General features: G+C 39.8%; 1 protein-coding gene, 5 long non-coding RNA genes, 1 other non-coding gene and 2 pseudogenes across 34 annotated transcripts; 3 read left to right on the top strand and 6 right to left on the bottom strand.

Annotated features, from left to right (window-relative positions):
* Positions 1–196,443: 196,443 nt before the first annotated feature.
* LOC111091169 lies at positions 196,444–222,154 on the bottom strand. Of its 2 annotated transcripts, XR_005355153.1 has the most exons (6): positions 222,079–222,154; positions 217,275–217,456; positions 212,336–212,388; positions 206,325–206,417; positions 200,107–200,248; positions 196,444–197,606 (listed from the first exon to the last, which is right to left on the bottom strand). It is a non-coding gene; the product is annotated as an uncharacterized LOC111091169 (long non-coding RNA). The 2 variants fall into 2 exon arrangements; XR_005355154.1 differs by lacking the exons at positions 196,444–197,606; positions 200,107–200,248 and adding an exon at positions 204,311–204,453.
* Positions 222,155–388,974: 166,820 nt separating this feature from the next.
* On the bottom strand, positions 388,975–1,039,483 carry PARD3 (par-3 family cell polarity regulator). Of its 26 annotated transcripts, none has more exons than XM_038529679.1 (25): positions 1,039,317–1,039,483; positions 926,089–926,190; positions 772,675–772,855; positions 736,010–736,188; positions 715,765–715,896; positions 675,795–675,883; positions 673,426–673,509; positions 648,497–648,622; positions 647,009–647,394; positions 642,971–643,110; positions 640,341–640,469; positions 638,003–638,041; positions 622,615–622,803; positions 621,134–621,304; positions 612,617–612,776; positions 606,088–606,277; positions 601,518–601,666; positions 600,418–600,462; positions 595,433–595,660; positions 581,734–581,965; positions 551,805–551,915; positions 539,737–539,979; positions 409,888–410,008; positions 397,431–397,558; positions 388,975–391,013 (listed from the first exon to the last, which is right to left on the bottom strand). In XM_038529679.1, the coding sequence occupies exons 1-25, from the start codon at positions 1,039,434–1,039,436 to the stop codon at positions 390,614–390,616; spliced, it is 4,074 nt and encodes a 1,357-aa protein (XP_038385607.1). In that variant the 5' UTR covers positions 1,039,437–1,039,483; the 3' UTR covers positions 388,975–390,613. The 26 variants fall into 26 exon arrangements, with proteins under 26 accessions (XP_038385607.1, XP_038385617.1, XP_038385606.1 ...); XM_038529689.1 differs by having other exon boundaries at positions 601,605–601,666; XM_038529678.1 differs by having other exon boundaries at positions 601,515–601,666; positions 1,039,317–1,039,482.
* On the bottom strand, positions 404,459–404,564 carry LOC119870611. The gene has a single exon (XR_005356262.1). It is a non-coding gene; the product is annotated as a U6 spliceosomal RNA (small nuclear RNA).
* On the bottom strand, positions 542,185–542,691 carry LOC100687541 (annotated as a pseudogene).
* Positions 983,205–984,095, top strand: LOC100688924 (annotated as a pseudogene).
* A 23,984-nt stretch (positions 1,039,484–1,063,467) lies between the features above and the next one.
* Positions 1,063,468–1,083,354, bottom strand: LOC111091164. Its single transcript, XR_005355145.1, has 3 exons — positions 1,083,154–1,083,354; positions 1,066,987–1,067,096; positions 1,063,468–1,063,757 (listed from the first exon to the last, which is right to left on the bottom strand). It is a non-coding gene; the product is annotated as an uncharacterized LOC111091164 (long non-coding RNA).
* Positions 1,079,494–1,082,096, bottom strand: LOC119870082. Its single transcript, XR_005355148.1, has 3 exons — positions 1,081,960–1,082,096; positions 1,080,384–1,080,589; positions 1,079,494–1,079,657 (listed from the first exon to the last, which is right to left on the bottom strand). It is a non-coding gene; the product is annotated as an uncharacterized LOC119870082 (long non-coding RNA).
* Positions 1,082,555–1,093,789, top strand: LOC119871071. 2 transcript variants are annotated; one of them, XR_005355146.1, is made up of 2 exons: positions 1,082,555–1,082,726; positions 1,090,653–1,093,789. It is a non-coding gene; the product is annotated as an uncharacterized LOC119871071 (long non-coding RNA). The 2 variants fall into 2 exon arrangements; XR_005355147.1 differs by lacking the exon at positions 1,082,555–1,082,726 and adding an exon at positions 1,083,093–1,083,698.
* Positions 1,093,790–1,119,758: 25,969 nt separating this feature from the next.
* LOC111094492 lies at positions 1,119,759–1,132,297 on the top strand. The gene is made up of 4 exons (XR_005354923.1): positions 1,119,759–1,119,908; positions 1,124,305–1,124,428; positions 1,124,592–1,124,736; positions 1,131,812–1,132,297. It is a non-coding gene; the product is annotated as an uncharacterized LOC111094492 (long non-coding RNA).
* The last annotated feature ends 21,136 nt before the right edge of the window (positions 1,132,298–1,153,433 follow it).

Genomic DNA, 1,153,433 nt, shown 5'->3' with positions numbered 1-1,153,433 from the left:
TACCTTTTCTCTGTGCTTAAAGGTCCTAAACAGAAGCAGCAGCCAAGAGACACCCCCACCAAGAGAAGTGACCAAGAGCAGGACAGTAGGACCCATCCATCCTGCACTCCTCCCTGGGCTGTTCTGCATGGCTCCATGCTGGCCATGTTCTCACTTCCTCATGGCTGGGAAAGGACTGCTCTTCTTGCCTGCTGGCCCAGTCCCCCAGAGCCCATGCAAGGTCTCCCCATTCCCCTTGTGTCACTCTACCTCTCCACCCCCAGGATTTGGAGCAATAATAATTTCTGGTTCCCTGGATTGGCTCTATTCTGCAATATATTATTCACTCTCTTCTCCTTCAAGTTTTCCCTTAATATAGTCCCTGTTCAAGGCTGCTGTGAAATCTTTATCTCAGTAGAATTTTCAGGTGTTAAGAGAAAAAAGACTTACAGAAAATTCCTTTCCCTGCTCCCAATCAGGTCAAACAGAGTTCTTGATAGGAGCAAATAAGAAATATTAAACTGATGCCAACCATCATCTTAGAATAAAGGCCAAGAGGCAATCATCTCTTTGTGTTGGTGCATGTTTATATTTTAGTCAACAAAAGAAACTGCCATGCTCCAAACACCCTGCCTTTATGTGTATACAACTGGCCCAGCCCAGAGGCAGGATCTGAGATTACATTCCATGAGATTGCACCAATACCTTCAATAACCACATCTTCGTTTACATCCAGATCACATTAGAAACCCATTTACTTTATTCAAAAGAAGTGTGAGATATTCAGTCTTGAGTCTTCCGTTATTATTGGCATTCATACATGGCTGAGCACAGGAACCTAAGCCTCTGCTCTTGTCATCACACATTTATGCACATTTTGAACTGTGATTTTTACTTTTTAACCTGGGGCTCTTCAACTTTCCTAAAGGGAGGAATCCAGATGATAACACCAGACCTTATGCTATCATATTAGCCGTATAAAGGAAACAATAGGGAGTGAGAATAAATGAAATAACCAAAGCCAGGTGAGATAATTAAAACCATCTTAATCCTTTCACACTGAGAGAGGGATGTCAGCCCATTTCTTTTCCTTCTTTTTTCTTTTTTTAACCGTGTAAGCTTCAGCTCTTATTCATTTCAAACAGCTCTCCCCATCAGTGCTTGTTTTACAGATGTGAACCCATGGAATGAATTAAGTTTTGCTCAAGGCATTTAGTATAGTAATAATGTGCTTCTCAGAGGAAGGAAAATAAAGGGGAAAAATTAGCAAAGAGCATCCACCCTACGATGTCAGGTCTTTAATGAAATCTAAAGATGCTGAGAGAAAAGTTCCCCTAACCAAAGCAGATCTATTATAATCACATTTCAACATTATCGTTGAATCCTACTAGAAAGAGGAGGAAGAATCCCTCTCAAAAATCACTTGAAGTATAAAAGTGAAATGAAAGTCATCTTTTAATGACTGTCTTTAAAAGTGGAAGAAGAGTAGAAGGGTAAAAGGCAGTCATTAAGGGACGTTGATGAAGAAAGTCTCCAAAAAAGCATGAGATCCCAGGCATGTGACATCATGGAAGACCTATCATGAGGAAAGAAAGCCATGTAGCTCAGAGTCCCAGGTGGATGATAGTGTCTTTATTTTAACGGCCCGTTGGTGTAGTGGAAGAGCAACCCAAATCAGAAGATATAGGGTTGAGCCCAGGCTCCACCATGTCATGTTTAGAAGAGAAGCATTATGCCAGCCAGCCAATGACACAAAGAATCTGAGTCTTTGCAAGGGGTGGAGATAGAAAGCACTAATGTAGTTGAATTGAAGTTGCGCTCAAGCAACTATGATTTTATATTAAGTTTGAATGGTCTTTCTTGGCACACTCTCGAAGAGTAGAAAGTAGAAGATAGAAAATCATACTTTATTGAAGAATAGCTGAAGGGTGGCAAGAAGAGATTTTTGTTGTTTTAGCTCTCGCAAATTTCAGAATAGTTCAATAGATTTTTTTTTTTTAATGAAAAGTTCAAAGAGAAGTAGCTTGAGTCATTTTTCCAAGAGGACATCTGATCACATTACTCTGTGTAAAATCCCACAGTAGTTTCCCCAATATCTTCAGGGGAAAAATTGAAATTCCTTGACACAAAGTAGATTTCCTACTGTGATTGAATGGATAAGTGAAAAACTAGTACCACTGGCCACTAATACCTGGTGACAACAATAATTAATATGAGATATGAAAGAATATTGATAATACTATAGTCTGCTCTGAGCCTAAGACAGTTTTCTTTTTTTGTTGTTTTAATGGCAGATTAACATGGTTTACAGAAGTGCTAAGGACTCTCCAGAACAAAAATGAGAATTTTTCTTTGATTAATTTAACAGGATTGAAAGAGAATTTATAAGACCAGCCTTGACACTCAGGGGCTCCATCTTATTTCATATATAATCCCTCAAAAATCATCAGTGATCTCTCAGATGAAGCCACTTTTTCTAATTACAGAGTCATATGTATATGTTTAATTACATACTGTCATATAACTGTGTACTCTTTGTAGCTCTTACATCACATTTAATTTTATGTTGTCTTGTGTTATATTTGAGTAGACTATAAGTTTCATGAAGGCACAGAATTTGGTATTTTGGTCACCTATTGTATTCCCAGCACTGAGCACCATACTTAGTAGAGTATGTGTTTGATGTATAATTATTGAGTGGGTAGATGAGCAGTAATTACAATCTTGTAATCAGCTGAATAATGTCTATCTTTTCTCCAAAGGGCAAGAAACACCAGTCTTTTACACCAATACTTCCTTGGGGCAGAGTGGTAAGCAAACAGTCCTCAATATATCTGTGCTGAATAAATGAATAAATGCAAATTATGTGTATCTGGAAACTGTGACAAAGATAAAAAGTTAGTTCAGGTAGTAAGTAGACATAGGTTGGGATGCGGCTCTGGCATTTAGCAGCCAAAGCCCACAGCACTTCCCTGGCAGGGACCCACTTCTATTTTAACAGTGCATTTAGTACGTCAGTCCAAAGTTGAGTAAAGTCATCGTTTAGGCACCATGGCAAAATCAAGAGGAGATGCATCTGGGAAGTGCAGAGATCTCTTCATTCTGCCTTTGAGGCAGTTATTTTCCCCATCCAGCAATAAGGTCAGTACAGATGGGAGGAGGGCTGGCCCAGATTGCACTGAGACCCCTCTCTACACATTTGGAGCATAGTCAGTTGAACATGGAAACTAACCTGGAAGGGAAAAATAAAGGGGAACGAATAGAGAAAGGTTAAAGCACATATTGATGAGAGAGGGAGTTTGGGGGGAATGTTGAGAAGGCAGTCCCACCTGCCATGTCTGGTTAATGTTGGAGAATAGGCTTTCAGATCTAATTGTATATGGATCTCTGTTTTGTTTTTTGTTTTAATGTACTTGCTTTGTTGATATTGTTTTTGTTTTATTATTAGCAGATCACAGAAGGCTTCCTCAAGAAAGTGATTGGGCTGAGAATCTGACAGTCCTGTCTAAGAGGGAAGATCATTTCAGTTAGAAGAGATGGTTTGTACAAAATCCCATTAAGAAGGAACGTGGTAGGCAGGAAGTCAGTGTGGTGAGGATGGAAGCAAAGAGAATTGGATGCATACAAGAGATATTTAAGAGGTAAAATTCCAAAGAACTTGGTTGGATAAACAAATGAAAAGGATGACTCATTATCACAACTGGGAGGGTGCTCGTGCCATTCACAGAGATAACAAACACTGCAAGAAGAGTGGGTTGGATGGGGATGTGGGTGTTAAGCTTCATACCTCACATTCTGGATTTGGCAGATGAGGTCGTGAATACTGGAGGAGGTTTGGCTTTGGAATGTTGGAGATCAACACGGTTTTGAAAACATTGAATTTGAGGGGCTTATAGAGTTCCCTTATACCTATAAGATAGTTTAGTTTGAGGGCCTAATACACAGGTCTGAAACCGGCAGGGGTGAGGCAACCTTGTCCATATAGGCCACACAGGCAAAGGCATACAGGCAAAGCCAGAGCTAATCTGAATCTTAGCAGGAAGCCTTATAATCATCTGAGAACAATAGAGAGGGCGGGAGCTGCTCTGAGTCCATCTCCTGTTCCCTCCCCCCCACCCCTCACCTCCTTCTCTTCTCCTAGAGATCATCTTGAGATAGCTACCCATTACCTCCAAGGTTCTGTCAAGGTAGGAGTCTTCCTGTCTTGCCCTCCTCAGAAGAGAGCTCCGGAATACAAACCTACTTAGCTGTAGTCTAGAGTTGGCTCCTCAGCAATGGAGTATCCCATGACTCATGGTATTGTCATCAGCCCCTTTTGTTTCAGTGTTGGCTTGTTTGGTGTGTTGGACAAAGATTACAGGAAGCTAGCACCTTTGGCTGCTCTTTCTTTTTCTGTAATAAACTGTCTCCCTCTAAAAGTAGCTCATTATATCTTTACTGGTTCAATCAATGAAGGCTTGGCTTTCCCATTGCCTTTTGACAAAACCAGGAAGACATAAGGGTGAATAGATTTGGAAGACATCAGTCTGCTATTAGGATTTTTGTTTCTGATATGTAACTCAAATATGGTAAAGTGCACAAATCTTAGAAGTATAATAGGGTGGTGATTTTTTACATATATGTATACCTGCACCCACTTTGCAGGCCATGACATAGGACACTTCCAGCCCCTGGTTGATACTCCACATCCAGTAGTTACTGCTATTCTTATCTCTTCACTATAGATTAGCTGTGCTTGGTTTTGGAACTTTACACAAATGGAATCCTACAGTGTCTAATCTTTGTGTTTATATTCTTTCAGTCTACATTATATCAGTGAGGTTTATCCATTTTGTTCCTTGTAGAAGTAATTTGGTTTTTCTCATTTTTCATTGTATTCCACTGTGTTTAATATAGCACAGAAAATAGCATTTTTTTTTTTCCATTCAGTTGTGATGGATATTTTGCTTCCAGCTTTTAGCAGTTAAAAACATCATTGTTATAAAGATTCCAGTGTGGGGCAGCCCGGGTGGCTCAGTGGTTTAGCGCTGCCTTCAGCCCAGGATGTGATCCTGGAGTCCTAGGATTGAGTCCCATGTCGGGCTCCCTGTATGGAGCCTGCTTCTCCCTCTGCCTGTGCCTCTGCCTTTCTTTCTCTCTCTCTCTCTCTCTCTCTCTGTCTCTCATGAATAAATAAATAAAATCTTTAAAAGAATAAAAATTAAAAAAAAAAAGTTTCAGTATGTGTATTTGGTGGGCACAAGTATGCATTGCTGTTGAATATATAGCCAGGAGTGAAATTGGGTAACTAGATTACTAGGTAAAAGGATAGATGATAGATGATAGATAGATACATACATACATACACACATACATACATACATATCCTTACTAAAGACTGTCAAACAGTTTCTCCAAAGTAACTGCAATAGGGAGAACTGGGTGGTTCAGGAGTTAAGCGTCTGCCTTTGGCCCAGGGCGTGATCCTGGAGTCCTGGAATCGAGTCCCACATTGGGTTCCCGGCATGGAGCCTGTTTCTCCCTTTGCCTAAGTCTCTACCTCTCTCTCTCTCTGTGTCTCTCATGAATAAATACATAAAATCTTTAAAAACAAAGTAACTGCAATAATTTACAGCTTTGCCCACTAAATATATAAGAATGTCGGTTATTCCACATTCTCTCCAACACTTGGGATTGTCAGTCTTTTCGTTTAAGCCACTCTGATATAAGCATTGTGGTATTTTATCATGGTTTTAATTCATATTTTTCTGAGGCGTAAACACCTTTTCATATGTTTTTTATTTGAGTATTCTTTTTTGTGAAGTTCATGTTCAAAATATTTTGCTCATTTTTTCAATTTAGTTGCCAATCTTTATCTTATTAATTAGTGGAAGTTATATACGTATGGTAAACACATGTCTTTTGCTGGATATCCTTTTTTATTTCTTAATGTCATCATTTTCTGAATGGAGGCTTTTATTTTTAACAAAGGACATTGTCACATTCACATTGGTGAATTTCACCAATTTCCATTTATTAAATTGTAATGAAATTGTTTTCTTTTAAGAAATCCTTGCCTACTTGAAAGTGAAATCTATAATCTGCTTCTAATTTATTTATGTGTATGATATGGGAACAATATCAGAGTTCATTTATCCTCCTATATGGTTACCAAACTGGCCTTCCTATTTAAAAGGACCATTTTTTTTCTTACAGAATTATAGCCATGTAGTGGTCATATATCTGGTGTGACCTTATAGAATTGGGTGTGTTTCTGGGCTATTTTGTTCCACTGGTGTATGGATATATCCTTGTGCTATGCCACATTTTCAAATATTTATTATATTATATTATATTATATTATATTATATTATATTATATTAATTATATTATATTATATTATATTATATTATATTATATTTTCACCAAACTTAATAGAGTAAAGCTTCCAATTGTGTTTTTCTTCAAGATTGTCATGGTTGTTCTAAGTTCTCTGCATTTCCACATACAGTTTAGAATAACCAGCAATTACTAAAACAAAGTACTTCCTAGGAAACCATTGGATCTTTAGATTAATCTGGGGAAGAATGACATCTTAAAAATATTGAGTCTACCAATTCATTAAGATGGTAAAACTTTCAATTTTGGGGTATTCTTTAACTTCTCTTAGCTATGTTTTATAGTAAAACTGAAAAACATAGAAGTATCTTTATCTTTCTTCTTTCCTTCCTTCTTTCTTTTCTGTATATATTTATGTATTTTTTGCAATTTCCTTGTTTGATTTAATGCTGGACTAATAAAAATGGTAGGAAATATTCTATATTTTCCTGTTCTCTGGCAAGGTTTGTTTAAATTTGGTGTTGTTTCTTCTTCATTGTTTGGAAATATTCATCACTAAAACAACTGGGGCCTAGAGTTTTCTTTGTGTGAAGGTTTTTAATTACAGATCCAGTAGATCTGTCCCTCATTTGAATGTAATATCTTTTTTCTTCTTGTGTCATTTTTGAGAAGTTGTTTTTGTAGGAATTGGTGTATTTTATCTAATTTTAAAAATTATAATAGCCACATATTACTTTTTAACATCTGTAATACCTGTATTTTTGCCCCTCTTTTGAGTCCTAATATTATTAATTTGTGTTTTTTGTCTGTGATTTTTATAAGCAATCTTCCTAGGGGTTTACCAATTTTATTAAACTTTACAAAGAACCTTTTTTTTTATTTTTTTTATTTTAAATTCTGCTGTCATTTTTGTGGTTTTTGATTTGGGTTTTGGACTGTGTTTTTTTGAACATAATATGCCCCTGATATACTATATGACCAGTTATTAGTCAGATCAGCACGTGATCCTGGGGTCCTGGGGTTAAGTCCCACCTTAGGCTCCCCACCAGGGTGCCTGCTTCTGTCTCTGCCTCTCTCTGTGTCTCTCATGAATAAATAAATAAAATATTTAAGATAAATAAAGTGCTGTATTGTAAAGAGTTTATAGTTGCTTTTCTTATCCTGTCTGATAATCTTTAATGTAATTATTAACATAATCGGATTTAAGTTTACCATCTTGTTTATTTATTTTTCACTTGTGTTATCATCCCACTCTTGATTGATGCCAGGCGTTTTGTTCCCCTCCCCCCCCCCCCCCCCCCCGCCGCCCCGTTTTTAAGGTGTTGTACATCAGTATTATACACATGACAGCAGACACAATAATTTAAATGTCTATTAGTCAAGTATATATAAAGCAAGGGGATTCCTTGGATAAGGAACAAGGGCAGAGCAAAAGTGATTTTTGAAGACTGCCTGAGGAGGTCTTATTTTCAGATAGCCTATTCCAATCTGGGGAGATTCAAATGGGCATTCCTGGGGGTTGTGCCTGCACCTTAAGAAGATACAGCAGAAGTTAATGACAGTTGCATTTATCAGCACCCACTTGGTAAATTCAGGTGACCATCTAAGTTTTCACATTCACTCTGACAGGTGTTCAATGGCTTAATTAAGTGATTTGATAAATCAAAATTTATTATTAAAAATATTAGACTATTATTAAAATAGTATCTGTGATTTTTCTGGGGGTGACTCAGGTCTATTTCTTTATAATTGGTACTTTCTGTTTTTTTCTACTCCTTTATCACTCCCTTCCTTTTTTCTTTTAGGTTAAGTAAGTATATTTTAATTTTTTTTCCTTTACTAATTGTTCAGTTTTACATCATTGTAACTTTAACTTACTGTAGTTCATCTTAAGTTAGTATTCTTGTTACTTCTTCCAAATTAAAGAACTTTATAATGATGTATCTCCATTTACCTCCTTATCATTTGTTGTAGTATAATTTTCTTCTATATGTCATTAACCCACAGATATTATTTTTAATTTTGCTATACATCATTAATATTTTATATGAACCATATGTACCCCTATATTCACATTTTTAGTGTTCTTAATCTTCTTCCAGTTTTATGGTTCCACCCGGAATCATTTTTCTTTGATGAAAAGAACATTCCTTAACATTTATTATGTTCCAATTGTCAGGAAAAAAAAATTTCTCATCTTTTTCTTGTCTGAAAATGCCTTTGTTTTGTCTTCAGTTTTGATTTCCATTTCACTGCCATTTTCCCATAGAATTTTTTAAATTAATTAATTAATTAATTAATTAATTTTTACTTTAACACTCCAAAGGTGTCATTCCATTCCCTTCTGAGTTCCATGATTCCCACTGGAATGCCAGCCATAAATTTCATGGTCCCTCAATTGAATGTAATATCTTTTTCCTCAGGCTACTCTAAAGATTTTTTTTTCTTTGTTTTTGGTTTTTAGAAGTTTGACCACAATATGCCTAAGGGTGGTTTCTTTATATATATTCTACTTAGGAGTATTTTTTGGAATCTATTGGCTCTTTTCATTTTGAAAACCTCAGCAACTATCACTTCAAATATCTCTTTGAGCCTATTCATTCTCTATCTCCTCCTGGAATTCTACTCACGCATATTGTAGACCTTTTACTAAGCCCCACATTTCTCCTATGCCTTATCTGTTTCCTCCATCCGTTCTCCTCACATCGACCCTGCCCACCTTGTGTTTCATTTTATTTTTTATTGATTCATCTTTGGGTTCATTAATCTTGTATTTTAATATCCTTGGTCTTCATATAAATCCATCCAAGAGGATCTTAAATTTGAATACTGCCTTTTACATTTCTAGGCCATCTATTTGATTATTCTTTATGAATTACAATCTTCTGTTGAAATTCTTCATATTCATGTATTTTTTTACATTACTTTAAATATTTTCTTTAACATATTAATCATAATTTTTAAAGCCCTTGTCTTTAATGTCCATGCGTGGTTTTCTATGAGTCTCTTTCTGCCTTTTATTCTCTATTGAGTATGGGTTTCATATTCTTATAGCTTCAGTAGTCTAGTAAGTTTTGGTAATATGTTGGACAATATATATTTAAAAAGTCACAAGGGACGCCTGGGTGGCTCAGTGGTTGAACATCTGTCTTTGGCTCAGGTCATGATCCCAGGGTCCTGAGATCAAGTCCCATATCAAGCTTCCAGCAGGGAGCCTGCTTCTCCCTCTGCCTATCTCTACCTCTCTTTATGTCTCTCTCATGAATAAATAAATAAAATATATTTTTAAAAGTCACAAAAGCTCCAGATGTCATCTTTAACCAGGAAGTATGTCCTTCTGTTTTCCTACTACACAGATAAGGTAATGGGCTAATCACCCTAATACAGTCATAGATTGAGCTCACATGGGATTAACTTCATCTTTTATCCAATCTCTTTTGGGAGAGGTGAATGGCCCTTCTGAGGATTTTATTAAGAGCCTGATATATTTCTTCTTCCTCAACCCTGGAATATCACAGGGAATTCAGTTCTGCACTTCAAAAGTTGTGGATTTGGGTCTTTTGTCTCTTGCTTCCCTCTAATACCCTACCTTCCCTCCAACTCTCCTTAACAGCACTGAAATCTAGTACATCAGTAAACAGAGGCAGAGATGACCTATTTCCCTCTAGCAGAGCTTTCTCCCTTAAGCCTCCTAAGAATATGGAACATTTAACTGAGTCTTTGAGAAGAATTTGACACTGTTTTCAAGCCTTCCATATGCTATTCCAATTATCTATTGCTGCCTAACAACCAGCCTCAAAAGTTAGTTTCTTAAAACAGCAACAATCATTTATCTTGGTCATGAATCTATAATTTGGGCAGGGCTTGATGGAGTTGCCTCACCTCGTCCCATGGAGCATCGAGTGAGGGTGGCCCAACTGGGTTTGGAAGGACTGTCAGGTTTAATCCGATCGGTAGTGAAATGGAATAGAGAGGCCAGGCAAAAGTTGGTTGAAACAGGCTTTTAATGGGACGCGCTCTCGGGCGAGGTTCCGCAGCCCGCAGGGGAGGGAGAGAGCAGAGAGCGGGGAAGTCGTGGGCCTAGGAAGTCTCGCCCAAGCAAACTGCAGGGGGTCTATAAAGAGTTTTTGGCTGGAAGATGGGGGCAGGGCAGCATTCCAGTTAGGGCAAGGGTTACAGGTCTTTGTGTGCTAAGGTAGGGTAGGGCGGTAAGGCGGCCTTATTGGGAGGTTGTTGACCTGGGGTCGGCCGTTTTGAGGTCCCCAGTCTCGCCAGCCCAACAAGGACCTAGATCAATGATGGCTTACTCAGATGTCTACCAAGTTTGTGCTGACTGTTGGCTGAGAGTTTATCTGGGACTAATGACAGATTCCTCTTCACCATAAGCTTTTCCATGGATCTGTTTGGATATTCTCACAGCATGGAGTCTGGTCCTAAGAGGCAGGAAATGAAACTGCAAATTTCTTAAAGCCTGGTTTAGAATTTTTATAACATCACCTCCATACTATTTTATTTGTCAAAGCAGGCACATAACTTCCCTAGACTCAAGGGTGGGGGACTCAGATCCCAATTCTCAATGTCTAAGAAATTGTGACCATCTGAGTTCATCATGCTCATGCCATCCCATGATTTAATTAATATTATGAAAGGAAATAAAAGATCATATTTTTGGATCTCTTAAATTTCTAATGTGATATCTCAATATTTCACCATCAGAAGCCTTAGTAGTTTCTCTTTCCTTTAGGAGAGTGCCCCTGAGTAAGTCTCTTCAAATGTAACCCTCAATCTGGGCCCCAAGACTGAAGATATTCCCAGATTACTAAGGATCATCACTCACCTCTGAATAACATCTCCTTGGCCGGAATTCAAGTCCATCTTTGCTGTATCCATAACTTCTCAACAACTTGAAACCATGGCAATGACTGAGACTGCCTAGTAAAAATGTATAGAATAAGTAGAGAAGGGGGTCTAAGAGAGAATTCCAAAATTAAAGAAACAGAGATAAAGATTAGAGTGAGAAACAACAACCAGAGAGATAGGAAGAAGACCAGAAGAGCACAGTGTCACAGAAGCTAAGATTGAGTATTGAATAGGTGACAGTGGTCTACAGTGTCACGGAGAGTATGGTAAAATAAGGAATAAAATCTTGCATTGGATTTAGGGACAGGAAGGTATTTAGATGCAAGGAGGCTATAGTAGCCTGAAGGCCATGCATAAGGAGTAAATAAGAGGTGACTGATTAAGCAAAAACAATATGAGTGGACAACTCTTTCAATGGATCTCACTGTGAAGATAAGGAGACAAGATGATAGGAAGAAAAGGATAAGATTAAGTGGAAGTTGAATTTTTATTTAAATGTAGGATAAACTTGAGTGTGTTCAAATGCTAGTGGAAAGATGCCAATAGAAAATGGCTGAAGTATAGGAGACAAAAAGGATAACTGATTAATAACAAAGTCTCTTGAGAAGCAATGAGAGATATGACTCAGAGGAGATGTGAAGAAATTAGCCCCAGGCTATGATTAGCATGACAGAAGTAAAGAGGAAGTGGGTAAATTCTCTCTTCAATCAAGAAGCAGCAAGGAATAGATATCCATGCAGCTAAGTTTTAGGCAGGGTAACAGAAAATAGAGGGAATTTCTGTAAGATGGATCCCATTTTCTTAATGAAATAGGAACATAAACATAGAAGAAATTATGCCAGGGTAGAATATTTGAGGGTAGATGAGGTTTGAAATAACCACTGTAGGGAACAAGAGAGAGAGATAGAAAGATTGCTGGACAGCTTTAAGCTAATTGAGGTTATAAATCATCATCAGCAGTCTGAAAGTTTTGTGAAACAAAGAAACATAGACGTCAAACAGTTAAGTTGATTAGGAGTTGGAGTTTTATGAGGTATTTGTGACAGAAGAACAATAGATCAAAGGAACCCAGAATTTTGCCAAGTGAGTCATTGAAACAATGGTCCCAGAACTCTAGGCCAGAAGGATGTAATACTGAGATAAAGTGATTGAATAGAATAAATTAGAGCAATCATGGATGCTTGGATGAGGCTGAGTAAAATGGTGATTGAAAAGCCATTGATGCTGACCAGCTCAGAACTTCAAAGTTTGCTTGCTAAACTAGCAGTACAAGTGAAATCGCGTAAAATGCTGATAGGATTAGTGTTGATAAAGACCTGGGACCAGATTCCCAAGTATATCATTAGCAATTCACTCCTGCCCAGGGAGTGAATAATTTCAGCAGCTGAAAGAGCAGATGAATAGATGAGGCATTGACTTACTTTCACAGAGCAAGGGAGAGGACCAGCATGGTTTTGGACAAGGTATTGAGCCTCCAGAAGGAGGAGGACTCCATCTTCCAAGCCTATGATCCATGGAGTGAGGGCCCATGAACACCATCATCCTAAGGAGCCACAGGCAACAGGAATCTTCATGGATAAACCAGGTATATTTTCCACAAAGAGTTCTTCCTGAAACTGTTGTCTGCCCTCTGCTGACTTGGGGAATAGCTAGACAGGCCTTTGTTGAGACAATAGGCTATTTTCAGATGTGTGCTTGTGACAGCTCACCTGACCAAGAGGAAGCATGAATGGCAACAATCCCTCTCCAAACCCTTTACCCCTTCTGAAGATTGCAAGGACCTCCCAGATCCCGGAGCTTGGAGCTTGTTCCTTCAGACAGGGCTGCACACAGGGAAGTGGCCCCTTGTCTGGACAACAAATTGCTTCTCCCACCTGCTCTTCTCATTCTTTGCTAAAGTATCATGACATTAATTATCATGGGCTATCGCAGAAGAACAGACATACATGGGTGGATATTCACATCATGAAAGACCAATAACTCATTGACTTTTTCAGTGTCAAAAATTCATTTTGATCCTGACACAGAAAAGTGAGGCAAAGGTCAAGTCATCCCATGCTCCCTGTACTAGCTTTGATAGGGCAAACTGATCAGAGTATGGTAGCAGTGGTCTTGACTAATTCATACATAGGCAATGTGGTTTCTGCCAAACCAGACTGGACATCTCTTTAAATGAATGATGCTCATTTGAATCTCATTGGTTTTAATAGGTTTGTTTCTGTTTTATTTGCAGATTTTTTTCTTTTCTTTTCTTTTCTTTTCTTTTCTTTTTTTTTTAAGCTATAGGTGTATCGGTATTTGTGCATTTTTCAGTAGCACTGTAATTCAACACTGGAATGTGGATTATCTTTCTGGAAAGTGGGTCTATCTTGGCATTATTCTATTTTGATAAAACAATAGTATAAAGAAATCCAAACAGCACAGAGTCTCCATTGAAGTTCAATGACAGAGACCATACTAGGCCAAGCCTTGCAGTTGCTCTACATTTGCCTGTGAGGCTTGAAGATGAGATCATAGGTCTTTAGAGTTTTTGCTCCAAATGCCTGGGAAACAAGAGGCTCAGCTTTGCAAACATTGTCTTGTTCATGCGCTGCTGCTTTAGCTTACTAAAGAAGGGGGTGGGAGAGGGAGGGAAGAGATACTTTCATCTATGTCTGGAGGTACCCTAGGGAACATGTGTATGGAATTACACTGTCTCTTACAAGCACTTTTCGTCTGCTATGCCTGCAATTCAAGGATGGCAGAATGCAAGATAGCCTATACTATCAAGATGGCCTCAACTCAAAGTGCCTGGAAATACCACTTGTAATCTTAAAACAAAACCTACCTTCCCTCTTCAAGAACAGTCAGCAGTTTAATTATGCTAAGTACTTTTCACCCCAGGAGGCTTAAGGTTGCTGTATTAAGCAAGAGAACAGCATTCTTTTGAGGCTTAAGGCTATACTTTTAGAAAGCTGATAAGTGTCTCACATCAGAAAGCCTAAAGTCTTTTAGGTAATTTCCAAGGATTGCATTTTACAAACTCACCTTCCAATTCAAGCAAAGAGATGTGGGTACACCCTGGCTCTTTACAAGTGATCCTTGGCCTTGCTAAGTTTGCCTAGATAAATATGGACGGAGACTTTTAGAGCCAACAAAGACAAACATTTGGTTGAACATGTAAATGCAATTATTCAAGCTGTAAATTAAATTCAATTACGTACAGAGAGTAGTATCTTAAGCCTCTTACTAATTATACTTGTGAGTTTCAACTCATTAAACCCGGATAATGCTCAGAAAGAAGGAATCTGGCAGCAGCCAGCCATGCATCCCACCAGCCTGACCCCTCTGTGGCTTTCATCACTGTAGTTCAGCATGTTGGCAAAACCGACTCACATCCAAAGAGTCGAAGAAAAAGTAGAGAGACATCCAGAATGTGACAGTGGAGAGTGTGGCCAAGAATACAGGGCTAATGTGCCTCCTACAAAGGTATTGAAAACATGTTTCTTTGGGGGTACAAAAAACAGAGGAGGCCTTCGAAGGGAAATGCTGGTACTGGGAGGTGATGAATCTTTCCTCACATCTAACCATCCCCGCCCCCAGGGCAAGAGTCCAGATCCAGGCAGATTTCGTTCCTCCTCTCCTTGAAGGGAGCAATCAGGCTCTTAGCTGGGGCTCTTCTCGGGAGGCAGAGCTGATTCAGCCACAATGGGAAGTGTGTGCAGCCCCCTGTTTGGTAACTGGGACCTTGTCACCCTTCAGCATTTCTTGTCTTTTTTGCTGTTTACTCTCATCCCAACTTTGACCCCTTGGTGACCGAAATATCTGACAAGTGCATTCACAGGAAAAGAATGACAGTGTGCTAACCCAGCCAGGAATGTTTGCATTTTTTAAAAGCCTCACGGGGAGCACAACTTCAGCTTAGAGAACAATTTGCTGATGCTGAAATTTCAACTCTTAATCAAGGAGATGTGTGGAGAGAGGAAGCCTTTCATACAACCTTCAAATCACATTCAGTGGGTCGTTCCTGACACCAGGCTAGCCCTGATCACAGGCACCGGATTTGTTCAAAAAATGTTGATCAAGTGACTCCTGAAAACCAGGCATTGTACCTAGTTCCTGCCCTGGAGAAGATCTTATAAGAGAAAGACAGACATGTAAGTCTTGAAGAGAAGACAGGGCTGAGAGTCCAAATTCATTTTAGCCAATAGATGTTGTCACGTCCTTATTAAATGTCCAAGAAAATCTCAGAGATTCTTCACAGTGTTTTGAAGACTTGGCATTGTATCACTGTATCACTTATCTATTGCCACATAGCAAATCACGCCAAAACATAGTACCTTAAGACAACAACCACTTAGTTGGCTTATTATTCTGCTGAGCAGTTCTTATTTGGGCCCCAGTGGTCTCTGCTGGGCTTACTCACATGTCTGTCCTCACTTGGTAAGCTGGCAGGAAGCTGGCTAGTACCAATGGTCTTACTCACATGGTTGGCAGTTGGCAGGTTGTTGACTGGGGCAACAGGGGTGACTGGGCCACGTGCTTCTCACCATCGATCAGGCTAGCTTGGGCTCTTTAGCATGGCAGAGGCAGGATTCCAAGAACAGCTAGAGGGCAACCCCAATGTGAAAAAAAAAAAAAAAACTCTTCAAATATCTGCTTGTGTCAGATTTCTGGCAGCCCATTGGCTCAAGCAAATCACACAGCCCAGTAACACTCATGGTCAGAAGAATCTACCCAAAGATGTAGGTACTTGTGCATTTCTACTCATTAAACTGACATGATGCTCAGAAGGGAGGAATCTGGCAGCAGCAATAGGGACCATTACAAGAAAATCGACCCAAGGTACATACTACATATACAAGATTTTAAACAAACAACACAAAACTTAAAAGTTCTGCCTTCTAAAACAAGGCTTTCCAGATTTTTTTTTTTCTTTCCAGATTTTTGAGTTCTTTGGACTAACAATATTTAAGAAGAAATAGGAAGATGGGAGAAAAATATAGGTTTATTGAGATTTTTATTTTGTTGGCTAAGAATATTAAAAAACAAACAGGTAATCACCATCTGCTCTCACCATTATTTTGATAAAAGAAAGGACATAACAATACCAAAGTGGGAGCAAGACATAATTTTGAATACACTAGTTCTCTAAATAGAATATATTAGTTTTAATGAAAATCTGTCTACATTGCCTTCATTTTTCTCATTTCACTGAAGATCAATGGGAACCTCAATTAGAATGGCCTTAGTCAGGTGACTGACATCTCAGAGCCACTGGGCTAAAGAAGATAATAGATTAAGGCAGGGTTTGCTGATGTGTAGTCATTAGAGTATCCTGAAAGTGCGTGCTAGCACTGCCTCATGTACTTTCCAGGAGTGAGACAAGTGTAAGACAGCAATTTTCCTCAAGACACTTGTAGTTCAACCTGGAAGTGAAAACTGGAAGTTGGAAAGTAGAAATTCCAAGCGCAGAAAAGAATTGCAAAAAATAATAGAGATGAGGCTGGACTATGAGTGTGGTGCCAGCCATCGGAGAGAAGGCAAGAGAGAAGAATATCTTGTTAATTCAACTAATGTTTAATCCATTAATCCCAGTTTAAAGGAAGGCTTCCTCTGGTCACCTCAAAGACTATTTTCTTAGGTATCTCCAGTATTCTAGCTTGTCAGTTCAGACTGTAGATCTCCAGACCAGAAATATGTCGACTTCTGAGCTGGGGACAGCAGTGCCCTGGATTGCCCTGGTTGCATTGGAGCTGTTGTCCTCCAAACAAGCGTTGTTTTTACATATGAAGATTTGCTGATCACACTGAAATGAAGATTGAGGAAATGGAGTTTCCAAGTCCGTTGCTCTTTAAGATTCTTAGAAAAGATTCTTAGAATCTTTCTGCAGAAGTCGTGCCACTCAAGATGGCACATCTATGAAAGAAAGTTACCATTCTTCTTCTTTTTTAGATCCTCTAGTTAATTTTTGTAGTGTTATAAAGGGTAGGTGAGCCCAGAGTGGTTTTGCCTAAATTGGGGAGGTTTTCCCTAATGTCTTGACTGTGTTTCTGCTCTTCAGCATAGCAGATTGTAAGATGGAGGTAATGCGGGTGGGCACTCCCTTGAACATCAGCCCACCAGAAGCTGAAGGGCAACCACTGCTAAATTTTGATCACTGAATTATCCAGTGTCATCCTACATTCAAATCAGATGCCTTCTCCAACCTTTTGGGAAAAATCTAATTTTAGAATGATTATAATACAAAAATATTCAGTGCAGCAATAGAACCTCAGATCCCATTATTTTGTTCCTTTATGTAAATATCATTCTTTTTCAACTCTTGTCTCTTAACCAAAAGAATGGCACAGCAGCTAAACTCCTTCACTATTTCTAAGTTAATGGATCTTTGCTACTCAGAATGTTTTTGATTGTAGCACCACGGATTTGTGAATTTGGAAAGATCTAGCAAATTCCAAATCATGTGTCCTTAATTCTCATCATTGATAGAAAAAAAAGATATATATATGTCCATTTGAACTGTGATGAGCTAGTCCAAGTTTGCCACTTTTCAGACTAGGAAACTCAGATTCTAATATCTAATGTAAGAATTGGAATCCAGGTCTTCAGCACATCAGTGCATTATCCTTTGAAATCTCTTCTCAATACCAGGCTCTGCCTGAAAAGAAAGCCATGGCAGAAATCACATGATGTATTTCCACTTATTCTGAAAGCCTTAGAAAACACTCTCAGAAACAGAGCTGTCTGCCTCTATAAACTATGCATCTTGTTCACCTCTCCTAGTCCATTCGCCCAGAAGCAACTTGTCCCCACAGTCACAGATGACCAAAATCTGACTGCTGGCAGTACTATTTCAATTCATAAACTCAGGATTCTGTTAGTGAAAGTCATGAATTTAACCAACAGTTTACCTCAGTAATTTGAAAACCTAACCAAAGGGATTTCCCTTTCAAAGTGTTCTGCTCTGAGATGCTTTCCTCTAGCCCGATATGTCTGTTACTCCTGTGAGTGAAATCACCCACCTGTCTAGCTCTTTTAAACCCCTACCAAATACCATTTTCAGAATACTCACTGCCAGAGGCCTGCATTAAACATCAAAAGATCATTTAGTCCCTGTCAGCCTTTAGCAGGAATACCCTAGACACTAACAGATGGCCTTTGTTACTCTTCAGTGACTAACTTTCTGGAGAGGTCACTGTGATCAGAAGGTAGAAAAGCAGTCTCTTCTCATGTGATTATGGACCTTCTTCTTCCATGAGGCTCCTATAGTATTCAAATCACACTTCAGTTTTAAGAATTAGAAAACTTTACACAAACACATTTTTTTAATGAGGATATTGGCTCAGAATCCAAATTTCCTTTAATGGTGACTGAGTAAAATTGTTACTTTCAATCCTGGAATGAGTGTCTGGTTTTTCCACATCTGTCTATAATTATTACATCGAAACTTGAATATATGGAAAGTCATGCATAGATCAGTGGGACCCAAGGGCTTCTATGGCACCATGGTACACTGAAAGAGGGTGCTACTATCAGTTCCCTTTTCACACTTGTAAGAAACATTAGCCATTGCTTCCTTTTAGTCCATTACCACCCTCTATCTTGTGTGAGGTCTGGCAATGGTTCAAGGGAACTTCAGATTTCTACTTGTGGGGATTTACCTATCAGTTTAAAACCCAGAAAAATCTAAAGACTCTCCTTTGAAAACAAATCCAAATTCACTGCATTCTGAAATAAAGCCACTTTTACTACATGATTGCATTTAAAAACATATCTCCTGGTATCTTAGTCGCATGGCTCATCCACAATGGCTTTTGTGGATCTTTGATATAATTGGGGAAGATTGAGGGAAGAGAAGGATTTCTTCCCCATTATTAGGTTCCTGCCAAGTTGACAGCTGTCTCCTTTTTCCTTTAGCTACTCTTGCTCTCAAGATTCCCTGTAGCTGATAGGGAACATAGCAGATACATACATTTTGCCCCTTAGTTAAATGCCCTATAAATAATACCTCAGATTGCACAGAGTCTAGAAGTCCAGAGATGATTTCTTAGCATTTTAGGAGATAAGCCAATGATACAAGTTGCTTCACAACAGTATCGTGCTGGGTCAGACTGTGAATTGGACATATTGTGATGAGGCAACCTTTAAAGAAGGGAAGCATGGAAGTGAGCCTTTGCATGAGGAGATACAGCATGTGGAAAGGCGTGTGCAGTATGGTACATGGAGATGGGGTGACTGATATGGAGCTGAGGAAAAATTTTCCAAAGGAGGAAAATACCATTCGGTTAACAGAACTGGGCTTTGGAAGAGGTTCTGTATGTGATCTTATGGTTCTTATGCTTTGTTAGTGGAAAAAGAATTTATTGAATAAGTGAAATTAGGCAAACACATTGTTGTCAGCAAAAAAAATACATGCCTCAGTCAGCAAGACACTTAGAGTCTCAGGAATAGTAAAGAGGAAGGAACCATAGGGTTTTGACATCTTTGCAAAGAGGAACTAGAGAGGGATTCGGTAGGAAATTTGTATAGCAGGCACAAAATGAAATCACTGGAGAAGAATATGAGCAGTGGACCATAGGGACATCAGGCTTCATACCAGAAAGCACTGTGGCCTTTTACCTCTCAGGGACCTCAAGTGGTCCTTGAAGGCATGCTTACCATCACCATAAATAAGCCAAGTTTTGAAGACTCTCTTTGGCTCAACTGTCTGCTTCACTGGTCCTCTGAATGAGGGACGGCAAAGCTCATGTGTAGCAAGCTTCCAGAGTTGGCCTGAGTTGCTGAAGAGCCAGAGGAGGCAGCCTACTCCCTGTACTGTCATTGTCCCTCCTCCTTCATATGGAGGCTTGGATTGCCTTACATGAGAGCATCAGCGACATGGCTCATTCTTGTTTGTTTGTTTTAATGGACATATAGTCGACATACAATATTATATTAGTTTCAGTTGCACAATGTAGTGATTCAACAATTTTATACATTATGAAATGCTTGCTATCGGTGTGTAGTTATCATCTATAGAAAAAAACAAGTGTTGGTGAGGATGTGGAGGACAAGGAAGTCTCATGCACTAGTGGTGGGAATGTACTTGGTGCAGCCACTATGGCAAAGAGTATGGAGTTTCCTCGAAAAATTAAAAACAGAAATACCATATACTCCAGTAATTCCACTTCTTGGTATTTACCCAAAGAAAATCAAAACACTAATTCAGAACGTTATATGCACCTCTATGTTAATAACAGCATTATTTACAATAGCCAAGATCTGGAAACAATCTAAATGTCCATCAACAGATGATACTACCAGGGGCAAAAATGTCACTCAAGAGGCATAAGTAGCAATCCACTCACAACTATTATCTATTCATACCCATCTTAGGTCCTCACTTTAGTTGGCAAAGCCGAGGGGAGAACCATCATCATAATTGCTAATGTCTGGGGGCTACTTCTCAGTTTACATACATTTTCTTGGACATTATTTTAGTTGGTCATCACAGAAACTCAAGAGATAAGCAAATCCTATTTCTCTTTGCTGATGAGAAGTCAAATACTTAAAAGAGTAAGAAGTAGTATGTGGCAGCCAGATTTGGCACCTGAGTCTCCCGACTCCAGATGCCCTTTCCACATATGTCAGGTGCAGCTAAGTGTGGATGAACGTGGAAGGGTCATAGAAAGGAGCAAGGGGGTCTGTTGGGGAGAAAGACCAGATGGGACACTGAGGAAGTGGTGGGAGTAGGAAGAGTGAATCCTGGGTTCTGGATCTGAAGGTGGTGGGAGGGCAGAGGGGGGGAAGGGGAACTAACCAGAGATGAGGAAGGGGCTGTGGCCAAAGTTAGAAGTCACAGTCACCAAAAGAATTTGGGGAAAGCCTGAGTATTTGGGCTTGAAGATGGGTAGAATAGTACAGAGGGTATCAGACAGGGTAAGAGAGCTCATGCTGGCCTGGCTTTGCCACAGACAAGCCTGGGCATATGACTAACCACCTCAGCCTCAGTGTCTTCAGGTATAAAGCAAAGGACTTCCCTAGGATCACCTCTAAGGTCATGGGAGGTCACATAGTTGTGACCTAGGTCCATATGCACATATGACATGCACATGAGGGAGGTGTGTGCTGAGAGAGGCATAGGGCTAACATGGGTCCCAAATAGATCTTCCCAGTTACTCACTTCATGGTTTGTTTCCAGCCAGGCCAGGTGGGCCTAGCCTCTGGTCTGGGGGATCTAGGGATAGGATCCCAGTGATCATACTTGAATGACACTGGTGAGAAGAAGTGTCACTTTCACCAAATGGGAACTAAACATAGATCATTTTCTCAATGTGAAGTGTCTTTATTTGCCTCTTCCAGATGCTTTGAAGAGCAGGACAAGAATAAAGGGAATTCTGAGAATATGAGTTAGAAGCAGCCTTGGAGCCCTGGGGAATTTGTCTGTCTGGGCTCTGCTGCAGGGTGGAGACATTGCAACATCCATCCAGCCTTCCATCAGCCACCTTTGACCAACACTAAAAGCCCCGTTACCAAGAAGAGAGTGAGAATCATTTCTCTCCTATTAGTCCTTTCTCCTTCCCAAATGTGGTGTTAGCCACTGGGAGTTGTAATTGCAGACATCACCAAGGACTATGGATATAAATTTCACAAAGGGCAAGACCTTCCATTATGAGTAGGAAGATGGCTTTAATTAAAAAAAAAAAAAATCAATATATTGTTTCCAATCATTAGAATCCCATGTCAGTGGCAAAAATCAATCCTTTTCATATTAAAACGCTTACATTCACACTCTGATGTTATATTACACATGAGTCATTGAGGGAGGTGGGAGGGGGTCCACCTGAGGCCCACCATGAGTCCCAGCCATGTCCTTGCTTAAGTCATGGGCAGTTGGTGAAAGTCCATCTTCAGGAAACCTGTGAACTAGGAAATCCTACACAATGCCACAGAGATTTGAAATTCTATACAGTGGAAAGGGTGTTCTCTTGACAGATTCTCTCCTCATTCTTCCAAATCCTCCAATGAAAGCAAAAAGAAAAAAGAAAAGCTGGAATGACATCTCAAAGATTGGAGACATTTTCATCTTGTAGTGATTCCCCTCACTCTGCCATGTTGGTAGATTTTTTACCACAGGGTTCAACCAACAGGCACCAGAGGATTCTAATGTTAACAGAGGGCTCCATTTTTAAAAGATAATTAATCTCTTCATGCAAGAAAATGCCTTGATTTTAATCAGCGGCACGGGTTTGGTTCTCTCCTCTCGTTTCCTGCGACGTAGGAGCAAATGGAGACAGGGCAGATCTCCCAGAGAACGTCACATATTACTGAAATAGACTCTTGTCAGCATTAAACTCCCAGAGGTGCTATCCTGTTTCCCACACAACATAATAGTAATGATCTTATGGAGAAATTTTGCCTTTATGGAAACTGTTTATTTCTAAGAACACTCTAACGTCAGGCTACGTGTGAAGCTTCCCTAATAAAGAAGGAAAGGAAAACAAGGGTCCTAATTAAAAACATTGTTTAAGAAGACACTTGTGAGATAAAAGAAAATCACACTTTACATGGAAAACTTCATCATGTATATTGCTAGTATGCACTGCACAGTGTTCGAGCCATTCTCTCAGCCTCTGTTCCTTGTCACTGATTATTATACTCCTCAAGCCCGATGCTTCTGGGTCGGTTCTCCTTCTCCACATCAGCACTTCCTCCCTTTGAAGTCAGTGAGAACCTGATGCCCAGAGGGGAGCTACATGGTTTGGGAATATCTCACCTACTGGTTTCTTTGTCTCATCTCGCTGGGTTTGGAAAATGATGGACCAGTCTTATTGTCAGTCAAGTGCTGCCCAGTTGGATCTTCCATCTGTGGAACAGAGCAGACATGACTGTGTGCTACCTGGGCACCCCTCTGTTAGGGGAATGAAAATGGTTTTATTAGCATTCTAGGGAATCGTGGGGCTGGTTTCAAAAGCTCAGATATTTGCCACGTTGTTCTTTTCTTTTCTTTTCTTTTCTTTTCTTTTCTTTTCTTTTCTTTTCTTTTCTTTTCTTTTCTTTTCTTTCTTTCTTTCTTTTCTTTTCTTTTCTTTTTTTTCCTGCCCCTGGGAACTGGATTCTACCCTCGTTCTTCCTTGCTGCCATAGGAGCCTGGACTCAACCTGGGTGGATTCGAATAAGAGCATTATTCCATTCCTTGACCTTGGAAAGTGACATTACCTCCCTCTGCCTCATTGCTTCCCCTACAACTTGGGATAATCCTAGTACCTGTCTAACAAAAGCTTTTTTGGTATTGAGTCATCAGATTCATACAAAAGCCATTATCAGCTAATATTATCCCCATGCCACAGAGGAGGAAGCAGGCTCAGAGAGGTAACTCAGTCACCCAACACAGAGGGTTTTGTATGAATTTGATGGCACACAGTAGGGTTGTCACCTACATAGAAAGAGTGGGATACATGTTAACTCTTATCAAAATTCTTGTAGATCATCCCAGTATTTTAAAATAGTGAGCAGAAAAGTGGCTACAGAACTAATGCTGGGGAGCACCAACCTTTAGAGTGTGGGTGGAAGAAGACAGAAGAGAGTTATTGGTAATATGGATACAACAACCAGCATTTATATTTGCTTAGGTCTGCTGGGCTTCCCACTGGCCAAACCCAACTGGCAGCCACAGGACAAGGAAGTCCATTGAGACAGCTGGTATAGTTGAGCTTCCCAGCATACAGAACAGGGTGCAGGAGCAGGAGAAGAGATTTAAAGGAGTACAGGGATGATATCCAGCAGTGACCCAGAAAAGTTAAGCAAATTAGGGATCAAACATTTACTACTGGCTTTAGTGACCCAAACACCCCTGGTAACTTTGTTGAGAACGTTTTTCAGTGGAGACATGGGGTGCTGGAGAAGTCCACAGGCCATGAGCTGAACAGTCCATGGAAAGTGACACAGTACAGGCAGTAAATAGAGACTGTTTTCAAAACCCAGTGACTGTGCAGGAAAAGAGAGAGAAATTGTGCGTGGCGGTCGGGGATAATGGAGGGAAAGAGAAGAGAAGTGACAGTTGAACTACAGATGATGGGCAAGGTTTTTTGGAAGTTGAAGGAGCTGTGATCAGGACACCTGTTCTCAGGGTGCCTGGGTGGCTCAGCGGTTTAGCGCCTGCCTTTGGCTCAGGGCATGATCCTGGAGTCCTGGGTTGGAGTCCCGTATCAGGCTCTCCGCAGGGAGCTTGCTTCTCTCTCTGCCTGTGTCTCTGCCTCTCTCTCTCTCTGTGTCTCTCATGAATAAATAAATAAAATCTTAAAAACTAAAATTAAAATAAATGTAAAAAAAAAAAAAAGGACACCTGTTTTCATGAAGTAGAAGGAAGAAGAGAAAGAGGAGACACATCTTTATATGGAGACAGATAAATGTGTTCTCCCGGAGTACAGGAGATAGATATTGTTGACATTAATTATTTTCCTATATAAGACTAGAAATAAAGTCATCCCCTGGGACTGATGGAGAAGGCATTATGGAAAGTATATGAGTGGAGGGTAGTGCTTGAGGGAAACTTACAAGAAACAGAAGGAATGAATTGCAAGTAAACAGAAGGACCACCTGGTTTAGGTAGGAGAGACAGAATTGCAGAAACATGGATTTACTGCTTTTTTTTTCCTCCAGGGAATCTCTTGGCCTGGATGGAGGAGAGGAGAAGGCAGAGAAGGCTTGGCATTTTCTCAGGCTAGGACAGCAGAATGAGGATGGAAGAATTGAGGGTGTTGGTGAGAAGCAGCATAAATACAGGTAGATCCTGGATTCTCAGCTGAATGGGGAAAGAAAAAAAAGCAAAGTCCAATTGAAAGAAAACAAGTGACCTGGTCAGCTTGGGGGCCAGGGGAGGGGGGAGGTGGCTAGAAGTGTGCACTTGTCCAGAGTCCGGTTGACAGGGAGAGAGGTGGAAGCACAGAAGATCATGATCAGCAAGCGGGATGCTAGAATTTGCAATTTGAAGGGAGGATAAATTCTTGGTATGGCTGTGAATTAATGTCATGTTTATTTTTGTCTATTCTCCATAGCTTATCAATGCTGTAGATGAAGACTGAGAGGAGAATGTCAGCCAACTAAAGAGTGAGGTGGGGAGGAGGAGGAAGGCCCAGCTTGACATTCTCCAGGCCCTCTGGTCTGGGGATGGCACTGCACCCCCAATGTCAGGGGTCCCCAGTTGGGAGCATGGAGAGTTTCCCAGTCGCTAAGAGCTGTGGCCACAGCTGGTGGGGGAGGGAGAGCTAGAGGAGGGACAGACAGGACAGCGGGGGTGCAGGGGAACCAGGGTGTAGGTGGGTGTGGGGCACAGAAGCATGGAGAGTGTTTGGGAGGCACACAGTCTGCTGCAATGCCTTTAAGGCACTGGAATTTCAGCCAGAGGCTGTGCACTTAGGGCAGCCCATGGGAAGCCCAACTGCGGAGAGGGCAGCAGGTACCATGAGCTCCGCGCTTGGAGGAAGGGAGGCTGCAGAGGGCCAGGCAAGGCAAGGATCCCCGGCACAGCATCTGCATGTACCACTCATGGGCTGTGGGCTCTGAGCTGGAGCTTCCACCTGCAAGCAGGGCCCAAGCGCTCCCGGAAGCTGTGTAACAACTTCAATCTGGATTTTCATCCTCTGAAAAGAGCAGGCCCTCTTCATGACACATAGGATAGAATTTGACCATGTCTCTACTGCAGACTTGCAAAGAAGAATTTACTCTGGAATATTGGAGATGTCACTACTTATTTTAAAGTTTCTCTTTCTTGTGAGGGGTTGGTGGGGAAAGTAATCAAAACATTGCTTTAATTAGAAGAAGCCTAAAATAAAGAAGGGGGATCAAGATTTAATTGCTGCATTTTTGTTTTGTTTTGTTTTTTGTTTAGCAAAATGTGTCCCCAATTAAATGCAGTTGGGCAGCTCTGGGAAGAAATGAATAAACAGTGGGTGGGGGCGATGAGGAGGATGCAGAGGAAAGAGACTGTTCTCAAGCTGGGATTTTGTTTGCCAAGTTTCCATGAAGAGCAAAGCTTAGCTCTGAAGGAGAAGCCCTGGAGAGATGGGGTTTAGAATAGTAATGCAAAGAGAAACCCCAAATGAGGTGAGATGAGGAGACATTTCTCTAATGCAGTTCATCCTTAACAGGTGCTGGCAACATCTGTAACGAGACTATCCATGATAAAAAGCTTCTCATACCTTAATCCACACTATATTACATTCACAAACACATTGCCATCCTCTTCAATCCTCCTCCCCCCGAGATGCAGGAATAAATAATGTACTATTAAATTCACATCTCTGCTTTCTGCCTAAGAACATTAAAAGTAAAAAGAAAAAAAAAAATAGCTTCCACCATCGCATTATTCCCAGGGGAATGCAAGTGGTAAACATGAAGATGTATTCAGGGTGATCCAACAGAAGCCCTCATATAACCAGCTGCACTGGCCTATTAAAAAACTGGAAGATTATATATTGAGTGGATCCTATGAAAGATATAAATAAGTGAGGAATCTTAATTTAATTCAAATGCTATTACTCTAATGCAAATGCCCATGTTTGGAAAATGGAATCCATTTCTTCCTAAGAGATGCACAACAACATCAGAGCCTGCCTTCCTTCTATCTTTCCTTCCTTCCTTCCTTCCTTCCTTCCTTCCTTCCTTCCTTCCTTCCTTTCTCTTAAAACAAATATGTACTCATCATTTATTATGTGCAAGACCCAACGGTACAGGATTTCAAAATCTAGAAAAACTCAAGGAAGCCCTGTGTGTCATTAAGTTTTATGGTCTATGAAAAAAAGAAGTGGCTAGTAATTAAATATTCTCCTACCTTCCCACCTTAATTTACCTACCTCTACTATGGGCTTACTGTAAAATTCAGTTATCCAGTTTCCAATGTATCTGAAGGTAGAGATTCATAGCCTGGCACATGGGTACTCCATAAAAATGGCACAAGATGACTAAACTTCATGGTATTGTTCCTTTTGGTCTAAAGAAGATATGTAAGCTTTGGCTCCCTTAGCCATACTATACCTCGCCTTTGAGCCATTCATTCACACATTCATCAAATGTATATTCCTCATCTGCAGACCAGCAGAAAAGTCTTGGTGCTGGCAATATAAACATGAATAAGACAGAGTATCTTCTTTAAAGGAGCTGATTGTAAAAGGGATACAAGAGGATAGACACATCTCTGCCCAAATTCTTACAGATGCTGGGAAATCCTAGGCACAGTGGAACCCAAGAGACAAGAAACCATGGGAAGGTCAGGGAAGTTTCAGAAAGTGCTTCAACAAGTTCATGGTTTATGCACTGAATTTCAATGACAAGTAGACATGCGGGGTGATAAGGAAAAAAAACATTTTAGGTGAAGGGAATTGTGGAAGCTACGGCATGGGTGTGTGAAGAAACAGACTGGCATGTCTGCGGAAATGTAAACATTTGTTCAGCCAAATCGATGGATCCAGAGTGGGTGGAAGAGGACTGGAGAAGTGGGAGACAAGAGGATCCATCGGGTGATGATATTGGGAGGTGAATGTGGGTGGAAGGAGGGAACCCTTGCTTAGCGACAAGCTCTTTCTGCTACAATGGCAGGGGTGCCTTTACTCATGACATAATTTGAGCCCACCTTCTTAAAGATTTCTAAAAAACTAAAATAGATTTATAAAGAAATATGGAGGACCTAAGAGATAAGATTATTCTGAGATTATCATTTAAAGTGATTCCACAGTTTATTGACTGGAACACTTTGAGCAATTGTTGATATAAAAAGCCTATAGTTGCTAAACAATTGACCTAACAACTTCATCTGGCAAAATAGAGTTTATTTACCAAACCAACATGAAGTTTTTAAAAATTAGGTGTTGATTGATCTGTAAGAATATAGAAAATATTTTTTGAATATGGAAGTAAAGGATATCGATAAATGGCCACAGAAGAATAAACAAAACTATATAAATCCCATAGATCTCTGTGAGAGTGTATATACTATGTACATAAACATATTCGTTAGTCTATTTTCATACTCACCGGTCTGCTTTTAAGACTAATACCGCTACCTAACTGACAAAACACACAAGCTTTAAAACTCAATCCCAATTTGTAGAAAAAACAGCAATAATGAAGGTGAATGAAGCCTGAGTCAAGCAAAGCTCTGTTTACATACCATGAACAAAAAAGGCACTGGAAGTTTCTATGCCCAGTACATATACACATATGTTCAGTGTTACAACCACATATTAACATTGCTCTGGGTGTTTTCATATTCAAAGTGCACTTGAAACAATTAGTCTGAGTCTATACCACAATCAAGCATCTCATAAAAGTGCTGTAGATGGTAGCTCAAATTTGAGCCACCATTTTGTTTCCTTATGTCTTCCTATGTGAGTCTCTGCTAAGGAAGAGTCAGAAAAAGTGCTTCAGACCAATGTCTCCAGACTTCCTGAGATAAGGACTTTTTTTGCATTTACATTTTTCAAATGTCCCTTTTGTCATTTTCAAATAAGCATCTTCTATATTATCAGCAACATTCTGAGCCACGAGCATGGTATGTAGGTCAGGTCTTGGAACGCACCAGGCCTCTAACAGTCACCAACTGACCGGCTGAATTTTGATCAGGTCTGAAGCATAAAACTTTATGCTTGGTGAGTTAAAGACAAAGGATAACATGATATCATTTCAGCTCAGCTTAAATTGTTGTTTCTACAGACTTCCAAAAGTACTAAACAACTTCATCTAGCAGATCAATTTGCTGAGGTGACCTGAGAACCTTTTGCACTTAATTCAGTTGAGCAGGCCCACTGGTGGGCAGTGCTGATCAAAATCAGATACACCACAGGATGAAACTCTTTATCCAAAAGGCAGAAAGCTAGAGATGCCTGTCTCAGATCTTCCCAAGCTGCAATCATGTTTGCTTAGTGTTGGCAACATCTCTGGGATCATTGGTATTGGAGTCACCTGGGCGTTGACTAGAAAAAAACAAACAAAAAAGGCAAAACTCAAAAGTCAAACCTAGGTGGCCCCAGACTCTCTGGAAGTGGGGCCCTAGAATCTGAATTTATGGGAAATTTTCGGGAGGATTATTTGTTCACTGAAGTTTAAGGATGATACTTCATGGCGTTCAAACAGTGTTGTTCTAGACAGAAGGGACAGACCCATTCTCTACAGAAAATGGTGTCCCTGTCTGCATAAACCCCTGTAGTCCACCTCTTTGGAAACGTGGGTGCCCTTCCCATGTCATAGCACACACAAACTGTCAACCACACTGCCTTCTCAGGTGTCTTCTGCTACTTTGGCAGTTGTCCTCAGAGAAGCTCCCAGTTCTACCAGAAAATCACTATCCAATCTCTCACATCACAAAGATGAACATTTTCATTTTCCTCTGACCATTCTGAAGATACACCACATTGTTAATCTCCTTTCATCTGAATAATCTTTCCTCAACTTTTCAGTAATTATAGGTTACCAGGCTTGACATTCTAAAATAGGGTGATGCATTTACCAAGGTGACAGGGTGTTTGTGAGGCTTAATTAATTAAGGCCCGGAGAGTGCTGAGAGAAAGCTTTTGTACCAGCATTCAATATTATTATTTATTTGCAATACAATTTAGAACTTTCTCCATAATGGGGAAAAATTACAAACATCCATTTAATTCCTCAGGGTACTTGAGAGTAAAAAGCTGGCCATGGGAGAGCAGGGAATTACTGCTGTCTCTCCTATAATAACCACCAGCATGGAAATGGAATAAGAATCCATTACCCCAGGTGGAAGGTTATCTGAAGCCCTAAATGGGCTTGTTGCTGATATACTCATGGCTGGCACAAGCAGAAGACCAGACACTCAACCCCAGTCCCTGTTTCCCCTTCAGCCCTGAAGCCCAGAAACACTGAGTGTGTGAAGATGTCAGTGACAATAAAATATTTTTTTTCAGTTAATGGGCTTCATGAATACATAGATTTCAAGTTAAGGCAATTATCTAATTTCAACTCACCACTTGCTAATTTACTAATTCATTAACTCGAAGAAATGGTCATCCTATGCGATGCTGGCCTCCCGACCAATAGAGCTAAGTCTTGGAAGGGATTTATTTCCAACAACACCAGGGACAGAAAAGCCTGAGATATTTTTGAAGAATAATAAAAAATGGATTAAAGGGAAAAGAAATAATTTATCACGTGCAGATGTGCAGACAGAAAAGATGGTGGCTTTGCAGCCTGATTTTATAAAAACAAAATTACAGTGAAGGTATCTCACCAAATCAATGATTTGCTAACACAGGGATCTAGATGGCTGATGAGCTATCAGGTGTACCAGCTTTCATAAAAATCACGTCATCAAAGGAATAGTCAGTAAATTTCTCCTCTTCTGACTAACCAACCCCAGACCTTGCAACCTTGATAAGAAGGGAAAGCAACACAACTTTGGCAGATTCTTTGTTGAAATCCAAAGGCTATGTGTGCATGTCAGTGCCTCCCTCAGGAGGTTCACGACTGCCAAATGAATTGAAAGTCCTAGACAAGTTCTACTCTGTAGGAAAGGATGAAAAAGATACATCCAAGAAAGGGAGGAAATATGGATTGATATGACTTGCTGCTTCTAGAATCTTCCAAGGAGGAGAGCACTTTCAAAAAACATTTTACAGGTACTTTTCTGCATCTGAGAAGTAAATAAGTAAATAAATTACCCAATGAGTCTACTTTCATACATATTATTCTTCTAAGATGTGAATATTCTGTATCTATTTATTTAGGTTTTCTCTAAGTCTTTCCAGTTATGTGTCCTGTTTTTCCACAAAAAGGTACAGCACTTTTTTTGCTAGATAATTTTTCTCAGATAATATTTGATACTGTTGTAAAAGAAACACATATATACAGCAAGATATGCTACACATTCAGAATATATTTATTTTAAAACTCAAACCAGAATCAAAGAGACAAAATTCCCATTAGCCAAGACCTAGAGGAGTCCTTATAAGAGAGGCTACCCAAAGGGTGACTAAAATCATAGAAGGCACTCGATCTCATTATCACCAAGAAAATGCAAAATAGAACTACAACGAAGTACCACCCCTGCCCCCAAATTGCTAAAATTAGAAAGATTGACAATAACAAATGTTGGCAAGGACATGAAGCAATGGAGAGCTCTCACACACTGTTGATGAGACTGTCAAACTTCCTTCAAAACTGGTTCGATACTCTTTACTAAAGTTGATGATACTTATACCCTATGACCAACCAATTCTACTCTAAACAATGTCCTAGAGAAATCTGTGTATTTGTCCTCCAGATTTACATATACAGGAATGTTTACAAGAACACTCTTTATAATACCCAGCTACTGGAAAGAACTCAAATGTCTACGGACAGTAGGATGGATGAATAAATTGTGGTAAGTTCATTCAATAGATTATTATGCCAGAATTGAAATGAACAATGTATGAGTACACATAAAAGCCAGGTAAATCTCACAAACATAATGTTGATTGTAGAAGCCAGACAGAAAGTAATAAATATTGTATGATTCCATTTATATCAAATTTAAAAACAGGCAAACAGTGTAAAGAAAGGCAAGGGGCTAATCACTACAAAAGTCAGCTCAAAGCAGGAGGAACCTGTGGCTGAGAAGAACCAGAGGTTTTGGTTTTTGTTTTTAAGATTTTATTTATTTGAGATACAGCGAGTGAGAACAAGCTAGAGAAAACATGAGTGGGCGGGGGATGGGGATAGAGAGAGAGAGAAGCAGACTCCCCACTGATCAGGGCGCCTGATGCAGGGCTCCACCCCAGGACCCTGGGATCAGGACTGAAGCTGAAGGCAGCCGCTTAACCAACTGAGCCACCCAGGCATCCTGAACCAGAGGATATTGAGGGGTTGGCAATAGTCTCTTTTTTTAAACTGGGTGATAAGTACAAGGCTATTGGTTCCATAAAAATCTAATAAAACGTACATTTATGTTTCATGTAATTTTCTCTATAGGACTATATTATAAAATATGACAATAAATATGATTTTTGCAATTTAATTTAAAAAACAGAGAATTACACATTGTATGTCATTTTTTAAGGTTTGTGGATTGTATCTGCAGGACTGTAAATACAATAGGGAGATTGCATGTTGGCACATTACTTTGTATCCTCAATTGTTCATTTACCAATTTAATAATGAATAACTTTTATTACATGAACCTCTTAATTATAATACCCAGCTTTGAAAAAATTGCACCATATTATATATGTCAACACATGTAATTTTAATTAATAGATGTATGCCAATAAAAATAAGGATTCATACTTTTTTGTATGAAGGTTAATAAATAGGTAGAGTTGACAATGAGACTCCTAGAAGAAAGCATGTGTCCAATTAGATTCTGTTTTGCATTTTCAGTTGGATACTCATCTGGTTTTTAAATTTATAAACATTTAGATGATATAAGTATAACCTCCTGTAAAGCTGTTGAATAACTTTTAGGAACCAGTAGAAATAATAATATTTCCTCAGTGGCTAAAATAAGACTTCTTGTAGTCTTCATAAATAACATCAGCAACAAAAATGATTGAACAGAGTGGATGTGTATTAGAAATACACAATGTTGGTGGTGCCTGGGTGTCGTAGTCGGTTAAATGTTGGATTCCGGGCTTCTACTCAGGTCATGATCTTAGGGTCGTGAGAGGAAGCCCAGAGCCAGGTTCTATGCCGGGTGTGAAGCCCGCTTATAATTCTCATTCTCCCTCTCTCTCTCTCTCTGCCCCACCCCTACCACATGTACACATGTGCTCTATTTCTCTCTCTGAAAGAAAGAAAGAAAGAAAGAAAGAAAGAAAGAAAGAAAGAAAGAAAGAGAGAGAGAGAGAGGGAGGGAGGGAGGGAGGGAGGAAGGAAGGGAGGAAGGGAGGAAGGGAGGAAGGAAGAAAGACACAATGCTGCCTGAATTTGGAACATACATTTCCCCCATTTATAGCATCTGGGGAGCACACTATTTTCATCCTCACCCATCTCTTGTAATAATGTCTCTGATTCACAGAAGCAATTACTCACAAAGCAGTGTTATTTCAAATAGTGATAAATTACTGGTTGATTCTGAGCAACCTTTTGAAGGAAGAAAGGAGAGAGAGGAAGAAAGAGATACAGAAGGAAGAAAAGAAAGAAGGCAAGGAAGAGTACAAGAACTGAATAACAAATTATAGCACAAAGAATGAATGCACAAAACATTGAAGAATCAGAGAAAAAAATGAAGGAATGTATAAAAAGTTAGATGAATGAAAGAATTAGTAGCTGCTTTAAAATCAGTGGATAAATGAAGAAAGAAAGCATATAGGAAGTGTAGAAATAAATGAATGAAAAAAAATGGGTCCGTAGGTGAATAAATAAAAATGAGTGAATGACCGGGCACCTGGATGGCTCTGTCGATTAAGCATCTGACTCTTGATTTCTGCTCAGGACATGATCTCAGGGCCCTTGAATGAGCCCCACAAAGGGCTCCATGCCCACCCAGGAGCCTGCTTGGGATACTCTGTCTCCCTTTGCCCACCCCCCTGCTCAAGCATATGTATGCTCTCTCTCTACAAGAAATAAAGAAGTAATTAAAAAAATTAAATGAATGAATGACAGAAAGTGTAGTGGTTAAATGAGTGAAGAATAAAATAAGTAAATTTAAAAAGAGTGAATAAAAAATGAGAGAATGAGTGAATATTTGAAAGAATGAGAACCAAAGAGATTAGTTTAATGTCTTCATTTTACATAAGTGGAAACAAGGGGTCAATGTGAATAAGTGATTTGTTTTTAATGGTGACCAGAGAACAACTAGAACCCAGGTTTGCTGAATATGAATCTTACACAGTTTTCATGGAATAATTTAGCTTGGTGTTCCCTACGATCAGAGCCTGAGACAAGGACTTTGTACAGGCAGTGGAGTGAGTTTCATGGTGAGAGAGAACCCACAAGGAACTATCTATTCAGAGGTGGTAAAAATCAGAGATGAGATTGTGAGGATGTGAGTCACACCAGAAGCACTCTAGCACACTGTTGTGTTCTAGGAAAGTTCTAGAAGGTGTTAGAAAATGTTATGGAAAAAAAAAAAGAAAAATGTTATGGAAACGAAGATGACGAAACAGCCATAATTTAGTTGTGTCATTAATTAATACATACCCAGCCACAGAAATACAATCAGGTTGAAGTCTGTGTTTCTTTCAAGCTCCAGACACACTTTATAATCCTATGATAAATCATAGTAGTAGTAATAGATTGTTATAATAAAAGTTATTTTTCTTTTTCTTTCAACTCATAGCAATTATTAAATTTGAAGGAAAAAAGAGAAGGCTTTTTATAAGGTAAGCCTACATATAGAAACATTAAGGAAACGGTAACTATTCCCCCTGCTGAGAAGCCTGAGCACATTGAACAACAATGTGTAGATCTTATAGGTGTATGGAAAAAAAACTTTTCCTCTATCTTATATTTGTGCCTGGGGCTTGCAAATTAAACTGACAAAAGACAGATCCACAGGAGAAAAGGCATACAGATCTTATTTGACGGTAATATTTCAATTTTACATGCATGGAAGTCTTCCTAAAAAGAAAACACACAAAAAAGTGAAGATCCAAAAAGGTGGCGTTACCTGGGAGCTTCTATACCATTTTCACAAAGGGTGACAAATTCGTGGAGAAGCGACAAGGGAAAGGGTAAGTAAGAGGCTTGGCCTTCTGGGAGCCATAAATCATGAGAAGATAAACCTATAGGGAAACTAACAGAAGATAAAGCTTATTTTTGTAAGGTTTCTTTGTGTAGACCCATCTCAGTGCTGACTTTCCACCTCCAGCCGTAATGGTTGCTCTCCCTCTTCCTGGTATGGGAGAGGAGAGGGAGCAAACCTTCTAGAAGGGAAATTCACGTCCCACTTTTAGGCAGATGGGGGAGGGCAGAGAGCTCTTTCTGAGTTTGCTGTCTCATTATTGCCTTCAGCTCAAAACAATCCCTATGCCAATGTAGCCAATTTTGGGGGCATTTTTGGATCTCTTTCATAGGTAAAGCCAGAGGATACCTTCAGCTCTGCATGTGGACATTGTTCTAATGCCCAAACTGATAATGCCAAGCTCAGGACCCTACCAGTTTGCACATGCTCAGAGTAAAAAAGGAATAGGGCATTAACTTTTTATGAGACATGTTCCATTGAGCTCATCCTCCCTCCCCACCCCACTTCTTTTCAGGGTTCCCCCAATCATGCCTTCATGATATCTGCTTGAACCTTCCAATACATTCTCACCTGTCTTCACTGATAAGGGCTGGTGTGGAACTCTGTCCTCCTTCAGGAAATAGTAATGACTTCCTTTCACTCTTGAGGGATCCCCTTGCCAGAGAGCCAACATGATAATCTCTTTTAAACTAAAGCATTTAACACTGGTCAGGGCAAAGTAGGCCTTTTTCCAAAGCTGGGTTTATATTTTAACATGAACTTTGCTGTTGTGATCTCAAATAACAAAGAACATGGAAATTGCTAGAACTGTCAGGGCCAAAGAGGGAATCCTGGAGGTCATGAAATATTTTTTTTTTAAAGATTTTATTTATTTATTCATGAGAGACACAGAGAGAGGCAAAGACACAGGTAGAGGGAGAAGCAGGCTGCCTGCAGGGAACCCGATGCAGGACTCCATCCCAGGACCCTGGGACCACGCCCTGAGCCAAATGCAGACGCTCAACCACTGAGCGTCTGCCCCCATGAAAGATTTTTTTTGCCCCAAATGCCCATCCATGAAATAAGCCTTGCCTGGGCCAGTAATTTTGTTCCGAAATGCTCATTCTACTGAGATCCTTTTCCTCCTTTTTTCCTGACCTTTGTGAAAATCATCACCCCCAGCTCAGTTCTGAATCCAGAAACATGGACATCAGTGTTCACCTTTCCCTTTTCCTGACTTTTCCCCATCCGAATCCTGCCAGTTTTCCTGCCTGTTCATCTTGCTGGGTGGTATGTTTCTCTCTCTTTTCACTGCTTTAATTTAAGCTTCCAAAAAGGTCCTCGTGAAACTTCTATCTGACCAGGACACTGTCTGCTGAGGCTCATTGCTTCCACTCATGACCGTCAAAGCTCCATTCTCTGCTACATGACACATCTGCCTTCTGGCGTGAACTTCCACCACCCTCTCCCCACTCTGGAGACCATACATGCTCTCTCTTGGCTCTGGGTTTTCACACACACACGTTTACTCCTACATAGATTATTTCTTTTCCTTCTCCTCCTCCTAAATATACTCAAAGCTTATCCTGCATCTCCATGCTCCACCTTCACGTTGCCTTCTCTTCTGTGTCTCTATCTTCTCTCTTACAACCAAGAATACTTTTCACGGCATTTAGGCCCCACTTATACAAGCCAGAATTATCTCCTCATCAAGATCCTTAACTGAATCATGTATGCAAAGATCACCTTTTCCAAATAAGGTAATGCTCTCCAGTTCCAGGGATTTAATGTGGAAGTATTGGGGAGGAGACATTTTCAAACTACCTCTCTGGTACTACTCTAATGCACCAGTCATTGTCCCTTCTAATTATTGCTTATTAAGTTAGTTGCCACTCTACTAGACTTGTCAGCCTTGTTGGTCTCTGATCTCCATCAAAAGAGCTGCTCAAATCTCCATTTGAAAAGAGCTGCTCAAATCTCCTTAGGAGTTCAAGTGCACTAAATATTTAACTTCAGCAGACTCCTCAAAACTGATTCTCTCTACATGGTCAGCCTCCATTCCTACCCTGAAGACACTCCAAGTATTTGCTTTCTCAACAGATTCTTCCAGGGCAGAAGCTGAAGGAAATTTCCTCTCCACAGGAGGGAACTTCACTAGCAGATGATCCCTCTGTTCAGTAGGAGCTGGAAAAGGTCTTTATTTTTCATGGGGTTGACTTGGCCTAGCCCAACCTGTTTCTTCTCCTGAAGAACTCCCCCAAAGAAGTCGGCATCCCTCTAAAGACCATCACGTGAAAAAGTGCAGGTCACTGGTGATGCCAAAGTGGTCCCATTTGCCTCCCCATTAGGACCAACAGTGGCCTCCTCCTTCTTCCTTGGCTTCGAGAGGAGCGACTCCATAGAGGTACAACCATGCTTTCCATTGCTGGCCTCACTCAAGGCATCTGACATATGCACTTTCTCAAAATTTCCCAGGTATCTCCCCTCACTTCCCAATACTCACCAGCAGACAAAATTCAAGCTCTCTTCAGTCTCCATAGACACTCTTCGGAAAAAATATCAATTTCAACCTTAAATTCAAGGGTTTATTCCAAGACTCTCTTCCTCCTTTCCACCTCTCAACTGAGCAACCAACTAGTATTTTGTCTCTTTATTGGTGGAGATCACCAGCTGCAGGGATCCTGAATCTGTGCCATCTTTAAGAAGTCTCCCTCACACTTTCAGGGCCCTGAGGATGTATGTTCCTGAATTGGGGCATAGAGTCAGGACTCCCCAGTGTCCCGATCTAGAGAGTGCAAACACCCTTCGTTGCATCCTGTAGACTCTGTAGCTTTTAGCTATGTGGTGCTAACCACAGCATAGCATTGTGGTTTAGCCAGCAGGCCAGGAGATCACTCAGAACTGGATTTTTGTCTAGCTCCACAATCATCCAGCTGTGTCATCTTCAGTACATTTATTTAAGTCTCAGTCTCCTCTTCCATTCAATGGAACAATACCCACTCACAGGGTTACTAAGAGTTTTGAATGAAAACATGATTGCCTAACAAAGAGGAGTTTCTCCAAGATACTTAGAATGCACAAGATGGTTTGGTCCTTTCTACTGAACAGGTTTTGCCAAAGGGGCATTTTTCTTGGCAACTAACGGCCATTTCTTCCTGGTTCTCACACAGAATACCTTTCAGAGCTGCAAGCAAATAGGAGTCTTCACGTAGCAGCCTTCTGAGTGGGATTTTTTTTTTCTACCACACAGGTATTAGAGAATAAAACCCACCAGTAAGTGTCAGGAAATATTAAGTGCTCCATAGTTTTAAATAAAATCGGATTATATTTGTGACTTGCTAAAGACTGAGATTCCCTGCAAGAAAGAGAAACAGGCATCTTCTTTCCTTCCTAGAAGCTTGCTGAGCTATTAAACTTTGAATCCGGGGATCCCTGGGTGGCTCAGCAGTTTAGCACCTGCCTTTGGCCCAGGGTGTGATCCTGGAGTCCTGGGATCGAATCCCACATTGGGCTCCCTGTGTGGAGCCTGCTTCTCTCTCTCTCTCTCTCTCTCTCTCTCTCTCTCTCTCTCTCTCTCATAAATAAATAAATAAATAAATAAATAAATAATCTTAAAAAACAACAACAACAAAAAACTTTGAATCTACTCTACTGCTGCCAAGAGCCTGGAGAGGAGTTAGTTAGGGGATTTCTTTTGGAAATCAAAGGAGAAAGAGGAAAGGGAAAAGCTTGACACAGGTCCTCAGGCACTTAGATTTGCGGTCAACAGAGAGAGATCTCTAGAACACCTGGAGATTTCCAAAGGCAGTAGGCTTGCTGGGAAACACTGAGAAAAGGGTTTGAGAAGGAGTAAGTGAGTGATGGGCTTTCAGTTCTCCAAGGCCTTTGGAAAGAAGACTTTGGAGTTTCTATAGCTCCAAAGGAGGTATCGTGGCAATAAGAGAAGACTAGGCTGTAAGTGAGAACTGGTTAGTGTACTGGTGAGGAGGCCAGGTGAAGAAGGACACAGCCACCCCTCCTGATGAGGGGTCTTTAACACAGATAATAAAACTGAGTTCCCACAGTGGAGACCTCCATTCAGCAGAAATGGAGGCAAAAAAGCCAAACAAACAAAACAAAACAAAGGGAATGCAGACATTTACCTACCACTACTGTGCTAGCAGTTATAAAAGATGGCACTCTGTTCCTCTATCACCCCTTTGCCCCTCCACCTTCAACTCTTCAAGAAGGCAGGAAGGAAATATGGATAAATATCTCAGGATAACAGTGCTGGAGTGAGAGGAGGAAGGAAAGAGCAGATAAAGCTCCTCCTCACTCCACGTGCCCCTAGCCTCCCACCAAATCTACCCTAGGGGAGGAGGGCCTGGGATTTATATTGAGTCTGAGGTTGGCACATTAAGCGGAATAGGTTTCTTTTATTATATATATTTTAATTGCAATAAACTGTACATAACATAAAATTTATCATTTTAACTGAAGTATGTAGTTCAGTGGCATTAAGTACATTCACATTGTTGTGCAACCATCACCAAAACATTTTTCCTCATCCCAAACTGAAACTCTGTACCCGTTTAACAATTACTTCCTATTCCTCCCCTAGCGCCCCCACCCCCCCGCGCCTGGTCCTGGTAACCTCTACTCTACTTTCTGTCTCTGAATTCGCCTATTCTGGGTCCTTGCTGTAAGTGAAATCACACAATATTTGTGTTTTTGTGTCTGGCTTCTCAGCAAAATGTTTTCAAGGCTCATGCATTTTGGAACATGTATCAGAACTTGATTCCTCTTCAAGGCTGAATAAATTATATGCATATGCCACGTTTTATTTAACCAATCATCTTTTGGTGGGCATTTGGGTTACTTTCATGTTTCGGTAAATAATGCTGCTATGAACATTGGTGTATAGCATTGCTAACTCCTATGATAATTCTATGCTTAACTTTTTGAGGAACTGCCAGGCAGTTTCCCACAGTGGCTGCACCATCTTATATTCCTAAATGCACCGGGTTCCAATTTCTTCACCATCTTCCCCAACACCTGTAATCTTCCATTTTGGAATAATAGTCATCCAAATGGTGACAAAGACTTTCTCTTTGACCTGATTTTAGTCAGACTCCTCTGAGCCCTTTTTTCGACTGGGCTCATCTTTGGATCTTTTTCAGCCTGGATTGCCTAGATCAGTTGTGGCAAGAATCCCCTACCTTTGGTGTCTCCTCCTAGTGACTTCCCATCCATTGAACACCACTCTGTTTGATGGCTATACATCCCCAACTGTCTGTATTTGGAACTGAACAGATCTCTCTCCCCTGTTGCAGTAGTCTGGACTCTCATGGCAATAGTCCTGAATTAATTCTTACTTCTCATTTTAACAAGCTTCAGAACAGTTTTTTCTATAGCAAGGGGTGTGAACTGGCATTGCATTGTGGTTTTGATTCCCTAATGGCTAGTCATGAGCAACTGGATGGGTTTTAATATCTGAAAACATATAGAAATTATGGCATCTGCGCTAAATTTAAGGGACAGGAAAGAGATTTTTGACAGAATAAGGTTGAAGTCAACATACCGAAAAGAGAGAGAAAGAGATAGACACACAGATTTATGTTCACCTTCCACCAAGGTGAGACTTCTCAGTAACTACTCCCCGGCAGACCGCCCTTCTCCTCACCTACAGACAATCTCTGTGGGGCCACCTCTCTCCTACCTCATTCCCAAAGTCTGAGGTCTCCATCTAACTGCTTCTCCCTCCTCCCTAAATTTCAGGAGTACCTGTTTGGACCTAACTTTTAAAAGGCCAAGATTGTTAACTGTTCTTTGAGAGCAAGAAATACATAGGCCTTCAGCACTCAGCTAATCTCTTAGGATGTGGCCACACAACAAGAAAACTGGATAAAAAATGAGCGGCATGGTGACATGGCTTCTCGCTGACTCCTTCCCTGAGCCCAAACCTGAAAGCGTTCTTTCATTTTCATTCAAATGACAGCACCTGCCCCTGGAAAGCAGGACAAGTGGGACAGGGGACTGGTGGGGAAACCCCAAAGAGAAAGCCAGTGCAAGTCTAGTTTTATTGCTGATAAAGATGAGAGTGGTTCACCAAGAAGGCGGGGCAGTGTTGGCTATTGGAATTGCAAACCTAAGAACTCTCTTCAAAGAAAACTATTTCATAATCCCCTATGGGACAAATGTCTGCAAAGTGGCATTGGCCTTTAATGAATTGTATTAATTACACTCTTAAGCCCCATGAAAATTGCAAAATCATTTTTTCCAATCGGGTTAATAAAGCCCGTTTAGTACAGGCACACTGTCTGTCAGCAGAAAATCCACCAAGCACATTGTTTGTAGATAAAGAAAAACTCGGTGGCGGATTTTCCTGGGTTATGATTGTGATACGTTCTGGGATGCCTGCTTTGCAATTTTTCCTTTCTGTGAGTGAGATCTATATCCTTCTGGCATAGCTGGACGTGCAGGGGACTGTCACACTTTCTGATGGTGTTTTATCTATCACTGGGGAGCTGCAAATTCATTCTCAAAGTCTCAATACTGAGAGATGTTATTATCACTTGGAAACTTCCACTGAAAATAAGACAGCCTTTGAAGGTGGTTGGCTGCATCTTGACTGCTCTGACCTTCTGACAGCCTGGGCCTCCTTTCCTCTTGATCTCCTGGCAGCAAAGGAGAAGGTACCCCTCTCTTACCTTCCAGCTCACTGCAAAGAGACCCCAAACCCATAAGAAGCAGAGTTCCTCCACAATCTTCTGACCTCACAGTCTGGAAAGCAGTGGATATGAGCTATTGGGCTTGTGCTTCCCCGATGTTTCCAAGTATTTAGGATACCTTTGTGAAACTTAGAAAAAAGATATCTCTTCCAGGCAGGGCAGTTGCAATTAGCCACGACTCTGGGAAGCACCTCTCTCTGTGCTGCTGCCAGTAGGAAGCCTATCTACTGAAGGCTTGTGTAGTTTACAACCCACACGTCTGTTTCTGGCAGCCTTTCTCACAAGGACAAGCCACAGCATGCAAATGGGTGAAGTTTGTCGTTTGTGTTTTATAAACTCCTTATTCTTTATTTCATTTCCTCAGGGCTGTCATGGTGGAGTGAAGTGAAGTGAAGTAAATTCATATTAAAGCAAGAATGGCTATTAATGGTTTATTGTGCTATCTCCCAGATGACTTATCTTTTATTGAGAAGCTCTGAGAAACATTCGAATGTTTCTGGTTAAAAAAAAATGAAAAAAGATAAAAATTTGGAACTACCTACCTGAAGGTCAGCCAGTGAGGGAACCGTGTTTGAGTGAAGGACTTTCTGCTCCAGCCTCTCAGACAAGACAGCTCTGGCCACCCCCAATCAATGCAGGAACATGTCAGCTGCCTCCGCTCACCACCAGATGGGATTTGGAGTTGACTTTCCTGATATAGGTCCTGACACCAAGGTGACTTGCAAACCATAGTTTTTTCCTCTTTCCCCTATTTGCTATCATGCTGATTCATCCTTCTCTCCCCCAAGTGTGGAGTCTCAGAATTCTTTGCTTCACTTTGGCCTGAAACTTACCCATATTCTCTCTCAAAAGGTAGAGTTCTCTTCTCCACTGCACCTGCTGCCGACTGGAGTCCCCTTGCAAGAAAGTTGATTCTTCTTCCTTCCAGATCCCTAAGTACTAACCCCCTGGAAAGGGTCTGCATTCAGTTCAGCATGAGATCAGCCAGCTTCCCTAGAAGACCCAGCCTGCATCTTGGCTAACTTCTCAGCTTCTTGTACTGTCTATCCCAATATTCCTCCTCCATGTAAGACTCTGGATGTTCCAGAATGTCCAGTATCTTGTGTCTGGTGAAATTAGTATTAAACAAGCCTTCTCAATATGGTTCCTCAAATCACATATGGTTAGTTCCTGAGCTAAGTAAGTCCTAGGCTAGTACAGGTCATTACAAAAAAATTTATTTATTTTATTAATTTTTTAAAAAGATTTTATTTATTCACTTTAGAAAGAGAGAGCAAGAGGAGGGAGGGGACGAGCAGAGGGAGAGGGATAAGCAGACTCCCCACTGAGTGCAGAGCCCAATATGAGGCACCATCCCAGGACCTTGAGATCACAACAACCTGAGCCAAAATCAAATCAGACACTTAACTATTGCCACCCAGGTGCCTCTACACAAAAATTTATGATTACCATCTCACTTTATCCTCACAACTATCTGAGTGTGGTAGGATACTCCAGATGAGAAATAATTACTGATAAGCAAGTGGAGGTTCAAAGTGACCTGTCAATGATCACACAGCCAACTGGTGGTGAAGCCACCTGGTAAGAGAAGCTAAGTCTCCTGGCTTTTGTCCCAATGTCCTAACTCCATGATTTATCACAATGCCAACCTCATCTCACCATCTATCAAGGTCCATTTTAATCCATTTAATCCCATTATTCCCATGGGAGAGCATGGCACAGTGAATTCCTGGCTCTACTGGCTGAATATTTTACATTTAAAGATTTCTTCCAGTTTCACAAAAGATAACCAGTTTTCCAGATGAAGGTACTAGTTTCCAGAAAACATAGGCAGTGCCATGTTGGAAGATACTTTAGATTTTTGAATTTAGAAGCAAGAAGGGTCATACTTCCTTCATGCTTCCACCTTCATTAGAGAACCCACAGGTGCTCCGTGTTCTTGTTATCTAGTGAAATGTCACACACTAAGGTTTAAGTGTGTAGTGCCTCACTTGCCTGCACAGCTCTCTCCATGACATCCTTTTTTTTTTTTTTTTTTTTTTGAAGATTTATTTATTTATTTGAGAGAAAGAGAAAGAGCACAAGCTGGGGGGAGCAACAGAGGGAGAGGAAGAAGCTGACTCCCCACTGAGCTGGGAGCCCAAGGCATGGCTCAACCCCAGGACCCTGAGATTATGACTCTGAGCTGAAGGCAGATGTTTAACTGACTGAGCCACCCAGGTACCCCCTCCATGACATCTTAAAAGAAATGAGACTGCGCACTCTGGACTGACCCAGGGAGGCACATATTTTTAAATCCATGAGTTGTGGGATCGTGACAGGGAGCAAGGTGCCCAAAAGTTGATGAATAAAGATCTGAATGTTGTGGAACATAAAATTTTTTTTACCTATATTTGCATTCTAAGTCCCAAGGTAAATGTCATTTGTTTGGTTAATGTTGGTCTTATTTTACCTAGTATAGTTTATTCTGTTGTCAGCAACTGTTTTCCCTAAGGGACTAGTTAATATTTTAGCCTTTGCAAGCTATAGGGTTATGTAAGGGTGTGGCTCTGCTCCAATAAAGCTTTATTTACAAAAGCAAGTGGTAGGCCAAATTTGTCCTGGGGACATAGTTCACCAATTCCTGTTTTAGAATGATACTGTCTGTGCATTTCTAAATTAAAAAAAATTACAACATTCATTACCAGCAAGGAGCATTCTTATAAACTCCTTCCATGCTTGCTCAAAACCATTATTCCAAGCATAAAGGTCTCACTAGAAATGAAAACCCACTGACATCCAGCAAGAAAATTCTCTTACCAAATTCAGAAATAAAATCTGTTTATCATTCCACTTCCAAAATCAATTTATTGCTTGATTAAGAGGGTATACTTCCATTAAAGATGAAATTAATGGAAACTATTTGCATTAGGCGAGAATTTTATTTATTTTTTAAATTTTAGAATTTACAACAATGTGAATGTACTTTTCCTTGTATAGGGAAAGTTAGAGGGTTTTCATTCACTGACACAGTTTACCTTATCTAAGTAACCCCAGTAAAGCCAACTGACAAATATATGTAGTTAATAAATTTTAATTAACTTTTCCAAATTAGCTGCAATTTCTTTTATAGCCTAAAAGTGTTAAGTAATAAATAAATAATAAAACCCAAATTTTATAGGAATGTAAATATATAAGGATATGTAATACATCCTAAGGATATATAATATAAAATATATAATATTTCTTAGTGATTCAAGGGAACTGTAGCACAATAAGCACTTGAGTAGTATTTGAATGGTCTGAACAGGTCCCCACATTTCCACCTCCTACAGCAGACAGAAATCTGACTTCCCACCTCTCTGTTCTACTGCCTCCCAGAGGTGAGGGATGTTATTAATGGGACTATGCTGTTCAGGTAAGTGGTGTCAAGAATGAAAAAAGGTTTAAGAAGCTCTGCACTAAAGTGATTAGCTCCTGTGCCTCGGTGATAATGGGTGGACTTTCTGCATATGTGGGTTTCCGAGCAGAGGCTCAGACCCGGATCACGTTCAGGTCCAGTCTCTTCTCACTGCAGGTGTTCCCAGTAGGTTGAGAACAAAGGCCACCTTGGACTGCAAAGCCCTGAGCTCAACCCTTCAAAGGCTGCCAGCCTTCCCTGTGTCAGACATCAGTGAAGAGATGGAAACACGTGAATAAAGGCAGGGCTGTAACATACAAGGCTTAGTGGGCAGCACCGAGGGAACCAAACTAAAGGAGATGGGGCGACAAGATGGGGCATCCTGGAAGGGCACCCCGAATCAAGTCGGTGTGCTTTTGTGAGGCTCTGCAGAAAACTGAGTCCAGATTGGGAAAGGTGTTCATTCCCCACTCGTAGAACATTCTTGCTCTCTACAGATTTCCTAAATCTATACCTGTGGCCTGAAGTTAAGCTCCTCCCAAGACCAGTTTCAGGGTAAGCCCTGGTTCCGTGCATTTAATTAACTACCTTGGTACGTATTTGAAATACCCGAAATGAATTGCGTGCACCAGGCATTCTTGCAGGCAGACAGACCCCAGCTTCAAGCAGGGAGGGTGCTCCTTCCCTATCTCACTGGTGGTGGTTTAGACAAGTTCTTCATGTAAATGCACACCCTGGCACACGCAGAAGAAAAGGGCCGGGCTCCCCAACAACTTGCAAGGTTTTCAGCAGTCTTCATTGAAATAAATGTACTGGAAACAGAAGTGGCAAATGGCACAAAGGCGATAACGTTTGCATAAAGAAGCCATTAGGAAGGTGTGCCAATGGAACAATTGTGTGATGTTGCATAACAAATGCACACTTTCGTTTAGTTATTTTAAAGATTCAGTTTATCTAGTAGTTTTTTTTTTTTTGCATTTAAAGAGCATGATGCTGAAAGATTCTCCATTCCTGAGATGCCAGCAGTTCTTGAAAAAGCATTCACAGAATGATTAAAAGCATAATAAAAGAGTAAATCCAATGTAATATTTATCCAGCCTGAATTTTCAGCTTTAATACATCCAAAGTCATCCCGTTCCCCAATTTGTGCAATCACAGCTTAATAAAGGACATATTTTAAACACAGGCTGTTAAAAATCAGTGAGAGAAACCAGAAACAGAACCACAGAACTCTCCCCAAATGCCTCCAAGATGGAGACCACATAGACTCGAAACTGGATGGAACCATCTAGCAACTGCCTTTTAAGTCCCTCTTTAGGGTAGGAGCTGAAAGGTCTTCATCCCACTGAAGGTGGAGCAGGGGTGGTCCTGGGAGAAGGCTAAAATCAGCCCGCTGCCCACAGAAGACTTCATGCAAATGCTCAATAGGCGGCCTCATCAGTAATTAAGAACACAGATGATAAGGAGAAATACGTTTCTTGTCCATCAAATTAGCAGCTAGCACACCACCTGCTAACCGGTTTTGCTTCCATACTTGCCACCCTATAGTGTTAGCTAAGATGCATACGGCGGCCTAAGTAATGCTGATAAAATTTGCACAGCACAGTCTGTCCTCCGCCTAGAAGCTTCGGGACTTGTCCCACTAGGAACAGCCCTCCATCACTTCCTGCCCACTGGCTGCCACTCCAAATACCTCCTCAGCTCCTTCCCCCTCTTGCTGCCCTACTTAGTAGCTTCCTGGCCAGCCCAAGAAACCAGGCCCGCAGTGCCAACCTCAGGGCCCTTGTACCTGCTCTCCCTGCTGTCCGGACTGCTACTTCCTTGGATCCTCACAAGGCTTCCCTTCTCTCTGTTCTGGCCTCAGGTGTTTCCTCAACTGCTTAGTTTCCTGAAACAGCATCACCCCACCAGCCCTTTGCCTTGCTTTCCCTTCTTCACGGAACTTATCCCTGAATAACAGTCTACTATGTATTTATTTATTTTCTCTGTCTTCCCACAGGAGCTGAGTGTCTTGAGGACAGGAAATTCTTTTTGTTGTTGTTTGTGGCTGCATTGCAAGCACCCAGAAAACTGGTACCAAGTTACTAACCCCCAGTAACTAACAAACTGGTACCATTTACTAACCCCCCAGTAAATATATATATGCCAGTGGAATGAATTTAAGTGGCTCAACCCAGGATCATCAAGGCTATTCTACACAGGCAGGGATGTCGGCAGAATCATGATGGCAACTCATCGGGCAGACTTATCTACCACCTGCAAAAAACTTATATATTTTTTAAAGATTTTATTTATTCACGAGAGACACAGAGAGAGGCAGACACACAGGCAGAGGGAGAAGCAGACTCCCCGCAGGGAGCCTGATGTGGGACTCAGTCCCAGGACCGGGAGATCATGACCTGAGCCAAAGGCAGACACTCAACCGCTAGCCACCCAGGTGTCACAAAGTTCCTATTTTTTGATTCAGTGTACCCAATTTTAAAAATGTCCACCAGAGAAATAGAGATTCAGACAGATTTATACACAAAGATATTTATTCAAGTGTTGTTTGTCACTGTGAAAAGAGGAAATGACTGGATAAATGGTAATATTCCTTCTTCAGAAGTTGTTACATGTTGGGTAAAAGGCTCAGTCTTTAAAATATTCTACAAACTACCTATATCCCATTTACAGATGAAGGCACTGAGGTTACTTGCCCGGGACATCATTTGATCAGCTTTGCCAGGAGGAGAGACTCAAGGTCTCTCTGCCCAGACGGAGCTGAGAATCAATACACCACACCGTCTGCCCGTGGCAAACAATGCCAAGCCTTGGGTCTCCTTGCGGGGGCTGCCAGGACGCTCCAGCGGCAGGGATCGCGCTGCCCTTTGAGCTCTGAACAATCGCAATCCCTGGGCCCTGCGCGGGGGACTGGATCCCATTAGTCCTCCGACGTCCCGTGAGTGCAGCCCCAGGACTCTTGCAAACATCGATCGATCGCTGACCTTCAATAGATCAACATTAACCAAACACACTCTTTCCCTTACCCCCCCCCCCTTCCCCCGTTGCCGGGTCCCGCTTCCTCTCCATCCCGCAACTGCTCTCCGCGGAGCCTCGCTCATTTCCTGGCGTCCGATCTGCAGATCTGCAGGCAGAGGCAGGCCCAGGAGCCGGCAGGCCCGGGCTCTGTTTCTCCTTCTTGTCTTCACTGGGGGTGGGGGGTGGGGGGTGGCACCGACTCGGGACTCGGGGACCACCGTGGGCCTGTGGACGGGGCGGCTTCCACCCCGGGCCGCCTCCCCCGCCGGGCCTTCCCCATCCAAGAGGAAACTCGGGGCCCATGTGCTTGCAGCTTTCTCGACCCTTCTAGTCCTTGGCTCCAGATGGTCTGGATTCACTTTTCGAAATGGCTCTGCCCCCAGTTCCCCATTTACTGTCCCTGTGCTCATTGCAAGATTGTGTTCCATTCAAAAAAAAAAAAAAAAAATCACATCCCATTCCACGTTTCTACATTTGAAATTGTTTTAATTTAAAGCTGATGCTGTTCGCTGAGTAATCAGACTTCTGCCAGCCACATGCACACATACATCCTCTGTTGAATTTTAGTGTATGTGCACGTACGTGTGAGTGTGTGTGTGTGTGTGTGTGCGCGTGCAAGAAAAGGAAAATTCCTTTCACATGGCCTTTTGTCCCCAGAAATCTAAAAGTTTCTTTGTCTTGGCATTGTCCCAGCAACACCACTCTCTGCCCTTTTCTTTGGCCTATTCTCAGGGTATTTTGAAAAAAGCCCAAGGGTTTTGCAGGGCTGATTTTCACAACAGCGACAGAAACAGGACAACCAGGTGGGTTGGGGAAAGCCAGTTGACCCAGCTGAGGTTCCGGGCAGGAGCTGCGAACCCTCCCACCGCCTTGTTCCTCCACCCTTCCCCGATCCCTTCCCTGCGCCCCTCACTTCGATGGTCAAGGACCCTGACAGGCGGCAGAGGCTACAGACCCTTCTCCTTCACCTTCCTTCCGTGTTATTCCATGGGGTCTTTGTGGGGAAAAAAATAGGATTAGTTAACTCAAGAAGCACTTGTTCAGAGTTGATGCCCAATAGTAGCCCCAGGGGTAGGCCTGGCATTTAACGCTTTACCCTAGCACCAGCCATATATATATTTAAATTTTTTTATTTAAATTCAATTTGTCAACATATAGTTTAACATTCAGAGTTCATCCCATCAAGTGCCCTCCTTAGCAGTAGCTTAAGCAAAAGGTCATTTGTATGGATCCTTCAATCTGAGAAGAGTGGGCAAATATGTGTGAGCCAACTCACTTCTCTATCTGTTGGCCTCTCCCGTGGCTCCTGACCATCTTGTACTGCCTGCCCAGGCATGAGGCTGCTGCCCCTGGGAGTCTGTGTTCTTGGAGTTGATGCCACAAAGCCCTCTGGGGCTGCTCTGCTCACCACGGACCTTTTCCTGCTCACCTGCATGTTCAAATGGATGGTTGGAGGATCAAATGAGAATATGGATTTCATTTCTAGTAGTGAAAATCAAGCAGGGATCTCCTCCTTATTTTTGACTGTAACCGACATTTCCCTTTCTCTTTGTTTTTCTCAAAGCAGAATGAAACAGCAAAGGCAAGGGAATGATAGTGAGGCCAGAGCACAGGGCCTCCTTTTAATACTGTTTTTGTTGATGAACAGCCATCAAACTCCATTTCCTGGCTCTCTCCCCAGCTGCAGGACACTCAGTTATATTTTCAGGATTGTGTGCCACAGAGATCACCCTGCTCTATTCTTTTAAAAACTGGTCAGGATTTCAAACAAAGGGGAATGTGTTTTTAAGGAGGAAGAAGGGAGTCAAAGCTGCTGTGTCTTTCTGCTTGCAGGAGAAGGACTGGTCAGCTTGCAAAATCTGCCCAGCTGGTATCTTTGTTCACGTTTCCATTTCTCCAGCACGGAAGGTTGCCCTGCCTCTCTGCTAGAACAGGCTCTGCTCTGAGGATGGGCTCCCCGGGTTACTAGAAAGACAGAGGCTACAGACATGTGGACCAGTGTGCAAGGCAGAGTAGCAGGTGACCAGGCCCCCATGGTGTGCACACACCAGGGCAAGCCGTCAACTCCCACAGAAAAAAACAAAACCCGGCCAAACTAATCTGCCAAGGCCAATAAGTTAAGGCTGGTTGATTTGTGTGACTACAGTGTGATAGACTGGATGGAAGGGTCAGTAGACCAGAGACCTAGGTTTAATTTTTAGCTCTGCTGTCTGCTACCTGCAAGACAGGAAACATACCTTTAGCATCCCTCAGAGTCTTTGTTTCCTAGTGAGTAGAATAAGGATGGGAAAATCCTGCCCCAGTGGAACCATTAGGAAGATCACATAAAATGTCACCTGTGAAACATTAATTTTAACTGTATGTGTTAAGGATAGATAACCAATCCATCTGTGTAATAGGAAGTAGTTCAGAGTTAAGGGAACATCCCCCATGCCCATCCCACAAAAGGGAAGGCACCCTGTTGGGCTCCCGGGTTTGCAGAGAGAAGATAGCACACAAAGTTTGGTGCCTTTGACAGTAGCGTAACCCTTTCTAACTTTAAAGGAAACCACACATTTCCTGTATAGTTTAATGGATGTTCCAGGATCAAATGGGTCCATTCTGAGTCAGAGATCCAGGCTCAGCATTGACCATGTTTCTCAATGATGCAATGCCTCTGAGAAGAACAATCTCTCTCATACACACAGGGCTTCCCATGGGGCCTCTGTAGATTGGGTGATTGGGTAACATCAGGCTATTCCTTCTCTGGAGAAGAGAAAGGAACACGCATGATTTATGATAACGCAGAGTGTGATTCACTTGCTGGTGCATCATCTCCTGGCAAAGTAGTTTAGCTCTCATAACTACTAGCTAAGCATTTCTCAACTAAACTTCATAGGCCTATGAACCAGCTACTACCAGAGGGATTAGCTAACACACAAGGCAGAGTGGCCCCATCCAAAATTAGTTCCAAAGATACACCTTGGGGATTCATAGAGGCAGTTTCTTAAATTTTAAAATATAGCACCAGTTTTCTGTACTTGAGTCCTTTTATGTTTTCTTGTTACTGAATGCTCCTTTGAGACCAAAGGTATTGATATATTCTACCCTGCAGGGAAATCAATAAAAACTTTAATCACAAAATTAAATAAAAACCAAAGCTACTGACATTACACTCAGTAACACTCACTGAAGCAACAACTTGAAGTTTTATGGTTCTCCTGCGGCTGGACTTATTATTTGTAGGAAAATCAATACCATCTTTAGAGTAATTTGGGATGCATCTTGTCATTATAGAAAACAAGTTACTGGTAGGCTTTACTAAAAAGGTAACAATGAAGCATCAAAACGTGTTTGCCCACGCAGAAAGTGATTATTCCTTGATAGCAGGAAAAAGTACAAAAAGGATGTCCACAAATGGCAGCTCCAATTGTCTCTCAAAGCACATTATGATGCCGGGCTCTGGATCACCCTCCACAGACACGCTCTGCTTTTGTCAATGGGTCACAGGCCTGTTTTGGAAAGATTAAAAGCTTGGGGTAGTACATAAATTAAAATGTCCCCAGAAATCAGCACACGCTGCATGGAACGTAGAGTAATGTGACTTTCAGGATGTTAGGTAACAAAGGATCCTATTTCACATTTGGAAAAATAAATAAATTAATAAATAAATAAGCAAGCTTTTACAAGTCACGGGATCATAGAATGGGATGAAACCTTAAGAGGCATTAAGTCCAAAAGCCCAACCTGTGATGCAGAGAGCCTTCCAGAGTATCCCTGGAGGATACAATTCCTCTTAACTGTTATGCTTTCTTTCTCATCATTTATGGCAATGCATATCCAGAAATATGTCTATGTATACAACCTTTTATCTTCATGAGCTACACATTTTCCAGTTCTAATGAATTATTAGGCTGCAAGCTTGTTCTTTCCTCCCTTAACTGTCTGTGTGGTCAGCCACAGAGTGTAAAGTGAAACCATTGGCAGCCTGAACCATGCAGGGCTTCCCAGACAGTGATGCGGTAACACTCTTTCAATGAACTTTTAAGAGAACTCCGTGTTGCTGCAAGGGTTTACGGGATTCTAACTCAACATGCTTTAGTCCCTGTGCTCTTGTGTTAGATCTTCAAAATGGCTTTTTTCAGGACTTGGGACTGTTCACTTAGAATGGGAAGCAGAAACTGACAATAAGGCCTGCAACTACATGGCAGGAACTCGTTGAATTAACAGTGGAGGTTTTCAAAGTCAGGAAATGAAAACCAAGAGATTTTGGAAGGCTGAGGCCAAATACTAAATCCAGCCAAGGTCAGCATTTATAGGCTTGGAGTCATCAACCTTGGATGAACGAATCAGGGCTTAGAACCCAGAGACTATGTATAAGGACTATTTTGGAAGGCAAGAGTCAAGATCTACTGCTGATGATGCCATTCTTGGGAAGCAACAGAGCTCTTCGCTTAAGACCATGAATCCTAAGGTGCTCAAGGTCCTTTTACTGCTTATAGCAGGGATTTCTGATCATGAATTAAGGTGGCAGGTAGGTGAATAGAGGGTGAGGAACACTCCATGTCAGTAAGAACAAAGAAGTCAAGAGGTCAATTAGATATTTGTTGGCATCTGTGTCGGTACCCTAGGGCATCAGCATGTCTGTCCTAATGTTCTTCTCTTTTTGAACAACTTCCCTAATTAAATAACTCAGGCCACTTCAGGATAATTTTCTAAAGAAAATCTGGTCCAGGAGCTTCTCTCAAATGCATGATCCACATCTCCTTCATCTGTTGTAACCAGGTGTCCTCCAGCAAACCTACTCAGGTGTGCTCATCCCAGCTCTCAAATCTAGTCTCCAGCTCAAGTTTTCTTTTCTTATGCTAAATACAAACAGGCAAACAACAGCAAAAACTCTATGCATATTTCTGTCACTAAGCTTAACAAACTGCATTAAAAAGATTATATCACATGAAATTGCCTATATTAATCATTTTTGACATAAAAGTGGTAATTTCATATGGGGATTCAAACTAATAATTATCTGTTTCTGTGGCTATATCCTCAGCCAGATCATTTGTTGATTTTCTGTTTATATAATCAAATTTAATATGTCTTTGCACATCACTGGCTCTCAGTCATTGGCAAATGAATGAATGAATGGATGAATGGATGAATGAATGAATTGAGAGCTGGGCTTCAGGACCTGGTCCATCTTCTTAAGGAAGACTACTGGGACTGCATTTTGACAATGAAGTTATGTGATGATCTAGGAACAACCCTTCCATCTAACAGAACTATAAACAGTACACGTCTGGATAATCTATTTCCTCAATAAAAACGTGACCACACTGACCAATAAACATAGTATTTTATGCTCCTGCCAAACAATTTTTCTCTAATATTAGCAGATCTTCCAGCATCTCATGGGATGGGAGCCAGGCCTTGGGTCCTCCTTTTTCATTTGGTATTTACATGTGGTCCACTGACAACCAAGGCCAGGCATTTTGGCCAAAGACACTGGGTTTAAAAGCTTTTGCACAGCATCACATGGGGGCAAATATGGTTCCGGTTCAATGCTGACATGTGTGCAATTCTTATTTCCTTCCCTAAGTGTTCTCTTTATTATCAAATTCACAATCATGCTATTTATCTTCTGCCCCTAATCCAGTGAGCCCTGGCTAATTTGGTATTTATAATCAGGCTACCTTAATCACCAACTAGCAAAATTTCTGAGGAATCTTTCAGAAACATCTTTAGTCAAGAGACTTTCTTTATGATTATGTTCAGACTTTTTCAAAATCAGATGGAGACACTCTTCTAACAAAACACAATAATTTCTAGTGCAAAGCCTTATTGTGACAAAGTAAAATTATCTCAGATTTAAGATCAGCAACCTCTTGGGAAAAGACGCAGATGGACAAGGAAGAGAAGTAAAATTTGAGGTGAAATTAGCATATTTGTTTTTCTTTCCTTTTGCCATCATTTTGTTTCTCTTTTTGGTAGTATTATAGGAATGGGTTGAAAAATCCAGCAACTTTGGAAAAAAATAAATAAAAGTTCTTGATCTTAATGTTGAATTTCTCTCCTAAAGTTGATGGGACAATTGTTCTGATCAGGCATCTTTACATCATCAGCAATAAGCTCTGTTTAGAGTTTAAGAGTCAGACACTACCAAGAATGGGGGGCCAGGGAAAGCAAGTGATATGTGGGGAGGATGTGCCCTGTTTCTGCTTCTGAGGCTCAGGGCCATTACTATTCTAGATTGAATTTCAGTATTCACACTGCTTGGTTCAAAATGCCAAAGAGAAAAATAATTGTAGAGTTAAAGCTCCAAATGCTTCTATAGGCATATTTCACACCAACCAGCTGACTTGCACTTGACATTCTCATCTTCAGCACCTTCCCATTAGGAATCAAATCAAATTAGCAATTTATTAGTACTGAGAGTTCTGAGTGGGGTAACTAATAGAACATTCAGCCCACTTTAAAGTTTCAAGTAGACAGTGAAAAAGAGAGTTCTGTTTAGAGACAACAGAATTTTGTCTTCCCCTGTCCCTCTGCATATGCCTGACTTAGGGGATCAAGAGTAACAGGTGGTGAGATCTAGGATAATGTGTATATTTGTGTTGTATTTATGATTGGATTTAGAAAACATTGTATAACACCTAACTCCTGGTTTCTCAGGCTCTATCAGTCTGGAGATCATCCAGGTCTTGGGTGACAATCACATTGGTGTTTATTGTTGAGACACTACCCCACTTTGTTACTGAATTCCAAGTCCTTCTACTGAGAGGACCCTGCGACCTGGGCTTCTTTGTGCTTCTGTCACCATATCACTGCTAATCCCAGCAGGTACCACAGATGACCTGTACACTTGGCACTCAGCATTTGTTCTGAGGACAGAAAGATTAGCAGTGATTAGCAGTGATTGAATCACACCAACAGTATTCCTTATTGATATCTTGGAAAGGGATGTATGTTCTTCAAAGTCTCTACCACGTGGCAAGTTCTTGTCCTTCTAGAGACAATCTGATTCCTCTTTCTCACACCCATTCAGTTGAACTATTTTGTGCTTCTCTTTGTGTTCAAGCATCTTAAGAGTCTTAACTGAGTATTCCAAGAGCCTTATCAGGCATCTCAAAATTCCTTTCACCATTTCTCTCTGGGGTGGTAGGAGCACAGGTATTTTATACATAGAAAATCTTCCTTGATAGGCTTGAGTTCTTGAATACAGGTGACCTTCTCCTACTTGTATGTCTAACATGATCCCCAAAACCATTTCACATATCAAAACATCCAGTAGAATTCTCCCAGGAATAAAAACCAATAGCTCTGTTTCATAGAAAAGGAAACGGAAAACAAATGCTGTGGTTATATAAATAGTGAGCAATTTATACGGATTGGTCATTCATAGAAATTGTCCAGTTAGCAAAGAAGGCAATATGAGTCGCCTGTCATTTGCCTGACATACACCTGCCTGAGAAGTAGAAGACATTTCTAAGATTGGATAATATTGTCTGCAATGGAAGTAAGGCAGGATTGTCACTTGCCTTCTCTAAGGAAGACTAGGCTTTCCTTTAAAAGACATTCCAACTTTAAAGAATGGCTTCAGAATTACTTAACCATCAACTAAATAGAGACTGGTATCTGCAAAAGATGTTATATACAAACTGAATGGTAACTCTAAATCAAAAACCAATAATAGATATGTAAAGAATAAAGAAAAAGGAATCCATGTATATCACTAAAGAGAGCCAACCAATGATGAAAGAGAGGAAGAGAAGAAAGGTTCAGAGAAAAACTATAAAAACAGCCATGAAGCAAGCGACAAAATGAAAATAAATACATATCTATAAATAATTACTTTGAATGTAAATGGACTAAATGTGCTAACCAAAAGACAGGGTGACAGAGTTAATAAAAAACAAGACCCATCTATATGCTGCCCACAAGAGACTCATTTGAGACCTAAAGACACCTGCAGGTTGAAAGTGAGGGGATGGAGAAACATTATGCAAAAGGGTATAAAAAAAAAGCTGGGTTAGCAATACTTCTAGGAACAAAATACACTTAATTTTTTTATTTAAATTCTGTTATTTAACATTCAGTGCAATATTGGTTTCAGGAGTAGAATTCAGTGATTCATCGCTTACATGCAACACCCAGTGCTCATCACAAGCCCTCTTTAATAACCCATCATCCACCTACTCCATCCCCCCAACCACTTCCCTTCATCAATCCTGTTTATTCTCTATCATTAAGTCACTTATGGCTTGTTTTCCACTCTCTCTTTTTTTCTTTTTTTATACACACACACACAAACACATATATATACACACATACGTACATTATATACATCATATACATATATACATACACACACACATATATAATGGAATATTATTCAGCCATCAAAAAGAATGAAATCTCGCCATTTGAAATGATGTGGATGGAACTAGAATAAATTTTACTAAGAGAATAAAATAGACTTTAAAACAAAGACTGTTAACAAGAGGCAAAGGAGGACACTATATAATCATAAAGGGGACAACCCATCGAGAAGATATAACAATTGTAAATATTTACACATCTAACATGGGAACCCCCAAATACATTAAGCAGTTAATGACAAAACTAAAGGAATAATAAATAGTAATTCAATAATAGTAAGGGACTTCAACACACCATTTACATGAATAGACATGTCAATCATGAAAACACAAAATCGACCAGGAAGTGAAGCAGTAGCTTTGAATGACATGCTGGGCCAGATGGATTCAATAGATATATTCAGAACATGCTATCCTAAAACAGCAGAATACACATTCTTCTACGTACACATAGAATATTCTCCAGAATAATCACATATTAGGCCACAAAGCAAGTCCAACAAATTTTTAATTTAAATTTTAAATTCAAAGTCATACCATGCATCTCTTCTGGCCACAATGGAATGAAACCAGAAGTCAGTGACAAGAAAAAATCTGGAAAGACCACAAAGACATGGAGGTTAAACAACATGCTGCTAAACAATGAATGGGTCATCCAAGAAATCAAAGAAATAAAAAATTACATGGAGAGAAATGAAAATGAAAACACAATGATCCAAAATCCCTGGAATATGGCAAAAACTGTTCTAAGAGGGAAATTAATAGCAATACAGGCCTATTTCAAGAAGCAAGAAAAATGTCAAATAAAAAACCCTAATTTATACCTAAAGGAGCTAGGAAAAGAATAACAACAAACAAACAACAAACAAAACCCCAGACCATCAGAAGGAAAAGCAAAAATAAGTGATATAGAAACAAACAAACAAACAAAACACCAAGAGATCAATGAAACCAGCAGCTGGTTCTTTGGGAAGATCAACAAAATTGATAAACCTTTAGCCAGACTCATCAAAGAGAGAGAGAGAGAGAGAGAGAGGATTCAAATAAATAAAGTCAGAAATGAAAGAGGAGAAATAATAGTTGACAACATGGAAATACAAAGGATTGTAAGAGAGTATTATGAAAAATTATATGCCAACAAATTGGACAATCTTGAAGAAATAAATAAATTCCTAGAAACATATAACCTCCCAAAACTAACACAGGAAGAAAAGAATATTTTAACAGACTGATTACTAGGAATGAAATTGAATCAGTAATCATAAAACTCCCAAAAAAGAAATTTTTGGGACCAGACAGTTTCACAAATTCGACCAGACAGTTTCACAAATTCGACCCAATGTTTAAAGAAAAGTTAATACCTATTCTTCTCAAACTATTCCATAAGATAGAAGAGGAAGGAAAACTTCCAAACTCATTTTATAAGGCCAGAATTACTCTGATACTAAAACCAGATAAAGACACCACAAAACTAGAGAACTATAGGTCAATATCTCTGATGAATATAGATGCAAGAATCCTCAACAAAGGATTAAGTGTTAAGTGTCTGCCTTCAACTCTGGTCATGATCCTGGAGTCCTGGGATCAAGTCCTGCCTCGGGCTCTCTGCTCGTGGGGAGTCTGCTTCTCTCTCTCCCTTTGTCTCCTGATTGCTCTCTCTCCCTCACCCTCTGTGTCAAATAAAAAAAAAAAAATCTTTTTAAAAATCCTCAATAAAATACTAGTAAATCAAATCCAACAATACGTTAAAAAAATTATTCATGACTATCAAGTGGGATTTATTCCCAAGATGCAAAGGTGATTTAATATTTGCAAATCAATAAAGGTGATACATCACATCAATAAGAGAGACAACAAAAACCATATGATCATTTCAACAGATGTAGAAAAACCATTTGACAAAGTACAATATCGATTCATGATAAAAACTCTTGACAAAGTAGGTTTAGAGGGAACATACCTCAACATAATAAAGGCCTTATAAGAAAAACAGGTAACATCATACCCAATAGGGAAAACCTGAGTGTTCTTACCCTGAGGTTAGGAATAAGATAAAGGTGTCTACTCTCCCCACTTTTATTCAACCTAGTAATGGAAGCCCTAACCATAGCAATCAAACAAACAAACAAAAAAGAAATAAAGGGCATCTGAATTGGTAAGGTAGGAATAAAACTTTCACTATTTGAAGGTGACATGATACTTTTTATATAAAACCCTAAAGACCACCAAAAAACTATTAGAATTGATAAATGAATCTAGTAAAGTTTCAGGATACAAAATCAAAGTACAGAAGTCTGTTGCGTTTTTGTACACTAATAATAAAGCAGCAGAAAGAGAAATTAAGAAAACAATCACCCCCCCCCCAAAAAAGAAAACAATCCCATTTACAATTGCACCAAAAACAGTAAAATTCCTAGGAATAAATTAACCAAAGATGTGAAAGACCTATACTTTGAAAACTATGTGGATGAAAGAAATTGACAACAATAACATAAAGAAATGGAAAAACTTTTCATGCTCACAGATTAAAAGAGCAAATGTTAAAATGTCTATACTACCCAAAGCAATCTACACATTCAGTGCAAACCCTATCAAAATATGTTAGCATTTTTCACAGAGCTAGAACAAACAATTCTAAAATTTGTATGGGGGATGCCTGGGTGGCTCAGAGGTTGAGTGTCTGCCTTTGGTCCAGGGCCTGATTCTGGAGTCCCAGGATCGAGTCCCACATTGGGCTCCCTGCATGGAGCCTGCTTCTCTCTCTGCCTATGTCTCTGCCTCTGTCTCTGTGTGTCTCTCATGAATAAATAAAATCTTTAAAAAAATAAATAAATAAAAATAAAATAAAATTTGTATGGAAGCACAAAAGGCCCCAAATAGCCAAAACAACCTTTAAAAAGAAAAGCAAATCTGGGGCATCACAATTCCAGACTTAAGTTATATTACAAAGCTCTAGTAGTCAAAACAGTGTGGTACTGGCACAGAAATAGACACATAGATCAGTGGAACTGAATAGAAAACCCAAAAATGTACTGATAACTATGTGATTATTTTTTGGCAAAGCAGGAAACAATGTCCAATGGAAAAAAGACAGTCTTTCCAATAAATGATGTGCCTTCCTAACATGCTCATGACATATATTTTTTAAATTTTTTTTAAAAGATTTTATTTATTTGTTCAAGATAGACATAAAGAACCAGAGAGGCAGAGACACAGGCAGAGGGAGAAGCAGGCTCCATGCAGGGAGCCTGACATGGGGCTCGATCCCAGGTCTCTAGGATCATGCCTTGGGCCAAAGGCAGGCGCCAAACCACTGAGCCACCCAGGGATCCCCATATATATTTAATATATATAAATAATACATATGTTACATATATATTTTATACACACACACACACACACTGCAATATTACTCAGTTGTAAAAAAAAAAAAAAAAAGAATGAAATCTTTTCATTTGCAGTGACATGGGTAGAGTATCATGCTAAGCAAAATAAGCCAGTCAGAGAAAGACAAACACCATATTACACTCATATGTGGAATTTAAGAAACAAACAAACAGGGATCCCTGGGTGGCGCAGCGGTTTGGCGCCTGCCTTTGGCCCAGGGCGTGATCCTGGAGACCCGGGATCGAAACCCACGTCAGGCTCCTGGTGCGTGGAGCCTGCTTCTCCCTCTGCCTGTGTCTCTGTCTCTCTCTCTCACTGTGTGCCTATCATAAATAAATTAAAAAAATTTAAAAAACAAACAAACAAACAGAAAATGAGCAAAGAATAAAAAGAAACAAACCAAAAAACAGACTCTGAACTATAGAGAAAATAGTGATGGCTACCAGGGCAGGGGGCGGGGGTGGGTGACTTATGTGATGAGGTTTAAGAGTATACTTGATGAGCACTGAGTAATATTTGGAACTTTGGAATCACTATTTTGCACACGTGAAACTAATATAACCGTGTATATTAACTGCACTGAAATTAAAATTTTTTAAATTAAAAAAATATGTTCCTGCTTTTTTTTTTAAGTACAAAAAATAACTGGCCAATAGATAATTATGTCTTAAAACATCTATTTGGTTGTATTATCTATCATATGGTTTTTAATAGGTACATCACCTCAGGCTAAAATAACATTTACATTAAAATCTTTGGACAATGTGTAAATGTTCAAGAGGTCATATAAAATGCCTGGGCTTTTTTTTATGTATTTGACTTCTCAGCATGTGAAAAGTCATACTTGCCAACCATGTTTCATAGTATCCCAGAAATACTTTGCTTGGGCTTGACTTTTAATTTTGAAAATTTTTCTTACAGAAGTCCAGACATTTACGTGGAAGTGAGAGCCATGCTTGACCAGGGGTGATGGAGTATCTTCCTAGAAAGCATATGGGAATTTAAACTCAGGCTCTCAATGTTGTAGGGGGCTTACCAAGAGTTAGAAGAAGCCACATGGGATGGACTGGCCTGAGGCAGAGCTTCAGCCTTGAAAAAGCTAAGGCCAAGAGTTTAGAAACCCCCCACCCCTCCTTGGAGCCAACCTGCTGGGAGTGATGGAGCTCATCTGTGAGCTGGAACCAACACTGGCCTTTGAGCACAATTACGGAGTCAGCACAGCTTGTACTTAGCACTTCCTTTCATCATCTTCTCTGTTCGCCTATAACCACTGAACTGTCCATATCTACACACACTCTCTTCTTAGCACTGAGAATAAAGAATAAAGATCTGGCGAGTCAGACCAGTCCTTCCCAACCACACTGTCCATTCGTGGGTGCCTCTGCTGCCCCGAACCCATCTGTGCTCCTGCATTGTCTCCTCTGAGGATGTCTGTCCATGACACAAGGGTCAATTGAAAATAGCCCTTGAAAAGAGCTATTTGTCGTCATCCAAAAGGAGTCCAATCACAGAAATGTGAAATGCTGGAAACACGAGTGGAGCCGCATTTGGGGCCAGGTGAACCCCTTAAATTACAGCACATAAGTAGCTCTCTCCTCTGTGACCGGCTTTCACACTCGGAGGAGGTCATTTCTAAATCCCCATGACACCAGGGATCACTGTCAGTGCCATCATTAAGAGCTGTTTCTGCTGGGAGAGCAAACAAAACCCTTCCTCACCCAGACTGTCCAAAAGAACAATCTGAGTTAGTGAAGGGTGAACACTGGAATATGTTCCATTTTCAAATGTATACGATTGATATATCTAGATTTTTTTAAAGTCTAATGGAGGTCCTGGGGAGCTTGTTTTAATGAACAGATAAGAATGATTTGTAATTCAGGCATTAATTGCTTATATGTAAATAGCTGCTTCTAAAATGCTTAAGGGTCTGTTTGAAGCCAGTTTGTTCTCTTTAAACCTTGGCCTGCAATTTAATTTGCATTCTCAATTTACTACCAAACCCCTTATTTTGTAGATAATGCAAAGGTAAATTTCAGCTAAGTGATCCATACATGAGGTCCACATTTCTGTGGTTTTTACAGAGTTGCTGGGTTTGAATCCTGGGGTATCTGGTGTTTTATTATGACTAATGCTCAGTTTTAAGGCATATTTAAAATATGCGATTTTGCTGTCCTTGCTTCTCAATGCTAATTTTAGCCAAGGCTGCAGTGATAAAAATCTACATAAATAAATACATAAATAAATAAAATCTACAAGGCTTCCTGGAACTACCATTTTCTTGAGACAATAGTTTCCAGAAATGATTCTAATTAGTGTTCCATTGGCTGCAGTGGACAGTTTTATAGATGGTTTTCATTTGCAGGAACTTGTTCACAATACACGTACCACTTTTGTAAACACGTGTGCATGTGTGTGTGTGTATGTATACTTTTTGTTGGTTTGTTGGCTTCAGGATGTGCCATCCACAGTTCAAATTATCCTGAAGCGAAATATTAAATATGGATTCAGTTGGGTCCTGCTGACCCTCACAGTATATATCATGGTGGAAACAACACAGAGCTCTCTTTAGAAGATCTGGTTCCTGATAAATCTGTAATCCTTTTTATAACATTTCTATACATTGAAAAATAGGGATCCGGGATCTCAGAAATACACACAATGGAAATCCCAACGGTAATGAAGGGGATATTTTGCAGGTGGCCCCCTTTAGCTTGGGAAAGAGTCGACTTCCCATGTAGTTCTTCCAAACAGCTGGAGAAATCCAACCCCAATGTCAATCAGATTCCAGTGAGTGGAGGTCAGCGCTGACATCTGGCTAGCCTGTCTTACTGCAGCGTATCCTCACGCTCTGCTCTTTCCTGCACGTGTTCGCTCTTCAGGAAATATTTTATTTATTCCACCGTCTGCAAAACAATATGGCCTCTGGAGCATAGATGAGAATTGGGCCTCTTCTTCAAATTTATCTAAAGTCTGTGAACAACTGCACCACAGAAACATTCTTTTTGCACTGACAGAGTGATTTAGAATGCTCCCCTCTCTTTTTTCGGAGTTAGAGCTTTTATTACGTCTCCTATGAGCAAAGATTAAGCCATGAACTTGTAGTGATTTTCTTTTACAGGGTGCGAGAATGACAGCATCATATCAATTAATGTTGGCATATTACCCAGCACAGGAAAAATGAAACTCAACAGCTTTCCACGGTAAAGCCTCAGGAAAGTGCTCACTGTCAGAGTTATCCTCAAGGCTCAGGACAAGCAGCAGCTTCACAAAGGTCCCCACAGCTGAGACTTCCCATCACGAGCCCTCTTCTGATACAGAGAGAGGGGCTGCCAGGGAAGCTTGGGCAGTGGATGGGCTCTAGGCAGGGGGATGTAAATTTGTTTGTTTTGGAGAAGCACCCTAGAAATATTGGCAGATCATGTAAGGGTTTTTCTTTTGTTTTGGAACTTGCTTGAACTGAACCAAACTCTGCTGGAATTCTCGTCAGAACAGGCACTCTCTCATGGTTTCTAGAATTTCCTGTCTCTGGCCAGGCTGCAGCAATCTGAACAAAGCTTCTCATGGTATTTTATCCTGTTTGGACTCAATTCCAGTACAAACCTGAGATCAAGTTGGGGCAATGGGGAACCGAAACGACAAAATTGTTGAGGAGAAGACTGGCCCGGCGGTTGGTCCCTGCTAAAAGAGTGAGAAAGTGGACTATTGTTGATTTTAGCCACAGGTCCAAGAAGGGGGAAGAGCATCATGTTAGAAGCTGGAGACCTAAGTCCCAGTCCTTTGTCTTGCTGCCGATGGTTGAATTTGCCAAGCTCTTTGGCCACATCTGTAAAGTACGCTGGGATGTCTCTGAAAGCTCTTCCAGATCTCACAGCGCATATTCTGAGGGCTGAGGCATCGCGTTCTGAAAATGCTTGAAAATTTGAAAGTTTTCCTCCCCTGGTCCCCAACCTTACATGGAGACTACATGACTCGGCATTTTCACTTTACTACCAATCGTAATAATATTTCAAGCAGGTACCCGGGGATTAGTTACAAACACATTATTTCTAGCTGACTGTTTCAGTGATACAGAAAGATACGCAGCTTTGGTCCTTTTTATAATAAGCAAATCTAATATCAGTTACCCCTTAAAATCTTTTCCTATATAACATAAAAAGAGAAAATAGTATGGATGCCTCTTCCCAAACTCACCCAGGGCCTCTCTGTTCAGCTCGGGCTGATGCTAGACAACTCCAGAAGGTTCTTTTCACTTGGAAAACTATGAAGTGTTGCGTTTTGGCATCATGCAGAACGATGGCCTTGCCCTCACACCTTCCTGGTCTAATCCCGGTGTGTTACTTACTTTTTCTGCAACAACTTCCCTGCCTCTATATTTTTGTCTACAAGGCTCCCTCTGTCTGAAATACCTCCACTATCTCATTAAAACTATTGCTTTAGTCCACTTTCTCAAACACAATGAAATCCTCACAGGCAAGAACTCCGCACCATGCCTCACGGCACAGATAAATAAAAGTCTTTGGAAAGCATGACATCTTGCTATGTTTTGCCCAGTTTACATTATACAGAAATATGACTAATGAAGAGAAGGAGAGATTAAAGATTAAATGTCTAGTGACATACAATTAACTATGCCTTGTAGGAATCTATCCAAACACATTTTATCCTGTCTCTTCTTGCTTCTGATGTAACATTCCCAATCCAGTCAGGGTTTGTCTCCTCCATTGTCTTTATTCTAGCTTGTCATCAAGGACCGGAACTTTTAGGAAATTCTAAAGGCTCAATAGCAAGTCCCCATATTTCTTTTGGTTTCATCTACCTTCTATTATTCTACATATTCACATTGTAAGTGCATTATGGTACCAAGAAAACACAAAACAAAAAAACAAAAACCCAAAACCATAAAAGAAGACCCACAGGACACAAAATTTCAGGAAAGTGGGATAAGACATAACATATAAAGCAGTGCCCGAGTGGCTCAGTCAGTGAAGTGCTGGCCTTCGGCTGCGGTCATGATCCCAGGATCCTGTGATTGAGTTCCATGTGGGGCTCCCTGCTCAGAGGGGAGTATGCTTGTCCCTCTCCCTCTGTCCCCCACACTTGTGCTCTCTCTCTCTCTCTTGCTCACTCTCTCAAATAAATAAAATATTTTAAAAGAAAAGACATAACATATAAAGGAGTAAGTGAAGATGAAAGCCACTAGTAGAAACTTAGTATTAGCAGACCCTCTGCAGGGACGCAGCCTAGAGCAGCAGCTAGGGTACCACTTATTTACCATCCCTGAGCTCAGAGTTCCTGCCTCTAAAATGGAATAATAGGGTTGTTCTAGTAGTAAGTGCATTAATATACACAAGTGATTCTCAATGTCTGCAGTTATCAGTAGTATTTATATTCTATAAAGTGCTGAGAGTTCTGAATTAGCAAATAGTGGGGCATGGCTCTTAGGAGACATGGGGTTAATTTCCTGTGAACTCTGGTGACTAGAGTATTTTCATCAATTGGCCAATACACAGCCTTGTTTTATGTGTGCTTCTATTTAAGGATACCTTATTTTGTATATATTGTTGACTCATTAAAATTGAACTTTTGCCAACAGCACTGTAACTCATGTCCGAACAGAGCTTACCTGTCGCACATATTTTCTCAATAAGGCATGTCACAGTGCTCAGGAATGCTGGGCAGCACTCAACACTCTGCTGGGGCGACATGGGGGCTGCATCTGAAACAGCAAAATCCACCAGCAAAAAACAAAATTACAAAGTAGCATGGCATTAAAGAGACAGCAAAAAGGCACTTGTTTACAGTATGAGAGCCAAAGCAAGAAGGCAGAACGTCACTTTGCTCAACCTTAGTTGGAAACGTGCAGATCAGGTGACTCAACATTTTATCTGTGTCCTCAAATGATCACCAAAGCACCACAAGCATTGATCCTGGAATTACGAATAAACTTTAGCAAGTAGGTGAATTTGCATATACCGAATCCACCAATAACGAGCACCAATTGTCTATTTTAAAGTGTCAGAATAGTTTCTGGTACATGATAAGTCCTACATATGTGTTTGCTATTATTAAACAAGGTATATTATATCAGGTAGGTACATGTGTGATTGCTATGAAGGTTAATTTTATATGTCAACTTGGCTAGGTTATGGTACCTAGATATTTAAACAAACACTAACCTAAATGTTGCTGGGGAGGTACTTTGTAGATGTGATTAACATCTACAATTAGTTGACCTCACATAAAAGAAATTACTCTCAAAAATGTGGGTGAGCCTTGTCCAATCAGTTGAAGGCCCTAAAAGCAAAAGCTGATGTTTCCTAGAGAAGAAATTCTGCTTCAAGATTGCAACATCAACTCCTGTCTGAGGTTCCAACCTGTTAGATTGCCCTATGGTTTTGGACTTGCCAGTCCCTCTGGTCACATGATTTCTTAAAGTAAATGTCTTAAAATATCTCCTATGGGTTCTGTTTCTCTGGAGAATCCTGGCTGATATATTTGCTATTGATCATTTTTCTCTCTTGCGGTGATACCATCAAGTGAGAGGGACACCTAATTGGAAATAAGGAGGTCCAGGATCCCTGGGTGGCCCAGCGGTTTGGCACCTGCCTTCGGCCCAGGGCATGGTCCTGGAGTCCTGGGATCGAATCCCACATTGGGCTCCCTGCATGGAGCCTGCTTCTTCCTCTGCATGTGTCTCTGCCTCTCTCTCTCTGTCTCTGTCTCTCTCTCTCTCTCTGTCTCTCATGGACAAATAAATAAAATCTTTTTTTTTTAAAAAAAAAAAGGAAATAAGGAGGTTCAGATCTTTGTCTCATCTTATCAGGGATTTCACCAGCCAACATGGTTGGACTGGCTTTGAACTGCATGCCTTTCTAGTTCCAAGATCCCCAGGCAGAGTAAATAGTGTGAGCAAAGCCTTCCCCTCTCTCTACCCTGTCTTCCAGCTCTCTTCATAGAATCATAGAGTATGAGAGTTGGATAGGACCTTCAATATTATATCATCCAAACTCTTTGTTTGTCTATTCTCAAGTAAAAATGTAAAGATCCCAGTCTCACATTCAGTTTTTTTTTCCTCCTAAAACTGAGCATAAACTCTTAAAAGACTTGCTCAGTCTGTTGCCAAATATTCTGAATCCTTGGCAAGCCCTGCCAAGTGCAGCCTCAACAACAAAAATTAGGAGAAATGAGTGGTGGGGACGGAGGGGGTGGGGAAGATAGGATTCTTTTTAAAGCCCTGAAGTGCTAGCAGAAAATTGATCAAAGCCGAGATGAATTTCACCCATCTCCTCTAACAAGCTGCTAATATTGTAGTGTCAGCCCTGTCAGGATAATTTGTCACACATGTCCCTGTGTGGGCTGAAACCCCTTCAGCATCATCTCCCCAACCCACTGCCACAGGCAACTTGTCTGAAACAAAGCACTAAGACATGATGGAAAGGGAAATGCAGGGGGCAGGGGGAGTTACCAGCCACTGATAAGTCATCCAGGTCTGCTCCCCCAGATCTGGCAACCTCACCCAGACCTACCTTCATTATGCCTGAAGAGCCTGCTGCCACTTCAGTTACATTTGTGCTGCTGTCACAATCGCAGTGCCCACTGTCACAAAGATGCTGTCCAGAAAGAAATACCACCTCCTGAAAAATAACATGATGTCAACACTAGTTGCCAGACCAATAAAAATGGTGATAAGCGAGACTCCTTGCTGAGACAGGCTCGGCAGTGGTCTCTCAGCCAGGGCAAAGTTCTCCAGAGCAGAATGACTGCCTGTGACCCCAGAGGGACCTGTGTCCAAGCATCAGCTGTGGGGGGCATGGCTCCCACAGCGAGTCCATCCATCAGATGGGGACCCTGGCACTTGCTTAGGTGGCTCTTGGGCCTATCATCAATTGGCCAACACTCTTGTCACCATCAAGCTTCACAAAGATCCCATTCTTTCTCTCTGCTTTTTACATAAAAATACCAACAAAACATCTGTTGTTGGTAGACCAGAGAACAAGGAGATAAAACAGAATCCAAGGTGCAGTGGGTGTTGGGGGCAGAAATAATGCCCATGTCATAGGCCGGACAGTTTCTTCTGAACTAAGCCATTCAATGTCAGAAAAGAAAGGCATGATTTCCCCTTATTTTTCCATATATTGAACATCATGAGAAATTATAAAAGAAATTGTAGGGCAGCCCGGGTGGCTCAGTGGTTTAGCGCTGCCTTCAGCCCAGGGCGTGATCCTGGAGACCTGGGATCGAGTCCCATGTCAGGCTTCCTACATATGGAGCCTGCTTCTGCCTGTGTCTCTGCCTCTCTCTCTCTCTCTGTGTGTTTCTTTCATGAATAAATAAATAAAGTCTTTAAAAAAAAAAAGAAATTTAAAAGAAATTGTACTATTTTTTCAAGGAAGACTTCTAAATTATATGTTTATGTATCTATGTACACCTTGCTCAAACCAAAATGCATTTAAAGAAGCATCATTTCATAACAATGTTATTGCATAACCTCTTTATGTGGAAGCCACTTATCTAATGCAAGTTAAAGACAAGTGACACTTGTCCTAGGATGTTGCAATTGGAAGGTGCCTTAAATACTATCTGCCAGCCCAACTCCATCATTCATCAGAGAAGTGATTTGCCCAGATTGGCAAAGTGACTTTTCAAACTCAGATTCCTAGCGTGTGGCAGGACTGTGTTTCAAACCTAGATGTCCTCAAAGCCCCATGTTTTTCCTAGCACTACCGGGTTAATTTTATATGAGTTAAGAGGAAGTGAAAGTCCAAGGAGAGCTCTCTGTGGATATGGAGGAGTATGTTGGGTTCAAGTCCTCATTCAGGGCTCAAAAAGTCAAGCCACTTGGGCTGGAAAGGCAGCTAGGGAGTCAGTATTAATGCCAGGAGTGAAAGAAAATAGGACTCTAATTGGAAAGAGAACTGAAAATAGAAGCAGCGAGGAGGTAAAATCAACTGAAATAGCTTAGCAGAGAAGGAGCTAGGCTAATATGTAGTGATCCTTGAAAACTTGAAAAAAAGAATTATTCAGGTTATAATATCACGAATTCCAACTTAAATCTTACACTAGGAAAAGCTGAGTCCATAACCATGGTGCATACCCCTGAATTGCAAGCCTCTTCTGATAAATCTGTCCAATTGCTCACTGTTAATCAAGCAGTTTCATAGCCTCCAGATGCAAAAATGGGCATATCACTCATGACCAGTGACCTTGAAGAGAGAGAATATGACATAGAGAGGTCCCCACCCAAAGGTGGGTGGTGACAATGTCGGTGAAGAGAGAAGAAAAAACTCTGATAAAGTTGTAAATAATCTTCCTGGAGGCACAGTGAGTCAGTATTAGGCTTGTAAAGCCACGAAGAGGGAAATGTATTCTTGCCCCCTTTTACTCTGCTCCCTGACTACTCTTCTGTAGTCCTGTGTCTTTTTTTTTTTTTTCCATTTGGGTTCTATAAGGAAAGGGAAGAGAAGGAGAATGGAACCTTTGTGAAGCTCGGTGGTGACAACAGTGTTGGCCAATTGATGGCCTGCCTGAGAGCGACTTAAGCAAGGCAAGAACAGAGAATGTATAGCAAATTAATTTGGCAGGCAATTTTTTTTGGGGGGGGGGGGATTTGGAGAGCAATACTCCTCTAACCAAAGGTTGGAAGTCAATTTTACCCATTTTTCTTCCACTGTACATTTTCCCCCCTTTGGTCTTCCTCCTTAGTCAGCCAAAGTAAACAGAATCTGGATGTTAAAAATCTGTGTGCAGTGGAGATTTAAAGAGGCCCATTTATCATACACCTTAAAAGCAACTGGGAGGTGGAGGAATAAAGGGCTCAAAGGCACGACCTCAGCAGCTGTGGGTCTCTATGTGTTGCAGCTTTCCCCAACAAAAGAATAGTTGCAGAGGTTCTCATTTCCTCTTGACCCTGCTGCTTCATTGCTGAATTTACCTGCCACCTTCACTGACCTAAGAACAAACCACCCTCAACTGCAGGGCACACAGAGAGGCTTGAAAGAGATAAATAAGGTAATGAATGGAAAGCATAGGGCCCTCACTTGTAGTAAGCAGTCAGGAAATATTCACTGCTTGTTGTGGCCATTTGTGTCATAATTTCTGTCCTCCCCCTCCTCTCCTTCTTGCCTTTCCTCCTCACTATCTTTAACATCATCTCCAACCAGCAACCTGGCTGTCGGGTCAAATGTTGTGTTCCAGTTTTGTTATCAAGTATGAAGGAATGTTAAATCCTATTATAGTCATCCAAATATCTCTAGGTCTTTTGATGAGTAACTAGAATGAATTTGGGGAGTAGCTCAGAGTTTCACAGATGCACAGTGATCTCTGTCTATAATCTAACTTATTTAGTGGGAAGATACAGGGTACTGAATATTTTGAACCAATATATGACTATATGAGATCACACATCTTAATGCTAAATTTTCCCTTTCATGGTTATAGTATTGTTTTAGTGACCATTTTTGACAAATAAAAGCATGGATTACTTTACATTTAATTATCTTTTTATATTATTTTAACTTTCGAACATTATTCCAATAATACATAACTGCAATCTCCACTGCTTTTTTGCATTCTGTTTCTGCCTGGAGATTATCTCCTTGTAATTTTTTTCAGAGGTCTATGAATGATTAAACTTTTTGCACTTTTCTCCTGAAAATGTTTTCTTCCACCTCTTAAATGGTAGTTTAGCTAGATATGGAATTCTAGCTTTTATAAGTTAGGAATTGCATTTGGCTCAAGGACTAGCAATTTGGTCAATGAGGATGGCATGTGTGGCAAGCCTCCTGAATCTCTCTTTTTTGTTTTTGTTTTTGTTTTGTTTTTATGTAGTAAGAAGCTGGAAATGGGAGGTCTTAGGTTATTGCAGTTGCTCAGCAAAGCCATCAGAAATTCCTTGTGCTTTACTAGTCTGCAGTGCTCACCATGTTGTTTTAGTTTAGGTTGTCACAAATGGTTCAGATATCTATAGTCATTAAATCTATGTTCTAGGCAGGAAGAAGGGGAAAGGCTAAGGGCAAGGACAACATGTACAAGTCAGCTATATCTGTCCCTTTTTTACTAGCAACACAGTAGACTTCCAGGGACTACCACCTAAAAAACTTTCTGCTTATATTTCTGTGTCTCATGGCTGATCCTAGTTAGGGAGTGTGGGGAAGTTAGCATTTTAAATGGGTACATTGATGGTCTAAGTAATATTGGAGTTTTGTTAACAAGAAGTTAGACTAACAGCTATGCAGAAAACTAGCAGTGTTTGCCACACAGATTCACAATGATTTCCTTCCTGTGTAAAATATTACTCCATATTTTTTTTTATCTACTATTTGTAGATGGGACTGATGTTGGTCTTTTTCTTTAAGCCTTCTTCTAATTGTTCTGTTGATATTGTAGTCTTTTATAATTTTTTTCCATTTGTCGATGCTGTTGTTTCTCTTTCATAATGTTGACTATGTCAAATATTGGGGGATTCTCACATGAGTGCCTATTTCTGTATTGAGATTCTTGATTCATCTTTTGGTTGTTTCTGCTGTGCTGCCACTTAATTTGAGCTTCCAGGGTCCAGCAGGGTCTGCTCTAGCAAGGGCATCTCAGCATTTAATCTTCATAAGGTGAAACCCTGCAGTTTCTGGGAGTTGCAAGCCAGGTCAGGCTCTGTAAATTATCTCTTTCCTAAGATCCTACAGTCACTTCTTGTTTTGAGTTGATACATCTGCTACTACTTGTGAAGTAAAAGAGTAAAATACAGGCATAAGCCCACTGGCCCTTTCTCCTGATGTCTTGCAACTAACTACTCTTCTGGTAACTCGGGTATATTTTATGCCCAGCTTCTACCCCCTCCAGTCAGGGAACTCGTACATTGCAGCTTTGTCCTATGATTGTCACAGCCTCCAGCCTCTCTTTCCAGTTGATGTGCTGTCTGCTGTTTTTCATTTACATTCTTTTAGGATTTGTCATCATTTCTGGTTCCCTGATAGTTTTGTCTCTTTTTTTTCCAAGGAAGATAATGCATATGCACTTATTTCCATGAAGCTGGTGTGAGAAGAGGGAATCTACATTTTGTTTTTCCTGCCAACTCAAAGACTTTTAAAATGTATTACGAAACACATTTCTATCTATTCTTTTACAAGATTTTCTCTGTTATCCATAAAGTAGGTTGTGCAATTATCCTGAGATCCAATTCACAAATGGGGCAACTGAGAGAGTAAGATTAATCATACTCCCCCTTCATCACAGAAACACTTTTCTGTTTGCAAAGGACTTTTGTTTTTATAATTTCATTGCTATATCTCTTTCTGATTAGATTTTCACTCCTGAAGTCCACTTGTTGTACCATTAGGGAAACTTGAAAGGCAAAAAATCAATTCCTTCCTTTTTGAGTGATAAATCCTGGGTACCAAATGAGTACTTTAAACCAAATGGTATACCGGACCAAGTCAGACCTCACAGCCTTCTGTTTGGCATGGTGCTTCTTGCTTCTGCATGGATATTTCTACCTTGATCACTTCAGTGCCCTCTAAACTCTCTAAATTTACCTCTCCTGTGTTTCCGGTCCCTCTCTTCCAACTAAAAAGAGTTCAGAAATGTAAGTGGTCTTTGGGTTTGGCACATGGAACCAGAGTTTTAATAGTGTAAAATTCATGTCCTGAATACTCAAGGTAGAAGGAGTCAGAAATTAATATAATCCTGTCCTTGAAAAACTTAAAAGGAAGAAATTCAGAAATTCAAGGAAACTAATAACAGTTGTTAATCCCAAGGCAGAAAAGTGATGTTAGAGAATTAAAGTCAGCGGTGAAGAGTAAAAAGCTAGTAGAACAGGAATTAGCAAAGAGCTTCAAAGAGAAGAAGAAGAAAAAGAGGAAGAATAACAAGAACAACAGGAGGAAGAGGAGGAGAATGCAACCATGACCAACAACACTATGACCACGGAGTAAGGGCCCTAAGCCATTTTCTCACAGTGGGTTGTAGTCCAGGGGGCTCATATGGTCTGGCACCTGGTGATCTGGTCCATGGGTGGGTTCTGTCTGTGTGAAGATGCAGGGTTAGGGGCAGCACCCCTCTCCTTTACTCACATCCTTTCTATCAGACAAAATAAGCTACTCTGATGAATTCAAGAGAAGATTAACACATTGTCCTCTTCAAGGTAGTTACCTAGGAACGTGTCTTTAATTCACTAATGAAATTTGGGGGATTTTGTAAGAATTCTAAAGTAGGTCTTTTGGAAGATGTAATAGATAACAGTGCATATTCTTTAGAAATTTGGAATTATTTTGTTCAAGGTGAAACTGGCCACAACCAACAGTGATTATTTACAACTATGCTAGGTCCCCTACAACTGAATGAAGATAAGGTGTGTTTACATCCACAATAAATTAATGGAAGATATGCCTACTTGGCTATAAATACCTGTTTCAACATAGGGCAACCAATATCAGATGTAATATGATTAGTGGGAAGAAAAATATTAGCACTTTAGAAGCTTTGCTAATACTAGGAGGTAGATACTGACAGGCAGAGTATATTTTCCCAGTTTCACTGTGAGAGCTGTTTCATCTTAATTATTACAGACAAAAGCCTAATGAACCTGAGGGCTAGAAGACTGACATAACATGCTGTGTTCCTAGCATATTCTATACTAACGATGCCTACTTATAAATCTTACCATCTTTCCTGGTACATATGACTCTTACCTTCAACCAGATCTAGCAAAAAAGTTTACCTCCTAAGAGCTTGTTTTTCTGACTCCTAGATCTTAATATTCCTGTGGTTTCCTGAGCTACAGAGCAAGCAAATGGAAATTAAGATGACAAAAACACACCCAAAGTAGAAAACTCTATTCTCTAGATCCCTGCAAAATCTCCCAGCTGTGATCCAGAGAGATGCCCATTTTGCATATTTCTTCAGTAAATTCCCTCAGGTGTACCCTAGCACCACCAGCTTTGTTATGAAATGACCCCATTTTTCCTGTGGGTTCCGGAGAAGAGAGCCTGAAATGACCCAAGGGATAGGCTAATGGTCCCAGAAAGAACGTTTAAAAGGATTGAGGTTGCTCCAAGCTTACTTAAATTTCATCTCCTTCATAAAAATTTATCTGACTACCCAACTGAGGATGCTTTTCCAGTTCTCTGAATTCCTAAAACCTTTAGAATATATTGCATATTCTAATTTTTAACTTATACTCCTAAGCACCTTTTTTTCTGGTTGCTGTCGGCTCAGAACCTCGTCTCTCCCCACTCCCAGTGGATCATCTTTCCATGCTTAGGAACGACGAGTCCCAGCTCTCAGGGCTGCAGAGTACCCAGAACACTGGGCACAGAAACTCAGTAAATACTGGTTCACTTGATCTCAGAAAAATGATCTCAATGGTCCTCAATTCAATAAGCTTTTATTTAAAAGAAATGGAGCCATTTTTAAAGTGTTCAGAATACAAACAAAAGGAGTTTGCCATAAACCCAAGCAGGAGAGATTCCTCAGTCAGATCCAGGCTATATGCAAGCTGTGGACGGCGAAAACAGAAATGCTGTGTTTCACAGCATGCTGAGGAAATAACTGAATATTAACTGAAAATTTCTAGGGCAGGTGGGAGGCTATTCCCTAACTCTGTTGATTTAAACCTACCTAAATCAGAGAGTAGAAGTATAAAGGGGGTGTTAAAATAATGTTTAGCAAATAAATTCAGCAAAAGGAAGCTGTATTTTTATATAAAACAACATTGTTGAGGTTGGCATTATAATAAAATGGACATAGAATAAAATGGACCCATTTAAAGTCAGTTCAGTAAGTTTGGACAAATGTAAACATTGATGTACCCAACACCCCAATTAAGATATAGAACATTCTTGAAGTTCTCAAAGATCTCTGTTCTTTTGCAGTCAATTCTAACTTGCCCTTTACCTCAGATGCAGGCAACAATGGATGTGCTGTCTCTGTAGATTATTCTGATTTTTTTCTGGATTTTCATATGGATTGAATCATATAGCACATGCTTTTTGTGCAAGGCTTCTTTCACTCAACATAATGTTGATGAGACTTACCCGTATCTTTGTATGTATTGATAGTCTGTGCCTTTTTATAGCTGAGTAGTATACCACGGCATGAACAGATCACATTCTCTTTATGTTCACAATTGATAAGCATTTGAGTGGTTTCGTTTTTGTCTATTAGGAATAAAGCTGTGATAAACATATGTGTTCAAGTCTTTGTTTCATTTGTCTTGGTTAAATACCTAGGATACAATTGCTCGGTGCTTGGTAAGTATATTTGCAACCATCAATCTGTTTTTCAAAGTGGTTAGATCACTTAGATCTGTCTTTACTATCAATATATGAACACTTCATTTGCTCCATATTCTCATTCATATTTAATATTGCTATTTTTTTTTAAATTTTAGCCATTCTGGTAGGTATGTAGCGGTTTCTCATGTTTTAATTTCTGTTTACTGATGACTAGCAATGTTGAATATCTTTCATATATTTGTTGACCACTTACCTTATTTTTGAAGTGTCTGTGTCTTTGCCTTTTTAAGTTTGATCATTTGCTTTGTTATAATTGTATTGTACAAGTACTTTATATATTTTGAATGTGACTTCTTTAAGATATATAGGTGTTCCAGATAATTTCTCACAGTCTCCTTGTTTTTATATTTGCTTAGTAGTGTCTTTTGAAGCATAAATACTTTTAATTTTAATGAACTCTAGTTGTTTATTTTTTGTAGTTAATGTCTCTTAGTACCTATCTTAAAAAAAAAAATCTCTTCTTATTCCCAAGTCACAAAAACACTTACATGTTGTTTTGGTTCAGTGGACAGCAAAAGTTTTCTGTAAGTGACGAGAAAAATACTTTGGCTGTAAGGAACAAAAGGTTGCTGTTGCAACTATTCACTTCGTCCTGGACCACAAAAGCATCAACTCACAACGCATAACAAATGGGTATGGGTAGATTTGGCCAGTGGGCTACAGTTTGCCAACCCCTATTTTGGAAGTTTTATAGATTTAACCTTTATACTTAGATCTATGATCCATTTCCAATTAATTTTGGAGTATGATGTGAGTCATGGACTGAGAATATATATTTTTTTACATTTTGCCATACATATATCCAAACATTCCCGTAGCATTTGTTGAAAAGATGATTCTTTCCATTAAAAGATGGACTAAAAGAATCATAAATCATGATCAAGTTGAATGTATCTCTTGGATGCAAGGATGGTTCAGCATACGCAAATCAAAAATTTGATACATTGCCTTAACAGAATCAAGAATAAAAATAATATCATTATCCCAATCTATGCAGAAAAAGCATTTGACAAAGTTCAACATTCTTTCATGATAAAAATTCTCAACAATTAGGAATAGAAGGAATTTTCTGCAACATTTTAAAGGTCATATATGACAAGCTCACTGCTAGCATCATATTCAATGATGAAAAAGCTGAAACTTTCTTTCTGAGATCAGGAACAAGACAAGGATGTTCACTCTTACCACCTCTATTTAGCACAGTAGTAGAAGTTCTAGCCAGAGCAATTAGGAAAGGAAAGGAAATAAAATATATCCAAATAAGAAAGGAAGAGGTAAAATTGTCTGTTTGCAGATGATGATCTTAAACACAGAAAACCCTAAAGACTCCACCAAAAGATAGTTAGAACTAATAAACAGGCAGAAACCAAATATACAAAATCAATACACAAAAATCACTTACATTTACACTGATAATTAACTATTTGAAAGAGAAATAAAGAAAAAACAATCCCATTTACAATAACATGAAACACAATAAAATATTTAGGAATAAATTTAACCATGGAGGTGAAAGACTTGTATACTTAAACCTATAAAACAGTCTGAAAGTAAATGAGAAAGACAGAAATAAATGGAAAGATATCCCGTGACTATGAATTGGAAGAATTAATATTATCAAAATGTCTATACTCTCCAAGTGGTCTATAGAATCAAGGCAATCTCTGTCAAAATTCCATTGGCATTCTTCACAAAAATAGGAAAAAAATTCTAAAAGACCAAATAATAACCAAAACAATTTTGAGAAAGAACAAGGCTGGAGACATCATAGTTTCTGATTTTAAACTAACTCTATAGAATTACACTAATCAAATTATTATAGTACTAATATTTTTTAAAGACACAAAGAGGGATGCCTGGTGGCTCAGTGGGCTAAGTGTTTGCCTTTGGCTCAGGTCCTGATCCCAGGGTCTTGGGATGGAGTCCCACATAGGGCTCCCTTGGCAGGGAGCCTGCTTCTCCTTCTCCTATTCCCCCTGCTTGTGCTCTCTCTCTCTCTCTCTCTCTCTCTCTGTCAAATAAAGAAGTAAAGTCTTTTTTTTTTTTTAAAGAAAGACACAATAACTAATGGAATAGAATAGAATCCAAACAGAAATCCACAAATCCACAGCCACCTAATCTTTGATGAGAGTGCCAAGAATCCACACAATAGGGAAAGGATAGTCTCTTCACTAAATGCTATTGAGAAACCTGGATAGTCACAAGCAGAAGCGTAAAACTGAACCCCTATTTTACATCATTGTATTGGAGGGCTGTATCTGGCATATTAAATTAAGAATATGCAGATTATGACCTCCTAAATGAAGAGACACAAGCTACCCTCATGGGGTCAACAGGTAGTTCCCTTTAGCATCTGAGCTCCTTCTTTGGGGAAATGAGAACCCTGGAATGGTTCTAATTCAAGGTGGAATCTTAATATACTCACACAAAGGAAGTCATAAGATTTATTACTTACAGATTCTAGGAACAGGGTAAAAGGTTTGAGGAGCACCTATTACTTATGAAGTGGTTGGGGCAAAGGTCACTAATTTTTCACGAGCTCAGCTCTAACTGGTTATTTTAAATTGTAACCTCACTTTGGGAAAATCAGAGTGAGAGCTTGGAGCAGGAACTCTAAGCTTGGGTCTTTATTTAAATGTTTGGCCTCTGGTGTGAGTTGCATTTTCATATTGTAAAAGGCCTTTGGCAGCAACTTAAAATAGCTGTTTTCTCATCACAACTGATCACAAAAATTAACTCAAAATGAATTAAAGACTTAAATAGAACACCTAAAATCACAAAACTCCAAGAAGAAAACAGAAAAAAAACTCCTTGACCTTGGTCTTGGTGACTATATTTTTTGGATATGATGCCAAAGTAGAGGCAACCAAAGTGAGAATAAAGTGGGACTATATGAAACTAAAATGCTTCTGCACAGCAAACAATCAACAACATTTAAAAGAAACCTGCAGAATGGGAGAAAATATTTGCAAACCATATATGTGATAAGGGGTTAATAACCAAAATATATAAGGAACTTATATAACTCCATAGCAAAAAACAAGCAACCTGACTAAACTGGGCAGAGGGGAGTCCCTGGGCAGCTCAGTCAGTTAAGCATCTACCTTTGGCTCAGGTCATGATCCCAGAGTCCTAGGGACTCTGTATCAGGCTTCCTGCTCAGGAAGGAGTCTGCTTCTCCCTCTGTCCCTCCCCTGTTCCTGCACTCTCTCTCTCTCAAATGAATAAATAAATAAATAAATAAATAAATAAATAAATAAATAAATAAATAATTTAATTTAATTTAAAAATAAATAGTTAATTTTATTATGTTAAAGTTACTATATAGTTGCAAAATTACCATATATTAATATGATATATGATAAAAATTAAAATTACTATATATTAAAAAATAAATGAGTAAAGGACCTGAATAGACATTTTTCCAAAGGAGACATATGAATGGCCAATAGGTACATGAAAAGATGATCAACATCACTAATCATCATGGAAATGCAAATGAAAGCAGTAATGAGATATCACCTCACACCTGTTAGAATGGCTTTTATCAAAAAGACAAGAGACAACGTGTTGGTGAGAATGTGGAGAAAAGGGAACTTTTGGACCTTGTCGGTAGAAAGTAAACTGGCAAACTGGCACAGCCTTTATGAAAAAGTGTGGAGGACCTCAAAAAATTAAAAATAGAACTACCATATGATCCAGCATTCCTACTTCTGGGTATATGTTTGAAGGAAACAGAATCATCTCAAAAAGATATCTGCACTTCTGTATTTGTCGCAGCATTATTCACAATAGCCAAGATATGGAGACAACCTGTGTCTGTCAATGGATGAATGAATAAAGAAATTGTGGTATGGATCTTGATTCAGTCATGAGAAAGAAGGAAATCTTGACATTTGCAATGAAATAGATGAAACCTAGAGGACTGGATGGTAAGTGAAATTAGCCAAAGACAAATTCTGTATGATGTCACTTTTTAATGGAATTGAAAACAAAAACAAAACCACAACTTCAATCTGTATAAAATCCAAGTGTAATGATGGTTTCTAGGGCCTGGGGTTGGGGGCATAAGGGAAATGGGGAGATGCTGATCCAAGGGTACAAACTTTCGGTTATAAGATGAATAAGCTCTGAGGTTCTAAGATGCGGCATGCTGAGTATAGCTAATAATACGGTATTGTACACTTGAAATGTGTTAGCAGAGTAAACCTTAAGCATCCTTATCGCCTGCTCCCTCACACACCAATGGTAACTATGTGAGGTAACAGATGTGTTTACTTGATCACATGGCATTCATTTCACAAACTATACATATCAAATCATCATGTTGTACATTTTAAATATATAAAGTTTTGTCAGTTATACCTCAATAAAGCTGGAAAATAAATTTTAAAATGAATGAATACACAAATAAATTAGTTTTTATAATAGACCTCTTTCCCTATTGAATGATCTTGATACCTCTTTCGAAATCCGTTAGCCACATAAGGGAGTACATATTTCTGGAATTTCTATTCTCCAAAACACGATGCATATTTTTATGTCAAGACATCACTGTCTTGATGACTGTATATTTACAGTAATTCTTGAAATCTGGTAGTGTACATTCTTCAACTTTTTTTCTTTTTCTTTTTTTTAACTGCTTTGGCCTTTATATAGTTACTTTGCTTTTATAATATTTTATATAATGATAGAACCAGCTTGCCTATTGGGATTTTGATTGCGATTGCATTGAATCTATTGAACAATTAGAGAGAATTGTCATTTAGACAATGTTAAATCTTTTGAGTAATGAACATGGTGAATCTCTCTATTTGTTTAGTATTTGTTTACTTTCTCTCAGGTTTGTTTTATAGTATTTAATATGTAGGTCTTAAGCATATCTGTTAAATTTGTTGTTAAGTATTTCATATTTTGGATACATAATAGTATCCAAAATAGTATCCAGTACATACTATTATGTATCCAAAATACATAATGTATTTTCTTAATCAATTTCCAGTTCAATCTGGGTGCTTATGATATAGGAATAAATTTTCTTTTTTTTTTTTTTTAATTTTTATTTATTTATGATAGTCACAGAGAGAGAGAGAGAGAGGCAGAGACATAGGCAGAGGGAGAAGCAGGCTCCATGCACCGGGAGCCCGATGTGGGATTCGATCCGGGGTCTCCAGGATCGCGCCCTGGGCCAAAGGCAGGCGCCAAACCGCTGCGCCACCCAGGGATCCCTAAATTTTCTTTTTTATGTTGATCTTATTTTCTGTGAACATAATAACTTTACCTTTTTAATTCAACTAGGTTTTTTTTTTTTGGAAATTCATAGGATATTTCATATACACAGTGATGTTTTCTATCAATTAAAAGTTTACTTCTTCCTTTTTATCTTGTCAACTTTTTTTTTCTCTTGCCTTATAGTTCTGGCTAGGATTTTTACCAAATTGTTGAAAAGTAGTTGTGAGAGTGGACATTCTTCTCTTATTCTTGATTTTAGTTGGAAGACATTCAGTTTTTTCCATAAAGTATTATGCTAGATTTTACAAAGGTGCTATTTATCAGGTTTTGGAGTATGTTTCTATTCCTAGTTTGCTGAAAGATTTTATTCCTTTTAATCATTGTTTTGTTAGATGAATCTTCTATATCTATTGAGATGCTATGTTTTAAAATCTTCCATTTTCGTAAATTAAATCAGTTGAATTCCAAATGTTAAATCAGTCTTGCATTCATGGAGCAAATCCCACATAGTCATAGAACATTATTCTTTTTAAATTGTTCTAGAATCTAGTTACTAATATATCCTAAGAATCTTTGCATCTATGTATGAGGGCTATTGAGCTAAGCTTTCTTTTCTTGTAATACCATCTATTTTAGGTATTAGGATAATTCTGAGTTCATAAGATGAGTTTTGACAGATTTTCTCATCTTCTATTTTCTGAATGATTTTTGTGTAGGATGAATATTATTTCTCCCCTAAATGTTACATAGGTTCCATAAGTGAAACATCTTCCTGGTGTTTATCTTGTGGAAAATTTATAAATATGATGTTAATTTATTTAATAGAGATAAGGATATTCAGATGCTTCTATGTTTTTTAGAATCAATTTTGTTAATTTGTATTTTTCAAGGAATTTTTCCATTACATCTTGGTCAGGAACAAGCAAACTTTTTCTCTAAACAGACAGATAGTAAATATTTTAGGCTTTGTGGGCCACACAGTCTGTCACAATAAATCAACTCTGCTACTATAGCATGAAAGTAACCATAGACAATACATAGACTAATGGGTATGGGTGTGTTCCAGTAAAGCTTTATTTAATAGTAGACCAGATTTGGCATTTTGCTGTAGTTTGTCAACACATTTCGAATTTAACAAGAGTTTTATGTAATACTCCGTCATTATTCTCTTAATGTCTGTAGTATCTGGAGTAATGTCCCTTCTTTATTCCTAATATAGTAATTTAAATATATATATATATATATTAATTCCTTTGTTCAACTTTATTCTCACTCTATCTTGAGATAATAATATATACATTTTACTTCTACAGATGTTATAAACCCTACTTTTTTTTTTTTCTTTAACCAATCAATTATCTTTTTGAATGGTAGGACTGCTTTTCATTCCTAACATAAATTCTAGCTGGTCATAATATTCAATGGTATTTATATTTTGTTATATCCAACTTGTTAAAACAGTAAATATATTACTAGAATTTTTATAGTAAAATAGCATAATCAAACAGACTATAACGACAGAGAATAGGTCATCAGGATATCCCTCTTGGAGGAGATAATATAGAAATTAAGTCCTACAAGAAAAAAGGGAAACAATTACGAATACAGCTGACCCTTGAACAATGCAGATTTGAACTGTGCAGGTCCACTTAAACATAGATTTTTTTTTATATATAAATACACTATAGTACTGTAAAATATTTGTTAATCAACTTTATGTTATATAAGGCTTTTACTCAACTGTAGGCTATTAGAAGTTAAGTTTTTGGGGATTCTAAAGTTATACATGGATTTTTGACTGACAGGGTTCAGCACCCCAGACCTCTATATTGTTCAAGGGTCACTTGCAAATTCATCTCAACTCTATCATTCAGTGATTCTGTGATTCCAGTAGAACTAGAAAAGTCTAGTGAACCTTAGACCAAACCTCTTACTTAATAGGTGAGGATATGAAGCCTAGAGAAAGTAAAGGAGTTAAGTGATTTGCCTAAAATTTCCCAGTGACCTATTTGTAGACCTGGAACCAGTCAGTCCCCTAACCTTAAATCAAGTGATAGATCCATTACATATACATTCTTATCAAAAAATTGGCTTTACCTTGCAGTATCATGGCCATTTAAGAAGGATATTGCATTAACATTTGACATGGTACAGATTGGTTCATTTCCACACTTCAGAGATGATTTTAGCATTAGCTGAAGTTTTTAAAATGTTAAAAAATAGTTACTGACAGAAGTCTTATATTTTAGGGGAAGAAGAGTAGCTCCAGGAGTTTATTTCCCTTCATTTTTTAATTGAGTTATAACTTACCTGCAGCAAGTCTTTTTTTGTATCTGGCATCTTTCATTCAGCATGTTTCTTTGTTTACTTTTTGAATTCTACCATTTTTAAATTTAAATTCAATTAATTAACATATAGTAAATTATTAGTTTCAGAGGTAGAATACAGTGATTAATCAGTCTTATATAATACCCAGTGCTCATTACATCATATGCCCTCTTTAACGTCCATCACCCAGTTGCCCCATCTCCCTACCCCTCTCCACTTCAGCAACCCTTAGTTTGTTTCCAATGATTAAGAGTCTGCTATGTTTTGTCTCCCTCTCTGATTTCATCTTTTTTTAATTTTTTCCCTCCCTTCCCCTATGATCCTCCATTTTGTTTCTTAAATTCTGCATATGAGTGAGATCATGTAATTGTCTTTCTCTAATTGATTTATTTCACTTAGCATAATACGCTCTAATTCCTCTAATTCTACATCATTGCAAATGGCAAGACTTCATTTTTTTTTTTTTGGTGGCTGAGTAATATTCCATTGTATATACACCACATCTTCTTTTTTATTTTTTATTTTTTAAAGATTTTATTTATTCATCCATGAGAGACACAGAGAGAGAGGCAGAGACAAGGGCAGAGGGAGAGCAGGCTCCACACAGGTAGCCTGACATGGGACTCGATCCTGGGACTCCAAGATCACGCCCTGAGCCAAAGGCAGGCACTAAACTGCTGAGCCATCCAGGCATCCCATATACTGCATCTTCTGTATCCATTTGTCTGTCAATGGACATCTGGGCTCTTTCCATCATTTGGCTATTGTGGACATCACTGCTATAAACACTGGAGTGCAAGTACCTCTTCAGATCACTACATTTGTATCTTTGAGGTAAATACCTAGTAGTGCAATTGTCAACATGTTTCTGAAATTCATCCATGTTGTTTCTTGGATCAATAGTTCATTCCTCTTTATTGCTGAGAAATATTTCATTATAATACTATACCAAAGCTTCTTCACTCATTCCCATGCTGATAGACACCTGTTCTGTTTCTAGGTTTTCTTATTGATAATGTTGTTTGAATAGATTTCTATGAACATTCTTGCATTAGACTTTTTTTGACATCTGTTTTTGCTTGCTTGGATAAACTTCTAGGAGTAGAATTGCAGGATCATAAGTAGATATATGGTTATTTATTTTTTTTGAGAGACTATCAACAATTTTCCAAGACAGACATACCATTTTACACACCTGCCAACAATGTAGGAGAGTTCTGGTAGCCCCATATCCTCATCAATATTCAGGGTTGTCAATCTTTTTTTTAATTTTTAATTTTAGATATTCTAGTAGGTGGGTTCTGGTAACTCCTGGTGTATTTTATTTGCCTTGCCATGATGATTCCTAATATTGAGCACATTTTCATGTGGTTATTTGACTTTGTATAGCTTCTTTCATGAAGTGTTTGTTCAAGTATTTGCCATCTTTTTTAAAAAAAGGATTTACTTATTTATTTGAGAGAGAGTGCAGGAGGAGGGGCAGAAGGAGAGGGAGAGAAAGAATCCTCAAGCAGATTCCTCACTAAGGGCAGAGCCCAATGCAGAGCTCAATCCCAAAACCTTGAGATCATGACCTGACCCAAAATCAAAGAGCCAACCACTTAACCAACTGAGCCACCCCACGTACCCCTGCCGATTTTTTTTGAAATCAGGATTTTGTCTTCTGGTTGTTGACTGTTCGAGTTCATTTTACATTTGGAATACTAGTCTTTCATCAGGAATATGTCTGGCAAATTCCTAGGAGCTTTAGACTTACACCAGAGTTGAATTTACCTCCAGAATACTTTAGAGGCATGGTGCCTACATGGTTCAGTTGGTTGAGTGTCCCACTCCTGATTTCAGCTCAGGTCATGATCTAAGGGTTGTGAGATCAAGCCCTGCATCATGCTCCACAATCAGTGGGGAGTATGCTTGAGATTCTCTCCTCTTCTTCTCTCTCTGTTTCTCCCCCTGCTCATGCTCTCTCCCTCTTTCCCTATGATATGATAAACAAATAAAAAATTTTTTTAAAAAAATATTTTAGGGTCTAGCTGGAATAACTACTTCCTAGAACTTTTCTATCATTATACCACATTCTCTCTTGGACTGGGCTTCTTGGTGAAAATGAAGCAAAGCAGGGCTCACTTGGGAATGCCTAACAGGGTACCACATCTGTCTGTCTGTTTCTTGAGTATCAGAGTATTCTAGTGTAAAAGCAAAGAGGAGTTTACAAAGGACTTGAGTCTATGAGAAGGTGAAGTTGTTACTGCCTCAACTTCCTTGCTCCAAAAGTTGTCTCACAAACTTGGCCCTCACATCAGCTTACCGTTCTCTTTCCCCATATTATTCCTTCTACAGCAGTTCCCACCTCATACGACCACTTGTTTCTACTTGCTTAACCTTGAACTAATCTTTCCCATCAGAATTTCCTTATCATATTAGAATTTTCGAAGGGAATTTTCAAAAGACATTTGTCAGAAGTTCACAAACTTAAAATCGAATGTCATCCACATGAGAAAGATCTTTCCCTAAATTAACCTCAAGATCCCTTTTTTGGGCTTTTCCAGCCTTTCCTGCCCTTTGGAGAAACTCCTCAAGTTCAGGCCTAGGGACGTTCTTCTCCTGCTCCTGGCTCAACCCCTTCCCTGTTGGCACTGGCCTGTGCATGATGAAGTTTAGATTCCCTCACTCCTGCTTCTCATACCAGCTCTCATACTTCTTAGCATGAGCTCTGGGTATTTATAATCCTGCCATGAGAACAGGATGCTGAATATAAATGTGCCTTCAGAAGCCCAGCTGCCTGACCATCTTCTCCCACTAAACATTGATCCACATGCTTCTTCCTCCTGCCTAAGGTTTTCAATTGCTCAGACAATTAAGAAGATATTTATTAAAGAGGTCTGCAATGTCTAAATTCAAGTTGTTGTTTTCTAAACAGTGGCTACTAAATGAGCAGCTGTGCTCATTTGGATCTGATTGCTCCACACATTTCCTATTCTATTCATTAAGGGGTGAATCATGTGTTTATTAGTTGAAGCACACCCCCTGAAGTGTATTCATATTATTAGTCCCAACTGAGAGGAAAGGAAACTGACAGTTAAGTGAAAGGATGTCATAAAAAAGGTCTCCTCTTTGCACAACACACTCACTCTTGCATTGCCTCATCCAGTTTTCATGTAGACCCTACTTGCTAGGTGAGTCATTTGCTATTACCTCCACTGCAGCAGAAGAAGAGACCGAGAATGCCTGGGCTAAGCAATCCACCCAAGGTTCCCTGGAAGGTCAGCTGTGAGGCAGAAACCAGAATGCTGGCCTCCTGCTTCCTGGCTCAGCTATCCCTCCACCCCCACAGACTCTTAAATTATAGCAAGTCAGTGGGATGGCAGGGCAAGAACAGATTTTGGACAGAAGACAAGGAGGCAGTGACATCAGTGGACCGAAAGGAAGCCAAACCAAGGACACGTCCTAATTGCTCATAAGGGGATGAGGACTCCACTGAAGGTCCTTCCTAACATGAAGGCCTTTCACTGCTGAGGCAAAGCTCCCAGCCCCAGGGCTTCTCCAACCCTGAAAGGTCCAGGGCTAGAGAGCCTCCCTTCCCACTAGCACCCAAGTTTCTCTGGCAGGAAAGCTGCTCCTCTGTGATTTAATATTCTTCCTACTTCTCTTCTCATTTCTGCCTATTGAGTACATCTAGTGGAGCTCATCAGGAGAACTCACTAGAATGCAAAATGGCGTCAGATGGGCTGTTCCCTTAGGGAAAGGAGAGCCTCTCCTGTTGCTCATGTACTGACCTAGGCTTCCAGGGTGGGGTTGGTGCCCTTTGCTGAAGAGAACTAGATTTTTCCCGCCTAATGCTTTTTTCAAGCACTGAGGGAAAGCTATTTCTCCAGAGGGGAAAAGGGTGATTATTAGTAGGAAGAAAGAAGTGATACAGAAGCAAGTCTACACATGTCTTGCAGGAAACTGGCTCGGTATTTCCCCTTATTTGCTCCAGTGAAAAAAAGTGCTGAAGTGGTTCCAAGGTCAGCAACCAACAGCCCCCTCCTCCTGTACTTTGAATGAGATTTTTGCAGTTCCACTTGTTTTGGGATTACAGGCAAGAAGGAAATTGGTATTTAAAACTGACTTGAGAGGAATAACATTTCGCAAGAGGCACAACTAATATTAGGAATAAGACACAAAGAGCAAAGGGATCTCAATGATACTAATAATGTTTATAAAAATTATTATTATCAAAGTGGCCACTATGTACTAGGTATTCTACTGTAACCATTAAGTAGGTATGAATATTCCTCTTTTACAGATCAAAACAAACACACATACAAACCCAAAAACAATTGCTCAAGCTCAATAAGGCAAAATGACTTGCCCAAGGCCTAGTGTTTGTAACTAGAGTAACTGGAGTTTTGAATCAATTCTGTCTGGCTCCCCAGACCATAGTCTTTGCTAAATACTTACATTTTTAGTCCTGTGGTCAAAATGTATATTATTCTAGCATGACAATATCAAGGGACTGTAGTCCCAGACTGAGGCTCATATGGCTTCTTGCACCTCAATGAGGTCACCATATATTTCAAACCTTGAGTGTTCGGAAACTGAGCTACAGCCATACATCCAAGGGTGACAAACCACTGCTGAGTTTATTTACAATAGCCAAGTTTATAAAAGTCTGTTTTTTATATCAGTTTACTGACCACTCCCATTTTTAGCAGGATGACTTCTCTTTTCTGAACAAATTTAGATAAATCCCTTAGAAAGATGAACCTAGCACTTGGCAATAGGTGGTGTCAGAGTGATTAGAAATGGAAGATGGGGAGAACAGTTTGGGATAAAAGTCTGAGAACTAGCAAATTGGAGCTGGAAATGGAAGAGAAGGTATTGATAGTAAACAGACCCTGTGGATGAAAAACTCACCTGACTTGGCAGCTAGCTGATCTTAGGGAGAAAGTGAAAGAGAAGTCAAAGATATTTGAGGTTTCCAGCCTGGCGGTGATAAAACAGGTGATTCACTTCTAGGAAGTAACTAATTAGGGCATGAGGTGCATTAGGATTTGAAATAGAGACTTTAAAATTGAAGGAAATCCAAAAGAAGATGTCAACTTAGCACCTGAAATTGCAGGATTAACTGGGGTAAAAAAATGTTTTTTTTTTTTTTAGGGTTATGAGGGAGCACTGTAAATATGTAGACTAAAATTTTACTGGGGTCAGTAATTATGTCCAGCCTGTTATCCCCTACTATCTAGTCCCTTTGCCAACTCCATTCTCAGCTCCCTAGATGCTTCTTTGACTTCATGTCCTGGAATTTTCACAAGCTTTGGTTGATTGATATAGTAATGTATGTTTACTGTGATCCCTTCCTTCATAGCACTAGAGAAGCATTGTGTGTCTATTTAGGATTGTCATTTTGTTCTTTTTGAGAGGATGTCTCCCTACATAGCTTACATACTGAATGTTGCTCGAGGGCCCATCTAGAAGCTTCTATCTACCCCACTAGGCTTGAGAAAAAAAAAACCCTCATAGAGATGGATGCAGCCAGCTGATGTATTTGGTGGGGATTTCAGGGGCTATAACTCTAGGCACAGCTGGGAGAAGAAAAGAGCTTTGAATACTGTGGGAAGAAGAGAGGACTCTTTTCCCACACTAGAGCTTCCAAACAACCTGGAAATGTCCGTAGGCCAGGCATCTTGCCATAGATATTATGAGTCAGGTTCCCTGAGGCTCCCAGACTACATGTCCAAAAGCCTTGTTTGGCCCATTCTCCTTTCTAATCCACTGAGATGGCTGAGAGCAAAATATCCCCAGGGTGGAAAAAAATAAGGATTCAGTAGGTCCTTCTACCTAGAAGAGAACTAGAAGTTTTTCTCATGACCATAATTTTTAAAGAACATCACTTAGTCAGAAATGCTCCTGAGACCTCCAAACCCGTTATTCTTTCTCCTTGTTTAAAGATTGTTAGAAGTAATAATAATAATAAAATTATTATATCTTATTAATAAGATTTATCTAATAATAGCAATAGTTCACAGTTAATATGTGCCAGGCACTGTGCCATCCACTTACAATCATCATCAAATTTAATCTTCATGGCACTTTTCCATAATTGTTTTCACTGGGTATTTTTTAAATCACTATTCTGTTTACTGTTTTGTAATCCTAGACTCTCAGAAAGGAGAACTATTTAGAAACTAACCAGGCTAGACTGAGTCATGAAATTGGCTGTCCATGTTATTCCAAGAATAGGCCTGTCTGATTTCTACTTTTTCTAACTTCCTTAAACTTATTTCTCAGTCATATCTTGGATTCTTTATCTCTTGGAATGTCTGCCACTATCTTCGTCTCTCAACTGCCAAGTGACACCTAATCCTGCATCCCAAAGGCCACAAGATCCTGAGAGTCCTTTTTGTCCATGCAAAACATTAAACTTATTTCCATTAATCTCACCCAGTGTGCACCAGAAACCACTGCTTTATTCTAATGAGTGAGCTAATGGTTCCTCCAGATTGTTTTGAATTAAAAGCAACTTTGTGTACTCATATAAGCACCCTCTTTTGCTCTACCTGGACATCACTATTGAGTTCTGGAAAGTTCATATTCTACTCTATCAATTTCTACCTTAAAAGTGTCAGTGATAATCTATCCACTCAACAAATAGCAAATGCTGGCACTGGAAAGTATACTGCATGAAAGTACTCAAAATCTAGACTCTGAATCTCTTCCAGATTTTTAAGGACTCTATTAAACAACATAAGAAAAAAGAATTTGATATTTCACATCAAAAATGTTTGCTTAGAACAGATCTGTGTATTTCCTAATACACTTGGAGCTGGCAATTCTAGATTGTGAGTTTAATGTGATCCAAGTGGGCTTTTACCTGCAAACACTTTGCCTGTAGGCAGCTGAGTCTTGGCTTATGTAACATGGTAGGTAATCTGTGTTAAATGACTAATCAGCAAGTGGCATGAGCAGCTCCCTACCTCCACAGTGGGTACCACTGTGGAAATTCTGGAAGAGGAAGGCAAAGAACAAACTTACATGAGCATGAACTGTATGCCTTCTTTTGCAGATCGACACAAAAGAGGCTGTTTTGTCATGCATCACATGTCAGCTCTTCACCTGGACCAAGTGAATCAAGAATGGCCATAACCTACACTACCTGTGAATTTCTATTTCTCAAGCACTGAGTTCAAAAACTGATAAGACATTCCTTGGACTCCCAAATCCCTGGCCAATACTGGTCCACAGAAACTCAGTATTTGCTCCTTTTTATACTAGAATGCTGGAACTTGTAGAGTTAATTTAAGAATGGTATGACTAATTTTATGTTGGTTTTGGTGCATTTTAATTGAAGAAATATGAAGTTCTATTGCAGATATTATATTCTGAACTTGGAAATCACAGTGGAGTACACTAATATGCAAATCACAATGGCCAACTTTGTGTCCTAAAGCTACAGGACCTGCAAGAAGAATGGCCAACTACCCAGGCCTAATTTTCTGAGAGGTATTAATTCAACCTCATCAGAGACCCTAAGGGTTAGGAGTGACCTTAAGAGTGTCCAGCTTTCTGGAAAAACTAGTCCCTGTCTCACAATAAGATCCACTCATGTTTAGCTTATTTACATCTGAATTTTATTTTTTAAAGAATTCACAATTAAACCACTTTTAAGGGCATTATTCAAATATTTTTCAATGTATGGTGGTTTCCATGTTTTTCATCTCTACTTTTCCCATTTTCTCTGCTGCAGAACAAAGACAGACTTGAAGGGAGACAGATGGGGCAAACATGTAGAAGGTGGGGGGCCGCTTTAAATGACAGCTCTGGGGAAGGACAAAAATGGGCTCTCCTCATTATGTTCATGGAACACTAAATATGAAGAAATCAAGCTGCTTTAGGACTCAAACACTTATGGTAGCTCATATTGCATTGGGAGAAAATGTTAACATTAATAGGTTACATAAGAAAAGTGTCCAAGATCAACATATTCGAGGCCAGTATAAATACTAGCATATACATTCAGATATGCAATGATACTATCCGCATGAACACACAGGAAAAGAAATTTCCAATTTGCACAGCTGTGAGGTTTCTTTCAGTTCCCAGCAATTTTGAGAGTGTATTGAAATTTTCAAATTAACTGGGGACATTTTACTCAATTTTATCTCCCAATGCGTTTGTGTCACTTTTTCTTCAAGGTCTGTGCATTTTACTGATTGAAATGCTCAAACGTTTATTCATTTATTCATTTCAAAGGAACAGATCATCATTATGAGTTTTTTTTTTTTTGAAAGAACAGTGTCAGAACTTTCTAATATTCTTTTCTGTTTCTTCTCTCCATGTACTTTGCTTCTTCATAACCCTTCACTCCCTTTATCTTCATACTCTTCACATCCTGGCCCTTGCCTGTTACTTCTACAGGAAACTTGCTCACCATCTGGAGGGTCCCTCCTTAATCCTAAAGCGCTCCGTGGAAAGTCAGAGCAAAATTCCCCGCACATGCCTGGGTCTGGGACAGGGTGCAGGACAAGAGGAAACATTGGTAGATGATCTTAAAATTCAAATACCGTTCAGTAGTGCCATACCATCTGAGCTAGCTGCAAACGGTGAATAAACCCAGCTTGTAACTTAATGGTCCTTGTGCTTGTGTGTCTGTGAATACATTAAGAGCTCTCAAAGAAGAAATTGTGCAATCATAAATAAAAGATAGCAGTGACTCATAGGCAGTCACACAGAAACAGGACTCGATTCTCCCAATCTATCAGTGTGGATAGTAACATGGGTTCTGTCCCCTTTCGGCTTGCTTGGTAGTGTGAAACCCACTCTAGATGCGGTCGCACGGGGAGAGGTTTGAGGGCCTTCAGTACATATTGTCTGCCCTGCAAAAGTCACCTGCTTTACTTGGAATGGATTTCAAAACCAACTCATGTGGTGCCTGCTATACTATAATAAACAAATAAATTAGCTGCTGTGATATGGAAATTTACATGATTCAGTGTACTTAAAAACTGTTAACTGTGAACTTATTAATTGAAAACCACAGGACAATAATCAGCATGTCCTTCAGTGGAAAAACGAATCTCTTGCTAAAGTGAATTTGTAAGGCAATAAAGATGTATTTTTCAAATAAACCTATGCCTCAAGCCGCTTGATGTGATATTTTTAACTTTATCTTTCGGCAGCTCGTGCTTTGTTTTTGGACTACATATTGATTTATTTCACGAAAACATGTAGTCTTAACTCTATCCCCACATGTTTTTTTTTTTTTTTTTTTCACTGCTCCATGCAGGTTATATTCATTCCAGTCAATCTTGTTTTTCTGCCTCCTGTCTAGAGAACTTTAATTAAAATGGTCTGCTAAAGCTTGAATCTCTCAAAGGGAGAGCTTGGAATCCCAAACTGCATTTTCATCACAGAACTCCCAAGGAACATACACCTTCCCCCTCAAACATATGTTCCAAGGGGAATGTTTGTCTAGAAGCTACTAGGTACACTGAAGACTGAAAGATAACCAACTCTTCGATGATTTTTGATCTAGGCAATTGATCAGGCGAATTCCTGAGGTTGGCCTGTCAGAGCTGGCCAACCCACAATCCGTTATTTCATCATCTGATCTCAAAGAAAGGGTCAGGATAAGAATGATGTGTCTGCTCACTATGCAATGGACAGATCCCATGGCCTCTTGGAGCTCACCTTCTAAAACTGTCATATCATCGCTTCTGCTGCTGCTGAACACGGTGATGCTGTTCTGTCTCCTTTGAGAACAAGGGGTCCTGAATGGCAATGCCATGTGATGATTAACAAAACAAAAACATCAAGTCTGGCTTAGGTTATTTAGATAAAAATTTAGATTTCAGATTTTTAAAGATTTTATTTATTTAATCATGACAGACAAACAGAGAGGCAGAGACACAGGCAGAGGAAGAAGCAGGCTCCCCGCAGGGAACCCGATGGGGGACTCGATCCCAGGACCCCGGGATCACGTCCTGAGCCGAAGGCAGACACTCAACTGCTGAGCCACCCAGGTGTCCCTAGATTTCAGATTTTTAAATGTCTTTGTTTTACCAATGTTTCTGTTTCCTCTAAGTATTATGTGGAAATCTCCTTAAAGCTTAGTCTGTTTTCCTCATCTTTACTTTCCTGGTTGACTTTTCATGAACCACTTGTAAAGTGGAAAAGCCACCAGCTTTTTTGATGCCTTCCTCCCCACAGAATTAATCCAGAGAGCTTGTGAGTGTTCCAGAGAGGTCTCAGTGCCGTAAACCTTCCCCTGTCTCCTGGGTGGACTGGTGCATTCCCTCCACCTGTAGTGCTCCTGTTAGCTGGAGCTTCCGGCCTCAATCGCAACTCAGCATGAATGCAATGTTCAGGGTTGAAAACTGAACCACTTTTTAAAGAAGGCACTAACGAAATACAGCCATCACAGGCATGGCTCATTAGAGCCTCGCATATCACAAGCTACTGTAATATGCTCAACTCATCAAAGACAAAGCTTTTAAATATTCTACTGATTTTTAAATACGCTTCCCACACTGACATGCTAAAACAAACAAAAACTCCATATGGATTGAGCATTACAAATACATAACTCTTATGTGTGTTCATTATTGCTTTCCCTCTCAGAAGAAAACTTTAACAAAAATCTATCTTCATATCTATTGTAAGACTGAATAGATTGGGAAAGTTGTCAGCCAGCTGCCAGTCAGATATGAATTTTTAAATGACCCCAACTTCTTAGACATTGCTTCCATTGAGAGGTGGGGTGTAGGGTCCTCTTCCCTTGAATCTGGGCAGGCTTAGAACTATTTCAATCAATAGAGCGAAGTGATACGTTGTGACTTAAGAGGCTAGGTTGGAAAAGGCCATGCAGCTTCCCTCCTGGTTGTCTCAGAACTTTTTCTCCCTGGATGCTTCAGATGCTTCATCTTGGACCATGCTGTGAGAAGGCTGAGCCACACAGAGATGCCACATATCAGTGCTTTGAGGATAGCCCCAGCTGAGCCCATGTGTCTGACGTGTGAGTGAGGAAGCCTCCAGATGATTTCAGTCCCCAGCTTTTTGAGTCACCAGCAGCCGTCTGCATCTTCCCAGCTGAGGCCCCAAACACCACAGAGCAGACACAAGACACCCTGCTGTGCCCTGTCCAAATTCCTGAGCCATCATCAGTGAACATCAATAAAATGGTTGTTGTTTGGGGTCACTACATTTACAGATAACTGGAACAGAAGAAATAACAGAGGACCAAGAAGGTGAGTACATAACAACAAAAAAGGATGGCTTAATAGCCAAATAATTTGAAAGGGGAAAAATGCTCAAGATCCTCTGTTACATCCCGAATGGTAGATTCAGTGACTTAGGTGAAGACATAGAAGGTGGTTTTATTTGCTCTGCAGCTCACACAAGGATTAGCAGGATAGAAAAACATAAGATTACAGAACTAGCTCAATAAGTTCTTGACAGACTGATATGATGAACCAAATCTCACAGGATGAAATATCACAGAGATAAATGTAAAATTTCCCACCTCTGTTAAAAGATAATAACTTGAATAATGTGGTATGAGGAAGATGTCACTTAGTACCAGCAAAAAGATACAAGGTTTGTAGGTTGAGAATAAGCTTCCTATGAACCAAGAGTGCATGCAAGGAGGTTGCCTTGAAAGATAAAGTGGCCTGAGGCCTCCTTAATAGGAAGGAATTACCAGCATAAAGAATTGGGTGGGGCACCATGTGGTTCTTCTCTGCTTTCTGGAATCTGGGAGTTCATTCTGGTCATTTCTCTTCAAGACCAACTACAGCATGCACTACAGTATGGTATTTGCACCCTCTCTCAAGGGGAATGGATGAAGAATCAGGCATATGTGCATGGAAAAGAGAAGGTACATGGGTTTCCTAATGACCATCTTCAATTTTATGGGGGCAAGTAAAGTGGCCAAGGATAAGAATCCTTCTGTACAGCCCCAAGGATAGGACGAGGAGCATTACAGATGGAAAGTCCTGGAAACTTCATTGTATCAACATGAAAAACTTCACAGAGTTAAAGTCCTCCAAAGCTGGGGCAAAGTGCCAAGAATGGCAGCGACTGCCCCAAAATAAAAAAGTACTTGGCAGAGATGATAGAGAGGTGATTAAAGAACCAAATAATTTTAATAGTCGTTTAACAGTTGAGGTTCTCTGATTCTTTTGACAATCTTTTATGGTTCAACTTGTTTAAACAAAATGCCATCTATTTACTCGCATGTCCACTTACTCAATAATGGTTAAATGCCAATGAGCCACATAGTGAGGCCAGGCCATGTAGGGGATGGAAGATGGCTAAAATCTCAACACTACACTCTGAAACCTCCCATTATGGAGAATGTGTTGAGGCAAATATGGGAGTTAAAAGTTGAAAAGAAAGCCTGCAAAGAAAGAGAGTCAAAATGCTTTTGATCTCCTGTAGGGTGCAGGGCAATGATACCAAAAATTTTCACTGCTGCATTTTAGTGGTACGTTGAGATAGACACTGATAGACTACACATAAATATGAATCTCACGTCACCACCTTATTTGCATCAGCTTCAGGCTCAATGTTTGGATTCTGTTTGAGAAATATATGAAATCTATGTTGACATTTTGTTTCGGAAGCACTCACTCAGAGTTCCCCAATTCCCAGATTTTGATTTCGATCCCTAGAACAGGAGATCCTAGCAATACGAGGTAGTAATGAATTGGAAAGGTTATTTATTGCAGGTAAGGAGATGTGAATAGAAAAGTAGGACAGCCTCCAGGGTGTTCACACCAAGTACAAAGATGACAACATTTATTACCACGCTAACAATGTGCCATTAATTGTAGCCATCACTTTACTGATAATGATACTGGTTTGCCCACAAGAACTCTCAGGATCATATAAATTTAGGAAACTCATTTAAGTTTAGTTTAGTCTTGAACATATTGTCTGCTTTCTTATTGCTACAGTGAAATCTCATTTTCTCCACTCCCGAGTGCAGACTATTGGGCGCCTTGACAGTTGACATCAGGGCTCTTCCTTGGCCAGTTGTCAGAGGTGCCTCTCCCCCGGAGGCAGCATGCATTATGGAAGTGACACATATGTGCTGCTCCTCGTAGTGCAGCAGCCAAGGCAGGCAGAACTGCGAGTCAGCAGCCTGGGCTTTCCAGTGCAACCAGCTGCTGCACACTTAGCACCCCAGCTCTCATCTGAAAGGAGAACAAAGAGTGACAGAGAGGATTCTGGGGCCATCTTAGCTCTGGGTTCACAGATTTTAGTGGTTAGTTAGTTCCACTCCTTACCCACAGCTATCAAATCAGCTATTAAACATTGCTGAAAGGCAACCATGCAGACCCCAGGGAGATCCCTCATTTGGGGAGACTTGGAATTCTTTCTATGAACAAGTTCTCTGTATATTGAATAACTTTGGAATTCCTGTAACAGCTCAGGAGTCACTCAGAGCCCTGCCCTCCACAGTCTTTAGGACTCATGGGATATAGCTCGTTTGTCTACTCCCCCCACCTCCAGTCTTCTCCATTGAGGCTAAACACCCCTAGTCTCTTTTATCCTCTTACGTGGCCTGATTTCCATCTTCTCCTTCTCCTTGTTGCCCACTTGAACACTTCTTAATTGCTCACATGCCTCTTCATGTGGTTTCCGGACTTTGGCACAATTCTGCCACTGAATTTAACCTCATCAGGGAACTGCACACCTACGACCTCCTTACATGGGGCTTGTTCTTCCTAGCTGTGACAGATTTATCTTCTATGTGTCCACCCCATGCCTATGTAAGGCCAAGACCAGGTCCCCACGGGGCCTAGGCAGACACACAGGTAAAAACCTTCTTCCCTGTAGGCCTTTATAGACCTATTGTTCAAATGACATCATTCCACCTAATTTTATTGTGCAAGTCATTATTTTTCTATCTTCTTCCTAACATTATTTACACATTAACTGATAATAATTGAGTACTGATTCTGTGCCCAGCATGGTGCTACACATTGTTAAAGTCTTTGGTGAAACCATTTTACCTCAAGGCCACAGAATGTTCCCCCTCCAAGGGAAGTGAGTGAGCAGGGTCTGACAGGAGGGAAACCATGCTGCTCTGGAGGCAGCCCACTTCTCAGAGTACTCACAAGCTTGTGCCCCTGAGACTCCTGTGGACCTCTATGAGCTGACCACATGGGTTGCCATTACTAGCCCTTCTCAGAGTGTTTGCCCATCTCTAGCCTTCTGACTCTCAATCTGTAAGTTCTCATAAACTCTGTGATGTGATCCACCCTAGTCTAGGGGTCAGGGACCCAATGGGAAAGTTACATGATCTCCTTGCCGAACTACCTTTTCATCTTCCTCAGTTCTTGAAGGAAAATATGGAAGCAAATGGGGCCGGGAGGCTCAGTTCCCTCTGACAGCTGGTAACTTCACCCCATCTGCTCCAATCACGGGACCTGCTTCCTTTCTGACTCTCCTCTGAACAGAAGGAAAAGTTGTTTCTGGTGCCTTTAGTTTCAGCTTTTCCTGATACATGATGCTCCTTGATAATTTGATTGGATATATCCTGGCTCCCATATTTTGTGCATGTCTTTTTATCAGAGAACACTGTGAACAGCAGGAAGGATTTCTTTGGACACTGACTTCTTCCTTTTCTTCCTCAATGTAATCATTTTTTACTTTTTTCTTTGAATTTAGTTTCCTCTTAGATCCTTCCCTCATAATGAGCCATAAATACATTTATGGTCTGTAACCAGAAGACCATCACATATTTTATTTTTCTTAATTTTAATTTCAGTGTAGCTAACATACAGTGTCATATTAGTTTCAGGGGTAAAATATATGATTCAATACTTCCATACATCACCCAGGGCTCATCAAGATAAGTATTCTTAATCCCCATCACCTATTTTACCCATCCTCCCACCCACCTACCATATGGTAACCACTGGTTTCTCCTCTATAGTTAAGAATCTCTACCCTGAGGTGTCTCTTTTTCTTCCATTGTTCATTTGTTTTGTTTATTAAACTCTATATATTAGTGAAATCATATGGTATTTGTCTTTCTCTGACTAGCTTATTTTGCTTAGCATTATCCTCTCTAGCTCTACCCATGTCATTGCAAATGGCAAGATTCCATTCTTTTTCATGACTGAATAATATTCCATAGTGTGTTTCTGTGTGTCTGTGTCTGTGTGTACCACACCTTCTTTGTCCATTCATCTATTAATGGACACTTGGGACCCTTGGGACCCTTCCATAGTTTGGCTATTACAAATAATGCTGTGATAAACATTAATGAGGTGCATATATCCCTTTGAACTATTGTTTTCATTTCCTTTGGGTAAATATCCAGTAGTGTGATTACTGGATTGTAGGGTAGTTCTCTTCTTAGTTTTTTGAGGACCCTCCATACTGTCTTCCACAGTGGTTGCACCAGTTTGCAGTCCCACCAACAGAGCATAAGAGTTCCTTTTTCTCCACACTATTGCCAAAACTTGTTGTTTCTTGAGTTTTTTATTTTAGCCATTCTGACAGGTACAAGGTGATATTTTATTGTGGGGTTTTGATTTGTATTTGTCTGAAGATCAGTGATGCTGAGCATCTTTTCATGCTGGCCATCGGAATGGTCTTCTTTGGAGAAATGTCTGTTCATGTCTTCTATCCATTCCTTAATTGGATTATTTGGTTTTTTGGTGTTGAGTTGTATAGTTCTTTATATATTACATATTTTCTTAAAGTCTTTAAAATCTACATTCCTAAAATTTACTCTTTATGCCTAGCTGTTGAATATTTAATTTCTTTGCTCCTCTGGACTCCTTGATGATACTTTCACTTGGTTCCAATGTCTCTGTGATGGTTTCATTCTCAATAAGATTAGAATAATTCTTGAATAGACTGTATTTTCTGAACCAGAGAATTATCAGCTAGGAAAGTCTAGACTTTATCAGACCCTCGACTGCAGTAATAATGGTTAGGTAATTTAATTTTAAAAACCTCTGAAGGTGCAGGTACCATCATTTCCACTTTATAGATAAGGAACTGAAGTTAGCAAGGCTGAATTAATTGCATGGACTCAGGCAGACATTTTGGTAGAGACCTATTCACCAAACATCTTCTTTCTGGGATTGACCACATTTCTCAGCCTTCCTTCAAGTTCAAGCCATGGGATGTGTATGGAAGCAATGCATACTATTGGAGGTCAGACCCATTAAAAAAATCCCCCCTCATCTAATCCCTCATGGTCTTTCTTCTTCCACTGTTGTGATGCAGATGCTCCTGGAAGCCAAATGTAGAATATGGTAGAGCTGTGGAAATAAGGAAGTTAGGTTACAGAACCTGTGCTTGCTTGAGGAAGAACCTCCCATTAATTAGGAACAACCTTTTGAACTTAACATAAGTAAAAATGAACTTTTCATAAGCCATTGAGATTTGAGATTTTATCTGCTACTGTCTCCAATGTTACCCTAATTAAAGCAGTAAGAGTAATTAGAATTATCTGGAACAAATATCCATGTTTAGTTACTTAACCTCCAATGCTCAGGTTCTCCCCTCCATAAAGTAGGAATGATAGCAGTATCCATCTCAGAGTGTTGCTGTGGGTATCATGTGAGATGATGCTGGTAAGAGTAGAGCAGAGGATCTGACATTCGCTATCCACTCAATAAATACACTGCAGAGACTAGTATTATCACTACAGTGTACCTCCGTGAAACTGTATCAGCCAAACCACTCTGTAATCTCTTTATAGTGATACTGTCTATGCCATTTTCCTGGCTGAGCGGTCTACATCATAAGTCCAGCAAATTCTTTCTAATTCTCTTTCCTTTTCCTACACTGAGATATTCTTCTCTGGGATTCCAGCCTTCAGTTCACACAGTCCTATATAGAAACATGAGCCTTCTGTACCGATTACTATGTGTGTCATCAAGATAAACTTAATTTCAAGATAAAGTATACTCCTCCTTCTTTGTCATTGTCAAAACTCACGTTACCAAATATAATGCTACTTTACCCTAGAGAAAAATTTGCTTGGCTAAAATTTTCCAGTAACTTTAGCCTAACTTCTAAAACAATCATTCCATGTAAGGGCTAAGATATTCTTTTAAGACCAATGCATCTCAAACTTTAATTTGTACATTGATCACCTAGAGATTGTGTCAGGATGCAAATTCTAATTCTGTGGAGCTGGGGTAGAGAGAGATTTTATAGAACCAGCCAGCTCCCAGGGATGCTGATGCTGACACTGCTGAACCAGGGCCATACTTGAAGCAGCAAGACTCCAGAGTTTTATAAAAAATATTCATTAGCCACCTATTAGGTTGCATTTCATTTAATTCATGCCAAGTGATAAACTTGTTCTGTGAGAAAGCCAAAGAAAGAGAAAACTAAGCTCTTCAGTAAAGAAGAAGAGAAATTAATAGGCCTTTTAGGGCCATAAGAAGTCAATGCAGAAAATAGAAATCCATCTTCAAAAGGTTTACAGAGAAACAACCTCATAGTCTTTTAATGTATTACCCACAGAATAGGAAAATATGTTAAGAATGAGAGGGGTAAGAGAAAATGTCTTTTGTTAGCACAGTAGTTCTCAAATTCTCAAATTTAGCACACATCAGAATCTCCTAAAGGCTTATTAAAACACATACTGATTATTCTGTGGTCTGGGGCTCCCTGATAATTTGCATTTCTAACAAGTTCCCAGATAATGCTGCTAGCTGAGGGTCAGGACCACATTTTGAGGATCCCTGCATGAAAGGATAGGAAAAGTGGCTTGCACCACAAAGTCAGTACAATCTATTTTAGTCTACATGCCATGAAGCCCTGGGATAGAAGGAAGGAAAATGAGGCAAAAATAAGAAAAACAGTTAAAATCCATTCTAGGCCCTGACAACTTGAACTACAAATACTTAAGAACATGTCTGGAGTGATTTCAGGATCATCAGGTACCATTTTAAAGATTTTTTGAAGGGTAAACGATTTGACCGAAGCAGGAATGGAACAACTTGGTTTCTTTTTCTAAATGGAAAAAGGAATGACCCTGAAAAACCCTGGACTTCTAAGTTTAACTTCGCTACATAGGAAGCTAAGGGGAAAAGACAGAGGAAATAATCACAAAATCTATTGTCAGGCAGCTTGAAAAAAACAGGGCACTGAGTAATAACAAGGGTAGCTTTCCAAAGAAAACTTTTTTTATATAATTTTAGATTTGGAAAGGATCTTAGGATCATGTGGCCTGAGCAGCTGATTTTAAAGATAAAAAAAAAAAACAAAAAACTGATGTACAAAGAGATCTTTTGAGTCCAAGGTCATACAGCTAGTTAGCCGCAGAAAAAGACATGGATCCCAATCTCCTGGGTCATTCTAAAGCTGCTGTGAGTTCTGCTGCCTTTCACCAGTAGGCTCAGGTGTACTTAGTTACTGAGCCAGTCTGATGAGGGAAGGCAGCATTTTGGGAACCCTACCCTGCATCATGGCCAAGTTCAACATAGGTGCAGTATGCTGAGTCCCATTCCCAAGCTTTGTCCTGTATGCTACTTGGCCACTCAGACTTTACTAGTCACATGGGACAGGGGTGACAGATGGGGAGCTGGTAGGCTGGCAAGGAGAAGTACTACAACTGACTGCTCTGATTTTGATAAACCTAATTATTCCGTCTGTAAAATGGACTCATCAACACCTGCAGGAAGAATAATCTAAGGTACCTGGGGCAGCCTGGGTGGCTCAACAGTTTGGCACCTGCCTTCGGCTCAGGGCATGATCCTGGAGACCCGGGATTGAGTCCCACATCAGGCTCCCTGCATGGAGCCTGCTTCTCCCTCTGCCTGTGTCTCTGCCTTTCTCTTTCTCTCTCTCTCTGTGTCTCTCATGAATAAATAAATAAAATCTTAAAAAAAAATGAAGTACCTGGTCATCCAGGTGCAAATATCAAGTTCCTAGTATACACAGAGGCATTGGAATGGACACCCTGAAGATCAAAGAGGAAAGGTCTCCTTATTCCCAAATGCTTGGTGGCTACACAGCTACACCATCAAAGGTCCGTTGTCACATCCCTAGAACAGGGCATTTAGGACAGTCTTAGGTATTCGGTGTACAAGATGAGGGAAGTTAGAGGTCTTCGGGTCCAAAACCTCCAGGATTCTGGTGAGGAAATCCCAGTGCAGGGAGGTGGGGGGGCCTGCATGAGGTAACAGCAACTTGGCCAAGAGCTTGGACTAAACTCTGAAGCCCTGGCTCCTGATTCAGAGCTCTTTCTACTTTACTGTCAAGACAGATCTTCTTAATATAAATTAAAGGCCATCCTATTATTGGCAAACCTAGGGAAGGAAAAGGTTGTGGAATATATGTTTAGATCACTCTGTTCTATGGATAACAGAGCTTCTTTAGATTCAGCATAATTTCTCAACCTTTGCTGCACTTTGGCATTGCCTGCAGAATCTAAAACAACACCAGGCCCAGCACCCACCAGAGAGATTTGTGTTCAGTGGGGTGCAGTCTGAGTATCCCCTGAGCTTTGAAGGATTCCAGAAGATTCTAAAGTACAAAGTTGAAAGGATCATTGCTCCATAGGAATTACCCTGAGCCCATTTTGACCTAAGAGAGGCAGGGAGCTTCTGAGGTGATGGCCATACGGCTCCTCACAAAGAGAACACATTCCGACAAAGAGATGAGATCCAGAATCTCCGCGTTCCGCTCCTAAAGGGGACCGTCAGGTGAGGGGAAGTGCAAGCAGACTGACCGGACTCCTTCCTTCCCATAATGTTTTGCCTCCCTTTGAGGGGCTCTCTTTTGACACCTACTATCATTACTAGATATTCAAATCTGGCTGTGGCACAAAGCCCCTTTCCTTGATTGCTGTTTGTGTGGCTGAGAAAGTCTCTAACTTTCCAGAGGCGTTAGTGATATTACAGAGAACGAGGACAGGGGCACAGAGACCGCATGAGATATAAGCGTTCTGGCTTCCACAGCACAGTATTCAGAGTCTACCAGAGCGAACTCGCTCCCTGAGATTCACAAACACCTCACCAGGCTAGCTGTGCATCCAGGAAAGAGGCCTCTCCCACGGAGGCTCCCCTTCAGCTTTGCTGCTTCTTCTCAGTTGAGACCAAGCGTACCTGTGGCTCTCCAACTGAGCTTTCTGTGACGATGGACGTGTCCTGAATCCACCCAGCCCACCGCAGCATCACTAGTCAACGGCAGCCACAGGAGGCTGTTGAGCACTTCGAATGTGGCTCGTCCAAATGAGGAACTGGATTCTTACCGTATTTCCTCTTAAGTAGTTTAAATGTAAATAGTTATATGTGCCCAGTGGCCAACGTGTTAGATGACACAACACAAACATGTCACTTAGGAAGCATTCTACTATTCACTATCTTATAGGGTCACTCACGCAAAACTACACTCTCAGTACTGAAAGCAAGAAAAAGATAGTGTTCTTTTGTGGCATATGCATCAGAGAGATGGAGCAGCAAAATACAGTCCATGATTGCACCATGGACTACGGGTCTACGGTCCGGCTCAGCCATCGCCCAGGCAAAAGTTAAAATGCTTCCCCAGTTTCATCATTGACAAAAACCTCTTAGAAACCGACACTTTAATCGACTGGGGGGAAAAAGTCAAGTAAAAATGTTGCAACAATCACCTTTTATCAACATCTCCCATGTCTTCCTGATTTCTTTTGTATCAAATTACTCTGAGCATCACATTCCTGTTACATTAGCAATTCCTATTCCATATATGCAACGCTGGAAATAGACATTTGGGATCCCTAAAACCAAACAAAGCAAAACACCATGGCTTTGTTTTTAGTAAGTTAACCTTTTGAACCTCTTATAGCTGTCATTTGAATGCGTGACACTAAATTCTCAGAGCAGCATTTAATGCAGAGTTCACAAGTAAAGGATTAATTAAACTCTGCAATCAACATCTGAGCTTACGAAGCCCCTCACAGTTGACATGGCCTTAACTGACTTGTCCCCACTCTTCTATTCCCCTCCCTGTACCTTCCCTCCCATCAGTCTGGACCTGCGACACCGTGCAAAAGTGGGTGAAGCATGGCCTCTGGCCTCAGATGGCCCGCAGTGGGAAAAAACTCTCTTCACTGGCAACTGTGTGATCTTGGGCAAGCTACTTCATTCCCTGTCGCATTTTGCGACTCATCTCTAGAGCTGTTTGAGAAATAGATGAGTTGATGCTTAGAAAAAGGCACCTGGCTCAGTGGTTGAGCATCTCCCTTTGGCTCAGGTCATGATCTCGGGGTCCTGGGATCAAGTCCTGTGTGGGGCTCCACTCAAAGTAAAGCCAGCTCAGACTGAGCGCTGCTTAAAGGTCATGTACTCGAGACAGTGGGAGCAGGTGACCTCGTGGGTCTCTCTGTAACAGGATGCTTAGCAGGTGATCAGGTATGTTCCTTCCTTGGCCTAAGCACACTCCCTTCTATCCAGTGCTAATTAATAAGCACTGCCAGAATCATGCCTGAGACTCCTTCCCTCCTCTATGTTTCTAGAATCCCACACTGATGAGCGCCTATCAGCTAATGCTTCCGTAGAGACATGGACGCCCATTTATATTTTTCTGCTCCTGATGACCAGGAAGTCATTTGGTCCCTTTTCACTCCTCCTCACCCTCATGCATTAGATGTTGATGTCATTTGCTGATGCTCATAGGCTAATCTCTTTTCCCTCGTGGTTCTCAGGGACTAACTCCTGAGTCCATGATGGGTACGGGCTAACCAAACAAATATGCTTTTGTTCCTCTGTAACTGGTATTTTAACTAACTGATGAAAGAATTTGAAACCATTTTTCTTCTGAGTTGTGTCTGTCTGTCTGTGTCCTGAATGTCTCCTCTTTGACCCCCTAGATCACCCTCTTTCCTGCTGTAATCCATGTATATGGCTCATGAATGGATGCTCCTATTCTTGGCAGGAAGAGTTGGGTTTTGCCAGGGAAGAGCCTTGGCAGGAGATAAAAGGGAGGGAGAAGAGTATGCTTAGGTTATTTATTCTCCTCGGCTCCCTTTCTGAGATATTGCCTTGAGCTATTTCTTTCACTAAGCAAATGCCACTGCTCTTCTCCAGAAGGTTCCTCCCATAAGAGTCTTAAGAATCCCAGACACCACTCCCTCCCCTCTCTCCGCCTTAGTCATGGTTAGCTGCCCCAACTCTTATTAACCCCAGGTTACTGCAATATCCCTCGTCCTTACCCACATTTTCAGAGCCACTTTGTAAATAAACCTTCTTTGAAATTTCCTCATTGGAAGGAGCCATCTGTTCCTGGTTGGCATCCTGAATGCAACACTTTGTTTTGGTTCTTGGTGTTTGTGATTGGCCATGTAGACGTATGGAACGTTCGCATCTCAAGTGGTGAGTGAACAACCTTCCCACCTTCTGTGGCACAAACAAGTCGGTGGCACCGGAGGGGTGGATTCCGGGTTGCGTGGTTACCTTGGTGGCACCGCCCCCCACCCCCTCCTGCCCAACCAGGGCCGCAGCTGCCTGGGGAGTGAGGGGCAGGGCCGGCTGCTGAGTGTACCTGGCTCGTCCGTCCACTGTGCAGGGAGGGGCCGTCGGGTGCACCAGCGTCACAGCAGCCGCGGCAGCATTAACATCCAGGACCTTTGCATAAACTATAGACTCATAATTTCTAGAGCTAGAAAGATTGTTAGAGACCCCAGTCCTTTATTTCCCATGCGAGGAAATAAGCCTGGTTCTGTCAAGAGATTGAGCCGAGGTGTTTCAGACACCCTGGGAGGGACTCGGCTTCATCGCTTCCAGGCCAGGGGCTTTCGGCAGAAGGCAGCAGCTCCTTAAAATTTAAGAAGCAAGAGTTCCATCAGGAGTTTTTAAACATTTAAGACATTTTATTTGCTTAATGCAGAAATTGTATCCACTCACTCCCAACTTAAGTTCCACTAAGACTCATCAGAAAAGCATGGAAAGATTTTTTTACATATGCCTATTAGATATGCACATATATGTACACATGTACATGTGTATCCGTCCGTATATATGTGCATACATATGTATGTGTGTGTGTGATTCCTTTTCAGCCTTATTCTTGGTTCTCATTAGTTTAGCTCGCTCACTCTAGCCCTGGGCATGTGCTTCTCTTCATGGCTGGTTTAGCATTAACGTTTTGGGAATTGTGACAGGCTCTTTTCAAACTACGAGGAGAGAGCTGGATATTCGATAGAAAAATAACCGAACAAATCACATTTTTCCTGATGTGAGCTAACCCACAAAAAAGTAGAAAGAATCATTTCTTAAATTTGCCATCTGAGGGTAGAACATTGGAATTCAGGCAAAATAGGGAGGATTGGCTTTACCAAAGACTTGTCATACGTACTTTGACTTTTTATTCAAATTCTATATGGAGTGATTTTTATAAATTTTAAATGTCATTTTGTCACTTGAGAATGTCAAAAGCACACATTTTCCATTCTGTTTTAATTTTCCTATTTGGACAAAATCAAGCTTAAAAAGCTAGATTGGGTTTATGAAAGCATATTGTACTTAAAACCCAGGTATTGGGATCCCTGGGTGGCACAGCGGTTTAGCACCTGCCTTTGGCCCAGGGCGCGATCCTGGAGACCCGGGATCGAATCCCACGTCGGGCTCCCGGTGCATGGAGCCTGCTTCTCCCTCTGCCTGTGTCTCTGCCTGTGTCTCTGCCTCTCTCTCTCTCTGTGTGACTATCATAAATAAATAAAAAATTTTAAAAAAACCCAGGTATTCAGCTAAATTCAAATCTAGCCACCTAGGATCTAAGCTCCAGGAGTTAAGGAGTGATTGCCTCATCAGTGCCCTGGAAGACACAGCACTGCTGCCCACATGCAGAAGATGGCTGGCTCTTGGTTCGACAACAGAAAAAGTGGCTCTTAAGAAAAAAAAAAAAAAGCCGGGAAGGGAATTAACTGGAAGAATGTGAGGCTCCTGGGGCAGGGGGCAGCCGAAGGAGAGATGGAGGACAGGAACTCAGGTAGCTTGGGAAGTCCACAAGGCAGCAGGTGACCAGAGTACCTCTCAACGGAAACTGCCACAGCCACTTGTTGCCTTGACAGTTCCTATTGACCCTTTGTCATGTGATGGTAACTTTAGTTCAAGAAATTCTAATTGACTAGACCAAGGCCACCACGCATGCTTATGGCTCGGCCTTCAGGGAGAGAGACGTTCTCCCACCTGGTCTCCCCTTCCTCTGGGAGGAGGTGGCACTATATCCCACCCAAAGGGCACACAAGGGAGGACTTTACCTGAATGGGCAGTGCGAATGGGTTCTGAACAGCCCCAAACCCTCGAAACATGAGCTGAAACAAGGTCTACTCTACTTCCCAGGGAGGGAATACTGGGTTCAGTGTATCCCACCCAAGGATACAGTGGATCCCACTCGAAATGGTTAATCTGACAGCCCTGCTATGCATCAGCCACGTCTCCATCTACAAATCATTTCACTGGACTGGTCTCAGGTTCCTCCCTGTAGGTGGGGCTGACAAGCAGTACCCACCTCTGGGTTGGTGCAAGGATGAAACAAGGTCATCGCCAACTGTCCTTGACATTGAGTTTAGTTTCATCACTGTAGCTCTTTTCATTAACATGAGCCTCCAGAGTGGGGAATATATCAAGCTCAGAATTCCTCAAAGTAGCCTTCCCCTGAATCACATGACCACTTCCCAGACTTGTCAGTTGCAAATGTCTGAGTCACCAGCCTGGGTAAAGTGGTCACTGATCTCACCCACTAATACTAGAAGCAGCTGACCTCCTGTTCATTTGCTCTCTCACTGTGCTGCCCAAATCATTCTCCAATAGATGACCTAGGTCTGACCTTACCATAATTACACCAGGATCTGTCCCCATGCTCCACAATATTCTCATATATTCTTTGAAACTGAACTTTGAAATGTATTTAGTTTATGTAACAGAGTTTTTTTTACTGACCCCTCAATTCTAGAAAAGTTCTTATCTTTGAGTTTAATATTAGTGTTGGTTTGAGGTTTGGGGAGGACTGCTGCAGGATGTTGGGCTGTTTTCTCCTATCACTGCTCTGTGCGGGGAGCTCAAGCATCTGGCTGAATGAGACATGTGACTGTGGTACCAGAAGAGGGAGAACATGGAGAAATCACCCAACAGTAGGCAGTGTGCAGTGAACTAGTGAGTGAAGGGCAGAGGCCACAAGAAACCAAGACATAACTTTATAACAATACCCTGAACTTTTATCAATGTTTCCAGGATGATTTCCAGCAGCTTCTTCCTGTTGATAAACACTGGCATCTCGGTTCATGCAAAGAAAATAAAACCTGACCTTGATGTACGTTTTTCCAACTTCCCTCCCAGAACAGCAGTTGCTGGACTGGGATAATCAAGGCCTGACCCAGCATGTAGAGTGACTTTGGGAAGGACATCAATTGATCCGGGGTGCGGGGATGTGGGGTGGAGGTGGGGGTGGGCACCTGGCTGGCTCAGTCGGAAAAACAAGGCGACTCTTAATCTTGGGATCGTGAATTCAAACTCCACACTCGGGGTAGAGATTACTTAAATAAATGACCAAATAAACTTTAAAAAATAAATTTAAAAAGTTAAAAAAAAAAAAAAAAGATTGATCCAGAGACATCATCCAGGCCAAAGCTGTGACAAAAAGCCAACTGAACTGTCCAGAAGAAGCATCAGTCGGAAGTGGCCATTCAAGGCAGGTCTAGGTGCAAAGCTACAGGACATGAGGCAGACCCAAAGCACAAGTAAACGTTGTAATGGAGACAGGAGGTGGCTTCTGGAAGGGCCTCCCAGCCATTGGAACACGGCACCAAGGAGGTTTTATGGAGTGCTCAACATGGGGCTATAAGATACCTGCTGCCTCAGAGAGAGAGGTCCTCGCTTTCTAAAGAGTCTTTCTCTGCCTGGCAGTTTGTCTTTGTCTCAGCTAAACTTGGAAACCTACCTACTTAGAAAGCCATGCTAAAAGCAAAAGCACAAAGGAAAGTCTAATGCCTTCTCATAAAATGCATTTGCATGTGTTCAGGTAGCACCTGGAATGTAAGGGCAACAGGGAGTCAGACTCTGGAACAGCACTCCTGGGGGTGCAAGAGCTTGTCCTCTTCAGATCCTTCTCACTGAAAATTCTGTGAGCTTCTCACCTGGGGCCAGGGCAGGCCCACCTGAACTGCAGTGGTCTTGAGGTATTATAAAGAGTTAAAGTGGTTTGTAATCCTTAAAAGCCCAAGGATTCTTTGGAAACAAGAGGCATCTAAGTCTGTGGAAGTTTCATCAGATAGACTTTCTCTACCACTATGCACAGTGGAGAATCGCAGTGGCCCCGAGGCTCTCTTTGAGGGGAAGGTACCTCATCCTGTAGGCACTTGGAGCATAAAAACGGATACAAACATGGCCTTCATCAATTATATTCCTGACCTCATGGTTCCCTGACCTTATCTACCCTCCAGTAACTTGTCCAAATGGAACATTTAGACATCTGCTGACCCTGAGACCTTGGTGAGCTTTACACAATCACATATACACCCAGACATCTGTTCTTTAAAACTGACCACAACCTGCCATCTTGCGTTTTCCTCTTTTCCAGTTTTACATATTTTTGTTATGCAGCTGCCATACTGATTTTACTTACAGATAAAGATTCAGTTGGAAATTTTTTCTCTCCAAAATTATGCATTTTGGAAGAGGACAAAAAAATAGCAAATTATTTCATGTTGAGCTGCCCAAAGGATAAGACTTAGATATGGTGCCTGCCCTCCGGCTCTCAGGATGCTGGTCCTGGCATTGAAAGTCAACCAGCTGGACTCATGTCCCATCTCCACCAGGGACTGGCTGTGAGAACTTCTTCCACAAGTCACTAAACCTCTCAAGGCCTCAATTTCTGCCTCTGTACAATGGGGACAATGACAATATCTACTGATGAGTGTAGGGAATGTGTAAGGTGTATTTGTATCACTGAGTCTGTAAACACTGAGAAGGGAACATGGCATAGAGTGTACTGACTGTGGGGATGTTAACAGTGATTCCACTCCATTTGGTGCAAAGACTTTGCCGTGTGCCAGGAGCTATGAGTTACAAAACCAAACAGGCATGGCATGAAGGGGATGTTTTCCCTGACATTGAGAAGGCCCTCCTGATGCCTACCGAGCTTTAAAGGCTTGTCCTGCCAAAGGACCAGTACATGCCAGAGAGTTTAAAACAAATACTGATGGTTCTTAGGGCTCTGCACAGTGACCATGAACTACGCTCTGAATTTCCTAGGGACAGTGTTGAGTATCAGCGCCTCCTCCTCACTTACGTGCTGACATCTTTCCCTGAGATGTCGAGCCTCCTCCTCAAACAGACCAGCAAGTAATCACCGAGGATTCTTCCAGGAACCTGCGTTTATTAATGCACCTTCATCTCCAGTTCAGAATGTTTTTAATCTTGTAAATCAGTAACCAACCAAGGTGATTGCTGCTGATTTTAAATACTTCATGTTGTTTTTAATGGGTTTTACAGAGCTGGGATCTGATGAGCATTACATGTAATAAAAACACATCCTCCTATCGTTTTTTTTTCTTAAACACATTTTCCTTGTATGATTTGGCAAAAAGACAGATACTTATAGAGTAAGTCCTTTTGCTGTTTATATTTCTCCTGGCAGGGCTCCAAAGAGCATTTAGCAGTGTATTAATCAGCCAGAATGTGAGCTCAACAGACCACTGCCTTTTCCTACTGCACCTGAGAACCCAGTTGAAGACTCAGCATTCTTGTTGAGCCAGGAATATATGTTCAATGTATACTGAATTCACAGATTGCATATTATTGCTCTCCCTTCCAGGTGAAGGGGCCAGCAGGACCTTCTAGCCCTGAGAGTGTGGCACACAGGGAAGCATTTTGCCCTTCTAGACATCAAGAGAAAAAATAGTGAATTCTCTCTAACTCATTATATCTTAGAGATGTCTACCAGAATTGCCAATATGTGTGCAAGATGAGTATGGCAATGAAAAAGGTACAGTGATCGGTTAACTTGTCACTGGTGATGAATTTTAACAGAGGTGACAGGGGCAAGCCAGGCTTGAATGAAGCTGAGCTGCTAATTTTTTTTATTTATTTTAAGTAAAAATAGAATAAAAGGATGAAATGGATTTTGGATATTTTTGTACAAGAAAATCCAAAAAGTCAATCTATCTTCCATTATTAGACTTGATGCAGATCGAGGAAATATCATAAATTTAAAGTAATCTAGCAGCTTTTCTCACTGTGAGGATGCTATGGTTTTAGGTCTTCTGAGGAAAGGGCTGTTTCTTGTCTTGCCTGTTCTTCTTACAAGCTCTTTATGTAATAAGCGAAGCATGTGAGTTGCCAGCTCTCAATTACACACAAAAAAAGGGAATGCTGATCTCTGAGGCACTGGGAGCAGAAGCAATTGCTGCAAGGAATATGAAGTCAACAGTTTTGCTTTCATGAGAGCACTTATCTAGCACACACTATATGGTGTGCCCAGCTCCGGCAGGCATCATTCTAGAAGGACTATCCACCTTCTGACAGTCTAGAGATATCAGCAAAATTAAACCTCTGAACAGGAACATTGTTTTTTAATTGGCCTCACTGCCTCTTGCCTTCAAAGTATGCGTGTGTGTGTGTGTGTGTGTGTGTGCCTGCACACTCATGTACATGCATTTTAAGGGCATTTGCATGCAAACAAAGCTATGCAGTGAAAACCTGGCTTGATTAACAAACTGCCCCAAAACAAACTTCTGAGCATATATTACCTTAAAGGTATGTCTTGCATACAAGAAAGTCTCATATATTTGTATATTTTCTCTGACTTTGTTTTATTCTCAGAAATCTGAGGAGTTGATTCCCTAGAGCCTATTTATAATGATGCTTCAGGTTCAGCTGTATGTCCCCTTTGGCTTTCCTCCTGAAGCGGAGAAGCATTTGCACAGAGCACACCAGGTGTTACTTTCATATTCTCAGACATACTGGAATACATTAACACAAACACTAAATCAAAACATAGCAAAATTAATGATCATTGCCAGGGTATCTAGACCAAACTCCTTATTACTGCACAGGATCTGCATGCGTTGTGTCTCTTCTCGTCGTACACATGATTGGACAATGTGACGCTGATATTAATCGGTATTTTAAGTGTTAGTTGATGCTCACATAAATTATAGACCAAAATTCATCTCATTTATTCAGCATCATGTCATCCATTTCCTTTGGCTTGTTAGATAATGACATATCCAAAGGCTGGGTTCTTGGGGTTTCATTTTGCTGGCCTGGACCCAAAGAAAACTCACTCCTCTGGCCTGAGCCCCAATTTCATGCTTGGGAGCTAAAGCACATGACAACCATTTGTCATTCCCATCTTTTTCTTTCTCTTTTTTTTCCTATTATCTGGAAACCAATTCACCAAAGGAAACTAGTAAAACTCTTTTGTACAACATTAAAGGAAGTCACGTGTGTGGGGCGGGTGTAGCTTTCCTAAAGACATCAAACTGCTGAGGACACAGGATTCCTGGGCTTTCCATAGACCTCTATACTGGTATCCCCACCGGTCACGCTATGTGTGGGCACAGTCTTCTCGGAAATGAACTGTCATCCCATGCAGCTAATGCAAGTGGCAAACCTGCCACTTCTCTATTCTTCTCAAGTGTTCTTTCATTATCACTGATGCAAATGTTTCTATATAAAATATTATTTTCTAATTGTGCTTTCTGAGTTCACTCATGGCAGTCAATCAAAAGAGAATGTTTACTCTCCTAAAAATCTAGCAACTAGGAAAACCAAGTTCTTCTAAGGCACCTTGACTTGCCAAGCACAAGAATACTACAGAAGCGAGTGTGACTGGTTGCTGTGAGAAAAGGAATACAAAGGAATCTCATTCAAATTTCTCAGTAACTGTGTGTTTTCTCTTCCCTACACAGGAATGGCCACTTTCCCTCTAACGATAGCAATTCAAGAGTGTGGAAGATCTTGTTTATCCATTGGAAGAAGTACTGTGGAAGACTTTGACCGACAAAATCCTTGGGAGATTACCTTGCCAGAATCCAGGTGCATCTGTCCAAGATAAACCCAAATGACATTTCCTGAAAAAGTGCCTGAGAGGACAGGAGCCATGTACTGAATGAGGAGTGACCAAAGGAAAGGGAGATTTACTTATCAACAGGGAGGTAGATATTGCTAAAATTATTGAGGTAAAACTTTGCCCTTTACTTCACAAAGGAAGCTGGGGAGAGATCTCAGGAGCAGGTGGTAATTTCCCAAATGAGGATGGAGGAAACCCTGGGCAAAAGAACAATAAATGTTCTGGTCTTACAGTCAGTCAAGGACTCAGAAATCTTAGGAAATGTGCAATTTCATTGCCTATCTCTAAATTTCAAAGTAAAAAGAAGAAGAAATGAAAATAATTAACCTCTTTAAGCTGTAATGTGCACCTATCGGCTTGCAAAAATATTTGGATGGTCTGGATGGTAGGACAACGGGAATGCCAGGTCATCAGATTATTCTGGGGTCAGCCGGCAGAACTCCTGTATTCCCACTGCCTTCATCTTCCTGTTCTCTTTCTCTGTTCAACATGTCCTCCAAAGCACTAACCTGCAAAGTTAATTAATGGTTCAGTTTTGGGGCTCCCAGGATCCTGATAAAGAGAAGAAGCCCACCACAAACAAACCTGTCTGCATCAGAAATTGCTACAGGTGTTTCCTTCCTACTCTATTTTCAGTTTGATTTATTTCAATTCAAACCAAAAACGGACTGGCATGCACCTGCGTGGGAGACACAGATGATTCAGAGAGGGTCAAATCCTGACCACAGGATCCTCAGAAGGAGTGGGGGCGAGAGACGGAGAAACCATCACCCAACAAGGTGATTTGCAAGATTTAGTGACTGGGGGGAAGAGCATGGGAAAGGTGGCTTGTCAGGCTGCAGGAGGGGGTCAGAGAAGGCCTCCCACAGCACATCAGAGTTTTAGCTCACAAAAAGGTGGCAAAGTTCATAGGGAGGGCACGATGGAGAATGCATTCCGGAGGAGAGAGCTGCAGGAAAGCCACTGATGCTGGATTGGGAATGTATGGTGTTCTAGAACTCACAGATTATGTGATGTGGGTAGGCTTTTGTCTATGGGGACAAGGAGGGAAAAAGAGACTGGAGAGAAAGGCAAAACCCAGATGGCACCAGGCTTCACATGACAGCCTAACAAGCTTAAATGTGTCCAGAGATAATAAGGAGCCATTAGACTATAGGGTTTGGAAGTGACGTCGTCAGCTCTGTGTCCCAATGTAGCGTACAAACTGGAATGGGGCAAGACGAGGCAGGTGAGTAGCTACAAGGCTACCACAATATTCCAGGTGAGAAGCAAAGCTGCAACGGACCAACCCCCAAAAGTCCTTCTGTTGACAAAACCGAAGTGAAGGCTCTGCTTTGTGACAGGCCCTGCTCTGTCTCATGGGACAGGCTGTGGTTCTCCACATTCATGCAGGTTACAGAGGCAGGTAAACAACACCTGATAATGTGGAAAGAAATAAAATGAGCAGCTTGTCTGGACTGCCCATGGTCCCCAAATCAAATGACAGAATATTGTCCCCGTGGTACCTGCCACATGGTTCCACCCGGGCAGCCCTGGAGGTGACCAAAGGCCTTAGCAGCCATCCCCCAGAGACTGACACCTCAGCAGCTCAGGCATGGAGCCCCACAGCCTGCCACAGTGCCGGCCAGGGCAAAAGCTTCCAGGCCCCCCACATTAAGCTCAGCATTTTGAACACTGGCCAATTTAAATCTATAATTCAACTAAAAATTGACAAGAAGCAGTTTTTGGAAATTTTCTCCTAATGTGATTTTCCAAGGTTCAGACTCTCCTCCCCTATTAGCTTCACACCAAAGTTGTTAAGACCTAAAACAACATTAAAAAACATTGGGTTTTCCTGATTGCTTAAATAATGTTGTTTTTATCTACCAGAATTTGCTGCCTCTCTTAGTCAACATGTAGAGCTTTAGTTCACCAGTATAATATGAATTACAGCAGGTTTCACCAGTCAATAAGTTAACAAATATTTTTGGCATGCCTCCTGGATCAGGATGCTTTCAGTTATGGAGAATTAAGACCCAATTAAAAGTGACTTAAACAGCTATGCAAATGAATTATCCCACATAAAATGTCTTGCAGATGGGGAGGTTCCAAGTTTGATTAATCGATAGAACTCAACCACATTGTGAAGGCCCCAGAGTCTCTCTCCTTCCCTTCTGCCATCCCTGGGATATTAGCCTGTGGTAATGATGCCAAGATGGCTACTACAGATCTAGGTCTCACATCACTGTTTCCTAGGAGCAAAGGCAACTGTTGCAAAAGCATAGGATATGCTCATTCTAAAACAGTAACTAGCAACAGGAATAGGAAAACCTAAAATTGACTTAGAAGGATTACAATACAGCCTCTGGGCCAGAGTGAGGGCCTAGCCTTTTCTGAAGCACAGGGTTACAAGATACCAGACAAAATCGGGCTTCTGTTGGTAAAGAAGCAAGGACAGTGGCTGATAGATTGGCAGTTAACAATGTCTACCATTCCCTTATTCTAACTACAAGAGACACATCAGCAAGCAGCCCCCCAAGATTCTCTGGCTCTCAAGGAACTTATCTTCTAGTTGAGGAATGGGAATGGTGGCGGTCAGCTTAGAAGAAAAGAGAGAAGCTGTAGAGGCAATCGGTCTCAAAAAATAAAGTAATACAATGCACATATCTCTCTGTGGGTGAATTTTAGTATCATGGGGAGTATATTAAATATATTAAGTATCAGTGGAGTTGACTCGGTAATTGTGAGGGATAAACATTTTAGACACGAGAATGTAATCGGCAAATAGAATGAGAACAAATCAATCCCCATTTAATTTCTGAACATTTACTGCATGCAAAGCATTATGAAGGTCTGGAAAAAGGCATAAGATATAAACCTCAGCTCTGGGACCCCTGCAGTGGTTGAGCCTCTGCTTTCGGTTCAGGGTGTGATTCTGGGCTCCTGGGATCGAGTCCCGCGTGGGGCTCCCCACAGGGAGCCTGCTTCTCCCTCTTCCTGGGTCTCTGCTTCTCTCTGTGTCTCTCATGAATAAATAAATGAAATATTTAAAAAAACAAAAATAGAATAAAATAAATAAACCTCAGCTCTGAGAACATTAGTGTGGTTGGGCAATGACATATTTGTGATGGATGTGAAACGCCGGTAGAAGTTCCAAAGAGGACTAGAGATAATGAGCTTGTCGCTGAAATAAATCTTGTCAACTCTCTATTTTGAAAATAATATAGGAGAAAAAAAATGTAAAAGGAGTCATTTTTTTGACTACATAAATTAAAGAGTAGCTAAGAAGGAAGATAGCAAAGTTAAACTGGAAAGACAAAGGGTAAGAGCATAAGCTTGAAAAGAATCCCAATGCATATTATTGACTAATATATTTAGGAAAATTAGTTATGTAAGAAAAATGTTCTATGTACCTCAAGAGGGATCCCACTCAGTGTAACTACTGGATAGATAGAACTGATTATGATAATAGCAGTCGCTAGCACCTAGCACTTCCACATACCAACCCTGCGCTGAGCACTTTATGGATTAGCCCATGTGATCATGACATCAAGCCTGAGAAGAGGTGCTACTTTATCCTTATTTTAAGGATAAAGAGAGAGAAATTCCAGAGTAGGAAGGTGAAGTATTTTGCTCAGGGTTGCACCGGTAAGCGCCAGTGGCAGAGCCGTTGATTTCAACCACTGTGTTAAGGACAGAAAGAAGCCTTGAAAGAGGAGCCTGATTAGTAGAGGGAAAATAAAGCATACCTGGGAGGTTTTCTTCTCAAGATGTAGAGGCAGGCAGAGTAAATTTCAAGTGCTATTCTTTTTGACTCTGGCCATCCTTGTATGAGCTGCTTAGTCATCAGAAAGGGAGAAAAACCATGTGGGTCTAAACTCTAGGAAACAAACTGAGGGTTACTGGGAGGAGGGGGTAGCTGGGTGATGGGCATTAAGGAGGGCAGGATAGGTGATGAGCACTAGGTGTTATACGCAACTGATGAGTTATCAAACACTACATCTGAAACTAATGATGTACTATATATTGGCTAATTGAACTTAAATTTAAAAAATTATTTTTTATTTAAAAAAAAGGGGTCCCACTGCTGCAGGGATGACGGGGAGGCAAGCAGACTAGTCCTACAGAGGCTCTGGTGAGGTTGAGAGACTAATAGGTGGTCCCTTGCTTGAGGAGCGAGCAGGAGAGGGAGGAAGACTCACGGGGAGGGTGAAAAAAGCAGGCAATTTCCAATAGGCCATAGGTCTTAGCCGAAGGTGCACCTGGTTTCCTCTTACAGAGGATCACAGAATGAAAAGCCAAAGTGGATCATTGCAGAGAGTGGCGAAGCCGACAGCTTCCAGAGCAGTCTATCTAACACGGTGGGGAGGGCATGCTGGAGGATGTCCCGGAGGCTTGAGCCAGAGACTTGGCCTTCCTCATTCTGCAGTTTCACCCTCTATTTGATTGTTCCAGGCTTACTTTCTTGGCATCACTGTTGCCATCCTGTAGTCATTGTCTTGTCCTCCCCTGAATAAATGACCCTACTGAGCCCTTCCAAAGCTTCTCAAAGCTATTCTGTGAATGTGAATTGGGCACATCGCCAACATACAGATGCTGAGAAACACAGAGAAACTTACATTTTGCCAGCCCAATATAGGTTATTTGGCCAAATCTGCTTTGGGACCCTTGCATAGTGACAAGAACACTGGGTTAGTAGTTCAATAGCCCTAGAGTATAAACATTCAGGGTGATTTCAGACAAACTATATAAATTACATAGCCTTTTAGTACCTCAGTTTCATGAGCTGTAGAATGGCAATAAGATGCCCTGGCTCCTGCAAAGGGTCATAAAGATGTTATAAGAACCAAATGAAATATCATGCATGAAAGCCACTTGAAAGGGACAAACCACTGCACAGGGGCCAGATGTTATTATTCCTTTACTCCTGTTACTGCAACAGTGGTGTGAGAAAATCCACGTGCCTGCAACAAAGACCCCTCCCACTTTCCTGTCACCACACACAAACAACAAGGGACTGGACCTGTACTTGTCAGCTCCAGCTGCTGTAACAAGGTATCTCGGCCAGAGTGGCTTACATGGCACAAGCTTCCTTTCTTCCAGTGTGGAAGACCAGAATCAATGTGCTAGCCAGACTGGTGTCTGGTGAGGCCTCTCCTTCTGGCTTGTGGATGGCTGCCTTCCTGGTGTGTCCTCATATGGCTTTCATCTGTGTCGGAGCAAGGAGAGAGAGAGAGATCAATCTGATATCTCTGCCTTTTAATAAGAACACCCATCCTCTCAGATTAAAGCCCCATTCTAGGACCTGATTCAGCCATAATTATTGCTCTATCTTCAAATACAGTCACTTTAGGGGTTACGGCTTTAACATATGAATTAAGGGGACCCAATCCAATTTATGACAAACACCCAGAGAGAGGTGTTCAAGTTTGAGTCTGTTCAAGTCTTTTTAAGTCAGACGATCTCTGCCCTGTATGGTAAGCAGTTATCTGGAACACGGTATCCTAGTCGTGCCCCTAGTGGGATCCTACTTTGGCTGTTTCTAGAACTGGGGGACTGGTAACCATTTTGGTACCATTAACATAAATTAATATGTAGGAGGATGTCATGTCTTTGAATGGGAAGAGGAGGTTTTTGCTAATGTTTTATTTGATCTGTGCAGGACTATCTGAGAACAAGTAGAATGACATCTGCCCCGAGCTGAACTTTATGGTTGACTTTTGGCCTAGGTAGAGAATGGTTGAAGGCATGAGTTGAGGGGGGACTTAGTGCCCATCACTCCTGGAACTTCATAGATCAGAAGTGTGGGCATCCTTGAACATCAATACTTCTGAGTACACACGACTTCTCAGCACAGAGGCTCCTTCAAGCAGATTCACAACCAGACGGCACAAAGAGTTACCTGAATCCATCAGCTGGAGAATGGTGACTGTTTGTTTGCATATGTGACTATCCCAGACTTCAAAGGACAAGTGGCAGGAGAGGGGGATGGAACAGTGATTGGCTAGACAGGGCAAAGCAAGAATATTTAAATAAATATTTAGTCATCCCTACATCAATGTATCAAACCTCCTTAAGCTAGTGAGGCGTGGGGCATTTGGGTGAAATGCTCACAATGTTAGATCTCAGAGCACAGTCTAAGGAAGATGAGAAAAAAGCAGAGGGGAGGAATTTCTAAAGGCAACTGAGGGTTATGTCCCTGTATAGATAAGATTAATCTTGAGGATACAATGGAAATAGGATTGAGGTGGACACCACTAGCTCCACATCTCTAGACAAGACACCCTGAAGTGCCTAATCAAGGCAATAGATGCTAAGGGACTCAGCCATTTAAGAGTTTAGCCAAATAAAGCATCCAGAGTCTAAGGGCTCTCTCTTGCCCCCTTCAACAAAGTCAGCAGAGTCAGAACACCTGTTCTAATCTTGGCCTTTTTAATCTGATCAGGGTAGTTATTATTTGCTATATCAAGGACTTAGCTGCCATACCTATCCCCCAGATAGAGTCCATGGTACAGAGATGCTCTTAGTATTTACTGAGGCTTTGACTAGGGCAGTGATTACCATGGATCACTCACCTGTTCATGTGAACACCATCTGAACAAAGCCCATAGACTCATGGTAGGGGATAAGTGCCAGGAACAGAGCAGCCTATGTGCCAAAGATGGGGCCTCAGGAATAGAACTGTGTCATAGGCTCAGCAATCTCCCTGGGCATGGCTCTGTCACCAAAGGAGACAGCCTGAATGTGCAATGACTTAATTAGAACCCGGTACTGCAGCCAACAGGGCAGGTGGGAACAGCCAAAGAGAATAAGCATCCACCTCCAGTTTGCTGGACGATCGTAGGCGGGACAGGCAGAGATGCTGGACCCTGAATGACGCTCATAATCCCAAAAGAAAAGAATCTCTATTAAGATCTCACATGCACAATCTCTGAATAGTTCAGATTTATTTCAAGAACACATTTTGAGTGAACCGAAATAAGTGTGAACCGAACTGTGAAAAACAGACCTTGACCATATTGTTGTCACTACCAATTCACAGCAACAATCTTCAGTTTGGAATTATCGCCCTCTATTTCATTTTTGCACTGAAGGATTTGAAGATAAAAAAAAAAAACCCTCTAGCCAAGATGACTCAAAAGATTTCCATTTTTGAAATCTCGATCATTCTTCTCCCAGCCTACAGATCAGCGGTACATCACACACCACCATGGCTGGTGCTCACTGGGATGTGCCTAATGAGAGGAGGGCTCCCCTGGGCTTTTGGAGAGGTCTCTGCAACATAACTGTGCCCTACATAATGAGAGAGAACTACCTGGGGAATTCCAGTCCTTAGCAAATCTCAAGTACAAACCAAGCTTGTTCTTTTCCGTCATGTTCTAAGTCAATCTGAATGCATTACAAACCACAGAGTCGCAAATTGTGTTTGATTATTTATAACCATAAAATAAATGGAATAATGTAAGTCTTGTGAATTTTTTTTCAATGACGGATAAGGTGAGGAACAGAAAATTCCCTGGTGGGGCTAAATGATTAATGTCTGATTAATTCATAACATTCTTGCATTTGACAACCTTTCTTGAAGGAGTAGAAACCAGTTTCCAGGGCACAAAATCTACAGTTTCTAAAACTTTTAAGTTTCCTAGCCCTGAACTCATTCATAAACCACCGGAGTTCAGAGAAATACATAAATTTTGAGAAAGAATACATATTTCTTTTCTCTGGGCGACTCATCTTCTCATGGCAAAGGCCGCAAAATAGCATCCTTTCACCTGCTTCTAATTTGGTATAAAGGCAAAAATAATATGCCCAGGTATTTACTTCTAAAATCACGCTGTAAGAATCCTTTGAGATGAAAGCGAGTCGGCGAGTTACCATCTGTCATTGGCTTCCCATGATTAAAGGTAGGTCCGTATGCAACATGGACAAGCCACATCAAAGACTTCATTAGGCCGGCAGGTACGGCGCTGAGCATCCGACTGGGGCTCTCAGCTTGCTACGCTTTCATTGGCTGAAAGTCCAGACTCCTCACAAAACAACGACGTGGAGACAGTGATGCTCTCTCTCTGTTTCTTCCTTTGGACACATCTTTCCTTTGTGAGGCTTCAGATAACCGAACAACCAAACTCTGTTGTTGTCATTATTGCTGCTAATGGCCAACATTTGTTAAGTGTGTGTTTGGCCCTGTGCCAGACCCCTCAGACATATTATCTCATCGAATCTTCACACTGTGACTGGGAGTTAAGGAAGGTGTCTAATGACCCACAGCAGGGCAGGGGCAGAGCCAGCGCCCCCGGGGCAGCAGCGTGAGATCGGGGAGCCTCACTTGGCTGGTCGCTCCCTACCATCCACTCAGTAAGCAGTGGAGAATCCCAGAGCAGACTGGCCAGGGAGTCCATTCCAGCCAGTGGCCCTCAGAGGCCCCCCCATCAGTAAGGACTCCCAGAAAAGTGATGTTAACCTGAGAAATGATAGTTCCTTTGGTTTGGAGCGGAAGCCAAGGGAGGGAAGAATGACTGATTTACTTCTTCTTTCTACTCCTAAATCTCAAAATCATCACGAAGCAGCCTAAATGAGCCCAAGCCCTGCCCTACCCCCCAAAAACATTAATAAGCCCCTACAATTCCCCTAAGGGTTACAATAACCAAAATCTTATACTCCGTAGAGGGGAAGGGGGAAGCAGTAAATACGAGAAGCTTCCACCCCCACAGTGCAAGAACCCTTTTTGAGAACACCTGTGTTTCCTCTGGCGGACATGGAAGCTGTAAGTAATTGCCTATAAAGCAGACATTAAGGCTGAGAGCCCTGCCAACACTTCCATCTCACATGTGCAAATAGGTTACACGTAGGATGCATAGAACTATTCCATTGAGAGAAATCTGTTCCATGAGCCATAAGAGTACAGCCCAGCACATCTTCTCCCGGGAGCAGGGTTAATGGCAAAAACTACCCCCACCTTGAAAGAGAATGTTAGAAACCTAGGCTCTGCACCCAGACCGAAGGCCAGAATATCTGCCAGGCCTGCGCAAACAGGTATGTGTGGTCGGAGCTCAGACAACAAATTGACACAGCCTTGCTGGTGAAACGGGCACACTTATAAGAGGAACATTGTGCCCACAATACTCTTTCTTTAGTAGCTACAAAACTCCCCGGCCTCACGACCAGACATGCACCATTTGTAGCCGATCTGCACCTTCCTGTTCCATGGCTTCCCCCAACACTGGTCTAGTGTCACATTGCCCATGTTTTAATGTCATTTCATGCTCTTTATTTTCCAGAATCAGGGCAAGACCAAGCAATCTTTGCTCAGCACCAAATTAACTTGACAGGTATCAAAACATCCGGGCATCTTCCTCTGACTGTGGGTTTGATGCTTGGAAGACAGGAAGGTAGGTATACAAAAAGCAGCCAGGACTGCAAGGATGCTGATGTCTCTGAAATTTGGGCTTTTATTTCTTCTTTTATTGCTAACTTTCAGAAGTAATTAGGGCCCTCATTTCTAAGCTAATGCCTTCTAATGGTCACTTAATTCTGGACAAACTGCAGAGTAGAATGCTTTTGAAACTAGAATTAATTGTTTAAAAGACATTATTGGGATTAGTCTGGTAAATGTGGAGAGAAAAAAAGATCTTTTACTGAGACATTAAAAATAATGAAGTTCCCTCCAGTCTCAGACCCTAATACATTATGTGGGTTTCTTTCGTTCCTCCTTTTCCTTTTTTTTTTCCTGAAAGTAATTGGCCAAGAGAATGAAGCCGTACCAGAGACCTTACATTTGTTTATGGGAGTTCAATGATGTTTCCTATCCTCATATCAGATCAGTCAGGCTAAAGAAGGAGATACACATGGCTGGAATGTGCAATGCTGCAATTACTGTTCTCTCTTTTGCTCTCTCATTTCAAAAGCCTCCAGCTAATCACTGCTGTGCTCAGAGTCTCAAGAAAGCCAATCAAAGCACAAAGGGGGATGAGTGTCAGTCCTCTAAAGCAATAGTCTATTGGGAGTCCAAGGCATATAAATAGCAAAGAACACTGAATTAAATGCTGTGATAGGAAGACACACAAGATTCTAGAAGAGTCCACCAAGAGAGGGAATTTTGAGTGGAAAAAGGCTGGGAAGGCCTCACAACTTTGAAGTGTGTGTAGGCTGCCAATGGTTGGATAAGGAAAGGAAGGAGGAACCAGGAAGAGAGAACAGCTGGGACAAAGTAAGAAGCTCAGCACAGAGCAAAGGGGCATGTGAATGGAAGAAAGAGGATGTGGTGGGATAGGAGGTGAGATGGTGGCCATATCTGTGAGAACTCTGAATGAAATGGAAAGAGTCGGGACCTTGGTGTGTGGACAATCATAAATCATTAATGGTTTTTGAGTAGGACACTGCCATAATCCAAGATGTAAGCTCAAGTGGTGTGTTTCTTCTTTTCGCTCCATGAGAAAGATAAGACAGATATAAATGAAACTTGATGAGGAAAAAGGAAGAACCAATGGGGGAACCAATAGAAGAGCAGAAACGAGAACATCAATGACACAGATTTCTACTTTGCCTTTGCCCTTTGTTAGGGCAGCCCTATTCATTCTCTTTAGTTTCTCATTTCTTGTTAAGTGTTGATTTCTCTTCTCTTTAACTCCATTCCAGTATTTAAATATCACTGTCAAACTGCATCACCAGACTGGACTTCCATCCTATGCTTTCATCCCAAATTTTCACATGCCTGCTTAGCATGTAAACATAGATGCCCTACTGATCTTCGAACATACTAATCTTCAGTATAGCCAAATAAAGTTTATTTTTCACTAGATCCATTATTTTCTTCTGCATTCACATCACTTAACATCACCTCCATCCTCCAAGTCACCCAGGCTGGAACTCTAAGAGTTATTATGCATGGCACTTTCTCTCAATACATTATCATATATACGTGGTCACATCCTCTTAAAATCTCTCTTAATATCTATACATCCATTCCCTTCACTGGAGGCCCTCTGGCATGGGCCTCTTTCAAGTCCATTGGCTTCATTTCACCCCTGGACTATCAGATTAATCTCCTAATTGGCTTCCTTGTCTCTAGTCTCTTTCCTCACTAATCTATCTCTCACCATGCAGCCTAAAAACATAGATCTGATGGTGTTAGGCCCTTCCTCACAAATCTTTGCTGTTCTCTTCCCAGTGCCTATGTAATGAAGTCAACCACCTGCGTGTGACATTCAAAGTCATGAATGATCTGGCCGAAACCCCCAATCAGTCTCTCCATGCTTTCCGGTTCCCCCTTTTTCAAGCAAGCACACTATTCAGTGTCTGGCTCCTGCCTCCATCTCATTCTCCAGGTTTATTTGTTCACGGCCTAGCTCATACATTGCCTCTTACACAAAACCTTACACAAAACCTTTCTGATTTCTTCATCTCAGCTGAATAAATGGCTACTTCTTGTTTGCACACATACACACAATTCCTCAAGTGTCTTATTTCTGTCATTTATTATTTTCCATTTGTTTCACTTCTCAATTATAAATTCCTTGAGTACAGAGTCATGTGACATTCACCAATCTATTCCCTATGATCTAGCAGAGTGCTCTGCAAGCAATGGGCTGTAATAGAAAGAATGTGGATTTGATTTATTTTTAAATTTGCTCCCAGGTATTAAAATGATTATATTTCCTTACCAGGAATCAAATCAGCCTGTCAAAACAGGACATTGTGTTCTTACTCATTTGTTAAGTGATTTGGGCCTTATGTTTCCAGTGGTCAATGAAATCTGTATTGGATCCTAACTACCCATTTTAATTGATAATTTATTCATTTACTTCTTAAGTACATATTTATTAAACATTTACTTTGTTCTGAGGAGTGTTTTAGGTTTTATAGATATGGTGCTGAGTTGTTCAGTTCCATCTGGTTTACATCCTAACGGGGAAACTGACTTCTTTTAAATTAAAATTCTTTTAAAATAAATTAAAACAAAAGTTGGATAAAGACACATGGTAGAACAAAGATAAAGCAGAGTAACAGGTTAGTTATGTGGATGGTCAGGAAAAGCATTTCTAAGGAGATGACATTTGAGCTGATGGTTATTTTGTCATTCTATAAAGCCAGGTACTTGCAGGTGATCCAGGTACTCAGTAGAGCTGGTGACTCCAAGGAACCTCAGGCTTTTTTTTTTTTTTTTTTCCCTAGAAGTGACTTCCTGTATCAGAAGCAATACTGTTCATTAGACTATGATGACACTTTGCTCTTCAAGATGGAAAGCCTGCCACCAGATTACAACTGTCTGCCTACACCCACACCCCAGGGATATAATACTATATCAGGGATTCAATATTGATTACTAATACTAACTAAGCTCTTAGGGATGACAGTATCCAGATAAACTTTACCAAAAAAGTCCAAGTTGTTGAAGTTATGCTCTGCCATCATCACTGCCACTGTGGTCACTTTGGTCATCAGCCCATGGAGAGGCTGAAATAGGTGGGCAATAAGGTTAATTAATACCTACAAGGATACGGGGATCCCTGGGTGGCACAGCGGTTTGGCGCCTGCCTTTGGCCCAAGGGCACGATCCTGGAGACCCGGGATCGAATCCCACATCGGGCTCCCGGTGCATGGAGCCTGCTTCTCCCTCTGCCTGTGTCTCTGCCTCTCTCTCTCTCTCTCTCTGTGACTATCATAAATAAATAAAAATTAAAAAAATAAAATCTTTAAAAAATACCTACAAGGACACGCATCTTGGCACCCTAACAATTGAGACATATTTCCATTATGGAATCCTTTTCATGAGCATTTATATGAGGAGTATCTTACTCTGAACCTATTCCAATAGGTCCACCCACACACTGCTGACCAAACCTCATTGTCCCTAGTCCCTCAATATTTTCCCTTCCAAGTATCCAATGATAGAGCCACACCATTAACCAGCCACTGAGCACAGGCAGATACAGATTCTATCTCCGTTCCCTTCTTTCTGACAGTATAGTTGTGAGATCTTCTATTCAGGTATTTGTGCTGGAAAGATATCCTCTTTCTAGTCCCCCACAGGACCACCTGTGATAAATGCAGCTGTAATAACACAGAAGTCCAGTTCCAGTGAGATTTGTACACCCACCCACACTCAGCATAGCCATCTGGAAAGCAGAGTTAAAAATTACTCCCCTGTAGCCATTTATATCGGGGCCTCAGATGAGATCTTAAGGCAGATTAAAAAGGGCGTGACAGTGCGGTAGTGGGTACACCCAGAATGTGGGAATCGGAGCAAGGTAGGAGTAGGTACACAGGGACTGTGGGCATGGCAGTGAGTAGCAGCAGGTACTCTGAGAATATGAGCAACGTTCTCATGTAATTGACTTGTGCTTTCACAGCCTGCTTGGTCCGTACTTCAAAGACTTTTTTCATGTGATGAAGGCATGCTGGACATGCCAAATTTTATGGCAATGGGATCAGAAAATCCTTAGTCCGTCATAGGCCATGTGGATCACATGGTCATTTGGTGATTGTGGTCAGGCATCCAGTCTATAAAATAGCTTTTTCTTTTCTTTTTTTTTTTTTTTTTCCAAAAATAGAGTAATATTTTCTAAGGAAGGCATGGTCTAACTCCAAAACTATAGTGACTTCCCATTAGGTGTTGCCAGTGTTTAGTGTAGTATCCCCATTTTCCAAAGTATTTAAACACCAGGATTCTGCTGGGCCATGGGGACTGAATAGGTAAACCGCTTATCCCCGCATTCCCTAGCTGCAGTTGATCAGAGATCAACCTCTGGCTCTGGCTTCCACTCAAGTCTTTTAGTTCAGCTTGTAAGCAGATTAGAGTGGTATACACAAACATTGTAGGTGTGACCTCCAAAATCCAAGGTGGCCCCCTCTTAGTGATATGAAGCATAGGGTGCACTGCTTTGTTAAGAGCACCTGAAAGTCAGCAGTTCCCGAAATGTCACCAAGGTGGTCATGCAGGTTTGTAAATATCTTATCGATGCATCTAGATCAGCTACTTTCAGTTCTTTAGGTCCCAGCGGCAAAATACTATAAATTAATGGAGCGGCTTGATACTGTGTAAAATAGAAGATCAATATGTCTTTGGACCATATGTGGCCCATAGTCAGAATTAAAGTGTAAGTCTGAGGCAAAATTTGTGAAGATATATTATAATCTGCCAGATGAAAGCAAATGAATTCTGGTGTTCTTTTTTAATGAGACTGAGAAAAAAATATTCTTTAACTTAATACTGTATACCACATGCCACAGGTTAATCATTTGTTTCTGTAAAGAAAACATTTTTATCCTCCTTTTTTTCCTAACTGTAGACGTATGGAGAGTTCCAGCACTGTATGGTGCCTATCTCTCTTTCATTTTCAATGTATACTTTCACTTTAAGTGACCTTACTCAATCCATGACTCTAAATACTCCACATACCTATATATTTGTGTACGTACATGTCTCTACACATATATTTGCACATGAGCATATAGCTTCAGCTTCTTCCCTGAACTCATATATTCTCCTACTACATATCCCTATTTGGACATTAATAAGCATCTTAAATGAATAACAGATTGGTTGGCTTCTGCTCCCCACTAGGCAAAGTCAGTCTTTCCGAAACAATTACTTCCATGGTCTACCTAGTTCTCAGATTAAAAATCTTGATACTATTTTTTATTCCACTCCCACTTCCACATTCAATGTGTCCATCAGTGCATCTACACATGGGCTCCAAATCTGATCACACTACACAATCACTGCTGCTACATTTGTCTCTACCACTATCATCCCTCCCTTGATTAAAGTAACAGACCCAGACGCCTTGTCTGTCTACAGACCACACTCTACCTCCCAGAAATAGGGTAATTTTTCTAAACATAAATAAAATCATGTCACTGCAATGCCTAAAATTCTCAGATGGCTTTGACTTCAAATTCTTCAATGGCTTTCAAATCCAAACACATCATAGCCTACAAGTGTCTTCTCCTACCTCATCCTCTCATGTCTCCTCTTTCCATTCTCCCCCATGTTCAATATATATTAAAATCTACATTAACCTTACTTCACTCCCTGAAGGCTGTGATATACTTGTTCTGTCTCAGGGTTCTTGAGCATCTGATTTCTTCATTTGGAACTCTCTTCCATGACTGCGTTCTTCTTCATAATTCAGGATACAATTCAAATATCACTCCATGGGGCATTGGGGTGGCTCATTCAGTTAGCATTGGGCTCTTGGTCTTAGCTCAGGTCATGATTTCAGGGTCATAAAATAGAGCCCTGGGTGGGGCTCTGTGCTCAGTGGGGAGTCTGCTTGAGATTCCCCCTGTCTCTCTCCCCCTTTCACATGCACTCATGCTCTTCCTCTCAAATAAATAAATAAATCTTTAAAAAAAATTATCACTTCTCAGTAACTACCCCAAATCACTCTTCATTATCTTCTATTATTTATCCTTTTCAGAGCATCTATTGGTTCCAAAAATTAACTTATTTCTTTATTACCTCTTTCCTCTACTATAATGTAAGCGTTTGAGGACTCCATCTTGCACACCATTGTATTTCCTGCATAGAACAGTGTGGGTCACATAGTAGGTGTTCGATAAATACTTTTTGACTGGATTGCTGACCATCTCTAATTCCTTATTTTGCCTAGTAGACCTTAGTGTTATTTTGGGCTCCAGAAATTAATGCTAGTTTAGTCCAAGATCTAATGACCCATGGAATGTTTGGATATTTCCTCTGCCTTGGTACCCAGTTACCCTGGTTAACATCCCATGCTTCTCTGACAAAAGACAGGAGAATGTTTCATTGTCCCTACCTGTGACTTAATTGCATAGTCCTGGAGGATTCCATCTTTTCCCTTCACGTAAAGGGCTCTATTACTAGCACAGCCCTAGAAATCAGATGAAGGATTGTCAGTCAGTGTGACTCAATTCAGGGCTTTCTTCATGAATCCGAGTTTTGTTTTCTACTTAATATAAATAGGGTCTTTAATATAAAGTAGGACCTTAACAAAGTGCCTTTCTCTCTCACTCATAGGATCTACCATCAATTATTATTCCATATCTCTGTTGGTCAAACCACTTTGCTTACCTGCCAGGACCTACAGCCTCTCAGGGCTACTTTCCCCACTTTGCCTCCAGCTGTTATTCACTATTGCTTAATCTGTCACCCTAGATCCTTCTGGGCACATTGAAATGAAGTATTCTCTGTAGGGCTCACAGAAAACAGGCACTAACATGTTTTTCAAAGATGGTGGTAGTTTTTCACCAATTTATTTTTCAAAGGCTTCATGAATTATGCCTTCTAGGCCTTCTCAAGGGGAAAAAAGTAGGACAAGTTACAATAATAAATTTACTCCAGCATTTATAATTCTGAGGAATTTGAATTCCTTATTTTTTATTTTACCCAAGGATAACCCATCCTAATCTCATTTAACATAGTCATCTAACTGGGAAAGCAATGAAGCCACTACTGGGACTCAAGTTAATTCACTGGAAAAGGCATAGTCCCATCTCTCACTAAGTTTCCTACAGTGTTGGCTTGTCACCCAAGTTGAGAGGGGATTCAGATTCTAGGCAGCTAAAAAAAAAAAAATGTCAAGTATAGACCATGCAATTTTTTTATTTTATTCTAATTGCAAAGAAGAGCTATTGGGGTGTTTTTAATAGGAGTAGAGGGAGAGTATATATGCTATGTGGAGGGTGAATCATTGAGGGATATGAATGAAAACAGGAAGCCAGTTAGGGGAATATGGTGAGAGAGAATAGTGACTTGGTCTAGGGACATTAAAGACAATGGGATGGTGGAAAGAGGTAAGAATAGAAATGTATTTTTGTCACAGAGCTGCCTGGATTTACTTGTTGCATATACATCGATAACAAAGAAACAACAATCTAGAATGCCGTCTAGATTATTGACATGGTGCCAGTGTAACTAAGATGGAGAAACCTTGTGCATTCCTGAGAAGTGGGAAGGGTATTCTGACTCAACCTACCAAGGTTTCTGTTCAATCTGTGACTATCAAAAGACACATGTAAATAACTAGAGGAACATAATCTGTGCCAAAGTAGTGACTGAGATAACCATAGAATCAAGAGAGAAGCTATGGCTAACTTTGTTAGGAGGGGTTTCACAAAAGTGCTATAACCAGAGGATGAGCAAGACTTCAACTGAGGAGGATGAAGAGTAGGTACCTGGCACCAGAGAGGAGGGATAACTCATAGAGGTCACTGCATCTAGTTGTGCACAGCACATCCCCAGGGGGTACCAGTCACATGGGTTGTGTGTAAGTTCAGCCTTTAGGTGGGAAAAAGCCAGGCACAAGGTTGGCGTGGTAAATAAACCATTAGCTGAAGCAAGAGATAGAGCTAAGGAAGCTTAGTGGAGTTAAGAAGTTAAATGAATTCACGATTCAGCCACTATAGGATTCATTTTTAGGCATATTTGAATAATCGTAACGCCACTGAACACAACAGGAGTGGGAAGTGTTAGTAGGCATTCTAAGTTTCCCAAATCCTCTGTTAACTAATTATCAAATATTAGCTCACCCAAGCTCCAGTAGCAGAGGAGCCATAAACGTTTTTTATGAGAAGCTTTTCTTTCATCCGTCAAGGTGAGACAGATGAATCCTCTAGTCCCTGTTCCAAGAAAGCACTCCAACTGCTGAGACTAGACTTGGTTTCATCAATAAATGAGCTGTTAAAATTGATTTCTCCTCATTGAAAGGCACTTCATTCACAAATATGCTCTGCCACATGGAGACCATTTTAGCCACAATCTGGGCTGTTCCAAATGGAACACTTTCATTGCAAGAGAACCTTTCAGGACTCTTATTGGTGTTGTCATTGTGTAAAATCTCATTTTTTCACATATTCACAGTAACTCGAACTTGAGTGTCAGTCAGGGTTTAGGGCTTTTTCATCCTTAGAAACAATACTTTTGTATATAGAATCGCTTTCATTCCTGTCATGGCCCCCATTGAACTATTTGGGAAGGGTAAATATCACTTAAGGAAAGATAGCTTGTGATTGCCTTCTTGATATCTTATAATAGCATTATTCCATGTGGCACATGGGCAACAGAACATTTACTATAGTCCTGCTATTTTCAGGGGAAAAAATATGTCTATCAGAGTAACATTGGTCATATTTTTGGAAATCAGGAAAATGTATAGAAATATAATGTTAGAAAAACATCTAGGCTGTCGAATAATGTCTTCCTGGTTTGACAGCCAAGCTATAACAATAAATTAACAAGCAAGCACAGGGTTGGGAGACCTCTGGAGCAGGAAATGCCTTGTGGACAACATGTCCATATCACATTTTTTCTGCCTGTCGATTTTGTTTCACTCTGAGAGAGGGAACATATAACAATGCATACATTCAGCAGCAAGCACATTTAAAAAGATGTCTGGGATCCATCTATTGTGAAATAAATATAATTATGGATTTGTCCTAAAGCTGCCTGACAAGAACTATCTAAATTACTGAGTCATGATGTGAATACTGTTTCTCTGGGGCAAAATTCCGGACTGCACAGACTCCTCACCCAAATCCTGGTTTGTGCTGATTCATGGTTCTCCCAGCCACCATGGTGGACAGTCCCTCTGCTCTCATTCTGGACACAAAAAGTGCTCTCTATTTGTCTGTGGCTAGCTCCATATGTTTCTTGTGACATCTTCTAAGCATATCCATCAGAAAAGAAAATAGGTTGTTTTAATTCCCAACCATATCTCTTCATTATTTTGGGATGTGAGCCATTTTGTAATACCTTATCCTTGAGATTGTGATTTGTTTACGTTCCACGTGCAACATCTTGGTTTTTTAAAGAATGCTTTTTTGCAGAACTATTTAAAAACAGTCAGGGGATGGGGATCCCTGGGTGGCACAGCGGTTTAGAACCTGCCTTCGGCCCAGGGTGTGATCCTGGAGACCTGGGATCAAGTCCCGCATTGGGCTCCCTGCATGGAGCCTGCTTCTCCCTCTGCCTGTGTCTCTGCCTCTCTCTGTGTGTCTCTCATGAATAAATAAATAAAATCATAAATAAATAAATAAATAAATAAATTCATACATACATACATACATACATACATAAAACAGTCAAGGGAGGGGAACAGCTGCTGTTCCAGCACCAGTGTAGATACGAGATAACGCAAGGCATTCATTCTTCACCTTTTGCTTTTCCTCAGACTGTTTGCAAAAAAGGAATGGAGGGCAACTTTTGTTCCTTAGAAATTGAGAAGGAAAGAAAAAGACTGATTGTCCTTTACAGATAATGAGTGGTCAGCAAGCACATGAAAATGGGACAACCATTCAGATGGCCCAAACTATTCTACCAATGGCAACCGTATGCTCTGGCCTGATGGGTTAACTATCACATTGAAGCTGATTAGTTTATCTTCACAGAAAACAACTCCATCTGAACTGACCATTACTAGCAATAATAGGTGAACATCAGAGAGTTAAGAGTTTGCTTTGCATACCTCCAGCTACTTTCGCCACAATATCCAGGTTAAGACAATTGATTAGCCAATCAGACCCAAATTTACATGCTAACATTAAGTGACTGTGTTAATAGCATAGGGTTCTAGGGAGCTAAAAAGAATCAGGAAAATCAGAAGGCAGGAGAGTATCCATGAAAGGTGTCCATTCGGTTAGCACATGGTGTTAGAGAAGTAGAGTCCTTAAATGTTAGACCAGTGGATCTCACTGGATCTGAGAGATTCACAGAGTTACCTGGATAACCTTTTCAAAGTCTGCCCTTCAGTCTTCTTACTTGCCCTCTTCAATTCTGATAGGTCTCTGTATAATCAAGCTAACATGTCTGTGTGTGTGTGTATGCCAGTTCTCCGTCTACTTTTTTTTTTTTTCTCCAGAATTACAGAATACATGTGTGGAACCAAATGAGAAGCTGCTTCTTTTCTCATGGATTGAATAACTGATTTATCCATTCACTCAGTGGTATGTATTTGGGCAATGTTTTAGGTGTTGGGGTGTACTGGTAAACAAGACATATATAGGAAGTAAATAAATGAAGGCTATTTCATCCTGGTGTAGTTGTAAACTTATCTGGAACCTAAGGTAGGCCATAAAGGAGAGAGATAATGCCTAAAATAATCTATATGATGGGGAAGTGGTAAATGATAATACTGCTTATCACTAATAATGACATCTTATTAGTAAATCTAATGTTTACAAGATTTCAATTGTTTTGAACTATTATCATGATGAATGCCATCGGCTTACATTATATGCATCAGTTTATAATGACATGAATGACTAATCATCTTACATTCATATGTGTGTGAGCTTCCTGTGCAGGTCATAAATCCTGCAAAGGCAGGTACTGTGTCTTTAATTTCTTCATTTTTCATAATGGCCATCAGTGTGTTTAGGTCAAAGCACATCCTAAAATTTTGCCTCCCGTTTATACGGGTCTTGATAGCTTTCATATACTTTTTATAATCATCTCATTTGATTTTTATAACATTTTGTTTATGGATTTTAATGGTGGGATATGAGAAATTCAAAGAGAACACAAGAGAACACACACATTGGCTATGTTATTTATGCAAGATCACACAATTAGAAGCAAAGTCCTTTGTCTTTTTGCTTTTTTTCTTCTTTTTGTCTAATGGTTTTTTTTTTTTTTCACTATACCATGTGGCTCCTCATATGCTGTGTGTATGTGTCAGATTTCTCAGGCATATGATATGTCAGATGTATATCAAATATCTATATACTGTGAGGAATGAACTCATTTTGGGGAATTAGGGTTGAAAACAGAGATTAGATTGCTTGATACACATATCAAGCTGCTTATCTCTGGGTAACCAAGATGGTCTGTGAATTGTATAAACAGAGGCAGAGATATAACTGCACCCCAGGTACGGTTCAGCAGGCACAGGGGATGGAGGTTGTCCCTACAATAAGTAATGGGGACCCACAGCTGAGGACGGAGCTCTACCACCAAAGGCTGCATCTGAGGGTATGCCAGCATAGTGCTGTGGAAGATGATAATAGAGCTAAAGTAAAGAAGCTACTGTAGGGGTGCTGGCTGGCTCAGTTGGTAGAGCATGTGACTTTTGATCTTGGGGTTGTAAGTTCAAGCTCCACATTGGATAGAGAGATTACTTAAAAATAAAATCTTCAAAAAAAAAAAAAAGTTACTCCAGCCTGCATCCCAATTATGCTTTTTGTGCCTTCTCCGTGCTCTTCTGAAAATGAAATTACAATAAGCAGTCTAGAGCTTTCTTCTTAGTTCATGCTGGAAGCCCCCAAGGCTTGACAAAATACGTCAAAATATGTCTACAGAACACATAGTCTATTTCTGATTATCAAGCAGGAGATGTATAAACAGTTAAAGCTACCATCAACTCTACAACTCACAATGGGGGACAGAACAAACAGATTCTATTTCTATTGCTTCTGAACACAACACCATTCCAGCTACACTGAGCCTGATTTGTTAGCAAATGCATGCACAGGAAGTCACTCAGAGATTCATATCTTGCTTTTCTACAATTTGACAGTAAGCATCAAACAGCAGCAATGTCAGCCATGGGACATAACTCTTATGCCAATTTCAGCTATGCCTTATAAAATGTTTTTTTTTTTAATCAATAAGGTCAGAAAGACCTTCACCTTCAATAGCATAGCTTAGATGTACAAATTAAAATTCCAGTTCCTGTACTCCCTCCTTTCATAAGGAACGATTAAAGTAAAGTACCTAATATACTCTATGATGCTGGCAAGGGCATTAGTTTTCATTTGCCTCAATGGACTATGCCAAAATATCTCTTTTGTTTATTAAAGTCATTTGCGATTGCCACCAACTTTGAGCTGAATGGCATCCCAAGGCCAAATTTGTTCATTCATCCACTTGTTTAAAGAAATAAAAACCACTAGAGGAGCCACCGATTGATAAACTGGTAGCAGTTTCTTATATTAAGCATCTTTACCAGCATATTGAAACAAAATACAGAGTAAGCCTCTGTAGAATATACAAAGCTGTGCCAGAGGCAGCCGGATGGATCATGGCTCCATAGTTTTAGCTGTTTAGGATACCGAGAGTGTGACTGCCTCTGGCCATATACCCTCAGAAGTCACTGGAAAATATCAAGAAGATGATCTTGGAAGTCATAGCAGCCCACTCACCCACCCCTCTTGGGCTGCATGTTATTGCAGGCTAGGAGACAAAAGAGACCAGCTATAGTAAGAAGCTGGCCCAGGGAAGAGGGCTCATGGTTTTACCTTGTGGGAGGCAAGGAAATGTACACTCATTGGTCTACTTGTCAAGCCCTTTCACATATAAGATCTCATTTATTTCTAACAACAACTATGTCAAGTAGGCATTACTACCCCATTTTGTAGATGAAGAGACCAAGGATCAGAAAACAACTTGCCCAAAGTCATAAATCTAGTAAGACATAAGACCTGGATTTAAACCTAAGTCTGGCTTACTCTAAGTCTCTTTCTACTCTAACAGTTTTCCTGTAAACTCAGTAAGATCGCTGAGTCATAGAAAACCACTTATAGACATAGTACCAGAGCAGCAAAACAACTCTAGAAAACACCTTTGAGCACGATGCAAAAATGTGGTTAACAAAGTGGAGGAATATATGATTTTCCAATGTTATCTTGAATGGTTGGAAGGAAAAAAATAATTTTTTTTGTATATTTCTTTTAGTTCCAAATGGCAGGTTTGGTGGGTGTTAGCCAAACACACTATTTTAAGAAAGGAAGGTAGGAAAAATGGTCTATCAGAAACCTGAACTTTATGGTGATTTTCTGAATACTTGCCTAAAGTGAAATCCTCATGATAAACCAGGTAGGAACTTCCCAGCTTCTGAGAACCCTCAAAATGGGTCTGAGAATGATTTGTTTGAAGTATTTATTTATTAAAGTCATATGGAGGGGCACCTGAGTGGCTCAGTGGTTGAGCGTCTGCCTTTGGTTGAGGTTGTTGATCCCAAGGTCCCTCATCGGAGTCCTAAAATTGAGTCCCACATTGGGCTCCCTCCAGGGAGCCTGCTTCTCCCTCTGCCTGTGTCTCTGCCTCTGTGTGTGTGTCTCTCATGAATAAATAAGTAAAAAAATCTTTAAAAAAAAGTCATAGAGAAAATCTACTAGATTATATGTTTTAAGAACAGTAGTCATGTCTAATTTATCTTTACTCAATGCCTCTCATGCACCTGGATTTTGCATTGGGTGTTTATTAAGTATTAGATTTAAGGAAGGAATATTAGCCAAGTAAAACTTACCATCTGAGAGTTGGCATGCTCTTAGTTGGCTTGCCTCATCGGGCCTCTACTGGAAGCTCACCAGTTAAGTAGGATGTGAAGCAAGGACACACAGACCTATTTCGCCATGGAAGAACTTCACATTCTAGCCCAGGAGGGACATGCTTTTGTTGTTGTTGTTTTACTATATACTACAAAAAAAAAAAAAGAAAGAAAGAAAAGAAAACAAACCAGAAAACAAAATAGTGTGACTGAGTTGTAGCTGTATAAAGAATTTACACTGGGAGTATCTTCTCAGTTCACAATGACTCCTCTTTATCAGAGAAATAAATCTGATGCCCAGAGCTTTGAGAGAAAGCAGAGAAGTCTCTACAATATGCCCTGCCCTCCTGGCTATAAAGTACTTCTGCAGAATTCAGCGTTTGGGTGACCAAAGTCAAACTGGGCCAGTCAGATTCTTCTCTGTGGGAAATGAGAATTTTCAATCAAGTCTCTGATGGGGCGAGAGTCCTTGCAGCTCAATAATATTAATGGCACTCTAGTGAAGACACGTATGTTGCCTTGTCACTGAAATCTCCAGAGCTGCCTTTCTTTCTTTCCTTCTGAAGTTTTACTTGTTCAGTTCTTCCTGGAATTCTATGATAAATCCCACTATCTTTTCAATACTTTTCTTCTTTAGCTTGAGCTACTCAGAGGTGGTTTCTATTACTTGCAAAAGAAGCATAATGTTTCAGACGTACAGATAGACAGCTGGAAGGATTGGTGTGGCCAGAACTGAGTTAATTGAAACTGAAAAGAAAACAATATGCCAAGTTGGGCATATGAAGGGACGTTTCTAAAATACAAGCGATTAAGGAAAACAAACCAAAGTGGACCTAGTGGCATGGATGATGGAGCACAGAGTCAACTGGGAATAATAAGAAGAGCTCCCTTGCCAGGAGAAACCATAGGATCCACGCCAATATTCAAGAGAAGGTAACAGTGATGGATGGGGCTGGCCAGCTACTTAGGTTAAATTTATATTGCATTAGGTTTTGTTGTTGTTTGTTTTTGTTTTTGGTCTGGGGCTTTCTGAAGTAATACTCTATTTCTACAGGTATAAACCACAGCAATTTTATCCTATAGCTTGATATCTCAGAATATTGCTAGTTTTGCTGTATGGAAGGATATTTAATGAGGAAAGTCTTGAATACAACTTTCAGATTCTCTAGACCTTGAGGGACGGGTGGCCCTGGTGGCTGTCACTGGGCAGATAAACCCCACCTGCAACCTGGGGCTGCTTGGTGCTCTGACAAGGTCTTCCATGCCATGGCCCTGGACCTCCAGACCTTCCAGGGGTCTGGAACCAGTCAAGGACTGGATGAGGCAGTCATGCTCAGGCCTGACACCTCCCCAGGCAAGAGAGGTCACCTTCAGCCACACACCAACAACGTGGGACAATGGTTTGATGTTTAGTTTTCTTTTGAAAAGTACAGACTGAGCATTTGTGTGCCTTGAGTGATGGGTCATTCCAGCCCATTTCAGTGTCAAGGTGAGGGAGTGGCACCCATGGAGGCAGCGGTTGTGACTGCAGCCTACCAGGAGTATAGCTTCTTGAGAACTTCATCCATTGCTGCAGCTTTTGGTTTCAGCTCTCTAGTGTCATCAGCTGAGAGGAGTATGATGATTTTATTACTTTTACCTATTAAACCTCATGGAAGCAAAGTTAGATCTATTTCACGTAAGACAAATTTAGTTCCAAGGCCCATTTTTCATGGACCAAGTTAGTATATATCACAAGCCCAAGAAATCAGAATCAAGTATGGCTCTTCTATCATATCTACTCCTAGTATATCTTCTATTTGATAAAGTCTTCCAATATGCCTTTTGAACTCTGCTAGTAAACTTTCTTAATCTAAAGAGGACAGAAGGGAATTTTGAGACTGACAGCTGAGTACATTTGACCAGTTGTATCTTATGCAATTAAAAGTTGAACTTGATATAGAATATTGCTCACCATGTTAAAAGCACTAAGAGAAATGGTGGGTAACTATTCTTCAAATGATGAGCAATTGTTTTCCTCTCATTGTTTTTCTGTGAGCATAATTTTTGCCAAGGACTAGAGTTTTTTTCTATAAATTTAAGTGCTGAATAAACCAAATACCCTAAACTCCAGTTCAGGCTCTATTCTAGCCCAAAGGAATTTGATTAACAAGTTTTAATTTATGCAAATCTTTACATTGTGGGGATTGGGGACTCTTTTGCTTTTGTTTTTTGTCAGAATCAAAGGTGATAGACAGAAATATCCTCTAGTCTTGGCATCTACAAGCTGCCAGGAAGCTCTGAAAGTCTCCTGAGAGAAAGCCCAATACATTCTTTGAGATTTCCAGTGTACTATACTTACTTATCCCAACCTAAGTCTTATTTTTTTAGAAAAAGATTCATTTATTCCTAGTCTCAAATTTCATGGTGGGCTTTGACCACAGAAACGTAGCAATAGTCTTTGCCTAAGCCTCTGAAGAAAATATTTCCTAAACATCTGAAGCAGGGCCATGAATAATAATTGCTCCTAAGCAACAAGTTCATCTTCACAACACATCTTCCTCCCCATCAGCTTTCCTAAACCATTCCAAAGCATTTGGAGCCTATCTTTTATAATTGTTGCTCTGAGAAACAAAATTCGTCTGAGTTCCTCCTGTTAAGATTAATTAAAATGGACATGCTGTGGAAGCACAGACAAGCCTAGAATTTCTTTAATATAAATGCTTGTTGTGATAACATTTTCTATCATGTCATTATGACATCTTGCTTTTCTTTTTTAAATATTAAAAAATAAATAAAGGAAGTAGGCTTTTAGTGAAAAAAGGAAATCGTACCAGCTACATTTCTTAGCATTGAGATAAAGGAGTGATAGGCTGAAAATCTCTCACCTCTCTCTGATGGAATAAAAATAGCACTTAATAAAAAAGACAAATCTGGCATTAATAAAAGAGGATGGTTATTAGTAATCAATACAAAAGAAATTATTTCTGAGCACCAATGTTTGGCAAATCATCATGTGAATAATACAAAATAAGTCATTCTGCTAACTTACCTGGGGAATAAGAGCTAAGAACGTGGGAGCGTTAATTATGAAATAAAAAAGCATACAGTACTGTCTGAAAATGGACTTTATTCTTTGGGTTAAGATAATTGGGAAAGGATTAGGGAAGGAAAGAAATAGGTCTTCACATTTGAATACTATGTGCAAAGCCAGGGAGAAATGGAGGGGACAGTCAAGAAAATTGCAAGGCCCATTTAGTAGAGAGTGAATAAACCATATGGATTCAATTGTCCATTCAATGAATATTTACATAAATGCCAGTCTCCTGCCAGTATTGAGCTAAGCATACAATAACGAGACAGTCCTAAGCCTCAAGCAGCTCCCAGTTTAATGGTGGGACACACACATGCACAGAAATTTACAAAATAATGTAGAAGATGCTGAAAGAACAGAGGCACAGCTAGGGCTTTAGGGGAGCACAGAGTAGGCAAGGGGAAGGCTATTTCAGGCAGAGGGAACCACACTGCAAAGGTAGTTCCGTCTTCCCAGAGCAAAGGGCAGACTGGGAGAAATGAGACAGTCACAAAGGGTCTTGTAGGTCAAGCTAGGACATGAGATTTATCTAGTAGGCTATGATGAAGCAGGACAATTGTGGATAGAAGGGGGCTTGCGGAGACTTATTGAGTAGACCATTCTCAGACCCATTGCAAATACTTAAAAAATGGTCAGTGTCAATGGGCAGCAGGAGGGAAGGACACCGCCCTCAAGGCAGAGAGCCTGGCTGGGAAATGTGACCGTGGCTTGTACCAGGGTGTTTGTGCTGGGGCTAGTGAAGAGACCACAGGGTGGTGGGCAGGACTGAGCTCATTCAGGAAACTGAGGGAGGGGGATGCTGGGGACACTTCCATCAACTCTGAAGGGTGGGCTAGAGGAAGTGTTACATGAGAAAGAGACAAAAAGGAAGCATTAGAGTAACTCCTATGCAGGAGTCATATCATGAAAGGCAAGAGAAGAAAGCATCCAAGGTGAGAGTGTAGTTGACAGCATGGAACACTGTGGAGAAGCTGGAGTCTCAGTGTACGGCGTCTCAGAAATCACGTGGCCTCACTCCTCCAGTGCACTTAGGAGGAAACCAAGACCCACAGTAGATAAGGCACTTGCCCAAAATTACACAGCTAATTAGGAGAGAGCTGAGCCCAGAACTCAGGAGTCCTGACCTTGACTGTGCTGTTTCTGCTTATTAGGCTGTATCTCTGATTTGATTGAGCCCTGTCCTCACCGAGTAGAGATAAGGCTTGGAAAGAGAACTCCAGGCTATGCGGGAAAGATGTTGAAGAGGGAGGTTAAATATTATTCTGAGGAATAGGACTCACTAAAGAATTCTGAGCAGGAGAGGCTTCATAATGAAAGAGGTATTGGGGGAAATTTTATGTGGTAAGGTTCGGGTCTACTGTCAACATTTTGCCCTTAGCAGCCATAGATTAGGTGATTATGATGTAATTGTTTTCCTAAAAACTGTGTTTCGTTGAGTTAAACTTAAGTATATCAGAAATTAATAACCAATAAATAAGTAGAATCAGGACTATGAATGAAGTCAGCTCTCGTTTAGGTCCATCATACCATCTTCAAAATATCTGGAAATAAAACGATAGACCCAAGGATATTTGGCACCACTCAGGCCTTAGGTCCAGCCCTGGTGCGGCCTGAGTACACTACAGCCCATCCACCCATACTTCCAGAATTCCATTGAGGCCAATAATTAGTTCCAATATGGAGATGAATTATTTTCTGGGATTCCTTCCTTTTCCTCTTTTTCTTCTTTACATATGTATGTGTCAAAGAGATGAAAAAGGAACGATTCCTGTGTCTTAGGAAGAATGCTGTAGGAGAAATGCCCACCTCTCAGTCCAGGTTTTTTGCAAGGGGGTTGCCACTGTGTGGGTGGGCTGCACTCTGTCCAGCCGAGGCCACAGGGTAAGTGACATCAGAGCCTGGGGGATGGCACAGGGACCCCGGCAGCTCCGTCTCCTCTCTTGGCTCAGAGTCACAGTTTTGAGATTCTCAAGAGCTTAGATAATGGCCTGCCTCATAGGTGACAGTACACTGGTAGGCAGAAATTGACCTGACATACTGAAACCCCCAGGTCCCTTGGTCCCCAAAGTCTGATTAGGTGGTTCATTGCAAGACTAACATCAAGTGATGGGACGCAGAAAAAATGTCACACTTAGTGCTTGAAATCGGTTTTAGGGTGGCAGCAACCTGCACTTCTGACCCTGACTCTTAACCTCCTTAAATCGTGCTCTCCATCTCTGCTGTTATTATGATCGTGCAGACGTGGAGCTGAAAAGACGGTTCCCCTTTCCGTGTGCCCAGGCACAACACTACAGTGGAGCTGTTGCCGGGCAACAGCAGCCAGAACAATTTGTTTGGGGAGCATTTTGAGAATGATTACACTTGCAGGGTTGGGGTGGGTTGGTCGTGTGTCATCTTTTTTTCTTCCTGTGCTACCTATTCCTGGATGTCGTAAATATTCATCTGAATTTTGCATATATGAGAGGGAAATGTTATTTAAATGAGTTTGGGAGGGTAATTTGCTTGGGTGCATCACTACACTCCTTTATGTTTCACAGGCAGTCTAAGCAGGAGGAGAGAGAGCAATTTTGTGACCGTTATTGACATAGATGACAATGCTGTGCTGGTTTGTTTCAGTTACACAGAACAATGGGAGCAGAAGAAGATGCAGTTTAGCAAAGGCATTTAGTAAATTGTTGGTAGATGGTGAGGGCAAAAGCCCCAGCTGAGTCATTAGGAGCATTTCCTCTCTAATGTGGCTGCAGTTACTCTCCTGGCCTCCTTGATCCCCCCACTCAGAGAGGAGAACTTCCTCTTCCCCTCCTTCAGTGATACCAACATGCTGAAATACAGCACTTGGCTAACCCCGGGGAGAGCTGACTTTGAAAGGTAATGGGAAGAAACATTTCCTTTAGAAAGGAATCTGGCAGCCTTGAAGGATTTGCAGCACGCCAACTGCAGATGAGTCAGAGGCAGGGAGGCATTGCAAATACTTAAAAAATTGTCAGTGTCAATATTGCCCACACCCCTGGAATATTAATATATACACACACCCACGCATCCCCCTGAAGATGGGTTTATTTCCCAATTCACAAATGGTAAGGGGACCTTTTTCGAATTGTTTCTTAGGGACTTGGGAGCCAGCATTAAAATTGCGATTCTTCCAAATGCTTTCCCATATGCCTTAAATACTCTCATTAAAGTCCATTTCCTCAGCGCACACACTTTCTCTGGGTCTTAGTGACCACCTCCCTGCCTCACTAAAAAGAAGCTCTCCTTGAGGCCACCGCGTCCTCTCTTAGCTATGACTTGGTCAGAAGCCTCTGGCACCATATGGCAGAAACCGAGGCTGTATTGCCAGCCAAACACGACAGTTGTTTATAGGGCACAGTCAGCAATGGTTTCTATCTCTTCACCCTCAGGGAGATGTCTATGGATATAAAATAGGTCTCTGGGCCATCTAACAATATGTCCCCAAAGCTGTGGGACTTCTCATCCAAAATTGCTTTCAAGTAGCATGCCATCTAAAGGATTCCCATCTCTGGTCCATAATCCCAGAACCTGAAGCTAATTTTGCAAGCTCAGAACCTAGTCAAGCTCTTTCTGTTTCCTACTTTGACTCCTGGATGCTAGTTAATTACCCAGTTTCATTTTGGGGGGAGGCCACTTAAATATCCAGGATGAAAATTTGCCTAGAAGGGTAGACAGTAAAGGAGGCAAGAGACATACAGAAAAAGGAATTCGAAAGTGAACCTGTTCTTCACTTTTCATCACTGGAGCTGGTCCTGGGTTAGGACAAACAGTAAGCCCCTCTGAGTTTCAGTCTGGGCACGGCCTCCCGGATGGCCTTGACACCCGCACTTGACTCCCGCACTTGCCGAGTCTCCATCAGACAACTCTGTGTTTCTTGAGAACCTGGTAGGCCCCAGGGACTCCCATGGGTCTGGCCTATGCTGTGGAGAGCCTCAAACACACTCTGGTTTCTGGAGACCGCGGGCGCCCACGCCTGCTCCAGGCACAGGGGAGACAAAGCCACTGGGGGCGTGGATCTGCACTCACCCCAACACCGCCACAGCACCCCAGCCTCCACAGGGAGAGAAGGCGCCTCAGATCAGAGAGAATATCTGACTCTGTGCAAAACAGGCAGCCCTGCTTGCTTTTACTCTCCTGTGAAAAATGCCCTGTGTCTTCTGATTCCAAGTTTACATCCAAGAACAACCCTTTTCTTTTGCTACACCTCTAGGCAAAGAACATATGTCACAAATGCCACAGCCATATTTAGACGTTGTCTGTTGTTCAGCTTCGCTGAGCCCGCCGCCAAGTTACCTTTTACATGGCAATTACTCATGAAATCTGAACGCTTCTGCAAATTAGTGTTAGGTTGCTTTCATTTCCCAATTAACTGCCCACCTGCTATTAGAAGATTCAAGTTAGTCATAGTCAGCCTTTCCCCTTCAGCCTTTAGGAAAAAGAAAGAAAAGTACCCAACTTCTTTATGCAGAGAATAATTAATGTGTGAAATGGCCCACCGAAGGCAACAATGAAACATGCAACTGTGAGTATATTCAAAGAAGAGCCAGACGAGGAAGAAAAAAATTCCATGATACGAACATTAGACAGACAGGTGGATGGGTTTGGAGAGACCATATGGCCTCCTTCTGTCTTGAAATGTACTGTGAGATTATATTTTGCAAAATCCCTTCAAGAACCAAGTTGCTTTCTAAACAGTAAATTATGGCCATGAAAATGCTATGACACCTTAGCCCTGTCCGTTGTCTCAACGTCAATTTTGTCTTTCTGGGGATATGTTTTCAAGACCGGACTAACACACTTGTTATATGGTAAATGAGGTGACAGAGGGTAAGGTGGAAAGACAGGGAAGAAGAATTTAGTCGTGGTTTCTTTTCTCAAGAGAAATGGATACGTACTCTCCAAACTCACAGCAAAGGAAAACACCAGCACCCCACTGCAGCCTGCAGAGACAACCACCGTGATGCGAATCCAACGCATTGAGCTGAACAACAAGACATGAAATGTACCAGATAATGAAAAACAGTGTCATTTCTGGAAAACATTAGAGAATAGTTTTCTCCCCCTCAGGAAGGGAGAGCATATGATTCCCATTCTCACATTATGACAGAAATGCTGTGTGCACTCTATGGAGAGGATTGCTGTCTGAAATTCCAGAAACCATACATGACGGGGAGCTACAAACACGCTTCTTCAAGCCCAGTGTAATTGACACCCCGGTTGACGAGATAACACAGTTTCGACAGCATCTCTGCACTGAAAGACTTTCTCTTCCAATTTTCATAAAGCAATTCTTGCCAACAGGTTGGGATTCAAGAAGTTCACAGCCTTTCAGAGCAACTTAGTCTAAGCCTTTAAAGCACAGTCCATGTTCAGCGACACCACACCAGCCCATGAACCAATAGGGTCACTCTGTAGCAAAATGGTACTGTTCTGTCTCTATTCTCCTCTGACTGCCCACAACTACTGGCCTGGCCTGCCCCCGCTAATACTCAGAGCTCCCTCCTAGGGGACTCTGGTGGTCATTTCCCAGATGCCAAGCCCTCTCAGGTACTATGTAATGCCTGCCATTTTCTTTTATTCCGGCTATTTGCTGACATGCCACCACTTACTCCAGATGAAAAAGTTGCCAGTGCAGGGGGACTGATCTCCCCACCAGCATCTAAAGCCATCACTGACACCATGACTGCAGTGGTCCACGGAAATGCATCTAACCAAAGGTACCCGCAAGGCACTACAGGGCCATAGCAAAGACACAGCAAAGGCCTTTTTGCCAAGCTTGGGCCCCATCTCACAGCTTAGTAGTTGAACAGAGTAACAATTCTACAGGCTTTTGAATTCCAGTGTTATCTAAGCCACTACTAAGGATCCAATGAGATCATTTAGTAGGTGTTTAGATGATCATCCTGCAAGCACAAGCAGAATTCATGAATCTATAAAGTGTCACTATTTCACTTTTTCTCTATTCTCAGCTGGTTGTATGTGAGATTACGGAAGAGTATTGGGAGGTAACATTCCTCCTGAGCCTGGGAGGATCACAATTGTCCTCGACAGAGAGAAAAGCAAGTAACATGATACTAAACATAGAAAAACCAAGGAGCTAGTCACTTAGTCTTTCCATCCTTTGTCTACTCTCCACCCATAACTAATTTAGATGATAGCTACATCATGACAATGTATTGACCAGCAAAAAGTTAGGTTATTTAACTAATCATTTTAGCTCTAAAAGGCTAAGCAATGGGTTTGACCCACTTTTCCCCCTCACTAAATGACTGATTCAGAGATTTGCTTGGTTGGTTGGCATGTGATAAACACACACCAGCAGTAGATTCCAGAAGGAAGTCATCAGCAGTCTCAATTTAAAAATATCCTCTTTCTTTTTTTAATGCATCAAATACAATATAAATAATTTTGTAGGCACTGTTATATATTTTCTTAGTTCATTTCATCATACATTCCATATGGCTCAAGAAAGAGGAAGCATGTTTATAATCTTATAATAAATATGATGTTCTTCTAAACTTATAAAAAATTTTTCTCTAAACCTATAAAAACAAGTTCAAATCTAGATGAAAGATGAAGCTTTTAAACTCTATCCCATTATGAAAATGCCAACAGTATAAACCTTCTTGTTTTACTTTATAACTTAGAGTTACTGAAGCTACCCGAAATGAGTGCAATCAATATTTGCTAGAATGCCAACCTAAGAAAGCCAGCCCTCCTTCAGACCTTGAAAACTGCACAAAGGAGCTATGTACCACTCCCACCCCCCGGCCCCACCCAGACAGCCTGCAGTCTTACACTTCCGGGTTCATTATAACCTTAGAAACCTGGAGATAAGCAACGTTTCGGAAGTATTCTATCACCTTTTCAACACTTCCTTGCCTCACTTTGCAAAACAAATACAATGACCAATACAGCCCCAGAAAGAGTATCTATGTATTGCTTTTTCAGTTTCTTGTGAGTTCCAGGCCATTAAGGATATAATTAAAACACTTCCACCAAAAGAAAGCCCAAACCGAGGCGGCTTCCATCCACAGCGGCCTGTCTCCTCAGAACCTATAATTACTCTGTTTAGCTCAGTGCATTAAATAACAGCCGCCTGTTATTTGGGGACCGTGCTGTTTGGTGTATGTAGTATGTACAAAGAAGCACCTGTGTTACACAATACCCAGTTTCAGGGAATGGCAGCTCTTCCTGCACTGCAACCAGATGACACATGGGCACATGGCCACCCTGGTGTTGCCCCAGGATGCGAGGATTCCAGTGACCGGAACACAGAAAACTCCCACAATTTTATAAACTACCTCGAGAAATAGCAACGCTTTTAACTCACCTAGCATTCTGGCTCGTGGGTTTAAATATGAGCTTTTAGAAAACGGACAGTTGACGCTAGCAGAATCCGGATAATAAAGTGTGATGAGGGATCCCTGGGTGGCGCAGCGGTTTGGCGCCTGCCTTTGGCCCAGGGCGTGATCCTGGAGACCCGGGATCGAGTCCCACATCGGGCTCCCGGTGCATGGAGCCTGCTTCTCTGCCTCTCTCTCTCTCTGTGACTATCATAAATAAAAATAAATAAATAAATAAATAAATAAATAAATAAATAAATAAATAAATAAATAAAGTGTGATGATTCCCAGAAGATTGGGAATCCCTGGGATGAGACATGTACCAAAAAGTAGCAACTCTATTTGGAAGGCCTGCGTGAAAACAGTGGCCTCTCAAAGTCTCCATCATTTCGGATTTATCCAGAGATCTGGGCTAGCCGGGATTAGAGAACGTGGTTCAGTCGTCTCTGCCGGGTGTCTGCAAAGCCCAGAGGTGGTGGGGATGGATTCCATACAGAGATCCCCCTGTGTGCATCCTGATAGAGTGGATGGGGGGGAGGGGGAGATAACTGTACCGAAACATAAGCATTTGCCTTTACCCACTCCGCTTAAAACAAAGCTCCCTTCGTGATAAACGCTGCAAGAGACACTTGAGATGAGAAGCCTTCAAATGTGCATTACAACCAGGGGCTGGCACATATCCATCATTGGTTGAATCTTTCATTTCTCAGCTACTCTCTGATGCCTAAGTGTGAAAAAGTCAGTATGCCTGAATTGAATTTTTAGATTGCTTTACGTCAATACACATTTGTTTGTTTTCAAAATCAACAACAAATGCAGCACTAAATACTTCTGGCTGCTCAATTGTGCGGCTTTGCCTGCTGCCTTGTGCGGAAACGGGGTTCACTCCCCGCCATCAGGCGGCTCCCGGGTGGGGCCAACGGTGCATGTAGAATTCGAGTCCAGTGAAGGGAAAAAGATGACGAAATACACCTGCCTTCCAGTTACTTATCATTTTCCCTGCAGAATATAAGCATCCACGCCTGCACATGCCTCAGTGTGTGCGCGTGTATGTTTGTACACACAGGCCAGTGCTTCCATACAGCTCAGGACCGGATACGGTCACGGGGCCGGTGCACCTGGGTGAACGGGGCTGGGTTTGTCCAGGGCTGCCAGGTTTAATTGAAACCCAGTGTTTCGTTCTGTCTGATTTTGAAGTGAGGTTGTAGTTTGTACTGCCCACAAGCTGGAGAAAGTTCTAATCCCTCTGAAAAAGCAAGCATGTGGGAAAAGGCTTGACTGGATTGAATATCAGAATTTTGTTTCCAATTAGTTCCACAAATCCCATGGATATAGCCTAGAGGTTAAAAAAAAAAAAAAAAACAACTCTAGAAATATGCAAATGTAAAAAAGATCTATAACTTAATGAAGACAAAATCCTTCATGATTTCTGAAAAGAATTTCTTCCTAACCAAACAGTGAAAGAAGAACCAGCTGTTCTTACTGAGTGAAGAAAAGTTACTGTCCTCAGATCCCAGGGAGGCTGCCTACCCCCTCAGGAGCACCATCACGGTGCCCCAGGAAATATATCAGGTTGACAAAGTTCAGCATATTAATTTAGGTTTTAAAGACTTCATTCTCTGGCTCACTCAGCCCCCTGTTCTTTCCTTCTCTGTGTATGTATGTATCTACAGATGCCTCCTAAGTCACCAGCACTACAAAAAAGGAGAGGGTGAGATTTAAGAAACTTAATCATTTTCTTACACTGAAGTCAGGAAAGTGGCTGCCTATGGATGGTTGAAGAGAGAAAAAAGAAAGAAACTAATTGCCTGTAGTTTCATTACAGCTAGCAAAATATGACCTTGCAGGTTGAAGCCCTAACATTTAACCGTGGACGGTCAGAGTGCACTGTAGGGCAGCAAGCAGTCACCTAACGTGAGTGTTTCCTATGGCCTGGATGTCGGTGATTTCACTCTCAGATAACCTGACCAGAGACAGTCTTCCTCTGGGGACATCTTTCCTCTTGGGCACCCAGCTTTATTTACACTCACACCCTCTGATCTTCCCTGCATTCGGTATTGACAACGAATATTTAAATCCTACGGGGAAAGACAATATAAATGTCATGTTAGATAATCTGCACTTACCTATTTTCTATTATAAATCTTTTACCTGAGCAGCTACATTTCTCCGCCCAGGAAGTAAATGCCCCATTAGTCAGAGGTCATTATGATCTAAGAGAATCTGACTGCCTTTTTGTCTGAGCTTTGCAGTGTTAGATCACGAACACACAAAAACTCCCCCACTGAGACACAGGTCACCGAAGAGAGGCTGATGTGTGCTGAGGACAGTGGAGCACCCTGATGGGTTCAGGATGGGGAAGGAGGTGGAGCAGGGGCTTGGGTGCAACATTAGTTTCCAATAACAAATTACCACAAACTAGGGAATTTAAAACAACAGAAATATATTTTCTCACAGTTCTGGAAGTCAGAAGTCTAAAATCAAAGTGGCAGCAGGGTTAATTCCTTCTGGCTCTGAGGAAGAATCTGCTCCATGTTGTCTCTTGGCTTCTGGTGGCTCGTGGTAGCTCCTGGCAATCTCTAGTGTCCCTTGATTTGTAGCTGCATCATACCAGTCTCTGTCTCTGTAGTCACGTGACCTTCCTCCCTCTGAGTGTCTCTGTGACTCTTGTCACAAGAAGAGTTGTGGTCATGTTGGATTAGGGTTAGGGGCTGGCCCTACTGTCCAGTATGACCTGATCTCAACTAATCACATCTGCAAAGGACCCTGTGTCCAAATAAGATCATACTCACAGGTATCAGAAATAGGACTTGAATCTTTTGGGAGGACATAATACATTCTACGGCAGGTGGCAAGGCAGATTGTAGTAAAGGGTCTGTTTACTAGTATCAGGTATAATTTTAGTACTAATCAGTAGGCAACACAGGAGAACTGGGGAAAGACATGGGACACATAACAAGAGAAGAGAAGCCCAGAAACCTGGGAGGAGGCCACTGAGGCAGCTCAACGGAGGAGGTATGGTAGAAGCAGGGGCCCACCATGGTGGGTTGGAAAGGCCACAGTGCCACTCCTGTTTGCCCATTCTGTAGGCAGACATTCTGCACAGAGCCACTGCTGATGGTTTGGACCTAATGGTCTGCTCATCTCACTTCCAAAATATAGGGGCATCCTTGACTCTCCTTCCAGATGTATAGTTTCACAAGATCACTGGACGCATTGAATCTACTGGCTACATGTTTATAATGCAGCATCTTAAAAGACAGACAAAATAACAGTGATATTTCCAACTAATAGAAGGAGGAATCTGATTTGTTAGTAACTCTGGGGCTTAAAAAATTCAAGGAAGAAGGGGTCCTTCAGAGATCAGATGACCCTGACTTGGGAAAAGGTGTGCTTGTGTCTTCTCAAGGCTACCCTGGGATGGAGGAAGGCACAGGGAGTGAGGAAGGGGATCCCATCTGGTGGGTCCCAGGCTGGAGGTGGTCTCTGCACTCAGCAGGAACAGGGAGACAGTATCCAGCTGGGGCCCTCTGGGGGCGGAGCTTCCACAGGAGACTCTGGAAGCTGCAGCTGGTAGAGGGGACCATGGGCTGCAGGTGTGAGCACAAGGGCCAGAAGATGGAATGCTTTAATCACAAGAACTCCTGTCTCCTCCGGTATTCTCTGGTACTGCATCCTGTTCAGCATATGCTTTTCATCAGTTTGTGTGGGGGGAAACCACCTACAAAAGATATTTTTTAAAAGTTAGGAAATTACCCAAGAAGGGAAAGCTAGAACTTGTCGGTGCTGGCTATCATTTGAACAGCATGCTGCAGTTCAACTGGCAGGGCCCGGGGTGAGCCTAAGATTATTTGATGTGAGGAACCCAACAGGTCCAAAAAGTGGAATTAAAAACCAGGGCACCTTACCTGCACTACAAGTACTTTCCCATAGATTCATCTTGCTCCTCTGCCCTCTTGCCACCAGTAGAGATGGAACCTTCTATTTGCCTTTCAACATTAAAGCACATTGTTTTTCTTTTAATTGTGCTAAATTTGACTCAGGTAATAGAATTCTGCAGGCTGCTGACTTACGAGAAAAGTAAGACAGCTGTTTTTATGTGTTAAAAAGAACTTGGATCAACAGTTAACATAATGTACTGTGAACATTTCTCCCCACTTTGAGTAGATAAATATGTTTGGCTTGAGTTGTTAAATCTCTAAATTTGCACATATGTATTGATAGCAATGAGCTGCAGAGAACTAATTGTCCTCAGAATAGTTTGGCAGCTGACGTTCAGTAGGACGGTCTTCCCCTGGGTCAATCACCTTCAGAAAGAAAAATAAGTCTTTTTTTTTTTTTTTTTCCCTTTCAGCCAACAGGGACCACTCGTGTGGTCTATTGATAACATGTGGACAGACCCTGTCCATGAGGGCTCATGTTAGGACTGAGCAGGAGTCAATGCTCATGTTCACCAGAGAGCACGACCATGATCCAATAGCAGTGAGATCCAGAAACAGAACTAACTCCCCACCACGGGAGAAGTGGAAGCTGGCAGAATGGAAAGCAGACCTGTCAGTGGGCTGGCAGTAGGCAGGAAAGTCACCATATTCTTTGAATTTTCAAAATGCTCAATGGGAGGGAAAATAATAATAATAATAATAATAATAATAAGGATATATGCTAAACTAAAATGGAAAAAACCTCAGCTTAACGAAAGGATGGAGTTCTTCAATATAAGAATAGAACAAATTAAATGATGCACTACAGAAGAGCCACTCACCTATTTAACAATATCTCCTTTTCCTGTAAATATTTTATTTATTTATTTTAGAGGAGAGAGAGCATAGGAGCAGGGGGAGGGGCAAAGGGAGAGAGAGTTTCCAGCACACTCCCCTCTGAGCAGAGCCGACCCAGACCCGAGATCATGGCCTGAGCTGAAAATAAGAGCCGGAAGCTCAATCGACTGAGCCACCCAGGCACTCTGATTTAACAATATCTTTAACAACATATATTGATCACTTGCAGACTACCTTGCTCTGGAGAGCTTCTCTTTAACTTTAAAAATACAAAAATAATAAATAAATAATATAATGTAGTAATGAAGTAATATCAAAAAGTAATAAAATTAAAACAATACATACATAAATAAAAAATATATATAATAAATACTAGTAAACATAAAATGAAAGTTCCACTAGACTCCACCCTCCCCTACTACACCTAATTTGTTTCCAAAATTAGTGTGTAACACACTAGTCAATTTCTCTGTATTTTTCCAGAATTTTTCCTTACATACACATGCACACCCTGCCAATACATATATCTGTTTATATATGATAGATGCTATCCTACTATATATATTATTCTATACTTAAATATTTCGTTCCAAAAATCCCCAACTCGTCTATCTTTCCATGTCAGGATATATCGATTTACCTTTTGCAAAGTATTCTTAATGTTGATTTCAATAGTTTATTTAACTATTCCCTTATTGTAGATTTTAGGCTTCTTTTAACTTTTGCTATCACAGGCAATACTGAAAGTGCCAACTTACGGCTGCTGTGTATTAAAAGCCCATTTCCTCCACATTTGCCAATCCTTGCTACTGTCAAAGGGCCCTTAAAGAACAAACTAGACAAGCTCATCCGTGCTGGGTGATTTGCTCATTCACTTACTGAAAGACAGAAGAACAGAAAAGATCCCTCCAGGTTCACACAACTCTTTGACTCAATGACAAAGAGTAGGGACATTCTATGCGATGTTTTACAGAAAGATCACATGGGACAGGTATATTTTTAGAAAATATATTCTCACTTTAATTTTAATGCACACACTCACCAGAGGAAACAAAATTGGCTTGAGGGATTAGTGTCCCGCTTCCAAATTCGTTGGAGGACGTCACCTCTCCCCAGATTTTTTTTCTAGCACCAATCTGAGTGCCATGGGAAATGCTTGTTATTTTAAGGCTCTTTCCCATGGATCCCTGGTGCCACTGTGGCTTGGCCAAGTGCTGAGTTCCAGGGATAGAGAGAAATAAAGGAGACATTGGCTGTCCCATCGCAGTCAGAATCCACTACCTCCCAACATAAGCCACAGAGAGAGAGAAACGGTGGAGTCCATCCTGCTGAGGAGAAATAGTGCTGTTCACATGGACGTGTCCATGCAGGTTCTGAGTACAACTGTATTATTAAATGCCTGATAGTTTCTTATCACTGACATTGCCAACTGCTTCACTCCCGAATATATCTTTTCCCCAGTCTGTGTTGTCAGGTGTACCTGGATTCCACATCAGTCACCTTTTCAGATCTGCTGTTTGAGGACAGTCTGAGGAACCAGCAGCTGTTAGAGAAGGGGCTCCCTCCAGCCCTGACAATGGTGTAGTAATTGAAAAGAGAGATGCTGCATTTGTGACCCACAGGAAAATAGATGTATGCACAAAGTGACCAATGACCCTAGGTCACTGCCCTCCTTTAAGCTTTAAACTAGCCTAGACTAAGAAATCCATTGTTTAAATTTTGAAAATCAAAAGAAAATCACTATTTTATTTGTGGTAAGGATAAATCATGGGCACTAAATTTATAAATGAGCGTATTACTTAAATTGGTACTTAGGTACCGAGTCAATTAAATTCACAGGGGATAAAATCTGGATGCACTGTAGACACAGCAATTTATCTGTAGATGTTCACATTTTGCCAAAAATAGAATACAGCATCTTCTATAGATGCTCTTCCATGTTAGTTCTTATTTTTCTAAAGTAATTGCTTCATCTAGTAGGCATTCATTATCCTTCTCCCTCCATCCAGAGGAGAAGGACATTTGAGGGGAAAGCAAGTGTTTCAGATCTCCAGGGCCAGGTGGGTAACTGAATGAGAGACACAGCCGTCTGCATGAAGTTGACATTTCCAGCCAGCATCTCAACTGCCGTCATTGTTTCTGTTGCTCATTGTAGATGAATGGGCCTTTCTCCAATGTCCATAATGAACTCTGGGCAGGTGGAGGTAAAATAAGCCCTGGATGGAACCCATTGCTGCCAAACTCACAGAGGCTTGTATGTGCCAGTTGGGACAATACCCATCATAAATTGGAATTGCCCATTATGATAGTCCACCTTCGCCAAAGGAAACTGGCAGGGATAATCAGCAGCTCTGGCAGGGATAACTTTGAAAAACTAACCCAGGATCCGGACTTGGATTTGCAAAGCTGCTCGTGATCTTTGACCTAGTGATTCTGCTACTACACAATATTCCAAGAAAATGGTCTATTTGCCTATACACAAAAACCTGTACAAGCATAAAGATAAATAAATATAAAAAGATTGTCCATTAAGGGTTATTTTATATAACCTGAAAATTGCAAAACCCTGTCATATAATGGAGTATTAATAATATTTGGGGATAACCATAAGAATGATAACTTCCTCAGTCCTCAAAAATCATTTTTCTTATATATAGTTAATATATGATAAATGCTCAAGATAGAAACCAAGTGGAAGGATGTGGGCATATTTATAATGAATATATATTATAGGTAGAAAATAAATCTGTCTTTTAAAAGAGTTCAGTTTTACAGATGAAGATTTGCTTTTACAGATGAAGACATTCACTCAACTCCTAACTGTATTATTTTAAAAAGTGCAAACCTCAATGGTTTCAAACTAGCCTAAGCCTTTCATGAGTCTATCATATAGATACTTCAAATTTAAGGAATTTTAAATTTTACTTTATTAATCCCTTAATATGACCTTTGAGACATTTGGCAGTTTCAAATACCCCTCTACCCAGAAGTCAGGAAATGGAAACAATCTGATTCTCTCAAGTTCACATAGTAAAAGTAGCAGTCTCAACAGGTTACAGTCCTCAAATGTTTTACTTATGTCCACTTTTTTGTATTCTTCATAAAAATACCTGTAATGCAAACAAGAGGAACATCTTAAAACAGGAGGAGTCGCTTTAATGTCACACAAAATTGGGTAAATTCATCTTCGGACTTTCTCAAACATACCCATGGGCCATTGACTATATTTGCAATAATTAGTTGCTGTTCAATTTAATAAACTAATGCATATTTTAAAACTTCATCTGTGGTGGAAAATGTAATTAAGTAGTTAACAAATAATATGTAAATTGCAGGCCAACACAGAAAATGGTTAAAACACACACACACACACACACACACACACACAAAAAAAAACTTGTCATTTCTGAAGGAAAAGACAAAGTTACCAAATTTATTACCCAAAGTTCTCTGTTTTGTTTTGTTTTCCCCTTCTTCCTGTTTTTACTGCTCAAATATCAGTGCTAAGTTCAATGGCAGATCCAGGAGAAAGTCTCCCCTTGGCTAGGAGCAAAGCTGCCCTGGAAGGAACAGGGAAAGGCTGAACACTCCCCTTCAGAGTTCCAGCCCTACCATTGGTGCTTCTGGCCCTGCTAAATTCAAGCTTCTAGTTTTTACCATTTCTTTCCTCAAAATCATATCAAAACCCTTTCAGAAAAACAAAGGCAAACAAGCAAAACTCGAACCAAATTCACTGTAAGTGCAAGGGAGAGACAGTTAAATTCAAGAATCAACCAATGAGTAGGGGGCAGGTTTAAGGGGGGAGAGGAACAAAGGGGAGGCGATGGCTGTCCCAACGGGGCACTGTCTCACGGGGGCAGCCCCGAGGTGGCGCCAGCAGTGGCACAGTGAGGCGAGGGTGCTGGGGCTCAGGCCCAGATCCCTGCTGTGACTCTTTGGGGACCTTGAATAAATTAAACGATTTGAGTCGCTGTTTCCTCATCTGTAAAATGGGGATTAAGCAGAATTCTGTACCAAAGACCCTCGACCAGGGCCTGGCACATAAATAAGTGCTCAAAATGGCTAGTGTCATGATGATGCTAATTATGGTTCTTTTATACTTGCAATTATAAGGGGAAAAAAAGAATTTTCTCTATTCCTACAGAGAAAGTGGATTCTAAACCCCAGGCCAGTGCTTTGAAAGTTATGAGAAAAATAAATATTTTTATGTTTGCAAATAAACCTCTCTTGCTACAAGAAAATGTTATCTATTAATAAAATAAAAAGCATGAATATCTATTACCTTCTAAGGGAGAGGCCCGCACAAAAGAATGAAAATAAAATTGGGATCATTCCCAAGAAAAGTATTGTAATTCCTTCTTTCTCTTTTGCCCAATATCTGCCACCGCTAACTAATCTTAGGTTGTCATGTACTTTGGAGTCACTACCTAATTTTCTGTCACTGTATTTTTTTTAGATTCCACAGAATGTGGCCTTGTTCTCTTCCAAACACCCACAGCTTTGTCCTTGTGCATAATTTATGACAATTAATACCTTCCGCCTTGACCTGGGGTTGAAGTCTTGTGGCTCTGCTACCAGCCCCTGGCCTGGCCACCTTTCTGCCCCTCCTCATGGTCCAGAACCAGACTTTGGTCCCCTGAAAATCTTCCATACCTAGAAGGGGCTTTGGTCCTCAAGGTAAGTAGATGAGACGAGATGGGGGAGGGGGAAAAGAAGAAGTGATGAAAAGAAAGAAAGAGTAGATATTTGACATCTAACTTGTCATTTGTGGATATAAAAATAAGCTTTCTGGCTGGTTAGAGCCTAAAGAGAGGACACAGTTGGGGCACCTGGGTGGCTTAGTGGTTGAGCATCTGCCTTTGGCTCAGGTGGGGATCCCGAGGTCCTGGGATCGAGTCCTGCATCAGGTTTCCCACGGGGAGCCTGCTTCTCCCTCTGCCTGTGTATCTGACTCTTTCTCTGTGTTTCTCATAAATAAATAATATCTTAAAATTTTTTTAATAAAGAGGAATAAACGTAGTTACGGACTACCCTGCGGGTGACAACAGGACTCCACTCATTTCATTCCATTCCCTTCTTTCTCAGACCGTTTGGAAGCAAAGGAGTGAGGCATGAAGCAAACACCCCCAGAGGACACTCTCTCATTGTCTTTTATGCAAGCTGGGAACTCCTCAGCTCAGACACTTCCCGAGCCCGAGTCCCACGACTGATGAGCTCAGCTCATGTCCAACAAGCAGTTTACTCTGGGGTTAACAGCATTTGTAGCGACTCCGAACATTTACAATAGGCTGGAGGCTTCCTATAAAGCACCTTGTCATTTTTATTGCCTCTCTTTAAAAAAATATTTGCACAACAATTTTTATTTTATAAATAGATTTTGCTTGTAGCAAGAAAGGATTATTTGCAGACACTAAAGTATTTATTTTTCCCATAACCTTCAAAATGTTGGCCTCGGGTTTGGAATTCACTTTCCCTATCAGGAAAGTAGGATAGAGAAAATTCCTCAGACTCCACCCTGAAGATAAACAGGCCAGTTTGGGAGCTGGCTTTTAGCACCACTGGTCATGCTCACATCTCTGTCTTACCAGAGTGGAAAGGGCACATTCTTCCCTCTGTGCGTTACCATCTCTCATCACCATGCTTCCCTTTTGAAGGAGCCCTGGGTACCCACATGTACTGAGAGTCAGTAAAGAATCAGAAAAGGCTAGCTGAAAAATCTCCTAAGTTGATGAACAAAGATAAGGCAAATCAAAAGGAATAAAAAAGCCAAGCATGTTACTGTTAAATTAGACTTTTTAATATGCTATTGATATCAGAGGGGTTTTAACGCAATTGTCTCAAACTTGGCAAAGAAATCATTAATCATTTGATGTTAAATTTATACAGATTGTTGAGTAAATGAGAGACACCAGGCCCACACGGTGGTGAATCAAAAGGGAAAAAGAGAGAGAGAAGGCGTAGGAAAGACAGAGAAGGCAAAACATTCTCTTCGCAGGCCACTCAAAAAGCAACTCCAGTAGTCCTGGCTATTTCAAGCCTCGGTCCTTGGACTCCTGTCTACCTAAATGGCAAGTAGTTTTAAGAACTTAAAAAAGCTTGCCGGGCCCAAAGATAGAACTTACTCTGGTATCAAGCAGCTTTTAATAGATGTCAACTCAGGAGAGATTATGAGCATTGCATAACGTCAGAGTTTAGGGTATCCACTTGGTTGTCATTTGATGAGTTGCCAGGCTTCCCTGTCATCACTGGGCAGCACCGAGCACAGTCCAGATGCGGAACGGTATACAGGGAAAATGGTGGTTCTGCTTTCATGGGGTTTCATGAGTGTGACTTTACAATTTTCAATCCATGTGGTTCCCAGGTGAAATGGTTTCTCTCCTGCCTCCTCACACGGCCATACTAATCCAGGTTTGGAGACACCGGGTTCTGCTCTCTCCTGATGTTAGCCTAAATCGTGGAGCGAGGGAAAGCCAGCAACAGGTAAGTAGATTGAGTAAGCCAGAGAAAGACGAGTCTATCTGAGAAAAGCGTTCCTTGGAACATGCTTTTTGCATATCTCCTATTACCTGGGCATCTTACATTGTTAGAACTGTCAGTTGTGTATATCTTTAATAGCAAAGTCCTGAACCAGCCATCCTGGACCTGATTTGCCTCATGATTATATTGTTCAAAGGTTCCCCTGCCACTCAGTCAATTACCCACCAAATTTTGTATTGACCACCCAAGCACTCAGGTCAAATCATTGTATAAAATGCTACAGGGCGGGAATCCCTGGGTGGCTCAGCGGTTTAACACCTGCCTTCGGCTCAGGGCATGATCCTGAAGTCCTAGGATCGAGTCCTGCATCGGGCTCCCTGCTGATGGAGCCTGTTTCTCCCTCTGCTTGTGTCTCTGCCTCTCTCTCTCTCTGTTTCTCTCATGAATAAATAAATAAATAAATCTTAAAAAAAAATACTACAGAGTGCACAAGGATGGATGACAAAGCGTCCCTGCCATCACAGACCATGTCCTTACCAGGCTTACTATTTATCTTCCAGTAGGAATCCTGAAATCCCCTCTCTCTCCAGTCAAACACCTCCTGCATTATTTTCTTAGGCAATCTGAGACTCTTTTAGTCATCTTGGCATATTAAGCCATTACCAACCTTCTTTATCCACCCAGCAGCCTCTAGATGTGTTTTGCTTCCAGATATCCAGGCCATCATTCCCAGCTCACACTCTCACTGCTTTAACCACAATGTCTCCAGACCTCAGGACACACCATCCATCCTACCTAGCCCTAACAGATTCATTTTGCAAAAATCTCAATTCTATCCTATCACCTTCCTGAAGACCTCACCAAAGTTCTCCATTGCCTACAAGATCAAATCCAGATTCACCCGTGAACACTCAGAATAGAATCCTGTTGTAGCACTGATGTAAACTTAACCGATGTGGCCTAAAATAACTTAGCCAGCAGAATTCAGGCCTGAATGTGTTAAGTGAGAATCACATTTGAACTGGCCTCACCTGTGGTATTTGGGGCTGCATTAATTTTTGTGAGTGGCAGCCCACCTTTGTGCATATAAATTGGGTAATTACACTAGTAAATTGGAATTTTTGCATTTAGAATCAGCACCTGTAAATAACAGAAGGATGGAAAAAGAAGGCCAATTGAATCTTTGGCCCTTAATATTTGAAAGTAGTACTTTGTAGACAGCTTGAAGACTGAGAGGTTTGAAGGGACCTCACAGGAAGAGTGGGGGAAAGAAAAAGAGTACCTAACCACTTTGTTTGTACGTTATTTTCTATTTAAAGATAATAATGTGGTGCAGAAAAGTTGAAACAGGAAAATTATATATTTGGTTGTTTCGTCTCAACTTCCAGCAGGGTAACAATTGTCACAAAATTACCATACTTGTGTTGGACATAATTTGTTAGAAGTTGATGGCCTGAAAGCGCACATCTATCCTGAGACCCGAGAAGAAGGCGCCATAGAGCAAATCAAGCTTTCTATCTCTCTGGAAGGAGCATGGATAGCAAATGGACTTTGTTGAGAACCAACTTTGTCAATGAGCCATAATTTGTACAATGCTGTCAACTGATATATAGAAATACCTTTGTGTTGATCTGGAGTCAATCACTTAACCTCCGGAAACTCCACTCTACCGTGAAGAAATTGCCTATGTGGGCGATGAAACTGACATCTCCAGCGTGTCTTCAATACACTGGCGATTTCCCCAGGTGTGTCATCTGGTCCTAATGACATGCAGGCTAGATATCATTATCCCTGTTTCACAGACTCAGGAGCCTAGGAGAGTTTAAATAACCTGTCCAAACTCCCACAGCTGATGAGTGGCTTAACTGGGACTCAAAAGCCACTTGGTCTAGGTAAATGACCCTTACCAGAGACGGAGAGCTAGATGGAGGCCTATGATGTCCTCAGACTGCTCCCCTGGACTGGATGCTTGGAGATGGGGAGGTGGAGGGCAGGACAGCACAGCCACAATTGCTGCGAAGAACATTCCTCAGTGATGCCACTATACAAAGAAGATGAGAAGCCCTTCAAACCTCTGACACTATGTGTCTTCTGCCATCTTTGAGGTCTCTTGAAACAATAAAACATTTAGAGTGTTTTAATCAATAGTCCTGAAGCTTACGTCATTTAGGACCTTTGGACTTGGGATATGCACCATTGGCTCTTTCATGTTTTTTTTCCAAAACCAACACTCACAGCAGTGTCACTGGACTAAGAGAGTAGAAACAACTTCTTGAATAAGATTCCCTTACTTGTCTGGACATTGCACTACTCCACATGATTTTCTTTTTTCTTTTTTTTTTTTTTTTTTTTTTTTTTTGGATTAAGGCATCCCTGACATTTGCTAAAAAGTAAATTCAATCTGGGAGTTTAACAAGTTCAACCATTAACATCCTCTGCAACCTCTACACTTGTGCTTCTACACACACACACACACACACACACACACACACAAACATATGCACACACATGCAGTCCACAGCAACTAGATTTAGTTGATCGGATTATTTTTAATGAGTGCAGAGTCCTAAGGGGGAAGGCAAGAAAGTAGGTTGGTTTCAATGAAATCATGAAACCAATGAAATTTCAATGGAATTGGAAGAGAAGCAGCACCCTGAGCACTTTCTGAAGTACCATCAGGGTGAGGGCCAATGAGCATCCAAGAATGAGAATGGGGGGAGCTGGAGCCAGGAGTCTTGACAGAGAGAGCAAATCCTCCCAATTCCCAGCCCTCCTCAGAGCTGACCAGGGAAAGCTCTGGTCACCTACCTACGCTATGAATTTGACAGATTGACCTTTTAGGAGTTGGGCTCTTATAATCCACCCTCTACACAGCTGATTCTTAGCCAAGAAAGAAAGAAATGTGGTCATTGTAACACCTATCTGAGGACTGTGGCAGGAGCATGCAGATGCACTCTGGGTGGCTTGTGATCTGATTGCTTGAGAGAGCTTACTTAGATCCTCTTCCAGCTCTTAAAAGCCATCTCCCACATGTGAGTGGGACTGAGTGTGTTTACACAAATATCCAACTTGTGACTTAGCCATGTTTTATCAGTGAAATCCTTATTACCGATATTGAAGAGCAAAATTTGGCCCTGGCAGGGGACTTTTGACCAACTATTTATTGGAATAGTTAATGCTACAAATGAGTGGCTGTATGTGGGCCTTGAGGTATATTTAATTTCAATAGCCACACTTATATTCTACACAACACACACTCTCAAGGAAAATAAAGCAATCCGTAGGCCAAAAAGCTACTCCAGAGCTCCAGAAAATTACTGGAAGAGATGCCATGCTGTAAATATAAATCGGTAGTTAAGTGAGACGCTAATGGTATTTAAAATTATGACAGAGATTGCAGTGAACTTGGCCACACTAGGGCCATGCACTTGCTAACTCTTTCAATTCTCCCAACAACCAAAGAGGGGATAGGTACCAATATTATCCCTGTTCTATGGATGAATATACTCTGGTACAACAAGAGTAAGTAAGACGTCCACACTCACACAAAGAGTCAGAGGTGGAAGTGAAATTCAAACCCAGGCAGCCAGTCTTTCTTGAGGTTAGACCTCAAGGGACAGATGATCAATCTGGGCTAAGTCATCTTTTTGGAGTCTTGCAGCTCTAATGTTCCATAGGAAACCATCTCTTTTAGAGGGAGTGGGGACAGAGGTATAAACTTAGAAGATAATGCAAATGGCCCAAATCTGTGTTATAACATGTCAAGTAATGATGCTGAAAACTTCTGGAAGATCTAATTTTCCAGTTTTCTTATACTCGTTTGGCATTTTGTAGCAAAGGGCTCTTAAATAGTGGGCTTACAGATTATGGGAGCTCTTTTGTCATAAATAGCCTACAATGCAACAAAAGGGGCCAAAATAGAAAGATAAAAACTAATGAATTTAAGATTTATTTTCAGGAATGGAATTTTAATATATGCAAGATTTCTGTTATCTCTGGCATATTTTTACAACAGCAAGAGATCTTCTCCCCAGAGAGCAGATGAGTACCAGTTATCTTGGGAGAGGTTCGTTTTTCTAAGGATCTATGTTCCTATAAAAGTGAACTACTGTCACCTTTAAGAAGTAGTATTGACCCTGACTGTCCATGACAAGCTTTCTGGGATGAATCAAGCAGGTAGTCACTTCATATAGATCTCAATATATATTATTCATATGGAATTGTAGATAGGGTATGAGTTGGGAAAGATGAGAAGCCTAAACTATAACTGGAAACTAATTTAAAACACTAAAAATGCTGTCTTCCAGCAGCCCGGGGGGATCAGCGGTTTAGCGGTTTAGTGGCTCAGCGGTTTAGCGCCGCCTTTGGCCCAGGGCGTGATCCTGGAGACCCGGATCGAGTCCCACATCGGGCTCCCTGCATGGAGCCTGCTTCTCCCTCTGCCTGTGTCTCTGCCTCTCTCTCTCTCCCTCTCTCTCTCTCTCTCTCTCATAAATAAATAAATAAATAAATAAATAAATAAATAAATAAATAAATAAAATCTTTAATAAATAAATAATACTGTCTTCTTTTATAATCAGTCAGTACTATTTTCTAAAGAGGTTTTGGAATAATGATCTTGTCTTTGACTCTATGTAAAGTTTGTGCTCAAAAATGACCATAACATTTAGTTACTGAGTTACTGCTAAAATGAATCCAATTTTGACAATAACCCTTACTGGCATAGTGGGCTTTCCATAACCATTTACACTACCCCAGGCTTCCATGGATTAAAAAGGCATCTTTTGTTCTTTTAAGCACTGGCGCTTTGCCATATTTTCTCTCTCGAATTCCACATTCACATGTCTGCCTGGTGATGGGCTTTCCCATTTTCTTCTCCTTGCTCCACACTCATGCACCTGTCCTATGGCAAGCTTTTTTTAATTGACTCTCAAATGATCTTTAAGGTAGCTTATTTTCATAAGATCCATGAGATCCTCGGGCTCTATCTGTGACCTCCATCTCTCACAGCTGTGTATGAATTTTTAAACAGCTTTGGAAAAGATGTGTGTATGTACACGCACATGTGTGTGTGTGTAAATTAATTCAAGCATCACGCAGAGACCTTGTATTCCCCAGGCCTCCAGCAACCTTGGGGTATGTTTCCTATTAAGGATTTATTTTCTTTTAAGAAGTGATCTTTCTGGACCCCAAAAGTGGTTTTATTCCCATTAATGCTTGTTAGAAGCTTCCTAAGATTGGATTGAGCAGGTGGTCTCAGAATACAGGTTTTGATGCACGTTATTCATACCAAAAATAAGATCAGGGCTGAGAAAATCCAGTTTTTCAGAGAGGTAAGAAGGAGTCAAGTTGTCACTCTGGTTTGATCTTGGGCAATTCACTTACCCTATGTCTTTTCCCCTTGAGATAATACAGGGAAATAGTCCCCGCCCCATTCCTACCTCATCAGAGCATTGTGTAGGCTTTTGGAGTTTTTCTGTACACATGCCTTGGAAATGTAAGCATTTCTGGTATTCATGATCCAACACGCGCCAGTGGCCCTGTGTGAGATGGGCATTCTCTGGCCGACTTGTAAATAGTAATGGATCCAATGTGCTCCATGCACATTGAGTCACAGCCTGTTGATAGATTAAAAATCCAGGAGTCACCTACAGGCTAGCCTCAGTAAGCCATGGTTTGAACTCTATTTTCAGCAAATAGAAGAACTTTGCTGAAATGTGTCATCAAGCACAAACCTCTTATAGGCCTTCTCACTCATGGCTCAGCCTTGATCGCATGCAGTAGCGGTACAGACTAAAAAGGTCACACTAAGCCATGTTAAGTTACAAAAGAAAACCTGAGCCCATGTACAAATCCGAATGTCATTGTGTCTTTCTGGGCAGTAATCTATCCAACTGCCTCCTGGGTTTTGTCACCAGGAGGCCTCACCAGCTGCCCAAAGCTAACTCAGGGAGGCCTGAGCTCATGCTTCTTTCTGCTAAACACCTCACTCTCCCAACACAGGCGCACGCTCAGTCTGAGGCAATTATTGGCAATTTCACTTTCCTCAGCAAATTGTCTCAATTTGGTTGCTTCATGTTTCCTGCCACAGCCAGGCTCCTGCCTATTGATTCTGATATGTCTTTCACAGAGCCTCATTTTCATCCCTGCCACTAGAGTCCACATCCAACAGCAGAGTCTTCTCACGGTGACGAAGACAGTGTCTCTTCAACGGTCCCTCCAGGTCTCAGTCCCCTGAGCAAACTGCCCCCCTCTGCAGATTGCAGGCTAAGATCACCAACACCCCCTTGCCATCCCCCCACAAGCTCATCTTCACCTGTTTCACCTGTCCCCTGCCTGTGTATCTCTGGGCAGCCCCTCCCTCTGTCAGGAGGACAAATCCTTCTGCCCCAAAGGCTGTCACCAAGCTTAATTTTCATGTTTCACAAATTACAGTTAAGTCCTGCTAATCAGATCAAAACATTCATCCCTGCATGCTGACCAGACTTGGGATGATTCTTCTTGACATGGCAAACAACCTCGAACATTTCTTATGAGTCAGCTATGGGGCACTCAGGCATGCTAAATCACAGGACAAGTTCACACATCCAAGCATAATGACTCGGGAGGATCATTTAACATGAAAGTCATGCTCATACTTTGGCTGCCACCTTGGCCAGGGTTGAAGGACGAACTTCTGCCTTTTCAGAGAGTATCATGTTTAGCACATCCCTAAACACTTTTGATGGGGCAAATGTGGCCTTTATCTTGTTAATAAATTTCATGTCCTTTTGATAAAGATGTCCAGCATCTCCGAAGCCCAGAATGCCTGGCCAGTGCCTGTCACCTGTTACTACAGGATATCCTTTTTAAGCTTTTGGATTGAAAAACAATCAATTGCATTTTTCTGTAAATATTATAATCTTATTTCTTTCTGTTTTATTTATGCCCACCAAACTCTTTAGCAAGGAAATGATTTCTTTCTATCACGTTGGTATTGGCCTGTTTTGCTATTTAAAAAAAAGGTTGAGAAGGCTTCTTGCCTCTGTGCAATAGCATTTGAGAGAGTAACGTGTACACACAGTCCATTCCTGGCTCTTCTCTTAGAGTATCTCTGGTATCCCAAGAATTTAAATGTTAGGGATGTTGACAAGAGGGCTGACATTTCCCATCTGAAGTCTGGAAGGAGATCAGTCCTGTGAAATAGACAAGCTGATCTTGAAATAAAGTTCACTGGAGTATAATTAAGGGAAAGTCTTAGAGGCCAAGTATTATCAGGTAACAGAGGTGACCTCAAGGCCCAATATGAGCAGTGAAAAAAATCAGAGAAGTTGCTTTCTGTTCTTTTTTCCACATTCCCTTCCTTCATGTGGAAATGTGATGAAGGCAAATCATTTGCTTTTCTTCCTTCCCCTCTATCTCCTACATATTTTATTTATTATCTTCTTATATATTAACTTTATTGCAGAAATACTTTAAAGCTCCAAATTAATTAAAATTGGATTAAAGTCATATGAATGATGAAATAAACAAGACTATCAGATCTGAGAAGGCAAGGACCACCAGGTTTCAGCACTTTGCACAGTACTCAGTATGGAGTCATTAAATATTTGCATAATAAATGAATAAACAAAGGAATGGAAGAAATCTACTTCATAAGCTTGGGGTAAGAATTAAATGGGATGACTGTTCTCAGCACAGAGTAAGTATTCAATATTTTCTCCTTTTTTCTTCACAAAACAGCTAGAGACAATTCTCTCTCTTCCATACCACCAAGAAATTTTGATATACAGCAGGTCAAAATGTTCAATTCATTACTCTACTGTCCACCAAAAATATCCAGGTCAGCAAGCAAGACCCAAAACGTGCCTGTGGAGAGTCTGAACTCAGATTACAGAATCAGATGGTGCTACATCCTTAGCTCTGGAACCGCCCTAAATGGTCTTAGCAAATACTTCCCTGTAAGAAGGATGTGTTCAAGAGAAGTCTGCCTCCTTGAAGAGTTAGCGGTGATAGCTCAGCTCCACTGAGGGTCCCTGCTACTGGCTGCGACTGCCCTCACTGCCTCATTCATGTTCCAGAGAAAACTCTAAAGAAAGAATGCAGTTCTGATTTACTTGGCCAGCAACAAAATCTGGGCAGGACAAGGATATTGGAGAATTCCAGATTTTGCTGTGCTTTTTATGTGAACTATAAACCGACATCTTCCCGAGATGATTTGAGTATAATCCTCAAAGATGTGGCAACAGACTTTGAACCTTTTGAGTTCTTTCCATCCCTAGAAACCTTTGAACAACTTTTAAATGCTCACATAATGACCTAAAAGGGGGAACAATATGTGTTGAAAGGCCTACTTCATTCCTCCACTGGAAAACTGTCTCATTTGGTAGGACCCAGATTATTATCTAGCATGCATTAATACAGTTTGGCCAAAGGAAACCATGGCTAAACAAACTTTTCCATTGAACTCCTAAAACAATTCCTACCAATCACTCACCTTTTTCCTCAAATAAAATGCCAAGACCAATTGTAAGTTTTACTTAAGTAAATAGCAATTCATTAAAAAGTAAACATGGAAGATTCAATATTTTTACTCTAATGTTGATTCAGTATTTGTACTCAGGAACAAAAAAGGATGAAACTATTATGCAACAACTTTATTTTTTTCCATTTAAAGTTTTATTAATAGATTCTATTTGTGAGACACACACATATATAGTTCATGCCTGTCTATATAATACATACAATTCATCTTATATGTACAAAAGTGAACATTCATAAACAAAATTTTGTTATGAGTTTCAAGTATTATTATAAACCATATGTCACATCTTTCTGTGAGTCTATTCTGACACCAATTGCCATATTTCAATTCAATTCTGGCACTAACCACCTGGAATTAAAGGGCACAGTACACAAGATTTCCCTCACTTCAGATGCCAGCCACAAGCGGTATCCTTGGGCCACTTGTACTTTCATCTGACTGACTATAAATCCAGGAGGTTCCCATAACCCCCCTAAGGTATGATATGTTACTAGAACAATTCATAGAACTCAGAAAAGCATGGCATTTATAATGAACAGTTTTGTTATAAAGGACACAAATCAGGACCAGACAGATGAAGAATCACATAGGGAAAGGTCAGACAGGGTCTTGAATGCAGAGCCTCCATGTTACTGTCCCTATGGAATTTGGGAGTGATACCATTCCAGCACATTGATGTATTGACAAACTGGGAAGCTCTACTAAGCATCAAAGTGTCCAAAGTTTGTAACTGAGGTTTTATTACACAGGCATAATTGATAACTCTATCTCCTGCCTCTCCTCCCTCTCTGGAGGTCAGGCTGCCTCAAAGCCCCAACCACATGGTTGGTCTTTCTGGTGACCAGCCCTCATCCTGAGCCATCCTATTAACATAAATTTAGATGTGATCCAAGGGAGTCATGGATAACAAAGATACTCCTATACACTGGGAAAATTCCCAGGGTTTTAGATGCTCTGTGTCAAGATCCATGGACAAAGACCAAACAAATTCCTTATTATACAACAGAGCCCAATGGCACAAAACCAAACACAGTCAAGTAAAGTAATTCTTTTTATTGTTTAAAGATTTATTATTTATCTATTTGAGAAAGAGTGAGCATAGAGGGATACAGGGACAGAGGGACAGGGAGACAGAGTCCCAAGCAGACTCTGCCCTGAGTGTGGACCACAATGTGAGGCTCGATCCCATGACCCTGAAACCATGACCTGAGCTCAAACCAAGAGTCAGACACAAAACTGACTGTATCATCCAGGTTCCCCTTAAGTAAAGCAGTTCTATACATATCCAGCCTATGCTTGGTCCAGGTACATGGTTTTCTCATTGTCTGGCTTAAGAAGTATCAATTTTAGAGCATCTACAAGGGCAAAATGACTTACTTATCTTCCAAGCTGTCCTTCTAATTATTGACTCCCCCAACTATACCTTTAAAATTTACATTATCTAATTAAGATCCCTAAAAAGCTACATATGAGGAGAAACCTGATAGCTATCAGCAGAACCAAGTCATCCAAGTTACTATCACTACTACTGAGACAACAGACATCATGTGCCCACTTAATATGATGCACTAAGAAGGATATGACATCACTTCTGTAGCATTACTACCCAAAATTCATAACATGAATCTATTGATGAGAAGACATCAGATAAATATACTGGGGGATGTTTTACAAAATAATTGGCCTCTACTCTTCAATAATGTCAAGGTCATGAAAAACAAAGACAGACTGAGGAATGCTTTCAGAAAAAAGAGACTAGTGAGACAAGACAGCTAAAGAAAAAGTAGTGTTCTGATACTATCAGGTTGATTGATTGAATTTGTATATGGACTCTGAATCAAAAAATATTATTATGGCAATTTTATATTTCCTGGTTTTGATAACTGTATTGTACAATGTGATATACACATGTAAGAGAATTTTCCTGTCCTTATGAAACATACACTGACATATTTAAGAGTCATCATGATGTGTCCATACCTCACTGTCAAATGATTCTCCTTGACAAATAGAAGTGGCGGTTTGGTAAATGAGAGGGCATAAGGGGTAAGAGGTAAGCAAAAGTGATATTCTTGGTGTAGTGTACATAGTAGTTTTTTGGGCCATACTTATAGCATTTTATTAAGCTTCAACTTGTAACAAAGTAAACAAGCTTTAAAAAAAGGCATGTATGAAAAGGAAAGAAATAAGTAAGGTTGCAGAGAAAATACATAACTGGCCTAAAAGAAATACAGACAGAAATGCTATGATTTTGGTAACTGCTCTTTATTCTAACTTTGGAGATCTTAAGAAAAAGACATTCTCACATATTATCTATCTTCAATCTTAAGAGTTTTTTGAAACTCTTCTCAACTTGAACTTCTATTTTCCCCATTCTCATTGAATGGGGAAATTTTTTCCCCTTCTTTATTTTTTTCTTTTTTATGGGTTTGCATTTAGAATACTGTACTTTGCACTGCAAGAAACATAGAATTGAACAAAATATGTTTCTTACTCAATGAGTTTATAATTTTATAGAGCAGGTAGGCCCTCTCGTATGCAGCTGTTTACATGTGGTAAGAATTGGAACACTAAAAGTAATACAGAAATGCTGTAAGAGCACATGATTGTGAGGTCCTGCTGAGTTTTGAGATGAAAGGAATTGATAAGGGAAGAAGAGGTGGAAAGCCATCCCAAGGCATCTGGTCTCCCCCAGCTCTGGGGAGTCCTACTAACTTCTATCACTACCTTTTACTACAAAGGAATATTCACGTCATTCCCTCAATATTTCTTTCAGAATGAGTCATTGATTACTTCAAGCTAAAAGAAAGTTTCAAGTCATTTCCTCCTCTGCTCTTCTTTCCTCTCTGCCTCCAGTGCCTTGGCAGAGTAAATTCGTGCCTAATTATTCATTCAGCGATCAGTGGGCAAGAATTGGAATTTAGCTTCGACTTCCTGGGTGGTACAATCCAGGTTTCAGTTTGGCTAGAATCATAAGCAAAGATAAGCAAATCCTTGCTCAAGTAAGGATGAAATTTGGTCAATGACCTTTTGATGGAATTGACAGAAGGAGATTCTTGACTAGTTTGGTTGCAGAAATTTTCACACACTAATAGTGAGGACCATCTACTGTCTTTCTTTATATCAAGACAGAGATACCAGAAATGAACTGAGAAGTCAGAGATGCTCAGAATAGTTCTTAACATATAAGTTTTAATGCCAGAAAAATCTGACCCATAGAAAAATGTTCTGTTATATCAAGTTTAAATAGGAGATACCAAATGGATTCCCATAATATATAGTTTACAAATCTGCCTTAGTCCTCACCGTTTCTGTCTTTGAGAAACTACAGAGAAGCAATAAATGACCAAGGCATATCACAAGAGCCCTTGTTCATCCTGTCCTAAGAACTTGAGGGTACATATACTTTTCAATAGCTGGTGTGATCTTTAGAAATCATGGCACCTCTATATGATTTTTTCCACACCCATTGAGATAGCTCTGACCAACTGAAATAGATTACTTCAAAAAATATAAAAGGAGTAGAAGTAGTACTTTTATTTTGTCAAGATGGATGAAATCAGACTCCTTACATTTGGTACTATCATGACACAAAAGGAACAATTTCAGCTTCACTATACTGCAGAAAGATTTATGTCTGGAAAGTGTTCTTCCCTCCCTTGGGGAAGAACAGTTGGCATTATTAACAATCATGCTGTGACTATTTCTTGGGCAGAATTTTTTGTAATACTATTGGTCTGGTTCAACTGACTAGGTGAAAAGAAAGCACTATGATTTAGCGATAGATAGATGATGATAGATAGATAGATAGATAGATAGACCCAGAAACTGAGAGAGAGAGGAAGAAAGAGAGAGAGAGAGTAAGAGAAGAAGGGAGATTTTTAATAATTTAACCCCAAAAGCACTTTATAAGTGCATTACTGTGCATTTTGTTATTGTATGCTTTGAGTAATTAAAAAAGATAGTTTCTTATCAGAAATATTGCAAAGTTCCAATTTAATTCAGAGTACTTGGAAATTGTGTACTTACAGCTATCTAAGAAAGACCTCTAAAGTTAGTATCAGCAGTGTAACTGCATTTATTTGTAGTTAAGATGACCAGGAAAATTGAGGTGAGATATTAATCATACTCTTTCGACACACAATAAATTCAGTTATAGTGTCGTCAAGCATTCAAGAGGTTAAGTCGGCTAGCTGTAGGCCTAAATATACTCTTTTTCATGGTAGTCTTCAAAGGATATTAATTATTTGCATTCAGCTGGCTTGGAATCCCCTTTTTACAGTCCCTTTTTTCCCTTTCTCCATCTAAAGCCAAATTGAAAAGGGAGATGAAGGAAGTTAAGCACACGAATCTAGGTTAGAGGCGCAGAAATCAATGAAGGAAATCATCAAGCAAAAAAATAGTCTTTGGGGGCATACTGGAGGTGCTACTTAAATACATAAATTGAACTAAGAACTTATGCTTCTGGGCTTTCATCTTCACCTAGGAAATACCCATGTAGATCATCAATATCCGGTTACCTCTAGCCATGAAGTGCATGGGTCCCTGGTCTCATTTCAGATGCCTTGCCATCGCACCCAGCACAGCCCTCCCTCCTCAGGTCAATAGTCTGATGAGTCTTTCTCCTTATTCTAGACATTAACTGTTGATTTATTTTGACCATCTTTCCTATCTAAGTGTTTATCCCTTCTTTTTGTTTTTCTTACCTCTTAATGTTTGACCTTTCTAAAACTTTGTATGAAAAGATGTATCACCTCTAATACAGTTGATTCTTGAGCAATGCAGGGGTTCGGGGTGCCGACAACCCATCTCCCCACAGTCAATAACCTGCCTTATAACTTTCAACTTCTCGAGATGCCTGGGTGGCTCAGCGGTTGAGCCCTTTGGCTCAGGGCATGATCCCAGGATCTGGGATCAAGTCCCACATCAGGCTCCCTGCATGGAGCCTGCTTCTCCCTCTGCCTGTGTCTCTGCCTCTCTCTCTCTCTCTCATGAATAAATAAATAAAATCTTTAAAAAAAAATAACTTTCAACTCTCCAAAAATTTAACTACTAATAGCCTACTGTTGACCAGAAGCCTTACTGATAACATAAGCAATTGATGAACGCACGTGTTGCATGTTATATGTATTATATACTGTATTTTTACAATAAAGTAAGTTAGAAAAAAGGAAATGTTATTAAGAAAATCTTAAGAAGGGGATCCCTGGGTGGCTCAGCATTTTAGTGCCTGCCTTCGGCCCAGGGCATAATCCTGGAGTCCCGGGATCAAGTCCCGCATCAGGCTCCCTGCATGGAGCCTGCTTCTCTCTTTGCCTATGTCTCTGCCTCTCTCTCTCTGTGTGTGTCTCTCATGAATAAATAAATAAATAAATCTTTAAAAAAAAAGAAAGAAAATCTTAAGGAAGAGAAAACATATTTATAGCACTGTACTGTATTTATCAAAAAACAAAAACAAAAATCAAAAAACGCTCTGGGTCTAAGTGGGCCTGCACAGTTCAAACCCACATTGTTTTTAGGGTCATCCGTACTTGAACCTTCTTAGTTTGCTCCCTTGAAAGCCTCACAGTGCTTTTCTTGCCTTTTTGGCTTTGCTTCAACTAACATTACCTAACTGTCCATGTTGCCCTCTTCTGATACTATCTCCTACTTCTCTTTTTCTCATCTATTGTGACTCTTAATTCTATAACCATATTGAAAATCATGATACGTTTGGATGCAGGTTGTATGGAGAGAGATGCATAAAAACAATTGCTTTGGTAAGATGTTTGGCCTCCATGTTTGCTCTTCCCAACGGGCTGGCTTGCAAGAGGCATCTCCTTCCCACCATTTCCTTCACTTGATTAGTTTATTCTGAGTCCAAAACCACAAAGTTGATTAGACACACTCCAGAGAGAAATTTTATAAATTAATGCAATTTTAAAAACCCAAAGTTTTATGTTGTTTTTTTTTACAGGATGGTGAAAAATAATAAACCTTAAATTAAAGATTGTTAAAGATTGTTAAAAAATGATTTCTCTAATTAGGCAAACTAATAGCACCTATTCCTGTTAAATACTGTTTGGGTCCCGACTTTAATGGTATTACATGAGCCAGCAAAATGGAGAACGGCTTTTCCATTCACTCAAGCTGAGTGCAGGAAGAATGCATTTTGTTTGTAGGACTTGTAACTCACTGCCAAAGGGAGAAACTTTGTGGAAGTTTGTCATGGTAAATCAATGTATTTGTCATGGGTTAAATAATGGCAGAAGATACATGAAAACCTGATGCTGATCGCTGAGTTACAAATGACTTGCAGATGTTAAAATGTGTTTCCCAGTAAAAAAATAAGACAAAATGCCAGGCTGCCTGGCAAGAAGGGGCCAGACACCTGCCCGAAAACAATGAGAAGCAAAATAAGCCGCAACAAGAAAGATATTCCTGAAACTTCCTTCCTAAAAGCTAACAATAGCCACTTCCATATTGTTTTTTCACATGAACTACAAATTCCTAGATCGAATGCATAAAGTGTGTACTTGTAATTCTTTTTCAGCACAGAGGAGATGTACTTGTTTGTGCAACTTTTATGACATTGTGATTTATAAGGGGCATGGTTCTAATTCTGTCATTTCTATACCAATGGCAAAGCCTTCCTTCAGAGCAGCCTCAAAATGCCAGGCATCAGACTCCAAATGACTAGAGGCTGCCTGTTGGCTCTTCAAGTTCATCGTAGAGATACAGGAGTATTTTCATGAGGTGACAAATAATATTGTGATTGACCCTTTGGTTCTCTTGAGTTTGAGATACAGATCAACTTTTAAGTGGGATCACTTCTCAAAAACAGGCCAAGCAAATTCTTAGGCGGCATCTAACCTGAGATTAAGGAGGTATGGGTCACTCACTGCAAAAATTAAGTTTATTTCTCAGGTCAAGAGTCACATACCAATTACCTGCCAGAATAATCAGGCCTCTCTGAGACCCAAGTTTCATATTTATAAGCAAGTCTAATGAATGGATTAGTCAAAGGATTTGTGGACTCTGGGAGCACACACAGGAGAGAAAATGGATTATGAAAATCCACAAGGATTAATCAAATATTCTGAACTTCTTATTTTTCTGTGAGTGTTGTGAAGACATCACTGTGACATGGTTCAAGATACACTGTAGTTAGGCTATGTGAATATATAATTTTGATACAGAGACCAAAACAGAGAATCTTTTCTAAAATCCCTTTAAAATGAATTTAGGAAAATATCAATGTTGGTGAACTATCCAGAGAGGAAATTATGGTTAAACATCACTGTTAAAAGAAATAGCCCAAAAAATAAATAAATAAATAAATAAATAAATAAATAAATAAATAAATAAAAGAAATAGCCCCCCACCCCCACCCCAACACATACACATACAAATAATGGGAAGTGGTGTTTATTCACATGCACATACCTTATTTGTGCTTTGAGAGCATTTCAATTTCCGGGAGCAATTGGCAGGGGACATTTGTAGTTTGGGTTAATGCTTATTCTCCAAATATTTGTTTTGGTTAAATGTGAGTTAACTGTATTTAAACCTACTTAAAGGGACTGGGACTGGGTGGCTCAGTGGTTGAGCATTTGGGTTCAGCTCAGGGTGTGATCCTGAAGTCCTGAAATTGAGTCCCATATCGGGTTCCCCGCATGGAGCCTGCTTCTCTCTCTGCCTATGTCTCTGCCTCTGTGTGTGTGTGTCTCTCATGAATACATAAATAAAAAATCTTAAAAAAAAACCTACTTAAAGGGCATAATTAAAATAGTTATGATGTTAAGGCCAAACATCTTTAGAGTTTATTGCTTTGGCAGTTTAATTTTATGCAAAAAAAAAAAAAAAAGACAAAAAACAAAAATGAGGCCCACTTAAATAAGCACCTGCTCAAAGATTAGCCTTATAGAAAAGAACATATCTGAAATCAAATATAAGTTTTAAAAAAAAACACATGATAAAATGATACATCATTACTCTTGATATGCCTATAATGAAATAATGAATATTTATACAGTACAATGATGAAACAGAGCACAGATAATCACGTGGTCATTTTTACTTCCAGTCTCAATTAATCACAATCATTCCTAGTAAAGCAATTTTCAGGTGAAAATATAAACAGATATAAAAACCATTAAAATGAAGATATTCATAAATTTATTCATATTCTTATATGGTGCACAATGCATAATAAAAGTGCACATGCAAAAATCAAACCAGCACCTGAAAGTTTTCTAGAGAATTGCCTGATTAGAATACTCTTCATTTACCACATTTTCAAAGTTCAGTTAAAGGGTAGGCTGTTTATTTTTTATATATCTTTTCTAAGGAATTTTGTAAATGTCATTTGCTTCTATCAATTCAAAAATTCAGAAAAACTATGGCTTGTCTGGGATGTTATTTAGATACATTTCCTCTAATCCCATTTTCTAATAGCTATTCAAAACATTTTCATTTTAAGATTATTTTATATTATTTTTGCATAGCATACATAAGGCAACAAATTATATTTAAGACACTAAGATAAGATTTTACCTTCTCATTAAGTCTGATGATTGGACCATACTTCAAACACTTCTCAAGATAAAACCAAAATGTTTTGGACAGAGTCCATGCATGAAAATTGGTATTTATTTCATTACAGAAATTTTTTATCTGATATAGAACATTTAAGCAAAATCACTGTTGTGTGGCACTTGACTCTATTTTGTTTTTAACTCTTAGAAGATTCCTGAGTTGGCATCCAACTTGGCATATACATCACATGAAAACTGTAGAAGCATTCTGGCCAACTATGATTTCTGTAGGACGATGTTATTAGGAAATGTGCTCTTGGAACATGCTTATAGTTTTAAAGAGCTGGCATGATGCCTAAGGTGGCTTCAAGAGTTTAAGGCCCAATCTTACAGAAGAGGAAGTCTTGATAAGATTTTGATATTAGAGGAATAAGGAGCAAAACAGGCTTTTCCTGTGATTAGCCCAATGGAAACATATGACTATTTTTATTTATTCCATTTTATTAACAAAAAATGTAAAATGCTTTGTGTACTCTAATTCCCCTAGAAATACTGTAAGATTGATAAGAATTTCCATTAGGTTGTATAAATACTAAAGTGGAAGTGGAATGTCTGGCCTAGGGAAGGCTACTCACATTTAAAGCAAACTTTCCTCATAAACTAGAACAGCCCTGGAGACGTGTGTTAACCTACTGGCCACGTTTTCACAGGAACACTCTAAAGCAGGAGGAAGGGCAGCTTGAGAACCATAGGCAGTGGCTTCTCCTGTAATCCGTGCAATTCCTTGCTATCTGGAAAGAGGCAAATTTGCGCAGAGAAGGGACTGGTTCCTGAAAGTTGAAGAGAATGAAAGGGGAAATCCATAATCAGAAAACAGAAGTGTTTTGGGGGGTGGTGTCTCTTCCTCGTTTCCACGGCCGATTAGTTACTAATAACTAATCCCAGCTAAGGTGCCAATCAAGGCTCGAACACTGACCTCTCTCAAACCTTTTAATATGACCTTTGAGAACTAAATAAATGGTCATCACAGCTCAAGGCAATAAATTAATAATAACAATAACAATAGGTGTTGAGTAGCCACCATAGGTCAGAAATTTCACATACTGTCTCCCTTAAACTTCACAATAACCCTACTGTCAGGGAGGAAGATCTTCCTCTGTCCAATTGTCCTTCTAGCTGGACTTAGAATCAAATTGACGTGAGACAGAGTAATAGGAGAGTAATAGGAGAAAATCAAATTTAATAGGCAGATGTTCATCCGGGAGTCTACATAGAGGGATTCCAAAGACAATGAGCACAGGAGCTAGGAAAGGGATCAGATCTGAGGATACACAGGGGAAGAAGGCCATTAGCAGGAAGGTGAAAGGAGATGTTTGAAGAACAGAGCTTGCCCTATCAAGCAGATAAATTTCTTAGGGAAAGGGGAGTCTCTGTTAATAGCCCTCTTCTGGTATAGGCTCTCCTTTACATAGTAAATTTAGGCAGTTAGTAGGGAAGCAGAGAGCTTTTCCTGCATCCACTGGATTGGGGGTACTTTTAGTTCAAAATAATCTTTATGCCAAAGTGTCCCATCTTGGGGCAGCCTGCCCAGGGCCACTACCTACTAAATAGGAATTATTCCCAAATATCTCTGGTTAAAGTTTAGAGAGGTAAGGAATTTGTCCAAGCTCACACAGCTCATAAGTAGCAAATCTGAGATTTTAGTAAATCTTTTTAAAAATCTCTCCCCCATATTCTTTTTTAAAGATTTTATTTATTTATTTATTCATGAGAGACAGAGAGACAGAGACAGAGGCAGAGAGAGAAGCAGGCTCCTTGAGGGGAGCCTGATGTGGGACTCAACCCCAGGACCCTGGGATCATGCCCTGAACCAAAGACAGCTGCTCAACTGCTAAGCAATGCAGGCATCCCTATGGGGAAGAGATTTTTTATAAAGGCATCTGCTTAGTACACCTGTGTTCCCATCACATAAATGAGAGCCTACCTACACAACTGACTGCGGGGCCAGATTTCTTACGCGTGTTACTCAGCGTGTTTTCGTATTTCTTTACCAAAGCCATGTATAGGCTACTAAATTATACGTGACTCAGATCACATCCTTGGATAAAAACTTTATAAATCACTACTAGAATAGGGTGAGAGTTTATGTTACTCAAGTTGCCCCCAAACAGAGAATTTATTTCATTTTGGGGTCAGTTTGGTAATGCAGGGACTTGCTGCACTACAATCGCTGTTTAACTCCTCTCACCTGGATAGGCTCTGGTCAGGAAGCCATTTATGGCTTTTCCCCTCACAGTATAACATATGAGAGACTTCCCATGGGAGATGAGCTTTGTCCCATTTACATTGTATGAGCTTCTGTTTCCTTGTCTAGTCTGCCCCACTGTCTCCCACAATCTTCCTGTGTACTTGCTGGGCCTGTAATACTCTTGTGTGTCTGTTAATTCATCTGATGGATATTTATTTTCTGCCAAGTAAATGCACCAGGGACACAGGTAATGATGAAAACTCGGTTCTGCTCTGAGTTCTTATTGTTTTTTTCTGACCATCTTGAATGGTGGAAATCTGACATAGAGTCCATTACACATAACTAGCATTATAGGTCCCCACTAGTCAGAGGCTTGGATGTGGCTTTAGATGTGTAAATGGATGAAGGGTTAGTGGTCATTTCCAAAGCTGTAACGTGCAATATAGGAAGGAACAGTCTTCCTATTATAAGAAAGGGCAGTCTCTCTTGAAGAGGGTGATTTCTTCTACACATCTGGGCTTGGATGATTAAAGAACTTCCCTAATCTTGATAAATTGCTCCTTGGTCCTGAATATTCTGTACATGGGTTTGATAGCATCTTTTTATCTGACAGTAGAAGGGCTTCTGATCCAGAATGGCTTCGATTCACATGGTGGATGATTTTCTCTGGAAAATGAAGAAAGGTGATCTGTTTGGTTTCCTTTGATGCTTTTGCACAAGATCGATGATTATCCCGGGTCCAGCGATTCACATGTGTGGAAGACTTTCCTTTGTAGTGAGGAGTTTCTTCCAAAGTCTTCCCTGAATGAAGTTTTATCTTGTAGTTCCGTCTCTAATTTGAAATTCCTTGTGAATGAAGTGAATAAACCCATAGCTCTTGAAATGTATGATCTTCAATATTGAAATTAATTCTTTAGTAAGATCTCTAGGATGACAATTTGCATTAATTATGATCACATCTGAAATTCTTGTCTTGACCATTCACTAAGTCTAATTATTCCCATTTTTGTATTCAATCTAAAACAGAAGGAAATGATATAGTAGATACAAAGATTGCTATAGAAGGTATTTAGACCAGATAAATGATTTTTTAAATGATGCTTCTTTTTTCTTATAGCAGTACAATGCTTTCCTCCAATAATATTAAAAATAAATATATAAAACACATAATAGGATTGTTATTATTCCAATGGAGAACAGAGGGGCACCTGGGTGGCTCAGTAGGTTAAGTATCTGCTTTCAGCTCAGGTCATGATCCCGGGGTCCTGGCTTGGAATCCCAAGTCGAGGCCTTGGCTCAGAGGGAAGCCTGCTTCTACCTCTCCCTCTGCCCCTCCTCACTGCTCATGCTCTCTCTCTTACTCTCTCTCAAATAAATAAATAAAATCTTTAAAAAATAAAAAAAAAGAAATGGAGAACAGATCTTTCTTTCATTGATCCCAGCTTTCTTTCTCTCATCTATATTCTACCCTCATCATGTGAGACACTGAAAAGGGCATGTATGGACATCCACAAGTAGAGTTTGAAAATCATAGGACTGGACTATCTACCTCTACAATTGCTTCTAGCTTTAAAATTAATGCATGGTTCTTTGGTCAGTGATAGCCTTTTTACAATCATGTCTTTCCAATTCTGCTATTTCAAGTTATTTGGAATGTGCAGATTATATATACCATTCCCTATACAATGTTAGCTGTTGTTTCGTGGCATCTTGTTAGGTGTCCTGTCCCCTGACCTGCTCCAATAAGATTTTATCTTTCATAGGACCAAGCACAGAATTAGATACATCATATATTTTGTCAGCTTATAGACTCTTGGACCCCTCAGTTGAAACACTTGTAAAGTCTATGAGAGCAAAAACCATGCCTGTTTCCCTCAGCTTTGTAGTCCCAATGGCATAGTAGGTGCTCAATAAATGTTCACTAAAAGAATAAAATTAGTTTGCGTTAATGTGACAAAAATGTTAATCTTACCTAGCTGTTTTTCTAAGGTGTGTCACTTTACGCTTTGATATTTTTCATCTGCAAAACGGTGTCTAGTCCATGAGGTTTTTTTTTTTTTCTTTAAGATTTTATTTATTTATTCATGAGAGACCTACAGAGAGAGGCAGACACATAGGCAGAGGGAGAAGCAGGCTCCATGCAGGGAGCCCAATGAGGGACTCCATCCCAGGACTCCGGGATCTCCACCTGAGCCAAAGGTAGATGCTCAACCGCTAAGCCACGAGCTGCCTCTAGTCCATGAGTTTAATGGAGAGATTAAATGTGAGGGATGAATAGCATTTGACACAAAGTAGGCATCTAGTCAATATTTGTCAATAAGTGAAGAAAGTTACCTTTCACATAGGCTAAGTGTTTGAGTTTACTAAATTAGTCAATTTGCTTTGTCATCTTAATGTGCTAGAGTTGTTCTGTTTTGTTTTATCTGGAAACCAAAATAATCAGGAATAAGTAAGAAATTTGCCTTTTACATGATTTTAAATGTTATGAGGGTTTCTCGGGATAACTTTTACTTGTTGAGCTTTGCAGAGATGATAAATTCCATTTTACAATGGAAATAGCCTTTTTGGTTTAATTCACCAATAACTCAGAAGCAGCTGCAGGCAATCTTCTTCTTAAGTTCCAAAAAGAAAAAAAAAATTGGCCTCCAAGAGAAGCAAGGAAAATTTTAACCCCAAAGGATAATGTTTTGGAAAGTTTCAATGGAGTGAGACTTGGGGTTACGATAGAAATTTCATACAAAACTAACTACAGCTTACACTAAAGTGAATAACATAATGCATACTGTGGTACCTAACTTAATTCACTCTGTAATTGTACCAGACAGCAAACAAGATACAAACAAAAAGAACAGTGAGGCCTTTTAAAATGAATATCTGGTAAAAGAATATTGACAAAGGGTATTTGTCAGCAGAAGTAGAAGTGGGACCTATATGTATCTAGTCCTTCCCTCTATCCCTTTAGAAGGTATTCATTTAAAAGGAATTTGCTATTCTCTCGTGTACTTTACTTGTCAGATGGCACAATTACAGTTATTTCGCAGAGTCAATTTTCTGTTACATAATCACACAGACTTGCGTCTAATGCAACAGAAAATTGCCTGCATGGAATAACTTTCAGGTGTCGGTCGAATCGAGGGGTTTCAAGTTGGCTTTTCAGTCACAGTTTTACTTTGGTTTAAATCTCAACCAGAAGTCTTGGTCCCAGCCCCGCTCAGGAGCAGAAGTCCACGTAGCTGTTAGGAGAGCAGGCATTGCCATCAGACAAAGCTGGTGCAGCATTCCAGGTCTCCCACTTATCAGCCACTTATTTGTGGGTGTACCTCCTGCTGCTAACACGCTTCCTGATGAGACAAGCCGGAGTTCCCTGCTTACTGTGGTGAGGAAGAACACCACTTTCGAAGAGCTCTCATAGGGCTTTGGGAGGAAAAGGGCAGGTTGGACGAGACTGAGAATTTAAAGTTTGGCTTCTAGGTGAGTTTTTCAAAGCAGATCCTTGATAAGAAGCAGGAGGGATCACCACCTAACAGTCTAGAATTAGTGAGAACTATGAAATGCACGTTTCAAGATCAAGGAATCAAAGAATTTTATGGCACACACGGTTGATACTCTCCATTGAGGAGGTGATAGATCTTATCTATTATGCATCTATTATTCATTTCATTCCTGAAATGAACCATCCAACCCCTTGCCTGAGAAGGAGATGCCTCAGAAGAGGAAAGTCATGTTCTTTCTATCCTGTTAGTAAACCTCTTGAAAATAGGCATCATGCTTCTATAATGGTCTGCACCACAGAACCAAGCACATGGCATGAACTCAAGGAGGAGCTGTTGAACAGAAGGGGCTCCCCTCACCCTCCCCAAGCCCTGTTATTCCCAGACAGAGGGGAAAGCCACAGCTTAGAAAATACCGTGTTTCCAAGGACACGGTGGAGCTGTATCTGCTTGACATTTAAACAATTTAGTCAAATTCAATCTAAAATCGAATCAGTCCAGATGTCTTTAATTGGGGAGACAATGCCTAACTAAGCCTTCTAACAATATGGCTTTGGGAAACATGCCTTCAAGACTTGTTTTCCTTCTTCCAGTGGACTGAAATAGCTGAGAGTTGGAGGAGGGACATAAAAGTTAACACCAAGGACATAAGACTCAGGTTGCCCTGCCCAGAAACAGGCCTTATTCTGGATCTTGGGAATTTCAGCAAGAGTCAAAGTGACTGCCCATTAGACTTATCTGCAAAAGACTTCCTGTCATTGCACATTCTCCTTGAAAGTCACATCCTTGACTGGGCTGCCCTGTGAGCAGGAAGGAGTTATTCCCCTCATTAGAATCTCAAATGTTCTGAGGGAAGAAAGGAGCCATTGTACACCTTGGTGCTATCTGGTCTCTGTTCATTTCTGCCTATTTATTTCTCATGCTTTCTCTTCCTTTTTTTTTTTTTTTTTTTTTTTTTTGAAGCTCCTTGGTATTATTCCAGCTCTTAATAGGCTATCTTTTGATGTTTTCCCAAACAAAGCATCCTTGTGTCAACTGTCAAATACTTACATTTGACCTTGCTTTTTGGACAAATATAAAGAGGCTGTTTGAAATTTTTTTCATTCTTTTAATTATTTTAAAACAGCAATTAAGACACCAACCAGTACTCTCTTGTGCTCGATTGGAAACAAACTCATCATATTCAGCCTTCCCTATAATTGAATTATTGAAGCTTGATGTCATTTTGGTTTCTATGCAAGTACAACCCCTTAAGAGCAATTTCATCGTTTCTGAGGCCTGATAAACAGTCCTAGTGCCAATTCTCTAAGGTACCTGAGATCAAATCTTACAAGGCCATAATTTCATTTTCCTTATCTGTATTATATCATTTCTTGCCACATAACTGCTCTTAACATTGTTTGTATTGTCTCTATTATATCTGTGAGGGAAGTTAATAAAACTTACTCCATTTAAAATTCTTAGAAGATTTCAAAACCATTTTTGTAAAATAATTTTATCACTCTTAGTGGAGTTGACTTGGTTCTTCCAAATGGTACTGTGATCATGCTGTTCCAAAGCATAATATTAATTCTTTACATGTTTCTTATTAATGAGTTTGTCTTGTGATCGAATGTGTTAGTTGCTCCATATATTTCTGTAAATCCAAGACTACCAACATCCATGTTCTTAACATATTTTCTCTACTAACCCTTTGAGTCTTCAGAGTTGAAAAATTGGTCTCTGTTTTTCTCGAGATAACCAATTTTCATTATAATGGAAAAATACTAATTATCTTAACTCTACTGTTCCTCTGATGGAATCACCCATCAGTGGCTCTGGAAGTAGTCTAACCTACTGGGCTGCCTGTTGAAATAATAGTCTTATTATTACAGAGAAGAACAGAATCTGGGCTATCATTTTAACTCAATCTAAAATGCAGAAAAATATTCTACAAATTATTGTCACAGAATGGAAGAAGATTGTACTGCCTTGTGACTAGTTTCCAGGAAACCAAGATGTACATCTGTTCCTGAAGACTTGCTCTTTAACTTCTGTTGAGTGCTCAAGAGCCCCATGGAAGGAACAGAGGCCCGTCCCTCACATTATGCACAAGCTGCCTCTTTAATCTGCCACTGGATTAGCATTCAGGGGAGCCAATTAAGTGACCGGTTGAGCTATGGAAAATTATTGAATGAACTCTGCTATAGTCACAAGTGTTTTATGAATTCAATTCAGGCAATATGCTGTGATCTGAGCCTGTGAGGGATGAGCTACACTCAGTCTTCAAACTAATTGTTTAAGTGCAGAATTAATAACTTGTGGGACATTCAGTGCCTTGCAAATCAAATCATGGCACTCCATCTCTATTTGGGATTTAATGAAAAAGTCTATCCGTTTCTGCCAATGCACTCAACTTCCAACAGTTTTCATATATCACAAATTAACCTTTTTTTATTTCTGGAACAAATCTGTTTCCAATATTTTTAAGACTTGTCTTCTGACAAAAAGAAATTTTTCTGTGATTTTCAGTGGAAAAGTAATATTCCAACTAAGTAGAAGTCTTTCTATTATATAAGAAGAGGTTTCTCACCACTTGCTAAAATGCAGAGTCAAGCGCTAATTCTCCACATATCACCAACATCGCGATAGAAAGACAAAGCTGAGTTTATTGCTGGGGAGCGAGAACCCCACCTCCGCAGAGCTTTGATAGCATCCTGGAGTGGAGAGATAAAGTTGAATTTTACTGAGATTTTTGAGTTTGGTTTTGTCAGGGAGGAAAAAGTTCTCATCTGTGCTCTTCAGTTTGGAAGTGGAGGTATGCAAATTTAAACTGATAAAAGACAGATGAGCAAGTAAAACGACAGATTTTTATTCACATAAGTATGTAGGAGCTCAAAAAAATTTTGGCTTCAAAAGGTGGTTAGAATTTGGGGCTTATACACCATCTTAACAGAGAACAAGGAAGGGGAGAAGAGGCACTTATAGGAAAACAAATATCTATTAGAAAAGACAAATGAGCCCTTAGGAGAATAGATGTGAGATATGATAGCTTTGTGACTGTCTATCTAGGTGATTTCTTATACTAGTACCGATTTCTGATTTCTTGCGTCCAGTGATAAGAGTCAATCTCTTAGTTGCAAAACTCCCAGAGAAGGGATTTATGGCAGTTTAATTATTTGGGGATGCTCTGCTTTTAGACAGATAAGGAGAGTTCAGGAAAACAAAACAAAACTCTCTACAATGGTATATCCTGGATCCCATCAGGTTTAGTGATCAGTGGGAGGGAACAGCAAAAGGGGATGTGTGATGACGATTGCCTAAAGCTCATGATAGGAAAGACAAGGAGAGGAGTTTTAGGTAAAGGGTTCAAATCTGGTATGAAAACTACGCTTTCTGTAGAAGAGCTGATAAGCCCTATAAATTGTTCCTATAGCAAATATATTCTGTGCCTGGGAAAAAGTCTCCCAAAATAGTGAAGTTATGCTAATGAATACAATGAAATATTAAACTCAGGCTAATGGGGACAATAGGCTGTTTGGGAGTAGGGGTTTCTGTTCTCACCAGTTGGCATAATGGACTCCTACTATTTCTTTGGCTTACATACCAGCTATACCAGCTATACCAGCTATACCAGCTATAGCCTTTGTGTCTGCCTGCCTTTGGCAAGAACCTTTCAATCAGTATTAATTGCTTTTGATAATAATTCCATTTATACTTTGAAAATGTTGACCTCTTGTCTCTTTATTCTGATTTGGACATCTTCTGACATCCAGACTACTGAAGCTGCTTTTTACACCAAACCTTAATGATCTTATCAAGGTCCAGCACATAAAATATAAAAACCCCTCAACGTGTATAGCCTCATTGATCATTTTTTTCAGAGTGTTTTCCCTATGAGGTAATGAAGAATAATTCACCCCAGTTTAAAATGATAAAACTGAGTCTCAGAGAGGTTAAATTATTTGTCCAAGATCACACGGCTGAAGGATGGTAGGGTCAAAGGTCTTTCTGATTGCAAGTCTGCTTTCTTTCTGATTTTTTATTACTATGTTCTCATAGAATTTTGACATGTTTGCAAATGTGAGCTCTAGTCTGACTGGAGGTTAACGTACACATGGTAGTTTACAGTGTTTCTTCTGTAACCCAGGCTCCGTTTTGCTTTTTTTTTTTTTTTTTTTTTTTTTTAGGTGCTGTCTTCTTTTCCTGTGAGGGTTTCTAATATGTTCCTTGAAGGAGTACATCCCACCTGCCTGAGAATCACCTCTATCCACCACCCTTGGGGAAGACTTTGTCAACCTTAGCTCTCTTCAGATTATGTTACCAAAAATAACTTTTCCCAGATATAAAAAGCTATGTATTGTATAGCTTTCTGAAATCACACATAATTCCCCATTCTACATAGAATTTTGATAAACCTCTCCTGCCTATTCACAATTCGTATTAATTGAGACATGTAAAGCATATTATTGATAATGGAAGATAACAGATAACATAAGATGAAAGTTCCTTCTCCCTCATAAGAGCACTGTGTACAGAAGATTTTTGGTTTGGAGCCCTAAAAGCCAGCCAGTTGTCTTTCAAAGCAACAAAGGGAGTGGAAATCAGTAGGTTTGCATCCAGCACCCCTAGTAGAAGAGCACAGCATGTGTTCTTAGGTTATGTCTTCTGGGCCTGTCACATGGTAGATACCTCAGACATATTTTAATAATTTCCATTTTTGTATTTCTAAAGCCCAAGAGCTTTTCCCTTTCCAGTTTATAAAACTTCTAACCATATCAACATTCCATCAGAAGAACGCTAATGAGGTACAGTCCTCTGGAAAGACAAAAGAGTTCCTTTGGACATGGCTGGCTCACAAGACCCAGGCCAAATTCTAAAAGAAGGCAGTCTGATTCTAGCAACCTAAAGTATGTTCTTCTCTCTCCTCTGACTCCTCCCAGCTGCTAGCTTGATCCATGTTATTCCGCATCTCCTCAAGATCTTTCAACCTGGGGCCAGATTTAGATCTGCACTTCTCAGCTTGATTTTACTTCCTTTGAAGCAAAATTAACTTGTTTCCAAAATTCATGACTCAGAATTTTGCTCTAGGATAACAGTTACTAATAAGTTAATGGGCTGTCCCTCCAAAAGAATATAATCATACTTTTTTGGGGAAAAAATAAGCCGATTTTCCCTCCTGTGTTTCTACTTCACTCTCATATGACTACCATATACTTCCAGCGTCTTGACACTATGTCTGGAGATTTCCCACATCAAGCTACTCTGTGAACACCAGCTGGGTGTCCTACAGTGTAACTCAGTCAGTTCTGACACTAAATGCCTGGAGATAGCATCTGATCCCACATGTTCCCGGCTCAGGCCTACTGCAGGTGCCAACCCCCTCCTTGTGTTCCAGTAATTTACTAGAACACCTTACAGGACTCAGGGATTTCCCTTTCTCACTTAAGTTTCCCAGGTTATTAAAAGGTATGCTAAAGGTTAGAGATGCACAGCCAGATGAAGAGGATAGAGAGGGCAGGGTCTGTGGGCAAGGTGAAATGTAGGAGCTTCTGTCCCTGAAAGGTTGGGGTGTACCACCCTCTTGTTATGTGGATGTATTCACCCACCTGGAAACTCCTAAAACCCCACACCATTAGGATTTTATGGAGGCTTCATCAAGTAGGTATGATCAATGATTACTCCTTTCTTCCCTCTCTGGAAAATGGGGTAGGGCTGAAAATTCCAAGCTTCTAATTATGGCTTAGCCTCTCTGGTAACCAGCCGCCATCCAGAAGCCATCCTGGAGTCCACCCAGAGTGGCTTCATGAGAACAAAAGACAATCCTATCACCCAGGAAATGCCAAGGGATTTAAAGGCTTTTTGCCAGGGACCAGGGGCAGCAGCCAGTATATATATTTTCTATTATTTCACACATGGACACAGACACCCTTCATATCCTCATCATAAGGAACAGAAATTCAGATACTCTTAGAGCCCTGAGCTGGAGCTAAGGTAAGTGCAAGCAGGACTGCTGTAGACAGGTGTAGACATTATGCACTGCACAACATAAATTGAGTGTTATCCCCACAGAGTTGCACTCTCTGTCCAAAGCAACCTTTTGATGGTCCCTCAAACGATACGATCTAGATGCCAACATGTAGCCTTGAATTCACCATAAAAAGAACACGTGCTGTGCTCTTCTGCTAGGGGTGCTGGATGCAAACCTACTGATTTCCACTCCCTTTGTTGCTTTGAAAGACAACTGGCTGGCTTTTAGGGCTCCAAACCAAAAATCTTCTGTACACAGTGCTCTTATGAGGGAGAAGGAACTTTCATCTTATGTTATCTGTTATCTTCCATTATCAATAATATGCTTTACATGTCTCAATTAATACGAATTGTGAATAGGCAGGAGAGGTTTATCAAAATTCTATGTAGAATGGGGAATTATGTGTGATTTCAGAAAGCTATACAATACATAGCTTTTTATATCTGGGAAAAGTTATTTTTGGTAACATAATCTGAAGAGAGCTAAGGTTGACAAAGTCTTCCCCAAGGGTGGTGGATAGAGGTGATTCTCAGGCAGGTGGGATGTAGGGATGTACTCCTTCAAGGAACATATTAGAAACCCTCACAGGAAAAGAAGACAGCACCTAAAAAAAAAAAAAAAAAAAAGCAAAACGGAGCCTGGGTTACAGAAGAAACACTGTAAACTACCATTGTGTACGTTAACCTCCAGTCAGACTAGAGCTCACATTTGCAAACATGTCAAAATTCTATGAGAACATAGTAATAAAAAATCAGAAAGAAAGCAGACTTGCAATCAGAAAGACCTTTGACCCTACCATCCTTCAGCCGTGTGATCTTGGACAAATAATTTAACCTCTCTGAGACTCAGTTTTATCATTTTAAACTGAGGTGAATTATTCTTCATTACCTCATAGGGAAAACACTCTGAAAAAAATGATGCATGTAAAAAGCAAATCCCAGAAAGCAGTCACTAGATCATAGTTATTATTGTGGCAACCACCCTGAACCTTTGAAACCATCTTTTGATTTCATAACTGTTACCCAAACTATTCCCATTCTTTTTATTTTTATTTATTTATTTTACTATTCCCATTCCTAAAGAAAGCAGAGATCTTGAATCTGTCTTGTGTATTTAAATATTTCAATTTGAGATCCAGTGACATTTGCCTATATCCACTGTGAGAGAAAAATAACCAGGGGCGGAGCCTCCCCCCAAACCAGCCAAAAGAGACAAATAAGAATCTGTGCCTCCAGAATGCCCACAGGGTCTTTGTAGACCAGAGAGCATATTTCTGGAAAGAGAAAGTACCAGAAGCCCTAGAGTACAGAAAAATCACTGGGCAGAAGAACCAACAGGGAGCAGTTATGCCCAGATTCAAGGGTGCTGCTTGCAGGACACAGCTCTGGATCCTTTTCCAAATCCAGATAAAAGGGAAAGAGAGCCTAAGCCAGCTCAAGCTCTCTCTATTTGACTCCCAACGCCCACCCATATTCAAAGACAGCCAAAAATCTGGGTGTTTTGGCACCATAGAGATAAAATACTCATTATTTTTAAATTGAATATTTCACATTTTATTTGGATGTGTGACAGCATGTACTTATTTATTTATGTATGCCCTATCTACTTCCCCAAAGGGTTCAAGATGGCAACATCATAAAGACAGTCTTAGGTTATAATTTGCTCTAAAAAACCTCCAGCGCAAGCCTTACAAAAAAACAGGGTTTGGAGAGGAGTAGTTATGGGCTTATGTAAACATGACGGCATTAATTTAAGTAGTAAACTAAAATAATAAACAATATATTAGGCATAAAATTGAATCTGCAATTGTATCTTAAAGTACCAGCATAAAAACAATAATTTTAACCAGATGAGAACACTCTTCATTATAATAAAATTAATCTGCAAGCCTGTTTGCATGATTCTTTATGTTTGACACCAACACAATTTCCAAAGCAGGCTTCCTAAAGCTGAGGGTATACTACACTACTCTGGTCAAATTTGGCCAGAACAGAAACTCAGTGGGTCTTTAGTGAGAAAAGAGAGAACACGTTTTATGCCACATGAGGACTAATGCTTCCTTTTTTCACGCCATTCATACGGACGGCCATCGAAGGAAATCACCAAATAAGAAACAGCAGCCACGGCAGTGACAGCAACCCGTTCCTATGTGTCCCTGCACGTCAGGCGCTTTAAATACACGAACTAGGGATGTCTGGGTGGCTCAGTGGTTTAGGTTTTGGCCCAGGACGTGATCCCGGGGTCCTGGGATCGAGTCCCGCATCGGGCTTCCTGCATGGAGCCTGCTTCTCCCTCTGCCTGTCTCTGCCTCTCTCTCCGTGTCTCTCATGAATAAATAAATAAATAATCTTAAAATAAATAAATACACACACTACAGTGGCACAGAACGAAGGCCTGCCTTCCAGTTTGGGCCAGAGACTTGGTATCAACAGATCTTCATTGTCATTATTATCTTATATTAATAATCAATTAAAAACAATGGGATGGGTGAGGTTGCAAATTATAGGAGCATTAAATCCCGCCTGCAGTGTAAGCAGCGCCTTGTCAAGGATGCATTGTGTCAGGTTGATGTGCATGGCCCTCTGAGAATGTGTGTGCACAGGGCCATTGGCCACCTGACCATTCCAGCACTCTCCCACCTCACCTATCTCCAGGTGCCTTCCTGGAGACACTTCTGACGACACAGCAGGCACAGAGGAGCTCCTTGGTCCTCACCACAAGCCTGTGAGGGAGACATTAGTTGGTGTGCTTTCCTTGAAGGAGAAGAAGCTGAGGCTCCAAGAGCCCAGACCGTACCAGGAGAGCCAAGTCCTATCTGCTGGGCCCCAGAGGTCATGCTAATAATCATCCACCATCCCACCGTGCGGTAACACCATTATCCTGTAATTCTTATTATTCCTTCCCGGGGCTTCTTATTCCCAATACCAAGAGTATGTAATGTGGTCAAACTCATTGTCAGATTTTACAATTTTCATCATTTGTCTTGTACATAAAATAAAGACACTAAAATCTTGGGCCTGGTGTTCAACTCCGGGGTATGCATGCCTGGGTTTCTGACCACACTCAAGTTGGCCGATCCAGTCACTACCTGCATGACTCAGGGACATCCCCTGACAACCACTGTGCGGGTTTTGGTGACTGGAATGTGAAGCCCCCCTTTCATTCCTCAGTATGCCCCATTACGCTTCTGAGTGACTGTCAGCTGATGAAGAGTAAAGACAGTAGCTTACACTAATTCTTCCACCGGATGCTAACTCTTGCACAGATCACTGTGCTTTGATGTAGTAGGTGCTTATGCGGTGTGTTTAATAAATATGAGCTGAACTGACTCCAGGCCGATCACATCAAGACTGTGCAGATCTCCTTCACAGCCTCCCTCTTCAGTGCAAGCCAGCTCGGTGCTCGTGAAATAGTGAGCAAAGGACAACAGACATAAGCTCCAGACTCACTTGAATTTAACCTCCATTCTACCTCAGAAGCCCAGGCTCATCACCGCACCAAGTCTCTTTAATCCTCACACGGAAGCGCTGCCTGGTTCAATCCCCTCCAGACCTCCCATTCCCTCCAAATTCCTCTGGATTAACACAGTCGGTCCTCCGCAGACCTTGAACCATCTGCTGATGCCGGCCACGCGGGAAGGACAGAGGATGCAGACATGACACAGGCTGTGCTCACCTTCATAGGCCACCCCATCCAGCAGGGAAGAAGATGAGAAAAATACCAGGCATGATCTGAGGAGGGGTGACCTGGGAGCTGTGGGGCCACAGTCATGGGTGCTTTGTCGAGGAAGTCGGTGTGGCTCCTCCCTGGCCCGCTGGCAGCCGGAGGCAGCCCTGCCATCTGTCTCCTCCCCTCCCTATCCTATGCCAGCAGCAAAACCCAGGGGACAGGTGCCTCCACACTTAGAGCACCCGCATCTGCATCTGCCCCCTTGGCACTTGGCTCAGCCCCCTCAACACTGGAAGAGAGAGGCCACAAGAGCCACAAGACACAAATCCTTAAATTTCTTACACCCTGTGAATACATTCGCCACAGTGGGCGCTCTTCCTCCCTTGGGTACCTCCATGGAGCTCCGGGCTGGCCTGCTCCCCGGCATCCTCGGGGCACTCGCGGCAACCACGACACCCCATCCCAGTTCCCCAAGCCAGAAGCCAGTCCTTCAAGGTCCTCGCTTTCACAACCTCCCATTGAATCAACCATGATGTTTGGTTAAATTCATCTCTTTCCAGAGATTTTTCTAGACTACCTCTCGAAACTGCCCCTTCATCTCCAAAGGAATAACAATATGAAGTCAGATCATGTGACTCTTCACCTATTTCAGTGATCCTCCTTGCTTCTGCACCAGCATTCTTGGTTTTATGTCCCTTGAGTCCTGCCTATATCCAAGGCTTCAAGGCTGCCTACTTTCATTCAAGGTCTTTCACTAGACCTGGACTTTTTTCTCACCCCTTCCACCATGTTCCAGGAACCCCAAAACTACAGTGATCCCCTCTTATCCATGGCTTCACATTCCACGATCTCAGTTACTGAGGCCAACCCAGACAGGAAGCAGATGATCTTCCTTCTGATGTATTGTCAGAAGGTCAATAGCCTAATGCTATGTCACTCATTTCCCCTCCTTGCAGGCACATATGATCACCTCACATTATTGCAGGAAGAAGGATAAGGACAGTAAGATATTTTGAGAGAGAAAGAGACCATATTCACATAACTTTTCTTATACTATATTGATAAAATTGTTCCATTTTATTATCGGTTGCTGTTAATCTCTTACTGTGCCTAATTTATAAATTAAGCTTTAACATAGGTTTTCAGGTATAGAAAAAGCCTAGTATATCCAGGGATTGATATTGTCTGAAGTTTCAAGGACCTATTGGGGGTCTTGGAACATATACCCTGTGGATAAAGGGGGACCACTGTACTTAAAATTCCTTAGACACATCATGCTTTTCCACATCCTTGAAGCATCTTTTGATGCTCTCCTTCACTTTTTAAGACCCCTTGGTCACCACGTCCTGCTAATTTCATCTCTTAAAAGGTTCCTTAGTATGGCACTTCTATATCCAACCAAGTCCTGTTTGCCTGCAAAATTTCCTTTGAAGTACCTACTGGTCTTGGAGCTCTCCCCTGGAAGCCTTTTTACAAAGACAGCCTTAGGAGGCTTTTCTTGGTCCTTCTTTCACAAAGGATGACCTCACCAGGTTAAGTCAGGCGGTGGCCCTTTGAGGAAGTTGGTGACCTTTCTGGTCTGCAATCTTAGTGTTTACTGTGGTGTCTGGGACAGGGTAAACCTTCAGATTGTTGCAGAGTGGATGTGCAAGGTAGGATTAGGGGAAAGAATGGAATAAAAAGAGGGAGATTTGGTTCTGCTGACTTTCTGACCACTGCCAGCTAACTTTTGGGTTGTTAGCCTCTGTTCTCGGGGAAGAAACATAAAAGACCCACATTCACCCAGCGTCTCATCCAATCTCTCCTTGGCTTCTATAGCAGTTTTGTGTGTGTCCCACACTAACCACTGAAACACTACTTAACTCAAGAATACTAAGTAGGGGAGGTAGACAAACCATATATAGTTGGGAGAAACTAACACAGTCTCATGTATTCAGGGTGATCATCTCAGGTTTGAGGTAACTAAACCACTCACCTCCTGATGCTGGTTGCCTCTACTTCCCCTAGGTTCTGGAAGTGTTTGGGCTACTGACAAAATCCCTCCACAGTCTCGTCCATCCTGCAAGCATGATTCCTCAGTTTCTCTTCTCTCACCCTGCTCTCCTTCTGGAACTTCACCTCATATCACGTCTGTACCTTGCTTGCATTTTGTAATTCTTTTAATCCCAATGCCTTCCTATCATTTTCCCTCACACGACTTGTAGACCAAACTGTATTCATGTACATCATCTCTTTTAGGTCTTCAAAATACAGGCTTTCTTTTAAAACATGACTCACAGTGATATTGGCTATTTCTTTTAAAATACTCCCTCTCTATTATTTATTTTTTATTTAAGATAATTATATCTAAGGGTGGAGGAGATCACATCTAAATTCAACCTATTTTTTTTAAGATTTTATTTATTTATTCATGAGAGACATGGAGAGACAGAGACACAGGCAGAGGGAGAAGCAGGCTCCCTGTGGGGAGCCTGATGTGGGACTCAATCCCAGGACCCCAGGATCATGCCCTCAGCCGAAGGCAGACCCTCACCACTGAGCCACCCAGGCATCCCAATTCAACCTACTTTTAAGGAGATCGTTTTAATCATCTCTTCACTCCATGGGTGAAGGTGGAGTTCCCACCCCAGGGTTATGGAGATGGCCAAACCTGACACTGGATAGATGAGATCAATAGCGACTTCTCAGTCATAGATCCTCACAGCCCAGAGGAAGAGAACATTGTTGGGTACACAAGAACACATAGGGGTTTCACTTGGGAACCCGGTGAACAACCAGGGGGCTACGGGAGATAGGCCTTGAAGTATCAAGAGGGTGAGGTGATCCCTGGTTCCTATGTGAGGATGTGATTGGCTTGCTGGAATATTTCCTCAGGCCGCCAGGGAACTGAAACTCAACATTCAGGGATAAGCAGACCTTGCATGACCCCATGACGAGGAGGTTTGTTTGGCTAGGGGACCTTATCCCCAGGAGCAGAGTGAGGAAAGGAATTTGCTGTTAGGCAATTTGATGCCCTCTGGGTTTCCCCAGATGACAAGGTATACATAATATTGGGCCCTCGTTTTAGGGTTTACACACAGGAATGGACAGGCTACCTAAAGAAAAGAGGAGATTCCCTTTTCCCCTATACCCAGTAGGATATCATTACATATTAAGTATGAGAAGCTAATTGAGAGCATTGTTTATAATGAGTGGGGGGTAGAGGGCACCTGCGTGGCCTGGACGACTGAATCCAAGTGTGTGAAGACAGGAGCTAATCGCCTAAAGTCTCTTAAAGCCTGGTACTACCAGGATCCAGCATCTGCAGAGCTGGCAGTGGGTGTGTCAACTGTACCCCCGAGAGTGGACAGGGCAGCATGCAGCCACAGCCCCTCACCCTCACATCTTCCTTATCTCCAAAAGTGCTGCGACCTCATGATACGGGGGCGATCTTCCGCTGGTGAAGCTGACATGTCTAAGTGTAAATAGGCATCAATTATTATACTCTGTTTGCACAAGAGCTATTCCACATGCTTTCAGGGAGGCATTTTTTACCAAAAGCACCAGCCAGGAACAGCAAGTCTGTAATATCTCACTCTACAGGGCCCATGTGTTCTCTCCAACTATTCTAGAATTTATTTTTCAGGTATTTTCACTGCCTGGAAATTATGGGTCTTTCATATTGAGCCTAAGCATCCTCACAGCTTTTATTCCTCTCCTCCTTGGTGTGCTGGCCATGTCTTAGCAAGAAGGGAATGAAGGTGAGCTGAGAGCCAGGGGCTACCATGCCAGTGGGCTGATCTGTGCTCTCATGTATGGCCATTGGCTTTTCTTTCCCATTCAAAGAATACAGAGTTTTTTAAAGCAGGAGTGTTTTTCCGTGGAGTTTTTTGTTTTTTGCTTTTTGTTTTTTTGGGTTTTTGTTTTTTTTTTTTTTTTTTTGAGAATCTTGAAAAGACAATGAAAAGTCGCTGCTAAAGTGTGGGAACATATAGGTTATCCCTTGTGAACATGTGCTGTTTCCTTCCTGCCATTTTACCTCCTTTTAAAGAATAGTGGGTTTTCCCATTGTTGTTGTTGAACGTGGTTGAAAGGGTTATCCTGAGGTACCAAGTGTAGTGGCCTCGGAGCCAAAGGCTTATAGTAACCACGATTCTTACAGGCCATATCCTGTCATTGATTTTTACATACAACTCCCCATTGACTTCAATAGGGAGCTTTTCCCTGAGATCGATGGCAGGATATAGCGAGTGACATTAAGCATAGATAAAAGACCCTTGAGTTAACTGTCAACAGAGTTAAAATTTAGATGTAAACTCATTTAACAAAAAGTGTCTTTCAAAGACTTATCAGGAAAGAAAGCATTTCAAAATGCCCTTTCCCTCCTTAAGACATTGTGAATAAGATTTCTTACTCCCAAATCATCATTTCCTTAGATTTGTGGTTTTGTTCTTCATTATAAAAAGCATGCTCTCATTAGTACGTGTACCTGATTTAAAATTTTTTTTTAAAGAAATGTGGTTTCTGCCTCAAACAATATAATATATTCAGGAGGAAATACTACTATATAGTAAGGAGGGAATTATATAGTCAGGAGAAAAGGTGGGTATACATATGGTATAGAGAAAGGACAGAGTGTTTTAAACTCCGGGGTATTAAGAAAAATTGTATTATGGATACCCATTCTCAAATAACGGAAGCTAAAAATTAAAAATATGACCACCCAAATTTTCTGTAAGTGTGTGATACTATCCATTTATTAGCCCTATCAATTCCTATTTCAAGCCAGAAGTAGGAAATCACCTGCTGGCAGAACGGGCTATTAGGAAGGTAGCCCCACCCCCTAGGATCCCTGAGCCGGTCTAGCGGCACCCGAGGTCCCCCGTGACTACCAAGGGTACCCCCTGACGCTCTCGGACTCCGTGACCACACTCTAAGCAATGCTGACGTCAGAATCCATCTTGGTTACAATGGGCAAGTCAATGAATGAGAATGGAAAAGGGGATGTGGAGGGAGCCCATGTGCCCACCTCGGGTTCCAGCCATGGCCTGGGCTCTGGGCAGGCGGCGCTTGGCAGCGTGACACCCAACACCCAGGGTGGGGGGAGGTGCGCAGATGGGCGCTCTGCTGGGCTCCAGCACCCCGAGTTCTTGCCATTCTTCTCTCTCCTTTTCTTTCTTTCCCTTTCTCTCTCTCGCTCTCTCTTTCTCCTTTTGTTTTGTCTGTTACAATCTCTGATTTCCCCATGGTTTTCTCCTCCTATCCTAGAGTCATCGGCGGGATGGCTATTCCTTGAGACACCTGCTCTGCTGCCCTGAGACTCAGGAGCATTCAGGATCTCCTCCTGGATTTTGGAAAGCATCTTTCCAGATCTGCTAGCTAGGCAGTCCGCGTATTTTTACCAAATAACTGTTTTGCGCCGGACAGACTGTCAAGTACTAGGGATATAATGGTAAAAAGGTCAGCTGTGACCATTTATAGCCCGGGGTTGTTACTTGGGTCACCATGCAGGACAGATACCACATAAATGCAATTTCAAATGGACTGACAGACTTTCAGTTTTTCCTGGCAGGTAAGAAGTTTGAAAGTCACCACTAAATCCCAGCAACAAGTAAGAAGCCGAACAAGGTGAAAAGTCAACAACTCTTCTTAGATCCATTAGAGGAGTGAGGTCACAGGAAAAAGCCCTGCCGGCCCCAGACTGGAGGTCCTGATAGGCAAACAGAGAATCACAGGGCACAGGGCCGAAACCCTGGATCAGCAACCCCTTGGGGAACCAGTGTCTGGTTAGCAGAACCTGAGCTATAACTGAATTGAATTTCTGGAGGCTCGTGGCCCCTGGGTGGCTCAGTGGTTGAGTGTGTCTGCCTTTGGCTCAGGTGGTGAGATCGAGTCCCGCATGGGGCTCCCTGCATGGAGCCTGCTTCTCCCTCTGCCTGTGTCTCTGCCTCTTTCTTTGTCTCTCATGAATAAATAAATGAAATCTTTAAAAAAAAAAAAAATGAATTGCTGCAGGCTCCATGTGGACAAGTCTGAGTTACAAAGTCCGAGGAGGCCCAGTCAGAGAGGGGCCTCCACACTTTCACCAGTGTTACCTCCTGGAGCTCTACCAGGTTCTCATAGTGAACGGCAGAGTCAAGTTCCCTTGTGCTTCCACTGCAGGGAGAGAAAGAAAGAACTGCTATGAAATAGGCCAGAGCACTCTGTTCTAGCAACGAGCTTACCAGAGCCTATCTGCTGGGGCTTTACCAGAGCCTAAGCAACTCCCATCCCCAGCCCATCCATCTAAGGAGCGGGAAGAGGAGAGTGAGAAGCACCTGTGAAGTGCACGGTCCAGAGGCACGGGTGCCTACAATACTGAGAGCTACTCTCAGCCTCTGGGACTGCTTCCCTCCCCAGCCTCACTACCACCACTGGACTCGAGGCCCACGTAGAGCACTTCCTTTTATTTACTACATCAGTCCATCAAGCACCACATCACAAATCTGCTGACAACTTTCTGAATGTAACCATATAAAATTGTCTTGAAGTTCTCATCAGTCTGAACGGCAGAGGTTGTAGCCAGCAACTCTGAAACATTTTTCTAATTAGTAGGGGATCATATCAGGTTGATTCATGCATATTTGAAATTGGCATTAATCTCATTCAAACATGTTTAATGAACAATCATTAAAATTTGATATAGGTAGACTTCACAAATCTGTTTCATTTTCTACAAAGGGATTGTGTGGATAAGATGTAACACAATACACTAGCTTTACTCTTTGGACCTGACAACATGTGATTGACATATTTAAAAGATTCTATCAGCCTAATGTTTAGAATTTTATTTATTTCTTTATTTTTAGTTCAGGTTGTTTTTTTATTTCCCCCCATGTTCATACACCCAAGTAATGAATCTCAGATTTTATATCCGATAAGCTGCTTATGTTGACATTGTGTAAGTGAAATCTTAAACCTGGGGAAATGGCTATGAACATAGGCAAATGTCTACTTAATATATTTCAGACATTTGGTTTCCAGAAAATACAGTTAGTCAAGGGAAGTGTATGTGTAGCTCTTGAAGTTATTTGACAAGAAACTGAATCGTGTAGCTCTTCCATCTTATTATACTCACTGTGTCTGCCCGTTCTTTGGTGCATCCAGCAATTAGAATGGGCCTGGATCTGGACATTCAGATGCAAGTGTGGCATTTGGGTTTAGCCTTATTTGTAAACAGCATGATCCACAAAAACCCATGTGAATAACAAAGGGAAGCAGACAGAGCTGTGTGAAGCTTTAATTAACGTGAAGCTAACCCGAGGATGTGCAAACTGTCAATTTCTTCCCGGCTGCACGGGAGGCAGTGGCTGATGTGTCAGCCCTGATTCAAGAACAGTTTGCAATCTCAATAAAGCAATAATCATGCAAAGATTGGTAGATATGAGAAGAGGTATCACAAATGATCACTCTTTTCTTAAGGATTACCCTCTGGGTGAAGAGTGAAGAAAACACGCTCATTTCCCCCAATTCCTTCCGTGCCAGATAAAATCATTAGACAAGATTAAAAACCCAGAGGGTGGAAATTGCTTCCCTGCAAGAAAAGTCTTTCCATTTCTCTCCAAGCCACCATGCTTCCCGCTGGTGTCCTGGGCAGCCAGCAGCCTTCCTGCCTCCCGAATAGCACAGTGCGATTCCTTTCTCCTTCTTTCTGGGTCAGAGAAGCTCCTCGGTCAGATCCAGCAGCCACCTCAGCTTGTTTTCAGTCCAGCAGACAGGGTTTCTGAGAACGTGAGTTAAACGGTTTTCTTTAAGTAAGCCCCTAGATGAGTAAGTGGTTTATTGGGGTGCCGGGGTAGGGAGGGTATAGGTTTTTATCTTTCCTTAGCATTGTCTATCTTCAGCCTTAGCGCCTTACTTTCATATGCACACATATACACACACAACACACAACAAATTAGAAAAGGATGATCTGGAGTTTTGCCGTCACCTCAATTGGTTGCCTATTTGCGTTGTTTACATCTGTGAAGGTTATCGGTGTTACCTAACTCAGTTTTCTCGATTTCCTCAGAGCATAAGGTAGGAGTGCAATTCCTTCCCCTCCTCGCCAGGTGTGGCCCTGTGATCTGCTGTGGCCAGCTAAGAGAATACGAGTGCCCCCCATCCCTTCCAGCGAGGAGCTTTGAAAGCCAGCATGTGAGCCAGCCAGCATTCTCTCTTCTTTCCTGCCAACAATGACCAGCATTTTTTTAGCTGGTGCTTGTTCTATCAGACAGGGTTCTGGGAGACAGGACAATGCAGAAGGGAAAATGGACTAGAGCACAGACAGGAAATACACCTTGTTTTTCTAAACTACTGAGATTTAGGGGTCACTTGTCACCATGGCTTAACCTTGCCTCTAGGGCTGATAGCAAAACCTCAAAAATCTCACTGACTTCTAAGAAATTCTCCTGTTTACACAGGCCTATCTTGGAACAGACTCCCAGAGACCAACACTTTATCTGTGTTCTGTCTTTGAACGGCATTGATGCAAGCATCCTGTCATGCTAGAGCCAGCACAAACTCCCGCTGGTTCCCATAACCTGCAAATTGCTTTGCAAAAGCTGCCCAAAGCTTTTGACATGAGGTCTGGGCTGTGCACCTCTGCAAAGGAAAAAAAGTCACTTTAAAAGTCCATGCCTTTTGTTTTTTGAAACCAGCTCTTGGTCTTTACCCCTTTCCTACCTGAACGTACTCCCTCATCAATTCAAACAAGATAACTAGCCCATCGGACATTAATAAAGACATTAGGTAGCCTATCCATTTTAGGAAAATACACACTTAGTCATCCATTTCTCTACCTAACCATTCATCTGCCCCCACTTCCAGGAATTATTTCTGTTGAGAACAGCAGTTATTCATTTTCCATCCCCCAATCTTCCTTAGCTGAGCCATCTCTCAGCTCATAAGAGGGCGACTTGACGCACAACCCCACTCAGGAAGTGAATGGGCTCAGAACACGGGCATTGCTGCTTGGTTTGTCCCACATGCCCCTCTGCTGGGATTGCTCTGTCAGCAGCATCAGCTGCTGGCTTAAGATTCTCACCTTCCATCAGCTCACAAATAATAAGGATAGCATCTCCAAATGCAGCTTCCTACAAACTTTAGATTAACCTAAAGTTAAAAAAAAAAAAATCCAACTGATGATACCAGAACCTTCCCTCTCCCACAGCCTAAAAGAAAAGAAACGTAAGGCCAAAAACTATATAGTGATGTGGAAATATTTAAATATGGGATTTGCATGATAATGGGGGAATATATTGCATTTTTCACCATTCTACCTGCAAATGATTACAGAGCTGGATAATCATTTGCACAGCAAAAGCGAATCATATTTAGATTATATCTGGAAGTTTGAAAGATTGATGGAAATCTTTCACTCATTTCCAAAACAAAGGCAATGAGAGATACCAGAACATGTCCTTAATAACTGGGGTGCATTTCTGACCGAAATACCTGAGCTTTTCATCTTCTGTCCGGGCCCTCGCTGCTGAGACAATCTGTAAAATGGATTAGATTATGCCGCCTTGTTCTGAAGACATTTCTATTCAGGAAAAGTCACACCTCCCTTCTGGTTAGGCAGCCCTTCTTTATGCTTCTCTGTGCTTTATAGTAAGTAAACTCACTACATGCATCTGCCTCTTATATGCTGCTCAGGAGGCATGGGGCCCATCTGACACCCTTATCAGTCTCCCTTATGGGCTTCCCAGCCTTTTTTCTACTCTTGGCTCACACTAAGCACATTCCCAGCCCAAGGCCTTGAAAACATGAGTTTCCTCTGCCGAGCACACACTGCCACTAGAACTTTCCATGCTTACTCCTTCCCCACATTCTTGTTGTTTCCTCAGAGAGGACTTTCCAACTCACTCCTTGCTCTCTCTCATTCTTTCACACTTGATCCCCGCCTGGTCTGCTGTTAGGCACAATACTCATGACTCCAAGCGTGTGTGCAAGTGTTCCATCATACCAGTCAATTCTCTGTCCACCAACGGGGTGTCCTACGACCAACACAATTCAGTTCTGACACTAACAACCCAGAGTTAGCAGTGGACCCCATAGGGTGACAGACTCCGTCCCACAGGACTGCCCTCACTCTGGGTGCCAAGTGCAAGTCCTGTGTTCTCAGGTTACCCACAGGTCTGCCCAACTTGTCTACAAATCTGCAGGTTCCCACAATGCCCCTCCTTTCAAGTTTGATAATTTGCTGGAATGGCTCACGGGACTCAAAAAGGCAGTTTACTTACTATCAACAGTTGATTATCAAGGACACAACTTAGGAACAGGCAGATGGAAGAGACTCATAGGGCAAGTCATTGGGCATGAGGTACAGTTTTTATGCCCTTTCCAGGTGCATTATCCTCCTACAACTTCAGTGTGTCCACCAGCCTGTAGAGGGTTCCATGGAGGTGAGAGAGAGAGTTATTATGTAGGCATGCTTGATCAAATCATTAGCCATTGGTCATTAACTCAATCACCAACCCTCTCCCCTCCCCAGTTAGGGATTGGAGCTGAAAGTTCCAACCCTCTAATCACTCCTTGGTCTTTGGGGATCAGCCTACATCCTAAAGCTCTCTAGGGCTTCTTAGCCACTAGTCATCTCATGAGCATACAAGAGAAACTCTTACTCTGAAGAGCCCAAGGATTTTAGAAGCTACCTCAGGAAACAGGGACACTATTTTCTCTCTGACACTGAATGCAATGATATCACTTTTTTTTTTTTTTTTTTATGATAGTCACAGAGAGAGAAGGAGAGAGGCAGAGACACAGGCAGAGGGAGAAGCAGGCTCCATGCACCGGGAGCCCGACGTGGGATTTGATCCCGGGTCTCCAGGATCGCGCCCTGGGCCAAAGGCAGGCACCAAACCGCTGCACCACCCAGGGATCCCAATGATATCACTTTTTAAAAATCCATTTCCCTGTTATTTGTCTTCCCCTACTAGAATGAAAGCTCATTCAGGACTCTGGCATACTCAGCTTTTGGTGCCAGCATCCTTGATGTTCTTAAGCTTGTATCTGTATCACCCCAATCTCTGCCTCCAGCTTCATGTGGACTTCTCCGCTGTGCATGTCTATGTGTCTCTTCTCTTCTTGTAAGGACACCAGTCATTATATTAAGGCCATGTCATAAAATAATATGGCCAGTTTGACCTCATCCTAACCTGTAAAGATGAGGGTCTTTTACATTTACATTTGTAAATGTTCTATTTCTAATAAGTGACATTCACAGATACTGAGGTTAAAGTCTTCAGATCTCTATTTGAGGAAGACAAGTCAAACCCAAATGAGTTGATTAGATTATTCACATAGAGCATGTAGTGCCACTTTAGGAATTAACTAGTCCTGGGATGCCTGGGTGGCTCTGTCAGTTAAGTGACCGACTGTTGGTTTCCACTCAGATTAGGATCTCAAGGTCATTGAGCTCTGCTTTGGGCTCTGAACTCAGTACTCCGCACAGTCTGCTGGCAATTCTCTCCTTCTCCCTCTGCCTCTCTCCCCTTTCTCTCTCTCTCTCTCTCTCAAATAAAATAAATAAATAAAAATCTTTAAAAAAAATAATAATTAACTAGTCCTTCTGGCTTTGGTATTGAATTCAGGCCACAAAGTGTCCCCTGGGGCCACAGGCAAAGGGGCCCTTGAATCAGATCTTTTTATCAAGAACCTCATCAATCTCAAACACATGGAGTTTTGGAAGGAACTGCAGTGGAGAGTCTGTGAAATCTGTATTAAGAGTCAGGGATGGGGATAAACAGAATACAAAGAAATATTCGGTGATAGAAAACTGTAAACATTAGTAAGGAAACTGGTATTTTTAAGAAGGCTAATGTGATGAGTCCAAATTTTTAACAGAACAAGCAAGTTTAATCTTTTTTTTTTAAGATTGTATTTATTTATTCATGAGAGACACAGAGAGAGAGGCAGAGACACAGGCAGAGAGAGAAGCAGGCTCCATGCAGGGAGCCCGACGTGGGACTCGATCCCGGGTCTCCAGGATCACACCCTGGGCTGAAGGCAGGTGCTAAACCACTGAGCCACCCAGGGATCCCCGCAAGTTTAATCTTAACAGTAAAAATATATTTATCAAGTGCACACATTTCTGGAGCAGAAATGTGAGAAATGACCTCAGAAGCTCAAGCAGCAAGTGGCTATTCTCTATACCAACAAACAAACTAACTAAAACTGCATCCCAGTAATGCCAAAACCACCAGATAATAGTGTAAAAATTCAGTGAACAATATTTGCTCTATCTGATACCAAATATCCAATTGTCATGTGTTTGTTGTTGATGTTTTTCTGTGGAACTGACTCCTAGTTTGACCTGGTGTCATGCAGAGTGTATGATAAATTAGGGTTGTAGCCATGCCTCCTGGCTGTCCCATAGGACAACCAGGATCATCTTCAGTGCAACCAGTCTTTGAGGTTCTACCTTGACCTCACTGCAGACTGCAGAAGGCTCACTCTTTCCCTTCCCCGCCCTGACTGCCATGGAAGGGTTGTGTGAAAAGCACCATGAAGACTACTCAGTTATCAGGGGAGTTGAGAATCTGCTGGAAAAATCAAATTCAGCAGAGGGTGTAAAGTCCGTGATTATTAAATGTGAACGTGTTCCACTCCTAAGCAAACTGGCAGCTTAATTTGAGACTCATGAGAAGTTACTGAGAGGACATGCCATCAATCTCTAAGATTCCTGTAACTAGAAGACCTTAGGAAAAGAAATGCATTTCATTTGGCTCAAACGTGCATTCTCCAGAAATAAAGTGTATTTCCACATAAGGTAATGGGTGTCTAATTTTTTTAAATATACAAGCAGCAACTGTCTAGGATACTATAAAATGAAATCCTGTAAAATTGTGGGAGACAATCTCTCATGCTCCTTCCAACTCTAAAAACTGTGCAACGTTGAAGATTTATTTCAGTCCCAGAAGATTTCAAATACACAGATACTTCACATTCATTGAAAGAGAGATCAGAAAAGAATAACATTATAAATGGTACAGAGGGAATTTCATTTTTAAAAAATTTTTTTTATTTATTTATGATAGTCACAGAGAGAGAGGGGGGGGCGGCGGGCAGAGACACAGGCAGAGGGAGAAGCAGGCTCCATGCACCGGGAGCCCGACGTGGGACTCGATCCCGGGTCTCCAGGATCGCGCCCTGGGCCAAAGGCAGGCGCTAAACCATTGCACCACCCAGGGTTCCCTTTTTTTTTCATTTTTTTTTTCATTTCTTTATTTATTTATGATAGTCACACACAGAGAGAGAGAGAGAGGCAGAGACATAGGCAGAGGGAGAAGCAGGCTCCATGCACCGGGAGCCCGACGTGAGACTCTATCCCGGGTCTCCAGGATCGCGGTACAGAGGGAATTTAATCATGGATCCAGCACAGAAAATGTGCAGCCGATTCTCTGAAACGAGGGTCTGAGGGAAGAAGGAGTGGTTGTCTTCACCTTCAGAAGCTGATCTGTCCAAACACATCCATTTCAGAGGGTTGCCATAGGACGGTGTGTCAGAGGAATCAAGGCATGCTGACCCTCTAAAAGAGCAATAGGAAGCTGTCCTTTCTTCAAGAGTTTATATATTACAGCCCTGGTTCTAAAATTGAGGAAGAGGGTGTCTGAATGGGATGGAGAAGGCAAACTGGATTTAACTCAGGAGTCTCTTTGAATGACATGTGCTCATTCTGTGGAAGAGGAGGATGGGAGGCAGATGCAGGGAGGGGTGATGGGGCAGGAGCATGTTTGAAAAGGTTCCTCAGATGATTCTAATTATCCTACCCATTTCAGAATCCTGCATACGAACTAGAGTAAAAATAATTCTCATTCTTTTCCATTTACTATTGTTAATGATTCTGCCTCCAAATTTGGCTTCACTTTTCCTATGGCCTGGGTTTTCTTCTGCGTGGTAGGCTGTTATGGAAATCACAGTAACAATTTACTCAGTAAAGCTGTGTGAGCCAAGCAGAAAGGATTTTTTTTCTCCCCCTCAATTTCAAAAACTCTACTAATTTGTGGTGATAACAATCTTTCACATCTTGAGAGTTTGGAGAAGAAATTCAAAAATATATGATTGCCAAAAAACATGGTAAATTCCCTTTTGTGTTGCTGCAGAAGTATGAATTTACCCCCAATCAGACCTCCCATGTTTAGGGACTTTCCTCAAACCTCTTGACTTTTTAAGATTATGAAATGTGCTCTGGGTACAACTCCCGTAAGTATCCACACCCTCCCACTCCATGAGAGAGACAGAACATCTGCTCCTCAGCTCTCTGGGAAAGTATATTTAATTATTAGATGCTTTTCTTTTCAAAATGGTGCTGGCTTTCTTTCTTCCTTCCTCCCTTCCTTCCTTCCTCTCTTCCTTCCTTTCTTTCTTCTTTCATTTTTTTTTTTTTTGTCTCCAGGGCAAAAGCAAAATAAAATCAGACCTTTGATGTTTAAATCAGATAATAGCATCTGTATTAACACAAATAGCAGCTAATAGCATAAAAGTGTCTTCTATACTTGCCGAGAAGCAGGAGTGAGCATCAGGCATTGTTTTTTTTCTCAATATCCCAGCAGTGACTTTACCTTAGCAGGATTTAGAAGCCAGGGATGCTGAAAATGGGACAGTGGAGGAAGAAAGGAAGATTATGCAATCTTGCTGACATGATTATGAAAACTTGTAGAATCTTTTCCACAATGATCAGCTTTTGTTTCTCAATCCTAGCAGAATCTATCAGAAAAGTGTTGGGGGTGGGAGTGGAGACAGAGAGAGGAGACACAATACTGAGGGAGACAGGGAAAGAAACTAAGAATGTGAATCTTGCTCAAAAAACTTAATGCCTTCCACATCATGGTATAAAATGAGAAGCAGAGATTTCACTGGAATAAATCTTTACCAAAAAAAAAAAAAAAAAAGTCAAGCGAGTGTGGGTTTGGCATCACTCACACTTAATAACCAAGGAACGGTATTACCAGCTTTTGTAGAAAATTTTTTTTTGAAGTTTTATAATTTTCCTAGTGTCTTACTTGTTTTCAGGCTTCCTTCTTTAAAAACAAACCGAAATGAGCCAAAAAGAGTTTGCTTTTGTTTTAGCAAGAGCAGGAGAGCACAAAAGCTCCCAAGGAGTTGGATCACCAACTCGTTGTTGGTATGTTGATGGTATCGGGTGAACCACCTCGAAGGGGAGACAGAGCTCGGCCTCCCCAGGTGGACACTCCGTGGGGCCACGGACACGTCAGGCCCCGGGAGGACTCGGGTTGGCGGGGCAGCGGGGTGTGCCCGGGAAGGGGTGCCTGCGCGGGGCTCCCCAACTCCGCCGCTCTGCCGACTTCCCAGGGGCTGGGAACTGCCACTGAGGCCGAATCCCTAAGAGGGGACCGTGTGTTTGCCAAGTTTCCTGGGTGAGAGCGCAGCCAGTGGGGGGCCCACCGGCTCGGACAGGGGCCAGGGGCCCAGGGAGTCAGCCCGGGGCACAGGCAGGGGGATGCGGGGCAGGCGGGGGGTGCGGGGAGGTGAGGGGGGCGCAGTGCCGGAGGACCCCAGATGGCACCCAGTAAGGGAGGCAAGCAAGCATCGGAGCAGGAGCAGCGCTGGGCCCCCGCCCCTCCCCCACTCACCACCGGGGACATGAGGTGTTGACATGCATATGGTTGAGAATCAGCTGAAACACCCCCCTGCCCATCCCACCCCACTCCCGCCTTCCCCTCTCCCCCACCCCCCATCCCCTGCTGTTTCCCCTTCACAGACAGAAAGGGCCACAGCCTCACCAGAGGAGCTCAAGCAGCCCTCAGCCCTCCCACCGACCCTCGACCCTCTCCGGCTGCTGTCGGACTCGGGTTCTACCCAAGGCTGCCATCACGCCCTCGCTTGCAAGCCAATATTATGGTTTGCTTGAGCCCTCCCCTTCGGTCAGTGGTGGCCTCCGTGTCCCTAAAACAGCCGCATGAAGACACCGGTACTGTCTGTCCTCCCTTGTCCAGTCACCACCTCCTCAGTCCACACATCTCCTCGGTTCATTAGCCGGTGGAAATGTGAGGATCTTGCACACCCCAGTAAAGGGGGGTCATATGAGAGAGGAAAGGTGGGCTCCGGCCTTCCCTTCTAGCCGCCTCACCTCCCTGCTCAGGGCTCCCGATGTTGACCCAGCTAGCTGCCCTGGCGGCCAGGAGCCCATGGTAAAATCTGTAGTGGTAATAGGTCAAGAGATAGATCTTTGAAAACCACAAGTTTCTCCCCAAGCCTACATTTAAGTGAATACGCTTGCACTAATCAGAAGTGAGGTTTTCCTAAGCAGAGGAAGTAAATAAGTGAGAGAAAACCGACTGTCTGGATGACAAAGGTTATTGTCTTCACCGGTCACCTTGTGTAAACTAAACTGCTCTGGGGGGACGATGTAAGGACATTCCCCTCCATTCAGCAGGTTTTTAAACAGGACCGTTATGGAACGAATTATTCAGTGTAGAGAATCTCAAGTTAAACATACCTATGGACATTGGCCAGCAGGTCACTTCGCAATCCACAAAGATTCTTGTAGCTCTTTCTGGTGTTCCCAGATTTAGTAAGCCTCCATACATTTCTCCAAAGAGAGTTGGGGACCCAAGATAAAGAAAACAGTCATCAAAGAGTGACCCAAAACTTTGTTTTCTACTCTAAGCCGAACCCAAACGAAGGATTTGAACCCCAAATCAAGATAGTCCCGGAGTATCAGCCTTCTCCACCCAGAAGTATTTTCTCCTAAAGCCACATAAGTATATTGGAAAGAGGGTTCATAGGTTGAAAACATCTCATAAAGGTCATTATTAAGATCTGGAAATGGATTTTGTTGAAAGAAAGCTTTTGAAAAACAAACGATCCCAAGGGGTATGTAGAAGTGTTTTTGCACTAGAATCTTATTTTGAGGGGGGGAAAAACCCTTCAATGTGAATTGAGTTACCGTTCTAAGGCCAGAGTTTAATTTGTTGAAGGAAGCCAGATCCAGATTAAAACTAAAGCAATTCAAAATACAAATCTAAGAGATGAGCTCCTGACCGAACTCTCTATAAAAGAGAAAACCTAACACGTAACAGAAGCATCACAGTTACAAGCTATTCTTCCCAGAAGATGGAAAGAAAAATGGAGCAATAAACAGAAACAGAGAAATATAGGAGAGAGTAGGAAGCCAGAATATTCTGTTATCCATGGGCAGCTAGCTTGTCAATGTCTCACACTTCAACTGAATCCGAATTCTGAATGTATAAGTGAGATAGAATAATAACTCTTTGCTTGGGTGTTTGATATAGTCTAAAGCTTGTGAATATGGATTCAGAAACATCTGTCTTCCACATCATCTGTCTATGGCTCGCCTTAGACTAAAATCTTGGGTGGAACTAATAGTTCCAGTCATGCAAGCTGATGCCTCCAGGGGTAGGAGGTGAGAACACAGAAATATTAATACAGCCATCAGAGAACCGACTCTAAGCCAGCAGCTGACACTGTTTAGTCTCATTGACTTACGAGGACTGGGTAGTTTTAAAAGTGAATTATGAAAGTGGTTAAGGGCTAGCTTGAGGAAAATGTTGGCAGGTATCAAAACCAGACTGCTTGTGGCCACTTCTAAGATTTCAGTTGACATGAGTTTGTGGTTGAGAAGTCAAGAGGGCTCCTGAGGAGCGAGAGTTCAGCCCTTTCTAGTCTGGTGCCAAATCCAAGCAAGGCATGAAAACCAATTTTTATACAGTCAAAGGCACTGCCAGTATATAAAGTTTTATAATCTGATGTGTACTACACGATCCTTGCTGTTTAAATTTCCATCATGCTGAGAATGCAGAATGGAAGTCACTGAAGGAGGCGGGCAAGTCTAGACCTGCTCAGAGCCCAGGGGTTAAAAAGTTTATACGAATAATTACTTAGGCTTCAAGCCTGAATCATTCACTATCGGAATCAGGGCTGGTCCTAAAGAGAGAAGCCAGGGCAGGAGGAAGTCTGGAGAGAGAAGATAGCAGGTGGCCGCTCTCCGGGCTCCCACACCTGGGTGGTGGGGAGGCGGGGGCGGCCGAGCTCTTACAAATCAGAGAAGGGACAGGTATATGTGGCTTGGCCCTCCCAGCTCTCCTTCAAGCAGACATTCTACACCATCAATGCAATAATCTTCCCTCTTTTAGCTTCAGAGGCAGATTAGGTAAATGTGGCTACAACCAAAAACATATATATTGTGTTTACCAGAATTGTGCTTTCGTGAAACATTGATGTGCTAAAGGACATCATTTCAGGTGCCCTGATCATCCCATAGACAGAGCCTGAGAAGTGGAATGCTATAGAGTGGAAAAGCCCAGCCTTGGAGTCAGTCACTGAGATCATAGCCCATCTACAACACCTCCAGTGATGTGACCTTGAGCAAGTGTCTAAACCTCTCGATGACCAGAGTTTTCTAAGATCTGTCTTAGAAATGAAGAAAATAAGACAATCTACCTAATACAATAATCATGTGAGCATTAAAAGCAATGATTCATGTAAAGCTTTTCCTAGTGCTAGCATAGCGCTAGATGGTCCGTCTTTATGAAACCCTGTTTGTGCAATCCATAAGTGAGGTGGCACCACAACATTGGTTGTGAGCAATAAGGACTCCTCCCCACTTCTCTCCACCCTCTGAGCCCCGCTCTGAGCAGTGACAACTTTCAGCTTCTTAGCTGATCCTATCGATCCTTGCTTCCATCTTTCCAAATACTGTGACTAAATTCAGACCCGTTATGTCAATTCCTTATTAAAATAAGTGAGGATTTAACTCAGTTGTTCCAATATCCACACACACGATCTCTACCTCTCTGTTCCTCGACAGGCTTCAGTGCTATGTAATGACTTGTTGTCACGTATATGTTCCCAGCTGAACCACAATGTGAACTATGACATTTTGCCCTGTATCAATATGTATATTATATATATGAAATAATTGCCTCAGCTGGATTGGTTGGTTGGTTGGATTTGTTTCTATGTCTTGTCACTAAATTGACAGGAATGGAGGGCAGCTTCCTAATACAGCCATGTACATCAAGAATAGTGATATATTTTGAGTTATCTCTCTAGAGGCCCTCTCTCTTCCACACTGATTGGTACCCATTTTACTCTATACACAACTTCTGTTTTGTGCCTTTTCTTCATCAACCTGGGAACTTATTTTTTCTCTTTTTCTGTACCAGATACACACTTTTCCTGACCTCCTTTTCCTTTATTTATCCCTTTGTCTTACTAGACCAATCCTTTGGTAACTTCTGTAGAAAACATGCATGTTTTGAGACTCTGATATGTCCTTAAATATCCTCACTTTTGGGGTGCTTGGGTGTTTCAGTCGATTAAGCATCCAACTCTTGATTTTGGCTTGCATCATGGTCTCGGGGTCATGAGATCAAACTCCAAGTAAGTCTCCACACTGCTTGAGATTCTCTTCCCCTCTCCTTTTGCTCCCTCACTCCCAGCACATGCATGCAATCTTGCTCTCTCTCTCTAAAAAATTTCCTCACTTTTATTTGCTAATTTGACTTGATAAAGAATTCCAGGTTGAAAACATTCCTTCAGAATTTTAAAGATATTGTTATTTTTTTTTTCTAGCTTCCACTGTTCTAACGGAGAAGTCTGGTTCACACAAACTCAGTTGTGTGTGTGTGTGTGGGGGGGGGGGGGTGTTTGATCTGTTTTTTAATCTGTAGAAACTTCTTGGGGTTTTCTGTTTATTCCTTTTGCTCTGAAATTTCATAATAATGAGTCTTGGGTGTTTTATTGTTTGTATTTGTAATTTATTACTTTGAAACCTCAGTGTAAAAACTCACGTCCTTCAGCTTTAAAACTTTTTCTTGAATTATATCTTTGATAATTTTCTCCGTCTCTCTGGAATTCTTATTCATTCAATATTTTATTAACTGGATTAAGCCTCATTTCTTATCTTCTCCTTTTATGATAATAAAAGTTAACTTTGTTTCTTTCTTGCACATTTTGAACAATTTTCAACTTCTCTTTGCTTTTCTATTAAATATCTTATTTTAATTTTTCTGTATTTAATTTCCAAAGCTCTTTCCTGTTGCTGACTGCTCTAATTTTATAAATGCAGTATCTTCCTTCTCTCGCTGAGGATAATACTTATTGAGGCATTTGTTTTGCTTTAGTCTGAGTTTTCCTTTCCCTTTCTCTTTTGTTTTTGAAACTGTTTTCTCTCTTTTGGTTTGTTTTAACTTTCCACCTTTCCTGTTGGAGTCTCTCCTAAGGAATTGGTGATGCTTAGCTGTCACTCATATTCAAGGGAGAGGAACTGGGGCACTAATTTTAACCTCCATATGTCTCAGTGGAGTTTATGAACTTTGCATTCCAGTGCCAAATGGGGACCAGTCTTTTCACTGTATGGTCCTGAATATTGATACTGATCTTTTCTTGGACTAGTTTCTCCAGAAAGAAATCGTCCAATGTCCAGTTACTGCCAGGATGCTGGGACCTTTTCAGGGAAGTAAGACATACTCACCAGATGCCCTCCTGGCATTACTGTAACATGCCACATATTTAGCTGCCCTTGGTGAACAAGAATCTAGGTCCTCTGGTCTGGTTTCTACAGAGATTATGCTTGCTTCCTGCTCTGGTTGCCTGGAATAGTCACCCAGCTGGGTATGAGAAAGGGGAGACAGGGTTCTAACTGCTCCATAAACAGAATTTCCAGCCTGCTGAAATACCTTTCCTGCCAACTCTTGAGCCTGTCCCAGATTCTGTAAAATAATAAAGGGACTCCTCATTGTCATTCCTCTCTAACAAGTCTCTTCTGAGTCTCCCTCTCTGCTTCCCATCTTCTGGAACTTCATTTATTCTTCTAGTCTACTCTTTGTTCTCTCTTATGCTGTTTGTCCTTTGGTCTTAAGCCTTTTAAAGTTATTTACGGTCAGCTTTGAAACACTTGGCAGGGAAAACAGGCAGCCATGTGTATTCAGTCTACCATGGCATTTAAAAATGTTACATATTTTACTGTCATTGTTCTTAATACATAACAATATTATTAGCTAATGTTACTATTATAATAACCATTGCTCATGTCCTCTGGTTACCGTGAATATGAAGAAGTTAAAATAAGGAAGTACGGTTGGTGAAAAGTAAAAACATGGACATGTTTTGCGTATCTCAGCCTGGCTCTGAATAGCTCAGCAACGGAAAATTCTTCCTCCTCCCTTTTGACTAAATTGTACCTTTTTCATGGCTTTCCCCAAGCTTTCTGGCTTCTTCTCCTACAGTAATTTTCAGTAGGCCCCCTGACTACATTTTGACCTCCCAGTAGCCTTCTGGTTCCTTGAAAGTCCATCTTTTACAGACTCCCCTTAGCATTTCCACATCTCCTTCACCTGCTTACTGCAGATCTCCATCATTTGGCTCACAGATCACTGACCCAGCAAGGCAGAATTGAACTTCAAATTAAGTCCTTTAATTGTGGCATGTGTTCCTGAGCTCCCTAGAGAAAAGCCTCCACATGGGAGTGAAATTATAAAAGAAGAACAAACTATTGCTTTTCAAAACATTTCCAATAATTCTGCAAGCAAGCAGTGAAGGAAAAGTTGGCATATTATCCCTGGAGAGGTGAGAACCCAGAATGTTCTGTGACCTGAGGTTGTAGATAAAGTCCCGCACTGAGGTCTCATAGAGCTCAGCAGGAGACCTCCCATCTGCCCTGGATTGTTCGAATGGGGAGGGGTAAGGATGACTTCTCCCCTTCCTAACTTGGAGTTGTTTGGTGGGACAAGCCAAAATCCTTCTTTGCCTGGAATATGAATTACTGGCAATGCCCCCACAGACCTTTAGATACAGGGACTCAAATTTCTGAAGAAATCTTCACTATTCAATTCTGTTTCCATCTCTCTCTCTAAGTACTGCATAATCATGTTACAGAGAGAACTGGAATTCTGCTGCAAGTGAGATCTCTGCTCTGTAGAATGTTTCCCTTGACTTAGAATTCTACAGCTTATTTATTTATGTATATGCTACAGAGATGGAAGTGCTCTAAAAAAGAATTCTATGCTCTAAAACCACTGGTTTTAAGCAGAAGCTCTCAGCCCTGGAGTGAAAGGGCAGAGAAAAAAAAATGTAAGGAAATGACAAAGATACAACCACAAAGCACAAGTGCAGAGCCTTGAGGTGACATATGCAAAAGAGTAATTATTTGGCAACTTCCTTTCTACCAAGAAACAATATACTGTAAGATCAAGCTAGGGAAAATATACAGTTAATCATGCAGCATGTGACTCAGGTTAAATAATGGAATAACTTAGGTAAAGATGCTATAGTTGGCTGAAAAGCTCTGAATGGCAATTGTTTAATACAAAAGAAACACTGGCAAAGTCTCAAGTTAGAAATCCCTGGTTGATTGAACTCTCCATTCCCACCATCCCTTAGCAAACCTCCCAGTAAGCTGAGGAGGCTTGCCAGGGCCACAGAATATTTTGGTTTCATGGAAGATTGTTTATCTTGGCTGCTAAAATTCCACATGTCATCTCTTACCTTCTCTTAGGTTGAAAAATACTCAGCTCACAGACGAGATAAGAGAAGTTGCCCTTTGGAATGAAATAAAGAAAATACGCTTTGATTTACCAGATACTTCATAGAATGAGTAGAGACTTGCATATTCCTTAAATGTCTGCTTACGTCTGTTGCTTCCCCCAACTTTAGCCACCTCCAAAACAGGTGTTAGTAAGACTCATTGATGGGAATTTATACCAGTCTCGGACCATTCAGAATATGACACTTTTCTTTTTTCATAGAACAGTCTCTTTTGCCCAATCATAATACTGAGTTAATTATAATTTCCACCATCAATACCCAATTGTGAATAAAGTAATAAAAACAACAGAGTAGTTTATCACAGAACTGACTTTCAAATAATTCTTTCATCTACATTTTTTTCCTGGTAAATATAGGACCTTGGTAATCTCTGTAGGAAAATTGAAGTGATTTATGTAGAAGAAAATGTGAGCTGTTTAATCAGTTGGGGGAAATCATAACCACTGAAACAAAAAAGTGACAATCTGTGGGGAAGATATTTAACTAACTACCTCTTGTTAAAAATGCCAACATGGCTGAAGATCCTATATCTTTTCATAAGTGGTGACTGTAGGGTATTTTAAAGCTTGCACCACCCTCGCAAAGATGCAGCTGCTGTGCTGTTTTTCTTGGCAAATGTTGCAATCCTTTGTGGGTACTGAATAAACCTGAGCTTCGAAGCTGAGCAACTCTAGAACCAGACTGCTGGATGGTTCTCCTGAGAGTTCAAATATTTGAGTAAAAAAATATGTGTAAAACTCACTTCTTGTTTGGATGCAAGGAAATATGGACACTTAACCAGGTGTGAAAACATGGCTGAGCTTCTGTAATGTAGTGTTGGGTATCCCTCGTCTCCCGGGACGATGGGAATGAGCCTTCCCAGGCCACTCTTGGCAGACAAGCTCAGCTCCCCAGCATGCACTAAGAAGTGACCATCTCTACTTTGTTGACCCGTTTCCTTGGGGCCTTCAATTAGAAGCACATTCCTTTTCTCCCTTTACTGTTTTCAGGTTTAGTCCAGGTCAATAAGCACCTGAAGCTTTTTGGACAGCAAATAATAAGCTTAATCAGCCTCCTGATGAGTGAAAATGCTCTCGGAGTCTTCCAGCACTTGAGCCTTTGGCATTTTCTCATTCAAGATAAGCCTAGATAATATCTGGGATCAAATGTAGTTGATGAGGTTTGAAGTGCCCAAATGCTTACTTCTTTTTTTTCTTTTAAAGAGAACTTAGCCCTATTTCACTCAAGAAAGTAGACTATTAAGTACATGGTTTCCTCACCAAAAATTTCTGTTTTTTAAAAAAGTTTTCTTTTGAACAAAAATACAAAAGTGGCAGAAATTTCTGCAATAAAATTAGTCACTCATGGGATGCAAAGAGGCTAGGAAGAGAATATTTTAACCTGGCTAACAGCCACCGTACACTATATCTGTAGAAATTACTAAAGTCTTTAATTTGAGGAAGGCTGATAGAAAGAAAAGAATAGTTTCATAGAAATAAAAACAATCCATTAACAACGCAAGGTGGCCCTTTCAGAAACACCGCACCCATGACTTTCTTTGGTAAATTAACTTAGTTTGAGTTACCTTCGTAAATAAAAGAATGCCTTAAACATTTTATTTTTACCCATAGTTAATAAAATTAAATCCATATTTCTAAGGTGGTTTTTTTTGTTCTCTCTATCCTTCTGTATACTAGGTGGTCCCAGGATCTCTGCATGATTCCTCACACAGATGGCTTGTAGGAGACCATCACTTTTCCTGATTACTACGGTATCATTCAGTGCACTGGACTCATCGTCCTTTCGAGATGTATTTTATGCCATCGCTCATTGTTAATGGATAGATGATAACAGGCTTAAATTAAATACATTCCTCGTGGGCAGCCCCGGTGGCTCAGCGGTTTAGCACTGCCTTGGGACCGCAGTGTGATCCTGGAGACCCTGGGATCGAGTCCCATGTCGGGTTTCCTGCATGGAGCCTGCTTCTCCCTCTGCCTGTGTCCTTGCCCACCCCCCCTTCCCTTTTTGTGTGTGTCTGTCATGAATAAATAAATAAAATCTTAAAAAGAAAATACATTCCTCGTGAAAGTCTCCTTTTTCTAGATATGGTCTCTAAGGCTCCAGATGGATCAAAAAAGGATGATCTGAGTCAGCCTATTAAAAGAGGAACTTGTTTCAGTAAACCTGACAACAGAGCCATCTGCCCAGAGGAAACACTTTCTGTGGCACCGGACTTGCATTGTCCTTGGCCAGCTACTCCTTTCAATTTTTGCTGCGGGCTTGCAAGCATGACTTCTACCCGAGCCGCTTTCCTCTGCCGGCCTCTGATCCCCCACAGTCCAAGACTCCCCGTCTGCTCTGCACATGGCCGAGGCTTGCCCAGCAGCATGCCAAAGAACGGTCTCCTCCTAACTGCTTCATAATGACGGTGCAAGTGTGTTGTCATAATGTAGTGGTTAATCAGGTCAAAGTGGAAGTCATCTCTGTGGCACCAGGGGGAAAACTGAGGAATGACACATATTCTTCCCACAATCTGCCTGCCAACAGACCTTGGAGATAAATATAAAGTGAGTTTGGGTTTCAGACAAAGCCAGGGAGTGCTGGTTGGAGAAACAATGCAGCTCACGAAGTCTGAAGTCCCCTCAAATAATAATGCTTCAATTCAGATAAATTTAACGTATTCAAAACTAGATATTATAGAAACCCAGAGAGAAAAAAATAAGATGACTTCTGGCTAGAAAGTTGAAAGACTGTCTGAAGAAGGTAGCACGTAAGCAAGATTTTGAAGATGAGGCTGAATGTGGGCTCCTCACCAAAGGGTGTGGGAAGGAGCAGTAGCAGCCAAGGCTGGGGCAGAGGAGGGAACTGGTGTGGTGAGCAAGGAGCAGAGAAGCCAGAAAAGCAGCTTGAAGGCCCCGCCTTTGTTGGTCTGACTTCCACACCCAGGCAGGTAGACTATTCTGTAGACAAAAGAGAGTCCTTAACGGCTTCTGAGCACGGGATTGCCATAATCAGAGCATCGTTCTCGGGAAAATGAATGTGGCCATGGGAGTGGATTGGGTTGGAGAGAGGAAGGACATAAAGCAGATGGCAGCTAGGTGATCGGAGCAGTAATCCTCAAGTGAAGCGAAGGGCTCAGTCATGGGTGACAGTGGGGTGCTGGGAATGGGGGGCAGCTGGGAGAAACAGAACACAGGATGGGCTACAAAGACCTGGATATGAGCTGGCCCTGAGGGAGAAGGAGGCAACCATGAGGCCATGCTGAGGCTATGAGGCCATGTGACCAGGATGGCTCTGTCACTGAGGACTGTCACCGGAACTTGTTGGAGATATATTTCACTTAAAGGAACATCCAGGCATCCAAGTCCAGCCTTGAAGATGGGGGACTGCGGGAGGAAAAAGAGTTGAGAGCCAGAAATGGCAATGAGGCAGGGGTCTGTGATCACGTGGGACCCCAAGACAACTGACATAGTGTTGCTCGCTTAATCAGTATCAATAAGTATCAGTTAATTAAGTGAATGAGAGTAGAAAAGGGGAGAAATATGTCAATATGTATTTATAAGCCCTGCTTGTAGCAAAGATTGAACTCAATGGTATTCAGATACAGATAAAACCTGAAAAGTATGAAAGACCTGAGGAAGCAGGTGCTCTAAAACGCTGAAATTGAGAGTATTTCTGCCATCTAGAATTTGCTTAATAAAATAAACATACCATGATGTTATTGTATCACAGAGCAGAACTTGCACTAATGAACTATAGCAACCACTCACAAAATGCAAGAATATTTTTTAAAGTGCCAAGAATACTCCTTTGCTCAATAAATTATGTAATCCAAATGAACCTATGGCATTCTTCTAAAGTAGTGAAATTTCTGAATTTGAGAATCCCAGCACCCTGCTGCCAGAAGTGGCTCATTACATAGGAAGTCCAATAGTTTGAATCTCTCAGTGAGAATGATGCTTCTGTTCATCAACCATTATAAATTGTTTTGTTTTGTTTTGTTTCTCCCTCCTAAACTAGCAGCATGTTAAAGCAGCTAAGTTGGAGACAATGGTTATTTCTCCAAGCACTTGATTTGTTTTCTCCTCTCTCATTTCTTGAGAGTTTGGGTGCTCATGGAAGATAAGTGTGTGTACTTGTCCAAAAAATTGTCAGCAACAGAAAAGAAATGGGAATGGTGTGAAGATTATCCATTTGTGTTTATATAGCATCCTTACTTGAAAGAGCTGAGTATGATCTTTGAACTATTTCATTACACCAGAATATGTGGAAAATATTATGGTAATCATGGTTTTTTAAAGATTTTATTAATTTATTCATGAGAGACACACAGAGGGAGGCAGAGACACAGGCAGAGGGAGAAGCAGGCTCCCTGCAGGGAGCCCAGTGCAGGACTCAGTCCCAGGACCCCGGGATCATAACCTGAGCCGAAGGCAGATGCTCCACCACTGAGCCACCAAGGCATCCCTATGGTATTCATGTTATACATTTTTTAGCTTGGTCAATAAAACTTTGTGTATGCTACCAATAAAGAGTATTACTAGGATGTCAACTTTTAAACCTGAGTCCTCTTTGGTCAGTTCCTTTCTAAACCTCCATAATGAATACATCATCTGAAATAATTTGCACTAAAGTTCTCTTGGCTGCAGAACTAAACAGGATTAATAATTTGAAGAATCGTGGTCTTTCATTTTTGAAATAAATAATTTCACTATAGAAGTAATAGTGGGGGATGGAGGTACAAAGGAGGGAGTAAGCTGGGTAAGCAGAGATGGGAGCTGCTTTGCCATATGCAAAACAGCTCTTACTTATAAACAAACAAACAAACAAACAAATAAAAGAGAAAAAGGGCATTCCAATTCTGTCAGTGGAGTCCAGAAATTTCTGAGTTACTCCTCACCTTTTCTCAAGCCAGCCGCCAAGGATAAGGTAAAATGAGTTCCAACTAATGAAATTCATCAATTATTTGTTAAAGCAGGAGTATCTTTCAATTTCGACATTCTTTTGTGTGGTTCTCAAACAAGTTGGCAGCGAAGGCATTTAAAAGACCTCTCAGCCACTGTTTCCTCCTTGCCACAAACCCTGAAAGGAAGGAGGAGACGGGGGATGAACCTTTCTGCCTTCCTGGTCCACTGAGGGATTTCCCCACAGGCAGATGGTAGCAGAGACGGGATCAGTTGCTGTTTTGAAAAAGGAGTTGACAAAATACAGCTCAGACACCCTTCCATTTAGTCCTCAGATATTCATGGAAAGCTAGTTTTGTGAGGGATTCAAAAATGAATAAAATGCAACTCTTCCCTTCAGAAGACTAGGTCAAGGGAGGAATTAGGGAAACTGCCCATTGGTTGCCACCATTGGAAATAGCAGGCCAGGGGGACTCTGCTCAGGGCCCTCTGGGCTATTGCAGTCCTCCTACTACAGCCTCTTCTCAGCCTAGGTGAAGTGACAGGGCAAAAGTGTGAATTACCTCGTTCATGTTGGCCCCACTCCTTTCTCTCCTTCCAGTGCTGCTTGCTGTCCCTGCCCTAGCCACGTCAGAAACACTAGCATCTAGCTCACACCTCCCTCCCTCTCTCTCTCTCTAGGTAAAGGGTCTGAAGTCAACCATTCAATGAGAGCTGCCATACATTTCTCTTGTGATTAGAGCACAGCAGTCAGTGCATCTTTCACAAGGGGTAGTCACTCTAACTTAAGGACGCTGATTTTCTGGCATGACTTACCGAGAGCCAGGTGCTCCATTACTTTAGAGCCACCACCGCCTCCAACCCTGGCAAGAACTTAAGTCCCAGTGATGCCTGCATTCAAGACTTCTGTCTTAGTCAACTTGGGCTGCTGTAACAAACCACCGTGCTGAGTTGTTTAAACAACAAACATTTATTTCTCACACTTCTGAAGGTTGAGAAGTCTGAGATCAAGATGCCAGCATGGTCAGGATCTGGTGTGGGCCATCTTCATGGTTTGCACATCAGCCATCTTCTTGCTGTGTCCTCCCATGGTGGACAGCAGAGAGAAGGAAGCTCTTTCATGTCCCTTCTTTTGAGGTCTTTAATCCATCACATGAGGGCTCCACCCTCAAGACCGGCTGACCTCCCAGAGGCTTCACCTTCCAGTATTATCAAATGGGGTTTAGGTTTTCTCCATATGAATTTGGAGAGGATACAATCAGTCTACAAGCAGCTCTGTTGCTACTGAAGCTATTTCACAAATTGTGAGCTGGTTGGTGGGGCAGCAATTTTGGAGAGAAGGCCCTTCCTGATCCCTGGAAAATCAGTTTATTCACATGAGCACATCTATCGTTCAACCTCTGAGCCTGTGCTATCCTGCACTATTATTATGGTACCCAGTAGCCACCATGGCCGTTTGTATTTAAATTAATTAAAATTAAATGAAATTTAAAATTTAGAGTTTCAATCACTATAGCCATATTTCAAGAGCTCATCACCTTGAACAACAAAGAACATTTCCATCTTTGCAGAAATTTCTGTGGGACAGCACAGCTCTGAACCAATGTTCAAACCATGGCTGAGGTTCACTTTCAGATGTGAAGTTCACAGAGCGGCAATTTAACTATTTATATTAAAAAATCGGCCACAATAAAAAATTTAAAGCATAATTATGCAAGACAATTTATTCTCCCACACACAAAAGGACCAAAGACAACATTTTTCATCATCAACCAAAGAAAGAACATAAAATCTTCCTAGAGACAGTAAGGATTGAAATGAAATGAGTAAGAGAAGAAAACAGCTTATCTTTTCAACAGGCTTAGTCTTTGGAGATCTATGTAACAAGGTGCTTCATAATTATAATAATCCTCACACAGTACTCTAAAATGCACATAAATATTTTAATCTGTATATTGTTGCTTCAGTGTCTAATAAAAACACATATAGAAAGCCTGCAGGGTTAAAATTTGATACATCATACACAAAGCAAGAGACAATCCCAGCCAATCAGTTAATGGGGCTGTGAGGTACAAACCCCAGGAGCAGAATGGGTAGCCTTCAATACAAAGAAATGTCATATGACAACCATTCATAAAAACCCTGCTGGTATTCTAGCAGCAGGGGAACCTTGTTTCTCCTCTTAAATCCCTGGTTGGTGCTCTCTTGTTGGCAGCAGAGTAGTAGCTTTCCCAGACCCAGGACTCTCTTGGCCCTTTGATTTCTGTGGGCCTTCTCTGCAGCTTGCCAACAGCCTGACCAGTGTGGGCTAAATAGGCTGTGAAGGTTGTAGAAGGTAGATACGTGAATTGCAAGCTGATAAGATTTTGAGAATAACCAGCTTGCGGGCTAAACTTCAGAAAGAAACATATTTCCATTTCTGAAACCCCAATCCCAGTCTGGGTCCCCTCTCTATTTCCAATCCATTGCTTAATAGAATGACAAAATGCAGAAGTCCACAAGGGAGGAAGCCAAGCATGAATTCTATAGGACTTTCCTGTCCCTTCCTCCTTGCTTCACCTGATTCCCAAAGCCAACTCCCCTTCCCCAGGATGACTCACACTGAGGGCATTTTACTACTCATTGACACACAGAAGCAGTTTCTCCACTTTGAGTATGAGCTAAAATACAACCCAAAGATCCTCGGTTGCCCTACATGTACCCCCATATCACACTAACTCTCCTGGTGGCCCCTCATGAGACCTGGAGAGTGAGCATTCACAACTGCAGCAGTCAATACATATTTATGTGCTCCTCATGGATCCAAGCTCCTTGCTTTCAGAAAGCCTCAAGAAAGAAGAACTCTCTTGTCAAAATGCAAAAATACGAGAAAGGAGAATTGGCATATAGTCACCGAGGACTTAGCCATTGTTGGCTGAGGATCTAAAGTGGACAGCATGAAGTAGGGGTTTGAGGGGCCCAAGGAGGCCATACTTGAGTGGAATGGCCATGGTAAGACATGGAAAGGAGAAAGAGAAAGACCATGAAGGTCATACTTGGTGTAACTGTGGTTATATGTGTGGCTTGGGTTCCCCTCCATTTCACCATCAAGAAGCTTCTGGGGGTTAGTTACAAGCAAGGGTCTTTTCCTTCCTTTGTTTCCCCCTTTGGTTTTATTCATGATTTCCTCAAATACTTAAACACGTTTCTACCAAAAGGGTTACACTCAGAGCATCCAATAATTCTCTGTAATTCACACGTTAATATACAACTGCTATAGACACAATATTTGTACCTCTCCAAAATTCATGTTAAAATCCAGCCCCCAGTGTGATGGTATTAGGAAGTGGGGGTCTCTGAGAGATGGAGTAGGTCCTGAGGGTAGAGTCATATGGCATGGGATTAGTTGCCTTATAAAAAGGGCCTCAGGGAGCTCCCTTGCCCCTCCTTCCATGTGAGGCACCAAGAAAGTAGCCATCTATGAACAGGAAGCAGGCTTTCACCAGACACCAAATCTGTCAACACCCTGATCTTGGACTTTCCAGCCTCCAGAACTGCGAGAAATAGATTTCTGTTGTTTATAAGCCACCCAGTCTATGGTATTTCACTATAACAGCCTGAATGGACTAAGAAAACAGCCCTAAACCAATAAACCTCCCTCTTTACCATACTCTACTCATGACAATAAGTAGCACATCATCTGTGGTATCAGCTTTGAGATGGCTTTCATGCTCATGAGGAGAGGAGTCAGGACAGAACCAATTGGTTGGGAGATACCCTAAGCACTTTCTTGTCTTCTGGGCTGGATAGGAACATTGTATTGAGAAAGATAAACAGGACTGAGCATGTTTCAAAGCTTGCAGGCAGAGGTAGGTAGGATCAGCTACAGAGCTGCTCTATGACTCCAGTAAGATGACAGTTTTAATTGCACTTGGTGGATGAGCTAATTATGGTCAGAGAAAGTTAGCACTGGGGTTGCAATGAACGACACATTTTTTCTGGGAAACACAGCACACAGGTGACATCCTTATGCAATTTGAGTGTTTCTTCAAGAGTTTGGAAAGATATTTAAACCACAAGAGTTCAAGATAAAGGGGAAAGAAAAAAAGAGTATCTGTGTGTGACTGTGAAGGTTGAGTGGTGAGCAGGATGTGGAGTTCAAAAGAGGTAGAATAATGGTTCACAAAAGGCAGCAATAAGTGGGAAGAAGCAATTAATTGGATCAGTCTGTTTAGGTTCAAAACAGCCTGATAGAAAGAAGACGTAATATCCTAATTCCGGAGTTAGGATCCCAAATCCTCCATATGACTAATAATTAAAGCCAGCTCTTAGGAAATAAATTCTTGAATTTGTATATTCAAAAAAGGGGATACAGTTAGCCCTTTGACCTTACTCCATATTTTCTTTTAGTGGGTAAATTCTTTAAGATCTTCCAGAAACTGTTTGGAAGCACTCTATTTAACCATGACCAATTTGAGGTCCTAACGAAAGGCCCAGGAAACAGCCTTTGCTTCAAAATGTCCAGCCACAGCCTACACAATCCCCAGAATTCGCTTTTGAAGATTCAACTTGTTAGCCTCAGCATGTACATCAGGAAGGCTTACTGACAATACTGTTGGCTTTTCTATTTCTTTCTCCACTTGGTGACCCTGCACTCATCCTTGAAGGCACACATATACATACGAATGCGACCAGGAGCTTTGGCAGGAGCAAGAGAACTAGTTCCACTACAGTGAGCAGTGGTGAAAAACAGGCCAGTGGTTTGGCTCTCAGAATGGAAACCAGATGCACCTCCCTCCAGTTCCTCTTCCCCACTCTTACCTGGGCAGAATCCTGGGCTGCCAGAGGAGGAATGACCATTGTCTCTGTCAAGAGTTACTAGCATGACTGTGCTCAGTGTAGAAGATGATTTTCATGCTGTTTTTAATCTGGGTAATGACCCCGCCTTCACCTTCACTCGACCTTGGCGAGTTATCCAAATGTGTGGCTAAGAACAAAATAAGTGACAAAAGACCATTGAAGTACATGGCACTGACAGGCGAGAAATAAAAAGAAAGAATTCAAGGGTTCTTCTCTGCCTTCAGTAGGAAAAAGGGAAGCATAAAGTGGCCCTCATGTTAAGAAGAGACAGTGGAGGACACAATACATTTTTGGTAGCATGGGAGAAATCGGCCAGGGGGAGGAAAGAGCTCCTTGCGGCATCACCAGGGGCAGTCTGTGAAGGAGGGTTCCGAGTCAAGAACAGCTAGAAGCAAGGCATTGCCAGAGACCAAACCCAAGGTTTAAAGACCCCAGGGAGCAAAAGGTGGCTTCTCATCAGTGTTGAGTGTCCTTCAGAATCACCTGTCATCACGCCGGGGGTGGTGGAGGTGGAGGAGGGCCTCAAGCCTCAGAGACTGATTTAGGTAGGTCTGGGCTGGGGCCAATAAGTGTGCAAGTCATCACCTGGGACAGGTGCCAGTGCTGCCAGTACTGTAGATAGACACATTTTTGCAGGAAAGTGTGGTCGACATTCAAAACTAAAATATTATAGGAAACTCCATGTTCCTTTATAAGGCCATGCACTGCTATATTGTGTTAAGCTTCTTTGTAGAAAATAATGTTGACTTGCTCACAGGTGAGAAGCATCAGCCTGTCCACTGGAGCCCATGTTCCCAGGAACCAGTGGAGAGGGCTAACCACCAGGTGTTGGCCCTCTGTGATAGAACCATCTCTGTCATAAGGGTCATTTTGGGGAAGGTTTGGTTCAAATATATACACAGCTTTTTGAACACTTCGTTACATTAATGGAAACCTGTGTTACTCTGTTATTCCACTTCTTCATGTCCTCAGTCTTTAAGGCAAATCAAGATATCCCTATATATAATACCAGAAAATTTTTTTCTTCCCGTGTTTGTAAGCCACGATTTATATCTAGGCCTATTAAAAGTCCTTGGAGATCTTTGCACACCTGTCAAGAGAACCACGAATCACATTAACTCCGGAAAGAGAGCTGAGATTGTTCAACACATTGGCTTTGTTCGTGTTGAACTTGATTTGGTGGTGATGGGATCACGTGCTCTCAAAGGGAAATTGCAGGGATATACCAAATACTTTCAACTAAAAAAGTCAATGACACTCAGACAGGTACATTCTGTTTGGCCATCTAAAGATTGTGTCCCCAGGTGATCTGAGCAGAACAGTCACTTTAGCTATTGGTTGAAAAGCCTCACTTCCACTGTAAAACCATTTCAGCACTTGTTCATTAAATTTAAAACATCAAAGAGGATTTGCAAATCTGGAAAACATTTATGAAAAATTTAAATGGGGTGTCACTTTGGCAGTGTAAGTGGCATGAACTGTTTGATTTTCAACTATTTACAGATGTATCTGACTCTGGGATTAATGCCTATATTTTGTAGGAGAAATTGTGTATGCAAAGTTTTGACCAAATTTGCCTGCAGGAGGAAAATTGGTTTAAATATAGATAACGTGAACCTCTTCTCCTACATGTAGCATGTCTCTCTGTCGGTATGTGAGAAAAGAGACACATCTTTTTTTTTTTTTTTTTTAGATTTGTATTATTTTATAGCTCTTGATATAAGAAATTCTGCATCAGAAAACTTAAGGACGCAATGTTCTATCCTCAATTTTGTTTGGAATTCCTAAGTTCCAAAGTTGCCAAATCCTTTCTTCCCTGGTTGATATTTATGTTTGAGAACTTTCTTTAAATAACTATCTGGAAACCGGTCACATAAGACAATGCCAAGAGACAATATGAACTAGGAACATATACGGCTTCTCCACAAGTCTAGAAGTTTTCTTAAATATTGTTTTTCTGCTGGAGATTCCAGTAAATCAATGATACTATGACTCAGAGCTTCAACCCTTGAGGGAAAAAAAGGGGAGACAATTCTACTCTTAGCCTGGAATATTTTGAAAGACTAAGTGTTTTCTGTAATTCATATTTTAGGTATTATTTATGTCACTTCTTATCCCTCAAATGATTTGATGTGACTTACATAAGTATATACAATGCTTTTAAAATGAAGCCAAGAGAATGAAAAAAAAGAAAAAAGAATTGCCATTAAGTACACTTCACTGGAAGTCTGATCCATTTTGGGATCTGCATTTTCTAGCAGCCAACCCAGAGAAAGAAACATTCTTTTTGAAAGGTTTTTTTTTTTTTTTTTTTAAGCAATTGCTCAGGAAAAGTATCCTTGGCTCTGGTATCGGTACTAGTAAGACCTGAGTGAAACATTTTTACGTGGGTCGGTATAGGAAAAATATTCTTATTTTCTTAATAGCTTTCCTACATGCTATATTGTTGACTTTTTTAAAGACTTGCATTTTATACAATCCTCAGTGTGGATCAATGGCTAAACCCTAGAGAAGAGCTCAGGGAATGGCATGAAATAGTAGAATGGTGGCTTCCAGAAAATTCCAGAACCCTCATCTGGCTTTAACTAAGAAGAAAATTTTGTGTATCTAACAAAGTGAATGGACTGCCTGTTCTTCAGGCAGTCCTCCCTAGATGCTATTATCTCCAAAACAAGCCTTTGAAAAATGTTGAACAATGTCGCATAATCCTCCTCCTGCATACCACTTGGGGAGCTTTTCAAAAATGCTTAATGATATTTCTGAAATCTTAATCCCGTATCTCAGCCTCCACAAAACTTCTCCCTGCCACTGCCTTCATTCCGGTCATCATTGCTTCTCTCTCTCCCTCAGTCTGGAAACACCTTGGGCAGACATCTCAGGACACATTGGAATAGTTTAGTTAGAATTAAGATTTAGATTCTTAAAGCACACCCCTGACTTTAAAAGTCTTGCTTTCTTTTATCTACAGGAATAAACTATGACATCTTTGAAGGTCAGTCTGCTCTTTCAAATATCCTTGTGCCTTGCAAATTCTGCACTTTCCCATAGCTTTGTCATTGCTCCCACTGTTTCCTCTGGTGAAACCTTTCTCGGATCCCACCCTCGATGCAGCCCTAATTCCACCTCATGTTCAAAGCCAGTCAACTGTGTACTCCTCATGTCAATTAGAACAATGTCCTTCCCAAAGTTGGAGATCAATTAATAGTGAATGAATGAGTGAACAAATGAATGGATAAATGTTCATCTCAGAATCCTCTCTTGGCTTCAGTATGCAGTAAAGTTGAGGTTTTTTTTTTTTTTTTTTTTTCATTATTTTCCACTTATGTAAGTCAATCCTTTCAGGGGAAAACAGACGTTTTGGCCTTTGTCACTCCTTAAAAACCAAAGAGGAAAGAAAGCTTTCATGTGTGACCCTTCACAGGAAGCAGAAAACCCTTCACATTGTATTCTCTTAAGGAGACCTTGTTTCACACCACGAATCAGAGTATCTGTGAGGGCAAGCCTACTCATGACACAGGGAAATCCACAGGAGAGGAATTTGCTCAAGATCTTGAGACCAGACAGCTTCAGCACAAGAGCAACAGCTCAGTGAGGAAAGAGGCATGGGGTTCGGGAACATCATTCACTCTTCACCTGCCTGCTATTACAGGTGCAATGACACCACAGGACACTGTGATTTATCAGAGGAAAATAGCTTGGTAATAGGAGTTGAACTAGACCTCATTAAGATGAAGCAGTGTCTGATATCCTTGAGTCAGACAAAAGAGAATATGAAATTGATGTGGTCAGCATTACTGCCAAGCTGCATTTGAAGAGAATCAAACAAAGTGGCAATTGACAGCACTTCAGGAGGAAAATACCCACAAATGAGACAGAAGCTTGTTGGATGTAAACCTCTAGTCTTAAATGCATTAAAATATGACTTTGCATTTGATTTCCTTCCACAGTGAGATCATTCAGAACCAATCTATAAAAGGAACAAGGTGTGCACATTTAATATGCTCTTGTCAAAGCCCTGCAGCAAAGGGTAGTGGTAGGATTAATTTAATTAGCAAACTCTCATCCTCTTAAAATAAGTATGGGCATGTTTCTGGTGCTGGAAAGACAAAAGTGCTTCATGAAAGGGGGACAGGGGAAAAGAGCTGGTGACTCCTGACTTGGAGAACACTGCTGCCACTGCCCACAACCCTCAAAGATCCTCAGTTATCAGATGAAAGATTACTAACGTTACTTCACTTTCTGCCACCTCTCAAACTGTAGGTAAGTTGGAGGCATTTGTTTGCAGCTCCCCTTAGCAAGCAAGCTCTACAATCCATAAATACAAAAGCCTTGATTCAGATGAAAGTTTACATTCTCCCATGGCTTCAGAAGATGATGGTCAACAGGCTTTTGTCTGAGAAGCAAATAGCAACTAGTGGCCTCTCCTCCATGTGAGGTTTGGTATTGCTTGTTGTTGTTTAGTGTTATTTACTGAATAACAGAAGACTTGGTGAAAATTTTTTTCCCAACAGAAAGATCTCTATTCATATTTTCCATGCAAATATTCCAAAGATCTATACCTCATCTCCCACCCAGGGAACATCCCCAGCCTTTTAAATTTCAGTCTTTTTGTTTTTGTTTTTGTTTTTTTTTGTTTTTGTTTTTGTTTTTTTAAGTAGGCTCCACACCTAGCCTGGAGCTGAATACAGGACTTGAACACATACATGACCCTGAGTTCAAGACCTAAGCTGAGACCAGGAGGGAGGATTAGCTGAGTGAGCCAGCCAGGTACCCCTGAATTCCAGTCTTCGATGCCTGCTGCCACCATTACCATATTTCTAAAGTAGCCAGACAGCAGCAGTGGCTAAGGAAAGGAGGCTTTGGGCTCCTTGGGTTGCAGCAGAGGTCCAAATTATTCCAGAGAACCAAACTTGAGTGGCAAGGAAGAGGAGAGCCCACTGCTCCCTCCTGGCTACTATGTTCTTCTTCCTTCTTCTGGTTGTTAATTTTTTTTAAAGTAAGAAATATATGGACTTGAAATAAAGTGAGGCCACCTTTTAAAAAGCATGAACACATAGCCTACTCCTTAATTTTAAAAACCTCAAGTTAGATACATCTATGTGATAGGTATTATAGTTTTAAAAAGATAAATGTTTTTTAAATAAAAATAAAAATGAATTTCTTATTGCTAGACTATTTCTCTAAAACAGAAAGTTTTTGTGTAGAATAAATCTTTGGAGAGCATCATCTTATTGGACATACAGCTCTTCTTCAGCCAACTGTGACAATAATAATAAAGGGTGAAGTTCAGTGCTGTGGGAAAAAACAGAGTAAACCAAAAAGTGCAGTATGTTCTTGGCAGAGATCTGCTTTGAAACATGACCTATAATAATTGCAAAAGAGGGAAATACTTTCCCATAATTCTTTAGAAACCTACTTTATCTGAACACTCGAATTAAAATTAAGAAATAATGGATTCTTTTCTAATTTTAATCCTACTTCTTAAAATAAATAAATTCTTCCAACAGGGGCCAGGGACAAATGTGGTTAAAGACAAAACCATGAACTGGCCATATCTATGCAGAGTTTCAGTTCTGTCTCTGGGTGACCAGGACTCCAGGATGTTGGCTGAGACTTTCTCATCACTTGACAAGGTGAGATTCAAAAACTGCCTTCTCTCATGGGTTGAGAAAATTTCACACTAAGAAGAAGAAGAAGATGAAAGCTTCTGAATTTTGTGAATACTTGATTCAAATAACAGCATTTGTACTGTTTTAAGGAACTTTCTTAAGGGATTTACCTTCCTAGCTTTGAACTTCCTGATAATTTTTTTCTAAGGAGAATTCCAATAAGCAAGAGGGTTAATTTTTTTTTCAGATCCTAGAGACAAAATAAATATGGTATGCATGATGTACAACAGGATGAGAGGAAGAAAACAAGGTATCCTCGCATTGATCTGCTCCAGACCCCTCTTCAAATGCACCCCCATAAGATTATTTTACCAGACCAGGTAAAACGGTAGAGTTTACTCCAAAAGCAATGCTGGGCTTAAAAAACAAACAAGCACTGCAAAAAATCGTAACCCTTTAATTTTCACTGTGAAATATGAACATTCCGTTTTCTCCACGTTTAGCATGTAGCAAAGACTTATTTGCTAATGAGTTCTGTTTGTGAAGGAGTTTTTGTATGTGATTTAGGGAAAAAAATGTGAAAAGCCCACAAATAGAAGAACCATCATTTCAACATTAATATAATTCCATTTCCCACCCATTTCTCACAATCATGTACTCTTGATATATTTAATCTTTTGCAATGGTTCCCATAGCAACTCCTCCTGGTAGTGGCTGAGCTGAAGGCTACTAGAGTCTTAAAACCCAGCTCTGTCCTGGGCAGGATTTTTTTTCTTCTTTTCTATCTCTCTTTACATTTATTTGTTTATATTAAACCTGGTCTCTTAGAACTCTCCTTGTGTTGGCCATCAGAATCCTGCCAGAAATAAGAACATGAGATCTTTTTAAGGACAAAAGATGTGTTATTTTTGTTTTGTTTCATTTTTTGGTTTTCAAAACAGGGGCCCTGATTCTTTTAAATCTGATCTCCATCACCACTTTCAAATTTCTTAACAGCACTTCCAAACATGAGCAGGGGCTCCTTAAAGAAGTATTAATTAAAATGTTTCCCTAAAGAGTGAAAACATCACCTCTGCTCTGCCCTGTTCTAGGGTGACCAGGAAAACAAGATGCTGAAAATCCTGTGTAAAAATTCATGGGGTGACACAAGCAGGGTTTGCAGAGACAGCTCTGGGACTATATAATGCTTAAGAATTCAAATGGTAGGACATACTTTTCATTTCCTTCCTGCAATTTGTTTCTCTGCCCCCAGATAATACCAGCTCTGAGGAGTGGGCTCAGGGACTTGAAAATCAAATATTATTATTAATCACTGTAATTACTTTTCTTGGCCCAACTGTGGGGCTGGAAAGCAAATGAAATTCTCTTGAGTCCCATCTTAACTAAAACATGTTGCTGAGCCACAAGATTACCTCATCCTTAGTCATCCTAAACTAGAAAGAGTATTACTGCAAAAAAAAAAAAATTCTAATATATAATTGAGACTTTTTATTTATCTTTTTCCTAAAGATGAACTTAAGTCCTGTCTCTAACTCTCAAAAGTCCAAAAGAATGCAATGTGAACAAAATGAGTTTAAAAGTTACTTACACACATCAGCATGGAGAATACACTGCTATTTACCAGTTGAGCAAGATTAAAATCTCAAAGTTAATAATACTTAAACATCGTGTTTGAAATTATAGTATTTATATGTCTAATGACTTAGTTGTAAGTTCTCTTTTCTGATAAATGTACATCTGGGCCTCGATAGTCGCAAACCTCTGTAGGGTGCCATTCATGTTGAAAAAGTCATAGTATTTTTTTACGACCATTCTCCAGCAGATGGAATAAAAGTCTTTTGATCTTAAACAAACCAAAACCAGCATATTATGACAATTTTCTGTGAGTGGAAAGTAAAGAATCCTGAGGAATTTATGCCTTTTTCTAATTTACACAGAAGCAAATACTAAATATATTAAACACATTCCATTTAAAACCATCAGTATGGGCTACAAAATGTACCACAATATTTTAATTGAGATTTATGGTCAGTTGAAACTTTTGGTTATTTTGTGCTATACTCAACAATGATTAGAAATTGTTTAAATTTTTCAACCAGTGGATTTACTATTAGCCAGTCAAGTTTGAGACCACATGAATGCAACATTTTGACCCTTTATTAAAATGTTACTCTGACTTAGCTTCATGGGTGGCAGGAAACCCAAACTTTCATTTTGTAAGCTAGTTAGACACCCTGCTTACATAAGTTGGAGCACATCAATTTACCCATGTAGTCTTGTTTCTTCAACTAAAAAAAAATTACTACAGAATTCCTAAAGTCTCTTTGATTGTATAGTTTAAAAGATTATAAACTTGATCCACTGATATTTTCAGGAGTATATAATTGTGTTGTAGTCAAAAACACACAGCCTTAAAACAATAAAAAGTTTTTTATTTCATAGGTCAAATGGCAACACATGAAACATTCAAATAAGTCAAATCCTATTTTCTTTTTTATTGAAAATACATATTGAGGTATAATTGACATATAACATATAATAAATTGCATATAATTAAAGTGCACAATTTGATAAGTCTTGACTTATATAATACCCATCATCACCACAATCAAGGTAATGAATATATCCATGACCCTGGATAAATTCCTCATGTTCCTTTGTAATCCCTTCTTCCTGTCCCTGCCCCAAATCTCATTCCAATTCCCAAACACTGATCTGCTTTATTTCACTGTAGATTAGTTTGTATTTTCTAGAATTTTATATAAATACAATTATATAGTATGAATTATTTTTGTCAAGTTTTTTTCACTCAACATAATTTTTCTATTTTTGAGAGAAACTCCTTTAACTAGAAATGTTGTGTTTGAATCCATAAAGACCAACATGGAGGTGTCTTAAGACATCTGAAACATACTTTTATTGATAATTAACAATTTATTTTCTTGTTGATTTTGAGAAACACAAAATCAAAATTGTCTGAATTTTAACAAAGAACTACATTATGAAGTGAGAAGAGCTCAACTAGTGGAGGGTAGGGAATCTTGGATTTCTAGTTCTGTCTCTAATGCCTTAGTGTTCATTTTACTAAGCAAGTAGCAGTAGCTGTTTGTTTTTTTAATAACACTTTTTAGTTTAATCCCAGTATAGTTAGCATACTGTGTTATATTAGTTTCAGATGTACAATACTGTGATTCAGCACTTCCATACATCACCCAGTGGTCATCACAGCATGTCCTCCTTAATCCCCACCACCTATTTCACCCATCCCCCACCTACCTCCCCTCTGAGAACCATCAGATTGTACTCTATAAGTTAAGAGTATGTTTCTTGGTTTATCTCTCTTGCTCTTTTTTTTTTCTTTCTGTTGCTTAAATTCTACAAATGAGTAAAATTTTATGGTATTTGTCTCTCACATTTTATGAGCATTATACTCTCCAAATGGCAAGATTTCATTCTTTTTTTCTGGCTGAATATTTAATATTCATATATATATGAATGGTGTATATATATTATATTCATATATATGAATATTAATGAATATTGTATATATGTATATATATACATATATATATGTATATATATACATATATACACACACACACCACACTTCTTTATCCATTCATTTATCGAGGGACAATTGGGCTGTTTATGTAATCTGGCTTTTGTAAATATTGCTGTAATAAACATAGAAGTGCATATATCTCTTTGAATTAGTGTTTTTATATTTTTTTGGCAAATACCTGGTAGTGCAATTACTGGATCATAGGATATTCGGTTTTTAACTTTTTTTAGTATTTTATTTATTTATTCATGAAAGACACAGCGACAGAGGCAGAGACACAGGCAGAAGGAGAAGCTGGCTCCATGCAGGGAGCCCGATGTGGAACTCAATCCCAGGACTCCAGGATCATGCCCTGGGCCAAAGGCAGATGCTCAGCTGCTGAGCCACCTAGGGATCCCTATTTTTAACTTTTTAAGGAAGATCCTTACCCTTTTCAACAGTGGCTGCACCAGTTTGCATTCCCAACAGTGCACGAGGGTTCTTTTTTCTCCACATCTTTGCCAACACTTGTCATTTCTTGTGGTTTTTTTTTTTTTATTTTACCCATCTGACAAGTGTGAGATAGTATTTCTTTGTGGTTTTGATTTCCATTGCTGTGATTATGAGTGATGTTGAACATCTTTTCATGTGTCTGTTGGTCATTTGGATGTCTTCTTTGGAGAAATGCTGATGCATGTTTTCTGCCTATTTTTAATTGGAGTATATGTCTTCAGGAGTGTTGAGTTTTATCAGTTCTTTGCATATTTTGGATACTAATCCTTTATTTGATATGTCATTTGCAAGTATCTTCTTTCATTCAATAGATTGTCTTTAAGTTTTGTTGATTGTTTCCTTCACTGTGTAGAAGCTTTTTATTTTGATATAATCCAAATAATTTATTTTTGCTTTAATTTCCCTTGCCTCGGGAGACATCTAGAAAAATATTGCACTGCTGATGTCAAAGAAGTTACCTCTTGTGCTCTCTTCTAGGATTTTTATGGTTTCAGATCACATTTAGGTCTTTAATCCACTTGAATTTATTTTTGTATATGGCATAACTTTCTTTTGCATGTAGCTGATAGATTTTTTCCAAAGGCATTGTATGCACCTACATTCTCACCTGCAGAATGTGAGAGTTCCAGTTGCTCCACATCAGTGCCAACATTGGTATCATCAGTCTTTTTTAAAATGTTGGACATTCTAACCAGTGTGTATGACATGTTACTGTGGCTTTAATTTGCATTTCCCTGTTTCAGTGTATTTCCATGAGCTTATTACCACCCTTGTAATTCCTTGGGTGAAATGTCTATTCATTTCTTCCTTTTGTTTTTGGTTCTTTATCTTCTTATCATTGAGTTTTACAACTTCTTTATATTTTCCAAATATAAGCCTCTTAGCTGATATGTGATTTACAAATATTTTTTTCTCCATCAATGGCAACCTTTTTATTCTCTTTGCAGTTCTTTTAAAGAGCTGAGTTCTTAAATTGATGAAATCTAATTTGTATATGTTGTATCTTTGATGTTATATGTATGAAATTATTTTTTTCTTTGAGAGGGAGAGGCAAGGAGGCAGAGCAGAGAAAGAATCTTAAGCAGGCTCCACACCCAGCACAGAGCCCACCATGGAGCTTGATCTCACAATTCTGAGATCATGAGCTGAGCTGAAGCCAAGAGTTGGATTCTTAACTGACTGAGCTACCCAGATGCTCCAAGAAATCTTTGCCTAATCAAACATCACCAAGATTCTCTTCCATGAAGAAAATAATCTTCTTCTAGAAGTTTTATAGTTTGATGATTTATATTTAGGTTATATGATGCACTTAAAGTTGGTTTTTGTACATAACGCAGAATGTGAACTGATGTTCATTTTTGCATATATGGTTATCCAATAGTTCCAGTAAAATTAGTTGGAAAGATTATCCTTTTTCTCATTGAATTGCCTTTGCAACCTTGTCAAAACTTCATTGACCATATATGTGTGGGTCTGTTTATGGACACTCTTCAAGATTTATCTGTTTATCCTTGCAGTTCTACTAGTTTCTGCTTCTGATGTTTTGAAGTTCTGTTATTAAATGAATTAACAATTACTATGGCTGTGTTCTATAGTAAGTTGACCCTGTTATCATTATGAAACAGACTTCTCTATCACTGCTAATATCCTTTGCTCTAAAACTGCTTAGCTTTATATTAATATAACCATTGAAACTTTGTTATGATTAGTGTTAGCATGATATATTTTTCCATACTTTACTTTTACCCTAATTATATCTTTATAGTTAAACTGCACTTTTTGCATGCAGTATGTAGTGATTGTTTGTTTGTTTGTTTGTTTTTCCATTCAAAAATTTCTACCCTTTAATTGCAGTGTTAGCCCATTGTGATCTAATGTAATTATAGATTTGATTAAATTATAGCTATCATTACATTATTTTTATTTGCCCCATTTATTTCTTGTCCCATTGTCCTTTTTTCTTTCTTTTTGAGTCAGTATTTTTTAAACTTTTCTCACTTATTAAGAATAATTAATTGATACCTACTCTGTGTCAGGCATTATGCTAGGCTCTGAAAATATCACAGTGAGTAAAACAGAAGAAATCCTTGCCCTCTAAGGCCCCTTCTCCAGGTGGAGAGATAACAAGGTGACCAGCATGGCTGGACAAGATGTCCAAGGAGGACAGTTGGACAAAACTGAAGTGAGAGGTTCAGCCAAGGGTCAGCTCACATCAGGCCTTGGAGATCCTAGGGTGTTTGGATTTTATTTTCAGTGTGATGAGAAGCTACTGACAGATTTTGAGCATGAAAGTACCATGGTCTGGTTTACATTTTAAAATAATCTCTCTGGCTGCCATGTGGCAAAGCAAGAGTAGAAGCAGAAAGTGTACCTACGAGGCTGCTGCAGTTTCCTAAGGGACAGAGAAGGGTGGTTTCAGGGAGGATAAAGTGGTTCAGATGTGAGTGGTTGGATCCTGGCTGCACTTTTAAGGTAGAACCGACTGAACTTGCTGAGCCACTGGAGTAAGGAAAGGAAGAAAGAGAAACAAGGGATGATTTCTAGAGTGTGATCTGAGCAACTACATGAAAGGTGGTGCCATTTGCTGCTGAAGATTAGGTTTTGTTTTGGACATATTAGGTTAGAGATATTTATTAGATATTCAGATGGAGAGATCAAGTAAGAAGTTGGATAGCAGCCTAGAAGAGGAGAAGAGAGGTCATGCTGGAGAGAAATTTTTTCGAGTCACCAGCGAGCTTGTGTAAACTTTTAAAAGAATATCTCAATTGCTATATTTTAGGAGGGGCAATTCATATTCTTGTGTTGCAAATACGGTGTGTTTCATTGCACTCAGGCCCAACACACACCCTCCCTTAGTGAAGGTTCTTTTGATCGCATGCAACAGAAACTGACTCTGGATAGCTACAGCAAAAAGAAATTAATTGAAAGGGATTTTTCAATACAACCTCAGAACTAAAAGAATAATAAAAGCTACAACATGGGAAAGGCAGCAACCAAAGCGCGGCTAGAGAGCTTTGTGATAAGTGCTTGAGGAATTGCTATCAACAGAACTCATATTCCATGGCTTTTGGCCCTCTAGAGTCATTGCACTGTTCTAGAAAGCCAGAGGGCCATCTATTTCTCATCTGTTAGAAAAAGGGATTGGAACAAATTCTTGCTATTTAAAGCATGGTCCTTGGATCAGCAGCTTTTTGGAACACAGAATCTTAGGTCCCAGCTAAAACCTAATCAATCAGAATTTGCATTGCAACAAGATTACTGAGTAATTAAAACACATGTTAATGATTGGGAAACACGGAACTAAATGGTCTTCCAACCATAAAATTCTCTGACTGTCTGAATTGGGCATATAGCTGTTTTCATATAACAGCTATATCATTGAAGTTTCTGGATTCTTACCCAAATAAACTTTAGAATACCTTGTTGATTTGTTTTTACTGTGTGGGTTTTTTTTTTTTTTTAAGATTTTATCTATTTATTAGAGAGAGTAGGAGGGTGGGGGAAGCAGCAGAGGGAGAAGCAGACTCTCCCAATTGAGCTTGAAACAAAGCTCAATCCCAGGACCCTGGGATCATGACCTGGGCAGAAGGCAGATGCTTAACTGACTGAGCCACCCAGGCACCCCTGGTTTATGGTGTTTTTGAGTGCTTTCTGTATAGTTTTCCTGTTGGTTGCTGTAAGTATATATATCTACCTTATGCTCATCTATTCTTGTCAACATTTTTATCCACTTCCAGTGAAGTTTAGAAACTTTAGCCCTTGACCTTCCTTCTTTTCAATGTCATTATCTTAAGCATCAGGTGATATTACAATTTTTATTTAAATCATCAAATTTGATTTATAAAACTCATGAACAGAAAGATAGTCTATTGCATGTACATCTATTTCTACTCTTCCCATTGCTCTGCTGATAATTCAAAATTTCTTCTTTCATCGTTTCCTTTCTGTCTGTAAAACTTCCTTTAGTCAGTCCTTAAGGATAGGTCTGCTAGTGACAAATCCTTTTAGTTTTTCTTCATCTGAGGATGTCTTTATTGTCCTTTCATTCCTGAAGGATAGTTTCACCCAGACTATTCATGGTTGACAGTTCTCTTCTTTCAGCACTTGAAAAATGTTGGGCTGCTTCTTTCTGGCCTCCATTGGTGTCAGACTACAAATCCACGTCATTCAAATTGACATTTCCCTGTAGGTAACCTGTTGTTTCTCTCTGTTTCCAAGATTTTTCTTTGTCTTTAGTTTTCAGAAATTTAATTATTGTATGTCTTAATGTGGATTTTTTTTTATTATTTTTTTTTAGTTTATCCTATTTGCAGTTTAGCTTCTTGAACCCATAGGGTTACTTCTTTTGCCAAAACTTTTAGCCATTATTTCCTGGAGCACTCTTTCGGTCACACTTGCTTTCTTCTTGTTCTGGGACTCATTATGGGACTCCACTGATACAAATGTTAGATCTCCTGTTACTGTCCCATAAATCCCATTTTTCTTCAGTCTATTTTCCCTCTGTTGTTCAAATTCGATAAATTCTATTGACCTGTCCCAACTTCACTGATTCTTGGTCATATCCTCCCTACAATTGAGCTTACCCAGCTCATTTTGATTTCTTCTTTTGCACTATGAAGCTCTACATTTTTCAGTATAGTTCTTTTTTTTTTTAATTAACTTTTTTGCTTAGACTTTCTATTTTTTCAATTATTTCAAGAGAATTTATAATACCTTGGTGAAACATTTTCATGGTGACTGTTTTAAAATTCCTGGCTTAAAAAAAAAAAAATTCCTGGCTTTTGGTATGCAGGTAACTTTTTATTACATCTTGGATATTTAAGCTTCTATGTAAGCAGACTCTGGGCCTTATTTAGATCTTTTATGATAGCAGGCAGTCACCATATTTAGGTTTAGGCACAGGTTCTGACCTGATTTTGTAAACTATGTGACAATGTAATTTTCAGAGCTATTGGGCACTATTTTGACTGCTGTTTTCTTTCTGCTAGTACTACTTCAAGTGATGGGCTATAGTTTACCCAAGCCAGGGTATCCAGTGTCTCTGGGTGGGGAAAGAGATTATCTGGCAGGAGGACAAGGAGACTTCCTGAACTAGGTCCTTATTGTGGTGTGTCCTCTTTCTTAGTGCCACCCAGCCATTCAGTGTCTTGGGTGAAGGGGGGGAGGGAGTCTCAGGCCTAGGGAATGAGAGTGCCTCCAGGTCCAGCCACTTTTTGCAGTGGAATCTCCCTTGTTAGTGTCTCCCGGCCTCTTTGATTAGAGAGAGGAGTCTCAGGTCCCCACTGAGAGAGTGCTTCCCCTAAATATTTGTTAGCAGGGCTCTCAATCAATCCCCTATGCTGGTGTTGCTGAGCTTGCCTGTTGTTGCTGGTAGGACTCTCATTCAATTCAGGAGACAAATGAGCCATCTAAAGCCACCTACCTGATGCTTGGGGTCAGAAAATGACAAGCCTGAGTCATCTTCTGCTAGGCAGGGAGATTATGTTGCTTTTCCTGTAGTTCTAAGGCCCCTAATCCGTTGTTTTCCTTTTTCTACCATTCAGAATTCTCCTTTGGTTGCCTCTTGCATTATCCCCAAGGTTTATAGTTGTACCCAACAGAGACAAGTGAGTCTATACCAATTTGCCTAAGCCAGAGTCCCTGGATAGAATATTTTGTTTAATGATTCTATTTACCCTTGTGCTTTCTTATTAGCTATAACTCTCTGTGGCATTATTTTTGTAATTGTTTTAGGATCCATAGTATAGTATACACCATACATCATTACCTTATCAGAATCTAATCTACCCTTCCCATATAGTATAAGAACCTTACAACAGTACACCACCGTTTCTCTCTCCCAGCTTTCACGCTCTTGCCATCACACATTCTATTCCTATATATTATGTACACTCCACAATACACTGTTAATACTTTAAGCCGTTGACTATCTTTTCAAGAGATTTAAATTAGAAGAAAAAACTCTATTTTATAGTATCAACAACATTGCCATTTCCGGGGCTCCTCATTTCTTTCTGTGAATACGATCTCCATGTGGAGTCACTTTGCTTAAAGAACTTCCTTTATCATTTCTTACAGTGTAAGTGTGTTGCTAATAAATGTTTTTTAGCTTTAACTGTCTGAATAAGTTTTTATGTGCTTTTATCTTTCAAAGATGGTGTTTTCACTGGTAAAGACTCCGTGTTGTTTTTTTCTTTGAGAACTTTAAGGGTGCTGCCCCTCTGTCTTCTCACTTGCTTTGTTTCTGGGGAGAAAACTACTTTTCTTTTTTCTTTGCATTTAATGTGGCCTTTTACTCTTATTAAAAAGAATGTGGTTCTTTTTAATATATTGTCTTTATCACTAGTTTTAAACAATTTGATTATGATGGGACTTGATGTAGTTCTCTTCATGTTTCTTGTTTTTAAAGTTGCTTGGATCCATTTGTTTCTATTTTTCATCAAATTTGGAAATATTTTGGCCATTATTTTTACAAATAACTTTTCTGTGCTACACCAATTACACAATATTAGACCTACTAAAATTGTTCCAGAGCTCACTGATGCTCTCATTTTTTTTCCTTTCACTGTTTTCTCTTTGTTTCATTTCAAATAGTTTCTACTGCTATGTTTCCAAGTTCACTAATCTTTTATTATGCAATGTCTAATCTGCTGCTAGCCATATCCTGTGTATTTTTTTAATCTCAGACATTGTAGATTTCATTCTAAAAGCTTGATTTGGTTCTTTTTAAAAATATTTTCTGTATCTTTACTTAACACACTCATTTCCTAGCTTTTTTATCACATTAAATGGTCATGATAACTATTTTAATACCCTTGTCTACTAATTCTGTCATCTGTGCCAATTCTGAGTTAGTTTTAATTTTTATTCCCATTGTGTTTTATACTTCCCTGTTTTGTGTTGTGTGGTTTTATTTTGTTTTGTTTCGTTTTCTTCCCCTAATGCCTGCTAATTTGTGATTGGATACCAGATATTGTGATTCTTACCTTAATTGGATGCTGAATTTTTCTATAATCTTATACATGTTCTCGTTGTTGTTGTTGTTTCTTGGGATGTGGTCAACTAACTCAAAATAGTTGGATTCTCTTGGATCATGCTTTTAAACATTGTTAGGCAGAACCAGTTTTTATAAAATCAGAACCAGAGGAACATTATGCTCAAGGAGAATTTTCCTCGCTACTTAGACAATACCTTCCTGAGTAATCTACTCAATGAATCATAAATTATGAGGTTTTCCACTCTGATTGCAGGGATTGGGCATTACTATAGGTCCTAATGAACTCTGAGTATTTTTCATTCTCATCCTTTTGATTAGATCCTCCCCCAGCACGGGTAGTTTCCTTGCAGATTTGCACCAATCACTATTCACCTGAGTACTTGAAGAGAATACCCAGGAACTCTCCAGAGCTTTCTATATCTACCGGTCTCTCTTCTCTGACACTGTCATGTGAAATTCAATGCCCTCCATTTTCTTATGCTCCCAGCTCACCTTTATTTAACTCAGAAAGATTACTAGGCTCCATGTGGCTTCCCTTCCCTGCATCATGCTAATAAGCAAGGTCATTCTGAGACTTATCTTATTGTTTCCTGTGTCTCAATTGTCTCTCTTTTATTGTCTGGGGCTTGATGTCCAATTCCTCACAGACTTTTGTTTCATATATTCTTTATGTAGAAAAGTAACTAGAGATTAACAAGAGTGAATGTGGGGATAACATTTAGGAAGCCATGTCCAGTAAGACTAGGTGCAGTTAAGATGGAAAGAAGTGGAGAGATCTGAGAGATATTTAGGAAGTAGAACATCAACCTTTGGTGACCGATGGACTGTGCAGGAAGGGCAGAGGAGGGAGAAGAAAGTGTTCCCAGGTGTCACGGGATGCATGGTGACACTACCCACTGATAGAGGGAACTCTGGAGGGGAAGCTGGCTGGAGGTGAGATAAGATCAATTTGGGAGATGTCCAACCTCACTGTGATAGCCAGAGTATTTAGAAAGTGAGGAGGGATTAATTAAAATATAAAGCTAGGAGAAGAAATGGTAAAAAAGAAACCAGGTTATAAGGAATAGAAACAGAAGAAAAGAATCATTATCATGCCTTTCTATGGGATTTTATGTATCATCATTTCTACTCTCATTTGTAAGGGCCACTTATTTGACACTTAGAAACATAAAACTTTCACAGACAATACTGACTACTTCTAATATATCAAAAAATACATTTTTTGGCTTCAACTTCTGGTTTTAGAATTAGGAATGTTAAAGATTTTTACTGATGGAGATATTTCATAATGAATTCTTTTCATGTTGTTACTTTTGCATAGTTGAGAATTCTTGATTCACATCATCAGGTTTTTGTATTATAAGCTGCTACAGTCTATCAAGAAAACACTGACTTCAAATGTAGATGCAGAGAGGGGAAAACACTGAGCCAGACTGACAAAGCAAGGTACAGGAATTCACCTCAGCTCTCAGAGCAAATGGTGGGCTTGGTTGTAACACATCAGGGAGAAAAAAAGAAACCTTATGGCAGGATGTGTGAATTCCCAAATAGGTAAAAATAATTACATATACAGAATTCATTATAAAATATTTACTCCATTAATAATAGAAACAAAACTAACACTCCTAATTCTAAAATCAGAAGTTGAAACCATTTTTATTTTTTATTGACATGTTAAAAGCAGACAGAATTGTTTCAGGCTGCGTCTAAATGATCTGATTATCAAAACCATAGGAACATTATGCTCAAGGAGAATTTTCCTTGAGCAAAATTGATCAAAAGTGTAGACAGTTCTAGGCAGGAATAGCAAACACCTGCTGAACTCACCATCATGTTTAATATTGTACTGAATTTTGAGATATAAGATCACAGTTTAAATACTCGTCTAACAGAACAACATCGGGCTTAAGACGTTGACCTTTATTTGTCTAAAACACATGGAACACTCTCGCTCCTATTGATGAGCATAGCTGTCAAATGCTCTGTGTGCAGCCACTAAATACTTTCAAGATTGCAAGCTGAGGCATGGATATTAAGTATACATTTAATTAGCTGGAGAAGGTGGAAAGAAGCATTATACTGACTAATTTCAATAGAAACTGTAATGGGCTCGTAATTATATTTAGTGTCTAGTAGATTCATTTAGTTGCTGATTGCAAGACAAGATGGCAAATATTGAGCAGGTTACCTCTCTTTCTAGATGGTACACATTTGAAAAAGAAACCCACATTCTCAAATCACGTTTCTATGGATGTAACTTGGGGAAACATCTTTGGAGGACAATTTGGCAACACCTATCAAAACTGAAGTGTGCTTCTATTCCTTTTGACCAAGCAATTTGAATCTGAGACTTTATCCTAGAGATAATTTCACATATGGGCACAATGACATATAAACAGATGTAGTCATTGCAGAATGGAGGACAATAGCAAAATATTAGGAACAACCTCAATGTTCATCAGTCAGGAATTGTTTGGATAAATTATGGTATTTCTATGGAATAAAGCTCAGCTATAAAAAAGAGGCCATACTTCTTTAATGATTTGGAACACCTTTGAGATATATAGATATCTGAGGAAAATCAAATAGAGAGTGTGCAATAACAACTCTTTGTGTAAAGGAGGAGGAGCAAGCATCAATACCAAGCATATATACATCTGTGTTTGTCTGCAAGGATACACAAGAATGAGTAATTCTGTTTGTCCATGGAAAGGAAATCTGGAAACTGAGGGCCAAGGAAGGGAAAGGCATATTTTTCATGTATATCTGCATATCCTTTGTATGCTTTGAATATTTTACTACATAATATATAAACTATTGAAAAATTAATAATCCATCAATATTTAAAACTATATCAAACTCCATTATAAATTTTGACATAGCTTCAGGAAAAAATACTTGGTAGAAGATGGAGTAGAAATACTTAAGAATGTGCCAAATCCTGTTAAAATTGCATATTTAAAGGAAATTAGAAATTTCTGATAAAACTAATGATAATTAAAAAGAAGTTGGAAATATAGAACCAAAGGAATTAGAATATTTTCCTTGCCGGGCACATTAGCTTCCAAATTCTGAGAGGAAAATCTTGACGGCTCCCTGACAAGGAAAGAAAACCTGAAAGTCACTTTTCTTCTCTTGGGTAGCTCAGACCTTGGGCAACCCAGCATTCAGTAGACTTTTAATCAATAAACACATTGTCCTTACCAAGAAGGGAAGGAGAATTAGAAAAATGAGAAGAGAAACAATTTGAAATGAAATTATACATGAACAAAGGAGTACGTTTACTGGCATAAAATGTTTTACTGGAATAAAAATACTAGAATAAAAATATTTTGTCAAATTTCTATGGAGTGGAGTGAACTAGAAATATCTATGTATCAAAAATGACCTTCCTTTCCATTACTTGTAAGTTTATAGATGAATATAGGCTATACACAAATGCTTGCTTATTGCTACCCATAATAAAATAAGGATTATTTTATTTCTATCTTATAAAGTGTTTTCTAATGGTCCTGGCTCAAGGTCCTAACACATGAAGCGATTTTTTTTTTAATTAGACCCACAAAATAGTGTTTTGTTTTCACTTTTTGGTCATTTTTAACAATTGTTGGCTGATGGGCTAACAGGCCTGAGGAGAGTAGCCATCAGCTAAAGAAGTAAATTACCAGGTCGAGGATATGCTTCAAACATCAAATCAGCCTGGCCAGGAATTATCAGGGAGAAAAGTCACTTCCCAATTCAACAGTTGTCTTCAAAGTTTGATCATATTCCACAAGTTGTTGGATGTTTTCTTGGGCAGATTCCACTCTGGTAGAACTTAACTCACTCTAAATGCAACTTGTGAGAAGTTTAAAAGCATATGCTACCTAACACTCACAAGTGGCTACATCTTAAAGAATGAAACTAATGCCAAAGACAAACAGGAATTTCCATGGAAGAAACACAAGGAGGAAAGAAAAAGAAAAGCAAAAAAAATAATGAAAAGAGAGCATACTCAGAGGATTAAAAAAATGTTAATGTCCTCTGGGGGAACAAAGTCCTTTCCTTCCTGCCTGGCTCTGTGCCCCAACCAGGACAGCCCTGCCACAGACCACTGACTCAAGTCTCACCTCCAGTTGCCTAATAAAAACCACTCTTTACCACTTCACTCCCCATCTGAATATGTCCCAGGCACTTTACCCGGATCTTAAGAAATTCTTTTCACCCCACCTGGTAGCCATTTATGGAACATCTCCGTACATGTGGTTTGTAAGATGGAAGATGAGTAATACATGATTCATCATCAAGCTCACAATTGAGTAAATGTGAGCTTTTAACTCTGAAGCTTGAGCTCAATGAGGTAGAACCAGCTTCAACACAATCATCTTTACCCAAAAGTCCTACCTGTTCTACTAACCAGCATGTAGACAAACTGCTTGAACTGAAGTATCTCTCCTTACTTTAGTTATTACTTCTGTTCACAGATTTTCTGCAGCTCCAAAAGGTGGGTATCTGGTATTTCTGTTCCTTTCTGCGGTTCAACTAGGAAATGACTTATCAATGACATGGGGAGTTAGAAGTGGTCTTGCAAAACTCTCTTGGCCCTCCAGCTGCATATGTCTATGACTCTGTCTATTGGGGAACCAAAATTAATTAGTCATTGATTCTGCAACATATTTATTGAATGTTTACTGTATGTCAGATGCTGTAGAGGCCCTACAGATAAAAATATGAATAAAAAATGGATCCTGCATTAAAATTGCAAAGGACTTTGAACATGAGTGGATTGTGGAATGGCCTTAACGGGTCTGGAAAGTCAGCAATTCAGTAAAAGTCAGGGGGACAGTTGCTGTGGCAGAGATATGCCTTCAGTGCTGGAGTAGCACAACAGAAGGAGACCTAAGACCCGGGGTCAGGGAAGATTTCTGGGAGCAGGTGGACCTCAAGAGAAATTATGTAGGACATACGCAAGTCTTCATCGAAGAAGGCAGAGCAGATGACAAAGAAATCAGAAGGAGTGTGCCTGTTCTGGAGGGAACTGAACAATGTGCCTAGTTTGCCCACCTCTTTGCCCCAGTCTTAACACAAGGTCGGCCATATCCAGTGCCATCAGTGGACACTTACTGAATACAAGTGTGATAAATCACGTAATTGTTCTATACATCTGTACCATAGAGTCAGGGAGCAAGAAGGGTTAATGGATGAGGTTTTGTAATGGGAGGGTCAGAAAGAGACGTAAGTATCTCTTGGAAGGAATTTGTGTTTATTCTATAGGCAGCACTAAGCTATAAAGAATTATCTGCAGAAACAGTCATAGCAACACTCATTTGACAGCCCCCGGATATATAGCCCTTGAGCACTACTGTGCTGGCACATCCTTCCTTGATGGAACCTTTCCAGAAGGAAGCTCAAAAAAATGAGGATTAGATTTTATGGGTTGGTACTGCGTGCTGACATACTCTTGCTATAATCCTAACACCTCGTGCTGACATACTCTTGCTATAATCCTAACACCTCGCCAAAGAAAAGGCTTGGGTCTGGGATTTTATCTTATTTGCAAGACAATCAATTAGCTTATTCCTATGTCATGGATATTCACAGAAAGCCCTTCCCTAAGCCCAAGATGACATATCTCACTACTCACACACAGCATTAGTACCACCCATTTTCATTGGTTCCTTTGCCCCACTCAGTCTCGTGGCTACTGATGGCTACTGTGCACACAGCAGGTTTATCACAGGTGAGGGACACTGAGTTTGGAGAATCCACTGCTTTTACACCGTAAGCCAGCCTCCTCACTGTGTGGTGGCAGATGGGCCCTTATGACTAAAGGTTGTCACACTCCCACGCAGCCATGAGAACTGGCCCAGGTAAGGAGCCTCTAGAGTCTTATGCCCAGCAGGATGTGTGAGGTCACAAGAAAGCTTGCGATGGTCTTTCTTGACAGGAGGCATACATTTCATACCTTGGGCAGAAAATGAAAACAATTTAATTAATATTACTATTGGGGGTTTTCTTATGCCTTTCTGCATCTGCCATTCCAGCATGCTCCTCTCTTCAACAACAGGCTCAGTGAGGGAGCAGCACAGCCTGCTGCTGTATTTTGTGCATTGGGATTTAGTAACGAAAAAGGTATAATAACATTCTATTTACAGAGCACTGTGCTAGTACTCACAGGAATTGCCTCATTTACTCTTCACAGCCCTGTGTGGTAAATTCTCATCTTACAGATGAGGTAAGTGAGGTGCAGAAACACTGAGTGTGTCTAAGGCCACTCCCATGGCAAAGCTAGGTGCTTAATGCTGATCTGACTGACTTCAGAGCCCATTCATTGTTGGGAAAATGTTCTAAAGCACCAAATCATTATTTTGGGCTATAAGCACATGCTTATGGTTCTGTTAATTTTAACACACCTAATGCTCTAAAAACAAAACAAAACAAAAAACCCCAAAACCCTTCTTTTAGGTAGTCAAGGTGGTCTTGAGGATATCTGTTGGTTTGTTACAGAGGAATTGCAAGCTCTCATGTTGGAGAACTCTGGCCAGTAAACTGGATAGAGAAGAGATTCTCATAATGGAGAGGTGAGAGCCATGAGAAGATGAGAAAGTCTAAGAATGAACATTGTTAGAGGCTACTTTCAAAGAATCAACTGAACATATCTCACAATAAGGATGTGCCTAAACCTGGGACGTGGTTCAGCTCTCTAGGCCTACCTGTGAGCGGGGCCTGGCCCAAGTGTCTGGGCTTCTCATGAGAGCAGTTCACAGATGAGGATGGGTTGATCACTATGACACAAGAGGCATTCCTCAAGCTGCTGTGCATCGAATACCTAAGATGGGAATTGGATGAGTCATCAAAAAATGGGATAAGCAGGAAAGACAGGAAAGTAGCCGCTTGGTGCTTCGCTCTGCAGGGGTGAAGTAGGGGTGTTATAAAAGGATCTCCCGTCAGCCACAGAGTAAGATGGTATAAAATGTCCACTGGAGATTTTAGCCTCTGTATGTCTGGGTATGTATACAAGGCCAGTCTTACAAGGGCCGAGCTGCTATCCTCCCAATATGGGTACTAACCCAGAAATACCACACTTGGCAAAATAGAATGCCCCAAAGCAGGAAAACACTCAATGATCAAAGAAGGAGCCTGAGGGAGACAGACTTTTAAAAGACTGAGACTGCTCACCAAAATTCTCAGTTTCCACACTCAGTCCACAGATTTATCATTATTCATATCTTTGTTTAATAAAACTATCCCACTGCATCTAGGAGGATGCACAGAGTGTGTGCCCTGGAGGGGGTGAACAGGCACTGTCCAATACAAATACTTAAAGAGGTCATGCTCAGTGACAAGGATCTGACTTTCTAACTACAGATGGCTTCTCCAGGAAGGTTGTAACCAAAACCATGAGTACACACACAGACAGTTGTTTAGGCACCGAGACACATGCAGATCAGAAACGACATGCACACGTATCTATTGATAATCAATTATGTGAAATCTCTGGAAAGAACATCCTCATCTCCGGTGAAGCCATCATGCTATCCTAACACCTCTTCACCACCCCGCCATAATAGCAAAGCCATTCTTGTCTGGATGTTTGACTCAGTCTGCTTTACAGCTCTCTGGTTCCTCAAGCAGAGGGCCATGTCAGTGTCCAGCTACTTTAGAAGTAGTAGTACAATAAACAGGGAACACAGCTAGAGTATGAAGCCATGTAGATCTCCAGGAGAATTTCTAGTTGCTTTTTCCTCTTCCTTTTTATATTTTATAACATGAGAATTAGATTAGGTTCTTGGTTTCCAGTATTCAGGACCGAAATAGAAGACAGACACCTTTTCTTACCTTTATTTTGACTCACTGCCATTATTGGATAGTGCTTTAGAGTTAAGAATCACTAAATTGTATAATCAGCGCCCTAGTTATGGTTGAGAGGAGTCTCAGTGTACGGAACCCCACATATCTGTGGTCTCTTCTCACATGCACATGTCAATGAAGCAGAACAGTGACTGGGGAACGGCTCAAGGGCAAATCATCAACAGTAACAGAAGCACCAGAATTTATAACTAGGGGCTATAACCTCGTCATTAGTCATACATACTGCTGCCTACCATGGTATCCACTTGAAAGACTTAATTCCAAACCCCACAGTATAATTAGCCAATATTTATCACCTAGCTAGGAGATTATCAGCAAAGAAACTTTGGATGATGAACTAATACCTAGACTGCTTGTCTTAAAATTTTACTTTTCACAATTTAAGGGAAAAAAATTTCTTCAGTTATGAAGGGGAGAGACCCCAGAAGATGTTAATGACTAGCTTCCAAGTCAAATCACTTAATTTGGTGTTACGTACTAAGCTAATTTCAGTTTTCTTGCGGAAGAATAAGGCTAATTGAAGGTTTATCTGACGTGTCTTCTCTCAGTGCTGTGCGTTCTTTCCCTTGCCATTTCTCTCTGGCAAACTGATGCACACCATCACTTTCTGAGCACACTTGGAGGCAGCTGTTACAGCCCCAGCTACCTTTTGCTGAATTCCACAGATTTAAGCAGCTATCCATTATAGAAGACAGCTTTGGCCCTGCGATTCAGGGGGATAGGCTTCAAGTCTCGGCTCCCCTAGCAGCTTGCTGTGTGACCTTGAAGAAGTCATCCCTTCTCTGGGGCCTGATTCTTCACATCTCATTGAAGAGGGTTGCATAGGATGATCTAAACCCCCACCCGCATCCTAATAGTCTGTTCTGGGGTTAGAGGAGAGAAACAGCCACGGGGAGAATACAGAACAAAGATAAGAGACAGTGGCCAGAAAGGAAACTAGTTCAAGCTAAAAACGCAGGCCAGCAATTTGATCCAAACAAATGGCAGGTGGTAGGATTGCAGGATCCTGTTTTTTCAGCTTCGCAGTTCCCATCCCAGATCTTGGAAAGCCAGCAGCTCTAGTCTTTTCTCCATGTTGGCATCTCTGATTCCAAATCAGCCCTGAGACCAACCATTCACTCCTGTGCCCATAGTGGGAGGCTCTCCTTGCCCACACTACATCTTTCTTCCCCTGTTGCTTTTCACTCATGTCGACATATCAATAGCATGATGAGGGAAGGAGCCCAGAAAAAAATAAAGATACTTTACAGATCTGCAGCAATGAAATAATGAGGGGGAAGGAGAGCTCATGTCACAAAGGAATTCAAAGCAGATTGCATTCAGCAAAAGCCTGGCTATGAAGCAGAAATATAAGATGCCCCACAACTACCTGCTCTGAAAATCTCAGAAAATACCAAAAGGAGAATGAGTGAAGGTGCCCTAAGCACGGTGCCAGCTCAAGCATTCCCGAGAATGATTGAACAAATCAAGAAAGGGAGGAGGAGTGAATGCCGAAATCAAAACAGGAATAGATCAGCAGCTCCCAAGGGAAGACGCTGAAGTCCTGGAGCTGGCATTATTCAAAGGCAGATGAGTCAGGACCTCAGAAAGACATACTAGCGGGAATATCCATGGGTGGGGGTGGGGGGGGCAGATGACCAGGCGGCAGGATTCAACAACCCTACAACCCTTTCCTTGTTTGTCTCTTTTGGTGCATGGTTAAGGGCCGCTATGAGGGCCCTAGGGCTCGGAGAATAAGAACAACTTTGACGAAATTATTTCGGTTGATAGAGATTGGGCTTTGGTTTATGGAGCTGGGGTAACAAAATAGCTAATTTGGGCAAACAGTATGGTCAGATGTGAGTGTGTTTTGCCTGCTGGCATTAGAGTCCTTTGCTGGAAAAGCAAACTGCTTCTCCACAATTGACACAAAGTTCATAAAAAAGTTGGGTCCTCGTGGGATATTCAGGTGAGTGAGGATATTCAGGTTGGAGAAGGAAAGCATGTCACATCCTATCTATCTATCTAAACAGAAACAGAATTTTCTTGAGCTGGGTAATATAAGGAGAATGTTCTGATGAAGACCACAGCTCAGTGCAACTGGAGGTGGTGACAGTCTGTGGACAGAGCGGCCCTAGTCCCCTCCATTGTAAACAGCTCCTGAGTGCCCTGCTGTGAAAGGACACTGGTAGCTTTATTCATGGTATCAAAGAACAGCAATGCATGCTGGAGCTCCTCCAAATGTATTCCTGTTCCCCCGGAGGACAGTATTCTATGACAGGACAGTCAGTCTCTGCTTCTAGAGACAGGGAACTCCCATAGCACTGTAAAACAGGCCTACAAGTGAAATCTGCTTTGAAACTGAAGCACTAAAGAAAATAGGTACCAAAGCCAAAACCACACAGGCAGCAGTACTGAGCCTTAGGTCACCTGCTCCCCACTTCCCCAGAATGGATTTTTCTGCTGTTTGCTATGAAACAAGTCAGTTTCTAGTTAACAAGAATTCCAATTCGCTTTCCTTGTAAGTTCTAAGCAAGTGCCACCGGATGGAGTTCTTAAATTCTAGTAACTTTTCTACAGGAATAGAGTGTCCTCCAGGATAAAACCTGACCTCCTTCTTAAACAGCGTGGACCCTAATGAAAGCTTATAAGAGACTATAAAAATAAAGTTACCTCCCTAGAAATCTAAATTTTTTGCCCAGTAATAAAATCAAAAGGAATCAGGCTGGCTATTTAATGTTTTCTGTGGGTTCATTAGAGCTTCAATATCATACCTACCGCTGAGCTGATGACAGGTGGGGATTTTACAGAAATCAGTGGATCCAATTAGCACCGGGGGTCCACAAGTCAAGCACTTCCAGGCTACAAATTATTGGTGACATTTCTAAACACAGATTGGCAGCTGAAGCCAGGCCAGTCTTCTCTACATCTTTGGAACAATGATTAAGGAGCAAATACCCTATCCAGCTTCTCTAATCTACTATATAAAAAAAGAGCTTCTTATAAATTTCGTTGTCATGCTGACTCATATGCTCAGAAGACAGGTATATGCTACTTTAATGAACCCAAAACAGGCTTGTTAGTGATGTTTATTTACATTTTGCAGGAACATACATATCCAGGCACCTGGACTGTACTAAATGCCTCCTTCATAATAAAATCATGGAGCTGTTTGTTGATGACAGTCCCTTATTGACGCTTCCCGCCCTGTAAAATTTCAGACACCAGTCTTGCAAGAAAGGAGTTAGCATCCACTTCCGTTTTATACTAGTCATTCTCAAGCTGTTTCCATAAAATTATAGCGCTCCATAAGCTGGGATAAATATCCCCAAGTGATATCCACTAATGTCCAACCCAAATGACCCCTAGGAAAAAGCTGTAGGGAAGATTGTCAAGTTAAGGACAGTCAAGGTTTTCTCACATATATTTTTGGAAACCTTTGGTGCTTGCGACACACATGTCCATGAGAAAACATTGGCAGCTGACAAAATGGATGAACAAAGAGCAGATAGTCAGAGGGGAAACTCAGTAATGGCTGATCCTGCTGGTTCCAGAGTTTCATTCTCCTTGTACTCGCATGTTCCTGGTTGTGATTTCATATCACAAATGTATAACATGCTCCCATGAAGCCCTCCAAATTTCACAAGAGGGATGATATCACAAGATGTCTCTGCCCACGGCTCAACTGTTTAAAAAATATGTGTCTACCTTAATAGGAAGAAAAATAGCATATGCAAACTCTGCATTTTCATCAGGGACTTGAACTTTTAACTCATTGCCTCTCTGAGGTGAGCAAAACTCACTCAAGAAAAACAAGACTGAAGGATATGTAGTCCATCCCTTTCTCCATAATGTAAAGCAGGGGCAGACTATCTGTAAAGGACTGGCTAGTAAATATTTTAAGTTTTGTGAGCCATATTGTCTCTGTCACAACAATGTAACTCTGCTGTTGGAGCACACAAGCAGGCAGATAAAATATTGTTTGCGAAGAAATGAGTAGGATATATTCCAATAAAATCATGCTTATGGACATTGGAATTCAAATTTTAGATGACCTTCACATGTCATGAAATATTCTTCTTCTTTTTCAACCACTTATAAATGCCCCCAAAATTCACATTTGACCCATTGCTTATAGTTTGCCAACCCCATCCTAAAGTCTAGCTGGTTTGAAATGCATTCTTCACCTATAGAGAAGGGGCACCTGACGTCCTCACTTTGGCCCTTCCATGAATTGTATTTACTAAATTGGTTTTGCTGTAGCTCCATGAAACTGCACAAAGGAAAGTGTAAGAAACAGTAGATGAACTTTGTGATTGGATTTACTGAGAAGATGTCATCCAAAGCATCATACAGTGTCCTATTACAGTGGGTACAATTATCCTGGGGTTCTGATCATGGAAACAACTAGTCTTTCACGAAGCAAGTGGTTCATCAAAAAGAATCCTAATGCTAATAAATTTTCTTCTTAAGCTGTTAGAAATTTCACAGACCAATTTGCTCAGGTTGAGCAAGCATACTGCTCGATATTATGTGCTCAGGTCTCACAGCATATATTTTGTATAAATACATTCCGCCTTTATTTTATTTTTCTGATCAGTTTTTCCCTTTATATTGTATTCCTCACATTTAAAATATTATTATATTAAATGGATTTTGATCATTAGCCTAGGATGGCAGGATACAAATAAAATATACACATTATACTCATACTGCTGTACTTAAAATTGTTGGTGATTTATTCATCAAGAACAATTTGTCATAATGTTCCCCAAAAGAACACTGTGGCAGGTGTGTAACCAGTGAGACCAGTGGTATTCTGACTTATCATGAAGAATCCTCTCCTTAAAAAAAACCTTACAAACTCAATAATGAAAAAGACAAAACATGGAGCTGTTTTGAGTAAAGTAGGACCAAGCACCCAGGGTAAGGAGGTACAGAAGGAATGTTTATCCGAATGATAGATTTCTGGGTTCCTCTAGGCACCTTGAGATCTTCGTCTTCAGACAAAGAACAGGAGATTTCACATTTTAAATGAGATCCTTGGGGAATTCTTTGAAACTTGAAAAGATGAGTGATATCACCCAAAGCTCTGCTAAGAGCAATCTGAAAAACACTGTTTCAGTAATAATAACTCCTGGAGAATTCAGAGTAGGGGCTGTTAGGGAAAGAGAGCTATCTGGAACTTGGGCAGGTGCTTGCTATAAAGACAGAGCATCCATGATGAACATGGCCTCCAGGACCAGGGTGGGTTTAAACCCTAGCACTGTAGGTTACTAGCTGTGTGACCTTGGGCGTGTGACTTTGCCTCCTTATCAGAACCCTCTTCCTATGTATGTCCCCGCCTTGTAAAATGTCAGTTTCGATGATAAGTAAGGCTTATGGGGAAGGTTTTGTGTCTATAAGGTTTTTGGAATAATACCAAACTTTTCCATTTACCTCTTACCAGACACTTTACTATTGTTTTCCTAACATCACCTATTTCTCCTGCTCCTCTCTCTCTTGTATTCCTAATCTCCAGCTTTGCCCTCTTCAACATCAGAACTCAACATTGGAGCAGGGGAGAGGGAAATTGCATCTTTATGGTTGAAGGTGTCAGGATTGATTTGGAAACACTAGGAAGAGGATTGTGGAGGAGGAAATCATTGTTACCTTGAGGTCATGATGGAAACCCCACAAAATGGAGTGCAATGTGCAGAGTAGGATTAGCTGAAGGTACTTTCACTTTAGCTCAACGGTGAGTTGAGCTAAATTCTGATGATACACCTTAGGGCAAAAACAATTTTCTGGTGTTCCGCCTAAGTCCAGTTATATCCTCACTGCCCCTAATGGCCCAGCAGCTACGGTACCAACATTACCAGGAGGAGACACACGCTCAACGTGCATCATCTTTTAATGCAAATACACATTAAGTGTAAAAGCACATTTCAATTAGTAGCTAATCATTTCATAAGGCTTTACTCACATATAGTGCCTTAAGGAAATATAATGTAATATTTACTTGGTAGTGTATGTCGTGATGGTGGGGGGAGGTGATATTGCTCCAAGGTGATAAAAATTGGTTCTTGGGAGGCAAAACAATCTTAGCTATTATAATGTTTTTCAGTCAGACAGAGGGCCACAGTAGAAAAACAGATATATGATATATCTGAGGTTTTACAATTTCATGAGGAGAAGGCACAATTAAGAAAAAAAGATCTTAAAAAGCTCACAGAAGGGAAAAGAGGCTTTTTTAATGAAAAAAAAAAAGGTTGAGAAACACTATTTCAGTGGACTAAGCTGATGCTAACTCGGTGGCAGAAAAAGCAAAGAATGCCCAGATAAATGAGATTTTAAGGCAGAGCCATTAGAATAATACTGATGCCCACTAAAGATTCTGGAGGGCCTCAGAGCTTCTGGAAGACATCATAATCGGCAAGAGTTTCAGGATTAGCTGCAGGATGGGGTTAAATTAAATCAAGGCATAGGTAAGTGTACTCCGCTGTGTTTTCCGTTAGATCAAGGCCTTAAAAAGCCTTATCGCTGGAAATGGAGAGATCATTTTTTAAAAAGAGAGAAATCCATTCTGTATTCCGGAATTAAAAATGATGCACCATGAATTCTAAACCACAACAATAGCTACGATAAAATGATTGAGGTGCCAAATTCACCTAATCATACATTCTGTCGGGTCTATTCAAGCGCATACACCACACAAAAGAGAGAGCGGAAGCCTTACTTCTCTCTGCTGTCCGTAAATAGGACAGAACACAGGAAAGGTGATCGAGTTCTGTCGTGAATTTTTGCTTGTTTCATATTTTCACAAAATGACCATTGTGTTCTGAAGAGATCAGCTTAAAATTTAGTTTATTAAAAGAAGGTTAAAAAAAAAGGAGTTAAAGGAACAGTTTTAATAATCTGTTCAAATCATTTATTGATTTCTATTTTGAAGGATCCCATAAGACAGCTTGATTTTTATTATGGTGAAGAAAAATAAAACGACGCCTTTTCGTTAATCAAAAAGAAACTTAAACATGGGTTTCCCTAAAAGCTACGGGAAAGTTTGATTTTGTGAAAAGATAAAGAATTTCTTCAGAAATACTGCAATCAATTCTGAAAAACTTCATTTTTTTTTCATGCATAACTTTTCAGCTACTGTGATCTTCAAACCCAACTGCTTCTTTGAGTGATTTTATTCCATTTCACAGAAGAAAATGAACTCTTTAGCTCCACACTTAATGGCAAACTCCATTTCAGCGCACGCATTAAGTCCAGACTCCAGCAGGCCCTAATCAATGCATTTGGTTATGAACCAGAGGCCCTTGCATAACCAGAGATCCTCGCTGGAGATAAAGGATGGAGATAAAACCTGTCACTGATTTATGCTGTCTCAGCAGGGCACTGACAAGCGATGCCCTAGGAAACAGAGTAGAAAACCATATGAAGGCAATGACAGGTCCTTGGGGAAATGCTGACCAGCACAGAGCACACCTCAAAGCCAACAGGATGACGCCCTGGTGCAGGGCCTGGTGCTCCATGTGAAGGAGGCCTGCCACGACTAGTCAATGCACATCTGTGAACCAGAGCTTCTCCTGGACTCAGGCTGAGGCTGCTACCAAGGCGGGATCCCAGAGGTGCTCATCAAATAGGCTGCTGTCCTTGTGCTTTTACTCACACTCTCCAGCTTGCTTGGACTGGCAGCTGTGATCAGAGGAGCCACTGCAGCCCCATCCTTTCAAGTATTTGGGCACAGCCTGAGACACCCTGCAGATCAAGCACCTAGCAGGGTAAGTGATAACAGAGAATTATCAGTGGCAGGGTCCTTATCACAGGTAGCCCTCAAATGTGACAATTCTGCTGGTTAAGACTCAGCTTTGTTTCACCAGACAGGTATGGAATAATGCAGACATACTTCCTTCTTCTGAGCAGCAAGGAGAACAGGCTTTACAAATATTGTGCAGCATTGCTGGAGAGTTGAAAGCCCTTTAAGAGTTTTGAGAGGCACAACAGCCAATCAACCAAATGTCTAGCAAACAATAGGAAAGAAAGAAAAGAGTGAGAGAGTAGCAGTCGGTAACATTTTAGCAGCTAGACATGGATGACCCGCTCAGGCCCAGAGGGTGAAGGAATCTCAGTTCCTGGACTTCTACTTTGATACCTTCTGAAGAGAAATCACAAGTGGCTTTTAAAAATCTTCAAGTATGCACAAAACTTCACAGAGAGGATTGGAACAGATAAGTTGAACATCCAAAAGCTGTAAATTAATGCTGGGCTGTTAAACAGAAAGAAAATAATTAAGGGGCAAACCATATCTTCAGGAAAAGCAGACGTGAAAAACTGACATTTGAATTCAAAAGAATGCATTCGGACAGACTTAGACGTCAAGCACATGAAATGATGGCAACTCTCTAGAGCAGCTGCCCATCAGTTGTTGATGAAAGCACACAGAAGCCCTATTTCTCTTAGCAATTCCATAAAAGATAAACTCTCAGGGGGAAAAAAATACTGTTTAAGTTACATAATCCACGTGAGAGTGGCCTGCACACAGTAGGCAATCAATCAAAGTTCGTTTCCTTCCTAACACTGGATAGGTCAGCTGGCTTGTTGTAGGGCACATCCACTCAGCACACCCAGGCCCTATTTTCCAGGGAAAACAAGATGACCAGTAACAAAATCTCCCTTAGCTCTCCCAGAAGACCTGAACGTATTTATTCCAACACAGGGGCCCGAGGATTGCCCTCCAGTTTTGAGGGGAATTCTGAGGAGAAACATTGTTCATTTGCCCTGCTGCAGATAAGCCACTTGAGACGATATTTCGAAGAGTTTTTCCTTGCCTTGTTGTTCTGGTTTTGTTTTTAATAACAACAGCTGCGCTCTGAATCAGCTTCTTTTCGTTCCTTTTAAAGTGACTGGAATCTGGAGGGTCTGAAAGACTCTTCTTCATACCATTGATCAAAGATTCTTTTCCCTGAGAACGGGTCTACTCCCTCGCTGTACATTAATCAAATCCTCCCCTTTCCTCGAGCGCCACAAGTGTTTTTCTTCCCTCCCTCCAGCTTTAAGTCTGGTTCCACATTAGGGAAGTTGATGAAGTGGCTCTGCTGTGAGGGAGACCCCGAGGGGCTTTCATCTCAAACACCACAGATTCCGTGTCCTCAGTCAGACCCGCTCACTGCACTGAAGGCCGGGCTCGGCCTCACCTGCCGCCCTCCAGCCCCTCCGCTGTGGGGCGGGCACCAGCCCCCGGAACTGGCAGCCACCGGCCTGTGAAGTGACACCCTCCAAGGGGACAGCCCCCTGTGACCGTGACATCCCAGGTCTTTCACCAAATGGCAACTTTTCACTCTCTTGGCTGTCAGCCTCCCTGCCATTTGTCTTCAGTGAGTCATTTTATCTTTTGTGGTAAGTCTTTATTGGTCACGTGTAATTCTCTGAGGCTCGAAGCTCTAATTAGGATAGGATCCCTCTTGGTCACCCAAAGCCTTCTGTGTCTGCACAGCACGAGGCCTGCGCCTGCGCCTACGGGCCATCGCCCTGTGGCCCTGCCCTGGGGCGGCCCAGCCTTGGCCACGCGGGCCTCCGGGCTCCTCCGGGCTTAGCCAGTCCCGCCCTGGGAACAGGCCTTCTGATGCACAAGGAACAAGCGAATAAATAGCTCGGATTCGTCGACCCAAAACAGTGCACCGGGCCTTTGAGGAGAGGCGAACTCAGCTCAGAAGCCTGTTGCCCAGCAACACGGAACTGACTTTGCTCCCCGTTTTCCAAACCGGTGGGTAGCCTCCTGTCGGGCTGTGGGCCTTCCAGCGGAAAGCTTGCCCCCCCCTTCCCCCCCCCCCCCCCGTTTTGAAATTGAGGAAGGAACGCCCGGCTGTCTCGTCTCCAGGGCATTGACTTTCTCCGCCGCCACTCGTTTCTGAATTTCACAGTGATTCTGATTTCCTGGGCCTCGGTAGGTCCCCGCCGGAAACTACTTAATCTCCAATTAAGTACTATATCTAAGAACAATTTGCATATTTCCCTTGGAAGGACACAAGGCTCAAACAGAAGTTTAATCGACTTTAATTAATAATACTAACACCAGGCAATTAAGTGGCACTTTATGCTCTGCAAGGCCCTCTCATGTCCCACCAATTCATTTAATTAAAATGTGAGACGCTTATCCAAACTTTCCTGGCTTATGACAGCAGCTCCAAGTCTTCGGAACTACGGCAAAGAGGTGTGTGCTTCTGTCTTTGGTTGTTTTGCCTCAAAAGACGAGACAGTATCTGGTGACTAAGCTTTCGCACCGCAATTCTGGCTTCTCAATCCGCAATCTGGTCAAAAATCTAGAGGACAATTAAAATCACCTCTTTCACCTGTTCCTTTCTTCTCCTCCGACACGGAGCTCCACTTCACAGGGGATAAGCCCTGCTCAGAAGACCTCTGGTTCTCTCTTCTTCCAGCCCCATCCCCTGTGGATCTTGGCAGGGAAGCAGTGCTGGGAGCTGCAGGGAGAGCTGCCCAGCCCAGGAGGCTCCTGCACTCACACTTATTTTGATGCCTTTTTCTGGCTATTCAAAGGCTTTGAAATTTTCTCCAGAGAAAGTAAAAAGACCTTGACAAAGCATCTCTTTATATCTTATAGCACAATTGCTTCAGTGCTGCTACGAATCACGTCAGCTGTGTTTATGGGTTCAGGATTCTTCCTTTTGACTCTGGTCTTCCTCCACAACAACACTCACTTCACATCGGCTTGCACGTCTGCTCCCAAATCAGGAGCTGGTGTGAGAACTTCAAAAGCACGGTGATTTCCAGCCTTGGATAAGTCAAGAAACACTTTTCTGCGAGGCCGGCCCAGGTAAGGCGAAAGAAATGGCCAATTGTGGTAAATTCACCCATGTCCCGTCTCTTCGGTAAAAATGCTCCACGGAGCCTTAGTCTTTGCTTTTAGAAATTGGAAACAACTTCAGCATCACCCATCATAAAAACCACTCAAATAGTCAATGCAAAAATGTGAATAAATTAAATTAGATGAGGGAATTTTCACTTCGAAGGACTGTGTTTAGACATCAACAAAATGTAAGAGAAACAAATGTGTCCTAAAATATCTACATCCTTTGGCAGCTGTATTATTTGGTTTGTGTTTAAGGATATGTGACTACGTAATTTTGAGGCTACAAATATGGAATATAAAAAAGTAGAGAAGGAATATACCTAAATATGCATCGGACTTCCCACTATGCTTCCACTGACCAAGTAAATCTCAATAGAAAGTATATTTCTTTCATTTGCTTTTAAAAAGATTCTTTCACACCAGAAAAAGGATTTTCCAAGAGCCTTTCTCATCCTCTTCCCTCACTTTCATCCCAACAGACAGCTAGTCTAGTCTCACCTCTGCCTGGCTCAAGTCTTTACAAATCAAAGGTCAGCCCGGTGGCTCAGCGGTCTAGCGCCATCTTCCGCCGGGGGCATGATCCTGGAGACCTGGGATCGAGTCCCACGTCGGGCTCCCTGCATGGAGCCTGCTTCTCCCTCTGCCTGTGTCTCTGCCTCTCTCTCTGTGTCTCTCATGAATAAATAAATAAAATCTTAAAAAAAAAAAATCAAAGGCAGAAAACACTCCCACTTGTATAGAGGACAGGACTGTGCCAACGAGGGAACGAGGAAATGTCCTCTGCCAGAACATGATGTGGTGGGGGGTGGGACAAACTAAAGTAAAACACTAGGCCTCTACTTCAAAAATTATTAAGAGTTTCCAGGTGACAACAGTGGAGCATGAAACCCGGCCCAGGGTTTGCATCAGCACAAGGCCCTACATGACTGCTCAGATCACACACCCGGGAAGTCCCCCTTGCCTCTGGCAGAGGAAGCCCCTGTCATATGGGGCTGGAACCTCAAGGTTCCACTGACAAGCCAGCCAAGGAGAGGCTCTTTGGTGGGAACAGAAGTGAGAAAAGTGAGCAGCTACTCTCCCTCAGCCTCCTCACGTGTTCCTCTTTGTTAGTAGGGAAGGCTTTTTGGACACAAAAAGAAAGGAACAGAATATTGATCAGCATCAGGCATTATACGGGTGCTTATATTTAATACCTACTATTGTATTTAACTCTGCAACAACATTGTGAGGAAGATCTATCAGTTTAACAGATAGAGGAGACCAAGGAATGTCGCTAATGTAACATTCCTTAATTTGGCAACTTGAAGGTGATAGTGATTGTATTTGAAGCCTGGTCTGGCTTCTCCCACAGCCTGCCCCCCCTGTTGTCTTCTGTAGGCTCAGGAAAGCCCATTCTTAGTGGCCCTTCTTGGCACTACAGATAAACTTATTCAATAGAGGGAAGGAGGAACACTAATGTTGATTGAAATAGTATGCCTGTGCTGCCCTAATCCCTTGCCTGCACTCTCCTGTCTTTGGGCATTCACCCACTCCCCAGGAGCCCAGCATGTCCTTCTAGAAGACATCCCAAACCCTGGGCCTTTCCCAAACTTTCTTTCCATCAAAATATCAGTATCTCACATCCCACTCCTGGGAGGAAATATCATCTGCCAAGTTAACTAATCATATCAACACGCTCATGAGTCGATTCCTTAACTCAACCCCCCAAAAATGAGAATAATGTGTGAATTTCAAGGCTTTACAGCTAGGTCGATGAGGTGAACTTTTTTCTTTCCCTAAAGGATCATTTTCTGAATCCCTCAAATTATATCCTCTCGTCATAGTGGTTCTATAGCCAACAGCATTTTTTTTTCCATATAAGATAAATGATCTAGCCATGATTATCAGGTCTACAGGTTAGGTAACAGGTTGTAGAATGTAACTCAGATACCACAGAGCTGTCCCAGGCAGCGGCGATAAAACACTTTACATCTGATCTGTAACATCCTGTATCCTGTTAATGCTAGCCCTGCAGTGAACAAAATTGCCACTTCTGCCAAATTTCATGGTCAGTGATTCTGTGATATAGAGAAATGTTCAGTATAGATTAAAATGAAATCATCAAAGGCCTTACACTGATGACCTATGACAGACTTGAACCGCCTCTCCCAAAAAGTACATTCATAACTGAAACCACTTGACTATGGAGTCCACTAAAACAGTATAAAAGTACTTGAGAAAACAGTCATATAAAAACATACATAGTATCCTCAAACCCTCACTATTGTCCAAATTGGATATGATGTACTTTTATCCTAGGGTTTCCTGATTTTAACATTCAAATGTTCATCTTGGACAAGGCAGAAGGTATACAGTGTATTAAGTCTTGTACATGCCCAAATTTCCAACCATTTAAAAAAAATAAGTCATTTATTTATCATTTGGATTGGGAATTCATGTTTATACTTGGATTGGGAATATAATCTAATCATTCCATTTAAACATGGTTGTGTGATGTATTCTAGGAAATGACTTCTAACAAGATGACCGAGTCATATACCAAATATCTGATCCAGAGGAATCCAGGAGGAGTTTTTGGTCATGTTCTTTTTGCCCATCTTCTGCAGGATTTGCCATTATTTGACCTCTTTTGAAACTCTTTTTTCCTGACTTCCATGACACTGTACTTTATATACAGTAATTAATTTTTTCTTCCCTTTGTCTCTTTCTCCTTTACAGTTCCTCTTCCATCCTTCTCTCTTCCAAAGGTCAACCATAGGTCTCTCCCCACCTCTTCTCTCCCTCCACCATGGACTAGCTACTTGATGCAATGTCACCTCATCTCCTTGGATTCAAATCTTTGTTTCCAACTCTAATTTCTACTGACTTAAAATTCTACATTTCCAGTAATCTGAACAGCCTCTCCTCACCATGAACTCAGGAAATCTGAGACAAAACTCCAAAGGTAGAATGCACTGTTTAAGAGATAGAATGTTCCCTATTATTGGAGATGTCTATCCTAATGTGAATGTTCTTTTGGCAAGGATGTAGAGGGGATCTGAACACTAGAAGTAAGACTGGACTAAATAAGCTTTAGTTAAGGTCCCATTAACAATGAGATTCTGTAATTCATTACTTTTTTATGAAAACCAGCATCTCCTCTTGAATTTTTTTCTGGTCTCCTATATTCAAAATTATGGGATCACCATTATGCCTTATTTTCCTTTTCTTTCCACATTGAATTAGTTGCCAAGTTCTATGATTTTCCTATACCACCTTGTTGAATCTCCCCTATTCTCCATTTCCCTCACCCCCAGGCTCATTTTAGCAGCAAAATTAGGCTGATGCAGTTGATGCCTTTGAGCTGAATCTGGGATGACACTGGAACCAGAACCTCTGGAATAAATATATATATATTGAATATTTATATTATTTATTTATTTATTTATTTATTTATTTATTTTTACCAGCAGGTAAGGACTCTTAGTGTGAGTTTGGATAAAATGAACATTAAAAAGAAGGAGAAAAGATGGAGAAGGGAAGCAAGGGGGCCAGTGGGCTCACAGCCTCCCCTCAGTCCCCAGCCAGCTGCTCTGTCTTCAGAATACGGGACTAGACTCTCTGCTGCTTCTGAGTTTACAGAACCCCTATGCAGAGAGTCTGCTTTGGAAAGTTTACTCCCACTCATCACCGCCTAAGAAAACTAAACTCTCCAACTTTCTCTCGCTGTCCCAAAATTTCTCACATATTTAACCAGATCTGTTTCCCTTCTCACCCAGAAGGAAAGGGAACATCTTTTCACTGTACTTGGGAGCCTCACGTGAGACTATATCAGACTCCATTTTCACTCATTATCCCACCAGACTGATTATCTCATTCTTAGGATACTGCAACTGCCTTCCAGTCTCTTGTAATTCTTAGCCATTGTGTGCACTGATACCAGATTAATCTTAATAAAATATTTATTTGTGTTTATTTTCAACTCAGAAATTCTCAGTGAATGACTTCCCATTTCTCATAGAATAGAGTCTAAAATCTTAAGCCTCCTCACTAAAGCCCTCCAAAATATCTTCCACTGTTTTTTTCCAGCAAATTCTCTGCCTAGTGAAGTTTCTTTTATGGTCCCTGACTATCATAATTGTTGAATCATTCTAACTTGGCGCCACCATCCATGGACCTGAATTTCAGGCCTGCTACCACCTCCAGGTATCAAGATGCTGTGCATTCTTAAAGACCCAACCAAATATATCCTTGTTTTCTAAGCTTCTTCCCCAGTTTCAATCAGAAATGGTCCCTTCCTCTTTGTTTATCTCCTAAGATGGTTATGTTAAAGATATGATGGTGTTTCATGCCTACAGTACCTTCCCACAGTATGATAATTACCAGATTTGTGTGATTTTTGCACATATCTTTGCTTTTCCTATAGTTTACTTCCTGGAGCTCTGACTAATACTTCTTTGTGTACATCACAGTATTAAATAGTATCTCACACGCAGTAGGCATTTGAAAGTTTCATTGAGGAACTAAATTAATGAATGAATAAATCTTCCCTGCCAACGACTCTTGCTAATAATAGACTTCTTTCCTAAATAGCTACAAATTTTGTTCTCTCAGTATTCCTGGAGGGAGGTAAGTATTTTGGTTTCAAAAGATTTCTATACATAGACAAATAGAGTTGAGATGTGGTAATTAATTATAATTAATATTAATTACTATCAATTAATTATATTAATATTAATTACTATCAATGGTGAATGCACAGTTCTTTGGTTTTTTTAAGTGCGGTACTTACAAAGAGTGGGTGAAAGCAAGGTTTTCCTTCAATAAATTAATTCACAATTATCTAGAGTTACCAAGGCAGCTACATGTGTATACTTCTATCTTATCATTTCTAGATGCAATTAGTAAGCTTCTCTGCAAAAAATTATTATACTACACTAAGTTTAAAATGTCAGCTTAAGTCTAGGCAAAACAAGATACATGAAGACACACAACACATAAATGAAACAAGATCTCCACAATCACTTGACATGCTAACAAATGCTCATGTACGTTTTTACATCACTCTCAAAAGATTTACCATTTTGGGGGTTTTTTTGCTCTGGCATCCTGATAAAAGAGATAGTTGCTGGCTGAGCAACTCCTTGTCTTCTGTCTCAAAGACATGGAAGTTTATCCACTATGATAATATCAACTTGAAAAGAGATTTTTATTAGATGTTACTTGTGCTTGATAAGTAAAGAACCATCTATCAAAACTGGCATGTTCAAAATGCCAAAAAGTTTCTGTACATTTAAGACCTCAATGACATACAGACCAATGATATTGCTTGAGTTTTTAGAACAACACTGTGGTAATGCCATCCCAGTAGCTATTTAACCAAGCCCGTAAATTCTAGTGTCTGTGGTATGATACCAGTTATTTGTCCAAGCAGTTGACAACTGCCAGATATTGCAGTAAGTTTAAATAATAAAAACATGGACAAGACATGGCCCTGAGGCAATTCTCATCCGAGGCTGAGAAATAGACATCTAAACTAGTTCTTAGCATGAGGGGAGCTGCTTAATGGAGGCATGCTTCAGGTGTGATGGCAAGACACAAGGAGTTAGCCCCAAACTCTGCCAGGGAAGTAGGGAGGGAAGGAAAGAGATGAAGAGGGGGGAAGTTGCACATATTTTCACCCAAGGGGGAGCACAGAGTTGGGTTATGAAAAATGAGTAGGATTTTGTCAAATGAAAGGAAGGCTATTACAGGTCAAGTGACTAAGGCATGGAGAATAAGAGAATGCTTTAATATGTACTTTCTAAATCATCCAAAATTAAATCATGTTTAGTATGCTGGTAATGCTGAATGACTTGTATTTTAATTATTTAGAATTTTTAAATAGTAGTATTCGCAGATAAAGAGATTTTTAAAAATTTGTTGTTCTGTTGTCTGTTTAATTTATTTTGTTGTTGTTGTTTTGACCAGAAAGCTCTAGCAGTTTTCTATGAAGACATAGATTGACTATGACCTGGCAAGTCACTAGTGTAACCTTTACTTATTCATATCTAGAGCAATCATAATGTTGCTGGGGGAAGACATGAACCAAGGTCCATATATCTCAGAGAATAGCCATTGTGTGTGAGTAAACTAAAAGTTTACCTTGTCACTAGAAATGCCAGGAGGCTGTGCTTACTTTACATGGAGAATTCTGGCTGTGCCTGACCCTGGGGAGAGCACTTGCTGCAGCATTAGTCATTCTGAATACTGCTGCAAAGAATACACCTTGGTACAACCTCTCAGGAAAGAAATCTGGCAAGGTGTATCAGAAACCCAAAAACCCAAAAAGAGTGGTGTATATCCTTTGACCCAACAATGCAATTTCTATGTTCAAAATTATTCTTGTGAACTAAGATATCAACAAAAAGATTATTAATGAGGAATATTTAGGGGATCCCTGGGTGGCTCAGGCAGTTTCGCGCCTGCCTTTGACCCAGGATGTGATCCTGGAGTCCCCAGATCGAGTCCCGCGTCGGGCTCCCGGCATGGAGCCTGCTTCTCCCTCCTCCTGTGTCTCCGCCTCTCTCTCTCTCTCTCTCTCTATGTCTATCATAAATAAATAAAAATAAATCTTTAAAAAAAATGAGGAATTGTTATAACCAAACAATATAGAAACAATTAAGAGAAACTCTATGGTTCAGCAGTTAGGTTATGACTGTATAAATTCTGCAACATCTATAAAATCAGCCTTATTTTAAAGTGGTGCCTGTGAAGAGTTTAAGACAAGAGAAAATGTTAATGATGTCATGCTGAATTAAGAAAAAATAAGTCCATGGTCCTGTGTGCAGAGGATGATCTCAATTGGCCAGTGATGGCTCCTGCTGGCGTTGCTCTGTCTCCCTTCTCTCACTCCACACCCAGCTCTTGACAGTAGCTTTATGCCATACGGTCTTGTCTATGTGTCAGTGACAAGTGATTCATGTGAAGTAAGCACTGCATGAGTATTTTTGATGAGCAAATTAAATCTGTAAGCAGCACGTATGTATTTCCTTACTACGCATTTAACATGTGGATGGATTAAAGGTACAACCCATTAAGAGGTGGCTCTGATTTTTAGTTTCTCAAGCACACAGTAGATTTTAGACAATGATGTGCACAGGATTTCTTTCTTTCCCTCACCACCTACAACTCCCTACAAAGAACTCCTAGGGGCAGGGAGTGTGAACATAAGCCAGGCTTCCCTCTCTTCCCCCACCACAAACCCCTGTCTCCCTTGGGGAGTCACTTAAACATGGCACTGACCCCAGGCTCTTCCTCCAAATTGGGTTTTCCCATTTTAATCAAGCCTTAGAGTAAAATATTTATAAGCTAAAAAACAAACAACATAAAATCTTATGAAGTGGACCATCTTTTAGCATAACTCCAATGTGCTAAGAGTCACTGTCTTATTTTTCTCAGTCTTATGAAAGATCTCTTTTTGTCTGTAACTTGTAACCTATATGGGCCAGTGTTCATGTATATGTGAAGAAGGAAGAAAACCCTTCACCATCTGGAATGCAAGTATCTTGTGAAATGACTAGATTTCTATACCAAAATATCAAGAGTGCTTCTCTCTGGGCAGTAACATTACAAATAATTTTCTACTGTATTTACACACACACTTCCCCCCCCCCCCATGTCCTACAGTTGGCATATAAAATTTTAAAAAACAAATATTTTAAAGCTACTTGACTACACTCATTAACAGTTTTCAACATCTTTATCAGTCCACAGGCCATAATTTAAACAAGAAAATTAAGTGGCAATTAAGCTCTACAGAATAGTGTTTTGTTTAAAACCACACCAAACCTGGATGGACTATCACATCACACTGCTCTGTGTGCTTCAATCAGATCATACCTCCTGGATTATTTTGAGGCAACACACAATTTGTATACAGTTTATCAAATGTCGCTTTCTAAAGATTCCTCCCAATGTCTTTTCATTTCCTGCAAATCGACTCCTCTGGAACAGTGAATCTGAAAGCATGCTAGAGCCCTTCTCCTTGAAATTCCAGTTAAGTATTTATTAAGAGACCTGGATCTCGACACTAGGCAGAGAAATCTGAATCTCAGCCTCAATGATGAAAATGATAATTACTATGGTAAGCAAGGCTAGATCTTTATGCATTTTGCTCATTTTACTACTCATTGAATACACACCAGTTTTAGAAAGCTGAAACATTTGGGGGGTGTTTACATATTTGTTTACTTACTTTATTTAGTTATTTATGTTACTATATACAAGTCAGTTAAGCTTCAATCATGTTGCTCATCATTATGAGATAATCAACAAATACATTCAAAAAGAAGACACCACATATGCCTCTAGGGTACAGGACTTTGTATCTCATGAGCGGCCGTTGTACACTATCAATAACAACCATCTTCCCTAGCAACTTCCACCCCTTCAGATGCTCCCTTCACCACAATACCCACACTCTCTAGTTCCTGAAAACAGACTCATTGAGAGAGTGTGCTATGTTACAAAGTACGATTTGCCTAAAAAGGAGATTGCCATCTCACTCATTAATTTTACATTACCATACTGTGCTTCTAAGTGATGTTATCACAATGCTTTCTAGAGCTACTTACTGTGATTGCAAAAATACACAGATTGTTCTGTCATTAAGAAGAGTAAATGACTTTTGAATGATGCAAGGAAAGGAAAACTTTTATGATGATTTTCTCTGGCTATAGCAAACTGTTCCATGCTTACAGTATGTGTTTGCATGTAAACAGTCATGTGCAATATACATTGATGTGCTAGAGCTTCTTCATTGCTCTTTTACTATTGAACTGTTTAAGATGTCTTCCTGTCCTGCAGAATGTTGGCTTAATGGCACATAAACAAAAGAGGCTATTGACATTGTTATAAAGATGTGACTCCATCTCAATTTGTTCTCTTATTCTTAAATCATTAAAAAAATGGATGATAAAGGGTGGCCATGATATACCTACTAGCATAGTTGTTTTCATGTAGGACTTATTAAATCTGTAAATGTCAGTATACAAAAAAAATAACATCACCATGGAACAAATTTTGGAAACAAAAATACTAATTTTCTGTGGGAAAACACTGGACTGAAAACCAGAAAAAGGATTTCAGATCCCAATCTGTCACTTACCTACAAAACTCCATGGGCAAGGATAGTATGTTCAGTTTTCAAGAGCCTGGGCTTAATAAATAGTTATTAATTTATTTAATAAATAAATAGTTTTCAAGGCCTTAGTTTGACCAGAGATTCCACAACTACACCTGTGTGACCCTGAGTAAATTTCCCTCTGTGTACTTTCATCTATAAAAGAGAGACAATAATAGTCTCTCATAGGCACTCATGAGGCTGCTGTAAATATTACATGCAATAATGCATGCAACATGCTTAGCATAATATCTAGTGGATAATGATATCCACTAAAACTCAGTATCATTATTATTATCATTACTTTAAAGATTTATTTATTTTAGAGAAAGTGTGAGTAGAGGGAGGCACAGAGAGGGAAAGAGAATCCTCAAGCACACTCCCCACTGAGCACAGAGCCTGACACGGAGCTCAATCCCAGGACCCTGAGATGGTGACCTGAGTCAGAACCAAGAGTCAGTCGCTTAATAGGCTGAGCCACCCAGGTGCCCCAACTGTATTATTATGACATTTTTTTCTGGGCAGCAAATTCCTCAGATTTATAAGATAATTGTATGAGACTCTATCTGAGGGTTCATCCAGTATAAGACTCTATGATTAAACCAGAGAATGACATTACTTTACAAGAGAAATTCTCACAAAAAAAGTTCAAATGATAAAAATAACATCAATTTATTCACAATAATATTAACCTCTATTTTAGAGATCTTATATGAGGGAAAGATCTGATAGTAGGGATAGCATGTGGGAATTGAGATCATGCTACTCTGTATTTATTTGGTACTCTTTTCCAATAGACTGTAAAGTTTTCAGAGGCAGCGATTGTGTCTTATTTACCTTTGGAACCCCATAGTTAGTGCAGTCCAGGTGGCTCAGCGGTTTAGCGCCACCTTCAGCCCAGGGCATAATCCTGGAGACCTGGGATGGAGTCCCACATCAGGCTCCATGCAGGGAGACTTCTGCCTGTGTCTCTGCCTCTCTCTTTCTCTCTCTCTCTCTCTCTCTGTCTCTCATGAATAAATAAATAAAATATTTTTTTTAAAAAAAGAACCCCATGTTTAGCTCATTGGGTGGTTTTAAACCAATATGTAAATGAATTAATGATTTCATGAAAAGAACAAACAGCTTAACATCTCTACCTTTGTGGAGAATATAGTCAATTATAGATGCTTTAAAAAAGATATGGAAGAGGTAAAAGGAACCTTGGGCTGAAATGTGTAATTTTAGTTAGAATGACCTAAGAAAGCCTCACTAAGAATGTGATATATGAATAAAGAAAAGAATGTGAGGGAGTGACCCACTTTGATGTCTGAGGGAAGAACTCTACAGATGGAGGGAAAGCAGGTACAAGGGCTCTGATCCAGGAGTCTGATCAGTGTGTTAAAGGAGTGAGAAGGAATTGGTGTGGTTGAAATGAAGAAAGCAGCAGGGAGAGAAGCGGGAGATAAAGCCAAAGAGATAACAAGGAGGAAGGACAGGGCATATGATCTTCCAGGGCCTTTCATACACTTTGACTCTTAGTCTCCATGAAGGGAAAAGATTGAGTAGCTTGAGCAAAGAGATGGCATGAGTGGATTTGTTGATTACTTTGGCTGCTATGTTGAGTGTAGTTGGGATGCAGAAGTAGAAGAGGAATATAAAGCATATCTAAGAAGCTTCTTAGATAGAAGAGATAATGGCTTGGATCAGCATAGTAGAATGGATCAGCATAGTAGAATGAATGAGAACTAGTCACATCCAGGATCAATGGTGAAAGTAGAGCTGTAAGATTCTCTTGTGGAACTGGTACAGTCACTCTGGAGAACAGTATGGAGGTTCCTCAAAAATCTAAAAATAGAACTACCCCACAATCCAGCAGTTGTACCACAAAGTATTTTCCCAAAGATACACAAATATAGATTCAAAGGGGTACATGCATCCCAATATTTGTAACAGCATTATCAACAATAGTCAAACTCCAGAGAGAAGGAAATGTCCATTGACTGATGAACAGATAAAGATGATGTGGTATCTATCTATCATCTATCATGTTCCATTATACATATATAATGGAATATTACTCAGCCATCAAAAGGAATGAAATCTTGCCATTTGCAATGACATGTATGAAGATTGAATGTATTTTGCTAAGGAAAATAAGTCAATCAGAGAAAGACAAATACCATATGATCACACTCACATGTGGAATTTAAAAAACAAAACAGAAGAATATATGGAGAAGAGTGGGGGGAGGAGAGAGGGAAACAAACCACAAGAGACTCTCAAAATAGAGAAAAAACTGAGAGTCGATTGAGGGAGGTGGTTGGGGGATGGGCTAGATGGGTGATGACTATTAAGGAGGGCATTTATTGCCATGAGCATTGGGTGTTGTATGTAAGTGATGAATCATTGAATTCTACTCCTGAAAACCAATATTGCACTATATGTTAACTAACTAAAATTTAAATAAATTTTTTTAAAAGGTTTTCTTACAGATAAGATCTGCAATAGGAGAGGAAGAGAAGAATTAAAGAGGAGCAACTGGGAGGAAGCACCCAGTTGTCTTTTGGATGGGATGTTAAGACTGTAAGGAGAATAGGTTTGAAGGGAAATAGGGAGAACTATGTTTTTCACTTGTTTGGTTTTATGTACACAGCAAACATCTAAGTACATAGATGCCAGGGTCCCAGTCCAATTAACATGGGGGCAGTTGGCCCCAAGGGATCCAGACAGGTTCCAGTCATGCAGGGAGCAGGCATGCAAGGAGCAAGCGTTCAGGGTGGAGGTCAGCCTGGGGGCTTTAGTCCTGGCCAGAACCAAGTTACCCCACAGGACCATGAGAAGGCTGCTTTGATCATGCAGGTTCTTCAGCTGACTGCAGACCAGATCGCCATGCAGCCTCCTGAGCAGAGGCAGAGTATCCTAATCTTAAAGGAACAAATACAGAAATCCACTGGAACACCTTCAAAGGTTTTCAAAAATACCTGGCAACAAATCGGGACACTAATTCCATAACTTTGTTGGAACGTTGCAAAAAGATGACTTCTGCATCCTAACCCTTGAATGACTCAAATTGGTGCCAGGTGGAGGATTCACGCCACCTTCTCTCAGAACAAAATCAGTTCATTCTATTGTCTTAGTTTGTATATTTTCTGTGACTTGAAATAAACTTTGAACACAATTTTAGTATACTGCAAAAAAAAAAAAAAATGCTACATAGAGAGCCAGATAGAGAATCTAGAGTTCAGGATAGAGGTTACAGCCGAAGATATAAATTGGGAATGATTAGTGAATAGATGATCCTTAAAGCTATGGAACTGAATGAGATTATAAAGGCAATGTTCACAGGTAGAAAGAATGATCTGGGAACTGAGCCTGGAAATACTTGAATGTTTAAACCCAGAAATGTTTGTACCCAAAAAGAAAGCAGCAAAAGAGTTAGAGAAGAACTGGCTACTAAAGAAGGAGGAAAATCAGTAGTGGAACATGAAAATTCAGTTACAAAAAAACATCAAGGAACAATATAGTCAGCTGTGTCAAATGCTGCTTGTTCATCAGGTAAAATGGTGACCAAGATGTAACCATTGGGATTAGCAACATGGAGGTCAGGTCATTGGTGACCTTGATAATGGAAGCTTTGGTGAAATGGTATGAACAAAAAAGCCTGATGAAGAGAAAATGAATGGAAGGAAATTGCAGTGTGTATGCAAAACTCTTGATTACTTGTTTAGAGAAAAACAGAGCAACAGAGTGGTCCAAATAGAGGAAGTGTTTTCTAGAGAAATGTTTTTTGTTTGTTTGCTTTGGATGTTTTTTCTATGGTGAAATAAATAATCACATATTTGTGTTCAGATAAGAATAATCCACTTGACAGGAGAGAAAGAAAAAAAAATCTTAATTGCCTAGTTTGAGAGAGAATAAGATCTAGTGGACAAGTGGAGAAGTTGGCTTTAGCTGAAGATCAGGGACAGTCCCTCCATAATCTTTAGCCTTAAAGATGAAAGAGAAATGGGCAAGTTTAATCATGTGGTTCTATATTTTCATTATTCTTTAATTATGACAATAGATTGGCTTCTTAAGTTCATATATGACTACCAGAATAGCCTGGAGTTATTATTCTAAAATGCTGTTGTTATGGAAATAATTTTAGTTCAGCAAATAACACTTTTACCTGACTTTTTAGGAATGCATCTATCACCTGAAGTGAATTACTCCTAGACAATATAGCTCACTTCTAGAACCAGCCATGGAACAGTGATTTTTAAGAATTTATTATATAGCTTATGCTCTGCTTATAACAGAAACCTGAATTATCTTTCTATATTATGAAACAGTAGTCTTTAAAGTCCCTTTTGATTACTCTCCATCTTCTCAGAATGCTAATAGTCCCTACCATATATGTCATTTATTTCACACTTTATCAACTGGGACATTGTATTGTTTATTTCATTTTTGTGTAATGTATATGAGTGTGTACACATATCAATGACCATATTATCATAACTAAATGTAGAATATGGTCCACATTTGTCTATATATCTGCTTTACTGACAATGACTGAAGCAAAACCAGGAAATTTCTGGAGAAACATTCATTCTCATATTGTTATAAAATCAGAGGTAGAAAATGAATATAAACCTGAGTCCATGCAGAAATAGGTGTCCTGGACTCCTAGAAACAAATGTCAAGTCTATAGGCATTCTTCAAAGGAGAAGGAAATTTCCCAAAACTAGTATCAGGTTATTTTTTAAAGAGTATCTTTCTTTTAAAAATTGGGCAAAAAAAATGTTTCCTGAGGAAGGGAAAACCTGAAAATAAAACTGCTAGAACTATAGATCTTTCATTATAAACCTCACATAGAAAAGTTGGCTGCCATGTATGCCAACAATGAAAAGTTAAATATGATCCCACACTGTGAGCTGGCACTCTACAGGTTTTCATTGGTATACCACTTCGGATAAAACTTGTATCAACTCTTCCTTTCCATGAGTTTGATCTTCCTCTGCATAGTAGATCTATCTCTCTGCTGTAGGTTTTTCCAGGGAGTCATATACCATCTTATATTATGTATCAGGCCCATAAAAGCACTTTAAATATCCTTGTTAAATTCAATTTTCACATAGAAATCTAGCAATAACAAATATTTTTATGGATTGCAATTTCTAATTATTGGAGAGTGCATGTTAAGGCAAAATTGTGGCCAGTGTTATTTGTATTAATAAACTATACAGTAAAAATTACTATGTTAATCAATAGCTTCTTAAAATGTAGTAAAAATGATATATTTTATTAACATTTATTAGGCTTTGCTTTGTGGGCAAAAGTTACAATTCATTATAGAACACTTGAGAAATATGGAAAAACACAAAGAAGAAATTTTATACCATCATCCAAAGTCCATATCCCAAAATAAATTTGTTATCATTTTTTATGTCATCAAAATAGTAATTTTCTATCTAACTGTGATTTTATAATACCTATTTTATAACATAGTTTTTGACATAATTAATAATACAACTTAAATAGTCTTCCATCTCATTAAATAGTTTCCTAAAACACCATTTCTAATGGCTGCATCAGTATACAGATAAACCATAATTTATTCTACAAATTATCATTGGTCATTAATGTTATTCCTAATTTTTCATTATTATAAATGATGCTGAAATAAACATTTCTATGAATAAATTGCCTAAATCTAAGGCTATTTCCTCAAGTTAAATGATCAGAGTGGAATAGAGTCTAAGCATAATTACATATCTATATACACTGAATATATACACTGCCAAATGGTTTTATAGAGAGATTGAGTAATTTACACTTATCACAGAGTATGAGAAAAACAGTATTTTCTCTGTAATCTGATTATAGCCAGAAAAGGTTTCTTCCTTTAAAAACCAGAACAGTATTAATTTTGAAAAATTTGATAGGTAAAAAAATACCTCTTAGTTTGAATTCAGATTTCTTTGAATGCTGGTCAATTAAACTTTTTTTTCATTTTCTGATTGTTTATCATTCATACTTTGGATTCTTCTTTGAGAGAGAGAGAGAGAGAGCAAGCGAGCACACATGAGTGAGCAAGGATAAGGGGGGAGAAATGGAGGGTGGGTCAGAGAAAGAATCCTAAGCAGACTCCACACCCAAAGTGTAGCCCAGTGAGGCTCAGGCAGGGCTCCATCTTACAACCCTGAGATCATGACCTGAGCCAAAATCAAGAGTGAGATACTCAACAGACTAAGTACCCATGTGCACCCATATTTTGGAAATTCTTGTTTCTATCTTTTGCTTTGGCATGGTTCTCTTTCTACTGATAGCCTCCTTTTACTTTTCATTGTATATTTATATTTTTAGGATATCACATACATCCTAAATGATTTTTATTTTCTCTTTAATTGCATGAAAGGTGTTCTCTGATATATTCATTTTTAATGGCCAAAGTGAGCAAATATTTATATCCTGACCTCCCAGCATCATTTCCTTCCTTGGCAGCACTCCAATTGCCTTTCTTCTCTCCCAAAGGACATAATCTGTGGGACTGTCATTAGAAGCTTCACCTCTCTTAGCCAGACAGTGAATATGTGATTTAAATTTAAAATTAAGCATGTAACTTAAAACTTAAATATTTAGCTGAGGAACAAAGAAACTGAAAAAGGTTAGAGTTCACCCAACTTCAGTGCTCTGACCATACTGCTTCCTTCTACAAAATCATTCCTGTAACATCGATTTCCTAGTCTCCAAAGTTCTTACAGTAACTACTATCTACCAATCCCACCTATTTCTGAGCATTCACTATTATAAACTCCTGATATTAATTCAATGACTATCTTTTTCCTTAATGAACCAGTCAGCCTATGCCAAAGTAACAAAAAAGAACCTGACCCAGTTCATTTCTTACTCAAGTTCTGTCCTGGTAACAAAGTGCAGCTCCTCAGAGGACCCCAACTGACAGAACTTAAATATTTATCCATACTTCTTCTACCTTTGATATAATGTTCAGAAAGATCTTCCTACCACAAAATTATAAAAATGTTTCTTGAAGTTGTATTCTAAATTTTTGAGAATTTTTTAATCCAAATTTCCCAAATCAGTGCTTTATTTGAAAATAAAAATAGTTCTACATAATTATGCCAAATGTTGCATTATAAGATAGCTTATGAATTCACAATGCACATTAACAGCATTTTTAGAATTTTTGCAGTAAAGAAACCAATTTAATTTCATTTAATTTGACACTACTCAAACTTCCGTAGCCAGAGAACTATTTTTTCATGTTAACCTTATTAACAGTCCACAGCTTAGTATTTCTTTGAACACATTTAGAAAATGCTAACTTCTCTTATTTGGAATTTATTTTGTTATACTGATCATAGAATCTTACATTTTTAATCCAGAGTTAAGCAACTGTTCTAGCAGCATGTACTAAATAAATTTCACTTTACCTACTACCTAGTAGTATCAGACATCAAATTTGCCCAATAATAGAGTTTGTTTCTGTGGTTCATATTCTGTTTCAATGATCTTTCTTTCAGTTCTGATACAAGCATTGTAGTTGTAATCTTTACAGTTTTTCCATGTTTACATGTTACTGTAGGTCCTCTGCTACTCTAATAATTTTTTCCATTATTGTCATTCAATATTCCAAAAAACTAGAGTATCTGCTAATGTACAGAATTAGGATAAGCAAAATAACATACAGCTGAAGACGACAAGATTGTCTGCACACTTGAGGCTTATATTCTAGCAGGACATACAGTCCCTAAATGGTTAATTACACCAAATTAGAATTTTGATACGTTCCAAGAAGAAGTATGCAGCCGTAAAATGAAACAAAAATGGGCTGAAATCCTTCTTGAAATACGTGATATTGAACTGGTTCTTAGAGGAGAAGGAAGACATAACCAGAGGAAGAGAAAGAGATTCAAGCAGAAGGAATAGCAAAGACCTTGAAGTGCAAACACATTAGCATTCAGTAAACTAAAATCACTATCCCCAGAGCACGGAATACTCCAAAGAAAGGAGTCGAGATGCAACTGCTGAGGTCAGAGAGAGGGAGCCTTGTTTCAGCACCCTGGGACCCACCCAGCTTCTGTTTTAATAGTAATAGGAAACTATGAAAGAATTGTAAGCAGTAGAGTTACAAGACCAGATATTTCTCTTATTATTGTTTAAGAAAAGATAAAAGATGGAGTCTATGGTAGGCAGTAGTCAAAAGGTGGACCATTTAGGAGGAAATCTAAGAGGTAGTAGTTGCTGAGGGCTCTGAAGAGATGATATGATGTGGAAAGACCCAGAAGATATTTAGGAGAGAAAATCAATTGGATTTGATAACTTATGGGATTTTCCCAGATCAATTCAGTATCCAAAATTCACTGGGATTTGATTAGGATTGAGTGCAATCTCTAAGCAGATTTGTGCACAGGTGATATTTTATATAATATTTAACTCTCTCTAGCCAGAACATGGAGTGATTCACACCTGCCTTTCTGTTCCCTCAGCAGTATTTGCTTGTCTTCTTCATGTAAATCACACATACTTCTTGCAGTAAAGAAACTTCTTTACAGAAGTTGGGGTTCTTTTCTTGCTATTATGAATCAGAATCTTTCTCCAAATTTTTTTTTTCTGATTGTCGCTTTGGTCTATAAGGAAGATTTTGACTTTGGTGATTACTTTGTCACTCAGTACTTTACGATAGTTTTCATTATTACATTAATTTTTTTCCAGTTGATTATCTGGGGGTTTCTGCAGATAATGATTACTTGTTTTCTCCTTTCTGTAGCTATATCTCCCTCTGCCAAACTCCAACTTACTGCACAAGGAAGAAGTTTTAGAGATGATAGCAAATATTTTTGTCTTGTTCCTAGCTTTAAGTGAAATACGAAGTACAGACCTTTCCAAAAAACATTCCATAGGATTCTAATATATCGTTACACAAATAAAAGATTCCAGGGTCAAATAAGCTTAGAAAATAACAGCTTAAGCAAAATAAAACTGATTCATTCATTACATTTGATTTCTCAGAAGCTTTCTTATGTTAGTGTTCTTTTTGAATACCAAAAAAAAAAAAAAAAAAAGAACCTAATATACAGCAGTTCCCAAATCTATTTGGATACTGATACCCTACTCCTTTTCTCTCCTTTTTAGTATCCTTCATGCCTCATGGTTTGTGGGACACAGATTTGAAAAATGTTGCCCAAATATTTCACTACTGCTTTTTTCTAGGCTGCTCAAAGTAGTTCGTTTCCCCAGTCTTGGTCCCGAATTCCTGGGTTGGGGCCATCTATTGGCCCAACTAAAGCCAGGGATTCACTTCACCCCCAGGCCTGGGACAGGTCCTATATTCATGTCTCCTAGGGCACATCCTGAGATTGAGAAGAGTCAGTTCTCAGTCCTCCAAATTCTGTGAAGTCAGGCCAGCACGCAAATCATCAATGTCTGTCTTCCCATCCAGGACATATGAGGGTTACTCAAGAGATGTCTAGAAAAATCTGCAGTGGATTGCCTGGATATGCCCCTGGATACCTCCAAACCATTCAATGCACTTAAAAACTAAGGATTAAGTAACTTACCCTCCATTTTATCCAGTGATCTATGCCTCTAGCATTATCTAACCACTTGATATATGCCTAGGGCTGAGTGACACTTGCATAAGTAAGAATAATAAACACTAGTCTTTTTAGTGATGGCACAATTCTAGTGTAGTCCTTTCTACATATGACAGTTTTCCAAAAATTTAACCTACTCTTTCAGAATTAAACAAAAACATATTATCATCCTTCAGTTAACACGGCATTTAAAAAAATCTCATATCAAAGCAATTTATTCACAGTACCAATGGTAACACAAGTTGAATAGATGTGTTAAGAGGAAAATACTCACCTCCACCACTGCCTGATGAGGAAACTTACAGGTAAGTGGTCAGGACTGGCACTGCAGTGCTTCAAAAGTGCAACCTTCATATACAAAGGGCAGTGCTTTTTAAGACATTAACCATCTGTAGCAGTGTTATAACAGCAGCCCTGGTCTTTTTTCCTAGCTCCTAGTGACTTCCTATGGTGCATGTTCCTGCAATTACACTCAGAACTCAAATTGTTTCACATCCAGAAAGCCGCAAAATACGAATACATATATATATGTGTATATATATATATATATACTGTATGAATTACCAAAGACTTTGCTTGAATAAAGATATTTTTATTGCCACTCATTAAATTGCTATGTTTGAAATGTCTCAAACAAATGCTTTGGAACAGTGTCATGCCAAACGTTACCCACACAAACAGAAAGGCAACTCGGCTTAAAAAAACAAAGTGCTAACAGCCACCATGCTCTGATTGGAGCCACATGGTACTCTGGGATGCCATGTGCTGCCTTTTCCACCCAAATTAACTTGGAACATTTCCTCCTGAGGGCCCCCTCTCCCATTTCCTTCCCCCTCTGATTTAGAACACATTCCAAGAAACTTGAATGCTCTTTATCCTTTACGCAAGCATAAAGGACAATGCAAAATGATTACAATCAAATATAAAAAACTGGTTTATTTTGAATCCCTGAGCTATCAAGATGACATTTTACCTGTTCAAATAAAGACCCACCCGGCTACCAGCCACAATCAGTATAAAGTTAATTTTCTGGAGGATTATGTGCCCATCTGAGGGCAAATAGCCCTGGTGGCTGCTGGAGTCCTGGATGTGGGTTTGTAGTCCTCAGTATGAATGCTCCGGCTGCTTGGGGCTGCCTGGGGCTGCCGAAGCAGGAAGCCTCGGGACACTTCTTACTGGAAACACAGTTTGGGATAGCACAGCCCCAGCCCACAGAGGAAAAAGATGGAATGATGAAAACACATTTTACAGAGAAAGAAACTGAGATGTGAAGTTGGTTTAGATTGTCTGAGATCTCACAGCTCCTAAGAGGTGGAAGAAAGTGTAAGATGAGACCTAACCAACCTGGAAGCCCCAATTATGTCTGTTCCACCACTGGGAATCCTGAGGGCTGCTCACAATGAGGTTTCACTTTAGCATAAGAAAATAGCATATTTCAATCACACAACAAAACATTTATTTCATTAGATGTCAAATTTGCAATATTTAGTAGTTTAAAAGCAGAGTTTTACTTTATAAAAAAAAAAAATCTTTGCCTTCGACCTGACTTGGACAAAGCCTCTGTTTGTTTCACCACACAAGTACCTCCTAAGGTCACTACGTGGATCATTGTGACAACCTCGTAAGGTATTTTCGCCGTGGAATAGATGAAAAAACCGTCTGAGGATAACCAAGACACCCACTTGAATGCCCTGTAGCTTGGCAACATTCGCTGCAAGTGAGCATCCTGTAAAGATGGTGCCCTGCTCCTGAAGCTCGTGAGTGTAGATCACAAAGCCCTGAGATACAGTAAGCTAGGGCCATATACTGAGCGCTTGCAGGAGCATGCATGACATTTGCACGTCAATTCTCACCATATTGCCTCCCTGCCCCTTGGCCTCCTGCAAATGCCTGGACCTTTCCTGCACTTCAAGTGAAGTTAGAAGCTGCTCATCTGTTGCGAAAGAGAACTCAAGGATAGCTAGTCCAAGCCAAGAAAACATATGGTCTAATTTCCTGGAAGAAAGAATGGAAGGAAAGGGTTCAAAGGGTTCTCGATTTATTTTTAGAGGAAAAATGTATTGAACAGGGTAGTGAGTTGGCCAAATTGTTTTAAAGAATAATTTTAAAAGACAGGTGTGCTGGACCAGGTGCGATGTTTCCGGAAAGCAGATCGCATTAAAGAAAATCTTAAAAAGGAAATGCATGTCAATGTGCCATTCCCTTGACATTGGAAGTGATAAGGTGGTGCCTCACCACCTCCTTTTCCTTACCCACCTCCATCCCCCACTGCTACAACCAGGCAGAAGGTAGGACAGAGGTCTACAAGACGAACAACACTTCTCTCCATTCACCCAAAGGGATGAGCTTTCAAACTCTTCCCATTACCAAAGCTTAACATAAAAACACAAATGCTGTGGACAAAAACTTAGAGAATACTCAGAGAGAAAGAGCAAGCAGCCAGATGGAGCACATAGAGAAAGAAGTTTCCAGGCCATAATCACTGATGGCAGGGATACTGAGAGTGGGTGGGGAAAGCAAAGCCTCCTTGAGAGGGTATTTGTTAAAGATCTGGTCCTTAAGGGGAACCTGGAATAAGAGCAGAAGCAAAGGATAAGATTTCCTCCAGCTGGTTCTAAGGACCCTGTTTCCTGAAGCATGCATCCTAGGACCAAAAGCAGAACTATGAAAGACTCAGAGAAAAACAAATCTGGGGTGGGGGTGGGGGCTCAAACAGGAGATATATAGGTTAAATTCTAACAGAGCTTGTTCTCATACCCAAACTAGGCTCAGTATTCCCACCAATCCAAGCTGAAAAGAAATCGGATGGGAAGGATGTGGGGGCAAAATCCCGGGGAATGGCAGTATCAGGATTGGAACACAGATCAACCCATTTGTTGCATAATGACATGACTAGCTATATAGAATTGCGTAGCATCCTCATTCCATTAGTGGGTTCAGTCATCAACTGGTGCTGCTGCTATTGTCTGGAGTCGATCGAGATGGCCATCTCACTGAGAAGGCTGGCTCTCACGACAGAGATTTTATGGCCCCAGTGGGGAAACCAGGTGGGTAGTTCTGCTGACAGGGAGCCCAGGCTGACTTTAGTGTGCAGGCACTACACCTGATGTGTAGACAAATGGGAAATGTGCATTTTTAATAACTACATTGCATGTTTATTGCATTTTTAAACACAGTCTTAGATCATGGCCTTTCTGCCTCAGCTGTCACCCCAAAATGGCCTGACGCCCTTAACTATGACCACTACATGATAAGCACAGTTCTCAGAGAGAGACCTCTCTGGGGGTAGACACCATGGCTTGTTCATCTTTGTAGCTCAGACCCTCCCCCGAGCCGCTCCCCAGTTCCCACAACAGTGGCTTATACAAGACTGGTGCTCAATAAATATTTATTGAAGTCAATCTGCCATAACCTTCTTCATGCTAGCACTTCGACAGCGCTAAACATCTAAGCCAGTCATCTTGAGAATAACAAAACTGCTTTCCTAAGGAGGATGCATATTTCCAAATGACACTTGTGAGGGTTTTTTTTTTCCTGATGATAAAAGTGATACATATTCATTATAGAAATTTGGAAAATTCAGAAAAGCATAAATAAAAAATACAATAATTAATAATTCCATCATCTACAAAAGAACCGCTGTTAAAATTTTGATGCTTATTCTCCCAGGTTTCTTAATAATATGCCTCTTTACACATATGTTACAAAATTGAGATCACAGAGATTACTATTTTTAATCTTTTTAACATAACTTATGAGCTTTATCATGCATGTCCTTAAATATTCTTGAAGAACGTGATTTCTAATGTTTGCAATGTGTTCTACCATATGGATATTCCAGTATTCTGTAATTTAACCAATTTCCTTTGTTAGGTATTTTGGTTGTTTTTAATTTTCCACTATTATAAATAAAGCTTCAGTGAACATCCTAGTACATAAATCTTTGCATCCATTTTAATTATTTCCATACGTAAAATTTCTGCAGGTGGAATTGTTCAGTCAAAGACAAAAAGCAAGACAATTTTGAAGATGAAAAATGATATGCAGGCCCATGAGGACCAGGTAACAAACAACCTCTTGGCCCCATGGCATGACCCCTTTGAACCCTGACTTTTTTTGGTTTGTGGATCTACCTACCATCTTCCACTTTATGAGAAAACTGTCTTCTACTGAAAGTCATTATCACATCATGAAAAGAGGCTTGGCCCTGAAGCCAGACAGGCCATTGTCCTAATCCCCATATCTCCATTTGTTCTCCACACAACTTTAGCCAATGCACTGAGAATGGAGTCTTGAAGAATGCTAGTTAACTACTCAATATTTGTTTTTGCCTTCATTCTTCTGGCAGAGCCCTGGTTCTTATTTGGAGAGGCATTGTACTCTAGTGAATTTCTGACAAATTCTCCTTGCAGCTGGGTGTGACTTTATATAATGGTACTTAATCATAAGATGTAAGGGAAAATTGGGGACACCTGGGAAGACTTCTTTTTTCCAGCTTTACTGATATATAATTGTCACATAACATTGTGCAAGTTTAAGGTGTATAGCCTGATGTTTTGGTACAGGTACCAGTCATAAAATAATTACCACAATAAGATTAGTTAACACATTCATCACTTACCTTTCTTTGAATTTGTCATAAGAACAACTGAGATCTACTCTGTTAGCAACTTTCAACTCTACAGTATTGTTAACTATAGTCACCATGTTATCCGTCCAATCCCCAGAACTTAGAACTTATTCATCTAATAACCAGGAGTTTGTGACTTTTAACTAACATCCTCCCAGCCCCCCTCCCCCCTTTCCTCTACTCCCCACCTCTGGTAACCACCAATCTGTTCTCTATTTCAATGATTTTGGAATTTTTAGAATCCACATGTAAGTGATATCATACATATTTGTCATTCTATATCTAACTTGTTTTACTTAGTATATGCCTTCAAGTTTCATCCATGATGTTGTATGTGGTAGAATTTCCTTTTTTATTCATTCATCCTTGGTTGTACATGGATTGTTTCTGTGTCTTGCTTGGCTACTATGAATAATGCTGCAATACTTTTTTAAATGGCTGAATAATATTTTTCTGTCTGTGTGTGTACACAAAAATGTGGCATTGAATAAATCATATATAGACATATATATGTCTATATATAATTTTCTTTCTCCATTCATCCATGGATGTGCACTTAGACGGTTTCTGTGTCCTGGCTCTCATGAATAATGCTGCAATTAATACAAGAATGCACATCCCTCTCTCTCTCTTCATTTTTTTGGTTGAGGTATAATCAACATACAACATATTAGTTTCAGGTGTACAATCAAATGATTCAGTATTTGTGTATATTATAAAATGATCACTACAACAAGTCTAGCAAACATCTGTCACCATGTAGAATTTTTTTCTTATGATGAGAACTTTTAAGTTCTACTCTCTTAGCAACTTTCAAATTTGCAATTCAATCTTATTAACTGTAGTTACCATGCTGTACATCATATCCCCATGACTGATTTATTTATGGCCATAAGTTTGTATCTTTGACTCCCTTCACCCATTTCACCACCACCACCACCACCACCACCACCACCACCCGCTCCACCTTACAGATAGCTCTTTCAGATAGTGACCTCAGTTTCTTCAGCTAAACATCCAGAACTGGAATTGCTGGATTGCATGGTAGTTCCACTTTTAAAGGAAACTCCATACTGTTTTCCATAGCGGCTATACCAAATTACCTTCTGGGAAGGCTTTTTAAAAACAGGAATAGTTGAAGAAAACCCCTTTTGCATCCCTTATTTCTGATGCTTAGAATTCAGATGTGATGGCTGGAGCTCCAATAGTCATCTTAGAATCTTAAAAATGAAGCAACACTCTAACATATTAGGGGAAAAAAAATTGGTACCTTACTCACTTGTGATACCAAGGAGTTGCTGCACCTGCCCTGGACTGCCTCATTCACACTGTTTTAACTAAGAGAATAAGCCTTGTTTGGTTAAGTCAGCATCCTTCTGAGCTTTCTCTTATAGGCAGCCAAGCCTAATGTTAATTGATGAGAGTACCTCCGTTATATAGTCATTGTAAGGTTAAAACAAAGTAATTTATTAATATGCCTGACAATATAGCAGCCTCTCAGTAAAGGTTAGGCCCTTTTTATATAGTAATATCCAGTTTCTGTTCCTGGAACATGCTAACCTTCTGCTGACCCTCTCTCCTTTTCCCTCTTCCCTCCCCATATGAAACCACCAAAGGACCTCTTTCTCTGACTTCCAGTTGAGAATTCCTCCCTGGCAATCTCAGCAGTCTAGTTTCTGACATAAATTTCTATGCCTCTCACCACTTTTTGCTTCCTTCTTTAAAGCCTAGCTTTCCATTGACTTACTGGGATTTCTGGACTCACTTGCCTCTTTTAGAAATACAGAACCCAATTCTGATTTTCCAGCAAGTAACCCCAAAATTTTACTTAATATTTCTCATCAAGACATAATCATTAATCATACACTGCTCCAAAAAGCTATCACATACTGAGATATATTTGTGCCTGAAGTTCTAATTTATAGTTGAATTACTTCACAGATCATATCTGACAGATTGCCTGGTCAGAAGAAAGTCAGAAAATTTTCTCCTTAGTTTGGAAATCAGAAATTGTGCATTTTGAGGTCCTACGGATCCATCTACCTATCTATACAACTTTCTCTTAGTAGACTGGGGATCTGTAACTATAACCTGGGTAGGGCTTAGTTCTTGAATGGTTCAAATTAAGATAATTGAACCAGTCAATAAAGTGATTTGACCAAATTTGATCAGTTGTTAAACAAAAAGCAAAATGACTGTTTGGATTCAAAGATAGACTTCAAATTTGTTTGCAAATTTGTGTACAATTAGAAAAAGTACTAAATTGTATTTGCCATAGCATTAATTTTAATAGTGAAAAATTGGAAACAATTTAAATGCAGCAAGGGATAAATAAATTATGTTCCAGCTATAGAGATCACAACCTGATCACCTTTATGTTAACATAACATAAAAGTTATGTTTATACACTTGATAATAACAAGAATAATGTTTGTAATATTAGGAGAAAAATTAAAAACACAGATGGCATAAGCAACGTGATCATTCTGTCCATCCTTATCACTTTATCTGCTGCTTTTTCAGTTAGTCTCACACATTTATGGAGCATGTTGGCACCTCTCAGTCTTCCTGGATGGCATGACTGTCTTAGATTAACATTCATCCACTAATCTGGTATATGGTACTTTGATTTCTGGAATTCCATGACCCTCCATCCTACTTAGCAACCTACTTACAGCATCATCTGGATCTTACTTACAAGAATTTTTTTTTTTGTCTTCCAAATATGATACTCCATTTATTGACTAAAATCTCCTATTATTATGATTTTCTTATATATTCTTACTACTCACACATCTATTCTTTAAACCAATTTCTCCTCTGGTCCCCTAACCACTCCATTTTACCCCCCATCAATTCTTTACTATCCTTTTTTCCCTCTCCAGTTCCTATATCCATTATTCTCCAGCAATCCTTCAGGTTTCTGATCCTTGTCCACCATCCCTCCTCTCCTGTGAAACTCCAGCCTTGAACTAATCCAAACATCAGAGTCCTTTGATTCTACCCCTGGGCTGTGAAGTGCTACTAGAACAATCTGCCTAGTCATACAGACTTTTACTGACCCATGGTTTCCAGCCTCCCCTGAATCCAGTGCTCTTCATTGATTCCAAATGCTTCTCCTCCTAATTCTCTCAGAAAAAAAAAAAAAAAAAAGTTCCTACATTATTGGCGCTCTCTTTTTCTCCTCCTTTGCTGGCTTCATTGGAAGCAGAGTCCTTCCTCTTTCTCAAGCTCATCCCTCCCTCTCTCAAGCCATCTCGCCGTACTCCTTGGGATGCTTCTCTATCAATTACTACCCATCTTTGGAGCTTTAGTCTTTTTTTGTATTCAATCTCTTTCATCTCAATAAAGATGCTTTATATTGCATGTTCATTCTGGCTGCCATCCTTTGCTTCCTTTCAGAGCCAAGCTTTTTAAAAGAATAATCAACACTTGGCCCCAGTTTTACCCTTTTATTCTTATCAACATCTCAAATCTGTACTTTCTAAGATGACTAAGTGACCACCTTCTTGCTAAACTCAATGGAAAAATTCTCATTTTATTGACTACCATGTAGACATTTATTATTTTTTGGTTGGTTGTTTTCTTATTTTGTTCTTGTTTCTTTTGATAACAGCTTTATTGAGATATTATTCACATGCCATGTAATTTGCCCACTTAAAGAGTACACTTTGATGATTTTGGTTTACTCTGAGTTGTGTAATTCATCACCACAATCAATTTTGAGACATTTTTGTCTCAAAAGAAGGCCCGGACCCTGTAGCTGTCACCCCTTTCCCCTTCATCCTTCCTACTCAGCCCAAGGCAACCATTAATCCATTTTCCATCTCTATAGGATTCACCTTTTCTGGATACTGCACATCACATGAAACAATAAATCATACAATGTGCATCTTTTTGTAACTAGCTACTTTCATTAATTAACTCAAGGCTTCCAATAGTCATCCAAGTTGTAGTATGAATCAGTATTTCTTTCCTTGTTAATGGCCAAGTAATATTTCATTGTATGAATATACCACATTCTTGGAAGGAATGTGGATTCTATTTATTCATTCATCAGTTAATGTACATTTGGGTTGTTTTCACTTTTCAGCTATTATGAATAATGCTGCTATGAACGTTTGTGTACAAGTTTTTGTGTGGACTTACGTTTTCTTTTATTTCAGTTGTATACCTAGGAGTGTAATTGATGGGTCATATGGTAACTCTGTGTTCAACCTTTGGAGGAACTGACAGACTCTTTTCAAAAGTGGCTGCACCACTTTACATTCTAACTAGGAGCATATAGGATTCCAGTTTCTCCACATTCTCACCAGCATTCAGTATCATCTTTTTTATTACAGCCATCCTACTAGGTTGAAGTGGCATCTCATCATGGTTTCAGTTCGCATTCCCCTAATAACTAATGATGCTGAGTACCTTTTTTTTTGGTAGATCTTTTTATTATTGAGTTGTAAGATTCTTTACACATTCTAGAACCAAATCTCCCAACAAATATATCATTTGCAATTTTTCTGTCCTGTTCTCTGGATTCTGTTGTCACTGTTTTCATGGTATCATTTTAAGAACAAAAGTGTCTAATTTTGACAAAGTCCAATGTATCTTTTCTTGTTTTGTTGTTTGTGCTCTTGTATCCTAAGAAACTACTACCTCATCTAGTGTCATAAAGATTTTCCTCCATATTTTCTTCTTAGAGTTTATACTTTGAGCTCTCACATTTGAGGCTTTGATTTATTTTGAGTTAATTTTTATATATAGTGTGAGGTAGGGGTTGATCTTGACACTCTCAGTCTTGAACTTTCTTTTCTCTTGGCTTTCAACATTAGCTTTCCTCTAGTTTCTGCCCTATCCCACATCACATTCATTCTGTTTCTATAAAAAAGTTTAATTTCTTCTCCAAAAGTCTGCATTATAATTATCGATTCAATTTGGACTCCCTTAATGGCTCTAAGTTTGGAAACTGAAACTTCCTTATTGACTATATACACCAAAATCTCTGGCAACACCTGAAACTCTCTGGGTTTCTGTAAAAAACAAAGATGGCATCAGGACAAAGGCCTGAAAGTAAAATATAGAATAGAATAGAATGTGTGTTTGTATATATGTATGTGTGTGTACATATATATATGTGTATGTATATGTGTGTGAGTGTGTGTATTTTGCCTTAGTTTCTATTCCTGGTTTTCTATAATAAAGATACATGGGAAATCATAGGAAAATATTTCCATGTAAGGAATAGAAAGAAAGGAGCTAAAACTTTGGACAAACAAACAAAAAATTAAGATACTATACTGACAACCTCACTAGATTATGAGATCAAGTGAAACCATGTTATTGAAAACAACTTTTATGAAAAGCACTATACAAATACATGGTAAAGCTCTGCACAATGCCCATCTATTGATGCCCTGGTAGCTATCTGGCAAAGTCTGAATTCCTTTAGGGCAGGATTCATTTCAAGTATATCTCCAGCCTAGTGCAATGTCTGGCATATAACACCTCTAAGTCCCTTTGTTTATTTAACTAATATACCTGAGTAGCTACCATGTGCCACAAACTGTGCATTGTGCTGGAGAATATAAAAGCAAGAGAAGCATGGTCTCTGCTGGCATACCCTATCATGCAGTTGAAATAGGGAATAGATTCATACTAAGCAAAATTAAATCTGCTTGTGTTCTTCACATGTTGTCTTAAAAGTTTTAATTATAATGACAACATAGTTTAAACAATTTTTAAGAAAGTTGAAGAAAAAACAAGGAAATATCAGAGAACTAAAACCTATTAGACTTTTATATAGTATCTACTCTAAGAAGACCTCCTAGAGTCTGTGAGTGAAAAATGTGAGTGAAACCTGGCTCCTGCTCTGTGAAAGTGCAGCTGAGAGAGAGGTAGACAGGCAGATAGCTTTAATTCAGGGCAGTCTATGAGAAATGCTGTCACAGTGGGTCAAACAAAATACTGGGGTAATTTAGTGAAGGGCAGGATTATAAGGAGAACATCATGTTATGTTAGGGAGGTTTCTGCCCTTGCTTGCCTGTCTGGCAACTTAGGCTAGGACAGTTTTGCTAACCCATTTGAATATTTGTGTGCCCACAAAGTGTTTTCACCTCCCTGTCCACACTGCTGGGAAGATGGCAGCTTTAGGAATGATTTGAATGCTGGGCTCCTATGAATGCATAAGGCCTGGGTATGGATGGCCTTCCCATTTCTGGTGATGGGTGGGTTTTACACTTCTAGAATATATGAGATCAACACTATAGGGCAGGAAAAGAAGCTGGGGACCATCTATTCCAAACTTCCACTCAGTGCATCATTATTTGTTTGGTTTTTCAATCTCTGAGCCTATGCCAGTGCTCAAGGACAAGTGTCCTTTCTACTGCATCTTCCGGTAGATCCTTGGATTTTTTAAGTTACCCATACTTAAAGGAGAAGTAGAAGAAATGAGCATTCAACTAAATAACTCAAACAATCTGTTTTATCAAAGCAAGTTGATCATAAATCAGAAGAATAGGTGCAGTCCAAATTACATAAACGAGACAGGAACTTGGCAATGGCTCCATCTTGGCAAGCTGTCATCCCAGGTCTACATAAGGTCAATATGGTAATTCATTTCCTGAAATTACTTAATTTTGCTGTCTGTAACAAAACTGTTATTTATCTTCAAGCACAGAAGCATGTCATTTCAGGTAAAATTGATATTTGGAAATCTAAGTTTACACTCAGGTGAATTATTACTATACCATAGGGCTGACTCCTTTGCAGAGGAACATTTCTTAACCATTCTGAAATAGGATTCTATTTACAAAGGAAAAATAATTATTTTACATCACCTTTCATGGAACATAGTAATTACATGGAGAGGGATGTATCTCTGCAGAAAAACTTCCCACTATGGTCGGCAGATATTTGTGCTAAGGTAAGTTCTAAAAATTTGAGTGATAAAAGTCTTGATACTGCCAAGTCAGATTGCTGGAGATCAGTTTTAACTTCCTTTCAGATTATAGTAATTAATAACAGTTTTTTTTTTTTCTTACTATTGACCCAGGTATAAAGGCAGGCTTGAAAAACAGCCAAAACAGATCTACATGATGCCCTAAAAGAAAGCTTCCCTCTATGGCACTGATATAAGCCTTATCCAGATTTCTGGCAAAGCTTGTCAGTTGCCTTCCTCCAGCAAAGTGGGCCTACGCATACTATAAAATAAACTCAGAGAATGTTCAGCAATCTGCTGGTGGAGGTGCTTGTGAAGTGAGCATCTCTCCCCTCCGTAAGCTGAAGTGTGATCATTTCTCTGTTCACCTCATTTGCATTATCTAATGAAAGATGCACAACACTGGGATATATTGGAACCTATGAATTTATTAGACCTCTGCAACAAAAAGCCAGACCCGGTCTGGATATCTTCAACCATATATACATTAAATGAAATAGTAAGCATATACATTATGTGAAGGTGTTGATGAAATGCTTTATCTACTTTAAATAGTCCATGCATTTATTCAATAAACACTTAATAAACACAAGACAAGGTAAGGACTTACATTTTGGTAGAAAGATGTAAACTTGGAGTAGAATGGAGGGCCAGACATGCTCTAAGCTCTCAGGAGAGAGGTTGATTCTATCTTGGGTCAGAAGCTAGATGAACTCTCAGTATGTTTAATGTAAAAAATTGGAAAGGTCACCTAACCAGGTGACTCTACAGATGTCATGCCTTCCTTATTCAAACATGAAAGCTTTCAAATGATGGTATCATAGCAGAGATACAAATATAAGGGTTTTTTTTCCCCCCTAAAATTGAAAGTAGGTTGGAATAACTCAAGTGATGAGTTACACTCAATGAAAAATGAAAAGTCATTTTTCCAAAAAAGAAAAGGAGATCTTATTTTATGCAGATGCATTGCGTGAGACAGACTTCCTTCTTATCTGCATTGTGCTCACCTTTGTCACGTAAGTCTTATGCTGCAGGTGAGCTGACGATACCTTCCCCATTTCTCTTTTGAGAATAAAAACGACAGCTGTACCTAGCACAAGGCATTGCCATCTGTATGCATTAAACTAAGCCAATTTAATTTTTAAGATAATAGGATTTTCCAAGCCTTCAAAGCTAAAGACAAGAAAAGGAAAAAAGACCATCTTAGGCTTGCTCAGATTCTGGAAGTGATTTTTCTCTCTTATGTGAACTATTAAGGTAATGGAAACTATCAATATAGCTGTATTTATTCCATAAGATCCTGTCTTGTAATTGTATTTGAATATATATTATAACAGAGGAATAATAAAAGGTACGGTGAGATGATCTGTCAGTATCAGAGCTAAAGAAAACACACACCTGACTGCAGACTGGGCTTCTGTGTGGAGGGTTGTGAATGTCAGAACATACCAGAGGGATCCGGAGCAGTCAGCAAATCCAACATGTTGCAAATGTGGGAAGTTGTTCTGTGTTTCCTATGGAAAGGCACAAGCAGAATCAATCAAATTGGGCTTTAATTAGGACACGAGTCAATCAGGAGACTAAATTCTAAGGCTAATTCTAGCACTGTCCAAAACAAAAACAACAAAAAAAGCTCAATTAGACATTGTCTTCTGGTCCTCAGCTAAAACTAAAGCATCTGCCTAATTGGAAAAAGGCATCATTCATCCAACACAAATTAGGAGACTCGTCCATGAAGGTTGCATGCAAAATTACAAGAAGATGGGTAAGAATTTCTATAACTCCCAAGAACATGTTTACAGAATTACACAGCCTTTGATGAAATTCTCATTGCATCCTGCTTGCAGGGCTGTGTGAAGGGAGTTATCCTTATCTTTAAATGAACAAATGCCAAGAATATCCCACCCCAATAGCCTCTCTCAGCAGAGCAAGAAAATGTGTAATTTTTTTGACTGAATGCACATTTAGCTTCCTTTTTCTGAGTTGATTATATTTTCAAAATTCATTTTTATTGAATTGGTCCAGCTTAAAATTTAATTGGCTTCATATAAGACAAAAATAGGTCTTATAACAGTTGTGCTGAATTTTTAAAATGCAAAATTAGGAAAATAAAATAATATAAGCACATTTATTCAAGGGTGCCAGTTCTTTCCCACATTCTATCCTATGCAGTCTGATCTAGACTGCATACCTATCATTTTAAGGTGCCCAGTAAATTATTACACATGTGACCATATTAAGCAACTTATCATTTGCTTTATAGGAAGTAAGGTTATCTACATTACAACTCTGCATTTTAATATGAAGAAAGCCAGGCAGTGTATACAGTTACACATTTAGCAATAGAGTTCCTCACCTAAGAACATCTATTAAGAATCCACCTGCACATATGGCTGTCTGGAGTGCTGAGCAGAGTTCACTTGTGTCAGAGGAAACTGAAATGTCAGTGCCTGAAAACAATATACCAGGCAAAGATCGTATTTTGTTCACATGGAATTCAGTTTTCATGTGCAGACTGAATTTTTAACGAAATATTTTTTCATTAAAATCTTTTGGTAGGAATTTTCTCTACCAAAATATTATTCCCAGAATATCCTGAAGAGGCAAAAAGACATATACTATTCAGACTTATCCATTGTTTAAGCTTAAATTGCACTCTTTTATCAAGATCTTAGGGCTTTATACTAATAGAATGACTATGTGAGAACTTATGTCTTAGTTACCTATGATGGGTTGGTTAAAGTTCTTGTACTCCTTAATTATGAAAGATCTGTCCTCATTTGAGAGGAAGTCAGGATAGTTCATTGAATCACAGCCCCAACCTAGAGAAGGGCCCAACATGTGAAAGGTTGTGGGAATGACTCAATCCACCACACCAAAGAAAATGGTAAAAATGGTCCACCCAAAGAATCTCTCCTGCTCATTTCCAATTTCCTTTCTAGAATATAGCTGCAAACCCTTGAGATATTTAGAAGTGAAAATATTCACTCTCCACTATTTCTGTGGAAGATTGTTATAGGGCAATAAATCACCTGCCCTTGTAGGCACTCATGGCAGGGAATGCAGTAGAGACTAAATTCTCCATATGTACTCCAGAGAGGACGTAGCATCCTTCTTTGCTCCTAGATCTCTAAGCCTCTCTCTTGGTCTACATGCCTCTCTTTTCTTGGCCTCTAAAATATACCTCAAATCCCCTTCTCCAGCATGGTCGAAACTCCCCTTTCCCTAATCTAGAATGTAATTCAACCGTTCCATGCAACCATCTTTACCTCTTCCAGAATATGCCTCAATCTAATTCTTCATCTCTTTCATTGCCAAAACTTCCAACATTGACTCCTTTGACACAAATATCTCAATGCCTGCTTTCTCTCCATTCTTTGCTTTGTGTGATACATTGAACATCCACCCCGAATTAAACAATGTTGAGGTGTTGAGAAAGCCAGTAGAAGCAGTGTTCCACCTGAAACTAACTGCCCCACCCTCAGCAGCACAGCACTTGGACTGCTTTTTATCCAGAGATATCCAGTCATAGGACTGGATGAAGGCACACACATATAGTCCATCCAGAGTTCAGCTTTGTGTCATGAACACCCCTGACCAACAGGGTCTGTGGTAAATAGGTAACCAGACTGGTTTGAGGGATTTGGGCTGGACATAAAGGAAATGTTCAATGAGTACAGAGAGTAGAATGGAGCAAAAGGAAGGAGATACATCATGACAAAAATACTGTGCATATCTCAAGAGAGCACCTGATCTATCTCTAATTCCATAGCATTGATACGAGCCAACATCCATCTAGAGTAAGTCTGTTTTTAAATTAGAAAATTCCTAATTAAATATGCACTAACCTATCCATTTTGTTTCACACCTTGCCACTTCTTTCTTTCCCCTACATCTGAAAATCACAACAGTGTTGCTGATAATTCTAGAAACTTCTCCCCCTCACTCTACCCCTGCTCCTTCAGCAATGCATCCCCCGCCTCACCAACCATGGAGGTTGTTGGACAGCTAAAGGCAACAGTTGTATTCCATCTGCTGAGCACAAGAAATGTTCTAAAGACACTTTAGTTAAAAAGCATTGGCTAGCTGAATATATGTGAGAACAGTTGGGAAAGATGTGTATGAAATATATCAAGGAAGCAGTTTGGAGAGGCTGTACCTAGGAATGCAGTGAAGATCAGAACAAGTAGACATGTATTAGTGCAACCAGTTTCAGAAGGCAAGTCTAAGCAAAGGAAGAAGACTGGAGGTAAGAACCAATGATTAAAATCTGGTTCAAAGTACTATTTGTAGTCCTGTGGTACACAGGAATGATAATTTAAGTACCATTTGGGAAATGAGATACACACGTGAATGAGGATGGCTTTAAATGATAATTTTCACCTTACTGAGTTTAATTGGCAAATATTTCTTTCCTGGAAATCTTATTTTTATGTTTATTCCTGGTTCCTGACATCTGATTAAAAGCAATGGAATCAACCAATCTTAAGTTGTGATAAGTACTGTTTAGCACTCTGCTGGTGTGCCATTTATTATCTGAGCCCTCTTTACCACACCCCTGACAAAAATGCAGCTTGCTCTGCTATTAACATTGTAGTCTAGTCCATTTTGATAAAGGATAGAGCCTGTAATGAACTCAAAAAAGGAATGAAATTTGTGTTTTTATGGTAAAATAAATGCCTTTTTTTTTTCAGCCAAAAAGGCTCTTTCCCAAAAACCTTTTAATTTGATTCAACTCTGAAAAATTATCCCATTTCCTTGTTCTCACTGAAAGATGGTATTTTTATTTAGAAGCTAATGTAGGGGGGATCCCTGGGTAGCTCAGTGGTTTGGCGCCTGCCTCTGACCCAGGGCGTGATCCTGGAGTCCCGGGATCAGGTCCCACGTCGGGCTCCCTGCATGGAGCCTGCTTCTCCCTCTGCCTGTGTCTCTGCCTCTCTCTCTCTCTCTGTGTCTATCATGAATAAATAAATAAAATCTTAAAAAAAAAAAGAAGCTAATGTAGGCACTTTGATATCTCAACTCAAGTTCTTATATCCTATGTCCCAGCAAGCAATGCAGTACAGTTCCAATGGTTACAGGGCTGTTCTTCTCTTTCCCATCTACTACATGACCAGTTGTCAGCTCCTCCAAACATCTCATTGTCAGCAAAATTCATGGATACCAGGAAGATCTCACAGATTAAAATTCACTGTAGAATGCGGATGTGTGAGTTGAAGAGAACCAATCAAAGTGGATTTGGCATTAAAATTCCCATAAAGGAGAAAACCCTACCTATCGACATTAACTTTGTGGTTAGGAAATATTCCTTAAAATCAATCAAACAACAGCAGTAACTACTTGATGATGCTTGAACTAAATGAAAACACCATTGGCTCTACTCAAATTTTGTAATTATCTCAAATCTCTCAGGACAAATTAATTTTAATGTGTGTGTGTGTGTGTGTGTGCATGTACAACTATTGGTCTCACAAAGCACCTGCCAAAAAAAAAAAAAGAGTGGCATGAAAAGCATCATGAAGCCAAAGAATGCCAGAAATTTTTTTTAGAATTTGGAAATTACTGGACTAGACAATGTGCAAAAATTTTATCTTTTACTTTTTAAACAAAATGCCACTCTACCCACATACTACCCAGTTCTCTTCTTTCTTCAGTTCTCACAGGATCACCTCATACTTAGAAGAGTACAACTTCAATATGAAATAGAGCAAATCAACATGCAGATCATCCTGGCTCTCTTTAAAGATTGCCTCAAGCACAGGGTCAGTGCCTGGCCAGGAGGGAGGAGTCTTGTCAGGCTCAGACATCAGGCCGCAGCGGGTGGCCCTGCTGCCTCCCTGGCCACTGTACAATCCCTCTGAAATAGAGTTATCCTAGAAAGTGACGGATTACCAGCCCTAGAGGCTACAGCCCAATGCTGCCTCCAACAGACAGCCAAGAACACGCAGAGGTAAAGGAAGCCACAGCACCTAATCTATGACCCAGAGAAGCTACTCCAGGGAAAAGGAGCAGCCACATTTCAATTGGATCAATATTTGGTCTTTGTTTTCAAAGATGCCCTCAGGCTACAATAGTTATACTCATCTTTACTTCTGTGTGGGCTTTTGTGGAATAAAAAGTGTGGCCATTTCCTACAAACTGGCTTAAAATGATAGGTACTTTCAAACCATCTCAGCTGACATCAGTTGAATAAATATTTCTCTGATAAGAAACTTTGCTTTCCATTCCAAACGATGAATTGTGTTCACTTTAGACTCAGATCCCTTTTAAAGAATACATTCTCTGTTCTTGGCTCCATTTACCCCAACACAGAAAATAACAAAAAAATATCAGGATAAGTATGTTATCCTTCTCTAATCATATTTTTGGATTTCTTAAATATGAAGTGTTCTGATATCTGATACATACAATGATTATTTATAAGAAGAACTAGATCTAGCCCCTGGATACAAGTAGCATTTACAAAATTAGTTGACTTTATCAACTATTTGCATCTGGAATCAACAACTCTCCCGTTGGCCCTCCCTCCCAGTCCAATTACCTAGACTGTAAATTTACAGACACTGTCGACATTATTACCTCTAATATTCTGCCTTCAACATATAAGATGAAACAAGGTGGTCTTTTTAAATTCTTTTTGTTCTAAGACAATCCATGCACTTGTGTCTTAGCCAAAACTGTCTTCCAAACACCCATCTTAAGAATCTTCTTCCCATTTAGGCCCTTAATATGTTAAAAAACAAAAAATCAAATCTTTGCATCAAATATTTATCTGAGTTTCACTATGTGAATCACTGAGGCATGACACCATACATTATTCATCAATCGTGTGTGACCCAGGAAGGGTCTCAATGACACAAAGAAAAATTGTGAACGTTATTTAGGAGAGAAGTGATATGCACTTAAATGTCTAGGACACAAAAATATCTCGTGTCCTTTGTATCTTGATTTCTATCTTATTTTACCCAGTAAGATTGATTTACTGAGTAAAAGAACAAAGCAGCTTGCCACCTTCCTCTACCATGATGGACACACAAGCCAAGACCATTACTTTGTGGTTCTCAAGTTTCATAAATTTTGGCAAATGAATCACAGAAAACCATCTCCATTATCTAGTTGCTAGTGCTGGGTCCTTTCAGGAAATGCTGAGAAATGTTGAGAAAGAAGTCATAGAAAATGAGCACTGCTGGGGAGGATATTTGGCTATCAGCTTATTAAACTGCATTGCACATGAACTTTAAAAAAAAAAAAGGATGGAAGGAAGGAAGGAAGGAAAGAAGAAAGAAGGAAGGAAGGAAGGAAGGAAGGAAAAAAAGAGAAGGAAAATATGCCCAATATTTTTGCCATAAGTATCTTTGCCACAGACATCTTTGCTGCAGACATTTTTTTTTTTTACTTCATAACCAATTGGCCATTTTGCCAATCGATGAAAGGTAAAAAAGTAGCTGGTTATCTGTTTGGTTAACAGTTTGGTTCCATTTGTCCATTGATGCAGTACAGCCATTTTATATTATATAAATCCCAGTCTTCATAATGGTCTATACAGTGGCTCAGAGGTTTGAGCCCACACTTCCCAGAGAACTTTAGAACACCAATCAACAAACATGCCACGATATGCCAAGAACAGACAGTATAGGAGGGTTTCACATAGGAGGGTTTCTCAGCACAATACAAAGCACACCGACAATTATGCATCTTAGTATTTGGGAACTGATACCTTCCACTATGAAGAAAATTTTAGCGGAAAAAGAAAAAGTGTGATGCTGAATGAAGGGACAAATCAACAAGCAAAACAAAACAAAACAAAACAAAACAAAACAAAACAAAAAAAACTATGATGAAAGCCTGAAAACAAGAGCTTAGGTACAATCTACAAAATGAAATCTATTTGCCCAATATTGCCATGAATCTACACTGTACATTTTTAATGTCTTCAAAACTTCACAACAAAGTATTGTTATTCATTTTTCATATTTCATTAACGTCCTTTTTCATGAATGTGCCTCTTTTATTTTCTTTGATTTTACCTTTTACAGCAAAATTGCCATACGGCCAATTAGTTATGCAGCAAAAATGCTTGTGGCCCAGATGTTTATGGTAAAACTCCCTGCAACTGAAATAAACACCTTTGAATGAAATAAGCCACGTCCAATATGTCAGACAAACATAATGCATTTTGTTCATATCTTTTCTTATAACAGGTTTCTTTCAAAGGTAAAGTATATTTTTTCACAGAAATTCTTTTTAAGATCAGTAAATGCAGAGTTAAAAAAATCTGCAAAGTACCTAATTCACATATGGACATTTTAGGAGGGGATGGAGTTGGTTAGACTCAGAAGACATTCAGCATTTTCTAAATGCATACCATACCAGTTCATCACTTTCCTCAGGAGGAAAGGTGAAAGCTGGCTTGCATTTTCCCTTGCTGTAAACATCGGTGTATTCATTTTCTGAACATAAAATAATAATGATTTATAATAGCATCCCCTCCTGGTGTAGAATCTATTGGCTAGCATCATGTTACTAATGGAATTTAAGCTATTTTCACTTATTATTCATAGTAATACTCAAGTTCAGCTCCAGGCAAAATTGTTAAGCAGGCAAAACTTATCTTTGGTGCCTTCCTCTTCAGTAGACATTTCCCCTGGTGAAGAAAGCTGGACCCATACTTACTAAGGCATTTATAGCTAATGCAGCAAAATATTCAGGATTGCTTCTTCCAGGAATATTTGCACACTAATAAGGGATTTTTAACAATCCAAGGGGAGAAAAAAAAAAGTGCCTGTAAGTTTGAGATGTAAGGTCCTAATGGCGGGCCAGAGGAGAAGTATTTGGTCCAAACGAACCCCTTATAGCACGTTTCATTGTCCACTATGCTTTCCTGTCAATATGGAGACTGACTCTTATGAAAACAGCAAAGCACTCCATTTTAAGCATAAATCTAGCTATTACTTATAGGTATATATTTATTATTTTAATTTAACATTGTAGAACAGAACTTTGCAATGTGTTATGCAATCTAGGGGCATCTGGGTGGCTTCATTGGTTAAACGTCTGACTCTTGATTTTGGCTTAGGTCATGATCTCAGGGGCATGGGATGAAGCTCCATGTCAGGCTCCATGCTCAGTGGGGAGTCTGCTTGAGGATTCTCTCTCTCTTCTCCCTTCCCAGTTCACACACTCTCTCTCTCAAATAAATAAATAAATCCTTTTAAAAATGTGGTGCTATTTGGTTATGAATGTACATTCTTGTTCTCTATGCTTTTCCAAAATACAAAAAACAAAATGCTTAACACATTTTGTTCTTTATCTTAAAGGAAATTTCCATGAACTAAGGAAGAGAAAAAAAATTGTAGACTACAAACAATATCACTGATCTCTTACCTGATCTACAGATATCTCACTGATGAAAAAGAGCAATACAATTTCCACAGGCCTGACAAGGTTGCCAAGTCAACCTTCCACTTTCAGAATCATCCCTGGAGAAAGAAGCCGGTAGAATGGAATAAATGTGGACTGAGAATGAGAGTTCTAAGTTCAAATCATGGAACTGCCAGCACTGAAAAGCATCTGGAATTTAAGAACCCAGTAATAGACAAACATGAATAAGAATCGACCTGAAACCCCAGCTTGGAGGTACAAAGTATGACTTTAAATATTTGAATTACTTGAAGTAATGAATGACATTCTTATTTCCTCTTCCACATGTTCACACTTGCACCTAATACAGCCCTCCAATTATGATTCATTAAGAAGGAAAAAAATATTTCTTCCTGATTTTGTGAAAGGCTCATTTTAAATGTAATTCAGGTCAAAGTTTCCTTTTCTGTGTCGGGTAAAATTACGTAACTAACTCAGAAATAGGATTAAAGAATGGCTTAGATAATAGCATTTCCAATAATTAATGATCTGGTTGTCTTGTACTATGCAGTGAACATTTCATACAGATCTGTATTTATTCTGTAGTCCAATACAGGCCAAAAAGAGACAGATAGCTGAATACCAATTTTGGTTTGTACATCAGAGTAGGGGGAAAGCCCTGCCAATAGCACTGCTTAGCCTTGTTTCCATGAATTGCTTAATAACACTTAAGTGGCTTTTGAGAAATTGAATTTTCCCCACTCTCCTTGGGCAGGAACCAGAAACAGGAAAGGCTCTGAATACAGTTAACAGGACCTTTCCTCCAGATTATTTCCTGAAGCTGAATACAGATCATAGGCCAGATTGGTTCCTTTATTTTTCATTTAACATCATCTTCAGATGAACACTTTTTAATAATAGACTACACTTTGAGTCTCTGATTTAAGTAGTGACTATTGATTGACTATTTAGAACTTCCATGCTTTATGAATTGTTCTCTAGAGGTGATGAAATGAGGAAATCAATGCTCTTATTTGCGTTTATAGTCAGTCTACAGAGTGAATTGGATTTTCAAACCAAAGGATATTTTAGAATGCCATTAGTTAAGGAATAAAAGTTTTAAAAAGGCTAATTGTTGTTCAAAATATTCCTAAATATCCTGAAATGGGTGATTAATGTAAAGAGAGCCAACCCTCAACCACTTAGATATAACTTTCTTAAAAACGGAAATTGTCATATTCATCCTTTCCCCCTTGCTACTTAACATTTGCAAAGCAAAAATATCCAACAAGTAAAAGCATGGGCTTGGAGCCACCTAGAATCAGTTTGGTCCCGGCTGTGTGGTCTGGGGCAGGTGGCTTAGTTTATCTAATCTTAGTTCCTCGTTCTATCAGATGGAATAATAGTAGTTCTTCTTCCTAGGAAGTAAAGAGGATTAAATGAGGTAGTGTACAACATGATGTCTGGCTTACAAAAAGCGACATCATAAATGCTGAATTACTGCTGCTACTATCTCTAGTACTACTACTAGTAGTACACGGTAAGTAGATACTCAATAAATGTTGATGAAGTGCACTTTGGAAACAAGTTTTCAGAGGTCTACTGCTCCCTGGCCTGTTCCTGGTATCTCTCCAGCATCCCATCCTCTCCCCTACTACTTCATCTTCAAGTATTTAGAGCTTGGTAGTCTAAGCCAAAACCCTTGTCTCTTCCATTTGGACCTTTGATGTTAGTTAACTGTGTATGTTCCTCCAACTGTGTATGTTCCTTCTCCTGAGCCCTTCTTCATACTCATCCCCTATAAACTAACACTTCTCAGCTGACCTCATCTCTCTGGTATATGACCATCCATGAGCTAGATTTAAACTCTGCTTTGATGTGAACTTCTGTGCTTAAATCCTAATCATGCTCATTTTAATCCCCTGAAGGCTAACTCCATCCATATTGGCTAAGCCCTGGCAACCACTTCTATGCTTGACCTTCTGGCTCAAAATCCTCCTTTCTGTTCCTCCAACATAGCCACTTGACAATTCCTCAGTTCTTCAACATTCTTAATGTTAACAATATTTGTTCACATCTACTATGCAGACTAGGACCACATCAATACTCTGAACCCTCCCTACAAGTCTCCATTTATGAAATTCCTGTCTTCCTGTTTCCCATATACCTCTTTCCTTTAGTTATAGTAACTTGACTTTTACTCATGAACACTAGTATCTAGATTTTTCCTTTTTCTTCCTGGTCAGCTGCTCCTTCTGTTCTCCTTCATCTCCTTCTCCTCTTCCCTCTCCCATTATTTCAATGAATTCATTTTTGCAGAATCTTCAGCTCACTTGTTTACTTGTCCTTCTGTCTTCTCATGTTGTAAATTCCTAAGTTTAGATAGATCCCCTGCTTTTTTTGTTTGTTTGGTTTTGTTTGGTTTTTCAGATCAGAGGAATCTACTGAGAAAAGTATTGAAAATGCATATGATTTCCCTTTATTTGGTATCTGCTTTGTTTGGTAATGTTTATTTATCTTTATTTCATATCACCTTTCCCAAAGTTCCCATTGACATCCCTTCTGTTGTCCTCAAACCCTACTCTGGTAGTGACATTTGTAAAAATACTTAGGCCTCTTCTTAACACACTATGCACACACACATTTTTTTTAATGCTTCTTATTTTAAAAGAAGTATTTCTTTGCAAAACCAATCCCATTTCTCATGATCCTAACCAATCCTTTCTGCTTGTTGGTTCTATCTAAATTCATTATTTTCTTTCCCTTATCTATATTTTTTCTCCTGCCAGGATCAATTTCCTTACTTTTTGCAAAATATGCCCAAATCTATTATATAACTTTTCAAAAGTTAAAAAAAATTATCTCTTCATCTGCCTACTTTATTTATCTACCATCATCAATATCTACCAATCATTCATTCTTCTATTCTTCCTAAAACTGCCTACATCTACCATTCCCAAATCACCTTCTGTCTGAGAGATAATCAATGAGCCATGAGTTCTCCAATTCCAATTCCCAACCCCTTGATTTCTCTGCAGCATTGAAAATGCATATCCTTCCTCCATAAAACATTCTCTGCCACTTGCTCCCACAGTACTTCTTTTTTCTCCACATTCTTCTCTGTCCACACTTAGGTGATTTCTATTTTTTGGCAGTCTCCCAAAATTTTATTCTTGGCCTTCTTATCTCTCTTATTTCTCTCCTTTGGCCATTTAATATACTTCTGCAACATCTTTGAGAGTAAGCTCAAACAAAAGCTTCTGACCATAAGGCATATCCACAGAGGTGTCCCCAAATCTCCTTATTCACACAAAAAAATTCCAACAGCTGTATTCATTTATCTATTTATTTGAAAAAGCTGATAAGAAAGTCCAGATATTTCTCCTTGGTGCCAGTGAGAAGTTCAAACCCACACAGAAAAATCCTTTCCATTATCCTACCCCTTAATCACCTTAAAAACTTCAAGTCAGGTACACATGTCCTTTAAAGCTGCCCTGCTCCCCCTCATAAAGCCTCATTATGTGAGTAATGAAATTTCTTATACCCCATGGTGTGTGTGTGTGTGTGTGTGTGTATGTGTGTGTGTGTGTGTGCCAGCATCAGTCTTGACATCAAAACCAAATTTTGGATGAAGGTCCATCCTGGTTCTGCAGAGCAGTCCCATTTACTTTATTAACTTTCTACATCTTATTACAAATGTGTGATTACTCTGCTCACCCCCAAGTATTGCCTCATGAAATCCACCAACATTCTCCATGAAACTCAGATACATTTTTCCTCGCTTATAATATTTCACTCTTGTATATTGCCTCCCCAAAATTTTTGATCAAGAATTCAAAACCTTCTACAACCAAATCCTAACCAAAACATCTATATTTCTATTCTCTTTCAGGTATCCTAAAACTCCACTCTATTATGCCATCTCTCTTTCCTCAACAATCCTTGCATTTTCTGCAGTTGGCATTTTGTTTTCATTTTGTTGCCTTAGATTAGATTGTCCTCATCCTTTTGCTTCCTCCAAATCCTAGCTGAATAGATTAGCTAAGATATTTTTTGGTTTCAAGAGACATAGAATCCATCCCAGACTGGCATCATTTATTGGCTCAAATAATTTTTAAATCCAGGAGTATTTCAGACTTTGGGTGAGGCTTGATGTAGAGGTTCATATAACATCCTTCAGACCCAGTTTTGCCCCTCCAACTCTAAGTTCTGTGACAATTCCAGCCTTATGATTTCATAATACTCAGATCAGTGAAAAAATAGAAGGTCTTTTCCCAAAGTTCCTGAAAAACTCTTGAATTCATTCTCATTGGATCATCATAGGTGACATGTTACCCTGGAGCCAATAATACCTAAGAGGATGCAAAGTACTAAATGGCTCTAGCTGGAGTTACATATTCCACCTGTGGAGCAGGAGGCAGAAGGCAACCCAGACCACAAGGACCAACAGTGGAAAAAGGCTGGATTACTCCAAGAATCCAGAGGTGTTACAAGAAGAAAGGGAAATGGATGCTTGGAAGGAAAACAATAAATGTCCACTAGATTATCTGTCCAGACCCAGCTAACACAAGGAAAAGAAAAATTCCAATTATGTGTGGGGGTGGAATTTAACTAGACTTATTGTGGTGATAATGTTGCACGTATCAAATGATTACATTGTACACCTTAAACTAATAGAATGGTATATGTCAATTATACATCAATAAAAAAAGACACAGCTCAGATTTCACTTCCTCAATGTATAAGTCAATTTATCCACATTGAAAATAATTTCTGTCCCTTCTAAACTCTCATCATACTTACACCTACATTTCTGATAATATTTGATAACACTGTGCTTTTTAGAGTGTCATTTCTGCAAACTCCAAGGGCAGAGACCACATTACACTATTCTTAGTATTTGCCACTTAGTGCCCCATTATAGTGTCTTATGTTTATCAAAAAATAAAGCTCCCAAATAAATAAATAAATAAAGCTCCCTAATGAAAGTATTAAAATCAATAATTTTCATTATAATAATGATTATTCCATTTTCATCTTATAATTTTTACTAGTTATTCAACTTTTCCGTTAGTCATCTCCTCTGAGAAAAGAATAAATAATCACTTGCACAAGCTTGAATGACTAGACTAAAGTGCAGATGATATATACCTAAGGGTATATATCAAATGAAGTTTTCTTTTTCTTTTTCTCATTGTATTCACTGAAGGACGATGGACTCATCTTAATGGACATGTTCACAAGTGAAGGAATACTGCTATAGATTTACAAATAACACTAACTAAAAATATACTCTTGAAAACTTCCTTGGTCACTCTCTGAGCTTAGTGGAAGTGGAAAGCAGGAAAATGTTAATAAGCAATTAGCTATAAGATACTTCTAGTAGGCATACTTTCTACCTGGGAACAAAATCTCTCCTACGCTCCGAAGTCTACTGAGTATAGGGCAGACTAGGGAGGGAAGTAGAGAAAGATGGCTTCAGGAGAAGCCCGGGAGAGCACCAAGGAACTGAGACTGGAAGTGATGTCCTCCAATTTGCTGCCATTCCTCTTTCCACTGGGAGCGGACATGTCCCACATGGTTGGGCCAGCAAGAACTAAAGTGGGAGGGAATGCAAGGTATAAGGAAGAGAGATGACCAAAGGAAACAAGTGCATGTAACTAAAGTTATCTTCTTTAATTATCGTTACAATTAAATGTATAAAACAAACCAAATTAAACTATAAACTATCCAGGAAATCATTGGTGTATCTCCCCATCCAATGCTAAAATAGCCAATAAACCTTTATTTTTTTCTGTAAGATAAACATGATTACTATACTCATTAATAGGATCTTTTAAGTGGCTGGTTTTAGTTCTCTAGGTAAATATTTAATCACAAAGGTGTATTTCCCATTCCATCTTGCCTTATAATAAGTTGATCAGAGGAACATCACTTAAGAGTGTGTTCGAATTACTCATTCAACCATTAACACACTCTAACACATTTTCTTTTTTTTTTAATTGTTTTTTATTTATTTATGATAGTCACACACAGAGAGAGAGAGGCAGAGATACAGGCAGAGGGAGAAGCAGGCTCCATGCACCGGGAGCCCGACGTGGGATTCGATCCCGGGTCTCCAGGATCATGCCCTGGGCCAAAGGCAAGCGCTAAACCACTGTGCCACCCAGGGATCCCCTCTAACACGTTTTCTAATTTTCATTACACACATTTTGAATGAGCTTTCTCCACAACTGAAAACTCCATGTATTGTATTTTACAAGATCCTTCCCTTATATCTACTCCTATAGGAGCTACTTCCAAATAATGTGAGCAAGAACAGACTAATCAAAATCTTTAAACAGTGACTGTTTCAGTTAACAACCTCTGTCCACCTAGGTTATCACAACAGATCCTCCAGATTTTTGAGGATATCGTTATTCTTTGAATTACTGGGAGTATAAGATAGCATTCTGTTAATCTTCTCTATTACTATTTTGGTGTTATAAATGTTATCAGTTTAAATGACTAAATCAGTTCCAGCGAGGAGAGAAGAGAATAAGACTTTTATGGACAGTTTTGTGGTGTTGTTTTTTTTAAATTAGTTATAAGGCTAGTAAAATATATGCTCAATGTTTTTATTTTAATCAGAAATACAAGTTTCCTCTCATCACTGCATGTCAGTATTTCTTAGTACAGTCAGCTTTACAGAATTTTATTTCGTTTAAAATAATCTTATCTTACAAGTAAAAATGACAGTTCTGAGTGAAATAAAGACATTTCCTTGAGTAGAAGCAGTAATTATTTCCATTTTTCATTAAACTAACCCATTCAGTAATAAGGATCAGAGGAAATAATTTGAATTATAAAATAAAATTGCCTTTAAGGCAGAAATGAACTAATAAGGATATATATAAACAATATGAATACATTCTGAAAAATAAAAAAGTAAGCAATGATAAACATTAACAATAAACACTGCATTTCTAAAATACTTCATATTTAGAAACCCTAAGAATCAAAGGCAAATGAACAAATATTATAATAAAGAAGAAGGAAAGCAAAATAAAATAGCATTCCCTCCAACCTTTAGCAAAGGGAAATAGAATCAAAAAGGAAAACAAAAATTCAAGGAGATTTTTGTTTGTTTGTTTTTCTGCTGCACTCTTCTGAGACTTTAATGTTCTTCTGAGACATAAATTTTCTTCAAAGATATTTTTCTCTCAGTGGGTTTTCTATACTCCACGAACTCCCTTGGATCGCAGAGTAAGATAGGTTTGATGTGATGAAGCCAAGATGGTAATGCGTGTGTATTTTGGAAGGAACACATTCCTTTCTTGCTCTGTTCCATTTTCCTCCTGCTATGGTGTTTCTGAATGGAGGGCAAAGACAATATGGGAAGGCAGGAACTAAAATCTCTCAGTCTAGCTATGAGTCCTTTGGAAACCTGCCATGAGTGACTTAAACCCATGCCAAGCTCATCTGAAAATGGACAGCAGATCTGGAAACTATAGCATTGATTGGTTGTGCCAGGTAGTAGCTCTATAATAACTCAGTCTTCATGTGGCATTTTCTCTACATATGCCAAGACACACCTTTATTCCCAGAATAAACTGTGGCTATACTTTTTCCCACATGCTAGAAATTCTGGAAAAATCTTAATCCCAGATTAATTTTTAAAAACAAAATTAAACAGGAATCTTTTCTTTTAATCTCAAAATCCTCATTCGAGATTATAGAAATTTTACCTGTTCTTCTGGGTAAATACACTTTTAAGGGGGAAAGAAAGTTAAAGGAAACAGTTCTCAAAACAAAAATGAATGCTGCCTTTGAGCATTTCCACCATATATGGCACATGCTCAGTCACCATCACAAAGCACTCCCTCATCCTGGCAGGCTGGAGTTGTGGCTGAAAGGCTCTGTCAGGCACTAATTCAGACTCGAGGGTCAGATTTCTCACATGCAAGCTTGGGAAAGTCACTCCCTTCTCTAGGCTTCAAGTTCCTCATGGAAATTAAATTAGATAATGTGACCTGGCACATTGTCAGTGTTCAGAAACTCTTCTATACCAATTATCAATCCTAGCCAGCAATCATTAAGAAAAATGGAGGAACATTATCTGTTAACTATACTGAAATTAAAATTTAAAATTTAATCTAAAAACAAAAGAAAAAAGGAAAAATGGAGGACTAGAGGGACATATTAGTAATAAAGACAGACGCAAGTCTGTCTTAGAAACAGTTTTAAGCTCACAACAAATTTAAATTTTATAATGAACAGTTGATATCCCTCAGCTCAAGAGGTAGCCAGATGTAATCATTCTACTGCAGTATCAGGTAAAAGGGGGCATGATAACAGGCATAGGTTTGAAGGCTTTCTTGACTTCATTTTGAATTCTCCCAGATTCTGAAAAACCCATGAGTCTTCTGCATAGCAAAAGAAACAATAAACAAAAGAAAAAGGCTATGTACAGAATAGGAGAAAATATTTGCAAATCTTATATGTGATAAGAGTTAATATCCAAGATGTATAAAGAACTTATAGGACTCAGTTTTCAAAATAGAAAAAAAAGAAAAAAGAAAAAGAAAATCCAATTTAAAAACGGCAGAGGAACTGAATAAACATTTTTCAAAAGAAGACACACACATGATCAGCAGGTACATGAAAAGGTGCTTAACAGCCCTAACCATCAGGAAAAGGCAAATCAAAACCACAATGAGAGATCACCTCACACATGCTAGAATGGCTGCCAAAAAAAGACAAGAGGTAACAAGTGTCAGTGAGGATGTGGAGAAAAGGGAACCTCATGCTCTGTTGGTGAGAATGTAAATTGGTGCAGCCATATGGAAAGTGGTATGGATGTTCTTCAAAAAATTAAAAATAGAACTAACATATATACTCCAGCAGTCCCACTTCTGGGTATATATCCAAAGAAAATGAAAACAGGATCTCAAAGAGATATCTGTACCCCCATGTCCATTGCACTACTTTTTTATATTATTTATAATAGCCAAGATATGGGAAGAGCCTAAGTGTCTACCATCAGATGAATAAATAAAGAAGATATGGTATGTCTGTATGTATCTATCTATATACACACACTATATAATGGAATATTATTCAGTGATTAAAAAAAGGAAATCCTGCCATTTGCAACAACATGGATGGACCTTGAGGGCATTATGCCCAGTGAATTAAGTCAGACAAAGAAAGATAAATACTGTATGATATAACTTATAAGTAGAATCTAAAAAAGCCAATCTCGCAGAAACAGAAAGCCAACTGGTTGGGGGAGTCCAGGAGGGGTGGGAAGATACCAGCTCAAGAGTACAAACTTCTAGTTATAAGATGAAAAAGTCCTGGGATCTGACGTACAGCATGGTGACTATAGTTAATAATAATACTATAAGTTAGACAGAGAAAGATAAATACCATATGATTTCACTTTTATGTGGAACCAGAAAACAAAAATCAACAAACAAGTAAAGCAGAAACAGACCCATAAATACAGAGAATAAACTGATGGAAGGGGGTGGGAGGTTGGGCAAAATGAGTGAAGGGAAGTGGGGAGTACAGACTTCCAGTTATGGACTGAAGAAGTCATGGGGATGAAAGGCATGGCATAAGGAATATGACATTGTGATAGCCTTGTATGATGACACATGGTGGCAACCCTCGTGAGCACAGCCTGAATCATCCAATCACTATGTCATACATTTGAAACTAATGTAACATTGTGTGTTGATGGTACACCACCAACAACAAAAATATGGTATGGTACACTTGAAAATGGAGTAGATCTTCAGTGTTCTCACCCCACAAAAGCAATGATAATTATGAGATGTGAGGGTGTTAGCTAATGCTATGGTGGTGATCATTTTATGACATAAGTGTATCAAATCAACATGTACACCTTGAACTTACACAATGTTATATGTCAATTATATCTCAGTAAAGCTGGGAGGGAGAGAAACCCTTTGAGTGCATCCCCCAGATGCTTCTAATGCCTGTGGAAGGCTCTAGTGAGGAGTGACATTATCTTTTCTGGACAGGGAAGTACCCGACGAGAAACCCACTGAGAAAAGCATGAGGATTGCAGGCATTCTGCTCATTTCTTTCATACATCTCTGCAGCCTTGGGCACGTCACATAATTTTTTTAAGCAAGTCTCTGCTTCATGATCTATAAAATGGTGATTTTAGCAGGATCTACTTTATCAGTTATTTCAAAGAGCAATGTAAATTCCAATGTTTGGCAAATAGTGGGTTTTCAATAAATAAATTCTTTATTAATATTATTCCTTCTCTCCTAAAATAAAAAAAAGTTAGGTAGACTTAAAAATTATTTTCCTGGGGCTCCTGGGTGGCTCAGTCGGTTAAACATCTACCCTTGGCTCAGGTCATAGTCCCAGGGTCCTGGGATGGAGTCCCACATCAGGTCACTCTCTGCTCAGTGGGGAATCTGCTTTTCTCTCTCCCTCTGCCTGCCGCTCTGCTTGCTTGTGCTCTCTCTCTCTTATTCTCTGTCAAATAAATAAATAAATAAATAAATAAATAAATAAATAAATAAATAAAATCTCCATATATATGAATATTTATATATAAAATATATATCTATATATACATATTTTTTCCCCTAATGAGGTCACTTCAAGGTGCTGCTCTTGGCCCCAAGCCTCCCCTCCCCTGGACCTAGCACAGCACAAGCCCTGTGGTAGAGTGGTCAGGTTCTCAGTACTTTCAAGTAGGAGATCAGTTGCCTTCTATGAAATCTGAAAAATGAATGAGCTCCTGGGTTTTGTTTGTAAAAACAGGGGTGCCTGTGTGGCTCAGTTGGTTAAGCCACTGACTTCTGGTTTTGGCTAGGGTCCTGATCTCACAGTTGTGAGATCGAGCCTCACATGGGCTCTGGCTCAGTGCAGAGTCTGATTGGAATTCTCTCTCCCTCTCTCTTTGCCCATCCCACTCATTCTCTCTGTCTCTCTCTCTCTAATAAATAAATAAATCATTAAAAAAAAAAAAGACAAACGCTACTCACCCTGTTCATTCTCATACCCCCTCCACAGACCCCTCCACAGACCCTTCCCTTCCTTGCTGGTACTGCAACAAGGATGACCCACCGGCTGGTAATACCTGGAGCCCTCATGACTTCACTTCAAAGTGAGGAGGAAAGCACTGCAGCTGGAAGCTGCATTATCTTTTAGCAGATGACTAGAGTCCAGAGGTGATAATCATTTCAAACTAGCCAGGAGAGGGAAAGAAAGAGAACCATAATAATGCAGTCAGGTAGCAGGTTTCTACCTTATCAGTCCCAGCAGATGCAAACCTGCACTGACAAATACTACACCAGAGGGTAGGATAAAAGCGGAATTAGAAAACAACTACCTTCAGGAGATACCAGGCTTCCAAATTCGATATGCAATTGTAATATAGATAACATGGAAAAACAGATAATAAGTAAAGCTTTTAATTCAAACATGACCTTCAAAGAGCTTTTCCCTTAGAAACACAAATGAAAGGCCTCAAACCTTTGAAAGGGAAGATCCAAATAATAAGCATCCTCGCTTGTCCCCCACCCCCCCCCCCCCAACTCAGAGCACATGGAAGACTGCTCTTCTCAGTAATGGCCTTGCAGCGCGCTTTTATCACATTTCATCACATATTCTAGAGTTCTTTATCACATTGGAAAGATACACTTCCTTTACCACATTTTATCTCATTCCAAAGGTATCTTATCAATATTCACTGGGTGAGCCTGTGAGTATTTCTAAATGACAGCACAGAACAGTATATGATAAAACAGGAACATTGCTGCCACTCTGATCAGCAGGCAAGATAAAGAGGATGTGGCCAGCCAGAAAGATAAGCTGGGCTTGGCTGAAGTGTCAGGATCGTCTGTAAAGCAGCAGAGGATGATGCATCCCTGAGCCCAGAGACCCTCCTAAAACTGAAGAGGACCAAGCAGTACAAGGTCAGAGTGGTCAAAGTTCCCCGTAGAAGTGGCTTCTAACCGCAGCCAAGTGAATGCTACCATTGTCCTTGAGAGGTGAGTGAGCCTCCGCATTAAACTATTTCTCTCCTAATGCCATATTTCATGGGTACAGAGCATTTTAATTGAGCTGAACTACAGAGTGTGAGCCTCTCAAGGATCATGCGGGTTCTTCTCACCATGACATTGAAACAGAAACTCTTTCTGCTCCTGAACAGTATGTAAATCACATAGAAAAATCCTGTAAGGATGGAGGCCCCTTCGGTATCCTTGATGTCTCAATCCCTCTCTCTTCCCTGTCCCATTTGTGCCATGTTTAGAAAACTATCCCTGGGATAAGACGGGTAGTAGATATGCAGCTTGCTTTTTCAAACCAGCATTCAGACGTTCAACTACTTTAGTAATTTCCAACAGTTTTATCAAATATAATTTTTCAATGAAATCGTGTGAATTGTCTGGTTAAGAAACAGTTACACAAAGGACTTAAATGCCATCAAATATAACAAGATGCACATTCTCATTTCTATTCTTAGGACCTAAAAGGCTTTCTCTGATTAATAACAAGGCAGAAACTCAATCTGTAAAAAGAATTCGATAGTAATAATGAAAATACCAATTGATCCAAATACAGATGAAGTAATACGGCTCCAAAAACTTCCAGATCTTATCAGTCAAGTGCTCGTAGACCAGGTGCAAAACAAGCCAAAAAGTTGTAATGTCACAGATAACCTAGAAGGCAGGTCAGTGACCCCAAAAGACACCAGGATCCCTTTTGCTAGACAGAGGAATAGCAATTCACAAGCAATTGAGCGGAAATTATTTCCTCTCCGGGGCAGTTGAACTAGCATAACAAAATCATGAAGGCTGCGACTGGGTTAACTTAGATGTTTCACAAACAATGCTAATGATGTGAGGGTTGCAGGGTCAAACCCCAGATGGGCTCATTGTCTTTGGAGAAGGAGAAATGATGTTCTATGGCCAGGGTGGCTTCAGGAGCAGATGTCTCTGGTCATTGGGGACCCAACACCAAGGCTTCACCGAAACTCATCAGTACTACTAGAAAAGCAAGTAGTTCAAAGTACAGTGTCTCTCTTCCTAATTATGCCAAGTAAGTGTGATCTCTGAAAAAAAAGAAGACACAGGTCATGATAGAATCTTGTCAAAAAGAATGCAAAAAGACAGGGCAATGATATGATTTTATCTTACATTATCAAAGAAATCAGAGAAAAGAAAATTGAAGAATCAGGGCCAGAAGACTGACTACTTTAGGAAAACGGTCTCTCAAAAAACAAAAATCTGATAGAATGATCACAAATGGTCCCAAAGGGGAGAACAAGATGGACAATTTTAAATGGCCAGTGTGGCTGCACAATTTGCTCCAAAGAAAGGAGGAGAGTCTCACAGAAGCTCTGAAGACTCAGTGAAACAGTCACTGTAAGGGTCCAGCCCCCAACCTCAAAACCTCAACACAATCTCCCCACGCCACCACTGAATTGCCTCACCACTTTGCAGGATAAAACAATTTTAAGAGACACAGTTCTTCCTTTTGGATGTGATGCATTCTGAGTATAAAGCACAACTGCCATTCAACATATGACTGAACATTTATGAATAAACACTAAATTCTAAAGTATCTTACTTATCTTCTTTTTCAGTTTTGTTTTTGCATCGTTGCTAATTAAAGATTAACTACCACTTCTAAACAGACATTTGGAGAGTCAGCTCCTGGAAAACAAATTATTTCAATAGTGGCAACATCAAAGAGCTGACAGATAAGAATCACCACCAGTTCAGAATTCAACCCTTTTCTATAAATATGTTTAGACCTTGTTCTCCTGCCAGGCTGCTGTCTGTGCCAAAAAAAATTCTCAATTCCATTAAAAAAATGAGATGATGGAAAGGGACAGGTTAGTTGGCGAGTCATTAAAAAAAGCTAGGTTAGATTCTGAGCCCTAGCATTCATTCCAATACAACCTTTGCCAGCAGAAGAAGGCCATTCTTAAAAATGTAAGATACAACTGGTGAGGATGTCAGAAATTAAGCAGTGGATGTAAACAGGACTGAGATTTGATAGCTAAGCATAAAAAATCTGTTAGGTATGTCTGTGAAAAGTCAATAATTTAAATCTCAATTTCTCTGAAGGATTACCATTGTCTTCAGTCCTCCAAATAAACTCTGATATTTTCAGAGCCTTTATGATCAAGATGTATAACTGTAGGAAACAGCTCAAGTCCTTCTCTCAACCCTGGGCCATTTCATGGCATCCCCTTCAGAAACAAGTAGGGGAACACTACTTTCAAAGTAAGCAGACCTTTAGGACATACTCCCAGAAAGCAAAACCAACAGAGAAATCCAGACACATACCCTTATAAATTGAAACTATGATTTGATGAATATTCTTCCAATTGCCTTCCTGGAGAACATATTTCTAAGTCTAACTGATGAGGAGAGAAAAGTCAACAGCCAAAAAGACAGTGCTGACGTCAGAGGTTCTAAATAATCCACTTAAAAAAAAAAAAAAAAAAAGCCTGGGTTTAATGAGGAAAATGAGAAATGTAATTAAGCCTTTTCTGGTTTATTGTAAACAGAACAATTTACTCTCTGAATCTTACTGACTGTCTGTTACATACCTGGATGGAGTGAGGCTTTCTACGTATGATTTGACCTGGGAAACCTTATCCCATGCACATTGAAGCACCTTGTCCATCAAGCATTTCTTCTGACTCATTGTGTCCCCACCATCTGATTTCTGCCTCAGCCTTAACTCTAGTCCCTCCTAGAAATGTGTGGTTGTTGACTTCGTGCTCAGGGAAGACTGATAAGGAGCAGAGGAGTTGATTCTTAGTCTGGCATCCTATACAATGAAATCTATTAATAATCTTCAAGCCTTTTCCTGACCAGCTAAAGTCTCTTCTCTCTTTCCTTCCCACCAGCTCTTATCTCTAACATTCACTTGTATCTAACTGATAAACTTAGTTGTCTGCTTATGTAAATGTATGATTTTTTCAATGTGGACAATAAACTAGTTGACACAGGAACCATTAAAATGAGATAATGTAAGTGATTGATGTCATTCCCCAACTCCACCTAGCACAATACTTCATATAGTAAGGAATCCGTAAATATCTACTGATAAAATAGATGTAAAGCCTTTTGTTAGGTAGGCAGAACTTCATTACTCAACTACAAAGTTGGATATTTAAATTAGGTGATCTTTAAATTCCTTTCATTAATTTGCAATCAAACATGCTAAGGTTTATCTTTGCACAGCTATAAAGAAAATAGTGTTTGTTGACAAAGTAATAGACAATAAACAACACTCAGAGAAAATAAGTGAAAGTTTTGGGTTTTTTTTTAAGATTTTATTTATTTATTCATGAGAGACAAAGAGAGAGAGAGAGAGAGAGAGAGAGAGAGAGAGGCAGAGACACAGGCAGAGGGAGAAACAGGCTCCATGCAGGGAGCCCTATGTGGGACTCAACCCCGGGTCTCCAGGATCACACCCTGGGTCGAAGGTGGCACTAAACCTCTGAGCCACTCAGGCTTCCCTGGTTTTTGTTTTTATACTTCTATTCGGTTCAAATTGAAAAGTTAATTACAAATGCTTCTTATTCGCTTTGAGAATTATTTCCTATGATGCTTTAAAACAATATTTATTAAAAATATAATCTGTGGTTCTGTGTCTTGATTCATAAAATGGATTTCACCCCACCTAATTAGTGGCAAAGTCAAGCTTCAGTCACTGATTCGTTTCCCCAAGACCCACAATCCTTTAAAAATATTTCAGGGGGAAATATCCAAGCCACCCCATTAAACTGGCTATTCAAGTCACCATTGTGTATCTGTAAAATCTAATAGTTCATTCATAGCCAACTTCATAAGTAATAACTAAGAGGCTATTATCTTTAGGCAATGTATGACACAATAGATTCAAGAAAAATAAATATCTAGATAACAATTCAGGAGAGTTAGGCAGAATTATACAAGCAACTATGGCTCAGTGGCCACATGATAGAGAAGAGTCTGCAGAATGCTCTCCTGGCTTCAGGAAAATTTCCCAAAAGAGAAGCTATCTAGCTGAAATCAGAAGTAGTAGCAGCATCTAGCAAGAAGTAATAGTTCTGTGAAGGTATACTTTCGAGGCAGAACTGGTCATAAAGAAGTGAGAAGGTAATAAAAAGTAAATTGTTAGAGGAACAGTTTCAAATTTTAAACCTACTTGGAGTATGAGGGTCTAGAGAGGGAAGTGAAGAGGAAAAAAGAAGGAAACGAACCAGAAAGATGAACAATTGCAAGATCATGCCAAGATCTTGTAAGCTATATTAAGAAGCTTAGACTTTATCTTCTGGGTAATGGGAAATCCCACTAAAGTAAAATGATCAAATGGTATAAAGTTGTAGTATGGAGAATAAATAGGAGATGGTCAACATTTGGCATCAGGAAAGAGGTTAGACCAGAAGATGGTGATCTGAGCCAGAACAGTTGGGGAAATAGAGAGAAGTGGTCAGACTTCCCAGACATTGAAGAAACATCTGCAGGCATTAGTAGTTGGTTGAATAGGGAGTGAGCAGGTGAAGACATTGGAGATGATGCCCAGGGCTCTGCCTTGGGTAACTGGGTAAATAGCAGCAGTCACTAATGAGAGGAAAGGAAGTTTTGTGAGGGCATGAAGAGGATGAGTAGGGAAGGCAAAGTGATAATAAACTGAGTTTTCATGTCGTTGAGTTTGATATACTGGTGGATCAACCATTTGGAGATGTCCAGATCAGACAAGAGCTCCCACTTGGACAAAGAATCTGGGATTCATTAACTTATAAATGGCAGCAGAAGTCATGGGAGGACAGAAACAGGAAACTAAGAAGAGAAGAGAACAGAAACAAAAACATAATTAACGGTAATATTTAGTAATGGTGGGAAGAGGAGGACGTCAGAAAGAGGACTGAGTGGGAAGAGCTTGAGAAGTAGAAGGAAAACCGAGTGAGTATAGTCTCATAAAAGCAAATGAAAAGAATGTTTCAAGAAGGAGAAAACTGTTGATAATGCTGAGTGTTACTGATAGATGAAGATTAAAATACAACCATTGGGTTTAAGGACAAAGAGATCACAGGCAGCCCGAGTGAGAACAATTTAGTAGAATGATAATTAAAGACCAAGTTGTAGTGTCCACCTTCCAGACCTCTCTGCGAGTGCTTGGAGCAGCCAACCACCGTCACCCCCACAGATTTCCATTGGTATCTGGGTTCTGGCATTCTGCTGGCTTCCTTCTTCCATCCCACATGGATCATTTCTTCTACCTTTTTGCTTCTCCTCACATCCACTGATAACCAGTACCCTCCAAAGTCTATCTAGCCTTTCTTCTCTCCCCTACCCTTCCTCTCCTTTCTTCAACCCCAGACAGGAAAGGCATCTTCACACCCCTGTGGTTTCCACAGCCAAACCTTATGTCTCATAGTTGCCTCCCAAGCCCCTGGCTCTCCCTTCCTCCCTCCCATCCCTTCCTCTCTCTCCCTCTCTGTCTCTGACGGTGACCTGTGCCTCACACCACAACCACAGCCACCTGCGCACTTTGCTTCCATACCTTCATCAACTGAAAGCATCTTAAACTCAAGATAACTCAACCAAACTCTTCACTGGCTGCCTTCTTCCCACCTCCCAGTTCCTCTCTTCTCCAATGTCCCCATTTCAAAACAGGGGGATACTTTCTTAATTTACCTTTGGTCCCTGCATCCAATCTGTTGAGAAATCACATCTATCTTATCTTCCCAATTATACTCACATCTTTCCCTCCTTCTGCCACACATCTACCATCTGGTTCAGGCCATTCTTACCCTTTCCAATACTAAAACAGATTTTGATTCAGTCTTTTTACATTCTGCCTCCTGAGTATGCCGTACATTTTGGCCTGAGGTCCAGCTCCAGTCATGTTTATCCTGCTTAGAAATGTAATGACTCTCCATTGCCTGCTGAATAAACATCTCTGCTGTGCCTTCAGAGCCCTCCATAACTCGACATTTTATAGCCTACCTTTCCATTTACTGTGCTGCTACCTGCTCCATAAGTCCCAAGCCATGAGGCTACATATGCTTCAACACATCAAACCCACATTTCTCACCTGGCCTCTGTCCATTGTGTTCCTCCCCAGAAATCCTTCCATTCCATGAGGCTCATCTTCAATACTATCCCCACCCACCATAAACCCCCTTCCAACAACACCCAAAAAAACTCCCCCATCAAAAGAAATTTCTCATAGCATTTTTATTGTACATTTCCTGTGGTACTCACTATTTTTATTTGAATTATAATCATTTGTGTCTTGAAATCATCACCCTCTACTCAATCCCAAATGCCTGTAGGTCAAATCCATGTCTGCTAACCTGTGGCTTTGGGTGGGCAGTGACTGTCTGTTGGCAGTAATTAATGAGATTCCATACCATATGTAAGCATTTATTAATAAGAGTTAATTTTTCCTTTCCTAGTGGCATCCAGAACAGAGGTCCCAAATTGGCAGCTGGAGGCTGAGTCTGGCCCACAGATGTGTTTTGTTGAATCTACAGTCATTTTTTTAATTGAGTCAACATTTTTAAATGGAGTATTTTACATAAAATGCCAGATTTTCAGTTTCTCTGAAAGTAGACTATTCTGGCAACAGTGAGCCCATATTCACTTCTGACAGTAAGCAACTGAAACTGGGGCCTATCTTCTCCCTTTAGACAGAGTGTATACCGCTCACTTCATTTCACTCCCCAGCCTTCCCTGGTCCAGCCTCCTCATCGATGTTATCAATGTGTCCCATGTAGGCATTAGAGATTGCAGCTCCTGGTCTAAAGTCCTTGCAAGGCAATTTGTAAAACCTACGTTGACTCATGATAGTCTCTAGTTTAGGACTGTTTCTGGAATCAGATTTGAGGGGTAAATGAATAGAATCATGGCATTCATTCTGCATTCTGTGACAGCTCTCACCCTCATCTATACCCTACAATGCCGTCGGGTGTCCAGCTGGAAAACCCTTTGTCTAATGTGTTATGCTCCTTTCTCATCAAATGTACCTGCTTTCTAATGCAAGCTGGATGATTAATATGTGTTCCAATGTTAATGAATTAATAATGATATTTCCTGCATGAGTATAAGTATGACAAATCTGTGTCAAGAAAGATGTAGTGTGCGCGCGCGCGCACACACACACACACACACACACACACCGTGGCAGACATCACAAATCACAGTTCTTTTCCAGCTATTCCAGACAGGTCCTCAGAAATTATTTCAGTACAGCACTTCAGGAAGCTGCCACCAATGGCTTGGAGCTTGCTCTAAAGTAGGCACAATGCATCCTTCACATATATCACATCTTTACTTGCACAGCAAGAATGAGTGGTGGAAAGAAGAGGTATCATCATTTTCATTTTGGAGAGTGAAAAAAAAAAAACTGATTCCAAGAAATCTGTTGCTTGTTCAACAAGATAAAGGTATTTGAAATAAATTTAAAATTCTGCCCTAGGAAGATTTTTCGCAATCAGCTCCCCTGTAGGAACAGAGAAGACTGACGTCTTCTTAACCAGGAAAAGACATAGAGCCTTTAGCTGATTTTAACTCAAAAAGGAATAAAATTATAATGTGGCTTCCCAAAATTTCATGCAGACTTGGGCACCCCTATATCAAGAGTAGTGATGTTCCCACCCTCTCCCTGCTTCTTAGAGCACCTGTGATGAGCACCATAAACATCCTGGTTGCTTCCATTTAATAGAAATAAATATATGGGGGACAGACAGCAGGGCACAAAAAGAAATGTTGAAGGGATTGAGGGTGTCTCAGAAAAGAGAAGGCACAGTAATCATGTGAAAGATACAGGAAAGCTGACCTGGAATCAATAAAAGAAGAACACTTCAATGAATAATGTTGCTCACTTTGTGATCCTAGTTACTGGAAATATTCAAGATTTTAGGAAAATTTCATACAGTGGTTCCATGCCTGTAAGATGCCTATAAAAGCTAGTATTCTGGGTTTCCATGGAAAGGTCACTTAGCTAGGAAGGGCTGAAGCCAAATTTGCTGATTCTTGGTCTGGCATGCTTTCATCCATACTATAAGCCTTGTCAGACCATATATTTGCATTTTAATGGAGAACATCAGTGCCTCAGAGCAAAGGAATGTATAATGTGGTAAATTTGAACAACATGACATGCCAAAGCAGTACCATTTCTGCCCCCTTATTGTACAGGGTAAGTTATCCTCAGTCACCGTATCATACCTCATAGCATTCTGTCTTGATGGATACATAAGCTCCATCCTGCCAACAAGACTATAAAATGCTCAGGGGTATTTGCCTTGCAAAGGACTCACAAAGTATCAGGCCACTAATTGCAACTTTGGGGGCCTGGTCCTGAGTTTTGTGTCAATAAATAACCCACTTGGGAAGCCCTGCTCTACCTTTGTGGTACCTGGGTTCAGAGGAGCGAACCCACAAACTGACTAGATGAGCTGTGCAAGGTGGGGGTGAATCTGCTAACAGATGGTTATTGTAGAGAATGGGGTCTGCAGACAGAGGAGCAAAACCAGGCCTCTCTAACTTATAACTTACATGCTGTAAGATTGGGGTCCAGATTCATCTTTCTTGCTGGTTTTCCCAGTACCATTTATTGAAGAGACTATCATTTCCCCATTGCATATTCTTGGCTCCTTTGTAATAAGTTATTCAACCATATATATACATGGGTTTACTTTCAGTATCTCTATTCTGTTCCATTGATCTATATGTCTGTTGTTGTGCCAATACAATACTGTTTTGATTACTATAGCTTTGTAATATAGTTTGAAATCAAGAATGTATGATGCCTCCAGCTTTCTTCTTCAAGAATGCTTTAACTGATGTACCAGAAAACATTTGGAATTGTTCTTTTCTATATCTGTGAAAAATGCCATTGGCATGCTGATAAGGGAGATGCCTGGGTGGTTCAGCGGTTTGGTGCCTGCCCTCTCTGCCTGTGTCTCTGGCTCACTCTCTCTCTCTCTCTCTCTCTCTCTGTGTCTCTCATGAATAAATAAATAAAATCTTAAAAAAAAAAAGGAATGCTTATAGGGTTGCTTTGAAACTGCATATCACTTTGGACAATATGAACATTTTTTTTAGTATGAACATTTTAACAATATTAATTCTTCCAACCCATGAGTACAAAAATACCTTTCCATTTATTTGTGTTTCTTCTGCCAATAGCTTATGGTTCCCAGTATACAGATCTTTCACCACCTTGATTAAATTTATTTCCAGTTATTGTATTTTCTTAAGAGTGAGAGAGTACAAGCAAGGGGAAAGGGGGAGAGGGAAAAGGAGAGAGAGAATCCCAAGCAGGCCCTGTGCCCAGCCTGGAGCCCAAAACAGGGCTCAATCTCATGACCCTGAGATCATGACCTGAGCTAAAACCAGAGTTCGATGCTTAACTGACTGAGCCATCCAGACGCCCCATAGTTATTTTATTTTTGATGGATTGTAAATTGGAATTGTTTTCTTAATTTCTCTCTGATAGTTCATTTTTAGTGTATAAAAATCAACTGATTTTTGTATGTTGATTTTGTCTTCTGCAGCTTAATTAATTTGTGAGTTCTAAGTTTTTTTTTGGTAGAAATGTTAGGGTTTTCTATATGTAATACTTTGTCACCTGCAAATAGAGACTGTTTATTTTTTCTAATTCAACTTGGATGCCTTTTATTTCTTTTTCTTGTGTAATTGTTCTGGCTAGGACTTCCAGTTCTATGTTGAATATAAGTGTTGAGAGTGTTTTTGATTTGAGAAAAAAAGCTTTCAGTTTTTCAGTAATGAATATATTAGTTGTGGGCTTCTCATATATGGCCTTTATTATGTTGAGATATCTTCCCTATATAGCCAGTTTGTTGAGAGTTTTTATCATAAAAAGGATGTTGAATTTGTCAGATGCTTTTCCTGAACATGTTGAAATGATCATAGGATTTTATTCTTCATTTTGTTAATGTTGTGTATCAAACTGATTTGTGGATGTTGCACCATCCTTTTATCCTTCAAATAAATCCCACTTGATTGCACACAATTCTTTTAATGTATCACTGAATTCAGTTTCTAATATTTTATTGAGAATTTTTTCATCTGTGTTCATGAAGATATTGGCCTGCAATTTTCTTTCCTTGTAGTTTTCTTGTCTGGTTCTGGTAGCAGAGTAATGCTGGCCTTGTCAAATGAGTTTGGAAGTGTTCCTTCCTTTTCTATTTTTTGGAAGAGTTTAAGAAAAATTGGTATTAATTCTTTAAATGTTTAGTAGCTGGTCCTGAACTTTTCTTTGTTGGGAGATTTTTAAGGCATTTTTTTGTTTTTTTGGAGTTTTTTTTTTTTTTTTTGAAGATTTTATTTATTTATTTATTTATTTATTTGAGAGAGAGAAGGAGAGAATGAGAGAGAGTACAAGTAGGGGAGAGGCAGAGGGGGAGGGAGAAGCAGGCTCCCTGCCAAGCAGGGAGCCCAGCACAGGGCTTGGTCCCAGGACCCTGGGATCATGATGTGAACCAAAGGCAGATGATTAACCTGCTGAGCCACCCAGGTGTGCTGGGGGGAGATTTTTGATAACTGATTCAATTTCCTTATCAGCGATTGGTCTGTTCAGTTTTCTTTTTCTTTATGATTTGATCTTGGTAGGTTGTATGTTTCTGGATATTATCCATTTCTTCTAGGTTCCAATTTTGGCATAATCACTCCAAAATTTTGGATGATCTTTTACATATGTGTGGTATTAGTTGTAATGTCTTCTCTTTCATTTCAAATTTAATTATTTGAATCCTCCCTCTTTTTGCTTGGCAAGTCTACCTAAAGGTTTGTATATTTTGTTTAGCTTCCTCAAAAAATTAGCTCTTAGTTTCACTGATCTTTTTTTTTTTTAGTCTTTATTTGGGTTATTTCTACTGTGATCATTGTCATTTCCTTCCTTCTACTAACTTTGGGCTTACTTTGTTTCTCTTTTTTTCTAGTTCTTTGAGGTGTAAAGTTGTTTATTTGAGCTCTTTTTCTTAATGTAAGTACTTATTGCTATGAACTTCCCTCTTAGAACTCCTCTTGCTGCATCCCATAAGTTTAAGTATGTTGGATTTTCATCTTCATTTGTTGTGTTGTTTTTTTCATTTCTTTTTTGATTCTCATTTGGCCCAACGGTTGTCCAGAAGCATGATGTTTATTCTCTACATAATTGTTAATTTTTCCAATTTTTCTTGTAATTTATTTCGAATTTTATACCTTCATAGTCAGAAAGATGCCTGACAGGATTTCAATCTTCTAAAATTTATTAGAAGTTGTTTTGTGGCCTAACAGAGGATCTATTCTGGAGAATGTTCATGTGTACTTCAAAGAATGTATATTCTGCTGCCATTGGATAGAATGTTTTGTAAATGTCTGTTAAATCCATTTTAAGCACAAGATTTCCTTATTTATTTTCTGTCTGGATGATCTATTGTTGAAAGTAGAGTGTAGAAGTTCCCTACCATTATTAAATTGCTGACTATTTCTCCCTTCGGGTCTGCTTATAAGTTTAGGTGGTCCTATGTTGGGGGCTTAAATATTTACAAATGTTGTGACCCCTTTATCATAATAACAACCTGGTCTTCTCTTTTATGGCAGTCTTTGTCTTAAAGTCTATTTTATCTGAAATAAGCTTAGCTACCCCTGTTTTCTTCTGGTTTCTGTTTGCGTGGACTATCCTTCTCCATACCTACACTTTCTGTGTATACCCAAGTATCTGAAAAGAGTCTGTTATATACAGTTCCTTTGTGCATAACAAGTTGTTTTTCTTTTGCTGCTTTTAAGATTCTCCCCTTGTCTTATGCTTTTGACAATTTAATTATATTGTGTCTCAATTGGGGTCTCTGGATTCAACTTTTTTTAATTATATATTTTTTGAAGTAAAATTAACAGTGTTATGTGAGTTTTAGGTATACCATATAATGATTCAACAATTCTATATATTGCTCACTATTCATCCACATAAGTGTACTCTTAATCCCCTTTATCTATTTCATCCCACCACCTCCCCACTCACATCCTGACAACCACCAGTTTGTTCTCTGTGTTTAAGCACCTGTTTGTTTGTTTGCTTTGTTTCTTAAATTCCACATGTAAGCAAATTCATATGGTACTTTTCTTTATCTGATTGACTTTTTTCACTTAGTGTTATACTTTCTAGGTCCATCCATGTTGTTGCAAATGACAAGATCTCATTTTTATGGCTGAGGAATATTCCATTATATGTATATAATGGGATATTATGAGTATATAATATTATATCCATATACATATTATGACTATATAATACTCCATTATATAAAATAGAATACATATATATCACCCCTTCTTTATCCATTCATCTATCGATGAACACTTGGGTTGCTTCCATATCTGGCTATGGTAAATGGTGTAATAAATGAATATAGGGAGGCAACTATCTTTTCGAATTAATGCTTTCATTTCCTTTGGGTAAATTCCCAATAGTTGAATTACTGGATCATATTGTAATTCTATTTTTTAATTTTTTGAGGAATCTCCATACTTTTTTCCACAGTGGCTGCACCAATTTTCCCTCCCAACAGCACGATTTACATTCCCTTCTTCCACCACATCCTTGCCATCACTTGTTACTTTTCATTTTGATTTTAGCTATTCTGACAGGTGTGATTTGCATTTCCCTGATGCTTAATTATTTCCCTGATGATTTTCATATGGCTGTTTGCCATCTATGTCTTCTTTAAAAAAAAAAATGTATATTGAGGCCCTCTGACCATTTTTTGAGTTATTTGCTTTTTGTTGGGTTTTTTGTTTTGTTTGTTTGTTTGTTTGTTTGTTTGTTTTTGTGTGTTTTTTTGGCATTGAGTTGTAGAAGTTCTTTATATATTTTGGATATTATCTCCTTATTGGATATATCATTTGCAAATATCTCTTCCCAGTCAACACACTGTCCTTTTGTTATGTTGATAGCTCCTTTTGCTGTGCAAAAATTTTTATTTTGGTGTAGTAGTTTAATTTTGCTTTATTTTCCTTGCCTGAGGAGATATCTAGAAAAATGTTTCCACAGCCAATGTCAAAGAAATTGCTGTCTATGTTTTCTTTTAGGAGTTTTATGGTTCCATGTCTCACACTTGGGTCTTTAATCCATTTTTAGTTTATTTTCATGTATGGTGTAAGAAAGTAGTCCAGTTTCATTCTTTTGCATGTAGCTGTCCAGTTTGCCAACACCATTTCTTATAGAAATTATCTTTTCTCCATTGTATGTTCTTGCCTCCTTTGTCATAGATGAACTGACAATGCACACATGGGTTTAATACTGGAGCCTCTATCCTATTAATCTATAGATCTATTTTTGTGTCATTCCCATACTGTGTTGATTACTACAACTTGGTAATATATTTGAAATATAGAATTAGTGATTATCTCCACCCTTGTTTTTCTTCCAAAGATTGCTTTGGCTTTTTAGGATGTTTTATGGTTCCATACAAATTTTAGGATTATTTGTTTTAATTCTGTGAAAAATGGTGGCATTTTGATAGAGATTGCATTAAATCTATAGATTGCATTAGGTTGTATGAACATTTTAACAATATTGGGTCTTCCAGTCTATAAGCATGGAATAATTTTCCATTTATTTGTGTTATCTTCAACTTCTTTTATCAATATTTAATAGTTTTGGAATACAAGTCTTTCACCTCCTTGGGTTAATTTATTCCTAGGTATTATATTATTTTTGGTGTAATTGTAAATAGGACTGTTTTCTTAATTTCTCTTTCTGACCCTTCATTATTAGTGTATAGAAATGTCACAGATTTCTGTATATTAATTTTATACCCTACAACTTTACTGGATTCATTTTTCAGCTCTGGTAGGTTTTTAGTGGGCTCATTAGAGTTTTCTATATATAGTATCATGTCATCTGCAAATAGTGAAAGTTTTACTTCTTCTTTATCAATTTAGATATATTTTATTGAATTTTTAATCTAATTGCTGTGGCTAGGACTTCCAGTACTATATTGAATTAAAGTGGTTGGGATCCCTGGGTGGCGCAGCGGTTTGGCGCCTGCCTTTGGCCCAGGGCGCGATCCTGGAGACCCGGGATCGAGTCCCACGTCGGGCTCCCGGTGCATGGAGCCTGCTTCTCCCTCTGCCTGTGTCTCTGCCTCTCTCTCTCTCTCTCTCTGTGGGACTATCATAAATAAATAAAAATTAAAAAAAAAAAAAATAAAAAAAAAAAATAAAGTGGTGACACTGGACAACTTTGTCTTCTTCCTGATTTGAGATGAAAAATTGTCAGTTTTTTACCATGGAGTATGATGTTAGCTGTGGGTTTTTCATATATTACCTTTATTATGTTGGGTTATATTTCCTCTAAACCTATTTTTTTGAGAGTTTTTATCATGAATGGATGTTATATCTGTCAAATGTTTTTTTCTGCATCTAATGGGATGGTCCTATGGCTTTTATCCTTTCTCTTATTAATAGGATGTATCACAATTGATTGCAAATGCTGAACCTGCATTCCTGAAACTTTGCTCCCTCTTCTATTTTCTGTAATAGTTTGAGAAGAATAAGTATAATTCTTTTTAAAATTTTTTTCAATCTAAATTCAATTAATTAACATATAGTATATTATTAGTTTCAGAGGTAGAGATCAGTGATTCATCAGTCTTATTTAACACCCAGTACTCATTACATCATGTGCCCTCCTTAATGCCCAGTTATGCCATTCTCCACCTGCCTCCCCTTCAGGAACCTTCAGTTTGCTTTCTATGATTAAGAGTCTCTTATGATTCATCTCCCTCCCTGATTTCATCTTGTTTTATTTTTCCCTCCCTTCACTATGATCCTGGAATAAGTTCTTCTTTAAATATTTGTACTTATTCCTCTGTTCCTTTCTTCTTCACTTGGTCTCTTCCCTTGTGTGGATTCATCTTATTTGGAACTCTCTGGGCTTCCTGGTTCTGGTTGTCTGTTTCTTTCCCCCCAAGTTAGCCATTATCTCTTTGAATAAGCTTTCTGTACTTTTCTCTCTTTTCTCCTTCTGGACTCCTATAATGCAAATATTGGTTGACTTCCTAGTGCCCTGTAAGTTCCTCAGGCTGTCTTCACTCTTTTCATTCCTTTTTCTGTTTTTTTTCCTCTGATTGAAGAAACTCCATGGTAAGAAACTCCTATCTTCAAGTTCACCGGTTCTTTCTTCCATTTGATCTAGTCTGTTGTAGATCTGCTCCATTGAATTTTTCATTTCAATTATATTCCTCAGCTCTGTGATTTCTGTTTGATATTTTCTTATATCTTATCTTTACTGAAATTCTCACTTTGTTCATGCATTCTTTTCCTGACCTCAGTGAGCATCTTTATGACCATTATTTTGAACTCTTTGTCAGGTAAATCACCTATCTCCATTTCATTAAGATCTGTTTCTGGAGTTTTATCTTGTTCTTTTGTTTGGAACATAATCCTTTTTTTCTTCCTTTCCTTTTACTCTCTATGTTGGTTTTTGAGCATTAAATAAAATATTCACCTCTCCTAGTCTTGACTCATGAACCTTATTGTTCAGCCCAGCCCTAGCTCTAGGGTGTCTTTTACATTTATGATGGTCCAAGCTGTATTCTTTGTGGTTCCCAGTAGTTGAGGGTATGCCAGAACATGACAGTGTCCCAAAGGGGAGACCCTTAGTTGGCACTTGGATGTATGCTTATTAGGAAACAGACCTCAGGCAGCTGCATTTAAAATATGCAATTATACCTCTTTCAGGGAAGACTAGGAGGTGGTGTTCCACCTGCTTCCTCTGCATTAAGCCCTGATTAGGGGTAGCATTAGCCAGTTAAGAACTCTTTCTTTGCTTGCTACAGTCCTGTGGGATTTATAAATACAAGCCCTGCTGGTCACCAGAGCCAGGTAATCAAGGGCTGTGCCCCTTGGATGACAGCCACAAAAGCTGGGGCACCAAGTGTGTGCATAAGCTTCTTGCAGAACAATGCCAGCTACCTAGAGCAGGGAAATGAGAGAACATGGAGATGGCTATCACTGGCTTCCTTCATCTTCACAGTTGTCCCCTAGATGTATAGTGAAAGTAGGAGCCTGACCTTCAGGTCACAACTTTTCTAATATACAAATAGGGCTCGTTCAAAGAAAGTCTGAAAGATGGGCATTTCTTTCTGATCCCTCTGCACTGCATCCTGAAAAGACAGCCATGGCAAGAATTTGCAAGCCTATTAAGAACTATTTCTTTGTTTTCTATAGTCTGGCAGATTTCTCAGATGCAAGGCTTTCACATCTAGGTACACTGGAGGCCTATCCTTCAGGTGGAAGTCTTATAACTAATGCCCAAGCAAGTCCTAAATGTTGGATCCAAACTCTTCATTCTTTAGGGAGAAACTGTGAGTTTGAGTGAGTTGTGAGTTTGCTTCAGACTATATGTCACTATGTTAGGGGTGGAGTATACAATGAGAGTTGTGTTTCAGCTTTTTCTATTTATTTCAACGTGGGATTTCTTTTCTCACTCAGTTGATGATGCATAGGAGTCACTTAGCTAGTTTCTGGATTTCTTTCAGAGAAAATCCTATGTATGGCTGTAGGAGAGGAGTGGTCATGAGAAGAGGGGAGCTCAGAAGCCACCTGTTTCCATCTTGGACCAGAGCCCACAGGAATGTTTTAGAAACCATGGTCCTGAGTCATTTTAATATCTTAGAGGAATACAATTATTCCATTTAAAATATGTTGTTTCAGTAGCCTGTGGCAGTCCTGCGCTATCCTTGTATTGCTTGTTCTTATGTCACAACCAAGGTACATGATGGTATATAAATGATGAAGCTGGAGCCAAGGAAGACTCAGAAGGGCTTTAGAGAGAGACTATCACTCAGCTTGCACCTGCAGACTAAGAGGAGGCTCCAAGAAATCAGACATTAAATAATGGGACATGCCACTCAGAAAGACCTCACAGAAAAGACACTTCACAAAAACAAGATAACCAACTGCAGTCCAAAAGGAGCATAATCAAGGAATTATAGAAAAGAATCATCAGTGGAGCAAGGCAGTTAGAGAAGAAGGAAACATTAACATATATTATTGCCTTCCTGTTAACATTAGGGATGGCACGATGGGGATGCTCGAGAGTATAGAGTTTTCTGAAATAAGATATGGTAGGTAGACCTGACAGTCATCCTGGGGAACCAACACTGATCTGCATATGGAGGCAAAGTTCTGAGTCAGCCAAGAGCTTTGGGTGTGCTTCCTTTGAGGTCAGGAGTCAAACTCATAACAATTGTAGCTCAGAGTTTAAAAAGAGCAGTAAGAGAATATATCCACCAAAAAAGAGAAAGAAAGTGACAGCTCTAGAACAATTCTGACCCATCATAATGGAAATCACCCCTCAGATTCAGGGACCTTCTTTTCAGACTCCTAGTCATACAATGTGTTGTCTAAGGTCTCTAGAATTTATTTATTTATTTATTTATTTATTTATTTATTTATTTATATAAGTCTTTTAAAAAATTTATTTACTTATTCATGAGAGACACACAGAAGGAGGCAGAGACACAGACAGAGTGAGAAGCAGCTCCCTGCAGGAGAGAGAGGACCCTCGATCCTAGGACTCTGGGATCATCACCTGAACCAAAGGCAGATGCTCAACGACTGAGCTACCCAGGTGCCCCAAAGGTCTGTAGAATTTAGTTTGGAAAATAGAGATATAGTAAATGCATCATGGGCAGTGTACATGCACATGATCATGTGGGGATCCACACATATTAATGCAGAGACAGAAAGACACATACACACACGCACACACATCAATACATTTTGCTTCCTGGTACTCTAAACCAAAATATGGCTCAACTGCATAGTTTGACAAAGACACGAATTGGGAACATTAGAAACAGAATATTCCCACATATCATGATCTGGCAATACTAATCTTACTCTGGTCTACCTTTTCAGTGGAATGTAAGCCCAACCTTCTGGCTAGATTTTCAATAGTGGCCAAAAACAAAAAAACAAAACAAACAAACAAACAAAAAAAAATTCCCAAAAAGCAAATACATGTCCTACGAAGAACCATATGCAGGTGATTGTCTGTTAATGCCTATTAATGATTCTGGTGACATAGCAAGGATCACACAACAGTGCAGAAAGGAGGTTTTCTGGTTTGTGTTCCAAGATGCAGAGTCCCTTTAGCACTTTAGGCTTAATCCATGAGAGAGAATGGATTAATGGCATCTACTTTCACTTGAATAGTTAACCAAATGGCTTTGTTCAAAGGCAAACTATAAAACATAAAAGAAAAAATTTTGCTTGTAGAAAATTTTAAAAATAGTGATTAATGGATATACTTAACAGAGTATTGCCTACATTCATCTCTGTCATAAGTTGCCTTGATAGCTTTTGGAGACCTTTATCTGTGTTAATTTTGAAAGAGATTATAATAAGAAATATGTTTTGAGACGTCACCTTTCATTTCTTAGGACTAGGTGGTAAGCTCTCTAAGAGTGTAGCCTGAAGCTTAATGAGGACGCCGTCTCTGTGCCACTGCAGCACAGAGGGTTGAAAAACATTATCTGCTCTTTGAGCAGAAAATGCCACTGTTTCTTCCAGTTGCTACACTCAGAGGCAGGATCAATGTCCATTTCTAAAAGTCAGGCTTGGGTAATAACTCGATATTAAATGCTTGACTGAATGGAGTTCTTTCTAATCAGCTGTAGTATATAATCTAAATCTTCTTTCAAGGAATACAGAAGAAAAGAACAGGGTCCCAAGCAATCCATACACTGTATAAGAAAGGAACATAAGGTCAGCTGTTAATAATTTGGTTGGATTACCTCGGCATGACCCTAGAGCCCTATAACTCTCTGAAGCTCTGTTATAATTTGGGGAACTGCTATGAAGTGACAGAGAACTCAGGTTCAGCAGCTGGAAATCTTGATTTTCTTTCTGAGTGTCTTCTAAAGTAATGCAAATTTTGGTATACTGCAATTCAACTTCTCTTGTAGAAGTAATCTTATGGACCAAAATGTTCAACTGAGTTTCGTTGGCCCACTACCATCTATAAGGAAGTTAGAGTAAATAAGATACAATTTTAAAGAAAGAACTAAAAAGGAAAGGAAAGGCCAAACATGTCCAAACTCTTCCTGATGCTTGACATCAGTATCTGCTTCCATCGCACTCTTTGTTTGATGGATGAACATCCAGTAGGCCTACCCACACACATCCATCACCACACCTACAGTCACCATGCTGCTCAGACCAAATTCCTGGGTCATCATCAGAGGCTGGCTTTGTAGAAACAGAGATTCATCATTTCCCTAGAGGGGACATTTAGGAAATGGCAACATTTTCCATCCAAACAATAAGTGGCTATTATACAAATCTTGATTTAATGTGAACAAATCACAGTTATCTTTACCTATATTTTCACTGTTGGTTCATAGATTCAGGCCTGTAATGACATTTTACCAATTATTGACCCAATCCCCCAATGAAAAGGCATGGTTATGTTTTGCTCACTATACGCAAAATGCATCTATGAGCACTATGACTGAGCTAAGATTTTTGTGACTTTTCTTATGAAAGAACTGGGGCTCCGATGGGGATAAGTAACTTATCCAGGGCAAGGAAGCGGCTGAACAAGGATTCAAATCCATATCTGCATGATTGCAGAGTTCATGCAATGCTCATTGCCTTCAACTGGTTTACTCTAACTTGATCTCTCTGAATGGGGAAAAGGCTAGGAAAAGAGAATGAAAAAAGATAATGAAAAATAAATAAGATCAGGCAGCAAGGTGTCTAAGACTGAACAATCAGACAATGTTCAAGATGGCAGTTGGGAAATTCAAGTCAAGACAAGAAATCCAGAAGCCAAACAAAGATTGTTAGGGATTGCTGGCAGGGTCGGTCATGAAGAAACATGGCAGACAAAGTGTTGGCAGCCCATGTCCTTTCAAGGGTGAGCAAGAACAAGGTTAGCCAGAAACTGGACACAGAGCACAAGGGAGAGACATAACCCTGATGCCCAGACAACAGACTGCCCCTGAGACCAGATGCTTTGTTCTCCTCTCACCTCAGTCACACCAGCCTCAGTAAGTCTGGCCTAAAGCCCTAGAGGTGAGAAAAATGGGAAACAGCTGACGGGCTAGTGCGTGAGGGAGCAGGGAGCAGACCTGCTCTGGCAAAGCCATTCCCCAGACAGGTGGCAAGAGAAGAGCCTGTTCCCAATCAGAGTTGGATGGAAATAGCTAAGATGAAAAACAAATTCGATGCCATCCCTTCAAAATCTCCACATGCAGTGGAGAGTGGCTGCTGAGCTGGACCTTGGTGGGAGAGAAGGAGACCTTCCCAGCTGAGAACTGACACATAAACACCGTGGCCAGCTCCCTGCAGGCTGGAGAGTCCTAGATCCAGATGAAATCCTTGACTCATAGAATAGTCACGATAATAATAGCAGCAGCACATATTGAAATCTCCTTATGGCCAAACACAGCACATGTGTCTTTGTTTTGTCACCCCAACAATGCTGGGTTTTCCCTATTTTCCAGGTGAGGCTCTAGTAGCATTCAATGGTTAAGTGACTCACCTACTGTAAGCAGGAGCATATACTGCTATAGAAGAATGTCCCAAAGTGTGACTAGAGTGTCAGATTCTAAAGCCTATGCCCTTTCTACTACTGCCACCTATGAAAGTATTCTTCCTCAACCAAACAGTAGAACCTGGGAGCCAGGGTGAGAGGGGAACAGACCCCCCATTAGTGCTGTCTGCTCACTGGGAAGGGTCACACACACACACACACACACACACACACACACTTTTTATATCAAACTTTACAAGTTTCAAAGGCATTCCCAAATCCTCTTCTTATTTTTAAAATGACCATACACAACCCTTTTCCTCCCAAAAGATATATCTTAAAACATATTTAATTGGAAACACAGTTTTTGAACAGGAATATAAAGTAGTTCCTTCCCGTCCCCCTTAAGGACAGCTTGCTTAATAATCCTTTCTCAAAATTTAACATTTTTCAAAATGGAAATTTTTTTTAACTTCAAAAGAATAATACACACATTTTGTAAGATTTTAGACAATATTATTTATGGTTACTAGATCCAAATTTTTGAACCAATGTTTCTTAATTATTCTAGCTGAATTCTATAATAGTTAAGGGACTTGGGAGTATTTTGCAGAGATTCCCAGCTAAGCAGATTTGATCCCCTCATTTGGAGCTAGGAATTGTGGGATCTACCAGTCAAAAAAGAAGTTACTTCTGCACAAGAAAAAAAATTTAAAGACATTTTCCCCACACCACTAACTAAAATGTATACTATTCAGCACTTTGGGCATGTCAACAGGACAAGAACTAGAAAGCTTCACATAAAAATAAATATATTTCGCTAGTTGATCTGAAAGCTCCATTTTTAATTTTAAGCGCACTACATCTTTAGAAAATCTGTTTTATGGAAGCTGCTTCGAGGGCACATACACATTAATTGGTTGCCCTTATCTCTCATTTTACTACCAGCACCAGCAAGACCCTTCAAAGAAATTCCCAGGGACTGTTGTACCTAAAAGAGCTTCATTTACTCAATTGCACTGTCTTTGTTCCCAAATGCTCCCCCTAACAAGCACAGAAGCTGAAAACAACATAAGAAAAATATCTTGGAAAATGGTTCACAACATTCTAATGGCTTACAGATGGGTTGGGAACCTTCCTGCCATTTTTATTGTTTGCTTGCTTCCTTTCTTCTGTCTGGAGTTTTATTGCTTGCTTTCCTTGTTTGCCCCCTGGATGCTTGATTGAACCCACTGAATCTTTCCACACCAGTGGACAAGGCCAACAACCCTTTGCCCTCCAGCCAACTGAGAGGGTCCTCAGGCTTCGGATTGTATTTCCACAATCTGGAACAGAGGATACTCATACTGGTCAGGCCCAGCAAGGTGGTTAGAAAATATATTTCTGCAAAGATATTAAACTTACTTTAACAACAAAAAATTTTTTTTAAATCCCCACAGTTAGAATAATGTCCTTGGAGACCAGGGAAGCTTATCCAGATCAGCTTTATAAGGTCGAATATCAATCAGTAAAGCTCAGGCTGCCAGAGGATTATTATGTTAGTAAAGTAAGTCAGCATGTTAATGGTTCTGCCTGTTAGCCATGCTAACTGGTTCACAAGACTGAGAAAGATTACTACCCGACACTTGGGTATCCTTACAGAATTTGGAATGCGACAGCTCAAATCCAACTAAAAATGAATTACGTCGGATGTCGCGGACGTGGAAATAAAAACTGACTAAGCCAAACCATAGGAGACAAGATGGAACTTGGGAAATGTGCTAGATCAGGAATCAAAAACCATGAATTCAGTCTCAGTGGCCTCCCCCAGGTTTGCAGGAGGCTCCTACATGGTGTTTGCCAAGCTCCACCCAGTTTCTTTCAGGAAATGCTTTTCTCTCCACTCTACCAAGTGCTTCCATGTGGGGCTGGGAATCAGATGCTCAAGAAACATGACACAAACCACCAGAGCTCTGCCCTCAGATTTCTCACTGAGAAGTTGGCTGTCTGTTCTCTGCAGCAGGATCTGGGAGCCACCCATGGTCCAGTTTCCTCCACATGGAAGCAGCAGTTCTGCAGAAGGGAAATAGGGTAGTGATGCACCAAGAGCCCCAAAACAAGAATCAGAGTATCCAGCAACTGCCCAGCTCCAATCCCATCACCCAGAGGCCTCAATTCACTGTTGCGCTTCCCATAGGTTGAGTCCATGAGCCACTACATTCCCCTCAAATCTGAGCCCACTTGATGTGGGCTTCTCTCACTTGATATAAAAAATGCCTGATGGACAAGAATGCTATGAATTAATCTCTTTGGGCCTCAGTGTCTTTGAAAAAACTTTAAAAGCACTATATTACTGGGGATGTAGGTCTCTCTTCTGTCAAAAAGACCTGAAATAACAGTTTCTTACTCACAGGTAAAACTTCAAAGCTGGCTTGCCAGTCTGCTCTGTGAATTCATCAGGGGTCCAGGCTCTTTCTCTCCAGAGGTGCTGACCAAGGAAATTACTGCCCAGCTAGTGCAGGGATCTGTTGCTATTTCTACCTGACAGGATTTGATCATAGTCAAGGGACTGATGACCATGCATGTTTCCTGTTTTTCCCTCTTACGAATAGGAGGTTTTACTGCCATTAATCTAATCCTGCATCATCACTGTATGCTGACTGTAAGGAAGAAACAGATGATTTGTTTTTACTATGAAGAGGAACCTCATCTAGATGTGACAGAGATGATCACACATCCCCCAGATATCCTAGTATTTGATCTGGGTTCAGTGACACAATGGGATGTTAGGATGGTCTCTCCTGGGTAAGAGCTCCTAGTCTATGAGAGACAAAGAATGCATATGGATATTTGAGTGACCAAAATGAGTATATTGACACAGACTGCAAATTATTCCCAAATATCTCCTTCTTAATAGAATACCCAGATTTTAGCTGGGTGGACCATTGCAGAACAAAGAGTGTGTATCCCTGGCTCCATGCAGCTGGGATGGCCAGGTGACTAAATTCTGGTTAATGGAATACAGCAGAAGTGACATGCTCACCTATGGATCAGGCCCCAAAAGGGAGAAACATGGCCCCCTCTCCCTCTTACCCTCCCTCCTGATAGCTGATATGCCGACTTAGTGGTAACCATCTTGGACAGTGCATATGTGACCAGTCCCCTCAGGATGATAAGCAAGTAGACAGGAGGTTCCTGGGCCCCCAACACATATCAGCCCTGGACTATTCTATAAGAGAAATACTTCTGTCTGGTTTAAGCCACTATATGTTGGTCTCTGCGAGGGCAGCTAGATGCTATTTCCTAATATCACAAGTACTATGTAAATGCATATCCAAGTAGGTACTCATCTCAAATCGAAGTTCCTAGAAGTCAAGGACTAGGGCCACTCAGTTTCCAATGTGAATGTGAAGTAAATGTGAAACTGTGATACATGCTGGAGACAAGAATTTGAGGCAATTAAAATGGGTAGCAATGCTTTTGTCTGGCCTTCCTTCCCTAGGTCCTTGGGGAAGCCATGTGCTTGCTTTCTTCTTGGAAGCAGCCCCTTCCCAGAATCCCCCTCACTCTTACAAGGGCATGAAAAGCACTGGCTGCCTTGGTCTCACTGAGGCCAGGCAAAATTTGAAGTGAGCTTTCTCTCATGAAATCAGATCACTAAGGGCACAGGTAAGGCTGGGACATAGTAAGATGATATGACCTCTGTGCCACTGTGGCAGGAGTGAACCGGGGGCAGTCCTAGGACCAGGACTGACCCTTGTGTCCCTATACCCTCATCTTACCCCACAAACCTATTATATAGCAACTAAAGGATTAGTATCTGAGTCATCTGATTAGCAAAGTTTACCAGGACCTGCTCTATTTGTCTATCCACGTGCATGATCCAGCCATTCAAATGAGTTTCCACAACGGAGTGTCTGCTTAGTTCACCTGCCTGGTATTCCTTATTTCCATTGTAACTAGAGCTTTGTTTTCAAACCCATGGTGTAATACTCTGCCACATTATTATAAATTCCTTTCCTTTTTAGTCTAGTTCGGGTCCTGCTATGAATGGAAGAGACTCTAATGCCACTTCCCTGCCTGCCACCTTGACTCCTTTTTTTTTTTTTTTTAAATTTTTATTTATTTATGATAGTCACAGAGAGAGAGAGAGGCAGAGACACAGGCAGAGGGAGAAGCAGGCTCCATGCACCGGGAGCCCGATGTGGGATTCGATCCCGGGTCTCCAGGATCGTGCCCTGGGCCAAAGGCAGGTGCCAAACCGCTGCGCCACCCAGGGATCCCGCCACCTTGACTCCTATGGCCATGTGTAGCTCACCAAATGAGAGCCCCTTCACAGACACCTACCTAACCACACTTGCGGATCTTATATAGATCTTATATAGTTGAAAGCCTTGAAATCAGGACATGTGAGTTCAAATCCTAGTTCCAACACTTAAAATAATGAATGTGGCCTTGGGAAAATTAATTGTTCTAAGCTTCAGTAGTTCTATCTTCAAAGTGAAAAGTATAGGAGTGCTTTGGTGGCTCAGTCAATTGTCTGGTTCTTGATTTTGACTCAGGTCATGATTTCAGGGTCCTGAGATCAAGCCCTTCAGTGAGCTCTGCACTCAGTGGGGAGTCTGCTTGAGATATTCTCTCCCTCCCCTTGCCCTTCCTCCTACTCACATGCTCTCTCTCTCAAATAAATAAATACATACATACATACATACAAGAATTGAATGATACATTGTAAGTAGTCAAGAAACGGTAACTGAACCATCATAGCTGAGCCATCATAGCTGAGCCATAACTGAGCCATCATAGCTGAGCTCACCATCCACTTGGCTGTTACTCTTCAGCCATCAAGCTGCCTCTCAGCAGTCAGAATCCACAGGTGAGATATTCTCCTTGATCCATCAAGTCCTGGATTCCATCCCTATCGTACTTGACAGCATTGCCAACCCCAGGTTAATGTGCTCAATCCCACTGAAAGCTTGTGACCTTGTTCATGGTAGGCCCTCAGCACATGTTTATGGAATCAATGAATGAGTGAGCACATGAATTAAATATGATGCCAATATCCACTGTTTCCTAAATACAAATGAAATGTCTACTGTAAGAAAAGACCTGTTCCAATTGTTGTGGGGAGCACATGAATTTGATAATCATGCTGGCTTTACCCAAGGTGTTCATCCTTTGTCCCTCAGTGTCATTGTCAGGAAGGACAGAATGAGTCAGTTGACATAGTATCTCTCCATTCTCCACACTCCCATCAATATCCTAGAATTCATAGGAAGAGAACAACCACAAAATGCATTCATATCTGCTTCTGAGTTCCTGGGATTAACCTAACTCTTATGCTCTGGTGGCCTCTGTGGTAGACATGAGTCAGTCAGTGCAATCTGTGCTCCCTCTCCTAGAGAGGGACTGCCTCACTGCACACACTCATGGAGCCCCATGAGGGGCTAATCAGCAGGGAAGAAGGATGTGAGTGCCACTGTGAGTTCCCTGCAAGGAAGGAATTTCCAGGCTCTGGCACAAAAGCCAAGAGCAGCTGCTCCTGCCCTGGGAACAGTGCTGGCCTCTGGTAGTGATAAAACTGAGAAAACATCAGAAGGGGAAAACTTCCCTGCTTTGGGACTTACAAGTATGCCACCTGCTCCATGAATTGGGACAGGTACCCACTTCATCACCTCAGAGCCTCACCCCTCAGCACAGCCCTAGCACTTAGAACAAAGAAAAATGTTTATTTGGCTTTGCTCCAATGATGATCTCAACCCTGCCTTGAGGATCTGTGTGCAAAGATGAAAACCATCTCTTTCTCTTTGTTCTCCATTCTCAAGTATATGTATCAAGTTCTGGAAAATATTTACATCATTTTAGAAAGGGTGGGAACAAAAATAATGTTAGGAAGGGCTGGAGTAATGAAGGAAAAGAAAGCAATTTGATGAGAGAAGAGTAAAGATTGGGATAAATGGAAGAAATGGAAGAATTACTCCAGAAATTGGTGCTTTTACATAATCAGGAAAACAGACCAAGGACATCCTGTTGGACTTATGGTTGTAAGAACCCATCTACCTGTAGACCTACAGACAACTGAACTTAGAGTCTGAGTACATCATGGAAGTCAGAAATGCCATCACAATGATTTTCCTCCTCCATGGCTACAAGCAGAGCAGTGTCCAGGGAGAGATTCCAACCAATTAGGCCTGTGGCTGCTAGTTCAGACTTTCCCTGTGGATGCTCTCTCCCCTCTTTCTGCTCACACAGCCTGTAGCCCCTGGGTTTACTCTGGGCAGAGCCATGTTCCACAGACCATGGCCGGCAACGTGGCCCTCCAATTTGGCCTAGAGGGCAAGAATGTGTGGTGAGCAGAAAGGAGATTAAGGCTAAGGAATCCAGTGAGGCTTCCCTTAGGCTTTGTCCACCTTAGGCCCAGACCTACATTTCAGTATATTCTTCAAGCCAGCTGAGTGATAAAACAGAAGGGACAGCCATTTATCCTGGCACTTCACTTTATTCATTGCAATAATTGATTAATGGCTGTTGCATAGTAACCTTTTCTCTGCATCAGTTAGATAAAAAATTTTTTAAAGATTTTATATATTCATGAAAGATACAGAGAGAGAGGCAGAGACACAGGCAGAGGGAGAAGCAGGCTCCCTGCAGAGAGCCTGATGGAGGACTCGACCCCAGGACCCCGAGACCACGACCTGAAAGAAAGACGGATGCTCAACCACTGAGCCACCCAGGTGCCCCAGTTAGATAGACCCTTTAAGGATAAGGACCACGTCCTAGTCACGCTGACTCTCTGTACAGTGTTGAGCAGAGTGGCAGCTATGTGTTGATTATGAGTTTGAAAATGGACACCTGGACTTTGATTCTCTTTTCAGGCCTAGTTCACCATTCTAACTGTCCTCTATGTATGGAAATATGACTTCCATCTGTGGCAAAGGAGCATGAAAGCTTGCCAAAATTTTCCCAGCTGCAGAGCTTCTCTCTGGCCAAAAATGACTCAATCAGGTCTTAAGCAAAAGACCTGGAACGTCTGTCACTTCTAAGGAGCCTCATGCCAAGCACAGGATGTAAAAGCTCACTTCTTACTCTTGCTGCCCACTTCTTATTCTATACAACATAAATCTCCTTTCCATTCTCAGATGACCTTCCTTTCAGAAGCACAAAGGCACTAGCTCACTCTGGGCTCAGCTTTGCCAATAGTCACAGATTTCTGCACCATGGTGTCTCTTCTCTTTCCCTGGAGAACATCCCAAACTTCCTCTCACCTTGGAATATTTTGAACATTCGGAACTGGATAGGGATAACAAAAAGAAGGACTCAGGGTAGCTGAACTTCCTACATTCCCTTCTTCCTTGCTGCCACTTGACTTTTCTTTGGCACACTGAAGTAGAACCAAGGGTAATCGTGGACAGTATCTAGCACATATAAGATATTCTATAAGTGGCTACTGATATATTTGGTACAAAAACACAAACTCTGATGGATTTTCAAGCATCACTGAAAGACTGTTAGGGAAGTACCTTCCCTACAAAATATCTCCTGGAATCCTGTTAATTAGATTACTCTTGAACCATGTGAAAGACTATAAGAAGTATCTTCTAGGGATGAGGGATGCCTGGGTGGCTCAACAGTTGAGTGTCTGCCTTAGGCTCAGGGCATGATCCCAGGATCCAGGATCAAGTCCCACATCGGGCTCCTTGCAAGGAACCTGCTTCTCCCTCTGTCAGTGTCTCTGCCTCTCTCTCTTTTATGAATAAATAAATAAAATCTTAAAAAAAGAGAAGTATCTTATAGGAGTCATATATCCATACAAGTCAGTAATCCTCAAAGAGTTATTGTCCTATTACTTCAGTTAGATTCAGCAAACATCTAGAGGTGGACCACCAGGTACAAACCTCTGTACCAGTTGTAACACTAGAATGAAAAGGACACAATATTTGACCTCATAGAGCACAATTCTTTTAGAAAGATGTGTTGAGACCCAAGTACTGTAATGCCCACTGCCATGATTCTCCTTTGAGGTGAGATTGGTGGATGGAGGCAGGGCAAAGCTGACTTAAAAAGTGTGGTTTCCCAGGGCTTGGAGGGAGGGCTAAGATCTCCCCTAACTCTCAGATGTGTACATGGCATGGCTAAGGGTGTTGGGATAGAGGTTGGTTGGGGCTGAGTAGGGTAAGTGAGAATAAGAAAGAACCAGCTCTCCTGGTGGAGGAACACCATGAGAAAAGACATGGAAAGCAGAGACACATGGACTCCTGGGGAGCAGAAGCTACTCTAACATGCCTTCAGTGAAGAATGTGGATGTGAGGAGAGGCCAAAAGAGCAGAAATGATGCAGTGGGTTGGACAGTAAAAGGCACCACACTCTGCACTTGGGAGACATCCTAGAGGCCCCTAAATGATTTTGCATTGGAAAAGACCTAATTACAACTGTGTTACAGAAAAGCTAACTCTAGCAGAGGGGTTTATTTATTCTATTAATGAACTACAAGAGATTATCTACTCTCACCTCCCATACCAACATATTGGCACACAAATGGTGCTATGACAAGGAAAATTAAGGTGCCATCAACGCACCTAAGTAATAGGGTTAATAGGGTGTGTGGGCCACTGTCTTGGCCCAGGGCTGTCCGAACCCAGCAAGTATGGATGTAAGGTGTTCCTTTCCCTTTCATTGCCCAGCTAGGTGCCAGAGCCCCACAGCTTCTCTCCAACATATTTAGGGACATTTTAGGGAAGCACTTCACCTGGGGTTAATCAATCTGGAAGGCACTGGTGAGGGTGCAAGTTAGCCCACCATCCTCCAAACAGCTGGGGGCGCAGCTGGCTGGGGCTTGTCCCCAGTGAGTGTGCTGCTTCCACTGCCATCTGCCTGCTCCCTCCTGCCCTCCTGGGCCCTCCAGCCCTTCATCCACCATCTCCTCTCTGGGTGTAGACATCTGTCCTGGTGCGGGAGGCTGAGGGAGAGGGAGGATGAAGCTGGGACCTTGATCTTACTCATGAGGTCTCACACAAAATCTTGCCTTGGTCACTTCCCTGGAGAGCATCCCAAACTTGATTTGCCCATTAAAAGAAAAAACAATCCAGAGAGGTTGCTTTTTCGCTTTCTACTTTTATTTCCCCTTCAAGAGCCAATGGTCACAGAATAGTCCAACAGCCTGGATGGGGACAGGACAAAATAGGAAAGGGAAAGACTAGGAGAAAATTTGTTCCATTGTTTCATATCTTAAAAGTATCCTACAGCAAAGGGATTCTTTTAATGTCATTGGGTTTTATTAATATATTTATTATATGCATGCAATGCAAAACTCTTGAAATGGATCAAATACTTTCCTATAGACTTACAAACTTACCCAAGTTACTGGAGCATAGGTATTTATAGACCAGTAGATACTAGTAAATCCATATGAATCTTAATTAATACAGTTATATTTTCACACAGACAAAACTTCAGAGTGCTTATTATAATCATTCAATTAGCTGGCTGGTTCCTCCTCAACATCATCACTACTCTGAGTAATTGTGCATAGAAAATATTTTAGCAAATCATTAAAAAAAACTCAAGATAGAGAGATAATTCTTTTCATCCCTCATCTGTAAATCCTAATCCAGTGTAAGTATATTCACATCTCTTTTAAATAGTCTCTAAAGGCCCCTTAAGCTTTCTAATCTCTTCTTTCAAAAAATTGCTCAGTTCTGAAAAATGTTTCTCCTGGCATAATACCTGGTCCCGTGATTCCTCCCCTGGACTCCTACCAATTCTGGAGGCCCCACCACTCGAAACCACATCCCTGAGGAGCCAAATCTGTTGGTAAAGTCTCTGGGATGCCATAATACTGTTCTCACACCATATTTCACCTCCTGAAAAAGTGCCAGAAGGTTTTATTTCTGTTCTGCTAAGTGACATGGTCCAAAATGTTTGAACAGGATCACCCTAAGTGTGGTCCACCCAGGAACTCACCCCCTACAGTAACACAAATGCATTCACAGCATGATGAGGGTTTTTTTTTTATCATCTTTGGAAAGATCATTTTTAGATAGACTTTGGATCCTCTCCAGGCTCAGAAGAAACTTTTTCAGGAGTAAATGGGAGTCAGTGAAGTAATCTATTGAAGAGTCTTACCCTGGCTTTATTTTGCTAGAACTAATAAATATATTTTTGAAAACTTATCCTTCTGAATGGTCATCTGATCCAGGCTTTTGTTTTGGTGATCAGAAGAGAATACTCTGAGAAAGACTCCCTTGACTTGGTCTCTTTTCATTAATTGAAATTAAAGAATGCTGTATCTCTTGCTATTTTTTTAGTATGTTTGATTTTCATTTTATAGTGGTCTTTCCAAAATGATATGTAAGTGGAGTAGTTATTCACATGGTATGGTGACAGGTAAGAAAGCCCATAATCACTTCAAAACATTATTTATGTACAAGTGAGTAAGTGCCTATGTGTGTGTATGTGTGAGTGTGTGTGTGTGTGTGTGTGTATATATATATATATGAGCAATTTTTTGCCTAAAAGCCCATCATTAATGAATCACTCACTTGGAATTAAAAATGTACATTCTTGACTGTGAAGAAAATTTTTTTTCTAATAGGCCTAACTGATTAAGTCATTCTTTCTTCAAGTATCAGAATATCCTGGAATGTTCTTTAAAGCTACAGCTTTGGGGAAGAAAAAAAAAAAAAAAAAACACTACAGTGCTGGGGCCTTATCCAGGCCCGTAAAAGCAGAATCTCTGGTGAGAGAAACCAAAGATCTATGCTTTTAACAAGCACTCTAAGTAATTTTAACAACCCTAAAGTCTGAGAAATAGTAGATTAAATAAATAGTATGGCTAAAATTAACAACTCAGGAAACAACAGATCCTGGCAAAGATTTGGAGAAAGGAGAACACTCTTATACTGTTGGTAGGGAATGCAAATTTGTGCAACTGCTCTGTAAAACAGTATGGAGGTTCCTCAAAAAGTTGAAAATAGAGCGTCCCTATGACCCAACAATTGCACTACTAGATATTTATCCAAAGGATACAAACAAAGTGATTCAAAGGGGCATATGTACTCCAATGTTTACAGCAGCAATGTCCACAATAGCCAAAAAAATGGAAAGAGCACAGATGTCCGTTGGCAGATAAATGGATAAAGAATTGGGGGATATATATATACACAATGGAATATTACCCAGTCATCAAAAAGAATGAAATCTCGCCATTTGCAACAACACAGATGGAACCAGAGGGTATTGTGCTAAGCAAAATAAATCAGCCAGAGAAAAACAAATACCATATGAATTCATTCCTATGTGGAATTTAAGAAACAAAATTGATGATTATAGGGGAAGGGAAGGAAAAATAAAATAAGATAAAAACAGAGGGACACAAACCGTAAGAGACTCTTAACTGTAGGAAACAAATTGAGGGTTGTTAGAAGGCAGGTGGGTGGGGGGATGGGGTAACTGGGTGTTGGGCATTAATGAGGGCACATGATGTAATGAGCACTGGGGTGTTATATACAACTGATGAATCACTAAACTCTACCTCTGAAACTAATAATACACTATAGGTTAATTAATTTATTTTAAATTTTAAAAAAAGAATAACTATTCTATCCTAGCTTATGTAATCTCTCCACAAATTAAACAAATTAAAAAAAAAAAATCCTAGGGTCTCCCACGGGTCTCCTAAACCTCCCAAGACTTAGCTTTCATGAAGACTTGCATTCAAAGAAACAGTCTGCTATCAGAACCCACAAAAATGTTTTACAACAGATATCATGATAATGGCAGGGTGTGAGTCTCACAGAATAATTTACACCAGAAATATTCCCAACTACCCCCTTCAGGCATCTCTCCCTTTCCTCCAATTTTTCTACTCTCAAAAATACATATATCCATTAAAAATCTTTCCCTCTTATGCACTGAAAAGCAAAAGCTACAATAGAAATCTTTGGATAGTTGAAGAAATATGAATATAAGCTATATGTAGCTCATATTATGTTATTATAGAATTGTTAGTTTAGTTAGGTGTGAAAATAGTGCTATTGTGTAAGTAATGTCCATAGTCTAAGGAGTTAAGTATCATTACATCTTCAACTTACTTTCCAATGGTTCAGAAAAGTTTATGCACACATATACACACATATATGCCTACATATACATGTGTATGTGTCAGTGAAAGCAAATATGGCTACTGATAATGACTGAGTTAATCCAGAGTAGTCATTATATTATCTTCTATTTTGCTGATTTAAAATTTTTCAAAATAGAAAGTCAGAGAAAAACAATTTTTCTTCTGTTTTTTTTTTCTTGCTGTTCTGTCCCTTCTCCCATGCCGCACCACACTCAGCCCGCCTTCCACCTGGATGTGACTACCATGTCCTTGGCCACACCAAATCACAAACCTCATACCTTCCAGGCTTCCCTTCCAATCTATGGAAGCAACTTGAAGGATATTTGTCTGCTTTCACTCTAATTTTCTTTCAAGAAATCCCAGCATATAAAATTCTCCACCTACTAAAGCACGGTATGCTTATCACTTAGTTTCCAACTAACAGCTAACTGAAAATCTCTTAAGTGTATAAAGGTCCTAAGAGCCTGGAGAAAGAAAATCCTGTGCCTAGTCCAGGATACTATTGGGTCTGATGTGTAGAAGGCACATTGGTATCTCTGGTCTAGACTGGCCAGGAGAACTCTCAAGAACAAATATTTTCCATTTACCACTAAACCTACTCATCACTGAAATCCTTTCTCCTCCAACCACCATTCTCTAGTACATTCTTAGTCCTGAATTAGTTCACAAAATCCTTAGCATGGTATAACTAAGTATGACCACCCTCGAATGGCCAGAGAGGTGGCTTCACACTCTTTAGGCAGTGACTTGTCATTCACATCTGCCAATTGCAGCACTTGAGAAATCTCAAGGACGACAAGCGCAGAACCCTCCAAATCAAGGGAGAAATGAGACGCTGCATCCAGAAACCATTCTAGGGTGTGACATTAAGCAGGCAGATAGAATTCTGTGGAATGCATTGGAGTGGAGCCGAGCCTCATTAGCAATACCATGATAAATATCACTGTGGTTAAATGCACTCTGATTATGTGTGTGATTCCAGAAAGCAACACCTCAAAGGAGAACCTCACTGGAGGAGCTGGGTTAAGGAAAGGGGGGCTGGGAGCCCTCAGTAGAGGCCACAGAGCAAGAATCAAGATGAGACACAGAACCTTAAAGAGATACTGCCCTTGGAAGAACAGATACTGCCCTGAGCCATCCCACCAGTGGCATTTCCTGTTTCCATAGTGAGGAGGAGTTTAGAAATAAGTACCAGAAGCCAGCTGTGGTGGTGTGAAAAATTGGCCCCCAACGATATCCCAGAATCTGTGAATATTACTTTTCATGGCTAAGAAGACTTTGAAGGTGTGACAAATCAAGGATCTTGAGATGGGAGGATTATCCTGGATTATCTTGGTGGGTCCTAAATGTGATCACAAGAGCCCTTCTAAAGAAAGGCAAGAAGATCAAAAGAGAGAGAAGGCCCCTGTGATGAAGGTGGCAGACATTGGAGTGTTGCAGCCCCAAGCCACGGCAAAAGAATGCCAGCAGCCTTTAGAAGCTGGAAGTGACAAGAAACAGATTCTCCCCTGGAGCCTCGAGAAGAAACCAGCCCTACTCACACCTTGATTTTTCGATTTCTGACCTCCAAAACTATAAGAGAATAAATTTGCATTGTCACTAAATTTGTGGTTAATCTGTTACAGTGGCATGAGGAAGCTACTGCATTAATTGTAGAGTTACTGTATATGGTTACGTTTAAGGCAGCTAAACAGCAAACCGCAGCTCTCATTTCACAGTGTAGGTTGAGTATATCTCATTTACTTATGCTTTCTGTATTTTCATAAAATTTTGCATTAAGAAATTCTATCAAGAATATGTCAGAGCTCTCTCCCGTAGGGGTCCCCAATCTGACAACTGAGCCCACTTCTTTTTCCAGCTCCCATCTGACCACAGCACTCAGGATGCCATGGGATTCTGGAACTGAGGAACCCTAGGGCTGTTTAACAACAGGACCCCAAACAGACCAGTAAGAGACAGTCCATGTCCTAGGAAAGGAACAGTCACACCTACATTTGAATCCTAGCTCCACAGTGACCAGCTCTAAACTCTGAGCTTCTCTTTTATCTGAAAATCAGAGACAGTAGCACTTGTTACTGACAAGCTTTCTTGTGCAGATGAAATCAGATTATGGAAGTAAAGGCCCTAGCACAGTAGTTGTTCAGGCTTGTGATTAATCACAGGAAATGACTTCCCCACACTCACCCCGAGCAGTAAGCCAGGAGGACCGCCTCTCGTGTCTCTCAACAATGCCACTCCGGCTCACCAAACACGACAACATTTCAGGAGTCTCAGGTTGCCTTGGACTACTTTGGAGCAACTATGCACGCCGCCTTCCATCAGTTTTGCTGGCCACCTGCAGCTGCTGCCCAGACAGCCCTCAGTTCACTGAGGTAACATTTGCACAGCACCCTCTGTGTGACACAGGACGGTGGTTCAGGCTCGGCCAGGGGTACTTGGATGAGCCAAATGATGCTCTTTCCTCAAGAAAATTATATTTTAGAGTGTCTGGACTAGAACAGAGTGAGCAGAAAGCCAGAAGAGGGGCAGCACAAGGTACCATGACCAGTTCACGGACAGATGAAAGGCTTCAGGAGGGCTGTGATTTATGTAGGCCCTGGAGTCGGGTAGGACAATGACAGATGGTAGAGGGACAAGGAAGGAGCAGGAACATCTGGGGCTTTCTTAGACAATGGCAAACAATCTGCCATGGGTGGTATTTAGGGACAAGAGACATGCTTATACACATTGCACTCCAAATGCAAACACCATTCGGCAGTCAGGAGAGTTCTGCTTTATTCGTTATGGTCTGCGCAGGGCACTGAGAAGGGCAGAGTGCTTAACTCAATACTCAGCTGCTTCTCCTTCTCTAGGTATAGCCAACAGGTAGGTTTGGGGCCGTTTTTCACTCTCTGGGGAAGAACAACTTTGCTTCTCTTAAACAACTGTACAGCCAGCAAGTACCCACTACCATGAGGAAAATCTGCAAGAGACATGAGTGGCTGGAAGAAGGCCTCCTGGGAACTCCTTGATGGAGAGTTCTGCAGACGGGCTGTGCCAGTTTCTGGGAGATCCTAGGCCTTTGTTTCCTATTCTGGGAATCAGAGCAGCCAGCTGACACAGAGTAGGGGCCTCTGGCTGTTGTCTGAGGCCAGAACAGAAGCCAAGGATGCCAACAGACAGCTTACAAGAGGGGAGGGTGTCTATGCCGGTGACCAAAGCTCAGTCAAGGGCCTAAGGTCATGGAACATGACTAGTCCCATCAAGGCAGGAGTCTAATGCTCAAGGGCCTTCCAACCCAGGAGGCTATTACAGTGCAGCATTTTGGAACAGATGTTAGGAAAGTATGAACAAGAAGGGCAGTAACCCTGGACCCCAATCAATATGCCACTGAGGCCCAATCAGGGATCCAGGCTGGGAGGTCACCCCCTAACCCTCTTCTGCTAACAGAAGAGAAGCATCCACTAGACAGTGCAGAACCAATCTTCTGGTGGCAATTACTTCCTCCTGAGCAGGAAAGAAGCTGTCTTGGGTTAGTTACAAAAAGACAAGAGTGCTTATTATACTCATCCTGGCTGGTCAGAAGGGTCCTGCCATTGCCACAGGTGTTCGGTGTTCAATTCTGTGTGCAGACTTCAGTGTGTCACTGTTTACATGCAGACCCATATCAATGTCGTGGCTCTCCTGCACTAAATTCCTAGCAGGGACTCTGGCTGTTAAGCAGGCATGTTCAGCAATGGACGGTAGCAGTCACCCAGGTCCTGGGATGCTTTGTGATGAGGACATTGATGAGACAGTGCTTGTTAAACATCTTAAGTCTTTCCTAGAACAGATTCTATGTAGATTATATTAAATTCATAAGTAAAATCCTTGTCAATTTGTCTCATTTATATTCAATCCAGATAAAAGTCCTTTCTCCACAGCTTCCTGTCACATATTATTTTTTAATCAGATAATTTAACATCAAACTACACTGGTGTGGGAAGAAAGCAGATGAATGTAAGGGAGCTGGGGCTAATTTCAGCTGGACTTCTGAGGTTCAAAGCAGGGTGTTGGATGGAGCATCTGGTCACATTCCTCAGAGTCTCAAATTCACTGAGATCAATAACTATAGTTTCTTACTAGCCCTCTTTATCTTCAATCTGTCTCCCCAACTGCACCACTTAGTGTGATCACAGAGTGAAGGATGGCTTCCCGGCCCCTTCAAGTAAGGTCCTTGTGGGACTTCTACCTTGAATGTTGCTGTCACAAAGAATCGCAGGGGAAACAGTGACCATGGCCCGAGGCTGCTGACCTAGGGGGCCCTGTCTCCCCATTTTGCTAGGGAGACACAAGGACAACCAGCTGCTCTGGGCATGTCTGTGTATATGTAAATATTCCGCACACTCACTCTGAACTCTGAGAGCAGTCTGGCCATCTGCCACAAATTCGGTGTCTCAACTCTACAATCAGGGTACCAGATGGAGGTGGGGTAAGCACTGGGCCTCTCTACCCCAGTCTCAAGCACGCAGACAATCCCAGAGCTGAATTTCTGATCCTTTGAGGTTTTCCCATTGCACCATTACAATAAGCAGAGAGCACAATTCTAATGAAATGTTGTCTTACTGTTCCATTGTTCCAAACAGGGCAGGAAAGTGCCCAAGTGTTATTAACAAGACAAGGTTGAAAATGCCCAGACAATAGGACACCCAGACACCCTTTCCTATCTTGACCAAAGCTGTTCTCTAAAAACCACCACTAACCATCCTTCTTATATCCAAATCAACAGCCCATTGAAAAAAATTCCTAATTCAGATCTCAGAGACAAAAGGGAAGAGCCAAGTACAGTCCCAAAGAAATCCTATTATGCCTCCCCCTGCTCTCCCTCCCTCCCCCACCTCAAAGCTTCACCGTCTTAGCTGTTCTCTCTTTCACTGGATTCTCAGCACTGCTGCCTTGTTTCCATAGAATTACAGAAGTCAAAGCAAATGAAGACTTTACGTGATTTTTCCCTTTACACAAACCCCCAAGGGCAAAATGCTACCAAATTCCCACTCTTAGACCACAATAGACTTTCCTGTGGGAGTTGGACCTGAGTACAGAGTCATACGTGATTCGTGAGTCCTGGCATATATATTGGAGAAAGGCATCAAGCTTGGCAGATATAAGATGGCCATGGTAATCCTTCCCCTTCGGAAGGAGCTTTCATACCTCTATTTGGCTCTCATTTTCTGCTCAGGATTAAAAACCTCAGGTTCATGTACAGTTCTGAGCACTCTTATGATATACCCTATGCTCTATGGGAAGTTCTCAGATGCATGCAAGCAAGCAGGAAGGCAACTGTTTAGAAGACAATGATACTTCAGAACACCTGCTTTGGAGGGTCGTCCTCCCATCCCATGCCCCAATTATAGGCCTTACCTTCTTTTCCCCCACACCGAAGAACCTCTTGTACCATTCTTCTGGGGTCTGCCTTGGCTGGCTTTACAGCGTGAGAAAAGATTCGGGTTGCATTTTAACACCTTTAATATCTTAATAACAACAAAAAATTGCCTAATAATAGAAATGTAGGCCATTGAGAGCTGGCCAGTGAGAGAAATATTTAAAAACCCAAATAATGATGGTAGATGACCATCAACTGCCTGGTAAGTTCTTGTGCTTATTCTTAAGCAATAGAGGGAATATTAAATTGATTTTTCGTATGTCCTCCCATTCCATTATTTTTCCATCACCATTGGGAATGATAAGGCTTTAAGAAGTGCATCAACTAGGTAGGCAATAGCAATAAGAAAATATCCCTAGATCTTTCCGTCTATCCATCTAAAATGGGGGTATGTCACATGGCCAAGGACAAGTCTTTCCCTTTGGACCAACTCACTAGGGCAGCTTGGCCCACTGACCCTGTCCACCAACAGGGAGCAGGTTTATACACAAAGAAGGAGCACTTTGTCATGAGCCGTCCAATTTTAAAACTAGGAATTTGCTCTCCACACCCATCCAAAAATCAGCCCTGTTAAGAATCATGATCAGACCACTATTGATCACTTCTCTAAGCATCTCTTTTTTTTTTTTTTTTTTTATTGGTGTTCAATTTACTAACATACAGAATAACCCCCAGTGCCCGTCACCGAAGCATCTCTTCAAGTGATTCTCTAAACACACTTGACTGAGCTGGATTTAATTTAAGCATTTAAAAAAAAATTAAGCATTTTGCTATCTATAGATTCTATCAGCTTAGCTTTGTGAAAATTATGACAGTTTCCCTAAGGAGCTCTGAGTGCTGATGTTCCTGATGCCTTGAATTTCCTCAGCTCAAGGAAGGATTTGGGTAAGTCTGCTCCTGCTTTAGAGGTGAGCCCTGCATTACTGTCACCTTCATCATACTATCAGCCATGCTGTCTTGCCACCCAGATTTCTCTTCTTGACAAATAGTGGCCTAAGACCACATACCCAACACTAACACATTCTGTTCAAATCTGAGAAGCCACTTCCCTGTCTACAGAAAGAAGGGAATGAAGTAATTTGAAGAAGCTATATCCCCTTCCTACTGTTTTTTAAAAAATCATCTTTGACACCTCTGGAGAAGGTCATTGTAGCTAACATCTACTGGCCTGATGCTTTGATTCATTGACAGTGAGGCATACTGGGAATTACGGGTATGTAAAGGAGATAGATTTTCAACCCCTTTATTTTCTTGAAACTCTTTCCTCTCACTGTGTGAATGGAATTTTAAAAATGATATCTGAAGCACAGCAAGAAAATAATGTAAATCTAGTGCTGGGAAATTCTTCCCTCCAGGCACCATTCAAAAGGCAGGCTCATCTAAAAGAAGTTCCAGGGGTTCAGGACAGTCAAGGAGGCACTTGCTTTGCCTTGTCCGACTGCAACAAGGAAAGAGAAGAGAGTGTGTGGGGAATGAACACTGAGATCCCAAGCTCAGAGTGTGGAGCAGTGAGTCAGCCCTGGAGCCACCCACTGAAAACAAGCATTCAGCCTTGTTGAGATGATATCTGGAGGCGTGTGTAGGTGGATCTCGTGTTTCAGATGCTTTCAGAGTATTTTGTCATATCATTTGTTCCATTAAGATTTGCTTCAAAGAAAAAAAAAATCCAGGAAGCTGATGTCCATAACTAAGAGGATTTTGTAAATACCCTTCCTCCCACTGCAAGTGGCAGTGCCTACATCAACACTTACCATCCATCAGTAATGCTTTTGAAAGGAATTATGCAAAAACAACAGTCAAAAGTTCCTATTATTTCAGGAAGCTTTTATCAAGCATCTACTTTGATTTTATACTTCCAAACACAAGTAGTCATGACCATACTTTTAAGTGGAAGCCCTGTTCTGACATGGATGAGTAATATTGCCATGAAACAAGAAGCTGGTAAGCAGGGAAGCACAAATGGGACCTGGGAAAGTGACTTCTATAAGAGGCCATCCTCCCTCTAACATAACATAATGTTGTACAACCTGGGTGATTATATAACCCTCCTGAAAAGGATGTAAAGCTTTAAGTAACAGGGGCTGACAGTTCCCTTAAGAATGGGATGGTTGTAGTAAGATACAGACAACACCAGAGGTGAAAATGAGGCTGAGTGAAATGGTAGTCTTTTGGGTAACACTTAGACTTTTGTTCTTGCCTTTTCTTTTTCTCATGAAAAACTATAGTATTATAATTCTTCTCCACTGCATCAGCAGATGGCATTGAAGGTTGTGGAAGTTTTATTTGTTTGTTGGATCTAGGAAGTGTAAGCAAAGACCAGAGAACAGTAACAAAGAGTAACAATGCAACTGATGAAGGATGTGAAGCTAGGGAAGGAAATCTTTGCTCCTGATGGTCAACTCAGAGAAAAATGCAGAGGGTATTCATCCACCTGTACCAAAGCAAGAACATCCTAGTGTAACTCAGGGGTTTCTTTCTCATCCTAAGGATAAGGCTGAAGCCAGCGAACTGTTGGGGCTTATTCAAACTAATTGAGACAATCTTTCAAACTAAAGAAATATTTGTATTCCAAATCATAAAAGGCTGGTATCATCCCTCCTATTCCTTCTTTCTCCTGAGCTATTCAGTCTTACAGCTAATAGATGAGACAGAGCAAAAGAAAAGAAGGAACCACAGTGGCCCAGCATGGGGTGAGGAAGCCAAAAAGGACAAAGGGCATACCTGCATCTAAGATTCACCTGCAAGAGATGTCAGAGTTCAAGCAGGGCAAGGAGGTCATTCTTATAGGGGTGAGGGAGAAAGAAGCAATAATGGTTTAGTTTAGGTGATTAGGGCCCTAGTGGGGCAAGGGGTATCAATGTGGGGATGGTATTAGTGGGGACTGGATACATACAAGGAGATTGATCAAATAAGCAAGTGTGCTAAGGACAATCAGATTCAGGTTTTCACTGCTTGAGAAGAGAGTTACAAATAAGGAAAGAGAGGAAACTAGAATGAACCCCACAGGATTACTTTGAAGTTGGTGGTTTTGATATTATTCCTTGGGGTTTTCAAAACATGTATAGATAAATACATGTAAAGGCAAAGATGTAGTTATATACATAAGTGTGTGTATACATATTTATGTATTTTATATATGTATGTGTCTGTACATACATGCATTTTCCTACACACATACATACTCTATCTCTGCCTACTAAGAAAACAATATTCCAAGAGCAATGAGTATACCTAGAATCCAGATGTTGGCTTCAAAATACCCTTCTTGACTAAAAGGAGTCAGAGGTTTCTATGATGCCATGGCCAGGGAAGGAAAAGTAATAGTGAGTCAGGAACACCTAATTATGCCGGAAAAGAAGAAAGCGTTCAAATACCGATTGGACACATATCAAAGTGTAACAGAAATTAGTTTGAAGGAACATCTCCCGGCCAAATCCAGAATAGAGAATCAAAGTAAATAATGTTAGTAATGAGTAATGAATCATAGTCCAATAAATAACAAAGAAAAACACGAGTCCATATTGACATAAATAGGCATAAACTGGAAGTTTATAATATAAGAAGATATTTACTAGTTATAGTTTCAAATTGTTCCCTTCAAAATACTTATTAATTACAAAAAGTAAAAGAACAAGTTTGGTGTGGAGAATACTGGCAGACACCATAATTTAGTATCTAAGTGAATCGTATCATTAATGGGACAAATGGAAGTTGTGTACCTCCCAATAGGATGCATTGATAAGAACACAGCATCACCTCTGATATTTCCACCGAAAATGCATGACCAAAATCTAATTATGAGGACACATCAGACAAACCCAAATTGAGGCCATCATCTTAAAAAATGTCAAGATTCTGAATGTCAAACAAAGACTGAGAAACTATTTGAGGTGGAGAGGTTAATGTGGCATAACAACTAAATGCAGTACATGATTTGGAGTTGGATTCCTTTGCTACACAAGCCATTATTAGGATAATTGATGAAACTGGGATGAAGTTAGAGGATTATATTGCAGAAATGTATTATTGTTAATATGCTAATTTTGATTATTGTATTGTGGTTATACAGGAGAATGTCCTTGTTTATAGGAAACACACATTAAAATATTTAGAAAAGATGGAGTATTAAGTTGGCAACTTCATCTCAAATAGTTCCAGGAAAAGAAAATACTGCATTTGCAACTTTCCACTGTTTGAGATTCTTTCAAAAAATGTTCTAAAGAATCTTGTAGGGAAAATAAATTCTACAAAAATTTTGCATAAATTAATACAGCAGTGGGGCTTTCTGAATAGTACGTCTAAGCCAAGAAGCATAACAGAATTATCTAAGGAATTTTTAAAACATATACACACAAATACACACACGCATACACACACACACACACAATCATTCAAGTGTAGCCACTGGTCCTAGCTGCGTGAGCACTAGTAAGGAGACATTGATGCTGAACCAAAGAACTGGCCTGTGGTTATGTGTGCCTATTATTATAACATAAATAAAAGGTTCAAAAGACCTTCTGGATTAGTAAAGAAAAGTAAAGCTATATCTTCCTAGATATGGTACCCAGATCAGCACATAAGAATGATAACTTCTTTTGTAGTCTCCATGGTTAATTCTCAAAGTTTAGGTCATCAAATAGCAGGTGCTTAATAAGCAGCAGCAATAACCATCAGTGTATGCCAGAGGCTGTTGTCCCAACTCTGCATAACACAGCAAGGCATATATTAAGGGGAAATATAATTACCTCCTACATGAAAAGACCTGTACATCTGAGGCCAGGGAAGCTGAGGTTCTTGTTCAATGTCACACAGCTAGGAATGTCTTTAGTACCTTCTCTTCCTGACCCTGGATGGAGGCCCAGTCACCCTCACTCTCAGATACCCTTCACCCAGTTGGACAAGTCCCACTCCTTTTGTAGGAAAGACCTACAGAAAAAACATAGAGGGATTCTCAGTGTTCCCAGGGTCAAAAAGAAATCCTTTCTCTAATCAGAGCACCTTTGAATTGAATTAAGTCACTTCAGTGTCAAGACACATTGTTGCTACCCAACCTGCAAAAGGAACTGAGAGTATAGCTCTTCCCTTCCCTGTGAATGGAATCACACCACAGCACTGGGTGGGAACCTGAGGTCTGTCTGCTTCCCAGTCTATGTGTAATATGAAGAGGCACACTTGTCCCTACTCCCCTTTCTGGATTTACTCTACCTTCCTCTAACTCCTGCCATCAGCGGCAGTTACTGCTTGGCTTCAAAGTAAAAAGACTGGACAGATTTTGAGGACCTTGCTCTCATATGGCTTCTTTATCCAAGCAATTCTAAAGCCTCAACACATCGGGTCTTTCTATAGCACCTGAGCTGTGCTGACTAGCTAGGTTAAACTGTTCGCAATTTTATAAGATATACTTAAATTAGCTCTCAGCAAACTTCCAAAGGAAAATCCCAATAACTGTAATTCAAAACAAGTCTGTAAACTGGATACAGCTGAATTTCAGCCCCTATCCTCATCCTGATTTTGTAGACAAGCAATTTCCCTTAACAAAGCAGTTCTTGGATCTGCGCAGGTTTTAGATGATCCCATCAAGTAAACAGGGGAAAGAAGTATGGGGACTTTGTTGGCAAAATGGAATGGGAAGAAGTGCAAAAGGTTAAGTGATGCAAAATGGATTCAATTTCAGCAGTTACCTCCAGGGGGTGAATGGTCCAATTCATACATTTGACAAATATGAATCAAGAATCTGCTATACATCAGGCACTGGTCTTGCCTCTGCATATCCAGAGATGAACATGGCAAACCAAATCTCTGTCTTGTGGAGAATCAATTGTTCAGTCATTCACTCAACAAATGGTTATTTGCTCACACAATATTCTAAGCCCTGGACTAATGTAGTTTGCTTACCTCTAGCTCCCCAGCTGCAGTTCCATCCAACTACTTAGCTTTCTAGGCTGTGTTGGCCACCCATGATCACCTCCTCCTGTGTGATATGGTGACAATACAGAAACAATAATACAGAAGTCAAGAGCTGACAATCTTGATTTCTAGCTTAAAGAAAAGCACGGTGATACCAGATGCCAGTTATTCAAAGCTTTCGAGGATTTCTTTCATGAAGAGCAACTACAGAGGAGTTGTATAGGGTCACTAACAAAAATCAGGCAGTCTCGCTTACTCTATATGGATACGAGCATCACCCAAATGTAAAGCTCTTTACACTCTGGTAAGCAAAGCTAAGATTGGACTCCTTCTGCAGTTTGAATAGAGTGAAACCCACCACCAGCTGGTTCCCATGGCCAATTAACTGGCCAGCCTGCATCCTGTCTGGGTGCAGTGAGGCAGCTCTCAATGAATTCCACTATTTTTATGGCAAAGACAAACTTCTAGAGTTGTCTGAGATTTATTTCAGACCTTCTTTATGATGGGAAAGTAAAGCCTCCCTATTTGTACAAGCTACTGAGTGTTTACAGAGGGATTCTAAACATACTGCCAACTGGATAGCACAGGGCTGGCCTAGTTTTGAAGAGAATCTTAATTAGTAACACCAGCAAAAATCCCATTTGGACCAAAATTTCATGTTCCAAAAGTTTTCATCTCAACTCCCCTTAGGCTTATGGATGACTATTTCTGGAACAGTGTAGTGAAGAGAGAGTAAGAGAATCCAACATCATATATTTATCTCATTATATCAAAGTAAAAAATTCAGGCAACTCCAAATTTACAAGTTGGAGCATGAGAATGAATTCATGTAATCTCTGTTGGTCCAGAGCTTGCATTTTCTTGAGAGGTCCTTCTGACTTAGGAAAGAATTTACCAAAAACCCCTGTCTGCTTCCTGGCCAGACCACAGGATCCTTTCTTCAAATTTGCCTGAGGAACGGCATCTTCAGTTAAAACAACTTATCTGATTTCTAGGCCAGCATTTCTCAAACATTAATGGGTATCTGAACTATTAGAGGATCCTGTTAAAGTTCACATTTGGATTTAGGAGGCCTGGGATGAGGCCTGAAAACCTACATTCATAAGAAGCCCCAAATTATGCTGATGCTGCTGGTCCATGGACCACAATTTGAGTAGGAAGGTTCTAGGTAATGACTATGAGTGTAAAAACCTGGTACCACTTCACCTAGAAGAGGTCCCTAGACAAGTGAGAGGGAGGATGCAATGCTGGAGAGTAGTGATTAGACTGAGCAGATGGAAGGAAGAATGTACTCTGGTTCCTGGAATATGTAGCCTATGTATGGCTTCTCCCAACCTCTCATGATAGATGTCCACTAACAACATGCTACCTACTCCAAGCAGTACTGCTTCCAACACCTTTTCCCCCACTCATGCAGGGCTGCTCAAATCTATGCTGCTAGATGAGAGGGGATCCCATGTGTGGCTTAGCTTTACTATCTACAGTCTTACTTGGAGGTTTTTCTCCATGAATACAAACTGGCTGACTTGCCTTACTCTTTATTGAACTGATCTGCTTTGAGGAAGAGACTCCCCCTGTTCTATTTAGAAGGGCCCGTATGAAGAGTCCTCACCTAAGACTTGAGGCTATTGGTATCTGTGGTTTGAAGATTTCCAGTATCTTTCCTATCCCTCACACATCACTAACTTGCAGGTTGTTGCTTGAGTAAGCCTGCAAATGGCAGAGCTGACTTTATACAGGAAAGAATTGCTCTTCACTAGCGCCCCTGATTCCTCTCCCCATCTATCAATTGACCTACATGGAAGACAAAGTGTGCAAGGATTAAAATGAAGAAGCTTGATTAAAACAAAAATAAAATGATTTATCTTAAAAAAAGAAAAGAAAATTAAATAAAAACAACCATTCATTAGTTATGTTCAATGAAAGTGAAACGTGAAACTGCTGCCTGATTCTGCTTCCATAGGAGATCATGATGCATTTTGCTTTACTGATATTTCCAGGTTCCAAGGAGATAATTCCAGTTGTGAGGACATGGGCCTGCTGTGCAGTTATAAACACTTAATTACATTGTCAATTGAGATGGTTCCTCTCTGGATATTTCAGTTATCATGTTCACGAAAATTTTATGTGTGAGAAAGCCTGAGGTAGAAAAAAAATGCTGATTCCTGTTCACTGTGAAATGTTCTGGGCTATAGACCTTGCTACTCAAAGTGTACTTTGGGGACTAGCAGAACTGAGATAATCAGAGAGCTTGATAAACAATCAAAATCTCTGGCCTCGCCCCACATCTACTGAATCAGAGCCTTCATCTTAACAAGTTCTCCATGTGATCAGTAAATGCATTAATCTTTGAGAAATAGTGCTGTACAGTTCCCAAGCATATGTAATATAACATTTCCTAGGGCACCTGTGTGGCTCAGTTAAGTGTCCTACTTTTGATTTTGACTCAGGTCATGATCTCAGGGTCATGGGATTGAACCCCGCATCAGGCTCCTTGCTCAGCAGGGAGTCTGCTAGAGATTCTCTCTCTCCCTCTCCCTCTGCCCCCACTCCCTCTAAAATAAATAAACACATAAATATTTTTTTAAAAAAACCAACAGTCGGGCAACTCTCTTTTGAAGCAAATTTGTTTGCTTAAGGCAGCAATTCTGAAATTGCAAATGAACTAGCCATGTAGCTTGCAATTCCAGCCCACAATCTCCAGTATGGGAAATAAGACACAGTTGCCCCCTTTCAGGTAGATTCTTCTAAAGAAAATGAAGGTTTTGTTCATTTTGGCATAGAAATTCTAAATTATCTTTTAGAATACTTTCTAGGACAGACTGAAAAATGTCCACAAATTCTATGGGATAGACCAAAGCTAATGGACTGAATTTTACCCAACTTCTTATTACATTTGTGGCATTATGCCCAAGTGACTAAAAGATTCAAAACATGGGCTTTGATAAAGAAGATGTGGTATATGTATACAATGGAATATTACTCAGCCATTGGAAATGACAAATACCCATCATTTGCTTTGACGTGGATGGAACTGGAGGGTATTATGTTGAGTGAAGTAAGTCAATCGGAGAAAGACAAACATTATATGGTCTCATTCATTTGGGGAATATAAAAATTAGTTAAAAGGAATAAAGGAAAAGGAGAGAAAATGAGTGAAAATATCAGTGAGGGTGACAAAACATGAGAGACACCTAACTCTGGGAAACGAACAGGGGGTAGTAGAAAGGGAGGTGGGCGGGGGGTTGGGGTGACTGGGTGATGGGCACTGAGGGGGGCACTTGGGATGAGCACTAGGTGTTATGCTAAATGTTGGCAAATTGAAATCCAATAAAAAAAATTAAACAAAAAAACAACAACCATGGGCTTTGTGTCATGGAGCAACAAAAAGTGTAAGAATAATTCCTCTTTCACATGATTTCCCTTAGTCATACTGCAATGTTCTGTATCACCTGCTAATCATTCCTGAAGCACTTCTTATACTTGTCATTTCCCTGCTCCAAACTATGAAAATAGATGAGCATTCCTATTTCAAGGAATGGTAAGGCAGGTTATTTGGGCCAATCATTCTGCTGAAAACAACCAAAATTTGATAATATTTACTAAAATGAAGAAACTGTCTTCTTAACAATTAAGATAGAAAGAAATATGCCCAAAGATGTAAATAAACACAGATGCACTTTTTCCTGGAGTGCATTTATCAATCTGGGCAGATAATTTTTATTTTGTGATAAAGGAGAAGTTTGTGATAGAGGAGAACACAAATCATAGTTCCAAGTTTAAAAAAGATATGGTGGCCCCCAAATGGTGGTGGCCAAAAGAGTTATGATCTTAGCATGAAAGTGTACCAGAAGTAAACAAAACCTAAACAAAACCTAAAGTAAACAAAACCTAAAGTTGCATTTGAGTTCATACTACCTTAAGTTTTATCCTTGGTTTAAACGTGAAACTGGTATCACCCCAGGACACTTTGCAGAAGCAAACATAAACTCTTTGTGGAGGTTCATGCTGAGCCTCAGATAATTCAAAAATAATTTTCATAGGCAATGACTAGGCACTTAGTCAAAGATAGCCAGGGAATCAGGGAAGCAAGACACCATGAGCAAAAACCAAGAGAAGCAAGAGACTTCAGAAATAGGAATCAACCGATCATAATTATGAAAATAGCATTAATTATATTAAAAATCAGAAAACATTATCTATATTGCAGCACAATGAAACAAAAAGATGGGGGAAAAACAGAAGTAAGGTTAAGAGGTATAGAAAACTGACAATCTTTAAAATATATTTTATTTGATATTTCAGAAGGGTAAAAGCAAGAGAAGGGGGAAGAACCAATATTAGAAGAAATAATAACTGAAAAGTTTCCAGAATAACAAAAGATGCCAAATTACAGATTTAAGAAGAACAATAAATCCCAAGTAGAGCAAATAAAAATACTCACACTTGCATACATTACAGCAAAACTTCAGAAAATTAAAGGCAAGAAGATATCAGAAAACAATTTAAAAAGGAAAAGGAGACAGATTGACAGCTGACTTCTCAAAAGCAACACTAAAACCTGAAAGCCAATGGAAACATGTTCATATACAAAGGAAATTACTGTCAATGTAGAATTCTATAGCCAGTGTAACAATCTTCCAAATATGCAGGTAAAATAAAAATAAAGATCTTATCACCAGCATACTTCATTAAAGGACATCCTAAGGCAGCACTTATCAAGTTTTCTGTCGTGAAGGACCAGGTTTTTGATTTTGTAACTTTCCACATTTCTGATCTCTCAGGGACTTGGACCTTTGGTTTATACCTGTTCAATAAGTCTGGTACACTATCATGCACTTGGATATTGCAGCAATGTCAAATTGCTATACAAATTTTAGATTCTCATTTTCTGTACTTATCTTGTGGTGTACTGATAACTAACAGTTTGCAGACTAGCAACCATTCTGTGGACCACACTCTTAGTAGTACGGTTTTAAAGAATGAGCTGTAGGCAGAAAGAAAATGTTCCCATATGGGTTGTCTGAGATACAAGAAAGAATAAAGAGCCAAGAAAGTGACTGATCTTGTTGAGGACACATTAGTAAGAAATCTGAATGTCAAGTTTTACATGGGAACAATTTTACATCTCCTTTTAAGTTAAATGAAGCTGAGCTATCTGAGGTGGCTCATTAAAGCAGTTTTCAGTGCTGCTTTTCCTCTATGGCAGGAAAGAATGAATCTCATTGCAAAGAGAAGAGGGTGGGGAGATTCTCTTCCTCTTTTAAAAATCAAACCCATTACATAATGATGCACAGTCTTTTAAGGATTATTGTATTACCCTAATGATTTAGGTAATTGTAAAAAATCACTTGAGAAAATTACTTAAGAAAACCTACTAAAACACATTTTAAAATCAACTATATTTTCTCTCATATTGTCATGAATAGCAAGCTCAAATAAACAGTGACTATCATGTTGTAAACTATGGAGTCTTCAGGTAGAGATCCAGTTGGGACATGGCTTAGATTGGGAGAAAAACTTCTATTTTTATTGCTTTAATAAGTAATAATGTCAACATGTAAAAGAAACATTTACAACCTAAGTCTAGTATACTTTGAGTTTAAAAATAAGTTTCCTACTGTTGACTACTGAGGAGTTTATTCTACCAACTAAATCAGAGTCTGGCATTACACTATTTCATGACTTTTATATAAGAGCAGTGAAAGAATATATATTCGGATCTCATCTTTTTCTTTCTCCTGTCTCAATTAATTAATGAATTCCCTTATATCCTTATACACCACTCCTACTTCCTTCCTACTCCCCATTGAAAGTCATTCAATTGTTTAATGTGTATATAATCTTCTAAAAGATATAGTCTTACGAAATGCATATTTTTGTGCACTGGTATTTTTATTACATGCAAATAGTGTTGTGCTATATATTTTAAAAATCTGGATGGCTTCTTATTTCATTGGCTCAGAGATCCAAAAAGTTAAGTTGACCTTTTAAATCAAATCCATCCTTCCTCCCAGGATGTCCTTGCCCTTACATCATCCATATGATAGACGAGGTAAGATGTCCAGCCTGGATCAAACACTGAGTAGTGGGAATTTCCAACTTGTAAGGAGGCCAATTTCATGGTGACTGTCAAATTCATGAGAGGTCTCCTCCTTCTCCTGGGCTAACATGTCAACCTTAAAGCCACCCATCTCAGTGACTGCACCAGGACCCACTACAGTGCAGTGATGGTGGCTATCTAACCAGGTCATCATTCTGCCATCTAGTTTCCCAGGTTGAGACTTAGGAATTGGGTTTTTAAAGACCTACTGCCTGACCTATCTTTATTAACTTTACTTCCCTCACACATTTCACCATTCAGAAATATTCCTTGGTTCCTCTGTTTCTGCTGTGCCATAGTGTCATTTCTATCCTGGCCCCTTACACACCATCCCTCCTGTGTGCATACCTTCTGCTGACTCGGGTGCTCTCTTCCCTATGTCACATGTGCACTCTGCTTGTTCCTGCCATCACAGCCTGCTGCTGACTCGGGTGCTCTCTTCCCAATGTCACATGTATACTCTGCTTGTTCCTGCCATCGCAGCTTTGTTCACACTGCTTGTTTCTCCTGACACTTTTTTTTTCTCTCTCTCTCGCCTCCAAGACTCAGGGCAACTTACATTTCCCCTGTGAAGTGTTACAGACACACACTGAGGGAGGAAAAAAAATCCATGGAGAAAAGCAGCTGAAAAAAATAGCCCAACTATAAGAAGCCTAATGTAGTATGTGCTCATGATTGCTCTTTGTTACAAGTAACAGACTCCAACTTAAGTTAACTTAAGCTAGAAAAGAAATTAATGTAAGGCTATCAAGTAGGTCTTGGAATCTATGTTCAAAACTAGAGAACATGGTTTGGCAAATGAACTGGAAGCTAGAGTGGGAAACAGAGCTAAGGTTGAGCACCAAGTCATCTCATTGGATGCCACCATCACTACCACCTCACTGTCACTTGTGGATACTCAGCACCACTGCTGGCTCTCAAATGAGACTCATGCCATTGAACTCTTGCTGCCATATATATTTTCTAAACTGTCAGCCCTGTTTCTGAATCACTTCCTTAGAGCACAGGATCCAAGCAAGGGTATGATTCCCAGGCCCAGGTTTTCTACCTACATCCCATTTGCTAGGAAATAGGGAGAAGGAATAAATGTGCCCTGTAACTCTCCTGGTTAGAAGTAAGGTTCTACTTCCCACCAAATTTTACACATTTGGAACTCTAGATAGCCAGTTACTAAATGTTCACAACAGGAGGTAGAAGATTAACTGAATCTTTTTGAGGTAGGTCCACTTTTCCCAGCCTGATGTGTAATACACATTTTTGGAAATTTGTAAAACCAATCACAGGATTCTTGATCATAAAGGGTAAGTCAAAGATCTGCACCTTCTTGAAAATATCTTACTTCTCTCAAAATGAACCTAAAATATTATTAGCATCTGATAATTATAAAAAAGGAGCATTAGCATCTATATGAGAATAGGGACTGTAGCTAGTGCCTCTTTTGTGTTTATTGATGCCAGATCAGAGTGGAACACATGGAGGGTGTCAATTATATGGAAGCTTCCATTGCAAAGATGGTTTCTTATTTTTCCAGGTTAACCTACATGAATGCTTATTGTCATTTAAGACCTTTTGCACAATCCTCTCAGGGAACCTAAGTAATTAAGACCCACTTGCCGCTTCTAATGAGGTCAAGTCTCAAGGCCCTCTTTGAATAGAGCCAAATGTCACTCTTGGGAGTACACCTAGAAATGCCTACTGCCACTGTTCACACAGTCAGGTGCTATTAAGGCCTGGGATGCTCAGGGCTCTGTCTTGGTCAAATGGCTGGGGGTAGCCCAATGAGCTATTATTAGAGAGTTGTTTAGGAGGAACTGGACCCTGGAACTAGTTCTTCCCACTGCACTGTGGCAGGCTCCAAGGGCCACATTTTCAGCTGGAAGTGTGGAAGAAGAGAGGAAAGCAGACTGGCACAGGGCACACAAGGTCATAGCAAGGAGCACAGAGAGTTCTCCGGACAGTGGTCAGCCTCAAGCTCAACAGGTGAGAAGATACGATGCTGCAGAGAGTGCTGGGTGTTTGGCACCAAGCTTCCTATTTCCCTGGTACCAGCAGGCCTGCCCTTATCAGAGCAGCCATGTGCCCAGGCAGGTGTCTATATGGCCTCATCACTCTTGCAGTTAGGACTGGGCAAAGGAGATGTAAACGGAGACCACTGGATTTCTGGGGGAGCCCCTCGATAGCTGCCTGTCCTTTTCTTTCTTGCTTAAAATATGGACATAATGGCTGGAGTTCCTGCAGCCATCTTTTAAAGCTAAAGATCTTAACGTCATCCTAAAGTAATCCACACAGAAAGATTCAGGGAGCTTCGATAACGTGGAACTCACCTGGACTGCTTAACTCCAAACTGGTTTGTTGGTGTTTGTTTGTTTGTTTGTTTGTTTGTTTTATGATAGTGAATGAACCCTTAATTTTCTTATGTCATATATTTAGGTCTTTGTTAGTCCAGAAATTATGAAAAGTGAATCATACTGTGGACAAAAAGAAGAAGAGGGCCAAGAAAAATTCAGAAGCCCAAGCAGGGAAGAAGATGCAAATGGCAGAGAAGAAGGTCAGAAAGAAAGAGGGATTTAGCCACCACCCTGTGTGCAATGAGGGGCTCTTCCCTCAGGCTCTCAGGGAACTGGGCTGCTGGTCATGTAACCCAGATGCAGCTTAATCTGAGGGACTTAACAACATCCAGTTTTCATAATTTGTATACACAACCAAAACTGAATTCCCAGAATAAATACAAGCACAGTTATCAGGACCAGATGTGGCCTATGGCCAAAGCTGCATGAGTAGCAAGAGGGATTTGATGCCAAGTTCTTAAACTCCTCCTGTCTGGAGTCAGGACTGGTCCAGCGATCAGAGTGAGGGTCAGTGGGAGGACAGATGGCAGGTGGCTTCCCTCATAGTAAGGCCTAGAGATTGTTCCTTTCAGGTTTGGCTAATTCAGCAGGGAAGTAAGTCAGTCACCAAGGACTGAAGTACTTCAGACCCAGCTCAGTGACTCTCCACCTCAGCCTTGTCCCCATGGTCCCAAAATGGCTGCCACAGTTTGTAGCTTCATATTTGTATTAGAGCCTTTCCCTGACTACCCCTTGTATCTAATTGGCCAGAATTATGTCATATGACCTGGCTGCAGGAGAGAATGTCAAAATAAATATCTGACATTTTTAGAGCCTTTTGTGAGAAGTGGCTTCTGCCAGCAAAGGCGAGGTTGGAAATGAATGTTGAGTATATAAACAATGGTAGTCCCATGAGGAGAGTAGGCACTGCTGTAGAAAAAATGAACAGCTGTAATTTGGGGACTGAGAAACTGTTCAGAGACCTAAGTCATGAGAATTTACCAATATGTTTTAAAAAGGTCAGGATAGAAAGAATCTGATGTTTCCCTTTTCCTAGTCTTGAAGGAATCGTCAAAGTGCATTCCACTATCATTAGCCAAGGGATGGGAATGTAGTTTTGACACTCAGAAGTGACTTCAGGTGTTACAAGTCACTTAAAAAAATCTTCCATCAGTTCCCTTCACATCCCCCCTCCACAAAATCACCCTTACAATGTGCTTACCATGGTACAGTCTAACCATGTCACCCCCATAAATCTTTCCTACAACAAAATTCTGGAGCTTATAACAATTGAAGAAACTACTTTTTCCTAATGTTTGAATCTCAAACAAATATTAAAAATACATCAAATGGTTAAAGCTACTATATTCAGATTAAGGTATATTTTAGGTACCCTAGCACATGTTCATCTGGATCATTGGTTGTTCAGACTTTTTTTTTTTTAAAGATATATGAGTCACTCAATATCATTTTAGTAAACTCCTTTTCAGATTAAGGTCAACAGAGTTGCTGTTGCTTGCAATAAAGAACCTTGACTCTGCCTCTCTCTGTCTCTCATGAATAAATAAATAAAATCTTAAAAGAAAAAAAAAAAGAACCTTGACTGTTAGAGACGGAATACCACCTGCTAGCAGGGCAATAGAGAGGGGCTATAACTCTCCACTTTTTAAAAAATGTATTTTTTCATGAGAGACACAGAGAGAGAGAGAGAGGCAGAGACATAGGCAGAGGGAGAAGCAGGCTCCCTACGGGGAGCCCGACTTGGGACTCCATCCCTAGACCCCAGACCACACCCCAAGCCGAAAGTGGTCGCTCAACTGCTGAGTAATCCAGGCACCCCTCATTTTAAAAAAAATAAGTCTGGTTCTATCTGCTAAAAGATTTTTAAAAGCCAACTTTTGAACTACTTTCATGTTATTCAGGTCACACTTTTAGCACTAATATCAGTCCATCAAAGTGAGAAAAAAAACATCTACTTAAGGTCTTGTACAAGCAACATCCTCAAGTTGACTATGCTTATATCTGATTTCTTAGCAAATAGATATGTGCCCAATCTTGCAGCCCACTATACCCATGTGCTGGAAAATTGCCTGGCAAACAATGCATGAACTTCCTTCTGTCTCTAAAGTAAAAGAACACATTAATTTTATCAGGACATTCAGAGCCAGGATTATTTGCCAACTTCTCTTCGTCCCCTTAGAGATTTGGCCAAACAATATCTCTCAGTTGTGAAAAACAAAACAATGAACAATTACTGTTAAGAATATTAAACTTTAGTCTTCGCTTTTTAAATGACACTAAAATCCTTTCTCCAAAGAGTTCTTCAATCAGGTACTCGTTCTACTACAAAAAGAACCAAGTATGCCTCTGTTAAGCAGGGATTATAAGATCCACAATAGACCACCAGTCCTATTGAGGTAATAATTTTTCATTACCCTGCATCAAACTAATGCACCATTATAATGATTTGATCATTAGGATAGTGGCTCATTCATACTAATAGCCCAGAAAATATCAGTCTATAAAACAAAGCCGAGGTTGGTTATAGGCACAGATAGCACAGTGCAGGGCCATATCCCAACTACGAGGAGGGAATTTGGCATTTGCAATCACAAATCAATGCCTCAGCACCTTGTGAGGAAAATCTGGAAAGCCGCTTCTGTATTATGACATGCTCGTTGTGAGAAATGGTCTGATTGTCAACTTGGGCACTGTGCTCTCCTCCCAACATCTGCATGGTCTATTATCATAGTAGAGACACTCAACCCAATGTTCAATTAAAGGAGTTTCTTAGCAACCTAAATAATATTATTTTGCAACCAGAGGAAAAGCATTAGATTAGCAGAAAATCCAGATTTCAAGTTCTGAATCAGGACTTCCCTTCCTACCAAACAAACAATCTGCCCTTGATGCAAAGAGTTCTCCAACATTCCACATGGGGTTTTCCTCCCTGGCCACAGCATGGCTAGCATCCTACAGTGGGTAGGTGCCAGCAGAGTGCCAGTTATCAATGCTGGAAAAGAGCCCAAGGCCCATAAGTGATCAGATGGCAGAGGTGGTGGTGTAGGTGGCCCAGAAGTCACTGTTTCAGAAGGACCTGGAGAACACTCACTGTCACTGAGCAATCTGCAAGGTCCAGGTTGTCCCAGCACAACCTAGGCCTCCTTGTATGTTCTATTTCTGAAGCCACCTCCCTCTTGTGTTTCTTGACACCATTTTAGTGAGTGTAACATGATGTCCCCAGAGCTCTGCTCTTTCCATAGCTTGAATTCTTCCCCCAGGGAGCTGGCAGCTGCCCTTATCCTGAGGGAAATTTGCTAGGATTGAATTGGGAATGACTCTGTCTGGGAGAAGGGACTTGGCCCACTGGAATTCTTCTGCATGAGACTGTGTGGAGGCTCTGAGTGGGCTCTGGGTGTAGGGAAAGGATGGAAAGATGTTCTTCCCTCCATCTGCCATTCTAGACTCATGGGAGGGAGGCAAAACAGCACAGTGGTACTTCCAGATCCTTCCCTGAATCCCAGATTTAGTGAGATGGTCTCCAACACGTGTTTTCAGAAAACCTGTACTTATTTTTGTCATTTATTGCTCTGGTAGCACCAGCCACATCTCTGGGTATTGAAAATACCCAGATTCTCTGCTTTATGAAAATGAGAACTTGTCTTAGTCACTGCCTATCCCCTCTGCGTGATACAATCAATACCTGGCAGGAAGAAAAAAAGAAAAGAAATAGAATTCACTTCACACACAACACGATAAAGCTGTGTGGAGGCAGGCACAATGGTGTTCTTGCCTTCTAAGAGCTTACAATCTAGGAGAAAGCAGCATGTACCTGAGTACAAAGGTGAGAACTCAGGTACACCCCATGGGGGGTCAGAGATGCCAAGGCCAAGGGGGAAAGGGGTTGGCAGAGACACTGAGCAGTTGTTTGTAGGTACTCACAACTTGGAGAAAAGAGACAAAGCCCCCAAAAGAGGGAAAAACAGTGTGTTCTTTTCTTCCCTCCAGAGGCACCCTATAAACACTGAATGGTTAAATTTTCACTTCTGACATTTTCTGTCTTTCTCCCCAGGATGCCTTTGAAAACCCCAACTCAAACTGAATTAACAAATGAGAAAATTTGCCATTCCACTTGACAGTGGGTAGAACAGTGCAAGCACCTCAAGGCCTCTAGCTCTATGGCTTTGCTCTTTTCCTGCTCAAACTTGGGCTGAGGCAAGATGGCTGGTGCAGTTTCCAGCTTCATGTCAGTGTTGTGGGCTGAATAGTGTCCCCCAGATTTACTTGTTGAGGCCCTAACTCTCAGTACCTCAGAATGTGATCATATTTGGAGATAGGTCTTTAAAGCAATACTTAAGGTAAAACAAGGTCATTAGGGGTGGCCTTAACCAGACTAGTGTCCATGTAAGATGAGCCTGGGACACAGACACAGGAAGGAGACCATGTAAAGATACAGAGAGAACATGGCCAGTGACCAGTCAAGGAGTAAGAGGTTTCAGGAAAAAAAAAAAAAAAAAAAAAAACAGAACAAAACAAAACAGAACAAAAACCCCCAAACCAGCTGACACCTTGATCTTGGCCTTCTGGCCTCCAGAATTGTAAGAAAAGAAATTTCCATTGTTTAGGCCACTTAGTCCGGTACTTTGTTATGGCAGCCCTAGCAAACCAATACACATGGCCAACCCAGAAACACAAAGGACACACTCTCTCTTCCTTGGGATTCTACCCCCCAACAGACTTTACTTCACGTCTCTTTGGCCGGGATCAAGTCTCGGATTCCTTCCCGGACAATCTAACATGGTGAATGGGATTGCCATCGTCTGATGAAACTGCTCACTGAGATGAAATGGATACAGGGACAATCAACCCCCAGGGTCACTGCCCAGCACCAGGAAGAACAATTCTCTCTCTGCTTCTTTGTCCTTTACCACTTACACCTATGACAGAGCAGAATAGAAAGACCCCGAATGTGGGAAACAGACCATAGTATTACTTATTATGGCTGACTGTGTTTTCCTTTTAAGTTCTTAAAGTATGCAGATCTCTTTGATTCATATAGCAACCAATAATTATTTACCTTTTGCAATCAAGTCTTATTGTAAAGAAATTTGCAGCCTCTACCAAAAAAAGAAAAAAAGAAAAAGAATCACTCAACATTTGTCCTTTGAGATCACATAACAAAATGTTCTTTGTCATCTGTTAAGGGTCATCTGGGTAGTTCACAGTGTCTTGAACATAGTTGGTACTCAGTAGTTGAATGTTCCATTTTATTCCCCAGCAATGACTATATCCAGAACTTGGTTGGTCCCTCTGCCCAGAAAGGGCTATGCATTTTTTTTTTAATTTGGAAGAAGACATCATATGTGTTGCCCTGCTATCACCACATACATCAGAGCTGGAGTCATCTACCCCAGAGGCTGCCTCACCTTTAGCACCTACTGCAAGGAAGTCCATAAGCAACCACCTTTTAAGTAACACATCCCTTCTCCACAGCCCCTTATGTGGGATTATCAGTAGACAACCAACCCACAGGCAAACTGATGTCTCTGCTGGTCAATGATGTCCACCTCCAAAAATATGAGCTGTGCTAACGAGATTTTTTGAGTCAGAAATCTAAACTGTGAAGTAGAATCAAGTTAGCTGCAAAAACAGTATCTGAGAAGACACAAAGAGAATGCTCCCCAAACAGGAGAAGCTCTACATATTCACTGAAGGGGTGAAACGATCCAGGAGCAGAGTTGGACTCATAGCAAGCCTAGTCCTGAAGAAACAGGAACTAAAAGGTTCAGAGCAGGTGGACAACATGGTGGCCTCATTCCAATGGTAACTCAAAATGCCATATTGTGTGACAAAAATGTTGCTGCAGCTTAGACTATTGCTGGAAACCTTCAGGGTCTTTCTTTAGGGCAGTATGTTCTTTTGGGTAGCCCCCAAAGTGTCCTGTTTTTCTCTTGATGATAGGTTTGCCTTTACCCCAGAGTTATATATGGCCAAGTCTTATGCACATCATTTGTGAATCAACCAGCTAGAGAAAATGATTGAGCCTGTCCCTGGGTTTCAGTTTTCAGATCTGTAGATCAAGAGTTTGGACATGGATCACCGAGGTCTATTCAAGTGCTAACATTCTGTCATCAGGATTTTCACCAATGCTTTTTCTTCCTCCCTGTGTCTAAATATGAAGGAAGTACAGGAGAATCTTCCAAGAGGATGTGACCCTTTAAAAGGCAGATATTGGGAAACATGATAAAAACCACAAAATTGATAATCATAGCTACTCCTACCAATATCAGCCAGACTGTTTTCTTCCTCAGCTTCCTTGAACTTCTGATCTTGATCCAGCATCACAGGCCACCTCCCTTGTGTCCCTGGCTTTCTTCCGGGCAGTGGATGGTCAAGGTACTTTCCTTAACATTGCCAACATGGGCTGCCAACATACCAAATTTCAAAAAGGATATCTCACCGCGGTAATGTGTGATTGCAAACAGCAGCTTTCAATTCTGATTTCCTCTGTGAGCATATTTCCCATAAACCTAATCCCATGAGTACAAACACTAAAACACAAATTGAACCAAGATTCTCCAGAAGAGGAAAGCCAGGGAACTGTGGAGAGAAAAACAAAGAAACTAATTTGGGTTGCTCTGGGCGGTTGTGAAAAAAGAAAGCAGAGAACTGCTCCTGGTTCAGTGCTTGGAAAACTCATGCCCAAGTCCTTGGCAAATCAGACCTGAGCATTTTCTGCACAGACACATTCGGCATTCTAGTGTTTTTTCATAATCTTCGTTGGTATTGGCTGCTCCTGTCATTTGGATCCAAGGCTGAGGGTGGGATTAGATGTGACAATCTCCCCTGTTATGGGGACAAACTGTGGGGCACACATTTGCTCTCTCAATCACCACATTTTCAAATGCCTCTAGAAAATGTCAGGGAAATGAGGTGAAAAAGGTCTCAGAAGGAAAGGCTGGTCAAGGGGAAAGAGCAGGAGTTCTTTATTTGCCTGTCTGCTCCGAAGGGCCACTAGAGAGTGATTCTGCAGTCAGATTCAGGGCAAAGCAAGGTGAGTGGCTGGCCAGCCTGAAGGGGAAAATGTATGCAAGGCAGGCTTTGGGGCACCATGTGAGCTGCTTTCTATATTCCTCCTCACTGACAGATACATACATTTGGGAAGGATTTGGTCTTGCAAGGTAGATAGAATTGAAACCTCTCATGAGTAAAAATGATAAAGGAGCAGTGTCTAAAGCTCAGCAGCTTTCCCGGGAAGAGCTGTTTAACAAAAGCACTAGCCTGGCCGCCACATGATGTGACCAGTGGGCCAGCGAAGCTTCCCAGCCCGAGCGACCAATGCTGCTATCACTATAAACATGCCCATGCTGAGCTGGTGGACTGGTGGCTGGGCAGAGGCAGCAGTCAGGGGCTTCTGTGACTGACTGCTCCAGTCACTCAGCTCTCAAGACCTTGGGCCCCTCACACTCAATAGCAGACAAAAAATACACACCTTTTATGAGGTTGTGGATGACCCGGAGCTCCCTTACACTGCTGGTACGGATGTAAAATGGTGCGATCACTTGGAAAATAATGGGCAGTTTCTTAAAAAGCTAAACACACACTTACCATAACATCTACCCATTCCACTCCCAGATATTTACCCAAGAGAAAAGAAAGCCACTTTCATGCCAAGACTTGTATGTGAATGTTCAGAGCAGCTCTATTTATAATAGCCAAAATCTAGAAACATCCCAAATTTCCATCAACAGGGGAATAAACAAATGGTAAATCCATACAATGGAATAGTACTTAACCAAAAAAAAAAAGAGGAATGAATCACTCATACATACAACAATAGGGATGAATCTCAAAATAAGGATGCTGAGTGAAAGAAGCCAGACCAAAAAAAAGAAGGCATGCTACATAATTTCACTTATATAAATTTTAGAAAATGCAAACTGGTATATATTGACAGAAGGTACATGTCAGTTGTTGCCTGGGGATGGAGGGGGTGATAGGAAGGGGTTACCAAAGGCTGTGAGGAAACTTTTGAGGTGATGGGGGTATTCATCTTTCTTGTGATGGTGATTTCACAGATGTGTACACATGACAAAACATATCAATTGTATCCTTTTAATAGGTGCAATTTATTATAAGTTAGTTTAGCCTTAGTGAAGCTGTTCTAAAAACATGTATGTCTTTTACACTTATCTGAAACCACTTCATGTTTATCTTTTAAGATTCACCTTAAGCAGCCATCGGCTTCTCCAAGATTTCTTGGCCACCCCCTTCTCTTGCCCACAACATTCTGTAGAGGCCTACTGTGTGCTCCCTGTCCCTCTAAAGTAACACTCATTACAGTACTTTTAATAAGGATTGATTGGCTTGTGTGATACTAAATGTCAGTGTTCCATCTTTCATATTTGGGTCCTTGTCACCTACCATGATATTAGGCATATAGATATTCAGTGAATGTTGAATTATGAATAAATAAAATAATTTGAAATATTTACTATGCATCTTCTAGTAACCTAAATATCAAAGTGGGGACATAATACGTTTACTATTCAACAAAGAACAGATGGATGGATGGATGGATGGATGGATGGATGGATGGCAGGCAATGCACTGGCCTAATGACCCTTATGCCTTCAGCATGTGAGGCTGTACTTCCCCATGACCTGGAGTTAGCTTCTGAAATTTCCCCTTGAAACTTTTTCAGAAGACACCGTGCCCCCAGGCCATCAGCCCAGATTCCTTGCTTCCTCCATCAGTAGAGGCATCAGTAGATTCAGTATACCCCGGTGCCTTAGTTAATCTCTCTTGTGACATCAAGATTTTTCCAGGCTTTTCCAAATCAATGCTTCACCTGGAGAATGTTCTACTTTGTGATGGTGCTGAGTAGGGGGAAATGGAATAAATTATTCCAGTCTGATGCCTTCTTTTCTTTCTAATAAACCCCAATTTCACAAATTATAATTAAAAGGAAAATATTAGAGCACAAACAGAATTATAACACTGAATTGCTGTATTTGGTAGAGTTTCCTCTTTAAATCCACATCAATAGGCAATTTAACAATAGGAGAAATCTCAATGGGAGTTCAACACATGAAATTAACACAGCACACAGCTCGGGACTAAAATATTTCTTTGCCCCTGTAATTGCTTGCAGCCACCCTTGTGTAAAAGCCCCCATCAGATTACAGGATTTGTTGTATGTAAATTGAAGACTAAATGGTTGGTAGCACCTTTCAGCTCTGCAATGCTGGAAATGAGTTTTTTAATAGGAAATTAGATTAGTAATATTTTAGTCAACAAAAATGTGGAAAAATTCTGCATAAAGATGAGAAAATCATTCATGCAAAAAGACTTTTAGAATCAAGAGTGAACAATTGTTGAAATTTGTGAATGGCTATTCACAAAATAATTTCTCTACACTTCTTCTGCCCAAAGTCCAGGGCAGGAAAAAAAATTTATTTTCGTACCTTCATCACAAGATTCCAGGACAATTAGTGTTCTAGATAATGACAGTATGGTGCCTTCCTCCACAGCTCCCTATAGTTTACCTACAACCTGGGAACTTAAACCTGCAGGGTAAATAGGGTATGCCTTTGTATCCTACAGTATGGGATGTTGAAAGGTATGCATCCTAGAAACATTAGCTTGTGGCTCCTGGAAAGCTAAGGGTGGGGGACACAGAGTGAGGTGGGTGATGGGGCAGGAGGGTGGAATCTGGCTGTCTAGCTTCCTTGCTCCAGTAAATGGCAGCTCTTACCTCTTGTTCTAGGCCAGAAGTAAAGGAAATTTTATACCTGGGTCTTCTCTCACCACAGGGAAAATGGACTTGAGAATTTAGTGCAAAGCCTGCAGTCCCAACGAGGAGAACAGAACCAAGACAGAGAGAATAGAATTTAAGGGCCAGTCACAGCAGCCATAAGTGCCATGCTAAGGAGGTAGATTAGAGGTTTCATTTTTGAAGACAATGTCTGGAAGGATCACTTGAGCAAGTGCAAATCTACGTTTCATGGAGTATGAAACTCATACAGTCAAGGGAGCTCCCATTATAAAAAAGAATAGAAAATTATAAATATCCCACTGGGCATAAGATGTTGGAAGGGGCTTTGCTAGGAAGTGGCCCTGGAAATGAAGCTTCTTGAGCTCTCCTATGAACCTGCCTCTGCTCACAAAACAGACCTGCAAAAGAGGGAGAAACTGTTCATGAGTCTGCGACCCATGGCTGGGGAGAAAACCACAGCAAGAAAGGGATTGTTTTTCTTCACTACAGTTGGGTGATGTGGAGTAAGCAGGCAGAGAGCACTGGTGCCTGGGTCTGGTCCCAGACAAGGAACATTAAACTGGCTGGAGGTGGCCTGTCCCACTCTCCTCCACTAGAAGCAGGGAACAGATGGTGTGTGTGCTGCCAACAGGCACAGGCCTGAAAGAAGCTGTGACCCTCCCTTCAAAATGGCCATTCAGGGAGCTGACCTGAGGCAGCAGGACAGTAGAGGACTGGGTAGAATCAGAGGGCCAGAGGAGCTTGAGAAAGAGTCTGTTGGTCCCCTCCTGCTTTAACTGGGCAACTTTTTTAAAAAAGACTTTATTTATTTATTAGAGACACAAGAGGGGGAGTGGAGAGAGAGAAAGAGGCAGAGACACAGGCAGAGGGAGAAGCAGGCTCCATGCAGGAAGCCTGACGTGGGACTCGATCCCGGGTCTCCAGGAACAGGCCCTGGGCTGAAGACGGCGCTAAACCGCTGAGCCACCCGGGCTGCCTTACTGTGCAACTTTTTTAAGGATGGTTCTGTCCTGTGTCCAAAGCTGAAATGACTGAAAGGGAGGGAGAAGGGCCCGGTGGAACAGCTAACATGAGAGGGAATTTTAGCACCCAGAGCCAGTGATCAGACCACACCAACCACCTCACTTAACTATCTTTTAGACTATCCTTGCTCGCTATCTAATTTTCCATAGCTGAGAGCATTGGCTTTCTACATAGCTACACTGCCTAGCTCTGAATCTTGGCTCTACCACTCACTAGCTGCGTGACCCTGGACAGATAATAAACCTTTCACATTTTAAAATGTGTACTATAATAGCATCTACATCTTGGCGTTGTCATGTATTAGTGTACTTGAAGCACTTAGGATGGTGTAATAATAAATATAAGGTATTATTATTACCTATTTTATAAATGCAGATTTTCAAGCTATTTTCCAGAATTTCTAAGAGTGGAGAATAGCATTAGAATTCCCAGCCTCCCTAACATGATTAGCACCTACTGGGGACCAGGCATGATGAGGAGACACTACAAACATATGGATTTGTAGGCACTACAAACATATAGGTCTATCAGTCGGGTGATGCTTTTTAAATTTTCTAATTCACCTGAAGTGAATAATGCTTGAGGCATCTAATGACAGGTCACATTTCAGCCATAAGAGAGACCACATTTGAAAGGAATCACACATTATTTAAATGGTGCTCCATAACAAATTACTCCCCAAACAGGATCTATTGTCTCAGAGCTTCTGTGAGTCAGGAATCTAGTAAGACTTAGCTGGCTTCTGTCTTGGGCCCTCTCAAGGCTACAGTCGTGCTGTCAGATGAGCTGAGCTATCATCTGAAAGCTCACCTGGGGAAGAACTCTTCCTCACATATTTGCTGGCAGCGTTCAGCTCCTCATGTGCTAGACAGTGGAGGCCCTTGCTTCCTTGCCAGATGGGCCTCTCCTTGTGGTAGTTTGTCTTCTCAGAGGGAGCATGCAAGGGCAGCCAGAAAGGAAGAGTACCAACATGATGGAAGTCACAGTCTTGATAATTCAGTCATGAGTAGACAACCCCTCACTTTTGCTGTAATTTATTCACTAGAAATATGCAGGTGAGGATCATGGGAGGCCATTAGAGAAGCCACCTAGAATAGCATCTTTTCTGAGATGAATGCTTCTTTCCTTCCTTCTTTTTTTGTTTTTTAAGATTTTACTTTATTTATTTGAAAGAGTGAGAGAGACAGAATGAGTGGGAGGGAGAGGGAGAGAGAATCTGAAGAAGGCTCCATGCTGAGATAAAAACCAGGTGTGGGGCTTGATCCCACAACCACAAGATCATGACCTGAGCTGAAGCTAAGAGTTGGACACTTGGCTGACTGAAGCACCCAGGTACCCTCAATTCTTCCCTTCTAAACTGCATCTTAGGAGAGTGGAAAGTGGCCCCAGCTGCCTGGGGGCTGCTCTAGTGAAGGCCTCTGCCTCGGTGTGCCAGCCAGTCTGGTGACAGAAAAGCTTTAGGGAAGAGAATAGGATGGATAATGTTTTCTGTCAGAGGGACAAGAAATACCTCAAAACAGCTCTGAAGGAAATTAGATGATTGAATACTAGTTACTGTCCATCCTACCCTCTTCCCTAAAGCTTTTCTGGGTCCCTATAGCCCCTGAGGCTGTTCCCTGTGTTTCCCAACCTGACCTCCCCTCATCTTGGAACTCACCGTACTTTCCACCTATTCCACATATCTCAGCTTTAGAGTTCAATCAATTAGCACTTTCATGGAATATAGTATTTTATTTTGGGTTAATAATATTTCAATTCTTTAATGTTGGAAATGATGTCTCCTCCTAAACAGTTGGCTGTTTGAAGGAAGGGGCTGTGCCCAAGATTTTTTTTGGTTAATATTTGGCACAGTGTTCAGCCCATGGTACGTGCCCAATTGCTGAACTGACTTGAGCTAGTTCTTATCCCTCAATCAGAATGAAATTGATCCTATCATGTTGACTTTCTGCACTGGTATTAGGCAAAGAATTATGGGAGACAAGCTTACAGGTGCGCAAAGAGTCTTGACTTGCTTTAAATTAATCAATGAATCAAGAACACTTCAGGGAAGCCACCACAAGGAAAACACCATGGGGAATACAAAAACACACAAATATAGTCTTTGCCTCCAGGAAGCCAACAGACCAATGAGACCACTAAGATGTGGGCATCACTTCTATATGCTAGTCTGTTTTCATGCAGGGAGCCGTTCGTGTTGCAACAGAAACAAAACAAAAATAAAAGCAACAAGGAGTCATTTGAGAATTCTTGCAACATCTGTGCAAGCTGGGTAATGGACAAATATTCTCTTACCTGGGACCATATCCTCACTGAGCTGCAGAATCAGGAATATTAAAGAATGAGTAGAGTTAATAGGTTTTTTAAGTATGTCCCCCCAGATAATACCCAATTGTTCCCCACAGTATAGAATTAAATTACTATGAAACACAACTACTTCCCAAGAAACCAGATAATCTTAATAATTTAAGAAACTTAAGGAGAATAATAAGCTTCAAAAAACAAATTACAATTTTATAGTTATTTATGCAACTATCATGGAAACATGTGGGGAAACTCCCTCAGAAGCATAACAAACCCAAAAAGGAGTCAGAGTAAATATCCCAAACTCATTCACCTAATCCTCAGGAAGAAACAGTGCTCTCAGTCATCAGCAGGCCTGGCAAGATGAGCAGGCTCTTCTGGCAATGAGAGTGGTGGTTTCTGCTCATTGAGTAAAAGTCCAATCCTTAATCCCAGAAAGACTATTGGGAACTGGGTCCAGCCTGGTTGCAGGCACTGTGAGCACGTGACGAATTGGAAGACCAAAGCTTCCAACAGTCAGTTTGTGTAAAAGTCTGCTGGAGAAGAGGAGGGAACAGGAAAGACAGGCCAGTCGGAGAGGAACAGTGAGCCCCAGTGGGGCAATGAGGGCTCCAGGAAAGCAGGAATAGGCATTGGTGAGTTCAAAAAGGCCCCAGCAGCAGAGGCAGTGTCCCCATGGACTGCAGGCAGGAGCCAGGCAGGCCAAGTGCAGAGCCCGAGGGAGCTGAGGGCCTCAGAGACACGGGGGCTGGGAGCTCTCAACCCAAGATGGCACAGGAAGACTATGCAGGGAGGGGACAGAGTGAGGGAGAGAAAAGAGGGCCCAGGGCAGATCCCAGAGCAGGACAGTGCATCAGCAACGAAAAACAGGGATCTCAAAATCAAAATTGAGGAGGAGGAGGTCAAAATTCCATCAACTCAATTTTATGAAAACAGGTTGAATTTCATTAGGGATGACTCCCAAGCACAGTCACTCCAGTGTAGGAGCATTTGTCTCTGTAAGTTTCTCTTTAGAATCACACCATATCTCTTTTGTTGTAACTTCTTCTCCCTCTCTATTATTGTTTACAGGAACACTGCACAATTGTTTTAATTGCAAAATGGGAAATTAGAAAGACACTACAGGAAAAACATTTCTCTTAATTCCTTTAAGTTTCTTGCAAAGCATTCATTCGACAAACATTTTTTGAGTGCCTACTATGAGAAAAAAGCCAGGAGCGCCAGGTTAATTTCACAGTCAATTAATTTCCCAAAGTCAACCTATCTGAAGTGATGGATGTACTGCCCTTGGGTGCCATCTGGGGACAGCAGAGTGTCATCCAAGCCTGGGCTACATTTGGAGAGAGGCAGTCTGAACCGTTTGGTCAAAGCAAAGGATAGCGGAGCATGGGTCACCAAAGAAGGACCTGCTCAGAATAGAAGTGAAGCCAAAACCAAAACTCCACCTACAACACAAACCAGGATTACACAAATCCACTTAATTGGGTGAAAAGACAATATGGAGATCAAGGCCTAGGATCCATGCCTTAGAGCCAGCCTGAGATCAAGAACACAGCATGCACTAACACGGTATCAAAGGTCTCCAATTATTTTTTAAATAATGGCCCAAAATATTGGCAGCTGGACCTGGTCCTGTGGCATGTGGATGAATCACTTTGTAAGGTGTTGCTACATGTCCTTGGGAATTTCACCAAATGGGATTTAACAGATGGTCCCTAAAAATCCTAGTTTTCATAGTTTTTTTTTTTTTTTCCTAGCTGATGGTCCCATATTCATAGGAAAAATCACAGATTAGTAAAGTTTACTTTTTAAAAAAATGGGCAAAGAGAAGATACATGACAATTAAGTCAGACTAAAGAAGGATAGAGCATCTGAGGGCACTTGGGTGGCTCAGTCAGTTAAGCATCTGACATCTCAGTTCAGGTCATGATCTCAGGGTCATGAGATCCAGCTCTATGCCGGGCTCCGCACTGGGCATAGGGCCTGCTTAAGATTCTCTCTCTCCTCCCTCTGTCCCTACCCCTTGCTCCCTCTCTCTCTTTTTCTATCTCTCCCTCAAAAAGAAAAAAAAAAAGAATACAGCATCTGAAATGCTGGATTTAAGGGATCAATTAAAATTACACTGTGGCATCCGTCAGAATGTGGATCCTGGCAACAGATACTCTTTAATGTAGAGATTTCTTTAAAAAGAAATTTTTAGGCTATTAAGCATGCCAACCACCTTAGGCCTTTATTCCTTTGTAAGAAACTTTTAATCAGAGAGGGAGTAGCATTTCCTACCATTCAAGTGTGATCAATACTCCCATGTGCCAAAAGGCCTTCTGCCAAAGCCAGCATTTTTGCCAGTCTCTCCGAGACTCAAGAGGAAAGTTGACACTCCCCCCTAGAACATGAATCTTTGACCGTCTCCTAATGGCCAACATTATTAAATAGTAATCATATGGCTCGAGACTCCTCAGCTTCTTGTTATCTCAGGATTCAAATGGCTGCATAAGTGCCACGTGCCCGTTCCTTGCCCCATCTCTCTTAATCTCCCAAGAATGAGCTGGAAAACATCTATCCCAAATGCCTATTGTGTTACATGAGTTCTCTGTATCTCTGGCTCACTTTCCACTTGAGATCTAGTGAAAAATAGTTATCCTGTGGACACATTCTGGAAAGGTTGTGATTTGGGCCATCGATTGGAAGAGAGAGATCCCGGGGTGATCTTTGCCCCGTAGAGAACACCTGTATTCCACAGTTCCTCCTCCACTAGAGTGTTACTGCCTGTCCTGGAAATCAGTCGGCAGCTAAGCAAGAGCTCTTATTTCTGGTATTTGCAAAAATGGAGCCTTTAAACAATTCTTTTTTCTGATTAAACTTTAAAATCTTTCAATAAACACCACTCAGAAAAGATCAAGCCAGAGTTCGTTGCAAGAGAACGTTCACTTGCTCTAGCTATTGAATCAAACAGGATGTACAACTTTTGTTTCTGAAGCAACCCAAGGGTGTAAAAACCTCTTGGGCTCCTCATTTGCCGCACTTAGCTTTTTTCAAAAAAGGGGAAAGGGAACTTCTCCCAAATCTCTCCCCCACATGCTGAATGACAGGTAGTTTCTTTATTACCTTCCACAGTCTAGATCACTGGTCAATACCAACAAATCCCCACTGAGCAAGTGGGTTCGGAGAGCAGTCAAACTCATTTCGATCATCTATGCTTACCCATAGGACACTGAATGGTTACCAGTTAGGAAGAAAGAGTTCTTTCCAGACTGGAGCCAATCCAAACATGAGAGCTTTAAGTTGGCAATACCCTGGGGGTGGGGAGGAGCAGCCATTTCAGATACAGAGTAGACTGTTTGCTACTCCCTGTCTATGGGTTAGGGAATTCCAAGTCTTGTCAGCTGGAAACGGTAGAGCACGTCTTCTTTCTCTGGGGCTTCTGGTAACATAGCAAGACATGATAGACTCTTATGAAGAAAGAATAGGTGATGTGGCACTCTTTATCTTTCTACATCAACGTTTCCTACTTCAGTTATTACTCTTAATAGTAAGCAATATATTTCCGTATATCAGAGAAGAGATCCTTACTTCTTAGAACTTTCATGATCTGCATCATATATTTTATTGAGCAAAGATCAACCTCCTATTTACTGTATTGTTGAGGTATTGCTACACCATAACTGTAATTTTTATAATAAAAATAAATATGTTAAGGAAAAGAAGGTAAAACTGAAGTGCCCCCTGGTAAGATAGAACGCCCTGCCCTGCCAGTCCATCTCGAACTATTTCTAAGAATATTTCTAAGACATGTGGTGAGCGGGAAGCCTCACAGGCAAGAGGGGCTTAGATCAACACAGAGGCTGTTCGGTGACAGATGGAATGCAAATGATTCAGGAAATTATCATGAATGGAGAGCTAACCCATGAACCTGGCAACTATCGAGATGAGCTTCCTGGATTCCCTAGTAAGCCCCCAGTGGAGATGACTGAGGCTCCTTGCCCCACTGGGCTTGGAATCCACCCATGTCTGTAGAAAGGCCATGCTTTCGGTGAGCTTCTCCCGGCCAACAGTGTAGCACAGATATCAAGGCAGACTTGATCTGGGTGTCCTCTGACAGGTGACTTAGGCACAAAGACTCCGCTGGGTAGGCCTTATCAAACTTTCCTAGAACTTCACCATAGTATATGGCCTTTCTCCCTCCCTGTCTCTTCCGCACAGCACTTGGAATTTTGTCGAGGTCAGATGGCTTTCCCAGGTTTCTCCAGCTCCCCACCGTCACGCCCTCCCCGATTCATCTATCATATATCCAAGCTCATCTTGGTGTCTGCTCCTCAGAGACCCAGACTAAGGCACACACTACTCCACTGAAAGAGGATTGTATCAATATGCCCAAGACAAAGCACATAAATGTCATCACCACCATCAAATATCATTCAGTGGGTCACTCATTAAATCTTGAGATAAACCAAGTTGCCCTCCAAGGAATTCAGCTGCATTTTTTTGAGTTTCTGCAATTACTGATAATGTTTGGCCTTCCATCTTTTAGCTTATCTTTCTATCCATCTACCTGCATGTGTTATGCAATTAATTTTCCTGAAATGCGTTCTTGTCCTATCTGCCCCCTGCTTGCTCCTCAGGATGGCTTCCCTAGACATCCTCAAATCAACCCATTGGGCCATGAGGAAGCCCGGAGCATGCCTATGAGTCAAAAGTGAGCCTGGTGTCATGGTATGAAGACTAGACCTTCTTTCCTTGAATGGGAGTCAAGAGGCCTAGGCTCAGAGCATATCATAGCTTCCCCAGATCTCTTCACTGATTCCCCTAGTTGTTCACTGATCCCCTTGCCACCAGGATGCCCATTTTTTTTCTGTTTATTGCAGCAATTGCAAGAAGCCCCAGATAACCAGGGTACCCCTCATCCCTCACATTCTACTCCCTAGAAAGCTCTGTACCTCTGCTATTTTGTTCTCAATTCCTGCATTTTTGTTTCAGAGAGCATCCCCAGTGCTTCAGGAATTCACTGAATGCAAAGTCTGCATTCTCAACCTGAATCCCATCCCTGAATCCCAGCTGTCTGAGTCCTGGCATCCCTATAGCAGCTTAGGGTAGCAGTTTGGCTCTTGGACCTCGCAGTCCTGGACCTGGAGCATAAGTAGGCTTCTTCCTTTGCCCCATCATAGTTCCAAACCTGTCTTCTTTCTTCAAAACTCTCTTCATCTTTGAATCTCATACCACTGGACTCCACCCCACCCCAATCATCCTACATGGGTTCCATCACATACTACCTCACTGCCACTTTCACTGGTGTGGCTCCTGCCATCCTTTGTGGTGATGTCGGTATTCATGGGGACATCTGTCCCTTACACAGTGGTCTCCAGTTACCATTCACGTGCTTTAACCCCTCACTCTAGGACTCATCACTACCAACAACTTCAGCCCAGCCTCCATCTGTCTGTCTCTATATGGCCCAGAACCCCTGTTTCCTAGCCTACGCATGAGTGAGACCTCCTGAGACTTGCTGTGATCCCCGTTCAGTACTGCAACCAGCCCCCACCCTCCACAAATGTACCTGCTCATCCTACGCTGCTCTCTCCTTCCCGACTACGCATCTCTTTTCATACATTGTAACATTTACTTATTCAGTTGGTTGCTTATGATCTTTCTCCTCCCAGAGCCCACCCTACTGCCCCAACACACACTAAACACAAGCCAGATGAGGGCAGGGATTTGTATCTGATTTGTTGCCTAATATATCCCAAGGTCTTCAAACAGTGCCTGACACACTTGACAAGAATGTGGTGAATGAACAAGTAAGTGAATGTTTGAGAGCAGCCCACCATGGGCCTGTGGTGTCTAAAGGCCTCTGCAGCTGGCTCCACCCTGCCTGGTCCAGCCCAAGTGCCTACACCTGTCTCCCCACACCTGTTCACACGGTGTGAGTTGCACACGCTGGTTTCCTCACAGGAGGGCTCCTCCCTCCTCTCCCTGCCCAGTGCCACCCTTTCATGAAAGCACAAGCCCATGACCCACCTCCTCCCTGAGTCACCCTGGATCACCTCAAGCCAGATGAGCTTCCCTGATCTGACCATAGCGGTTGTCCCACAGCAGCCAGCAGGCCAGGGACACCTGTGTGCTCAGTCAGCCCTCACTGACTGAACACTGCCCTCATGTGTGAACCTACCAGTACCACTGCCAAGGACAGAGTGAAAAGACAAAAGGTAACTAAAAATTTAAATTTTTTATTTAAGAAAAATTGTTAAATAAAATGACTGTCTTTGTTTCAATGGAGACACAAAGAAGTAAATACAAATCCTAGTCCCAACACTCAGTGAAAACTCTTGTTAACATTAGAGGTATTTGTTCCCTTCCTTCACACGTAGACATATGTGCACATGTGTGCAGTCAGGATGCTGGGGCACAACATGATGTCCTATTTTTCTAAAAATTGTTTATTTAAATTCAACTTAGTTAACATATAGTGTATGATTAGTTTCAGAGTAGAATTTAGTAGTTCAACAGTTGCATGTAACACCTGGTGTTCATTCCATCAAGTGCCCTCCTTACTGTCCACACCCAATTAATTATCCCATTCCCTTCCACCTCCTCTCCAGCAACCCTCAATTTGTTTCCTAAAGAGTTTGTTTTTTAGTGTCTGCCTCCCCCTGTTTTTATCTTATTTTGTCTTTCCTTCCCTTCCCCTGTGTTCATTTGTTTTGTTTCTTAAATTCCACATATGAGTGACATCATATGGTATTTGTCTTTCTCTGACAGATTTATGTCACTTAACATAATACCCTCTGGTTCCATCTACGTCATTGCAAATGGTAGGATTTCATTATTTTTGATGGCTGAGTAATATTTCATTATATATATATAAAATATATATAATGCTGTGTACATATACATATATATGGTATATATATTCATTCACTTGTCGATGGACATCTGGGCCTGTTCCTATTTTGGCAATTGTGGACACTGCTGCTAGATTTTTTTTTTTTTTTTTTGCTGCTAGAATTTTTAAATTGAACATTATATTGTCATTTTATTTCTGTGTCAGCGAAATACTTAGCTATTTCCTATTTTTGCATGTTTAGGTTTCAATTTTTCTTTTATAAGCAACATTTTGCTTTAGGTTTTTTTTTTTTTTTTTTTTTTTTTTTTAGCAGTTTTGGGTGTACATCCCTGTTTACCTTTTAGGTTGTTTTATTAGCTAAATTCCAGAAAATGAACCCTCAGTGCCACAGGGGATGAGGCTTCCAGGTTATTGATATTTTGTCAAATTCTTAGTTTTCAGAATCTCTCTGGTCTTCTTACACGTCTCTTCTCTCAACCTTTCTCACCATCATCAGCTTATGTCCCCTCCTCCTGCTCCTCACTCATGGCAACTTTGTTCTGAGAGTCCTTGTCACAGTTGAACACACTACATTTATTAGTGTGTTTATTTAATTAATGTTGGCTTCTGCCTTTGAATCGCAGTTTTTATGAGAACATCAACATCTCTTTAGTTCACCAGTGACTACGCAGTGACATGCATTGTCTGGTATCCATTAGCCCCTGAATGAGTGAATGAATGCATGAATGTGTCTCTCGGCAAGACACAGGCACACATAGCATGAAGCGGGTTTGGGGATTTGGTTGCCCTCAATGCGGGGAGTTACAGCAACTGCCCCTGTGCAAGGGGTCCCTCTATGGTCCATGCAAGACTCCTTCCTTTCAGCACCTGAGAAGTAGACAATCATGAGAACTGGATTTCTACCACCTGTCAGAGACCACAGAACTTTATCTTGTTCTGCATCCCTTTCACCTCAGACCTCAAAAGCAGCCCAACACCTCTAGGGGACCCTTGTTATGTGGTCTGATATCCCTAAAGGGCTTTGCCCATTCCTCCCCACCCCCCTGCTTCTTGCCCTAATCAACACCCCTGGCCTTTCCAGGGGTTTTCCTCACACAGCATGTATTTGGGGCTCACACAGCAATATTGCTGATCACTACTTTAGTCTGGATCAAGTGACTGAAGTTCATGTGCCTCTGTCACTCCTTATTTACACTTCCAGGTCATGATTCCTTCCTTCTCCCTAACTGTCCACCCCCCACCCCCATTCCTTTGAAGATGTTAAATAGGCGCAACACGTTTTACTTCATTCTTGGTGGCAGTCTTCTCTCAATCTTCATTCTTGAAGATTTCAGTACCTGAATCGCTGTCTCACAACCATATTTGTTGTTGTTGATTTTAACACTCACGAAGAAGATCCTACTCACATGCTGGTCTCTGTTCCCTGATGACCACACCTCCGTCTTATGCTCATGGTCATGCCTATCAATATTTCCTCCCTAATCTCTCCTTGAAGTCCCCACTCATTGATGACTCTAACTCCCCAACTCTAAGCATTCCTTGATCGGAATCCATTGACCAACATTGTTTTGTATCCTTACCTGACTTTTGTCCTCACTTTCACCTTGTCCAGCTCTGATCACTATTGTGAAAACTCTCCTGCTCCTCTTTTTCTCGGCCACCTTCCCCTGGGAGAACACTAAGCCTGGCCCCTGTACTGTGCGGTGAGTGCACCAGGCACCCTGCTGCCTCAGGCATTTGCACTCACAGTTCCTCCTGCACACGCTCTTCCTTCAAATAGCCACATGGCTGCCTCACCTTCTCAGATTCCCGCTCAGCTGAGGTCTCTGTCTACTTGCTCCTTTCCATTTTCTATCCTGTAAACCCTTATTTTCTTCCTGTCAAGTATAGAGCTTGTCCCAACTAGAATCTGACTGTAACGCACCTAGCACAGTGCTTGGCCATAGAGTGGGAGCTATAAATGAATGAATGCACGCATGAATGAATGTAAGATAATTATCTTTCTTAAACTGACTCCACAGTCTGCACTGTACATTTCAGGCCATATCAAGTGGCATCTTCCTTAAAAATCAATCTTGGCCTCATCATGGCCTTACAATTACCTTGAACAAATCACACAAACAGGATATCCATGATTTTCAATGAATCCAGTGGGAACAGCTAAAAGGACTGAAGATAGGCAGCAGGAGATACTAGCATACTATCTGAAGTGACCAATCAGAGATTAGAAGTCCCTGATGAGCCATCCCCTACTGAATGGAGAGAACATTTCCTGGCTTACGGGAAGGAGAGCCAGAGCCAAGGGAAGTGCTTCGTTCAGCTGGATTAGTTATTGGAAACTCGTTTCCTTAGGCCAGCCAGTTCTTCCAGACACTGAGTCTGTGGCTGTCTATGTCTCTTCTCTAGGGACACAGGATCAGAGGAGAGGGGCCTGGAGCATAAGCTACTGGCTCTGATCTCAGAACCCCGCAGTTCATTTAAATGGGTAAGGAACGGAGGGTGTACAGAACCCAGGGAGTGGCCCAGGTGGGGCTGGTCCTGGGGAGCCGCCCAAACTCTGCCCACTGCTCTGCAACATCTCAGTAACTGCCAGTGTTTCTCTCTGAGACACTGAACTGTGTTTGATTAGGATCTTGAGTGAAATAAGCCGTTCCTTTCACTGGGAATGTTTCACAGCTAAAAGTTTCTTTCTATGCATAATTAATATTCTACCTCTTTGAAGATAAATTTTATCTATCCAACTCTATAAATGGATCATTTCCCCTTAGCTATTACTATGTCATCTCCTTACCAAAAATAAAATAAAATGCAAAGAATAATGATATGTAAAGAAAAAAATCATCACTAGAAATGATTTACATTTTTATCCCCAATGTGAAAAGCTTAAGAATGTTTTTAATGCATGTCCAGCTTGAAACTCCCTGCAAATGTCTTACAACGTTTTGTAACAGGCTTTTCCCATCTGTGCTGAAAACAGCTGATGATTTAATGCAAATTGTTATTGTTTCACAATCTTCCAGCCATCTTTTCTATTTTGTTGCAGGATTTGGGGTCTCTTCTGCATCTGCTTTAGAAATTTGGCTGCTAGGATTGGCTTTTTGTTGTGGCCACTCCTCGTTCTACTGCACATCTTGCTTTCATGTTTCAGATCTTACTCATTTTATTATTTTTTTAAATTTCACTGTCTTCAATCTCATGTGACCCTTTCCTGAACATTAAAAACCTGGCTTAGAAATGAATACCTTCTGGTCTAAGAGATTTAAATGGTGAAGCAAAGGATCCAGTGGTTACCAACGAGGGATCCGGTGGGGTCTGCAAATCCCATGGAAGCCTGGCATTGTCTATTTCAATACGTATTTGAAATTTATAATGCACTGGGCCTAAAGTGTGAATAAACCATTCTTTTTAAGTCATATAATGTATATATTTACAATATATAATGTAAGCATATGTAATTTTCAAGTGTATGTAAATAGTATTGTAATTAAAAAAATTATTTTTAAGGCTTCATAACTCTTCACATATTATATTGTGTTTCTTTTCCCAGTGAGTTATCATCAAGTAAGGAACCTAACATTATTAAAAACAAAAAGCTTTTCTTTTTCTAATAAAAACTTTACACTGCAAAGGTGGGCTGCAGTCAGGACAATGGGTTTTCTGTTCTGACGGAGGTGCTCACCAACTGGCAGGCCACAAACTCTGGGAGTGTCAATTTCCTTGTGTGTAAAATTGAACTATCATTTCTCTAACCTGCTTCATGGGGTTTGGAGACTCAAAGAGAAAAGATGAGAATGTCATGCAAATTGTAAAGTGCTACATGAATAAATCAAGCAAACAAAGTGGGAGCCAGGGGCAGCTTGTGTACTCTGCACGTTCAGATTTTGTAGAAATGCTTTGGATGCCTGGACCAGAGCAGAAGCTCCTTGGGCTCAGATGGGAGTTAAGCCAAGCAGATAAAAGGAAGGAGAGTTTGGAAATGGAATTGAAGGTTGGGGCATGTGTAGGACAAATTCAGTTTGACGTTTCACAAGGCAAGTTCAAAGGTTCGCATTATTCCAAAATACCCCACATTCATTGGCGAGCCCTAATCTGACCTGTCTCTGGCAGGTTCTTTAGGTTCATGTTTTCACCCATCTTGTCCCAACATAAACTGTGATAAGTTTGTTGCCGGTGACAACTAGAGCTGAACAAAAGCAAGTCAGATATGAACTGAACCCTGAAACCAGATCATGAGCCAAGGTCATGATTGGTTTAGAAATTTGTGTTGTTTTCCTTCCTGTCACTTGCCAGCAATATATGGCACTTTTCCCCTTGTAGTTTGCAGTCGGCTGGGCCCTGAGCCATGGAGACTGTTTTTAATGGCAAAATCTTCAAAGTTGTACTTAAAATATTTGCATCATAAAATCCCTCATGGAAGCCAAACTTCGGCTTCAGGAGGAGCCTTCTAGCAAGTGGCAAACTTGTCTTCAGAGACAGGAGAAGGGCTCCTGCCACCAGCACCACCTTCCTGCCGCTGATCCACCAAGGCTGATGACACCCCGGGAAGAGATTGTTGTGAGACATCCGTTCTCTCTGGGAACAAACTCCAAATGGCTTTTCTAAGCCAACAACAGTGTGAGGTGACTCAGCAGTTAGTTGAGCAATTCAGAAAAACGTGTTTTTCACACATTTAATTGATCCTGTGAGCAAATAAGCACTGAAGATGAAAGATGAGTAATTGTTCAGACTCACTGTGGGAGCTTCGCCACCATTTCTTGTACTTACCTCCTGCATCCAGCACAAAACAGACCTGTCTGGTCAGTGACAGGCCAATGCACATAGCATTTGCTTTAGAACATTAAAAATCAGAAAATAAAAACTGATCATTTCAATCTGAATTCAGAAAGGAAAAAATAAAAAACTTGTCTTTACCAAAGGATGCTTGATCTCATAGGACTCAATAGCATCCTTTCAGAATGAAATTCTGTACTTGGAGTTTAACCTAAAGAAACAAAATGTATGTACAAAGGACAGCCATATATTTTGAATTTTGCTGCAAGAGATGTGAAAGCTGGAGGATGAGGAAGGGCAGGGAAGATGTGTGCTGGCTCCTGGTGAAGTTAGAAGAAAAGAACTCATCTAATGGGAACTAAGTCCCTTCAATGTGGAGTGCAATGGCACGCTCCCCTCCTCCCCAGGAGATCTAATGTAAAATACCAGTTTCTTGTTGAAAGAAAAGCAAGCAAGCAAGCTTATGCTCAAAGTTACACCCTCAGCCTCCACACATTAAAAAAAAAAGTCCATTTAATTCAACCAGCTCTGTGATCTCGTCATTACTCAGAGCTGAAGGGGGTTTCCCCATTAAAGCACCCCTGTCACTCTCACTTGTGACCTGTGAACATTCTTATTAGCTGCCTTATTAAGATGATATACTGTCTCTGAAGTAAGAAAAGGAGATTATCTCCTTACCTGACATGTCATCAATGGAATCATCTTTGTTAAAAGAAGGACGAAGAGGAGAAAGAACTGAGTTACAGAGACGTTGAAATTCCTGGCACGCTGTGCTATCCAAGGAAGAGCTCCATGATGGCATATACTGACAGGTACTTAGTTGAACCTTAGTGACTTATTCTTCCATGACTAGCAAACAAAACCAGAAACAAAGTACTCTCTGCTTCACCCTGGATTGATTTCAACTGTGGTAAGAACTGGGTGTCAAGGACTCATTAGATGAAATAAGAAACACATTAAACTAACCAGACTAGTATAGACAAATATAGAATTACACGTGCATTTTGCACATGCTCGGTATGCTTGTTCCACGTATACGCAAACACGTGTATTTTCTAGTAAAAACTATTGGAGGAAGGGGAGCAGTCTGGAAGATGGAGGCCATATTTGGGCAAATCTCGAGCAATGATGTGGACAGAGGAGCTTGTTCTCTTACCTCTGGCCTTGTTTTGAGACTCACGTGGGCACATGATCACAAAAGCACGCTGCTGGCAAAGTGGCCGGCTCTGTTTGCTTATTTGCTGCCCTTCCTCAATATGGGTTTGCAGCTAAATCAACTGCCTCTACTCAAAGAAACAGAAAATTCACCAGTGCCTGATTTGATATAGTTGACTTCTTTGGCCGGGGTCCCACTTTTCCTTCCTATTAGGGGGACAGCCCCATCAACCATGGATGCTTTGACTTCTGAGCTGTGTTTGGTCTACCAGGAAGAAGACCTGGGTGGTGATGTTTAACATATGATACCTTATACAACATTACTTTATAATCTATATTTATAAATATTTGTAAGTCTTTTCTATAGTCTTAGCGGACTAAGGGTGGTGATAATGTCACTGTGGGGCCATCTTTTCTGAGGGACAGTAGACTCACTCCACTTCCATTCTCATGTGAATGTGGGCCTTAGTTGGTGCCACCTACCCCCTTGCACCAACTGCGACTCCTCCCAGTGGGTACACATGCTGACCACATTCAGCCTGGCCCCTGCTATGGACATGATCTTCCTGTGATCCCAGTGAGTCCTTGGTAAGTACTCTGGAGCCAGAGGGCAGACATTTAGACAAGACTGCCAGTCTGGCACATTCCCACTTCTGTGCTGACTCATATCTAGTGCTCCTACTCCTTTCAGTGTGGCTCAAACTGTCAGTTTTAATCTTCAAACCCCTTTGTGATTTGGGTCCCCAAACATTCTATATTACCTCTCCTGCTCTACTTCTCACCATCAGCTGAGACAAACAACCTGCGAGCATTTGCCATGGGCCTCCTGGTCAGTGAGAAAATTAACAAATCCGTCCATCTTCTCTTTTCTACTTTCTCATGCCATGCATGCATATAAGAACCCAGGACATGTTATTTTCTTGGTTTACTATATATACATCTCTCGCTACTAAAACCAAGGTGACAGAATTGGATTTAGTGACGGGCTAAAGGCTGCTATGACAACCAGCGTATGCAGCACTCCACATCGAAGGCATTTTCAATAGGCCTGTGCAAAGCTTACCCTTTGGGTGGGGATATTCGTGCATGAGACATACCTGGGGATTTGATGCCCTTTATGCCTTCAAAGCACCAAATACATATTAATGAATCTAAAAGAACAGCAGGGTTTTATTTTGTAATTTGGGAAATAAGGACTGATTGGTATTAGAAGTGGAAAAGAATCTGGACCTTACTTTGGGCTTGCAGTATGCAAGGCTGGAACTCCCTCAAAACATTGGCTCACTGAAGTGACCCAGAGGGAGCAAAGGACAATAATAGGAATATGATGTGGCTTTCTGTATCATTTTTCTTTTATTTAGCTCTCGAGTATTGGCTCCTTCAATTCTGAATTCTCTGGGCTTCTTTCAGCAGCCTGGGTCTTCAGGGTCTTTCTTTCCTATCCTGTCTCTCCTCAGGTGTTCAGGTAAGCACTCAATCACCCACTTCCATGTCTGCACACAGACAGATAGAAGGAAACTTTCTTTCGACTTCTTCTAAATATGAAAAAAAAAAATCACATCTGCTAACATACTTAAAAAAAGACACCCAGCTAGGAGTTTCCACAGGAACACAGTACAGACACAAGAAAGAACAGGAAGAAATATGCCTTTTATTAGAAGTCTCATATGTACAGGGAAGGCTCTTTCTCACAGCTCACGGAAGGCCGTGAGAAAGAGCCACTGTCGTCCAAATTGGTAACACCATTTAATATCGCCACACATTATGAACACGGAGAACCTTTACACAGAGATGCAAAAGAGACATAGGTACGTGTGGACACTTCATGTATTTTCTAAAAACAAGTGGGACACAAAAATACAATGTGCCAGTAAAAAAAAAAAAAAAATAGGCATATCAGTACATGTCTTTTTTTGTTTGTTTGTTTTCTTTTTTCTTTTTTTTTTCTTTTTTTTTTTTTGTTAATACATGGTATGCTGAGCTTTCATCTCAAGCTTTTTTTCACATCAGGATTTGCAGGCACTTTAGCAACCCAGCCATGGTTTACAATACACGGCGTTCAGACTGACAGCTGAAAACATGGGAGGAATCGAGGTCCTTGTGACCCACACATACCTCACATTATTGACATGAGAGCAATCTTTTGGGACCACTGTCGGGGGCACCAGAATGTTCCCTGTGCGATCTAACAGCTTTTCCCTTGTCTTCTTTGTCTCACGGCAGAATTATTTAGTAGCATGATGGCATCACCAGGCACAGAGACAGCATGTGGATGCACTAGACTAATGTCATTTCCAACTGACTTTAAAAACCGCAGAGAGCAGAGGAGTTTTGAGAATCCCAAAACGACTGTCTGATTTATCTTTGTCCCACTCTATGCCCTTCCTGCCAACCTGTCAAATGAAAGCTAATTAAAATAATTACTGGGATGTTGTGGGCCAGAAGCTCATCCTGGGAGAATTCTTCCTTAGCTACCACCTCCCACATCACGATAGACACGGGGCCGGTGGGCAGGCTCCCTCCTTCCCCAACCAGGAGGCGCTCCCTCGCCCACATGCCCCACACACAGCTGCGCTGACTCAACACACATGTCAGGAACACGACTGAACAAGTGTATTTATAAACGCAGACCAGACTGATCACTTTATTGGTAATGTCAAGTTATAAGGCAGTTGCAAACGGACCTCCATGATAACCAGACAGTGTCGGATATGGCTCGGCTTCTTCAACAGAATAAAGGAACCTTCCTGTGGCAAGGAGCTGAGAGAGAAGGGAGAGAACCTTACTGATGACAAAGTACTATAAATGACTGTGCTGTGAAGCACCAGAGAGCCCCAATTTCTGGTGTGTGTCACCCCCTGGGATCCACCAGACACTGGGATGTAACCTCACCTCAAACTGAAAGGGGAAGAAGAGGGGAAGATACCATCCTCCACTTGGCCACAGGTTGGCGGGGCCGTAACGCGAAGCCGGGGCGCCGCAGGGCGGGGGGGCCACCTTCCCGGCACTCCAGAGGACGCAGAGCGCACAAGGCCTTGAACAGGTGATTGTCGGATGGCGGGAAATCCTTCCATGAAATAGACACTCGAGACGGAGCGGCAAAGACATTAAGGCCTTCCATTTCTTTGCCCGTACTGCTTAAAGGCACTGATACCGACAACAGAAATACTCCATAGTACCATCAAGGTTTTAAAAAAACTCCCAAAATACAAGTCTTCATACGAAAATGTCCTTTATTGCATGACATGAAGCCTCCGCTCTTCTCCTGCTCAGGAATAGAAGGGTTTCCCTTTCTCAGGAGTCTGGATCCTGTTCAGCCTAGCGACCTGAGAAGGGGAGGGGGGCACGTCCTGCCGGAATGGCCCCTTGGGCGGGGTGTAAGTGGGGTCCTGGCCTTTCTTGTATGAGTCATAGTTGTGCAGTCCCTCTGGAAGGAGAGGAGGCTGCTTCTTCATCTGCTGTTCCTTCCGCCTCTGCTCCTGGCGCAGGAGCTCCTGCGTCTCCAGCATCACCCTGGCATTGAAGCCGTGCCCGCCCAGGTAGCCGTTCCGGGATCCTTGGTAGCTGGAGTACCTGGGGTTCTCCTTGGCACTCTGGAAGCCTTCGCCGGGGGGGTAGTTCTGCTCCCAGGAATCCTGGGACACAGAGCTGGCATTTTTCCTGCTTTGCCTAGAAGGCAAACCCCAAAGGTTAGTATATGAGGATTGGGAGAAGGAGAGAGAGACAAAGGAAGAAATGAGGGAGCAGGGTGGGGGTGGCCAAGGGGAAGTGCATTTGGATTTCTCTAGTCCCGGTGTTATGCGTCCTGCGTTGGCCACAGAAACGGGGCTGGAAGAAGGAGACAGGACTGTGAGCAGCAAACAATGGCAGAAGGAGGAGAGAGAACTGAGGGATTCCAGGCTGCCCAAAAAGGGAGTCCTCAGGCTGTGTGTGGGTAGACACAGCCTACCAGAACCTTCGGGTGACAGTACCTCCTGCGATTTCGATGCATTGGCAAGATGCTGTCCAGGGTATTAGCAAGCTGCAGCTCCAACCCCAGCCCTAACTGCTCGTTTTGGAACCTTACAATGCAATCCTAAACAAGCACAGCAAATATTTTACACAGCTGCCACCATAATGCCTAAGACAGTAGCTAATCTGAAGTGTACATAATGGATTACAGGGTGAGCTCAGCTATGAAGGATCTAAGTCTGGACTCCCATATGATTAAAAATGCAACAGGCAATCCCTTCAAGCCCTGGCTGCCGAGACATATATGTCAGGAACCGACACTCTTCAGAATACATGCCCATCAGGACCGTAGAGCCTGAAAGGCAGCAGAGCCGGCACTATCTTCCTACACACCACAGTCTTGCGGAGGGCTGGGGCGACCTACTTAACCTACTTTCTGTCACCCCAGGATAGGGAAATAAATCAGAGCCATATAGAAATTTCAAAGTCTTATCATTTCTGCAATAAAGTTGCACATCATTTTCAGGAAACATTATTGTTCTGAAACATCTTTAATTTACTATCCAGTCCCTAGATGCTTTTATGAATTTACAATAAGATTGGCTATGATAAAGTAAAACAATTTTGTGCCAGAAAGGAAGACATGTCCTAATATTTTGCCTTAAAAATGAAAGAGAGGAAGGGAGAATTGAGTAATAAAACAAAATATATTGCTCCATTTATCAATAAGAAAATCATTTGGCGGCACTATGTACTGCTCAGCCTCTTACATCCACACACACACGACATGACGGAATGTTCAGGAAGACTCCTGTGAAGGGAAAAGAAGGTCTATGCAGCCACAGAGCTTCCACGGGGGTGGAGCAATTTGCATATTTGAACATTCAGAAGTGCCGTCAATATGGTTTGGATGAAATCTGCCTATTTTCCACACGGCCTAAAATGCAGCCAGGGATATTTTCAATAAGGAAAATGAACTAACGTCCAGCATCATCTCCGGATATGACTGTGATTAATTGAGTGGTCCCCAGTATCTCTATCCAGTTCTCTTTTCATGGGAATCAGACCATTTGTACACTGAGCCCAGGCAAGAATCCTTGGATTTGATGGAATAGTTTATTTGCCTAAAGCACTGATTATCTTCACTTAAAAAGTCATAAATTAATCTGCCCAGGGACACGAATGATGGAGCATGCCAGCATGAAACCAGGGATTTGACATTAATCATGAAACTTTAATTAAAACAACGAACTTGTTAGTGATGTTCCAGCAACAAAAGTGGAATTCCTTCATGGGTTAGTTATCAATTTAAAGATAACCAGAAATAGGCCACAGAAGTGTCACCTCTTTTTCATCTTTAGCCTACTGAGATCCACTAACCCCTACTCTCCCAAGCCCCGACTCTATAAAGCCCGAGGCTCCACTCCATGGTACTCATGCACCATAAGCTGAATTCTGAATCATCTCAGGAAGACAGGGTCTTTTTTATTTAAACACATTGAGAAGTGACTAAAGTTCTGTTAGGGATAGAGATTAGGACGATGTGAGAGAAGGAATTTCTTATCGTTAAAATTTCCTTCAAATTAAGCAGGCCAGAGGGAAGAAAGTGGACTTGCCTGACACATGAAGACATGTGGGGAAAGTATACCCACATCGGTATGTGCACACATACACACATATACATGTGCACACATACACATGTACACGCATGCACACACGCTTCTTTGGTAAGGAAACCAGTGATATCAATAAGCTCCTGATGAAAGAGAGGCTGAGAAATGAGCAGATCATAGATAAACTTGAGAAAACAGCAGACAACGAGTGTTGTACACTAGGCTTAGGATCAGGTGGACAGAGATTCCAGTCCTGTCTGCCACTCACCAGCTGAGGAGCCCTGGGATGGTTATGCTGTTTGGGCCCAAACTGTCTCATCTGTGAAAGAGGCAAGACACCTAACCTCACAGGGGATGGGAAGAAATGAACGAAACAGGACATGTTAACTGCGTAGAAAAGCATGGCACACAGTGCATGGTTGACTAAGGGGTGTTGGGAGAGCAGTCTGGAGACAGAGCCACTTTGCCCTCAAAGCTGAGCCTCTGGGTTTTGGGGGCATCTTTGTGACCAAGGGGGAAAAATAAGCAAAAATATTTGCTTTCTGTCCTTTGTCAAAAGGATTGGGCCGAGATCAAGATGCAGGGAAGGGCATGAAAGAATAACTGAGGAAGCATCACTAAGTGAAGGCAGGCCCACTTCCTCAGAGATCAGAAATAATCTTTTGACTGTCCCGGGACTGCTGAGTCGAAACCCACAAATAATAATAGTGGCAACAAAATGTCAGTTTCCTTTCACTGAATTCCTTTATAACCAACACACAGGTTTGTTTGGTCCTGGAATGAGCCCACCAAAGTTTGCTGAATCCACTCAAAGAAATACCCAGGTTTGGTCACAACTCTCACTTAATCATTATAACCACTTCCAACAGGGCCTGAAGGCCATCATGACGTAGAGGGCTTACGTCAAAGACCCAATGCCTTGGGAAAGCCATTTAGTCACTGAGGTGAGGAAGACACAGAAGGATGAAGAAAGACATGAAGACCAAAGCTGACACACTGACAAGCAGCTTAGAGACATAATAAATGGGCCTGGTTGGGAGAGCATGTCCAGGTGTGGAAGACAGAGGGGAAGTGAAGTGAGTGGAGCAGGGCAGTCAGCCACCAAGAGACATGAAGCCATGGGAGAAGAAAAGATGGGGACGCCTGGGTGGCTCAACGGTTTAGCGCCTGTCTTTGGCCCAGGGTGCAGTCCTGGAGTCCCAAGATCGAGTCCCACATCGGGCTCCCTGCATGGAGCCTGCTTCTCCCTCTGCCTGTGTCTCTGCCTCTCTCTCTCTCTCTCTCTATGTCTATCATGAATAAATAAATAAAAATCTTAAAAAAAAAAAAAAGGAAAGATGAAGAGGAAATGGAAAGACAGCAGAAAAAGAAAAATATATATTTAATAAAAAATCTTAAATAAGTCTCCCTGTCCATGACTATGACTGAACATACTTCTAACTCGGTTTTAGAGAAGCCTTTTGAACACTAAGACCTAATCTAGAAATGTTAAAAGGATTAAAAAAAGAAAGTTAAAAAGAAAAAAAAAAGGATGACTAATTTAGGAATAAAAAATTTAAAAAAGAAATCTAGCATGATTGAGAGTTAAGAGGGGTCCACTCGAGTCTCTCCTTCCAAAGGAGTGTTACTACCTGACTAGCGTTTCTTATGGACGCGTCAGAATGGAACTTGAATTCTGTCTATAGGTTTGCTGGTTACAGTGAGGACTTACAAACCACTCTGGCGTGTATACATCCCTCTGATTCAAACCACCTTATCTAGTGCTACTGATAACAAGGAATGGCCATTTGATTTTATGCTTTACTTTGCAAGAGAACTTCTGTTGTGCAGGAAATCTTTTTGGTATCAAATGTCACACCAGCTTGTTTAGACGTAACTCTGCTAATTGTCAACATCTGAAAGGCAGAGGTCAAGTATCTCTGAAGAATATGTCATGTCAGAAATGTGGGTTTGACTCAAGCCCATGGAAGCTGTTTCAGTCTCCCTCCGAGCTCCTGCTTGGTGCCTTTACTTCCCCCCAGATCTCTGCGCCCAGCCTGGGTCGATGGTGCTGCTCTACAGGGAACCGAGCTGGGTGCAAAGTTCCACTTCCCTCACAATCTCTACCCCTATCGAGAAACTGTTCTCTGACACAAGAGGACAGGCTGTGAGAGGCTTACCAGCCCTCTTGCCTGAAACTACCACTCTTTGGAATTTCTGTTTTTCTCACATTGACGCTGGATACAATGCCTAGTGATCAGGGGGCTCTGGTGAACCCACAGGGAGATTCTGTTCCTGACGGCAGCCACCCTCTCAGTGAATCAGACCCTTCTGCTGGGTGCTCCAGAAGGGAGAGGGTGAGACAGGCAGCTTAGAGGAGGAGGTGGGGAACCCAGGGGGTCCATCTGGAATAGTGGGCCTCCTGGGAACACGGCCAGAAGAAAGTCTGCAGAAGCACCACTCCATCCTTGTCCTCTTCTCAGGACTGGGACCCTAGCGGCTCCTCTTGCACCGGGTGTGTGGCCTTCCGGGCCCTCGGCCCCCATCTCTCACACCCCCTCACCTCCCTCAGCCCTGAGCATTTCCCAACTCTGCCATCTACATACACTTTCTGATATTTCCCCGTCACTTCTTACACTCTCAAACACAAGAATTTATGATGCCTAACAATTTGCCAATAAAACCTTATGACAGTGCCTACACAGGCAATGCCATCCACATGGGCCAGGGTATGCTACTGCCCACCAGCTACGTCAATTCACCCACGTGATTACACTCATCTTTCTGCTGGAAAGCAAGGCACACGGGGGTGGGGGAGGTGGGGGGCTTTTCTACATTCTTTATGCAGAATCCTTGAAGTGTTTTGCATTTGATGCATTGAGCTGATTCATACAGTGGCCTTCTTCCAAATGCTAAGGGCAGGAGAGCACAAAGAGAACTTTATACCTATATCAGTTAAAATTCCAGGCTTGGGAACCCAAATCCATGGTAGCAACGAGCCTTATAAAATTAGGGTTCAGGGAACCCTGGGTGGCGCAGCGGTTTAGCGCCTGCCTTTGGCCCGGGGCGCGATCCTGGAGACCCGGGATCGAATCTCACGTCGGGCTCCCAGTGCATGGAGCCTGCTTCTCCTTCTGCCTGTGTCTCTGCCTCTCTCTCTCTCTCTCTCTCTCTCTCTCTGTGTGACTATCATAAATAAATAAAAATTAAAAAAAAATAAAATAAAATTAGGGTTCAGGACATGGGCAGCTTTGGGCTTGAATTCTGGCAGAATTACATACAAGCTGTGTGACCTTGGGAGAAGTTACTTAATCTCACTGAGCTGCTTCCTTGTAGGACAACATGATGTCCAAGGCTCTGTCCAGACCCAAACTTCATTGACTCTTACCTAGAGTGGGCTGCAAAAATATTCTATTTAAAAGAAAAAGCAATTCTCCTATTTAAAAGAAAAAAAATACAGTTTTCTAAGGAGATACAGCTTTATGGATTAAAAAAGAACAACTGAATGAACAATACACTACTAGTAATACTGCGATCACAATTACTATAGTAATGGTACTCAGCCTGGTGTACTGATTTTCATTCCTCTCCTCATTCTCTTGTCTGAGCTACATCAGCAGAGCGAAGTCCCTTATGGTTATTATAGTGATTATTTAATATTTAAAGGGACTCATCATTCTGAAAAATTAGAAGCAAATCAAGACCATGTTTACATCGGCCAAATTTACACAGAGAGGCATTTGCCGCCACACATTGCTCTGCTCACATTCCAAGCGATCCACCCAAATACAAACACGGTAGGCATATTTTTCCCCCCACCCAAAAGGTTTTTGTCACCTGGTTTTGAAATAGAACAAACGTCTATAAGAATCGTGATTAGAGGAGGGCCTTGTGGGAAGTTTGGGAAGATGAATGTTTTTAAATACTTTTATTCTTTCTTGTGCACAGAGGAAATACTTAAGGTGGAACAATGGCTATCATTTCAGTGTCACCTGAGCACTGTCCAGGACCTGGGCAGAAAATCCCCAGGGCAGAGCTACCTCCCTGTGGGGAGCCTGGTGGAGAGACCCTCTGACTTACTTGTCAGCTAATGAGGTGGCATCCCTGGGACTCTAAGGATCAGCACCCAGCAAAAGCAAGGATGGCAGGAAAGCAGGACAGCAGGAGTGACCCCAGCATGAGTACAGGCCCCGGAGCAGTCACCCGCCCTTTCATAGAGCCCTAGATTTACACACTACCAGATACCTCATTACCCTACAGCCAGGCAAAATAGGAGCTAGCTTCCCATGTCTTCCGGATCCCAGACATGAGCCCTCAGCCTAGTACTCAGAGCATCTTGCTCACAGCTGGGGAGCTCTAGGTTTGCTCCTCCAACACCTTTTCTTTGCGGTCCTCTTGCCACACAGTGCGCGGCCGCGCAGGCAGAGCCAGGCTGCCAGCCTGCAAGCCCCGGTTCCTTGTAGGACTACCGTGCGTGGGCGGGAGAAGCCTGTGCAATTCTGCAAAGGGCCGGAGGCCGGGGCCTGGGGCAGGGGCGTCGTACCGGGGCAGCGAGCTGTACTGGCGCTGGGCCTGCTGGAAGCCGTCGCGCTCCTCCTGTCGCTGGCGCTGCATCTGCACCTCCACCGACACCGAGTGCCTGCCGCTCTGCGCTGCTGCCCGGGAGCTCGGCTGCAGGAGGGAATGCAAACTGGTTAGCAAGAGAGGAGTTATGGCTATCGCGGGGCCGCTCAACACATTTCCATCTATTTTTTTTTTTAAGATTTATTTATTCATTCATACATTCATTCATTCATCTGTGACACACACAGAGAGGCAGAGACATGGGCAGAGGGAGAAGCAGGCTCCATCTCAGGAGCCCAATGAGGAACTCGATCCTAGGACCCCGGGATCACGACCTGAACCGAAGGCAGATGCTCAACCACTGAGCCACCCAGGCGACCCCCTAATTTTTATTCTTAAGGATGGACTTAGAAACATGTTATGTAATTTTTCAAAAGTCAATGGCAATTTTCTCAAGTGTGAGAAAAGAGGCATCTATTTGCTCTTATCAGCCCCAAATAGTCAAGCACCTTAAATTGTGATTATGGCTTTAGAATGGTCCAAAACTGAGAGACAACTCTTGCCAGTCTTCCTGATGAGGTCTGGCAAATACCAACATGAGAGACCAGTCTGCATCCCTTGTGTATCCGGCAAACATCGGGAAGCCAGGCTGCTCAGGAGACCAGGAGTAATGTAGACAAGCCAATAAAAATTTATTACAATAATTCACAGAAGTGGGCAGGTTCTTGAGAATTGGCTGTGCTGGTGAATTTTTCAGCAGTTACATATTTTAGTCTAGCAACAGACTTACAATATAGCTGATTCCCCTTTTGTTAAAGGATGACAGTTAAATTTTGAACCGGGACTGGTTGACACTAGGCCCAGCTAGCCACAGACAGCTCTCCTCTGCCCACAGATGGTGGGAACGGCAAACCTCATCGAAAGAATAAACCCCAAAGCTAAGAACTACTTGAATGGGCTATGAGATAACCCATTTTACCTCAGTTATTAGAAAAAGGCATTTTTACCCGGGTTAATTATATTCTATAGAGCAACTTCACTCCTTCTGGCTAAACACATTGGCTGGCGGGTCATCTACTGATTGTTGCCTCTCAGCAAAATCAGATACTGGTTGTATATATTGTGCTGTGCAGACCAAGCCCATGTGGATGTTTCAGCTTCTCACTGACAGTTTTTGGCTTACCTTCTAGATCTGCCCTTTAAAAATCAAAGTAGCTCTGCTCAAAATAGACAACGAGATGCCTCTAACTTTACAAAGCACCCGAAAATGGTTTATCCTAGCATTGGTGGCATTCACTAAGTAACCTACTTTGGCACTTGCAGACCTCTGCTCCCCTTTGTGTTATACAATACTGTGTAATAGGCATATTCTGAGTGAAGAATGTCTCTTAAAAACAAGCTATCAATTTTCTCTGAGAGCTGAAAACCAATGGCAGACTTTGACTCCACACTAATTTCCTAAAATAACAGAGTCTTCGCATTCATTTGGAGGGCTGGAAGATAACATGCAGGCTTGTTACTTAAGGAGTGGCTCCTCTGGTTGGCTTTTGTGTGAACAGAAAGAAAGCATCATCTATTGTCCTCTTTCTGCCTGGCCAGCATTATCTTATTTGTTGGTAAGCAATCAGAAGGCAATGTACAGGACAGAGATTTCCAAGCATATGGGCATAGTCAGCGAGCATATTAAAAATATCCCGATACAAAAATAATGTGTGAAGAGATTAGGCTTTACAATACCCTAGTCTCTACTAGTGGATGTTTATAACCACACTCACTGGAACAAATGTGTGTTCTGAGACCCGCTCCACAACACCGTTCAAATAACACATCAGCGATGCCTTCAGCAAGGAAAACACTTTGCAGAGTGAGTTCTGCTTATGCAAACAAAGCATCAACCAATTGTTCATCAACTATATTAAAGAAGATGGACATTTTCTTTCATTACGCTTGGTGAGGCTGGCCAGAAAGAGAACTGAGTGGTTGGTTCTATTGTTCATGGTGAGGCATGGGAAGCTTGAGAGAAGCTACTGGACAAAGGGAAAGCAAAGCAAGAAAATACTACACAATTGCCTTTATGCCCTCAAAAGGACCATGTTTCCCTTGCGTTTTCACTCCGTGTAAGCTATATACATGTGTCAAGCAGTTTTGAAAGATCTGGCATTCTGCAGTAGGATTTAGTAACCAGCTTTTTAAGCTCATGCTGTTCTGTGACACACTGCTTGTGGAGATGTGAAAAGAAAACGCAAGGTCTTGTAGAAATTTCAGGTGTATTTTTAAGTTGTTTCTCCCAGAGGCCTGAAATTTTGATTCTGACAGAAAAGAAAAGAAAAGAAAAAAAAAGATGTTGAAAGGCTTTTGTTTCCTCAAGTGTGTGGTTTCCGACACTGTTCACCTCAAACCTTATCAAGTGGCAAGCATCAAGTTGGATCTTGATGAACTCCAATAATAAAATTATCATTACACAGGATCTGAAAACTTAATATGAATGAATGAGTTTAGTATCAGCAAACTGACATGTCATACTGGTTTGCCCACTATGAGGAAATATAAACCTTAGCCTTACCATGAATATTTCATGCCATTTCTCTTTTCAAAGCATGCAAATGGGTAGGTTAGAATCACTCTTATCTTTAAGATGAAACGTTTCTGAGCCACAGAATTCCAGGAAGATTGTATATGTGAGCAGTCCGGAGCAACAATTAGCTACAGCAAGCAACTAACTAACAACAACTAACAGCTTGTTAAGCAACAACTAGCTAAATTCATCATGGCAGGTTTCATACTTAGCCCAAATCATAAATAACCTAATTCATGATTTCAACAACAGTCACATAAACATGTAAATTGGGGGAACAGTAGTATAATAGACAATCCTGACTGGGGTTCCCATCTCTGTGGCCAAAGTAGAATAACGTGTCTGGAGATCAAAATCACAAAAATAAAGAAATGAAGAAAGGCAATTTGTAACTCCAGAGAGAAGTGCAGGTTTCAAATAAAACAGCATGAACAACCACAACAAAGTAACATGTGTACAGGGAGACACACAGGTAAATTACAGTTGTAATAATTCTGGAGATTCCCCAGCCAATAAGGCAGTAGCTCTGTTCTTTGAGAGTGCAAATTACAAATAACCTGGCCTTGTTTGTGATGAAACTTGTGACAAGCAATGACCTTTCAAGTAAAAAAGTTGCCAAGGTTGCCAAGGCCATATTAATGTAGAGGTTGTAAATAGAAACAAATACATAGTTATCTGTTACATAGTACACTGGAGGGCCCTGATACATGAATCTCTTCATGGCTTATGTTTAATACCACAAGTGAAAACCATGCATGTGACTTTTATAAGTGAGCTATAAAGTGCTGGTCTTTATCATGACCACAGAGAGATACTATGTATACTACACAAACAACTATATAAAGTTTGGAAGAGCTACACAATTCACTGTCACTTACTAGTGTAAAACAAAATACTAAAAATATCTTCTACATAGTGTTTTCATTAAATTAAGTCATTAAGCATTCTTCTCCAGTTAAACAAACTCATTCTTCTTTTTCCAAATTAAAAATAAACAATAAAAAATAAAAACACATAACCAAAACTGTTAACAATTAATAAAGAACAAAATAAATATGTACCATACAAAGTTACAGTACCAGTTAGAATAGGCAAAACTGTAAGACTTTTAGAGCTTAATATACAACTGCATGTGTCACATGTGAAATAAAATTCATTACTGTTTTATAACATTTATAGAGAATAATTTTTAAATACCCTGATTTTTTTCACATAAAGAAAGTAGCATATAAGCATATGTGTGTATGCACCTGTATATGTTCACATATACACACGTATGTGCTATTCTTATAAATAATATGTTTTTTAAGGAGAGAGAGGGAGAGGGAAAGAGGGGGGTTGGGAGGACATAGGTAGAGGGGGAGAGAGAATCTTAAGCAGGCTGCATACCTAGCACAGAGCCTCAATCTCACAACCCTGAGATTCCTGACAGGAGCTGAAATAAGAGTTGGGTGCTTAACTGACTGAGCCATCCGGGTGCCCTTATAGATGATAGTTTTGAGTGAGTTTTCTATTTAAATCATGAATGATAAAAATTTTCAAATTTTCCCATACGTTCAAAGGGCACATGTTGAAAACAAAAATAAGATACAAGAAGTCTGTCTGCTTCAGGGGAAGAGCTATGGTGAACATGATGACCACGATGACTAAAAGAACATACCGCCCACCTGAGATCTGGAGTCTCCATTTCAGCAATACAAATGTGCTGTAGCCCTAAAATAAATCCCACATGCTGATAAAAATGGTAATTTACAGATTTGGTAAAGGGTAGGAAGAACTGTTATACCACTGAATCATATAAAAAGTGTAAAACATTTACTCTGTTTAAAAGTGGCAAATGCTAATATTGGTACTTATTTCCTGGTAGCAGACTCATTTAAAACTTTTAATCAACACAAAGTTAACTTTTATCTATTGATCCTGCCTTCGCAGCCCTCCACCCCTTCCCCATCACACAAGATATTTTTACAACTATTGATCGACCTCTGGTGGGTTCTGAATGTTAAAAAGCTTAATTGCTACTAATGATGTGAGTAATGCTCGAAAAATCTGCAGAGCATGCCAGTTTTCCTTATAAAGTTTTTATAAATTCATGTTTGATTTTTACACATGGTTTATCTCCATCTCCTCTTTCCTAACCAGTGTTTGGAGCTATTTCCCCCTGCTAAAACAGCAAGCATGTTGAAAATAAAGGGTAGCCCTACAGAACAAGCCAGCTCTCTAGTGTCACGTGCTAACAATGACCAAAAGCAGCTTCACTTGTTTCTACCACCTGAGGCCTCCGTGGGTAGCATGGGCCAGGCGTCATGGAGCCTTTGGCTGGGGTCATGGGTCATGGGCAAGGGGCCACAAAAAAGGGATCTACTTTGTAGCAGCACCGAGGCTTTGGCCATGAGTAAAGGGGCTCCCTGTGCTGCAGGAATGGCTTTCTCCAGGTTGATTTCCCAGGGAGCTGATTTCCATCCTTTCTGAACTGCAAGGCTATTAACCAAGACAGTATTTCTTGAGTCAAGGCATGGAGCCCCATATAAGGAAATCACAGCAGACCCTTGAAGTCTTAAAAAGGATGAAAACAAAAACAAAAACATCACTTTCTCAATTCCCCAGGTACAGGGAAGGCAATCTAGGCATGCAGGGTGGATGTGTACTACAGACTGGCTCTCCAATTAAAGCAGACAAAGCCCTAAAATGGGAAGACGGGCCATTAAAAGTCCAGGATAGAAAAATGGAGAAAAGGACAGATTTTTGTTGTTGTTGTTGTTGTTTAAAGACAGACAGGAAGAAAGCTTGGGGGAAAAGAGGGTATTCACATCGTAGAGGATCAATTTTCCATCTGAAGGACTAAACTACTTTCCAGTCACTACCAACCCAGGATGGAAAGGATTTAGCAATGTAGCTATTATAGGCTCCATTATCCCATCTATCAACCGCCTCAGCCAGCAAGCCTCCTTGTGGGCAACACTCAGGTATCTGCAAAGTTTTAACAGTGTACTATACTTATGTCTGAAGCCTGCAATTTAATTCTTTTAAAAGCAACACTAGGTCCTGTCCATATCTGAGCTCTGTGATAATAACCCTAACCTCAGCTACTGTTCCATTATCTTAAGAAAGAATTAGAACAACTTGCTGCTTTATTTATGTTGCACCTGGCACTACACAGGTAAGAAGTTGCTTTTTCTCCTTCTTCTTCCTCTTCTTCTCTTACCCAACTTGGGAGAGAATGCACTTCAATTATAGAGCTAAGGAAATTTTCTGGGACTCTGCTCATCTAAAGACCTTTTGTGCCACAAATCAGCTCCCCCCAGGCCCAAAGATTATTTTGAACAAAAGCCCAGGAACAGGTGCATTCCACACTGCTAGAGTTTAGGGAGAACATTTTGAAAATGGATGAATTTAAAAGGGCTACTTGGATGAATTTCTGCAGCATCGCTCTCTGTATGTAATTGGCTTGGATCTTTTTCTATATGATACATCTGGTTGTACTTTGTGTGTGGCATTTCCAACCAGCATGACAATTTCAACTGCTATGGACTAAGATGGACACACAGTTTGAAGATGAATTTGTAGTTCCTTAAAACTGATTACAAACCATTCCAATGGGTGAGATCATGGTCTCATCCTTTCCAAACACAGTGACTTTTCAAGGTCAGAGTACATACAGAAAAAGAAAAAAGAATCTAAGACACTCAAAGCTCATTTTGTAAAACACATAATAAAAACCATAGACCCAGCAACATTTTGAACAAGTGAGCAGCTCTTAAGGCAACATTGAGAATTGGTATGAAAATTAATACACTAAGTAGAATTACAGTCACTTTAAGCTCATTCATATGAGTAGAGTCACAGCAAGATCTCAGCTGTTTGAAAAGAAAAAGAAAAGGTCAACATCTGACCCACAATTTAGAAAATTATTCCATTCCTAAAGTAATCAGCTTGTCATCTAAATAATTCCCTCCTCATTCATTCCTGTAGATTACAGGAAACGGTAATACATGCCAAGTGGTTGGTATAAAGTTGCTTCAGCATTTTGATATACAATAACTTGGTCTATGACCTTCAGCAGGTGAGTTTCTGGATATATAAGATTTTCTCAAACTTTTTTTCCTAACATGATTGTATTAAGTAGATAATATCGAAATGTATGCCAACATATTCCCCACTTCCATTAATAAAAAAAACAAAAACCTTATAAAGGAACCAAAATAAATATCAAATCATTTCCACATCTCCCCATGAAAAACATCTACAGCTAAGTAGGAAATGCTCATTTAGCTTCATACAAACTTGGACATTTTGCAAGTAGATACAATGTCACCAACCAGAAAAAGTCCAATCAATCTTAGTTCCTAAATATGTTTCTCTCTTTCCTAAAGTTATATATTTAAAATATATTCCAACTTCAGTGAGGTGTTCTTTCTTTTCTTTTTCTTTTTTTGAGTATGGAATGCTTCATGCATTTGCACATCATCCTTGCACAGGGGCCATGCTGATCTTCTCTGTATAGTTCCAATTTCAGTACATGTGCAGCCCAGTAAGCACTAAATCTTCTTTCAAGCCTTTCCTAACTACCCACACGGATTTGGCCATGGCTCTTCTGTGCTTAATACTCCATGCACACCTGTATCATAAACTGTACAACATATTCTTTTCCTTTGGATGGGTTCAACTGTAGAGTTCTAAGGGTAGTCTTTCTTTCCTGTCATTGTTCTCCAGAACCAAACACAATGACTAAACATAGTAATAAACACTCAATAAATTTGATCAATTAAATAATTAATTAAACAGTAATGTTACCAATACGCTGGTTTGAAATTTATATTCCCAAGTAAAGGAAAGTAGGATTCTGCTACTCCTCATGGTATGGTATGGGGACTGAGAAACCCATGCAGGGTCTTGTAGATTAGAACTCTGTGTTTGAGAACCATTTTCATATATGGTTAGTTTTCTCTTTCAGGTGGCCACTGTACTCTTTCCTCTTTTCAGCCTTTCTGCGCAAATATAGATAGCTAAGGATGTTTACCACACATCAAAAAGAATCCTGCTTCAAATCAATCAACATGATACATTACATCAATAAGAGAAAGAATAAAAACCATGTGATCATTTCAATAGTTGCCGAAAAAAACATCTGACAAAGTACAACATCCACTCATGATAAAAACCCTCAACAAAGTGGGCCTAAAGGGAATATACCTCAACATAATAGAGGCCATCTATGGAAAAACCCCCAGTGAATGTCATACTCAATGGGATAACCGAGAGATTTTCGCCGAAGGTCAGGAACAAGATGGGAATGTCCACTCCCACCACTTTTATTTTGCATAGTGCAGAAGTCCTAGCCTCAGCAATCAGACAACAAAAAGAAAAAAAGGCACCCCAAATGGTAAGAAAGAAATAAAACTTTCACTATTTCCAGGTGACATGATACTATATATAGAAAACCTAAAAGACTCCACCAAAAAACTATGAGAACTGATAAATGTGTTCATTAAAGTCACAAGATACAAAATCAATGTATAGAGAAATCTGTTGCATTTCTATACACTAATAATAAAGCAGTAGAAAGAGAAAATAAGAGAACAATCTCATTTACAATTGCACTGAAACAATAAAATATTCAGGAATAGGTTTAATTAACCAAAGAGGTGAAAGAGCTGTATTCTAATACTATAAAAAGTTGATGAAAGAAATTAAAGAAGACACAAAGAAATGTAAAGACATTCGATGCAGAACAAACATTGTTAAAAGGTATATACTACCCAAAGCAATCTACACGTTTAGTGTAATCCCTATAAAATACCAACAGCATTTTTCATAGAACTAGAGCAAACAATCCTAAAATCTGTATGGAATCACAAAAGACCCCAAGTAGCCAAAGAAACCTTGAAAAAGAAAAGCAGAACTAAAGGTATCACAATGCCAGACATCAACATATATTACAAAGCTGTAAAGATCAAGACAGTATGGTACTGGCACAAAAGTAGACAGAAGATGGATCGAATAGAAAACCCAGAAATGAATTCACTATTATGTGGTCAATTAATCCTCACTGAAACAGGAAAGAGTACCCAGTGGGAAAAACACAGTCTCTTCAACAAATGGTATTGTTAAACTGAACAGCCACATGCAGAAGAATGAAACTGGACCCCTTTCGTACACCATACACAAAAATAAACTCAAAATGGATTAATAGACCCTAAAGTAAGACCTGAAACCATAAAAATCCTACAGGCATAATACAGGCAGTAATTCTCTGACATTGGCCATAGCAACATATTTCTAGATATGTCTCCTGAGGCAAGTGAAATAAAAGCAAAAATAAACAATTAGAACTATAAAAACTATTTATCAAAATAAAAAGCTCCTGCACCGCAAAGGAAATAATGAACAAAACTAAAAGGCAGCCTACTGAATGGGTGAAGATATTTGCAAATGATACATCCCCCCAAAAAGGGTTAGTATCAAAAGATATATAAAGAACTGACATAACTCAATACTGAAAAAACAAATGATCCAATTAATGGGTGTAAGACATGAACAGACATTTGTCCAAAGAAGATATCCAGACACATGAAAAGATGCTCAACATTACTCATCATCAGGGAAATGCAAATCAAAACTACAATGAGGTATCACCTCACACCTGTCAGAATGGCTAAAATTAACAACACAGGAAGTAACAGGTGATGTCAAGGATGCAGAGAAAAGGGAACACTCATGCACTGTAGAAGGAAATGTAAACTAGTGCAGCCACTCTGAAAAATAGCATGGAGGTTCCTCAAAAAGTTAAAAACAGAACTACTTTACGATCCACTAATTGCATTACTGAGTATTTACCCAAAGAATACGAGGACACTAATTCAAAGGGATACATGCACCCCTATGTTTACTGTGGCATTATTTACAATACCTAATTATGGAAGCAGCCCAAGTGTTTGCTGATAGATGAATGGATAAAGAAGATGTAGGATACACACAATGGAATATTATTCAGCCATCAGAAGGAATGAAATCTTGCCATTTGCAATGACATAGGTGTATAATGCTAAGGGAAATCAGAGAAAGATAAATACCATATTTTCACTCATATGTGGAATTTAAGAAACTAAACAAACGAGCAAAGGAAAAGAGAGAGAGAAAAACCAAGAAACACTCTTAACTATAGAGAACAAACTGATGGTTACAAAGAGGAGGTGGGTGGCGGATGGGTGAAATAGGTGATGGGGACTAAGGAGGGCACCTGTTGTGATGAGCAACTGGTGCTTTATGGAAGTGTTGAATTACTATATTGTACACCTGAAACTAATGTAACACTATGTGAACTAGACTGGAATTAAAAGAAAAGAATCCTGCTTTAGGAAACCTGGTAGAAAGAGACTGAGTCAATTCTGTCAAACAATATAAATAGATTAACATAATTCTGTCACATTGCTACCTCGGAATGACTCAATTTACTTGATCATCTAAAAAATAAATGTCTTAGAAAAACAATACCATTAATAGTGTTGGAGAAACACAATTAGAGATTTTCTTAGATGCTATATCTGCCGAACTTGTTTTATAACCTCCCAAAGTTAGGCTAGGATTGGTTTCATGACGAGTTTTGACTCTTGGATGTTGGTCTCATGTTGCCGAGTGCCTGCTCTAAGGCTCCACCTTTCTCGCTTGAGCAGAGGTAAAGCCCTTCAAATTAGCACCTCTTCTCCCATTTTTCCTTCTTCTCCTTTCTCAAAATTATCTCCCCCAGACTCCAGTTTGATCAACAAACCCCACGGTCAAAATGTTTATAGGTTTCCAGCCTTGTCTAGAGTATTGAGGGTGCTGGATTTTAGGACCATAAAGGACCTCAGGGACAACTTAAGCTCTAGTTTGGTGCTCCTCCAAGTTGAACAGGCTTCAGAATGACTTCTCCAGGGCTTGTCAAAATACAGATCCCTGGGCCTACAGAGGGTCAGATCCAGTCAGACCAAGGCAAGGACCAAGAATGTGCAATTAGTACAAGCTCCCAAGTGACACTCAAGGCGCTAGTCCGTGCACCATACTTGGAGAAGTTTTGCTTGTATCTGCTTTACTTTATGCACTCAGCTTCTTCTTAAATTTTCGTTTTAAATTATTTATTTATTTATTTATTTATTTATTTATTCATTCATTCATTCATTCATTCATTCATATGAGAGAGAGAAAGAGGAAGAGACACGGGTGGTGGGAAGCAGGCTCCCCACAGGAGAGCCGATGTGGGACTCGATCCTGGACCCAGGGATCACGCCCTGGGTCAAAGGCCAACGTTCAACCGCTGAGCCACCCAGGCATCCCCTCTTGAATTTTCATCTTAACAGAGGATTTAATAACTGACACTCAACCATCTACTCTAATTCTCTTGGTTTACAACATGAGAAAACAGGCCTGAAGAGCCAGGTCACCTGGCCAGAGGGCCTGTGCTCTGTCCTAATACCACCTCTCTTCAAACTTCCAATTTACCTTTGAAGCCTCCACCTACATTTCTACCTTTATCTCTCCCTCCCTACAAAATAACCAACTTCTCAATTCTGGGTCAGTTGGGTACATAACCTTTCCCAGATAAATCAGGATTTTTTTTTCACCCTAAGCTTTCTCTAACACTACTCTTCCTTTTAGCCCCACTTTGCTAAATACCTAGTGTAATTATAATCCCAACACTTTGAACTGAACTCCTTAACCATTTGAGCCCTAATCTCTCATCTACTTCAGGAACTCACATGGATGGCATACTTTGACCTCAAATCATCCAGAACTGTCCTACACCCAAGATCCTAGACTCTAAAACATATATTGTTTTGACCACAGCCTTCTAGGCTTTCTAACCCCAAATCACCAAGCCTTCTTGCATCCTCCCAGGCAACGGGGTAATGCTTCCTTGAGCTGTACTCAGCACACTATCCAGCCTGGGTGATGCTCCACTAGCATCTTCCCCAGGCCTCCAGAGTGCCTTCCCTGACTTTCTGTTGTGTCTGTCTTGCCAATCCCCATCATCAATTTTTTGAATTAATCAAAATACTTTTCTTCTATTTCCAGTCCTCTAAGCATTGTTGGCTATGGTCACAGTCCCATGTTGACCAGACTTACCAATACTCTCAGCTAGAACTTCCTACCTCAAACAGCTTGTATATTCATCTCTAATTGACTCTCAAGTTTCCAAAGAGATTCTTCAAAATTCCCGTCATCTTGGATGCCCTCAAATCTACACCAATGCCTCCAATTCCCAGAAGTGCCATCATTTCCAAGGCAAAACACAAAAAGGAGAGCACAAGTCTGAGGCAGAAGAGGATTAGAGTGCCACACTGCAGAATCTGGACTCCCTTGTGGGCATTGAGAAGACATTCAAAGTTCTGCTTTAGAAAAATCACCGTGATGGCTGCAGAACAGGGGTATGGGCTGAGGAACCAGCAGGACTCAACAAACACACAAAGGGAATGAGGGAGAATATTCAAGAATTGCTAAATACTGTACTTTTTGTGTGATAGATATACAATAGACATGTGTTGAACTAATTTATTCTGGCTCCAGTTCTAAGAAAAATGTATATAGAAAAATATTTACTAAACTTAAAAATAAAAAGTGCACAGTTGAGAGCAGAATCCTTTGCTATGTCTTGTCATAAGGCAAATGAGACTGATTATGCAATGGACAGATGGTGCAACAAGATATAAAATGAAATTAGCAATGATGAAACCCAGATGGAAATGAAGGAAAGGTCAATATGTTAAAGGTCAAAGGAATTTGGCTCCATCTTGTCTTGTTTCATAAAGGACGAAGGTCAGAGCTTAGTGGCTCTTTCTGCAGGCGAGTTGTCAGACTCTGCTGTGCTGCAGAACCAAATACTCACCCAGGGCTGTTCAAAGCTATAGGTACGGCGCCGATCTTCTACATCTTCATCCTGTTTTGCTTGCTGAAATTCTTGCCGTAGACGCTGTATCCGATCATGGTTGCTAGGAGTTGATCTGTTGCTAAAAGAGAGAAGGGGCAACAATGAACACCCTTCAGAGATACAATCTGTGAATCGCAGTTGCTAGGGAAAGAAATGGCAGCTTGCTGTGGAATGACACTGTTTAAGAGGCAGTGAACTTATAAAACAATATCTGGGCATTTAAAATGTTTTCATTTTGTTCTTATGATTAAGACTTATTAAAGTTATTATAGACAGACATTCAAGAGGGCAAGCAGTATTTTTAGACATTCCTGTATTATGCAGTATTTTAAAAGCCTCATTTCCTTTCTGTAATCTGGCAAGGTGCTGGCAGCAAAAATTTTTTGGAAAGGACATTGTATTAAAAGTCAGAAATACCAGGGTCCTGTCCTAGCTCTTCCACCTTCTTAGACCAAGGTACTTAATACCTCTGAGTTATGGGGTTCTTTATATATATGAAGTAGACATGAAAATCATTTCTGCTCTAAGTATCATAGTTGCAGCAATCAAGATAATAACATTCAATACAGCTTTACAAACGTGCAGTATTCTTTTCATAATGCCACCATATGAAGTTCTTCTTTAGGAGTTATCAGAGATCTATACACAAAATGCAGTTCTCACAGCATAAATGAAGAGCATTTTAAAAATAACTTTGTGGGACACCTGGGTGGCTCAGTGGTTGAGCATCTGCCTTTGGCTCAGGGCGTGATACCAGTCCCAGGGATCGAGTCCCACATTGGGCTCCTGCAGGGAGCCTGCTTCTTCTCCCTCTGTCTGTGTCTTTCCCTCTCTCTCTGTGTCTCTCAAGAATAAATAAATAAAATCCTAAATACATACATACATACATAAAACAAACTTTGGGTGGTAGTCTGGTTTCACCAGTTAGTTGATAACGTTGCCTTCTTTTTTATAGCATTAAATTTTATTTAATTATCACAAAAAGCTTATAAGGTAGGTACAGATGGTAGTATTTCTCTTTCTCTCTCTCATTCTCTCTCTCTCTCTCTCTCTCACACACACACACACACACATACAAATGTAGAAACTGACATTCAAAGAAGATAAACGTGACTTGTTTGAAGTCTGCCAGCTGGTCAATGGGGAGGTGAGACTGGAATCCAGATTTTTCTGGTGTCTAGTCCAGCCCTGGTTTCACCGTGCCATGTTGTATCACTTAGTAAAACACATATTAGACTCCAAAGCCCCTGCTTTATAAAATCATACAGATTTTAAAAACAGTATTTTGCAAGAGGCTCCTGGGTGGCTTAGTGGTTGAGCATCGGCCTTTGGCTCAGGGCGTGGGCCTGGAATTGAGTCCCACATTGAGCTCCCCTTGAGGAGCCTGCTTCTCTCTCTGCCTATGTCTCTGCCTCTCTCTCTCTCATGTCTTTCATGAATATAAAATCTACTTTAAAAAAAAAAAAAAAAGAATAGCATCTTGCAAGAGTTGTAGTGACGGCCAAGGTTAAAACAGTCTTAAATCTCACGGCATTTCTGGTCTATGCCATCCCCTGAAGATGAAGGCATGTCCTATCAGGAGAGCTATTCAAGCACATTAGGTACTTGCTGTCTCCCCAACAAAACATCAAACTCCTTGAGGACAAGGATTGAGCTTTATACTTATCACATATACCCTCCAAGCTGCTAGTAGAAAGGAGAGCAGTAAGCTATTAGCAGACTGGGTCTCTTCATTGAAAACATGTTGCCCTGGTTATCAGTTTGAATCTGAGCTCTTCTGGCTGCACACGCCACTGGGCACTGTAACTTGTGAGGGATAGCTTGGAAAGAGAAATTCTGTCATAGTAGAGCATATAAAATTCTCAAATTAATATATCTTCATACAATTCCATGTGTTTTGAGGAATTCCAAAGGTTAAAAATCTCAAATTAAAAATATTTGTATATAGGACAATATTAACATCTTCTAAGAATATAAGATAGTCTTTCATCATTTAATCTACTGAGTAAATCCCTATCACTTTTATGTTTCTATTAATTTCATTAGAGCTTCTGGAACATTCTATGAATATTCTCAATTTGATTATTTTCCTAGTCAATAAAAGCCTGTTTTTCCTTTTTGCTTCTGACAGATATTTTGAACTGATTGCCCTGAGAACATTAAAGGTTAATGGGACTGTAAAATGTTCTACTTGACAAGACTTCAGTCCACATTTGGATACATCTTAAAACTTCCCTTCCATACTCTTGAGCTGAGCAGGTTGCTATTCCCATTGGCTTTTTTTTTTTTTAAGATTTTATTTATTTATTCTTGAGACACACAGAGAGAGAGATAGAGAGATAGAGAGAGAGAGAGAGAGAGAGGCAGAGACCCAGGCAGAGGGAGAAGCAGGCTCTATAAAGGGAGCCCAATGTGGGACTCGATCCCAGGACTCCAGGATCATGCCCTGGGCTGAAGGCAGGTTTTATTTTTATTTTATTTTATTTTATTTTATTTTATTTTATTTTATTTTATTTTATTTTATTTTATTTTATTTTATTTTATTTATTTATATTTGTTTGTTTGTTTGTTTGTTTATTTATTTATTTATTTATTTATTTATTTTTGAAGGCAGGTTTTAAATCGCTGAGCCACCCAGGGATCCCCTCCCACTGGCTTTTAAGGAACATACACAGCATCTTATATTCTTGAACACATAAATTATTTTCAATAATGGTGGCCCAATGTAACACCTAACCTCTGGAACCCCTTGCTCTCCATGTGAAACTGTGATAATGTAGGTATGAAGATAGTTCCTGAGATATGGAAGTGAACATTCATTAATCTCACTGCTGTTTCTCCAACTGTAACTTTTTTGTTCCTGGAATATTTCTTCATAGCTTTTAATAGGAGGATTGTAGGAGGTTTGACTGACAAAGTATTTTACAGGTCTAACTAGAAATATTTCCCTATTATTTTCACATAGCATAGACAGTTTTAACTCTATAATTATTAGGTTCATGAAGTCTAAACCACTGGTGAAAACTGATCTCTTACTATTTGTGGTGAATTGAGAGTACAAATCTCCCAACACGGGAAGTTGACCCAGTGTCCTTAATTTTAAATTCTGGTGACCTCAATGTTTTTCACAGTATAAGCCAAGTTCTGGAGGTCACTTCTGCCCTTATTTCAAATCTCAGCAGCTGGTTGAGACATTGTTTCACTCTCTTTTCCTTTGCTTCCTTTCTTCCTCTGCTCTAGAGAATGGCAACCCACTTGCCCAAGACTAGCAAAGCCACACAGAATTGAAATTGAAAAACAGGCTGCAATGTTTTTCATGATTGATGATGACTTCCAAAGACTGGAAGACCATCAAGCATCCTTGGGGGACAACAGTTGGCAGTCTGAAGGTGAAATCCTGGCTTCAAGAATGAAACCCTTGCAACTGCTTGTTCTGTTTCTCAGGCCAGTCTATAACAGGCCAATAATTCACATTTGGACTTCTAAAGTTCTTGGTTAGCTCTTCTGCCAAGAAAGCCAAAGGAAATTTTAAATATTCATTAGCATTAGTGGCTAATCCCTAAACATCCCAATCAACTTATATTTCGGTTTGTTGCCAACTTAAAGTTGCTCATTATTTTGTCTGTGTGTGCAAGGAATGTGATAGATACCATGAGTCAATCAGATGGGTGAGAGAGACAGTACAACTCTTAATGACAAGCCAGGAAATCATAATTTCTACAGAAAGCAAGGACGCAGAGGGCAATTATAGAGATTTTATTAAAATAAAGAATCTACACAGACAGACATAAGACAATTTCACTCTAACACTAATGCAGACTTCCCTTACGCTTTTTTTTTTTTTTTTTTTTAGTTTTAGTCTTTGGAACTGTCTTTTATACTTTTATATGTCTGTGTGTTGTATATGTATTTATACATTATATATATATGCATTATATATATATAAATTTTAAACTAAATGAAGAGGGTCAATTTTGGTTCAGTGATGATCTGGAAGTCTTTCTGACAGCATTAAAAATAAGATACATTGGATCACACACTATGAAGATTCCTAGTCTGGCATATAGAGTATAATCCTGAATTATATGGAACTCCCATCCATAATTACCATGGGGTTTGTACCCTTTCCTGTCAGAGGTAGATCACACAGAGTGATAGACTTTATAACCTTTAGGATGGACTGCTGCAATATGCTCTACATTGGTAGCTGAGCATACCAATTCATGCTAACTGTAGCATTGGCCCTATATGCAAGCAAGCACTGGAACCTGTCCTACACCTATACCGCACGGGCATGCTATCCAATCATCTCCTAAGATATAGTAAGTAAGAAAAGAAACATCCAAAGTCGTTCTCATGTGTGCAGGAGAATCATCCAGAGTGCTTTTTTAAACGCATGGATTGACTGAGCCTCACCTAGAGAGATTCTAATTCAGTCAGTTGTGTGCAGGTTCCAGAAATCTGTACGTACCTGAAAGCAATGCAGGTGCTATATGGACAATACTTAGAAAATAATTCAGCCTGCAAACTTCATAGTTGGGACAAATTCCAAAGCCTGTGGGCCAATTACCTAAAGACTGAAGGAAACTCAATGGCCCTGGAAGCATCATGTATATCCTGTGACAAACAGGAGTAATATGCTTGGTCTGGAAAGGGAGGGCCTTGCTTGGTTCCAGCAGATTATTGTTCTGAAGGGATGTGAGCCTGGTGTTGCCTTCTAATTTTTTTAGATAAGAGAAGTCAGAACTATAGTTTTCTCCTCTATTCCCTGAATTTTAAACGTTGGCTGACTATTTTTTTCAATCCTAGGTGGGACAAATAAAAAAATAAACAAAACCAAAACCAAAACCAAATATGTCTGTGGGCAGCCAACTTGCAACCTCTATTTTGTATTCTGCAGATGCTGCCTGTTTTATATGTTGCTTTTCTAGGCTATTTACTTCCACTGCACCAAGATAAGGCCAGTGATCCCCTAGTAACAGGCCCAAGAAACAAAAATATTTTTTAAAAAACACAACGAGGCAGTGTTCATATAGTCTTGCCTCTCCTACACTGTCTGCTCCTTCTGATCTAATGCTGGGTATACTGCCCTACAGGCGTGAGCTCTGAACTCTCTCTTCAGACCAGCATATGCTGAGAGAGAGGAGTTTGTGAGGTAACTGATTCTTTATGGACTAAAAATATCTAAACATTTGCATTCTTAATTATGCAAAACAAATCTGGAACACTGGAATAGAGGGAATAAGTTTAAGATCCAGAATCCAATGGAAGGGATGACAAACACTCATTTCTTTGAACAAGAAGGCACCATTTTGGTCTACATTTTCTTTCCCATAGAAGGAAGAAAACCATGAAAGGAGTAGGTAGGCAGAAAGGAAAAAATGAACTGTGGCAGGCTTTCCATGGTGCCTAGAATGGAGAATAATCTCATACAAGAGAAGATAAGAGGAGGCGGGGCAAGATGGAGGAAGAGTGGGGTCCCCAAGTCACCTGTCCCCACCAACTTACCTAGATAACTTTCAAATCATCCTGAAAACCTGCGAATTCAGTCTGAGATTTAAAGAGAGAACAGCTGGAATGCTACAGTCAGAAGAGATTGCGCTTCTATCAAGAACAACTTGTTTTTGGCCACTCTGCACTGAGCAAAATGACTAGAAGGAAAAATTCACCACAAAAGAAAGAATCAGAAACAGTCCTCTCTCCCACAGAGTTACAAAATTTGGATTACAAGTCAGTGTCAGAAAGCCAATTCAGAAGCACAATTCTAGAGAAGACAAGAAGGTAAATTCACTCGTATCTTTCTCTCTATAATATCCTCTCCTTTCCTTTCCATGTTCAGATTACACAGCACTGTTTTATAGAGATTATAATTTACATGTGCATGTGTTTCTTTTTCTTACACTCACGACTTCATCACAATCACTTCACACATATATGTTCTGCAAGTCACATCCCTGCGGTGGGGAAAACCGTTACCCAAATACTTGTAATGGACAGACCTGCCAGTGGCACCATGGTCCTGGCTTCCAGGTAGTCACACCTTTGTGCAACTCCCTGGCACTGAGTGTGGGCAGGCATGTGACTGGCTTCTACCAAGGAAATGGGGAAAAGGTCAGGGAATGGGTATGATCACATTTGTGATCATATAAGAATGCAGTGTCCATCTTGCAAGTACATATCTCTCTCCTCTGGCTTTGAAGAAGAAAGCTACCCTGAATCCTACAGCTGCAAAGAATAGAATGCTGTCAACAACTCCAGGAGCAGGGAATCAAACGTTTCTCTAGGGGAGCCTCCCAGTGAGAACGCTGTCTGGCTGACCCTTTGATTGTACTTGGATGAGACCCTGAATACAGGATTCAGCTGAGCCATTGCTGGTCCCCAGATCCATAGAAACTGACAAAAGGAGCTGTTAAGACTGTGTTAATTTGTGATGCAGCAATAGAACTAATACCCACTGATGCTGGCCTTTGGCGACATGTCTTAATTTGGCCCTTAGGATATTAGTGGATGTGATATAAACAGGGGTTTGAGATGTGATTGCACAGTGGGTTTGCTTTCTTGTGCTCCACTGCAACCAAAGATAACAAATAGACACTCTAAACCTCCTTCCCTTAAACACACACACCCGCACAAAGACACACACACACACACACACACTCACCACCACCACATCACCTTAGACAGTGTTGGTGAGGGTGGAGAGTGGAGGGATTGTATACTTATTAAATGAAATAAAGTGGCCTAGAAGTACAAAGACCTAAGCCCTGCCCGCAGCTGCAACCAAACAAATATTGCCTGTTGCAAAAACATATTGGTCAGAAGAGCAGAATACAAGAGAGGAATCATATTTTACGAATGATTTTTACCACTATCACTTATATGGTTAGTCACTTCAAAGTTCTAGTCTCTGAGAAAAATTGCACAAAGTAAATACTATTGCGAAGATGTCCCTGAAAGATGGTTATTGCCAGATCTTAACACAAGAAACCAATCAAATGTGCTTTCAACTGAGCACCAGTATATCCCCAAGAACACTCCATGGAAATCAACCCAATTGTGTAGGGTGACCTTTGGTCATTCTCCTGATCATCTCACCCAATACTTGCTCTGGCTTTGTGATCTCTGGAAATCAGTCCCCACAAGGCCAAACCAACCACATGTGAGTGTTTCCTCAGTGTATGGTGAAAACAGACCTGCCAACCAGGTCATTTGGTAAAGTTGAACTCAAGAGAACTCTAGTTTCTCTTCCTGATGACTTGACAGGATCTGACATAACTCACAAAGAGAGATTCCTGGTTAAAACTGATTTTACTTAGTTTGTCCAGAGTTTGGGACTTAACATATGTCCTTCAAATCCCCAATTTACAGAAGAACAGGTACACAGAGTAAAAATTTTGTTAACCACATCCACCTATATCCTCTCCCTTTCTGTTGTTGCTATATACCCATCAGCCTTAGCAATTTACTTGTTGGCCTAAGCACAAAATTCTATTCCAAATTCCACTGAATTTCACACCTGTACTTGGCATCCAATTACTGGAAATGCAAAAGGACATTATTCTTTTCCCAATTAAAAAAAAGACCCACAAAAGTCAATTTCCCAATTCTATCTGAGATCTTGGATATCATGCAAGTCCGCACTCGAAGCTTATTCCAGTTGATGTATTTCTAGCATTCCCTCAGGGACCCCACCCCGTGCGTGCACCAGAGGGGAAGCCCTAGATCTCTGCTGACTGTCAGCTTCTCTGCTTAAGGAACTTTCTTCACCCGTCAACACTTCAAAGTCCTACTGTCTCCTTGATTGTAGTCAAGACTTCCGAAACATCATTATGGTCTGCATCCCAGGGCACTGACAAAGCAAGGACACTGAGTTAAAGCTTCCAGGACAGCATTCATGATGCTCAAAGACCCAGTTTTCCTGAACTCCAGCTTTTCCCAGCCTTGATGCTGTCTGTAGGTAACTCGACCCTCACAGGAGGTCCTTGCATTTTGGCCCACTTATTTCAGGGAAATGTATCTCTTTTTTGACTTCCTTGGTCGTTTCACCCAAATGAAAAGACTAAAGATATGGGACGGGAGATAAACAACCTATCCTTCAAGGGTACTATTACTTTTCAAAATATTTTCACTGGAGAAAAATCAAAGCACCTCTCCCTTCCTTGTCTAATTACTACTTCTTGCATCCTGGAAAAGGAAAAACCTTTAGTCCCTTTATCTGTACCAATGGCAAGTCTAAAATTCAGCTATTTCATGGATGTCACTTAAAACAGACACCAGGCCTGGCGAAGGCAAAAAGTGACACTGGAGAAAACATATGTAGGGCAGACCTGTCACATAGCTTTAGAAACAGGCAGCCAGCAATGACCACAAGCGTCTCAGATCATTAAGCAATGTCTTACTGTGATGTCATGCACGGATGTACAGAGTTGTAATCATTTCAAAACAGACAGATTGTCAGCATGATAAAGTGGATACAAACAAGTTTTTGAACAGCGATGACTGCAGTGTAGGGGGAAGAAATGTCACTGAACTAATAGGGTTGCTAGCACGACTCCTAGGGGATGGCACCATTTAGAGACTCCAGGTACATGACATGCTTCTCACTGAGCTATTTCTCTGGGCTGATTAGCAATTCCATAAACTAGTCCTGATCTTGTAATCGCCAGACAAATAGTTATAATCTACAGATGTCAGAACTGAGTTCTTAATTGCTGTAAATTAGTGCACAAACACAGGTTTCTCATTAAACCTATTACACCCCGTATGTTAAAATGGAGCACTTGTCATGTGTTTTCTTTCTTGGCACTCAAATCAGGAGCATTCTGGGTAAGGCCCTAGGTACAAAGAAGCAGGGCGACACGGCTAGGGTGCCTGTGTGGCAGGTTCCTGTCCCTGAAGCTAGGATTTATTCCTGGCCTAAAAACCTTTCAATGGCCATGTATCTAAATTTTAATGATGAGCTACACTGTGCACCCATCTTTGCTTTCTGAAGACAGAAAATGTTGGGTCACCCCTCTGCGAAGGCTTTCGCTGCTCTCAGAGGAACCTAGTGTGCTTCCTCCCACGGCACTTGCCTTTGCCTCCTGTTACCTGGGCAGGTGAAAAAAACATCAGTTGCTAAATTAAAAAGGAAATGAGGAAGGAACAGGTTGACATGCTGTGGAAAAGTGTACCTGAATTTTCACATCAGATAAGCACTAGTCTTCTGGCTAAGAAGATCAGGGCTTTCTACCCTGGCTTTTGCTCTCCGGCTGGAAGATTTATGAGAAATGGGGGAAAGGCTGGGAGGGTTAAACCAAGAAATGTATCAATTACCAAACTACAAATAAAAATAGCTCCTCTGCACAAGCTTCATTAAGTTTTATCAGCAAGTATCTTGGGGTTTTACACTCAACCCACAGGTCATAAATTCACAGTAAATCCCCCATATGTTCACCAAACACCTGAATTCAATTTCTCTTCTGGTTGTGAAACAGGAATATGGCGCTCCAATTAATTATGCATGCAAAGTTAGTTTCTAACACGGGAGCTTTTTTTTTTTTTTCAATGCTGAAGGCTGTTTATAGCATCTGAAATTTGGGGATAGATGTTTCTTCAATGTTCACAATTTTATATTGCTGTGTAGGTATAAATTCTCTTTTCCTAGTTTGAACAGTGAAAAAAGTAAAGTTGGTAAATACTTTGTATAATTTTTACTTTGTATAATTTTTCTATAGATAATCTCAGACATTTGTGTGATGTGACGACAGTCTTTATATCTAAGGTTTTTAGACAAATATTGCTGTGGGTGTGTACAAATCACTTTGAATTATAGAGAAAGTCTAAAGCGAGGCTAAATGGCTATATTTATATGTGTCTATATGTATATGTGAAATTAGCTACTTAGGAAATATGTCATTTTCAGTTTATTTTCACAGTTTGGCTCATCACTTGTAATATGAAAAGAATTATGAGAAACTTATGCAAATCCCAAAGGCACTCACTTTCCTCAGCTGATAAAATTCATTTTCAGATTTTTGACACTCATGATTTGTTGTCCATTTCACACCAATTTCAGTATAATAAATCATAACAAATTAAAAACATACAGCTATGTTCTCTGGGTTAAAAAGGTAGTCACCAAAGCTGTTAATACCGCATTTGCTTCTGAAGTGATGAGTCCTAGGGAGGGTCACCTCTCTCCATCAGAAAGACTCAGGACTGGATCACATTCTGGGTCCCCGCATGGTCATTTGGTAATAGGGCTATTATTTTATAAGCAGCAAAATTCAGGAATGTACCCCTTGCCCCATTTTATTACTATCATCACTCTTCCTTATTAGCCTGTCACTGGTCTCAGGCAGGAGTGAGAAAAATTTAGCTTTGCTTTTTTGAGGGGAATTCCTCCAGCTACAAAGAACACACACGTGCACAGACACGCATAATTTCAGGACCCAACAATAAATACACGAGAAAAAAAATTCTCTTGTGAGCCTGAGGTCACTTCTCTTGACTAGTAAATCTCACAGAAATAACCCAAGTTGTCTTCTACCTAGATTGCTACATCTCTTGCAGTCACACCTCGGACAGAGGGGGCATTTGCTTAAAACTTAGCACAAAGTAATATTATTTAGCAAGCTTTAAAAGACTATCAATGAAAAACGTATTATCAAAGTTTTCACTTCAGAAATCATGTTCTCATAAAACTTTCCAACAAGTGAGCTTTGAATATTGTGAGACTGAGTGTTGGAGCCTAAGACCTCGAAGAAGGTGGGAGAAGCCAGAGTGAACCTCCTCATCCCCCAGATGAAATCGGGCAAGGGACAGGGAGAGAAGCAGTTGTCTCGAGGTTTCCTTACTTCCTAGTACGCTGCTCTGCGTGGCTTTAAATGAGTAAGTGATGGCGGAGAAAATGTTTTCCTGGTATACCTATGAATTTAAACGCATTCTTGAAGATACACTGTTACTGCCTATAAGAAATCACATGTCATTTCTCTTTGCACAATGCAAGATGCAGTTATAATTTGGGGATAACGCCCCAAATGCACTTCCTTTTCATAGATTATATGACTTTCATGACCTAATAAGTGGCAAGGACATATAGGGTATTCTATTAGATTAGAGAGTTGAAAAAAAGTATATGGATTATGCTATTCATTCAATAAAACCACTGAGGATATGAGGGTTAGCCCGTTGTGACCCACACCGTTAATGCCTGTGCTTCAAACTAACATACACATTTGAGTGTCTGGATAAAGAAGCAAAGGAATTCAGTTGTATACGTGAAAATCCTAGAGAATGAAAAGAAAAGCAAAAATCAGAAGTACATTATGAAAATCTGAAATAAGAAAGCAATGGAAATTAAATTACAAAACCTGATGGGTTTTGATGACAAAATAAAATGATTATCATGTTCTTTTCATATTAGAAAGGTTTTATCATACAAGCATAGGAACTAATTATAGAACCATTATTTTAATTCTTTAATTATGAAATGATTACATACAATTCAAGGCTAACATTCTTTTTGTTTTTACACTCTGTCTTTAATGACAGAATAATTGCAAAATACTATACAAAACTAAGCTATGCTTTTTTTTCCTCAAAAATTCCAATGCAATATGGTACTTAATGTTCATGTCAATTCTAAATTATGGATAAATTCATGTGGCTTTCTTAAAATGATTTAAAATGGAAAATAATGTAATAGGAGATACAGTGCCTGAGATTTCATGACTGGCTAACTCTGAAAGGTTTGTGAGAACTCAAATAAAAGCAGAAACATACATTTATTAGTCTTCTAAAAAAAACAGAACCTTGGATGTACCCAAATGAAGAGTTCGTATGTATTATTGATTTTAAAACATTTTAAAGATCACTGGAATACTTCTATTGACAGTTTTTAATGTCTATTTATGTTCTTAATTAACTTCATAATTATTAGCTAATAATTTTCTAGGCCTTTCTTCAATTCACAATTTGGCCACGCCCCAACTTACAAATAATTTATCTGGATAGAGGATTAAATGAGATAGAAACATTAATCACTTTAACTTCTCATTTCATGTTCAGTTAAATTATTATGAGAAACACAAAAAATGTGACCATATTGGTTTGGAATTATTGATAGCTTTTGAAAATGGCTTGCATCATTCTTTTGTAAATTACATTTTTCAAAATAGAACTTTCATATGTATAGTTGATATTTTTAAATGCTAGCTTAAAGTCTTAAAAATCTTCTGCTCTATTGCCTCATGTCCCTCTTACTACCCAATCCCAACATATAAACTTTTAAGGCTTTTCTCCGTTTTCTACAGTATCTCTTTTTAATTCAGCCTGAGATACACAGACCAGATCAATCATAATTCCAGGTTTGTGATATGCTCTTGTCGATGATTCTTCCATGGCTCACTTCTTCCATGGCTCACTTCTTCCATATAGTTAACGATTTTTAATACTATACTCAATATTACTAGAAGTAAATTTTTAATATGATTTATTACACAAAACAAAAGCTAGGGATTTAACAATAATCCATATCTAAGCAAATACCTCTGGTATTTCACTACAGTTTTCTGAACAATTTTAAACATTATCTGTTGATTTCCTGTGTAGGTAGAGGAAGCACTGGCTTTTTTACACACTGTAATCCCAAATTCCACTCCCTATTTTCACATCCCACGTCCTCCCAATCCAGTTATTGAAAACTTTTAACTGATTCTTTTTTCTTACTATTTACATTATTTATATATTGTTCATTACTAATTCAAATGGAGCACTGCGATTACATTTCCTTTCTCCTACAACATTCTTGGTTTTTCTTTTGCTTAGTTTTCTTAGAGTCTCTCTAAATTTTTCCATCCTCTAGAGTCTTTTTTTTAAGACTTTATGTTTTAGAGCATTCTTAAATTCACAGCAAAATTGAGAGGAAGCTACAGAAATTTCCCATAGACCTCCTGCCCCACACACATGCAGCCTCCCCAGTTATGAAGATCCCCCAGCAGAGCAGTGTACTGGTTACACTCCAGGAACCTACATTGTCACAATGTTACTGGTCAAAGTCCAGAGTTCACATCAGGGTCTCTTCTTGGGGTTGTATATTCTATGGGTTTGGGCAAATGTATGATGACATTTATTTGTCATTTTAATATCATATAGAGAATTTTCTCTGTCCTAAAATCCTCTGTGCTCTACCTATTCATACCTTCCCCTCCCACCTTGCCTGGCAACTACTGAATTTTTTATGTCTCCAAGTTTTGCCTTTTCCAGAATGTCACATGATATGATCTAAGTTTCCTCTGCGTCTTTTCATGGCTTGATAACTCATTTCTTTTTAGCTCTAAGTAACATTCCATTGTCTGGATATATCACAGTTTATATCCATTCACCTCCTGAAGATTTTGGTTGCTTCCAAATTTTGGCAGTTACGAATAAAACTGCTCTAAACTTTCATGTGCAGGTTTTTGTGTGGACATAAATTTTCAGCTCTTTTGGGTAAATACCAAGGAGCTCAATTGTGGGGTTTATAAGGTATGTTTAGTTTTGTAAGAAATTTCCAAATTTTGGTCTTCCCAAGTACCGGTACCATTTTTGCATTCCCACCATTGCTCCACTTCTCACCAGCATTTGGTGTTGTCAGATTTTGGCCATTTTAATAATTATGTACTGGTACCTATTTGGTGTTTTAATTTGCATTTCCCTGATGATGTAATGTGAAGCATCTTTTCACATGCTTATCTGCCACCTGTGTACCTCTTCTGGGAAATGACTATTAAAGTCTTTAATCCTTTTTTAAAAATGGGTTGTTGAGGGGCGGCTGGGTGGCTCAGTTAGTTAGGTGTCCACCTCTTGGTTTCGGCTCAGGATATGATCTCAGGGTTCTAAAACTGAGCCCTCTTCTGCTGCTCCCTCTACTCATGCTCTCTCTCTAAAATGAAGACATAAATGGAATCTTTAAAAAGATAAAATTGGGCTGTTGGTTTTCTTATTGTTGAGTTTTAAGAGTTCTCTGTATATTTGGGATAACAGTCTTTTATTAGATAAATCTTTTGCAAATATCTTCTCCCTCTTTATAACCTTCAACTACATATTTCCACATGATCCAACCTGTCAGAGCCTATCAATTCTGGTTTTTCTCTTGTCACCCTCCAACTCATGCGTTCTTTCCACATGTTCCAATCTGCACTGGCTCTCCAGGGCTCCTCACAGTGGAAGTCCTGGCACCTCCTTTCATCATTATCCTGGGATTTGTTAGAGTATACATTGTGCAGCTTCCTAAAAGGGGATGGCTTAAAAGTAAAACAAAACAAAATAAAACAAAAAAGTTGTATCTTTACATGCTTAAACCACCACCATTTTCTGACACTTTGGTTAGGGATACAACTACAGGTTAGGAAACACCACTCTTCAATAGTTGAAGGTGTGGCTCCACGGTCTTCTAGCTTCTGGTGTTATTATTGAGAAATATGACATTCTGTTTCCCAACTCTTGGGAATCAACTCTTTGTGTATTTTTTCAAAGGATCATCTCTTTATTTGTTACTTTGAAATTTCACAATCCTGTTTCCTTTTAAAATTGATTTTTCAGGGCACTAGTTAATTCTTCAATTTAGAATCTTAAGTTCTCCATTTCTGGAAAATTTTCTTATATTATTTCTCCAATAATCTATCATTTTTCTCTGTTCTCTCTTTCTAGAAAACAGATTAGTTATACACTGGACTTCCCAGAATGAACTTCTGACTTTTTTCCTCTCTCTCTTTCCCATTAAGTTGATCTTTGTTTTATAGCTCATGTTCCCAACAAGCTTTAGAATTATTTCTATATTATTCTTTTATATTATATGTATGTGTTTTATGCATATAAATTATTTTTAGAATATTTCTATATTTACACATGCTATGTATTTATGCATTTATATAGATACTTATATACTTACATATACTTATATATGCATATGTATGTGTGTATACAGATACTTAAAAGTTTTTCCATATTTATCGATTTGGAAACTAAATTTAAAAATTTAGCATTCAATTTATAATCTACAAAGCTCCAAATACAAGCAAATCTTATTTTTGTGATTTAGCCAAGTCTTCCAAACTTTTCTTCCACAAACACACGTTCTGGCATTATACTCCAAATAGCTTTTTCTTTGACATACAATGAAATTCACAGTTTGGCTTTAGATGTTTATTACTTAAGTTTACTCCCACTGCTTGAAGTGGTGATTATGATCTAGAATTTTTAATCCTCTGTTTCAATATTTGCTGGCCTCCACTTTTAATTCTCCTGCCAAATAGTGACCAGCTCCTACTTGGATCTCTTAAAATTATCCCATTGGTGCTCATGGTGGAATGCTTCATGACTTTTTCCACAGTGCAGTCCTAACCAGAGCTACCGAAGCCAAGTCCGAGGCTCCAGCACATTCCCACCACATAAAGCTGATGCCATTTTCTAAGAAATATAGTCTGTAGCTAGTGCATGTGAATTAATATAAGCAAATTGAACCCGGTATATGATCCTGAATGCTCATAGTCTTTGAAGAACCAGTTGATAACTCTGATTAACCAAAGCCTTTTTTGTATGTTTGTTACAACCCTTGAGTTTGAAAATCTTTCTAGAAAGCCCTAAAACATCTTTTCCATCTTAGAAAGAAGGAATAATGGATATAAGTTTTTAAAAAAGTTTTAAGATTCTCATGACCTGCAGTTCTCATTACTGAATTTTTGAGTAGAAAAGAAAAGCAATTGAGCTGAATCTTATTCCATCAACTATAGGATATTACCCAAAAGCTCTTTTGCTTTCTCACTATTTTTTTTTTTTACAAACTCCCAATAACAGCACTTTTGTAGTCATCTATCTCTTTCCCCTAAAAGTAAACTTTTTCAAACACATTGGCTAATTGTGGATTTGCTTGGTTGATTTCTAGTTGAGACTTTATTGTATCCTTTTACTTACACGTAATTTTAAAATTATAACTGAAATAAATGAGAAAATCTTTATTTTGTGGTATAGGATTCACAGAAGAAAGAGATTCACTTCTCCAGTTTGACTTTTTCTCTATTTCAGGCATTTTCAAATTTCTTAAGAACAAAAATCAATAATACTGACTTCCAGACACAAACTGTTTAAAATGTGGATAAAAAAACTCTTTGACCTTTATAAGTTCATTCATGTAGTCAAACTGTTACTTCTGTCTAAAATATTGTTCAAAGACTTTGACACTTTACTAACTTTAAAAAAAATTGGTTTTGCTTTTTTTCAAATATAATTAACATATCATTATATTAGTTTCAGGTGTACAATATAATAAGCATCAAATTTAATGCTTTCTCTTTTTTAATTGTTTAAGGTTGTATATTAATTCTAGTGTACAGGGTAATATTGATTTCAGGTGTACAATATAGTGACTCAACATCTCCATATATCACCTGGTGATACCTGGTGATATCAACAAGTGCATTCCTTAATCCCTATCACCTGTTTCACTCAGCCCCCCACTCACCTCCCCTCTAGTAATCATCAGTTTGTTCTCTATAGTGAAGAGTGCTTCTTGGTTTGCCTTCTCTTTTTTTTTCCCCCTTTGTTCATGTGTTTTGTTTCATAAATTCCACATACGAATAAATTCATATGGCATATCTTTCTCTGACTGATTTTGCTTAGCATTATAGTCTCTAGCTCTGTCCATATTGTTGCAAAGGGCAAGATTTCTATTCCTCTTTATGGCCAAATAATATTTTGTATGTATAGACCACATCTCCTTTTTCCATTCATCTATCGATGGACACTTGGGCTGTTTCCATAATTTGGCTATTATGAATAATACTGCTATTAATGGCAGGGTGCATGTAGCCCTTTGAATTGGCGTTTTGTATTCCTTGGGTAAATACCTAGTACCATGATTGCTGGATCATAAGGTAGCTCTATTTTTAACTTTTTGAGGAACTTCCATACTACTTTCTACAGTGGCTACACTAGTTTCCATTCCCACCAACAGTGCAAGAAAGGGTTCTCCTTCCACCACATCCTCAACAGCACCTGTTGTTTCTTGTGTTGTTGATTTTAGCTATTCTGACAGGTGTGAGGTGATATCTCATTGTAGTTTTGATCTGTATTTTCCTGATGATAAGTGATGATGAACATCTTTTCATGTGTCTGTTGGCCATATGGATGTCTTCTTTGGAGAAATATCTGTTCATTTCTTCTGCTCATTTTTTAACTGGATTATTTTTTTGGGTGCTGAATTTTATAAGTTCTTTATATATTTTGGATACTAATCCTTTATCAGAAGAAGTCATTTGCAAATATCCTCTCCCATTCTGTAGGTTGCCTTGTAGTTTTGTTGATTGTCTCCTTCACTGTGAAACTTCCCATTTTGATGTAATCCCAATAGTTTATTTTTGCTTTTGTTTCCCTTGCCTCAGAAAACCTATCTAGAATAAAGATGCTATGGCTGATGTCAGAGAAACTACTGCCTGTGCTTTCTTCAAGGACTTTTATGGCTTCAGGTCTGGCATTTACATCTTTAATCCATTTCTATTTTATTTTTTTGTGTATGCTTGTGGCTGTCGGGTTTACCCAACAGCATGTGTTGAAGAGGCTATCTTTTTCCCATTGGATACTCTTTCCTGGTTTGTCGAAGATTAATTGACCATATAGTTGTGGGTTTACTTCTAGATTTTCTATTCATTTCCATTAATCTGTGTGTCTATTTCTGTACCAATAACATACTGTCTTTATCACCACAGCTTTGTAATATAACTTGAAGTCTGGAATTGTGATGCCTCCAGCATTGCTTTTCTTTTTTAGGATTGCTTTTGCTATTTGGGCCCTTTTGTGGGTCTGTACAAGTTTTAGGATTATTTGTTCTAGTTCTGTGAAAAATGCTGTTGGTATTTTGATAGTGATTGCACTAAATGTATAGATTGTTTTGGGTAGTATAGGCATTTTAACAATATTTGCTAGAACAACAAGCAAAACCTAAAGCCAACAGAGGAAGGAAGTAATGAAGATTAGAGCAGAAATGAATTATATAGAAACTAAAACCAAAAACAACAAATAGAACAAATCAATGAAACCAGAAACTGTTTCTTCGAAAAAATTAATAAAACTGATAAACATCTAGTGAGACTTGATCAAAAAGAAAAAAGAAAGGACCCAATTAGATGAAAGCACAAATGAAACAGGAGAAATAATAACAAACACCACAGAAATACAAACAATTGTAAGAGATCACTGTGAAAATCTATTTGCCAACAAAGTGGACAACCTTGAAGAAAGAGATAAAATCCTAGAAATATATAAACTACCAAAACTGAAACAGGAAGAAATAGAAAACTTGAGTAGGCTGATAACCAGCAAATAAATTTAATCAGTAAACAAAAATCTCCCAACAAAAAAAGTCCAGGGCCAGACGGCTTCACGGGCAAATTCTACCAAACATTTAAAGAAGAGTTAATACCTATTCTCCTCAAAACATTCTAAGAAATAAAAGAGAAGGAAAACTTTCAAATTCATTCTGAGGCCAGCATTACCTTGATACCAGAACCAGATAAAGACACCACAAAACTAGAGAACTACAGGCCAATTATCTCTGAAGAATATATATGCAAAACTCTTCAATGAAATACCAGCAAACCAAATCCAAAAATACATTAAAAAAATCATAAACCACAATCAACTGGAATTTGTTCCTGGGTTGCAAGGGTGGTTCAATATTCGCAAATCAATGAACATAATGCATCACATTAACAAGAGAAAGAATAAGAACCATGTGATCATTTCAATACATGCAGAAAAAGCCTTTGATAAATTATACCATCCATTCATGATAAAAATCCTCAACAAAGTGGGTTTAGGGGGAACATACCTCAACATTATAAAGGCCATACAGGAAAAATCCACATCTAATATCATTCTCAATAGGGAAAAACTGAGAGCTTTTCTTCTATGGTCAAATACAAAACAGGGATGTCCACTCTCACCACCGTTACTGAGCATAGTACTGGGAATCCTAGCCCCAGCGTCAGGCAACAGAAAGAAATAAAAGGCATCTGAACTGCAAGGAAGAAGTAAAACTCACATTTTGCAGATGAGATGATACTATATATAGACAACCCAAAAGACTCCACCAAAAAACTGCTAGAACTGATAAATGAATTCAGTAAAGTTCCTGGATACAAAATCAATATACAGAAATCTGTTGCATTTCTTATATACCAGTAATGAAGCAGCAGAAAGAGAAATTAAGGAATCAATCCCATTTACAATTGCTCCAAAAATAATAAGATACCTACATAGGAAAAAACCTAACCAAAGAGGTGAAAAACCTGTACTCTGAAAACTATCAAACACTGATGAAAGAAACTGAGGATAACACCAAGAAATGGAAAGACATTCCACATTTTACTAACTTATATAACTTTGTTTTGGGAAAAATAACCCAACATAATTACAGATTATAATAAAGATTTGTTTTTTCTGCAATAAATGTAGGCTTTTTGATCTTTCAATTATTATCAAAGTGCTGGGAAACAGGTAGAGTAACTACCTACCTAGCCAGGGAGCTATTGAATCATGAGCAGAAGGGGCAAAGTTCACAGGAATTTGGGTGTACATTTCCAAACCAGCCCTGATGCCTGAAGGTTTACAAGGCAGGTGTAAGTGCCAGCTTACACCTGAGGACAGAGGAGAAAAGAATGGAGCAAATCATCTGTTAAAACTCAGTATGACCCTTTACAAGCAGATTGCAACACTGTCTTTTCTGTATTTTTATGTTCAACTGATGTCCAAATACTAGTGTGCAGAGAAGCTAAGCCAAGACCAAATAGAACTAATTATGTGTGCAGTAGCAACAGAAGCCCAAAAGGAATACATTCAGAGATAGACATAGACATTGATTTAGATCTAGACACAGGCAGAGATGTAGATATAAATATCTGCACTAACACAGACATTTATACTAAAGAATCAGTTTGGGATATTTTCCTGAGTTGCAAAAAAAAAAAAAAAAAAAAAAAAAAAGATTTAGGAAAATATATAGACAGTCCCCAACTTATGATGGTTTGACTAATGATTTTTTTTTTTTTTTAACTTCTTGACGGTGTGAAAGTGATTAGCATTAGGTAGAAACTGTACTTTGAGCTTTGAATGTAGACCTTTTCCCAGGCTACCAGCATGCAGTGCAATACTCCCTTGTGGTGCCAGGCAGTGGCAGGGAACACGGCTCCCGGTCAGCCTGGGGATCGCAAGGACAAACAGCTGACACAACCACCATGCACCCACACAACCATTCTGTCTTTCACCTTCAGTACAGTATTCAACAAATTGCATGAGATGTTCAACACTTTATTATCAAATAGCCTTGGTGTTGGATGATTTTGCCCAATTGTAGGCCAATGTAAATGTCTGAGCACCTTGAAGGCAGGCTAGGCGAAGCTATGAGGTTCCCTGGGTTAAGCATACTAAATACACTTTTGACTTACAGTATTTTGAACCTTATAGTGGGTTTATTGGGACATAACCCCATTGTAAGTAAATGAAGATCTGTACTGAAATATTACCTGTGTTTGTCACAAGCCCATCATCTGACATGAAGCTTCACTGAGACTCAGAAGTCACAGGCCTCTGTAGATACCATTTTGTCTTTCCTCATATTATAATGTCTCTACAGACTGCCTCTGATATTGTTTCATTTTGATATCATAATAATGTCTCCATGGATTTTGGCTGACATTTTGTTTTGACATTATGCTACAATAGACCACCACTGACATTTCATTTTGTCACTGCAACATTGTTTCTATAGGTTCCCACAACATTATTTTGTTTTGACATCAAAATGTCATCTCCGCCGTCTTGGCATGACATTATCTAGAGAACTTTATGAAGAGGTATGGAGTCCATGAAATAGATGGATAAAATGCACAATATCTAATAACCTTGAAAATTTTTTTGATAAATAAATTTACATAAACAATATAAACTTGCTAAATTGTTTCCATAGAGTCACTAAGGTTTCTTATAACACGGATTCAGTTAAGGTGTGGATTTTCTATCTTTTCAATAATACGAAGCCGTAAATTCCTTTTTTATATCAAAACCTTCAGAGAAGTTATCCTCTACCCTTTTGCTGCCAGAATCAAGTTTTTGCTTTTATTTTTTAAATTAATATGGTCTAGGGTTTTGTGTGTGTGTATGTGTTGCACACTGAACTAAAATGTAAGAAATATGTATGACATGAACAATTATAACTGCATTTTGCTGAATTTAAGAAATCATGGATCATAACACATTTGACAAATCTCTCAGAAAGGAAGAAAATGCTGACAATCAAACTGTCATTGATCGGAAAACATATCTTGATATTAGAGATTTTCAATAGGGAAAAACTGACACATAATTGATGAAAAATGGTCATAGTATGGCATTTGATAAAACCAATTTACCAAAATGGCAATAAAAATAATTGAAGACAATTTGAATATTCTTAAAAACTATGGAATAAAAACATGAACACCGAACTGGTTTTGCAGTTTTAGATAGAAATTGTTAGTGATTATCCTGAGAGAAATCTGAAACAGAATTTTTCCTTTCCTGCTGGTCTTCCTTTATATTTGGGCATTGATAAAAATCTTTATGAACATTTTACTATTCATAGTAAGGCCAAGAATATTGATCAGAAAGCTAAATACTTCTAGGAGACATTAACTTAAATTTCTAGAGAAATATTTTTACAACATAATAAATCTTCAACTTTGGTCAGAAGTCTATATGACAAATAATATGAACATGTCTGTGCTTTTTGGCAACCCTATATTTGCAAACACTATTTGATTTGTTAATTTCTATTTTGGAAAGTATATATGTAAAAAATTACTCCTAACAGATAATGCCAGAGAAGGTATTTAGAAATGCTCTCATATAGTTCCATTTATCACACAACTGATCATAATAAGAACATTCACGGATCTTATACAGTCCTTTATTTGAAAATCATCATTTTGTTACACAGTTTCCCTTTTACAAGTATGTGTGTTAAAAGTGACCTGGAAGTTAATGCTAGTGGAAGCATTTCTCTGGCTGAACATGTATCTCCTTTAGTTATAGAGTAAGGATTTTATGTTGTCTTTTTTGCCTTGGCTACCAGGAATCTCTGAGATAATGTTCAAGCATAATTGAACATAATTACACCAATTTCTTAGCATATCTTTTATCTTTTTGTGTCCTTTTAAACTTCATTTTGACAGCTACTTCTACAAACTGCTTCAAATAATTTTTGGAAATTAGATGGGCATAACTCCTACTTGAATAAGCTTTATGTCTTAGAGGGTCACAATAATCACTCTACTGAGTATGGAATATAAAGCCTAGAATTTCTCTTTCTATTTTGAGCACTTATTTCCTCTGATTCTTCTAACAGAAATAATAGTATCTGTCCCATGTATATGTAAGTAGTAGGAGATGAGGCATAAGACCGCCTCTAACCCAGTGCTGAGCACAGAACAGGCACTTCATCAACTCTGAATACAATGAATTAAAATGACATCTCAATAGAGACACAGAATAAGTTGTTATAAATCCAGGTCTGCAGCTCAGGAGAGAAATAAAATCGAAGATAACAGCTTCAGTGGTCAGCAACAGATATACAGGTTTAATTTACGTTGTAGGGGTGGATCAGACCACGTGAAATAAGCATGTAGAAGAGGAATGAGCATATGTGATAAATCCAAACAATACCCTTACAAAAGAACTCTTCTTACTTTTCACAGTGGTTATATAACAGCAATAGAGAAGCAAAAAGGAAGACCGGTTTGCTTATGAAGTGGGGATCCCATGTGATATAACAAGGGGCTGTTTGAGGGGGAGCTGCTCCTCCAGTGACTTGCTGGGCTCTGCCCTAGAGGTTCACCTCAGGGAATCCCTACCAGGTCCCAACAGGAACTTCTCCGCTCTCTCCAGGTTGGGCCCTCAGGCTTGTGAAACCTGGGCCGCTGCCAAGTGGTATCTACTTTGCCGATGATAGAGTCTCCTCAGGGGCTGTTGGTCTAACTCCTTTCATAAGCACTAAGGTTTCAGTAATTGAATAAACTTAACAGAAAATTAGAATTTTAAATTACCTAAATACAACAGCTGTGATGTACTGATGTCACGATTGCCCTTTCTGAGTCCAACCCTCGAAGATTACTCTTCCCATTTTCCTGATGTCTGATTAATAGTGTCAACAAACATGTTCCTCGTCCCACCTATATAGTTTGGATAACTTTTCTCATGAGAAGGAAAGAAGTGACAGTACAGAGTGTGTCCCTCTCTTGACCAAGAAGAGTGTTCACGGTAGTCTCAGCATTTTCTGGTAGATGAGCTATTTGGCTTATGTCGTTTCTAGGTCCCGATGGATAGTATTATGAAAGAGATATTATCTTTTAAAAAAGCTGACTGGACATCCTCCATTATTTAACAACCACCAAAAAAATTCAAGAAGCTTTATTTTTTGTCCTTGTAACTTAGAACCATGATTCTCTGCAGGATCTTAGCAGTAATTAAGATATTCAGTTAAAGATGTTGCCAATAAAATAAGCCTGATTAAGGACAAGAAGGAGCACAAATGGACAATAAGCTTTTGAAATTTTAAGAGAAGACCGGATTTATCAGTAACCATAACTGTAGTCTGCATTTGGAATATCAAGATGTTTGGCATTGCACAGAAGAAAGATCTTTTATTTTATAACATTCTAAATAAAATTCTCATTCCAAAAACATGAGTGTATAAATGTGTAGCAAATTTTCCAATTAAGGCTTAAGTTTGACATATACATTACTATCCTTTCCGTAGGCACTTGGGAGAGGGGCTGAAATCCCACTCAAATCCAATCCATGAGCAAACCTCAAACTGAGACACACTGTTCACATCTTGCCAAGTCATAACTGATGACACAATGAGTTGAAAAGCTTAAACTTTAAAAAATGCAGGCATTCTCTACTTTTTACCACAATGTGAAACCACAGGATAAAGTGGATCACATTTTCCCATAGGAGCAATGTTATAATTGGAGGTTATGTTTCTGACCAAGGAATTAGCTCCAGATAACTCCATGATACAGCAACAATGGATCCCATAAACAAGGACATAACAACACTAAATCTTTATACTAATGGTGATAGTAAAAGTAGACTGTGAGTACCATAAAGAGTTTTAAATATAGTCTACGTGTAACTTATACAAGATTCTTTAGACTATATATAAAGTACTAAGAAGCTTTTAGAAATTGCCATGAAATGAACATGTCAACTAAGTATTATAATACTTTAGCTTTTTTTTTTCCCCCTTTTTAACTTAAAATCACTTTGTGGAGGACTAAGACCAGATTTTTTGAAGAGGAAGGGGGCCATCTTCTAGTTAAACTCTTTAATTTTACCCTGGAGACTCAACATGCTTTTTACTAGATTTTTCACAGGATTTTCCTTTTATTTTGATAAAATTTCCCTGTAGCTAGCAGAGACTTTCCCCAAAAAATCACCCCATCAACTTCAGAACTATTCCAAAATGCTAGAGCCAGGGCATCACAGATTGTTTAATTTTGTGTTTGTGGGTGTGTTGATCTCTATCATGGCATTTAATATCCTATTCAAATGCCATTTTAAAAAATCCAGCTTTTGGAAAAAAAGGAATATTTAATCATTTCCCAGATAACTGAAAGAACTGGCATAGAACAATATGCAATCTGTACTTGGACTATTTGCCTTCCTGTCTTCTAGCTCAGACATGGCTGTGAAAAACATTGAATGGAAGGTTAAAGGCAAAGAAAAGGAAAATTTAAGGGTTAATTACACTGTATGGAAGGAATGACTGACCACTCAAAATCTTACACTATAAACCATACTCTGTGATCATAAAGTCATTGCTTTTAGAACTAAAGAACATTCAAATTATAAAGTAGCTTTGAAATCATTGAGACCAACCCTTCTACTTTATGATGAGAGAACAGACCCAGAGAGAGAAAATGACAGGCCAAGAGTAAGGAGCCAAGAGATGACAGGCCTAGGACAACACAGATATATGGATTCTTAGCCCAGGGCGACCCCAGGTTGGCTCCTCTGTTGCCATTCTATTGCTCAAGTCTGCCTGATGCAAAGAAATTGGGGGAAAAGCCTTTTGATCTATGCCACACTTGAATTAAGAACTCTCACTCCCTTTCCTTCCCTCATTCTCTCTCCCCCACACACGTATATACAATAAACTTTCAGTTCATAATATGGATATAAAGTAACAGGATACTTTTTCATATTTATTCCACATGGAATCAGTCACTTGAAGTGTTTAATGTATAGCATTTTTAAAAGTGTACCACATTTGCAGTATAATAAACACAGAAATAAGAAAACAGCCGCTGGCCAATTTAATTCAGACCTTCTAAAAGTAAGTCAAATTCATAAAAATCCTTTGTCCAACTTGTGTCTTTTATTAGCAATCAGTTCAGCTCAAAGTCTTACAGAAAAGATCAATTAAATATTAATCACAGTCCAGAGAATTTTAAGTGTCGATTCCATTATCTTAAATGCAACACCAGACAAACTACCAAAGCAAATCTCTTTCCTCCCTTATCCTTCAACATAAATAAGCTTTTTAGCCGTTTCCCCGATGGTATAACTCATACCAAATGATGACACTATTTACAGTATCTGCTTCAAAAGGGCAAAGCTTCTATTCCTATTTCAATTAAAGCCATTGTGCAATTATGCTTTCAAGAAACAATTAACAGAGGGAAAAACCATTTCCCTTGCTCCAGCCTTTTTAGAGTTGGGTGGTGAGTACCCCTTCTTACCGCTAGTGCCACTGAAGCAATTATTTAATGTTAAGGTTCACTTCCTCGGATGTAAATTTTGGTTTTAGTTGACACTAAAAAGAAACATCAATTTATTAGGAGATAAAACTTGTTCTCTAGTAATGGAGCAGCTGCGTACATAAATTTATTGCAGTTTAATGTTCTCACACATAAAGCAATTAGAGTCTTCTGACAAACATACTTGCCACAGAAATGACAGCGTGCACTGTGGTGGAGATGGTCTGCGCGATGGAAACGGTGACGGGGGACGGTGAGGACAAACTCTCTGTGGAAACGTGAAATCATAATATGTGTTGGGCAAAGTCAAGTGAAACTCTGTTCTCGGTGAGTTGGAATGAAAAGAGATGCTACAAACTTCATAGTCACTGGTGAATCCCCGCAGCCCCCACGCATGGTAGCTTTCCTCACAGTGGACTCACATAAAGTTGCCTGGACTCTGAGCAACGGACAGACTCTGAGAGCAGATGACCCCCGATGGCATCGTCTCATTGGGAAGCGCCCCAGTGGACAGGTGAGCAGTTACGGTTCTTTCCAAGGGCTGAATGTCTGGGCCTCACTTGGAAGAAACTAAAGCACATCTGCTGAAGAGTCTGCTGCGCTCCAGGCGGCGCCGCCGTCTTTCACATACCACTTTTCATTTTTAATGTGTGAGAGATAGAGTGGCTGAGATGGCGAGGACACCCTCCCTGTGCCCCCACCACATATGACACCAGGCCTGCTGGGGTAGTAGCCACCCCCCCATCCACCGGGGTCAGTCCTCATTGGTTTGGGTTGAGAATGTGTAATCCCAGTTCATATGGAAGATTAGTTGACTTAAAACTGCTATAACGTAGTCTGTAAATTATAGTAACAATTACCATGGTTATTTATTAAGCACCTATTAAATGCTGGGTAAGATGCAAATTGTTGAGAATACATAGATGTGCAAAATGGTTCCTAAACTCAACAGTCATATAATGTAATAATAGATAGGGTCGTGGGGCCCCTGGGTGGCTCAGTCAGTTAAGCATCTGCCCTGGGGTTCTGGGATGGAGCCCTGCATCTGGCTGCCTGCTCAGTGAGGGGGTCTGCTTCTCCCTCTGCCCCTCCCTGCCTTTGTGTTCTCTCTCTCTCTCTCTCTCTCCTCTCTCTCTCAAATAAATAAATAAATAATCTAAAAAATAGGTAAGATCATAAGTGAAAGTAAATGTATACTTTTTTTTTTTTATGAAAATAAGAGGGAAGAGGGGCCAGTTCTTAAGGGAAAAGTGAGGCCTGGGCTAGATGCCCGGTCAGACTCCCCACACTTAGGATGCTCTGAGTGAGGAATGCTATGGGCCAGGCTGAGGGTTCAGACCACGCGCAGGGGAGGCAGGCTAAAGAGGCAGCAAGTGGTGTGGGATCCCTGTCTGGATGGAATTTTTTCTAAAAGGAGGCTTCTGAGACACCCAGACACAAAGACTGAACTCACACATGAGGCCAGATTTCTTCCAAAACCCCACTGAAATGACAACAAAGAAACAAAAAGTCTTACAACCACAGGGATAAAGAGAGTGAGGACAGAGGAGACCACAACAAATGAGATGAGGGGACTCCTGGGTGTCTCAGTGGGGTAAGCTTCCGACTCTTGCCTTCAGCTGGGGTCGTGAGATCGAGCCCCAAGCCTCGCTCCCCCTCTGCCCCTCCCCCACTCGTACATGCTCAAATAAATCTTTAAAAAAAATAAATGAGATGAGATTGTAGAAGCTCGAAGGCTAGTGAGCCAGCCTGCTGGATGGGACGGAAAGCTAAGTCCGGGTCAGGGCAAGATGCTCGGAGTCGAAGGGCTGGATCTGCGGTTTCCCGGAGAGACCCGGGAACAGAGGGGCGGACGGACGGGAGCCTGCGAGGCTGGGCGGCGGCCGGGACGCGCTGTCCTTGGGCATTTCTGCTTCACAGTCTTCCCTTTCACATTCTCAGAAACCACAAAGCCTTTAAAAAATATGTGTGGGTGTGGGTATGCATATGTATGTGTATATTTATAGCCACGGCTTTGGCTTCCGCGGCCGCCGCAAAGAGCCAGTGGAGAGCCCGGTGGCGCGCTGGTGGCCGCGGCACACGGAAGGGCGCGGGCGCTGCGGGGGCTGCGGGGGCTGCGGGGCTGCGGGGGCTGCGGGGGCTGCGGGGGCTGCGGGCCCTGAGAGGGCTGCGGGGCTGCGGGGGCTGCGGGGCTGCGGGGGCTGCGGGGGCTGCGGGGGCTGCGGGGGCTGCGGGGCTGCGGGGGCTGCGGGGGCTGCGGGCCCTGAGAGGGCTGCGGGGCTGCGGGGGCTGCGGGGGCTGCGGGGCTGCGGGGGCTGCGGGGGCTGCGGGGGCTGCGGGGCTGCGGGGGCTTGCGGGGGCTGCGGGCCCTGAGAGGGCTGCGGGGCTGCGGGGGCTGCGGGGGCTGCGGGGCTGCGGGGGCTGCGGGGGCTGCGGGCCCTGAGAGGGCTGCGGGGCTGCGGGGGCTGCGGGGGCTGCGGGGCTGCGGGGACTGCGGGGGCTGCGGGCCCTGAGAGGGCTGCGGGGGCTGCGGGGGCTGCGGGGCCTGAGGGGGCTGCGGGGCTGCGGGGCTGCGGGGGCTGCGGGGGGCTGCGGGGCTGCGGGGGCTGCGGGGGCTGCGGGGGCTGCGGGCCCTGAGAGGGCTGCGGGGGCTGCGGGGCTGCGGGGGGTGCGGGGGCTGCGGGGGCTGCGGGGGCTGCGGGCCCTGAGAGGGCTGCGGGGGCTGCGGGGCTGCGGGGGGTGCGGGGGCTGCGGGGCTGCGGGGGCTGCGGGGCTGCGGGGCTGCGGGGCTGCGGGGCTGCGGGGGCTGCGGGGCTGCGGGGGCTGCGGGGGCTGAGGGGGCTGCGGGGGCTGAGGGGGCTGCGGCTCGTGTGCCGGCCCGAGCCGCGCTGGCATCCTTGCTCGCGGGGCCGCCGCTCCGCCTGTCCAAGTGGGCTGCGGCTCCCACCTCTGCCCGGCTTCCAACGCCGGCGACTGCGCAAGGTACACGCGCGACACGCAAGAGACAGCGATAACCGAAGGGCTACTCTTGCCATTTTGGCGGAGCAGCCACAGGTCTTGGGTTTTCCGAGCACTCACAATCTCAGCCCCTATGTCCGTGGTCAGACTGCTCCGGGCGAGCTCAGGAGGTAAGGGGTTAATAGGAGACGGCTTCCTCGGAAGTGCTCCCTTAGAAGGCTGCGGGTGATGGGAGAGTCGGAGAGTCCGGCCGGGCTCCCAGCCCTCCCAGGAGTCCAGCCAGGCTTCCGTGGGGAGAGGCACGGCCTCCGGGAAGCTCCGCCGGGCTCCACCTCCCCGGCTGCCCTTTGGATGCTCTTCTCATTCGACCAAGACACCGCCCAGGCACTTACTAAATTCCTTGTATCTTTGGTATACATGAATGGGAAGAACAGCTTCTGCACATTTAATCTTCTTACTATAAATACTTAGGCAAAGAAAAAAGGTGACAATGAAGTCTCATCCCACTCAATTTATTCCCGTTAGCATTCTTTCCGTAGAAAAAAAGGAAAAAAAAAAAAAAAAGCAACCCTCGAGTATGAATGTAACATGAAAAAAACCTGTGCTGAATCATGAACATGATTATTCTATGAAAGAGAATTCAAACTGAATTTTAAAATCTCATTTTATAGCTACTTATAAATCCTGTGAATGGCTGTGCATTGATCTCAGTGAACTTTACACAAGAGCATACATTATTAAGGCCAGAGATTTTCAACTTGGGGAAGATGAGGATGATCTGGGGAAGAAAATAATGGTTTGGACAAGGCAAGTTCTCAAGGATGAAAACACCCCTTTTCTGGCTAAGACACATCTATGCCCACCAGCAATCTGTGCTTATATTCATCTATGTTGCAGGTGTTTGTTTACTGGACTTGTCTCTCTGGAATTAGATAACAAGTTTTTTGAATAGAGGGACCCTGTCATATTCATCTTTGTCTCCTTAGCCCCGATCCCTTTGTGCCCTGATCCCAATGCCAGTTAAATAAATTGCTCCATGAATTTGCTGAATGAATAAGAGCCTCTGATCTATGCCTTCGAGGGATGTGCTCCTATTTATCACCATTTTACTTATCTTTCACAAATAGTTATATCCTGTATGTGCACCTCCTAACACAGAACATTATGAGCACATATACAATATTCCCCACCGTGAAACCAACCAGAAAGGATTCCTTCCACTCAAGTCTGTGGATTTCACAATAAAGGTATTTCCATCATAGATTTCTAAGATTTCCAAACTTGTGGCTCATATTTAAGGAGTTGAGACCATTATCTGCTTTCCGTATAGAATTTTTTCATGGTTCTGATACCCATAAAAGGATGACATAAGACAAACGACAAAGCAAGTATAGCACTATTATGGAAATAGGCATTAGAAAATTAGGAAAAGTATTCTGTTCATTGTGTTAACTATAATTTTAGCCCAGTATTATTCATATTTTGACCACAGCCCATAATATTTTACATAGCAACCAGTACAAATGTATGTGTGTGTATTTATATATATATGTATATATATGAAGTAGAGATTATGAAAAAATTTCTATATCCAGTATACTCTGATATTATCTTTTCTATTCTACCTCATTCTCTTTAAAAATTGCTGATGCCAACTTACTAAAACAATTTGATAACCCAGCAAAGGGAAGGGACTCATGGTTTAAACCTAAAAAGCTGTCCATCTCTCATTTCCTTTCAAGAAAGAAGTTTTGGTATGATTCGAAGGCAAAATAAAATCATTAAGACCCCAAAGGTAAATAATAACTTTCATGGAAGAAGCTAAAGACATTAGAATCTTCTGGAGAAATCTCTCTGGGGTTTCTTTTCTCTTCAGCATCTCCATTTCTGTGATTCTTTTGGACAGCTTCCTTTCTCTTCCATTTCATACTGCCCATATGGTTAAGAACAGGTAAGAAGCACATGGAGCCCAGGAGAAACAGAAAAGTAGCCTCTACTTGGGCCTGACTGATCAGGCCACATTTGTTTCCAAAAGGTAAGAGAAAGCCTTGAAGCTCCCCAGGGATCCTGTCCTGTGAACCACAATGGACTAACAAGGAAACCAGGTCCCAAACCTCAGCTTATCATACCATGTATGCACCACATGTCCCTGGGAATATCCCCCTACAACATTGTCCAACCGAACTTTCTGCCACGATAGAAGTGTTCTACATTGGTGCAATATGTTCACCACTGTGGCTTTTATATTGGATGATGTAGCCCTTGAACCTTCTAAAGATGGGTAGAGTGTTGAGATTGGAAGGCTTAAGGGCAGGCAAGATTTTGGAGATACTGATGCTGATTGTATCATTCCATCTGATATTTCCAAAAGAAAGAATGGGACTGTGGCATTTGGCATTCTCAAAACTTGAAAAAGAAACAGAGAATATGGAACCAAACAACCATAGAGTTTCGAGTGTCGGATTTTGTCATAAGTGATAAGCTATCCCTTCCAACTAGACCCATGATGGTTAAGTGTTGTACAAACAGTTGTATGTTTTTTTGAGGAGCCGGCAAGGCAAGAATCTAGTTCATTGTATGGTTTTAGAAAGACCCAAGTTACATCCTGCTGTGATGTACCGGATATAGGGCCTAGGACAAGGTATAAATGCTCTTTTTAGTCTCCATAGCTAGTGATGGGGCATTCTGAGTTGTTATGATTTGGTGTAAGGGAAGCACGCAGTGCTGTGGTTCAGGATGGGTGGTTATTCATAGTACTCAACAGTATATGGACATAGGCAGATATGCAAATAACTTTTACTCTAGGATAACTACCAATTAAATTACATAGGTAGATACAAGCCTGACTCTACTTATTCTACATCTGTGTAACTTCTAGAAAAGGGTAGGGTAATCTAAAAACTGGGGGAGATAGGATAATCCATCTATACTATGAGTATCCTCAGACCTAGAATAGGACTGGCCAAAATCTGAAGGTCTCTGAGATACTGTATCCATTAGTTATCTGCAATAAAAACAGATAATACAGCTGTTTAGCTCTTTCCATACACCAGACACTGTCCTACCACCTAATCCTCACAGTTCTAGAAAGTGAGTACTATTATGCCCATTCATTAGATGCAGTAAGTGAGGAGAGAAATGCAAAGATTAAGTAACTTGCCAAAGATCAACAGCTAGTAGGTAGCAGAACTGGGATTAAAACAGAGTGCATACTTGTAATCACTATACAATATGGTCTTCATTTTTTTTTAAAGATTTTATTTATTTATTCATGATAGACACACACACACACACAGAGAGAGAGAGAGAGAGAGAGAGAGAGGGGCAGACACACAGGCAGAGGGGGAAGCAGGCTCCCTGCAGGGAGCCTGACATGGGGATTCTATCCTATAGGTCTCCAGGATCACACCCCTGGGCCAAAGGCGGTGCTAAACCACTGGGCCATCAGGGCTGCCCACAATATGGTCTTCAAATGAGGAGTGGGTTCTATATGGATGGTAGTCAGTCATCTTCACATACTCACCCTGGAACGTGGATGTAACATAAGACAGCGTATTAATAGCACCAAGGACACAAGAGAACAAGTGAAAAACCATAAATGACTACAGATGAAGTCTTATAAAAACAGACTACAATATTTTAGCAATCTGTTAAATCTGTTATCTAAGATAAGAGCAATCAGTTCTTTCTATCTTAATAGCCCAATGAAATAATGCAAATAGATGACCTAGAACCATCAAGTAAAGTTTAATTATCATTTGAATATACTGTCGAAGAATCATTAAATACACTTTAAAAGAATTCCTGTTAAGTACTAAGGATACTATGGGAAAAAAATTTGGTTACTAAACATAGCAAGCTTTGGTTATCTGCGAGACTCACCATATTCAACACGTGAGACAGGTGAAATTAACAAGACTTCAATAATCAAAAAAATTGAGCTCAGTGTCCTCCAAGCGCTTAAAATGAAAAAAGTGTACAGCTTGATGCAATCAGTAGGTACCAACACAACAGTCTTCAAGAGATCTGCAGCTTCAACATTGCTGTTGGGTACATTTTTAAAAAATGTGCTAAGATAATGGGCAATTGAGGCATTCTGAAATTAGATCTAACAAGGTAAGTAATTGCTGTGCAAGTCACACTACATTTTGCAGACTGTGTTCTCACACTGAACAAGATACAGAGATTGCCTTTAAAAGGTGTAATCTTCTGTAATCGTTTTTTGGTGTTCAAAGCAATTGCTTTCCAATGGTAAAAGAACATGAGAGAACAATGGTGCATACCCCCAGACATCTTGCCGACACGTAAACTCTGACCGCTCACAGTGTGCTGTTATTGACCAGCTGGATGAAAGGACAATGTAGCCATTAACTTACTGCAAAACTCATCAGAAAGGGAGTAAAGTGCCTTTGGGACCTGTACACAGGCCCAACGGAGGGAGCATGTGGAAGAAGACTTCATCATCCCAGGTGAAGTTCATTTTGGGGCCAGTGCAAACCAGGGAGAAGTATCATGGAAGAAAGAAGAGCATTAGCATGAATTGAGGGGATGTCTTCAACTGAAGTTCAATGCTAAGAGGGTAAGGAATGGGTTCATTCCAATGTTTCTGCAGTGTTCAGTGAGTGAAAAGCAGTATATCCCCTGTCAGGGATGAAAAGATGAATAAGACATAGTCACTGGAATAGGAAAGATAGGAGATTTTATATATGTATATATGGAAATATGTGCTGATAATAAACTTTAACTTCAATTGTGTTATGTGCTAAGAAGGAGAAGAATGAGATGTATCTGGGTTGAGTTAAGCTTGCAACACTCACCTGAATTTTGATTTCATGAGATAAGTTGAAGTGATTAGTAAGGAAGCTCCACTAAATGTTGACCTGATGGGCTGGAAGGGTCCCTGCAAGCAATGAAGGTGCTCTTGGTGGGCGTTGAAAGCCATGGGCCGGACACAGACTACTGGCAGGACTGTGAGAATTCAGATTCATCCCTTCAACTCTGGGGTGAGCTGCTCAGACAGAGGCCATGACCACAGGGGAATCTGAAACTCCATCATTTTAGAGCTGGAAACACTTGCCCAAATCAGCAGGTAGAGTTCTAAAGAAATGTGGGGCAGAGAAAGCTAGAACCATCTAGAACTCCATTAATGTACATGAATTTAAATGTTTTTGTGATTATCAGGTGATTTCATATGGTATTTTTGACTTCAAGAACAAGGGATCTGTCACCCACTAGGCTCAAGATGATGGGGGTTGAAGCCCAATGGCCTGTGCTGGGACTCAGAGCAGCCGTACCTGGAGTTATCCTGGAAAGTAAGCCTGGGGAGAGGCCTGGACTATGGACATGCTATGGTCTGGGGCTGGAAGTACCCACAAAATGCAGGATAGACACTTAGATTATGAGTAATTCATGCTGGTGGATTCAGGTAAGACTTCTTGGGCGAGAAAGCATGTGTGTTGGATCTTAAAAGGGAAGAAGAATTTGCAAAGGTCGGGAAAGGTCATGAGATGAAAATATAACACAGACAAGATGCTGTGGATGCATTTCTAAATAAAGGAATGCTGGGACACAGGGCCCAAATAATTTACAGTGGGATGGAGAACCAGTAACAAACCTTTTCTATGAATGGCCAAATAGCAAATATTTTCAGCCATATCGGCCAACTAATCTGTTCCAAGTGTTCAGCCCTACTTCTGTAATGCAAGAGCAGCCATGGACAGAACCTAAGCAGATTGGGGTGGGGGGAAGTCATCCGGTATGCGGGCCACAGCTTGCAGACCTCTGTGTCAGGGGACTTCAGAAAGCTGTGATTTTTTATTTTTTTAATACGTAAAAAATGAACATGGGCTGTGAATTAAAGCACCACAGACCTTGGTCAACTTGTGGAAGGCAATGAAGAGCAGAGACATAAACAGTTTTGCACTCAAAGAGCAACCAAATAATGAAGAAAAGTAAGGATGGCCATAAAAAACATGCCTTCTAAAAAAACAAACAAAAAAAAACAAACAAAAAAAACATGCCTTCTATTTCTGACTAACTTGTGAGAGATTAGTGGAAAATTTTATTTATCTCCAATGCACTCTTTTCACTGAATTGTTAATGTTATTAAGAACGTCGAAGTATGATCACAGTTTACTTTTGCCATGGGCATACAGCTTTTGCCTGCGACTGCCATAATTCTTGTACCATAATTTTCTTACCAGAAAGTAACACAAAATGGATAACTTCAGGTCATTCAATATCATTAGAATACACTTATAACAAACATAGTCTGTAAAATACCTAAATATTCTAAAGGTTTTAATGAAGAACAGCACTTGTTGAATTATTCCCACCAGATAGTAAGACAATGCAAAACAAATGAATCAAGATCTGAATGAACGAGAGACCATTTTCTCTCTCTCTCTCTCTCTTTTTTTACTTTGAGAAATATTTAAGCAAATCCCAATGATGACTTTTGCAGACATGTTTTACAGCCACTGCTAAAGATGACTTGTACTTTCATTGTATGCAAACAACCTAAAACTAACATACAAAAGTAGTTGTTCTTTTTACAAAATTCATAAAGTACTACTTTAATGTCCTTCCTAGTTGACAGAGACATCACTCACACACACACACACACACACACACACACACACACACACACACAGAGTACTTTATTTTCATAGTTTTTGAATGGCATAAAAAAAGCAAGTGGTAGCATTTCTCAAACAACCTGACTGAATTTGACCACAGAAGTGATCAAATCACTAACTGGAAAGTTTTCAAGAAATCACCCTGCTCTGACCCTTGACTTTAGCCACTTGAATATATGTTATTTAAAACAGATTAACAGTCTCTTTTTTTCCCTTAAAGATTCTCCATAGCATGTTAGAATCCCATCCTAACATTTCTTCAAGTTCTTTCTAAGACACAGATAAAAGAATCATCTTTGATTTAAATTCCTTTCCCCTTATTTTGGCCTCCATGAGAGCAGGGGAAAATTGGTCAGACTCATCCTCATAAAACTCGGGTTTCTGAGAATAAGAATGAGGTCTCCACCCAGATTTCTTTCTCTTTGAAAAGCTGAGTGAATCTCAGTTCTGTCACTTATGGGGAGCCTCTCTCCCATCCCTTTGGTGATGCCTGGTCAAGTTCTTCAGCTCTTCCAATTCCCTTTTGCTATACAGACTTCAAATTTTACACTGGCCTTTCTTCATACCTCCAGCATGCTAGAACTTTCTTATATTAAAATCAGCAAAGTAGAAAATTTAAAAGCCAGACTCATGTGTTCACTGAAATCACACTTAACATCTCCTATTTTATTTTTATTTTATTTTATTTTATTTTATTATTTTATTTTATTTTAAACATTAACGTCTCCTATATGGGGACAAACTTCATCATGGCCCAAGAGGCAAGACTGTTCTGGTTGGCAATTCTGTCTGTGTGTCTGTAACTTCACAGTCCCCTCTCCCCACCTGCCAGCGCACCTCCCTCTCTACCTCTGCTCATTCTGGATGAGTAATTAGGACTTCACTGCTTGAGCTACTTTCCTCTTGTATCATCAATGCCTCCTTCGTTGCTGGTTGATTTAGCTCAGTTTCATGACCTTTCCTTGACCTTCTTATTCAATTGAGTCATAAATACCAAGTTCCACTTCTCCCCTCTATCCCCAACATTGCACGAGGGTCATTGACATTCCACTCCCACTTTACATCGTATTTGCAACATCCAGCAATTTGGCTTCAGTGGCTCCCACTGCAGTCTCAAATGATTTCCTAGAAGCTTAATGCTGCAAGTGGCTTCTTTTTGGTCTTCATGTTTCTTGCAAAAATCGAACCTGCCAATTCTTTTCCTCTTGGCTAAAATGTGAATTCTCTATATTTTGGCAGGGAAAGCCCCGAGTTATGACTCATTTTTTTATCGCTGTTTGTAGCCCTCATAGGCTGGTCCATCCTATGACATCAATAATCATTTTCATGCAGGGGAATCTATCTCTCTAGCTCTGACCTCTCTTTTAAAAATCACGTCCATTAACCTAATTGCCTGCTTGGGTATCTCACTTGGCTATGCTGACAACAATTTGAACCTGTTATACATAAAAATGAAATCTTTCTCCACAAGCCTTCCCTACCTCTATTATCCTTATATTGGTTAGTGCTCTTACTTTGTCTTTAAAAATCAGCCAGTTTTCTCTTTATTTCCATAATCCCTCCCTTAAATTCAATGAGCTGGACTCAAAGATATGAAGAAGGAATAAAGGATTTAACTTTATTGCTGATAAAATATTAGCTTTGAAAACAGTTGTTCTATTGGATAAAATTAATTGGAAAACAAAATTAAATTTAGTAATAAAGCTTGGTGTGTGCCAAAGCATGGACTGTGCTCTTTCTTAAGAAGTACTGATGAATGTTAATTCTTTCCCTGAGTCTCAAGATTAAATTCCATTTTGAACCTGGCAGATGGAAACACCAGAAATTTCACTTGCATTAAAAACAGCTCAATACCCCAAAGATACAAATGCAATGAAACGCCGGGACACCTGCACCCCGATGTTTCTAGCAGCAATGGCCACTATAGCCAAACTGTGGAAGGAGCCTCGGTGTCCAACGAAAGATGAATGGATAAAGAAGATGTGGTTTATGTATACAATGGAATATTACTCAGCTATTAGAAATGACAAATACCCACCATTTGCTTCAACGTGGATGGAACTGGAGGGTATTATGCTGAGTGAAGTAAGTCAGTCGGAGAAGGACAAACATTATATGTTCTCATTCATTTGGGGAATATAAATAATAGTGAAAGGGAAAATAAGGGAAGGGAGAAGAAATGTGTGGGAAATATCAGAAAGGGAGACAGAACGTAAAGACTGCTAACTCTGGGAAACGAACTAGGGGTGGTAGAAGGGGAGGAGGGCGGGGGGTGGGAGTGAATGGGTGACGGGCACTGGGTATTATTCTGTATGTTAGTAAATTGAACACCAATAAAAAAAAAAAAAAAGAAAAAAAAAAAAAACAGCTCAGAAAGCCTCAAGGACTCTAAGCCCATGTCTGGGACAGAAGAGAAGCCACTCATAAAACATTCTGCAAACACCTCCCCACCCCAATACACAATCTCTAATTTTTCTTAAATACTTCTCTTTTAAAAACACAAAGTAAAAGTAAACCTAGAGATCTAGGTAACCTGTGTTTCTCTGCATCTCTGGTTAAGGAAGGGTGGTTGGTATCATTCAATATCAACATCCTGCATGTTCCACCTAAAATGATACACTCTGTCCTGGTCACTATTTGCAAAAACAGAACTATCAAAATAAGAGAGTGATTTGTGAGAATAAAAAAGCATGAGCAATTTGTTTGGGCAGTAGTGATGTAAACCTGATGTACTACTAAAGATTTATACCCACTATGGTGTTGGTTCAGTTTTTCCAATGTCTTTAAATCTGTTGCCTTTAAATCTGTTGTCTGTGTGTCTGTCTGAGATGATAACCTGTTGGGGGTAGCTGAGCTTGGCTGCAGACATCTCCCACTTATCCAATATGGCCAATTAAATATTGTTCACTAATAATTATTCATATATCTTACTTCCAAAATGTCTGACTATAATAAAGTATCCTTTGCCCAAAATTATACCAAACACCTGACGCCGAATACCTCGGGGCCATTGTGAACATCAACCATTATTGCTTGGCTCTGCCAACATGTGCATTCCAATGTGTGTGATGGGTTACAATGCACGCTGTGCCATACGCAATCAGGCTCCCCAGAATGCCTTTTCATTATAACTGTCTACACTAGCAACACTACTGTATGGGTTTCACGAAAAGGTGCTCCATAAGAGTGATAAGACATTTTCATTCTCTAAAGAAATGTTCTTTTTTTTCCTCTAAGGAAATATTAAAACACACACACACACACACACACACACACACACACACAAACTCGAAATGACTCCCATGGTTTGCAGAAAATGGAAAACAGTCACATTCAGGTAAATGGAAAGCAGCCATCTTCTGAAATGAAAAAAATTAGAAAGCACAAAGCAAGCAGAACTGAGTAAACTAGAAAAATGTCTTCCGGGTAATCTTTCTTTGATATATTCTGAACTTATTCTACCAACTTCAAATAGAATAACTTGTCTCTTAAACATGCCTCTAGTCAGGGGAGGCAGTTTCATAAGACACATTAATTTCTAACTTGTTTTCTAATTTGATTATTTTTATAGCTACTTATTTGTGTTCTTTGGCACAATAATAGACTCTTGGTACTAATTGAAATATCCACTGACCCTGTGTCCTAGAATCATGTACCACCATTAACAGAAAGGACTGCCCTTTGGCCTTTAGTGTTCCCAGGGGTGCAAGAGTATTATGTTGAAACACGGATCTTTTGAGCAAAGGTCATGCCACTAGTAATGGCTTGAAGTGGGGTTTCTCCTTTCTTCTTTTTTCCTTAATGAAAAGGCTGAGTATTTGACAGAACTGTAACATGTAAGCTATCTCCATTTTATAGCTTTGATATCAGTTGCCAAAGTAGAGTTCTGAGATGTACAGCTTAAATGTTTAATAAAAGATGTTTCCCTCAACAGAAATGTTAATAATAACACAATACACCAAGTTTCAGAAATAGTTATTTAGTAATATCTTTGTGTTTGCCATGGGAGTTTAGGTCTTGTTGTGTACTATGACTTAAAATGGAGAGTTTTTTTTTTCCTGCGAATTCTCTTAGTATGAAAAATGTCATAGTAAACCCTAATTTTAAAATTAGTTTCTGATTTCTTTTTTCTTTAATCCAGAGAAGTGAGAGTATGTTTTTGGGCTATGCCAGCATATCTTGCCAAAGCTTGGTTTTGATGTTAAATATTCAAGCCCACACATAGCTATGCGGTTCCACTTAGCCAAACACTTCCTAGGACATCAGGGGAAATCTCCAGGACAGGCATACAATTGGGTAAATCATCGCAAGGGTGATGCGCTTCACTCTGATTATCCTGACAGCCTCTTCCCTGAACAGGGGTCCTTGGCTCTGAAAAGAGCATCTAAAATCAACAGCTGTGTCCTGATGTTTTGCCACTCTGTGCTCATAAAACATGATGTTTGGTAACATATTTCAAACACAGTTTGCTTGTGTCTTTTCAACACCAAAACTCTTGCTTCTGTATCTTCTTTCATCCATGAATTCCTAAATCGTTTGTGGGCACTCATTATGCTACACAAAATCCCTTCACAGTAATTACTGGTGTTACTGTTATCCTAATTATCTGTAATACAGACAAATCCACTTTCTATATTGGATTGCACCGTGGAAATGCACGTAATGGAACATGTTTCAAGCTACCTAGAAATGCCCATTGCCTTGCTGACGCATAAAGAACTCTGAAACGTATGTACACTGCAGAATCTTCTGTGTTCTGCATTGTGCTTTTCACATTCAATGTTGCTGTTAAGCTTCTCTTTCTAAAATGCCCCTGTAATATATAGACTTTTCCCTAGGAGTGAGAATGAAGTTTACCAGCTACGTTTTTTTTATCAATTTCAGACAAACTGGGGTAAGGTACGTTAAAGAGTGGCTCCTGGAAATTCAATTTCGAGGTACGAGGCATTGCAGACAATGCAAAGAAGAGTCATACAATCTCTGCTTTCAAGAAGCTTATGCTTGCAGAGGAAGACCAAATGCAGGATAGAGTACAGGGTATGCTCAGTTTCCCACTACAGTAACAAAAGGACACAGAAAACAACGTGGGGAAAAGACCCATAGGAGGGCAGGAGGTGACAAAGGAAGCTGGATATTCTGGTGATAAATGCAGGAGTTGAAAGTTCGAGTTTTATTTTTACTCGCAAATATAATGAGAAACTTTTGGAAACCCTAAGGAGATGACACATGATCCAAGGGATGGATAGAGAACACTTTGAGGTGGCCAGCTGTTCCCCTGCTTGACTGCAGACCAAATGGAGGAAAATGGGCATTTTGGGATTTAGATTAGAGCAAAAGAATACATTTCTGACAGCGAGACTTATTAAACAAATAATGGAACAAGTTAGAGAAGGAAACTGTGAAAATGTCATCTGTGAAAGTCTTTAAAACTGGGATATGTTTTCAACAACATAAAAAATGGAGCAGGTGAGATATGGGGTATACTGGCCTAATGGAAACCAAACAGCATTACCTTCCAATGACTGAACAGAGACCCTCTGAATTCATCTGCTTGGGATTCTTTGTCTAGTCATGATGGCTGTAGTGAGCCACCATATTCCTTGACACAGCCTCCTCAACCCCTGTGGGTGTCTGCAAGGTGGTCAGCCCTGAGGAGCCCAGACTATACTCAAAGAAGCAAGGTTTGGCTTCCATTTGACATGAACTGACAACACTAGAGTCGTTTGGAGAATGCTCAACAAATTCCAGCCACTAGCTCAGATTTTAAGTTGGGCATCAGTAGAAGGTGTTCAGCTTTGAAGAGCTAGTTTGGGACACTGTTTCAGTCACAGATTCATTTATTCAACAGCTTTAGTGAGTACTTACTTTGCATTAGGTGGTGGGAGCTACAGAAGGCAGAGCCCCTGCCGCAGAAACAGTTAATTGTACACCAGAATCGCAAATGTTAGAGCAGAGGTAAGCCCAGGATATGTGGGAAGCACAGATGGTGGATGCTGCCCCGTGACAGAGGGCAAGGGAAGGCTCATAGACTGACATCGGGGAATCCTGGAAGGAAAGAGCCAGGCAGCTGATGGCAAAGGAGAAAAGCTTTCTTTCTAGCAAAAGGGATGGCATGTTTGAAGGCATTACATGCCACAACAGAAGATGATCATGTGAATGCCTACAGCCAGGGGAAAACTGGCAAAATCACAATCTTGGCTCACATGTGCTTTGCCTTCTAGCACCAAGGTTGCTTTTTAAAATATTTAAGTAAGACCTTCAGCCTTGATTAGAGCATCTGTCATATGAATATGTATTTACAGGTTCCCTGGAATAAAGTGTTAGACATGGAATTCAAATGCTCTTTCGTTTATCAATGGCTACTAAGAACTGTAATCAAGCCAGGCCCTCTTTTCTAAACAAACTCACTAAACGTAGGGACAGAGGTCTCAATAGAAAACAGGATTCATTTGATCACTGTTTTCTTCCACCATAAACACTCACTCTTTATTCACAACATATATTCTCATGTGTACACATGCATTTATACAGACTATCCATCAATCAAAAGAAAGCTGTCACAAGGAATATATGACTCAACAAACGAGAACACAAGCTTCACCAAGAGGCAACAAACAACCTTAATGAATTTTTAAGATTCTCTGGTTATACATCAGCTCAAACTATAATTAATACTCAAAGTAGAGAGGATTGCAGTTGCTTTTTTCATCCTATCCCCCACAAAGGCTTTCCCAGCAACAGTGGTGGCACTCTGTCCTCTCCTCCTCTGTCAGTGTCACTAAGAGGTGGGTTAACACCAAGTATGGACAAAGCCTGCTGGGCTTGCTACGCAGAAATCTTGCAAAGTGATGTGAATACATTTTGTGGAAGAAAGGGAAAGAGGTTCATGTATGGTTAGTTAAAAACAAAAAACAAACAAACAAACAAAAAAACAAAAAAACAACCAACTATGGATTTTGTCCAGGCTGCATGAGGTACACATGTGTCTGGTTGTTTCCAGCACATGAGGCTGTACAGTCATCCCTCCCTGCCTCTGCCAAAGATGTGTCCCACAGAAGCTATGCACGCACAGGATCTTGTACAGGTCTGCCGCCACAGTCAGAGTGCTGAACCCAAACCCCAACTTCTCTGGAGTCTTCCCCATGACTTCTCCCCACTTCTCTTTTCCCCATCTCGGTACGCTTCTGAAGGATTTACTAAAAGACTGAGATGTTTTTGGACAGGCAATTGCTGTTGTAACACAACCTTCTCAAGGGTTAAGTGTAAATGAATCAGAAACATATGGCTTAAATTTCCCACAAAATTGAATTCACATGGACTTAGATATAAAAGGGAAAATAGTATTTTCCAAAACATGGTTTGAGTTTTGAAGGACTCCAAGTGCTGGGAAAATAGTTTCGGTGTTCACTTAACTTTTAGCTATGGCCAGGATCATTCATCCGTAATACTACAAAACTTTGTTCTCTTAAATAACATGTCACATCAGGGAAGATTACACAGATAGTGACTAAACACCCCCTCCACAATTATTTTTTTTTCTTTTTCTTTTTCTTTTTCTTTTCTTTTTTTCTTTTCACCCCCTCCACAATTCTGTAACGAGTTTCAAAAGGATCAGATCAGAATGGAACACGAAGCGCTTAGTGACAACTGAAAACGTGATTCCAACCGTTGGATGTGCGTGTGTATTATTTGGGGATCTTGTGAAAATGCAGATTCTCGTTCAGCAGGTCTTATGTGGGGCCTGAAGCCCTGCACTTCTAACATGCTCTCGGGTAATGCCAATGCTGCAGGTGCATAGCCCACATCTAAGTAGCAAGGACTTGGGTCACCCATGCGGCATGTCACCACTCACCACACAAGCCACTTGATACTACATTACATATCTCTGAGCTTCTGGAGATTCCTATTTGTTTGGTGATAAATAAATAAATATTCAAGCAAAATTACATAATTGGGAGTTAAAATATCCTGCTAAAAAGGTATAGATAATTGCTGCGAAATTTACATAACAATATCCACTGATTAGAAGTAATGAGTAATGTATTCATTATTACACATGAACAATGAGAAAACAAATAAGAAACAGTAAATATTCATCATTACCAGTTCTGCTACTGCTTTATATCCTATTCCAACTGGGAATCCTTTCATAAAACCTTCCAAATCTCTTCAGATATCAGAGATATGGCCTGTTGTGAATTCGAGCACTTTTTTGTTTGCCACTTGACTAATTAGGAAGGAATCATCTAGCCCTTTTGTATGCATTAATCTTGCATATATGGATGCTTTATTTTCACAAAGAGATTTTAATCTCTCTGAGGGTGTGGCCTCTCATTTTCCCTTCTGAATACCCCAGAGTCCCTCAGCATGTTTCCTTAGTTGACTATGAAATAACCCCCACATCCTTTATGACCATCTAGAGTCCTGGCAAACCTCAGCTTACAATTTTTCAAGGCCAATAGCCATACCCATCTCCACAATGTTAGAATTCACACTGTTCAGGTTGTAATAAATCCAGTTCTATTTGTCAACTGGAGGTAGGGGTTGAAGGCAGGGGATAAATGTTGGAGGTAAGGAAATATTTGATGTTTGAGAAAACATTCAATACTTATCCATTAAGCTCGATGAAAAATTTGTAACTTCTTTCCTCCCCCAGGGGTTGAATGGGCCCGTTTTTCATATATGCAGCGTTACAGGAAACTTGTTAAGATGAAGAATGTTATCATTTTCCTCTTGGGCAAACTTAGCAGAGAAGCAGCTTACTTTTATGTATACCCCACACACATCACCACAATGGTAAAGCTCAGGAAAGTGTTTATCAAACCCTCTAACTTCCAAACCACTAATCTCACTCTCCTGGCAGGAAGACATATATTTAACTGCCCCTCTAAGGGCAAGGTCATTCCCAGGTTCTGGAAAACCCATTCACACGCCCAGCCTCTGAAGGAGACACTCGGTCACTGCCCTTCATTTTCCACATTAGAGCGCCTGGGCTCTGAATATAGGAAGGTCTTTTCTCACAGCAGAGAAAGAAGGACAACAAGCTGGTGTAGCCCAGAGGATCCTAGCTCTCAGTTCCCATCCCTGCACCGAGTTCTTCCACAGCCGAAGGCCAAAGGCTGTAAGCCCCCATTGAGAAGGGTGCAGCACAGGTTCTGCTGACCCTCTCGGGCCAGGATAGGAAGCACTTCCTCCCCTCAGTGCATTACATATGGCTGGTTCTGGAAGCAATGTCATAAATGGCAATGGTTGGGTGGGTGGACCATTAGATCTCTGTATCAGGTATGCTGCCAAACATAATTAAGGTCTCTAGGAAAATGAATGCCAGCTTACATATGCTTAAATTGAAATAAACTTAAGTGCTCTCTATTCAAGTAGAACAGCTCAAAATGGATTTTTTGAAAGATCTGACTGTCATAAATTCCTCCTTCAAGTAATAGTTGAACAGCAACTACAGACACAGCAGTATGCCAGGTTAAGTTTCAGGAGAGTGTTGGATTCTTTTCTTATTTTTCACCCAAAGAAAATTTGCAATCGTGATGAAAAGACAAGACATACGCATATAAGCAGTTAAGCAGCTTTACAGAGCCAAGAATATTAATGCAAAGCATGGCATGAAATGGTATTAATTATAAGAAAGAAGTGCTTGAGCTGTGTCCTGAAGGTCAAGAACAATGTGTAAAGAAAGAGGAGAGGAATAGGAGTCCAGATTGAGGATGTGCAGTTATGTAACCCTACTGCTCAGGACACAGTGAGAAAACCCATCTGACTGGTACAAAATGGTCAACATCAGGTAGAAATTTGGTTATGGTTAAAGTAAAAAAATTATCAAATCAGAGTTTGGATACCATTTAGTAGATGGATGTTTTTCAAACAATGTTCCTCAGAATCCTAAGATGCTATAGATGTGACTCAATATTCTTAATGATTGATTTTAAGAATAAATAAATGTAACACTTTTTAGCTTAAAACTAAATTTATGCTAATAAAATAAAATTGTTTTGATTAGTTTTATACATTACAATTCTGTGTGCAGTTTTATTGAAAAAAAAAGAACGACCTTTATCATTAAGAGCTACCTTTTCAGTTATCACAGAAAAGAATGGCACTAGTTAAAGTGTTTTGTCTTATTTATAATGCAAATTCACTTCAAAATTAAGTTAAGATTCATTGTATTTAAAAAATATACAAATGCTTGATTTGACACTTGGAGTTCCAAGTATCCATAATAGCAAAGTTATTACCGACATCATGATTAAAAATACCAATCTGCCTGCATCACATTAGCGAATGAGGACTAATAGATCAGACCATGTACCCTTACGGGATTTAGCTGCACATGGTCAAAAAGAATTGCTTGCTTCCCCCAGTCATGCATCTCTGTATATACAAAATCCACATTAACTTCATGGTGAGCTAAGCATCAAAGAGGGCTGGCAGATGATGGGGTTTGGTCCTTGATGACTCTAAAGAAAGATATTAATTTCACTTTTGCTGCTCATTCAGAAAATTGCCCTAATAACTTAGAAAAGCCCTGCTGATGCTTTCTGCTAGTGGGCGGGGGATGGGGGTGTGCACACGCACGCATGCATATGTCTGAACCGAAAGAAACCATGCCAGCTGTAAAGGAAATTAAAAACAAACTTAAATATGCTTCCATATGCCAGTGCAGGGGCCCCAGAGACTTGATCATAAACTTGCACATTTAAATTGTCTACATGAATTTTTGATTCAAAAAGTATACTAAGCAATTTTATCAGCACAATCACATAAAATAAAATATATTTTCACTTAGGGAAAAATATTCCTCAGGCAAGAAATGGGATATTTTATTTAGACATTCAAGTATCAATTTATAGTAAATGAACATTCTGGATTTTAAAAAGCCTAATAAAGCTACTATTTTCCCTTGTATTAGGAGGTAATAGAGAGTGAATAATACAGGAGATATAAGAAAAGGAATTTAAAACAATCGATTTTATGGGATGATTGAGAATTTTAAAGTAAAATTATACTAACAATTTAAGTGTTAAATCCCCACGTGTCAATTCATTTAAAACCCTTTATATTGTTAAACACAAAATAGGTGTTTAAGTTCTTATCCTCTATTCTTCATACTTATACTTTTCTCTTCCTCTCACTCCATTAAGATAATTTTCAAATACTGACTTCAGTTACTGAGCAGCCTTCATACACTGATTGAAAACAACCTACAAATAAATAGTATGTAATTCAAATATCTAACAAATATGTTTCTCTAAAAGCTTATTTTGTATTTTTGGACAACAGTCATCTATTTGACATGATTTAAAAATAAGATGTTAGGGCAGCCTGGGTGGCTCAGTGGTTTAGCGCTGCCTTCAGCCCAGGGCCTGATCTTGGAGGCCCAGGATCGAGTCCCACGTCGGGCTCCCTGCATGGAGCCTGCTTCTCCCTCTGCCTGTGTCTCTGACTCTCTCTCTCTGTGTCTATCATTAATAAATAAATAAAATCTTAATAAATAAATAAATAAATAATAAAAATAAGATGTTATTATAAAAAAGGAGGCTATTTCCAGGCCCGAAAAATGACGAGGTCTTGTATGCATATGGACTTCTGTGGCTGCCACTTCCCTTCCTTGATTTATTAGAGCCAGGAAAATAAAAAGAGTTGAATCAATTTAATTTTAATTCTAATTAAAAAAAAAAATGTGCCAGGCAATCAAATGACAGCCACAGATTTTTATGCCAAGAGGATGCAAAAATAGGGACATTAAGTATTACTAATATGTAACATTATTAAGAAAAATTTAGTGAGCATAAATAACATGGGGGAAGGCAGAAGAGCACTGGAGATTAAATTCGTAAAAGTGCTTGTTAGCAGGAAATCCACTTGTTTATTGAGAGACAGCCTCAATTAGCTGATTGTGGAAGTGGATAATTTGTTTATTGTTTCCACTTTGAGGAAAGGTTTTCTTACGTATTTCCAACCAAAATAATGGGCCCAGTGGTGTTGTGTTTTGTCTCTGGGGCAGCTCCTGCCACCTGTACCAGTTACTGCAACCCCCACCCCCACCTCCATCTCAGGTTTGCCAATCATTCTCTCTAACAGCATCAGAAGCCTTGCAAGGGGCATAGACTTCTAGGGTAAGGGACTTAGGCTGCTACAATCAGATTCGAAAATGACTGCAATTAAAAAAAAAAAAAAAAAAAGCCTGCAAAGGGGGAAGCCCTGATAGGAGAAAAGTCAGCCAATCATAAAACCCTAAATGACAAAGGAACTGAATTCTCAGGGCTTTCCCTGGTTACAAGATTATCAGTGAGAAGGGATTTGCAATTGTGCACAATCAAGGTTGTTTTTCTCTTTCAAAATCCATCCTAAGAGGAGTGGCACTGAAGAAACCTGTGCCACTATTTGCTTTTATTATAAAGGTCTTGATCTTAAAATTAAGGTTAGCATACATAGGCATGCTGAAGGCAAGAAAGTAGAAGAAAGACTTGTAGTGTTTATTTTTATTTTTTTTTAAGATTTATTTATTTATTTATTCATGAGAAACACACACACACACACAGAGATAGGCAGAGACACAGGCAGAGGGAGAAGCAGGCTCCATGCAAGGAGCCCGACGTGGGACGTGGGACTCGATCCCGGGCCTCCAGGATCACACCCTGGGCTGCAGGCGGCGCTAAACCGCTGCGCCACCAGGGCTGCCCCAGACTTGTAGTATTTAAAAAACAGAGCAAATATTTAAAATTGCACTCCAGCAGACAGAGGTTGAAGGTGACACTGCCTGCAACACACTGCTCTGACACTGTGCCTCGTCTGCTCCTCACACCTGCCCACGCAGCACTGTGCTCTTATTCTTTATGTGGGAGCAGACTTGGTCACAACCTCTCTTAGAGCTGGGGTTTTTACTCCTGATCTGATGGAATAAGAAAAAAAGGTAAGACAAATATCACAAATGAATTTGGTGAGAATTCATCAACCAGATTTCAAAATGTTTAAGAAAGAAAACCTCATCTTAGACAACATAATTTAAAAAGAAAAAAGCAGCAGCCATCCTTCATTCTCTTGGGTTCGGTCTGCTCACTGGGTTGCCAGCTTTCAAGCCTGCCCCTTCCGTGATATCCACTTAATGTCCCCAGACCTCAGCCCACTGGGCAATTAGAACACAAGAACCACTTTCCAGCCCCCTCGATTGAGCAGAATGCATGATCAAGGAGCTCCCCTGAAAGGGCGGGAAGCCCGCACCAGACCCAGCAACATCACAGCCACTTTAAAGATCCTGTCACAGCTGCCCTTGCAGTTAACAGAGCGACACCAGAAAGAGGGAGTCCTCCTTCCTCAGCCCTCACCCCTCAATCTGCTGCCTGCAGCACTTCTTTTCCCTGGTGGGAATGTTTAGCCTTCAGCCATCCTACTTTCTTCAAGTGCTTCTTACCTTATCAACGTATTTACACATTTATAACCAAAAGTGTACATATCCGTGACTGCAAGAGTATTTTCTACTGACTTCGCCATAAAAAATAACATAAATAAAATGTTTAGGTTTGACAAAAGCAATCTAATGAGAACAATACATTTTTGGCTGCAAATCTTTGTAAACTGTGCACTTACAGAGACAAGGAGATAAAAGTGGCAGCATGAAGAGTAAGTGGAACCTTCTCTTATAAAATGCCAGTGACACTGATACACTTTCCTCTAACATAATCACCTACAGGAAAGTTGGTTTCTTTTATTTATAAATCAAGTTCAGCAAATGGAAATCCTAAGAATTCAGTAGCAAAAGGGGAGATTAATCTAAGTGAAGTCAGCTCAGTCAACGGACCACAGCCCACTTTCCACCAGACCACAAAGACAACAGTGCAAACACCTTTTTTTCCTTTTAACAGGATAAAGCATTTTAATCTCTCTGGAAAAAAAAAATCCACGAGAAATAGCATGCTTCACAGATAGACCTTAATTGTGAGAATTTCTCCTAAGGAAAAACAGGAATTTAAAACAACAACAACAAAAAACCCACCTCATAGATCCTCCTTACCAAGTGGCTTCTCCTGAATTATTAGCAGTGTAGAATGGACTGGCCCTGCCTCAAGTATGGTCCCTCCAACCATACTTGAAATGCTGAAGCTTGAGGCATAGGGGTTGGGGTTTACAAAGAGGGGAACATTTGCCAACTCCAAAAAAAGAACACTCTGGTGGGATGAAGGGGAAAAACAGTTTGGTAATAATGCATATAATTTTAACTTCTTGTGATTTGCACAGTTGTCAGTGAATACAGTGCTTTTGAAATTTTAACAAGAACTGACTATATTATTACAACTATTTTACGAATGATGGGAATGAGGTTCAAAGAGGACAACTAATTTGGTTAGGATGTGACAGGAAAGACTCACTTTGTCAGGACATGCTGCCAGGTTCGTGGAGCTGGGCAATGGCCCGTGGCCCCTGCTAAGTTTACCCAGACAGCCAGGCAAACACACTGACCCTGCCCGCAGGGCCTCACCTCCCCCAGGAACTGAAGGAGAGAAAAAGGCAAGGAAAAACACCAAGAGGAGGAGAAAAGATGTTGATACAGCTCCCTGCCTTCTAACAGAAATAACACATAGGAAATTCATTTATAGCAAGCATGCGCGCGCACACACACACACACACACACACACACACACAGTTTAGGGACTGTATTTTTAAATTTACTGCAGGTCAGAAAGGCCCTAAGTAGTGGTATCTATAAATAGCACTGAGATCTGGAAGGATAGCCCGCTGGTGGAACATTTTGGCCGTGTGACTACTGCCGTTTCACAAAATATGTGTGGACACACTGCCATTTTTCAACTTGAGAAAGCCTCTGAATGTGGAAAGCAAGGAGCAGAGAGAATGGTTTCTATCACTGTGGTAAAATGAGAAACCGGAGTGTTTTAGTGGAAGAAATACAAAGCTTCTTATAAATCAACTCAAAATGTAAACATACCACTTAAATATTAATCAAGGTAATTATAAAAAACAATCCAGAAAATCTCTGTAACGATCCAAGGTAAATAAATGTCCCCAGACTGAAACAAAACTCAGAACTCATTTGTTCATAACATCACTTGACTTTCTTCGTTAGCTCCTACCAAATACCACATGCTTGGCTACATCAGTCCTAAATGCATATTATCTTGTAGTTGCTATTTAATTGTAACCCAGCAAACTTACAAAAAAAAGTTTATGAAAGAGCAGGACTAAGTCCAAGGCAAAAAAACATAAAAGTAATCATAATAGCCTTCAAACAGAACCACTTTATATTTTTAATAAGGGCTGTTTCTCAATTGCTTCCTTTAGGAATGTGTAAAGGAGGGGATCCGGCATGTGCATAGGGGAGCAAGCATCTTTAAGCCAGACGGTGCTTAAAACTCCTTCCGAATACAGAATGCCAGTAACTTAGGCGGCAGAGAAATGAGAAAGTCTAGTTCTCAGCATCTATGGGGAGTAGTCTCTCTTGAGTGCTTTGACATGCAATTTTGTCAAGGCAGTGTGGTCAGCATGGGCTCTCACACAACAGGAGGAAGTTCAGTTCAAAATGACAGAAATTACATCTATATTACATGGTGATTTGAGGAAACATAATTGCAGACAGAAGAAACAGCAAATGCAAAGGCCCTGTGGCAACGGCTAATGTGCATGTGGAACAGAAGAAAAGCCTCTTGGCAGAAGCATCATTAGCAAAGGGAAGACTGTCCAGCTCAGTGCTGGTATTCCACTATATAAACTCAAGATTATTAGCTTCCTTTCATCTTCTGAGCTCTTTAAAATCGGAGGAGGGCCTAGGCTAAGTTATCCAAGATTTTTACCGAGGCTCTAAGATATTTCTGGTCACCAGGGAGGCAAGTAACACAGGAACTTACTAGCTGTGTGACCTGGGCCAGCTACTTTACCTCTCTGAGCCTCCATGTCAAATGGGATAATTACTACCATCTTGATAGCATTATTGTGCTGATACACACACACATACACACACACACCCCAGCACACAACTGGTAAACAAAATTACTCCTGACACAATATAAATATTTCTGGCTTTTACCAGTGTATTTTAAGAACTTTCTCTAGTGGATTTTGTCTTAACAGGTCATTAGCTTCTTGAGACACTTCAAGTTAAAGCAGTAAGACCAATGACCTCAACAGACCAATTATAAACACTGATCAGTCAGCTCTGAAGTCTTAACTCAGCGGGAAACCATGATCCAATTAACAAACGTTGGGTTTGTGTACAATTGTTCATAAATATGAATCTGTACAATGTCCATTTAATAAGTTCAAAAACATTCATCTGCTAAAATTCGGAGACAGATTCAGATTGAGCATCAGTCTCACAACATCACCCCCCTCCCCTTCTGTAATGTGCTGCAGAAGAAATGAGTTACAAAACCATCAAAGGTGCTCTCAGAGTCCCATCACCTTCATCTGTACTTGTTTGTCACTACAGAGGTAGCAGATAAATACAAACTCTTCCACTAGTAACAGATTTTCTTTCCTTTATTGTCTCAGCAATCAGTTAACAGCAGAAGTCTACAGCTCTTAACAGCAACAGGTAACAAGTCATCTTTTTGGAACCTGCTGACATTTGGTTAAATGGGATTGTTCTGAGACTCCATAATTCAGGAAGTTCCTACAGGAAACATCGTGTTTGATCTCTATGCAAATGACTCTGGGTGCTTTCAGAGTCACTACTGACATTGCGTTTGAAAGCCCCAAATAAAAGTGTCGGCTCCACATTTCAAAACCAGGTTCTCCCAAAGGCAGGGTAAGGAGAGAAGAGTTGCCCGTCGGAAACAAGATTCATCCTCAGAAATCGCCCCAATTTATCACATTAGGGTCAATTAAATGTGTCAGATAAGAATTTGGTGAATTTGCTTCGGCCTAACACTGCTCTCCTTCTTGAGTACACACGGCTGATGAAAAGCCAGATGTTTTCAATCTGGAAAGCTTAACACTACCACACAGCAAAACCAGCTGGCAACAGCCTGAAACAAAGTGTGTGTCTTGCTGGGAGAAATACCAGTGCTGGAGTGTTTGATCTTTCACACACACCAAACAGAGCTCTCCCTTTCCTGAGTCCACTCTTTTTGCCGCTGTCCTGACAGCTGCCTCTACCAAGGACTTTGGGAGCAGCAGCATGATCTCATTCTTTTTCTTAGCGTTCAAAACTACTTGGAAAAAATAATACACATTTTTACCCCAAATAATATCCTCCTTAAAATGATCTAACCTCCCCCCAAAATGCTTTCACCATTTCATCTGACTTACACCTTAGCAGAGACACATGTGTGTGAACATAGGATACTTTCCAACAATCCATATACCATTAATTCCTATAAGTTGGAAAGAGCTAGACTGAAGGCAGCATTTGCACCCATATATAAAGGGCTGTTGTACAAATTACTTGAATTTTCTGAAAATCTCACACAATGGGAATCTATTATAGGAAACAAGTGCTATCACCAATTCTCTAGCACTTCAAAAGTACCCATCTGTTCCAGATGATACAGGCCAGAAGATCACAAACAAATTTTATCTACAAAGGACAAGCGAACTCCTGAAGTATCACCAATAGGCAGCACTTTGTTGGTTAGCTTGAAACTATAGTTCCTAAAAAAAAAAAAAAAAAAGGAAAAGAAAACCACTATATTTCTTTATTCCTTTTTTTAAAAAAGTTAAAATGTGAACTTTTCACAATTTCCAACAGGCCTTCTCAGAGGTCACAATGACTGAGTTTTAACTATACACATAAATGGTTCTTTTATGCCACATCATTAGTATCTTCTATGCATAGTGTGTCTTTCTCATAAGAAATTCAAGTACATAATGTTTATTGGTAAATTACATCCAAATTGCAGAAACATTCCAATGATCCTAACATCTATGTCAGATAAGCAAACTGGGGAAATGAAAATATTTACATGACATGGAGAGAATAAAGAAAATACTGCTGAGCCACTAGACCACGAGCAGGGAGTTGTTCTCCTATACGAGTCCTTGGGGATAATCCCAATGTCTAACAGGGAACAAAAATTCAAAAACCATATTTTCAAATAAAGTAGTGATTGAGTAAATCGATCAATTAATGAATTTTACTTATTTATTCATGAGAGACACACAGAGAGGCAGAGATACAAGCAGAGGGAGAAGCAGGTTCCCTGTGGGGAGCCTGATGTGGGACTCAATCCTAGGACCCCGGGATCATGACCTGAGCCGAAGGTAGATGCTCAACCACTGAGCCACCTAGGCGTCCCTCAATGAATGAATCTTTCAATCAACTATTAGGACAGCTACAGAGCTACTGATTTCCAGTATGGTCCAGCTGTTGCATGTCCTCATCTACTGGGAACAGGGGAACTGAGCCGTGATCTTTCCTCTGGGCTTTCAAACCAAGTTCAAGCTGAGATCTGAAAACAAAGAGGGCACAGCAAGAGGCAAGGTGGTCATAGAGCCTGCCTGGAATCACAGGAGAGAAACCAAATTATTGTTGATAGACCTTCATCCATGATAATAATATACAGGTTTATTTCCCACACAGGCTGATCAATATTCTACCTTTGTTGTTCCTTCTCATAAAAATTCCACTCAACCTCCTTGGCTCCCAAGCCTGCACTGTTCTCTAACTTCATATCCACTCTGGCAAGAATCACTGTCCCTCCTTCGTGATTAGTTACTGATGCCACCCCCTGGCTCACAGGGGGCTTAGAGAATTAATTAATGTTTGCAAAGTGCTTGTACATCCACAAGCCAAGGGGTATTATATAAATGCAAATTATTAGCATTATTCTGTTCTCCAATGGGGCAGACTGCCCAGAGCACTTATTCATGCCTTATAAGAAAACCAAAGTCTCCTTAACTAGGTCTTCCTGCATTAAAGGGACTGTCGATTTACAACACCAGATCACCATGCCTGCTCATCAGCCTGTGTTCCAGGCCTTGAGGGTTTTTTTTCCCCTCGTCATAAGGAGCTATCTTGGGACCATTGGTTCTTCTGCTCCAAGCCTGCAAAAGACATCAGAACCTATCATTAAAACAAATCTCACCTCCAGAAAGAGGTTTCACATCTCACTTTCTCATCTTTGGAAGGAGATAAGACCGAGGTCTTGACTTTTTAGAAAGTTCACTGTGTCCCTCGGTGAGAATACCAGGTTGAGTGATTACGTTCCGCTCACCTCAAGGTCTCCTGCTGCTCCAACTGTGGGTAGTATTTATTGCCACTTCCTGCCCTTGAATGTTTTCTAGTCTCCCCCTGTTCTGTTTAAACAAATTCTGTGTTTCACCTGTCATTGCCCCAACCTCAGGAATAAAGGGCATCAGGACACTCGACACCATGGCTATCACTTTTAGGACCTAGAAACTGGTTTATTTTGTTAGGTAGATGGGATGAGCTATTAATATATCATGGTTACACATGTACTTTCTGCCTTTATCTCTGTTATTTTCACTTTAAACCTGGGAAAACAGTTGGAGGTTATGTAAGCATTACCCTGGGTCCTGATCCACAAATATCTTTGGCAACTTTGATTGGTCCTTGAGAATTCCATTCCTTTGTACTAAAGAACATGGCCTTTCATATCACGTCATTAGTATTACACAATATTAGGAGCAAAGCTGTCAAAAAGACCTCTAAACACACTTAGAGTAAGGAGAAATGGCTTTAAATGAGTCTTCCTGTATATTAAAAACAGAAATGAAAACAAAACACAAAAGGAAGAAAGGAGCAAGAACGATTCACTTCGAGTAATGCCTTCATTTTCTGGGTACTTACTGAGCTAGTCTGTGCAAAATAGACATGGTATTGATTTTTAGGATATTTTTTACCTCTCACATTTCTGCTCTAGGACACGTAAATAATTTTGGTAGGAAGAGGACAGGTGAGCAATGACTCCAACCTCTGTTTAGGGCTTCATCTTGGAACTAGAACTGTTAGTCTCAGAGAATGCTGACAAGCCTCGAGCAGGCAGTGGATGAAGAGAAATATGAAAACCGAAAAGTAAACGGACACTTCACATGTTACATTATTTACGTGCCTACATAGTACGTCTACTGCTATGGAGTTTTGCAGTTCAGACAATGCTTTAACAGCTGTCTCATTTCATGCCCGCAACAACCCCATGAGTGAAGTCTGCTACCCCTTTTACAGACAGGAAAGCTATGCCCCAAGGAGCTGAGCAACTGCCTCAGATGGATCGCACAGCCAGTCAAGGCACAGGGCCTGGCCTGGAGCGCAGGGAGCTGTGGAGAACTGGAGAAGAGTTAGCCCGCACACACTAAGCAGAGGATGGGCAAGGTGGAGGAAAAGGTGTGAGACAAGTGGGTGAAATATGCAGGAGAAAGGCTTAAAGCATGGGTGATGCAGCTTTCTTAGAAACTGGCCAGCTGCCAAAGTGCCCCCACTCACAAGGTCTCCCAACACCGTGCCTTACATGTACCAGTTGACCATGGGTTGTCCCATAGCTGTCCTGATGCTCAATCACACCTCAGGGTGTCATAAGGGCCCCTGGACTCCGTCAGCTATTCTGAGAGTCATTCTGAATGAAGGCATCGCAGAGACCATGGCTGACCCCAGTGCCTCAGTTTCCCTCTCATCAGCCCAGAATGAGCCAGTACTCTCAGAAAGCACTGAGTGAAGCGGGTGGAGGAGGGAGGGTATAAACAGAGAATGCCTCGGGAGTCCTGGTAGATTGGCCAGCCCTCTGTGCTGATCTGGAGTGACCCCTCAGTTTCTCCTTCCTCTTTGCTGGACATGAAAGACCCTGCCCCTGTCCTCCCCCTCTCAGCCCTCCTGGGCCAGCCCCTTCCTTCCCGCATTCCTACGGTCTCATGTCTCACAGCTCCACTCCAGCCTTTCCCGTTGGGGCTGGAACTGCCTGTGGACAGAGGCAGGGCTTCATTTTTCTAGGTCCTCCCTGTAGTGCTAATTCCAAGCCAGACATTCCAAGAATGTCTGCCGAACTCTCCTCTGAAAATACCCTAAGTCCTTTTCAAAGTCACCCTTTCTCTCTCCCACTGTTTAACTGATCGTATGAATTCTATTCAGTGCTTGAGAACATTACGTTTTGGAGACAGGACAGCGGGCTGGCCATGAGCAATGAGTTGGGTATCAGTTTACTGGTATGTGAAGTCTCAGGCCCAGGCTTTGGGTGTCCTGTGAGTGGAGGCAGTTAAGAAGCTGGCCTTGAAAGCTTCTGAACACCTTCACATTTAGCCATTTGGATATGCTACAACTACAGCAAGAGGCACAGTGTTGGGCAAGAAGCGTAGCACAACATCTCAATGTTAGTTGAAGGGCTTCTACAATGACAATTCAGGGAACTGTCGTTTAAAATTCCCATCTGTTATAATCATGTCTTAAAGTCCCAGGCCAAGGCCCACACATTCCTGTACCCTCCACAAGTACAACGAAAACAGATGCTTGGAAGCTCCACTGGGGAACAAAGGCAAGCTCATTCCTGGTGCTGATTATTTTCTTCTGCATCTCTTCTCACAGAAAAAAAATATCAAACCGCTATATTCATCGGGACATTGCCCAAAAAGGCAAAACAACAAATCCCAGGTTGGAAAGCCTGAGCATAAGGAAGTCACAAAAGCCTCTGCAACAACTGCCACAATTTGGGGAGTAATCTAAACCGAGCCTCTGAAATGCTTCACACCTTGAGGTCCTTTCAGTGATTCTGGTCTCCTCATGTTTGCAGGGGCAACTGACTTATAGGACGTTCATGGTCTGTAATAGTGAAGTGCTTTCCAACCGAATAGACATTAACAGCGTGCTCCTTCCTTTTCTAGGGCAATGTTAACTACACTCTCCAAAGTAAAACCACATGCTTTGTTTTTAAGGCATTTAACTAAATCACTTTAAATCAACTTAGCTAATCAGAAAAGAACCATGTGTGATCTTCGTACCATGGCAGTGAAAACTTCCCATCAGTTTTGCCAGAATGGGCCAGCCAGTTACCTGGCTGAGTATGGCTAGGCAAGGAATACGAAGCTGGCAGATAATGAAAGTGCTTTAGACCACTTGCCAATTGATTTTCCTCTTGTAAAGGTAGCTCAATTGAAATGTTCAGAATAAACCATGTGTTAGAATTATCTTCTGAAGTAAGAGCTGAGAGCATATTGATTAATAATTATTTGCACTAACAGACTCAACTAAGGCAATATCATCAATTACCTTAAAAATTGGCTCAGATCAATCACAATGGAATCAGTTTGAAGTTTGAGTTTGAAGATTCATTGTCTTCTGCTTGGTATTTTTAAAGAGATCAACAGAGAGGCAGGGCTCCTGAATGGAGTCCTAGGCAAACACTGGTTAGAATGATTCGTGATTGTTCTGAATATCATATTGACCTAAACCTCTTAACTGAGTAATGAGTCTCCCACGCTTCCACTGAGTGGGAGGTCTCCATGGTAAACAAATGTTTTCCACATTTCATGATACAGGATGGATATGTAGAGTCCAAGAAATGTGTTGCTGATGATAAAACACAAACTGGCCCAGAAAGTAATGATCTGGGAGGCTAACGAGCCAGCAATTGGCACACATCCACACTTCACCTACCTGATCCATGTGCATACATATACTGAATAACGGGTTCATATACTGCATAACGTCTACAGAGTAGAAATAAGAGCATCCGGAAGTACCTTCAACCTAGTACATTCATGCAACTGAATGTGATGTGAATAATGACACCTCTGCAAAAATTTAAAATTTAAATTTAAATTTAAAAATTGGGGGCTTGCTCAATCTTACATATTAACCGGCAAGTCAAAAATACATAACCAGTTTTTGGTATTAATGTCCAGTTCCAACTTCCTGACTCCCCATTCTGCTGCCACCACAGGGACTCCAAAGTCCCAATGTTACCATGCCACTGGTCCCTGCACACTTTTCCCAGGGTGCCCCTCACTGACTAACTCTGCAGCCTCCATCAAGGGGCCTCTGCCCAACCTTCTAGTCCCACAGTGCTCGAAGTGTAGCCTGTGGACTTCTGGGGGTCCAGGCCTTTCAAATAGTCTATAAGGTCAGAATTATTTTATAATGATGATAAGACATTATTTGCCTTCTTCACTGGATTAACATTTGCACAGAGAGTACACAGACAGGGGGTGAGGGGGTAAGTTGAAATAGCTGGTGCCTGGCACCCATCAAGGTAGCAGCACCCATGATCCTGCTGGTCATTGTATTCTTACCCTCCAAGTACTAGAAGGAAGATAAATGCCATGTCCACTTAGGCATACTCTTGATGAAGTGGTAAATATTAATTTTAGTAAATCATGACCCTAAGTATATGACTTTTTAATATTCTATCAGTGAGAAACCAAATGCACATAAAGCTCTCGTGTTGCACACTGAAGGGTATTGTCTCAACATCCTTGTTATTCAGACTTCAGGCCTTAAAAGGCATTTTTATAACAGAACAAAAAGTTTATTCCTGTAAGTTTTAGTTTTCACACTACAGCGGCTTGTCAAGTTTCGGTGTAGACAACTACCCACAAGCAAGGTGGTCTGCCTGCATAGACTGCAAACAAAACAACCCCCTGAATGGGATCAAATGTAGAAGCAGTTATGAGAATCCAGCTGTCTTCTCTTGACGAGCCAGAACCTAAAGAATTTTCTAGAAATGTAAAACAGTGGTGGTCTTCTCACTACAGTGCTTTAATTTTGAAGAATAGTTAGTTCTTTTATATTAAATTGTATCATTTATGGTAGCTTGTAATGGGCTTATTTTTGTTGATTTTAAAGGAATGAATAATTTTTTAAATCTCTCAGTTTAAATTTCAATTACAGTAAACATCAGTAGATATTTACCCACTAAATAAAGGAAAAAACCTCTTGGAGGCCCTCAATAATTTTTCAGAGTGTAAAGGGCCCCTGAGACCAAAGAACTTGAGAACCGCTGCTCTGGTCTTAAGCTGGGCACCTTCTCCCCAGGCCATTCCTGCCCTCAGGAGCCTGCAGCCTAACAGGGAGACCTGCCAGCAAACGATTCAGAATGCTGAGTGATGAATACTGTGGCCAGAGGCCCGGAGTGCAGGAGCAGGAGGCCGGGGAGCAGCAGAAGCGGAGCCACGGACGTTAGAACGGCTTGTGCGTTGTGGGTCCTGCTCACGGGGTCAGTGGACGGAGCAGAGAACCTGGGAAAGGGGGGAGGCGGCGGGGTGGGGAGAGCCGCGGCCAATCCAGACCAGAAAAGGTGATGATGGGCCATCAGGAAGCCTTTCAGGGGACAGGGGACAGACGGAAGACTTGGGTTTTAGCAGAAAGGCTGTGTCAACAGCGTGGACAAGAGTGAGGGGCGCGTGCTGGAGAGAGGCAGGGCAGCCAGAGGAGGCCACCGTGGAAAATGCAGGTGAAAAATAAAGCCTGAACTTAAGCGCCAGTGTTTGGGGAGCAGATGGGGGCAGGGCAGGGCATCGTTACCCAGGGGAGACCTGGAATCGGAAGCAAGCGTGTCTGGAGGAAAGCTTCTGAGCTGAACCGGGGAAGGTGCTGGGCTGAATGCGAGACCCCGGAGAGCCCGAGGGGCGGCTTTGCTCAACGTGGCGATCACCAAGCCGTCGCGCCGGGCTCCCTCCCTCAGAGAACCAAGGGGTCCGAGAGCGGGACGAGGAGAGGGTCCCAGCGGGGAGGAGGGTACAGCTGAGGTCCGCACGGAACACACTGCCTGGCCCAAGGGAGGCACAACCGTGACCCTTCAGATCACTGAACTCCAAGCAAAGCGTCCGAGATTCAAAAACAGACGTGCCCAGCCGGGGACACTCTCCGGTCGGGCCGCGGCCTCGGTGTGGGGCACAAGGCGGGGAGGGCACGGGCGCCCGTCAACACCGGTGTTGACTCGGAAGGGTTGCCGCCGTGTCGCCGCCCGCGCCCAAGAGCCAGCGACCTTCCGAGGGAGCGACGGCAGCACCAGCATCTCCTCCTGCTTCCACGCCGAGCAGGCAGCGCAGTCTTAGACCAGGGCACGGAAGACTGCGAGACAGGTATGTCTGTCCCTTACCTGCCACCAAAACTGTTTCATAGCAATGAACTAATTCTATCTCTGAAGCCAGGAAACAGATACTCCGGGCTTAAAACACGGACCCATTTGAAATCCAAGGACTTGGCCTAAACACGCAATCTGGTGCAAAGAGCGAGCTCTCACCGTGTGAAGCGGACTTGGCAGGGTGCTTCAATTTCACACCCTGGCCTCAGCCACTTTCCCGTCTGCCCTTTAGGCTGCTGCGTTGGGGGCAGGAACAGGGCTATTCTCGTAAGACCGTTTCTGTCTTCTCTCTCTCTTTTTAAAAAGATTTCATTTATTTATTCATGAGAGACACAAAGAGAGAGGCAGAGGCATAGATAGACGGAGAAGCAGGCTCCATGCAGGGAGCCTGATGTGGGGCTGGATCCCGGGACTCCAGGATCATGACCTGGGCCGAAGGCGGGCGCTAAACCGCTGAGCCACCCAGGGATCCCCGTTTCTATCTTCTCAACATGGATCTTCAACTATTCAATAATTTCCTTGTTGCTTTCTGCTTTGCAAAAAGTTCTTCCATTTTTTTTAAACTAAAGGCTCCTTGCTGCAGATGCAATTCCTTGCCTCTTCTGTCCCAGTGGGGCCAGGAGACACCTGACGGCTGCCCCAGGAGAACAAAGACTGTGTCCACCAGGGGGAACAGCCCAGTGGGGGTTGTTGATGGCATGCACCTGCATCCTTTGCATCTTGCATGGAAAACCCTAGGATCCAGGAATAAGTAGCGAGCTCTTCTCTCTGTGTCTCAAGGCTTTCTATGAAGCCATTACATGAAAGTACCTTGGGGTCCCCATGTGAATGAGACAGAAAGAGTGATTCTCACACCCACCATCCTCACTGTAAAAGGATCACTCCCACCCTTCCATCTGTGTTAGAGGTAAAGGCACTAAAACTAGAACACATTTTTTATAGCATTCTCTTAGGTGAAACTCAGTTTCAAGATATACCTGAGCCAGTGTGAGCCCCTAAAACTGATTTTTGAAGGCAATGGGAATACCAGTAAAGACAAGTCTTCCCTGAATTATACAAAACACCTTTTGAATTAAACAAGTAATTCTTTCCACTGAAGTATCTAATTTGAATTTAAACATTTCTTTACATGCTACCTTAATTAGATGCACGTTTCTCTCAGCATCTTAATTTTATGCATTTTACACTTCTAAGCAGCTTGCTAGTGAGGATTGTTATTTGCATTCATTTACATACAATTTGCAAGAAATGTTGAAAAACCTAGAAAGGCAGAGATTGTAAATTCATGGATTTTTTCCCTAAATAAAAATGTCAATTCTATGAAGAAACAAACAGTGCATTTCCCCCTTGCTTACCTATAGTACTTTCAAGACTACTTTTAATATTTATACACACAAAGAGATCCATTTAATGAATGCCAGAATAGGAAGATTTTCCCCTGCAAGTTATTAACAATGATGAAAAAGTCACCAAACTTCTAATCGCCTTCTTAATAAGAACATGAAACAGTCTCAAGCAGATGATGCCTCCTGAAAAATATTACTTGCAAAGTGCATCTTCTCATACAATAAGGACATATTTTATCAATTCTACTCTAAAGATTCATCCAATTTAAAACTATTTCTTTTAGCAATGGGTAGTTTATTCTGTATGATTTTCACTCTAGTTAATTGGATTTTCTTCACATCCCTCTCCTCTCTTGAGCTTGAATTTATACTTACAATAATTCCACCTTCCTACAGAAGTGCTAATGGAAGCTAGAGGACCAATTTGGGCCACTCTTTATGTCAGAAAATTCAGCTGGTTATTTTTCAGAGATGGAAGTTGTTGATACTTTCCTGGTTTGCAATGCCTTGTATTTCTACTAACATCACAAAATATGGGGTGCTCCTCTCCTAGTGACCTTGAGCACTGGCTCAGACAGGGCTCTTGGAATAGACCTCCTAGAGCAGCCGTTTCTACAAGAACTACAGGCTACAGGGGGAGCAAAATGGTAGAAAACACTTAAAATAGAAGTGCTTCGACATTAAATTTTATCTCCCTAATTTCTTTGGAACCTGTGAGGGAGCTCCCCCACCCAAGTTTCATAAAGTACTACAACTTACAGAAGGCTCTCCCCTTACATATTGAAAGTAATTTTAGGTTACAGATCTGAGCTTCATAAAAGAAAGCTGCCTGTCCAAAATAAGACATGCCTAGGCAAAATTAGAGTTTTGACATTCTTATAGTTGTAAAATGTTATCTGGCAGATGGAGTTTATCCTTGAAAAATAGTGGAAAGGCTGGCCATGGAAGTTGCTTCCTCAGAGCAGGAAGGGAGGCAAGGGTGACAGTGTTTCGTGGAAGTTCCTGACACAGCAGGCTCTGGGAGCTTCCTGTGTGGGCTCAAGCTGGTCACGTGACTTCCCCATGCCTCAGTCCTCCTGATGCAAAACCAACATCTTGCAGAAAAAGCAAAAACAGATGCTGCACTTGAGATGATCTCTCTAAAGTAAACAAATTAGGGAATTTATACATCAACTGTGGTCTCTGGAAATCAGTGAGAGCTGAGTTTCCTAAAATAATTCAAGAAATCACTATGAATATCCTATAACATGCCAAAGCTGTTTTTTTTTTTTTTTTTAAAACAAATGCCTTTCTCCTTCCATTCTCAAGACACTGTTAGATGGATGAAGGAAGATGCACCATGGAACAAGAATGAAATGTAACTAAATTATTGCCCATAGTCCCTGAAGAGTGCCAGTGGGACTGCAGTGGAAGAAAAAAGCAACACCATTTTGATCTAAGTGCTTAGAGAATTTTGTTTTGGTAAATTTAGATTTTACATATACCAGAGGTGTGATTACATATACTAGAAAAAGTAAAATTTGGTGAACTTATCTATGAAGCCAAAATTCAGCATATGCTGGTTTATAAAACAGATTTGCTATTTTTGCTCTAGCAGAATAATGGGATAATGAAGTAATCCTCAACCCTGATTGTGTAATACCCTATATCGTCTTCAAATATCCCAAGATATGCTCAATTTCTCTATGCTGAGTTAACAGGAGACTCCAAATTGCTTTATTTTACAAATAATATTCCCAACAGCATCTCTTAAGGAAAAGCATATCAATAATTAATCCAACAGGGGCACCTGGGTGGTTTAGTGGTTGAGTGTCTGCCTTTGGCTCAGGTCATGATCCCACGGTCTTGGGATCGAGTCCCGTGTTGGGTTCCCCACAGGGAGCCTGCTTCTCCCTCTGCCTGTGTCTCTGCCTCTCTCTGTGTGTCCCTCGTGAATAAATAAATAAAATCTTTAGAAAAAATAATTAATCCAGCAAAAGAGTTGCAAAAAAGCTGAACACAATTGATCCAAAGTTTGTGGATTCTACCTGAAATTTTCTTCGTGTTTAATCCCAATCTGAAAAATAAACTTGTTTTTTTTTTTATGTGCCCATTTGTAGTCTTAGACAAACAAGACCCTCAGCACTGACAATGGACTTTTTTTTTTTTTTTTTTTTTGACAATGGACTTTCTTCAGCAGGCTGTGCAAGCAGTGTCGGCACTTGGAACAGGCCCTCTGTGAATATAATGTATAATCAGCATGTTTGGAGAATGCCTGCTATGAATACACACACATACGCATTCAGACACAAAGTGAAGATTAACTGACACACGAGGTGCCTGTCAGAGAAAAATTCTTTAAAACAGACAAATGATAAGTAGAGACATCAAGAGCAAACATTTATAGTGTGTTTATGTGTTGGGACAGGAAACAAATTTACCATCCTCAAGAAATTAGCTCCAGTTAGGAGACAGGATATATTTATATAACTAAGAATATAAGGCATCATATGTTACATAAAAAATGAGAAGCAGAAGGTACTGTGAGAAGCAGCATTTAAAGATGTATTTAGAGTCATGCGGATGGGCACAAACACCCGGAGCGGAATTGTAGGTGTGTGATGTCAGCAAACGTAACGGGCGGGTTATGTGTGTACACAAATACATACCCGCATCACTCACGAGCAGAAAGCCTGCCGCTCCTCAGATACAAAATCTTGGGCAAGCTCATTAATCATCTCTTGAAACCTTAGTTTCCTGATCTATTAAACGTGGATGACAGTAGGGACTCACTTTGAAAGAGAAATGTAGTGAAACCCAACTGAATGCACACACAGTGCTTACGCAGTGCCTAGTGCGCCGACAACGCTTTCAAGAAATATGAGCTATAATTGAACTGATTTACATTAAACTTACCTCACCCCCTCTTAGCCCAATTATTCATTCTATGTCATTTAATTTGTTCCCATAATGACTTTTCCCATCCCTTTAATCAGTCTTGTGGCTGGCCTGGGAGCCCCCTTGTCTACACTTTCTAGAAATAAGTGACCCAGACGGAGTTCGGTGTTGCAGTGCTCTAAGGGTTACACTGCATGATGACTGCATCTCGGCTCTGTGACATAATGCTTTTACAGAGCACACTGAACTGCCCTCATCTCTACCCTATTAGACCTAATTAGGGAGCATTATAATTTGAGAGTCACTCTCTAAAATCACCTTTATTCTTAATATCCCTGAAGCTCCTGAGGTTGTGTCCTAGTTCTGGCATTTAAGACAAGGTATCAATTTTTGATACCATACAGGGATGGTCCTATCTCCCATCCTACGTTGACCAATGTGTGAAATAAACAGGCTCTCCAGGGAAGCTTTGAACTCATCCTGTCACATAGAATTTCAGGAGAGTGGCATTTCTCCTTACTTTGTTTTGACCTGTACTACCTTTTAAGTTAATACTTTGTAATACTTCAGTTAAATACTATATACTCTTCTATTCTGATTACAATCAAGTTAAGAGGAAGACCAGAGCCCAGAATCTCTGTAACATCCTATGAGGTGCCTCCCTCAGCTAATTCTTTTGTTTTGGTGTTACCGTGCAATGAGAGCTTTGTATGTCCATCTTAAGAAATGGCTGGTTGCGTCTGGAAGCAGGTAGATATTACACTTTATGACCTTGTGCTTTCCCATCTGTACTCACTAGATGAGAAAATATTCAGCTCCAAGCTAAGTTAAATTAATTTGAATAGCACAAGATCTTGAAACAATGTCTTCTATTCCAAATTTAGTGGAATAGATATCTAGCTCATAATCTTGAACAATTTATTGCGGTGACCAAATACTATGTATGTATTCTTAGGAAAAACACTTGCTTGTTTTTAAGATTCAGTTGGCTTCTGAGTACTCACAGATGGTCTAAATGTTTTAATTACTCTGTCTGAGGAACTGATTGGCCCAGGACTGGAATGACACTTCAATCTCCTGGGTTTTGTCCCACTGGCACTCAGTCCAGGCTGAACTCTTAGGACAATACATTGTTTTCCTCTAACAAAAGACACAGACCACCTGTCCACCTCAACCAAACAAATAAAAACAGCACAACAATAACACAACCAACCCCCAAGTTCTTGTGTATACATACCCCTTTGTTAAACCTTCAACAATGCAAATATCGTTTGTGTGTGTTTAATTACTTTAGGACATCCAAGTTACCCTAGCCCTTCTCTCTTACTCAGACCAGGTACTTACTGAGGGAAGAGTAAACTCAGGACTCCAGGTTAACAGATCAAAGTGCTTTTTTTTTTTTAACCTAAATTATCTAGTTATTTGCTTGAATTCTCCCCCATAGTCTATTGTGTAACCTTGGCTCCTACTACAGAAGAATGTGAACCTGGGGGCACCCAGGCAGCTCAGCTAGTTCAAAGTCTAACTCTTGATTTCAGTTTTGGTCATGATCTCATGCTTGTGAGATCAAGTTCCGAGTCTGGCTCTGCACTGGGTGTGGAGCCTGTTTAAGATTCCCTCTCTTCCTGTCGCTCTGTCCGTCCTCCCCCACCTTCCCTGCACACTGATGTGCTCACTCTCTCTCTCTTAAAAAAAAAAAAAAAAAAAAAAAAAAGAATATAAATCTGTTATTATGTAATGAGATGGATGGGATATGCTCCTGGATCTTATGTCAACATTCAGTTCTTAACATTAATAATGATAGTAACAAGTTTTTAGGAGATGATGCAGTAATTAAAACTGTGAAAAATTTCTATAAGCATAATTTCTGGCCAAATTAAACTTTAAGATCACTTTATTTTTTGATTATCAAAGAACCCTAATAAATTCAGATAATAAACAAAAGAAGATAAAAATCACTAATAATCCTGACAATTATGATTTTAATGTTTTGTTCTTTTTTCTCATAGTCAACATTCAATTAGTTGAAGATTTATCATATTTCAGTAAGTTCCACCTAGATACTGATTTTTAACTAAAATTAATTTAAAATCTAGAAGAATGCCCATTTGAAGTCACTGGTTAGCATATGCATATACACATAAAGAAATAGCTGGAAGGATTGCCCTAGAAGGATCATGATAGACTATGGCATCGTATTTATTTCTTTCTTTATGTTTTTCTGCATTTCAATTTTTTTAAAAGATTATTTATTCATGGGCAGCCCCGGTGGCGCAGCGGTTTAGCGCCGCCTGCAGCCCAGGGCATGATCTTGGAGACCCAGGATCAAGTCCCATGTCAGGCTTCCTGCATGGAGCCTGCTTCTCCCTCTGCTTGTGTCTCTGACTCTCTCTCGCTCTCTCTGAATAAATAAATAAATAAATAAATCTTTAAAAAAAATTTAAAAAAAGAGATCATTTATTCATGAGAGACAGAGAGAGAGGCAGAGACATAAGCAGAGGGAGAAGCAGGCTCTTTGCAGGAGCCTGATGTGGGACTCGATCCTGGACCCTGGGATCACGACCTGAACTGAAGGCAGCTGCCCAACCGCTGAGCCACCCACGCATCCCTGCATTTCAAATTTTTATAGTGCACATGATTCCTTTTACTATTTAAACAAAATTATTCTATTTTGGTAGAACACTTTCTCTAGCTGTTATTTTGCTTTATGATAGTCAACTGAATGACAAATGCACCCTGACATTCCTTTATAGATTACAAATTTGTCAAAAGCCGTTAATTCCCTTAGAATGTGTCATGAAATAGGCAAATACAAAGGGGAAGTCAAATTGCCAGATTAAATCTCAGGCCTTGAATTTAACTGGGCAGTGACTTGATAGCTGCAGACTCATCCTAATATGCCCGTCACCCTGCTCTGTGTGCTGGGGGGTTGTTTTAATAAAAAGTGGCCTCAGCCTGCAGAAGCCACCAAGAAGCCACACATAAAACTGGAGAGAATAGTGCTGCTGTGAGGACCAAGAGGTAATAACAAGTGCTCTTAGCTGATGATCCCCTGGGGCTGGTTAGCGCAGGCGAAGCTGAGTTAACGAGGCCAAAGTCATACTTTCAAGTGGGTGACCAGGGAGCTTTGCTCTGCTTCACAGTCATTGAGGGCATCCCTAACTACAGTTACCTATCAGCAAATGCTGGCCTGTTTTTGTGTTGGGGAAACCCAAATAACAAACAACATGAGTAGAACAAATCAATCAGAGGATGAAACATTCACCTTCCTACCAGGTGTACCTCACTCCTACTATGGAGAATAGAAGATGAAATCTTTCTCTTCTGAGCAACTAAACAGAACAGTTTGGTTCTTTGGTTGGGCCAAAGAACTTTGGTTGGGCCAAAGAAAGGTGTGAGCTCTTAGATACAACCTACTTCTGCCTGACATCCCCCTAGGTTCCTTACTGAAGATTGTTCTTTGAATGTTAGTAGCAACTGCACAGCCCAGCAAAAAGTAAAATATTACATAATTGGTCCATGATAAATGGTCCAGTGGTTCCTGGGGACTACATGTATATCCTGAATTTTGCTGGGGGTAATGAAATAATTGAGACAGCCATGGAATGGGATGGGTAAGTAAAGACTTGCTCAAAAAAAAAAAGCAGAATTTGGGACACCTGTGGGGGCTCAGTGGTTGAGCATCTGCCTTTGGCTCAGGGTGTGATCCTGGAGTCTTAGGATGAGTCCTACATCGGGCTCCCTGAAGGGAGCCTGCTTCTCCCTCTGCCTGTGTCTCTGCATCTCTCTTTCTGTCTTTCATGAATAAATTAAAATCTTAAAAAAAAAAAAAAGCAGAAATTTATACATGAGCAACCCTTGAGGCTCTGGTTGTATGGATCTTTGTTATAAATAGTATGACAATGGGAGCTTACTGACCTCCAGCTTGGTTAATCAGCTTATGTTCCTTAGCCCCCCAAGCCCACAAGACAGGGAGCACTGTGACTCTTCCTTCACAGAAGCACAGCTCAGAGAGGTTAAGGAATTGGCCCAGTGTCGCCTAGGCACTTAGGAAGAGCAAGACCCCTTGAGCACTGACTTCCAAATCCTCCTAACAATAACAAAAAGGAAATGACACATTTCCTGCAGACAGTTTCTTTAGGGATGTGTGTTGTTTGGCAACTGGGAGAGAAGACCTTGGAGGAGCGTGGCTGCAGCCCTGTAGGACTTTTGCCAGACACCGACAGAGTCAAAGCCTCACCAGAGAGATGGAAGGTGTCAGGAAACGGAAATGCACCTACAAATGCATCACAGCACATGGGATCCATCTGTGTATTTGTTCATCTCTGGTGGAGGTGTCTTGGCCGGTAACAGAAAAAGGAAACTGTTCACGGCCTTCTGGCCCAGCCATCCCATGGCTTCCTGTTTACTGGATTCTGAGAAGGTATCAGTAGCTCATCGGTGCTCGGATGAGATGCTCGGAAAGACCCAGGGCTAGCTGGGGACTGCCCATCAAGAGGCATCAAGTAGTGACAACAGGAAGGAGGGGACAAAGCCCTGGTCACCAGGCTGCTCTTTCCACACTGGGGCCCTTGCTGTGTTACAAAACAAAGACTCACATGCAGACACCAGGCCTCCCACAGCAGATGGTTTTTCAGCTGGCTGCCAGGGTCAACACAGGCATCTAGATGAGGGTGGCTGTCCCTGCACCAGCCTCTGCTGTTTCATAAACAGGGTAGGTGTAGGTGTGGCACAAACTCTTTAGCAGCTTTTTGGCAAATCTCCCCTCCGCCACCCTCGGGTACACATGTAAGTGCCCATGTGTGCTTGTGGACATGCACACACACCTGCCATGTCATCTTCATAGACTGTGTCTGCTCCTGGGGTGCAGGAGGTGAGGGCAGCCTGGAACGGACCCAGCATAGGACCTGGAGAGAGAGCCCAGCTCTGTCCTCAATGTACGAGGCAACTGCCCCAAGCCTCTCAGTGCTCAATGGTCAAAGAAGGACAGACACTTGTCCACACCAAAGGAGCTGCAAGATGAAGTAGAGGACCTCGTGTCATGCAGCCAGCAGTGTGTGGCACACATGACGCCGCATGAACACAACTCCCTGACATTCTTGTTAGCAGCTGCTTCTCAGGAAACACTGATAAGTCCTATTTCCACTGGGAGAACCTTCTTGGAAGAAAATAGGTATTCTCTCCTTATTTAAAAACAGTATTTTATAACAGAGGAAGATGCTTATCTCAGCACATATAAAAGTTCATTTAAAGAAATTATTGGAAGACCAAAGGGAAATATAATTAAAGATGAAAAGAAATGGAAAGTCACTTCTATTACTAGGGCAAAGATATTTTGGAGAAAAAAATTCCACCTGCTGGTTCATCTCTTCAGAGTGTTGACCATGACTCTTTCAAAAGGAGAGTTTGGGTTTTTTTTTTTTTTTTTTTTTTAATTTTAACTTTAAATCAATGTAGAGTAAAACTGAGTTTTTGTAGGCTCTATATTAATATCCATTGAGCTGTACACCAAAAAAAATGTCAATTCTATCATGCAAAAATGAAATGAATTTTAATGCACCAAGAGATTAAACAAAAATAAAATCCAGCGATAAAGAGGCACCTGGGTGGCTCAGTGGTTGAATATCTGTCTTTGCTTCAGGTTGTGATCCCGGGATTCTAGGATCCAGTGCCGCATTGGGCTCCCCACAGGGAGTCTGCTTCTCTCTCTGCCTATGTCTTTGCCTCTCTCTCTGTCTCTCGTGAATAAATAAATAAAATCTTAAAAAAAAAAAAATCCAGAGGTAAAATGAATTAAAAATAAAAATAAATCTAAAAAATAATTTAAAAACCAAATGAATTCACTTAAAAACCAATTTTAAAAGCAAAATGCATTTTAATACATCAAAAATGGATTTAAAGATAAAATGAATAAGAATAATGAATTAGTGGTGCCTGAGGAGCTCAGTTGGTTGAGCGTCTGACTCATGATCTCAACTCAGGTCTTGATCTCAGAGTCGTGAGTTCAAGCCCTGTGCTGGGCTCCATGCTGGGTGTAGAGCCTACTTGAAAAAAAACATAAATAAAAATAATCAATTTTTAAAGAATGAAATTTACTCTATTAAGAGACTCATGTAAGTATCCCACAATCAGGAAACAGAGCTTTCATCACTCTAAAAACCAAAGCGGAAGAAGTGGGGTTTCCCTTAGCAACTGAGTGCTGAGTGCTTACTTATGCTGATACGTGTGCTGAGTACTAGGGAGACAAAGCTGAAGGGCAGGATCCCCAGCCCAGAACATCATAGTGTTTGGAGAGAAGGATCAGAGATCTTCTAACACAGTATAAAGACCTTTCAAGCATATTCATTACACATCCTTTCTCCATCTTATGGGTGAGAGGTATGAAGAGCTTACTAAGATTGAGATCCATTATTTGGAAGAAGAAAGCATCACTTCTTGTCCAAACATTGCATTATATAAAAACGAAGAATAAGACAGAGGCACAGAGAAGCTAAGTGCCTTCACACAGCAGATCCAGAACCAGGGTCAGGGCCAGTGGCCAAACTACTTCCCAATATATCTGAAAACTCAGTAAAACAAACCTCTTGTTGTTCCTTTCATTTCAAGTGACGTTTTGGCGTACTGTGGCATTCCTTATATGCATTGATACAATCAAATCACATTGTAGAACCCATTCTTTTTATGAGTTTATCCTTAGTTGAATAGCAGAAGAAAAAGGAAAGTAGGTCTAAGTATGTGTTTAATATGTTACTTTCCTGGTAATATTTAAGGCACAACACATGGATCTATTTCTCTTATTGTTATTCACACATGAAAGACAAGTAGCTTAGACCTAGAAAAAAATAAAATTAGCAAATCTGCTCAGTGACAATGGCCATCTGAGCTGGCAGTAGTTGAGCCTGTCTGGCATTCCGAGGATCCAGAGCTTGAATCCACTGAGGTCTGTATTTGAACGCAACCCAGTGGGCATGGCTACCTTTTGCTGGTGTCACCTTCCCCAGCACCCGAGCCCTGCTGCCAGCTTCAGCACCAGCGCACACGTCCAGTTTCTCTCTCTGCTTGTGCCAAGACACCATGACAGTTTAATTCTCAAGGTCATTTTCGGGGTGGGTACAGTGTAAAAGACAGCTCGGTTTCATTCTGCCCCTACCAAGAGATATAACAGCAAAACACGTCAACGTGAAGTGAGTGTTCGCAGAGCCAGAGAAATCACTGCCCACGTTCTATGAGTTCTGCTATATTCAATGACAAGGTTTGCTACAGTAGAAAATGTCATCAAGTTATTAAAAAGGGATGATGTGAATATGTTGTGTTCATATGCAAGAGAAGTTTGGGAGATGTCTGGTCTACTCTGAAGAAGAGTTAAAGAGGTTTCTCATGTTCTGATTAAAGTTGGTGGCAGCTCAATTAGAGTTACAACACTCATGAATTGGAGTTCTAATTCCATCCCTTGGTTAGAGGATTCTGGACAGCAAATGTATTGACTAAGCCTAGATCTCACTTAGAAAATGGAAGGTAAGTGGAAAGCAAAATACATCAACATTTATCGAAAGTATTGATTTCAATGATAGTAACATGTTATTTCTTCAATGAATGTTAGAAGAGAATCTGAATTTTCCAATTACTTTTTTTGATGTGGACATTAGCCAGCCTAAGGTTTTTCTTCATAAACAGAACAATTGTTTAGCAAACTTTGGATTCGCTTCTCTTGCATCTAATTACAAGCATATTAATTTTTATAATCATATTAAAGAACTCCAATAACAATTTCAATGACTCAAGGGAAAGGTAGCTTTAGACAGTCAACCATAATTAAGCAAAACAATTGTACCAGCATCATTACGACAAATGCAAAGCATAATGAATCTGGGGACAATAATCTCAAAGAAAAAAAAAAAAGAAAAATAACACACCTCAACATTTGCATCATAAACACATTTTGTCAACAGCAACCTCAGGGCTCCAGTGAAATCAATTAGATGTGTTATATATTTAATGATGGAAAAAATATTTGATTTTTGTATTTCTCAACAAGGAGATGTCTGATGCTGGAGTCATTGGAACTTTCAGGTAAGAATCAGCAGGAGCTGAGATCTTTGACACCGGCTTGCTGAACTTGCCTAATCTGTTTATACTGATATCTGAACTCAATTTTAAAATACTCCTCTGCTGACCTAAACTCTCTTAAAATGCTAAACTAGCCAGGTATAATGAGGAAAAACTTTTCAATGTATTAGAAAAGAAATGAACAAAGTATTCAAATCTTTTGTAGCATTTAAAAAAATTTGTAAATATACTCTTCCAACTCTATTCTCATGATCAATTTTCAAAAGTAAATCCATGAACTGTAATTACATACGATTCTGGTGAGACGGCAGACACAAAGGCAGGCAGATGGGCTTGGACTTTGGAGAAGGATGCCAAGCCCTAAAGAAGTGAGGTGAGAGGGCAGAGAAAGAGGGTGAGAGAGAGAGAGAGAGAGAGAGAGAGAGAGAAGGTTAATGTGGGGGCAAGGAAGGAAAGAGACCAAGTCTTGAAGAAATGCAAGGACTCCTGTCCTGACGCAGTTTCCCTGGCTCCCACTTTTTCAACCTCACCTAGGGCCCAGGAAATGTAACAGGTCCCAAGCATTCTCTGGCTTGTTCTTGCTGGAGCTCTCTCAAGTGGGAGGAGGGAGCACATGGTGGTGCATGCTTTGGAGAGAGCCCCGCACCCCTGGGCTGGCATGTGAGGGATGCGTCATGGCTGAGGACCAGTGTGCGGGCAGGGAGGTGGAAACCCCTGCTCAGGGACACACTGACAGTCAATCACATACATATTTCACTGGACTCTTACTTCATTCTTGTGCAAAAAAGAGAGAGAGAGGGGTGAAGGGTCCAAAAGCAAATGTGAGAGCAGGCTGCTGGGTGACAGGGAGCAAGCCCTATGCCAGGTATCATGGCACAGAGACAGCAAGTAAAAGGAACAGTGAGCTGGCTGGACAGGAGCCCCATCCCCCCTGGCTCCGCATCACAGATCTGTGCTATGCTGGGGTATGAAACGAGAATTAAAGATGTCACTATCAGGGCACCATGACAATGTTCCAGCAAACTCAGCACTGTCAGTAGATAGGAAGTAGGTGACTTTTGCCTTGAGTGACCTCCTATGGCCCCCGTTATGCCCTTCCTGTGCTATTGAGATTTGTCAAGCTCCTATTCCATCCTGGTCTTGTCCTATTTGTATGTTTCTGGAGTGAGTTCTCTTGAAAACAATCAGAAAAAAATAGTGGCACCACCCTATAATTCAAAAGGCTCAATATTGGACTGTAGGAGGTTCATCAACCAACGGGCATGTAGATGTCACTCCCTTTGTGCCCAGCATTAAGCCACTATCTGTCATGGTGTGTGCCTGACAGCAGGTATCCTACTCGGTGTATTTGGTGAGTGTGGGGTGGATGATATCACCCTGTTTATAATTTAATTGGATAAACAAGACTTATTAATCCTATACCTGCAGTTTACTAATAAAATATATTCCCTCTTTATCTTATAGCAAGACTCATGATTCATTAAGATTCAGTCTTCTGATTATCTCCCATTCAAATGGTTGTTTTGCAACTCTTGGGTTAAAAAAAAGCACATTAAATAAAAATAAGCACAAAACAAGTGTTTTTCAATAAGCAATCTTACACTAACTGCTGGAGGATGTAGCAGATGCCCTGCAAACTGATTTAATGTACACAAATCAGTGGGTAGCAAAAGGGAAACCCCAGCCATGGGGTCCCTGGTAAAGGCATTTCCAAAGTGGGTGGAGAACAACTGGCCCCTGGTCCTCAGAGGCAGTGTCAGAGTCAGAGGTCATGGCTGCTGGGACACCACGGATTGAGTTTCATTTACTGGGGGCAAAGCTAGTTACCAGATAAGGCCTGTGTGGTCACTGAAGGGTTTAAATGTACAGACCACCTTTCTTTTACCAAAAAAGATGATCCCCCTTTTTTGTATAAATCCCCCCAAATACACACTAATAAAGACACACAGTAAACCTTATGGGAATCCTCAATTGATATTTATCAAAAAGGTTTCATTTTAAATTTCTCAATTCCAACCTGAAATAAAAAGAACCAGTATAATTCTAGTTCTAAAGGTGATTTAAATTCCCTTTAGAGTGAACACTGAAGCTGTATTAGAAAAGTCTGAATGACTGATTAAAAAAAAAAAAGTGTGCCCCTTGTCCTTTTTAAGAAAGTAGAAATTTTATGTCAAAAGAGGCAATGACCTAACTTTTTTAATAAGAGACAAAAAGGTAATGAGCTCTCTCTGGACAAAATATGCCTGGGATTCTCATGCATAGCACTTACTTCTCCAATTTTTCAATACATAAATATTCTCTATGGTGTAAAACAATTGTAAGTACTTCTGCTAATTAATGAGCTGCTTTTAGCTATAAGTCAGCAGAATTGCATTTTTTAGAGACATAGCCATGAACAGAAGATTTACTTTTCTTCTTACTATGTAACATTTTTTTAAAAAATTCACTCTCTGTCATGGACACAAGTCAAATCAGGAATAATGAGCCATTCTCTAAAGTGCAAATAAAAGCATTCATTAAAAAAGTATTTTAGTAAAGAAAAGTAACTGACAATAAGGATGACCCGTAAGTGGAGATTGCCTGTAGATGGCCCCAATGCGGGACGCTGAACTGAACCACAGAGGTTTTGCGTGACTATTCATTCAGTTGTTCAAGATGAGAACAGCAATACTAGTGAGCTCTCATCTAATATTACTAATGACATCCCCCTGTCTTCTATCTTCAAAAACCTTGCCAACACCACCACTGGGGGATGCTAGGGCCCCTAAATACATTTTTAACAAGGCTGTTTACTAAGCTAGCACACCTCATGGCACAGGTGCATCTATAGCTGATTTCTTGTGAATCTCACCATACACAGGATCAAAGATGATGGGTAAGGCAGGGAGGAGTTGCACTAAAGGTGGTGACAGGAATGTGTGATGCATGGCATGCTGCTTCCCTTGTATTCTTCTTCTGAGGGGGAACAGAGCAGCAAGCAGGAGCTGTGGCCCTAGCAATCAGGCCTTTACCCACATGATACTTCCTCATCAGCCACGCTAGAGCCTCACACACAGACCTCCAGGACCCCCTGGTTGCTCTGTAGCTACCACAGGGCTCAGGACACACTCCCTGAGGACCTTCCAGATATTGACAGTCATCGCTTTTTCAGCGAATACGGAATGTTTGAAACCTCTATATAAAACAGACCTGTTAGAACTTCTTTAAGAACTTAAAAAACTCAAGTTTCTTAAATTTTCAGAAATGTACTTGCCTAATAGGTATGAATATCTTGGCCAAAGAAGAAAAGTAATATATTTGAGGATAACCACTCAAATTAGTGTGTTTAGTTTAACGCACACTAAATTTTCACATATTTTGAAATTTCACATATTTTGAAAAAAAAAAAAGTAAGACAAAACAAACTTTAATCCTGTCACTTAAAATTAACAGGGAGGGGGAGACTATTCTTTTCCCTTCAGTCACCTAAGAATCCCTGATTCCTTTAAACTCCATTTCTTGGGTCATAAGAGATGAACAACATATGAATGCAATGGCTGTTTTAATGAGAAACAAACTTCATTTCACAGGAAACATCTTCTCATCAAATGTCTTGCATAATATTTAGATGGACGACTATTTGGTTGTCAGGATCCCAGAGGACTCAATATTACTTCTCTTAATATCATGCTATTAAATATTCTAGAAATGAAAGAAAGAAGGGTAGAAATCACAGAAACATTATCAGTGCCAGTGTCAAAGCCTGGGCAAGGAAGCGTTCTGAGAAGAAAAGCATTGCTGATTCTGTTTTTAGTGAAATAATATTAAAGTGAATGTTAAATATTAATGGGGAGGAACTACCCAGGGACTCAAAATTTAACATCTTTTATAAATAGGGAAAGTATTTCTCAATTCAGTTTTCCAAACAAGAGCAAAGACACTGGAGTCAGAGAGACACGGGTTCAAATGCTACCACACCACTTAGGAGTTCTGTGAGCTTGGCAGAGTCACTTCTCTGTCTCTGTAAACTCTGTATGTAAAGTGGTTTTCCAAAAAAGTGCCCACTTCACAGAGATGCTGTGAAAATGAAAGGAGGAAACGTATGCAACTTCTTGCAAGAGAAAGCACTTCATAAAACATTAGCTATTATTATCACTAACATAATAATTTTTATCACAAAGTTGTGTTTAAGATATTCATGGCCAGAAATCCAAAACAGGCACTTCATCTATCATTAGTGCATAGACTTCACCCTGAGTTACCAAAAATCCTACTTGGTGGAGATTAGATTCATTGAATTTTTTAACATGTATCTTGCTAAAATTATCCACCTATTGCAAGGATAGGAAGATTTTTTCGAATTTGTCAAATTGTGAGCATCTGCACGGTATCACCTTTGTGTGATATGTGTTCAATGCAAGGCCAGGACTAAGGATTTCCCAGCATTAAGACAATATCTCGCATATTTCATCTGTTACCACAATAAGTATAAATATAGGTTGTGTTTGCGTGTCCCCATATGTGGTATGCATGTGTGTGCATGTTGTGCATATGTGTGTGTGTATGTGTGTGTCTCTGTTGCGGGTGAGAGAGAGAAGAGAAATTGGACAAATACCAGTAGAGCTGACCCTTAAACAATGTGGAATTAGGGGCGCTGACCTCTGTGTGGCTAAAAAGATTTGAGTACTCCAAATCTTAACTACTAATAGCCCACTGCTGACCAGAAGCCTTACTAATAACGTAAACAGTCAATTAACACACATTTTGTATGTTGTATGGATGATATACTGTATTCTTACTATAAAGCTAAGAATACAGTAATATCATCATAAGGAAAATACATTTATAGTAGTGTATCAAAAACATCCATGTATGAATGGACCTACAAGTTCAAACTGTGTTGTTCAAGGGTCATCTATATTTGGGTTTTATTTCTCTCCTCTGTTCATCAAGGTTTGTGGCTTAATTCCTCAGTAACATGTTAACATAAATCAGAACTGTTCTTTCATTGGTGGAATGCCCCAGATATTTTGCATGTAAATAAGACCAGTGGAGATGGAGAGATTTCTTATAGGATGCCACCTCTGCATTGAAGTCTCTTCTTCCATAGCATCTGGAACAGCTCTAGTTCCAGATATACAAGCTCTAGTTCCTATAGACAAGGAGGAAAGGCACTCAGTGTCATGAAATGGAAATAATTTACTGCTCTCTCTTGACTGACATAATAGATATGAATTCCCAGAAACTTATTACCTGAAAAGATGCCTTTACTGTGAAACAGAAGTGACCTCACCTCTGTGCCCTACCTCATCACCATTACGGCCACAGCCTGTACTCATTTCCCAGGACACGCGCTGATCTGGGATGATCTCAACCATCTGATCCCTAAGAAAACTACAATTCATCCCATAATGCCACTCGAAAACAACTTCTTTTTGACTTAACTTTCCAGCATAGTGTGGTGGTAAGGAGTGTGGTGCCTTGCCCTGCTGTGATTCAGCTCCCCCTAATTCTAGGAGGAGATGACAATGCCCTGTTTGCTATTCCCTATGAACATCTTTACGTGTGTTATCTCATTTAATCAGGCCTACCTCACTGGGTTGTCATGGGAACAGAGAATGCATACACAGCCCTCGGCCTCTGGCTCTGACTGGCATATTGTAAGTACCGATAAATGTTCATTCTCTTCCCTTGACACTTAATTCTTATATTCCTTTGAGGTCACTGTAACTGCCCCCAACCAACAGATATGAAAACATGTCTAAGGCTCTAAAGACAGGAAATGGCTAAGTAAAGATTTAGGCTCAGTCTGGCTCATCGGACCCCAAAGCATGGGCAGGCCCTTTCCTCTCTTCTCAGACATCTCCTACAAAGTGCACTTTTCCTCTTGAAGTTCAGAGTCATGATACTGGGAAATGACTGTACACTCAGAAATGCTCAGAATCTGGAGAGGGAATGTAAGCCAGACAGGAGCGAAGACAATGGCAAAGCAAAAAAAAAAAAAAAAAAAAGAGAGAGAGAGAGAGAGAGGCAGATATAAGAAAAAAAGAGCAGAGAATACCACATTTCCTCCTTTCCATCCACAGGAAAGGCCACTTTGTGGTATATCATGTAGCATGTTATTTATTTAGAATCTGACAATGCCTTATACTATCTTTCTTTTTTGCTCCCATGTATTTTTGCTCTGTACTTTGCTCTCTCATATAGGTTTCTGTCCATTCCTCCTGTTCTTAGGACTACACTTAAGTGTGCTCAAATCACTATCATCCTAGCTGAATTTGAGATACTATCTGTTGAGCCATACTGGGAAATCTGACACTCATAATTATCATTCTTCCCCCATACTTTTATTTCCCTACATTCCCACAACTCCAATATACATTTAAAAAATATCTCAATAAACTCACACCAGAATTTTAAGTCCTGGTATCTCAGCCCATTCTTCTGGATCTAGTGGCTGTCAACACCTCCCCAAGTGGCCTTCCAACTTTTACATTGTTCTAGCCTGATCCCTAGTGGCAATCTCTCTTAGCCCAAATTAGCATCATAGTTTTGTTTTCTGCTTTCTTTCTCCCAGCTTTGCTTCCGTCAGTAGAAGTGAGAAGACCCTGCTGGGTTCTGAGGACTTTAAGGATATTCAGAAACAACCCTCACTTAGGGAAATAATTTCCAATGTAAAACCATAAAATGTTAAAAACAGAAGGCAGACAAGACCAAGAACATGCCTTGTATGTCCTTTAGCCCCTTGTGGAATAGAGACTCGGTGGGAAAGTTCACAGGGACTCTGGGGGCGAGGCTGCAACGGTGGGGTGAGAGCCCCACTTTCACTGTTAGAGTTTGTGATGTCTGGATACAATTCCTTAGGCTAACAGGCTAAGAAAGGCTGTGCATGACTCAAGAGTGTGACCATACTGAGGATGGCAGAGAAGAGAAACTCATGACTAAAACCATTAGGAAGCTCTTAGAAGAGTCCAGAAAAGATGTCTTATTGTCAACAATGCTTCTACCAACTCTCAAGTTCACAAAAATCCTAAAAGTCCTTTGGTTTCCAATGTCTTTCCTCTTCTATTCCACCTTTAATCAAATCAACCTTAAACTTCAGTGGCTTCTCTTGTGCTCATCATACTACCTTAGGCTTTTACAATCCTCTTCCCCTAGATCTTCTGTGAGATGAACCCAATTCCCCACATTTAATCCAGGCCGAGAAAACCTCCTGGCCTAACTTGTCTCAAGTCAATGATCACATAAATGTTTACTGAGAATTCTAAGTGTATGGCCTCCTGTTTGGTTTGGTTCTGTGAGGGATGTAAAGAGGTCCTCCAAGGATTCATCATCCTGGAGTAGAGATAAGATGGTTATGTAGACAACAGGGATGAGGGCAAGGTGAATGAGCTCCCAGTAGCTCAGAGGGGGAGAAAGTGAAGCAGTCAACACAACCTCACATTTTAGAACTGTTTCATTTGATGATAACAATCACTGACTTTTTTTGGTCCATTATTAATGTGGTGATACATGCAATTCTTACAAAAAAAATTTGGTAATTCTTCCTTCCATGTCATCAGTGACAGGAGAAATTGACCACAAAGACCTCTTCAGTTTCACACAGTGTGGGTTGATGGCACCTATCCTGTTCACACGGAGAGAACAGCTTATGAGCTTCCCGTTTACCCTTCCAACTGCTACCACCACTATATAAATGGGGAAGAGAGTGTAGCTGTTTATACTGTCTGTCATATAATGAATGCCTAAAAGTATCCTCTATGGAGAGGCCTTTCACAACTCCTTCTCAGGAGAAGCCTAATATCAGAAAGTGGTATTTCAAAGTTAATTAAAACCTTTACAAAACCAGGACTTTTCAATAAAGGAAGACGATGCCATGAGTTTCCAGCATTTCAGAGTCTAGGCAACTTGAAAAACCTAAAATGATGAGGCCTGGTTTCCTTTAAATATCAGACCCAGTCAGGAAGTTAGCCCACTAGCTTTGCTAACAGATGTCATATTAGCATTAATTGTAATGGCCCATTTTACTTATTAGGTCACTCTTGCCTATTGGCATTCCAGGCACCTTGCATAAATCCTGCAATAAAGCCAATTAAAATCTCATTAAAAGATAAAACCTAAAACTATGTCAATAAATGCTAAATACATTTTAAATACATTCATTTTGTATCACTCTTAGAAGATATAAAACGGAAAAGAACGGTGTAAATGTTGCAAAGCCTTATTGAGGACAGTGCCAATCTCAGGAGGTCAACCTGGAAAATACAATTAAATTAGTCAAATGTGCCCTGACTTGTCAAATTTCCAAGTCTGGTTTTCATCAGCACTGTATTTAAGGGATTTCCTACATTTTATATGAAACTCTGTTTCTACCTGTAATAAAGTAAGGGAGATATTTCCGAGACAAATGTGTATTGAAAAATACATACAGTGTCATGATAGGCAAGCTGAAATGTCACTTTCAAAAATTTATCCTTTTATCCGATTCATAGCACATATGTCTCACCAGAAAGCATGGAATTTGCTCTCTGAACATCTCTTATAGGAATAGGGAGTTACATTGTAAGTACGAAACTTAAAAACCTGTATGAACAGACCTAAAGGGCTGACCCATCCAGAATCTTTCAAGATTCTCACCTCTATGGGTGAAAAATTGCTTTTCTGTTACTCTCTACAGAAGTATGTAAATAAAGGCTCAGTTTCTGTTCTTTCTATAATGTCTATAATGTTTGAAGCAAGGTAAGAGGTAAGAATCTTCTAAGGAAAGTGATACCTCCTTTAACAAAGAAGAATAAACAAAGAAAATAAAAATAGATTATATTCACAACTAGATGAGTGCTCAGTAAAGAAATGTGTGCATGTGTGTGTATGGCGGGGGGAAGGGGAGACACCTTTTATTTTTAAAAGATTTATTTATTTATTTAAGAAAGCGAGAGAGCTCATGAGCAGGAGGGGCAGAAGGAAAGGGAGAGAGAATCTCAAGCAGACTCTGCACTCCACCCAGGTGCCCTGAGACACATATTTTAAAATAATACCTTTGATACATGTATCCAAAAACAAAATAATTATCATTGGGTAATGACACCTGTGATTTTCATTATACTTTTCTGTAGTCTTGATGCTTTTTGCAATAAAGACGTAGTATTTAGTATAGGGAAGGTAAGTGCTCTCTAAAAACGTATTAGTGGGTATTAGAAATATAGGGATGTAGTTGACTAAATCTATTCAATTGGTCCCAGAAAAAGAGAAAACAAAATATCCAAGTCAAATGGCTGACATTTATTTCTTAAATCAACAACATTCTCTCCTGTGGTCTAAGATGGCTCCACCATTCTTGATGTCCTGCCACCCGATCCAATATCTTTATGCAGATATTTAAGAAATATGCATGAAACTGAGAAGTGGGTTACACTGCTTTAACAATAAGCATTCATAATGCTATTTGTACTACTACCTGCAGAGAATAACACTGGATGATCTCTTTGGAAATTTTATAAATGGAACACTGTCAAATTTATAAGCAACATTTTAGACAGCAAATACGTTGCTTGGATTTTAGCAGTCTTAAACACTGCAAGCAGCTTAACCTTATCTCCCAGTGCCACTGCCTTCCTGGAGTAATTGATGCTTGGAGTCCCCAATTTCACATAAACCAGGCCACTGTGTTATTGTATACAGCAATCTGACTGCTGGCAGAGACAGGAAACTGCACTGAACCCAGATCAATAGACATGTCAACAGTAAGCTGCTTAATCTAATTCTGCCTATCTCATCTCAGGGCACAGAGTTTGCAATTTTACTGTTGGGTCCCTCTGGCAGGAAATGGTTTGGAAAGTTTAGTCTTAAGAAGTTCAAGTGATATGCTTATCCTTCAGACTCTTGAATGTTTATTCAGCAGAATAGCCATTTTAAATGTTTTATAAATGGCAGTAATGTAAACAAGGCACGCCTGACTTCCCTCACATGTGAAAATGATAATGGTGATTTCCTTGACTATGGACAAAGAGATTAACACTACAGCCAATTACACTTTAGAGGAAATTGCTTTGGTTCATATGTTCTGGGCTAATGTCTTCTTTAAACTATCCCCACCTCCAGCACTGGCATTCTTCTGAGAAAAATAAACTATTTGTTTTAAATAAATATTTGTTTCTTCTTTAGCTACATTTTGGACAAATGGCTTCCTTAATTATGAAACCTCAAATGAATATCCGCCAAAGCATCATTCTTACTTCTCAGAATAGGTGATTAGGAACTATTTCCTGCAAGAAAATCAGAGTCTGAAACCCATAGATTCTGGCTCTCCTCGAGACATCACTCCCTCAGGCAGGGTTAGATACTACCATCATCACATGGAAGATAGTGAGTGCTAAGTACTTGTACTGCCTGCAGCTCTGGCTCATATTGTCCTTGAATTATCAAAATAGGAAGGGGACCAATCATTTTCCACATTCCACTTGTACTGGTCTCAATACTTCTCTGTAAACCTTTGGAAATAACAATTTATTATCACTGTCATTCTGTTAAACAGGTGATGTGATCCCACCTTATGGAGAGGTGGATGTGATCCCACCTTATGGAGGATGGGACTAGAGAAGAAGGGAATGGAGGCTAGAGAGGAGGGAAGAGAGCATGGAGGATGTGGATGGGGGGGAGGGCATGGAGGATGAGGGAAGAGGGCATGGAGGATGGAGACAAGAGGGGCAGAGGGCATAGAGGATGAAGATGGGGAGAGGGTATGGGGGATGGAGATGAGGGGGGCAGAGGGCATGGGGGAAGTGGAGGAGGGGAGGAGGGCATGGAGGAAGTGGAGGAGGGGGAGGAGGGCATGGGGGATGGAGATGACGGGCGCAGAGGGCATAGGAGAAGTGGAGGAGGAGGAGGAAGGCAGGGAGGATGGAGATGAGGGGGGAGGGCATGGAGAATGGAGATGAGGGTGAGGAGGAGAGCATGGAGGATGGAGATGAGGGGGGCAGAGGGCATGGGGAAGTGGAGGAGGGGAAGGAGGGCATGGGGATGGAGATGAGGGGCACAGAGGGCATGGGGGAAGTGGAGGAGGGGGAGGAGGGCAGGGAGGATGGAGATGAGGGGGAAGGGCATGGGGGATGGAGATGAGGGAAGAGGGCATGGGGGAGGTGGAGGAGGGGGAGGAGGGCATGGAGGATCAGGGATGCAGAAGGAGAAAAAGGGCAGGATGGGAAAAAACAAATTTGTTCTCAGTGGCATCTGGGAATGACAGATCATAAAGATATTTTAAGATCAGGTCTTTGTTTTTGGAAATTAATTGAGGGCTCCTGTACTTAACTTAAACTAGCCCAACATTTTCTAAGGCCAGATAGTGAGGAAGCCATGCCAAATATGGGCTGAATGGGAACTCAAAGAAGTGATAAAACATTTAAGAAATTTGCAAGTGGGGGAGGGGGTAACTGGGTGACAGGCAATAAGGAGGGCATGCAATGTGATGAGCACCGGGTGTTTTATTATATGTTGGCAAATTGAAGTAAAGTAAAATAAAGAAATTTCCAATTGAAAGGGAGGAAAGTCTGATTGGAAGAAGTCAAGTCAATGCTGGTGTCAAGTAGTAAGAGCCTTAAAAAGTAATGAGTAGCAAGGTGGTGAGAGTCAGTAATGATGTACTGAGGGCCCACGGTGTGGAAGGCCTTCCGCAGGGGAGGACGGGGTAGACAAGCTACTTGCCAGCTTCTAGTCTCCAGGGGCCTTATGCCAGACCCGAAGCTAACACACAGAGCCCCTGCTCGGGGTAATGTGTGCTAGTCCACGGGTGACAAAATAAGAGTTTGCTTCACTGTTGGGGGCCTGAATTTCAGTATTTTAAGACAGACATTTATCATGTGTTACCTAACTTTTATTAATCTACAAAAGAATGGTGGCCAGCTGGGATGTTCCTGCTTTGGAAAGCCCTCAGAGTAACACCCCAAAAACAGACATTGGAAATATCAACAGCAAAAGTATTAAAAAGAAACTGTCATTGTCAGTGGAGGTGAGACCCTGAGGTGATTCTCCACTCAAGAGTACTCTAGAAGGAAAATTCATAATTCAAGTATCAAAATTTTCTTTTCATGCAGTGATTCCTGAAAACTCTGACAACAGAGAAGACAGAAACTAATGTCACCCTGTGTGTGGGGTGGGGCAGGGGAGGGGCATGCGGGGGGCACCTGGAAGGGAAGTGCTGTGCTCAGCAGAGCCAGGATTTTTATTCTGAAGCCTTTCTCAGAGTTCCTCTAGCCTTTCCTCATCCAGCTCCCATGCTGCACAGTGCATCAATGTGCCATATTAAGTAGGTGCCATTTGCGTCACAGACAATGTCAACGTGTGACTGCGCTGACAACTGTATGACAGGTAATGAAAAGAATCCTGTTTTGATAAAACGCCACAGAGAGAGGAGACTGAATCCTGAAGAAAGGGTGCCTTTTCTAGCAGGTACAAAAGTGGCTCCTGGTGGGCCTGCTGCACGGTGTACCCAGTTCGGGAGGGGAGAGCACAGAACTGGACCAGCTGACAGCCCGGGATGCTCTGGCTGTCTGCCCAAGCTCTCACCCCGCTTTGGCTCTCCCGAGCAGGTGCTCCCACCTCCACCAACCAGCACTGCAAAGGCAGTTCGAGTCCCTGCCATAGGAAATGCCAGGGGGATGGGCAAAAGGAGTAGCTGGAGACCTGGAGAAGGAGGAGGAACCCATTTTCAATGTTCACCTAAAATCAGAATCCACTGAAGGTTTAGGAATTATTAGTTCCCCTTCTCAGCTGGGTTTGCTCATTTAAAACAGGTCAAAATGAAAGGATCTAGTAACCTTTCTTCTGGATTTCTAGATAACCTCTGCCTCTCTTGTTCTCCAAGGTTAATCACACAAGGCAATCCTAGGAGGCTTATCTGCCAACTGTGGGGAGGGCAAGGCAGCAGCAAGCGACGTACAACACTTCCTGGGAAACTGAGAATCAAAATAATGACAAATCCTATTCCCGGAAATAAAATAAGAATTCTAGAAAAAAACTGGTTCCATTTATTTATGGTACATGATCTTAATTAAAGAGGAGGAAGAACCCTGAAGAAATATGCCATTAGCTCCTCACGTTAGCCGGGATCTGCGTCCCCCCTAATTATGAAACAAAGCACACCTTTATGCACCAGGTGATTTTCTGTGCCACGGTGTGGTGTAATGTACAACGGGGATTGTTTTAATAGGGCTGGTAATGAGATCTGGGTGGAAAATCTCTCTGTTAATTTAGCAGTCCTCCTGAGATGTTAGAATTCTAGTTTGCAGGTGTTTTAAAGTTCCTCGCCAAGCATGACCCCAGCCTGCCACCTAGTTTTGACATTAGGTTTTAAGTATCACCTGTAAATCTCTTCGATTTGTCCTCCTCAAAAATCACTTCTATTCTCTTCTTGCCGCCTCAGCAATGTGAGCTTCTTTTGCTTTGCCCAGTACTATCTAAAATGTTATTGAATGAATGATTCGATGCTATAATAATCCATACTTTTTGAAAGCAAGCTTCTACAGAGTTTAAGCCCTATGATCTGTCCCATCAGGGGCACCGCAACCTCAAACAGCCAGAAACAAGTCGAGCAGCTGCTGTCGCTTCTTGACCTTTTTGCTTGAGGAACACATGAGCCCCTGTAAGCACACTTAAATAAATGACTTGCAAATTAAAAGAAACATTTTTATGATTCACTGCAGTAGGTTGCTTTTTGGGATACAAGGTTAAAAGTGAACAATAAACCTTTTAAGGTTATTGAAACTAAATTATTAACGCCGTGGTGTTTCACCTTCCTTTTGTCCTCTTTATGGCATTCTCCCGGATTACTCACTGCAACTCCACTCCTACAAGTTGTAAATCAAATGAAAAATCTTTAAAGCACAAAAACAGCTGATTAAAATGTTCAACCACAGGCGAACTATGGAGATGATGGGGAGGGACACACTGCATTAAAAAAAAAAATATGAAGCTTCTGATAGCTTTTGAAGAAATATGTTGTGAAAACTGTGCACTTTCATCTCCAGAAGAGAGCAAAAGGGACAGTCCCACTTTTGAAATCCATTTGCAACCTTCAAAATAATGAGTGCTTTCTTCCACTCACATTGCACCTGGTCCCTCACACCAGAGTGCTTTTCACCTGTACGGTTTGATGCTCAAACATGAACTGCTTCAAAGGGGGGTGGTGACTGGTGGCAGAGGGTGGGGTTTCTTCACCCCCTGATTACGGATGACTGACAAAGCTCTAAGCCAGATACTGGGCTGTAACGTAACTGAGGAATGCCATGCTCCATCCTACCTACATGAGGCCTCCATCTCTCAGCTATACAATGGGTTGATGGTGGTTCTCTTCTTAGGTCACAGTTGTGAATATTATTTGCACCTCTGAGCAACACACTCAAATATTCATCAGGTAACTCATGCTTTTCACATCTTATAAAAGGACGGTTCTAAGGTTCACAAAAGTGCTTGAACTTGTTGAGTGTATTCTGATTAATGAAGCAAGTCCAGTTCTACCCGGGGCACCAGCACATTACATCTGGGAGTCCCCAAGGAAGCTCTGCAAACGGAGGGATGGAGAAGAGTGGAAGCTGGGCCAGACCTCAGGGAGGGGGGTGCAGATGGCATGGCCCCACGGTCCGACTGGAGGGGGTTTCAGGAGCAGTACAGTTCCTAATATCTCCCCTCCCAGAAATGCTCTGTGAAATATCCACCATGAGCAGGGCCAGGCCCCAGACTGTGCATCCTGGGCAGAGAGGTATGCTGTTGCGGTCCTGTAGTCCTTCCTAATTTATCGGCATTTGTACCGTGTAAGTGGGGTCTGATGGGACCAAAGAGTATGTGAGGGGTGGAGGTCCTGCCCTGTGCATGTGCTGCGTAGTTGCCACTCCCCGCCCCCCCCCCGCCCCCGTGAGCGCGCGCTGTCCTTGGTGGCTCCAGGGCACAGGGTCCCAGGAGACTCTCCGTGTGGGGAGTTGAACAGGGGTGCCACCCCCCGAGAGGCTGCTCTTCCCATTCAAACCAGAACTTGCTTTGGATGCAGAAGGCGGGCGGTGGTGTTTCGAGAAACACGTAAGACCAAGAGCCCTATATTCTCCTTTCCTACTTGCGTTAATTAACGTAATTAGCCAAACACACTATAAAGAATGGCACAGAAGGGAAGGGAGAGATGGAGCGCCCCACAGATCCTTGCACGCCTTCCTTCCTCATCAGAAAGTCAACAGTAGAGAGTGTGAGTTGACTGTAGGCTTATCAAGAGGAGAGGGAGCAACAGTTGAGTTGCTTTTGTGCAGCATTTCCCCACTTGGTTGACAGTGCAATATGTATGTGTGTATGGGCTGTGAAACATGAATTATGTCATTTCAGAGACTCCACATGCAAGGGAAATGCTCTTGTATTTGTATTTAAAACTGGCATTGATCCCAACAGTGAGAATGTGCTTAGCACTACTGAGCTTAAAAATGGTTAAGATGGAGCAGCCTGGGTGGCTCAGCGATTTAGCGCCGCCTCCAGCCCAGGGCATGATCCTGGAGACCCGGGATCGAGTCCCACGTCAGGCTCCCTGCATGGAGCCTGCTTCTCCCTCTGCCTGTGTCTCTGCCCCTCTGTCTCTCTCTCAGTCTCTCTCTCTCTCTCTCTTCGTGAAAAAATAAATAAAATCTTTAAAAAAATGGTTAAGATGGCAAATTTTAGGTTACACGGTTTTTCATCATGACAAAAAGAATGGCATGACAATGCTATCAAGATGAATGGTAAAGTCCACGCTAATAATTTAAAACGTCAATGTTTCTTTACTTAGAACAACATTCAATAGCAAATTAAAAACATCATGACAAGCCGGAAAAGAAACTATAAAAGACAGGAACCAAGCTTTCTATTTTTGTATCTGTAGTGGCACAGTTTTCTGGCATTTTAAACAAAGGACCCGAGTTTTCATTTTGCACTGGGCATCCCGGAGTGTGTAGCTCACACTGACCATGAGCCAGTGATCTGAGTGAAGGTCTTTGTCCTTGGCATGACCTAGGAAGACTGAGGCTTGCCCAGGAAGGGCTGGGAGCTGCACTTCTTCACGAAAGCTGCAGAAATCAAAGCACCGGCCCCTCCTCCTCGGGACTGACAGCATTAGGCTCCAACAGGGGAGTCACCATAAAGATTTGGAACCCTCTATCTGCTCTACTGCTCTGGCAACAAATGTGAGAACAGAAGCAATAGTCACAGCAGCAGCTTTCTGGCATCACCAGGATATAACACATTGAGAGAGGGAGAGATCCATCTGGTGGTTGTGAAGGGAGAGAGTTGCTTCTTACCTTCCTGAAGGCACTCCCTGGTCTACAAGTATCTGCTGGGTCCAGAGGGCCTTGCCAGAGGCCCAGGATGGACCAGCATTTGAGCTCTGGGAACAGAAGCCACCAGCAGTACCCTTCCCTAACTTATCTATCCCCTTAGAGAGAGCTGCTCTGCTTGGGTAGCTGTTCAGAGTCCGCTGCCTCAGTCTACTGCTTTGGTGTCTCAGCTGCACCGCTCCTTCTGGACTCCCAGTCATACAGGAGGAATCCAAGAAAGGGAAACAAGGCAGCCAAGCCAAGTGTGTGCTACCCTGGACAGCGCTCACTCAGCCTGCGCCCCACTCCCTTTCCCCGCAGGCCCCTCAGGCTCTCCTCTCCCCCATCTGACTGACAGCCCTCTGCTGTTTGGCTGCTGAGAGCCTTTCTGGAGGTCTACCATGTGCCTGGAATTACTGACCTTTATCTAAATCATCTCACTGGGAACTCCCAACCATCCCCTGTGGTGTATATTATAGGTCCCCTATTTTATTTTATTTATTTTATTTTATTTTATTTTATTTTATTTTATTTTATTTTACTTTATTTTATTATTTTATTTATTTATTTATTTTAAAAGATATTTTATTTATTTATTTATTTATTTATTTGTTTGTTTGTTTATTCATGAGAGACACACAGAGAGAGGCAGTCATAGGCAGAGGGAGAAGCAAGCTTCCTGTGGAGAGCCCGATGCAGGACTCGATCCCATGACTGCGATATCACACCCTAAGCCAAAGGCAGACACTCAACCACTGAGCCACCCAGGTGTCCCTAGGTCCCCTATTTTAGATGAGAAGCAAGTTCCCAGAGATTGAGTAGAGCATGTGATGTCAAAGAGAAGCAAGGAGCAGAGAAGCAAATGCCCTATCTGCAGACCATGTTCCCATCACATCATGGTGCTCCTGGGTCATGAGGAAACCAGGCTCATTCGCAGTACAGAACATTATGAGACAACTGGCCTGGACTCTGCACAAGCGGCACTGTCAAAAGACATAACAAGGACATGGGGAGAGAAAGAACTTTCTAGATGAGAAGAAACTGAAAAAGAGATTGCAATGATATGCAGAAAACTTAATTGGATCTTGGATCAAAACAAACTATACCAATTGGGGGAACTTGAATATGGATTATGTATTCGATACTATTGAATCGATATTAATTTATTGAGGGTTAGTTTTGAAAAACGTACTAGAGGACAAAGAGCAATTTTAGATGTCTTAAGGGAGAAACGTGAATGGAATGGGAGACACATCTGACCATATCTGTGATGTGATTTCTCTAACAAGAAATATAAAGCACAGAATGCTATGGAGGGATCAAACAGGCTTAGCATGATTAGGTACAAGTCAGCACAGAAGTAGTTAAAAACATTAATGATGACAGCCATTCATTACCCTATTACACACTATTAGATCTACACACCTTATGTTCTTTAGTTAGCCTCCATAACTTCCCTGGGACAGATGTGAACCCCATTTTCACAAAAGAGAAAACAGACTCAGAGATATCATGTAACATGCTCAATGACACACAGCCCAAGATTCCAGCCCAGGTCTCCGTGGCTTCAAATCCCAGCCTAATCATTAGTCTAAACTGCGTATTTTAAAGTAGATGAAAGGTGAGGAAACAGCGGTGGATATTAAAAAACCTGTTCTGAAACCTTAAGAATATACTTGATCCCTACAGTTTCATACGATCAAATCTGTGAGTGGGTCAGCCTCATGAGGGAGAAGTCTCATTCTGAGAGCCTTTGCCAAATCCTGGGATCATTACTGCCCTTATATTCCTGTCTCGAAAAAACAAACCTTAAGAGATTGACTTAAAAGCTTTCCATAAGACATAGTTAAGAAGATCAATATCCAAATACATTGCTCACTGAATCCTGCTTAAGTTGAAATATGGTAAGATTATTTCTTGGCTGGATTTGGGAAAATCTCACAAGATTTTGCAGAGGCACAGGGGAATTGGAGCAATATTATCAGTATTTCTTCTTTCATCAATGTTTTAAACATATTGAAACCCCCCTTGGGGGAAGGGCCATTCGTGTGTGCTTGTGTGTGTGTGTGTGTGTGTGTGTGTGTGTGTATCTTTGTGTATCTTCCACAGGACACAGGGCACAGAGCTTAATACATACTAAATCCTCAATAAATATCTGTGGAGAAAGTAAACTAGAATCTCTCTCATCTGATTATAAAGAAATACAAACAACCTTTTATTGCAGAAAATTTAGACTAAATCCTGAGGCACCAGTTATATTATTTCACCTTATGCGTAGGAAACCCATGCTGCAGGTGCCCCAGCAGGAAGTACACAGGACACGGGGATGGAAAAGGGTGCATCTCTGCAATCCATAGGACAACAAAGCCCTCAGCAGAGCAGAGCCCAGAGCGACTGCAAGTAAATAATAGAGATGGGACCAGTTGCTTGTCTGCTGTCAGCTGAGGGTTTCCAGGTTTTCTTAGATATGCTATTTCATTAGGGCTGTAGCAGTTATCCATCACCCTGTTCAAGTCCCATCAAATCACTGTCCCTTTTCATATGTCTATCTCCAAAAGCTACAAGGCAACTCTGCCGAAATCTGGGTACTGTCAGCTAAAATGATTTATTCCTTTTCCTGAACAAGCTGGTTCCCTGGACTATTTTCATGGTTGTTGTTGTTTCAAATGCTAGCGGGCTTTAAGTTTTGAAAGACACATACACATACACATACACACACACACACACACACACACACACACACACACACAAGGAGGGAGGGAAGGAGAGGGAGATTTTCAAGGTTCACAGAGGTAGATATTTAATTAAATTCAATTAAAAATATTTCAAGTTCTATGTTTCAAGCACAGAGGAAAGAGAGATAAAGAGCCTCATATTCTGGTGAAGGAGACAGAAACAAATCCTGACAATACAGGGTTCTACATTCAACACTAGACAAATGTACAAAGAGATAGGGAAGGAACAAGTTCTATCAGAGTAGAGAAGAGAGGACATGGAAAACATCACAAAAAGACTTAAATATCCGAGACGGGCTCCATAGGATTAATGGAATTTTGTCATGCAGACTCTTGTCTATTTTGACTTAATTATTAGCTAGGATATCCACAGGTACACGAGATGACTTCAGCTCCTTACTCCTCAGACCATACGCAAAAGTCATCTCAAAATGGACCAGACTTGAATGTAAGAGCTAAAACTGAAACTTCTGGAAGGAAACATAAGAAGAAATTTTTATGGCTTTGGGTGGGGGTAGGAAGTCTTAGATATGACACCATATACATAATCCCATAAAGAAAAACTGATAAATTGGATTCATCAAAATTAAGGACTTTTGCATTCAGAAAACATCATTAAGGAAACTGACAAGTGTCCATCAATGGATGAATGGTAAAGAAAATTTACATATACATATACACATACACACACACACACAATTAAATTTTAAAAATTCAGTCATTTGGGCAGCCCAGGTGGCTCAGCGTGATCCTTGGAGACCCTGGATTGAGTCCCACATCAGGCTCTCTGCATGGTACCCACTTCTCCCTCTGCCTGTGTCTCTGCCTCTCTGTGTGTGTGTGTCTCTATGAGTAAATAAATAAATAAATCTCAAATAAATAAATAAATAAATAAATAAATAAATATTCAATCATTTTAAAAAAAGGAAATCCTGACATTTGTGACTGCATGGATGGCTCCTGAAGGCATTATGCTAAGTAAAATAAGTCAGACAAAGAAAGATAAGTGTCATATGATCTGCCATTTATGTGGAATCTAAAAACAAGCAAACAAAAACCTGAACTCATAGATATAGTGAACAAATTGGTGGTTGCCAGGCGTTGGGGGTGGCAGGTAGGCAACATGAGTGAAGGTGGTCAAAGAGTACAAACTTCCAAATATGAATAAGTCATGGAGATATAATGTACAGCCCACTGAAATTTGCTAAAAGAGTTGATCTTTGAAATTCTTATCACAAGAAAAAAAATTATAACTGTGTGAGGTGATGGATATTAGTAGACATGTGGGGATCATTTTGCAATATATACACACATAAAATTGTTACATTGTACATCTGAAACTAATATAATGTTATGTCAGTTATATCCCAAATTTTTAAAAGATGTTAATTGTAGACCATATGGTAGATATTTGGGTATTTAAAAAAAATTTGAGCCTTTTCACGAAGATGGCTTCGAAGGCGAAGAAGGAAGCTCCTGTCCCTTTCAAAGCCAAAGCCAAAGCAAAGGCTTTGAAAGCTAAGAAAGCGGTGCTGAAAGGCGTGCACAGTCACACACAAAAAAAGATCCCCATGTCACCTACATTCTGATGACCCAAGACCCTGCATCTCTGAAGGCAGCCCAAATATCCTCGAAAGAGCACCCTCAGGAGAAACAAGCTTGATCACTATGCCATCATCAAGTTCCGCCTAACTACTGAGTCAGCTATGAAGAAAATAGAAGACAACAACACACTTGTGTTCATTGTGGATGTCAAGGCCAATAAGCACCAGATCAAACAGGCTGTGAAGAAGCTCTATGACATCGATGTGGCCAAGGTCAACACCTTGATCAGGCCTGATGGAGAGAAGAAAGCATATGTTCGACTGGCTCCTGACTATGATGCTTTGGATGTTGCCAACAAAACTGGATCATCTAAAATGAGTCCAACTGGCTATAAATCTAAATATAAATTTTTTCACCATAAAAGAAAAAAAATTGACAAGCCACAGAATGGGAAAACCATTGATAAGTCACATCCCTATTAAATGATTTATATCAAGAATACATAAAGGACTCTTAATTACTTGATAATAAGAAGCCAAATCAACCAAACTTATTAAATCAAAGTAAAAAAAATATGAATAGTTTACAAAAGAAAAAGCATACAAATGGTTAATAAGCAAAGATGTTCAACATCATTAGTCATTAGGAAAATGCAAATAATTAAAATCATAAGATACTACTTCATACCCATTAGGATGGCTAGAATAAAAAAAACAGATAGTAATAAGTGTTGACAAGGATATGAATAAATTGCGACTCTCCTCTACTGGTACTGGGAACGTGAAATGGTACCATCACTTTGAAAACCAGTATGGTAGTTTCTTTTTTTCTTAAGATTTTAGTTATTTATTTGAGAGAAAGAGAGATGGCGAGAGCAAGCATGAGCAGGGGAGAGAGGGAGAAGTAGGCTCCCCATTTAGCATGGAGCCTGAAGTAGGGCTCAATCCCAGGACCCCAGGTTCATGACCTGTCGCAAAGACAGACACACTTAACCAACTGAGCTGCCCAGGAGCCCCTGAAAACTGGTGTGGTAGTTTCTTAACAAGTTAAACATAAACTCACTACCCAACCCAACAGTCCCACTCCTGAGTATGAAAAACATTTATAGAAAAGTTCATAACAGCATTATTCATAACAGCCTCACACTGGAAAGATCCAAATACCTATCTGCTGGTGCGTGAAGAAACAAAATATGATGATCTATCCATACAGTGAACTATTACAGAGAAATAAAAGAGGAACTAGTGATATATGGTACACTATAGATGAACCTAAAAACATTGTGCTAATTTAAAGAAACCAAATGCAAAATATATGTTTATTTTATGGTTCTACTTACATGAAATTTGAAATGTCTAGGAAAAACAAATTTAAAAAGATAGAAAGCAGTTAAGTGTTTTCTGGGGTTGGGGTGAGGATAGGGATTAACTTCTGACAGACACAGGGGATTTCTGGGGATGATAGGAATGTTCTAAAACTGGATTAGAGTTATGGCTGCACAACTCTATAAATTTACTAAATATAACTAAATTATACACTTAAAACAAGTGAATTTTATGGGGTGTAAGTTATCCCTCAGTAAAACTGTTAAAAATACTGGTTAGGATGAAAATCGGAGGAAAAGACAAATATTTTTTAGGGAGCATAACAGCTGAATAGTCAGGTATGTGACAAACATTTTTAAGCAGACAAAAAAGAAAGACTGAATGACTATCATACCCGATTCATGCTGATAAATACTCTCCATCATGTGAAACTCTTTTCACTTTTTTCTTTGTTATCCACATGGACTTTTGTGGCTAGAAGGTAAATCTGGGATGTTTTTTAATTCTCTCTTCTTTCTGCTTTTCATTTCTATATTCACCTAACCCTACCTGTGACTGCTTATTCTTCCTTTTATATCTGAATACCCAAGTCCCCTGGTCTCTGTTTCTCTTGAACCAGATAAGATGAAGGGGTCTACCAGCCGTGTTTCCTAACCATCTTCTTCAGCCTCAAAACCTCCAGACCCCTGTGCCTCCTGGTCTAATGCCTCACCCCCTAAAAACAGCTACTTCATTCCTGATGAGTGGACACCCCATACACAGCCTTAGGCCTCTTTCTATGTGGGATGCCTCCCCTTCCGGCTGGAGCACTTATGTCTGTTCCTCCAAATGCAGCTTCACACTCTTCTTAAACACATCCCACAACTAAACCTCTTTAATGGTACTGTTTTGCTCTTATTCGTGTCCCTTTGTTGACCTTTAGTTGGGGGGTATGTGTGTACCTGTGCATGTGCATGTGTGTCTGCAGCCAGATTAAAACCTCTAGATCATGCACCATGTCCTGTCCCACATTTCTTAGACTTTTAACACACCCAACCCATCTTTGTATTGTTTTTGTCGTTGGGCAATAAACAAGCAACCACAAGTAGGAAGGAATGAGATGCTGATAGAACAAAGAAACATTTCTTTCATTTTAAATGTTGTATCCAATTTGCCCGTTTGAACACCTTTGGTTACCTACAAAAAGTTGACACGGGAACTCCTCATCCACTGTCTTTATGTATCATGTGGCTCTCATATTAATTCCTACTCGCATCTGGGCAGTTTGAAAAGACCATACCTTCAGTTCATATTTATGCATTTGGCCAGATCTCGGGTGAGACAGAAAACTCAAATGTATTAATGTGAAATATGAATAACCTTTCTTTGCCTGGCTCTGGGTAGGCCTGAGCTGAGGAAACAACTTGGCCTTTGGGCTCTATTTAATATATTGAGCAACCACAAATCAAAGACTGCTACCAATAAGGAAACACACACAATCGAACATAAACCAACACAGCCACAGAAACCAGGAAACCTGTCTGTCTCCGGAACAGAGAGAAGGGTAGGAGGCACAATCCAGGCCAGACCATAACACTGGCTGGTGCCAGAAATGCTACATACCAGTTCCATCTTGCCCTCTGTCTCCACCCCAGATTTGCTCTATGTATTGAGACTGATTTCTTTATTATACATGGTGGTAAAGCTGAGCCTACTGTTTCTGTTTGTCAAAGAAACAGAACACAGCCAGTATCAAGGTGTTTACTTAGGAAAGAAAAGATTGGAAGCTTTTCCCTGTCTAGAAGCTCCCTCTGGACACTTGAATATAGACCTGGAACATCTGATTCTCCTTTAAATTATGCTTCTTTTGGTCAATTTTATATCAGAGATGTCTTGACCTATTTTGGCCTTTTACTTTTCAATGCAAACCAGCCATCTGGAAAGAAGAACCCTTTTCTTCTATTCTCCTTAAACTGACAAGTTTAGAAAGCAGAGGGGAAAATGCACAAGCAATAATTTAAAAACAAACCAACAAACATGTCCACCAATTTTTCTAAGATTGCTCTTCATTCTTAGGTTACTCTAGCCATATCCAAAAGGAGACACTCATCCTAGCCGTGAAAATCTGCCAAAGTTTGCCAGACTAGATGTAGAAATTCACATATATACACAAACACACACACGTAACAACATTTTTGAAGTGAAATTATATTTCCTCTTCTAGGAAAAATATATATACTGCATGAGATTTTTTTTCCTTTTATTTGATGACATATGCTTTAGTGTTATGATGCTAAAAGATGGGGAAAAAAACTTATTCAGAAACCGTTTGTTATGAAGAATCAACTTTTGGTTGCTGAACTTTATTAATTCCAGAAGTCATTCTACCTGGAAATGTATTAGTTACCTCTGAAGGTCATAAAATTTCAATCAATTTTAGAATGTCAGTGCTGTCTGTGGCATATTACAGAACTCAACATTCAAAGTGGCAGTTGTGGCTTAAAGATGATCATCTTTCAGGTCCATCACTGACTTACACAATTTTCACAGGGCAGAGATGCACAGAAAACTTGTCTGTATCAAACGCCTCTTCTGGAAAGTCTCCACCACTCTCCCTAAACAGACTCCCATTGTTCTCTGACATGGACAGACTTTGCCTTAAATCTTCATCTTTTTGTTGAGGCTCTCTTGCTTGTTAATGCCCTGACCTTGGCATCTGTGCTCAAATGACAGCTAATGTGATCTGCTCCAACAATGCTGACTATTGGCAAGGAAGAGAAGCATGCTCAGTGATGTCATTGAACTCATTAGGGATATATTTGACATTTTGGCCCAAGAGAACATACTTATTAAACACAACCTTAGCGAACAGCAGTGTGGTCTGTTGATAAGTCAAGCAAAACAATGCCTGTTTTGTCTTGCTATAAAAATAGCACTTTGACCAAGAAATAGGATTTCTGCTCTTGTCTCTCTAATTATGGTAGCAAAGCAAACTGAAAGATAACTTACGTATGGAGAGACAATAATTTGAAATTCTCAGTGTGATGTTAGACATTTTACAGAATCTAATGAAGGTCCCAATATTAATCAATCATTTAGCAAAGGATCCCTTTTCCAATCCTGGCCCAAGAGCAGAGGCAGATGTTACTGTTGCTGAGACAATATTACTTGAGAAAACATACATATACAAAGCAAAATCTAAATTATGATTTTAATCTAGATGGCATATTTGCAGACTGATAAATGTTGGCTTCCAGCTACTTCAATCAACTATAGTTTTATCACCCTATCTATTCAGTGAAAATGGCTTGACCTGGACATGACAGCCAGGGAGGGCAGCTGGAAAAGGTTACAGTAATACTGCTGAGCTTTGGCATCGAAGAGGAGTCCCATGAGGCTTAGGAAACCACCTGAAATGCAGCACTATGGGCCTCGCTTTCTGGCACTTAGGAAAGGCAAGCCTTTCATTAGATCCTAAATGAGCAAACATTTCCTGAGACTTTTTTTTTTTTTTTCAAACAAGATTACTTTTAGACATGTGAGTGGAGTATCCTCATTTACTGAGCAGTATGCCTGGAGGAAACTGGTCAGAAAATTATTGAGTAATGGATGCTGGGCCATATAAACAGCTACTTTGTCCTCAAATTATAATGTAGGGAAAGCAACGTGGAAGAGTTGTTGGATCTCTGTCTTATGGCAAGTATAAAGGAGCTCTCTTTGAACTCAAATATATTAGCGTCAGGTACGAATAAGCATTTTTTGCCCAGGTCTGCTTTGGGCCCTGAGCTGAGGAAATGATTTGGCCTTCCATCCCCTCAGGAGACAAGAACACATCTGCCTTTTGTAGACTCTTCCATCTTCCACCCCATCAGGCATGTAGCCAAATGTCTTTCTGTGGCTAAATCCACAGTCATTACTCTGTCCACATCTTACTCTACTTTCCAAGCACCATTGCAAACAACTGACGTTGCCTCCTTCCTGTCTTGGTTTCTCCACCACCATACTCTCTCAACTTCTCGTCTGGTATTCTTTCTATCCCTTGTCAGTTCCCGTTGCTCTCTCCCACTCCTGCACTGATCTTTCAACCCTGGAGATTCCCCAGGGCTCAGAGCTACCCCTTCTTTCTCTTTATCCTCTCCCTAGTACCACCCATTTCCATGGTTTTAAATATCATCTGAAAGTTGATGGTTCCCACATTGTGTCTCCTCTGACCACCATGCTCACATATCCGATGGTTTACTTGACATCCCACACTTAACATGTTCTAAATTCAACACTTGTATTTCTCCCCACCCTGCCCCTCTTCATCTCCCTATCTTAAAGAAGAGGTGCCATCATACACTCAGTTGTTCAGTCAGAAGCTTGGGAGTAATCTTGACTTTCTACTCAGTGAAACCAATCTACAACAGTAGATCCTATTGGTTCCAGCTCCAAAATCTCTCTCAAATCCATTCATTTGCCATCCTACCATCTATTCCAAGCTATTTGTTTCATCTCCAGACCAGCGTAATAAGCTTTCCTGTGCCTGCTGCTGCCCATGGTGTCCAGGTATTAATCCACTGTCTCTGCTCCAAAGCCACCTTTTTTATCCTCTACTCTGTGTTTTAAGAGCTGCTTTCTGCATCTATTATATCTCCAGATACTTCCATCATCCTTTTTCCTCTTCCAACTTCTGTGTAACCAAACCCCTTAACAAAATCCCACTTTCCTGAAATACCTAATATAGTTTCTGTTTTCCTGGATGACATACCCACCTTATTATCCATTTTCCACAGCGCATAATTTTAAAATTATAAGTCACACTATACTTACAAGCTCAAAAATACTATAATGGCTCCCTGATAGCACCTTGACTAAAACTCATTTTGTAAGCTTTGCCTTGGTAGGTTTGACTTCCACATACTGCTGATTTCGTCCCATACCACACTAGCTTCCTTCCAGTTTCTGGAATAGGCTGAACTTTTCCCTGCCTTTCACTTGGTTCATGTAGCTCCTGCTTGAGCTGTTCTTTCTTCATGTCTGATTTCCTTGTGCCTTTCAGTATTCAGCCCAAATGGCATATTATCAAAGAACTACCTTTCCTCCTGAAGTATTTTAGCACACCAATTAAGTCCCTATCATGATCTATAATTAAATATGTATTCTTTTTTTTTTTTTTTCAGTTAACTCCAATCACCATGGCATAAAAGGCAGGCACTACGTTGAATTCACCAGTGTGTACCCAGAACCATAACCTCAATATATAATTGTTCAATGAATGATGCATGAATGAAAAAGTAAATGAAAGACTACCATTCCTACTATATTTCTGTAAATGAATGACTTCCAAATACCACAAATAATCAACAATCAGAAATATCTCTATTTCTTACAAGGGATGATTTGTAAGGCAAATTAATAACATATATACACTTCAGGGAGAAAACCACTTAAAACATACTGGTCCATGGTGGATTCTTTAGAAACATTGCTTTATTTACTCACTGATGGACTATTTGTAAATTTTTCTTATCTATTTACCAAAGCAATTTCTCAAAGGAAACTCTATGAATCTGAAAGCAATCAAATTACTATTAATTTTTTTAAGATTCTATAATTTAAACCAGTGATTTAGCTTAGTGTTCTTCCCACTTAATGTGAATTTAGTGAGTTTTCCTGCATTTTCTGCATTTTTTAAAAAAAGATTATTATGTTACAGAAATATAAAAATTCTTTTAATTCCCTTGATTGGAATATCACAAGTTTTCCTAATAATATCAAGTCTATTGTTTAGTGCGACAGGGACGAAGCAGAGAAGAGAGCCGCAAAATCAGCCCAATGCTGTGCTAAGCATGAAGATGACTTGGGTCAGCTTACTTTGTTCACATATGTTCTCGGGCTGGGAATCATCTCAAGGGCTAGGAAGATTCCAGGCATTCTTCCAGAGTCTCCCACTTTGACTTCTGGTATAACCTCATTCAAACTATTTGCCTTTGTCATGTTCTCTGCTACACATGGATATTTTTGTGATGGATATTTACATATTGTATGTTTACATAATATTATTTACAACTGGTCACTATTCGTAGATAATTTGCTTTTTTCCAGTTCATCTATATGTTTATAATGCCACATTAAGTACCACTGCTGTTTAGTTACTGAGTTCTAATGATTGACATAAACAAACAAATACGTGTGTGTGAATGTGACTGGCATGAAATCAGATCTTGCTGAATTCTGACTAATGATATTCACTTGTGATCTTATTGGTCTATATCTGAATCAGTGATGCATATTTACAAGAGTGAAGGTTACAATCACTGCTTTTGCATTTGCATGTCTTGGATATTTTACATAGTATTAAATGATTTTGATTTGTTCTAAGAAAATGTCTGACAATATCCACTTGAATGCCTTTTCCAGCTGAAATGCTTCCAAACACAATATTTCCCCTCAAAGTATTCAACCATGTAAGAACATTCATACACTTTTACAGGTGTTTATATTAATGGAGACAGAAGATACCAAGAAAATCCTGCACAATTGAAGGTTGCTAGTAGGGCAACGTCTGTTCCATAGTTGGTGAAATAGTTAACGCTAGAATCAGCATTAGGAGATAATCTCGGAGATTATGCCCACTCCAACCATCTACTGAAGTACAAGGCCAGTTTTAGGGTGTGTGATGGCCATCGTAGGAATAATCTATGGTTTATGATCTGGGAAACAGGGTGAGACAACAGAGGACTGGAAAGTTAATGATCAAGTTCCACAATCTAACAGCCTATGGTCGAGTGACATGATATTAATCAAAGAAAACTATATCAAGTAATAGATACTATATTTGTTTTAGCACTCACTTTGACTCCCAACCCCCTAACCTGTCTTTAGTTTCCAGGACTGCCTGCTCAGTATAGTTTTAATATCACTTTTACTAGAGTTTTCTCTCAATTATAATAAAGAACTGGTAATTTATTTAACTGTGTCAAATAAAGACAAAATAATGACGTTTCCTATAACAAGTATATGATAATTAAAAGCTTAACTATAAAAAAAAATATTCTCTCATCTCTAGTAAAGTAGAAGACTTTCTGTTGTGGTAGTGTTTTTGTTGTTGTTGTTGTTTAGTATTATGCAAAAATTGTCTTGAGCCCTGACTGTCTTGTAACACTAACTCACAGGAAAAAATGGCTCTAGACTCATGGTGATGCTCAAAGCCTAAAGCTATCAACAAATGCCAAAATTTCTGAACCAAGATAAAATATTCAAAAGTTTTTGTGGGATTCAAGAAGGAATAATGTGGGATAGATCTTCACAATTTTCTTAGCACCAATCAAGTCTACTCTCCAACAAGTCTGAATGATTTCCATTATGCAAACATGTTATTGGCACATGTCTGCAGCTCCTTTCAGCAACGGGGTTATAGGGGTGGGCTGAGGATTATGATTCTTTTTTTTTTTTTTTTTTTTTAAGAATTATCCTTTATTTAATTTTTTTTAATTTTTATTTATTTACGATAGTCAGAGAGAGAGAGAGAGAGAGAGAGAGGCAGAGACACAGGCAGAGGGAGAAGCAGGCTCCATGCACCGGGAGCCCAATGTGGGATTCGATCCTGGGTCTCCAGGATCGCGCCCTGAGCCAAGGGCAGGCGCCAAACCGCTGCGCCACCCAGGGATCCCGAGGATTATGATTCTTAAAGCATTTGGAAACTTTAACAATAATTTAGCTCCTGAAAACCAGTATTCCTAATATTTATCATAATTGATGTTAAAATAACATAGAATTAGATGCTCTATGGAAAGAATCTTTAAATTCCTACTAAGAACAGAGAAACTGTAGCTGACAGATGCTGAGGTCAAGCCACGCAGCCTTTTACAGCTAATACAAAACCTATTACAGCACTCAGTACACAGTGTTGGTTGTCAGAACGAGCATGTGTCTTTAAACTCTTAACCACAGATTAGAGGCTTGCTTCCTGAGGGTTTTTAGTTTCTTTTAAACAGATGGTCCAAAGTGAGGATGAAGGAAGCTGTTTTGATCCATTGTGTAGGTACAGAATGTTATCTTTGTTTTGTTTAAGCATTACACTACCTAGAGTTAAATAATTGGGTGACAATTCTTGGCTTTACTTTGAAGCTAGAGCACGTGGGAACAAAAGTGATAATTTTCCTTAGCATATTTGCATAAATGTTTACTCTCCTGAAAATATGAATGTAAATACAACATCCTTAGTCCTTACATAGTTATTTAAGGGATGGGCGTACTTCTATACACAGTTTATTTATATATATATTTTAAGCAACTGTAATCATCTTTTGTAGAAAGAAGGAAAGCTGCTTTTGCAAAATTTAAAGATAGGAGGCCATCGCCTTATTGAAGTTTCCATACAAGATTTCAAACAAACAGCTTTCGAAAGGTAAAAAGTAAATCTTCCTGATACATCTTTTGATTTTACAAACTATGAACACATGCATGTGAATTTAATTCTGAAATTTTGGTACTTATGAGCATTTGTATATGAACTATTCAGATATACATTATAATCTGAAATTACATTGCTAAAAATAATAAGGCTCAAAGTAGTACTTCTCCATGAACGTAGGATTAGGAATAAAGAACGCTGTCTTTCTAAGCTTAGCATTTGAATGCATTATTTTATATGCCTCTCCTGGCTTGGCTTCACACTGGTAAATGGTGTTTCATCAGCCCAAATGATTGGGAAGATGGTTCATGAATTTAGTTTATGAATACTGACACATTTCAACCCACAAATAGGGATGTAACACTGCATCAAGATGGCCTAAAAGGGGAAAAAGAATGCAGCAGCCAGTGGGAAAATCTAGATGAACTGAACAAAGGCACTTAATTTAATAATGAAAACCACTTCAACGTACAACGTACTTACTATACCTCTAGCCATTCAGTTATTAAAATAAATGCATATTCAGATGTTTCCCAACGATTCTTTCTTTCTCTTTCAGATTCAAAAGAACGCCTCTCTAATCCAATACAATTCTTTTCACTCTGCATTTCAGCAGCTGTCTTTCCTGATTTCTAATCAAAGCTGATGATAACTGGCTTTGGCAACAGACTGTAGTATCCCAAATGAGTAATTAAGGCTATAAATGTGCTCACTTCTTCCTCAAAACACAGGGTGGATTTCATAGCCTAAGAGAGTCAGGCTCTAGAAGACTCTCCTGGTTTTTAAATCTGGTCAGGATCTTTAGTGCATTAATAAAGGAAGGGCTGAGGTTTTCTGTTAGCATTTTTCAATAGCCAGTTCCACTTAGACAATACAAGTGTCAGCTGGGTGAACAAGCTCGCTCAGTCTCCAATATCTCCCACATATGGGCCCGGGACGAAGAAGCTGGCAGCCAAAAATAGCGTTCTACTAAGAAAGAGAAATATGGGGGGTGGGGGGAAGAGGATATTGCATTTTAAAGAAAAACAGAAGAGAATATTTGCAAAATCAGAGAAAATGCTTAAACTATGAGGGGCAGAAAACTTTAAATCTCTGAGAAACTGTGGTCAAGGGAGGAGACTTCCACTCTGAAATGGACTCTACCTTGAATGTATATATTCCCTTCTAACCTACCTCCTCCCCGATAAGAAAGATGAATTCAGAAAATGGAGAAAAAAGTAACAGACACACTGTGTCAACATAAAGCCTAAACAGCATTTTCTTTCCACCTCTTAAGAACTGCATGATACCGTCGCGAATAAGTGCAGGTTTTTCATATATTTGATTCAGAACAGAAACTTCGACATATTTTAAAAGGGAAGTAGACTTTCATTAGAAATAGAGATGGGTATTTTTTTTAATCCAAAAAACAAAAACACTTCCACATTTCTAAATGTGTTTACTTACATGCTTAACTGAATGAAAAAAAAAAGACTCAAAATAAGAGAAGTTTATTTTAAATTAAATTGAACAACTTTTATTTTCGGTTACATGCCCTCTTAAAGTATATTGGTGAACTAACAACTCAACTCCAAGAACAATTTCTTTAGTCTCATACCACCCTGAGGCTAGCAGCCCAATGAGCCCTGAAAGGGGATAAAAAATGAGAATCTAGAAGAGCAAGGCTAGCCACAACGGAGGGGCACTCCGCTCCCGGGTTTCTTTCTGAAACAGCCAAGTGGAACGTCCGTCAACTTTTACCAGAAGGTCAGATCGAAGAGGTGGCAGAGGCCAAGGATGAGACACACGAAGGCAAACAGAACCAACTTTTACTTTCAGGTGGAAACTCCTGAAGCAACCTCTTCTCAAAAACCAAAGTGTTACTCATTTGCGAGTTGCTTTAACTAGAAACGCCCTAATATCTCCTGATAATATTATTTGAAAATAGAGAAAATGTGGAATTTTAGACTTCAAACATGTTTTGTTGATAGAATACAATGACACATTCAAATTTGTAAGAAATAGTAGCAGGATAGATCTCAGTGCATTTTAAGTTTGTTAAAAGATAGTAGGAAATGGATTAAGTATAAACAGCAGGTAATAATCATTGAGTCATTACTCTGTGACAGACACTCATCTGGGTGCTTTACGTGCATTATTTCCTTTAATTCCCTTATGCTGTTTAAGACAATACTATTGTTCTCTTTTAAAAATGAGAAAACAGGCTTAGGCTGTTAAGCCCAAATTGGTTTGTCCAAGATAACCCATAAAATGAAATACTGTAACCATTTAAAAAATACTTTTGTAAGAGAATGTTGACTGGCATGGAAAGATGTTTGTGACATACTAAATAAAAAGGCAGGTTACTGAAGAGTAATGTATAACTATTTTGAGTTTTGAATAAGTACACATTTGTAAATATCCATCTCTGTGTGTGTGTATCTAAGACTCTAAAATATTAATAATTATTGTTTTGGGGTGAGATCATCTTCTCCTTTTCTGTATTGTCTAAGTTTTATACAAAAAAGTATTACTTTAATATTAAAATAATTTTAAGATTTAGTGAAAGGAATCATACTATTAATATGTTCATTCAATGATAAGTTACCAGAATCTCTTCATTCTATATTATCAAAGAATAACTTTTTTTAGAAGGCATGCAAGAAGGGTTAAAAGCAAAATCTCTGATAAATAGGTCTTTAAATACAGCTGAGGCAAGGTAGGATTTTTGAATTTGAGGGAAAGGAGATGCATTAAAAACCTGAGACAGAAAGTACCATTAGAGAGGATTCATTTTTGCTCCTGGTGGGGACCATCTTCTTGGTAAAACATCCAGTAGTCAGCTACTTGCCACCCAGCAGGATTTTCTGAGAGTAGGTAAGAGTGCTTACCAAGCAAGGGGAAGGAAGCCTATACCTCCCTATAAACATACATACCTACCAACATACAAACATACATATCCATACATTCATATACATACATAAAACATACATGCAAACACACACACCCATATATGTGCACGAAGCAAGTATCAGGGAGCACCTCCTGCTTGCCAGCCACCAAACAGGAGCTTGCAGATACATAGGGATACAGGACACATGGGCTCTCTGCTCTTACAGAGCTATATTTAAGAGGGTAGAATGAGAAATAATAAAACACATGAATGAATAGAGCAGTCCGAGCTCACGACGTGTGTACGCAAACATCGAGGAAGCTAACAGGCTGGAGAGAGGCTGCAGGCGGGCGGCCTGTGGAACTCTGCCTGGGCAGTGAAAGGACCACTCTGGAGAGGGAGCCCAGATGACCAGCAGCAGCCAGTCATGTCAAGGTCTGGGGTAGGGCCTCGGGCAGATGAGATGCCAGCTGCAGGGGCATGAGCATGGGGATGCTCTCCTCAGCCAGTGGGGGGACTCTCCTCAGCCAGGTGAGCAGCATACTGGGGCAGTGGGGAGCCCAGCCACAGTGTGCTCCACCAGGCAGGCCTCCAGAGAAGCAGAGCAGAGCATTCGGAGTGCACAAAGTGAAAAGGCCAGGCTGGATCAACAGCAGGAGAAATAAAGAAAAGAAAAAAAAAAAAACAAAACAAAAAGAAAGGTGGAAAAGAGCACTGAGGTAGAGGAAGGATGAAGAAAGCAGGAAAACACTGTGGGTGCTTAATGCAGAGCAGGGTCCATGTGTCTAACTGCAATGAGGGCACATCACAATGTTTAGCAGGATTCTGCAATGATCTGAAAAATGACCAGAGACTCAGAGCTCAGGAAGCCAGAACCACAGGGACCCGGGGGCGGGTGTGTGTGTGTGTGTGTGTGTGTGTGTGTGTGTGTGTGGAAAGGACAGCTCGGAATTCAGAGGAAATGGACCCATATGTCCAGGTGAGAGAATCCTTACCAAGTTCTAAATAAGACAGGATGGTCCACATTGGAGTCACGCTGGCATCGTACACTCACAGCTCTATCTGCTAATTTAACTGTGAAGTCAATGGGTTATAAGTACAATGAACACATTGAGCTCTTAAAAATTTTTTTTCTCACCTGAAGTCCAATTAGACCCTTACCTGTATTGCTTATAACAGAAATAACTAAGTCTAGGAATATTCCAACCTGCCACTGGTATGGTAAGGTGTACTCCACTTTCCAAGGCTGTTGTTGCATCTACATCTTTGAGTTAATGCATTACTCAACATCATTCTAGAGGTCATGGAAGAGGTTACCCACCAGGCAGGGGTAATTATAATAGTGTGACACACACAGAACTTTATATTCTTCTTATTAAGATTTTATTTATTTATTCATGAGAGACACAGAGAGAGAGAGAGGCAGAGACACAGGCAGAGGGAGAAGCAGGCTCCATGCAGGGAGCCTGATGTGGGACTTGATCCCGGGACTCTGGGATCACACCCTGAGCTGAAGGCAGACGCTCAACTGCTGAGCCACCCAGGCATCCCTCGACCTTTATATTCTTAAGTATGCTTTTACATATATGTTTTATTTTATCAGCATAGCTTCCTTTTTGTAACTGGCAGACCATGTATGATTCTGCTTTATAACTTCGTAAAAGACTACTCATGACCAGGTGATGCACACAAGACAGCATGCCTATTTGAGGGCAGTGGCCCCACTAGCCCACAGATTCCTGACTCCACATCCTGTTTTTGCCACAGTACCCCCAACTTGAAAGGAAAGATAATAATACACAGCAACCACCATTGTCTATACTCCCACCCCTCAGTTCCCACTTCCATAAAGTAAGGGGCTGTTAAATCAGGTCCTCCCAGGGTGGGAGGCTCAGTTGGTTGAGCATCCGACTCTTGATTTTTGGCTCAGGTCATGATCTCAGGGTTGTGGAATTGAGCTCCATGTCCAACCCTGTGTTCAGTCCTGTGTCCAGCTCCGCACAGGGCTCTGTGCTCAGTGCAGAGTCTGCGTGTCCCTCTCCCTCTGCTCCTCCCTGCCCTTGCTCATTCTCTTTTTCTCTCTCAAATAAATAAATGAATATAATATTTTTAAAAATCAGGTCTTCCCAGTTCTATAATGGTAGAGACCGATGATTCTAAATAAGTATTTTTTAACATAAAATTTAATGAAAACCAGTATTTCATCACCAACAAAAGCAACATTACAGCTGTCAAACCATTACTACCCCTAGACATTGGAAACGGAGAAATGATTACCATTTTAAGGACCTTGTTAAAAAGTGTGCACATTAAAAATAATTTACAGAACCAATTCTCTGTTTGCAGCCACAGTTTAAGAAACAGGAAAATGTATTTGCATTTCTATCTTGTTAATTCCTGTGTTATGCTGGTGTTACTAATAACATAAAATATTTAAAATTTGTGTTATACACAGAGCCAATTATAATTATCTAGTGAGAAAACAAATTTATATGGGAATCTAAAAATAATCTATTTTACCACTGCAACAGATCATGAAATAAATCCTATCGCCAATTAATGTTACAGTAGGTTCATCTACTGACAGCCCAAGTTTGAAATGGTCTCATCCCAGCTGATGCCCACATTTACAACACACTACTCAGAAAACACTAGATACAAAATTGCTATTATGCATTTGCAACATATATTAAGTACTCTTGTCCAATATGTTCAGCCATTATCTCATTTTATTCACTCAATAAATAGTTTGGCCAGTAGCTTATATAGATTAAATTCCATTTAAAATTACATCTAAAATTTTATAATATACTAAAACTAAATACTTCAAGAAATTGTACTTCTCACTGAATTTTCAAGGTCTTATTAAAAAGGGTTGCTTTATCATAATCTATTTTTGACCTGCACCACAAGTAAATATATCTGTAATACAGCAACCAGGCTTTATGCCAAATGTTTTATCTATCTTATTTAGCCCACACAACCCTACCAGATAGTTATCATTATTTATTTTTGTATATAGTTATTTCACTGTACAGATGAGGGAATAGAGGTAGTTTCCCAAATTCACAGTGTTTGAGTTTGAAGCTTATGTCAGTATATGGTTCTTTGTGGTTGACCAATTAAACTGATAGACATGCTAATAAGCTTAACACTGTTTCTCTTGCACCTGGACTTCAATATTGCAGTACTGTAGCAGGACACTCCTTCAGACAATGTTTAATTACCAGCCTTTTGCTTGGAATTTGAAACTAATTGGAATAGGACTTTGTTTAGTGTAAACAGACATCTCAAAAGAAGCTGATTAAGAGATAATATGTTTCTTATTCAGGAAACATTTAAAGGAAATCAGCAAAATGTTGTGCCTAGTGAAATGCAGAGCCCCACAGTCCCGGAATCTGCATGGAAGAAATATAGACAAGAGGAGAGATACTGAAGGGTCCCAGAATAACCTGTATTCTCTGTTTCCTGGGGAGATGTCTAGTCTTGAATCCAGCACTATCAGCCGAAGGATATATCATGGTCACTGGCTCCAGAAATGTATCAAGGAAAAAAAATTTGTACGTACACACACACACACACACACACACACAGCCCTTTATCAATACTGAATTTGAGTTACTTTGTCCTAGCCAAAAGGAGAGAGAGAAATTACACTGTAATAATGGACTTGTAAAATGATTTATTCTGTTCCATGTCACTGATACGTTACTGCAAAGGGATAGGAAATAGCCTAGTGTGATGAGAGTTTTGATGAGGGCATACAGAGAATGAGGACTGTGGTGGCTCGCCAGGAGAACACAACACTACAAAGTCTGGACTTGATTCCGCAGTTGAGTTTTTCTGAGCAGGAGCAATGCCATCCAAAGTAGACTTTAGAAAGGTGATGCTGACAAAGGACTGTGTAAGATGAATCACAGATCATTGGGAGGGGCGTAGAAATAGAAGTGCTGCTACTTCACTAAACCCGCCAAGGGATAACATATCCTTGAGTCAGTATAATGAAATGAGTGGAGAAGAAATGGTGAGACAAACAACATAGAAACAATCAGTAACACCTCGTCACGAGATACAAGGATGAAGGAAGGGGGTGGGGGAAGAGCACACACATAGGGAGGATGGTGGTAAAAACAGGAGACAGAGGGGACACTGTGGTACCTACAGTCTTGATAACACAGAAAGACTAGATTTGTTACTGTTGAGTTTGTGCTGCTGTCAGACTACTCAGGGAGATATGTGGGAAACAGGGATGGTACTCGGAAATCAGCTCTGCTTACAATGACCTCTGGAATCTGCTACATACAAGTAACAGTTGAAGGCACCATAGGAAGAAAAGTAGATCAGAGAGTAGGTACTTGAGAATACCAACATGTAGGGGACACCACCCCACCCCACAAAAAGTGGTGGTCAACAACAAAGACATAAATTAGAGCATAAGAGACAAAGTAAAAAGTGTCCTATAAATCCTCCAAGATGGTGTGGAGGAGTGGTCATCAGCACTAAATATTTCAAAAAGAACAAGTAGGAGAAAGACAATGCTATGGTCTCAAAATTTGGCAATTTGGTCACTTGCAAAGAGCCTTCTTTCCTTTCTTTCCTCTTTTTTCCCTCTTTTCCTCCTTTCTTTTTAAGTCGAGAGAGGGGAGCCCAATGTGGGGCCTGAACTCATGACTGTGAGATCAAGACCTGAGCCGAGATCAAGAGTCAGATGCTTAACTAGCAGAGCCGCCCAGGTGCCTCCACAGTAGTCTTTCTGAAGCCAGTTGTGAGTGGTTTAAGAGTAAGATAAATGTGAGTAGGACCAAGATACCCTAGGAAGAATAATTCTTTAAGTATATTTTAAGAATTTCCATTTCTGAGAACAAGAATATATAAGTGGTATAGATAAAGTTCCCTTCTTATGTTAAACTAGAAGACTGGAAAAATATAGGAAAAAAAACTACTCTCAGAAATTGGTGATGAAGAAGACTAGGACTATAATCCCCAAGAAAAGGAAACAAATGAGGTGAGGCTACCACTCCCCAGGCTTCCTGTCCAGTGGCAATTCCCACACACAGATGGCAGCAGAGTCACACAGACAGAATTCTGGGCTTGGGGAGGCTGAAGTGGTCAGAATTTATGGGACAGATTTTCCAAGAGGAGAGATCTACACTGAAGAAAGAGCTCCAGAAATCTGCATGTGAACACCAAACTGTGCATGGGTCAAACCCAGTTAAGTCTAGACATGAACAACTTCTGTGACACACACAAAAAAACAAAACAAAACAGAACAAAAACCCATTCCCAGACAGTAGTAGTAGGATGAACAATTTGGGGTACTCTTAAAGTACCAGGAACTGAGCAAGTTGTCTCCAGCCGGAGGAAGAGACCTCATGGAGAACGTTGGCTGAACACACAGAGCAGTCATTGGAGAAAGGCCACATCTTGGAAATGGGGCTAAGTGGGGCCTCAGCATGAAGGCTACTCTAGTCCTGGCCTCACAGAGATTTGAGAGCAGCCTAAATATAAGAAACAGTCAGCAAGTTATTTAACAGTCTGCCAGGAAAGCTCCAACACTCTAAAAGATAGAATAAAACCCAGCCCTCAATTATGATAAAACTCAAAATATCTGACATCTGATAAAAATTAGGGGAAAAAAGGAGGACAATGTGACTCACAACCAGGAGAAAAATCGGTCAATAGAAACAGATCTAGAAAATACAGTGATGGTGGAATTAGAGGAACAGGGCTTTTTTGGAAGCTCATTTAAATATCATGTGTATGCTAAAGTATGACATAAAGGGAAAGACAGACACAATGAGGAGAGAAATGAAAGATAAGAATATATTGATGGTACAGAGGAAGCTAGGGATGCAATGAATACTTAAGAATTGATGAGGGGAGAAGACAATCTAATAACGTCATTTCACTGCTGTTCACAGCAATTAGTGGTATCATGATTCAGAATGATTTGTACATTGAGCCCTTTATTTGAATGAAAAAAACACAAAGTCATCCTATGTTAAACCTTGACTATTTAAAATAATGTTATTGCTAAGTATTCCCCAACTCCCATGTTTTACATTCTTTGTGTTACAATACCATTCGAAACCTGTAACCGGGGATCCCTGGGTGGCGCAGTGGTTTGGCGCCTGCCTTTGGCCCAGGGCGCGATCCTGGAGACCTGGGATCGAGTCCCACGTCAGGCTCCCGGTGCATGGAGCCTGCTTCTCCCTCTGCCTGTGTCTCTGTCTCTCTCTCTCTCTCTCTCTCTCTCTCTCTGTGACTATCATAAATAAATTTAAAAAAAAATTAAAAAAAAAAAAAGAAACCTGTAACCGTGTACCCACAATCAACTGATTTAGGGTAGTTTTATAACATTTTTAGGCACCCCAACCACACAGTATAATTCTTCTCTAGACTATTTCACAAACTCATTGCCTACAGTTCTTTGATGCAACAAATTTCCTGTGACTTATGAATGATAATCTGTACTCTATCTTTTAAGAAGGGTGTTTATATCACCAAGAGCTTGGTAAATGGGTCAATTCAAAATAAAACATTTTGCTAACAACTTTCATGGTTCACTGGCAGAGAAAAGAAGGCTTATTAGCTTGGCACTCTAGATATGGCCTTGTCCATATGGTAAAAAACATACCAGATTTTTAAAAAGTCAATCAAACCATTCTGGTCTAGCTATTTAAAAAAACAGCACAATCAATAAAACTGGTTGTGTTATTTAAATCCGTCTGTTATTCTCCCCCAAAGACTAGAAGAGCATTACCATTAGAGATTGGATCTGTATTTCTCTTTTAGCCCCCAATAGCTTCTAACACGGATCATGATGCATGGTTATGAAGAACATATTTTCTAAATATAAAAACCGGGACACAGCTGACATATGGTCTAACAATGAGACAAAAAAATTAAAATACAGATGAATTTAACGAGACTCACAGAGGTTAAATAACTTGCCAAACATCCAAGTAAGTGGCAGAGCCAAGATCTAAATCTAAAGCCACACTGGTCTACGATATCACCCTGTTGCACTTGGTCATGCCTGCATCTGCACGTCAAATGAAGGCTGAGAAGCAGGACAGGCAGGGTGAGAGGATCATAAAGATAAAGTCCAGTAAATCTACCTTAAGCTTCCTCCCAGAATCTTGAAGAGTATCATATGCAAAGACCAGAAATCCTGAAATATGCATAGTCATACCAAGCAAGTCATGTTAATGCTAATATATAAGAATAAAGTATTTAATGGAAAGAGTTATCAACAAACATTCCAAAGGTAGGCAAAATGTGAAGAATAGCTCTGGATAAACAGAGATTAATAACTTTTGATGGTGGCTAATATCTCCTAACATATAAGCATTCTTTTAATTCTTCACAAGTAGATATTTACCTATTGGTGGCTCATTAATTTTTTTGACATATTTCTGGGAAAAATAAATCTGGGACATGAGGAAAGTTAGCATTGAGTTTTCTGGGAAATATTAAAAAGGGGAAAATGGTTTCAGTCCAATAAAAATATTTATAATTCTGTACACATACACATATACCAAATTTTTAAGTGCACAGGTTTTCATTTAACATTTAGCAATTTTTGCTCAGCATGAAAACTGTTAGAGCTAGAGAAAGTAATATGTACTTTACACAAAAGTTGCTTAACATGGATGTGGAAAACAGATATGTACTACTATTTCATATCCATTTTGAAAAAAAAAATGAAAATACCTATCCATCTAATTATTTTTTTAATTAATAGCATCAGCTTGTCAGAATCTGTGCTAGGCATATGTCAATGTTTTAGGCTAGTTACTTCAAAAAAAAAAAAAAAACTAGGATCTATCTATGCATTTAAGGAGAGAGAGGTAATTGGAATTGGAGATTTTAAAGGGTTCCAACCCGATTCCCATGTCCTCTGTGAGCTGTGTCTAGCTGTGATCAGTCACATGCAGTCAGGAACAATTTAAGAAGAAAGGATGGCTGTTTCCTGCACATGCATCATATTAACATTAGAGCCCAACTCTTGGCTTCACTGTGTCAGAGCACCGCTCCCTAGGTGGCAGCACAGAAGCCTGGGACACATAGGCACACTGAGTGGCTGAGGACAAGTGCAAGTATGCATCCAAAGCAACCAGAGAAATGTTTTGAAAATAAGGTATATGCACACATAGTGACCTCCCCTGCCAAGTATGCCACACACAAGATGCTTTGTTCTTTCAAATTGATGGTCTAATAATGTGTCCAAATTATAACTTCCTGACTTTTGCATCTGATAAATCAGTCCTTAGTCTTGGACCATAAGAAACAGAAAATTTACACATTATTATCAGCTGTTTAAATGATGAAAGAAAACTGCTTAAAACATGAGTGCTCACGCTTGTGGACACATGCACATGCACATACTGCTTTCCACAGCCTACAACTCTTAGCATTAAGTACAGTTTAAAAAAAAAAGTTGGATCAATTAGCAGCCCTGTGAAGAATGTTGGAAACATCTTAACAGTGTCTCAGGGATGAAAGAGTATAATACAGAATGAGAAAAAGAGGGAAAGTTAAATTATGTCTGCAGTCATAATGAATCAAAGCCCAGAAGGAGGTCTGCAAATCAGCAGGTTCTAATGAAATATTAAGGTAAGTGATTATTGATGAAAAATGAATAAGCCTTTTTGATTTCAGCAACCTTTAAATCACACCTAGTTAATTAAAACAACTCAAACGCATTCATTTATTCCTTGATGGGCATTTATCTATCCTCGGGTATAATGAGACCTCACTTTGTGAGGTATATATGTAGCTAATCCCAGGTAAGTGGACAAAATGTGCCAGAAAAAGGTGTATCATAAAAGAAAACAATCTAGCCCCTTCTCATATCTGATTTATCATTTCCAAGCTGGGAATTAAAAAAAAAAAATCACAAGAGGCACTTCCTGTTTACCATAAATAAAACATCAATAATATTCTCTACTACATATTTATTAACACTGAACCTTATTCTAATTAATTATCATATAATGAATATAAGGCATTTACAATACTAATATTATGCAATTACATGGTGGTTCTTATTTAAATGTATCACAGAGCTATTTAGAATGGCCTTATTATGCCACTCCACATTCCAGGAGGAAACCGGTAAGTAGCCTCCCCAAAGCGGGGAATCACCTGTGGAGTACATCGCAAGCTGTTGGACAATCGAACTCCAGCCCCAGGCCTGCGCCGTCTTCATTCATGTCCTCAAACATCGTAACCTTCATTTACTTTAGTCTCCTCTTTTGGAAGTGAATCTGTGGCTATTCAAGTTCAAGTGGGCTTAGTCTTGGGACCCTGAGACCATGACCATGAGCTGAAATTGAGTCAGATGCTTAACATATTGAGCCACCCAGGCATTCCTGTGGTCACATTCTAAGGACACTTAGAAGCTAAAAAGTTTGCTTCAGAAATTGTTTTGTATGAGCATGCACATATAATGATTCTGTATTTTTTTAGCACCTTTTATGCACAAAAATTTATTGTAGGTTTCTCAACTTTCTATTTTGATGCCACAATTGTTGTCTGCAGCTTTTTACATTATATGCTGCTTCTAAAATGTGCATTTCTGTGGACATTTGATTAATTTCTGTAATTAGGAAGGCACTTAATCTGCAGTACTTCAGATCAGAGGTGTATGCTCCAGAGAGTGGCATTCTGCAGAGAAGCACCAGTGACTCACTCCTTCCGCAGAGCTGCAGGGCTATGGTACCCATGATGCCCTGGAATTTGCGTGGAACAATAAACCAACTTGTCAACTGGCCTGTCTTCCTTGCCCTGATTAAGCGTCTTCCCAGGTACCCTCCTTCCCACTGTTGGCAGTGAAGGTTCAAGCAAGGCCATGTGGGAAAACTTGCCCTGGTGGCCATGTGTAAGCAGGGGGAGAGCCCAGAGAGCACTCAAGGACATCAGCCCAAGGAAATGGAGGATGTCCGGCTCTACATGCCTGCCCTACACTGATGGGGAGACAGCAGAGGCCCTTGCTTGTACCTGCCTTAGGCCCAGGTTCCCCCAAGACAGTGGAGTTTGTCACCAGATTTTTTTTATCTCTCTAGGAAAACATCCCATCCAACCTTGCATACATGTATGTGTGGTGCATTGGCATAGTCACTTGACTTGTAAATATTTTAAATAATGTGCTAGATGTGAAAGTGGGAAAGTAATGCTCTCACACAATAGCTGTCAAGGATGTCCCAGTAAAAAGCAGAGCACCTGTCCTTCAAAAAACCAACCAACCCGCTCTTTCAGTAATAAGTGAGATAGGATTGTTGAACATCATAAACCCCTATGTCAGCAGAGATAACATTATACCTATATCCAGTTTGCCCTAATCTTGTATAAAAGCTAGATATCATATAGAAAAACCACAATAATTCAAAGATGTGCTGATTGTGGAGCAGCCGGGTGGCTCAGCTGGTTAAGCGTCTGATTCTTCATTTTGGCTCAGGTCATGATCTCAGGATCATGAGATGGAACCCTGCAATGGTCTCTGTGCTCAGGGCAGAGTGTGTTTGTCCCTTTCCCTCTGCTACTCTCTATGCCCTCACTCTCTTACTTTCTCACATAAATAAATAAATTTAAAAATACATATATATATATGATGTGCTGATCTTTAAAAGAAACGAGGGTAGCACATTTTGGATTCATCTATCACAAAGATGGATTACTGGGCCCCTCCCAGACGCAAATAAAATTCCTTGAAAATAATATCAGAGGGAAAGATCTGCCAATGTTTCTGAACTGGCCTAGCAAGGTAATTTGTGCCTCACAGGTGTTCAACAGATACTGCAATGAACTAACAGGGTCCCATCTCCCTTGGTGATCCAGCAAAGCCTACAGGCCTGGAGATATTGCAAACCACATGCCATTCACAGTAAAGAATAACCAAAACAAGAATTTTAGGTTTTTCAAATGCTTTAAGTAATACTTCATGAAAAACACAATATTCTCACAGACATATTTTGAATCCATAAGGTCAATGTCACCAACCACAGCTCCCACTCAGGACACCTGATCCTGGATATGTGCTCGTAGAAACCACGTGGTCACTATGAAATAGGGACAGAGCCTCTCCGCCCGTCCAGGCTCTACTTCTCTATCCTGTAGGCCTCGAGCTCCACCTCATTGAGAGCTGAAGATGCCCAGGTCCCTAAAGGCTATAGGCAAACCTTACTTGCCAAAATCCATAAACCCTTCCAAAGAACAAGACCACTCAGAGAGAAAAGCCCCAGCAGCACTGCCAGTGGCATTTAGGAGCAGGAGTTTGTAAAGAATTTACACAGTAATGTATTGACCATATGTAATATTTACCAGGTGCATGTATGTAAATCCAGCACCTTAACTAGATTGTACTAGAAGTCAAAACTAGATAAATATATATGCAAAGATTTTTCTTTATCAAAAGCTTATAAATTTTTATTTTTCTATTTATGTAGATTATGTAAAATACATATTATATGTTTGCATATATTATACATATAATATGCATATAATATATTCTATATATTTATTATTTATACACACACATACACACACACACATATATGTAAAAACTCTGACCCTCTTAGGATGGAGCTCAAGCACATCTCGCCTTAGAAGCCCCTCCTCCCCAGGCTGAATCAATCTCCTTAGCATCCTATTAAATTCATATCACTATGTATGCAATATATTGTATATGGTCTGTCAGGTGACACCAAGTGGGAGGAATCATGGAGGTAAATGAGGTCTTGCTCATTTCTGTATCCCCGGAGTTTCCACAGTTTTCAGCACCCAAGAGCCCTTGGGATAAGTGCTGGGGAGGGAGACAGACAGCTACAGAGGCTGTAAGATGACGATGTACAAAACTTTGGGCTTGTTCAGAGACTTTGAGCCCTTGAATATTTCATAAAGCTTAAACATACAGACTCAAGAAAAAAAGGAAACAGAAGAAAAAGAGAATAATTAGAAATAACTATCTTCAGCTTTAGTTTCCATTACAAAGGGGTGATTTTTTAAAGTTATGCTAATGCAGCTTGCAAAACCCAAAACAAAATTCTTCTGTATCAGATTATACAGAATTTCAGTCATTTTTCTAGGTCTTCCTCCTTTCACCCACAAGCCACAAGGTGACTTTGTGAAATTTAGAGGAAACCCCCATGCCTCACATCACTGACTGCCAAATGCCAGAAAATCACAATTGTCCACCCACAGTGACTAGTTTTAGGGTATGCCTAGGGATTGCACAGACCCTAATTCCTTCAGATGATATCCTATGTTCCCAGCACTCTCCAATTCCATGCATTCCTCCCATTTCCCCCAATCCTTTTTAAGAATTCTTGAAAACAAAACAAAACATGGAGCTTGACCTAAGACCTAAGCTGAGATCCAGAGTTGGTCGCTTAACCAACTGAGCCCCCCAGGCACCCCAAGAATTCTAATTGACATTAGAATTTAAAATAGATTTGGAGTTAAAATTTTACTTTACTATTTCTCTGCTTAAGTGCCTAACACAGGTCCCATTTATTATATAACCTTCAAAAGACTAAGCAACTACTGCTTTTCAAACTTTGTACTTGGCATTAGATGACCTATTAAGTAACAAAGCATAGACCAGAAAAGAGAGGCAAAAGATATCTGCTATTTGGTTGGTATGCATATTTATTTGGAGGTAATTGTGTTCCAATCATGATAATCAATAAGTTCTGATATAGCAAACGTTTTCTTTCAAATCACGTTTTTCTTCATGAAGACAATAATATACTTTTATTTTTTAAATATATTTTCACAATTCCAGAATTATCTGAGGTCAACATGAATCTATAGCAGTATTTTTTGTGGGTGGGTGATTTACAATTATTTTAGATACCGCTACTTAAAACCTTTGAAAAATCTATAAAGGAATTTATCTTTTCACTGTAAATTTTTTTTCCTTACAAATTTATAGTAGAAATGAGATTTTAGGCAGATTTATTTGAAGGGAATCTTGAAGAATTATTTTCTATTCTGACTGTGTTCAAATCAGCAAATGAGTCCCATTGAAACAAAATTTAGGCAAATCTGATTTATATCTAACTTAGAATAAACAAAATCTATGGTAAAGTTTACATGAGAAAGATTCTCTAACTGAAACTGTTAGCTGTTCATCTGAGTTGCTAGATGTGCTTTAAAGTTCAAACTATGGGATCTCTAAACATATACTTTAATTCGACTCTATACTATTTCCTCTACTCACATTGACATTACTCATCAATTTTAAGTCACAAAAGTTTCATGCACACCCAGGAAATCCTCCAGACTCCTGACGGTAGTGTTCTTCATCTCACTTGGATAGTCTGAGTTCTGTCCTGACCTGGGTTCTGGCCTGTTGGTCTTTTGTTTGCTCCAGGTGGAGTTGGGCACTGCCCCTGGGAAGATTAACCTCACCTGGAGCTGGGCCAGGTAGGCCTCTCTTGGAGGTAACCAAGAATTTCAGTTAAAACAAAGGTACTAAAAAACCCACAAATTCAGGCTAGAGTTACTTTCTTGCCCAGTGATATCTATTCAACTCGTAAAATTATAGTACGTTTGTAAAGCAGCTAAGCTAAAAGAGCCACACACCCATCCTGACACATCACCAAAAGGAATCACCGACGAGACACTTACCTGGCTCCAAGATATTTTATTTTGCAGAAAAACATATTCAAAACTCTGTATTCCCATGGACTCAATCATATGACCCTTGAATCATCTGAGGTAGAACCAATAATAAGGACAAAAACTGATACAAAAAATTCAGTTTTAAAAACATTTGTGTTTATATACCATAATATACATTCATGCATTCATTCATTCTATGAAGATTTACTGACTCTCTTTTATGCAATTTCAAATATATATTCAAGTAATTACTACATATTCATAGCCTAGATGAATTATCTAGTCATACTCTGTTCTGTAACAATACAGAAAGCTTAGAATTTCCACACTTCTATTTACTCATCTATTTTAGTGGGAGACACTAAAGGATTTCCCAAACACTTCCCTGATTGGAAAATACAACAAATATTTTTCAATCAACTATCATTTTTCCTTGGAGTTACACAAAATCAACCAACGAGGAACTGATGAAAGGAGAAGGAATGAAGCAGCACACAAAGCCTAATCAAACAGTTATCCACACTGAAGGTTGGGCTGCCGGAGGAAAACCTCTAGAACATCTGGGAAGTTAATTTAAAAATGGATTTTGGATTCAGGTCTTGATAAAGTTTCCCCCAAAGTTGAAAATGCTTCTCACAACAGGGCTCCACATAAATCCTCATGAATTTATATTAATAGTTGACTGATATTCCATCTTTGTTCAGGAGCAAGAAAGAAAATAATACCAATCTAAGACCACTATATACCAATAAGATTGGTATTTGAATCCATGAGTTTGGATGGTCTACAGGACAGGAGGGCCAGGTGGTTGGGATAGAATAAAAAGATGAGTTATCGTGCCAAGTTGCATTTAAAGCAGGATCTTGGAGCTTCTGTTAGAAGGCTAAAATCAAATGAAATACTAAACAGCTCAAGCAGATTTTGACCTCAGTGTGGCTAGCTCATTATCAAAGACCCAAAAGTTCAGTGCCCTCAAAAGGAAAGGCATTAAAACAAAAGCAAACACACTGTGCTGGAAGATTATTTGCCTGGTAACTACCAGGGTCTACAATAGTTTTCCTTTATCCTCATATTTCTGCAGAATGCTTAAACCTTCTCTAAAGCTAAAATAAATATATAAATAAACAACACCCATTACACATTACTTCCACAAACAAATTGTGGTTTCAGGCAATGTTAATCAACAAAAAGAATTAAACAAGAAGTCTTTAAAATTAGCCATGACCTTATTTATGGCTTCATTACTTTCAAGATTTCATTTGTTGGGTTGTTTATGTCACCTCGGCCTCTAATTTAATTGCTACATCTCTAACTATATTAGAATAGCTTAATGAACGGTGATTGCTTGTTTTTACCCAACAAAATTTAGCATTTGCACAACATATAACAACCAGAGAACCACATAATTCACCCATGTATTTCATGAAGTTGGGTTTATACTTTTAGAAGATCCCCTTTTAGGAAAGGAGGATATGAAACAATAGGACACCGCCTGATGTAATTAAGAATGAGGCTAAATTGGGAGGTCTTCAAGGCCCAGAGACACCATACTGACAGCTTGGAGTGCATTGTGGAGACAATGAACAGCCACAGAATAATTTTAACCAGGGGAATGAGATGTCAGATCTATATTTATTTTGCATAGAAAACTCCAGGTATTGGGAAAAGCAGGGATTTGAGGAGAACAAGACTGGAGTGCAGGCAGGGAGATGAGTTAGCAGATTCCTGCCAGTATCATGAAATTAGAAGAGATTTGGAATGAAGCAATGAATTCAATTTGAGATAGGTTGGGTTTAGGTACCTGACAGCATAGGAAGCAAGCACACCTAGCCAGCAGTCTGCTCCAAGGGCCTGGGGCTTCCAGGAGAGGAATGGACTAGTGCAGATTGCCCACCGCCAGAGCCATGCAGGAATTACATTAACCGGAAAGACCACATAGGAAAGAGCAGTGGTGCAGAGCTACTTCCCTAAAGAATTCAACCTCAGCAGGCAAGAAGAGAATCTTTAAAGGGACAGTAAAGAAAGATTCATAAAGGAAGTAGGAAGCAAGAGGCAGTAGTATCATACCCAGAAACTCAGAGAAGAGAGTTCCAGGAATGCCACAGATGATTCAAAATGGAAAGAACTGAAGTGTTTAGTGGATCAGGAATTTAGGAGGCCATTAGGAAACTATAACTATATTGTAGTTTTGGAGGCCAGAAGTCCAAAATGGGTTTCACTGGGCTAAAATCAAGGTGTCAGTAGTGTCATGTTCCTTCCAGAGGCTCTAGGGGAGACTGTATCCTTGCCTTTTCCAACTCCTAGAAGCCACCGGTATTCCTTGTGTCACCGTCCCTTCCTGTCTTTAAAGCCAACACTCCAGCATCTTCAAATTTCTCTCTGGCTCTGACTCTCCTGTCCCCCTCTTTCACTTATGACGACTCCTGTGATTCCATTGAGCCCATTGGAATAGGTAATCTAGGAAAATCTCCCCATTTTAAGACCCTTAACTCAATCAGATCTGCAATGTACTTTTTGCTGTATAACTAGAGCAACGTGTTCAGAGGTTTCAGGGATTAGGAGATGGGCATCTTGGGTGGAGGTGGAAGGCATTTTTGTGCCTACTGCATGGAATGAATGAGATGTGGGAAAGAAGATACATCAGTTTATATCAAATCTAGATTACTCTTTCAAGAAGTTTGAATTAGAAGTACAGAGGAAAAATAGGGCACAAAATAGCTGGAGGGTAAAAAAGTGTTGTTTTTTTTTTTAAACAGCATCATAAAGACATCGGCATGTTTACCACTCTGTGGAAGAGTGAGCAGAGAGGCACAGTCTGAAGAAGGAGCCCCAAAGAAGGACTGATGTAGCAGGCTTCTTGCAGGGAGTGAGAGGGTGGGAGTGGGGAGGGTTGGCAGAGTGTGCACAGAGCATGCACAGAATTGGCCTGGAAGGAGACCTGACCTGCAGTGAGTGGGGAAAGGAAAGGAGACTGGGCACAGATGGAGGGGGATGGTAGGTTTGGACAAGAGAGGCATGTTGAAGGGAACCACCAAGTTTGGGACATTTGCTGAGGTGAATGGAACTGGCCAAGGTCAGAAAAAAGATAGCCAAGGTCACTGAGAAGGGACCTGGACAGAGTGCATTAATTAGCAAAATGGCACCAACTTGAAAAACTCATTATGACAATGAGATGTATACGTTTGAGAATTATTTTCTCACATTTCAAGAAAAGCAGAGATGAATAATACCAAGTAAATGTAAGTAAATAAAGTGGTATTTGACTTTGTGAATAGCAAATACAACTTTGTTATGTGACTCAACATTTTAAAAAGAGCACTTGTTTAAAAACTACCTATATCTAAGAAAATTTGTTTTGTTCTATGTTTGTCACACTTCCTTTTGACACAATTGGATTTCAGTTTTAATGGGGGGAAAAAACAAGTTCACAGGGTCTTTTCTTTTTTTTTTTTTTGGTCTTTTCTTTTAAAATCCACATTTCTTTTCAGTAGTGAAATGCAGGCGAAAAGCATATGATTATGGTATTTATATTTCCATTAAGGTGTCCTGAACAAGCTGGCAGAGTCTAGCCTACTATTTTCCTGCTATTTAGATTTATAGCAGCACAGTACCTATTTTATTTCAATTATATTTGAGGACAATGCACTCTTGGTGGCAAATGATTGCATGGTGACAGTCAGTAAATGTCCATTAGAGCGGTTTTTCTGTAGAGTTTTTAACTATAGATTCTGTATCTAGATGTAAAAATATGAATTGCTTGATGGCCTCAAGTAAATAAAAATATTACTGACCAGCACTTCATCAATTCTTTGTTAGAATTCAAAGGATACTAAGCTTTTAAATTGGAGTTGTATAACTTATGTGAAAAGAAACTTTTGGTAAGTGTCAAGAAACACTGAATCAAGTATGAATATTATGCCTGTAGTTGACCTTTTATTTTTTTTTTAAAGATTTTCTTTATTTATTTGACAGAGAGAGAGTGCGTACACAAGCTGGGGGAATGGGAAGGGGAGAAGGAGACTCTTAGCTGAGCAGGGAGCCCGATGCAGGGCTCGATCCCAGGACCCTGGGATTATGACCTGAGCCGAAAGCAGACACTTAACCAACTGAGCCACTCAGGTGCCCTTGTAGTTGATCTTTTAAACAAAATGATTATTTAATAAGTGAAAAATTGACATATATGAATGCCAAGATAGAGCTGTGCCTAATATACAAACTATAAATTATTTTGTAGCTTCATTGTTAATAGACCTTAATAAACTAACTTACATTAGAGTTCCAATTTTATTTTGTTTGTTTTCATTGGCCCAAGAGTAGTGCTTTCCAAAGTATGAATGGACCAGTTGCATTACAATCAACTGAGGTGCTTGTTGAAAATGTGGGTTCTTAGTCCCCAACCAGACCTACTGAATCAGAATATGAGAAGAGGTCAACAAAGCTGCATTTGTGAGAAGTATTCCAGGTTCCTTGTATACAAGCTAAAATTTGAAAAATCACTATTCTAGAATGCAGTCTGTGACAGTTCTTAAGATCATGATTCCTGCCTGTCTGCCCTGCCTGGAGATAATCTGATGTAAATAGAAATGTCAAAATTTTAGACAAGGTTTAAGAAGTTCAAGTCTCAAAAAAAAAAAAAAAGAAGTTCAAGTCTCCATATTTCCCTGGAGCTTTGCAAGCTTGGAGCTTGGAATCAGCAAGAATCTCATGAAAACAGAGCATGAAGAACTTCAAAGAATTCCATGAAAGTACAAAATGAAGACTTTCAAATTGTCAAAGGCCTGAAATCAACTGAGAGATAACATTCTTCCACAACTATCACCCTACTTACTCTCTCAAATAAGCCACTTTACAGTACTCAGCACTTACAAGTACTTGCACTCGGCCTCATACTGAACCCAGTAAGTCCTAATTTAAAAAGAAATGTTCATGATGTGACGTGACTTACGGAGAATACTTAGAGACCAAGCGATTGAACGACTAAAGTGGTATCAGCAGAGTTGCATGCCCACTTTTACATGTATATTATGTGTAAGGAATAAAACCTACTTTAATTCATTTCAATTTTATTCTTTGCTTGTTTCTGCATCCAGGTGGGGATGCTGTGCTTTCCTGAGGGAAAACACTCATTTCCTAACAAACAATAGCAACATCAAACACTTAAATAGGGTTTATTGTGGACTATATAAGTGCTTTATATGTATTTTTTATTATTTATAGTGTGTGTGTGTGTGTGTGTGTGTGTATAAAGAGAAAGAGAGAGAATGTGTGTGGAAGCAGGGGGAGGGTAAGAAGGAGAGAAGCAGACTCTCCACTGAGCATGGACCCCACCCCCACCCCAACTTGGGGCTTGATCCCATGACCCTGAGATCATGACCTGAGCAGAAATTAAAAGCCAGACGCTTAATCGATTGAGCTACCCAGGTACCCAGGTGCTTTACATGTATGGACAAATTTAGTTCTTCCAGAGCCTGATAAAGTAAGTGTCATTATTATCCTTATTTTACAGATGACGAAAATGAAGCAGAGAGTTTGCACAGCTTATAGTGGAAGAACCCAGAACCAGACTCAGGGAGTGTACTCCATAGTTCAGGCTCCTGGACATTACATACCACTGCTTCCTGCTCCATAGCAGGATTGTTGATAGAGGTAGGAGTTGCCAGGAGATCGTGCTATATCAGAGTGAAGAAGGATGGATGCTAGCAGACATTTGATTGGTAACATTTATTTAAGTACAGGCTAAATAAAGTGAAAAGTAGAACTAATCAAGCAACACTGGAACATTTTGCCCACTATTTAACTTCACAAAACATCATGGAGATGATTTGACCAGGGGATAGTTCTTTAGACAGTCTTGATCTGGGCATGATCATTCCCTCTGGGCTCTTATGTGCATAATTTGCTAGACTCAAAATGCTATTTGGCTCCATAAAACAAACATGATGAAGAATGAATTAGACAAGTAAGGGGCTCAGTTGCACAGGTAACAAAGAGGGCAGGCATGCCGGGACTAGAACCCTTGCTTAAGGGAACAGGCTGCTTCATCTTCCTCTACAATGGCCTTCAACCTCAAGATTGTTAGATAAACCCAACCTTGGAGCACCCACCCAAGTTCTAGGCAGGAAGAAGGGGAAATGGCAAAGGGAAAAAGCTGAATTGGCTCCATTTTTTCCAATCATAAATAAACAAGCTTTGCAGAAAGTTCCACCCAGATCCACTTCTAACTCATTAGTCATAATGATGTCACATAATCACCTTTCACTGCAAAGGTGAACAGCCTGAACAAAATTGGGATTCTATTAAGCAAGGAGGAAGGAGAGAGTAGGTGTTGGGTGGCAGGTAGCTGGGATGTCTTCCATGGTGGGGAAGAAATCTATCAGAGAGCACCATATCAGACTTTCAAGTAAGTATTCCAGCCAGCTGAAGATATAATAATCAAGTAGGAAATACAGTCTTGCCAAAGAAATATAGAGTTATGAATTATTTACATAGCTAAATCCTTGAGGTCTCTGGTTATAATCAGGATAAAATATAAGCACACCAATGTTTTTATCAGTTCAAACCTTGTTATTCACATAAAACAGAAGGGAGGGGTGGCTTCTCTTTAGCATCAACCCAATATGAGAAGTCAAAATGTTACCCAGATCGTTAATAAAAAGTAGTAAACAATGACGCTGGGACCAACATATACAGTCAGGCAATAGTTCATATGTCCATCAAATTAAACCAGCATGTAAATATTTCTAGACATAGTATGAAGGGACCCTATTAAAAAAAGCATTTTATAAATAATATGTGGAAATTGAGAAAGTATCCTATTTTGACATCAAATTCACAGCACTTAATGAATTAGCCCTGGCTATTTCCATGTGGGCCTAACGGATGCATGTTTCTGACTATAAGATCAATCAAAATGATTAAGCAATGAAATTCAGAATACTGCTTTCTTACCAAACAATGAAAATCCCAGAAACAGATGGTCAACTGAATACCTATGCTCCCATGAAGTCCAAAATTTGAATAAAGTTGCACCAGTTCACCAGTTGCAAATTTTGGTGAAATTTAATTAACTGATGTTAGTTTCTTTATTGGTTATATTCTTCATACAGGAGATACACTCTGAGGAGTGTTAAGTGTTTTGTTTTCATTTGAATGATTACTTTTTAATATAAACATTTCTAGATTATCTTATTAGTGTGTTATTTCACTGTCTGAATTTAAGTTCACAAACATGAAGTCACCAAGAAATGACATTTTTTTTGTCTCAAGTTACTGATACTAGAGCAAGTTGGACTTCACATGTAAATGATGCATCGATGTGACATATAGGCCAAAGGTAGCTGGGTGCAAACATGCAAAAGAACTGCAGAAATCTTACTGAGAAAAGGATGTGGGAATGGAGTCAGCCCTTGGCCTGTGTGGGTAGGTGCGCAAACTCAAATGAACTTGCCAAAGAGCAGCCACCACCATATTAATGATTTGTCTAAGAGTTTAGATTTTAAAACACATTATTGGCCACATTAAATTAATGCTATTCATTTGAATGTAATGGTTTTGTCGTTTTGTTTGTATTTAATTTGTAAAGATGTTTGGTTTTATAGTTGTATAATGGCTGTAAACAGAAGGAGTTTAGCCCTATTTTATTTTTATACATATTTAAGTAACATTATAATCAAAACTATTTAATTCTGTAGGCAGTATCAAGACATTGTCCTTTAAAGGGTCTCTATTACTACTAAGTCTGAGAGCCACTTTTCCACCACTTTCTCCCTGACAGAAAAGGACAGCAGAGGTGATACTGTTATTTCCAAGCCAAATTCATATTTGGTGACAGGTTGGTAAGTGAGCACTTTACAGGTGTGATAACTCTCAACTTTTTGTATTACTAATATCATTGTTTGATGGACATCTTGTTCTCTGTAAAAGTAAGAATTACAGAAATCTATAAAGTTCCTGTGATCCCTTTTAAAGAAAAAATAAAGTGTCTCTTTCTCTTGAGTGGGCAGTGCCTTAGAAATCCTCTAGTCCAATCACCCTTTGGGGAGCTCAGATGCATAGAACTGAAGGTCCCCAGTGGTACATAGCTGTCTAGGACATGCTTGAGTGAGGCTGAGGGGAATTTTGAATATAGCAATGTCTATGATGTGATTTTTGAGCTGTTCACTGCCTGGTACAACTCATCCCCAAGACAAAAGTCTCCTCAGAAATGTTCTGGCAAGTGGGGTTTCGAAAGAAATTAGTTTAGGAGGCTGAGTTTCAGTGTGGGCTCAGCACAGTGCAGAGCCAAGAGCATAGGCAGGATGCCTGAGTCCAGTAGCAGATGGTGCTCTGAGCACATAAGTCCTTTTGAAAATCTGCAGAAATTGTCAGGGGAGATTTAGACTCTTGCAGGGCTCTGGGGTTTTAAATTGGGATTTAAACAACTGATTCTGGCCCTCAGGGGCTGGAGAGATCCCTGTGGACTCCTGTCCCTCATGACAGGTAGGATTTCGAAGCCAGGTGAACAACCACTACAAGCACATCCATTACTTACCAGATTTTCAAACCAGATGTGGGAGGAACTGGGAATGTTTAAAATTTTTTATCAGTGATCAATACAATATTAATTTTCTTTTAGTTCTTCCAAAAGTTACTAACGGGCAATGCCAATGTTTGTGCTGTCCTTTCTCCTAAGAAAACCACTCTCAATGGGACAAGTCAAGGCCTTCAAGTGCTATTTGACCTTCTACAAGAAGCTTTCACAAATAGAACAAAAACCAAGTAAGAAGTTTCTTATGAAAACACTGTTACTGATAATGACCTTATTCTTTGAGTCCTGACACATCAATGTTAGTTAACAAGCACTTTGTACTTTCTAGGTGATCACGCCAAAGGAATTTAAATATTAACTTATATTACTTACTCATTACAGTCAACATCAAACAGATTTTCCTAATAAAGATAATCTAAAACCCAGCAAAAGAAGAGAAATAAAGAAAGAAAGAAAGAAAGAAAGAAAGAAAGAAAGAAAGAAAGAAAGAAAGAAAAGAGAAAAGAGGAAAGGAAAGGAAAGAAGAGAAAGGAAAACTGACTAGAGTTTTACCTTAAGGCCTACCTCCTTTTGCTACCTTTTAAAATGCTTCCTCTGGGTTTGCCTGAAGGTTATCTGTTAACATTTGCAAACCTCTATTAAAAAATAGCTGGAAATAAATAACTAAAACATAGACTGTTTGGAAAACATAGCAGCCAAGTTAACACATTGGTGCTAGAGACAAACTAATTCCAACGCCTCTCTAGTTCTGTAGGGGTTCATAAAGTGCAGCACCAGAGACCAGCAGCATTAGCCTCAAAAAACAAAACTTGTTAGAACTGCAAACTCTAGGCTCCACTCCTTTGTAGGCCTGCTGAATCAAAATTCTAGGGAAAGGTTCAGCAATCTGTGGTCAAAGAAGCCCTCCAGGTGATTCTGATGCAAGCCAAAGTTTGAGAACCACACCTCTTAGGTGAAACCTAGTTCGAACATTCAAAGCCTAGCTCCTCTAGAGAGCAATGATTATAAGACCATTATAATATATGATGAGATTAGTATATTGTTTATGACAACATGCTTATGTTTCAGATAAAAATAAATGAGAATTATTTTCTTCATGAACTAAACTTTATAAGGTGTTTGAACATACAAATGGCAAGTTAGAAAACTATGTTTTTAAAATGTTTCAGAATTTGAAATAAATATATAGCCACTAATAAATACATTGCCATATACTCAGTTAAATTTTGAAATAAATATGTAGTCATTAGTAGAGAGTCAACATTTCACTCCTTTGTGCTCTATTAATATCCATAATCACACCTATGATCTGTGGCTATTAACAACCAATTTGGAGACTGGTTATATTATACATCTCATTCACTAATTTTTTTATAATAGAAAATCATGTCACCAAAAAAAACAGCCCTTTAAGTAAATCATAATTCAAACAAATCATGCCACTCTCCATCTATTTAATTACCATAACTAGAGGCTCTGTTAGCAACAAAAGGAAATGCAGCTTAAGTAAAAAAGCTATAGTTTCAAGTTTGCTTTTTATTTGAGCTACAAACTATAGTTTAGTTCTCCAGTCTAAAGTGATTTTAAGAACAAGACGAAATATGTTGGAATCATTAGAAAAGCTATCAAAACCTCTGCTCTTCTTTCCATTAAGCTTCGATTTGTGTAAACTCAATACTTTTAGACACAACGGCTTTCTAAAGGCCATTAATAAAAGGCAGTCCTGGTTTGAGAATTGATGAACAATCCACTCCCTTGTCAAAAACTATATAAAAGTTGATTTGGAAGCAATACCTCGATTGCTCCTGGAGCCTACCTGTCTACAGATGAAGGTTTGGAATTCCGTGGTTTCTTCACTTGGGCATACAAAGCATCCATCGTATGCCCTTCTCTTGGGCTCTGGGGTCTGGTGTTGAGCGCCATAGAACCTTCATAGGAAGACATTCCCCCATACATCAACTCATCGTTACAACCCAATGTCCGATGAAAATCTTGGATTTCAGCATAGTCACGCTCTCGAGCTTGTCGCTCTCTAAATTCACGAGTTTTGGCTTGTATCCTGTAAAATTAGAATAAAGTTGAAACAAGAGAAACTATGCTTTTTCTAAGAGCTGCATATAGAAACATTCATCAAAATATGTTGTAAAATACATTTTATTTCATGCAGCTATAAGAAGATTGATGGTATAAACAATGTTAAAGTCATTTTAGATTGTCAAGGTAATATCATGGATGCTCCAAAGTAATAACTTCAAATAGCTTTTGTTCTTGAAAATAAGATAATAGTCATGATTTACATCTTAATTGCCACTCATTAATTAGTTTTAGAAATTCACCAGGAACAGATAGCTTTAGATATCCATGTGGGTCTTACTCATGTTTTTTTTTTAAAAAGTGATTTTTTTTTAAAGTTACACACACATACCTACTATATATGTATATATTTATATGCGGGTACATACTGTATATATCTTACTCCTTATAAATATAACATACACATTCAACATATTAGGAAGCCTAAACATGAATCCACACCATAATTCTCTATTAATGGCAAAAGAAGATCTTTGTTTAATGACACCAGTTTTGATTTTAGTTGATGTATACAGAACTGGCAAATCCTGAGATGGACTAGAAGGCATGCATCCAATCAAATCATGAAATAAAACTTATCTGTGTTATAACTAAGAAACAGATCTTAAATAACCACTTTTACTGAAGATTGTTTAAATATTTCCTAAGATTTTGTTGAGAGCTACTTGGTAGAAAGGTCTTTTCAACCTATAATATATTGATATAATTCATATCTTAACTTGATCTTAGCTATCTAAAAATAATTAAACAACCCTCAATAGAATTTTAATGATTTTTTGTTGGCAAAGTATTTCCATTACATACTTATAAATTTAACTGTGTACTTAAAAGTGAAGTCTTATGTATATAAAGCAAAATGTTAGACTGAGTTTAACATTTTATTGCAAAGTTATTTGCTCTTTTCATATTTGCTAGCATAAATGACGTATAAGTATATATTCAAAAGAATATGGAAAAGATACAAAAGTCTGATGAAGACAGGATAAAAAATTAAAAAGCAAAACAAAACTAAGAGCCAATATCTTTCATGAATGTAGAAACAAAAATCCTTAACAAAAATATCACCAAATAGAACTGAGCACTATATAAAATCATGAACAAGTGATGCTTATTGCAGGAATTCAAGGCTGATTCAATATTCAAAAAGGCAATGTAATCCAACAAATTAACAGGCTAAAGAAGAAAATCACATGATCATATTAACTGATGCAGAAAAAATATCTGACAAAATTCAACACCCATCATGACAGAAGCTCTCCAAAAAACTAATAATTATAACTAACTTGCTAAACTTGATAAAAAGCATCTACAAAAAAATCTGTTAGTAACATCATACATCATGGAGAAAAGCTGAAGCTTAAGATTAGGAAAGGGCAGAAATGTCTCCTCTCCCAGAGGGCTGGAAATTCTAAAAAATGCCATCAGCCTAGAAAAAGACATGGGTGGTATACAGACTGGAAAAATTAAAAGAGATAAAACCATTCTTATTTGTGGATGACATAATGATGTCATTGCAGGTCTACATCCATAGAAAACCCCAAGGAATCTATAAAAGTCTTCTAGAACTAAAGATCAAGTTCAGCAAAGTAACAACATACAGAATCAAGAAACAAAATCCATTGTATTTCTATATGTTGTCAATGAACATGGATGCTGAAATTAAGAATACCATTTATAAGCATAAAAAATGGAATAAACAGATATAAACTGAAGGGTTTTTTATAGATAGATATAAACATATAGATATCAATCAAACAAAATATGGACAAGACTCATATGCTAAAAACTATACAATGCTGATGAATGAAATCACAGATCTAAAAAATGGAGAGATTTATGGGGATTATGAATCAAAGACTCAACAGAGTAAAGAAGTCAATTCTCCCCAAGTTGATATCCAGGTTTAACAGAATCGTATAAAAACCCCAGAAAGATTCCTGTAGATAGAGATTTTTTTTTTTTAACTAAAACAGTTGACAATTTTATTTTCACATTTCACAATACAAATGAAAATTGCCTTTTTTTTTTTTTTTTTGTCCCACTACTCCCCTGCAAAAACTATTCTCTCTTTGATAGGAAAGGGAAGCAAGTCTTCCTTGTCATGCTGTTAGAAAACACCCAGAGTCACAGCACCATGATCTCCTGGTGAAGTAGAACAAGTAATATAAAATTAATATAAAGAGGTTCCTGTCTCTCCTTGTCTGTCTGGTCGAGTCACTCTGGGCCAAGTAGGCACCATCATGGGACGGGCAAGAGGTCTCATCATTGGGGACCCAGGCATCACTGGCATGTGGCCTCCCATAGGTGGCCTCATTCCAGGAGCAGGTCCCACTGGCAGCATTCCAGGAGGAGGAGGGCCCATCATTGGCATCATGGGAGGGCCCCCCATATGGGGGGCTGGCATCATACCAGGGCGAGGAGGACACAGGAGACTGGGGGGAGGTGGGATAATTGCCCCTGCAGGAGGAGGAACAGAGAATGGAGTAGGAGGTATCTTTCCTTGTTGAAATGCAGTGGTTGTTTTGTTGATCAGGCTCTGAGCCTGCTCTTCTATCCATTTCTGATAGTAGTCTTTCACATTCTCTTTGTGTTTCCTACCACTGCAGTGTGTCTTTCTCACAGATGGAGAGTCATGGGTGAGGTATGTGTCGCAGTAGTCTCAATAAAACTTAGGCATGTTGCTCTGCAGGCCATTGGCCACTCCGTCCCCGAAAGGAGATTATTTTTAAATTTATATGGAAAGGCAAAGGATAGAGTAGCTAAACAATTATAAAAAAGAAAAATAAACTGGAAAACCACACTTCCTGATTCTGAGACTTGGAACATAGCCATGGTCATCAACACTGTGTGGAATCTACAGATGGACACACAGATCAATAGAACAGAAGAAAGAACCCAAAAATAGCCAAGTAAGGTCAACTGATTTTTCTTAATTATGCAAAAGCAATTCAATGAAATAAAGCATTCTTTTCAACAAACAGTGCTGGAACAAATAAATGTCCCAGGCCAAAAACAGAAACAAAACAAAACAAAACAAAACAAAACAAACCCCCTGAATTTACACATCATACCTTATACAAAAATCAATCCAAAATGAATTACAGATTTAAATGTGAAAATGTAATATTATAATACTTTAGAAGAAAATCTTTAGGACCTAACACGAGCGGAATAATATCTAAAAATGGTATCAAAGCATCATTCATAAAGAAAAGACAGAAAACTGAATGTCATCAAAACTAAAAGCATTTCCTTATTTCCTTTCCAAAAGACTCTATTAAGAGGATGAGAAAAGCCTGGGTGGCTCAGTGGTTGAGCATCTGCCTTTGGCTCAGGCTGTGATCCTAGGGTCCTGATTCTCCCTTTGCCTATGTCTCTGCCTCTCTCTGCCTCTCATGAATAAATAAATAAGTAATCCTAAAAAAAAAAAAAAAAAAAAGGGTAAGTACAGAGAGAAAATATTTGCAAACCACATATTTGACAAAGAATTCAAGTCCAGAATAGGTAAAGAACACTTAAAATGCAGCAATGAGAAAATCCAATTAGAAGAGCAAAAGACATGAAGCAATATTTCTTTGAAAAGTTGTACTGATAGCAAGTACATGAACGATTTTCTACATCACCAGCCATTAGGGAAATGCAAATTAAGACCACAATGAGCTATTACTGCACAGCTAAAATAAAAAAGTGATAATATCAAATGCTCACAAGGATGCAAAGAAACTGCACCTGCCATACATTACTGTTGGAAATGTAAAATGGTACAACCACTGTGGAAAACAGTCTAGCAGTTTCTCATAAAACCAGACATACACTTATGGTTCCACTTAGCAATTACTCTTCTGGACATTTATCCCAAAGAAATAGAAACTTAAGTCTAGACAAAGACCCATACACAAATGTCCATAGACACTTTGTTTCTAATATTCAAAAACTGGAAATAACCAAAATATGTGACAACAGGTGGTCAAATAAACCAAAGTACATCCTTATCACAGAGTACTACTCAGCAATACAAATAGACTATTGATACACACAGCAACTGGAATTGATTTCAGGGGCATTATGCTAGGTGGAAAAAAAGTCAATCTCAAAAGGTCAGGTATTGTAAGATTTCATTGATATAGCATTCTCAAAATGACACACATGATTAGATGACACAACTAAACACACACATGGTAGCAATGCCAATTTCCTGGTTTTGATATTGTACTATCACCATGTACGTTTTAACAGTTGGTGGAAACTGGATGAATGGTACCATCTTTGTAACTTCCTATAAATCTAAAATCATTTCAAAATAAAAAGATTTTTAAAAAGCTGGAAAATTGTCAGATACCACTGCAAGCAAAGTGTGCATTTTTCTCCCTTGCTTTCTTCTTACATCAAGAACTCTTACATCAAGCCTCTTATCATCATGAAGCTAGTCTTGTTTATCCACATTTTGGGCCTGCCAGGTAAATTGTTTCTAATTTCTTTTATTTCCCAGCTATAAAATGGAAGTAGTTAATTCACCTAGCTCAATGTTCCTCTACAGGGGTCCAATGACATTTGAGAAAGGCTAATTTGTTATTGTGCAAGACTTCTTGCACAACTGGTTCCAGCCACGTCATCAAGCAGTGTCCTCAGCCATGTCGGCAAGAAAAAATGTTTCACATCTTCCCAAAACCTCCTGAGAAGGACATTATTTCCTGCGTTGAGGACCCATAATTTTCTTAATTCATAAGGGCCTACTGAAAAGTTAGAAAATTTTTATCAGGAAGAGTTCTAGATTCTAAAAAAAAAAAAAAAAAAAAGTACTAGACTCTAATAAATGTAAGTCCCGCAGAAAGAATACCCATCAGAAAAATAACGAGGCAAATTCTAATGTCAAAGTTAGCTAAATTTATACTAGATTTCTTATTATAATCTACTTATTCACCTAGGAGTGATTATGACAGTCAAGGATGTTATTATAAAAGTATTTATATAACACTAAATACAGGATATTCATGATGGAAAGTTCAGATAAGTTCAGAGATCATTGTATTCTTTCCATCATACTGTCTTTTTGACTGTATTCAACCAGAAAAACTATTGAAGAGAAAAATGACTTCTTTCTTCGATTCAATGGGATATTAATTTGAAGCTCAATTATGATCACTCATCTGATACTGCACTTTACCACTATATTTGCTCACCTTCAGAGAATCACCTCACTACGGAGTGACTGGGCATTCACATAAGTTTTGAAGTTTGGGAACCTGTAGAAATTTGAAAGACTACAACAGAAATAAAGCCAAAATCTCTGAATTTGGAGGACCCCCCCAAATCAAGAGGAATAACAGATTGGTTTATAAGTGAGTGAACTCTATGGTAATTGAACCTCAGGTCACTAAAAGTGAAGAAAATTTAACTTACTTATGTTGGAAAATGCAGCTCTGTTAAGAAAAGAAGCCATCAGGACAAAAGAATATGAACATTCTCTTCTCAAGGGAAGCATGAAACCTAAATAATCTTCCCAAATTTCTTGCACAATAATTTCAATTTATTATTGATGGATCCTGGAACTGAATGTTCTTTTTTGTTCTAAATACACAGAAACTAATCTTCATTTTGGGAGTCAATTTCTAACAAGTCAATTGCTCAGAAGAAGTGCTCGGCAGCATGAGGTACTGTTCATAAAGCCCAGCTCTCATCTGCTTCCTTTTACCCAAATTTGTACACTATTACTAATTGCCATTAATCATTGAATCCAATACACATTACAGTGTTATCTACTAAAAGCATTAATTTTTTTCTAAGCTCCAATAACATAAAAATGTATATTTTTATTGTTTATCTTATCACCACCAATGAGTTTATGCTCAAAGCCATGAAAGCTGTTTGAGTCCCCCTTCTCTCTCTGGGGGCTCACTGGCTCACCGTTGTGCTAAAAACTTCAGAATGCCACTACAGCCTGCCTGTGGCCCAGGAAGTGGGGCTTGAGCTGCAACAGGAGAATGAATTTGGTAACCAGGTTGGACCAATGTGCATTTAAAACTTTTTAAAAAGTTCAGTCTAGGAATTATTGCTAATAAAGCTTGCTGCTATATGAATGGCACTGAAAGGTAGATTTTTAAAGCCAAGAATGCACTATGTTTTTTTGTGAATTTTAGTGACAATTCATAGATTAACAAAAGATATCAATGATTGTCTTTAATATGTACTTTTATATTTGAATGTCTTGTTTACTCTAAAGTGAGAAAAGGGACTCTGGAACACATATTAATATGTTTTCATTCTTTCTAGAGAGATTTAATTAGAAAAGAAATATTTGACTCAGATGAGAAAATATTTTGGGTGTCTCAAGAAAAATAATATAGTTTCTTAAGGAAACTTTAAAAAAAGACAGTTGAGTACACTGCAGTTCAGCCTTTAATAGTTCCAGATGGTCAATGCTATTAAAAGGACACCCCCTCTATTCTTTTATCATGACCCTGAGGTCACAAATTATCTCTAAGATGTAAGAGCCATTCGTTTTTTGAACAGTCAGGTTGTTGTTTAGCATTAACCAACCAATTTATCTTGGGCCAAACTTCAGCAATGACAGAAGTAACTGATTAGCCCAAAATTTAGCCAAAGAAATAAATGTCTATTGCTTTAAGCATTTCAGACAGTCCTTCGTACTTATAAACAAGAGAACTATTCTGAGGTCTAAATGATGGCAGACAGCTGTAGTGACTGATGTAGATGAGCAACATCATCACGCACTGCTTCCCTATTCTTGATACGTAAAAAAAAAAAAAAATTAAAACTTTAAAAACTTTGTGAGACTTTTAACAAGTGAAGAATTTATGTCAATTTGTTATGTTCAAACATAATATCTGTACCTCTTCCTTTTGTTAAAAAAAAGTACTTTCCATTATGATAATGAAATTGCCTTGAACCTGCATAGACAACAATACACAAAATAATGTAATATACTAAATAAAGTAATAAGGTTAATTTCTTTCCTGCTGTCACTAAATTCATGCTAACAGTCTCTCTTCAGCTTGACATCAATTAATGATTTTAATTCTAGACTCTTGTCACAGTATTCACCACCCTTTTCTGTAATTAAAATGGATGATGCATGATGAAGATAAAACACATAAGACTTCTTGTAACATTTCTGTTCATTAGGATTTTCGCTTTTACAATAAATGGCTTTTAGCACTAATTGCAGTAGAGTAAGATGAAAATAACTGTTTTATGGATATGAAGTATGGTCTTTGTATATCCAGAAAAGGTACAGGCATGAGGATCGCTATTGAGTGATCCATTCCTCAGGATGGAAATCTATGGTGTACTTAAATTAGTTATATCCCAAATATTTTACTTCCAAAGTTACAAAACGTCAATACATGGAATAACCATGATGCATTTTTTAGAATACTCCAAGAAACCAAAATTGACCTTTAGTGATGTTAATAAAAAAAAAAAAAATGCTGTAAATGTCTACAGAAGATAAAATATACTAATATTAGTTTACCAGAAAAAATTAAAATGAATTTTGGATTGCTACACATTAGATAGTTGTTAAATATCTTCAAAACAATGTTTAGGGCCTTGCAATTAACTCTTTTGGGAAACATTCAACCCCCAACCTATTGCACTGTCATCCAGAAGCTTCATTCTGGGAATAAAGTTCCTGGATCTCTAAAAATCAGTATTACAGACATTTATCAAATAAAACCTAAAGGTAGGGCAGAATGAAATTTAAACTGCAAGATAACTGGAAGCAATGGTTCAATGTAATAGCAGTCTGTGGTCAACTGAATGAATGCTGCATCTGCCCCGCAAAATGCCGCAAGTGGTGGCCTTTGGAAGCTGCGTGGCTCAACTCATCAGTCCTTCAGCTTACCCTGCCATGTAAATCTAACAACTGCCACCTCTCAGTATTCAAGCTTATAATTTGGCATCTATGCTGAATTTCCAAGAGGGACAATATTTAACCCCATTTCTTACCTTGAAAACAGTCATAATTTTAAGTGGGATTTTAACCTTTTTGTGATATTGAGAATTTTGATTGAGAATTTTTAAATTTATGGTTTTTCTTTCAAATTTTCTATGGATTTAGAACTAGAATACATTATAATCAAACCTTTAAAAAGTATATGCTTTCAACAGGCGAGAAACATGTAGGAAAGAGAAAGCAGAAAATGAAAGTTCAGGAATAAGATTTATAAGCACACAAAACAGAAGCCATAATGTGGAGGCACGTTGCAAACACTGCTCAACATTTGCTCCTGATTCTATGAAACAATCAACCTGATGTTCCACAGCCAGTCAGATGAGTGAGCTTGAAATGGCTAACTCAGGAGCCAATGGCCTTCACTTGCCACCAAGATTTCCCAGGGACCGAATCCTGAGAGATGCTGGCATATCATGGAAAACAACAAGTGAAGGGGGATGTTCTGTGAACAAAAAACTTAGGACATGATGAATCTCTATTCATATCTTCGTGACTCACAAAGTCTATTAACAAAAGTAGGGTTTGAGAAATAATGGAGTAAAGAAATATGCATAAATTGGCTTAACCAAGTGTTTCTCAAACACATTTGTACATGGAACCCTTTTTCTCCTGTTAGCCACTGTTTGGGAAACTCCCACACCACACTGCCTATATATCAACCTTTAGCACCCAAGTAGAGATACCAGGGGAGCAAAAATTCAATAGAAAGCCAAACATTACTTTGGATTCTTGGTCAAGATAATGGTAGCTAAGTGGGCCTGAAGTGACACAGGTCATTGAATTAAATATGTTCTATTTTGGAGTCCAATCCTTTTTTGTGGTGGAAAAGAAACAACAGAGGCTTTGTCTCTGGGCACGCCTCAGAGACAAACTAGTAAGGGCAGTAAAGCGCTGAATTCATACCTCAGCTGCAAATATCCATCACTCGCCTTCATTTCCCCACCTAGCCCAAAAGTGGCCAATAGCATCTCTGAAAGGCTAAGATACCTACGTTTGGAGTCTGGAGCTAGAAGTCAAAATAGCACATCACAGGACCAGCTAATTTTACCCATACTCCTTGTCTCTCAGGAAGAGAGCCCAGGCAAGCAGGCTCAGGGTGTTGGCAGGGCAGGACTCGCAGAGTCAGAGGACACATCCATGCTGGGGTCTTCCTCATTCACTTCTCCTATGTGGACAGTATTTATACAAGACCCTACCTCCAAGGGATGGCAGTAAGTGGAAGGAAAGAGGAGGATGTTAGCAAGGATGAAGTCTCAGACCCATGCTCAGAAGAATCTAATTTACTTTCACTATCCAAATAGATCTTAACCTGGTAGGAAAACACATTTTAAATTATATTCATTGTCCTTTCACTTGTTCCATATTTATATTTTCAGTCATAGTCAGGCTTCATGGATACATATAGACAAAAATATTTTTATATATGGACATGTCATAATTAATAACCAGGGGATGTCAAGTTTTCTATTTTTATATGAAGTGAGCCAAAATAATTTTGGGAACTCAAATAGCAACAGTGGTAAAGAATGTTAAAGGAGGTGCTTCTCTACTAATCCACAGTGAAGCAAAAGCTATGTTGAGAATATAAGCAGTGTTTTTTCATTTTTATCTAGTCCTCCACCCAAATTCTTCCCAAAGAATCTGCAATTCCATTCTCAAACAAAGCACCACCAATGCCAACAGACAGAACAGAAAGGAGGACGCACAAAGAAGGGAAGGATTTGCTCTAGCCAAATAACAAATACTAAACAAACTTCACTTATGTAATTCAGTATGTCTCATGCATTCACTCGCTTTATTACAAGATCCACAAATTTAAATAAAACATACTTGTAAAAACTGTTACTGAAATAGAAAGTCAGAGAATAATAGTTTTCTTAAATTATGAAGCTAATTGATTTTTTTAATGGACCATTCACTGTTCCTTGACCCTAAAAGATTTTTATTCTAGGCCTCCTGTACATTGTAAATTCATTATGACCAACCTAGTTCCCAGAAGTATTGCATCATTAGAGGTACAGAGATGGAGATTAAAAGCAAAACTGAAAGTGAACTGTGCCTTAGGCAAATTAATAATACAAGTGAAACCATTATGTAAAAATCATTGTTTGGCTGCAAAACTTGACTATGCATTATAACAAGTATCTTGGAAAGTGTTGAGAGAATTCTGCATTGAAACACAGTAATCATCTTAAACTGCAAGAAAAGAATATTGCAAATATGGACAACCGTACAGGACTAATGAAGCTATCCCCTGTGGTTCGCATCAAGATAGGGAAGAAGTAAAATGTCTGTATCGCTTAGATTGTTCTCCAACTAAACCACGTATTTGCCTGTGGATAAATCTGAGGACATTCATTTAGCTGGTATACACTTCTCTTCTACAGTCTCTTAGGATGGAAGTTTACAGCACTGAGCAATTAAATGCCATATTGCACACACTAAGGAATACTGTGTGTCCTGTCCTGACAACAGTGAGCTTATTCATGAGTTTAGGGATCCCAAAATTGGTGAGGATTAGAAAGAGTCCTAGAAAGCAAGAAAATGGAAGGATTCAAAAAAACAAAAATTTGGGGAAGAACCAGAAGAATAAACCCAGACTTGCATCACAAATTAAGTCCCTGTTTCTCCCATTTACATATTTAATACTCTGAAAAGCCAAGAGAATCAGAGTAACTATCCTAGCCTAAAGCCTCAAACGAGGGAGAGGATGAATGGAAAAATATCCAAACATTAATCTCTTCGAAAGAAAACCACGATAGAATATTCTTTCTAGTTCTTTCATTCGTTAAGCGCAAGACTCAAAAGGGCCTCGACTCTAGAATTGTTAGTGAGAATCTGGAAGTGAAGCTGCTGGATTCTCATGTTAGTTATGGACAATATTGAGTCTTTTAGCCTTCATCAAGGCACCAGAAACTTCCTCATTCCCCAGGTTATTAAAAATACAACAGGTAGAGGGTCTCTTGCTGTGGCAGCTCTGAAACTGCCAAATGAAGATACGGAGGAACGCCCTGCGAGCCTGTAAACTCTAATAACAGAAGTGCGAGGCAGCTTTCTCATCCCCTGGGAATTACAAGAGAAATTCTAATCACTTATAAAAATGGTTTTCGATTATCTGCTTAAAGTAATTTTTCATTCATTTCGTGGTCTTGGGGTTCTTACAATGGAATGGCTCAACAACAGATAACAAATTTTCTGGAAAAGATGCAATCAAGTTTAAGTGGAAAATGTCATAAAATATGATAGGGAAGTAGAAAAAAAAAGAAACAAACATGAGGTTTGAGAGGAAGACAACATAGCACAAAAGCCTTCTCAATTCTTATTATAGATAAAAATATTTTAAGTGAACTATAAAAATTCAAAGTTTTATTTCCAGAGAAATAGTCTTAAAAATTATAATTATAATTATAATTATAATTATAATTATTTTTATCAGTATATAAAAATACTATATACTGATACATAAATGAAATGGAACTTTGTAAATATTTCTTTGTGATTTTAAATGTGATCATAAATTTAGTCTTAACGTTTATTTAATTCATTTAATATGCCCTACTATCTGTTAGGCAAAGATCTTAACCATTAAATTCACTTTAATGCCTCAAATAAATATACAGTGTTTTTTTTTAATCTTTCTTTACATTAATCCCACAACCATCAATATTTGGACTGACACCAAAAAACTAAAAACTCCTTTTGAGAATAAATTCTTCATATTAGGGAAAAAAAAAAAAAAGAAAAAGAAAAAGAAAGAAGAGTAGAAAGGACAAAAAGCTCTATCTGGTGAGTTTAGTCAAATGGTTGAAGTCTACCTCTCCTGTTCCTGCTTCATTCGTATCCTCTCCTCTTCTGACGTAAGGGAGTCCTGTATTTTTATTTTACCCGTTTTCTCAATCTTGTCATCTTTTCGATGTTTGCCAAACCTGTTGATAACAAAAAATTCTAACTTGTCAATATATACAAAATGAGTTTTCATTCTTTTGTGACAAAGACATATGTACTCAATGAAATGCGAGCTTGCTCAAAATGAGGGCCAAAAGGCCTCCTGCAATTCTCTAGTTTTTGCCCATTATGAATATTTTCAATCACCATTATTAGATTCATTTTTAATTGCAACTCTCCAGAGACAACCCTTTTGAAAATGGCCTCAATCCTCACTTTTCTTTTGGCAAAACAAAAATAAGCAACTTTTCAGTTAATCCTTACTGCACAATTACTAAATGTATAGAACTGAATGCTGAAAACCTCAAATGCTAGAGGCCAAAAATCTGCATTAGAATAGGTTGCTCTTGTGACTAAAGAATGAGAATTCACAATCATCTACTTAATAATCTCTCCATAAACAACTAGTCTTCTTTATTTTCAGTCAGGTTTATTGGAAACATTTATCATAGTTTAAAAACTGACAAACAAGGCCATGTTTGCAAGGTTTAAGGTACAAAGGATAATTTACATTGCTATAACACTTTGAGCTTATGAAGTTGAAAGCTTTAAGGCATCCTCATCAAATTCGATTCTGGAAACCAATGAAAAGTAATTGCTGAATGTGGCATCTTTGCCTTCAAACTCTATATCTGATCAAAAACAAACATGAGGAACAGATACATGATTCAAAAACCAGTCCACACAAACTTTCACAGATGGCCACGGAGCTGGAGGCTCTCTACAAAAACACTAATACTCCATTCTGGCATCCAAAATATCTCAGGAGCCTAGATTTGCTATAAATTCTTTGTCTTGCTCTGTTGCTTTTCTCTAAAAAAGAGCATGTTGCCTGGAATGTACGTACTACATACCCTCAAATAATACTCATCTTAGTCATGTAGTCACTAGATGTTTTAAAAAAATCTTTTATAGGCAGTTACTCAACTAAGCATTCATAAATATATAAAATATATTGCATATTTCTTTCAGAGGACAAAGTAGGAATCTGGCTTATGCTGTACAATTAATCATACTGAAAGGAGGAGTAAAAAAAAAAAAAAAAAAAAAAGGCTATTCCAAAACTGATGTAAAAGAAAAAAGAAGTATTTTAATTAATAATCTGGTTGGTAGCATAGGTCTTTCTTCTATTAACATGAATCTGATTTCAAATACTGGTTTATACATGAAGTGTACATGGGAATATTTACTAAAGTAACACTGTTTGCAGAGGGGTCTATAAATAAAAGATAATGTTTTTAAAATCTTAAAATAGAAAAAAAGTCAAAATATCACCATCACTCTTCCTTTAAAAATTACATTATTAGAAAGCATTCAAAACTGCCTACAAAGTTAATTTCTATAAAGCAAATCTATCCTTAAATTGTAATGGTATCTAGAAACTGGAAGATCATTGCAATTGCAAAAAAGAAAAAGAGGAAAGAAATCCCTAAGAACTGACCACTTCTCACAAAGGATAAAATACGTACAATGCTTTTAAAATTAATAAATACAAAGCATTAAAAATAAACACTTTGCCTTTATTTTTGTTAATATATCAATAATGCCTAAGAGGCATAATGACTAACTTTATAGAATGAATTAATAAATAAATGAAAGAGCAAACATAAAAAACTGATACATCTCAGCAGGAGCCAACATTTAAAACATAATGTTCCTTCATTTGACAAAAATTTATTAAGCATCTACAGGGGGTTCAGGGGAGAGCATGAAGCTGGACAAATTAATCTGAGCATCATCAGCATGTAGATGGTATTAAAGCTTCCATGTATTTCCATCTTGAAAATTTTGCAACACTAAGACATCTGGAAATATAAAGTGTATTTCTGACATTAAGAAAAGTGTAAGTTCAAGTCTTAACACATGATATTTACTGGCAAGATGGATTCCTAAAGGTAAATCATTTTAACCATTAAGTTTTTCAGTTCATCAATATCCCTCCAATGATACAATGTTGCCACATTGACCTATTTTGTGTTGCTTTTAAAGACTGTGCTGGTTCATATTCTAGATTACTTACATTCAAACCTATATCCTAGTTAAGAAACACGATGCCATGACACAAGATACACAGTTGACCCCTGAACAACATAGATCCACTTATACCCGGATTTTTTTTTTATAAATACGCTACAGCACTGTATATGTATTTTCTCTTCCTTATGATGATTTTAAGAACATTCTCTTTTTTCTAAGAGCTTACTTTAGTGTAGGAATATAATATGTAACACATAAAAATATGTGTTAGTTGACTATTTACATTATCAGTAAGGCTTCAGGTCAATAGTTGGCTATTCCTAGTTAAGTTTACGGGGAGTCAAAAGTCACACATGGATTTTCAACTATGCAGGAGTTTAGCACCCCAGCCCCTGTGCTGTTCAGGGATCAACTGTATGTCTCTCTGCACCAAAAGTTATAGTTTAATCTTATAGGAAGATCATGTACATCATCCCTTTGAGCTAATAATATGAGAAAAAACTGAGAGTGGTTGGCTTTTCCATGTTTTAATACCGTTTAAATATTTTTGGTCCCAAACTTAACACTGAGCTTAATTAGCTATATTAGATCTTTTATTTTTTTTAAAATGATCTTGAGCCTACTTTGTGGAAAAACTTTCAGTTTTAGATCTCAGTCTATGAGCTTTCAACTTTTAAGTATGCAGGATTAAAAAGAATAAAAAAGTGAATCTTGACTCAGATTTAAGAACTGAATTTTTTTCTCATTTATTTGATATGAAAATATTAGTGTCCTAGGCTGTCCCCTGAATCACCAAAACATACTATTTTATTATTTGAAAATTTATTATCAAACTGTTATAGTATACCTTTCGTTTGAAATTATAAATTCAAGACTGATATTAAAATGCAAAGAAAGGACAGATAAAATGTTTATAGGTTACCATTTGGACATTTCCTTTAATGCCTACTTGAGTTAATAAATCATGTGATTTCTTTAAGCCGTCCTAAAAAGCACAGCAGATTACTTTATAATTGGGATAAAAATGAGTCCCTTAGCTGTAATTTTTTGACAGAATAAAGAGGCGAAAAAAAATATACCGATCATTCTAGAGCATAAAAAGATAAAGAACAGAGCTATGCCCTCATTCACTCTCATTGCCAACATATTCCAGTGTTTCCTTAATTTATAGTTGTTTAGGGCAGCCCTGGTGGCACAGCGGTTTGGTGCCGCCTGCAGCCTGGGGTGTGATCCTGGAGACCCAGGATCGAGTCCCACATTGGGCTCTCTGCATGGAGCCTGCTTCTCCCTCTGTCTGTGCCTCTGCCTCTCTCCTTCTGTGTCAATAAATAAATAAAATCTTTAAAAAAAATTTATAGTTGTTTAATTCTTCCTGCAAAGAGGGGGGACATTACTGAAAAATTTTAGCTACACATGTACTAGCAAAGTCAGTGTCACAGCTGAAGTCAGGGGTCAACTTATGAAAGAAAACATGAAAACAATCATTTAATAGCAAGCAGCTTAAAACTTGGAAGATACCAATTACATTTAATTTATTATCTTTTAAAAGCCACAGGTGAATTTCAAATGGGTCACTTTCCAAAGAACAGCGAAGCTGAAAAAAATCAGGTAATAATGGTATGTCCAGGAAGAAAACCCATTTTCAGCAAAGGATAGTTTTAGGAACTGCCTTCTGACTAACCGCCCACCTGCAACAGGTTTAAACAGAAAGCCCCACTATCCAATGAATGTGATGCTAGAATAGAAAGTGGTCAGACTGCACCTCCTCAGGAAGAACTTTCTAGTCATATCTTAGGATATATTAACATAAGGGAATGACTTTTTAAAAACATGGAGACACGGGTGCCAAGGTAACTTGGTCAGTTAAGCAGCAAACTCCCAATTTCCGCTCAGGTCAGGATCTCAGGGTCATGAAATCAAGCCCTGTGACAGGCTCCACACTCAGCAGGGCGTCTGCTTGAGATTCTCTCTCTCCTTTTCCCCCTGCTCATGTGTTCTCTCTCTCTCAAAAGTAAAATAAAACAAACTAACATGGAGACAAAAAGAAAAATAGCTTAAGAAGATGTTGATAGAGAACAATTTCAGAAGTGTGGCTGCATGAAGAAAACGCAATGAAAATGCCACCAAGCCCCTGAAGACTCCTTCACAGAAAGATACAGCCGGATGAGACCTGTCTTATCAGAATACAATTCTTAACACTTCTTAAACATATGGCTTTCTTCATAAAGAATACAGCAATGTTTTCATTCAGCTAAAATAAGCTCCAAGTAATCTGCTAAATGGGTTTCACTATGACGCATTACAAATGAGATCATTGCCAACTGCCAGATCGGCCGTATTTATTACTATAGTAAAGAATAATGGGCAAAACATGCACTTGTTGATGAATGAGGAAAAAGGAAAAAAAAAAACAAAAAAAACAAAGGATCATAACAAAATTCTCTTGTTTTCATATAGAAATAACTGTCATTAAAAATTTATTGATAAGAATTTCGTGCTATTGAACCATCATTTCAGTTTTTAGCAAATTAACCTAATTCTCCCTGCAATATAAATAACATTGAAATATCTTACTATTATATTGCTACTAAAATTAGAGACCTTCAGAAAAAATTATGCTGAGTGATATAACACACAATATCCTACTATAAATAAAATAAAATAAAAATATAATTGGATGTGTAATGAAGTGGATTTTTCTAGTATCATATTTGAAAACTTGATATAGTAGAAGTCCTAAAAATCTTCTGCCATACTTAAAAATAGATGAACGGAATACCCAACACCAATTATCTTATAAGCTTTGAGGAATAATTTTTAAAATAAGAATTTCTTCAAAAACAAAAATCACTGAAATGTCACCTAGAAAGTTGGTATTTCTCACTGCTCATTACCAAGATCTTCATTCCTAAGGAGGCTTTGTTACAATTCTTGCCTTACTATTTACCCTAGTGGGTAGGTTAAATGATACTGCTTGCCTGGGGGAGAGAACTGAAATTGCTCAAATACAAATTCAGTTATCAGTGACCAGAAACCATCCGTTCTCTCCCAACACCGAACTTCGACACTGGAGTGGTCAACATGGTCATCTAACTCAATACCCTGCCCTGTATTTTGCCCTTTATTTCTATATTTTTGCACCATCACATGATTCAATCTTTTCCTTTCTCTGGAAACTCATATCTCTTTTTGAAACCTCCAGGTATTCTTTGTAGACACAGTTAGTATAGCCAGGGTGCTAATCTGTCTTTGACCATTGACTGTTGTGTCAATGCTGCCATTTACCCTAAAGACCTTTGAGAGATATTAGCTGTTAAATGAGCTGGATTCAAGATTCTGCAGTACAGCAAAATAGAATACCTTGTCCTGTCTTATTTCTATGTTCCAATCAAACTCTCTGCAATGCCTCAGAAACACAATGTTCACTCAAATCAAAGCAAAATCATGAGCTTTTAACACCATTCCTCTATCATCATATTTTGTGTCATGTTTTTCCTAAATGGTTTTGATCCAAGTTTCTCTAGAAAATCTTTTCAATTAATTCTGGTTCAATCTTAGTTGTCAGCCTTGAGTTCTCTCAACTCATCACTCTCTAATACAATTATGAATTTATTTTTGTCTTAAAGTCTTAAACTGTTCTAAATTCTGCTTGAAAAAAAAATCTAACCATGTATCTTTGTAGATTGCTCTACCACACTCTTACCCATATACACTGAAGGTATATGTGCACGTTTCTGAAAACTAAAGACTAATGATCAGTCAATGTTTGTATTTGACAAACAAAAACTGAGGACCAAGAGGTATGCAGAGCTGCCCCAAGTCACACTGCAAACTAGGGACAGAGTTCAGGTCACCTCATAGCTAGCTCAAGAGATCTCAGTGGGTCTGAACTCAGATACTCCTAGAAAAATTGAAATTCCCAGACCTATGAAGTTCACTTTATGTAAATCCTAAGTGATACATATAATTGAACACCTGTTGAATGCTCTTTTGATTACTTCATTACATTGAACTAGAATTTATTGAATTTTTATTATGTACTTTATCTCACTGATTTCCACAACCAGCATGTGAGGCAGGTGTTATCATCCTTCTCTTTAGGGGGAGCTTCAGGAGAATTTAATGATTTCACAGGCCAGATAGCAAGTAAGTAGCAGAGCCAGACTTTAGACCCAAGACTTCTTTTTTAACCACACCAGCCACATCAAAAACTTGAGGAACCAGGCAGTCATTTTATGCTATTATAATTAGAGCAGCCAAGCAAACCATCTTTGTTGAAATAAATGAGATAAATCTTGCATTTCCTGCAGCAATGAGATCCAAAGGACATTGTTCCCAAATGGAACTTGTCTATGAAGGCCAGGAATCTGGAGGCAACATCAAGAACTGATCCCCAACCATTGGAAAGGATCGGAAAAACTACCCCCATGCCCATTGCTAGGTCCCTGCCAATATTTCTAAATGCAATGTTGCCCCATAAGTCCAAATTGTCTGTACTGACATATGCAAATACTGCCAGGCAACAGAGAAGCATGTGAAACTGCCCAAACCCAATCAAAGGGTAAACAGCAAGAATTCACCATGTGCATTTATCATTTGTAATAACACATTCATAGTTTCTGGCCCTTTTTTTTTTGTGTGCCTCAGCCTCCATTTTATAAATAAGAAAAAAAAAAACAAAACAAAACAAAAGTCACTTCTTCTCATATGTCCTTCCCATTCAGGATCTTACATATTTTAGTGGCATTTTAAGAAATCGCTACCATGATAGCACATTGATTTGCTCAGCAGTAGATTGTGGCAATGCTGGATGAATCAGGGAAGAGAAGCTGATTATGAAAAACAGAAAGCTCCTATTTAGGCAAAAAAAAAAAAAAAAAAAAATCTTAGTAATCAACAATGATGAGAACGGAGGCTTAGAAAGGGTACATGACAACTTGATAGTGCTTTTATAAAATGGGATGCAGTTTTAACTTGGCAGAGTTTAGCAGGGGTTCTCTTTAAAAGGAGATTCACAAACTCGAGAATTTTGTACAGTTCTGATTGTGTACAGTTTTCATCAGCGCTAGTCTGATTAGATTTAATAAACTAAATTTGGGTTGCTTGATAGCCAGAAAAAAAAAAAGAACCCTTTTAAAAAAACACAAACAGGGCAGCCCTGGTGGCCCAGCGATTTAGCACCACCTTCAGCCCGGGTATGATCCTGGAGACCCAGGATGGAGTCCCACATTGGGCTCTCTGCGGGGAGCCTGCTTCTCCCTCTGTCTGTGTCTCTGCCTCTCTCTCTGGGTCTCTCATGATTAAATAAATAAAATCTTTAAAAATTAAAAAAATTAAAAAAATATTTTAAAATATAAAAAAAAACACAAACAAAAAAACCACAGCTTTTACTTAACCAAGCTAGAATAGCCTAGCTCTACTTAACCAAGCCAGAACAGACGTTAGACAAGCAGTGTGCCCTTAATGGACAACACATCCTTTTCAGGACTCTATTAAGTGTCCTTATAAGTGCACTCTTCCCCTGCCATAGCCTGTTATCTAATCAAGGATGTAACATGACACTTCAGGAGTCCTGGAAGGATATGAACAAGGAAATATTAAAACAACAATGAAGAAATTGAACCCAGCACATTATCAATTTTAATTTTACAAGAATCATTGTAAGTCCCAAATATCTTAAAAACAACTCCAAACCCAAACACACACACACACACATGAGCATGGAATCTAGATAGATAAGAAAAAAGAAACAGGCAATCACAGTAATCCTTCAAAACATAAGATAAAAACATAAATAACTGAAATAATATTTATAATCTGTTAGAGCCATTCAAGTAAAAGGACAGATGATGAGTGGCAATATATCTTAATTATGATATTAAAGCTTTTCAGGCATCAGCTAGTTCATAGGCTACATGACATATTTTCTGTAGCAAATAAATTCCCTTTGTAAAATGGGGTCAGTTGGTAATTACTGTTCCACACAAGATTTTTATAAGGCTTGATACACCTTATTTTTTTTTCAACATATAGCCACACAGGTAATCAAACCACATGAATCCCGAAACCTCAAACATGCAGATGCAAATAATATGCAAAATATATTTTTTGTTTCCCCTTTAACTACTTTGACTTTATAATAAATTATATATATAAAATAAACATACATACCTAAACATAGCAAAAACAACACATAATTCTGATTTTTCTAAATGCTTAATTTGGCATTGAAATCAGTCATGTCCACTTACAATGATTTTGAAAGTGCCTTTCACACAACTACTTCGCCAGATCCTTTCTTTACTACTATACTCCTAATTCTTGCACTGTTCGTTTTAATGCATTATTGTTTCATAATACAATACTCCAAATTGCAAATTACATTGGACTCAAGAAGTGATTATGAAAAATACTATCACTGCTGCCTTTGCTCGAATAACTCTGATAATAATGAGAGATTGATTGGGCTCTAAGCAGCCCAAGTGATGAGAAGGGTCAATCTGAACATTTCTATTAAGCTTCTTTTGTTAAATCCAATACTTTGCCAGGTTAGAAGCAAATAATCATACTCTACATCTGGTTACCATGGTTTTCCTTTTCCGAAAGCATCAGAACAATTTAATAAGTGGTATTACCCCAAAGGCCGTCCCCATAAGAAATGCTAATGAGACCTAAGTCAAAAAACACATCTATTCAAAAGGCACTTGAAAAAAGAAAAAGTAAAAGGTAGAAAAATGTTTTACTCTACACCTTTATTTTCTATTAGGACAAAGAATCAGGAGCACTTAGTACCAAAGATAATCCTAATAATTTTTATTGCCATGGCCTGATACTCAAATTGACAATCAAGTTGTAAATGCTTATGCGGCAATGCAAACTTGGACAATTTAAGAATATCTGTTTTGAGTTGGAAATATTCACCCTCGATTAAATACACACTGCAATTCAAATTCCAAGTTTTAACTACTCAGAGGAGATATTTAGTTCCAGGTATGGTTGAAACACTCTCAAATATGTTCTATGCTTCTATGTTTACAGAGCAAAGGGAAGTGACAGAGGCGGAAAATATGGTCACTGAAGACAGGGGGATGGGAGGGGAACAGAGCTTTTGTATAGCTCCTGGAAACTTTGAAAGATTAAAACTTCCCCAAAGATCTCATTATCTGTAAAGTTAAGGTGTCAGTCAGCACTTTTTTCTGTTGATGAGAAGAAACAATTTCTGTTGATTCACATTTCTTAGAGAACGCTCTCTACAGAGTAAATCAGAGGCACAGACTTTCCATTTTCAGCTTTTGCATATGCAGATTTAATATTAGGGAGCTGACACATTTGATGAGGGCCACGGGCACGGCCTGCGGGCATGAGCTGCAGGCTGCACTGAGTTCTGGGCGCAGGAAGGGGCGAGCAGAGTCTTGTGGGGGCCGCTGGCTGCCCCAGCCTCCCTGGCCTCCCCAGCCATCCCCTCGGGTTCCCCGAGTCACAGCTTCCTTTCAAGGAATACAGGCCTCCAGGCCACACATCTGGGGCAAGTCAGTGTTCCTGCAGCACACCTGGGGCCTGAGGAGTCTCGCACACGCCGAAGAGGACCGTGTGACACCAGAACGTGGCAAATGGCCGTGCTCCAGAAAGGACGCCTTCCCTGCCCGCGCCGTGGCCGGCTGCTCCGGGTCGCCCGGCGCGGTCTAGTTCCGGTGACTCCAGCAGCCTGGAGCACAGCTGGTCAGCGGGACCCGAAATCGGGGCGGCCTCGGGGCTAGACTCAAGGCCTCAGAACAAGGAGACGCGTTTCCCATCCGGTCTCCGGTAAGGGAACATGGATGGTGACAAGGGCCGACCACCACATTTCTCCTTATTTGACTAAAGAGCTCAACCCACCATGTTTAAATATAGAACCTGTGGATCTGGGCACTGGCCTGGGACTTCTCCGAGCCCAGCTTCCCCGTCTCCTCAGCGCGTCTCGCCGGCACTACCTGCCCCGCGGCCTGAGGCTCCTCCTCACTGAAGCACGAGGCAAGATGTGCAGCTCTGCAGAGTGCGCCCTGTTTGTCCCACAAACTGTCCCAGCACCAGAGCCAGGACCACGGGTATCAGTTTAAATTCTCAAGTCTCCCCAGTCACAGTGGCTTTTATGGGACATCATCCTGCTGCATTTCCTTGGCTGACGTTTGAAACCGTCTGGCCTAAATCAGTGTGTATAACCACAGGGTATTAGCAAACTTCCCTTCATTGAGGGAGTATATAATAGAAACAGACATACTTCTACCCCAAAGGGCAGAAATAACCCATACATCCTTTTTAGCAAAGGCACTCAGAATACCTATCTAGAAACTGATAAACTAACGCAGGAATAATTCATCTAAGGGGAAAAGAGACGGTGAGAAAAGAACTTAACAACACGAGCTGACAGATGTAAGTATCCTACAATTCCAAAAAGCTTTCCGTACATATTCTATCATTTAGTTCTTAGAAGAACATGAGAAGGAAATGTGTGAATGGAAACTGGAGGCTGACGGGTGAGGTCTGGGGGTGGCAGGGCTGGGCTGGGCAGACAGAGCTTCAAATCCACATCCCCCATTCATTCATTCATTCATTCATTTGATTTATTCATTCATGAGAGGCATAGAGAGAGAGAGAGAGACAGAGACAGAGAGAGGCAGAGACACAGGCAGAGGGAGGAGCAGGCTCCATGCAGGGAGCCCAATGTGGGACTCCATCCTAGGCCTCCAGGATCATGCCCTGGGCCGAAGGCAGGCACCAAACTGCTGAGGGATTCCCCCCTCCCCCCCCCCAATTCTTTCTATCACAGAACACTCTTCTCCTCCTTAGACTGACCTCAACCTTTTTAAATGTCTCTTAGGTTCTTCATGTTATTCTGTATGCTGCCAGTCCATGAAGTAAAACATTTATGTACTACACTGAAATCTAAGAAAGATCACTATCTAAGCATTTTTTATGGTGAAACACCAAAAAGAGTGTAAAATACTTGAATGTTTTCAGTGTAATTTTAACTCATAAGCATCCACCAAAATGCCCAGGGCAGTGTTCTTCCACATGGAATGACAACTGAAATGAGCTGCTCATGGGGAATCCAAGGACAACCAGACATAAGACATGGAAGCCTTTGGGTAGCTCGTCTGAAGACCAACAACTCAAGTACATGTCACATACCAGTTGTACTTGGTCAGAGGCAATGTTTTTCCAACCTGGACATTACTGAAATTTTGGTCCAGACCATCCGGGACAGTGGGGTGGGGGTGAGGGTCTCTCATGAATCATAAGGTGTTCAGCAGCATCTGTGGCCTCTAACCACTACATGCCACCAGCACTCCTCCCCTCTGGTGACAACCAAGTAAGTCATCAGACACTGCCACAAGTCTATGGGGCAAAACCCTGGGGGGCTGAGAACCACTTGGCTAGGGTTTAAGATAAACAACTAAGTTCAATGCAATATCCTCATTATTTACAAAGACTAAAAAGAGGACTCAAAGGATAATAAAAGGTATATCGTCATTCCTGAATGCCCCGTTTATTTCAGGACTACTTCCTAAACACTAAAGAAGGAAATCATCTTCTACTGAGATGGTTAAGGTTGAATGCAGGTCACTAAGTCCCAGAAAACAAGATCTAGCATGCTATAATCCAAGTACATTTGGGGAATGTATCCATAAAAACTAGGTAGGTCGGTGCACCTGGGTGGCTCAGTTGGTTATACGTCTGCCTTTGGCTCAGGTCATGATCTCAGGGTCCTGGGACCAAGGCCCACATCGGTCTCCCTGTTCAGCAGGGCATCTGCTTCTCCCTCTTCCTCTCCCTCTGCTCCTCCTCCCTGCTTATGCGCGCTCGCTCGCTCTCTCTCTCTCTCTCCCCCCCCAACCCCCATCAAATAAATAAATAAAATCTTCAAAACAAACAAACCAGTTAGGTTAAAAAGGCACCAAAGTCAATGTATCAACTGATTAAGTGCTTGTATTCCAGAATCAGAAAGACATAGGTTATTTGATGCATGACAACTGGCACTATTAAATGATAAAAATGCTAATAAAAAATAGTAGCAAAGATAAAATGCAATCATGTTTTAAAGCATGTAACACACGGTTGGGAGAAATCACCACTCAATAAATAATAGATGTGATTTTGTACAGAAATATCTATATATTCATTCCTTCCTCCATGTCTAGGAAGCTCCTCTAAGATAAGTTGGGAAGACCATGACCATTTCAAGTGGTAGATATAAGAAGATTTTCCAGTATTTGTGGTCCACTCCCTGTCCTTCTGGTTAAGCCAGTCATGGCTAGTCTTAGCCAGCACAGTGGAATGACGGTGAACAGTAGAAAAGCAGCTGCAATTTCAGAAGCCTGAGGCCACCTACCTCCAGAAACAGTGAGTTAGAAAGGTAATTCACAGTGGCCGACTCTGCATAGCAGGTGCTGCTAGCTGCAGCCTACACACATTCTCCTTCTCCTGCTTTGGAGTGAAACCCTGATTTGGTAAGGAGAGGAAACATGCCTACTTGAGATGAAACTACTTGCCCCAGCCTCCTTTGAGAATAGGAACAGAAGACAGTAGAAGACAGTAGTTAAGAGCATAAACAGTGGAGCCAGATTTCTGGGTCAAAATCCCAGCTTTGCCTCTTATTAGCTATGAGATGCATAGCCATATGACTCACTCTGCTTGGACAACTCACTTAAATTCTCTGAGTCTCAACTTCCTCTTTAGTAAAATGTGACCACCCTCATAGGTTTATATTGAGAATGAAATAAATTATATGAATTATACATGCAGTCTTCTTTTATACAAATAGGCTCTCAATAAACATTAACTATTTTATTTATTATCGTTACTGTTAAATTCTGGCTCAGAGAACTTGATATGGGACTTCTGGGAATGATCTGTACAAAGGAGGCCAATCCCCCCTGAAAATTCCCTTTTCCCCTTCCTGTTTCTTCTTGCTTACAATTCTGACGAGCTGGCTAGAGCTGTAACTATGAAGTGACAGCCGGGGTAGAAATACATGTTTAAGATGCTCATGTTCATAATGACATTATTCACAAAAGTTAAAAGATGGATGCGAACTGAATGTCTGTCAACAGATGACTGGATAAGCAGAATGTGAGGTATATGCACAGTGGAATATTATTCAGCCTTAAAAAGAAAGGAAATTCTGTCACATGCTACAACATGGATGGATCTAGAGGATACTATGCTAAGTGAAATAAGCCAGTGACAAAAAGATAAATACCATAAATGTCATATGATTCCACTTATATGAAGTATCTAGAATAGTCCAATTCAAAGAGACAGAAAGCAGAATGGTGGTTATGATGGGTAGGGGGAGGGGACATGGGTTTGGTGTTTAAAGGACACAGAGTTTCAGTTGTGTGAGATGAAGAGAGTTCTGGATGTTTATGGTAGTGATAGCTGTGTGGCAATGGGAATGTTAATGCCCCTGAACGGTACACTTAAAGATGGTAAATATTATGGCTATCTTACCACGATTAAAAAAATAAAGAAAAATATAGCAAGATTGGCTGAATAAATGGAAGGTAGTGGCATTGCTGACCTTCTGGGCCTATCACACAAGCCTCGGACTGCCAATCTCCAGGCTTCTTTTAAATCAGAGACAAGCCTTGTCTTGTTTAAATGACAGTTACTTGGGTCTGTGCTGCAACCAGAACAATTTGTCACAGATAAAGTCATGGAGATAAAAAGGCAAGGAGGAGAGTTTTCTTTCATATATTTGGTGTTCCAAACAGAAAAGGAAAAAACATTCTTTGTAACATCTTTGTAAATGACCCCATCCTCACATCAATACCTCACTATTCAACCCCACAGTTCCCAGAAACTAATCTGCTTCTCAACATGTCACCCTCAAAGTCAATGCAGGGTAGATGATGGGTGGCAGGAGGGAGCCAATGCCTTCCAAGAGTACAAGAGCAGAATTAATGGAGACAAGTGAAAATAACCACCCACACGAAGCCTCATTTCTTCAGGCCAGCTACCCAGCTGAAAGATTCTTGAGTATGAAATTGAGAAGAAAACAACATTCCATGAGTCAGAAATGATTTTCATTTTCTCCTTATTGTTTCTGATGCTATTTGGGTATTCTACGGTTGGTGACTGGAGGCACCTTCGCACACTTTCTATTACCTTGCTGCTAATAAGAGTTCGTCTCTAACTTAGATGGCTGCCTGTCAGCTGCATGTCTATACAGAAGAGTAGAGGACACTTCGAAACGAAAAGGTGTTTTCCCACTGCTGACCTGGAAATATTATGAAAATTCTGCTTTAGTAAATGACATAACTTCCATCTCACAAGAAAAAGAACATTCAAAGGGATGTTGCCAGACTCAACAGATAGGGGTCTACTCTAAGAAGAAAAGCATAAAGATTTGACAGTAAAGATAATAAGACCCGTATGGATAAAACTATATTTGAACATGAGACCTTTCCAAAAAAGAGTTCCACAGGGAAAATGTAATGTACGTTTTTTTCTATTTTGTTCATGAAAGCTGAGAAGGCAGATCTAAAATCTTAGTAGTAAACTATTTAAAGACTGCAATGGTATCTATGACCAAAAACCAGCTAACTAGTTATGTACATTTTCTACTTTTTAAAAAATAGTACTTAGTTTATAATATTTTATTATTGAAAATATAAAAGAAATCAAAATAATGTCACAACAGGAAATACACATAATTCTATATTTTCATGGGAAATATATTCCCAGAAAGCAATCTAGTTGAAACGTTTTTGAATGTAACTATGACTATAATGTGCATAACATATAGAATGAATAATATTAAAAATGCCTGTAAAAAATAAAAAGTTTTTTTAAATGATGCAGATAGGCAAAGCCCATCCAGGAACCCTTCAGAAAAGGCAGCAAACCAGAAATAATGGGCACACACTCAATATATCAATTTCAATAGTTTACATAAAGCATTAATAGCTTGAATATATCCAAAACTTTACATCCCGTTGGATAGAACATAAGATATGAACAGTGTTGCCTTGAAACACAAAGATATCTGTAAATCAGCTTTTTGTTTTTGTTTTTGTTTTTAAGCCACAGGAATGGAAGCCCTCGTGAATTTTGAGAAAACAGGTCCTGGGAGACAGAGTCTGAAAATGTCTGTAAGCATGGAGTGAGGATTCCTGCTTATGTATTATAATGGTTAAATGCCATAATTAAAAAAAAAAAAAAAAAGACTTTCAAAAACGGTCATTTTAAAGCTGGCACTTTGAGGAAGCAAGCTGTTTATCTGACCTCAGTATTTTTATTGTTTTGTAAGCATGAGAGAAAATTGGAATTAAGGTCTTATTATAATTTAGAGCAGCTGATGTCATCATGATCCACACTCACTCTGGTCACATGCTCAGCAGTGACATACCTGCCAACACAAAGGAGGAAAGATAAGACAGAGACAGATGAGAAATTCTCTCACCACTGAAGAAGTGATCCCATAGTCAACAAAAACAGTCATTAAATTTGTTTCTCTTCCAAGTTATATTTCAGTAACAAGTTACTTAAAAAAATTAATCCTGCATATCCTAATTTCTGTAATTCTTTGTGAAAATCTTCAATTGGGATTAACACGTCACTTAGCATGTTATTTCTCTTCTTCAAAAATATAGAAATCTGGCACAGTTTTCTGTGTTTTGTAGAGTGTTGGAAAAAAAAAGAGTTTGCTTCTTACAACAGGAATTAATATATTATAGCCTTAACTGGGAACAAGCATGAAGGTCAAGAGATTCTGTCTCTACTGGCATCCCACAGAAACTCTAAAGTACATGACATAAAACGGGTAACCACTCACAACCGGTCAGAGACCCCCCACTGACGCTAGTAACTCCCATGCAGCCAGGGCCGTCAGTACTTCTGACTTCTCAGCAGAAACACTGTTCACAATATCCTTCTAATTAATACAAGACATACTCTTGTCTCGACTTTAATGATCATAATCTTCTGGTTTTTATCTGCAGCAGCCTCTCCTTGGTCATCACACTCCCCTCCCCACCTGAAGCTGGTGGGGTCCAGCTAATATGCGAAGGGTCCCCAGGTCCCTAGCCTTCACCTGCTCCTCCTTCCCTGCATGCACAGGTCCAGACAGCCCTTCCATGAATACTCTGTCATGGTTTCAAATGTCACCTTTTCTGTCTTTGACTTCCACACATCCACAGCCCCTCCTGCTCACCTGCTCACTAGGGATCTCCACTGGGGTGTATCGCCGCAGACAAGTACAAGTCAGATTCAACAGGTCACATTTCATCCAAATGTGATGCTCCTCCAGGGTTTTCTAGTCAGTGTAACCACCATCAATCTAGTTTCTCAGGCCAAAAGCATAGGAATTATTTCTTACTGTTTTTTTTTTTTTTCTCTCTCTCATTTTTTACATCTATCAATCACCAAACTCCCGGATTCCTCCTGAGAAATACATATCCTATCCATGACCCCATGGCCACAGCCATGGCTGGCCATGATTTTTACAACAGTTGTCTACCTGAGTTCCCTGCATACACTTTGGGCCAGCTCCTAAGTTCACTCCACAAATTGTTGCTACAGTCCTCTATTAATTTTCTAAAAAATGTAAATTTAACCAACCCATTCTCCTGAATGGCCTCTCATTGTTCTAGCATCAGATACAAACTATACCATGAGTCCTTTATGCCACCCGCCTCCCCAGCAGCTCATCCCTCACCCCCATCCTCTGCAAACCTACAGGATTTCCACCACCTAAGTAGTATCTTTCAATTGTGTGTTGTAACCCATTAGCTATGTAAAATTGACATGGTAGGACCCACTTAGCATTTTCAAAGAAGTAAATTACAGAATAATAATAGTAATGTCAAAAGCAGCTAACCTTCACATAGTACTTTCTTTTTTTTGTACCAGGAGGGGTTCTGAGGTGCCTGGTATATATTAGCTTCAGACAACGGGGGGAGACAGGTACCATTATTGTCCACACTTTACAAGTGAGAAAAGTAAAGCACAAAGAGGTTAATTAACTTGCTCTGAACCTGAGGCTGCTGAGTGTACACCTGGGAATGGGACCCAAGTGATCTAACTGCAGAGTCCAGGCTCTTAACCACTTACTCAGCTGCCTCTCAGCAGGGGAATCAGAGCACAGGACACAGAGGCAAGGACGACTCTGTGAAACGTTCAGTTACTTGTGTGTGTACGTCCACTGGCTTGCAAGACAAAATATATTTCTTGCTGAGGATCATATCAAGACTCTGAATCCCACTGATGCAAAATTCTCCTTTTCCCCAAAAAAACCCTTGAAAAAGAGAGAACATCTTTTGGATCTGAGTTTTAATGCCATCTTCTGGAGGCAGGTGACTGACTCCTTGTCTGGGCCATGCATATTTGCTCTGAGCTCCCACAGAGCCTCCACAAGGGCCACTGGGGCAGAGCCTGTCTTCTCTCAGTTGCCCCCAAATCCCTGCCCCTGAAATGGTGCCTGGCAGACAGAAAGCCTCCAGTAAACATTTGTTGAATGTACAAATTAATGGTTTTACCTCAAAGGTACTAAGAAATCACATATACTCCATAAGAAGCCTTGGAAAAGTCCCACTTGCTCACCAGCAGAAACCAGGTGAGAAGTATAAGGCTCAGAAGTCATCGCACTGACCCAGTTCTTTGCACAAGGCATGTGGATGCATGTTTTCTGGCCTTGCCTCAGAGTACATGCGACTCTAGCTGGCTGGGGGAGACAGGAGGGAACACAGTAGGAGAGTGAAGCCATTCCCCACAGCAGTGATCAGGGCCAGGAGCCTATCCCTGGCCCCACGTCAGGAAGCTGGCTCTTCCTGCCAGGAGCACCCATCGAGGCACCAGGGTGCACATTTCCTTGGCTTCAGATCTGTGGCTCTCACCAGCAGCTTGCAAAGGAGCAGTGAAAATTAATCTTTAGTAGGACACTTGTCATTAAGTGCTGGAATATGATTGCCCATCAGGAGATTTACTGCCCATTTGCAAATACACTTACCTGGATGCTGAGATGCAGCAAACCAAATCTGAGGGCGATCTCCTTTCCCTCAGTGTGGCTGGGACAACTCAGGTGGGTAGCAGACAACATCCTGCAGAAATGATTATCAATGCTTTGCCAATGTGCTCTAATCATCTGGCTGCTGCTATGTACTAGAAAGTTCATCAAAGGAACATGTCCTCCTGTCAGAATACCTATCTTACCATGGGTTCAAAATTTACTTTTTTAAAACTTGCACAATCAACCTCATTAAGGTTAAATTGGTGCTATCATTTCCTCAATTTTAAAAATGTTTTTAACACTATACCCTAGAAGAGATAAAATAAAAAAGAAACCTGAAATCCTAGGAATTCAAAAGTAAACTTGGGATGCTTTCCCAAGACTAAAGCATGATACAAGCAGGAATTAGATAAAAGATTATTTCCCTTTCTTCAAGCAGCAGTGGAAATTTGCCAAGGCCAGGTACAAGGATCCAGACAGACATAAGGAGCAGAGGCGCTGGAGAGGCAGGAAGCGCCGAGCCCCACTGGTCTTCCAAGGGCCAGAGCACTAAATACCGAGCTGTGGTCTCTGTGGCACACCCAAGGATCGGCAAGGTTGCTGATCCAGGTGGCACTGACAGGGTGTGGGTGAAAAGGACAGGAACATAGGGAAAAATCAGAAGATTTGAGAGGAGATAAAGACTTCAAACACACATGCCCTCACGATTGTTTTAACGGGGGAAATGAAAGAAACAACAGGAGTACAGTAAGATAAGAAGGCATAAGAAGGGTTAATATACAGCAAGGGGAAAATGAGGTATAAAAACAGGTAGGACTATATGGCCATCTCGAAAGAAGAGAGCAAGCATAAAGCCTTTTTTTTTTTTTTTTTTTTTTTTTAATCATCACTAGCATTCAAGATATAGAATGGACAGGTTTGAGGGTCAGGTGCGGGAGAAGGGATATGGCAATTAGTAAATTTTAAATTCACAACAAAATTCCTGAGTAACTTACGAACTATTCTGGGAGAGAAAGGACCACAGATAGAGGACGGTAAGAAATCAAATAGAAACAAAACTTAAAAGCTGGGCTCAGAAGATACTAACTTCCACATTCCCAGCTAGCAGCAGGGATCTCTATTTTTTCATAGCCTACACTAGCAATGCCACTTCACATGATGAACCTCTAGCAATCTTGGCTCTCAAACAGGGTCCAGGGCAGTACAACCTGATGGAAGAAGCCCAGCGGAGTGGTTTGGAACATGGCTTTAGGGGTGGGCCGGTATTCACACTCAGTCTGGCTCTGCCACTGGACCCGACCCCTGGGTAACCTTGGTCATCAGTACCCCCCTGAACCTTTGTGTTTACCTTCTTTATCCATAATACGGGACTAAAAAGAGCACCTACCCTAAAGGGTTATTGTGAAGATTAAATAGGTCATTGAAATAATGTTCTCAGCGGACTGTCCACCAGTATCAACACTCAATGAATACTAACTGCTTGCCATGGTACTGGTGGAAATACAATGCATGAGGAACACCTCTTCTCTTTAGGGAAGTCCTCACGACCATCATGTTCCTCAACAAAATCAGAAACAGGTGCCACAAGGTGATAGTGGATAACACTCTAAATTAACTGGAAGAGTAGAAATAGAGAAGCCTTAATACAGAAAGCAGGGACATTATGCAGTTGGTTTACATCAGTTCATTTCATTTCAAAGCCCCCGTTCCTGTGTTTGGACAGTGAGTGTAAACTTGATCTTTTACTATTTTTTTTTTTAGGACTGAAATTCATACATGAACCAGAAAGAGGCAGTATTTTTAACATAGAAGAGATGAAAGTTATATTATATAGTATAATATTACATATGATATATATCCCAATATATAATATTTAATATTTCTTTAATATGGAAAATTAAAGATGGTATTGCAGGAGCAACTAAGGAGATAAACCTCATTTAAGAATCAGACTATCCAAAAAAAATAAATAAATAAAAGAATCAGACTATCCTAGGCCTCAGGAAGCTGGCCCCCATGTGCTTAGCTCCGTGCCCCCCGCCCAACCCGGCTAGTAGGGAAAGGGGAGAGCTCCAGAGCACCATCTGTCTGTGGTGGTGCCCACAGGTGACCCAGCCTGTAAAGGGCTATATGGGCATGGCCTTCAGAAGGGAGGGACCTTTCACCAGCTCACTCTGCTGCTCAGGAAGTTCTTGAGGAGTAAAATGAGGGTTTGACTTCTTTTAGAGACAGAATCTTACACCATCTCCAGAGCCTGGCATTTTAAGGCTAAGGAAGGCACGAATAGGGCGATTTTAACATTTACCCCTTGCTTGAATCTGTGACCCCCTCAAAGATACTGCTTGGCATGAAAGCTTCAATTTGGAACTGTACCTTTTTAAAAAAAAGTCTGATGTAATGGAGAATACTTAAATCATTTATGGCTACTAAGAGCAGGGAAAACGGTAACTTGAACAATAAACCAAAGGACACGATGCAGACCTATGGAGCGTGAAAAGGCCTGCTCTCCGGGGACTGTCTTGATCAGTCACAGGCAAGCTTTGGAAATGACATCATCTTCCAACGATGGGAGCAAACAGCAGCACTGCCCTGGTGTGGTAGCTTGTCATAAGCTGTAAAATTACTCCAGGTAGAAATTCATCACATACACTGTCACCACTTACTCAGGGAACTTTATTTATTCATTCATTCAACAGTCTGGATTTCACCTGAAGCAGATCCTGAGATAAGGATTCAGGGCTTAGTTTAACGGAGCGGTAGAGGAGTGAAGACGGGATGTGCAGGGAAAGGCAGCCCAAAAGCAGTGTCTCAAGCCTGTTACCACTGTGGCCAAGGGGAGCTCAATGCCACAGGCAAACTCTGGGGGCTGGGAGGGGGTGCTGCTTGGCCTCTCTGCCTGGGGTACACACAAAATAGCGAGGGCAGTGGCTCTCTTGACTCACACTGGCTGACGAGTGCACTGCGGAGGTCATGACCAAGGCCCTCCAGCAGTCCTGCACAGAGCAGCAGAGCTTCCTGCCACGGCCTAGAGGCAGAGACTGGCCACCGGAAGCCGGAGGACGGGCACCCTGACATCCGTTGGGCTTCCTGGGCCCTGACTATGCACCACGCAGCCTGCAAGTGGTACAGCAGAGGCAAGGTTAACCCAGCCTGCTGTTGGCAACCAATCATTACACCACGCGTGATAACATGGCATGTGAGGCAGTAGTGAGTGCACAGAGAAGTGATGCCAAACAGCGGGACAGGAAGTGACAGGGTGGGAGGGAGTGCTGCTGAGCGAGGCTGGAGAGTTACCCCCAAAAGCGGACACCCATGAACCTATGAGAAGCCGAGAACAGATTACTCCAGGTAGAACGATGAGCAAGGACGAAGGCGCTGAGACCCACAGTTGGGCAGGGGGGCTGGGGGGGGCAGTGCAACTGCAGTGAGGTTCACAAAGGCAAGAGAAGGAGCGAGGCCTGAGGGGTGGGAGGTGGGAGACAAGTCATGGGGGAGCCCAACAGTTGACTCCACAGATTTCGACCTCTCCTCTGAATGTACTTGGACACCTGCCAGGGGCTGAGCAGAGAGAGGAGAACGAGATGATGTGACTTCTAGCTGCTGCGTTGAGAGCATACTGCAGGGGAGCAGGGGGAGGCAGGGAGGGTGGCTGGAGGATCGCTGCTGACATGCAGGAGACAGGATGCGGGGACTGAAGGACCAGAGCTCCTGAGCTCTGTAGAAATGATGAAGTAAATGGGCCTTTGTTGTTGTTCATGAATAAACTGGATGTGGAATGTGCAGAAAACCCAAGAGCCAAGGATTACCTGAAGGCTTCGGAGCTAACCAAGTGACCTAAACTGGAGCTGCAATTATCTGAGGAGGGAAGAAATACTGGGAAGTGAGTTGGCAGCACGCTAGGTGTCGACGTTCAAGCGAGCAAGTGAAGAAGCCGGAGGACCCACACACGTACAGATCACGGAAGATGCGCGGGCAGGAGACGTGCATTTGTGGGTCACCTGCCCATAGATTGTACTTAGAGCTTGGAGGCTCCGTTTCCTACGAATCTAAACATCCTGTGTTACTGCAAAGGGAAAGAGAGAAAAGCACCAAGGACTGAGTCTGGGAGGCACCCCGGTACCGGAGGGGCAGAGTGGAGCTCAGACCCCACAGTGAGGACGACCCAGAGTGGCCAGAAGACAGGCCGAGTGCCCGGCCTGGGGGACCTCAGAGGAGCCTAGGAGCCCCCACACCAAGGTCCGGGGGACCAAGGCAGGGCCTAGGGGAGACTCAGCCATGAAGAGGCCACGGGGGATGGGGGGGGAGGGCGAGGGGGCTGGGGCTTCAAAGAAGGGAGTTTAAGAGAGAACAGGAAGATGGAGATGACAAATGCACATTTCTCAAAGGGTTTGTGATAATGCATAGGCGGGAACACGAGGTAGGAGTTGACTCTACTCTAAGCTGGGGGAGGGACAGCGCCACGTGGGGGCGCCGGGAGTGACCCAGGAGAGCAGGGCAGTGCTGCCCTACTCTGCAGGGACCCCCAAAAGGCTCGCTGGAGCCATGCCCATGGGGCAAGAGAGTGCAGAGCTGCTCTGGGCTCTGCTCTGGGTGCCTGGGGAGCCCTCAGCGGTGCATCCAGCCCACAAAACATGCAAGCAGAAAGGTTACCAGGAGACACGGCCAATTCACTATGATAGGGAATTTAATCCGATTTTAGTCTTTTGTTTCTAAATTGGCTATTATTAAATAGGTCAGAAGAAAACCATCCAACATTCAATTATGTAAGAGGTCACTTCCCCAGCGAATTCTTTAAAATACTATTTGAAAGAATCAAACAATCACCTTTATACAATAATTTGTGGCTTGACAAAAATATATTTAGGAATACCAGGTACTTGAGTCCATTATGTTTAATGTGAAAGATGCAGAACCTCTAATGGTAACAAATAAAAACATTCAGAAAGAATATTTCCAATACATGTTTTGATAAATGTCATTAGCTTGGCCTGTCTTCCAGTGCATTTTTCAGTGGTGTGATAGTATTTATTTACCCTGTGTTATTAGAGAGTGAATAGTCACTAGCCTTCAATTTTCACATCAATTGCAGAAAAAAAGATTCCATTTTCCACACCGTCTGGAATTGAAATTGACTTAGCATCTCAGAACTGTCAAAAATTTCTTTTACGAAAAGGTTTGCTTTACAGAGACTAAAAGTAGGTGTCATCCTTGACACTCGCATTCTATATTCACGCTGCAGGTCTGTGGAAAAGCAGCATTAAGGAGCATCAGGAAAGGTCTTAGAAAGGCCTAGCCGTCATGCTTTGTGACTCCTCTGGCTCCCTCGCAGTCAGTTTCCGTGCTGTAGATGTCAGAGGTTCTCTATTTAAAACTGCTAACAACAACAAAAAAGAATAATTCTAGAAGAAGATGATATCAGCTACCCTAGAACTTGGCTTTGCTATCAGGTCAGTCTGACACTTATTTTCCTGTGTTAAAAATGGGAACCTCTGTTTCCACTCGAATTAGAAGAAGCATATATTAAATCCTTGGGATTTACAAATTTGAAACTTATCCAGAGGGATCCTCCCAGTACGTGTCTTCACACAAGAAGGCCGGTCTCGGTCCAGCTCACCCAGGAGAAAACAAGTAAAATTATGCAAAAACCCCTCGTTAAGTTCTTCTTTTCTATTGGAAAGTATTGTGCCTGTCTCTCATATAGCTGGGTAGACATTTCCACAGATGTATTTTAACTGCATTCCCTAAACCAGCCCCAGTGTAGACTGAGTGCCAATGTGAAACTGGTCACATTCACCCGAAGGGCAATTAGGCCCGAGCCATAAAAATCTATGAGCCCCGCTATTTCCGACATCAACAAATAAACATGGTTATAGGTGCCTCCTTCCTGTGATACAGGTGAGGGCTTTTGCCTGGCGGGGCTAGGGGGTGAGGCTGGGCTGCAGCTGCTGCCAAGTCTGAGCAAAGTCCTGTCCTCACTGGCACACAACCCAGCTCCACAACACCCTTTAGCAAATGGTTCTCTGCTTCATCACCACATTGTTTTCAAGTACAATACAATCCCAGCGTTCTCAGAGAATAAAGCTAACTAGATAGAGCCCTGTCTATAATTCTGAAGACATGAAGAATGGAGAAGTGTTGAGTTAAGGCTTCTTGTAAGCAGAAGGCTTCCTCCTAAAGGAAGGACAGGCTGAGACCCACCTGCTTGTTCAGATAGGTGTGATTACAATCCTCAGTCAGGTAGACCCTTTCCAGAAACACTGTTATAAAAGAGTGTGTGCTCTTAGCTCCCTGGGGTGTTAGCAAACCTCAGAATTACTATTTGCTAAAGTATCTCTACTTTTTCCCAGGAAGGACTTGCTGGGTCAGCCACCCCCTGGCACAGATACCTCTTTTCCTAACCTCCTATCTTTTGTCTAAACCCTCTAACCTACAAACGGACTAAACTTTGCTCAAAAGTACCTGGCAACCTTGCCAATTTGGTTATCAACTATGGGTGATAGTCCCAACCCATAGGCCTCCCTGCCCTTGAACTGTTCACCTGCACCTGCTTGTGTCCTCAGCCACCATGTTATACAAGAAACCAAACTGGTACATTACTTCGTCTTGAAAGCAGATTCTAACATGGGATTGGTGTGTGCTGATGACTTCTGAATACGCCAGCAGCTAGACTATGGTTTTCCACTATGAAAAGGGGCTAGTAAAAATGATAGGAAAAAACACTTCTCTGCCTTTTCAAGCAGTAATTTAAACCCCCAAGCTTGAAATCAAGATGAAAAAGTTCCAAATTGATTAATATGGAAATTACCAGACCATCAAAACTGCTGATGTCGTAAACAAAATTCGTCAACAGCCACTAAGAATTCATTAAAAGTAAATTTATTGTTTGTTTTAAAAATCAACTGTGCAATATGTGCTTCTCAAGACCTTTTTGAATCTGGTTTGTTGTTCATCTCTTCTCAGGCTTCAGTTTGGCAAGGCTAAATGAGAAACACGGTATAGACACACAGTTAGTAAGTACAGGTAAGGGAAGCAACAGTCATTCCTGTTTGTTATTCTCTCAAAGTTTAGAGTGTAATCCAGGCTACAACATTAAGTCTTAAAATCTGATCATGTTCATTGTATTCTGAAAACTATCATTATCTAAAAGGGAAAAGATAGCAGTGTATCTGATTTCAACCAAACAAGGTTTCAAACTAAATTACCCATTTCCTCTTACAGAAGTGAATAAAACAGTGCTGCAAGGAACCAGGTAATCATTTTAACTGTAATTGGAGGATTTGATTTTAATGGTAACATTGCAACATTACTTTTGCTTTAGCTTCCTACAGCAATAGGTTCTCAGCCATCACATAGGGACAAAAGCACAAAGTGAACCTGCGGCATGCATGGGAAGGTCCTTTCTAAGAAACCTCCAGTTTGAAGAGTGGGGACAATTCTACCATATTCAAAAGAGAACCATCCTAATCTTTTAGGCAAAGCAATATCAAATCATATATATTCCAGGGCTGGAAAAAGGGCAACACATCATCTTTAACGCTACTGTCTGAGAACACTGTCCTAATAGTATTTTAAGGTTTTATCATTCTGTGGATTATCGTCATTTGAAGATGGAAACTAAGGCAAAAACACGTTGCTGACAAATGCTGTCCCTTTCCTTCAAAAATGAACGCCTTGGAAACAAATTATAGATCTCTCTCCTTCTAGAGGACAGATTTAGTTCCTTCCCTCATTAGTACAATTTCATACAATTGCAGAATTCTAAAAAATATTTTATAGTATTAAATTTGAATAGCCAAGCATCTGAGAATCAACATAAACAAAGACTCAAAATTCCAGACCCTCCCTCTGCTCCACACTTTGCACAAAGAATGATGACATTTACACGTCATGTTTACCTATTCAGTAAGCACAACTCAGGTTTCTTAGATACAAAGCCATTTCAATTAAGGCAACAGGAGTTCCTTATGTGCAAAAGATGTAGTACATATACAATGAGAAATTCATACAACCATAAAACACCTTACATTTGTTATTTGATTTCTTATAGATTTGAATTTGTGATTTAAAATTTGTATTAAGACAGCTTTTGCACTTCATGTACTCCATAATTTATAAACAGAAGAGTGATTCATAGGACTCAAAATATTCTTTCCTAGAGCTGTTTATCAATAATTAAATCATCTTTGTGACTACTATTCAATGTGTGAAATAGAAAACCATGTCATCTGTATATACCAGTAAATAAAAACATCTACGCAACATGCCACAGTTTCCTCTGATATCCTTTTAAAAACAGACTCCATATATTTGGCTCTCTTCAAATTTAACCAAAAATCATAGACAATCTATAGGGGTAGGAGCAAAGTGCGTGTGTTTGGGGGAGGCTTGAGGAGGAGAGCCCATGAGCCTGTTTTTAAAGGAAAATGTATTATTACCTCCTCGAAGGACTAAAGACAAAAAGCTCAATATGCCCGGAAAGCTAGATTCTCAATATTTAACGTCCCTGACCCTTAGCCTTTTCTTTCTGTTATCTGAACCAAAAAGAGGAAACAAAATCGTAACAACACACACACAAAAGCACACGCTCACACACTGACACACATATCCCTTCAGGCCGGTGTTGGGCAGCTGCACTTGAACCTCCTTACAAACTGTCCTAAGAAATGCGCATATGCATTTTGATTAAGCTATTTAAAAGCAACATTGCTAAGGGAATCACATCTTCTTCTCCTTAAGAGAGCAAAATGAAAGGAAGAGACTAATTTTAAAATCGGACTATATCCCCCTATGTTGTTAAAAAAAGAAAAAAGGAACAATCTGAGAGTGTATTAGTCTCAAACAGTGAGATTCAAAGTATAAGAGGTAGTTACAAAATATTTTGAAAAATCTAACAATGCTTTAGAAGTCTTCTCCAATACTAAGAACATAAAATAATGGTGTGAAGAAAGGATTAAGAGCCAAGAATCAGGGACACCTGGGTGGCTCAGTGGTTGAGAATCTGCCTCCGGCTCAGGGAGTGATCCCATACTCCCGAGATCCCACATCAGGCTTCATCATCATGTGATGAGTCCCACATCAGGCTTCCTGCGAGGAGCCTGCTTCTCCCTCTGTCTCTGCCTCTCTCTGTGTCTCTAATGAATAAATAAAATCTTAAAAAAAAAAAAAAAAAAAAGAGCCAAGAATCAGACAAAAAACTTATTTTATGTTTAATAAATTATTCTCAGATCATTTTCAAGGAGAAGTGTTTGGCAAACTTCAACCCTTTCCCAAAGGACCGAAGCAGTGGTTTGCACCAGTTGGAAAACAGCCACATTCAAGAAAACTAGACAAGATACTGAGACTCTACTTAAGAGATACACGTATAATGTATATACACACATCCTTCACTTGGTGGCATGTTGTTCTCTTTAGAGAAGCAGCTCTGTTTTGTGGAACTCATACAGTTCCCTGGTATAAGTTCTCCCTACATGGCTCATTTTCAACCAGCAACATTATGTCTTAAAGGTTGAGCAGGTGAGAGCTGTGTTTGCACACGCACATAAAGTGTTAGCATCATGCCAATGCAGGAGGGGTAAATGACCTCAAAAGCAGAGATAGTTGTAAAAGGTGATAAAATAATTAGGAACTCATAAATTCTGAATACTGCTTTTGATTTTTATAAAACTTAACTAATTTTTATAATGGCTGTGTTCAACAACGTTTGGCAAAATTTCTAAACATTGAGCAATTGGCTCTCACAAGCCAGTGTGGGCTGATTCTAGCAAACCACTAATGCTATGTTCCCAAAAAGTACGAACATCAGTGATTTTCTTTAAAGCTATTCTTAAACACTGGGAGAATACAAGCTAATTTTTTAGGAAAACAAACAAATCCTCTTTAACCCCTATACCTAAACACAGAAGTTAGTTTTCGAAAACATGCAGACCTTTGAATTACAAATTTATCACCAAGCTAGCTTTCATTACAGACTGCGGTATAATCTATAGAATCTGGTCTAGAGAAAACATCATATAGTGCTTTACAGCAAAAAGGTGGTTGTTGGATTCAGGATACCTTTGAAACATGCATGTCCCCATGGCCCCCCACAATATCTACTTCTCTGATCTCGGAAAGGAAAAACTCTACCCTAAGGCCTCTCTTATTCTGGAGTTGTAAATTATAGACAAAGCAATTTATAATAAAAATGAAAATAACATATTTTATAAAAACACACTCAAAATTTGCTGCTTTTTTATTCCATGAGAAGAACAAAGCACTGTATCAGATTAATGTTGGCTTATGAAGGAAAACTAAGAGGCATTCAGTGAGATTTTTAGGAGGGAACCAGGACCCATGGCTGCACTATCTTATTGAATCTTAAAAAACAAACAAACAAACAAAAAAAAGGAATGTGTAAGTCTCAGGTACTCATATCCTCTAATTTAAAGAAGACAGTAGTACATATTCCTTAAATTTCCACTGACGGGCAATGGTCTTATGTCCGTGCATTATGTAGGTGCCAGCCTACGAGCTGTCAGTCTGCATATACAGAAAGAAAAGCCCCCTGGCTCACATAGAAACTGAAATAAAGTGGCAGTTAGAGCAATTTCATCCGATAGGCTTTCTTAGATGTGGAATATAATGAAGAACGATGATCTGACTAAAAAAGCATTCAAAAATATTATATCAACACGAAAAACTCTAATGTAAAACTGAAAATCCCAATGCTGTGAAGCATCAGAGATGGAAATCCCATCATATTTACACTAAAGCTAATGGCACTATTAGACCAGGCTTTGTTTTATCTAGGTCGATAGTTTACTTCTTCTATGCACTCGACTTAATCAGACATGTACAGAGCACATCTGTTTTGTTGTATGGCCTGTAGGCTGTGCCTCGAGTCCTCAACTTTGCAGGCCTGACGTATCTTTAACTCCCTGAGTTATTGAGGTCAACCTCATGCTCATAAATCAAGAAAATTCCATGGGAAAAAGAAAAAAAAAACCCTCTTGTTCACATTTTACAATTAAAAAGAAGTTAAAAGGAAGGTATCCCTAATACAGAGGAACTATTTTCTGAAGAGTCAAGTGGCTATACTGCATGTTTTCAATTTGAAACCCTCATCTTGATATGTTTAGAGGTGTAATTTATGGAACAATCGAGCAATCTTTATATTTAACATTAAATGCCTGAATATTATAAATCACCTTAGATGAACGTTTATGGGAGAGTTTCAGTGCAACTTCTGAACGACTTGTCACTTTTACTGTGTAGTACAGATTTGTAAAAAACGATATGCTAAGTAATCCCAGAGTATAATTTAGATACACAAAAACAACTGTCAGGAAACAGCCAGAGACTACGTTTAATGAAATCTTTACAGACTAAAGTAATAAGTATTAAATTAATCAACACAGCTTAATTGAAGCTCTATTTGTAACATTTTTTATTAGACTTGTTATTAATGAACCTTTAAATGCTACCACTAAGTTGAGCTCTGTGTTACATTTAAATAATGAATCATTGTTCACACACACAAAAGAACAAACCCTGCTTTAATAGCTCTTTGTCTCCTTGGGGCTTTTACTCTTATGCATAGCTAAAAGGGAGACTTGTCCTTCCTTCCTCTCCATGGTTATTTACGTAGTTGGCAAGATATCATCTTTAAGGATGCTACCATGGTTTGAAATAACTAAAGTGAAATCCTTGAGAAATTACATGTGCCAGAGCAAAGACTGAACATGAGAAAACATTTTTGGTGGACCTCAAAGACAAGATTTTCAAGTCTGTGTTTTTATTGACCTCATGCTCACATCTGTCTAGGGATGATCTGCTCTGAGTTGGTAAAGACTTACCTGAACATGTCTCCCAAGCCCTTCAGCATCCCCTTTTTGGCTTTCATTTTGTCTTTCTCCTTGTCTCTGTCCTTCTTCTTCTCTTTGCCAGCTTTATCCTTTCTCCTATCCATCTTATCGCCTTTCTCTTGGTTCCCATTCATGTGTCTCTCCAGAGAATGTGAAGGCTGATCACTGGCTGTCGATACAGACTCTCTCCCTGATCTTGAACTTTCTTCTGTGTCTTCTTCCACTTGGAAAGGAAACAAACAAACAAACAAAAATGGATAAGGAACATAGTGAACCAAAAGAACAAAGAGAAGGAGGCTAAAATATATGTGTGAATTTTGCTTTCCCACATTTTCTACTGTGGTTTGACCCTGCTATCAACATGGACTACAATGCTACTTTTTTTTTAAGTTTTTATTTATTTAAGTAATCTCTACATCCAAACTCCCGACCCTGGGATCAAGAGTCACATGCTTTTCCGACTGAGCCAGGCAGGTGCCCCAATGCTATTTACTTTCAGGAGGATTAAAATTGAACATATGATGTGGATGGTTACTATGCACATGGGTATTCCTATGTGAAGATCACATGCCAACATAAGAGAGAAGCAGTTTCCTGGTGAGATGTTGATTCACTAGGGGTAACATCCTCCTTGATACAGAGCATGCACTGCTAGAGGGATTAGTAGGTGCTTATCACACAGCACTGACTCCTAAGGCTCCTGTGTATTGTATTTGCAAAATGCAAAGAAAACAAGCAGCCCCTCCTCAAGTGCTCCCTTTCCTCATGGATAAGAATAATGTAGATCTTACTCTAGCCCCTCATTAATTTGTGAAACTACACCATTCACTAGTAAGCACACCAATACCAGCACAAGGACTTCTCTCTTCAGGCTCCCAAATATGTGCATTTGTGATTTCTGCACACAAAAGACTGGATCGTTACAGTCTCTGTAACTTCTTCTTATATTGTCATTATATAAGGCCAACATCATAAGCAAAAGCTACTCTATCTTCTAATCCTAAATAACTCTGCATGAAAATGTGTAGATCAATAACTTCACACTCTCTTGAAGTCTGCAGATAAAACATCTGCTTAGTAATAAGAATATTCTATTCTTTGAACCAATGCTCTGTAAGCATATGGTCCAAAGGCACTTCAATACCCCAAAGTTTTTGATTTGAAAGAATGACAAGTAACTAGGGTAGGTTTCCACTTACCAAAAGAATTTTAAGAATTTATTAGGTAAAAAAAACAATAAATGTATATATTAACAGCCACTCTGATAAATATTTTCTAAGATCGGTTGCCTAGGATTTTCTTCCAAATATATTAAGAATTATTAGGGCTTCGGATTACCCCTTAACTTCTGAGGTCATCTTATTCTCCTGCATCAACAAATAAAGTGTGAATTAATGTTTTTGAGCTTCTTTTAACACAGAACCAAATAGAACAGTTAAGCCTTTTCCCAATATTTCACAAAGAACTGACCTCTAAGTCAAGTTAATATATCTTCAAGTGAAATTCAGTCTTGCCTCTCCACCACCAAGGGACACTTGAGTTAGTAATACACAATACCAAAGCATAATAAGACCAGTTAAAACAAACTTGGTATCTTAGTGTTCTGCTGTTAAGCCCTCCAGAATCTGAGAAAAAATATTATCAATATGGTATGACCACTTCAAATTAATAGTTTTTAAAACAATGCCAGCTAATTAGCAAAATACAAAAAAAAAAGTGTACAATTTCCTTTGTTGACACATTTGGTTAAAAACATGAGTCAATATATTTCTCATGCCAGCAGGTCATGCCTTAGAATAGCTAAAGAATAAAACCATCACCACATCTAAATCCAGAACATACTTCAGAGGTCATTTAGTCCAACATTTTCCATTTCTTGCTGAGAAAGGTGTGGGGCTAGCATACTGCCAGTCCAGGGATCTTTCTAGTATTATGTTCCATACAGTTATACTTCAGCAAGACCTTCATGCATTTCTTTCATCAACTCTGCTGTTTGTGATCGTTCAATTCCATGCTCCATACAACACACATCGAGGTAATCTATCACCCAGTCACTACACAGTCTGCCTGGAAGATAATTCCCGGTGTCGGCATCGTATTTCAGAAACCTATTGTCAATCCTACATATTCATTCAATGCCATGACTTGTGGCTCATGTTGATAAAATCACTCAAGAAGCTAGATCAAATGTATACAAAACTGTAGGACTGGCCAGGAACCACAGAAATGACTTTTGAAAGGTCTCCCTCTGCACTGGTTATCTAATTGTGAACCACTTTCCTGCTCCAAAGGATGCGGTAGACTTTTAAAAATTTGTTTTTTTTTTTTTTTCCTCTTGGTTAATACAAATAGGAATGGTGCAGACTTGACAGAGAAAGCCTGTTAAAACTTTCAGATGGGCATTGCTAGTGAAAATCCCTAGCCTTACAAATAAATGCTTAGTTTTAAGGCTATAATTTTTTGTAGTCTACACAGAGCAGTGAAAGAATATTCTGGTCAACTACCCAAAGATGTGCTATTATAGGTAGCCTTCTCATATATGAATCTCCTAAGAAAATATAAATATAGCTTTAGCAGGGTTGAAGCACCTAGTCTGACACCCTTAAATATGGTTGTGCCCTACCTGATTGCCAACTGCTATTTCAACGCTTTGGGAAACCGGTATGGTCTCAACTGTGAGATAATCATCCAAATCATTATAGAACAATTCTCAGAAATTCTTGGGAACTATAAAACCTAGGTCTGTTGATACACTCAAGATAGATAAATGGATGCTAATGAATTTTCTAAAATTCCCAACAAGCGAAACCTCTTTTACCTACACTTCCAAAACTCTCTGTAACAAACTTTTATCATTGCACTTCTCAAATGATATGATTACATGTCTGCCTTCTAGTCTCTAAACTTCTAAAATGAGGACTGCTAGGCAGACGCACGCAGATAGCAGATGAAAGACTACCAGCAAACCTGACTCATAACTTTATCCCAACCAAACTTTTCTCCAATTTCTAGGTATTGCCGTTCCTCTAGTTTCAGAACAATACCTACTTCCCTCTAATCAAGCCTGCCAAAACTAGCCACACCTCAACAACAACAACATCAGGAAGGCTCATTGTACTTGGTTTAGCTCTAAGCAGGTTCTGGTATCTTTTTATGCGATTACTGTTAGTGCTATACGTGTTGTCTAATGGATTTTATAACCCTCTACAATATTGAAACTATAAACAAAAAAATGAGCTCAATAAATGTAAATGACTTAGTCTTCCACAGCAACCATTATCATAAATCATGAATGGAAGTATCAGTAGCAGTTCTGCTAGTTTTCTGCCTAATAGTTTTGGCAGAAGTACAAGGGGCATATGTCTGCTCTTGGCTTGGTAACAGAATAAAGGCAGTATCTTCACAACTGACTATATGCTGAATTCATATTTGTTGCCAATTCTTTTCATATTCCCAATAATTTTCTGGTGTATGTAATACAACTTATTTTCTAAATTGAGTGAAACAGAGAAAATTGGTATTAAATTATTTATTAACTGAGTTTTGTAACCTCATTTTATAAAATCAAAAATCCTAGCTCAGTTTCCTGCTCCAAGCAAGTGGACTGTTTTAAAATGATACTTGCACATTTGAGAATTCTTTATGCTTAATCTGAACATTCTAATTTAGATAATACATTATCACAGAAACTCTTCTGGGAGTGTACTGATTTAACTAATCCCTCTGAATGCCAACTAATTAAAAATATTTAGCAATATGTGGCTTCCAATGTACAAACATAAGATGTTCTTTTAGAGTATCATAGTATATATACTTCGAACTCTAACATTATTTGAAATAAAAAAATAAGAACCTTTCATTTTACCTTGTCCCCATGCAGAATTATGGTGGTTACCAAAAGCTTAAATAAATTGGCTACACATGTATAATTGTTTTAAACATGTATATTCGAGGTCACTGATAATACTGGTCAGATTATTTTTTTAAAGTTCTACAATCTTTGTGCATGTAATACCACCCTTATAATAAGATACATAAAATACTGTTATTCCTTTAAAGAAAATAGAAAAAAAATCATATAAACAATTTTTCAAGTAAGAAAAGTACTGGCAGTAAATAGCTTGATCAATTGTGTTCCTGCTGTAAATTATAATACAAGAACTAATTACAAACTTACATTTAGATGATCTATTTTAAATGCTATGTTATATATTTCTTCTCTTTAATTTTGGTCCTTACAGATGATTTGATTTCCTTTTGCAGATAGCCTACACAAAGAAACATGATTATCTCCTTCCAAACAAATAGAAATTTCTATTTTTGACTAACACTCCTGCCTACTTTAACCTGCTCTATGCACTAAACTTTCCCACATGATTACCTGTGAAGGCAGATATTTTTAAAAGTTTCTTTCTGAAGAAGGTTTAATGTGAAGCTGCTCATTTCTCTTTAATGCAGTACCATCATTCGGCAATTAAAACATACCTAATTACCATGTTTTTAACAGATGCAAATGCAGCTCAATTAAAATTCTAGTCCATGTTACAAATTAAGCTACTTAATTATGCAAGGTATCATGGTAGGACTGGGTCACCAAGAAGTTTGGAAAAGATTGGGCACTTATATGTTAATGATTATGGAGGAAATGACGTTAGGTTTCAAAAGAAATTCAAAAGTTCTGCAGCTTCCGCTATAAATAAATACTTCTATCTAGTCCTCACAAACATTTTCCTAACAAAAATTCATTTGAGGGGTGTCTGGATGGCTCAGTTGGTTATGCATCTGCATAGGTCAGGTCATGATCCCTAAGTCCCAGGATCAAACCCCATGTCAGGCTCCCAGCTCAATGGGAAGTCTGCTTCTCCCTCTCCCTCTGCCCCTTCCTTGCTCCTTCTTTCTCAATCCGTCTCCCTCTTTCTCTCTCTCTCAAATAAATAAATAAAATCTTATAAAAAAAATGACTCTAAACCACATGTTCCTGAGAGTCTTTCTGTCTTTTCTCCCCGCATTGCTACTGTTGATACTGTAATGGTCTCCGTTGGTTGCTTATCCACAATCCTTTTCTCCCTTTCTTTCTAATGGATCGCTGATCATGTTCAGGAAGCAATCTAGCTCTAATAGGTTAATTCAGTATTAGACCAACTTATGGATGCCTGCCACTTGATTTAATAGTCCAGTGTTAGTAGTCTGAGCATGGCCCCCTCTGCCTGGATAGGCATATTTCCATCCTTGGGGAGATAGCTCACTCCCTTCTGGAAGAAAGTAAAAGGCATCTAAGCTCTGCAATTACCTTCTGGATAAGCTGAACTGTAGCTAGTGCAGCCAAAAGGGCAAGAAGACAATGGATCTTGGTAACACCACTGGGCTATGAAATCAATGGTCCCCTGAAGACGCCCAACTCCAGACCTCAGCTATGTAAGACAGTGCATTTCCTCATGGTTTCAGCTGGTCTCAGTTGGATTTTCTATTAAATGCAGCTGAAAGCATCCTAATAGGTACATTGCATAAATCAAACTTTAGAGCAGCTGTGGAATATCTAAAGTCTATCACAAGTATGAGAGTTAAAAGTTAATATAATTCTGATAGCTGTGACAACTTTGCTAGAATTAAATGATTTGTTCAGACTTGCTACTAGAGTTAAATGAATTGTTCAATAGGTATAAACAGAGAAACTAAACAAAACAGAAATGATAATATTACTTCTTAATCACCAGTAAATAAGTCCTTTCCTCTGAGGGCATAGCTCAAAGAAGCATCGTTAAATATTTGTTGACTGAATAAGAATGATTGAACAGAATCAATCATATGGAAAACTATCTTTTATTGTTCCTTGTTTATAAAGGAACACCTTAGGTATTAGAAATACCTAATGATTGAACCACATATTGAGTAACTTAGAATTTATTTTAGAAGACAAAGAATTAAATGGAATAATTATACACAGGATGACTAAGTCTCAGGAATTTATCTTCTTAAAACTAAAAATGAGTATGTTCAAGCAAGACATTAGTAATTGGAAAATTTCACTAGACTTAAAAATCCACTGATCCCTACCAATTTCTACTGATTAATCTTAGGTTAAAAAAAAAAAAAAAAGGTAATAAAAATACATGAAGCCTGGACTCCCAAGCACTGCAAAATCCTACGCAGGATTCAAGAACTTTGGGGATATAAAAATTATTTTTGTTTCTTATTTTAGTTGAATATTTTGACTTTGGAAAAGAAGAGAGATGTGGAAAATGAACAGCTAGCGATACAGATGGTGTCGAATAACAGGATCTGCTTTTCTGGACTCTGACTTTTAACATTGAAATGATGAGCTCTTGGCAATGGAAAACTTTTACAAAATGCTGAAAAAAAAAAAAAAACAGCTGCCATGAAACCTGAAACATGAAGAATTAAAAAGCTTTTACTCTAAAATGTGGGGTGGGAATAATAACTGATGTGATAAAGAACCAAGAATCTGACTATGAAAGGAGAGAAAGATACGAAGGAACATGTGACATTTACCAGTGCTATCACAGGAGTGGTTTCAGCAACTGGAGGACAGGTCAAATAGATGATTCCAAAAACACTCTAATGTAAAAATATTTAATTCATTATAAAAAACAACAATAACTGTTTATGTTCGAATGAAGAGTAGCTAGAAGGGTGAAAACAATTAAGATCACTCTTCCAAAGAACTGAAGACTTAACTACCAAAAACCATTTTGGGCTTCTACTTTTATCTTCCAAACTCCCTCCAACAAAACAGGTAAAATGCTCAAGATACTGGTAAAATATCAATTCCATTATTCTTCCCTTCCCAAGAGAATGCTACAGAACAATGAGGGTCATACCCTCAATTTTCTGAAACCCTGCACATTTACTTTCAGCATCTAATTGATTTTTACATTCAAATGATGGTGCACAATAGATACTGCTTCCTGTCCATAGGGACAATGTATAGTGAAGCTGAAGGCATTCCTTTCAACAGACCGAATGGATTGGTTACACAACCAAACGGTAGCACCGATAACTCTACTGTTGGAACTTCCACTAAAAATTTATTTTTGAGCTTGGTGTCGAAACTAGGTTTCAACAATACACAGAATATTATTTATAGTGTCAAAGAAATTCCAGGTTACTGCTCTTACTCTTTTAAGTAAAAAAAATACAAAAACAAAAATAAATAACAACTCAACAATGTGCAAATGTGATAAAGAAGTGGATGGCTAGCCAGGCTCTATTTTGTTACTTATTGAGAAATCAAAGTGTCTACCTCCCAAAAGCCAGTGTTGTAACTATCAAGCCAGTCCATACAAGGAATCCACAAAAACTTCATGTTAAAAAATGTTTTATACTAGAAGTCTCAGACACATTCTATAGCACTTCAGAAAGTCAAGGGATGACCAGATTGCTTGGGAATAAGTTTCTTGAAGAAGGAAGACAATCTAATGTACACATAAGAGGGTAGAGGCAAAGTTAGGGGGTAGTAAGAAGATACACCTTATGGAGATTACACCGTCTGGACAAGAACAAGCCAGGGGGTTTGAAGGACAATGAGAATTAAGAATGTGATTACAGAGCTTACTCAGCAAATCTAGAGATGCAGGACCAGTTAGGAGATCCTAACAATAACTTCAGGTATTAAATAATGAGGATTTGGACTAGGACTGTTCTGATTTGAACAGAAGGTATGACATTAGCAGATTTCATGAGGAAAAATTAAGAAAGCTTGGTAATGGAGTGATTGCACAGTACGATGATGATTCTAAGTTTCAGAGCCTGGAAGCGCTAATGAGAAAAATCACATCATCATCATCTATCTTTATGAGATGCTAAGCGTGTAAATGCAGTTCTTCCTTTTCTCTGGCATTGCCAAGCATCATTACTCACCTGGATTATTGCATTACTAGTATATAACTGATTTTCTTGGGCACCAGTACCGCTCACTTACCACCCCATCCCCAATAGCAATCCCCGATCCTACAACCCCAGCAATCATACTTGAAATTCTTCAAAGATACTTTAAGGTCCTTCATATAAAATAAAAATAATTTCAACAAAGTTGTCTGTGATTTGTCTCCTGATTTCACTTAAATCTTATTCCTCATTATGCTGTCACCTGCACTATACACATCAACCTTAATCAAACTATGGCAATCCAGAGAAGGTCCCCACTCTGTATGTTCTGTCCCTACACACGGAGGTAAAGACCACTCAAGCAATGGCACTCAACTCCACTAACACCTCTTCTGGGAAGCCTTCTCCCCCTACCTCCCTTTCTACTCTAATCCACATAAGCTAAGTGGGTACCCCAAACTTTGGTGCCATGGTAACCTGTGCACTATGATAGCCCTTAACCATGTTACTTCTTAAGTATCAGTTTATCCACTGGGTTGAACTACCCCATGGCCCTCAGGAACTTACAGCCTAAAAATCAGATTTTAGGTGCCACAACTCATGAATATACGCTTAAATACTTCAAAGTAGCTTTAGTGTAGGGGCTTTCCCATTCGGAAGTTTAGTATTCTAGAAAAAGTCACAGGACTATGAATCGGAAAGTATGCATTCAGTATGATTCAGTTTCACAAGTATGCCCTTGGTCAACTATGTAAATACTTTTTCCTTATCAAAAAGTGGTTAAAATGAGGATTCTATAATTCAAATACTTCAGATAGGACTTTTTGTTGTACTTTTAGCTTAAGTTAATATTCACCTACAAAAAGAAATAGGAGGAATAGCTTTGGCGACTTCACATGCTTACTCCCATATTGCATTGAGAAACTTCCTAAAATTAATCAAAGTTTTTTTTTTTTTTTTTTCTTAAACTGAAGGTGATATTTAAGTATACAAAATGGCTTAAAAGGAGAGGACAGGCAGGGCACCTGGATGGATCAATGGATTGATTAAGCAGCTGCCTTCAGCTCAGGTTGTGATCCCTGGAATCCAGCCCCACATCGAGCTCCCTGCTCAGTAGAGAGTCTGCTTCTCCCTCTGCCCCAGCATCGCCCCCACAGTCATGCTCTGTCTCTCCCTCTCTAATAAATAAATAAATAAATAAATAAAATCTTAAAAAAAAAAAAAAAAAGAGGGCAGGCTATTCCTAGCATTTTAAGAACAAAATTTTTTATAGATTGACATCTGATTATCTATATTAATCAAATAGGTACTCTTGTATAAAGTACTTTGACTTTGAAACCCGCATCCTGAATTCTGTCACAGCAGATTTTCTATAATCTAATGGACTTTGCTTAAGATAAAATTAGACCTAGTTTGCATATTTTGCTCAGATAGGTAGTACTGAAGAGTGGCTATGAGGGTGTAGAATGCTGACTACAGAAAATCTGAGATATCAACTGCAATAAGCTGTTTTATAATTAATAAACAAAAAAATTACCCCAAACTCTCTCATAGTAGCTGATTTACTAACATAAATTTACTTTCTTCAAATCTCACATGGTTACCCTAAGTTATGTTATGTTCTGGAGCAATGTCTTTTCTTATCTCCTGATGAGAGAGACTATAAGAAAGTGGGCAAGCTACTCAAAAGCAATCTGCCTCCCTGTTTTCACATTTAAAATTATAAATTAGATCTATCTTAAAAATCAGTAGGTACAATTAATAAGACAGTATTTGGTTTCATATGGTGTTTCACCTCCCGACCCAAACAAAAAGCTGTTTCTGCACTGACAGTAACACTTAAAATTGGCAAATTTTAACAGAAAAAAAAAAAAAATGGGACCATATATTTTTCAAGAAGAAAACAAAGCAATGTTATTGCATGTATTTTCTCAGTAGTAACAGAAACTGATTTATTATGGGAGATGTAGAAGCCACTTGCTGAGAGCCAGGCAGGGTAGGTAATTTGCATAGAAGAGGGAGCAGATTGTAGATGCCCTGACCTGTCAAGCACAGGTAGGGCCCCGGAGATAATGGGTCCCAGAATACAAAGCTCCATCTTGATCCAGACAGACACACAACATGGAGAGGCCAGATGGATTAAATGAGAGACAAAAACGCTGGCTCCTGCCATCTCTGCAGGAAGAAAGTGTTACAGAAGATGACAGATACCAGAGTCCACACGGAGCCCGCCCCAGTCCCTGGCCCCCTCTGCGGCGCCCGGCCCTGATGCCCACACCGCTGAGGAGAGGAAAGCCTGTCCGAGCCTGAAATCCAGCCGCCAGGGAGACGCAACCACACTGACAAGAGCAATCAAGCCCCGGCGGCCGGGGCTCCGGCCCTCGGACCACTGCCCGACCCGCCCAGGGCGCCGCGCAGCACCCACGGAGCAGTCCGCAGGCCAGGGCTCCTCTCTCGGGGCCTGTGGAGCAGCGAGCGGCCCTGCCGCAGGCCCCAGCCCCGTCTGCCCCGCACTGGGGGGCCGTCTCGACCGCGGAGCTCAGCCACACAGGACAAGGCGGATGCCGGGAGGCCCCAAGCGCAGAAAGTGCGTGGACCAGGCCACGAGAATCCTGGAGCCGGGCTCGGAAAAGCATAGGGTCCAGGAAACCAAGGGAGGAGCTGAGGGAGCCGGCCTTTCTCACAGCTGGGGCCACAGATGCCCTCTCTGCCCCCAGCCACGTGCCACGGTGATGGCCTAAGGAACACCAGCAGTAGCACAAGCCTGAGGGACTCTGATTTGTATTTTTATTTACTTATTTTAAAAATATTTTATTTGTTTATTCATGAGACAGAGAGAGAGGCAGGTTCTGTAGGACTAGATCAGACATGGTGCTGTCTTCCCTTGTGGGCCCTACAGAAGCTGAGAGATTAGCAGACAGGATTTAGGCCGGTAAGTGAACGGGTATCCAGAATCTTGCAATGTTAAAACCAGAAAGGAACTCAGAAACCATGCAAATCATCTAAACCAGAGCTTTTTAAGAATTTTCTAAAAAACTGCAGCAAACTATGCCTTATTACAATTAAACTCTACAGAGAACCGCAATGTATTAGAAGTTACTTTAAAAACCCACAAGTGCTAAGACAACAGAGGGGTGACAGCAGGGTGAAGGGTGAGGCTGATGGCTTTGCAGAGTCCCAGCTACTCAGCCTCCCCCAACTCCTGGGCTCCCCGCGCAAAGCTGAGCTCCCCTCCCAGCCAGAGGTCATGACATGCATTTTTGAAAATCAATGACCTGGTTGTCCAAATCTTGTTTCACAATGAGGAACTTAAAGCTCATGGGTTTTAGGTAGTTTGACCATAAGCCCAAAATTATCAGAATTATGTGGACTAGGATGCAAGTTGCCTGAATGTCAGTTCAGTGGCCACTCCACTCCACTGATGCAATCTCAACAACGCAGGCTGCAAAAGTTGAAATGTGTAATAGCTGCTTTGCTTTCTTTCCTTTCTTTCTCTTTTTTTCTCTTTCCTCCCTCTCTTCCTTCCCTCCTTCCTTCTCTCTCTTTCTTTTTTTGTATCCTGAGTTCAACAGACTGGTCTAGGGAGAAAAATTATAAAATCAGGACTCTGGGAAAACACAGCACTTGGTGGTTGTAGATGCACACATCACAAAGGTCTTTCCCATTTCTCGTCTAGAACTTAACCTATGGTTTAAAACTGCTTATTTTATCTACCTGCTTATTTATCTACCTGCTTATTTTATCTACCTGCTTATTTTTATCTCAATGGCAGCTGAATGAAAAAGGTTTAATAGGGACCCCTAGGTGGCTCAGTTGAGCATCTGCCTTCGGCTCAGGTCATGATCCTGGGGTCCTGGGATGAGTCCCACATAGGGCTCCCTGCAGGAAGCCTGCTTCTCCCTCCTCTGCCTATGTGTCTGCCTCTCTCTCTGTGTCTCTCATGAATAAATAAATAAAATCTTTAAAAAAAAAAAAGGTTTAATATCAAGTACTTAAGCCAGTTATTTCAAATTATAAAGGGAAACTATGTTCATATAGGGACAAACTTAGTTGTCTAACCACCCTGGTGAGAAACTCTGAAGGCTGTCCCTATAGGAATTAAAAACATGCCTTGTATTGATATGTATTCCATCCCCTGATGCCTTTGAAATGAATGTTATATGTGAGAAAATTACATTTTATGAGTGAATTTAAATAACATTTTAACCAGAACAAAAAAAAAAAAAATTCAAAAGCATCATAAATTGTAGAAGCTTTAAAAAAGAACTACTACTGGGGGGCCAAAGTACTATATTCTTATTAAATATATACCCAGGACAGACAGAAGCAAGATGCTTCCACAGTAGGGCTACACAAGCCACAGTGGTCAGCTGGAAAGGAACCACTGATACAGTGAGGTAAACTCAAGAGGGTGGAAATTACGTATGACTCAGGATCTTGGAGCCCAGACTTGGCAGCAAAAATATAAAATATGTTCTTCATCTGGCAGGAATAGGTTGTATACATTTGAAATCACTGGCTGGATAGAGGTAAAAAGCTCCATTCAGCTTGAGCCAGAGAATTAGGTAAAGGGCCGGGAAGGTGGGGTGGGGTACAGCAGTTCTCCAAGTTTTGCTTTGCATGCTGTTATGGTAGTGGGATTCATCTTCCTGGAACACATTATTACATGTAACAGGCAAAATGACATAATTTCACTTTAAGTCTCCTCAGAATGTGATTTTTATCTAAACTTTTCTTCCTCACCACAACCTTCTTTAGGTATTTGTGATAGAAGCAGTTTACCTGAAAGTTAAATTGCAAGTAAATTAGAATCCACTTAAATTATCTCTGGTCTTTGCTTGAACTTTGAGCAGCAGTGTCTTTAACTTTTCTAAAAAAGGTTAGATGCATAGAGTCACATTTGAAGTTAAAAACTAAAATATAAAGTGGCATTATGAACAATATAAGCTAACCAACAGGTTTTACTGTTAGGACTCTTGAGGCTTTTCTCTTATAAGTAAATATACTACTGAAGTTGTTTCCTGATTTTTAAAGTAAATGGAATGGTTATTTTTATGAATGTTTAACTATAAAGATAGCTTCCCCATAACATTGCACATATTTTTAAATGTTACTTTTTTTCTCAATATTCTATGGAAAACCTATTGCTCAATATTAACCTTTGACTTTCAATAATCTTGGCTTAAAATATTTTGTGATTTTGAAATATATACATACACAAATATGCTAGTTCAGATCAAGGAAAGCAAGGGTAATTGATAAAAATAAAACAAAAATACATTTTCAAAATCACAGATCATTGTATATATTTACTGGAGTTATCACATTATACCAGTGGTTTTAATTTTAGTCTCAGGATAATCTTAAATTCCTAAAAATTATTAAGGATTCAAAGTAATTTTTATGTGGATTATCTCTATCAATATTTACTGAATTAAAATTGAGAGGATCTAAAACTATTATTTTATAAAAATCAAAATTTATCTTAACAGAAATTACATTTTTATAAAACGATAACTCCAAAAACAGTGAGTACAAACAATGGCACTGTTTTACATTTCAGCAAATCCCTTACTATGTGGCTGAAAAGACAGATTCTTCTATCTGTTCTGCAATCTATTGCAATATCAAATGACTGCTTGTTTCTAGAAAACCCAACCATGTACTTGTAAGAGAACAAGGGTAAAAAGATAAATGACATCTTATTATTATGAAAATAGTTTAGACTCCATTGATTCCTCTGAAGGATAATGGGAACCCCTAGGGTTCCCTGGAGCATACTTTAAGAACTGCTGCTCCATAGAGTCATTTATAATTGCTATTCTTGCAGATATTATAAACTTACATGTCTCCATGCCTTCATCATCATCATCTACTGTGGGTTTATCATAAGACTTGTCGATGGCAGCTCTGAAGCTCTCATTGCATCCCCTTCCTCTGATTATCCGTGGCCGTGGGCGGTGGAAAGGAATATCCCCGTTCAAAGTCACCTCAGCAACTGCCGTCTGCAGACTCTCTAATGAGCTTGACTTCTTCAGACCCAGGGAAGGTCCTACATCTCTGCTGGGGGAACCTTGGAGATATACAAAAATTAAATGTTAGATAGTGGTGAATATTATATATGCATATATAATAATATAATGAATATTATATATTCATCTGATATCTACAGATTGTGGAAATCACTCACTCACTGAGTTCTAAAGTGTAGATGGAAATGTCATAAAAAGAAAGTAATAGTAACTAATTTTAACACTTCCCAAATATATATTAGATTTAGTTGATTTTTTTCTTTCCATTTTTAGCTCAAGAAATAAATTAGGTTACATCACTTGCTCCAGGTACGTAAAGAACCTAAAGAACCAGAATAACCCAGAAGTTCACTTGAAAAGTAGGAATAATGAGAAAGCTAAAATAAGCAACCAAGAGTAAGCTTTGTAACTTAATTAAAATCATTTATGGGCAGTCTAAAGTTATTTACAGAAAAAATTCAACTTTCATCTCAAGGAGTTCCATGAATTCTTTTCCTCATTACATGGCGGGTTCACATAGCTTGGTAGATACATAGAGTACAAAAGACTACTTGTCACCAATACACTTAAGGGCACCTAGGCAGAAACCTGGTTCTGGGACATATCGATGTTCTATGATGGATGGCAAGAGCAATGCAAGAGTTGCACAGAAAGAAATTATGCAAGGGTTCTCATTAGGTAGCAAGAGAGGAGAGACTACAGAGCTGAACGTGAGTATGTGGATCTCCAGGCTCAGAAATAATACCTGCTTGAGGAATAAGGAATGAGCAGAAGGAAGAAAACTTAAGAATTCACGAAGAAATTTTCAGCAGGATGGCAGGGGAGAATTCAGGGAGTGAACAATTTGGCTCTGTTTCTGGAAGATGTAGGGCAGGGGTCCTGAGTTTTAGAAGGCAATCAAAATAGATTTCTTTAAGACAGCCTCAACCATCACTGCCTGACTCAGCACTCAGCAGTGCGTGAAGTCGGCCTCTCGATGACCAAAACACCAGCTCTGCACCAGCACCTGGGAAACCCAGGTTTCTGAACTAGCTTGTCACTTACACTGTTAAAAAGTCAGGTATGAAAAAACGGGAAGATCGAAAAGAACAGGTTATTTATCTATGCATGGGGTCATCAGCCCCTATGTTAATCAATAATTAAGCAGTAGCCTTGATATGCTATCACCTAGAAGGCAAATAATTATGACGTGGGCTTGGCATGGCTCACGGTAGAAAACAGAATAAAAGGTAAACTGAGAGTCAAAACAAGAATTACTTCTTTAAGATTCATTTACATTACATCTTTCACCCAATTTTCACAGTGGGGTAGCAGTTTTTAAGTTAGAATAAATATGTCAAAAATGTAACATAGGCAGAAAGGCAGACAGATGATTCTAATGAAATAATATCCCATCAATTATCATGCTTGGGAGAAAAAGATGATTTACTGAACTTTCTCAGTGCAGAATTATATATATTTGATTATTTTATGACAAAAATTCACATGAAAAAGTTTCCTTCCAGGATGATCAATCTTTTCCTCTAGATAGCACTATAATTTTTGATAAGCTCATGTTCTAAATACCCATAAAAGTCATGTCACAGGAAGGAAAATGAATTTTGTTCCAGAACTAAACAAAAAGTTAGAAATCAAGGAGTCAAAGAAAACAGGAACAGATCACTTGCAGGCAGGAACAGTGACTTTATATTTCCTAAAATTAGCACTGGGAAAATCTTTTTTGGAGTAACTCATGTGTATCAATTTCCATAACCTACCAGCTGCATTTTGAGTTCTATAAACACTTTAAGGCAAATATTGGCACTTTTGGGGGAGCACAAAAGACATGTGTATGTATATATATGTGTGTGTGTGTGTATAGTCATATCTATCTATATTTCTCCAATAAAGATTTCATGCTTCCGGTAAAGATTTTCATAAAAACATCACTTAGGTATATTAAGTTTTTCTTTATGAAAAGTTAGCTAGATTTGACTTAATGTACTCAGAGCACTAAACATTTTAATAATGAAATCCAGAAATAGGAGGAGTATTCATTAAAGTAAACATCTATGTCTACATAAACAAAGGCAAATCTGGTGAAAAAAAATGAGGAAAATATAAAAAAGCAATAGATATTTTGTAAGCATACTTTAAGGCTTACCTATCTACTTTTCTCTCTGGAATTGTAACACTGCAGTATGACATTTTGGCCATGGTGTGTATTGTGTATATAGGAAATCAATGAATTATTGCTTCTGTATTTATGTATGGTTGAATAATCTTCATAGTAAAAAGTTATACAAAAAGGTCAAAATTTGTAATCTGTGAATCTATAAGAGGGATCAGCCAACCATTAGCCAAATCTGGAATGTCCTTTGTTTATATATATTCTATGGCTGCTTTCATGCTACATCAGAATTAAGTCATTGTTACAGGGACTGTTTGGTCTGCAAGGCCTACATTATTTACTAGCTGGTCCTTTACAGAAAGAGATTTTGAATTTGTAACATGGATATGATACATTCTAGTACATTATTTGTCAAGCTTTAAACAAAGGTTTTCTTAAGTAAAATGTTAAGATTCCTGAATGAGGGTTACTGAGAACTCTGACATGATACACAGCATTTACTAGGGATGAAAATTAAAAACGCCTTTCTCTTTATAAAGTATGGGCAAAAAAATTAGTCTTATTTACACACGCAAAAAATCAACATCTTTTGATTTTAAAATAATATTCTAAAGCTCTTTGTAAATCTTTCAAGTCATTAGGATATTTAGCTCATTTTTCATATTCAAGGATTAAACTGTTAGAAACCCAATTCTCTTCTTACACACTCTTTTCTTTCACAAAGAAAATTTACCTCCCAAATATCATCACAGATCCTTAGATCCATAAATAAAGGGAAAAATCATAATCATACTATTTTCCCTATCCCTATTTTCCTACTCCTGCCTACTGATACCTCTCTTGCCAAAAAAAAAAAAAAAAAAAAAAAAAAAGGATGTCTTTTGCAAGGGCAAAAGGAAATGGAATTCAATTTTCATTATGAAAGGCTTATGGCTAGACAGATGATCTTTGCTGAAATGCCACTGTGGCTCTACCAAAAACATTTGGACTGCACTGTAAAATCATGATCAACTTAGCAATTCAAGTGAAGTGAAGAGAGAAAAATAACTGAAAATCTGTTCATTGTCCAATATTGCAGCATGGAAAGGATCTAGAATACACTTTATTCCTTTAGATTTAAGACCAACAGACCAGAAGGTACTTTGATGTCTAGCTAATAATTTAGTGTCCCAAGGTTTTCTAGTTTACTTTGGTAGGATCAATGTCACATAGTGGGGGAAATAAAAGAAAAAAAGGAAAAAGCTCTTTTTATCTATGATCTAACATTTTAAAACAATAAAAGCACAAGATTCAATTAGATTATCAAATCTGCCTTCTATGAAAGTTATTCTATGTGTTCAATTAAACTCTAGATATCGACAGTATTATTTTTTTAATTGCAATAGTGCTCTTTTCCTTTTAGTAAAAGTGAGTTTGTCAAATTAAATATTTTCCCGACTTTACCTGACTGGCAATAGCATATAAAGTCATGTTCTTTTTTATAAACATTAACTTGGACAGGGCTTACTTCTTTAAAAGTACTGAAGACTATTAACTCCAAAGCTAATTACTAATTTACATATATGAACTATCAAATAATTTTCTTTAGCCCTGTTTCAGAATTTCAGTGAATTTCATGTTTGATCGGAGCAATAACTACATAAAAAGGGCTGAAACTATAGTTAATTGCCTTGCACTACAGTTAATCCTATGATTTATTGGATGTAATTTTTACAATCTATCTTTTACTCTACAGAATGTGAAGACTCCAACCATATCCACAATAATCTTTACATATGTATATAGATACACATTTTTCAAGCAGGCTAAAACTATTTACTACTGCAGGTTAAAAAGGTGAATTGAAGCTAATTAGTGCTAAGTGATATGACTACATCATACTGGATCTAGAATAATTAAAACAGTATTCCAAACTTACAATAATAAATCATTCATTATAAATGCGCCATTTACAAAGCACATTACTTTAATTACACATGAACACTTTCCTGTGATAATTTTCATAAAATAACATAAAAAGTAAATTTTAATATAATGAAAAACCCAGTTCAACATAATCTATTGATGCTATAGAATGATCTAGGCAGCATTTTAGAAGGAAGCCCTAATGAGTTAAAAAACAAAAAACTTTAAAATAGGTTCACAAGGTCGAGAAGCTGTATTATATAGTCTAACTCAATATCAGACAACTATGAGCTAATTCTTATATATGAAGAACTCAGGTTTTCTGAGCAGCTAAAGACAGCAATATTGGATGCTATCCTTCAGTGAAAAATATTAAATTTATGCTATTATCCTTCAGATCAAAATCACCACTTTGAGGATCATTGGACATCAAGCAAGGAATCTAGTAAATGACTCAAACACTTAAGAATCTCCTAGAAGAGATCTTGTTCTCAGGATTTTGATTTTTATTTAATTGCAACAAGACATCCCTATGCAAATACAATTAAAATCTAGGTTGTTTTAGCATTTTTGAAACACTAAATTGTATTTGCGCTTAGTATGTACTACACCAATAAATTCCTAACAAAATTTTTCTTTTCTTATACAATTTGATTTCCTACAATGAATCTACACAAGATTGGAATATTTATGTTTACATGCAATATGATTGGCAGCTCTAGAATTTTGATCATCTCCTTGCACCACAGTTTCTACGGCAACGGTCTAACTGTCCATTCTTACCTGCTTTCTGGTCATCCACTGTATTGAGTTTAGTCTCGTCAGCTACTGTTAAAAGGTAAATGTATACTGGTTAGTGCAGTTAGTCCCCATAGCCCAACATGCTTCAACCATTCCCGGATCTTTTCAGTTAGGTGATCATTCTTAGATAACATTTCATGCAAAAATATGAAACATCAAGCAAACATTCATAATCAAAAAAGGGGGAAAAAGCAGTGTCTCCATGCAAAATGCCAGTCATTTCATTTCACAGACACGTGTGTTATTTATAAGTTAGCGTATCATAATTAGCCAAGGCAATGCATCGCCAAATTTTTCTTTTATGCATGTGATAAATTAATGCTTTTAGTCTTAAAGTACAAACAGCCACCAGAGAACAGCATAAATAAGTTACAGTTGATTAACAAGGGTTTTTAAAATCATTTGATCAATTTATAGATATAATTAATTATTTTACTTTTTTGTTTGCTTTTTGGTGGATTTTGATTTAAAAAGAGACACTACCTGATTGGTGTTTGATTGAACAACTATGTTATTTTCCTCCTTCCATTTGCTCCCAAATACTTTCTACAATAAATATTCTATCAAATTATTACTTCAATTACATGCCTTAATTATTAACACATAAGAGTTTCTATTAAGTAAACTTTAAAGAATAGCAATGAAACGAAGATATCATGAAGTAACCAAATTCTACACATGGATTGAGATAATGGTTTCTCTCCAAACTTTTCCTTCTAGTTCAAGAATCCTACAGCCAACCAAATACTATTTCAAAAAATTGGTTTTAAACAGCCAAAATGTGAAAACATTTCATCTTTCAAATAAAGATGCAGGAATATAGCATGATATGCATGTGTTTGTTTCTTTTATCATCAGGAAACATATATATTAACATATTGCACATTAGGTAAACATGCCACTTATGAGAAATATGGTTATCTCAAACTCGGAGAAAAACTAATTTTTGCCAAATTGCCACATTTCACATTTATTTTCTCTACTGCTTAAGGTAAACAGATATGTGTTTGGGACTATCAATTTTAATCTGAAAGCATCTAAACCTTATTTAGATAAAGATTCATGGAGATTGTACTCACTACCTAAATCCATGCTTTTTGATTTTCGCGTTTTAACGAAATCCAATTGACTGGCATCTGAAAATTGCTTTGTGCGTTTTTCTGACATACTCTGGCGTCCAAATCCTTCTCGTTGAAAAGCAAGAACTGGATCGACATCTGGACTCAAAGAGCTGGTGTGAAGAGAAAGATAAACATAAAAATATTTACTAAAAATTGAGGACGTCCAACCTTAGGAAAGATCATACATGCCTGTGTGTGTGTGAAGGTATGTATGTGTGTATTCCTCAGAAGCGCTGAAACTAACACAAATACAGACCATTAAAAAAAATGGCTGAATACGAGGTGATGAGAAAATACAAACTGAATTTACATTTAGAAAATTCTAAACTCACATTCCTCCATGTGAGTTCTCTCCTCCTCATTCTGTTCTCCAATACATCACTATTTCTAAGCGATTATCAAAAATAAAGCTGATGAGGGTGCTGGGTGGCTCATTCGGTTAGGCATCTGACTCTTGGTTTTGGCTCACGTCATGATCTCAGGGTCATGAAGTCAAACCCCACCTTGGGCTCTGCACTCAGTGGGGAGTCTGCTTGTCCCTCTCCCTCTGTCTCCTTCTCCCCCACCCCCCTGCTCACAGAGGTCCAATCTCTCTCTAAAATAAACACTTTAAAAAAATAATAATAAGGCTGATGTCTTTTAGACATTGGGAGGATTGAATATTAGAGAAAAACGTTCATATATGTGAATACAAATATTGGTAGCAAACAAGTGACTATATAGATTACAATCAAATAGAAGTTCTAAAAAAGAATTTGTCTGGTCTTCTTCTATATCCTTTGTCCCATGTTTTAGAAAAGAAGAAAAAACACCTTTGTGGCATGTACTTTCATGAGGATGCAGTTTCTCAGCAATATTTATTCAACTGACAAGAAACCAACTCAACAAATCTTTATTAGAACCTATTCTGATTAAGGTGTTGTCCTAGATACCAAAGTTAAAAACATAAAAATGAAAAGATTCTCTGTTCTCTACAAGTTCCTAAAAAAAATACTACCCCAGAATCACCAAGCCAATGCAGTGGATGCAGAGACGGGAGAGTGATGGGTACTGGGGGAGACTAAGACTAGATGACATTTGATTTCAGTGACACCAACACAGTAGTGCAATCAGAGATGATGAAGCACATGGCAAATCACTGGTAAGAGGATACCATTGGAAGAGTTTTCACAGGGGCAGTGGCAAACGATGACACAGAATCATTCCTATTTGTAAAAATCTGTGAATACTTTAAAAAGTACTAAGTGTTCTGAGTATAGTCCATACAATAAAAATGGTTTTTCTCAGTGCTGGGCTCACTGAGTAAATACATTGCTCTCCTGTATCAGCACCCAGCCACCTCCCCTATCCAGCCAGGGAGGAGAAAATCCCTCCACAGCTAACTAAACATCCCAGACGGTGAGGAACCACTTCCACCAGGTCAACTGAGTTTACGATCGCCCTCCTTATGCTTCTGATGGAAGCAAACTTCTCTAACCTTTATGGCTGTAGAGAATTACCATCTGATAAAGGAGAGTGATCTGGTTCAGCTATACATCAAAACTGTAGCTGCAGTTTACCGTGCATGAAATGATATTTGGCTCGTAGAGAAGAGCTAAACCAAAAAAAAAATCTACGGAACTGCTTTGCCCTCAGGATAAGTGACTGAAATGTGACGGAACACGTGGATTAGCATGCTCATTAAACAGAACAGCTGCCTCACCCATCTGACAATGAGAGAATTCAAGGACATAATATGAAAGCCCTTTGTAAACTACAAACCATGAGACATAGTAAGTTATTATGACCCCACAAAGACTGTCTATCTCAAATAATCAACGTAATACAAAGTTATGGTAACAGAAATCAGGTCCTTAACAACCACACAGGGGAACTAAAGAGCCCTTCCCAATCTTTCCCAGCGGGTACAGAGCAGGGCCCCAACAATGAGACAAGGTGGGTGCCAATAACTCCGAATTTGAGGAAGCACTCACTCTCACGGTCATGCAAGTTCATAGGCCATGCCTGAGAGGGACTTGTTCTTTATATTTTGTATGCTCGGTACCCAGTTTGCCTCGCCCTACCACCTGCTTGCGTATTATGCTTATATAGTAGTATTCAGATACTACAGTGCTTACTACATTATGCTTATAATTTCCACATACACTCCAACTGAAAAATGCATCCTAGAAATGAAAGCTAAAAACCCATATGATAAGAACTATGACCCAACTTTGCAACAGCAAACTGTAAATTATATATTTTCAATAAGGATAATTCTTTCACATATTGGATACTGATCTCTTCAATTATTCTTCTCATGAAATACATTTTTTAAGAGAAATTAGTGGTAAGAGCCTTTTCAAAGAAATACAGATTGTTGGTGCCAATGTTACCTGAAAACCACATATTGACATGTTTTTTAAACTAATGTCATATCCTTGGAATTATGTTGTCACTAAGATCAGAGAATCTGCTGTTTTACCTTGTTTCTCCTTAAAAATATTACTAATGTTCCCTAAGTCAATTAATGGGTTGAAAAAAGTATATTCTATTCGTTAACAAAAGTTTAGCCATTTGATGTATTTACCTTCCACAACTGTGCTGTGAACTGTAAACAATTTAAAAAGTCAAATGAGTTTGTGAGTTAATAAGAGTCTTAAAATAACTAAATATTCTTAAACTATGACATAATTAATTCTTCCCTATCAATAAGCCCATTAAACTAATTTCAGACACAATAAACAGTACATTAGAATACTTAACAAGTTCGATTGCAAAACTGACAGCGGATTCTTTAAAGAATGTAACCATATCCTGACCCCCCAATGTTATTAAAATTCCAGTTATTAATCCTGTCTTATTGCCCTTTTGTTTTCATAACATTTTCATCAAGGATTAGGGAGATATTGTCAGGCTGGAAAAGCTTACATTTTCTGCTGTGATTCGGAACAGCTGCCATTCTTGTTTGGATAACCCTTCATTCATATTCTTTTCCTTGCTCCACATTCCCCACAGCAAAATCATGGAACTCTTCCCCAGTTTATGAATGCCCTTAGGTAAATTAATGCCACAATCTATTCCTGATAGCTACTTATTTATTTTTACTGATACAGTGCTTTAGAACACCCCAAACAGGTCGACTACTATGGCATCTTCACAGTCCTCATCATGGTAGAGATTCAAAGACTTCAGCCCCTAAGTTGAATACTGCCAATATCTAATCCTTACTCTCCCTGTTGTTGCTGTCACTCTTGGAGAGAGATACAAACTGTAGCTGTAAATGCAACCGCATCTGTAGTTTTCAAATGAGATTTTGCTCTTTATTGCAGTCTCCCCCTCTATGTTGAACCAAAAACCTTATTCATGGATATGCTATTCTCACACAGGCTGGAGTGTAGCTCTGTTTCTAAAACCTGTGTTTTCAATAAAAGAGTTTTTTTAAAAAAAGGAAAAAGAAGACAGAGATGGACTTTTCAAGGATCCCAATAACAGGTGAGACTATCCCAAGAGAACATCTAAGGAATCCACAGGTACACATGCTAGATGTTTGTATGGTTTTAGAAGGAGCAGGGGAAGATGGCTGGAGAGAGGGTGACTTTGCTAAGATCACTAACTTAAACGTTAACACAAATCAACAATAGGCCCCCAGACTTCTCCTAGATAATACAGAATGCTGACACAACTCTGGGTAAGAGTAGAAAAGAGAACAGGTAAGTGATGAAAGAAACAATGCTGTAACATTTAAATATCATTTTGCTGATGTATTCACAGAACAACCCAGAGGAAGGGCAATAAGAAAATTCTGGTATAGTGCTTCACGTGGCTTATGTTAATTATCACTACAGCCTCACAAGGTCATCCCTAGGAGGGATTTGCCTTTTGGATTATGGATGTGTGTAATTATGAGGCATGCAAATTAATTCACAGATCCACACTCACAGGCCATGAATTGGCTCAATGATATCAAATACTTTCTTCTATTTTGGAAGATTCAGGTGAAAGAAACAGTATTAGGCTGCCCCAAAAGTCACAATGTTAGAAAAAAGCAGGAAGCATCTTAAATGGCAGGGTTACAGCACTCTAACAAAAAAAAACAAAAAACGAAAACCTTTCCAAAGCCTTCTCCCATCCCAGAGCATAGCAGGTATTAATTTGGCCAAAGTTATCTAATTATTATAAACTTTTAGTCATCTCGGAAATTTGCTTAGACCTGATTTAATAAAAAAAAAATTCTTCAAAATAAAACATCTAAAGTAACAGCGGAACTTCACAAGTGAGCAGGTCTTTTTAGTTAGTGATAGTTTTGTTGTAGATTTGGCTGAGTTAATAAGTACAGCCCTGGAAATGCTAAAACAATGGGGCAAGTTTATGGGGGTGGGGGAAAACTTTTGTTAAGAGTATTAAATAGTGATAGTTAAGAGTATTAAAACCATGAAAACAGAACATTGCTATAAAAAAAATTAACTGTGCTTAAGGATAGACCATTTAAACATAAAATGAAGGTGACTGCAATTAACTAATGTTTTCCAAGCCTGGTGTGCGATCTTACCAGTCTGCAGAATCATTGATTGCAGCCTTAGACCATGTGCCAGTGTCAGTTGTCACGAACCCCACGTCATCATGGGAGCTGGAAGACGACTGGTCAGAGAGATGTGGAGGAAGCACTGGCAACCTGTCATCTTCTATAATGACAGTGTCATCTTGGGGCATGTTCACTGTGGGAGACAGCTGGTATTTACCTGCCCAGTGGGAAAAAAAGTAAGAGAAATTCTAGATATCGATCTAAGTGCTACGTGTATTAATGGTAGTACTTTACAACATTAGGAAAAAGTCTAAATTTCCAAACATCTGCTCAACCTGGTGGAATAAAACAGAATGACAGTAACTTATTTTTCACAAGTAAATGGCAAGTGGCGTTCTCGAGTCTGTCCCCGTCTCTAATATGGCAGCTATGTAGCTCTTGCTCAGCACAGTGTTTAAATTCACTGGGTTCAAGTTGCCTAAAGCTACAGATGATCTCCCAAACATCTTCTAATGTGAAAATGCTACACAGATTCTAAGTTGTGAAAGAAAGTCCTTTGAAAAATTTACCAGGAAATTTATAGGGAAGCCCTGCAGACTTACATCAATCATTCACCCACTCAATCGCTGGGCACATAGCACGTAGTAAGGATGTAAGAAAGATTTAAACCTCTGCTCACACCCTAGAGAAAGAGACAGACATACACAGTGATAATTAACTGGTGCCATGAAGGATGTGCTAGAAGTACTGTGGCCCTCACTAGGACTGGTAATGGCCTGCGTAGCTGGAAGCTGCAGATGCTGGGGACCCTAACAAAAGTAAACATCACAGTGGGCTTTGAATGATGAATATGATCTTCTCTGCTAGGAGAAATGATGACACTGATTTTACACATTGGCAGCAACATCATTAAATTCATGATGGAGAAAAGCTCTCTGTGCACTCAGGGGACACCCAAGAGCACATGCAGAATCGAGCCCTTGTACGTGGGAAATGGTGAGAGTGATCTTGAAAGATAGTATCTCACTGTCCAAAGGCTTTCAGGCTAAAACAGTGGAGTCTATACACTTTTATTTATTCAATCTGGATTTAGTGTTCTTGGTAAGGAAGGACTCACAACTGTCTATACTGATGAGTTTCTTTCAGGATAATTGGCTCAGGTACATGGATGAGTATGATACATTTGTGGTTCTTGGGACAAAATTATGGTTCAATCCCTGAATCCTTAAAGATAAAGCTGGAGTCCAAATAATGTCATTTTCCTCCTGAAAGAAAACACCCATACTTCTTCTGGCTCCCTCGTCAAATCTCACACCATACTTCTGAGTAAGAACTCGCTGGACAAGGCTTTGGTCCAAGTGGATACATCAAGAGAGTCTACACTCACAGAAATATACACCAGAGTATGACGAAGGCCCACTGGCCTGGCTCTCTTGACAAAGCAAGAAGTGACAATTTTCCGTCACCTTATAGCAGGATGGGAACAGTCTCATTTTAGGTCCAATATTCAAATCTGGTAAGCCAGCTCTCCTGGCCCCTACCCAAATAAAATGGATTGCTATCCTTTCCCCATACTAGCACCATTTTACACTTTACAGAGGGTGCTCTTTCACTTTGTTATACACCACTTTTTAAAATAGCACCACAGAAACATGTGGGGAGTTTTTTAACATTTTAACATCAGTCTTAAGATCTAATTTTTAAAATAAACATTCATAAAAATGTGTAAATGATGACTTTTTGTTTTAAGACTATTTTAGCAATTACGGGATGGCATATATAGACTTGAAGGGTTTGTAAAATCCATATTATGCTAGACATTCGACAAAGAACAAAAATTAAGTTGATATGTATCTTTTCAAGACAAGCCATAAAAGAAGACATGCTAGACATTTCAAAGGCATTTGTTATTTAGTGCCAACATTATTACAGAAATATTATATGTCCACTGAAACATCAACATAGCGTTTTAGCAAGAAAAACACTATTTTGATTTGAAATGCATTCATTTTGACAAACTGACTACTAGCAACTTTTTATGAATGCTCATGAGTATAAAGCAAATCAAATCTAAACTTAATAGTTTCTCTCTCCTGAATCCAAATCATTCATTTACTGCTACTTGAGTTTTAGGGCATTTGTGCAAGACAGAAACCTGTCCAAAAAAATATCATTCATAAAGAAGGCTGGATGTTCTCGGCCTATTACCAAAAGAAATATTTCCTCCTTAAGACATACTTTTTGACCAAAAAGTGTACAGAATGACAAAACCAGAGTTACCCCTGACAGGTCACCACTGACAAGGCACATGTCACAGCATTAAATGCCAAGTCCTCACAAAGGCAAAATTTACTGGAAGGAAAAATTACAATATAATTATAGTGTATTTGCTTTTAAACACAAGAACTAAAACTCTTTACATAATATATTCTGAGACACTCTAATAAGCAATATGGAACATTGAATGGTTCTTCATATGACAATCCCTTCTTTATAATATGCTGTGTTGAGTAAAAATATTGTACCTGAAGTGATCCAAAATTTTATATATAAATGGGAAGAAATTCTAATAGTAAGAAAACAATTTAGCTTTTTCCTCTCACCCATGATTCTTAGGGCTAAATTCACATTTTTCATCAGCCTCCCACTTCTTAACATGCTTGCCAAGAATTACAGTTTTTGAATCTAGATGCAGGAATATACTGGGAGTTAATGGACAACTAAATTACCTCACTCCATGATCTACCAAACTCCATCTAGACAATACCTCTTAATGATGTGTGCCAGTACCTGGCACATCGTAAATGTGAAACCTTCCAAGGGTGACCTGAAAAGCCTTTGATCTGTGTTTTGATGAATAAAAATCCTTCCTTCCTCAACTAGTTAACCCACAAACTACAAACTAAAAATTAAACCAATCTTATAGAGGAGTAAAACAAGGAGATACAAAATGATTGTTTACTAAATATTTATTCATTGGTACATTTACATAGAAGGCAATACCATTCATGACACCAGAAACAGATGAAAAGTTTTCCAGTGATTCGACTCACAATAAAAACAACATTAATGTTCCATTTTTCAATGCTGAATTTCTAACAAGATAAAAATACGCTGAACATAATTATTTTTTAAACTCACCACAAATGTCTGAATACAAAAAACTACTGTGGTTAAACTCTAAAATGAATACATCAGATTTGGGTTTTGCTTTAAACAGAAAATCTCTTCAGATTAAAATTTGGAAAAAAAAAAATTAAGGTTCCATGTTCCCAAATGTCGATTTGGGATGTATTTTAGGGAACGTGTTGGTTAAGTTAGCCATGCCTGTTACTGTTTTATGATTATTAGTTAAGACTGTCCAGCAATTTATAAATGTATTTTTTAAGTCTTTTAACATGAAGAAATCCTAGGTAGGCTCTCTAGAGATTTCTTTTTGATGAATATCCAGGATTAAAATCAATGATTAATGGCACTTCGGCCCAGAAGACATCTGGAGAAATATTGCCTTGGTCACAACTCTGGTTGACCTGATCAAAAGCTAGGGAGACTGACCCAGGCTGAAATAATGTGGGACTCATGACTCGGGAAAACACACATCCTAACTGGTTCAGAAATACAGAAACCTTGTGGCTTCAGACTTGTCACTTAATTTCTCTGGTCCCTAATTCCTCTGAACAGAAGATAATTCCTTTGGAGTGGATGATTTCTACAGTTGTTTTCAAAGATGAGCTTCCTTGATTTTTAGAACACAGTGGTTGCCAGAATGGAAGATTCTGGAGACTATCTAATGCTTTTCGCTTAAAGATGTGGATAAATTGAGGTTAATGAAGAATGAGTGTCAATAATACTTATTGTGTGGTCTCAGTATTCCTTAGAGAGAGTTACTTTTAGAAACAGGAAATAACCAAAAATAACATAAAACAAAAAATCACCATGGGATCTTGTGACAATGTTCCTTTATCTGTTAACTGGAGGAGTGCAGCCAATGACCCCTGACATCCTGCCAATTCTAACATCTCTTCCTTTTTTAATTTATTTTTTAGAAGCTTCTCTCCTGAGATTGTTCCCATAGAAATGAGTCAGAAAGCCTCAAAGCTCCTTTTGGTCTAGAGTCTCACATGAGGATTTTTCTAGGTGGAGATTCACCCTGTTTGCATAAAATTAGTGATTTCTTGAAGACTTAGCTGGAATTTCAATACAAAGCTCTATTTGAATCAGAGCCTATAATAAAGTAAATATGACCACCTCTACTAGTACCTATACAGGAATTATTCTAAACCTACAGAAGACATTCAGTAACCAAATGAGATCTGTGGGACTTTGATATACCTAGATACCGTGCAAATCAGTAAATACTAGTGCTATTGATTTATGATAACAGAAATTCAGGGCTCTAATATCCTATATTTGGTACTCTGTCTTGGTATTTTGTTGTAAGCTAACATCTTTTGCAGGATTTCTAACTAAGTGGGAATTGATGAGGCAAAGTATTTGTTTCTTAGGGCCACTGATAACAGAAGAGGAACTGATAAAGACTTGAGGAATTCTCAAATTTGTAAAACGCAATACAGATTAGGTTAAGCATATGCATTTCCCAAGGTAAAACTATACAGGATCCCTAGTTTCCAGTAAAATATGTAAAAACTATGTTAAGAAGATATCCAAGTCATCCGACCTTAACTTGGCCTACCGACAAAGGGTAGAGTCTTTCACCCCCGCCCCAAAAGGGCATATGCACAGTACATCACAAAGCACATAGCTGGGAGAGAAGTTGCTGCCCAGGGGAAAGCATGTGATGTCTTTAAAGTCCATTACATCTCCAGCAGAGGGAAAGGAATGCAACAGTAATGTAAACTGAGGTGGACTGACGAAGCCACAGCTAACAAAACCAGGGCAACAGACTACGAAGAGAATGAAGGAATCCTCAACCCATATATACAGCACTTGAAAAGGTCACTAGGTGAATTTTGGGGTTTTTTGGTTTTCTAGTTTTAGTTTTTCGCCTTCCTCTGAAGCATCAGGGATTGGAGGCAGGACGCAGGTTACAGGAACTGGTGGACCAATGGTCTGATTCAGTATGGCAAGTCCTATGTTCCTATAATAAAGGGGAAATTACAGCGTATCACTTTGTATGCACACAGATCCAGGGACACATGTACTCTCTTTCTCTCTCAAGGGGTCTGCATTTTCATTTATGAAAAAAGTATTTAACAAAGATAAAGTCTCACACCAATACCACGAAAGTATGGAAAATGCAACAGCAGTGAAGAGAGATCATTCAGAAACAAAGATTATTGTGGTGAACTATGTGCAATGTGCATCACCTAACAGGTGTACAGTGGTTTTAGCATCCTTCCCCTCCTTCATTTATGCCAAGCAGGCAAAGAGCAAACTACTGACCAAGTAAAACCAGAGGGCTGGAAGGTCTAAGTTCTATGTGCAACAAAATAAGAAATGGAGAATTTAGCATTTTTTCCAAACCTGAAAGCTAGAAGGACTGAAAGAAAACCAGAAAATTCTCCTAGTCACATTTATGTGTTTTTCCTGTCATGCCCAGCAGAGAGTTTTGAGCAACTGGGTCTCACTCATTTTTCTATTTACGGCAAAAGGATCTGCACAAATGTCTCCTTAATAGCAGGCTTTCCATAAACGTCCACTGATGAATGAGATACACTTTTGTTCCAATGAAACTTCATAATGGAAACTTGAATTGTATTAAATCTTCATTAAATGTTTCAAAATGGAGTTAAATTTAGGGTTTTACTTTCGAGCCTTGAGAAACACAGTGGCAATAAAAGTGTTTTATGTCAGGTGCTATTTTAATCAAAACAGCTTCTGATGTTTTAAATTTGAAAACTCTCACGAGTTAATCCCAAGATGAGCAACTCAGTCAATCCAGGCACTCCTGTGGCAAAGCAGGTCTTTATTAACCGGGTCTGTGAGGAGAAGGCTGAACTGCTGCACAGCTCGTGCTAATAACCTTGCTACCCACTGGGGGTCATGCACACAGTATGGTGTGGGAGCCAAACAAAGGATGCAAAACACTGGCTTCCAAATTTTAAAATGAGGACTTTGAAAAAGTAGAGATGCAACTAAAAGACGGTAACATCCTATTAAGTATAAACCAAATAAATGTGAATATTTCACCTGCACGCAAACATGTGTATATGCATTTGTTCCTCTCCCTCTCAACAGCGCTACTGTGAAAGACACAACTTGGAAATCCTTCTTGTCATAAACCAATAGATTTTGACTTTCCTAAAACCTAGCTTCACTTCTCTCAAACAAGCTAAAAATATCTTGATCACTGAAAATATTTCCATGTGACCCCTTTTCTTTTCACCCCTCAACCCCCATGTTACAGGATCTAAAATTCACTTAACAAAATCAATGTATTAATTTACTCTCTTCACATTAACACTTCCTGGATGATTATAATGAACCTTTTCTTTTTCCTCTTCAAAACACAGGCCTCCTTTACATTAATATTACATTGATAACCTCCCAGTGAACCAGGAAAACATAAAAATAAGATGTGATAAACAGAGTTTACCTGACTCACCCATTATCCTACTGAGGGCAGCATTTCTTGTGGGTGATTCATCAAGCCCCTCAATGCCACTGTAGAGGGAATGGGAGATTCTCCGTTCACGATCATCCAATACCGTCTCAATGGGCAGCTCAGGGCCCGAGGGGCTCCCAGGTGATTTCAGCTAGAGAGAAAAGGGGGCAAGGGGAAGTCAGTGCTGGAGGCCCATTAGCAGCATGGGGGAATTATAACAACTTGCCCAAGGCCTGCATCCAACTGGGTACCAAATGAACTAGAACTTTTCACCCTGTACCAAAATAATTTGTGATGACAGCTCTGTCTAATGACCAAATTTCTGTGCCATTTTACACTGTGCCTCCCATGAAGTTCTGTCAGATTGCAACCACTGGAGGAAAAATATGTATATTAAAAGCTTTTTTAAAAACTTATTTTGCTGCTTATTTTTTCAATTTGACTGCCAGTATCTGTTGAAGTCAATTTAAGTTATGGTTTAATTCAGAATTCTTTATGAGATGCTGCTCTGCACAAAGCATGCTTTACCAGAATGGAAGCTGGAGCTAAGCTGTACTTTTTATGTCTATAGTACGTAAATACACCTAACAATTGACACCCATCTCCACCTGTGCTGGTGGAATTATGACCTTCTCCGTAAGACCTAAAGACCACTTTGTGAGCTCAAGGTGTCCTGAACAGTTCACTGAGCCTAAATTTCTTCTGCTAAGAATTGGGAAAAAATCATTCTACTCTCTTGTTATAAGCTTAAATATAAGATGGTGAGTACCTGAAAAAGCCACTTTAAATAATATACAAACAATATAGAAGGACCAAATATTCCAATGAAGCAAAGATGTATATGTCACAAACATAAACAATCTACTGCATATGCAAAGAATATAGGTCAATTTCCATCACTAAGATTTAAAGCAGGATGTGGCATTCTTTAGAATGGATCAAATCTCGTAAGTCAGATTCTTCACAAAAACATATGAACAAGGAACCTGTGTTCCTAAGGGCTTGGAACAAATCTGCCTCAAGGAGGAACAAAGCACACTTAACAGCAATCCTCCAAACGTGGGCTCTGAGGTTAACATCACCAACTAATATCTTATAGGCTGTGGTGCTGGCTAGAAGCCAGAGACAAAGGGGGCTTGGCTGGGAGGGGCTGGTGGTGGCAGTGGGGGGGGGGGGGGGGGGGGGTGTGCACCGCAGCACAACATGGCCAAGTGGGAGAGAGGACCACACATCCCAAACAAGGAAACCACAACGGTGGAGGTTCCTTCATCAGAACAAATTATTATTTCTGTTAGAAGCTATCATCTGTTTAATATAAATGAGATATTTAATGAAGTTCCGAATTGTAGACTTATCTCTCCTAGTTTGATAAGCACTGGGGAGATTTAATGCATTGAAGGGTCAACACAATTACAATTGGAGGCACGTCAGCTTGTAGGAGAATAATAAATTCACAGCACTAGTGAATTAGACTCAGTAAGGTTTAAATTGTGAAATGAGGACTTGCTTTATTAGTTTTGTTTTTTTTTTTTAATTGTAGATTACAACTGACAGCTTCACAGAAAAGTAAATTAAATATTCAAGGTCTCTGATGTAGAAAAATAAAAGAACATTTTCTGAAAGAATACTATGCCTCAATTCCAAGGGACGTTGGGGAGGTAAAAACAAAAACAAACAAAAGCAATACCCTGTGCCTATAAGAACAAGTTATGTCCGAACATTTTAAATGAGCACATATACAGTAAAGTGACTTGCGATCCAAGCCTCTATACAAGACCTGCTTGCTGTACAATTTACTTTATCATAAGACAAACAATATATCTTCACATTTGTTTACCAGATACATTTAATAGAACTAGATAACTGCAATTTTCTAGATGATAAAATCCTTAAAAAGCTATTCATGAGAAATTCCCAACTAATCTAAGATGCTATTTTAGAATTTCAGAAAATCAAATAAAAATTCCATTTAAAAAAGCACATGCAGGCTTTCTAGAGAAAAAAACAGTAAGGTGCCTGTTCAGAAAGAACACACTTGAACGTTTTCATGGGAAAGATTCTACACCTCCCCTACCTCCCTAACCATGTCTAATTTACATCTCAAAAGACAGATTTAAATGAAGACATCAGCAGCCTACTACATAAATATTTAACAGAAGATTCAATGCCTTTTAATTTCTTTAAAAAAAAACCACATTGGGATGCACAGTTTTGTTTTAAGTCTTTTGATGATTTTTTTGTTGTTGTTGCAAGAAAAAGAGTTTAAGAGCAAGAAACATGCCACAGGGACACGATGGCAGCACAGAAGAGAAGCAGAGCAAGGGGGTTGTGGAGGAGTGGCCCAGGGTGGTCTGCAAGCTGGGCTGTGCCCAGGCCCAGTAAGCCTCCTTACATAAAAACCTTCTCCAAATTAAAGTTAATTAGAAGAAACTAAAATAAGAGAACTACAGTTTTCACTTTGTGGCTTGTTGCTTAAGGTACAAAAATGTTCTCTGATCTCACTTAATTCAGTCCTAGGTTGGGGTAGTTGTGCTGGTAGCTCTACCTTTAGAAAAACAGGAAAGCCTTTCTGCCTATTAGAGAAAAATTATTTCTCAGCTGCAGCATAAGCACTCATACTGGGTAGCAGTGAAGAGGGATACAGTCTTTTTCTAAGTAATACTGAAACAAATGTACATCACAGGTCATAAAACATCTTATACTCCTTGACCCGGCCTTTTATTCACTTTGTGGTCACTGCTCTCACAAAATAATAAGCTAGGTATATAACAAAGATTGATACGAGTCAGTATTTATCATAACATTATTTACAAAGGTATAAAATTGGGAATGACTCCAAAACTGAAAAGCAATGTAAATGTAGTCCACACTTAGGAAAGATATTCATATGATCATATATTGCTTGTATAATCAGAAAATAACAAATAGTATACCATAACAAAGAAACTGGATTTTGTCCAATAAATACGCTTCCCATTAGATACTTGGATTACTTTTCTTAAGAAAATTTAAAATCTTGGCTTCTTTTAAAAACTAATATATTTTCTGCAGGGTTTAGCAAATTCTCATGGTGTTGTAGGTAAGCATGAGTGGGTCAAATGATGTGTTTCACATAAAGAAAATGTATCCCACCATCTTAATTATGAGCACTGAAAATCTGGCACAGATCTGATCTTACAGCAAACCAAAGACTGGGTTCTAGGTAGTAACTGGCACAATCTTATTTACTTAATATTTCAGTATTTATGGGCTTCCTCTATAATATCCCCAGTGTCTGGCACAGAGCCAGTACCAGATGAATAATTTAATTTCCAAAAGAATGACTCAGATTTTCCTCAAAATGGTTTGGAGACCTTATACATATTAGGCCATGTAGAAGGAGGCCTAAAGGTGAGGGCACAGCATAATAATGAAATTAAAAGAAAGTTAGACTAGATTACAATGATATATTGTGGAAGGTACTAATATCCAAAGGACAGGTAAACACAAAACAATGAATAAAAAGATAGGCTTGAGTTTTGGAAGAGTGGCCATGGCTTTAGGGTCCTGTTTCAGGTTCTGTTGTCATGCAGAACATTTCATCTCCTTGGCCTCTGCAGTGGGCAGCAAGGATCAGGGACGTAGCAGAAGCTCCCCAAGTCATCCTGCCTATAAATGACAGACCCAGAATGTAACTATTTGATGCTAAAGCCCATGCTTTTATTGTATGCTATTTCCTAACACAGAATATAAATTGCCTGAACCACACAATCACAGTCAATCAGGTCCACTCACATGTGTAAGAGGAATGGGCACCTTGCTTCTAAATTACTTTGCCACGACCTTGGCCTTTCAGCCATTAAGCAAATCACTTGACCTCTCTGCATTTATTTCTTAATACATAAAATGAAGAGAATCATAAATGATACCTTAGGCCCCTTCCTATTTTAATATAGCTTTCTAATTCTAAGAGGATTAAACCCACGGAGAGAACTCATTTTAAAGTAGTCCTTGATGATGAAATCCTTCAGTCTAAGACAAGGCTCACCTGGTCACATTGTCTACTGGCACTAAGACGTCTTTATATGAAATCACATCTAATAGAGATGCAATGAAATGACCGCAAGCAATGTTAAACTGCAGTCATTTCTACAAATATTCATTTCCTTGGAACGTCTATAATCAGCGTAATTGTCATACCCAGGTTATTTTCAATCCTCAAGGAATGATGTCAAGTATTTATTTCCCGGTTCCTCTACTCTCCTTCAAAGTCCTCAACAAACGCATCCTTTGTGATGACAACCACCATTTCTGCCTCTTGCATTATGTATTCTGTCCAATAGAAAAGACTTCAGAAGGACTTAAGAAGTTTTTCTCCAAGAAAGCTAATCTATCAATTAGGAACACAAAACAAAGGGAAGCCATTTCTCTCCTTTCCTTTTTTTCTTAAAGAAATAACTATCGCTTATGAGATGATTTTAAATGTGCTTAAGTAAGAACATTAGATCTAAGGGAAGCAAAGGAAATCTAGAATCACTGCCAAAATGTTAATCTGGTTCCCATGCCTGATGGTTTATTTTTTTAAGAACTTCAGTTTCTAGTGTAACTAAGTGATCTTTTCTTCTAACACCACCAACCCCCTGCCCCCCAGGATTATTTCCCTTGTCATTCAGTCTGTGCTAAGGTGTCAGCTCTGGGTTGGACACTGAGTGACAGAGAGAGGGATGTGGCAGGTAGACAGCCAGCTCAGAACTTACAGTTCCTCTAAAAGAAAACCAAAAAGGAAACCATGACAGGGTAATTGCTGTTAGATGAAGGTAAGTAGTTGGACGAGGGAATACACTGGTGAGAGAAACGAAAATCCAAAAGCTGTCTTTGAGAGGACAAGGAGCAGAATGTCCCGAAGGCGGGACAGTATCATGTGTCTGAGAAAGTGCAAGTGGTGTGGAGGAGCTCATGCAGACCCTGCAGGGACAGGCCGGAGGGGCCTGGACATCAGCCCTGCATGGCCCTGGGGGCCAAGTGATGGAGGCTGGCACCTGTCCTGGAGAGGTGGCACACCTCCAGGAGGGACTCTGGCTGGGAGTGACACAGGAAGCATGTTTTGTGGGAAAATCTGCCTTCTTGCAATGGGACAAAGGGGCGGGACTTGGGGCGACAGTAGAGGGGCTGGAGGAGAGACTCGAGGACAGAGAGAGATTCTGGAGGCAGGGGATACCAAGATAGGGAAGGCATCTGAGAGGTCAAGAGTGACCCTCCATCTCTAGCTTCTTCCACAACCATAGAGGGGCGGGGAGGGTTACGGGGGTCCAGGGGGTGGAGGGCAAGCCCACTGTGGGAGGTTCTCAGGGAGGAACTGGTTTTGAAGAAAAGGCATAAATAAAGTTTGGGGCACCTGGTGAATTAGGAGCCTGAGCGACACACTGGCAAGTATCAGGAACTAGAACAGAATTCTGAGCCAGAAACAGGGCTGTGCGAATCGTGGTAACATGAGTGGCACCTGAAGATCTCCCGGGACCACCTCCTGTGGCCTAATAGGAACGAGCCCGGGAAGACCTATGACACACACCAACCACACAGAGCAGTGGAAATCAAGGAACTCCAAGGAGAGAAAAGAGCCGGAGTGAAATAGGAGAAAAATGAGGAATACAGGTAAGATGATTCAAGATCAGCAGCGTTCCAAGATTCCCAAGAGGCCAAGCAAAGGAGACTGAGAACCTTCCAGAGGATGTCTCACACATGCTGCATAGTTAAATGAGGGAAAGATGACGATACCTACTGTGAAGAGTGAGCAATTTTTGAAAAGAAAACACTAAGAGGATATATGGCACTTCCCACATATAAGAAAAGGGCAAGGAAAGACGTGACAAAATACAAACCATTCTCTTCAAATTCTCATCTCCTCTGACTTGAAATTAGGTATGCAAACCCTTGATTTAAAGACGAGTTAGTAAAATATACTTTTGTGATACTGTCAAAGACCGGACTCCGTGGCTGACTAATTGACCCAGAAGGAGGGAACTCAAGCACATTATTTTGGCTTGAGGTTCATTCATGACAAGATACTGTATGCTTATATAAATATTTACCATAACGTAATTTACACATACTCTCTTGTAATTCAGGGAGATGTTTTTCCAAAGGTAATATATAAGTACAACAGCAGCAAAATTATGTCTTAGGCCTTATGGGAAGCTGAACTGAGCTCTTCTGTCTTCATAAAATTCTTTAGTTAAACCCTGTCAGTACAAAAGGCTTCTCAGTAGTATTACAAAGAAAGCACAGCACTCGTGATAAGATTTTTTTTATATAATTGTTTTATAAGCTTATACTCTCCTAAGAAATAGTAATAACTGGCAGTGTATGAAAATGATACCATAAGCAATATTGAATATTAAAGTCTATTACTGCCTATTGCAGCTGTTAACTTTACTTAAATCATTTCATTCACATAAATTCATATGCAGAAGTAAATGAGACACAGAGATATTTCAGTGGGATTCCAATTTCATGTGTTTTACAGGACAATGGGGAATAAAATCAGTGCTTTTATCAAAACATTTTCAGGCTGGCACAGGTTTACTTTGCTACTGTTTGGGGAATAACAGGGAATCATCTGAATCAGAGGATGTGGGCCTTTGGTACATTTCTTAATGTTGTAAGTGTTCCCAGAACATCCAATGCTTTTCTGTGAAGGAAAACTTTGAGAAGATGTTTACAAATTTTAATTTATTTTTAAAAAGACTGAGAATATGATATATTCTCCAGGAGATTATAAGTTCTATGAGAGAAGGAACCTCATCTGTTTTTATTCACTGCCATATCTCAAAGATCTAACACATTTCCTGAATACAGTAGATGCTCAATAAACATCTGCCAAATGAATGCTGTCCTGTGAACATGAAATTTTTCAGTTTTAGAAAAAGACCTAATAAAGAACACTGTGCTTGTGAACTTACTGTGAAGGATTTTTCAACTAGCACTTTACAGGACTTATATTAGAAAGATCAGTTCATAATTTCTGGCAATGGATAAAAACTACATTATTCAAGAAAGCCATTCCAGTAACTTACTCTGAGGGATTAGCATTTATATTTACTTTATGAAAGTGAATTTTTTATGTCCCACTGTTCCCCATTCTGAGATTTTTAGTGAAGCTTACACATTGTTCTTTAGTTGCTATGGAAATTTATTTGTTAATTATTATTAACAAATTCTCCACTTGAAAAATAAATACAATAAAGAAATAAGTCAATAGTCAATAAACTTTCCAAAATTGGTCACCTCTACACTACCTTTCATTGCATATTTATGAATGTATTACAGGATGGCATGAGTGAACAACACAACCTGAATAGCTCATTTATATACATAACATAGATTTTTAAATTAAGAAAAACACTTAAATAATTTAGATATAATTTTCAGTTTGTATGATTTCCTAGTCATTTTCCTTTAGTTGATTTAAAAATGTGGGGAGTTGAGCATTGATTAAAAACAAAAACAAACTCTACATTTTTAACAAGATTTGCTCTGTAAATTCTCAGCTTCCCACCTATTTCCTATACTTAGCATATGATTTATAATAGATCTATGAACCTGTTTTTTCCCCCAAGGTCTAATATTTTCAAATCAACATATTATTCCTTTCGAATGCCCCACTGTGCCAGAAAGTTATGTCTCTATTTACTCTTTTTTTTCTATTTGTGAAAACAGAGGATCACAACCTTCAGGAGAGGATATGGTTCCTGCTCTTTTTTGTTTGTTTGTTTGTTTGTTTTAAAGATTTTATTTATTTATTCATGAGGGAGGCAGAGACACAGGCAGAGGGAGAAGCAGGCTCCACACAGGTAGCCTGACACGGGACTCGATCCCGGGTCTCTAGGATCACCCCATGGGCCGAGGGTGGCACTACAGCCACCCGAGCTGCCCGATTCCTACTCCTAATTATGCACTACTGCAGATATTTAGAACCAACCGTGACATTATACAATAGATATCACTCAAAAAGCATGCACTCAAGGGGAAAATACTCAACTCCATATTGAAAGACATAGGGGACACAGGGAACAGAAGGGGAGACTTACACTTTCAACAATGTCACAAGAGAAACAGACTCTCCTGTCAGGGACAGCCCATTTTAGATAAACAAATGAACAAGCCATTGTTCTTTCACTGCTTCTCTCTCCTAGATACAACACCCCTGAACAGAAGAGGAACTGTTGGCTCCCAGCAGGAACGTATGGCCCTGTTTTCAAGAAGGGAATCCAGCTAAAGATGCTCTTAAGATACCAGTTTTATTTGGTGAGCTGGCGACAGAAATACTAATGCACACTTAGGAATATTTTGATCATAGAATTAAGAGAGCAAATCACAGTCCAGTCAATACAATAAAAAGAGCAATGATAATTTTACAGTATTTTGAAGTAAAGTTCCAGGTCCTGCCATCCTTTGTCCAATATTAGGACAAAACTTAGTCTTATTACAATTTCAAATACTAGTGTCTTCTTTTTATTTGCTATGCTTTACCTCATTGCACTTGCTTATTCGCCTCGCAACAATGAGCTGGATCATTCCTCGCTTGTTCCCTTCAGTGGACATAGATCTTCTGAGGGTTTCCATGGCGTCTTGGTTTGTCTTGCCCAACAGGGATTCTCCATTCACTGCTATCAGTTGATCATTCACCCGAAGCCTTCCATCCTGGGAAGAAAACAGGTAGAAATAAGTGCTATTAAATAGTCTATTATAAAAGAAGTTGCTTTCCCTTTAGTAAAAAAAAAAAAAAAAAAAGGTAATAAAAACATGAGGAAAGAAAGGGGGCTTTAATCCTAATGGATTATGCCCAATTGAACACGAGCACAATAACGTCTAAGCAGCCACTGCAGCCTGTGTCTATTTCAATCATTTATACATTTGTAAATCAAGTCATTATCATAATCTGTTTACCAAAATAGCATACTAATTCAAGGGACACAAAGTGATTATTTTCTTGCTTCCAGAGACACCCATAGAGGTTATTTACAACCCAAGACAAGAAAAAGCTCAAGGCTGTTAGATAATTGCAGAGAAGGGTCCCCTTAGCAAACAGGCAGGAAACTTGCTCTCCACTGGCAAACATACTAAGTGACCCACAGGGAAGGGGAGAGGGGAAAGATGAGCCTTCCTGTGGGGAAGCTCTGTGCCCAGAATGATGCTAAATCTTTGCATGGATTATCTTCTTTCAACTGCAATGATTACGGCCTGTAAATTCTGTGAGACAAAAAAAATGGGTACTTGAAGCTATGGATTCCATCCTAAAATGAGAGATCATGATTTCTATTAGTCTGATCACGAATGGAGGATTATGAAGAACGCACAAGGCATCTGGTAAGCTTTACAGCATATCAGAACCTGCCACTCCAAAACATGCCATTTTATTAGCACAAGGACTCTTGGGAGCTTCAGGCACCTGAGAAGGGGCAGATCAGGAGGAGCTCTCTACTCTCCCCATCTCTGGCTAAATGCAGGGCACAGCATTCCTCTTAGGAAGATGTCCCCTCTCCTATCTCAAACCAGGAAGAGAACGATCCTCATCACTAGAGACAGCGCTGGCACCCTGAGACGAGTCAGGCTACAAAACAGACTGTACAAAAGAAACCTTATCTACCACTAGTTTCTGCCATACACTGACTATCCCACAACTGACCTCCCCTAGAAGCCCAAACATCCTTCTTTGGTCTAATCACTGTTCCACAATTCATTGCCCTTTAGATTCTGTCATTTCTGTAGAGCCCCTGTACATGAAAAATTTTAAATATTAAAATTGATAAAATTTGTAAACATGTTCTGTCCATCTGTCTTTTGCCAGTTTATTAATTCACAGGCCATAGAAACAGAACATAAGAGGGTAGAGGAAAGTACTCTCCCCTCCCCACACACACAGTGTAGATGTTTCCAAGATAGGAACAGGGTTGTAATAAAAAATTGTTTTGTTAATGGACATGAGGTGAGTAAAGTCAACATTTGCTTACTTTAGATGCTGCTCCTCCATTAATGATGGACTTGACGAAGATCCCCAAATCTGCATGATTCTCTTTTGATCGGTTACCTTTGACACTGACCCCAAGACCAGCTGATCCCGAATCATTCAGTGGAACTTCAAATGTCAGAAATTCCCTGGTGCCATCAGGTGTGAGAACAATATCCTCATCTTCTGCTTTCTAATAGGAAACAAAATTGCATGGCATGTTATATTCCAATGTTCCTTTCTCACAGCTCTCACAGGCACAGTATTTCCACCAAAGTTCCGTGACAAGATCCATATAACAGTGCATCTGCACCCCCTCCAGATGATTCCTGGAACCAGCTGTTAATATTTTTATGTGGCACTTGTTTCAATATTGAAACAAACTCAAACCAGATTCTGAGAAATGTATGGAAAAATACAGCTGAAGACTGAAGACATGTGGTCTCCAAGAGTTTGTGATTTTGTGTTTTGTTTCCGTTTTTGTTTTTGGTCTGTTTATATATCCTAAACCACAGGAGGAAAACAGTAACAGCAGGAATCAAAATAAATATAATTAATTTGTACTTCTATTGACTAGGAAATTTTGATGTTAAGAGTTTAATGTTCACTAATAGTCTATAACTTTATTCACAATTAATAGTAAGTTCTGATGATACAAAGCCAGCAGAAACGTGTATTCATTTTCAGAGAGCCACTAGAGAGCTTTACTCTCCAACATGTGTGAGAAACAAAATCAGAGGACACCTTTCTTCGACACCGGCATGCCTCTGACAGCTGGGGGCTATTCTCCAAGCAATATGGTGTTATTAATTAGTTTTGTCTGCAAACTTTGATTTCATAATTGTATAGACATCACTGAACAAGAAGACTGTTTCAGGATACAACATGTTTAAGACACACAAACTCTTGCCCATCTCCCTTAAAACAGTGAGGGAGAACTGGAAGCTGAAAGTAGAGCCTGAGAAACGGCAGGGAGAGGACCTGTTCTGTCACTCCCCCACGGCCCACCAGTGGGCACCTGACCCACCCACCCCTACCCTAGTCATCTCGAATTGGTAAGGGCAGATTTCTCTTTCAAAGTTAGTACTTCAATCAATCAATCAATCAATCAATAAAACAAAGTTAGTACTTCCAACCACATAAGAACTATGAGACACAAACTCTTCAAATCACAGTTAAACGCCTCATCTAATCCTACCACATGCTTCCACTCTTTTTCCAATTTTGTAATATTTCTCCAGCATCCACCTATTCACTCAGGCTAGAATTATCAAATTATCATTGAGAAATAGCTAAACAACTAATGGTACATAATTAAACTAGACTCTAATGCAATCCTGTAAAATGTGCTTTTAAAAGAATGTTCAATTGCACACATGAAAGTAGGTTCTATTGCATACAGCCATGTGGGTAGACTTCAATTTTCTTCTCTTTGGCCCAATAAATTTTTAAATTTTTCTAATAACCATTGAGATTAACATAATAATGATAATTTTTTTATTTGAGGATTTAACATCGTAACTAGATGAAATAATTTTTGGAAGTATAGCATTTATCAATAAAAGATTATTTTTAAGATTATCATAATACACAAGGTAATTTTTTAAATCTCAAAATCCATAATAATGTGATTTATAAAGTGATATTTCTAATTTACTAATGTCTTATGTTAACATTTTATGATAGGACATTCTTTGTGCCATCTTTGCTAAAGACAACCTCACAGTTATCAGGTCAGGGTATATAACCAAAAACAAATAAATAAAATAATTAATATGTTAAAATCAGGAAAACTATACAATAAAGAATGCAAAATAAGAACGACTTGAAAAGATACAGACAATAGCTATGTTAACTATACCAAGCAAATACATTTTGGCGTCAAAGTAAAAATCAAGCCTAACCCTGCTCATTATAATAATGTTTATATTTAAAATATTCCCAAAGAATAATTATAACTCAAAACCTATGCATTAGAGATAAATATCAGTTATAACAAATATTAATATAATGCATATTTACTATACAGCTATCTCAATATAAAATCTCTTATAAAAACACTGTATAAGTGAATTTTGATGCCTGAAATACAAAATATCAAAACATGCCATAGTGTCCTTCAGAATTATTTCAAATTCAGAAGTAATTAAAGGTAAAATATATTTTGTGAATCAGAATCAGGATTTATACTCCTGGAAAAGTTGCCTTTAAAAAGGTATAAAACCACAGATAGTCCTTAGCTGGGCACATTTAGGTGTGATCATTGAATACATTTGTTTGCCTCAAGTCTGGAAGGTTCTTAATTGTCACTGATTTAGATCTTCAGTTTGGCTTTTTAATGTTTACTGATTTTCACATTTCCATGATGTTTTATTAAGGCTTAAAATTCTCATTTATTTTTCTACTTGAAAAATCAAGATAAGGAGCTGACTGAATATATGAAGAAAAATTTTAATCAAGTTGGAATCATTTCCTGACATGCCCTACTCTGAACCTGTCTTAAAGGAGACTATTTTCTCCACAGGAAAGTTTCATTTATTATGAAAACTGCAGGATGGGAATAATATTCTTTTTCAGCTTTCTTATCAAGTCTTAAAAGTCATTATTATCATTAAAAACATTTAAGTGAGAGATTGTACTTTCCTTTGATATTTCATTATTAATCCATTTGGCTCTTGACATAAGACTGAAATTAATGCCAGCTTTTAGAACTTAATTTTCAGGCAGCCGAATGTTTTAAAAAATTTGCTCTTCAAAAACCATTTTAAATGCCATATTATAGAGAACTTTTTATGGAGTCTTCTAGTATAGAGATCTCTTCATTCTATACAAAGCAGCAGCTACTTTTCTATCACCTTGTCTGTTTCCATCCAGATTCTATATTTTACAACTGAGTCAAATTCTTTCTACGGAAACACAGTAAGTGTATTTTCTTTCATTTGCCTCTCGAGCCATTTGTAGGACCATGTTGCTCAAGCTCATATCATGTCCCTGATGCACACACATGTATGAACACTCCAAGTGACTTTTTGCATTGATGCAACCTGTCTTTTTTTTTCCTTTGACCTTTGGCATTTTTGTTAAGCATACTAGAAGCAGGAAACCTGCAGAATGGGCAGTATGAAAGCTATTTGCTTTCCTACTATCCTCAGAGCAGCAGCAAAGATGCACACTTCTATCTACAGTGAGATAGAACAATAGCCACAGATGTGCAGCACCAAGGTCCAACCAGTGGTCCCAATAGCTGTGGGAAACAGCTGGTCCACAGGTCCCTCTGAGCCTGGTTAATCTGAAAAATGGGTAGATCTATAGGAGAGTGAGGGGGAAAAAGTTGATTATCTTAAGTAGCTGAGAAATAATCATGAGTAGAGTGATCTCTGAGCCTCAATATATTAAGATTTTTATAAGAGCACACAAATTATGAAAAGAGGCAAACGAAACATGGTGTGTATACATGTCATTGGAGTCCCTAAAATAATAGATTTCAGGCTCAGCAAAGAAATACATGACTTAACATCTTGCCATTTGTGAAACAGAAGGAAATAAATATATAAAATCTGCCTTCAGTGCCTGCTAATATATTGGTTTGGGCCCCAGTTTCTGTCACAGAGCCCCTAAAACCCTTGTAATTTCCTATTTAAGAGTGTCTGACACAGAGCTCCTAAATCCCTTGGGATTTTTCTGGAAGCTAGGGGCATCTATTTTCTAATGAGGTGATATTTGGTAGATTCCTCAGTGGCTCCTGAAGGGGTCTGGTCATCAGAAAGAGCAATCCATGATTAGAAGTTTAGAACTTACTCATTCTCCAAAAAAAGGAGAGGGGCTGAAAATAGAGTTAATAACTGATCATGCCTACTGATGAGGCCTACAGAAAAATCCCAAAAGTTTGAGGTTCAGAGAGCTTCCAGGTTGACAAACATATCTACATACCAGAATAGAGGCACATCCCAAATCCAAAGGGACAGTAGCTTCTGAGCTTGGAACTTGCAGATTTTGCCCTAAATATTTCTTCATCTGGTTTGCTACTTGTGCCCTTCGAAATATACTTTGTAAGAAATTCGCAAAAGTAAACTGTGTTCCTGGGTTCTGTGAGTTGCTTCAACAGATTATCAAACCCAGGGGGATGGTCATAGGAGCCTCTGATTTGTAGCCAAGTCAGACAGAGGTTGTGGGTACCCTGGTGACCAACTACTTCCTTATGGCATCTGAGTGGTAGGTAATCTGTGGGACTGAGCCACTATCTTGTGAGGTCTACACTAACTCCAGACAGTATGAGAAGTATATGGTGGAAGAACTCACACATCTGATGTCGGAAGTGTTGTGAGTGGCAGCACAGAAATAACAGCAGAGTTATATGTTGCTCATTGCCCCCCTGTAATTTATTGACTTCTCTCCCACTCCCTTTTCCATTGAGTTAACTTCATTATTCCACAAACGTGATAAATTAAGAACAAAAAGATGAACACTCCCACAAAAATAAGGAGATATAAATAAGCAATTCATTAAAGAAGATGAGTGAATCAAAAAAAAAGGTAAAATAATTTACTGGTAACAAAAGACATGCAATCAACAAAAGTCATCAATCTACTGAAGAAAATTGCTTTAAGTAGTGATATATACAAGAAAGCAGAAGACATGGTGAAATGAGCACTTTCCTGCACTACTGGTAAAATGGAAAAAGGCACTACATTTATAGAAGTCAATTTGATAATGCTTATCCACAGCCTCTGCAGTTTGCTTATTGTTTAATCACAAAAACAGTACTTTAGTAATATGTTCTAAAAAACTGTGATCAAGAAGAAAGATTTAACTGTTAAGATGTTCATCACTTTAATATGATAGCTAAAAAATAAGAAAAATGTACATGTATAATATTAAGTAAATTAAAATATACTTACATCATGTAATACTATTTAGCTGTTAAAGTATCTTCAAAAAGTGTCCCATTTGGTGGGACAGAGAAACATTTATGACTAAGAAACTGGGTTTTATCCGGTGAGCTTTCTTAATTTCTAACGCTTCACCCATCAGCCTGATACTCTATTTTAATAAATTGTTTAATGTCTGCCTTTTCATATCAGGAAAAGCTTTAGGAGGAAGGGACATATCAGTCCTCCTGCTGGGACCATGACATTTATTAGGTACATGATATGTGCCTGGGACAAGATATCTATTAGCTACACAAGTAAAGAAGGAAATCATTTAAACACACACACACACACACACACACACACACACACATCAAAATGGTGGCACTGAAGTCGCATACTTGCAGGTGATTTTTTCTTCTTATACTTGACTGATGATTTTTGTACCATCCATTATACACTACTGTTTGTAATATAAAAACCCCATTGTGGGATCCCTGGGTGGCGCAGCGGTTTAGTGCCTGCCTTTGGCCCGGGGCGCGATCCTGAGACCCAGGATCGAATCCCACGTCGGGCTCCCTGCATGGAGCCTGCTTCTCCCTCTGCCTGTGTCTCTGCCTCTCTCTCTCTCTCTCTCTCTCTGTGACTATCATGAATAAATAAATAAAATCTTAAAAAAAAAAAAAAAAACCCATTGCATGCCATTTCTTTAATTCTTCTTCCTCTTCCAAAACCCAGCATGGGAAAGAAGAGATAGGAGCATGGTTATAAATGTTGGGCAGGGGCTGGTGCTCAGAAGGGATACCACAGTCCTTACAAAACCAATATGCCCTGGTAGCAGCACATCACATTCTCAGGCTAACAAAAGGCTGGCAGAAGTTAAAGGGAGATTACATTCACTCAGCACAAAGAGATTAAATAGTACGCAGTTATCACAAATAGGAACAACGATTCATGTTTTTAATTAAGAGGAGGATTTTTTTTAAATGGAGAAGTTATTTTGGTTTTATTTTATTTTTTGCCTAAAAGATTGGCCCAAAGTTTAAGTTATATATTTTAATTTATCCTATATGTGAGATGAATATTTACACACATTATCTGTTGCTGGTAATAAGGTTACTTATTATTATTAGCAAAGTCAAAATGTCACATCTGGCCTTACTAGACTCCATTCTAAATCAAATGGTAGATGTAAAATAAGTAAAATTTAAAGAATTTATTTGCTTAATAATACAAGTACTGATAACAGTTATTAATCTGTAATGTAAAGTTAGGAGGAAAATCCTTATCATATTAAAAAATATCATACCAGGGATACCTGGGTGGCTCAGTGGTTGAGCGTCTGTCTGCCTTTGGCTCAGGGCATGATCCCCAGGACCTGGGATCGAGTCCCACATTGGGCTCCTCTTGGGGAGCCTGCTTCTCCTTCTGCCATGTCTCTGCCTCTCTCTGTGTTCTCTCATGAATAAATAAATAAAAAATAAAAATAAAATCTTAAAAAAAGTCACACCAACCCAAATCGAGGTACATTCTCAAAGAAATTTGCTCTTCAAAAATGAAAAATAGATAAGCTGAAGAAATGTTCCAGATTACATTAGACTGAAGACACTAGACACTTAAATCCCATACATGGTCCTGAGTTAGAAACCAGACCAGGATTTGATCATTCACATTCATTCATTCATTCATCTATCTCTGCATACTATAAAGCACATTAATTGGGGTAAGCAATAGTATAACACTGTCAAATCAATGTCAATTTCATGACTTTGGTTACAGGAGGATATGCCCTTGTTTTTAGGACAGACACACTGAAATATTTACAGATAAGGGAAATTACATCAAATTTATTCTCAATTCAGAAAAAATATATATAGTGGGAAGGAAAGGAGGAAAAAGTGGAGGAGGGAGTGGAAGGTGAAAGATAATTATGTATCAAATGTAGTAAAATATTAACAACTGGGAATGTGGGGAAGGTATACTAGAGTTTTCTGTGCTATTTTTGAAACTTTGAAAAGTCTGACATTTCAGAATAAAAATTATTCATAGTAAATAATCCAGATTAGTTCTCCAAAACCTAAAACAATTTTCATTTTATAAAAGGTATTTCTGGGATGCCTGTGGTTGAGTATCTGCCTTTGGCTCAATCGTGGTCCTGGGATCAAGTTCCCACATCAGGATCCCCGTAGGGAGCCTGCTTCTTTCTCTGCCTATATCTCTGCCTCTCTCTCTGTCTCTCATGAATAAATAAATAAAATCATTTTCTTTTAAAAAAGGTATTTCTACCAACATAAAAATAACCTAAGAGTTTAATAGCAAAAAAAAAACATACAATAAATTTTTAAAATATTGATTTTATTACTATCTACAAAAGGACAATAAAAAATAACTAAGATATATTTCTCTAGGGAAAACATACCAAACACTAAGAAAGCCTATCTTACTGTAGTAATAGTAAGCAATTTCAAGTGAATTCCTTAAAGTCAACACAGAAATGGACTATACAAGGTCATTACTATTTTCGTAATACCATGAAAATATTATTCTATCCTAACTTTGGAGAAAGATCGTTTTATTTATTTTTTTTTATTTTTTTAAAGGAATGTGCTCTCACTTCCTCTTTTTTAAAAGATTTATTTATTTATTTATTTATTTATTTATTTATTTATGATAGACACAGAGAGAGAGAAAGGCAGAGACACAGGCAGAGGGAGAAGCAGGCTCCATGTAGGGATCCTGATGTGGAACTCGATCCCAGGTCTCCAGGATCGCGCCCTGGGCCAAAGGCAGGCACAAAACCGCTGAGCCACCCAGGGATCCCCTGAAAAATTGTTTTAACATAAGTTTGAATCTGGGCATCTTGGCTGGCCCAGTCAGCAGAGCATGTGACTCTCAGTTCAAGCCCCATGTTGAGTATAGAGATTGCTAAAAAAAAAAAAAAAAAAAAAAACTTAAAAAAAAATAAGTTTGAACCATCTGAATTCAAACTTATTTCATTGAATTATAAGTTTAAAATAATTTTGAGCATTTAAAAACACTAAAAATAGCACGAGATTATATAAAATGCTGACAATAGCAATATTTGCTGCTCAAAACCAAACTATTAAAGCCAACATATGATCAGTGTCTGACAGTATAACTCTTCATCAAAAACTCAAAAAACACTTTAATATGTGTTCTCTACAATATCCACATTATTCCACAAAATAGGGCCTACAAAGTGTTTCATTACGAGTTTAACCCAATTTACACAACGATATAAAGATGTAAGGACTCAAAATTCACTCTCATTAAGCTCCCTATTTGCTTTGTTTGACTTGACTTTTTTCTTCCCAGCTTTTTTGAGATATAATTAATATACAACATTATAGACGTTTAAGGAGTGTAATGGGTTCATTTGATACACTGACAAATTGAAAAATGATTACCACTATAGTATTAGCTAACACCACCATCACATAATTCTATATTCTTTCTGTCGTAAGAACAGTTAAGGTCTACTCTCTAAGCAACTTTCAAGTATATAATACAGTATTAATTACAAACACTATTCTGTATATTAAATCCCCAGACCTTATTCATCTTATAACTGGAAGCTTATACTCCTTAACCAACACCTCGTCTTTCCTCCCGTCCCCGAGGTCCTGGTAAACATCACTCTAGACTGTTTCTAGGAGTTTGGCTTCTTTAGATTCCCCATATAAGTGATATCACACAATATTTGTCTTTCTGTGACTTCTTTCAAGGAGCATAATGCCCTCAAGGTTCACCCATGTTGTTGCAAATGGCAGGGTGTTCTTCTTTCTTGTGGCTGAGTAACATTCCATTGTATATATACACATATATACACACCACATCTTCTTTAACTATGAATCTACTGATGAATACTTAGGTTGCTTCCATCTCTTGGCTACTGTGAATAATGTTGTAATGAAAAAGGGAGTGTAGATATCTCCGTAAGATCCTGATTTCAATTGCTTTGGATATATATACTCAAAAGTGGGATTGCTAGATCACATGTAGCTCTATTTTTAATTTTATGAAGAACCTTCATACTATCTTCTATCATCGCTGCACCAACTTACATCCTCTCCAACAGTATGCAAGGGTTCCCTTTCCTCACTTTTTCCTAACATTTGTTATCTCCAGTCATTTTGATGATAGTCACTATAAGAGTTGTGAGGGGATTTTTGTGGTTTTGATTTGCATTGTTGATTAACTGATGTTCAGCACTTTCTCATGTATTCTCTGGCCATTTGTATGCCTTCTCCAGAAAAACTTCTATTTAGTTCCTCTGCCTATTTTTTAATCACATTGTTTATTTTTTTGCTATTGAGTCAGGTGAGTTCTTCATGTATTCTTGTACTGATGCCCTATCAGAAGTATGATTTGCCAACACATTCACCCGTTCTATAGGTTGTCTTTTCATTTTATGGATTTCCTTTCCTGTGCAGAAGCTTTTTAATTTGAGTAGCTATCATTGTTCATTTTTGCTTTCATTTCCTTTGCTTTTGGTATCAAATTCAAAACTCATCAAGTCCAAGGTCAAAGAGCATGTTTTTTTTTTTTCTTGGAGTTTTATGGTTTCATAAATCCATTTAAATCCTTAATCCATTTTATGTTGATTTTTGTTTATGGTGTAAAATGTGAGTTTAGTTTCATTCTTTTGCAGGTGGATATCAAGTTTTCTCAACACAACTATCCTTTTCCCATTGTATAGTCTTGGGTCCTTTGTCATAAATTAATTGGCCATATATAGTTCATTTCTGGGTTCTTTATGCTGTTCCATTCACCTATGTGTCTGTTTTTATGCCAATACCATACTGTTTTGATAACTAAAGCTTCATAATGTAGTTTGAAATCAGGAAGTGTAATGACTCTAGCTTAGTTGCTCTTTGTTAAGATTGCTTTGGCTGCTCGGGGTCTTTGGTGTAGTTCAATGTGAATTTTAGTCTCACTTTTCTGTCTGTAAAAAATGTCACTGGAATTTTGATAGGGATTGCATTAAATCTGTAGATCACTTTGGGTAGTGTATGGACATGTTAACATTTTTAATTCTTTAAATCCATGGGCGCAGGGTATCTTTCCATTTATTTGTGTCACCTTCAACTTCTTTCACAAATGTCTTATGGTTTCCAGTGTTCAGATCTTTTACTGTCCTAGTCAAATTTATACTTAGGTATTTTATATTTTTGATCTTACTGCAAATGGGATAGTTCTCTTAATTTCTTCTACAGTTTTCTCATTTTATGGTGGGGTCCCTATGGTAGCATTTACTTGATCTCCTATAATGATTAGTTAAACGAATCTGTTAATGACAATTCTTATTACCTAGCTCATTAAATCTCTAAATCAAGACTAAATCTTCTGAAGTTAGCCTATCAAGATGCCTCTTGATCTTCAGGGAGGTTCTTGAAGACTCCCCAGTGTATTCCTACATTTTCCATAGGGAGAACCCACTAACTCTTTTTGGAATGCATTTCTGAATTCATGACATTCAAGCATGTCTTATCTCCGTGGTCTAGTATCATCTCTAAACGATATTATTTTCTAAAGACCTACTTTTATCTAATGACCCTGAATCTGTTTAACATAAAATTTTATTTTGACATGGATCTTACTTAAGAGTTCTTGGGGAGGGCAGCCCAGGTGGGCTCAGCGGTTTAGCACCGCCTTCAGCCCAGGGTGTGATCCTGGAGACCCCGGATCGAGTCCCATGCCAGGCCCTGATGGAGCCTGCTTCTCCCTCTGCCTGTGTCTCTGCCTCTCTCTCTCTCTCTCTCTCTCTGTGTGTGTGTGTCTCTCATGAATAAAGAGATAAAAATCTTTAAAAAAAAAAAAAAAAAAGTTCTTGGGGAGGTATACCAAGCAGGCCTACATTAGTCCTGTTTGGAGCCAAAGAAGAAACTGGCACTTTGGTTTAGTAAAAAGCCTTACAGCCAACAGGTAAATTCACTACACCTCACTGTGATGTTAATTTTATTATGTCAACTTAGAGTGTTTTTGAATGAGGCTCATATTTAAATTGATGAACTCTGAATAAAACAGATTGCCCTCTACAATGTGGGTAGGCCTCATTCAATCAGTTAAAAGACAGCTTCCCTGAAGAAAAGATTCTCCAGCCACTGACTGCAGACTGCATCTGTACCACTGGCTCTCATGGGTCTGCAGCCTGCTGACCCCACACTACAGATCTGGACTTGGTGGCTTCAACAATCATGACAGCCATTTACTATACTAAATCTCTTCCTATATATACACATATCCTATTAGTTCTGTTTCTCTGGAGAACCCTGACTAGTACCCCATGTATTGTCTTATCCTACAGGACATCCAAAGGAGAGTGCCTTATTTTAAGTAAATAAACTCAAAGGCAAAGGGAGTCTGTTCAGGTCATAGAGCAAGTGGTGCTGAGCCTCTGCTAAATGACTCTCCATTTTGTCCAATTTAGAATAAGTAATTTGAGGGGATCCCAGGGTGGCTAAGCGGTTTAGCGCCTGCCTTTGGCCCAGGACCTGATCCTGGAGTCCCGGGATCGAGTCCCTCATCGGGCTCCCGACATGGAGCCTGCTTCCCCCTCTGCCTGTGTCTCTGCCTCTCTCTCTCTCTCTCTATCATGAATGAATTAAAAAAAAAAAATCTTTAGAATAAGTAATTTGAAACCAGATTTTCTAATCTTAAACGAGGATTTCAACTATTTCCATTGTGACCTTGTACTCTCTAATAGATTAAGTTCTTTTCAGTTTATCTCTCAACTCAGGCAAAAGACCCTGCAGGCAAGGCATGACCTGGTGAGAACCAAAACTACCCCCTCAGGAAATAAGGACTACTCCGAGCCAGGAGACCCCAGTGTGACAGACCCAAAGACAAGGATCAACCTGACATTCACTGACCACCTGTATGTGTTAGAGGCATTTGGTGAAGTTCTAACAGGAGGCCTGGAGGCCAAGAAAAATGAAGTCATGGCCAGCTACTGAGAAAGTCAGAGGTCTGTCCTGGTAAGACTTGAACAAACTCACAAGAACCTAGATCAAACCAGACAGGGCCAAGATGGCTGACAAAGTAGGCTGGAAACCCCTGCCCAAATAAGGAAGAAAAGGCTCAAATCCAGCTTCTAAGAAATCTCCACCCAAAGTAGTGAATATAACACAACTGTCAGTTGTGTGCTGTGTTGTATCTGTCCTGTAATTCTTTCTCATAAGGCCACCAAGACCAAAAGATTTGGGTGACATCATTGGGACAGGATGGGTTGAGGACTCAGGGCTCAGTCTCCCCAGTTCATGTGGCAACACTTGTAGCTACCAACCTTTGCTCTCCTTGTATAAACCTGGAAGTATTTTTAGAACATGGGAGACAGTCTTTGAGATATTAGTCCACTATCTTCCCAGTGTTGGCCTCACTAAAATAAATCATTTTCTTGTTTTCATTACCACTCATCTCTCTGCCTCTGGATCTTGTCAGCAAAACTGGTTTGTTTGGGACCCCAAGAGCTAGGTTCTCTGGCCCCCCTTGCGCCCCAGCTATAATCTCCCACTCTCATTAATTAAGATGATATTTAGAAGAGGTATAGGAAACTTATATCTATAAATTCAAGAGGTCTACTAGTCACTGAACTTACACCTTACCAACGTGTTTTCAATTTCTCAGACTAAATCAGTTATGGGTCATTGTAATAATCAACCAACTAACAAATTAATTGACTTTTATGACATACCTATTCTCAAGGTGCTTACAATTACCTAAAAGCTTAAATAATATCAGAGATTTTCAAGACCTGAATGAATTTAATGACTTGCCCTCAAAAGGCAGAGGCACAGTAAGTCATTTAAAAATGTAACTTGAAACCATTAACAAAGCAAAACGGTATTAAATTAAATACATAGCAAGAGGAGATACAGAGACACCAATATGAGAGGACATATTAAAAACAAGTAAACAGCAACAACAAAAAAGAAAAAAGAAAATATTTAGAAAAAAACAAACTGATTTCTGACTCAGCTTGGAAAACTCTCATCAGAAAAAATTTCCATTTATAATCAGAAATCAGACACACATACATATGTATATTTCTTCTTTTGTTAAGGTGACTGAATTGTCATTTACTGGGCCAATTTTCTCATGAACACACAGGCGACTGAGTAGTGGACTGAAAAGGACCTTGGAATTCTCAGTGGAATACCACATTTAAAGCCAATGCCACTTCTTCCCCTCAGTGATTGAAAAGGTCAGGGCTATTCATCAATTTCCTCACCAGGACTGCCTAAATGTTTTGAAAGAACATGCCTATCTTTACAGCTTATAGCATGATTTTCCATCTCACACTGTCCTAGACTTTAACAGGTGGTAATTATGGACACTGACCCCTCACACAGTAGAAATCCTCATATAACTTTTGACTTCCCCATAAACTTTACTAAATAGCCTTATCAATATCATAATCAATTAATATATATTTTCTATGTTATATGTATTATGTGCTATATTCTTACAATAAAGTTTGCTAGAGAAAAGGTTATTAAGAAAATCATAAGAGAAAATACGTTTATAATAGCGTAATTATATATAAAAAAATCCACATATAAGGGGGTCCACACAGTTCAAACCCTCGTTTGGGGTCAACTATATTTTATTGCGTGACAACTTTGTTTTCACAAAAGCTCTAGGATAAGATTCCAACAATAAAGGGGTAGTTATTCACCAAAGGTCATACTGCAAAACACTTCTGCCATTTAGCATTTATCTTCTCACTATTTCACGTTATGTTTATTGCTATACAAAAGTTTTATAGAGACAAATCTAAATCTATCTTTTGACATTTTGGTTTTGCCATGCTTAGACAGGCATTCACTACCCAAAGTTAACAGATATTTTCCCATATATTTTTTATTTATTATTTATATGTTTATTTTATTTTTCACATATTTTTAATACTTTTTAACATTTAATTTCATAACCAATTGGGATTTATTTTGGTGTATGATGAGAAAAATAAATCTAACTCTCTAAAGTGAAAGGCTATTATTAACATGAAGTAAACTATCCTTTATAACTATTTTGAAATGCCTTTAACATACATCAGGTCTATCACTGTTAATGTGTTCAAGTGCTCTCTTCATCTATTCCTAGAGCAATATCATGTCATTTTAAGTATTTTAGCTTTACAGTACATTTTGCCATCATTATTGTATATAAAATAGTATAAATCACACTTGTGCCTAGTTTAAATTCTTTAAAATCAATCTGATTTCCCCTTCCCTTTCAACTTCCCCTCCATACACATAAGCAAATACCATGGTGATTTTGATTAATTATCATTGACCAGTTGATTTTATGAATAAAAATTAAGGCCATAAATTTTCTACAACCCATACTTATGAAATGTATAATAATATTCTCAATGTTGTTTACTGATTTTTCTGAGGTTTGATTTGTTATCCATGTTTATAATTATGGAATAATTTTAAATGACATTTTGTTTATTAGGTTCTAAGTTGTCTGCTCATGAATGTGTAAAAAAAAACAAACGTGTTAACTATGTTATTAAAATTCTTCATTTTCTAATTTTTTGTCTGCATAATATAACAATTTTCAGAAAAATACAGACTAGCGTCACCCATGGTAGGTATGGTTTTGTTAAATTTTCTCATGACTTATGAGAGTTTGGGATGATATGTTTTTATGCTGTGTTGTTGGATGTATAAAGGATCATGAATGTTAGAATTTCTACTGGATATTACATGTCAATATAAAACACCCTCTCTTTTCACCCCATGCTGTGCAGTCACACTAAAACCATACTTTCAGAGACTGAAACGCTTATTTGGCAATTCTTATTTTCTTTCCATTAGCATTGCCTGCGAGACTCAACTTACTGCTTTATTTCTAGTCTGTATTAGGATTTGTCTCTTTAACAGGACACAACTATGTTTGCATTTTAATCTAAGCTGTGAGCAGTTACTTTTATTAAGAGAAATTACCCCATTATAATATGCTATATGATAAAATACTTATAAGTTATTATGACAACTAATACATTGTGCCTAATTACTGACATATCACTTTATTTTCCTCCTTACAATACACTTTTATTGTGCTTTTACCCTCCCTATTTTTCTGTGCCTGAACTGAGTCTTCTTTTTTATTGTTTCTTTACTTAGTAGCCACTTAAAATACATTTCACAACTCAAAGTCTTTTATATTTATACCAAACTACTACACTTACCAACTTTTGGTACCTCTTGCTGTGAAGGTGAACAGGAAACTACTTTAACATTTCTCTCTGTTCTATCCTTGTCTATCTAAAGGTAATCCTGAAATACTCTCCATCTGTGGTAGTAGCAATATGTCAGTTTACAATGAGATCACTTTGATCTACACAGTAGATGAACCTACATAGTGAACCTAAATAGTATCTATTATGAGCCAGAAAAAGGGAGGACAAGTAACTTCATATTTAATTAGTCAGAAGTTAGTTCCATTTATCTTTCCAACATCTCTGCACCCTGCAAAAGACAAAGCTCTTACCGTTTCTTTTGGAATCTGCATCTGGCTTGGCTCTGCATTCTAGAAGAATTGAAGAAAAATATAAATACAGACTGACCAAAGCCATCTTCAACACACAGGGACACAAAGCTTGACTTTAAAGGAAATTTTGTTGGTCCTTAAAATCCACAAAATATATAGATGGTAGTTATGTTATGGCTGATGTATTACTCAATCTTCCAAACTTTCACTGATGTGGTTATATTATCTTCTGTGTGTGTGGGTGTGTGTTTTAAGAAATTTTTCTAGATGTAAATTTTTACTTGCTCACTCACTGTATATCATGAATTTATTATTTGGAGGAAAGTAAATCTCACTAGACTGGCTCTCTATATGTGGCACTATTTCTAAATCTTTTTTTTTTTAATTTCCCCAACTACATCTAAGTTATAAGGTATATTATAATTCAATAGCTATGCCAGATAATAACAATTTGAGCCACAATCTAAACCACAAGTACTATACTTTAAAATGCTACACAAGTTACCTATGTGATTTTTTTCACATATTATAGAGTTGCTTTAATTATATATTTAGAGGGCTGACATAAAAAAAGGCACATATTGATAACAGTATTTTGTTTTAGACACAGAATTTAAACACAGACACCCCAAAGAGAGGAGAAGAGTTCTGTTAATTAGATTCAAAGATCATTTTAAATGCACCCCCCCTTTAAGTTTTCAGAATTTTGTTCTTTGAAAACCTAAAAAGCAGCTGCAACATGAATAATAGACTGACGGCCTACTGGCTCACTCCTTAATGAAAAGCTCACAAGCAATAAATTAAATAACCAAGAAAAAAAAAAAAAGGCAGCAGAAGGGAAAAACAGAAGCCTGGAAGATCAAAATTGGACAAGAAGAACCTGAATAACCTTAAGCTGGCTCTATGTTGGCACTAAGTCTAAGAAGGCTGAAGAGCAGTGTTTCAGTTTTGGCAATCTGATAATGCTAACTATTACCCAGGCTAAGATATACTGACGAAGAATTAAAGCTTCATCAAATCACATCTAAAGCTTAGTATTACCTTTTTTAAGGGCTCATTTACAATTTAATAGAGACATCTCCAGATTTAGGATCAGGTGGCCTTTTAAGCATAAAATTGGATAACAGTAGGGGGAAAATGGAAAACTGAATTTAAATTGGGAAATAACGCATTCAACATTTTAAAACAGAAATAAAGACAATTTTATAATTTTCAAAATCTACTTAAAACACAAGTGTTCAGCTTTCAGCCCTATCACAATCAGAAATTCCATGAAATCACAGTAAATTTGTGTCACCAAGGCATGGGGTATTCCCACACTGAAATATATCTGGCTTATAACAAAAGTCAAATTTTATTAACCAGTACACATTCACACTTGAAATATCAGCCTGAGAGATTCAGGGCTATTTGACAAATTCTGGAACTGTGCCCCTAAAACCTTGCCACTTCAATATATACAAATTAATTGCTGTTTAAAGCTAAAAACGGATGGAAAGAGATGTCAAATGCTCAAAAATGGCCAAGCCAAAATCTGTTTTGAAATATTTAAAATACCACTTGTACTGGAAATAAAACAATTTTCTTACCACATAAAAAGATAAAAGTGATTCCTCCAATTATGTTGTTACATAACAAATGAAACCTGGCACTTTTTGCAGAAAAACATTCAAACTATGTCAACTTACTATACATATTTCATTCACACCAATACTATGTAAATACTTCTTATATTTAGACATATTGATACACATATAAAACATGAAATAAATTGCAAACAAATGCCTTTTCATTTCATTTATGTCATTCCAAATAATGCCAATATTAGTAATTAATGGCCATGGGGCTTATTACCACTCAGGTCTCCTTACTTTCAATACTAATACTTTAATTAAGGTACTCTCTTTCATACAACAGGAAGCAAGAAGCTTTACTTGGCTTAGCTAGATGCACTATGAAAATCTGAAATATGAACATTTGTCATATGTAGTGGAGACGATGGCAAGCTTTCAATAACAGCCTTTGAAGTGACAGTTATGAAATAATCAACGTCTCTGTATTCAATCACTCCATCTGAAAGTGTTCACTAATAAACATTTGCTGTCCTAGAAAATACTCTTGCAATTTGATTTTTAAATACCCCTACATTCCACATTGTGGATATCTATTTTCAAAATGGATGGAATATAAGAAAAGAATGCTTATATTAAGTTAAGGCTGAAAGATACAAAAACTACTACTTGGAAAATGTCATGATACACACTGGCCATCAGGTGGCTAGCCCAGATCCCTAGCTCATGTGCATCACAAATCTTTCATCTGCTCTAAATTTACACACCAGTTCCCTTGGGTGGAAGGCATCTTCTTGGCGAAAGACCAGAAGGCTCACGGTCCCTTCCATCTTGGTGCTTCTCAACAGGGAAACAACTTCCTCTTGGGATTTGCCTGCTAAATCTACTCCATTTACCTAAAACAAATGAAACGTTTTCAGTTGCAATGCTGTGCAAACATATGACAGAAGAAAAGACATACACCCTAGAATCTATCAAGTCTACTATGGAGCACAATTCATTTCATGGTAAATTCTGTCATAATCTGGTAATCACCAGGCTGCTGTAGCTAATAAGGAAACATAGACCAAGTATCTAGAAGTGAAACAGGAAGTAGTAAATCTTTTAGCTCTCATTAATAAGCCAAAGCCAGAGCCACCAGAGCACTAAAAAGTAACAAGTAATAAACATATCCAAATTATCATTGTAACACAAAACTTACTGGCTTTGGACTAAGATATCTTGATGGCTTTGTGTATCATAGAATATTTTATATCAAAATAAAAAGGTGTTGCTGTTAAAGGGGGTAATATAGGCACACTAAAAATATTTTGGTAAAACTTTCAATGAAATTTTATTGAAAATCATAAAGATAACTTTTTATCCTTAAAAGGTAAATATTAAAGAAGAACACAAGATAATAATAATATTTATGGAAGGGCAGCAATATTCTGAGGTAGCAATATCTCAGTACTTTTCAACATTTTAAGAGAATCTTACAAAAAAAAAAAGAGATGATGATGATGATGAAAAAGAGAGAGATTTGAAATAACCAATTCCTGGAGAATCTCATCATTTTTACCTTTGAGGTATAATAATATTATCAGAAAGCATCATATATTTAAAAGAAATAAGAGTGAAAAGTTAAAAACTATTCTATAGCATTCACTTTAGAGAAAAATAACATTTTGTCCATGGCAATAAAGTATATTATTTAAGTTGTAATATCAATATTACCCTATAGTTAAAATACATCTGGGAACCTTTCACTCCCTACTAAAAAGTATCTTGTACAATTCAATGCACCACTATTAAGTGATTGCATGAAATAGATAATGCAATTATCTATTGCAATTATCTATGCAACAGGTCCAAAAAAAGAAAAACTTTCTAGATAATAAAAAAATTAGTAACTTGATACATATTTGTTTTTTTAAATATCCAGATGCTAAGAAAAACTGCCCACAAAACTGTCCATATTGGGGTCCCTGCTCAGTGGAGAATTTGCTCCCTCCCCCTCTGCCCCTCCCCCCTCCTCACTCTCTTTCTCTCTCTCTCAAATAAATAAAATCTTTCCAAAAAATGTGAAAATGTAGTTTCAAAGAAAGCTGATAGCTACAGAACATAAAGCCTAACTCTGAAGAAACACAGGTTGCAGGTTTTTCCCACTGCTAAGAGAAACAAAAGCCTTTGTGATGTGTGGAAAGTAAAGCAATTACGGGAGCAGAGAGATTCTTGAAAAAAGATGAGGCTGGTGCCTGAGAGAGAGAAGGACACACATTTTTTGGACTCTGAGGCAAAGATGACTAAAATCAAGACTCAGCTGAGCCTCCTACTACATAAAACAAGCTACAACCACAAACTTGAACAAATACTACTTAACTTAGACCCCAAGGACAAGTGGCCCTTTCTGGAAACAAAACTCTAAATATAATTTATACTCAAACCTTTCCTTTTATTTAGCCTCTATCAATTCCCCTTTTAAAAATGGTGTCACAAGAACAAAACACAAAGAAAAGGTGTAAGATTTAAGAAATCTAGGCCCAATACACAGCCATGGAAAAATCTGGAAGGCAATCAATCCTCTGCTCCATTACTTTTCAAGAAATCTTTAAGAGACCTTGATCTGGAGGCTTCATAACTACATATGAAGCTAAAAGTAATGAAGAAAGGGTAATGCCATAAAAAAGCACTTTAACATTAGTGTTTGAATTCTAGTTAATAATTAGGAAAGGGGCATCTGCTGCTAAGAATACAGACTACGTTTTCTGAAAAAAACACTAGGGAAAATTAATATTTTTCTCAATCTTTCTTCCTTTCATATATATATATATATATATATATATATATATATATATATGCAATCACACACACAGAAATTTCTCTGTATGTTTATGTATGCCTAAGATGGCCTGAAAGACCAATGAACCAAAACTCATGAGGTGCAGAAAGGAAATTTTGAAGGACTATTTTTTTTCTGACATTTGATTTTTATGTCTCAGTTCATTCTCCATGCTGCCATTTCAAAACTTCCTCTCATCAAGATACACTATTTTCATTTACTTCATTTGTCTCTTCTGATTACAAAGTAGATATCATTTCTATATTGCCAGACATAAATTTAGAGCCATCTAGAAATATAACCTAACAGATATTGTACTTACATAATGACAAATGTTATGTTATCTCATAAACCGAATGTCTGAGTAACTAAAAATTTATGAGTACACTCAATGAAAAGATATTTCTCATCAAAGAACATGGAAACAAGTAGAAGTAAAGCATAAATATACTTTTATGATGCATATTTCTGCTAAAATAAATAATTTAATATTAATAAAGATGTGAAAAAGAATTGAGCCCTGAAAACAGAACTTTTTAAGAATTATGGAACTTCTGACTTAGAGAAGTCACTCACCTCTATAAGTCTATCTCCTGCCTTAAGTCGGCCATCCTGAATGGCAGCCCCTCTTGGGAGGATGTTTTTCACATAAATTGGAGCTGAGCCACCTATTGTTACATCTCGGGAAGTGATGCTGAATCCCAAGCCTTCTGTACCTAAAAATTTGATGACAACAAAAAAAAGTAAATAAAATGAGATACCTTGAATTTCACAGGTGTATGGCATATAAAGGATTTGTTTTTCTCTACCTCAGCTTGACATTTTGTAACTTTCACAGGGGCCTATATTGCTTTTAATATTTAAAAGTTTGAATAGCTTTTTCAAAATAGACTAAATTATGGAAGGTTTAAGTGGCTTACATATAAAAATTCTTTCATCTAAAAAGAAACGGGACTCTAGTACAAGACAGATGAAAGGTAATATACAAGTATGACTGCTAAAAGTTTTTAAATTGGTTGAAATTTTGATATGAAATAAATGTAATTTCGCCATGTGAGAAAAAAAATTCTGTTAATACCCACAGTATCTCAAATATCAATTAATATTGTATAATAATGGTATCCAGATTTAAAGTGTAGGAGGAGGAGAAGGAAAGAGAAAATGATCAGGAAGACCAAAAAGAAATAGTGAAAAGAGAAATTATTCTAGATAACAGAACTTCCCAAAACTATAATTAAAACTATTTACTGACAGGATGAACCATATTATATTTGTCTAGTTCTCTTCTATTCACCTAAATCTTACCATGTATCTTTCTCAATCAATAAATAAAATTCAAAAAAACAAAGGCAAATTACCCAGGGAACACCCCATCTCAGATCACTGTTATCAAGTCTAAGCACCATCATCACACTATGCTTAAAGGTATTGAAATTAATAAGGCATTTACAGATAACTGTGCTGGTCTGTATAATTTCAATTCTAGGTTCTTCAGCAGCTTTCTTGACAAGTACTCGTAAGTGCAATACAGTACAGAAAAGAGGCTATATGTTACCAGAACCAACATGCAACAAGTCAAAATGAGCCAAGAAAAAATGTAAAGGCTACAACAAATTTCTAGTGAATCACACAATTTTTATAACACTTCTAATAATGATTAATTTCTACTGGAGCTTTTTTAAAAATTATTTTTTAGGATATTAGGTTCCATTTCAGTTGAAATGATACTAGGACAAATACTTGCTCATGTGGGAAAATGAGCTATGTAAAGGTGAAAATTCTATGAAAGAATACATTAATTTGATGCAGCACTCAGTACAAAACTAGAAGCAAGAGTACAAATCTGTGGGTAAATAAATATGGGCAAGTAACTATGAATGAAAACGTGGATGAAAGAAGAAACAAAGCTGATATGAAGAAAACACTCCGTAGTTATACCTGTAACGAAACTTATCATATATATATTCTCAAATTCAAACAAAACCTTCATTTACTTCAAGTCTGAAGTCACTTTAATGTGCCTGGATTGTTAATTTCTTGAGTCTTCTGTGCTGAAGACTTGAATGGCATTTTGTCTATATGAAATTTTCCTAATTATTCTGCTGGGACCTGTCCTTATGTCTCTGTGCTTTCATGAAGCTCTAATGACTTGCAATAACATTTATTAAGAAAGAATTCTAAATTATTCTTTTTGCAATATTAATTTGTATGAACTACAAAGACTGTTATATGAACTTCAATACTATTAAAATATCAGCAATAACCCCTAAATCTGTAAGCTAAAAGTTTAGGCAGTGACCTTTAAAAGAAAGATAAATAGATATCAATTTTCATTTAGCAAAGCCAACAAAACATTTTGCACTGACTGAAACAGATTACAGACCTTCTCCTTTGACTTTATTAAAAAGCTAATTTCTACAAAACAGCAGGGTATTTGAGAATGGCAAAATGGCAATAAATATTAAGAAATCATAATTATGGAAGCAAGTACATAAGGGCCATTCTATTTTGTCATGTTTATATGACATGGTTCTTAAATTATACCTAAGAATCATTATAATGAAGGCTCCTCCTTTTAGCACATAGAACTGATCTCAGTTTATGAAGGAACTGTCATTCAAAGCATATCAGTTCACTGTGAACTGAGTTTAAAGTCTAACATTGACACACCCTATGTTTTTGATGCGCTTCTTCATTAAAAATGCTAAATGCAACAATCATAATTGATAAAAAATCTTATCTGTGAGCTACAATGAAGGCTTGTTCAATTCTCACTCATTATTATCAAAATATCTGTATTTCATACTAATAAAAAAGGATCAGCATTCTTCACTCTTATTTATCATAAACTTAGTTTAATTTTCATATAAAATATTTGCAAAGTATTGACAGAACACACAGTTGGTTTCTGCCTTATTGCCACACATTCTCACAGTAAATTAACATCAAGATACAGCTATGAGACTCTTTATCATTTAGAATACTCAAAGTCAGAAAAACATGAAAAGAAAGCCACTGTTCCCATTTTTTCTGATCTCGATGACTGAGAACAGTCTTTCTCAACTAGCTGTGTCAACATAATCATATCTTTTAAAATGCTATTAAAATAAAACTGTTAATTTCTGTATTCAAAAGAATGCTTCTATTAATGGCAAATAAAATTTCACTTAATTTAAAAGTTCATATTGTATCAGTTGTTAAAATATAATTGTGTGAAAAACGTAATTATCTAAATAAAAATATGCCTGTTAGTGTAAAAGGGCAAAGATATTTATGAACTAATATCTTTATGACAATGACCAAGGAAACTATTTTTCCTCTGTTGAGAGATCCCAAGCAGAATTTTAGTTTTTATATAATCCATTTGTGCTTATTATGTTTTTGCTTAAAAACAAGGTCCTGTCATTTGAGTAGAGAAAGAAGACGACAGGTTCTGATACTTTTCTCATCTAGGAATGAATAAAACTAAAAGGGGTTTATGCTGATATTACTCTGCATTTGAAGGGGTTTCAAAAATGGAGTAAAGCTGTCAATTCCTGATCATGTCAACCAAGTATTTGGAGCTTAAAAGTCAGTAACCAGAAATAAGGAGTTTGTGGTTCACATAAAGTTCAATGAAAGAATATAATTAGAAAGGAAATAGGAATCTCAGACTTCACAACCTTGTAAACCTTACTCCAAGTGGAAAGAATGGTTTAAATGTCAGGATATGGAAAATGGTCTAGGAAGACTCTGCTAACAGCCATGTGACTTGAGGAAATCACTCTACCTCTCTTGGATTCATTTCCACCTAACTGTAGGAGTTGGCTGAACTCATAAAAAGAGAAATACTCTTTATGACACCATTTTGAAAGATATGACATTAAAATAGATCAGAATGCTCAGCTAAAATGGATAATTAACAGCAAAAGTGTAACTCAGTGCCTGGAGGGGACAGTGTTTGGAAATCAGAAGATCAAACCTAGCAGCCTACGCTAAGTCAGTCAAGAACAAAATGGAAAAGTACGCTTCCTGTACACAAGGATGCATAGTCTATGGAAGGGATACTTACATAAAAAAACTGACATAAGGCATCACGTAATAAAGAGTTAGCAAGGTCCATTAAATTGCCCTTGTCATCTTAAAAAAGGAAAGCAGCGTAACATTCTGGTTAAGTAGCAGACAAGGAGCCACCTGCTCGGTGAATCTACTTTCTATCACGAACCACTGACAGCTTCAAATTAATCAGTCACTTGCCCTTACCAAAATGATTGGGTTCATATGGAGGAGCTCTCACATCCTCTCTGAGAGCTATGTCTGCACTTCAAGTGGGGTGATCCAAACAGTCTAGTCCTCACTATTGTTTTGGGTTTAATTATATCCTGAAACCAATTCCTTCTGTTACCAAAAATCTTAATCACAGTAGTGGCTGCTACTTTCTTCACAGAAACTTATTTTTAAAGCCTTATTTTTTCTAAACTCCTCACTTTCTGACACAGCAAAATGAATCTGAAAAGCATAAAAACTACAATTTTCAATACTTTAAGTCATTATAACCGTTCTTTCTTATAATAATGGATTAGTTGATTTGATTTTTAAAATAAACTCCATAAAACAAAACAAGGTGGGTCATACCTTTCTTCAGCTGGATATTAAGCCTCTTGCCTATTTTTTTCGTATTATAACCACTGCTTACATTTGGACTAAATATATTTTGTGGGGCCTGGGCCAGAGCTGACGGCGGTTTTCCGGAGGGGTGTGTGCTCTGAGGTAGTAGGCGGGGGTGCGAGTCTATGTGCTCGGGTGGGTGGTTCAATCTGGGTGCTCTGGGCAGCGCCTGAAGTCCAGCACTAGTCACACCCCTGTTATCCATATACTGGCTGTCCGGACTGAAGTGGCTTGAATAGTAATTGTTCTTCTCACTTTGGGAGAGTTGTTCGTACTGCTCTTTATTTGCTGCAGGAACCACATGGAACCAAATGATGGGTGTACGCATGGCTTGGCGAAACATATGTTGTGCTCTGGGTTTGAGAAAGAATGGAAAATTAGCAAATTAAGACTGGCAGACTAGAAGATATTATGAGCTTAATTAAGTATACTAATTAAGCAACAAGAACTGCCAGACTTTGTTGAAACGGAAAAACAAAATCCTGATATCCCATTTATCAATCAAGTTTGCAAGCTCTGATAGAAGCATAGCTGTTTTCTCCAAATATAAATTTTTTATTCTCTTAATAAAAATGAGAAAATTATCTATAACTACAGATAAAATACCGGGTACTCAATCACAAATTATTAAATAGTTTTAAGCACAATAGAGGTATTATAATTGCAATAGGAACAGAAATTAAATACAATCTTGTCTCTACAACATTATCCAATACATTTAAAACTTACATTTTGTTACATGGAACCACTTGAGTTTTTGAAGAAATAAATATATGTAGAAAACTATAGAAATCAACTATCCATTATCAGCAAAATTAACACAAGTGTATGCAAAATTCTTAAGAAAACCAGTGTGGCCTCAGTGACTTAAAATGTGAAGAGTTTTGGTCCTGGTGCTAGTCCACGACCAGCCTGAGCAACTGCTCCAGCTCACGCTCATTCATGACTCAGATCTCACACACGAAATCCTTATGATTTCTGCTCACTTTTGTCCTATTTTAGAGGAACTGGACAACTTTTATCTTTTTAATTGAGTAATGACTTAAATCAGGATAAAGAAAATTGGGTGGACCACACTGTAGTTCAAAGGAGCTTTCTCTGCTTATTTATAAGATGAATCATTACATGCAACAAAGTCGGGAACGTGAGTTAAAATATAATAAAGCCCAGCACGCTGGCAAATTTTCTGAAAGGTGAGGAAGTAGCAAAATTGTGAAGTATAAATTGGGCCCATAATATTTTAAGAAGCGCTCTGTCAGTCAGAGGGCATTTTGAAATATAGTCTAATGGTAGTAATTACCTGTAGTTTGATTAAATTTTTAAAAGCTAGATAATGACAGAAAATACTCCTCTCTAGTATAAAGACAGAGACATGTTGTTTGAAGCATTTCAATGGACTACACTCTCTCATGCCTCGAGCATGAAAGAACAGCAGTGCAGCCAGCACACACTTACTGTTCAAATCTTCTATTTCGAAGGTCGCCATCATTAATCCTGACAATGCAATCATTTTCATGAAAAAGGTTTTCTTGTTCAGCTTTACCACCTTTCTCCAATCGTTTTACTAATAACCCCAGGGTTCTGGAACATTAAGAATGCAAATCATTACACATGTAATATTTCTACTACCATGCACAATGCCCTACTGCTTTAATGCTGGTATTATATTTACAAAGACTTCCTGATAAAGGAGTACATTAAATCGTTATTAATACACTTGAAAATAACACCAACACAAAAAGCACAACCATATAAATGAAGTGCAGAAATGGATCCTTTCAATAAATGTAATAAATTGTTTCTGGTTGTCAGGATTATGTTTCTGAAACAAACTATGCTTAGAAATGCTTCAAACAGAGCTTGCCTGATGGTTCACTAGATATCGCAGTGTGGAGCATAGAAGACCATGCACTTGTGGATAGCTCTGGCAGTTTTCTGTTTTAAGCCGGCTGGTTCACCGTGCACGCGCAGGTGATCAAAGAAAGGTTAACCTCAGTGCATTGTACATTTGCAAAGAAAAAGAGGAAAGTTTTGATTCTTGGCATCTGAATTTGATGGTGCCTAAGCGTCTCAAATTTCAAAACTTGTTAGGTCTCCCAAAAGTGAAAAATTTGTTGCCATTATTCCCATTTAGAGACAAATAAGAGAAAGCCAGTGACAGGTTCGAATGTCAATGGTTCAAACCTCATCAATGTGTGCTAAAACTGCAGGTTGAAAGAAAAGCCTGAATGAACTGTTAGAGACCAATAAGGAGATAAAAAAGCAAAAATTAGTAGGGTACTTGGTCTAGAGTACTAATATCTTGACTGACAGAAAGAATATTCTAGATACCCTGACAAGTGGCAAACATTATCTGACCACAGTACAAAGAACAGGAATCTTTACCTAGTTCTGGTGCTGTGACTGACTTGATGGCTAGCATAAATTCTGTATGATGATCACATTAAAAATTTTTATGAACCTATCTTGGGCCTGTCCAAAGCTTAGATTTTCTTTCATAATCTCCATATTTAGAGATAATATCCATATAGATACTCAAATTTAGAATCCTGCCAAAATTAAAGTTGGTATTTCCAATAGTTCAGATATAGATAATATATCTTCCAACAGAATACAATTTGCCATGCCCTATATAGGCTTTCCAGGAAAAAGATACCCATATAGACAGCTTCCTCTTTTAAACGTTTACAGTAATTCTTATCTGTCCTGTGGCCATTTATCTCTGTAATTCTCTGTAATTGTTACTTATATACACATCTTATCTCTACTAGTGCATTGTAAGCTCCTGCAAGATGGAGAAGATGGGAATCAGCAACGCAGGCTCAAGCACCTAAATAGTAGCAAGGTCTTGACAAATGAAAACCACAAGAGTTTAGCTCAGGCAAACAAGTCTCACGTTTCTAAGAAACTTTCTGCAAAGAAGAAAATGAGCCAAAAGAAATTTAGATTCAGATCCTTTTCTTCATGAAGATGTCATTTACACCAAATTATGATTGAACTGAAATAAACTTGAAAGCAAAAGGTCCTTTTTCACTGGTTATTTTGCAACTTCAACTTGTTTCCTTCATGAATATTTACAGAGTCATTCTTTAACTTCATTTTAATGTTTATTGTTAAGTACAGTACAGCATGTTTTATCCTAAGGTCAAGTCCACCAACTGGCAAAGGTCATCAGAGGAGGTAACATTTAAATCGCCTTTTGTAATTTCACCATTTGAGGATTAGTACCTACTAGTCTAAGAATCTAAAAGTCTTAGTGACTGATAAAAACATTATTACATATGTAATGTTTGGTTACTCACTACCATATATTGGAATTAAACAAATATAAAAATCCCCTCAGCTCAAAGGGAAGAACAAAGTATGAGCAACCTAATGGTCTGAGTCTTATTTGGAAGAAAGAGATCCCACAATACACACCAATAATTATTAAGTTACTGTTAAAATGTCATCTGTGCCCATGATCTGTCTCCTAACACTTCCCTGTTGTGTGTGTTTCTATGTGCAATTGACTAAGTGTTCTAAGAGAGGAATCGATTAAGATATATCCATGATTCTGTTGAATGAGACAAAATAATTTGAGACATCAAATTAAATCACAGTTCTTGACAGTATGAGAACTAGAAGACATTTGGCCACTTCACCCTCAAAGCAACCATATAAAAGAACAGCTTAAAGGAAAAGATGATTCAGCCACCCACAGACAATCACAACACAATCATACATGAGGCACCACACTTGTTGCTAAGGCTATCTCTACAGACCAAGAGCGCTTTGCAGGGTGCATGCATTTGGTGTGCAGTAAAAGTATGCCTTTCCAAGAGTCACTCCAGTTAAGTAATTAGTTCTAAATTGGTGAAATCATGAGCTATTTCTCAGTATGGTTACAAAATTTCTGCAATCTAAAGTGATGAATAATGATTACGCTTTTATGTATTCTGAAATATTTTATGTATTCTAAAATAGCCTATAGAATACTTTGATACATATATATTCTTATATACACACACACACATAAATATACACACATACATATACACACCTATACACAGAGAGGGAGAGACAAGAGACAGACTGTGTTTAATGAAAATTACTCAGCAGTTAACTAGTACTGATCATTTGTTTAAATTTACAAATTTACCCCAGATAGCTCCTTTCAGTATTTAACACAGTTTAAAATAACACAACTTGGAAATACATAATTTAATTCTACAAGTAGCACCAATATTTCTCAGATGAGTAGGTCTATGGATTTATATTCATCTAGATAATCATTTTTCTTTTACAATCTACTCCCTCCCTCCCCCAGGAATCATTCTAGAATAATAATTCACAGTAAAAAAAAAAAAAAAAAAAAAAAAGCATGGCATGCTTCATTTATTCAATGGCCTGTCTTTCCAAATAAGTCCTCATATATGGCCTAATTCATCAGTAATCCTAATATGCAGTGAAAAATACAAATCAAAAATAAATACACCATCACATTCATATGGAACATAAACAGTTTATTAAATGAGGCTTTTAGAATCCAAAGTTGTTAAAATAGCAGCAAAATCTTAGACTCTTCTTTCTCAGTGCTGGAGACTAGAAAACCCACTGGGGAAGGGAGGGTAGGGAGGAAGAATTTTATCCTAAGTAACACAGCAAGTGATCAGGGAATCAACGGAACAGACTGAATTAAGGAGAAGTTAGTAGCCTGCTGATTTCTAAATACTTGACCACACTATTAGAATCATTCTCTCAAAAAAGAATGGATTAATTTAAAAGTAAAGTGGTACAATCTGCAAAATTATCTCATTTGCTTCACTAGGTGAAAATGATTACAAAAAGAATGGGAAGGAACTATCAAAAAAACTTCACAAGAGAATTGAACTGATAACAGAACAGCGAGCCTGAGAATGAAAAGTACCCTCTGAAGGGAAATCAACAGGAAGTTGTAACACTTTCATCTTCCTGAAAAACGTGAATGCAAGCACATAGATCTCCATGCCTCCCACATTCAATTTAAAGCCATCTCCACCAGTATAATTAAAAATAATTTTTAGGTATGTTTTTTGCAAATTCAACCAGCACCTAGTATTTGTTCTAGAGTAATAAAGAACTATGGCATTGTGGTCCCCGTAACACTTATTAGAGACATAAATGAAGTTAATGAAGTCCCAGACATTTTGGCATGTCCATATGCTGGGATAGAGAATAGTTTTTCCTCTAGGCAGTTAGTACTGAAATTCCTTATCAGGGACAACCATTTTCCATAAGAAGAAGTCACTCTGCAAAAAATAGGAAGAGGAGGAGAGAAAAGAGGCAGTGGGGTGAGCTCTGGGTGGGTTACAGTCCAGAAGAACTCCCCAGATGAAATGCACAAACAGACACAGGAGGAAAGAGGCGGTGCGTTTATTAATATGGAGAGGCAGATTTACGAAGGTGTGTTTGTAGGGTTTGGGGATATAAAAACAGAACCTCCCTTACCTGTGTGAATCTAATGTAAATCCAACTTGGCACATAAACTTTTAGAGCACACAGATTTTTTTTCTGCTAAATCTGAAACATCCCCATGCCTGCCCAATTTCTACTATTTCCTTTTTTTTTTTTTTTTCAAAATTTTGGGGAAAAGTACTATATCCACTATGTACAAATCTCACTTCTGAATGATTTTTCTATAATAAATATCTGCAAACATATACATATTTCTTTAAGCCCTTTCTCCTGGCTTCTGAGCAATGTTTCTTACAAAAGGGGGTGGAGCAAAGACTACAGTCACAGAAAGCAAGCCATTGAAATGCTGCATCTTTGTACATGACTTTGGATGTATAATTAGAAATTTAACTGCTTAGATTATATTAAGGATTGCACCACTACATTTTTACAAGGTTCATTAGCCTAATTATACATTTAATTAAAACAAACTCAGTCATACATGTTAACATTTTCAATTCTAAGTATAAATTACAACCAATGATAAAACCAAAAATAAGTAACAAATGTTTTATTGACATCTAAATTGGCTAAGCAAGTCTGAGTTTTGCTTTGATAAAGTAAGCTCCCACAACAGCCACCCAGCTGTATGGAAATGATCATAATTCATCCTAATAAAAGCTGACACAGTATAAACACCACAACTGTGGTGAAGTCAGAGTCAGAGTGGGCAGGGTGGGATCCCATCAGCAAGACCATCTCACCTCATTGAACACTACACATGGGGGGCCAGCCATTACCTACATTTGATCCCTGAGAACTATAGCCACCATCACAACAGGCACAAACAAAAAAAAGTTCAACTAAGTCCCAAATTAAAAAGAAAAAACAACTTAGTTTTTTAAATCTTTAATAGAGGAGATAAAATAGAACAACAGCAACAAAAAGTAAACAAGTAGAGATATCCTGAGGTGCGTGAGTGGCTCAGTCGGTTAAGCATCTGCCTTCAGCTAAGGTCATGATCCTGGGGTCCTAGGATCGAGCCCCATGTCAGGCTCTCTGCTGAGAGAGCTTCTTCCTCTACTTGCCAGTCCCCCTGCTCCTGTTCTATCAAATAAATAAAAATAAAATCTTAAATTAAAAAGAAAGTAGAGAAATCCTTCAGCTTAGGGCAGAGATGACAGGCATCATACTTCTACACTTAAAGATTTATCTAAATGTAAGCCACAGGGACGCCTGGGTGGTCAGCAGTGGGGCAGCTGCTTTTGGCAAAGGTCATGATCCCAGGAGCCAGGATGTAGCCCCACATCAGGCTCCTGCGAAGAGCCTGCTTCTCCCTCTGCCTATGTCTGTGTGTGTGTGTGTGTGTGTGTGTGTGTGTGTGTGTGTGTCTCATGAATAAATAAATAAATCTTTAAAAAATAAATAAATAAAAATAAATGTAAGCTACATTATTCTAAAACAAATGTATTTAGTATAGTCCTTTATTAAACAAGTCTACAGCTAAGAATGAACTGAAAACTTTCAGACAAAAGACTACAGATTCAGTTAATAAAGTTAAGTCATGTTTTCTCAGAAGTAAATTAAAATTGAATACTCAAAGAGCATATTTATTTTTTGAAAAGTGATAATCAATTTCAAAATTCTACAATGATCAGAAATACACAAGCCCTGAATAAAGCTTTCCTTATATGAACTAGTCCATGAAATTCAAATTGGCTATAATTCTTCAGTAACATATACATTGAACTAACTAAACTAGTGTATACGGTTGGCCCCTGCACAATGTGGAGTTAGGGGTGCTGACCCCAATGCAGTAAAAAATCTGCATATAACTTTTTGACTTTCTAAAAACTAATAGCCCAACTGCTCTCGATAATGTAAGTCAATTAACACACATATTTTGCATGTTATATGTATGCTGTATTCTTAAAGTAAGATGAAGGAAAGAGAATGTTAAGAAAATCATAAGGAAGACAAAAAAACATTTGCAGTACTGTATTATATTTATAGGGGGAAAATCCATTTATAAGTGGATTCACATATTCAAACCCATGTTGTCCAGGGTCAGATGGACTCTTGCGCCTCTCCCCAAATATTATGATTAGAAAAGAGAGAAGAAGGAATTTTAGATATGAAAAATACTAGAACAGAAACTCCATGATGACAGGCATTTTTATTTGTTTGGTTCTCTAGAACAGGGCTGGCAAATTACAGCCCACAAGCCAACATTCAGCTGGCCACCTGCTTTTTATAAATGCAGCTTTATTGGAACACAGCCACACTCATTTGCTTATATATTGCTTATGGTTACTTTCGTGCTACATATTTGCAACAGAAACTCGGTGACCCATAATGCAAAAATATTGACTATCTGACCCTGTGAAGGGTTTGCCAATCCCTGATCTACCAAACGTCTAGAAACCAGAATACCGCCTGGTAGATACCAGATCTTTTAAAAAACAAACAAAAAACTTGCTAGATAAAATAAACACAAGCATAGGAGTACTATTTGCATTTGAAAAAGTACTGTGAATGAACACTGCAAGGACCACAGGTCTAAGAAAAAGAAGAATGTATACAAATGGGAACTGTCCATTACAGAAAACACCCAGAGAAACAGACTGCCCTTTACCAAGGATAATATGCTTTAGCGATACTGGTTTCCACAGGAGAAAAGATGTAGAATATCCACTGTAAGTTATATTTTGGAGTTCAGGTAAAAGAATAACTATTATTTAAAAAAATGCAATCATATTTCTTGAAAACCTTTAACAATTTCTCCATTATTTACCGAATAAAGTCCCACAGGTCACTCATAAAGTGCTTTGTAACAATCTCTCCAGTGCTATCTTATAATAAATTGTTTCAAATCCCTGATTCATTATTTCTATTTCATGTACATGTGACTATGGCCTCTTCCTTTCATATATTCTCTTCCTGGGAAAGTGTATTATTCCAGAATGTCACTAGCAAAACTGCTGTATTTCCTTCAAAGAACAGAAGAACAGATAAATTTCCATTGCTCCACTGGGGGTACACCACAGCACTCAATATTTCATACTTCTGCTAACTCCCTATGGCATTTGTGCACAGAGTTCTTTTGACACATAGCATGGATTTTTTTATATACACATTTTTAAATCGGACTTTTAAGTCCCTTAAAACCAAATTTAAAATTTAAATCTTATAATTTCATAAACCCAACCTGTACAGTACACATTTTTTTATCTTGCTTATTAAATACCTAACATTACATTACATTACTAAAAAGCCTCAGAAAAACTCATTAACATCTATCAAGCCAGGATATGTCTTTATTTGTCTAAATCTAATATAATAGCTAATATGGATAGCCACGGGTTCATTCACAATTTTACTAGTAAACTTTACTGAGCAAAACCTATGGGTCAAATTCTAGAAATTTAGGGATCCCTGGGTGGCGCAGTGGTTTAGCGCCTGCCTTTGGCCCAGGGCGCGATCCTGGAGACCCAGGATCGAATCCCACGTCAGGCTCCCGGTGCATGGAGCCTGCTTCTCCCTCTGCCTGTGTCTCTGCCTCTCTCTCTCTCTCTCTCTCTCTGTGACTATCATAAATAAAAAAAATAAAAAAAAAATTTAAGAATATAAAATAAAACACAGTTTCTCTACCAAAGGAAATGACAATTATTTGGCATAACTCTCCTGAAAGTAGAAGCATTTGTGATTTTACATATGAAGGGTATGTTTGACATTTACATTAGGAGGAAATCAAATTACATGAGTGAAGTGAAAATTGATTTCAAGGTAATGAAACTGTGAATAAAGAGTTCTGGATGGAGATCAGTTAACTTTATTTTTTAAATACATACAAGATGATGACTAAAGCAAACCAGCATCACAGTGAAAGAAATAATCAACACAACTAAAAGGCAACCTATGGAGTGGGAAAAGACATTTGCAAATGACATATCTGATAAAGGGTGAGCATCCAAAATATATAAAGAATCTATAAAATTCACTCAAAAAATAAATAATTCAATTAAAAATAGGCAGAAGACATTAATAGACATTTTACTGAAGAAGACATCCAGATGACCAACAGATACATGAAAAGATGTTCAACGTCACTCATCCTCAGGGAAATAAAAATCAACACTACAACGAGATATCACCTCACACCTCTCAGAATGGCTAAAATCAACAACACAAGAAACAACGGGTTTTGGCATGGATGTCGAGAAAGGGAACCTTCCTGCACTCATTGGTGAGAACGCAAACTGGTATAGCCACTCTGGAAAACAGTTTAAAGCTTCCTTAAAAGGTTAACAAGAGACCTACCTTAAAACCCAACAATTGCACTACTAGGTATTTACCCAAAAAATAAAAAATACTAATTCAATGGGATACACACACCCCAATATTTGTAGCAGTATTATCTACAACAGCCAAATTGTGGAAATAGTTCAAGTGTCCAACAGTTGATGAATGGATAAAGACATGTAGTATATATACAATGGAATATTACTCAGGCATAAAAAAGAATGAAATCTTGCCATTCACAAATGACACGGATAGAGTTAGAGAGTATTATACTAAGTAAAATAAGTTAGAGGAAGAAATACCATATATGATCTCCCTTATATGTGGAATTTAAGAAAGAAAATAAATGAACAAAGAGAAAAGGAAAAACAGCAGAAGGGAGAGGGGCAAACCAAGAAACAGACTCTTAACTACAGAGAACAAATTGACGGTTATCAGAGAGGGGATAGAATGGGAATGGGTTAAATAGGTAATGGGGATTTGCACTTGTGATGAGCACCAAGTGATATATGGAAGTATTGAATCACTATATTTTACACCTAACACTAACATTATACTGTATGTTAACTAACTCGAATTTTTAAAAATCTTTTAAAAAATATCATCAAGGGGAAGATAATACTATCTCTTCTATACATCTGTTTCTCTCTGTGTCTAGGTACTGAGGCAGTGGTTGGGGGATGGGTAGCCATATGCCAACTGTCACTAACGCCTCCAATCAAAAAAGACCATCTGACTCTACTCTTAAATATAGTCATTGTAAATAGGCCCAGCAAGATCCTTTTCAAAAAAATTCATTATCCCTCAGACCACAATAATATTTAAGTGGCTTTAAAAATTTCTCTAACTTGACTTTATATTTCTTACTATTTTCTTGAATTTGGATTCAAGATATCTTGCATTGTACATCTTCTCTTTATGATATATAATTCACATCCCATATTGTTCCTTAGACTTTTTGACTTTGAAATCCAAATCCGAAAGCAATACTGACATATATGGGTCACTTTTATGAAAATAAGTATTCAGTAAGTGTTATTCAATTAGTCGTATCTCGAAAATTGAGAAGGCCCAAATATAATTGGAATTTTGTACAAGGTAAGTTATTCTTGGAAATTTCAACTTACATCCCATGAATATGTATTCTTTTATTCCCATAAGAATAAAATTTCTTCATGAATTCCACTTAATTTCTTCCTTTCTGCTATACTCCATTGCTTAATTTGCCCTTGCGGCCACCATGGAGCTGATGTAGCTCCCTTTATAAGCAGTCCTGTCATCACATTTAAAAGCATCAACAAGCCAGCTTCAGTTACATAATTCAGACAATTCTTCCTCTACCAACTCAGAGAGTACCTATTATATGTCAACATTTATCCCATAATTATAATTGTGTGATTTCCTGGCCATCACTCCATCTGGACTTTAAATCTCTAGAGAAAGATTATTCCTGTTCATCTTTGTTTCCTAGTACCTAACACAGGAATCCTCACACAGTAAATGCTTGGGAAGCTTCTGACTGAATGAAAAGAATCCACCTCTAAGCATTTCTGAGAACAAGGATACTGGGTGTGTATGCCTCCTTAAGACTGATTTCTAGGATTCTGGGCAGCCTGTCTGTTTTTGCCCTCCCAATGATAACAATAACTATCAAGTCCATGTGGAAGCTTAAAAATACAAGTATTGGTGAAAAAAATATATTTCTATCGTTTCCCAAGATAAAAAGTAGTAATGCCTAAAAAGAATTTATAAAGGATCTTAATCTCTTTGTCCCTTATATAAGAATGCTGCACAAGATTTTCTTCTTTAAATGTCAAACCACCAGAGATTAAAAATGACTCAGTTATAAAACAACCTGTAGTTCTGCAAAGGGATACTTGTCTACTTGAATGTGTTCTGTATCTCTAAACACCATGGTAACCAGTGCCTCATGGATACTGTGAAATTGCTTCCATTGACTTAATCTATACCAAATTTACTTTTCTATCTCACTCTCCTTTTGCTCTAGGCTTTTCAACTATTTATTTTATCCTAATATCCTTTCACATTGAGGGAAGAAATGTGTAATAAATGACAGAAAATGACACGTTTGTAATTGAAATACTGGTTAATTCTCATTTAAGTGGGAGGGCAGGAAGTGTTTCAAGAGGGCAGTGTAGAAAGTCCTGAACTCATATCTTCCCACAGACACAACACACATACAGCTACATATGGAGCCATTCCATCAGAAAAGAACCTGAGAACCAGCTAAATAGCTATTCCACAAGAAAGGATAAAAATACCACACAGAGATGAGCTCTTACCAAAAACATCCAGGATAGTGACCCACAATTGGGGAAAAAAACTTAAAACACAACACAAATATAAATATATACATACATACATAAAAACATATATACAGCTTCTCCCTGAGAAGCAAGGGAGTTTGTACTCCATGCTAGATACCACAACCCTCTCAGCCTGAGAAGAGTGAGGAGCCCCCCAAAATGTCTGGCTTTGAAAGCCAATGGGAAATGCAGTAAGGACAACCCCAAGGCTATGAAGAACAAAGACTTCCCTCTTGAGAGGCTCACATGAAGGACCCAGTGCAAAAAGCAGAAGTTTGAAAAAAAGCCTAGACCACAGGTGAAAGAATTTTACTTGCTAAACTTAAAGCATCTACCAAAGGCGTAGGAGTCTGTTGGTAGTCTCTCCAGGGACAGAATGTTGGCAGATGCCATTTTTACAGGCTATTTCTACACTGCTAGTGATAATACTGGTGGGTCCTATTTTTTGTACCGCACTCTAACCAACTAACAGCTATGGGAAAGCAACCCCTTCTCCCCACTGCCAGCACTTTCAGGTGCAATAGGTGAGCAGACCCATGCCTTTTCCCTTTAGCTGCTCATGGGACCCTACCGTAGTTGAACAGGCCATGTGTAGTGCCCACAGGGGTGTTCCTTGAGCACCAGGCTCAGGTGGGGTAGGGAGGATTAGGTTTCCAGGCTCCATAGAACTGAAACAGAGAGACAGCTCAAGAGACAACCAAGAACATGGGTAAGTTTAAATGTTAAGATTCATCTCCTACACAGAGCCGCTCATCGAGACAGGGAGATACAGCTGTTCTACATAACACACACACAAAAAAACAAAGAATCAAGTAAAATGAGGAAAGAGGAACATGTTCCAAATGAAAGAACAAAATAAAATCCCAGAAAAAACCTTAATGAACAGAGATTTATCTGAGAAGTAATGGTCATAAAGATGCTAACTTAAGTCAGAAGAAAAATGGATGAATACGATGAGAACTTCAACAAGAAGACAGAAAAATATAAGAAAGTACCACAAAAAAATATGACAGAGCAAAAGAATACAATAACTGCTGTGAAAAAATACACTAAATGTAAATACATGAATACACTAGATGATACAGAAAAATGGATCCATAATCTGAAAGTCAGGGTAGTGGAGATCACCCAGACAGAAGAGCAAAAAGATAAACAAATAATTTCATTGGGAATAGATTTAAGTTTCTGTGGGAAAATATCAAACACACTACATTCACATTATACAAGTCCTTGAAGGAGAAGAAAGAAAAAAGGGGGAAGAAAGCTTATATGAAGAAATAATGGCTGGAAACTTCCCTAACCTGGAGATGGAAAAAAAGGTATCCAGGTCCAGAAAGTACAGAAAGTCCCAAATGATATGACCCAGAAAGATTAACACCAAGACATGCTGTAAATAAATGTCAAAATTTAAAGATAGGGATGCCTCGGTGGTACAGTTGGTTAATCATCCAAGTCTTGGTTTCAGCTCAGGTCACCCCCAAGTCAGACTCCATGCTCAACATGAAGTCTGCTTGAGATCCTCTCTCTTTCTCCCTCTACCTCTCTCCAGTCTGTCTCTCTCAAATAAATAAATCTTTTTTTTTAAATGTTAAAGAGAGAATTTTAAAAGCAGCAAGAGAAAAGTAACCTAGTAATATATAAGGGAAATTACATAAGACTACCAGATGATTTTTCAGCAGAAACTCTGTAAGCTAGAAGAAAGTTGGCATTATATAATCAAAGTTCTGGGGAAAAAAACAAAATTAAAACAACTTCAAACCAAGAATACTCTACCCGACAAGGTTATCACTCAGAATTGAAGCAGACATAGTTTTCCAGAAAAGCAAAAGCTAAGGTAATTCAACACCACTAAACTGGCCTTTCAAAACAACTGCTAAAGGGATTTCCTTAAACTCTAAACAAAAGGCCATAATGAGAAGTAAGAAAATAAATGAGAAAAAAAAAATCACACTGAAAAGGGAAATACACAGTAAGGGTGTAGATCAACTAGTTATAAAGACAGTATGAAGACAAAGTAGTAAAGTCAGCTAAAACTACAATAATTGGGTAAGAGATAACCAAAATAAAAGAGGTAAGATATGACTTCCAAAACTTATATTTGGGGTAGTAAAAATGTAGTGTATTTAGAATGCCATCTAACGGGCAGACCCAGTGGCCCAGCAGTTTAGTGCTGCCTTCAGCCTGGGGTGTAATCCTGGAGACCAGGTATTGAGTCCTACATCAGTCTCCCTGCATTGGGCCTGCTTCTCCCTCTGCCTGTGTCTCTGCCTCTCTCTGTCTCTCTCTCTGTCTCTCATGAATGAATAGATAAAAAATCCTTAAAAAAAAAAAAAAAAAAAAAGAATGCCATCTAACTTAAGTGAAATGTTACTCAAACACATTCCCATATATGAACATAATGGTAACCACAAACCAAAATCTTGATACTCAAAATGAGAAAGGTACCTAAACATAACACTAAAGAAAGTCATCAAATCACAAGGAAAGTCAAAAAGAAGAGAACTATAAAAGCAAACAGAAAAATTTAACAAAATGGCAATAAGTACAAACCTATCAACAATTACTTGACACATAAATACTAAATTCTTTAATGAAAAGATACAGGGTGGCTGAATGAGTAATAAAACAAGACCCATCCATACGAGCCTATAAGTGATTTATTTCAGACCAAAAGACACACAAAGACTGAAAATGAAGGGATATGCCATGCAAATGAAAACAAAAAGAAAGCTGGGGTAGCAATTCTTATATCAAACAAAATAGACCTTAAAACTGTAACAAAACACAAAGAAGGACATTGCATAAAGAGGTCACTCCAAAAAGAAGATACAACAAATTTAAAATTGTACACAACAGAGAAGCACTTAAATATATGAAACAAATATTAACAGACATAGGAGAAATTAACAGCAATAATAAGAAGACATTACCATCACACTTCCATCAAAGGACTATCCACACAGAACACAAATAAGTAAATACCAGCCTTAAAGAACATACTAGACCAGACTTAATATGTACAGAACACTCCATACAAAAGCAACATAATATACATTCTTTCCAAATGTACACTGAGCATTCTCTAAGAAAATTGCATGTGATACCATAAAACAAATGTCAACAAATTTAAGAAATCCTGTCAATGAACAGAAATCTCACAGAGGAAGACATAGACATGGCCAACATGCACATGAGAAAATGTTCTGCATCACTTGCCATCAGAGAAATACAAATCAAAACCACAATGAGATACCACCTCACACCAGTGAGAATGGGGAACATTAACAAGGTAGGAAACCACAAATGTTGGAGAGGATGCGGAGAAAAGGGAACCCTCTTCCACTGTTGGTGGGAATGGGAACTGGTGCAGCCACTCTGGAAAACTGTGTGGAGGTTCCTCAAAGAGTTAAAAAATAGACCTGCCCTATGACCCAGCAATTGCACTGTTGGGGATTTACCCCAAAGATACAGATGCAATGAAACGCCGGGACACCTGCACCCCGATGTTTCTAGCAGCAATGTCCGCAATAGCCAAACTGTGGAAGGAGCCTCGGTGTCCATCGAAAGATGAATGGATAAAGAAGATGTGGTTTATGTATACAATGGAATATTACTCAGCCATTAGAAACGACAAATACCCACCATTTGCTTCAACGTGGATGGAACTGGAGGGTATTATATGCTGAGTGAAGTAAGTCAATCAGAGAAGGACAAACAGTGTATGTTCTCATTCATTTGGGGAATATAAATAATAGTGAAAGGGACTATAAGGGAAGGGAGAAGAAATGTGTCGGAAATATCAGAAAGGGAGACAGAACATGAAGACTCCTAACTCTGGGAAACGAACTAGGGGTGGTGGAAGGGAAGGAGGGCGGGGGGTGGGGGTGAATGGGTGACGGGCACTGAGGGGGGCACTTGACGGGATGAGCACTGGGTGTTATGCTGTATGCTGGCAAAGTGAACACCAATAAAAAATAAATTTATTATAAAAAAAAAAAAGAAAAAAGAAATCCTGTCAAGCATCTAGTCCAACCACAACAGAATGAAACTAGAAAGCACCCTTGATAAAAGAATGGAAAAAACACAAACATATAGAGGCTAAACAACAGACTTCTAACAATCAATGGATCAAGAAAACAGTAAAGGAAGAAACGAAAATCCAGCCTGGAGACAGAAACAAAAAACCATCTAGTCCATACTACCCAAAGCAATCTACAGATTCAATGCAATCCCTATCAAAATTTCAATGACAATTTTCACAGAATTAGAATGAATAATCCTGAAATTTGTTCAGAAGCAAAAAAGACCCAGAATAGCCCAAGTAATTTTAAGAAAAAAGAATAAAGCCGGATGTATTAAACTACCCGATTTCAAACTACACTATAATGCTATTATAATCAAAACATCATGGGACTAGCACAAAACATAGATGAAGGAAACAGAACAGACAGCCCAGAAATAAACACATGTTCAGAGGTTCGATTAATTTACAAAAAAAGGAGTCAACAATATACAATGCAGAAAAGACAGTCCTGTCAACAAATGAGGTTGGGAAAAATAGACAGTTAATGCAAAAGAATGAAACTAGACCACGATCTTAAAGCATATGCAAAATTTTACTACTAATGGATTAAAGATTTGAATGTAAGACCTGAAGACATAAAATTCCAAGAAGATAACATAGGTGGTAAGCTCCTCGATATCAGCCTAGTGATTTTTTTGGGGGGGGGGCAAGGGGGGGGTAGGGGAACCTCCTCTACAGACAAGAACAACAAAAGCAAAAATAAATAAATGGGAGAGGTGCCCAGATGGTTCAGTTGGTTGAGTGCTGAACTCTTAATTTCAGCTCAGGTCATGATCTCAGGGCTCCCAGCTCAGCAGGGAGTCTGCCACTGGGCTCCCAGCTCAGGAGGGAGTCTGCTTGAAGATTCTCTCCCTCTCTATATATATAACAAACAAAAAAATTTTTTAAATAAATTAACAGGGGCAGCTGGGTGGTTCAGTGTTTGAGAGTCAGCCTTTGGCTCAGGTCATGATGCTAGAGTCCTGGGATCAAGTCCCATGCATCAGGTTCCCCACAGGGAGCCTGCTTCTCCCTCTGCCTATGTCTCTGCCTCTCTCTCTGTGTCTCTCATGAATAAATAAACAAAATCTTTAAATAAATAAATAAATAAATAAATAAACAAACAAACAAATGGGAGAGTATCCAATGAACAAGTTTTTGTAAGTGAAGGAAACCATCAACAAAATGAAAAGGCAAATGTACTACATAGGAGATAACAATTGAGAATCATATATTATAAAAGTGACTAATATCTAAAATATATAAAGAGCTCACATCACTCAAAAGCAAAAAAACCCAATTTCAAAATGGACAGAAGAGCTGAGTAGACATTTTTCCAAAGAAGACATATAGATGGGCCAACAGGCATGTGAAAAGATGCTTGATATCATCATCAGGGAAATGCACATCAAAACCACAATAAGATCACCTCACACCTGCCTGAATGACTATTATCAACCTTCCCCCCTCTCCCCAACACACACACACACACACACACACACACACTAAAACAAGTAGGTTGTTGGAGAAAAGGAAACTGTTAGTAGGAATGTAAATTAGTGCCACCACTATGGAAATGGTACAGAGGTTTCTCAAGAAATTAAAAATAGAACTATCATATAATCCAACAATTCCACTTCTAAGGTATTTATCCAAAGAAAATAAAACACTAAAATAGATGGCATAAGCACCCTTAGGTTCATTACAGCATTATTTACAATAGCCAAGGTATGGAAGCAACCTAAGTGTCTATCCACAGATGGATGGATAAATATGTGGTGTAGACACACACTAGAATACTACTCAGCCAAAAAAAAAAAAAAAAAGGAATGAAATATTGCCATTTGTGACATGGATGGACCTTGAAGTTATTAAGTGAAATGAGTCAGAGAAAGACAAATACTGCCCTATTTTACTTGTATATGGGATCTAAAACACAAACAGATGAACAAACAAAACAAAGCAAAACCAGACTCATAAAAACAGACTGGTAGTTGCCACAGGAGAGGGAGTTTGAGTATGGGTAAAACGAGTGAAGGGGATCAAGAGAAATAAACTGCTACTTATAAAATAAATAAGTTGTGGGGACATAATGTGCAGCATAGGGAATATAGAAAATAATATTATTAACTTTGGTGAGATACGGTAACTAGACATGCTATGATAACCATTTCATAATATATACAAATGACAAACCACTACGTTGAACACCTGATAATAATATTATGTTGTACACACCAATTATATACTTCAATAATAAAGAATGAAATACTGGCTCAGAGCTCATATACACACAATTGAATTTCATTTGTGAAAAGTTCTATCTCAAAGGAGATAAAGGTACACTAATATTTGGAAGCTATAATTCATACACTTTACCTTACCTTTTGCTCTACTCATGAAATAAATTTAAAAAGATTTAATTTTTGAGATCCTTTTAAATTGTATTCTTTACAGGAAATAAAGGCAAAGGCCATTTTGAAAAAGAACTAAGCGTGTTTAAATTAAAATGCCTTGAAGAAATTTCAATGCTTCTCCAGAGTTAAAAATAAATAAAGATGAGAAGGAAGGAAAAAAGTGAAAGCAGTCACAGCCCCATGAATATAACACCACCTCAAAATCCAAGGTGAATTTCACAGCTTGTTATAAAACACTGTCAAGCCTCTTACTCCCGCAGAGTTCTCGGCAAATCCAAGTCTCAGCTTCCAGACATTCCATAAAGTATGTGCTTTACCAAAGAGATGAAACCTGGAGTCACCACAATTAAGAGCAATTACCAGGAAGGTAGGACAATTGCTCAAATATTCAATTAACAAAATTAAATCATTTAATCACACACTTATTGCTGACGGTCCATCTGATTTTTTACAATACTAGCTGCTTGTAATTCACTAGCAACGGTGTAAACCATACTTCAAGTTCTCAGTCACTGATGTAAGGCCACTTTCCAGCTTTCCCCTTTCTTCCAGTGAAAAAGGAAGTTAAAAAAAATAAATAATGACAACAATAGAGAAAGAAGAAGTCTAAAATAAGAAGCCAAACAGTTCATAAATATACTTCACGGGGTAGTTCTGGATGCGGATTTAAGAGAAGATACAAGGAATCTTCAACCACTTGACAGTTCAGTCCTCCAGGGCAAGGATGTGGGCACTTCACTTGTTGACAGAGGCCCATCAACCATTTAGTCGCAAAATCAATTTACAGTATTTTTTTAAATTATTTTTTGTTTAAATTCAGTCAGCCAATATAAAGTACTAGGTTTCAGACATATTGTGCAATAATTCTTCAGTTGTGTATAATACCCAGTGCACATCACATGATGTGCCCTCCTTAATGCACAGTATTTAAAGATACTAAAACAAAATGTTTAATAAACCCAATAGATTTTTCCACAAAAAAAGCAGAATAAAAGAAACTCATATAACAGTTGAAGTCTTTAAAGATGTACGTTCTATAAAATAATGAAGTCATTAACAGTACAAAATATGACATTTGAATGTGTAGAGAGAGGAGGGGCAAGATGGGGGAAGAGTGGGGTCCCCAGATCACCTGTCCCCACCAAATTACCTAGATAACCTTCAAATCACCCTGAAACTCTACAAATTCGGCCTGACATTTAAAAAGAGACCAGCTGGAATGCTACAGTGAGAAGAGTTTGCGCTTCTATCAAGGTAGGAAGACGGGAAAAAGAAATAAAGAAACAAAAGGCCTCCGAGGGGGAGGGGCCCGCGAGGAGCCGGGCTGAGGCCGGGGCGAGTGTCCCCAGGACAGGAGAGCCCCGTCCCGGATAAGCAGGAGCTGCACCGACCTTCCCGGGGGAAAGGGGCTCGCAAGGAGGGGGAGCAGGGCCCAGGAGGGCGGGGATGCCCTCAGGCTCCCGGGGACACTAACAGAGCAACTGCGCGCCCAGGAGAGTGCGCCGAGCTCCCTAAGGGCTGCAGCGCGCACGGCGGGACCCGGAGCAGCTGGGGGGGCTCGGGGGCGGCTCCGCGGAGGGGGCTGCGGGGCGGGAGCAGCTCGGGGGGCTCGGGGGCGGCTCCGCGGAGGGGGCTGCGGGGCGGGAGCAGCTCGGGGGGCTCGGGGGCGGCTCCGCGGAGGGGGCTGCGGGGCGGGAGCGCGAATCCAACAGTGCAGGCCCGGGAGCACAGGGCGCCGGGACACAGCCCAGGATCCGGCCTCCCCCGGGACAGGCAGAGGTCAGGAGGGCCCAGGACAGCGAGGACGCTCCTGCCCTGAGCTGAGCAGATCAGCGGCCCGGCCCGGAGCCTCCAGGCCCTGCAGACCGAGAGCTCTGGAGCTACTGCAGGAGCTGACTCCAGGGCTCCAGAGCTGGCCCCGCCACTGTGGTTGTTCCTCCTGGGGCCTCACGGGGTAAACAACCCCCACTGAGCCCTGCACCAGGCAGGGGGCAGAGCAGCTCCCCCAACTGCTAACACCTGAAAATCAGCACAACAGGCCCCTCCCCCTGAAGACCCGCTAGACGGACAAGTTCCAGGGGAAGTCAAGGGGCTTAAAGTATACAAGTATACAGAAACAGAAGATACTCCCCAGTGTTTTGTTTTGTTTTTTTTTTAGATTTCTGATTGCTACCCCCACCCTTTTTTCCCCTTTCTTTCTCTCTCTTCTTTTTTCCTTTCTTGTTTCTTTCCTCTTTTTCTCTTTTCTTTCCTTCTTTCGCGCTCTCTTTTTCTCCTTTTCCCAATACAACTTGTTTTTGGCCACTCTGCACTGAGCAAAATGACTAGAAGGAAAACCTCACCTCCAAAGAAAGAATCAGAAGCAGTCCTCTCTCCCACAGAGATACAAAATTTGGATTACAATTCAAGTGTCAGAAAGCCAATTAAGAAGCACTATTATACAGCTACTGGTGGCTCTAGAAAAAAGCATAAAGGACTCAAGAGATTTCATGACTGCAGAATTTAGAGCTAATCAGGCAGAAATTAAAAATCAATTGAATGAGATGCAATCCAAACTAGAAGTCCTAATGACGAGGGTTAACGAGGTGGAAGAACGAGTGAGTGACATAGAAGACAAGTTGATGGCAAAGAGGGAAACTGAGGAAAAAAGAGACAAACAACTAAAAGACCAAGAAAGATAGATTAAGGGAAATAAACGACAGCCTGAGGAAGAAAAACCTACGTTTAATTGGGGTTCCTGAGGGTGCCGAAAGGGACAGAGGGCCGGAATATGTATTTGAACAAATCATAGCTGAAAACTTTCCTAATCTGGGAAGGGAAACAGACATTCAGATCCAGGAAATAGAGAGATCCCCCCTAAAATCAATAAAAACCGTTCAACACCTAGACATTTAATAGTGAAGCTTGCAAATTCCAAAGATAAAGAGAAGGTCCTTAAAGCAGCAAGAGACAAGAAATCCCTGACCTTTATGGGGAGGAGTATTAGGGTAACAGCAGACCTCTCCACAGAGACCTGGCAGGTCAGAAAGGGCTGGCAGGATATATTCAGGGTCCTCAATGAGAAGAACATGCAACCAAGATACTTTATCCAGCAAGGCTCTCATTCAAAATGGAAGGAGAGATAAAGAGCTTCCAAGACAGGCAGCCAACTGAAAGAATATGTGACCTCCAAACCAGCTCTGCAAGAAATTTTAAGGGGGACTCTTAAAATTCCCCATTAAGAAGAAGTTCAGTGGAACAATCCACAAAAACAAGGACTGAATAGATATCATGATGACACTAAACTTATATCTGTCAATATTAACTCTGAACGTGAATGGGCTTAATGACCCCATCAAAAGGCGCAGGGTTTCAGACTGGATAAAAAAGCAGGACCCATCTATTTGCTGTTACAAGAGACTCATTTTAGACAGAAGGACACCTACAGCCTGAAAATAAAAGGTTGGAGAACCACTTACCATTCAAATGGTCCTCAAAAGAAAGCAGGGGTAGCCATCCTTATATCAGATAAACTAATATTTACCCCAAAGACTGTAGTGAGAGATGAAGAGAGATACTATCTCATACTTAAAGGATCTATCCAACAAGAGGACTTAACAATCCTCAATATATATGCCCCGAATGTGGGAGCTGCTAAATATTTAAACCAATTAATAACTAAAGTGAAGAAATACTTAGATAATAATACACTTATACTTAGTGACTTCAATCTAGCTCTTTCTACCCTTGAGAGGTCTTCTAAGCACATCTCCAAAGAAACGAGAGCTTTAAATGATACACTGGACCAGATGGATTTCACAGATATCTACAGAACTTTACATCCAAACTCAACTGAATACACATTCTTCTCAAGTGCACATGGAACTTTCTCCAGAATAGACCACATACTGGGTCACAAATCGGGTCTGAACCGATACCAAAAGATTGGGATCGTCCCCTGCATATTCTCAGACCATGAAGCCTTGAAATTAGAACTAAATCACAACAAGAAATTTGGAAGGACCTCAAACATGTGGAGCTTAAGGACCATCCTGCTAAAAGATGAAAGGGTCAACCAGGAAATTAAGGAAGAATTAAAAAGATTCATGGAAACTAATGAGAATGAAGATACAACCATCCAAAATCTTTGGGATGCAGCAAAAGCAGTCCTGAGGGGGAAATACATCGCAATACAAGCATCCATTCAAAAACTGGAAAGAACTCAAATACAAAAGCTAACCTTACACATAAAGGAGCTAGAGAAAAAACAGCAGATAGATCCTACACCCAGCAGTAGAAGAAAGTTAATAAAGTTTCAAGCAGAACTCAACGAAATCGAGAGCAGAAGAACTGTGGAACAGATCAACAGAACCAGGAGTTGGTTCTTTGAAAGAATTAATAAGATAGATAAACCATTAGCCAACCTTATTAAAAAGAAGAGAGAGAAGACTCAAATTAATAAAATCATGAATGAGAAAGGAGAGATCACTACCAACACCAAGGAAATACAAACTATTTTAAAAACATATTATGAACAGCTATACGCCAATAAATTAGGCAATCTAGAAGAAATGGACGCATTCCTGGAAAGCCACAAACTACCAAAACTGGAACAGGAAGAAGTAGAAAACCTGAACAGGCCAATAACCAGGGAGGAAATTAAAGCAGTCATCAAAAACCTCCCAAGACACAAAAGTCCAGGGCCAGATGGCTTCCCAGGGAATTCTATCAAACGTTTAAAGAAGAAACCATACCTATTCTACTAAAGTTGTTTGGAAAGATAGAAAGAGATGGAGTACTTCCAAAGTCGTTCTATGAGGCCAGCATCACCTTAATTCCAAAACCAGACAAAGACCCCACCAAAAAGGAGAATTACAGACCAATATCCCTGATGAACATGGATGCAAAAATTCTCAACAAGATACTAGCCAATAGGATCCCAACAATACATTAAGTAAATTATCCACCATGACCAAATAGGATTTATCCCCGGGGACACAAGGCTGGTTCAACACTCGTAAAATAATCAATGTGATTCATCATATCAGCAAGAGGAAAACCAAGAACCATATGATCCTCTCATTAGATGCAGAGAAGGCATTGGACAAAATACAGCATCCATTCCTGATCAAAACTCTTCAGAGTATAGGGATAGAGGGAATATTCCTCGATATTTTAAAAGCCATCTACGAAAAGCCCACAGCTAATATCATTCTCAATGGGGAAGCACTGGGAGCCTTTCCCCTAAGATCAGGAACAAGACAGGGATGTCCACTCTCACCACTGCTATTCAACATAGTCCTGGAAGTCCTAGCCTCAGCAATCAGACAACAAAAAGACATTAAAGGCATTCAAATTGGCAAAGAAGAAGTCAAACTCTCCCTCTTCGCCGATGACATGATAATATAGATAGAAAACCCAAAAGCCTCCACCCCAAGATTGCTAGAACTCATACAGTAATTTAGTAGCGTGGCAGGATACAAAAATCAATGCACAGAAATCAATGGCATTTCTATACACTAACAATGAGACTGAAGAAAGAGAAATTAAGGAGTCCATCCCATTTACAATTGCACCCAAAAGCATAAGATATCTAGGAATAAACCTAACCAAAGAGGTATAGGATCCATACCCTAAAAACTATAGAACACTTCTGAAAGAAATTGAGGAAGACACAAAGAGATGGAAAAATATTCCATGCTCATGGATTGGCAGAATTAATATTGCGAAAATGTGAATGGCACCTAGGGCAATTTAAACGTTTAATGCAATCCCTATCAAAATACCATGGACTTTCTTCAGAGAGTTAGAACAAATTATTTTAAGATTTGTGTGGAATCAGAAAAGACCCCGAATAGCCAGGGGAATTTTAAAAAAGAAAACCATAGCTGTGGGCATCACAATGCCAGATTTCAGGTTGTACTACAAAGCTGTAGTCATCAAGACAGTGTGGTACTGGCACAAAAACAGACCCATAGATCAATGGAACAGAATAGAGAACCCAGAAGTGGACCCTGAACTTTATGGTCAACTAATATTTGATAAAGGAGGAAAGACTATCCACTGGAAGAAAGACAGTCTCTTCAATAAATGGTGCTGGGAAAATTGGACATCCACATGCAGAAGAATGAAACTAGACCACTCCCTTTCACCATACACAAAGATAAACTCAAAATGGATGAAAGATCTAAATGTGAGACAAGAGTCCATCAAAATCCTAGAGAACACAGGCAACACCCTTTTTGAACTCGGCCACAGTAACTTCTTGCAAGATACATCCACGAAGGCAAAAGAAACAAAAGCAAAAATGAACTATTGGGACTTCATCAAGATAAGCTTTTGCACAGCAAAGGATACAGTCAACAGAACTAAAAGACAACCTACAGAATGGGAGAAGATATTTGCAAATGAAGTATCAGATAAAGGGCTAGTTTCCAAGATCTATAAAGAACTTATTAAACTCAACACCAAAGAAACAAACAATCCAATCATGAAATGGGCAAAAGACATGAACAGAAATCACGCAGAGGAAGACATAGACATGGCCAACACGCACATGAGAAAATGCTCTGCATCACTTGCCATCAGGGAAATACAAATCAAAACCACAATGAGATACCACCTCACACCAGTGAGAATGGGGAACATTAACAAGGCAGGAAACCACAAATGTTGGAGAGGATGCGGAGAAAAGGGAACCCTCTTCCACTGTTGGTGGGAATGGGAACTGGTGCAGCCACTCTGGAAAACTGTGTGGAAGTTCCTCAAAGAGTTAAAAAATAGACCTGCCCTACGACCCAGCAATTGCACTGTTGGGGATTTACCCCAAAGATACAGATGCAATGAAACGCCGGGACACCTGCACCCCGATGTTTCTAGCAGCAATGTCCGCAATAGCCAAACTGTGGAAGGAGCCTCGGTGTCCAACGAAAGATGAATGGATAAAGAAGATGTGGTTTATGTATACAATGGAATATTACTCAGCCATTAGAAACGACAAATACCCACCATTTGCTTCAACGTGGATGGAACTGGAGGGTATTATGCTGAGTGAAGTAAGTCAATCGGAGAAGGACAAACAGTGTATGTTCTCATTCATTTGGGGAATATAAATAATAGTGAAAGGGAATAGAAGGGAAGGGAGAAGAAATGTGTGGGAAATATCAGAAAGGGAGACAAAACATAAAGACTCCTAACTCTGGGAAACGAACTAGGGGTGGTGGAAGGGGAGGAGGTCGGGGGATGGAGATGAATGGGTGACGGGCACTGAGGGGGGCACTTGACGGGATGAGCACTGGGTGTTATTCTGTATGTTGGTAAATTGAACACCAATAAAAAATAATTTGTTAAAAAAAATGAATGTGTAGAGATTGAAGAGAAGGAGCCACAGACCACAGTAGGAAATAAATCTATAGCTTATTTAACTTTTAAAAATTCCAAACGTAATCATAAAAATCTTACAAAATTTAAGAATTAAATAAACCTAAAAATGAATTTAAAATGAATCATTACCTAAGTTATCCAGATAATTTTTATTGGATTAATTTCTCCAGAAAACTGCCTTAAGCTCTCCCTTATTTTTGTAAATTCAGCTGGATCTCTGACTCTAAAGTGTTTCATCAATACACATCAATGTTAAATGTTTGCAGGAATATGTGATGACCAATAACAGTATCAGAATAATTTAAATGCTTGATTTCCTCATCAGCCTAAGTGCTTTCTGTGATTAGGATGTATCCGTATGAATGAAGCAGCAGTTGGCCCCAAATGAAACTGTTTCTATTAAGCATATGCTAAATCAACGCCACTCTCTATCTGAGCATAAATGAAGATAAAACACTCAACATTATGATTCAATTAAAAACCTCCAAGATACGTTACCTGCCGCCTCGAGCACTGAAAGGCACTACATGGATTCCCAGAGGCCCTCCATCGTTGGGGACTTGTACGAGCTTTACCATATCACTGTGAGACAATGATGAATGAGGGAGCATGAACAGGTACTGTAAACACACCAAAACCGAAACCAAACCAAACCAAAAAACTGCTACAACACAGATGTACAATAAACAAAAGAGAACAAAACAAAAACTTCATCAAGCACACACACATACACATACACATTCTGGAATATAGGCATGGTGATGAGAGCGACATTAAACACTACATACCTGAACGCTAGTCTGATGGCATGGAGAGAGAGCAATCATCAGAATTGACTACATTAAAATGATACAGAACCATTTCTCTCGGACCACACTCTTTTATGTATAGTACAAGTACACACTTTGTAAGTCAAATCTCTAGATTTCCACTGAAAATTTTCCATCCCGGTATTTATTTCAAGGATAATGAAGATTAAACGAATGAAGGTGTTTTGGCTGCACAGCACTTTAAAGTTTACAAAGTGCTCCCGCATAAGTCACATTATTGATCCTTCCACTATTCCAATGAGGTCAAAGCTTCTGCCTCTGAAGGAGACTGTGCAAACGTGTGATCAAGCTATCTTTACTTCCCACATTGTTCCACAACAATTCAAGGTCCTAAACTTCTGTATATGTACCACAATGCAGGGAATGAAACTCGTTTCTCAAAACCAATAGATATCTGTTAAAAATCAAACACTTTCTATAAACGTTTGGAACTGAACTTTAAAGTCATGAAGAGAGATATAAGTAACAGGAAGTTACTTCTATTACATAACTAAAGTACTATTAATATAATAAACCTGAGTTTAATGAAAACGTATAATTTGGAGAATGTAAATTTTCTTAATTTTTTAAATGAGATTTCATTTTCTTTATAAATTTCCTAAACAGGTCTTATCGGACAATCAATTTTTTAAAAAGAATACTTCAATTAAATTTTTAGTTGAAGCAACCTGGACAACTGTAAAGATTACCAATGGATTTGACAAAAATTGCAGTATAGTTTTTATATAATGGAAATGTCAGTTTTTCAAATGTATTTCTTTTTTTTTCTTCAAATGTATTTCTTCAATAAAAACCTAAAGTTATTCTATATACTATTAATGTCCTGGTTATATAATTCAAAGACTAAAAGAAAATTAAATATAGTGATATCAAACAAATCAAAACAAAATTAAGAATATGTGCATAGATTTAATCACAGAAACTAGGAAAAAATTTAAAATTCTGCAATACTGCCAAAATATTAACTGAAGTAGTAATAATTAAATGAATTGACTTTTTATAATTTCATAGGATTTCACATCTTATTTTAGACACTATTACATATCATTTGAATATCTAATGATTAGTTTGTCAACTGAAAATAATATGGTAACTTTAATAAATTATTTTATTTATTCTACACTCTTTCTAAAAAGAACTAGGACATAGCAAGTACTTCTTAAATGTAATAGAGAGTGCTGGTTGCTGTCTTTCTAAACATAACTGATTCTAGACCCTGTTTAATCTCACTGAGAAAGTTCTAAGAGCCTTCCTTTGGAAGACCAAGAAAAGACAGAATTAAGAGTTTAAATGCTAATTATCTAGGCCTCCTCAACTTTCACCCAAAGTCATACAAAATTTCAGAATAACTGCTTCCCTGGTCTAAACTACCATGGGAAGAAGTCCTGAGAACACCATCCACTTAAATGTGGCAATACTTAAGATAACTGTAATGTTGTGATAAGATAGTAATGTTTTCTCTGTCCTTTTATATCTAAAGTTATGGTTAAGTTATATCTAAAGTTAAGGTTATACCTAACCTATGACTCTAATTTTTCAACAAATATCTTGAGAGATTCAATTTCTTCAAATCGAAAAAATATATATTCAAATGACTAATGCTTAGATAATTCTAACTGGTTTTTCAAGTAACACCTATCTACACATTTTTTAAATTTAGCGAAGTTGAAGAACAAACAATGACCAAAACACTGACATACAAAGCAATTTGAAAACAGTTACACTGCTCTTAACACAACAAACATTTTCAATCAAATACTATTTTGTATTATAATTCAATAGTATTTGCCAAGGCATGAAACTCAGGACATGTGATTTCCATGCTATATTTCTTACATTAGGTAATTAACTCAATAGATGAAAGATGCTCTTTGGAAAACAAATCAATGCAAGGCATGTTTTTAAGCACAAACATTCCGCATGCCATATGCTTTTGGAATACTTGCTGATATCAGTGATGCTATATTGCAAATTTAGTTAAAACCACCAGTAACAACAACAACAACAACAACAACAACAAAACCATCAGTAACTTACTCTAGAGAAAAGCTGGATATGTTCTCCAAACCAGTGTCAGCATGTCCAACAGGTTCAACACGACTGTTGTCTTCTGTCCCATCCTCATCCTAAGAGACACACATCACAAAGAAAAGTATACTCTGTTAGGTTTACTTCCATAATGTGAAAGGAAATTAGATAAAATGGGAATTTAATAGGTATTTTGATGGTTTACATCATAGGTGTTACCTAGGTCCTTTCTCTAGGGACAATCACCTTTAATGATCAGACAGGTATATCTCTTTTTTTTTTCTTTTAATTTATTTTATTCATGAGAGACATAGAGAGAAAGAGAGAGAGGCAGAGACACAGGCAGAGGGAGAAGCAGGCTCCATGCAGGGAGCTTGATGTGGGACTCGATCCAGGGTCTCCAGGATCCCAACCTGGGCCGAAGGCGGCACTAAACCGCTGAGCCACCAGGGCTGCCCCAGACAGGTATATCTCTATGACAAGCTGTATTTTAAAGCAACAGCCCCCTGAGTTAGCATATCCAAGGAGGTGGACAAGACACCACTGCAAAAAGGAAAGTGCTTCTACTTAGGTGAACTTTCTTATCATTTTTATTTCACTTTTTGGTGTATGTTTTCAGGAATAATCACACATTACTACAATGTTACGCTAAGTAAATGTACAGGTAATGGGTAATATGTTTAAAATTTTTACTAATCCAAATAGTTGAGAGCATTAAAAACCTTAACAACTACCAAAATCTTCAAAGTTCCTCAGTTCCTACTACATCAGCTGCTCAAAATGAGCATGCAGTAAGTATCGTCCTAGACTCAAATCCTTCATCCTCTGCAATTTCACATCAAGTCACCCTAAGTCAGTTAACTGGTTATTTAGAGGTATCTATGAAGACATTAAGATCTTCACCATAAAGAACCACTTCTGTTTACTTCCATTATGAAGTACCAAGCATAGGGAGAGGCACAAACAGCAAAATAATCAACCCCCACTTTTGTACTCCTCCTTTTAAGAAGGTATTATTTTGTAAAAATTATATTCCAACATGTTGTAGAAACTGGTAAGTATGCTGCCACTACAAAAGTTACATGCGGAATAAATGTGATAGCGCAAAAATAAGTGAAATGAAAAAATAAAAAAATAAAATAAATAAATGAATGAATGAATGAAATGCCACTTAAGAATATGCCTTATTTTATGACCTTGGCCACTGTCTTTTCATTAAAGAGTTCACAGTTAAGTTGGCTTTTCAGGATAATTGGGAAAATGATAAACATAACTGACTGATATCAAAAGTCTTAGGAACCAAATTAGAATATTTAGAAAAGCCTTGAAACCTCCAATCATAGTTGCTAAGAGGCTTAGCGTGCTTCATCTTGGATCCAGTGTCTGGTATCCAATAGATACTCTATATATTTTGCTAATAATAACATAATCATCCCTAGAAATCTGTGGGGTAATAAGTTTCCAAATACACATAAATAAAATTTATTTAATCTATTTCTTAGAAGTTTATATGTATAACTTATAATTTGTTAGGTCCATCCTTTCCACTATATAAATTTGGTAACAGGGATTTTCTATGTGAATTTATTAAACCACCTATATAGGAATCTACTATTAAAGAAAAATTTTATATTTTTAATTACGTATTTGAAAGAGTCATAGTAGGAATTTATATGCCATCAGCAAAGACATCAATCAACAAAATGATAAACGTCGTAGGTTCAACACGGTGTTAAATAATATTTTAAATTCTTCGAGAAATATTAAGGCAACACAGAGCAGTCAATAATACCCACTTGACATTTCCTCTGAGTATCTGAGTAAATAAGAAAGTGAATGCACCAAGTTTTTCTATGAGTTGTAGATAGGTTCCATGTGTCCTCAATGGTGGTGCACTGCATTAAGCCAAGGTACTTGAAGATTGATGATCCTATGTTTTAAGAGGCTCTACTATGCACTTCTCAGTCATCTATCTCTTTTAAGCACAAGCACACAATACATTTCAAAGGTTAACCAGCATCTTAAAACCTAAAAACCAAGCTTTAGATGTAAACAAGAACTCCTAAAATTATGGTTTTTCCATTGGCAGTAGGGGTAGGGAGAAGAGCAAAGTGATCATTTATAAATCAGATGGAAAACATCAAAATAATCTTTCCAATTAAAAACATTTCATTTCAGGATTCATTAATAATTTAAGCATCAGTGAAATGCCACCATGATGTAGAAACACCTAAGTTCTACTATGACACAGCCACATAAATGAAAGGCCCCAAACTACAGTGATAAAACAGTAACTGATAATTTACACATTCATTGTCCCCACAGTGGCCATTATCTGGCCCCCAAGAGCATGCAGAATATTATTTCATGCAGCTCTATATGGTGTTGAGTTTAGATCACAACACTGACCGCCTGGGCTGACCTGCAATTGCTCTGGGAACCACAACTTGAAATTTCCCAAATTCTGGATGTGTAAAAATCAGCTCCTACGTTGCTTTATTTTGTTGTTTTGTACTTTTAAAAAGCTGTGACTGAACAGTTACTGAATTCCATTACAGACATAGAAAATGAAACTTGGCTTTTATTTATGTCAAATCAATATTAAAGGCCTAAAATATTAAACTACACAAGGTTAAAAACTTCCAGGTGAGACAATATACTTTTTTATCTTTGCCCTTCTCTCCATTTTATAGCATTTTATAGGGCAACCTGGGTTCAAGAATTAAACAGACCTGAGTATGAGTGCTAAGTCTACTATTTGCCAATTTTATATCCTTAGCAAGTTATATACCCCTTCTATATTTCTATCCCTTCTGTAAAATACAAGCAATAAAAACATATTTCTAGAACTACTAAAAGGGATAATGTAATCCATATAACAAGCATAATGTGGTGCCTAATACACAGTAACTGCCCACCAAATGTCAGCTGGTACTGAAAAGACAAATAAATGATAGATGACATATAAAACACACCTCAAATAAACAATTTAAGGGAATGTTACACAATTATATTTTAAGAGTATATATTCATCCATTCATACTTTGGGCCTTACAAGACAACTTAATAGTAAACATATTACATCCTCAATTAAATTACAAAATCAACATTTTAAAAACATTCACAAACCTTGATTCATGTTGCATTTTGCTATATACAAAGTATCTTCATCATAAAATGTCGTTGAAATGAGAAAACACATTAAAAAATGTAAACAACAATATTGGGTATAACCAAATAAATGGCACGAGGACAAAACACAACACTATGGGTTACTGGTTGAGGAAATTTTCAGAAGAAAAACAGATGTCAAGAATTGTGAAAAATCTATGATTTGATCCCACTTGAAAGTTCCTAACTTAGCCTGCATAGTGGCATGAATGCTAGTGGAAAAAATAAGAACCCTGGGTCAGAGACAAAGGACAGCTTATTACAGTAATCGCCAGAGTATCATCTTTTTAGACACTTCTCTCCAGTGAAAATTCTCACAAAGTGATGTGGAGAAAACCAGGGAACAGTGGTGCACACAGAATAATAAACCTGAGCGTGGGAACCCAAATATCTTACACAGACAGCAGCTTGTCTGTCCGGTGCTATGAGGGAGACCCTGGATCTGCCTTCCAAGGCTCTTTGCTGCACATACATCCTTGCAGGACTGTCCAGGATAAAGGCCTCTGCTCTCAAGACATACACAAATGGGAGAGAGGAAAGGAGAACTGTCTCCCCAAAGCAGAGTTTAATGTAAGCATTGCCAAATGGTAGCATTTGTATGACTCCCAGCAAACTAAAACTATTAGCCACAAAATGCTCTATCATGACAATGCCTTCTTCAAGTAATATTAAATTCTACTAGGTAAAAGAGTCATACCTTCTATATTAAAACAAATTTTTCAGTGGAGAATTCTTTTTTTTTTTTAAGTTTTATTTATTCATTCATAAGAAAGACACAGGCAGAGGAAGAAGCAGGCCCCCTGTGGGGAGCCCGATGTGGGTGGGACTCAATCCCAGAACCACAGGATCATGCCCTGAGCCAAAGGCAGATACTCAACCACTGAGCCACCCATGTGCCCCTCAGTGGAGAATTCTATGTTCAACAAACCAACCAAACAAAAATCAAGTACGGAAGTTGAAAACATTTTTCAGATGGGCAAACTCTTTACTTCCCATGGACCCTTTCGTATAAAGAATTTTTGGATGGAATCCAGCAAAACCCAAGAAATTCAATTATGCAATGGATGGAACCGAAGTAAAGTCCCAAAACAAGGTGAAAAGATAGCCCAGAGAAGCAGAAGCCAAGTCAGATTAGAGCAAGAAGAGAAGTCTGGAAAGTCAATCTCCCTGAGAAAAAAGAGATTAATAATTGGTCTGATATTTTTGAATACTTGGGAAATATTTTGACAGACCTGTTAGAGAATGTGGGGCGGGGTCGGGGGTAGGTTTCCGAAGTACACAGATAAAACAAAATAGATTTTTAAAAGGTCAAAGCAGTTGACTCCAGGAACAACAAAGGAAAATGTGTAGGAAAGAATATTTAATCAGAGTACCTACTTGGTTATGCAGTGAGCCATAAACTGCTATATAATGTGACACAGGCTACTGATTTCATGTAGACTCATGATGTAATAGCGAGGAAATGAGAACATGAAAAGTAAAAGTGGCATAAAAGGGAAAAACCTTCATCTTCCATTGTGGCAAGTCAACAGATGTCAATAACTGGTAACCAGGAAAGAACAACATAAAATTTTATTTAGGAACATGGAAGTAAATACCACAATGTCTATATAAATAGTCCTCTGGAGAGAGGGACTGGGAGAAGCATGAGGAGCAGAACACAGAGTGCTTGTTTTTTCATTAAAAACCTTCTAGTGTTATTTATATATTTTTATTCTGATGACATATTTGAGATGCCCGAAGGACCCTATGGCAGGAAGTCCAACTTGCCAGCAAGGTAGCATCCTGCTTTCATCTTTGAGAAAAGCAGTCCACATTGTGTGCATCCCCCAGCTGGCAGCTCAGGTGCAGAAAAGGACTCACATCAGCAGGTTGCAAGGGCATCCCTGGCTACAAAGCCTCACAGAAGTAGGTACCCCAAAACAACATTGTAGGCAGAGCTGCTTGTCATATATTTACAGTTTTTTTAGTCCATCCATATGCAATTTACTAGAGATCACTTTCACCAAAGATAACGGATGGAAGCCTTTATCAGGTTTTCAGAAAAAGCCAAAAAAATAGCCAAAGTTCTCGTGCAAAAGAAGGGAATGATTTTGTGAACCCTGTGCCTACCATACTACATTGATTTAAGCAAGTTTTTAAAAAGATAGAAGAGTTCTAGTCAAAGGAGAGAAAAGAATAGGAAAAAATTAATATTTGATAAGCTTGGGTGTGGAGGATGAGTTTTAGATCGGATTAGAAATGTATATTAGACAAGTGAGGATAAAGATACATGAATTTATTTGTTCTCTGCTTCTGGGAAAAAATAATTATCTTATTCTCCTCCATAATATGAGTAATATCAAGGCTACCCTCAACTTAAAAAAGCCCTTACAGAACTAAGGGATGATACATTCTGAAATCATGGGCATTCACATGTATTTAAGAAAACTAAATTTGGCTAGACCACCTAATTCTCCTTTTAACTTCAAAAATTATCCAGTTGTATGTTTTCCTTTTTGAGTACTAAGTATCTTCTCCATAGTCACAGATTTTAAAAAATGTAAACACCCCAAAACATATGTAGATGTTACTGCAAAGAAGGAAAGGATCTGTAATTAAAACACTTAAAAACTGAATGCTGCCTTCATCAATCAGCATACAAAATATGAGGACAAATTTGTAACTGGTTTGCTTATAAAGCAAGGAAATGAAAAGCACACTTTCTGCTTTACAGGAACACAATAAAACTTTATCTAGAAACCAACCATCTGTATGTCTATATTTAAACTCTAAGTTCCAAGGAATTAAATGCTGTGAATAGATATTACTTGAAAAGAAATGCCTACAATTTTAAGATATAATTTATCATTTTGAAACATTTTATAAAAAACTAAAGTTACTTTGCCTCCTTACATTTCCTGCATACCTATCTTTGATCTTTATGTTTAGGAAACATAAAAGGAAATGAAAGTTCTGGTGGTATCTTGTTAAACAAATTTACAATATTTTTCAAGTGTTTTTATTAATCTTAACAATAAAATAATTTAATGGGTTCAATTATATTGCTACAAAAAATGCTTAAGTAAACAGTCTTTTTCATACTTTTTAGATTGTCACCAAGACTTTCCAAACTTAATGAGAGGCATGTTAACTACTAATGAGCTACAGCATGCCCCCCAAAAATATTTATTTGGATGTTCACAGCATGAATTAAATCACTTTTGGGGGGATCACATTTGGAGAACAATAATTCCAAGGGGAAGCTCTTTCCACATTCCCTAAGCATCACAAATACGATTCCAGAAGGCTCTTGTGTTAAGGTTGCCACAACTTGATTAATTGGTCAAATCACCAGGGAAAAGTAATTTCCCATCACATGCGGAAAACAATTGAAAACATCTATGGGAGGGGGACTTCTCAACTAAGATGATAAATCTACAACAACCTTCTAAACAAATAATATCAGGAAATGTATAATATAATTTTATTTCATGATCATTATATTCCACTTGAGCAAAAACATTTATGAAAAAAAACTAATTCAAATCCTGTAAGGATAGACAATACTAGATAATAAGACCTATGAAAATAAAAATATTTTCTTGTCATGTAGAGGGAAATTAATAACTGTTATACCTTTAAATGCAGTGCAGTTCTTTGTAATATAAACTGTACACCATACAACCCAGAGCTCAAAACCAAGTAATTGTGGCTTATATTAGGAATTATTCAGTACTTGTGATATTGAATATCAATTGTGAGCTTTATCTCTTTAACAGGATTCCATTCTCATCTCAACCTAATACTGATCAAATGGAATGGCAAGCCTAGTATTTAACACAGTCCATGAAATTTTCATTTACCACAGATATGAAACATTTCCTGTTTTGGAACGTACACAACATGACTCCACACAGCCCAAGGCAAGAGAAGAGTCTTTAAAAGAAGAACAGATGGTGCTGATTTATGAAAGTGATCTCACTACAGAGAACAACAAAAAGTATGTATCTTTGCACCTGTTACATGCAGAGTAGAATCTCAAAATTAAGTTCCAAAATGTTAAGTCTGTTTCTCATAGATTATTACAATTTCAGGGCATAGAGGAATCGTATGAGAGGACATCTGGTCCAATATCCAATCATATACTGGGCTCTCTCCCTTCATGTCATTTTTCCACTTTTTACTGTGCTCCCATGACACATGGAAGAAGCCTTACATATTAATCCTTACTAAGAATCACTGAATTCAATAACTAATCCCAGCATCTGACCTGGCATCATGTGCCTCACTCCTAGCATTATTTATGCCAACCAGAAGACCACTCAAAGTGTGTATCACTTCAGTAATACTGAAGCCACTTGCTTTGCAGGAAGTGCCTCTGTACTACTTATAGTCCCCCCATCACACACTAATGGCCAGGCAGCCACCAATTAGGTGTTAGGATTTTAATCAGCCTAATCAATCTGGTTTCATATGGGGCTTACTTACCAGAATAACACCCATTTGTTTTCTCCCAAACAGTTCTGAAAAACTACTCTAATTTATGGATTGTTGAAATTTATGGATTTTGTAATCTGACCATCTCACCTTTCTAATAATATTCTAATCCTTATTGAGGTGACACTTTAAAATGTTTTATTTTGGGGGTGAAGGAAGTAATAACTGGGTAAGTAAAGAAAGACATATTTTACTCAGTGGTATATTAAAATATAGTTTTAAAAATAATACAGAACTATTTTTGTTAAAAAAAAAACCAACTTCTCCTTGGCTTAAAAATGGTTTCAAAATTAATATTTGATAGGAACTAAAATAATTTTAAAATAAACTTTTAAATAGTTTTTAAGTTTTAAAATAAAACTTTTATTTAAATTAATAAACAAAAAATCGAAAAATATTTCTTGCTAGTGATTACTACAAATCACTTAGTTTTTTAAGATTTATTTCAGAAAAAGCACAGCTGGAGGAGCAGCAGCAGAGGCAGAGGGAGAAGCAGGCTCTCAGCTGAGCAAGGAGCCAGATGTGTGGCTCGATTCCAGGACCCAGGATCATGACCTGAGCCAAAGGCAGACGCTTAACTGACTGAGCCACCCAGACACCATGCAAATCATTTCTTAAAGAGGCAAGAAACTTAAAATTTTATAATGTATAACAAATAATTAAAATAATAATTGGTAATATATTTTGAGGGACTAAATGTGCCATTTAGTAAAGAATCTACTTCTTTAGTCTCTGTTTAGTCTCTGATAGAACCTCAATTTAATCCTCAACATAATAGTTAAGCATATTTTAATAAGCAAAACATATGGGATTTTTTTTTAAAGATTTATTTATTCATGAGAGACACCGAAAGAGAGGCAGAGACACAGGCAGAGGGAGGAGAAGCAGGGTCCATGAAAGGAGCCCAATGCAGAAACTCGATCCCAGGAATCGGGGATCAGTCCCTGAGCCAAAGGCAGACGCTCAATCACTGAGCCACCCAGGCATCCCAGGATTTTATTTTAAAGATTTATTTACTTTATTTTAGAGAACGAGACAGTGCATAACCATGTGAGCAGAGAAAGGGGAAGCAGGAGGAGGGAGAGGATCTCAAGCAGACTTGGTGTGAGCACAGAGCCCCCAAGGGGGCCTGAGATCATGACCTCAGTCAAAATCAAGAGTCAGCCACTTAACCAACTAAGCCACCCAAGTGCCTCAAAATACATGAGGTGTTTAATGAATTATGTTTAAACTTTTTTCCAAACATAAATGAGCAACATAGCCACATGACAAGTTCCCAGTAATCTGTGCACAGCACAGTTTGGATAACAGAGCTGTGTTGTTGACATGCAAAATATTTGTTAATAAGGTTTACTAAACACTGTACATGAGATTATTTCTAGAAATGTACTGGGCACACCCAACATGTGCAGAGGTACAATGAGTAACTGAGCTGGGCATGAGACCTGCCTCAGCCATGTCCTTATTCATATCATCATTGCCCTATATTCCTAACCAGAATAAAGAAAATAACTTCATCTGTCTTGAAAGCTGTGATGGACTCGCAGATATCACTACATGCAAAGCACCTTACATATAAAAACAAAATTTTTAGAGAAAAGAGAAAGGACCAATTTTACCAAACATCTAAAACACAACACAAACTGCATATACTCTTTCATTTAATCCTCACAATAAAGTAGGAAGTCTTATTACAAGGAAATTATCTAGAAAAGATTTCACCTTTCCCTGCAGTGGCTGAGCTGGGATTTTGAAAACAGCATCAAAGGCCTATGGTTCTTGAGTTTTGCCATGTTTTTTCACTCCTCTTTACTCAAGGAAGAGTGACCAAAGCTACTAAGTAATGCATGTGATCCTAGCCAACTAGTTACTGTCAGGGTCAGAATCTGTGAGAAGATAAAATATAGTAAAATATTTGTTGTAAAAAAAATTAAATTCTAAACATATAATAAATTAACTTTCATACAGAGTGAGAATTACTATCAAAATGGAGTAAGGGGTGTCATTTTAGGAGAAACACAGAAAGAATGAACATTAGAAGATTTTACCAGTGGTTATATTTGGGTGGCAAGATTACAAGTGATTTTTATTGTGTCTTTATAACATTAAGCCATTTTTACCATGAGCATAAGATTTTCCTACAATAAAGGCTATTCTTATTGATTTTTTAAACCTTACAATATTTTCATAAATTCCTTTTTATTACATAATATCACTACATTATAATGTCTCTGAAAAGTGACTTTGCAAAGAATCAAAGACTTAAAAATAAAACAACACTATAGAGTACAAAGATGATTATATTCATTGGTTTTGGGAATGTCACCATACTTAAGCAGTCTTAGAAATCAAGCAGAGATCTTTTAAAAATCAAGTTTTTGATGTAGTATTCCGAATGGGAGAAAAGATTAGGATGAGAAAAAGACTTCTTAAGAGATCACATATAATAAGTCAGATAACCAGAAGTAATTTCAATTAAAAGGAAGCAAAGGAAAAATGGGAGATGAGTGAAGAAGTCACACCACGGCAAATTCATCATTGGGCTCTATGGTCCACACACCTAAGAGGGCTTTCAAAAGCAACCAAGATACATCTTTTTTACCCTATTTTCCTAGATGATAAATACATACTTCACCGTTATTGATTTTGAAGGGATTAAAAAAACATATTGTAGTCACCAAAGCTCTATACCTCATTATTTGAAATTGCTAATAAGCAAGTGAAGAGTGACACGAGTCCTATAACAAAATCGACTCATGTAAACATATATTAGAATGTGTACTGGTTTATTACTTCCCAGTGCAATATTATAATTTCACAAGTGAAATGTAGTCATTAACTTACTTAAAACCAGTAAATGGCTTGGATAAAGTAAGTAGCTTAAAAAAAATGCCTTCGCTCAATTTTCTAGTTGAATTCAATGAAGCAGAAACTAGTTGGTAGATTTCCTGGGGATTGAGAGAATGTATTTTCAAACAAAATGAAACTGAGTGCATGTTTGACAAAAGGTACATAACAATGATGATTAGTTTGAATGCTCAATTTTAGATGGTTCAACAGTTTATAATAACATCAGAGACTGACGTTAATAAAACTAATTAAGCTATGCATTGCCACATTGTCTCTAATATCCAGAATGTGATACAAATGCCAAACAAAAATTAAGATATTAAAGAAGACACTGAAGTACTGAACATGTGTTATATTTGGTATAGCACTTTAGCCTGGTGGCTAAAAACATGGATTTGGCAGGACTCTAACAAATTATGTAACTTCTGTGCCTCAGTTTATGCATTTATAGACTAGAAGACTACTGTCTACTCAGCTTCTCTAAGAGCCATAGGAGATAACTAATGTCAAATACTTGGAACACTGCCTTACAATGATTAAGTACTAAGTGGATGTTTGAGACCTCCTCGTACTGAAGTAAAACTAAATTTTGATTTATAAAATATCATTTGGTTTTAAAAATAGGTCTGTCTTCTATCTTACACAAAAGTTTGGCTATAATGATTAAAGTATGTCATTCTCTCCAAGAAAACAATGCACTAATACAAAATGAGTCTTATCTTTTCCACCTTATATTTGGTATTTCCTTCTAGAGTTTTCAAGTCATACAGATTTTCTTTCCTTACACAGGAATAGTAATAAAATATACATGTTTTAATTGAAGTATTTTATTTTAAGTTGTACAGAAAACATTTTTAAATGATTTAATATTCCATCAATTCATTCATCATAGGATACTTTTCAACTCCAATAATTACGATTTCTAAATAAAAACACTTCAACACTTAAGATTATGTTCTTTGAAAGGAGTGTAAAATAGAATGTTTCAAATGACATCATCATTTTATTTTATTTTTATTTTTTTTGACATCATTTTAAAAAGCTTAGTGTTCACTTATTTTCTGAGAGGACCGAATCAATTGATATTTCTAACCGACTGATATTAAACTGTCCATCTCACAACTTTTATTGTCTGTACTGGAAAACAATTCTCCATTTGACTCCTGAATATTTGCAAGTCTTGAGAACATAGGTAATATCTCCCTCCCACGGGAGGTACCACAACTTCTTCTACAATATAACCCAATGAAAGTGCAGGCCTTATACCTGGGCCACTGGTGACACTTCCATTGGGTCTAGGGATAAGAGGACCTGAACCAAATATGCTGATGCACATGCTGCTAGTTGTCCTGACAGTAATAAAATCTTTCATTTCTGACACAGGGGTCTCATGTCCTCCATCACCACTGATGCATTTACAGTAGGCTAATTAGTTAGCTTGTAAACAGGATAAAATTTTAGACCCTTCTCAGTTGACTGGCTGCCATGAGACACACACACACACACACACACACACACACACACACAGACTCGCCCCTTAATCATCAAAAAGAAGCCTTGTCATTCCAGTTTGAATTCAATGTTACTAGTGAGACTGAATATATCACGTTTGTGAAATGGTCACATATATTCTCAGTACATTTTCTATTCATTCCAATCATTTATTTATCAGGAGCTTATCTTTTCCAAGAATTTTAACAAAATCTTTATAGACTAGTAATAGTACTCCTTTAGATGTCATATAGATTACCAATTTGTGGTTCATGTTCATTTTATGTGAAATGAGGGTGGTGATATTGATGAAGTATTAGAATATAGGTGAGATTTGGTGGGATGAAGTTCGGAGCCAACAACCAAAAAAAAAAAAAAAAAAAAAAATTCTTGAGATGTCTTTAGTGCAAAATGGTGGTTTTATTAAAACATGGGAACAGGACTCATGGGCAGGAAGAGCTGCTGCCCCAGGCCTGTGAGGTATAGCTGATTATATAACTAGGAGTTGGGAGGGTTTTGAGGATAACTACTCTCTAAAGACTTTTGGAAGCAAGGTTTCCAGGACCTTGAGCAGCTAGCTATTGTTGGGAAAAGTTTACTTATTACCATCCAATAAAACCTGAATCATGAGACCCTTCAGATGTGTATCGGTGGGCCATGTGCTTGTAGGATGATTGCCAACATGTATCTTGGGGGTTTAGAGATAAAGGAAACGTCTAAAGAAATTTTATATGTTAAAGTAGACGTATAGGATCCTGGGAGTCAGGGCTTAGATTGCCTTTCTCCCTTAGCAAAGTATGAACATTGAGGCTGTTGAGTCATACAGGAAGGTCCCTCTGCCTGTTTCAAGGATTTGTCAATGTGCTGCCCTGGGCTAGTACCTTGTCCTCAGCTAGCCCTGTGTTCCCCCATCAATATGAAAGAACAGTATTTTATAAAAACAATTTTCTCCTTTCACTGCTCTCCTTCTGCCTCTAATAAGGGCCCATACTTCATTTCCTGTCACCTTTCCTTTCACCCATGTCCCAAAAGATATCAATTTCTCTGCTTTAAGGTGTAACTTTTAGAAATACTTTCAACCAAAAACAGTCTAGAGGAAAGATCTATTTAGGAGTGTGTGCCTAGAATGTCCATTTCAACACATTTACTTATTATTAAAATTTCTTGAATCAGAGAAAAGAATTAAATGCTGGGAGATTATTTCATTAGATTTAATAACCATATCATTTGCTTTTGATTACACAATTTGATCCAATTATGTCAGTACTTTTGGTTTCCTCAGGTCGTTCCCTTGGGATATAATTAAATCCAGAATTCATGATTTGCAAATGGCCTAAAAAACTTCAGCTCATTTTATATGAAAGACTGTCTTATCAATATTTACCAGAAAGAGATGCCTTCTCAGAAAAAAAAAAAAAAACTCATTACAATTTTTAGCATAAAATGATTGAATAAATGATAGATATATATAGGACAATTAAAAATATAAAACACAACAGATACTAGTTACTTTCAGTTACAAAAATAAAAGGTTTGAAATATTTATTTAGGGCATAATCAAGGACAGAAACTGTCCGGAAATATTCCAGTAAAAGAGGATCAAGTTGTCTGCTTATCTGTTCTGCAAATAATAGACTAGGGTGACTTGGACAGCTAGCAATAGAAATTGTCCCTCTTGAAAAAAGTTGATCAGTTTTCATTAGTAGAAAATAGATTTTGTAACTAATAACAGACTAAAATTTTAAAACATTCAACGGTAAGTATATTTTTCAAAAGCCACAACATCTCTCCACTTAATGACTCTGGAGGGGAGACATGTTTATGTGCTTGAACAATGCAGCAGGATCTTCAAATAAAGACAAAGAGGGAAGTACATTCAAAAGCCTTTCAGACTTTTCCTGTAAAGTCAGCTCAGCCTTTGTTATTCAGATTAGCTTTTCAAGGGCCAGAGCTACCTTTTTTCCCTTATTTGAGAAATCTTTTGAATACCAAATACTATTTCCTATTCAAAACCCTGAATCTGTCATTAGGCAATTTCTAAAATAAGTCTCATAGCTCTTTCATCCTGATTCTTCCTTCTCTCTTCATCCCTGATTCAGGGATCTGTACCAGCAGGTTGTATTTCTCAGGCTCTGGCCATCTCTTGGACATAAAATGGAAACACACTCATTGGCCACACTCCTTTGTCTCTGTTCTCTATCAATGTGAAAAACACCTTTACATATGAAACTTCTTTTAAAAATCTAATTGCAAGAGACTTATGGGGGGCCTATAAATATTCTTTAGGATAGGAAGTCAGATATTAATACAATTCTAACTTCTTAAAAGAATCATTAAACTACGAGAAAAATTTTAACACAAGGAATAATGCTGCCAAGGTCAAAGTAGTTGAATCAACCATCTTTGACTCAGAGACGTGCACTTACAAATCTCATTTCTTCTGACACTTGAAAGAAATACCATCAAGATATAAATCATATTTTTAAAATAAGAGCATATATAGTGTACTCCAGAGACCTAAGGAGAGTCTTGTTATGGTGCATGGGTGTTCTGAATGTACTTAAAATTCTATGGCACCATTAATAAAACACCCCAAAGAGCACCCAGCCCTGCCTTGCTTCTCCAATAGGAAAGTTTAAAAGGGTCAGTTTTAAATCACAATCTCAGACAAATTTAAGGGTTTTTTTTTTTTCTTTTTAACGATTTTATTTATTTGAGGAAGAGAGTGAGTGAGAGCCAGAGCACAAGCAGGAGGAGGGGCAGAAGAAGAGGGAGAAGCAGGCTCTCCACTTCACAGGAAGCCTGCTGGGCTAGATCCCAGGACCCTAGGATCAGGACCTGAGCCCTGAAAGCAGATGCTTAACCTACTGAGCCACCCAGGTGCCCAATCCTGAGGTTTCTATCAAAGCAATGCCACCATGGAAAGCACTGGGAAATTGTAACCTGACAAAACCTAATAATCCTTCTAGTTATTCTCCCTGGAGCTCAAGGAGGAAGGAGCAGGTAGGCTGGCAAAATCAGTCATACAAATACATGCGGAAATCCATTTGGGATAATAGAAATTTGACCACTCAGGTTAAAGACAAAAATCAAAGCAATAAGAGACTGCCTAAGCACTGACTTGGAGGGATGACCAAAAGTTTCCTGCAAGTGAAGATGTGATAGAACCAGGAATACAGTGATAAATGTCTAACAACTGGCTCTCAAAGAAAAAAAAAAAAAAAAAGATCTAATTTGAAGCATTTGCCAACACCTGTGATACAAATACGCTACCCCACCCACACACTGGAAGCTACTGACAGTGTCACTGAACACAGCTGGGAAGACAACAGGTAGGAAGGAGGTGATGGAAGTGATTACCAAAGTAGTCTCTCTAGACTAATAAAGAAAATCAATAATAAGGGCACCTAGATGGCTCAGTCAGTTAAACATTTGCCTTCAGGTCATGGTCCCTGCATCCTGGGATGGTGCCCACATTGGGCTCCCTGCTCAGTGAGGAGCCTAGCCTGCTTCTCCCTCTGCTCATGTTCCCTCTCTCAAATCTTGCTCGCTCTCTCTCCCTCTCTCTCAAATAAATAAATAAAATCTCTTTTTAAAAATCAATAATATAAAGTATCAACACTCCTTTTGACACTTAATCATACTCGGCCAGATTATTGCTTCATTTTGTTTTACATCCTAACAGGGATATTCATATATCAGATGTTTAAATCTTACCTGAACCAACAAATGAATTACTATCAACCAATGAATTTACAACAGCAGCAAACCACTCTAACAGTAAAGGACCATTCTTTTCTAAACTCAAACATGACTTGCATAAAAGTCCAGTGAGAAAGGGGTTAGACACTGTAGTGCCTCTGGTCACCACTGGCACCTTGATGAGACTAGAGAAAGGAGTCCCCTTGGAAGGTTCATGAAGCTGAGGTGCAGAGCACAGGCTGCATTTTACCCCAACAATCCCCTTCAGCAAGGCACCTACCTAAATGTGAGGGCCTCGAGCATAACATTTCTTTTTAGTGTTTAATAACTGCACCTGTTAAGTGCATATATTCTGAACAAAGCATTTTATTTTATCTTGCAGATATTTTAATTAAACACTGAAAATACTTAATACAGAACAATTACCTCACAGGATAAAGACAGGTCGAAAGAGATAAAATATTTACTGAGAATGGCAGTAACATCAAACACCATCATGAACATGCCAGGAACTACACATTGATGCTGCTCCTGTTCTCCAACTAGAAAACTGCAGCTCAGACTGGTTATGTAACCCATGGGCTGTCAACAGCTACCAATCCACTAAATCAAGTGTGCATATATAAATCTATCGTAATTGAAGGAGAGCATCTTGAGAGCAGAGCAGGTAGGTACCTGTAAAGAATATACATGCACACGTATTACCAGCACCACAAACACACACATTGCCAGCACAACAAGGTGGAAATGCAAAATGGAGTTTGCTTGGTGAAGCTCTCACCTGCCTGCGAGGCTCTCACCACCAGGGAAGGAGCAGAGCATTCACAATCACCCAGCTCTTGTCATTTCACCATGAGCTCTGCTCTGAGCAAACATGGGTGGAGGAGATGCACCACCGAAGGAGGCCAGGAGATCAGTGCCATTCCCCTGCCTCTTTACACATTCATAAAGAGGCCTGGGAAAGAAGCTGCAGAGAACAGCACAAATAATGAACGGTAAGAGCTTCTGGAACAAAATGAGGCCAGGTGAGAAGAAAGCAGCCTGTACCAAAGAGAAGTTCTTCCAGTGAGCATACGCAGTAACTCATTAAGGCAGGAAACCACAGTCAGGTTTTCCTTGGGCATCTTTATGCTCTCAACATCTAAATCTGTTCCACACTCCAGTGTTCTACACTTGAAGCTTGGCACTCCTGGAAGGCACTGGATCACTAATAATAACAACCCAGAGCAGCATGATTTTAAAAAGACAAAACAGAACTCTGTAGGTATTACAGAGTGTTGGAGACAGAATGTGGAAGGTGAGACATAAACACAGAGAAGCAGCTGCAGATGAAACTGCCCTGAGTTCTGTGACCTTCTATTTCTTAAATAGAGATCATAATTGGGGACTGTGAAGTTTTTTTTACTTCATGAGCTGAAATGACCATATGCAGGTAAGAATAAATTCACTTTGCTGTTTTAAAGAAAATGTTAAGAACCTGGATTATATACAATTTTCTTTTTACTAAGAAATGTTATTTTGGAAAATTTCAAACCTACAGAAAACTGAGTAAGTATGTTCAACACAATACACCTTACATCTAAATTCAGTAATTACTAACATTTGTCTTCCCTCTCATATAGGTTTCATTTTAAAACTATTGAGAGTATGCTGCCAAGATATCCTTAAAGGTGACTTGAAGGTAATAAATTATTTTCAAAAATAGAAAACAAAATCCAATTGTCAATTTATTTTGCAACTGGAGAAATTTTTATAAGGAACGGAGAAGAGCATATGTGTTAATGGCTTTCAATTACCAACTCTATTTTCTTTAGCTTTTCCGATATCTTACAAAAGAAAAACAGAGAGAAATTAAGTTTAAATTGTAAAAGACGAGAAATTTAGGACTAGAGATTCCACAGGTACTTTTCAGGATGGTACAAATAAAATACCCTTGGTTCAACAGATTACAATGTGATTTTATAAAACTTTCCACATGGAGAAATGACCAGTGACCAACCTAGAAAGGATAAGATGTGGATTTCAGAATATGTGAAAAGTAGCAAGACAATATATAACTTTTGTTTACTAAAAGCATAAAGTTTTCCTTATGTCCATAAAAATAATCTATTTATTAATTGTAGATTTTCAAATATTTGGATGTACTGAATCTGAAAAAAAAAACTATTCTACATGCTAGACATCTAGATAATGAACTTTGAGATTTAATAAGTTTTTAAAACTCTTCAAGACAGTTAAGTACCATGGATGGTGCTTATTATATGTGCTTTATTTTAGATGCTACCCAGATTCTAAATGGGAATTTGAAATAACTGTTATTCTACCAGACTTAATCTTCTGTTCATAAATGGGATCAAATAACTTAAAGGTTCGTTTAAAATCTATCACTACTGTTCCTCAGAAAACTAATCTGTTTTAAAAATCTTTAATTTACTAGTCTTTATTGAGTTACTACTTCAAATCACAGCACTTGACACAAGGATGTTTATGCTCGATTTTCTGAAAAATGCACCTATCCAAGAGTGCATTAAACTTTTTAATAAAAGACAACACATTTATAAAAATAAATATAAAAAATTCTTAAATATTAAATGATTAATTTTAAGTTAATCAAGTCAATTTTAAAGAATATATTGGATGCTGAGGGAAGAATGGGAGAGAAGTAATGCAAAGAAACATTATTAAAAGCAAAGGTTATCAACCCACCTCGGCTCTGGAGTATATGTATCACTTTAGCAAAATTTTTTAAGGTTATAAAGAGTGTTTCCATCATTAAGTCATCTAATAAAAGATTAAACTAGTGCTAAAGTACACAGAGAATAAAATACGGAAATCCCATTTCACCCCTATAATTCTATTCCAAGTTGCTTCTTTAGAATTAATCATGGTTGCAATTTGGAAAAAAGAATCCCTTTTACTTCCTTTTTATTTACATAGTAGGTCCATGAAAAATAAAATATATACTATGTAAAACTTTTTTTTTTAAGATTTTATTTATTTATTCATGAGAGACAGAGAGAGAGAGAGAGAGAGAGAGAGGCATAGACACAGGCAGAGGGAGAAGCAGGCTCCCTGCAGGGAGCCTGAGTGGGACTCGATCCCGGGTCTCCAGGATCTGGCCCTGGGCTGAAGGCAGCGCTAAACCACTGAGCTACCGGGGCTGCCCCTCTGTGAAACTTTTCACTTCGTGTGAAAAGCATGTCTTAGAAATCTTCCAATATCTACACAGATATTTTTACTCACTTATTTCAATGGCTCTAGAGTATTCTATAGTACAAATATAATTAATACAGCCACTATTCCTTTAATGGACAATAGCTTGTTTCTAGTATTTTACGACTATAACAATAGCATACTTATCCATGTGCAAACATTTCTGTAGGTTATATTCCCAGTAGTAAAACTTTGAGATCAAAGGCAGATATTGCCAAATTCACTTTGAAAAAGGCTTCATCAATTACATTTCAGTCTTTAGTACATGAGTGCATCTATGGGGCCACATCATTGTGAATACTTGATAAGACAATTATTTTTTTTTAATTTATTTATTTGAGAGAGAGAGAATGCACAGTGGATGGGGACAGAGGGGGAGGGAGAGAGAAACTTAAGCAGACACCCCACTGAACATGAAGCCCAAGGTACGGGTGGATCTCACGACTCTAAGATCACCATCTGACACTTGACCAACCATGCCATTAAGGTGCCCCAATAAGACAAGTATTTTTAATATTTGCTAAACTATAGCCAAAAAAAAAATCAAAATCCTAATATGCATTCCCATGATTCCTAATGAAGGTGAACATCTATTTATAGTTATATGGTTTTCTTTGAAAACAAATAATTTTTTAATTTATTAAATTTTAATAAAAAGGCTTAATTAAGCCAACACACTAAAGTGAAGAGGAATTATTATTCCTACTTATTTTATTAAGTGAAGTATTCTGATCAACAGCACTCAAAGTTTCAACAACCAGGTCACATGTGCAAGACAGATGGGCAAAACAAGAGTGTGTGATCATCAAGAGAATAAAACGAATGATCCAAAGGCTTGTGATTATGAGCCCACAACTCAGTGGGCCTCATCTATGTGTCTGCATCTGCATACATGCTCTTGTTACTTTTTCTTACATAGCATCACGGCAATTTACATGACTGAGAACATGAAACTTCTCTTTGAACAGGAGATAGTCAGTGTCTAGCACAGTCAGTCACCTATGATACATGTACAATAATTCTTATGGAATTAAATCAAGACACATCACATGTGCTCATTCACAGAAAGAAGATATTAGATTATAACTGGTCATTTAAAATGGGTATTTATAACATTTAATGTAGTATTAACTTCCCACCATCCAGCCTTGTTGATTCAAATGGTGACACTCAAAAACAAGTTAGAACAATGTTGACATTGAACACACATTTTGTTACTCTTCAATCTATAATCTTAAAATACAAAACACAATTTATCTTTTCTAAGTGATCCCAGAGTAAAGTTTAAACTGAACTGGTACTTACTAGTTCTCTATATTATTGATTTCTATGAATCATATACAGCTGAAAATCTGGTATCCATCTTTTTTCAGATGAGATATGGCAGACATATAGCATTATATTAGTTTCAGGAGCACAACATAATGATTCAGTATTTGTATATATTGTGCAATGACCACCACAATAAGTCTAGTTAACATCCATCATAACACATAGTTACAGATATTTTTTCCATGAGAACTTCTAAGATCTACTCTTAGCAACTTTCAAGTATACTATACAGTATCATTAATTACAGTCACCACACAGTACATTGCATTTCCAGGTTTATTTACTTTATAAACTGGATATATGTACATTTTGACACCTTCACTCGTTTTGCCCAACCTCCAACCCCCTGCTTCTGGCAACCATCACTCGTCCTCGTAACTAGCAGTTTGGTTTTTTATTTTGTTTTAGATTCCACACGTAAGTGTGATCATATGATACTTGTCTTTCTTGGCTGGATTTGTTTCACTTAGCATAATGCCCTCAAGGTCCAAACATGATGCCACATATGGAAAGATGTCCTTATTTTCTATGGCTTAATAATATTCCAGTGTATGTGCACGCACACACATACACACACATCTTGTTTATCCATTCATCCAGTGATGGATATTTAGGTTTTTTTTCCACATCTTGGCTATTGATCAGAGTCAATACCACTATATTCCATACCTCAAAATTGCTAAGAAATTAGATCTTAATTGTTCCCACTACAAAAAAGAAATGATTAATTATGTGACATGGAAGAGGTATTAAATTAACACTATGGTGGTAATTATACTGCAAAATACAAATGTTTCATATTAATATTTTGTACTTCTTAAACTTACACAGTGTTATATGTCAATTACATCTCAACAAAAATAAACAACCTCTTATTTAAAAAAAAAATTTAACAGAGTAAAATTCACAATTTTGTAGATCTTATAATTATTATTAACCAAAAATTATCCTAGTATACACTCTCTTCTCTCTTTCAGGGTTTTTTTTTTTTTAAGATTTTATTTATTCATAGAGACAGAGGAGCAGAGACACAGGCAGAAGGAGAAGCAGGCTCCATACAGGAAGCCTGATGTGGGACTCAATCCCAGGTCTCTAGGATCACACCCCAGGCTGCAGGCAGAGCTAAACTGCTGCGCCACCAGGGCTGCCCTCTTTCAGGTTTTAAAAAAAAGAAAGCCAGCCTATGTTTTTATTATTGAAATTGTTTCTATGAGAACTGGAAACTGGAGTATCAAGATGTTAACTTATGTAACAATTACTGAGATTTTTCCATACTACCTTAAAATCACGAGGATTTTTTTAAATTCACAGAATTATTACTATAGTTCAAATATTAACAACCTGGTAAATTTATAATCACGTGGGAAATTGAAAAGTAACCATGAAACTGGTACAATTTTTATCTTTTTTTAGGAGGTCCTGAAGCAATGTTAGTCTAGCAAAAAGAACTCACCACAGCTCACCATAAATTCTATTTTGAAGCTTGTATATTTCTATATTTTCAAGTGTCATATACATAAAATATAATGCTTTATACATTAGTGTTACTTAATAGTAGAAAAACAATAGATGAAAAAGTGAAAATTTGATGATAAATAGTTCTATCATCTCATTACATATAGAGCAATGCATGCACAAGGTAAAAAAAAATCGTTAAGTCATATCATATTTTCTAACAAACACACACTAAAAAGTTCTTAGCATGAACAGGGAGATCCCTGTTAAAATAATAGACAAGATACCTTAAGAATCAAGCCCAATGTTATTTAATATCCTTCTAGCATATCTGTTGGAAGAAATAGACAACAAGATATATTCCAGTAACACAAAACCATTTAAGTCAGTAGAAACCAGAAGGGTCTTTGAAAGAATCCAGAAGGAACTAATCAAATATGAAACATGATGAAATCTGGCTTATTAACGTAAGGTAATCAAGATTCTCTTTAACTCTACATTTTGAGCAAACAGCCTTATCAAAAGAGCAATGGCTTCTTCTTATCACCAGGCAACTAGGCAACAATCCCCCTCCTCTCATTTCGAAACAAAACAAAACACATCCCTCCTGTTTCTCTTAGCAATCCATGTTTTGCACTTCCCATTTATTCATCAAACTCCTAGAAATCTAGTGCATGTCCCTTTGTTCTCCAAAAATTGTGACAAGCCACTTTTAATGTCTCAGTCATAGGAAATCACATCTTGATTATTACCAAGACCAAATTATTCTTTCTCCTAGTATCTATCAGATTTATTCTACCTCTACTGCAACAGCCTGGGTTTAGGATATTATTTCTTATCCTCCTCTCTTCCCAAATCAATAACTTCAATGGTTAAAGAAACTTGTATTCTAAATCAATGTAACAGACTCAATCCCTTTTCTTCATGACAAATATTGTCTTCTCTGATTATATATTTGCATACTTTCACAATCTAGACAAATTCTAATATCCAACTAGTGTCTAGAAAGGAACACTAAATCCTCAACACAGTTACTGACCAACAAAACTTACCTCGATTTTCTGTTTCCATAACCTTGTTCTACCAGGTTTCTGCTATACTCTTTCAAGACTCAAAGTGAGTACCATTTATCCAAAGCAGTCCCAGTGTTTTGGGGAAGAGTACCTGAACACCTGGCCAGATGACACATCCAGTGAAATGTTCATGTAACGCCTTTCACCTACCTGTTACTTCATCACAGGTATGATGATACTTAATCCTCTTTTGACCTCAGACATTACAAAGTATCTGAGAGCTGGAGTGGATTGTTTTAGTTCATACTAAGCACCAATGCTTATAATCAAAACTACAGAAATATTTAACTAAACAAAAACAAGGGAAAATTTAGTATCATACTTCCAAATGTAGAATAGACTGGCAGGAAACCAAAATTTAGTGGTAAATACTCATGTTTTTCAAATGAATGCTCTTTTTTGTAAATGTACAGTTTAATTTCTAGCTAAAAGACTAGTCACACCATGAAGGGGAAGAGAATGAGAGTGATCCAAGCCATACAGTAGCTAGGAAGGGGCTGTGGTTGGGGAGTGGGAGGGTAGATTTGGCAGCTGTATGGTACAGGAAGGAACACTTTTTTTTTTTTTTAAGATTTAATTTATTTATTCATGAGAGACACAGACAGACAGACAGACAGAGAGGCAGACATACAGGCAGAGGGAGAAGCAGGCTCCATGCAGGAAGCCTGACGTGGGACTCGATCCTGGGACTCCAGGATCACGTCCTGGGCCGAAGGCAGGCGCCAAACCACTGAGCCACCCAGGGATCCCCCGCAAACACTTCATACTGGCATGTGGAAGTGAGGGAGAACTGGATAAAGAGTCAGACTATACTGTGGCAATCAGAACTAGCTATAAGAGAGGACAGGTAGACCAGGGTCCTGCAAGGTGGGCAACTGTTAAAAACATGCCTTTAGGCAATAAACCCATTTCCCAATGCACCTCCATGGCTGTTCCAACCTTCAAGACAGGAAGCCTAATTGAAGAAGAACTTTTCCCAGTTTCCCCTGACCCCAGTTATTATGAAATTTTTAAGTCAGTGTGACTTACAGGGTTCTTGTTATGAATGGGCCTAGTAAGATTAGAGACAATGCAAAGAGCCCAAAGTCACCAACTCTACTCACAAATACCTGTGATTATTTTATTGTTAAAAATACATACAATTCTACAAGTTGCTTTTATTTCTAACACTATACTTTGGAAGTGAAAGACATAAATGCACAAATGGATTATTCAAAATAAAGATGAAGGGCACCTGGGTGGCTCAGTGGTTGAGCATCTGCCTTCGGCTCAGGGTGTGATTCTCAGTCCTGGGATTGAATCCCACATCAGGCTCTCTGCAGGGGGCCTGCTTCTCCCTCTGCCTGTGTCTCTGCCTCTGTGTGTCTCTCATGAATAAATAAAATCTTTAAAAAAATAAATAAATAAATAAAAATAAAAAATAAAGATGAAACTGCTGTGGCCCTGCACTGTCTGGGATAGAAAAAGGATCCTGTGAGTAGAAAGGTCAGAACCCAGTCAATAGGACAAAGGGACCAAGCAAGGATACAGAGCCAGAGGCTCTGCTTTCAAACCACAAAGGTGGATGGGGAGGGTGGGGGTAGAAAGAATAATAACTAGTTTATTCTACACTATAAACACATGACCACATATACAATATGGTAACTATGGAAAAATCAATGAAAATTTGTTAGCAATGCAAAATGTTGTATCAAAGAAAGAAAAGATGGTAGCCCAGGGTAAAAGTGGATAAGAAAAAGAACACACAGTAAATTATTTCTTTAGAAATCAAAGGATATATATGGAAATTTTATTTTAGAAGATAAATTCTTAGTTTCTAGAATCATAGTAAAATCGTAAAAATGTCAGCTTAACTTGTAAAAGTTCTAAACAAACTTGAATAAGAAAGTATCATAAAAAATAACGCCTTTATTATTTTAGAACCAAAAGTACTTACAGTGTAGAACCTAAAAAATACTATTAGTTTCAATGAAGAGGGGAAAAAAATTACACAGCAAAATCCCAGAAGGTAGGAGACTAAACTTTTATATAGCATGAGTACTAGATAAAATATCCATAGATTGAGGTAACTGGAATATATTCATGAATTGAAGTTCTAGTTATGTTTACTTCAACCTCTTTCAGTTTAAATTAAAGATCAACCTACATGAGAAGCATTATAGTCAAAAGTAAATAGCAATATTTACAAGCAAATAAAAATTTGTTTTACCTACAGAAGAAAAGCTTAGCCATAATGCTAGTTACTTCTTGGAAAATACTGAGAAACACCTTACTTAAAGTGTTTACAGTTCTACTACAATCAGAAAAACATGCTGATATATATCTCAGCTACATTTTTTTTATTGTCAAAGGATTTTAACCATATATATAATTACATGAAAACCATAACCACCTAACACATGTGGAAAATACAAAGAATACTAATTATATACTTCAAAAATGTTTCAAATATAAAAAGCATAATCTCAATTTTTTACAGTAGAATACACTGTTGTATGTAATTTACTTATTATTCTATCTAACAAGGCCTTATATTTAAAGATAAGAAACAAGTTGAGTTCCTAATCATAGAACGTGACTATTGAAAATTTATAGCAATCACTAGGACAGGGTGAGTGGCATAGAATAACAATAAATTTTATATTAGGTTTTGATTAGTATGTCATATAATTAAAATAACATTTACTGAATATTGAGCTACATAATCTTAGTAAAGTCTACAAGACTATGTTCTATTGTCTACTTTTTTACAAGTAAGAAAATTAAAACAGGAAAGAATCAAATTGGCATGACCAAAGTCACACAGCTAAGGGCAACAGAAATCTAACTTTTTCTGGGTCAAGAGCATAAGCTGTTAACCACTATGTCATGGTCAATAAGGCTTCTCATCAACTGTACTAGCATCAAAGAGGTCATTTCCCCAGATGCCTACATAAGGTAATGGCAGCTCAGAGAGGTCAGGCTAATAAATCCCTCAAAGAGGGAATCAATTCTCACTTGCTCATAGGGTTCTCCAAACAGAAGGTGCACCAGAACATCTTGTACTTAAAAGTAATGAAAATAAACTCTAAGTCATGGGATTAAAACCTGATAGGTATTTTGTGGAAAAATCATCAACTGGAATAAATGATTTGGATTTCCTCAAAATTTTATCACACTCCCTTTTTCCCAGAGATACTTTTAGAATATTATTTTTCAATAAAGGACCATTTTAATCCATGTTCTGCTGCTCCAAGAAACAGAAGATTAAGAAGTTTATTCAATTTTCCATTTAAGAAGTATGGGATCCATTTTTGGTCTACTTGACTAATAATATTCCTGGCCCAACCATTCCATTTTCAAGCACAGTGATGTCTTAGAGCAATCATCCAATGCACACATGACCAGAGATTAAATTAGATAATTAATGACATGATATTGATTCAAAAGTTGGGGGAAGGGGGGGACATCTGAGCAAAAGAGAAAGAAACAGCAGTCCAATAGAGTATAGGATATGCATGAGGTCATGGTAGGAGATGAGGCCTAAAAAAGTTAAATTGGATTTTGGATTACAGAGTACATAGAATACCAAGCTGATGAGTTTAATTTTAAATCAGAGGGCAGTAGAAAGTTTCTTCATGCTTTTAAACTTGGGGGTGATGCAATATATGTGGTGGTTTGAAAGATAATGCAAATAGGAATATGCAGAATTGACTAAAGAAGAAACAGTACAGGGAAATAAATATTACATCAGTCTGGTCAAAGGAATATGGCTGGGATGACAATATGTGCTAATAAAATAGAAAGATATGTACATACAGAAGAGTAAAGGTATGATATGTCACACCTGGCAACAGATAAAACATGAAGGAGAAGAGAAACAAAATAAGTTTGGGGCAGCCCGGGTGGCTCAGCGGTTTAGCACCGCTTTCGGCCCAGGGCGTGATCCTGGAGACCCGGGATCAGGTCCCATGTCAGGCTCCCTACATGGAGCCTGCTTCTCCCTCTGCCTGTGTCTCTGCCTCTCCTCTCTGTGTATTCTCATTCTCATTTTTTTAAAATCTTTAAAAAAAAATAATGTTTGAAACATGGGAGACTCATGGCAAAACTGCAAGACATGAAAAAGTCATAGACAATTATAGAATGTTCTAGGTTCAGGAAATATTTGGAAATTAGTGACTTGCAATTTCACAGGGGTCGAAGGTCATTCTGGCACACGGAGACAGGAAGTACTACACAACTAGATGGAGAGTTAGTTCCAGAACAAAGAGTTTCAACTCACATCGTCCTTTAGACTAGGGACTACTTCCCCTCTGCTTAGGAAAAAGTGTAGTTCAAAGGCATGCAGGATAGAAGGAATCAGCTAGCATTTGTAGGTAAGCACAGGCTAGGGGGACAGGAAAAGAAACTAAATGATCACATTAAGGAAGAGCATATAAAATCCCATCTAGAGAAATGACCTGCATGCACATAGAGCAAAAGACAGACATTTTTCTGTAAGTAATACCAGGGAGCTTAGAAACAGAATGTCAGAGAAGCCAGAGTAAGTCTTCTAGGCATAGAAGAGATTCAAAGTGCTAGTTCAGCCACTGACTAACAGCAGGAGAAAAACTGCACATGTATCTTAAGAAAACATTTTCCCCATCAGTAAAAATTCCTTGCATATTTTACCACTTCCAATATATTTAAGAAAATGAGACACAGGATTCATCTTTTTATTATCCACAACAAAATTAAGTTAATTAAGTAACAATGTAGACACTAATACAACTTACTCTCTCATCAAAAGTGAAAGTTTTTAAATTCAAATGGTCATTACACTGAGGAACAGAAAATACCTCAAATCCCTGCCTAAGCTTTGTCCAACATTAGACAACTAAATTAGCAAGAAGTTTAAAACAGCTCAATGGAAAAATCTCTTTAAAATAACAAACACGTTATTTTTATTTGAATTGAGACCTATTTTTCTTGGCCAACCTACAAAAATATGTTTCTCTTTCTAAGAGTTCAAGACATTAATGGCAAAGTCTCAGCCAAAGGTTTATAAAAGTATTAGTGAATCGGGTCTGTTTATGATTAAAATACAAAGTTCTCAGGAAAATTGGTCCCTCTAGGGACTTAAAATATGAGTAAGTCCAAAAGCCTAGATTTCTGCTGATATAATCTAACATTCTTTGCCCTCCCCTCAAACTTTCTCCAATTTAATCTGGAAGAGCCTCTTGAAAAGTAAAACATTCAGTATGTGAGGAAAGATATACTATCTATGGAATATGATATTCTTTATCCAAAATGCTTGCTATAAAAATGTTTTAGGATAAGTACTTTTTAGGATACACAAATTATTGGCAGACAGCCCTTTACCATTACAAATGTATTGAATAAAAGTATGGTACGGTTGGATGCAAATGTCATGAGAGAGGTCTAATGCCACCCCAAATTTAGTCACGCCTCCCTGAGAAAGACATGAAGGAAACCCTGAGACACAGATATGGGCCATGCTCTCATTAAGAGAGAAAGAAGACCATGTGATTAAAATGAACCATGGAAGTGCTACGATGGAAAAGGAGTAAAAAACTACTACCCATACCTTACTTTGGTTTTGGCAGAGGCCAGGCATGCGGATAAGGTAATGGCTGCAGGCAGCAGGTGTCAGGAAAAGTCTCCCAAGTCAGGAGACATCCAAGATGAGGGCAGAAGAACAGGACTTGGAAGAAAATAAGGGAGGATTTGGCCAGGCTATTCACAGGGCCTGTGATGTGCAACACAATAGGAGTCTGGAAGGCAGAGTGAATTCAGGGGACCAGCAAACCTGGGAGCACATGAGAGCAACAGCTCGACAGGTCAGTCAGTGGAGGAGCATTAGGGACACCCAAACACCAGGAAAACGCCAGCATCAAAACTAGTGTTTATGGAGTGTTTATGGTGTGTTAAGTACTGTTTTAGAAGTTTTACATGAATTGTCTCATCTAATCCTCATGATCTTCTGAAATATGTCTTTGAAAGTTACAAAACCTGATGTGAGATTGAGAAACTCCAAGACTTTGCTCAGCCTAGCACACGCTATGAAATTCCAACCAGGTCACTCTAACTTCAAGCAGCTAGCTGTTAACCACTTCATCTCTCAACTGATGCTGGTGGCCAAATCCCAGAAGGCTGTGACACATGGTTCTTCATGTCACATCACCCTGACCTCACTGGAGATGGGAGTGACAGGGGGGATGGCTGAGATGCAGTTGTAGGGACCCAAGAGAGTGGATGGCAATCTGAACTTGGGAAGGAACATGCAGGGGGAAAGGAAGGAGGGGGTTTCTGAGAGATATTTAGAAAGACAATCTCCAGGACAGAAGGTATGTTGAAAAGAGATAGCAAAAGTTAAGAATAATAATCAAAATATCCCAGGTTGGTCAATGATGCAAGCAACAGGATAGTACCCCAGGCTATGTTTTTTCTTGAGTGAAAATACCCTCAACATAACATAATAACCACCACATTCATATAGCAACATGTATTCATATTCACACAAGGCTTTTCTTGGAGAAAGTTAGATTCTGTATTAATTTTTGTCAACCATGGCATTTAATAAATCAGAATTTTATCTATGTGTAAAAGATAGAAAAACTGACATAAAGTGTCCAAAACCAAGCATCATGAATGGCAAAAGGCCTTTTGAATAGGGACACACATTCCCCCTTTCTAAACACTTAAATATAATTTAAGTGTTTAGATGTTTACCAAATATAAGTGTTTAGTGTTTACCAAAGAGTTTGGTATCTATGATTAAAATATTTATTTATACTGTGTGTGTAACCATTTCTAGTCTATAAATTGATGCTACAGATAAAAAAATTTAAGAAAGAAATCATTGCATTTATAGCCAACTGAAACTTCCACCTATAACTGCATATGTCAACACCTTACCGTCTTAACTTTCTGAACACCAGAGAGAGAGAAGTTTGGAAACAAGAATAATCTAAACCGGATGCTAAAGGTACAGGAGAATTCATCATATCCATATTTTATATACCAAAGCTCCATTTCTCCTAGAATAAGAAAATTCATCTTTAAAAGAAAACAAAAATTTTGTGGGCTTGAGGTCCCAGAGTAATGGTATAATTCATATTCAATCTAATGAAAATGAAAACCCTTAGAATTCTCTGAAAGAAAAATTTTAAAACAGAAAAAAAAATGGATTCTCAAACAAATGAAATAAACACATTCAGAAAAGAATATTAACTCTATTACTTTCACTTCAATTGCTCATAAACTATTAAATATAATCAAATGGTTTGTTCAAATATTGCTTTTCCAATTAAGTGGAAAATTTATCTGTCACTTGAGTTATGAACAAATTTAATATTTTCTGATAATTAAATATATTTGGAAATCTAACAGAATTTATGGCTATGCTGGGCCCATCACAACATTCTCTTCTTTCCCATGTCTCACTAAGGCTCACTTAAGTCACAGCAGCTCGTACCCTCTGCTACCATTACCTCCTCCACAGAGCTTTCAGACACTCAGGTAGTAGCTTCCCTGGGCTGCTGTGGTCAACTGTAATTCAGCAGACATTATCGGGACACAGACAGCCTGTTGGTAACAGACTGATAGCATTCACCTTTCAACACTTAAATCCATGTTCTATTGCAAGACATTCTCAGAGAAAGATCAACTTGGGCATGAGGAAGGGTGTGCTCTCCATCATATCATCGAGTTCTCTGAAGTAGGAACATTGCTTTACCTTGATTTTTCCTCCATTCTTTGGTCCTTCAGTATGAAATAATTTTTCAGTCTTTTTGCCATGTGCAGAATGCCAAGTGACGAGCAATGATGAATCAATCATCAGAGACTCAAAAGTATGACTGTTTCTAAGGTTTCCGTATGTATGTGTCTTAATATTTAACAGGTTTCTCTGATTTACTTATAATCTGCAACTTTTAGCTCATGATTAATGAAAATCACATCATCATATCAAATGGCATTATAAAAATCTAGTCCACCTAACAAAGAGTCTATTCATAATTTGGGGGATCAGAAAAAGGGGGGATATTACAAACATTTTCCTTTCGATTTACTGAAACACTTATTCACCCAAAAGTTCATTGACACTAAGAGCTCCAAACAAAAGTAAATGAAACAACGCCTGCGCTATTTCAGGGCCTGGTGAGAGAGGAAGCAATAATGAAGACAGCAAGGACATCAAGCTTTTTCAAAAGTGGAGACTAGGGAAGGTCCTCGGAGGAGGAGGATGTGACCTGATAAAAGAAAGGTAAGAAGGAACCAAATCTGTGCATTGGGAGGGACAGCAAGCCAGGCAGGGGCAACAGCAAGCCAGAGGCCTACGGGGAGGAGAAAGTATGAACTGACATGAAAGATCTAGCATAGAAAGACACTGATAAGGTCATGATTGTGGAGAGGAGCAGAGGAAAAAAGCAAAATCCTAAGACTGAGATGGGATGGCAGGCAGGGGAAAGGGCATGATGTTTGGCTTTTGAGAGGCCCGGGCACTTTCTCCCAGGTACAAGCAAGAGGTTTGGGCAGGTTAGCGTTGACATGAGGATCTTACTGTAATACTGCTTCCCTTTTCTCAGGAGTATGATGTTAAACCCACAGGAGGGCCAGCTAAGGGATTACTTCGGAGAATTAAAGGGACTACCAGAGGTAAGGAGAGAGATTATGTTTCTCAAAGGGTTTAACTTGATTCCAATTGATATCGACATCGCAATTTTTATCTTATAATTTGGGAACTATAGTATTTGCAGAAAAAGAAAAAAATTGCCCAGTTTTCCAATCTTATGAAGTTCGATTTACCAAAAATAAAAGATATTTCAAAAGTGTGTTTTCACTATGAAAGAGGATAAATAACAGAAAACATAAATTGAAAGCCAAAAGCCCACTCTATTGCCCCTCCCATACCATCAGGGGTACTAATGGAAACTACATGTTCTTTTCAGGACTTTAATGTCTTTAGAATTTGTTGGCTATGAAAGAAAGTTCACAACAGCCTTCTTTCAGCCACATGAGCAGAGACAAAAATGGATCATAGATATACAACAGACCCAGTGAAAATACTGAGGGGCACAGACCTCAGTGGTGGGAAAAGGAACATAAAACCATTGGGCAAAATGGTTTGGCACTTAAAACAGCAAATTTTCAGGACCATTTCAGAACCATGCTGAAGGTGACTGGAAAAAGCCTGTGTAGGACTGATTTTTAAAAAAGAGAGAGACAGAGAGATGGGACACCTGGGTGGTTTAGGGTTGAGCATCTGCCTTCGGCTCAGGTCATGATCCCAGGGTCCTGGGATCAAATCCTGCATGGGGCTCCCCGCAGGGAGCCTGCTTCTCCCTCAGCCTATGTCTCTGCTTTTCTGTGACTCTCATGAATAAATATTTTTTAAAAGAGAGAGAGAAAGAGAGAGAGAAACATACCTACCTAGATCATAAGATTCCAAAATTTAAAACGGCTTCTGAGTGATACCATTTGTAGAGGCAGACTTCAAGAAATGGGTAGTGAAACAACATACTGTAAGCTGAAAATGTTAATGTAATTTCTTAACCAGTATTTTTAAAAGAATAGCAGTTCCACTGTTCACTGAACACAGAAATAAAGAACAAATTTTCAAAAGCAAATGACATACAAATTAGTGGGAATAAACAGAGCTAAAATATAAAGCATGCATTCTTTTCATATTTAATCGCACAGCTCACAACAAAAATCTTTAAGACTGACTATGATGAAAATATGAAAAGGCACCGGAGGGTCATAGCTAGAAATGAAAATGTATCTTTATCCACAGTGCATGCTCTAAATGCCTGGTTCTAGCAGCTGTATTCACAGGCAAGAAAATCATCAGCTACTAACAGATTCCCCATGAAGGTTAATCCACATTCCAGCAAAGATTTTTCACTGGGTAGAATTTCTGTCTCACTTCCCTGCTGCTTGCATGCTTTTAGCTCCATAGGCCAAACAAGCAATAAATAGGGTCAGTAGTAAAGGGACAGAATTGATGAGGAACCCCCTGAACTGCATAACCTTCTCAAAGCCGGTGAATCAAATGGTGTCTCCCCGATTCCCGTCACATCACAGAGGGACCCAGATGCTCAGCAAGTGGCCAAGCAGAAGCCCTTGTAAGACACTTGGCATTCTTAAATAGTATTTTTAGATTTAATTGTGTTTAAACCACATGAGCTTGCCAAAAACAAAAGGGAATATAAAAAATGGATACAGACACAGAGATTAATGCTAATGCTATTTTTGTGTCAGATTATGTTCTTCAGAAAAGAAACAGAGATGATTTAAAAAGATTAAAGTTTATTCTAATTCTGATAAGATGCCTCAGAAGCAAGAATCCAATTCTGAAAGGATAATGAGGGCATTAGAAGTCCACCAGGGATAGAAACAAACCAGCCCATCATACCAAATGGCACTTCCGATATGCAGGGAGAAAATAGTAGTAAGAGAATAAAAATAGTTCTAGAGAGAGAGTTGTTGACGTATAACCAGTAAGTTTGTTCTTCCCTAAAATAAAGATAGGGGAGAAAGTTGCATCCAACAGAACTCTACAACACACTGGAAACTAGATCTGCATTTTACATGTTCTGTGCCATTTAATCCTCACGTGCAAAGTCAATATCTGAACAAATGGGTATTATTTTCCCCATTCTGGACACAGTGAAAATGAACTGTGTAGAGTTTATTAACCCAGAGAAGGTCACACAGAAGGACCTACTCATGGGAGGGGCAGGTTTCCAGGGTCTGTACACACTCTACAGGCTGTCTTTTTGTCACTAACGAGAAAAAAAGCATCCAAAGTGGCTCTCCTTGAGGCTGGGAAGGCTCCTCTGGAAATGAATGTGTCCTTCTCAATAGAATGTCTACCAGGGAACTATGCTCTAGTCCCCTTCTTCCACCCGATGTTTCCTGTCCACAGCCCTCTGATAATAAAAAGAGAAAATATGTAGGGCCGATGGAAAAGGATATGCCAAATCCATACGGGGTACTTGAATCATGTTTTAAAACATAAATAATTTTAGGATATGTATTACAATACTCATCTTGTTACTAAAGCACAAAATCTATTGTCATTAATATATCCAGATGAGAAAAAAAACTCTTTTCAAAGGTTGTTTTGGTTTTATTTTTAATGTTATTGTGAATATAAAAGGTTTCTGCTTAAAGAACATCTCTGGCATTTTATAATGAAAACTAAATTTAATTTTAAAACAATTTTGATGTTTTTAGTTTCTACATTAGCTGTTGCTGAGGAAAACACAATTATGTTTGCTTCTGCCCAAGTTCTGTAGAAGTTTGCCAATTAGGAAATAATACGAATAAATCCTCTTCTTTTAATAGATGAACTGTAGAATTTTAGAATTTGGAGACAGAGGGCTTTACTTTTTATCCAGATAACCCTATCAGTCATTTGGTTTCTCAGGGTTTATGAGCTAAAAAAATTAAAGCGTAAACGAACACATTCCAGGTACCATTTGGCAGCACCAGAACCTAACCTTACGTCCCTTAATGAGGCAGATGCCATGAGGCCCTGCATCTGCCCACATCAGAATTTCTATAGTCTTTCCATGTTTTAACAAGATAACCTTGTGGTCAGTTCACTGACTGATCTACAGCTGTTGTAATCAGATTGCTAAGGAAGTCATCGTCTAACTTTGTAATTTAAAAAGTATGATCGGAAAAAAAAATAAAAATAAAAATAAAAATAAAAATAAAAATAAAAATAAAAAGTATGATCGGGATCCCTGGGTGGCGCAGTGGTTTGGCACCCGCCTTTGGCCCAGGGCGTGATCCTGGAGACCCGGGATCGAGTCCCACGTCGGGCTCCCGGTGCGTGGAGCCTGCTTCTCCCTCTGCCTGTGTTTCTGCCTCTCACTCTCTCTCTCTCTCTCTCGCTCTCTCTCTCTGTGTGACTGTCATAAATAAATAAAAATTTTTTTAAAAAATTAAAAAAAAAAAGTATGATCATTTCCTATGGGGAAACTGACGACTTATGCTATCTGGGTGTTCTAAGTGTCAGTGAAATGAGGTGGCATTTTTTTGTGGGTTTTTGTTTTGTTTTGTTTGCATTTAGAAAAGGCTATTAAACACTTGGGAAAGGAAAAGATCTCCCCGTATGCAGGCAGGTCAAAGGAAAAACCAATTTCAATTAGAGGCATGGAAGCAGGACCTACAACTGATCATCCCAGACACCCATCATTTTATCACTCCAGGGATAAAATAAAATAAAATAGGGAACACTCAGTACTACAATTACTTATTGACTGGCTTATTCATTTTTTTATTAAAATAAAATAAAATAAAATAGGGAACACTCAGTACTACAATTACTTATTGACTGGCTTATTCATTTTTTTTAAACCATTCCATATAAAATCTGGAAAAGCTTAAAAATGTTTCTTCACTACAGTATGTTTAACACATGCAAAGTAGGCTCTAAATTTTAAAATTTATTGATGTCCTAGATCTTCAAAGATTTGGCCTTAATCAAATTCTAATGAAAAGTAAATATGGAACCCTGTCATAGAATCCTATCTTGATAAGTGAATGTATGCATTGGGTATCATGTGAAGTTATAAAGCATAAATATTTTCAAAAGTCTAAAGAGTATCAGATAAACAGGCAATGTGCAGTATTCCTTTTTCAGAATAAAACAAATGAATTTATTCTTAAGCATTATTTTATTTAAATATGATTTCTATTTAGAGGCAACTGACAGGCTCAGTAGAGCATGAGACTCTTGATCTTGGGGTTATGAGTTCAAGCCTGACACTGGGTATAGAGCTTATTTACTTACTTAACATTTAAAATAGGAAAAATATGTTTTCTATTTAACATTCAGCTATTTTCTACTTCTAATATCTAGGACATGACTCAGGCAAATGTAAAAACAGACACTATCCCTCTATTAGTCATCCTCATTTCAGAAGGATTAAGTATCAAAAGTCAAGAATGTTCCATTCCACATGAAAAAATTTGAAGCAGAAGCATCATGACTGCAGATAGTGACAAAAGTTCATAAAATAAGAAAAAAAGGCACTGTCACTGTTCCTTAAACTCATTGCTTTGAGACAACACTGAATGTTGGGGACCAGAAGGCCAGGGGACAAAGGTGAGGATGGTGCACAATCATTGTCACACTTGAATTCTGTCATCACCAAACATTTAAGTTAGTTTTCCTCATGGTTTGCCTCCTCCTGGTATAATCTGCCAATTAGATAAAGTTTCTGCTTGATGGAAAAAATCCTAGAACAAGGATTTTTCTCTAAAGGTCAGAGCAATCATTCCCCTATGACAGAGCTTAAGTGGCAGATAGAATGTGCCTTGCACCTCTTTGCTATTTCTGTTAATTGGCTTCAGGCCTGTTCACCAAGTCAAGGTAGTGAAAATGGCAGGCTCCCAATTAGCTTAAATTTCCCTTTAGGTCCCTCTACTTTCAGGCCTTAAATTCTACCAATAACATATTATAAAGTTTCTGCCTCCTCTTTTGTGGAATTTATTAGTTGCAATAAACTGTAGGTATATAAGAATAAAGTCAGCTTATGATCTATTATCAACCAATATTAAATTATAGTCTCCAAAGAGTCAGGGAAATGGTAATGGTCAAAAGGAATTCAGATTTTTTTAAAGCAATGCTGCACATCAAATCTAAACCTTTTGGTTTTTTTTGTTGTTGTTGTTGTTTCTTGGGTCTCAGAATCAAAATTTCAGAAGCATGAAAACTTTTTCAAGGCAACACAACAACAACCCATTTATTCCTGAAGTCCTTTGTGCTTCCTCTGAAATCTCAGAAAAAGGAAGTCACAAGAAAAAGATGCTCTTTAAAAGATACACAGTCCTCTTACCTTCTGAGAGGAACCTAATATAGGATTCGGCTACAGGCAAGAATTAGTCACTGAAAAGCAGGACTTCTATTTCTGGGAATCATGTTGAGCTTGACTCCAAGTGCTTCCTGGTATAAAGTTCTAATAAGACACATCCCCTACCTTTGATTATATGAGTGCACCTTACAAAATATTTTAAGAGAGGGAAAGAATCAATATGCCCTTATAAAGGATCAACCCCACAAAAAGAGAAAGCCACCTTCAGTTTCCAGAGGTGCCTCCTAGCTCAGCACTTTTACACGCTCTCTTGTGCTTTTCATTCCTACTGTTATTTCCACTGGCAAAACTGATGTACTCACTCAAAATTGCCTTCAAAAAAACAAAGATAATGAGATGAGCAATCTAGTAGGAAACAGAGCAAAAACGAAACCACTGAAGGCATATAAAATCTAGAACTCTGTTGACTTCTTTAGTCCAGATGGCATAACTCAATGAAGACAGTTCTACCCTGGTGATCCCAAATTGTAAAGGTGGGTGGATGATTTTTGGTTTTTAACCATATAAAACATGTTTTTGATCTATGTATCACTCGTCTGTTACTATATTTTTAATAGCAAAAACCAAGGAGAAAAAAAGCCACAGAAGAGACATCAGTCCATTAAAGCCAGATGACTTATGGGGAACAGTCAAAAGAATAAATGCACAATTAAATGATACTATCTGGACTAGATTTACAGTGTGTCCAGCATAACTTCCGAGTCCTCTTCTGCCCAAACAACTGTGCCTACTTTTTAATATGGATTTTATGTTATTTTTGCTATTCTTGTCTAGTTAAATAGATTTCAGTTTGGTTAATTATACTGCTGATGTGAAATCATCAAATTTAGTGAATGGATCATCATTTTTTAAACTTAAGCCAAGGAAGAAGATGTTTTCAGGCTCAGGAATCAATTAGCTAATGTCATTTACATTAGACTACACAGACTCAGAAAGTACTTATTTTTTAAAAACCTGCTTAGCGTGGAGCAAATGCTTCAAACAACTTCAACAGAAGTAAATCAAAACTGTCTTTGTGGGGGCGGGGGGGTGGCTCCTCAATGCAATTCCTTTTGTGGAAAAAGAACCTATTTTATACCAAAATTACAAAGAAAAGTTATACTACTTCTTTAAAAACAGATCTAAAACCACAATAGTAAGAAAAAGGTCGTATTTTTAGAATACAATTAAATATACTATACCTTAGAAACCCCGGGCTAATCTTATAATAAAAATATTTAAAATAATCATATTTAGCATATTTAGCTAACCATCCTTCCCTTCTTGCTTTAACGGAACCCTGATTGTGTTCAGTGATGAGTGGCTGTGTTTCAGGGAAGACAAACCACCACTCCCACACCCTCAACTCCAGGAGATCTTGCTCAACTAGTCTAAACCAACAATTTCCTTTGATTTAGAAATTGACAGACAAGTCATTCAATGCTAGACAACACAACCTGAAGGACAGCTGTTAGGCGGTGGGGGGAGTGGCTCCTGGGAAAGGTCTGTCTGCTTTCAAAAAGAGCCACGCAGAAGAGAAAGGCAAACATGTGATGCCAAGGCTCTGATAGAAATGGACAAGCTGGAACATACAGCCATGGAGGCCCTATATCAGATTCCCAGAAAATGGAGAATCTGGATCCTCAGTGAGGTCCACTAGGCTGTGGAGTACACCCGCTCCATCCCTTCCTCTAGATTTCTCATTAAATGAATGAGTACCTTCTTACACAATCTGAATTTTCTGTTCTTGGCAGCCAATTTTTTTCCTAACATATTAAGACACAGTTTTTCTGGGTACCACATATGATTCTAAGCCCTTGGCAGGCATTCCATCAGTGGATGCAAGAACTGCAGGAGCAGGTTCTATGATTATACCTATTTGATAAATGAGTAAATTGAAGTATGGACAAGTTAGCCACATGCCCACATCTCATTTATGGTGGATAGCTGGTAACTGGCAGGTCTTACTTCACACCCATGCTAAACTAATTCTTCATAATATTTACTTCAAAATGATAATAATAACACCAATGAGTTTAAACTTTATATTACCTTGAGAAAATAATGTTTTTCCTAAGTAGAATTTCCATGGTTTTTAATTATTTCAAATTATTCCTATCACACAATGCTTCTAATGTATTCGAACATGTACTGTATGATAAAAATCAGTATCTTTGTAATACCATCTGTGGTATCAAAGACAAACTGTCCTTCTCTATTGTTTCATATTCCAACACTCCAAATACACAAAATTATTTTAGGAGGTTTATGCTATAAAACATAGACTAAGATGAATTAAGTAAAACATTTAGGATTTCTTTCTACTGACATTATTAATCTACATTGAAAAATAACTTCCAAAATCTAGGCAATAAAATTATTAATAATTTTTGAAATCACTAAAAAGAAAACATTTTCTGAGTACTCACATAGCCTTCCATTTATATAAACTTTTTAAAGAAAATAAGTGACAAACTGAGGAGATAAGTGTGTTTTTAATATTTTTAATACAAAAACTATTTAAAACTACAAAGAAAACACTAAAATTTCCACTGCAAGGAAAACACCATGACTAACAGTAAACAAGACTTTAAACAACAACAACACTGGAAGAATTTGGTTTTTATACATCAAAACTTATTAGATAAATTCTTTTTTTTTTTTTTGTTTATCAGGTAAATTCTTAATCTTCATGCAATGAAGGCTTCTCCGCCAGTGACATAACTTTTCAGTTGTTTTTCCCGGGATGTGAATCAGTTACTTAAAATGAGTAGTAAACAATTCTGATTTCATGAATTGTAGATGGCCATCCTACAGAGTAAACTGAGCAACTCTAAAAACTTATAAACCTAAAATGGTTCCTTGACATTTATGGAAAGGAAAGTCATCAAACCTGACAAAATCATCTGATTCTAAAATAACACTATAGCATGTATTTTTCCTATAGAGTCAAGTCAGGTTAAGACAGAACATTTTAATTTGCCTCTTCAGGTCCTTTGACTTATTGCCTATCAAAAAAGAGAAGAACCTATCTATAAGTGGTCTTGAAAGTCTACTCATAAACTGTACTGTTCACGGCCAAATGTCTGTGCCTCAGCAACGTAACAAGCTCTGATGTCATGAAACTTCAGAATCTACAACAAATATTCATAACCACGTATGAGAAGTCTTTGATGCAGGACAGCCACAGAAACAGTCTATACTTACATTAGATGAACATAGAGCCTGGTACTTACCTGAAATTTGTTAGAATAATTTACCTTTAATCATCATCTGTGATGGAGGGAAATACCCATACATCTTCCAGGGTATGGACTAGAAAGTTACACCAATGACACACGTAGAAGTATTAATTTATTTTACCTGTTCTTGCTTCTCCAGCCACCTGTCCACCATTGGGTGACTGGCACTCAGAGATGAACGAGCATTGTCTCTCTGAAATTGGTGAGACCAGTTACTAGCATCCCGTGGAAGGCTTCTATAGTTTTCATCTTTCTATTCAAAAAGAAACAAAAAGGTGTCTTGTAAAAAACTAGACCTTGCAAATTAACAATGCACTTGGTCTTCCAAAAGTAGCAGAAAAGTGATTCTGCATATTTAAAATATTTTTCCCAACCCTATACAAAATAGTTGATTGAGGATATTTCACCCAGATTAGACCTCATGAATGCAGTCATCCGCCTAGGATAAGAGAGTTTAATGACTTGAGCAGGGAAGGTAGCCACGCACATGTGCATAAGAGATGAGACAATATTCCCTGCACTCCCTCCCAAATCAATCTCCCCAGGCTAGTTACATGCACAGAAAATGAAAAGTACTTCTCTATAAGACTAGTATTATCTCTCAATCATGGAATTTCCTCTTTTCAGCTTTCTAGTCTTACAATAGCATTGTGAGATATTTTGGGTAATTCACCAAAAACATTTAAAATAAGAAAGACCAGGGATCCCTGGGTGGCGCAGCGGTTTGGCGCCTGCCTTTGGCCCGGGGCACGATCCTGGAGACCCGGGATCGAATCCCACGTCGGGCTCCCGGTGCATGGAGCCTGCTTCTCCCTCTCTCTGCCTGTGTCTCTGCCTCTCTCTCTCTCTCTCTGTGACTATCATAAATAAATAAAAATTAAAAAAAAATTAAAAAAAAGATCAAGATCAAGAAATTAAAATAAATAAATAAATAAAATAAAATAAAATAAAATAAAATAAGAAAGACCAATGAATTTGCTATTTAGATCTTTGTAGTTGTGTGATTTTGGGCAAAAGATTTTGGGCAAGAGTTTGGACTGTTCTGTTAACTACTTCATGAGCTAGCTGTAAGCATTAATTCAAATATCAGGTAAAGAAAAAAATTAACTTGGTACATAACATATATACATAATTGTTCACTTCAACATGTTTATGGCAAGTGAAGTCTTTACATTAAAACCTAGTTGATAAATATTTATTTATTTATTTATTTATTTATTTATTTATTTATTTATTTATTTAATATGTCTCAAAGCAACCAATGCTACTGAATTGTTTCTTTGAAATAGTAACTTATAACAAGCTTTTGGGCTGCAAAACTGAATTTCAGTGTCCTGAAAAGAAATGAGAGAGCTAAGATAAGGAGCAGAGTCAAACATTTTACTTCAACACATAAATCTAAATATCTCCTACTAGAACAAATTTAAAATGTTAACCTCACTTGGACCCACTTACATCAGTGCCCTGCTTCAAGTGAACTACTGAAATATTCTCCTTAATAACTTTGTTAAGGATAATGTGGCTCTATACATTGTACACATGATTGCTTCCTATTCTTCATTACTTCAACCATATGAACAACAAATACATAGAAAACAAATGTGAGACAAGATTCCATCAAAATCCTAGAGAAGAACACAGGCAACACCCTTTTTGAACTCGGCCATAGTAACTTCTTGCAAGATACATCCACGAAGGCAAAAGAAACAAAAGCAAAAATGAACTATTGGGACTTCATCAAGATAAGAAGCTTTTGCACAGCAAAGGATACAGTCAACAAAACTCAAAGACAACCTACAGAATGGGAGAATATATTTGCAAATGACATATCAGATAAAGGGCTAGTTTCCAAGATCTATAAAGAACTTATTAAACTCAACACCAAAGAAACAAACAATCCAATCGTGAAATGGGCAAAAGACATGAACAGAAATCTCACAGAGGAAGACATAGACATGGCCAACATGCATATGAGAAAATGCTCTGCATCACTTGCCATCAGGGAAATACAAATGAAAACTACAATGAGATACCACCTCACACCAGTGAGAATGGGGAAAATTAACAAGGCAGGAAACAACAAATGTTGGAGAGGATGCGGAGAAAAGGGAACCCTCTTCCACTGTTGGTGGGAATGGGAACTGGTGCAGCCACTCTGGAAAACTGTGTGGAGGTTCCTCAAACAGTTAAAAATATACCTGCCCTACGACCCAGCAATTGCACTGTTGGGGATTTACCCCAAAGATACAAATGCAATGAAACGCCGGGACACCTGCACCCCGATGTTTCTAGCAGCAATGGCCACGATAGCCAAACTGTGGAAGGAGCCTCGGTGTCCAACGAAAGATGAATGGATAAAGAAGATGTGGTTTATGTATACAATGGAATATTACTCAGCTATTAGAAATGACAAATACCTACCATTTGCTTCAACGTGGATGGAACTGGAGGGTATTATGCTGAGTGAAGTAAGTCAGTCGGAGAAGGACAAACATTATATGTTCTCATTCATTTGGGGAATATAAATAATAGTGAAAGGGAAAATAAGGGAAGGGAGAAGAAATGTGTGGGAAATATCAGAAAGGGAGACAGAACATAAAGACTGCTAACTCTGGGAAACGAACTAGGGGTGGTAGAAGGGGAGGAGGGCGGGGGGTGGGAGTGAATGGGTGACGGGCACTGGGTGTTATTCTGTATGTTAGTAAATTGAACACCAATAAAAAAATAAATTAAAAAAAAAAAAAGAAAACAAAAAAGTGTAATATGATAGGTTTGCATTGTATAGACCTTAGCAACAGACCAAGATACTGTTTTCTGCTCCTTCATGAATTCCATCAGAGAAAAAAGATAAAATGTATTGATGGCCCTGACACTATGCCAATAATGTGATGAATGAAAAATCTTTTGAAATCTATAAATATTTACCAGTATATACTTCAGTATGAAACTTTATAAGTTCTCTTTTAATATATAATAATTATATATATAATTATATAATATATAATAATAATATATAAGATAATAAATTAAAACCTCTACAAAACTAAACATTAGCAGCAAGTAGTTTTTACATTTTACTAAACTGTGTAAATGTCTGGTTATTGCAATTCAAGAAAGCCGTAACACAGCATCTAACACTAAGCAAAAGAAAAACACTGTAAGGTCAGGATGCTGCTCCACAGCCAGAATTAGGGCCTGACTTTACTGCAAGAACATGGAAGTGGAAAAATAAGCAAAGGACACAAAGTCTAAGGAAAAGAATAAAGCAATAAGAAACCAAAGCTGGGGATCCCTGGGTGGTGCAGCAGTTTGGCGCCTGCCTTTGGCCCAGGGCGCAATCCTGTAGACCCGGGATCGAATCCCACATCGGGCTCCCGGTGCATGGAGCCTGCTTCTTCCTCTGCCTGTGTCTCTGCCTCTCTCTCTCTCTCTGTGACTATCATAAATAAATAAATTAAAAAAAAAAAAAAAAAGAAACCAAAGCTCACTGGATCTCAAAATACTGAGAGCTCTGCCTTAAAACTTGGGTATAACTTGAGAACAAAGCAAAATTATCTGACTTACTGTCAAGAAATTCAAATAAGTCATAAAGGGTAAATAATGTATTAATGACAGAATCTTAATTGTCTACAAAGTGAAGAAGGACTGGGAGTGTGGAGAAACACAAGCACAATATTTATATCAAGGATCTTGGGGCTGCTACGATGGTTCAGGACCTGGCTTCTTTATTCACTTTCGACTATTAGAGCTGATTATTATACCAACTCTTTACTTTGAAAGTGAATAATTAAATAGAAGGTATTAAAAATCTTTTCTGCCTTTTCAGTAGGAACTATATTTCAGGGAAACCAGCAGTGCCAGTCGATGAGGGGAACCTTGTCTTTTCAGAAGAATGCGAAGTAATGGAAACAAAATAATGAAAAGATTTAGAAAAATCACCACATTCAGCTCCTAATGAAATAACTCATTCAGGCAAAGATAATCAATGGATGCTAAAACTGTTAGGTGAAGAGTTGATAGTGAGCTGGATGTTCACATAGTGACAAAATACCACTTGAAAGGGAAAAATATATCTTTAAAATGAAGAGACCAGCTGACACAAAATTGTCACTTTCCTTGGCATCTAGAATCCAGAATGTGACTGGAACTTTCTTTTGATTCCTTCTGAATCTCCACCATTATTCTTCTTTCCTGAAATGGCCCTTATTAGGTCTATATACGGCCTCTCAGTCCTGTCTCCTGAGGCAAGCTCAAAAAGTGTATAATGTCAAAAGCTCCCTCCTGATGACTTGTAGGCATGGGTCACCAACACTAAACTTTTTCCTGAATTCACAATCTAAACCTCTAATAGGCCATCCCAAAGATACCTCCAAGTCAACAGATAAACCCAAAATGAAACTCTCTTTCGCTATCAATCCTGGCACCCTTCTGAAAAATACTCATAATGCTCTTTATCTCTTTCAACTTGAGTTTCATATGAAACTAGCACAGCAGCCTTCTCACCGGAGGCTGGCTCCAGCCTTAACCTCTCCAACAATGTTCTCCACCACTTCTTACAGAGGACTTTTCTAAAATGTATGTTGGGAGCACATCACAGGTGAGACAAACAGTGCAGGTAGACCAGAGAAACCTGCACACATGCACACTACCTGTGCCGTGTGCCTATTCACCTTCACTTAAGATCTTTCTGAGCCTAGACTCCAAGAACATTTCTTCCGTAAAATTACTCTTCATTTTTCAATGCTTCTCTAAGAAATATTCCTTTCAATAGAAATCAGAATGTTATGCTTTTTGTTACCTCTATATTCTAATTTTACTTATAATTATAGTTCTAACTTATAATTTAGTTAATTTTTAAAATTGCTGTTTCCACTATTACAGGGAGACTGAGGCAGAAGATCACCATTCACCTTTAAACTCAAGCACTTAACTCAGTGGCCTATACCAACATGGAGGGCTTTTTCTTCTAATGTGTGTTTTATTTCCTATTTTCCCATGGTTCAGAATCCCAGAATTTTCAATGAACATTCCTATAAGTTGTTTTAAAAATTAATAAGGGAATGCATCATTATAAACATCAGCGAAATGCATTTTCACTATAATACAATGATTGTACTTTTAGATTTATACTATAAGATGTATACCTCTGTTATATGCCTATTTCAATTTAATGTCACACCTACAATCTACAGTGTCTGTGGATAATGTGATTACTTCCAATTGCATCTAAAAAGCAGTGTGACATTTCTCCATTTACATCAATTATGACAGGTAATTCCTGTAGCTGGCCATACAAAGTAATCATATTAAAGGATATATGGGCTAAAGATTTTTAAAAATCTGTTCTTTTGAACTCCATCTGAAAAATTCTTCAATTTTATATTTGTAGAATCAAATTCGAGTAAAGGATAAGAAAAATAAAATTGCTACAAACCCCTCCTAACAAAAAAGTTCTCCTAATTGGCTATTGTTCCAGTAACATCAATAATGAATTCATAATTAATTTATAATGTAGGAAAAGTCCAGCTTAAGTAACCTTAGTCATTAACAAGAGTGAATAATTTCTAAAATATATTATTAATCACTATGCAATATATACTTCACTTTGTTGACAGAAGAATCATATAGGCACTTCCAGCATTTTGTCCATGTTCTTCTTCATAACCCTGAGCTTGATCTAAAGTTAATTCAAAGACTGTAGTCTTAAAAAAAAAAAAAAAAAAAACACAAAGACTGTAGTCTTATAAAGTTGTGATTCTGTGTTTATAACGTATGTCAATAAACATCATAACATGCAATATCATTTCTCCTTCACAATATACACTTGGATAGTCACTATTTCCAATTGAAATGTATACAGTACAAACTATTTCCAGCTTAAAAATATTTATTTCATTGTAAATGATTTTAAAAACATGGTAGTCTTAATGTGCAAGATTACATTTTTCATGGACTATTGTCAGCTACAAAACAAGTCAACATTTTTAAGCTGAATGTATTTGCAAAACCTGTATTTTCTAACCTAGAGAAAAAAAACCAAACCAATAAAAATCTTTGCCATTAATAATTTTGCAACAGGTTAGAGCTATATTTATATAAAAAATTGGAGAATGTGACTTTAAATCTATTTCATTTTATGATCAAATTAATGCCTCCATTCCGTGTACCAGTAAACTTCAAAGCAAAAACAGAAATCTTTTTCTTTAGACTTAAAAAATCTGCCAGTAGTACCAATATGCAACATCTTAATGATTATTAAATTTGCTAATGACAAGCAATAATCTATTATAGTAAAGCCACTACTACTTTATCTAAAAATTTTTATAAGAAAAAATACCATAAGGAATTGCTCTCCTTTTTAATTACAATTTTAATCCTTCACTCATGAAGCTGTCCCAAACAGCCACACAGCTTCGCTTTCCCTTTTGCCAGAAAAAAACAGATGTTCCTGCTGTGATCAGGGATTTTCCTTATCATCTAAATGTACTGCCATATCATCAGGTGTCAAAAAGCCACTCAGGCTGAGAAATGCATATTAATTTGCTGCTCCCTGGTAGCAGTACCCTGGTTAGGCAGTAAATCTCTTCCATGGTAGGGAAAGTAACTGCCCTCTCTCCCTAAGCCAATTACAATTCAATAAAAAGAAACCACACAGAACCCACCCAATGCCTTGGGATAAAAGCTTATTCCTGGCATAGTAAACTGCAACTCCAAGGCTTTATCTCTCAGAAACAGCTAATTAGCTGATGGTCAGATTCCTTCGCAAGCCTACATCCCTATGTTGCAGAAATACAGGAATATTTCATGAACATTACAAAAGTACCAGATATTTCTATGTTAGCATAAGAAACCCAACTACAGTTCTATTTTTTCAATGCAAAAACCCCAAACATCTTTTTAAAGACGACTTAGAAATTGTGTCATATTTTGAACACTCAATGCACATAAATTTAACTTTTGTACCCTTTTTGCATCCTATGGTTTCAAGTATTCCTATGCAGTTTTCAGATTTTAAATTTACAATTATTTTTCAACTCTGTAATTCTAGGCAAAGAGAACTCAATTTTCCGCTTTATCGTTTCCCCACGAAATCATACACAGACACAAAAGAAACTATTTTCAGATGTCTAACCTGAAATTTAAGACTGAAGTGAAATTAGTAATTATGGCTTAGATTTCTTTTTTAATTACATGAAGCTTGCTAAAATTATCAGTAATCATATTGTTGATTCAATGTAACAGACCCGTTCTGGTCTCTGTGGCCAGAGTTTACCTTTTGTGCCTCCTAATGGCTGCACCAGAGCATGACCTTGGAAGCAATGCCAAGGCTAAAGCATAGTACAAGATAACAACCATAAAATAGCCTGTAAATAGGATTTTTGTCAAAGTACTTTTCCAATTGTCCTCTAGGTAATAAATGAGAAAGAGGGAAAGAGAAAGAGAGAGAGATGTGGAGTTGGGAATAAACTGACTCAGACAAAAAAATTAGAGATTCAATAACCAATCTGTAAATGAAGGCAGAAGGTTTGGTAGTCTCTATCAATTTAAACCAACTATATGCCTAGTAATATATTTTTTTAAATAAAGAAACACAGGATTTTATTCTAAACACAGCATTATCATCACTTATCCTAGACACATGGCTATTTTGAAGTGTAATGAACTGAAAAGGCTTTATTTGAAATCCATGGTGACGAATATCCTACATGGAATGCCCCAATGTTGTTGATATGAGGTCAGGAAATTCATCCCCATGTTAGCTATGCCTATTATATCTGTAATTCCTGCATACACACATACACACACACACACACACACACACACACACACACACACACCCTATATTCCTTCTGGATAACTGCTTTCTTCCACATTCTTAATCATTACTGAAATGAGTAGAAGAGACAAAAGAAAAAATACGTATTTATATATTTGCTCCTACTTCTGAATAGAACTATGATAAAACAAAGAAGAAAGTCAAATATCCATATAAGTCTGTCAAAACAAAATTCTATTAGTAGACTACGTATCATTAGTGATAGCTATATAGTCTACTAAAGTGTGGTATGAGTAGACTCATCTGTTTGTGACAGACATTGATTACACTGACACTGTAACTTTTAAAAAATTTAAAAATAAAAAAATAAAAATACAGAGATTTTGAATGCCAAAATATTTATCAGAGCACCTCTGAAGCTCAAATTTCATTAATACATATTTTCTTCTTAAATTTCTGTTTTAATTTTTATTCTAAACTGAATTTAAATTTTGAACAGGAATTCCTAACAAAAATTGAAAATAATTTATGATTTTATTTTTATTAATGAATGAAATCAAATCTCCTATAATGTACATCAAATTTTATTAGTGTTTTCCTTCAAAATGTTAAAGGTATTGTTCTTAAAATTCATTCTGACCTGAAAAATCTGAATAACTCATGTCTTTTCCAGTCTTTACAACACATGTTCAATAGCTTCTAGATCACAGAATTACATTTAAATCAGCGGCACACTCAAGAAGGCTGAAAATGCCAGGGGAAATAATTCTTGTTTGAAATTCTCTACAGAGAATACATATTTGAAAATTACAATTAATTTGGAAGTAAGTTTCCTGTCACATAGCAAATCCTTCAGGTTGATATGTTGGCAAAACCAGAAGTATAACATTTTAGCTTTTCCTCACAATCTGCAACTAACCAGTACCTTGGTTGTAATATCAGGTAAGAAAAATAACCCCCAGGGCATGGATCTGCATTGGGCTATGAACATAAAGGGATCAGATATGAAAATGGGTTGGCCAAATATCTCACAGAAACGCTGGTCAACTTATAAAGGCCATGTTTCCAGAGGTGACCATCTTTCCAGAAGTGACCATGAGAGCACAGATTTCTCTGAAGCCACCAGATCTGTTCATGAAGCAGAAAAGGAAATCTAAGAGGAAAAAGATCAGTAAAACTCAACCTTATTCAGGTTATTTATTTGAACAAATTTCTTCCATTGTTTTTAATGCATCTCAACAATTCAGAATGACATGAAAAACTTTAGATACAGAATTTTAATATCTGGAAGGAGAAAACGAGAGAACATCCAGCCTAACCTCTTACTATCTAAAAAAAAAGAAACAGATTGAGAGAAGTTACAAACGCTCTATGGAAAAGATGACTAACCAGTTCCCATGGTCAGAACCTACCCACTGCAATGCCCAATGTCTGAGTCATCAGAATCCATGATCTATCTAACCAGGACCCATAATTTACCTAGATAATCATGATAATTTCTGATATCCAGCCATTCTTACACAATGGCCCCCTCCCAACAGAAAAGTATCTCCTGAGTTCTTACATATAAACTAGGGCAAATCCATTATATAACCTTAAATCACAAATTATACTTACATGAGAGATGGTTGGCTTGTTGGTAAATACTGCATAGTCTTAGGAATAATCAGTAATGAAATGTTTGCTCTAAAATGGTTTTAAATTGCAGCACCTGGGTGGCTCAGTCCCTTAAGCGACTAACTCTTGGTTTCAGCTCAGGTTGTGATCTCACAAGTTGTGACACAGAGCCCCAGGTCAGGTCCACTCTCAGCAGGGAGTCTGCTTGAGGACTCACTCCCTTTGCCCCAAATCATACATGCTCCAGTGTGCTTTCTCTCTCTCCCTCACTCTCTCTCAAATAAATATATTTTTTCAAGATTTTATTTATTTGACAGAGAGAGAGAGCACAAGCAGAGGGAGCAGCAGAGGGAGAGGGAGAAGGAGCCTGCTGGGGAGAGAGCCCGATGTGGGACTCAATCCCAGGAACCTGGGATCATGACCTGAGCAGAAGGCAGATACTTAACCAACTGAGCCACACAGGTGCCCCAATAAAAAAACTTTTTTGAACTTTTTAATGATTATAATTAAAACAATCTCTCTCCAGATATAGCTGGATTATCTCCTTTATCCTATGAAAACATTCATCAGAGCATAGGGAGAAAGTAGCCTGGAAGGATAATTTAATATTTTTTTCAAATTACAAAAATGTTATCTCCATCTGGATTCTGAGGAACTAAGGAACAGAACTAAAAGGAAAGCATAGTAACAGGAACTCCTGTTTTATTTCTTGCACACTACTTCATAAACACCAACATGACCAGGGCACCTGGGTGGCTCAGCCGGTGAAGCATCAGACTCTTGATTTTCACTCATGATCTCAGGGTTGTGGAATCGATCCCCATCCAGCTCCATGCGGAGTTTGAAGCCCGCTTAGGATTTGTATTTTCTCTTTTTTTCTCTTTCTTTAAAAAATGGGGGGGGGCCCCCCCGCGGGGCACCCAATTGCCACATGACCATAAACATTCCACAATCAGCAAGTATAAGGAATACAGAAAACAAACCACCATTTCTTACCCTACTCTTTCAACAAATCCAGGTATATGAGAAAAAAAATAAAATATTAATATTTCAGATCAGGATACATTTTGAAGAGCCTGCCTCATTTTCCAAAACTACAATAAAAATGAAGAGCAACATTTGACTAATGCTGCTTGACTCTGAAAAACAAATTTAAAACTGAAACAATTTTAAAACATTTCAGAAAGTGCTACATATTTCTTATTTTGACAGCAAGAAATACCTATCCACATTTCATTCTCTTTCAAAAACATATAACTCTAAACACTTATATCTCCAAACTAAAATTATAAATAACAATAGCATTTTGCACAACACCAAGAGAAGAAGGGAACAGATGCCAGGGAATGAACGAGAGAAAGTAAAATACTTACAGTAGTTGCCTGATTTCAATATATCTACAGTCTTACACATTATCCAAATGTGTAACATAAATCTTTTATATTTATCTAAATGTTTTCACCTTAACTTAAAAGTAATACACACACACACACACAAATCACTAAAACTTGAAAGTCAAGATACTTGCACCATATATAACTGGATTGTCAATGAAAATATTAGCACTTCCTTATATTTTTCAGTGCACAATCATAACTTCAATGAACTGGGTAGATTAGCAAAACAACCAAGTAATTTCTGTGCAAGTCCTTAGGTACAGTCAACGACTTGACTTTCTTAAAGTTTTCCCCTTAATTGTGAAATTGCCTCCTCAGGTAAATCATCCCCACAGATTTTTGAAAATGTAGAAAAATTATTTTCACTTACCATAATCCCATCCTATTTATGCTTCTCATACAATAATAATGACTTTACTGGAGAGTTCCATCTCGACATGAAAAACATTTACCATAAAGAAATTGATAGCTCAAACTTCTAAAGAATTATCTCCTTTTCCCCAGCCCCATCAGCAGAAAAAGCATGTTCTCTAAGCTGGGTATTAATTTTTCAGGAATCTAATTTTTGTCCACAAATTATAACTGAAAATCCTAACTTTAGAAAGCATGATTCCAGAAAATTTGGAGTAATTCCTGTTAAAACTCCAAAAACTGTTAATGATCCGAATAAAGTGACAACCAAACAGCTATTGCACCAGGATGTCTCAATAAAAATTAAAGACACAAGTAGGAGTACCCAGCCATGAGAATGCAGACTGTTTAAAACTGGTAAGCATTTCTCAAATTTGGACCTATCATGGGGAAGGGTGCTGACCATCAATTGGTATTTAATAAAATCAGCTGAAAAGCTTTCATTATAATTCATTACCAAAGAGAAAAATATATCTCATAGAATGACCCGGACTGCCCAAGGGCTCACAGAGATCTATGGCTGAATATTATTATTATTATTATTGTTCTAGTCACCTGTGTGTTAACTGCTATCTTTGATTCTCTGCACAAAATGTCAGTGACACAATGAACCTTGTAAAGCTGGGTTTTAATAAATTTCTTGTTATGGAAAAAGTTTAGACTTCCTGAACAGTTGCAAGATTAGTAGAAAGAGTTCCCACGTACTCTTCACCAACTTCCTCCAATGTTAACATCCTACATAACCTTGGTATAGTTGCCCAAACTAAGAAGTCAACACATATGCAATATGAATTAACTACACTAACAGACGTACTGCAATCCATCCATTTTGTTTTGTTTTGTTTTGTCATGGTTTTGGGCCAAAATCTCAATATTAAATTCTCATATCTCCTTAAATCTCCTCTGACCTGAGACAGTTTTTAGTCTTCCCTAGTTTTTTATGACCATAATATTCTTGAAGAATATTCATAAGGTACCAAAAAAAAGATTCCTTATGATTACACCAGGGTTATGAGTTTTGGGGAAAACTGCACTGAGGTGAAATGCCCAACCCCTCATACCGTCTCAAGGGTTCATGACATCGCCATGACCTATCACTGGTGAAATCAACCTTGATTACTTGGTGAGGGTAAGTCCATCACTTCTCCAATATAAAACTCAGTATTTTTCACATTCCTTCTCTTTTCTTTGGAAACAAATATTAAGCACAGCCAAAACTCAAGAGGAAGGAGGTAAACTTCCCACCTTCTGGAGGGGGACATACTACATATACTATTTAGAATTCTTCTGTAAGAAAATTTGTCCCTTTTCTCCCATTTCCTTTTTATTTAATCATTTATTAATAACACTCCAGTCTTCTGGATATTTATTTTGGTCCTTGGATTATAATCCAACTATATCATTATTTACTTTGCTGTCATTAATGCACATAAACTATCAAGGAGAAGGTCAAATATATAAACCCTCAATAAGAATATCAATGACAAGGATTAGAGAAAATAGACAAACACACACACACACAAAAACTCTCAAAAAAGAGACAGAAATGGAGATTAGTTAACATAATCAGATTATTAGTACAGGTATTAATGAAGCCAACATATTTTTACTTAAGATGAAGATGTTAAGATATAATATAGTCTTGGTGAGGTTTTAAAAAAAGACGCCAGTTCTAATAATAAACACGTGCTCATTATTCTTATATCCATGTCTTAATTATATAATAGGAATAATTAGAGGAGATAAAAATGAAAAAGTTATTGTGAAATATTTTACAGTTTAAAATATTCAAATAAATGAACATCGGGCAGGGGCACCTGCATGGCTCAGTCAGTTAAGCGTCTGACTCTTGATATAAGCTAAGGTCATGACCTCAGGGTTGGGGAATCAGCCGTGCAATAGGCTCCGCGCTCAGCAGAGTCAGCTCAGGATCCTCTTTCTTCCTCTCCCTCTGCCCCTACCCCTGGCTGGCACAGGCATGTGTGCATTAAATAAATAAATAAATAAATAAATAAATAAATAAATAAATAAATAAATAAATAAATAAATAAATAAATAAATCTTTCATAAAATTAAAAAATGTTTTAAATAAATGAATATTGGGCGATGTACAAAGTCTATAAATATGTTGGGGTGTGGGTGGCATACTTCTCCAAAGCACAGAATTTGAAGCTGGAAAATCTAGATTCACATCACAACTTTATCACTTCATAGTTGCTTTAACTATTAGGTGACCTATTTAACCTCTTGGAGTTTTTACCTGTCCATCAATAAAATGGGAGTACCAATAATACTTATACGTTAGAGGAGGTGTTAGAAGAGATATAACATGTAACACACCAAGCACAGAATCTGGCAAGAAGTACTCAAAACAACCTGGCTATGATCACATGAAAATACCCAAAACCTCAAAAACAGATATAGTTTAGAGATGGGACAGATGGAAACCACCTCTACCCATACAGTGTAAAAACACCTGGACTGACGTGCACTTCTGGCAGAGGCAGACCAGACCCCACAATGGCACCCAGAATATATGCCAATCAAAACCAAGGTTGCTAGCGCAGCTAGAACACAAGCAGCAGGTTGCTCTAGTCCTGAGCACTCCCATCTTCTACTTTCCTTGTTAACAACAGGCCATGAAGTGATTACATCTAACTTTGTAACTTAAAAAAAAAAAAAAAAAAAAAAAAAAAAAAACTTTGTATCTTGACCGGAATAGGTTTATAAGCTAAAACATCAAAAATTAAAAAGAAAAACCAAGCTAAAAAAGGTAAGGCCAAAATATTTTAAGTGTAAAAAAGTTATGCCAACATTTGTTCAATATAATCAATGTCATTTCCCAGTTCTCTCCCCCAAGTCAAGAAAAACAGGTGTAACATACTCATTTCCCTCACAACTCTCTGGAACTTTGAGGATGCTCAATAAAGTTTCTGACATTATTTTGGTTTATATTTCTAGAGTGGTTTGTGAACTCTAAAAATACCACATCCAGGCAGAAAAAGTGTTCTCAATAGCACCTTAGGATTTTATGTCTTTGAACACAAATTATAATACTCAAAGCAAAGTGAAGACAGATTATATCCCTACATGTGGCACAGAAATAGATGAGACTAGGTTATTAACAACTCCGACTAGGTGAGCTTGGCAGTTGAAGCCGGCCTATTGTAGAAACGATTATAACCATCACTTACTAAAAGCATACAACTATACTGCATTCAAATGAAGATCTTTTAATATGCAAAATAGAAGGGTGAAATTTATAGTTTCAAAGGCCTTTAGCAGGAAATACAAATGCTGCAGCAGAATAGTCTAACATCTAAGTCTCAGCTGGATCTCCCTTGAAGCTAATGCCCCAGAAAATTAAACACAGCTATAGATCTCTCACAGAGGAAACATGTGGTTTTAGGGAATGATCTTAGCTCATCTTCTGAGGTTTTTAGATTATTACTGTAACTAGCTAGCATCTACAATTGGGTCGTAAATAACAAAAGATAGACAATGTTTTTCAATAGCCAACTGGTCAAACATACTAGCTTAAAAATAAAATAGCATATTCGAATCTACCAGTATCCAACTCCATTGGCCTTATCCAACTCCATTGTGAAGCAGAAGCAGAGACTCAGAAGCCAAATGGTTGAGAAAGGGATTGCAGAAGCAAACAAACAAGTAAACACAGATTACAACTCTATAAAAAGAATGAATGAATGAATGAATGAATGAATGAGCAAGCCAGCAGCTATTTGAGAGTACCATGAAGTAGGAGCCAATGTTAACTGCTAATATACTGTCAGCACAGCAACTGCCAAAGTTCTCTGACTGAATAAAACAAGGAGGAGGCATTTTCTGGAGGCTCCTTGTGTCTCAATTAGCATAGGTAACCTCACACATGATCATGGGACTATGGTGTCTTGACCTGATGTATTCCAATGCACTTTAAACTAATATTGGGGGAGGGCAATATACCAAGGAACAACAGAGAGGTACATTCTTTGTATCATGGCTTCTGTTTTGAAAAGGTATGTCCTATTCTAGTTTGGCATTGACATGATACATAGGATCCAATATCTCAACCAGTTGTAAAACTTTTATTTCAAAAAAAAAAAACCCTCATTTTAATTGACTTACAATTGAAAATGATAAATTTGAGTAATCTAAGTGTGAGAAGTGAAATATCACAAAACCAAATATGGTAAATGTTTCAGATTCTATTCTGCTATGATAGAAAAATCAGCCTAAAAAAGAAGACATCTCAATATAACCATAATACTTTTAATTACCCTCTCTTAACACCCAAATAAACACATTTTTCCTTTTCAGCTGGACTTCAGGTCTCAAAAAAAGACTGTGCTCTGAAATCAGCAAAGTACTTTAAGTAAACACACAAATCTCCTGAAATGGGTAAATGAATGCATTGTTACAAGTGTATTTTGTCTTTTAAAAGTTCACAGGTGGGATGCCTGGGTGGCTCACCAGTTGAGCATCTGCCTTTGGCTTAGGGCATGATCCTGGGGTCTGGGATTGAGTCCCCCATTGGGCTCTCCACAGGGAGCCTGCTTCTCTTTCTGCCTATGTCTTTGCCTCTGTGTGTGTGTGTGTCTCTCATGAATGAATGAATGAATGAATGAATGAATGAATGAATGAATGAATAAATAAATAAATCTTTAAAAAAATAAATAAAAGTTCACAGGTGATTCCAAAATCCAGCAAAATGGGAGCCATTAAACTATACAGTAAGACAGGAAGTTCCACAGCTCAGGAAACAGTACCACTTGTTTCTTTGTTTTCTTTATCCTCCCCCTCATCCCATAGCTCACTCCATCTGGGACTTCTCACAGTGTTTTATACAACATAAAGTACTTTACATTTTATTAGTTGCAAATTTAAGAGAAATCATTATCAGTAGCTTCAAAAATACTCACTTCCTTGGTCAAATAAGTCTACTTCAAGAATCTGTTCTAAGAAAATAATCAGAGATGTCATCATAAATTAATATATAAGAATCTTTTCTGAAGGGTACTTCTAAAGGTTACTTATTAGAGCAGAAAAAAACTGGCAAAGTATAAATGTCAAGCAACAGGAAAATCACCAAATAAAATGAACAAACACCAACTACAAAAAAAAATCAGTTCATAAAAGAACATTATGCAAGCTATCTATGAGAGGGGAAAATGCTCTCAATATAAGACAAAATTAGGGGAAAGGCAGGAAAGTAAACTATAGCCATTGGATGAATCCCCATTAGTAATAAGGACAGCCACCAGCTATACAGAGCTTTGCTCTAGAGTCCCAAGTTAATACACCAAACTGTCAATATTACTCATCTAGACAATTCCAAATTACTTGCTTCTTTATACTTTTCATTACTTTATAAATGCAAAGAGCAGGTAGTAGTATTATAAGGAAAAGACTGTTTGGGGAATCTTAAAAGACACTATAAAAATGTTTATGTAAATTTTTTTAAGTTAGAAGAAAGATCTTGTAACTCTTCTAATGGAACAGAGAGAGATAACAAAGACATAATTAAGATAGCAACTCTTCCAAGAGCTTGTATATAATAAGGAGTATTGGAAAGATACTAAACATGTCAAGCAACTAAATCAAAGAGAAATAATAAATCCAGGGTTTTGGAAACATTCTAAGGTCTCTTTTTAAGAACTTTTAAAAATAATAAAAATTTACAAGATACTCATGCTAATATAATATGCTCTCTTGTCATTTTCTTCCCTTTTCCCTAACAGGTCAAAATAGGTTCTTAATGCTACTTTTGTTTTTATCTACCCATCTAAGTTTTATTTGGTTGGGCGGGGCCAGGGGTAGAGAAAGGGGCAGATAACTTAGAAAAGCAACAGTTCTCAGTCTTTGGTGGGAAGGAATAATGGATACAACCAATGCACAATGAAATAATGCATAGACTTTATCCTTGAAACTTCATGGTTGGCTGATTCTGATAAGTGCCTCATTACATTATTCTTGATGGAATGAGTCAAATGCTCTCCACATACTAGTTAGACTTTATTTGCCGGGACAATGACTTAATAAGGATGACCAAAGAGGTGGTAAAATGATTTAAGTATTCACACTGATTGAAATACTCGTTCCCAAGATGAAATATTAAGCACGTGTAAAATCTCAAATGAAAATGCTTTTCTAGCAATATACTTTTCATACTAAGTGTGAACAAAATGTTCTCTAAAAGAGTTGAAAAAGGCAGTCAGCCACAAAATGCTGGGAAACAGGAGTGAGTCAATGTTCCAAAGATCTTTTTAAAAAGCCAAGACTCTCTTCTATTCTACATCTCACTTCCAAATTAAAGTATGAAGAATTGTAAAAAAAACCCAGAAACCCACAGAACCCTTGGTCTCTGTAAGCTCTCACCTGGTTTAGCTGCACCAAAATCTGTCTACATTGCCCTCTAAATTTAATAGTGGGATGACTATATTAACTGGGAAGACTCCACCTCTCATCTTGGTTTTGAGCCACAGGAACAAGTAAAACATGGTAGTGTTCTAACATACCAGAATTAAACTGCTAGTTCAAAACTAAGAGAATTCAACTGATTGGTGACATTATTCTAAAACCGTTTTTGCTTTATCAACTTAGAAGGACAGAGGTCCTTAACTATGTTGATGAGTTAGTTATACAAGAATGTAAACTTATTTTAACTATCAGAGATCAATGCATCACAAGACTATGAATCCTTAACTCTTTTATTTCCATGCATTTATACAGAAAACCTAAACCACTACATACTCATAAAAATTTATAACATCTTGGAATTGCCCAGTATAGGCAAGTTCTCATGGCCTCAAGAGAAGTAAATCAAGTTAATACTGATTAGCAAGTATACTTTCCTCCGTGCACCCTTTCTGAATATTTAAAATACAGGATGCTGTTTTATAAATGAAAATTAAGATAGCATTTAGTCTGATATACACACACAAAAAAAGAGAATCTCTCAGATTTTCAAACAAACAGCTTAAAATTTTGATAGCAAGCTTAGGAAATGGGAACCTGAAAAGTAAAGCCAAAGATAATTCAAAGGACAAATTCATTCATTACACATTACTCTTTATGTGCATTGTATGTGAATATGATTTCATCTGAAGATATGTATGTAAATCAAGGTCTTTCCTATGAGAAAAGTGTGGGCATTTGGCTACATTAAATACTGTTCGACATAGGAAAAAGCTTATTGAATGAATAACCATTTTTAAAGCAAAACTACATTCAAATTTGTCTCACAGCACTTATAATGTTAAAAAATGAAAACTTATAAATGTCCAACAATAGATAAGAGAATGATCAAATATACTCCACCATGAGTTATTCTACATTCATTAAAAATATTTTTCAGGGGCACCTGGGTGGCTCAGTCAGTTAAGCATCTGACTCTTGATTTTTTTTTTTTTTTTTTTTTTTGACTCTTGATTTTGATTCAGATCATGATCTCAGGGCTGTGAGATTGAGCCCTGAGTCAGGCTCCACACTAGGCATAGAGCAGCCTGTTCAAGATTCTCCCTCTCCCTCTACAACATCCCCTACCCACACTAAAAAAATGTATATATACTTTTTTCCAAGTAAAATTCATACCAGGGGAAATCCCTATGATATGAAAAAAAGTAGAAACCCTGATTACCTCAAGGACTTCTGACCCACTATCCTGAAACTACTGAAAACCTTTTTAAATAATGCATTTTTTTTAACTACCAACTTGACTTGTCTATCCACTTCTAAATACCCATGTAAATTAAATCTATTCTGAACACCAATTAACTATCATGAGGCTTATTCATAAATTGGATTCTGCTTCTCTGGATAATCTACTTAATGATCAAATATTCTAAAATTACAAGCCAATCTCAATGAGAAGATACTCCAGTATGATTCCTCATCAAATACATAATGAAATCTTTCAGAAAAGTGAGCCTTTAGTTAAATTCCTAATCAAAAAAATCAGAGATGAAAATACACTGTTTTCTCCAGTAGATTCTTTTCTAGGTGCTCTATGTTTTTTTTCCCCTTAAATGAACTACTACAAAGGAGAGTTTATAGAAATGCAACAAATTAAAAAAATTTAAAATAGGTACTTCTACATAGAGGCAAAGGATAAAGCAAGCAGATATCAACCTATATTCACTTTAATATTAATATGTAATTAGTATACTTCAACATTCTTTAATACACATGGTGCTCAATTACGGTCTGCATTGAAAAAAAATATTTATTAATTCATTCAATAGATGTTTACTGAGACTCTATAGATTCAGCAGTGAAAATGACAAACAGAGCTTAAAGCTCATTGAGTAAAAGGTTAGAGGTACGACAAGATGGGATGATAAGGGTTCTACAGGAATATACGACAAAGTGCACTGAGAAACAAATTGAAAGAGTAGACTAAAGTTTATTTTTTCAGACTAAATAAATTAGGTCATGGACTGAAACAAATTAGCTCAAAGAAAATTTTATTAAGACTAGGAAGGATACTTCCTTCTATAGGAAGGAAAAATTATCAAGAGTAATTATCTTTTTTAAGATTTTATTTATTTATTCATGAGAGAGACAGAAAGGGAGGCAGAGACATAGACAGAAGGAGAAGCAGGCTCCCCACAAGGAGCCCCTTGAGGGACTCGATCCCAGGGCCCCGGGATCAGCACCTGAGCTGAAGGCAGATGCTCAACCACTGAGCCACTCAGGCATCCCTCAGAAGAGTAATTAGACGATGGATTCTACTTTCATCCTGAAAGAGCTGTAATGCTATAATTTCTTTAATGTACCTCATAAGCCAATATGAATATTTGCTTACACATGTGTCAAATACCTTTGTGAGAACATACAAAAGGTAATAAGGGCATTGCCCCTGAAGAGAAACAGGGTGACTTGGAGATAAAGTGGGAGAGGACTTTACATGTATATATTTCATGTTGAAAGCTTTTATTTTTAATCCTAAGTATATTACCTTTTCAAAAAATGGATACGTAAATAAATATATGGCATGAATTTTGTCATAAAATGCAAAGCAATATAAAATAGGAATAAGCTCTGATGTAGACGTTGCCAAGCACACAGACAAAGGGCTGTCGTAAAGATATGGTAGAAGCAAGGGGTCCAGTCAGCAGTTGACATTCATCATTGATACGAAGACACAGAACAGAAATGGTTACCTTTCTGTCACAGGTTTTAGGGCTGCCAGCAGTGTTTTGCTTCAGAAAGCCAGCTGTTGTTGACCAACGTGTGGGGTTCTTCCGTGAAGGCTCTTCAGAAGAAAAATTAGTGTCACTGATGGAAGTTGAAAGGCCAATTAAAGCCGGGTCACTGCTTCGTCGGACATGAAGAGGCATATCTATAAATACAAAAAAGCATTATATTTTTTCAAAAGTAATGTCTGAAAACGACATGTTAGGATAAAGGTAGTGAAATCCAAAATCCAAAAGATGTGTGTTAATACTACAATGCTCTTACTATAAAAAAGACTTCCCTCTCCAATAATAAAACTGCTTCCAGATTCATCAAATCAAAAATGTTAGCAGAGGGCAGCCCCGGTGGCGCAGCGGTTTAGCGCCGCCTGCAGCCCAGGGCGTGATCCTGGAGACCCAGGATCGAGTCCCACACGTCAGGCTCTCTGCGTGGAGCCTGCTTCTCCCTCTGCCTGTGTCTCTGCCCCTCTCTCTCTGTGTGTCTCTTATGAATAAATAAATAAAATCTTTAAAAAAAAAAAGTTAGCAGAAAAGCAAAAAAAGGAGAGGAAAGAATAAAATAGTTCTGGCCAATAATAATACCACCTCTTGGATATGAGTTCTGTTGCTTTCCAATTACTGGGCAGTTAATTATTTAGTTGTTAAGGAACTCTGCACATTTCAGTTTGTGTGTGTGTGTGCGCACACGCTCGCGTGCGCATGCATACACATGTGAGTGTGTATGTGTGCATCTGTGTGGAAGTCTGAAAGAAGCACTACTCAGAGATGCTCATCATGACCACAATAAAACAATCACATAAAAGTACATTTAACCCCAAAATAAATTCAGGAACGATTTAATTTCACTGGATTTGCATAGACAAATTATCTTCCTATGCCTGCTTTTGAAAATTTTTCCCAGAAGAAATAATTGCATACAAGATGCATCTTCTGATGGGAGATGATCACTGTGTTAATCTGTTAGTCTGAAACAGACAAAAATAACTAGCCTTTTACCTTTTGTATCTGTAACTCTTGAAATTGCAGATTGTGGGGGGAAAGGGGAGATTAAAAGGGAGATAAATCACAGCGAGGACTGCAGACCCTGTGGGCTGTCCCTTCTGGGTAGATGTGGGGCACTGCAGCGTGAAGGGCGTCCCAGGAGATGTGATACTAGGCAGCCCTTTCTGTCAGTTCTTCACACATTAAACTTTGTTTTCATCTCATTCCATTTTCATTTTAGTGATATCCTGGATCTTTCACTCATACTACCTAGTAACCAAGTACCCTTATGCAATTTGAAAGTGCCTCATGACATTTCTCTCCACTGTCACATTCAGGAAGGTGATCTGAGTACCAGGCCGTTGAGGAAAGAACAGAACTCAATTTAAAAAAGTAAACAATGTGCTCTTTTTAAAAGAATGCCAAATGATACCATAATGATCTTGAAATCAAGGTTTTCTTGCAATTCAATGCACTGAATCGAAAAGAACTGAATCATCCCAGTGCACACCAGCAGCATCACTAGGTCCAAATACAAAGACCCCGTGCCACACAGCACTGGTCTACATTCACGGTGCCTGTGATTCAGACTCAGCAATACCTCGCACTTGAGGGTGAAATTTGCATTTGTATTGTTTATAATTTCTTCTTGGTTTTATGGTTGCCTCAAAATTATAAGGCATCTTTATCCAGTTTCCACACACACACCTAAGTAAGCTTGTATTAGAACCACTGATTTAACTTGGAATGATCAGAGTCTCTTTTTTTCCTCTACATTAGTCACAACAGAGACACATGTGAGTCACTTCGTAGATGAGTAAGCTGGGGCTCAGCAAGATGACATGAGGAGCTCAGGAATAATATGCTGGCGCCTGGGTCAGTGCTGACTCACTACCCTAATCATGAAATTAGTGCTATTAATTAGCAATTCACCAGAAAGCAAATTCCATTTCTAGCTACTTGGAGATATAAATGGTATTCTCATCTTTGTAAAAGGAAAAATTTTTGTTGTTTTCTAAGTAGAATTATATACACTGAGAAATCATACACTGATTTTATCTAATTTAGCAAGATCTGATATTGGAGAGATAAAGAAAGATTACATTATACATATAGATTTAAAAAGCCATCCCAATTTCAGAAATGTTAAAGAAAGAAAAACCTACTGGTTAAGCAGAAGTACAACGTGTAACAACGTATAAGATAATAAAGTATGCCCCAAAGGAGTCCAGCCTAGACCAGTGCTTCTCAAATTTTGATCTCAGGATTACTTAACTCTAAAATTTACTGAGGACCCCGAAGAGCTTTTGTTTGTGTGGGTTAGAGCTAAGGATATTTACCGAATTAGAAGTGGAAATGAAAACAATTTAAATATTTACTCCTTAATTCATTTTTAACTTAACAATAATAAACCCATTACATGTTAAGGTAAACAACAGAATTTTAGAAAATTCTATTTTACAAAACAAAGCTGGGATTTAGTGGGAGAGTAGCATTGTTTTACATTTTGCTTGATAGATGACATTTGGATCTCATCCCTGCTTCTAATTTCAATGTGCTGCAACATGACAAGTATACAAAGAAAAAAAGAACTCCATAAATATTTAGCTAGAATAGTATTTTAATAATCTTTCCAGAACTGTAGATACTCTTCATTGATACCACACCAAATTTGACAAATGAGAGCTTCTCAAAGGTTTGCTGCAATATGGAATGTAAGCTTCTCATTCTTTGTACATTAAAATCTACTTGTCTGTCTTGCACTTTGAATCTTTTACTCATGAAAAAATTCTGTACCATTAGCTATTTGGAATATATCATTGGCTTATACCGCTCTTAAAAAAGTTGATATATTTCTTCATATAAGAAAATCAAATATGTGAATATAACTACCCATTTCCTGAGAAAGAGTCATTAGGTGGTAGGAGGATTTATGTTTTCCAAAATAGAATATTCACTAGAAGGCTTGCGTGTTTTCTTTGGCAATAAAAACTGTTATTTGCCATGTAGAACAATTCACTTCACTCATTTTCTAGAAACTCTGCCAGACACCAAAGTCTGAAGAACCACAGTTTTCTGTCCCTTTTCCAAAAAAAATTAAAAGAAAAAAAGAAAGAGTCAAAAATATATTGTTCCACTAAAAAAGGGCTGGCTCCACTTACAACGCAAACTAGTGCGTAGACATTTTCCTCAAGACAACCGCTGATCCTCAATATGCACAAGTACTTTATGCCTACCTACCATTTTAATCACACAAAATATTAAACTGCATACTCAAAAGGTCAGTACTTAATAAAAACAATCATTTTTGCTGCTTTATCAAGGATAGCAGATGGAAATGGCTTGTGTTTTTAAGTGTGAATGTGTTGGGTAAAGAATACATTGGTGTCAATGTCCTGATTTGTGTCAAGAGGCCTGCATTTTACCCCTAGTACCTGAGCACTCTTGGTGCAGATTATCAACCCAGTGAAAAACACAACATATATTCTGGTAATACTATGAAAAATACTCTTGCCCTAACAACCTCCTTGAAATGATGGTTCCCAAGGACCCAAAGACCACACATTAAAAACCTCTGGTCTAGGGTAGCCCAGGTGGCTCAGCGGTTTAGCACCACCTTCAACCCAGGGTGTGATCCTGGAGACCCGGGATCGAGTCCCACCTCGGGCTTCCTGCATTGTGCCTGCTTCTCCCTCTGCCTGTGTCTCTGCCTGCCTCTCTCTCTCTCTCTCTCTGAATAAATAAATAAATTCTTTAAAAAAAACAACAACAACAAACCTCTGGTCTAGACTGGTTGGCAGTCTGGCATGTCCCTCCAAATACTCCCCTCTTCAGGCCTAAATCTCCTAACCTATAAAAACAAAGACTGCACTATTGGGGTCAGAAATTTTTCATGCTAAAAAAAAAATTTGTGACTCTACATGTGTTTATACACCGTATTAGTGACCACCTACCAAACCTCATCCTAACAGAACATATAACAATTTATAAAAAATGAAACAGAAAAAATATAAAAGTATTTCAAAGTAGTATCAAAAGCCACTATCAGGTGCCTCTAAACGGGTGAAAGTATTACAAGCAACATAGGAGAACAAAAATACACGAGTTGTAGGTAATGGTGTAGAAGTAGCCACAAATGGCATGTGGTCTTTAGACAAGTTGAACCTGATTCTAAAGGAGATCACTATAAACATCTGACCTTCTCAACAGAATGAATCATGAAACACAACTGCCTGGTCCATCTGACAGGTTTCCCATCTTTCACGGTCCTGATAAAACATACATTGAACAAAGAATGCTATTTTGTCTTGGCCTCAGAAGAATATAATACAAATACAGCTTTTTTTTTTTAAGATTTTATTTATTTATTCATAGAGACACAGAGTGAGAATGAGAGGCAGAGACACAGGCAGAGGGAGAAGCAGGCTCCATGCAGACAGCCTGACGTGGGACTTGATCTAGGGTCTCCAGGATCACGCCCCGGGCTACAGGCGGCACTAAACCGCTGTGCCACCGGGGCTGCCCCAAATATAGCTTTTTCCTCTATGGTTTGCCCATGGCCTATTTCACCATTCTAATAATCTGATGTAATCTGTGTTCTTTACAGTAATTAGAAATAATAGAAGCTTCTTGTTTAAGGTAATTTGGTCATTATTATTATAATTCCTCATGCTCAATTTTAGGAAAATCAATGCATTTACAAACATGATAATAAAACTTTCCTTGTAATCTTCTGATTTATTTAGTATATAGATTTCTAAGTATATCCTCTGAAATATTAAAAAGAAAATTCAAAGACGAGGATCTTCAATAATTAAGCTGCTGGCTGGAGCACAGAGGGACTGATGCGATGTCACTGGGTCCAGGACGATAGTGAAGACTGTTTGATGTGTGCATTCCTTTGAAGAGTGCAATAAACCCTCATCACAAGATTTCAAATTCTCTGTGTCACTTAATGCACTGTAAATATTGATTTCCCTCTCTAGGTAAGGTCCCTTTTAAATAAGTGGAAAATGGCAAATCTAATAATGAATTAGAGCAAATACTAAAATGGCAGATACATACATTTTTAACTGTTAAATATCACATCCCTACTCCTAATCAGCTTTCCCATTCGCTTCTCTTCTTTCATTCTTCTAGTAATTTCTAAATTATTTAACCACTCAAGGCAATGAATAAACCTTTTCCAAGAAGATAGGCATAAGCCGGTGAGGTATTTAATCAAATCTAAAAATAATATGCAGTTACACGTGTCCTATTAGAACTTACGATGCAAACAGCATAATTACTCTTCATGCAAAATGAAGACCATCTCCCCGATCTTCAGGGCAATTACACATTTTCTAAAGACATACCTCACAGTGAGAAGAACCTAGTTATTAACACATGCCATGAGGATAAAAACCTGTCATCAATATTGCAAAGTTGACCTTCCAATATATGTTTCCCTTTTTATAAAGGTACTTCTTGGTGTTCCACGGACTGAGGTGAAATCCTTGGAAGAAACATGTGGAAGGCAAAGCACAAGATAAGTTCTAAAACACAGTGAATAACTCACAAGGATATAAAATGAGTTTTATCATCCTGCTATTAACTTTCTTTTTATAAGTATAAGCAATAAGTAAAGAACACCATAGCTGGAAGGTGCCCTAGAAATAAAATGAAATATCACATTCATAGCTGAGTACACGGAGGCCCAGAGAGGTAGGAGAAGGCTGGGTCACAGGTCATCCTGCTCCTGGGTGACTCAGCTGTACCCAGAGTACCTGTTAATTGACTCCCTGTTCTGTGCAATTTGGAAATTAGCACACTGCTCTCCCAGAGAACTGAGGCATATCAAATCCACTACATGCTTACACTTACTTCACTGGAGAGAACAGGTGATTTGGGGGGAAAGGCTGAGTTTAAAACACATTTCTATAGACAACAGGACATTTTCAATGGTCCCACTGCCTCTTAGACACTTAGAAGGAGGGGAAAGAACATCCAATGCCATATGAACATCGTGAAAGAAAAACCAATGAATTTTTCTGAGGCATATTACATTTGTAACATCAGAATTCTTATTCAGACTGATAATATAACCACTCTGATCTAAAACCCTCCAAATACTCCCATGAGTAAAAGTGGGAAAATCTGAATAAGATAGGTGGATTGTATCAATGTTCATATTGGTGTGATATAATACTACAGTTCTTCAAAACCTTACCATTGAGGGAAATATAAAAGAATCTCTCTGGGATGCCTAGGTGGCTCAGTGGGTGAGTGCCTACCTTTGGCTCAGGGTGTGATCCCGGGGTCTCGGGACTGAATGCCACATGGGGCTCCCTGCGAGGAGCCTGCCTCTCCCTCTGCCTCTCTCTGTGTGTCTCTCATGAATAAATAAATAAAATCTTAAAAAAAAAAAAAAATCTCTCTGTATTACTTCTTACAACTGCATGTGATTCCACCATTATCCCAATTTAACAAAACAAAAACAAAACAGAACAAAAAACCCCTTCCAAGAGTTAAACAGAAAATCCCAGGAGAGACATCTCAGTGTCAAGGGCTGCAGCAATCAGGACATCAGGAATTCCTCTAGCACCATTTCCTAGACTCCTCTCCTTGCAGTGCCCACTGTGCACACAGTGGCCGGTCCAACGCCCGCATCTGCCTCCATCCTATCTGCATGCCCTGTGTTCCGATGGCCTAACTCCTCACCTCCATCAGATCCTGTGTTGATGTCCCAGATGCAAATAGTTGGCTGATTCAGCAAGGGCTAACTGAGGAAAATCTAAGGGAAGGACTGTTGAGAAATATATGCAAAATGAAGGAAAAGCACCAGGGGCTCGAGTATCAGTGAGGCTTCTACCAGGGCGGGGTAAGGGGAGAGTGACTCTCGGTGCAGGGACACAACTCCCAGCAAACCACGCTGGGCAGGAAAGGAGCCTGAGAGCAAGACCTGTCCACTGTCCCCCTGTGTGGCCTCAGCACCCCCTGCCAGACCCAGGCTCAAACTAGGGGCAGGGACCCCGAGTCCTGCCATCTGTTAGGTGGCCCTTACCGCGTGGCCAGGCTGTGCAGCCGGAGACACATGGGGGACTCCTCTGCCCCTTCTCCCTGCACCTTGCATTTCTAATGCTCCAGCCAGCTACATCACCAGAGGGCAAGGATGCACCCCATCACTGGAGCTGCCCACGTGCCCTTCCCCAACACACACACACACACACACACACACACACACACACACGTGCAGGATGTACAATTGTTTTAAGTTAGCTAAAATGCATCAGTCAGGAACAAAAAACTTGCGAATGCTTAAAGATGTCATCCAGGGGTTCCCTAGATCATGTGCAGGGGGAGGGAAGAACGGTAATGGCGTGGAAGAAACAGGGGGTGGAGATAAAAAGCCTTTCACTTTTGCCTCTCTGCTTCCTGGAGGAGAGGGTAGGGCCAAGCCAGTCGTAAATAAACAGCTGCTTATAAAAATAGGCACTGGCTACTGAATCCTGTATATAAACGCTGAGTGTCTCCACATTCTTTGCTAAAGCATTACAGCTCAGAGAAGATGGCTAGTTATGCCAGAACCCTGAGCACCTGCCAGAAGCCCATCAGGGAGTGTAGGGCCAGCCCAAAGGGTAGAGAAAGCAAAGCTTCATAAGGGTGATCTTTTTCCTTTTATCTAACTTTGGTGTACCTTTTTTGTTTTGCGATGGCATGTATAATGTCTGGCAACTTCAACAAACCCATGTGAGCATCGATGAGACACTACTATTCTAGAGATTCTAAAAATTAATGACTACAGAGCCAAAGGTTTTAAAGAGTCATTTATTGTGTGTGTGGGGGGGGGGGGGGGGGGGGACACTCCAAGTGAATCCCGCTTTGAACATTCAAAAGGCAACAAATACTCTAAGAAACCAGCACCTGCCCAGTGATAAAAAGATGTTAGTAGAGGAATAAAGTAAAGGTAAGAAGAGTGATACACAGGGCAGCCCAGGTGGCTCAGAGGTTTAGTGCCACCTTCGGCCCGGGGTGTGATCCTGGTGACCCGGGATCAAGTCCCATGTCCGGCTCCCTGCATGGAGCCTGCTTCTCCCTCTGCCTACGTCTCTGTCTGCCTCTCTCTCTCTCTCTCTCTCATGAATAAATAAATAAAATCTTAAAAAAAAAAAAGAAGAAGAAGAAGAAGAAGAAGAAGAAGAAGAAGAAGAAGAAGAAGAAGAAGAAGAAGAAGAAGAAGAGTGATACACAAGGTGCCCAGATGACAATAACCATAGGGAGAGCAGCTGGCACCAAAGACTTTGTTTGGGAGAATATCATGGAACATTTTTCTGGATTCTTTTTGTATGTTCAGAAAAATACCTCAATGAGCAATGAGGGGACTGGAGTTGAGAGCAAGAGAATGAGCTAGAAAATGAAACAATGAGAGAAAGATAAAGACCGCAAGAAGTGCAGCTTAGAGCACACAAGCAGGCAAGAGCGAGCTACTTTCCTTCAAACATGAACAAAATATTGAGAGATGATAAAAGAAGAAAAAGGTGGGGGGAGGGGGACTTCCATGTTATCATCACACATAATGTTCTCCCTCTCAGGACTGTGTGGAGTAGGATATGTGCCCTCTATTTCCATATGTCCAACAACCCCAACTAGAGGTTAAGGTCCATGAGGGATCTTGATAAGCAATCTTCTAGAAAAAAAGAGGTGGCTGCTCCATCTCTCCCTTCATCTTCAACCCACTATTATTTAGCTCCCCCCACCAACTGGCCCACTAATACAGCTTTTGGCAAAGAGCACCATAAATCTCCTTCTCTTTACCGATGCCTATTTTTGAGCAACACCCCCAGAGTGGGTCTCCAGGTGTGCGGCACAGACCTGGCCTCTGCCCTTTGGAGTCCGCAGTGCCGTGGAGAAGGCAGATTATCCAGCGTTTCATAGTGTGATCGTGGCACTTCAGGAGAGGAACAGAGCACTATCAACACACCGAAGAGGGGCACTTAATTTTAAGAACATCAGCAAAGACTTCAGGAGAGAAGGAACAGCTACATTCTCCCTATTGTCCTTTTAGATTCTCTTTGGACCTCCTCTCTTAGAAAGTCCTCTGACCAATTCCTCATGAGTGAGGTGTTCCTCTTATGGTCTCTCTTATGGTCTGCCTGTTCCTATTATTGTACTTGCCACACAATCATCAGAACTTTTAGGATCTGCCTCTCCGTTAGCACAGTGTCACATCCTTTCACAAACATTTGCTGAATCAACAAAGAAGTGGGGACGGGGACGCCTGAGTGGCTCAGTAGCTGAGTGTCTGCCTTCGGCTCAGGGCGTGATCCCTGGGTCCTTGGGATTGAGTCCTGCATCAGACTCCCTGAAGGGGGCCTGCTTCTCCCTCTGCCTGTGTCTCTGCCTCTTTCTCTCTGTCTCTCATTGATAAATAAAATCTTAAAAACAACAACAACAAAGAAGTGAACACACAGGACATCAAGGCTAAAGTTTTTGGTTTGTCTGTTTTGTTGGAATGGTGGTGCTGATGTTTGGCCAGTGGGATAAAGAGAAAAAAAGAAGACATGGAGCCAGAGAAAACTGCAGAGGCAAAGGCCAGACACCTAAATTCTAGAGAATTAAAAGGACTACAAAACATTCAGTATGGCTATAGAATTAAAGATGCATCACGGGAAAGATAAAGCAAGGGAGATAGACCTAGATGAACCAACAAAGAGACCTCATTATGTTTAGAAATTATACCCTTACTTCCCAGCCCAGTAGAAAGCACTTAGGAAAAATTTGTTAAACTGTTATTGTATCTCTATCCTTTTCACTTTGACTGTCTTAAAATTTGTAAGGGCAATCTTTTTAGCAAAGAAGAAACAAATTTTGGATGGCCAGAGATTAAAAAAAAAAAAAAAAAAAGGTTTTTTGCTCAAACAGTTCAAAGAATTGCTGCTTCACATATTGGTAAAAAAAAAAAAACTCTGCAGCTAGAAATTCCAACAACATATTAGGGTGTTTTTTTTTTGTTGTTGGTTTTGTTTTTTTTATTATTATTAACTTTGATTATCCTTCGTGCAACGTTTATTCCCCTAAGAGAATATGTGAGTACAAGCAAATCTAAATTAATTCTTCACATATAATTTCATACGTGTATCTGTATCAAGTCCCTCCTATCATTTTACCAATCTAGGTCAACAATCATGTAATTAAATTTTGAAATTATCAACTTCATCTGACAAGTAATCTTTCAAAAATGGATGTTGATTATTGATTGCATTTAAGATGGTCTCTAAATGTCCTTCTCCTTGGATATTCGTCTTCTGTTATTTTATTAAGGATTCAAGTACCTCAAGAACTGTCAAGTTAACTTTGGATAAGCATTATTCTCTCATTCCTTTATTATTATAACCTTTATCCAAATACTATAAAAAGTGTCATATTTTCCCCCTCACTGGAGATTGGAGATTCACTCATTTCATTAGCCTGTTTTCTGTTACATAAGGATGCACACTTGAAGCCCCCCTATTTTATCACATTTTTATACTTATTTCACTAACACATTAACCATCATCAACTTCCTCACAAGGGCAATCTTTCTCTTAATTCTCAGGCATTAAACCTCCATTAGAGTCTCTACATTAAATTTCATCTCGAACTTGAATCTTCATGGTACTTAACTAAAGATTACATAAGCATGTACCAAAGGTCACTCATTGAAGACAAGTATCTCTTGAGTTTCTCCTACTATTTCCCAGGCATTCTTTTAGTTGCTGGCAGCAGATAACCCCTCAATGATTTTACTGTTAGTGATAAGAGAAGAGCAATGGATAAACAGGTATAGATGATGTCACAAGACAGCACCACGAAGACAAAAGAAACAGAGCAAAGAATCAGGGGCCACTGGAAGTTGAAGAAATGCTATTTGATACTGGGGAGTATGACAGGAGCACTTTAAAAGTATTCAATTAGCTCATTATCCACTTTTCTGTCTTGAGGGTTCAAGTTTCAAATTAATTCCTTACCACAGAGCCTTGTATATACTGGTTATTAATAAAGCCATTTGGCACCAACTGGTTGCTCCAAGGCAGTGATAAGACTTCATGGTTCTGGAACATATGGCTACATGTCTGTATATATTACCCTCAAAGTGCAGAGATCTTTCATAGCTAATCTAATCCATTCAAGGAAAGAGTAAATGTAAAAATAAACACATCCTGAACATTTATAATAAACCAATTAAGTTTATAACAACTAATATATATTGAGCATTTACTAGGGGTCATGTATGTGCTAAGAACTTTAATATACGGGCAGCCTGGATGGCTCAGCGGTTTAGCGCGGCCTTCCGCCCAGGGCGTGATCCTGGAGACCCGGGATCGAGTCACACATCGGGCTCCCTGCGTGGAGCCTGCTTCTCCCTCTGCCTGTGTCTCTGCCTCTCTGTGTCTCTCATGAATAAATAAATAAATAACTTTAAAAAAAAAAGAACTTTAATATACTAACTGTACGTCAGAACAAGGCTACAAAATAGGTTTTATTATTATTTGCATTTTTTTGGTGGGGAAGTTGGTATTGCAGGGGTAAGATATCCTAGTTAAAGTTACCCAATAGTGAGTAGTAGAGACAAAATCCAAGCCTCAATACTCAGGCCACAGAGAACACGCTCCTCTCCAGAAAGGATGAAATCCTCAAAGACCAAGAACTTGAGGATTCAAGTTCTCAGGACTGTGTGGGAGAATGTGCCTATGAGCTCTGATGTATTTGCAATTTTCTCTCCGACATCTACCTCATGGTCATCTCACCATGAGCCAGCAGTTAATGCGTATTACCTGAATTCACCCACACTGAACCTCAGAGCTGAGAGGAGAGTCACTGCTAAGAAGTCAATGACTCATCAGATGCTGGGGCCTTTGCAATCACCCACCACTGGTAAAAAGAAAGGTCATGAAAAAATTTAAGAATGACACAAGTTTCCATTCACTAAGACTGGCAAACAACTGAAGCTTTTAACTTCATCACAATTTATTTTTAGGGAATTTGAGTGAATAGTGGCACATTGAAAAAGGGTACATCATAGTGGGGGGAGGAGAGAGTAAAATTTAATGTTTCATATTCCATTAGTTAAGAGTCTTTTCTAATACTTAGTCAATTTAGGATAGGCTCTATATCCATCAAATAGGCTAACATATGAGCACTCATTAAGAATTAACTCTCTCTCCTACCTATTCCTCTCCTATATTTGACCTTAACAGAAGGTCCGAAATCCAGGTAGTACCAAAAGATCTCCCCCATCCTCACCGCACACTTATGCATACACCCTTTGAGTTATACCAGTGGTTTTAGATCTACACTGTTCATTAAAATAATCTGCAAATAATGCTGGTTCTCAGGCCCCCACGAAGAAATACTGAAAATGAGGTCTAGAATATGGCCCAGGGACTTTTACAAGCTCTCTAGGCAATTCGAATATGCAGCCAAAACTGGGAATCATTGCTCTGGCTAGACTGGAAAGTACTGCATATCAAGGCTAAGTGATCTTGTTAAAAATATAGATTCTGATTCAGTAGATGCAGGGTGGGCCTAAGATTGTGGGCCAAGCTTCCAGATGATGCCCTGGTGTGTAGCAAAGCCTCTATCTGTGATATCAAATACAGCAGCCACAAGCTATCTTGTTTGGTTAAATTCAGTTCCTTGGTCACTGCTGCCTCATTTCGAGGATTCAACAGCCACGCAGAGTTTGTGGCTATCACTGCGTACAAACACAAATATCTCTGTATTTTTTAAAGTATTTTTAAAAGATTTATGTATTTATTTTTAGAGACAGAGAGACAACATAAGCATGAGCAGAGAGGGAGGGGCAGAGAATCTCAAGCAGACTCTGCACTGAGTGGGGAGCCCAACATGGGGCTTGCTCTCACAACCCAGAGATCATGAACTGAGCCTAAACCAAGAGTCAGATACTTATCTGACTACACCACCCAGATGCCCCTAAAGATTTTTAAGTATTCAACAATTTTGTAGGACACTGAATTCAGCTGAATAAAAATATAATTTATCATTATTTTCACATTCTCAATTTTATTAATTTTTAATCACTAAAAAGAATAAGATGAGGCAATTCTACTGCTTCCTTTTAATGTTAATTTCTTTTTAACTTCAAGGTTAATACAGAGAATAACTTTTCAATTTATCAGACTTAAGGCAAATAATCTGCATTTTATAAGATCTCATTGGGTTTTTAAGGCAATATTTTAATGTTTATATTTGCACATTTTAGGAATCATAATATATGTCCATGACTCCCAAAAGAAGTAAAAAAATATTTACATAAGAATTTTTTATTAAAGTGCTATATTTGGAACTAACCCACTGTGACCATTCAGATCCTACTAATAATAATCAAGAGGAAAAATCCTCTATTATTTTAAGAAAATGAAACTGTACTTTTTTAAATTGAGGCGATAAAGCACTTTAATATGGATAAAATGTTTCTAATACTTATTCCACTTTTACAAATATAAAGCCAAAAACTTTATCCATAACTCTGACAGCCTGACAACCAAGCAAACAAAATTCAACCCAATAGTAGTTTCCTAGGCAACAAGCACAGATACATGCCAGTGGGAAAAAAATGAAAACAAGAAAAAGCACTGCAGCATTTCCAGTAGGCTTGAGAAATACATTTTAATTGTCAAAATGTCACAAAGACAACAATATTGAAAATCATTTCATTGAGAGTGATTCAAAGCAGAATGCCATTTTCATTACAGCAAACGAGGTGTGGAAAAATAGAAAAATTAGATTCCCTTTCCTTTGCTCTGAATTAAGAAGGGATGGTAATCAATCTTGTTTGATTTTATAAAATTTATCTGCATTAGTACAGATTTCTAATATGTCTCCTTAGTTTTCTCTACAAATGTTACCATATATGAATTCTACATATAAAAGAAGAGTCATCCCAGAAAGGGGGGGGGGGGGGGGCAGGAGAAAGTGTGTCCATGGGCCACCAATATGATAAAGTTCATATATGCTTAGGTTTTAATTCAAACAGTAAACAACATTATTTCAAAACACACATTAAAACAGCACTGGGCTCTCCATATTTTCACTTGGCTTTGGTTTCCTCACCTATAACAAGAAGACTATGCATTAAAAACCTCTTCAGCCCTTAACAGTTTTTGATTTTCAGAAATGAAATATAGAAAGGCTATATTGTCTAGAAACATTGCTTATAAAAATAAATACTGTATCCTAGGCCATTTTAAAACTTTTTCTTTAGAGGACCTAAACTCTGACAGTTAGCCTTTAGAAAATAATATTGGAAATGTCCTACTCCGTGGGTATTAAAATGTCTAAGTTTTACATCAGCTTTTGTAACCATCATGACATTTGCTCTTGTGTCTATGTCAGGAACATTTACTTGGATTCACAGAAATGTGCTGGATGCCCTTAATCTATACTTTCATACAACCTGTCACTACAATCCTGTGAAATAAATAGTCTGTATTTTCTCCAAAACTGTCTTGTCAAATGCTTAGTCAATTTAGGAACTTAGGTTGAATTGATCAAGTAATTCAGGCAAAACTACCAATTTAGTAGCTTCAGTAACAAACATCACTGAAGTGTTTTTCTAATAATTTACCTCTCAATGATTGGTGAATGAAAAGAATAGAAAAATGGGGCTTCCAAGAAAGAATATGTTCATTTTTTTCTCTATCTTGTCTATCCAAGCAAGATTAATATATTATAATTCATTCCTCAGAGACAATCATCTGCCGTTGAACTCCAGCAGATCCATGCTAATGCTTTCATGAATCAGGTGCCCCACTGGAGTGGTCTTAGATATCTACTTGCATTTGCATATTTCCTCTTTTTTATATGTACTTGTTCTCATATAAAAGCTGTTATAATGCAAGCATGTAAGTTATAACAGAATAAACTGATATTTTAAAAACAAATTTCAAGAAATAGCACATATGACGGTGAGTTCATTCTTCTGAAATTAACTTCAATTCACTTATATTTGTTTTCTTTTTTGCTTTTTATCTTACTCTCTAGATTCTCTTACTCTCTATTCACAACAGTGGACATCATCATGCTTCCACAGAAATAAGCTATCCTGCATGACATGTAATCAGCTCAAAGAAAATTTAGATAGTATGGACATTCCAAGAAAAATAAGAAGAGTAAATCCTAAAAGAATCTCATAGGTAGATCCAGGACTAAAATTGTGTATATCTGCCAGGAATCTGACAGAGCTTGTGTTGGTCGGGAGAGGTGGTAAGGAAGGAAATATTACAAAGATTTTTCTTATTTCTCTTTACACCTTAGCTGCCGGGAAGCAAACACAAAGTTTTGTGGCCAGGAATACAATGTGATAGATGGAATAGATACACAGTACAAATACATAAAATTTCCTTTACCTCTGTCTTCATTTTCAACTTCAACTTACATTTTCCTTTTGCATAATTCTCTATTTTTATTAATTACTGCTTGTTACTGCTATCTTAGAGATCTACATAGACCTGTATCTACTAGATAATGGAGTTTATATGTTATTGGGTCTATAGAGTATCAACTACATATTTATACAAAAGTGAGTAAGCTTTAAAGTACCAAAATTAACAGGATATACAAAAATGATTCATTGTAACATGTCTAGAACTTAAGACTGCTCAGTGTATGTTGAAGAAATTAATTAATGGGAATTTATTTATTCTAAGCAAGTCTTCTAATTATGTATCATACATTCCAAAACAGGCTTGGGACTGAACATGGTCTTCCTTTTATCAAGGGGTAAAAAGAGAAAGAGAGAGAGAGAGAGAGAGAGAGAGATCAAATCTTTCAAGTCTTTGAAATCTCGAATGTCAAAAAAAAATCTCACATACTCTCTAAAGCAAATTATGGATAAAAATAAAATAAAATTATGGATAAAAATTATCACAACCTAAGTGGAGGATCTTTACAAGGATTAAATGATGATTTGACAAGCCACAGTCTTTTTGTACTTGCAAAAACAGGAGAAAACAGAAAATCCTTTTGAAAAGAAATAGTATTCAGTATCTTAATGAGTTAATCATGGACTTATTAAGAACATACTGCGTATCAGAGGGCTGGCTCTATCTCAAAATACATTTACCCAGTTAAAATACCAAAAATACACATTAAATATTTTTAGATGACAGCTAAGTCACTAGAAAAGACCAAAGAGAAAAAGAATGCTTCCTTTACTTCTCATTGGGTTAAAATTTGAGAGGCTGAGGCATACCCCTGGGAACATATGACACTGAGTGCATCACCAGCTCTGCTTCTGTATGTCCTGTAAAGGATGACCATCAGAAAGGATTTAGGAAGATAGAAAGTCACAGCACAGGTTTTCTTTACGTTTTCACACATATACAGGCATAGATATGATACAAAAATAAATGCCAAGAATAATGTGAAAATAAGCTAAGGGGGAGAGGGTGGTTATACACATTTTTAATACAATCTTGGTCAGAATCTAAACATTCTCTTACCCCCTTTACCCAATCTAGTTGGTGTCTTACCCAATACAGGTAATCAAGAGATTTATCCACCTTTAAAGTTCTCCCTCCTCCCTGCCCTATCTCAAAATTGCTCCAAGCACCTCATCAAGATTAAAATTATATACAATAACTACTTAGCATACCTACCCATGCCACTGTTTCTAATCAATTCAAAAAATGTGACTTGTCTGTGCATCACCAAAGGATTTCTAGAGATGGTTCATACCATTTCATGAGAAAAGATTGTTTTAAATTTTTGAGAGTTACTTGTTAGAGTCATTATGCAAAATTAAATTATAGAAACTTACAATTAAATAAATTATATTAAAAACAAAGATAACAGGAACATCTGACTGGCTCAGTGGTTGAGCATCTGCCTTTGGCTCAGGTCATGATCCTGGGGTCCTGGGATCGAGTCCTGCATTGGGCTCCCCTAAAAGGAGACTGCTTCTCCCTCTGCCTGTGTCTCTGCCTCTCTCTCTCTCTCTCTCTCTCTCTCTGTGTGTGTGTCTCATGAATAAATAAAATCTTAAAGAAAAAAAAAGCTTAACAAATACTCAAAACACTCCACTTCGCAATTATTTTACATTCTATCATTATGCTCATGATGCATCTATTCAAACTGTCTGGCAGAAATGTCCTATAACAGGGGTACTACCATGCATTTCTTATAGACTCTATATTCAGTAATAGGATTAACTTGAAATTGGCCACTATGAGAGTATTTACACAGTGGAAATGGACAAATGCTATAAAGCCACATCTTTTTTTGGTTTCAGCGATTCCGCTGTAAAACATTTACCAGCACACCAGTCATGTAATCAGACACATTCCCTATGCTCCTGAACTTATGAGAAGTACCAGGCACTACAGGACCACACAGCAAATCTATGGAATCCGGGCAGAACTATCTGAGAAACCGTTACTCAGCAGAGTCCTGAAGGCTAACATGAGGTTAGCCAGGTGTGCAATGAGGAGAGAGAAGCAGCTTTACCACACATGGAGAAAACAAGGTGCTGAGAGCTAAGCAGGCCTGGACCCAAACAAGAAACTTGTCCAAGGAAGCTAGTTACAGGGTCAAAAGGGATGTGGTTGAAAAGACAGACGCAAAACAGTTCTCACAAACCTTAAGAAAACACACTACTATTCTTACTTATGCTAAAAAGTATTGAGAAGCTTTTGAGAGTTTTTAAAGCATTGGGACAAAAGGAAGACATGTATCAGCAAGCAGAATAGGAGAAGGACTGCTGCTGAGAAGTCGGCCAGGAGACAGGTCTGGTATCTCGACTCTTTCTTGATAATACAGTACAATCGGAAAAGACTTCTTGAGCATGCAGCACTAGAGTGGTTTTATTTATCACTTAAACTGCATGCTCAATTCCACTAATATAGACATTATTCAACACATACAAAAAATGATAAATTTTAAAATGTGAGAAAATAAACTAAAAGTGTATGCAAAGTTCTAATATTCCGTTTCCACACTTCCATGATGACGCATCCCACTTCAGATAGCACCTGTGATGCTGACTGTGGCAGGTAGAAATGTAAAATGTGAGACCACCAGGATGTGGTGGACTATGAGCGTTGGAGCCATATGTCACTCACAAGGATGATCAAGCTTGTGCTAAGACGTACCAGACTAGGAAAAACCTCCCCAAAACTCAGCAATCCAGGCTGTGACCAAATTCCCTCACACTTTGCCTACTAAAAATATCACAATAGTTTGGCACCATTTTCTGGCCACTCAATTTCACTAGGGACAAATATCTCATTCATGGAGATGCCATTTCTTCTTCACTACTTGAACAAAAAAAGAAAGCAAGCAAACAAACACTGGCTACCTGTCATCGTAAAAATGCCCTGGATTCCTCTGAAGTGCTCTTCCCAACAGCAGCACAGTGGTAGACATATATTCTGGCTCCTACTCAAGGCCAGGCAGATCCACCCATCAGTGCTCCTGACACTTGCCAAGTAAGATTTCAGCAAATGCATGGTCATAAGTGCCCTTAGGAACATCAGTCTTACAGTTACAAGAAAGTTAATCAGAATCCAAATAAAGGAACACTGGAATTGGCATAGAGAGCAGATGCTGATTGATCTGTGCCCTTAAAAAGATGCATCTCTCTTCAGGTATGGAATGAATAAGCCAGGGCATAAAAGGCACAGCACAGGGAATGTAGGCAATGGTATTGTAACAGTGCTGTATGCTGACAAACAGCAGCTATTCTAATGGCGAGCACATCATAATGTACAGACTTCTCTGGAATCACTGTGCTGGACACCTGAAACAAAATGTAACACTGTATGTCAACTAGACTTCAATTTGAAAAAGAGAAGCAAGGTATACAAAAATTAAAAACCTCAGGGAGGGGGAATTGGAGGAAGATGGTCAAAAGGCACAAACTTTCAGTTAGAAGATACAAATGTACAGCACGATGACTGTTGCTAACTGCTGTATAATATACAGGCAAGTTTGTAAGAGAGTAAATTTTAATACTTCTCATAGCAAGATTTTCCTTTTTCCCTTTCCTTATTTACTTTTATTATACCTATATGAGAAAATGGATGTTAGCTGAACCTGATGTAATCATTTTGTAACATATGCAAATTAGATTATCACACTGTAGGGATCCCTGGGTGGCGCAGCGGTTTAGTGCCTGTCTTTGGCCCAGGGCGCCATCCTGGAGACCCGAGATCGAATCCCACGTCGGGCTCCCTGCATGGAGCCTGCTTCTCCTTCTGCCTGTGTCTCTGCCTCTCTCTCTGTGTGACTATCATGAATAAATAAATAAAATCTTTAAAAAAAAAAAAAAAAAAGATTATCACACTGTATGCCTTAAACAGTGAAGTATGTCACTTATTTCTCAATAAATCTAGGGGACAAAAATTTGTTTAAAACCCCGAATTCTCAAATAATCAAGAACAGATTCACTACACTCTGAGGCATGACTTTGAAAACTGAAATTAGACCAGGATGCTCCTGATTTTAACTTACTATTAAGCTTAGCAAAATAAAAACAATGTATCTAAATAGTGATTTCTGAATACACTTTCCTAATAACAGGATAAGAGTGCTTAAAGAAATGCCTGATTCCAGGTTTGAGGCAGAAAATACATAAGATGAGCATGGAATACATTATCACTGCAAAAAGCAAGGATGCTCTCTCTTACCAGAAGCATTCAGGAGCGAATGTAGACTGGTGTCACTACTACAAATATAGCAATCTGAGCACCAATAAGAATAATAATGCAATAAATTGAAATAATAATTATGTCAATGTTTTTAAGTTCTTAATGGCACATTTTTTTTGGGGGGGGGGGGGGAAGGAAAGAGAAACTAGGAGGACATTAGCCTAGAAAACCAACTCATTATTCTGAAAACTGGCAAAGAAGGAAATGGAATTAAGCATTTGATCTGTCTTTCCTATGCAAACAGTACCACAGGGTCACAAACAAGATGACAAGGAAAAATTTCTATTTATAGAAATATTCTAGGTAATAAGTGAAAGACAGAATACCAGCATGTTGCCAACATAAAAAAAATAATGCATCCAGGCAACAATCACCAATGTTGCTAATATTGCAAAAGGAGAAACAACCAGACTTTATGCATCTCCTGATTGAACCATACACCACCACCTAGAGATACTACTATTGAAAAAAGAAAACCAGAATCAAATCAAGACCCTGTACCTAATACAGTGGATAGAGAAACATAGCTGATGCCACAGGGATGGATTCAGCAAAGTCCAGACAGAAAAACCACAGGAAAAACAATCCAATTTCAATAAATAAATCATAATGTATAGGTGCATGTGTGTGTGTCAAATGCACTGTGTAAATTTTCCTTGGATCCTCACTTAAACAAGCCTAACATGAAACCTCATTTACAAAACAAAGTGATTTTGATAATATTACATAGCATTAAGAAAATACTGTCTTTTCTAAAACAGTATGGGATTATACTAAAAAGTTTTTATCTTTTAGAAATATATACTAAAGCATTTTCAGAAGAAATTATATAAGGTATAGAATTTACTTCACAACAGTCCCACTTGGTATGTAGTAAACATAAAGTGAGATTGGTCATAAACGGAGAACTATTAGACCTGAGGGTGGGTACGGCATTTCACTATACTGCTCTCTTTAGTCTTGAATACGTTTCAAATTTTCTATAATAAAAAACTTAAAATATAAATGGTCTTGCAATATAGAAAATTATAAAGACAAGTGAGAAATATGCAATACAACAATACTAAATAGTCTTTTTTCTACCAATTAAGGTTAAATTAAAAAAAACAAAACAGGAAAGCTGTCTAAAGTTGCATGTTCATCATGATTTCTAAAATGTTTACTGTGTTACAGTTGAATGAATCTCTTTAGTACAGACTGTGCTGACTTTACAGAACGTTCATTCAGAAGAAGTTCAGTTTCACTGAAAAGATTTCCTAATTCAAACCTCTTAAATGCCTTTTTTCAAAAATTAAATGACTTTAAAGCATTTTGAGCAACAAGAAATTACTTCAAATACTTTAATAACATGATCAGTGGGTCTACATGTGGTCTAAACCTCATTGAAACTAGATGTATCTTAACTCTGAAAAGGTAAGTAACAAATACTACTATAATCTGATTTCTTATATTTTTCTGAAAGATGAAACATATTTGATCATAATCAAGTTACAGAGACAAAGCAACTATATTTTACCCACATATACTTTGTAGATCTTTTCAAGTAACAGGGATACATAGTAAGTAATGGTGAAGAAATGTGAAAAATACTCTTACATTATTTTGATTCTTTTAACTGTATTACTAGAAGATACTCAAAAAGACAGTTTTACCAATAAGATTAGTAGATGAATAGACAAAATTCTCAAAAGTGAGCAGCATAAAAATTAGAAGCTTGAAACCCATAGGAATTAAAAGGAAATTATAAAAAGCAGTCAGATGTTCATAAAGACTTCATCATTTAGTTGCTTCACTTGATTAATAACTCCCTTAAAAGTCTTTCTATGTGTGTCTCACGTTTGTGGGGTATATTTATTTCAAGGACAGTATTTATGAAAGTAAATTAAGCAGGAAAAACGAGGTTAAAAAAAAAGAAAATATCTAGGAAATATAACAGTTCATTCATTTAAAAACATAATATATGAATCATATAGAAATAAACTGTCCCATTAGCTTTACTATGAGATGAAGATATTGCTTATATTTCTTAATATTGCCATTATATTCTTTAATAATATAAATACTTATTTGAAGAAAAAAAAATCCTATATCAAAATTCATGACTCAGTCAATAAAGGGGGCCAATACCTGTGAATATACAAAAATAAATAAAGGCAAAAAATCACTGACAGACACACACACACACACACACACACACACACACACACCTCTTCCAGAAACTTTGGTGCACATGGCAGTTCTGACTCTTGCATAAGAACATAGATTACACATCACCAATGATGGTGAAGCATCATTTACTATAGATGTGGAAACCAGAATCAAGTCCACAATAGCTAAGTTTCAGAGAATAAAGTTGTGCCTTAGTAGTTACATAATATGTTAAGTTCAAAAATGTTGTTTGATTTTTATTTTCTCTAAGAATGTATATACCCCGCCTTTAATGTTGGTAAGGGAAAATAACCACAACTATAAAATCATCAATAGCTAAACCAAACTTCTCTCCCAAAGCAATCATGCCTTGTATTAAGATCTTAACAAAAATGCAGCAATTTAGTATGTTTTCATGATAAAGGAAGAGAATAAAGATGGATGACATAACTATAAAGCAGACAGCAATCATTTTAGCTGTGCTTTCAGTAGATATTTGTTCTAATTAAGGATCTCAATTTTCTATGCTAATAGAGTATTGCACTGGCCACTAATTACAGATCTCCAATTAAGGATATAGATGTAGAAGGTTATTTGTGATGCTTCCATAAATATTTACAATCTTGGAGAATATGCAAAAATTAAAATATATATAAAATTACATTCAATGGATAATATTATAAAACACTTCTTCAGTGTAAAAAACATTTCTATTAAAGGAATGCTAACACAACTGTAAATAAAAGATCAAGTATACATTAGAACTTGGATCTGTAGAAATTTTCTATTTGAAGATACGAAGGGTCTTGCATTACACTGTGGATTATTTAGAAATTGAATTGAGGGATGCCTGGGTGGCTCAGCAGTTGAGCATCTGCCTTTGGCTCAGGGCGTAATCCTGGGGTCCAGGGATCGAGTCCCACATCGGGCTCCCTGAATGGAGCCTGCTTCTCCCTCTGCCTGTGTCTCTGCCTCTCTCTCTGTCTCTCGTGAATAAACAAATAAAATCTTAAAGAAAAAAAAAAAAAAGAAAGAAATTAAATTGAATAGACTATCTATCCCTCTAAGCCAACCATGACCAGGTCCATGCTTTCTGCCCTTCCTCTTGATACCAATGCCCCTCTCCTGGAGTGGAGAGGAAAGGGGAGTAACTTCTTGAATGGAGAGCATTGAGCCAGCTTCTGTATAGTGATGATGAAGATACGGCCCTTTGCTTTCTAACAACTTACAAGCTAGAGAGGTACATAGTGGCCACAAAATAAGTAGGATATAAGGAAACACAAAAATAGAAAAGCGTTCTAGGTTTTAAGAAAACTTTTAATTCTTTAAAAGGCTGGTAAATGCCCAAGAATCCACTTGTTTACAACAAAAGAAGAGAAAACAAGGTGAAGTAATACCAAATAAAAGGCCTTTAGGCAAATGTACTCATGAAAAATCATTAGAACTAGTCTTCAGTCACTTTAGAGCCTCTGTTCAAAACAGAATTATTAGCCATTTCTAAAATAGCTCAAGAATGGAACCTGATACGGAGATTAAACAATGAAAATTAATCTAATATTTACAAGTACCATCAAAGTCTGCAATAATCCTCGAAGTCATTCTTCAGATCCTTTAGATAAAGGTCTAGAACATAACTAAAACATCTACATGGGGTGCCTAGGGGGTTCAGTTGGTTAAGCACTGACTCTTGGTTTCAGCTCAGGTCTTGATCTCAGGGTTGTGGGGTCAAGCCCGAGATTGGGCTCCACGGTCAGTGTGGAATCTGCTTTAGATTCTTCTCCATCCCGCTCTGCCCCTCCCCACTTCACTCTGTCTCTTTCTCTAATAAATAAAATCTTTAAAAATAAATAAAAGATAAACATCTACATAACTTTTAAGTCTTAAACAAAATATAAGGAAGGGAAGAGGGAAGCTTGAGGAAGGGAGAGTACATGTAAGACAGTGATGTTGCCTACTGTTTTCAGTATTCATAAATTGGATATAATTTTTCTAATCCAAATTTCACACTTACAGCATATCAATAATTATGAAAAGTTCTTTCAATTATGCAAAAGAGGTAAATATTAGGCTAATTTGTTCTTACAGATTATTTTTATTAAGCAAACTGAATTACATAACAATGACTAGAGTTCTATTTTTATAAACATTGCACCATTCGGCTTAACTAAGGTCTCAAAGACATACTTCTAATGAGGTGGTTTGCCCCACTGTTCATTACTTTTCTTCCCTGTGTACTGAAATCAAAATGACCATCCTATGAATGCTTTTAGTACAGATGACCATTATCATACCCATAGTAACCTGATCAGGAAAGACAGTACCTTCATACGGAAACTGATGGTAGTGTATTTTTTTCACTCTACAATATTAAAACATATGCATACTGCAACAGGCAGTAAAATGGCCCTGAAAGATGTCCACATCCTAATCTCTGGAACCTGCCACAGTAGCTTACATGGCAAAAGAGCCTTTGTCAGTGTGATGAAGGTAAAGGCTTTGACTTGAGGAGATTATCCTGTATCACCAAGTGGGCCTAACATAATTGCATGAGTCCTTAACAATGGAAGAGAAGAGCAGAAGAAAACAGGAAGATCTGACTGAAAAAAAAGCAAGAATCAAAGAGATACAAGGTTGCTGATGCTGAAGATGGCATTAGGGACCACCAGCCAAGGGGAGCAGGTAGCCTCCAGTCACTGGCCAAAGCAAGAAAATGGATTCTCTCCTAGAGCCTCCAGGGGACGCCCAACCCTAACAACCTTTGGGTTTTATTTTAGTATGATCCCCATGGCACTCTAACTTACAGCACTCTAATAAATTTGTTTTAAGCCACTAAGTTTGTGGGGATTTGTTATAGCAGGATTAGAAAACTAGCCCATATGTATAAACAGTCACATATACACACACAGAACTACATACAGCCTGCTCTTAAAACATGGGGGCAGAAAATTATATAGTAACTCCATGTAAGATTCATGCCCCACTTTTGAAGACAAGAGGTGGCAAATTTCAGATGAGGAAGAGAAATGAAAATGGTGGACTGTAACTTTTCTGACTGAAGCAGAGACACAGATACAGGCTCATCCATATCACTGCCCACCCTGGCTCCCCCTTACTGCCTTGGAGTGGATGCATGACCTCTGAAGCTTTAACCATGCATCACAGACCCGTACTCAGCATTCGGGGCTTTTTCTTCCTAGGAATTTTGATTCATCAGTGACCTTGTTTACGCGTCTCATTCCCAAACCCCTTACTCTGGTTACAAAAGAATGGCTATTATCAAATATTAGTGTGTACTCATACATTTTTATGCAAGCTGATTGCCAGCTGGTTTTTGTTGTATTAAGTCATAAATCTTTATGCTGTAACATCTCTGCCAAGCAATGGAATACTGTTTTCCAACTCATTAACACAAATTCTATATTTAAAATAAATACTTCTCACGATGCTTTAAATAACAAATTAACTAATAGATCAGCCATGGAACAAAGTACATTCTTAAATCGATAGATTACTCAATAGATTGAGTAAACTTGCCCTTTGATTACTGCTTTTTCCATATTGTGGTTGGTCTGAGGCCTCCTAGACTGATCCCATTGTAATTTTCCATCTGTAAACATGGTGATCGTCTTCATAAAATGATTTATTTTCCTGAAGTTACTCTTACACTCCTTCCATCACTAAATATCAGCCGTGTACATGTATATATGTACTCACACTAACATATGTATACATGTCAGTTTCTAATTATTACCAGGGTACCATTCTCTGAACAAAAAATGCTATTCTTTGATTAGGTGGAAATGACGACAGCACAGGCAACAAGATGTCACAAATGCTGCATTTCTCCTTCACTCCAAAAATGGTGGCTGCAGAAAATATAGGGTGAAGAAAGCATTCTACAACTATTAGAAAGAATACAAATTAAAAGGTGACCCATGCTGGGAACACACGGTATGAAAGTATTTAAGGAGAAGCACCATCAGTTTTTTGGATTTCTGAGACCAAAAAGGAGAAAAAGTAAATGAGGTAATGAAAGCATAATCGCCTTTTTGGAGTCATGAACATTCTAAACTAAAGTACCATTGATTGCCAGTATGAGGAAAATATTTAAAGGAAGATTCAAACATAAGATCTGGAAAGATCTGGAGGAAAAAAAATCTCTTTGTAAGAAGGCACGATCAACCCTTTCTCAACTCATGTGCACTTACACGCAGTGAGCCACACTAGCTGCACACACTGTAGCAACCAGATTTGTTACAAAGGAGAAAAACTATTTGCTAAAATGTAGGGAATGAATTGATCACTGAAAACTAATATATTACTAATCTCTAAATCAATATGGATGAATTTAGTAAATACAAAATAACATAACGAATTCACACACTGATTTACATGTAGGTTTTTTTCTTTGAAGTGTGGCCCTCACAGAGACTACTACCGGTGCATTCCAAGAAAAATCAGAAGGGGTTAAAAAATCCCAGGTGCATTTATCAAGCACCTTGTGCCTTTTGTGAAGCTTCTTCTCAGTCCTTCACTATTTGGGACTGACACAATGATTCTGAGAAATGAAGCCCATCTCCATCTGGGTATAGGAGCAAACACAACTGGGAATAAAAAGCCATTTCTGACATTAAAAGCAATGAGAGTGCAGCCCAGGTGGCTCAGCGGTTTAGCGCCGCCTTCAGCCCAAGGTCCTGATCCTAGAGACCCAGGATCGAGTCCCACGTCGGGCTCCCTGCATGGAGTCTGCTTCTCCCTCTGCCTGTGTCTCTGCCCCCCCCCCGCCCGTGTGTGTGTGTGTGTGTGTGTGTGTGTGTGTGTGTGTGTGTCTCACGAATAAATAAAATCTTTTAAAAAATAAAAATAAATAAATGCAATGAGAAAATAAATAAGTAAACATGGTCTCAAGAAGTAAATAAGAGATCTATATCAAGTGCGGCAAGAAGAGAAGAAAAGATTTTATCTGCAGGCTTTCCTGCTGACAAAATAATACACAATATGGGTCCCTCTGTGACACGCGCTAACAGAAAAAGAACCTACATACCTGGTTAGAATGAGAAAATGAAAAAGAAGTCATGTTTACAATCTAATCTTGTCTACTAAAACATTTTCATACAATTATTTTCTCTATGTAGTATACTTCTTATTGCCATTTGGAAATGAGCTCCTTTGCTTTGATTTAAACTATACTTTCCAGGGCAGCCTGGGTGGCTCAGTGGTTTAGCGCTGCCTTTGCCCCAGGGCATGATCCTGGAGTCCTGGGATTCAGTCCCACATCAGGCTTCCTGCATGGAGTCTGCTTCTCCCTCTGCCTGTGTCCCTGCCTCTCTCTCTCTGTCTCTCATGAATAAATAAATAAAATCTTTTAAAAATTTAAAAAAATAAACTATACTTCCCTAACATATTCATAGCTATTTTTACCTTTACAAATTTTAAGTGTCAGTAACTATTTGCTGAATAGTTTGAACTATTTGATAAATAGATAATTAGGAAAATAAGGTATATTTCCACACAAAAGCAAGAGTACAAGGCAAGATCTCAGGGCCAAGTAAAATATAATAGCCAAGGGCAAAAGAAGGAAGGAAGGAAGAAGTGTTCAGGCAGTGGGGAAACCTTTGAGGGAAAAACAAATCTGTAAGAAGTGTTCTCTTACAATTTAAGTAGGTTTTAATGGATACAGAGAGCTTCATGCAAGAGGGGTCCAATTCCACATGGTTTGGGTCCAATTTCAAAGGCAACTTCTGGTGAAGTGCCACACGTCCACATGTCGAAGGTGTGGAGATCCTGCCCAGCCAAGGCAGCACTGAAACCCCCTGCGGGCAAGCTTCTTCAGATGAAAACAGTCTGAGGATTGCTGGCTAACCACAGGCTAAAAGTCCACCTGATCACATGGGGCAGAGAATTTCTTAAAAAAAAATAATACTCCTCAGACTAATGGTCTGACAGTCACTATCATTAGGTGTAAAATATTTTCTTCCACATGTGTAGGGATTTGTTAAAAATTCAGTGTTTCACATAGATGTACCATTAAACAATGTAAGGAGAAAAAGTTTATTCTGCTTAAAGATATCTCAGAAATACTGATGCCAGGTAGAAAGTGCCAAGATGCTTTGACTCCAAGTCAGTGTTGGAAATGCCACAAAGAAACCAACAAAGGGAGCCTGAGATCCGGCAGAAGTTTGTACATTTTCAGGAGTAGCTCAGCTTGTCTTGAACCTGAAGCCCTGAGCCACTGCTAGGCCATAAGCACTGACTATATTAGTTTACTCGAGACCAAGGTTCCCAGTGGTCAAAATAGGGGAAGTGAACCTGGACGTTCTCCAAGGGATGACTACAATTGTACGGAGACATAAAAATCTTTTTCAAATGTTCTTTACACAATGTCATATACTGACAGCCTGTAAGGGGAGAAGCCCCACACCTGCCTCAGTGTTCCTATACTCGATGGTAAAGTAAGCAGACAGCAAGGACAAAGAACACTGAGAAGACAACAAAGTTACTTTGGAGTGCTCCAACATAAAGACACAGATGAAATGTTTTAGCCCAGTGAAGCAAAGGATCACTTCTATTTTATTAGCGTTTTAAAACCTAATGTGTTCTGATGTGTGGAAAATATATTTTGTTCATTTTTTTACAGATGCAACATTTCACAAGTTTAAGATAATGTTACAACCAAAACTACCATACGTTGATTACCAGTTATTTAATTGGAAAATCGAAGGATAAAATAGGCCTCTCTGTGATCCCAAATATCAATGGAAAAAAGATTTTATTTATGGTATTTAAATGTAGTCCTCTGGAACAAACAAGGTGGTTCACAGACTGTGTGCCTGCTGCTGAACCACTGTCGCCTGACAGCCCATCTTATCTGCCAAATTGCTCATTAGGTTTGGCAATTTTCACCTGCGCCTCCAGTTTATATTTCAGCAGGGAATAAACATCAGTCTGCTTTTACCATCCTCTGCAAGTGAGCTCCAAACACCTCCTCAGTAGCACAGTCCCCACCTACCTGCAATCCTCCAAATACACTCACCTTGTCTACATACCATTATTTTTAAAATGTCAATTTGGCTTCCAGCTTTGGAAGCTAGCTTAGCTTAAATAAAGCAAAAATATGGGAGAGAATATGCAAAATAAGCCCCATATTACAAAACTAAGTGGGCTAACAATTCACTTATTTTTTAATACAAGAAAAAGGACACACAAACAATCTGAATTTAATTTTAAAAATGCTTATTTTAGGGAATAGTTCTGAGTGTGGCACAGGTGACAAGACAGCAGTGAAGATGATTCTTCTTCCAATTGGTTCTGACCCATCCAACCTTTATTATAGGCCTGAAAGGAGAATACTCCAATTTATAAATAAACAATAGAGGTAACGTGGCAACCAGAACAAAGAGGTAGCTGAGAGTAGTACTCAGCTCTCAGCCTGTGCCTGCTTCCACTCATCCCTTCCTATGAGCACTCTGACATTCAGAGGCAGATCAATACACAAAAAAATACAAAAGAGATACTTTGTGGGCAAAAAGCAACAAAGATATAAAACAAAATGTCTGAAACCCCATAAAACAACTTCTGATGGAATACTGTTTTTCATTTTGCAGAAGTAAAATATTCACCACCAACCCTGCAATTAGCTAGAAAATTACAATAATTACAGCAATTTTGTATCCCATCTCCAATCCAATTAATAGATATATGACCTTGTCAACATGCAATAATCAGATTGCATCTACAACAAAACTGGATGAGTTTTTATATGCTGAATAGAACTTGCACAGTAAGAAGGTAATTATTTGAAATACTGAGAATACCATTTGTATGCCATGCTCCACTTCACAAGTTAAAAGGAAATATAATAGGAATATTATTTCTATTTTTCAATATATATTTAAATCAAATCTAGAAAATAGTATTCTAGTACCAGTTAATGTTAAGAGAATAGAGCTCTAAATCAAAGATCTTGGATCTCTTAGCAAGGCAAAAATCAGGCTGTATATGCTTAGGTATGAAAACAAATTAAGAGATTAATTAACAAATTAACAAGAAAGGGGAGTGGGTGCTAATTTTAGGAAACAATCCTCCTGTAACAATTATTACTATCTCTTTTAGTTCTAAAAGTTAGGAAGGCAGTAAAACCTTACCAATCAAACAGCACTATTTCAACAGAATTTTGCCAGGATTAGATAAAAACTAACCGTAAAATTAACACAGCTTAGAAATGTTAAAAATGTTAAAAGACTTAAAACATAGTAAACATACATAGAATCTAATAAATCAAATACTTTCTCAACATTCCTATAGCAATACTATTTCCAGAAATTTTACAATTACTAGGGCATGATGCCAGTTCCAAAGGAATCTTCAGTCTGGATATTTTAAAAATTATAGATTTCTGAGGTGAAAAGGAATCCAGCCACCAGTCTAAAATCAGGCTACCTTGGAACGTCTGACCTCTACAAAAAAGGTCCTTGAAAATTAAAAAACAAAGAAAAAAAATCACCAAGTGAAAAAAATCACTAGACTTGAACTCAATGATTAATTTGCATAGGAAATCTGTGCCCCTGAGCACATTTGGTCTCTAAGCCTGGATTTGTGGACACTGAAAAAAGAGAGAGTAAAAAATGTATCCCAGAATTGTGAGGTTAAGAGAAAACAGTTCAATCTGACTCTGTATTGAAGAGACACAGTGTGTCCTAATCAAGAATGTATGTCCCATCAGGACACCTGGCTGGCTTAGTCAATGGAGCACAGGATTCCTGATCTCAGGGTTGTGAGTTCAAGCCCCATGTTGGGTATAGAGATTACCTAAAAATAAAATCTCTTAAAAATTAAGAAAAAAAAAAAGAATATATGTTCTATTTGCTTGGGTTCCATAACCACTCAATCCTTTAAGACATCCTTTATCACCATTACCATCCTACAGTCTTCTGTTATCTGTGCTTATCATGTGCCCATCACTGTATTCAGACTTTATTTCTTTTATAAGATTTTACTTATTTATTTGAGAGAGAGCAAGCACAAGCACTGTGAGCAGCAGAGGGAGAAGCAGACTCTCCACTGAGCAAGGTGCCTGATGTGGGGCTCCATCTTGGGACCCCAGGATCATAACATGACCTGAAGGCAGATGCCTAACTGACTGAGCCACCCATGCACCCTGTATTAGGACTTTAAAGACCTCATTACTACTCACAACAATCCTGAGGTAGGTACTTAGACATTAAGGAATTGAGGCTGAGAGAGACTACTGGTCTTACCCAAATGCCCAAAATGACGTGACACTGCCTGTAGTCTTTCTAAATCATGAATATACTACTCTGTACTGCTAGGAAAGGAGTCTTTGCATAGCAAGCTCATGTTAAAAGCATAAAGTTGAATATACTACCACTCAAACTTATCAAAAGTCTGGATTTAAAAAAAAAAAAAAAAACAGGAAAGACGATTTGTCCAGGTTACGTGATATGTGGTTATCTCTAAATCGAAGCTTGCTTTTGCTTGAGAGGATGGAAAGACCATCCAAGGGATGTCAGTACACCAAAAATTGGGGGGATTTGATGTCAAGATCTTCACATTCAATTTACATCTCTCCCTAAAATGGCTCTACTATCTTTAAAACAAAGGAGTCAAGGTGAAATGCTGGCTCTTCTTATCCATTTCTCCCTAATAAACAGTAGCTAAGGGCTGATATTTATCCAGGAGGCAGAGGAGGCCCAATACCTGAGGCTCACAGTGCTTTTAGAGGCCAAATGTTTGATTTTTTTTTATTTTAACATTTTATTTATTTATTTACAAAGACAGAGAGCATGTAAGCAGGGGAAGGGGCAGAGGGAGAGAGAGAGAGAATTTTGAGCAGACTCCCTGCTAAGCTCAGAGCCCCATGCAGGGTTGGATCTCATGACCCTGAGATCATGACTTGAGCCAAAAACCAAGAGTTGGATGCTTTACCAGCTACACCACCCAGGTGCCCCTTAATTTCTTTTAAAATCAAAAGAAAAACAAAATGAACTTTGAGAGTTAAAGAAAATGTTTTAATTTTTTCCTCATATAAAAATGATACTTTTAGGGCATATTAAAACTATGAAATTTTAAAGTTATATGAACTTTGAGCAGCTTTTCTACCTCACAAGATGGGGGGAGGAACAAAACAAAACAACCCCCCACATACACACATTTTTAAAATTACAAAATAAAAAAATAAGCATCACTTATCCCAAATCTCAACAATTAATGAGATACACCACTGCACATAAAAACTTCCAGCATGGAGTGCCTGGGTGGCTCAGCTGGTTAAGTACCCAACTCTTGGTTTGGCTTAGGTCATGATCTCAGTCAGTGTCACAAGACAGAGCCCCATGTGGGGCTCTATGCTCAGCATTGAGTCTGCCTGAAACTCATATTCTCTCTCAAAATAAATAAATAAATAATCTTTTTTTAATAAGCAAACAAACAAACAAACCCCCAGGGTACCAAACGAAGGGACATTTCAAAAATAATGACCTTGATGTTAAGAAAGTAAATGACTCAGGCTAACCAATCCTTTTGCCACTCAACTAGTTTCTAGTTCATTCCTTTCAACAAAATGAAAGGAAGACATAAGTCAGTTGTCTTTCCACTGATACATCAATAAAAATAATTTGATGAAGGATCACTAACTGATTTTTGGTGCTTAATTTGGAGAAAGATTGAAGAATTGATGGTATAGCACTGTAACAAACTCTGGCTACACCCTCCTACTCGCTTCCATGAACGAAATTTGTCAGATAACAATTTCCTATTCTATAAAAATTTATTTTTTTCTACACTTGGTATACTAATTGAGGAGAAAACGCCATTTAAAGGATACATTTATAATTAAAATAATTTCTGGGGTGCCTGGGTAGCTCAGTCGATTTTAGTTCTGATCCCAATTTCAGGGTCGTGAAATGGAGTGCCCAGCATGGAGCCTGATTAAGAGATTCTCTCTCTCTACCCTCACCCTCCATCGGCCCCTACCCCATCCCAGTCACACACACTCTCTCTCAAAAAATAAATAAATAAAAATGAACAACAGCCATTTTATACGTAAAAATGAAAATCTAACCTACAGTCTGCAGAAACCAACCTAATGAGCCAATCCGCTACCTAGAGGAATCAGTCCAGGAAATCAGACTATCTGTAGCAACCAGTTCAGGAACCCAAGCAATAACCTCTGCTATGGCACAAACTAGCTAGGACCTGATTAATAATTGACAGCTTCTCTAATCTTTGAGTCTGCTTTCAACTTAGGAACAGCAGAAAAAGCCAAACATGCACCCTTAACCAATCACAAAGGATATTCTGCTTCTTGGTAGCCGACCTACAGTTACTCTATGCCAACAGCTACCAGTCAGGGCACATCTAAGGCCTCCCCTTTGTTTTACTATAAAGCCTTCCTACTTCTCTTCCTGCCAAATACAAGTGATGTTAGCTGAGTCCCCTGCTATGGCAAGCTCTGAATACACACCCTTGCTACGGCAAGCTCTAAATAAATAGTTTGTTCTCATTTGGATGTTCTCATTTATTTCCACGTTAACAGGCAAATTTTTTTACATTGCATATTTATGCTACTTTGATCAATTAGGTACTAATAATGACCCACCAGTATATTTGCATTTTATGTGGATGTATTTTCTTTGTTTCAGAGAAACTTGAAAAGATGGCCAATAAAAGATATTCAGGCCTAAAAATACATTAGGTTAAAACTCGGAGTTCGGGATCCCTGGGTGGCGCAGCGGTTTGGCACCTGCCTTTGGCCCAGGGCGCGATCCTGGAGACCCGGGATCGGATCCCACGTCGGGCTCCCGGTGCATGGAGCCTGCTTCTCCCTCTGCCTGTGTCTCTGCCTCTCTCTCTCTCTCTCTCTCTCTGTGACTATCATAAATAAATAAAAATTAAAAAAAAAAAAAAACTCGGAGTTCTATTAAATGAAACAAAGCTCAAGAGAAACAGGAATTAAGTAAACTTTGAAAAGTGTTAAATAAGTGCCTCATGTATGTACTTCCTTTAAACACACACACACATACACACAAACCTTTCTTAAGAGTAATTTTAAACACATATAAAAATAGAATAGTATACTGAATCCCCACATAGCCACTCAGCTACCCATTCCCCAATCCCAGCCTGTCGACTTTGAAGCAAATTCCAGATATATCATATCCAACCATAACTATTTCATTATGTATTACAAAAAGATAAAGACTTTTTAGAAAATAATTTCAGGGATCCCTGTGTGGCGCAGTGGTTTGGCGCCTGCCTTTGGCCCAGGGCGCGATCCTGGAGACCCGGGATCGAATCCCACGTCGGGCTCCCGGTGCATGGAGCCTGCTTCTCCCTCTGCCTGTGTCTCTGCCTCTCTCTTTCTCTCTCTCTCTCTCTCTCTCTCTCTCTCTCTGTGACTATCATAAATAAATAAAGAAAAAATATTAAAAAAAAGAAAATAATTTCAATAACAAGCAAACCTAAAAAGAAATAATTTCTTAATATCAAATAATCAGTGGTCAACTCACCAATCAGATATGACTACTATTCTTTTGTTGCTGTTTCATTTAAATCAGGATTCAAACAAGATTCACAAATTACAAGTGGATGTTATATCTCTTAAGTCTCTATTAATCTGTGTTTCCTCTCCTCTTGTTTCCCCTACCTTGTGCTTGACCTCTGGGTCGAACCTGAGTCATTTGTCTTGTATCGTTTCCCACCATCTTGATGCCTTAATCAGGTGCTCATAGTATCCCCTATCTTTACCAATTTACTCATCGTGTATCACAATGCTTGGCCCAGCATACTCCAACCCTGTATTATGTCTGAATCAGTGGTATTAAAATAGTATGAAAAACCATCTTAATAGATAGGGGACTCGTATATAATGGGTAACTTTTACATAGTCACCAAACCCTGTATTTGGTAAATGCTTACCATAAACTTACCCAATGGCTGCCAAAGCCATAAAATCTAAATAAACTTAGCATATAAAAATCAGAACTAGAAAGTAGTATTTACATATTCTCCCACTGATGGCTACAACACAGTGCTTCAAATATAAATTCCTTTGCTCAATAAAAACAAGGTAAAAGAGATATTTTGTGTTGACAACAGCATTTAAATTTTAACACACAGGACCAGCCAAATGTGGGTGGTGGTTCAGTCAGTTAAATGTTGATGCATCTAGAGCAAAAGACACAAAGTGATGAAATTCAAATTCTTAACATAAAGATAGCATTACCTTTCCTGTAACACTTTGTTAAGGTGCAGCTAAATTAAAGGTGCATCCTTTATAAAACACAAATTAAAAACTAGTATAATAACACGCCAAAAAAAGCTCTGTATTTATTTATATACAATAAGAGTATAACTTTTCACATAAGAACACTACTTGCCAAATACCAGGTACCTGAACACCTGTACTATTATTTAATTAAAACTTACTTTAAATCACATTTAGGCAATCCACATTTTATAAAGGAGTTTATTCAAAGAAGATAATTATTAAAGCATGGGCTAACTGAGCTGTATACAATAAAGTAATTAGTGTACCACTTACATACTACCTTGCATACCAGATGGTACGCACCTCACGTTTTGAAAAACATTACCCAAAGTAACTCCAAGATAAGATTTTTAAAAGAGCATATGCATATATAATCAAATACTATTTCTACAAAATTGGTCTAAAATATGTTTGTATATGTGTATAATCAAACCTAATTTTATAAGAATAAACTATATTCAGGGCACTAGGTGGTTCAGTCACTTAAGTGCCTGCCTTCAGCTGGTACTGGGATCTAACCCTGAGTTGGGCTCCCAGCTCAGTGGAAAGTCTGCTTCTCCCTCTCCCTCTGCCCTCCTCCCTGTTCATGTTCTCTCTTTCTCTCTCTCTCTTTCTCTCTCTCTCTCTCTCTAACAAAATATTAAAAGCAAATAAATAAACCATATTCTAAATACTATCTAACTATTCTATATGGGACTTTGTATATTATTATAGACTATTGTTTATATTATTACCTATTGTATATGAAGATCTACTGCTATCAGTAAAATCACATTCAACTTGAAAGACTGCAATGTTTCTAAATAGGTTTGACTAAAAGATAAATGATTTTTGACTCACAGTTTTCTTGAAATGGATCTTCTTATTCTTAAACACTGCTCAATTATAAGATTAGACAATTACAAACACAATTGTAAACACTATATTTTTAGCAAAAGCTCTTCACTCTTCCGTAAACCTGCCAGTAACGGCTGACAGAATTCTTCAGGCAAGTGTCCTAGAACTTGAGTACTTGATGAACCCAGATTTCTAGGCTTCTGTATTTTCTCTCCTTTTGATGGTATCCTAATCGCAGCTTTCCAGATCTCTGATGGTAATTCTGGCTGAGGTCTCTTCATCACCTTCTCTTCAGATAAAGTTCAAGTAATGGTTGTATCCAAGTTGATTATCAATCAGATACGCTATGTTTTGGTTCAGTGTGAAGGCCTTTGACTTACTATTTGATCTAGCATTCAGATGAAAAACACGGCAAGAAAAACCAGGGAATGTAACTTTACCTATTATCCTTAGTTACCTTTAGTGAGCAATTAAAAGTCTACTAGTCTAAAGTAAAGTAAGCCCAGTATATTAAAATGTGAAGAATCTTGCCTACCTCTCCAGCAAAAGACATTTGCACAGGTTCTAAACTTAATCAATTTTTGATAAAAACAGATAATGAATTCCATTCACGGGAGCATGGCTGGATAACAAGAGTTGGCATTCCTGTAAATTAAGATGAAACATGCAGAGAAGAAAGAGCTTTCACTTACTTGCACGAAGAACTGAAGGTGTGACCTCAATTTCACTTGTAGCTTGATAAGGCTGAAAGGCTGAAACATTGTTGGTGCCAAGCTCACTGCCAAATATCTCTGGACTCTGGGTACCTGTGGAGCTGGCACTGGTGCCATCACCTCCATGATGTGGATCTTGCTCATCAAACACTGCTACCAGCTAGAAAGGAAAGGTAAATTTGCATTTATAAACAAAGCCATTTAAAATTGCTATAAAAAAATAAAAAATAAAATAAAATAAAATTGCTATCAAACAGATGAATTACTGAACTTTACCTCTGAAGCTAAGAATACACTAGACATTAACGAATTGAATTTAAATAAAATTAAATTAAAAATAAAGTGAAAAAATAAAATTGCTACCAAAAAGTTACACTGTATTTGACATAAATCTACAGAGGAAAAATACTGACATTTAAGCAATCAGGAATATTATGTCTAAGGAAGCAAAAATTCAAAGAAATAGTCTTCCCCTGAGTTTTGATGCTTTACTTTTATATTTCCAAGTTGTACATTTCATATCCAAAATTCTAATGGTGAAAAATAATAAAATGGTTTTCTATAACAGAACACTAAGGGAGTCAGGGTAGATTTAAATCTTTTTGTAGGGACGCCTGGGTGGCTCAGTGGTTGAATATCTGCCTTTGGCTCAGGGCATGATTCTGGGATACGGGATCGAGTCCCACATTGGGATCCTTATGGGGAGCCTGCTTCTTCTGCCTACGTCTCTGCTTCTTTCTTTGTGTCTTTCATGAATAAATAAATAAAATGTCTTAAAAATAAATAAATAAATCTTTTTGTAAGTGACATATTAAGTGGAAAAGAAAATGCATTTCTGTATATATTGCATATATATGATCTATAGTATCACATATACAACAAAAGACTTAAGGTACCTTTCACATAGGAGGAAGGAGTATTAAAAATTATACACATCTACCCATTTATGCATAAGAAATATAAGAAGGATAAAAGATACGGTTGTCTCCCAGGATTGTAAGAACAGGATTGGAAAAAAAAAAAAAAGGGAGGTTGGCGGGGAAGAAAAGAATTAAATAATTTTGGAAAACTATGTTCACTGTTTAATGTAAGGCTATAGACAAAAAGAACTTTCACATAAATTTGTTTCTCACAAGTGTATAGTTTAGAAATCCTCACACTACTATACATATACACATACACAGAGACACACCCCAGGAATCAATGAAAAAGAAAAATATTTTGGATACTGAGAGTCTAAATTCTTATTACCAGAAACATAAGTTACAAATAAGGAAAAAAACTGTGATACTAGATTAAAATTAGAGGCATCAATATGAACATGTGTTTTTTTTATAAGTGGGTAGGTAGGTAGACAGATAAAAAGGGATGTATGAATGTTAATGAATATATGATTCTTAGCTCTCCCCACTGAGAGGTCCTAGAAGCAACCGCACACAGTATGAAGGAATGCAAGTGCTCAGATCTTGGGTTTCTGATACCATTTTCCAATAAATGAAGTAGCACTCCTTAGAAGAATGATTAATTCCAGAGGTGGGGCAGAGAAAATATATGATGGGCTTGGAACACCTGTAATGCCAAACAAAAACCAAAGAGTACTCAAAACTGAAAGAGGCACATCAAAGGGAATCAGGTGCCAACCAGAAGGAACTCCCAATGGCCAAAGTTGTGACAACTCATTAACAAGTAAATAACTATACAACTGGATTTTAGTCTAAAAACAAACAAATATTTTGAGTCCATAATGATACAAATCAATAATTGAAGAAATAATTAAAAGTGGAAATGGATAGCTCTTTCATACTGTAGCATTCCCATTAATAAAAAGAGAAGGGGGGATCCTTGGGTGGCTCAGCGGTTTGGCGCCTGCCTTTGGCCCAGGGCAGGATCCTGGAGTCCTGGGATTGAGTCCGACATCAGGCTCCCGGCATGGAGCCTACTTCTCCCTCCTCCTGTGTCACTGCCTCTCCTCTCTCTCTCTCTCTCTCTCTCTACCATAAATAAATAAATAAATCTTTTTAAAAAAAGAGAGAGAGAAGGAATGATGGAAACAGAAGTCATTACCAAGCAATCTCCACAGTACTAACTGCTGTAGGCAAGACCACCAATGGAAGCTAAAAATTACTGGTGAAAATATGACGAGAAACAGGGTATTTGCATATCTCAAAGTATCTCCCCACAAAATATTTTTTAATTAAAAAGAGAAAAATGGTGTCTTTACAGGGGAAAAACTTGGCAGAAACTACTTTACCAAGGTTAACATTACCAGTAATGAGTCATATCACCCTCTGAAAAAAATGCATGGAGAACAAAAAATTACTTCTGTGGTATTCCTGCTAAAAATGTGTATCTTTAATCTAACCACGAGAAAACATGAGACAAATCCAAATCAAGGGACATCCTATAAAATAACTCACATTCTTTAAAAATATTAAAGTCATGAAAGCAAAAGAAAGGCTGATGAAATGTGTAAATTAGAAGAGACAGAGGAGAAACAACTGCATGCAATGTGAAATTCTTGCCTGGATCCTGGACTAAAAAACGGACATTGGTGGAAAAGAGGCAGAATTCAAATGATGTAGATTAGTTAACGGTATTGACTCAATGTTACTAGTTTCCTATCTTTGATAATTGTCCCAGAGTTATGTCAGATTCTACATTAGAAGTGGATGAAGGGAATGTGGAAATAGTCTCTGCTAGTTTTGCAACCTTTCTCAAGTATAAAATTATCTCAAAATTAGAACTTCATATTAGCATTACAAAATACCATGAGAATTAAAATCCAATCTATTTTTTCTTATACCTAAACCATGGCAGCACTTTAAAATCTCCGAGTAATAAAGTTTAAGGGACAGCCCACCTTATTCATTCACACTACAACCCTCTGCCTAGTAAACTAAGCTTGGCATTCCAAGGAAGCAGAAACATGTCTAACCCAAAAACACCCACTCCTACCTTCCTCCCATCTAAGCATTTCCAATACTAATAGTCCTATCAGTTAAAGGACGGTATGATAAATTTACAGAACATGAGAAGTATTTATAATTACAATCCTCATTTTGTAGACAGTTTTGTCATTTTGAACAAATGTTATTTCCATATATTGCCAATCAACTCATAAGACAAGAGAGAAAACCATCATAAATTCATAGAGACATGAAGACAAACAAGAAGCTCAGAACCGTGTTGTGGCATCATATATAATTAGCTGATTAAACAACATGGAGGGAAGTTAAGTAGTAAGAAGAAATTAAAGTAGGATCACTCAACCTTATAATAAGCAACATAAGTAGGAAAAGAAATCCTTAGCAGTTATAAAAAACAGAAAGGTGTTTGCATGTACACACAGAAGCTTCCATATACAGAAATAAAAATCAGTCTGTTTATCTGACATTGACTGGCAAAAATCTCCCAGAATTATTAACACAGACATTCTGCTAGATCAGGGGTCAGCAAACTTCTGATGGGTCCAAATAGTAAATGTCTTTGGAGCTGTGCAATCCTTGCAGCTTCTGTCACGACTATTCTACTCTGCCACTGTAGCACAAAAATAGCCAGTGGCAATATACAAATAAATGAGCATAACTAAGTTTAAATAAAACTTTATTTACAAGTAGGCAATGGACCAAATTTGGCCCATAGGCCAACATCTAATAATCCTGCCCCCTGAATGCTCATCCATCCAGGAACATCCAATTGGCAATTTTCAATTTGGGAAATGAAACTAAAGGTCAAGGTGCCCTGGTAACCCTGATAAACTATCAATATCCATCTCAAGCTCTTCACTGAGATTTTGAATTTCCACACTTGATTTTAATATCATCAGACTTCTCACAAGGTGCATGGCTTAATATGCATTTTGAAGATACTAAGTTCTGACATTCGGTGTTTAATTGGAAGCAAATGAAATTCAAGTTTTGTTATTAGCTTTTTACAATGGGGTGGTTCTCTTCAAGAATCTAGTCCTTTCTGCAAAATGAGAATGGAGATTGCAAATTACAAAGAACAAGTATTTAAATGCCACACATGGAAGAACTTACACATGTATATTAGTTTCAATAATTATCTCCAGCATTTTTTAGAAAATACAAGTATTATGAAATCTGGACTGTGTCACGAACAAATGCTGTTTGAATTTCAGTGGCAGAATCACAGTTGGTGATTTGCAATATGCCAATAACATACAATTTCCACAGCTTTCTTTTAAACCAAAATTTAAGTGTCAGGTGCAGATATGAAGTAATTTTGTGTTAAATTGGGAAGGGTATATAATTTTAGAAAATCTACTCTACAAGAATGCACATAGTAACACAGCAAAAGAAAACCAGACCTTCACAAAAAAAAAAAAAATCACATATTAAAAATCTCTATCATGCCCTTCAAAAATAAAGGAAATGTCTGCTTTTAAATTTGTGAAACATGACTCATATTCATATTTTAACAGATGGAATCTTCTCCGCTGTCCATGAAGTAGATCATCTTTGAAAGTTCATTTTTACTTTCAATAGTTATGACTTAATCTCTCTTCTGATCCATTCATACAACAAATCTCCATGAGAACAGGCATGCTGAACTTAGGATAACACCCACAATTTAGGATAAACCCACATTCAAATAAACTCCAAACTTGGCCATACATTCCTCACCCACATCAGGACAAATCATCTTAACTCTTTGAAACATATTCTTTTCTTTAAGCTGTTTTTAAAACAGCACATGCAAACACTTATAAACCACTGGGATAATAGGTAGCCCCTTTCATGGGTAAAATTATGTGCTGAGAGCCCAGAGCTGTATGTAGCAAAGCATCTAAGAGCATAGGATTCAGAATCAAACAGCTCTCCATCCAAAAATAGCTCTGATCTTACTCTGTCAATGGGTGTTGGTAAATCCACTGGCCTCTCTACCATGTCTCAGCCTTACAGTCCTCATCGTAAAACAGTGAATGGTGGCTGTGGTAGGCAGAATCAAAGACCCACAAGGGGTCTATGCCCAAACCCCAAGACCCGTGGATGTTAACCTTCCATGGCAAAAGGAATTTAAAACTATGACTCAGATTAAAGACCTTACACTAGAGAGATTATCCTGAATTATCCTGGGGGAGGGGGCATCTAATTACACAAATCTGGAAAAGTGGAGAACCTTTCCCAACTGTGGTCAGGGAGAATTTGACAATGGTTAGAGATGCTACATTGCTGGCTTTGAAAATGAAGAAAGGAAGTCATGAGCCAAGGAATGTAAGGGGCCTCTGGAAAGCAAAGAAATGGATTCTGTCCTAGAACCTCCAGAAAGGAACAGAGCTCTGCTTCCACCTTGATTTGAGCCCAGTGAGGCTCCTGTCAGACTTGTATCTACAGAACTGTAAATTAACAAATCTGTGAGACTTTAAGCCATGAATTTGTAGTAACTTGTTATGGCACTAGTAGGCACTAATAGAGCAGCACTGCCTACCCTCCTAGAGCTGCTGTGACAAAGAGATAAGATATATGCTTTCAGAACCCAAGTGCACATTTACCATTAGCTATTATTAAGTTACATTGTGCTGGGTGACACACACTTTTGTAAATTTGAGGACCAGTTTCAAGAGTAACTGAAGACTGAGGCCAAAACTCTTCCACACACCAAGGATAAGGGGAGGCGGGGGGGGGGGGGGGGGGGGAGAGGTGCAGGGTGGGGAACAAGAAGAGGAAAGGAGAAGTCTTGACAGGGGCATCTGAGTGGCTCAGTCGGTTAAGCAGCCAACTCTTAATTTCAGCTCAAGTCATAATCTAAAGGTCCTGGGATCAAATCCAGATCAGGTTCATCCCAGGACTCCCAAGATCATGACCTGAGCCGAAGTCAGACACTTAACTGACTGAGCCACCCAGGCAACCCAATAAATAAATCTTTACCAAAAAAAAGGAAAGGAAAGGAAAAGAAAGGAAACAAAAAAACGAAACGAAAAGGAAAAAGAAAAGCCCTGCTAGAAAACTGAACATCACAATAACCACAAAATGAACTTCTCTTGCAGGGGTTTTACATCCTCTCCTTAACTCCTCACACAAAAATGGAGCAGACTTTATATTTCATTTCAGAAAAAAGAAAACTAAGACTCCAAGATTAATATGACCAGAATTTAACTATAAGTAAGTACAGAATGAATCTGAGTACTAGAAATCAAATCTATCCAACTTCAAAGATCCTTTTTCTCCCAAACCTCCTACCTCTGGAACATCTAACATATTGACAGCGCAAGCCCTGGGAAGCTGCACACTATAATCATCTATGAGTCTTTGAATAGGATTCTGTTCATTCTTGATTAACTAAAGGTAATAATCCACCTTACCAAATTAACATAACTTTAACACCAAGACCTAAAATTTTCTGAACATATCTGAGGGAAACCAAGATAATTTTAAATAATTCTATTCTGGTGATAGCATCACTCAGTCTTAATCAGAAGAGTTTTTTAAAATAATCAAAAGATCTTGGAGATTCTGTCTTCATAAAGGAAAATGGAGGTGACTTAAGTAGTTGTCTGAGTGAGACCTGAAGACCCTCTAGCTCAGACCCCACACAGCTTCAGAAGCCATGGCATGGCCACAGCCCTTGAATCATCTTCTCTGTTGATTTCTTTCCTACACAGGCTGGACACATCCAGAGGAAGCTTATTATAATGGGTCTCAAGAATGTCCTCTGCATGCTCAACATTAATATACCAAACTGTTTGAAATAAAGACTTGTAATTCTTTAGAAAGGCAGCCCTCTTGGTAGCCCTGGAGAAGGTCCAAAGCATGTGGAAAAATACTAAAAGCCACAAGGAACTTAAAGATGCTTGGGAGACTCTCTTCACCTATGGAACATAAGTGGCCTCAGTGAGTAAGCTAGACTCCACTGAATCAATTGGTTTATAAAATCAAAACAAAATCAGCAAGAAACACAAAAGAGATAATGCACTTGATTGTGCCTTCAGTGGGGAGTTATTTGTGTTTGCCACATTTCTTAACGTGCTTCCTGACACAATAGGATGATGATGATGATGATGATGATGATAATGATGCCCTGAAATAATGAGGGCATCATGCAACACATACCTCTGAGCAATGGCAGGAAGATTTCATGGGCAAATGTGCCTCAAAGAATAAATGAGACAAAAAGAAAATGCAGTGTAAATGTGAGGGCTACAGCACAGTACAATAAGTTTCTAAAAACTAGTAAGAAAAATCAAGTGGTTAAAGGCACATGTATTTTATGACTGAAGGGATACTGTTCCAAAACATATGACTCTAAACTCTCATGTTCCATAACTGCCTATTTTCCCTCACAGGTCAATCTGTGAATTTCTACAGTTAGGATCACACATACCAGTAACTTCACTTTTTCCTCCCTTTCACTCAGGGATGTACTTTTTAAAACATGTTAAAGTACATCAAGCACATGGGTTCCTGAATTCATCCATTTCTTAAAAAAAAAAACAAGGAACAAAAACCTTTCATTTACAGTTGTCTCCCATAAAGCATACTTAACAATCTACAGCATATCTATAAAAGGAAAATTAACAGGTAGTACCATGATTACATGGGTTAGCATAGTGTGTAATCTACACGTAAGAAGGGAATCTAATGAGATTATTTAAAGATTTTATTTATTTATTCATGAAAGACACAGAGGGGGGGGGGGGGGGCAGAAGCAGGCTCCACGCAGGAAGCCCGATGTGGAACTCGATCCCAGAACTCTGGGATCATGCGCTGAGCCAAAGGCAGATGCCCAACCGCTGAGCCACCCAGGCATCCCGAGATAAATATTTAATAGTGCCATTTCAAACAACATATCATGTAGAGGAGGGCAAGACATGCCCAGTGCTACCTGAACAACCAAGGAGACCAACACCATCACACACCCCTACCTATCAATAGTCAAAGGTCACCTGTCTCACAAGAGCTAATAGCATCCTTTAAGAAAATGACAGATACCTAAAAAGGTATTATGCTTCATCTGGAAATCACAGTGAAACATATTCAGCTAGGACACTCCCCAGCTTACATTTCCAAGCTGGGATTTAATTCTGCTGTCCCTCGGGATGATACACTCGATCACCCACTGAGCCTTCAAACTAATTAGATTCCCAATTTAAGAATAATGTTCAACTAACAGCCTTCAGTATATCAACTACAAACCACAATGAAAATATGCAAATACCATAGCCATAAGCTAGCTGACCCACTTGTCAGATATAATGTAAACCCTCTTCCTCCCATCCCCATCACCAAGTGTCACTGTTCCATTTGTACCCCTCCATAAAGTTACAATTACATTACACTACTGTTTAAGCGTTAACAAAAAGTATGATTGCACGGTAAGATAGAGCAAAATAACTCTGATATTGGCTAATCACACATAGATAGGCTGACTCCAAATTGGAGGAAGTGGCATTTCTTATGATGTTTATCATGAACACACACAGCTTTCTCTCAAAGAGATGACAGTAGTTAAAATTGGGAAAGAAGCAATGTGATCCTCGGAATCAAATGTAATGATATAATAACTATTATATAGACATGGGGAAAACTACTGAATTCATCTGTAGCTTTCTGATGACTGAACTTATTTTAATGACATAGAGACACTACTAGATCCTTAGTCATTCTCTGAGCCTTACTTGCCATCATGGTTCATTAAAAAAACTCATTTAAAAAGAGCTACTGTTTTACTGGATGAATAAGCAGAACAATAGTAAAAGAATATATTTGAGCCAAGGATGTTTTATAATAGTAGTAATACAAGTTATATCAATGCAAACTAACTCACTACAGGAGAATCTCAAGCTTGCCATTAAAGAACTTTAAATGCTACATTCACTAGATTAATTCTGTACTTCATCACCATTTCAAGAATTAAGTATATTTTGTCTGACAGGAGGGGAAAAAAAGACCCAAAGCTTAGAAATTAACTCTAAAATGACAGGAGCACACTAAAAGCTAGCCACTTTTCCTACTGGCTATGCCAGGAATGGCAAGAAGCTAGGAGTCCTTGCCCTGCACTGTACCATGAGGAGCAACTATAAATCCACCCCAACTTCGATCTCTACAGCTTAAGATTTTAGAAGCAGCTGCCCCTCGTCTATGATCCCTTCCCTACCTTGCCGCTCTGCCAACCTTCCAACACATATCTCCTAAAAGTGAGTAAGATGTGGAAATAAGAATCAACAACAAGGTGCTTTAATCTGTAGACAATTTAATGCTTCACTATTAGTATGTACAACATATTGATTCACAAATAGCTATTCAGGAAAAATATTCAGGAATAGCTGCATTAATGAATGGGAAATGACAGACTCCCTCAAGAGTAAACTTCTATGAATGCCATATTCCAGAAATTGGGGATCTAAATTTAAAAAAAAAAAAAGTTTTATTGATCAAAGTCTAACATCATGGAGGAAATAGGGCATAATGAGACAAGCCAAAGCCATACACACATAGCGTTTCAATGTCTTGCTCTGAAATGTAACACTCACAGCATCAATCATGATATTACTTGAGCTTTATTTACTGAGCACAATGACCTTTGTCCCACAAAGGCATGCTATTGCCCCCTTGGTTCCCAAGTCTGTCACCATGCTCAGATCCCCCCAACTCCTGACCCAGGGAGCTAAAGGATGAGAAGCTGCCGATGTGATCCCTCAGCCCAGAAACACAGCATCATAATTACACTGTGCAGGATCATGAAGTCTTAAAAAGCTCATGCCCTGCTCTTCTGTGCACCCGGATTTTGCCTCCATTTGGTGAGTCCACCAAAGCAAGGTTGAGCCCTTTGATTAGGAAGGTGTTTTTTAGTTTAGCTCTTCAACACACCAGGTAAATTAAGCAAGGGCCTATTCCACTGACATGAAAACCTTGCCTCAAAAAGCCCACACCACCCCCAGCTCCTCCTCCCACCATACAACTAGCAAGATACAGATGTTTATTACATCGGAGAAAAGGTATAGTCCAATGTAAGCCTCTGGCTGCTACTGTACCCTGCCCCTACCAACTTGTACCATAGAGCACTGGAGTGTTGGAGTCTATACCAGGTGTTTGCAGGCACAGAGGGGCAATCAACCAAAGTCAGTCTTTCATCAAGTAACACCATCTCACAGAACGTAGACAATCACATACTTTGCCTAATCAAGCCATCACTGATTCCATGGTTGAACATATGACAAATGACTCATCACAAAAATTTCTTGCCAGTCAAATCTGGTGAACTATATATAATACTTTATTTTTTGGCAATCAGTAATGGAAAATTTCCCATCCTAAAATAGAAATTTGAAGGATCACTTCCTTAGTTCTAAATTTTTCAAATCATGTTTAAAATTAAAAGTAGGAGAAAAGAAAACTTGTTTGTGGCTCCAGTCAATCAATCAGTACTAGGAAGTACTTAGGCAGAAAATATCTCAACACAATGTTAGACCTAGAGAGAAGGCAACAGAGGTAAGCAAATGATCCCCTCTGGCATTTAAAGACAAGATAATATTTCCAACTCAAATAACTAGCCTTGTTTCCAAGGCAACTTGGCATTTGTATAGGGAACTCACTAGGGAGTTAGAAATCCCTTAACTGCTGACTTCAGGATTTGAACCAGACCCCGACTGATACCTTAGCTGCCATCTAAGAGCATCATCAGAAAAAGGAGAGTTTAACTGCTGTAAAAGAAGAAAGGAATTCAGATGACTCTATTAAGACTGGGGAGTGAAAGGGATGTAGGGGAAAAAAAAAAAAAAAGGGGCATGAAGAAAAGCAAGCAAGAAAAAATGGGAGTTGCTGTTTAACACTGATTTCTTTTCCAATGAAGGTGCATAAAAATCCCACTATTCTGTTCAAAGTTCTGAATGAAAGTTCAGTTTACACTGATACATAATAAAAAGTCACTACTCATTCTGACAACCACAAGCCAATATTAGCAAAAGATCAAAGTTCAATGAATTTGTTTTGTAAAATATAATGATAATGTTACATTACAAAATGCCTTTCAGATTAATTTGCATGCAAAAAGGATAAGTGTGATTTTTAAATACCCACCCAGAGGCAGAGATGAAAAACTTCAAACATTTTCTGACTCCTTTTTGCTACACTCATTATTTCAATACCTTCTACAAAGGAGAGATAAAGGTGTCCTTGACATTAGCCTAAATTATCTTCAGTATGCAACACAATGCTGATTAAATTAGGCTCATTTTAATCAACTGGCAGGTTTATTCAAAAAGTAACTAAATAATAAAATTCTTTATAACAACTCTTCATTAGTACAACCTGTTTTAGCAATGTTTTTTTTAAGTGAACACAGAAAAAATACTAATTGTATGTCAATCCTTTCTACCTCATATTTGACAGATAAAAGAAATAGCAAGTTAAACATTTTCTCCAATCCACAAATAGCTTTAATACTGAAATGTAATGCAAATCTTTTAAAATCTAGTACCATCTAATGGATGTAGGTAGCCGAGTTCAAAGAGTTTGGAAACCTCAATTTTTATGAAAGTATATTCTGAGGATAGCCAAAGCCTCTTGCTTTCCTTTCACTTACTTTGCACGCACAAGAATGGACCCCGTATGTGACCCAGAACAGTGGAATCAGAGTCCCGTTTATGCTGGTGTTTGCTGAGCACTCCACTCATTCCATTACCATGAGGCTGCCAGTCTTGAACTGGTTCCCCAAAATGAGTGAGGCTCAGAGAGGTGATTCAGCAGGTGTATGATCCAGGGCAGGTCCAAAACTCTGGGTCGGGTCTCAGTCCCGATAGGGTTGTTGCCTTTCTTACTTAATCCTGACAAATTGCACACACAACAGCTCCCACAAATAGCAAGTAGTCAATAAATGTCAGCTATTATTATTATTTGAGACAGCTTCAAGAGACTGAGATTACCAACAGAGGAAGATGAAGGGCACTGGGATTAAGTTAAATTGCATGAACTTTCATCCTGAAAACTGTAGGACATCCTTGAATGCATACCAGTTTAATTTGCACTTACTCTGAAGGTTTCAAGGACTATGAAGGACTAGTAGGGTAAACACAGCTCTTTACACCAACAAGGAAGAAGACATGAGGGCCTAGACTAATGGAAAGTCGGTGGAATGAAAAGAGAAGTAAAATGTATAATTTTCAAAAATTCAGAACCAAAACTGATTTAAAAGGATTTGGTACATGGTTAGGGCTGGTACTATGAAGGAGGGGATCAACCCAAAATGCCTAGGTTTGTGGCTTGGGTGGCTGGGCAGAGAGCAAGCACAAGGAAAAGAATTTTGGAGAAAGAATGATGCCTTCATTTTCAGGTGAAACTATCGTATATTCAGTACCCAATTCCCAGTGGACAACTGGAAATGGGAGGTTGTCTTGCAAAGGGGAGTTCACGGCTAAAGAAATATAAGTGAACAATGACAGCATGTAGGTGGTAGTTGTAGCCATGAGTCTAGTTAAGAACCTCAGTCCAAATGTGGAGCATGTACAAAAATCAGGACCTTAACCTGAATAAAGCTGAGATTGCAGGTTTCTCTTCCTGGCCTTCAATTCCACTTTTAAAGATATTTGAGAAGAACTGACAAAAGAATGTTAAGTAAACTCAAGGCAACACGGTTTCACAGAAACTGGGAAAGTATCATGAAGTAGTATTTAAATGCTATAAAGGAGGCATATTAAAACATTCTCAGAAAGGTTACATCAATACATATTTGAACAAGTAGGATCTAGTTATTTCACACCAATACTAAAATAATTTTAATAACAAGGGATAAATATTTTAAAATGTGAATAAAGTTAATTTTTAGTCCACTGATGACTTGCATAGACATGCATATATTTGTTCAAGTGGCACTAACCAGATAAATTCATCTTTACAATAATACGCTTAACAGATAAGGATTCCATAAATAGTTCTTGATTTTCTTGTGAAAGGGTCTATTTAATTAATCTTCTGCTCCTGCCTAAAAGGTACCCCAATAAATATATGCTGAATTAATATCCCTTACTATATCTATTTTGCAATCCCTTTGAAAAGTGTAGAGAAGTTAATACAAGTAGCTAAAGTACTACAAGTTCTCTGGGCATCATTCCCTAACCTAATCCCTGTGCTTAAACCCAGAAAATCAAGCTTTTTCCACAGCCTACAAAAAGAGAGAAAGAGATTATGGCTTATACGTTAGTTCAAAGAATGATACCAATTACCCATGTCATAGTCTTTCCACTTTTCAACACTCTATGATCCAGATCTCATTATTCTCTCAAGCCAAAAGTATGTTTGAAAGAGGCTGAGCCTAGGAAACAGTAGATTAATGCCAAATAAGAGCCAGTTCATGTTCTTGCAATCCCTGACCCCTCTGGCCTCTGGTTTCCTTATAGTACCACAACCTTCACTTCTGATTAAACAATTTTGGCCCTGCTCAGAAGGCTATGGTTCATCACTTGTTCCATTTACATTCTTTCATATCCCGGGCTGAGTATGTGCCAAGAATTGTGTGACATACTGGTTTTAGACCACTGTTACGATAATAAAGCCATGAACATTCTCCACAGAAAAAAACTCATACAGGCACTGAATCCTGGATATTTCAGCAGATTCACACAGCCTTGCTCCAATAGAATAAAAAGAGAATCGAAAATACATCTTCTGATATTTAATTAAATGTCAATATACATTTCTTAAATTCTATTACATCACTGATACCACAAAGCTATCCATGAGCTGAATATAAATCTCTTCTAAATATCTTCAAATTCTCTTTATTTTTACCTTAAAGTATTTGTTACTTTTTCTGCTCTGTCTTCCCATTTTACTATATAAATAAATATTCAATGTTAAAACCTAGAAACGGAATTCCTTTACATCAATTAGAAGAGTCGTAACACAAAACTTGTATTTAAAAAATGTGATAGGAGGGGCAAGACGGCGGAAGAGTAGGGTCCCCAAGTCACCTGTGCCCACCAAATTACCTAGATAACCTTCAAATCACCTGAAAATCTATCAATTCGGCCTGAGATTTAAAGAGAGACCAGCTGGAATGCTACGGTGATAAGAGTTCGCGCATCTATCAAGGTAGGAATACGGGGGAAAAAGAAATAAAGAAACAAAGGCCTCCGAGGGGGAGGGGCCCGCGAGGAGCCGGGCTGAGGCCGGGGCGAGTGTCCCCAGGACAGGAGAGCCCCGTCCCGGAGACGCAGGAGCTGCACCGACCTTCCCGGGCGGAAAGGGGCTCCAGGGAGGTGGAGCAGGACCTAGGAGGGCGGGGATGCCCTCGGGCTCCCGGGGACACTGACAGACACCTGCGCCCCAGGAGAGTGCGCCGAGCTCCCCAAGGGCTGCAGCGCGGGCGGGACCCGGAGCAGCTCGGAGGGGGCGGGGGGGGGCTCCGCGGAGGGGGCTGCGGGGCGGGAGCAGCTGGGGGGGGTCGGGGGCGGCTCCGCGGAGGGGGCTGCGGGGCGGGAGCAGCTGGGGGGGGGGTCGGGGGCGGCTCCGCGGAGGGGGCTGCGGGGCGGGAGTGTGAATCCAACAGTGCAGGCTCCGGAGCACAGGGCGCCGGGACACAGCCCAGGATCCGGCCTCCCCCCGGGACAGGCAGAGGCCGGGAGGGCCCAGGACAGCGAGGACACTCCTGCCCCGAGCTGCGCAGATCAGCGGCCCCGCCCCGGAGCCTCCAGGCCCTGCAGATGGAGTTCCTGCCGGAGCTGAATCCAGGTTTCCAGAGCTGCCCCGCCACTGGGGCTGTTCCTCCTGCGGCCTCACGGGGTAAACAACCCCCACCGAGCCCTGCACCAGGCAGGGGCACAGCAGCTCCCCCAAGTGCTAACACCTGAAAATCAGCACAACAGGCCCCTCCCCCAGAAGACCACCTAGACGGACAAGTTCCAGGGGAAGTCAAGGGGCTTAAAGTATACAGAATTAGAAGATACTCACCCGTGTGTTTTGTTTTGTTTTGTTTTTCTTTTTGATTTCTGTTTGCTTCCCCCACCCGTTTTTTCCCTTTCTTTCTCTTTTTCTTCTTTTCTTCCTTTTTTTTTCTTTTCCTCTTTTCTTTCCTTCTTTCGCTCCTCTCTTTTTCTCCTTTTCCCAAAACAACTTGTTTGGCCACTCTGCACTGAGCAAAATGACTAGAAGGAAAACCTCACCTCAAAAGAAAGAATCAGAAACAGTCCTCTCTCCCACAGAGTTACAAAATTTGGATTACAATTCAATGTCAGAAAGCCAACTCAGAAGCACTATTATACAGCTACTGGTGGCTCTAGAAAAAAGTATAAAGGACTCAAGAGACTTCATGACTGCAGAATTTAGATCTAATCAGGTAGAAATTAAAAATCAATTGAATGAGATGCAATCCAAACTAGAAGTCCTAACGACGAGGGTTAACGAGGTGGAAGAACAAGTGAGTGACATAGAAGACATGTTGATGTCAAAGAGGGAAATTGAAGAAGAAAGAGACAAACAAAAGACCATGAGGATAGATTAAGGGAAATAAACGACAGCCTGAGGAAGAAAAACCTACGTTTAATTGGGGTTCTCGAGGGCACCGAAGGGCCAGAGGGCCAGAATATGTATTTGAACAAATCATAGCTGAAAACTTTCCTAATCTGGGAAGGGAAACAGGCATTCAGATCCAGGAGATAGAGAGATCCCCCCCCCCCAAAATCAGTAAAAACCGTTCAACACCTCGACATTTAATAGTTAAGCTTGCAAATTCCAAAGATAAGAGAAGATCCTTAAAGCAGCAAGAGACAAGAAATCCCTGACTTTTATGGGGAGGAGTATTAGGGTAACAGCAGACCTCTCCACAGAGACCTGGCAGGTCAGAAAGGGCTGGCAGGATATATTCAGGGTCCTCAATGAGAAAAACATGCAACCGAGAATACTTCATCCAGCAAGGCTCTCATTCAGAATAGAAGGAGAAATAAAGAGCTTCCATGACAGGCATGAACTGAAAGAATATGTGACCTCCAAACAGCTCTCCAAGAAATTTTAAGGAGGACTCTTAAAATTCCCCTTTAAGAAGAAGTCGAGTGGAACAATGCACAAAAACAAGGACTGAATAGATATCATGATGACACTAAACTCGTATCTTTCAATAGTAACTCTGAACGTGAACGGGCTTAATGACCCCATCAAAAGGCGCAGGGTTTCAGACTGGATAAAAAAACAGGACCCATCTATTTGCTGTCTACAAGAGACTCATTTTACACAGAAGGACACCTACAGCCTGAAAATAAAAGGTTGGAGAACCATTTACCATTCAAATGGACCTCAAAAGAAAGCAGGGGTAGCCATCCTTATATCAGATAAACTAAAATTTACCCCGAAGACTGTAGTGAGAGATGAAGAGGGACACTATATCATACTTAAAGGATCTATCCAACAAGAGGACTTAACAATCCTCAAAATATATGCCCCGAATGTGGGAGCTGCCAAATATATCAATCAATTAATAACCAAAGTTAAGACATACTCAGATAATAATACACTTACACTTGGTGACTTCAATCTAGCGCTTTCTACACTTGATAGGTCTTCTAAACACAACATCTCCAAAGAAACAAGAGTGTTAAATGATACACTTGACCAGATGGATTTCACAGATATCTATAGAACTTTACATCCAAACTCAACTGAATACACATTCTTCTCAAGCGCACATGGAACTTTCTCCAGAATAGACCACGTACTGGGTCACAAATCGGGTCTGAACCGATACCAAAAGATTGGGATAGTCCCCTGCATATTCTCAGACCATAATGCCTTGAAATTAGAACTAAATCACAACAAGAAGTTTGGAAGGACCTCAAACACATGGAGGATAAGGACCATCCTGCTGAAAGAGGAAAGGGTAAACCAGGAAATTAAGGAAGAATTTAAAAGAGTCATGGAAACTAGTAAGAATGAAGATACAACCCTTCAAAATCTTAGGGATGCAGCAAAAGCAGTCCTGAGGGGGAAATACATCGCAATACAAGCACCCATTCAAAAACTGGAAAGAACTCAAATACAAAAGCTAACCTTACACCTATAGGAGCTAGAGAAAAAACAGCAAATAGATCCTACACCCAGCAGAAGAAGAGAGTTAATAAAGATTCGAGCAGAACTCAACGAAATCGAGACCAGAAAAACTGTAGAACAGATCAACAAAACCAAGGAGTTGGTTCTTTGAAAGAATTAATAAGACAGATAAACCATTAGCCAGCCTTATTAAAAAGAAGAGAGAGAAGACTCAAATTAATAAAATCATGAATGAGAAAGGAGAGATCACTACCAACACCAAGGAAATACAAACGATTTTAAAAACATATTATGAACAGCTCTACGCCAATAAATTAGGCAATCTAGAAAAATGGACGCATTTCTGGAAAGCCACAAACCACCAAAACTGGAACAGGAAGAAATAGAAAACCTGAACAGGGCAATAACCAGGGAGGAAATTGAAGCAGTCATCAAAAACCTCCCAAGACACAAAAGTCCAGGGCCAGATGGCTTCCCGGGGAATTCTACCAAACGTTTAAAGAAGAAACCATACCTATTCTACTAAAGTTGTTTGGAAAGATAGAAAGAGATGGAGTACTTCCAAATCCGTTCTATGAGGGCAGCATCACCTTAATTCCAAAACCAGACAAAGACCCCACCAAAAAGGAGAATTACAGACCAATATCCCTGATGAACATGGATGCAAAAATTCTCAACAAGATACTAACCAATAGGATCCAACAGTACATTAAGAAAATTATTCACCATGACCAAGTAGGATTTATTCCCGGGACACAAGTCTGGTTCAATAGTCGTAAAACAATCAATGTGATTCATCATATCAGCAAGAGAAAAACCAAGAACCATATGATCCTCTCAATAGATGCAGAGAAAGTATTTGACAAAATACAGCATCCACTTCCTGATCAAAACTCTCCAGAGTGTAGGGATAGAGGGAACATTCCTCAACATCTTAAAATCCATCTACGAAAAGCCCACAGCAAATATCATTCTCAATGGAGAAGCACTGGGAGCCTTTCCCCTAAGATCGGGAACAAGACAGGGATGTCCACTCTCACCACTGCTATTCAACATAGTACTGGAAGTCCTAGCCTCAGCAATCAGACAACAAAAAGACATTAAAAGCATTCGAACTGGCAAGGAAAATTCAAACTCTCCCTCTTTGCTGATGACATGATACTCTACATAGAAAACCCCAAAGCCTCCACCCCAAGATTGCTAGAACTCATACAGCAATTTTGCAGTGTGGCAGGTTACAAAATCAATGCCCAGAAGTCAGTGGCATTTCTATACACTAACAATGAGACTGAAGAAAGAGAAATTAAGGAGTCAATCCCATTTACAACTGCACCCAAAAGCATAAGATACCTAGGAATAAACCTAACCAAAGAGGTAAAGGATCTCTACCCTCAAAACTATAGAACACTTCTGAAAGAAATTGAGGAAGACACAAAGAGATGGAAAAATATTCCATGCTCATGGATTGGCAGAATTAATATTGTGAAAATGTCAATGTTACCCAGGGCAATTTACACCTTTAATACAATCCCTATCAAAATACCATGGACTTTCTTCAGAGAGTTAGAACAAATTATTTTAAGATTTGTGTGGAATCAGAAAAGACCCCGAATAGCCAGGGGAATTTTAAAAAAGAAAACCATAGCTGGGGGTATCACAATGCCAGATTTCAGGTTGTACTACAAAGCTGTGGTCATCAAGACAGTGTGGTACTGGCACAAAAACAGACCCATAGATCAATGGAACAGAATAGAGAATCCAGAAGTGGACCCTAAACTTTATGGTCAACTAATATTCGATAAAGGAGGAAAGACTATCCACTGGAAGAAAGACAGTCTCTTCAATAAATGGTGCTGGGAAAATTGGACATCCACATGCAGAAGAATGAAACTAGACCACTCTCTTGCACCACACACAAAGATAAACTCAGAATGGATGAAAGATCTAAATGTGAGACAAGAGTCCATCAAAATCCTAGAGGAGAACACAGGCAACACCCTTTTTGAACTTGGCCACAGTAACTTCTTGCAAGATACATCCACGAAGGCAAAAGAAACAAAAGCAAAAATGAACTATTGGGACTTCATCAAGATAAGAAGTTGCACAGCAAAGGATACAGTCAACAAAACTAAAAGACAACCTACAGAATGGGAGAAGATATTTGCAAATGATGTATCAGCTAAAGGGCTACTTTCCAAGATCTATAAAGAACTTATTAAACTCTACACCAAAGAAACAAACAATCCAATCATGAAATGGGCAAAAGACATGAACAGAAATCTCACAGAGGAAGACACAGACATGGCCAAGAAGCACATGAGAAAATGCTCCGCATCACTGGCCATCAGGGAAATATAAATCCAAACCACAATGAGATACCACCTCACACCAGTCAGAATGGGGAACAATAACAAGACAGGAAACAAAAAATGTTGGAGAGGATGTGGAGAAAGGGGTACCCTCTTATACTATTGGTGGGAATGTGAACTGGTGCAGCCACTCTGGAAAACTGTGTGGAGGTTCCTCAAAGAGTTAAAAATAGACCTGCTCTACGACCCAGCAATTGCACTGCTGGGGATTTACCCCAAAGGTACAGATGCAGTGATACGCTGGGACACCTGCACCCCAATGTTTATAGCAACAATGTCCACAATAGCCAAACTGTGGAAGGAGCCTCGGTGTCCATCGAAAGATGAATGGATAAAGAAGATGTGGTCTATGTATACAATGGAATATTACTCAGCCATTAGAAATGACAAATACCCACCATTTGCTTCGACGTGGATGGAATTGGAGGGTATTATGCTGAGTGAAATGAGTCAGTCGGAGAAGGACAAACGTTATATGTTCTCATTCATTTTTGGGAATATAAATAATAGTGAAAGGGAATAGAAGGGAAGGGAAAAGAAATGGGTAGGAAATGTCAGAAAGGGAGACAGAACATAAAGACTCCTAACTCTGGGAAACGAACTAGGGGTGGTGGAAGGGGAGGAGGGCAGGGGTGGGGGTGAATGGGTGATGGGCACTGAGGGGGGCACTTGACGGGATGAGCATTGAGTTTTATTTTGTATGTTGGCAAATTGAACGACAATAAAAAATAAATTTATTATTAAAGAAATAAAATAAAATAAAAATAAAAAATGTGATTATGAAAATAGCAGCAGCAATAGCAGCTGATAGTAATGGGAGTAGCTAACATTTCTTACCACTCCTGTGTTTAGACTTTTAACATATTATCTCATTTAATCCTCAAAATACAAAGAGTATTTTTATTTTCATATCCATTTAATACACAGGGAAACTAGAAACACAGAGGGCCAAGTTAATTGGGCATGGTCTACCACTACTTCTAAGTGGCAGAACTGCCCAGGTGTACATGAAGCCATTGGCTTTGCCCAGAATCACTGCATGACACCACGCGCATACAACCTCCATCGTGGCCAAGAAGCAGAAAGCTTAACAGATAAGGATTAACATTATAGGATGGCCTGGTCAAGGAAAAGGAGAGCCACAAGTCTTCCCGTAATGGGTATCCTAAAAGGGAAGTGCAAAGAGACATCATCTACCCAAAGTGTGTCACCTCTCAGATAAATTCAGCCTTCCCTAAACATTTACATCCAACAGTTACAAAATAGTCATTTGTGATGTTACCTCTCAGTACAAATGCTCAGCTTCAGCAGGCACTCAGCAGGCTGTTAAGAGATGATAAACACCCCAAATTCCATGAAAAGTTACATTTCAATTTCAACCAAGCCCAGAAGTTAGCTTTAATAGGACGATTTCTTTAGATAGCACCAACCACCAGTGTATGGAAGTATCAAAATATCAAAGTGCGAGAATCCAGAAAGGAGTCAATGTGGATAAACCAGAATGAAGAGCAGCCCTCAAGGATGGGTGGACTTTTTCTGCTGAAAATTGGCAGAAGAGAGCTAAGAGGACAGCCTTTGAGGTCTGGGAGCCACTGGTTCCAATTCAAACTCTAACACTAACTAGCTGGGTGGCCCTCAGCAAATTACCTCTCTAAGCCTCAGTTTCTCTTCATCTAGTAAAAGGAGATGATAGTAATGCCAACCTTGTGAAGTTGTTATAAACCTCATGAAGTTGTTATGAGTAAACTTGAGCCTATATGTGTAAATGCTAAGCAAAACAACAGGCCCAAACCCAGTGAGCACAAGAACCGGTGGCAGCAGAGTAGTAGCAGTGGTAGTAGTTGATGTGGCTGTCTTCATTAGGATCCCCATATTCTGTTTATTTTGAAGACTACATGTATTACTGCTAGGCAAGATACTCAGGGCTTAAAATAATACTAAGTTCAGCAGAAAAGTCTTGAGGAAGTTTAATGGTATGAGTAGCAAAAGGTAAAGATGGGGAGAATGAAAAAAGAAGAAAAAGAACAGCTTCTAACTGGGAAACAAAAATGCTAAGGGTTGGGAAAGGGGCCTAGGGGATTTATCAGAGAATGCTGCCTCAGTACATGCCAAATCCAGAGACTGCAGGACAAAGAGGACTGGCTATTTCCTGTAACAGGGCTACAAAAAGAGCCCGGAGACAGTTCATGTAATGAAAGGAGGTTCTTCCAGTTCCTTACATGACCAAGGACAGCAACAGATATAAAAGAGGAGCAGTTTTGTTTTGTTTTTTTAATGTTATTTATTTATTCGAGAGAGAGAGAGAGAGAGAGAGAGAGAGAGAGAGAGAGAGAGAGAGGCAGAGACACAGGCAGAGAGAGAAGCAGGCTCCATGTTCAGGGAGCCTGATGTGGGACTCGATCCCAGGACTCCAGGATCACACCCTGGGCCAAAGACAGGCGCTAAACTGCTGAGCCACCCAGGGATCCAAAGAGGAGCAGTGTTAAAGAAAAACAATTTCGAGCAGCCCGGGTTGCTCAGCGGTTTAGTGCTGCCTGCATCCCAGGGTGTGATCCTGCAGACCCAGGATCGAGTCCCACATCGGGCTCCCTGCATGGAGCCTGCTTCTCCCTCTGCCTGTGTCTCTGCCTCTCTCTGTCTCTGTGTCCCTCACGAATAAATAAATAAAATCTAGAAAAAAAATAAAAACAATTTTAAGCATCTGACTGTTGATCTCAGGTCTTGATCTCAAGGTCATAAGTTCAAGCCCACATTGGGCTCCACACTGGGCATGGAGCCTACTTAAAAGAAAAAAATTTTTCAAAGCTAACAATTTGCAATGCAATATCTTAAAAATATATTCAGGTTTTAAAAAAAGCAAAATCTGAGCACAATTAATTCAAAATGCTCAATATTTCCTTGGTATTGGTACAAAAATATTTTTCATTCACAGAAAATAAACCTGCTGGACAATTACCTTAATCAGTTTTTGGTACATGAATCAAGTTAATGTGTTGGTAAGTGTTTGAAAACAATGTGACATTGAAAGTGTAGGGCATTCTGTACACAAAAGGACAGTGAAATGTTCCAAAAATAACCCATTCCAGGTTCTTCGACACTAATTCACTTTGGTGTCTATTACACCATTCAGTTCAATCTCTACTTAAAAGAGCCAGTGACTGGATCTTCAGTTTAGCATAAAAATATTTAAAATATTCAGAGAGTTTTCACTCCCCTCCTCAAGTATATAGGTACACATTAAAAAGTATTTAAATTATTATCATGTCTTCAACTCTATAAAGACTTGTAAATTTACTAAACATAAGAAAATCTGGAGGGAAATAAGGCTACATTAATAATCACCTACACCGTGTATGAAGGGGTAATGGAGTGAGTGGTACCATACTTTTTCTCAATGCCAATATGTCTCAAACACCATAAACCTATCAAGGAGCCATGAAGAATAAGGATTTATAGCTCATTAGGTGGTCAAGCATTTTCTAAAGATGTTATTAGAAAAACTACCTAGAGACATGGTAAGGAAATATAGGACAGAACCATTATTTCCCATTGATTATCACATTTCCTTGGATAAGGTCCTGAAAACTTCCCCACAATCTTTTAGAAGATAGTGTCTGCACCAGAAAACCAACCAATGTGGAATCCTGAATTCTGGATCCCACAGTTTGTGTTTCAACCTTTGCAGTGACACTTCTGGTCCCTCTGGGAGGACAGAGTGGTCTCAGAACATCACCCTGCTCTCCTCTAAGGAAGTCAACGTAGTCAGTATCATGGACAGGACACAAGAAATTTAGAACAGAACAATATGGATGACCAAAAGACTGAAAGAAAAGATAAGAGATCAGATTTAAAAAGTAAGAATAGTACCAGGAGAGTTGCCACAGAAAACTACAAGCCAAGCCAAGGAGACCCTGAGTATCCATATCCTCGATGGCAGACCAACCCAAAATGTGATTGTTGTGGGGTCCACACTCCTCATCTACAGTTCTATCTCTGAAACCATAAAAAATGCTGGCAATGTCTTAATGATCCAGAAGCTGGAAACTGCTAAGACAATAAAAATCATTCTCACACAAAGAGACCCCACAGATCATACTAGAGGCATAGTAGCAACTGTAGGAAAGGCTATTGCTGGGACACTTAAAAACAGTTCTTAGGGATCCCTGGGTGGCTCAGCGGTTTAGCGCCTGCCTTTGGCCCAGAGTGTGATCCTGGAGTCCCGGGGTCGAGTCCCGCATCGGGCTCCCGGCATGGAGCCTGCTTCTCCCTCCTCCTCTCCTCCTGTGTCTCTGCCTCCCTCCCTCTCTCTCTCTCTCTCTCTCTCTCTCTCTCTCTCAAATAAATAAATAAATAAATCTTAAAAAAAAAAACAGTTCTTACATCTTTTTATGCTAGCCTATAAGAGAGGGAAGCAGAAATTTCAATAATGGTCAAATTAGTGTTTTTTAAAGCACAAACCTGATTAGACAATTAGTATCAAAATTGTCAGAAATAAAAACAAACTTCATGTAAACAAATCATTAATAGGCTTTTGCTTTTTCTTAGGAAAAAAAAACATTATGTATAAATTGCTGCCACCTAAAAACTAACCTGATTTGGTACTGTCAGACAGTGAAATACACTTATGCAAGTGGTAATTTATGAGGGGAAAAAAGTCACTTCACAAACTATAACATGTTTCCAAGTGTAATAAATGAAAATAGAATGTTGTACAAGATTGTGAAATCTTTAATACTATTCACTCAGAAAGGCTGAATTAAACTTTTATGTAATCATGTCAAAATATGAAATAAATTCACTCACTAGTTTCCCCTCATAAAATGGTAATATTAATGGAAAACTCCTGAAATTAGTGATTCAGAGTTCCTGATGTCAAATATTCCCAGTGGAACCTTAAAAACTATAAGAGAGTCAGGAAATCTGTGTGTCCAGCTTCTATGGACACTCTAGGAAGGCTATCTCATTGCCTCCTGTTCCCTAATGTGGTTTTACTTCTGGCTGCTAGCACTAGGTGAAGACCCTCAGATATATGCTCGCTGATAAACAAGACATAAGATGTGTGCAAAGCAATGGGCAATGACTGATTACAATCTACCTGAAGTACTGGAAAGAAAAGAAGCTTTGCAAAGATACAGCATCAACATCCCAAGCACATGGTGGAAATGTATTTCTAATGCTGGAAATCACTATTCAGCGGCAGCTCTAAATTTCATTCCACTTCCTGGAGTATGAGCTCATGGGGCTGGACCTGAAAAATTGTGGCCTCTGTTATCATCAGTGCATGGCAGGACACAGCAAACACAGGGTAAAAACAGCACCAACAAAACGTTGTGTAGCAAAAGGAAGAATCAGGATCTACTGGAGTAAACACCGAGAGAGGTGGGGCCAAGAACCTGGGCAAAAAGAATGAAGCACAGTAGAATTCTGGAATGGTGGAGGGAGTCACAAGGCAAGAGGCTACACAAATGCAGCATCTCCAGCAGGGCAGCCATGACCACAGTAGGACAGCACACTGAGTTTATTCTCTTTCATATTAAGAAAACAAACACAAAGGTTCTTCCAGATCTGAAAAAGGAAATCTTGGCTTGCAAACAAGTAATACAGCCTCATGATGACTTACCCACAATTCCAAAATCAAATGGCTCCAGACACATAGCCTTTCCTCATAAGTTTGTAAGAAAGCATATTTGCTGGCAAAACCTAATCTGAACTGATGCAAAATTATTTATAATATGTATTGACTCACCTATTGTTGAATACTCACATGTTTTGCTACAGAAATATCAATGATTTGATTACAGAGTTCTGCCTCGGACATCAGAGGAGGTATTACATATTACAGTACATGTTCCATATTACCTTTCTAAAATCAGAAAAAAATCTAGATGCTAATACCTGGCCATAGAAATTTGAGGCATAGTATTATGGGGCTCCCATGGAGCTGACGAGTACTCTGGCTCTCAAGAACTGATCGTTAAATTCTCAGAAATTTTGCAAGTCCACTGTTAACAGAGTATTAAAAAATTTTAATTAAAAACTTAAAGAAGTAAAAATTGAAGTGTATCAATTTATACTTAAATGAACTAGATTAAAATCAAATGTAGTAAATACTTAAAACTCATTTCTTAGTTACATTATTGCAACCTAATATGTTTGGTCTTGAAGCTTATGCCCATTGCATCTGTACAGTAGAAATACTCTAGAATGGTATAATGACTATGTTTCCCAACTCCATACTCCGTGATGCCACATTGGCTTCTTGAAATAGGCAACGGTAGCATATTTACACCACAGAAATTGGCAAACACTATATTATCAGTAGGTTGTTAAACTTTTACAAATCCATCAATGCTTCAAAAGGCTCTCTTGAAACTATGAAGACAAAGATGAACTCACAACTACTTCCAGTATTTTATGTTTAGAAGGGCTGTTCCAGTGCAAAACAGATAGAGGTCAAAATTTGGGAGCCAGAGTCCACAGAATAGAAACTTCAAGAACCACAGTGTCCCTTTACTGAGGTTTGGTTTGCCATTAGGCAACAAGCTACATAGGCAGGCTTCTGCGTGCTGGTCTTCTACTCTTGTCCTAGTGCATTAAATTAGAGGTTAACCTCCCAATCACTATTGGCATGCACTAGAACAGTGACAATTATCTTATTTATTTATCTATATTTTTATTGATTTGCTTGCTTATTTATTTATTTATTTATTTATTTAGATTTTATTTACTTGAGACAGAGAGAGGGAGAAGCAGACCTCCTGCCAAGCAGGGAGCCTGACATGGGGCTCGAACCTAGGATCCCGAGATCATGACCTGAGCCCTAAGACAGATACTTAACCAACTGAGCCACCCCTGTTGTTCATTTTATTCAGTGCTACATCCCAAGGGCCTAGGCCTTGTAGTGGATAGAGAGTAAATATTTACTGAAGGAATGAATTAATTCTCCAAAGCACCATGTGGTTCAATACACACTATATTTCAAGTCCCATGAGGTAAGAAAAATTGGCAATTAAAGAGACCATCTGCTAAATCTTTTCTAGTATGAGAACTCATTGAGGGTGGGAGTAGAGAGTAGGGAGTGGGAGTAGGTAAAGAGGATGAGTATTCCATTATATTCATAAAGAAAGAAGTATATAATATTTACTTTATGGTTTAAATAAAGTTTTTATTGATTCTGAAATCTATTACTTGCAATATTGTTTCTATGAAAAAAAAAAAACTTTCCAAATAATTTATTTTAAAATGAAGTGTTAGAGCACAAACCCATTCCTAAGTTGGAGACATCAACCCTATATTTACAGTCACCATAGCAACTTTTTCCTCAAGCTCTCATAGCCTTAATCTTAAATAGAGGTAAAATTTTAAAGCAAAAAAACAAAACCCAAAAATCCCACACAAAAAAAACAAAAACACAACCATTCAAAACAAATAATCAAAAAATTAAACACACATTGAAAATAATATGGAAAATTCAGAAGCTGACTTTTTAGAAGATAATGTTTCTTTTGTAACCTTAACACATTATTTATAAGACACTTGTAAGATTTCTTATTTATTGCTTAGGAGAAACCTTCATCCTGCACGTGACTGCAGCTCAATTGATATTTCACCCATGGTATTTGCATAAGAAATACAAATGCAAAAAAAAAAAAAAAAAGAAATACAAATGCAAAGAGAAAAGAAGGACTTCCAATGCTTATGCATCTAATATTATAAATGCTTCTTTTAGAGAAATGAACATTTAAATCTCTCTAATCTGGGATCCTTGGGTGGCTTAGCAGTTTAGCGTCTGCCGCTGGCCCAGGGCGTGATCCTGGAGACCTGGGATCCAGTCCCACATCAGGCTCCCTGCATGGAGCCTGCTTCTCCCACTGCCTGTGTGTCTCTCTCTCTCTCTCTCTCTCAATGAAAAAAATCTTAAAAAAAGGGAACCCTGGGTGGCGCAGCGGTTTAGCGCCTGCCTTTGGCCCAGGGCACGATCCTGGAGACCTGGAATCGAATCCCATATTGGGCTCCTGGTGCATGGAGCCTGCTTCTCCCTCTGCCTATGTCTCCGCCTCTCTCTCTCTCTCTCTCTCTCTCTCTCTCTCTCTCTGTGACTATCATAAATAAATAAAAATTAAAAAAAATTTTTTTTTAATCTTAAAAAGAATAAAATAAAATAAATCTCTCTAATCTGTAATAGGAGACTCAAAAAGGCTTCCATCCCAAGATCCAATCGATATTCCTAAAGGAATAACAAAATTCTCTCATTCTCTGAATCTCTACAGATGAATTCTAAATTTATAGGCAACTTTACAACTGAATCTTACACGAACCACTAGAGTCCAAGATGGCACACAATCCTCTCATGTAGACACTGTAACCTCTGTCTCCTAAACAAATGCAACTGAAAGTTTAGACCACACCACTGACAATGTGTTGTGTGTTAGGTGTCAGATAACGGGGAGAAGGTCCACCAGGCAGTTTCCGGTACCTTGATTGCAGCTTTTCTCCAGAATCATCGCTATGTAGGACATCTACAGGAAGCCTGGGATAAATAATGTTCCTCAATCTTAGCGTGACTCACTGTAAGAAAACCCACATAAATGAAAACAGTCAACCTTTATCCCACACAGAGTTTTGGATGACTACCAAGGGCCACAGGGACCTACTCTATCCAGAAAGACAAAAGAAAGACAAATCAAGGAATCCATCCCATTTACAATTGCACCAAAAACCATAAGATACCTAGCCAAAGAGGTAAAGGATCTGTACTTGGAAAACTATAGCACACTTATGAAAGAAATTGAGGGAGACACAAAGAAATGGATAAACATTCCATGCTCGTGGATTGGAAGGACAAATAGTTAAAATGTCTATATTACCCAGAGCAATCTTTACATTCAATGCAATCCCTATCAAAATACCATCAATATTTTTCATAGAGCTGGAACAAACAATTCTCAAATTTGTATGGAACCAGAAAGGACCCCGAATAGCCAGAGGAACGCTGAAAAGAAAACCAAAGCTGAAGGTATCACAATTCTGGATTTCAAGCTATATTACAAAGCCATAATCATCAAGACAGTATGGTAGTGGCACAAAAACAGACACATACATCAATGGAACAGAACAGAAAACCCTGAAATGGATTCTCAACTCTGTGGTCAACTCATCTTCAGAAAGGCAGGAAAGAATATCCAATGGAAAAAAGGCAGTCTCTTTAATAAATGGTGTTGGGAAAATTGGACAGCCACATGCAGAAAAATGAAACTTGACCATTCTCTTACATCATACACAAAGATAAACTCAAAATGGATGAAAGATCTAAATGTGAGTCAGGAATCCATCAAAATCCGAGAGGAGAACACTGGCAGCAACCTCTTTGACCTCGGCCACAGCAACTTGTTGCTAGACACGTTTATGAAGGCAAGGGAAACAAAAGCAAAAATGAACTATTGGAGGATCCCTCGGTGGCTCAGCAGTTTGGCATCTGCCTTTGGCCCGGGGTGGGATACTAGGGTCACAGGATCGAGTCCCGCGTCGGGCCCCCTGTGTGGTGCCTGCTTCTCCCTTTGCCTTTGTCTCTGCCTCTCTCTCTCTCTATCTCTGTCTCATGAATAAATGAAATCTTTAAAAAAAAAATGAACTATTGGGACTTCATCAAGATAAAATGTTTGCACAGTAAAGGAAAAAGTCGACAAAATCAAAAGACAATCAACAGAATGGGAGAAGATATTTGCAAATGTCTAATCAGATAAAGGGCTAACATCCAAGATCTATAAAGAACTTATCAAATTCTTTTGATACAAGAAATAACCCAGTCAAGAAATGGGCAGAAGACGTGAACAGACATTTCTCCAAAGAAGACATACACATGGCCAAAGACACATGAAAAAGTCTTCCATATCACTTGGCATCAGGGAAATGCAGATCAAAACCATCATGAGATACTACCTCACAGCAGTCAGAATGGCTAAAATTGACAAGTCAACAACAATGTTGGCAAGGATGGGGAAATAGGGGAAACCTCTTACACTGTTGGTGGGAATGCAAGCTGGTGCAGCCACTCTGGAAAACAGTGTGGAGGTTCCTCAAGAGATTAAAAATAGAACTACTCTATGACCCAGCAATTGCACTACTAGGTATTTATCCAAAGGATACAAATGTTGTGATCTGAAGGGGCACTTGCACTCCAATGTTCATAGCAGTAATGTCCACAATAGCCAAACTATGGAAAGCCCAGATGTCCTTCGACAAATGAACAAATAAAGAAGATATGGCATATATACACAATGGAATATTATTCAGCCATCAGGAAGATTAATTCCATCTTACCATTTGCAATTATGTGGATGGAACTGGAGGGTATTATGCTAAGTGAAATAATCCATCAGAGAAAGACAATTATATGGCTTCACTCATATTTCAAAACAAAACAGAGGATCATAGGAGAAGGGAGGGAAAAATAAAATAAGATGAAATCATAGAGGAAGACAAACCATAAGAGGCTCTTAACTACAGGAAACAAACTGAGGGTTGCTAGAGAGGGGAGATGGGTGGGAAGATGGGGCAAATGGGTGATGGGCATTAAATAGGGCATGTGATGTAATGAGCACTGGGTTTTATATGCAACTGATGAATCACTGAACTCTACATCTGAAACTAATGATACACTGTATGTTAATTAACTGAATTTAAATAAGACAAAAAAGAAGAAGTGTCATTATGCCAACATTAAGAAACCCTGTTTTAGAAGACAAAGTTTAAAGGTCACTAACTGATCCATGCTTTACCCTATTGAATAGTCTCTCCGATATAACATGCATGAATTTATACATGCATTGCCTTAAGTGGAGTCTGATAATATTTAAAAAGTAACTTAACAATCCCCTCCATAAATACCGTTAGAACTTGGTGACAAATATTATTTTTCTAAATATAAAAATGATGGATGCTCACTGCAGAAAATAGTGAAACTAGAAGAGAATAAAGTTTCACTAGAAGAAAATAAAGTATTTTGTGACAAATTTATGAAAAGAGCAAGATAAGACAGCTCACAATTTGTAAATCTTTTTACTAGAAAGTAAAAACTCCTAAGATAAAGGGATTGTGAATAAAATGTTGATTTTCAGGTTTTCTGTTTAAATTTCACAAGTTTTCACAGAGGAAGTTTAACGATAAAACAACTCTTGCTCACATCATCAGAAAACGCCAGAGATAGGTGTGAGAGTTGGTTTTAAGAAAAAAAAATCTTAAAATGTAAGATGATAAGTGAGAAGGGGAGTGCCTGGAAGAGAAAAATAAAGATGGAAAAAGACCAAATCAGGAAAACATAAGCATAAATCCACTTCTATTCATCATGCATTCTTTTCAAGCCACAAAGCAACTTGGGACTTTTTGTTCGAAATCGCTAAGCATCCCATCTGCAACCTATTTGCAGACAGAGGCATCACAACAGAGAACCTCAGCTGGGAAACGGCTGGACACAGACAAACTGCTATTCACTTTTCAAACTGCTGAGGAAGAGAGACCACACAATGGAAAAACAAACTATAAAGTTCTAAGTTAAGGACTTTTGTCAAAAATATTTTTTTAAATCACAGTCTGATAAATTTTAGTCATTGTATTTAAGAGAATCCTAATTACATTTAAAAGAAAAGAAGATATGCTTGCTGTCACTAATGAGATCTCAGAGCATGTGAATTCAGAAGCAGCAGCTAGTGTCCTAGGATGCCATTTTTTTCATCATTTGCATTAAGCAGAAATTTTATCAGAGGCCAATTAATAGTCAATTTAATAGCTCTGTGGAAGAAGTACTAAATTAAGTGTGTCAACACCATATATTCGGTGCCTGTCTCTGTCTTGCACTCATCAAGAAAATTACATGAGTGACATTCCATTCCCAGAGATGAGGGCAGATCACTGGCAACTCACAATACTTGGTTGACAATTCCAGTTGTTTCAAACATCTGGTAGAAAGGAACTTAGTTCCTTTTTGTAAGTACGCTAAAAAAGAAATTTGACTGAGACTCTTAATGTTATTTAAAATCTTATATATTGGGCAGCCCGGGTGGCTCAGCGGTTTAGCGCCGCCTGCAGCCCAGGGCGTGATCCTGGAGACCCACGTTGGGCTCCCTGCATGGAGCCTACTTCTCCCTCTGCCTGTGTCTCTGCCTCTCTCTCTATGTGTCTCTCATGAATAAATAAATAAAATCTTTAATAAAAATAAAAAATAAAATCGTATATATTAAAATCCTGAAGACAATTCCATGCTCAAATGAACTAGATCCATTAGAAACATGTGCATTTCCATACCGAAGGAAAACAACTTTTATTAAGCAATTTTCATTAAAATTAAGCCAATATTATACATATATACTGCAATGCTATCAAACTCCTCAAAAATCTAGATCCCTCTAGCACTAGAATAACAAGTTAATTGAAGCTTTAAGTTTCTGTAATAATCCAAAACAATTAAGATTTGACTACTTTGAGAAAACGTGACTAGATTATAAATTTTTCCAAGCAATGATTTAAATGTTATCCATGCAGGTAGTTAAAAAGAAAGGGTTATAGTACCAGCTCCAAATAACACCCCTTACAGCGCCCTAATGCAGAGTTTCTCAAAGTATAGTCCCTACCAGTAGTATCATCTCCTGAGAACTTGTTAGAAATAACAAATTCTCAGGCCCTGCCCAAACCTATTAAGTCAGAAACTCTGGGGCTGGAGCCTAGAAATCTGTGTTTTCACAAACTTGTCAGGCATTCCTAACACAAACTCAGGTTAACCTTCCAGGGATGGTGAGATAAGACTAAAGGACAAGGAAGATGAACTGAAGTGTTTAATAAGATGTACTGGACTAAACAACATCCATGATTGATCTCATTTAACCCTAATAACAATTGTATGATAGAGGAACTATTATTCCCATTTACACTGGAGCAATACCAGCTTGGTGAGATTAAAATAACTAAGCCCAAGTTCACTGCTAACCACTAAGACATGGCCCCACACAAGTAGCATGTCCCTTCCTTCCTGCCCTCAGAGTACTGAATTCGCCTGCTCAATAAATTACATACGATTTTAGGAAATGAACAGATTCCATCAGTATTTTAGTCTTGACCACATGGGTGTCCAAACCCCACCTGAGTTGATACCATTCCCCTCCTCAAAAAATAGGTAAGATGTTCGCTTTAGATGGCCATTCGGTTTCTCTTTCCTCAGTTCAATTTTTTTGTAATTGCTTCTCTAAGGAACACAGCCCATCTTACCAGCTTTGCAATTTGACCACCTCTTCCTGAACCCAGGCAAAGTGTCCACAGTTGGTCCATTCCTAAACAAAATCCCATTTTACCCTATCAAAAGGGACTAGGTGGGAGGCACCTCAGGAATACAGCTTTTACAGGGGCGTCCTCTCCGACTCATGGGAAAGAGAGATGTTAAGGCCCAAACACCACCATCTGTACTTGTCAACAGGAAAAAAACACATGCACACGGGGTCAGCAAGAATCTACCCACATGGATGTTGAAAGGAAAAATATTTATAATGGTTCTATTAGAAATTTGGGGAAATACTCTTAGCTACATACAATAGGAGATATATTAAATCACTGCACAACCATAGTGTTGGGTTGGCTGAAAGACAGGGGCACCCAAGATGGCGGACATCTCAAATTGGGTCAAAATGGCCGATCTTCCCGCCAAAGCAGCCACGACCACCACATCATCTCCAGTAAATCTAAGCCTAGACGGAAACCAAAACTTTCCATCCAGGACTTTCCAGCCAGGGACCACCCCCCATCGTCTGTACTATCCCCACCCCCACGTAGGGACACGGTGTTCCCTAGCCTAATTTGGCAAGGGACCCACCCGGATCCAGACCAGAACCAATAAGGCTTAAAAACCCCCACTCCCCAACCCCCCCACGACTTCCCTGACTCGGGCCACCTCTCCGAGTCACAGAACCTCGCCCAGGAGTGCTCCCCGTTAAAGTACTCTCGAACCTACTGCCTGGATCTGCCGGGTTTTTTTATTTCTCCACCGTTCATTTGGAAAAAACCTAACACTTAGTATTTAAAACCTGTATAACTATTAGAATATATATCCACAAGCATGGAAAGAAAACTAAGCAATACACACGAAAATATTAACATATTGTATTAAATATTTAATACTCTAGAATTACACGGGATATATTTTCTACTTTGCACTCTTGTTTTTCACCTCCTCACAATATAAGCATGTTTGTAATGCAAAAGTGTATTTATAATACATTTAAAGTTTTAAGTGAATACAATACATATGTCTTATACTTTAGAAGCTAGCAAATTATCAGCACATACATTAATATTAAAGTAATGAAAAGCTGTCTTAAAGTTTAAAGGTAATAATTTATATTAGCAGTCAAATGTGGCACACTTTAATGAAACTCACTATTGCAAAACACTGAATATATTAGATAAATATATTTTTGTACAGAGAAGAAAAATAGGTACTTTGCAGATCATAGCAATTACCAATACCCATCTCATCAACAAGTTTCAGGGTTCTGCTAGAAATAAATACACAGCTCTTATTTTCCCCGGAATTAACTGAGCTGCTTTCTTCTTCTTTCATATTGTTTTAGAGATTTAATTTATTCTTGTGGCCCAACACAATGAATGAATACATTAGAATTTAAGACCATCCTAGAAGGACCCCTGACACCCAGATAAAACATAGTTATTACTGTCAGAACACAAATGAAATAATCTGAAAATTATTAGCCTGCTGTCTAGTTTTCAAACACACAAAAGCAAGAAACAGGTTTTTTTTATTTTATACTTAGTCTAAAAAGTTATTTTTATGAAATTATATTATTCAATATTTGATAATAACATGTAAATTTCCTACTAGAATGGCTACTCATGCAAATTTATGAATGGGTGGGATATTATTGAACAGCTAATCAAAAAGTTAGAGGGACATTCCAATTGCCCACCAGTGTCCATTAGCAGGTCAGTTTCAAGCAACCTTAGCAATTTATAGTAATTTACAAGACGAAATATATAGAAATAAGACTATTTACTCTGCTTAGTTTCTTAGGTTCATGCAACCATTTAAAAAATAGAACAGTGGGGATTTCAAAAGTCAAAGATAGGGCAGCCCCCATGGCTCAGCAGTTTAGCACTGCCTTCAGCCCAGGGCGTGATCCTGGAGACCCGGGATAGAGTCCCACGTCGGGCTCCCAGCATGGAGCCTGCTTCTCCCTCTGCCTGTGTCTCTCTCTCTGTTTCTCATGAATAAATAAATAAAATCTTAAAAAAAAAAAAGTCAAAGATACACAGCATTTTTTACCATACATTTTAAGCATAAGCAACATAAATAATCTGCCAGAATTAGGCCACATCATTTCCCCCCCTTGGGAAGATTATAAATGTTACACATACTTATATGTATTAAATAATTATGACTGGAGATAATCACAGCACACATAAAATGTAAGCATCACTGCCAAGAATTTGTCTAGAGATTTATTACATTGAAAGATACAGCTTTTAAGCTCTGTATGGAAATCACATGTTTAGCTCTTAATATTACATAGAAATGGGGCAGCCTGGGTGGCTCAGTGGTTTAGGCCACCTTCAGCCCAGGGCGTGATCCTGGGGACCCGGGATCGAGTCCCACATCGGGCTCCCTGTATGGAGCCTGCTTCTCCCTCTGCCTGTGTCTCCGCCTCTCTCTCTCCTGTGTGTCTCTCATTAATAAATAAATAAAATCTTTTTTAAAAAATTACATAGAAATGATAACAAAGATTGGGGGAGGGGACAATAAGCACTTGAGTGAGACTGCAAGCACATGGGTTATGACTCAGAACTTTTTCTCATAGTATAACCTGACATCTATTGCTCAAATGGAGCCTGAAATTAATGAAGTGGGGAAGGGGGGACTGCAGACAGGAAAAACGTATTGCAGGCAATGACCATGCTTTAAAATAGCTAATTAGGGCAGCCCGGGTGGCTCAGCGGTTTAGCGCCACCTTCAGCCCAGGGCGTGGTCCTGGAGACCCAGGATCCAGTCCCATGTCAGGCTCCCTGCATGGAGCCTGCTTCTCTCTCTACTTGTGTCTCTGCCTCTCTCTCTCTGCATCTTTCTGTGTCTCTCATGGATAAGTAAATAAAATCCTTTTTTAAAAAATAAATAAATAAAATAAAATAAAATAAAATAAATAAAATAAAATAAAATAAAATAAAATAAAATAAAATAGCTAATTAACCAATAAATTTTGACCATCAGTTCTAGCAACTACTGAAAAATTTGCCTACATTAAATAAAAAATTTCTCACGATTTCATAAATGTTGTACTTCTATAGGTTCTAAAGCTAATGAGGCAGTGACAGACAATTTACACAAAAGGGGTGGCGTCCTCATGCAACTCAATTTCTGTCCATCAAGAACAGTCTTTCCATTCGATGTTTTAGGTTATGCCAGTTAGCCAGCCTATACTTCAAAAACTTGTATGAAAGCAAGAATATTTATTAACCTTGGAAAACTCAGTGTTCTATAAATCAAAAGTCTTTAACTCTTCATTTTTATAATTTGTTTCCTGCAGAAATATTTAAAATATCGTAAAAGTCATTATTCAAATAGAATTAAAATTTTGCCCTACACATAGTAGTCACTCAATGAATGTGACTTATGAACAATCTTCCTCAGCATTCCAGTCTTCTAAATTAGGAAGTGCCACTCTTCTCTCAGATTCCTAAACCAATGGCAAGAACTAAAAAAGGGGTAGCCTTTGATTGGCTTTACTTTGTAAATATTTTGAACAAAATGTCTGTCACTTCCCATAGTTCCTTCTTTGGCTTCTATGGCATCCCAAATCCAACGTCCTGTTCATCACTCACAAAAGTTAAGTCACCTGATGCAGTCAACATTCAGCTACTTCAAGAGGACTAATCTAGGTATATCCATTCTTGGACCTTGTTTCTGTTAGGTCCAATTAACCTAAATTATCAAAGTATCTCTACAAAGGATGGGCAGGAGCAGGAAAACTGAACTGCAAGCATCAGATAACTCAGATTTCAACAGTTACACTTTTTAATATGTTTTAGTTGATTTATCTTCCAACAATAGAAACCTCAATCCAATATGTTTTTCCACACAATAATTATGATATATTTTAAAAACCAGTATCTTCGAAATTGCTTGCAATAATATGGATTCCCACATGAGAAACCCTCTGCACTAAGAGCCCTGTTGGGATATGCTATGGATTTCTGTCTCAACAGAACCCTCATTGTCGTCTCTGACTTAGAGCACTTGACAACAAAGCTTATTTAAATATAAAGTCCACATTAAGTAATTTTCTCCTCTGAAGGTCTTAGATTTTATGATGCACCCCACTGTCTAATGTTCAAAATAAATAAAAAATTCTCTTATCCATATAGCCCCTTCCTTCATTTTACACAAGTGAGATCTCTTCTGTTTTAAATCCTTAAAACAGTCCAGAATCCACAGTACAAAGAACAATTCTCAATGGGATGAGCTTTGTTGTTGTTGAAGTTGGTTTTCTGCGTTATGTCAAAAGCTAGCCAATCCTTGAAATCCACTGATACAATTTTGTCATTCTGTTACATTGGTTGCTATTTTAGCAAAAAATATTTATAATATCTCCTAAAATACACTGAACTTAAGCACTGGTTAGAGTTGTACTTAGAAGGTTTTTTTTTTTTTTTTTTAATTATCCTCCTACTATCCTCAAACAGGAATACATTTCACTGAAATACTATAGACAGAAATTTTATTTCAAAAAGTAAAATCACCATGTATTTCTTTCATTGGGTAATGTTCTTCCACTCACTCCTTTGATAAGTCAAGTAGCCTATGTACTCTGACCTCTCTACAAGAAGGTTCTAATGACAGAGACTAGACAACGAAATATTTGAGCCAGTCAACAATTCCGTTGCTTCTGGGTGACCATGCCCCAGGCAGTTCAACAAGTAGATACCATCTGACATAAAAAAGTGCATTCTATCAACACTTTCTTCAATCAGTGTTGCCAATAATCCAAAAAAAAAGAACTTTGCTGGACTTTCTCACATTTAAGCCAACTTAGTAAAAAGAAAATCTCACAAGCTCTGTGAAATAAGCCATGGTTCATCTGTTGATCCCTTAAACAGTTGGCATACCTATCTGTGCCAAGGCTGGGAGACAAAGGCCTTGCCTATCACCACATAACATGCAGATCGTTGCTAAACATTCTCCATCTTTAATGTATCAGAACTTATACCACATACAGAAACTGAATCTTTCCTTTAAAAAATAATACATTACGGAAAAACATAAAAAATTACAAGGAAATCATGTCCACAGAGACTTAAGAAAAACAAATGTCTCTCCTCAGGGCTTATATATTTTACAATCACTCTATATTTGGAGATAATTAGGATTTTTTTTCAACTCAGAAAAAAGGAACTTTTTATTGTGTTTCTTTAGCTGGAAGTCTAAAAATAAAACAGCAGGAGTACAATATTAAAAGTTTTCACTTCAAAAACAATGTTTTTCATTAAATAATCTACTGATCTTTTACCTATTCGTTACTCTTAAAGACAACATGTCTGCACAACTGCAATCTAAAACATCAGAAGGACAATGTATTATATTACACATGCCCTTCACTTCAGAACAAGAGCTCTACTCAGGTCTGTCAATTTAATGCCATGAGTACTAAAGAAATTTTTTCATGATTATCTAGCTCTCCAGAGCCCTAGCTATAAAAATATGTTAGAATTGAATGCCTTCTTCAAAATGCATGCAAAAAAGAGTGATCCTAAATCAACTTAAGATATTTTTAAAAGTCTCATATAAATTATGTAACACACATTGAAATTTCATAGCCAAGTATTTATAGCCAAGCTAAGTCACAGAAGTTTGCATAACACACCTCAAAGGGGGGTAAGAAATGTTCATGTTCTGATGCACATAGCTGACTAGTTGGGTTCTCCCGGAACCAAGGCAGGATGACGGAGGCATGGCCACCAACATCGACAGGCCCACCCTGGGAGCTCAACTGTTTTTAACTAACTTAACAACCAAACAATCAAAATATCTTAAATGGGACACATATCATACATAAATAATCATTTTCTAACCCACTGGGTTTATTCACTTACTCAAATATTTGTAGGTAACAGAATCCAACAGGTTACTTTAGTATGAAAGAAGAGCCTGGGACTTTTTCTGTCCCTACCTCTAAGCCCTAGACTTGAGGTGCATCAAGAGAGCTGAGAAATTTCCTTCAGTTAAATCTACACACATATTTTAAGGCAAAACACCAAGGAGGAGTGATGGAAGTAAGACCTGATAAAGTGTGAGGCCCCAAGCACCCCAGGTCTGGACCAAGACACCCTCACTCTGAGCAAGAATTAGTCGAGGCAGGAGGATCACAACAGGTAAGGCAGGGGCAGAAGCTTCCCCACAAATCAGCAAATGTTATAGCTACGGCTTTGGTCAGATAGGGATGGTGGACATCAGCAACGTAAGCCATTAATGAGGAGAGAGGTCAAACCAGTCTGCTCCCAAAGGCCTTCCCAAGGCAACGCACCACCACCACAGGCAGAAGGACCTGTGACCTCACCAGGATTATTTGATGCATTTGGGAGAGACAAAAATCTCTTTGAACAGCAGAACAGCAATAAAATTTTATTGTCACCCCAGAAGTTTGGGGTTTTTTCTCCTTTTCTTTGGCCTTGCTACAAGAAAGAACCACTCAAGACCCGAAGTAAGAGAAAGACACTGTACAACCACGTATGTTCAAAATTACATCTTGGGCAACAATGTCTCTAAAAACATCTATAATCACATTTCGAACTCAGTAGTTTCGCAAAATACATTTCAAAGGGAAAAAAAAAACAGAAATAACACTCAAGCAAGGACTCAGGACTCAAATATTTTAAGTATTGCATATGAGTGATTTTAAGCTTTAAAGGAGCTTAAGTAAATGGTCTGAGGAAACATTTAAAATGTGAAAATAACTATCATTAGAATAGAACAGTAAAACCTACTGCAAGTTTATGTCAGTGGTATCTTGAAGGGACTCCTTGCCCTTAGACAAAGCAGCACTTCAAATACTCGAAACCACTATAAAACAATGGCACATCCTACAACTGAACAAGTATCTCACATACTTTAGACTGAAGCCCACGCTGGCTGATATCCTGGTGAGAGCTGAGGATGGCAGCAAATCATCATTAATTAACCTTTCAGTCCTTCTCTGCAGCCAGGTCCAGAGCTGGGGATGACAAACCAGGTATAGCAATGCAAGGGTTGCCAAGCCAGGGCTCCTGGGTCAGAGCCACCAAAGAGGAAGGGACATGTGGACAGGGCACTCCCAGGCATCCTCTCCAGACTCCTGAATCTGAGTCCCCAGAGTGGGATTCCAATGGAGCCAGATAAAAACATGGCCTGGGGACGGCAATTCCCAGCCACATTTTAGATTCAGGGAAAATAAGGCCTTTGAATGTCTTTGAACGACAACAGAATCATTGCAAAAATGGTGTACCAGATAAACGGGAAATCTCAGATTAACTACAAAGAGGTAAAAAGGATAAACTGATGGATGTGAAGGATGCCTGGCTCAGTGGAATATGTTCAATGTGCCAGAATGCACATTTTTTATGGAACATGCTAATGATAGCAAATTACTACAAAAGGAATTTGGAAAGGAAAAAAAAAAGCGTGGAACAAAAAGCAAGAGACACAAAAGCTTATATTGATCAAAATTTGGGTTTCAGAAGAAAAGTCTTGTTGTTGGGTTTTTTTTTTTTTTAACCCCACTGGACCAAATGAGCTGTAGCACACAAATAGGCAATGTTTTGTTCAAAAGAAGAGTAAGCCCCTCACCATAACATTTACAATACTACAAAAACTCTATCAAATTATGTGAAGGCAGACCCAGCGGCTGGCATCCTTAGGCTCTGGTAAGGTAAATACTAAAACTGTCTACTGCTGTTTTATGTATTTTATTGCAAGACTATTGATGCATTTAACACACAAATGCCAGCCATTCCAGGCCAGGATACAAAAATTTATTGTGGATGTGCTTTACGTTAATGTTGATTCCAACAGTTTACCATCCATCAGCTATTCTAGTGCCAATTAGCACCTTAAAAATCATGTGTAAATATTTGAAAAACATGTTAGCAATTAAAGGGAGGAAATATTCCACATTAAAATCAGGAAGAGACTTTAGGTTAAATACTAAAAGGTAACTGCATTCTCAGAAAACCAAGTTTCACAGCACAATACAAAATGCAATATGCACTCTAAACCAAAAATACAACATGTAGATCCTATTTAAAACTCAGTAAATGCCAATTATTATTTACTGCTTTCAAAACTAATAGGTCCTCTAATTGAATATAAGAGGCTTTAAACTTTGTGCATCATTAACTTATACTCCATGTTAGTAATAAAGTGTTGACAAATGCTTTCAGTGAACTAAGAATGTGAAAAATTCTGAATAAACGCAGCTTAGGATCATTCTTTGTTCTAACTTTTTAATGTTTACCTTTCTTATTAAACAATAGTTAAAGTTAGATTGTCTAGCTGGATTTAAAGTCAAGCTTTATTCCTCAGGAATTTAAAAATAAGAACATAAATTTCTCATAACTTAAAGATTTCCATTTCCAGCAAAAAAATCCTAACAGTTAAAAAAGAATTTTAATATAAACCAAAAGAAACTTAATATACCAAATTACCAAGTTATAATTATGCCAATGACAACACAGCTTTTCATTAGGAATCAGAACCTCACACTATTAAGGCCATTTTTTAAATTATTGAGCTTTAAAACTGGAACAAAGGCTGTTAATTGCAGGAATTGATATATTCTTATTAAAACCACACCAACTGTTCAGAATAAGAAAAGTAACCAAAAGCACTCATTCATGGGGAACGTCCAGGAAACTAACATTTAGATATTAGTTAGATATTTAGATAGCATTGAGTAAAGTATTTGAGAATCTATTAATTGGTTGAAAATGGACCTTTTTTAAGTCTTTTAAGAACAGTAACTCAAACCTTAGCTTTCAAGACATGGATGATGTGGTCCCAATCCATTCAAATAGAATGACAGTGCCACTATTCTACTTAAAGAAAATATTGGGAAGTTTTAGTTCTTTTAAATCTGATGAGAAGACAAAACCTTGTCCTTTGCATGTATGGAAAAATGATCTCCCAGGAAAAACTTAAATCAAAAACAACCGAGAAACAAAATGTTAAGGAGCATAGAATAATAAATACTTCCATTTTTGCTTTAACTATTAAAAAGCCTTAAACCAAGGAAGCAAATCATGTAACTTCCATGCTTAAATGTGTATCTTACATTCTTACACTATCCTTATTTTTCTTTATGCTCTTAACATGTGCTAGCTAGTCTTTTGTCATCAGGTGCAACATATAAAGTCTATTCATCCCCATTCTGGTGCCATCCCCATTCTCTGAGAAATACCACTGCTCATCTGCACAACTCCCTATATACCACCCGTCTAAAGGGGCAGACCCTTGGTAAACACAGGTGTTCGGAGTAACTATTTCATGATGCCCTAATCATCACCATCATCATTGCCACCACCCCTCCACCATCCCCTTCCAGCCACAACTGATGAGATCAGGGCTGGAATTTTTATCTAAAAAGGGCCAGCCGCATTCTCTCTCCAGAGAACTTGCAAGTGGGACTGAGAGACCACAGGAGGCTTAGAACTAGCATAAGGAAAAATTAATTATGTAAGCTAGATGAATTATAAATAATACGGAAATAGAGGCAAAGAAAGCTGCTCTGTGGGAGGAAGAATAAAGCAGAATTCCAGAAAAAAAGGCAAGAAAAATCAGGGACTGAGCAGAAGAACTTCTGTAGTTCCTCCAACATAACACCTTCTTAGTTCTGATTCCTATTGATTTCCTATGCTAGTTGAATTTACAAAGAGCCCCTGCAGTACCAACTACAATTTCATTCTTTTCTACTTAGGCTAACTTGATTTGGCTGTGGTTATATGGAACTCAAGAAACTCAAATGAATAACTCTAACATCTTATGTGCAACAAAGATTTAACATACACAACTGTGCTACGACTCTTCAATCCTTTGGCTTGCGATAATTTAGATGAATAAGGTATAGAGGGTTTGTTTGTTTCTGTCCATGTCTATTTTAATCATGAACTACAAGGGTTGTAACTAACCCTCCTCGTTCACTCCCTCCCTTCCAAGACTCCACTGTCCTTCACTGTGTCAAGTTCGACTCCTTAAGTATCTATAGGAGGCTGTTTCTGGCACACAATTGTCTCTATTCCACACAAAATCTCTCTGAGCACATAGCTATGCCTGATCACAACCCACCACTAAGCAGAGATGGCAAAGCAAGGTATAGTATTGGTTTAATTTTCTCTCCCCAGCCACTAATACAGCAACAACCAATGGATCCAGTGGTTCAACACAGATAGAGGAATATCCATCACCAAACAACATGAAGTGTACAGTCTCCTTTTCTCTACTCTTTCCAACAAGGGCTGTTCCACAATCAAAGATGAAGACAACTGTGGAGTCACTGGCTTTATATCATAGGTAGGGATAAAGTAGGACCTTTCAAACATGCAGCCCCGTACAAGATGCAAACATTCCTACTTAATCTTGCATGTGGACTACACATCTCTTTGCTCAAAAGTATTAAGTAAGCCATTATTTCTCTCAGTGCCAAACGCCAAATAATCTAGCACTCCACTTCAGAGGCACATTAATACTTGCTCCTTCCAAAATCAATTCGAGTGGATGTTGTCACAAAGTTTTTGGTAGCTATATGTCTTACTAGAAATTTAGCCATATGAATTTAAGCAAGAATCACATAGTAAACTGTCAAAATTGCACTGATCTTTAGAACAACTGATAAAAAGACTTAGTACTCCTACTAACTTATTTCCTCAGTATTAAGTCATACATAATTTGGGAAGAGGTTCTATCTCCTTTCTGCAAGAAGGTTAGCTTTTACTGCAAAGAAAGGGTCTCTGTCTCAGCTTCTATCACATAATGTCCCCTCCCTGCAAAATGTGCAAACGTTCCTATTAATGATTACTTAATAAAGGCATGCTGCTTAACCCACACAGCTGCTATTCCCTCTCCCTGGGATAAACTCCTCCCTTTAAAAGCATCTTTTTTGTTCTTCTTTTTCAAAGTCTTAAGTTTTCTGAAACTCCTATGCCAAAGCACTCCCTCTTTCTAATTCCTCTGTTCTGTTCCATGTCTTTTTCGTATTGGTACCGTACTCTGCTTTCTATTTCAATTACTCATAAACATCTTAACAACAGCTCGGCTTCAATGAATTGATCTAATCGGCAAATCAGTATCTTTCACTGATCCAAGATAAAAAAGACTTGTAGGCTAACTAATACAAAATTGTTACTCTTTTGATAACCTTATGTGTAATGCCTCGGCAGATGACTGCTAAGTACCTGAAATTACCCACCCATGCATTTTTACACAAGGGCTATAAACTCTAGAAAATTAGCCAGAGATGTTAAACGAGTCCAATTTTATCTTAAATGGTAAGCCTCTAGAGCTTTCACAATACTTTCTAAAAGAAAAGTGAAAACAGTGGAATGTGAATTCTACTAGAGTTGCATTAGTTACCAGTCAGAAGAATAGACACGTATCAACAAAAAAGACAAGATTGCTACCTTTTAACATCCCAGCGAATGAAGATTTCTTAAGTGAATGCCAGTCATCAGCACCACAATTTCCTCTGTAAATCATTATTCCACAGTTTAACAAATAGAGTTACTCACCCAACAGAAAGACACACAATAACTGATGAAAAGGATGACTCCCAGGACAGCAATAAAATTTGACCTTACTTACTCGACGAGAATATAAGTGACTATAACAACAAAAATGTACTTCAGAGGCTTCTTCAGCTCCCACTTGTCGAAGTGAAGAAGAGCACAATGGCTGTCATTTAGAATGATCCTGGGAACTGAACTCAGATTGTTTATGTTATATGGAACCAGGCATTTAAAACAAGTCTGTGAAGAGAGTTTTCTTTCCTAACAAAATATCTTTCATAAAGTAAAGGATTTTGAAAGTTTGAATTAGAAGCGGACTTTGATCCTGTGCCTTAATTATCAGCTTCATAAAAACCAGGACATTCTCCCAAGCATACAACATCAGAGTAATTTAAAATGCTGGTAAATGTTTGGCTTCTCAAGAAAAATAAATGAATTGAATTTTAAGACTTACATATGAGAAACCATAGCTAATCATGATTCCTGAAGAAGGATCAGAGCCCTAAATCAACATCTGGGGAGACTTTTCTTAACTGTATAATGCAGATTTTGCTACGCTCTGAATATTTTTTTCAGCAGGCTCTATACTGGGCTATGAATACATATTGCTATTTCTCAAACTCAGAACAGCTACTGTTCAAAACTAGGCCACTCAGAAAAAGTTAGATGCCACAGATACTTTTCAAAAGTAGGTATGTTTATACATGTTCCCATTCTAAGGCTTAAAGAGTTTAAGGGGTTGTTATATGCTTAGGACTTGGTAATGAAAAAAGGACATAAGCCTAATACAGACAATGTCACAGAACCCAAAACCATCTACTACATGAAAATATGTCCAGTTTTTGGTTTCCTCCATTTTATGCATCTTCACAATTTTACTTTGATAATGCCTCTAGCATTAATAGTAATTCCTATGTTTGAAAGTTAGTGTCCACAGATGTAGATCTTTATTTCAAAAATTCCAGGGAGACAGGCACCTACATACTATAATCTGGTGTGGGAGAGGGAGTATCTGAGAACAAAGGAAAACACAATGACGTGTCCACTACATTATTTTAAAGTCTTTTTCTTTTGAGACAGTGGTGTGAAATGGTGACCACATTTTCGTGAGTTGCAAAGGATTCCTGAGAAAACAAAGTGTCAGCACCTCATTTGGACTGTTGAGGTATTTGGAACTAATACGGCATTTTCATACCAATATAACAGAATTCTAGATCAAATTAGTCTCTGTTCTTTCCCTCTGGGCATGTACTCAGGTGAGGGCTCCCTCAAGCCACTATCTGGGTAAGATTTTAAAACAAAAAAAGGTCCCCGTGGTAAAAACAGGTGTTGCTGCTATTCAGCATCAAGCATATAACAGCTGATATGCAGTCCTAAGAAGGGCAGAGGGGCCAGGAAATACTATTCCGATTACTCCAAATGTCTGGTGCAAGTTATACCCTGCCTGCAACCTTGGGGTGGTGAGGGAGAAGGAGAAATGATAACAAAAAATCCCCTTTACCACCACCCCAAAAACTGTGCTATAGGAATAAACTACTTCACCATGGCAACCACAAAGGTGAAATGAGGGGAATCTTAACCTTGCTAAAGGTTAACCAGACTTGATTTATCAGTTTTAATTCCCATTTATCCTTATCCAAAACTGTATTCATTAAAAACAGGTACAGTGCCGAATTCACGTTAACATGTCATTTCCCCCACCAGACGTTCTAGTAATCAGTGAAGGGCCTTTAAGACCATCGATCAGTGGTCTTAGTCCAGGCATCAAGGGCCTCGGACACCTGCCCCGTGGCCTCAGCGGCACCACGATCACACAAGTGTTTACTCTGCATGTCTATTCTGTTTTCTGTCTTCCAGGTCTTGCAGGTCTCTTGTCAGAAATCCTATGGATTACCATTTTAATTTTTTACAAGTCAATGATTTCTATAAGTGTGAATACCACTTTGGTTAAGCCAAGCAGGACACAAATAATTTCAACCAAATGAATCACCATCTTATGGAGGGAGGAGGGGCACAAAAAGGAAAAGGAATGTGGTCTTTTTAAGCTACGAAAAGTAATGATTTTTATTTAATTTAAAAAAAGGAAAGTCCACCTTTTCATGAACACCAGTTAATTCTCTTCTATACTAACCATGACACTACAATCATCCTTCTAAATACAACCATACTGTGTACCATCATTCTTACAGTTACCCACTTCACATACCTAATAAAATATTAAATTTAAACAAAAAATGAACTTTTAGGATTATCTTAACATCTTGAAAATTAGAGCTCAAAAAAGGTGTTTTAGAAGGAGCTAATAGAGAGTCACAGGGCTAAACAGAAATATTTACATATTACTAAGATATTATGAAGCATTTCACAAATTTTCTATCAAATGTACATGTAACAAAACAGTTAATTCATTAGGAAAAAATTTGCTAATATAAGAATATAGAACACTGTGTCTTGGGTATAGAATCTGTTCATACATAAAATTCCTACCTGTCTTCAAGAATAACTAAGGTAAATCAGTGTTACAATAAAGTAAGATTAAGAACAGTCCAATGGAAATAAGAAGTTGCATGTTATAATGGAAAGATCTTAAACTTTGGAGGATCACAAATCTGTCAGCAATTACTGGTTCTATCACCTTGGACTATTGACCCTCTCCATCCATGAAATGAAATTAATAATTTCTACCTCAAAGAGTTTTTATGAGGAGAATTATGAGGAGTTTTTATTATATATATATATATATATATTTATTATATATAATATATATATTAGTTCTCTAGGAGGTTAGTTATATATACCCAAATATAGGCTTTTTATTGATATATAAATGAATGTTATTTATCTATTTAAAAATATAGATATGACAACAGAAAATGTTACTTAACTCAATATCCATTCCACCCTCCTTCCTCACTAATAGACTCCATTTCTTTCAGTGAACTATTTTTCTCTGCATGGCTATGTGACACTGCAATTTCATTTCATGTTCAGGATTTGCTTAGGAAAGGGCAAGAGACCCAATTATAGCCCACAAGTCATCAGATGAAGTCTTCTGAGAGCTTTGGGGGTAGGTTTCCAACTCACATAGCTGGAATGTGTAAGATGCAACTGCTATAATTCCCTTGTGATTCTGAGAATGAGCCTACATGCTGAGGATGACAACAACAACAACAAAAAGGAATTGGGTCCTTGACAACATTACCAAATTGCATAACTAATAAAACCTCTCATCCATTTGGGGATATATAATTATGCAAAATACAGATTCTCTATTGTTTGAATCTCTTAAGTGAATTTTCTATTACATGCATATTTTGATGGAGTAGATACTTGAGATGCTTTTATTTTATGAGAATATATAAACACATCGTATTATCTCAGTCTCCAATTGCAAGCTATCAATATAATTTTCACAGTTATGAAATAAAAAAAACACTTCTCAAATACTATAATTCATTTCTTACAACAAACTTACAAAGTAGATATATCTCTTATCCCCATTTTAGAGACATGTCAACTGAGGCCCAGAAAAGCCAAGTAACTTTTCCCCACACACAGAGCTATTAACATAGGGAGCCAAGATGGAGTTCTGGCAGAGCAGGTCTCAAGCCCACTCTCATAATGTTAAGCAATACTGTCTATCAAATAAGTAGCATTAAAATAAATTTAGACCATCAGTAATATTAGTTGCTGGCCAGAAACCTAAGATAATTTATTGTCCAATTAGACCCAATTATGAGATCTAGTTTAATTATATCAAGACAGTTTTTCATCTGGTCACTACTGAAGACCATATGGCCAGATAAAAGACATAATATTAAAAGATTTAACCATATTTTTCTTAACTTAATAAACAACTTGATCTTTAACAACTTCCTGTTTTAGATCATTTATTCCCAATTCTTAAAATCAGAGTTTTTAAAAAGTGATTTTGATGCACAGTATGCCTGAAAACCTTGCTTTAGATAATTATGTATTGGGAATTCACTTTTCAAACACAGGATAGTGACTCTTTCCTTTAAGACCATGTGGAAGCTTACAACAAACACTAATCACATCACCAGGTTTAGAGCTGAGGGAAAAAGGAGGATTTGGAATCCTCAAAAAAATGTAGGATTCAAATTATCCTGGTAATTAGATTTTCATAAATTGTCCATTTTTCAAATCACAAAAACAAAAAGCCATGATTCAATGGTTTTTCCACCTTACCAAAAGAAAAGTTCAGCCTTGATTTTCAAAGATTAAACATAGTCCAATTAATTGACCACTGACAATCCAACTCAACACATTCCAACAATTCAGGGGTCACCCCAAGGAGAAAGCAGAGAGGGGGTTCTTACTACATGGGGTCCAAGGCTCAGTCAACAACCCCCTGCAGGGGTTAGGGTTGGGGAATAATGCCCAGCCCTATCACCACAATAGCACATGAAAAAAACTTGATATTTTGCCAGAAGCTTTGAACCTCTTCTTCCAAGGGATTGACAGATAGAGCATGTGCATTCCTGAAAGTGATATGAAAACAACACAAGGCACCTCTGTACACCATTTCTATACAGGTCATAAAAAAACCTCTGCAAAAAGGTAAACACACATCCCTTCAGAGACTTAATCTTACAGCAAAACACAGATTTTGACTAACTCCAAAAACGGATTAAAATCCTTAAAAAACTAAGTCATGCTCATAACTTGGCCCTTTCTGACAGGCAAGTGCAGATATTCTGTGGGTAGGGGATGGTGAGTGAAGACTCAGAGGTATAATGAATAAAATGTATAATAAACATATTACTCAGGAAATGTAGTGAGAACATCTGTCAATACATACAAGCACTCATTTTAAAATAATGACACAGAAAATGAGAGATGGGGATTAAGGAGGGTCCTTGCTGTGATGAGCAAGCACTGAGTGTTGTATGTAAATGCTAAGTCACTAAATTCTACTCCTGAAACTAATATTACACTATATATTAGCTAACTGGAACTTAAATAAAAACCTGAAATATGGGTAGCTCCGGTGGCTCAGCGGTTTAGCACCGCCTTCAGTCCAGGGCGTGATCCTGGAGACATTTCATAATGTTGAGAAAATTGTCCTTTGTTAGCGTTTTTTTACAATGATTTGACTTAACATTAAACAACTGGTCTAGTCAGAATTTCAAACATTCTGAGGTTAAATTCATCCACAGAGCACTTCTCACAAATCATTAATCAACACAAGTACAGAGAGATGCAAACATTAGTTATGTGCTTTAACAACTTAATCTAATTTAAAATTTTTCAGTGGCCTTTAAAGTAGTACTACCATTATTCATTTAAACAGTAAGATTAAAATAGGAAGACCAAGAACCAGCAGTTACAGCTGGACACTAAGCTATCAATATTTTACCAAGAAGCCTTGTACAATAGACTTGACATTATTACCACTTCCAGATTTATGCTCCAGTCCTCAGAATTGTGTGAGGGTGTGATTGTTGAAGGATCTAGCTAGTGAGCATGATTAGTTTACTGAAGGCACATGTTACAGAGTTCTATATCCAACAAAATATAATGGAGTTCTGTCCACTGGAGAATTACTGATAGCTAGTTAAGGAGGAAGCCAACTGTTTTCCATCCACTCCACATTTTTCTTTCTGTGGGGTAATCAAACACGCCTGCTCTCTCACCTTTCCCTTCCACACCCCATCTGAAACCACCCTGAGCAAAACTCAGGTGAGTTTTCTACGGTTCCTGGAGAACATAAGAGTTTTCATAGGCAGTTAGTAAATGTCTTTAAGAAATTCACTGGACATGACAGTTGAATCAAAATTCACTCAATGGAAGTTAACATTACAAATGTGAATACTGTTCTCCATTCCGATGATCACAGGTTTTATATTCAACCAGTCTTAGAGTAATAATGTTTCCATTATTGGCAAATGAGACAGCCTTTGAAGAAGCTTTAATTCATTATGATTTTAAATACTTTTGTTAGGAATCAAAACCTTGTTCATTTCAAGAGGCTCTATACAATAAAGAAGAAAACTGGTCTGATAATTATGCCGAAAAACCACAAACCATATTTAAAAGATTTTAAAGGAAGAAAATATGTTAAAGAAAGGGGTGATAAAAACAAAAGGGATTTTATTTTTTTAAACCTTAGAGATTATTTTCCTAATAACAAAACTCTGAGGTCTAAGAATAAGACCATGATAATACTAATAATTTAATATCAGTCACACAGCTAAGAGGTGGCAGAACCAAGGGATGACCCACTCTGTTCTCATAGGCAGCAATTTGCAATTTAAAGAACAGAGACACTGGAGCTACACCGGGTGGAGTGAGCTCCAGCTCCATAACTTGCTCCCTGACTGACTTCAGGCAAATTAACCTCTCTTAACTCCAATTCCCTCAACTGTTAAAAGGATGCACTCAAATGTCAATTGGCCAATTCCCTTTCTAAACTTTTTTGTCTAATAGTATTGAAAATGAAATGCTTCAACTCAGACTTAATTACATTTACAGTGTGTATTATTATCTGTAAGTAAAAATGTTAATAAAGTCATCCAAAAAAACAAAGAATCACTCCTTAGTATGATTGTTATTAATATTCAAACCTAAACTTATCATACTATTCCAAAGTTCTCTTCTTACTAAGATGTATATAAAAAACTTTATATAAATATTATCTAAGGAATAACTACATTTTCCTTCCAAAAAAAAAATCATTTGTAGAGTTTGCCTGAGTAAGCAAAGACAGTAACACAATATGAGCCAAAAGCAAAACAAGAAAAACTTTATTGCATTAAGGTTTAAACACCAGAATATAGAAAACTATATAAAAATGCAAAATTATTCTATATAAAGATGGGGGTTTGGGGAGGAGCTGATCTCATTACCACAATAAAATTTACAGAAGACATTTGGTTTTGATTTTTAAATACTTTTAAATTATGAGGGCAAAAAATGACTCAAAATAAATTCGCAATGCTTAAATACAATACTGTGTTATAAGAGGGTGAAAACAAGTCAACATCATTAAATGTTACCACAACCTTTAAAAAAAATGGTATCATCAGAAAAAATGGTGAAACTTTGGTCATCCATAGCTGTTTAAATGAGGATAAACAGGCCATTAGTTAAGCAAGCCTTCCCTTCGTACTCAAAAACTGGTAACAAAGATGAGATCCATAAGTATTTTCCACATCTTTACTTAAAGATCTCATTAAAATTAAAATAGGAATAGATTATATCAAGCCACAAATAGGCTTTTTCACTTCTCTCAAAAAGGGACAAAAATAGGTGCAGATAAAATCTTCTCAAAATAGGAAAATACATGAATCAAAATACATGAATCTAATCCTGTTATAATTAAAGAATGTTTAGTTTTGAATGCCCCAAGTTGCTCACTCTCCTAGTTATAGCCAAAATACTCAAAACTCTTCAAATGTCTACCTGAGTCATTTCATAAACACAGTACCATGAACTATGTTGGGTCACAACACTGCCTAGCAACGTTTTTCTTCATCTCACTGGTGAAGATGGGGTACAAAGAAAAATTCAGGAAAATTTAAGATATCAACTTTTTCTGTGTGCATTCAAAACTCCAATAGCTTACTAAGCACCAAGCTGTGAAGGAGCATGGAAATTTATTTTCACAACTAAATAAACGTGAATTAAAATTGGCACTCCTCTTCAGATATGAAATCTGGGAACCGAATGATGGGTGACAATATAAAAACAGGTTTTAATTTTTTTATCCTCATGCCTCAGTGAGCAAACTGAGTTTTAAAGCTCCGACTGCCACATGGGGCGTGGGAGTTGTGGTTTGCTTCTCATGAGGTTAGACTCAAGTTTAAATGCTCTAGTAACATTTATGACCTTAAAAATTACTGATAACTCCATGGAGCTTTTGTTTATATTGGTCAACTCTATCAATACTGCCCACTTTAGAAATTAAAACCTAGAAAATTTTAAAATACGACAAGCACATATTATAACAAGCACACTCAGGGCAATGATGTCACCATATGCATGTAGCTTCTAGAAAAAATGCACTGTACATCCTAGAGAGAATGAAAGTGAAAACACAAATAACATTTTAGCATTATTATGAAAACAGCTGTGACCCAAAGAACCCCTAAAAGAATTCTGAGGATCCCAGATGTGCCCAGACCACACTAAGAACCATGGTGCCTTTTTGTTCATAAGTCACATAAGAGTACCCTCCTGCCTGAACAAGTAGCACAGCAGTAGACAGATGACGCACCTATAGTCCTATTAATAGCAAAGTTTTTTTTAAAGTATTTTAATTGATTAAAAATTTGGCAGAGATTTATTGAGAATATTAAATTTCTTCTTCTTGAGTGGATAGAAAGATAATAATGATTAGTACAGATGATGATATTAACAGATTGATGATGGTGATGCATGACCAGCTAACATTTATATTGCACTTACTACAGGTCAAACATTGTTCCAAGTCTTTTATGCATATAATTCATTTGGTCTTTACAGCCCTGTGAGATAGCATTAAGCACTGTGAATCAGCTACCATAAAACAAACAGTCACAAGCCTTCCTCTTCAGCATGAGGCAGCAACACTAAGCAATAATTTTAAATGACAAAATCAAAAATCTTATATATTTGGGAAATAAAGCAAATAATGCTCCAAAGAATGATAAACCAAAAGAACACATGGAATTGAAACTTTTGTTGAAGAAAGCAATGATTGATTCAATTAAGAACGCTAATGTCCCTGGTATAATTGAACCATCAGGTCAACTTTTTGGAACAGTGGCTTATGAAATTACTCTCCTGTTTGACATAGGAATTCAAATTTGGACCAACTTGATATGCACCATTTATACAAGTTTAGCTATTTAGGTAAACAACATTTTGTTTTGGGTTTTTTAAAGTTACCTAAAAGGAAAAATATAATACAAGACTCCAGATTAAGTGAGACAATGCAGACAAATCTCATTATGCTCTATTCCTAAGAAATTGTCTGTCCCTGAATTAACCCTTATTAACCCTAATAAGAATTTCTATAAAGAAAAACCTGTTTTCAAATTGTGATAAATCTGAATATGTGGAACTATGAATTACTATAGCAAACAACTATTAATTCTAAATGCCTTTTCTTTTGGAGAGACAGAGAGAGAAAGAAAGAGCATGAGTGTGCCTGCAAGCAAGGGGGGAGGGGCAGAGGGAGAGAAAATCTCAAGCAAACTCCCCACTGAGTTCTGAGCCTGACATGAGGCTAGATCCCAGGACCCTGAGATCATGACCTGAGCTGATATCAAGAGTCCAATGCTTACTAAACTGAGCCACCCAGGTGCCCCAATTAAATCTGCATACCTTCTATACATTTTTTGGTATCTTGAAAATATTACTGATGCTCTAAGTAAAAGAAATGTTTTACTAAGAAAACTGATACAGGGATTTTTCAAGGAAAGATTGTGATTTGAAAAGAATACAATTAGATGAATTATTGAGTAGAAACTAAGTTCACCAAACTAGCATCACATCTCACTGTGATTTTGTTACCCTCCGAATTGTCACCTATTATACCAGACCTTAAGAATTTTTTCTTTCGGGATTCCTGGGTGGCGCAGCGGTTTGGCGCCTACCTTTGGCCCAGGGCGCGATCCTGGAGACCCGGGATCGAATCCCACATCGGGCTCCCGGTGCATGGAGCCTGCTTCTCCCTCTGCCTGTGTCTCTGCGCCTCTCTCTCTCTCTCTCTCTCTCTCTGTGACTATCATAAAAAAAAAAAAAAAAAGAATTTTTTCTTTCTTTAAAAAATAGACAAAATCTACTAGTTGTTGTATTAATAGTGGTAACAAAGTTGTTTAAGTTAATGATGCAATGTAATATAACATTTATTTGGGTGGCAGAATTTTTTATTTGAACTTTTTTTAAAGATTTTTATTTATTTATTCATGAGACACGCAGAGATACAGGCAGAGAGAGAAGCAGACTCTCTGCAGGGAGCCGGATGTGGACCCAAACCCAGGATCACAACCTGAGCCAAAGGCAGACGCTCAACCACTAAGCCACCCAGGCATCCTTGGCAGAATTTTTTTAATAAATTTATTTGATATTCTATCCCAAAGGAGTCACTTACAGTCTTTTACCTTATTGAACATATTTTGTGAGGGCACATCATATTGTATACAGGTATTAACATTTCAGAAGTTTAAAATAGCCCCCAAAAGTTAAAATCAGGAATTTCAAGGCTCCGTTATAGTTGTAGCTTAGAAGGAATTCACAGAGTCAGCCTCTACGTAGTTTCTGAATTGTATTTGTTTCATGCATAAACTTTTCATAAACTGCCATCAGGAAGTATAACTTTAAACAAACAGTGCTTCAGGAGGAGCTGTGCCACCTCCTGGGGAGTGTTCTGACATGTGAAGGGCTCTGTTTTCCAGTTAGGTCATACCTGAAATTTACATTTTAGAATGATCGTTCTATTATAAATCATTTCCTTTGTACTTAACTTTTCTTTTGATAGGTCACCAATTAGCCTATAAAACATCCTATAAATGTTAACATTGTAGATTAAAAATAACAATTTAGGTACTTCATTTTCCTATCCATTTATAGTTAGATTCTATTTTCTATGAATTTTTTTAATTTTTTTAAGATTTTATTTATTTATTCATGAGAGCCACAGAGAGAAGGCAGAGACACAGGCAGAGGGAGAAGAAGGCTCCCTGTGGGGACCCCGAGGTGGGGCTCGATCCCAGGACCCCAGGATCACACCCTGAGCCAAAGGCAGATGCTCAACTGCTGAGCCACCCTGGCATCCCTCTATGAATTTCATCTCAGGATACCAAAAAGAAAAGTTACAAAGTATGTATTATAAAAAGGGGATACTGGGTTTAAGGGTTAGAAACTACTACTCTAAATAATAAAAAATCATATGTTCCTAAATATCTCAATTATGTCAAACCTTCCTAGATTCATCCCTCAAATTCACTGTTACATTAATAGATACATCTGTTCTTTCAAGATTCTGACCAGCCCAACATCAGATTAAGATGTTTGTCCATAATTCCTAATGTGTCCTCCAGGTCCTTGAGAATACAATACAGTATTGTCTACTAATCACAGTCCCCCCCTACATGGAGGGGACTGGAAGTCCTCAGCATTTTCTAAGAATCAAACACTCATGCAAAATTCAACATTATGTAACTCTAAAATAGGGACCTACCCTATTTGGGGTTGGGTGAAAAGATAGTGTAATGGGGCTATAAGCTCATTAAAATAGGCACTAAGACTTTGTTTCCTCAAATGGAAAGTGAGGGAGTTAAGCCCAATTAGCTACAAATGTTTTTTGAGCTTTATTAAATTCCAACTCTAGGGCAGCTCCGGTGGCGCAGCGGTTTAGCGCAGCCTGCAGCCTGGGGTGTGATCCTGGGGACTCTGGATCGAATCCCACATCAGGCTCCCTGCATGGAGCCTGCTTCTCCCTCTGCATGGAGCCTGCTTCTCCCTCTGCCTGTGTCTCTGCCTCTCTCTCGTTCTCTCTGAATAAATAAATAAATAAACCTTTTTAAAATAAATAAATAAATAATAGTAAATAAATGAATGAATGAATGAATGAATGAATGAATGAATGAATAAATAAATAATAAACTGCACCTCTATGAATGAAGTATTTATGCCAGTGCTATTTCTAGACGAGGAGCAACAGAAACGGTCTGTTCCTGAACCTGGATGTTTCTTCTCCCTTCCTGTCAGGACCAATATCCTCTTAAACCAGAAAAGTGATAAGCCTAGAGGATTACTGTGAACTTCAGAATAAAACATTTTCAAAGACTATCAACAACCAAGAGCCAAGTTTCTAGATAACCCATTCAGAGCCATCAGCCATTCTGGTACCACTGATGCTAATAATTTTATCTAGAACCATTTTTACAAGACTCTTTATACATGAACATGTTCATAAAATAAAAGAGATTAAATGTAGTTTTAAAGAAATAAAATTCTGAGAATGCACAAATTTTTAACAAATCAAATTCAACATCCCAGAATACTTATTTTATGAGATCTCATATATACTTTCCAATAGATTTTAAACCCTTAAGACATAGTCAGTGTTAGGCCTTTTCTTTTGCCTTTTCTTCTTAAAATAGGCTTTAATGAAAAACTGATAGACACAGACACGATTTTGGATTCCATCTCCCACTCTTATACACAAAACACAAAAGACACACTCCGTGTAATTGTGCGCAATCTGAAATTCAAGGCCTGACTCAAGAACTCATAACTTAAGACCTCCTAACTTAAAGGAGCAATGCTTTTTTCAACCATGCCTGAGTATCATGGCAAGAAAAGGGAAAGGAAAGGGAAAGGAAAGGGAAAGGGAAAGGGAAAGGGAAAGGGAAAGGAAAAGGAAAAGGAAAAGGGAAAAAAAAAGAGAAAAGAGAAAAGAAAAGACCAAAATCAGGTATTTGGATCATTCCCTGTAGATTCTGAATGAGTACAGGCCTAGGATAAGCTTAGGCAACTTCCTTTCCACTAAATCAGAATCTGCAAAGAACAAGAGAAGGAATGAATATTGTTTTTTTTCAAGCTCTCCAGGTGATTTTCAGGGTTGTCTTGAATAAATAAAAACCAGTATTAAAGATGTTTGCAAGGGTAAATAAAAGGTAAGGCCTCCCTGCCAAATCTCAATCCATTAATTTCAATGAAGTCCTTGATAAACTATATTATGGCAAAACACGCTATAAATACACAAGCTGGCTGAGGTGCTACAGAGAGCAGAGCCACAGATCCAGAACAATCCTGCTTACTTGCCTCTGGCCTCTCTTCCTTTTTTTTTTTTTTTTGGCCTCTCTTCTTTAACCCCAATTCTACCCATCCTTACCCTCAGAGAGGTATTTTGTTTGTTTGGTTGTCGAGCTTTTCCTCATCAGCAGTGTTCTTGTTTGTTTAAGCTTTTAAGAGTCTGTAAGAGCCACATCAGAGCATCTCTAAAAAAAAATTCAAGTCAAATGAAATCATCCATAGACATACATTGCATTCATTACTTTATATTTTAGGGCAAGACATTTTTGAAGACGATCTGACAAGAAGCTGGTAGGGAGAGAGGAAACAGACAAAAGCATCGTTTGGGCATATAAAATTGGAGGTAAACCAGATGGTGCTGGTTTCCATTTCAGCCCTCTACCCACCCCCCATTTCGTGTCACCCCCTGACTGCACTAATCAGAGCTCTATTGAAAGAGATGGCTGTGTACCTTTATTGGAAACCAAAGAAATCACTACAGTAAGTCTCCAAAACCCAAAGATAATCCTCTAAGCTGACCAGTGTCAAGATCTGAATACTAAAACATACAAATCCAAATTTAGTCACCTCTATAATTTTAGTTAGTGGAATGTGTTACTGTATAGTTTCTCTGCATAAAAATGAAAGGAAATCTAGTTTCCAACATCGCACTCCCAACTAAAACAACTTGCAATCAATTAATGTTGTCAGCAGCAAAACTCAATTTTCTCCCCTGCATGTGGAGGTGAACGTACAGAACAGATTGATAATTCCCGGTGCGAGTGTGGCTAAGTGTTCCTAGGCAACCTTGCTCCATCATCCTCTCTGACAAAAACAAGGCAAAGAGTTTGAACTGCAGGCTGATGGAGCTCTGAATACTAATGATGAGGCAAGGAGGAAGGCTTCATTACTGACTTTGGAGAAAAAAACAAGAACAGCTTCTAGGTGTAAATAAATTCTAATTAAACTCAGTGTACAGTTCATATAGCTGAACCCAAGCCTGCAGAGGAAGTTCCTTCAGTGACTGGCCATTCATGTGAGCTGGGATCATTAATACACCTGTATTTTCAGTTTAGCAAATGATTCGTGTGTGTTTTCTGGAAATTACTTGGAGGAAAAACCTTCCAAACATGTCCATTTATTTGCCATGGAATTTGTTTAATCCTCTTAGGAGCATTTAGACTGACAACATTCTTAAATTAACATCTTTGCCCAAGAGACCTTCCTAGTCCCATGCACTGAACTATATGACAACCCAGAATCAAAATTAAAAACATTTCCATGGCTGGTCATGCTGCTGAACATCACAGAGCACAGCAGAATGAATCCAATTTGAGTAAGAATCAAGGATGTTTTTCTTCTCACATCCTTTTCCTTCTCTGCCCAAATCTATTACTCTTTTATAAGAGGAGTATCATGACTCCTCTTCCCTGTCTGTAAAACAGGAATGAGACATATTTTTCCCCAATAAAAACTCCACTGTACTACCAGAAATACATGTATTTATATTTATATATTTTTAAGTTTTTAAAATCAGAATATTATGCTGTTCTGAGATATAAATCATTTATTTAATGTGTCAATTGACACCAGAATAAACTTTTTAAAAAATGTAACACCTCCTCAGAATACTTCAACTATTGTGCAATAAAAATATCACAGAAATTCCTGAAAAGAAAATTTTTAAAGAAAAATCTTTTAACTGATCATATCCTGGGCACACCAAAAAAAAAATTTTTTTTTTATTGAGAGGAATTCAACAGATATTTTTATAAACAAACTATAAGAATTCTCCCAGTATTGAGTAAATCTTTATTTCTTATTTAAAATTTTTTGAAATGTCATTTTTCTTAAATCAAATGAGAAGGTATTCCCATGGCAAAGAATTTTAAAAAAATAAGAGCAACTAACACTTTGCCAAGCACTATGCTTGTCATTCAGATACATGACCCCATTTTAACCTGACAAGGAAGGTGAGTTCTATCAGCCCACGTAACATGTGAAGTAACCAAGACTTTAGGGCTCACATATCAAGTACTTGCTGGAGCCAGGATTCTAATCCAGATTCTCTGTCTACAAAGTCTGTGCCCTTTACCCACTCACAGGTAATGTTTCCAACTCTTCAAATGCACTCAATCCCTGAGGTAACACACATGCCTCATATTTCTAAGAGCATCGGTACATACTGAATTACATACACTAATAGGCTTTCATGCATGCACAGTTTTTTTTTTTTTCTGATTTTCCTAACCAGTATAGGATGAATTTATACTGTTTGTGGGGAGAGGTACTGAGGTAGACAGAAAGGGGGAAATGTGCTAAGCACATACAATTTCAAGAGATCTGATTAATCAAGAGAGCAAATTATGAGACCACTTTAGCAACATCCCTTTCAATGATCCCTTGTAACAGAGTATTCTCTTGAAAGGGTATGAGTCAAATCAGTTCTGGGGTCCTTAGAACTCACCAGCAACTTTGCCTTCTCACAACTCACCCTGGATGACCTCCCCTTATCTGTGACACAGGTATTCTACTTTGAAGTTTTTGTAAAGATTAATGAAAAAAAAATGTGAAAAGGCTAGTTCATTGCCAGACGAGACGGTAGGTACTAAATAGTAATTACCATTTTCACTTAAAAAAAATAATTTTAAATCTCCCAATTAACCATTCTTAATAAAATTTCAAAAAATGCCTTAAAATCCATTTCCTAAAAATTGTAAAAGGAAATTTCTATTCCCCTTCCTTTTCCTAATCCTGGCTATTATCTTTAAAACCTATTCTAGGGGATCCCTGGGTGGCTCAGTGGTTTGGTGCCTGCTTTCAGCCCAGGGTGTGATCCTAGCTAGAGTCCTGGGATCAAGTTCCACGTCGGGCTCCTTGCATGGAGCCTGCTTCTCCCTCTGCCTGTGTCTCTGCCTCTCTCTCTCTCTGTGCCTCTCATGAATAAATGGATATAATCTTTAAAAAATAATAAAATAAAATTTTTAAAAACCTATTCTAAAAACCTGGAATCTGCTATGGTTACATTCTTGAAGTTTAAAATCCTGATCAAGTGTGGGCACATTTTTACACCATAATTCAAAAAGTAAACAAAGATTACTGTAATGGAGCCACTTACAGGTACAATGTGTTCAGGACACTTTACATAACTTCAGAACAATGACTGCTGCCAATAAAATGATACACATACTATTCAAATGTGAGTAAAATTTAACGTTTGCAAGGAGGTTGACATGATTATGTGCTGACTCATAAGGTGACTCCTTCAAACCCTGTCTGATTAAGTAATCTAACATACTTATCATTTAATTCTTAAAAGAAAACATAGAACATGATTAGAATATAAAAGTAGTATTTTTGTTTCAGCTTTCCCCCCTAAAAAACCCTACATATCATGTTAAAAATTAGGCTATACATATTGAACTTGTAATATATACTCAATATCAAACATTTCTTGATTTAGATTCCTTTTTAAAAACGAATAATCATTACATTTCATAAATTAAATATAGCATCCTTAAATATAAATTAACATTTATGTGGGATTCTTGGGAAAACACATTCTTGGACTGTTTTTAGCTTATTTTTAATTTTTTTAAAAGATTTATTTATTTATGATAGACATAGAGAGAGTGAGAGAGGCAGAGACACAGGGGGAGGGAGAAGCAGGCCCATGCCGGGAGCCTGACGTGGGACTTGATCCCGGGACTCCAGGATCGCGCCCTGGACCAAAGGCAGACGCTAAACCGCTGAGCCACCCAGGGATCCCCTTTAGCTTATTTTTTTAAAAAGCCATTGCACATAGGTTTAGAATTTTAGAAGTAGAAGAAAACAGTGTTTCAATTCAACCTCTTATTTTAAATATAAAGATACTGAGGACTCAAAAGACACATCAATTTGTCTGAGTTTAATAGGGAAATCTAGAACAAAGATCCAGGTCTTTCAGAAAACAGGACTTGCTTTCCCTGATGTATAGCTGACCTGGATAAAAAGAGACTGTGGGAAAGAATCAGATATGCTGGGGGTCTGTAAGAAGCAGAGGTAGAAAGGAGAGATTTCGCTGGTCATGGATAAGAAATAAAATCTCACAATAACATTATGGGCAATCCCTCAAGTGCCTAAAAACTACTATTTAGCATGCATGACAAGCAAAACAAGCACAAGTTGATTCATTGGCTAACTGGAAAGCATTCTTCATAACACAGCAAGCTGTTTTCACATCAGCTCTACAACTAAAGGGATATAAAGAATAAAAAGCTAATATTAACTATTTAAAAATTTACATCAAGAACCAAGGAATTCCCCAGCAGAAATATAAAGATTTGCTGGAAGTTTCATTACATGAATTTATTGCCAATTCAATTGACTTAAAAGTTATGCTATAAAATATATTATCCTTTGCTGTTCCAGATCACATTTGAAAGAAATAATAACTTTCTTAAGAGTGTTTCTGGAATTTTCTTCTATGCTCTAAAGCCAAATCTTAAACCGTTAAAGAAATGGTAAGTTGGCATTCTGCCCATTGTTCTCCAGGCAATTTTTAGTTCCATTAAGGAATAAGAAGTGGGGGGTTGCGGGGGGATTACATGGAAAACTATGCTAGCGTAAGTTGCTTACATTTCCTCCTGAAGACTTTAAAAATAATATGGAAGTCAGAAGCAGTCCAGAAATCTAGTGTTAGGGTAACTGGTTATAAAATGACTTACGGAAACAAACACAGTCTCCACTGTCCTCTTACATCCACTTGTTTAATAAAGTAATTGTTCTAATATATCTGCATCTGTACATGAAAAGCAGTCAGTCACAAAATCATAGCCATTATAAACCAACTGGTACAGCCCAAAGGAAATGAAATGACAGCATTGATGCATCTTCACTACTGACTAACCTGTTGTGTTAGACTGTACATGTGACAGAGACTGGATATGCTTCCATTGCTGCCCAATCTCCTCCACACTACAGAAACCCCGCATAGTTTGGGCTGAGTAGTCAGTAATTCATTTGTCTCACAACAAGCTGTTTTCACATTAGCCCTACAACTAGAACATGATAAAAGCAAGAATGCTATGTGGCACTTCACAAAACCATCCTAAAAGGGAAACCAGGTGCCCTTTTTCTTCCCTTCTTTCTGCTGCTTGGAATGTGGTTGATGCTCAGGCAGCCACCTTGGACCATCAAGCAGTGTGCTAAGGAAGACACTGAAATGAGGCAGGTATTTCATTCTCTGACACTGGGATAGTGGATACACACTAGCACTGGATTGCTGACTGCTTCATTTTTTTGCATAAGAAAGAAATGAACTTTTTTAGCCTGTTTCAGCCACTGTTGTTACTATTTGGGGGATTTGGGGTTACATACGGCCATATTTCATCCTAATAAGGTAAATTATTTTACCAAAAAATATTTACAACAAGAAAGAGATCTGAATTTTTTTAATGCTATTAAATTTAAATCAAGTTTAGAGATATGCCAGTAAAACAACAAAACTAAGAAGAAAATATAAAGTTGTCCTTGCGAAAGAGAAATCCAAAGTATTCTGTTCTCAAAGACAGTCAAGAAAGCTGCTACTCTAAGTGATAGAGACACACACTTAGAATAGAAGTGTGATAGAACTTTCTATCACATGCTCCCTGCTTTCATTGTTACCTGTGGGTTTTGTTCTGTTTTCAGCCTTTTGAAAAATGAGTGAGGTTGCTACTCAAATCATTTCAGGAGTAGTTTTTATTATTTAGAATCCTTGTCGCTTCTTTCTCTCTGCATTCTTGAGTGTTCCACCAAACAGTTAATGAGCCAAACTTTCTAAATTAAGGAAATAGAGTTCAATCAATCCACTCTTAGAGTTAAGAAATAGACTTTAAAAAGCATAACTAGGAAACCTTATCTTCCAGAGGTCATTCAGGATTGAAATATGAGAATATATGTGAATCCACTTTGTAAACAATAAAGTACAATACGAAGGATATTAGCATTAATACTCTGTTAAAATAATCAAGAAGGGAAAACAGAACATTTTCCCTACCAGGAGGACATAGTTTGCAATTTTCTATCACTTTCATTCTCCAGAAGTTCCTATAAGATTGATTGATGGGTTTAAAAAACACACACACACACACACACACACAATCCATGTAATTGGGGGCTAATTTTAATTCTTTCATCTCCACCTTTAATTCATATCAATAACACTACCATTTCTAGGTATTTTACTTACTAGAGCCTTTAATATATATAAATCATACAATATGACAAATTTTTAGTGTCAGGTTATAAAACCTATGCTTGATAAACAAATCTAGAAATACAAAGATGTCATGCCTACTCACTTTTCTATTATTTTTCAAATGATTGCTTCTTCTTGGTCCAAAGTGGACATGCTTTTGTTAATGTGAGACTCTTTAAGACAAATAAGGAAACCCATTTTTGCTTTAGAGACTGAAATCTTATCCTCCTCGTTGTCCATGTAAACATACTACTCCTTACTGCTTCTGGAAATGAAGAATGAACTGATGTCTCAGAATACTCCAATGCAAAGTTTTTTCCAGTGTAGTAAAGAAGAAAGTGCTTTGTGCTTAGAACAAAGACCCATGGGTTTCAATCTCATTTCAGTCACTTACTATCTATAACACTTTTGGTAAGACATTGCAACTTCTCTAAGCTTAAGCCTAACCGTGTGTAAAACAAGGACACTATATGGTTAGGTGCATTCAGATGCTAGTTCTTTGGCCTCACTTCATCTTTTCTCAGCAGTTGTGTTCAGTACTTAAGGAAGAGAGCTACATGGTGACCACGTAATCTAAAAGTTGAATATCCTAATAATTCATCTGAAAACAAATGTCACCTAGCTCAATAAATTTTCATGTGTGTCTCTACAATATATATGTACTTTTTCTGTTCTCCTTTTCATTGCATAAGTTCTTAGTTTGCTCAATCATGATGCCATCTAATGACAGATGGATAACTAAGCTGAAAAAATATACAACAGAATTCTCAGACTACTACTTGATTGTTATTAGAGAGTCTAAAAAATTTAGGTTAATTGTACATTAAGGTCATATCTAATTCACATAATAATCAAAGGTCATTTTATTGTCAATCTCCTAAAACAGTCATCTAGTCAGGTTTCCTCCTCCCTTCATCCCAAGGATTTGATGAGTTCTCTCCAGATACAATAGTTGGCTTTTCGCAACAAAGTCTATTACGCTTTTTGCTGTTATACTAAACTTGCAAGTCTGACCCTAGAGCTTCATTTGCATGAGCACTCATTTAAAAGGGGGGAGGGGTGCCCTATTCACCATTATCTGTAGATGTCATTAATATGCTGCTTAGCTAATTCTTCCAGATCATTAAAAAATATATGCACATTATCTTGTGGTTCTCTTCAATTTAATATGTTTTCAATAATCATTACCTCTTTGGGCAATTTATTAAACATTTACAATTCTTTATCCAATTCCGTTAATTTGGTATGTGAGAATTCAAAAAACTTGTTTCTCAAAATCATGATATTTAACATCTATGGCCTTTTTTTTAATCAAGTAATTCTATAAAGCTATCAAGGAAAGCAATCAGGTTTTTGTATGATGATTACTACTTTAAATCTTTGGTCCTACTTCCATTATCTTATAGATGTTTACACATTCTTGATAATGTTATTTCATCAGTCTATTAGGAATTGAAATTAAATTAACTGGATGCTAATTTTTCTCTTTAAAAAGACAATCTATTAAATTTCCCCTTCTAATTCTTCATTATTTCTAGTACTAAAACCCACCACTTTTTCCTAGTTTTTTTTTTTTTTTGGAGGGGGGAAGACTCTGAAAGACTACAGATATCACCAACTCTATTGGAAGAAGGAGAAAATGACTATGGTCTATGGGTGGATTTCAGATCACTGAGCACATGTACTTCCTACTATTCAAACTGTTCTGCCTTTATTGCTCACAGTCTTGAAGGTTTTTGCCTTTTGAAAAATCCTATAGCATATAATTTTTTACAAGGTATTTAAAAGTGAAAATAGTTTGTTGTTTGTATGAAATGAGAGAGAGGTGCTTGCCTTTGTTCATTTAAGCCTAAGCTAACTCTAGGGACACACACACACACACACACACACACACACACACAGTCCCTCTAAAGTAAGGAAGTGAATGGCTTGGAAATGGTAGTATTACTTATAACTTTTAAATTTTGAGCTGTGTTAATACGTCACTTATAAAAAAATTCCAGACCTGGGATCCCTGGGTGGCGCAGTGGTTTGGCGCCTGCCTTTGACCCAGGGCGCGATCCTGGAGACCTGAGATCGAATCCCACATTGGGCTCCCAGTGCATGGAGCCTGCTTCTCCCTCTGCCTGTGTCTCTGCCTCTCTCTCTCTCTCTCTCTCTCTCTCTCTCTCTCTGTGACTATCATAAATAAATAAAAATTAAAAAAAAAAATTCCAGACCTAGAGAATCAGAATCCTCCACAAGATGTTTATCAGAATTTAAAAAAAAAAAATCCCTAAAATCCCATGATATTCAAATATTCATGAGAGGAAAATAGATTGTGGATCATTAAGTAACAATTACTACTTTAACACAGATTCATTTTCAGCCCCAACTGAAGGATACAGAAATAGGATACCTGGAAATGAAGATATGAGAAATAAGGTAGATGGAACCAAGAATAGAAAAGAAATAATGGTCCTACGGAAACTTGATCATTTACTTTGAAATAATTACTTGATTAAAGGAACTAGATATCAAGGATTTGGAAAAGCACCAAGAGGCAATCTCGTCAGATGTGTAGGAACAGACCTCAGACCATTTTCATCATACCTCCAATTTCTCCTTGAGCTAATCCTAAATGAAAAACATTTCCTTGGCTTCCAGAATTATATACCAGGACAGTTGCCCTAAGGTAGGGAAAGGAGGGAGGAAGGAAGCAAGGGAAACTGGGGAAACAAGTCTAGTGATGTACAACTCAGTACTCCAGCGCACTGGTTTTCTATAGAGAAAAACTGACAAATCTATGTGCGTGTATAACCCAAGCATTCCAAAATCCATATTTATATTATTATTATAATGATCTTCACTTCAGAAAAACAGAATGAACTGTGTTCTCAGAGTTAAATACTACCATTAAAAAGCAAGTACAGTGTTAACTCAAGGACAAAGAAGAATCATCATCATTTGGCAGAGGAACTCATGTGTCATGGCCTAGATCCTTTGAAACTTTCCAAAAGACGGACAAGTTATATATAATAACCACTGTGGGGATCCCTGGGTGGCGCAGTGGTTTGGCGCCTGCCTTTGGCCCAGGGCGCGATCCTGGAGACCCGGGATCGAATCCCACATCAGGTTCCCGGTGCATGGAGCCTGCTTCTCCCTCTGCCTGTGTCTCTGCCTCTCTCTCTCTCTCTCTGTGACTATCATAAATAAATAAAAAATTTAAAAAAAAATAACCACTGTGGCGGTGCTGGTAATATTGTTTTATACACAAAGATAATTAGAGTGACAGGAGCAACTCGCTTTATTTATAGCTCCTGCATACTAATACTTCCCCATGTTCTGAGAGGAAGCTTTGTGAAACACTATGTAAAACCATGATTAGTTAGAAGTATAAGGATGTTATCACTGGGACATAAAAGTAATCACTTTACAAGCCAGTGTGAATAAGTGCCCTGAGATTATTTCCTTTAGCACTACGACACCAGCTCAGGGCTGGCATTCCATGAGCTTGCCACTGGTATATTCCAACAGGGCTCCACACACTTGGTTCAGTGCTCTGCTGTGTAGTCTCAAAATTCTTAACCATTTTTGAGCAAAGGACCCATATTTTCATTCTGTGCTGTGACCTCTGAATCAGGTAGCCACCCTGGTCCTGCCTCCCAAGGTATGATGTGAGGGTCAAAAGTATCAGTATCACCTGGAGAACTTGTTAGACACTGGTTCTCAGACTCCATCCACAGCCTACTGAACTGAATATCTTAACATCTCTACGATATTAACACGCATGTTAGAGTCAGAGGAGTACTGCTCTATTAGAAGTAATTCTACGTTAAGATACAAAGAACTTTCAAAAATACCATGCTATCAGGGTACCTGACAAATGGTTCAAAAATCAAGCAACCTGTGAGATTAAACAGTAACTAATAAAGTGAAGTATTTTGCTTTATAGAAAACAGGGCTGGCTCAGTCAGGGGGTGCAACTCTTGATCTCAAAGTCATGAGTTTGAGCCCCATGCTGGGTATAGAGATTAATCAAAAATAAAATCTTAAAAAAAAAAATCAGTATCAAACGTTTGCAGTATCTTTCCCTTAAATTCATTTAACAAGTTTCAAATACTTAAGAAAAAAAGGTGTAATACTGTTAGAGGCTATTTGTTTTCCCCCAAAGTTCATATATTGAAGTCTTCTTCCAGACTATGAATATGAAGTATTTGGAAAGAGGGTTTTTAAAGAGGAAATTGAGTTAACATAGGTTGTTAGGATGAGCCTTAATCCAACATGGCCACTGTCCTTATAAGAGGAGGAGACTGGGACACAGACACCCACAGAGGGAAGATTACATGAAGACACAGAAAGAAGATGGCCTAGGAGAGGCCTCAGAAGCAACAACCCTACTAACACCCTGATCTCAGACTTCTACCCTCCAGAACTATGAGGAAGTAGGTTTTTGCTGTTTAAGTCACCCAGCTTGTGGAGGTACTCTGTTGTGGATGCCCTAGCAAATGAATACATTTAAAAGAACCAAAGCATATCAACATATAGTTTCTTTCTTTTTCTGACAACGTCCATAAACTATCAACTTTCAATTCACAATTCCATTAAGGAAGAAATCATATCAAGTGTTGTTTTTCAAAATTTCAAAACTGGCCTGACATCAGAATCCCCAAGTGATTTCATGCACAGGAGTCATATGGCAATACAGCAATATAGATTATTTCTTCATAATTCCTAATCGCTAAACACCCAAAACTTGTAAGTGGAAGGAAGCAGGAAAATGACAAGATGTTATCCTAAGAAGGCCCAACACTAACCTCTATTTCTGCCATTTAGACAGAGATTGTAAACATCACCCAACCAGAATCATTTCACTTACAAAATGCATGCACAAACTTATGAAATTTCATATACTTACTTTTCCATGAAAAGCCAACTGCCATTCCCACTTTGGGTTTTACTAACATAGAGATAATTATGGCTTATATGAAAAACGATCTCAGCAGAACACCCTTTTCAATCTTCTGTTAATCTTTTCTCCAAAACTGCAGATAGACAGTGGGTAACATTAGCCAGGGGGGGTTCACATGCTTATGGCAACTGGGACTGTTGACCAATCATTCTCCAAATCTAATTATCTAATTTAAAATCAGTGCCAAAGGGGGAATGAGGCTCAAAACATTGACTCAAAGAGTCAAATGAGAAATTGTGAGAAATTACATGTGACTTTGTATCTATTTCTTTCTAGAATACATGAGGTGCTGCCTAGGTGGCTTCTCTATTTTGCCCAAGTTTCTAATTTTCCTCTTGCAGAGCATTAGAAAGAAAAGACAAAATTCTTTACTTTTAAATTGTGATCGATGGGCAGCCCAGGGTGGCTCAGCAGTTTAGCGCCACCTTCAGCCCAGGGTGTGATTCTGGAGACCCAGGATTGAGTCCCACGTCAGGCTCCCTGCATGGAGCCTGCTTCTCCCTCTGCCTGTGTCTCTGCCTCTCTATGTCTCTCATGAATAAATAAATAAAATCCTTTTTAAAAAAATTGTGGGGATCCCTGGGTGGCGCAGTGGTTTGGCGCCTGCCTTTGGCCCGGGGCGCGATCCTGGAGACCCGGGATCGAATCCCACGTCGGGCTCCCAGTGCATGGAGCCTGCTTCTCCCTCTGCCTATGTCTCTGCCTCTCTCTATCTGTGACTATCATAAATAAATAAAAAATTTAAAAAAAAATTAAAACCCAAATTCTATAAAAAAAATTGTGATCATAAATAACCCATAGTTGACTATATTTTCATTGGCCCAGAGTATAATTCTATTACTTATAATTTTAAAACTGGAGAGGAGAGGGTGTTGTAGTCAGAAACTCAACAAAGGAAGAGCAAGGAAAAGGAAAACACTAACTTTGATTTTTCCTACTAGCCAAAGAAGAGGTTGTCATCAAGAGCCCCCCAAAAAACGTCCCTGTCCAATAAAGATCAAGTTCAGACATTCGCCCTAGTTTGCAAAGAGAATCATTCCCAAAATGGTTCCTAAAAGCAGAAACTATAGGTGGGAATGCCCACAGAGCCTGGATGTGTTCCTTGTGGGGTCTCCTACAGAAATCCAGCCTTTAAAGGTACATGAGCTAATCTTTAAATCTTGTGTCTAGAAATAGCTGGATTAGAATAAGATACTTCAGGCTAAGTACCCAGATACCTAAAAAAATAATCTCTTTCTGTCATGACTGTGGTCATTTATTCAATCTCCCCCATCCTTCCTCCCTCGGTTCCTGGCCCAGAGACTCTGTGCACTGATAGGACTGCTGCAAAAGAGGGAAGGGGGACAAAGTAAGCCCGAGACACCATTCCCTAGGCCCCCAGCTCCAGTAAGGAGGACAAGCTTGTCTCCAAGCCCCCACCACACTCTTCTGTCATCAACCCCCCAGTAATGAAATAACTATTTCTGTGCCTGGACCTTTCTTTCAGAAATAAATCTTACTCTGTCTCTGTGTGTGCCCAATGGTTCTCCATCACCAAATGTTTGTAATTCATAAATGTGATCATTCTGGGTTTTTTAATTAAATATAAGTGGGATGAATAGGGAAAGACACATAGAAAGTGAAGTGTAAATGTCTTCTTCATTCAATCTCTCACCCAAGATCTGAGCATCTGCCATAGGTCAAACACCATTCTACACAGAGAATACAACAGCGAGCCAAATAAGCTACTCTCATGAGTTCACATGACACTAAGAAGTCAGTATCAGTAAAGTAAGAATTTAAAAAGGAGGATGTGATGGAGAATGACTTTTTGATCAGGAGAGATGTCTGTGAGTGTCAAGCTGAAAACAAACTCCAAGACAAGGAGGAGCCCATGGTTCTCAAGGTGAGGGAACAGAATTCCCAGCAGGCAAACTAGTGCAAACTGCTACTCTAGAAATGAACATGGGAGGCTCAAAGAGCAAAAAAGATATCCCCTGTGGCTAATCTGTGGATGAATAAGGTGAGCTGAAGGAGTTTTTGGCCAGGGTTGGGACACTCTGAACTCTGTGTGGCCAAGCTTAAAATCTGAATATGCCTGCTTCAGGGACAACACAATACAGTCACAATTATAAGAAACTATGCTCTATGCTACAGAGAGCATAAAATGAAATGGATGATAACACAAGCAGAGAAGCCATTAGGGTCACTGAGCCAAGGGCAAGATTAACAATGACCTGGGACACACAGGGACTAGAATTTCCAATATCCAGTTAGCAATGTCATGATTAAGTTCTTCACTCCCAGATTCCAAACTTTTCTCTTCGTAACCTTTAGTCCTACCACTGAGCCAAACTTTAGGAACCTCAGACTATCCACCAAGTTAAGAAGAAAAATCTTTATCCTCAATTCAAGGCTCTCTACAACATAGATTTAACTCCTTTTTCCAGATTCATACTGCACTGTTCCCAGTGAAGCATTACACACTCTCTCTTTGTTCATACTAGCTGGAACTTGCCTGTATTCTACTACCTGGAATAGAATCGACACAACAAATTCCATGACAACAGGAGGTGAAACCTCCCTGTTTTGAATCACCTGGAGCATCAATTTTCTCTCTCTGGGTGGCAAATGAGGCAAGGATAAAGTTACACACAGACTGAGTGGCATATCCCTTCAGCTAGAAGGTAAACACTAGGATGCATTCTATCCATTAGCATTCCATTAGAATATTCCACATAATACCCAAATAGGGCTTCCTATGCAGAGCCTACTAGGAAAGCCTACCATGTTCTAAGCAACACATAAGGAATGTCATTTATGTAATCACATTTAACTCTCTCAATTCAATGACCTAAGTATAAAAAATGCATATTCTGCAAATAATGAACTATATCAAGAGATAAAATTGGTATGAAGTAAAAGAAAAAAGTGTCAGACTTCTCTAGGAACTTGGGACCCTGCTTCTTCCCATTCTCATTATTCTCATTCAATAAATGATCACTGAATACCTACTCCAGGTCAGAAACTGCTCGGATGCTAGAGATGCAAAAGGGAATAAAATGAAAAACAAATGGAAGCTGTATCCTACTGGAACTTTTTTAAATAAATGGGCAGGGAGAAAGGTAATTGTGTTATTAATGTGAGCTTGATGCAAAAAAAAAAAAAAATGCTATAGGGTAGAGAATAGGGGTTGGAATATAATAAAAGAGCAAGACAGTAAAAGAGGGAAATGGTGGATGGAGAAACTAATGTTTGCATGGTAGAAGTTCATAGCCTAAGTAATCAAATTAGAATAAATTCTGAACCTGATTCAAAATAAAACATTATGTACATATATACATACACATACATGTACATATACACACACATATATATACGTGCATATATATTTAAAGGTTTTTAAAAATTCAACAAATAGTTCTTAATCACTACTTTTTGTTGTGTGTAAAATAAATATTACAAAGACAGACACAAACACACAATCCTGATAGTCACCATGGAGTTAATATATTTTGTTATGATATAGAATGTGTATCATTTGTAATCAATTCTTTAGATTAACTAGAGTGTACATAAATACACACATACACACCTCTTCCAGCACTGGAACCTATAAATCACTGAATACCTCAGAGCTATTAGAAAACATTAATTCAATTCCTCAAGCTAAATTACATTTCACAATTTCCATCAATGGACTTGAATAGAACCTTGAAATGATTAATGTTTTATCAGCAATTACCCAGACAGGGAAACAGAGAGCCTGCCATTTCGAATTTAGAATGTTAGTTCAGTACCACTGATGAAGTAAAGACCTGAGCTATCAATTGTATGTGCAGGATTATTTAAATTTAGCAAAAACTTGGAAAAGTTTAACTTATTTAGGAATTCATTTGTCATTTAAGACTTGATATTGTTTTTTTTCCTAAAACCAACAAGATGGAGATTTTTGAGAAGCCTTAAAACATCTCAAGGCTAAAAAAGATGGATAATTCTATAATCTGAACTCCAGAAAGGCATATTGGGGCATGGTTTTATAAGCTTCTGCTACTCAGCTGTTTGAAGCTAAACCATTCTTCATGGATCTACATTTCTTATAGCCTACAATTATGACTTATGCCTCTTCCCAAGCATTCAGACTATATAGCTTCCTTTTCCACCTCATGGAGAGCAAAGAGTTTATTGCTTTAACAATCGTATGCCCTAAGGACAATACAGAGCACAGGGACATGTTCTGTTAGTAAAGACTTTCTGCAATAAAAGCATGTTATTTGAAGGATCTAATATGTGTGTAATCAATTGTTTAAAAAAAAAAGTGTCTCTGAAATAACCCACAATTTGCACTTAATTCAATGCATTTAAAGTCATATTGTCAACTTCTAGATTGCCTTAATAATACTGTATGCAGCCATTTCTGTTACACAAAAGTGAATTTAGATGGGCTTCTCCAAGATTTTTCTTAATTCTGTGACCCATTTACACAAATATACGTATCACTGTAGCTTGTATAAAAAGCTCTTCCAAAAACAAAAACAAACAAAAAAAGCTCTTCACTCTCTGGCTTTCCTAGAACCCAGAAAAACTCAAAAATGTGGACTAAGTAACCTCAGGCATGATAAAGATAGGATTAGCCTATCCAAGCATCCTTCTGAAGGCAGATGAAGACAGTAAAAGGACAATGGGTTTCAAAACAATTCAGATCTACGCTTTTATCCTAATACTGTCCCTTAAGATGTGGGGCATCTTGGCAAGGTGACTCTTTGGGCTTTAGTTTCTTTACAATAGCACCAATGGATTCTTTGTTGAAAATGACAGTAGTGTCTAAAATACTTAAGACAGAGCCATGCAAATAGCAGACACATAGTAAAGGATATTATTATTATTAATTTGCTAATTTGCTTATCAAAAACACTAAACTTGACATTGGAGTTCAACAGTTCAGGAATACCGAGAATTTCTTAAGGCTTAAAATCAAAATATTCCTTAAAAATATCAGGATGTCAGACTCAGACCACAGTTTGTGAAATTCTGTTCTCCTGTTCTAGTTTTAAAACCTTCAAAACAGCCTTTGATTAAATTTTAAAAAATCATTCCTCTGGGATGGGGGAGAGGGTAAAATATTTATTTTCCTCTCAGCAAGGCAAAGATAATAAATTGAAAATACTAAATAGTATACAAGAGAAATCTCCATTGCAAAATACTGGCATAAGTATTTACTGAATGCTGGTTCAGAGTTTTAAAGAAATCCTTTGGAAACCAAAAAATAAGATATTTTTTTGTTTACAACTAGAACTCTTAAAATCTACAAAGTACCACAAACTAATGATTACACTCCATAAAGCACCCGACAAAACATGAGGTCTCCAGTTTGGTTAATGTCAAGGTGATTCCACTACATTTTCCTACTTATGTTCATGTGTATGCAGGGCATTCCAAATGCCAATTATAGTAATGATTTTTCAGTCTTATCCATCTAAACTATTTCAAGAAAGAAGGGTGGTTGATACTATAACTTAGTCACCTTTTAGGATAAAACTAAAAATCAGTTTATGTATGCTATGGTGTAATAAATTGATCTTTTCCAATGATGCAGACACAAAAAAAAATTTTTTTCACTTATTTCATTTTTTAAAGATTTAATTTATTTATGAGAGAGAGAGAGAGAAAGAGAGTATGAGCAGGAGGAGAAGCAAAGGGAAAGGGAGAAACAGGCTTTCTCCTCAGCAGGGAGCCTGATGTGGGGCCTGATCCCAGGACCCTGCAATCATGGATCATGACCTCAGCCAAAGGCGGATGCTTAACTGACTGAGCCACCCAGGTACCCCTCACTTAAGTTATTTCAAATAAAAAGAGCTCATTATTTAGAGTAAATTTTCTGTCTCCGTTTTATGCATTAGAATTACCTTGGTTTTCTTTTTCCTATTCTTGTTCAAATGTCAAATAAAAGATGAGGATAAAATCTTTATTTTACCCTTATGATGCATATCAATTCTCTCCATAAAAACCAATTTATAAGTAGAGGTAGATATCACATCAATTTTTAAGAACAAAATTTTGTTACAATTACTGCTTCTGTTCCTGATGTCTAATACAAGCTCAATACCATGGAGCCACTATGGATCAAGTGAGATTTGGCACAACAGTGCAGACAATCTCAGGGCACTCAAGTTTACAGGCAAATTCATCTAACCCTAGTTTATAACCCATCTCCTTTGGAAAATGTGCTCATGTGAACATAACTACATACAGACTTTCCTTCTCTTGCATATACACAAATTTACAAAGCCCTGCAGAAAATGCAAACTCACACCACAGGTACCTAGCCCAATTACAGATTTGGGAAGATGACAGAGGAGAGGGGAAGGTAAGGGCACTTGTATCCGTTCATGTAGCATTGTCAAAGAGCTGCAGAGGCCTGCAGTGTCAATTTTTAAGATACTATCTCAATCTTCAATCTAAAGAGAGTAGGGATTTAACTAGCTTTAGGCACATAAATAAGAAATTGCTCCCAGCTGTAGAGTCTAAATATAAAGAAGGTAAATTTAACACCCCCAGAGCAGAAGAAAGTCCAAGAATGTTAAATGTTAACATTTAAAAGCAGACTGTACCTTCATAAGCAATTAATCTTAATTGCTCTTGAAAAAAACACATGATTCCAATTTTTGCCATCTGAGGATCAATTACTATTTTGTTTGGTTATGATTCTAAAGCAGTGACTTCCTTGCAGCCCCTGCACCCATCTCCTAAACCTAGCAAACCATAACCCATGAACTCCAACTTATGAACTTATGAGGAACTTATGAACTTATCAGGAAACACTGGAAACCCCAAAAGTCTCTAAGTTCTTAATGGAATAGTCAAGGAAAAGGTCCTGGAATATTAAGCTAGAAGAAGGAACAAGTTAACAGGTGACAGTTATTCAAGATTTTACTAGCAGGACACCTGGGTGGCTCAGTTAAGCATCTGCCTTCAGCTCAGGTCATAATCTCAGAGTCCTGGGATGGGGCACATCAGGCTCCCTGCTCAGTGGGGATTCTGCTTCTCCTTCTCCCTCTCCTTGCCACCGCCCCCTGCTTGTGCTCTCTCCCCACTCTATCAAATAAATAAATAAAATCTTTCAAAAAAACCAAAAGATTATAATAGCATAAGAACATCAAGGAAGGACTTGGTCTCCTCAGTAGCACTGGATGTGTGTGATAGAACAGAGCAGCAAAAGCTGCCATGAGAACCCAAGATCCTCAGAGGCAAAACTGTACCTCCTCTACTATGTTTATAATTTCCTAATAATTTTTTATTTTGCTTATATATGTATAATATTGCTACATATTATATAATGCAACATATATATTTAGACATTTATTTTTTGCTTAAAAAAAGTTTTACCAGGACAAACAACTTGTTTAAAAAAACACTTTTCTAGTTGTTTTCTAACGGATTTAAAACATTGCTTCTGAGGGAAAGAAATCTAAGAAATAATCTAATTTTGGAGCAAGTTGGAGTACACATGTGTACAGCAGGAAAGGAGCAAACAGAGTCTCTGGGCATGGGGACAGGAAAGGCACTTTTACCAGTTACCCTGTCCCCTAGGTTGATTGTCTGGTGAGCCAAGCTGGGAATCACTGTCTCCAGAAGCATGAAAGCAGACTGTACCTTCATAAGCAATTAATCTTAATTGCTCTTGAAAAAAACACATGATTCCAATTTTTGCCATCTGAGGATCAATTACTATTTTGTTTGGTTATGATTCTAAAGCAGTGACTTCCTTGCAGCCCCTGCACCCATCTCCTAAACCTAGCAAACCATAACCCATGAACTCCAAAATCTTTAACTTCGAAGACCTTTATCTACTTCAAAAATGAACTTACAAATAACTATTACCCACAGATGTCTGTCTATAAAGGCTGAAAATAAATCTTTACCTAAGAACTGAAGTATATATTTAATTATTCACATATTCCTATCATCTCAAGACAGTAAAAAAGAGGATAATTCTATGTTCTGAAGAGTCAGAACAAATCCTGCAAAATGAAGGTGAGGCTTAATAAGCAATGCCTATGGGAAAGGAAGAACACAAAGATTACAATTACGAAAAACACACACAACAAATATAGAGAAATTGGAATTTTAAATACAAATAAAATGCCGGAACATGAAATTGGCACCGGACTTCAGATTGAAATTAAACTTCCAGTTTGATAATACGAGTTTAAAAAAAAAAAAAAAAAAAAAAGTGAAGTGAGGGAAGAAGAGGCTCTTTTACCGAAATATGTATTATACTGAACCATTATCAAGAATGCTTCAGTCCAGGGATCCCTGCGTGGCTCAGCAGTTTGGTGCCTGCCTTTGGCCCGGGGTGTGATCCTGGAGTCCCGGGATTGAGTCCCACATCGGGCTCCCGGCATGGAGCCTGCTTCTCCCTCTGCCTGTGTCTCTGCCTCTCTACGTCTACCATGAATAAATAAAATATTTAAAAAAGAATGCTTCAGAGTACAACAGAACTTCAGGAGTAAATCGGGTTGTACTTCAGCACCAAATCCATTTGAAAACTGCAAAAAACAAAACAAAACCTGCAAACAAAACAAAACAAACAAAAAAACCTAGGGCAGCGATCGTGAGCCATCAGTAAGCCCCAGGGTTACCAAGAGTAAAGAATTATGAACAGCTCCTAATATAGGGCACAATATTGTTGCCATGATTATGTAAAACTGCAAATGTGAACACTACCCAGTGCACACAACATGAAAGCCTCAGCTCCTCAGTATAGGTTAGAAGGCAAGCTTTCAGGATCCAGCCCAGGCTACTGCCCCAGCCAGCCCCTCCCTCGCCCCTCTACATTCAGAACCACACACTGACCCAAGGGGTTCAAACCATGTCACAGCTCCTGCTGGTATAAATACCACTCCCTTCACCAGGAAGATTTTTGCACCTCCTTCCTACAGCAAAATGGACTCACTGAACATTGAGCAGTCAAGTTAAAAGTCTTCCTCACTCATTATCATCACCTCTCCCTTGCTTCCACATGCCCCCAAACAAAACAAATCCCACATACAACTGGATTAAATACTCCTTTACCGTCACCATCACTATACTCTGAGTATGACTTATCATAAGTATGGCTTGGAATGATCACAGCTTTAACAAACTCCCCACTAACTGCTAAAATTCTGTCTTAGTCTATACTATACATCCAGGTCTGAGTACAGTATCTGACACAGTAGGGGTAAATGAATGATAGCTAATTTTCATTTAGACCAGACCTGATTCCAGGGTTCATATTATGATCCAAACTGCCAGTTATCACTTGGCTTCTCCTAATCATGAATATAGGTCACTGTGACATATATTGATAGTTCACTTCCACTCCTTGGCAGATTATACCAGAAGAGGCATTTATAACTAAAGCCTAAACTGCAGAGGCACCTGGGTGGCTCAGTCAGTTAAGCATCTGCCTTCAACTCCGGTCATGGTCTCAGGGTCCAGCCCCACACTGGGTTCCCCGCTCAGCATGGAGTCTGCTTCTCCCTCTGCCTCTGCCCCTCCTCCCCACTCCTGTTCTCTCTCCCTTTCTCTCAAATAAATAAAATCTTTAATAAAAATCTAAAAAACAGTCAAAACTGCCAGCATGGAACTGAAAACCCTAATTCCCACTAAATCTCCAGAGATGCCTCATGCTACGAATATTGTTGTCCTCGAATATTTGTATAAATGAAGTCTGCTTAAAATAAAACGTTGGATATAACTTTATGACCTTATTCAAATTCATGTCAGGAACAAAAGCCAACAATTGAAGGGTATAGGATATTTATTAAATGCACAATTGAAGCACAATACTAGGTACTTTGCATAGATCATCTAGTTTTATCAGTAATTTTAACAGTCTTAAGCAATATTACTTTTCTAATTTTCTGGTCCTAAAATTAAATATCATAAACAGTAAGGCCAGAATTCAAGCTGAGGTCTACAAGATTTCAAAATCCATTCCCTTTCCACGATAGCATGTTCATGTAAACACATTAAAACCATGTTTTAACTTTATTATAGTGCATTTGATTTTTTTAAAGATTTATATACTTATCTATTTATTTACTTGAGAGAGAGGGAGAAGGAAAGAGAAAATCTCAAGCCGACTCTGCACTGAGCATGAAATCTGACACAGGGCTCAACCTCATGACCCTGAGATCAGGACCTGAGCCAAAACCAAGAGTCGGACACTTAACTGACTGTGCCACCCAGGTATCCCATACAGTGTAATTAATTTTTTTTACAGGTCTTCATGGGACATCTTTAATCTAATAAATGGTATCTACAAAAAAAAACCTTAATTTTTAATGATGAGAATCTGGACACTTTCCCCAGGATTCATGGACAAGACAAAGTCAATACCATCACTGTGCTGAGGTCCTAATAAATAGAACAAAGCATGAAGAAGAAATAAAGGTGTGAGAACTGGAAAGAGTAAAACCCTTTACAGAAAACATGTGTAATTTCTAAAACGAAAGAAAAAGAAGTATTAAGTGTTGAAGAGATATCAAAAAAGGAACACCATATATATTCACCAGTAGGCACACATAAGAATGTTCACAGGAGGGGATCCCTGGGTGGCTCAGCGATTTAGTTCCTGCCTTTGGCCCAGGACATGGTCCTGGAGTCCCGGGATCGAGTTCCACCTCGGGCTCCTTGCAGGAAGCCTACTTCTCCCTCTGCCTGTGTCTCTGCCCCTCTCTCTCTCTATGTCCCTCATGAATAAATTTTATATATGATATAATAAATTTTATTCATGAGACACATATATATAATAAATAATATTTTATTCATGAGACACATATATGATATAATAAATAATAAATTTTATTCATGAGAGACACGGGGGGGCGGGGCAGAGGGGGAAGGAGAGGGAGAGGGCAGAGGGCAGAGGGGGAAGGAGAGGGAGAGGGAGAGGGCAGAGGGGGAAGGAGAGGGAGAGGGAGAGGAAGAGGGAGGAGGCAGAGGGGGAAGGAGAGGGAGAGGAAGAGGGAGGAGGCAGAGGGGGAAGGAGAGGGAGAGGGAGAGGGAGAGGGAGAGGGAGAGGGAGAGGGAGAGGGAGAGGGAGAGGGAGAGGGAGAGGGAGAAGTAGGCTTCCTGCAAGGAGCCTGAGGTGGAACTCGATCCTGGGTCTCCAGGACCATGTCCTGGGCCGAAGGCAGGCACTAAACCGCTGAGCCACCCAGGGATTCCCCACAGGAGATGTATTTAGAAGAGTGGTGAGAACCAGGTTCCAATGAGGACCAGGAGGATGGTATACCCCCAGGTACAGGAAATAAGGAGTAGATGCAAGAGAATTTTGACTTTTTTAAAAAGTAGGCTCCACACCCAAAATGGGGCTTGAGCTCACAACCCTGATATTGAGTCATATCCTCTACTGACTCAGCCAGCCAAGTGTCTCAAAACGATTTAAAAAGAAAAAAGAAAAGAAAAAACTGTTAGGCTCTTTTTGTTTTTTTTTAAGATTTTATTTATTTATTCATGAGAGAGAGAGGCAGAGACACAGGCAGTGAGAGAAGAAGACTCCATGCAGGGAGCCCTGGACTCCAGGATCACACCCAGGACTCCAGGATCACACCCAGGGCCAGAGGCAGACGCTCAAACACTGAGCCATCCAGGTGTCCCAGGCTCTTTTTAATATCACCAATTACCAGCAATTTCAAACAGTATCAAAGATAAAACTTCTCCCACCCTCAAATAATCCTTCTATTGACCAAAGTTCTTAATAATTGTTACAGGTAGGTTTTTTCTATATTCAAATTAGTATATTTTTGTTGCTTATACCTTAGTAAAAACTGTTTTTCAACTGGAAGTTAACTCAAGGAACTCTAGTTATGGAGCTGCCCCACCTCCTCCCATGGCTCACCACCACACAACCAACACCACCACTCTCCACCACACAACACTCCGCTGCATGGATGCATTTTGACTAGGTTCCTAACAGTGTGAAATCATTTAGCCTTGCACCAGGCACACTGTGTTGCTCCAATCCCTGTATTACACGGATTTGAATTTTTTATGAATGGCAGATAATAAAGAAATATGACTAGAGTTATTTCAGTTCTGTCATTCTACGTGGGCCCTTGGACTTTTTCTTGGTGCTTAACATTTTTCAACTGCAGGAACACCATTTGAAACTCACTAAAACGATTCCCCAAGAAACAAAGACATTGCAATTCTAGGAATTTATCATGAAATGGGATTTTTATGACTCAATGCCAAACATATATCTATGTTTAAGATTTTTCCTACTAAATATTTACTTATATAGAGGTTGGAGCTTTATGTGAAAGAAAATTTTCAAAATTAAAAATTATTAAAAAAATAAGTGTTCTTTATTAAACCACCTACAAAGATAAATCAACAAATCTGCTTTGCTATCTAATGAACATGAATATAGGACATAAAATTCTGACAAAGCAATTGATCAAAGGGGAGAAGACAAAAACAGCCAAGGGCAACATTGTGCTGTGCCAGACCAAAATATAGGTAAATATAATATGATGTGCACTTTACAGGAAAAAAATAAATAAATGTAACTAAAACTTACTCATCTATTTCTTTTTTTTATTGTAGACATTTTTTAACTGAAATGATTAAATATTGGGAATTCACTAAAAGAAAACTTTCACTTCATATTATCATGTGCTTCATGTCATAAATACTAGTGAAAATAATTCAGTTGTACAGTAGGGTGGTGTAGAACTGGCCTATGCTAGAGTCAGATACATCAGGTATACCACTGATGTGAAGTAACTTCAAAGTGGAAATAATTCAAATATCCACCAGCACTAGAATGGATTTTAAAAGGTGGCATAATCATATAGAATGTTACACAAAAGTAACTACTGCTATATCAAACAACCTAGATAAATCTTAGAGGCATAATAATGAGCAAATGTAGTCAGAAACAGGAGCATGTATAATATATTATTCCATTTCTGTGAAGTTCAAGAAGAAAAAACTAATCCATAGTGATGAATTAGACTGTAGGCAGGGGTATTAACTGCCCATTGGCAAAATGGGCATTAGGAGACTTCTGGGCACTGGAAAGGTTCCATAACTTAATCTGCATGACAAGTACATAGGTTTATATAACAAACAAAAATTGTTCAATTCTTCACTATATGTATGTTCAATTTTTTAAAGATCTTCTCTACTGCCCCATATATGCCTACAATTAACAGAGACACTGAGGTTCAAAAAATTTAAATATGTATCAAGATCATTAGTATTTTAAAAATTGTGAGATATAGTTAAAAGTAGTTGACAAATAGTACTGCTGTGGTTTTTTAATTTCAAAACATTGTATCCTTTTATGTGAAGGACAACTAGGTAGAAAGAGGTTAATGAAAAAAAGAAAGTAGTCAAATACCAGAGCAGCAAATGGCTATGAAAATTAAGCAGAGTATACAGGACTTGGAAGACTGTATCAGAAAAATAAACATTGTGCTTTGAAAATTATTCTTTGCTGGCAGCTTGTCAAAGTGTCCCGGAGTGAAGCAGTGGTGCCTTGGTGGGCTGCAAGTTCAAATTAGAAAGGACCACCTACCTAGTACTTTGCAGCTCTGGTGTTAATAAAGTTGCATCCTTGTCTCCCTTGAGAGCTCATCTTTGTCCATGATGGCACAATGCCCTTGGCAGAGAAGACCAGGCACATTCTGAGCCCCAGGGATTAATATTCTTTGTCCAATGACAAATCCTGCAGATAGTCCCTTCTGCCTCATTCCCTCCAAAATAATGCATAAAGGAATACAAACAGTAAAGGAACACACAGTAAAGTAGATCCTCAGTTCAAGATGCGGCACTTCCCCCTGTGCTTAGGGAAAGGGACTCTCAGTCTATGAGTTCAGAACTCAGAGCAGGAGGTAGAACTCCAAACACTTGCTGCTTTGCCGAAGACTTCATGACCAGAAGCAATGCAAGGCCATAATATATATTGCAGGACAAAAGACAGAAAGGAAAAGGAGAAGAAGGGGGAAGTGAGGACAATATGCAAAGAAGAAAACATAAAATATCCATGCAGCAGTTGTAGGGAAAGAGAAAGGTGGACAGATGCTAAGCTGGTTTAGACCATTGTTCTGAGGTCAGTGAAAGACAACCAACCAAAAGTATGAACACAGAGGACACTGTCCAAGTGTCCCCACCCCCTTCAAGACCCAGATCCCACAGGAGGGTGGTAACAGCCACAGGGATATTTCATCCAAGACACTCTCAAGAACAAGAAATTCAAAAACTATCTTATTTTCCCCACAAAACTATTAGCTTGAAATCTTACCAAAAGGGTGATTCCCTCATTTCACCAAAAGGGCTCCCAAAGCAAAAGACAAATGCCCAAATGAAATCTACCTCTGGGGGTTATGAAGCTGTTACCAGTCAATAAACACAAGTAATTTCTCATTAGTCTTGCCAGTTTTTGAAGGAGATTATACCTGGATATGCATGTAGATGGGTGTCTAAAGGTACATGCTCAGGGTGGGAATGGGAAATGATGGGGAGCATGGGTACCCCAAACCTATGCAGAGTAATGAAGGAGGAGCAGGGAAAAGATGAGGCTGGAGTACAAAAAGCACTCCTGATGCAATTTCCTTCATCGAGGTAGCATGAAGAGCAGGGTTTCCCAGGATTTCTTACTGATTTTTATGGGCCTAAGGGGGTAAAGAAGCTACATGTCTATAAATGTTAACATTATCAGTAGGTCAGCCCTAGCACAGCTGGGACATGTAAGAAGTTGTCCAGATTTGCAGATAGATGCCTTATTTTTTTGCGGTAAATAGCAATCTTGAAACATGTACTTCGGCACAAATCTTAATCTTTTAGGGGCCAATCTAAGTTCCACAAGAGGCAGTACCAAATTTTCTGCATTTCACAGATTTCAAAACTGACAGCTTCACTCCGTCCCACCCACAAAGTCATTACTCCAGATACATTAAAACCATAAAAATATTCCATCATTTTTCAGATAAATTCACAACACATGGAATCCCAATTTGCAAACAACCCTCTAGGGTACACACAAATGTGCTAAAAACCACAACGCTTCATAGTCATATCAGAAATTATAGATGAGAGCATTCCCAAGATGAGGCTTAAGTGATGGGTTTTGTGCAAACAATAGGAATTCTTAATGTGTAACAGCTAGAAGAACAGTTGAATAATTAAGTAACTTCCTGGGATATTGGGAGAGAAAAATGTATAAATGGAAAATAAACAGATTAAAAGAAAGGGATGCTCTGTGTGGTATACAAATTGTAATAATTATACAAATTCTGAATGGTATTTACCCTAGGTGATACCTGTTTTCATAATCCTTTTTCTGTTCCTAACATGTTGGGAACAATGATGAGAGGTAAGTTCATCTTTCCACACCTATCAGACATTTCTGTCTGTGTCATCCGTCACCCCTCTGAGCTCATTCTGCAGTCCCTGGGAGGCCCGGGGGGGGGGGGGGGGGGGGAGGAGGTTAAGCAGAAAGGAAGCATCCAATTCAAAGACTCAGGATGGAGGAAGCTAGGTCAATCCTACCCTGTTCTGCTCTCCAGTATTAGAATCAAGAAAGCGTTAAGAGAATAGGACGATGGCAGTCTTCATGGGAGAAATACACTTGTGCATTAGCACAGAGCCTCATACTTGATTAAATCTGTTGTCAACGTCTTGAAATTCTGATAATTTTTTTTTTTTTTTAACAAAATGCCCTGCACATTCTTTTTGTACTGTGCCTGGCAAATTATGCAACCAAGTCCTGAGTAAGAGTCTGGTTTGTCCTTAGGTGCTCACTTATCTACCTGGCTGCTATTCAGACTCTTTCAACCACTAACATGCTGTGTAGGTCAGATTGTGTCTCTGTCAAAAAACAACAGAAAAGGGCAGTTCTCATCAAAAACTGGCTGAGCATTGCTGAAACAGGACACTCTTTAAACAACTAAATTCTTATGCAGATAGTATTAACACAAATCTACCCCGAGAGGACAGCTGGAATATTCCCAAATAAGCCAGTGTCATATACAGACTTGTATTAATCATCAGGGAAAAAAGCATGTCTGTGTGAAGAATAAACATGAGGAAGATAACAAGAATTATAATGATCGTGGTTGAACTACATTCATTCACTGAAGATTTACGGGAGTTCCTAGAATACACCAGACATATTGGAATTTGCTTTGTTTGCATGGGTTTGTTTGTTTTTTTTTTTTTTTTTTGACAATATTGGTGGTGATGGCATTTTGTTTTGTTTCAGTCCATAATCTTTATTGATTCTGAATAAATGCAATTGCCAAACACTTACATGATTAACTCTAGGTTTCATGAAGTGTGGTACCCAACAGAACAATTAGAAATTACTCATAGCTTTTTGAGTGCCTGAGTGACTCAGTAGGTTAAGTGTCTGACTCTTGATTTCAGCTCAGGTCAAGGTCTCAGGTAATGAGATCCAGCCCTGCTTTGGGCTCCCTACTCAATGGGAAGTCTGCTGGGGATTCTCTCCCTCCCTCTGCCCCTCCCAACTCCTCTCTCTCTCTCTCTCTCTCTCTAAAGTAAATAAATAAACCTTTTTTAAAAAATCACTCATAGCTTTTGAGTACTGAAGATACATACAAAGCTTATTTATATTTGCAAGTTCAGCTGGCTAAACTGTGTATGTGTGGATAGCAAACTTCAAATGTTCAACTTTTCCATGATTTTTAGAAAGTAAGCAGCACCCACGGAAATATATTCATGCAATGATAGAAAAAAAAGTGAGTGGTTTACTTTTCTTTTCAAGGCCTCAATGCTAAAAACATTTGAGCCCCTGAACAACTTAAGAGAGTTGAAAACAGTCTATTTTTATGATGCTTGCCAAGCTGTCCTAAAAATGGAAGAAGATCATGAATCTGGAATTAGGCAAAATGAGGACTAGTTTATTCTTACTTTCATTAATGCTTAAATGCCTGCATAAAGTAAAATTCTGAGGTAGTTAGGAATATTAGTTATAGCTTTCAGAAATATTCAATGTTCACTAGTTACTCATAAAACATAAGGTAATATAAATATGAATACATCCCAACTCTGTACCTTACAGCAGTCATGTTAGTAACATTACTTTGCCTAACAACTGAGTTACTTCACAATTAAATGCCATTATCCTCAAAATGTGAAAATTTTCTGGAAATACAAAATATTTTACAAGAAAGAATAACCTTTTAGAGACATTATCTAACCAAGCATTATCTGAACAAAACTGAAAGGCAGAGCAGATTAAATACCATGCCACCAAAAGGAGCAAAGAGAACTTGCACACAGAGGAAAGCTAGGCAAGGAAGCAGAAGGGTATAATTATAGGTTTTCCTAACGTCCTTTCAATTTAATTGCAAATATGGCCAGAAAAATTAAGTTAGCAAACTACAAAATTAATACCATTTTCAGAATTCCTTCCTCAGAAACTTCTAATAGGGCAAGTCAGAATAAAATTATTGGAAATTCAGAGGAAAAAACTGGATCTTGGGCCAACCACAAGAATTCCACCACTCCTGAGGTCCAACATGCAATTTTTCATAAGGAAATTGTGGAGGAAGGGAATGTTAATAACTGATAAATTTATTTTAATTCATGACCATAAAGATAGAAAATAAATTTAATGCCTGACATTTAGAATAAAGAGGTTCAAATACAGTATGCATCTATAAACAGCATGTAAGCAATACCTAAACACAGGTATAAGCTAGAAATGTGAGTGTATATAAGCAAATGTTTATGCCCAAGTATTCCAAAGCTACATTTAAAATACATTAAAAAATAAAAAATTTCAAAATAATTTAACATATAAAATCCTTTTTCTAATATACTGCTAAATACTTAAGTATATACACATTCTCCTTATCAGTCAGAGAGAAATTTCCTTAGGAAAAGGACAACCATGATTTTAAAACAAAACCAGCCTGAGACAATGTAATGTTTAAAAAAAAAAAAATGGGTTTCAGCTCTTTATGCACTTCTACCAAATGATCATTATGGATCTAGAACAATGACAACATTGTGTGAGAAGTATGTTGGGTGCTCTGTTCGCATTGTCCTAACTCAATTTTTTATTTTAGGAGCTGTGTACAACCTGGGGCAAGGCAGAGGAAACTCTGATGATTAACTTCCTTATCTGGAAAGCTGGGGCAGGCATCCTACCCCAAAGGGCATGAATAAGATAATGGATACAGAAAGCTTTTTAATTCTGGTGTCCTATACTGGACAAGAGGAATGGAAACAATTATTGCTAATCCGTAGCAATGCAGCAAGGTGGGTATCATTCTAATCCAGGGAATAATAAGAATGTAAAAAAAAAAAAAAATGAGAATGTGAGACACTGAGATATCTGCCTGTTAAATGACTGAACAATAGAGCTGCAGAATAGCTGAAGGGGAAATGACAAAGTACTGGACCAGCCAATCAAATAAACTATCCCAATTCATGTTAAATAAAAATCAAATTAAGCTTTAAAGGTAATGTACGTAATTCTCCAAGCACCTATAGAGAACCTAGCCCACACAGGTGACAATAAATTAACCAAAGCTACTCACAGTCCAAATATTAATAAACGTATATACGTCATGTCCAACACACAAAGTAACTTTTGTTTCCTAAATTTAAAGGCTTATTCAGAACCAACCCATAATTGTTCAATCACTTCAAGCATTTTAAATTATTAATATATAATTATTTCTACAGTTTTGTAAAAAAGTAAAAAAGATAGTAAAGTGAACAATATACAGGAAAGCAAAAGTGGATCCTGATTAATGTGTGTGTGTACATGTGTACTACTGACCACTTGCTTTCTTTTTGATTCAGCTCTTAGTTTTCACCTTTCTTAGGTCTAATTTGTGAGGTACAAAGATATATAAAACCTTATTTTCATTAAAAAGCAGTCCCAAAACTTTTATGGCTTGAAATTTGAGCTCAACAACATCTGTGCAATTACAAAGTATATCTTGTAGGAATAGAGGTATGTATCACAAATACATGCCAGTAGCAAAATGTTAAAATCATTAAGTTTTATTTCATTACAATCCACTCTCTGAAATGCACATGGTTCAGCTTACAATTAATCATAATTATTCAACCCCACAGCATAGCACCTCGTAGCATCAAGAGGATTAATAAATGTATGGCCTTCTTATTCCTTCTGCCTGTTGTAAGACAGAAGGAAAATTCAGACAATATGGCACCACAGTAAAGGGCAAATAGATTGATTTCCTGTAGAATAAACAAAAATATAGTTTTCTGTCCAATATTCTATAGGCTCAGCTTCCAAGCTTCTGAGTTTATGAAGGAAATCATTTCGGGTAAGTGTGCGAAAACCATTTTGCATCTTCTTTTAAAGCTTTGTTAATTTTTATTTTAAATTTGCTTTTTAAAATTACGTGGCATCCTAAGCTGCAGGTTTATAATGTCAAGCAGACCCTTTTATTAACTAACTTATACAAGTTACTGAAACTATGGCAATCGCTAAAAGTATACTGCTAGGCCATCCTTACAGGAAAAGTTTATAAACACAGAAATATGAGAACATGCACACTCACACACACATACTTGTACGTGTTTATCTCCAAGTCAGATCTAGGTTTCGAAAGCAAATAGCTAAATTGGGAGAAAGGAAAAAAAAAAAAAAAAACACAAAAAGCATTCTTCCCCCTTTAAAAACTGTTTCCTCTTGGAAATAGTGCTTCTGATATTTTAAGTCAACCAACATAAGTCATTTGTATCTATGACCTCTCTCCTTTTGCTCCACTGCCTGGGACAGGACAAATTCTGAGGAAGGGGCAGGAACCTCTGGGAAATTATTTCAGAACCAGCTCTGAAGAATAGTTAATAAGAGCTGAAGCTCTGGAGATTGCAAATTTGAGAATATCAAGAAGTTCTCTGAGAGAAAAAAGAAATAAAAATTATAAAGTTCAAAGAAAATCAGGGTGAGCCCCCACCCCTCAAAGAAGTTTGGTGTTTAAGGCTAATAAACTAAGAATGACAGTTTATTAAAAGATTATCTAAATATCTAACAGATATTTAAAACATTTTTAATACTAGTTGATATTTTAATGGGACTTTTTAAAATAGAAACTATTGGGCAGCCCGCGTGGCTCAGTGGTTTAGTGCTGCCGTCAGTCCAGGGTATGATCCTGGAGACCCTGGCTTGAGTCCCGTATCAGGCTCCCTGCATGGAGCCTGCTTCTCCCTCTGCCTGTGTCTCTGCCCCTCTCTCTCTCTCTCTCTCTCTCTCTCTCTCTCTCTCTGTCTCTCATGAATAAATAAATAAAATCTTTTTAAAAATAAATAAATAAATAGATAGATAGATAAATAAATAAATAAATAAATAAATAAATAAATAAATAAAATAGAATCCACTTCAATATATCTATAAATAAATTAGTAATTTGGTCCATAAAACCAAATTAATTGTTTCAAAAACTAAAAGACCACAAAAGTGGGTTTGCAGGAGGAGTTTTCAGGGGATGAATTTTGTAAATTTAAATTCACAAAAGGGAAAGCCACCTCAAAGACCACAGGGCTATACTCCAGGTACTCAGAGAGCCTGGAGAGATCAAATTATATCTTTAAAATTATTATTTTTAGGGCAGCCCTGGTGGCCCAGCGGTTTAGCGCCGCCTTCAGCCCGGGATGTGATCCTGGGGACCCGGGATGAATCCCACATCAGGCTCCCTGCATGGAGCCTGCTTCTCCCTCTGCCTGTGTCTCTGCCTTTGTGTGTGTCTGTCTGTCATGAATAAATAAATAAAATCTTTTTTAAAAATTATTATTTTTAAACACCTTAATTTCTTAGTTTAGATGAAATTATGGGTAAAATGTACAAGATGTAAAATGCTAAAGAAACATGATTTGGGGGATCCCTGGGTGGCGCAGCGGTTTGGCGCCTGCCTTTGGCCCAGGGCATGATCCTGGAGACCCGGGATCGAATCCCATGTCGGGCTCCCGGTGCATGGAGCCTGCTTCTCCCTCTGCCTGTGTCTCTGCCTCTCTCTCTCTCTCTGTGTGACTATCATAAATAAATAAAAAAATTAAAAAAAAAAAAAAAAGAAACATGATTTGGGGAAAAAAAGAAAGAAACATGATTTGGTTTAAAATTTTTAAAAGGGAAAACATTTTAGGGGCGCCTGGCTGGCTCCATCGAGAAAGCACGAGATTTTTTATCACAGGGTCCTGAGTTCAAGTCCCACACATTGTATAGTGTTAATGTAATTTTTTGATTTTTAATAATTAAAGGGAAAACATTTTAAGCATTAGCTATGCCCTCTCTATAAATACTGGTACTCAATTACATATTCTTGCACAAAAATTATATTACAACAGAGGATCCTCCGAACTGTGACCTTTCTAAACCACAACCCTGGAGTAATCATTCATCAATCGATAACAAGCACAGCTCCTGTATTACTTCCTTTAATATTTAGGCTTCATAATCTTTATCTTAAAATGTGAAGAATTTAACATATAATTTTGCTTACTAAGTGTTCGGTGATGTTCTACTAATAGTTACCTATAAACAAAGAACAGAATAAAATCCAAAGCCATTTAACCTATGACCTCCCAACATTACAGAAATACACAAATGTACAAGTTCTTTAGAAATCTTCAGCTTTTCCGAAAATACAGTGACTCCTTTAAAAACTGAAAATTTCCAAAAAAAAAACTGAAAATTTCCACTCCACCTAAAATAGCTTTTCACAACTCTTGGTGACATCAACTGACATCTTGCACCACTGAAGCTAGCATATGAGAACACTTTTTTAACAGTGACAAAGCAGTCACAATTCATGTAGAAATGAGAAAGTGACATCTGAGAAAAGGAAGAATGGCACTCTGGTAAATGCCTATGAATCCATTTTAAAATGAACCTAGAAAAGAACAGATCCAAAATGAACCAAATGTATGTTTAAACCCACAAACAGATGAGCCATTTCCAAACAGATAACATTTCAAAATTTTCATAGGTCTTTTTCGATACAATAGCTCCATGAATGGTTATTTCCAATTGGATCTCCAAAATATCAAACTCCACATATCTAAGATTACATCATTTTTCACCTACTCAACATTTCTAACAGAGGCATTCACTTTCAAACCCACCAGAGCCACACACACCTCTCCCTCTATACTCAATTACATGGTTCACACCTCAGTGCTAGGCTAATACTGCAGGTCAACCACAATATGATGCCAGTCTCTTTCCTGTTTTCACCAACTACCGCTTCCCCCAAGGTCTGCTATTGTCCAGCACACCCCACCAGTCCTGTAACCTAGCTCCTCCCACTCCACGCCCCTCCCTGTGTTTCTATAACACTTTAGGGTCTGACCCAACTCCAAACAAACCCTCCTAGGTTTTGCTGTTCTTTCCAGCCACAAAGAAGATGCTGACACCTACAATGTTTATTGGCACTCAAATATTTACTGAATAAACAAATGGTTTAAATACTCTGAATTTTGGGGCGCCTCAGTGGCTTAATAGGTTAAACGTCTGCCTTCAGCTAAGGTCATGATCCCAAGGTCCTAGGATCAAGCCCAGCCACTGTCTCCAGCTCTGAGCAGGAAGCCTGCTTCTCCGTCTCCATCTACCTCTCTCCCCCTACTCCTGTTTTCACTTGCTCTGCTCTCCCTCTGTCGTATAATCTTTTTTTCAAAATTCTGAACTTCATTATATATTTATAGTCTTATTTTCTAAAAATTTTTATTATTTTATATAAGTATCTCAAGCATATATAAGTATCTCAATTATTTAGAGAGAGAGAGAGAGAAATCTCCAAATGGAGTCACTTGTGCTAAGCCCATATCACCAAACCAAGACTTAGTTTATCTTAGTTTATCATAGTTTCCAACAGATAGATGGGAAGCTGCCCAATTCATGAATCACTGAATAAAGCCAATAAGATCTTTAAAATTTATTCAGTTGAATTTTGTTTTTTTTAGTCATGTTTCACATTGCTGAATCTCCACCCACCATCCATCCTCCCATGATTCACACCTGTTACACAGTCGATGCTCAAATATTTAATGGTATCTCAGAATATAAATAGCGTTTTAGAATCATCTGGTTTAACTACCCATTAAAAATCTTAGAGTGTCCTCTACAGTATTTCCACCACACCCTCTGCTTGAACTCCCTCCCTCCCTTGCTTTCTGCAGCAATCTTTGGGCACTCTCACTTTAGGAAGCTTTTTCTGACACAGGATGCTGGCTTCCTCCTTGCCACCATACTGAAGAAGCCTATCTCTGCTTCTGCATTATAGAATCAACTTCTGGGTTTATCACTTCATTTATTCATTCAAAAAAAAAACTTACTGAGTACCTACTATGAACTACTATCCCTATGCCAGGCACCAGGAATATAACATACACACAAACCACCACCACCTCTGCAACCACTACCATGGTAGTTGCTCACCTGGAGTTAAAAACAAGTAGAAAATATGGACATTGTTCAGAAATCCATCCATGAAATACATCCCCAGTTCATCAACCACTGGCACACAATATGATCTTGCCTCCCTTTGATCATCTTGGCTTCCTGCTCTCAAATGCTACCAATTTATTACCAAAAATATATATTTTTCAAGAAAACATTGCCTGTATCCCTAACACCAACATATGATTCGTACTCCATCAACAACCCAAACAGCTAAAGTTATGTCCATTTGTAATCTCAGATTCCGTTCATATCTTCATGCTTCTTTTTCAGATTTACTTCATTCCAAATTCACTGTCACTAGAAAGAGGTTTTGGTGAAGCAGTTCTCGCTCTTCCTCCACTCAGTCTGAACTAGGACGAGAACCCCTTTTATGAGCAACACCTTTCAGACACTCCATATATAAACTAAAATCAATATTAGCATAAATTTATCTTTTCATTCTGCAATATAGGTCATTTCTTATTAAGAAGACAATTGGAGAAAACACCGAGGCTGTTTGAGGACTAAAACAGGTAAGTCAAAATCGGGATGGTGCATGGTATCAACCTTGGAATCCAATTTGTTTCTGCATTTCTATTCTGTTTACACATTATCAGCTTAAAACTTTCATAGATACACAGATGAAAGTTTGCTTTACAATTTCAGGACACTCTTTAATTAAAGCAATTCAAAATCCTGAAAGAGAAGTGAGAAATTTCTGATTCAAAGTTGATTCAATTAACAAAACAACAGCTCTCATTACTTATTAAAAAAAAAAACCCACAACCCACATCACTATAGTGGCACGTGTACTCCCTTGTTATCACACAATAGAATCCCCTGAAACAATCCTGGCACTTACACCTGAGCCGGGGTACAAGCATGACCACAGCATAGGGATTGGTACGCATTTACCCAAGGAGGCCAGGGCATGATCTCAGCCTTCCCTCAGCAATGATACAAGAAAAACCTTTGAACAGAGATTGCAAGAAAGCCCCTCTCTTCTAAGGTTTGCACAGACAGCTCAAACCTAGTGGGACATATTGAAGAACTAGTCATTTCCAACACAGAACGTTGGAACATGACATATTCGTATATGCCTAACAGCAGTTCAAGAACACCCTTGGAAACTCCTACTATGGAACCCAAGCACCTGAGTTCACAACATGACTGGCAATATACAGCAGCTCTACCTTCACGCCCTTTCACAACTCTCATTACACTGATTTTTTTTTTTTTTTTTACTTAAATACTGTGCTTTCTAAAGAGGCACGTGCAGTATGTTTCTCTAGAAATCTTTGTGTTAAGACTATTCTGATAAGGACAAATGCAATCATTATTATGCATGAAAATAAAAAAATTAATGTCAGATTTTTCTCTTATTAAACCTCCTTCCCAGTACCAAAGCTGAATAAAGATTGTGTACCTACATATACTCATTTAAAATGCATATTAATAACTGAGTGATGGACACTAAGGAGGGCATGTTATACAATAGCCAGTACTCATTACACATGACTGAAGAATCACTGAACTCTACCTCTGAAACTGATGTTACATTATATGTTAGTTAATTGAATTTAAATAAAATTTTAAAAAATTTTAAATAAAATGCATGGTGATAAAATAAGTAGCCAGCCCATAATGCTCAGGTCTACATCACATTCTGTGCATGCTAAACAGTTCTCAATCAACGTGTGAATCTCCATCATTTATTTAATCATTATTTAATTTTCACACATCTTTTTTTTTTTTTTACACATTTCTTAAAATCACTAGAAGAATCAAGTACTTCTAAAGGTAGCCATTTCTCTTATTTTCAGTTAGATAATTTTAACCTAAATCAAGCTCATATTACACCTGACCACATTCCTTGCTAAAAACAAAGAATAGAGGGGATCCCTGGGTGGCTTAGCAGTTTGGCGCCTGCCCTTCAGCCCAGGGCGTGATCCTGGAGACGGGGGATTGAGTCCCACGTCCGGCTCCCTGCATGGAGCCTGCTTCTCCCTCAGCCTGTGTCTCTGCCTCTCTCTGTGTGTCTCTCATGAATGAATAAAAAAATCTTAAAAAAAAAAAAAAAAATAGAAATCCTCTAGGGGGATCCCTGGGTGGCACAGTGGTTTGGCCACCTGCCTTTGGCCCAGGGCGCGATCCTGGAGACCCGGGATCGAATCCCACGTTGGGCTCCCGGTGCATGGAGCCTGCTTCTCCCTCTGCCTGTGTCTCTGCCTCTCTCTCTCTCTCTATCATAAATAAATAAATAAATAAATAAATAAATAAATAAATAAATAAATAAATAAATAAATAAATAAATATTTTTTAAAAGAAAGAAATCCTCTAAACAAGGCAGCATTACACATCTATTAGAAACAGATAAAATAAAGATATCCTATGGAACTTCATGTGAAAAACACTCCAAGAACAGAAATCCACGATCATCATTTATTCTGAAGAACTTCATTTTTTCAATTTATACATTTTGTATAAATTGTATATAAATATCTATTTTGGATTTGCAGACCAATGCTGTTTTAAATTAAAACCCAGGGCAGCCCCAGTGGCCCTGCAGCTTAGCGCCACCTTCAGCCCAGGGTGTGATCCTGGAGACCCGGGAGTCCCACACTGGGCTCCCTGCATGGAGCCTGCTTCTCCCTCTGCCTGTGTCTCTGACTCACTCACTCTCTGTCTGTCTCTCTCTGTTTCTCTCATGAATAAATAAAATTTTTTTAAAAATTAAATTTAATTAATTAAATTCCAGAGCCTCCAGATACCATGAATTAAACATAAAAAAGGATATAAAATAAGAAAATTATATGTTTGAAAGGAAATGACGTGTTTCTTTGTCTGAAATTTCTGAAAATAATTCTACATTATAACTTTCACCTAAAAGGCTATTTCAATTGGGGTTTTGTTGTTGTTGTTGTTGTTGTTGTTGTTGTTAAAAAAGGATGAATTAGATACTATCAACTACAAGAAAAGAGTTTTTTCCCCTTTTTATGGTGGAGAAGAAAAATTCACATCAGAGATAAAAATGAGTTTGTATCTGTAAGCAAGCTATTTACTATAATTAGCCTCGTCAGGCTCATAATATAAACACTGAATAAACGATGGTTAAATGAACTTATTGGATAAAATTTAGTCAGTTGTTTTTAGCTTGTTTTACAAAAACAAGAAGCTTTTGGAAAACAAGATTATTTTGCTAGGATGAAATGCAGGACAGGACTTGTATGGTATGGGTTGTGTTTTTTTGTGTGTTTTTAGTGCACAGAACCCTTTCATACTAATATCATGTCTTATAATCCTCCCGAAATAATTCCTGGTGAGGAGTGTGAATCCTGCTCTTTAAGAGCTTTTTCATTTATTTTATTGATTTTCTCCCCCTGACAAATGGACAGGGGGGAATGTTCTCTGTCTTCCAGCCCTCCAGCCATGTATAAGAGGCTTCAGCGTTTGCAGGTCATGCGTGAACCTTCAGCATGTCTGGCCCCGAAGGCAGTGTAAGAAAGGGTACAAAGTAGGAAAACTCTACCCTAGGAATGCTCTATGAAGATACACATAAGCATATGGGAATATAAGATGGGCTTCAACAGCCCGAGAGGGAAAACTGATACTTCCAAGCAGCTGTGTTGTTAACACGGCAGCAGAAGCCATTGAACACCACCCGAGGCTGTTCCCACAGGTGAAGGAACTGCATTTCACCCCCGTCTGACAACATCTATTTATAGCAGACCCTTTTTTCTCCAGACACATGATTATTTATGCACATTATATATGCATTATTTAACAGTTCTGCAAAACCAAAATAGGAGTCTTCCACGCATCTTTTAATAGGCTATCAAACTTCTTCCCCTATATCATTATGTCCTGTTTAAAATAACTTAAATCTTCAACTTTAACTGAAAACCAGGCATTTGAATGTAATGACTCTGGGACAAAAGTGTTTTACCAAAGGGGAACTAAGAGACTGTGCTTCCCCGGATCAACCAAACGGAGCAAGAAAACATTTTAACTGGGAACATCCCTCAATACATTCCTCAACCCTGACGCCCAAGCTCTGCCTCCTCCATTAGGACCGTGGGGGCAACCTCGGCCCGCACACACCCATGCTCCTTGCTTGGACCTTGCACCCGCCCTCACAGTCTGGCCCACAGGACCCGCACACGACCGTGCACCCACTGCCACCTTTCACACACTGTTTACTGCCAGTGTCTTACACCATCATCCTAAGACCCACTATGCTTCAGCAGGAAACGGCGTCTCCTGGCTACCTGTATCATCCACTGTAATGTTTGAGCCCTTCTTGGTTAAAGCAGGAAAATGTGTTAAAAAACAATAAGCAAAAAAGGCCTTTCTGTTGGAAAAGTAGCAGTTGGAATTTAAGCCACAGTTTTGTTTTGTTTTTTTTTTTAAGTTAGCTCCATGACCTGAATGGAGCCCAGTGTGGGGCTTGAATTCATGACCCTGAGATCAAGACTGGAGCTAAGATCAAGAGTTGGATGCTTAATCCACTGAGCCACCCAGATGCCCCTAAGACACAGCTTTTATGTAATAAGCGTATTTTGACCCCTGCCCCACAGCTGTGAGGAAAGAGAAACTTTTTGAAAAGAAACTGGGTAGAAACCACAAAGAAGAGGGTCTGTGGTGACTAGGGGCAGAGTCTTCTCAGATGGATTTATTTCTGCTCAAAGCCACAAAATGAGATAAACAGTCCCCGTTTGTATATCCAAAGCAGAAACAGAGTAAGCCATGTCACTCCAGGGTCAGGTGAGATTTCTACGATGCCACAGGTGCACCCAGAGGCCAACACAGTCAGTACGACCACATTATGTTGACGGGTGTTGTGCCCAGAAGGGAGCCTCCCCCTTCACCCCAAGAGGGTGGCCCAGAGTAGCCAAGAGAGGAGGAAAGGTTTTCATTACACCTGTTCCTCTCGGCCTCTCTACAGATAAGAGGATGATAGTCACAAGGCTGAAAAGCTGGCCCCTTACCCCGGTTCAGATCCTTCTACAAAACAGGCACCCAGAGAGACCCCAGGAGCAGCAGCATCTTACCCCTTGCACAAGGGAGGGCCACCAAGGGACGCACAAGGGAGGGCCACCAAGGGACATCTTCCAGGACACTACAACCCACTGTAGGGAGGCAACACTCCAGCCCAGCTGGGATAAAGCCTCCCACATGGTATTACCTCAAATGCAACCCAGGCAGAGGCCCAGGGCACCCTGACAGGGATGTCAGCTTCTCAGGGCTCAGGCCAAAGGTGTGAGTCACCAGCCCTCAACAAGCATGTATCAACAGCTCTAAGCTCTGGGCAAAGTCATACAAGAGCCATGAAAGGTGACCTCTCGTGCAGTCCACAGTCCTGGGCCATGCTTAGCCATTAGGATTCTACTGAGACCCTACTACGTATTTCTGAATTTGGGGAGTGATTCATTATATCTGATATTTTACTGTTCTCAGGAAAGCTCCTAGTATCTCTTATGAGTAGAGCAGGCAGGAATTACTTTTCTTACATAACAAGATTAAGAAACTGAAGATCAGAAAAGAGCTTATATAACATATTTACTGAATACCAACTACATACCTGACGCTTCTAGGCATAAGCCTTGCTTACTAGTGAATCTCAAGTCAAGGAGAGACCTTTTCCAGGCAAGACCTGTAACAGGTGTCTGGGTACACTGTCTTACCAACTTCCATGCCCGTGGCTTTTTTGGTCTAATACCTAAGCCTACATGATGTACCTAGAGAAATCCTTATTTAGTTATATCACATTGATGAGACCTGAATGGGAGGGTTAGTTAACTTCAAATTTTGAAAACAATGAAATTGAAGAGATTCAAAGTAAAAAGTCAACTTTGCCAGAATCCTATCTCAATTTGGGTTAAGTTCTGAAGCCTAAGAGAATAAATGGCTAAGATTTTGTCTATTCGATTCTATTTCTCAAAATCTCTTCAAACTGCCCAGCAGTGGGACAGATTGTTTTTGGTTTGGTTGCCTGAAACACAAAGTAGCTGGCATGTGTTGAAGGATCATAATGGGTCACTCCTTCTCCCCTCCAAAAAAAGAAGGGAAAAGGGAAAGGAATATGTAAATGTCAAAATTACATTCAGTGTAGCCAGATGCACACTGGGCAGCCAAAAGGAGGTAGGACCAAGGCAAGAGCAGACTCCCACGTCCCTCATTTTCAGATGTGTTCATTGAGTGGAATGGCAGGTGTACTTGGCAAACCTTTTGAAATCACTCATTCTGCACTGCTTCCTTTCTCTCTCTTTCTCCTCTCTCAGTGTGGGGAAGTGTTCTCTCTGCCTGCCTGTTTGTTCATCTGTCTCTGAATCTCATGGGCATAAGAGCTTTCCTTTTTAATCTTTCCTTCTTTACAGGGAGGACAAAGGAAGGAAAGAGAAAGAAAACACAATATTAATGGACATTATTCTGTAATTACCTCATAACTCTACAATTTTGGCAGTGCACAGTCTCACCAACCACTCACAGAGCATGCATTATGTATGTTATGACTAAAACGCAAAATACAGAAAAAAATCCTGACTGGTCTGAGGGCCTTAACTCATATTTGGATACAAACATCTAAAAATCAGCCAAAGAAATGACAAACACATGAGAAGAACATGGCTATGACCCTCACATCTAACATACTTGTATATACTGTAATTTCAGAGCATGCTTTTTCCAACAGTCCCTTCTTTCTAACCACATCCAAAAACACAAATGACTAAAAGTATACATCCAAAAAACGATGTCACAACTAATATAATCAACACTTATACCCATTTATGAAGCCAAGCAATTGTGTGTAGGTTCAGATATGGAAGCTATCTGCTGGACCTAGGCCATATTTTACAAGATTCCACTTCTTAAGCCAAGTATCCTATTGAATTATATTGATCTGAGATGCCCGTTTATAATGTATTGAGTTGTATCCTCCCAAAAAGACATGTTGAAGTCTTAGGGAAATAAGAGAATTGATTTCAGGAGGAAATGGAGGTGGGGGGGGGGCACAAGTAGGCACACACAAGCTGCTAGATCAATCCTTTGGCATCTGAAGCTGTTTGTACACACATTAGCTGGTTCTCTGCAGGGGTGGGCTGCCTTTCAATCTGCAGCCCAGGCAGAAAGGGGTGCAGTTCTCATGCTCTGCCCTCATCCGCTTGACTCTCCTGGGACCCACACAGCCAAGATGCAGGGGCTAATTCTCAAAAAACATGGGATGGTCATCCATGCTATTAGAGAATATTCAGAATATTTCAAAGTTCAGCCACCGTTTCCCCAATCCTTCCCTTTTCCTCTGGAGAGGTGCTGCAGAGAAGTTCACACAATATTTGCATGTACTAATGATGTGACAGAAAGCTATATCCTATGGATGAAATGCAAGTTCATCTTCTGATGCATCTTCACTCCAGGATGTACAAGAAGGCCAAGCAGCAGGGACCAGTGGTTTTGTTTCCATATTAAGTAAAACTCAGGTGGGACACATTTAATATGTTAATGAGTTCAACATTTATTGAATACCTGCTATGATTTGGGGCAGGGGCCGACAAGCTTTTCTTGTAAAGGGCCAGAAAGTAGATATTTTTAGGCTTTGTGAACCATGCAGTCTCCATCACAACTACTCAATAATACCCACTGCTGTGGCAGCGAAAAGCAGGCGCAGATGGTACACAGGCATGGGAATGGCTGTGTTTCAATAACGGCCAGATTTCGCACAAGGGCCAGTTTGCCAAGTCAATTTAGGGGGTGTAATGGGAGCACAAGGCAGCCCTGCCCTCAGGAGGCTTCACCTAGCCTGACAGACAGGGACTGGCTAGCAAAGGGCTTTAATAGTCCTGCTCCCCAACACTGACAGCCATCTCATCAATGCGAGAGGCCACACCTGTGTCCTAAACATATAATTTTGGTAAGGGGGACAGTGGAAAAGTTGGATGCCAACAAAAAGGAAAAATAAAACAGAAAGGAGAGGAAAAATGAAGAGCCAGGAAAAAAAGCATCACTGATGAAAGGGGTTCAGGAGATACCATTCAATGTCATAGGTAACACTAATATTACTTGTCTACATATTTTAAATACGCTTTTTTTAAAAATCCCCATGAAGAGCCAAATGACCTACAAATAAGTAAAAGAATAGGTCTTTAAACCCTCCCCCAGAAGGGTCAGAGTGAAGTGTTAAATCCCTCCTTCACCACAACCCCGAGCAGCCATCTAACATGGCGGAGTTATGAGGTGAGAGTAATGTGCGTGATTGGTGCTGTAATGAAAAGTCCCCAGGCAGAAACACACTTCCCCTCCGTACCCATGCGCCACGGACATGTATTTTAACAAGGCTGCGTTGATTTACTGCCCCTGATTCTCATATTAAACGTTTTCAATATCTTCTAGCAGTTTGATAAAACCTGTTAAAATTAAATTCCAACCACAATGCACTCATCCACACCTTAGGAAGCAAAGGTTATACTAATGTGATCTCTCTTTATAGCCTTTGCCAAAAAAAAAAAAGAGGAACTCCCTTAGTCTACATATACCAAAGTAGTAATACAAAAGCACAAAGGGGTATTTCCCCCTTTCATTTACACACACACACACACACACACACACACACACACACATTAAGGTCCACGAATCCCGTATTTGGGAATATGCTCCTTTGCTCAGAAAGTACATCAACTCTAATCTGCTACAGGAAAATGTCACAGAGACCCCCAGCTGCACACGTTTCATACACAGATTGATCAAACTTAATACTGCATTGCATTATTTAAGACCCATTAAAAAGAGACCACCCAGTAGCCCAAATGTTTGAGATAAAATGCCTCATATGGTTGTCATAACCCTCTGTTTAGTGACTTGTTTAAAACTACAAGTGCCAAAATATTCAAGACCTTCAGCTTTCATTAGGAGTTTTAAGTCTATTTTTTGAATAATTTGATTTCCTGAGGTCCACAGTTCAGAGCACGTATTCACCAAATACTACAGATAGAGGATATTTAGGTGTTGAATATATTTAGTATGTAATATTTAGGTAAATACCTACTGCAGGAGATAATTAAAAACCAATCCACGCAAGCACACAAAGCTGTCCCCACTGTAGTCAGCTGCACGTGGCTGGTATTCCCCAGGTAAACATGCAGCTCCTACCAAAGTTCCCTAACCATACAGCCTATCAAACTGGAAGCTTGGGTGGGGAGAGAGGGAACGAGACAGGAGATCTACAATGGCAGACATAACAACGATAATCCAGGATTTTAGAAATTAAAATCATTTCAACTGCTCGTAGTTCCTAAGTTTAATTGGAATGGAAATGGTTCCCTGACTTCCCAAAACTAGAAAAACAGATCTCCTTCTGCATATGCTACTGGCCTTGTTTTGCTCCATGGAGGTTTAAGCCACAGTCCCCAGCACCCTGTCCAACACCTGGGCCTCGCTGCAGGAAGGTACCTCTCTCAGGTCCAGTCCCAACCTCCAAACACATGGCCAACCCCAGCCACGAGCCCAGGCCGGGGCATCTCAGTCTGCGCTCAGCCTTTCTGTGTAAGGCCACATTACAATGAGCAAATGAAAATCCTGACGTTCCAATATTCTAATATTCCAATAACTAGCAGAAATGATCTCTGAGTGAAAATGCCCTTGTGATCAACTTTCCAAATGTACCCACTGGGCCTCTCCCCTGCTGCCCTTCAACCACCAATCCAGCACTTTTTCTTCTAACTTTGGCACAAAAACGCAATCCTATATGGCCTAAAAAGACAAATAAATGATGGCAAGGCAAATACATGGATCAGGCTACGGTGAGAGGCAAGATGAAGTGAAGAGAAAACATTCTGGGACCAAACAATCAGCCTGCCCCCCCTTAGGAGAGGACAGTGGGAAGAGGGGGTCTGAGAGCTCCGTTCCCTACCTTGCAGAGCCAGTGAAGGACCTGACCCCACTCGCCCACCCACTGCCTGCCCAGGTAACTGACACCTGCAGCATCATAGGAATGGCCAAAAGGCAGAGAACATATCCTGCTGCTCTGGCTTCACATAACGCAGGGCTGGTATGTATCTGGGAACGTTGGGCACTTATATTTAAACATCAGTATGAGACAATTAAACACAGTGCTCTATTAAAACAAAACAAAAAACTAACTTTACTAAAGCCTCAGCAACTGGCCCTTCGCTAACTTTACCTATTCCATTATCCCAGGTCTCCTCCTGTCCCTGCTCACCCATGCCCAGACTCCAACCCCACAATCCATGCCACAGAGACTGGTACAGCCCTCATCAGCTAGCAGACTCAGGAGGCACTTTCCCCCACATGCTTGCACCTGACTTAGAATGAACAAACGAACTTTAGTTTCAAGGGGCTAATAGGAGATACACCAGGAAGCAAAATTTATTTTTTTTATTTTTTTTGAATTTTTTTATTTATTTATTTATGATAGTCACAGAGAGAGAGAGAGAGAGAGAGAGGCAGAGACACAGGCAGAGGGAGAAGCAGGCTCCATGCACCGGGAGCCCGACGTGGGATTCGATCCTGGGTCTTCAGGATCGTGCCCTGGGCCAAAGGCAGGCGCCAAACCGCTGTGCCACCCAGGGATCCCCAGGAAGCAAAATTTAAAGGGGGGAGGCTATGAACAGTTTCACACAGACAACTGTAGATAAATGCTGCCAGCACTAACTTCTCCAGCATTTCCACTAGGTAGATAAAACTCAGAAATACTGCCTTTAGAGAAATTAGAAATGGGTTAGCTAAAAGAGTATATTTTGAAAATGAGAATATCATGCTGTCAAAAGCTAATTACACTGATTACACACAAATACAAATTGTTGATAGCATACAGTTCTAGAAAATAAACCTAGCAAGCTATAACGTCATAAAAACACTTAGGATATTTACACTGATTCAAATATAAGGAGCCAATTATAATTTTATGATTTTCTAATGCATTATTGGAGTACCATTTTACTTCCTTTTAAATCCAGAGGTAGCTCCAGGGAAGACAGCTCAAGGCAGCAAGGTAAGGTCTAAAGGTAGCCTGGGTTATTGGCCAAGTAACTGGGCAATACTCTAATCCTCACAAGTCCCAGGTTGGAGGTTCTGGCTTCAAGATTGTGAATAAAAGATTATTACTATATACCTGAGCTGCCTGTCTGGCTCAGTCAGTGTAACATGCGACTCTGGATCTTGGGGTTGTGAGATCGAGCCCTACATCAGGCATTGAGGTTACTTTAAAAAAAATTTACATTAAAAACTTTTAAAAATAAAGTTATTACTGTATATCTTCCCTTCAATTCCAGATTCAACTGCATTGGCCTGTCTCGTTCCAGCTTGAGTACCGAAGCCCATCCTTTTCTTAGTAAAAAGGTAACTATAGTAAACACACAGAGGCAACTGACAGCTATGAAATGTTAAGATTGGATGATGTTAGCAAATGAAACTCTTTCCCTAACGACACAGAACTGAAAGAGACCGAAAAGAGGAAGTAGCATGGGGAGAGCTACATGAATATATCCAAAGCATCTTTTTTTGTGTAACCAAGAAAATAGGAGGACTGTAAGACATTATCCCCTAATTACTAAGGAGCTGTTAACAGATGAAGTCAATCTATATCAATCTATATTTGCTGATACAGAAACATATCCAAGATATATTGGCAGAAAAATATGTATAGCAGGAAACAATTTGTGTGTGTGTGTGTGTGTGTGTGTGTGTGTGTGTGTGTGGGCGGGGGGGGGATGTTTAAAATACTCATATATGTGCAGAAAATTTCTGGAAGGATGCAGCCAAAAAAAAAAAGATAATTGTGTTTTCCCTCCAAGGGAGAGATTGGGTGTGGTATTCAGGGCATTTTTATTTATTTTTCCACTTTACACATTTCTCTACTTTCTTTTTCCACGAGTATGTACTACTTTACTAATTTAAAAAAAAAAAAAGGCCCTTAGGCTTTAAAGGAACAGAGAGATTTGAGAGTAAGGCAGGTGCAAGATTTTCAAGAATGATTCTGTTTAGCAAGAAGGAAACAAAAACGTGGCTAAAAGTCTCTTCACATGCACAATAAATAACTGAAAACAAAAACATCCCCAAATGAAACATGGAGACATGGAGCTTTGTTGTTTGCAGAGACCCTAAAGTTGGTGCTTTCAAATACATGATGGATTGAATGCAAGTCACCAAACACCATTCCAGAATTGGAAGCCTTTTCAATTTGTTGGGTGATTTCTAGTTAAGATTGAAGCTGTAGAGCTAGGAACAAAAGCCATCAAAAAGCAAGGGGTGACATCCTGAATATGAATGAGGTGAGGGCAAAGTTAAGATAGCATCACTCAAGGCAAGAGTATGTGCCCTGGAACACAAAGGTACTTTAATGTCCTAACACCCAGCTTGAAGAATGGGTTCCTCCACTGGGTGCCCAAATCCTAAATCCTAACTGCAGCTCCCGAGCATGCTCACAATGTCCCTATTTAAAACACTGCTCCAAACAGAAGAGAGCGGACTGAGCCCACAGAAGGAAAGGGAATCCCAGACTAGATAAAGGTGGCTCCCCCGGGGGCCTGCTCTCCACCATACTGCCTATACTTGGATTGAATTTGTTGAAAAATGGGACAAGCATAGACTTTCAAGGTGTGACAGCCAGAAAATACTGGTAGTGGTGAGTCTATCTTTGCTGAGGTCAGCTCCAGGCTACCTTTCTGAGCTAGAGGTGCTGGCAGGACTGTGGAGGACATGGGACCACACAGGGGACGTGTGAGTCCTGCCTCTTCCTGTTCCCAACATAGGAATGTTGCTTAACCCCTCTGTCTGTCCTCAGTGACCTCAGGGTGAACTGAGGATAACAGCTGCAAGGAGTCCCAGCCTGAGAGGGCTGTTCAAGGTCTAAGTGAGATAATAAAAGCACTTAGAACACAACCTGATACAGAGCCAAGACTCAAAACTATGCTACCTATCTTCTGAACACATCCCTCAGGTCACCTTGGGGTTAACAAGCATGGAGAAAACACTCTAAGTCTTACCCTTTGCTATTAATCCAATCTGAAGAGATAATGCAGAAAGGGAAACAAACAAGTGAGCACCAAGTGGTATGTACCAGATATTATGTAGAACTTTTATAAACACAATACAACTACCTTTCCATGAGCCCTATGAGTAGCAATCATACAGACAAGGACACAAAATCTGGGAAGGTTCTAAAACTACCCAAGGTAACAGTGGTGATGGCATGTAACAGACTAGACTCTCAAACCCAGCACAGGGTTTGGGTGTGTGTACAGGCCTGATGGGCCCAGAGCCTGTACACACCCCCATGTCATATTCCAACCAAGGATGTTTGGTTCTAAAGATAAGTATTGCTATACTCAATCTACTGTTCTTAAAACGCATGCATGCACGCACGCGCGCGCGCGCACACACACACACACAGCCTCTCTCACTCACTCTAATTCCCTCTCCAATGGTTGTTCGTATTCTGCCTGAAGGATAAACTTATGCCTTCCATGTGTTGAAGGGCTTGTCTTCATCAGGTCAAGCCAAAGAAAAGGGCCTAACTCCCAGGACATCAACATACAACCTCTCCCATCCTCTCTAGCAAGATTCGGCATCTCCACATCTTCTGGCCTACTCTGCTCTCATCTCCACATCACCTTAGTTGTCCAAGTCCACATGGGCCTGCATACCACTCTCACGAGCTCCACCTTCTCCACCAGGGCCTGTGGCCAACACTTCCATGGTGGTCACTCCGACACACACCATGGGCACCTCACCCATCCAGCTGGTGAGAAGCTTCAAAAGCATAAGACAAATAACTGAGATGCTTCCTGCATAAGGGGTTCTGCCAGGCAGAAGGAAAAAATTTAAAAAATCAAATGTTCCCTCAAACAATCTCGCTAAGAGTCAAAGTAATAGTGATGCTGAAGATAACGTGCTAGTTCCCATCAAGCCTGGTATTGTCAACCAGTTAGTAGAATAAGTTAATTTCTGTCACAATGGGCTATGTCTCTGCATTAATTTGCCTGCATGCTGGAGTGGAGGATTATCACCTAAGAAAAGGAGGGGCAGGTGACATGGCTAATACAAAAGGTCCTGCCTGCTGTGACAGACACGAAGGGGCAGGCAGGTTGGTGCAGGAGCATCAGTGTGTGGCTTGGGAAAAGTATGTGAAATGTGAGAACTAAGGAGAGGGGACAGATTTTGCAGTTGCTTACAGTATAAAAACCTATTAGACAAATGTTTGCCAAGCCTTATCACATTCAAAACTCTAAGTTAGGCAATAAGAAAGTTGAAAAAAAGGCACGAAACCCAAAAGAAAACCGAAAATCAAGATGGCAGTCTAAGACACAAGTTACACAAATGATATAAAAACAAATCTAATACTATTTAGATTTACACTAATGCACTTCTTTCCAAGGATGTAATAGTTATACGGTCTGATTTTGTGTCTGCTTTATTTCTAGAAATCAATAAGTAAAATAAACCTGTTAGCAAGGACCCAATCAAAATGGATAAAGTAATCTATATGCTTTTATCTGCAAGTATTTTTCATTGTATTCAAAAACAAAGATGAAGCCAGAGAGCAAGCTTTCTCCCAACTATCTCATTTTTATGCCTCAAAACTATTCATGGGATCTTTAAAACAAAGCTTGCTATCAAAGGCCTGACACAGAATTTGAAAGTTCTACAATGAGACATCCATTCACAGTGTAGCTCACCCCCATCCACAAGTGTTAGTCTATACAAGTGATGGAGCGTAGCAGGCCTTGCTGTGGAGACCAGTCGCCAGAACTCTGAGAACTTCTCGGATCAGATATTTGAATTCATTACAATGCTTTGTCACTGAGGGTTTCTGTGTTCAGTAATAATGTGCTTTGTTCTCACAAGTGCCCCCTCGCACCTGCCAACTGAAAAGAAAGCCACGGAGACTTTCTCTGGACAGTGTGCAGTCATGCTGCCCTCTGGCGGAGGCTTCTGGCACAGTAGTTCTAAAGAAGGACAGAGCCGAGCAAGCAGAAGAAAACAGCCTGACACAAATGAGTATAAGGAGAAAAACAATGCATCCGAAAGTTAACCTATGAAAACATATAGCGATCTCTCCTAAAAATTCAATGGTATTTAATGGGCATCAAATAATCAAGTTTGCAGGTATGAACTGTGCTCAAACTCAGAAACATATAGTCACATCTACACATTACTTTAAACTTTTACATACTGAAAAACTTATGCAAAGGTGTATCCATATCTAAACATGTACATATATATAACACACATTCACACATTCACTGCACCCCACCAACCTTATACTGAACAAAACAGGGACAATTCAATGTCCACAGGATATAATGTTTGTGTTAGTCTGGTACACAAAGAATACATAAAAACAATTCAGACACTTTGGGAAGAAGGGGAGATAGAGATGGACTTAACTAGGCTACGTGATTCTCCATTTAAAGTACACTTGCCAGATTCAGAGCAAGCAGAGAAACACTTAAAATTTAAGAACAATTACTAATCAACAGGAAGTCATGAAGCCACCAGTAAAAAACCTCCCTGCCTTTTTTGCTACATGTTAAAATCATTCCAAAAATTAAAGTTGTCTCTTAAATTCATAACTCATAAGATTTTCCTTATAAAACAAAAGCAAATGCGAGGAGGGGCGAGGAGAGAATCAAGCCACATCTTAGGAATAGTGCTCATAGTATGTTAAACTACACTAAGTAGCTAACTGTAAAATATTCAGTACACCTAGGTAGCAAGAAACTGTTGTATCTTCTGAGATACCTTAAAAATGCTATTATGACACCTATAATAATTTTCATGACAACATTCTAAAATAAAATCTAACTATTTTCACATCACACTCAGACCTATTTCCTCTGGAAAGCACTGCAGGCTTGGCTGCCAGCAATGCTATTTAATCACAAACTGGCAGTGACCTCTGCTGGAAAGTCTGGGAATCACACCCTAAAAACAAAAGTCTCAACCTTCATTTCTTGGGTATTCTGAAATAAAAATATTACGAAAGAGCTCAACTATTTAGTCTCAAGATAGTTAGTCCCCTAACCTGGTTTTACAAAGCACATTAAAAACTTACACTTTCAGCAGTGTCCTTTGATTTGAAAATCAGTTATAAACTGAGTTCAATCATCTACAAACATCTTTGTCTTTGTTTAGTATTTATGATTTATAGTCTTCCCTCTAGGGAAAATCAAATTAAATTCTTTCACAATTCTTAGAAGAGAAATATAAAATATGAGATAAGGATATATGACATTATTTCAAAGAATATCTCTTCCTAGGCCTGGAGTCCTCATGCCACGCATAATACTTAAAATTTTCTCATTTCAAATTCATTTTCATCTGTGAAGCAAGATATGATTAGGCATGAAAGTGAACAAAGATGATACAAAACCTCTTCTTGAAAAATGTGTGTGGGAAAACACAGTATATGTTACAAATACAGTATATATTACAACCACCGATCCTTCAAATACACATAGGAAAATACAAGAGAAAAAGAGAACATGTGCTTTTACAAAAACAGGACTGAAGAAGCCCCTGCAGCATCTCTCTCATCAGTGTGAGGGAGAGGAGGTAGGGTAAGAAGCAGATCTCAGCTCTACCATGGAGTGCGTGAGGGGCCTGGGGTCTCAGCTTCCAAGCAGCCATCCTCATAAGGTTCTTATGAGAATCCACCTAGCACATATGCTTAACGAACAGTAGATGTTATATGAACACACACACAGAAGACAGACATTCCCTCCACCTCCCTCCAAAAAACTGTCCAAGGTTCTATATTAAAGGGCAGAAGTAAACCCCAACTCCTTGGGTTAGCATCCTCCTGCCTCTTGCGCAATTTAGGAAAGAACAGGAGGGGCACACAATTAGCAGTAATGGTCCCACAGAAGCCAAGCAGCACCTTGCACCATCCCTGGCCTGGCCCTTTGGAAGATTTTAATGTTCTGTGAAGCTAGAACTTAACATCACCTTTAAAAAGGCATTTTTACCTATCTAAATTTTAAATGCACACTCCCCCTTTGACCTTAGCAATTGCACTGCCAGCCATATATTCTGTGGTATGTGTTCAAACAGGTCCACTGCAGTGTTGTTTTTAATGGAAAAGAAAGAGGGAAGGGGGGAAGATAAGATAGAAACTGTGATATATTAATAAATATATGGAATACTTTTCAATTATTAAAAAGAATAGAATGTGTCCAACATGCACTCATCAAGAAAAAGATTCAAATGACACATTTTTTTTTAAAATGGAAATTGCATTAGACAATACTTTGTAGGCTTATCTGTACATTTAAAATTTCTGGAGGAAAAGAAAAAATAAAAAAAAATAAAAAAAAATAAAATAAAATTTCTGGAGGTATCTGCCCAGATACCAAAAAAAAGAAAAAAAAATGATATTCATGATTAATTCTGGGGAGTGAAATGTGGATAGAGATAGCAGGGTACATCTAATTTCTTCCTTTCATTATTCTGTGAGGTATGACTTCCTTACCATGAGCATCCTGTATTTTATAATTAAATGAACACTGATATTGAATTTTTACTTATGTTAAACACACATCTGAGGCCAATGAGGAAACCACAGAGGTCAGAGCTGCAAAGCAATTCAATCAACTAGGTCTTCCCGCAGGTACCTGTCGGCACTTGGAGAATGAGAATAAATCCTGGAAAGCCTGTCTCAGGTTGGTTTGGGATTATCTTTCTTCTTCAGCAAGATGACATGGTCCTTCCCATGCTAACTTCTGCAAAGATGGTATCTAAGAAAATCTGAGTTCTGAGTTCTGTGTTCTAGTCCAATCATTCACTTAACAATGGCCTTTACTAGTAGATCACATACCACATAAAGTCTCACACCTGCCCTTAGAGTGATACATCCTGAAGACACAGAACATACACTGGAAAGAAAGAAGAAAGCACCAAGGGCCATTCAGGACAGGTCCCTGCCCTTCCCTCCCTCCCCACTACTCTCCGCGGCACACACCGCCACCCCCCATGCTCTGGGTCTGGCAAGCCCATGGGTGCATGGCCATGAGTAGTCATGGGCAAACCTGGACACGGTTCTTCACCTGAGTCTGCCCATCATCTGTGAAATGCAGCAACTAACTCACTAGCTGGTACTAGGTGCCTAGTGAGAACAGCTCACTGACTACAATATTCAGCAATGTAACATTAACTGTGTGTACATGGTGTGTCAAGAAGGGAGAGAAGCTGGGAGATGTAGTCTGGAGAGCTTCAAGGGAAAGAGAAGACGCACTGAGGTCCCACCTACCAGCAGCAAGCAAGTGGACACTTCCAAGAGCAACCGTTTCAAGCTGTCAAGCGTATACCTTTTCCTCAGGACTACAGAAAAGATTAAGTGATAACCCACACAAATACAAACTGTCAGCCAGGGCGGGCAGCACCAGGCCCCTGTGCCAAGGCCCCATGGCTCCCAGGCCCTCCCTCCTCCTCTGCACCTTACATGCTGTGTTAACTTTTGCTGTTTACGGATCCACTACCCCTCTCCACTGATCGTTCCAACTACCGCATTCACATACGCATTTATCACCATTCTTCCTAAAAATGTTCTTTTGCTTTCCGATCCTTTCCAAAAGAAACTCACCCAGGATCCTCCTTCCTCTTCAGCCGCAGCCCTTTCCAAATGCTTAACCTTCACAACCAACCCCACTCTGGTGATAACGGGTTCCTCCCTTCCCACTCACCCTGAACCCTCCCCTGCCCTAGCCGGTCCCCCAGCCTGTCATCCAGCAGTCCCCAGGCCTCCATCACCACCCCACAGAGACAGCCCTCCTCTGACCCAACCAGGCTCCCTGTCTCCGCTCCACAGCAAGGGCCCATCTCCAATCCCCATCTCCTCTCCCCCTCCCTTCCTCCACACTAGCCTTAACACTGGAGGCCCCAAGGCTAAGCCTGAGACCCTCTTACCTTCACTCTTTCCACTCTCCACAGAAAATGCACCTGCTCCTCACTCACACCTGCATCCATTTCTCCAGCCCAGATGGCTTCCCTATCCTGCTATGAGCCCCAAATCTGATGACCCCCGCAATAACATAAATTCAATGCCACACTCCAGACCCACTGGAGGTATCTGAAACTTCCCTCATGATCACCCCCTTCTTGCCCAAACTTGATCCCCTTCTCTGTTGCACTTGCCAGAACCCTTAAGGCCAACAATCCTGACACCCTCCTCTCCCAGACCCATACAGCCCGCTATTCAATACAGCCCATTGCCCTATCTCCTAAACACCATCTCGCTCAAATCTGCATGCCCTCCCCTCTCCATTCCAGTTAGAGCCACCTTTTCTCTCCTACATTCTGCAGGAACTGTGAACTGGCTTCATGATCCACCATTGAGCCAAACTGCCTTTTTAGAACACTCATCTGCTCACTCCCTCGTAAACCCCCTCAAGGACTTCCCTACTCTCATAATTGATCCAGAAACCTTCATATACCTACAAGGGCCTTTGCTGAAATGTTGCTCCATCAGAGGGAAAAAAAAATTGTACTTAGTCTATGAAAAACAGCACTCTCCACCCTGGGTCACTAGGTCCCTACCCATTCCCTCACTCTGTCAGCACTAACGCCCTCCTGATACACTTTATTCCTGTAACCATCCATAGCCCACCTCCATAAATAAAGACCACAAGCACAGAACCTTGCCTTTTTTGCCAAACCCAAATGCCTACTGAGTGGATGGATGGACCCACCACCCTCACCTTCCAATGAGCCCCCCTCCACTGTCCCCAACTCTGCTGGCCTTTCCACCCTCAGTAGGACAGACCCCCTTCCTTTCCCATGGTTACCTCTTCTTCCCAGGTCTCCCATCCTTAATTCCTTCACATTGTGACTCCTCTCCATTTTAAAAGTAGTCTTTTCATGGATAGCTTCCCTGATCATCTCCCCCAGGAAGAAGCCAAGCATGCCTTTACTTGCCCTAATAGCGTGACTTCAGCTCCACAAGAATCAGCTGTGCAATGGCCACAGTTGTGAACTCTACTACGGCATATGTCCTTTGCACTGGTGTTTATCTAGTTATACCCCCACCCACCCAAATTCATGTAAAGAAGCAGCTCAAAACAATTAGTCAAAAATAAATAAATAAATAAATAAATAAATAAATAAATAAATAGGATTCAAATTGGGGGAAAAATAAAATTGTCTCTTTCTGAAGATAACATAATTTTATCTACAGAAAATCCTGAAGACTCCACCAAAAAAAGCAGACTAAACAAATCCAGTAAAGTTGCAGATCGTAAAATCAACATACAAAAATTAGCTGTATTTCTATACACTAGCAGCCAACTAAAGAAAAAAAAGATAACAATCTCATTTACATAGCATCAGAAACAATAAAATACTTAGGAATAAATTTAACCAAGGAGGTGAAAGACCAGCACACTTAAAACTATTAAGATACTGATGAAAGAAACTGAAGACAGCAAAGTTGGAGGATATCCCATGTTCATGGATCAGAAGAATTAATACTGCTAAATATCCATACTACCAAAATCCATCCATAGATTTAGCACAATCCCTACTACAATTCCCATGGCACTGTTTACAGAAACAGAAAAAAACAATCCTAAAATTCATGTTGACCACAAAAAATCCAGAATAGCCAAAGCAATCTTGAGAAAGAACAAAGCTGGAGACATCACACATCCTGATTTCAAACTATACTACAAGACCAAAGTAATCCAATCAGTATGGTACAAGCATAAAAACAGACACATAGAACAATGAAACAGAATTGAAAGTGCAGAATAAATCCTCACCTACATAATCAACTAATATTTGAAGGTGATCCAAGACTACTCAATGGGAAAAGATAGTTTCTTCAATAAATGGTGCTCGGAAACCTGGATATTCACATGCAAAAGAATGAAACTGGATCTCTAACTTAGAGCACTCACAAAAATTAACTTGCAGTGGATTTAAGACTTAAATGCAAGGCCTGAAATTATAAAACTCCTGGAAGAAAACATAGAGGAAGAGCTCTTTGACACTGATTTTGGCAATGATCTTTTTGGATATAATACTAAAGGCACAAGCAACAAAATAAAATATAAACAAGTGGGACTACGTCAAACTAAGAGTCTTCTGCACAGCAAAAGAAACAATTGATACCAGCATCACCTTAATTCCAAAACCAGACAAAGACCCCACCAAAAAGGAGAATTACAGACCAATATCCCTGATGAACATGGATGCAAAAATTCTCAACAAGATACTGGCCAATAGGATCCAACAGTACATTAAGAAAATTATTCACCATGACCAAGTAGGATTTATCCCCGGGACACAAGGCTGGTTCAACACTCATAAAACAATCAGTGTGATTCATCATATCAAGCAAGAGAAAAACCAAAAACCATATTATCCTCTCATTAGATGCAGAGAAAGCATTTGACAAAATACAGCATCCATTCCTGATCAAAACTCTTCAGAGTGTAGGGAAAGAGGAAACATTCCTCAACATCTTAAAAGCCATCTACGAAAAGCCCACAGCAAATATCATTCTCAATGGGGAAGCACTGGGAGCCTTTCCCCTAAGATCAGGAACAAGACAGGGATGTCCACTCTCACCACTGCTATTCAACATAGTACTGGAAGTCCTAGCCTCAGCAATCAGAAAACAAAAAGACATTAAAGGCATTTAAATTGGCAAAGAAGAAGTCAAACTCTCCCTCTTCGCCGATGACATGATACTCTACATAGAAAACCCAAAAGCCTCCACCCCAAGATTGCTAGAACTCATACAGCAATTCGGTAGCGTGGCAGGATACAAAATCAATGCCCAGAAGTCAGTGGCATTTCTATACACTAACAATGAGACTGAAGAAAGAGAAATTAAGGAGTCCATCCCATTTACAATTGCACCCAAAAGCATAAGATACCTAGGAATAAACCTAACCAAAGAGGTAAAGGATCTATACCCTAAAAACTATAGAACACTTCTGAAAGAAATTGAGGAAGACACAAAGAGATAGAAAACTATTCCATGCTCATGGATTGGCAGAATTAATATTGTGAAAATGTCAATGTTACCCAGGGCAATTTACACGTTTAATGCAATCCCTATCAAAATACCATGGACTTTCTTCAGAGAGTTAGAACAAATTATTTTAAGATTTGTGTGGAATCAGAAAAGACCCCGAATAGCCAGGGGAATTTTAAAAAAGAAAACCATATCTGGGGGCATCACAATGCCAGATTTCAGGTTGTACTACAAAGCTGTGGTCATCAAGACAGTGTGGTATTGGCACAAAAACAGACACATAGATCAGGGGAACAGAATAGAGAACCCAGAAGTGGACACTCAACTTTATGGTCAACTATTATTCGATAAAGGACGAAAGACTATCCATTGGAAGAAAGACAGTATCTTCAATAAATGGTGCTGGGAAAATTGGACATCCACATGCAGAAGAATGAAACTAGACCACTCTCTTGCACCAGACACAAAGATAAACTCAGAATGGATGAAAGATCTAAATGTGAGACAAGAGTCCATCAAAATCCTAGAGGAGAACACAGGCAACACCCTTTTTGAACTTGGCCACAGTAACTTCTTGCAAGATACATCCACGAAGGCAAAAGAAACAAAAGCAAAAATGAACTATTGGGACTTCATCAAGATAAGAAGCTTTTGCACAGCAAAGGATACAGTCAACAAAACTCAAAGACAACCTACAGAATGGGAGAAGATATTTGCAAATGACGCATCAGATAAAGGGCTAGTTTTCAAGATCTATAAAGAACTTATTAAACTCAACACCAAAGAAACAAACAATCCAATCATGAAATGGGCAAAAGACATGAACAGATTTCACAGAGGAAGACATAGACATGGCCAACACGCACATGAGAAAATGCTCCACATCACTTGCCATCAGGGAAATACAAATCAAAACCACAAGGAGATCGCACCTCACACCAGTCAGAATGGGGAACATTAACAAGGCAGGAAACCACAAATGTTGGAGAGGATGCGGAGAAAAGGGAACCCTCTTGCACTGTTGGTGGGAATGTGAACTGGCGCAGCCACTCTGGAAAACTGTGTGGAGGTTCCTCAAACAGTTAAAAATAGACCTGCCCTACGACCCAGCAATTGCACTGTTGGGGATTTACCCCAAAGATACAGATGTAATGAAATGCCAGGACACCTGCACCCCGATGTTTCTAGCAGCAATGTCCACAATAGCCAAACTGTGGAAGGAGCCTCGGTGTCCAACGAAAGATGGATGGATAAAGAAGATGTGGTTTATGTATACAATGGAATATTACTCAGCCATTAGAAATGACAAATACCCACCATTTGCTTCAACGTGGATGGAACTGGAGGGTATTATGCTGAGTGAAGTAAGTCAATCGGAGAAGGACAAACATTATATGTTCTCATTCATTTGGGGAATATAAATAATAGTGAAAGGGAATAGAAGGGAAGAGAGAAGAAATGTGTGGGAAATATCAGAAAGGGAGACAGAACATGAAGACTCCTAACTCTGGGAAATGAACTAGGGGTGGTGGAAGGGGAGGAGGGCGGGGGCTGGGGGTGAATGGGTGATGAGCACTGGGGGGGGCACTTGACAGGATGAGCACTGGGTGTTATTCTGTATGTTGGTAAATTGAACACACCAATAAAAAATAAATTTATTTAAAAAAAGAAACAATTGATAGAATGAAAACATAATGTACAGAACGGAAGATTTGCAAACCATTCATTTGATAAGAGGTTAATATCAAACATATACAAGAAATTCATACAACACAAAACAATGCCTCAACATTTTTCCAAAGATGAGATGCAGTCAACAGGCATATGAAAAGGTGTTCAACATCAGTAATCATCAAGAAAATGCAAATTAGACCACAATAAGATATCACTCACACCTGTGAAAACAGCTCTATCATCAAAGGGAAGAAAGATAATGAATGCTGGCAAGAATGTGAAGAAAAGGGAACACTTGTGCTCTACTGATGGGAATGTAAATTGGTACAGTCATAATGAAAAACAGTATGGAGGTTCCTCAAGGAATTAAAAATGGAACTACCATATAATCCAATAATCCCATTATTGGATATATATCCAAAGGAAATGAAATTACTATCTCAAAGAGATACCTGCTCTCCCATGTTTATTGCAACATTATTCATAATTGCCAAGATGTGGAAACAATCTGAGAGTTCATTAATGAATGAATAAAGAAAACAGGGTATACATGTGCAATGGGATATTTCAACCATGTGAAAGGAAATCTGGCCATTTTAAAAAACATGGATAAACCCTGAGTCATTATACTAAATGAAGCAAGTCAGTGAAAGACATATACTGTATGATCTCACCTATATATGGGAATCTTAGAAAGCAATATTCATTGAAAAAGCTGATTGGTGGTTGTCAGAGGCTACGGGGTGAAGGAAATGGGTGAAGATGGCCAAAGAGTACAAAGTTCCAGCTGTAAGATAAATAAGCTCTGGGGATCTAATACACAGCATGATGACTATAGTTAACAACACCATACTATATACACTTGAAAGTTGCTGAGTGGATAGATCTTAAATGTTCTCATTACACACACACACACACACACACACAGTCCCTCTGTAAGGTGATGGATATGTTGACTAACCTTAGTATGGTCATTATACAATATCAAAGTGTATCAAATCATCAGGTTGTACAACTAAAACTTACACGGTATTATATGCCAATATTATCTCAATAAAACTGAAAAAAAGAGTTCAAGGGACACCTGTACAGTGAGTGAATAAGATAGTCTATGCGCCTAACGGTCATACAAAGTCTAAATCTATGAAGGTGCCCAGCACTAACTAAAATACAAAGTAAATAAAATGGGCCAAAAGGCCTTCTCTAATTCTGTTTGTGCTTTGACATTTATAAATATAGTCCCTCAATTCAAGGCTCCATATTTTAAAAGAACATCATTTCTCATGTAAATCTAAAACAGAATTATAAAACATAGAAAAGTATAAGACTCCATGAGGACAAGATATATATGTGATGTGTATGTGTATGCGTATTTATCAGATTTTTATTCTATTTGCTGCTTGCCTAAATTTTTAGGCTGCAAAATACCACAAAGCTGTCCATGGTGACTGGATACCGAACTCAGACAAAATTCAAAACCATTTCTCCATGCCTTTGGGGGCTTTCCGAGTCAGAGCTGCCAGCTACATGGCCTCGTGCCAGAGATGTCAGCCACACAGAGACACCAGCCCCGTAGCCAGAAACTGAAATATCATGCAGAGGGACCCAAGGGACACAAAGTTTTTACCCCGCTCAGTGGGAGCTTTCCACGCTTAATTTTAAGAGTACTTCCTCTAAGTGGCCGCTGAGTCCCGAGGGCCTGGTTCCACACTCCAACAGTTTTCTGATGCTATGACACAGTGTAGGTTTCCTCTCCAGTGCCACAGCGCAGCCGCCACTTGCCGACACGGCCTTGGGCTGACATGGCCTCCGGCTGACACGGCCACCACTGACCCGACCACCTGTTGACCTAACCTCGGGCTGACCCGGCCACGGGCTGACACAGCCACAGGCTGACCAGGCTTCGGGCTGACCGGGCTTTGGGCTGACACAGCCACCGGCGGACACAGCCACCAGCTGACAAGGCCACGGGCTGACACGGCCACCAGCTGACATGGCCATGGGCGGCCAGAGGAGGCAGTCATCTGCAAGGGTCTGGCCATGCTGAGTGCTTCACATCACTGGTACCCACACAATCCTAGAATTATTTCCAGGATAAAAGATGTACCCCCAGACAGTCTGACCCCAGTTTCTGAGAATGTAGTTCAGGAGTACGGGCCTCCGCGTGTGGCCACGTCCCCTTCTGGTGGGGCCCAGCCAGCCTAACGGCACTCTCAGGGACAAAGACCTAGGAAGTCAGTTTTGCACAGTTTATGAATTTTAAGAAATGTGTTTGCTGAGTAAGTGAGGGCAAAAATACTCATTTAAAATGTGTTTCCTCGTGGTACTGGGATATGCCCGTAATTTTCTAAGAGGGGCATCTGTTAGGATCAGACCAGTGCGGGAATATGGTTTAAAGGAAATGTCATCAAGTGAAGAACGAAAAACAACAGGATTCTAGACTCAAGGCTGTCACTAAAAGCACCTAAGAATTCTTGGCAGACAGTATTTTCACTAAGACATGAAGAAAGCAAGTTTAAAAAGTAGAACTAGTGTCCCTGGCAATGGGCCTGCCATGGGCTCTTGGGCCCCATCCTGGAGCTCAGAGGAGCCTCTGGCCAGCCTCCAGGTGACCAGAACACCTTCCGGTCACAGGGAGCACAGGCGCCTGCTCACCGGAACCCGGCACCCCTCGGCTCTCCCTGCCAAGCAGCTTCCTCAGCCACAGCAACACACCCAGGGTAGGGGTGGCAGGACCAGGACAACCAGTGGGAGTCCTCGTGTTCCGAGAGGGCCTCACACCAAGGGCCAATGGGCCGACATTACCTCTGGAGCTCAGGCTACGAACAAGGCCCTGGGGCCTCTGCCAAAGGCTGTGAAGGTGATCCACACCACCTCCTCCTCCATTTATAGCCACAGGTGGGGACAGCTGGCAGATGTGAACTTCCCACCCTGTAAATACAGGACCAGTGAATGAAGAAAACTTTCTTAAGAAACGTAGAAGTGCAAATGAGGGAGGTTACCAGCTAACAGATTTTTACAGCAAACTATAAACATGTATTATTTACATTTGACATTTTCTGATTCTTCCCTGCTATATTGTTATAAAATATTTGTCACCGAGAATAAAACTGTAGGCTAAAATCTGAAATGGAAAAGAAAATCTCTTTAATTGATTAGCTTCTTGGAGAATCACTAGGATTATCAAACCATGATAAAAGTACACAATATAGTCACTTAGTCATAATACCCAAAAGCACAGTAAAAGTGCAAAAATACAATTTTTCATGAAAGAAGCAAAGAACATGATTATTATATCTAAATGTTTACAGTCAAAAATAAATTACGCTTCTCCTAAATAACTATCATCAAAAGCTTTTCAATTTTGTTTTTAGATTAGTATAGTAAGTGCCTATAATTAGCCAAACTTTTCCTTTTTTTGGTAATCATAATTAAGTCCAGATCCATGAACAACAGATTCTCCCCCTTCATGAACAGTTTAAAAAATAATGTACTTTATTATTGAAATTTTGCCCCATAGTTTTCTCCACTGTCCAAATAATTTCCCAGCTGCATTTCAAATTAAAGTTTTCATCTCTCCTAGGATACTCTGCATTACAACATATTTTAATATGTTTAAATGATAGCAATGTTATAAAGTGTTATTTCCCATTGAAAATGGTCATTAATACCACTTCATGCCTCAGAGAGCACAATAGAAATGTGGCAATAAAACAAATTATGATCATCATCCACTAATAACCTGAGAAGGAAGTCCTGCTAGGGCTTTATGTCTTCTGTGGAATATTCACATAAGCATATTCTGGTCACTACTTAGATGGGAACGTTTCCCACATCCCACCTCTAATTCAATAATTGCATGTTCTTTTACAGAATGACAGGCCCCGTCTCTAAGTTTCTACACATCTGTCATGGTCCTCTCCAATATCACCTCCCACTTAGGTATTTGCTTTTTGGAAATGTGAAAGTATTTGCTTTTATTTAAGTAAAGACCTGCATTTAATTACTCTTTTACCTCATTTGCTCTTACACACTTTAAGAGAAAGGAGAGGAGGCTAAGTTGCTTTAAATAAAGATCGCTTTTTACATGCGAAACTTTGGGTTGTCTGCATCAACCTGAATCCCATTTTGAGCAATCCGCTGCTCATCCCTTCCTGTAAATACCCTCCTACAGTCCACCCAGAACTGTGAGCAACAAGCCTAGGCCTAACCTGATCGGGGCACAGGCGTGATCTTTGCTCACTGCAGCACCTCAGCATCTAGACAAGCACTTTGTGAGTACCAGTTACTAATGGAGGAGTGGATGGATTAGGTAAAGAAGGCCGCTTCAAAGTATCTGTTAGGCAAAGCTTTTACAAAGACGGCACTCCTCCTCATCCTCATCCACAAATTCTATGTACTCTGAAACCTAAAGAGCACCAGGGCAGTAAACATGAAAACTTTACAGACTTCTCTTCAAGCTAAAAGAACAGATCTAGGCTGACAAAAAACCCAAAAGATCTGCAGTCCTCTTTTCTGGTCAACATGCCAGACTGACTGGGTAGCCTTAATTTCCTTGTTATTTTTCAGCTAAAATGCAGGCAAGCCTAACACAGTTTAACTTTTCACCTTCTAATCCAGATTAGTGGCTTTGCTAGCACCTCTGAGAGAAATCCTATGATGTGTCCACTTTTGAAAATATTAAATCAAGAAATGACACTGGACACCTGGCTTTATATATTTTGAAACTGGCAGCTGGGGGTGAGGCATGTATGCACTGTTTCAGGAGCTCAAAATGAAGCATCAAGGAACAAGGTTAGAGCACAGTGCAATGAGACTTTGAATGTTTCCATTATTCCTCTCTGCATGTACAGATGTGCCAGCTCTAGACAGAACCTCCACATGCAAATCACATCTAAAATACTCACAAATACATTTTTTCATGAACAGAAACACTTTCTTCATACTAATATTGCCATGTGGCATGCACATGGATCTGAGGGCTGCATTGGATTTTTATAAAGAGACTAAGACTGCATGTAACACTATATCCTCTTAAAACACACATGTGAATGCAAGATTAAAAACCTATAAAGCCAAGTTGAACTGCAGAATGACTGCAATAAATGCAACAACGTTAAGACAGCTTCAAAGAAATTCATAAGAGGAACTCCAAAAACTTTCATGAATGTTTTATAGTTTATTTTTAATATTGATGTATTTCATCTTAAAACAAATGCCAAGAGCTGTTATGAATGCTCCTCTTTTCATGTTGGTGTTACTGTGAGGAGCCTTTGATAAGACCAAGAACACCATGTGATTCTGCAAGATCTAAAGAATACTAGGCAAACCGAGAAATATATGTCCGTACAAGTGATCCTCTTCAAGAGGCCCAGCTATCTCAGATGGCTGTTTACCACGTCTAGATGGGCTGAGATTCCAGCCGCTCTTGGGGAAGTGGGCAAAATAAACTTACTATACTCACTGACAAATGAATCCCAGAATAGGAAACCAGGATCACCAGTTTTAAATATGGCTATGGAGCTATGCTAAGCATTAAATGGACTAAGTTCATCAGCTTCCTGAACTTCAGGATTTACAGCCCCCAAGCAGTCCCATCTGACAGAAACTGTACAAGTAGCATTCAAAGGGATTACATGAGCATTTGTGTTTGCACATTTGTTGTAAAGCCCAGAAGACCAATGTGTCTTGTGGGTGATGAACACAAGTTCAGTGGGAGCAGAGTGCCTGGGGAAAGAAGGAACCCTAGAGATGAAGTGGAATTTTTTTTTTAAGTTACTTAAATATCAGAGAAAGCCTAGCAAACAGTGAGAGTGTTTAGGGTGTGCTGTCAGAAATTCTCTTCAACGTAAATTCACTCATTAATGTAGGTGTCACAAGCACTCAGGTCAGAAAGCACAAAGGAACACTCAACAGTAAAATGAAAAGTAAAAGTTTGTAAAAATTAGCACATGTGATCACACCTTGGATCAATTCAGTCTTATGTGGCTAAGTAACCTCAGTCACACCCACTGAGTGTGTGAGGGATTGGGTCTATCCGTGTGCAAGGAACCAGAGAACACAAATAACATGCTCCTGGCAGAAGCTGCACAAAAAAAAAAAAAAAAAAAAAAAAGATTATTTTTGCTCCAAATGTCAAAAATCAATATAGTCAAAGACTTCTCATGTATTATTTGGTTGGTCCAAGTAGAGAATGACACGTACTTTCTCTCAAGATCAGAATCTTTCCCTTATATACTGAGCATAACAATCCCTTGATACTCTTTCTAAAAGGAAATGGTACCAGCTACTTTTGCTTCTCAGAGAAATTCCTCTCGTAAAATGGTTCTACTGTCTACACCTAAGGGGCTACACAGAAGGCAGCAGCCTGTACATAAAGACAAGAAAGCCTACACCAGGAGTCAGGAAAGCTCCTTCACCAGTCTGACACTGGCTGTAGGATGCAGAGGTGCCCCACCAAGGATGGGGCACATCCCAACCAAGACTCCTTGCCTGAGCCTCATCCTCTCCTCAGGGAGGGCTTTCAAGGTACCCTGGAGAACCCGCCTGGGGCAGCTGCCACAACAAGCCCTCCTTGAGTGTGTGTCCTTTCCTCAAAGCCTAGATACTAGCTGGAACACCTCCAACTCCCCAGTTCTGAGGCAGGCACAGCACTGAGATCACCCTCCTGTCAGGACATGGAAAAGGACGAAGCCAACAGCTATATCCTCTAGAGCCAAGTGATACTGCATGACCAAGACCATAAACACTGTAGCAAAGTCACTAATAGTGAAGGTGTGGAGGTTGACTTTTGCGGACAATTTTAATATTGCATGTTTTTAAGGGATGTGGATCTTAGAAAAATCTGTATTAATTACTTTCGACCCTTTCCATTCCGGAAAATGAAGATGGGGGGGGGGGGGGGGGGGCGGGGGGAGGGGAGCGCAAAACACAGTGCACTGACTAGTCACTTATCTCCTGAGCACAATTTGGTTTTCAGCACACACAACCCCTGGCAAACATTATGTTTCCAAGTTAAGAAGGGTACATCACAAGATGAGCACTGGGTATTCTACTACATGCTGGCAAATTGAATTTAAATTAAAGAAAAAAAAAAAAGTATGATCACTTGATTAATGGCTGGCCCCTCAGTAGAAGTAAGTTCCATGAAGCAGACATGGTATCTATTCTTGCTTGAGAAGCAATCCCCACAGTCTATGCGCCAGGTCCCCCAACAGCTTTTTGAGCTTCTGATTCTGAGTTCCGAAGCAAGCTGGCTGGAATTGGTGTGTAGACGGGTGCATGAGTCCAGGAAATGCAAGCTAGTCCACTGCCGGCCATCAAGGAGCATGCAGGCATCCTGGCTGACAGCTGACAAGAACAAGATGATGGCCCAAAAAGCTTCCATGCTTTTGTTTCTTTTTAAACTCTGTTTCTTTAGGGGATATGAGGAACCCTCTTCACATTCTTCCAAAGCAAAGCACTGGATCCCAGAAAACAGAGAATGCACCCAGTTTAAAACATTCTGTTGAATAACCACAAGGCTGATAAGGCCAGAGGTAAAGATCTGATAGAAAAACTAACACTTCGAAATGGCCCAAATCCTTCAGGTTATAGACAAAAAAGTACAGATATGGAAGGAGCTAGGGGACAGCCTGGCATCATAATAGTACATGGCTGGGGTATGTGTTGTACATGGGACCGATTATGTCTCACTCACCTGACATAGAAACCCAGCACTCTCAGTGAGTCTCTGGCTTCACCAGAAGATTCCACATGGAAAAGACAGAAACTCTAGAGAATGAAACATGTTCATGTCCAAGGCTTCTTGCAACTCTGCCCCTCAACTATGGAAATTCTTTAGCTGTAACAAGGAGCTTGTGCATCAAGTAACCAACTAAGTGAGTTGACTTTAGCTTGTTATACAGAGATTTGTGTTTCAAATAAAATGTTGGTAACTAAAGCAAATGTGATGAAGAGCTGGGGGTGCATTAAAACAGAAGTAATCATTTAAGTGACAAACTGTACAGATCTGCAGCTGGGCATAGTGTGGCCAACACACACACACATTCAAGAGGAAAAAAAAATCTGTTAGCCTAGATCACTTTTAAGGAAGAGAAAGGTGTGGAAGGTCTTATATAAGGACTAAGAACCAGAAAAACCTTTATTTGAGGCTAAGTGACAAGGACTGCTTTCTTAGGAGGGAACAAATTATGTTCAAACATTAGAAAGGAGACAATATTTGGATATAGTACCACTAAGCCAAAAAAAAAAAAAAAAACCCTAGTTTCTGCTGCACTCTGTGGTCTCCTGATCAGCACAGAGGAACCCCACTGGCCCTTTCCTTCACACATTTCCCTAACAGCTTCTCCTCGGCACCCCCCAGAGATACGGTCATCAAGTTTAAGACCTTAAAAATCATATCTTTTCATTTTCTCCCATTTTGACAAACTTTCCTTCCTCTGGGGGAAAAAAAAACACTGCCACAAAGAAACATAAAAACAGCATGTGTAGCATGAGACTGTGAACCAAAGTTTGGAAGGACATGGGAAAATACTCCAGTAAACAGCAATCCTCTATGTAAAAATACATAAGGAGCCTGGCAACCCCAGACAGAGGACCCAGAGACAGCAGCACTCCATGCATCCAAAGGGGCACTTGGTCCATGAAGGAAGAGTCAGCTCTCTGTGACATACTCACTGGTGACACGATCCCAGGACAGAAGGATGAGGAGAGAGACATTTGTGCCAGTGTACACTCAATTATAGTAGAACTCTCATAAATTGCTTCATATTAACACAGAGGCATGAGTTAACAGAACAATTCACACCCCGTCTTTGGTCCTTGCTCTAATATTAAACTGAAAACCTTTATAAAAATATGAATGTGATTACATGGCCCTAATAGGGACTTGTGAGGATAATCACATTTGATGCCCACAAAGTTGTGAGAAACAGTTCAAAGAAATATCATAAAGATAATTCCACCACTGGTTTCTGGGAAAGGATATGCAAATCCAACAAAATGACAATAATAATAGCTAACACGCATAAGGTGATATCATCTAGCACATGCTACTGTCACCCTCACAACAACCCCCCCCCTTTTTTAAGATTTTTTTATTATTCATTTAAGTACACAGAGAGGAGAGAGAGAGAGAGAGAGGCAGTAACACAGGCAGAGGGAGAAGCAGACTCCATGCAGGGAGCCTGATGTGGGACTCGATCCCGGGTCTCCAGGATCACACCCTGGGCTAAAGGCGGCACTAAACCACTGAGCCACCTGGGCTGCCCAACAACCCCCTTCTGATGCAGGTACTGTTATCACCATTCTGCAGAGGCCCTGAAAAGTTAACAAACTTGTCCAAGATCACATAGCCGATAAGGAGCTGAGTCGAATTTGAAATCAAGCCATTTGAATCCAGACTGTGCTCTAGAATCCAAGATGCACTGCCTACCTTTCTATGGGAAAGTATCCATGATTCTCAATGGAAAAGCAAATGTTCCGCTGATGAAAAACAAAAATGGAGCTCCATGGGTCCACGAAAAGCCTATACTGCTAAATCATATCGAACTGCAAACCAAGATCAATCACAAAACCTGTTTACTTCTTTTTTTTTCCATTTTCCTGATTCCTTTCACCTTACCAACACATGGTACTCCAAAATTCAACTCTGATGTCTGGCTTTCAAGATCTTCCATTTTATGGCTTTTCCCACACTGTTCTCTAAGGCAGGCAGACACTGTTGTTGTAGGAACACTGATGGCACATTTCCACATCTCTGCTTTCCTTCCTGCTGATGTGCATAACATTTGCTAACGCTCCCTCACCTCTTCTTTGTAAAATCACAATCTGTCCCTGATTGCTGGTGACTGTATCCATTTCCCCCATTCCATACCCCAACTGCCTTTTAGTGAGAATCATAAAATTAAGTGCTTAAAAATTACTTTGTATTCTTTCCTAGTAGGAAAATAGAAAAGCACATGACAAATTTTTTCCGAGCCCAACACTCCACCCAGCATTTGTTGAACACATTTGCAATTCAAACCTGTTGTTAAGAAAACAGCCAATTCTCTTATACAAACAAGGGGTTTTTGGGTGCTTTAGTATAACTCACTCTGAACTCTTACCTGTGTTATACTGTTCAAAAGAAAAGAAACCATTACAAATTCCTAAAAAATGGAGTTTGAATTGTATATAACATAAAGACTTTATATAAATTTCTCTTCTAAAGTCACCTGCTTAACTTCTTCACACTGCACAGTGTCTGTCTATAAATCTTTCCAATATATTAGTTCACATCAATTTCTTTGTGTATTTTATCTGTAAAAGACAATAGGCGCCGCCATAGCCTGTGTTTCTCCTAAGCAAGTGGGACTCAGTGGAGTGGGGGATCATGTGCAGGATATCACCAAAAAACCTGCAAAAGAGAGCAGAATGCAGAGCAAACAAGGGCCTGAGAACTCTGAAGAATATGGCCATTCTCACTTTTTCAAGACAAGAATGAACTTGGATTATGTTCAGAGCCCCAGGAAGGATGATACGGAGAGTGGACACAAGGGGGAGCCAGAGGGTCCATCTTTAAAGCTGACTGGACTCTAGGAAATTTGCTATAAAAACCAAAATGTTCACTAACAGAAACTTTTAAATTCTATTAAGACAAGCCATAAGAACGAGAATGAGTAAAGATTAACAAGAGAAGCAGTGAGAGAAAGGAGTAAAGAGTAAGAGATCCAGAGATTCCCTATGTTCTCAGAACTGAATTCAAATACCAAAAGGATTTTTTCATGTAATCTTCAATGTGAGCTCAAAAACAAACATTTGAAACGATGGCTTTAAAATAGCTCTCCCGGGCAGGCCGGGTGGCTCAGCGCCGCCTTCAATCCAGGGTGTGGTCCTGGAGGCCCCAGGATCGATTTCCATGTCGAGCTCCCTGCATGGAGCCTACTTCTCCCTCTGCCAGTGTCTCTGCCTCTCTCTGTGTGTCTCTCGTGAATAAATAAATAAATAAAATCTTTAAAAAATAAAAAATAAATAAAATAGCTCTCCCACACAGTAGTAAAATGTCAAAAATTTTCATGACATACACATTTGAGCTTGAAGGAAAAAAACGAGTATTTGCTTTAAAATTCCCTTCCTAAACAAATAAAAATTTTAAAAATGAAATTCCCTTCCTTTGTCAGACTTATTTACCACCACTTCCTCATATGCCATAAGAAATATTTTGGGGTAGATGTTTTTTTTTGGTTTTGGTTTTGGTTTTTTTGCATTTTATTTTTAACCTCCAAAATGTTTTTTTTTAAAACCATCTGGAAGATATTTCTTTCCAATATTTTCTTGAGGTTCCAGATAACTGACCTTAATTCCGGGAACTATTCTATGATAAATATATTGCCAGTAAAGATTTAAATATTGCTACTAAAGATGTAATTATAGATGCTCAAGTTTTCATACTATTGAAGCACATTAATTAAAACTTGGCATAGTTGAAGAAAAACAGGAAACAAATGAAAAGGGAGATGACGTGCATTTCATATTGAGTGTAGCATAATTATTACCTCTTTTTGATAAAGATGTTCCAGAGAAGGCACTAGCGCTGTGCCTGTAATCACTTTAATCATCATTCAATACAAAAGAACCAATCCTTCAAAATCCAAAGTGATTTGCTTATTGTTACGCTTTTAGAAAGCTCACCAGGTATTTCCAAATGCTTCCTAGTGACAATAATTAAACATCTGGTAATGGTGACCTACTTGTGGCTGCTGAACTTCCTTGGATACTCTTTGCCATTACTTATGTACATGCTGGGAACTGAGAGAGAATTTACATTATGAATAATAACTCAAGACCCCAGGAGACGGCAGACTCCAACGGGAGTAGCTCTCTGTTGTCCTGACTGCTATCTGTATTAAGGCCTTGTTAGAGCTCTTAGATTTGGGAACAGATGCTACATAAAAATTGCAAAAGTGCCAAGCTAAGGCATGCATACAAGCTGGATGTAAACATGTTGTGAGGAAACCGCCTTGTATTAAACATTTAAAACGGTGCCCAAGGGGGAGAACAGCCAAGCTGCCACATCTCTACATTTCACTCTGTAAGGAATTATGTTTTGAGGCAAACTTTAACGCTCTACTTTTGCAAATAGTGACCAGGACTTTTAGATCCTTGGCGATAGCACCAAGAAATCCCAGAGCAAGACAGTGTGCACTTTTAGGCACTATTTCCTGGTTTCTTACATTTAGGGGTGAGAAGACAGGGAGATAAATGTAGTCACTAAGACAAAAAGGTTTGTGGCAGTTTGAAATTCATTTAGTAACAGAACTTTTGTCCAGAGAGAAGTAACAAATAAGTCACTTACACCTCATTAAAATCAATTGATATCATTATTCTAATGAGATCAACACCTTTCTCAAACACCACACAATTTCACTAACATATCATGGCTAGCTCCTACTTTCAGCTTCATTTAGCAATTCTGGAGCTCAATAAACAAAGTGGCATCATTTCATTTTCTTAAAAAGATTGTTTAGGTTTTATACCCTTTAGTAAATATCCAAAGCTATGTACTAATACTAATTAATAACTAAATACTAGTTAAAAGTAGAGTATTACTTAGAATAAACTTACAAAAATTATTTTATTATCTAATTTTCTTAAGCCCAAATATCATTTAGTATACACCAAAAGTGCAGTCAGTATTCAGTGAGGCAAACAGAAATCCTAACAGAGACCGTAACATAAAGCATGGAGTGAACCGCTGGAAGCGCCTCCGCCCTTGAAGCTAGAGATCCAAAGGAGGAGCCTGGGGTCAGGACCTGCAAGCCTGGACGAGGGGTCCCAAGCAGCTACCTCGGGAGTGAGCCTGCCGCATCCAGGGGCTGGGATACGGTGACTGGGAAGAGCAGAAGGATGCCACGGAGCGGGGGCACCGTGCTCTGAAGAGGGGTTTGGGCAGGCTGTGCTGGTCCCCTGGACACTCGGACGAGGGGCTGAACAGAGCTCATGCTGGGAGTGCTCTGAGCCAGGAATGCCCAGGCTCCTGTCAGTACCTCCCAGGGGCCTGATGAAGCTCCTGTGTGGGCTGCCAGGGAAAAAAGCTGAAAACCTGAATCAACTGCCACATACTGGCCAGCACTGGGCAATGCTGACAGGAACAACATACAAACAAGATAAAAACAAGTGCCACTTCCCCATCCTTCCCTTCCAGTGCCCACGGACAGGGCGCAAGTGACCAGAAAGAAGCTATAGCGCAGAGCAGAGCTTCGGGAGATGTAACACCTTAATACCCGCATATTATCCTGGTGCCTCGATGTCCTGGTTCACAGGATGGAGAAAATTCCAGAACCTGTTTGTAGAGTGGTTATCATCCAGTTTGTTAAAATACATAAAGTACTTATAATTGTACCTGGCACAGAATAAACCCTAAAGTCATATATGACATTAATTTCAAAGTATTTAATTTCTACAACATTATCGGTTAGAATTTATCCACCAAATCCATTTAATAGTATATATTACTGCAATACAAGAGCACATATAAGCACTGGCTTGGTCTACACCCTATGGAATCTGATCCTAAAAAGCAGATAGATCTTAAAGAGTGAGGAGCCAGGAGACCTGTGCCCCATAGAAGGCTCTGCCTCCAACAAGCAACACAAGCCACCTGGGCCTATGTTCTTTCCATTAAAAGAGGGGGCCAGATAAAACTTATCTCTAAGGTTCCTTCCAGTATTTAAATTTTTTTATAATTATAAAAACACTTTTCAGTTTAATTTCAAATTTAAAACTAATTTCTAAAAGTACCTGATTTTAATTAAGGTTTAAGCAGAGGACAAAAGTTTGGTCCAACCATACATAACATTTATATAAATGCCTACATGATTTTTCTCTAAATGTGGACAATTTTAAAACTTAAAGTACATTTTAAACATGAAATATTTTCAAGGGGCTTACACAGATGTAAATAAGTGAGCCACGTTGCATAGTGATTTATGGGCAGGTTCCACATAGCTGCACAGGCCGGCCCATACACAGCAGCCCTAACTGCACAGCTGCTGAAACACATAGCTAAACTGGGCATGATGGAGATGCATGTGATAACAAAGTGTATTTATCACTCCCTCACTGACCCAAATACACAGCAATGAACACATGGACAGAGATCTTAGGATTATAAAGTACAGGTTCAGCAACCATAAAGCATACCTTGGCTGAAACTGCCAACACCAGATCCAATCAGTACCAAGCATGACAGCAATTCTTGTTCAGCAAGAATGCAGAGAGCTAAGTCACTCAACAGAAACTATACTCGGATATTCCCAGACTAGAAAAAAACTATTTTAAAACATGACAGAGACACCTTATGTCCTATTATACTATTTTTAACCATTTTCTCTTGTTACTGCATCCTCTTATTTGATGCTGGCATAAAAGAACCCAATCTGCTAATCTAATGAACCAGCAATTTAAATAAATGTAACTTCTAAAATGGAATTGACAATAGATACTCTTTCACACATTAAATTACCTGCCAAAAGTCACCTTTCAACATGTAGCAGGAAGGGCTGTGATTATAACTAACTGAACTGGTAGAAATAATAGGATTGTGTATAACAAAGATGTTTTCATCTTTTTATGTACCACCGCCCTTCAAGATACAGAGAGTCTCAAGTAAAAAAACCTACTTCTTAATTTCAGCTATAATTACTCTAAGAAACAAGAGACAAAAAGATGCATTTCATGTACCCAATATGCTGGCAAAGCTAAATCATCTATAACTAATAAAGGAACAGTTTATGATGAAATCTACTTTCAAATATCCTAAAACAAATACAAATAAAGCAACTTGGGACATACATACAGCGCAAATGTCAACTTTTTTATTGAAAGGCTTGATTGAGATTCTGTATTTTTTCCCCAAACTGCATGAGATGGGAGGAAAATGAGTTGGCTTATCCACCACTCCAGTGGTCTGAAGCAGTAGAAAACATGGTAGAGAAATGGGGGGTAACCTATTTCCCCTGGAGGTTAGAAACAGGAAATAAGTTATTAAAGCACAATCTTTGCACAGAATAAAGGGGAAAGAAAAAGCAATGGACATGATCTATTTCTTCATCTAGTCAAAACTGGGCCTAGATCGTGATGCCCAGGCATTCTTTGGGATGCGGTGACTGAGAATGAAAGCATCACAGATGAGTTATCACAGCGTGGACCAATAGCTCAATCCCTCCATCAAGGGAAGGGAGGGGCTTTCTGGACCCTGAAAGGAGCTACCGCACACAAGGGGCTCAAACTTTCAGGGGGTAGGGTGGAGCATTTTGGGCGAGTAGTGCTGTTTGAGGTGCTGTTTGAGGTGCCGGAATGTGGAGCAGTACAAAGAAAGAGGCACACCTGCATCCTCCAAGTTGGGCTTACAAGGTCCGGAGACCCCTGGGGGCCAGTCAGATGCTGCTCTTTCCGAGGCAGGCACATGGCAGCACCTAAAATGTGTAGGCTCCTGGCTGTCAGAGCACCACTCCCCCCCACACTCCCCTAGAGATACATGTGACAGGGGTGAGGCTGTTACTCTGTGCTCAGACAGCTCTGCTGATGTCTCAGAGCAGCGGGAAGGAGCTGCTGGCCCTCCTTTTCTCTGTACTCAGTTTTCCACTTTTTCAAAATGCTCCTCCTATTTCCAAACATCTGAGTACGGGCAAAGAGCAATCCAACAAACAGGCACACTGGACACAGGGTGTCAGCTTACTACTGCTGAGCCACCCGTGCCTGAGAAGTTCCACATGTGTGAAACATTTTAAAGAACTTGTGTCATTTCTCTAGTTATCCACAACACTTTTCACTTTCCATTTTTCCAAAAAGAATTCTCTCAATATAGTTATGTCAATGTCTGTATCCATAGCAAATGCAATCAAAACTTTTTTCTTAGCCAAATTGTGGTTGTTACAGTCTGTCAGTCCCAACAAGACCATGAAGAGGTACGTCCAAAGCAAGTCTTTCTGTGCAAAACATTGAACATCTTTTTCTAATCCACTTCTGAGTTCTTAAGCATACTCTGGTCTACTCTGGTCTACACAGAATTTGCAGATAGTATGGAAGTGCTTCTTGATTATACAAGTGTTTATGTGTATGATGTGTAATCATATATAGACAGAGAATGTCCAAAAGAGAAAATGAGCACCATTCAAGAAGGCATCCTGAGTAAGTAGCAAGCACAGTTACCAGAAAAAAAAAGATTTCTTCTTAGTAAAAAGAAAACTTTCCATAGAAAGAAAGCCTAGGGGATCCCTGGGTGGCGCAGCGGTTTGACACCTGCCTTTGGCCCAGGGCGCGATCCTGGAGACCCGGGATCGAATCCCACATCGGGCTCCCGGTGCGTGGAGCCTGCTTCTCCCTCTGCCTGTGTCTCTGCCTCTCTCTCTCTGTGACTATCATAAATAAATAAAAATTTAAAAAATTTAAAAAAAAAAAGAAAGCCTAGAAAAGTTCCCTGTACTTAATATAACCTGTGAAAGTGATTAATAATGATTTCTAGAATGTATTTATCAAAATAAGCAGAGTAATTCAAATAAACTAGAGCATAATCACACTAAAAAAGAAATTCTCATGAACCACACAATTTCTTTATCTCTAAATAAAAGCCAACCTTCAAGAAAAAAAAAAAAACTAAAGTATAAAAGGTACATTACTGAGGCATTAATGATTTTTAAACCCTCATGTATAAAATATTCATGCAATATATACTAATTATGTGGCTAATCAAGTAGCAAGAAACTGCTACTTACTTCAATCACTATGGATTCCCAATACAATACAAAGTACCTAAGCATCTCCTGTTTTCTGTGCTCTTTGTCAAAGCGCAAACATTAATTGAGTATTGCTATGAGATTCTAGGGGGCATTATAGGAACAAGTCAACAAGACTGAACCCACTAACAGGTTTATCCTGTTCCCCTACCGTCCACTGGAGGGTGCCTCCCTTATACTTCTGCTTCTGAACCTCCTCCCAGTTCCCTCAACCTTCAGGCACGCACCTGTAGGATGAGACTGATGGTTCTAGAAGCAAAAAAATTGAAAGTTCTCAACCAGGCCTTGTCTGGACAAAATTTGAACCCAGACTTTGATTTTGGATACGAGACTCTCCAGCCTCAACAGCAACCAATCTATTTCAGCTCTTTGACAAACATTCTACACTTAATTATAAATAGCTAGTCCTTAACATCATTATTGACACAGATTGAGAAACTAGCTTGGGAATCCAAGAATAAAATTTAAATATTAAGATGAAGGGCAAACCAAGATGGCAGAAGCCATCTTCCTGTTAAAGTAATGCTAATAGGTCAGAAACAAGAATTCCATTTCTAAGAGTGACTGAGCTCCAAGTGTCATTCCAGAGAGTTTGAGAAAAGACATTTATCAACAGCCAAAGCACCCCAGAGCCTGGGGGTGAAAAGACCACTTCAAAAGCAGTGCAAGAATTTAAAGCTACCTTGTCATCTTACTCATCACAAGCCACAAGAACATCATGCCAAAAAAAGAGAGAGAGAGAGAATTTTATTTGACCCTCTTTGGCACTGAAAAACACATGATTTAAGATGATTTTTATACCTAGTCCTATTTGAGATACATTTGCAGTAAATGATTCTGAAGCCTGAAAGGACTCATACTTGGGTGGCATGGGACCAATCTAGGGTGCCCATCTTTCCAGTCCATGCCAACTGGACAAACCCAAAGACTGACAGCCCAATCCTCAGCCCCAGTGGGCTTGGTCTTGACAAGTGAAGCAGAATGGCAATGTCAGCTACTGCAGGTGATATTCACCCAAACTCCAAAGGAAATACTAATTATACTGTGATGATTTTGTTAAAAGTCATACATCATAATAAACTCTGTTCTCATTTGTGGGGCCTAAAGGGAAAAAAGTATTTGCTGTTTTAATGTTCTAAGGTCACATAAAAGGGAGTGTAGCACAGATTCTCTGAAAACCAAGGAAGGAAGGAGATGCAGCACGCTGACACTGCCACATCTTCTCCTTCATCCTTTAATATCCTGGGCACTCTGGTGATAGATACAGATTTTCCCCAGGCAGCCTGAGGTGATTAAGGTGGAAAGATGTGTTAAAGAATAATTGCTACTTGTTCATAGATCAAAAGCAATAAAACAGCTGAGCAACAAGTATTTACATCCTTGACTACAACTGCAAATGCAAACAGGGCTTTCAGACAGTGCCTTGATTATTGCATCTCAGGCTAACTTCTTGGCCATATCAAGAAAGTTCAGTTTCTACCAACATAAAAATACCCTCCTACACAGAAGTCCTCCTATGCCACTACAGTACGTCTGTAGTGGGATTTTGTTGGCACTCTGTACCTAATACAACCTGCTCAGCATAGGGCACTGCTTCACTGCCACCATGCTCCTACTACATTCCCATGAAAGATGTGAACTGCAAAGTATCTTTCACAGCTCACATCCATTTGAGTAACTTCAAAATCCTAGAAGAGCTGAGGGGAGAGGGAAGAAAATTCTCTTCCTCTAAACCTAGCTTTACAGGATTTCATTATTGTAACACAATATAAATGTCTTCAAATACAGGTAGAAGGGAACAGTCTTTGTAAAGCCTTCTGTGTGAAGTCATACTTAAATGTAATAACAAATATTTAATCTTCATGGAAGTCAAGAGAAGGAGAAAAATCTTCTTTGCCCAAAAGAGACCTGTTTTCCCATATTTTGATGATTTGAATATTGGATGCATCAGCATAAAAATGTGGGGTTTTTATCTAAGGTGACTGAACTCCTCAGAAGGTCTTCAAAATATAGGACAAAACATTTTCCAAAGTTGTTTATTAAAAATTTGGCTTTCAATCCTATGATGAATATAAAATTCTACCATTAAGAATTAAAATATATACTACATGACAAAGCTACTTATGTATCCTACCAAAAGATTATACTGAAAAGCTATCTGAAGTCAGATAACCAGAGAATGACTGTTATTAATAAAGTCATGCTTTGTGTTAGAGGGGCAAAGTGATTCTTTTTTTCACCTTTTTTAAATTTAAGTATAACTAACGTACAATATTGTATTTCAAACTCCAAATGAACATTAACATCATACATTTAAACACTAGGGTTACTAGAAATTGAAAAGGGTAAAATGCTTGCCAAAATATTATTATATGTATTTATAAATCAAAGAGAATGGATTCTTTAAGCGCTAAGGTCAATTAAGGTCAATTCTTCCAACCATTACAAAGATCAGTATTAGCTATACAAGCTATAACTGCAAATAAGAATCCAGAAGTAGCATTACTAAGGGGAAAGAGAAGTAGGTCATAAATTTCAAATACACATTTTATGGTTTTAAAGATACAACTCTAAAATTGACATATCGCTGGAAAAAAATCCTAAGTTTAGATTTCTATGGCTTTTATTCCAAATGTTAATTCTCCCTTTCACCACTTACAGTATTATTTACGCAAATGTTTTTATCTTTCTCACCCACCCTTGTGATCAAGAACAAAACTGAAGATTTTTAAAGCAGAAATCAACATAGAATACAGTGCACTTAGTTCACAACCCAAATGGTAAACAAAAAATTTACCACCAGCTGAGCATCCACTCTCACCAAACAGCTACACATTCCCACGTGGCATGCACAATCACTGTACTATGTCATCATATACATTATATGCCTCACTGATCAATTGCACCATATCCACTCTGCTTTACTATGACCCCTGTGGGAGAACTGTTGCCTTTCAAAAAAAAATATGCACTGATCCTCCAACTATCTAAGTTTTTTATTCAAAATGAGAAATGCTTCACAATGGTCCTTCTGAAATGTGGTAGCCAATGCCTGTCTTCGTTATACTACGATGTGAGTAGGTTGCAATGTGAAGTAAGGGATGTAGAGAAAGCATAAAGCTACAAACCTTGGCCTCACTTTGTTCTCTCTAGAAAACTATTTTCAACAGTCTTTTTTAAAAATGCCTTTAGGATAATAAATTCCATCTCAGGGAATTTATCACCTATATGCACTTAGCCTACATGCACTTTACTTCCCTATTAGATTTAGGTCTTAGATGCTCTGAATTGATCTCTTTTTAAAACCACGATTATTGCAGCCTACTTTAAACTTGGCCAGTTCAGAACAAACCTTCTTAATAAAGAAATGTTAATGGAGAATTATGGACTACAATTAACACCTAAATGGCCAACACAACATATCCCTAAAAATAACTAAGGAGAGCCTGCTGCTTCCATGCAAGTCAGAAATCTCAAACTGGGATAGTATGTTTTGGAAAGAAATTTATCTGCCCTAGGATAATCTGAGGGTAGCAAATACTTAAGGTTATATTTTCTTAAGCTTTTATTTGGAGTCCTATGATACGCATCTAATTACATAGGTAAAGCTAAAGTTAATATTTTAAAAATTATAAGCTACTCTTGGAAATATGAATTGTATTTAAGCTTGGGAACTTCACATTAACTAAGGTGAAAAAAAGCAAGAATATACAGCTTTTGTAACATAAGAGTAATAACAGATCAAATTCGATAATATTTTAATATCTACACAGCAATATCCCAAAACTTATCGAGAACACATGTCCCTTCAGAGGGGTGAGAGGATAGGCAAAATGGGTGAAGGGGAGTGGCAGATACAGGCTTCCATTTACAGAGTAAGTCACAGGGATGAAAGGTGCTGCACAGGGGATGTGGTCAATGACTTGGCAATGGTGTTGTTCAGTGACAGATGGTAGCTACACTGGGGTGTACACAGCATAAGGAACAGAGTTGTTGAATCACTATGTTGTACACCTGAAACTAATGTAGCACTGTGCGTCAACTATACCTCAATTAAATACATTTCTCCTTTACATCTAGGTGACATTAGTAGCCAAAACTGTCTTTTCTGCTATGATTACGAAATTATTCTGGTAAGAAGGAAAACAAACAAACAAGAAACACTCTTCCAAGTTGTCCACACACACACATCCTACTCTCCATTTAGCAATCTAAGTCAATCTAAGTCACTCTCAGAAGAAAAAAAAAACCTATATTATAATCACTTAAAAATCACCTAACTTTGAGTTAATTTCTCAACTATTAAGCAACTTTATCAGAATGCATCATTCCATTGACTCCCTATGTCTAGATTGTAATTTCCTAATAATCAAGATCACAGAAGCATCTCATATCATATACAGATCCACAGGTAAATAACCATGGCACTGGTACTGAAATAAATGACTAATCCATATACATACACTGGGTCATATACACATTCTGATGCATGGATTTCAACCATTTACTTAAAAAACCAGGATGGTTTTTGGTGAGGCAGATTTTTCCATCATACATGCTTGAAATTCAATCCCTTGCCTTGTGAACTCAGCCAACTGTCCACTATATGACACTTCAGCTCCCCTTAGCTTTCTTTTTCCATTTAATACATGATCTCAATTCTCTGAACAACTCAGAGGTATCATTATACTCTTGTTCTTAACTATAACCTCCCAACCCCACAAATATATAAAACAATGATTTTGAAGCTTATATTTTCCATAGAAATATTTGCTCAAGCAAAGTGATGCATGAAACTGAAATTATATGGCTGCTTAAATGTCACACGCTAACAGCTAGCAAAGAAATGATACTCTAAAGAGGGGATGTATCTTGCTAGAGAAGGGAGAAACATGTTTTTCTTTTCATTAGTGTTACATACTGTCATCCACAAATTGACCCAGAAACTCTGTGCAGGAGGTCTAATTGAGCTCTTCAACTACACTGCCGATGTCCCCATGCACCTTCCAAAAGACTACATCTCATCTATAAGATGAAAAAGTAATACATTTTACCAGACAGCTTAGAACTTAATAATTTAAAAGCACATGTACAAGAGCGGAATACCATGACCAATGTTACTACCACTGGAACTACAAGCAGTTAGAAGTAGATTAGGGCAGGAAGTTAGAAAAGCTCAGCAGAATTTAATTAAACAAGTTGAATTTTGGCAGAGAACTACACCCTACTTCTATAAACAATGCCATGGAATCCTTAATGACAATACAAGGCACTCATATTTAAATTCTCAAGTATCAAATGCCAACACACAGACCCCACCCCTGAGTTAAAGCAGAGTTTTAAATTCGATGCTTCTTCAAAAGGGAAGAGAAAGGATTCTGCCAACTGAATCAGTACCCTTCATTTCCTCATTCCTTTCTGGAATTAACTTCTGTATACTCTACACCAAGGTTTCGTTTCTTAAAAACAGGGAGACAAACCATGAGAGACTCAGAACTCTGGGGAACGAACAAAGGGTAGCGGAAGGGGTAGTGGAAGGGCAGAGGGATGGGGTGACTGGGTGACGGGCACTGACGAGGGCACTTGATGGGATGAGCACTGGGTATGATACTGTGCAAACTGAACTTCAATAAAAATAAATGGAAAAAAATTTAAAAAGCTATTTTGAAAAATAAATCTGTACACACTAGAGAAAAACAAAAGCAAACTGCTTAATACTGATTATCAGCATATTAAAAATATAAATCAATAGTTATTCTATACATATTCATGAATTTAAAACAGTTTATTGACTACATCTGTCCCTCATACCATTTTTTACTTCTGAAGAATATATTTTTCCAGCTTCATTCAGATATAATTGCTACATAGCATTCTGTTAAGTTTTAAGATATACAACATGATGGTTTGATACACATATATACAGATTCTTCTCAACTTATGATGGAGTTATGTCCAAATAAATCCACCCAAAGTTGAAAATATTATAAGTCAAAAATGTATTTAATATGCCTAACTTACTCAATATTGTTGCTTAGCCTAGGCTGTATAAAATGTGCTCAGAACACTTCCTATGAGCCTACAGTTTGGCGCAATTATCTAACATAAAGCATATTTTATAATAGAGTGTTGAATATCTCATGTAATTTATTGAACACTGTACTAAAAGTGAAAAGCAGAACGGCTATATTTGTATAGAATGATTGTTAAGTGTACTGTCTGTTTACCCTCATGATCACACGGCTGATGGCACCTGCGGCATGCTGTCACTGCCCAGTATGATTATAGAGAATTATACACATATCACTAACCTGGGGAAAAAATTGAATTCAAAATTTGAAATATGGTTTCCACTGAATGTGTATTGCTTTCATACCTTCATAAAGTCAATGGTAAAAATCATAAGAGACTGTATTGCAAAATGATTACCACAATAAAGATAATACCCTCAAAAAAAAAAAAAAAAGTTTTGCTCTGTGACCTTAACTCAAACTATATTGATCTGAACATAAACAAAGTCACACTGAAATGATTCAGGATTGTTCAGAATTCTTAACCAAAATACATCTATTATGGTTGTGATTTCTATTGGAGGAAAGATAAAAGATTTAGAATGTCTCAGGATTTGATTTGCTTCTGATATATCAATATTCTCCATAATAAAAAGGAAAAGCAAGAGAAAAGATAAACTAAAACTACTCAAGATTTAGCAGACATTTGAGGACCACATAATGGATGATACAACATAATTTCCAGTGTCCACTTCTAAGGACCACTGAGAGATATTCTAAAACACAATCAATCATAAACTTTCCAGATAAATATTGGGCTGAATTTAAGCAATAAGATGGAATTAGTTCTGAAGGATGTAACCGCAATTTGAAAACACAATTATTCAACCCAGTAGGGACATGGATATTATCTAATGGAGCTCAAAAAGAACCATTCTACCAAAAGACCACTGGGGGGCACACAACCCATGGCACTAGTCCAACAATAAATTATAAAGGGGAAAAAAATTACATTTTCTGTGTGGTGTATGATTATGTTTAATTTTTACCAATTATTGTTTTTGATAATTAAAATATACCTCCTTATAAAATAAGGACTTTTTTTTAAAAAGGAATTTTTTCATTTCTAATACAGTACTTTTAAAAGACATATTATGCATTATTTGGACAGCCTAAACTTTCATATTCAGTGCATAAACAGCAAACATCAAGAAAGCACACAGCCAGAATCTGTTCCTATCATTTATATTTCCATTCAGTGGCCTCAGAGTATTTTTTAGGAAAAATAAGCTTCATTCCAGTCTTCTGGAACAATATCCCTATGAATTTGTATAAACATTAATTTGCTTTTATTCTAATATTTTGTTTATGCATAAAAGTCAAGAAATCCTTACAGTGAGTAGTTGGGTAACAGGATCCTCTGAAAACAATGTTTTAGTAGATTTCATATTAGTCAGATTTTTCTGATAACACTACAATGTTATATTTGAACACACAATAAGTTATTTGAACCATGAATCAATAAACATGCACACAAACAATAACCCCAAACGGAGTGAGGACACATAAAACGTCAATATCATTTTGTAGCTATAAAACAAAGTTCAAAGAAACCAAGGAACTTATTCAAAAGAATATTAAGAAATAAACACAAGGAATGTGACCTTCAACTCCAAAGAAAATGTAAAGGGATCAGACATTTCTCTACCAACCTGCCTCTTGCTGATTTCTGAAGTCTCTCTTCTGAGGTTCGAAGACCTTGAAAACCTCAGCACTCTAATGGAATCCTTCAGAGAGGTACCAGACAAAGTGTAGTACCTCCTTGTGAGTTTCCTCTTCAATTTGTCTGCCATCTCAATCCATTAGAAAGGCAAAATCCACATGACTTAGATTCCAACTAACTACACAATAAAATGATCCCCCAAACAAACAGCCACAAAAACCCAGATATCTAACCTGTGTTTTGCTCAGTCCTCTAGAAAGGGTAATAAGTTGAATTTAGGTGGGCAGTATAGGACAGAATCCACTCAACATACGTGGCCATCCATGGAAGCACGAACTTTGCATATGGCAGCACTGATTCCTGGCTCACCAGGGAGGTCAGGGGCAGGCTCCACCACACCAAAGGAAAATAACCTTCACCAGCTAAACAGGCCAGGGTTAGTTTGTCAGGAGTAAAACAGGGTGTAGCAACATATCTTGGAGTCAGCAGAGTGTGAGTGAACACACCAGGTTCAAAGGAGTCTTAACTCATTCCAAAACTGACAGGAGGACAGGATCAAATCACAGCTCCTACTTCAAACAGGAGCCCTTTTAGCATGCCTATGTGTCAATCTGCTTGAACATTCTCTTCTTTCAGTGAATAAGAAATGGAGTGATCAAGTCTCAAATATCCACCTTTTTTTTTTCAAACATACACCTTTTACTCTGAAAAATATAGGACAAAATATTCACAGGAAAAATGAATTAGTTGTCTGCAATACCTCTCCTGTGTCCCAGAAAGGAGAGGAAATGTGTTTCTATGTCCCTTCGAAAGGCAACAAGAGCATCTTTCCTTCCCCTTATCTCAAGTCTAACTGAACGAAGGCTGAGTATGAGGAGAAATGATGAAAATAAAATACACAAGAAAACAGAGAACTAGGTTTCCAGTGAGTACTGAACACTATGAATATCTGCAATTAAATACTCATTACTATTAATACTAGAGCCCCACAAAACTCAATGCTTTTAGGATACCCACAAGCCTAACCCAAGGGCTGAGAACCAGTACTTTCAAGGTCATACTTTTAATTTGGCTATAATCCTAAGAGTTTTCTATTTTTTAATAAGAAACATGTATTTTTAAAATCACATACATACTAATTATTAAAGAAACTACAAAACCAAACACTTGCCTATACCAGAATATCTCACTGATAAATCATGCAAATACAAAAATTTTAAGGCAACTATATTTAACGAAGAGTTACATGTTGCAGTGCTGTTGATATTCCAGTGCAAGAACGTTCAAATTCTGAAACACAGGATACAGAGTCTATATTCCCCTCATTCCAGGTGACTTTCTACTTTTATACTGTGTGCTTTTATTATATTAAACAAGTTCTTCTGAGGTGGCAGTCAAGGGAATGCCTTCCAACATTAAACAGTTGGTTATAAAATTCACAAATTTGTAGTGGCTTTCAGAGTGTGATTTTCTGTACTTATTTTGGAAATTATATTACCACTATCCTGGCCTAAGGAGCAATCTCCCTGCACTGTCTCTTTACAGCCTTTTAAACTACGCTGTTTTCTCAAAATGTAAATTTTATCTTGTTTTCATTCAACTGTGTTGAATAAGGAGAACTTGAGTTCCTTCTCCACATTTTATATTCATCTCCTAATTAAAATTTACTAGTATTTTCCATCACAATCAAGGCAAGTATTAAGTCAAGGGTGTGGAGCAAAGAAGAAGTCAATAAAGATTATGAGGTTAGGGGATCCCTGGGTGGCGCAGCAGGTTTAGCACCTGCTTTTGGCCCAGGGCGCGATCCTGGAGACCCAGGATCGAATCCCACATCGGGCTCCCGGTGCATGGAGCCTGCCTCTCCCTCTGCCTGTGTCTCTGCCTCTCTTTCTCTCTCTCTCTATCATAAATAAATAAAAATGTAAAAAATAAAAAAAAATGTTTAAAAAAAAAGATTATGAGGTTAGAATTACTGCAAATTTTTGCCACATGTAAATGCTACCTTAGTACCATTTATTCTATACAGTGGTGATTTCCAAATTCTTATCTCCAACTCTGATCTTTCCCTTGAGCTCCAGACTTCTATGTCCCATCACCTACTTGACATCTCTGCTTGGAAGTCTCAAAGGTGTTGCAAAATCAGTTAAATGTCCCAACAGGAAGGAGACTTGACTGCCCTTGACCCTGTATCCTTATTCCATTCATATATCTTCTACTTAAATGAACGTCCCACAGTAAATGGAACCTCCATATCCCCTACGCCATTTCCTCCAGTTAAAACTCTAGAAGTCACCCTTAATACTTTCATTGCCCTCATTCCTCCCAGCCTGAGATCCTAAAAATCTAACCCCCAACACATCTCAACTCCATTCATATTTCCCCAATTCTACTTGAGGCTCAGCCACCATCATCTCTTCCCCGGATGGCAGCCTCCTCAATGGTCCTTCTCCCCTTTAAAGCCCACCTACAACACATTCATCCCAAAGCAATCTTCTAAAAATAAATGTCTTCCTCTCCCTCTGCCCCTTCACCTGCATTCTCTAAAATAATATTATAATTTAAAAAATAAAAAAAATATCTAAATAGATCACTCAACACTTTGACAGTTCAAAGGCTCTTTGTTGCATTTAGTATCAAGTCTCAAATTGCTTCACATAGTCTCTAACATCCTGCCTTTCTCCCTAACCCCACCTGTTTCCCCCTCCCAGTTGCTTACTGCACCCAAGCAGCACTACTTCCCTCTGGATCTATAAAATACCTCCACCTTTTTCCAACTCAGATTGTTGTCCATGCTGCTTCCTTTGCCTAGAGTCCTCTACCCTCAGCTGCTCTCCTCAACTGAAATCCAGCCTACCTGTCTCCTCCTGAGAGATGTCTTTCCCAAAACAAGTTAAAGTATCAACCCCACCTCACCTATTCTGTATCATACTCCAGACTCAATTCCAGGGTCTACTTTTCCTCATGGCAAGAAGAGCTCTGTGAGATCAGAGACCCCCTCCCCCATATATCTTCAGCACCTCCTGCTGTTTCTCAAATATCTTAAGGACTAAAAAGTATTTGTTGAATACATGTTGGAAAGATAAAATGAATGAATAAGTAACTCTAAGATTTTAACTTTCGCTCAAACAAATGCTATGATGTTAGTTTGATACATGAACAAGGAGCATCAATAAACATGAATTGTGGTACAATTATACATGACACTAAGCTCTTGACATTTTAATAGTCATAGAAGAAGACATAACAATCTAACATAATTAAATATAGTTACAATCCACATATTTTACTAGCCAAACTAACTTCTTTCTCCAACCTCAGCCAACAACTAAAATGTTTGTTATTTGGGGCCAGGGAAAAAGAAGTGAAAGAAATACATAAGCTGAGGAAACATATTTGGCTCACCTACTTTTTTAAAATCAGGACACTACCCTATCTATCTTACAGCATTGATACTAAGGTGTAATGATATCCTGCTACAGTGTGTATTATACTGAGGTTGAATTCTATTTTTAAATTTTATTTATTCAATTTAACTAAAAACAAAAATTGACCCATTTCTCACTGCCTTCCTGGTAACCACCAATCTGTTCTCTGTATCTAGTTGGGGGTAAAGAGTGGTTGTTTTCTTTTTCAGATTCCACATATAAAGAGAGATCATATGCTATTTGTCTTTTTCTAACTTAGCATAATGCATTTGAGGTCCATCTGTGTTGGCACAAATGGCAAGATTTCATGACCCTTAGGGCTGGATAACATTCCACTGTATAAACATACCACAATTTCTTTAACATTCATCCATCAGTGGACACTGAGGTTGTCTTGGCTACTGCAAATAATGCTGCAATAAACATGCCACATACATGTTTTTGAATTGGTGTTTTTGTTTTCTTCAGATAAATACTCAGAAGTAAAATGGTTGGATCATACAGTAGTTCTATTTTTAATTCTATTAGGAACTTCCATATGTTTTCCATAGTCCACAACTTACATTCCTATGGAGAGTACATAGGGGTTCCCTTTTCTCCACACCCTCACCAACCCTGTTACTTATCTTTTTTTATAAATGCCAATCTAACAAGTGTGAAGTGACATCTTATTGTGGTTTTGATTTGTATTTCCCTGATGATTAATAAGACTGAGTATCTTTTCACATACTTATTGTCTTTCTTGGAAAATGTATATTTAGATATTCTGCCCATTTTTTAATCTGTTTTTGTTCTGTCTTGTTGTTCTTGTTGTTGGGGGAGGTTGTTCTCTTGCTATTGAGTTGTAATTCTTCATTTATTTTGGATGTTAGACTCTTATCACATATATGCAGCTTTTTAGCTTGATGTTCCAACAAGTTTTTTGTTGATTTATTCTGGAACTATGTATGAAGATCAAAGGGTACAAGCCCTGCCAAGTTTCCTCATCTTCCAACATACAATCCAGGAGAAAAAAAATATCTGGTACTTTCTACATGATTTCTATCGTTATGAATACTTGTATAAATGAATAAATGATCTCCTTTATCACATATAATTCTTTCTCTGAACTCATTTTAAAAATTGTAATGAAGAAGAAACCAACAGCTCTCAATCTTCCTTTTTGTTTCCCATTGTGTGATAATGGTTTATTACATACAAGAAAAGTTGGATTTTACATATTTCACTCAAAATTTGAAAGGAAAACTTAAGCTAAATATTTTTAAAGATGTAGATTATTATTTTGCAGCTTTTGATGGCATTTTTTCTGGAGTGCTTGTTTTGCAATGTGCTATTTTTCTAGAGAATTATCATTGTTGGCTGGCTAGTATTTTAAAACTGAAAACAAGACAAGATCTGCCTCTCCACCCCCTGCCCCACAGCTGTATTGAGACGTAACTGACATATAACATTTATAAGTTTAATGTACAATATGTTTTGCTATACCTAAATATTGCAAAATTATTAAAATCTTAGCATTAGCTAATATCTGTATCATATCACATAATTATCATTTCTTCTTTGTGGTGAGAATTTAATACAGCATTATTAACTAAAATCACTATGCTGTATAGTAGATCCCCAGAATTTATTCATCATAAATGTGTATCCTTTGACCAACATCACTCTTTTGCTCCTAGCTCCCAGGCCTGGTAACCACAATTCTAGGCTCTGTTTCTATGAGTTCAGCTTTTTTAGATTCTTATATGTAAGTGAGATCACACAGTATTTGTTTTTCTCTAACTTATTTAACATAATACCCTCAAAGAGACCCATCCACGTTATCATAAATGACAAGATGCCCTTTTTATGGATGAATAATATCCCATAACACACACACACAGTGTGAGATCTTTATCCATTCATCTGTTGATGGACACTTAGGTTGCTTCCATACCTTGGCTATTGTGAACAATACTGCAATGAACATGGGAGTGCAAATATCTCCTTGAAATAAAGATTTGATATTCTTCAGATATATACCCAGAAGTAGGGTGCTGGATAATATGGTAGTTCTAGTTTTATTTTTTGAGGGACCCCCGTACAGTTTTCCATAGTGGCAATGCCAGTTCACAGGCCCACCAGAGTGCACAAGTGTTCCCTTTTCTCCATATCTTCACCAACGCTTGTTATCTCTCTCTCTCTAGCCATTCTACCAGGTATGAGGTGATATCTTACTGTGCTTTTAACTGACATTTCCTTGATGATTAGTGAGGTTGAGGACCTCTTCTTCATGTAACTATGGCCATTTATGACTTCTTTGGGAAAATGTTTATTCAGTTCTTCTGCCCATGTTTTTAACTGGATTTTTTGATTTTCTACTATTGAATGGTTGGAGTTCTTCATATTTTTTAGATATTAACCCCTTATCAGATATATGTTTTGCAAACATTTTCTCCAATCCATAGGTTGCCTTTTCATTTTTTGGATGATTTCCCGTGATGAGCAAAAGCTTTTCTATTTGATGTATTCCCACTTGTTTTGTTGCCTTTTGCTTTTGATGTCAAGTCTATTTGTGCTTTTTTTTTTTAATAACACAGTCCTTGTTAGCTCCCAAACAGTAAAAATTGAAACTAGAATCTTCATTTTTTTTCTGTGCAGAAGAATATGCATAATGATAGTACACTGGAAACCCTCAAATTCAAAGGATTCAGAAAATAACGTATTTTTTTCCAACAACTATAACTGAGTACCTATTACGAAGCTCTTTTCAAGTTGATAGAAATGTAAAAGAAGAAAACCCACAAATGAAAGTACTTATAGAAATTTTTCTACTAAAAATTACCCAAGATAACCTTGTTTGTTTTTAAATCATTAAAAACAAGTATTAAAAGAATTTTAGTGTTCATGTTAATTCAATGGTGGTGGTGGTAACGATGTGACCAACAATGATACTGGCAATTACCATCTACTGGGGTGTTATTTTTCTAAAGAGTACTGAAATCTTAACACAAATCCCCAGGTTTTTTGTTTTTTTTTTTTTTTAAGGTGGTTTTCTTTTTTTTTTTTTTTTAAATTTTATTTATTTATGATAGTCACACAGAGAGAGAGAGAGGGGCAGAGACACAGGCAGAGGGAGAAGCAGGCTCCACGCACCGGAAGCCCGATGTGGGATTCGATCCCGGGTCTCCAGGATCGCGCCCTGGGCCAAAGGCAGGCGCTAAACCGCTGCGCCACCCAGGGATCCCTCCCCAGGTTTAAACTTAAATTTAACACTACCTTACAAAGTAGGTGTATTATCCTCCATTTAGAGATGGGAAAACTGTGCTTAGAGAGATTAATTTGCTGAAGCTCATAAAATAATCATGGAGCTGGGATTCAAACACAGGCCATGTGGTGTCTTATCCCACTAAACAAGATGCCCATCTGTGATGAAGCAACATAAAAAAACAAGGTGCAGCAAACCAAGGAACCAAGCCATGGTCTACAACTAATATGATAAGTGAAAGAGTGAGAGACCTGTCCCCTCCTCTGTTTCCCTGACTCCGGGTGGTCCTAGATAGGCCAAGTCTAGGAAAGCTGGTGACCTGCCACTACACTATTATGCAGGCTGTTCCCAATTTCAAAACTCCAAATGCTTATGAGGAGCCTTTACAAACAGCGGGCCATGTGTAGGAGGCCAAGACACTTCCCTCACTATTACCTTCCACAAGCACTCTTCACCGTCCCCACATCTGCTACACCTGCACTCCCCAACCCATCCACCCACAAATCGATGAGCTGTGGGAAAACCAGTACCCATGAAATATCTAAATGTTGGGAAATAATCTCTCTGAATTAATTAATTAGATATTTGGTGCTCTATTCAGCATTTAATTTAAATATTTTCTTCTTTCGAGCCTAACTAAAATAAATCCATTTAGGAGGAAATTAATCAAATCATCTAGTTAATAAAGTCTATTTATACAAATCATTACAATTCCAAGTCATCAGACTCTTTAAATCAGTCCTTCCCTATGCCAATTCACATTAAAGTTTTAAAAAAAATTCACATTAAAGTTTAAAAAGATGATTCTATTCTCAGTTATATTTAGAACTGTCTGATGCTTTCTTTATTCTGGAATTAGGATGACATAGAACTATGGAGAAATTTAAAAAATAGAAAATAAAAAAATCCGCAGTTAATCACATATTCCACTCTCAATGCTAACTATGGACAATTTTTGGTGTGTTCCTTCAAACCTTTTCTGATACACACAATTATTTCTATTAAAATTAGACTGGAGGATCCCTGGGTGGTGCAGCGGTTTGGCACCTGCCTTTGGCCCAGGGCACGATCTTGGAGACCCGGGATCGAATCCCACATCGGGCTCCCGGTGCATGGAGCCTGCTTCTCCCTCTGCCTGTGTCTCTGCGCCTCTCTCTCTCTCTGTGACTATCATAAATAAATAAAAATTTAAAAAAAAATAAAAATAAAAATAAATAAAAAAATAAAATTAGACTGGATTTCATATGTTGATTTAACCTGATTTTTTTTTTAAGATTTTATTTATTTATTCATGAGAGAGAGAAAGAGAGACAGAGACATAGGCAGAGGGAGAAGCAAGCTCCATGCAGGGAGCCCAATGTGGAACTCGAATCCCCATCTCCAGGATCACACCCTGGGTCGAAGGTGGCACTAAACCCCTGAGCCACCTGGGCTGCCTGATTTAACCTGATTATTAACAAATTTATATCTGATTCATGAATTCATCTGCACTTCAATTCCAAACATCTAGCACCTCCAAGGTACCCAAAGTCACTAAAATCAAGTGTGAATCCCTAAGCTCCACCCTGTCCCAAATCTGGCCACCCTGCAGCACTCCCAGCCTTAGTAAATAGCCCCATCAGCAGACCTGCCCAGTAAATCACTCACAGATCTACTTACTCCCTACCATCTGCACCTGGTCCAGCCTCCTTCAGTCTCACAGCTCCAGTGGCAAACTCTGCTAGCTTGGATCCCTGCACCCACTCTGCCTCCTATCCCTTCATCCTCACACCACAGCCAGGGAGACACTTCTCAAATGTAAATCTAATCACCTAATAGTCTGAATTTTCACTTAGCTGTCCTTCGGATTCAGCTAGATCGTATTATTTAGGCAAGTGTTGCTTCACCCTGACTTAGGACACTTTGTACCACCTTTCATGGCATGATTCCTTTTCTTCAGACCATTATTTGTTGGTAATTCTACATTTAATTTCTGTGACTGTTTAATTCTGACTCTCACAATACACCATGAGACCCTAGAAAGGAGGAACTGTGTCTACATTTGTTTGACACTGTATAAAAGCACTGAGCATAACACCTGACATGTAATAGGTGCTTGGTAAATTGGTTCAATTAACTAAAAATAAGACTAAAAGTTTTATTATCCCTCAAAGGAAATTATTTTATTGCTGCCTTTTAAAATTGTATCATTATTATTATGAAGAAATCCTAGTTTGCAAAAATTCTCTCACATTTAGTGATAACTAAAGGAATGTATTCATGGGCCAAGTCTTCAACAAGAAATTAGCTAGAGGTAAAAAAAAAAAAAGTATGAAAAGGAAATTCTCCTAGGAACTTCTCAGCCCACTCCTACCTCTAAGACAGGGAGGTTCTAAAAATAACTAACCTCTTGCTGGAAGTTAGTGTTTTAGTCTTGACAACAAAGGAATTTAAATCTCAAAACTTCCTCTTATCAGGTACATGCTTGGCAATGTGTTAAGAAGAATAGAGTCTCTAAAGAAATTAAAATTAAACTTGTTTCAATTATGAGCTGTGAGCTCTCATTGTAGTTTAAACAACAAGCCATTTCCTCACGGAGCAGGGCTTTTTAATGTTTTTAAAACTCACTTCAATATCACCAAATAAATTCATTTTAACAATACTTATTATTTTAGTAATGCTTATTTGGGTCTTATCCAGACTCAAAAATATGTTCTTCACTCTCATCTAAAAACTGCAGACTGTGGCTGTCTTCAGCATAAATAAAAGCAGAGTGCTTCTCTGCACGTGATCAATAGCTAGGGCACAGAACACAGAACGCCCCTGTTAAAGCAGATGTGTACTCTGTGTTTTCCACCAAGAAGCAGGATGCTCCTACCATCACCTCACTGAACAGATTTTTTTTTTATGACTTGATGCCAAAAACAAGTAAAATAACAATTCACACATAGGTAACAAAAGTAGAAAATGATGAACTTTTAAAATTAAACCATGTCCCTTACCTGAAAGTTGTGCCATGTATGCATTTCAAAAGCATGATTTATTACAACACATTTTTGCATCTGCTGGGCAGTAATATTATAAACATACAAGGCTTGTACAAAACTACATCAGTTTGTAAGTCAGTAGCTATCAATGCAGAGAATGATGAAAATGTGTTATATGCCCCAGTACTAGCTTTATTCAACACACAGAAATTACTGCTTGCCCATGATTCCAATACATTTTTAAAGCTTCCCCTTTCTCAACATGCTTTATACTGAGTACACTGGCCAGACTGTCCCCCAGAAAATCCTGGGTTCTTCCCAACAAGCAGTTTCCACCACAATCCTCTGTGGTGCCTGGCATCCAACATCCACTCTTCAAGCTCATACAAACTCTCAGAAAGAGTTTAAATTACTAGTCCATTCAACGCTTCCTCCACAAAGAGCAAGGAACAGAAGATACCTCCCAAGGTCATCACCAACACAGCATATACATGATATCATTCTTGATCAAAACAAAATTACACCCAAGTATGACAAAGGAAATGCTTGCTACCACATCGTAAGTCACCTTCGGCACCAAAGGTATGAAAAGGAAGACAGTGGCAGTGGACAGTGGAAAAGACTCTCTTTTTGCTGATCACACGCACAAAAGTGAGCTTCTCCCCAACTTTTATGTTTCTGGTCAGTCTGCCTGAACTCTGTATTAACAGAATTACAATCAGTCAGTCTCAGGTGTCTGGCATGCAGAGGGAAGTGAGTACAAAACATTTTTATTCTGTGATCTATTTGGAAATTCCAAATTTTACTGTAGGACATGGAGGAATGACAGGAATGACCTAGACCCATTTGAAAAGAACTGAGGGAAGGTTCACTAAAATAAAAAATCATAACTAAGACCAACCTAGAAAGAAATTCAGACAAGAAACAGCCTGGCACTTGGGAAAGCTCATACAGACAAACATAGTGCAGCTGTTCTAATAGGTGCTACAGATAACATGGAAACCATTTCAGTTTTTTATCATTTGGAAAACGTCAACTGAGAAAACTGAGAATCAGACACTAAGACTAAATAAAACCCCATGACAGCATGCACACTCTGATTCTCTGTTTCCTTTGACTGGAAAGCAGCAATGTAGAGAACAGACAAACAAAACAAGGCAAATTTATATGCTCAAAATAGATCTAGAATATTCTGTGTCTTAGAAAATCAAACCTACTCCAAGTACCCAAGACAACCCATGCTAATACCATTTTGAATAAACATGAATAAGTCCTGGTCACTGGAATTGTAGAAGTACTAAAAGAAAACTTCCTCCGTACTGTGCATTAAACTCTAATAATTAAAGGATAATGAGCAAACTTAGGTAGTAATTAGGAACCTTAATTTTCTTTTGCTATCCTTTAAATGATTGCCTCTTAATCCTAATATCGCTCTATAAAAAATAACTTCATAATTCCACAAATTCAGTGACTAGGTAGATAGTTAACACCTTTGGGGTCGCCTGAGTGGGTCAGCGGTTGAGCGTCTGCCTTCGTTTGCCTTCAGCGGCTCAGGGCATGATCCTGGAATTCATGATCAAGCCCCACATGGGGGCTCCCTGCAGGGAGCCTGATTCTCCTTCTGCCTGTGTTTCTGCCTTTCTTTCTCTCTGTGTCTCTCATGAATAAATAAAGAAAATATTTTTTTAAATAATAATTTTCACCTTTGAAAGAAATTTCCCCATTACAGAGACTGATGGCAGGACTATGAAACCATAGTTTCAAAGCTTTGACAGCCCCAAATACCACATGGAAGGTTTATAAAATACAGATGCCCAGGCCTAGCTAACAGAGACTCTATTTCCCTAGGCTAGGTTTCTGCATTTTAAACATGATCGGGGGATTTTCATTAAACAGGATACTCTTGAGAGAAATTTTATTATTTAAGAAAACTGTAATGCCTTTTTTAGCCTAAAAGCAAAACAGGTGTCAAAATCCTTACTCGGAGTAGCTGCCAAAAATAGCTGAAAACACTCCAGGGTGATTAAATCAGAGTCAAATTTCAAAGCTGTGGAAAGGAGCCATACAACTGACTACATGCAAACCTTCAGTCTGAATAAAGGCATCTGACAATATCATGAATGTCAGTACTAAGATTCTGGATTATTAATTATATTTTTTTATAGTTACAACTTAAAATGGGTCCTTTAAGAAGCTCATTCAAAAATTTAATCACATATATATTTAAATATTTAAATATTTATAAACATAAATACAAAAAGTAAATAATATCTCTGAGCAAATAAAACAATGATCTTTCAGTATATGGTACTTGTATTCTCTAGCATTTTTTTTTCTATTTGGAAATTGAATTTAATCTGCATGATGTAAAACTCTCTAAATACTTCATTTATTAATATTCAAAACATTATTATTCAGGGGCGTGTCAGTGGCACAGTTAGTTAAGTGTCTGACTCTCGATTTCAGCTCAGATTGTGATCTCAGGGTCCTAGGATCGAGCCCCAAGTGGGGCTCCACACTCAGCAGGGAGTCTGCTTGAGATTTTCTCTCTCCTCCTCTCTCTGCCCTGCCCCACCTCATTCTCTCTTCTCTTCTCTCAAATCTATAAAATGTAAAATAAAAGTTTAAGTATCCTCTGATTTTAACAGCAACTATTTTAGAAGATCATAATCTGTCGCTTCTTCCATTGTTGTGTGTAACCCAATAGTTATGCTGAAAGAAGAGTATTATTTCAGTTGCTGAGTAACAAATTACCCCAAAGACCTAAACAATAACATCAACCATGGGACATACCCTACAATGGCAGGTGCTATTGAATCAAATATCCCTGAATTGACACACTATCTGGTACCTGAAATTTTTCATTCTCCTTAAGAGTTCAAGAACACATAGAGGACAGCTGCCAATTCTGAACCAGGTGCTATGCTGTCAGGAAAGCAGAAGGAGAGAAGATGAGACAACTGTGTTCAGCCAGCAACCAGCTAAGTACAGGAACGGAGGGAAAATGAAGCAAAGGGGCAGTACAGGAGGGGGCGGGGGTGTGGGAGAGACAGAGAGAAGGGGAGGAGGAGGAAGGGGAGAAGGAAGGTGGGCACAGGGAGGAAGGGAGAGATAGGGAGGGAGAGAGAGCACTCCTCATGAAGAACCACAGTAAGTATGAGACAACGTTACCATCTTCCAACTCCATGATACCACCTCACTGGTTTAACCTATCCTGTGCCGTTACACACATGATGATACACCGTGTGTGCAGCTGGCAGCCCTTCGGTAACTTCATCACAACCAGAACACAAACAAGGGTATGGCCAAAGCCTGCTCAAGCCCCATCACCTCGTAATAATTTGGTGACTTCTACATGCAGAGCCAAATATCATGTCACAAAGTCTTAAAATCTTGAGCATCACACGTCCTCTCCTTCCCCTCCCTCATTCCCTCTAAGAGCACAGACGAAAGGGTGGACACAGATGAATGTGCCTGTGGGTGGCCACGTTCGTGATGCCAAAACCATAGACGACACTGAAGGTGGCACTGCAGTAAAAAAAGCCACTAAGAGCAACACCACGGAAAGTACAGCCCTCTGAAAGCAGAGCTCACACCAGAGGACACCTGGAGAGCACCTGCTCCAGAGTGGGCAGGCGGCAAACCGAACAGGCCAGCTGCAGGGATGGGCCAGGGCTTAGATCAGAACTCAGAGATTTTGCATCCCCACACATGGAAACAGACCTCAGTTGTCAAGAAAGATGGCAGGTTTGGTTAAAACAAAAATGTCAGGCAAACCTTTAAAAGAGATTTCCATTCAAAAAATTGCAACTTTAAAATTCTAAAACATAGTAAACTTAATAAAGCGCAGGTGTCAAGAAAAGCATTATACCCCAAAGTTCAGGGTAGTGAAGACTCACAATACTAGTTATAAAACAAACATACCAAAGTGGGTGGCCCAAATGTTCTTTAAAGCAAATTGTCTAATCAGAAAAGGAAGGACTCCCATGTACATGCGCCACCCCCTTCTCCCCCCCCCTCCCCGCCAGCCCCCAGTCTTCACTAATGCATCCTGAACAGCTTCCCTGGACTTAAACTCACTCTGTCTTTATCATCTGCTACATCACAGAGGGTGTCATCAAGGTCTAGTATTCCTCCATCTCCATGTTCAAGTCGGTGCACCTGTATCCAGTAGTTTGGATCCTGTAGAGAAGAACAGAATACAGCAAGCTAGCATCATCAAAAGGAAATGCAACAACTTAACCTGTAATAATTTCCTGCCCATAAAAAGGAATTGACAACATTGACAATATTGCTAAAAATCCAGGTAGTTCTGTATCCCTACTGTTGAGTCAATTTTCCTTTTCTTTTATGAGGGACTCATGCACACTCTCTCCCCTTTGGCGTAGCTGCTGATATGCTGCTAGGACAGAAACTATAGAAACCAGCACAAGTCATTGCATAAGAAACAATGGTTTATTAAAGTACTCTGGGTTTCTCATTGTCCAATATGAAATATTAATCCTCTCAGTCCAATCCATACAGATATTCTAATAAGCAAGCAACATATGTTGCATGTCTGAAAAACTCATATCACAGCCTATCTGGGGGAAAAAAAACACCAGTGGCGCAAAGTAAGCTCTACAAACAGGTCTAAGTATACGACACAAAGGAAGGTTGACAAAACCATGAGTGAACAAAAGCAAGCTCAGAATAATGTGTGTGCTTTGAGTATTTTTGTAAAGACAAATTTACATACAACTGTACATGTACATATAAAAATGTCCCCAAAAATACACACTGAAATATGCAGTGGTTATATCTGGAGAGTGGGACTGAGGAGAGAAAGAAGACAAAGGACTCCATTTTAAATTTTGTAAATTTCTTCAGAGGGGGGGTGTGTGCACACACACATATGTATACACACACATATACAAACACATATATGTATTCATACATACATATCCACACACACTATAATATAAAACCATGCTTTAAAATTATTTGAAGAGAACATACTCATTTTAAATTTTTATAATCATTCTCATTTGCACACTCAAGTAAAAATATACTAAGCTATATCTTTTACCATTAGCTACTGAATTATCCACAACACAGAATTACTATTAAAAAGTTCAATTCAAGTTAACACTCCACTTTTCTCATCTGAACAGCAACATCTGGTATGGCTCTTTCTTAAGGCAAAGATTGGCAGAGAAGAGGAAAGACAAGTGATTTTATTTATTTTTTTTTTTTAAGACAAGTGATTTTAGACTACAGATGCTTGAGCCCTACCCTACATCTCCCAACTCACACCTTGAGGCCAAAGAATCCAGAGCCATAAGAAGCCCTCTAAGAGAATCTCTAACACCTGAGAATCACCGAAACAGAACACTTAGTAAAAATGCTGAATCACCAATCTTGTCACTTTTTCACCAGCATAGAAAGCAGCTCAAATCCTAATTCTCAAAATTATTAAACATTACCATAAAAACTACTAATGCAAATAGCCTATAGTTACTCCACACCCTCATTTATCTAGACTTCTTTTAAAGGAGAGTCAGCGGGCACCTGAGTGGCTCAGTGGTTGAGCGTCTGCCTTTGGCTCAGGTCATGATCCTGGGATTGATTCCCACATCAGGCTTCCCACTGGGAGCCTGCTTCTCCCTCTGCCTAGGTCTCTGCCTCTCTCTGTGTGTCATCAATCAATCAATCAATCCTTAAAAAAATGAGTCAGTATTCAAATTGCCTGTTCATCCAGAACACAGACTATGGAAAACACACAACATACCACACACACACACTTCTTTCTTCAGTCTGAGTCCACATGATTCTTGGATTACAATGTTGTCTAGGGAGTCCTTAGGAAACCTGCTGCTATGAGTCCAACAGTGCTCCAGAATTTGTCATTTCTACATTTTTGAGCCATCAAAGAACAGAGTCCCCAAATAAACCATTCTCCTACTCTTCATTACCAAATGGCATTAACCCACCAAGAGAAATCAGAAATAATTAATATCCTGGAGGCAAATCCTAATCATCATTCCCTAGCCCCTTAGAACAGAGCCATCCTGCCCTCCACTTCCCCTCAAGAAATCTGTCGGATGGCCTAATCACCTAAAACATCAACTTTCATTTCTAAAACACTTTTAATACACAATAAAGCAGGCTGACCTCTCACTTCCCAATACTCCCCACTCTCTCCATATGAGATCATAACCTACAGCCTTTCTATCATATCTGGAGCTACTCCTTTGAAATAAATTCCCTCCTAACAATTTTCTCAACCCCTTGACTTCTCTTTCAGAACCTGCTGTGTTGGGATCCCTGGGTGGCGCAGCGGTTTGGCGCCTGCCTTTGGCCCAGGGCACGATCCTGGAGACCCGGAATCGAATCCCACGTCGGGCTCCCGGTACACGGAGCCCGCTTCTCCCTCTGCCTTCGTCTCTGCCTCTGTGTGTGTGTGTGTGTGTGTGTGTGTGTGTGTGTGTCTTATGAATAAATAAATAAAATCTTTAAAAAAAAAAAAAAAAAGAACCTGCTGTGTTCCAACCTTTCTCCACCAGTTAGTTCCCCTTTCACAGCCTGCATTAAGTCCTGCATAACTAGCCATCCTCTCCTCCACTACCGGCAAAAACACCTTACCATTCAGGCTAACCCCTCATCGATCACGACGCACCTCAGTCATCGTCTTCTCCAAGAGCTTTTCCTGACCAGAAAGCTCAGCTTAGAAGACAGGTTAGAAATCCATCTCCAGCCTGTTAATGTTTCTAAAAACCACAGTAGTCCGGAAAATAGTACTCAGATGTAAATGTTGAACCTTTAAAAGCTGTTGATATTGTATTTTTCACATACTAAAATAGTACAAAACCTTCTATTGACCCTACTTTACCCTCTAGTCACTTGACCAACTCTCTGATTCTCTTTATGGCAAAATGCTTTAAAGATTTGTTGTTTCAGATTCTTCTTCTCTCATAATCCTGTTCCAATGAAGTTTCCTCCCCACAACAATCCCAAAACCATCCATCAAGGTTACTGACAGTCTCCATGTTGCTTAATATAATGGTCCATTCCCAAGACCCATTGTCCATGGTCTATCAGCGGAATGTTATACCTCTTGTCACTCTCCTCCACTTCAAAAACTCTTTAAGTCTGGCTTATAATCTTTCAACTAGCTGATCAAAGTCTTGTCTAATTCTGAGATTCAGTTCTTGTCTCCTGCCTCCAGAAAGGTCCTGATTCAATGGTCAGCTATGTAAGTAGCCATGACAACACCATGTCAAAACATTTATCAGGCCAGCACTTATTAAATGCCACTCCATAATATGTGCTGAATAGTAACTATCTGGAGAGAAAAAACTGAGAAGGAAACCAGCACTAATCCAACAGAGCATACTACACTATAAAAAAAAAAAAAAAAAATCAGATCTAAGCAGGGCACATAAAATTGACCTCTTCCCACAAGGGTATAAAATCCAGGAAGGATATTTTTGCCAGTGAGAAATACAACTCCTTAGAACAGTAATCTCTTAGGAGATTTTAACTGACAGCTTCCATAAACACAATTCTCTATCAATAAACAGAGGATTTGCTGTGTTTTCAATGGAATAATGAAGAATCCATAAGGGAAAATTTTCTTAAAAAGAGTGTATTTGTTGATCCTATTTTGGTAGTTTACACTAAAATGTTTGAAATATTAATCGCAGAAGTCATTGTTGTCCCAGCTATAGAAACTTAAAAATGTAATTGAACAAAAAGTTGTGATAAGACACTTCTAAAAATACCAAGAAACACGAATCCTACTATAAGCATACATGTCATTAGGTTAAAAAACAAATATAACACTCAATTTAAAAAAGCAAGAATCTGTCTCACTTAGGATTAATGCATTTAAAATAACCAAAGATTTAAACACTAAGCAATAATTCTACATTATGACAACCAAAAATCAATTACACATGAGCAAGAAACAAGGAATGAAGTTTGTATCAAGTGAGTGAAGAGAGGGCTACCAAGAAGCAAACATCCCAAGGGTCCCCAAGAGCCAGCCACAAAGAAGAAATCTGGGGACAAAATCACAGGAAGAAACACTGCTCTCACTAAGAACAGGGGCTGGAACCTGGCTTAAGGCGGGAGGGGAAGGAGGTGGAGGGAACATTTATTTCTAAGACCAACTGAGAATAAAAGCACGGGTGTGTAATTTGATAAAATGCAAGCTGCAATGCTATGGCCCAGTCTATTCCAGTATACAGTAAGAGCAAACAGTAGAGGGAAAAACCTAATGAAAGATGGCTCCATAAGGAAAGCTCTCCAACTCTACAGACAGCATCATCACATTATGCAACAAAGCAATGAAATTCTGTGAGTTGGGGCCTGTGAAATACACACCCCCTGTCTATTTCACACCCATGCAAGTTTCAAGGAAAGTATCTGCAATTAGAAACAGTGGTACCCTACTCTTGCAATGACCATGCATGTAGCAATGGTCTACGTCCTGCCAAATTTTCAAATGAAAATATATATGTAAATATAAGCCTATAAAAGGATGACTGAATTCACATTAATTTGAAAATTAATTACTATTTGAAAACACTGAGTGAGAGCAAACAACACTCAATGCCCTCTGTGAGAAATTAAAATTTATCAGATAAGACTTAAACAAAAAGTCAAAAGAGGCTGACCATGCATCATAAGAAAAGCAGACATAAAAATGCTTTGAGTACAGAGGAAGGTAAGATTATTTTTGCTTGGAAAGATTCAGGAAGGGTTTATAATAAGCAGGCTGGAGGAAGGAAGAACACGGAGATCACTCTGAGCTGAAGGACAGGTATGAGCAGGCAGGAAGGAGTGGCAGGGTTTATTCATTAAACTATGAACACAAAACTCACCATATGACAAACACCCTGTCAGGGAGACCCACATGTACTCTGCCTCCTTCCTGAGAGCTCATTGAAACTGCAGTAGAGGCATATTTATCACGGTATATCCCCACAAAAACCAAGACAACAGAAAGAAACTGCTAGAGGCTGGGAAGCCAGACTAATGATATCACATGGAGCAAACCCAAGAAAGTGAACCCCAAGCTGACTGTGTGGGGAACCAGGCAACAATGTGACCTCTTCAGCTGCTCTGGAATGGGGGAAACCAAGTACCTCAGAAGACAGGAAATGAACATGGTAGGAAAAACAGCAGGATGGGCTGAAAGTTTCTTTAAGCAGCAAAGCCCAGGTTTCTGTCCTGACTCCACACAGTACCATGACCACCCCAGTAGCATCCTGGGGGGTATGACTGAGGATCAGAAGTGGGGAATTGAGGCAGAGCAACCACAAAGGTATTTAAAGATGGGGGAGAGATGAGTGAACATTTACACACTGAATGCTGAGAAATCCAGCTCTCTGCTTCCACAAGTTCCCAGAATACTGGCCACTGGGTATAGGCCACCTGGACAAGAGGCTGGAAGATCTCTTCCTGGGCATCTGACCACCTGAAGAGCAAAGGCCAGAGGAATTTAGACAGCCAGGTGGCCCTCCTGTGCAGCTCATGTTTTTGGGCCTTTGCCTGGACTCAATGGTCTGTTATATTTAGCCAATGAGCAAGGACTGGATCCTGAGGAAAGCCCCAAGGATGGATAAAATGCCGAAACAAATAGAAAACACACTTGAGCAGCCCGGGTGGCTCAGCAGTTTAGTGCTGCCTTCAGCCCAGGGCCTGATCCTGGAGACCCGGCATCAAGTCCCACATCAGGCTCCCTGCATGGAGCCTGCTTCTCCCTCTGCCTGTGTCTGTCTCTCTCTCTCTCTCTCTCTCTCTCTCTCTCTCTCTCGTCTCTCATAAAGAAATAAAATCTTAAAAAAAAAAAAAAAGAAAGAAAAGAAAAACATGGCTGTATAAAAGAGAAGACAGTTGTAAAAAAATAATAATAATACAAATCCATCACTGATACACAGGAGAATTTCAGGTGATGGTACATCCTGATGGCAAAGGATGTTGAAAGGAGAGGGAAAGAGGAAAGGAAAAAAACAGAGAGGAAAGCCAAACAAAATGCTCTTAGAAGTTTAAAAAAAAAAAAAGTTAAAAACACTTCAAGTGAAAAATTAGAAGAGTAGAAAGGAATTGAAGAAATCTCCCCAGAAAGTAAAGGAAAAAAAGATGAAGTATGTAATAAAATAGAAGACTAGTAAGTCAAGCTGCTGAATAACAGAAGTTCTAGAAAAAGAGAACAGGAAAAATAAAAACAAAAAAACATTTCAAGTTAGTTCCCCATAATGACAATAATTTCCATATTAAAAAGGCCAATAGAGAACCCAACATAAGGGCATATGCCAAGGCACATCAGAACCACAGAACGGAGAAGACAAGCAGAAGATAAACCAAACCAAAACTCCAGAAAGTAAAATACAGGTACTATAATGAATGGGTAAGGAATCAGAATGAGTTTGGCCTTCTCAAGAGCAACACTGTAATCCAGATGACAATGGAACACTGTCTTCAAAATTCCTAAGAGAAATGATCCCCAACCAAGAATACTATACCTCACCCAATCACCATCAATAAAGTGCAAAGGTAGAGGAAAAATATTTCTAGAAATGCTATTTCTCCAAAAATTACTGTCTCCACACCTTTCTTAGGGAAAACACTGGAAGATGTGTTCCCAGGAAATAAATCATGAATGAGGATGGCATAGCATACAAAAATAGGGAATGTCACACAGAGGAGAAGCCCCAGGATGATGTGGGGTTGATCCAGGATGTCAGCTGGGCACCAGGTTGGAAGCTGTCCAGTCCACATGGGCACAGGCCAGAAGCTCCAAATGAGATGTTTTTAAGATAAAGCTGAAAGAGTATCCCCTGTAATAAAACACCCCCACCAAGATGTTACTTTAACTACATGGTCAGCCTGGAGTAGAATTGGTTGTAAATTCACAGAAGACCAAACAAAGGAAAAAGGATTATTCATTCCAGGGAAAACACCACTTGTAAAGAAAATGTCACCAATGTATCTATCATACACAGTTCAGATCTGAGCAGCTTTTAATAATGAAAATAATGTGAACATCAAATATTTAGTCAAATTCATAATTTCTTTTGAGGGAAGGAATTCTAAAAAGTATGTGTGTGCATTCATGTGTGTGTGTGTGTGTGAGAGAGAGAGAGAAAGACAGAGAGACAGAGAGAAAGAGAAACCTGTCTCTCCAGACAGAAACAGAAACCCAAGGAGCAGCTGCAAGAAAATGGGGGAAAGCACATATGGAGCAGTGAAACTGGGTTAAATCTTCCATGCTAAGTCAAAACATGATGACAACAACAAAGCAATATAAGAAGTTTATACAGAAATGTGGAGGTAATATCGAAAGAATCAAGTGCAAGAGTTGGAAAAGGCCACCTCTCAGGGAGTAGACACCAGTCTTTTCCTAAAAATCCTAGCACTACTCTCTTACTATGTACATCCATAATATTAGGAAACAAAAAGACTAGAGAGAAACAGTTTGAAAAATTTCTGAAAATAACAGGCACAGCACACAGCCTGAAGTGTAGCATCCATCAATCCTATTAGCCAGAGGATAATGAGGTGGCCAAGACAAATGAAGTCAGCTAATGATTCAACAAAAAAACATTTCATTTTTGAAGTCAACAGAAGAGCACAATGAACTGAAATTGGATCACAGTCTAGATTCCCTTGGTATCTAATTTACTTAAACCCAAAATAAAATATTTTTTAAAACACACCCTATAGTCCTTTTTTAAAAATGAATCTTTGGTATTTCAAGATAGAAGTGATATATCTAGTTTTGAATTTACCTACTTTATTCAGCCCCATTTCAAAAATGCTTATCTTTTAGTATAAATTCAAATCATAGGACCCATTTTCAATTTTGTTGTAATAGTGTTGACATTAAACAGATTTTTCTGTTGCCTTCTTAATAACAACACAGATGGTCTGAGAACATAGCTGATGTTCAACAATAAAAGAGGAACCTCTATCACAATAAGGGGGTATCTAATATTTAATAGCAAGTGCACTCCTCTGCTTCTCACTTTTCCATCCCAAACCACACCCAACACACATCCCACCACCTCACCTCCACACATAACACAGGGCAAACCACAAACCCAATGCCTTCCTTGAAGAGTGACTGGCTTCATTTAATATGTCAATCAAAAAAGAAAGTAACAGCATGAAACCAAAGGCCTAAGTTGCTGAAAAGAGGTCACAATGAATAAACGCCACTGGGCAGGACTCCAGCCAGGTCTCCTGATTCATGTCCTAGCCTTTCTCAAACCCACATGGATTCTTTTCAAACAAGGGCATCAGAGTAGCTGTCTTCTGATTGTAGTCCCTCTTCCCAATCTCTTTATATTTTGTATAATGGAGAGGTACGTAACATATTTCTTTTAATAAAAAAGTTTTGACGGTTAAAGTTTGAAAAACCACTCACCTTAATATTATAGCACATGTTCTAATCTCATCCATAATTTAAAGCTCTGGTTCTCAGAGTAGAACATTTCAGCATTATCACTGGGACCTAGTCAGAAATGCTAATGCTCAGACTCCTCCTGGGCCAACTGAATCAAAGTCTCTCAAGGTGGGGCCCAGCAACCTGTATTTTAACTAGCCTTCCAGGTGATCCAAATGCACACCAAAGTCTGAGAACTCAAAATTTGTGATTTGGAACTGGGGCAGCGTGGGGGCTGAAATACTTTGAATTTCTACTACATATTATTACATATCATGTTTAGCTCATAAATTTATGGGTTTAATGATTTCACCCACACTTCTTAAATCAGCCAGATGTTACTCCACCTTAAAAATGATTACGAAGGGGCAGCCCCGGTGGCTCAGGGGTTTAGCGCCGCCTACAGCCCGGGGCGTGATCCTGGAGACCCTGGATAGAGTCCTGCATCAGGCTCCCTGCATGGAGCCTGCTTCTCCCTCTGCCTGTGTCTCTGCCTCTCTCTCTGTCTCTATGAATAAATAAATAAATAAAAATCTTTAAAAAATAATAAAAAAATGATTACCATGCACACATACATATATACTGTTCCTGTGAAAACCATATAGATGGATTTCTTCCTTTCATCTCTTATTCTGAATAATATAATTACCTTCCAAACTCATCTCACTGCTTCTAGATTCTGACCTTTTCAATCCTGTCCTGTATCTTGCTACATAATTATCTTCACAAAATACCATTTCATCATGTCCCTGTCTTGTGACAGAAGTCATTTGCAGTGACTTACGACATTTCAAAAGGTTAAAATCCAACATCCCTGTCCTAGCACCCACTCTTCCCAAGCTTGAGTTTCCAGGCTTCCCTTGGCTCCCATCATGGTCCTTCAGTCCTCCCAGATAGTCCTCAACACTGATAAACCCCAAGCACTAGGTATAGTGCCTGAGACAGAGTAGATGCTCAATAAATATCAGTTTTGTGAAATTAGTTAACCCAAAGTTTTTGTTCATTCTATTCCATACACCTGGAACACTTTCATCTCCACTGCTCCAACTCTGCAAATTGTATATTACCTTCTCAAATCTAAATCAAAAACCACCTCCCCTGTGAAATGTACTCCAACCTCCAAGTATTTATCTAGACCACATATATGTGCTGTTTGTTTACCTCTAGATTAAGTCCCCTGAAGGCAGGAACCATCATCCTTTTTTTTAGCATAGAACAAAGAACAATGCACCATGTTGCATAAATAATGTGTAAAAATAAAGGTAATAATCCTATTAGATAAGTGAAAAAATTTAAACAAGAGTTTCTCAGAGAATACAGTCAACCAACAGACTCGTACTCTCCTAATTGCCAAATGAAATGCCATGGGCATGCTGTGCCATGTCGGGATCAACAGCCCCCATTCAACACTGTATCTCCTGATTCTCAGAGCTAGATCTAGAAAGGCTGTGTGCTTATTCTAGCTGACATCTCAGACAACATCTTAGATGTGGAGAAAGAAGACATCCATGTACTTTTAAGCTTTACAGCCAAAAGGAACCCAAATTCCAATATAAACACCTTCATCCTCACCCACACAGGTCAGCCCACAGCATCCCTGGCCTGAAATGCCAGGCGGAAGTGAGATGAAGCCTAGATAACCTGCCTAGAACCCAGGGAAAGGAGGGTAAGACAAAAGCTCATCTTTGCTCAACCTGGCCACCCGAGTTCTCCCCACTTTAGTCCTAGTGAATGTAAGAACTTGTAAGGGCAAGGGGATGGCCAGTATTGTTACCTGATGAGCTGGTAGTCAATCAACAGAAGGCTTGTCTAAAGGAAGGGAAAATGTGAAGTAATATATATGCAATAGATCCAAGCCTACGTCCCTCCTTAAAAGATGATATAAGATCTATAGGATATTCACTCCAGAACTGAAACACCTTTATACACAAGTTTTGCAAGCATCACACTATGAACGTGGTACACTCACTCCTCCACCCTTACTCTACAAAGGGCCAGTGGGGGGGCCACCCTCCTGAGTACATCATGTCTTCAGCTCCATTTATAGATGAGAGGACTGGAGAATGGGAAAGTTATTGGAGAGATCACGCGTGTAACTGAAGTTGAAGGGGAAAGGGAACTCCGATATTACTCCGACTTTTAAAATTCCTGCTTTGCCCTTTTTGGTACAATTGTCTCTTGCAGGATGATCGAACAGGCTTGTCAGAGGAACAAATCTGGAAGGGAAAAACTGACCAGGATAAAGTACTCTTCTTTCTTTTTAAAGAGAGAAAGAGAGAGAGAATGCCTGCATGGGGAGGGGTAGAGAGGAGAGGAAGGGACAAGCAGACTCTGCGCTGAGCCCCACACAGGGCTTAATCTCAGGACTCATGAGATCAGGACCTGAGCCAAAACCAAGAGTGGGGCATTTGACTGAGCCACGCAGGTGCCCCCAAAGTCCTCTTTTCCTTTTTTTTTTCTTAGAATGAGAAAAAATGAAGAATGAAAAATATATCACCCACCAGTTAATATACTTGACTTCCACATGAGGAAGTTGTGCTTCACACCATGTTACCTATCAAAATATACAGATTTAAGTACTTCATTCCAGTCATGCACCAGGCAGTGTTGGATTAAAAACTGGAGGAAAACAAACAAACAAAAAACCCTATAAACATTAAAATAGTGCCTGGGATACCTCAAGGTAGAGACCCACAGTATAGCCACAGTGGCCCTCAATACTCGTGCAGTTATGACAGTAACTACTATATAGTCTAATGAAAATGTTAAAATTTTTTGTGTGCTTACAAAAGAAATAACCAACCTAAAAAATCCTTAAGGTCACTCACCCAGCCTAACAAAAGAAAAACCTACCCTCATGTATTTACTCTCCAACCAGCAAACAAGATAGGCTGACTCAGACCAGAAAGAATTTCTCTGACCTGGGAAAAAAAACCTCACTGCAACATGATAACTCTAACTAGCTCAGAATTCTAAAACAAACCAACAAAAACTTGACCCCAAAGCAGCTCTCCACTACCCCCTCGTATTACTTAATCCAAAAACCACCTCCCAATTTTTCTTAAAGAAACTCGCAAATCACTTAAAGTACATAACTAATTCCTTACACCTGGCAGCACTAAACATGACTGAATCAGAATATCCCTAATACAGAAGAGGAGACTGTAAGAAAACTGAATTCCAACAGAGGACTCACAGCTACCTCCAACCTCCTCCTTATAAGGCTGGGCAAACAGCTACCCAGCTGTATCCTGTGGGCCCCTACACTCAAGGCCAGCACACCCCACACTTTGTGGGGTCCAGGGCAGAGTGGCACAGGACCACAATATCATAACACGAGAATGGCCCCCAGGCAATGGACACTGGACTACAGTACTCAAAATGTGGTCTGTGGCTCAGCCACTTGGAAGGCTGGAGGGCTCTGTTTCCAATGTGTCCCCAGCACTGCTGTCAGAGGTGGGGCTTCCTTCTTCTCCCAGAATACTCCTATCATCAGTCAAGGGAGGGATCTATAATGGAATCTTCAAAAGACTTGCACCCCCCCCCCCCGCAAAAAAAAAAAAAAAAAAGATTTGCCCAAGACCAGATAGTGCTTCTGAGTCTTATTACCATGGACATCTCTGGAAGGAAGGAAGAAAGGAAGGTGTGTGTCAGCTCTCAGCAGGGAAAGGAGCAAGACAGACAAAGGGTATTCACACACATTCACACACACACACACACACACACACACACACACACTCACTCACTCTCAAATCCCAAGATATAAGCTAGTCAGCCCATGGGGATCTCCTAGTGGTTCAAATTTGTTATATAGCTTGTTTGTCCTATCTTGGAAAGCCATACCTATATCTCCTCGCTTGTGAAAACCTTACTCAAATTTCAAATCCTGGCTAATATCTCTTTGCAATGTCAGTCTTCAATCCCACTTTATCCTTTGCCCTATCTCTCAACAGCACGCATAATAACATCTTGATGATGTGCATGTTTTATAATTTATCACTGTGCTGAACCTGTGGACTCATTCAAATATTTATGGAGCATCTATTATATGCAGGCACTGAACTAGGTACAGGGTTACAGCAGTAAATCCCCTACCTACCCTCCTAGAATCTCTAGGGACTAGAGATACAAAACAATAGGGACTCTCTTGAACACGACCCTCACACTCAGAACATTCACTGATACACATTACTAGTTATCTCAAGTCAAAGACCCAGCTGCAGTCCTTTATTAACGTATTTATTTGAAAATATGTTGGCACTTAGTCTTCCCTGGAAATCCCTAAAGACTCAAGATGGCCCATCTGATCAATTTCAAACACATCTGAAATGGAGTTTTCTAAATAAGGACTCCAAGATACCTCATGGAATATACATAAAGGAGATTATATTAATAATGCCATATAACTTCCTAATTTCCTTTAATACATGGTTAGTTCTCTGTCCTTATATAGTTTATAATATTTTCCCTTACGAGGTATTTGAAATTTAGGTACCTGTGCCTTCAGTTTATTCCTTTTAAAAAATTATAGTACACCTGATACATACCATCTAAGAAAAAAAAATTAAGTAGCACAATTCAAGCACTAAAAGAGAAAACAGCAAGCACGAATACAGTAGTCCCCTATGGTTTCCTTTTCCATAGTTTCAGATACCTGCCATCAACCACAATCCAAAAGCAGATGATCCTCCTCCTGACATACTGTCAGGTTAGAATTAGCCTAACGCTACATCACAATGCCTATATCACTCACCTCACTTCATCTCATCACATAGGCATTTTATCATCTCACGTCATCACAGGAAAGGTGAGGACAGTACAGTAAGATATTCTGAGAAAGAGAGAGAGACCACATTCACATAATTTTTTATTACAGTATATGGTTATAATTGTTCTATTTTATTATTAGTTATTGCTTTTAACTCTTATTGTGCCTAACTTATAAATGAAACTTTATCATGGGTATGCATGTAGACGAAAAACCTAGTTAGTATACAAAGAGTTCAGTACTGCCCTGAGGTTTCAGGCACCTTTTGGAGGTCTTGGATCTTGTCCCCTACAGATAAGGCGGAATGTCATACTGCTAATCTGTTTGATCACTATTCTGTAGCATACTTAACAGTAGAGTTTCTGATTAAAAAAACCTGCATGGAAGCAAAGAAACAAATTAGCTCCATGGAAACACCAGGCAAAACATAATTACACAAGTAGTACTTAAAGTGTGAAATGGACTACCTCAAACAATAAGAGCTGTAAGTAAAAACTTATCAGACCAAGGTGGGGAGGACAACAAAACAGAAACAAAGCTAGTTTGTGAAGCTTTGAAGGTACACAGATAGAGTAGCCGCAACAAGAAACCAGGGTTTGATGACAAAGACATCTAGTGGGCACATATTCTGCCTGTCAGTGGCCACAAAAAAGGGCAATAAAATGGCTCTACAGGCTAAGTGGCCTGCATTGCACAAGTCATTTCCTCCTTGTGGGCACCTGAGGCCTTGTGTATAAAAATGAGGGACAAATTATCCCTGAGGTCACCAGTTAAGTACATATGGCTTAACCGGTCTACGATGCTACATTAAGAAAACTGAACACACTCAGGGCAGTTTTCCTTCCCTTAGTGGAAATAAGATAAACACTCCCATGACCACCATAACCTGATCTTGAAAACAACTCATAAAATTAAGACTTACCTAACTTTCCCTACCTAGCATTCTCCATCAAACATATGCTTATAAGCATGTGCCCCTGCAGTAGCAGAGCAATAAGCTCTACAGACCCCATCCACCTGGAATGGCTTCCCAAAGCAGAGAGTCTGCTGATGGCATTGGAACCACAACTGCACCACCCAGACGCAGAAAGTGGGCTGCAGGAAGCAAAGCCAGGAGCCCATCCAGACTGCTGAAGAGTGCTGCCACCAGGACTAGGCGAGGATATGGAAGAGTATCCATGTGCAGGCTCCTAATGGCTGAAAACATTTCCACACTTAGCACATACTTGAACAACTGGCGATAACAGGATGGCATGATATATACTATGGGTCAATTAAGAACTTAACACTCAGTCTGAAAGTGGTTGTGTTTTGGAATAAAGAGGGTACAGCCAAGTCTGTGATAATGGGCCCTGTTCGCCAAGACTTTAATATTAATTTGGGGAGGCAAGCCATAGGTATGTGGAAAGCTCACTAACAATATCTAATTATCAAAATTAAATGCCAACCAAGTGGTACAGGAATTACAAAAATTCAGAAAACACTGAAGACAAAGAACCCTTCATGAAGGAATTATTTTGTTTCAATCAGGGTAAATCTTAGGACAAAGGTGGGAAGGCCAAAACATACATGGCATGTTTGAATAATGGGGGACGAGGCCTGGACATGATCAATGTTCAACACATGTCTTTTACTTTTTTCTTTACCCCGGGACCGTGAAATGTTGAGCCAAGCTGGCCACACAAGATCCCTACCAGGGCTAAGCTTTTCAGACCTGCATAGAAATTGCTCACTTGAGCCCCAAACTTGATGTCATCTCAAGTGTCATGTACTAAACAACTATTAAAACAAGGTAATATATCACCAACAGAAGCAGGAAATGTGAACCTACAATTTGAGATCTGAATAGAAAAAAACCATTTTGAAAGACCCCAAATAGAATTTTTTAATTCTAAAATTTTAAAGATTTTGTGATCTTACATTCTTCCCCTCTGATCCTTTTTTTTTGAAGTTAAATCCTTTCTGGATGAAACTCTCATTCCTCACATTTGTTTAACAGTTCTTAAAACATTCCCTCTGAGTATTAGAACAGCTCTTCCTGTTTATCATAAGACTAAAATAAATAGCAGGTCAACAAGACCAGACAAGAAAAACATAAAACTTGTTTGACAGCTGAAGCGATCAATGTGTTCATATGAGCACAAGAGAAACCACCCACCTTTTTAGTTAGCCCTGCCCAATGTCACATAGTAATCAGGCCCTTTTTATCTTCTCACCACTAAGACATTTCAGGCCAATCTAAGATTTGGACCAAGAACTTAATGTCAAATTCAAGACTTTCAATTTTCACATCACAGCTGAGTAATGAATATTACATACATAATTCAATTAGCATACATTTAGCACACCCACAGATGTGAAATATAATACCAGCGCCCATATTTACTGAAAGTTTATGACGCCAAGAGAAAAACAAAACTCAGATGGTCTGAGTATTTAATTCAAAGCCTCCAGTTTCATTCTTGTATGGGTCTGTCCTGCAGTCATTTGACATTGCTGCAAAAGCTTATCTCAGTCTTGCATGGACATGCAAACAAGTGCTAGCACCAAAATTTCAGTTCATAGTGCAAGGTGTGTTAGAAAACAATTTCTCGGGCAGCCCAGATGGCTCAGCGGTTTAGCGCCACCTTCAGCCCAGGGTGTGATACTGGAGACCCGGGATGGAGTTCCATGTCAGGCTCCCTACATAGAGCCTGCTTCTCCCTCTGCCTGTGTCTCTGCCTCTCTCTCTCTCTCTCTCTCTCTCTCTGTCTCTCATGAATAAATAAATAAAATCTTTTTTAAAAAAAAGAAAAAAGAAAACAATTTCTCCTTCAAACAAATAAGTATAGTGTGAATTTTTGACACTGTGGAGTTTTTTTCTAACTTGGAAAAAAAATTGCCTTGGAGATAATACCATTTCATACTGTGTCAAGAATTCTTCTCAACTCACCTGAAATAAAACTTACAGATATACAAGTATACACTATTGAAGTTACAGAAATATTTCAAATTATTTAGTAAAGCAAACTCCATTGTAATTTAAATAACTTGCCTTTGAAGTACAAGAAAACACTTTTCAGACTGATTAGAGGACATTTGATAAAACTTTGCACACAGCATAATACCAGAAACGCAATATAAATATCTTGAGATAGGTGATTAGTTTATTCTAAATCTATACTGAATAGTCTAAGTATCCTCGAAAAAGTTTACCTAACTATGATACTGAAGCAGAATCAGCTTGGTTGTATACAGTGTATGGTGTACATATAGTTGTATATGAATCTTAAGCAACATATCACTCTTTACAAAGGCCAAGGGCAACCACAAGAAGTCAACTGTAGAGTTAAGGTGATTGTATTGTAAAAGCAACAGAATTCTCATCTTCAAGTTAAATTATTTCTTTCCTGTATCTCCATTTTGTCTCTGAAAAGGCTCAAACAAATGTGGGAAGAACAGAGTACAAAGTAAACTACATGAAAAGAAGAAAAATAGTAGAGGTTAGTAGTGCAGAAATGCTTCAGCGGCACAGCACACCTGTGGGTGGGGGAAGTGTGAGGACAGTGAAGGAGGCTGAGCCTCTTCCCCCAACCCCACCGCAGAGGTCAGACACCTCCAGCTGGACCGAGGAGATGGAAGAGGGGGCCCATCCCGGTGAGTGCCAATGCCCACAGTGATGGCACAGTGACGGGGGGTGGGGATGGTATCAACCCTCACAGAGACGCTAGGGGAGCAAGGCATCACTGTTCCACATTTCAAATCACAGTCACTGCAGACTGGAATCTTCCAAAGTTGTCAGATTCCAAGCTTTCACCAGTTAGGACCAAACTAAAGAAGAAAGTGAGAGAACTCCTAAGTAGGATGATTCGGTATCAGATAGAAGATATTAATAAAGAAGTATCACTGCTAATCTGAGTTATATGAAAAAAATGTCTATTTGGGTTATACTTTCAATTAAGCACATGTTAAATTGCAAATATGTATATTCTAACACTAGAAAAACATCAGCTTTATTATTTTCTAAATAGTAATAGTAAGATCTCAGCCACCACCATCCTGTCATCCACCCTTGCACTTCCCACTGGACATTACCTACTCAGAAAACAAATTAGTTTACCTACTCCCTGTCTTAATAGTAAACTGGCTTGGTGCTTTCACACAGAGTCACCATAAGCTACAATCACAGGAAACATCCACGGAAGTGCTATGACAAGTAAGGGCTGAAGAAAAGGCCTGGCTCTTCATCTCAAGTAGGACCAGGATAACCTAGACTTGATTTTTTTTTGTAAGATTTCATTAATTTATTCATGAGAGACACAGGCAGAGGGAGAAGCAGACTCCCCACAGGGAGCCCAATGCACACTGGATCTCAGGACCCCAGGATCATGCCCTGAGCAGAAGGCAGACGCTCAACCACTGAGCCACCCAGGTGTCCCTAGACTTGATATTTAACATGGTGGGGCAGCCCGAGTGGCTCAGGAGTTTAGTGCCGCCTTCAGCCCAGGGCCTGATCCTGGAGACCTGGGATCGAGTCCTATGTCGGGCTCCCTGCATGGAGCCTGCTTCTCCCTCTGCCCATGTTTCTGTGTGCACGCGCGCGTGCACACACACACACACACACACACACACCTGTGTCTCTCATGAATAAATAAATAAAATCTTTTTTTAAAAAAATAATAATAACATGGTGCCCCCTGTGGTCATTCTACCTCCCTTCTTACATAGGGACACGGTGAGCCTCACACTTCCTGTGCACACTTACTACATGAGTCTCTTGCCTAAGCTCTCAACTGAGGCCTCAGTCTCAAAAACTTTTGACTTCATATAGCTTCACATTGTTTGCCTCTGTATTTGGGATAGAGCAAAGCATTTTTAAAACCCCCTTCCAAAACACAGAATTGTATTTACAAAGCTCAAGATCAGTGTGGTAATATTCCCATTTGCCAAATTGACTCCAGGAAGGGAAGGAATGCCCTTGATTCACATGTATCCATTAAAACCTTAAGATGAAAAGTAATCAATTATATCTGAAACATATGCAGGTGTGCATGCACACATTCCAGCAAAGTCATTGTGCCTATTCTGGGGGTAGGGATAGGCTTCTCCTTAAAGGAACATTGTACCTTAACGACTCCCCACATTTTAAAGCAAGTGTTTTGTCAAAGATAAGATGATAAACTCCTTTCAGCTTAGATTACTGTATATTTCAAACAAGCTTTTAAAAAACAAAATGTATCAGGTATTTATCAGATCATAGTAATAAATCTCAGCTTTATTATGTCAGAAAACTTTTAAACTCCCTCTTATCCACAGCCAGTTCCCTGCTTATGGGGGAAAAAAACCCAACCACCTCATAAATTTTGCATTATCCTAGTACCCTGTGTTTTAAAATATGCTCAAGTATTGATCACAGTGATGCAGCAGAGGCACTGAAGGCCCCTGGGCTTGGCACGTCAGCAAGAATGCAGGACCAAGCACGGGAGCCAGCCTTTTCCACAGGGGCTGTCTTACATTCTCTGCCCCACGGCAGAGGGGCACCCAGCTGGGAGCCAGGCTTTAAATCTTTAAATCTCTTTTGACTCTCAAGTTCGTGTGTCCCACTTCTGTACTTACATGGTGATGGGTGTGTAACTACTATTAAAACCAAAGCCACCAGCAGAGAGCACTCTATGAGCACAAAGTTTCCCTATTCTCCATGGACAGAAACAGTTCATCCCATCAAGGCAAAAACGGATCTTAATTGAAACTTCACAGCGTGGGGACAGTTTAATGAGAAATTAGAATAAACTCGTGTTCATGAGAAAATAAACAGTGAGAATGTTGCAGAACTAATCCTATACTGCTTAAAATATTTCTCTATATAACACATTTTGGAATGGGAAAAACACAATGCGGTGCAATTGAAAGCTGCATCGTGATCTATAGCTTTCTCCATGCAATTAAAATGGCCTTCCAAATCATGCCCATTTTTATTTATTTTGTTTGGGGGTGGGGGGGCAGAAGGAGAGGGAGAGAGAATCTTAAGCCGGCTCCAAACCCAATGTGGAACCCAAAGTCGGGCTTGATACCATGACCTTGAGATTATGACCTGAGTCGGAAGTTTAACCACATGAGCCATCCAGCCATCCATGAGCCATGCCCCCAAATCATGCCCATTTTTAAAAGTTTGTACTGGATGTATGTTGTATGTATGTTGCTCATGTTGTATGAGCATCCTCTCTCTTATAAGGGTGGGCACAGTACTATTGTTTATTTCTCTTCGTTTCTCCTTTATTTTTTTTAAAGATTTTATTTATTTATTCATGAGAGACACGGGGAGAGAGGCAGAGACATAGGCAGAGGGAGAAGCCCAATGTGGGACTTGATGCTGGCACTCTGGGATCACGCCCTGAGCTTGAAGGTCGACACTTAACTGCTGAGCCACCCAGGCATCCCTCATTTCTCCTTTACAACTAGTTTTTTCCAAAACCTCAAACATACCTAAATTTGCTAGTAAAATAATTCTATTTGTTAGCAAATTTCTAAGTTTACTAGTAAAAAATTATAAATAGTAAACTGTCCTGTTCCTGACCTCAATAAATTATTTAAAATAATTTGATTATCACCACAGTAAGTATAGTACATAGGACCACAGGACATACTAGTAAAAATATTAAATTGGCAATAAATCAGAAAACTGACCAGGACTGAGATATTTTTTTTCTCTTTACTGCCATGCTGTGCTATTGATCCTGAAAACAGAATACCAAAAGGTGGGTGATTAAGAGTGGGGGAGAGCCCTGGGGATAAATCAGCCTCACTGTGTGACCAATGGCAGCACACCTGGACTACACATCACACAGTCTACTCATAGTCCAAGGGACAAAGACCAGCTGCAAAGCAAATGTGCAAGCTGTAGAAATGCCAACACCTTTAAAATCCACTTCTTGAGCGGCAGCCGGGGTGGCTCAGCAGTTTAGCACTGCCTTCAGCCTAGGGCCTGATCCTGGAGACCCGGGATCAAGTCCCACGTTGGGCTCCCTGCAGGGAGCCTACTTCTCCCTCTGCCTGTGTCTCTGCCCCCCCCCCCCATCATGAATAAAAAAATAAATAAAATCTTTAAAAAAAATTTCACTTCTTGGGACGCCTGGTTGGTTCAGCAGTTGAGCATCTGCCTTTGGCTCAGGGCATGATCCAGGATCAAGTCCCACATCAGAGTCCCTGCGTGGAGCCTGCTTCTCCCTCTGCCTATGTCTCTGCCACTCTCTCTCTCTCTCTCTCTGTCTCTCATGAATAAATAAAATCTTTAAAAAAATAAAGTAAAAATAAAATCCACTTCTTGAGCTCATGGCTGAAGTGAACTGGCTGGTGTTGGAGCGAAGAGCCCACGCCAAGCGCTCAGGCTCAGTTTATGAACCTCTTAAAAGCATTAATCTTCCAAGACCTGATAATGAAACTCTGTGGGATAAACTGGATCATTATTACAGAATTGTCAAGTCAACATCACAGGTCTCTTTCCCACTAAAACATGCGGAGACGATCAGAAGGCAAAAATCCGTGACAGTCTGGGGCCTGGGTTTGGCTCTTGCATACAGGCCCACTGATGATGACATGGGAAGAACCCAAGAACTGGAGCACTCTGCTATAAACTGTATGAGAGGAATTCTCTACTGCTCTATGCGTCAGGCCGATAAGGTCCAGCAGTTTAAGCAAGATCCACGCCCAGTAACCAGTCTTCACTGTTTTCAATGTGCACACGGGAGATGAGGTCCTCTCCTATGAGGAATACTGTCATCTTCAGATAAATGCAGTGTTGCTCTATCTCCTTTACCTTGTGGAAATGACTTCTTCAGGACTCCAGGTTATGTATAACACTGATGAGATACTGGATTTTGGATGTTGGATCAAGAATCTCCATATTTTGGGGACACCTGGGTGGCTCAGTGCGGTTAAGCATCTGCCTTCGGCCTAGGTCATGATCCTGGAGGTCCCAGGATCAGGTTCCGCATTGGGCTCCTTGCATGGAGCCTGCTTCTTCTTCTGCCTGTGTGTGTCTCTGCCTCTCTGTCTCTCTCATGAATAAATAAAATCTTTAAATAAATAAATAAATAAATAATCAATTTCTTGAGCTCTATGGCTTGTTAATCATAAATATGAAGGAAACATGAGTCCATTCAACACAATAGAGCTCAGAAGCTAAGAAGGACCTGGACCTCACTGGAACAAATTACTTAACACCTCTCTCTGCCTCAGTTTCCTCATCCAAGATCTGAGTAACAAGAGCACCCAACTCATAGAGGAGATAAAAGGATTAAATGAGTCAAAGCCCTTAACGAAGTTAAAACAGCTCAAGACATTTATTTAGTTACTGCTCAGTATTAGTTTACTATTATTATTAGCCAGAATTTTCAAAAAAAAAAAAAAAAAGTCTCTTCCTCAACCATGTAGGCTAGTATTACACACTATAAAATCTACTCTTTAGGAACACAAATATCTAGTGTCAATCTGTCTCAAAAGGGAATGGCACTAAATACCAGTGATTCTCAATCCTGATTCATCAGAAACACCTGAGCAGCTTTATTAACTAGGTACCACCCATCCACTCTAACCCAGAACAACCAATTTAGAAACCAAAGCGATACTACTGTGCAACCAGCATTAGGAACACCACCACTTCACACCAGGATTATAACTCAATATCAAGTTACATTGTAAATAGGTAAATTCTCCAGTATACTTAAAGTATAATTTGCTTAACATGCTGATTCTACCTACTATCTTGAGTATGCTTGAGGTTTTAAAAAAAAAAAAAAAAAAAAAAAAACCTTTGTTCTCAGCCATGCAGCAGCTAAATGCAGTATGTGAGTATGAATTTCTCGAGACAAAAATTTAGTCAAAGTTCTTCCCAGGTTTAAGGGTCAATATAGGTAATCAATTTGCATCTGATGGATTTCTGCCTAACTATATCCATCAACAGCCAAATGCCTCTGAGCTAGATGCAGTGTAACTTCCTAAAACTTCCTATAGCTCCCAGGAGCTATAGGAGTTTCATACTCAAGAGTTAGTGGTTTCCTAAAACAAAAGCTCTTCTCTCTTATATGTATAGGAAAGGCCAGCATTATGTCTTTACACCCTCCTCCCTGAGCACAGACCTAAGAGAGGCTTCTACAACCTCACAGTGTCTCCGAGGCTTCCATGGCTGGCAGCTGCCCATTAGTTTCTGTAGACGGGGAATCAACTCTATTCCCTGCTTTGCCAGTAACTAGCTGTGTGAGCTCAGGCAATTAAAAGCTCTGGCCACTTCCCCATCTAATAATAAAGGGGCAGTACAAGACCTTGCCCCCCCCCCCCCGCCCTCCACATTATACTGTCCCTTGAGCCCACACAAACCAGACCATCCCATCCATTCCCACTTCACACAATGTGGTGGGCTATTCCATCATTCCAAGAAGTTTTAAATGCTTGGGTGCACAAGTCCCAAGCTCACATGCCTACGGGAAATGAGAGAGTAAATGAAAGGGGCAGGGTGGGTGGGTTCCTGCAGAGTCAAGAGCAAAAACCACATCTAAGGAGCAGCTGCTCTGGGCATGCAAGGGTGTGAGCTCACTCCTACCCAGAAACTCCAGGTCTTGGGAAAAGTTGCCCGCTCTGATGTTTTATGTGGCATCTTCCCATTTGCTCAGACTGTTTATGATGAACGGCATCTGTCTACTGTCCAAAGCAGACTCTCCACAGGCAGAGTAAGCCATACAGGACCCCAAGCAGGTCTACCCTCCCAGATGGCTCAACCCTGAAAGCACAAAGAACTACCACCCCGTACTTTATAAAGAGGATGAAATTCATTTTAACTGAAGCAAATCTGACCGCTGCAATGAGACTGCTGGGTTTGTTTTTTCAATCAGTAACTATCCAACTTTCTAAACACGATGATTTATAGGCACTCTGAAACCTTTTAGGTTTTCTGTCTGTCCCTGTTCTCTCCTTTCTCCATTCCAGATCCTACACACAGTTGCCAGAATAAAATTCTTCCGGCCCTGTATTAAACACTCTCTTGTTAGAGAATTAAAAGTGAGTTTCCCTGTGGTGCATAACGAAAGTATTCAACCCACCACCCCCACGCAAATGCCACTGCATCCATTCCCTTCACACCCTCTAACCACCATTTATTGGGCAGAGCCCGTGGGCACCTAACATCTAACACTGAGACAACACAAGACCCTTGCAATGGATTACAGACCAAAGACCAAGTTTATTCAGGCTATTTTATTAAAATCTAAATGTTTTGAAGCTTAGTAGTGTGTGTGTGATGGATCTGTAAGTGAGCAAAGCAGAACAAAAGCCCTTCATTCTCCATTATCCTTGGTCTAGTTAAGAATTTATCATAATTTTTTAAAGATTTATTTATTCATGAGAATACACAGAGAGGGGGGAGGGGGAGAGAGAGAGAGAGAGAGAGAGAGAGAGAGAGAGAGGCAGAGACACAGGCAGAGGGAGAAGCAGGCTTCACGCAGGGAGCCTGACGTGGGACTAGATCCAGGGTCTCCAGGATCACACCCTGGGCTGCAGGCGGCGCTAAACCGCTGAGCCACCAGGGCTGCCCAGAATTTATCATAATTAATAAACCAATTTTTTAGAAAAACTTCAGCTCTCAAATAATAAAATAATGTAATACTTTAAGTAAATACAAATACACTTTAGGAAACCTGTGCATTAAAACACAACAAATAAAATTTCTAAAAGACTCTGACAATGAACAAGTGTCATTTCTGAATGTTTTCACATTAGTAGCCAACTAAACCTCAATCTTAAGTATTTCTGCAGATGGTAGTGGCATAGAGCACTTCACAAATCAAAGCGGCAAAATGATCTTCAATCCTGAAACATAACCTAACAAGGTAAGTATTAAAAGAATGGAAAATAAAATAAAAAATAATAAAATAATAAAATAATGGAAAATATGCACCTAAAGGTGCCTCTCCACTTTTTAACATACATTGTTATATTAGTTTCAGGTGTACAATATAGTAACTGAACAATTCCATACAGTTATTCCACCACAATACCTGGTGCTCGTCATGGCAAGTGTACTCCCCTATCCCCCTACACTCTCCCTTCTAGTAACCATCTGTCTGTTCTCTATGGTTAAGAATCTGTTTCTTGATTTGTCTTTTTTTTTCCTTTGCTCATTTATTTCTTAAATTCTACGTATGAATGGTCTTTGTCTTTCTCTAACTTATTTTGGTGAACAGTATACTTTCTAGTTCCATCTTTGTCCTTGCAAATGCTAAGATTTCATTCCTTTTTTACAGCTGAGGAATATTCCATTGTGTATATAGACCACATCTTTATCCAACAATTGATGGACACGGGCTATTTCCATAATTTCATTACTGTAAGTAATGCTGCTATAAACATAGGGGTGCATTTATCTCTTTAAATTAGTGTTTCTGCCTTCTTTGAGTAAATATCCAGAAGCTCAATGACTGAATTGGAGGGTAGTTCTATTTTGCGGTTTTTGAGGGACCTCCGTACTGTTTTCCAAAGTGGCCACACCAGTTTTCATTCCCATCAACAGTGCATAAGGGTACCTTTTTCTCCAGATCCTCCCCAAAACTGTTATTTCTTGTGTTGCTGATTTTAGCTATTCTGACAGGTGACATGATACCTCACTGTACAATCAGGTGACTGATTTGTACTTCCCTGAAGGTCAGTGATGATGGACATCTCTTCATATGTCTGTTGGCCATCTGGCTTCTTATTGATGTCTTTTGACCATTTTCTACTCGGATTGTTTTTTGGGTGTTGACTTGTAGTTCTCCATATATTTTGGATACTAACCCATTACTGGATATGTCATTTGCAAATATCTTCTGCGATTCCACAGGTTGCCTTTTGGTTTTGTTGACTGTTTCATTCACTGTGCAGAACCTTTTTATTCTGATCTAGTCTCAATAGTTAATTTTTGCTTTTATTTCCCCTAACTCAGGACACATATCTAGAAAAAAAAGTTGCTATGGCCCATATCAAAGAAATTACTGCCTGTATTCTCTTCTAGAATTTTTATAGCTTCAGGTCTCACCTCTAGGCCTTTACTCTATTTTGTGAATTCATTTTTGTGTATGGTGTTAAAAAATGGTTCAATTTCATTCTCTCCGTGTTGCTGTCCAGTTTTCACAACACCATTTAAGGAGACTGTCTATTCCCATTAGATATTCTTCTCTACTTTGTCAAAGATTATTTGACCATATAGCTATGGGTTTAGTTCTGGTTTTCTATTCTCTTCCACTCATCTATCTGTCTATTTGTATGCCAGTACCACACTGTTTTGATTACCACAGCTCTGCACTATAACTTGAAGTTGGAATTGTGATGCTTCCAGCTTTGTTTTTCTTTTTTTTTTTCTTTTTTTCTTTTTCAAGACTGCTTTGGCTATTTGGGGTCTTTTGTGATTCCATACAAATTTTAGGACTAGCTCTGTGAAAAATGCTGTCACTATTTTGATAGAGATTGTTAAATCTGTAGATTGCTTTAAATAATAGAGACATTTTCAAAATATTTGTTCTTCCAATCCATAAGCATGGAATGTCATTTCACTTATTTGTGTCTTCTTCAATTTCTTTTATCAGTGTTTTATAGTTTTCAGAGTACAGGTCTTTTACTACTTTAAGTTATTCCTAAGTATCTTATGGGTTTCTGTGTAACTGTAAATGGGACCATTTTCTTAATTTCTCTTTCTGCTGCTTCATTATTAGTGTATAGAAATGCAACCAATTTCTGTGCAATGATTTCATATCCTATGACTTTACTGAATTCATTTACCAATTCTAGCAGTTTTTTGGTGAAGTCTTTTACGTTTTCTATATATAGCACCATGATATCTGCAAATTGTGGAAGTTTTACTTCTTCTTTACCAATTTGGATTCCTTTTATCTCTTTTTATTGTCTGATTGCTGTGACTAGGACTTCCAGTACAATGCAAATTAAAGTGATGAGTGGACATCCTTTACTGTCCCTGACCTTACGGCAAAGCTTTGTTTGTCCTCCATTAAGGATGATGTTAGCTGAGAGTTTTTCATATATGGCCTTTATTATGTTGAGGCATGTTCCCTCTAAACCTATTTTTTTTTTTTTGAGGATTTTATCGTGAATGGATGTTGTACACTGTCAAATGCTTTTTCTGCATCTACTGTAATAGTCATATGGTTCTTATCCTTTCTCTTATTGATGTATCTCCTTATTGATTTGTGAATACTGACCATCCTTGCAACCTAGGAATAAAGCACACTTGATCATGGCGAATGATTTTTTTAATGTTTTGTTGGATTCAGTTTGCTAGCATTTATTTGAGGAATTTTGTGTCTATATTCATTAGGGATATTGGCCTATACTTCTCTTTTCTAGTGGTGTCTTTACCTGGTTTTGGTATTAGGGTAATGCTGGTCTCATAGGATGAATTTGGGAGTTTTCCTTCTTCTTCTATTTCTTGGAATAGTTTGAGAAAAATAGGTATGAACTCTCCTTTAAAAGTTTGTTAGATGTTGCCTATGAAGCAATCTGATCCTAGACTTTTATTTGTTCAGAGTTTATGTCTTTGCTGGGTATCAATCTGTTCATACTTTCTACTTCTTCCTGTTTCGGTTTTGATGGTTTATATGTTTCTGGGAATTTACACATTTCTTCCAGGTTATCCAATTTATTGGTATATAGGTTTTCATAATATTCTTTATAACTTCATATTTCTATGGTGTTGGTTGCTATTTCTTTCTGATTTGTGATTTTGAGTCATTTCTTTTTTTTTTTTCTTGCTAAGTCTGGCTAGAGGTTTAGCATCAATTTTACTGATTTTTTTCAAAGATTGGCTCTTGGTTTCATTGATCCATTCTATTGCTTTTATTAGTTTCTATATCATTTATTTCTGCTCTAATCTTTATTACTTCCTTCCATCTGCTGGTTTTAGGTTTTATTTAGGTGTAAAGTTAGGTTATTTTCAGATTTTTCTTGCTTCTTGAGGTATGCTTATATTGCTATAAACTTTCCTCTTAGAACCACTTTTCCTGTGTCCCAAAGGTTTGGGACCATTGTGTTTTCATTTTCTCTAGTGATGTATTTGTGTTTCTTTCTCTTTATTCTTTCATATCTATTACTGGTGTTGAATATAAGGTTACCATTAGGTTTATATATAACCTCCTCTGCATACAGCAGTCCATATTAAGTTGGTAATTGTTTAAGTTTGAACCCAATCTTTACTCCTCTCCTCCCCACATCTTAGGTATATGTTGTCTCATTTTACATCATTTTATTTTTTAAGTTCCTTGACTAATTTTTTACAGAAATATTCATTTTCATTGCTTTTCTGTTCTCTACCTTCATACTGTCACTTTTGATTTCTCCCTTCCCACTCAGAGTCCCCGTTAATATTTCTTGCAGGGCTAGTTTATGGTAATGAACTCCTTTAGTTTTTGTTTACCCGGCAAACATTTTCTCTCCTTCTATTCCAAATGACAGCCTTCCTTGCTGGATAGAGAATTCTTGGCTGTAGATTTTTCCCCTTCAATTCTTTGAACTTATCATGCCACTCCTTTTTGGCTTAGAAAATTTCTGCTGAAAAATTCCCTCCTGGCCATATGGGGTTTCCTTTGTATGTTACTTTTTGTCTTGCTGCTTTTAATTTTATCACTCTATTTGCCAATTTAATTATAATATTGTAGCGTGGATCTGCTTTTGTTGATTTTTTGGGGGGTTCTTTGTGCCTCCTGGAATTAGATATCTGTTTCCTTTCCCATATTTAAAGAAGTTTTCAGCTATTATTTCCTCAAATTCTCTACCTCTTTTTCTCTCTTCTTCTTGGACTCCTATAATATAAATGTTCTAATGTTTGATGGAGTCACTGAATTTCCTAAGTCTATTCTTGTTTTGCATATTTTCTTCTCTCTTGCTCAGCTTGATTACTTTCCAATACTCTGTCTTTTAGGTCATTAATTTGTTCCTCTCCTTTTTCCATCATGCTGTTCATTCCATCAAGTGTGTTTCTCATTTCATTTATTGAGCCCTTTAGCTCTGCTTTGCTATTCCTTATCCCTGTGTTAAGGATCTCACTCATGTCTTCTACTTTGATCTCAAGTGCAGTGAGTATTCTCATGTTCAGTGCTTTAAATACTACATCAGACATATTCTTTTTATCTGTTATGCTTAGATCTCTGGCCAGGGCCTTTTCCTGTTCTTTCATTTAGTATAAATTTCTGTCTTCTCATTTTGTCTACGTCTCTGTGCCTGTTTCTCTGGAAAAACCTTTTCTAGGAAAGTCAGCTACATTTTGAGGGTAATGGCCTTATGAAGACGAGGTCTAATAATGTTCTGCTATGTAGTGTCCACTGTTCCTCAGTGCCTGGAACTTCTGAGAGTATCTCCAAAGTATGCTGCATGTGCCCTGCTGTTTTGTTCTGGCTGCCTTATCCTTCAAGCCAGTCCTCTGCAGCAGATCTCTTTACCTATTGTGGACAGTATTTAGTCCCTGGCCTGAATGTGGCACGTTTTAACTAGTTGTGCTCTGGTCTGCTTGTGAAATGAGACCTGTTGCCACTGTTGCCAAACTGAGACTGTAAAACCGTTGCATGGGGAGATGCAGTATGAGCTGGGTTTGGGCCAGTCTTCTGGGAGAGGGGTCCCACTGCAGTAGGACTGAGGCAAGTGAGTCTGAGAAGGACTGTTCCACCAGTGCACAAGGGGCAGGAGAGGGAGAGTTTGATGTAAACAAGTTAAGTAGTGAGTGTTGGCATTGTGCTGGTTCCCACAGGTGGCCCAGCACTTGCACTGAGGGACAGGGGAAGGAAAGGCCACCAGCCAATTCCTCTGTTCCCAGGCGGGTCTCTCTATGAATGCTGCCTCTCTAGAACATGCTCCAAAATGAGCAAATAATATCCCCACCAAGTGCCCCTAGTATTTTTCAGATCATTGTTTTCACATTGTATATCCACAGGCTGTTTGCCTACCTTCTCTCCAAGAGCAGTGCAATACCCTTGGGGCTCTAACCTAGCCTAGCCCAGTGACCTTTAAAAATCCAGACTTAAGCCCCGCTGACTGCCAGAAGTCACAAAATTTGGCCCATCTCACTTTCTAAGCCAATCGGTATGGGGATTCATTTTCCCTATGTACTCTCCTGTGTGCTGATCTGTCTCTCACCCTTCTCTACAACCTCCCCTCTATAGATCAGTTTCTCTCAAATCTCAGTTTCTCTCAAAATTGTATCTCCACACTTCCTACCTTCTTTGACGTAGCCTCTTCTCCACCTTTAGTTATGGAGTTTGTTCTGCCAAGCTTCACTGTCAATTTCTGGGGTATTTACGATGATTTGCTAGTTACCTAGTTGTATTCATCAGACAAGGCAAACCTAAGGTCCTCCTGCTCCACCATCATCTTACCACTGAGAACTGGTGCCTCTCCAACTTAAAATCATGTGCTTTCATTTGTGCTAGTGCTTAGCTAACCAGTTTTCAGTTCGTATGTCACACAGTTGCCTACTTTTAAGTACTCCCAAATCAGAGATGTCACTGTAACATTTTTTACGCCCAGAATACAACCACTTGTATACTTGCCTTTTCTTTCTCATTATCTAGAAATAGCAAAGATTCCAATTTCTTTTAAAGATTTTATTTATTTATTCATAGAGATGCATAGAGAGAGAGAGAGAGAGGCAGAGACACAGGCAGAGGAAGAAGCAGGCTTCATGCAGGAAGCCTGATGCAGGACTCGATCAAGGGTCTCCAGGATCACGCCCTGGGCTGCAGGCGGCGCTAAACCACTGAGCCACCCGGGCTGCCCAGATTCCAAATTCTTAAACAGTACATTAACATTTAAAATAGTTTGTCATATTTAGTATAATATTCAGGGTTTTCACATTAGGTAAAATAATCAAATTATCCTCATACATAAATCCTTAAAATGCCAAGGTAACCTCCTTTTTTAAAGATATACTGCTATGAATAAAAAATTATTGTGAGAATTTGAAGTATTCCACATGTAAAATGGAAGCTAAACATCTTTATTTACTATAGAAGGGTCTGCTACAAAAAGCCAATCTGACAAGTACATGCACAAAATAACTCCCACTTAATTCCCAATACACTAAAGAAGTTACACACAAAAAATTAACTTCATTATGCAATGAACAATCTCCTACAGGAGCCTGAAAGTAATCTGACAGCAGCCCAAGTATATCATTGTGCTTTTCTCCTGGCTGTGTACTCATCCGTGATCCATCCCCAGGGAGAGATTAAATTTAGAAGGATGGGGAAAAGAAGGAAAGATACACTTCCTGATAAAACCCACATCCAACATTCCCCTTGCCTCCCTTTAGCCAAAACCAGGGGCTTTTCCATGTGTGTTTTAAAGAATTTTAATAGGTTTTCTAATCTGAATCAGAAATAAAGAGCAATTCATAAAAATTTTTCAGCATGTTTCTTAAAATGCTCAATAAAATAATTTGTCAGAGCTATCTCCTAAGTGTTATCACTCATGAAACATCTTAAAAAGAAAAAACATGGTTTATCTTATGAGACGTGCAGTACTTACTTATGACACCTGTCAGCTTTAATCTCCTAGCTCATCTTTTAGAAATTTTGCCCTTCTAGACAAATAAATGTACAGATGCAGGAATGCAGACTGTTGAAAATGAGAATTTCTGAGCCTGCAAATTACATAAAACTATGTCAAAAGGACAATGAAAATTTAAATTAGTAAAGTTAACAATTACATAAAACTATGTCAAAAGGACAATGAAAATTTAAATTAGTAAAGTTAACAATTACATAAAACTATGTCAAAAGGACAATGAAAATTTAAATTAGTAAAGTTAACAAAAATATGTTTAATATTACAAAACTTTCAGGCAGCCCTGGTGGCTCAGCATTTTAGTGCCACCTTCAGCCCAGGGCCAGATCCCGGGGACCTGGGATCGAGTCCCATGTCGGGCTCCCTGCATGGAGCTTGCTTCTCCCTCTGCCTGTGTCTCTGCCTCTCTGTGTGCGTGTGTCTCATGAATAAACGGGTAAAATCTTTAAAAAAAAAAAAAAATTATAAAACTTTCAACTAGTTTGGATGAAATCAAATTTTCATGGGAATACCTCTTTTGTGTTCATATATGAACAATATATCAGTATTACTAGTTATTGAAGTAAGTGTTTGATTTTTGGTTGCAGTTATGATCTGTTATGATTTTGTATCTATCACAATCCAGTAAAAGGAAAGTGCTTTTTTAAAAACCCAATGTCTAGGGATTAGTGAAGTTCAATTGGGTCAATATTCCTAGGAATGAAAATTTATGTTGCCAAATGGTTGTATTTATTTGACAGAGCCCCTTGCTGGTATAAGCTCTTTAAAAGAATGTGGTAATTTTTTTCCTGACTATCCCAAGGTGTTTTATTTTATCTGCCTCACTCTAGCTATAAAATTCTAAGAAAAGGCTCAAGGCATCAAATTTTAGTATTTTAATAGGGAAATGCAGAGCAGATACATTGTCATTTCAAAAAACAGTCTGAGTTCACCCACTTATGAAATTACCATCCTTAGAATATGTATACATATTACATAACAGACCTACTAATAAAAAAAGAATTTCAGTAAGACAAATTGTATTTCTATTAATTTTTGAGTTGCCAAGAAAAACGAAAGTGAATTTGCAATTTGAGGAAGGAACCACTTAAGCAATCTTCCTTCAACAAACTAAAATTACCTCCTATATCATTACAGCTTTGTAGTCAATCCCACATGGAAGGGATCTCCTTGACCTCTCCCCATACAAAATACAACAGCAAAGTCACTGTGAACACATCAGCCTGCATTACTCCCACATCTCAGCCAGAAGAAAGGTGCCGTTTTGTTCTCAATCCAACTTGTCTTTCCTTTTCTGACTAAGATAAGAAACAAAAAGGGTTTCAAGTGCCCGTGGAATATTCACTCAGAAAACCATACACTGAGTCATTAGGAAGTTTCAGTACATTTCAAAGAACTGAAATAATACAGCCATATGTTCACTAGCCACAAAATTAAATTATAAATCAATAATAAAGATAAGTGGAAAATCTCCAAATGCTTGGATTATTTGAAAATTACAAGAAAAAAAAAAGAAAAGAAAATTACAAGGAGTATGTTTCTAAATAACCCACGGGTAAAAAGAACTCACAAGGGAAATTAGAAGCTATCTTAAGTGAGTCATAAAAATTCAACGTATCACAAATTGTGAATTGTAGTTAAAGTTTGATGGGGAATTTATAGCTCTAAATGCTTATATAAGGCTTAAAAACAATTATCTAAGTTTCCACCTTAAGAAGCCTTAAAAAAATAAGCAAATTAAACCAAAGAATAAAGCAGGAAATAGTAAAGCTAAATGAGAAATCAAGGAACTTGCAAATGGATGAATACAGAATATGAGCAAAACCAAAAATTAGATCCTTGAAAATCAATAAAGCTGATAGACTCCTAGTGATACTAAGATGGATGAAGAGAAATCACAAATTGTAATATTGTAATTGTAATGCAACAGGGATATCACCACAAATCATATAGATATTAAAAGGATAATAATGGAGTATGATGAGCAACTTTATGCTAATTAATTTGACAAACTCAGATGAAATGGCCAATTCCTCAAAAGACACAAATTACCAATCTGATACAAGATTTAAAACTCAATAACCCTGTATCTGTTTTTAAATATAGATTCATAATTTAAAACTCTCCCACAAAGAAAACTCCAAGCTCAGATGGCTTCATTACTGAATTCTCTTTTGTAAACATTTAAAGAAGAATTAATGCCAATTTAATGTAAACACTTTCAAGAACTAAAAGGGAGGGCAGCCTGGGTGGCTTAGTGGTTTAGCGCCTGCCTTCAGCCCAGGGCCTGATCCTGGAGACCCAGGATCGAGTCCCACGTCGGGCTCCCTGCATGAAGCCTGCTTTTCCTTCTGCCTGTGTCTCTGCCTCTCTCTCTCTCTCTCTGTCTCTCATGAATAAATAAATAAAACCTTTAAAAAAAAAAAAAAAGGAACTAAAAGGGAAAACTTCTCAACTCATTTTGAAAGTTCAGACTACTCTTGTTTAAAAATCAGATTTAAAAATCAGAGGAACATATTAAAATATAGATATTATCTCCCTAATGAACACAAACACAAAAAAAAATTAACAACACATTAACTAATTAAATCCAGCTATATATAAAAAGGAGCAGTCAGGGACACACAAAGTTGTTCTGTCCACAGCTATAATACCTGAGAGCCTCTCCCAGTCTCTCTCAAAACCCAAATCTTGTTTACTAAAGGATAAATTAACTGGTTCTAGAAATTAATGAGTTTGCAGACTGAAAACCCCTAACATTATATTGTACTATTATTACAGCTACAAATCTGCATAATGAAGGATTATTTTTTAATAATAATCCAAAATCAAGAGCAGAGAAATTTAGAACAAGGTGAAATCAAAGGCAATATTCAAAGTGCACTTCACGAGGTCTCCAGATGGGCTGTGAAGATTCTAGCAGCATGTGGATGCTTGAAACAGCAAATAGTACCGAATTTTATATATGCTATGTTTTTTTCCTATATGTGCATACCTATGATGTTTAATTTATAAATTAGGTACAGTAAGAAACTAAAAATAATAAAATTGAACAATTATAACAATATTCTGTAATAAAAAGTATGTGCATGTGGTCTCCCTCAAAATATCTTATTGTAATTGTATACACCCTTTTCTTCCTGTGATGATGTGAGATGATACAGCACCTACATGATAAGATGAAGTCAGATGAAAGGTGCAGACACTGTGATAACTGTTAAGCTACTAGTGACCTGACAATACATTAGGAGAATCACCTGTTTCCAGACTGCTTTGACCATGGGTAACTGAAACCAGGGAAAGCGAAACCAAGGATGAAGGGGACCACTGTGCATATACACTTAAGGAGAGAACCATAACTGGATCAATTACCAGGAAGAAATTTCATTTGTGGATTCTCAAAGACCTTAGGTGCATGAGGCATAGTAAACCATGTCCTCAAAATCACTCATTAATAAACCCAGCACTGAGTCTGTCTCTCATAGGTATGCTTATTCTAACATCTCCCAATTAAAGGGAAATGGCCTGACACCAAAAACAATGGGGGAGGGAAAACAGCTAAACTTTGATCTGGTTACACAGACTTACACAGACCTGTAAATTACAAAACTCTGTTCCCCAAACTTAATAATTTTATAGCTAGAAATGTCCAAAAGCAGGGTGTCTGTATTATAAAGATATTTGTAGCTCTAAGAATGTACACATGATTGAGTCATCATTATAAACATCTACAGAATATGCTTTGAGCTACTTCTTTAAAATTTTTCCTCTCCACTTTTATCCTGGTCTTCTGACTTTAAAAATAAATAAATAAATAAAAGTGAAGGGCACCTGGGTAGCTCAGTGGTTGAGCATCGGCCTTTGGCTCAGGTTGTGATCCCAGGGTCCTTGGATCAAGTCCTGCATCAAGGCTCCTCACAGGGAGCCTGCTTCTCCCTCTGCCTGTGTCCCTGCTTTTCTTTCTCTCTCTCTCTCTCTCTCTCTGTGTCTCTCATGAAAAAATAAATAAAATCATTTTTTTAGAAGTGAAAACATAAAATTATGACCATCTTCTTTCAGGAATTCTTTCAAGCTGGTGTGAATTTTAAGTTGTATGCAAAGATAACATACTCTTTTTAGAAAAGTTCTATTTATTTATTTGACAGCACACAGCGGTGTGGGGCTGGGGACAGAGGAGGAGGGAGAAAGAATCTGAAGCAGACTCGCACTGAGTGTGGAGCTGGATGTGGGGCTCAGTCCCAGGACTATGAGATGGAGACCTGAGCAGAAACCAACCCAGGCCCCCAGGAAATGTATTCCTGTAGGAGATCCCGTTACCTGATAAATTTCACTACTCTTATTTGGAGAGCTGTTCTTTTACACTAGTCTTTTACACATTGGCCTTTTATATTAATCCTTGACACTAACTGCTGACATTGACAGTTGTAAAAGTTACACTTATGCTCTAGCGCTGGCTAGATATCATACTACCTGAACCACTGCATCAAGTTTACACAGAAGCAACAAAAATGCCTGTAGTTACATATTCTATGAAATTAAGGTTCCTCATAAAACACTTAAGTCATAAAGGATTATAAAACAATTATTTGCCATTAAAAATCACTGAACTCGGGACACCTAGGTGGTGGCTCAGTGGTTAAGTGTCTGCTTTCAGCTCAGGTCGTGATCCCAGAGACTTGGGATTGAGTCCCACATCGGGTTTCCTGCGTGGAGCCTGCTTCTCCCTCCACCTGTGTCTCTGCCTCTCTCTATGTGTCTCTCATGAATAAATAAATAAAATCTTAAAAAAAAAAAATCACTTAACTTTAGGGATGCCTGGGTGGCTCAGTGGTTGAGTGTCTGCCTTTGGCTCAAGTCGTGATCCCGGAGTCCTGGGATCGAGTTCCGCATCGAGCTCCCTGCATGAAGCCTGCTCCTCCCTCTGCCTCTGCCTCTATCTCTGTCTCTCTCTGTGTGTCTCTCATGAATAAATAAATAAAATCCTTAAAAATCAATTAATCAATGAATCACTAAATTTTAAGTGAATACAAAGATTTTGGAGGTAGTAAGAAACAACTGAGAAGAGTTTAGGGTCAAAATCAAATAGCAATTGATGGCAAAATCTAAACCTTCCATCTTCTAACTACTCATTTAATATTTTTCAGCATGCCACATGTTTTGCCAAAATCTTTACTTTTAAGCTAAACCACAGGGAAAGTAAATACTATAATAAATTTGCAAATATTTACAAGAGGGGAGGCAAAGTAAGCCTACTAAATTCAAGGAGACAAGTAAAATGGGAAATAATCCCATGTCTGACTCTTCTCAGCTCTCAGAACTGATTAAAAATGAAGGGAAAAAATGTGCAAGACTAAATCTCAAAAACAGCTTTTTGCAAAATTAATCATAGCTATTAATCCTTCCTTGAAAACTAGACAGCAGGGTATTTCCCCTGTCTCTATAGAGGAGGGAGCTAATAGAGGAAAACAGCATTCCATGCCACCACAGAGATCTGCAAGCTTAGGAAAATGTTAAACCACAGAATAGTCACCAATAGTGTTAAGTATATAGTCAAGCCTACAAGGTTCTTCTCATTTTTCTTCTCAATAAAATGTAAAAGCTGTAAAATAGAGGACATTCTATGACTGAAGGTCTGATGTGAGCTGCACAAGCATGTTCTTCCCTTTTGCCAGTACAAAATGGCTTTGAAGTCTCTTTTGTTGGGGTACCTTGATTTTATCTTTAAAAATGCATATAAAATTTATAACTTGGGGACCCCTGGGTGGCTCAGCGGTTTAACCCCTGCCTTTGGCCCAGGGCTTGATCCTCGAGTCCAGGGATCGAGTCTCGGGTCGGGCTCCCTGCATGGAGCCTGCTTCTCCCTCTGCCTGTGTCTCTGCCTCTCTGTCTCTCATGAATAAATAAATAAAATCTTCTAAAAAAAATTTATAACTTACTCCATAATACCTGTATTTGTCTTAATAAAACAAACCTGAGCCTTCCAATAAGTGGGCTAGCATCCCTGACAAACCCACACCTCCCCATGCAGTGCTCATAGCCAATGTGACACATGCCACTAGGGCAAATACAAACAGCAAAGGTCCCTGAGGGAGCACCATCCACCTTTCAGCATCAGGCAGACAAGAGACTCCAAGGAGGAGCCCTCCACAAAGCCCCAGTCTAGGATCTCTTCCCCAATCCCCACTCATTCTTGGGCTCTTCCTCTCCTCTGCCCTCTGGAAGAAATGACGTGACACTTCAAGAAAGGAGTTGGCTGGGAACAAGCAATGAAACACAACGTTTCTCAAGAAAAACATAGGTGCTGGGCAATACATCTCTATCAACTACAAACATAAAAGGCTCACCATTACAATGAAACATTTGCTTCCCTCTTAGACTTTATACCAAAGTTCAAAGATAACACCATTAATCATGCACAAAAGCATGACTAACAAAGTCATTAAACCAGTCATTTCCTGATTGCATACGGAAGTATCACTGCCAGCAACTACTAGTATTGAAAATCCCATTATAATTACTCTTCAATGGTCCTTTCTATTTAAGACAAAATTTTAGAAGAAAAATTTTCATTACTACTAATTGTCTAAGATTTTAATATAAACATACTTCCATGTTGTCACTTATTCTAAAAAGTATCCAGCTTTAAAAATACCAAAAAACTATTGACAAGCATGATCACAATTTTTATCAGGTATCTGTTCCAGTAAGCAGATTCAAACTTAATAGAAATGATCCTTCACAAAATTTCTAATATCAAGCTAACTGCAATCCACAGAAAGAGCAAATTATACTTCTACAAAGGTAAAGTCAAAGTTATTTTCCACTTATTTCCTATCAACTAAATGAATCCCATAAATAGCAAAACCAACACTTATTCAGAAAAAAAAAAATAGTATAGAGTATGTATGCCAACCACATGCTTTAAAAAACATTTAAAAAGACCTGCAAAGTATATCCTAATCTCATTTTATGATTTAAGAAATGTATTTATCAAGTTCAAAAAATAATTCCCTTTAAAAACTTTTATTATAATGCAAAAAATAAAAACTTTGATTATAATGCATCAGTATTATCCAACCTAAAAAAGTAAACACATGAATTGTCAACAAAGTACTTCACAAAAGCACTTAGATAATATGCTTCTGCACTTAAAGGGCAAATTCTCATTGAGGAAGATTTGCCCTGACTATACATAGAAATGTACCTGCACTTTAAAAACAAAACAGACAAAAAACAGAAACTTGAGATACTGTGTCAAAACAATTGGCTCTCCCCTTGGGGAACAGGGGTGAGGCAGGGAAGAATTTAGATTACTCCCACCCAACTACAAAATCAACTCCAGATTAATCCAAGATTAGATTCTACATGTTTTTGCTTTATTATTTTTTATGTATTATTAAATTTTAAAATATAGAATCCTTTTGCAGTTAGAGTAAGGTCTTCTTAAGCAAAACTCAATGTAAAACCCCAAAGCCAGAAACTTAAAAATTCCTGTAGAGTGTGGTATACACCATTAAAAAAAGTTAAACAATGGACAAGAGATTAGAAAGTGTATTTTCAATCTGTATTACCAAAAAGTTACTATTTAAAGGGCTCAACAGGAAAACAACCTCAAATTAAAATGAATAAATAGAAAATTGTGAGGAATATACATAAACTAAGAAAATAAAAATAATGACGATATACCAATTTTGAATATCAAATTTACAAAAAAAATTAATAAATAGGTAACTTAGTCTTCACAAGATACAGGGTATAAATTGTCTTTTTTAGTGACATTTGTCAATATCTAATAAAACATAAGATGTGTAGCTCCTTTGCTCCGTGCAACTCATTTATATTCTATAGGAAAAATTCCCAGGGAATGGATCTATAAAAATGCTGTTGCAGTCATTATTTATAACAGAATATTGAGAAAATATTAAGAAATGGTTACGTAAGTTATGATATCTCCATATAAGATGTTATGAGATATGCAGTGATGACTGAAATCTAAATTCTCCACCCTATCTCCTTCACTCTTCTTCCTCCTCAAATGATCTGTTCCAACTCAACAGATCCTCTTGCCAGCCCTCAAATTTGGCTTCTACTTCAAACATTCCATTCTCCCTTATTTCATCAGCAATGTCTATCAAAATGCTACCTAACCTTATCAAACAGGCTTCAAAGATTTTGCCTAAGAAAATAAAGTACATGTATGCAATTATTTATTCAAAAAGATTCCCATCAGATCCTTTGTAATAGAAAAAAAATCTGATTATTTTTTTATTCAAAGTAAGTGGCAAATGGCAATACACTTTGCCTATAATCACTTCAGCAAGGCAATACATATAGTATAATTCCAATTTTTAAGTAAAATATTTTACATGGTATTTATATAAGTATATATGGTATTTATATGTTTTATGTGCCATTTGTGTAATAAAATGTTCTTGGAGTGATAAAATCGCAGATTTTTTTCCTCGTGTGCATTTTTTCCCAAATATTTTATATTTTTAAAGATAGATTTATTTATTTATTTATTTATTTATTTATTTATTTGAGAGAGAGAGAGAGAGAGAGAGAGACAGGCAGAGACACAGGCAGAGGGAGAAGCAGGCTCCATGCCGGGAGCCTGACGTAGGACTCGGATCCCGGGACTCCAGGATCGCCCCCTGGGCTAAAGGCAGGCGCCAAACTGCTGAGCCACTCAGGGATCCCGTTCCCAAATATTTTATATAAGCAATTGAGACTTCTAAAAATCATACCCAAACATGAATAATTCTGAGGAGGGAAGTCCTAAAAAATAAATAATCCAAGGGTTGCTTTCATTTCTTTTCCCTCTTTCCCCTTAAAAAAAAAATATAGTGTGCAAAGAAAATACCTTATTTGCAGCTGCATATATACACATTGATCTTTTGACCCATCAATGAAAGCTTTCCCTTTCTTTTGCCTAAAATTACAAACAGAACAAGAGAAAAAATAGCCTGTGCTGATGGGATGATCTAATTATTATGCTAAATTCCTCAACAGCTTAAATCCTTAACAAAAATTCATTGTTAAGTTAGATACTTTGAGTGTCCTTTATTTATTCTAGCCTTCCCTTGACTACCTGCAAGTGGAGCACTGCGGAATGCAGTGATCTCTCCAGGGCCTCATACTCCACTGCACTCTTTATTACAAAGAAAATGCCTGAGGCCACTGTTTTCAAACTGTAAAATACATATTTTTTTAACAACAAAACCCTGCATTTCACATAAACACAAATCTTAAAAAGAAAACCCTATTAAAAAGTCTTACTATTTGTGCACACAATTATTTCCAACTCTTTTTTTTTTTTTTTTTTTAATTTATTTATGATAGTCACAGAGAGAGAGAGAGAGAGAGAGAGAGGCAGAGACACAGGCAGAGGGAGAAGCAGGCTCCATGCATCGGGAGCCCGACGTGGGATTCGATCCCGGGTCTCCAGGATCGCGCCCTGGGCCAAAGGCAGGCGCCAAACCGCTGCGCCACCCAGGGATCCCCCAACTCTTTTTTAATGTTAGTTTTATCCACTAATGAAACACAGCTCACTTCGGAACATTTTCCTCCCACTATTGATTATAAAACTATCCAAACACAAAAAAGTTGAAAAAATTATACTACCAACAGCTGAGCACCCTGCTTAGATTCTCCAATTAACAGCTTGCCACGTCTGCTTTATCACAAACCTATCCATCTATTTGTCCCTCTACCCACATATTATTCCATCTTATTTTGAGATGCATTTCAAAGTAAATTGAAGACATCAGTACACCTTTCCCCTAACCTTTTCAGCACGCATACCAATAACTAAAGATCAACATGTGAAACACTCTGCTACTCAGGCATGTTTTCTTCCTTTAGCAAGGCAGTAACAGGAGTAAAAATTTTATGCAGAAATAAAGAAAAGTCCCTAACAGTCACCTCCACTGGGAGGACGTACCCTCTGTGGGGAAAACCAGAATAGACCAAAGGCTTCCAGATCCAGAGCTGTCCATGAACACTGAAGGGTTGGCCCCCCAGAGAGCACCCCGGGGGGGGGGGGGTCCCCCCATCCCCCGGGCTCCCAGCCAGCCACACTGAGCTGCTGGCACACAATCAGTCCCCAGGCCCCCAGCCGAGGCATGGCATACAAAGACGTTAGATGGACCCCATACAGCTCACAGCTAGCTTAAATCCTTCCCATCATAGGTATATAATTTCTCATTTTATCTGTGCATTTCTTCTCAAGTATTTTATTGCCTTCTAAAAGGAAGGAACTAAAAAAAAAATAAAAGGAAGGAACTCTCTCTATGGCACTGAATAAGCATAAGGCATCACTTTAATTCAAATATGTGGTAGAAAACCTGAAACTAAGGCCTGATATTATGTGCTGCCTTGATATTTGGAAAACCAGGAAGGTCTCAAATGGCCTAAATGCAAGTCCCCCTCCTCACTCAGATCTCACAGACAAGGTCCCCTACCCAAACAACCCTCCTCACCTGAAACTAAGCACAGTTCCTGCTTATCTTGAGGGTCCTGCCACCCCACAGAACTATTCACACAAGCTAGTCACTTCTTCAGGGAACCAGGGGCCACCCTACCCTCACGATACTGCAAAGCCTGCCTCCCACAGCCCCCGCTTGTTCACTCTGTTCCCAAGCACACTCCCCTGACTGGCATGTAGTGTCCCCCCCGCTCCCCGGGCTGGGAGCATATGTGACATACAGTCATACAAAATAAACTGTCATCAAGCCCATTTGTCCAGTGCCAGGTGTCATCTGTTTAGTCATCCCCACAACCCCAGCAGGAATCCCTCCCTCACCAATGGAAGGGAAGAGGAAATAATATTCATTTTTACTTAATGCATACATGATGGCTGGGGGGGGGGGGGGGGGTGGCGGGACGGGACAGATGACCATTCTAATTTTGACAAAATATCAAAATTTTTTAAGTTATAAAGCAGAAAATTAGGAGGATGTAATGGTAAATGGAGACCAAATTTTTGCCTTTACAAAAGCAAAAATATACTGCCAATTGTGTGAAACTCAAAATAGCCAAATGCAGCTCTCTGAAATCCCTCCAAACCTGCTCCTCCCTACACTTCCTTATCTCAGTGACCTACCCCACCCTCCACATAACTAAGCCTGTAAGCCAACTGCAGGAGACCAGGGGCCTGTGTTTCCTATTCATTGCCATGGCCCCAACACCTAGAATGGGGCTTAGCACATAGTATGTGTTTTATAAATGTCTTGGGCATGATGAATGAATGAAGAGAAAAATGGCTTCCTCTAAAAGGTAAGTTCTGAGATTTGATCTTTCTCACTAATAGTGTGATAAAAGAGGTGAGATTGAAAGAAATTGCTTAAAATAAGTAATTCTGCACTATATTCTATATTCATTAAAAAGTGACAACAGACAAGGAAGTTTAAGGATTATTTTGAAATGTTGTAAATAGGTTACTTTAGACATTCCAGAAGCTTCAAAACAAGTCTTGTATCTCCCTCCTCTTTTAAACCACTGAGACTCTCCTCCATACCCCAACTAATAACTGTGATCTAGTCACAGAAATGTGAATGGAAAAAGAGAAGCAGGAGTGTATGATGCTGACCTGTCCCGAGAATTCATTCTACAGTGTGTTTATTTAGGTGACTGAGCTAATAGTTGTGAGGTCAAAGGTATCTCACTCATACAAACTACCTCCCACTTTTTAACTGAGAAGCCAAAGTTTGTTCTGTGATGATGTGGACAGGCAAAGAGGATTTCCTATTTCTGTGCTCACAACAGTGAAAAGCAGAAAGCTTTCTTTCCTCAAAGCACTTGGTTGCCATCAAGAACAGGTGAAGTAATACAGTTAACTTTGACCCCACCAGGGACTAAAATGATCTCTGTCACAAACATCACTAAGCAGCACTCACACCAAGGCCAGAGAAGTGAAAAGTCCTATCACCCTTCCTCAAAAAGCTTGTATCTGGAGAGGCAAAGCCATAGCAAGGCAGCCTGGATACATGTTTAAGGAAATAGGAGGTCTGGGACAGAGCGGGGTGGCTCACAGACAGTGATGCAGGCAGGGCACTTGCAGCACAGGATGATGCATCTCAGCAAAGGGCCAGGAGGAAGGCAAGACCAGATGTGGATGTCTTGCTGCAGAAGCTGAGACTATGAACATTATGCTAAAGGCTATGAGATTACTACTACCTCTGACCACTCAACTATTTTCCATTTTATTCTTTTGAATGCCAGTTTTAATACACTAAAAAACAAACCCCCCCTTTCAAGGCATGCTCACACACACACAGGACTAATCATCTTGCATGACACACACATCTATAATTTTAAGGAAAATACTTTTATTAGATAGCTAGAAGGAATGATCAGGCTTTTACAAGTAACATTGGTCCTGGGAAAGCTGGCACTAGACCCATCTGGTCATATAGGTAGAATCCCATTTTTAATCAGCTCCATGGCACATCGAAACTATGTATTCAAAACCTCATTAAAATGGAAGGAGCCTAAAAAAAAAAAAAATGGAAGGAGCCTATCGCCACTTCACTCAAAGTACTAATTTTATTTGTAAACATAGAGCATTTACAGAGCACAGTACTTAAAAAACATAAAATCACAACAAGTACTAATGGGGATATTCAGTAAATGATTATAACTATATGTCTGAATGAAATATTGACAAATGGAAGAAATCACTACAGCTGGAAGAAGGTAACTCACTCTCCCCCTTCCATCCCCTTATACAAAATTACCAACCACTATATATATATCTATATATATACATATTAAAATACATACATATTAAATGCATGTACTACACACACATATTAAATGTATGTATTACACATACATATTAAATGTATGTAAACCACTATATATATCTATCTATATATATACATATTAAAATACAGCTAGCTGACAACTAAATGAATCAAATGTAGCATAGTTCCCTGGACTGCATTCTGAAATAGAGAATATTAGTGGGAAAGCTGGTGAAAACCAAATAAAGTCTGGAGTTTAGGTAAGTTAACGTACCTTGTTGGTTTCTTACGTTAAACAAATAAACCATGGTAAAGTAAGAGGTTAGCAAGAGGGACTGAGTAAGTGGTATAACTCTGTGTTATCTTTGCAACCTTCCTGTAAATCTAAAATTAATCCAAAATAAAATGTTTATTTTTAAAATGCAGTTAATGAATACTAGGCGAAAAGCTGTTCAAGAAAAGAGGAAGTAATAAACCATGATTCAAGTACAGCTGAGGGATCTAGTAAGGTAAGTGTCCAATGGCCTTACATTAATTAAATGTTGAAATCCCACAGGTACTGTGAAAGAGGGGGAAAGGGGAAAAAAATAACAGGAACTGTGCTGGGGAGCCCTGAAAGGCCTCAGAAGCTCTCACAGAACTCCAGTCACCATGATGACCCCTCCTCCTGCGCCAGGACCCCCAGAAAGTACCCTCCAAGGATCACATTTCACTATTACCAATCAACAAGTCTGACTGCAGCAGTATTCCAGAAGACTCAAGAGTGAATCAGAAGATCCTGACAGCTTTTCCTGAACATAGGAATGCAGCCTAAATTATTTATTTTACTAGTACTAGGATGTTTACTAAAGTGAGAGCAGGGAACAGGAAGTCTACTATGTATTGTTCTCTTAACTTAAACCCTATAACCAAACACAAATTCTACACATACAAGATCTCTATACATATAATATTTTCAAGACCTTAGGTGGGAAATATTCTCTATATTCTTTCAGAGAAAGTGGGAAATGGTAAGTCACAAGGAGAGTGGACCAAGACCTCAGAATGAGCAAACGGTAAGCACTGGAAGAAGTGGGGGCACTGGCCACACTAGGGTTCACAGGCTTACACACGGGCACTGCAAACACGCTCATGAAGAAGCACATGGGAGGGAGGGAAGAGGTCAGATGACTTGAGCTAAAGAGAGAACACAAAGAAGGCAGCTAGAGAGAGCCAGTTCCCCACCCCCACCCCCAGAGAAGAGGAGAAGGAAATATGAAACCATTGCAAGAGCAAGGAGAGGCGGGTTCCCACTGTCGCTGCCTCTTCCAAGATTACCACCAATGCAAGTCAGGGCTGGGAGGCAGATGCATCATATGGGAAAAAGCTCTGAGTGGCAGGATAGGACGCTAAAAGCTCTCCTAGATTCTGGGATAGCAGTTAATTCAAGGTGACACAGATGCTCTGAATGCAAAATAACAATTTTTAAAAATTAAAAAAAAAAGGTACCAGTGAATCTGGTCTCCCTGTAAACAAATTTACCACTAGAATTCAGCTTCTGTAATGATGCAAGTCTCTCAAAGTCACCAACCTTCTGAATCAGGGGCACTTCCTTTATCAATTATGACAAAATGGAGATTTCCCATTGCTCCTGACAGGGCTGTGAAAAGGGTATTCAGAGCTGAATTGTTCTTTCGGGCCCCGCCACCCCCCCCGCCCCCCCCACACACACACACACACACACACACACACCCCCCTCCAGATCCTTCCACCTGTCATCTCTCCAGGTCTCCTCCACTTTCATATCACTCTATTTTCAAGCTTCAAAATGTCTCCTTCACCTGTCTCTCTTATATTTTAAGAACAACAAATTAGGTTTCTTCCTCTCTCCTCCTAATGACTCAAAGCCTGAATCTTCATTCTGAACTAAAAAAAAAAATAGACATTTTTCTTTTTTTTAAGATTCAGACCTTACAGAATATCAATTAAGTCAACCAATTATATCAAGTATAATAGGTAAACAGTTCTTTAAAACATTTGAAATACAGGGTGATGGGCACTGAGGAAGGCACTTGATATGATGACCAATGGGTGTTATACTAAATGTCGGCAAACTGAATTTAAATTTTAAAAAATGTAAAAATAATAATAAAACAAACATACTTAAAAAATAAAATAAAAAGCATTTAAAATACAGAACCTGGGCAGCCCTGGTGGCTCAGCGGTTTAACACCATCTTCAGCTCCGGGTGTGATCCTGAAGACCCAGGACTAGTCCCACATCAGGCTCCCTGCGTGGAGCCTGCTTCTCCCTCTGCCTGTGTCTCTGCTTCTCTGTGTGTGTGTGTCTCTCATAAATAAATAAATAAAATCTTAAAATAAGATAAAATACAGAACCTGACTTTTTAAAGTCACATTTCTATAGAAACATCATCACTACATCAATAATCTGATGGGTACATGATACCACAAATGTCTCAAATCACAGGCTCTTTGAGTTCAACTTGAACAACACATGTGGCAATACAAATGAAAAGAATTTATTTACACTGAACTTTTTTTCCCAAAAATGAGTATTATTTAATGGAACTGGTATATTTGCAGATGGGCAAACCAATAGGCTAATGGCTCCTCAGCCACACTAGGTCTCCTGCTCCCCAGTTCTTAGCTTGACTGTCCCTAAACAACATCACCCCCATGGGCAGACTTCACCTCACAGATCCTACAGCCGAAATTCTTTACTCCTTTTCAGTCTCCTTGTCCTTAAAATGTCCTGGCAGGTTATGAGTGAACTATCATAGGGACACCTGAGTGGCTCAGCAGTTGAGGTGATCCCACGGTCCTGGGATTGAGTCCTGCATGGGGTTCCCCACAGGGAGCCTGCTTCTCCCTCTGCCTGTATCTGCCTCTTTCTTTGTGTCTCTCATGAATAAATAAATAAAATCTTTAAAAAGATATAAGATTCAGGGTCCTCACTCGGCCCAAAAATTACAGAGAAACTCCCAGGTGATGTGCCAAAGCACCTCCTGCCAGGCCTGCGCAGAGCAGCACCTCCACAGCCACCCCTCACTGTGTGGTAGAGTGAAGCGCAGGGAGCTTCTAGCCCTCCCCACCAACGAATGATGCTGGAGGTCGAAGCGCATTCCCTACTTACTTTTGTATTGCTTTGTTTTTAAAAATAAACATGTATTATTTAAAAAGCGATTTTTTGTAAGAAGAAAGGAAACAATGCAGGCAGGCCTCCTGTGCCCACAGTGAAGAGTCCATAACCGACAACAGGGAATGGCAATTTGCGACCATAGATGCTCCTGCCACAGGCTCTCCACTGAGAGCCCCTCTCAGCTGTTTACTAATGTCCCCTCTAGTGTGAAATGAAGAGAACACCTAAATCAGTGGCTCGTAAGTGCACACGTGGAAGGCCTAAGAGAATGCAATGGACTCAGTAGATCTTCAATTCAATTTTATTATCATCTTGTCATGGTTATTATTCCACTCTATCCTTCTCCAACCAGAACTCAACCTGGGAACTTCCGGGTGCCGTGCCCACACGCACACAGACACCCACGGTGGGCCGTGCTGCACATCTGCTGCGGCCCTCACCCCTCACCAAGCAAGCAGTTTTCCAAGGAACCAGAACTACAAGCTGTTGATAGCTTTAGTCCTCTTGTCTACACTGTTCAGACCAATGACCCAATACAGCTTTGTCATCCTGGAAGAGACAGTGGTGGCACAACTCAAAACCAGCCTGATAGACCTGATGAACATACAACTGAATATACAAAGACCCTATCCTAAAGGGACCCCAACTTAATCAGCACCTCCCACACACAGGGACACAACTAATGCCTGCCTGTCCAAATAGATAGAAATCTACACTAAACTTCAGATCCTGAACTCTCCTGCCAATTAATGTAGAGCACAGAACCACAGAGGCAAATAGCCAATTCCTCCCCTATCTAAAATCTACTCTCTCTCTCTCTCTCTCAGCCACACAGACATCCCAACTAGTCTTGACAGATTTTACATACACCAGGCTGACAAATGAGTATCTGAAGTTGAAGTGACTTGTTCCATTTAACATGAAGATTCAACCTACATATCAGGTGTCAAAACTCAATACCAAGGTCGGAGGAGAGAAGAGGAAGAAAACAGAGTTGATCTGAGAGTGCTGGTAAGACACGTGAATACCTGCGATTACTCTGCAGCCTGCTGGGGGCATGGTGGGCCCTCCCACTGAGGCCCTTTCCCTGCCATATATAGCAGCGCTGGGCATCTGGCACAGACACCCTCGGCGCTCATGGCCGCCTGTAAAATTGCTCAGGAAAAAAAGCATGTCTCTGCTAGTCGAAGAGATCCCCAGACACTGTGCCTGTGGAAGAAGCAACAAACAGCCAGGCCTGAACCAATCCAGAAATCTCAGCTGCTCAGACTAACTAGTCAATGCCAGCCCCACTCTTACATCTCACTGTGACCTAATGGCTCGCCACGGTGTCACTTATAAATAATAATAAATATAACCCAGTAATATTACAGTTAAAAGGCAATCAGACAGCTCTAGTTAACACACCCCATGTAAAGGGAAGATCTGCATATTCCATGTAAATCTGGTAGTATTTACCATGAGAAGTCCCAGTTTTAAAACATTAAGAGGAGTTCAATAACAAGGATACTACAAAGTCTTATAAGTCTTAAAACTTTTTTAAAGTTCACCTAATATTTGGCTGTTTATAGTTACCTACCAGGACTGAAAGGCTAACAGGCTTCTTTTACCTCAAGAGAAGAGACAGGTAGCTCTTTCGCCGCCTGCCTTACAGCTCTGTTTTTATGTCACATTGTTACAACTGCCATTGTAACAAAGCCACAAAGTTGGCATGAATAGGCAGTTGTTTACCGACATATCATTGGAATCTCTTGTTCAAACCTTTAAATTACTTGGCTTTGATAACCACTTTTAAGAATTACAGTCTTTCAAGGCAATGATAAGAATAAGGCTAGGACTTGGGAGGTAGCAAGAGGTAGCTGCCTCTGAGACAAAATTTAAAGGGATGCCAAAATCTCACTAGTCATGAAAAATATTTTAATGTAATTTTTTAGAAAAATCAAAGTTAATGCTAAAAATCCACGATAAACACAATGTCAAAATTTTAAATAAAAAGAGGATCATTTGAGGGTCCTGACTGATAAGAAGGAAATTTAGAAAATCGCTCACCAAATGTTCATTATCATCACAGGCTGCCCTGTTCCCCCCAGGGATCAGAAGGCCAGAGGGCTTCAAGAGGTTAAGTGTATCCCCCAGGAGACCCAGCCACTTCCCAGAGCTTACTCTTTACTGCAACCTTCTGCTAAGGACTACTGCCCCCCTCATTCTCCACTTACAGATGATGAGTCAGCTCCACTTACAGATGACAGTCAGCTGGAGGAAGCAGTGGTGAGAAGGACCCTTCGTGTCCTCCCCAGCACCCAGTCTCTCTCCGGATCACAGAAAATTAACAATCACCAAGAGACCAAGCTTGTCATACACAAATGAGGAAAAAATGGGACTCAAGAGGTAAACCTCAGAAATGAATGAATACATGCACTCGTGCCCAGCAGTTAATAGTGTGAAGGCCTCTGAGTCCCACCCAAGGCAGCAAGCACACCCAGCAATTCTGGGATGAACTGTGCCAGCCAATCATGGACCCGCCTTCTATTTCTAGGTCTAAAAAAATTTAATATGTAATTGTGTGATAGTTATTAACCTTTAAATTTATCTACATAAAAAGCTCTCCTCATTTATCTCTCATGATTCTTCTTCTTCAACAAAAACCAGAGGAGTAACAAAATAGTCCTTTCTACTATAATAGAATCTCTAACAGAATAATTTGCCCTGAGTTAGTAGAATAGCCTTGGAAATTCACATATGCAACTTCATAAAAATTTAACTTTTTTCAAGTATATCTAATATTTTAACATCCCAGAAGTCATGTTTAACAATCATTCTGTATTATACTTTCAGTATAAATATATATTATACTTTCAGTTCAAAAACCAGAGAACTAAAACTTCACATCTTTTTAAAAAGTAGATTACAGTCTTACAATATGTCGGCAAATAAGCTTAACAGTTTGCAAATATCTGTATTTAGCACAAAAACCCACAAATGTTCTCTATCCCAATATGACCATAAAGTGACCAAAACATTTTTCATCAAGTACCAATGTTTCTCCCTTTCTGTTTCCCATTAGAAGAAGTAACTATAAAATGCCTTATTAGGGGTTTTCTTAAATCACTTTAGAGTTAGCAAGTGATATTCACATTTTACAAAGATTTGCAAGTTCCAACACAGAAGCCTTTGCTAAAGTTGTCTTTTACGGCATGGGCTGTGATCATGTGTGGTCTATAATTCCTCTAATAAGCTCCCATAAATAGTACCTTTAGCATACAGCATCTCATTTGAGGAGACAAGTAATAGAACCTTGAATTCTCAGATGAAGGAGGAATCCCAGGCTCCTCCTCCTGCTCAGTGCCAGAGATTCCCATACAAAATGTGCTAGCCAATAACTGGTTCCATCACCACACAGCCCAAAGACCTGAATTCCTCCAACGTAGCCAAAAACTCCAGAGTCATACACTGCTGGCTGAATCCTGCCTCTCTCACCTACAGGCTCTGTGAAATTGTGCAAATTACCTAATCTCACCAGGCCTTAATTTATTCTTCTATCAAAATGGGGATGATAATACTCCCTACATCATAGAATCAGTGGGCAAATATAATCAAATAAGGTACATAAAACTCCTAAACTATAATAATATTGGACAATAAATAACAGCGTCCATCCCATAACAACCTGTCAAAAGTCTGTCCATTAGAGGTGCTTCTCTAAGCAGCTCTGAGCTAACAATTCACACAGCAATACAATATGGGCACACACAGGAGCATTTTCCAAGCATTTACAGATTAAGGATTCTAAAACTACGCTGTACCAAATTCAAAAAACTTCATGGTAAAGTATACAATTCCTTTCATAGTTTCTTCCTGCTTAAAAGGTATACTGTATTGGGGCTTCTTTTTCCCTGCACTGATAAAACAATCTTCCACGTAATTGCCTTTGGAAGTTAACTTATGAGACAATAATAAGTTTCTGACATTTTTACTAAATGGAAACCATATCCTACTTTCAATAAAAGGAGACTAATCCTTAGCTTTCATTAATATGATAAGCCAGAAATATTGGAAATCAATGTTTCTATTGTTTACGTTCTCCGACTAGTTTGCTGGGGGGTTTTTTTCCCCCCTTTAAAAACAGGAAAGGAGACCAGGAACATCACCTGAGCCAAGATTCTAAAGCAGCTCCAGTAACTGGATGTGACTGTGGCTACAGAAAGCAGAGAGGACTCCAGAAAAAGGCACTATCTTTGGGGAAGATTAGGGTGCCAATTGCTTTCCAATTTGGACATTTTCCTTCAGGATCTATGACTAGTCTAAAGCTTGCAGCGTTTTGTATTTTAATAAGGGAGGTATTTCCTCCTTTAAAAACACAAAAGCTAAACCACTGGGAACTGTGAACGCAAAGTCAAATCTTCAAGTAGTAACTTCCACTGCCACCTACATCACTCAAGTACAAGCGAAAATGTATAAGCGAAATTCCTACTTTCTAAGATTCTCACAGAGCTTCGAAGGGCTTCCATGATACTGGCCAACTCCCTCAAACTGAGTCCCAGAGACATAACATTACTGGTAAGGTGCTTAGGGCTCAAACGGTGGCCTTGGCTCTACTCAGAACGCCTTCTGCCCCATACCCAAAGCAGTTATTTTCATTGTATGTTCATCATACCAAACATCCCCACAAGAACTCACTTAATCAAAGGTTCCATGACTAACAGTGACTGAAAGGCCACTTGGGAAAGATGCTGAAACACGTTCACAATGCAGGGGGTGAAAGAACATGAGTTACAAAAACAGCTTTTATAGGATGATTCTGCAGCAGACACTGCAAGTGACTGCCTCAACATCTATTCCTAAATCCCTCTGTCCTTGCTGTCTTTACCTCAGATGGCTGGAAAAGCTAACATCTATCTCATTCTCACTGTTCTGCGATCCTTTGGAGATGGGTGTGGCCATGTGATGCAGTTCTCTAACCTTAACTGAATTTGGTAGAAGAGCAGGGGTGGAGGGCAGGAGAGGATACAGAGGTACCAACTTACTAATCCGCTTTCCTGTCTTGCATATCATGGAAAACACAGAGTATGTGGGATAAGACGCCTAAGTCAACCAGCCACACAAGGGCTGTGACCCGTATCTCAGCCACCAGAGCCCCTGCACCATCGGCTGCACAAGTCAGAAAGCTCTACTGTCACAGCCAAGCTCTCTCCTCCAAACTACTCCCTCTCCCTTCTCTGCAAAGACTTTGCACCTCAAACAGAACACACTTGCCCTGCACACTGCTTGTAGCAGTTCATGAGTATCAAACTCTTCCACCTTCAAGGAGCGAAGAGGCCTCTCCTCTCCCTCTACCAACAAAACCTAGCTCAGCTCCTCCACAACACTGGCCAAAAACACAATGAGTGGTGACTTCTTTCCTCCATTAACACATACATGAGCATCTGCTCTGGGCCAGGCACTGTTCCAGGTAGAGGGAACGCAGCAGCGAAGCTGGACCAAGTAGTCTTCTTCTAAATCCTAAGACAATTTGTGCCTCTATGACACTCTGATAACATGCAAGCTTCTAGTATATTGATCACTAAGAGTTTTCCCTTCCACCAGCATTTACAGAGAACATCTGATGTCACAGGCAAATCAAGAAAGAATATTATCCTCTTTGTCTTCAAGCATCTGTCAGATATAATACTGGCCCTGATGTACAATAATTATTAAATCAACTAAAATTAAAATTAAATTAATTAAATAACTAAATCAACAGAGTGCCATAAAAACATGCACAGCCCATCAACCCAGACGCACTTTAATTTTCTTCCATTAGATTTTCCCATTACTTACTCCACAGAAACTCTAGTCCTGTTCTCTTCTTCCTCCCATGTAGTTTTGTTTTTATTCTCTTACCTATTTCCAAAATGATACCAGTTACATCTTTTTTGTAGTAGACCTTGAAATCCTTACACCAAAAATTAGTATTATGTAGTCTAACATATAGCTAGCTGGTCCTAATTAACACCACTATTACTTAACATTTTTCGGGAAGTGCCAGCCAGTGCAACTAAACAGATAAGTAAATATTTGCCATAAACACAGAAAGGAGACAAATGTATCATTATTTGCATAAGATAAAACTGCATACCAGGCAAACTCAACAGAATAACTTGAATTACTATAAATCTTAAAGGGCACCTGGGTGGCTCAGTCAGTTAAGCATCTGACTCTTGTTTCAGCTCAGGTCATGATCCCAGGGTCATGGGATAGAGCCCTACAACAGGATCCACGCTGAACAGGGAGTCTACTTAGTACTTGCTCCCGCTGTTCCTCTCCTCCTCCCTCTCTCCCTCCCTCCCTCCAATCAATCAATCAATCTTTAAAAAAAAAATCTTCATCAATCAATCTTTAAAAAAAAAATCGTAACACCACAAACATGTAGGATTTATTCCTGGGCTGCAGGGGTGGTTCAACATCCATGTATCAATCAACGTGATATGCCACATTAATAAAAGAAAGGACAAGAACCATATGATCCTCTCAATAGGTGCAGAGGGAATATACCTCAATATCATAAAAGCTACATATGAAAAATTCAGAAGAATATCAACCTCAACAGGAAAAACTGAGAGCATTTCTCCTAAGGTTAGGAACCAGACAGGATACTTACTCTTCACCACTGTTGTTCAACATAGTGTTGGAAGTTCTAACCTCAGCAGACAACAAAAAGAAATGACAGACACCAAAATAGACAAGAATAAGTCAAACTTTCATTCTTTAGATGACATGATACTCTATATAGAAAACCCAAAAGAGGGCAGCCCGGGTGGCTCAGCGGTTTAGCGCCGCCTTCAGCCCAGGGCGTGATCCTGGAGACCCAGGATCGAGTCCACATCAGGCTCCCTGCATGGATCCTGCTTCTTCCTCTGCCTGTGTCTCTGCCTCTCTCTCTCTCTCTCTCTCTCTCTGTGTCTCTCATGAATAAATAAATAAAAATATATATATATATATATATTTTTTTTTTTTTTTTTTTTAATGATAGGCACGCAGTGAGAGAGAGAGAGGCAGAGACACAGGCAGAGGGAGAAGCAGGCTCCATGCACCGGGAGCCCGACGTGGGATTCGATCCCGGGTCTCCAGGATCGCGCTCTGGGCCAAAGGCAGGCGCCAAACTGCTGCGCCACCCAGGGATCCCAATAAAATATTTTTTAAAAAGAAAAAAAGAAAGAAAACCCAAAAGACAAAAAATAAAAAAAGAAAGAAAACCCAAAAGACTCCACCAAAAAATTGCTAGAACTGATACCAGAATTCAGCAAAGTCTCAGGCTATAAAATCAATACACAGAAGTCAGTTGCATTTCCATACACTAACAATGAGACAGAAGAAAGAGAGAGATCAAGGAGCTGAACCTAGTTACAATTGCACCAAAAACCATACGATATCTAGGAATAAAAACCTAACCAAAGAGGTGATGGGGCTATACTCTGAAAACTATAGAACAATTATGAAAGAAACTGGGAAGACACACAAAAAAAAGGAAAAATATTCCATGCTCATGGACTTGGAAGAATACTGTTAAAATGTCTAATACCCAACGCAATCTACACATTCAATGCAATCTCTATCAAAATACCATCAACATTTTTCAGAGCTAGACAAAACAATCCTAAAATCTGTAAGACCCAAAAGACCCAAATAGCAAAGGAATGTTGAGAGAAGGAAAAAAAAAAAAAAAAAAAAAAAAAAACGGGCACCTGAGTGGCTCAGTCAGTTAACTGGCTGACTTTGGCTCAGGTCATGATCTCAAGGGTCCTAAGATCAAGCCCCTCCTTGGGCTCCCTGCTCATTGGGGAGTCTGCTTCTCCCTCTCGCTCTGCCCTCCCCTCTGCTCTCTCTCTAATGAATAAATAAAGTCTTTTTAAGAGAAGAAAAAAGAAAACCAAAGCTGGAAGCATCACAATCCCAGACTTCCAGTTGTATTACAAAGCAGCTGTGATCATCAAGGCAATGTGGTACTGGCACAGAAACAAATCAATGGAAGAGAACAGAGAACCCAGAAATGGACCCTCAATTCTATGGTCAACTCATCTTCGAAAATGCAGGAAAGAATTTACAATGGAAAAGACAATCTCTTCAACAAATGGTGTGCCACTTGCAGAAGAACAAAACTGGACCACTTTACTACACAACACACAAACCAAAATGGATTAAAGGCAAGGTGAAACAGGAATCCATCAAACTCCTAAAGGAGGACACAAGCAGCAAAGTCTTTGATCTCAGCTATAGCAACTTCTTGCTAGACATGTCTCCAAAGGCAAGGGTAACAAAAGCAAAAATGAACTATCAGGACTTCGTCAGGATAAAAAGCTTTTACACAACAAAGGAAACAGTCAATAAAACTAAAAAAAAAAAGTCAACCTACAGAATGGGAGAAGATATTTGCAAATGACATTTCAGATAAAGGGTTAATATCCAAAATCTACAAAGAACTTATCAAACTCAAAACCTAAAAAAAAAAAAAAAAAAAAAAAAAAAAAAAAAAAAAAAAAAAAAAAAAAAATCCAATCAAGAAATGGGCAGAAGACATGAACAGGTATTTCTCCAAAGAAGACATCCAGATGGCTAACAGATACATGAAAAAATGCTCCGTATCACTTGCCATCAGGGAAATACAAATCAAAACCACAATGAGATACCACCTCACAGCAGTGAGAATGGCAAAAATGAACAAGACAGGAAATGACAGATGTTGGTGAGAATGCAAGAAAGGGGAACCCTCTTATGCTGTTGGTGGGAATGTGAACTGGTGCAGCCACTCTGGAAAACAGTATGGAGGTTTCTCAAAAAGTTAAAAATTGAGCTACCCCATGACCCAGCAATTGTACTACCGGGTATTTATCCAAAGGATACAAACATCCTGGTTTGAAGGGGCACCTGCACCCCAATGTTCATAACAGCAATGTCCACAATAGCCAAACTGTGGAAGGAGTCATGTCCATGTCCATAGACAGGTGAATGGATAAAGAAGATGTGAGATAGATAGATAGATAGATAGATGAATATTACACAGCCATCAAAAAAAAAATCTTGCCATTTACAACATGGATGGAATGGAGGGTATTAGTGGCTAAGTGAAATAAGTCCATCAAAGAAAGACAAATATCACATGATTTCACGCATGTGGAATTTAAGAAACTAAACAGATGAATATAGGGGAAGGGAAGGAAAAATAAAATAAAAATGAAGGCAAATCATAAGAGACGCTGAACTCTAGGAAACAAACTGGAGGTTGCTGGAGGGGAGGCAGGTGTGGGTATGGACTAAATGAATGATGGGCATTAAGGAGGGCACTTAATGTAATGAGCACTGGTAGAATCACTAAATTCTGAAACTAATAATACAGTATATGTTAACTACATTAAATTTACATAAAGAATTTTTTTAAACAAGATAATTCAACGAAGATTATAAAAATTAATTTAGCAAAATAATTGCTTTCCTATATATAAACTATAGCCAGTTTAAAAACATAATGAAAAAAAAAAAAACATAATGAGAGGGATGCCTAAGAGGCTCAGAGGCTGAAGCGTCTGCCTTTGGCTCAGGGCGTGATCCCACGGTCCCAGGATTGAGTGAACAAATAAAACCTTTTTAAAAGATTGAATAAATAGGGGATCCCTGGGTGGCGCAGCCGTTTGGCGCCTGCCTTTGGCCCAGGGCGCGATCCTGGAGACCCGGGATCGAATCCCATATCAGGCTCCCGGTGCATGGAGCCTGCTTCTCCCTCTGCCTGTGTCTCTGCCTCTCTCTCTCTCTGTGTGACTATCATAAGTAAGTAAGTAAGTAAGTAAATAAATAAATAAATAAATAAATAAATAAATAAATAAATAGATTGAATAAATAAGAATAAAGATATGAATCTTTAAATAAAATCTTTAAAAAAAAAACATAATGAGAAAAGGCTGACAATAGCAATCAAAAAGGTTAAGTACCCAGGAAACGCTTAATGTATTGAACTTACATGATGTCTAAACTCTAAAAATAAAAAAAGAATAAATAGATAAAATTTTAAAAAGAAGACTTAAGAAAAGGGGAAGTTGTATACATTCTTGAATTCACTTTTTTCTTGGTTAGAATTCGCTATTCTATAGATGTTAATCCCCTCCCCCAAATAATGTATAATGACAATGCATTCCCAATTAAGGTAGCAACAGGATTTCTATTTGCTTAGTTTTAGTGGAATGGGTCAGCTTAGGCAAAGTGAGTCTGAAACTATAATTTTTATTTTTTTAAGATTTTATTTATTTATTCATGAAAGACACAGAGAGAGAGGCAGAGACACAGGCAGAGGGAGAAGCAGGCTCCATGCAGGGAGCCCAATGCAGGACTGGATCCCAGGACCCCAGGATCATGCCATGGGCCAAAGGCAGACACTCAATCGCTGAGCCACCCAGGGGTCCCTGAAGTTATAATTTTTAAAAATAAACATGGAAAATGTAGAAAAATTCTGAGAGAAAAAAAAAAAAAGCCATGTGGAGGTGCCTTATATTTAAAAACAGTTTGGGGACGAAGACGGAATCGAAGCCAGGCACAGGCAGCGGACGCGGTCCCGCCGAGAGCCGAAGATGGCAGTGAACGTATACTCAACGTCCGTCACCAGTGATAACCTAAGTCGACATGATATGCTGGCCTGGATCAATGAGTCTCTGCAGCTGAATCTGACAAAGATTGAACAGTTGTGCTCAGGAGCTGCCTATTGTCAGTTTATGGACATGCTATTCCCTGGCTCCATTGCCTTGAAGAAAGTGAAATTCCAGGCTAAACTAGAGCATGAATACATCCAGAACTTCAAAATACTACAAGCAGGTTTTAAGAGAATGGGTGTTGACAAAATAATTCCTGTGGACAAATTAGTAAAAGGAAAGTTTCAGGACAATTTTGAATTTGTTTAGTGGTGCAAGAAGTTTTTTGATGCAAACTATGATGGAAAAGACTATGACCCTGTAGCTGCCAGACAAGGTCAAGAAACTGCAGTGGCTCCCTCCCTTGTTGCTCCAGCTCTGAACAAACCGAAGAAACCTCTCAGCTCTAGCAGTGCAGCTCCACAGAGGCCCATTGCAACACACAGAACTACTGCAACCCCTAAGGCAGGCCCAGGTGTGGTGCAAAAGAATCCTGGTGTGGGCAACGGGGATGATGAAGCTGCTGAATTGATGCAGCAGGTCAATGCATTGAAACTTACCGTCGAAGACTTGGAGAAAGAGAGAGATTTCTACTTTGGAAAGCTAAGAAACATTGAATTGATTTGCCAGGAAAACGAAGGGGAAAACAACCCTGTATTGCAGAGGATCATGGACATTCTCTCTGCCACAGATGAAGGCTTTGTGATACCTGATGAAGGGGGCCAACAGGAGGAACAAGAAGAGTATTAACAGCCTGGACCAGCAAAGCAACATCCGAATTCTTCAATCATGTGCTTAACTGTAAAATATCCCCTTTTATTATTCTTAGAGGACTCACTGGTTTCTTTTCATGAGCAAACAGTACCTCTTCTTAAAGTGCACTTTGCAGAAGTTTCACCCCTTTTCCAATGAGTTTGAGTTAGGAGCTTTTACCCTGTAGCAGAGCAGTATTAACATCTAGTTGGGTCACCTGGGGAACAGAGAGGTTGACCATGGGGCTCACTGTATGGATGCTGGTAACACTCACTGCTGGAGAAGGTGCTTTTATGTCATATACTGAGGTGGAGCCCTCAGTAGAGAAATGTAAAGACTGATTTGAATTTTAAGCTAATGTGAAATCTTGGCAGAGAACGTTTTAATAAATAAATGCCTTAAGAGTAAAAAATAAATAAATAAATAAATAAACAAACAAATAAATAAATAAATAAAACCGTTTGGGACTAAAAAACAATAAATGGAATAGTATACAGAATACAGAAAGAGTCCAGCAGACCTTAATCTGTGGAATATATGACATTTCAAGCAAAAGTAGAAAAGAAGTGATTATTAAAAGAAAAATGGCCCAGCAATTCTATTCTACAGAGCTACAGTCATACTTGTAGTATTACCAAAACTGGAATTATCTTTCACTCTCTCACCCTCTCTCCGTTTCTCACCACAAACACACACACACACACACCTCTATCTAAAAGCCTAGAAGGAAGACTATGCAGAAGACAGTTACCATGTTTACACTTGGAGGAGAGGAGTTAGGGGCCAAGAGTCTTTCTGTGTTGTCTGTACTGATTTAGTTGCCTAAACGTTTATACACTTTCTATGTCATTTTGGATTATTCTTGAGAGTGACATAAGAATCATATTTCTTATTTATACTCTACTGTAAATTAGGGGTGGGAGGCACATAGAGAAGTACAGGCTTTGCCATCAGACAAAAAACAGGCTCAAAAACAGGCTCACTTCTGTGCACTGTTAACATGATCTTGGAGAAGTTGTTTATCTTCCATTAAGTCAATCCCTTCATTTGCAAAAAGAGGATGATACCTTCACTCAGTTATTAGAAGTATTAACTGCAAGAAAAATACTCAGCCTCATACTTGGCACATAATTTCCTAGTAAATGGAAATGGTTGCTATGTTGGTGGCACCTACAGTCCAAATAGCAATGCCACCTCACATGCATGTGTAAGACAGGAAGGTAAAGTTGGTTATGCATCTGAGACATGCAGTTCTCCTAGTTTGTCAATCTAATACTTTTCCCAGTACACTACATTTTAGTCATATTTTCTTAGAGAATAACTATTTTTGTGGAATATTTTTTCTGTGGGATGAGAAAAATTCAGCTTCTAAGGTGCCAGTAAACTGTAAGATACCAGTGAGGATGAACTAACCAGTAGAGAACAACTCAATCTTCTAATCACAGTTAACAGAAGTGTATGATAAAGACCATCTCCCTTCCATCCCAAGTTCAAATAAGACAACTTGAAAATAACTCATTCAAGTCAGCATGTTGTTAGCATTCCCAGTTTGGCAGTAAGCACAGGTTAACATAAATATTATTTATGTGGTAGTCTTTAAGGAAAAGTCATTTAAATGCCCCAGAAACCACAGCAAAAGCTAATGAACTCTTGCTAAATAATAATAATAATAATGTGTGTGTGTGTGTTGTGTGTGTTCTACACACACAACACACACATCTGCAGCTAAGTTGGAGCTGACTGATAGGCCACTCGTGGCAATTTAGAGTGTTTCATGTGATCCAGTGTAATCACCTACATCAAATACTTACTGTACCTCAATTGAGTGTAATCTCTTTACCAAATAATAAACAAAATGCAAGCGCCAAATCGTGCATATAATGACTTACAACAGACAGCTATCCTCATTCAGAAGCGGGATGCTATTACCTGTAACACAACTAAAACTACAAAGACTCAGTAATCGCCAAAGAACAGTGCTTACTCTCTCCATTTGCAGAGCCAGGGGCTGTCTGAGAACGCTTCAGCCAAAAGCTTTAGTTTCAAGGAAGCTTATCCTTCCTATACCAAAATATTAACAGGGACTGGTCTCAAAGTCAGAAGATAAATTCTTTCTTTTTCTACCACTACCTATTTTTGCAAATATTCCATTGTGGGATGTTTCTGAAAATGGCCAGAGCAGCACGTAAGCCCCTCCTCAATGCACTGGGTCAGCCCATTGAGGTCTCCAAACCCAGGGCTACAGCCTCATGACCAGACCTCACAAAATCCAGTCAAGTTTACCACAACCGTGTGTGCAAATGAAGCCTCTCCTCTTCATACACACCCAATTGCGAAGTTGAACCAGATGACACACTAACCATGACCCAAGGGCACTTGGGACTAACAAATGGAAAAACTAACCAAGAGCTCAGGACACCCTTGGAGAAGCTGGCAGCCAAGCTCCAGGCAAACCTCGAAGAATAGGTGAATTGGTGCCAACCATTAACCTACTGGGTGCCACATGTGATCAAATACACCAGTTAATTTTACCTTTAAAATCCTCCAACGTAAGACCAGATCACCACAAGTAGAGCTTTGGAATGTAGTCATTTAAAATGTCAAAGGCACAGACGATTATTTCTACGACCTTACCATAATGGAGGGTAACACAGAGACTCATACTATGGTTAAATAATACAATTTCATATCTGCTGCATGTCAAAATACCAATTGTGATCAAAGTCAACATTCTGCTGTTTACAACAGTCGTGACATCCAGTTAAAGCAGGATGAATTTTTAGCAGAGGACTGGAAGCAAAGTTTTAGACCAAGACTAAAAGGAAAATTTTTAATTCTCATTAGCTGGTAGTAAATTTTCTTCTCCTCCCCTCTCCCTTCAACTTAACCCACTTGAATGAAATATACACACCAGCTATTTCACACCATAAAATGCATGCTTTCTTGGATATGGTGAAAGCATTCCTTTAAAGCATATGGAGTCCCTACCTGGGCACTTTTAGTTTCCAACCTATAAAATCCTCTGCTAATCAACGTGAGTTGGGCTGAATTCCTTGGTGGAACCCTTCCATCCAAATAAAGATGATTTAATCCATCCCACCTCAGCACCCTTACCTGTTTCCATGTCTAGTGTCTTAGTCTTGGTTCCCAGGACCCAAGAAGAGAGAATGCCTTCCCAGCCCATCCTTCCAGGATATGAGAGCTAGCTGTGTGCACTCTGAGCATTCAAATGTTTGATTAATAAAATCCAAAAGGACATTCGCTCCAAATCCTTGTCTATCTCTAGGCCAGCAAATCCAGCACCAAGAGAAGCAGAGAATCACAGGAGAGCATGCTGTGGAAAAAGCAGGGCCACAAGAGGGATCTCAAAGTGTTGGGGGAAGAGGCAGGCAGGGGGCAGGGGCAAGTACAAGGGAGGAAAAACAAAATTAAAAGAGCAGGTATTTCTAATCTAGAGTATATTAGAAAATATTGTAAAATAGGAGTGCTTGTTAGGTTCATAGCATGTTAACAAAATAAAATTGGTCACATTTATAATGAAAATCTTCAAAAGTGACTTCTCTTAAATACACAGGTTTTTATGATACTGCAGTAAAAAAAAAAACAAAAAAAAATAGTTGTAGGAAAGACAGCACATAGGGTGGTTTGTTTTTTGGTTTTTGTTTCTTTTTTTCATGTTGCCAGATCATCAATCTATTGAGAAATACATCATTCGGGGTACCAATAAAAACTCTTCCAACTTATACTGGTTATTTCTATAACCCCTGCCTTAGATGACATCTTGTATCTTGTTTCTTACCTCCCAAAATAAGCCAAGTTCCTTGGCAAAGACCATATATTTACCTATTTTCTATGCATCTACATAGCTACACATGACATACTCAAATACCTTATTTGTAATAAAGTATACTTTATTGCAATGAATCTATCCTTTTGATATCATATATACCCTTGTTAAAAGTCACTGACTTCAAAATCAGGCAAACTTTCTTTTTTCGTCTTCTAACACCTATAAATTCCGGATCTCTCTGAACAGATTAAATGGGCTAAACTTAAACCATACCAACTTTCAAAAGTTATTTCAGACTGTTAGATTATAGACAGTCCCCTAACCTAAACTAGACACACAAAGAACTCGCAACAAATATTCATAGAAATAACCCTCCTCCTTTTAATAAATGACACGTATGAGTAGATAATAGCAGGAAGACACACTTCAAATAAACTAAAGATGTCAATAGTGAGGAGAACATAGGTTGTGCTTATGAACAAATACCGCTACCACCGACAGCAGAGATGCAGGACCACACGCAACAAATCCCTCAAGTTCATGGGCAAATTGAGGATTTCAATAAAGGTGGTACTGTCATTTCCCCCAGGTCCTTAAAACAAGCACAGTGGGCCAAAAGCAAAAGCTTTCAGAGGCAAGGAAGGGATAGACAGCTTCAATAATAACTGCTGGGCCTAGCAAGAGGGCAGGTACACGGGGCACACCTGACACAGGAAATCCTCTCTTCATGAGGTTCTGCTGGCAACTCATGAGGCCATAATTGGCTTAGTTTCTGGAAGTTTCTGAAATCTGTACTTGGTGCTACTGTGATCTAGACCTGCATCTTTGGTGATAACAGATAACCTAAAACGACCTCTAAGGTCAGCATCTGTGGGTATTTCTTAGCGATTTTCTATAAAAAAAAATGATTCCCAAGAATAGTCTTTCCTCAAGGATGTGGGTAAGAATTGGCATTAAAACAAGAACTGAAATGAAGCATGAGAAAAAACAAACTTCCCAGGCTAAATACATACAACATTCTTTTTTCCATCTTTCCCTTTCTGTCCTGATCAACTAATCACAGAACTGGGGGAAAAAAAAAAAAAAAAGATGACAATGCAAAAGAATCAAATAGTCATTAATCTCAAGACTCAAGACTGGCTGTGTTCACCTCAGAGAACAGAGTTTGATGCCCTGGCCCCTCTTGCTCTAGTCCTGGAGACTAAGAGCTTCCCCACCTTCAAGGAGATGATGAAGGTCAGTCCTGTGGGCTCAGAGTGGAGCACTAACACAGTAAGGTGTGAAGTAAGACCAGCAGAAGGACAAGGATCCCAACCTAGACTGGCAGCCCCACACAGGGAGACGATATTCCTCACTCTACTACCTGTCCTCACCCACCACCACCAAATCCACTTTTAAAAAGGCAATTTCTATCCTTTTGAACCAATGTGTACATTGCAAAGCTCTTAGTTTCTGGAAGCTGTCAGGCTAAAAAAGTAGATGGAGAACAGTTCTAATAGTCTCATCTATTTCTTTCTCCTCTTGAAATTTTATTCCACTTGTCCTTCTGCATCAACCTTCAAGTTTTAGATTCAAGTCACAAAAAAGTACTGCAATTCTCCCAAAAGGAGGCTTTTAAACAAAACAAATGACATAATTTCTTGAATATATGTAAAGAAAATATCTCATTCCTTAGCATGAATAATTTCTTGTGTGCATGTGTGTGTGTCAAAGCCATTTTTGAAGTCTGTGATGTCATCTGAAATCTGAACCCTTTACTTTTAAGCTTTCATTTACATTAAAACTTCCTCAGTTCTAAAATACATATTTCTAGGATATTTGCATGACTGATTCAAATACAGTGATCACGACTGAACTTTACAGCTAATCATCAGTCACAACTAAAAAAAATAAAGTTTGCAAACCTCATCCAATATGGTATCTGGTTAATGAAATTCACAAAAGCAATGTGCTCAGACATGGTACAACCTGCCCTTCACCTACCTGTCTCCTCATCCACTCACTGAGACTCTAAAATAATCTCTAAGAAAATAGTACCTCCTGAAAAACACTGCAAATCCCACTCTCCAGACAAACTAGTACCATGCCCAAGATCCACATCCCCAGTTAACCTTGTCAGAGACATATTTTTCTGACAACTATTGTAAAATATCAAATAAACAATGACTCATTCTGCCTTTCCACTGGAAGAACTTCACTGTTGGTGCTTCATGATGTTGTTCTAAATACTCCCTTTAAAGAAAAAAGCTGGCTACTTAGACATGAAGTTTTTAGCCATGAAATTTAATTTCCTGAACAAACCTCCTTATTGACAACTTAGTTATGAGCCCGTCTTTGATCTTTATTTTTAAACTGCATCTGTCCTGACCCCTTCATAAGAAGTCGTTTCTTTATTGTCCAATATCTACCTAAACTATGAAATGCTAGAATATGCTACAATTACCTACATGGGCCACTTTAACAAAACCTCATACAATCAGGTCTTAGCATGGACATAGGAAAAGCTCAGCTTGGAAATGTCTGAATAAAATTTTTAAATTGCAGCAATTATTTTTGAGTACCTACCAATTACCCAACCCTAGATGTTATTCCTATATTCTTATTAACCTTCAGCAAATCTCTTCAAGAAAAGTGGTGTTCTCCGCATTTTACAGAGCAGAAAACCCAAGTTCAGAGAAATGAAGTTTTTCCAAGTAATACAGCTAGAAAGTGGTAGAGCGTCATTCTGAACCTTCTCCACCACACTGCACTACATCTCATAATGAATTACAGGAGAGTAACCTTGGAAAAAGAAAAGACGTTACGGGAGCCAAGTGAATTGTAAGAGAGTCACTGTTTCACCTGCAACTTCCTTTTTCCTCTATCATGTCATGCTCTCTACAGAACTACACCTCATGGTGAATCATGTTCTAGTTGGGCAGTAAAGCACTATGGACCTTCAATAATCCTGGGAGCATCAGAGTTTGAATTAATTTCACTGTTACTCATTCACAGAAATAAAAGAATCCCTAGGAACAGCTTCTACCTAAAAACACCTTCTCTTCTAGCAAGAACTGGAGAGTCCAGCCCCACCCCCTGGAAAGGCACACCTTGAACCTTAATAAATTGAAGTTGGGTGACAAAGGTGGGGGATTTAACAATGCTGGAAATCCCCCATTGTATAAATTGTAATGGGTGCGACTGAAACAGCTAAATCAAGTCATGACAGAAGGTTGTATCAGAGAAAATAGGTTATGCAAAGAAAGGACAAACTAAAGATAATTTTTGAAAAAAATTAAAAAATAAAAATTAAAAAAAGATGATTTTTGATAGTCAATGCTGCCCAAGAGGAGCAGAAGGGGCAGGGGAAGAAAAGCTACAGAATCACAGGTACTGAAGATAAACGAAAATTGAAATAAATGAAGAGAAAACACTACTACTTCCAGTATTCAAAACACAATACAGAAAATAGAAATAATTCAATAATCACTGGATATTAAAGATGTAACTCTTCTTTTTTTCATAGGAAACCAAAAAAGAAAAAATGTACTGCAGCATACGTTTGGCAAAGGATGTTGGTTGCACTTTTAAATCTCTAAACTTAGGACCTAAATGACCCTATCACCTTCAAAGACAAACTGTGTCTAAATTTAATAAATAGGAAGAATCTCCTAGATACAGTGTACTCCAGAACTGTTTCACTACCAGCCCTGCTTAAGAATATCACATCCCTGGTTAGAATTGTCCAGATTATCTCCATGAGCAATTCTCATCTGTCAGCATCTCAGCAAAAAGGGAAAACTTCTAGAACTTTTGGCCTCAACCATTCCATTTAAGAATGATACACTTAGCAATCAAATATTCCGATTTAATGCTAGTGAAAGGGATGCCTGGGTGGCTCAGTGATTGAGCATCTGCCTTTGGCTCAGATCATGATCCTAGGGTCCCGAGATCGAGTCCCACATTGGGCTCCCTGTGAGGAGCCTGCTTCTCCCTCTGCCTATGTCTCTGCCTCTCTGTCTCTCACGAATAAATAAAATCTTTAAAAAATAAAAAATAAAGCTAGTGAAAATTTTGTAAAGAAAAATTACCAGTATAAAAAAAGAATTGAGAGTTGATTTATAAGCAGCCAAGTAACACTCCTCACCCAAGACCAAGGCAAAACTCTTCTGAGCAAGCAACATGTTAAGCATAACAATGTCAGCCAGCATAACAAAGCTGAGATAAAAACTAATATTAAAGAGGATTATGATGGGGGTGCCTGAGTGGCTCAGCAGTTTGAACAACTGACTCTTGATTGCAGCTCAGGTCATAATCTAAGGGTCATGGAATCCCCCATATCACGCTCCACACTGAGTGAGAAATCTGCTTGAGATTCTCTCTTTCCCTCTGCCCCTCCCCACCACCTGCTCACACTGTCTCTAAAATAAATAAACTTAAAAAAAAAAAAAGGAGGATTATGTCATGAAGCCTCATGTATAGTGGCATTTTGTAAGTCATCTATACACATAAGAACTAAAAGGGAGAACAGATTTCTGTTCTGTAATGTTTTAATATAGTGAGAACCTCTGCCTTATACTGCTAAACTTTCTGCTTTCTCTCTAAAGATCAGCTCAGAACACTTACGAATTAAAAAAAAAAAAAAAAACTACTTCATTTCCCTTACTTTTTCATTAAAGAATGTATGTGGCTTCTATTTTGGGGACTCAATGGCTCTCTCACATCACAATGAGGAACAGAGGCCTCCTGTCAACTGCCACCTAAGTGAGCTTGAAAGCAGAGTCCTCAACCTCATTTGAGCCTTCAGATGACTGTGCACTCATAAGACAGTGAGCCAGAGACACCCAACCAAACCACATCTGAGGCCCTGACCCACTAAAACTATGGGTTAAATAAGGCTCAGGTTCGTAAGCTGCTAAGTTTTGCAATAACTTCTATATTGCAACAGATAGATTAGGTAAATTAGATAAATATACTCATTTTTACATATAGGCTGTCACAGAAGATATAACAGTATTTGGGCATAAGGTTCAACCAACCCTTAAAAGAAACGACACAAATGCATTCATGTATCTAGCCTTACTGAAAACAAAAAGAACCCTAACTTGAGTTTATAGTTTTTGGGTTTTGTTTTTTTAGATTTAATTTTTTTTTTTTTTTTTTTAAGATTTAATTTATTAGGACACCTGGGTAGCTCAGTGGTTGAGCATCTGCCTTTGGCTCAGGGTTGATCCTGGAGTCCCAGAATCGAGTCCTGCATTGGGCTCCCCACAGGGAAATTGCTTCTCCCTCTGCCTATGTCTCTGCCTCTCTCTGTGTGTCTCTCATGAGTCCCAGTGCAGTATTGATTATTAGTGCAACTTCTTGTGAATCTATCATTATCTCAAAAAGTAAGAAGAAAAAAAGAGAGGTGTTGAGTCATATAGGGTTGAGATCCACCACTATGAACCCATCCATCCACCTTAAGGGACTCCATCCTCTCCACTCCAACCCACTCCACTCTACCAAGGCCAAAGCAATCTTCACCTCATTTACAGCCCATTCCTAATCCATCTCCTACAAATGAGGAAATAAAAACCTAAAGCTATGTATAGCCAAAGCCCACTGCCATATTTAGGAGGTGAGACATGGGTACTTCAACCCACATCTCCTGACACCCAATTCAATGCCTGTGCTAGAATAGACCACGTGCTTCTTGGCCACCATATTTACTGTGCAGAATTACTCCCAAACTCCAGGTTTCAGATACAGCTTTTTTTTTCAAAGTTTAAATAAAGTCCACTGACTTCATCACCTTCCAGCACATATTTACAAAATAAAAAATGTAAGCAGAGGAATCTTGAATTTTCATTTTCAGTTCATGTGGTCATCATCAATTGGCTTATAAAGAAAATGGAATCTGTGCAACACCCTGAGGCTACTCCTATCTGCCTTCCTGAGAACTATACTCTGGGAAGCCCTGGGCTACCCCAAGCATTGGCTATATATCATCACAGGTTTAGAATTCTCAAGAGACCCAACAGAAATTCCTTTATCAATAGAGGGTCTGTCCACAAGATCTTCAGGAAAATGAGCAACCTAGGATCCCTCTGAAACTTCTGAATACCACCTAAATATGGGGTTGCTCAGTAAAGACAAGATCTCTTAATTATATAATCACTTGCCAGGTTACAGCCAGCCTGTCTACTTCAGCCAGTGGATGCAATCTCCATGAATGAAAAAAAAGAGATGGTTGGAAAACATAGTTTAAAATAAAAACTTTGTGGGGTGCCAGGGTGGTTCAATCGGTTAAGCATCTGCCTTCAGCTCAGGTAATGATCCTTGGGTCCTGGGATGGAGCCCTGAGTCAGGCTCCCTGTTCAGCAAGGAGTCTGCTTCTCCCTCTTCTTCTACCCCTCCCCCTCCTCCACTCATGCTGTGTCTCAAGTGCTTGTTTGTTCTCAGATAAAAAAAAAAAATCTTTAAAAAATAATTATTTGTAATAGTCCTTATCTTTAAGTGACATATACGGAAAAATTTATGGGAAAAATGATCTATTTTCTGGGATTTACTTTGAAATAATCCAGCCAGGGTCGGGAAAGGCAGGGAAGGGACTTGCAAATAAAGTAAGATGGGCATGTGTTGATAGATATTGAAGCTTGGTGATGGATACCTGAAGACTTATTATTCTATTCTCCTTTTACTAATGTCAAAAATGCCTGTAATAAACAGTTAATACACACACACACACACACACACACACACACACACACAGCTTGGGGCCTGCTATTAGATAAGGACGAAAGAGGTAAATGGTGGGAGCTGCTAGAAAGGAAGCAAGGGTAACACTGAGCGGGGCAAGGCTTCATTCTCAAAGCTGGCTCCCTGCCACATTTTTCTGAGACAAGACACTTCTAGATGAGTACCTTGCTGTCTTGAGATTTTTATGAGCCCAACACACAGCATTCAATCAAAGCACTATCAGATAAAAACGAATTTATCGTCATAAATACACTGCATTGGCAGTAATTCTCTTCCCCTTCCAATCAAGCTAAAAAGTCTGAGAGGGCAAGATTAAGGTTCACAGTTCTTAGTACCAGCCACAGCATGAAAAACACCTATTTGCTGATTATTAGACATGCACATCCTCCCCGTGTTTGGTATCATACAGGCCAAAAGCAGTACTTAGTAATGAGAAAAGGCACATTATCTGCCCAAAGAAAGTATAGTTCAACTTCAACACACCAGTTTTCTTTTATTCAACATGTCTATTCTCAAAAAATATATATGAAATTTGAGGGTGAAGCTCAGACCTAAATAAGATGCTGAAACACCTACCGTTTCAAGCTGAAGGCATCCCAAGAAACAGCCAGCTCAACCAACACCACTGAAGGAGAAACAAAGCCAGGCCAAGTGGACCACGCATAGGTTTCAGCAGAGCACCTCCTATTAAAGACCTAGCACTTCTTCCAGCCTTTGTTCTTTGTCCACTGGCAGTGAGAGCCTTTATTTCACAGATGATGATGATACATTAATGAGACTCACAGGAGAGCTAACATCCCTGTAGTGGTTATGAGCAGGAAGCATTCTCAGCACTTATCATGTATAAACCCATGTAACCCTCACTCATTCCTAAAAGTGAGTGCTATTATTACACACCTTCCCCCTCTCCCATTTTACACATGGAAGAAGCTGACGCACAGCAGCAGCGTTAAGTCATTTGCCTAAAGTTACACTGATCTTAAGTGACAGAACCGAGTTTCAAACCCAGGCAAGCTCACCTGCAGCTTTACTCACTGATACCACCACTCAACAATCTGAAGAATCTAACTATATTTAATTCTAGTTACATTTTTAGTGTTATAATCAATAGGTCATGTTAACTGTGTATTTATTAATGAATCACTACTTACCGAGTCAATCAAGACATTGTACCTGCATTGGAATAAGCATGTGGATTAACCAATATTGAGTTATTCGTGTTTTATTAGTTATATTTTACCAGACTTCTTTGTAAAAATCTATGTAGCCATTTAGTAGGGGAAAATGCCCAAAGCTGAAACAAGAAGGTCAGAAGTGAATATTTGCCAAGGGAAACACTTCGAGGTACAAGAGCAGATTAAAATGCTCTGATTCAACAGAGACATCTGTTCTGCCATAAGCGACCATCTGCTTCATATCCCAGAGAGCAAAATATTTCAATAGGAAGTGTCAAATCTGACTCCTAATCAGGAAACAATTATCTGCATTTGTTACTAGCCCCAAAGCTGATTTGAACCTCCTGGGGCAAAAGTTAATGGGAAAACCACAGCACAGGTACACCTTCTAATGAGCCTAGATACTGGCCAAGAATCCTACCAGCTCCAACATTTCAAGTATTTATTTGACCAACAAAATATACAACTTAGGATGCAAGATGAGAGCTGTAGAAAAAATTTTCAGAGTAAAAAAAGGTGTATGGGAAACAAAGATGTTTGAATGAGATTCAGTGGCCTTGGCATAAGGAGTTGAGCCGAGAGTCCCTGATCAAAAGGGGCAGAGACTACACTCACCAGTACAAAGCATTTTTAAGACAATTAAAATGACTTTCAGGGCAGCCTGGGTGGCTCAGCGGTTTGGCGCCGCCTTCAGCCCAGGATGTGATTGATCCTGGAGACCCGGGATCGAGTCCCACGTCAGACTCCATGCAGGGAGCCTGCTTCTCCCTCTGCCTGTGTCTACCTCTCTCTCTCTCTCTCACTCTCTCTCATGAATAAATAAATTCTTAAAAAAAAAAGTTTCAAAAAAGTGAGCACTAGAGCCAGTTACGGTGTTAGGAAAGGTTTCATGGAGGACACAAGCAAAAAACTGAGTTGGGTCCAAAAGGCAACATTTCCTCAGACCCAGACTGAATGCAAAAGGAAGCCTTCCAGGAAACTGCAGCAGCACACCCGCGAGCAGAGGATGGCACCTGGATCTGGAGCTGTGTAATTCATGCAGGTGGTCTGAGAAAGTAGCATGGGACAAACTCGACATCAGGGGCGAAAATCTGCACTGCTTCCAAGGCAATAATAAAGCCTCTGGAGGTCATTCAATGAACACAGATTCAAAACTTATGGTGGGCCAGATCCTGGGGATTTAGCATGAACTGGAAAACCTGAATGCTTGCTATAACAGAGCTTGGATTCTAGGGAAACAAGACCGAATCAAAGATGTAAGATAATTTCTGTTGGTAAGAAGTACACTGAAGAGAGTAAAACAGGATAAGAAGATTGAGAGGGACAGGCCGAGCTAGCTCAGCAGCTGCTTAATGGCCACAGCTAACTTCCCAGAAAGGTGCTTCCAGGGCATAAGGAAGAAAGGAAGAAACACTGCTCTAGAGGTGTAAGTAATACGGACAGGCCCTTGCAGAGTGCTCTAGAGCACCTGTGCTGCCTGAGAAGGCTCAGCTGACTCCACGTCTTTCTGATTCAACCTCATTAATTGACCTAATGAGAGGCTATTTCAATAATGGCTTCTTGTTAATACAAGAAGCATTTTGAAAAATGGCATCAAGCTCTCTTTGGGATTTTGGTTGACAAACAGTTCCAATCCATTGCTGTTGCTATCCAAAACACTGCTCCATTCAAGGTCAGCAGGGGACACCGTCCCTTAGAAAAAGAATGAGAAAGCAGAGGGCAGAAGGAGACTTTTTTAAATTAGAATTTTGAACATGTGTGGCAAAACTTTTTACATTATGTTATTAAATAGATAAAGGTGAAATGTATATTTTCATACAATGACAATATGCTTGTGGGATCATAAAACTACAGCCTTTTGAAAAAGCAACATGGTAATATATATGAAGTTTATTTCCAGGGCACCTGGGAGGCTCAAAGGTTGACTGTCTCCCTTTGGCTCAGGGTGTGAACTTCAATTAAAAAAAAAAAAAAAATGTCAGTGAGGAGATTCCAATCCATAAGAAGTATGAATTGTTTTTGAAAACACACGTGCAAATTTTTTCTTCTTTATAATTTTTCATCAACTGTGCAAATGTTTTCTTCTTTGTAATTTTGCATCAACTGTAGCCTCTTTACAGTGTCAGCTCCATCACTTCTCTGCACTTACGTGCTCTAAGGATCTTCTACCGTCTAAGTTTTCCATATACAGCTGTAGCACTGTTACTCTGTGTCACCGACGGAATGAAAAAGCACATGAGACCTGACTTGGCCCTGGCCCACCTTTCTTCTCTGAACACGGAATGCTGGAGCCAGGCAAATGACTTGGTCCCTGGCTGAAGCCCCACACACATGCCACCACCTGCTAAGCATCCCCAGGGTGTGGCTCCACCCAAGGCACAGTGACAGAGCTCTGATGGGTGCGACTACCCTAGGTACAAGCAGGTAAATATCTAGTTCCCAGCCCTGAATTCTAGTCCTCTGCCAGGCTCACTGCACAGGCTTTCCTGCTCCTCCTCATCCTCAATCCTGCCCCTTTCAAGGTCCCCATCAATCTATTCCATTGACTGCCTGCTGCCAAAGCTGAATGAATTCCATGATCCCACCATATCTCAACCTCACACAGGAGGTCACTGTCCACAAACCTTCTTCTCCACATAAGCACACCTGGGGCCCACATTCTGTGCAGGGCCATGCTTTGCCAGCTGTCTACATGGAGCGGAGAGCACGTGGCACCCCAGGACTTGAGTATGCAGGATGCTAGAGGACTCCCAAAGACACGGCACAGCACAGCTCCCAGATGACCACTTTGACCAAATCTGTCATGACCTATTTATCCACCCCTATAACCAAGCTCTCCCTTAAAATACTGCCTTCAACTGCCTTACCCAAAAGCCTCTGAAAACTGAATGCCAAATTTAGCATTGGCAAAGAATGCAGTCAGCCCTACATTCATCCTGCCTACCCCCTCCCCACGCTCATGTTCACAGTCTCCATTCTGTATGAGCCCCTCTTCTTTACAATGCTGAACAAGAACGAGGTCCACCTCTTTCGTGCCCTCCAAAATTTCTTCAACAACTTTTCAACTAGACTTTGCCTCAAGCACGGACACATTCTTGTAATTACTATGAGTTCTGCCTTTGTAAACTCTGCTGCCTCTCCATGAAAGCTCCTTGGGGTCCCGCACACAACTACCCTTTATTCTGTTAGTGCTTCATCTAGCATGACATGTCCTCTATGAGTGCTCTGAAATAATCTGAGGACTTTTACAAGTGTTAACATATGAAAATAAACAGGACATCAGACCCCTTTCCTTGGTCCTCTGCCATTTTCTGGGTGATGTGGGCTACGTTACAGCTCTGAGCCTCATGTTTCTAATCTGTGAAGTGGGGGAGGGATACAACAGTATCCACCTCCTTCCAAGGTTGGTTGTTTTGCATGTATTACAGCAATTACAATATTTTTCATTTTATTCCCAAAAGCTCACCCCAACCTCACTATAGATAGATATTAATTCATCCATTCATTTGACATCTGTTGAGCACATACACACAGGGGACACATGGGGGTACAAGATGAACAAGAACTTGGCTCTCAAGGAGTTTATGGTCTGACAGGATACACATGGGTAAAAACATGTATAACACCATGTGATTGTTTAAGCACACTGGAGATGATGTAGGATCACTAGAGAGGAGCAGGGCAGGCTGAATGATGGGGAGAAAGAAAAAGAGAGGGGGAGGGAAGGGGCCTGTGGGAAGGGCGGACTAGGTCAAAAAAAAAAGATTTAACCAAGCAATTATAGAAAGTAACAGAAAAGATCATAATAACAGAATACAGAATTGATCTCTTCTCCATTAAGTTATTTCAACTCTAAAAGAATTCTATTACAAATGAGCTGGCCTCAATTTTTCTCAGTTCTCTCATTTGCATACCAGGAAAAAAAAATCAACCAAAACACTCCAAATAACTCAAAGGTCTTTAACAAACACACACACACACACACACACATACACACACACACACACCAGCATTGTCATTAACCTTGACAGACTGATTACTGAGAATTTTAAAGAATTACACTGAACAAAAACCTTCAGTGTAAATTTTCTTTGTATAAAACATCTAGTATTCCTAAGTTACACACTTTTATGAAATTCACACACACCCATAACCATTCCATACTTATGAGAATGATAATTTCCTTTAATGTGCTAATTAACTTGGGAGATGCTAGCTTGAGCAGTCACAATTGCTATCATTTATGTTCAAAGAGCACCAGTTTTGCTCTAGTACATCCACTTCTAGATTGACAACATCCATTTGTGTCTGAAATTGGTTTTGAGCCCGAAGTGCCTCTCTACCTAAACTCCAACTGCTGAGTTTCTGAGACACTTCTTCTAAATGACATTAATTCAGAATGTGAGGGAGGGGAGGACACCCCCATTCTCCCGTTCTAGTCCACTTCTACCACCAAAGCCAGGTTTATCCTGTTAAAATACAACACCCCCCCATCACTTAAGTCCCATGCTCAATAACGTCAATGGTTCCCAATTACTTTCTAAATGAAGTATCAGCTGATGGCCCTATATTCAAGACCCTCTATTACATGATCCCAGTCACTTTCCAGCCTCATCTTCCACCTGCTGCTGTTTTATCCAGCCAAATCTTCCCTGCACCTCAAACAAAAGCCATCCTTTCATTTCTGTGGTTCCCCTTGCTATTATCCCAGCCAACATGCCCATATATCTGTACTTCCATTAGGATCAATTTAATGCCATCTCCCTCCAAAGGTTTTCCAGGTTACAACCAATCAATGCCTTTTAACTGCAAAAGCACTTTCTACCTTTGATTATATGTATCATTTTTTGCCTATATTCTAAGTATTTCTGAACTGATATTGTACCTCCAGCCCTTAGCTGGTTCATAAACACCTTGAGTACACAGCTTTGAAATGTGACTCATCCCATCAACCTCTACTAAGTACCCTGTATGTAGCGGTATCCGGATTTGATAAAGTAACTTTCACCCCAACTTTTCATTAGAATAGCCCTGAGTGTCAGGAGGAACAGTTTGCAGGTAAACGGAAGCCATGAACATTTTAGAGCAGGTGAACCATGTGACTGGAGCTGCAATTCTCACAGGATCAAGATGACTGCCAGACAGAAAGCAACAGACCTAGAGTCAAAGCTCACTTGCTATTTAATAAGCATGTAACTTTGGACAGATGGCTCACACACCCCACCCTGACCACAGGAACCTTATCCAGAATTTTTGCTCTCAAAGTAAATTAGAGAGGGCACATAAATTGTATCTTAAGTTTACAGGATATTTCAATTCTGTGAAATATTTTATCTGAAATAAAAGCCATTTTATTTGAAACTATTAAACTCTAATTTTTTTCTTGGGTCTACTCTGTAGAGTACCCACACAATTAGGGTATTTCTGTCCATGCTGTTAACACAAAACAATTTTTTTAAACAAAAAATACATAAGAACTGAGAAAGAAAAATAACAAAAGCTAGTCCTACCCATGTAAGTCTTAACCAACACTTGCTGGCTTTTCTTCGGTGTCTGCTTTGGTACCAGCCAAGGAACAGTTTTCACTAACTATTTTCAATTTTGTGGTGTATTTTATGAAGCTATCGATGCTTAGGCAAATACACACGCATGTCCAGGCAGTGTTTTTAAAAGAATTGATCTGATAGAAATGAATATCCTGTCCTTTAAGGTAGAAAGAAAGGAATTTTTCCAGAGTGAGCTCATACTTTGTTTAATGGAGCTTCACAGAAATACAGCGAATTAAAATGACACTATTTCCTAACAGCTCACGGGATAAGCCTGCGAAGGTCAGTCACACTTGGAAACAACTCAGGTCAGCCCTTGGCAGTTGGTTAGAAAAGCGGGGATCCTTTCTTTCACAAAGGAGAATGAAGACCAAGGAAGTTCTTGAGTATGGGAGGCAGGACCACCTATACTCATACTGACTAGCAAAGCTCAAGGATGCACCTTTAAGGGTTTCTGCTTTTTCTAAAGACTCCATGATGCTGGGGTCAGTTCTACAGCAGGAATATATTAAAACCCAAGCTCAACTCACATCAGAGTATAATACCTGCACAAGACAGACACTCAAGCCCATTTGTATTTAAATGAATAACCTAAGTGAATATGATTGGATATAAATAGGATCAAATGATATAAACAGATCTTACACAATGCATATTACCAGGTTTGAAGCCTATTCTCACAAGGCAGCCAATCTCCCCGAAACTCTCTTTTAGGGGGACATTTCCCACATTTGCTATTGAAGCAGTTGCTAAAACAGTTGGCAGGCAGTCTGGTCCATCAGCTCTCAGTGCTAAATGAACCAGGGTGCAAGGAAGATGTTCACTACATTAAACAGCTGACTTCGTATGTATATATATATATATATATGGTTTGGTTGTTGCCACTAAGGATGGATGACACTAATAACTTGAGTGTGTAACTTTTCATAATAGCCAGGACAAAAATAACTACACTTGATGTTTGAACACAAACAACTACAATAAAGTTGCCAAAAATCAAATTGGTCCCTGAGAGATTCAAGTATATGATAAATGTAAATGGAAAATAATCCAACTTTGTTTTACAGAACTTAAAAGCATTTAATATTCTGAAATGGATCCACAATTACACAAGTCAAAGACAGAGTTCAAGTTTGACCTCCACCTCCTAAAGAACTCTTAATACAGTAAAAAGTAGACATCAATTTAATTAGGTCAGCCTTTTTAGTGTCCACTAGCAATACCTTGTAAGTATCTAAAGCACCTTAAATGTAAGTGACAAAGCAATAAACAGAGTAAATTTTTCCAAAACATATGAGGATCTCAATGAAAATGGATGTGGAAAGCTGAATTAATTTAACGCTTTCTTGACTTTTTAAAGTCAAGATTTTGACTTTATTTTAAAATCAATTTCTGTATATTTCCCTTTATTTAAAATGCCTATTTATGGATATTTCCCTAAAGAGATATAATCAGAAACCAACTTCTCTAAGAAAGAAAAATTTCATTCTCTACCCACGATTACTTTCTTAGGCAGCTACATACAATCATTTTTGCTTCAAATCATTTGGCACCAAATTATGACAGATACATACTAATGTTTTAAAATTCACTCATCTTAGGGTAGCCTGGGTGGGATCCTGGAGTCCTGGGATCAAGTTCCACGTCGGGCTCCCTGCATGGAGCCTGCTTCTCCCTCTGCCTGTGTCTCTGCCTCTCTCTCTCTGTCTCTCGTGAATAAATAAATAAAATCTTTTTAAAATAAATAAAACAAAACAAAATAAAATTCACTCATCTGGGATGCTTAGTTGGGTAAGTGGCTGCCTCTGGCACAGGTCATGCATGATCTCAGTCATGATTAGAGTCCGGGTTCCCAGTTCAGTGGGAAGGGAAGACGGCCTCTTCTTCCTCTTCCTCTGTCCCTCCCCCCACTTGTGTGTTTGCATGCTTTCTCTAAGAAATAAATAAAATCTTTTTTAAAAATTCACTAATTCCAAAATTTTTTACAGGATATTTCATTCCTGTGAAATACTTTATTTGAAATAAAAGAAAGCCATTTTATTTGAAACTATTAAAATAAACCCTAATTTTTTCTTGGGTCTACTCTGAATTACAACTTGGCAAGAATCATTTGGAAACACACTGTCTTTTTATTAAAAGCTATTAAACAACAATGTTAGTTTCTTCAACAGTGGGAAGTATCACTATGCAAATGTCAAGTTTATTTTAATGGGTAAAACTTTTCCTAAGTATTAATATTTCTGTAGTGTAAGCTCAAGAAAGGGGGAGAGAGATTCTTTTTGATGTTTCAGCACTAAGGAAAGCACACAGCAAACAAAATCTGCCTTCACAGCAATATTAAAATAACACTAAAAACCTGGAGCAATGATGTTCCTTTCAACCATCAAAAAATGAATAATTTTCAAAGTATGTAATTTAAGTAGAAGTGTACCTCCTGCAGAGCTTTACTACTCCTGACCATTAAAGGTCCAGTGGCAAAGGCATCACCTGGGAACTTGTTTGAAATGGAGACTCTCAATCCCACCCTAGACCTGCTGAATCAGAATCTGTATTTTGATAAGACTACCAGTATATACACTGAAGTTCAAGAAGCACTGCTCTAGAAAAGTTTTGTTTTTTTTTTTTTAATGAACTTATAGAGAACTAATTGGTGACTGCCAAAGGCAGAGGTCAGGAGTAGGCAAATGGGTGGAAGGTGGTCAAAACTCCCAGTTAAAAAATAAGTCCTGGAGATGTAATATATAGCATGGTAAATATAGTTAATAATACTGTATTATTTGAAAGTTGCTAAAAAGATAGATCTTAAAAGTTCTCATCACAAGGAAAAAATTATAACTATGTGTGATGAATGTTAACTAGACTTATTGTGGCAGTCATTTCACAAATACACAAATATCAAATCATGATGTTGTATACCTAAAAGGAATGATGTATGTCTACTATATCTCAATTTTTTTTTTAATTTCCCATTTCTTAGGAAAGAAGGAAGAAATTCTGAAGTCGGCTTATAAGATCTGCCACACTCTTTCCTACCTTACCTTCCATGACCACCAACAATTACCCTCTGTACCTCTGGTCTGCAAACTAAAGCTCACTGTAACTTACAGATTCCAAGTTGCTCAGACTTGTCTCCTGACCTGAAATTTGTTACTCAAATAATGTGTAATCTTCAAGGACAAGTCCCACTTCCTCCATGAAGCCAAAGCTACAGAGCTGTGTCCCAAAAAATCCTGAGAGAATTCCTTTTCACCTTTACCTTTCATTTTACCTTCTTCTCTTCTACTGTTAGAGATCCATCAGGATAATGACTGTATTTTGAACCCTTTTAAACAAGCCCAATGAGGAATCAATAAATATACTGACAAGTAAGAAATGACTGGTTGAGCCTGCAAGACAAGGAATCTCTTCTAAATTGGTACCAAAATTCACCCAACTCAGTAAAGATTGGTAAATTCTTCCTTTTGTAGATGGGAGAAAAAAGGATCCCTCATTCAGATTTTTTTTTAATATCAAATGTTATACCAATAAGAGTAGTGTGTCCCTCACTAATTTTTAAAACGTAGGTCTTATAATATGCCAATTATTATGCTCTAGAAGTAACATTTCATTTTATTTTCTAAAATATCCTCTAAAATACCCTAGTGCTAGCATACCACTTATCTCTAAGCACTCAAAGTGTCTGGTATCTACTAAATGCTCAACAAACATCTACTGAACCAACAGATGGGAGTTTCTTGTTTTTTTTTTTTTTTTTCTTGTTTTCATTTATCATGCAGAGATACTCAAGTAAAAAAAAAAAAAAAAAGCCTATAAAAAAAGAGTAGAAATGCAGCAAAGAATCTACCCTAAGCAGGACTCAGATCCTCCATTTCTTTTCCTCATCTCCCAAAAGTAAATTTCATTCAGTGATGAAGTTTTTCAATGTAAATTTAAATGAAAAATATGTCACTAAACAATGAATGACCACTATGCCTGCTGGCTAAAGTAACTCTTGCACTAAAATACACACATCACCCACAAACAAAAATGCAGAAAATGCACTACAAATGGCTCATACATACACTAGTTCCTCACTAAAGACAAAAAAAAAAAAAAAAAAACCCACAACCATTAAAAGTTTCTATATGGTTTTATCAAAGTCACATTTTCTCTATAACATTTTAAGTTTCTTGTAGTACAAATAAAAATATAAGTGGGAGGTCACTAATGTATGGAGTGAACATACCTCTTTTTTTAGCTAAAATCCACCTATACTGTATAAATAAGCATTTGTACAAATTTCAACCTTCATTATGTGTGAACTTTGTATTTAATGAGGATTGGATCTCTTTGAGAGATGTGTACTATAGAAAAAGGGCAAAAATACTGTTTATTTCCTTAAAAGTATGAGCCATTAATTACATACTACACATCTTTTTTTAGGGACTTCTGGGTGGCTCAGCGGTTGAGCGTGTCTGCCTTTGGCTCAGGGTCTGATCCTGGAGTTCCAGGATTGAGTCCCACATCGGGCTCTCTGCAAGGAGCCTGCTTCTCCCTCTGCCTGTGTCTCTGCCTCTCTCATGAATAAATAAATTAAATATTTTTTAATCTTTTTTTACATGTTGATATCAACTATCAAAGTTAAGTCAATATCTCTGCATATGAAGTAAATAAAAATAATCTGAAGCCTTAAAATAAGGAGTAAGAGTCAAAAACATATGATGATTAAAAGATTTACTCTAAAATACTTAGTGGGGGGTGGGGGGAGTCTATTTCTACATGGTTCCAGTATTCTCAGTAGAACAAACAAGCTGCAATAAATACCTTTGCAAATACAGACGCACTCACCAGATGGAATTTGAGCTTTTAAAATAGGACTTTAACATGTTAATTTAACCATCAAAATTACTTCTCATTCATACGAAGGCATCTAGAAAAGCTATAACCATTTACAAAGCAACTGAACTGCTGGCAGAACTCAGCGGCACATCAAAAGAGGCTCATACATTCCCTTGGATAAAGAATAAAGTCATTCCCAGCATCTCATTTTCATCCTACCATGGCCTTATCTAATTCTTTAATGTTCTCTTTACCTTGATGAAGATTTTAACTATAAACAACAAAAAAAAAACTATAAACAAAAAAATAGAAAATATATCTAATAACATCTAATAGAAAATACACATAATAGAAAATAACATCTAATAAAACCTTCCACCCCTCAACAAATAACATTTGGTATTACCTTAGCTATAGCATGTTTAACATTGTTCTAATTATAACATTTAATTTTGTACCTTTTTTCACTTAACCTAGCATAACCTTTTATCATTTTGTTCTATAGTTATTAAATCCATTTAATGGCTACATATTATTTCTTCCAAAAGATAAACTGTGGCTTACATATCATTTGCCTGCTACTGGACCTTTGAAGTCATTCCAATGTTTTCAAATTTTAAATACTGGCAAATACCTTCACTCATAATTTCACTTTCTAAGGGATAAAACAATATCCCAGAGGACAGTATTCCAGAGGACTGAAAGGGTATAAACAAGCTTGTGGATCTTGATAATCCTGCCAAACTGCTTTCCAAAAGAGATGTACACTTTTGCACACTAGCAGTGACCAAATGCAACAGGTCACTGTAATTTCACAGCATCACATGTATTAAGCATTTTTTTGTTTTGCCAATTGAAAAGAAAAAGAAATAATATTTTAATTTGTCAGTCTTTGAATACTAGGTTTATTCAATGTTTTCCCATGGCTTTTTATTGGTTAATTCCCTCCTTTGTGAAGTGCCCATTTGAGTCCTTGGCTAAGCATCCATTGGGCCCTTAACGTTCTTCTCATTAGTTTGATGGAGTAAAAGTGCCCCATAAGTGCCTTGCATTTTCAATTAGAAGCTTTCATATTAGAAGAAGAATAGAGACTTCATTTTATAACTGATCAGTTGGGTAAATGTTCAGAAGTAAACAACATGTCACTATTCCCAGGGACTCCCACTTCTGGGAAACAAAACGTGCTTTACTTTAAACCAGAGGCTCTTTATTTAACACAGCCCATATTTCTCAACCGCTGTTACTTTCGAATAGCAAACAAACTCAAATGACAAAAAAGGACTGTAACTATAAACAAATTGGTGAAAAATATCCATCTATTTAGAAATAGGTCGTGGATGATTCATATTTGAAAAACAAACCACACTTGGCTTAAGTTCTCATTATTAGAAAAGTATAATCCCCAAATACAGCTGATAATAAAGTACATTGCTACATCCTATAGATCTGGCCAAAGAATTCACAACAAACTACATGGAGTCATCTTTCATGAAAGGCCTGGCTTCTAAAATCAAGGCTAAAGCTGAGACAAAATTAACCTTGAAAATTATTTTAAAAGACCACACCAGTACAGCACATGTGATTTTCTGAGTACTGCATTCTCTCTACAAAGCCCTATGCTGCCAGTTTTTCCTGTAGTGTTGGAACAGATTGCTGTTTCTTTGATTGAAACCCAAAGAAATGGGTCTGGCTTATATTTAAAGGAATGTTGTGGGGGGGGGGGGGGGGAAGCTAATTATTTTTAAGCAAACATTGATAGTTAAATTAGCATAAGTTAAATGCACACGATACAATGCCACTGTAAAGTGATAATGATGAAATCAAATGAATTTATAATTTAAAGATGAAACAAATGCAGCAATTGAAATCCTCAACCGAGTCAAGACCACACTGCTGTAATATAGCTAAAACATCCTTCTCAGAAATTACTTGAATTAAAACTCTCTGCACGTACATATCTGTCATTGTTTTTGCAACCTTGCTAAATGACATCCAGACCTTAGAAGACTGAACTCAAATCTGACAAAAATTTTTCATTTATAGATACAAATTCCAGCAACTCTTAAAATTTTACTTAGTTTTTTAAAAGTGAAAGAACAGTTCTATGAAATGGAAGTATCCAAGACAGGTTCTGCATGGACATTTAAGGCCTGTCAGTAATTATGCTTTGAAAATCACTGCTTTGAAGACAAAGGCCAACCAGAGAAAAGGAAATGCAATTTGAGGAAAAAGTGAAGGGATTTCTTTTTTAACTCCAAAATCCTTTTATTCTGGAGACTTGTACAACACAGAAAGAAGTAGCATAGTAGCCAGTAGTTCAAGGTTAATGTGGCAGAGAAACTGCTCCATATACAGCAGTTCTCTCACCTCCATGTGCCATTAGACCAAGACTGACTATTAAAAAAGAACAAATTTCTTCATAATAGAAATAGAGACCAAGACTGGACAGGGAAGTGGAAGGCAAGGCTGCCAATGCTCATAAGTTGTATTATAAAGGAAATGCTATATGTACTTGTGGGAGTATGAAATGTGGATACAAATAAGAGGAAGGCGTTTACTGTCCAAAGAAACCAAAGAAATATATATAACTTTATTTTTTAACCACAAATCTGTACAAAATCAAGATTTAAGGGGAAATTCAAGGTATCATTCTAAAATTTTAAAAGCATGTCATAAGAATTCTCAACTTGCCTCAGAAGAAGCAATAAGTTATCATCCTCAACTTCATTCTTTTTAATTAGTAATATTTTGCTTTTTCTAAGATTTTATTTATTTATTCATGAGAGACACACAGAAACAAGCAGAGACATAGGTAGAGGGAAAGCAGGCTCCCTGTAGGGAGCCCGATGTGGGACTGGATCCCAGGACCCCAGGATCATGCCCTGAGCCAAAGGCAAACACTCATCCACTGAAGCTACCCAGGTGCCCCAATAATACTTCACTCCTTAACAAAATATAGGTTCATTGGAGAAATTTTGGAAAAGTGTGAATGAAATCAAATTCATCCATATTTCTGACCAAAAAAGAACTAGGCAGTCAGGAAGTCTACAAACCTGGAAGAAAATGAGAACACAATTTTGAAACTAATAACAAGACAATGGAATGATAAACACAGCAGACACTGTCTCTAGACTCTACAGAATGAATTTTGAGAAGTCTAAAAAGTATTTATTACATTCCTAAAAGAGACTGCTGCTTTTGTGTCTAAGGAGACACTAAAATATGACAATATGAGAAACACCAGACAGCATCACCCAAGGCAATTAATGTAACTGGGTAGCTCAGTTTTTAAAACAACATATCTAAAACTTGAAGAGGCAGGCACACAGCCAAGGAGGAAACAAAAATGTGGTGGGAACCACAAAGAACTTTGTCAGTAAGATAAATCCCAGAATTAGTTGAAGTGCACCAGCAATTTTTTTTTATTATTAAGTAGAGAAAAGTAAGGTTCTAAAGCTGTATCTGGAGGAAGAAAGATATAAGCTGCAGGGTGGAGATGTAAGCTATTATTAACCAATCATATTTTCTCTTGTTTTTTTATAACAGAAGAACTTGAAAAGCTAGAAAAGGAGTAACAGTATGAACAGAAAATTAGTAGCCTCTCTGTCCCTTAAAAAAAAAAAAAAAAAGAAAATTTCCAAGGCATTTTCAGTGATTTTGTGTCATTCCCCCACTTTAGAACCTTCAAAGACTCCTGCTGTAAAGCAATTACTAATTCTGCTTGACACTAAGACCCCCTTGCAAGCAGCTTCCCTGCACCACCCACCCCCTTCTCCTGGAGGACTCCTCCAAGGTCAATGTCTTATCATCAGCCTGGAAAAAGCTTAAGAAGGCCTTCACTGTGTCCCCATGACAATAGCATCCATGTGTCTGCTATCCCACTTTCCACCTTTGCTGTGATTGTTTCTCACTGGACTGAGGGTGGGGAGCATCTTCACTTCACTAGCACCAGGAACACAGTAGGAGATGTGCATTTGTTAATTCACTAATGACTGATACCCTGAGTCACGACCATGAGATCAGGTAAAAGGGCAGAAACTCAAGAGGAGCGGTATACCCTCTCCCAAGGAAGAGAACCCTACAGGGTAACCACCGCATGCTTCATGCATGGCTCTAAGATAGAGGTTGGTTCTCCAACATTCTCCAGACGTAAGCCGTGCCCAGACTTAAAAAAATAAAAAAATAAAACTGCCACTCAATGGTTGAGTAATCTAAGGTCCCACAGTTAAGTAATGGTTCCAAACCCCATGTCCATAAGCCTCCAAAACTTACTACTCCAGAAGCAGATTCCAGTGAACTCTGTAAGTATTAGCAAAGAGTGACGACTGTTCCCTACCTGGGATCATTAAGGCAAGTTCATGAAAATAGCCTCCTCTTTTGTATAATATGGTTGTCAAATGTCAAAAAGTGCTTTTCACAATTCTCCAAGTTACTATTACCATATCACGTGGTAACACTGAATGAATAGTAAATATCCTTGGGCATTCAAACAAGTCAAAATCATACTCACAAACAAAAACTAGCAACTTTACAACTTGGTCATTAAAGTAGCTTTTCATTATTGAATCCAGACCTGAAAGAGAAGTCATTAAACTCAAAGCCAGCATGTGTGGCTTTGGGCAATATATTTAAGTTTGTGGGGTCTCACGAGGTTCACCTGTAAAGGGGCAAGGAAGTGGGGAGGTGCCCAGGTAACCTCCAGGTCTGCTTCTAATCTGCTCTATTCTAAACCCCTTGGACCGAGGACAGACATAAGACAACAACAGCTGGTTCAAATCCACTCTTCTGGCAAGGAGTCAGCAATATCACTGTGCTACCTCAATCTCATCATGGGTCCCTAGCTTCAAGAACTGGTAATTATAAAGGAAGGAGAAGAGACTAGATCTGTGTTGCTAAGTGGCAAACAACATGAATTAGCAAGGGTATAAAGTATCAGACCAACAGAGCATTTTCCAGTAAAAACTGTTAATCTTTAGAACTGGCTCCTTTAAATGGTGCTGAGCATATCAGCATAGGCATTATCCCCCAGCAAAGGCATGGTGGAGAAAATGTCTATACTGTTCAGAAGGTCTACCTATTTGGAAGCAACCTGTTAGGTTCCTTACTACTCTAAATTCTACTCTATAAATTATAAGGGGAATTATATGGATGTTGCACCAATATAAATGACAAACTGTACTTGTAACAAAGAGTTTGTTCTTTTTTAAAAGACCTAATCTGATTTTCTTCTTGGCGTACCTTTTTTAAACAAATCCATCTCCCTTTCATCCAGCAAGTTTCTTCAAAGTGAGGCAGACCAGTATTTTTGCTCAGAGGACAGCCAAACAACTAATTGACAAAGTTGTCAGATTCTGACTTAGAAAAAGCTAGCATCCTACAGGATACACAGTATATGTAATCAATCAACATTAATATAAAGTTACAGTCACCAAGTAACATAAAGTAACTATGCAGAAATCATCAGTTTCTGAATTTGCTAGTAGAAACCCATTGCATCGACTACTTTTATGAAATGAGATGCAGACAGTGCAAGCAGAAGACACTCCTGTGCTATAAAATCTCAAGTATAACATAAAACTGAAAATACTACCCTAATGAGGTTCATACGTACAAAAATCCAACATTGGCTCTCTCAGCACTTTGAGGAAGATATTCCCATTTTAGAGAAATTTCTACACACAGGCAAAATTCTTCTACAGTTTTCTTGGATCCCTGTCTTCTTGGATCCCTTCTAGCTGATTCAGATCCTTAGAGATGAACAATGACATCAATGCCACTGAGTGACATGTGAAATATCAATATTCCCCATCACATTCTCCTACTTTTCTCCATCATCCTCATTCCACAGAAGATGCCTTACACCTGTTGGTGACCACCCCCCCCCCATGGAAACGTAAGTTCATTTTAATTCTGTATCTTTCATATGAATTGTTTTAAAATTGCTGATACATATTTATAAAATATCCATTTTGCCCTTGATAAACCAATCACCAAATACTCATTTGGTTTTCTATTTCTTCCCCTGAGACCTTTTCAACAACAGAAGTGTGGGTATAATTTGTTAGGTGCTATGTGAGTATTCTCTGTAAGTCCAAGTGTTAGTTTATGATAGAATTCTTGAAGATTTAGTTCAATACTTGCTCAAACATTTTTGGAATGACATAGACTATAACATAATAATTTACATAATAAGGTGCGCAAGCACTTCCCTCACACTATTAATAAATTTTTATGGCAATTTTTTCCGGGGACAAACATCTAATTATTACAAGCCTATAATCAGATGTCATATGAGTACTATGCTAAAGGAACTATTTATTGGAGGTTATTGAGAATCACAAAACCAGGAAATCCTGCTCTGCTGTTAAAACTCTACTGGGATTCATTAATAAGATCATTGCTAAGTGGAAATTCAGTCTTCTTTGGTCTCATGCCTATTTTATGCCCAGGAACAACAGTACGCCCCCTTCTTTTCTCCTGCCGCAGTTTTTACAGAAGCCATTACTTTTTAAAATAAAAAGGGGGACAGCTACAGTTCAAAATTGCTATTATTTTTCTGTTATGTTTCTCTGGGTAAAACAAGACTCCTAACAAAGAACAATAATCAGCGCAGATGTGGGATACAATACACTGTAACAAGGAAATACTGAAAACTAACATTTACAATGTCACACATAAAAAGGAGCTGAAATTCAATGTTAAGGTTAAACTGCAAGATATTATTTCACACAGCTATTAGGAGGACATAAAAGCAACTCAAGATTTCCTCTATTTGAAGGGATGTGCTTCTGCTTATTTTGTATTTTTCTTGAACTTGGGGCAGATCACGCTTTCATCCCACACTTCTCAGTTCCAGCTCACCATCCAAATAAAGCTGTGCACCGTGGAGGGGCTCAGGGCACCCTTTCTCACCTAGCTGTGCAGGCCACACCGAGGCCACATGTGCACACATCAGGGAGTCTGGATGACACAAGCAGTGACTGGCCCTCACAGCTGCAGAGGCCTCACAGGAGGCAGTTGTGGTATTTGACTCACCTCTCTGACCAGGACCGCAGCCCTGGGATGAGCTGTGGTGCTTGGCCAGGGCAACTGGTATTTCCTGTCTGTTCTATAGTCACTTCCCATTCTTTTTATTGGTTTCTTATAGTTTCCACATTAGGAAAAAAAGAGCAGAATCGAGAGGACCGCCAGACTTCGGTTTCTTTCAGAGCTAACACTTGATTCAAAAGGGAAATTAACAAGAGAAAACTTGGAAAACCAAGAGTCTGACCACAGAGAAGGTTAGTATGATTTCATAATATAATGTTAAAACCAAGTTGGATCCAATTCTCTAAATATACCATGCCTTTTCCTAAACTTCAATTATTTGTTCCTGAATAAAAAGGGGCTTCTGGGAAGAAAAGTTGGGGGCAGGGAGAAGAACAGAAATTAACAATTGCACAATGCTCTGTACTATATACAGACCGTAAAAGATAGAAAATATCACCAGCACTCACAGTTGTACAGAGTAAAAAAGCCAACATGCGAACTTCTCTCTCATGAGAGAACACTGAGCTACACGAGATAATCCAGAACTAAACTATATGGACTGAGCAATCACAAGGTAACTGTAGAGATGTTTTTGAACTTTTTATAAAAACAAAACTGTATAATTAATGAAATTTTCTCTTCACAGTGCTTAAGCACTCTAAAAGGTGATGCCTAAATCTGGCACCTACTGAGAAATTATGACACAGTTGCTATAATTTTTAGATATTTTTAACTTGTAAAGAGATCAAAGTGAGGGAATACATCTTGACTCAACTATTATCACATAATTTTCCTTCAAATATCATCCCAGCTAGCTTCTGGATCCAACTGCGTCTAGCAGAAGAAGACATTAACAAATTATGGGGGCCTGACTTAAGGACAGTATGTAACCCAAACACATCTGATCAAGCAGTGTGAGAGGAGCATGTCCTTGTACTCATTACAGAGCGGAGAGGCTCTAGGGGAGCAGAGGCAGCAGCACTCAGCCTCCACCAGTGCTATGAACCGAGGGAGAAAGGGCCCCTGTGGAATCTTGAAAGAGGACCGCAACACCCTCAGGGGGAACCCCACAATTCTCAACATCAAAACATTTTAAGAGTTGAGCACTCCACTTCTGGCTAATCTGAAGACTTGTAATACTAAGAATTATTTTCCCTACCATAAAATGTTGTTACTCTCAACCAACAATTTACAAAGTTTAATCTATTTCCCCCTATATACCAACTTTATTCCCACAAGGACATAAAGTGAGCATTTAAACCTTAGTTTAAAACATTTTTAAGAATACCCTGCTTGTCGGGATCCCTGGGTGGCGCAGCGGTTTGGCGCCTGCCTTTGGCCCAGGGCGCGATCCTGGAGACCCGGGATCGAATCCCACGTCGGGCTCCCGGTGCATGGAGCCTGCTTCTCCCTCTGCCTGTGTCTCTCTCTGCCTCTCTCTCTCTCTCCGTGTGACTATCATGAATAAATAAATTTAAAAAGAAAAAAATTTAAAAAAAAAAAAAGAATATCCTGCTTGTCAATGCACTAAAAGTTAAGATTTGATTGAGCCAACCTGAAGGAACAACAGGTACAAAGTATTAATTCGGGAGTTTAACACACTGAATGATAGAACTCCCATATAGAAATTTTGCTTTCTAAATATTCTCTTCAAAGTACATTTATGTAAATGTGTGAATATTTCTGACTTTGATTTTATTTTTTTAATAATAAATTTATTTTTTATTGGTGTTCAATTTGCCAACATACAGAATAACACCCATGCTCATCCCGTCAAGTGCCCCCCTCAGTGCCCGCCACCCAGTCACCCCCACCCCCCGCCCTGACTTCGATTTTAATTTGGAATAATTGCCTCAGGGTGTGTGTGTGATTATTTAAGATTATAACAAATCCTATAACATACTTAAGATAAAAGCAAGAGATTACAGTTTTACACAGAAATATAACCACATTATAAAAATTTTAAAACAAGAGGGGTAACCCCCATATTCCATCACTCTAAAACAAACATTATTATTGGCTTAAAGTATGTTTCCAAATCATTTAATGCATTCCTTTCACTATTTGTAAGCATATGAACACACATCTTATAAGTGGTTTATGGAGCTGCGGGTTTTATAATCATCATTCTAATATTTAAAGTAAGTATTCTAAAAAGTTAATAATAGTCCTCTAAGTCATACAAAATAAACAGCAATATATAAAAATTAAAGAAAGAAAATTCTAGCCCCTTGTGAGATGGTAGGAGAAAAAGGACCCACATGTTTTAGGGTGTTCTACTCTACCTTATCTGGGTATCAACAAAAAGGCAGGTCTAAGAGGAGATAAGCTTTCTCCTGGTATTTTCAAATATACTTTCAAAAATATTTTCTTCCCTTTTCCTGTCTCTTCTGTATAACCTTGTGGAACTTCTGATAAGTACCTTAAACTTTCCCACACTATCAAGTGGGGACACAACTCTTCATGGGCATGAAGAAACTCTTACATGCATCACAGTGCTAACGTCACTAGTATTCATTCACCTCAATCTTTACCTCTGAATGTCCTCTTGGAAAAGCGGATACCAGAAATCTAGTCACCAACTAGATTTTCTCCTTCATCAGAACCACTGGGAAATAGTAACACTGGATAATGGAAATTCATTTCAGTCCACATAGTGAAGCTATGGGATGGAATGTTAGGTTTCATTTTTATTTACACAAATGAGAAATGATTTATCCTTTTAAAAATGAACAGTTCTTCAAATCTCAAATGACTTCAATCACCAAAAACTTGCACAAGTATCACATATTTATGCTTGAAACAAAATTCTAAATCCATAATTTCAACAGTTTTGTCCTTATTTCCTTAATTTTGTACTTTGAAATCCATACCCCTGTAGAAGCTTAGGATAACCCACATGATTCTTTCTGTGAACTATTCTTGTTCTGCTCAAAGCCCTGGCCTATAACCACCGATTAAAAGTGGCTAAGTGAAGGCACAGCATTCAATACTGGACTAGCCCAAATGAACAAACAATACCCCATTGGATGTGCAAATACAAATTTTCCAGCATATGGTACTTGTAAGGGAAATGGCAAGTCATCTGTTAATGTTAATTGTAAACACCACTGCCACCTGAGAAGACTGACCAACAATTTTATGAATGGCCAGAAAGTAACTATAGTCATAGGCATCTCATTACATCTGAGGATTAGAAAGGAATGGAGAGGCCTGCCAGTGTATGATGAGCAACAGTGTATGAAATCCACACACTGATCCAATTAATGTTTCTATTTAAATAACATGCTCTAAAGATCCACTTAAAATTTATCTATTTCTGATGCTTACTGCTTACTTTGGACACTTTTAAAACTTAAACATAAGTTTGAGGATTGTATATTTCTTTTCCAATATGTATATATAGCTGTGTTTTTAGAAGTCCAAAAATGTCATGCAGGTAACAAAGAAAAAGCAACTAATATGCATCATTATTTAACGTACATCAAAGACCAAAGACAGGTATACGTGGCTGCAAAACTTTTAAAAAGTTGTCTAAAAAAATAAAAATAAAAAGTTCTCTAAAACAATGAGTCTAAAAAGTAGCACCACATCCAGCTCAGAGTCAAATAACTGAAAAACTACTAGGTCTTTTACATCTTTTCTCAATTCTTGGGAGACTTAATAAAAATCCCAACATTTCTAGTATGTCCCTAAAAATACAAAGGTTAAACCCAGCTCATATGAATAGTACTAAAAAGTACAAATTAACCCAAACACAATAGATAACAAGGACAAATTTTCACATATAATGACAGAAAGCACCACAGATGCAAAAGGACAAAATAATAATGATTTCAAAATGTCAGAATCTTAACAAAAGACAAGTGTGGACCAGATAAGCAGATGAAGTTATTTACCTCAGTCAGGAGGTGAAGCCAAATAACAGCTATCAAGGAAACTGCTAAGAATAGTCATACTTTACCACCAGTCTGAATAAGGGTTGAGAACATTTAAGCAGCAACAACAACACTGCAGTGAGTTTGCACCTCTGTGTCTCAGTAACAATGGAAATAATCATTGAAGACCAAAGAGGCAAAGGAAATATATGCCTTAGAGAGACAACAGATAGACTCCATAGCCCTAAGCCAGTCAGACTAGCAGAAAAGTCGTGAAAAATGTCATCCTACACCCAAACCACAAAGTGAAGAGGTACTTGGCATGCACAGAGTCCCCAACCAGGCCAGACCCACACAAGGGTCTAGAAAGACAGATGGGCCACGTCAACAGATGGGAAATTATCCAGGACACCAGGAAACCTTTGAATTGCACTCTACATAAAATTTTCAGGAAAGGGTTGGGCTTTTTTTTTTTTTTTAATTAATATTAAACAATGGTTTTTGAACTGTCTTACATAGAATCCCCATTCAAAGAAGTGCTTTGTGTCTCCTGAAAATATAGAACATGTTGATGGAGGGGGCACCTGGGTAGCTCTGTTAGTGAAGCATCTGCCTTCGGCTCAGGTCATGATCTTAAGGTCCTGGGATCGAGCCCCACATGAGGGCTCTCCGCTTAGCGGGGGAGTCTGCTTCTCCCTCTCCTTCTGCCCCTCCTCCCATGCCCCACCCTTTTGCTCCCTCACTCTCTCCCAAATAAAAAAATACTAAAAAAAAAAAAAAAAAAAATTGATGTAGTTACCTTTTATTTCCCCCTTCTTCATTCTGGTCCATTAACAGGAAAGAATCCAGACACTGGACATAAAATCATTGAGCATCACAACTACCATGCACCATTGCCTACCTGGGGCCAAACTCTACATCAGACCCTTTACATATGTATCTCTCATTTAATCTTCAAGGAAAAGATACAGGAATTATAGCCTGGCTAAGAGATGAATCAAATGAGGGGGGAGCCCTCATTCCTGGGCCCAGGGATGCACAGCACTGACCCAGGAGGTGTGCCAGCAAAGGCAGGAAGGAACTTCCCATGCCAGCCAGAGGTATGCTGGCACAACTTTTCTGGAAAGCACACTGGCAAAATATATAAACTGAGAGCCTTAAAAATGTTCATGATGTCCCATCCAATACTATACACCTAACTTAAATACATAATCCAAACTGTGAACCAAATTTTACACACTGAGATTATTATACTATTTTTATATGGTAAAAAATATGGAAACAGATTTATAAAAGGCAAATAACTAAATATGTATATATCTGTACAAAAAATACTATGCAGCCTTTAAATATATTATGACAATTGTTAAATGGGAAAATGCAAATATATCAAGTAAAATAAGTAAGGAACAACTGTATATGAATCATGATCTGAACTGTTTAAAAAAGCATCTGTGTTTACCCATACACGGACAAAAAGACTGAAAATAAATTCTAAAATCTTAGATTATTCTGGACAGTGAAATGATGGATGACACTGTCTTCTATACAATCATCTGTACGTTCCAAGTTCTCTCTACGTATGTGTTTATTTTATTGTAAACAATCCTTAACATTTTCCAAGAAAACATTCATTATGTCCATTCAAAGCAGTGCCTCTGTGGAAGAATCCTGTGCTCTGGATGCTGAATCATGAAGTACAAAGAGATTTCATCTGCAGGAGCAGATTGTCTGAAACACTGTGCAGCTTTGGGTTGGGATAAAACTTGTCATATTCCTGGTTAATTATTGATGAATCTGGAAGTTGCCTCATTTATTAAAGACTTATGTGCTTTCAAAGGCAACAGCAACACACTGAAGCCTATAATCTGGTGTGAGCAAGCAGCTTCTAGATTGTAATAGGATTACTTGTGGTGTTCTCATTCAAAGGACAAAATCCAATAAAATAAATTGTAGAATGTATTTGTTTAAATAAAACACTTGCATATTGTCTTCCACTTCCTCTGGCAGCACTAAGTTACCAGTCAGCCAGATCCCCAAGGACCCATGCACAGTAATGATGCTGATACATAAATAACAGGGGTTATGGGGGGAGGAAAATTATTTAGCTGGCAAGAGCACAGAGCAGCCATGACAGATTAGCTCAGAGTGACAGAGAATGAAAACTGAGAGCCTTTGCCCTACCCCATGATAAGGGGAGCAAGCTCTTCGCTGCCCTGATTTACCCCACACCCCACAGGAGCAGATGTCTCTGATGGCCAGTCCTGCTGAGGAGCCAGCCTTCATGCAATACAGTGGTTGTAAGAAAACAAAGGGGAAAGGGGGACATAGTAAACACCCTCTTTAAAGTGAACCAGAGGGAAGAAAATGAAAAAGCTGCAAAGTCTTTTCCTAAATATTCCAGCAATGAAAACCAAGATAGATTTTTTTAAAGATTTACTGAACCATATAAAAACTGACAGCATTTCTTTAATTCACAGAATTACATAAGAAAATCATTTATTATTTGAAAAATAGCCTATAACTTTAATCCCAAATCTTTCACTGGAAAACTTAGTTGCAAAAATCCCTTCTATCCAGGTTCCCACCTGCACACACATACACAGACACACATGCACGCAGACATGGTGCACAGACACACATGGAAATACAGAAACATGAACACACACACTCAGATGACACATACATGAACACACACACTTTGGCTGATAATCTCAGACCATCATAAAATATAAAAGAATTCCACTGGAAGAAACAAATGCAAGTGAGAGACTAACTCTGTTTTAAAGTGCTTCTCCCTCTATTCAGTTAGGCAATATAGAATACAATTTTTTTTCTATAAGAACATTATAGGAAATGCTCTGGCCAGGCAGGCATTACCATGTTTTAATGTTCTATGCTAGTCTGAAAGGGGCAGAAGTCTGCACCTGTCACCACAGAGCAACAGCTCTGCAGGAGGCCACCAGGCAGTTCAGACCACCCCAAGTTAAGTCTGGGTGGCCCTGACAGTCACAAGCAGGAGCAACTGGCCTGAGTCTCTGTGACCTAGCCAAACCAGGGCTTGCAAACCTCCCAAACCCCCCTTGCCAGCCTGACACCCTCAGAGTAGTGACACTGCCACAGAAGCCCTAGCTCTGCCCTCTGCAGGAGGGCACACCAGCACATCAGCCTGGGCCAGCACTTTTCCTCAGGGAACTGTGGTCTGAGCCAATGCTAAACTCTGAGTTCTTCAAAAGAACTGCTTCCACCTTCCTGGGAAGTGACAAGAGTGAGGGGCCATAGGGAGGTGGAAGAGAGAGAGGCCACTTCACACCAGCCAGTGAGCCCCCGGGCACCTCTGTCCTTGGGCTGCCTGCACACTGCCGCTAGTGCTTCCTGCTTTGACAGTTCCGTCTAACTTTCCCTGAACTCTCCAGAAGTCCCCAGGACAGCTGGGTCAGTACCTGCAGAAAGTGCACTTGCCCCCACACACTCTGCATGGTTCTCCCCCTGTGCCCGACACTGGGGCTGGGAAGATCTTCGATGACAGCCTGGGATCCAAAGGGTTTTCTCAGAACACCTGGGTGGCTCAGCAGTTGAGTGTCTGCCTTTGGCTCAGGTCGTGATCCCGGGTCCTGGGATCAAGTCCTGCATCAGACTCCCTATAGGAGTCTGCTTCTCCCTCTGCCTGTGTCTCTGCCTCTCTCTGTATCTCTAACGAATAAACAAATAAAATCTTTAAAAAAAAAAAATCTTCCCACTTCTGAGGCAGAAGGTAAGCGATGATGCTGTTTCAAATGCCCAGCTCAAACCACCAGTTCTTTCCTAACTCCAATCAAAAATGTTTCGGTAATACAGCAGCACCTGCTCTGCCATCATCCACGTTTCAGAGATGCCATTTCTCGGAGCACAGCTAATGCAAAGAAACATATCTTAATATCCATTCAGACTTAATTACAAAAGATTAAAAAGACAAACTCTTGGCCCCAAACCCAAAGGGAGATTTCCTAACTACAGCATCAGTCATACTTGCCCTGCAAATTTCAAGGATCCCATTTTTCCACAAAGGATACATTTCACCCTCTTTTATCCACTTTATGGACAAGTCACCCACTACTGGAACGTCTCTGTCCACCCATAATCTTTATGGTGACATCTGAGTGCAGTAAATCCAGCTTATCAAGCCACAGTTGTCAGCAGCATAAAGTAGAGAACACTATGGATTTTTCTTCACTGGAGACAGGCAGCTAGAAAGAGCACCTGAAGAGAAACATTTAAGAAATCCCTCCTCATGCAGCCCTGGTGGCTCAGCGGTTTAGCGCTGCCTTCAGCCCAGGGCGTGGTCGTGGAGAGCTGGGATCGAGTCCCATGTCAGGCTCCCTGCATGGAGCCTGCTTCTCCCTCTGCCTGTGTCTCTCTCTCTCATAAATAAATATTTTTTTAAAAATCCCTCCTGATGGTATCTGCTCATTTTCTCTTAAAAGTTCATCCACTTTTAATTATTTACAAGTAATAAAACATGTAATAACACAGTCAAAATGATTGGGGTAACTTCCTTTCACAAAGCACATACAATGATTTCTTGTATCCCTTTTAACTTATTTATCAAATTTTGAATCTCCCTGGGCTGTGGGTGGGGAGTCAGGGCCAGTACCATTTGGGCCAGCGTGGCCCCAGGCATCAGCATATGAGGGTCAGTCAGGGAGCTCTACTGCCACCTCAGGGGCATGGGGAGCCAAGGGGAAGACACAGCCCCAGTGGCCTGGCAGCAACGGGAAGCCTCTCGAGCTTTCTAAGCAAAAGGGCATAATGCTGGCAGCAGTAAAGAATGGAAGGATCGGGAAGGATCGGGCTGCCCCAGTGGCGCAGCGGTTTAACGCCACCTGCAGCCCAGGGCGTGATCCTGGAGACCCTGGATCGAGTCCCACGTCAGGCTCTCTGCATGGAGCCTGCTTCTGCCTCTGCCTGTGTCTCTGCCTCTCTCTCTCTCTCTCTCTCTCTCTCTCTCTGTGTCTCTATGAATAAAATCTTAAAAAAAAAAAAAAAAAAGAACAGAAGGACCGAGGTGAGAGGGAAAGCAAAGATAATCCCAGGCCCTGGGACATGTACACAGTCACAGAAACTGGGAAATTTGGCACAACTTCAGGGAAATGGGGCAGACAGGGAGATAAAGGGAAAAGCCAGGCTGGGGTCTGTTTTCTGAATTTTACTTGGAAAGTCATGCAGAGCCCATGGACCTCCCGGTCCTAGAGAGGGCTGTGAAGAAAGCCGTCATAGGTGTTTCGCCTGGTGGAAATATGCAGGGGAGGTCATTTCACATGGGGCAGCTGTTCAGGAACCTGGGGCCAGCCAACCCAAATTCTGGCTGAGAGCTGTTTATTCCCAAAGCCTACTGCACACCAATTATATGTAAAGTGTCTCATTTTAAGCAAAACTGAACAAATGTAACACACTTAGAGCAATACAAGGGAGTTCCACCTTACTCAAAGTTTAGGCTCTAAATGGCAGGGATAGAGTAAACTTAATATATAATTAAATTATCCAAAAAATAAAAAATAAATTATCCTTGAAAACTCCATTTAATCACCCATAAGCATGGGCACTAGGAGGTGCTCCCACCATGGGGCATGGTGAGGGGAGGGGTTGGGAAGGGACTGATAACGCATGAGACAGGTTTTCTCATCTCCAATGTCACCATCAGATCATGCCACACATTCATGAAGGGGGCAACCCTATAACTGCCTTTATCTTTTACACTCTGTCTCCTTGCTGAGCATATAGAAGTTAATCCATTAAAATGAAACATCCCTGTGATACCATACCCATAAGCTTCTACCAAAACAAACAAAACACATTAGAAAAATAACTAAGTCTCCTTTAAACATGGCACTCCTCTAGCAAATGGTATATAATTTAAAATACTACCAATGTACAAAAGTCAATCTCCATCATTTTCCAGAATTGTACCTAAGAAAGGTAAATTCATACCCAAGTTCTAATCACTATGTGGCTCTTCAGAAGACACTAATCTAATCACTATGTGGCTCTTCAGAAGACAGCCTAGGAGGCTGATGAAATCTCCTCATCTGTGTATGAACTTGAGGGGTGCTATGGTTTATTTATCTCAGAAGATATTTCAATAAAGGAATCGTGAATGGCACAAACACTTTGAACCTCTCAGAGGAGATGCCACATAAACTCAAGGTGTTATTACCATTATCTCTTTCTACTGGATAGCCTGGGAAAGCTGTCAGATTCTTGAACTCATGAATTATGAACACAAACTACTTCTTAGGTTTGTCAAAAACTTCAAAAGTTCGGGATATACATTTTATGACCAGTGCCCAGGCCATAGGACTGGCCATAGGACAATTTGAAAACATGACACCAAACAGTAAAAATACTAAATGTTTAATGTCAGATGCAATAAACACAGAGAGACACACACACAAACACTGCATGCATACATTCCTATAGCAGAACCAAGATGGCTACAACTCAAAGAGTTGACCTCCTTGCATTAATAAGTGGAGTAGATGTCCTCCCTGGAATCTAGGTCACTTAATGACTAGTTTGGTGCGTGGAAGAGAGGGGTTCATGACGCTGCACTGGCTTCTAGGACTAGGTCTTAAGAGTGCCCTCTTCCTGTCTCTGTAGAAGCCCTGAACCAAGCACAAAGTCCAATTACCCTGAGATATCCAGCTAGAGACACTAGGTGTAGGTGCTCTTGTTTTTTTCTTTTTTCCCATATACTGTTTATTAACATGGCATGGAATAAACATGGAGAAATGCTGGCTTTTATGAGTATTAAAATGACCTTTGTATCTAAAGAAGAGCTGAGGAGCATGGGAGGTAAATCTGGGAAAGAGAGAGGGCTCAGACATTTTTAGACTGGGATTGAAAATTTGCCTATAACAACTTGCAAATCCAGGAGCCACACAAATCCCTCAGGGTCACACTCAAATACAATGTTGTTGGAAGCACGTGCGCAGTCCCTGGAGGGAGCTGGAGGAGCATCCCTCCCATTGTCTCCTGCTTCTGCTGCTGTGCTGAGTCCCAGCTGAGCCCAAGCTTCCACACATACCATCTGGGACCATGTCATCTGCCAGCTGAATAGCCCCCACATAACGCCACATGGAGAAGAATCACTCTGCTGAGCCCTGTCCAAATTTTAGGTAGTTGGTTATACAATAATACCTAAACACACATTAATTTTCAAATGACATTTTTACTAATCAACTTATGGTTAGGTGTTATTTGATACAGCTGACTAAGATAAAAAATTCTTACATAGGCATTGCTATCGGGGTACCAAGTTCTTATAGTATATTTGAAAGTAATGTTTAAAATATTACAAAGAACTGCACTTTGCAGCTCTGAAAGTACCCCTGAGGGGTTGACTTCCCGTTGTAATCATTTCTCACCGGTCATGCCACAAACACTGTAAGCACAGTGCTAGGTTCTTGGCTTGCTAAGTGCACAGCACTTCAGGGGCACTGTGGAAGAACTGAAATGCCTCCAGGGGAGTGGTTATGTGAGTCCAACCTGACAGCACAAGCAGTCCGTAGGAAGGCTGGCAAATTCTGTGTGAAGAATGACAGCTTGGGAGGCATTACAATTCCGGACTTCAAATTATATTACAAAGCTATAGTGATCAAAACAGTGTGGTACTGTCACAAAAGTAGAAACATCGATCAATGGAACAGAATAAAAACACCCCCAGACATAAACTCACAATTATATGGTTGGTCAGTTAATCTTCAACAAAGCAGGAAAGAATATCCAAAGGGAAAAAGAATCTTCAATAAATGGTGTTGGGAAAACTGGATGGCTACATGCAAAAGAATGAAACTGGACCTACACAAAAACAAACTCACAATGGATTAAAGACCTGACACTTGAAACTTGTGGTTTTTATTAAATCCTAGAAGGGAAGACACGCAGTAACTTCTTTAACATCAGCCATAGCAACTTCTTTCTAGACATGTCTCCTAAGGCAAGGGAAACAAAAGCAAACAAACTATTGGGACTACATCAAAATAAAAAGCTTCTGCACAGCAAAGGAAACAATCAACAAAACTGAAAGGCAACCTATAGAATTGGTAAAGATATTTACAAATGACATATACGGTAAAGGGTTAGTATCCAAAAAATAAGGAACGTATACAATTCAACACCCAAAAAATAATAATAATAATCCAATTAAAAATGGGGATAAAACATGAACAGACATTTCTCCCAAGAAGACATCCAGATGGCCAACAGACACAAGAAAAGATGCTCAACATCCCTGATCAGCAACATACAAATCAAAACTACCTCACATGTGTCAGAATGGCTAGAATCAGTAATACAAGAAATAACAGGTGTTGGTGAGAATATGGAGAAATAGGAACCCTGGTGCAGTGTTGTGAGAATGCAAACTAGTGCAGCCACTCTAGAAAACAGGACTGAGGTTCCCAAAAAAGTTAAAAATAGAACTACTTTATGATCTAGCAATCACACTACTGGATATTTACCCAAAGAATACAAGAAGGGTAATCCAAAGGGATACATGCACCCCTATGTTTACAGCAGCATTAACGACAATAGCCATGGTATAGAAGCAGCCTGAGTGTCCATCAAATGATGAATGGATAAAGAAGATACAGTGTTTGTGTGCGTCCATGCGTGTGTGTGTGTGTGTGGATAGATAGAGAATAGATAATGGAATTTTGTTCCATAAAAAATAATGAAATCTTGTCATTTGTAACAACATGAACAGAGCTGGATAGTATAATACTAAGCGAAATAAGTCAGAGAAAGATACCATATGATTACACTCATATGTGGAATTTAAGAAACATGACAAGCAAAAGGGAAAAATTATGAGAAAGACAAATCAAAAAACAGACTCTTAACTATAGAGAACTGATGGTTACCAGAGGGGAAGGAGTTGGAGGGATGGGTGAAATAGGTGAAGGGGATTAAGGAGGGCAGTTATCATGATGAGTACTGAATGTATAGAACTGTTGGATCACCATATTGTACACCTGAAACTAATACAACATTGTATGTTAACTACGTGAAAATAAAAACTTACAAAAAAAAAAAAAAAAAAAACCTGGTCATCTGTCTACTTTTCTCTACTTCCAATAATATAGAAAACATATAAAGACATAGGACATAAGATGCCATGATGTCAAAAATAGCAATGCCATCTTGAAGATAATAAAACTGATCCATGGGCAAACAAAGCCTCTGACCCACATTCTTCATGGTAACGAGGCCTCAGACCAGAAGCACATATTTGCCAGCATCAGCCAGGCCGCCTGTGGCACTCTGGCGTAGGGGTGGGAATGAGTCAATGAGAATATTCTAAGAAGCACAGTATAAAAGGGTGTAAAAGGAATCCACTACTGGCTTTGGAAGTGTGCCTGTGGGCACTATTTACTCTTTCTTATGGAACTGCAACATCCTAAAACACCAGGGCCACAGCAGGCTGCCATGGTGTACTTATTCACACTGCAGCCTTTGTAGTCAGAGGGATCTGCCTATGAAGGCCAAGCCATCACACATCAGATGTGCAGCCTTTTGCAACTTTCTTACCCTCTTTAGCCTAAGTGTCCTTACGCATAAACTTGGGATTGCAACAATACCTCCACTCAGTTGGATGAACACAGACACACAAAGCACTGGGCCTGATATACAAAATGCCCCCTAAATGCTAACCATTACTGTTGGTAATGGCATAACCAGCACTGTTTCGTGATTTCCCTCCTACCCCTCTGAAACTCCTTAGTGACTTGGGGCTGAGAAAACATGATAGGTAACACAGCTAAAGGTACTTTCTCAACAACTACCCAACCTGACAGGCAAGTAAATAATGCCTCCAACACAGCACATCTTGTGTAAGAGCTGTCGATCATCGGTGCTGACCTAAAAAGTTAATACCACCAAGACAAGAACAAAGACTATGCTGAAAATACCACTCCCCTGAATCCATAAAGAAAGCAGCTTCCCTCCTCATAAGGAGGGAAAACAGCCCAGGGTCAAAGGCTCTTCTGCCTCAGCTTAAAGATCTGAAGCACACCACCACCTATCAAAACAGTCAAAGAGCTATTTCAAACTCCCCAAGACAAGAGAAGTTAAAAGTTCTTACCAAAAAAATTAAAAAGGTAAATATGTGAGGTGATGGATGCATTAACTCAATGTATCAACTCAATGGAAGCTCTTCACAATGTATATCAAATCATCACATTGTACACTTTAAAGGTTATTATGTTGTCACTCATATCTCAATAAAGCTAAAAGGAAAAAAAAAATACTCCAAAGTTTGTTTCTCTACAGTTTTGTTATAAAATTGGAAAGTTATTCTGGAAAGTTTTTGAAAGTGCCATTCAACACTTTCGTTAGCAAAGCACAAAAACACAGGAAGTTGTGAAGGGAAGAGAGAGAATTCCAATTTCCCATGCTGCCACCTCTCTTTTTCCTGTCTTTATGAAACAAAAGCTTATAATTTCAAATGCACTCATGTGAAACAATGTTTACAAACAAACAACGCAAGGGATCAAAGCCAAAATATGAACTCTGACAAAGACCTAAAGTTTTATTATTTTAATCACTACCTAACAACTGCCCTAAACACATATGGAGAGGAGAAACATTTTAGTAAGATGTTTAAGGCCCTCATCCTCAGAGAAAAACAACCTTCCAATACTGTGGTGTGGAAAAGATAAATGAGAGGAGGTGATCCTCTTAAATAGGAGACAGTCCATTGCTGACAACTTGGCAAGTCTGACATCGCAATGTGGCCATGCCCAGAACCTGAGCAAGTCTTTAAGACACCACTCCCTATTTAGCATGATAAATAGGTCAACTCTTGGGTGAAATCTTCTGGTGATTGGCATTGGTGCCTTTGGCTGAACTAAAGCATTAAAAGTTGCATCAATCCTTACACCTACCTACCCAAGCAAAAGATGTTCTGTGTTCACTTACTGCTGATTTAACTCCCCCAAATCACCTTCTTCAGATCCAGAAAAGTAAAGTAGTAGTATGGGTACATGAATTATAGAGGCCTATATAACAAAGGATTACAGAGGTCACTAAAATGTCGACTTTCCCATTTTATTTTACAATGTAGATCATCTCTTTGAACTCCGGGGTATTCTCGGAACTACAACTAGTTAATAAATGCTGAGTTTTTTAAAAACACTTCCATATTTTATAACTATAAATGCTATTTATAGTCTCTTAGTTTTATTCTTTCCAAGTTTCAAAAGATATTTTTAAATGGAAAATGTATAACCAAAAAAAAAAAAAAAATGGAAAATGTATAACCAAAGTCTTTTAAAATACAGGAAAGAAATTTTACATGATTTCCTTTGATCCTGCAGAATGGCAGCTGCAATTTTAGAAGGTAACAAGGGCTAATAGTAAAAACAAATAAGTAAAAAACGACAGAGGCTGAGATAGTCGGACAAAGACATTTCTCCTTGCTCTGTCAAAGAATCAGCTTTAATTACTAGGTGATCAGAACAATTTGTTTTCCCCTATTTCCAAATGATTCACTGATAGATATTAATACTGGGATTTCTACAGTACTTTAGGAGAAAAAAAGTGACCCTTTGACACACCATCCTGAAAATGAGTTTGGTATCACAAATCAAATAAAAATCAACTTCATTTTATGAATCAGCCACTAAAATTGTATCTGATCTATGTTTAACACTTGAAGAAAAAGAAAAATATCTAATATAAACTAAGAGTCTGTTATATGAAGGAGCATTATCTACATTAAGTCACTTAATGCTCATTCCTGCAACCAAAAGATAACATTTCCAAATGACAGATGGAAAAACTGAGGCGCACCAAGTTTGTGGGACTTGCCAAAGTTCAAAACGACTGAAAGTCAAACCGAAAACTGGGAAAGATACTCCACTCTGGACATCTTGGAAAAATCTAAATCAGTGTTGCTGGGATTTTACTTCTTCAATTGCAAAAAAAAATGTTTCCATGATTTTTTTAAGGAAGAACACTTTTACCACAAATCCAATTTCCCACATCCAGTGCAATTCTAATGAGGATGAGAAGAAACAATTCAGAAGAGTTGATTCAAGTGAGACTTAATCACTGGCAACCACTCTTTGCAGAAATGAAAGAACAGTACAGCTAACATCTACTCCATTTTACTCCTATAACACTTTTTTTTTTTTTAACATTCTCTCTTCAAATCCTAATAACAATCCCATAAAGTAGGTGGCACTAGAAGCAAAGGATTCTGGACCTACAGAGGTTACCCTTCTTGCTGTCAGACACACAGATGATGTAATCTGCTCTTCTGAATCCTAGTCCAGAGTGTGTCACTCTGATACGCCTGCCTCCTAGAGAAAAACCATCCATAACCAAATTTTCCACCTTCAGCCAATCGTGTTTTTGCAAACATCTGTGTTTTAAAAATGGATCAAAAAAAAAAAAATGGATCATAAAACACAAACGATAAAACTGACCCCACCATAGAAAGTTCAGGGTTTTCTTTGCTTTCCAAGTTTCCTTCAAAAAAAAAAAAAAAAAAAGTATATTCTGGACAGTAATATTTTGCCTTCAAAATTAAAAATATACTCCTTCCATAGTTTAGTACAAATGTTCAATAGCCAGATGTAGTTGTTTAAGCAGCTCTCAATCCAAATGATGCACTGTCACTAATAGATCCTCTTGATTTGCCTGAAAGGTTTTTTCCAGATCTCTAACAAAGTGGTATAAGTACCAAATCCTACATTCAACTTCAATGGATTCAGTGATTAGTCATATCCTGTGTGGTGGTACATCAGGAACCAATATCCTGTACAGTTTGCCTCCCTCTTCTGCAGGTGCTGCTGGCTGTAATAAGAGAAATTTCAGTTTAGAGTAAAACCCTGCTGGGCAGGAACCCAGCTGACTATTATTCACATATGACTTTGCACACTGGGCTTCAGAATTATAAATTATGCATCTCAAATGCCTTTGTGGTAGAAGAAAAGTTTGTTCCCTGGAAAAGAGTTCATTTTTTAATTCCAGATTTAATATTGGACCCAAAATCAAAACACAGACATAAAAAAACTTTCCAATACTTATTTTATACTTTAAAGAAACAGAAAAAAGTCTCACATTAGCCATCTACGCAAAATGAAACTATCTTCTTTGTTTTTAATCTATTAATACAACATCTTTTTAGCATTTAGTAATCTTAGGTTTTTGAGATACACAGCAGACTTATTTTCTGAAGTGTTAGAGAAGGAAATATTGATTTTTTATTGTAGGATATCTCAAACAGGATTTTTCAAAAATATAAACCCTGTAATACAGATTAGTTTTTTACTCTAAAGGGATGTGATACAAATAACAAGAACAAGAAAAATCATCTATCAGAAAAAATGACTGAGTTCCAAAAAATTAAGTCATATAGAGTCTGAATATTAAAGAGTATCAAAAGTGGGAAAATAATATTGACCTGCCTGTCATCTAAAACCACCTGAATTTATACTACCATAAAATCAACTTCATGACTACATATGTGTATGTATGTGTACACACATCCTACATCACTATCAGGCACTATCATATATTTAGTTATACTTCACAAAAGGAATAGTGTCATTAAGTCACTTCTGAGCATATAATTTATCCTAAAAGACATTTATCTTGAGATGTTAAGGAATTCTAAAAGGACACTCCAGGCAAAATATATCCTAACTTCCAACAGCGTATGTTTGATCTAGGAATCAAGCCCCATCATTTCAAAGTAAGGGAAGCAAAACATTTTCACAGGGAGGGTCGTTGAAGTAAGAGATTGTCCAGCCTGTCTGCTCCTCTGAGAAGCCACCGCACCTCGCCCCCACCTCAGGGTTCCAGGAGCACCATAACGAACAATACAGACTAGGAGAGGCATCTCGAGCTCTGGGGACTCGGGCAGCAGGAACCCAGCCCAGAATTTCTGAATATGGGAAGAGTGTGTGTGAGATTCACTAAAACTCAAAATGACTGAGGACCAAAACCCAAAATTGGAAAATCTCTTCCACTATGGACATCTTTGGAACCTCCTAATGAACCTTCATTCAGCAAAGGCAGTTGGTGAGCTAGGTGGGAAGGAACCTCTGGCTGAGGGAGGACAGGTGAACAGTCAGGGAGCCTGTTAGGAGGGAGAGAGGTTCGCAGGAGAGTCCAGGGGACTTGGAGGCTCAGCAGTGAACCATTCACCAGACAGCAACAGGACTTCATGAGAGGCCCCAGAAAGCAGGCTTTACACACTGTATGGAGAACTCCTCAAAGTAGCTAGTTCTCACTTGAGATTTCTAAGCATCTCTGACACAGTAATACATGTTTTATGGGACTCTCAGAACTATGAAATACCTAAAAACTGAGTTTTGCTCACAGTGACTTATGTAGTCTATTTTTTAACATCTTCACTGATTCTATATCACAAACCATAAAATTCATTAATTTAAACTGTACAAGTCAAAGATTTTTACAATATTCACAGAGTCATACAATCACCACCACTACCTAAATTTAGAATATTCTCATTACCAACAAAGCAAATCAATTATCAGCTGCTCTCCATCACTCCCAACTCCCAGCCCTCAACAACCACTGCTCTACTTTCTCTACCTATAGATGTGCCTATTCTGGTCATCTTGTATATATGGAACCATAGAATACATGGGCTTCTGTGACCAGCTTCCTTTCACCTAGCATGATGTTTTCAAGGTTCATCCATGTTGCAGCACAAATCAGTATTTCATTCATTTATATGGTTAATATTCTAATGTATGGATAAACTACATTTTTGTTCTGTTGGTTGGACATTTGGGTTGTTTCCATTTAGGGGCTGTTATGGATAACGCTGCTATGAAGACTTGTGTACCTGATTTTTTGTGAACATGTGTTTTTATTTCTATTGTACGTATATTTTATAGTCTATTCTTAAGAGAAAAAAATTAAATAATTGATGTTTCAAGTCATTTGGATAAGAGCTTTCAATTTTATTTCTAAGTTCCAGTATCAGTCAATAGAGGAAAAAAAAAAAAAAAGCAAAATGTCATAAGCCACCTAAAGATGGCAAGCCAGACCCAAGGGAACACAGAGCTGTGAAAAAAAAGGTTATTTGTACATACTCCTTCCAAGTGAAAAAATCTTAAACAAGAAAAAATGACTAAAAGACAAAAAATCACCTTTCTACCATGTTCACAAACTCTGCATTTCTTTTCATAAACCTTTTTCTATGTTTCATGGAAGACAGAAAAGACATCAAAAATAGATAAAATTATATGAATTTACTAATTCCCTACCTTTCTCTACTGCCATTGACCTTGGTCCTAGCTAGGCGTGTTGTATGAGTGGCCACATAGGAGCAAAGCACAGTGTGCAGGCCTAACCAACCATTTTACCCTGTGGAAAAAGAGCTGTAGAAATCACCTCCCTGGAGCAGTTTTATACATTTCTTTCCATCCTTGAAAAAAATGCAGAAGGCTCCAACCATCTATTAAATGTCAAACATCACTAAGCTGCATCCAACTCTACAGGAAGGTAAAAACCTCCCAGGACAGATGGAGGATCTGTCTACGGGTTAGTGAGTGTACAAGTAAGACTTTAAATAATACCTCCGTGACCAACTCATCCAGGTCCACCAAGAGCCAAAAGCACTTCACATCAGCCAGACTCTCTCTGTGAATCGTGGATCCTAAACATTTCTATTTACTGCTGGCAGTTACCCAAGGATCCCAACTGATAGAATTAGAGGCGCCAGACCCAACATAGGTATGTTTCAGGGCCAGATTCCCACACTGCTTTGGCCACCTGCCTTGAACCAGGCCCAATGCAAATCCTAGGACTTTCCTCTGCTTGGTCTGAAAACAGACTGAACTCCTTCAAAAGAGCTGACACAAAAGAATTAACTTCCAGGTACTCCGAATCACTCCAAATCTTAGTGTCAATTGTAAACTGTGTGTACCAATATGCCAAACACACTAAACCCTAAAGTGCTGGTTATACAGTCTACCAAGTAAAAGTATACTTTTTGTGTGTGATGTGTTTATTCTCAACTTTTACACTTACTCAACCTGTACGATTCCTCTGCGGCAGATGTTGGCAAGTAAGACTGAGGCAGGGCCACCGCCCCAAGCATTTCACCTGGAGGGAGAAGCTCAGCTCCACGGTGTAGATAAACACCGAAGTACCATAGGAAAGCTCATTCATCCAGGTCAACGTGTGAGCTAACCCCCAGAAGCACAAAGCGGAGAACCTCAAACAGCCTGGGATGCAGGCCCAGCCTCCCAAAGAAGGCTAGTCTGAGATGAGGTTCAACATATGAGCAGACACGGAAGGAGCGGACATGGAGAAAGTGAGCGCTCAAGATAGGAGAAACAGAGAAGGCCAAAGCAGAGGCAGGAACGTGCAAGGGAGTGCAAGTGGGTAGAATACAGGGCTGAGGAGCCTGGTGAGGGAGGGGCTGAATGCGGAGGCTGGAGGCTGGAGGCAGGAGGCGTCCCACAAGGGACAGGCTGTGCTGAGATGGCAGGACCTTGGTGGGGGGTGGGGGGGAGACAGGTGCAGAGGCACTCACACAAAAGAGTACAATGAGATTTGCATTTTAGAAAGATCATCGGGGTTTAGCACCGCCTTCAGCCTAGGGCGTGATCCGCGTGATCTTGGAGACCACGTGATCTTGGAGACGCGGGATCAAGTCCCGCCTTGGGCTCCCTGCATGGAGCCTGCTTCTCCCTCTGCCTGTGTCTCTGCCCCCCTCCCCATGAATAATAAAATCTTAAAAAAAAAAAAAAAAAAAAAAGATCAGCCTTTCAGACACATTGCATTTCTTTTTCACTTTTGAGAGAGAAGACAGAAAATGTTAATAAAACAATATTTTATTTCACTATTTTTATGATTGCCTCTATTGCCATTTAAACTCTGCAACAAAAAAAAAAAAAAAACACTCTGCAACAATATAACTACCTCCCTAAGTTTCAATAAGCTTACAAATGTGTAACAACAAGCAGTTATATGTGTATTTGCAGGAAAATCTCACACCAATTGTTTAAGATTTCTCATTAAAAACCATGACTTACATGTCTTTAGTAATCAACAGTCCTCCCCCTCCAAAAAGAGAAGAGACCACAATTTCAAAAGTTACTGTGTGTAAACTCAAGTTTGTTTTAATAACAATGAATCACTATTCAACAACTCAGGTTTCCATGCTTCAGGGACAGAAGCAGTAGCCCAAACGCCAAAGGCACAGATAACCAACCTAGAATAAAGCCAATATTGGCAGCATTTATAGTCCCTACCTTACACACACACACACACACACACACACACACACACACGTGTTGCGCATACACATACTTTGCTCTTCTGATTGCAGAGCTGCTTAGGCAAATATTAATTTTTACCTATTCTTTAATTCAATCACACATTGTCTTCTTAGGTAAAGAGGAAAAAACCAAAAAGGAATAATAGGATACTTGGGAAAGTTTCCCAGCAAGTAAAACTGGTGAGTAAAACTCTGGTGATTCAGCTCCAGCACTAAAGAGTTTCACATTCATCATCTGTTCGGTACTCACATTAACCCTGCAAGGGAGTATCCCACTTTATACATGAGGAAAATGAGTTTTTGTAGGGCTAGTTTTCCCAAAGTAAAATGTTAATGTTAAAAAAAAGAGTAATACCAATAATAAATAAACCTAGTTCTCCAAACCCAATCCAAAGCTCCCACCAGCCCCCAAGAGAAGAGGGCTATGGGGGAAAGCAGTGAGTTAAGAGGTTCCAGCAACTCCCCTCCCTCACTTTACCATCCCCCTATTCCTTTCACAGCAATTAGCATTTTAGACTGACGGAAGATCCCCATCCAAATATAAAAAATAGTGAAAGGGAATAAAGAGGAAAGGAGAAAAAATAAGTGGGAAATATCAGAAAGGGAGACAGAACATGAAAGACTCCTAACTCTGGAAAAGGAACTAGGGGTGGTGGAAGGGGAGGTGGGCGGGGAATGGGGGTGACTGGGTGACGGGCACTGAGGGGGGCACTTGACGGGATGAGCACTGGGTGTTATTCTGTATGTTGGCAAATTGAACACCAATAAAAAAATAAATTTATATTAAAAAAAGGAAGATCCCCATCCAAACAACTGTTCGAGACACCCTCCCAGAGGACCACCAGTCCATACTGCTGCCCTGACCAATACCCTACTCCTTCCCCTACCATCAAACTGTATAAAGTACCAGTGTCGTGCCCTGGCATTCACAATTCTCCTCCTGATCCTGATCTACCATCTGGGAAGAATGCTCCACAGCAGCCAAAGTAGCCCCGAAAGCCTGAATCACCTGTGTTCACACTGTTTCCCTTCACACAACCCGCTCCCACACTGAGTCGGACTCACAGCACATACTCTCCAGATTCTCATGCCTGTACCCCACTGCAGATCTTCAGAACCAGAACATCTTAGCCAGGCAGATGCTTTTTCAGATCACTCCACTATCCATTTAGGAAGCAATGCCCTATAGCAGGGCCAGCCTTCCCACTCATTAAGCCCAATATCAACTCTAGTCACTAAATGGGATCCCCCTCCCAATCCAATGCCATAATAACCACTCACATCCCTGAAATCCAGAAGCAATTAACTGTCTGTATCACCCTGTTGCCAAATAATGCTACTACCTACTATCACTGTTTTACGTACTCATCTGGTATCCTAGGTTATACTCTTCTCGAGTGCAAGAAATCTGTCTCATATTTCTCCATAGAGCATAACATTTTGTACACAGCAGCCCTTCAAAATACCAACTTTTTTTTTAAACAAACATGAAGATTATCTTATCTTTCTCCTAACCAGATTCTGGATGTCCAGCAGGAAAAATGAGAAGCCTCAGGGCCAGACTTGATCCACTCAAAATTAAGGAGTGGCCAGCAAAGAAAACTTTGGAAACAAAGGGCACCACACTAAAAAGTCACTGCAGTTGGTGCTCTGCACTCTGTGTTCATCAGGACTCAAGGATGAGTCCACCTGCAGGCACTAGAAGAATGAACACATACATACACAGCAGACAGCCCTCCAATTCTAAGTCCTCGAGAATAGTTCCTGCAACATAATTATCAGTATCTAGCAGAACACTCGCCTTAGACAGGGTCTAGATGAGGATGTGTGGATGGAGATGGAACAGCCAAAACATTTTCACCCATCGGTGATCATAAGCAGAAAAACATTTTTTCACTGGAGGGGGAAAAAAAAAAAAAACGCTATGACTAAGTGTAAGCCTTTAAATATCTGCTTATTGAAGACATTTCCGGTATTAAGTCACACCACTCCACTGTCCAGAAAAATTGATTTGTTTAACCTGAAAATAGCTGAAATATAATGTCAAATATAATAGCCCACCACACTACAAAATACATGTTGCAGAGAAAGCTTAGTGACTTGTTTCCCTTTTCCTTTTTTCCTTTTGGGGGAAACTTAGTTAATTTTTATACAAAGCCATAAACATGATCTTTCTACATTTTTCCCCGCCAGATGACAGTTTGTCATGCCACATGTCACCTAGCAACTTAAATACCACTCTACAGCTAGCAGGCTACCCAGGTTCTTCATACAAAATGTATCTTGTCCTATTAAACAGTAAGAGGTAAAGAAGAGACATTAAGAGTTGAAGCAAGTGTTAATATGTGTTTGCTTCACAATCACCTTAAATAAGGTGGGAGAAGTGAGAAGAAAGACGAAAATTTAGTCTCAACCATTACCTAACAACTTAAGAAGAAAAGACACAAATGAACCTGGAAGTCACTCAAGCTCTTGCAACATCTGAGAGTCAACAGTCTTGTGATCCAATGATTAACCCTTGTGTACTACAAAGCCCATCTTAAAATTCACCCACTGAACTGTGAACTTCACTGAAAGAGGCTTTAAATAATTTTAGAACACCCTGACTCATCTCTAACTCCTCCCACTCATTTGTATCCCACTCCAATGCTACCATCATCCTCTGAGAATCACTCTTCCTTCCTTCTCCACCTGGTGTTCCATCTCAAACCCTCTAAAAACTCAGCTCGTGTGCTCTGGGATGCCTTTCCAGACTCTCTTAAGAAAACTGCACTGCCTTCTCCATGTTCCTGGGTCCCTAGGAAAACTATCACTAACATTTAAAAACAAGGTCCAGATCGATCTATCACGGAGACTCCTCAGTTACATTTACCCAATATCCCAGATCCATTCTCTTCTCAGTGCACCACAGCATGACAGTCCACACCACCGTCTCCTTCCCTTGAATGACCACAGAGCCTAGACTCTTACACTCCAACTTCCACAAAGCAGCCAGTGGGCCCCCTAGATGTCCAGCACCCAGAACAGTGCCTTGAATATAGTAAACGCTTAAGAATTTCCGTGGAAGGGACACCTGGGTGGCTCAGCAGTTGAGCGTCTGCCTTTGGCTCAGGGTGTGATCACGAAGTCCCAGGATCCAGTCCTACATCGGGCTCCCTGCATGTTCCTCCCTCTGCTTGTGTCTCTGCCTCTCTCTGTCTCTCTCTCATGAATAAATAAAATCTTTAAAAAAAAAAAATTCTGTGGAAGGAACGAACGACTCCATCAAACTATATTGGTATTTCGACCAATATCCACGGTGTGCATAATGGAACAACTCACTTTATGCATGTAAAATTAGTAAAATGAAAGGAAATGTCCTCTCTGTGTAGGAACACAGGCACAGTGCTTAGGACATATTATTGTATCTTTCTTTCCTTTCACAACTTATTTTGGTTTCCAAAGTATATATGCAACCTGATCATTGATTTAGAACATTCAGATCATAAACTGCCATTCATAAACAATCTTTTAAAATGCAAAACGTAGGTTTAGAGAATATGCTTCCCGTTGCCAGCAGTGCAAGATAAACGGGTGTCCAACTTCCACTAATTTTATTTGGTTTTCGATAAGTTAAACCAAGTGCAAGGAACATTTTAGAGCTGTTACATAGAGTCAACATCTTTCATCTTCATGTCAGGTTGCTAAAAGACCCCCCAGATTATCCTCAAAAGGCCGTATTTCCGCTATTCTTCCCGATATATACTAAAAACCAAACCGTGTAAAATGTATTTCTGCCTTAATTTCAGACGGCACGGGAGGCCGCGCCCTGTGTGCACTCAGGCCTGCAAAGTGCCGTCCCGTCCCGTGCCGTCAGCGTCACCGCCTCTCCAAGCCCCGGCGAGCCAGGCCACCTCGCAAGTGGGAAGCGCGTGAAGCGAACATGCTTTCGGCCCGACGTTGCTCCCGAGCCCAGGAAACGTCCCCGGGTGCTCGACAGAACTCAGGGGCTCGGCCGTCGCCAAACACGAGGGCCGGTAAAGCAATTCAACAAAATGTCTTTTCACTCGTGACACATTGTAGAAGAATGTAGTTAAGTGGAGACAGTGTTACCCGTCCACGGGGAAGAGGGGGCCTCCCCGCGGCCTCAGGCCCTCGCCGCAGCCCCGCACCGCGGGGAGCCGGCCCGGGCAGGCGGGCGCGGGGGTCCCCCGCGGAGAGACCTTCGAGCCGGCGACTGGCCTCGGGGGCTGCCTTCACGGGGCCCGCCCGGGGCGTCTCCAGCACCGCGACTCCGCGCCTGGCAGCGTGCACGGGCCGCGCGGGCGGGTGTCCCTCCCGGGGCTTCCTCCGCGACCGCGGCCGGCCACGGCCCCCACCGGCTGCCCGCGCTGCCGCGGCGACCTGGAGGCAGCAGCTGGCGGCCCCGGCCCCCCCCCCCCCCGGGCGGTGCCGAGCGCGGACGCGGCCGCTCCCCGCCGTGCGCCCAACAAACTCTCCTCCAACCTCAAAAGTTCCCGGTCCGCAGCCTCTGCCGCGGGGCGCGGGGCGCGGGGCCCGGGGCGGGGAGAGGCCTGAGGCTGGATTTCCAGCGCCCGCAGCGCGGCCCGGGGGAGAGCGGGTCCCGGCTGGGCTGCACGGCCGGAGCCCCGGGAGCGGAGGGGGGCGGAGGGGGGCGGAGGGGGGCGGAGGGGGGCGGAGGGGAGGGCCGCCCGAGAGGGGCCGCGGGGTCCTGCGCGCTCGGGCCCGGCTGCCCCCGCCCCCGCCCGGCCCGGGCCCACCACTCGGCCTCCCGCGGCCCGGGGCGGGGGGCGCCCGCGAGGCCCGGCCGGCCGCCGCACTTTCCCTTTCCCCGCCTCCCCTCCGTCTCCCTCCTCCCTTTTCCAGGAAGCGCCATATTGATCCCGGCGCTTCCCCCTCCCTCCTCCTCCCCGTCCCCGTCCCCGTCCCCGACCCCGTCCCCTCCCGCCTCCGCCCGCCCCCGCCCCGGCCCGCGCGCCCCCGGCCCCTCACCTTGGCGATGGCCTTCCGGTAGCGGGTCACCGCTTGCTGGATGAGGCTGAAAACTTTCATGTGCCCGTCCCCGCACGGCACGACCACCCGGGTCCGCCCGAAGCACACGGTCACTTTCATGCCGCCGCCGCCGCCGCCGCCGCCGCGGCCCTCGCCCCCCTGACCGCGGCGGAGCTGCCCGCGCTGGGCGCAGGGGCGCGGCGGGGCCGGGGCGCGGGAGACAGACCCGGGCGCGGGCTAGCGGCGGCGAGGGGCCTCGGCTCGCATGCCCGGCCCGGCCCGGCCCGGCCCGGCCCGGCCGCCCTCCCCGGCCCGGGGCCCGCCTCGCCTCTCCCCGCCGCGGCGCCCGCAGCCTCCGGCCACCTGTTCGGCGTCTCGGCGCGCTCGGCGGCGGCGGCCCGAGGCGGTGTGGCGCTCGCGCTCCTCGCTCCTCGCTCCTCGCTCCTCGCTCCTCGCTCTGGCTCCTCGGGCCGCGGGGGCAGGGGGGAGGGGACAGCAGCGAGGGGCGGGGCGGGGCGGGGAGGAGCGGGGCGGGGCGGAGCGGGGCGGGGCGGAGCGGGGCCCGGCACACAACACCGCGCACATGCGGCAGGGGAGGCGCGGGGCGGAGCGCACGCCCGCGGCCCACGCCCGCGGCCCACGCCCCCGCCCCCGCCCCCTCCCCTCCCCTCCCCGCCCCCCCCCTACCCCGGGCGCGGGCGGCCGCGGGGCCCCGACCGCTGGGACCCGCCCGGCACGCGGCCTCCCTCCGGGCCGCCCCTCCCCCGCCCCGCCGACCCCCGCCCGAGGCACCGCGGCCCTCCCCGGCCCCGCCCGCACCCCCGGCCCCGGCCCCGGCCCCGGCCCCGCCCGCACCCCTGGCCCCGGCCCCGGCCCCGGCCCCGGCCCCGGCCCCGGCCCCCTGGAGCGCCCCGGCGCGGCGCGGCGCGGCTGTGCTGGTGCGGTGGAGCCCTCCTCGGGGCGCCGCTCCACACCCCCACCCCGACACCCGGGGTCTCTCCAGAGCCCACCCCCTTCCTTTGTCACTTTTGATCCCTTCTCTCCTGCTGAGGGTTCGCGAGAAATCGTTCCTGGAGAAAACACTTTACTCGTGGCGCCGCGGACTGAAGGCACAGAGACGCTCGGAGAGGAGCCGTCCCCACGGAGCCCCAGGAGGACGGATGGGGCTGGCCAGGTTGTCCAGCGGAGGCTTCCCCTCCCGCCGCCGCCGTGCGCGCGCGCACACACACACACACACACACACACACCCGGGCCCAGGGTTCTGCACTGGCTCGCTGCTTGCTGGGCTGCAAGGCCGGCGTAGGCTGGTTGTGTGTTAAAAGCAAAAATTAAGAGCATCTGCTCTGGGGAGAGCTTCAGGAGGCTCTGACTCGACCTGGCCTTTCTCCAGAGGCCACACTATGTACCTTGAAGTTTCCTATGACCGACCCCCTGATGAGCCTCCCACTTCAACGCCTAGAATTCTAACACCCGCAATTCAGGTAATTCTATTTCTCAAAATTCTGCAACAGGAGCAATCCTAACACCACTTCATGAACGATATGCTCAGAATGCCTTGGGGGAAGCTGTGCAACGGGATCCCCACCTAAATCTCAGGAAGAGAGAGCAGCTCCATAATGAGTTACATGCACGGGGGACATGAAACATTTTAGAAGAAAGTGGACCGAGTCAAGAAAAGTAACTAGCGCTGGTCTCTGTCTCAGTTATGAGCCATGATTCCTTAATAACTGTATGTCCCTGTGTTTAAAGAATGGCCAATGCCAGCAGACAGTCGTTTGTCCATGTCTGTCCTAAACGGTAATAACTTCATGTTTTCCAGTTGTTCCTAAGTTATGTGAAAGCAATTACAGCTCCTTGAGCTCAAGCAGAACTTCAGCATTTACAGCAGGAAGAGCAGGTGATCATCTCTCCATCCATTCCACCTCCCATTTTAAAATAAGGAAACATATCATCTGCTTTCCAGAATACCTGCATTTTCTTCTGCTCCACACCACCCTAGGTATAGTGCAATTTGTCGTTAAAAAATTTTTAAAAAAAAATTATACTTCCTCTCATCTACAGCCCTTGACCAACATACTCGGTCCCAGCAAACCAACACAGTAAGTAGGCACTGTGTGTCATCATCAGCACCTTACCCGAGGATACTGACTGGAGTGTTGAAGTCACTTGCCCAAGGCCACAGAGAAAGCTTAAGGCAAACCCAGAAATAGAGTCCAGCTTTCCTTCCACACATTCATGGGAAAGGCTCATTATACTCCTATTTGGCTGCAACGTTCCATGTTTCTACCCAATAATTAAGTCTGTAATAGTTTGTCACTGTGATAACAACTCACATTGAGGTCTTCTTGCTTCTTGTACTAATAGTTGGATCCATGACAATTACCCATAATTGTAGATGTTGTTTCTGTTTTAATGCTGGGGAAGGAGTACTATACTAGTTTAAACTGGGGCTTTCTCAAAATAATTCTGATTGAAGAATAAGTTGAAGCATAGCCAGAGCACATCAGACACTACAAGTCTCATAAAACAAGGTACTGACATTTAGTACATGCCACCACAGAGGAGTGTGTATGTAGTACAGTCCAGTTACCATAATGTAGGTGAAGGGTAACAAAGTCAGGGCAGGAGAGCAAAAGACAATGTTGGAGGAAAAGGAGAACAGGGGCAAGGGGAGCCCAGAGCTCTGGGAAATCACTGTACTGTCAGTAGAGCTGCTCAGTGATGGGACCAGACTCCCAAGTCTGTACTCAATTCATTTTAATTTGATTCCACATGCAGTTAGAGAAGACCTTCCATGTGGAAAGTGCTGGCTAAGTATTATAGAATTACTAAATTGAGTAAGAAAAAGATAATAAAGAGATTAGAATAAGATAGCTATTGCAGTAATGGTAATTCAAGATGTTAAATATTAAGTGCCAGCAAAGTGTTGGGATGAGAGCTCTGCCTTCATAGAAGAGGCAGCCTCTGCTCTTCACTTTCTTTATGCCAATTCCTTCCATTATTCAAGGTTAATATGGATTCAGACAACTTGTCAAAAATATGGTCCATAGGATAGGTGCCTAGGTGACTCTCAGTTGGGTGACAGACTCTTGATTTCCACCCAGGTCATGATCTCGGGGTCGTGGGATCAAGCCCCACTATGCTCAGCAGGGAATCTTCTCAAGGATCCTCTGTCTCCCTCTACCCACCCATCCCCCAGCCACATGCTCTCTTTCTAAAATAAATCTTTAAAAAAATATGATCCATAGGATTAATAATTAAAACATCTATTCAACTAATCAGATAAAGCCTTAAAGTTTTATCTAAGTCTACCTAGTTTTTCTAGATATAGTGAGTGATTCCCTTTATGCTAATAATTGATGAAAAACTAATGATGAGTTAATTTTAGGTACCATACTCTTGGGTATATTGAGTCAAATTCATAAAATTTCCTCACAATGAATCTACTCTCACCAATGTGCTTTACTAACATTTAACCATGAAGATGCATTAGGGCCAGGCTATACTTTCTCATCTAAAGGATTCAGCTTGGCCAAATTGCTTCTGGCCTGAGTAGGCATAAAAGCAAACCCAGTCCTAAGCTCATCAAAGTCAAGGGTGGAATGTTACATAAATATTTTCTAGCATGTTTACTCTCTTAAATTCAGCATATTTCAGGTGGAAAAAGAAAAAAAACAAACCTGTAACCTTTTGCAACTTGTACTTCTCCTTTACAGTTGACTGATTCAATTGGTTTTTATAAACCTCAGAGAATGCTGAGAATTAATTGGGATCCACCTGGGCTTTGTGCCTATCTGCAAATGAAAATGGGGAGGTGTGACCACCTAGACCATAATCTCAACCATATCCAGCAGCTCTATTCACGTGCACCGTGAAATAGATACACACACCACATGTATGCGAACAGTATGTGTTACTTCACATCTTACCCTTGGAAAGGTCATAATTAGGAATTAAAACACAAGGGTTTCTAAAATTCAGTCATACATTGAAAATTGAAGCTATCTCTGGAATATTTCACACACGTATTTAATGCCTTCTCATAAGCATTATACTTAAAATCATTTTAACATTTCTGTATGCCCAGCCTCACACAAGTTCAGTCTAATCAAAGAATTGGATCGGTATTCACCAAATAATTGTTGTCCACCTCTTTATAGCATGCACTGCACTATAGGCTGGGTGTGTAAGTTCCTCTCTCGACCAGTGCTCAACCTGGTAAAGGTTTCAGATGTGGACAGGCAACCACTGGAGTATGATGGGTGTTACATATGAGGGGCAATGGTGGCATCCAGAGAAAATGTGCACTCCTTCGAGGAGGAAACAAAGAGAGGCAGAAGCAGCCCATCTAGAGGAAAGCAGTCAAGAGAAACATAAAGCCAACCCCATTTGTCACTTTAAAAATCTTCAAGTAGCTGCAGATGAAATTAATTTTGATGATATATCTTATTTAACTCAATAGATCCCAAATATTATCATTTCAACCTGAAGAGCAATTATTATTTAAAAATAATAATAATATTTTTGTTCACTTCCTCCTATGAGTTCTTCATGACCTCCATGTGTCATTTATATTTAATTTGAACCAGCCCTCCATGTTCATTCATTCGTGCATGACTCATTCATCAAACACTGAGTATGTGTCCGATCTCATGAGGGCTCAGTGGCTGCATGTGGCTTGTGGCTACCTTATTGGACAGCGCAGCTCCGGAGGACAGGATTGCTGGTGGCTGGAAGCCACATGCACTCACTCTCAAGGAACTTAGAGACGGATTGAGCTCTTTGAGGGCAGAAGCAGTATTATACACAGCACTTCCCCAGAATTGCTCTGGGGTGGTAGAAAAGAGGACTTTTTGACATAGATATGAATAGTATAATAGTACAGCTGTGTCTAGAAAAAAATGCAAAGACGGGGAAATAAGAGCTGTGCTTGGGCTCAGTAGAGCCTCCCTGTTGTGCAACATTAAACATAAGTCTAGTAACAGTGGTTTTTCTAAAGAAACACGAGCCTGTGTGAATTATGCAGGTGAGAGAAATGGCCAAAGAAAAGGGAAAAGACAAGAAAGGAAAAGAATAAGAGAGGAGAGGAACCGTAATGATCCCCAGCCTGCTGAAAGCAGTCATCAGATATGAAAAGTACAGGAAGTGACTTGGTTCACAACAGAAGTAAATTGTATAGGACAGGGCCAGCCTGCCAGACTTCCTCAGGCCATCTCCTTTCCCCTCACATCCGACACTGTGTCTTCACCCTAGAGGCTAGTACAATCCCAATGGCTCCAAGTGGCACCCGACTCACCAGGTCGTGATTACAGGTTAGTATTTACTTTTATGCCCCGACCCCACGTATCTAAATCCTCACCTTCAAAATATCACAGGGGCACCCTCAACCAACCCATCAGCTCCAGTCCCCAAATTCTTGCTCTCCTTTTCCAGTTCCCAGTTTTCTTCCCAACTGGAAGGTATATCAGCACTGCCCTGCTGATACAGCCCATCTTGAAAAGGCTAGAGTCCAGGCTGAGATCTCCACTTCTAGATGCCCCCAGTGTCACCCAACCTCAGAGACCCAGAAGGACCTGGGTTCCTTGCCAGCTTTTTTACTTTGTCATGACCCACCACTCAGAGCCCAAGTCCCCAGTTAAATCCCTCTCTCCTTCCCAGGCTCCAACGCCAAAGAACAAGGGAGTGTGTTGATGAGGTCCATGAAGACACACCCACCAGGGCAGGGTAGAGGCTGGTGCAATTGGTGATTTGGTGATTTTAAACTCAACTACAGTAAAGACAGATCTGTAGGAAGATCAAGCAAAGTGACCTAAGCCATTTGCTTTCTGGTGGTCCAATGTGACCCAAGGCAGGATTCAGAGCATGCAGTGGCTTTAGAGGGGTTTCCACATGATGCTTTATAAATGCCAATCCTCTTGGCTGAACCTTTGAAAGCTAAGCTCAGGGTCACATTCTCCAGCAAGGCCTGGAATACTGACCTTCTAAGTTGCCAGGGAAATCAGAAATATAAGTAGTGAGATTGCCACTGTCTGTGGAATTTCAGAAACTGAATCAGGATTCTCTGCTGGGTAGAAGACCATTGTGCCATCTCTCCAATGTGGGCAAGGTTCTACCAGGAACATAAGGTACCAGAAGTCTCTTTTTGTTTGTGTGCTCATTTTTACTCTAAAACACTCAGAGAGGGATGCCTGGGTGGCTCAGCGGTTGAGCTTCTGCCTTTGGCTCACGACATGATTCCAGAGTACTGGGATGGAGTCCTGCATCGGGCTCCCTGCATGGACTCTGCTTCTCCCTCTGCCTGTGTCTCTGCCCAACCACCACCCCTCGTCTCTCATGAATAAATAAATAAAATCTATAAATAAACAAACAAACAAACAAACAAATAAATAAAACACTCAGAGAAAATGAGGTAGGAATAGGGGCAGAGTGAGGGAATGATTTTAAACATTCCTTAAGAAGTAAAATTCTCCTCACACAGAGGACACTTAATGTTTGACAACTGAAAGAAAAGGGATGAAATGAATTCACGTAAAAGCTCACACCAATGCTTGGTTAAATCTCAGCTCTGAAAGACTTCTCATAAGGGGGTAGCAACTGGCTTTTAAAGACTACTTAACAAATGGGGCTAAGCAGTTTCGTTCAGTACGGAGGAAAAGAAAAGCAAATGCGTTGAGATTGATCATTGAAACAACATACCTTTTCTTGACCCTGTCAAGATTAAAATGGCTAAAATACTCAAATCCTGAAACAATGAGGATGAGTAAAGGAAAAGCTTTAATTGGAGTCAACCAACCACGTGGGGCCTTCTCAGAGTGTGCCCAAGGCCAGAGGTACCTGGGTGACCAGCCTCAGCCCCCTGCAGCACCCCACTTTCCCACCATGCCCTGCCAGCTGAAGGAGGAAACTGCTCTTTCAGCAGAGCCAAACCTGCTCATGGCAGAAGAAGGTGAGTGGAAGGAAGGTTGCTTCCCAACAAAGCCCAGGGCCCAGGGCCCAGGGCCCCTGGCATTCTATGCAATAATTCAGGTACTGGATCAGTGTGTGTACAGCCCTGCTGATCCTCTATACCTTTTTTTTTTTTTTAAGATTTTATTTATTTGTTCATGAGAGACACAGAGAGAGAGGCAGAGACACAGGCAGAGGGAGAAGCAGGCCCCATGCAGGGAGCCTGATGTGGGACTCGATCCCAGGACTCCAGGATCATGCCCTGGGCCAAAGGCAGATGCTCAACCACTGAGCCACCCAGGTGTCCCTATACCTTATTCTAAATGGCTGACTCATCCTTCCATCCTCTGTCAAGTTACTGTGTTGAGCTAGGAATTCAATTTCAAAAGCTCTTTCTGGTGCTTTGGAATTTCATCTGCTCAGTGTCTTAAGCAAAGGCTACAAGCTTTTTTCGTCTGGGTCTGTTCCTGGGGTTAGCATGACACAGCGGGCCGCTGCCCTGGACCCCAGAGCTCACAGAAGTGAAACACCTTTTCTGGACAGAAAAGGCTCCCTGTCCTCACCCAGCCCTTCTCTCAAATGGGTGATCTTTTGAGCCAGACCATGTCATCTCTCTGCTCAGAGCCCTGCAGTGCTCTTTCAGAAACAAAATCAAAGTACTTACAATAGTTTGTTTATAAAGGTCTACATGATCCACCCTCCATCCCCAAGCCTTTTCTACTGCTTTCCGGGTTCACTCCACCCCAGGAGCCCTGGCCTCAATGATGATACTTAAACAGGCTGAATAGCCTCCCTCCTTAGGGCATTTGCACTTGCTATTCCTTCAGCCTAGAATGCACTTCATCCTGTATCTGCTTGGTTTCCTGTCTCACTTCCCTCAGACCTTTGTCCAATGTCACTGTTGCATTTCCAGACCACCTATCATAGAGTAACAACAGTAGCTTTTTCCTGTCCCTCTCTGTACCCCTTTATTTTTCTCCATAACACTTATCAACATCAGACACATTATATGGTTACTTGTTAATTAATTAGTTGCCCATCTCTCAAAGAATGTAAGCACCCTGAGAGTAGAAACCTCTTCTATTTTCTTTACCACTGGGTCTCCCGTGTCTGCAATAGTATTTAGTCCAGCACAGGTGCTCAGTAGAGATTTGTTAAAGAAATCTGAATCACTAATGACCAGCTAGATAGTTGTTATTTGGGGAAAATTTTTTTTTTACCTAGTGGATCTTTGGCATCATCTTCACTTCAGAGCACAGCCTTATGAGGTCAATGCCATTATGATTCCTAAATTATCAGTATTTTTAAAATGGTAAATGCTACTGTGTGCCTGTACTGTGCTGGATAGATACATCTATGACAGGTGGGCCTGCCCTTTCCATGGTAAAGAAGACATGTAGTCAGGAAAGCATCATCTATCCATCTAGCTCCTAGGCCAAATCTGACCCACCACCTGTTTTTGTATGGCCTGTGCCTTAAGAAAGGTCTTTACATTTTTAAATGATTGAGAAAAAAATCAAAGCAAGAATAATATCCTCTGACATGTGAAAATTATGAATTTAAATTTTAGTGTCCATAAATAAAAATGTATTGGAACTTGGGCACACTCACTCATTGCATATTATCTATGACTGCTTTTATGCTCCAACAGCAGATAAACAGTTGCAATAGAGACCATAGGGCCCACAAAATCTAAAACATTTACTATCTTTGGAGTGCCTGGGTGGCACAGTCTGTTAGGCATCCAACTCTTGGCTTTGGCTCCAGTCCTGATCTCAGGGTTGTGAGATAGACCCCCGTCAGGCTCCATGCTCAGTGCAGAGTCTGCTTAAGACTCTCTCTCCCTCTGCCCCCCCCCCCCACCGTTTCTCTCTCTCTCTCTCTCTCTCTCTTTCTCAAATAAATACATAAATCTTTAAAATATTTACTATATGGCTATTTACAGGAAAAGTTTGCTGACTGTGGTTTGAAGCAACTTACAGTGATTAGAAGAGAAGAGGCAATATAGAATAGAAATACCATTTGGCAGGAAGCAAGAAAGGAGACTTCTTCCACATTCACCTCTCATTCTTCTGAGACCTTGACAAGCTAGTTTTGGAGCTTCTGTTTCCTTATCTTTTGTGACAGATACACTCTAAAGCAATCCCCAGAGAAGTGTACCCTTGCATAATCACTCTCCTTTGTGTATGGGCAGAATCTTCTAATCAATAGAATATGGCAAATGTAATGGGATGCTGCTCCCATAATTATGTTCCATTCCATCCTAGCACATTAGAGAGAGACTCTCCTGATGACCTTGAGAAATAAGATTACCACGTTAGTAGCAACCTATGGAGAAGGCCACGTGGCAGGAAACTGGGTGCCTTCAGAGCCTGAGGACAGTGCATGAGAAACTAAGGTCCTCCATCATATAGACACCAGAGGTAAGTTCTGTCAACAATTCCATGAGTCTAGAGATAGTTTCTTCTCTAATTGAACTTCCAGATGAGAACACAGCCCTGCTAACACCTTGATGGCAGCCTGTGAGGACCTGAGTGGAGGACCCAGCCAAGCTGTGCCTGGATTCCCGACCCCAGGGACTGTGAAATAATAAATGTATTTGTTTTAAACCCACTAAGGTTGCGGTGATTTGTCACACAATAGAAAACTAATACATCTATTCAATAAAGCCTTTGAATAGTATTTTAAAATACCTTGAAATTATAAGTTTCCTCTTAAACCTGTGTAGCCTGATGCTGAGAGTCATGTAGGATGCTTATTAATATACAGATTCCCATGGCTTTCCCCTTGAGATTCTGATTCAGTAGGTGTCAGATGGGGCCCTAAAATCTGTGTTTTCAGTTAGCATCCTGGTTAATACTTGTGCCCAGTTAAGTTTAGAAAGCCCTGACTTTGTTGCCAGAAAAATGAAAAGGGAAGAGTCACCAGGCACTGAAGTAGTCAGAACTGAAGTGACCTAGGGCTCTGAAGAACGGAGGTTAAGGAGAGATATCTGTGTGGCAAACATACCATGTTGCACCTCCATGCCAGCCATATGCTGGGTCCTCTGGTTGAAACACTCATGTCTAATTAAAATTCCTGTTCTCTAACAAACCTTCTCTGGGAAACTGTTATCAAAATCCCTTTGAAGGACACTTGTCCCACTTCTGGGCTCCCATTATATTTGCATGCAATTCTATCATTCATTCAGCTAGTGTTTATTGAGTGCCTACTATGTGCCAGCTGCTATTCTAGGTCCTAAGAATATAGCCATGAGCAAACAGAATACAAATCCCTCCCCTCACTTGGCTTATGTTCTAGTATCTCAAACTGTACTCTTAGAATAATTGTTAATTTTCAGCAGTGGTTCTCAAAGTGTGGTTCCCTGCAACAGTAGCATCAGTGCTGCCCAGGAACTTGCTTGAAATGCAGACTTTCATGCCCTACCCCAGACCCACTGAGTCAGAAATTCTGAGCATAGCACCCAGTCCTCTGTATTTTTAAAAGCTCTCCTTCGCATTCTGATGCATGCTAAAGCTTGGGAACTACTAAACAGGTCTGTCCCAGTTATACCCAGGCCCTCGGGAGTATTCTAATATTGCAGTTACTGTTTGCCTCTAGAAACTGGCAGAGAAAATGTTCTTAATTCAACGTGTTGAAGCAATTAAGCAAAGGATGACTGAACTTACATCACCTTAGAGTGATGTTGGGCCCAAAGTAGCAGAAAACTAATTCAACATAAATAATACACACCCCCAGTTTTATGTTATTGAAGTCAAGTTAAAATCAATGTTGAAAGATCACCTGATGCAGACTAAAGTGTCTCGAAAGCTTCAAAATGAACACTGCATTGCAACCTAAAAGGTGGCTGTGGGAAATGCGGAGTGTGGACCAACTTTGCCTTGGACACACAAGAGGCTGGAGGTAAAGAATAAAAGGGGGCAGCCCCAGTGGCTTAGTGGTTTAGCACCGCCCTCAGCCCGGGGTATGATCCTGGAGACCAGGGATTGAGTCCCACATTGGGCTCCCTACGTGGAGCCTGCTTCTCCCTCTGCCTGTGTCTCTGCCCCTCTCTCTCTCTCTCTCTCTGTGTCTCTCATGAAGAAATAAATAAAATCTTAAAAAAAAAAATAAAAGGTATTTTGGGGGACCCACTAAAAGTTCAAAAGTTCACCTTTCATGTTAAAATTTCACATTTGTTCAGCAGAGTGAGGAATCTTGGAAGGGTTTAAGTACAAGAGTGAGCTAGTGAAAGAATCTGGTGAGCAAGGACTGGCATCTGCTGAGATTGTCTCCTAGCCACACCATCATGCCAAAATGGTAACAGGAGAGGTGATCTGAGGGCTCCTCTGTACCCCACAGCTAGGACTTAGGAGAGCACTCCCAAATGGAAAGCATCTCCCTTCCCAGGATGGCACCGCCATCAGCAGCCCTCCCAGGTGTGACCACTGCCTCCCGGGTGTGTCCACAGTTCTCTACTACACTGCAGCAGCTCACCCCACCTGCTTCTCACTGGACATCCTGATGTTTCCCAAGCACTGGGGCGAGCCTATACCTTGCTCACCTACTTCATTTGCCACAGCTAGAAGCTGAGACAGCCAGGCTTTCTCCCAGGTCCCTCAGGAAACTTCCAATGGGCCTAAAGCTGACCAGAATAGGAAATGAGCAGGCATATGTAGGCTGTTAGCACCCCAGCTAGCTCATCTTTCCCAATGTCTGTACCTCACCAGCCCTAGAATGATTCTTACATTCCCTCTCTTCTTCTGCATTCTCTCAACATAACTGGATCTTAGTCCTGTATCCTGGTGCTTGAGACATCTCCCTCCTGACAACTATCATCCCTTTGCCCACTTCTGCACAACCAAATTTCACACACTTCAAAGTGTCCTTGTAGACCTTTGAGTCTTTTGCAAAAAAAATTATTTATTTACTCACTCAACCTTTAGTTGGAAATTAGTATTTTGCCAAGCACGATGCTAAATATAGTAAAAAGGTAAGACGTAATCTCTACCCTCAAAGATGTCTTTTTCTTGGGAAGGAGGGGACTGTAGAGTGATATAAATAGGCCATTACAACACAGTGTGCAGCTCACCATGAGAACACAAAGGCTAGAAACCTCTGTGGTCAGATGTGATCAGACAAAGCTTCCAGAAAAAAATAATTCTAAAAATGAATGATTGGCAGAGAGCCACTTAGAAAATGACATGCCCCCAAGTGTGGTGGGCCCATTCCATTGAAATGGATTATGGATGGATCTGTGAGTTCCTCTAGGAGACAAGTAAAAAAGACTTAAAAATGACCCAATGCAGAATAGAATGAGAAGGATAAATCAAAGCAAACTGAGGTCTGAGACAATGATGCTGGAAAAAGATGGGGTCATTGATAGTATAGAATTTAGCAGGAATATCAGTGAGATGGGGTAAAAGTTGAGGTGTTAAAGACATAGAGATTCCAATGTTCAGAGAGGAAAGTGGACTATAGTTCAGCAGACCGTGATCACTGCAGGCTGTCATGCCATGTTCACTAGGCCATCATGTGCAGTCCAGTGGGAGTAGACCAGGGAAGAGAGGATTTCCTAACAGCGAAATATCCTTGTAGTCCAGCACTTAGTGTTGTGAAATGGGAAGAATATGGGACTTAAAGCCAGAAGACTTGAATTTGAGGCTTCTCTTTACTAGCAGTATAGTTGGCCAAGCTAAGTAACCAATAATTACAACACTCTGCTTCTACAACTGCACAATGTAAATAATTCAAATGCATAACTCTAGGGTGGCTATAACAATCACATGAGATCATTAAAATGAAAATGTTTTGTAAGATGTAATGCATTCTACAATGCACGTTGGCTATGATGATTGCTATTTCATTTTCAGCTTGCTCTCTTTCTCACCAGTCATGGAGATGTTTTTCCCCTGATATTTTAGATGGGCACATTTATCACAGTGGTTTTTCTGACTACAAAAGTAACCATGCCCTGTTTACATAACTCAAACATAATGGAAATAGATAAGAGAAAAAGTGAGCAATTCCCAGGTCCCACCCCCAGAGATAACCAGAGTGGATACATCCTCTTTTGGGACAATGTAGCTTATTTATGACACTACTCTTTCCACAAAGCACAACAAAGGAATGTAAGAGAAACCACGATATTTTTGTTTCCCTCTATCCCTTTAAGTTTATTTAGGGGGAAACTTTCCTCTGACACTGGCTGAGAAGTTGGCAGGCTCCTCAATTTTCATACTCACTTTTTTAGGTACCAGCCTGTCAAACAATCACAATGTACAGGATCCAATAAAAAATTAGGCATCCAGTTCAAGATTTTATTCATCCATTCAGCTGCTGTTCAAAGGAAAGACTTTTCCCTTCCTGAAGGTGATTCTGGTTTTCTTTATTCTCTTCTCTACTTGCTCACTTGGCAAAGTTAAGGAGTTGGGAAGAGAGGCGAGAAAGACAGACCTCCTTCCTTGGCTGCTGACTAGGGACTCTCTGAGCAAAGGCTTATGCCAAGACCTTCTCTCCAGGGTGTTTCTGAGACATCTTGGAGAGCCCCTGCTGGGCCCTCCAGCATGAGTGATGCTTCTTCAACTGGCTGGAGCCAGCTTCACCCTTCAGGTCTCTAAAGATCTACTCCTCACTCAGACTGTCACTGATGGAGACCTGTGCCCTCCCCAGCATTCCTTTTGGACTCAAAATGGCGTGGCCTCAGGCTGGCTTCCTCTACTTCTTGGCCTAGGGTTTGTGAGAAATAGCTTTGCGTTCCCTGTCCATGAACCTAGATCGATGGGAGTACATGTGCTTCTCAAAGGCAGCCTCTACTCTCTCTGCCCTGCCACGAGCCTCCTTAGCTTTATTGGGTATGAATCAGGCACCGATCCCAAGGGTCCTCCAAATCACAGAACACAAGCCAAGGTCTACTAGTGTCTTTAAAAGCTGATCCTTTTAGGGCTTCAGATGAAGGAACTAACAATTCCCCACTCATGGCATTCAATAGCAGAACTCCTCAAATAAATTTCCTCACAAAGCCCTCTATCTCCACTTTCTTATATTCTCAAAATGAGAAAGAGGATCCCAGCACCCATTTTCAGCATTGGCTTTGAAAACTCATTCCGGGCCGCCTGTGTCACATTCCTCTTAGTATCTGCCATCTACCTTATCTGGATCATTCAGTTGACACTCCAACTGTGATGCCCAATTCCATGTATTAATATATATGTAAATATAATTTTTTAACAAAATGTTATCATATAAGGGGTATAATTTTGCAATTTTTTTCATGTCAACACAAGTAGCTCCACCTCAGTAGCATAGATTGATGTAGTCTAGAGAGCATATAGCCTAGAGATGTCACTCAATTCCATTGTGGTCTAAGACAAGGCTCCTGGTGCAGAATGGTCATCTAAGCTAGGTTGACTTTGGCAGGGTGAGGGAGTGGTGGCTAGGGGCCTGGGCTGGGCTGGCCTGCAGTGAGTTGGTGGTAGAGAGTGGTGGGTGGTAGGTGGTGGAGAAGGAGGTTGAAGGTCTCAGAACAGCATTCCCTGAAGGACTGTAATTAGAGCTACACCTGCTCCCTGGAGTGCGCTGGGAACTTAAATTATGGATAATAAGGTGCAATCCTCCTACCTTTTCTGAGGTCCTAGATCCATGTCATCATTGTTTAATGTTCCAAATGCATCTTGGAAAAGCTCTTTGATCCTCCAGGTCCTGGTAATCTCCATTTCTATCCCTCTCAATGCTTGCATTGGGGGAAAGAGGACATAGATAGGGAATGTTAGTAATTGGGGTTAATGTTGAGGCAGGAGAGAGGATGTTACTCAGGAGAAATAGGGAATATCAGGAAACTTGAATGGGGGAGTACTTGGGTGGTTCAGTTGGTTAAGCATCCAACTCTTGATCTCAGCTCAAGTCTTGATATCAGGGTCCTTAAAAAATAAAAAAACCTGAATGGGGTGAAGTGGGGAAAAAAGCCAGGGGAAATATTTTAAATTGTTCTAGTTCTTTCCTCTCTTTCCTTTCCTCCCTCTGCCCCACTACCCCAAATAGGGATAGGCGAAAGTTTTATCTTAGCTCCAAAATTATACCGCTTAGAGAAACAAGCAAACAAAAAATAGACCACTAATGAAGCATCATGCATGACCATTATCACATCTCCTGGGTAATGTTCACGTCTCTTTGCCACGCAGCTCACTAACTATCTGATTGTCAGAGGTGGCAAACATCCAGTGCAGATGTGCAGAGTGGAGATGCAATCTCATGATATGAGTGGGTTTTCACACACACACAAAAATCTTGGAGAATGGCTTCCATCTCAGGCAGACCTGTTCACCAGGAAGGATTGGCCAATGTTAGACTTTTAAACCTGAAGAGGGAATCTGCAGGGTGATGCAAGACAGTTGCTTCAAAAAAGAATGATTTGAAAGTCAAAGGATTAAGAAAGGCAATTGGGGAAACTGGTAACCCCAGGGAATATTTTTTGTAAAAATTGTTCTTTGTCTGATCAGACTGTAAAATCAGCCATGAAACAAAGGATGCTATATTATACGATTGTGTTAGAAAAGTTCTTTCCTTCCCCAGGTCAGTAATTCACATTCTTGGTTTATTTTAAGACTTGGTCCATATACCATATAATATAAACTAAACCTTCCTAATATAAATTGAAAGTTGTGGGGAGTTTTTCACATTACTTAGTTGCATTTTTCCATAGAAATCCCAAACATTTAAAAATTTTAATTAATATGAAATTTTGTTCCCCATTGGAAGTGGATTCCATTTAAGAAGCTCTTTATGCTCAGAGAATGGGGACCTCTTGTATGGCACACATGCACAAAGAACAGCATATTTTCAACCTTCGGGAACTGATAATTTCCCAGGTTATTAAAAATGGAAGGAGGGCTTTTTCAAAGAGGAGTCCAATTGAATAAAATTCTCATTCCCTGGAGCTTTTCATGACCTAGATAGGAGGAAGCTCAGTGAGAGTCTTAGCTTTCCACACTCTCCTTCAAGCCAGCAGCAGTTCTACTACTGAATATCTTTTCTGCTTACCAAGCTCTTAGAGAAGCATAAAGGAAATGTAAAGTAGTCAAAACAAAACAACAACACACAATTCTTGTTCTCAAACAGATTGTGATACAAATATACACATTTATTCATGAACTCCAAATAAAGAGCCTTTAGAAAATATAAACAACCTTAAACACAGCTTGCTAGAACTTGTCCTGAACGGGAATATATCCCTACAGGAAGTTTTGTGTTCAGGCAATGGCTGGTATGTGAAAACAGCTCTTGCATTAGCAGTGGTAACCATTTTAGTCATGGGAGACAAAATGTAATAACTTTAAAAGGAAAAAAATGAGGTCACTTCCAAACAGAATGGTGTGACATGTTTTCAGTATCTTGGCAACTGTCATGCATAGCTAAGCTGGGGGGGGGGGGGGGGGGGGGGGGCCGGGTTCTATGGTAGGAGCTCAGGGCCTGGGGGGTTTCAAGGAAGCACAGAGTGGAGGGGCATCGGGAGGAGGGGCTTGCCAAACCTGCATCTTTGGGCAATCGAAGCACTTTGGTGCCAACAGGTCTGGATTTGGATCCTGGATCTGTCACCTATTCATCATGAGCACACAAAACTCTTTGAGCTCAACTTCCTCATTTGTGAAAAATAACTAATTTTTCAACTGGGTGTTGTCTGAGTGATAAACTAAATAAAGCAGCTGCATACCTGATTTATAGAATGTGCTCAATAAAAATAGTTCTCTTACCATCATAATTATCATTATTAGTAGTATTTTAGTAGTATTATTAGTATTTTTTTATTAGTATTATTTAGTAGTAGTATTAGTCTCCCTATTTTTACTCACCTGCCCTTCCCTCTCCCATCTATCCTTCACACAGAAGAAGCCCAATGATCTTTTTAAAAATAAGAGTCACATTGTGTCATTTCTCTCTTTAAATATAGTCCACTCTTATAGAATAACTTTGATATTTTTTCAAAGTGAACTTTGGGCAAATTGAAGTTACTGAATTGAATTTTAGTACCATCTGGTTGATAATGACTCAAATTCGAGGTTCCTTACCTCCTCTTGTCTTGAGAACTATGATGACCAAATTGTTCATCATAGATATTTCCCTTTCTATTGAATCTTTCTCATTAGCGTACAAACAAGTTGCAGAATCGCAACACTTTCTATTATGCCCACAGAAAGTGCTCCCACTGGAAAGTGCTCCCGTTTCTCTGTTGCTCCTTAGAGTAGGACTTTGCGAAAGGACTAGTTTGGTCCTTCCATCTCCACTCTCACTTCTCATTTTCTCATAAATCTTCTCAAATCACTTCTCGTCTCCATGATTCCATGAAAATTCGTCTTGTCAAAGTACACATAACTTCCTTGTTTCCAAATCCAATGGTCTCTTTTCACTTGATCCTTTGGTAGCATTTCACATGATTTCTTCCTTCTGAAGCATCTATCTTCGCTTCTATGATATCACATGCTTTATCTTTCTAATTTTCAGGGGGCTCCTTTTCTGTCACCTTGCCTGAATGTCTCAAATCTAAAGAATCACTAAATTTTGGAGTACCACAAGAATCAGCCCCATTATCTTCTCAATCTCTCCTGGCTGTCCAGCTAATCCCATCTGTACCACGGCCTTAAATAGCATCCATGACTTTGACTCTGATACAGAGACAAATAGAAGGGTAGATAGAGGGATGGGGATAGTTACCTGATCCTCATGTTTCCTCAGATTCTCAGATTCCTCTTTATGTTTACAAGACATTACTCTCTGGTTGCAGTAAAAGCACTTGAAATCTAAACCCCAGATATCCATCCCAACCTCATCCCAAATTTGCTCCTCAACCAGGCTTCTAAATCTCATAGTACATCAATGACACCACTATCTACTGGGTTGCTCAAGCCATAAACCTGGAAATCACCCTTGAGCCCTCCTTTCCCATTGCACTTATGGTTTGTGGACTCCTCTTGTGGAAATTGGGACACCTGGGTGGCTGAGTGCTTGAGCGTCTTCCTTTGGCCCAGGGCATGATCCTGGAGCCCCGGGTTCGAGTCCTGCATCAGGCTCCCTGCATGGAGCCTGCTTCTTCCTCTGCCTGTGTCTCTGCCTGCCCCCTCCTGTCTGTGTCTCATGAATAAATAAAATCTTAAAAAAAAAAAAGAAAAGAAATTACCCTGACTCTACCCAATTCATTTCCAGCGCCACCATGCCCATATTACTGCATAATCACCTATTAGTCTCCCTATTTTTACTCACCTGCCCTTCCCTCCCCCATCTATCCTTCACACAGAAGAAGCCCAATGATCTTTTTAAAAATATGAGTCACATTGTGTCATTTCTCTCTTTAAACCCTTAAATGACTTTCCATCACACTTAGAACAAAAGCCTCATTTGATCCTATGCGGTATGATCTGGACCCTGCGTACCACCTCTCAACGTTTACTCCCTACCACCCACCACACCCCAGCAGCACTGGTCCCCCTATTTGTTCCTCTGTTCTGCCTTGGACTTCCGCTTTTCTATTTCTTCCATCCAGGATCTTGATCTTTCTCAAATGTTAGCTTCTCAGACAGGGCTTCCCTGCCACCCCATCAAAAGGAGCCCCATTACACTCTATCCCATAACCTGTGTAACATATTTGCATTGTATGCATGTATAACTACCTAGTATTTTCCTGTTCATTGTCTCCTCTCACCAGATGGGGGCTTCCCAAGGATGGTCTTGTTCACCATCACCAGTGGCCAGCATGGTAAGTTCTGGTAAGTTCAAGTTCTGATAGATGAAAATGTCATCTGCTGGCCAGTTGTCAGACACCCGTGTGCAGATACAGTCATTAGCAATATCAGCTTCAGATTTTAATCCTGTACTTTCTTTTGGGAACTGAAATAGGCATGTCGATGGTAACACGTTTTAAGGGCAAATCCACACACACAAAAACAATGCAAAGTAATTTTAGTATTAGATTCCCTCTCCTCCTCTCAGAATTTATATCCTATTCCAAAGCAAAATTAAACACAAATAAAATGAATAATGTAGGAGTTTACTGTTTTAGATGATCCTTGTTAGTGTTTCTCTAAACTACCTTCTCTGGGTATGGTCTGTACTCTTCTAGTGCATGCAACCAACAAGGCCCTGCTGAACACCTCCTGTGTGCCAGATGCTTACCTATAGAGGAGACCAGATGCTTACCTATGGAGGAGACACAGATGAATGGTACTCTGCTTGCCTTCAGAGAGACATAAAAACAGAGGGTTCCAGTCAAAAGTACTCCTTGTAACTCTAGAAACAGGCACAGGATAACTCTGAAGTCCCAGTGAAGGTACCTACCCCTACCCAGATAGTTTCAGATAGGCTTTCTGGAGATGGCACAAGTAAGCCAGGAGGTGGGAGAGGCAGCATGAGTGAGGGGTGTGCCAGGTGAAGGAAAGCAAGAGCAAAGGCAAACACTTGAGACTTTAAGTACACAGCAGGTGCATGGATAGAACTGCACAAATAAGAAAACAACTCAAACTAGTTGTATTAGTTTGAGAGAGCTGCCATAATAAAATACCTCAGGCTGGGTGGCTTAAACAACAGAAGGGTATTTACTCTCAGTTCTGAAAGCTAGGGATCTAGCTAGAGATCTTTTCAGCTTGTATATGACCATCTTCTCTGTGTATCTTCACAAGGTCTTTTCTCTGTACTTGTGTTTGTACAATTCTCCTCTTCTTTTAGGATACCAATCATCCTAAACTATAGCTACCTTAATTATCTCATTTTAACTTATCTCGTTAAAGACCCTATCTCCAAATCCAGTCACACTTGGAGAGACTGGGGTTTAGGACTTCAATAAATGAATTGCGGGGAGGGGGACAAAATTTAGCCCATAAGACTAGAAAACAAAGAAGGAAATATTATTATAGAGATACCAGGATGTCACACAACAAGAATGTAGCTGAGCATGTGAGAGGTGTCTCCCTCCCTTCCTTCCTTTCCTCCCTCCCTCCCTCCCTCTCTCTCCTCCTTCCCCTCTGTCTCCCATCTCTGTTTCTCTCTTTTTCTATGCAATTGTATAATACAGCTTGAAGAAGAACCATCTATGTACCTACTCCCTAAGAAATGGATCCTTCTTAGGAATATTCTGTTTCTGTTTTTAAAGATTTTATTTATTTACTCATGAGAAATACCGAGAGAGACAGAAACACAGGCAGAGGGAGAAGCAGGGAGCCCGATGGGCAGGGAGGGGTGGGACTGGATCCTAGGACCCTAGGATCATGACCTGAGCTGAAGGCAGATGCTCAACCACTGAGCCACCGAGGGGCCTCAAGGAATATTCTGTTTCAAGCAAGCCCCTTCTATTTTTTTTTTTTTTTAAGCAAGCCCCTTCTAAATGGCTTCCACTACTTCTGGTGCCTAGATTTCATGTCAATTAGTTTTCTCCCCTCTTTTCCCTTTGTTTTACTCAATAAGGACATATCCTTACCCAAAGCAATGTATTTAGTTTTGTCCATTTTACACTTTTGAAACAAAATTATATAGTGTATATATAGTATATGACATGTTTTCTTCTTTAAATACTATATTGTAAAATCCAAACATGTTTATGTATGTTACTGTATTTCATATTCATGCTGTGTAATGTGTATGACCATTCAGCCATTCTATTTGTTGTGACAAGTATTACGTTGGGTTGTTTCCAGTTTTATGCTGTCATAAACAAGACCACTATAGATTTCACGTATAAGCCTCCTGGTGCACGTGAGCTAGAAATACTCTAGGATATATTTAATAGGAGTAGAGTTTCTTGTTCACAGGTTCTGCACATACTGACCTCACAAGTCGCTGCCAATTATTTTCCAAAGTGGAAAATAACTACTAACTACTACTATTTTTCTACATTCTTTCCAAGACTCAGTACTGTTAAACTTTTTCATATTTTGGTAAATATGAAACAGTACCTCACTGATGACTTTTATTTTCCTTGCCTTTATTGCTAAATGAGATTATGCATCTTTTCATCTAGTTATGGGCCACTTGAGTTTCTCTTTTTGTGTAGTAACTTTTCATACCTTTGCTCACTTTCTATTTTTTATTGGGTTGTATTGGGTTGTTTGTCCTTTTCCTATTGTTTTTTATTTTTATTTTTTTTTAATTTATTTATTTATGATAGTCACAGAGAGAGAGAGAGAGAGGCAGAGACACAGGCAGAGGGAGAAGCAGGCTCCATGCACCGGGAGCCCGACGTGGGATTCGATCCCGGGTCTCCAGGATCACGCCCTGGGCCAAAGGCAGGCGCCAAACTGCTGCGCCACCCAGGGATCCCTCCTATTGGTTTTTAAAATTAATTTCTATAGTATTTTGTTAATGATGTGTGTTGCAAATCTTTTCTTTCAGTTTGTTGCTTGTTTTTTTTCATTCTTCTAAGTCATCTTTCAATGAGCATTTTTATTTTTAATGTACTTCAGTTTATCATAATTTTCCTTTATAGTTAGTGCTTTTGAGTCTTCTTTTAAAAGTCTAAACATACTTTAAGTTCCTTAATATATTCTCCTATTTGTCTTGTAAATCTTTTCAGTTTTGGCTTTCAATTTGAAGTCTTTAATTCATTTAGAATAGATTTTTAATGTGTGAGGGAACAATCCAGCTTGATATTTTTCTGCACAGATAGTAAGTTGGTTCAATAGCACTACTGAATTGTTCATCTTTTTTTTTTTAAGATTTTATTTATTTATGACAGATAGAGAGAGAGAGAAAGAGGCAGGGACACAGGCAGAGGGAGAAGCAGGCTCCACGCAGGGAGCCCGACATGGGACTCGATCCTGGGTCTCTAGGATCATACCCCGGGCTAAAGGCGGCACTAAACCATTGAGCCACCAGGGCTGCTCTGTTCATCCTTTTTTCACTGATGTGCAGTGTTCAGTCATTAATAGAGTTTCCATATTTACATTAGGCTCTTCCTTTTCCATTCTTCTATTCTCTTCATTGGTCTGTCTAACCTTGTGTTAGTACTGATAGCCTTTATTACCATGCTTCATAATAAGTCTTGATATAACAAATCAAGTCACTTTTTCAGGAGTCTCTTGACCATTCTTTGCCCTTTGTGCTTCTTCATATATTTGAGGATCAGTTCCTCAATTTCTAGGCAGGGAGGGATGGGGAGACTCTTGGGGACCTAGATTTAAAGTGAATTGGTCAAAAGCCCAGAATTATATTGTCAATTAATCTTCAACAAAGGTGGAAAGAATATCCAAAGGGAAAAAGGTAGTGTCTTCAACAGTGTTGGGAAACTGGACAACTACATACAAAAGAATGAAATTAACCACTTTCTTTCACCATACCCAAAAATAATTTCAAAATGGGTTAAGAACCTAAATGTGAGACCTGAAACCATAAAAATCCCAGAAGAGAGTGCAGATAGTAATTTCTCTGACATTGACCATAGCAATACTTTTCTAGATAGCCCTCCTGCAGCAAGGGAAACAAAAGCAAAACTAAACTATTCGGACTACATCAAAATAGAAAGCTTCTGCACTATGAAGGAAATAATTAACAAAACTAAAATACAGCCAATGGAATGAGAGAAGAGATTTACAGATGACTAACCTGATAAAGGGCAAATATCCAAAATATATAAAGAACTTCTATAATTCAACATAAAAAAGACAAATAATACAATTAAAAATGGACAGAAGACATGAACAGATATTTCTCTAAAGACGTACAGATGGCCAATAGACACATGAAAAGATACTCAAATCACTCACCATCAGGAAAATGCAAATCAAAAGTATAATAAGATACCACCTCATATCTGTCAAAATGGCTAACATCAACAACAAAAGAAACAAGTGTTGACAAAGATATGGAAAAAAAAGAACCTTCTTGCATTGTTGGTGAGAATGCAAACTGGTGCAGCCACTATGGAAAACAGTATGGAGGTTCCTCAAAAAATTAAAAATAGAACTACTAGGACACCTGGGTGGCTCAGTCAGTTAAGCATCTGCCTTTGGCTCAGGCATTATCTCAGGGTCCTGGGATTGATCTCCGCATTGGGATCCCTGTTCTGCAAGAAGTCTGCTTCTCCATCTCCTCCTCCCCCTGTTTGTGTTCTCTCTGTCTCTCTCTTTCTCTTTGTCAAATAAATGGATGGTATCTTTAACAACAACAACAACAAGGAACTACTATCTGATCCAGTAATCGCACTACTGGGTATTTACCCAAAGAATAGAAAATAATAATTCAAAGAGATATACGCACCCCTTTTATAGCAGCATTATTTACAATAGCCAAATTATAGAAGCAGCCCAAGTGCCCATCGATAGGTGAACGGATAAAGAAGTGGTATATATATACACAATGGATTATTACTCAGCCATAAACAAGAATGAAATCTTGCCATTTGCAACAGCATGGATAGGTCAAGAGAGTATAATACTAAGTGAAATTAATCAGAGAAGGACAAATGCCATATGATTACACTCATATGTAAAATTTAAGAAACAAACCAAATTAACAGAAATAAGGAGACCAATCAAAAAACAGTATCTTAAGTATAGAGAACAAATGGATAGTTATGAGAGCAGAGGTAGGGTGGAGGGATGGGCGAAATAGGAAGGGGATTAAGAGTACACTTATCTTCTTTTTTTTTAAAGATTTATTATTTATTTATTTATTCATGAAAGACAGGGAAGGAGAGAGAGGCAGAGACACAGGCAGAGGGAGAAGCAGGCTCCATGCAGGGAGCCTGACATGGGACTCGATTCCAGGTCTCCAGGTTCACACCCCGGGCTGAAGGCGGGGCTAAACCGCTGAGCCACTGGGGCTCCACAAGAGTACACTTATCTTGACGAACACTGAGAAATGCCCAGAATTATTGAATCACTATATACTGTACACATGAAACTACTATAACACTGTATGTTAAGCATACTGGAATTAAAATTTTAAAAATAAACATTAAAACAAAAAAAATTAAAAATGAATAAATAGATAAATAAATATAAAACAAAAAAAGTCCATATAGAAGCAAAGAATGTTAAATCTATCTATAAACACAAAACATCTTTCCATTTATTTAGTCCTTCTTTAATGGCATTCCACAAAGGCTTAAAATGTTTTCATTAAAAGCTTGTTTATTTTGGAAGATTTTTCTCTCATTCCTTTATACTTTTGCTGGTACTATAAATGACATCTTTTTTCAAAATTTTATTTTTTAATTACTTCTACTGATGTATAGAAATGTAATTGGTATTTCTGCATTAATTTTATATTCAGCAACCTAGCCAAACTCTCTTTATTGATTTTCATGATTTTTCTATAGATCCTTTTAGGTTTTCTATGAAGACAACCATTTCATCAATAAATACTAAGTTTTATTTTTTTCTTCTAATCTTCATGTGGGAGACACAAATGAAAAGTACTTGAAGTTATAATCAGAAAATGTTGAGATTTGTTCGGTTTAAAGTGTGAGAGAAAGGGAAGAATGAAGAGTATTTCTTTTCCCAGGTTCTACGAATAGTGGCAGTGTCTCCACCTTGAAGGCTACAAAAAGAAAATGCCTTAAATTAAACAAAAACAAATTATATACAGAGACCAGTAAATTAGATTTGTTCTAACCAATATAGAATTAAGAACCTATATAGAGTGGAATCATGTTCTTAGCATCCAGCTTTTGCAAATGATATTGATGTTGTCAACATCCTAAAGGTGATTGCACAGTACAACATCTATAAAATGTAGCCATGTAGATTTTTCCAGAATCTTTAGAAAATATATTATCATCACCACACTACAATAGGTATCCTTCTATTTATTTTTTTAATTTTTTAATTTAATTTCAATTTGCCAACATATAGTGTAACACCCAGTGCTCATCCCATCACGTGCTCTCCTTAGTGCCTGTCACCCAGTTACCCCATCCCCCTACCCTACAGGTATCATTTTAAAACTTAACCAAATCACTTCAGTCAGCTTAGGAATTGTGACTTATAGTGTTGTAATATATTCATTATTGAGATTATACATATTTGGAGATATTTAACTTTCAATGGTGAAAAACTACCCTCCATGAAAAGCTAAAAGATTAATGGGGCTCAGGGAAAGGGGATCAATCTTAGATTAGTGAATATATGCTGTTGGGAGGGAGGGGGTACTGCCCTTGACAGGACTGTAGCAATATTCTTAGCAGATATTTGGAAATGTTCCTTAAAGCAGAGCATGATTTGTCTAGTGAATTGGGGAAATGCAGAAGCGGAACATGGTCTTTCCATCTAAAACTTGAGGATGTAAAGATCTGGACTAGGAAATTTGAGGTTTGGGTGCCTGGCTGGCTCTGTCAGTGGAGCATTCAACTCGTGATCTTGGGGCGGTAAATGTGAGCCCCATATTGGGTATAGAGATTATTCAAAAACAAAATCTTTTCTTTTCTTTTTTTTTTTTTTTTTTTTTTTTTTTAGATTTTATTTATTAGACAGAGAGAGGAAGAGAGAGAAGCAGGCTCCATGCAGGGAGCCTGACATGGGACTCGATTCTGTGTCTCCAGGATCACGCCCTGGGCCGAAGTCAGCGCTAAACCACTGAGCCACCTGGGCTGCCCTCAAAAACAAAATCTTAAAAAAAGAGAGAGAGAAAAAGAAAATTTGAAATCTGTCTGTACTTAGGTATCCTTAGACACAAAGGAACCTAAAATAAATCAAAGATAAATACTTTATATTTTTAACAAAAAAACTTGACAGAACTAAAACTTATAAAAATTATGTGGTAAGAAAATCTGTTCTTGTTTTTTTCAAAGTATCTACATTTACAAAGAGTCTATTACGTTTGCAGAAAGAAAACTGCTGAAGAATCTTTTATTAAAGTTAGCCAGAAATCTTCGACCAAGATCGTTATTTGAAAAACTAAAATAGTTGATCTGCTTTCTCTTGGGAGAGATCCGTCTAAAATAGTTTGCAGGATAACAATGGGTCTTGGGATATGACAATTCCATGGCATATTTTTCCACATATTGAAATGAGATTCAGATTTCACATTTGCATTGTCTGAGAAGCCTAGTCAAATGGAGAAGTTGTCCAAAAGAAAAGGGGCTTCATCTAATTCCATAAGGATCATTTGTACTAACTCAGCTAAATTTGAGATAGATACAAATTATATAGATGTATTTTCCCATGTTAATCATAAAACATTTTCCATCAGGAAAGTAAGTGCATGAGGAGAGGTTGGGGAGGGGCAAAGGGGAAGAGAAACTTAGGGAGGCTCCTCACCCAGCATAGAACCCCTCTTAGGGCTCGATCTTATGACCCTGAGATCATGACCTGAGATGAAATACAGAGTCGGAGGCTTAACTGACTGAGCCACCCAGGTGCCCCAGAAAAATAAGATTTTTAAAAGAATGTAATTGTAACTTTGGCTTTCTACTAATATAATTGAGTAATGAGTCCACAAATAACCAATTTCTCAGTTACCTGAGAGGTTGTATGAGATGATTATTAAGGTCTCTTGTAAGAGTCTATGGCTCTAAAACTATGAGCTCTTTGTAAGGAATTGATGCAACCTAAAATTACTCCTAATAAAGGGCTCTGTTTGATTCTATGTCCTCTTCATGTGTGCTGCTGAATTAACAGTCTGAAGACCTCAGAACAAAAAGATGGTCATGTACTTAGCAAAATTTCACTACTTCTTGCAATCCTCTTCTTCATTACAAAAAGACTGACCAACCTGTGGGAATGGTGACAGCTGGAGCATGATTAGCGGGGAGGACAGAGGGCTTGGAGATGGCAGGAAATCAGATGGAAAAGGTGGAGGGTAGAGCTTTATCACACAAGGGGCTTTATTTTTTTTTTTTAATTTTTATTTATTTATGATCAGTCACAGAGAGAGAGAGAGAGAGGCAGAGACACAGGCAGAGGGAGAAGCAGGCTCCATGCACCGGGAGCCTGATGTGGGATTCGATCCTGGGTCTCCAGGATCGCGCCCTGGGCCAAAGGCAGGCGCCAAACCGCTGCGCCACCCAGGGATCCCACACAAGGGGCTTTTAATGCTGCAAATTAACAGTTCAAAATTGAACTGAAAAAGATTCCTTAAGCAAACTCAACAGAATACAGTAGCAAACTAAGAATTGCTCTTAATTTTCCTTTGCCTGAGCAAGAAAACTTAGACATATCCAATTGAAAAGGAGACTTATGAAAAAAAAGGATAGATAACTCAGCACAGGCTGCAATTTGTAGTTACCTAACATGTTTTTATCTCTTTAGTGGTAAGTCTGTACCTCTCTAAACACAGTATCATTTACGTATATCTGATAGCTTTAAAGAGATAAAATTGTTCCGGAGAATTAGGAAGGCTACATAAAAACTCAGATTTATAATTTTATGGCCTGGGTAATTCTGTGTCATGTTACTTACTTCTGAAAAATGGTTTTTAAACTGACCCACAGAAAAAAAACTGAGTATGAATACATTTTTATATAAAAATCATAATAAGCTGAGGTTGTCCTTAAGAGAAAATAGAAATTTAGGATTCTCCTTAGGGTAATATTTCTATTCTCCAATCTTAATTGTTTTTTGCATGTAAATGAATTTAGACCCTTTGGCATAAGCAATAAGAGCACTGAATAATGTATGCTTTAAAAAGAACAAAATAAAAGTTTTCTTTATGTGTGAAGAAGTCTGATATAAAATATGTTGACTTTTTAGAAGAGCATTAGAGGGAAGTAAGTCTAGCGAGACTGATAAAAAACAGTGAAAATATGAGGCTTGAAGTCCAGTTGTATTACCATGAAAGAGTGACAGTACAGACTTCGGAGTCAGACTGACTGGGTTTGATTTTGCCTTCGTCACGATCATGCACAAGCTAATGAACTTCTATGGGACTCTGTCAGCTCATCTGTAAAATAGGAATATAGGACAATCAGTATATGGTTTCACTCATACGGAGAATAAAAGAAATAGTGAAAGGGATTATAGGGGAAAGGAGGGAAACTGGGTGGGAAAAATCAGAGAGGATGACAAAACACAAAAGACTACTAACTCTGGGAAACAAACAAGGGGTAGTAGAAGGGGAGGTAGGTAGGGGGATGCGGTGACTGGGTGATGGGCACTGAGGGGGGCACTTGATGGGACAAGCACTGGGTATTATACTGTATGTTGGCAAATGGAACCCCAATAAGAAATATATATATATATATATATATATATATATATATATATGAATATAAATAAATGCCTACAACACAGGATTGTGGTCCAGATCAAGTGACTCAGTAAACCACTTAGAGTATTGCCTGCACAGGTACAAGCATGGGTCATTCATCGGTTCATTCACTCATCAACATGAATGAGCACGACTACGTGTTGGGCACTGTTTTCGGTACTGTAAGCACATCAGTGAACAGAGTAAATCAAAATCCCTGCCCCTGTGGAGCTTGCATTCAAGTGAGGACCAGACAGAGTCTGATACGTTTTGAAGGTAGAGAGCTCAGTACGGGTTAGCTACGAGCATGATGATAGGCATCATTCCAGAGCCCTGTATTGACTGAGCTTAATGAACATAATAAAGCATCTGAATCTGAGGAAACACTCAGTTCCGGGTCCCCTCAGAGAGTTCGACTCCTCAGGAGCAGGTGAAGGAAGCCTGTACACCAAAGGCACCGCCACCCTGGGTTTGTGGAATATTCTCAGGGCTCAGATCGCCATGCTCCTTGTTTTTCAAAATAAGACAACCTGCTCACTCTGCGCTCCCTTGTGTCATCGTGTCATCCCAAGCTCATTCCACCTCGTTACTTCACATTACATCCAGGCACTTGACTATGTTTTTGTGTTTGGTTGTTTTTCCACTGCTTTCTGGATTTCTGTCAGCAATCCAGTTTTACAAATTGCTTGGCTGAGATTTGTATTTGTCGTCTTCCTTTGAAACTGTGATTCACAGTGTACACCCTTTAAACAGAATCTGCTCAGCCCATGAGACTAAAAAGCTTGTTTCAAAAACAAATTGCAGAACAGGCTGCCTACCCGGGGTTTTCGCGCAGCATGCTCAAATGGTCAAATATAATTAAGAGACTACACTCAAGATCTCTATTTTTTAAATTAGCCAAAATGTTTTTAGATGCTGATCAGATGGTGATGTCATTTCACACCTCCAGGGTGCTGGAGACAAATCCAGTCAGCTGAGAAAACAAACTTCAAATTAGAGAAGATGTTGGCCATCTTCGAAGGAGCCTGAGAATTTGTGTAAGCTGCATTCAGATTGGACTTTTTGATTCAATATGAAAAAAGTGACGATCACAGCAGGTCCTCGGTTCATAAACTTTTAACTTAGGGACATTTAACAGAACTTAGGGACATTTAACAGAACTTAGGGACATTTAACAGAACTTAGGGACATTTCTTCTTGTCCCGTCCTCTCATGTGTAGGATGGGGCGATAGTAGCATTTACTTCTTGGTGTTATTTCAGGGGTTAAATAAGGTAATATATGTAAATGCTCTGTGCCACACACAACCAGGGTTGGCTACAATTGTTCTTTGTCATATACCCTATGCTCTGTGCTCTTGCCCGAGGGGAAAGTAGGGTTACAATATCAGTGACCCTGAGCACTGGCAGAGTTGTAAGAACCTCAGTCTTTTGTAGATCATTCTCCAGGGTTCAGAGAAACCCGCAGGAGTGGCATGGATCTATTCGAGAAGAAAACCCTAGGGTGCTAGCCCCTGAAGCTATCTTGGAGGACTGCTGAGTCTGCAAACGCTCTGACAAGGGCTGCACCACCCTCCCAACCACCTTGGGCCTCAGGCCTCCACTCCTCCACTCCTCCAGGCTCCTTCACCAGCCTGTTCTACAATGTCCTCAGGAGGCATGTGTGAGGCAAGCCTTTCATTTTTCCAGCTGCTGCACCAGCAGGAATCCATGGGGAAATGTGGGCTCACCATGGGGAGCACATCCTCCGCTGCCAGGGGCCTTTCCTCTCACTGTCGACCATTCCCTAAGCTATCTGCCTAGAATTCTTCAGTCCCTTATGCATATAGGCCCTGGTGCATATGCTCAACCCATCCTCCGAAATCCGCGAAAAATTCAAATTTTTAAACAGAGATTACTTCTCGACATTCTGGGAAGTGAGAACAAGGTGGACATGGGCCACAGATCTAGCCTGGCCACAGGCAACCCCCTCGCTTCCCTGTTCCTCAGTTCCCCTCTTTTCATTGGGAGTAGGCGTAGCCCCCTTGCAGGGTCGCAGTCAGGACGCACTAACCCACGGGCAATAGTTTGCTCAGTGCCGGGACAAAGGTCAGCTCTGGGCTCCTGCCCACGCCTGTCCCAGGCCCCACACTCAGAACCCTGCTTCCAGCATATCATCCAACTCCAAGCAGATGTTCCTCAAGCACAATCCTCGGCAAAACATGTCCTCCTTCCTCCCCCAGGTCCAGCATCACAGGGTCCTGCCACTGCTAGTTGGGAAACACCTCCAGAATCTCTCTCCGCCTCCATCCATCTCCACTACCGGCCTTTCCCTAGGCCCTAGCAGGTGGCCCGAAGCACTGCAAGAGCATCAGACACCCACAAGTGTCACCCCTTTGGCTCACTATCCCTTCCGGCTGTGCAGAGTCATGCCCTGACCCCTCACTCAACGACTTGTTCCATAAGCCTCTGAGGCCTGATCCTTGGTGGTTCTTTTGGAAAAGAGTTATTAGCCTCCCTCTGGGTCTCCTAACTCTCACCTCCTACTCAGCCCTGAAGAGGATGGCTGAGCAGGTGGGTCTAACCAGCTGAAAAGAGAAGATACCATGCCCTGTCACCCCGAGCTTCTCGCCCATCTATTCAAACACTGAGGGCCTTTGCTGACTGTTGACCCTTTGCACATGATATACCATTTTTGTAGAATGGCCTTTTCTATTGTTTTCATCTTGTCAAGCTTCTATTCAGCCATCAAGAAATAATATACCTGCTCAGGGAAGCCTTTCCAGCCTCCCCAGATCTGGTTTACAGCTCACCTCACCATATATGGATACCATACAATTCCCCTACCTAAATTCCTCAATACCACATCTTACTCATCTTTGACAACCAATTCCTGGAAATTACACAGTAAATTCTCTGTAAATATGTAATGAATGAACAAATGAACGAAAGCTGGGGTTTTCATGCTCCCCTTAGGGATAAGTCACAGTTCCAAGACCTACTATTCAGGAAAAGTAGAAAATAGTTCTTTTCCAAGGGCAAATTCCCAAGGATGTGAAATGATTTTTCAGGTAAATTTCATACTGATTACCCAAACTATGAGAAAGTTTCCTTGGTTCTCTATTTGGTTTTGTGTGTGGGGACCAAGTCCTCGGGCACCTGACAAGAAGGGCCAGCTATGCAACTTTGGAAGGTCGTTGTATAATGTGAATCTAGACCTCTGGGCCAACTCAGTAAAATGCAAAAGTGCCTGCTATTTTAGAACTTCAGTGAAACAAACTGAGAACAAATCTCTGGGGAAATGGAGAATAATTTCTAGCCGCGGCCCTTCTTAGTAAGACACTGCAGAGAAAGAGGTTTTAAACATCATGTCGATTAGTAAACGATTAATATCATTTATTCAATCTATTCAATAATAGATTAATGTTTAATTTATTTAATGCTTCCAAGAAGAAAAGGGGAACCATCCCTTATGATTCCATTCAGGAGCCCCCAGGCCTGGGCTTCTCCGTCCTTCTCTGTCTGCTGCAGTGGATCTCACACAGAATTGGAGCTGGGGAGTCTCACTGGAGAGAAGGAAGACACAGAGCTCCGGGGGCCCCTGAAGTAGACGGGGCCGGAGTAGGGGTGTGTGAAGGTGCTCATGGGGACAGAAGTTGAAATCATCACAACGTCAATGGCAGGATATTCTCCTTTATCTGAAATGTTAAGTATTTACCACTATCCAAATAGTGTGTGTTTAGGGTCTCGGAAAATCCAATTTCTCCAACAGATAAAAACCAAACAGGACACAGATACATGAAAGACTTCCGAAGCAGACCCCTTATCCTATTTTCAAAATAAAGAGCACCACACTCGAGTTGGTGCAGAGGGCAAACACGACTCCGGCTGCCTCTGAATGCAACTGGCTTCTCACGGGTGTGGCAGGGCCTGCCTGCTGTGTGTACATGTCCCGAGAGGCACCAGCCTGCTCCCTGAAACCCAAAGCCACACAATGTCAACACACTACTCCTGTAAGTATTTGCTCCAGAGAAAACATCTGTAATGCCTCTACAACTAATTTTCTAGCAGGCGGTAAGATGAAAAGAAGAATTAATGCGCATATTAAAAGATTTCTTATAAAAGCCATCCATCGCTGGGCTGCCTTTGTCGAAACACTTTAATGGCTTTTCCCTGCTGGCCTCCCCTCTGTCCTCCTCCCACCCAGCTTTGCTAATAAAAAGCATTCTAAGTCTTTAGCTCTGCTGGCAAGGAGAATTAAATTGCTATTTGCCACCTGGTGTTGTCTTACTTAACGTATTTCCAAATTGTCCTTAAATCTCCCTTTGGAATTCTGAGTATAAATACTAAAAATAAGGAAAGGGAATGAGAGGACAGAGAGAGCGAATTTGCGTAATTTCTGTTAGCTTTTGTTGTAACAGGCTCTAGTCTGTGTTTTCCTCTTTGCTTTTTATCTTCTGCTCATCTCATTTAGCTTCTCTTCACATTCATCTTCCCATCTTTTTTTATTTTCCAGAATTTTATTCAAAGAAAAACATTTTTTTCCTCATGGCAAGATTATATTCACACTCAGAAAAGGATGGCCTGAGTGTTTCTTTTCTTTTTCTTTTTTCTTTTTTTTTAAGATTTTATTTATTTATGAGAGAGAACAAGCAAGGGGGGTGGTGGGAGGAGAAGAAGCAGAGTCCTTGCTGAGTCGGGAGCCCAAGGCAGGGCCAGACATGGGTCTCGATTATGACCTGAACCGCAGGCAGTCGCTTAACCCACTAAGCCACCAAGATGCCCCTGATCTGAATGTTTCTAATTGATTTTGATACCAGAAGTTCTGAAATCCTGCCCATGGTAACCCTTCTTTAAAAATCTTCAGGGTTCCTTTTCTCCTTTTCACTCATTTATTCAGTAAAAATATGTTAAAAATCTACTCCTGCCTGGTACTGTGCTCTCTTCTTTTTCCACTATTTCCTGACTTACTTTCTTTTTAGTTCAATTAGCAACTGCCAGGAGTGAGTAAAGTAATAAAATTCAAGAACTCCCACAACTGAGCAAAAGTCCACTCTTTGCAACTGCAAGATAGCCTTCCCTCTGTAGTTTTCAGTAGTATAATAAAATGACGAATTTTAATTAGCAAAACACTCTAGAAGGCTTATCAAATAACAAATTTTTAATTTCTATTGAAGTGAATTATTTTTCAGGGGCAGGGCAGAGTCATCCTCCATAACCATTTAAAGTATGTTCACATTCTAAATGGGGTTTCTATTTATTCTCTGAGGCCCTTTGGAAACTACATTTCATTTGCTATAATAGCAACTTCCTGACCTTTAACAAGAAACAAGGAAAAAAGGTCAGTGGACAAACCAGTAACTACTGCAGAATCCATTTTAGGGCCCCTTAGGGAATTTATTATCAGAAAGAAAGGATAATCAGACCCATGGATGAAAAGAAACCATAATAAAGGCCACACTTCACTGACGGATGGTCTGCCCATGGGAATGAACCCAGCCATGGACTTAACTACCAGGGAGATAAACAGTAGTTTCCAAATGAAGAACTGGACAGGCTTCCGGTTCGGAAGGAATCTCTCTGACATGTTTGAACCCATCCTGTTAAAGAGAGGTTTAAGATGTTTAGAATTCAGATGACTTTATTCAACTCAGCAGGAGAAGGTCTGCATTAGTGCAGATTTAAGTGCAGTGTCATTTCTGCACTTCTCCCCAGAGGGCAAATTGGTATCCCTCTAGCTACAGATGATTGGGAGAGAAGAGTTCTGAATTTTGCTGCTCGTGGAAAACCAAAGAGAAGGCCTGAGTGTTGAGAAACTAATAAACGCTTGGGGGCATTTGAGGCTTATTGCAAGGAGCAGGGAAATGTTAAAAAGGTAATTAACATCTGTATTCTAAGCAGCAGCGAGTACAGGTTAGAACAGATGGCTCCAGAAACCATAAAAATAGCCTGAGATAGTTCCTAGATGGAAGAAAACGCTTTAATACAGGTGAGCCACAAGATGCTCTAGTAAATAGTTCATTAATGTTTTCTCCTATTGGTGCTTTCACTGGGTAGTTTGGGCATTCATAAGACGGCACCTCATATATTGTTACCTAAATGAATTGTTTCTTTTTGGAAAAGTACCTGTGAATGTGATAAGTGGTGATTCTTCGCATCTCCATCCCTGCATCTGGAAGTTAAGCCTATTCTCTGTCAGGAACTATTGATACAACAGCCCAGCTACCTGTCCAAAAGCTACAGAGTGCACAGCATGTCTTGTAGGAATACTGTGTCTTTCACTGTGAAAATCTCACCTTACACAATCGGCTGTTGGTAAAACTTAAGAGAACAGGCATCAGCTCATCTAGGAAAGTCAATTCAGAATGTGTCAGCAGAAATGCAACAGGAAAGGGCCCATGCAGTCAAGTAAGACAGTTATGTAAAAGCTGGTAGAACAGCTTGCTTTCAAAAGGCTAAATTCTGAACAGCAAAGAACACACTGACTCTGTGGACCTTTCAAAAAAGCTGACCATTATGCACTTTAGAAGCACCCGGAATTCTAAATAGAGATGAGGAGAGAAGGGGCAGAGTGCTGAGAGCAACCATTCATCCAGCTCCGCTCTGGGATTTTCTCTGCCTGACAAGAGAGCTCCACGGGAGGATTTTTGAGTTTGCAGTAAGACAGAATGACATTAAAAAAAAAAAACAAAAAAAAAACCTGAATCAAAACAAACAAAAAAACCTTTATTATCATTTAAGACAGTTATCTAAGTGTGTTCAATCCTCATTTCAAGTTCAATGCCTCAAGGTAAGTTGGTGGGGACAGGGTGACTTGGGGACCCTACTTCTCAACCATCTTGCCCCGACCCCCAAGTCCAATGCCTCAAGTTGGTTACTTTCCTGTGTCGGCAGAAGTCTTGTCCCAAGTGCTTTCTGTCACCAGATTCTTCAATGACAGTCGACGACGACATTTGTATTTACAAACAAATACAGAGAATGATAAGGCCTGGATTGAAAAATTTGATAACTAGGAGATTTCTGTCTAGGAAATTCTCTAGGATGACAGCAACTAACATGCAATTTAGATAGAGTAAATTCCCAAATGATATATTGCCGCCGCTAGGACTCCATCCACTTCTTAACCTGCTAAAACATATGATGATGTACAGATGCCATTTTATTTATACCTTTGATTATTCCTCAACTTTTCAAATTTGGTTTGCAATGCGGTCATGATAGCAACAGGCAGATGTCAGTGTGCTATTTAATAGAAGAAAGATTTAATGGTAATTAGCAAGCAATAGTTCTTTACCAAGTGATACTGAACATTTTTATAAGTTTTGGAAAATGAAAGATGATAATGGTGAAAAAATAATGTAATTCAAGAACGAGTGAAAAAACCCAGGATGGTGTCAGTTATCCCTGACACTACTATTTCTTTGTAGTTTCCGCAGAGCCTTCACAAGGAAGTGATACTACTTCTTGAAGTATGACAAGGTGTTAGGAGACTAGAGTAAGATAAGAAGACACTCTAGTGGCAGATGTAGCCTAGGGACATGGTCATCAGGACAGACTCCTGGAGAACAGTCCTCTGTCTCTCTGCTGGGGGCACTGGTCTCCCCGGGTGCACAGTCACCCCACAAGAGGGAGAAACAATGTTATATTACAAACAAAGAAATTGGGCTTCAGAGACTTGAGGTGATTCAGCCAAGATAAAAAATTATCAAGCAATGAAGTGGGATTGGAGAGGAGCACTCAGTGTCACACTCCATGACCTCACCTCACACAGGGCAGGAGTAAGGGTTGTGGGTGACTGACTTTTCTCAGATGTTGCTTGTTTGCTATAAGCAAAAATGAGAATAAAAGAATATGAAGAGGGCAAAGCAAAAGGAAAAGAAATAAACAGTAGTTTCCAAATGAAGAACTTCTTTCCCTCCCAAACCTTTAAAAAAGTAAGTTTTATGGCAGTTTGACCATATCATCTTCTATTCTCTGGGGAAGAGGAAGAGGGGGCTCATTGTGTTTGAGTTAGGAAATGAGTGTTGTTCGATCTGGATTTTCAGAATGTCCTGATTCTACTCAAGGAACATGCTGAGGTGACATGGAAAGAGTATCAGAAAGTTGACAAGATTTAGTGACGTGATCAATTTCATAATCTGTAGAATTAACCTTCACCACACTCAATGTAGTGGATGGTTTTATAGCCTTGTATTTACAATTGTTAGATCTCTTTATTTTGTTTTTAGGTGTTTAAAGTAATAAGAAGATGAAATACAACAACATATAATGTATGCAATACAGGAAAGAGACCGAGGGTGAGGTTGTGTATTCACTGTTAGGGGAAAAAGCCCACCTATTATGAAGAACTGTAAAAGAAAACAGCAAAACCATTCATGTGGGAGTAGTGCTAGACCAGTCACCAAGGATATTTAAAACTACAAAGAGCAACATGGCACGTGGTGTCCCGAGGGACATGGCCCTGGGAAGGCAGCAGGTTGATGGATCCCAGTAAACAGCCCCCAGCTCTACACCTCGACCGTAGCGTTACATAAACTCCACTCACGGAGAAGATGGTATAATTTAGGTTGCCTATTTAGGTCAATGACTTTTTAAAATGCCATTTTCAAATTTGACCAACTTTAGCAAGTAGAACTTTCAGAGAGAGGGGGGAGAATATTTTTGTTTCCTTTTCACATCAAAGCAAATGCACGTGTAATGTTAATGAAATTCAGCAAGTGAGAGAGTCAGAGATTGTGAGACACTGGGTCTTCCCAAAGCTCATCCTTTGGGAAGCAAGAGCCCTGCCTACGCCTTCAAGAAAGGAAAGGCATTGCGGAGGAGACGGGTCTGTGAACTCAAGAAGGAGAGCCAATGACATGCATGTAGGAGAAGGTGACCTTGCTGACCCAGAGAGGTGGAATCCGGGGTGAAACGCCAGCAGAGAGGACCCACAGGGAGTACGAGCATCTTGATTCTTTTAAATGAAAGGAAATTCTTTAAGCTAATTGATGTCATACCAACGAAGTCACATTGCCAGCAGAGATCACTAACAATTCCTAAACATTAGGAAAGGGCTACTCTTCACAAATATCCAGAATTCATCCACTCCCCATCTCTGCTGTCACCTCCCTGGTCTAAGCAACCTGCATCCCTTACCTATCCTGAAATCATAGCTGCACATGACCCCATCTCTTGCCACACCCCATCCTCATTCTGCTTCTTTGCTCCTTCTCTGACTTGACTCATTCCCAGGGCCTTTGCACTTATCATTCCCCCTTCCTGGACTGTTACTCTGCACGATACTAGACCTGTCCCCTAACTCCCTCGAATCTAGCAAAAATGTTGCCCTCTGAGTCAGCCCTCCTTGGCCATCCGTGGGTAATGTTGAAACCCCTGCAGTCAAGTCCCTGTCCTCCTCCCTGCTTTATTAGCCCATAGTTCTTAGCTTTAAATCTATTTGCTTTGTTGCATTACCTCCCATACAATAGTGGCACATAGTGGGCACTCCATACATATTTGTTGAGTGAATAAATGATTGAATGAAAACACGAATGATGGCAGATAAAGGAAAAGTATTCTTTTTTTTTTTTTTTTTTTTTTTTTTTTTTTTTTTAAATTTTTATTTTTTGTTTATTTATGATAGTCATACAGAGAGAGAGAGAGGCAGAGACACAGGCAGAGGGAGAAGCAGGCTCCATGCACCGGGAGCCCGACGTGGGATTCGATCCCGGGTCTCCAGGATCGCGCCCTGGGCCAAAGGCAGGCGCCAAACCGCTGCGCCACCCAGGGATCCCAGGAAAAGTATTCTTAAGACTTATATCATGATCGAGCTATAGAGGTTAGAACAAGGAGACAATTATAGGAGTAAAAGTGAGCCTACATATAAATAACATACCTCACAAAGCATATGAATAGTATATGCAATCAATATACATATATAACTTATGTATATATTTTTAAACACAACAAACAGGGAATACATCAACAAAGATGAGGATAATGTTTACAAAGACTAGGTATTTTTCTTTTTTTTTTTTAAGATTTTATTTATTTATTCATGATAGTCACAGAGAGGGAGAGAGAGAGGCAGAGACACAGGCAGAGCAAGAAGCAGGCTCCATGCACCGGGAGCCCGACGTGGGATTCGATCCTGGGTCTCCAGGATCGCGCCCTGGGCCAAAGGCAGGCGCCAAACCGCTGCGCCACCCAGGGATCCCCAAACACTAGGTATTTTTCAAAAGTAAATAATGTTTCCTAAAGAAATTATAGCATGATAAAGTAGAATAATAAAAAAGTACACATTCTAAGAGCCCATATTAAAACAGACTAAAGTACAAAATAAATCTGAAGAGAAACTGAGCCTTTGAGCAGAGATGGGTGCAGCTAAACAGCCGTGTTCCCATTTGGCCAGTCCCTAGGAATGCCAGTCCCTGGAGGATAGGACAGCCTCAGATGAGAAGGACGAGACGTGTCTGTGTTTATATAGACAGCCTTGGACAAACTCGGGAGATCATAATAAGAGCCTATGTAGCAATTTATGGTTTGAAAAGAAGCATATGCAGTATTTCTCTAGGTGGCTCTTTTCAAATGTATATGATTTAAATGAAGAATCATATACAATAATTCTTTTGATCCTCAAAGAACACTGTGAGGTCTACAGGTATAAAAATCTGGCTTTCAGAGCAAAGACTTGACTTGGGTCACCAAGCATCATCAACCACCAACCTGTGCCACTAGCCTGGGCCCCCTGCCTCCCAAATCTGTGCTTTGCCTGAAATGCCTTCCCTTCCTTCCCCGGGAAGATCATCTTTCCCCAGAACATCCAGGGCTGGGGCTTGGCTCCCTCCTCAGCCCTGCTGGTACCGTACATAACCACTACAGCTGCTCTCAATGGGGCATGTTCTGCCATTACTAGGCACTCTGCTCTGCTATGCATACAGGATCCATGGAATCCGACAAGTTTTTGAGGCCCACAGGTACTATTATATCACCATGGACAGATAAGGACACTGAGGTTCAGAGAGAGGTAAAGAAGCTTGTTCAAGGTTACTCGGCCAGTAAGTGACTGGGTAAGGGATACTGCATCAACTTGCTCTGCTTTGGCAGCACCATACCCTTTCTCTCCCATTAAAATTTGCCTGTCTTCATTCTTTCTAATAATATTTATTGAGCACCTTCTATTGTTCTAGGTGCTATAGATACAGCAGAGCATAAAATACTGCCCCTGTTCTCATGGAGCTCACGTTCTAATGGGGGGTGGGGAGGAGATTAAACAAACAAAAATATGGAATAGGTGATAAATGCTAAAAAGATAACCAAAGTATAATGAGGGCATAGAGAGTCAGGCCGGGGGTGCTATGTTAAACAGGGTGGTCTAAGAAGGTGTTTGAGAAGCCTAAAGTCATTAAGATAAAACCTAACATCAAAAAATTGGAAGCCAAGTAACTTGTGCAGAAGGAATACACAGAAAACTTGAGGTGGTTTGGTTAGAGTATAATTAGGGGAGGGTGTGCATAAAGTAGATTTTTCTGGTTTTCAGAAATTGTAATTTTTTTTGATGTGCTATTTCAATTTTTAGTAGCAAATGTATGTAGAGGATCTTATTAAAATTGAGACTTATTTGGGGAACCCTGGGTGGCGCAGCGGTTTAGCGCCTGCCTTTGGCCCAGGGCGCAATCCTGGAGACCCGGGATCGAATCCCACGTTGGGCTCCCGGTGCATGGAGCCTGCTTCTCCCTCTGCCTATGTCTCTGCCTCTCTCTCTCTCTCTCTCTCTCTCTCTCTCTGACTATCATAAATAAATAAAAAAATTAAAAAAAAATTGAGACTTATTTGAAAAAAGAAAAAAAAAAAAAAAACCCTCGGTGAGGGTCAGAGTCCACCAGAGATCTGTTACATCAGGGAGGAGGTCGTGCAACCACTTCAGGCACTTCAGGCAGAAGTCTCTAGGTCTGAAAACCTTGAGGGGAGGGGAGGGAGGCAGTGAGGTTGAAGCCTGAGGAGGGGGTGGGAAGGATGGGCAGAGAGGAGGTTAAAGAGACCACCAGGAATCTGGCCAACTCTGGCCCTATCAGGTAGACAAAGACTTCTTCCACTCCAAGACATACCGAGGAGGCTTGAAGAGGAGGGCTGTCAACCACCCTGGGCCTCAAGACCTCTCTGGTGGCCAGGCAGAAAGCAAACTGCTGGTCCACTGAGGGGGCCACTGAAAAACTCAGGTCTGGGAGCCGGTGGGCAGTCGGAAAGGAGAACTGGAGCAAGAGATGTTTCCTTGAGGAGTAGAGCCAACAGCACTTCTGCCAGATTGAGAGGAGGAGAGGTCAGGGAGGTCTTGGCCTGAGCATCCAGCTCAACCTCAGCTGCACTTGGATCACCTGGGAGGGATTCAGGAATCTGATGTCTACACCACACCACAGACAAACTAATTAGAAACTCTGAGGGGAGACCAGGTGTCCAATTTTTTTTTAAAAGATTTATTTATGTATTTCAGAGAGAGAGAGAGAGAAAATGAGCTGGGGAGAGAGGTAGAGGGAGAGAATGCGTGAATTGGGAGCCTGACACCTGGCTCCATCCCTAGACCCCAAGATCAAGACCTGAGTCAAATCAAGAGCTGGCCACTCAACCACCTGAGCCACCCTGGTGCCCCCAGCTGTCAAATTTTAAAGCTCTCTGGGCGATTTCAACGTGCAGCCATGGATGAGACCCACAAAGGATGGAGATGTGTAAGATGGGAGAAGCAGCTGACTTCCAACCCATTTCCTCAGGACACTGGTCCCAGTTAGAAAACTGATAAATACATCCTTTAGTATTGTAATGGCCCTTAACAGGTTACTGATGCCATGTGGCTTAGGAAAGCTGAAGTTGAGCAGTTGCTTTTTCAGACAGCGCTTTCCCCTAAAGTAACTACTGATTCTTCCAGCTGCCTGCCATCCCTCTTTCCTCTCTTGCCCATTAGAATTTGATCCATCTCTCAGGGAATTTAGCATTCACACAGTATGTATTTACTGGGATTCAGGACTCACCTTCTCTACCTGTCTGTAGGTGCCAGAGGTTCCGTGGATGCATTTGGTGAATGAATGAAGGACTCAGGGTCCTGTGTATTGGTAGCCCCTTGGGATCACTTGACCTGAGAAAGAGGTTCCCAGAAGTTCCTCCCAAGGAAGAGAGTGGTGTTGGCACAACCTTAGCGGGCTGTTGGAGCTGAGGAGGACCCTGATTTGTGCCCACTCTGCGGAAGGTAACAGTTAACCGATCAGGGTTAAATTATAGCACAGGCCTGGTCAGAAAGGAATAGATTTTAACAATGGACGAAAATGTGTTTTATGAAAAGAGCCAAAAGCAGAATATGGCAGTAGAAACTATATGAAGATGGAATTAAACTCAGCACAAAGAATTGTCTGTTAAAGTCTAGCCAAATGTTTGTACAATAACAGCTGCTAGAAAGCAGGGGATGTTGTAGGAGGGTTTCTACTGTGGTTGGAAATAGGGTAGCCCAGGGCCCCCTCTGCCAGACTGAGCTGGGTCTTAGGGTGCGAGGAACTGGCAAAGTCCCCAGAACCGGAGCTGGTTGGTCACCTTGGCTGGAAAGCTGAACCGCTGAACCAAAGATTTGTAGCAAAGCTTAGTATTCAGTAGGTGCTCAGTAAATATCTGTCAAATGAATCAGATTCTAAGATTTTAGGAATTTCATCCGCTTGTAATTAGTGAACAAAATTTATTTTTTTTGTGTGTGTGGGGAAAGCTTATTTGTGAATTTAATTAATTAAAAATGCAAATAAAATTAATTAAATTTGTCAAATTCCATCTGACTAAAATGGAAATCATGGGAAGGTTATAAAGGAGTCTCACAAATTAAAAGTGGGAGCAGGGAAGCCTGAGAGGAGTGGGACCCAGATGGGAAAAACTTTGGAAGTAAGGTCAAAGTCATCCCCCTTGGCCTTCCCCCTCCTTCCTCTCCTCCTCTGTCTCAGGGGCAAGCGTGGCCTTTCTTATCTCTTCCTGCCATTCTGGAAGGAACGTTGTGGCAACGCCCAAAAAAGGTCTAAGCCCCAAGTTAGCATAACCTGTCAGTTTTGCTCATCACAGCAAATTAACTCAGACCCTCAATTCACAATCCTGAGGAGCAGCAGCTGACTGGCCAGGTGCATCAGGTGCTCACCTCTGAGCACCTGCGATTAGAAGGGAGGGGCAAGCTCCTGTGCAAGGGGGGGGGGGGGGTGCCATCCCTTCAAGACTGTGGAAGTTTCTTCACATTTAGAATAATGGTTACTTCAGATGGGAAGGGCTGGGGAGTGGTAGGGGTACACAGGTAGGTTCCACAGGTAGGTTCCACATCAGTTTTGGTTTACATCTTAAAATCTACAGTGGGGGGCAGCCCCGGTGGTGCAGCGGTTTGGCACCGCCTGCAGCCCAGGGCGTGATCCTGGAGACCCGGGATCGAGTCTCATGTCGGGCTCCCAGCATGGAGCCTGCTTCTCCCTCTGCCTGTGTCTCTGCCTCTCTCTCTCTAGCTGTGTCTCTATGAATAAATAAAATCTTAAAAAAAAATATCTATGGTGGGTTTCCCAGTGTTCGTTATATTATTTTTTTTTTTCTTACCACTTCGAATGTCTGAGATCTTTTTGAAAGTTTCAAAATAAAAAGGAGCTTGGGATCCCTGGGTGGCGCAGCGGTTTGGCGCCTGCCTCTGGCCCAGGGTGTGATCCTGGAGACCCGGGATCGAATCCCACGTCGGGCTCCCGGTGCATGGAGCCTGCTTCTCCCTCTGCCTGTGTCTCTGCCAATCTCTCTCTCTCTCTCTCTCTCTCTCTCTCACTGTGTGCCTATCATAAATAAATAAAATTAAAAAAAAATAAAAAGGAGCTCTTCTTTAAATTAAAAAGAAGCAATGCATAAAATTGCATGTATATGAACACAACAACTGATGGTCGGCGTTTAATAAGATTGTTATGTAACCTCCTATTAATCCTTTGGTTGTCAAACTCGTGTCCTAGTTTACTGATAGGCACAGTTTTATTCAGGATTTGGTGATTCATCAGTCATTCAACAGGTGTGGATTGAACGCCCACCCTCAGCCAGGAGCAGTGGGAAGCCCCGGCTCCTCCAGGAGAGGGCCTGAAGGTGAATCAGGCAGACAGACGTAGCTAGGCAACGCTTGGAATGGAATTCTAGTTTTTTAAATCTAAAATGAACTTCTATTTATAAGTTTCCCACAGTTTCTATCTAGGAAAATTCCAGTTGCTCAGGAGAACATGGTCTCTGTGCCGGAGACCATCACTGCAGTCCCGCCGCCCTTCGGGTACTGGGAGAGGTGGCCCCAGCGGCTGCAGGCGGGGAAGGAAGGACGCGGTGGTGTGCGTGTGCGTGTGCGTGAGTGTGGGGGTGTGAGGGGTGTGAGGGGTGTGCCAGACAGAAAGAAGCCCTTTCCTAGTTCCCGCCGGGGAGGCGCGCTGACTCCAGTGCAGACTGGGACTTCCTGGGGGGGCAGGGAGGAGGCCCTGAGCGGGCGCGGGGCGGGGCGCCCGGAGGGCAGCGGCGGGCCGGGCCTCGGGGTGCGAGCGGGAGGGAGGGGCCCTGGAGCGTCTCGGCGCAGCCTCGGCACAGCCCAGCTCTTCAGCACCTCGCACGCCGCACCTGCGGGTGGCGCTGGGCCGCGGGCCGCGGGGCGGGTGTGGGCCCCCGGGGGCCCGGAGTGTGGGCCCCGCCTGGCACCCCTCCCGCCGCGCCTCCCACCCACCGAGGGGCCCGAGGGCACTGGCCACGGCCCCCCACAGCCTCGGGGCCGGCTCTTACCAACGGGAAGCAACACCAGGGCCGGCCCCCAAAGTAACGAGAGGCTCTGGATCACTCTTGTTAAGGCGTCTGGGAGCAGGACTGGCCTCTTTAGGTGGAGTGAATCTCGGAGGTTACCGGACAGTCTGACTGGGGCACAACCCCCCGCAACCCCAGGAAGGGAGGAGGCTTCTTGGAAGGCTGGCAGGTGGAACCTGGAGCCAGTGCTGACACGAACAATAAAGCTCCGTGACTTAATTTTCACCCCAAGCTGGTGAAGCAGGTCGTACCAGTTACACACCGAAATGGGAAAATAATTTCAGATTGTGATCAGTGCGGTGGCTATACAACCCAGGTTAAAATGAAAGAGAATAGTGCAGAGTTTGGGTTGGATTTGGAGAAGAGGGGGTCAGAAGCCTCTCTAAAAATGTGGTATTTCAATAAAGCCTGAAGAAATCAGTGGTGTGGGTGGAACAGAGGCTGGGAGAGGAGAGCTTTCTGTATGATGAAAAGGCATGTGCAAAGGTCGAGGACATCATTTACTGCACCTGGGAACCCAAAATAAAGTGAGTATGGGCCTGGAATAGTGAGTCAGGAGAAACTAGCTCCAAGGGGACCAGGCCAATGTAGAGCCCCACATGTATGATGGCAAGATTTATTGTTGTTGGGATGCCTGGGTGGCTCAGTGGTTGAGCGTCTGCCTTCAGCTCAGATCCTAACCCCAGGGTCCTGGGATCGGGCAGGGAGCCTGCTTCTCCCTCTGCCTGTGTCTCTGCCTCTCTCTCTGTGTCTCTCATGAATAAATAAACAAAATCTAACAACAACAACAAACAAAATGCCCAGGCTGTTGTGCGAATAAGGCCAAGGATCAGATTACCTGGCTTCAAAACCCCGTTCTACCACCTACTAACTGTATGACCATGGGTGAGCTACTTCTCTGCGCCTTGGCTTTATCAACTCCAAAATGCAAATAAAAATGGTACCCATTTTACTGGATTATTATGAGGATTGAAAGATATAACATTTTTTTAAAAGATTTTATTTATTTATTCATGATAGAGAAAGAGAGAGAGAAGCAGAGACCCAGGCAGAGGGAGAAGCAGGCTCCTTGCAGGGAGCCCGACCTGGGACTCGATCCCGGGTCTCCAGGATCGTGCCCTGGGCCAAAGACAGGCGCTAAACCACTGCGCCACCCAAGGATCCCAAGACATAACATTTTATAAGCATTTTCACACATAGTAATCCTGGCACTTAGTAAGCACCCCATAAATGTTGGACGATTTTTGGTTTATTATTGTGCTATTGTTATTACTGTTTTCAGTAGGAGGAGAAGGCTGTTGGGAGTCTTAGGAGACAAGTAACAACCTTATCTTCTGAGTTTGGAACCAATTGAGAAATAAGATACAGAAGATAACAGATGGGTATCTATTATAGCTTACTGATACCTACTGTATACCTACTGTATGTATATCTTGCTGATACCTACAATGAACACAAGCAGAGGAAAGCTGATACTCTAGCATGGGTGAGAGTGGTGAGGCATGGGAGCAGAAATAAGTAAATGGTTAAATCAGTAAGTTATATTGTGCTTTAGAAGTTATCTCTTTCATTACTGATATTGAGAAAATATGCCTTAGGTCAGCAGTCAGAGCTAACCTTCTATTGTTTCCCCCTAATGAGATAAACTTACTCATCTAATCAGAGAGCTGAAAGAACACAACCGCTCCCATCGCGTCAGGGCTTGAGCTTCCCCTGACCTGGTCATCTTTCTTAAATCAACTGTAATGAAATGCACCTATTTAAAGTATGCAGATAGATGAGGGTTTTGTTTTGTTTTTAAGATTTTATTTTTAAGTAATCTATACACCCAACGTGGGGTTTAAATTTACAACCCCAAGATCAAGAGTCGCATGTTCTGACTGAGCCAGCCAGGCACCCCGGAGATAGATGAGTTTTGACCAATTTCTACACTACCACAATCAAGATATAGAATATTTCCTTTACTCAAAAAAGTCTCCTCAGATCCCTTCGCGGAAACCCGCCAACATCCACCCAGACAGCCATAGAATAGTTTTGCCTCTTCTATAATTTCCTATAAATGTAATAATCATCAGATGTACTCTTTGTGTCTTGCTGCTTTTGCTCAGCATATTTTTGAGACCAATCCATGTAGTTGTGTTATAAGTAGATTTTTACGTCTATTGCTGAGTAGTATTGCATTGTATGGATGTACCACAATTTGTGTATCTATTCACCAGTTGACAGATACTGGAATTGCTTCCAGGGTTTGGCTATTATGAATGAAGCTGCTGAAACTATTCAAGTAAAAGTTTCTGTGAATGTAAGTTTAATTTTTCTTGGGTAAATGCCTAGGACTGGAATTACTGCGTCATATAGTAAGTATATGCTTAACTTCATAAGAATTTGTGAATTCTTTCCCAAAGTGATAGTAACAGATTTTACATTTCCACCAGCAGTATATGACAGTTCTTGTGTGTCTACATCCTCATCAACATCATTCAGTCCTCTTAATTTTAGCCCTCCTGGTTGGAGTATTTTGTTGTGGTTTAATTTACATTTCTCTGAGGGCTAATGATACTGAGCATGTTTTCATGTACTTGTTGGCCATTTCAGTCTTTTGTTGTGAAGTGTCAGTTCAAATCTTTTTTTTTTTTTTAAGATTTATTTATTTATTTATTTATTTATTTATTTATTTATTTATTTATGATTGACGCAGAGAGAGAGGCAGAGACACAGGCAGAGGGAGAAGCAGGCTCCATGCTGGGAGCCCAATGCGGGACTCGATCCCGGAACTCCAGGATCGCACCCCGGGCCAAAGGCAGGCACCAAACCGCTGAGCCACCCAGGGATCCCCTCAAATCTTTTTCCCATTTTGAAATACGACTTTCCCCTACTTCTCATTATTGAAGTGTAAGAATCCTTTACATCTTCTGGATACTTGTTCTTTGTCAGATATGTGAATTGCAAATATTTTTTCCTCCCTATAGATTGCCATTTCATTTTTTATTAAGTTTTCAAGGGGAATGCCTGGGTGGCTCAGTGATTGAGCATCTGCCTTTGGCTCAGGTCACGATCTTGGGGTCCTGTGATCGAGTCCCACATTGGGCTCCCCACAGGAAGCCTGCTTCTCCCTCTGCCTATGGCTCTGCCTCTCTCTCTTTGTCTCTCATGAATAAATAAATAAAAGAATTTTTAGAAAACTTTCAAGGAAATACATTTTTTAATGTTGATGAAGTACAATTTATCAATTGCTTTCTTTTGTAGTTTGTAAAATTCCTATCTAAGGAATCTTTACCTACCCCAAATGAGCCTGGATTTTCTTCTAGAAGTTTATTAGTGTTAGCTTTTACATATAGGTTTATGACCAGTTTCAAGTTAATTTTTGCATATAGACTGAGATGAGTGGAAGATCTTTTTCTCTTCCCATGTGGATATCCAGTTGTCCCAGCACCATTGCTGAAGAGATTACCCATCCCATGTTGATTTAGATTGGCACCACTGTCAAAAATCAATTAATCATATGTGTGTTGACCTGTTTCTGGACTCTATTCCACTGCATGGATTTATATGTCTATCTTTACACCAACACCGCATTGATTTGATTGCTTTATGGTAAGTCTAAAGTGAGGTAGGGTAAGTCCTGCAACTTATTCTTTGTTTTAACATTATTTTGCTTATTCTGACTCTTTTACATTTTTATACAATTTCAGAATCAGCCTGTCAGTTTATTTATTTTTTAAATCTTATGGTTGTTATTGCAATTTGTATTGGAATCACATTGAACTTCTAGATCAATTGAAGAGAACTGGTATCTTACCAATACTGTTTTCTGAACTCGTGGGTTCTCTCTGTTTTTTGAAGTCTTTTCTCTCAGCTATGGTTTGTGTTCAGTGTACACAGCTTGCACATGTTTTGTCAGATTATCTTTAAGTGTTAAATAATTTTTCATGCTATTATAAATGCTGTTTTTTTCATTAGAATTCCTTGTTGTTTATTGCTATTATATAAAAATACAATTGAGTTTTACATCTTGATGTTACATAATGCAACCTTCAGTACTGCATACATGCTGAGGTAGGGAGCATACCTCTGCCTACTTCCCTATTTGGACTTCTCAACCAAGAATGTAGTTGGGGGTGGGACGCCTGGGTGGCTCAGCGGTTGAGCATCTGCCTTTGGCTCAAGGGGCTCAGTCTGGGGATAGAGTCCTGCATCAGGCTCCCTGTGAGGAGCCTGCTTCTCCCTCTGCCTGTATCTCTGCCTCTCTCTCTGTCTCTCATGAATAAATAAATAAAATCTTAAAAAAAAAAAAAAAAAAAGAATATAGTTGAGGGTGCCTGGGTGGCTCAGGCAGCAAGCATCTGCCTTTGGCTCAGGTCATGATCCTGGGGTCCTGGGATCAAGCCCCCCATCAGGTTCCCTGCTGAGCAAGGAGCCTGTTTCTCCCTCTACTCCTCCTCCCTGCTAATGATATCTTTTTCTCTCAAATAAATAAATAAATAAAATCTTTTTTAAAAAAGATTTTATTTATTTATTCATAAGAGACAGAGAGAGAGAGAGAGAGGCAGAGACACAGGCAGAGGGAGAAGCAGGGCTCCATGCCTAGAGCCTGATGTGGGACTCGATCCTGGGTCTCCAGGATCACGCCCTGGGCTGAAGGTGGCGCTAAACCACTGAGCCACCTGGGCTGCCCATAAAATTTTTTTTAAAAAGAATGTAGTTGGTTAGGGACACCTGGGTGTCTTGGTTGAACATCCAACTCTTGGTTTCAGCTCAGGTCATTATCTTGGGGTCATGAGATCAAGCCCAATGTCAAGCTCCCTGTTCAGCGCAGTCTGCTTGTCCCATTCCCTCTGCTCCTCACTCCTGCTCTCTCTTTTTCTCTCTCATAATAGACATGAAATCTTTTTAAAAAAAAAATGTTCTTGGTTAAAAGTTCAGAAAATCTTGCTATGGTGATATAAAAATATAAGTTATTGCTGTTAAGCAATTGTTTCCAAGAGAATCATTAGGCCTTTTCTCATGGTTGCAACCACAATCCTCATACTCCTGTTCCAAGGTAAGAAGAAGGAAGAGAGAAGGAGGTTCCAGACACTGGTTCCTTACCAGCAACATATGATCTTTTTCCTAAAACAATAGTTCTCAAATGGAGGTAATTTTACTACCTAGGAGGCATTTGACAATGTCCAGAGACATTCATAGTTGTCACAACTAAGAGAGTGCTATTGATAGCTAGTGGGTAGGGAAGCTGTGAAACATTCTACAACACAGACTCCCACAATAAAGGATTATCCAGTGAAGAATGTCAAAGTGTCAAGGTTAAGAAACCCTGCTCTAAAACACCCCAACAGACTTTTGCTTAGGTCCCATTGGCTAGATCTTGGCATATGGCCATCTCTAGATTCAAGGGAGACTACAGTAGTAGGAAGCATAGATTGTAATGATTAGATCTATGGTGCCCCATAATCTGGGGCCAGACATATTGGTTTCCCAATAAAATCAGAGCTCTGTTAACCAGGAAGCAGAGAGAGATGCATAGTGAATAAGCAAATCCATGTCTGCTACAAGTATATAGTTAAGAAAATCTCCCCAGCTTCACAGAGTCAGCCAGGGCCTCTGATAAAGAGAATATTCTTTTTTTTTTTTTTTTTCCAGTAAGTTCTCTGTTCCTAGGCCTCAGAATTACCAGCACATGGAATGCATGTATGAAATTTCTATATAATGTTCTAGATCTCTTGAGGGATTGGAAGTACTTCTTCCAATAATTTTTTTAAACCTTGAACTACATTGCCAATATCTTGGGCACAACATAAGACTTTATATTGTGCTTTGAACCTTAACCAAAAATAGTTTCATAGGAGCAGGTGAACATTTAGCTGTTATAAAGATAAAAAAATACTGAAATGAAGTAACTTGTCATTGGCCACACAATACCAAGTCAATATGGATACTATATTCTTGTGCTTCACAGCCAGTCAGCAGCTCCCCAATACATTTTTTTAAAAGATTTTACTTATTTATTCATGAGAGACACAGAGAGAGACAGAGGCAGAGACACAGGCAGAGGGAGAAGCAAGCTCCATGCAGGGAGCCCGACGTGGGACTCGATCCCAGGTTTCCAGGATCAGGCCCTGGGCGGAAGGCAGGCGCTAAACCACTGAGTCACCCGGGCTGCCCTCCCCCATACATTTTGTGGACCCTGTACCAATTAGATTAATCAAAATGGGAATTTATTAGTTTATATTTCTGGGAAGACTGGAATACAGCTAGCTGCAAACCAAGCTGAGTCCAGATGCTCAAAGGATCTCATCAGATTCATTTCTATCCTTTGGCTCTGTCTGCTGGCTTCTAGCAAACCCAGCCTTACCTCTGTTTAGGAGAAAGGAAACGTATCTACTAGAGTGCTAGCAGGAAACAAATAACACTCAAAATTCTTTTTTTTTTTATTTTTAAATTATTTATTTATTTATTTATTTATTTATTTATTTATGAGAGAGAGAGAGAGAGAGAGAGAGAGAGAGGCAGAGACACAGGCAGAGGGAGAAGCAGGCTCCATGCACCGGGAGCCTGATGTGGGATTCGATCCCGGGTCTCCAGGATCGTGCCCTAGGCCAAAGGCAGGCGCCAAACCTCTGCACCACCCAGGGATCCCCACACTCAAAATTCGATGACATGAGGATAATGTAATAAGTGTGATTTTCCATGGTGAGTACAGCTTTTGAAGAAAGCAATAAGAGCTAATGTAGACTTGGTGCTGTAATCCACCAGGAGTTGTTTTTGTTACTGGACCTGAGGCGGCAGGGGAAAGAAGCAGTTACTGGGAACTGGAGTGGGATCTGTATAGAAAAGGCTTTCTGACAGGAACTATGGCATTTGGAAAAGGGTCACAATGAACCCATGCAGCCTGGCCTCTACCCTCATCATTGACCTACTGGTAATGCCCCCCACTGGTGAGGCCTGTGGGAAGCTGAAAGATGATGGAGGCTCCCAGGACACAGAGCAGGTGACCACATGGCCAGAATGTGTCTGGAGAGGCACAGAAGATAGCACAGAGGGTTGTTTTCCTTCTCAGATCTGTCATTAGTTGCAGAACAAAAATTTATTTGGCCTTGCTTGAGCCCCATGCCTATCTCTGTGATCACATGGAGAAGAACCTGTTGCTGACCAGATCCCCAAGTGAGAAAGGCATGACTTCCCTAAGGAAGGAGTGCTTCCAGATTATTACAACATGGCCACTCCAGACCCCAAGCCCCTGCCTCAGTGAAAGAAAAAAATGCATTAAGGCCATTGCTTGAATGGATAGAGAAAATGGCTAGAACTTTATTTCTATAACTTTATTTCTTTATATATTTTTAAATTACAAATATCATTTTATAATAAAAGCAATAAAGACTCAGTGGCTAAGGATCTACCCAATAAAACTGTCAATCATTTGTGAGGCAGAATAAAGACATTCTTAGACATATGATATCTCAAAAAACTCACTTCTTACCCATTAGTTTTCAGGAATATCCTCAAGGATATGCTTCATCCAAACGAGGGAATAAACCAAAGGAGAGGAAGACATGGGGCCAGGGAACAAGGAGGCTACCACAGCAGGAGAGAGGAATTCCTTTGGACAATGAAGAAAGATGTCACAGGGTGGCAACTGCACAGAGAACAGCTGGACAGGAGAGAGCTGAAGGTGGAGGATTCTAGAAGACTTGTCTTCAAGGGGGAAATAAAAAATCAACAAATCACTTAATGATTCTGAATGTACTGAGACTGTAATGATTTCTGAATGTCAAGAAAATCAGAAGATAAATTAGTGATTGGTAATTACAAAACTAAGTGAAGATAAACTCACGTGCAAAAGAACAAATTCAAGTCAGCTACTAACCCTAGGGGGACAATAGTAGAAGAAAAAAAATGTATTCACAGTATACTCTATGGTCTGTTATAAATAATATTAGACGTGATGAAAAATAGAGATAATTAATAGACTTTAACCAAAAATTGTGATGTAAACATAGTGATAAGATGGGAGTAGGGGTAGGAGATAATATATGTGAGTGGAGTGGAAAAATAATGAAATCTTTTTCCTTCACTTGGACCAGTGTATTGAATGAGTCAGTACCGAGAAACTTCATTTTTACCAAAACACTGTCCTTTTTTCAGACACACTATTTTAAGTGTTTTTCCCTATTCATGGGTGGGAACAATGCCACACAGATCCCATAGTCACTTTCAGGTAATGACAGAAAATCTGTTTTGGGTGTTCATGTCCATTCTGATATCAGAACTTACTTCCTTCCTTCTCTCCTTTCTTCCTTCTTTCTCTCTCACTCTGATATCAGACTCTTTATGCCAGAAGAGTTTGGATTTAGCAGGTCCTCTTTCCCACCGGTCATTCTCAGGAGCCCCAATTAAGCCCCCTCATTAATGATATTGTTAGTGGTTTGTGCACAATGAGATGGCAACCATTCCCTCCAGCACTCCCAACTTTATATAGCTATTTAGGTAGCAAAATCTCAATGAAAGTTCTTCATCCTAAAAAAAAAATCCTGTTTCTGGGTATGACGGACTAGAACATAACCAGACAAGTCCCTCCCCTCTGCAGAGAACAATTATAAAAGCTGAATGTGACATAGAAAGCCACTACCGAAAGCCTGACAAGTGAAAAGAAAGTTGACAGACCCTGGCAGGGAGTACCTGTTTGCTGGGGACAGGTGAGATGGGAGCTATGCCGAAAATTCCCAGCTCTGTGGATTTTTTGCCTGTGGCTAAGAGCAGTGCATGTAGCATGTGTAAGTACCAGTGGTGACATACATGGGAAAACCCATAGGTTGTCTGTCCTGGGAAACCAGAAAGATGAAACCAATGAACCAAAAAAATGAAGCCAGAAACCATGAATGCAGAGGAGAGTGGAAGGGTCACAGAAGAGAGAAATTCAGAGACAAGATGCTCAAACCCTGTATATTCATGTCTCCAACACACATGTATATGAAACAGGCTTAACACAGCTCAGCTAAAAAAAATAAGATCTAACCTGTGACAAGAGCTGCCATCTACAAGTGGAGTTTTCACACAAAACTTCCCTGCAAACATAGGGAAAAAAATGCTCATTGGAGAAAAAAAAAAAAAAAAAACAACAGAATATAGAATCTCCACAACTTAACATTTATAATGTCCAGAATGGACCTAAAATTACCTGTCACATGAAGAACCAAGAAAATAGAACCCGCTCTCAGAAGAAAAGAAAATCAGTGAAGCCGTATCCCAACATGAACCCAAGTCAGGAACTCAAAGATTTTAATGTGAATAAATCAGGAAATCACACCACAGATATAGACACATTAAAAAAAATAAATGGAAATTCTAGAACAAAAAAATACACTTTCTGAAATAAAAATTTCACAGAATAGACTTAGCTGAAAGACATACCAGAGAAAAGACTAAATGGCATGCAAGATAGGCCAATATAAATTATCCAAAATGCAGAACACAGAGAAAACAAATTTTCAAACTCTTAAACAGAAATTCAAGCACCAGTTAAATGATATCCAATGGCCTAATGTGTGTGTAATTGGAATACCAGAAGAAGAAAAGAGAGAAAATGAGCAGAAAAAAAAATATTTGAAGAAAAAAAGTCCTCAATTTTCCTAAATTTGATTAAACATAGAACTTTGCAGATACAAGATAATAAACAAACACCACACAGAATAAACACAAAGAGGCCCCTGAAGTGCATCCAAGTCAATAAATTGAAAGCCAAAAATAAAGAATAAAGCAGCAAGAGAAAAACAGCATATCACCAGGAAATAGCGATCCCATTTACCAGTGACTTCTTAATAGAAACCATGGAGGCCAGGAGAAAATGGAAGAGCATCATTAGAGTGTGAAAGACAAAATTGCCAACTAAGCATTCTATACTCAGTGAAAATATCCTTTAAGAACACAGATGAAATAAAATCTTTTCCAGATAAAGTAAAACAAAGAGAATCCATCACCATCAGACCTACAATATAAGAAATGCTAAAGAAGTTTTTTAGACTGAAGAGAAATGAAATGAAGAGCAGAGGAAATGTTACCTATTGGTTAATACTGGGTTATACACAAAAGTTTGGATTCTGAAGTCTATAAAAACATTATAAACAAAGAAAACTACAGACTAATATCCTTCATGAATATTGACAGAAATCTTAACAAAATTGTCACAAACTGAATTCAACAATATGTAAAAAGGATAATATATCATGCCCAAGTGGTGTTTATGCTTGGAGTTCATGTCTGGTTAATATCCAAAAATTAGTCAATATCTTTCATCATTTTAATAGAATAGAGGGCAACCACATAATCATTTCAATAGATGCAGAAAAAGCATTTGATTAAATTCAACACCAATTTGTTATTTTAAAATGCAATAAATCAAAACTCCCAGCAAATTAGGAATAGGAGGAAAGTTACTTCAACCTGTTAAGGGCATCTGTGGCAAACCTATAGCTGATATTACACTCAACAAAGCTTATGGAAAGCTTAATGATTTCTACCTAAGATCAGGAACAAGGCAAGGATGTTCATTCTCACCACTTCTGCATTGTATTGAAGATTCTAGCTAGTTTAATAAGGTACAAAAAAAAAAAAGAAATGAAAGGCATAGAGATTAAAAAGTAGAAGAGCTCTAAGAAATCTATTAAAAATATCAACTAGATTAATAAAGTGAATTTATCATGGCCACGATAGCCAAACTGTGGAAGGAGCCTCGGTGTCCAACGAAAGATGAATGGATAAAGAAGATGTGGTTTATGTATACAATGGAATATTACTCAGCTATTAGAAATGACAAATACCCACCATTTGCTTCAACGTGGATGGAACTGGAGGGTATTATGCTGAGTGAAGTAAGTCAGTCGGAGAAGGACAAACATTATATGTTCTCATTCATTTGGGGAATATAAATAATAGTGAAAGGGAAAAGAAGGGAAGGGGGAAGAAATGTGTGGGAAATATCAGAAAGGGAGACAGAACGTAAAGACTGCGAACTCTGGGAAACGAACTAGGGGTGGTAGAAGGGGAGGAGGGCGGGGGGTGGGAGTGAATGGGTGACGGGCACTGGGTGTTATTCTGTATGTTAGTAAATTGAACACCAATAAAAAAAAAAAAAAAAAAAAGTGAATTTATCAAGGTTGCAAGATACAGGCCACTTAAAAAAAATCAATTGTGTTACTATTGATTGGCAATGAATAATACCAACCCTTTTTTAAATTAAGTTTTTAATTCCAGTCTGGTTAACGTAAAGTGTAATATTAGTTTCAGGTGTCCAATATAGTGATTCAACACTTCCATGAAACACCTGGTACTCATCACAAGTCCTTCCTTAACCCCCATAATCTATTTCCCCCATCTTGCCTCCCACCTCTGGTAACCATCAGTTTGTTCTCTATAGTTAAGAGTCTGTTTCTTGGTTTGTCTGTTTATTTTTTCTCTGTTTTGTTTCTTAAATTCCACAGATGAGTGAAATCATATGGTATTTGTCTTTCTCTGACTAATTTTGCTTAGCATAATACTTTCTAGTTCTATCCATATTTTTGCAAATGGCAAGATTTTGTTTCTATTTATGGCGGAATAATATTCCATTTATATATAGACCAGGTCTTCTTTATTCATCCATTGATAGACACATGGGCTGCTTCTATAATTCGTCTGTTATACATAATGCTGCTATAGATGTAGGGGAGGGTGAAATCTTCAAATTCCTGTTTTTAAATTTTTGGGTAAATCCCCAGTAGTAGAACACCAAATCTTTATAGCTGTAAAGAAACATCAGAAACTATGTAAGAATAGGGATCCCTGGGTGGCGCAGCGGTTTGGCGCCTGCCTTTGGCCCAGGGCGCGATCCTGGAGCCCCGGGATCGAATCCCACATCAGGCTCCCGGTGCATGGAGCCTGCTTCTCCCTCTGCCTGTGTCTCTGCCTCTCTCTCTATCTGTGACTATCATAAATAAATAAAAATAAAAAAAAATAATAAAACAGAAACTATGTAAGAATAAAATTAAAGAAATATACAAAAGACAAACGTATTGAAAGTTGCAAAACGTGGCAAAGGGAAATTACTCAAGAGCTACATAAATGGAGAAGTATACCATATTCATGTATTGGAAAACTCAGTATTGTTAAAATGTTAGTCCTTAAACTGATCTATAGATTAAGTGCCATCCCATTTAGAATCCTAATTTACTTTTTTGAGGAAATTGACAATATTGTTTTAAAATTCATATGGAAATGTGAAGGATAAGAAGGGCCAAAACAGTCTTGAAAAAGAAAAACAAGGTTAGGGAACTTATACTTGTACCAAGGCAACACTTCCTGGATTTCTCGGTGTTCTTATATAATCCAAACCTTCTGAACAACAGAAATCGATGTGCTATATGATAGGGAATGTCTACTCTTGTTCCCTAGAGACGTTTGCTCTTCACATGTTGTGGGTGTTGAACCTCACCCATTTGTCTCTTTTTTTTTTTTTTTTTTAATTTTTATTTATTCATGATAGGCACACAGTGAGAGAGAGAGAGGCAGAGACACAGGCAGAGGGAGAAGCAGGCTCCATGCACCGGGAGCCTGACATGGGATTCGATCCCGGATCTCCAGGATCGCGCCCTGGGCCAAAGGCAGGCGCCAAACCGCTGGGCCACCCAGGGATCCCCCATTTGTCTCTTCATGGTAGAGCCATCTGCTCTCGTTCAAAGGGCCATACAACTTTTTATGTGCTCTGAATCTGGATGCCTATATTCTGGAGTAGGGAATCCTTCCTTCCTCCCCCAGATAGAGAAAACATAAGTTTTCTCTCTCTCTGTCCCTCTAAGGGGAAAAAGAGGAATGGATATTCCTGTTTCTATATAAGCGCAGAATTTCTTAATATCAGGGTGCCTTTCCTGTGGTACAACACCACCCCACTGGAAGTGCAGGACATATCTGGCTGTCATCACATCATCTGGGAAGGACTGACACTACAGTGATACTATGGCCACTATTAAGTAGTGAGTACATAAGCGTGTGATTTCTGACTCAGTCTTGGTGCTTCTGTCGTTATCTATGTATCTACATATCTATGTATCTACACTATATCTGTCTATCCATATAACGCTTTAAATGTGAGGTAACATGTCAGATTTATAGTTTCTGGCTTAACACCATCTGATTTCAAGACTCAGCATACAGCTGAGTAATCAAGACAGTGTGGTATTGGGGCACCTGGGTGGCTCAGTTGGTTGAGCATCTGACTTCAGTTCAGGTTGTGATCTCAGGATCCTGAGATTGAGCCTCATGTTGAGCTCTGCATTTGGTGGGGAGTCTGCTTCTCCCTCTTCCTCTGTCCCTCCTCTGGCTCATGCTCTCTCTCTCTTTCTCTTTCAAATAAATAAATAAAATCTTTTTATTTTTTATTATTATTTTTTTTATATTTATTTTTTTTTATTGGTGTTCAATTTACTAACATACAGAATAACCCCCAGTGCCCGTCACCCATTCACTCCCACCCCCCGCCCAAATAAAATCTTTTTAAAAAAAGACTGTGGTATTGCAGTAAGGATAGACCTGCAGATAAATGAACTCACATATATATAGTCAATTTATTAATTTTTTTGAATTAACAAACTTCCATTTTTCAGACTTTTCGGTTTCCAAAAATTTATTGTACAGAGAATTTCTACAAACTCCCTCTCCCCCCAACACATAGTTTCCCCTATTATTTACATCTTGTAATACTGTGGTACATTTGTTACAATTGATAAACTAGTATTGATACATTGCTTTATTCTTTTTAAGATTTATTTATTTATTTATTTATTTAAGAGAGAGGGAGAGAGAGCAAGCGGGGGGGGGGGGGCAGAGGGAGAGGGAGAATCTCAAGCAGATGTCCCGCTGACCACAGAGCCTGATGCAAGGTTGGATCTCATCTGAGATGATGACCCAAGCCTAAAACAAGAGTTGGACTTTTAAAGGACTGAGCCAACCAGGCACCCCAATACATTATTATGAACTGAAGTCCATCTACATTTGGGTTCACTTTTAGTTCTGCATTCTACGGGTTTTGAAAAATGTATGATACATACACATTTCATAATAATTCAGAATAACTTCCCTGTCCCAAAATCCCTGGTGCTAACCTATTTGTTCCTCCCTCCCTCCCCACTGGCAACCCCCAATCTTTTTCCTGTCTCCATAGTTTCACCCTTTCCAGAATGTCATCTAGTTGGAATCACACAGTATGTAGCCTTTTTAGATTGGCTTCCATCACTTAGTAATATGCACTTAACTTTCCTCCATGTTTTTTCATGGGTCTGTAGCTCATTTCCCTTTAGCTCTGAATATTCCATTGCCTGGATATACCATAGTTCATCCATTCACTTACTGAAGCTGCTATAAGCATCCATGAACAGGTATTTGTGTGAAAATAAGTTTTCAAACCTTTGGGGTAAATACCAAGGAGCACGATTGCTGCATTGTATGATAAGAGTGTAAATTTTTTTTTAAGGAACTGTCAAACTGTCTTCCAAGTGGCTGTACCATTTTGCACTCAGCAAAGAACGAGAGTTCCTGGTGTTTCACACCCATGCCAGCATTTGATATTGTCAGTGTTTTGGATTTTGGGCATTCTAGTGGGTGTGTGGTGATATACCATTGTTGTTTTAATTTACAATTCCCTAAAGACATATCATGTTCAGCATCTTTTCATATGCTTGTTTACCATTCCTATATCTTCTTTGGTGAGGTGTCTAGTCAAATCTTTTGAATCTTTTAAATTAGGTCATGTGTTTTCTTATTGTTTTGTTTCATTTTGTTTTGAGAGGTAAAGGAAGGTCAAAGGGAGAGGGAGAGAGAGAATCTTAAACAAGCTCTATACCCAGTGCACAACCCAATGCAGGGCTCAATCTCATGACGCTGAGATCATGACCTGAGCCCAAATCAAAAGTGAGACATTTGCTGACTGAGCCACCCAGGCACCCCTCTTATTGAATTTTAAGCATTTGTGTGTTTTGGATACTATTCCCTTGTGTTTTGCAAATATTTTCTCCCAGAATATGTCTTGTCATTTCATTCCCTAATAACATCTTCCACAAAACAGACGTTTTTAATTTTAATGAGGTCCAACTTACAGATTTTTTTCTTCCAGTTGTTGTACTTTTGGTGTTAAATCTTAAACAGTCATGACCAAACTCAAGATCATCTAAGATTTTCTCCCACTATCTTTTAGGAATTTTATTGTTTTGTATTTTAAATTTAGTCTATGCTCTTTTTTTTTTTATTTTAAAGATTTTACTTATTTATTCATGAGAGACACACATAGAGAGAGACAGAGACACAGGCAGAGGGAGAAGCAGGCCCTATGCAGGGAGCCCGACGTGGGACTCAATCCTAAGTCTCCAGGATCAGGCCCTGGGCTGAAGTTGGCGCTAAACCGCTGAGCCACCCGGGCTGGGCCTTTTTTTTTTTTATGTAGGCTCCACACCTAGCATGGAGCCCAACATGGAGTTGAACTCACAACCCTGAGATCAAGACCTGAGCTGAGATCGAGTCAGATGCTTAACCAACCAATGGATCAGGTGCCCCAATCCATTTTTTATTTAATTTTTGTGAAAGGTATAAGCTTTCCATTTGGAAGGTTGGAATTGGGTATTTTCCTTCTTCTAGGTTGATTAGGCTCTAGTAAAAATAGTTTCCACTGAAGGAAGGTCTTGTTAAGGAGAATAAAATGCTCTGGGCATATTTCAAACAGGAAATGATTCAGGCATTTGAGGTACTGTGTGACCTGTTAAGAAGGACATTTGGGGGGCTGGTAAAGCATCTGCTGTCATTTGCAGTACACAGCATGAGTGATTTCCTACAGCTTTAGCAGGCAGCCTACTGCGTTAGCACTGAGGCTGAGGAATAAGAGCAAGGATCATATAGTCCCTGGTGTTTTTACCACAGCTTGCTGCGATAGTTGTAAAATCAACATGTTCCTAGGAGCACCTCATCTAAATCACGACTGCCAGGTTCTCAGTGCATACTTGACTATCCAGTATTTCAGGGACTTCTCCCCTTTTTGGCTATACCTGGTTGAGTACATGCTTGTGAGCATGGGTCTTGGTGCCAGGAATTACTGGGTAACCTACAGCCCTCTCCCTGCCTGCATCTGAATGGAGTATGTCACATGGGCTTGAAGGGGAGCCCGGCAGACAGAACTAGCAGTCACTGTCCTTTGGAGGAAGCTTCTTAGCAGTTCTGTTTCAGGAAGACTTGTTCCTGTCTGGTTCAGATCCAGCTTCAAGGAAGTGCTGTCATCCTAGAGCATCATCCTCTGCCAGACTTGGGTGTGGACAGGTATGACTGTCCAAATACTCAACACCAGAGGATGTTTAGATTTGTTGTTTGGTTTGCGTTTAAGTTATTCTGCTTATCTTTGTGCTTTTAAGCAGCACACAGGCAGAGTTACTTGTGTTAAAAGGAAGGGGTAGGGGGAAAAGGATTTGGTTTCAGGGGGAATTTTCAAAGGAAAAAGAATTCAGGTTTGTGGACAGAAGCAAAGTGGAAAGCAAAGAATTGGGAGAGTTTCATTATAAAGAACATTGATAAAGAACTGACAGCAACCTCTCTTAGACATCAACTATACCAGGATTAGGGGGGAGAAGGTGCACCTCCAACACTTCAGCCAGGACACAGAATGATAGCCAGCTTGCAGAGGGCACGCTCAGACTTGCACAGGCCTTCCCTCAGGTGGGGCTGGCAGATTACAGCAGCCTCTGCCACTGTGAGCAGAAGAACGAGACATGCAAATTAGAAAAACAAGAGATCATTCTAGAAGATCAATTTTCAACATCTGGGCTAGGCATAAACCGGAATATAATCAGAATCCAATCGGAACACCTAGGGCTGTGGCTGGAAGCAAATTCTACTTTTAAAACAAGCAGGTGAGGGCAGCCTCGGGGGAGCAGCGGTTTAGCGCCGCCTGCAGCCTGGGGCGTGATCCTGGAGAGCCCAGGATCGAGTCCCACATCGGGCTCCCGGTGCATGGAGCCTGCTTCTCCCTCTGCCTGTGTCTCTGCCTCTCTCTCTCTCTCTCTTTCTCTCTCTCTGTCTCTATGAATAAATAAAAATCTTAAAAAAAAAAAAATTGTCCGAACTTGAGTTAAAACTCAGCGGAGTGAGGACACCGTTGAGAATCCGAAGGTAAATGCCAGAAGAAAGAGCTAGAAGGAAGTTCCTAAGCGTCTGGCCGCCGGGAGTAGGCTGCTGAGGGTGCCCGGGTCAGGGTCGCAGCAGGCGTCTCCTCCCGGGGGGGGGGGGGGGGGGGGCCACAGCCGTTGGGGATTCGGAATAGGGGCGAGCGGAAGGGGAGGAGGGGGCGAGGGGAGACAGGGCTGAGCGGGAAGGGGGGTGGAGGAAGGCGTAGGCGGTGGGGGAGGGCGCGGGGCGGGGCAGGGCAGGGGTGGGGGTGGGGTGGGGGTGGGGGGCTGAGAGGGGCCGGGCGCTGAGCACCGAAGACAGCCGCGATGACAACGGAAAGCAGCGTTCGTGGACGTTGACCGCCTGTGACTTTACTGCGAAAGGACAGCGGTGCCTTCGCGGCCCTGGGGACCGCTGCAGGGGCGTCGCGGGCCTCCGAGGGAGGCAGGGGCTGCTGCGGGGTCCGGGCGGCGCAGGCACCCCCGGTGCGGTCGGGGGAGCGGGTGTCGGCGGGGCGGCGGGGCTCCGAGGGGCAGGCGCTGCGGGAGGCCGCCGTGCCTGCACCGACCGCTCTGAAAACCAGCGCGCCCCAACTTTCTCCGGAGCCCCACCGACCCCTAAGGAAGAACCTTACATTATAAAACCCCTCCCATCGCAGAGAGGAGGGTGAAACTATACTCAACGGAATCGGACAACTCTAAGACAACGTGGACTTGGCCTTGCAAGGTATCTTTATTGCCTTAATGACCTGCTTAATAAAATGTTTGAATTTCCTGAGGAAGCAGGTGATTGGCTCAGAAGTTAAATTTCCTGTTCCCCACAGAGAAGGTTAAAAAAAAAAAAAGTATCAGGCCACGACGATTTGCAAATATTTGTTTCTGGAAAACCACCATGGATTTCCCTCTCTTGTGGAGGCTGTCACCATGTCACAGGGAGCATCCTTTGAGGCACTGCTGGCTGTCCTGGAAGTAGGAGGCAATAGGAGGGTGAAAATAGCAAGCAGCCATTCCTGTTCTGGACAATACTCATCACAGCGAAGTGAGCCTGCAAATTCGATGTTAATCTCTACAGTTTACGTGCGAACAAACCAGAGTTCCAAGGAACCCAGCGACTCTCTGAAGCTTGCCAGGGCCATAACCGGCCTCCCCCCCAGTGCCATCTCTCCCCTGGAAGCCTGTGCAGGCATTTAGGTGGAGAGGAAACGGTGCCATTAGCAAAACTTGAAACGGGCTTATTGTTTGCTCTGCTTCTAGCATCACGGAAGAGAACCAACCAGACCTCTCCACTCTACTTTCCAAATCTGTCTCAGATATGGGTTTGTCCAAACACCAGGCCCTGTAATAGATCTGGTGATAAATAGCAACACAATGAGTATGTGTGTGTTGAGGGGTGGGGGTGAGGTGAGTAGCACCCTGGCCTTCTAAAATAAAGCTTTTCTGTTCCAGGAACATTACATATGTCATGTCATCTCCATTGGGGAAGGTATTATGTTCATTTTATAAATAGGGAAACAAGAAAGTTCATTAACTTCCCTAAGGTCACAGAGCTGGGAGCAACTGAACTTCTGTTGAGGCCCTATCTGTGTGAGTCCAAGGGTTGGGCTTTCGCATTTAGCTCCAGTATGCATGTGCACGTGTGTATTTTCTGACTTTATGACTTGAGAAACAGTCTTGTGTCAAGTCAGAATATACCCACTGTGAGAGAAGCCAAGAGTGAAGAAAGGTAGGATGACAAGGCAAGAACCCAGTTTCTCCACATCAAGTCTCAGGCCCGACACGGGGCACCTCTAGCACCTACCATCCCCTGCTCTGGGCAGCGAAGAGACCTCAGCTCCTCAGGCAGATGCTGCTGGGAAAAGCCTAGAGCTCTCACCAGGCTCAGAAAAAAAAAACAAAAAACAAAAAAAAACCAAACCATTCCTCCCCAGACCTGCAGTGGGGAGATGGCTGCCCCTACCCGCCCCCTTCATTAGTTCACTTTTTAACAAATGAATCAGAGTTTCAGATGAAGCCCCTATAAAACCCCTGGGCCACTCAGTGACTGCAAATTGCTAACAGATGTCTCTTTGGTTAGACTACAGTCCTATTCCTGCCAACGATAAAAATGAGAGGTTAGAGAACAGATCATTTTATTATCACACAAGGAAAACCAGCCAATTGAGTGTTCATGTTTTTCAAGTATATGTGACATGGATTTTGAAATCTGCTGGCAAAGGGACTGTATTTTTATAGCTAAAGAAGGCCTTGGCTATTAGAGGCAAAGTTCTGTGCATCTGAGTTTTATTCATTTGAAAACAGAATAAAATAGTAGTGTATCTGCATCAATTATACATTAGGGCAGGGGAATTTTCTTTTAATCTTTGTTTAAATATGTCACAGGCCATTCCAACATATTTTATTGCTAAAACTTCATCAGAGCCTAAACCGCTTCCTTATTTGTTCTCATTCTATAATCATATACAATAAATTATAGGATTTCAGCTAAAAAGATTTCAGCCTATATACATAGGCTGTAATTTTTTCCTTTTGTGGATAATGGGTAGAGCTTTTCATTACATATTTTTACTTATCAGGCTTAGAGTGTGGTTATCATAAGATTTCTATTTTGAGAGTGCTTATTAGCCTGGTTACACACTCCTAAAAATGTCAGTTGTCAATAACCTTTAAAATTAATCAGCTGACCTAGATTTGGGGCAAGCTTAAGTTAGCAATTAGTCTGACCATATTGTCTTTTTTTATATAGGGAAAACTTATCATCAAGAACATTCCTCTGGGGACACCTGGTTGGCTCGGTGGTTAAGTGTCTGCCTTCGGCTCAGAGTGTGGTCCCGGGGTCCCAGGATCAAGTCCCACATCGGGCTCCCTGCATGGAGCCTACTTCTCCCTCTGCCTTGTCTCTCTGCCTCTCTCTCTGTGTGTCTCTCATGAATACATAAATAAATAATCTTTAAAAAAAAAAAAAAAGAACATTCCTCTGTATAATTATTTTTTGCCAAGCACAGGAAATACAAAAATAAAAAACCATACATTTACTGAGTTCCAAAAGTAGGGATGGCAGCTAAAAATGTCTCAGTGTGTAATGAAATTCAGATCCTCAATGTTCAACGTTAAACCTGAAGACAAAGATCAACATGGCAATTTCTAGAATTCCAATGAAGTTACACTTTCTTTGTGTTGTTCAAACACATATTTGCTAGCTCCTTTGTGGTGGGAGACGATAAAGCTCCTAGAGGGGAAATGACCATATTTATAACTAGCTAGTGCCAGAAACCCGAAGGCTGAAAACCCTTGCTTTTGTTGGGTTGTGCATGGCCCTGCGCCACAGAGGATTGCCTAGTGGCCTGTGCCTGCCACACATAAACTACCTCACCATGGCCTCTCAATCTTGAGGCTCTGAGTGTTCAGACGCTTCTCTGTATTTAATCATGCAAATGCAAGTCTCTCAGAGCTCGAACTCTTGGATAAAGAGGTTTCTAAACCAAGCCAGGTACTGCACAGCCCATTGCTCAACACATCATCTCTTTAGAGGGATGCATCACAGTGACCTAAGCAAAGAGTAGGGACCTACAATCCATCAACCAATTAGCCAGGGAATCAATCAGCCCGCCAGTCTGTGTTGACTAAGCATCTGCGGAGTGCCCAACACTTGCTCTCTAACTACATCTCTGGGGATATGAGATGAGTGAGCACAAAGCAAGTCTACAGCATCATCACAAAACCAAAACAGGATTTGCTGATTTAGGGCCAACAAAAATAACACGGAATAGCACGATGTGAGGAAGACATCCTGGGAAAAGTAGAATGGGCGGAGGAGAGTAAGAGCGAGTGGGCACGGGGTGTCTGAGCAGCGCCATCCCGGAGCGAGCTGAGTAGGGCGACGAGTTCCATCCCGGCCTGTCAGCCCCGCCACTGCCAGCCTCTCCGCCCTCCTCCCACCGGAGGAGCCCACCCTGGAGCCACCCAGACGCCCTCGACTCACAGTTCTTTTACGCTTGGTCCAGTTCTGTTCAGGCTCTGAAATTGTTAGCATCAGTTTGTTGAGCAAACTTACATGTTCTGAGTTTTGATACTGTCACATAAGAAAGAAAAAGGACGGGATGAATGTTTCAGAACTCGGCATCTGAATTTATCCATTCCACGCCAGATGCGACTAAAGATTGCCTCTGAGCAGGCCCGGTGTGGCTGCTTCTGCATGTGTTTAATTTCTTGATTTCACTAACAGCTTGGATTTTTTAATGGTGCTTCTGACTCATTCACATGTGGTTGCCTGACATGCACCCACACACCATTTGCTCACAAATGTCAGAGACTGAAAACATCAAGAGGCTTGTCCTGAAAAACCTGGGCCTGGATCACCAGGAAGCCACTCTAGCCACTCTAATATTTGAAAACTTCTTCATCTCTCGGCTCTATGTTTCATATCATGTGGTCCTGGAATCCTCCCTTATGCACGTGCACGGAGCTTTGGCAAGGTGTCACATTGTACAGTGAATGCTGAACTAACGTTAGGGATTTTTTTTTCTCCCTGAGTGCTAGAGTTAGGCCCTAGGGAGGATTATCCAAAAGTCTTCTTACCCCCTGAAGACAGCCTTTTTTGTTCTGATAGATTTTACTTTTTAGAGAAGTTTTAGGTTCACAGCCAAAGTGGTCAGAGAGTACAGAAGTTTCCCATTTACCCCTGTCCCCCCACCACGTACAGCCTCCCCACTGTCAATATCTCCACCAGATGCTGCATGTGTAACAATCCATGAACCTACGTTGACACCTCATTGTCACCCAAAGTCCATAGTTTGTATTTATGTTTTTTTTTTTTTTTAAGATTTTATGTATTTGAGAGCTGAGCACACACAAGAGAGAGCACAAGTGGAGGTGAGAGGGAGAAGAAGAAGGAGAAGCAGACTCCTCACTGAGCAGGGAATGTGATTTGGGGCTCAACACCAGGCTCCTGGGATCAGGACCTGAGCTGAAGGCAGACGTGTAACCACCAAGCCACCTGGGTACTCCCACTCTTGACATTCTACATCTATGTGTTTCGACAACTGTATGGTGACAGATCCCTACCATTGCTGTATCATCCAAAGTAGTTTCACTGCCCTAATAACCCTTTGTGTGCTGCCTATTCTGCCCTTTCTCCCCCTAACCCCTGGCAACTACTGATCTCCCTGTTTTCATAGTTCTGCCTTTTCTAGAATGCTGCATGATTGGAACCACACAGTGTGCAGCTTTTGAAGATTGACTTCTTTCTTTAAGTTTCCTCCATGTCTTTTCATGCCTTGATAGCTCATTTCTTTTTAGCTCCATATATTATTCCGTTGTCTGGATGTACCAGACTTTATTTATCCATTCACCTACAGAAGGACAAGTTGATTGCTTCCAAGTGTCAGCAATTATGAACAAAGCTGCCATAAACATCCTTGTACAGGTTTTGTGTGGATATAAGTTTTCCTTTCAGTTGCATCAACGTCAAGGAGTACAGTTGCTGGATTGTATGGTAACAGTATGTTTAGTTTTGTAAGAAGCTGCTAGACTGTCTTCCAAAGGGGCTGATCCGTCTTGTATTCCCACCAGCAATGAGTGACAGTTCCTGTTATTCCACAACTTCATCAGCATTTGATGTTGTCAGTGTTCTGAATTTTAGCAATTCTAATAGAGATGTGGTGGTATCTCATTTTTGTTTTTCCAATTCCCTAATATAAGCTGTTTTGGCATAGTTTCATATGCCTATTGGCCATCTGTATATCTTCTTTGGTGAGGTGTCTGTTCAGGCCTTTTGCCCATTTTTAAATAAGACAGACTTTTGAAATTCAGTTCTTATCCTAGTAGATTATAGGTGCCAGAGAGAAGCAAAGTGCAGGGAAGTTACATGTGGGGGCTCTGGAGGCAGACTGCCCGGGTTTGAGTCCCAGATCTGCCCTTGTCCAGCTATGTACTTTGAGCAAGTTATCTTGCCTACCTGTGCCTCCATTTCCTTATCTGTAAAACAGGAATAAAATTAGTAGTATCTACCTTGGAGGTTGTTATGAGAGTTATGCACATCAGTATATGTCATCTACTCAGAAAAATGCTGAGCACAGAGCGTGCACTCAGCATTCAGCATGCCTCCCAAGCAGACAAGGGAAGACACACTGTCTAAGATGTGCTTCATCACCAATATCACATCAAGAGTTACCAGTACTAGTGCTTATCCTTAAGAGCATTGTTCTATGTTGCAAATTTTAATCATCTTACCTCCATTTGCTAACTGAGGGGAAACAATGAGCCCGGGTTGGACAGCCAGGGAGTGGCAGCACTGGCGTTTGACCCCAGGCCTATCTAGCGGAGTCTGGGTTCCTAATTACTTCTAAGCTTCCTTTAAGCTATTAGCTAATGTAAGTTTATCTGTTTCATTCAAAATGACATCTATAAGGTCAACTATATGAGATTGCTGATGTTTGGCTTTTCTGCCCTACATTTTGTCTGGTTTACCCTAATGGTGAAAAGCTTCATCATTTAGACTATGACCCATGAAGGGGTCTTGGGGTGCTGACTCCTTAGGGAGGACACCTGACAGCTGGAGCTGGGGCCTGGGGCGGGGTGGGACGGTCTGCCAAGCAGCCCCCATAGACCTACTCAGCTACACACTGCAGCATGGGTGGGGCCCAGCCATTTGGCACTCAGGAAAACAAATTTCCTTACTATCTGAAAAACTATGATTACTGTGCTTTCAAAACTAACTCTGAGAGCCAGAACATCTTATTAGATACCCTATAAATAGTATTTGGCTCATTGTGAAAGCTTAATAGATATTTTAGAATTAGAAGAAAAGTCATAATAAGTCCCTTGTTTCTGGAAACAAAAGCTCTCTCTGGTCTTGCGGTCCTCGCCGGGCACTGCCGGGGCTCTGCAGGGCCCAGGCACCCACGCCCACCGGCGGCCGAGCACCGGGCACAGGCCGTCTCTCGTCAGGCTTCCTGCCTGGCCGGCCTGGGGCTCGCCTCCACTGTTCTCCAGGGACTCATAGTTCCGCCACCTTCTCCAAGGAAGTCACTTCACTTCCACTTGGATAAGAATAGCAGGAAACCCTGGCAAACTATTGTACCGTGTCAACAACACCGTTTCAATCCTGTGATTGGAAACGCAGGTGCTTCAGTATTGGCTGAGTCTCCCAACTGGCTCCTGCAGCAAGACAGGCGTACCAAGCCTAGTTTCTGTCCTTGGGCTCAGGCGTCTACTTGGCGAGGCTTGGACTGCTGTGCAGGGATGGTTAGAGAAGGGTGCGCTGTCACTCCTGAGTGTCAATCGCATGCCTTGGCAATAAATTCAGAGGACATCAGGGTACCTGTCCCAAAGGAACAGATTACAGCTGGAGCAGGGACAGTAGTACCTGGAAGGTGGCAGGGAGATGGGCCTGAGGACAGCATGAGGAAGGATGTGGAGGTGGGCAGGAAGGGTCGTGTTGGGGAGGTGCAGTTCTGAGGGAGAAGAGGTTGTGCACCCACGTGGCAGACAGCCTCCAAGTCCTCCAGGCCAAGGAGGCCACCTGCCCTTTGCACTGATGGACGACTGTCAGAACATGTCTACAGAGCCCACCTGCTCAGACCCCACAATAACCATCTCAGATATGTGGTTGTCCCCATGACAGGTGAGGACACTGAGCTGCAAGACTTGTCCACAATCACACCACTGGCAAGAGGTAGAATCTGGACACAAATCCCCTGTTCTTTGCATGAAAGTCTTGCTTAAAAAGCCTGCCCTTTGCCCTCCCTCGTGTGTGAGCCACTCATAGTGGTAACAGGATCCCGTGTGCATTGCCTTTTTTCATCTGAATGGACACCCTTGTGACATGGTCCCATGCCTATGACTTAGATGTGACTTACGCATTGGAGACTTTTCTCTTTCCAAAGAACCAATACCACATTATGGGTGAGTGACATGAAAAACTGAATGTTCCGACAGCCACGGCCGGGAACAAGCTGGGCTGATCCTGGGCAGCCTGGGTGGGAAGGCAGCATGGCCAGGAGGTCACACCAGGAAGGGTGGAATGAGAGGTCCCCACGGTACAGTGATGGCTGGAGGACAGACTCTTCCTACGTTCCTGGCCTTGAGCCAGGCGTCAATTAAAAGAGTTTTTACAGGAGCCACAGAAGCATATTAACCTTGTGACCGAAGGACTTGCTCAGAAGCGGGTTCTTTCTCCACACTCCCTGCATCTGTGGGCGACTGGTTTCATCCCTTAATACCCATCATGAAATGAAATATGTAAAACAGTAACCAAATCACTGACACCAGATGTGATGCCAAATGTTCGGAATTACCCAGACAGCTGAATCAGGGCCGACAGCCAGGCTTCTCCAGCTTCTGGGCCTGGAAAGTGACCCTGCGGGGGCAGTGGAGGTGCAGGCGCAGCTGTCACCTGGCAGCTCCTGCAGGAGCCCTGCCTTCCTGGGCCTGCCAGCAGCGAGGCTATCTGGGGCGGTGACCCCCGGAGGCTCCCTTTGACCTTGTATAATCAGTTGTCTCTGGGGTTTATCACCTCCTGATTGGACTTCACAGCTGCTCTGGGAAAGAGCCCCCTAATGCCTTCTTGTTCCATTTTGCTGAGAAGTCAGGATCACCCACTAATCATTGTGTGATCAATCTTATCAAGATACTAACAATCTTGAGAGGTGAGGAAGTCCCCTTAGATGTTCCTAATGTCCACTGCTCAGAAATACGGCTGTGTCTTCTGTGTACCCCCATTAGCACTGAAACTATCCTGGGGCGGGGGCTTTGTTCTGCTGCTGACAGCTGCCACACATCAAAGGAGGTGCACCTCCACCACATCTCCCAGGCGCTCGCTAAGTGGCATTTGAGGGAGTTTGATGGAACAGTCTGAGTAAGTACTTGCATCTAATGAGATTCTTTTTCATGTGTTCCCACGCGCCGCAAGAAGGTTTTGCATTTAACAGAATTATAACGCCATAACACTCCATTTTAATTATGGCCAGTGGCAGCTGGCACCCCAATTCACAGCACCAACTTTTTGTTAATGCTATGCAATTCACATATATTTATTCCTCCTCAGTGATGGGAGCACAGTAGTCAATTGGCTTGTGCTGGGCTGACTTAGACATAAGGAAGGTAGTAACAAGGGCCCAGTCTTCACAATCTGTTATGTTGTGCTACTCCTCAGGTCCTGAGACCCCAAAGTTTCCTAAAAGCCCACTAAGCCCCATAGAGCCTGATCTCCTGCTGTTCTTAATACTATGCATAAACAAGCTCCTTAGGCTTGCTTCAAAAGTCCTTTGGGATAAAATCAGACCACCACAGGATACTTACAGGTAGAAAAAACATCACAAAAATTCATTCTTTTGTTTATTCAATAAGCAAGTTCAGACGACAAATAATAAAGAAGGTAATGCATAGAATGTCCAAAGGTAGTAAAAATCGTGAAAAGAAATAAATTTGGATAAGGGATAGAGAATGTTGGACTGAGAATAGAATTTACTCTTTACTTGGTTAGAAGGCCTGACAGAAAGAATGGCATTGAGGAGTACCTGTAGGACAAGGAGAAATACATAGTGAGTCATGCCAATACCTGGAGGAAGAGTGTTTGGGACAGAAGAACCATCACAAGGGTCCTAAGACAGAACACAGTTGGCATGTTTGGGAAAGAGCAAAGAGGCTGTGGTCAGAGGTCTGTGAAAGAGTGGAGGTACAACGAGGAGATGAAATCAAAGAGAGAACAGGGACCGAATAATACATTGCAGCCAGCGTGAGGACGGGCTATTGTCTGAGCTGCATGAGAAACCAATAGGGTTCTAAGCAGAGGAGAGGAAGGCCATGGTCACACTTTAACAGGCTCCCCCTGTAGCAATAGGTGAGTGCAAAAGCCAAGAGACCCATCAGGCAGCTAGGGCTGCCATCACAATATACCGTAATCCTGATGGCTTAAACAACAGAAATGTATTTTCTCACAGTTCTTTCTATAAGCTCAAAGTACAAGATCGAGTTGTTGGCAGGTCTGGTTTCTCCTCAAGCCCTTCACTGGCTCGCAGATGCCCACTGTCTCACACTGTCCTCACATGGCCTTTCTTCTGTGCTCACATCCTTGGAGTCTCTTCCTCCTCTTAAAAGGACAGCAGTCATATTGTATTAGGGTCTTACACTTATAACCTCATTGAATCTTAACTTTTTCTTTAGGTGCCTGTTCTCCAAAGACAGTCACACGGGGGGCTAGGCATTTTGGAGGAAGATACAGAGGGAGACTATAATAACGCCAACCAAAGAGGACCACGCTTAGACCATGGGTCCACTGGCAGAGAAGAAGCTGGGTTCAGGCACACTTGCACCAGTTTTTGCAAGCAGCAGGATTGAGTGGAAGGAAGATAATAAATTGGAAACACTGGAAAAAAGATAAAGGGTTAGAGAATTGTTTCTCTTTGAACTCTGTTTTTAGCTTCCTGGATTAAGACTGGCATTTTTGGAATTGAAAAGTATGATTTAAAAATAAAGAAGGAAGACAATCAGCTTTTTATTTTGAGGTATAACATGATTTCAGTGAAGCACATAAATCTTAAATATACAGCACAAACAAATTTTTCCAAATGTACATACTCATATAACCACCACCCAAATCAAGATACAGAACATGTCTGGTAAACCAGAAACTCTCGTGCACTGTCCCTCCCAATCAACAACTCCCCAGAGATAACCACTATCCTGATTCTAACGTCATGGATTAGTTTTGTCTATTTTTGAACTTCATATAATTGGAATGTGTATTTTTTGTATATATTACCCCTTTCACTCAAAATTATGTGTATAAGGTCCATCCATATTGTCTTATGTAGCTGGAGTTCATTTATGTGCACTGTTGGGTTAGTATTTCATTGTGTAATACTACCTACCGATTCTACTCCAGATGGAGATTTGAGTTGTTTTCATTTTTTAATCATTATAAATATAACTGCAATAAACATTCCTGAATATGTCTTTTATTGGGCATATGAACTCTTAGGAAAAACTTTTTATTCAGCAAGTAAGACATTAGTCACTCATCTCTCATTTAAAATTGGTTTCTTTTCCTTTTTCTACACAGGACCTTGGTTAACAAAAAATAAGCACTTTAGGGCACCTCAGGCATGACCATGTTCAAAGATGCACTGGATCTACTTCATCCCTGCTCAGAAGAGCAGGAATTGTTAAGTTTTCAGGAATTTTGTAAACTGATTGCTGAACATAGACATTATTTCAAGTTAATTTATATAAACTCAAATTAACTCAAAAAAATTGAAGAGGAAAGAACAGTTCCAAACTTATTCTATGAGGCTAGCATTGCCCTGACAATGAAAGTCAAGCACACTAAACAAGGAAACTACAGATCAATATTCCTGATGAATATAGATGCAAAAACCTTCAACAAAATGCTAGCAAACAGAATTGAATAGCACATTAAAAGGATTATACATAATGACCAAGTGGAACCCAGTAGAATTTATCCCTGGGATGCAAGAATGGATCAACATATGAAAATCAGTTAATATCATATACCACATTAACAGAATAAAGGGGAAAAAACATGTGATTATCTATATTGATGCAAAACACGCCTTCAACAAAACTCAACACTCTTTCATGATAAGAACATTCAATAAAACAAAACTACCAAAAAAAATTAAAAAAATAAAAATAAATAAAACAAAACTACCTCAACATAATGAAGGCAATTTATGAAAAGCTCACAGCACCATAGTGGAAAATCAAAAGCATTTCCTCTAAGATCAGGAACAAAGATGACCATTTTCACCACTTATATTCAACATAGGGCTGGAAGTCATAACCATAGCAATTAGGCAAGAAAAAGATATAAAAGTATCCAAATTGTAAAGAAGGAAGTAAAATTAACATCTGTCCACAGATAGTATGATATTATATATAAAAAAGCCTCAAGATTCCATACACATGTACACACAAACACACATACATGCACATACCGTGTTAGAACTAGTAAGTGAATTCAGTGCAGCTGCAGGATATAAAAGCAAAATTCAAAAATCAGTTACATTTCTATACACTAACAATGAATAATTCAAAAAGGAAATTAAGGAAACAGTTTAATTTCCAATTTATCCTAAGAATAAAATACTTAGGAATACATTTACCCAAAGAGGTAAAAGACGTATATCAATGAAAACTACAAAATTTTACTGAAGGAAATTTAAAAAGACACAAATGGGTGAAAAGACAGTTCATAGTTGGAAAACTTAATATTGTTAAAATGTCAATACCACCTGAAGCAACCTACAGATTTGATATCAAAATCCCGGTGACATTTTTTGCAGAAATAACAACATCCATTCTAAAATTCAAACTCAAGGGATCCTGAATAGGCAAAACAATCTTGAAAAAGAAGAACAAAGTTGGAGGTCTCACAGTTCCTGATTTCAAAACTTATTACAAAGCTACAGTAATTAAAACAGTGTACTACTGGCATAAAGATAGACATATAGACCAATGGAATAAAATAGCCCAGATATAAACCCTTGCAAATATGTCCAGTGACTTTTGATAAGAGTGCCAAGACCACTCCATGAGAAAAAAAAAAAAATCTTTTCAAGAACTGATATTGGGAAAAGTGGATATCCACGTGCAAAAGAATGACCCTTACCTTACACCATATACAAAAATTAACTCAAAAAGGATCTAAGACCTAAAACTATAAAACTCTAGTGCTTAGAAAGTGTCTGGCACTCAACAATTAGACACTCAGTAATAACAGTCCTATGAACAAATGAAATTTCAAGTTCATGAACGCACTGCCCACTGAGCACACACTCTGCTGCCTGTTTCCTTTCATGTCTGAACAGTGCACACACTGAGGAGGGTGAGAACCACCTGCTAGGAGCTCCCCAGGGAAGACCTGACCAGCCCTCTTAAGTTCAGGTGGGAGTCCCTAGAGAAAGGCCCTGAGTGGGCAGGCTCAGTGACACCATCCTCTGCAGGAAAAGCCTCATTGCAGAGAGCACTTTCACTACAAAACTGTTTTTAAAAATTTTTGAAGGGGCACCTGGGTGGCTCAGTCAGTAAAGCATCTGCCTTCGGCGCAGGTCATGATCCCAGGGTCCTGGGATCCAGCCTCTGGGATCCAGCCCGTCCTTGGTTCTAGCCCCATGTTGGGCTCCCTGCTGAGCTCCCTGCTTGTCCCTCTTCCTCTGCCCCTCCCCCTGCTCACTTTCTCTCTCTGATAGAAGATAAATAAAACCCAATTTTTGAAGAAAGAAGATAGGAAGTTTTTTGAATTTTTAAAATTAATCATTGTCCTTTAGGTATCATGTGTCAAAGCCAAGATTCTTCCCTATTTATTTTCTGGTGTGTGGTTTCAGATCAGCAGAGCAGGGTCATTAGGTCACTCAAGAAACTGCCATTCACCAAAAGAGCCATCATGACTTTAAAAAAAATTTTTTTTTGCTGTTGACACCACTGCGTATATGTTCTGCTGGTGTGCAAAAGCCAAATAATTCTGACCCTATTTATTTCTACACTTGGGGGAATCCAACAACTAGACACAATGAGAGTGAGCAGTTTTTGAAAATATGGCAGGCACCATACAATTAAACTTCATATACAAATTCTGAAGGAAATAAAGATGTGTGTCTAAATTTCTTTATAGGAGATTAAATGGAAAACAAATATCTTATTTTAGTAGCTGAAAACAGCCCGTGGGTTTTATTAAGCAGAATCATAATGTCCTAGAACTTGAGCCAAGGCAGTTGTACGCAAGCCACCCTTGTTTATCTGCCTTCGGTACCCAGAATTTATTTCCTTCAAACTGAAAAATATCAAGATGGAAATGACACTTTTAAGAGCAAACAGATGAGCAGCTGGATTCTGCTCAAACTGAACTTGAACCAATAGAGTCTTTGAAGCAGTAAGTTACATCAGAGCAACAACGGCCTTTCTAGGAACTGGCCAGTCCTGTGTTTCAGATTTGAGAGACACAAGACAAAATTAAGCAAGAAAATGATCCTTAGGAAGCCCCGCCCCCACCCTGACCTCTTCCTGGGTGCCTCCCTCCACCCAACAATTATTTGGTCTCCCTATTTCAGCACTCCCTGATCCCTTCCCCACTTCTCCAGGTGACAGCTAGAGAAAGTCATGTCGGAATCAGGACTAACAAAAACTGCCTGTTTAAGATGACCTTCTGGTGACCTGCTCCAGAGTCACTAAGAAACCTTGGAGAAAGATCTTTAATGAATTGCCCACACTTGATGGGAGTGTGGATAAGGGATGGGGCTGGGAGGCTACAGATCCACAGAAGCCTGGAGAGCTGCCAGCAGGTGGTACCCAGAGCCTGGCAGCTGTTCTGCTTGAGGCCAGAAGGCTCTGCAGCCTGGAGAGGGCCGGAGGAGGGACAGACAGCCCTCGCTTTTCAGTTTTCTGCTGGGATTCATTTGAAACAGTCTAACCAGCCAAAAAAAGGCACTTGCTATTCCAGTAGCTCCGAGCAAATGAGACGGTGAAGAAGCTGCCCCTTCCAAGTGCGTGATCAGCCCCTCCTGTGTGGAAAGGAGGCAGCTCACTGGCCTGCCGCAGCCGGAAGCTGGCGGTTCACCTGAACACATTCTCTGAGCCGTTTCCAACAGCAATAGGTTTGCAGCCTCTCGCTTCCCGGTGCATGCATCGCAGGCCCCAGGCTGCCGCAGCCCTGCTCTTCCTGATAACGGGCCAGCCCCACTGCCGTGGCTCTGTGAGCATGGGCTCGGCCCAGGGCTGCTTCGGCCTTCACTAGCCGTAGCTCATTCTCAGCTCCAGGTAGATAAGGCAGCCGAGGGCCCACCTGGCCTTTCCGGTCCTTGGCCCACACAGATGTGCCTGTGGGGTGACTAAGCCCCCAGCGGCCTGCAGCAGCATGGCCAAGGCTAATGTCCAGGGACGTTCCCAGACAGCTCCGTTCCTGAGCTCATCCTTCCTGGGCTCCTGCTGCGGTTCTAGGACCAGGGACACAGACCGAACTGTTACCTACCTCTTAAAATGCATGGAAACCATGAGTAATGACTCCTCCATTGTAGGAATAACCCCCTGAAGAACAAAGAGGATCTACTACCTTCATTTTACAGTTGACGAAACTGAGGCAGGCAGAGAGAGCAATAGTGGGGATGACAATGATGTCAAACAGTGCAGATCCCCTCGGGGGAGAGGACACCAGCCATGGGTATCCTCGAGCCCCAGGCTCTACTTCTGCTCCAGTGCCTCGGGCCTTCTCCAGCTCTGCTCCCTGCCACCCTCCAGAACACACAAGCCTTAGTGATCAATTGTTGAAGTCTCTATTAGTTGTCTTACTACCCTTGTCTTCAGAGTCCTCAGATGCTGCCTTTTGTTCTTCATTTCCTGTCCTGCAGGGTCAGCCAGCACCAGTCCTGGGACCCAGCCTAAGGCAAAGCCCAGAACCCTGGTAACTTGCTGGGGAGGGATCCCTGGGTGGCGCAGCGGTTTGGTGCCTGCCTTTGGCCCAGGGTGTGATCCTGGAGACCCGGGATCGAATCCCACGTCGGGCTCCTGGTGCATGGAGCCTGCTTCTCCCTCTGCCTATGTCTGCCTCTCTCTCTCTCTGTATGACTATCATAAATAAATAAAAATTTAAAAAAACTTGCTGGAGAGAAGACAGTTGCTGCGGACATAGATAAAATTGGGTTTCCTGATTTGTGGTCTTGAAGTCTTTATTTTGTTCAATTGTCTTAAAAGTGGAGCAGGGAGCAGGGAAAGGCATGGGAGGCAGTGGGAGGGTATCTCTCAGAGAGCCATACTTTGCAGGGAAGTATAACCTCCACTCTAATGGGCCTATTACTTCTATGAATGGGAACGTCCTCCCTGGTAATGACATTGGCCTTTCTTCTTTAGCGCTAAGTTCCCCGTTTAGGGTCATCTCTTCCCTTTACTTTTGGTCCAATTTTAAATTGAAGGTGTTATTTTGGATGAATGATTTAAAGCTTTATAAATTCCTGGCTGTACATCAATCCATGTACACAGAAGCAATCCGTACACCGCCAGGGAGTAAGAGATGAGCATATCCAGACAAGATTGGTTGCCAAGAGCCCTCAAGTCAGTTACAATGATCCAAGTAAGGTTTTTATTGTTGTTGGGAGGTTTGTTTTTTTTAATGCTTCTAGTGAAACTTTTTTTTTTGTTTTCTTTTGTTACTGAAAGCTAGAGAACTATAAGAAATAGTTTAGCTCTAAAGAGAAAACTCAAAACAAGAAGAAGAGTCTCACAGGTTATCTTGGTGCAACGTAATCATAATAACTCTGTGAGTCTACTTTCATTTCATAGGTGTCCAGATTAGGAAGAGCGATTGGGACAAAAGACCAACCATTTGGAGATAAATATGAATCTGCAATTTGAGGGCAATGCATCTCTGAAATTGTGAACTGCCACATATTGTCCAACTATGTTTAGCTATTTGAACAAAACCAACTCTAGAGCCCCTTGCCACCTATTCAGACACATGAATTTATTTCTAGAACCTTGGGATGAGGCAGAAACCACACCAGTAAGCATTTATTCTCTTACTCATTGAAAGCATTTTTGTGCCTATAATGTGCCAGGATATAGAAGTGTCCAAGAGCATGAATAAAGCACACAGAGTAATCGGGGGAACAGATATTAAACAAAAAGTTACATAAATAAATTAGAATTGCAAAATGTGATAAAGGCTCTCAAAAAAAAAGCAAAAGGTGTGCTGAGAGATTAAGGGTGTTGGGTGTGGGGAGTAGCAGAGGAGTTAGGGATGGTTCTCTGACATTTAAGTGGAAACTTGAAGGATGAGCCACAGCTGGCCAGGCAAAGAGTACGAGGAAGAGAGCCCCAGGTAGAGGGAACAGCATGTGTAAAACCCCTAAGGTGTGTTGAGGAACCAAGAGGGTGCTAGTGTTAACTCGAGTTTGGTGAACCCAGGGAACGTGGCTAAGGGAGAGGCTGCATACACAGGAAGAGAAGACTTTCAGCCCCTGAGATACTAGTGAAGGATTTGGTATTTCATTTCTAATGCCATGGGGATCTCTTGAGGTTTTAAGGGCTGTGGCATGATTAGATTTGCTTTTTAAAGTAATTTCTCTGGTTTCTTTGTGGATGAGAGTGGATGTGGAAGAAGTTGGGAAGAAAGACCAGGTGGGGACTGAGTTAGGATGCTAATGCAATAGTCCAGGCAAAAAAAAAAAAAAAAAAAAAAGGTTTCTTGGTCACTGTGGTGGCAGTGGAAACAGAACAGGGTGGATGGTGGTAACATGGATTTTGGAAGTGGAATCAGTAGGACTTGTTAATGAACTGGGTAACAGGGAGAGGAAAATGTTAAGAACAGCTGCTTCACCTATATCATGAGAAATGGGGAGCAAACTAGGGGGGCGGGGGAAGAGGAGCAAAACGTGGGCATGCTAAGTTTGAACCGTCTCCAAAATATCCAAGCAGAGAGTGGAGGAGGCAGCAGGGTGTGAGCCTGGGGCTCAAATAAGAGGTCTGGGGCCATTTTTTACATTTGGGTCCTGACAGTACTCTGATGGCATTTAAAGCTGAGGGAGCAGGTAAGTGCACTGAGGGGTGAGGGTGCAACTGAGAAGAGCAGCCAAGGACGCTGTGAGGAGGGACTGCCAACAGTCAGACACGGAGCAGACAGACGCAGAAGGGGGGAGTGGAGGGAGGGAAAAGCCAACAGGGAGGGGCCACCTCCACCGAGTGACCCTGAGGAGTCATTCAAGAGTGTCGCTCCCCTGAGCCATGCGGGGTCTCTGGCGGCCTCAGTGGTGCAGTCTGCCATGTGGCTGGCGTGGAAGGCCCAGAGGAGGAGGAGGAAATGGGACCTTTGTTTCTAAAGGAAAGAGGGAGGGATTTGGAGGGAGGGTCTTTAATGGATGGGAGACAATCTAGCGTGCTTGCGGTGTTGAGGGACTTTTCAAGGATGTGGGTAAGCCTGGGATGGGGGTTTGACTTGCCTGAAAAAGCCTGGTCTAATAATCCCAGCCCTGTCAGTACTGGGATGTGTTATATCCTGCTAGCCAAAGGAACCAGGATCCTGGGGTTTAGCACTGTAGCAGGTGCTCTGGGCACCAAGGCCTTGGCCTCACATTTCACTTTTACTTGCCCTCATCCGCTGCCCTGTCAGCTGCCAGACTGTCGATTTCATTTGCAATGTGTCTTCTTTCTCTAGTCCCTGTCTTCCTGGGTGCCAGGGTAAGGTGAACACCCGCAAGGGCTCGGACTTCACCTCAGGGGCTCCGAGCTCCACCCTCAGAGGCTCCGGGCTCCACCCCCAGGGGTCGGGCTCCACCCCCAGGGCCTCCGGGCTCCACCCCCAGGGCCTCCGGGCTCCACCCCCAGGGGCTCCGGGCTCCACCCCCAGGGGTCGGGCTCCACCCCCAGGGACTCCGGGCTCCACCCCCAGGGCCTCCGGGCTCCACCCCCAGGGGCTCCGGGCTCCACCCCCAGGGGTCGGGCTCCACCCCCAGGGGCTCCAGGCTCCACCCCCAGGGGCTCGGGCTCCACCCCCAGGGTCTCAGGGCTCCACCCCCAGGGGTCGGGCTCCACCCCCAGGGCCTCCGGGCTCCACCCCCAGGGGCTCGGGCTCCACCCCCAGGGACTCCGGGCTCCACCCCCAGGGGCTCGGGCTCCACCCCCAGGGGCTCCGGGCTCCACCCTCAGGGGCTCCAGACTCCACCCGCAGGTGCTCTCGGCTCCACCCCCAGGGGTCGGGCTCCACCCTCAGAGGCTCTGGGCTCCACCCCCAGGGTCTCCAGGCTCCACTCCCAGGGGCTCCAGGCCCCACCCCCAGGGGCTCGGGCTCCACCCCCAGGGGTCGGGCTCCACCCCCAGGGCCTCCGGGCTCCACCCCCAGGGGCTCGGGCTCCACCCCCAGGGACTCCGGGCTCCACCCCCAGGGGCTCGGGCTCCACCCCCAGGGGCTCCGGGCTCCACCCTCAGGGGCTCCAGACTCCACCCGCAGGTGCTCTCGGCTCCACCCCCAGGGGTCGGGCTCCACCCCCAGGGCCTCCGGATTCCACCCGCAGGTGCTGTCGGTTCCACCCCCAGGGGTCGGGCTCCACCCTCAGAGGCTCTGGGCTCCACCCCCAGGGGCTCGGGCTCCACCCCCAGGGGCTCCGGGTCCACCCCCAGGGGCTCCAGACTCCACCCGCAGGTGCTCTCGGCTCCACCCCCAGGGGTCGGGCTCCACCCTCAGAGGCTCCGGGCTCCACCCCCAGGGGCTCGGGCTCCACCCCCAGGGGCTCCGGGCTCCACCCCCAGGGGCTCCAGACTCCACCCGCAGGTGCTCTCGGCTCCACCTGCAGGTGCCCCCCGCCCCCCCCCCTCTTTGCCCGCCGGGCGCTAGAGCGACCTCTCACCTCAGCTCTGCGGATCAGCCACAGATTAAACATTCCAGAGGGGAGAGGAGTCCTCTCTTACAACATGTACGTGGGAGCAAATGTTTTAGTAAAATATTAAGTTGAGCAGACCAATTTCCGTTACTAAGAAACTGGTCGTCACACTTTCAAAATACTCTGCTGTTGAAGCACCGGCTTCCTCCAACCTGGACTCGGCGGGGCCTTGAGCTGCATCGGTGTGCAGCAGGTGAGCAGGTGCAGGGAGGTCAGGACCCGGCCGGGCCGCAGCAGCCCCGAGGTGCCGTGGGCGGCAGAGGACACGCTCCCGGCCTCCAGCGACAGGCACAGGGGCACTGGGACTCCGGTTAAGGGGCCGATTTAGAGAAGCGCTTCCAAGATGTGGCTGTATGCTCTTTTTCATTTTCAGGGCTTTGGAAATGTACTCGGAATTTCACACGAGATAGACAAGCCTCTAGGCTACGAGTGCTGCCACACAGGGCATTGGTTCCTAATGGCCTCCCGGAGGCTTCCCGGCTTGTCCTAGATCGTGCAGTAAGCATGACTTACTACCCCATGATTCACACCCTGGAGTCTTCTTTAAAATGTAATCCAAGAGACAATTTTTCATCTAATTTAAATCATTACTTGTTGAAGTACTAGATACTTTATCAAGAGATGGATAGGGGAGTAGGTAGCAATAACAACGTCACCGAGAAATATGAAAAGCCTTCTACAGTAGCTCGAGCTGACACATACTTATTTAGGGACATGAGTGATGGTGATCCTGTGCATGAAGAAGATTGGGTATAACTGGTAACAGAAGTGGTAATAACATGCCATGATTTAATCATTTCTTCTCTCTTCATAAAATGGTTGAAATTTGTTAATTTTATTATTTGTTAAGATTTTATTTATTTATTCACGAGAGACACACATAGAGAGAGAGGCAGATACATAGGCAGAGGGAGAAGCAGGCTCCCTAAAAAGGCCAGAATAAGCCTGTGCCTGGATGTTCAAACTCTGAGCAACTGGCTATAATTTTCATTAAGTTGTTCTAACAATAGCAAGCTTGAAGATGCTTTGAAAACATCATGTGAGTTAAAAAGCAAAAGAGTAATTTCATTGCTCACTAATTCTGGATGCACAATTTACTTAGTGATACTGGCACATTCCAGTGTACTCTTTGTCTATATTGATACCTATCAATGGCATTCTTTTATTTCACTATCGTCACTAGGTTTTATTTATTTTTTTTAAACAATTTTTATTTATTTATTTATTTATTTAACGATTTATTTATTCATTCAGACAGAGCGAGAGAGAGGCAGAGACACAGGCAGAGGGAGAAGCAGGCTCCATGCAGGAAGCCCGACGTGGGACTCGATCCCGGGGTCTCCAGGATCACACCCCGGCGCTAAACCACTGTGCCACCAGGGCTGCCCTGTCACTAGGTTTTTTTGTTTTTTGTTTTTTGTTTTGTTTTGTTTCCATCACTAGGTTTTAAATGGAAATGTGTGTGTGTGCACACACACTAATTTTAATGGATGGCCTAGCTACATTGTCTCTGGTATCACTTCTGTGTATCCATGCTCAATAGAAATTGGAAGGAACATATAAAGCTTTTCTTACTTACAGACATCTTTTAAAAACTAGGCCGAGGAACGCCTGGGTGGCTCAATGATTGAGCATCTGCCTTTGGCTCAGGGTCTGATCTTGGGGTCCTGGGATCGAGTCCCGCATTGGGCTCCCTGCAGGGAGCCTGCTTCTCCCTCTGCCTGTGTCTCTGTGTCTCTCTCTGTGTCTCTCACAAATAAATAAATAAATACAATCTTTAAAAAAAAAAACTTGGCTAAGAAATTAATCCTCACACTAACATGAGGCCCATGCAGATATTATGCTTCCTCATGTGGAACCCATACATATATTCTGGGATCTCCATCTTATTAAATAATCATAAAATACCAGAATTTTTATCAACTCAATCTCCTTCCAACTCACTAATCTTGCACTGGCTGAGATTCAGCCAGTGCTTATAGTATTGCATACCATCAAATTAAAAAGTGTGATTTTATCTTTAACTCACCTGGGAAAGGTAAAATATCTTGAAACTTAAAAATTTTGGTCAACAAAAACAGAATGGAGAGACAGTTGGTATTCTTTCCAGAAACTTTAGTTGAAAAAATGCTCTTGGAGGCAAGGTCAGTCTGCAGCTGTCCGCCGAGCCCCACTTGAAATAGGATTGACTGGAGTCAAAAATCTTAGTATCTACTCAGAATAGGAGAAGAGGAGAGAGGAGGCAAGGTGAAGAAACAGCTATAAAATTTTTTTTTTTAATTTTTATTTATTTATGATAGTCACAGAGAGAGAGAGAGAGAGAGAGAGACAGAGACACAGGCAGAGGGAGAAGCAGGCTCCATGCACCGGGAGCCCGATGTGGGATTCGATCCCGGGTCCCCAGGATCACGCCCTGGGCCAAAGGCAGGCGCCAAACCGCTGCGCCACCCAGGGATCCCAAGAAACAGCTATATAATTAATCCTTCTGTATAGCACAGCATTCTGGCCGTATTTGTTTCTCTATCCTACAAGACATGTCAAGCAGCACCCTTTATATCTTAGGTAACGGGTTTACAGAGACCAAGTTGACAGGAGCTGACAGCTCACAAGGGCAAAGCCGAGAATCAAACTTGAGTCCGTGCGAGTCCACAGCCCCTGAAACGGAGAAGCAGGGGTCTACCTGGTGCACTGGCACTCACCAGGCGATGGTCTCAGTGTGGGTGCTTGGTAACTATTGTTTGATGAGAAGGATTTTGGCATCTTCTTAAGAAAGTCTTTTATCCATCGAAGGCTTTGGGGAATCCAAACAGAAGCCTGCATTTCCATCTTCTCAGCTCCCCTGTCCAAAAACTCATGCTCAGAAGTCTACAGTGGCCCTTCTGGTGAGCTGAACAAGGTTGAGCTGTGCAATCCTTCTCCTGACTTTGATTGCAAGGCAGCAAGCAAGATGTAGTTCATAATTACCTCCCAGATAATTGCACAACGTGTGTGTGCCTTGCAAACCTGGTCTCAAGCCATGTAGATACATGCAGAATGAAGAGTCTTTACATGATGGGATCTGCCACTACCTGCAGGACTCCTGCCACCCCAAAGGGGATGATTGAAGATAACAGGATGGGCTGTCCTGGGGTTTTGTTTGACAATCCCATACGGACACAGCCCTCCAAGAGTTAGAGCCTGAGGATCTTAAAAGGCCTTCACATTTCCGTGTCAGACAATGTTTATTTGTTTTAAATGTTCGGAAGGCCTCTACAGAGAGAACACAGCAGATTCCATTGTGTTTCTAGAAGAGAACCTGGATGTGAACCATGACAATGTAAAATTAAAACAAAAGCCCAGAGGGGAACAGAGGTGGAGGGTCAGGCAGAGGGAGGTGGAGGAAAGCCCTGCAGCTTTTCACGGAGCCCTTCGGCACCCCTTGGAATTTTTATACTAAATTTAAGTAATATATTAAAGACATGAAGCAAATCATTTATATCTACCCGAGCCCCATAAAAGGGGACAGAAAGCACCTGGGCCTTCAGAGTCTGGCCACTGTATCTGAAAACTTCCCTTAGATGCCAAGTGCTTTGTGTTTCTCGCAGGCAGATGCTATGTAAACATCCATTGTGTTTTTCTCTTCCTCCCTTTCATTGAAGGTTGAAGGCACCAAATTTCTTTCAGAAAGTTTTAAAAATGAGTACAGGGGGAACACCTGGGTGGCTCAGTCAGTGAAGCATCTGCCTATGGCCCAGGTCATGATCCCGGGGTCCTGGGATTGAGCCCCATGTCAGGCTCAGTGGGGAGTCTGCTTCTCCTCCTCTCTCTGCCCTCCCCTTCTCTCACTGCCATGGGCTCTCTCTCTCTCTCAAAGAAATCTTAAAAAAAAACAAAAAAAAAACAAAAAACCCAACCAGTACAGGCATTCATCAAGGCACCATATTTGAAGGGATGAACAGTGTCCATAGGCCAGAAATTGGGAAAAGTCACCTTTCCACAAGCAGCTCTAATCAGGAATGTGGGAGGCAGCAAGGTTTATCACTCTGGGCACATTGGACTTTCTGGTCTGAGATGCAGAAGCTTCATCTCGGGGTCAATTATTCCTGCACTGAGAAAGTAGGTGCAGGCCCAGCTGGATGAGTGGAGGACACTCCTTGCTGGTGGCCAGGCAGCTCACCGAAGGTCCTGCTCTTCCTACCCCTTGGAAAAGAGAATGTGTTTTGTGACCTCATACACTTTTAAATCTGCTTTGTAAAAAATAAAAAAATAAAATAAAATAAATAAATAAATAAATAAATCTGCTTTGTAGAAGGCTCTTCCCAGAAGGCGGGTATTCTGAAGCAAAAACCACCAGTGGTCTCTTCAGGAGAAGCAGAAAGTAGTGTTCCAGTAATAGTTCTTGGCTGCAGGCCTGAGCTGTCAGGCATCCTGTGGCTCAGAGGGGGGCATCCTGGGATTTGGAGGGGGAGCTGTCAGAGGCACGAGGTGGCCAAGCCAGACTGCTTGCTACAGGCTCATCCTGGGAAAGTGCTCTCAGCAGGCCTGGGGCACAGCCCGGGAAGGAGGATGACACTGCTGCCTTTCTGGGTAATTTTCTTGTTTCCCTCCAGGTGAGACCCAAGCCTACTGAAACTGTTAGAATCCCCATGCTGTTTTCCCAAGGAGTATTCCAATACCAGAAGAATGGAAACTTCCCATGTTCCAAAGGAAGACTTCCCAGGTACCGGGTCGAAGGTAAAAAGGTTGAATTTTTTCCAAGTGAACTAAATACCCCAACAAATTCATCTTTAAACGCATCTTTTAACACTCCCACCTGTACTCTTAAAGAACACCATCACAATGTTATTCTCCCTTAAGGTTTATGAACACAGGCTTTAGGGTGTTTCCCCCCTTGCAGGACTTGGCTGGCAAAGGAAAGGAGAGTATGCTCACAGCTCCACAAGGGGCCTGGAGGCCAGACTGCCTACATGGAACCAGCTGCGGGCAAATTGGTGTGCGCCTAATTACTTCTGAAGCAAAAATCTTTATTTAGAGACAGTTATGTAAGTATTAAAGAGTACTTCATTTCAAAGGCTTGAGCTTTCTGGAAAAAAAATGTAACAAATCGTTCATTTATTCGTTTAGTCAATGACTATTTCACGGGACGGTACTTGGTAGCAGGTCTGCTCGAAGGCTCCCCGGGAACGAACCCAGAAACAGTTCTCCTGAAATGTGTGTTCTCATATTCTTGTGGCAGAAGACAGACAATAAACAAGCCAGCAAGCAAACCATATGTGGTGTTAGATGGTGACAGTGCCGTGAAGAAAATAAGTCAGGAAACAGGACAGGACATGTGCGTGGGTGGGGAGGCTGCCCTCTGAACAGGGTGTTCGGGGAAAGCCTCCCTGTGAGGACCACATTTGAGCTGGGACCCGGAAGGCCTGGAAAATCTTGAGAAGGACCCAGGCAGGGACAAATCTGTGTGCTAGGGTGAGGGAAGAAGAAGTCAGGAAGGGGCTGGGAGAGCTTGTGGTTTGGCTGAGGAGGGGAATGTAGACGTTGTGTAGGGCCTAGGGGCCATTTTGTTTTATTATGTTTAATTTTTTTATTTTATTATTTTTTATTTTATTTTATTTATTTATTTATTTATTTATTTATTTATTTATTTATTTATTTATGATAGTCACAGAGAGAGAGAGAGAGAGGCAGAGTCATAGGCAGAGGGAGAAGCAGGCTCCATGCACCGGGAGCCCGACGTGGGATTCGATCCCGGGTCTCCAGGATCGCGCCCTGGGCCAAAGGCAGGCGCCAAACCGCTGCGCCACCCAGGGATCCCTAATTTTTTTATTTTTTAAAGCTTTATTTATTCAACTTAGAGAGAGAGAGAGCACGAGTGGGAGGGGCAGAGAGAGGGAGAGAGAATCTTAAGCAGACTCTAGGCCCTACTTACACCCCAACACGACCTCGACTCAACATGGGGCTCAATCTCACAACCCTGAGACCACACCCTGAGCCAAATACTCCTAGGCCTGGGCCACCCAGGCGCCCCCCTGTGGGCCATTTTAAAAGATGATGGCTTTTCTGTGAGCAAGCTGAGAAGCCAGTCCCCAAAGGTGTGCTAGCACAGAAATGCTTTTAGCATTAAAAGCATTGCTCGGGCTGCTGTTTAGAGAATAAACTGCTGTGAGGTGGTACAATCCAAAGCAGGCAGATCAGCTAAGAAGGTCATTGCAATGATCCAGTGGTCTGAATTATGTCGGTGATAAGTAGTAGGTAAAGTCTGGCTCTGTCTTGAAGACAGACTGGATAAGATCTGCTGACAGATTGGACGTAGGATGTGGAAGAAAGAAAGGAGTTGAGGATGATGCTCAGTGTTTGGATCTGAGCAATTGTATTCATCTGCTTGGTCTGTCATAACAAAATACTGCAGACTGGGTGGTTTGAACAACAGAAATTCATTTCTCACAGTCCTGAAGGCTGGGAAGTCCAAGACCAGGGTCCCAGCGTGGCTGGTTTCTGGTGAGTCCTCCATCTGCTTTGCAGACCACACCCTTCTCATTGTGTCCTCAATGGTGGGAAGAGAACTCTGGTGTCTCTTCTTCTTTGATAAGGACACCAATTCTGTTGGCTCAGGGCTCCAACCTTACAACTTCATTTAAACTTAATTACCAAATAAATAAATAAATAAATAAATAAACTTAATTACCTTGAGGCCCTGTCTCCCATACAGTCACATGGGGGCTTAGGGTTTCAACATATGGATTTGGGGTAGAGGGCAATACAATTCAGTTCACAGCAGCTACTGAAAGGGTGAGCTGTCATTTGCCAAAACGAGACGTTGTGCCATGTGGTGAGTTGTGGAGGAAAGAGCAAGAGTTCAGTTTTGGAGAAGTCAGGCTTGAGATGCCTATCTATCTGGGAAGTTGGTCATAAAGTTTGAAATTAGGGGGCAGGTCTCCAGCAGAGATATAAAATTAGGAGACTTCACCCTCTTGGCAACCGGGAGACTAGATGAGATCACTAGAAGTGAGGAGGACTAGGCCTGAGCACCCCAACACAAAGAGTCTGGGAGTGAGGAGGAACAGCAGAGGAGACTCAGAAGGAGCAGCCAGGAACACAGAAGTGCCGTGTCCCCAAAGCCAATTGAAAATTGCATAATGAAGAGGAAGTGGTTGACTGTGCCAAGAGCTACACATCAGTCAAGAAAGAGCAGAATAAGAACTGAGCGTTGGATGAAGGTCACTGGGGACCTGGACAGTGGTGGTGGTCACGGGTGAGGCCTGGCTGGACGTACTCATGAGACACGGTAGGAAGCACTTGAGGATGGTGTATGTGGCAGCCCCTCCAGAAGCTATGCTGGAAATGGGGGAGAGAAACAGTGTGGTAACCGAGGGGGCTGAGGGCCAAAGACGGGTTCTCTTCTGGGGGTGGGGTGGGGGGCGGATATTTTACATTGCGTTCATATGTTGGAAAGATAGAGAAAAGGGGATGAAAACTTACGTCTTTCATTCTCTCACTGGCTGTTGACTGATGAAGCTTTCTCTTCTTCATTTAAAGACAGAAGTAGTCCTCTCTCCCCTACAATACCTGGGCTTGCTCAAACCCAGCTTTGCACCTGAGGCTCCCAGCCTGAGTACAACTTTTCCCATCTGTCCTGCCACTTGTGAACAATGGCCAGCTAGCCTTCAGGGAGTGCTGTCTGCCAGGCTCTACCTCCAATGAGTGATTCAGTGCTCAGAACACCCCTATGAAAATGGTAACACTGTTGCCCTAAATTATAGGTGCAGAAGCAGGGGATCGAGTTTAGGTAATGGTCTAAATTTATGGAGCAGGAACTGGGTTCAGCTCTAGGAGGTAGTTTCTGAAGCTCATGGTCTTAATCTTTACTGACTCAGGGAGAAGAAACGGCCTTTATTTTTTAGACGTCTCTCTGTACAACTGCTACGGCTTCTCAGTCCCTGCCCCTGCTCCCCTTCAGAGCACCCTATGGTCTCCCAGCACTAGTGCTGCACCAGCCTCCTGTGCCCAATGACTCTTGTCTTTTCGGAGGTGTCCTTGTGGATGCTTTCTGGGGAAACAGGCCTGAACCACATCCACCTGAGCTCTTTCCATTACACTCTCCTTGCTAGGCTGTATGAATGAGTAACCCTGCCTTGACTCTCTCCCTTCCGGATCAGATCCAGTAACATCGACATCTCGCTTCTGATACAAAACAGCCAGTTGTGGATGCCTGGATGGCTCTGTTGGTGAAGCATCTGCCTTTGGCTCAGGTGGTGATCTCAGGGTTCTGGGATTGTGTCCCACATGGGGCTCCCTGCTCTGTGGCGGGGTCTGCTTCTCCCTCTGCCCCTCCCCCTGCTCATGCTCTCTCTCTCTCACCCTCTCTTTCTTTCTCAAATAAATAAAGTCTTTAAAAAATAGCCAGTTGCAAAACTTTCACTAAATGCCAGAAAATGTTTTCTTTAAGGGCCCATCTGACCTCCAGGGAAAGGCATTTTCAAACAGGACAGCAGACACATTCCACCTCACAGACTCCAGAGGTGCTTGGAGCCAGGTGCAACCTTGGCCGAGAACATGGGCTCGTGACACATGTCCAAGGAGGCCTTCTCCTCTCCCACCAAAGGGCACCTGCTCCGGTCCCACCACACACAGTCATGGGGGCCCATTGCAGGTGCCGTCAGTAAGTGTTCAGGCACACAGGATCCAGGGAGAGGATGGAATACGCGGGAAACGATTCCTTTTCCTCTGCCACGACTCCCACCTTTTGTTCTTTGTGGTTTGCAGGGTTGTTCTCTCTCTCTCTCTCAGGTGTCCCAGGTGACAAATCACGAAATGCCTGTTGGCATTGATTCAGACGCCATTCAGCCCTCTCCACTGAGCAAGATTTCATTCCTCTGCAGGCAGCGAGGCACTCCGGTTCCCTCCTGTTTCGTACCAGGGTCAGGGTGGGAGCGGCATGAGGGACCATGGCTTAGGTCAAGGTGGTCCATAGACCACCCACCTTAGAACTGCTGAGGGTGACTCCTGACTCCATCCTGCCACTCCCCTCCCCCACCCCCTGCCCTGGCCCCAGGCTAACAGAAGCAGAATAGACAGGGAAAAGGATCAGAAGCTCAATTCCAAAAAGCTCCCTGGGTGGTTCTGATACACACAGAAGACTGAGGACCAGCCACCTAGGATGTGCCCAGGGAGAAATGAAAGAAAGGCTGGCCCTCCTGGGTTGTCCGCCTCCAGGTCCAGTGCAAAAGAAAGCTAGGGAAGCCCAGCAGATGAGAGGGAAGACACTTGGGGAGAAGCCTGGTTCTTCCTTCTGAGCCACACACTGCCCCTCCCCAAATGTGAGGTGGATGCACTCTACAGAGTGTGAGCATGTGATTTTCAAACTTCCATCATATAGAGCAAAGAACACATTTTTAATCTTAGAGCATAAAAGATTTATAGGTCATCTGGCCCAACTAGTTATCTCAGTGTAAGTTGAATTTGGATCAAATCTCTTTTGTCTAATAGATGAGGACACTGAGGCCCAGGCAGCTTTGGTCACTTGCTCAGTCACTGAGCCAGCTAGTGGTAGAACCAGGCCTAGACACAGACTCCTGTCCTCAGAGCTTTATCTGATATCCCAAACCTAAATAACCTTGATGAGGAGTGGGCAGATGGATTCTTGAGGGGCTTAGAGGTTGATGCTGATGCCTGGGGTCACCCCAAAGCCGTGGCTTGCACATTCGGCTAACTGAGGAATCTTGTCATATATATGGTCTTATATGGTCATATATATGATCTCTATCTCTCTCTCCAGAGATACATACAATACATACATAATATATATTGAGAGAATCATTTCTCGAATGTCTATCACATTCTTCATCTCAAGTGTTTTGCCTCTATTTTGTCAATTTTCACCCAAACTCCACAAAGTTCCATCATTTCCATTCTACACAGGAGGGAGCCAAAGCTCAGAGGTTAAGTAACGAGATCAAGATCACATTCCTGTGAGTAGAGAAGCCCAGAATGGGGGCGGGGTTCCTCTCATTCCAAACCCTGCGTTGGTTCCACACTTGGCGCTGGCTCCCTAAATCCAAACCCCCTTGAGACTGAACGTGGGCATTGGCAAGAGTTAACGCCTTCCTTTCCGTGGGAGCCCTGCTGAACCACAGTGCTGGTTCTAACTAGTCATCACCTTGTCTCTCCAGTGGGAACCCTCACTGGAAATGCAAATTAAGATAAAAAAGCTACTTACTGAATGCAAAGACAGAAAAAAGAAATTCAATAGCTTTGCAGGCCATCCTTATCAGGTGGAGGCTATGCAGGGGTGGCCAGGCTGCCCGTCTGAGGCCTGGGGGCCACATGTCAGGCTGCTGCAGCCGTGCCCTTAGCACCCAGCTGTGGCCCCACCACTTCTGCCCCTGGGACTGCGTTTTCACAGTCGGGATTCAGTTCCCCTTGTCATGTCACATTCTAAAGAAACTGCAACTCATGGCTTATTTGGCTTTGGGTACATTTTAGTTGCCTGCTCCTTAATGGGACCTCGGGAGCCTCCTTGCACATCCACAGACAACAGCTGGGAAGCATTTTGTCTGGGAAATGGTGAGCTTTTAAAATCTCATTTGCAGTAAGTGCATCCAAGTAAATCTCAGTGACCCTGGACCTTGCTTGGCAGGCTCCCGTAGCCAACGGGCAATCCAATTTCCTTCAGTCTGCAGTGGCCACTGTTCACTGCTAAGAGCCATTGTTTTTGGTTTTGGTTTTTGGTTCACTTTTAATGATAGTGTGTGCTCATACTATACTTGGCAGTAGAAAAGGGCATTCTGTGAAAAGAAACTCTCTTTCCACCTGACCTCTTGACTTCCGATCCTCAGTTGACTCTTCCAGCGGCAATGGGTCTTTTCCACTGTTGGTGCATGTTTACATTTCACTTTTTAAAATTAAAAGGAACAAAGTGTATTTCAAAAAACATGATAATGTGTGTCTAGATGCCCACAGACGTTTACTAAATGTTAATCTATTTCTTATTTAAGGCCTCACTCTGCCTCTGTCAGCCAGCTCTTGGACTCTGCAGCATTTGCCAAAGTCTCTTAACCTGGAGAGCAGGCAAAGTTCAGATCCATTTGGCTTCCTGAAAGTAGATCTGATGAAAGACTTGGTGTAGGAAGAAGCTGAATAAATGGACAAAACTGTGATTTTAAATTAAGTCAGGATATTAGGACCTAAAGCCGCACTGTTCAGTGTAAAACTACTAGCACACGTGGCTATTTAAATTAAAATCATTAAACATTTAATAAAATTAAATGTAATTGAACGTTCAGTTCCTTGGTTACATTAACTTCATTTTAAGTGCTCACTAGCCACATGTAGCTCATGGCTACCACCCTGGACAGATCAGATCTAGAATACTGCCATCACTGCAGAAGGCTCTAGTAGACAGCACTGTTCTGGATGGCCCAGCAGCTCGTCTTCACTAGTCTCCTATGGAGACATTCTGATCTTCCTACAGGCTGGTGAATCTTCACAATCTGCTTTACTTCCAGGTGCTAAGCCAACATTTCCTCTGCCTACAACATCCATTCCATCCCTTCCCATCCACACCTTTTGCTCAACTAACTCCAGCAAGATCTCAACTGAGGAGTTATTTCCTCCAACAAAGCATTTCTAACCCCTGAAAGTCTAGATTATGGCTGCCCTTTTGGCTGTCCCAACAGCACCGTCTGCTCTGTCATTTCCCCATCACAGCATACTTTCACGATGTATTGTGAATATCGGCTTGTCCGTATCTCTCATTTATCCATTCACTTATTCATCTAATGGACATTTACTTATGAAGCACCAGACACTGTGCTAGGCATGGCGATTCTCTGGTGACAGGCACAGCCTTTGTCTCACAGAGCAGCTGTACCGTGTGAGGCAGGAGTCACAGCAGTCTTGTTCACAGTTCATTCCAATCTAGATGCCTGGCACATAGTAGGTGGTTCAACATATTTGTTGATAGGATGAATGGAACGTTCTTCAGGAATGGGCTGTTATAACATGTCCGTCTGGATGGGGGCTAGGACACAGATAATGTGTAGTAAAATGTAATTGTCAAAATCTATGATTACTGTGGTGAGTTAAATAGTGGTCTCCCTAAAAATTCCTGTCTTCCAGAGAACCTCAGAACGTGCCTTTACTTGGATATAGGGTCTTTGCAGATGCAATTAATTAGGAAGATGGGCCCTAAATCCAATGCCTGATGTCTTTATAAGAAAAGGAGAAGACACACAGAGAAGACTACATGAAGATGGAGGCAAAGATTGGACTGATGCATCGACAAGCCAAGAACTGCCAAAGATTTGGTGGAGCAGCTAGAGGTGGAAGATGCAAAGAAAGATCCTGCCCTAGAGCCTTCAGAGACTGTACAGCCTACCAGTGACTTGATTTTGGGCTTCTACCCCCCCAGAACTATGAGAGAATAAGTTTCTGCTGTTTTCCACCACCGAGTTTGTGGTAATTTGTTATGGCAGCCCCGCCACCAAATGCATTTTCATGTTTGCCTCCATACTATGGAGTGGAATCCTATGTTAGAAACACAGCGTGGGGATCCCTGGGTGGCGCAGCGGTTTGGCGCCTGCCTTTGGCCCAGGGCGCGATCCTGGAGACCCGGGATCGAGTCCCACGTCGGGCTCCCGGTGCATGGAGCCTGCTTCTCCCTCGGCCTATGTCTCTGCCTCTCTCTCTCTCTCTCTCTGTGACTATCATAAATAAATAAAAATTAAAAAAAAAAAAGCAAGAAGCACAACTTGGATCAAGGCTACCACCAGGAACAGTCTGCTGATACGGTGCTTTTGTTTTGTTTTGAGTATGTAAGATACAGTCCTATCTGAGTAAGAAAAAGATAGCATGTCTATGCTTAGTGTGCCCTGCGTGTGCGCTCACACTCAACAGGTAGGAAAACCTCTAGAAAGAGATTCCGAACTTTCAATAGTGCTTAGCTGCGGAAAGTGGAAGTGAAGAGCAAAATCCTTCAAAGGGAGGGAGCTCACGTTTTTATTCCATATACCCCAGCATTACTTTGATTTTTTTAAAAGCAATAATCTTGTATTACTATTGTGATTTTTCAACCACAAAAACATTGAAACCATTTTGATTAGCGGAGGGTCACAGCCCATCTCCCCTGTGCAATAGCTCGTTTCTACTGGGCCTGAGTCTGTCTCAAGATAATTAGTGTATCTGTGTATCAGGGGAGGAACGGGATGAACACAAGACGCCTAGCGAACCCCGTCTTTCCTGCGACCGACCAGACCCTCCAGGGGCGGAGACCTGAGCCTGCCCTCGCGCCCCCCCTTGCTGCGCTGCCTGTGGCCCGCCCCACCCCGGGCTCCGCCCGCAGCCCGGACCTGACTCCACCCACCAGGAGCCCAGGCTCCGCCCACCGGGTGCAGGCCCGTGGGTGCTGGGAACTGAGGGCTTGTCCGGAGAGCTGATCCGGCAGTGCCCTTGGCGAACCCATGAGTCCAATCAGCGGAGCCTGGGGCTGCCAAAGCCGAGATTCCTGTGCAGACAGAGCTGCAGTTCGGTCTCCCAAGGAGTCCAGCAAAGACGAACGAACTGGGCTCACCCGGGAGTGGGTGTCATTTATAAAGCTTTTGATGACACGATGTCCCCCATTTCAAACCCTTATGCATCTGGGGGAATGCCCGGCGCCCAGCAGCACTTTTAGGAGATCTCCTACACACCACATGGAGTAAGGACCCAGTGACAAATGACAGACCCGTCTCTGGCCCATTCACCCCGGTACCCTCAGATGCCCAGCCATGGGCTTGGTGGGCACCGGGAAGCAGGAAAGGACAAGCTCCCTCAGGAAACAGTGCAGGCCCCGTGGGGGTGGCGCAGAGGGGACCAGAGCCATTCTTGCCATGCGGCCTTGGGGCCTTCAGAGGACAGTGTGTCCCCCACCCTGTGCCCTGCTAGGATGGTGGTGAAGAACGGAGGACACACCTCCCGGGAGCCCTAAATGTAAGTGGGGATGGGAACAAGACTTTTCCTTTCATATCACAAGAGGTCACACCTGTGGACCAGCCTGTATGCAGAGCTACAGGGCTCAGCGCTTTGCTGTGTGCATCAACCTCTGCATACCCCCCACTCCAGAGGGGGACAGAGAGGTTATGCTCTGTACACCGTGGTCACACGGGGTGAGGGAAATGTCTTCCCCACCACCGCTCCCTAATCTGTGTGTCTGAGTACCAGGCCCCAAGCTGTTCCATTTCTCATTTGTATAGGAGTCTACTGCCTGTGCCTATGGTAGGAAAGCAGAAGGCCTGCTCTCACCCCACCTTGGGGGCCAGACAACTGGTTACTGTGAACAACAGTTCACAGTAACTTCCCAGTTCACAGAAATAGGGGAAAATCCTCGAAACAAAAACTCTTGGGGTGCCTGGGATGAGCATCTGCCTTCGGCTCAGGTCATCATCTCAGGTCCTGGGATGGAGTCTGCCATCTGGCTCCCTGCTCAGGGGGCATCCACTTCTCCCTCTGTCCCTCCCCCTGCTCGTTCTCTCTCTCTTTCTCTCTGCCTCAAATAAATAAAATCTTTTTAAAAACAAGCAAAAAAAGTCTTGCACTTATCTCTGTCATGAAGTGATTTTTTAAAATGTAAACCGAGCTTTTTCTATTTCCCTAGTAAGTGATTGCTGTCCTAAAGCGAACTTTCTCTTGAACTGAGCCTTCCCGTGGAGTCAGAGTTGGAGCCAGAGTCAATCCTCAAGGAACATGGGAAGGTTGGCAGAGGGTCCAGCACAGTTGCCTCCAGCCTTTTGGGTCTTGGGCATATAGAGTCTTTTCCTTTCTTCAGCTGACTAGATACTGACGTTCCATTCTGAAGGGCATCTAGAGGAACAATTGTACACAGGATGTATGAACGTCACACCCGTCGTCAATGAGCTTTTGCTATAACGTGCTTTTTTATGTTTCCCACTTTGTCATTCTTATAATGTATTTCCATATATTTCCCACCATTTAGGTTGTAGCTAAATAAGTGAACAGTCAGGATGTACCTTCCCAGTTGGAAGTCATCACAAACTTCAGTAAGCATCCCTTCACCCCCAATTAACTTCATGGTGGAGCATGCTGCCAGGAGGAAGATATTTGGGGCCCACTTCAATCCTTCCAACTGTTTGAGGGATCCCTGCGTGGCGCAGCGGTTTGGCGCCTGCCTTTGGCCCAGGGCGTGATCCTGGAGACCCGGGATCGAATCCCACGTCGGGCTCCCGGTGCATGGAGCCTGCTTCTCCCTCTGCCTATGTCTCTGCCTCTCTCTCTCTCTCTCTCTCTCTCTCTCTGTGTGACTATCATAAATAAATTAAAAAAAAAATAAAAATTAAAAAAAAAATCCTTCCAACTGTTTGAGACTACCTACGTGGTCTACTTGTGAGAGTGGCCTCAATTGTAAACCTGGAAAAGCACTCACATCAGAATAAATTAGCCATGTGAAAAAAAATGTTTTAATTTACCATGGTACTGAAATTGCTTTTAAAGATTTAAAAGGTGGAGATGGTGATAATTAAACGTGCTAAAAAGGAAAAGAAAAACAAAAGCCTAACAGGCACTCCATAAATGCATCTATAAGACAATAGACCTCAGCCCAGAGGAGACGGGAACACTGGTGTTCAGTGTGATTGAGCTGTGGCCCCTGGGGGTTGGGGGGCAGGGGGAAGGAGCTTCACCCTTGCAGCCATGTGACATTGCTCTGTTAGGTAGACTGAGGCATCGCACTGATCCCTCCAACATATATTTACCGAGTGCCAACTATGGACCAGGGACTATTCTAGAGTTTTGCGATACATCAATGAACAGAACAAAATCTGCTGCCTTCAAGGAACGTACATGACAACAAAGGCAGAAATCAAACAATAAATACAGGCCACTTGGATAGTGTGCCCAAAGATGATAAGAAGGGTCATGGGAAGAGAAGGAGAGGAGGGTAGGGGAGATGTGGCATTGTTCCAGGGAGGGGCTTACCATTCTAAACAGGAATATTCAGGACAGGCTTCACTGAGAAGGTAGATTTAGGTAAACAGTTGCAGGGGTTGAAGGAACAAGAGGAATGAATAGCCCGGAGCAGCTACAGGTAGCAAAGGCCTGGAGGCCAGAGCGTGCTGGGATCTGAGGACAAAGGGGGTCCTGGCAGCTGGAGTAGAGTGACAGAGGGCAGTGTGGCAGGAGCTGCGGGTGCCAGAGGCAAGGGAGTGCGCTGTGTGGGCCTGGGGGCCTCTGCAGTGAAAGACCTTGGCTTTTCCTCTGGGTGATGTGGCTGTGGGAGGGCTTAGAGCAGGATAGCAAGGCTGGCTCACGTTCTGAGAGGGCCACTGGGCTGCCAAGTGCAAAACAGACTGAAAACGGACCAGCACCTGGGCAGGTGGACCAGAGTGGTGGGCGCTCACCTCAGGACGGCAGGGGAAACAGGGAGATTCTGGATCGATTCAGTGGGGTGAGTCAAAAGCACATCCTGGTGGATTTGGATGCAGAAGGTAAACCAGAGAAAGGAGTTAAGAATGATTCCAAAGTTTTAACCTGAGCTGGTGGAAGTGCAGCGCTGCCATCCATGCAGGTTAACTACAGCGTCAGAAATTACCCCTGTAGCCATGTCTGTATTCTTTAGTAGCAGAAGGCTGTAAGGCTCTTAAAGATGCGTGTCACCTGAATTTGCCTGAATCCTTGTAAAACAGTATATATAGTATGAACCAAATATCATATGCTTGTTGCAAACTGCCAGGACCCTGGCAGAAAAATGGAAATTTAGAGACCATTCTTGACTCTTGAAAGTTTATACTAAAGAATGCATGGTACATTATTTTTGATGACATAATTTCCAGAAGTTTTATTTCCACCTAAACCTGGTCATAGAAGCTAATAAATGAGCATGATGAGATAAAAGATAACATTAAGAACAATCTTCTGTTTGAAGCTACATATAAACTGTGACAACACTGCATCTTTTAATCTGATTTTCAAACTGTAATCTCAAAAAATAAAAATAAAATGTAACCCATTTCCCAAATGAAAATGGACATTTGCTTTTTATGACAAATGCAGAAAATGAAGTAGACTTCAGATCCCAGATTTTCCTTTTTGGAATTGTGTGTCAGTGGGAATACAGAATGATACTAAAAGTCTATAATGTATAGTATACCCTGAGGGAGGCCTTTTTTTTTTTTTTTTTTAGATTTAATTACTCATGGAAAACATTGAAATAAGTTTAAAGTATACAGCCAGATATGGTAGATCTAAAGAGGAAATAACGAACATAAAGATTATTCTGAAATGTGCTTTTGTATTTTAAATTTTTTTTAATTCTAGGTTTTTGAAGTAAGATATAAAATGATATAACACTTAGTCTCCGAGTTGATAAAGTGAATCCTGATGGACTTCTGTGGCTGTAGCTGTAACTCCCCAAAATACAAATAAACAATGCCAAACTCTAGGAGCATATCTGTTTGTTAAATACAGCCATTATGATTGTTGAAATTATTAATTTGCCTAATATCACCTATGGATTCGGAAATTGTATTTAGTACATTTGTACATAGCATGTGTGAATGTCAACCTGCAGTCACATGGACTGTTGTAAAATGCTTTTTTGTGTTTTCGGTTCTAACTCACTCTTTAAACACTCCATGTACCCCTTTGGGCTAGACTTCTGGAGGCAAATGGCTGAGCTCTCACTAATTATGTCGCTTCCTCACTTGTCAGCCCTTTGAGCAGTCCCTCTGGCTGTGGTCCTGTGCTCAGCGGGCAGGTGGCACTCCTGTCATGACCCCCCCCCCCCCCCCCCCCGGGGCATCGCAGGGGAAGTGGAGCACCCGGTGCAGTCCTCGGGAGGAGGGGACACATTGGCCCAAGGCTGCACAGGGTGAAGCCAGGGGCAAGAAGAGGGACGGATGAAACTGCTTAGCAAAGCAGAAGACCTCCGTGCCCCTCACCGAGCTGTGTCCCCATTACACATACTGCTTCTTCAGTTTTTGTCTTGTATTTATTGTCTTTAATACCAGGTTTGCTCTCCAGTCTCCCATTTCCATGTCATTGTCTTAAAAAAAATCAACTTATCATGGGTGCAGATGCTCCCGTGGGAGTAGCTCTCGTGTCTTTGAACCCACCTCGGTTCTAGGGACGTTCCAGGGGCAGCAGTCCAGCCAGCCTGGTAGGAGTGTGAAATTTGCAATGAATAGCCCCAGATTGCAGCCTGGGCCCTGCTGCTCATGAGCTTCTGAGCTTCCGAGCACCCTCATCTGCACCCTCATCTGCAAAACAAGAAGATGCATACCCTCCCTCCCTACCGTGAGGGACTAAGGGCCTGCAGTAATGGCCACCACATGATCAGTGCCCTTAGTAGCAGACTGCCGCCTCAGGGGCGCTTGGAGGGCCTTGTCACTCTCAGAACATGATTCCTGCTCCCCGTCTTGGGCTGCAAACCAGGGTGCCCAGCAGTGAGGGAGCAGCTCTGGGGATAGCAGCCCAGGAAGCGGGTTCCTTTGCCTTCTTACCTGCTGCTCTGAGACTCCGTGTCTTCATCTAGAATTTTAGAAATGACAGTAGTCCCTGCGAGTGACTGCAAGGAATGTGAGCACTCTGCAGACCTTGAAGTGAAGGCCCAGAGCAGTTGCTTGGAGGAGCTGGCCAAGCACTACTCAGGCCCCACCCACCACGTCCCTGTCCTGGGGCCCAGGCCTCCCCAGGACTCCGGGGATGCCATACAGGGGAGGCACATCCAGACCAACAACCATGAGGTCGACTGCACTGACAGGCACCGTCCTGGACAAAGACATCATTATGTGGGGCCAAATGCCTCCCTTTTCCCATTGAGAAACAAGAATGGTAACCATCCAAATTTATACGGTCGACCGTAGGACTGGCTGAGGACTCCTTCCTCTGGACCTGGCCATCTGCTCCTGCTCCTGGGATTTCAAGCCACAGAGGGGCTCAGCCCAGTGGAAAAGGCAGCCAGAGCCATGCCCCTTCCTTCTCACGGATGATGGCCCCTCACTGTGCTGTCACCCCCGACTGCTCCGCTGCTGACCAAGCCTGTGTCCTGACATGGACTCTGCTAGCGGCTGACGGGCTGGATCCACAGATGAGTTAGGATGTAGCAATGGCTTTGTGCCCGAGGAAGGCCATGCCTCTAGTTCCACCTCAGTGAAATGTTGAGGCTGGAACAATCATCTTTTGTATTAATTTATACGTTTAGCCACTAACCCAGTCATCAAAAAGTGTCCGCAAAGCCACAAAGTGTTACCCAAATATGAAGTGGTGCTTTGATTGCTGTAGCAGCCTATTGGAGTTGGATGGATGAGTGTTGTTTACTGGATTTCTCAATCTCTTTCTCTTCTAAAAGTGAGTGCTTTTAGGGAATGCAGGGTGTGAGCTTGTTTTTAAGTGCAAGGACCTCACGTTATTTTTAGTATTTCACAATTGCCCTTGAAATAGACACCTGGGCGGGGTGGGGCGGAGGGGGGGGGGGTGTCCTCACACCAAGGCTGGGAATCATGGATTTAATCACTTGGGAAGTAGCATAAAGTAGGGCTGGGTCCAGGCAGACTTGAAAATCTTGTTTGAATTTTTGTTCATAACTCTGTAAGCTACCCACATTGCTGCTCTGGTGGTGTTTTTTGCTCTGGGGACCTGATCGAGGTAGGGGTGGGGAGGAATAAGGTTTGATACACATGAGCCCCCCTTCAGTCAGGTTCTCCGTGGATGTGGTTTTTTCTACTCCGTTGTCAGCTTGACAAGGAGGACCCAGCTTTCTCTTGTCGCTTCAAGCTACCTCGAGGTACCCATGAGTGCAATGTCTCTTTGTTTTAACCCTCGGAACTGTGATTGCCCAACTCCCCAGGGAAAAGCCTGAATCCAGAACACAGCCATGGTGAGTAATCAGTCAACAAAGTATGCGGGATCAGGAACAAGGAACATATCTGGTTATACCCAGGTCCCATGTTAGCATGTTCCTTTTTAGCTCTTTCTCTTGGGGGAAAAAAAATCTCTTTTTTGGATTTTAAGTGTGGGTCACGCTGGGCACTGCTTGGTCAGTCCACATTCCCGTCAGCGTTCCCAATCAGTGCCCGACTCTCTGGAGCAGCAATGTGAGGGACATGGCCCAGGCTCCCTCCCCAGCCTCATGCCCTAGATGAGGGGTGATGAGCGAAGTCAGGAGCCCGTGTCTCTCCAGGGCTGCTCTGGCTGTGTGCATTCAGGGAGTCCAGATGTGCCTGACAGAGCTCCCCAGATCCACGATCCGGGCTCGGGCCACACCTGGGTACCCACCCTGCGTGGAGTTCAAGGCAGGGGGCAAGCAGGCTCCCTCCCTGTCTCTCCTGTCTGGCTTTTGCTTTCTCCGCAAAGTGGTTTCCATCATCTGCAACCATGTTTCCACGATGGAAGCGGCTCGCCAGCGTTCACCCGTGCCCGGAAGTGCCGTTCAACAGGTAAAACGCCACATCGAAGACAAACTCGCCAACAATTCAGTCTGTGAATGGAAGAGCAACCATGTGAGGTGATGGGCAGCAGATGAACGTACTGTGTTGATCGTTTCACAACAGGCACAAAGATCGGATCATGTTGCACACTGAAGCAATACCGTGCTCTGTGGCCGCTACTTCCCATCCCTACTAGGGCAACAAGCCCTTGCGGAGCGGGAAGTTGCTTTCCAAGGCTCCCCCTGACGGCCGAGGTCGTGAACGGCGACCCTGCAGCCCCGCGGGCCTCCCCCCACGCTCCGGCCTGCGGCCCAGCGGGCGTGGCGCAGCCCTGGGGGGGGGGGGGGCCGGTGAGCGCCAGGACCCGCCTCGCCTCCCACCCCGCGCCGCCGCGCCCCGGGGCGCCGAGGCTCCGCGTCAGGGCCCGTCCTGGCCGCCGTGCTGGTGCTCGGCCTGCCCGCAGGGCTCCCAGCTCTCACTCTGGACGGGGTGCGGCTCCCGATGCGGCCTTTAGCAACAAGTGTCGCTGTCGCGCGTGGATGCAGATGTGGGTGTTAGGGGGTCGGGGAAGCCCGGAGGCCGCGAGGGGGGTGGTAGCAGGACCCGAGCAGGCGCCAGCTCCCACCTCGAGAGAACACGTGGTCGCGGCCTGACCCTTGCTGGAGCCAGCGAGATGGCTGCTCCGAATCCGTTCAGATAAAGGGGCAGGATAAAGACCTTCATACCGGGAAACCTGGGCGGCTCGCGGCTCAGCGCCGCCCTCGGCCCAGGGCGTGATCCTGGAGCCCGGATCGAGTCCCGCGTCCCGCTCCCTGCAGGGAGCCTGCTCCTCCCTCTGCCTGTGTCTCTGCTTCTCTCTCTCTCTCTCTCTCTCTCTCTCTCTCTCATGAATAAATAAAATCTTAAAAACAAAAACCTTCAGACCATTTTCCACCTCACACGAAAATGCTGGCTCATCCTTCTCAACAAAAGTACTTTACAATGCCAGTTCTCTGTTTAAATATCACAGTACCTTTCTCTTTTTTATTCTTTTTATTTTCATCAAAGCAATATGTATACTTGGCTTCAAGACATAAAATTTCTTTGAACAGTTCCATATCATGCCAAGGTTCCTGACACCCCTCAGGGACCTGTGAGTGGGTTCTGACTCCCCCGCCTTTGCACACCTTTGATTTGGAGTTGAGCGAGCAAGGAAGGAGACAGGGTGCAGGCTGCATTTTGCCAGCCAGGTCGTGGCAAGGAGGCTGGACCTGCTGCTGAGAGCTGGTGGGAGGGGGGGCAGTGGGCAGCCGGATGGCAGCCTCACCCCAACCCCGACCTCCCATCGTGGGGGTGCTGGGCTCCCTCCACCGCTGGTTCTGCAGCTCTGGGAACCACCAGAAACAGCCTAGAGAGCCTCCCTCCTCAGACCTCCCCATGGTTCTTGGAGTGACCGCTATTCCTTAATGAACTTGCTTTCTGTCTTAAGAAAAAAGGCTAAAGGAATTACCGGCTTCCCATGAAAACCAGCAGCCCCTCCCCACATAGCTGGTGCTTCTGCTATATGTTAACTTCAGATCCAGAGTTTTGACAGGATTTTGTGAATATAACACAATCACCTATTCCTTTTTCCCTCTCATTCTCCAAATATATTGATACATTACCCGTCTATGTCAATGTTGACCATTGAGTTAAGCAGGACACTACGTTTCCTTTCTCACATAACTTTTATTTCCTAATTTTTGGCAGTTGCTTAGTTTCCTTTAAAAAGAAAGAGAAAAGAGAGAGAAACAGACCTTCTGTTCTGATTTTCAATGTCCCAACAGATCCAGCAATGCCTACACAGGATGAGGATGGTTTTTGTTGTTGTAGCTGTTGTTTTTTATTTTATTTTTAAAAGATTTTATTTATTTATTCACGAGAGACACACAGAGAGAAAGGCAGAGACATAGGAGAGAGAGAAGCAGGTTCACTGAGGGGAGCCCCATGTGGGACATGATCCTGGGGTCTCCAGGATCACAATCACACCCTGGGCCGAAGGCAGACACTCAACTGCTGAGCCACCCAGGTGCCCCCACGATGAGGATGTTTACACAATTTGCACAAGATGCCACCAAGAACAGTTGGCAAAACGTGCAATGAGAACAGAGTTTCAGTGTTCTGAAGGGGCTTGCCATCCTTTATGTACGCATAGTTATAAAATATACCCCAAAAAGTCATGAGGTAAGCAATCATATACACGAGACAAAACCCAACTAATTTAATACCAGACTCCTAGCATCCATTGATTTATAATGGCACTTTTGACTATTCCCAAAAATGTATAAGAATTATAAACATTGGGATCCCTGGGTGGCCCAGTGCTTTAGCACCTGCCTTTGGCCCACAGCGTGATCCTGGAGACGCAGGATCGAGTTCTACATCAGGCTCCCTTCATGGAGCCTGCTTCTCCTTCTGCCAGTGTCTCTGCCTCTCTCTCTCTCTCTCTCTCTCTCTCTCTCTGTGTGTGTCCTCATGAATAAATAAATAAAATCTTAAAAAAAAAAAGAATTATAAAAGTTGACAACATGGAGAAATGTGGTTTTGCTGAGTCTCTGTTTCTTTAATTTTCTTTTAGGCTTCAAATCTTTATTTTTACTTATTGATTGATTTTAATATTTTATTGGTTCTTAAAAATTACCACGGTAGGGGCACCTGGGTGGTTCAGTTGATTAAACGTCTGCCTTTGGCTCAGGTCATGATCCCCGGGGTCCTGGGATGGAGTCCCACATTGGGTTCCCTGCTCCATGGGGAGCCTGCTTCTACCTCTGCTTCTGCATGTTGCTCTGCATGCTTATGCGCACTCTCTTTCTGTCAAATAAATAAATAAAATTTAAAAAAATTATCAAGATAATAAATGGGCACTGGATCAAAGCCAAATAAAACATGAGCAGATAAAGTATAAATGTGTCCTCTTAACTCCCCACCACCAGCTTCCCCACAAAAAAGTGTGCTCCCTCTAAGATCTTCTTGAGTAGTGATGTACATGGCAAGCAATCATCTGGCCAGAAGGCAAGAGAGCACACTTGTGAAGCAGTAAGCTTTGATGTGATAGAGACCTGAGTTCAAAGTCTTTCTTTGCTATTGTCAGAGCTGAGTGGCTGTGGGCAAGCTCCTTGGGCTCTGAGCTCTGGCCATCCTGCTTCCAACACATGGATGATTGTGATGTCTATCACATAGGGTCACCTGAGTGCATCTGGCCACATCAAAAACCCAGAACTTTGGCACTCCCAGAAATCCTCTCTTGCTGACCACCCAGCAACTGAAACTCAGTATGCTCTTCTGAATCCAACTCTCATGAAAGGATGATAACTTTTAGCTTGTGTATATATTATACTTAAATTTATTTTAAAAACATGAGTAGCATTATAGAAAAGAGCCCTAAAAAAGCCAAATGCTATGTGTCAGTAGTGGAAGTTAAAAAAAAAAAAAAAATTAAGGGGGCCTGTGATGGCTCAGCTGGTTAAGCATCTGCCTTTGCCTCAGGTCATGATTTCAAGGCCCTAGAATCAAGCTTCTCATAGGCCTCCCTGCTCAGGATGGGGAGTCTGCTTCTCCTTCTCCCTCTGCTGCTCCCCTCCTTGTGCTCTCTCAAATGAATAAATAAAACCTTTTCTAAAAATTAAGAAAGCAATGGTTCTTAACCAGGAAAATAAAAATTTTGAGCAAACTAGGAAGTAGAGTTTTAGCTACAGTGTTGTCTTGGCCCAAGGATGTGCACACTCTGCTCTATAAACAGAAAAATAAACACAGACGGCAATTTGTGGAACTCTTCTCAGCAGAGGCTCTAAGTAGTAGAAAGATTGCACATGTGAGAAATATTACTGAAAATTAGAACTCTAATTAACTTGCAGGGTGAGGATAGACACAGAAACCATGTGAAACCAGATGGAAATATGCATAGCCAGGAATCACAACAAACACTTCCTTAGCCAAAACTTGTATGGATTATAAAAGTCTCCAAAAATATCCTTCAAAAATCCTTTTCTGGTGATTGAGGAAATTGCCAGAGAAATAGGAAATCCTTGAGAAGTTGGACCAATGGTTGTGCTGAGGTCTGGAAGGAGTCAGGACAACTGATTTGAGTGTTGGGATCACTGCCCAGTGCCACAAAGTAAAGAGTCTGAGGTCTAGGTCTGCATGTGAAAACACCCGGCCCCAACAGGCCTTCAGGGCCTGCCTCTTAGCCTTTCCTCAGCCTCGCTGTATGGTGCTATTTCCCCTCATGTCCTACCTCAAAGGCCCAGAGCCTGTTTCTCCCAGCTTTTTTCTGTGCTTGTCCTTGGAAAAGGATATGACAAACTCGTTTGCCCTGGTGTGTGACAAGTCTGTCACCTGCTCTCTAACAAAGCCTAAATTGTGGTCACAATTACCAAGGCCCGTAGAAGTCCAGATTTTTGTATTAAGCTTTTCCTATTTTTATTTATTAGCAACCAACCAATTCCTGTTAAAATACACATCCATGGAGAGCATTTGGCTGACACGACACAGGTTGGAGGCTGCACACAGACGGAAAATTGGAGTGATATGTCTGTAAGCCAAGGAACACCAAAGATGGCCAGCAATCCACCAGAAATCCAAAAAAGGCAAGGAAGGATTCCTCCCTATAGGTCTCAGAAGGAGCACGGCCCGGCAGACACCTGGATTTTTTACTTCCATCTTCTAGAGTGGTGAGACAAATTTGTGATACTTCATTACAGCAGTCCTAGATAGTCCAACATAGAGTTTGGTATTTTATGTCCTCGGTAGCATAATATTAGCCACAGAGGGCAGCTTTGCACATCATGTTGGTGACCACCAGCTGTTGAGATGGCTCTGTACATATGGCCTCTCACTGAAAGGGAGCACAGGGCCACGTCAAAGCAGTGGAAGTCACAAGTGTACACAAAATCAATAACTGAGCCTGGGTCTCTGGGAGCCAGCAGGGCATCTGGCATCATGAAGTGGCTCAAAAGTGATTTGATTTCTGTTTTCTGGTTCTCTCTAAGGTCTCTGGCCCAGACTCTATTGAGGATTCACCTACTGGACAAGAAACTGTAGGAAGTGCACCCCATCACCACCTGTCCAACACAGATCAAGCCCACCAGAGGTGGCATTGGGTGGAATTCAGCACAGTTACGCACGTACTCCTGCCTCCAGAATTCACTCACACCTTCAGACAACAGTCTCAATGAAAGCAACTGGCTTCATGGAAATAGGGCTTCTGGATTGACAGCATTTTTACCAAATTCCTCTCTGAGCTGGATCCAGGTAGATTCATCTTAAAAGGACAGGCCAAATCTGGTGAGAGCCTGAATGAACACAGAAGACACTCATGGGGGAAGGTGTGTCTGTTGCTGAAGAGGGGGTAAGGCAACACAAAGGAGCTCTATGGGATGGTGACAAGGTCCAGGCAGAACAGGAGCCTAGGAGAACAGGACAGGGTGTTCAAGAGAGAAGGTGTGACAAAGCGAGCATGCTGGGGTCTTGTCCCTTTGGATTCTGATCTTGTGGCCCAGGGGTGGAGGGCTGGCTTAAAGAAAGAGGACCAGGCAAGACAGCAAGAGAAACAGGACTCCTGTCCCCTCCATAGAGCTAACAAGGATTCTCCCTGTGTCCTTCACGGGCAAGGCTGCCAGATAAAATACAGAATACTCGGTTAGAGCAGAACTTCAGATCAACACTGGATGATTTTCAGTATAAGTATGCAAATACTGCATGGGACATACTTATGCTAAAAATGTACTCATTGTTAATCTGGAACATTGATTTAACTAGAATCTTGTATTTTTATTTGCCAAGTTTGGTAATCCTATCCCAGGCAACAAAGCAAGTACCTCCTGTGGCATCACACGTCTCATCAATACTCAATATATATCCACATCCAGGAGAAAAAATCTACAGGGCTGCAGAGAAAAGCAGGGCTATTTGAACAGGCAGAAACATGGTAAATTAAGCTCCTCTTCCTGCCTCAAACAGCTTGAAGGTCATGGTGATGACAGCCTTTCAGAAACTCAATCCAAACAGTCTTTCTCTTTTTTTTTCCAGACCAATTCCTAGTAAGTTGCAGGAGATTTCAACGTCTTTCATGATTACTAACTGAAGACACCATCTTGAACGTAGCTTGCAATGCCAGGAACGTGGTTTGGGTCTCGGCCCAGTGCAGTTTTTCCCAGAGCTATCATAAGGAAGTAGTCATGAAACAAAATGAATCTATGGTTGAAAACTGCAGAGCTGACCCACAATATTTTTAATGTGTGGAACTAGCTGGCAAGCTGAGAGCCCGAGAAAACAAAAAGAGCTGCTGGCTTCTTTGAAATGCCCAGATCCTCAAAGTGTGGCTTTTCCTTCATGCTATTAGATGGGTTCCAATGGGCAGAGGGTCAAGCTAGGCACTTCCAGCGGGGGGTGTGGGGGTGGGGGGGTGTTGGCAGACACAGGGTTTTGCCTTGACAGCTTCATTTAGAGGAGAAGGGGTGAGCCAGGGAAGGATGGGTGGAATGAGAAGGCCACAGCCTGTCCTTGCCTGGGTGTGGCGCCTCGGAGCTTGGCTGCCTTGTCCACTCCCACGTCTTCCATTCCCTGAAACAACCCTGTGATGTCGGCATGTTTCTCCATTTTCCATATGGAGAAGTTAAGGTTTGCTAAGTTACCTGGTGGAGTAGAATTCAAGCTTAGCTACTTTCAGTTTACGCTTTACTTATTTATTTATTTATTGCATTGATAATACTTTTACGAGGTTCAAAATCCAAAATGTGCTTAGGGAGGGAGTGAAAAGTTTCTCCAGGTCCTAGGCTCCCAGCTCTCCTCCAAGGAGATGATTGGTACTGTGCATTTCTTACGTGTGCTCCTAAAGAGCTTTTATACATATGTCTTTGCTTTTCTTTTTTAGACAGATGATAGTTTACTGTATATACTATTTGCCTATTCTGACTGAAACTAAGCTCTTAAAAAAAGAATGATTTCCCATTATAAAATTTAATAAACTAAAGATAAATGGAAAGAATAAAATATCAACTCTTGTCCTAATTCCCAGAGACCACTGCTGCTGGCGGTTTGGTACCTTACTCTAGGCTTTCACATAGCTCTTGTACCACAGTGCTCCTCTTTGGACAGAATTAGGGACAGAAAGGTAATAGGAAGAAGAGAAGAAGAAATAGAAGCATATAACTTGTCCAGAGTGTGTGGGTGTCATGGGGGCCAGAAGACATCGGTCCAGAGAGGCAGTGAACGTTCATTCATTCCTTTGAGAGAACGTTTTCCTTTTTGAGTTCCAAGTACTTGCTCTGTGGGAATACAGATCCTATAATAAAACAGAGAGTAGCGGGGAAATAAATCAACATACCATTTCAATACTGTGTGATAAGTGTTAAAACAACAGGAAGCCTGGGGAGCTGAAGAAGCCAGATGATAGGACGGGTGGCAGGGCTGGCTCCCCAGGAATGACACGTGAGCTGAACCTTGACCCCTCACTTGCAGGGGTCAGGCCAGGTGATGAGCAAAGGAGGCATTCTCATGAAGAAAGGGATTGCAGAATTAGAGATTACAACAGGAATGGCAAAAGACAGGAAGGGACAGTGTGGAATATGAAAGGAATTTTGGCTTTATCTTGAGGGAGCATGAAGCTCTTGGAAGTGCTTGGAAGTCTCAATGCAGGAAACTGATGAAACTGGATTCGCACTCTGACAGTGGCCAACTGTGGCTGCTGGTTGAAAATATATCAGCAGCAGCCATGGAGGAGGGGAGTCTAGAGACTGGAAAATTAGGGCACTGCAGCACATTTGCAGGTGAGAGAAGATGGTGGCATGAACAAACACTGCAGTGACCCTAAGGATGGAGGGACTTGGACGGGTTCTAAAGAGGTTATGGATGTAGATTTGGTGACTGACTGGGGATAAAATAGCTCCCAGAGTGAGACTTGAGCATTTCTTGACTCAAAATTCTGCTCTGGCTCAACATTTTTCTACAAAAATGTTTAGGCTTCTGAGGTTGGCATGCAGATCCTCAGGGACATCATTTCAACCTTCCTTTATAATTTTCTCTTTCTTCATCTCTCTCCAACTTCTGCTTGAGACATAGTGGAATGCTGGTCCCTCCCTTTGCCCAACAGGTAGGTCCTTCTCCACCCATCTCCCTCTGATCTCATCCTTCAAGCCCAGTTCAGTGTCATCTCCTCCAAAAAGCCTTCCAGACCTGCCCTTCCCTTCTTCCCTCTAGTCATTTGGAACTAACCTAGGATCCACTAGCACTTTGCTTCTCCATCTACTGAAACACCACATTCTACACGTCTGTTTTTGCAGAAGTATCTTCTCTACACTACAAAGTTAAAGGCTTCTTGAAGACAGGGACAACAACCCTCTTGGAAACTCAAAGAATGTCTGTTCAATTGGAATTAACACTCACTGGGGAAAGTTCAGAGTCAACACTTGTAAACTAAAGGAGAAGCAGTCAGGCACAGGGGATCTATTTCGGTAAATGGAATCAGACTTACAGGAAGGCCCCAGACACAGGTAGGATAGGCAAGAGCATAGTTAATGTGAGAGTCACGATCTCAGGCCCAGGACAGAGCCTGATGCCCTGGTTTTCGGTTCCCTCTTCTGTTAAGAAGCAGACATCCAAACATTAGTAGACCGTGAAAAGAGCAGGACCAGGGGACAAGGTCTTTGGGAGGTGCTTGGAGTCAGACCCCAGCCCCATGGTTTCATGAAATGCTTTGCTGGCATTCAATAACTTGCCATCCCCTTCCCAGAATAAGAACATGCTTTTTTCTCTTACTCTCCTTGAGATCTACTGTCAACTTCTGTGACTTAGAGGAGCCTACAGTGACCACATGTCAGGCTGCCACTGCCAGGGGCTCCTATAACTCAGCCTCAAAGCAACTCTTTCTAGCTCATCATTAAAAAAAAAAAAAAATCAGAGTGAAGGGTAAGGGAGAGGAAGTATCCTGAGGACACTCCTAGATTCAGCAAGGTGCAATGCTTTGGATACCACCTTATATGCAGGTCATCAGAGTCCAAGGTATAAGTTCTCCCTAGATTGCACCCTCTGATGGAAAGAATGAATGACTAAACAGGAGAAAAAATAAGTTGCACAAGATTGTCTCTAAAATATAAGAAGAGAAGGCAGGTTTGGGAGCCCCATTCTAAGACTAAACGCATTCTAGATAAGAAGTCTAAACAGGTTCCAGGAACCCTGCCTCTGGAGGTGTAAGGAACTACAGACCAGCTGGAGAATTTTGGAACCTTCCATGCGTGTTACTTGGCCATCTGCAGAGCATCCCTGGCTGGAGCCCCTCCCTCTGCATGTGATGTGCTGGGCTATGGGAAAAATAGGAGAGGAAAGGAGAGTGATAGTAGAAAACTTGAAAGAAAAAAGCAAAGGGCAAGAAGGGGCTTCAATGCAGTTCGAAGTTGCTCAGTAATGGAGAAGAGGAAGACCACTGTAAGAACTACCCATGTTTTAGCCTCTCATTTATCCACTCATTCAAGCACTTAGTAAAGCACAGACATCAGAGGTGATACAGACCAACCCACAGAGCCATAATACAAATGCCATAACAAAGGTGGAAAAGGCCTTTGCAGAATTTCCAGTCAAGAGCTTTTAACTCTGGTGGAAGAGATCAGGGAAGATGGCACCATGAATGAGCTTTGAAGAATGGGCAAACATTTGATCTGAAGAAGCTGAGGGACAGTATTAAGAGACCAGAAGAAAGGAGACTGGTAAGGAGCCAAAGCAACAGTCTATGAAAGAGGTTACAGCATTAAGGCAGGAAGAGTAGAAACTAGGGGATGGAGACCTTGTTTGGGAAACTTTAGCCTTTTCTGAACCAAGGCATCCAAATAAGACTCAAGAGATGAGTGTTGCCCAGGCAGAACTTGAGATGGTAGAAATGGGCCCTGAATGAGGAGGAGGGGGATTTTGTAGTGTCCAATACACTGTGGGGGATGTCCTGCAAGTTTAGCACATCACACATGGCCAGTAGGGTAGCTTGGGGGTTGGGAAACTCCACCACAGACCCCCAGACTCTCCTCTCAGATTCAGAGGCAGGACAGGGCAGAGGCTGAAACACACATGAACCCACAGCCCTGTGAAACCTGCCCCTGAGCTTTGTCCACAGCCACTCCTCCCCAACGCTGTGTGAATACTGGCCTGGCCCAAATATGTTAGGTTAGCTGCTCAAGGCCTCCCTGCTTCTAGGAAGTAGAAGTCAGTTTTGAACTCAGGCTAGAGTCTAATGGTGTAGTTGATACTCTTTCCACATACCTACACCTTCTGATCAGAGCAGGGGAGGCAGACAGGGGAAGAGGCAGGGCAGCAAGCCTGCAGCCAGTCAATTCGCTCTGGTGACTGTGCGCAAATTATTCACCTTTCCTAAACCTCAGATCAAGCACTTGTAAAAAAAAAATAATAATAATGACAACCACTTCAAAAGGTTGTTTTGATATTTAAATTATTTTTTAAATAGAAGAGAAAAAATACAGATAGCCTATCATACATCCTGGTGTGCTATAGACCCTCAATTAAATTTAGCTTACTCCTTCTTGCTTTTCTGCTTCAGACATTCTCAGTACCTTCTTTGAAAGAGCATGGAGGAAGAAGGGGAGGGTCCAGTTCCAGAGACCAGAGACTTCTTCACAGGTGAAGAGGATGGGAACCTGGGCAAGAGCCAGATTGTTGCTAAGGGCCATGTTGACAGTTGAGGCAGAGTGGGACCATACATCAATCAAACAACTGTGGTCACTGAGCCTCTTTCATGTGCCTCTGAAACTCTGGCCATGTAGGAGGACATTTGCCTGGAAGGGGTATCTACCTGGAAGGAGCTCACACTTTGACAGGGAGGCTAACTACAAATAACTGCTGGGATAAGGAACCTTAGGAGAGAAGGGGGCTCCCATCAAGAAGGTGAATTGAAGACTCAGAAATGAGAAGGGATCCAGAGCACAGGACAGATGAGAAAAGGAACACTCTCTTTACTGCAAGAAAGAGAAGCAGGAGAGGATGTGGCAATGCCTGGACTGCAGGATTGGGGCCTGGGGACTGAGGATGCCTCCAATCCGATGGCTTCTCTGTTTGTAGTGTTCACTTTTCTCTAGCTCAGTGTAGGCTCCTTTTTGTTACTTCGGTTGCTGCTTGAGCCCATTCATCCACTTTACTGCACAAAGTTGTAGCTGATCATTGATTGCTTTCAATGAATACACCTTTCAGTGCATTTCTTGCATGGATGTACCACTGTTTACCCATTCTGTTGTCAGCGGACATTTGTGTTCTTCACACTCTTGGGCGATTTCAAATAATGCTATGTACATTCATAGACATCTTTTTAATTTCTGTGAGCATATTTCAGGGCAGAGTATATATTTAGAAGTAGAATTGCTGAGTCACAGGGTACAAGTATTTTCAATTTTAGGAGACAGTGCCACAGTTTCCCAAAATGATTGTTGTGATTTACTTCCACCAGTACTGCATAAAATTTTCCATCCTGGAAAAGTCAGTTTCTAAAATTTTAGCCATTCTGATGAGTGAGTAATGGTATATCATTATGATTTAAACTTTTATTTCTCTAATTACTAATGAGGTTGAGCATCATCTCAAATGTTTATTGACCATCTGAATTTCTGTTTCTGTAAAGTTCAATTTTTCTGTTGGGTTATCTGTCCTTTTCTTATTGTTTCGCAGTACTTCTTTTCATATTCTAGATTTAAGCTCCTTTGTCAGATGCAAGGGTCTTTGCCCAGTCTGTGGTTAGCCTTCTGTACTCTTATAGTGTCTTTTCATGAACAGAAATTCTCGATTTTAAGGTATACAGATGTATTAATATTTTAAAAGAATTTTAGTTTTAATGAAAGTTCATGAAGATATTCTGCTATATTTTATTCTAAAAGTTCATTGCTTTGCCTTTCACATTTAGTCTACAGCCTGACTAGGATTGACTTTGATGTACAGTGTGTGGTAAGAGTTGAGTTGCATTTTTCTCCTCATGGACAACCAGTTGTTCTGGTCATTTATTGTAAGTAAATCTTTTCCCCACTGGTTTACAGTAACACTTTTGTCAAAATGTTCGACATTCCAGGCTCTATTTCTGGGATCTCTAGTCTATTTTACTACTAAGTATCAATATAACGTTGACTTAATGTATACTTTTATAATAGGTCTTAATACTTGGAAAAGCAAACCTTCCCATCATGTTTTTCTTCAAGGTAGAATGATTATTATTGGTCCTTTGTATTTCCATATCAATTTTAAGACTAGATTGTCAAAAACATCTGTTGAGAATCATATTGAGTATACACATCAGTTTAGGGAGATGTGATATCTTTATGGTAATGGAGTTTTCCAATTCATTAATATGGCATATCTCTCCATTCGTTTCACTCTTTTTAGTTTCTTATAATACTATTTTATAGTTTCTGTATAGAGATCTTACAGATCTTTTGTTTTTAGGTAGTTTATCATTTTTATGTCATTATAAGTGGTACCCTTTTAAAATTTATTTTTCAACCATTTGTGGCTCAGTTTTTGAACACTGACTTTGTATTCACCAACTTACCAATCCTAATAATTTATAAGTTATCTTTGATTTTCTAAGTACATAATAATGCTGCCTTCAAAAATGACACCTTGGCCTTCCTTCTAGTTCTTGTACTTCTGATTTCCTTTTCTTGATTTACTGCACTGGCCAAAAAATGTCACATAGAAGTGGTGAGAAAAGGCATCTTTGTCTTGTTCCTAACATCAAAAGGAAAGGTGTGTGTGTGGGGGAGGGGGATGGAAAAAAAAACAAAAGGAAAGGTGTCAACTCTTTACCATTAAGTCTAAAGATTTTCTAAGTCTGAGTATGGGTTTCTTTTTACTTATACTGTTTATAATTAACAGTAAAACCTGCGGCTTGATGTCTTTTGTTAGTTTTGGTAATTATTCAGCTAACTACTCTCAAATATTGTTTCTGCTTCATTTTTCTCCTGTATGAGATTCCAATTAAGCCAATATTTCATCCAGCACTAATAGAACTTGCTGCAATAATGGAGCTTTTCTCTATCTGTGCTGGAGCAGGTAGGCATTTGAAATGTGGCTAGTGTTTTAGAGGAATTGAATTTTAGATTTTTGTTTACTTGTAATTCATTTAAATCTAAACAGCCACATGTGGCTAGTAGCTAGCACGTTGGACAGTATATATTTAGAACTCTCCAATTCTATCATAAATATCTCTTACCTTCTGCTTATTCCATCCTTTTGATCTATCTTCCAGTTCCCTAATTTTCTCTTCAGTTGTGCCTAATGCACTATTATACACATCTATTTTCTTAACTTTGGATATGTTGTTTTCAATT

This window comes from Canis lupus, chromosome 2, assembly GCF_011100685.1.
Source record: "Canis lupus familiaris isolate Mischka breed German Shepherd chromosome 2, alternate assembly UU_Cfam_GSD_1.0, whole genome shotgun sequence".
NCBI lineage: Eukaryota > Metazoa > Chordata > Mammalia > Carnivora > Canidae > Canis > Canis lupus.
Note: the sequence above shows the minus strand (reverse complement) of the source record. Positions and strands in the feature narration are given on the sequence as shown.

Excerpts from the sequence above, each read along its gene's own strand:
- PARD3 (XM_038529678.1), bottom strand. The coding sequence starts at position 1,039,436 with ATGAAAGTGACCGTGTGCTTCGGGCGGACCCGGGTGGTCGTGCCGTGC. Across the intron at positions 638,042-640,340 it reads CCTTCCACCCAAGGGAACTG|AATGCAGAGCCAAGCCAGAT; the intron begins GTGTGTAAATTT and ends CAATTCTTCTAG. Across the intron at positions 612,777-621,133 it reads GAATAAGCAAGTGCAATGAG|CTGAAATCACCTGGGAGCCC; the intron begins GTAAAGCATAGC and ends TTTTCTCTCTAG.